We start from the raw sequence: 1,137,883 nt of genomic DNA, 5'->3' as shown, positions 1-1,137,883 counted from the left end.
GAATCAGCTGATCCTGGCGGTGGCGTATTAGTGACGGTGTTCCGCTGGTGGCACCGTGCAATTGGTTGGTACCAGCAGCAGTTTCCATATTGAGACACCCATCACTTGGGTGTCCCAATATGGCGGTCGGTGAACTTACTCTGCTTGGAATTCTGGGATACGGTGACATCTGGACAGAAATCCATAAACGCCTCCATAAGTCATTGGCCAAATTGCTGTGTAAAGCAGATGCTGTTAATAGCCCTTCAGGAAGGTGTCAGCACTAGTGACGAACGTGCTGGGATAAGGTGTTATCTGAGCATGCTTGTGCTCTATCCAAGTGTCTTTGGTGTGTTTGGAAAATGTTTGAGTTCCCGCTGCTGCGTTTTTTGCTGTAGTTTGACAGCCTTCAGCACATTCAGGGATTTCCTGTTTGTTGCAGATGTCGAACTGCCGCAAGACATGCAGCCGCAGGAACACTTAGCACCTGAGCATGCCCTAGATAACACTCGGATCATGTTTAGTCTGCACCCATAATCGTATAGAAAGTAGATTTTGATAAACTACAATCATAAAATACTTTTTTTAATTAAACTCCTGGGACTGCGTGCTGCTGTTAGCACCTTAAATGCTGTCAATTTCTGACAGTGACCAAGCACCTGAACTGGGGAAGGGTGAGCCTGGGGTGCAGATATCAAACGTCCACGTCCTTATGTGAATTTTGTTCCTACATTTTACCCAGTCGGTTTATGTTTTGTGTATGCATACCCGAAAGAAAATTCATGTAAAATGTCATATTTTTTTTTTATTTATTCCATTTAAGCTGTACTTCATTATTAAAGGGGAATGTGTCCTATTGGTCCATCCAGTTTTTATCATAAATATATTTAAAAAAACTTATTATGATCTGTATTAAAAAAAAAATATATAAAAATCTACAATCTTCCAAGCCCTGGCCAATATGCCTAACATTGTGCGTTTCCAGCAGCCCCATTGTGAATAGGCGACACACTGACTTAGAACCTTTTTAATTGAAAATATATTTAACCTGTTAGGCTCTCCATGCATGTGCTGACAGCTGTGACATACGCACCTATGGCGCTGATCGGCCGGCACCATCCAGGAAGCCGGGTTCACTCATAGGAATCTGGTAGTAGGGCTCCACAAACCGTGCACTCCTTGTGTTTAGCTTTAGTGGTACATTTCTTCCCCTAACAGAAATACGGGAGAGATAAGGGGAAGATTACATCACCGAGCGAACTTTCACGAAGTTCCAGTACCAGTGACGTCTAACGGAATGGTGCCGGAATACGTGGGGGACATCTCTCAGCCGAAGGATCCTCCTTATGAGCTGGAGACTCGTCCAGTCTCCTGGAACTCCTCTGACTGGACTTTCTCTCGCCCATACTACCGCGTCACAAGGGCTTGCCGGAAGCCACAGAGTATGCCCCGCTGCCTCCACCACCCGGGGCTGCCCAGCGGGATCACCACCACAAACCCAGACAGCCCCAGAGGCCGTACACCGCCGCAGCTGCATACTCGCCTACACCCTGGCATCGGACCACCTTCAAGCCAGCTCTCCTACCCGGAGGCTGCTTGCCTGCTGTTGCTCTCGTGCAGTCTCCCTGAACCCAATGTAGCGCTTCCGGGACACCGGAGAGGCAGGGGACCCCCCTCTGCCTTGAGATGACCAGCCAGGCCTGGTAATATCTTCGATCTTCTACCTTCCACAGGTATGTCTGAAGAGGTTCACTTGTCAGGGGCAGTAAACTAACTGATGCGGGAGAGAGGTGCCGCCCTTTTATGGCTGTAGGTTTCCTGTCCCTGAAGGGCGGATCCTCTAGTGGTGCTGTCATGGGCTCCGAAAAACACCTGTTACCGGTAAGTAACTAAGCATTTTCTGTTTGCATTTTCCTTATTTCTTTTATATCTTGTTGCCCATGTCTCGTCGTAATGCTGCTTCTGGATTCAGACATCTACTAAAACCTGTATGTTGGCACATATTGGCAGCGCTTATGGACCAGTGCAAAGGCTAAAAAGGCCATAGCTCTTAGGCTTAAACGAGCAGTGGTAAGTATGTTGGTGTTTCTCTTTAATTTCTTTCACTGATTATTCCAAGCTTTTCCCTTATACTTGCCATTTCAGGCTGACAGCAAGTTAAATAAAATTTGGGCCAAGTATTCCTAAAGAAAGTGCCCCCACCTTCACTCTGTCTCACTAAGTAATAGAGCACCCCACCAGTGGTCTGTACTTTCCATTAACTACCATAAATGTTTTTCCCCTTACCTACTTGTCTGTTTTTATAGTGTTCATTGGGTTCCTGAGTTCAATCCTATCTGAGCAATTTAGGTTCATATTAGCGTTTCTGTTTTAAAAGGATCCAATCCATGCTAAAAGAGAGACATTAAAGGCAATCGATCAGCAAGTTTTTTTTCTACTTAATCTGAGCAGTGTAATGTAGGGGCTGTGACCCTAATTTCGGCGATGTCACTTACTAGGCTGTGTTTTGTAGTTTCAATACAATCAAGTGTTTTATTAGAAGGAGATTATCATTGCAGGACTAGGTGTCACGTGCAAGCCAGTCCAGCTAATCGGTGTTACCCCGCCTTCACCACTGATTAGCAGCTTGTTGACAATTTACAGTGTATACAGCCAATCGGGTATGGGTGGAATTGCATGCCACTCAGCAGTCTGACTACTGCTATATAGAAGCAGTTTTCTCTGCAGTCAAGGGACTGGGCTGCACATGACGCCTACTCTGACAGGATATCAAAAGTAAAATCCAGTCTCAATATTAAGATGAACCTACCCTTAAAATTATAGACTGTTTATATCTTTGTCAGTGGGCAAACATACAAAATCGACACGGGATCAAATAATTATATATATATTTTTGATAGATAATGTTGTCTTGGAAACAATATATTCCAACCTAAAGAGATATGGAGTGAAAAGTTCCATGCCTTGTGAGCCCAGGATCCATTTTGTTTTAGCATAATCTACACAGACAAGGGCATAAAAAGAATTCTGCGGACTCAGATCAAAACGGCTCTTTGATAAAGGTTACTGACACACAACAGACAATGGTTAGAGTTTGCTATAATGTGATGACCTCCTTGGAAAGCGGACGAGTACGGAGTTGTGCGCGCTGCTTCTGTAAGGAGAAACCAGATTGTAAAACTTGTATTTCAAAGAGACAGCGAGAAGAAAAGATGTCTGTGCTGTCATCAGTTCCTATACAGAACTAGCTGGACGGGATGGGGGGGGGGGGGCGCGAAGGATTAAATAATGCAAAAACGGAAAATCAATATATGAGAAATTCCAGCACGGCCTGGAAACACTGTTAAAAAAAAATTAAGGACAATAGGTATAAAAAGAGGGATTTTTGGTACTCACTGTAAAATCTCTTGGAGCCTTCATTGGGGGACACAGATAACCGTGGGTGTATGCTGCTCGGAGGCTGACACTATGCAAAAAAGGAAAAGAACAATAGCCCCTCCCCGGCAGTATACACCCACCGACAGACACTGAGCACCTCGGTGAAAAAAGCAGTAGGAGAAACAACCATAACTGAGAACATGGCCCTGACAACGTCAAGCTTGTGAAGAGACTTCTCCAAGGAGTGAACAGGAGAAGGGCAAAAAGAAGGAAGAATGATATCCTCATTTATGTGGAAAGAGGAAACCACCTTGGGAAGAAATTCGGGACAGGTCTTAAAACGACCTTGTCCTGATGAAGAATCTTGAAGGGGGAGCGGCAGGATAATGCTGCCAACTCGGAAACTCTTCTAATTGAAGTGATGGCAATGAGGAAGGCCACCTTCCAGGAAAGAAAGGAAAAAGACGTCCTGAAGCGGTTCAAAAGGAACGGTCTGAAGGGCACTGAGAACCAAATTGAGGTCCCAAGGTTCCAGCGGAGGACGAAAAGGAGGAGCAAGATGAGCAACTCCTTGCAGAAAAGTCTTCATTTGAGAGACGGAAGCCAAGTCCCTTTGGAAAAGAATGGACAAGGCGGAAACTTGACCCTTTAGGGTACTGAGGGACAAACCCGAGTCGAGACCTGACTGCAGGAAGCCCAGAAAGTCCGGAAGGGAAAAAGTCATTGGAAAGATGTTGTGTGTCTCACACCACCGGAAGAAAGCCTCCAGTACCTGTCGTAAATGCGAGAAGAAGCTGGCTTCCTGGCTCTGATCATGGTCTGTATGACCTGATGAGAAAAACCAGACTCCCTCAGAACCGCGGCCGCAACAGCCATGCCGTTAAATGCAGGGACTGAGAACTCTCGTGGAAGAGTGGGCCCTGTGAGAAGATCTGAGCGGTCTGGGAGTCTCCAAAGGGTATCGGCGAGTATGTTGACCAGCTCCGCACACCAGGGGTGCCTTGGCCGGTCTGGAGCTATGAGTATGACCAGAATCCCCACTAACTATCTTTTTATATTACCCTTGGGATCAAGGGAATTGGGGGAAACAGGTAAGGAAACTGAAACTGCGACCATGGGATTACCAGGGCATCGTGGCTGATGGCCAGAATGTCCCGGGATCTGGCGACAAACTGAGGAACCTTGTGGTTCATCCGAGACGCCATAAGGTCGACGTTTGGGGTGCCCCAACAAAGACAAATCTGGTTGAATACTGAGGGATGGAGAGACCACTCGCCCGCCGCCAGGCCCTGGTGGCTGAGGAAGTCGGCTGCCCAATTTTCGACGCCCGGAATGTGGACAGCTGAAATGACCGGAATGTGACGTTCCGCCCAATGAAGTATCCTTGCTGCCTCTGCCATTAACTGACTGCTGCGCATCCTGCCCTGGTGGTTTAAGTATGCCACGGCCGTGGCGTCCGACTGGATGCGGACGGGACGACCGGCCAGGAGTGATTGCCAGTGGAGTAGGGCAAGGAAGATTGCTCTGATCTCCAGTAAGTTGATAGGAAGAAGAGCCTCCTGGTGGGTCCAGCGACCCTGCACTGTGAGATTTCGGAAGACCGCTCCCCAACTGAGCAGGCTGGCATCTGTGGTGATGACCTGCCACTGAAGCGGAAGGAAAGACCTTTCTCTGAGGAGCGATGAAGACAGGGTCCACCAGGTCAGTGACTGCCGAGGCAGACGAACGGGGCGGTCCAGTGAGGTCGTGGATCTGTTCCAAATAGAGAGAAGAAACAGTTGGAGGGGACGTGTGGAACTGGGCAAAGGGAACAGCCTCCATGGAGGCAACTATCTTTCCCAGGACTGCCATGTAGAACCGAAGCGAGCGAGGAGCTGGGTGTTTGAGAGATCAGGCTGCCTTGTGGAGACTGAAGAACTTGTCCAGTTGGAGGAAGACCCGAGCCAAGTTTGTGTCGAATTCCATGCCCAGGAAGGACAGACGTTGGCAGGGAATCAGAGAGGACTTGTCCCGGTTGATGATCCACCCGAGGTGAGTCAGAGTGTCCAGAGAGATCTGGAGGCTTTGCGCACAGTCTCGATGAGAAGAACCCCTGCTCAAAAGATCGTCCAGGTAGGGGATGATGAGTATCCCCCGGGAACGAAGGATGGCCATGACCCCCGCCATGATCTTTGTGAAGACCCTGGTAGTGCTCTTCCTGTATAGCAAACCAAAGGTACCTCTGGTGCCGTACGCAGATAGGAACATGAAGGTACACATCCTGAATGTCCACCGAACACAGGAACTCCCCGGGCTCCATGGCGGCAATCACAGACCGCAAGGACTCCATCCTGAAGTGGTGGAGTCGAACATGGCGGTTCAAATACTTGAGATCCAGAATTGGGCAAAGGGAACCGTCCTTCTTGGGGACTACAAAGAGGTTTAAGTAGAACCCCGAAAAACGCTTATTTGAAGGGACAGGAACAACTACGCCAGCTGTGACCAGGGAAGAGACGGCCTGAAGAAACCCGGGCAGTTGAGACGGTTGCCTTTGTGGACGAGAGAGGAAGAAACAATTTTCCGGAAGGGAAGAAAATTCGATCTTCTAACCGGAGGTAACTACCTCTCTGACCCAGGCGTCGCTGACTACAGACAGCCAGGCGTCCCGGAAGGAAAGAAGTCTGCCTCCCACCCTGGAAGTCATTCCAGGTGGGGGCGACCCGTGACTTGGAACGAAATCTATCGGAACGGGAGCCAGAGGACCTGAAAGGTTGGCTCTTGGTTCTCCAACTGGGGGCAGGCTTGTAAGAGGGTCTCCTCCGCTCTCCTGAAGTGGAAGGTTGCTCCTGCTGGGAAGAGGAGTCAGAGGTCCAAAATTGACGAAAGTGCCTAAAAGGCCTAGGGCCCTTTTTATTGAAGAAACGTTTTGGTCTAGACTGAGGGAGGGGAGTACTTTTTCCTCCCGTGGCATCAGAAATGATCTGGTCTAAGCGAGAGCCAAAGAGTCTGGAACCCTGAAAGGCTAGGTTGGTGAGAGACTTCTTAGAAGTTGTATCTGCGCTCCATGCTTTGAGCCAATGAATGCGGCGTATAGCAATGATGTTGCTACTTGCCCTAGCGGAACAGGCCGCTGCATCCAAGGAGGTAGCCAAAACATATTTGCCCGCGTGGCCAATCTGGTCCACCAAATCAGCCAGTTCCTGTGGGGAAGTCGAAGCCAAAATACCTCGTCGAAGAATCTTGGTCCAGGTGGAAATGGCCTTTGCCACCCAGGTGGAGGCAAAACTGGGGCAGAGGGAAGCTCCTGATGCCTCGAAAGCTGATTTGGCTAGAGTCTCAATCTGTCTGTCCGTAGCGTCTTTAAGCGATGCACCGTCAGGTAAGGACATAACAGTCTTGGTTGAAAGACGGAAAACCGGCGGGTCCACCTTCGGAGATTCTGCCCATTTGGCAAGAAGGGTCAGCACTAAACCGTTATAATATGTCCAGGTGTTTTCTACCTGGGAAGCGCTTCTCAGGATGTTTCCAGTGCTTAGACAGGGTAGACTCAAATTCCTCATGATTGGGAAAGGAGCGAGAAGGACGCTTGACCCGTTTGAAGGAGACAGAAGGATCCTGTGAGGGAACCTCGTCCTGTTTAAGCTTAAGAGTTTGGGTAGCCAAGATGAGACTATCCACAATAGCCTGTATGCCAGACGTCTGGTCTGAGTCAGACCCGGACTGGGAATCTATGTCCGACCCAAGGTTCTCCTCTGAAGAGGGGGATTGGGAAGAGGTAAGCAGCTTGGGAATTGCTGAGGGACCCGGAGAGCTGGAAGAGGAGCCAGACTGGGACCTCTTTCTAGAACGGCCGGCCGGAGCGTTCTTCTGAGGGTCGATAACAGGTGCGTGCGACTCGCCATGAGAGACGGACAGAGCACTGGTGGCTGTAGCTAGATGCGGAAGTCGTTTAAGCGCCTGAACCAGAGATTGGGATACTTTAGTCAAGTCAGAGACTGACTGAGACACAGCAACTGCCCATTCTGGGGGAGGGGGAGTGCACTCATCCCGAGATTCAGAAACTTCCTGCGGAGCAGACATGGTAGGCGGACTGCAGGATTGGCAGAAGGGTGACGACTGACCTGATGACCACTTTTTCTTGCAGCGTGAGCAAGCGTAATGAATGATGGTGGGTTTGGAAACAGAAGCCCCAATAGAGTTGGACATATGTAGGCTGTGAGCTTATAGTAAGAAAAAAAGGGTTGGAAAGCCCTGCCTGTGTAAGTCTAAACTACTGCAGCGCTGCCGCCGGAGTATGATATACTGCAGGGGAGGGTTGCTAGGGTACGGATGAAAGCCTACCGTCCAGGAAGGAAAGAGCTGCAGCTGAGCCGGTATCTGTGCCCCCCGAGTGGAATAGCGTCCGGATAGGAAGCAGAATCGAAGATGGAGGAGGAATAGAGGCCTCATGGGGAAGGGGTGAGTGGTTAAGCGCACAGTAAAAGACCGAGAAGAGAGACCCTCGATAGATCCAGCGGCAGAAGGGGGCATGTGAGCTGTATTAAAATATCACTGGGCGCCAAGAACGCGCAGGCGATTAGGAGGCGCGGCCGACCGGCCCAAACTGAGGTAAAGTGAAAATAAAAATGGGGAGCCGCGGCGCTGAAAGGACAACGCATGGCATAGACGGCAGGCCAGCGCTGACGGGTCCAGGGGAGGGAAGAGAGCCAGCGTGAAATACAAACAACAATCCCCTTCCCCCCGATATATCTTCATTACTTCATCTTCAGCGCTGTATGATGGTCGTCCAGGGGCCCAAGGGAAGGCAGGGACCCTGGAGAGAAGAACCCTCTTCCAAGAGATGGCATCAACCCCCTTAGGAAAAAAAAAGGGGGGAGGGTCACCGCTGGTGACTACCGTCTCCCTCTCAGCCCTGTCCGAGGAGAGGGGTGAGGAGGAAATTCGGCAAGGACCGGCCACCAAACTCACACTGAGGCACCAATGAAGGCACGGGAGAAATGTCCTGCCAGCAGGCCTGAGTGTTGCGATGTGGGTGACACCACACTGCTCGCTCAGCCGCTAATAATGGGAAGGCAGAGTGAATTAACACCCTGATTCCCTAGAAGTTGAATGTGAAAAACAAAATAAATAATTAGTAAAACACAACAAACCTGCGAAAGCAAAAAATGATTAGATGCGGATCTGGGAGATCCAGGTCCGCCTCCTACTGAGGTTGCTCAATGCCTGTCGGTGGGTGTATACTGCCAGGGAGGGGCTATTGTTCTTTTGCTTTTTTTGCATAGTGTCAGCCTCCTAGCAGCAGCAGCAGCATACACCCACGGTTATCTGTGTCCCCCAATGAAGCGATAAAGAAATGTATTTGCCGCCTTCAACTGTTCCGTATTTAAAACGGAATGTCGTTGATCAATATATTGTCAGTGTTCACACGCCACTGTGCACCTGGAGGAACAGAAAGTTATGGATCAGAATGAAACTGGTCCTGCTGACATTCAATACATCAGTTTTGTTTTGTTTTGTTTTTTTTCTAGGAATAGATTTTTTTCTATGTTAGATGGTTTATTCATTATGAGGTCTTTTTATAAAAGATAGAAGATGATGAATGGGTAAAATGCACAGCCCGAGCCAACAACAAAACGGAATACCATAACAACCTATACTGACAATTTTGAAAGAAAACATGAGCGTAAAAAGGAAAAAAAAACAACTTTGTCGCCTTATTTTCCTAGATACTTGTCATTTGTAAGCAATCTAAATAAAATGCATATATCTCAAAACTGTAGCTTTGAAAACTAACGCATCCTGAAAAAAAATACAACTACTATAAAAAAAAAATAAACATAAAAAAAAAAGTTTTGTCTATTGGAATCCATAGGAAAAAAAAATTCTGGTAATTACGGCTAAAATTGCCTTAGCCATTAAAGAGTAATAAGAAAAGAACTTTAAGGAAATCTGTTCCTCGGGGTTCTACGGTTTCCACCCACACTCCAAAGACATTCTGATAGGGAATCTCGATTGCGAGCCCCAGGGGGGACAGCGATGTCTGTAAAGCGCTGTGGACTATGATGGCGCTATATGAGCGAGTACCTGCCTCGGACTGAGTTATTCTTTGGATTTTTCCATCAGTTGTAAGAACTTACAAGCAATATTCCCTCCTTAGTGGAGTATGCTCTCCTATAATCCCCTCGGATGATGGGAAAAAATGGCAATTGCTTTTATTATTTTAGTTTTCCAGAGACCTATGACTGCCTCCAACTTATTCCCTCTCTCTCTGACTATGTTCACACATTGCGTTTTTTTCAGCACTTTATTTTCACTGTGTTTTTTTGCTGCAAAATATCTGCTCTCTTGGCAGTAAGGAAGCTGCAAATCAAAAGGTTTTGGCGCATTTTTTTGCTGTGTTTTTTGTGCAGATTCTATGTGTCACTTATCTACAGTTCATGCTCAATAAAGTTGGCTTTATTCACTAAAAACGCCTGTTTGCGTTTTTTTTTTCTTCAGCTTTTGCACTTTCTCATTGCTTTTTTATTGGTAAGCAAACACTGACATGTTGGAGAGTTCAAAAACGCATCAGTTTTCCAAATCATTCAGGGAAGAAAAAAAAAACCAAAAAGCTGCGAGATTTCTGAAATCCCCAGAGCTCTTGCAGTTTTTGATTTGGATGAAACTAATTGCAAGTGCGCAAGGTGTGAGGATAGCTTTATTGAAGGCTTGCAGTTTTCTGTCTCTTTTTCTATCTACAAGGTGTGATGAATGAATTTGAATGTCTATAAATAAGGATAATACATTTGGATGGCGCCAACTTGACCACGCTGTAAACCCTGCAGAAGTTGTCGGAGGTGTGAGTGGTGTCTTTTTAGTTTGCCTTTGTCTTCCAGTGATCGGGCAGGTTCCGCTCTCACTCTCTCAGGTGCCGTCATGAGTTTGTGGAAAGTCAAATTACCAGTCAGTGTAATTATTGGTGGCATGAAATGGTGGGATATATTAGGCAGCAAGTGAGCAGACCGTTCTTGAAGTTGATGCGTTAGAAGCAGGAACATTGGGCAACTGGAAGGATCTGAGCACGTTTGACCAGAGCCAAGATGTGATGAGTATAAGCAACTGGGTTGGTCGGAGCATCTCTAAAAGGGCAGATATTGTAGAGTCTCCCAGATTTGCCGAGGCTAGACAACGGGCAACCGGATCAGAAGCCTCGAAGGTTTACCAATTTGCCTGAAGAGCAAAGTCTAAGCTGTCTGCCATGTATTGAGGAGCCAATGTGCTCATTTTAAGGCTTTATCGGAGCATGCTCGGGTGCTAACCGAGTGACTTCGGCGTGCTCGAATAATGTGTTCGGGTCTCCGCGCCTACGTGTCTCGCGGCTCTTCGACAACTGCAACAGATGTCTAAGTCAATCCCTGTATGTGTTGCGGCTGTCGAGCAGGCATGGGGACTTGAACATTTTTTTTCGAGCACGGCGAAGTCAATCGGTTAGCACCCGAGCAAGCTCAGATAACACCAGAGAACGTTCACTCATCAATCACTACTGCCATGGAAGAGCTAAAATTGCTCCTTATTCAGAGTTCAATGTGGACCACCGGCGTCATAGAGCAATAGAAGGTGGGCCGGCCCTATGAATCACCATTGTGCGGACAGTGGAGTGCTTTGCGCCATCATGGTATTTTGGATTAATAAAAATAGTTCAACAAGGAGCAGAAATTAACTGAAGTCCAAATGTAAAAATATGTCATGGTCATGGATAACGATGTGCTACCCACATATGATTGTGCAATACACATTAACAACCTGGAGGTGGTGACATGCGCTTTCTATATTGAGACGTACGACTTGAAGGAATTCAGTACCAAAAAAAGCTGGTAAAGAAACCAACTGTTTTATTCAAAATGATGGAGGCAAAAAGTAGCTTTTGTTTAGTCCTTTGAAAGTAAAAGCTTAATTATAAAATCCATGCAATGTATTTGTGACGAGTCTTAGGCTGACGCATCTCCAAACCCTCGGCTGTGACAAGTACAAGGTCTGACCTGGATTGATGTGCAACACAGTTTGCCGTTGACGGCCATATTTGCTCTCACCGTTTGTTCCGATGCTTCCATGAAAGTTCTCAAAGTGTAAAATATCAGCTATATTTTACTAAATATATTTATTTCTCCGGAGAATATCCTATAGATATGTTCCAGAGGCTTTTTACGAAGGGACGCAGTTACCGGTCGTTTGGAAATATTGCCGCAGATAGTTTCTCCTCGGTTTCAGTAACGCTTTTTTTTTTTTTATTGCGCTTCTTTGGGGCTAAATGCTGTTTGTTGAGAATTTATGAGTAAGAGAAAATGTCTACATTGCTGTTTTTTGGTTTTTCCCCAGGGTTTTTAATATAACTTATAATTAAAACTTTTTCAAATTGTATTTGTTAAAAAAAATTCTAATTTAAACGCCAACTAATTTTTGTTCCGAGGATCCAGCAAGATTTTACAACCTGTCAAACGTCACCTTGTCAGTGTGCTATTATACAAGTTCATTTTACGGCCCACGTTCGGGCTACAATGCCCGGCCCGATCGTGTATCTACTGACCCGCACTAATAACCTATAAGGCTATTGGCTCAGGTCAGGAGATCCGCTAGTCTCGTGGGCTGTAAAATGCAGACATGCGAATGCACAAATTTACATGACAGTGGAATGAATCCAATTTGAATCCGTTTCCGATCCATCTGTCTTTACCGTCCCTGCGTCATACATTTTTATTCTATGCTCTAAAACAAAAAAAAAATTGAGAAGTTCAAAAAATCTTCATCAAATAAGTCGTCAGTGAAAAGGGATAATACAATGATGCAATTAAGGTGGCATTAGAATGCTAGGTCTTTTTTTTTTCCAATGATCCATTCATTTGAATGGGAGGGTTTGGTCCAGAAATCCAACCAAAGTAGGATATGTCTCAGTTTTTTTTAAGCAGACCATCTACAATTTTTTTTTAAAACATCTGACATGAATATTACCATAAAATTGAAGGCGTCATCTTTTTTTTCTAAAAATAATACCTGTAGTAAGAGAACTAAGGCCCTATTCAGACTCATGTTTTCATGTTTTTCCCAGATAGAACATTTTATTATTTGTTTTGCTTTGCTCACATAGCGCCGTGTGCTTACCGGGAAATCAGTGTGGCACACGTGCGGCAGCCGTGTGCCGCCCGTGTGCCAACTGGGTACCACACGGACCGTGCAGGAGACAGCGCTACAAGTAAGCGCTGTCCCCTGCATCTGGTGCTGAACGCTGCTGGAAAGAAGATATGAATGGCGGCTTCAGCACCAGGCTGGGGGGACAGCGCTTACTGTAGCATTGTCTCCTGCACGGCACACGGACTGTACACGGACAGCGTCTGTGTGCGGTACGTGTTTTACACGGACCCATTGACTTTAATGGGTCCGTGTAATCCGTGCGCTCCCACGAACACTGACATGCCTCCGTGTTTTGCACACGGACACACGGTCCGTGAAAACATGTTGACATGTGCAGAGACACATTGATTTCAATGTGTCTACGTGAGTCAGTGTCTGCGGTACGTGAGGAAACTGACACCTCATGTACCGGAGCCACTGACGTGTGAAACCGGCCTTAGGGTACCGTCACACAGTGGCATTTTGATCGCTACGACGGCATGATTCGTGACGCTCCAGCATCGTAACAATATCGCTCCAGCGTCGTAGACTGCTGTCACACTTCGCAATGCACGACGCTGGAGCGATAATTTCATGACGTATGTGCGATGTAGAGGCCGTTGGTTACTATGCGCACATCGTATACAATATTGTGCACACCTTTGTTACACCATGCGATCATGCCGCCACAGCGGGACACTAGACGACGAAAGAAAGTTTCAAATGATCTGCTACGACGTACGATTCTCAGCAGGGTCCCTGATCGCAGGAGCGTGTCAGACACAGCGAGATCGCTGGAACGTCACGGATATATCGCTGGAACGTCACAAATCGTGCCGTCGTAGCGATCAAAATGCCACTGTGTGACGGTACCCTTACAGACATTACCATCGCTGTCCCCATTGGGGTTCAATCTACGTTCCCTATCACTATGTCTTTGGAGGAAACTTGAGAACCCACGCAAATACGGGGAGAACATACAAACTCCTTGCAGATGTTGTCCTTGGTGGTATTTGAACCCGGGACCCCAGCGCTGCAGAGTAACAGTGCCAATCATGTTCCCATTGTAGTCTATGGGGCTGTTCATATGTCTGTATTTTTGCTGATCGAGGGTCCCTCCAAAAGAGAAAAACAAAAATGTCTAATAATGATCCAATTCAAAAGTGTACGAGTCCATGAAAAACTCAGACTGCACACTCCTGGCATCCTAGTGGCACCCTATCGCTGTCCATTTTTCATTGACTGCTTGGAGAAGCTTCAAAAATGTCCATCAGTTATTTTGCATTCATGGAAAATTAATGAGTCACGGATGGTAAAACTTGAGCAAACAATATTGAAAATCTGAAGCAAAACACTGATGGAAAGAGGTCTGGCTTTTTCATATATGAAGAAAAAACTGTAACCAGTTGTAAAATAAAGTACAGTTCAGAAACAATATATAGGATGGTCAACTCCAAGCATCATAAAAGGGTCTCACAACATATTAACACTAAAACTGGTTTTGAAAAACATAGATTATTATAACATTTCTAACAGCTACATACATGTGATCTGAGGGACTCAAAGAAAAATATAGTCCCTGGATTAGACCACACCACATAGGGAGGATGTGCAGGTAGGTCGGGGTCAGCAGCAAAGACTATAAGCAATGGTACAGTGCAGTGGGATTTAACAGTGAACACATGGATCAGCGAGGATCAGGACAGTAGGAAATTCAGGGGGTAGACAGACAAGAGGAGTAGGAAATGCCAGATGAAACAAAGCCTGATGTGCAAATACACACAGGGTCATTAGATGGAAAGGCAATCTGGGACTTGCAGCAGGCAAATTGTTAATAGCAGAGATATTTGAAATCAGGAACTTGCGGAAGACAGATGGTTAATGGCAGAAAGATTTACAATCATGACAAAGCAATTGGTGATGAACAGGCAAACTGGTTACTTGTTTGAAGAGATGTGATTACACACTGCAATAGTAGTAATAATCAAGTACCTAGCTTGCAAAAACATTGGTGTGAACAGGACCAGTATTAGCTGAGATGTCTGGTGATAGCAGGAGAGGCGAAAGTGTAAAATCACCAGGATTCACAATACTGAGCTATGAAGTGGTTACAGATTTTTGGACACTAGGCAGTAGATTGCGGGACAGTAGATTAGACAGCCGACTAAAGTGGATAATGAAGCAAACTCCTGTAGCACATATTGTAGCTGAAAGCTATGTTTTCGGAATACTCGGACGGCACTTGGCAGCCTGAGCTGGCCTTAAAAGGCCTTGGGACATGATGTCAGAGGTGTTTGATGGAATGCAACAGTAATCTGGTGCGGTCTAGTACAAAGAGAGGCGGCTATAGGGGAAGGAAGCAAAGCCCGGTGCCTGAGCTGGGACAAGAAACAAAGGTTCCTGTAAAAAAAACAAAAACGTTTTTATTCATCTTTTTTGGCATATGATACCTTTGAAGAGGAAAATTAGAAAATATGTATATTCTATCCGAAAGGTAGATTACTTTTTAGCAAAGAAATAGCTAAAACATTTCTTTACCATTTGAGATCCTGGAAGGAAAAGTAGATTCTGACATGAGAAAGACGTCCGTGCCGGAGGGGCATAACTGGATCCTCAGCAGGGGGCAACGCTGAAATAAGGGTCTTTTGGATTTGACTCCTGGTGACATTATTGAGCAGTGTTCCCCAACTCCAGTCCTCAAGACCCACCAATTGGTCAAGTTTTCAGGATATCCTTTTGTATTGTCATTAGAAAATGACTTCTTGTTTAAATCAGGTTCAAAAAATTGAAGGTTTTTTTATTTTTAAATATTTTTTATATCGCTATCTTGCTGAGAAAGCATTGTCATATATATATTCACTACGAGCTGACAGCGTCTCTTCAGATGATCCAGAAAACACGTCTCGATGGCGGCTCGTTGTTTTGTCCCAGAAATCACCTCTGACCTTTCGTTAGCGCAGCTTCACCTGTCACTCATAGACCTCCCCAATCTCTCACGTCCATCCGTGTGGAGTATTAATAGTCTGGGCCACATAGGCCAGCGCAGCTGTCATGTCATGTACGCCGGCTACACTCGCGATGCTGCCGCCTGACACTGAAAAATAAGTTTGCGAAACTATTTCAGAAACTTTTTCGTTCTGTCTTCTCCTTTAATTCCACTGTATACATGGTGACTCTTCCTAAAATCCATGACGGCACTTTGCAATTTCCTCTTCTTCTCTCCCTTAACCGTGGCTTCATTGCTTCGCTCCCTCCCATACAAGGTGTCGCTTCGCTCCTCTCATTGACCTTTGGCAAACCAAATGTTCTGCATACCAAGTCGGTCACCGCAACCTTTACCTTTGCAATAAATCTAGAATTTGGGCCTCAAAAAAAAAAAAAAGGGGGTGAATAATGATGTAGTACGGAGCACTACAAATGCAAACAAATTATTTACTGCATTCCAATTAAAGGTATTGATCGTGCTTGGATCTCGTTAGAGGAAAGTTACATGATGTCCTAGGTAGATGCTGATGGCAGAAGTACAAACCCAGTCAACGCTGGGCTCGCCGGATACATGGGCGATACTGTACCTCTCTAATTGACCGATCCGTTACTTGGCAGATTAATAGTTATAATGTAAAGTGCTGCGGAATATGTTGGCGCTATATAAATAAAATTATTATTATTATTATTAGCTGAATATTTTTTTTAACACTTTCCTTCTGCAAGACAAAAATGGACTGCCGTAAAGAAAAATGTAAGTTCCATAGGAAGACCTGATCGCTAAACGGCGTAGCGAGAAAAAAATTTGAAAAGCCAAAATTACGTTTTTTTGGTCGCTGCGACATTGCATTAAAATGCAGTAACGGGCGATCAAAAGAACGTATCTGCACCAAAATGGTATCACTAAAAACGCCAGCTCGGCACGCAAAAAATTAGCCCTCACCCGACCCCAGATCATGAAAAATGGAGACGCTATGGATATCGGAAAATGGCACCATTTTTTTTTTTTTTTTAGCAAAGTTTGGAATTTTTTTTCACCATTTAGATAAAAATAACCTAGTCATGTTTGGTGTCTATGAACTCGTAATGACCTGGAGAATCATAATGTCAGGTCAGTTTTAGCATGTAGTGAACCTAGCAAAAAAGCCAAACAAAAATCACGCATGGGATTGCACTTTTTTTGCAATTTCAACCGCACTTGGAATTTTTTTCCCATTTTCTAGTACACGCCATGGTAAAATCAATGATGTCGTTCAAAAGTACAACTCGTCCTGCAAAAAATATGCCCTCACATGGCCATATTGACGGAAAAATAAAAAAGTTATGGCTCTGGGAAGGAGGGGAGCGAAAAACGAACACGGAAAAACGGAAAATCCCAAGGTCATGAAGGGGTTAAAAAAATGGTTGCATTACTAGTTTGAGACACGTTGACTATGAGAGCAGACTGTCAGTCAGTACACACTGTCAGTCTCACACTGGTAACTCCCCCTTTCATTTAACTTAAAGGGATTTTCCCACAAGCAAAAGTTCATTTTAATCAATAGATCTTGGAATAACAATAATTTCCGCAATTGGATGTGTATAAATAAAATGTTCCTGTGCCGAGATAATCTTATAAATGTGCCCCTGCTGTGTACTGTGTAATGGCCGTGTCTGACCGAGCAGGAACATGGTTGGATCATACCACATCTCCTTGGCAGGGGGGGGGGTATACAAACATTACAGCAGGGGATGGCAAATGATTCTTTCTTTGAAGTAAAGCATTGTTTAAAAACGGGCAGGAAAATGTTTTACCTCACAAAATGAATCACTTGCGATCCTGTGCTGTAATGTCTGCACACTCCCTCCCCCCCTGCCCAGGAGCTGTGGTATGAACCATGTCCCTGCACGGCCAGACACGGCCATTACACGGTACACAGCAGGGACACATTTAGAAGATTATCTCCGCACAGGAACGTTTTATTTAAACACATCCAATTGTGGAAATGATTATTATTCCAAGATCTATTGATTAAAATCAAATTTTGTTTGTTGGAAAATCCCTTTAAGCCCTGGAGGCAGATTCTCAGGGAGATCTATGTCCAGCCCATAGATCTTAACAGCTCTTTTACATATTAAGATAAATGTTGATTTCCCTGGAATAAGATGTCAGATCACAGAGATCAAGGTATCATTTTATTTCACTTTCTATGACCTGCACACACATATAGACTCATGATGTAGACAGATTTCCCTTTAAACCTTTTCTCTTTGGGGGCTCTTCAGTCCAGTGGGCGGTCCTATCAGCTTCCTTTGTATAGGTGTATATACATAGCTAGATGTCAGTCACTGATAGGACCGCCCACTGGACTTAAGAAAAATCCCAGAAAGAGCAGAGGTCTAAATCACGGAAAAACAGGTTATAGTGAGCCTTTTCTCACAAAACTATATATCAATCTGCTCAGCTCCCCTTGCTCTATAACATGGCGCCTGAATTTTCATTTTAACAGGTTCCCTTTAATTATGGTCTCTTTTAACGTCTTCTGTAAGTAGATTTTTGCCAATAATCCTGGACAATTGAGCGTTACATGGGGCTGTCTTCTGTGCCACCCCTGCTCTCTGCCCTGTAACGCATATATCCTACCAGCTGAAGGTCACCACTATATTTAACCACCAGATGGACAGACTAAATACGATCTCCCGTCTCCAAATTAACCCATGTGTTTCCCCCTGCTAGAAAACTGTTGGAACCAGTGTTCAGCCTCTTTCCTCCTCTGTCTCGCTGCCTTGCTCTGCTCTCAGGCTGTATCTAGTACCTGAATGTAGACGTTGACACTTGCCGTAACCTTCACCTTCCCAAGATCATGTCAAGAATGTAAAATGCATTAGTGGAGCGAGCACATTTGGCTAGCCTTCCATATATACCCCATCCACTTTCATCCCACCACCTCTTAACCTTCTGTACACCCTGCCTCCTGTGGTCCTGCCCTTTGGCTATTTGGTTTTGTAGGAGGGGTTGGCGAAGGGTGTGCTTTTTGGAAGAGATGAGTTGAGTCAGTGAGACACTCCGAAGTCTTGTCGTCACCTCCACTCTCCCTCTGCACCAGCACCATTCCAACTTTGGTCCTTTTCTTTTATTACTCTTCTTTTTATTCCCCCTTTTTCCCTTTATTTACACTTTACCATGTCTAGACCCCTTACTGACCAGGAGAAGAGAAAGCAGATCAGTGTCCGGGGTTTGGCAGGAGCAGAAAATGTTTCCGACCTGAAGAAGAACTTTAACCGTCACTTACACTTCACCCTCGTGAAGGATCGTAACGTGGCCAATCCCCGTGACTACTACTTTGCCCTCGGGCACACGGTCCGTGATCACCTGGTGGGTCGGTGGATCCGAACACAACAGCACTACTATGAAAATGACCCCAAGGTGAGTTGTGATACACCCCAAGACATCCAGCAAAAAGATGCAAGATGGCTGTAGTTTTTTTTTTTTTAAACTGTGTGTGTTACCGTAATTCAGGATCACATATTTTTACATGTTACCTTCAAAATAACAAAAAAAGGCTAAACATACTTTTAAAGAGAAATTATGATAAGTTTAAAAGTGGCCATTTTTTGTTGTCATATTGTTCCCGCTTCTCCCCTGATTAATTCATTTTTCGCCTTTTTTAAATTGGCCAAACGGTTCCACAGATATGGTCCTTTTTATTTAGTGCTGCATTTGATGGTCTTAACCAAGAGGGCGTGTCTCACAGGATTCTCTACGCTGTGAGCCACGCCCCTTGGCAAAGAAAGGTCCATATCTCTGGAACCATATGGCAGATCTAAAAAAAAACAACAACTGCATACTTGGGGGAGCAGTGGGACTAAACTACAAGTAACTTTTAACCTCGTGACCGGTGCTCTTTAAATATGATTGGGTATAATTGTTCATTGTTTTTCAACAGCACATCTCCTGTTTAGACAGGGAATGTGCTGCCGACAATATGCAAACACAACCAAAGGATCGTATTAATGTTCTTTAGTCCCTATATAGTTGGCATCAGCCTGCGTGATAGGTCCTTTAATTGAGCGATATTGACTTGCTGTCCTCGAGTAATCTGTCCTACTGCCTCAAAGGTTTAATCCACAACTTCACAATTGCAAGGGGGCCAACTTCTGGGACCCCAGTTGGTCCTGGGAATGGAGCCTGTCTGAATGAAGGGTTGCTTGAGCATATATAGACCTGCAAGAAAAAGCTGGCACTTGGCTATCTCCGACAGTCCCATGGCGGTTGAACGTAGTGAAGGTGCCCGTGCTCAACCACCGCTTCTCAGAACCAGTGGTGTCACCGGTGGTTGGACCCCGGCGATCGTGAAGACGCAGATAGGGTATAACTTTAAGGGGCGCAATGAGATGGACCACGATCATATCGCAATGATCGGACTGGCCGGCGGCTCTCCTGATCGAGAAATACATGCTGTCACGTTTGGATCGGGATAGCTGCCGGCCAGTCCGTGCACTATGATGCCATCATCGTTGGTGTTTTATGGCCGTCTGACTGCGTCCTCAAACTTTGTGCAAATCCTTTAAGTCTCGGCAGATTGCATTTGTGTGAACCTGTGGTCCACATAGCAAACAGTAGACCATCTTTACTATCCAGGGTCCACCATGGAGTATTTATTCTTCATGGGGCGACTAATTTTGGTAGTAGAAGGAACTTTTCCGATTATCAAGATATATTAGAAAACAAAGCAATTTGCAATTCTCCAATATTGTACTGTACATCTCCAAACCACTTTAGGCCTATTATTGTCATCAATGTTTAATTAACCCTGCTGTTGTCTTCGGTCTTGGGAGACCGATTTTGAACTTTGGTATTTTTGGGGGTGTTCAAGATGCGGTTCTGAAACTCGTGGTTGATTGACTTAAATGAGGATGGGTCGGCTACGGGTTTCAGAGCCGCATCTTGAATATTTGAAAGAATATTGAAGTGCAAGGTCGGTCATTTTTGACCGAAGACAACAGCAGGGTTAATTAAAATAATCCTACATGCGGCACAAATGAGTGATGTATGTGCTGTAGGTCATCCTGTTCTGAAGTCATAAAATACCCCCAATTTGTAGACGTCACCAACACATTTTTCCCGTTTTTCTATGTGGACACAGAATTCCACAGCAACTTATGATATCCTTAAAATTAAATCGTCTGTCTGGTTTAGAAAACCTATTTTGGGGGCATTCTTGTTCGTTCATTTTAGCTCTCCCTGTAATGGAGGACCCCAGCACATTCGTACATTATATGGCAGCTAATGAGTCCTCCTGTGGTGGCGCTGCTAGAAAAGTCAACACTTGTTGCTGGGTCCACACAGATTACAGCTGATCTCTGATTTTCCTGCAGGACACTCTTGGATCGCCTTATTTTTGAGATTTTATTTTTTTTAAAAAGGATTGAGAAAGAATGACGGATTGAGCGTATAAGATATTATTATATTTAATATATGTTAAATATATATAAAATAAAATAAAAATATACATCGGTATATACTGTATGGTACATATGGTATATATTACTACTTTACTATTATTATTTTCCCACAATAATACTCCTGGAGAGACAATTTGTCATGGCGCCCCCCAGTGTTTGTCCACTATATTGTAAGAGTGAATCAAACACCACAGGGCGCTATAACATGTGTGTATCAATATCAAGACACAGAAGCATTTATCAGTATTAATAAATATATATATATATATATATATATATATATATATATATATACACATTTATATATACATACATTTATTCCGTTTTGAACGATCTAAGGCTATCTTCCCATGATGAGTATTTGATTTTGCAGTTTTTTTGCACCTTCTAGGTAAATTAGGTTACTTACCTGTCTTCACTTGCATTTTATAGTTTTTTTTTTTACGCTTTTTTTCTCGTCTCTTTTTGATATGTCATGTTTTAAATAAAGCTGCTTTGGGTTTTTTTTTTATAAAAAAAAATGTTCTTGAATGGCAGAGCCTAAGTGGATTTCTTTCTCTTTAGTAAGCCGTATCTGTAGTACAAGAATAAAGTATTGTTTTTAACACATTTTCAGAAAAGAAAGAAAAAAAAAAAAAGGCCGATGTTCAGAAAGTCTTCTCCATTTACAAGCAAAGGAGTTACACACATCCCCCTAGACACAGGGAAAAAATATATAAAGAATTACAATTTCTTTGAAAATGTATAAAAGAAAAAAAGAAGTAAAAAAATTATACAGTCAGCATCTAATTTGTTTTTGCCTTTTTTTATGCTTCCTGGTATTTGGCTTTGACAAAACTTTGACACATGCATGTAGAAAAGCCGCGGAGACACCATCACGTGTTTCTCCACGTAAGCAATGAATAGCCAGGTCTTTCACCGGGAAGGAACAACCACGGGAAGGGCAGCATCCAAAAGGAAAACCACCTATGCCAAAAAATTGTATCCATCCACAGACAGCTGTTTTGGGGTATTTGTCCCTCAGTGTGGAGTAGGAAACTGGCTATTAGGAGCAGTGCCTAGTAAAGAGACTATAAACATAAACGTACCGTCACACTGAACGATATCGCTAGCGATCCGTGACGTTGCAGCGTCCTGGCTAGCGATATCGTTCAGTTTGACAGGCAGCAGCGATCTGGATCCTGCTGTGCCATCGTTGGTCGGAGCTAGAGGGCCAGAACTTTATTTTGTCGCTGGACTCCCGCAGACATCGCTGAATCGGCGTGTGTGACGCCGATTCAGCGATGCCTTCACTGGTATCCAGGGTAAACATCGGGTTACTAAGCGCAGGGCTGCGCTTAGTAACCCGATGTTTACCCTGGTTACCAGCGTAAATGTAAAAAAAAACAAACACTACATACTTACATTCCGGTGTCTGTCCTCTCCGGCGCTCTGCTTCTCTGCAATGTGTAAGCGCAGCGGCCAGAAAGCAGAGCACAGCGGTGACGTCACCGCTGTGCTCTGCTTTCCGGCCGGCGCTCAGTGCAGAGAAGCAGAGCGCCGGAGAGGACAGACGCCGGAATGTAAGTATGTAGTGTTTGTTTTTTTTTACATTTACGCTGGTAACCAGGATAAACATCGGGTTACTAAGAGCGGCCCTGTGCTTAGTAACCCGATGTTTACCCTGGTTACCAGGGGACCGGCATCGTTGGTTCGCTGGAGAGCTGTCTGTGTGACAGCTCTCCAGCGACCACACAGCGACGCTGCAGCGATCGAGATCGTTGTCTGGATCGCTGCAGCGTCGCTTAATGTGAAGGTACCTTAAGGATGAATGACCTCGGGGAGATCAAAACATCCAACACCGCGGAGACACCATCACAGAGACACCATTCCTTCCCGGTGGATGACCTGGCTATTTATTGCTTGCCGAGAACAATGGCAGCTTATGTGCTGTTACAGATTGTTCATTGCGCATTGGAAGTGCAGTCTGTGTGTATATTGGCTATTAAATGACCTCTGGTTCAGTAATGGAAACGGACCCAACTAGACGGTCTAAGGATGCATCAAATTAATAAAAAGGGGTTGAGCACTACTTGGACAACCCCTTTTCAATCCATATTTTTACCCTTGGAAAATAATAACACTTCTACTCACTTCTGGTGCCAGCGCTGTTCCAGCGGTGTCGGCACTGCGTCTCCCAGGGATCGTGTGACATTATGTCACGTGATCCTGACGGTAGATCATAGGCCGCTTCACTCTCCCTGCCTTTGGATGAATCACACACATCCGGAAGAAGTGAGAGAGCTACAGATCTGACTTTGTCTGAATGTACAGTATGTAATCTGTTCTAAGGAGGGGGGGAACAGAGCTGATTGGCCAGAGCTATTGTGAGAGCCAGTGCCACAACTGCTGGAACAGCGCCGGCACCTGAGGGGAGTTTAGGTGTTATTATTTTACATTGGGGAAACATAGGCATTGAGGAGAGGTTTTCCGAGTGGCAAATACCCCCTTTGATAAATTTGGCATATTTTAAGACTGACTAGTAGAGTTGATCATAAAAATTTTAATGAACCGGAAGTCCATGGCCGCTGGACCAGAGCCCTGAGAACCTTCCAGCTCCTCTTCTGATATCCCCAGCTCGGTGTGACATCATGTGGGCATCACACCACAACTATGGCATCCAGCCAAATCTACTTATCAGAAGAGGCACCGGAATGCTACAAGGTAGATCAAGGTTCGCAGGGTCCAAGGACTGACAACATGGCCGCTGGACCAAGAATCGTTGTGTTCAACTCTACTGCCTAGTCTAAAAGTTAGGACAGTTTTAGAACATCAGCCCCATTGTGTTAAAATAAAAATTTGACCATATTAATGATTTTGGTATTTAATAGTTTGAAGTTGTGAAATTTTTAATCTTACTAATCAGTCTTGAATTTTTCGGTACGGAAATGTATTAGACGCCGGGTCACCTCATTATGTTGTTAGCCATTTTTAAGAAAAAAAAATCCATATAGCTGCAACTTAGGCAAGCCCTCCAATCATAGATAATCACATAGGCCTCAGATCCCCAGATTTGGTTTGACTGAATTAAGTGAATCTGTGAAGAGCGTTTTTTTTTTTTTTTCGAAGGCTGTATATACCAAGCAAGTCTTAAGTCTTAAAATCACTTGTCAGGGTAATTCATCCTTTTCACACTCCGGTTTGATCAGAGCTTTGTGTGTGATGACAAACAGGGAGCCGGGATTAGGCAATGACTGCATAAGCCGGGCAGAGGTTTATCCGAACAAAACAATTTATGCTGTCTGTCGATGCTACGTTTACAGACATCGCTTTAAAGATCTCAGTAGAGAACGCTAGACCGGGCTCCATGACGTGCTCCTTCATATGTTATTCTGTCATGTCGAGCACCGGAATAATTTTTTTTTATCCTACGCCTAGAACGGTTTTTGCTTTTTTTTCCCGTTTTCGTGCATGTACTTCATTAGCAGTAAAGAGATCTTAACGACTGATCTTATCTCGCCCATGCCTCAAGCTCGTTCGTTAAAGGTTATACATAGTTAAAGAGGATCTGGCAGCTCTCCTGAAATGTGTTTTAGTAAATACTTGAATTTCTCATGAAATATCAACATTGGAGAATCTTTTTCTTAAGCATGTAAAGATAGGTTCACACTAGGGTTTGGGATCAGTTTCTAAAAAAATCCAGTTAAAAATTTAAATAAAACGGAACAGAAATGGATTCCAAATGGACAGGAACGGAAGCCAAATTCTCCGTTTTAGACATATCCATGTTTACTAAAGGTGTCTCTAAATACCTCTATATTTTCTACGCATACCCAGTGCTTAAAAAGAACCAGTTTGAGCATGTTAAACTGGCAACAACACGAAATAGTGGCCACAGAGCTGAGCAGAACATAGTTTTTATTTTTTATTTTTTGCCTCTTCGTTGCGGAGATATTAGCTTGTAAAGTTTAGGTTATAATTTGTCTCTGGGGGTGTGTATATGTTCCCCTGCATGAAGCTGACCAATCATAAGCAGGCAGTAACTCAGAGGGGAGAAAAGAACCCGACTTCCTCTCCTGAGCTGAGATATGTATCATTACAAACACTTTCAGATCTCATCTCACGAAGCTGTCAGCTCTCACCCTACCCACATTCTCCCTGCCATGAGATGAGATTTAGAAGTGGAGGGCATGTTCATTTTTTTTCTCCTGTATGTTGCTGCCTGATTATGATTGGTCAGCCCAATGCAGGGGAAAAAGTACATGACCCAAAAAACATCTGCACACACCCTATGAGTTACAATTAGTGTATCATTTAGGATTTGGCTTTGCCAAATTTTCCCAGAAGATTTGATTCTCAACAAATAAATTTGCAGCAAATTGAACATTTCTTATTATGCTCTGGGGTCTCCATAGACCCCAAAGCATAATAAATGTAACATGTGAAAAACAAAAAAACCTAAAACTCACCTGTCACCTCTCCTTCCACCCTGCTGCTCGCTATCAGCTATCTGGTCTTCTTCTGTCTGTTGTCTCACACCGCATTGCTGTTCTCTTCACTGTAAGCCAGGACTGCCGGCAGTAACTTTGAGCTGTAAGGTCTTGGCACACATCACAACCTTATTATGCGCAGTGACCCCCATGGGCCAGACATTCCAAATGGCGTCTGGATATCCTGGGTCATAGGGAAGAGGCCTGAGATAGGGTGCTTAATGGTAAAAAGAGGACTGGTGGGCAGTGAACAATGGGGGGGTTACCAAAATGGTGGCCAGTGAATTGAGAATTGGAGTCACAAAGAGTTTGAATTCACTGTGAATGGAGAATTTCAGGAAATTCGACTTGAACTCGATCCTACACAGAACGATCTACTCATGTCTAATTACAATTCCTATGAGTGTTTGTTACGACTGTTTATAATGGTATCTTGTCTTGCAGAGAATTTACTACCTCTCCCTGGAGTTTTATATGGGTCGTACTCTCCAGAATACTATGGTAAATCTGGGTCTTGAAAATGCTTGTGATGAAGCTACATATCAGGTAAAGATCATGATGAAAGCAATCTGAATACCTTACATGCTAACATGATGGAGAAATAATTGTGTTCTCCAATCTCTGTTTAGCTTGGACTAGACATGGAGGAGCTTGAGGAAATTGAGGAAGATGCAGGTCTTGGAAATGGTGGTCTGGGAAGACTGGCAGGTAAGTAGGACAGATTATTAGGGTACGGTCACACACCGGTTTAAAAGCCAACATGTATTTCTGCATCAGATAACTGGAGGGCTATCCCTGGATTTCTGTAACAGTGTTACACTCACCTGGTGAGGTGGATCCACTAAGCCCAAGGTCCTTGTGGCCACAGGAATCAGTGCAGCAGGCAGGTGAGGCACAAAAGAAACAGGAAGCAAAGGTTCTGGAGACCGCAGGTGGATAGGAGACAAGGAACAGGAGGCAGAGGTCCTGGAGACCTCGGATGGACAGGAGACTGGGACCATGCAGCAGACGTCCTGGAGACTGCAGGTGGACAGGAGACCGGAAACAGATAGTGGAGGTCCTAGAGACCTCAGATGGACAGGAGACTGGGAACAGGCAGCAGAGGTCCTGGAGACCGCAGGTGGACAGGAGACCGGGAACAGGTAGTGGAGGTCCTGGAGACCTCGGACAGACAGGTGACCGGGAACAGGCAGCAGAGGTCCTGGAGACCGCAGGTGGACAGGAGACGGGGAACAGGAGGCAGAGGTCCTGGAGACCGCAGGTGGACAGGAGACGGGGAACAGGAGGCAGAGGTCCTGGAGGCCGCAGGTGGACAGGAAACCAGGAACAGGTAGCTGAAGTCCTGTAGGCTGTAGGCACCCAGGACTCCGGAGCACTTGACAGTCTTAATACCAAGACACAAGTGTGTGTGTTTTGGTAGGCCTTATATAGGCCCAGGCAGAGGATCACATGGGATCACGCTGGTCCATCTGCAGAGCCCGATGTGAGCACAACAGAGTTCGGTGGACCAGGATGAGGGAAGCAAAGCCCGTATCCAGGACTGGTGTGTAACAAACAGCTCTGCACAAAATGTACCACTAATGGATCCAATCCTCTTCTCTTCCATGCAAAATAAGTAGCATGTGCTAAAAATATGCCTAGAAATTTTCCGCTGCATGTAAGCAGGGGTGCAAAAATACCACTGCATGCGATACGGGCCGTAGTCGAATTTGACTTGGAATTTTGTGCAGACTCTGTCAATTTGAAGTTTTTTTTTCTTCTGCTGTGAATGATTATTTGCACATAATTATACATTAAAAACCTTTCTACAATGTTGGATTTCACCAATATCAAGGTAACCGCCTATACTAGCAATATGCCATCACTTTATGAGATGGGAATACCCTGTTAGGCCGGTTTCACATGTCAGTGGCTCCGGTACATGAGGTGACAGTTTCCTCACGTGCCGGAGACACTGACTCACGTAGACACATTGAAATCAATGTATCTCTGCACATGTCAGAGTGTTTTCATGGACCGTGTGTCCGTGTGCAAAACTCGGAGACATGTCAGTGTTCGTGGGAGCGCACAGATTACACGGACCTTTAAAGTCAATGGGTCCGTGTAAAACACGTACCGCACACGGACGCTGTCAGTGTGCCGTGCAGGAGACAGCGCTACAGTAAGCGCTGTCCCCCCATGTGGTGCTGAAGCCGCCATTCATATCTTCTCTCCAGCAGCGTTCGCTGGAAAGAAGATATGAAAAATCCTTTTTTTTTTTGGTTTTTTCGTGTTTTAAATAAAGATCCCAGTCCCAACCCCCCTCACACCCCCTGTGTGCCGCCCGCTGGTAATAAAATACTCACACAGCGTCCTGTCCTTGCCGCACTTCTCCTGTATGAGCGGTCACGTGGTGCCGCCCATTACAGTCATGAATATGCGCTCCACCCCTATGGGGTGTGTCTACGTGAGTCAGTGTCTCCGGTACGTGAGGAAACTGTCACCTCACGTACCGGAGCCACTGACGTGTGAAACCGGCCTTAAAGTCTCCACAGCTCTCCAGAAGTTTCCCCATATTAGAGTGCTAATGGCAGAACATTTAGCAAATCATGGGTTACTTCTACAAGTCCAATTGTTGAGCCCAAATCCCTGATGTTTCCGTACCAGAAGTAAGTCACGACTAGTAATACACATAATAGTGACATCAGGATCCATTACCGTCAGGGTTTTCAAGAATCTGCACCGTGAACGTATTCAACATTGGAGATATTTTTGCTGAATTATTAACGTTCTATCCATACCTTTCTCAGCTTGTTTTCTGGACTCCATGGCCACCCTTGGACTGGCTGCTTACGGTTATGGAATCCGATATGAGTTTGGAATCTTCAACCAGAAGATAGTAAATGGCTGGCAGGTTTGTGAGATACCTAGATATTTGCAATAAACATAGACAGTTATTATTTTCACCAGATCCCTGTTCCCGTCTGCGTTAGGAATTCCATTTTTCTGTTCCATAATTGGAGGATAGAATAGAAGGTAGGATGCGTTCCAATCATGCTATTTTAAAATTTTAAAAGCAATCTGTCAGCAGGTATTTGATATATAACCTGTAACCTCCTGACAGCATGAAGTAGGGGTTAAAGCACAGATTTCAACGATGTGTCACTTATCAGGCTGCGTGCTGTTGTTTTCTTGCAATGAAGGTTTTATCACCAGGTGATTATCATTGCTGTGACTAGCAGGCACACGCTTGCTAGTCCCGACTCCGCCCCCTTCTCTGATAAGTAGCTATCTATAGACAATGTACATATAGAGCCTGGTGTGGGCGGGGTTAGCTTTTGCAGCTCTGCTGCATTGCGAAATCTAAGAACTCTGATTTTTGTCTCAGACGGAATCTGTCAAAGGAAAAAAGTCGACATGTGCACGGCCTCACTGACTAACATTGGTCCCAGTGCAAGCCGATGTTTTGCCCGATTGCACTCAGACTGTAAATACTATCATATGCACGAGCAATTGAGGTGACATTTATCTCATGTCTCTTTATAACAGCAGAGTCAATGGTCTGGAGCCGCTTTCCTTAACAATGTGCGCCGTCAGGGGTTTCCTGTGCCGGGAGCCGGAGGTCATGTGGCTGCGTGTATGTCATTTGCATACTTCCGCTCACATTTCGACTAGACATCCTCGACGTCACTCAGAACACTTCTATCGAGAGAGGGTGCACTGATTTTGAAAGTCAGAATGTGAGCGGAAGTATGCAGATCGCATACATGCTGCCAACCCCGTTAATACAAATCATCACAAGCTGAAGCATGTATTTGCTTTTTGCAAAGAAGTAATGCAGCAGTAATACCAACCATAAATTATGACTTCATCGAGTATAGTTGATACCCATGAGTATATAAAGGGATGGCAAAAGTGGATTTACAGTGCCTGTGTTAGAGTACTTTCACATTACGTTCCGGCACCCGTTTGGTGGCTCTGTCGGGACATTAGACCCAATGTGGAAGCCAAACTGTGGCGTTGCTTCTCTGGCTTCCTTAGACCTTTGGCTCCAGGCAGTAGCTCCAGAGGCACGGCACACAGCTCCAGATGTTTCCACTGCCTATCAGTTAGACACTATTCAGCACTATAGCTTGGGCTGACCACACATGCTCTGTGTAACTGACACAGGCCCTCTGCAACTCACACAGGCCCTCTGCAACTGACACAGGCCCTCTGCAACTGACACAGGCCCTCTGCAACTGACACAGGCCCTCTGCAACTGGCACATGCTCTCGGTAACTGGCACAGGCCCTCTGCAACTCACACAAGCCCTCTGCAACTCACACAGGCCCTCTGCAACTCACACAGGCCCTCTGCAACTCACACAGGCCCTCTGCAACTCACACAGGCCCTCTGCAACTCACACAGGCCCTCTGCAACTCACACAGGCCCTCTGCAACTCACACAGGCCCTCTGCAACTCACACAGGCCCTCTGCAACTCACACAGGCCCTCTGCAACTCACACAGGCCCTCTGCAACTCACACAGGCCCTCTGCAACTCACACAGGCCCTCTGCAACTCACACAGGCCCTCTGCAACTGGCACATGCTCTCGGTAACTGGCACAGGTTCTCTGCAACTCACACAGGCCCTCTGCAACTGACACAGGCCCTCTGCAACTCACACAGGCCCTCTGCAACTCACACAGGCCCTCTGCAACTGACGCAGGCCCTCTGCAACTGACGCAGGCCCTCTGCAACTGGCACATGCTCTTGGTAACTGGCACAGGTTCTCTGCAACTGACACAGGCCCTCTGCAACTGACACAGGCCCTCTGCAACTGGCACATGCTCTCTGTAACTGGTACAAGCCCTCTGCAACTCACACAGGCTCACTCCAACTGACACATGCCCTCTGCAACTGGCACATGCTCTCTGTAACCGGCACAGGCTCTCTGTAACTGACACAGGCCCTCTGCAACTGGCACAAGTCCTCTGCAACTGGCACATGCTCTCTGTAACTGGCACAGGCCTTGGTAACTGGCACATGCTCTATGTAACTGGTACAGGGCTTCTGCAACTGACACAGACCCTCTGTAACTGGCACAGGCCATCTGCAACTCACACAAGCCCTCTGCAACTGACGCAGGCCCTACAACTGACGCAGGCCCTCTGCAACTGAAGCTGGCCCTCTGCAACTCACACAGGCCATCTGCAACTCACACAAGCCCTCTGCAACTGACACAGGCCCTACAACTGATGCAGGCCCTCTGCAACTGACGCTGGCCCTCTGCAATTCACACAGGCCATCTGCAACTCACACAAGCCCTCTGCAACTGACACAGGCCCTACAACTGATGCAGGCCCTCTGCAACTGACGCTGGCCCTCTGCAATTCACACAGGTCCTCTGCAACTGACACAGGTCCTCTGCAACTCACACAGGTCCTCTGCAACTGACAGAGGCCCTCTACATTGACACAGACCCTCTACAACCGACACAGGCCCTCTGTAACTGACGGAGGCCCTCTGCAACTGACACAGGCCCTTTACAACTGACACAGGCCCTTTGTAACTGACACAGGCCCTCTACAACTGACACAGGCCCTCTACAACTGATGCAGGCCCTCTGCAACTGACACAGGCCCTCTGTAACTGACGGAGGCCCTCTGCAACTGACACAGGCCCTTTACAACTGACACAGGCCCTTTGTAACTGACACAGGCCCTCTACAACTGACACAGGCCCTCTACAACTGATGCAGGCCCTCTGCAACTGACACAGGCCCTCTACAACTGACACAGGCCCTCTGTAACTGACACAGGCCCTCTACAACTGACACAGGCCCTCTTGTTATGACCTGGTGGTTAGGAGCACCCGAAATGACCTGATAGTTAAACCTCATACAGGACGAGCTCTGGGATGTGGGAGCCACTCTGCATCCCAGAGCTTCCAGCTAGCAAGACAAAATCATGAAAACCAGCTGGACAAGAAAACAGAGAACAAAATAAGACTATAAGGAACTTAGCTTCTGCAGGAGAAGGCAGGTCACCAGAGAGATCCAGGAGCGAACTGAACGAATGCAAAAACATTGACAGCTGGCATGGAGTAACGATCTGAGAGGAGTTAAATAGAGCAGCCAACCAAAGGATAACCCACGTCACCTGTGTAAGGAACCTCAGAAGCAGCAGCTTCACTCAAAGCCACCAGAGGGAGCCCATAGACAGAACTCGCCGAAGTACCATTCACGACCACAGGAGGGAGTTCGACAACAGAATTCACAACACCCTCTGTAACTGAAACAGGCCCTCTGTAACTGACACAGGCCCTCTACAACTGACACAGGCCCTCTACAACTGACACAGGCCCTCTACAACTGACACAGGCCCTCTACAACTGACACAGGCCCTCTACAACTGACGCAGGCCCTCTACAACTGACACAGGCCTTCTACAACTGACACAGGCCCGCTACAACTGACACAGGCCTTCTACAACTGATGCAGGCCCTCTACAACTGACACAGGCCCTTTACAACTGACACAGGCCCTCTGTAACTCACACAGGCCCTCTGCAACTGACACAGGCCCTATACAACTGACACAGGCCCTCTACAACTGACACAGGCCCTCTACAACTGACACAGGCCCTCTACAACTGACACAGGCCTTCTACAACTGATGCAGGCCCTCTACAACTGACACAGGCCCTTTACAACTGACACAGGCCCTCTGTAACTCACACAGGCCCTCTGCAACTGACACAGGCCCTCTACAACTGACACAGGCCCTCTGTAACTGACACAGGCCCTCTACAACTGTCACAGGCCCTCTACAACTGACGCAGGCCCTCTACAACTGACACAGGCCTTCTACAACTGACACAGGCCCTCTACAACTGACACAGGCCCTCTACAACTGACACAGGCCTTCTACAACTGACACAGGCCCTCTACAACTGACACAGGCCCTCTACAACTGTCACAGGCCCTCTACAACTGACGCAGGCCCTCTACAACTGACACAGGCCTTCTACAACTGACACAGGCCCTCTACAACTGACACAGGCCCTCTGTAACTGACACAGGCCCTCTACAACTGACACAGGCCCTCTACAACTGACACAGGTCCTCTACAAATGACACACACTGAAGAGAAGACAAACCCTAAATAACCTCTACCACTCATATTCTCTGCCCAGCTTCTCTAGGACCCCAGACATTTATTGCTATACTGTTGCAGCATTAGACTGACTCAGCACTACTCATAGCATCCAGCACACACACTGAATGCATTGCTGGAAATGAGCAGAAAATTATAACCTAGACACTGAACATATGTCGATGTGAGGGCCGGCAGCACAAAAATCTCACAGGTCATCATCTTACCGTGGAAAGTCTGTGGTCTGGAAATGAATACAATGCGAAATACCAATGCAAAATCATAAGGGCAACGTGAACAACATAATAATAGCAGCAGTCTAAGTGGCAGGAGGGCGGCATGAGGCCACATTTACCCTCTTGCAAGTATTTTTTAGATGACTGAATAATAGCTGCATAGTCCTGCTGTAAAATCAGTAGACCTGGATCTCGAAATGTAATTTGACTTATACATCAGAGTCTGCGAGATCATGAGATTGGCCGGAGGAAGATTTATCGATCCCAGCTTAACAAATATACCGCAGGGTAAATTAGCGGTAATACATTGAGAACATCCTTGAGAATTGGTGCACAGTGGAAAAAAAAATAAAAGACAGTTATCAATGGAAACGGTTTACAAATTTGCTTTTCTTGTCTAAGCCTTTCAAGGAAAATTAAAGTGGGAATTCCATTGGTTGCTATGGATTATTGGATTATAATCTTTTTCTTTTTTATGAAGCAGTTTGCGGAAATGTCCCCCAAGGTGCACATCGGCACTGAAACCATAGTAACAATTGGCAATCATTTTTTTTTTTTACTTGTCCACTACAATTTATACGTAAAAAAAAAGCTATTATCTTGTCCTTTATGCTAGGTCTACATATACGAGACGTAATATATACTTTATATATTAATAAATTCATTGCAGTTATACATTTTGGGAATAATTTAGATCCATAGGATTCACGGAAACATTGTAGTCAGCCAACACTAATGTAAGGCTGGGGCTAGACCGCGACTTTGGTCAACTGCGGCATCGTTGCGCAACGCAGGTGAACGGACACAGGCCCTCTATAACTGACACAGGCCCTCTACAACTGACGCAGGCCCTACAACCGACGCAGGCCCTCTGCAACTGAAGCTGGCCCTCTGCAACTCACACAGGCCCTCTGCAACTCACACAGGTCCTCTGGTCAACTGCTGCATCGTTGCGCAACGCAGGTGAACGGAGTTGCATTGCGACCCCTATGGTACCACGACCACCATACGCGAGGTTTAAAAACTTCAATTGGTTCTGAGTTTTTGCAATTTGGGTTTCGTGGCCGTGGAACGTTAGAGGTCACTGCAATGTGGCAGCTGCACAGGTCGATTTTTGGCCGAGTGTCCTGTGTTGCGGCTAAAGTTGCCGTATAGCGCTAGACTAAAAGAAATGGCATTGCCGTCTTCATTTCACTGGTGAAGAGTGGGGACATTCCAAAAAATAACTTTATATCAGATGAAAGTTTCCCCACTACCAGCGTCTCATTCCCCATCAGAAGTAGACGGGACCCCATGATAGGTGCGGAACCCAACTGTCTTAGGGCGCCGTATAAATCAGACCGAGATCGGAGCACACTGCTCGGACCGGCCAGCGGCTCTCCTCACCTGAAGTGACAGCTGTAAAGAAATATATGATGTTGTCATGTCGTCGCCGGCCAGTCGGAGCATTGCGTTCCGACCTTGGTCAGGTGTATTTTGCCCTAATATTGAGATATTATGTATCTATCACTATAGTTAAAGAAAACTTTACTTTCTACCTATAGAAATTAAAAAATAAAACTAAAGATGGTTAATAATGCATTTTCCCCCAAGTTATTAGAAACATTAAAGAGGTTGTCTAGGCTTGGGGTACAAGTCCGCAGTCCCTCTATGTGACTGCAGACTTATGAATTCTCACAACGCGCACAGTACACGCTGTTAGGATTCTCTGGTGTAGGGAGTAGGCAGGCATGTGACCGTAAGTATGTGATTTGCATACGTGCAGTCACATGCCAACTAGACATTACACTGCCTTGATCAATACAAGTGTATAGATCGAGGCCGGACAAGTCTAGTCAGAATGTGACCGGAAGTGTGCAAATTACGTACTTGCGGTCACAAGACCTCCCATGCACGATGTGAAGATTCACAAGTCTACAGTCAAATAAAGTGACCCCCACGCCTGGGCAATCCTTTTATGGCCACGTTCACACGTTCAGTATTTGGTCACTATTTTAAATATTCATTTTTTTTAAAGCCAAAATTAGGAGTGGAATAATTAGAGGAAGAGTATAATAGAAACACGTCACCACTTCTGTATTTTTCACCCACTCCTGGTTTTGGCTTACAAATACTGATGTAGCATACTGACCAAATAGTGAACATATGAACGTGGCCTTACAAATGCTGATGTAAAATACTGACCAAATACTGAACATACGAACGTGGCCTTACAAATACTGATGTAAAATACTGACCAAATAGTGAACATATGAACGTGGCCTTACAAATGCTGATGTAAAATACTGACCAAATACTGAACATATGAACATGGCCTTACAAGTACTGATGTAAAATACTGACCAAATACTGAACATACGAACGTGGCCTTACAAATACTGATGTAAAATACTGACCAAATACTGAACATACGAACGTGGCCTTACAAATACTGATGTAGCATACTGACCAAATACTGAACATACGAACGTGGCCTTACAAATACTGATGTAAAATACTGACCAAATACTGAACATACAAACGTGGCCTTACAAATACTGATGTAAAATACTGACCAAATACTGAACATACGAACATGGCCTTACAAATACTGATGTAAAATACTGACCAAATACTGAACATACTAACGTGTCCTTACAAATACTGATGTAGCATACTGACCAAATACTGAACATACGAACGTGGCCTTACAAGTACTGATGTAAAATACTGACCAAATACTGAACATATGAACGTGGCCTTACAAATACTGATGTAAAATACTGACCAAATACTGAACATATGAACGTGGCCTTACAAATACTGATGTAAAATACTGACCAAATACTGAACATATGAACGTGGCCTTAGAAATACTGATGTAAAATACTGACCAAATACTGAACATATGAACGTGGCCTTACAAATACTGATGTAAAACACAGACCAAATACTGAACATGTGAAAGTGACCTAGTGACCTCCATAGTCCACAGCCATAGGGCTTCCTTTTGCCTATGCACCGGCTCCGATTTATGTGTCTTTTACCATTCAAAATCTTGCAAAAATAGTTTATACATGTACTTTATTGTACAATAATGAATCAATCTGGGATTCTAGAAACACCAAGTGACATCCGTGGTTCCGTTTTTCTTGTGCTCAGTTTTTTTTTTTTTATCTGTGTAGCTTTTCATACAAAAATATTATTTTTGGGTGGGTACGAGATCCGATCTGAATCACTCAGTATTGTGGCTTCGTCAGAACGTGACAAAAAAACATTCATTTTTTTTTCTGTAACGTCTATTTAGGACTCTGGAAATGAAAGACTGCGATATTCCACTAATGAAGCGGCTGAATAAATGAATGGCTGCTAAATGTATCCTGATTCTATTACATAGAGACTTTCCGTGGCCTTAGAAAGCAATAGTGAAGGGTCTGAACTAGTATTAATCGCACAGAAACTGCGTTTCTTAAGATCTCGTGCTGAATGATACATTTGGCACATTGTCCAACCTTACACCACCTCGTAGTTTACTTTTAGACCAATTTTTTCAAAATGTTGGCGCCATTTAAGCCATGCCCCTTTCAGCTAAGCCACCCCCTGAAATTAGGCCAGGCCCTCCTTTTGCGTGAGCACATATTAAAAAGGTCTAAATTCAACAATGTATATAAAAAACGCAACAAAAAGTTGAGATGTGCTCACTCTACTAAATTTGTACTTGTGTTTTGTAAAGATCAAGCACACAATTTGAAAATTGAAGAAAACATTTCAATAAGGCTCAAAATAAAGTCCTCTATATACAGTAGATTAAAGTTGGCGAATCCATCACACTTGATGTGTATTGGTCCCCCTTGACTTGTCCATGACAAATGAAGGAGAACATAAGAATCGGGTAGATTTATTTCCGATGCCCCATCCCTTTTATCCTCCAGACCTTGCTCCTGATAGAGGATACAAAGCCCAGTTGGCCAAGTAGAGCGTTCACGTGAATGGGGGGAGTCGGGAGCGATGCAGGGAAATTTACTGAAAAGGGGTTCCGAAAATCCTACTGTAGCTCCTGTTGGGATGTAGCAATCTGAACCAAAAATTACGCTACCTTCCTTGACCTATCTGTAATCGATGGCATTGCATACGATGCCGGACGTTATCTGCATTTTCTGCCAGGCACATTTCGACATACGCATACAATTTTGCCCTTTTTGCAACTCTTTGACATGTAGAAAAAGATCTCCCAGACTCCTGCGCTAGGCGTCCCAGAGTATTCGTTGCAGACAGCTCCAGATGATGTTGCACATCATTCATTGCTTCCTGCAACATTTTTGGACGGCCACTTCCATGAGAAGGGATCAATGATCCAGTCATTTAGGAATAACACTCTTTGAGAATATTTCATGAGCACCATATTTCTTCCAAAATTCACTCTGACATCGCTTAAACAGATTGGTGACCCAATATGTTTCCACCGAGAAGACGCACAGACATCTCAACACTGTACATCGCCATCCTGACGAGAAGTCAAGTAAATAAATGAAAGGTATTGGGGTATGCACCCGTAAGTCACAAGTGGAGGTTAAACATCGTAACAGCTGTCTGGCACCTACCTCATCACTTCGGCGCGGGGGCATCCTGGCTTGTTCAAAGCTCCGTATACCCAGGAGCACGTTGCGCGTTTCGTTTAGATTGTTTTGCCCTGGTGAGACTTATTAGAGTTGAGCGAGTTTTTCAACATTCGGGTTCCGATTACGATCGGCTTCGAATATTGTATTTGCAAAATTTGCCGAACACATCCGACATTGGAGTCAAATGACCGAATATGTTTGGAACCGATCGTCAAACATAAATTCGGCACGAATAGGGTACCAAGATGGCACGAATATGGCCAATTCGGTCCGACTCCGAGCATATTCACTCAACTCTATTTATTATAGCATATGCAGAGCCCGTTTCGAGTAGATCTCCTTGTATTTGTTGACCAAATGAGCATTTCTCAGACCGACTTCTTAGATGTATGAATTACAGAAAAGCTTCTTTCTAATTCATAGGTATATACAATCACATCAAGCCGGTTCTCGGCTTCGGTTCGGAATCTTCTTCAGGCAGCGAGACATTTGCAAAAAGGAACAAAAAGACTGATGATCGTTACACCTTGTGTATATATCTCACTGCCTGATGAAGACGAATCTAATCCGGAATGAAATAATGGAATAAAAAATAAGTTTGAACCAGACTTTGTTCCACCATTTATTTCGACCCTAGAAGACATCACCATCGTGAAGGTGACCACTCCAGGAAGAGCAGCAGCAGCCTCCTCTCCAATTAGAAAGCATACGGAAATTGGAGTGAACACCTACCATCCAACCATCACTATCACAATTCTAAATTATCGCCCTGTTTTTGAAGGCACATACGTCGGGTGTTTTTTTAAAATATACAAATATCTAATATGTATGGGCGCCCAAAGTCATTGTCTTCCAGGATGGATGGTCGCGAAATTCGCATTGCTTCCTGTAGTTACACGCATTATGTGAGGCACACATACATGGATGTGATCAGGAATTGGCCTTAGTTTCCAGCTTTTTAATTTATCGAGATCTTATATTGTATTTGCTGTTTTTGCCAACTTTGTGCACTAGTATGCGAATGCCAGCTCCAACTATAAAAAGTCTTCTCATCAGTGTCTTCTTTTATTACAGGTGGAAGAGGCTGATGACTGGTTGAGGTACGGAAACCCATGGGAAAAGGCTCGACCAGAGTACATGATTCCTGTACACTTCTTTGGTAAAGTTCAACACACCTCACAAGGTGTAGAGTGGGTGGACACCCAGGTGAGAAAAATGATTTTCAGTTTTATTTTGACAATGTTGAGAATTATAGAGGATCTGTCAACAGACTTTACAATGTCAACTGCATACATGAATAAAATCAATGTCTTAGACCTAAGGAATCTCGTGTAAATCCTCATCACGAGGGCTCGTCAACCCTTTTTGGAGTATTAAAATAAGTATTTTAAAACTCCTTTAAGATCCAATCTTATTACACAAAGCATGAAATTGAAAATCCTAGTTGTCCTCCAATTTTTCACATTGTGAATTTTTCAGATTGTCCATTGTTCGGCCTCTCCTCTCTTTCACTCATAGGAACTTCTCTCGCGGTGCATCTTCTGACTAAAATGACCTCCACATGCTAAAGGTGCCCATACCCCTTAACTAGCAGTCAGCTGACATCTTCCCTACACAAATACAATATATAGATGCTCAGCTGAGTGTTCACGATGGGTAAAGTGGAGTAAGGCGCTGGCAGTCACCTCTGGCAGCAGCTTATCTCTCAGAGAAAAAGTACTGGGAGTTGCAGTTTTGTTCTTTTATGTCTTTTTAACTATGATATATTTTTAATATCTTTTATGCTATATTATTGTTTATTATTTTGTACAGGTTGTTCTTGCTCTTCCATATGATACTCCTGTTCCAGGATATAAAAATAACACATGTAACACCATGAGACTGTGGTCAGCAAAAGCCCCCAATGAATTCAACTTGAAGGACTGTGAGTATCTTATGACAAATGATCACTTTGTCACCACTTCTTGTGTCCGGCAGTGTATAGGAATCAGTCAGGGAACTGTGAGGTGTAGACCACTAGGCACTCACTTCCTTTGCCCTCCCTGTACTCTATCCTAAAATGGAGCTATAATCAATAAAAGTTTAAAAACTTATGAAATGCATAAAATTGTGCTTCAGTAACCAGAGAAACATCCGACTGAAATCTAAAAACACTTACACAGCAAACTTTGTGAAAACAATTGTTTTGGCCACAACTGACATTCGATAACACAGGATCCACCATTCACAATAGGTCATATCACAGCTCACCTCCTCCTCCTGTACAATGACTGATAACACCTATATATACAGTAGATAACTCAGGATCCACCATTCACATTATGTGATGTCACAGCTCACCTCCTCCTCTTGTACAATGACTGATAACACCTCTATATACAGTAGATAACACAGGATCCACCATTCACAATAGGTGATGTCACAGCTCACCTCCTCCTGTACAATGACTGATAACACCTCTATATACAGTAGATAACACAGGATCCTCCATTCACAATAGATATCACAGCTCACCTCCTCCTCCTGTACAATGACTGATAACACCTCTATATACAGTAGATAACACAGAATACACCATTCTCATTAGTTGATGTCACAGCTCACCTCGTCCCCCTGTACAATGACTGATAACACTTCTACATACAGTAGATAACACAGGATACACCATTCACAATAGGTGATGTCACAGCTCACCTCCTCCTCCTGTACAATGACTGATAACACCTCTATATACAGTAGATAACACAGGATCCACCATTCACAATAGGTGATGTCACAGCTCACCTCCTCCTGTACAATGACTGATAACACCTCTATATACAGTAGATAACACAGGATCCACCATTCACAATAGGTGGTCACAGCTCACCTCCTCCTCCTGTACAATGACTGATAATACCTCTATATACAGTAGATCAGAGGTCCCCAACTCCAGTCCTCAAGGCCCACCAACAGGTCATGTTTTCAGGATTTCCTTAGTCTTGCCCAGGTAATAATTGCATCACCTGTGCAATGCAAAGGAAATCCTGAAAACATGACCTGTTGGTGGGCCTTGAGGACTGGAGTTGGGGACCTCTGCAGTAGATAACACAGGATCCACCATTCACAATAGGTGATGTCACAGCTCACCTCCTCCCCTTCCTGTATAGTGACCCTGATAAGAGCATGCACAATGTTTTCTTCTACACAAACAGAGTATGAGTTAGTCAATTATTGCAAATGTCCATGTGAAGAACAGGACGTAGGGGTCTAATATTAGGCCTAGTAGCCAATGTGAAAATTGTATGATTTTTTTATTTATTTATTAAATAGATAGTGATTTGAAAAAAAAATGAATTAAAAAAAAAAATACAATTTGATTTAAATAGTTCATTTTCTGATGACACACTCCCTTGTAATTCGTTTCATGGGCTGATGTCAATGTTTTGAACATATTTCTAGATTTCTTGCTGGCACGATTATTTTCTTCGCACTTTTCCTCTTCTATGGATTCCATCTTTGAGTACTTTTCATGTCTATTCTTCCCTCCCCAGTCAATGTGGGTGGCTACATCCAGGCTGTGCTAGATCGTAACCTTGCAGAGAACATCTCGCGCGTCCTCTACCCCAATGATAATGTGAGTAGCAATTATCCGTGACGCTAATTCGGAATGCGATATTTAATCTCCAGGATGAATTTGTGTAAACTCTTTATATAGCAATGTGCTGCAGTCGCCGTGATTTTCTCATGGGCATCTACCTGGAAGAAACAATTTCTTCTTGCAACGATCATTACTGCGTATATCAGCTAAACTCCCTAGAGGACGACATGCCTACATCCGAGATTGTATCTGCTCGACGGCAGCGCGGTATATCGCTGCGCCCACGGTGAAGAACGAGCGGCCATTACCTTGTAGTGACCATTACCACCTCTTTGGGGCATTCCCAAGGATCCTATAAGTATCACTGTTAACAACATGAACATTTACAGCTGATGAAAATCCAATTAAAATAGGTTGCCTTGCTTAACCCCTGAGCCCTTCATGACCGAGTAATTTTTCAATTTTGCACTTCCGCTTTTTTCCTCTCCTTCTTATACATTTTTAATTTTTGCCTTTAGCATAGCCATTTCGGGGCTTGTTTTTTTGTTTTTGTTTTTTTTACACTATTCATTCCACCATATGATCAACAGGAAACAAAAATTCCAACTGAAGTGGAATGGCGAAAACAAAAAAAAACCCTACTATTGCGCCATTGTTTTATGGACTGTGTTTTTATGGCGTTTCATTGTTTAGTGAAAGTGGTCCGACGTCATGATTTCCCAAGTCGGTACAATTCTGGTGATACCAAACATGAATATTTTTTTACTTTTTTTTTTAAGTGGTGGAAAAAAAAATTGTGTCGCCATTTTATGAGATACGTAACTTTCGAACATTTTCCTTTGATGGGCCTCAGGTTATTTTTTGCTGTTGTTTATCAGGTTGTTTACATAGGTGACTACACTTTATAGCAGGTAATTTAGTGAGCATAAGCTGCCATTGTTTTCGACAGCACAAGTCCTGTTTACGCAGGACGATGATCTCTTTTTCAAACCAAAAAATTAATTTAATCCGACGACCGAATGTATTGCTCATTTGTTCGGTGATTAGCAAACCCTCGTAGACTGCCAGATTATGGGGAAAAGAGTATTCCTAGGAATCATGGTCAAGGACAAAGTTACAGTGTAAACGCACTTTGAAAGTAGATTTGCACCTGTCCGCTAATCACTTGACAAACCAAAAATTATTTCACCCGACGAACGAGAGTATTACTTATTTGGGGGGTGATTAGTTACACGCTTACACTGCCCAAGTATCGGAAAACGAGCGTTCCTAGGAATGGTAGCTAATGATTACACTATATGGTTAACGCACCTTAAAAGTAGATTTGCACCCTCAACAAACGAAAAAAACATTTCACCTGACGAACAAGTGTATTGCTCAATTGTCGGGTGATTAGCGCTCTGTTTGCACTGCTGCATTATTGGGAAACGAGTGTTCCTTGGAATGCTAGTTTATGACAACACACCTTAAATATAGATTTGTACCAGGCCGCTAATCACTTTACAAACAAAAAAATTGTTTCACCCTACGAACGAGCGTATTGCTTGTTTGTTGGGCGATTAGCAGCCTGGTTACACTGCCCGATTATCAGGAAAAGAGCATTCTTTGCTCTCGATAATTACCAGTGCAAATCTAAATCTAAGGCTACTTTCACACTAGCGTCGGAATCTCCCCGTCGCAATGCGTCGGGCAGAGATTCCGACGCTAGCGTTTTACGCACTGCACAACGGGTGCAGCGGATGCATTTCTCCGGCGCATCCGCTGCCCCATTGTGAGGTGCGGGGAGGTGGGGGCGGAGTTCCAGCCGCGCATGCGTGGTCGGAAAAAGCGGTCCGTCAGGAGCAAAAAACGTTACATGTAATGTTTTTTGCTCCCGGCGGTCCGCCACAACACGGCGCAACCGTCGCACGCCGGTTGCGACGTGTGGCAAAGCGTCGCAATGCGTTGCTAATGTTAATCTATGGGGCAAAAACGCATCCTGCAAACAACTTTGCAGGATGCGTTTTTTCCCCCTAACAGGCTGCTAATTACTTGACAAATGAACAATACGCTCGTTCGTCGGGCGAAATGATTTTTTTGGTTTGCACAAAAGATCATCGTTCTCAGCAGCGCATCATCCTGTGTAAACAAGATTTGTGCTGCCGAGAATAATGATAAATTATGCGCACTGAACAATCTATTACTGATCTTCCCGTGTGCATAGGAATTGAAGTCTGGATGTCTACACAGGCAATTAAATCGATACATCTTCACAATTAATATTCTGTGCTTTGTCACTATTGTTCCCTATTGAGCTCCAGAATATAGGTTGGTAATAAGCAGGGAGCAGATGGATGATTGTTTCTTTGATAGGTCAGACTACACTGGTTTTGTTTGTAGTCTGTTACTATGGAAACTCAGACTCTGCGCAGGAGCTGCGGAGGGACAATGGAAGGAAATTTTTTTGTTTTTAATGAAGAGTATTGGAAAAATTGCTTTAGTTTTTCATCTTATGTGCATTATTTCATCATCTAAAAAAAATTTGCCAAGGCCGAGCTTACCTTTAAACTTTACAGAAGTTTATATTAGTGAGGAACTTTGCAGAATTATGTTTTAGTATGCAGAGCTCAGCACAGATTTAACAGAACATTGTTTTTTTTTTGTTTTTTTTTTAAATAATCTACGCATGGATTGTTTTGCAGTATTCTCCATGAAAGAACGCGTGCATTAACCCCAACCTGGAAATTTTGGTTAGATTATCATTTTATGAAGACGATGATAACTTTGCTGAAAGAATGTTTTAAGGCTAATAATTTTGTGGCGCTACCCCGCATATTCACATAATGTACACAACTAAGATTAGATTGGATTCTACAGCTCTTTGGATAAATTACATTTTTTTTCTCAAATTTTCAATTGTTCCCAAACTCTTCTTTTTCTAGTTCTTTGAAGGTAAAGAATTGCGTCTGAAGCAGGAATATTTTGTTGTGGCCGCTACTCTTCAAGATATCATCAGGCGCTTTAAATCCTCGAAATTTGGGTGCCGCGATGCAGTCCGCACATCCTTCGAAGCCTTTCCCGATAAGGTAAACTTCCCTACTTTGTCTTCTCAATAGTTTGTCTTCTCAATAGTCTCCAACTTAATTTTTCACTGTTTTTAATTTTTTTTTTAAGGTGGCCATTCAACTTAACGACACTCACCCATCTCTGGCCATCCCTGAACTTATGAGGTTGTTCGTGGATGTTGAAAAGCTGGATTGGGATAAGGTAATGGAATATTTATTTGTGTTTCTTTTATAATATTTTTTTATTATAATTTTAAGTTACTTTTCTTTTCTTGCGTGTGTTTGGTTTTTTTTGCACCAAATCCGTCAAAACCGGGCGCACGCGGTTCAGGGATTTGACCTAAAATGTTCTTTATTTTTGTCTTTAACCTTCTGAGACTTTTTAGTACAATAAATCTAAAATGTTGCAAAATTTGCCGAATTTTTTTTTTTAAGATTTACACGGAACCTGGAGAGTAAAAACTTTGCAATTTTTAAAAAAAGTCGTAATTGGTAAATCAGCTGAAAACATCGGGAAATCCCAAAAATTCGCCCGCAATGAGGAACTATAAAAAGCAAACTCATGTAAAATAGAACTTAAAAAAGTCGGAAAATAAAAGGAGAGTAAGACGCAAATGAAAAATAGGTGAAAAATAACAAAAAGTAGAAAAAAAAACAAACAGCTCAAATGCAATAGTGAATTGGTCCCGGTGTGTTTAATCTTGTCACTATTCTAGCTTCACCCTTTACCATCACATATTTATAGGTGCAGAGACAAATGAAACAACAGAGATAAATCATCGTCTCTGGATATGCTCTGACAAGTAGATTTTACACTAATTATTCATTACAAAACTTCATCTTCTGGTATTTGTCATATGTTTGTGTACAATTTATGTAGATTTCAATTTTTGGGTTGTTCTTGTTTATAACTATAACCCTGGGTGTGCAATTTATTTATTATATTCGCATATATAGCGCTTTACAGACATCACTGTCCCCATTGGGGCTCACAATCTACATTCCCTATCTGTATGTCTTTGGAATGTGGGAGGAAACTGGAGAACCTGGAGGAAACCCACGCAAACATAAGGAGAACATACAAACTCCTTGCAGATGTTGTCCTTGATGGAATTTGAACCCAGGCTGCAAGACTGCAATGGTAACCACTGAGCCACCATACAGTGCTAACCACTGAGCCACCATACAGTGCTAACCACTGAGCCACCATACAGTGCTAACCACTGAGCCACCATACAGTGCTAACCACTGAGCTACCATAGAGTGATAACCACTGAGCCACCATATAATGCTAACCACTGAGCCACCATACAATGCTAACCACTGAGCCACCATATAATGCTAACCACTGAGCCACCATACAATGCTAACCACTGAGCCACCATACAGTGCTAACCACTGAGCCACCATATAATGCTAACCACTGAGCCACCATACAGTGCTAACCACTGAGCCACCATACAGTGCTAACCACTGAGCCACCATATAATGCTAACCACTGAGCCACCATATAATGCTAACCACTGAGCCACCATACAGTGCTAACCACTGAGCCACCATACAGTGCTAACCACTGAGCCACCATACAGTGCTAACCACTGAGCCACCATACAGTGCTAACCACTGAGCCACCATACAATGCTAACCACTGAGCCACCATATAATGCTAACCACTGAGCCACCATACAGTGCTAACCACTGAGCCACCATACAGTGCTAACCACTGAGCCACCATACAGTGCTAATCACTGAGCCACCATATAATGCTAACCACTGAGCCACCATACAGTGCTAACCACTAAGCCACCATACAGTGCTAACCACTGAGCCACCATACAGTGCTAACCACTGAGCCACCATATAATGCTAACCACTAAGCCACCATACAGTGCTAACCACTGAGCCACCATACAGTGCTAACCACTGAGCCACCATACAGTGCTAACCACTGAGCCACCATACAGTGCTAACCACTGAGCCACCATACAGTGCTAACCACTGAGCCACCGTACAGTGCTAACCACTGAGCCACCATATAATGCTAACCACTGATCCACCATACAGTGCTAACCACTAAGCCACCATACTGTTACCAATAGAAGCTACCAGTTTAATCCCTTTCGAAGATCTTTACGTGAAACCTCTGGAACAATTGCTTAGAATAAAGGAGCTGTTGATCCCCGTTCCTTTACTGCGCATGCTTTTTCTCTCTCCATAGAGAGTGCATCCATTGCTAAAACGTCACCCTCATTTTCATTTTTATTTCATAAATCAATAGTACACATGAAAATAAGAAACTCTGTAATAAATCTTATCAGAGGAATCTGCTTCTTTCTCCTCTTTGACTGATCTTCATTCTCAAATTCATGGGTAAAATCTGTAAAATCTTTGTTTAATGAAGACAGATTTTCCCTTTACAGAAATAGGAGATGACAGTTGGTGCTTTTAAAATTCTATGGAAGTAGGAAGGGGAGGAGCCAGAGACATTCTATTTCCATTACCATAAAACTTTAAGCAGCAACTGTCATTTCTTATCTCTAAAAAAAAACAAAGACGAGAGTAAAATCTTTATTCAGTGAAGACAAATTTCCCTATTACTAAGATACGATGTGACAGTTGGTGCTTTTAAAATTCTATGGAGGTAGGAAGGGGAGGAGCCAGAGACATTCTATTTCCATTACCATAAAACTTTAAGCAGCAACTGTCATTTTTTATCTCTAAAAAAAACCAAAGACGAGAGTAAAATCTGTAAAATTTTTATTCCGTGAAGACAAATTTCCCTATTACTAAGATAGTATATGACAGTTGATGCTTTTAAAATTCTATGTTGGAGGGAGGAGCTAGAATTAGACACAGGCTTTCTGCTGCAAATTCACCTGGAAGGACAGTTACAGTTCTCCATAAAATTTTATGAGCATCAATTGGTGCTTTTAAAATTCTATGGAGGCAGGAAGAGGAGGAGCTAGAGATTCTATTGCAAGTTCCATAGAACTTTATGAGCACCAACTGTCATCTCCTATCTCAGTTATGGGAAAGTCTGCATTCAATTATGGAATTGAGAATTTTAAGAAGGAGAAAGAAGTGGATTACTCTGATAAGATTTATTACAAAGTTTCTTGATTTCACGTGCACTATTGATTTATGAAAAAAAAAAAAAAATAAGATGTATGATACCAGTACCTTTGCTACATTCAGATCTGCCGAATTGTGATGGCTATTGTGTTGTGAATTCTGTGACCAAGCTCCCTCCTGTGGTCGTGAGTGGTACTTCGGCTGGTTCTGTCTATGAGCTTCCTTTAGTGGATGAGAGTGGTACTGCGGCTTCTGAGTTTTCTTCCTCAGGTGATGAGGTTAAGTCGTTAGGTGCTGCTCTATTTAACTCCACCTAGTGCTTTGATCCTGGCCTCCAGTACTGTTATGAACAGGTAATTCAGAACCACAATGGACATAGAAGTTCAGAGCACACTAAGTGACCTGACAATTACCAAAAACAAAGGACGAGCTCTGAGACGTGGGAACTCTGCTGACCGCAATCCCTAATCCTATCACACCACACTAGAGGTAGCCGTGGATTGCGCCTAACGCTCCCTATGCAACTCAGCACAGCCTGAGAAACTAACTAGCCCTGAAGATAGAAAAATAAGCCTACCTTGCCTCAGAGAAATTCCCCAAAGGAAAAGGCAGCCCCCCACATATAATGACTGTGAGTAAAGATGAAAATACAAACACAGAGATGAAATAGATTTAGCAAAGTGAGGCCCGACTAACTGAATAGACCGAGGATAGGAAAGATAGCTTTGCGGTCAACACAAAACCCTACAAACAACCACGCAGAGGGGCAAAAAGACCCTCCGCACCGACTAACGGTACGGAGGTGCTCCCTCTGCGTCTCAGAGCTTCCAGCAAGCAAGAAAAACCAATGTAGCAAGCTGGACAGAAAAAATAGCAAACAAAAATAACACAAGCAAAACTTAGCTTATGCAGGAGAGACAGGCCACAGGAACGATCCAGGAGGAAGCAAGACCAATACTAGAACATTGACTGGAGGCCAGGATCAAAGCACTAGGTGGAGTTAAATAGAGCAGCACCTAACGACTTAACCTCATCACCTGAGGAAGAAAACTCAGAAGCCGCAGTACCACTCTCATCCACCAAAGGAAGCTCATAGACAGAACCAGCCGAAGTACCACTCACGACCACAGGAGGGAGCTTGGTCACAGAATTCACAACACTATTGTCACTGTCCCTTTAAGAGCAGACAGCCTATTGGATGCCGTGAAAAAAAAGAAAAATGGGACCTCATATAGAATGTTGATTTATCTGAACGCTTATGGTAAGCAGGGCTGAATGACGCCGCTAGGTGAAAGTATATTAAGCCCAACATATGAAGGCTGAACATTGCAGGGTTTCTGCGTGCGGATAAAAGCGCCTAACCCTTCCGTGTCCTATAACCGCTATACCCCTCCAGAATCGTCATTTATTCGGCCATACATTTTCTCCTCTTTTGTCTTTGATCTGCCGATCGTCCTTTGTCATCATTAGCTACCTGCTGTCTTTTCCCATCTCGGTAGATCTTTCTTCCGCAGCGTGCTTTCTCCATAACTCCCATCCTTACATTAATCAAATCAAGCACGCCGAGTAATAAGCAGAGACATTCATAACCGAAATATCTTGTGACAGTTCATATGGGATCTGAGAATCCGACGACCGGCTGCAATTCACAGAAGTAATCAGCGGCATTTAATATCATTCACTCCGTTCCTTTAAACAGATGGTTGTAAATGATCCCTTTATAAGTAATCGCCGCGTTTAGTAACAGCGCGTGTAGTCTGCGACCGAAGACGCGGGAGGAAAGGCAGCGCCCCCGTCGTGGCGGATCCGCGGCGGCCATCACTGACGTTAATTGGGACATAATAGTCCGGTCGTCAGTGAAAAGTCATTGTAGTTCCGGTATCTCGTCTCTGCACGATTAAGAGTCCTCCTCGGACTATTGGTAAGATTTCGAGTTCACCACTAAAGTTACAAGATGAGGTTTAGGCTTTGTTCACACGTTGCTTCTTTGCTGCATTTTTTTTTTCCTGCAGCCAAAACCTGCTTTCTTGGTAGTAAAAAAAACCAACTACTTACAAAAAGCAAATTTTGCTGCGTTTTTGGTGCAGGTCATATGTGTAATTTGTCACCAGGAGATGTTTAACCCCTTCGCAAGTTGGAAGTGGGGTGTATGGAGCGGGCTCATAGGGCAAGCTCGCCCCATACCCAGCAGGACCTGACTGTCAAACTCTGACACACGCCGGCATGGGGACGTGTCATTAAATGCGCTCATCGGTGCGCCTGTGACGTGACCAATGGTCGCTGATGGGTTACAACGACAGCTGGGGGGCTGAGCTCACTGAAGGATCATCACTTAACTCATTCTTCAGCTAACTATTTGCAGGGATACAAACAGGGAGAAGGGGTGAATCCTCAGTGGGCCCCACATTTCCTAAATGATTAGTATTTGGCACAATACACTTGGTTGACTATGTACCAATTTGCAGGGATACAAACAGGCTTGAAATTGTCCACGGGAGAACGGGTGAATCCCTGGTGGGCCATACTTTCCTAAATGAGCAGTATTTGACACAATACAATTGGTTGACTATGTACCAATTTGCAGGGACGCAAACAGGCTTGGAATGGTCCACGGGAGAACGGGTGGATCTCCAGTGGGCCCCACTTTCCTAAATTAAAAGTATTTGACACAATATATTTGGTTGACTATGTACCAATTTGCAGGGATACAAACAGGCTTGAACTGGTCCACGGGAGAACGGGTGAATACCCGGTGGGCCCTACTTTCCTAAATGATTAGTATTTGGCACAATGCACTTGGTTGACTATGTACCAATTTGCAGGGATACAATCATGCTCGGACTGGTCCACGGGAGAATGGGTGAATCTCCGGTGGGCCCCACTTTCCTAAATGAGCAGTATTTGGCACAATACACTTGGTTGACTATGTACAAGCAGCATTTCATCATTCATTTAACAAAACTGCCCAGTATGTTTTAGTATAGAAGCATTGGTAAATTTGTGAATGAAGGTAGTGTAATTTTTGCATGAAGTTGATCAAATTGGTCCCTTGAGTCATGTTATCGTTGGGTTTTTGATTTAACTCAACAAATCCGCATTCGCCTTCAAACATTTTGCCTCGCAGAAGCATTAATGTTCATGCGACAATACTAAACAACCGCCCACTGACATGATTCTTCCCTTCTGTACTTTAGGCCTGGGACCTAACTGTCCGGACCTGCGCTTATACCAACCACACGGTGTTGCCCGAGGCTTTGGAGCGCTGGCCGGTTCATCTGCTGCAGAATTTGCTCCCAAGACACTTGGATATCATCTATGAAATTAATCTGAGACACCTCAATGTACGATCTTGCTTGAAATATTTAAAGAACATGTTTTGCACACTATCATAGATATAGTTTTTTACTTAAAGGAGTTGTCCAGTGGAAAAAAAGTAATCACTTATCCACAGGATAGAGTCATAATGAATTGATTGGTGAGGGTCCAAGTGCCAAGACTTGCTCTGGTTGGCGGAATGATGAATTGTTATCCCTGTTACAAAATGGAGTTGAGAGTTGAACGCCCAACTGCTACTTCATTGATTTCCTACCAAGGCCACCTATATGGGGAATGAATGGAGCAGCGGTCGGCCATGCGCAGTGCCGCTCCATTCTACTAGATAAGTGTCCCCCAGCAGTTGGACCACCACCAATCAATAATTTTTCACTGGACCGCCCCTCTCTTTTCTACCACACTTTCAGTGTTTTTTTTGCCCCGCCACTTTCACGCCTAACGCTTCTCCTGTCCCTTCCGATGCAGCGAGTCTCTTCCTTATTTCCTGGAGACGTAGACCGCTTGCGCAGGATGTCTCTCGTTGAAGAGGGCTCGGTAAAGCGGATTAACATGGCTCATTTGTGCATCGTGGGATCACATGCCGTGAATGGCGTCGCTCAGATTCACTCCGATATCATAAAAGACACTGTGTGAGTGTGCGTGCCGGGGCGGGGACACGTTTCCCTCTTTAATCGAATTCTTTGTTTTCACTTTAGTCTTTTATGATTTCAGCTTTCATGATTTCTACGAGATGGACCCTCATAAGTTCCAGAACAAGACTAACGGTATCACTCCCCGGCGCTGGTTGGTGCTGTGTAACCCGGGCCTGGCCGAAGTCATTGCAGAGGTAAGAGGTGTGGAGCACTCATCCACGTGCGCCCCAGGAGGCATCTAATGGACATGCAAGACTATGGCCTCATCCTATGCCGACTTTCCGGTAAAAAGCTCCGGTCCTCATCTGACATCTCATTCCTGTAGGTTAAAAGATCGTGAACGTCTACTTTACCAAAGATGAAAACTAGTTGACCACATGACTTAGCAGGAATAATTGTTTTCAGAACATCAAAATGCGGTTTGGAAACACTAAAGTGGTCAAAACAAGAGACAATCTCACTCTTCGGGCGGCTTCCACTGAGAATTTGCCCACTCTCTATACTTAACGATATACAGCAAAAGTGTCTTCACCTGGGAAAACTCCGATATCTAAGAGACACCATGTGGATGTATCCTCCCACGTAGGGTTGAGCGACTTTTACTTTTTTAGGGTCGAGTCGGGTTTCGCGAAACCCGACTATCTCAAAAGTCGAGTCGAGTGAAATCGGTCGATTATCGCGAAAAGTTGGGGATCGACCAAAACACGAAACCCAATGCAAAGTCAATGGGAAATCTTTCTCTCTCTCTCTCCATGCCCCTAAGACCTATGTCATCACTCTGCCCACGCTCCTTCATTGGCTGAAAAAATGGCGCCAAACGTGTCATACGAAACGCGACTTTGGCGCAAAGATCGCCGACCCCATGGCCGATCCCACACTAGGATCGGGTCGGGTTTCATGAAACCCGACTTTGCCAAAAGTCGGCGACTTTTGAATTTGTCCGATCCGTTTCGCTCAAGCCTACTCCCACGTTTTTTTTTTCCGAGCTGAAAAAAAATCCAACATGGTTTTCAAAATAAATCAATGCCAGAATGCGTTTTTTCCCCCATTATTTTCAGTTGTAATGCATTTTTTTATTAGAAATTTTTTAATGTGGGATTTTTTTTTCACTTTTATTTTGAGCTAACAATTTTGATTTCAGCGTCAAGTTTGAAATGGATTTCGCGATGAATGACATGTTATTTCTTTTTATCCCTTTTGTACGGTTTTCAAAACTCTGTTTGAACAGCCATATGGATTTTTCATTGAAATCATTGAAAAGCTTCTTTTTTTTTAAATTATTTAATGAGGATTTTAGAACAGATCCACTTCCAAATGCACATTAGAAAACATACGGCTAAAATCTTTGCATGTCCACCTACAATGCCGCTACTAATATGCAGTGGATTTTCCATCTCGAAATACACACAGAGATTTTCGAGGAGTTTTTGGAGACGAATCTGAGCGGGAAACTCTCCAAATCTCAAAAACGTGGAGGTTCTGCTCTGTTTCTGCTATGAAAACTCTCCAAAAAAGTCTCTGTGTGCACATAGGCAATATTTCCTGGATATACGCCCCGTGTGCAGATACCGTCATGTGCAATGCTGGTATTTATTCAGATCATTTTTCTTTTTCCAGCGCATTGGAGAGGATTATATCACTAATCTCGACCAGCTGAAGAAGCTGCTGAACTTCGTCAATGATGATGCTTTCATCAGAGATGTTGCGAAAGTCAAGCAGGTGGGTAAAAAATAAAAACGGTATGCAATAAAGACGATACGAACGCTCACACTTCTGTGATCTTTGACAGGCGGTTGATATAACGCACCATCTTTTTCCGAGCTCTGATACCATTGCGTAACGAGAAGCATCTGAGCTTGTAGGATCATTACTTCCAATAGGTGGCTATAGAGTTCTAGCCCTTTTCCTCTCTGAAGGGACAATTTGCATATTTAATTTCCCAGAGGAGCATGCATGGCCTATAAGTCTCCTCACTCTGACATGCCAAGCTTGGCATGTCACTCTCCAAAAGGAGAAACGTTACTCCTTTGACCCCAGAGCTTACAGACATAAATCCATAGTCCCATGTAGCATAAATACAGCATTTTTTTCCCCAAAAAATCTGCTTTTATCTAGCCAAGCAAAGTGGACATAATTTCATGAAAATTAAAAACGCTGTTGAATGTTTTTGGAGCAGTTTTTTCTCACGCTTTCAAGCAGTTGAAACTTTTGTCTGGCAGCTACATTTTTTTTCACTTTTTGATGAAACCACATGAACACTTAGTGAGTCTAAGAACTCATTCACAGAACCGATGAGAAAAACAGGCTGATTATTTTGATCGGCGTTTGGTCCTACTGGCATCAGTTTTTTTCGTACGTTGTAGGAAAAGAAAAGTTTCTCCAACTTCTCCTTTCTGATAGTCTGTGAAAATCGAAAATCAATCGGATGTTATCCAAGTGCGATCTCATTTTTCACAGAGCTATAGACTTGCTTTTCAAAGTTCGGATAAAAATACAACGTGTTTCCGATATTTTCCATAGACCGCTCAGTCCGAGGATTAAATCGGATATGTGCACAGCCTCAGAATGCTCTTGTACGAGAAAATCGAACATGTGAACGAGCCCTTAGAAGTCAGAAGAGATAGCTGACCTGCCGGGTGGCGGGCCCCTGACCTGCCGGGCCCCGTCACAGTGGCGACCGCTGCGACCGCGGTAGTTACGCCACTGGCTGTCCGCCAAACCAACATTCAGCCGAATGCTATCTCATCTATGACCAGCTTTATTGTCGAGCATCTATAAGTAAATATATATATATGGAAGGAGCTCCGGCATACAGGTGCACATTAGTGAAGCCATTGTGGGTTTTCACATGTAATTGGCCCAAGTGAAAGAAAATGTAAGTAGCCAAAGGTGTTATCTCACGTATTTCCAAGTAAATATATATGGAGGGAGCTCCGGTGTGCAGGTGCACATTAGTGAAGCTATTTTGGGTTTTCACATGTAATTATCCCAAGTGAAAGAAATGTATAGAACCAAAAATGCTATCTCATGTATAGCCATCTTTATTGTAGGATATTTCTAGGCAAATATTTATGGAGGGAGTAAATTACACCGGAGGAACAAGAGTCAAAAACTGGCCAAAGTAGTAACAAGGAAACACGTTTATTGAAAATTCAATTTTCACCTAAAAACATACATATCATATATAGTAGAAAACAATTTGTAAAAAATTCCATTGTGACTATATCCATGGATACAACCAGTGATCCAGGTTCACAAGGCGGGACAGTGATAAATCAAATGTCATGACAAAAAGTAATTATTGCCTCTACATGAATGCTAACAAGTCTGATGCATAGCAATTAGAACAGGTGTTACAATTATTATTATTATTTATTGTTATAGCGACATTTATTATTACATGTGAGGAGGGGTATACATAATAAAAACAAGTACAATAATCTTAAACAATACAAGTCATAACTGGTACAGGAGGAATGAGGACCCTGCCCGCGAAGGCTCACAATTGCACAATAGCACTAACTATACTCGTACGATCGCCATACATCATGAATAAACAGACCGCAACATGTAAAATACAGTAAGAAGGTAAAAGGGCTAATTACCCATAAGTCTTAGGCTGGTTTCACACTTGCGTTTTTGTCTGCTGCGTTTTTTTTCAAAAAAACGCATGCGTTTTTTTTTCCTATATTTAACATTGAAAACGCATGCGTTTTTTTGTGTATGCGTTTGGTCGCGTTTTGCAACGCATGCGTTTTTTTACTGCATGCGTTTTTTTCTAAAATGCTACTTGTAGTATTTTTAGAAGCGTTTTTTGGACCAAAAAAAAAAACGCATGCGTTTTCATGCGTTTTTTTTGTGTCAAAAAATGCATTGGAGTCAATGGGGACGCATGCGTTTTTTGGTGCATGCGTTTTTTGCGTTAAAAAACGCATGCGTTTTTTTATTAAAAACACTGAAAACACACTAATATGCCACCACCCAACGTAAAGGTGATAAAGGGATCCTAACCCTACCCCTAACCCTAACCCTAACCCTACCCCTAACCCTAACCCTAAGGGATCGTAACCCTACCCCTAACCCTAACCCTACCCCTACCCCTAACCCTAAGGGATCCTAACCCTACCCCTAACCCTACCCCTAACCCTACCCCTAACCCTAAGGGATCCTAACCCTACCCCTAACCCTACCCCTAACCCTAACCCTAACCCCTTTATGGTTAGGGGTAGGGTTAGGGTTAGGGGTAGGGTTAGGATCCCTTAGGGTTAGGGGTAGGGTTAGGGTTAGGGGTTGGGTTAGGGTTAGGGGTAGGGTTAGGGGTAGGGTTAGGATCCCTTAGGGTTAGGGGTAGGGTTAGGGTTAGGGGTAGGGTTAGGATCCCTTAGGGTTAGGGGTAGGGTTAGGGGTAGGGTTAGGGTTAGGATCTCTTTAGGGTTAGGGTTATGATCCCTACCCCTACCCCTAACCCTAACTATTTCTGTTTATAGTGGGTTTTTTACTTTTTTTTAATGATTGGCAGCTGTCACACATTTCTCAGCATGCGTTTAAAAAACGCAAACGCATGAAAAAACGCATGTAAACGCGGTAAAACGCCGCGTTTTTTACACCACATGCAAAAACGCATGCGTCAAAAAAACGCAGCGTTTGCATGCGTTTACATGCGTTTTTTCACCATGCGTTTTTTTGCGTTTTTTACCGCAAAAACGCACCCAAAAAAACGCAAATGTGAAACCAGCCTAGTGTCCCGTCTGGATCCTGGTCACGTACCCCAACGCGCGTTTCGCGCTCGTGTATTACCGCTTCCTCAGGGGGAGCTCTGGCGTACAGGTACACATCATTGAAGCTATTGTTGCTTATCACATGTAATTAGCCCAAGTGAAAGAAAATGTAACTAGCCAAACATGCTATCTCATGTAGGGCCAGCTTTATTGTAGGGTATTTCTAAGTAAATATATATGGAGGGAGCTCTGGAGTACAGGTGCACATTAGTGAAGCTATTGTAGATTTTCATGTGTAATTGGCCCAAGTGAAAGAAAATGTATTGAGGCAAACATGCTATCTCATGTATAGCCAGCTTTATTGTAGGGTATTTCTAAGGTTATGCTCATAGGACCGTATAAAAAAAAAATCCAATTTTCATCAAGAAAAAAAATGACGCTTTTTCATCTGTATTGTTATCCACATTCTGTTCATTTTTATGTATCAGCAGTAGATAAAATTTACAAGACAAAATTCAGTGTATTATGCTAGGGATTGGAATATATCCAGGGAAATCGGATGTTATACGGAGGCTCTTTATGGGATCCGATTCTTTTTTTTTTTTGGCACACCCAAAGACTTCAATAGGCAACTCTCATCCAAAGTATGGAAGAAACTAGTGCAAATTTTTTCACTCCGACATTCAGTCCAAGTAAAAGAATGATCAGCTTGGACTGCTCTATTGAATACCATTGATCCGAGTGCAGTCCGTGGAAGGTCATGTTTTTCCATGGGAAACGCTCCGACCGAAAAGTTGTGTGAACATAGCCTTAGATATTATGATCGCAACCTGTAGATGACACAAATCCACTTTCCATACTTTTTCGCAGGTATCACAAAATTCCATTCTATTTTTTAAGAACTTTCCTACGTTAGCGCAGTTAATTATTTTTCCTCCGGCATTTTAATGAACTACTTTTCCCGAATCAGAGAAAATTGACAAAATCATTGTGAAGCCATAACACGGTGATTAACACATTCTGAGTGTGCCGGTGAAGTTTCTCGGCAGACGCGTGTGTTTTTCTACACCGCAGCTCACCCAGCTGGCATCAGCTTTCGTTACGGCCTCGTTGTAGAGTGAACAGAGAGCGAAACGTTCAGACGTTGGGGGTTATACAATCTTAGAAGAATATCTCTAATCCACCGACCCCATAAGACTCTGTCTCGTGCAGGAAAACAAGCTGAAGTTTGCACGGTACTTGGAGAATGAATACAAAGTGAAGATTAATCCAAACTCGATGTTTGATGTCCACGTGAAGAGAATCCACGAATACAAGAGGCAGTTGCTGAACTGCCTGCACGTGATCACCTTATACAACCGTGAGTAAATGCATATGGAGGGTGCTCCGACGTACAGGTGCAAATTAGTGAAGCTCAATTTTGTTTTTCACATATAATTGGCCCAAGAGATAGAAAACGCATGGGGTGTCATGGGGGTATCGGGTAGACTAAAGCTTATTACCCGGGCCCCTGCAATATCCCTCAGACTAGGGAAAACCCTGTCTGTCCCTCTCTCAGAATTTACACTGATGGTGTGCTTGTCTGGGCCACCAGGCCTGACCCTGACTCCTGTTTCAGCCCTATGCTGAAACCTCCACCCACCACCCAGTGATAAGACCACACACCAAACTACACAGAAAGTACAGTCAGGGAAAACTAAAAACGCACCACGCCGCAGACATACAGGAAAACACTGTAATGTGCACAGGGCAAAAATAAACACAAATATAGGAAGGAGAAATATGACAAAGGATAATACACCACCAGATACGATACTTCAACTCCTAGACCACCACTCCAGACCGAGATCACCAGGCACAAGACACAAGCTATAATCGGCGACACCCAAAGTCCAGAATGACTATTTAAAGGCCACGGGCGTGACCCAGCCTCCAACCAGATTACCAGCCAGATTAACCCTGGATAACCTGGATAAAATCTAGCCGGCGCCACTGAGTGTATAGTGGACAAATGTGGAATTACCGCTGTCTGTCGGATGCCCTAGTGTGAACAGCGTCCGACATGACATAGGGTTGGTGATTGCGTTTGCACCTTTTTGGTCTGGTTTTCGCCTAATTTTAATTTGCACCTTTTTCTCTTAATTTTCAAAACTAGTTTTTTTTATATACGTGTTTGCCTTTTTTATGCTCGTCATTGTGTACTGTGGCTAAAATATTCATTAACCCCTTCCCGACCCATGACGCCACGTAGGCGTCATGAAAGTCGGTGCCAATCCGACCCATGACGCCTATGTTGGGTCATGGAAAGATCGCGTCCCTGCAGATCGGGTGAAAGGGTTAACTCCCATTTCACCCGATCTGCAGGGACAGGGGGAGTGGTAGTTTAGCCCAGGGGGGGTGGCTTCACCCCCTCGTGGCTACGATCGCTCTGATTGGCTGTTGAAAGTGAAACTGCCAATCAGAGCGATTTGTAATATTTCACCTATTATAACTGGTGAAATATTACAACCCAGCCATGGCCGATGCTGAAATATCATCGGCCATGGCTGGAAATACTAATGTGCCCCCACCCCACCCCACCGATCGCCCCCCCAGCCCCCCGATCTGGCAGGTACACTGCTCCGGCTCCCCCTCCATCCAGTGCTCCGCTCCCCCCCGTGCTCTTGTCCGCTCCCCCCGTGCTCCAATCACCCCCCCGTGCTCCAATCACCCCCCCTGCACTCCGTTCCACGCCCCCCCGGTGCTCCGTTCCACCCCCCGTGCTCCGTTCCAGCCCCCCCGTGCTCCGTTCCACCCCTCCCGCGCTCCGATTCCCCCCCCGTGCTCCGATCCCCCCTCCCGTGGTCCCCCCCCACCCCATCATACTTACCGATCCAGCCGGGGTCCCATCCGTCTTCTCCCTGGGCGCCGCCATCTTCCAAAATGGCGGGCGCATGCGCAGTGCGCCCGCCGAATCTGCCGGCCGGCAGATTCGTTCCAAAGTGCATTTTGATCACTGAGATATAATCTATCTCAGTGATCAAAATAAAAAAAATAATAAATGACCCCCCCCCCTTTGTCACCCCCATAGGTAGGGACAATAAAAAAATAAAGAAATTTTTTTTTTCCACTAATGTTAGAATAGGGTTAGGGGTAGGGTTAGGGGTAGGGGTAGGGTTAGGGGTAGGGTTAGGGCTAGGGCTAGGGTTAGGGGTAGGGCTAGGGTTAGGGTTAGGGGTAGGGTTAGGGGTAGGGTTAGGGCTAGGGTTAGGGTTTCGGTATGTGCACACGTATTCTGGTCCTCTGCGGATTTTTCCGCTGCGGATTTGATAAATCCGCAGTGCTAAACCGCTGCGGATTTATGGCGGATTTACCGCGTTTTTTTCTGCGCATTTCACTGCGGTTTTACAACTGCGATTTTCTATTGGAGCAGTTGTAAAACCGCTGCGGAATCCGCACAAAGAAGTGACATGCTGCGGAATGTAAACCGCTGCGTTTCCGTGCAGTATTTCCGCAGCATGTGTACAGCGATTTTTGTTTCCCATAGGTCTACATTGAACTGTAAACTCATGGGAAACTGCTGCGGATCCGCAGCGTTTTCCGCAGCGTGTGCACATACCTTTAGAATTAGGCTATGTGCACACTGTGCGGATTTGGCTGCGGATTGGCCGCTGCGGATTCGCAGCAGTGTTCCATCAGGTTTACAGTACCATGTAAACATATGAAAAACCAAATCCGCTGTGCCCATGGTGCGGAAAATACCGCGCGGAAACGCTGCGTTGTATTTTCTGCAGCATGTCAATTCTTTGTGCGGATTCCGCAGCGTTTTACACCTGTTCCTCAATAGGAATCCGCAGGTGAAATCCGCACAAAAAACACTGGAAATCCGCGGAAAATCCGCAGGTAAAACGCAGTGCCTTTTACCCGCGGATTTTTCAAAAATGGTGCGGAAATATCTCACACGAATCCGCAACGTGGGCACATAGCCTTAGGGTTAGGGTTGGAATTAGGGTTGTGGTTAGGGTTGTGATTAGGGTTATGGCTACAGTTGGGATTAGGGTTAGGGGTGTGTTGGGGTTAGTGTTGGAGGTAGAATTGAGGGGTTTCCACTGTTTAGGCACATCAGGGGGTCTCCAAACGCAACATGGCGCCACCATTGATTCCAGCCAATCTCGTATTCAAAAAGTCAAATGGTGCTCCCTCAATTCCGAGCCCCGACGTGTGCCCAAACAGTGGTTTACCCCCACATATGGGGTACCAGCATACTCAGGACAAACTGCGCAACAATTACTGGGGTCCAATTTCTCCTGTTACCCTTGTGAATCTAAAAAAATGCTTGCTAAAACATAATTTTTGAGGAAAGAAAAATGATTTTTTATTTTCACGGCTCTGCGTTGTAAACGTCTGTGAAGCACTTGGGGATTCAAAGTGCTCACCACATATCTAGATAAGTTCCTTGGGGGGTCTAGTTTCTAAAATGGGGTCACTTGTGGGGGTTTCTACTGTTTAGGCACATCAGGGGCTCTGCAAACGCAACGTGACACCCGCAGAGCATTCCATCAAAGTCTGCATTTCAAAACGTCACTACTTCAATTCCAAGCCCAGGCATGTGCCCAAACAGTAGTTTACCCCCACATATGGGGTATCACCGTACTCAGGAGAAACTGGACAACAAATATTGGGGTCAAATTTCTCCTGTTACCCTTGGGAAAATTAAAAAATTCTGGGCTAAATAATTATTTTTGAGGAAAGAAAACGAATTTATTATTTTCACGGCTCTGCATTATAAACTTCTATGAAGCGCTTGGGGGTTCAAAGTGCTCACCACACTTCTAGATAAGTTCCTTTCGGGGTCTAGTTTCCAAAATGGGGTCACTTGTGGGGGGTTTCTACTGTTAAGCCACATCAGGGGCTCTGCAAACACAACGTGACGCCCACAGAGCATTCCATCAAAGTCTGCATTTCAAAACGTCACTACTTCACTTCCGAGCCTCGGCATGTGCCCAAACAGTGGTTTACCCCCACATATGGGGTATCAGCGTACTCAGGACAAACTGGACAACAACTTTTGGGGTCCAATTTCTTCTGTAACCCTTGGGAAAATAAAAAATTCTGGGCTAAATAATTATTTTTGAGGAAAGAAAACGTATTTATTATTTTCACGGCTCTGCATTATAAACTTCTATGAAGCACTTGGGGGTTCAAAGTGCTCACCACACATCTAGATAAGTTCATTTGGGGGTCTAGTTTCCAAAATGGGGTCACTTGTGGGGGGTTTCTACTGTTAAGCCACATCAGGGGCTCTGCAAACGCAACGTGACACCCACAGAGCATTCCATCAAAGTCTGCATTTCAAAACGTCACTACTTCACTTCCGAGCCCCGGCATGTGCCCAAACAGTGATTTACCCCCACATATGGGGTATCAGCGTACTCAGGAGAAACTGGACAACAACTTTTGGGGTCAAATTTCTCCTGTTACCCTTGGGAAAATAAAAAATTGCAGGCTAAAATATCATTTTTGAGAAAATATATATTTTTTTTTATTTTCATGGCTCTGCGTTATAAACTTCTGTGAAGCACTTGGGGGTTCAAAGTCCTCACCACACATCTAGATTAGTTCCTTTGGGGGTCTAGCTTCCAAAATGGTGTCATTTCTGGGGGATCTCCAATGTTTAGGCACACAGGGGCTCTCCAAACGTGACATGGTGTCCGCTAATGATTGGAGCTAATTTTCCATTTAAAAAGCCAAATGGCGTGCCATCCCTTCCGAGCCCTGCCGTGCGCCCAAACAGTGGTTTACCCCCACATATGGGGTATCAGCGTACTCAGGACAAACTGGACAACAATATTTGGGGTCCAATTTCTCCTATTATCCTTGGCAAAATAGGAAATTCCAGGCTAAAAAATCATTTTTGAGGAAAGAAAAATTATTTTTTATTTTCATGGCTCTGCGTTATAAATTTCTGTGAAGCACCTGGGGGTTTAAAGTGCTCAATATGCATCTAGATAAGTTCCTTGGGGGGTCTAGTTTCCAAAATGGGGTCACTTGTGGGGGAGCTCCAATGTTTAGGCACACAGGGGCTCTCCAAACGCGACATGGTGTCCGCTAACAATTGGAGCTAATTTTCCATTCAAAAAGTCAAATGGCGCGCCTTCCCTTCCGAGCCCTTCCGAGTGCCCAAACAGTGGTTTACCCCCACATATGAGGTATTGACGTACTCGGGAGAAATTGCCCAACAAATTTTATGATCCATTTTATCCTACTGCCCATGTGAAAATGAAAAAATTGAGGCGAAAAGAATTTTTTTGTGAAAAAAAAGTACTTTTTCATTTTTACAGATCAATTTGTGAAGCACCTGAGGGTTTAAAGTGCTCACTAGGCATCTAAATAAGTTCCTTGGGGGGTCTAGTTTCCAAAATGGGGTCACTTGTGGGGGAGCGCCAATGTTTAGGCACACAGGGTCTCTCCAAACGCGACATGGTGTCCGCTAACGATGGAAATAATTTTTCATTCAAAAAGTCAAATGGCGCTCCTTCCCTTCCGAGCCTTACCATGTGCCCAAACAGTGGTTTACCCCCACATGTGAGGTATTGGTGTACTCAGGAGAAATTGCCCAACACATTTTAGGATCCATTTTATCCTGTTGCCCATGTGAAAATGAAAAAATTGAGGCTAAAAGAATTTTTTTGTGAAAAAAAAGTACTTTTTCATTTTTACGGATCAATTTGTGAAGCACCTGGGGGTTCAAAGTGCTCACTATGCATCTAGATAAGTTCCTTGGGGCGTCTAGTTTCCAAAATGGGGTCACTTGTGGGGGAGCTCCAATTTTTAGGCACACGGGGGCTCTCCAAACGTGACATGGTGTCCGCTAAAGAGTGGAGCCAATTTTTTATTCAAAAAGTCAAATGGCGCTCCTTCCCTTCCAAGCCCTGCCGTGCGCCCAAAAAGTGGTTTACCCCCACATATGAGGTATCAGCGTACTCAGGACAAATTGGACAACAGCTTTCGTGGTTCAGTTTCTCCTTTTACCATTGGGAAAATAAAAAAATTGTTGCTAAAAGATAATTTTTGTGACTAAAAAGTTAAATGTTCATTTTTTCCTTCCATGTTGCTTCTGCTGCTGTGAAGCACCTGAAGGGTTAATAAACTTCTTGAATGTGGTTTTGAGTACCTTGAGGGGTGCAGTTTTTAGAATGGTGTCACTTTTGGGTATTTTCAGCCATATAGACCCCTCAAACTGACTTCAAATGTGAGGTGGTCCCTAAAAAAAATGGTTTTGTAAATTTCGTTGTAAAAATGACAAATCGCTGGTCAAATTTTAACCCTTATAACTTCCTAACAAAAAAAAATTTTGTTTCCAAAATTGTGCTGATGTAAAGTAAACATGTGGGAAATGTTATTTATTAACTATTTTCTGTCACATATCTCTCTGGTTTAACAGAATAAATATTCAAAATGTGAAAATTGCAAAATTTTCAAAATTTTCGCCAAATTTCCGTTTTTATCACAAATAAACGCAGAATTTATTGACCTAAATTTACCACTAACATGAAGCCCAATATGTCACGAAAAAACAATCTCAGAACCGCTAGGATCCGTTGAAGCGTTCCTGAGTTATTACCTCATAAAGGGACACTGGTCAGAATTGCAAAAAAAACGGCAAGGTCTTTAAGGTCAAAATAGGCTGGGTCATGAAGGGGTTAATTGAAATTTTTTGGAAAAAAAAATAAAAGATGCAACATTTTTTTTTTTTTACAAATATACTCCAAGTCACCCACGGAGTAATTTTTAGGAATGCTTGAAATTCTATGCCAATTTTGCCCAAATTATAGATGTAACTTTAGGCACTAATAAGTTTTAGAAAAGGGTAAAGACAAAAAGAGAGAGCGTTTTTTTTTAATTTTTCATATACTTCATGAATTAAATCGCATAATTTTTTAATAATACGGAGCTAAAAAAAAAAGCAAAGAATACCACGTGACAAAAAAAAATAAGTGACTTTAAAAACAAGAATTTTATTTTTTATTAATAATTTTTATTTCACGCAAATTTCACGAACAGCCATTTTGATGAATATGGAGCAAACAATGCCGATGAATACCACAAGACAAAAAAAAAAAAAGACAAGCCGTAGATTATGAACCGAGCCAATAGTGGCAAATTTACTAAAATGTTCTAATTAAAAGGTGTCAGATTTATCAAAGTGGGTCATGTCGTTCTAAAAATGTGGTGCGTTTTTACACTAAATATTAATTAACTTACTGTTATGACAACAATTTGTGCCAATATTTTGGCATATCAAGGCTACATTCACTGGTTTTGGTGAGTTTTTAACACTGTGTATTTTTTTTAAAAAAAGCAAAGTACCTATTTTTATTTAATGGGAAAATTTTCAACATCAAAATCTCATGGTGAGAACGTAGCCTAAATGGGATGCAAATGGATGACATTTTTTTTATTATCCCGAACTGGATCCAAAAATTGAAATATCTACTGGACTTGTAAAAAGATTCAGCATAACTTGTAACTTACTGCTTATGTGCACACAATTTTCTTTCCTGCAGCGTCTTTTGTGTTGTTTTGTTTTTTTTCAGTTGTTTACTGATAATTTTTCAGACTTTCAGTGGGTAATTTTTGGACAGTTTTTTTTCATGGTTCTACTGTTTTACAATCGTTTTTTTTTTTTCACTTCGTTGAAAAATTAAGAAACCACTATTGTTTGTTAAGCAAAAACGATGGCAAAATTTTCCAAAAATGTCCGGTTTCATTCACTTGAGCTTTTGCATTGATTTCCATTGTAAAATACAGAGTTTTTTTTAGCAGAAAATCCCAGAAGAATTGGTCTTCTTTAAACCATTTTGGCTTTTTTTTTTTTAGAAATGTGAAATGATTAAAAGACGTTCAAAAGCCCGAACATGTGCACAAGTCGTTTTTACATAGAAATGGATATGTTTATTTTTTAGAACATTTTTTTATAGGTTTTTCAGGTGGTTCCTGTGACGAAATCTGCCTGAAAAAGACATTGTGTGCACATAGACACTTATTGAAATCCTTGCTCATTGTGGTTTTAGGATTCCAGTAAAAACGCAAATTGTCTCTTCAGAGAGGAAGAGGAGTAGGTGGCACTAGAGTTCTAGTCCTCTTCCTCTCTGAAGATACAACTTGCATATTTAATTTTGCAGAGGAGCGTGCATGGCTTATAAGTCTCCTCACTCTGGCATGCCAGGCTTGCAATTTTTTAAAGAAATTTGGTTTGAGGTACGGAACTGATGATGATTTATCAATGTTCTAGGCATAAAGAAGGATCCAAGCAAGCAGTGGGTACCCAGGACCGTGATGATTGGAGGAAAAGTAAGTACACCCAGGTTATAGCTTATGGTAATGCAGTGGTTGCACATCTCGGCCGTTGAATGTAACCTACAACATAAAATGTTCATCAGCTTCCATGGCATTGTTCGGTGGATTGGTGGATGGGTACCCTGCTAATGCATCATGGGGGGCCAATGAGAGACAGTGCACCAGTAATTTCTCCACTAAAATTCTACTGTCGGTGACTGACATTAGCCCCAAATGCTGCTGTTACATGCAGGATCTGCTCGGTATGGAGCAACCCCAGCTTCTTGGCTCCCTTCACAAACCTTTTGATGAATATGTACATCACAGGTCATCAAGGAGTTAACATTCTTTGATAATGTTGTTTTCAGTTTTCTATATCACTAAATGAAAAAAAATCTAAAATATTTCAATCTTTATGCTGCCCACTAAACTTAATATTAAGCTCATACTTCCTATTCTGTACAGAAGGCTTCTCAGCAGACTCATTATCATCACAGACAGGAATGCAACAAAAGGTAACACCTCTATACACAGTAAATAACACAGGATCCACCATTCACAATAGGTGATGTCACAGCTCACCTCTTCCTCCTGTACAATGACTGATAACACCTCTATATACAGTAGATAACACAGAATCCACCATTCACAGTAGGTGATGTCACAGCTCACCTCCTACTCCTGTACAATGACTGATAAAATCTCTATATACAGTAGATAACACAGGATCCACCATTCACAATAGGTGATGTCACAGCTCACCACCTCCTCCTGTACAATGACTGATAACACCTCTATATACAGTAAATAACACAGGATCCACCATTCACAATAGGTGATGTCACAGCTCACCTCTTCCTCCTGTACAATGACTGATAACACCTCTATATACAGTAGATAACACAGAATCCACCATTCACAGTAGGTGATGTCACAGCTCACCTCCTACTCCTGTACAATGACTGATAACATCTCTATATACAGTAGATAACACAGGATCCACCATTCACAATAGGTGATGTCACAGCTCACCACCTCCTCCTGTACAATGACTGATAACACCTCTATATACAGTAGATAACACAGGATCCACCATTCACAATAGTTGATGTCACAGCTCACCTCCTCCTCCTGTACAATGACTGATAACACCTCTATATACAGTAGATAACACAGGATCCTCCATTCACAATAGGTGATGTCACAGCTCACCTCCTCCTCCTGTATAATGACTGATAACACCTCTATATACAGTAGATAACACAGGATCCACCATTCACAGTAGGTGATGTCACAACTCACCTCCTACTCCTGTACAATGACTGATAACATCTCTATATACAGTAGATAACACAGGATCCACCATTCACAATAGGTGATGTCACAGCTCACCTCCTCCTGTACAATGACTGATAACACCTCTATATACAGTAGATAACACAGAATCCTCCATTCACAATAGGTGATGTCACAGCTCACCTCCTCCTCCTGTACAATGACTGATAACACCTCTATATACAGTAGATAACACAGGATCCACCATTCACAATAGGTGATGTCACAGCTCACCTCCTCCTCCTGTACAATGACTGATAACACCTCTATATACAGTAGATAACACAGGATCCTCCATTCACAATAGGTGATGTCACAGCTCACCTCCTCCTGTACAATGTCTGATAACACCTCTACATACAGTAGATAACACAGGATCCACCATTTACAATAGGTGATGTCACAGCTCACCTCCTCCTCCTGTACAATGACTGATAACACCTCTATATACAGTAGATAACACAGGATCCTCCATTCACAATAGGTGATGTCACAGCTCACCTCCTCCCCCTCTCTACACAATGACATTTACGTAGATTGCAGCACTGTTAGATATACTGTAGCTTGTATACAAGGAGGTAGGGTCTGTCAGTCTATTGCTGCTAAAATCAATGTGAAGAAGAGGTTGTAATAGTCTAATATAAGTTTGACTCTTTGTTAGGCAATCCCTCGTGTTGTGACTGTCGAACATCCGTGAGACATGCAGCCGCGGGGACTCATACATATTATTTGACCACACCGAAGACACTCTGTTCGCACCCGAGCATGCTCAGATAACACCTAATCCTTTCCAAAGCGTAAAACACTTACATATGAGGAAGATTTAATCAGCACTTTAAATTCAATATATTATTATTATTATTATTATTATTGTGTCTTTTTGTGATTACATTATATCGTCGGGGCTTTCTAATCTACATGAAAGCAATTATGTCTCCTTTTTATTTACTTGCGGTCACGAGAATCTTTTTGGATTTCCAATATTCCTTTATTTCAGCGCCAGGAAATCCATTCTGCACAATATACATGAGTATAAATACTGTGATGCTTTATGTTCTCCATATGCAAGTGCTACAGCCGAGAGTTTGTCACTTGTTATTAATTGACTTAATATTTAGCAACACGAGGGCTAAAGATGTCGACATATGATAATGCAGAGAGCAACACAATTACAGATGTGTACATTTATTATCTCTACCCATCTCTCTGTTTACGCTCTTACTTTCATGCAGTGTATCCCCTTTCATCCATCACTGTCTTATTTATTCTCTCTCCCTCCCTCCTTCACGTTCTCCGTTTTCCTTTCTTCTTTCTTGTATCATTGGTCTCTCTGTCATCCATTCATAGGCTGCTCCTGGGTATCATATGGCCAAGATGATCATCAAATTGATCACTTCTGTGGGAGACATCATCAACAATGACCCCGCAGTGGGAGACAGGCTCAAACTTATATTCTTGGAGAACTATCGCGTCTCACTTGCAGAGAAAGGTGCGTTTGCAGTGTTAGATCATATACCTGCTTTCGTCCTCCCATGATAACGTGCTTTAAATTAATGGGAACCAGTTCTCAGGTTACTCATACTAATCAGCTACCCCCCTTTTGTTAGCCCTTTAAGCAGCTTTCTAATTATCACCGTATCCGATCACCGTAGCCGGGTAGTTACATAGGTTGTGAATAGACACAGGACCATCAAGTTCAGCCTTTCTGCACAAGTTATACATGTGCTGATATAGTATTTGCCATTACTGCCTCGAGCATTCCAGTGTTACTACTCTAACTGTAGAGAACCCTTTATTACTTAGCTGCTGGATTCTCCTTTTCTCCGCACTTAACGAATATATCCTGGTCCTTTGTAACTTTTATGGACTGACCTGAGTTGGAGTAATGATATTGCAACCACTAGTGGCAGCACCAGCATGTAATGTTGTCAGGAAACAGTCAGAAGTCGGTACACAAAGCAGCAGTGTAGTTGGGAAGATAAGCAGGAATCATAGTAAGGAAATAGCCAGAGACCGACCTCGGAGCAGCAGTATAGTTGGGAGGATAACCAGGAATCATAGTCAGGAAATAGCCAGAGGTCAGTGCACGGCCGCAGCAGTATAGTTGGGAGGATTAGCAGGAATCAGAGTAAGGGAATAGCCAGAGGTTGGTACACAGAACAGAAGTATAGTTGGGAGGATAAGCATAAATCATAATCAGGAGATAGCCAGAGGTCGGTACACGGAGCAGCAGTATAGTTGGGAGGATAACTAGGAATCATAGTCAGGAAATAGCCAGAGGTCAGTGCACGGCAGCAGTATAGTTGAGAGGATAAGCAGGTATCGTAGTCAGGAGATAGCCAGAGGTCGTTACACAGAGCAGCAGTATAGTTGAGAGGATATGCAAGTATTATAGTTAAGAGCCAGAGGTCGGTACAGAGAGCAGCAGTATAGTTGGGAGGATAAGCAGGTATCGTAGTCAGGAGATAGCCAGAGGTCAATACATGGAGCAGCAGTATAGTTGGGAGGATAACCAGGAATCATAGTCCGGAAATAGCCAGAGGTCAGTGCACGGCAGCAGCAGTATAGTTGGGAGGATAAGCAGGAATCGTAGTCAGGAGATAGCTAGAGGTCGGTACACGCAGCAGCAGCAGTATAGTTGGGAGTATACGCAAATATCATAGTTAAGAGATAGCCAGAGGTCATTACACAGAGCAGCAGTATAGTTGAGAGGATACGCAAGTATTATAGTTAAGAGCCAGAGGTCGGTACACAGAGCAGCAGTGTAGTTGGGAGGATAAGCAGGTATCGTAGTCAGGAGATAGCCAGAGGTCAGTGCATGGCAGCAGCAGTATAGTTTGGAGGATACACAAGTATCATAGTTAAGAGATAGCCAGAGGTCGTTACACAGAGCAGCAGTATAGTTGGGAGGATACGCAAGTATTATAGTTAAGAGCCAGAGGTTGCTACACAGAGCAGCAGTGTAGTTGGGAGGATAAGCAGGTATCGTAGTCAGGAGATAGCCAGAGGTTGGTACACAGAGCAGCAGTATAGTTGGGAGGATACGCAAGTATTATAGTTAAGAGCCAGAGGTTGCTACACAGAGCAGCAGTGTAGTTGGGAGGATAAGCAGGTATCGTAGTCAGGAGATAGCCAGAGGTTGGTACACAGAGCAGCAGTATAGTTGGGAGGATACGCAAGTATTATAGTTAAGAGCCAGAGGTTGCTACACAGAGCAGCAGTGTAGTTGGGAGGATAAGCAGGTATCGTAGTCAGGAGATAGCCAGAGGTTGGTACACGGAGCAGAAGTATATTTGGGAGTATAAGCAGGTATCATATTCAGGAAATAGCCAGAGGATGGTACACAGTAGCAGCAGTAGAATCTTAAGGATAAGCCGCAGGTGGAAAGAAGCTAGACTAAAGGTTTGGAGCTCAATAATCTTGCAAGGAAGGAAGTGCCGTGCCAGGTCTAATTAGGGTGTTCAATCAGGATATCACAGGGTTGAGCCAATCAGGAACTCGGGGTGGAGACAATCAGGAACAACACAGGTACTGGTATCTGGTTAGCAAGGAACTGTCCATCGAGCTGAATAGCTCAGAGAGAAGAGCTACAGCCTGGTGCACAAGAGTTTCTGGCTTCAAGTCCTGACACTAAGATTACTGGATGTGCTAGATCTTTGCATTAAGCACACATATATTTGAGTGATGAGCGAGTGTGCTCGTTACTCAAGATTTCCGAGCATGCTCAGGTGTTCTCCGAGTATCTGGGGCATGCTTGTGTTTTATGTTTGTGTTCCCGCAGCTGCATGATTTGCGGCTGCTGGACAGCCTGAACACATTCAGGGATTGCCTGTTTGTTAGGGAATCCCCACATGTATTCAGGCTGTCTAGCAGCCGCAAATCATGCAGCTGAGGGAACACATAATCTATGAGCACGCCCATGATACTCGGAGAACACCCGAGTATGCATGTAAATCTCGAGTAATGAGCACACTTGCTCATCAGTAATATTATTTATACCTGGAAATTATAGTTTTATTCCAAGCTAAACAAGCCCATCTTTTCTAAGCCAATGGGTAAGGATTGTGTCTGGAATGTGTCTGCTTTTTCCTTATGGTGTTGGATCGATTTTTCTGGATTCTAATATTTTTGAAATACAGGTGATTTTTTTTGTTTCCTTCAGGACCTTGCAGTATTACAAGTTTTCCGTGCAATTGGTATATTTTGTGCCATTTCACATTGGCTTTGTCTCACATTCGTTGGTACCATTGGGACTTACGGTCAAACCCATTCGCAAAATGGGATTCTGGCGTATACGCCAACAGTGCCATACACTATAATGGTGCTGACAGTCAAAGTGTGCTGTGTTGTGCCTCATTTTCGGATGCATACGCCTACTGTAGGGGGTCACTAAGACGCAGTCTACTAGGTCTGAGTGTCCGCCTCCATTAGGCATATACACCCGAAAATGATGCAACACTGAGCACAAGTTCACTTTGTCGGCACCATTATAGTCAAAGGACCTGTTGGCACATATGCCCGAATCCAGTTTGGCGTGTTCGAACGTAAGCCCTGATGGGACCACTGAGCATGGGGATGAACACAATGTGAAAGGAGCCCTAACCTTCAGGTGAGCTGATCTTCCCTTGTCCCTACCCAAATTGTTAGTACATGACAACCTGATAATAGGTTCCCATTAAAGAAAACCAGTTACAGTGCTGGCACACCAGCATGACAAAAGAACTGAGGCGAGCTTCCAGAGCTGCTGAGCGCAGATGGAAAAGATCCCACTCCATCGAGCACTTCATCGCATTCAAACAGTCCCTCACTGCTTTCAAAACCATGCTCGCCACAGCAAAACAAACCTACTTCTCATCTCTCATATCCTCCCTGTCTCACAACCCCAAACAGTTATTCAACACCTTCAACTCTCTCCTCCGTCCCCCAGCACCTCCTCCCTCCCCACTCATCTCAGCTGAAGACTTCGCCTCATTTTTCAAGCAGAAAATTGAGAACATCAGAGACAATTTTAGTAAACAACCCCCAGAACCCTTCCTCCCAACTACCCAGCCCTCCACCTCCAAAACCAACTTCTCCACCATTACAGAAGACGGACTCTCCACTCTACTCTCAAGATCGCATCTCACCACCTGTGCACTTGACCCGCTCCCATCCCACTTCATCCCAAACCTCACCACAGTCTTCATCCCAACCCTAACCCATCTCTTTAACCTATCACTAACAACTGGCATTTTCCCCTCAAGCTTTAAACATGCCACAATCACACCTATCCTCAAAAAGCCCTCTCTTGACCCATCCTCTGTATCTAGCTATCGCCCTATATCACTTCTCCCCTTTGCCTCAAAACTACTGGAACAACATGTCCATATTGAACTGTCCTCCCATCTATCTTCCTGCTCCTTCTTCGACCGCTTTCAATCAGGCTTCCGGTCACACCACTCCACTGAAACTGCCCTGACTAAGGTCACCAATGACCTATTAACCGCCAAGAGCAAGCGACACTACTCTGTCCTCCTCCTCCTGGACCTGTCCTCTGCCTTTGACACAGTGGACCATTCCCTGCTGCTGCAGACCCTCTCATCCCTTGGCATCACAGAATTGGCCCTATCCTGGATCTCATCATACCTAACTGACCGTACATTCAGCGTCTCCCACTCACACACCACCTCCTCACCTCGCCCCCTATCTGTCGGAGTCCCGCAAGGTTCAGTTCTAGGACCCCTGCTCTTCTCCATCTACACCTTTGGCCTGGGACAGCTCATAGAATCTCACGGCTTTCAGTATCATCTCTATGCTGACGACACACAGATCTACATCTCTGGACCAGATATCACCTCCCTACTAACCAGAATCCCTCAATGTCTGTCTGCTATTTCATCCTTCTTCTCCACTAGATTTCTAAAACTTAACATGGACAAAACAGAATTCATCATCTTTCCCCCATCTCACGCGATCTCCCCAACGAACCTATCCATTACAGTAAACGGCTGCCCACTCTCCCCAGTCCCACAAGCCCGCTGTCTTGGGGTAATCCTTGACACTGATCTCTCCTTTAAACCACATATCCAAACCCTTTCCACTTCCTGCCGCCTCCAACTCAAAAATATTTCACGGATCCGCACATTCCTAAACCAAGAATCTGCAAAAACCCTAGTCCATGCCCTCATCATCTCCCGCCTTGACTACTGTAACCTCCTGCTCTGTGGCCTCCCCTCTAACACTCTTGCACCCCTCCAATCTATTCTAAACTCTGCTGCCCGACTAATCCACCTGTCCCCCCGCTATTCCCCGGCCTCTCCCCTCTGTCAATCCCTGCACTGGCTCCCCATCACCCAGAGACTCCAGTACAAAAGCCTAACCATGACATATAAAGCCATCCACAACCTGTCTCCTCCATACATCTGTGACCTCGTCTCCCGGTACTTTCCTGCACGCAACCTCCGATCCTCACAAGATCTCCTTCTCTACTCCCCTATTATCTCCTCTTCCCACAATCGCATACAAGATTTCTCTCGTGCATCCCCCCTACTCTGGAATGCTCTACCACAACATATCAGACTCTCGCCTACCATCGAAACCTTCAAAAAGAACCTGAAGACCCACCTCTTCCGACAAGCCTACAACCTGCAGTAACCACCGATTGACCAAACCGCTGCACGGCCAGCTCTACCCTCACCTACTGTATCCTCACCCATCCCTTGTAGATTGTGAGCCCTCGCGGGCAGGGTCCTCTCTCCTCCTGTACCAGTTGTGACTTGTATTTTTCAAGATTATTGTACTTGTTTTATTATGTATACCCCTCCTCACATGTAAAGCGCCATGGAATAAATGGCGCTATAATAATAAATAATAATAATAATAATAACATTTCCACAATTGGTCATATTTCCGAAAATCAAAATTGTTTTAGTGCCAAAGCTTACAAAAAAACTTTTTACCGAATGATTAATAACCCCTTCTGTCGTTCTGTACCATCATCTAGGCTTTGACCAATCGAAGGGGTTTAGATTCTTCAAGAATAACTTGCCAAATTCCTTGTCTGCTTCTTCTTAGTGGTTCCGGCTGCCGACCTTTCTGAGCAGATCTCAACTGCCGGCACTGAAGCATCCGGCACTGGAAACATGAAGTTTATGCTAAATGGTGCTCTGACTATCGGCACTATGGATGGAGCCAATGTGGAAATGGCCGAAGAAGCTGGAGAAGGCAACCTCTTCATCTTTGGCATGAGAGTACCTGATGTGGAACGTGTAGACCGCGAAGGGTAAGAGAGTGACCCTTTTCAGTCATAATATATATATATATTTTTACTGTTGTCGAAGGTCACAAAAATAACAGAAACCGGTGGACAATCCCATTTTTACTGGTCACAACAAGCACTAGAGATCCCAGTTCGCCCAGTACTTATAGTGCTGAGGTCATGTACCAGATATTGGCTACAATGAGAGCACATGCCTCTGTTATGGATAGTTAACATTCACACCAACTAATCATAGTGACTGTTATAAATTAGTGAGTTCTTTAAATTTCTACTACACCAGTCTCTTGCCATGAATTGATAATTTTTTTTTACCCGGTGTAAATGCCGCCGTTCTCAAGAATCCGGCGATGTTTTTCTTTTGTTCCTACACCTTACCATTCCTGAGATATGGCCTCCTCTTGTCTGTATATAAATTCTAGACTTTTTACCAATTGGGCTTGGTCAACATCTTTATGGGCGGCTTCTTGAAGACCACACCCAGTTGGAAAAAAAGGGTAACATTTATATAATGGGAAGAGAGGGCAATATCTCAGGAACAAAGAGTCGCGGGAACAAAAGAAAAACTATGTCGGATTCAGGAGAACTGTAGCATTTAGACCAATCGAGAAAAAAATGTAATTTTTTTTTAAATCAAATAGAAAAAAACATAAAAGTTTGAATCACACCCCTTTTCTCCAATTAAAAATAAATGTTAAAAATTAAAAAATAAGCATATATGGTACTGGCGCATCTGTAAAAGGAAAGTTGTTTTAACCCGTATGGTACATGTCATAAAGAAAAAAATGTTTAAATGACAAATTTACTATTTTTTTGTACAACGCAACTCTTACAAAAACGCTATAAATTTGATTAAAACATTGATTTGAATAAAACATTGATAATCAAATCAATGTTTTGATTTGATTAAAACATTGATTTGATTAAAACATTGAACGTACCCCCCAAAAAAACTACAGTATGGAACACAAAAAGAAGCCATTGCACTGCCTCATTGATGGAGAAATCAACAAGTTTTCAGGTTTCGAAAATTGGCGACTCAAACTAATTTTTTTTTTACGACATTTAAAATAGTTTTAAATCACTAAAATAGTAAAAAAAAAAATACTACACAAATTTGGTATCTGTGTGTTCGTATTGACCCGGAGAATCGTCTTATTTTTACTGCACAATGAACGCTCTAAAAGACGAAACCCAAAAAACATTGGAGGAATTGCATTTTTTTCCCCCATTACATCGCTTTTTAAAAAAAAAAAAAAAAAAAATTTCCGTACAGTTTATGGCAAATTGATTGGTGTGATTCAAACTATGCTGCAATAAAAAACAAAAAATAAAAACTCTCATACTGTTTATGTCTATGGAAAACTAAAAAAAAAGCTACGCCTCTTTGAAGGAGGGGCAAGAAAAATGAAAAATTCAAAAATTAAAATTTGAAAATCTGAAAATTTGCAATGATTTCTTTGCACATCTTAATAGGAGGACCATATTTATGGTTTGCATCCATAAATTAGGTACACAGACGCTAAACGCTTCTTATAACGCTAAGATGTCTGTGATTTCTGTGCAGCTACAATGCCCGGTCGTATTACGAGAGGATTCCGGAGCTCAGGCAAGTGATTGATCAGCTTAATTCAGGATATTTCTCCCCAAAACAACCTGACCTCTTCAAGGACATTGTCAACATGTTGATGAATCATGACAGGTACCAATTTTTCTTTCTTTCGCTCCGTCTCTTCTCTCTCACTTCATCTTTTCCTCTCGTCTTTCCTGCTCTTCAGATTTTTATTCCCTTTTCCTCGGCTGGTTCTTCCAGCTTTCTCCTATCTCCCCGCTCACAAATATTCGCTTATTCTCTTGCAGGTTCAAAGTGTTTGCAGATTATGAAGATTATATCAGATGTCAAGAATCTGTCAGCGCTCTTTACAAGGTGAACTGTCATGGTCCAGACTGTCACAGTGACACACATTGCACAGAGATAACGGGATGACACATAGATGGATAGGCTTCCATAAGCGCCCTGCAGCGGTGCGGAAGCAATAAAATCCTACAGCTGTTAAAAAAAGCTTGTAGCAGTGAAAGCTGGTCACATATGTAAATGTATCTGGACATCATCAAAGCTGAGATATTAGATATAAACTCGATACTAATCCTCTTATAATGGAATTATATATATATTAGTGGTTACATTTAGTTAATAAATTTGCACCACGTTTCTGTCCGAAAACTTCATTCCTTTCCTCATTTTCAGACCCACTGATTTTCACTTTGCAGTTTGATCCATGTCTCATCTTGTTATCTTGCGGGAGCATTTCTCTCAGTAATATAGGCTGGATGTGAGATTGTCCCTAACAGTAATACAGGCTGGAAGTTAGATCTGTGTGTGTCTCAAGTGTGTCGATTCTCCCCGCTTCACTCCTCTAGACTGACAAGTCTCTTTTTATGTGTTAACATCTAATGGCATAAATTACGGACTACTAAATAAGTCAGCTGGAAATATAAAGAACCATAATAACACCTACACAAATCCAGCATTAGAATGAAATAATAAAATAATCTTTACTGAACACATAATGGACAAGACACATTCATTAAAATCATACACAACAATACAGATAAGATAAAATAAATGGAGGTGGGCGAATAAAGTGAAAAAATTATGATGTAAATGTATAGTAAAGAGTGGCCCAAGCAAAATAATTAATCAGATAGAAGATCCTACAGACTTTGTCAATGATCAAAAAGTGCTTGGCTCTTGATATCTCTATCTATAAATACAGTAGTAAAGAAACGTCCAAGCGTATGAATGTATAAATAAACCAAATAAAGTGCCAGAGCATAGATTTTAAGACCCACCAATATGCACTTTGCAGTTTGATCTTTTTGTCTTGTGGGGAGCATTTCTCTCAGTAATATAGGCTGGATGTGAGATTGTCTCTCCGAGTAATACGGGCTGGATGTCAGCTCTGTGTGTTACCAGGGTGCTGTTTCTCTCTGTTTCATTCCTTTAGACTGATAAGTCTCTATTTATATGTGTATAGGGAGAGATCTGCCAGTCTAGGGGAGCAGGGCAGGGAGAGGCCGCCAGAGACCAGCTTCAGAGTTATCATACCAGATGCATTTGCTCTGGCTGTTTTTACTGAGTACATTTTCAGAATAAAACATACATGATTGTAATAATGCCGCCAGTGTCTGATTCATGTTGGCTGTAATTTGGGCATCTTTTATCAGGTGACAGGTTCCCTCTTAATCCAGAGGATGTGTACTTCATGACTTGCATGATCTACTTTAACCTGTGATACATCGCTTCATTCTCCAGCTTTTTGCTAACTTATTTTTTTTCTCTCCTATGCAGAACACCAAAGAATGGACTCGCAAAGTGATCCACAACATTGCTGGCTCAGGAAAGTTCTCCAGTGACAGGACAATTTCTCAGTACGCCCGGGAAATATGGGGTGTCGAGCCCAGCACCTTAAAAATTCCTCCACCTGATGTTCCACGCGAATAAGTTCCTTCCAGTTATTGAATGCCCCGCAATGCCATACTGTTCCTTTTCAGACCCCCTTACTCAAATCCAATCCCAAAATATGGAAAGCATAAATAAGCTTTCCTTCCATTTTAATTAAATACCACTTCGTACCGAATTACCAATCACGCTCTACCCTAATTTTGGGGTCTTCAGCATCTGGATGTGATGGGTTATAGCTGAGTTTTCCATTTACCAATAAATTAGAGAAATGTAGGAACAGTACCGGAAGCCGGATAGACCCTCACTGTCACCTGCACACATGGTCAGAGTATACAGTAAGGGTGCGCTAATGACTTACGTTGAATTTTTGGATAGCAGTTTGAAATGTCTTATTTAATAAAGTTGTAGTATAATCCTGCTCTTTGTCTGTAATCATCTAACATGGTGGAAAAAAAGCCCTCTCCATCTCTCCTGCTCCTTCCTGCCCACTCCCTTCATCCTTCTCCTCTCTCTTCCTCGCCTTATCAGTCTGACACAGGCCTGCCCTCCCCTTCCCTTTGGGACTAAAGTGTATATCCGATTCTGGCTCTTTTTTTTTCTATTTCAGTCAACATGAAGGACATCAATTAACCAACTTTTTTTTTTTCTGAGCCTCAAACACCATACAATAGCTTCCATTAGTTTTCATCTTTCGAAAAACATTGATACCAGGTTGGAACGCAGGTAAATGTCGATAAATGATAACTGGGCTGTCCACGATCAAGAAAAAATGAGTAAAATTCAATAAAGTCATTAAATAAGAATTTTTTCTGGGATATTTATAAACTACATCCACCTGCTGGATTCTTACAGGAATGTACTGATTGTAAGGATTCTGCTCTGTGCCCTACCTCGGCACATGCACCATGCCTTCGTGTGCTCCGCTTCTTGTCAACTTCTGTTCATGTTGGACTATAGATGGTCTTTCGTTTTTTTTCGACAGTTGTGATGTCACGACCATTGAGAGCCTGTTTCAGTTCTTCAGATGGTTGGAAAGTCACGACCAATGAGAGCCTATTCTAGTTCTTCCAATGGTTGTGATGTCACGACTATTGAGAGCCTATTCCAGTTCTTCTGCTGATTGTGATATCATGACCATTGAGAGCCTATTCCGGATCCCCCAATAGTCCCGATAGCACGACCATTGAGAACCTGTTCTATTTCTTTCGATGGTTGTGATGTCTTGACCATTGAGAGCCTATACTGGTTCTTCTGATGGTTGTGATGGCATGACCATGTGAACCTATTCCGGTTCTTCCAACGATTGTGATGTCATGACCACTGAGAACCTATTCTGGTTCTTTCAATGGTTGTGATGGCATGACTATTGAGAACCTATTCCCATTCTTTTGATGGTTGTGCATGACCATTGAGAACCTATTCCTGTTTTCCTGTTCTTTCGATGGTTGTGATGGCATGACCATTGAGAACCTATTCCGGTTCTTTCGATGGTTGTGATGGCATGACCATTGAGAGCCTATTCCCGTTCTTTCGATGGTTGTGATGTCATGGCCTTTGAGAGCCTAAACTTTCCAAAAGAAACAGCTTAGAATTTTTTGTGCAAACGCCGGAGATGCAATTTTTTTTTGGCCAGTGATAGTTCGCTCTTGGAGGCCGGTCTGGCAGTCTATCAGGGGGATGAAGTGAGCTGGCAGAGAATAGTGCAGAGCTATCAGCAGGGAGGTGCTAGTTTAAGGAAAAAGCACAGGAAGAGGAGCATGTAAACATCTGGACTGGTGCTATTGAAGCAAAAAAGTGGAGGGAAGGGAAGGTAAAAGCAAAAAGTAAAACATTGCGGGGTCTTTTTAGTAGAATCCAGCACAGGTGAGAGTATAACAAAATTAGAGTAAGGAGTCAAACAACCCCTCTAAATCTCCCATCACTTGTTGTGAGCACCCCGATGGTCTCTGTTTCTTTGTAGTCACTAATGTCTGCTTTATACAAATGATCACTCCCCTTTCAGAGATGTGACCGATGGGGCCAGTGATTGGCTGAGGCTGTTATGTATGTCGATGTGACTTCTTGGTTGCAGCCAAGTAAACAAAGACCGTTGGGGAACCCCGGAGCAGTGGGAGAGTTTCTATAGGTACGTAATATTTCTTTTGTTATTTTATTGCATTTCTCCCCATTGTCAAGTGGATAAGAAGAGGTTCCGCGGTCAGAAATGACAATATTATGTGGAGAACAATATATGGTAGAAGAGGTGGCCACTTGGATCCTGAATCCGACCCAGTAAGAGGCCGTGAAAATACAGCAAGTTCATCAGACGATGACTGTATTGATCCCTGCAACAATTAGAACAGACAGTCTGCGCCCGTCAATACCAATTAAGTTTGTTGGAGATGTAAGGAAATATGGAAAACATTAAAATTAGTCTGTATCACACCATCCAGTGAACAAAAGGGGTCTCTGTTATTAAAGAAATTGTATAAGTCGGTAAGTCTGACCGCTGACTGATCCTGAGAATAGGTCATATATCCGCACCTCCGCTCCTTTCATTCTCTATCTTACCAATTGGGTACAAACCCTTTAACTATGGCAAGGAAGAAGACATCACAAATACATAAGGCATTCCATCTAGATGAGACATATATAATGTTTCTGGCATCTACATGTGATAGCACAAAGGAGAACATAACATTATTCCATCAGTCAATCGCAGACAGATATCAAACAATATCAATGTTCTGAAGGTCCAGAAAAGACTGTTAAAAGGAATGTGACTTTGGAAAACGACAACCTTTAAATAAGGTTTTCATGCTAAAGGTATTTTAATAATAAGTTTTGATGTTTTTTTTTTCAATTTTCCATATCACTATCTACATAAAATAAATGAAAACATCTTGCAAAGTCACACAGGCCACTAGGTCTTACACTAGACTCATCACACTTTCTATTCTGACCAGCATCACTTTCATCACAGACAGGATTATAATAAAAAGATACATCTCTATATACAGTAGGTAACACAGGATACACCATTCACAATAGGTGATGTCACAGCTCACCTCCACCTCCTCCTGTACAATGAATGATAACACCTCTATATACAGTAGATAACACAGGATCCACCATTCACAATAGGTGATATCACAGCTCACCTCCTCCTCCTGTACAATGACTGATAACACCTCTATATACAGTAGATAACACAGGATCCACCATTCACAATAGGTGATGTCACAGCTCACCTCCTCCTCCTGTACAATGACTGATAACCCCTCTAAATACAGTAGATAACACAGGATCCCCAATTCACAATAGGTGATGTCACAGCTCACCTCCTCCTCCTGTACAATGACTGATAACACATCTATATACAGTAGATAACACAGGATTCTCCATTCACAATAGGTGATGTCACAGCTCACCTCCCCCTCCTCTACAATGACTGATGACACCTCTATATACAGTAGATAACACATGATCCACCATTCACAATAGGTGATGTCACAGCTCACCTCCTCCTCCTGTACAATGACTGATGACACCTCTATATACAGTAGATAACACAGGATTCTCCATTCACAATAGGTGATGTCACAGCTCACCTCCCCCTCCTCTACAATGACTGATGACGCCTCTATATACAGTAGATAACACAGGATCCACCATTCACAATAGGTGATGTCACAGCTCACCTCCTCCTCCTGTACAATGACTGATAACACCTCTATATACAGTAGATAACACAGGATCCTTCATTCACAATAGGTGATGTCACAGCTCACCCCCTCCTCCTGTACAATGACTGATAACACCTCTATATACAGTAGATAACACAGGATCCACCATTCACAATAGGTGATGTCACAGCTCTCCTCCTCCTCCTGTACAATGACTGATAACACCTCTATATACAGTAGATAACACAGGATCCACCATTCACAATAGGTGATGTCACAGCTCACCTCCCCCTCCTATACAATGATTGATAACACCTCTATATACAGTAGATAACACAGTATCCTTCATTCACAATAGGTGATGTCACAGCTCACCTCCTCCTCCTGTATAATGACTGATAACACCTCTATATACAGTAGATAACACAGGATCCACCATTCACAATAGGTGATGTCACAGCTCACCTCCTCCTTCTGTACAATGACTGATAACACCTCTATATACAGTAGATAACACAGGATCCGCCATTCACAATAGGTGATGTCACAGCTCACCTCCTCCTCCTGTACAATGACTGATACCTCTATATACAGTAGATAACACAGGATCCACCATTCACAATAGGTGATATCACAGCTCACCTCCTCCTCCTGTACAATGACTGATAACACCTCTATATACAGTAGATAACACAGGATCTACCATTCACAATAGGTGATGTCACAGCTCACCTCCTCCTCCACACTGACTGATAACACCTCTATATACAGTAGATAACGCAGGATCCACCATTCACAATAGGTGATGTCACAGCTCACCTCCTCCTCCTGTACAATGACTGATAACACCTCTATATACAGTAGATAACACAGGATCCACCATTCACAATAGGTGATGTCACAGCTCACCTCCTCCTTCTGTACAATGACTGATAACACCTCTATATACAGTAGATAACACAGGATCCGCCATTCACAATAGGTGATGTCACAGCTCACCTCCTCCTCCTGTACAATGACTGATACCTCTATATACAGTAGATAACACAGGATCCACCATTCACAATAGGTGATATCACAGCTCACCTCCTCCTCCACACTGACTGATAACACCTCTATATACAGTAGATAACACAGGATCCACCATTCACAATAGGTGATATCACAGCTCACCTCCTCCTCCACACTGACTGATAACACCTCTATATACAGTAGATAACACAGGATCCACCATTCACAATAGGTGATGTCACAGCTCACCTCCTCCTCCTGTACAATGACTGATAACACCTCTATATACAGGAGATAACACAGGATCCACCCTTCACAATAGGTGATGCTACAGCTTCCTTTCCCTTTAAGGTGGCAGGGCCTTACAGAGTAAGCTATGAGGATCTGTCAGCCACGCTCCAGACTATTTTTCTTTTTAATTAAAGTTGCACAAATTTGATTCTTGGTAACTAATTTCGGTCTATGGCTCCGTCAGGGGGCACTTCTGAATCCGTTTTTTTTGGGCTTCAGACAGAAACCGTGATGGAGTCACAAACATTGGTTCAACATTAAGAAGGGAAGAGAAGGCTTCCCAAGTTGTCACTATGCCACAACCTTAATGACACAAAGAAATGGAGGCCAAAAAGATGGAATATGGACATTGACACTAACGGATTCCTTATCAAATTTAATGTACATAACCCTGGAGAAATCCGAGGGCTGAGCCACAACTGAACGTGTAAAGTGAGGCTCAGATCTCATGTGTGAGACATGGGGAGGGAAAGCCGGTGAGAAGCTGCCGTGGTTAGGGTTAAGGTTAGGGTTAAGGTTAGGTTAGGGTTAGGGTTATTAGGTGCAGAAAAGTTATTAGTAGCAGCGGCCACTTTCGTTTTGGCAGAGCAGCACGGTTGCGGAAGATTTCGCAAACTTCTGTCTGCCGCTGACAGTGGCCGATCAGCGGGGGTCCAGGGTGTCTTAAACCCCACTCCCAGATGACGTGGATGATGTCTATCAAAACGACAACTCGTCCGCAACAAAAGAAAAAAAACAACAATTCGTCATACGACTATGTTAATGGGGATATAAAAAAGTTTTGAGAAGATGGGGAGGAAAAAGACAAAAGCGCAAAAATGAAAATTTGGTGCATTTACAAAGGGCATAAAATGACATATCATCTTAATTTCATATTCCAGGATGCGGGAAGAGTTGTTACTGTCGTAGCCTTTTGCTGCAATTATTAATAAAACTGTTTTTTTTTTTTAAATGCAGGATGTGTTGATAATCGTTAATATTGATACAATGTATATCTTGGGGGCTTAGGAAGCGAATAAGGGGAATGTATCATAAGTAAAAGTCAGATAGAGAGAAGCTTATGAGACTTCAATAAATAATTAATATTTGTAAACATTGTAACAAAGCAGAAAACATCAGATAAATCCCATCTTCCTACTTTATTTTGCATGCGTTTCTGCGCCATCACCATTGTTCCGCACTTGACCTGTACGCTGCCAATTCTCTCTCCCCTCCTGCTCAGTTTATTTAACCCATCTCCAACCGTAAGCCCAAGGCCTCGTAAAGAGACAAAGTTACAGATCAGAGACACAGATTCCAGCTCTGACCTTTCCCATGAGCTATTAATACTGTCACTTCCCACACAGCGAAGCTCGGAGAGACATTATAGGGTTCCCTCCCCCTTGTTGATGCCCCTTCAAACTGTGGTAATTACCTCCTGGGTGGTATGTACCAATTCATGCATAAGTTACATCATAGAAGAGAAAGATACAGGAAAAGTAAGTAAAATAAATAAAAAACTGCGCTGGGAAAAGAGAACTAAAATAGAACTCAAAACGAGAAGAAGCGCACGAAAGAAGAACCAAAACAAGTCAACAAGGAAAGGGTCAAGAGTCCGGTCCGATTCATTGCTGAACTTGGGGCTGTTTTCTTTTTTTTTTTTTTTTGCCGTTTTGAGTTGTTATGAGCGAGTGTGGCGGGATAAGGTGTTATCTGAGCATGCTCGGGGGCTAACCGAGTGTCATCGGCGTGCTCGAAAAATGTGATCAAGTCCCCGGGTTGCATGTCTGCATTGTGCTAAAATGTTGCAAAAGAAGGTAAAGAAAAAAAATAAAACACATTTTTAACTTTGCACAAAATTCATGAACCGCTAACACCAAAAACGACAACGAATGTCACAAGACAAAAAAGAAAAGTGACTTAAAAAAAGAGATATGGATGGGACCTCCAGGGTCATCGTGTCCATTCCCCTGCTCAATACAGGATTCACTAAACCATCTTAGACAGATGTCTGTCCAGCCTCTGTGTGAAGACTTCCATTGAATGAGAACTCACCATCTCTCGTGGCCGCCTGTTCCACTCGTTGATCACCCTCACTGTCAGAAAGTTTTCTCTAATATCTAATCTGTGTCTTCTCCCTTTCAGTTTCATCCCATTGCTTCTCGTGTGTCCATGTGCAAATGAGAATAATGATGATCTCTCTACACTGTGACAACCGTGACAGCTATTAAGTCTCCCCTTAGCCTTCTTTTTCGCAGGCTAAACATTCCCAGATCCTACACCACTTTTTACTTAGGACACACCACTATGCAACAAATTTTGCAGTATAAAAACTGGTTAAATGTAAACTATCCAAGAGATAACAAATCAGACATTGTTCTATAGATCTAAAGACACGGTCCTCAACCATCACGTCACGTAAGACTCATACTGTCAGGGAGGAGAGGAGCGGCAGCAAGGTCTGAAGCATGGACTAGGAAGCACTGATGGTCTAATGCTGCACCGTGTGACTTGTCCTGGTGAATGTGTAGCATAGAATGGAGAAGACGAGGTGGGGAACTGGCCGAATATAAGCTGTTGTCGGTCATGGGAGAAGGTTGCTTCAGTGTCTCGCCATTGAGTTGCATAGTCTCTTCCTTTCTAGTTTGTGAATAGGGCAGAAGGTGGTCTCCTAAAATGCAACCAACAACTGCACAATATAGACAAAAGTATGTGCCCCCTGCACACTCCACCTAAAGAAGTTTTTCTAACCTCCCATCCTGCATCCATAGACCTTTAAAAGGAGTTGGCTCCTCTGCCACTATAACACCTTCTGCTTTTCTGGGACAACTTTCTACAAGATTTTGCAGGAAGTTGTAGGAATTTTTGCCCCTTTCGTCCATAAGATCATTTGTGAGGTCAGACCCTGGTGTTGGGGAGAGGTCAAGCTCCAAATCTCCATTCTAGATCATTGAGTGGGGATGAAGTCCAGGCTTTGTGTGGCCGGTCATATCCTTCCTCCAATCTCTCCATCTATGACTTTATGGAGATTGTGCATGGGGCACCGTCATGGGAACGGACAAGGGTCCTCCCCAAACTATTCCCACAAAGCCTTATCTTCTACTGAAAAATTATGATTTAATTTCCTTGGAATTAAGGAGCCATGACTGAGACCTGAAAAACAAGTCCATAGCATTATCCATCCTCCACCAAACTGTACAGCGGGCACAATGCAGTCAGGCGGGTAGCGTTCTACTGGCATTAACCAAACCCAGACTCGTCCATCGGATGCCAGATGTAAAATTGTGATCCATCACTGCAATGAACACATCTCTTCCAGAGTCCAGTGGTGGCGGCTGTACACCACTCCATCCAACGCTTGGCATTGTGCTTGGTGATGTAAGGCTGCATGCAGCTGTTCGGCCATGAAGAATATACTTGAAGTCTGGAGGAAAAAACTGTTATACACCAGGGTCGAGGGACCAGATATTATACACTGTGAGTGATAGAGCCCAAGGTTATACACCTGGGACAAGTGGCCGGATGTTCTGAAAAGAGTCTACAATTTTATGACAAAAAAAAATAAAAATACAAATGTATTTTACCAAGATAAACCCATAATCCAGCCCGGTCCCCAGCAGCCAGGCATGGTACTCTCCACAGCTAATCATGTGTCACTCAGCCACGTGTCTATTGTAGCCGACCAATGATTGGCTGTGGCTGCAGTAGTCACTTAGGCACATGAAAAATAAAGACTGTATATAAAGAAATATAGAGGCTGGTGAAGAACCAGGAGGGGTCAGGAGCGGACGGCTGCAGGGCAGACGTAAGGAGAGTTTACCTACCACTTTATTTTATAACATTTTAAGTTGTTTTCAGATTTTTTTTTTTAAGGCTGAATAACACATTTAATATGATAATGTTCACAGAACAATACTCTGCAATCAAGGTTACTGATCGAGGCCTCTAAAAGGATTTAAAAAAAACAGGTGGGAAAAAAAACAGGTGGGAAAAAAAAAAGCTTGAAAAAATGTTCAAAATTATAAAATACTAAATAAACATGACAGTGAAAAAATAAAGTTTTCTTTTGTTATGCAAAGAATAAAAAAAAAAAAAAATTTGTATTGACTGTACGTGAGTGTGAGAGTGTAAGAGTTGTAATGGGGTGTCACGGGGCTACCGCGACAGAGAGGTTCCAGAGAACCGCAGCGCTCTGGGCCTCGTTCACACACAGTGAACAGAAGCTCTTCTCCTGTATTTTGACCTGGCTGCTTTGTGCCAGCAGTGCAGGAGTTAACTTTATTTGCTACGTTGCTGTGAGCTGGGTCTCTCAGCTGAAGTGGATTTTTGTAATCTCCTCCTCTATATAGACCCAGCCTTGACTACAGCTAGTGTCAGTGATCAGTTCTGCTGCCTGGCTTGGAGGTTGAAGGAGAGTGATATTTGGAGCTTGGAGGTTTATTACAGAGATTGGTGTCTGCTGTTTTGGTTGCTTGTTAAACCTGTTTTCCTTCCTAGTTTTCTCCTTCTCTTCCCTTCTATGTGTACCCTCTGTGGTTGTGTGAGCATTTGGTGAGTTTGAGACTTTTAGTTACCTTGTCTGTATACCCTGTTTATTGTTGTGTTTATACACTGGTGCAGTCCTCCTCCCTGGGGGGGAGAGGGGGCCACTTATAGGGCCTGCACAGGAGACATGGATACGCTGGTGGCTCGGGCCTCCTAACCATCATAGGTACCCCCGAGATAAGGGAAAGCCAGGGCCCCATTAAAGTGGTAGGGACAGGTGTGGGTCCCAGTACGCCGTCCTGCCCCTTTAACGCCGCTTACGGTGTGACATAGGGAGTGAGAGAATATGAGAGTTGTACTAGGTGAGTGTGAGAATGTGAGAGTTGTACTAGGTGAGTGTGAGAATGAGAGTTGTACTAGATGAGTGTGAGAATGAGAGTTGTACTCGGTCAGTGTCAGAATTGTACTAGGTGAGTCTGAGAGTGTGAGAGTTTTACTTGGTGAGTGTGAGAATGAGAGTTGTACTAGGTGAGTGTGAGAATGTGAGAGTTGTACTAGGTGAGTGTGAGAGTGGGAGAGTTGTACTAGGTGAGTGTGAGAATGAGTTGTGCTAGTTGAGTGTGAGAATTGTACTAGGTAAGTGTGAGAATGTGAGAGTTGTACTAGGTGAGAGTGGGAGAGTTGTACTAGGTGAGAGTGGGAGAGTTGTACTAGGTGAGTGTGAGAATGAGAGTTGTACTAGGTGAGTGTGAGAATGAGAGTTGTGCTAGTTGAGTGTGAGAATTGTACTAAGTGAGTGTGACAGTGTGAGTGTGAGAATGAGAGTTGTACTAAGTGAGTGTGAGAATGTGAGAGTTGTACTAGGTGAGAGTGGGAGAGTTGTACTAGGCGAGTCTGAGAGTGCAAGTTGTACTAGGTGAGTGTGAGAATGAGAGTTGTGCTAGTTGAGTGTGAGAATTGTACTAGGTGAGTGTGAGAATGGGAGTTGTACTAGGTAAGTGTGAGAATGTGAGAGTTGTACTAGGTGAGAGTTGTACTAGGTGAGAGTGGGAGAGTTGTACTAGGTGAGTGTGAGAATGAGAGTTGTACTAGGTGAGTGTGAGAATGAGAGTTGTGCTAGTTGAGTGTGAGAATTGTACTAAGTGAGTGTGACAGTGTGAGTGTGAGAATGAGAGTTGTACTAAGTGAGTGTGAGAATGTGAGAGTTGTACTAGGTGAGAGTGGGAGAGTTGTACTAGGCGAGTCTGAGAGTGCAAGTTGTACTAGGTGAGTGTGAGAATGAGAGTTGTGCTAGTTGAGTGTGAGAATTGCACTAGGTGAGTGTGACAGTGTGAGAGTTTTACTTGGTGAGTGTGAGAATGAGAGTTGTACTAAGTGAGTGTGAGAATGTGAGAGTTGTACTAGGTGAGTGTGAGAGTGGGAGAGTTGTACTAGGTGAGTGTGAGAATGAGAGTTGTACTAGGTGAATGTGAGAGTGGGAGCGTTGTTCTAGGTGAGTGTGAGAGTGGGAGAGTTGTACTAGGCAAGTCTGAGAGTGCGAATTGTACTAGGTGAGTGTGAGAATGAGAGTTGTGCTAGGTGAGTGTGACAATTGTACTAGGTGAGAGTGGGAGAGTTGTACTAAGTGAGTGTGAGAGTGGGAGAGTTGTACTAGGTGAGTGTGAGAGTGTGAGAGTTGTACTAGGTGAGTGTGAAAGTGTAAGAGTTGTATGAGGCAAGTCTGAGAATGTGAGAGTTGTACTAGGTGAGTGTAAGAATGAGAGTTGTACTTGGTCAGTGTCAGAGTTGTACTAGGCGAGTCTGAGAGTGTGAGAGTTGTACTAGGTGAGTGTGAGAGTTGTACTAGGTGAGTGTGAGAGTTGTACTAGGTGAGTGTGAAAGTTGTACTAGGTGAGTGTGAGAGTTGTACTAGGTGAGTGTGAGAGTTGTACTAGGTGAATGTGAGAGTTGTACTAGGTGAATGTGAGAGTTGTACTAGGTGAGTGTGAGTTGTACTAGGTGAGTATGAGAGTTGTACTGGGTGAGTGTGAGAGTTGTACTACGTCAGTGTGAGAGTTGTAGTATGTGAATGTGAGAGTTGTATTAGGTGAGTGTGAGAGTTGTACTAGGTCAGTGTGAAAGTTGTACTAGGTGAGTGTGAGAGTTGTACTAGGTGAGTGTGAGAGTTGTACTAGGTAAGTGTGAGAGTTGTACTAGGTGAGTGTGAGAGTTGTACTAGGTGAGTGTGAGAGTTGTACTAGGTGAGTGTGAGTTGTACTAGGTGAGTATGAGAGTTGTACTAGGTGAGTGTGAGAGTTGTAGTAAGTGAATGTGAGAGTTGTATTAGGTGAGTGTGAGAGTTGTATTAGGTCAGTGTGAAAGTTGTACTAGGTGAGTGTGAGAGTTGTACTAGGTGAGTGTGAGAGTTGTACTAGGTCAGTGTGAGAGTTGTACTAGGTGAGTGTGAGTTGTACTACGTCAGTGTGAGAATTGTAGTAGGTGAATGTGAGAGTTGTACTAGGTGAGTGTGAGAGTTGTACTAGGTGAGTGTGAGAGTTGTACTAGGTGAGTGTGAGAGTTATACTAGGTCAGTGTGAGAGTTGTACTAGGTGAGTGTGAGAGTTGTACTAGGTGAGTCTGAGAGTGTGAGAGTTGTACTAGGTGAGTTTGAGAGTTGTACTAGGTGAGTTTGAGAGTTGTACTAGGTGAGTGTGAGAGTTGTACTAGGTCAGTGTGAGAGTTGTACTAGGTGAGTGTGAGAGTTGTACTAGGTGAGTCTGAAAGTGTGAGAGTTGTAGTAGGTGAATGTGAGAGTTGTACTAGGTGAGTTTGAGAGTTGTACTAGGTGAGTGTGAGAGTTGTACTAGGTGAGTGTGAGAGTTGTACTAGGTGAGTGTGAGAGTTGTACTAGGTCAGTGTGAGAGTTGTACTAGGTGAGTGTGAGAGTTGTACTAGGTCAGTGTGAGAGTTGTACTAGGACAGTGTGAGAGTTGTAGTAGGAGGTGAGTGTGAGAGTTGTACTAGGTGAGTGTGAGAGTTGTACTAGGTGAGTGTGAGAGTTGTAGTAGGTGAGTGTGAGAGTTGTACTAGGTCAGTGTGAGAGATGTAGTAGGTGAGTGTGAGAGTTGTACTAGGTGAGTCTGAGAGTGAGAGTTGTACTAGGTCAGTGTGAGAGTTGTAGTAGGTGAGTGTGAGAGTTGTACTAGGTCAGTGTGAGAGATGTAGTAGGTGAGTGTGAGAGTTGTACTAGGTGAGTCTGAGAGTGAGAGTTGTACTAGGTCAGTGTGAGAGTTGTACTAGGTGAGTGTGAGAGTTGTACTAGGTCAGTGTGAGAGTTGTACTAGGTGAGTGTGAGAGTTGTACTAGGTCAGTGTGAGAGTTGTACTAGGACAGTGTGAGAGTTGTAGTAGGAGGTGAGTGTGAGAGTTGTACTAGGTGAGTGTGAGAGTTGTACTAGGTGAGTGTGAGAGTTGTAGTAGGTGAGTGTGAGAGTTGTACTAGGTCAGTGTGAGAGATGTAGTAGGTGAGTGTGAGAGTTGTACTAGGTGAGTCTGAGAGTGAGAGTTGTACTAGGTGAGTGTGAGAGTTGTAGTAGGTGAGTGTGAGAGTTGTACTAGGTCAGTGTGAGAGTTGTAGTAGGTGAGTGTGAGAGTTGTACTATGGCTTATCTTGGGACAGAGGAGGTCACTGCTGATACAGGCACTGAGCTGATTATTGAATTGTAGCTTGTGCCCCCAGGGTGTTGGTGTCAGTGTGACTGGCACAGGGCTGGGCACACACACTGGCTGCTGCTGTGTCTGCTGGGTGGCACTGGCCTCGCTCCTCACATACCAGAGAAGGATGTTGTTGTGTTGGGGTTAAACGCAATATGTTCATTATCTGTTGCTGTTTCCTGGCCAGATGCTGCACAGGGAGGAAGTGCAACTCTCATTCTACCACAGGAGGGGGAGGCTGGGCGCTGAAAAGTGACACAGAGGGGCTGAGTCCCATCACAAGCTCTGGGCTGAGGTAGGTGCACTGCTGCTCTGCTGCCAGGCTGCATGCTGGGGGTTGTAGTCCCTGGCTGCACCCCTCTGCTATGCCTGCATCCCATTACTGCTGCATTCCTCTGGGATCCACTGTGTCTATGGCTTTCTGTGAGTTATTTGTACACAGGTCTCTAATATTGAGGCAGTGTGTTATACACAGGCATTTCTTCTAGTTTAACCCTCGGGGGGCTGCATTTTTTTAACATAAATCTATATAAAACAACAGCTAAGACATGGAACCTGATGACAGGATTGGCTCTGCTACATCAGTAAAATTAGGCTGCGTTCACACTATGCAAAAAAAAAAATAAAAAAAATAATAATAATGAACGCAACCTTTTTATTTTTACACAGCATGGGACACACTCACTGTCATGTAGCTTTTTTTTTTTTTTTTTTTTTTTTTTTAGCCAATACATCCAGCAGAATGCGATGTATAAATGTGAACTGGGGCTTACTGGTGAATGGAGAAGATGGAGAAATATTTTTTTTTTATTCTCTACATACGAGAAAGTTGGGTTGTATCCCCGCATGTGTTGCGGCTTTCAAAAAGCCACGAGACGTGCAGCCGCAGGGACTCGAACATATTTTTCAAGGACCCGAGCATGCTCAGATAACACCTTGTCCCAGCACGCTCGCTCATCACCACTTTTTATAGTTATTTTTTTCTGATCAGTGGCACAAGTGGCAATACATTGGCGTAAATTCTTTGGTGCCGGCCGCTGCTTCCACCACAAACAATATTACCCTGTACCTGCTGCTGGTTTATACTGGTCACAGTGGGAGTTACTTGAATCTATATTGTGAGCGCCACCTAGTGGTGACCGTGGGCTGTCTGGATTGTGTCATATGAGGGCCATTTATTTATTTATTATTTATTTTAAAATATTTAATATAAAAATGAAGCAACTTTCAAAAAGGAAAAATAAAAACTATTGATGAATGCCAGGGGCACATGGTTATTCCCAAAATGATTAGTTATTCGCTAACCATAGATCATTCGGACATCAGTGACTTTTCTTGTATGCAACAATCGGTCCGAGTTTCATCAGAGTTTTTTTTTTATCAGAGTTTCCCCATAGTTTAGTCAGTGTCAGTTTTTACCAGCAAAAATTGGTCAGAGTTTCATCAGATGAAAAAACAAAATAAAACAAACCGATGGAGGTTTCTCCAGCTTCTCCTATCAAACAGTCCATGAAAAATGACAGCACACGGATGGCATCTGAGTGCGTCCTGATTTTTTTCACGGATCCATTGACTTGCATTGTCGGGTTTGACCTAACACTTGGATCAAGTCTCTGAACTTTTGTTCGGACCACTGAGTCTTAGGAAAAAATCAGACTTGTGATCCACACCATAGACTATCATAGGTATGAGTGCTGTCCGAGAAAAATATAGATGTCACTCGCACGAGAAAAACTGACTTCTGAAAGGGGCCCTAAGGTGCGGAATAATTAAATTGATGGGGTCCATTCTTTTGTATGATAGAATACAATCGCTTCGAATGCGGTATAATATGTTTCGCCAAAAACTATGGCACCTCTGAGGCTCCAACACAGATGTGAACCTCGTCTAAGATCTTGCGCTCCTTTTTATTCACGTTTTTTTTTTTTTCAATGAGATATTGTGCTGATTTGGGGAAGGTCTTGCTTTACGTAACTTTAGAAGTTTACTCTCTGCTCTTTTGCACTTTTAATTTGATCAATTACCAAAACAAACATGTATTTCTTTATCCTCGCTTTCCCTGGTAAATTTGTATTTTATGTGTGGGAAAAATGCTGAAAACTTAAGATAGGTTTTCCTAGATGGGAAAAAATGCCTAAAGGGGGAATGGCATAAAGTAAAAAAAACAAACAAACCTTCATTTACTAACTTAATAAGTCCCCCTGCGGCCTAGCGACATCTCTCTCCAAGGTAATGGTTCTTTTATCATTTTTTTCTGATCTGGAAAAACTCCTGTATGTTTGACTGCTCACTATCTATCAGGCCAGTCTCACACGTCCAGATAATTCCGGTACCGGAAAAATCGATACCGGAATTATCCGTGTCCGTGTGCTTACGTTGAACATCAGTGTGGCACACGTGCGGCAGCCCGTGTGCCGACTGAGGACCACACGGACCGTGCAGGAGACAGCGCTACTGTAAGCACTGTCCCCTGCGTGCGGTGCTGAAGCCGGTATTCATCCCTTCTTCCCAGCAGCGTTCGCTGGAAAGAAGGAATGAATAATCTTTTTTTTAAATTTATTTTTGTTTTTAAAATAAAGTTGCCGGTAATCTGCCCCCTCCCACCCCCTGTGCGCCCCCCCGCTGGCATTAAAATACTTACCCAGCTCCCTCGGCGCTTACATCCTCTCAGCGTCGCTGCTTGTCCTGTATGAGCGGTCACGTGGTGCCCTATGGGAGGTGGAGCCGCATATTCATCACTGTAATGTGCGGCACCGCGTGACCGCTCATACAGGACAAGCAGTGATGCTGAAAGGATGTAAGCGCCGAGGGAGCTGGGTAAGTATTTTAATGCCAGCGGGGGGGAGTGGGGAGGGGGGGCACAGGGGGTGGGAGGGGGCAGATTACCGGCAACTTTATTTTAAAAACAAAAATAAATTTAAAAAAAAGATTATTCATTCCTTCTTTCCAGCAAACGCTGCTGGAGAGAAGATATGAATGGCGGCTTCAGCACCACACGTGGGGGGGACAGCGCTTACAGTAGCGCTTCTCCTGCACGGCACATGGACTGCACACGGGCAACATCCGTTTGCGGTACGTGTTTTACACGGACCCATTGACTTTAATGGGTCCGTGTAATCCGTGCGCTCCCACGAACACTGACATGTCTCCGTGTTTTCCACACGGACACACGGTCCGTGAAAACACGCTGACATGTGCAGAGACACATTGATTTTAATGTGTCTACGTGAGTCAGTGTCTCCGGTACGTGAGGAAACTGTCACCTTACATACTGGAGCCACTGACGTGTGAAACCGGCCTCATTTTTAGTGGACAGCCGGCAAACAACCCAAAAAGTTGTAAGCATATTGACATCCAAGCCAACTGCCCCAAACGTGCAGGGACTGTCCCAACTATTAGAAATAATCATGACATTTTTACTGTGTCCAGGGATTAAAAAAGGCTCTGTCCACACAAAGCCAACTTAAAATTTGGGGTTTAGTTGAAAATTGGTGGCTGACTCAGACAGGAATAAAGGCAGATCTAAAGCATTTCTAAATTGCCAACACCAAAGTTCATAACCATACCGTGGTCATCTTATGGGATAGTAAACCATAAACACTCAATATCTATGTTTAAATACCCAAATACCCTTCAGCAAGGTTCGGCGTTAGCTCTATGTACCTCTGTCTGTTGGAAGTGCCAATAGTCAACTAGTTTCTTCTTGGAGGATTGCTGGCATGAGCTCTCGTGTCATCTTAAGCTAAGTATACTCCCTCGTTTGTCCTCCTGCTTAGTCTTTAGTTGTAGTGGGGGCTGACTGGCGCTCACCCTGTCGCCTCCCTATCCAGGACGTATCGCTAGAGGAAGTCAGGGATTCTGTTCCTCCTGAGCGATAGGTGTTTAACCTATTTAGGGATGTTTAGGGCAGACAGGGTGTTGCCAGAGCTGCCCAGGGGTCTCCACTCCCCACTTTCCTAGTGTCTGGGCTTCCCCACCTTCTTCCCGTTGTTGTGCACCTAGCTTCTCACTCAGCATGACAGCATGTCAATGGTGAATAAACTATATAGAATAAAACTTGACTTGAACTTTAGTAATATTTTTATGTAGTCTGCCATTATATGAAGATTCTGATGCTGAAATAAAAATACTGACTTACCGAGATAAGTTCTTCTTTCCGGGTTGTAGCAGGAATTTGCAGTTCTGCAAACATGGCAGTTTCTGTGACAGTTCCCATGATTTCATTTCCATCTCATGTCTATGAACAGGTAAAATTCTAAGGGTAAGTTCCAATATCATTGGTGAGGAAGCAGAAAGTCCCATTGTTACCACCTAGAAAACTGCAGTCGTGACTCGTACCCCTTTCCCGCTTAGTGGCACAGTATACACAGTGATAGAGAAAATGTCTCGGGTAGGAAGTTGTTCTAGCAGTAAGGTCGGTTTTATCCAACATTTATGGCTCCATTTTGGACCACCATGTATTGACTGGTCGTGGATCTCCTTATCTGAGCTTTAAGGGGTTGTCCAGACTTGAGGTTCACGTCTTCATAACTGTAGACTTGGGAATCCTCTCTGTGTACACAGTGCGCTCTGTCAGGATTAGTCAGTGCCACAGGCGACATTCCGACTAGACGTGTCCATCTTCGCATCTTCCTTTTCACTTGTAATGAATGAGGCCGAACACGTCTAGTGGGCATGTGACCGCATGTATGCGAAATGTATTTTTGCGGACATGGGCTCGCTTCGCGGTTGTGCTGGCACTGTAAAATCCTGACTGTGTGCACACTGGGCGCTATGAGGATTCACCAGACTGCAATCACATAGAGCGACTCCAGACTTGAACCCGAAGCATGGACAACACCTTTAACAGCCTCATATTTGCATATGAGGCTTTTGAGTCCAGGTCAGGAGACCCGCAGCCAGTCTGCACATTATGGACCGGGAATGTCTGATGTGTGATACCAGCTCAATTTACTATATATATCCAAGGGATCGTGTGCAGCACGAGACCACTGTAACGAGTGACCTCAGTGGTCCCGCAAATTTATCGCATGTTAATCGAGAAAGAAAAATAAACAAAAATGTGCAAAACCTACAAGCAATAAAGGGAACTTACTCTAATACTTTGTTTTATTATAAATCTATAATTCTTAAGGAAAAAAAACTATAAGTAACAAAAAAAACTTTGTTGTATTAATTGTCCATAGTAAAATTAAAACAGAGGAAAAAAATATATTTCCATAAAAAAAGGTAACAGGGCTACGTAACTCACGTAACAAGGTTACGTGAGATAACAGCCCTATGTGTCCTGAAAGAGAAAAATGCAAAATAATTTTATTAGTCCTTAAAATAAAAAGTTATGTTATTTACACAACCACGTATGCAAAATACACAGTTTAATTTCTGGGTGGAGCAGATCTGCTTAAAAAGTGCTTCAAATCAGGGCCATGGAGCCTTTTTAAGGCCGGTTTCACACGTCAGTGGCTCCGGGACGTGAGGTGACAGTTTCCTCACGTACCGGAGACACTGACTCACATAGACACATTGAAAGCAATGTGTCTCAGCACATGTCAGAGTGTTTTCACGGATCGTGTGTGCAAAACACGGAGACATGTCAGTGTTCGTGGGAGCGCACGGATTACACGGACCCATTAAAGTCAATGGGTCCATGTAAAACACGTACCGCACACGTACGCTGTCCGTGTGCAGTCCATGTGCCGTGCAGGAGACAGCGCTACTGTAAGCGCTGTCCCCCCCCACGTGGTGCTGAAGCGGCCATTCATATCTTCTCTCCAGCAGCGTTCGCTGGAAAGAAGATATGAAAAATCCTTTTTTTTTGTCCTCATGTTTAAAATAAAGATCCCTGTCGCCACCCCCCTACCACCCCCTGTGCACCCCTCCCCCCCCCCGCGTCCTGTCCTCGCCACACCTTCTCCTGTATGAGCGGTCACGTGGTGCCGCCGATTACAGTCATGAATATGCGGCTCCACCTCCCATAGCCGGGTGAGTATTTTAGTAACAGGGGGGGGGGGGGGGCGCACAGGGGGTGGGAGGGGGTTGGGGACAGGGATCTTTATTTTAAACATGAGGACAAAAAAAAAAAAGGATTTCTCATATCTTCTTTTCAGCGAACGCTGCTGGAGAGAAGATATGAATGGCCGCTTCAGCACCAGATGCAGGGGACAGCGCTTATCTTTAGCGCTGTCTCCTGCATGCACCGTGTGGTACCCAGTCGGCACACGGGTGGCACACGTGTGCCGCACGTGTGCCACACTGATGTACCACGGGAGCACACAGACACACGGACACGGATAATTCCGGTACCGATTTTTCCGGTACCGGAATTATCTGGACGTGTGAGACTGGCCTAAGGCGGTTTTGGACTAGAAAGTGGCTATGTATTCCGACGGCATCTTTAATCCGACGGCAGAGCCACTGGGGTTTTCTTTCACAAAACCGCTTAATTAAAAAGCCTTTTTCCCGTAATGGCTCCTCCAGCAATTTTGTTTTAGTTTTTGCAGTGGCATCTTTTTCCTATATCGTCTAAACAAAGTCGCCCAAAGAATGAACATGTGCCTTTTTTTTAACTGCTCCAGGGTTTCAGAACTATGAAGCGGTTAGAAGACGTAACAAAAGACTGAACATGTGCACAGCAATGTCGTTTTTACATTGCTGTGGATTCTTACCATTTTTTTTGAGAGTTTCACCATGCTTTTTCAGGCGGAATCATCCTGAAAAAGATGTCATGTACACACAGCAAAGAAGGGGAAACTCTTCAAATGCTGCTCGAAAACTCAAAACTTCTCAAAAACTTGGAGTTTCTGCTCAAAAGCTGTATCCAAAACTTTGCAAAAATACTCTGCGTACGTAAAGCCAAAGAGTAAGCATTTTCTGGAGCAGTTTCCACTAGAAAATTTGTTGTTTTTGACCTCCTCAAAAACTTATTGTTTTTGACCTACTCACAAATTTGTTGTTTTTGACCTCCTCAAAAACTTTTTGTTTTTAACCTCCTCAAAAATTTGTTGTTTTTGACCTACTCTCAAATTTGTTGTTTTTGACCTTCTCAAAAACTTTTTGTTTTTAACCTCCTCAAAAATTTGTTGCTTTTGGCCTCAAAAACTTGTTGTTTTTGACCTACTCTCAAATTTGTTGTTTTTGACTTCCTCAAAAACTTTTTGTTTTTAACCTCCTCAGAAATTTGTTGCTTTTGACCTCAAAAACTTGTTGTTTTTGACCTAATATCAAATTGGTTGTTTTTGACCTCCTCAAAAACTCGTTGTTTTTAACCTACTCATATTCTAAAAGTATAAAAGTAGCAGCACTATGGAAGAGATTTTTGCAAAATCTCATGTGCATGCTGTAGAGAAAATCTGCAAATGTAAATTAACCGGTGGTGTAGAACTGAAATCCGCAGTATGCCAATTTTTCTTGTCGATTACCTCGCAAATTTCAAGATACAACAAATCAAACAGCATTTTTGACGCTGCCTTTTCTCTGTGGAAAGTTGTGTGTGCACATACCCGCACAAAAGGCATGGCAGGGACCAGGAAAGTAAAATGGCACATATAATATGTCTTATTATTTTACCCTACTGGAACCTGTTGGGGGTTTTCTCCGGCGTTTCACATTATCATATAAATTACACTTTTGAAACACTCGGCGTTCACACATACAAAGTAGATCATTGCTTGCAGAGTGACATGGAATTTTTGGAAACATGATTATTTTCATTAGGCTGGTGCATGCTGTAAATGATTAGAGTACGGCAATGTTTTGCTGTCATGTATTTGGATGGTAGGAGCAATCAGATTTAAGGCTTTGTTACACTTTTTAGCAACGTCTGTTTTTAGTCCGCAACAAAAAAACCCCACTGTGAATTTTATACATTTTTTCCTGTTTCTTGTGCCGTTCTATGTTTGTTGACTCATGTTTTTCATCACACATAATTTTATTTTTCCCATAGAGAAGCCTTTGGAGTAATGCATGACACACACCCCTGTGTTTTCAGAAAAAATGGCCAAAATGGTGCAATAGTAAAAATACCAACGTGTGTTCAATCTAACATTCGGCTGTAGCATTGTTTAAACATGGCAAAAAATATAGGAAAATATACCCCAAAAAGCATCATTTTTCGATTATGTACAATGACGAAAAAAATTTTAATTTGTTTTTCATTTTTTTTTTTTGCCTTTTTTTCGCATTTTTTTTTTTCCCACGGCAAAACCTGATCTCTTGGCAGGAAAGATGCTGCAGAAAAAATAAGTATGTTTTCCTTGTTTTTTCTTGCCTTTTGGCAGAGTTTTTTTGTGCGGCGGTTTTAACTTTAGTGTTGAAAAAACTCCTATTCCATAGAATCAGTTTTTGGCATAAAAAAAAACAGAGCAGAACCCAATAACTGTGTTTTTTGGTGCGTTTTTTCAAGTCAGTGGGTGAAAAATGATGAAAAAATGCTGAAAGACGTGACATTCTCTATTGTCCAAAAAAACCATGCAAAGCATAAAATACTGCTGACGAAAAAACAATGTGTGCATGAGATTTCTGAAATCTCATGAGCTTTGTCATTACTGTAAAACGCAGCTGGAAATTTGCATTAAAAAAAGCATAAAAAAGCAGCCATAACGTCCAGTGTGAACTTAGCCTTAGGAAGATTTATAAAAGTTGTGTGCCATTTTATAAGCATTTTGGGCCAAGCGCCAAATTTTTGTTTTGAGATTGTCCATGTAGGTGATGCCTTGACATTTTCCCGGTTTAGCCATATTTATGATTTGTCTTTAGAGATGATCCAAAAAGATTTGAAGGACCATAATCCAAGATCAGAGCTTTGTGACCCGCCTACTTGCCGGCATGGTGGCATCTCATCTGACTTACTAATCAGAATAGGTGGCAGAGACGTTTGCGGGCAGGAGGAGGTTCATAGGGCTCTGGTCCAACGGTCACATACTACCTGAACAAAGGTACTGGAAAACTTTTTGATCATCTCAACTTCTTTTTTTTTAAATGTTGCAAAGTCATTCTATCACGGGGGTTGCGTAAAAAGTAGAGAAACATTTCTAGACATTATTGTAATATCTTACGATGCTCCAAATTTATCACACAATGTGCATCCCTTTAAAAATTTGGCACAACTAACGGCGATGCAGCCACAAGTAAAACAGACTTAAAAAATCCCTCCCCTATGACTTTCTGTAAAGAGCATTTTTTTGTAAAAATTTAATTTTGTAAAAACACTACGTTTTTCACAACATTTGTGTTACATTTGTCGAAGGGCGCAGGCTGAAAAAGACTACATCGGCACAAGCCAATCCATCTGGCAAATTCCAGAGGAGCCCCGGTGTTGACACCTGGACAAAGATCTGGTCTTAAACCTGGGTCCACTGGATTTCTTCGACAGAAGAATTGCTATCCAGAAGAGCGAACCAGAGGCTAGACAATAGTTGGGTTGCCAGGTCAGAATCAAGAGGTTGGCATAGGGACCAAATCGTGAAGGAGACTAGTCAAAAAACAAGCCGAGGCCAAAAGGAAAAAATGTCCAGTGAGAAGCAAATCAGATTATAACTGGCAGTGAACTGCAGGATTTCAGGAGCTTAAATAGCTTGCAGTCCCACCCAAACCACAGACCTGTTTCACACGTCAGTGTCTCCAGTACGTGAGGTGACAGTTTCCTCACGTACCGGAGCCACTGACACACGAAGACACATCAAAATCAATGCATCTGTGCAGATGTCATTGATTTTTTGCAGACCGTGTCTCCGTGTGCCAAACACGGAGACATGTCAGTGTTCGTGGGAGCGCACGTATTACACGGACCCATTAAAGTCAATGGGTCCGTGTAAAACACGTACCGCACACAGATGTTGTCCGTGTGCAGTCCGTGTGTCGTGCAGGAGACAGCGCTACATTAAGCGCTGTCCCCCCCCACTGGTGCTGAAGCCGCGATTCATATCTTCCCTGCAGCAGCGTTTGCTGCAGAGAAGATATGAATAATAGTGTTTAAAATAAAGATCTATGTGCCCAGCCCTCCACCCCTTGTGCGCAACCCCCGCCCTCCCACCCCTTGTGCGCCCCCCCCCCCCCCCCCGCTGTTCTGAAAATACTGAACAAGCTCCCTCGTTGGCTGTCGCTGCTTCCTGTTCTGGCCGCATCTTCTCCTGTATGCGGTCACGTGGGGCCGCTCATTTACAGTAATGAGACGCATATTCATTACTGTAATCAGCGGCCCCACGTGAGGGGCACACGGACACGGATAATTCCGGTACCGATTTTTTCCGGTACCGGAATTATCTGGACGTGTGAAACCAGCCTCTGAGACGACACAAAACTAGAACTGTCGTCTGCATCAAGAGCGTGGCGTCATCTGGCAATTGAAACAGAGGCAGCGCAGGTACCGGTACTGATGTCACCATTTTTAGTCTCTCTTTTTGCGACAAAAACCATAATGGTTAGATCTTGGCTATAAATATGAACCACAGTTCAAACAGTCTTCTTTTAAAGAATATTTTTCAGTTTTGGTGCCTTTTTCATGTCTTTGGCATTTTTTCCCCCAAACCCAGCATGGTCTAAGTTGATTTGTAACGACATAAAAGTTGAGTTTTGATGTTGTCATAAGGATTTTAGAAGAAGAGAGATAAGGGTTATGTACTGATGTACATAGAGGATGGGTTATGTACTGGTATACATAGAGGATGTAGAAGTGAAACGGTTAGAAAAAACCCTGCAAAAATAATTTTTAGCCAAAACGACTTGCATTAAAAAAAAATGCCCCCAAAAGGTCTTAAAGGCCTGAAGAGCCACTTTAATGTTCACCCATTTAATGAAAGCCCTCAATAGCCACCCCGAAGGATGATCATTGCCGCCCTGACTGTATACTTAAACAAAGTATAAACCTTGCTTATTTGTGCTGGGAAAATGTAGTTTCATAGCTTTCATAATATACATTTTTTTCTGGTCTACATCTGGTTTGCTGAACACCACTGTGGTGACTTTATACATGCATTGTGGTTTAGGACTTAGTTTTTGTACCTTTTAAAGCTGTGAAGTGAAGAAAGCAGCGACTCAACCGTTGAGTAAGCCAAAGTGGTTACAAGTGCAATTTGTATGACTTTCCTGTTTAATCCTTCCTTACTATATACAGTACAGACCAAAAGTTTGGACACACCTTCTCATTTAAAGATTTTTCTGTATTTTCATGACTATGAAAATTGTAAATTCACACTGAAGGCATCAAAACTATGAATTAACACATGTGGAATTATATACTTAACAAAAAAGTGTGAAACAACTGAAATTATCTACTAATATAATTGTCTAAGGGTCACTTCCGTCTGTCTGTCTGTCTTTCTGTCTGTCACGGATATTCATTGGTCGCGGCCTCTGTCTGTCATGGAAATCCAAGTCGCTGATTGGTCGTGGCAAAATGCCCACGACCATTGCCACGATGAATCAGCGACAGCCATAGTCTGGCAGCGAAATGGCCGCTGCTTTACCGCCCTGCAGTCAGCGCTGAGCGCTCACACAAGGCTAATGCCAGAGTTAACGGACTGCGGTGTAATGTACTCCGTTAACTCAGCTAATAACTGTGTGTGACCAACTTTTTACTATTGATGCTGCGTCTGCGGTTGGTCTGCAGGTTGGTCCTGCGCTCATACCAACCCTGGGACCGGAAGCTGCCGCGTGCACCGCACACAGGGCCAGGACTACAAGGGGCCTTCGGAAGGTGAGTATATGTTTATTTTGTATTTTAAGTCTTTTTTAACCACGCATATAGTGCCCACATTGCTATATGCTACTTGGGCTATGTTACATACTGCGTGGGCTCTGCTATATTCTACATCGCTGACCAATATACTACATAGCTGTGCAATACACTACGTGGCTGTGTTATATACTACGTAGGTCTGCTATATACTACGTACGCTGTGTTACATACTACATAGCTCTGTTATATACGATGCAGCTATGTTATATACTACGTCGGTTGTGTTATATACTACGTCACTGTGCAATATAATACGTAGCCTGTGCTATATACTACGTACATATTCTAGAATACCCGATACGTTAGAATTGGGCCACCATCTAGTGTCTTATATTCTAGGTTCTTCAAAGTAGCCACCTTTTGCTTTGATGACTGCTTTGCACACACTTGGCATTCTCTTGATGAGCTTCAAGAGGTAGTCACCAGAAATGGTCTTCCAACAATCTTGAAGGAGTTCCCAGAGATGCTTAGCACTTGTTGGCCCTTTTGCCTTCACTCTGCCGTCCAGCTCACCCCAAACCATCTCGATTGGGTTCAGGTCTGGTGACTGTGGAGGCCAGGTCATCTGGCGTAGCACCCCATCACTCTCCTTCTTGGTCAAATAGCCCTTACACAGCCTGGAGGTGTGTTTGAGGTCATCGTCCTGTTGAAAAATAAATGATGGTCCAACTAAACGCAAACTGGATGGAATAGCATGCCGCTGCAAGATGCTGTGGTAGCCATGCTGGTTCAGTATGCCTTCAATTTTGAATAAATCCCCAACAGTGTCACCAGCAAAGCACCCCCACACATCACACGTCCTCCACCATGCTTCACGGTGGGAACCAGGCATGTAGAGTCCATCTGTTCACCTTTTCTGCGTCACACAAAGACACGGTGTTTGGAACCAAAGATCTCAAATTTGGACTCATCAGATCAAAGCACAGATTTCCACTGGTCTAATGTCCATTCCTTGTGTTCTTTAGCCCAAACAAGTCTCTTCTGCTTGTTGCCTGTCCTTAGCAGTGGTTTCCCAGCAGCTATTTTACCATGAAGGCCTTCTGCACAAAGTCTCCTTTTAACAGTTGTTGTAGAGATGTGTCTGCTGCTAGAACTCTGTGTGGCATTGATCTGGTCTCTAATCTGAGCTGCTGTTAACCTGCGATTTCTGAGGCTGATGACTCGGATAAACTTATCCTCAGAAGCAGAGGTGACTCTTGGTCTTCCTTTCCTGGGGCGGTCCTCATGTGAGCCAGTTTCTTTGTAGTGCTTGATGGTTTTTGCCACTACACTTGGGGACACTTACAAAGTTTTCCCAATTTTTCAGACTGACTGACCTTCATTTTTTAAAGTAATGATGGCTACTCATTTTTCTTTACTTTTTTCTTGCCATAATACAAATTCTAACAGTGTATGCAGTAGGACTATCAGCTGTGTATCCACCAGACTTCTGCACAACACAACTGATGGTCCCAACACCATTTATAAGGCAAGAAATCCCACTTATTAAACCTGACAGGGCACACCTGTGAATTGAAAACCATTCCCGGTGACTACCTCTTGAAGCTCATCAAGAGAATGCCAAGAGTGTGCAAAGCAGTCATCAAAGCAAAAGGTGGCTACTTTGAAGAACCTAGAATATAATATATAATTTCAGTTGTTTCACACTTTTTTGTTAAGTATATAATTCCACATGTGTTAATTCGTAGTTTTGATGCCTTCAGTGTGAATGTACAATTTTCATAGTCATGAAAATACAGAAAAATCTTTAAATGAGAGGGTGTGTCCAAACTTTTGGTCTGTACTGTACGTAGCAGTATATTGTCTAGTTCTTAAAGATTTATTACCAAAAACACAAGTTATTCCTCATCCACATGATAGTGGATAACCTGCTTACTGCTCTGGGTTCTGACTGCTGGGATCCCTGTAATCCCAAGGTCAGGGAGAATGGGTCTTTTCAACCCTGTGTTGAATGGAGCAGATGTGCACATGCTCGATATTCACTCTATTTATTGGCTATGGGACTGCCGGAGAAAGCTGAACGCAGTCCTCTGCTATTGTCTACAGCCCATTAACAGTCAATGGAGCGGAGGTCTAGCGTGTGCATCTCTACTCCATTGAAGATGGGGCTCTCAGTCTCGGGATTCCAAATCCACAATCCTGAGAACAATGTAGATCCCAGTGGTCGAATCCCCACTGATCAGCAAGTAATCCTTTTTCTTTTTTAAAGGGATATTCCCAAAATAGTGAGCTACTGCCTATCCATAACTTGGTAGAGATAAGCAAATACATTCACAGGTTAGAATTCTGTGGCGGCTGGATGGAAACCCTGCTATTCGCCTTTTACTTGTTGGCATCTCCCACTCTTTCTTATCTGGCCTGGTATGATGTCAAATATGAATCACACCACAACGATGACATCTGCCCAGACCAGTTAAAGGCCAGTCCAGGCTTGAATCTCTAGTCTGCATCACTCTATGTGACTGCAGACTTGTGAATCCTCACAGCACGGAGTGGGCGGTCATGTATCTGCTGGTATGTGATATGCATTCTACAGCCACATTCCGACTAGACATGTCTGCACTCACTCAATTAATGCATTGAGGGAGGTTGCACACTTCTCGTTGGCATGTCTCTGCGAGTATGCAAATTGCATATTTGCGGTCACGCGTCTGCCCGCTACTGCCGCCAGTAGTGGAACGCCTTGACAGCGCATTGTGAGGATTCACAAGTCTGCAGTCACACAGAGTGACTGCAGACTTGAACCCCAAGCCTGGATAACCCTTATTTAAAAAAGGAACCGGTAACATCGGTAGGTAGTAGGTGATCCACAGGGCTCTCACCCAGCAGCCATGGGTTACTGACGTGGCTAAAGGAGAAGTGTCATGCGAATCTGGTACATAGTAGGTGATCCACAGGGCTCTCACCCAGTAGCCATGGGTTACTGACCTGGCCAAGGGAGAAGTGTCATGCAAATCTGGTACATAGTAGGTGATCCACAGGGCTCTCACCCAGCAGCCATGGGTTACTGACCTGGCCAAGGGAGAAGTTTCCTGCAAATGTGGTACGTAGTAGGTGATCCACAGGGCTCTCACCCAGCAGCCATGGGTTACTGACCTGGCCAAAGGAGAAGTGTCCTGCGAATCTGGTACATAGTAGGTGATCCACAGGGCTCTCACCCAGTAGCCATGGGTTACTGACCTGGCCAAAGGAGAAGTGTCATGCAAATCTGGTACATAGTAGGTGATCCACAGGGCTCTCACCCAGTAGCCATGGGTTACTGACCTGGCCAAGGGAGAAGTGTCATGCAAATCTGGTACATAGTAGGTGATCCACAGGGCTCTCACCCAGTAGCCATGGGTTACTGACCTGGCCAAAGGAGAAGTGTCATGCAAATCTGGTACATAGTAGGTGATCCACAGGGCTCTCACCCAGTAGCCATGGGTTACTGACCTGGCCAAAGGAGAAGTGTCATGCAAATCTGGTACATAGTAGGTGATCCACAGGGCTCTCACCCAGTAGCCATGGGTTACTGACCTGGCCAAGGGAGAAGTTTCCTGCAAATGTGGTACGTAGTAGGTGATCCACAGTGCTCCCACCCAGTAGCTATGGGTTACTGACCTGGCCAAGGTAGAAGTGTCCTGCGAATCTGGTAGGCAGTAGGTGATCCACAGGGCTCCCACCAAGTAGCCATAGGTTACTGACCTGGCCAAAGTAGAAGGGTCCTGCGAATCTGGTAGGCAGTAGGTGATCCACAGGGCTCCCTTCCAGCACCCATGGGTTACTGACCTGGCCAAGGGAGAAGTGTCCTGCGAATCTGGTAAATAGCAGGTGATCCACAGGGCTCTCATCCAGCAACCTTGGGTTACTGACGTGGCCAAGGGAGAAGCGTCCTGCAAATCTGGTACGTAGTAGGTGATCCACAGGGCTCCCACCCAGTAGCCATTGGCTACTGACTTGTCCAAGGGAGAAGTGTCCTGCAAATCTCTATAAATGACTGATTGCCTGGTTCTATGTGCTGGGACACCCAAGGAACTAGAGAATGGGCCTCTGTAACCTTGCAGAATCCTGTTTTGAATGTAGCGGTGATGCACATGCTCGACCTCTTCTCCATTCATTGTCTATGGGACGTCAGGGAAACCCAAGCACAGCAGCTTTGAAATTAATATAAGTAGAACTGCAGGATCCGGGAGTGGCTACTACACAGTATACGCAACCATGATGCTCTGCTCCATACACTGTTAGCATCCAGCCACCGACAGACCTGGCGACAGCCGGACAGTGCGTATGTCAACTGCTGGACCCCCACTGACCTAAGGGTCATCAATATCGTATTAGTGGACAACCCCTTTAAGGTCTAAGCAGATTTATATGCTTTACTATTTACATGAGATTAGGTAGCCTACTGAAGGAAGTTATCGCCCTATCTACAGAAGCGGCAGCCTCCCTTCCAGCCTCCATCACTAAGTGCGCACTTGTTGGTCGGTGGGATGAGTTGCTTTGTTCACGTCACCTCCTTACTTCTTACAATCTAATACTTCACACTTGTTTCTTTGGTACATTTTATGCAAGTCATATGAGCTACAGACTTTCGGCTTCCAGAACAGGAAGCGATAAATGGAGAGTATGCAGTTCACGTGAATCCGCTGAACAGCAACTCAGCAGTAGCGTGTAAATTTATTATAAAAGTGTAACTTGATCACTGAGTCAACTGTTTCTTTTTGGAGCTCGAGGACTGGGCATCGGTTATGTTTCCTCTCTTTAAAAATCATTTTCTTTTACAAGATAATTAAATTTTTTTTATAAAGGGAACATTTTTTGCACAGGAGAAGTTTGTTTTTCAATTTTCAATCAGCCTCGATGGACAGATTTGGTCTCATGATTCTCCATCGATGGCCATATTGTGGACTGTACGGCTGGTCAGACAGTGGGGAAGCAAGCACTAATAAGTGTAGGAGGAAAACCTGCCCCCAACATATCGGTTAAAATATAATGGACAATCCCTTTAAAAAAAAAAAAGGTTATTGTGGACTTTTCATGCAGAGAAGCTCCAATGGCGAAAGGGCACAAGTTTCTGATGAAGTGACCATTTATTATCTATCACAGTTCATTGTGCGTCCAACAAGAGGAAGAAGAACTTGGCAATGGTAGAACAAAAGGAGCTTTCATTTTTTTGGAGGTTTTAACAAGTTTTATACTTTAAAGGGAACCTGTCTGGTCGGATAGTGATATTAATCTGCAGATATGGGGTTAATCTGAAAGTTAATAGTGTTCGAAAGGTGTCTGACCACCGCTCTCAAATGCTATGCTCCCACCATGAGCTTTTAATGAGTTTTTGTTGTTGCAGATTTTCTTTAGCATTTGTGCACCTAATAAGTAAAATAAGTTAATTGCGTTTTTTTGAAAATCTGCAAAACTGAAAATCTTCCAAAAGCTCATGGTGGGAACATAGCCAAAGTGTGGCTCTTGGAAGAAAATTAACTTTATTCCTCCCGAGAGCTGCCGGCTTTCAGTCGTAGAGGCGTAGCGGCGTGGCTACACTCACCTCTCGGTACACCGTGAGTGTCGTATGTTCGCATTCCACGGCAGGGCCGGCGTCAGCACCCGGCGCACCTGCGCAAATGCCGGGGCCCTGGGGAGAGAAGGGGGCCCACTCACGCTGTCATAGATACAGCTGGGAGAGCAGAGCAGGAGATAACGTGCTCTCTCCGCCCACAAAGTTACTGCTGGCTGCATTCTCTTAACCCCTATGTGCCAGCTCTGACACAAGCATCTTCTCACTCAGTCAGTGCAGCCAGGCAGGCACACATAGGGATTAAGAGAAGGCAGCCAGTGTGACATTGTTTGTGGGCGGAGAGAGCACGTTCTCTGCTCTGATCTCCGCCCCTGGCTGGCTGCCGTGCTGCTGAAGTTATGAGGCAGATTCAGGAGGAGCTCCTAGTCCTACCAGTGCCTGAGTGAGTGGCGCTGCTATATACTACGTGGGCTGCGCTGCTATATACTACGTGGGCTGCGCTGCTATATACTACGTGGGCTGCGCTGCTATATACTACGTGGGCTGCGCTGTTATATACTATGTGGGCTGCGCTGCTATATACTACGTGGGCTGCGCTGCTATATACTACGTGGGCTGCGCTGCTATATACTACGTGGGCTGCGCTGCTATATACTACGTGGGCTGCTATATACTACGTGGGCTGCGCTGCTATATACTACGTGGGCTGTGCTATATACTACATGGGCTGCTATATGCTACGTGGGCTGCTATATACTACATGGGCTGCTATATACTACGTGGGCAGTGTTATATACTACATGGCTGTGTTTATATGCGATCATGAATCGGGGTATGTGTTAAAGGGGGGGCCCACTGAGACTCTTTCGCCCGGGGCCCTCAAAAACCTGGAGCCGGCCCTGTTCCATGGCACTTTGATTGACATCCAGCTTTAGAGTGTATTAGTGCAGAGCTGTCAGTCAAAGTCTCGGGACGTTCTCGTAGCCCCTGCTCACGGTGACTGAAGCCGTTTGATGCAGTAAATTTGTGTTTTTAGGTTTGCTTTTGGCTTCCTTTCCTTGCTTGCCAGTCTCCTAAAATGCATGCGAGCAGAGTTTTGTAAAGTTTTGTATTCGTAGCATAAGCATCCTGCAAACACCTCGGTCAAACAATTGCTTACAACGAAACCGAATATCTAAAACAGGGAAGTCAAACTCAAATACACAGAATTAAACTAATAACTTGGACAAAGATGCGGCCAACCTTGATATTTATAAAAAAAATGTCTACAATTGAGGAAGTTTTTCCTTATCAACGAATGTAACAGTGAACCTTTTGAAATGGAAACAGCTTAAAAAGCTTGTGCTAACAACAAAGTACATTTTAATTAATAGATACCGGTAGTAGAATAAAATATTGGAATAATATAATATGTTAAGTAAGAGCAGTAAAAAGCATATGACCCAATGCCCTAATTTAAATAAGTAATAACAAAGGATTAAAAAAATCTTAAATAATGCAGATAAAGTATGATGCAAACAAAAGTGCCCCCAACCACAGTATGATGCCCTCACAGAGAATTCCTCCACAGGACCCTCCACATTCATGATATGATGACCCTACTGTACCTATCCTCCCTTAATTACCTTGGCAAAGTATGGTGATCCCATCACAGTATGATTCCTCAATTATAATCCTCACTCAGTGTAATGGACCCCACATAGTCCTCAATACAGTATAGTGAGCCCTGCCTTGCCTTCCATACAGTATAATGGCCCCACATAGTCCTCCATACAGTATAATGGTCCCACATATTCCTCCATAGAGTATAATGGCCACACATAGTCATCCATACCGTATAATGAGCCCTGCATTGCCTTCCGCCCAGTACAATGCCCCACATAGTCCTTCATACAGTACAATGGGCCCTGCATTGCCTTCCATACAGTATAATGGCCCCACATAGTCCTCCATACCGTATAATTGGCCCTGCATTGCCTTCCATACAGTACAATAGCCCCACATAGTCCTCCATACAGTATAGTGGGCCCTGCTTTGCCTTCCATACAGTATAATGGCCCCACATAGTCCTCCATACCGTATAATTGGCCCTGCATTGCCTTCCGTACAGTACAATAGCCCCACATAGTCCTCCATACAGTATAGTGGGCCCTGCATTGCCTTCCATACAGTATAATGGCTCCACATAGTCCTCATGCAGTATAATTGGCCCTGCATTGCCTTCTATACAGTGTAATGGCCCCACATACTCCTCCATACCGTATAATGGGCCCTGCATTGCCTTCCATACAGTATAATGGCTCCACATAGTCCTCATGCAGTATAATTGGCCCTGCATTGCCTTCTATACAGTATAATGGCCCCACATACTCCTCCATACCTTATAGTGAGCCCTGCATTGCTTTCCATACAGTATAATGGCCCCACATAGTCCTCCATACCGTATAAAGGGCCCTCCATTGCCTTCCATACAGTATAATGGCTCCACATAGTCTTCCATACTGTATAATGGGCCCTGCATTGCCTTTCATACAGTATAATGGCTCCACATAGTCCTCCATACAGTATAATGGGCCCTGCATTGCCTTTCATACAGTATAATGGCCCCACATAGTCCTCCATACAGTATAGTGGGCCCTGCATTTCCTTCCATACAGTATAATGGCCCCACATAGTCTTACATGCAGTATAGTGGGCCCTGCATTGCCTTCCATACAGTATAATGGCCCCACATAGTCCTCCATACAGTATAATGGGCCCTGCATTGCCTTTCATACAGTATAATGGCCCCACATAGTCCTCCATACAGTATAGTGGGCCCTGCATTTCCTTCCATACAGTATAATGGCTCCACATAGTCCTCCATACAGTATAATGGGCCCTGCATTACTTTCTATACAGTATAATGGCCCCACATACTCCTCCATACTATATAGTGAGCCCTGCGTTGCCTTCCATACAGTATAATGGCCCCACATAGTGCTCCATACCGTATAATGGGCCCTTCATTGCCTTCCAAACAGTATATTTGTCCCACATAGTCCTCCATACAGTATAGTGGGCCTTGCATTGCCTTCTATACAGTATAATGGCCCCAGATAGTCCTCCATACAGTATAATGGGTCCTGCATTGCTTCTAAACAGTATAAAGGCCCCAGATAGTCATCCATAAAGTATATTGGGCCCTGCATTGCCTTCCATACAGTATAATGATCTCACATAGTCTTCTATACAGTATAATGGGCCCTACATAAGGAAACAAAAGATATTTACCTCTGCTTTTTCCTCCGCTGCTCCGGTCTCTGCATTACTTGGCACAGTGGGCGCATTGTAATGGCGTCATTCTGCCAGCTGTGCTGAGACATTAGATGCAGATAGAGAATGATGGCGGAGGGAGCATCAGCTGATGCTTCCTCCTCCATCATTGCTTTCAACTGTATCAGCATCCAGTCATCCATACAGTATAATGGGCCCTGCATCCTGCATTGCCTTCTATATAGTATAATGGCCCAAAATAGTCCTCCATACAGTATAACGGGCCCTGCATTGCCTTCCATACCGTATAATGATCCCATATAGTCCTCTATACAGTATAATGGGCCCTGCATTGCCTTCCATACAGTATAATAGCACCACATAGTCCTCCATATAGTATAATGGGCCCACATAGTCCTCCATACTGTATAATGGGCCTGGTATTGCCTCCTTACAGTACAGAGTGCTCCACTCAGTATAATGGTCCCCACGTAAAGAAACAAAAAATACTCACCTCTGCTTGTTTCCCCGCTGCTCCGGTCTCTGCATATTCTGATCCCCTGCACTACTTAGCACAGTGGGGGTGTTGTAATGATGTATTTGTGCCCGATGTGCTGAGATGTTAGATGCAGAGGGCAAATGATGGCGGAGGGAGTGTCAGCTGACGCTCCCGTCTCCATCATTGCTTTCTACTGTATCGGCATCCAGGGTGCCGATATAGTTGAAAATACTATGCCAGGCGGGGGTATTGTCCGGCGTCGCAGGTCCCACCTGGTGTCGCAGGCCAGATATACTTTCCCTGCAGGCCAGAGTTTGACATGTATGATCTAAACTAATATGTAAGCTTCAACATCATAACGGCTCAGCATGGAATGTTACATTAATTCTGCATTTGTGCAAAAGGTAATGTCAACATCATTTTTATTTTTGCTCCACAATTAGTAACTCCAACAGTGAACTGACAATGTGGGAACGTGGGGTTGGCATAGAGGTGAAATGTTTTTGCAAACACGTCCTGACCTGGCGTCAGCCCAGTCATTCATAACTAACTTGAGTAGAGCTGTAAATGCAAATCGTCTTCCGAGATAGAAACAACAGATTAGTGTTCGGAAAACTTGGTAAAAAAAAGAAAAGAAAAACAACAACAAACAATAAATATTTATACATGTTTTTATACATTGTTTCTGTTGAGAGCATTTTAGCCGCCGGAAGTGAAAGGTGCAGATTGGTCGATCGCTTGTTACATCTATTAAGTAGATTTATGAAAATGTGAAATGTATCTGGTGCAGTTATGGTGAGGTTGGGCTGCTATGAGGCGATGTGTTTGGCTTTCTTATCAGGACACCGTTGGCCGTGGCTCATATTGCTATTACAGCACTGCGCCTGACACTGCTATGAGATTATTATGGGGACATAAACCTCATTTATTAAAGCATGTCTAAAAGAAAGACATCAACTAATCAGGGCTCAGGGGAATGTCATCAGCAATTGTCCTACTGCTTAAATTACGGTGTATTTTTTATGTTACATGCATTTTTTATTCATATTTTTTTCATATCACTGTGTTATCTACTGTATATAGAGCTGTTATCAGTCATTGTACAGGAGGAGGAGGTGAGCTGTGACATCACCTATTGTGAATGGTGGATCCTGTGTTATCGACTGTATATAGAGGTGATATCAGTCATTGTACAGGAGGAGGTGAGCTGTGACATCACCTATTGTGAATGGTGGATCCTGTGTTATCTACTGTATATAGAGATGTTATCAGTCATTGTACAGGAGGAGGAGGTGAGCTGTGACATCACCTATTGTGAATGGTGGATCCTGTGTTATCTACTGTATATAGAGGTGATATCAGTCATTGTACAGGAGGAGGAGGAGGTGAGCTGTGACATCACCTATTGTGAATGGTGGATCCTGTGTTATCTACTGTATATAGAGATGTTATCAGTCATTGTACAGGAGGAGGAGGAGGTGAGCTGTGAAATCCCCTATTGTGAATGGTGGATCCTGTGTTATCTCCTGTATATAGAGGTGTTATCAGTCATTGTACAGGAGGAGGAGGTGAGCTGTGACATCACCTATTGTGAATGGTGGATCCTGTGTTATCTACTGTATATAGAGGTGTTATCAGTCATTGTAGAGGAGGAGGAGGTGAGCTGTGACATCACCTATTGTGAATGGTGGATCCTGTGTTATCTACTGTATATAGAGGTGTTATCAGTCATTGTACATTATCAGTGTAATAATGATAATAAGACTACCAAAAAGTGATCTGTAGAAAGCTGGAAATGTGAGTCTAGTTTTAGACCTAGTGGCCAATAAAAGATTTTTATATATTTATATATATATATATATATATATATATATATATATATATATATATATATATATATATCTACTATATAATTGTCTAAAGATCACTTCCGTCTGTCTGTCCTTCTGTCACGGTTATTCATTCGCTGATTGGTCTCGGCAGCTGTGAGACCAATCAGCGCCCAGCCACGTAGTATATTGCCCAGTGACGTACTATATTGCCCAGTCACATAGTATATTGCACAGCCCACGTAGTATATTGCCCAGTCACGTAGTATATTGCCCAGCCACGTAGTATATTGCCCAGCCACGTAGTATATTGCCCAGTCATGTAGTATATTGCCCAGTCATGTAGTATATTGCCCAGTCATGTAGTATATTGCCCAGTCATGTAGTATATTGCCCAGTGACGTAGTATATTGCCCAGTCACGTAGTATATTGCCCAGTGACGTAGTATATTGCCCTGTCATGTAGTATATTGCCCAGTGACGTAGTATATTGCCCAGTCATGTAGTATATTGCCCAGTCATGTAGTATATTGCCCAGTCATGTAGTATATTGCCCAGTGACGTAGTATATTGCCCAGTCACGTAGTATATTGCCCAGTGACGTAGTATATTGCCCAGTCATGTAGTATATTGCCCAGTGACGTAGTATATTGCCCAGTCACGTAGTATATTGCCCAGTGACGTAGTATATTGCCCAGTGACGTAGTATATTGCCCTGTCATGTAGTATATTGCCCAGTGACGTAGTATATTGGCGCAGTGGTTAGCATAGCAGCCTTGCAGCGCTGGGGTCCTGGGTTCTAATCCCACCCAGGACAACATCTGCAAAGAGTTTGCATGTTCTCTCTGTGTTTGCGTGGGTTTCCTCCGGGCACTCCGGTTTCCTCCCACATTCCAAAGACATACTGATAGGGATTCTAGATTGTGAGCCCCATCGGGGACAGTGATGATAATGTGTGCAAAACTGTAAAGCGCTGCGGAATATGTTAGCGCTATATAAAAATAAAGATTATTATTATATTGCCCAGTGACGTAGTATATTGCCCAGCCACGTAGCATATTGCCCTGTCATGTAGTATATTGCCCAGCCACGTAGTATATTGCCCAGTCACGTAGTATATTGCCCAGCCACGTAGTATATTGCCCAGTCACGTAGTATATTGCCCAGTCACGTAGTATATTGCCCAGCCACGTAGTATATTGCTCAGTGACGTAGTATATTGCCCTGTCATGTAGTATATTGCTCAGTGACGTAGTATATTGCCCTGTCATGTAGTATATTGCTCAGTGACGTAGTATATTGCCGTCATGTAGTATATTGCTCAGTGACGTAGTATATTGCCCAGCCACGTAGTATATTGCCCTGTCATGTAGTATATTGCCCAGCCACGTAGTATATTGCTCAGTGACGTAGTATATTGCCCAGCCACGTAGTATATTGCCCTGTCATGTAGTATATTGCCCAGCCACGTAGTATATTGCCCTGTCATGTAGTATATTGCCCAGCCACGTAGTATATTGCCCTGTCATGTAGTATATTGCTCAGTGACGTAGTATATTGCCCAGCCACGTAGTATATTGCTCAGTGACGTAGTATATTGCCCAGCCACGTAGTATATTGCCCTGTCATGTAGTATATTGCCCAGCCACGTAGTATATTGCCCTGTCATGTAGTATATTGCTCAGTGACGTAGTATATTGCCCAGCCACGTAGTATATTGCCCTGTCATGTAGTATATTGCCCAGCCACGTAGTATATTGCTCAGTGACGTAGTATATTGCCCAGCCACGTAGTATATTGCCCTGTCATGTAGTATATTGCCCAGCCACGTAGTATATTGCCCTGTCATGTAGTATATTGCCCAGCCACGTAGTATATTGCCCTGTCATGTAGTATATTGCCCAGCCACGTAGTATATTGCCCTGTCATGTAGTATATTGCTCAGTGACGTAGTATATTGCCCTGTCATGTAGTATATTGCCCAGCCACGTAGTATATTGCCCTGTCATGTAGTATATTGCCCAGCTAAGTAGTATATTGCCCAGCCACGTAAGTAACAGGTTAAAAAATAAAAAATAAACATATATTCACCTTCCAAAGGCCCCTTGTAGTCCTGTTGCCTGTGTGCGGTGCAGGCGGCAGCTTCCGGTCCCAGGGTTGGTATGAGCGCAGGACCTGTGATGACGTCGCGGTCACATGACCGTGACGTCATGGCAGGTCCTTCTTGCATAGCATCCTTAGCACCGGAACCTGCCGCTTGCACTGCCGAGAACAGGACGCGACGTCGGAGGGTGAGAATAACCTTTTTTTTAATTATTCTTATTTGTAACATTAGATCTTTTTACTATTGATGCTGCATACGCAGCATCAATAGTAAAAAGTTGGTCACACAGGGTTAATAGCTGCGTAACCGAAGTGCGTTACACCGCGCTCCGGTAACGCTGGTATTAACCCTGTGTGAGGGCTGACTGGATGACTGGAGGGGAGTATGGAGCGGGCACTGACTGCGGGGAGGAAGGAGCGGCCATATTGCCGCCGGACTGTGGCGGTTGCTGATTGGTCGTGGCAATGGTCGTGGGCGTTTTGCCACGACCAATCAGCGACTTGGATTCCATGACAGACAGAGGCCGCGACAAATGCATATCCGTGACAGACAGACAGACAGAAGGACAGACGGAAGTGACCCTTAGACAATTATATAGTGCTAGATGCATCGGGTATTCTAGAATATGCATGTCCATGTAGTATATTGCTCAGCCACGTAGTATATTGCCCAGCCACGTAGTATATTGCCCGGGCGACGTATTATATTACCTAGTGACGTAGTATATTGCCCAGTAACGTAGTATATTGCCCAGACACGTAGTATATTGCCCGGGCGACGTAGTATATTACCCAGTAACGTAGTATATTGCCCAGCCACGTAGTATATTGCCCGGATGACGTAGTATATTACCTAGTGACGTAGTATATTACCTAGTGATGTAGTATATTGCCCAGTAACGTAGTATATTGCTCAGCCACGTAGTATATTGCCCGGGCGACGTAGTATATTACCTAGTGACGTAGTATATTGCCCAGTAACGTAGTATATTGCCCAGACACGTATATTGCCCGGATGACGTAGTATATTACCTAGTGACGTAGTATATTACCTAGTGACGTAGTATATTGCCCAGTAACGTAGTATATTGCTCAGCCACGTAGTATATTGCCCGGGTGACGTAGTATATTACCTAGTGACGTGGTATATTGCCCAGTAACGTAGTATATTGCCCAGACACGTAGTATATTGCCCAGCCACGTAGTATATTGCCCAGTGACGTAGTATATTGCCCAGCCACGTAGTATATTGCCCAGCGACCTAGTATATTGCCCAGCGACGTAGTATATTGCACAGCCCACGTAGTATACTGCCCAGTCATGTAGTATATTGCCCGGCCACGTAATATATTGCCCAGTCAGAGCCACGTAGTACGGTATATTGGCCAGCGACGTAGTATGTTGCCCAGTCACGTAATATATTGCCCAGCTACGTAGTATATTGCCCAGCCACGTAGTATATTGCCCGGCCATGTAGTATATTGCCCAGTCACGTAGTATATTGCCCAGTCACGTAGTATATTGCCCAGCTACGTAGTATATTGCCCAGCCACGTAGTATATTGCCCGGCCACGTAGTATATTGCCCAGTCACGTAGTATATTGCCCAGTCACGTAGTATATTGCCCAGTCACGTAGTATATTGCCCAGCCACGTATTGCCCAGCCACATAGTATATAGCACAGCCCACGTAATACGGTATATTGCCCAGCCACGTAGTATATTGCCCAGTCACGTAGTATATTGCCCAGCCACGTAGTATATTGCCCAGCCACGTATTGCCCAGCCACATAGTATATAGCACAGCCCACGTAGTACAGTATATTGCCCAGCCACGTAGTATATTGCCCAGCCATGTAGTATATTGCCCAGACACGTAGTATATTGCCCAGCCACGTAGTATATTGCCCAGCCACGTATTGCCCAGCCACATAGTATATAGCACAGCCCACGTAGTACGGTATATTGCCCAGCCACATAGTATATTGCCCAGTCACGTAGTATATTGCCCAGCCACGTAGTATATTGCCCAGCCACGTATTGCCCAGCCACATAGTATATAGCACAGCCCACGTAGTACAGTATATTGCCCAGCCATGTAGTATATTGCCCAGACACGTAGTATATTGCCCAGCCACGTAGTATATTGCCCAGCACAGAGCCACGTAGTATAGAGACTTAAAAAAAATAAACATATACTCACCTTCCGAAGGCCTGTTGATGTCCTGCTATACTCACCGTCCGCCGCCTTTCCCGCTCCTCGCGACGCTCCCTGGATTGCAAGCCGCAGCTTCTGGTCCCAGGGCAGGTGTGAGCAGGACCTATGATGACGCCGCGGTCACATGACTGTGACGTCACTGCAGGTCCTTGCCGCATACCAGCCCTGGGACGGGACCGGAAGCTGCCGCTTGCAATGGAGCGTTCCCGGGAGCGTGGCGAGGAGCAAGAAAGGCAACGGTGGGTGAGTATAGCAGGTATTTTTTTTTTTAACATGACATATTTTAATAGTAAATAGTTGGGGACACACAGGGTTAATAGCAGCGGTAACGGAGTGCGTTACACCGCGGGCCGTTACCGCTGCCATTAACGCTGTGTGTGCGGTGAGCGGAGGGGATTACGGAGCGGGCGCCGGGCATTGAGTGCAGGGGAGTAGGGGAGGGACTAATCGGACTGTGGCCGTCGCTGATTGGTCGCGGCAGCCATGACAGGCAGCTGCCGAGACCAATCAGCGAATGAATAACCGTGACAGAATGACAGACAGACGGAAGTGACCCTTAGACAATTATGTATATAGATATATATATATATATGTATGTATATATATATATATATATATATATATATAATTTTCTTCTTAACATAGTGATATGGAAAATTGAAAAAAAATCTGATCAAAATATTAAATACTATTTACATTAAAACCTATTTTAAACAACAGGTCATTTTCTATTTATACATTCTCTTTAAAAAGCAATGGAAAAGTGAAATCTGCGCTGTGATTGATTGTTATGTTGAACACCAGACAGGTTTTACTAGGAGGCACTGTGTCTGGACCTGTTATGAGGGCACTATGGCCGGGCTCTATGTCTGCCAACCATACTTGTGTCATGGTAGACATCTGCCGATGCAATGATATCTGCCGCTCACCTTTGTTGCAAAAGTGGATGGCGCTGGAGAACTCCTTTAGATAACCCTGTTTATCTTAGCTCCTTCTAATACAGCAGAAATGCATTCAGACATCAGTATTTTGAGGAACACTATACTGTGATGATACTGCACTAAAACAGGAAGTTTTGTCGATGTTTTTCACCTGTATAGTTCCTGTAGGGGAAGTTCGGTACATTTGTGCTACAGAGTCGGGTTGTTTAGCATGATAGCTTTGGCTTGTTAATCAATGTCAGTGTTTAGTAACTACATGTAGGAAACCAAAATAACAAATACAGCCCAGGTGGTGTCTGAGCGAAAGGCCGTGTTCACACCTCTGTGTTTCTTAATCCGAGTTCTGATGGTAAAGTACAGACTGACCGTTGGTCTTCTGACACAAACTCAACAATCCCATGTATGCTAGTAAGACTGGTGAGTTCATGTTGGGAGACCCGCGGTCCACACATCGCGGCCCATACCTGACCTAACACTGCCCTGTGACTCAGCCTTGCCACCATCATCTTAATGGATAACTCTTTAAAGGACAGCGCAACCACCAGTCCAAATCACACTCATAACAGGCAATTCAGACAGTAGCATATAATGTGTGACTAGTGGAGGCAAGGCAAGTATTTGGTGCCCCTTAACCCACGAACCTGAATCCCTTCCACAAGTCCAGTATAGTACCCCTTATCCCTCAAGCTCAAACCCCTTAACCCCCAACCCCTTATTTCTCAAGAATTTGGCACCCCTTAACCTACGAATGTGAATCCCTTCCACCAGTCCAGTATGGTGCCCCTTAACCCATGAACCTGAATCCCTTCCACCAGTCTGGTATGGTGCCCCTTATACCTCAAGCTCAAACCCCTTAATCCCCAACCCCTTATTTCTCAAGAATTTGGCGCCCCTTAACCTACGAACGTGAATCCCTTCCACCAGTCCAGTATGGTGCCCCTTAACCCATGAACCTGAATCCCTTCCACCAGGCCAGTATGGTACCCCTTATCCCTCAAGCTCAACCCCTTAACCCCTAACCCCTTATTTCTCAAGAATTTGATGCCTCTTAATCTATGAACCTGAATCCCTTCCACCAGTCCAGTATGGTGCCCCTTAACCCATGAACCTGAATCCCTTCCACCAGTCTGGTATGGTGCCCCTTATACCTCAAGCTCAAACCCCTTAATCCCCAACCCCTTATTTCTCAAGAATTTGGTGCCCCTTAACCTACGAACATGAATCCCTTCCACCAGTCCAGTATGGTGCCCCTTAACCCATGAACTTGAATCCCTTCCACCAGTCCGGTATGGTGCCCCTTATCCCTCAAGCTCAAACCCCTTAACCCCCAACCCCTTATTTCTCAAGAATTTGGCACCCCTTAACCTACGAATGTGAATCCCTTCCACCAGTCCAGTATGGTGCCCCTTAACCCATGAACCTGAATCCCTTCCACCAGTCTGGTATGGTGCCCCTTATACCTCAAGCTCAAACCCCTTAATCCCCAACCCCTTATTTCTCAAGAATTTGGCGCCCCTTAACCTACGAACGTGAATCCCTTCCACCAGTCCAGTATGGTGCCCCTTAACCCATGAACCTGAATCCCTTCCACCAGGCCAGTATGGTACCCCTTATCCCTCAAGCTCATCCCCTTAACCCCTAACCCCTTATTTCTCAAGAATTTGATGCCTCTTAATCTATGAACCTGAATCCCTTCCACCAGTCCAGTATGGTGCCCCTTAACCCATGAACCTGAATCCCTTCCACCAGTCCAGTATGGTACCCCTTATCCCTCAAGCCCAACCCCTTAAACCCTAACCCCTTATTTCTCAAGAATTTGATGCCTCTTAATCTATGAACCTGAATCCCTTCCACCAGTCCAGTATGGTGCCCATTATTCCTCAAGCTCAAATCCCATGACCCCCAACCCCTTATTTCTCAAGAATTTGATGCCTCTTAACCCATGAACCTGAATCCCTTCCACCAGTCCAGTATGGTGCCCATTATTCCTCAAGCTCAAACCCCATGACCCCCAATCCCTTATTTCTCAAGAATTTGGTGTCCCTTAACCCATGAACCTGAATCCATTACACCAGTCCAGTATGGTACCCCTTATCCCTCAAGCTCAACCCCTTAACCCCCAACCCCTTATTTCTCAATATTTTGGTGTCCCTTAACCCATGAACCTGAATCCCTTCCACCAGTCCAGTATGGTACCCCTTATCCCTCAAGCTCAAACCCCTTAACCCCTAATCCCTTATTTCTCAAGAAGTTGGTGCCACCTTAACCCAAAAACCTGAATATCTTCCACCAGTCCAATGCGTTTTCATTGAGTTTAGCACCTTGGGCAACTGTCCATGTGTCCCTCATATACATCAAAGTTGAGAGCTAGGAATGGATGAGAGTTGGCCACTGTGCTGGAGAATCTCGCAGTAGAACCACAGCTAGATTGGAGCCTCAATCAGCTGTTCAAATATAGTATATACCGTATAGTCCCTGCAAATCTAATCCACGGAACATAAGACCATGGCACTCACCAAATAGGTGTCTAATTTTCTTTGCTGTAATTATGAGCCCATGTCTGTTTGATGTAGAGTCACGCATTGCAAAGACCTTAATAATGACATGGAGCAAATGAAATGTCCATAGGCTGAAGTTTTGAGTCAGTCCTGTGACCATGTATTTACAATCAAGGACATTTTGATGCCTTTTTAGTGATTGACATAATTAAATGTGGATTATATAACATAAAGCATCACATGACAGAGAAGAATATCAGCATAGCTATGGCATTACATGGAAATGGGTCATCCAGTTTTTGCTCCTAATCTGAGAGCAGCATAATGTAAAGATAGAGATCCTTATTCCAGTGATGTGTCAATTACTGGGCAGCTCGCTGTAGTTTTGATGAAACCACTGTTTTATCAGCAGGAGATTATCACTAGAGGACTAGTAGACCAGCTGTATGTAGTCCTCCATATTCATGAGCTGTGTATAACCACGCCCTCACCACTGATTGGCAGCATTCTGCCAATGAATCAGTGGCGTAGGAAGGGGGATGCGGGGGGGGGCGGTCCGCCCCGGGCGGCACAATGCTGGGGGCGGCCGGCGCTGCAGAAGAAGATAAAAAAAAAAAAAAAAGACGCCCCTTTAAATCTTCGGGCGGCGCCGTCCGCCGCCACGACCAGGGCCAGCTCCCCCCACCCCCGGGTCCCGCCCCCGCCCCCGCCCCCCGCTCTATACTCACCTCTCCTGGTTCCTGCGGCGCCGGCAGCTGCAGCCTCCTCTGACTCTGCGACGTCTCAGAGCAGAGGGCGCGATGACGTCACTACTGTGCGCGCCGCTCTGCCTCTCTGTCCTGAGTGTCGCAGAGCCGGAGAGACGCTGACTGCACCGGACCTGCGCTGGGAACGGGAGAGGTGAGGATTTTACTTTTTTTTTTTTTTCTTTATTTCTGACTGTCTGGGGCTGGGGCAATGCTGGAGACCATGGGGCAGATTGCTGGACACACTGGGGCAATACAGGAGACCATGGGGCAGATTGCTGGACACACTGGGGCAATACAGGAGACCATGGGGCAGAATGCTGGACACACTAGGGCAATACAGGAGACCATGGGGCAGATTGCTGGACACACTGGGGCAATACAGGAGACCATGGGGCAGATTGCTGGACACACTGGGGCAATACAGGAGACTATGGGGCAGATTGCTGGACACACTGGGGCAATACAGGAGACCATGGGGCAGATTGCTGGACACACTGGGGCAATACAGGAGACCATGGGGCAGATTGCTGGACACACTGGGGCAATACTGGAGACCATGGGGCAGAATGCTGGACACACTGGGGCAGTACAGGAGACTATGGGGCAGAATGCTGGACACACTGGGGCAATACTGGAGACCCTGGGGCAGATTGCTGGACACACTGGGGCAATACTGGAGACCCTGGGGCAGATTTCTGGACACATTGAGGCAATGCTGGAGACCCTGGGGCAGACTTCTGGACACACTGGGGCAATGCTGGACACTGGGGCAGATTGCTGGACACACTGGGGGTAATATACTGGACACACTGGGGCAATGCTGGACACTGGGGGTAATATGCTGGACACACTGGGGCAGACTGCTGGACACACTGGGGAAAGGCTGGACACTGGGGCAGATTGCTGGACACACTGAGGGCAGATTGCTGGACACACTGGGGGTAATATGCTGGACACACTGGGGCAGATTGCTGGACAACATGGGGGTAATATGCTGGACACACTGGGGCAGATTGCTGGACAACATGGGGGTAATATGCTGGACACACTGGGGGCAGGACTTGAGGCATGGGCAGAATGTAGATACGGGGCATGATTGGAGACACGGGGCAGGATTGGATCATGGGGCAGGACGGATACGATGGAGGCTGGTGGGGCAGGATGGGGAGATCATATGGGGTAGAATGGATACTCATGAGGGCAGGATACGACAACATATGGCTGGAGCCAGGAATGAGATAAACGGGGCCAGGGTGGGGAATATTATTACCATAGGGGATAATTAAGGGATATTGTTACTGCAGTGATGTATTTATTTTATTTTTTGAGTATACTGTTTTAAATGGGGGGGCGGTCCTGTTACTGTGCAGAGTGACACTATATCACCTTTTTTTCTTCATGTGATGTAATGTAGAAGTTGTGAAAAATTAAGTAATGTGTTCTGCAAGCGGAGCTCGAGATAACTGTGTTATTTCCTGCAGAAACGAGTCCTGGCTGGAAGGAATGATGGCGGTCTGTGCTGGATAAAAGATGAAGGACTTCACCTAGAGACGTCACTGGTGAGTCAGTGTTACCTATACACTGACACTATACACTGTATACTATATAGAGGTCCTGTGTATAATGTCACCAGCGATCTCTGTATTACCTCTACACAGACACTGCATACTAAGTACAGATCTCCTGTGAATACTGGCACTTATGGTGATAGTATTGTGGTTTTTTTTTATTATTGATCAGTATTGTAGTATTCAGTCACTATGTGGTGGTAATATGTGGTCTGGAAATGGTGCGGTGGTATTTGTCCCTTGTATGTAGTATTATTCGGTCACTATGTGGCCTGGTCATGGTGTGGTGGTATTAAGTCACAGGTGTGGCATGTGGGGGTGACACCATTAGGCCCAGTTTAAGTTCTACAAAACAGGAAAACCATTTTGGTAACCTTTGTGTGTATTGAGCTGGAGGGGGGGGGGAATGGGGGGGGGGGCGCCAAACTCGGGAACAGCCCCGGGCGGCAAAAGCTCTAGCTACGCCTCTGCAATGAATAGTGAACAAAGAAAGCTTCCAATCAGTGGTGTAGGCGGGGCTATACAGAGCTCAGCATTCCGAGAACTGCTAGATCTATAGCAGATAAAAAAGGGATTATATCAAAACTGCAGCAAGTAGCCCACTAAGTGACACATCGCTGGAATCAGGGTCTCTGACTCTACATTATGCTACTCTCAGATGGGGATCACAAAACTGGTGTAACTTAGAAAAAAGGTAGTGTCTCTAACACAACAGGAAGAATGTACATGAGTTCTTGAAAGTCCAGAGCATAACAGTGAAATTCTTGCAAGATAAGTTCCCAGGTTTTGTAAAATGGTATCAGACCCATATTTTACCCTTTTACAAGACCGCCCCTGTAGATGACCACTACGTAATGTAATATTAGAGACTTGTCTCTGTTTGAATTGTGAGGCATCTGTGTCTTTTTTTATTACTACTAGATGGTGGCACGATTCTAACGCATCGGGTATTCTAGAATATGCATGTCCACGTAGTATATTGCCCAGCCCCGTAGTATATTGCCCAGTGACGTAGTATATTGCCCAGCCCCGTAGTATATTGCCCAGTGACGTAGTATATTGCCCAACCATGTAGTATATTGCCCAGCCACGTAGTATATTGCCCAGCCACGTAGTATATTGCCCAGTGACGTAGTATATTGCCCAGCCCCGTAGTATATTGCCCAGTGACGTAGTATATTGCCCAACCACGTAGTATATTGCCCAGCCACGTAGTATATTGCCCAGCCACGTAGTATATTGCCCAGTGACGTAGTATATTGCCCAGCCACGTAGTATATTGCCCAGCCACGTAGTATATTGCCCAGCCCCGTAGTATATTGCCCAGTCATGTAGTATATTGCCCAGCCACGTAGTATATTGCCCAGCCCCGTAGTATATTGCCCAGTCACATAGTATATTGCCCAGCCACGTAGTATATTGCCCAGCCCCGTAGTATATTGCCCAGCCCCGTAGTATATTGCCCAGTCACATAGTATATTGCCCAGCCACGTAGTATATTGCCCAGCCACGTAGTATATTGCCCAGCGACGTAGTATATTGCCCAGCCCCGTAGTATATTGCCCAGTGACGTAGTATATTGCCCAACCACGTAGTATATTGCCCAGCCACGTAGTATATTGCCCAGCCACGTAGTATATTGCCCAGTGACGTAGTATATTGCCCAGCCCCGTAGTATATTGCCCAGTCACGTAGTATATTGCCCAGCCCCGTAGTATATTGCCCAGTCACATAGTATATTGCCCAGCCACGTAGTATATTGCCCAGCCACGTAGTATATTGCCCAGTCACGTAGTATATTGCCCAGCCACGTAGTATATTGCCCTGCCACGTAGTATATTGCCCAGTGATGAAGTATATAGCCCAGCCACGTAGTATATTGCCCAGTCACATAGTATATTGGCCAGTCACGTATATTGCCCAGCCACGTAGTATATTGCCCAGTCACGTAGTATATTGGCCAGTCACATAGTATATTGCCCAGCCACGTAGTATATTGCCCAGCCACGTAGTATATTGCCCAGTCACATAGTATATTGCCCAGCCACGTAGTATATTGCCCAGCCACGTAGTATATTGCCCAGTCACGTAGTATATTGCCCAGCCACGTAGTATATTGCCCTGCCACGTAGTATATTGCCCAGTGATGAAGTATATAGCCCAGCCACGTAGTATATTGCCCAGTCACATAGTATATTGGCCAGTCACGTATATTGCCCAGCCACGTAGTATATTGCCCAGTCACGTAGTATATTGGCCAGTCACGTATATTGCCCAGCCACATAGTATATTGCACAGCCCGCGCAGTACCACGCACGCAGTATATAACACAGGCCACGTAGTGTATAACACAGGCCACGTAGTGTATAGCACAGCCCACGCAGTACTGTATATTGCACAGCTCGTGTAGAACATTGCACAGCCCGCGCAGTATATTGCCCAGTCACGTAGCATATTGCCCAGCCACGTAGTAGTATATAATACAGCCCACGTAATACCGTATATTGCACAGCCCACGCAGTATATAGCAATGTGGGCACCATATCCCTGTTAAAAAAAAGAATTAAAATAAAAAATAGTTATATACTTACCCTCCGTTGGCCCCCGTATCGAAGCGGTTACCGACGCTCCTCGCGCGCTCTGGTCTGAAGGGTGCATTGCGGTCTCGCGAGACCGCACGTCATCATCTCGCGAGACCGCAATGCATGGAGCGGTCATCGGTGCGTCGTGAGGAGCAGGAAAGGCCTGTTCCTGATCCGGGGGGCCGACGGACGGTGAGTATAAAACTATTTTTTATTTTTTAAATTATTTTTAACATTAGATCTTTTTACTATTGATGTGGCATAGGCAGCATGAATAGTAAAAAGTTGGTCACACAGGGTTAATAGCAGCGTTAACCGAGTGCGTTACACCGCGGTCAACGCTGCCATTAACCCTGACTGCGGGGAGGAAGGAGCGGCCATTTTTGCGCTGGACTGTGCCCGTCGCTGATTGGTCGTGGCTGTTTTGCCCCCCCCACGACCAATCAGCGACTTGGATTTCCATGACAGACAGAGGCCGCGACCAATGAATATCCGTGACAGACAGAAAGACGGAAGTGACCCTTAGACAATTATATAGTAGATAGATTTCAGGTAATAATGTTCCCCGGTGTGCACTGTTGTCTATATGGAGTTGGATATTTATTGTCTGAGAGCCCACATGAAATTTTTTTCTTTTTTTCAAGCTGTACAATTCCCACTCACTGGCAGGAAACTATTCTATTCACCAGGACTAATTATCACATTTTTTCAATTTCATCAAATTGTTTTGCATTTTGTAAGGAAAAAGTTCATAAGACACTGCTCAAAAATGAAGGGAACACTTAAACAGCAGAATATAACTCCAAGTAAATCAAACTTCTGTGAAATCAAACTGTCCTCTTAGGAAGCAACACTGATTGACAATCAATTTCACATGCTGTGCAAACGGAATAGACAACAGATGGAAATTATTGGCAATTATCAAGACACACTCAAAGGAGTGGTTCTGCAGGTGGGGACCACAGACCACATCTCAGTACCAATGCTTTCTGGCTGATGTTTTGGTCACTTTTGAATGTTGGTTTTTCTTTCACACTCGTGGTAGCATGAGATTGACTCTGCAACCCACATAAGTGGCTCAGGTAGTCCAGCTCATCCAGGATGGCACATCAATGCGAGCTGTGGCAAGGTTTGCTGTGTCTGTCAGCGTAGTGTCCAGAGGCTGGAGGCGCTACCAGGAGACAGGCCAGTACACCAGGAGACGTGGAGGGGGCCGTAGGAGGGCAACAACCCAGCAGCAGGCCTGCTACCTCTGCCTTTGTGCAAGGAGGAACAGGAGGAGCACTGCCAGAGCCCTGCAAAATGACCTCCAGAAGGCCACAAATGTGCATGTGTCTGCACAAACGGTTAGAAACAGACTCCATGAGGATGGTCTGAGTGCCCGACGTCCACAGATGGGGGTTGTGCTCACAGCCCAACACCGTGCAGGACGCTTGGCATTTGCCACAGAACATCAGGATTGGCAAATTCCCCACTGGTGCCCTGTGCTCTTCACAGATGAAAGCAGCTTCACACTGAGCACATGTGACAGACATGACAGAGTCTGGAGACGCCGTGGATCTGCTGCCTGCAACATCCTTCAGCATGACCGGTTTGGCAGTGGGTCAGTAATGGTGTGGGGGGGCATTTCTTTGGAGGGACGCACAGCACTCCATGTGCTCACCAGAGGTAGCCTGACTGCCATTAGGTACTAAGATGAGATCCTCAGACCCCTTGTGAGACCATATGCTGGTGCGGTTGGCACTGGGTTCCTCCTAATGCAGGACAATGCCAGAACTCATGTGGCTGGAGTGTATCAGCAGTTCCTGCAAGATGAAGGCATTGAAGCAATGGACTGGCCCACCCATTCCCCAGACCTGAATCCAATTGAACACATCTGGGACATCATGTCTCGCACCATCCACCAACGTCATGTTGCACCACAGACTGGCCAGACGTTGCCGGATTTTTTAGTCCGGGTCTGGGAGGAGATCCCCCAGGAGACCATCCGCCGCCTCATCAGGAGCATGCCCAGGCATTGTAGGGAAATCATACAGGCACGTGGATGCCACACACACTACTGAGCATCATTTCCTTGTCTTGAGGCATTTCCACAATTCCACTGAAGTTGGATCAGCCTGTAACTTCATTTTCCACTTTGATTTTGAGCATCATTCCAACTCCAGACCTACGTGGGATATTAGTTGTGATTTCCATTGATGCAACTAATTTTTTTTGAGCAGTCTATGTAGAATTAGGTGTCGCAGACTCATTTGTCATGAGACGCCGTCATCACTATTACAGTTTGGTAATAACTTCATTCTCTTTGAAAGTGCTGAAAGCTTTAATTAAAGAAGCACTCCTCCTCCTCTTCCTCCCATCAAAAGTTGTTATCCTCTTAATATATTGCAATCATCATATTATACACCACTGTGTACTTACAGTTGCTCATTTTGCCTTTCTACCCAGCTAAGTATTCTCTTTCCCATTAGGTCTATGACATCATGTGATTAAAAACTGACCAGCTGAATCCTTCTAAACTTTATGTTGGAACAGGGAGTTGTAGCGCCGCGGCCCCCATTCTGTACTTCCTCCTTCCTCTCCTGCTGCTACTCGGACACTGTTGTGAATTCTGTGGCAGAGCTCCCTCCTGTGGTCACAAGTGGTACTTCGGCTGATTCTCTCTGTGAGCTTCTGTTGGTGGAGGGAAGTGGTACTGCGGCTTCTGAGTTTCCTCCCTCAGGTGATCTGGTGAGGTCGTTAGGTGCTTCTCTACTTAACTCCACCTAATGCTTTGATCCTGGCTTCCTGTCAATGTTCCAGTGTTGGACTTGCTTTTCCCTGGATCATTCCTGTGGCCTGCTGCTCTGCATAGCTAAGTTCTTCTTTGCTATTTGTTTGCTATTTTTTCTGTCCAGCTTGTCTATTTTGTTGCTGGAAGCTCTGGGATGCAAAGGGTGTACCTCCGTGCCGTTAGTTCGGTACGGAGGGTCTTTTTGCCCCCTTTGCGTGGTTTTCTTTAGGGTTTTGTGTAGACCGCAAGGTTGCCTTTTCTATCCTCGATCTGTTAAGAAAGTCGGGCCTCACTTTGCTGAATCTATTTCATCTCTGCGTTTGTCTTTTCATCTTAACTTACAGTCATTGTATGTGGGGGGCTGCCTTTTCCTTTGGGGTATTTCTCTGAGGCAGGGTGGGCTTATTTTCTGTCTTCAGGCTAGTTAGTTTCTCGGGCTGTGCCGAGTTGCATAGGCAGAGTTGGGCGCAGTCCACGGCTGCCTCTAGTGTTGTTTGGAGAGGATTGGGGGTTGCGGTCTGCAGAGTTCCCACGTCTCAGAGCTCGTTCTATGATTTTGGGTTATTGTCAGATCACTGTATGTGCTCTGACCGCTATGTCCATTGTGGTACTGAATTGCCTTTCATAGCAGTACAGGAAGCCAAAAGTACTAATGATTCTCAATAGAGGGAAAAAAGAAGTTCTGAGACCATTTTTTTTTCTTTGCACTGTGTTTTGCCTTTTTTTTCCCCTAGACATTTGGGTGGTTCAGTACACAGGTGTAGCGATGGACATTAGAAGTCTGTCTTCATTTGTGAATCAGCTCTCGGCAAGAGTACAAAAGATTCAAGACACTATTGATCAGAAAGCTATGTTGGAACCAAGAATTCCTATTCCTGATTTGTTTTTTGGAGATAGAACTAAGTTTCTGAGTTTCAAAAATAATTGTAAATTATTTCTGGCCTTGAAACCTCGCTCCTCTGGTGATCCAGTTCAACAGGTTTTGATTGTTATTTCTTTTTTGCGCGGCGACCCTCAGGACTGGGCATTTTCTCTTGCGCCAGGAGATCCTGCATTGAGTAATATCGATGCGTTTTTCCTGGCGCTCGGATTGCTGTACGATGAACCTAATTCAGTGGATCAGGCAGAGAAAAATTTGCTGGCTCTGTGTCAGGGTCAGGATGAGATAGAGGTATATTGTCAGAAATTTAGAAAGTGGTCCGTACTCACTCAATGGAATGAATCTGCGCTGGCAGCTATGTTCAGAAAGGGTCTCTCTGAAGCCCTTAAGGATGTCATGGTGGGATTTCCTATGCCTGCTGGTTTGAATGAGTCTATGTCTTTGGCCATTCAGATCGGTCGACGCTTGCGTGAGCGTTAATCTGTGCACCATTTGGCGGTATTACCTGAGCTTAAACCTGAGCCTATGCAGTGCGATAGGACTTTGACCAGAGTTAAACGGCAAGAACACAGATGTCTGAATGGGCTGTGTTTCTACTGTGGTGATTCCACTCATGCTATCTCTGATTGTCCTAAGCGCACTAAGCGGTTCGCTAGGTCTGCCACCATTGGTACGGTACAGTCAAAATTTCTTCTGTCCGTTACCTTGATCTGCTCTTTGTCATCGTATTCTGTCATGGCATTTGTGGATTCAGGCGCTGCCCTGAATTTGATGGACTTGGAGTATGCTAAGCGTTGTGGGTTTCTCTTAGAGCCCTTGCAGTGTCCTATTCCATTGAGAGGAATTGATGCCACCCCTTTGGCCAAGAATAAGCCTCAATACTGGACCCAGCTGACCATGTGCATGGCTCCTGCACATCAGGAGGTTATTCGCTTTCTGGTGTTGCATAATCTGCATGATGTGGTCGTGTTGGGGTTGCCATGGCTACAAGCCCATAATCCAGTATTAGATTGGAAATCCATGTCGGTGTCCAGCTGGGGTTGTCAGGGGGTACATGGTGATGTTCCATTTCTGTCAATTTCGTCATCCACCCCTTCTGAGGTTCCAGAGTTCTTGTCTGATTACCGGGATGTATTTGATGAGCCCAAGTCCGATGCCCTACCTCCGCATAGGGATTGTGATTGTACTATCAATTTGATTCCTGGTAGTAAATTCCCAAAAGGTCGACTGTTTAATTTATCCGTGCCTGAGCACGCCGCTATGCGCAGTTATGTGAAGGAATCCCTGGAGAAGGGGCATATTCGCCCGTCATCGTCACCATTAGGAGCAGGGTTCTTTTTTGTAGCCAAGAAGGATGGTTCGCTGAGACCTTGTATAGATTACCGCCTTCTAAATAAGATCACGGTTAAATTTCAGTACCCCTTGCCATTGTTATCTGATTTGTTTGCTCGGATTAAGGGGGCTAGTTGGTTCACCAAGATAGATCTTCGTGGTGCGTATAATCTGGTGCGAATCAGGCGAGGAGATGAATGGAAAACTGCATTTAATACGCCCGAGGGTCATTTTGAGTATCTAGTGATGCCATTCGGACTTGCCAATGCTCCATCAGTGTTTCAGTCCTTTATGCATGACATCTTCAGAGAGTACCTGGATAAATTCCTGATTGTGTACTTGGATGACATTTTGATCTTCTCGGATGATTGGGAGTCTCATGTGAAGCAGGTCAGAACAGTTTTTCAGGTCCTGCGTGCTAATTCTTTGTTTGTGAAGGGATCAAAGTGTCTCTTTGGTGTGCAGAAGGTTTCATTTTTGGGGTTCATCTTTTCCCCTTCTACTATCGAGATGGATCCTGTTAAGGTCCAAGCCATCCATGATTGGACTCAGCCGACATCTCTGAAAAGTCTGCAAAAGTTCCTGGGCTTTGCTAATTTTTATCGTCGCTTCATCTGCAATTTTTCTAGTATTGCCAAACCATTGACCGATTTGACCAAGAAGGGTGCTGATGTGGTCAATTGGTCTTCTGCTGCGGTGGAAGCTTTTCAAGACTTGAAGCGTCGTTTTTCTTCTGCCCCTGTGTTGTGTCAACCAGATGTTTCTCTTCCGTTCCAGGTCGAGGTTGATGCTTCTGAGATTGGAGCAGGGGTTGTTTTGTCGCAGAGAGGTTCTGATTGCTCAGTGATGAAACCATGCGCTTTTTTTCCAGGAAGTTTTCGCCTGCTGAGCGAAATTATGATGTGGGCAACCGAGAGTTGCTGGCCATGAAGTGGGCATTCGAGGAGTGGCGTCATTGGCTTGAAGGAGCTAAGCATCGCGTGGTGGTATTGACTGATCATAAGAACTTGACTTATCTTGAGTCTGCTAAGTGGTTGAATCCTAGACAGGCTCGTTGGTCGCTGTTTTTTGCCCGTTTTGACTTTGTGATTTCGTACCTTCCGGGCTCTAAAAATGTGAAGGCGGATGCTCTGTCTAGGAGTTTTGTGCCCGACTCTCCGGGTTTGTCTGAGCCGGCGGGTATCCTCAAGGAAGGAGTAATTGTGTCTGCCATCTCCCCTGATTTGCGGCGGGTGCTGCAAAAATTTCAGGCTAATAAACCTGATCGTTGTCCAGCGGGGAGACTGTTTGTCCCTGATAGGTGGACCAATAAAGTTATCTCTGAGGTTCATTGTTCGGTGTTGGCTGGTCATCCTGGAATCTTTGGTACCAGAGAGTTGGTGGCTAGATCCTTTTGGTGGCCGTCTCTGTCGCGGGATGTGCGTGTTTTTGTGCAGTCCTGTGGGATTTGTGCTCGGGGTAAGCCCTGCTGTTCTCGTGCCAGTGGGTTGCTTTTGCCCTTGCCGGTCCCGAAGAGGCCTTGGACACATATCTCTATGGATTTTATTTCTGATCTTCCCGTTTCTCAAAAGATGTCAGTCATTTGGGTGGTCTGTGATCGCTTTTCTAAGATGGTCCATCTGGTACCCTTGTCTAAATTACCTTCCTCCTCTGATTTGGTGCCATTGTTCTTCCAGCATGTGGTTCGTTTACATGGCATTCCAGAGAATATTGTTTCTGACAGAGGTTCCCAGTTTGTTTCAAGGTTTTGGCGAGCCTTTTGTGGTAGGATGGGCATTGACTTGTCTTTTTCCTCGGCTTTCCATCCTCAGACTAATGGCCAGACCGAACGAACCAATCAGACCTTGGAAACATATCTGAGATGCTTTGTTTCTGCCGATCAGGATGACTGGGTGTCCTTTTTGCCTTTGGCTGAGTTCGCCCTTAATAATCGGGCCAGCTCGGCTACCTTGGTTTCGCCATTTTTCTGCAATTCTGGGTTCCATCCTCGTTTCTCTTCAGTACAGGTTGAGTCTTTGGACTGTCCTGGTGTGGATACTGTGGTGGACAGGTTGCAGCAGATTTGGACTCATGTAGTGGACAATTTGACCTTGTCCCAGGAGAAGGCTCAACGTTTAGCTAATCGCAGACGCTGTGTGGGTCCCCGACTTCGGGTTGGGGACTTGGTTTGGTTATCTTCTCGTCATATTCCTATGAAGGTTTCCTCTCCTAAGTTTAAACCTCGTTTTATTGGTCCGTATAGGATTTCTGAGGTTCTTAATCCTGTGTCTTTTCGTCTGACCCTTCCAGATTCTTTTTCCATACATAACGTATTCCATAGGTCATTGTTGCGGAGATACGTGGCACCTATGGTTCCATCTGTTGATCCTCCTGCCCCGGTTTTGGTGGAGGGGGAATTGGAGTATATTGTGGAGAAGATTTTGGATTCTCGTGTTTCTAGACGGAAACTCCAGTATCTGGTTAAATGGAAGGGTTATGCTCAGGAAGATAATTCCTGGGTTTTTGCCTCTGATGTCCATGCTCCCGATCTTGTTCGTGCCTTTCATGTGGCTCATCCTGGTCGGCCTGGGGGCTCTGGTGAGGGTTCGGTGACCCCTCCTCAAGGGGGGGGGTACTGTTGTGAATTCTGTGGCAGAGCTCCCTCCTGTGGTCACAAGTGGTACTTCAGCTGATTCTCTCTGTGAGCTTCTGTTGGTGGAGGGAAGTGGTACTGCGGCTTCTGAGTTTCCTCCCTCAGGTGATCTGGTGAGGTCGTTAGGTGCTTCTCTACTTAACTCCACCTAGTGCTTTGATCCTGGCTTCCTGTCAATGTTCCAGTGTTGGACTTGCTTTTCCCTGGATCATTCCTGTGGCCTGCTGCTCTGCATAGCTAAGTTCTTCTTTGCTATTTGTTTGCTATTTTTTCTGTCCAGCTTGTCTATTTTGTTGCTGGAAGCTCTGGGACGCAAAGGGTGTACCTCCGTGCCGTTAGTTCGGTACGGAGGGTCTTATTGCCCCCTTTGCGTGGTTTTCTTTAGGGTTTTGTGTAGACCGCAAGGTTGCCTTTTCTATCCTCGATCTGTTAAGAAAGTCGGGCCTCACTTTGCTGAATCTATTTCATCTCTGCGTTTGTCTTTTCATCTTAACTCACAGTCATTGTATGTGGGGGCTGCCTTTTCCTTTGGGGTATTTCTCTGAGGCAGGGTGGGCTTATTTTCTGTCTTCAGGCTAGTTAGTTTCTCGGGCTGTGCCGAGTTGCATAGGCAGAGTTGGGCGCAGTCCACGGCTGCCTCTAGTGTTGTTTGGAGAGGATTGGGGGTTGCGGTCTGCAGAGTTCCCACGTCTCAGAGCTCGTTCTATGATTTTGGGTTATTGTCAGATCACTGTATGTGCTCTGACCGCTATGTCCATTGTGGTACTGAATTGCCTTTCATAGCAGGACACTGTGCCTAGGGCGGTCTCCCTCCTTCTGAAAGGGTGGTTCCAACACTTTCATTACAGAAGTCTATATTCCCTGCATGAGTCATCATTAGAACTGCAATTCTATGTCACTGAAAACACTTTGTAGTTCTATTGATGACTCGTGCTAGGAAAAGAGACTTCCTGTTTCTACTTAGAGCTGACGGGGGTTAAATGCCACTGTCAGAGTTTGACAGCGGCATTTAACTAGTTAATAGGCACAGGTGGATCGCAAATTCCACCTGCGCCTATTGTGGGCACATGTCAGCTGTTCAAAACAGCTGACATATCCTGACTTTGATTCGGACTCACCGCCGGAGCCCTGCATCAAAGCGGGGGTTCTGCCATCGGACATACTATGCCGTCCGAAGTCAGTAAGGGGTTTAGTGTCACTGTTGCTTCAACAAAATTTGCATAAATCAATAATGCAAGCAAATATAAGAAACTTTGTGGTGTACTACAGTACAGACCACAAGTTTGGACACGCCTTCTCATTTAAAGATTTTTCTGTATTTTCATGACTATGAAAATTGTACATTCACACTGAAGGCATCAAAACTATGAATTAACACATGTGGAATTATATACTTAACAAAAAAGTGTGAAACAACTGAAATTATGTCTTATATTCTAGGCTCTTCAAAGTAGCCACCTTTTGCTTTGATGACTGCTTTGCACACTCTTGGCATTCTCTTGTACACTATATGGGAGGAGCGTCCCTCCTGCTGCATGGCACGTTGCCACGCTTCCTCCTCACTGATCCGGACACAGCGCTTTGCCTCTGCAACTGATGTTGCCACATACCCCGGCGCTTTATCCTCCCTGTGTGATTGGTGTTCCATATCTCAGATTATACCTATTGCAGCAGATCATACCTATTGCAGCAGATCATACCTATTGCAGCAGATTATACCTATTGCAGCAGATCATACCTATTGCAGCAGATCATACCTATTGCAGCAGATCATACGTATTGCAGCAGATTATACCTATTGCAGCAGATCATACCTATTCCAGCAGATCATACCTATTGCAGCAGATTATACCTATTGCAGCAGATTATACCTATTGCAGCAGATCATACCTATTGCAGCAGATCATACCTTTTTGCAAAAAACGTATCAACCAAATACCCTGTTATTTACATCTTTTACTAGCACTTGCGGATTACTGCAAACATTTTTTCAAACTGAGTGTTTTTGGTTTTACCATTCTCTTTTGTGTCTTCAGATCATACCTATTGCAGCAGATCATACCTATTGCAGCAGATTATACCTATTGCAGCAGATTATACCTATTGCAGCAGATCATACCTATTGCAGCAGATTATACCTATTGCAGCAGATCATACCTATTGCAGCAGATTATACCTATTGCAGCAGATCATACCTATTGCAGCAGATCATACCTATTGCAGCAGATTATACCTATTGCAGCAGATCATACCTATTGCAGCAGATCATACCTATTGCAGCAGATAATACCTATTGCAGCAGATTATGCCTATTGCAGCAGATTATACCTATTGCAGCAGATTATACCTATTGCAGCAGATCATACCTATTGCAGCAGATCATACCTATTGCAGCAGATCATACCTATTGCAGCAGATTATACCTATTGCAGCAGATTATACCTATTGCAGCAGATTATACCTATTGCAGCAGATTATACCTATTGCAGCAGATCATACCTATTGCAGCAGATTATACCTATTGCAGCAGATTATACCTATTGCAGCAGATTATACCTATTGCAGCAGATTATACCTATTGCAGCAGGCTGTTATATAATCTATATAATCTGTGGACGCTCCTTATACCGTCTTAGATTGCTCCTACATCCAGTTCACACTAAAGAATTGTCTGATGAAGGTCCTTTGCCGGACCGAAAACGTTAATTTTGTCTAGATGCATTAATAATAAAAAGAAGCAAAATAATTTTCCTCACTACCGAGTGCCAAGTTTTTCCTATTATTGTTCTATGGGTTGGAGACCCTACTTGAGCACCTACAAAAAACTTTTTTCTATTGAGTGCCGTGTTTTCTTCTACTACTACACTATATGGGAGGCAGAGAGGCTGATTGTTGGACTGGTTCTATATTAAGTGCTTTATCTCACCCAACTGATGGATTCACAGCTATACTACTCACTAATGTTGCATAACGTTCTTCATGCTGCTACTTCTGAACATAAGGCACAGGGGAGCAGGAATATGTCATGTGCCTGTATGCACTGTCTGGGAGGCAGAGAAGCTAATTGTTGTAGTTCTGGATTCACTGCTGTACTGCTCAATACTGCTGTATAACATACTCCAGGCTTCTACTTTTGAACATAAGACACAGGAGAGCAGGAATCCCTCATGTCTCTGTGTACATTGTATGAGAGTCAGACAGGCCGATTTATGTACTGCTTTTATAGTAATTGTTTTATCTCACCCAGCTGCTGGATTCACAGCTGTACTGCTCAGTACTGCTGTATAACATACTCCAGGCTTCTGCTTTTGAACATAAGACACAGGAGAGCAGGAATCCCTCATGTCTCTGTGTACATTGTATGAGAGTCAGACAGGCCGATTTATGTACTGCTTTTATAGTAATTGTTTTATCTCACCCAGCTGCTGGACTCACAGCTAAACTGCTCAGCACTGCAATATAACATTTTAATGCTGCTGCATTTGAACATAAGACACAGCAGAGCAGGAACCTCTCATGTCTCTGTTTCTGCTGTATGGGAGGCAGAGAAACTGATTGTTGTACTGCTTTTATAGCAATTGTTTTATCTCAGCCAACTGCTGGGTTCCCAGCTATATTACTCACTACTGCTATATAACATACTCCAGGCTGCTGCTTTTGAATATAAGACACAGGAGAGTAGGAATCCATCATGTCTCTGTGTACACTGTATGAGAGGCTGATTGATGTACTTTTATAGTAAGTGTTTTATATCACCCCACTGCTGGATTCACAGCTGTACTGCTCAGTACTGCGGTATAACTTTCTTCATGCTGCTGCTTTTGAACATAAGACACAGGAGAGCAGGAATCCCTTATGTCTCTATCTACTCTGTATGGGACCCATCAAAGCAGTAACTGAAAATTACGGATAAATCGTGTCGAAGGCAAAAGTTTTGAAAAATGCAAGATACAAGTCATGTAATATCACTAATCCTCATGTATACACACACGACAGCTTAATCTGAACAGTCACCTGAAATGACACTGACGTTTTAATAACTGGTGCACTAGAAGAGGCTTCTTTTCACCAGCACTGAATATTTTAGGTGGACATTATGACAGGGAAATGGAATGGTGGCGATGAAACAAATACTGAACAGCAAGTACTAAACATACGAGCGCTTTTTAAATGATTCCAATTGAAAAATTGTGTTTTGCAAAATCTTACAGTAAATTAATATTTAATCAGTGTAGAGGTAAAAAAAAAGATATATGCTTTAATTACATATCTGGTAGCTAAGCAGTCGGTACTCTCGAGGCTAGAAATGTATATTTTGATAAACTAGTGAGAAAACGTATCCAAGTAAATGATTGCTGCTTGGCAGTAGATACAGAAAGTAACAGAAGCACTACAGGAAAATAGATTGTACTGAATGTACTACTTGCTGTTTTCTACAGCCGTATGTAATTTATGAAATATGCCTTGTGTGTTATATACACTTGATAGTCTATATCAGGGCCACTGGTAGATACTTATACACCTAGAACAACCATGGGCACCATGATTGGAAGCAGTGGTGCTAAGAGTGAATAGTTATGTTATATCTCTTGCTTTTACACTCCAAGACACTTTGATCTGTAGGTAGTATTAATTATCCCATATATTATTCTTATATCACATATAAAAGCATAGACTGGGATAATTAAGAGCAGAATAATAATATTCAGTTTAGCTATGAAGGTAAATTGTAGTCCCTGATGATGTCTACCTGCAGCTACGTGGTTGAATGAAGGTAATATGTAGTCCCTGGTGATGTCTACCTGCAGCTACGTGGTTGTATGAAGGTAATATGTAGTCCCTGGTGATGTCTACCTGCAGCTACGTGGTTGTATGAAGGTAATATGTAGTCCCTGGTGATGTCTACCTGCAGCTACGTGGTTGTATGAAGGTAATATGAAGTCCTTGGTGATGTCTACCTGCAGCTACGTGGTTGTATGAAGGTAATATGTAGTCCCTGGTGATGTCTACCTGCAGCTACGTGGTTGTATGAAGGTAATATGTAGTCCCTGGTGATGTCTACCTGCAGCTACGTGGTTGTATGAAGGTAATATGAAGTCCCTGGTGATGTCTACCTGCAGCTACGTGGTTGTATGAAGGTAATATGAAGTCCTTGGTGATGTCTACCTGCAGCTACGTGGTTGTATTAAGGTAACATGTAGTCCTTGGTGATGTCTACCTGCAGCTACGTGGTTGTATGAAGGTAATATGAAGTCCCTGGTGATGTCTACCTGCAGCTACGTAGTTGTATTAAGGTAATATATAGTCCTTGGTGATGTCTACCTGCAGCTACGTGGTTGTATGAAGGTAATATGAAGTCCCTGGTGATGTCTACCTGCAGCTACGTGGTTGTATGAAGGTAATATGTAGTCCCTGGTGATGTCTACCTGCAGCTACGTGGTTGTATGAAGGTAATATGTAGTCCCTGGTGATGTCTACCTGCAGCTACGTGGTTGTATAAAGGTAATATGAAGTCCCTGGTGATGTCTACCTGCAGCTACGTGGTTGTATGAAGGTAATATGAAGTCCTTGGTGATGTCTACCTGCAGCTACGTGGTTGTATTAAGGTAACATGTAGTCCTTGGTGATGTCTACCTGCAGCTACGTGGTTGTATGAAGGTAATATGAAGTCCCTGGTGATGTCTACCTGCAGCTACGTAGTTGTATTAAGGTAATATATAGTCCTTGGTGATGTCTACCTGCAGCTACGTGGTTGTATGAAGGTAATATGAAGTCCCTGGTGATGTCTACCTGCAGCTACGTGGTTGTATGAAGGTAAATTGTAGTCCCTGGCGATGTCTACCTGCAGCTACGTGGTTGTATGAAGGTAATATGTAGTCCCTGGCAATGTCTACCTGCAGCTACGTGGTTGTATGAAGGTAATATGTAGTCCCTGGTGATGTCTACCTGCAGCTACGTGGTTGTATGAAGGCAATATGTAGTCCCTGGTTATGTCTACCTGCAGCTACGTAGTTGTATTAAGGTAATATGTAGTCCCTGGTGATGTCTACCTGCAGCTACATGGTTGTATGAAGGTAATATGAAGTCCCTGGTGATGTCTACCTGCAGCTACGTGGTTGTATCAAGGTAATATGAAGTCCCTGGTGATGTCTACCTGCAGCTACGTGGTTGTATGAAGGTAAATTGTAGTCCCTGGCGATGTCTACCTGCAGCTACGTGGTTGTATGAAGGTAATATGTAGTCCCTGGCGATGTCTACCTGCAGCTACGTGGTTGTATGAAGGTAATATGTAGTCCCTGGCGATGTCTACCTGCAGCTACGTGGTTGTATGAAGGTAATATGTAGTCCCTGGTGATGTCTACCTGCAGCTACGTAGTTGTATGAAGGTAATATGTAGTCCCTGGTGATGTCTACCTGCAGCTACGTGGTTGTATGAAGGTAATATGAAGTCCCTGGTGATGTCTACCTGCAGCTACGTGGTTGTATGAAGGTAATATGTAGTCCCTGGTGATGTCTACCTGCAGCTACGTGGTTGTATGAAGGTAATATATAGTCCCTGGCGATGTCTACCTGCAGCTACGTGGTTGTATGAAGGTAATATGTAGTCCCTGCTGATGTCTACCTGCAGCTACGTGGTTGTATGAAGGTAATATGTAGTCCCTGGTGATGTCTACCTGCAGCTACATGGTTATATGAAGGTAATATGAAGTCCCTGGTGATGTCTACCTGCAGCTACATGGTTGTATGAAGGTAAATTGTAGTCCCTGGCGATGTCTACCTGCAGCTACGTGGTTGTATGAAGGTAATATGTAGTCCCTGGTGATGTCTACCTGCAGCTACGTGGTTGTATGAAGGTACTATGTAGTCCCTGGTGATGTCTACCTGCGGCTACGTGGTTGTATGAAGGTAATATATAGTCCCTGGCGATGTCTACCTGCAGCTACGTGGTTGTATGAAGGTAATATGTAGTCCCTGGCGATGTCTACCTGCAGCTACGTGGTTGTATGAAGGTAATATGTAGTCCCTGGTGATGTCTACCTGCAGCTACGTGGTTGTATGAAGGTAATATGTAGTCCCTGGTGATGTCTACCTGCAGCTACGTGGTTGTATGAAGGTAATATGTAGTCCCTGGTGATGTCTACCTGCAGCTACGTGGTTGTATGAAGGTAATATATAGTCCCTGGCGATGTCTACCTGCAGCTACGTGGTTGTATGAAGGTAATATGTAGTCCCTGGCGATGTCTACCTGCAGCTACGTGGTTGTATGAAGGTAATATGTAGTCCCTGGCGATGTCTACCTGCAGCTACGTGGTTGTATGAAGGTAATATGTAGTCCCTGGTGATGTCTACCTGCAGCTACGTGGTTGTATGAAGGTAATATGTAGTCCCTGGTGATGTCTACCTGCAGCTATGTGGTTGTATGAAGGTAATATGAAGTCCCTGGTGATGTCTACCTGCAGCTACATGGTTGTATGAAGGTAATATGTAGTCCCTGGTGATGTCTACCTGCAGCTACGTGGTTGTATGAAGGTAATATGTAGTCCCTGGTGATGTCTACCTGCAGATACGTGGTTGTATGAAGGTAATATGTAGACCCTGGTGATGTCTACCTGCAGATACGTGGTTGTATGAAGGTAATATGTAGACCCTGGTGATGTCTACCTGCAGTTACGTGGTTGTATGAAGGTAATATGTAGTCCCTGGTGATGTCTACCTGCAGATACGTAGTTGTATGAAGGTAATATGTAGACCCTGGTGATGTCTACCTGCAGCTACATGGTTGTATGTGCTGATTTATGCAAGTGTGTCCAAGAAACGCAAAATATGGATCAGCGTAGATCTTCACAAATGTAGACTCGTTTTCTTTTAAGTTATGCAAGGAATTTACCCTTTGCTTTAAGATTTGGTATGATAATAATTGACTTAATTCTATTTTAAAAATGGCTCACTACCTCTCCACTATGTATGGAACAGCGCTCAAACAGTTGCAATAAATAAATTTCCTGATTACGTAGTCTCGCTTAGCTTTTCACAATCAGATGACACAATAACATAGGAGAATCTCATCTTAGACTGAGCTGTCACATAGATTTCTCCTTTTTTTGCCCATGAATTTTATTTGGTTGCCAACTGTACAATTCAATACTGCAGTATTTGTCTCATTGGCTCTGTCCAACCAGAGCCGCCAATATTATGCAACCTCTCAAATGACTTCCTCGGAGAGGAGCGCCTTTAGTTTTGGCCCAAGTGGATGGCATCACTAGCGCTTCCATGCATTAGTTAGGTGCAGGTAAAGTTGCTTCTTACCTGTGATGGCACACAGTGTGTAAAAAAAATACTTTCTAGAAAAGTCAGTCTTGAAAGTGAGACCAGATAGTAGTGTATTCATGCCCCATGCTTCGAATCATTAATGGTGAACAGACGTCGTCAATATTATTTGGACCCTTGAATGTTATAACAAATCTAGGAATTTCACAAAGAAGTGCTACGGAACAACTATCTAACTTTAGAATATTTTAATAGCATGTTCAAATACATTACACAAAAAAAAGTTGATCGGTCAACATACATAAAAAGAAAAATAATAGGTGCCATGTCAACCTTTGGTAACAATAACAGCTTCCATACTTTTTTCTCACCATTTTTCTAAAGATCATCGGAAGTGAAAATACGTATGTCACGCCACTGTCGTCATTTTGCCGATGATCATTGGATGGCAATCTGCAGATTCGCTGCCACCAGCGTCATTTTGCTGAAGACCACCAGGGCAAGGGCGGTGCTAGTGCAAACTTTAAAAAAAAAAAGTTCGTACAAACGTAGAGGAGAGCCAAAAACCCTGCCCACAGTCCCATTCTACATTCTGCCCCAATGCACAAAAAGGATATTGCACCAAAACATCTAACGTGAATTAAACAAGAGCCAGGATGCAAATTTCTTCTCTACAGGTATCTATTAAATCATTATATCAGTCATTATGACCATACCTTTTTTTTTAACATACTAAGTCATGATGACAGGTTCCCTTTAAGTATTTACTGGGTTCCCTTTCCCAGTTGGAGATCTCGGCTTTCTGCTAACCTTTTTAATTGAATTAGAAGAAGGATTCATTGTTGGCCAGTTCACAATGGTGCATTTTTTCTTCTTAACCTTTACTTTGGGACATTTTTAAATCAGCCCCCAACATTATGGATCCTCTACCATGTTTCACTGTAGGTAGGCAGATCTATTCATCATGGGCTTCATCTTGTCGTCTATAAACATAAGGCTGGTATTCATTACCAAAGAGCTCTCGTTTGGTTTCATCTATCCATAGAACATTTTCCCAGAAGGATTCGGGTTTGCCTATGTAACTGCAATTTTTCAGCGTGCGGTGTATGGTACTGGTTTAAATCATCTTTGCAGATTTCTCCAGCATGTTCTAAAGTTATTTGGATGTTGTATGTATTTTTTTTGTGAGATTTATAGCCAACTTTTCTTGGCTTCTCATCAATTCTCCTCTTTAAAGGTTCTAGACATAACATCTTGATCGATGAAGAAAAGGACTATGAAGATAGTCTTGATTTAGACTGTTTGTGCTTGGTAGTAATAACATACTGATATGCTCAGTTACCTCTCTTGTCCTTGGAGCAAAGAACGCCGAGTAAAACAAATGCCACAGCACAGCTGTTGGGTGACCCGGGATCAGGGGCTCCTTCCCTGTCCCTAACACTAGGGGGCAGCCTAACTCACCCTGCTCAACAGGATACTTCAGATGGTGAAGTTGTCGGGGCCTCCGCCCTTGCCTTTTACTTCTAAGCTACTGTAGCTCTCCATCTGTTCTCTTCCACCACCCAGGAAAGAGGGGGTCCTACTGTGCACCGTAGTACACCAACCCAACAAACAAGGCAACACAAACAAGGGTTAACAGAAAACTCCACACAAAATATTCAATCACATATAACAGAGGAATACACTGGGACATGGAGGTAGGGGAATAAACCATAATAAAGAAGGATAAGGAATTACCACGCATACAAACCAATCAACTATCACTAATAACTCCTTCAACTCTCCTTCTCATAAGTACTCCACTCCCTCTCTTAGCCATGCAGCAAATGCTAGCTCTGACAAGGATTAGTAACAGAGCCCAGATTATAAAGGGAAAAGGAGTGGCTAACGGAGCACAGCTGTGAACTCAGGGATTTCCAACATGGCCAACTAGCCCCTGTTTTGCCTGAAGAAATAAACACATTTACGATGAAGGAGAAGTGCTTCTTCTCAGCGCAGGAGTGTGGAGCAATCGGTCTTTTCCTTTTCTGTATTAAACATATGAGTTTATATATATCCAAACAGTTTCACTAAATACTTCCTTTTTCAGGAGATGTATTACATTGTGTGCTTAATATTCAGAGGTGCCAATATTGTTGACCGAAAATGTAACTTGCCCAATGGCATCTAGTTCACTTGGCGCCACGGTCAGTGAGACTCCGTCTGCCTTGAAAAGACATTACTCAAACTTTTCACCGTAACACGTCCCAAATAAAACATTTTCCAGCCAATAAAACAATATAATAAAGCTGGGCAACCTCTTTAAGAGTGATCTCGATGCCTCCATGAACATCAGACTGTATCTCCCAGACTATTATGTAAGAAGTATAAGCCAACTACAAATCCACATAAAACTCATTGGTCTTTTTTTACTCCAGATGTCGATCCGGTATCGTTCTTGGAAACAAATATTCAAGTAAAAATGTTTCCTGAAAGTTGGCAACAACTGTTAGAAGAATCATTATTAAAGCAGATTTTCGCTCAACGTCTATTGCCAGCTACTTGAGACTGAAAGATTTTGCCATGTGTTCCTTCATGTAATTAAAGCTGCTCCGAGTTTCGTAGCTTTTCGTTTTCTGTGGTCGGTCTTTATTTGTAATGCTAGCATTATGTAAATGTGTAGATATTTAAATATGTCTCCTATAAAGTATAATATAAGCGGCCATGGTTTTGCATTTCACACCATAGTGTTATATGGCACTGACACTTCACTAATGGGACAGCCAACCATCTGTCCACTCGTGAGTGTGTGTATATATATATACATATATATAACTGTCCTATAAAATTATGGAGGCTGTTATTTGATTGAATAGTCAAGTGTTGCATAAAAAAGTCCAGTGAGTATTAAGAGGAAACGTTTCTTCTTGTGGAGAGCAAAAAGTTGACATAGGGAGAATTGTAGACAATGCAATGATGCCTTGGAAATTCAAAAAGTCAATATCAAACCTTTAAGGAGCTTTGCCACGTAACTTAGGATAAGAAACCAAACCAGAAAATCTATATTCAGACACGTGTTTCAGGGTGTTTGCGCCTCATCAGTGCAAAGCAGGAGAAACGGTTAGGCTGGGTGAGAAGACCTATGACAGGAGGTCTAACAGGTAAATGTTTTCCTTGTGTGGAGTGCCAAATTGGGTCTTGTATGCAATGTGTAAATCGAGGCTGCCACTGACTTATAGTCTTCACTGAGCATGTGCTGACAGTCTGATCAGTGAGAATTAAAAGTCAGTTGCAGAGGGCACTGCAGGCGCAGGCATCGGTGATGTGAGGCAGAAAATGGATACTCAGCTCAGCAGTGCATGGGTACGGGAGGAGATGACCAAGCATGTGTCAGAAAAACAGACTGGCGCCTTCTCACTGTTCATAGGACATAATCGCTATGACCTTTATGAAGTCTGCAAATTTTTGCAGTGTGACTGAGATCATTAAGTATTTTTTATCTGCAAATCTGACGCAGCAGAGATTCCCTTTCACTGGATCAGACGCCAAGGCAGATCCTAATTTTTGGATTCCTTAACTTCTACAAGTCCTGTAAGGTCTATAGAGCTGATCTTATTTCCTGGACTTACTATACATCGGAGGAACTCCCGCAAGGACTTCTCTTTTCTACCACCACAGAGCCATAAGGAAGGACAGCTGGCGCATGCGCAGTGTGCACTCTTGCTCTGCCGATCACGGTGCACAGCCATAAGCTCGATCACTTGGCTGCCTGATTGGTTGATGAAAGGAGCTAGTTATAGTTATCCAGGCTGTACGTGAATGTGTAGTTTAATCTCTGCAGTGCCATTTATTGGTAGCACTGATCTTCTGACCCTGATATTTCATCAATCCCATCTCTCTACTGCACACTCTCTGCATTGTGACAATACCAGTTTCTAACCCTTGGCTAGAACCTGACCAGCTTCTTGCCTTTTCTTCAGACTTCATACTTGGTTTCCGTAATGTCTCTCCTGGTTCTGACCCATGTACACCCGACAACGCACCCATCCCTACTGTAACTTTTCTTCAGATCAACTATGACTAACTTGTTTCTGACCCAAACTATTTCTGACTTTTCTACTTCTGAGGTAGAGTTCATCTTCTAGTCCACTGGCTTGATCATCATCCTGACACCACATGATGACTACTTTGTGGTTTGTGATGTAAGGAATCCATTACATTTCGCACTTCCAGTTAGTCAGGGTCAAGGTGACTTTGGCACTCAGGTCTTAGTACATAAGATACAGGTGAGCAATAATTATATACATCATAATGAAGAGGTATGGTGGGGTAAGATGTGCCGAATTCAGCAGAGTATGTCCACCACCTAATGGACACGGCGCATGTTCTAAATGGCGTGCGCCTCCATGACCCTAACCAGAAGTGCTACTCCCGCCAGGAACTGGAGTACATTTAGGGCACAAATTAGGCCATTAAAGTGGTCCAGTTTATGATCAATTCTACCGGCAGATGCCACCATACCCTGTCCCACTTTGATGGAGCTTGCCAAGACTAGCGTAACGGCAAGAGTGGTAAAATTTTGCTACTTTTCATAATTTTTTACGCTAGAAAATTGTCAAGAACACTTGGATGGATTGGCCCCATTACCCAAATAGTTGTAGTTTTTCTCTATTACTATAAATATTCTAGTCCTTTGGTCACCGGAGCCCTTCATCTCAGGTGTTCAGGCGTCCTTGCTGAGTAGAAGTGACACTTCACGTTTTATAAGCCTCGCAGACTTATCATGGAACAATTAGAATTTCCATAACCATGGACGTTATTCTTACATTATTCTTTTTACAGTCAGTTACTTACGTACATCGTAATTTATTGAAGTGAATTATATGTTTCCTAACCAGTTAGTCTATTGACAGATTCAGTCCTTGTCTGATTAAGTGCTAGACTGTAAGGAGCTGCCATGAATGCAAGAAATATAATGGTTTGCGCTACCTTTATGCTACAATACAGAATTACTGTAATTAGGGAAAAGTTGAGATTTCGTAGCCTGCAAATTTTGCATTTACACAATTAAAATTATAACTAATCATTGCAATTATACCTTTTATACATTGGTTTTATTGATTGATATTAATACAATGCAATAGTGAGATCTGACTTTTCAATAAGAGTTTCCTATTACGGGTCAATTTGTTTAATTTTCGATCTCCATCTATTAAAATGTACGTAATTTCAGGCAACTTTTTAGAACAATCTGTCATTTGTGTGTACATGAGGAATAACACTATTTATATAACTTGTATCTTGAATTTTTATCTGTTTTCCCCTTTATTAGCTCGATCTTTAATTTTCAGTTCTCTCTGAGCTGGTAGGTGTAGACTATCTTCCATACACAGTACACAGAAACAGAATGATTTCTGCTTCTTTCTCTTTTGCAGTATATGCTCTAAAGCAATAACAACATAAAAGACAATATACAGCAGTACCGAGCTGTGTAGCTGTGAATCCAGCACTGAGGTTTAACAGGTGTTGGATCTGTAGCGCAGTTCTGTGTGTGTCTTACTGTGCGGAGTGCTCAGGAAAGTAGGTAACACACTAAAACTGACCCTGCAACTTCCTGTACAGACTAGAAATCTGACTGAAAGACCGACGATGACGTCACGTTTCTCCTAAAGAACCAGAGGGTAGAGTGCAAATTACCTACAGAAGGGAAAGTTTGCTGAAATAGAGATCCCAGAGTGAGAAAAACAAACCACGAGAAACAAAATAAAGGATTAAGTACATACCACTAGAGAATGTGCGGCCTACTTCCTAAAAAGAAACAGAAGATAGGTGCAGGGTAAAAATCATAAACAGCAGAGAGATAAACCCTAGCTGGTCTTTCACTGATTGGCTTAAACTACAGCAGTATGGCTGGACATCCCAATGAGACTATCACCAGCAGGAAACACCAGCAGGGCGAAAATATATAAAGCCGCACCCGAAAGGTGATAGGGCAGACAAATGAGTAAACGAAAACAGTTGTTACTCTAAAAAGACTGAAGCAAGGGTAACCTAAACTGAACACCAGGAGAAAAGGTGTATCTGCTGTGACTCGGCAAACAGAGATGCCGACCACAAAGCGCAAGCTTAAGAGGTCAAACCCAAACCCATGACAATGCTCCTCTTCCCTACCCACCCCATAGAATTTAATTGGGGCTGTAATCTGACACCTCACTGTGCTGGCTGCCTTCTTTGAGATATTTTTCCAAAGTGGCTTATGAGTTCAGATAAGAGGGGAGAAAGGGAGTAGAGAAGTGGCTCATAAATGGAGAAAGAAACAGATTTCTTTGATAAGATGTATTATAAAGTTTTTTATACTAGCCTGTACTATTGATTTATGCATGTTTTTTTAAGACAATTATGATAATTTAAGGATGATTGGGCATTGAAATCTCAACAGCCTGATTGTTTTCACTGTCGGAGGATAGTCGGGAGGCCCCCACATACACACCAGATGGTGGTGGGCCGATCCCTGTATGTATTTTGTTCCTACAGGCTTCAGAGATATAAATCTGATACTGTCACCATAATGAAGATTAAGATTTAGCCTTGGCACCAAGTAATGCGTGTCTACGGGCCCCTGGTGCTGCTGTTCCCATTATTAAGATTTTTAGTTTCTAAACTATTAGTTTTTTCCAAAATTTTACCAGCTGTTATCCAATTATGGTACTTGCTCTTTATCTGACATTCCAGATTTTTGGATTGTACAATAGAAATATTAGTTTATGAGTCATTGGTAAAATACTTGTGCCTCCTGACTAAATCACGTACACCAATGGTCCTCCTGGAACCCTGTTGACTATAACGGGCCTGAAGGGCCTCTGTAATTGAGTTCTTCTTTTTTTCCAAGAAATATGACGAAGCTTCCAATGTGGATGAAAATTTACGCCTAGAGGCCTAATAAAATTTTTTACTGGGGGCAAAAATGTAGCTAAAATAGCAATCGGAGCTATACTCAACTGCTGTTACCTCTGTTTGTCTAGCACAGGCTACTCTGGTGAGCCACACCTGACCCGGAAGTTATAACTGTTCTTCTGTCACATGACTGCTGAAGCCAGTGATTGGTTGCAGCTATCAGGTGACGAGACCATATATATATATATCTGGTGCCATGCTGCAGCTAATCACAGACCTTAGTCCTCCTTTGATTTTAGAAAGATCACTTTCGAGAATGGTCTCTGCTAGATCCAAGGGGTTGACAGCAAATTAGTATGGCTTTGTTTAATCCATGACTCCTGTAATGGTTGGACACAACCCCTTCAATTTGCGATATCTAAGTGGATTGCTTCTAATTATGCGTTAGATACAATTTTTCATGTGAGATCATGATACATTTTCATTTTATGTATCCAAATAATTTTTTGCGTTAATTAAAAAAAAAAAGGCGTGGGAAAAAAGAAATGGATTTTTTTTGCATAGTCCTTGCTGTGTAGACGTAAAAGTAATGTAAAGCCTCATGTCTTAAAAGAATCAGAAATTTTTATAGCATAATTATAATTTCTTGCGTACCATCCATGGATGTTATTCTTGCGTTCATCGTTTCGATCGCAGTTTCCTCTTCTTTCCGTCAATCACCTACAAGCATCATAATCCTCGCGTGAAGAAATGTAATGGCGTAAGAAAATTTAACGGTTTAACGCTATGTTCATGCTATAATAAAGAATTACTGTCATTAAGGGAAAAGGTGAGAATTCATAGCTTGTAAGGTTTATGGAAAAGAATTTCACACTTTCGCAATTACAGTTCTATCTACGTGAAGGGATTTCCTCATCGACGGTAGATTTTTTTCTAGTGATGTTAATACAATTTAATGCTGGATTTTTCGGTAGGAAGACCCCGGTGAGTGTTGACCTCTTACATTTTTCGGATCTCCATCTATTAGTATATATGTAAGTATATCGTTATAGTACATGTAAATAACATAGGGTACTTACTTAGTTAACACGATTTTTTATAAAAGAAGTGTAAAAGCCATCCTACCACGACAAGGTGTACCCAATTGGGACAGTCCTATCCTCTAATATTAAAACCCTCACCTTGTGTCACCTCAATATAGACGGGGGTAGAGCAGGACCCAGGCCCGACTGTTCAGACTCCTGCCCACGGGAAGCTATATAGATGAAATGCACAGTTCAGAAAAGGTGACCATTTCTGTTTGCAGAAAGTACAAGAAACGACAGCAAAACCAAATAAATGAGCCGGAGCATAAGTTGGTATACATGCACTGTGTATGAGTATGTTCACATTGTGGCCATTTAAAAGACAAAATCCAAGAAAAAGAAAAAAACTTGTCCATATAACTTACAGCAAAGTAAGTATGGGTATACAGCAGATCGTAAAGTTCTTACATGGGTACTGTTATTACAACCCTAAGGGCCCGATTCATTATTGAATTTGCGCCTTATTTTTGTCGAGGTTTTTGGATATGCCCCTTTTTTTTCCACCCAATTTCTCTTTCCATTTGAAGTCTATTTTATATGTGGTCACTTTTGTTTGTTTGTTTTTTTTGCGTGCGGTTTAGGGGTTTCCAGATTTTTTTGCCTAATTCATCATTTGCAAATTTTGTAACAAATTTACAAAATTTGTCACACACATGCTCCAGCCCCCCCCCCCCCCAGAGTGATTTTATGTTGGAAAAACAAGTGACTTTTGTTTTTGCTATAAAAGATCACAAAAACAGTTAAACAGAATAAGTTACTATTTTTGACATTTTGCAAAACATACCTCCTTTTATTTTAAAAAGTCCCAAAACAGAAAAAATAATCGTTTTTAACTTTACGCGAAATTCCTGAATTCATCAATATTGAAAAATTTGGTACAAAAGGCGTCAAACAATACCATAAGATTAAAAAAAGTTACTTTTTAAATTATGAGAATCTGTCCTCAGTGAAACACTGTTAATAAAATTCATCTTCTTGCCCTCCCTCCCACAAAAAAAAGTCATTTACATTTCAGTTGGAATTTGGGAATGTTTCACCAGAATATAGCTGATACTTTTTTTTTCACTTTTTCAAGGATTAGAAGACCATCTAGGGCACCACACACAAGTAGTGTATTTTTAAAGTATGTGGAATATAGAGAAAATATGTCTTTTTCTTATAATGTATATGTTATGGCCATACATTTTAGGCTAAATAGTGTGTTGTTGTTTTTTTAATTTTATTTGTTGTTGCAAATTTTCAAGGGTTAAAAGATAAAAGACCATCTAGGGCATGGAACACGAGTAGGTTATTTTTAAAGCATGTGTGATATACTTCAAATACATTTTAGGTTAAATATATATTTCTTAATGTTTTGATAAAGTTTTTTATTTTCTTCTTCCAAGGGTTAGAATTAGATGAAATATCATCTAGGGCACAGATTCACAATAGTCTATCGGAATATTGAGGACAAGCGTATTTTTCCTTGAATTTCTGTGTATTTATAGCCATACATTTTATGTTATATAATGTGTATTCTTTTTTTTACTTGACAATGTTTTCTTTTTTTTTAAACTTTCCAAGGGTTAAAAGTTGAAATTACAATTGTACGGCACAAATCCGTAATACTGTGTCTTTAAATGATATGGACTATAGAGGAAAGATGTCTGTTTTCTTCCATTTTACATAACGTTATTTTTCAATTTTTTGACATTGTTTTTTTTTCTGCAAGGGTTAAAAGTTGAAATACCATCTAGGGTACAGAACACAGGCAGGGAATCTTTAAAGCCTGTGAGACATAGGTGAAATAATTATCTTTCTTTGAATCTTTATGTTATTTTCTATATATTTTACTTACTTATATATTGTGTTTTGACCATACATTTTATGTTTAACGTGTTTTTTGGATCATCTAGGGCACAAATCTGCAATAGTTTATCTTTAACAGATGTGAAATATAGAGGAAAAGCGACTTTTTTCTCCAATTTCTGTGTTACAGCCATATGTATTATTTTATGAGTTTTTGATTTCAATATATATATATATATATATATATATATATATATATATATATGTATATATATATATATATATAAAACTTTTTTTATTTTTTATTTTCCAAGGGTTAAAAGTTGAAAAATCATCCATGCAAGTGTGCCTTTAAGGCATATGGAGTATAGACGAAAGAAGTCTTTTGCTTTAAAATACTGTGTTATGGCCTTTCATTTTATGTGACTTTTTTTTTTTGACAATGTTATTTTTTTTCCCCAAGGTTCAAAAGTTTAAATACCATATAGGGCATAATACATGAGTAAGATATCTTTAAAGCATATGGGATATAGGTGAAATTATTTTTCTTTGAAATCTTTATTTTATTTTTTACTTACTTAGATATTGTGTTATGACCATATGTTTATGTTAAATGTTTTCATTCTTTTTTTTTATATATTTTCATTATGTTTTTTTTTTTTTTAAATTTTTCAAAGGTTAGAATAAGAAACTGAAAGATCATCTAGGGCACAAATATGCAATGTGGAATTTAGAGGAAAAGACGTCTTTGGCCATAAGCATCTTCTCTCTTGTATCACTAGTTATTATCGTTCTATTTTTCGGAGCTGACAACTGAGATGACAACGTAGTATTTACCCGGGCTCCTGCCTGTCAGTGTAGTCGCGTAAAGGAAATCATTACCGCAGACCCGCGATGCTATTAGTGTTCAGTAAGGCACTTTACCCTCCGGTATGATTGTCAATGGTCCTGTTAAAAAAAAAAAAGAAAAAACTCTCGGAAGCTTTTTTTGTTGGTTTGCGGCAAATCATTCAGCGATCTGTATCTTCAGTCTTACGGATTGAATCGTGTATCAATGTCATGAGACGTTGCAATGTCTGGGATATACTGCGACCTTCCGTTGGTCGCGCTTCTATGTCAACGCTTTCCTGAAAGGGGAAGAAAAAGTAATTTCGGAGGCGGAAAAAGTTAGTGACTTTGCAGAGTTATTTCCATACATTGATCCATTGTGCTGCATTGTTTCGACACGTTCTTTATCACCGTATTCTTCGCAAAACTCTTGAGGATTTCTCCTGTGAATGAAGATCTGACTATTTTAGGATGTCGGCGGAAAATAAGAACCCATTTAAAATAGCTGTTCGTTTCCGTAAATGATTGTATCTTTTCGCGATATTGTTAGTAGCACAATAAACAAACTCATTCATCACTATTAATGCGAATTCCGAACATGCGGCACCAGATTCGTGTGCCGCGCGACGCTGGGAATCCTGTCGACTGTGCTATATAAAAAATGTACGAAAGCCACAGGGGAATTAATGTCTATCGTGTGAGCTGAAAAAAGTGCATAGAGCGGAGGAGGTGGAGAGAAGAATTAGGCTCAGTTCACATTGGCTTCCGTTTTTCTTTTTAATTTATGACAAACGCATCATAATCTCGTATCTTTCGGGTTGACAGATCTGTTATTATAACACATAGAAATCATTTTTTTTCTCCCCATAGACTTCTGATGTGTCTGTTATGATGTGGGATTGTGACCATCAGAAAGCAATGGAAAAGAACGAAAGCGTAGGAGCAGAGGCTTATTGCTGTTCTTCATCAATGTCAGGACTGTCCGTGATGGAGCGCCGTAGTCTCGGAGTCCTCCACATATATTGCCTCCGTACATAAAGATGCTCGCGTGTACATTAGGTCATTTTTATTAGTCCCCAATCTGCTCTTTGATTATCCCACATCCTGAGGACGACCCCGGACACTTGTTTCCCTCTTCAGTTTGGACACATGTATATCTTATACTGTCTGGACCCGGACATTAGCATATTATTTGTATTTATTATTATCTTTATTTATAAAAAAAAGAAAAGGAAAAAAAGGGAAAAATTAAATGGACTTTTCATGAACAGTTTTGTTAGCATTTTGTTGCTCACTCTTTTTCCTGAATATGCATTGATATACATGAAATTCCATTAAAGGGAATGTGCTACTGGAAAATATATAATATATAAAAATCATGTATGTTAGTACATTAGTAGATAACACAGGATCCACCATTCACAATAGATGATGTCACAGCTCACCTCCTCCTCCTGTACAATGACTGATAACACCTCTATATACAGTAGATAACACAGGATCCACTATTCACAATAGGTGATATCACAGCTCACCTGCTCCTCCTGTACAATGACTGATAACACCTCTCTATACAGTAGATAACACAGGATCCACCATTCACAATAGGAGATATCACAGCTCACCTCCTCCTCCTGTACAATGACTGATATCACCTCTATATACAGTAGATAACACAGGATCCCCCATTCACAATAGGTGATATCACAGCTCACCTCCTCCTTCTGTACAATGACTGATAACACCTCTATATACAGTAGATAACACAGGATCCCCCATTCACAATAGGTGATATCACAGCTCACCTCCTCCTCCTCCTGTACAATGACTGATAATACCTCTATATACAGTAGATAACACAGGATCCACCATTCACAATAGGTGATGTCACAGCTCACCTCCTCCTCCTGTACAATGACTGATAACACCTCTATATACAGTAGATAACACAGGATCCATCATTCACAATAGGTGATGTCCCAGCCCACCTCCTCCTCCTGTACAATGACTGATAACTCCTCTATATACAGTAGATAACACAGGATCCACCATTTACAATAGGTGATGTCACAGCTCACCTCCTCCTCCTGTACAATGACTGATAACACCTCTATATACAGTAGATAACACAGGATCCACCATTCACAATGGGTGATGTCACAGCTCACCTCCTCCTCCTGTACAATGACTGATAACACCTCTATATACAGTAGATAACACAGGATCCACCATTCACAATAGGGGATGTCACAGCTCACCTCCTCCTCCTGTACAATGACTGATAACACCTCTATATACAGTAGATAACACAGGATCCACCATTCACAATAGGTGATGTCACAGCTCACCTCCTCCTCCTGTATAATGACTGATAACACCTCTATATACAGGAGGTAACACAGGATCCACCATTCACAATAGGCGATGTCACAGCTCACCTCCTCCTCCTGTATAATGACTGATAACACCTCTATATACAGTAGATAACACAGGATCCACCATTCACAATAGGTGATATCACAGCTCACCTCCTCCTCCTGTACAATGACTGATAACACCTCTATATACAGTAGATAACACAGGATCCACCATTCACAATGGGTGATGTCACAGCTCACCTCCTCCTCCTGTATAATGACTGATAACACCTCTATATACAGTAGATAACACAGGATCCACCATTCACAATAGGTGATGTCACAGCTCACCTCCTCCTCCTGTACAATGACTGATAACACCTCTATATACAGTAGATAACACAGGATCCATCATTCACAATAGGTGATGTCACAGCCCACCTCCTCCTCCTGTACAATGACTGATAACTCATCTATATACAGTAGATAACACAGGATCCACCATTCACAATAGGTGATGTCACAGCTCACCTCCTCCTCCTGTACAATGACTGATAACACCTCTATATACAGTAGATAACACAAGATCCACCATTCACAATGGGTGATGTCACAGCTCACCTCTTCCTCCTGTATAATGACTGATAACACCTCTATATACAGTAGATAACACAGGATCCACCATTCACAATAGGTGATGTCACAGCTCACCTCCTCCTCCTGTACAATGACTGATAACACCTCTATATACAGTAGATAACACAGGATCCACCATTCACAATAGGTGATGTCACAGCTCACCTCCTCCTCCTGTATAATGACTGATAACACCTCTATATACAGGAGGTAACACAGGATCCACCATTCACAATAGGCGATGTCACAGCTCACCTCCTCCTCCTGTATAATGACTGATAACACCTCTATATACAGTAGGTAATACAGGATCCACCATTCACATTAGGTGATATCACAGCTCACCTCCTCCTCTTGTACCATGTCTGATAACACCTCTATATACAGTAGATAACACAGGATCCACCATTCACAATAGGTGATATCACAGCTCACCTCCTCCTCCTGTACAATGACTGATAACACCTCTATATACAGTAGATAACACAGGATCCACCATTCACAATAGGTGATATCACAGCTCACCTCCTCCTCCTGTACAATGACTGATAACACCTCTATATACAGTAGATAACACAAGATCCACCATTCACAATGGGTGATGTCACAGCTCACCTCTTCCTCCTGTATAATGACTGATAACACCTCTATATACAGTAGATAACACAGGATCCACCATTCACAATAGGTGATGTCACAGCTCACCTCCTCCTCCTGTACAATGACTGATAACACCTCTATATACAGTAGATAACACAGGATCCACCATTCACAATAGGTGATGTCACAGCTCACCTCCTCCTCCTTTATAATGACTGATAACACCTCTATATACAGGAGGTAACACAGGATCCACCATTCACAATAGGCGATGTCACAGCTCACCTCCTCCTCCTGTATAATGACTGATAACACCTCTATATACAGTAGGTAATACAGGATCCACCATTCACATTAGGTGATATCACAGCTCACCTCCTCCTCTTGTACAATGTCTGATAACACCTCTATATACAGTAGATAACACAGGATCCACCATTCACAATAGGTGATATCACAGCTCACCTCCTCCTCCTGTACAATGACTGATAACACCTCTATATACAGTAGATAACACAGGATCCACCATTCACAATAGGTGATATCACAGCTCACCTCCTCCTCCTGTATAATGACTGATAACACCTCTATATACAGTAGATAACACAGGATCCACATTCACAATAGGTGATGTCACAGCTCACCTCCTCCTCCTGTACAATGACTGATAACACCTCTATATACAGTAGATAACACAGGATCCACCATTCACTATAGGTGATGTCACAGCTCACCTCCTCCTCCTGTACAATGACAGATAACACCTCTATATACAGTAGATAACACAGGATCCACCATTCACAATAGGTGATGTCACAGCTCACCTCCTCCTCCTGTACAATGACTGATAACACCTCTATATACAGTAGATAACACAGGATCCACCATTCACAATAGGTGATATCACAGCTCACCTCCTCCTCCTGTACAATGACTGATAACACCTCTATATACAGTAGATAACACAGGATCCGCCATTCACAGTAGGTGATGTCACAGCTCACCTCCTCCTCCTGTACAATGACTGATAACACCTCTATATACAGTAGATAACACAGAATCCACCATTCACAATAGGTGATGTCACAGCTCACCTCCTCCTCCTGTACAATGACTGATAACATCTCTATATACAGTAGATAACACAGGATCCACATTCACAATAGGTGATGTCACAGCTCACCTCCTCCTGTACAATGACTGATAACACCTCTATATACAGTAGATAACACAGGATCCACCATTCACTATAGGTGATGTCACAGCTCACCTCCTCCTCCTGTACAATGACTGATAACACCTCTATATACAGTAGATAACACAGGATCCACCATTCACAGTAGGTGTTGTCACAGCTCACCTCCTCCTCCTCCTGTACAATGACTGATAACACCTCTATATACAGTAGATAACACAGGATCCACCATTCACTATAGGTGATGTCACAGCTCACCTCCTCCTCCTGTACAATGACTGATAACACCTCTATATACAGTAGATAACACAGGATCCACCATTCACAATAGGTGATGTCACAGCTCACCTCCTCCTCCTGTACAATGACTGATATCACCTCTATATACAGTAGATAACACAGGATCCACCATTTACAATAGGTGATGTCACAGCTCACCTCCTCCTCCTGTACAATGACTGATAACACCTCTATATACAGTAGATAACACAGGACCCACCATTCACAATAGGTGATGTCACAGCTCACCTCCTCCTCCTGTACAATGACTGATAACACCTCTATATACAGTAGATAACACAGGATCCACCATTCACAATAGGTGATGTCACAGCTCACCTCCTCCTCCTGTACAATGACTGATAACACTTGTATATACAGTAGATAACACAGGATCCACCATTCACAATAGGTGATGTCACAGCTCACCTCCTCCTCCTGTACAATGACTGATAACACTTGTATATACAGTAGATAACACAGGATCCACCATTCACAATAGGTGATGTCACAGCTCACCTCCTCCTCCTGTACAATGATGATAACACCTCTGTATACAGTAGATAACAGGATTTTTGATGAAATATTAAGCTAACGAGGTGACTGGTCTAATAGGCGTGCCGACACCAACTCGTCCACACCCTACTGACTGACGGGTCTCTCCTTACACACAGAGGTAATAACTCAGTGTAGCTGAGGGTGGGGAGAAGTATCATGGACCTTCCTTGTCCCTGGTCGCAGCGTTCCAGAGTAATACATAGATTCTGGTAATGCCGGAGCCGGTCTCCGAGTCTTGCTCTTGGGGGTCCGGACACCACTAATACGGACAGGTTCCCTTTAGTTATATGAAGTACTGCTGATGTCCCAAGAAACCCCACGGGATAAGAATTGAGGGCTTTGAAATGCCAGAGGAAGTAAGCAATGAAAACAGGAAGATGCATCAGAGAAATCACAACTGACAGAGGAAGAGGTTACCCAAAATCTGGGAGGGGTCGTGTTACTGCATGTTTACACTTCACCATGTAAAAGGAGAAATAAAACGGAATCTGTCGCACGAAACACCCGCGACTCGTCACTTTCTAAACTGAAGTTTCATGCAAAAATTAAAAGTAACGAGAACTTTTTTTTTTAAAACTTGATTGACAGTCCTTCATCAGTCCGAATCATCGTTCAGGATCAGTGCTGCAGTCAATGAAAAGGCAGAAATGGACAACTTGGATCTGGAGAACGGCCACACCATTGATGAGATGATAGAAATCTGCGTCCAAAACTTTGGTAAGTGCCCGAGTTTGTGCAATGTTCGACTTCCTAGACAGAATGTAAGTTTTCTTCTTTCTTTCATGGTCTCTTTACTGTGACTGCTTTCGAAGATCAGCTCGTAAATGGAAGAATTAACAACTGCGCTTCTGACCCGGGAAAATGATTTTCACTTATGTTTAGTCATTACCTTTAATTAATAAATCTGCGCTAAGTTTCAGTCTGTAATCTCAATTCCTGTAATCGTTTTCACACCCCTAATTTGCAGCCTGATCCAAGATTTTTTTTTTTTGTCTTGCGGGAGTGTCTCTCCCAGGAATACAGGCTGGATGTCAGGTCTTTGTGTATCCAGGGTGCTGCTGCCTTCATTTGCTTTTATGGATCAACACTAAGGGCGCAGTCAGGTGGTCGTATAACTCCTGCCGAGATCGGACTGGCCGGCGGCACTACCCACCTGAGCGTGACAGCCTCATATATTTTTATGCAGCTGTCAGGCTTGGGTCGGAAGAGCCGCCGACCAGTCCGAGCATTGCCGTCCGATCTCGGTCTGATTTGTACTGCTGTCCTAAGCAAAACATCGAAAATTCAACAGGTTTGCTCAAATTTGACCAGTAAATTTAAAAAGTGTCTGTTTGGTGTTAAAAAAAGCTGTTTAATATGCACTGATGTCTCTCAACCGTAATATTTTATGTCTTTTTTTATTAAAAATATATTTTATTTTTTTATTAAATATTTTATCGGATTTTTTTTTACCCTTTTCAAGCCCATTTCTAAAAATGTGCTCAGCCTTTAAAGGGAAAGGGGACATTGAATTGGAAATCTGCCGCCAAGAGTTTTCAGTCAGTAGACTGACCGTAAGGCAAAATTCACCGCAAACTACCGTAATTAACAAAGCAAATAATATGTTTAGAATATTAATCTTACCTGTTCAGCTCATTGTTCTTTGCGCGTTAGCATTCAGGGTGCATTTAGCACCAATCGGCTTAATCCAGTGTTCTGACCCTTGTTTATCGGCCCGAACGAGCGCTGATAGGCTGCTCATCCCCGGACACTGTCATATTGTCGGCAGCTCATTTCCTATATACACGGCAGAAATTATGAAGGAGAATTATCATCTTTGTTTCAGTGTAAATGATCCAACTGTCCAACATTTTGCTCGTTTCTTGGGTGATTTCTGGCATGTTTACACCTACAAACGCTCAGCGGCATTGCTAGAGTATTAACATGTGGATGGTACAAACACACAAACATACACACAAACTCTATGCTACACACAGTGTATGCTACACACATACATGCACTCTGCTATACACACTGACTGTATGCTACACACACACCCCATGCTACCCCCACATACAATACATGTTACACATACATACACACACACACTCTATGCTACACGCACTTTCCATGATTCTCCCACATACAATACATGTTACACACACATACTCACACACATACTCTATACTACACACACACCCCATGCTACCCCCACATACAATACATGTTACACATACACACACACACACACTCTATGCTACACGCACTTTCCATGATTCTCCCACATACAATACATGTTACACACACATACTCACACACATACTCTATACTACACACACACCCCATGCTACCCCCACATACAATACATGTTACACATACATACACACACACACTCTATGCTACACGCACTTTCCATGATTCTCCCACATACAATACATGTTACACACACATACTCTATACTACACACACACCCCATGCTACCCCCACATACAATACATGTTACACATACATACACACACACACTCTATGCTACACGCACTTTCCATGATTCTCCCACATACAATACATGTTACACACACATACTCACACACATACTCTATACTACACACACACCCCATGCTACCCCCACATACAATACATGTTACACACACACACATTATGCTACACACACTTTCCATGATTCTCCCACATACAATACATGTTACACATACATACACACACACATACACACAAACAAACGCTATGCTACACACAATGTATGTTACACACACATACATGTACTCTGCTATACACACTGACTGTATGTTACACACACATACACACACACCCCATGCTACCCCCACATACAATACATGTTACACATACATACACGTACACACACATACATACACATACACTTACTCTGCTACACACACAGACTGTATGATACAAACACATATACACACACTCCATGCTGCCCTACATACAATTCATGTGACACATGCATACACACACATCGTCTATGCTACACACACTCTCCATGCTACCCCCACATACAATACATGTTACACACATATACATACACTTACTCTGCTAAATACATCGACTGTATGTTACACACAGATATACACACAGTCCATTCTATCCCAACATACAATACATGTTACACATACACACACACACACTCCATGCTACCCCCACATACATGTTACCCATACACACACACACACACACACACACACACGTACGCTATGCTACACACACTATGTTTCACACATACTGCAGACATATGTTATACACAAACTGTATATTATACACACACACACACTCATACTGTATGCTACACAGTGTATGTTACACACACACATGTTACACACACACGAACACACTGCACTGCAAGTTTCACAAACAAATGCATGGAAATACAGCTGCATATAACGCACAGTACATTTTACAAATACACTGCTTGTTATACACACACTGTGTATTGAGAACACATATTCACGCACACACTGCATGCTACACACACACACACGCTGCATGCTACACACACACACACGCTGCATGCTACACACACACACACGCTGCATGCTACACACACACACTGCATGCTACACACACACACACTGCATGCTACACACACACACACACACACGCTGCATGCTACACACACACACACACGCTGCATGCTACACACACACACTGCATGCTACACACACACACACACGCTGCATGCTACACACACACACACACGCTGCATGCTCCACACACACACACACACACGCTGCATGCTACACACACACACACGCTGCATGCTACACACACACACTGCATGCTACACACACACACTGCATGCTACACACACACACACTGCATGCTACACACACACACACACACACGCTGCATGCTACACACACACACACACACGCTGCATGCTACACACACACACTGCATGCTACACACACACACACACACACGCTGCATGCTACACACACACACACACGCTGCATGCTCCACACACACACACACACACGCTGCATGCTACACACACACACACGCTGCATGCTACACACACACACTGCATGCTACACACACACACACTGCATGCTACACACACACACACACACACGCTGCATGCTACACACACACACTGCATGCTACACACACACACACACGCTGCATGCTACACACACACACGCTGCATGCTCCACACACACACACACGCTGCATGCTACACACACACACTGCATGCTACACACACACACACACACACGCTGCATGCTACACACACACACACACACGCTGCATGCTACACACACACACTGCATGCTACACACACACACACACACGCTGCATGCTACACACACACACTGCATGCTACACACACACACTGCATGCTACACACACACACACACACACGCTGCATGCTACACACACACACACACACACGCTGCATGCTACACACACACGCTGCATGCTACACACACACACACACACGCTGCATGCTACACACACACACTGCATGCTACACACACACACACACACACGCTGCATGCTACACACACACACACACACACACACACACGCTGCATGCTACACACACACACTGCATGCTACACACACACACACACGCTGCATGCTACACACACACACTGCATGCTACACACACACACACACACACACGCTGCATGCTAGACACCCAGACACATTGCATGTTATACACACGCTGCATCTTACACACAGACACACATGTTACACACGCTGCATATTATACACACACACAATACACACACACAGTACTGAGGATATTAAAGGCTCTCTCCTCCCCTTTAACGCCTCCGTATTGATGTCCCCAGGACCTTCCACATTTCTAACCTTGGAACCTGCACTGATTATACGGGACTGGCGTTATCATCACCTGTCAGCCGTCCTGTATACAGTATATACCATAATGTTGAAGATGGCAGTACCCATTTAAAGGGATCATCCTGAAAGCAAGACCCGACACTGTGGGGATATAGAAGTTGGCGTGTCCACCGAGCCACATAAAGAGGCTATTTCTCGTCTCCTTTTAGTACAGGGCCTTCTCATCTCTCTATTAAAATAAATTGGATTTCGGGATTCCTATGAGAGTTATCAGAGATTCGCAGTCTGCAGTAAATATTACTTTGGTGTAGTAGAGTAATAAAATGCCCCAAAAATAGAAGCAAAATTTTATGCAAAAAGAAGCCCTGAAATCTATATGTCTCTAGTTTCTGTGCCATGCTTTACACTGCAGCGCGGCACCGGGCCGCCTCTCGTTTTCCGCTGCTCCTGTGTAGTCCGCGCAGCACTTCGGACAGTGTCATGATGGGATCCATCAGAAGGGAAGCAGAGAAGAAGGACTTTCTATGATATCTTTAGTCCCTTCATTAATTCTATTTACTGGAACTCTCCGTAGCCTGCAGTGAAATTGTTCTGCTCGGTTGGAGAAGCTTTTTTTCCCCCTCTAAACTGTCGTTCTTCCGCAGCCGAGTAATACAGAGCGCCGTGGACATATTTTGCTAGTGATGTAATTGCTTAGCCGAACTAAAAAAAAAAAAAAATCTGAAAAAATCTTTGCTCTCATGTGGACCGTGCGGGGAAGCATACGCGCTAACTTTATCCAGTGCCAAGATCCTGCGACATGTATACGCATAATTATGCCGTACGTCATCACAGTGCGGGAACCCCGCTTTAGAGATTATATTGCTTTACTTATCGCCTTTACAAATAGGAATTATTGTCTTTCGGAATACAGATTCCTAAATAAAGGCGTAATTGCCTTGTAATATCCAATATGCTCCGCGAAATCAGCGGCTGTTGGGGCCAGACGAGACCATGCAGCGCGCGGATGGCCTTTATCTTTCGTAACAGCTTAAAGGAAGCAGGTTTTTGACACCTAATTTGAGAACGGTATGATGTAGGGGGCAGAGACCCTGATTCCAGTGATGTATCACTTACTGGGCTGCTACGTGTAGTTTTTGATAAAATCACAGTTTTATCAACTGCAGGAAATGCCCTGTAGTCCAACCACGCTCCCCCCCCCCATCACTGATTGGCAGATTGTGCACAGGAAGCTGCCAATCAGTGATGTAGGCGGGGTTATACAGAGCTCAGCATTCAGAGAACTGCTGAATATGCAGCCAGCAGCTAAAACAGGGATTCTATCAAACCTGTAGCGAGCAGCCCAGTAAGTGATACATCGCTGGAATCAGGATCTCTGCCTCTACATCGTGCTGCTGTCAGATGGGACATGCTGATAGATTGATTTTTAAAGAATTTGGGTTTAGGAAACCCATTGCAATCTCTGATTTTCTAAGACAACTCTACAGGCAGGGATCGCCTGTATGTTAGGCAATCTTATAATAATCATAATAATATAATCTTATTTTTTAATTCTTTTCTTGTTTAGACTCAGATGGGAATCCTAAGGATCGGGAACTGGTTCAGATGTTTCTCATGATGCATCCTTGGTACATCCCATCTGGGGATCTCGCCAAGAAGCTCTTTGCTCTATATCCTTTTAAAACATTTGATATTTTGCATTTTGATGTAACTTGTTTATTATTACGGAAACTTTAGAATTTTTCTAGCTGTATCACCTCTGACCGGTGATGCTCCTAACTTCTGCTATCTGGATACCTCCATTATTATTTGAGACTTTGGAGCCATCTTTCGTTTTCTTCATTCCCTTGCTCCTCCGTGGCTGACAACTGACAACTTTACCATCTTGATTTAAGAATAGCTAACTCTTATAGAAGTTTGTCTGCAAACGGCCGGGACGGAGATACCACTCATTGATAGACTCAATTGGAAGGTTGTCTCATTTGGGTTGATTTCTTTTGACAACTTCAGTTTTTGACAATGTTCACATTTCCGTTTTGTTATTTATTTATTTTTTTGGGGGGGAAGATAAACAAAATAATGTCAAAAACTAATCTGTTGCATAACCATGGCATTGATTTTTATTTGGGCCTGTAAGGGTTATGTTATGTGTCAATTCTTAGAATGGAAGAAAAAGTTTTGCATGCTGCCCTTTTTATTCCACTCAAAAAAAAATGGAAATGTAGCCTGATTGACAGATCCTCAGTGTCCCTCTCCCCTGCTGAGATCTCACACTGCTCAGTTCAAGCTGCAGCTGTCAGGGTGGGTGGACGAAGACTGAAAACTCTTGGAATGATTAGGCAACTTATTGGGTCGGTATGAGTTCTGTTAGGTGTCAATTTTTAGAATGGAAGAAAAAGTTTTGCCTGCTGCCCTTTTTTCTTCCATTCGAAAAATGGAAACGTAACGGACCCAATAATAATCAATGGGACCCTGTGTTACAAAGACAAAAAGCACATAAAAGCTGTAAGATATGGCACAAAACTGTAGCAAGCCAAGGTTATGAAAGTTTAACTTGGTCTCCACCCATCTGACCTAACCTAGCCTGATTGACAGCTCCTCAGTGTCCCTCTTCCCTGCTGAGATCTCACACTGCTCAGTTCAAACTTCAGCTGCCTGTTAGGGTGGGTGGACGAATGTATGCATTTTCAATGAAATAGTGGTACTTAGGTTGACAGCTGGTGCACGTGTATGGCCACCTTTAATAATAATAATAATAATAATAATAATAATAATAATATAAAACAGTTTTTTTTCTTTCTGGAAACCCCTGCCTCTTGGCTGCAGTACTTTTTTGAAAAAAAAAATAAAATACCTTACTCATCCTCCCCAGGTCCAGAGCTAAGTCTTCTTTGCTGCTCCCAATGTCTGTTATTGTGTGCAGCATTGATGTCATGTTGACAATGATTTACTCATCCTCCCCAGGTCCAGTGCTAAGTCTCCTCCACTGCTCCCAGCACCCTTTAATGTCTGCAGCATTGACATCACATTGCCAGCACTATACTCATCCTCCCATGTCCATTACTAAGGCCGGGATCACACATACGTGAGATACGGCCGAGTCTCGCAGGTGAAAACCCAGCTCTGGCGCCGGCACTCCGGAGCGGAGCGTGCAGCCGCACAGCAATACATGGAGCCGCACGCTCCGCTCCGGAGTGCCGGCGCCAGAGCTGGGTTTTCACCTGCGAGACTCAGCTGTATCTCGCGTATGTGTGATCCCGGCCTAAGTCTCCACCGCTGCTCCTGGTGTCTGTTATTGTCTGCATTAATGATGTCACGTCGACAGAACTTTACTCATCCTTCCCAGGTCCAGTGCTAAGTCTCCTCCATTGCTCCCGTTATTGTCTTCAGCATTGACGTCACGTCTAAAAAGCTTTACACATCCTCCCCAGGTCTAGTTCTAAGTCTCATCCGATGCTCCTGGTGTCTGTTATTGTCTGCAGCATCGACGTCATGACAACAGCGCCTTACTCATCCTCCCCAGGTCCAGTGCTAATTCTCTTCCGCTGCTCCCATTGTCTGTTATTGTCTACACCATTGACATCACGTTGACAGCAGACAGCGCTGCAGCCAAGATCTGAGCTCAGAGGCTGTGTTTAAATTGACTGCCTTGAGCAGCTGATCTCAATAATTGGCTGCAGCATTGTGGACTAATGTCAGACAATAAAAGATCAGCAGAGGAGTCTCCGCTTTGGACCTGGGGAGGGTGAGTAAAGGACTTTTTTTTAGTATTAATATATATACACTGCTCAAAAAAATAAAGGGAACACTAAAATACCACGTCCTAGATATCTCTGAATGAAATATTCCAGTTGTAAATTTGTATTCATTACATAGTGGAATGTGTTCACAACAATAAAATATAACAATTACCAATGTAAATCAAAATGAATATCCCATGGAGGTCTGGATTTGGAATGACACTCAAAATCAAAGTGGAAAATCAAATTACAGGCTGATCCAACTTCAGTGGAAATGCCTCAAGACAAGGAAATGATGCTCAGTAGTGTGTGTGGCCTCCACGTGCCTGTATGACCTCCCTACAACGCCTGGGCATGCTCCTGATGAGACGGCGGCTGGTCTCCTGAAGGATCTCCTCCCAGACCTGGACTAAAGCATCCACCAACTCCTGGACAGTCTGTGGTGCAACGTGACGGTGGATGGAGCGAGACATGATGTCCCAGATGTGTTCAATCAGATTCAGGTCTGGGAACTGGCGGGCCAATCCATAGCTCCAATGCCTTCATCTTGCAGGAACTGGTGACACTGCAACCACATGAGGTCTGGCATTATCCTGCATTATGAGGAACCCAGGGCCATCTGCACCAGCATATGGTCTCACAAGGGGTCTGAGGGTCTCATCTTGGTACCTAATGGCAGTCAGGCTACCTCTGGTGAGCACATGGAGGGCTGTACGGCCTCCAAAGAAATGCCACCGCGCACCATTACTGACCGCCAAACCTGCCATGCTGAAGGATGTTGCAGGCAGCAGATCACTCTCCACGGCGTCTCCAGACTCTGTCACGTCTGTCACATGTGCTCAGTGTGAACCTGCTTTCATCTGTGAAGAGCACAGGGTGCCAGTGGCGAATTTGCCAATCCTGGTCTTCTGTGGAAAATGCCAAGCGTCCTGCACGGTGTCAGGCTGTGAGCACAACCCCCATCTGTGGACTTCGGGCACTCAAACCATCCTCACGGAGTCGATTTCTAACCGTTTGTGCAGACATGCACATTTGTGGCCTGCTGGAGGTCATTTCGCAGGGCTCTAGCAGTGTTCCTCCTGTTCCTACTTGCACAAAGGCTGAGGTAGCGGTCCTGCTGCTGGGTTGTTGCCCTCCTATGGCCCCCTCCATGTCTCCTGGTGTACTGGCCTGTCTCCTGGTAGCGCCTCCAGCCTCTGGACACAGCAAACCTTCTTGCCACAGCTCGCATTGATGTGCCATCCTGGATGAGCTGCACTACCTGAGCCACTTGTGTGGCTTGTAGAGTCCGTCTCCTGCTACCACGAGTGTGAAAGCGCAACCAACATTCAAAAGTGACCAAAACATCAGCCAGAAAGCATTGGTACTGAGATGTGGTCTGTGGTCCCCACCTGCAGAACCGCTCCTTTATTGAGTGTCTTGATAATTGCCAATAATTTCCGTCTGTTGTCTATTCTGTTTGCACAACAGCATGTGCAATTGATTGTCAATCAGTGTTGCTTCCTAAGTGGACAGTTTGATTTCACAGAAGTTTGATTTACTTGGAGTTATATTCTGTCGTTTAAATGTTCCCTTTATTTTTTTGAGCAGTTATATAAAAATTGAAGCCAGGGGAAAAAAAATTACTTTACGTGTCACATTTAGCAGAGGAAAGCGAGAGACAGATTATTAGTTTTGCATCTAGTATGTCTATTCATACAGTTCATATTTTCTCTCTATATCTTCCGGCAAAATCTTGCTTAATCAGGTTGCGCTGGGAAATTAATATGTGCAGTATCTTAAGTGTTAGATTTCGCACATTTCTCTTTTCATGCGAGTTTTCCCCCAAAGTGAAAAAATCTATTTTCCTTGACCATTTTCTACTTCCGAGGCCGGCGATAATGCAGAACGGGAACGCATCTGTCACCTTGTCAGGTAGCCGCACATTTCACCGCCATTAGCATTAATTAAATGGTTGTTGGGTGTCCTCGGCCGGTCGCATAACGCGGGATTATTTCTCTTGTATCCGCAGGTTCTGGATAGCGGAGTATCCGGCTGAGTTCGACTTAAATCCAGAATTGGGGGAGCAGATTCGGGATCTGAAGAGGGCCCTGGAAAACAAAGGGAACCGGCGGGAGAGCAGCCTGATAGACATTGAGAGTGTGTATGTAATGGTCGTCCTGAGATCAGGGAAAGTGTAACGATCACGTTGGTGTTGGCAACGACAATGTATATAAGGGGGGCGGACATATCATTGGTGCAACCACAGGGGCCCAAGAGGTAAGGGGGCCACTACCAGCCCCGGACTAGGTGGAATTGTGCATTATGATGAGCTATTGGCCAGTAAGGGGCCCATACTGTTCTTGCACAGGGGGCCTTTTCCGTCTGTGTCCGCCATTGGCTTCTTGTGTCATGTCACAAGTCCTTCTGCCGGGATATTTTTGAGTCCTTCATGCTGCCTGTTGGGAAACTCTTATTTGAGGGTATTCTTAAAAATGGATGGGAACGCTAATTTGCTGCCATTAAAATGGAACAGATTTTTAAAGGGATTGAACCAAATTTCAACGTTATCCCCCATCCTGATCGCTGGGGGTTCAACTTTACAAAAACTCAAAACATATAACATAAAAACCTTTATTTAAAGGGGTTGTCCAGGCTTGGAGTAGCAGCCTGTGACTGCAGACTTGTGAGTCCTCACATCACAAGCGTAACGCACTGTGAGGATTCTCCCGTGCCGCTGTCGGAAGCGGGCGGTCATGTGATCCCAAGTATGTGATTTGCACACATTCCGACTAGACTTGTCCGGCCTCTCTCAATACACTTGCATTGAGTGAGGCTGCACACGTCTAGTTGGCATGTGACCGCTTGTATGCAAATCCCGCGCCCGCTGCTCCTGTGCAGTGTGCGCGATGCGAGGACTCACGAGTCTGCAGTATGGTCTATAGAGTGACTGCAGACTTGTTGCCTAAGGCCGGACGACTTTTTCAAATAATAGATCATTTTCTGATGATAGTTTCATTTTAATTGCAAAGTTAGAGGATCACTTTTTTAAGGTTATGTTCACACAATGCGATTCTACTATATATTTTTTTGTGGCGATACCACAGATTTTTTTTTTTTTTTAAACCAATTTTTGAAAATCATAGGAAAAGCGATGCGTTTTTACTACAATTTTGGAAAATCACTGCAATCAAAGGGAGCGTTTTCGCTTTGTATGAACACACCGTACGTGTATTTTTATACACTTATTCCCATACGTAACGGGATCTGTCAGGGTTCCCTGTATTTTCAGCTAGAATACAGGATGGAATACAGCCTAACATGACGAGACGAACAAAGCCTAAAAACAAATGAAACGCCCCAATATAGTGTAACACCCACTGATGACGTTTTAGTTCTTAGAAACCTAATTGTGAAATCTCTAGCAGAGCATAGTGGAACAGGTTTCTTTTATTTTGCAATATTTTTATATGTTAGGCCTCGTTCTCGTAAGTCAAGGTTTTCTGAATTTTTGGTCAACGGGTGATCATGAGAAATTCGGAACGTCATGAGAGTTCCAGAACTGAGGGGGACGGACAGGATGCAAAGTGTTGTGGTGCTTTTCTATGACTCCTGTCCATTCTTAATAAAAACCCTGATGTTCCTCTCGGGAATCGTCTCAGTCGTCTTTAGAAGCCGTCGGCCTTTGAACTGATGGAAAGGTCTTCTTTATATAGAAGCTTCTATTCCTAGAGGCAGCCAGAAGAGCGGGCGAGTCACAGACAACGTCCTGTAAGGAACAAAAGCTAAACCTTCAGTTGTCTGACAAGTGGGTAACTTGGCACATACCGAGCCTGCAGACTCGTAGCCTAAGGCCGGTCAATCCACAACTCCCGCCCCCTTATTTATTTTATTCTCTTACATGGCACCATAGTGCTAACCACTGAGCCACCATGCTCTTGATTGACGGTTTTATCATACAACTAGGAGCCCATGCCACCGTCACTCAAGAGATACCAGAAAGCATATCAGTAATAGATTTTTCCAGAATAAACCAGAATAAAACTTCATTCCGACTCCTTTTTGGTCCTTTAGTGATGATGTGATGACCAACAGTCATCTGATTGCGGTAGCCACTGGTGGTCGAGATGTCATCACTAACGGTCCTGTGGTGGCCTTCGAAGCACCAGTGATGGAGCATGAAGCCGATTCCCGGGGTATAAATTACTTATTTTCTACTTTTGTCCCGATGGCTTCCCTGGGTAATATTTTTGGCAAAAATTAAATAAAGTACCTTTGATTTTTACATTGCGGTTACAAGTAATTTTTCTTTTCCTGTGTGCAGCCTCTAGAAATCTATTTTTGCCTTTTTTTTTCATCTTGTAAAGCTGTCTTCTATCCTAGGTTAGCAATTTAAAAAATCATTGATTCTGCCATGCAAGAAAATGCCTGTCTTTGATTTTGTTAAAAAGTCCAACATATTTCTCTTTATGAATAAGGTTCCATTTTTATGGATTGTGTGCGTGTGTTCCAAGTAATAAAATACTATAGCATGATCTGACTTCTATACCTGCTCCTACGAGTTGGTGTCTTTTTCATGGTCTGTGCCCTTTGTAGAGAAATGACTATATAGTTCATCAATCTCACCCGAACTCGTGTAGATTTAGGCCACGAATGAGTTTCAGAGGAAAGCGAGAAGAGCGGCACTCACCACCGGCAATTTCAATAAAAGGCATTTTATTTCAGTTGCAGACAGAGAGATCTATGAAATGAGCAACAGCTGTTTCGCATGAGTACATGCTTCTTCTGGCCCACAGTGTGATCCAGAAGAAGCATGTACTCACGCGAAACAACTGTTGCTCATTTCATTGAAATTGCCCGTGATGAGTGTCAATTTTCTATGTAACCCATGATTTAATACATGTTTTAAGTCGAGTACCACAAAATATGCCAATTATAATCTAAATATTTTTTTTGTTTGATCCCATGTTTCTTTGAATCGAGAGTGGTAGTAATGCCAGCGTTTTTTCTTTCTGGTCTCTGTAGAATTAGGCTTTTTTTTAGAAAAATGTCTATACGATGTAAGATGTTATGTGAATGATCTCATATTGTTTTATCTTTCAGTCCTTCTTATGGCTGGAAAAGACAAGTTACACAACGAGGGCAAGGAAGCGGCCGAATAAGGAAAACTTCTTTGCTGTTTGATCACTTGGATCCTGCTGAACTGGCAGAACATTTAACGCATCTAGAATTTCACTCGTTTTCCAAGATCTTGGTAAGAAGACTTTCTTTGTTGCATTCCATGTGTGAAAATGAAATAACTTTTAACTCATCCATGATCGACAATCGTTATTAAGATGTATAGAGAAATTTATTGCGACACTATCAGCGTTCAGTATTTATTTTTTTTAAAGTTAAAACTTACTGAAAACACCATCGTTTATCAGTAGAAATGTATTGTGATGCGGGTCACTTCTCAAGACCAAGCCATGAGTCAGAATAGTCAAGGAGTCCAAGTTCAGACAGAAGCCAGAAGGGGGCATCATAAACAGAAGTAAGAGACAAAGGCGTAGTCAGGTATCGTTCCGAGGTCAGATGCCAGGAGGATAGTGGATCAGAGGAGAAGGGGTTAAACAGACTGATAGTCAGAACAAGGTCCAAGGTCAGGCGATGAAAGATCTGCAAACAGAACGCAAGACACAGAGAGACAAACCACACAATTGCTGAATGTATGTCTGGGAGTAACAGCCCAGTTAAGTAGCATGGCGATCATCTGGGACAATGAACACCTGGAGACAGTCAGCACCTCCCAGCCTCAGATTGGTCGGCTGAGCTGTCAATCAACAGACTGACAGCTCAGCACATCACTGCACCAGACTGGATGACTGAACTGTCAATCAAAGCACCAAGAGCTTCGGAACGCCCCTGTACCATATCGCACGGCTGAGCTGTCAGTTACTGCATCCCAGACACACTGAGAGGTGGAACCGTAACATTTATCTTTTGGCGCGGTTTCACTTTATTTTTTGGTAGTCCTTCCTTATGGTTGTTGAACTCGTTATCCTCCTTACACTTCTGGCTAATAGGAGGTGGTGTCTTTATTAGGAAACCCCCTTTAGTAAAAAGATGTTTTAAAATACCATAGAGTTGGTTTGCCGGAAGCTGAACGATGAGTGTGCCATGACTGTGTGCTAATTTATTCATATACTTATGTGAGCTGACAAATAAAAAAAAAATCTATTTGATCCAGATGAATTTTCCAGAGTACTGTTAATGCAATTAGCCCTTTGATCTAGTAGACCGTGAGGAGCATATGACTTTATTCCAGCTCCCGGAGGCCGGAGATCCTAGAATTTTTGCATTAGGTCCCAGACATTTTTAATTTGACTGTCAGCACTGACAGACCAAAAGGCAATTCACCTGGGTAAGCGCATTTACATAAGAAGTAATGCCGGTGGGGCTGAAATCACATAATAACCTCATCAACCACCTTTTTTCTTTTTAGAGCCAATTTCCTTTTTTATTACACAAATTAGTATAAAAAGAAATGCTGATGTTCTGTGAAGTAGGAGATGGATGGAGGTGAGGAGGTTATAGCTAGGACCGCATGGTGCGGTTGGGTGGAGGGTCACACATCACATTTCAGCTTTTGTAAAGTTTCCTGAAGGCTATCTAAGCTAATGATGAATGCAGAGGAAGCGCAAGGCACAGTGTGTATCTATATATAGGAGCAAGGGGAAGAGGAAGGATAAGGCCTTTACTATGCAATTCCCACAATGTGGCACCACTTATATCGCCTGGATGTGAATGTTCATTGATATATATATATATATATTGTAGTGCAGCGGTGTCCACACTGTGCAGTGATGAGGCAGTGACCCAGCAAAATTCAAAACAAAATGTGTTTAATGTCCAAAAACTCACACAGTGCACAGCATGCTGTATCCTCCGGATCGCAGCCGGGAAAACAAAGACAGTCCGTGACCTGTTACCGTGGGCGACTGCACCGCCGTCTACACTGAGGATGCCAGACCTTTTGGCTCCGCTTTGCCCTGTGTTGGCTCACACTGGTTGAGCTTTGCAGAGCCGACTGCTCTGCCTATTTGCAAGACCAAAACCGACACACCCAAGCCCTCTGCTGCAAGGGTTTTTTACAATAACCTGTGGTCATAGGCCACATGGAAAACCCAGCCCAGGGGAGGAAATGGCTGTGGGCTGCGTTTTTTTAGCCTGGGTGGGACCTGTATCAATAGCCTCTTACCAGCCAGAGAATACCATCCCAAAGCTGTCTTCTTTAGCTTGGCTGGTTGTCAAAAATGGGGGGGGGGTACCCATTCCAGCTTTTGAATTATTTATTTAAATAATTAAAAAAAAAATACAGTGTAGGGACTCCTCTAGTCTTGATAACCAACCTTGCTGAAGATGACAGCTGAGTGTTGCAGCCCCCAACTGTGAGTTTTGTCTGGCTAGTGAACCCACGACAGAGTTTTTATTTATTTATTTATTTATAAAGCAGACATCGGCTGATGAATACTCCCATCACCCGCCGCCTGCTCTCGCTGTTATTAGCGGTAGCAGGTGTAGGCTGATGGGAGTAATAGTCCCATCAGCCGCCACCTGGTCTTGCTGTTATTATCGGTTGAATATAACTCTTATCATTCTACCCTGCTCTCGCTGATCCCCGGCAGAGCACGGGAGAATGATGAGAGTTGTCTTCAGCACATGGCGCCGGGGAAAAGCGCTAACTGTGCCACTGCTTCTCTGACGCCGGTACGTGTCACACGGATGACATCCATGTGTGTCATCCGTGTGTACGTGTGTGGTACGTGCTGCTGTTAAAAAACTGACATGTCTGCATATTTTGCCCACGGACACATGGTTCATTGAAACATTGACATGTGCACAGACCCATTCACTTGAACATGTCTACGTGTGTGTCTCCAGTGAAAACTGTCACCACACGTACCGGACACACTGACCTCTGAAAGAGGTTTTATATAAATCTAGTTTATGTTTAGCCAAGTGGGTGTGGTCCTCAATTGTTTTCTATGCCTGTCTTTTTAGGACTTAGCAAAGTTGTCTAAAAAGGTTAAATTGATGTCTAGGGAAGAGGGAGGGGGGGGGGGGGGGGCTGTGCAATATCTCCGGAAAGGAAAGGCACAGGAACAAAAAATAAACAAGGCCAGATTTAGGAGAAGAGCAGTGAAACAAAATACATATTTTTAGCAAGAGATCGGTCCTCTCTCATGTACAGAGGAACTAAGAGAATGCACAAGCAAAACGATACAATATTTTGAATAAAACCCAATTGCATATTTTTAGCCTAAAATACAAGCAAAAAAAGACAAAGTGTCCATATCCGATAAAGAAAAAATATATATCTTTGTACCATGTTAGCCAGAAGAGAGAGAAATATTAACATTTGACAAGTATCAGCCATGAGACATGCAGCCGCGGGCACTCGAACTTAGTTTTCGAGCACGCTGGAAATACTCTGTTAGCACGCGAGCATGCTCAGATAACACCTTATCCGAGGACGTTCGCTCATCACTAGTAATAATCAGTAATATTACTATTGTTCCAGATATGTGCTCAGGTTTTCCATTTTTTTTAGTGTTTATGCTTTTTATTTCAAGCCGTGCTCGTGGGTGTCGAAGTGTTCAGCGTAGTGCAATAATTCACCGTTACTGTATGCACAGCATGGAGGACAAGATGTATGTGCTCACCACTGAAATACATTTGCTTTTATTTTATCTGAAGCTATCATTTCATGTTACTGTACTAATCCGATTTTTCATGGCGCGCACTCCGCGTGTAAACAGCTTACTCCATGGAACAATCTGTTAAATGGAATAACCAGCTCTAGTCAGCTGCAAGCCGTCTTGTAGTTTTTTTTTTCGCACTTTTTTAAAGGTTTGCGCTATAAGACATTTACCTTTCTTAACATTTGCTACTTTATTCCGTAAGCTTTTCGTGCTTCTTTCGATTTACGATCGGTAATAATTGTTTGCCGTACTATTGAGCCAAACTAAAGCTATTTATATTCAGAGGCAACCGAACACGTGAACGTCTCGTAGCAATTTCTCCCTTCATCTCTTCCTTACCTTTTATGTTGTTTTGTCTTTTACTCTGTTAGAAATGGAGAAATAAATAAATGAATTCGCTCTGTGTATCTAGAGCTCAGGCACATCCCCGCTCATCCTCAATGTCCTGTGCGCAGCTGCAAGACAACTAACTGCAGCAGAAGCCTCCCCCCACTGCCATTTCAGACCCAACCCCTTGAGTATGGGAGCTGGTCTTCAACAACAATCAGCCCAAAGATTTTAAGGAATTGCTCAATTCCAGCTGATTTGGAGGTGTTAATGGCCTCCTTACTCCTTGGACCTCTAGGTTGCAGCAACGTTATGTTCTGTGTGCAGCTGCAAGACAACTAACTGCAGCAGAAGCCTCCCCCCACTGCCATATCAGCCCTAATTCCGTGAGTAAGGGAGCTGGTCTTCGACAACCACCAGGCCAAAGATTTTAAGGAACTGCTCAATTCCAGCTGATTTGGAGGTGGTAATGGCCTCCATACCCCTTGGACCTCTAGGTTGCAGCAACGGTACGTCCTGCGTGCAGCTGCAAGACAACTAACTGCAGCAGAAGTTTCCCCCCATTGCCATATAAGCCCCAATCCCATGAGTAAGGGAGCTGGTCTTCGACAACCACCAGGCCAAAGATTTTAAGGAACTGCTCAATTCCAGCTGATTTGGAGGTGGTAATGGCCTCCTTACCCCTTGGTCCTCTAGGTTGCAGCAACATTATGTCCTGCGTACAGCTACAAGACAATTGACTGCAGCAGAAGCCTCCCCCCACTGCCATATCAGCCTCAATCCCGTAAGTAAGGGGGCTGTCTTCGACAACCACCAGCCCAAAGATTTTAACCCCTTTACCCCCAAGGGTGGTTTGCACGTTAATGACCAGGCCAATTTTTACAATTCTGACCACTGTCCCTTTATGAGGTTATAACTCCGAAACGCTTCAACGGATCCTGGTGATTCTGACATTGTTTTCTCGTGACATATTGTACTTCATGATAGTGGTAAAATTTCTTTGATAGTACCTGCGTTTATTTGTGAAAAAAACGGAAATTTGGCGAAAATTTTGAAAATTTCGCAATTTTCAAACTTTGAATTTTTATGCAATTAAATCACAGAGATATGTCACACAAAATACTTAATAAGTAACATTTCCCACATGTCTCCTTTACATCAGCATAATTTTGGAACCAATTTTTTTTTTTGTTAGGGAGTTATAAGGGTTAAAAGTTGACCAGCAATTTCTCATTTTTACAACACCATTTTTTTTTAGGGACCACGTCTCATTTGAAGTCATTTTGAGGGGTCTATATGATAGAAAATGCCCAAGTGTGACACCATTCTAAAAACTGCACCCCTCAAGGTGCTCAAAACCACATTCAAGAAGTTTATTAACCCTTCAGGTGTTTAATAGGAATTTTTGGAATGTTTAAATAAAAATGAACCTTTAACTTTTTTACACAAAAAATTTACTTCAGCTCCAATTTGTTTTATTTTACCAAGGGTAACAGGAGAAATTGGACCCAAAAAGTTGTTGTCCAATTTGTCCTGAGTACGCTGATACCCCATATGTGGCAGTAAACCACTGTTTGGGCGCATGGGAGAGCTCGGAAGGGAAGGAGCGCTATTTGACTTTTCAATGCAAACTTGACAGGAATTGAGATGGGACGCCATGTTGCGTTTGGAGAGCCACTGATGTGCCTAAACATTGAAACCCCCCACAAGTGACACCATTTTGGAAAGTAGACCCCCTAAGGAACTTATCTGGATGTGTGGTGAGCACTTTGACCCACCAAGTGCTTCACAGAAGTTTATAATGTAGAACCGTAAAAATAAAAAATCATATTTTTTCACAAAAATTATATTTTTGCCCCCAATTTTTTATTTTTCCAAGGGTAAGAGAAGAAATTGGACCTCAAAAGTTGTTGTCCAATTTGTCCTGAGTACGCTGATACCCCATATGTGGCAGTAAACCACTGTTTGGGCGCATGGGAGAGCTCGGAAGGGAAGGAGCGCAGTTTGACTTTTCAATGCAAAATTGACAGAAATTGAGATGGGACGCCATGTTGCGTTTGGAGAGCCACTGATGTGCCTAAACATTGAAACCCCCCACAAGTGACACCATTTTGGAAAGTAGACCCCCTAAGGAACTTATCTAGAGGTGTGGTGAGCACTTTGACCCACCAAGTGCTTCACAGAAGTTTATAATGCAGAACCGTAAAAATAAAAAATCATATTTTTTCACAAAAATTATATTTTTGCCCCCAATTTTTTATTTTTCCAAGGGTAAGAGAAGAAATTGGACCTCAAAAGTTGTTGTCCAATTTGTCCCGAGTACGCTGATACCCCATATGTGGCAGTAAACCACTGTTTGGGCGCATGGGAGAGCTCGGAAGGGAAGGAGCGCCGTTTGACTTTTCAATGCAAAATTGACAGGAATTGAGATGGGACGCCATGTTGCGTTTGGAGAGCCACTGATGTGCCTAAACATTGAAACCCCCCACAAGTGACACCATTTTGGAAAGTAGACCCCCTAAGGAACTTATCTGGATGTGTGGTGAGCACTTTGACCCACCAAGGGCTTCACAGAAGTTTATAATGCAGAGCCATAAAAATAAAACAAAATTTTTTTCCCACAAAAATTATTTTTTAGCCCCCAGTTTTGTATTTTCCCTAGGGTAAGAGGAGAAATTGGACCACAAAAGTTGTTGTCCAATTTGTCCTGAGTACGCTGATACCCCATATGTGGGGGGGAACCACCGTTTGGGCGCATGGGAGGGTTCGGAAGGGAAGGAGCGCCATTTGGAATGCAGACTTAGATGGAATGGTCTGCAGGCGTCACATTGCGTTTGCAGAGCCCCTAATGTACCTAAACAGTAGAAACCCCCCACAAGTGACACCATTTTGGAAAGTAGACCCCCTAAGGAACTCATCTTGATGTGTTGTGAGAGCTTTGAACCCCCAAGTATTTCACTACAGTTTATAACGCAGAGCCATGCAAATAAAAAATATTTTTTTTTCCACAAAAATTATATTTTAGCCCCCAGTTTTGTATTTTTCCAAGGTTAGCAGGAGAAATTGGACCCTAAATGTTGTTGTCCAATTTGTCCTGAGTACGCTGATACCCGATATGTGGGGGGGAACCACCGTTTGGGCGCATGGGAGGGCTCGGAAGGGAAGGAGCATCATTTGGAATGCAGACTTAGATGGATTGGTCTGCAGGCGTCACATTGCGTTTGCAGAGCCCCTAATGTACCTAAACAGTAGAAACCCCCCACAAGTGACCCCATATTGGAAACTAGACCCCTCAATGAACTTATCTAGATGTGTTGTGAGAACTTTGAACCCCCAAGTGTTTCACTACAGTTTATAACGCAGAGCCGTGAAAATAAAAAATCTTTTTGTTTTCCCACAAAAATTATTTTTTAGCCCCCAGTTTTGTATTTTCCCAAGGGTAACAGGAGAAATTGGTCCACAAAAGTTGTTGTCCAATTTGTCCTGAGTACGCTGATACCCGATATGTGGGGGGGAACCACCGTTTGGGCGCATGGGAGGGCTCGGAAGGGAAGGAGCATCATTTGGAATGCAGACTTAGATGGATTGGTCTGCAGGCGTCACATTGCGTTTGCAGAGCCCCTAATGTACCTAAACAGTAGAAACCCCCCACAAGTGACCCCATATTGGAAACTAGACCCCTCAATGAACTTATCTAGATGTGTTGTGAGAACTTTGAACCCCCAAGTGTTTCACTACAGTTTATAACGCAGAGCCGTGAAAATAAAAAATCTTTTTGTTTTCCCACAAAAATTATTTTTTAGCCCCCAGTTTTGTATTTTCCCAAGGGTAACAGGAGAAATTGGTCCACAAAAGTTGTTGTCCAATTTGTCCTGAGTACGCTGATACCCGATATGTGGGGGGGAACCACCGTTTGGGCGCATGGGAGGGCTCGGAAGGGAAGGAGCATCATTTGGAATGCAGACTTAGATGGATTGGTCTGCAGGCGTCACATTGCGTTTGCAGAGCCCCTAATGTACCTAAACAGTAGAAACCCCCCACAAGTGACCCCATATTGGAAACTAGACCCCTCAATGAACTTATCTAGATGTGTTGTGAGAACTTTGAACCCCCAAGTGTTTCACTACAGTTTATAACGCAGAGCCGTGAAAATAAAAAATCTTTTTGTTTTCCCACAAAAATTATTTTTTAGCCCCCAGTTTTGTATTTTCCCAAGGGTAACAGGAGAAATTGGTCCACAAAAGTTGTTGTCCAATTTGTCCTGAGTACGCTGATACCCCATATGTTGGGGTAAACCCCTGTTTGGGCACACAGGAGAGCTCGGAAGGGAAGGAGCACTGTTTTACTTTTTCAACGCAGAATTGGCTGGAATTGAGATCGGACGCCATGTCGTGTTTGGAGAGCCCCTGATGTGCCGAAACAGTGGAAACCCCCCAATTATAACTGAAACCCTAATCTAAACACACCCCTAACCCTAATTCCAACGGTAACCCTAACCACACCTCTAACCCTGACACACCCCTAACCCTAATCCCAACCCTATTCCCAACTGTAAATGTAATCTAAACCCTAACCCTAACTTTAGCCCCAACCCTAACTGTAGCCCCAACCCTAACCCTAACCCTAATCCTAGCCCTAACCCTAGCCCTAACCCTAACCCTAGCCCTAACCCTAGCCCTAACCCTAGCCCTAACCCTAGCCCTAGCCCTAACCCTAGCCCTAACCCTAGCCCTAACCCTAGCCCTAACCCTAGCCCTAACCCTAACCCTAGCCCTAACCCTAGCCCTAACCCTAGCCCTAGCCCTAACCCTAGCCCTAATGGGAAAATGGAAATAAATACATTTTTTTTTATTTTTCCCTAACTAAGGGGGTGATGAAGGGGGGTTTGATTTACTTTTATAGCGAGTTTTTTAGCGGATTTTTATGATTGGCAGCCGTCACACACTGAAAGACCCTTTTTATTGCAAAAAATATTTTTTGCAATACCACATTTTGAGAGCTATAATTTTTCCATATTTTGGTCCACAGAGTCATGTGAGGTCTTGTTTTTTGCGGGACGAGTTGACGTTTTTATTGAAAACATTTTTGGGCACGTGACATTTTTTTATCGCTTTTTATTCCGATTTTTGTGAGGAAGAATGACCAAAAGCCAGCTATTCATGAATTTCTATTGGGGGAGGCGTTTATACCGTTCCGCGTTTGGTAAAATTGATAAATCAGTTTTATTCTTCGGGTCAGTACGATTACAGCGATACCTCATTTATATCATTTTTTTATGGTTTGGTGCTTTTATACGATAAAAACTATTTTACAGAAAAAATAATTATTTTTGCATCGCTTTATTCTCAGGACTATAACTTTTTTATTTTTTTGCTGATGATGCTGTATGGCGGCTCTTTTTTTGCGGGACAATATGACGCTTTCAGCGGTACCATGGTTATTTATATCTGTCCTTTTGATCGCGTGTTATTCCACTTTTTGTTCGGCGGTATGATAATAAAGCGTTGTTTTTTGCCTCGTTTTTTTTTTTTTTTTCTTACGGTGTTTACTGAAGGGGTTAACTAGTGGGCCAGTTTTATAGGTCGGGCCGTTACGGACGCGGCGATACTAAATATGTGTACTTTTATTGGTTTTTTTTTTTTATTTAGATGAAGAAATGTATTTATGGGAATAATATTTTTTTTTTTTTTTCATTATTTTGGAATATTTTTTTTTTATTTTTTTTACACATTTGGAAATTTTTTTTTTTACTTTTTTACTTTGTCCCAGGGGGGGACATCACAGATCAGTGATCTGACAGTTTGCACAGCACTCTGTCAGATCACTGATCTGATAGGAGTGCAGGCTGCTTCACAGTGCCTGCTCTGAGCAGGCTCTGTGAAGCCACCTCCCTCCCTGCAGGACCCGGATCCGCGGCCATCTTGGATCCGGGGCTCGAGCAGGGAGGGAGGTGAGGAGACCCTCGCAGCAACGCGATCACATCGCGTTGCTGCGGGGGGCTCAGGGAAGCCCGCAGGGAGCCCCCTCCCTGCGCGGTGCTTCCCTGTACCGCCGGCACATCGCGATCATCTTTGATCGCGGTGTGCCAGGGGTTAATGTGCCGGGGGCGGTCCGTGACCGCTCCTGGCACATAGTGCCGGATGTCAGCTGCGATAAGCAGCTGACACCCGGCCGCGATCGGCCGCGCTCCCCCCGTGAGCGCGGCCGATCGGCTATGACGTACTATCCCGTCCAGGGTCAGATAAGCCCAGGGCACCTCGACGGGATAGTACGTCTAAGGTCACAGAGGGGTTAAGGAACTGCTCAATTCCACCTGATTTGGAGGTGATAATGGCCTCCTTACCCCTTGGGCCTCTAGGTTGCAGCAACGATATGCTCGCCCTTGGCATCATAGAGTAATAACCCCTTCTCCGGACATCCGATGAGAGTTGGAGCTAATTGCCTATATGTCAGGCCAATAGAGAAAGGATTATCTCCGTAAGGGAAACCCTCGAAGGAGTCACAAATTGTAAAGTATTCACTCTTATTCCCTGATGATATGGCTTTTATCTCATATTTGGCAAACGGGATGGTCTTTGATCAATTTTTAGACTAAATTGAGTAAATAATTTACATTGGTTTTTTTTATTTTTGGGAAAAGGAGATAATAAACAAAAGGACATTTGCTGAACATAACAGCTTTTGAAGTAATTTGGAAAGTTGCCACCATAGACCCCAAATGCCAAAATAGTGTCCTTCTGGCACACACTGGGTTGGTAAGCGTCAGCAATCTATTTTTTGCCAGTACAGTATAGTCAGGTGCGCTATTCTATAAAGTGGAACACATTAAAAAAATATCACCAATTTATTTATTTTTTACAATGGAAATCAATGGCCGACGTATGACATTGTGTGTTTATACAGTGGTGTACATTCTTAGGCTTTCGTCACTGGTATATGGAGGGGAATTCTCCTGATGTTGGGACCTACAAAATAAGGGAATATGGGCAGATTCTAATCCAACAAATATCATCAGTGTAAAAAGTATTAAAAAAGCAAAACAAACAAAAAACTGTTAAAGGAAATCTGTCTGCAGGATTTTGCCACCTCATCTGGGAGCAGCATGACAGAGGCAGACAGGCTGAATCAAACGATGTATCACTTAGTTTACTGGCTTTAGCGGCTCTGACACAATCAGAGTTTTTAGATGTAGCCTGCAGCAGAGCTCAGAAAGCTAACCCCGCCCACACCAGGCTTTCTGTGTGTATTGTCTATAGACAGTGAGCTGCTGATCATAAGAGGGGGCGGAGTTCGATGAGAGCCTAGTCACAACAAGGATAATCACAAGGTGCTAAAACCTTCAGCATAAGTAAACAACAGCACATAGCCTATTAAGTGACACATTGTTGAAATCTGTGTTTTAACCCCTACCTCCTGCCATCCTCAGATTACATAGCAAAAACCTGCTGACAGATTGCTTTTAACGGTAGTTTTACCAAAAGCTGTAACAGTCTTTTCCATGACTGTTCAGAAACTTAAGCCAATCTTCTTAGTCTAAATGTTTTAACTGAACTTTATGAGCATCAACTTCCTATATTGGTACACATTAGACTAATGTTGGCCAAACCTGTCAATATCAAGAGGTTCAGATACAATTTAACATGTATGAGGTCCCCAGACAGATGACGGTTGTAGAAGTTAAGGATTTGGCATGTCCTATTTCGGACTGCTCATCCTTTTTGTTCTCCGTGATATAATCCACCTAAAGATTTGTCTAATAGAGACCATTGGCCGAGCGCTCCTGTGTATGGGAGAGGCGGCCAAGATTGCTATTGGGAGAGGCGACCAAGATAGCTGTTGGGAGTGGCGGCCAAGACAGCTGTTGGGAGAGGCGACCAAGATAGCTGTTGGGAGAGGCGGCCAAGATAGCTGTTGGGAGAGGCGACCAAGACAGCTGTTGGGAGAGGCGGCCAAGATAGCTGTTGGGAGAGGTGACTAAGATAGCTGTTGGGAGAGGCGACTAAGATAGCTGTTGGGAGAGGCGACCAAGATAGCTGTTGGGAGAGGCGACCAAGATAGCTGTTGGGAGAGGCGGCCAAGATAGCTGTTGGGAGAGGCGACTAAGATAGCTGTTGGGAGAGGCGACCAAGATAGCTGTTGGGAGAGGCGACCAAGATAGCTGTTGGGAGAGGCGACTAAGATAGCTGTTTGGAGAGGCGGCCAAGATAGCTGTTGGGAAAGGCGGCCAAGATAGCTGTTGGGAGAGGCGGCCAAGATAGCTATTGGGAGAGGCGGCCAAGATAGCTGTTGGGAGAGGCGACCAAGATAGCTGTTGGGAGAGGCGGCCAAAATAGCTGTTGGGAGATGCTACCAAGATAGCTGTTAGGAGAGGCGGCCAAGATAGCTGTTGGGAGAAGCAGCCAAGATAGCTGTTGGGAGAGGCGGCCAAGATAGCTGTTGGGAGAGGCGGCCAAGATAGCTGTTGGGAGAGGCGGCCAAGATAGCTGTTGGGAGAGGCGGCCAAGATAGCTGTTGGGAGAGGAGGCCAAGATAGCTGTTGAGAGAGGCGGCCAAGATAGCTGTTGGGAGAGGCGACCAAGATAGCTGTTGGGAGAGGCGGCTAAGATAGCTGTTGGGAGAGGCGACCAATATAGCTGTTGGGAGAGACGACCAAGATAGCTGTTGGGAGAGGCGACCAAGATAGCTGTTTGGAGAGGCGGCCAAGATAGCTGTTGGGATATGCGGCCAAGATAGCTGTTGGGAGAGGCGGCCAAGATAGCTGTTGGGAGAGGCGGCCAAGAGAGCTGTTGGGAGAGACGACCAAGATAGCTGTTGGGAAAGGCGACGAAGATAGCTGTTGACCAAATGATCTTACCAATTTTTGTTTGGCCAACTGCCATCTAAGGTTCATGGAAAGTGAAGTAAGATTGTAGGATATTCACCAATTTTCATTTATTTTTATCACAATAATTTAGATATAAAAGTAGCTGCAAATACTACCTATCCCGATTAGACTTAGCTGCCCTCTCAATGTTAGTATTTTTCCTTAAGATGTCAATAGTCTAAGTAATCTGTAAGAGGCTGAAGATCAGCCTCCTGTTGTCAGACTTTATTGATGCAGATAATCAAAGTCCTTTATCTGGCAGTGCAGAATCTATGGGGATGTAGTCACTGCTGGTATCTATATGGCCCAGTCTTCATAGATTAGGCACCAGAATAAACCTCAGGAATAAAAAATGTTGCATTAGTAAAATTTGTTATCTGATTGCCGTCAAATCATAGTGGTGCTTTTCACAGATCACATTGTATTTTTTTAAGCGTACCTGTCATTTCAGGTAATGTTTCAGAATAGGGTGTGTATAAATAAGGAACAACACAATATAACTTGTATGCTGAATTTTCTCCAGTTTTCTCCACTGTAGACTCTCAAATTTTCAGCTGTCTTTGAGCTATTGCCTAGAGACTAGCTGCTATGATGTCTCTAAAACACTGCAAACGCAGAGAGATGGTTTCCACGCTTTTCTCTCTCTGTAGCACCCAAATAAACTCAGCAGCATGGGAGACATTATACAGTAACACTGAGCTTTGTGACTGTGAATCCAGCACTCAAGTGAAATTAATTTCCAAGAAGCTGCCACATGATCCACCAGGAACTCGGCAGCAGTGAAGAGATTATACAATAATACTGCCCTGTGTGGCTGTGAATCCAGCACTGAAGTGAAATCTACTTACTTGAAGATAAGTTCAGGTGGAAGGGGGAACTTATGCTCTAAATTTCTAGAAATGAATGATCAACCTTCCCTATACACGGCCAATACATTCATCCCAGCAATGGCTCTCCTTTCTCCAGCCCTTAGTATTTCATGAAGCTGCTTATTCTCCTCGCACAGCCTTCTGTTTGATACAGCAATATATTAGTTGCTAAGACACATGGCATACGTGTCTTCTGCAGAATCTTTAAACGTCAATTTTCCTTACATAAATTTTCCATAGTTCTAAAGATTCTTTCTTTCTATTATAAATAATAAAAGAAATTCTCTAAAACTTGCAACTTATATATTTGCTTGTTCATTTTTTAGTAAAATTTTGCTATCTATTAGGTAGTAAACTCGGCTCCTCTCACTTTTCAGATCTTGAGAATTTCACGAAACTGCTTGGCCTGCAACCATAGATGTCGATCTCTTGCTTTCCCTTAGTTATGCAACATGCACATTAATGTGATAATAGACAATAAAAATACAAACGAACAATATCCTCGATCATCACTGTTAGCAAGCACTTATTGTTCCTTTTCTGCTCTCTTCTTGATCCATGTCTGTTCATTAACGCTCTCTTTCTTGGAATCCCAACTCTTTCCTTTCTTCAAGAAAGTTTCCCTTTGTTTCATGTCTTAGGCTGGATTTCCATGTACCGGCAGTGTGTCGCACAACCATTTACTATGTATGCATTTTACTACGTGTGTTGTACTGCACTTTTTTTTAAGATAAATGTGTTTCACCCTCAAAAACCACATTGCCAAAAACTGCGTCACACAACCGAAGCAGTTTGTGATAAAGCTAAATGTTTTGTTGCACGGCACTCTGCCAGTTGCATCTTTTATCTTCAGGAGTGCACCACTCCCCTGCCTCTTCACTTCTGCTTTCTGTGAGGCGGTGCGCTCCTGATTATTGACAGTTTGGAAGAGTGGCATGGCTGGACTCCTGTCCCTAACTGTGTGCTCTTCCATGCTGCTTCTGCAAGGGGAACTGAAGTTCGGATGCAATGTTTCAGCCCGCTTTGTTTTGTTGCACGGCACTCGGTCAGTCACATCTTTTATCGTCAGGAGTGCACTGTTCTCCTGTCTCTCGACTTCCTGCTCTCTTTGAGGCGGTGCGCTCCTGATGATTGACTATTCGGACCAGCAGCATGGTCGGTCTGCTGTCATGAACTGTGTTTTCTGCCATGCTTTCTCTGCAAGGGGAACTGAAGTTCGGATGCTGTGTTCTAGCCTGCTTTGTTTTGTTGCACGGCACTCTGTCGGTCACATCTTTTATCTTCAGGAGTGCACTGTTCTCCTATCTCTCGACTTCCTGCTTTCTGTGAGGCGGTGCGCTCCTGATGATTGACTATTTGGACCAGCAGCATGGTCGGTCTACTGTCATGAACTGTGTGTTCTGCCATGCTTTCTCTGCAAGGGGAACTGAAGTTCGGATGCTGCGTTCTAGCCTGCTTTGTTTTGTTGCACGGCACTCTGTCGGTCACATCTTTTATCTTCAGGAGTGCACTGTTCTCCTATCTCTCGACTTCCTGCTTTCTGTGAGGCGGTGCGCTCCTGATGATTGACTATTCGGATCAGCAGCATGGTTGGTCTACTGTCATGAACTGTGTGTTCTGCCATGCTTTCTCTGGCAAGGGGAACTGAAGTTCGGATGCAGCGTTCCAGCCCGCTTTGTTTTGTTGCACGGCACTCTGTCGGTCACATCTTTTATCTTCAGGAGTGCACAGTTCTCCTATCTCTCGACTTCCTGCTTTCTGTGAGGCGGTGCGCTCCTGATGATTGACTATTCGGATCAGCAGCATGGTTGGTCTGCTGTCATGAACTGTGTGTTCTGCCATGCTTTCTCTGCAAGGGGAACTGAAGTTCGGATGCTGCGTTCCAGCCTGCTTTGTTTTGTTGCACGGCACTCTGTCGGTCACATCTTTTATCTTCAGGAGTGCACTGTTCTCCTATCTCTCGACTTCCTGCTTTCTGTGAGGCGGTGCGCTCCTGATGATTGACTATTCGGACCAGCAGCATGGTTGTGGTTGATCTGCTGTCTCGAACTGTGTGTTCTGCCATGCTTTCTCTGCAAGGGGAACTGAAGGTCGGATGCTGCGTTCCAGCCTGCTTTGTTTTGTTGCATGGCAGTAGGCCAGTCGCATCTTTTATCTTCAGGAGTGCACCGCTCCCCTGTCTCTTGATTTCCTGCTTTGTGTGAGGCATTGCGCACCTGGTATCTAATAGTTCGGACCAGGGACATGGCTGGTCTGCTGTCCCAAAATGTGTCCTCTGCCATGCAGTTTCAGCAAGGAGGAACTGAAGTTCGGGTGCAGAGTTCCAGCCCGCTTCAGAGAATTGATTACAAGCGCTATGGAAAAAAGATTGCAAGGACTAATACACTGTACAAATCCAGCCATTGCTGATAGATTGTTCCTCCCTTTTTTTAAAAAAAAGTAAATTGTAAATTCGTAATTTGACCCATTTAGGGCTCGTTGGCACAAACATATTTTCGGTCCCATTGCTGTCAGTGGAAAAAACGACAGCACTTGGACCAAGGCTATTCATTGGGGCAGTGCAGATGAATGACTTATTTTCACTGACTGACCGGATCTGTGAGTGGAAAAATTGGCAGCACGCACTAGTTTATTCCGGAAGTCGGACGAGACTCCCCATTCCAGTTAAAAGGGCGCACAAAAAAAAAAATGGGACTCCATATGGACCCAGCCACGGTATAGCATCCGATTTTACGGATACATTGCAGTTCTGTAACATAAAAAACTGTAAATGATTAACAGCTGCTGTAAAAAAAAAACAGATTGTACATGGATGACAAGTGAGAAAAAAGCAGACTATAGAATTTTTTGGATGAACGATTTTTTTACACGCTGTGTGAACTCTCAAGAAGATGTGACAGCCCTGATAAGGATAAAACCAGGATTATCCATGTGAGTTCTTACCTGATATCATATTTTTTTGCTTTTTGCGTGTCAAGATATCGTCTGAAATTTTCCTAAGTGTTTGGATAACGGCAGTCAGTACAGACCATGACAACTCCAGATCTCCTCATACAGGCGCTTCTCACTAAAGTGGAATATCATCAAAAAGTTAATTTATTTGAGTTCTTCAAAACAAAAAGTGAACCTCATATATTATATAGAGTCATTACAAACAGAGTGATCTATTTCACGTGTTTCTATCTGTTAATGTTGATGATTATGGCTTACAGCCAGTGAAAATCCAAAAGTCTTTATCTCAGTAAATTAGAATACTTTATAACACCAGCTTGAAAAATTATTTTAAAATCCGAAATGTTGGCCTACTGAAGTGTATGTTCAGTAAATGCGCTCAATACTTGGTCGGGGATCCTTTTGCACCAATTACTGCATCAATGCGGCGTGGAATGGAGGCGATCAGCCTGTGGCACTGCTGAGGTGTTATGGAAGCCCAGGTTGCTTTGATAGCAGCCTTCAGCTCGTCTGCATTGTTGGGTCTGGTGTCTCTCATCTTCCTCTTGACAATACTCCATAGATTCTCTATGAGGTTAAGGTCAGACGAGTTTGTTGGCCAATCAAGCACAGTGATGTTTGTAAACCAGGTATTGGTACATTTGGCAGTGTGGATAGGTGTCAAGTCCTGCTGGAAAATGAAATTTTCATCTCCAAAAAGTTTGTCGGCAATGGGAAGGATGAAGTGTGTTATGACCTGGTGGTTAGGACAATTATGGACCTGGTGGTTAAGAGCACATGGAAAGACCAGATAGTTACAATAATATAGAACGAGCTCTGAGACGTGGGAACTCTGCTGACCGCAATCCCTAATCCTATCACACACACTAGGAATAGCCGTGGATTGCTCCTAACGCTCCCTATGCAACTCGACACAGCCTAAGGAACTAGCTAGCCCTAGAGATAGAAAAATAAAGCCTACCTTGCCTCAGAGAAATTCCCCAAAGGAAAAGGCAGCCCCCCACATATAATGACTGTGAGTAAAGATGAAAATTACAAACACAGAGATGAAATAGATTTAGCAAAGTGAGGCCCGACTAACTGAACAGACAGAGGATAGGAAAGGTAACTTTGCGGTCAGCACAAAAAACTACAAAAAGACATAGTAACATAGTAACATAGTAACATAGTTAGTAAGGCCGAAAAAAGACATTTGTCCATCCAGTTCAGCCTATATTCCGTCATAATAAATCCCCAGATCTACGTCCTTTTACAGAACCTAATAATTGTATGATACAATATTGTTCTGCTCCAGGAAGACATCCAGGCCTCTCTTGAACCCCTCGACTGAGTTCGCCATCACCACCTCCTCAGGCAAGCAATTCCAGATTCTCACTGCCCTAACAGTAAAGAATCCTCTTCTATGTTGGTGGAAAAACCTTCTCTCCTCCAGACGCAAAGAATGCCCCCTTGTGCCCGTCACCTTCCTTGGTATAAACAGATCCTCAGCGAGATATTTGTATTGTCCTCTTATATACTTATACATGGTTATTAGATCGCCCCTCAGTCGTCTTTTTTCTAGACTAAATAATCCTAATTTCGTTAATCTATCTGGGTATTGTAGTTCTCCCATCCCCTTTATTAATTTTGTTGCCCTCCTTTGTACTCTCTCTAGTTCCATTATATCCTTCCTGAGCACCGGTGCCCAAAACTGGACACAGTACTCCATGTGCGGTCTAACTAGGGATTTGTACAGAGGCAGTATAATGCTCTCATCATGTGTATCCAGACCTCTTTTAATGCACCCCATGATCCTGTTTGCCTTGGCAGCTGCTGCCTGGCACTGGCTGCTCCAGGTAAGTTTATCATTAACTAGGATCCCCAAGTCCTTCTCCCTGTCAGATTTACCCAGTGGTTTCCCGTTCAGTGTGTAATGGTAATATTGATTCCCTCTTCCCATGTGTATAACCTTACATTTATCATTGTTAAACCTCATCTGCCACCTTTCAGCCCAAGTTTCCAACTTATCCAGATCCATCTGTAGCAGAATACTATCTTCTCTTGTATTAACTGCTTTACATAGTTTTGTATCATCTGCAAATATTGATATTTTACTGTGTAAACCTTCTACCAGATCATTAATGAATATGTTGAAGAGAACAGGTCCCAATACTGACCCCTGCGGTACCCCACTGGTCACAGCGACCCAGTTAGAGACTATACCATTTATAACCACCCTCTGCTTTCTATCACTAAGCCAGTTACTAACCCATTTACACACATTTTCCCCCAGACCAAGCATTCTCATTTTGTGTACCAACCTCTTGTGCGGCACGGTATCAAACGCTTTGGAAAAATCGAGATATACCACGTCCAATGACTCACCGTGGTCCAGTCTATAGCTTACCTCTTCATAAAAACTGATTAGATTGGTTTGACAGGAGCGATTTCTCATAAACCCATGCTGATATGGAGTTAAACAGTTATTCTCATTGAGATAATCCAGAATAACATCCCTCAGAAACCCTTCAAATATTTTACCAACAATAGAGGTTAGACTTACTGGCCTATAATTTCCAGGTTCACTTTTAGAGCCCTTTTTGAATATTGGCACCACATTTGCTATGCGCCAGTCCTGCGGAACAGACCCTGTCGCTATAGAGTCACTAAAAATAAGAAATAATGGTTTATCTATTACATTACTTAGTTCTCTTAGTACTCGTGGGTGTATGCCATCCGGACCCGGAGATTTATCTATTTTAATCTTATTTAGCCGGTTTCGCACCTCTTCTTGGGTTAGATTGGTGACCCTTAATATAGGGTTTTTATTGTTTCTTGGGATTTCACCTAGCATTTCATTTTCCACCGTGAATACCGTGGAGAAGAAGGTGTTTAATATGTTAGCTTTCCTCGTCATCTACAACCATTCTTTCCTCACTATTTTTTAAGGGGCCTACATTTTCAGTTTTTATTCTTTTACTATTGATATAGTTGAAGAACAGTTTGGGATTAGTTTTACTCTCCTTAGCAATGTGCTTCTCTGTTTCCTTTTTGGCAGCTTTAATTAGTTTTTTAGATAAAGTAATTTTCTCCCTATAGTTTTTTAGAGCTTCAATGGTGCCATCCTGCTTTAGTAGTGCAAATGCTTTCTTTTTACTGTTAATTGCCTGTCTTACTTCTTTGTTTAGCCACATTGGGTTTTTCCTATTTCTAGTCCTTTTATTCCCACAAGGTATAAACCGCTTACACTGCCTATTTAGGATGTTCTTAAACATTTCCCATTTATTATCTGTATTCTCATTTCTGAGGATATTGTCCCAGTCTACCAGATTAAGGGCATCTCTAAGCTGTTCAAACTTTGCCTTCCTAAAGTTCAATGTTTTTGTGACTCCCTGACAAGTCCCCCTAGTGAAAGACAGGTGAAACTGCACAATATTGTGGTCGCTATTTCCTAAATGCCCAACCACCTGCAGATTTGTTATTCTGTCAGGTCTATTAGATAGTATTAGGTCTAAAAGTGCTGCTCCTCTGGTTGGATTCTGCACCAATTGTGAAAGATAATTTTTCTTGGTTATTAGCAGAAACCTGTTGCCTTTATGGGTTTCACAGGTTTCTGTTTCCCAGTTAATATCCGGGTAGTTAAAGTCCCCCATAACCAGGACCTCATTATGGGTTGCAGCTTCATCTATCTGCTTTAGAAGTAGACTTTCCATGCTTTCTGTTATATTTGGGGGTTTGTAACAGACCACGCAGAGGGCGCAAAAAGACCCTCCGCACCGACTCACGGTGCGGAGGCGCTCCCTCTGCGTCCCAGAGCTTCCAGCAAGCAGGACAAAATCAAAATAGCAAGCTGGACAGAAAAATAGCAAACCAGAGAAAAGCAAGCAGGAACTTAGCTTCTGCTGGGAAGACAGGTCACAAGAACGATCCAGGAGAGAACAAGACCAATACTGGAACATTGACAGGTGGCATGGAGCAATGATCTAAGTGGAGTTAAATAGAGCAGCCAGCTAACGAATTAACCTCATCACCTGTGGAAGGAAACTCAGAAGCAGCAGCTCCACTCACAACCACCAGAGGAAGCCCATGGACAGAACCAGCCGAAGTACCATTCATGACCACAGGAGGGAGCTTGACAACAGAATTCACAACAGAAGTGCTCTACAATTTCTTGGTAGAGGGCTGCGCTGACTTTGGTCTTGATAAAACACAATGGACCTACACCAGCAGATGACATGGCTCCCCAAACCATCACTGATTGTGGAGACTTCACACCAGACCTCCTGCAGCTTGGATTGTGGCCTCTCCACTCTTCCTCCAGACTCTGGGACCTTGATTTCCAAATGAAATGCAAAATTTACTTTCATCTGAAAACATCACCTTGGACCACTGACAACAGTCCAGTTCTTTTTCTCCTTGGCCCAGGTAAGACGCTTCTGGCCTTGTCTATTGGTCATGAGTGGCCTGATACAAGGAATGCGACACTTGTAGCCCATGTCCTGGATATGTCTGTGTGTGGTGGCTCTTGAAACAATGACTCCAGCAGCAGTCCACTCCTTGTGAATCTCCCCAAAATTTTTGAATGGCCTTTTCTTAATAATCCTTTCAAGGCTGCAGTTATCCCGGTTGTTTGGGCACCTTTTTCTACCACACTTTTTTCTTCCACTCCACTTTCCATTAACATGCTTGGATACAGCACTTTGAACAGCCGGCTTATGTAGCAATGATCTTTTGTGGCTTCCCCTCCTTGTAGAGTATCAGTGACTGCCTTCTGGACATCTGTCAAGTCAGCAGTCTTCACCATGATTGTGTAGCCTACTGAAACAGACTAAGGAACCTTTATAAATGCTTAGGAAGCCTTTGCACTTGTTTTTGTTAATTATTATAATTTACTGAGATAATGACTTTGGGGTTTTCATTGGCTGTAAGCCATAATCATCAACATTAACAGAAATAAACACTTGAAATAGATCACTCTGTTTGTATTGACTCTATATAATATATGAGGTTCACTTTTTGTATTGAAGAACTGAAATAAATTAACTTTTTGATGATATTCTAATAAAGTGAGAGAGCACCTGTATGTAGTTATCATCAGGCATCTTCTTGTACTTGATCGTTCTCCTTTTCTAAAATAAACAACTTTCCATCCTCAAAACCGAGTGGCAAGAAATTATGTTGTTTTTTTAAATGTAGTTTATGTAGTTTTACATTTTTCTTTGCATTGCTTCAGTATCTATAAAGCAGTTTACAACTTGTAGAGTTGAGAGAATATGTTTGGAATCGTTCTCCAAATCTGAATTTGCCATATTGGTACCCTATTTGTGCCAAATTTATGTTTGACGATCAATTCCGAACATATTCGGAGATTTTTATTTCCATTGACTCCAATGACGTTCCGTTGCGTTTGGAGAATTTTGCAAATACAATGTGTGACGCCGATAGTAATCGGAACCGAATTTTGAAAAATTTGCTCAACTCTATTTACGCGTCACATGGAATAAATAATAAATGTCTGATACTTGTTGCAGTTGGGGATAGTATTCCATATGATTGTGCCATGTATGATTTTTTTCCTTTGCACATGTCTTCCCTTGCAGTTTCAAGATTATCACAGCTTTGTTCTTCACGGCTGCACTGTTGGGAACCCCGTGTTAGAAAGATTCATAGCCCTGTTCAATGGTGTTTCCCAGTGGATCCAACTCATGGTGCTCAGCAAACCTACCCCACAACAAAGGGCAACAGTGATCAAACAGTTCGTACAGGTGGCGGAGGTATGAATCGCAGCTGCATTGGGAGCATGTGTCTCATTGTTATCTCTTGGATTTGTGGAAGTTATCAGGTTACTTTATAATGTATCACTAGACAGAAGATGTCTACCTTGCTTTGGGATTTTAGTTTAATTTTAAAGGGAATCTGTCAGCAGATTTTTGTTATGTAATCTGAGACCAGCGTAATGCAGAGGCAGAGACCCTGATTCCAGTGGTGTGTCACTTACTGGTCTGCCTGGTTTAGCCCTGATAAAATCATTGTTTTATCTGCTACAGCTCTACCGGCTCTCTGAGTGCTGAGCTCTGTATAACCCCGCCCACATCAATGATTTGCTTTCTGTGCATAGGTAGAAAGTTGCCAATCAGTGGTGAGGGCGGGGTTACACAGAACAGGTGGACTAGAAGACACGAGTAAGCTAGTCCTACAGTGATAATCTCCTGCTAATAAAACGTTGATTCTATTGAACTTACAACGCACAGCCTAGTGAGTGATACTTTGCAGGAATCAGTGTCTCTGTCACTATATCATGTTACTCTCAAAAAACATAAAGGGTTGAGTGTCTGAATTCAAACTACCCAACCTCCGTATGCATTAGATGGCCATTTTGTTATTATCGAAGGGTTCCCTTGACTTTATTCCATTATTTCCTTTCTACAGAGGCTTCTTGACCTACAAAATTTCAACACACTTATGTCTGTCGTTGGCGGTCTTAGTCATAGCTCCATTTCTCGCCTGAAAGAAACTCACTCACATGTCAGTGCAGAGACTACAAAGGTGGGTGCTAAAAATATCGCAATGAAGTGCTCCCTACACACAGAAAGGGCGGGCTAAAGTTTGTACCCCCCATTCATTCAGGGTAAGAACTTGGCCCTCAAAGATGCAAACTTGATTTTTTTTTTATTAATGAGTGCAATCCACGACAAATTACAACGTTTTGGTCAAAGCTCTGACTATCAGATAAATGGACTGAAGAGAGAATGTTTATAACCCGGTACCATCTAAATAGTGGGATCACCACTTTACACAGAGCACCGTTCTCCTACCATCTTCACGCTATTCACAAACTCTCTTGGCCATTCGTTTTCCGGATGAAGGTCGGAGCCTTGGCCGAAACATTATGATTTTATGTGGATTGCAAAATTAAAATTTTGTATTTTTAATTGAGAACCAAACTCTTCCCATAAATTTCCATAAGCGGTGGGATCCCTAGTTGAGCACTGGGAATGTCTTGTTCTATTCAAGACTGGTGTCCCCTCGTTCACGACTCCATAGGCGGCTTCCATTCGAAACCTAGAAAGGCGGGATGCAGACATGCCCCAATGGAACCATTGACTTCACTTAGACAAAGGGAGTCCAAAAAAACTCAGACTCCGTTTCACCTTCTTATAGGCATTGTCTGTTTTTTTTAGCCTGATACCATAGTTAAGATGGGAACAAGTTGCACTGAGCAAATATTCTGGTAACATAATTGTTAAAGGGGTTGACCAGGTTTTTGTTTTTCGGCCTTTAGGTAAAAAAAAAGAAGTTAACAGAGGCAACTACCTGCCGCTTCCACCCAGTGTGAGAACATAGTGGTCATTGACCGCTCCTGTCGGCGATACAGCTTCTCTTTTCTCTGCTTTGTCTTTGGGGCATGACTTGACTACCGACGTTAAGCGGATTGACAGCCGGCTTCCCGCACTTAGGCAGTATGACATCAGCAGTCATTCCCCGTCAACAGTGCAGGGCGGAAGAGAAGCCACTCCTCTGCTGACGAGAAGTCAGAGGAAGCTGCTGAATCGCTGGCAGAAGAGGTCGGTGACCACTCAATGCCTGGCAGAGATTGGCACCGGGCACAACACGCAGTTGGTTAACAACTATCTGCTTGTTAATTCTTAGGCACATTGTTAATAAAAAATAGTCTCCATTAACCCCTTTAAGTGAAGCTGTCAGGAGCTTTATGATCACTAAAATAATGACATTGCTGGTTAGGGTGATCAAAGACAAGCTCAAACCTACCATCCTGATTATAAATTGATATTCTGATACTGAGAATATCAACTTTTAATTTTCATGTAAATGAAGCTACAAGCTCCTCTAGGGCGGGGAGATTCCGGGCTAGTGCACCGATCCTCACAATTATTGGCACGAAACAGCCATCAATCAATATCATGAGGGTCCCGTTAGGCAGGGAATAATGTGGAGGATTGATGCACTTGCCGAGTATCGTCCCACTTGTATCTTCATTTACATGTAGAATTTTTTTGTTGTTTATCGTGTTAACCAGTAGATTGAAAAATAATCAAAATTGAGAGTCCTCACTAGTTGATACCTTTTAATGGATGGTGACAAATAGCAAGCTTTCAAGACTACTCGGGTCTCTTCATCGGGCATAAATGATACCTGATGAAGAGACCTGAGTAGTCTCGGAGAAAGCTTGCTATTTGTTACCATCTTTTCATTTCGCCAATAAGGTATCAACTAGTGAGCCCTCTCAATTTTGATCATTTTTCTCTTTTACTTGAAAAATTCAAAGTTGATATTCTCATTGATGGATTATTCATTTGTAGCCTTGTAGTGTGAACTTGTCTTTTATTGCCCTACTTACTTTTGTTGACCATAACATTTCTTTAAAGTTGCCTTTGTTTTTGGGTTTATGGTAAAAAAAAAAATGAGTTCGATCAATTAAAAGAATGACCATAATAAGGTCAACTTCAGACGCCATGAAGACAACATTTGCTGCATCTTTTATTTTTTTTATCCAGCCCTTTAAAACTCAACTATTGAAAACGGATGCAACATTTGTTCAAGGATATTGCAGAGGCGACACTACGGCCTTATCCCTGCCAAATCATTGGGAATTAATTACATAGATAATGACCTCCAGCATTGATCTTTGCTGCCTACAAAGTGGATAGACAGTAACTGAGTGTGAGCTGTTCGCTGACCCCGTCAGTCACATGATCGGAATCCAATTGAACATCTTTTGGATGAACTAGACCATCACATACAACCGTTAGAATAAAGATGATTTGTTTTCTAACTTACAAAAATGTACAGGAAAAAAAAATGATATTGTCCACAATGGCCATTTAAAAATCTCATCGTATTCCCATCATTGCTTAGGTTGCTAAGGAATAATATCCGACCTAATGATAATACTGTTAAATTTCAATTTTAGGAATACATTTTATTTATTTTTTATTTTATATTCTAATTTTATACATTCTGCACATGTGCTCTTACAGTTGTTTTTAGTTAATTGTATAAATATATTTTAAACATAAATTTGGATGATTGTACCATACATACATGCTGCGTACATTACTCAATAGTTCTTTTAGACCTAATGGGGATGTTGTGTTTACTTCAAATTTCCATCTTTAAATGGATGCATAATCCTTTTATTTCAAACTCCATATACCAAGCCTTAGTGACAGATCCTCAGTGTCCCTCCTCCCCGCTGAGATCTCACACTGCCTGGTATAAGCTGCGGCTGTCAGTCAGGCTGGCTGGATGGGGACTTAAGAAACTGGAGAAATTTCATTCTATATCTGGACTCATAAAAGGCTTGTCTTAATATGAGGATGCTAGAGCCATGCTTAGATAAATTTTCACAGTTTGTACACAAGTGTCATCAGAGATCTATTTTATTTAATTTAATTTAATATGAAATTTGGTGAAAGACCCTTTTTTTAAAGATGTATATGTTAAAAGTCACAAAACCAACTGTGATTTTATACCTCCTTCTCATTAAATTCTTTCATTTTTTTCCCATTACAAGGTGTACGATTCTCTTTTGGAGCTTCTTACCTCTTCCGATAACTACTCGCGATACAGGCGCAGGTTTGCGTTTTGCGAAGGTTTTCGATTTCCTGCCCTCGGCGTTCACTTAAAAGACCTGATGGCGTTGCACGTAGCGCTGTCTGACTGGACAGATAAAGCGAGAGGTGCGATCAATGTCTCCAAAATGCGTCAGGTCTATAAAGTGGTTCACGAACTAACAGAAGCTCAGAGACGGGAACCTCCGGTAAAAGCCAATCCGGATCTTCTAAACTTGTTAACGGTAAGTTGTTATAAAAATGCAAAACATTTATTGAGAGAAAAATGTCAAATCTGGTATCGATGTAATTAATTCCTGTTTTATTTTTTTGCTGTTTTGCTTAGTTTTTTTTTTTAGTTTTTCCTTTAGTATAGGAAAAATCTACTGTTTTGATACCTGTGAACAATCCACGAGCTTCTTTATTATGAATGGGAACCTGACTGTTTCATGCTGCCCGAACAACGAGCTTCAAAGAATCAAAGTCCGGGTCCGATATTTTTGCCTCGTATGTTTTATTCTGAAGCACTGAGACATTTCGGAGCAAGCATACTTTTATAAGTTGACGATGCCACCTGGGTAACTAAGTTTGTAAAGGCTGCAGCCGATCAGTGGCCGCTGGTGATATGGTGGATACAGGGCTCAGAGTGGAGGATCGGCGAAAAAATGTATGCAGCATATTTCAGCTTTTTCTAAGTGCCCAGTAGTGGACAACCCATTTGTAGGATTTTTTTTTAAACGAGTTTGTTTATTAGCGTCTCACTGTCTTGCATGTCAACTTTTTGGTTGTTGGGTGAGCGCGTGCTCCTGCTTGAATGCAATGAGTTGGTTGCATTATTTCGCCGCCCCCTTAGATGCACGTGATCCTGGTGCTGCAATACAAGCCAATATATAAAGGTTATAAGGACTTGACCGCTGTGTGTAGTCAGCCGGTGTACAGAGGAGGATCTGGACTATTTTACATTCCAAGGACTCAAAGAAAACAGAATGAACCAGCTCACTTTTAACTCATCTTATTTGAGAAGGGGAGAGGTTGTCCGGGACGGGAACTATTGCACATGTGCAACCCTGGCCAGACTGTATAGGAATAGTAGTAGGGTGAAATGATATGTGCATAAATGGCTATTTAGTTATTAAAGGGGCTGTCCAGGACTTTAACATTCATAGCCTATCTTTAGGATAGATCATCAATGTCCGATCGTTGGGGGTGCGATCAACAGTTCGGCCAGACCTGCTCAGTTACGAAGCTGCACAGCCCAGATCCGTCAACAGAACGGTGGCCCCGGCTGGGTACTGCACATCCAATATGTGGCGGATGTGCAATACCCAGCCATTGCCACCGTTCCGTTGATGGGTCCGTGCAGTTGCGAAACTGAGCTGTTCCGGCCACCGCCAACATTGGGAACAACTGCACCCCCACTGATCAGACATTGATAACTTTTACTAAGGATAGGCCTTCAATGTTAATGTGCCGGACAAGATGGCACTTATTATTCAAGGTTTTTTTTTATATCAAGTTGGTGTTAGTCCTCATGTGCATGGCAGAGTTGTACGAAGCTGGCTGTGCAGGACTACATCATGTCCTTGCAGATCTGTATTCCGGAACTCTCCAAAAACTGCTGCACGGACACATTACAGACAGAACGCTGAAATCGAAGCGTCTGTCACTACCATATGCCGCCTTCACGGAGAACTCCATGAAGGTGGTGACAGATTCCCTTAATATGCTAGTGGCTTACTGTCTGTAATTTTTCGCGCTTGACGTATGCACAGTTTCCTGGACTGTTCCCGTCGTCCATTTCGCTGTTACATCCTCATACCAGGATCTCTATCTCTGTGATGAACATTATCATCACTACCGTTGCCGAAGATCTAAATATTGATCCTAGAACTACGACACTGGCGGACACAGACAGAAGAGGCCCCTGTGCAAGAACAATATATGGGCCCTTTGCCGTCCAGACGCTCATCATAATGCACAATTCCACCTGCTTTGGAGGTGGTGCAGACCCCCTTACTTCTTGGGCCCCAATGATATGTTCAATCATGACCTACGGGTCGCTTGCTCTTATGATTCTTTCCTCAGCCGCTGCAACAAATGGTTTCTCTAGGAGAAGCTGATTGCCGGCATCCGGCGGATGAAGACTCGTTGTTACCAAACAGACGTACATCGTTTGCATATTCACTTCCTCTATAAGTGCATGTTTTCTCTGTGGTGCGGATTGATTTCCAGGGACTCCTGTGGTCCTTAAGAGCTTGTAGTAATGGAAAGACTACACGATTAGGCTTGACATGGCTAGTAGGGTGAAATATCAAGCAGGTGTCTAAACCCAACTTTTCTAGTCGGCCGTCTTGGCGAATAGTGAAGAAGGCGTTGAGAATGTTCTCATCGATGACCACACCATGTTTTGACCCCACGCTCTTTCCAGTCCTATTTCATACCACCAAGAAATGGGCATTCCGAGAACAGGACTGGCTACATGCAATGCTGGAGTATCAGGTAAAGGACCATTTCTGAAAAGGTTTGTTTCTTGGAGGTGCCCAGAGGTTTTTGAGGTGTCTAAGAGTTCGTCAACATCTCCAGGAATCCGAGAGGTCTTTCCATTTTTGGATCTAGCTGGATCTTTTGGGAGAGTTGGCAAATAAGTCCTTAGCTGATGTTTTAGAACTTCCTATGGCTACAGATAGTGTCGTTAATACATTCTTTCAGCTGGATCATGCGGCATATCTTCCTTGTGTCTCGCTGCTCATCTTATTTATATCTTTCATGTGTCAGACACTGATAGTTCTTGAAATATTGTAATTGGGTAATTAAATGCTGTTTATATACCCTGCAATTTCATTTCACATCAAGCCTGCTGATAAGAATATGCTTGCAATGAAAAGACAAGACTGGAAAGTAAACTTCATTGTAGCCATGTTATGCAGGGAGCGGAAGAAAACTCTGGAGTTACAGAAACAGAAAGAAGGCACATTTTACAAAACGTATTAAAGAGAATCTGTCAGCAGTTTGTGTATAATCCGAGAGTAGCATGATGTAGGGTCTGAGACCCTGATTCCATCGATGTATCACTTACTGGTCTGCGTGCTGTCATTTTGATACAATCACAGTTTTCTCTCTGCAGATCTAGCAGTTCCCGGAATGCTGAGCTGTCTATAACCCCGCCCACACCACTGATTGGCGGCTTTCTGTGTACAAAAGGTGCTAATAAGTGGTGTGGGCGTGGTTACACAGAGCAGGTTGAATGGGAGGCACAAGACACCTAGTCCTGTAGTGATAATCTCCTGCTGATAAAACACTGATTTTATCTAAACAGCAACACGCAACCTAATAAGTGACACATTGCTGGACTCAGGATCTCAGCCCCTACATATTACTGTTCTCAGATTACATAGCAAATACCTTTTGACAGATTCTCTTTAAGACTGGTATTTAATGCTTTACTCTTAAGGCATGTGGACATGACGCCTCAAGAAAACGATGGCAGTATTTTCCCTGAAGCGTCTTTTCTGATTTAGTTTTGAAGGTCTTTTCCGATGCCTTTTTGAACGTCTTTTCCGGCAGTTTTGTTTTGTTTTATTCACATATAACATAGTGACGTCTCCAAGGCAAGAGCTACCAGAAGAACGGATCGGTTACTTCTTTTAGCGGCTTCATGGCTGTCGAAAAAAAAAAAATGGAACATATGCACAGCAAGTCGTTTGCACATTGCTGTGCATATGATCATTCTCTTTGGCTTTTTTTTTAGCACTTTCCAATAGGAATCTACCTAAAAAAGAATTCGTGCACATGTACCCAAAATTCGGCATATTTGACACTAGCTAAGTCCGAATTCCCACATCCATTGTACCCATTTTTGCACTGTCTGGTTTTCTTAGGCGACGGACCCAAAGAGTTTAATTGATCCATGAATACATCTTTTTTTAAGGTTGAATCCGTCTTTCCGACCTGTGAGGTTCGACAGATCCTATACTTAAGTATATGGACAAGCTTTAAAAAATGGATGAAAAACAGAGGATAAACTTTTTACTTCAACGTTCCACCAGTGTTTCATCTGTTTCCAGTTGATCCATTGCTACAAGTCAATGGATAAAAAATAACGTTCAGTTTGCCTCCTTCAGTTTTTGGAAACGGACCAGAAAAAAAACAGAGGCAACATGGATGAAGAAAGGAGGTAAAATAGAGGAAGCATGAGAAGAAAACCCCCAAGAAAATGGCATTTCGAGAACAGGACTGTCTACGTGTAATGATGCATTATCAGGCAGAGGACAATTTATGAATAGGTTTGTTTCTTGGAGGTTCCCAGAGGTTTTTTTGAGGTGCCTAAGAGTTTGCCAACATCTCTGGGAGTCCGAGAGGTCTTTCCATTTTTGGGAGCTAACTGAATCTTTTGGGAGAGTTCGCAAGTACAGTAAGTCTTTAATATTTTAGAACTTCCTATGGCTACAGATAGTGCCGCTAACACATTCTTTCAGCTGGATCATCTAGTACACGGATGAAGAAAGTAGGCAAAATAAAGGAAGCATGAGAAGAAAACGGTTCTTTTACAAGGATGCAAAAAAAAATAATGGAAACAGATGTGTAAGTGTCACCTAAAATGGAATTTATGCCAGCTACGGAGTGATGTTTCCAGCTTTCGGAATAACACTTTTTCCTTTTAAATTAGCAAATCATTAATAAAGTTTAAGACGCGACAGATTGAGGTTGCCACCCAAATCTGAATGTGAAAAAAAAAACGCATAGTATTTTGAATGTATTGGTTAATAACTGTTGGCACCTAATAAATTAAGCCTGCTGTTTGATATTTTCCCTTGGCAAAAGCTCATTGGCAACGACTGAAACACAGAACTTGATCACGTTTTCACTTATCTGGAGAAACTGTGGGAAATGTTCGAAACTGGTGGAAGATTTTATTAATGAGCTCGGTGTGAAATATTGAAATAAACTTTTCGTTAGAAATAAAATATTTCATTGTTTTGTTTTTGATCGCCCATTTTCTCTGCTTCTGTAGGTTTCTTTGGATCAGTATCGATCAGAGGAAGAGATTTACCAGCTGTCGCTTCAAAGGGAACCAAGGGCACGTACATCGGTGAGATTTAGGCATAAGGATTGTATTTAATTAGATGTTCCTGTTGCTCCTTTGAGATGTCCATGATGAGTTTTCATGTCAGCCTCCATGTTCCTGCTACGACCTCCAACGGTTCAATTGGACCAAATGTCCATCAGCATAAACCCATGTGAAGGTCCAAATTCCTATCATCGTGAATCATGGGTGATTCGCAGGTTGTGACTCTAATAGAAAGGTTTAAAGGGCTTGTCCATGCATTCCATGCTTGCTGTATTGCCTTGAATTGATCAAGACAATCTCATGAAGAAGACTTAAAAAAAGGGGACAACATTTAGGCAAACTCTGCTAAAAAGTATTTGAAGTTTTTGGAAATTCCTGCAATGTCCCAATTTTGGCCATTGACATTTTAGTTAAAATTTGTCACATCTGGACTGTTATAACTAAAGGGTGTCTTAAATATGCCAACTCTGAGGTGATACAGAGCTGTAAAAATTAAGGGAGAATTAATTGAGACTGTGATTTTGTACGCCACTCTAAATCTAAAGGCATGCACTTTGTAATGAATTTGGTGCATTTTTGGGCTGCATATGCACCAACTTGAGAAAAATGTCCTCCAGTCGTGGACCACACTAAATTTCTGGGTTACACCCTGTCCTGCTAAACAATTTTCAAAAACTTGGCTTCCAAAACACCAACATTTTTTGTGAAAAATACACATTTTTAATTAATTTTTTCCCCCAAGTCTTTGGGTTTTCTGACTACTAGAGATACCGTAATCGAAATTGAAATTTTAATTCAGCAGTTTGATCAAATTTGGCCGGAAAACTCGATTCTCATTGAATTTATTTGATGCAAAATGAATCTGTCTTTTTATGCTGTGGGGGTTTGTTCAGATCTCGGAACATAATAAAAATTGGGCGAAGAATATTTTCTAAAAAATTAATTAAATTCTCATTGGCCTTTGCCCCGTATGTGAATCCCCATGCCTGGTCTGCCCAGTGTGGTCTTCATGCCCAGGTCACCAATCTTTCTTCATGCCACACAGGTCCTGTTGGGTCTTTGGTTCCTCTGGTGCCCCCTAGGTGACGTGACATTATGAAATCATTAACTGGGGCAAATGTCATGACATTGTATAAGGTCTAGGCCACATGGGACATAATATCATGAATATGTTATGACGTACTTCAGATCGTATATAATAAATAAATAATTTGGCACTCAAAATTGAGTGCCAAATTATTTATTTATTATATACCTACTGGTTTGGGGAACCTATCTTGTGCACCAACACAGCTGTGCCACGATATACTTCAGTACTTCAGATCGTGACATCATGATCTTGGACTACTTACCGGGGAACTGGACTTGCCGAAGACCCTAAGGATCTTTGGTGTGAAGAAGACCAACAATCTGCGAATGAAGACCGGATGAGGACCACCAAGACGGGAACAACACAAACAAGAGGCTAAGGAGAGATGAATATTACTTTTTATTTTTTAATACTTTCTTTTAAAACAAGCAAATTCAAATTTTGACTGAAATCTGAGACAAATCCATCTTGACCCGACGCAATTCGGTCATCTTTAGTAACTACAATTTAATATTTTTTTTTTACTTTTTCTTTCCATAAAATGATACAGATATGCAGTACAGGTTTCTCTTTGTCCACCAACCTTGCTTTGGTATCTCATCCTGTAATCCTATGAGCCCTGGTCCATATCTATCAATTTGCCACATGTAGAAAAAATCTGAAAATCTCTGCTTTTTTTTATATTCGAGGCGCTCACACATGGCATTCAGCTCAGCGTGTATAATTTTCTCCATGATGTGAAACTCACACCGTGACAGAGACAATGCAGACAGTGTAAATCTCTGCCATTCTGCATGAAAAACGAGAAGAACAGCCTGTGCGCCTGTAATGACATAGTACAGAAGAGACATACGTCTGTCAGGTGTAATCTTTCATCCTGAAAGAAATCCACTGTTTGATCCACTGGAAGATAAAATAGAGAAAACAAAGCTTTGTTCAGCTCGTCTTTAAGGGAGAAAATTCCGCCCTGATCCCATGCTGGCACTTGGACAGAGCTTTGGATCAACGTTGTATTGTTATACTCTGTGTGGTAGGAATGTATTTAGGCTTTTGTAGTGTGTGCCAATGCTACATTTTGTGGTTGTGCTTTTTTTTCAGTTTCATAATTGCCATTTTTCTTCATTGCTTGGAGGAATTTTTCAACCTGCTTTTGGTGATTTTTTTTGTTTTGTCCTCGGAATCCCAAATCTTAAAAAAAAAAGAATAGGTGTTTATTTTTATTCTTTTGTATATATATATATATAGATAAAGAAGAACACAGCAGCACATGTACATGAATCTAGGCCATGTTAAAACACAGACAAATATTCAATATGAATTATACTTCTCAAAAATATTTTTCCATAAAAAATTTTTCAAAAATTTTTTTTTCATAAAACTTACAGTTGCATTTAAAAAAAAAAAGATAATGAATTAACTCATAATTAAAATACTATCGATAATACAATCGATACGCAAGGCAGGGTCCATCGGCCAAGGATTACTTACGTAATGGGAGTCATCTTACCAGACGGCATCCACCGCTCTTCTTTTGATTAGCTGGCCCGGCACGATGTCACACGTGCGCCATTCTGCAATGATGATGTTGCACCAGTCCGGCTAATCGGTTCCGTTAAGTAAGAGCCAGTGCTCAGCGCTCCCGTCCATCCATCATGGAATACTGACGTATGCCGGACCCGATTTTGCGAATTGTGGCACGCCATCTCTACTAATGATCCTAGTAATGTATGAGATTTCTATGCATCTCTTTTAGCAAGCCACTATCAAGTCACCTCCATCTCCATCACCTCCTTTGGAGGAATGGGCATCCTTAAAAGCAAAACCGGACCAAGCTCTGTTGTGCCAACACATAGAGAAGATGGTGGAGGTAAGTCGATTATTGGGTTTTGTTGAACATGTCTATAAAAAAATAAATAAAACTCTTGCATTTTGGTTCTGGTGTTCATCTGAAATAAACATAATTATGACATATATCCAGTGTTTAGATGAGTTGGATATCTGGGCGATATGGAATGTGGGGCAGCAGTACCCTGCAATAGGGAACGTGTCATCAGGAGCAGACCTTGCACTCTACTTCATGGCAGGACTTGGAAACCTCAGGCATGAGTATGACATGCCGGCTATCCTACCATGAGGCGTGATTGCCTTTCCCTGTGTAATCCACTTCATGATAGGACCGCCAGTAGGTTTCAGACATGAGCAAGATTGGCTATTTGACCAAGAAGGAGAGTGATGGGGTGCTACTCCAGATGACCTGGCCTCCACAGTCACCAGACCTGAACCCAATCGAGATGGTTTGGGGTGAGCTGGACCGCAGAGTGAAGGCAAAAGGGCCAACAAGCGCTAAGCATCTCTGGGAACTCCTTCGAGATTGTTGGAAGACCATTCCCGGTGACTACCTCTTGAAGCTCATCAAGAGAATGCCAAGAGTGTGCAAAGCAGTCATCAAAGCAAAAGGTGGCTACTTTGAAGAACCTAGAATATAAGATATAATTTCAGTTGTTTCACACTTTTTTGTTAAGTATATAATTCCACATGTGTTAATTCATAGTTTTGATGCCTTCAGTGTGAATGTACAATTTTCATAGTCATGAAAATACAGAACAATCTTTAAATGAGAAGGTGTGTCCAAACTTTTGGTCTGTACTGTATGTATGGGTGGATGGGTATATGTACAGTATGTATGTATGTATGTATGGATGGATGGATATATGTATGTATGTATGGATGTATGTATGGGTGGATGGATATATGTATGGATGTATGTATGTATGGATATATGTATGGATGTATATACTGTATGGATGTATGTATGTATGTATGGATATATGTATGGATGTATATACTGTATGGATGTATGTATGGGTGGATGGATATATGTATGGATGTATGTATGTATGGATATATGTATGGATGTATATACTGTATGGATGTATGTATGGGTGGATGGATATATGTATGGATATATGTATATACTGTATGGATGTATGTATGGGTGGATGGATATATGTATGGATATATGTATACACGGTATGGATGTATGTATGGGTGGATGGATATATGTATGGATGTATGTATGTATGGATATATGTATGGATGTATATACTGTATGGATGTATGTATGTATGAATGGATATATGTATGGATGTATATACTGTATGGATGTATGTATGGGTGGATGGGTATATGTACAGTATGTATGTATGTATGGATGGATGGATATATGTATGTATGTATGTATGGATGTATGTATGGGTGGATGGATATATGTATGGATGTATGTATGTATGGATGTATGTATGTATGGATATATGTATGGATGTATATACTGTATGGATGTATGTATGGGTGGATGGATATATGTATGGATATATGTATATACTGTATGGATGTATGTATGTATGTATGGATATATGTATGGATATATGTATATACTGTATGGATGTATGTATGGGTGGATGGATATATGTATGGATATATGTATATACTGTATGGATGTATGTATGGGTGGATGGATATATGTATGGATATATGTATATACTGTATGGATGTATGTATGGGTGGATGGATATATGTATGGATATATGTATACACGGTATGGATGTATGTATGGGTGGATGGATATATGTATAGATGTATATACTGTATGGATGGATAAATCAATAGGTAAATGGAATAGGTACAAAGTAAACAGGTAAAATAGCTTTAATATCGTACCCTAATAGACAGTTACAAGCTGTGTGTGTTTGCAAAGAAACCTTGGGCGATCACAAAGTTGTTGCTAGAGGTGCAGTCTGCCCTGACCTTAGACCCGTGGCTCACCATTGCTTGCCATTAGTGGAGACTCACACAGTTTTCTATATAATCCATGTTGCGTCCTCCCCAGGCTTTTTAAACACAGTTCTCTCAAAATAAACTAAACTTTACAATCCAGACGCCCGTAGGATATTTTTTTTTTAACATTTCAGATAATATTTTGAACAATTGAATTGAGAAGGAAATAAAAGTCGTACGTGAAAAAAACTCTTCCATCTTCTACGTGGATTTTAATGTGATCAGTCCACACTCAAAATGAATTTTCATTGTCACCAATTGTTACAGTCTTCACTGTGCGAACCAAAATTGTGTTTCTACTATTTATCACCATTGTATTGTTTGCAGTGATACATTATGCATGAAAGGATTAGTATCTTTGTTATTCACATTTATGGCCAGTCCCTTTATATATCCTATACTGTCATTTACGGTGACTTTTCAGAAACAACTGCTATGCGATTGTACATACGCTTTCTGGCTATTATATGGCTTGTATCCTGCATTTATCAGCAGTATTCCCCTCTCCAGGAACTATATCTAATTTTCAGTTGTCTCTTAGCTAATGAGGGAGACAAGTTATTATAATGACATATAGAAGAAAAATGCAGCAGCACTCACCGAAGGTTGCGTGGTCCGAATTCTTTATTGAAAACACTTACAGTGCAGATAACATGCTGACGGCACGGGGGAGCAAAAAAGACGAGGAGGTGAGCAGGGAAAGACAACGGCCGTTTCGCGCCACAGTCAGCGCGAAACGGCCGTTGTCTTTCCCTGTTCACCTCCTTGTCTTTTTTGCTCCCCCATGCCGTCAGCATGTTATCTGCACTGTAAGTGTTTTCAAAAAAGAATTCGGACCACGCAACCTTCGGTGAGTGCTGCTGCATTTTTCTTCTATATGTCATGAATTTGTTGCTTATCTTCATGCGAGCACCGCCGTTGTGAGGATTGGGCTCTCCTATCCCACCACGCGCTTATTGCAGCTGTTATATACAGCGGCTGTGCAGCTTTACTGTTTTCTTGGATGGGCAAGTTATTATAATGTCTCCAATACAGAGTACACACAGACATGGGAAATTAGACATTAGACAGTGGTACTGAGCAGTGTAGCTGTGAATTCAGCACGTTGATGAGATAAAACACTTACTGTTTGATAATAAAACAGTGATTTCATAAAAACTGATGCAAGCAGCCCAGTAAGTGACACAGTACAGTAGGTAGCATCCTGCTAGGCTGCAGTCTTTAATACACGAGTGAGCATTGTGAGATTTTATAGCGCTCATTCCCGCACAGCCGACGATAGATATGAACATCAAATGTTCGTGGACCTAAACTCCTCTCTGAGTGTTTTTTTTTGGACGTTTCCCATTTGGATAAAAAGAATAGATATTAAAAACAATTGTAATTTGTTAGTTACTTATGTGATGCCCCATAGACCTCTTCACCTTCTTCCCTCAGTCTGTGTTCCGACTCTTTGATGAAGATGGTGATGGCCACATCTCCCAAGAAGAGTTCTGCAGCGTCCGGAGCAACTTTCCTTACTTATGTGCATTCGATGAGATAGACCAAAATCAGTAAGTGTGAATTCACTTTTTCCGGGTGAGTCGGGGGGGGGGGAAGGAGAATAATAAAAAGGATTGAACGAAGCAGAGTAAGAGCAACACATGAAGAAACTGAACCTGTGTTCGGGAAGCGGAGTTGCTTTTAAGAGAGACACATAATACTGCATCTTACCCTTTACTAACCTTGCATTACTTTGGAAAAAGGACGAAAAAAGAAGCGCCAATTTACTATAAGTATTTGTGAAAGTGTTCAGCGTGCAGCAATCTGTCTTGGCTGTTCAGCGGTGATGGAAGAGGTCACTTGATCTGTGATTTTGTGGAAGAGGTTTCTTATGAATCACAGACCGTATTTCACACTCCTTCTAAATTTTAGTATCTGGTTGAGAATAATTGATTTACCAGGTAGCGCACTTCATTAAAGAAAGGGATGATTAGTGGGTCGCGTTAGGAAATGTATTTGCAGATTGTCATCAATTAGTGATTAGTGATGGACCAGTGGTGGCTGTACTACAACATGCAGCTGCATGAGTCCCTCAGCCTCTTTGTTCTGCCGGATGTGGTCTTCCCAGGTGGACCGTCACCGATAATACATTGATGTCTGGGTGCCTTTGGAAAAGTATTTGCAGATTGCCATCAATTAGTGATTGGTGGGGGTCCAGTGGTGGCTAGCTATACTACAAAATGCAGTTGCATGAGTCCCTCAGCCTCTTTGTTCTGCTGAATGTGGTCTTCCTAGGTGGACCATCACCGATAATACATTGATGTCTGGGTGCCTTTGGAAATGTAGTTACAGATTATCATCAATTAGTGATTAGTGATGGTCCAGTGGTGGCTATACTGCAACATGCAGTTGCATAAGTCCCTCAGTCTCTTTGTTCTGCCGGATGTGGTCTTCCTAGGTGGACCATCACCGATAATACATTGATGTCTGGGTGCCTTTGGAAATATAGTTACAGGGTATCATCAATTAGTGATTAGTGATGGTCCAGTGGTGGCTATACTGCAACATGCAGTTGCATAAGTCCCTCAGCCTCTTTGTTCTACCAGTTGTGGTCTTCCTAGGTGGACCATCACCAATAATACATTGATGTCTGGGTGCCTTTGGAAATGTAGTTACAGAGTATCATCAATTAGTGATTAGTGATGGTCCAGTGGTGGCTATACTACAACATGCAGTTGCATGAGTCCCTCAGCCTCTTTGTTCTGCCGGATGTGGTCTTCCTAGGTGGACCATCACCGATAATACATTAATGTCTGGGTGCCTTTGGAAATGAAGTTACAGATTGTCATCAGTTAGTGATTAGTGATGGTCCAGTGGTGGCTATACTACAAAATGCAGTTGCATGAGTCCCTCAGCCTCTTTGTTCTGCCGGATGTGGTCTTCCTAGGTGGACCATCACCGATAATACATTGACGTCTGGGTGCCTTTGGAAATATAGTTACAGAGTATCATCAATTAGTGATTAGTGATGGTCCAGTGGTGGCTATACTACAACATGCAGTTGCATGAGTCCCTCAGCCTCTTTGTTCTTCCAGATGTGGTCTTCCTAGGTGGACCATCACCGAAAATACATTGATGTCTGGGTACCTTTGGAAATGTAGTTGCAGATTAGTAGTTAGTGGGGGTCCAGTGGTGGCTATACTACAATATGCAGTTGCATGAGTCCCTCAGCCTCTTTCTTCTGCTGGATGTGGTCTTCTATCTATCGTAAAGAGTTGTAACATGTGATGAATGATAAGGTGTTATCCGAGCATGCTCAGTGCTAACTGAGGGACTTTGGCGTGCTTGAATAATATGTTCGAGTCCCTGCGGCTGCATGTCTCCTGACTGTTTGACAGCCACCACACATGTAGGGATTTCCTGTTTGTTAGACAATCCCTGCATGTGTTGCTGCTGTTTAACAGCTGCAAAATATGCAGCCCCGGGGACTCAAACATAGTATTCGAGCACGCTGAAGTCACTAGGTCCGCATACGTGTATGCTGAAATAACACCTTATCCGAGAACATTCGCTCATCACTAGTTGTCTCCTTTCGACAAAGATCTGCTCATAGTTATGTATAAAAACAATGAACTGAGCTTTACTAATCTTCTCCATATCCAGCACTGCATCTCTGTCCTTGCCCCGGTTTCTGCTGTTTGGCCGCAGTGGTGAAATAACATTGACAGCACTTCAGACAATCACAGAGCTCAGTTGCTCCACCGATGTAGTCAGCACCAGCTCCTGAGCTCAGTGACTGGTTGCAGCACTGTTGTGTTGATATTACTGCTGCAGCCAAACATTCGAGATGTGGCTTCAGTGGAGACTCTTTTTTTTTTTACATGTATCTGAGCCTGATCAGAAGTTTGTTGAAGAGCGACAACCCCTTAACAGAATTATAAATTTATCCTTTTTTATGCTTTTAGTATATTTTGGATGAAATAAACAACATCCATAAATAACATCCAGATTTTGTTTGCGTCCCTCTTCATTTGAACCCCGCTGAGATAGTGACATTACAGACATTTCCTCTGCCCTTAACAAATGTGTTCCTCCAACGTGAGATGTGTGGTTTTGGCTAGTAAGGGTAGTGCGAAGGTCCTGTTTTTCGTCACATCCCGTAGTTTCTTGTTTTTGCGTTGTTTATCTTCTTTGTGTTGCTGCGTTATATACAGAGGAACGTGAGACTTCTCCACAGGTCTCGTCTACAGTGATGCTTGCTTTTTTCTTTTGTGTCTTTGGTGCAGGGATGGAAAAATCAGTAAACAGGAGATGACTTCATATTTTCTGAAAGCCAGCTCCGTGTTGGATTGCAAAATGGGATTTATCCACAATTTCTCGGAGAGGACATTCCTTCGACCTGTGTCATGTCAGCACTGCGGAAATCTGGTGTGTGTCTGTGCCGTAAGATATGTCAGCGAGAACGACGATGTAAAAAACAACTCAGTTCTGAAAAACACGTATCTGTTTGGAAATTTGGAAAGTTTTTTAGAAAATTCTCCGTTTGTTATCAGTACATTCCAGTACTGCAGTATCCAGATATTGTGTGCAACGTTGTAATATTAATTTTGGAGTCAAGTTAATGGGCTCAAAATTGGGAAAAGCAAAACGTCAACTAACCAGTAAATTAAAGCAAAATTTGCACATTACTGCCAACCCTCTCTTGAGGTATCTAGAATCATGAACACATGACTTTTACAGAACTTCCACCTCCCTGAGACATCTCGGGGAGGTGGAAGTATCCAGATATTCTTAATGATACCCTAACGGGGTTGTCCGGCCTTAGGCTACAAGTCTTCAGTCACTCTGCGGGACTGTAGACTTGGGAATCCTCACATCGCACAGACTGTGCCGTGTGAGGATTCTCCTTTGTCGGGAGCCCTGGGCGTATGTCATTTGCGTACTTGCAGTCACATGCTGACTAGATGTGCGTGGCCTCGCTCAATGCAAGTGTATTGAGTGAAGCCAGACGCGTCTAGTCGGAATGTGGCCGAGAGTATGCAAATTGCATACTCGCAAACGCATAATTGCATTACGCTATATTTAACTGTCCTTATGCCTCTGTGGCAGGTCCATCTCCTCGTTCCTCCACAACTGGTCTGTGGTTTCTTTCAGCGTTCCCTTTTTTGATGCTGAAGCCAGTGATTGGCCTTAGGCTGTTACAATGAGGGCCACACACATCACCGATGTCAATGACGTCCGGAGCCTTCCCTTCCACCCTTCGTGACTTCGTGAGGCCATTGATTAGCCTTTCACGTCAAAAAGGGAACACTGAAAGAACCAAAGACCAGTTGTGGAGGACCGAGGATATTCAGCATTGGCAACATAAGGACGGGTGAGTGTAATGTATTTTTTATTCCCTTCCCTCCCCTCTATTTACTACACATTGGGGTCTTTTCTCTGCATCCGGAGCACTTTCCATTTGGAATGATTTTTGTTTGAGACCAAATCGAATCTGCTGGCCGAAGTGGGAGAATCGGATTGAAATGAATTTCGAGAGGTTCCCTGGTCTGTATTTACCGTACATGAAAGACACATCGAGAAACTCAACGGATTGTTAAAATCCTCCTAACTCCAGAAGCATTCTGACTAAACAAAGGCATTCATGCATAAAAACTGTCCAAAACCAGCAAAAAGCTTCAGTGTTGCCTGTAACAACCAACCAGTCCAGTTCCAGCTTTCTTTTCTTTCATTTTTTTCAGAGAAAATAGGAAATTCAAGGAAGTGACATTGTCTTGTTAGAATAGATTGCATGCAAGGGATCCAACATTTACTTATTCGGAGCCAATAATTAGGAAACGGCAAAGAAAAAGTAAATAATGTTTCGCCCTTTGCTGTGCAACAAGATATACGCTCCGGCAAAAATTAAGAGGCCACTGCAAAATGTTCCGTTTGTCTGATTTTTCTCTTTATAGGTATATTTTTGAGTAAAATGTAAATTGTTCTTTTATTCCATAAACTACTGACAACATGTATCTGAAGTTCCAAGCAATAAATTTTTAATTTTTTTTCTGAAAAGGAGAAGTGGTCAAAATAACAAAAAAATGCATTGCTTGCAGACCTCAAATAATGGAAAAAAAATCATTTAGAAACAACAATACTAATGTTTTAACTCAGGAAGAGTTCAGAAAATATTTTGTGGAATAACGATGATTTTTAATCACAGATTTCATGCGTTTTTTCATGCTTTCCTCCAGTCTTTCGCACGGCTTTTGAGTGACCTTATGCCACTCCTGGTACAAAAATTTAAGCAGTTCTTCTTTGATGGCTTGTGGCTATCCATCATCCTCTTGATTACATTACAGAGGTTTTCAATGGGGTTCAGGTCTGGAGATTGGGCTGCCCATGACAGGGATGTGATGTGGTGGTCCTTCATCCACACCATGATTGAACTAGTTCTGTGGCATGGCGCATTGTCCTGCTGGAAAAACCAGTCCTCAGAGTTGGGGAACTTTGCCTGAGCAGAAGGAATCAACTGTTTTTCCAGGATAACCTTATATTCGGCTTGATTCATATGTCCTTCAGAAAGAACAACCTGCCCAATTCCAGCCTTGCTGAAGCATCCCCAGATCATCACCGATCCTCCACCAAATTTCATAGAGGGTGCAAGACAGTGTGGCTTGTACGCCTCTCCAGGTCTCCGTCTAACCATTAGACAACCAGGTGTTGATCTGGGGATGCTTCAGCAAGGCTTGGAATGTCGGAGACATGTTGTCAGTAATTTATAGAATAAAAGAACAATTAACATTTTACTAAAAAATATACCTATAAAGAGAAAAATCAGACAAACTGAAAATTTTGCACAGTGGTCTCTTAATTTTTGCCAGAGCTGTATATAGATACAATTATATGAAAAAGTTTGGGCACCCCTATTAATCTTAAGCTTAATGTTTTATAAAAATTGTTTTTTTTGCAACGGCTATTTCAGTTTCATATATCTAATAACTGTTGGACACAGTAATGTTTCTGCCTTGAAATGAGGTTTATTGTACTAACAGAAAATGTGCAATCTGCATTCAAACAAATTTTGACAGGTGCGTAAGTATGGGCACCCCACCAGAAAAGTGACATTAATATTTAGTAGATCCTCCTTTTGCAAAAATAACAGCCTCTAGTCGCTTCCTGTAGCTTTTAATGAGTTCCTAGATCCTGGATGAAGGTATTTTTGACCATTCCTCTTTACAAAACAATTCCAGTTCAGTTAAGTTTGATGGTCGCCGAGCATGGACAGCCCTCTTCAAATGATCCCACAGATGTTCAATGATATTCAGGTCTGGGGACTGGGATGGCCATTCCAGAACAGTGTAATTGTTCCTTTGCATGAATGCCTGAGTAGGAGCGGTGTTTTGGATCATTAGATATATGAAACTGAAATAGTTGTTGCAAAAAAAACAATTTTTATAAAACATTAAGCTTAAGATTAATAGGGGTGCCCAAACTTTTTCATATAACTGTAGATAGATATAAATCATAGAGTATATATTAATGCTCTAATTAAAAAAATCAAGTAGACATATTTAGCATTGTCATGTTCATAATAGTCCATATAAAATTATTTAAACCATTTGTTAAACGCCAAAATGAAAAAAAATTGTAACACTAGGGTTGTGTTTCTTTTTGCTCGCCGCATTTCCCCATCCCCAAAATACAAGTAAAAGCAATCTAAGCATTATATATTACCAATAAAGACATCAGTGCTCTTGCCTCAACAGAGGTCCATGGAAGGAAAAATAAGGGAAGGACGGTTAATGTCCAGAATCCAGTACAAAACTACTACCCTTATCCACAAAGCACTCCATGGCTCAGCACCACCCTACATCTCCTCCCTGGTCTCAGTCTACCACCCTACCCGTGCCCTCCGCTCCGCTAATGACCTCAGGTTAGCATTCTCAATAATCAGAACCTCCCATTCCCGTCTCCAAGACTTTACACGTGCTGCGCCGATTCTTTGGAATTCACTACCTAGGTTAATACGATTAATCCCCAATCCCCACAGTTTTAAGCGTACCCTAAAAACTCATTTGTTCAGACTGGCCTACCGCCTCAATGCATTAACCTAACGATCCCTGTGTGGCCTATTTAAAAAAAAAAAAAAGGTTCCTCGCATCATGTTCTCATACACTTTATGCAGTATTAGCCCTCTGTGTCTGTACTGCTACATACTTAGGCAGGTAACTGGTTCATGCAGCTTTACATGAACACCCGAGCCTTACACTATGGCCGGTCCGAATAACTAAAGCAATTGTTATCATCCACCTCTCGTGTCTCCCCTTTTCCTCATAGTTTGTAAGCTTGCGAGCAGGGCCCTCACTCCTCCTGGTATCTGTATTGAACTATATTTCTGTTATGCTGTAATGTCTATTGTCTGTACAATTCCCGTCTATAATTTGTAAAGCGCTGCGGAATATGTTGGCGCTATATAAATAAAAATTATTATTATTTATTATTATTATAATGTCCTGTGCTCTCTTGGTTAATGTTGTTAGCCTCTCTTTCAAGATGGGAGGGCTATTTATACTCGCTCCTAACCTTGTATCCTTGTCAGCTATAGGTTTCTCTGCAGTCTGTATGCTTGACCTCTGAAGTGTGTGCTGGCTTGCTTAGTGTGGCTTGCTTAGTGTCTTGCTGTCACGTGCTTTATTTGTTTTCCTGGATTACTGTCCCCTGGCTTGGCTTCTGACTATTCCCTGACTCTCCCTGTTGGTATCTTGTGATCTCTTGGCTACGACCTCTGCTTGTTTCACTATTCTTTTATGCTTGTTCTTTCTCTATTTCCTGGCGTCTGGGACCGCCTCCCACTCTGTCACATAATCTTAGGTCCTTTTGCTTTACCTGATCACTCTGTCTCATGTGGAAGGTCCCGTTGGTGATCAGGTTAGTTATCCGGTGTCTGGTCCAGCTCTGTTGCTGCTGGGTGCAGTTTCCCCTGCAGCATTAATACCAGGTATCATGACAGAAGGACTATGTAGCCTGTATAAAAGCCAAGTCAGGGAATGCAGCAGCCTTTGTTTTATGTATTACTAATTTAGTTTATCTCTTTAATGAATTAGCCAAAAAAGACAAAAAATAAACGGCACTGTGTGCACAATAGAGGTAGCCCCAAACAAGGGCCCAGGTGTCAATCAATAGTCCTTTTAGAACCAGCCACACATTAAGATCCTGGGTGCTGTTCTGAGAAAAAACATATAATTCCAATGCCATAAACGAAGAAAAAGAGAAGGCACTCACCGATCTAAAATTCCAACTTTATTTCATCTTCATGTTAAAACTTCATGGCCGGAGAAGTGAGGAATGGAGCTCTAGTGAGCAGGAGAAGACGATGGCCGTTTCGCGCTGTGCTTGCGCTTCCACGGGTCAGCATGTGTGAGGACATGACGGAGGAAGAGATATGCTGCCCACAACACACTCCCCCCGCCAAGTCCCTCCCACTTACTGAGAAATACAAGCACAGCGCGAAACGGCCATTGTCTTCTCCTGCTCACTAGAGCTCCATTCCTCACTCCCCCGGCCATGAAGTTTTAACATGAAGATGAAATAAAGTTGGAGTTTTAGATCGGTGAGTGCCTTCTCTTTTTCTTCGTTTATGGCATTTTCTTTAATGAATGAATTTGTTCCAATTCACAGAAGTTCTTTTATGAATTCATTATTTTATTTTAGCGGTGTATTATGATCATCTGTTATTAACACATTATTTTTGTATTATCAAAACTTTCTCTCCCAGATACTCGGCTTATATAAGAAAGGACTGAAATGTCGAGGTAAGACTTAAAGGAGAAATATAAGATACCATGTGCCAAAAATGTGGAGCAAATTTCTGGCACAAAGTAAGCTAAATAGGAAGTGGTGCAAACTTAGGGACTGATTCATTAATGCTTGTATGCTCTTTTTCTGGAGTTAAAAAAAGGTTCCTATTTGTGCTTTATTTATTATTTAATTTGCTTTTTGTTTTTTTTTATTTGACTTTTTTTTTAGTTGGGCATCGCAGGTGTACTTTTAGTTTTCCAGATATTTTTAGGCTAGTTCATAATTTTCCACTTTTTTTTTTTAAGTGTTGTAAAATGTTTTTACCCAAGTGGAGTACAGAATCCTTTTTTAATTCATGCTTTTATGTGTTTGTCACTTTTTTCATGTCTGCCATGGGGGGGCAAAGTTTAGGCTTTCCAGTTATAATTTTCTAGATTCAGCATTTGCAACATTTCGTAAAGTTAATTTTTTTTTCACAAATGTACGCCAATTCCTCCTGGAGATATTTTATGTATGTCAGATATTTTTTCAAAAAATATTTTGCAAACTTTTAGCCGAACATTCAATGTTTTGCGCTAACAAGTTGCAAAATAGGTTATAGACAAAAAAAACAGAAAAAACAAAGAAGATTTTCGATTCTGTTCCAAATTCATGCTAATGAAGTCCACAATACATAAAAAGTGTCTTCGAATGATGAATCGTGGACTCTGCTTTTAGCGGGTGATGTAGCCCGACATATGGCGTCCAATCCTACTCGTGCATAAAATTTGATATATTTCCCCATATAGAAATACATATCTAAGAGAACTAGCTGCATCACTGCTACATATTTGGTTTTTCAGGAAAGGCTCATCCAGATGTCTGTGCAAATCGGTCCGAGATCAGACCACAATGCATGGACTGGCCGCGAATCTCCTGCCCGGAGAACGTTTTCGTGTATTTCTATGGTCGGGAGAGCTGTCGCCAACGCGTGCATTGCAGTCCAATCTCAGACCGAATTGCACAGTCTTCTTTAGCCCATAATTTCGCGGTTTTTCGGGATTTAGCTATAGTGTGCAGATGTAGCAGTAACACTCTGACCCTGGTGCCCAGATAAGCAGTGGTAGGTGGACAACCTGTTACCGATTTTGCACCAGGGACCGCGAACTTTAAGTTTTTCTTCAGCTGTTCATCCATAATAATAAAAATTTTACAATATAAACTATCACAGCCCACATATCAATAAATTACTAGTACAAATCAAAATTAATCTTTGTATCTTTGGTCACTGGGGTTAGGCTCGTACATGATGATCATGTGATCGATGGTCCAACCTATTGGCATTGTGGGAAGACAGATGCAAAGAAATGCATATGATAATTGCGGACCCAGAAGAGTTAATAGTTTATGGCGCAAAAAAATGAGAAATTTTCTGAGCTTCTCTTTTGTGATACTTTTCATTGGCAGCCTGTGGGGTCACTTGTCACAAGCACTGTAAGGATCGGCTCTCCGTAGAGTGCAAGAAAAGATCGAAAAGTTTCAGCGAGAAGCGGGAAAGTTCTCACCAAGGACTGCATTTTTCCTTCACTCTTCCAAGATCGTTTAAGAGATCCTCATTGCCGCCAGGTATTTCATCATACTGAGCCCATATTATTTATTGCCTCCGTTATTCCCACATCAAAAAATACTCCAAATGCTCTTTGAATAGGGGAACTATCGAGTCTAAAAGGAAAACATAACTATAGTGCACGTAGGTTTTCTTCATGCTTTTTTTTTCACATGGAAAAAGAAGAAGTATGTAAATTCTTAAGGCATTCACAGCATGTGACTGCCACAGACAGGAGCCAAAGATCATTACAGGCTCACTCCTGGGCTCCTGTCAGTGTGAACACACAGGAATGTACAAAATATGTCTAATTTATTTTTTTTCAACATTTTAGAGCTCATTAAAAAAGATTATGTATTGTTTTACTCTAAAAAGACTCAAAAAAGCAATAGAGTAAAAAAAAAAAAAAGCATCTTTCAATTTATGCCAAATTAAACGTTATGCGCCATTTTGATGAATCTGGCATAAAGTCCACCAACGTGGACATAAAAATGACTCATGAACAATTTAATTGATCAATCAAGGCCAGATGTTTATTTTTAAAGTGACACTGCAGTTTTTGATGCAGTTTTTGCCAAAAAAAAAAAAAAAAGAGACGTCTTTCCATTGTGTTTCCCATTCCTCTGGACTCCACACCTGGCTTTGGTTCAAAAACTGCATTAAAAAAGTCACTTTGGATTTCAGCCTTTTGCAGTGAATAAGCTTTATTCACATAAAACTAGAATGTGGCATCATCTATTATTGTCCCTCAGTATAAGCTCATTATATAAGATGTATTCCGGAGCAGCTAATCACTCAAACATGTTTTTTTCTTGTGGTCTAGAGCTGAAAGAAGAAGATCCGCAGGTGGAGGATGATGGAGTTTTTGATGATCATTTATAACCAGCACAGTGAGTAATACTATTGACAAGGAAATACAATGATTTGTGCAGTAGATGATTTCAGAGGAATATGAGAAATGTCCAGGATTTAATCTCATATTAAAACAATATAAATATACACTCCTATATATAGACATGCCCTCAGGACAGAATTACACTGAAATGTAAAACCTCTGTATACAGTAGATAACACAGGATCCACCATTCACAATAGGTGATGTCACAGCTCACCTCCTCCTCCTGTACAATGACTGATAACACCTCTATATACAGTAGATAACACAGGATCCTCCATTCACAATGGGTGATGTCACAGCTCACCTCCTCCTCCTGTACAATGACTGATAACACCTCTATATACAGTAGATAACACAGGATCCACCATTCACAATAGGTGATGTCACAGCTCACCTCCTCCTCCTGTACAATGACTGATAACACCTCTATATACAGTATATAACACAGGATCCACCATTCACAATAGGTGATGTCACAGCTCACCTCCTCCTCCTGTACAATGACTGATAACACCTCTATATACAGTAGATAACATAGGATCCACCATTCACAATAGGTGATATCACAGCTCACCTCCTCCTCCTTTACAATGACTGATAACACCTCTATATACAGTAGATAACTGTCATGATCCCAATGTCAGGGGATCACAAAAGGACAAGCACACAAAAAACAGAACAAGCTCTAGGGTGATGGAAACTGAGCTGACCGCGATCCTGAACCTAATTCACAACACTAGCAGTAGCCGGGGAACGTGCCTACGATGATTCTAGACGTCTCGCGCCAGCCGAAGGACTAGCTTCCCCTATTAGAAGAAACAAAGACCTCTCTTGCCTCCAGAGAAACACCCCACAGAAATAGCAGCCCCCCACATGTAATGACGGTGAAATGAGAGGAAAGCACATACGTAGTAATGAAAACAGATTCAGCAAAATGAGGCCCGCTAAAACTAGATAGCAGAGGATACAAAAGTGAACTGCGCGGTCAGCTAAAAACCCTACAAAAAACCATCCTGAAATTACCTGAACTCATGTGCCAACTCATGGAACATGAGGAGTAATATCAGCCCACTAGAGCAACCAGCAACAAGGAATCACATAACTGCAAGCTGGACAAAAACAAAAATAAAGCAAAACGTGGAACAGGAAAATCAAAAACTTAGCTTGTCCTGATGATTACAGAAGCGGAAAGCAGAAGTAACAAGACACACTGATTACATTGATCGCCGGCGAGGAAATGACAAGAAAGCCAGGTTAAATAGGAAACTCCCATATCCTGATAGAACAGGTGGACACCAGAGACCGCAGAGAACACAAGTCACCCAGTACCATCTGTAACCACCAGAGGGAGCCCAAAAACAGAATCCACAACAGTACCCCCCCCTTGAGGAGGGGTCACCGAACCCTCACGAGAACCACCAGGGCGACCAGGATGAGCCCTATGGAATGCACGGACCAAATCAGCAGCATGAACATCAGAGGCAACCACCCAAGAATTATCCTCCTGACCATAACCCTTCCACTTGACCAAATACTGAAGTTTCCGTCTGGAAACACGAGAATCCAAGATCTTCTCCACAACATACTCCAATTCTCCCTCCACCAGCACCGGAGCAGGAGGCTCAAGCGAAGGAACAACAGGTACCTCATACTTCCGCAACAACGACCGATGGAACACATTATGAATAGCAAACGATGCCGGGAGATCCAAACGAAACGACACAGGGTTAAGAATTTCCAAGATCCTATAGGGACCGATAAACCGAGGCTTGAACTTAGGAGAAGAGACCTTCATAGGAACAAAACGAGAAGACAACCACACCAAGTCCCCAACACGAAGTCGAGGACCCACGCGGCGACGGCGATTAGCAAACTGCTGAGCCCTCTCCTGGGACAACTTCAAATTGTCCACCACATGACTCCAAATCTGATGCAACCTATCCACCACCATGTCCACTCCAGGACAATCAGAAGGCTCCACCTGACCAGAGGAAAAACGAGGATGAAACCCCGAATTACAAAAGAAAGGAGAAACCAAGGTAGCAGAACTAGCCCGATTATTAAGGGCAAATTCGGCAAGCGGCAAAAAGGTAACCCAGTCATCTTGATCAGCAGAAACAAAACACCTCAAATAAGTTTCCAAGGTCTGATTAGTTCGTTCCGTCTGGCCATTCGTCTGAGGATGGAATGCAGACGAAAAGGACAAATCAATGCCCATCTTAGCACAGAACGTCCGCCAAAATCTAGACACAAACTGGGATCCCCTGTCAGAAACAATGTTCTCCGGAATCCCATGCAAACGAACCACGTTCTGAAAAAACAGAGGGACCAACTCAGAGGAGGAAGGTAACTTAGGCAAGGGGACCAGATGAACCATCTTAGAAAAGCGGTCACACACAACCCAGATGACGGACATTTTTTGAGAGACAGGGAGATCCGAAATAAAGTCCATGGAAATGTGCGTCCAAGGCCTCTTCGGGATAGGCAAAGGTGACAACAATCCACTGGCCCGAGAACAGCAAGGCTTAGCCCGAGCGCAAACTTCACAAGACTGCACAAAAGAACGCACATCCCTCGACAAGGAAGGCCACCAAAAAGACCTGGCCACCAAGTCTCTAGTACCAAATATTCCAGGATGACCTGCCAACGCAGAAGAATGGACCTCGGAGATGACTCTACTGGTCCAATTATCCGGAACAAACAGTCTTTCAGGCGGACAACGATCAGGTTTATCCGCCTGAAACTCCTGCAAAGCACGTCGCAAGTCTGGGAAGACAGCCGACAAAATCACCCCATCCCTAAGGATACCAGTGGGCTCAGAATTTCCAGGGGAATCAGGCACAAAACTCCTAGAAAGAGCAGCCGCCTTCACATTCTTTGAACCTGGCAGATATGAAACCACAAAATCGAAACGGGAGAAAAACAGTGACCAACGAGCCTGTCTAGGATTCAGACGCTTGGCAGACTCAAGGTAAATCAGATTTTTGTGATCAGTCAAGACCACCACACGATGTCTAGCACCCTCAAGCCAATGACGCCACTCCTCAAATGCCCACTTCATGGCCAAAAGCTCCCGATTACCAACATCATAATTCCGCTCAGTGGGCGAAAACTTTCTAGAAAAGAACGCACATGGCTTCATCACAGAGCAATCGGAGCTTCTCTGTGACAAAACCGCCCCCGCTCCAATCTCAGAAGCATCAACCTCAACCTGAAAAGGAAGCGAAACATCTGGCTGACGCAACACAGGAGCAGAAGAAAACCGGCGCTTAAGTTCCTGAAAGGCCTCCACAGCCGCAGGAGACCAATCAGCAACATCAGCACCCTTCTTAGTCAGATCCGTCAAAGGCTTAACAACACTAGAAAAATTAGTTATGAAACGACGATAAAAATTAGCAAAGCCCAAGAACTTCTGTAGACTCTTAAGAGATGTAGGCTGCGTCCAGTCACAAATAGCTTGAACCTTGACGGGATCCATCTCAATAGTAGAAGGGGAAAAAATATACCCCAAAAAAGAAATCTTCTGGACTCCAAAGAGACACTTTGAACCTTTTACAAACAAAGAATTGGCCCGCAGGACCTGAAACACCTTCCTGACCTGCTGAACATGGGACTCCCAGTCATCAGAAAAAACCAAAACATCATCCAAATACACAATCATAAATTTATCCAGATATTCACGGAAAATATCGTGCATAAAGGACTGGAAGACAGAAGGAGCATTAGAAAGTCCAAAAGGCATCACCAAATACTCAAAATGGCCCTCAGGCGTATTAAATGCGGTTTTCCACTCATCACCCTGCTTAATCCGCACAAGATTATACGCACCCCGAAGATCAATCTTAGTGAACCATTTAGCCCCCTTAATGCGAGCGAACAAATCAGTCAACAATGGCAAAGGATACTGATATTTGACCGTAATCTTATTCAAAAGACGGTAATCTATACAAGGCCTCAAGGAACCATCTTTTTTGGCCACGAAAAAAAAACCTGCTCCCAAAGGAGATGAAGATGGACGGATATGTCCCTTTTCCAAGGACTCCTTAACATAATCCCGCATAGCAGTATGCTCTGGCACTGACAGATTGAACAAACGACCTTTAGGAAATTTACTGCCAGGAATCAAATCTATAGCACAATCGCAATCCCTGTGAGGAGGAAGCGAATTGAGCTTAGGCTCCTCAAAAACATCCCGATAATCAGACAAAAATACAGGAACCTCAGAAGGAGTAGATGAAGCGATAGAAATCGGAGGTGCATCATCATGAACCCCCTGACATCCCCAGCTTAACACAGACATCGTTTTCCAGTCCAAGACTGGGTTATGAGTTTGTAACCATGGCAGACCAAGCACTAAGACATCATGTAAATTATACAGTACCAGGAAGCGAATCACCTCCTGATGAACGGGAGTCATACGCATGGTCACGTGTGTCCAGTACTGAGGTTTATTCATAGCCAAAGGTGTAGAGTCAATTCCTTTCAAAGGAATAGGGACTTCCAGAGGCTCCAGACTAAACCCACAGCGGTTGGCAAATGGCCAATCCATAAGACTCAGGGCAGCGCCTGAATCCACATAGGCATCAACGGAAATGGCTGATAATGAACAAATCAGAGTCACAGACAGAATGAACTTAGACTGTAAAGTACTAATGGCAACAGACTTATCAACCTTTTTTGTGCGTTTAGAGCATGCTGATATAACATGAGCTGAATCACCACAATAAAAACACAACCCATTTTTCCGCCTATAGTTTTGCCGTTCACTTCTGGACTGAATTCTATCACATTGCATTGTCTCAGGTGCCTGTTCAGAAGACACCGCCAAATGGTGCACAGGTTTGCGCTCCCGTAAACGCCGATCAATCTGAATAGCCATAGTCATAGACTCATTCAGACCTGTAGGCGCCGGGAACCCCACCATAACATCTTTAATGGCCTCAGAAAGGCCATCTCTGAATTTTGCAGCAAGAGCGCACTCATTCCACTGAGTAAGCACCGACCACCTCCGAAATTTCTGACAATATATTTCTGCTTCATCTTGCCCCTTAGAGAGAGCCAATAAAGCTTTTTCAGCCTGAATCTCTAGGTTAGGTTCCTCATAGAGCAAACCCAATGCCAGAAAAAACGCATCCACATTGAGCAACACAGGATCCCCTGGTGCCAATGCAAATGCCCAATTCTGAGGGTCACCCCGCAGGAAAGATATTACAATTTTGACTTGCTGAGCAGGGTCTCCAGAGGAGCGAGATTTCAAAGAAAGAAACAACTTGCAATTGTTCCTAAAATTCAGAAAACTAGATCTATCTCCAGAAAAAAACTCTGGGATAGGAATTCTAGGTTCAGACATAGGAGCATGTACAACAAAATCTTGTATATTTTGAACCTTAGCAGCAAGATTATTCAGGCTGGAAGCCAAACTCTAGACGTCCATGATAAACAGCTGAGGTCAGAGCCATTCAAGGATTAAGAGGAGGTAAGACACAGCCAGGCTGTAATTAAGGCTAGGCAGCAAACTCTGAGGGAAGGAAAAAAAAAAAAAAAAACTTCCTCAGACTACTTTTCCTCCTACTTCAGCCAATACCACTTTTTGGCCGGCGATACTGTCATGATCCCAATGGCAGGGGATCACAAAAGGACAAGCACACAAAAAACAGAACAAGCTCTAGGGTGATGGAAACTGAGCTGACCGCGATCCTGAACCTAATTCACAACACTAGCAGTAGCCGGGGAACGTGCCTACGATGATTCTAGACGTCTCGCGCCAGCCGAAGGACTAGCTTCCCCTATTAGAAGAAACAAAGACCTCTCTTGCCTCCAGAGAAACACCCCACAGAAATAGCAGCCCCCCACATGTAATGACGGTGAAATGAGAGGAAAGCACATACGTAGTAATGAAAACAGATTCAGCAAAATGAGGCCCGCTAAAACTAGATAGCAGAGGATACAAAAGTGAACTGCGCGGTCAGCGAAAAACCCTACAAAAAACCATCCTGAAATTACCTGAACTCATGTGCCAACTCATGGAACATGAGGAGTAATATCAGCCCACTAGAGCAACCAGCAACAAGGAATCACATAACTGCAAGCTGGACAAAAACAAAAATAAAGCAAAACGTGGAACAGGAAAATCAAAAACTTAGCTTGTCCTGATGATTACAGAAGCGGAAAGCAGAAGTAACAAGACACACTGATTACATTGATCGCCGGCGAGGAAATGACAAGAAAGCCAGGTTAAATAGGAAACTCCCATATCCTGATAGAACAGGTGGACACCAGAGACCGCAGAGAACACAAGTCACCCAGTACCATCTGTAACCACCAGAGGGAGCCCAAAAACAGAATCCACAACAGATAACACAGAATCCACCATTCACAATAGGTGATGTCACAGCTCACCTCCTCCTCCTGTACAATGACTGATAACACCTCTATATACAGCAGATAACACAGAATCCACCATTCACAATAGGTGATGTCACAGCTCACCTCCTCCTCCTCCTGTACAATGACTGATAACACCTCTATATACAGTAGATAACACAGGATCCACCATTCACAAAGGTGATGTCACAGCTCACCTCCTCCTCCTCCTGTACAATGACTGATAACACCTCTATACAGAGTAGATAACACAGGATCCACCATTCACAATAGGTGATGTCACAGCTCACCTCCTCCTCCTGTACAATGACTGATAACACCTCTATATACAGTAGATAACACAGGATCCACCATTCACAATAGGTGATGTCACAGCTCACCTCCTCCTCCTGTACAATGACTGATAACACCTCTATATACAGCAGATAACACAGAATCCACCATTCACAATAGGTGATGTCACAGCTCACCTCCTCCTCCTCCTGTACAATGACTGATAACACCTCTATATACAGTAGATAACACAGGATCCACCATTCACAAAGGTGATGTCACAGCTCACCTCCTCCTCCTCCTGTACAATGACTGATAACACCTCTATACAGAGTAGATAACACAGGATCCACCATTCACAATAGGTGATGTCACAGCTCACCTCCTCCTCCTGTACAATGACTGATAACACCTCTATATACAGTAGATAACACAGGATCCACCATTTACAATAGGTGATGTCACAGCTCACCTCCTCCTCCTGTACAATGACTGATAACACCTCTATATACAGTAGATAACACAGGATCCACCATTCACAATAGGTGATGTCACAGCTCACCTCCTCCTCCTGTACAATGACTGATAACACCTCTATATACAGTAGATAACACAGATTTCACCATTCACAATAGGTGATGTCACAGCTCACTTCCTCCTCCTGTACAATGACTGATTTTTTATTTCTTTATTGTTTTTTATTCTTTATTGTTAATAGTGGAGAAGAGAGGTGACTCAAATTTTATATATTTATATATATACTAGATTGTGGCCCGATTCTAACGCATCGGGTATTCTAGAATATGCATGTCCCCATAGTATATGGACAATGATGATTCCAGAATTCGCGGCAGACTGTGCCCGTCGCTGATTGGTCAAGACAATCTTTATGACATCATCGTCGCCATGGCAACCATTATGACATCTACGTCGATACTGTGCCCGTCGCTGATTGGTCGAGGCCTGGCGGCATCGACCAATCAGAGACGTGGGATTTCCAGGACAGACAGACAGACAGAAAGACAGACAGACAGACGGAAAAACCCTTAGACAATTATATACAGTGGGGCAAAAAAGTATTTAGTCAGTCAGCAATAGTGCAAGTTCCACCACCTAAAAAGATGAGAGGCGTCTGTAATTTACATCATAGGTAGACCTCAACTATGGGAGACAAACTGAGAAAAAAAAATCCAGAAAATCACATTGTCTGTTTTTTTAACAATTAATTTGCATATTATGGTGGAAAATAAGTATTTGGTCAGAAACAAACAATCAAGATTTCTGGCTCTCACAGACCTGTAACTTCTTCTTTAAGAGTCTCCTCTTTCCTCCACTCATTACCTGTAGTAATGGCACCTGTTTAAACTGGTTATCAGTATAAAAAGACACCTGTGCACACCCTCAAACAGTCTGACTCCAAACTCCACTATGGTGAAGACCAAAGAGCTGTCAAAGGACACCAGAAACAAAATTGTAGCCCTGCACCAGGCTGGGAAGACTGAATCTGCAATAGCCAACCAGCTTGGAGTGAAGAAATCAACAGTGGGAGCAATAATTAGAAAATGGAAGACATACAAGACCACTGATAATCTCCCTCGATCTGGGGCTCCACGCAAAATCCCACCCCGTGGGGTAAGAATGATCACAAGAACGGTGAGCAAAAATCCCAGAACCACACGGGGTGACCTAGTGAATGAACTGCAGAGAGCTGGGACCAATGTAACAAGGCCTACCATAAGTAACACACTACGCCACCATGGACTCAGATCCTGCAGTGCCAGACGTGTCCCAATGCTTAAGCCAGTACATGTCCGGGCCCGTCTGAAGTTTGCTAGAGAGCATTTGGATGATCCAGAGGAGTTTTGGGAGAATGTCCTATGGTCTGATGAAACCAAACTGGAACTGTTTGGTAGAAACACAACTTGTCGTGTTTGGAGGAAAAAGAATACTGAGTTGCATCCATCAAACACCATACCTACTGTAAAGCATGGTGGTGGAAACATCATGCTTTGGGGCTGTTTCTCTGCAAAGGGGCCAGGACGACTGATCTGGGTACATGAAAGAATGAATGGGGCCATGTATCATGAGATTTTGAGTGCAAACCTCCTTCCATCAGCAAGGGCATTGAAGATGAAACGTGGCTGGGTCTTTCAACATGACAATGATCCAAAGCACACCGCCAGGGCAACAAAGGAGTGGCTTCGTAAGAAGCATTTCAAGGTCCTGGAGTGGCCTAGCCAGTCTCCAGATCTCAACCCTATAGAAAACCTTTGGAGGGAGTTGAAAGTCCGTGTTGCCAAGCGAAAAGCCAAAAACATCACTGCTCTAGAGGAGATCTGCATGGAGGAATGGGCCAACATACCAACAACAGTGTGTGGCAACCTTGTGAAGACTTACAGAAAACGTTTGACCTCTGTCATTGCCAACAAAGGATATATTACAAAGTATTGAGATGAAATTTTGTTTCTGACCAAATACTTATTTTCCACCATAATATGCAAATAAAATGTTAAAAAAACAGACAATGTGATTTTCTGGATTTTTTTTTCTCAGTTTGTCTCCCATAGTTGAGGTCTACCTATGATGTAAATTACAGACGCCTCTCATCTTTTTAAGTGGTGGAACTTGCACTATTGCTGACTGACTAAATACTTTTTTGCCCCACTGTATATACTAGATTGTGGCCCGATTCTAACGCATCGGGTATTCTAGGATATGCATGTCCCCGTAGTATATGGACAATGATGATTCCAGAATTTGCGGCACACTGTGCCTGTCGCTGATTGGTCGAGGCAACCTTTATGACATCATCGTCGCCATGGCAACCATTATGACATCTACGTCGATACTGTGCCCGTCGCTGAATCAGAAACGTGAGATGTCTACGTCCTTTATGACATCATCGTCGCTGTGCCCGTTGCTGATTGGTCGAGGCCTGGCGGCCTCGACCAATCAGAGACGCGGGATTTCTACGTCGATGCTGTGCCGGTCTCTGATTGGTCGAGGCCTGGCGGCCTTGACCAATCAGAGAGCCGGGATTTCCAGGACAGACAGACAGACAGAAAAACCCTTAGACAATTATATATATACTAGATTGTGGCCCGATTCTAACGCATCGGGTATTCTAGGATATGCATGTCCCCGTAGTATATGGACAATGATGATTCCAGAATTTGCGGCACACTGTGCCTGTCGCTGATTGGTCGAGGCAACCTTTATGACATCATCGTCGCCATGGCAACCATTATGACATCTACGTCGATACTGTGCCCGTCGCTGAATCAGAAACGTGAGATGTCTACGTCCTTTATGACATCATCGTCGCTGTGCCCGTTGCTGATTGGTCGAGGCCTGGCGGGATTTCTACGTCGATGCTGTGCCGGTCTCTGATTGGTCGAGGCCTGGCGGCCTTGACCAATCAGAGAGCCGGGATTTCCAGGACAGACAGACAGACAGACAGACAGACGGAAAAACCCTTAGACAATTATATATATAGACTAGATTGTGGCCCGATTCTAACGCATCGGGTATTCTAGGATATGCATGTCCCCGTAGTATATGGACAATGATGATTCCAGAATTCGCGGCAGACTGTGCCTGTCGCTGATTGGTCAAGGCAACCTTTATGACATCATCGTCGCCATGGCAACCATTATGACATCTATGTCGATACTGTGCCCGTTGCTGATTGGTCGAGGCCTGGCAGCCTCGACCAATCAGACGCGGGATGTCTACGTCCTTTATGACATCATCGTCGCTGTGCCCGTCACTGATTGGTCGAGGCCTAGCGGCCTCGACCAATCAGAGACGTGGGATTTCTACGTCGATACTGTGCCCGTCGCTGATTGGTCGAGGCCTCGCGGCCTCGACCAATCAGAGATGCGGGATTTCCAGGACAGACAGACAGACAGACAGACGGAAAAACCCTTAGACAATTATATATATAGATATATATATTTATATATATATATATATATATATATATATATATATATATATATATATATTTTTTTTTTTTTTTTAAATTAACTGCTTTTTAGTCCTTTCAATGGACTTGAACCGTGTATCATTCGATTACATATAGTAAAACACCACAGTATTGCCAGTCTTCTATGAAGCTTAGAAGCTTCTTCCATGGGGCGCAGACTAAGATGCCAGTTTTGAGAGGGCTCAGCCGGCCCCTGGCTGACATGGTATTCCATTGGTTGCCCCACATTCGCGTCTCAAGTTGCTAATGGAGGCCAGATACGCGCATCGGTGATTGTGATGTTTAAATAGTTTAACAGCTGTGATTGTGACCATGGAGCATATTTAGGCCAGACAAGCTGCTCAGATTAACATGAGCAACATACGGCGTGGTGTCGTGTTGAAAATCGGCCCCTGTGACGTGTTCATATTCCCTCGTGGAGGCCTCTTCATGGGTTGTCCACATGGTCTCCAGATTAATGTCTGGCAATCTCAGCATCAAAGCTGGACTCATTAATGAAGAGGATAGACCTCCATTTTACTTCCATTGCCTTCTTGCTATGCACTATGATGGCCTTTGAGAGCTGTGGTGTGAGGTCAATGGATAACTTGTAACTGGGGAGATATTTTGACTATTTTTTTTGTACATTTTTTCATAATTTGCATATCATTAACATGCCTATGAATCCGATCTGATCTGATATTGTTTTTATTGAGGGACGAGCACCTGTACAGCACTGAGTGGTTTTGAAGCTTCAGCTGTACCCATAATGCTTCACCACAGATGCATCTCTCCAGAAATTCTTACAGTAATGATACAGTCACACATTAAAAGTGTGTGAACATGAGCATTTGTGTTAACCAATTAATGATGTGACTTTGTTACAGATTATAATTAGTATACATATTGCACTTGTCCCATTCAATTAGACCTCCAACTATCCAACCTCTCTATGTCTATGTGATACATTAATATTCCTTGTTTTATATTTTAGGTGGCTACATTTTTTAGTTGAAGTCATTGCAACGAAAAGTTTGCTAAGAACGATCTTCAGAAACACTGATGTCTTATCTGCTCATTGCACAACTCTTCCAATGCCATTGCTCGATGAAACGTCACAACTCTACCAATGGTATCTCAAGATGAAGCGTAATGACTCTCCCAGTATCATTGCTTTGCTAGAGGAAACGTTACAACGCTCCCATTGTCATTGCAAGATAAAACGTCACAACTTTCCCAATGTCATCGCTAGATGAAACGTCACAACTTTCCCAATGTCATCGCTAGATGAAACGTCACAACTCTCCCAATATTTTCACCAAATAAAATGTCACAACTCTCCCAATGTCATCGCTAGATGAAACGTCACAACTTTCCCAATGTCATCGCTAGATGAAACGTCACAACTTTCCCAATGTCATCGCTAGATGAAACGTCACAACTTTCCCAATGTCATCGCTAGATGAAACGTCACAACTCTCCCAATATTTTCACCAAATAAAATGTCACAACTCTCCCAATGTCATCGCTAGATGAAACGTCACAACTCTCCCAATATTTTCACCAAATAAAATGTCACAACTCTCCCAATGTCATCGCTAGATGAAACGTCACAACTTTCCCAATGTCATCGCTAGATGAAACGTCACAACTTTCCCAATGTCATCGCTAGATGAAACGTCACAACTCTCCCAATATTTTCACCAAATAAAATGTCACAACTCTCCCAATGTCATCGCTAGATGAAACGTCACAACTTTCCCAATGTCATCGCTAGATGAAACGTCACAACTTTCCCAATGTCATCGCTAGATGAAACGTCACAACTCTCCCAATATTTTCACCAAATAAAATGTCACAACTCTCCCAATGTCATCGCTAGATGAAACGTCACAACTTTCCCAATGTCATCGCTAGATGAAACGTCACAACTCTCCCAATATTTTCACCAAATAAAATGTCACAACTCTCCCAATGTCATCGCTAGATGAAACGTCACAACTTTCCCAATGTCATCGCTAGATGAAACGTCACAACTTTCCCAATGTCATCGCTAGATGAAACGTCACAACTTTCCCAATGTCATCACAAGATGAAATGTCACAACTCCACCAATGTCATCACAAGATGTAACGTCACAACTCTCCTAATGTCATCGGAAGACAAAACGTCACAACTCTCTCATGGCCATCAGAAGATGAAATGTCACAACTCTCCCAATGTCATTACTAGAGGAAGTGTCACAAATCTCCCCATGTCCTTACAAGAAGAAACATCAAAACTCACCCCATGGCATTGCTGGCTGAAAATTCACAACTCCTCCAGTGTCATCACAAGAAGAAACATCACAACTCTCCAAATGTTATCACAAGATGAAACTTCACAACTCCCCGATTGCCATTACAAGAAGAAACATCACAACTCTTCCCATGTTATCGCAAAATAAGACGTTACAACTCTCCCAATGTCCTCACAAGGTGAAATGTCACAACTCTATGAATATCATCAGAAGATGAAAGTTCACAACTTTCCCAGTGTCGTCACAAAATGAGACATCACAACTCTTCCAATGTGATCGCAAAATGAAATGTCACAACTCTCCCAATGTCCTCACAAGATGAAATGTCAGAACTCTCCCGATGTCCTCACAAGATGAAATGTCACAACTCCACCAATGTCATCACAAAATGAGATGTCACAACTCTCCCAATGTCCTCACAAGATGAAATGTCACAACTCCACCAATGTCCTCACAAGGTGAAATATCACAACTCCACCAATGTCATCACAAAATGAGATGTCACAACTCTCCCAATGTCCTCACAAGATGAAATGTCACAACTCTCCCAATGTCATCGCAAAATGAGATGTCACAACTCTCCCAATGTCCTCACAAGATGAAATGTCACAACTCCACCAATGTCATCACAAAATGAGATGTCACAACTCTCTCAATGTCCTCACAAGATGAAATGTCACAACTCCACCAATGTCATCGCAAAATGAGATGTCACAACTCCACCAATGTCCTCACAAGGTGAAATGTCACAACTCCACCAATGTCATCACAAGATGAAATATCACAACTCTCCCAATGTCCTCACAAGGTGAAATGTCACAACTCCACCAATGTCATCACAAAATGAGATGTCACAACTCTCTCAATGTCATCGCAAGATGAAACGTCACTACTCCACCAATGTCATTGCTACAATAGACGAACGTCACAACTCTCCCAATGTTTTCTGATTTATCATAGGACAGAAGACTCCAATGACACTCAGAGTATTTCAGATGGAATTCAGATAAAACATGCATAAATATGAAATGAGATGTACTTGACAAATCCTCATATAATAAATGTACAGATCTGCTTTGTCTCAGTCTTTTATTCCACCTAGAATTATAAGTATACGCCACAAAACATCAGAGCCCAATCTCTGGTTTCTATTCACTACTGATATTAATGTATTACTTTTCATTTTATGATTGTCTGATTTTATACAAACCCCTAATGAAATGATTGAAACATACAAAAAATAAAGACAGGGACGGATGAAAATGAACAGAGCAGAAAATTTGTCTTTAGAAATAGGTGATTATATGGAATTAACTGCCAGCAATAGAAAGCTCAACTGCAGCTTTATTAAACCCTAATACTATTTTCAGTAAAATTTTAATAAGTAGATTCTTCGGTAACACATCAATTATGTGATTGCCCCAATTTCAAAAAATAAATAAATAATTTATAAAATCAAGTTTTAGCATTTTTTTTTCATTCGGTTTCTATTTTTTTATTCTAAAGATCAGCCCAAGACCTTAACCTTAAAGGAGTTGTTCGGCCTTAAGCTAGGTTCCCATTGCGTTAATGGGACAGCGCTAACGGACAGCGTTGCACGGCCAAATTAACGCCGTGCAACGCGTCCGTTAGCGCACCCATTGGCAGCAATGTTAACGTGCATCGCTAGCGCGTGCCATTTTCGGCACGCCCTAGCGATGTGCCGTTCTTTTGTGACGCGCCTCGGACGCTGCTTGCAGCATCCGAGGCGCGCCGGAGGTCTGTTCCCCGCTCTCCCAGATCGGGGATCTGCGCTAGCGGGGACGTTAAACGCGACCCCAAAAAATACATTGCGTTAGCGCAATCCGCTAGCGCTATGCGCTAAATGGATTGCCCTAACGCAATGGGAACCTAGCCTTAGACTGCAAGTCCGAAGTCACTCCATGTGACTGAAGACGTGTGAATGCTCACATTGTGCACAGTGAGGATTCTCTGGGTGGGTACAGCTGAGTGTGGGCGGTGATGTGACTGCACGTATGTTATATGCTTACATGAGGTCACAGACCGACCAAATGGGAGCGGCCTCACTCAATACAAGTGTATGAAGTATGCTAATCGCTCTGGTGCCGCTCATCACACTATGTGAGGATTCACAAGTCTACAGTCAGAAGGCCGGACAAGCTCTTTTACCTTCTACTATGCCAATCTTTGACAATGGTCATACCTAGCAAATGTATTGAAATCCCTTTTGGCAACCATTTTAGGAGCAGGTACTACCTTCTTGCAGGTCTTAGATTGGCCATACATATTAGACTTATGTCGGTCAAATTCACCAATATCAACAGGTTCCACCAATGATCTAATGTTTATGGGGGCGATGGCCAAAATGGTCTTTGGGAGTGATGTCATTAAGGTATGTCGTGATTTTGGGGGAAGGCTTTCTCATGGAGAACTCAGGAGCACTCTGCCGAATGAGACCTCCTGTGTATGGAAAAGTTGGCTGAGATGGCTGTCAGCCAAATGATTTTTTGTCTGACCGCCATCTAATGTGTATGGCCGGCACTCTCTTGAGTTCCACATGATGTAAAGTTTTGGTAATAACATTTTTTTAATTGTTATCTCCGTAGGGAAGTTTAAAACATATGGCTATCTGGTGACTAAAAATAATTTTTGCAATTGGGTTTTATTAAATACCATCCAAGCCTTTTGTACACTGATTAGACAAAATCCTGAGGGTTGGTGTTATTAGGCTGGGAGGGGGCTAATAAACATGGTGCCTTCCCAGTCTATTAACAGCTATCTGCTTTGCCTTAACTGGTTATGAAAAATAGAGGGGGAGCGTACATAATTTATTTTCGGGTCCACCCTTTTTAATAACTTGTTGCTATGGGAAATCTGACCACTATGGGCTGACATTAAAAGCTGTGCAGCTCTATGGATATTAGCCCTTTCGCAATCTAAAAATACCAATCCTCAGCTGTTTTCCCTCGGCTGGTTTTAAAAAGGAAGGGGACCACAAGTCAGTTTTTTTTTAAACAATTATTTATTTATTTTAACTGTCCAGCCAATCGCAGCCTTGCCATTACTTTACATGGCTGTGATTGAGCCACGAGTGCCCATAGCCTTAAAGCTTGTTGATTGTCTGTGCTGCAGACTGTCAACAAGCTTTATTAGACTCTGGACCCAAACAGGACACCAGACATACAGTAAGAAGTTCAGTACCAGGCACTCGAAGTCCGATACGAACCCTGAACTTTCCAGTTCAGGTTTGCTCATCGCTAGTAAGTGATTGACAGTCTTCCCCGTATGAGCGACATTCTTAAAAGAAGCAGATTAGATATTAGAAAAAACTTTTCGACAGTGAGGGCGATCAATGAGTGGAAAAGGCTGCCACGAGAGGTGGTGAGTTCTCATTCAACGGAAGTCGTCAAACAGAGGTTGGACAGACATCTGTCTGAGATGGTTTAGTGAATTCTGCATTGAGCAGGGGGTTGGACACGATGACCCTGGAGGTCTCTTCCAACTCTAACATTCTAGGATTCTATGACTCCATAGCTCCAATCATTTAGTAGGACTCCTAAGCATAGAAAGAACAGGGATTGAATAGTTAAAATACAAGTTAAACTAAATATTTTCCCACAATCCTATATATCAATCAACTCAGCTTTTTCTGTTCTAAAACATTTTGCTGGCAGACTTGACACCATGTTCAACATGGCAACTTCCTTTTTAAAAATAATTTTTCAAGGGTCTTATAGATAGATGAGATAAGCGTGATGCATCAGATGGATGACTTTGGATAACTGCAAGACGTGGTTGACCAGCTGACTCCGGTGATAGCAATGAAGGGAAGGGGTAATAGTTTGGGTTGCCTTCAACTAGTTTGACCTTTTTTCCAGTTGTACTGGAAGACTCTCTCTGCATACAGTGGCACTGTATGAAACCAATGACATTTACGGAGGACATAGTTCCGTCGCATATGTCCAATTACTGCATCACTAGGCTATGGCCAGAACAGATTTGAAGGATGACTGATTATCAGATCTGGCACCTTTCTTGAGTTGAACCCTTCTCAAGGATGAGATTTACAGTGAGGAAAAATAAATATACTTTAAATGCCACCAGGTAGGCTCTGGTTACTACCTTCGCTAAAATATCCTATGGGTGGATAGAAAAGTAAAAAAAATGAAGAAAATGAAAGAATTGGCTATAGTAGCAACTCAATATTTAAAAATATAAAACAATTTTGTTCAATTTACGTTATTTCATATTCATAATTAGCAATTGTTTTTTGGAGAATTGAAAATGTTCGAAATATACGGTAATATATATCGTGTACATGATGGGACACAACCAATGAAATCTCATTGTATGAATTATATAATAAGTCCTGCTTTACATTGAATCTTTGCTAATAGATCATGAATAGGGATGAGTGGACCCGTGGAAGCTTGGGTCCTTACTTAAGTTCTTACTTAAGTTCAGTTCTGGTAACAGAACTTTACCCGAACTTCAACCGGAATCCGAACCCTATTGAAAACAATGAGGACCCAAAATTTTGAGTAGGAAAATTCTCTCTTTCCCACAGACTTTCCCCGGAATTTCGAACATTGCAATGGACTTTAGGGAGAAATCTGTGTTCGGTGTTTACCACAAGACACTAACTGTCCGGTACGGACCCCAAACTTTTCGAGTTCGTTCATCTCTAATCACAAAGGCTGAAGGCACATTAAACTTCTAAAAATTCTTTGTATTCATTTTTGATCAGAGTCTTTTTTTTAATAAATCCTTCTACAAAATATGAATTATCTTGGTATTTACATCTATTTTAGCTTTAGCGCCCCAGACCAACCCATTTTGACATGTCCCTTTGATGTGTCAAAAATATAATTATTAACTTGGAGTGTTAGCAGCAACCTATTAGGGCTCAGTTTTTCTAGCACAAGTGCAACCCTTCTTTTAGCGCTCCTACCTATAATAGTCTGTGGGGTAATTCACATGTCTGATTTTTTCCCATGGACCGAGTAGACTGCGCAAAAGCACAGAGACTTGTTCAGTATCTATCCAAATGTCATATCGAATGGGCCAATTCAAGTCTTTAGACCCGTGAAAAAATTGGACAGTCCTTGGTCGTCATCCTTATGCTGTACGTTTTTAATGGACTGTTAGATAGGAGAAGCTTGAGAAACTTCCATCAGTTTGTTTTTTTAATCTGATAAAAACTGATAAAAAGGGATGAGTCTCTGATGAAACTCTAAGGGCAGGTGCAGAGGACCGTTTTCTCCACATCCGAGAAAATTGGTCCAATTATGCAGACTGATCAGAGTTTGATCAACGTGTGATCCGATTTTCATGGAGGTCGAGAGACAACAAAAAGTTTCTCTACCTTTCCTATAATGTCAGGCAGTGATAATCGGACCCTCTCAGATGTCATCCAAATGAGCGAGTGCTGTTTGATTCCCAGAGGCAAATTGTGCATGCTACAATTTTTTTCTTTGGACCGACTCAGGAAAAAGATTTTACATGTGCACGCCCCTATAGAATAACGTGCTATTGGTTAAAACAATGGATAGCACTCGTCTGAGTTATACGATCGTCTGCCCAACCCCTCATGGTAATATCTGACACTGACCGAACTACGATGGCACTCTGATCAAAAATACCGATGAAGCTCGGACCTTTTTTTTGTTTGCGTATGAGAAAAAACACTGACGTGTGAATGAGCCCTTAGAACGGCACAAAAAATATATGATATCATAGGATTTAAATTCATGCTTAATAATCAAATTTCATATTGATGATAACAATTTAAGGGATTGTTCAAATACGGAATTATTTCAGTCTACTATTACTTTAAAGTGAAGAATTATCACCTTAATTGAGACGCTACCCTATAGTCTGTTAACTTTGAATGAAGCAGCTTCTGGGAATTTGATTTCCCCAGCCTGCTCTTTCCAGTTACCTAAATTGTCTTGTTATAGGATTGTTTAGCAATCTAAGACATCCTCCTGTTTCCCACCCTTTACTCTCTGATTGACTTTCCTATTTAGATCCTTAGGTCGCAGAACTTAGAATAGTCAGCAGTTGGCAGCAGGTGCGCTGCCGAGGATGTTGGGCATGGTTGGCGTGATGAAATGTATGAGTGCATCTCCATAGCCGAGGGACAATACCAGGAAGGCAGGAGTCAGTCAAAAGTACCAGATGGGGACATCGATATAACCAGATGTAACGGTGGATTTCCTTTGTGTGGTGAAAGGCAGGAAACCACTTTATAAAACATGTTCTTCTAAAAAAAAGGCAACACAAGAAGGTAAGGCCGTTCAATTAAAGAGGATCCGTCATCAAATCAGGAGCGACCAGTTCTTCCACTTATTTTATTCCCACTGCTCCGCTGAGTAATCCAATTTTTTATTTTATTTAATCCACCATACAGTTACACAGATATGTACCTTTTTTATTTAGTGCTGATTTTTATGATCCTTACTAATGGGGCGTGACTTACAGGGTAAAAATCCAGAGGAGCCTAAAGACACGCCCCCAAGGAATCCCTTTTGGCAAAAAAACATAAAAATTAGCCGAATACAACAAGCCCAACAGAGGTCTCTGCCAATAAGTTACATCATTGCTCAGATCAATACCATTCCACTAATGTAAGTCAATTAGCTGGGCCGCTAAAAAATAATTGCAGAAATTAGAGGTTGCCAGTCCCCCTATTATGTTTAGAGGTTGGGCAAATTGGACATACTAAATCTGAGCACTTGACCCTGCCAATGGAAAAAGGGAACCATACTTTCCGAGAGTAAAAATGTTTTTTTTGTAGGGATCATAACCACAGATAAATGTACCGTAATAAAAATATAACATTTGGGCAGGTATATCATATTGAAAAGGTTTATACACCCTGTAAGGTCCAAGGTCAAATGTTGCTGTGATTTAAGCTGTTGCTCTGTCGCAGCTATCCGGGGATCAATATTTATAACAGAGAAATGTACTAGAGATTGTAATACCAAGGTATTTGAATTGATTGATGATAAATGTATAGGGACTTCCAATGGTCGTGAGCGGGAATAATTTGTCAAATGTGGAATGAGAACAGATGTGTTCCAGTTTACCTTAGGCCCAGATAATGGCCCAATTCTCTACAACAATCCTAGAATGGAAGCCAAGAAAAGACCATCAGCATATTTTCTGTTGTAGGCCCATGGAACAATGTCTTTATTATCTTGAGCTTGGAGATATAGCCAATGCCACTGGTTTGATGACCATAATAAAAAGAAGAGGGGACAATAGACACCCATGCCCTATTACCGTGCTTAGGTGGAAATGATTCAGATATACTGTACCTGAATTATTTTATTTCCTGGGTCTAGATGAATCATATAATACCTGAACCCATGCACCAAAACGTAGGGCCAAATGTCAGTTGGGTTAGGTGTGTTTCGAGTTATTACCACTCAACCAAGTGAAAGGTCTTGCATATTTCAAGAGACAATGCGAAACCTAGAGATGGATCATCCATGAATTCTGTCTGAATCAAGTGATTTACAGAAGAAAAATGGGACAATAGGAATCTGAAGATGAACAATCCTTCCCAGGCTTCAGCAGTACCACCACAGGAGACATTCAATGTCATAAGATGATTTGGATGGTTGATATTATGAGCCTAGTAGTCTACATTTTTGGCATATACCACAGTAGACATTGCCAGTGACTCAAGCCATGATGGAGCATATGCCATATTTTGGAATTATTCAGAGGGCCTTTAACTTTTAACAATGGTGTATATTTAACATTTAGAATTGATGGAAGCAGATCAGAAGAAGCCAAGGTCAAATAGATTGTAGAAAAAGTCTTTGTGCACAGTTGAGTAATAGGAAAACACTTGTAGGCCTGTGAATTTCCAGCGCCATACATTGGTTAGGTGGAGGGCTGCACATAAGGAGTTTAGGTCCACAGATGCATTATCAGGGCCCCACGCAGTCCACCGAAGCATCAGGTATTGCATTGATGTCCCCTGTACAGTCAGGAAAAGAAGGAACTTTTGGGGAGGTAAGTTCCAGGAAAGCTGGAGCAAATAGAGGGTAAGTAAATAGGTCTACGAGTAAGAGAGAAAAATTACTTAACGTAAAAATATATCTCTCAAAATGATTACATGCTTCCTCTGTAATTTGTAACTGGAGGCTCTGCAGAATAGACTGTACTGCGTCTTTTAACAATCCAGGCCTGCTTAAGGATTTTCTAACCTTTTAGATGGGTCTCCTGCCAACTCATTATGTGTGGCGGTGGCTTGAGGTGGTTTGCACAATTAAAAGTATAGGATACAGTAGCCCATGGTGGAGGAGTTGTTATCAAGAATGAAACAACATTACTCACCGAGAGGCAACCAGCTTGATAGTTACCTAATCTCACATGAGGCAACAGGTTTCAACAGTGGCACATATTTAGTTTCCAGAAATGGAATGACTGCTTGTACACTTGTAGCAGTCTGCTGGCAATGACCTCAGCAGCACTTCCTTCAGTTTTGCACAGTGTCATTGTCTGTTACAACGAATTGCAGCACAAACTAACAGCGCTGGTCACAGTCCCTTTTCACAGATACTTTAATCAATAGCAATATCCTGCAGTAGATCTTGCCTGGCAATTTGTGCACTCTTGTGGTCTGCCCCTCAGTTATTGCATTTCAGTTGCTAACACACACAGAAATTAGTCTCCAGGCCGTCGGTGTGGAAATCCACTTCACACTCAGGGATCAGCACTCACACTCCTTTTATGTGGAGATACTCTCAGTTAGGAATAAACCTCTATGCTCCCTTCTGCTGTGGGTAGTAATTGGCCGCAGTCGCCAATTATGTAGAGTCTCCCCTCTGAGTGAAACTTATACAGCTGCAATAAGCCAGCTAATCTCTAACAGACTTTTCACAAGAATTGGTACTATTCTTAGAAAACCATAATACATACAACTGTACGGTAGATCATAGCAGAAAAACACTATTTTCCTCAACTGTCTTCTCTATTTCCTCTCACTTCCCAATTTAGTGTTTTAATTTTTCCATCTGGATGGGGTTTTTAGCACAAAAAAAAATTAAATAGTTTATCTATAATATTTATCTATGGGGCCTTTCTGTTATTACTGTATATACTAACATTGAGAAAAATGTGGCTGAATTTAAACCTCTTCTTGTTTCCAGTTACGGTACTAATGTTTTTACGTGATCTTTACATTATATGCATTATATGTTGTATAATTAAACGAAAATGAAAATTTGTGAACCTGGCATCCTCTTTGTCTTCACAAAGAAATGTATGCATATATTATTGGTTTCATTTAAAATAGATTTCTGTTAGATTACTTTGGTACCCTACCCTTAGAATAGATTATCAGAATGTGATCTGACGCCTGGGGTTCCCTAGCAATCACCAAAAGGTCACCTTCATGGCAAGACAAGACTGAGGTGCTCTGCATCATCGGGGAAAGAGGGATTCCTTACTCACCTTCGTAGAACTTACATTAACTAGAACTTTCAATAAAATCCAACAAGGAATTAAATAAAAAGCAGACAGGTTTATGGCCACATTAACCATAAATTGTTAGCCACGATAGTTGAGGTCCCCATCTTCCACCATTGACCAAGAGTGACTATCTCCTGCTTCGGCTCCTTCATTCACATTCCATGGGTTGGAATCCACTGTTCACACATTGGTTGACTATCCCGAGGATCTACACTTATCTTAGTCTTTCTGTTCTTGTTCTTAGTACCTGATATCGACTGACTAATGGAAGATGAGACAACATACTATGATCATTATAGGTCAAGTAGGCAAAAATTTGTTTTATCAAACATAAGGCAGCAAATATATCTAACATACATGACAACTCATGCTCATAGTCTTCTGGAGTGGACATTGCTCGTGATCTGTCGGAATGCCAAACTTGACCATTATTCTAAACACCTACCCTCTTTGGTGGTAACTAAAGATGTTCATACACTTTAGATATTATAGCTTTAAGGTGAACACTTGTTTGGCAGACAACTGTCTCTCCCCACACACCCCGACACCTGAACATGGAGAAAAACATAGTAAGCCACTGACAGACACCTTTGACGAAAAGATTCTACTTCTTGGTAGAGAGTCGAGAGGTCATCTTTGACGAAAAGATTCTACTTCTTGGTGAAGAGTCGAGAGGTCAACCATATATTCGATGGTTGGAGGGTCCTGCTGAAAGCAGCTAGTTTAGCTAACTTTTTTCTAATGTGTATTGTGGGGTCTTCAAAACTATTCCTAATAAAGTCTGTGGGTAGAGATGAGCTAACTGATCCAATGCCAATCAAATTAATATCACATTTTTTAAGAATTTGCTTAAAACAGTTGATTCAAACAATTTTTGATTTGGGTGGAATGAATCAGTTAAATTGGCTACTACCATTTTACATATTACAGAAGATTGCATTAGCCAAAGGAAGGATCACGTAACCTTGAATGGTCTTCCCCATAATACTTGCAGCTATCACACTACATGGCACACCACAGCCAGTCAGGAGTTTCTATCATAGTAGTCTGTATAAAAGCTAGAGCAGGGAATACAGCAGCCCTTTTGTGGTGCATCTGTATGGTGAGAGGACAAAACAGCTTTGCAATAGAGATAAGCAGAGAAAGATATAAAACACTGACTAAACTGTACAAATAGTGTGTGACAGCATAGCAGCGAAGAAGATTAATGTGGGAGGAAAAGAGAAATTGTGTCATACGTGTGTTTTCAAGGCAATTAGCACCTGTAAAGTACTTTAAATTGTCCACAAAACTATTAGCCACAAATCAGTTTCCTGGGGAAATTTGGCAAAAAAAAATCACATCTCTTTCCATCAGTCATCGGGTTTTGCTCGGTGATGTCTCAGTACAGTATGTTTGAGGACCTCCAAAGTAGAACATACATCTATTGTGGAAAATCTCACACTCAGATAATTATATCCATGGACTGTGTTTAAAGATATTTGCCGGGCTACTTGCTATCAGAAAACAGAAAACTGTGAAGTAGGACATATCCTAATTAAAGTTGAGACTTACTTTTCGACAAATGTTTTGATATTTAAGTACATTTTTATAAACATGGGTTGTGGTGTGAGTGTTGCTGAGATGTGCTTCAGGGAAGGGGAGGAACAAGCAACAAGCTAGTGAGAAAAATAACTCAATCTTGCGCTTTTAGATCTTTTCACAGTTTATGAGAACATCTGGAAAGCTTATTTAGTCGGGGAACTGAGCTTCAAGAATTTTTTTTTGCATGTATTTAGACCACAAAGTAGAAATTAAATAGAGCTACAATTGCATTCGGTTGGTCTTGTTCACCATGGGTAGGATGTACAAGTTGACAATATTGTAGAAGTGCTTACAATTTTGAGTGACTTTCGTACAGTATTCTTCTGCAATGACATGCTAAAATTCAGTTGCAAGATCATGCAACTGCATGCGCAGGAATCCAGCTCTCAGACAAAGGCAAACTTCCCTAAGGGTACCGTCACACTATACCATTTCGATCGCTACGACGGTACGATTCGTGACGTTCCAGCGATATCGTTACGATATCGCTGTGTCTGACACGCAGCAGCGATCAGGGATCCTGCTGAGAATCGTACGTCGTAGCAGATCGTATGGAACTTTCTTTCATCGCTGGATCTCCCGCTGTCATCGCTAGATCGGTGTGTGTGACACCGATCTAGCGATCTAGCGATGCGATCCAGCGATGCGTTCGCTTGTAACCAGGGTAAACATCGGGTAACTAAGCGCAGGACCGCGCTTAGTTACCCGATGTTTACCCTGGTTACAAGCGTTAAACTAAAAAAAAACAAACAGCACATACTTACATTCTGGTGTCCGTCAGGTCCCTTGCCTTCTCAGCTTCCCGCACTGTGACTGCCGGCCGTAAAGTGAAAGCAGAGCACAGCGGCTGTGCTTTCACTTTCACTTTACGGCCGGCAGTCACTGAGTGCGGGAAGCAGACTGCAAGGGACCTGACGGACACCAGAATGTAAGTATGTGCTGTTTGTTTTTTTTTAGTTTAACGCTTGTAGCCAGGGTAAACATCGGGTAACTAAGCGCGGTCCTGCGCTTAGTTACCCGATGTTTACCCTGGTTACCCAGGGACCTCGGCATCTTGGTCGCTGGAGAGCGGTCTGTGTGACAGCTCCCAGCGACCACACTACGATTTACCTACGATCACGGCCAGGTCATATCGCAGGTCGTGATCGTAGGTAAATCGTATAGTGTGACGGTACCCTTAGAGAAGGCAGATATGTTTTATTACCATCTCTGCTTTCCTGATCACTGTATAAACAGTGCTGAAGGAGCACTGTGTAAACAGTTTAAGAAGCACTGACAGTGCTTCCTCCGCCAGACTCAGTTATCATGTGACGACTGGCTATCGGAAGGGAACAGAAGCTGCTGGTTCCTAACAAGCCCAGATCAGCTCTGCACTGCGGTCAAGAAGCTGAATTTGCTCTGCAACTAGAGTTAATATGTCAGCTTCAGTTGCAGAGGGAATCAGATGGAAAAAAAATGTATTATAATGTTGTGATGCCTCAAAAGGCTTTTTATGACCTTATGTGTCGCAAACAATGTTGCAAATGGATTTGTGAACCCACTGTGCCACAGGTCCAGGCCTGCCTACGAAGGGGCATATCTACATGGCTACCTGTATTCACTGAAGCTCTTAATGTTGCAGGCAATCGCCAGGTACCACTCCTAGGCAGATCCTGGTACTGCAGCTGCTGACCCAAGGGTTGACTAACATGGACTAGGGCAACATTCAGAGACACCGGTCTAGGATACTGAGTCAGGGACTGAGTACACACGAACAGGGGAAAAATGTTCAGGCACTGGCCGCACTGGGACCAGGGGTCTTCGGGAACAGGACTGGCTGCACCGAGACCAGGGGACAATGTCCAGGCACTGTCCAGATGGTAAATCAAGACCAAGGATTCAGGTTTGGGATTCTGGCCACACTGGGACCAGGGGACAACATTAAGGACACTGGTCACACCGGGACAAATGGATTCAGGTACAGGTCTCTGACCACACTAGGACCAGGGTTTTGGGTTCAGGACCCTGGCTACACTGTGACCTGGGGATCTCACAACTGCACTGGTAGAAGACCACACTACCTAATGACTAAATTCATTGTTTGGCAACTCCCTAAGTGAGATGGAGTCTTTGATACAGGATGTCTCCCAGCGATAGGGTGAGAGCCATCCGGCAGGTGAAGTCATTATACTAAAAGCCTCTCAGCAACGGCTGAGTGCATTTTACTATATGCGTGCGATGCCCCTTTAAGAGCAAGGGAGCGCGTGCTGGGGGACCAGGGTTGTGAGTAAGCCGGCGTCCCTGCATGGAGGGAGAAGGGGATGCCATGCAGGGGTGCTGGCCATAGTGCTACATTATGTAGAGCACAATGTGTTAAATAAATGACAAAAAATAAATCTCTGAAAATAGAAGTTAAAAATAAAATGCAGTACGGATGCCACTGTCAGTGCAATTTGCTGATTCTAGCTCCATACCTGTAAAAATAAACATTTGTCCAAAACAAGACTGACAACTGTCCAGTAATTCCAGTACATTCCGTAAAAATTGGAGGCGTTTTTTTTCCCCTGTCTGTAAAAAACAATTAAGGCATGCTTGATATTTTGGAAGCTGAAGAAACGTAATTATTTTCACTGTAATTATCATAATTTTACAGTTTACAGTGAATGCAGCTGATGTCTTCATATCAGAATTATGGGCTGTGGACATGTATCACTTATATCATAATGATCTTTTATGGTTTTCCAATGTGTCGGTAAAAAATATTGTCTGTCCCTAATTTTTTGACAAGCTGAAATGAAAAGTCAATTTGTCAATGGTCAGAGGACCCTTCTGACCATGAGAGTTTACACTCTACAGTAGAGAGGACTCCGCTGACCATAAGAGCTTACCCTCTACAGGAGAGAGGACTCCGCTGACCATAAGAGCTTACACTCTACAGGAGAGAGAGAGGACTCCGCTGACCATAAGAGCTTACACTCTACAGGTGAGAGAGAACCCCACTGACCGTAAGAGTTTACACTCTACAGGAGAGAGAGGATCCCACCGACCATAAGAGCTTACACTCTACAGGCGAGAGAGGACTCCGCTGACCATAAGAGCTTACACTCTACAGGAGAGTGAGGACCCTGCTGACCATAAGAGCTTACACTCTACAGGAGAGATAGGACTCCACTGACCATAAGAGCTTATACTGTACAGGAGAGAGGACTCCACTGACCATAAGAGTTTACACTCTACAAGAGAGAGAGGATCCTGCCGACCATAAGAGCTTACACTCTACAGGAAAGAGAGGACCCCACTGACCATAAGAGCTTACACTGCACAGGAGAGAGAGGACCTCAACATAAGAATTTACACTCTACAGGAGAGAGAGGACCTCACCATAAGAATTTACACTCTACAGGAGAGAGAGGACCTCACTGACCATAAGAGCTTACACTGTACAGGAGAGAGAGAGAGGACCCCGCTGACCATAAGAGCTTACACTTTACAGGAGAGAGAGGACCCCACTGACCATAAGAGCTTACACTGTACAGGAGTGAGAGAGGACCTCGCTGGCCATAAGAGCTTACACTCTACAGGAGAGAGGACCCCGCTGGCCATAAGAGCTTACACTCTACAGGAGAGAGAGGACACCGCTGACCATAAGAGCTTACACTCTACAGGACAGAGGACCCCGCTGGCTATAAGAGCTTACACTCTACAGGAGAGAGAGGACACCGCTGACCATAAGAGCTTACACTCTACAGGAGAGAGGACCCCACTGACCATAAGAGCTTACACTGCACAGGAGAGAGAGGACCTCACCATAAGAGCTCACACTCTACAGGAGAGAGAGGACCTCACTGACCATAAGAGCTTACACTGTACAGGAGTGAGAGAGGACCTCGCTGGCTATAAGAGCTTACACTCTACAGGAGAGAGGACCCCGCTGGCCATAAGAGCTTACACTCTACAGGAGAGAGAGGACACCGCTGACCATAAGAGCTTACACTCTACAGGACAGAGGACCCCGCTGGCTATAAGAGCTTACACTCTACAGGAGAGAGAGGACACTGCTGACCATAAGAGCTTACACTCTACAGGAGAGAGAGGACCCCGCTGGCCATAAGAGCTTACACTCTACAGGAGAGAGAGGACACTGCTGACCATAAGAGCTTACACTCTACAGGAGAGAGAGAGGACCCCACTGATCATAAGAGCTTACACTCTACAGGAGAGAGAGGACACTACTGACCATAAGAGCTTACACTCTACAGGACAGAGGACCCCGCTGGCTATAAGAGCTTACACTCTACAGGAGAGAGAGGACACTACTGACCATAAGAGCTTACACTCTACAGGAGAGAGAGAGGACCCCACTGACCATAAGAGCTTGCACCCTACAGGAGAGAGAGGACACTACTGACCATAAGAGCTTACACTCTACAGGAGAGAGGACCCCGCTGGCCATAACAGCTTACACTCTACAGGAGAGAGAGGATCCCGCTGACCATAAGATTTTACACTCTACAGGAGAGAGAGGACACTACTGACCACAAGAGCTTACACTCTACAGGAGAGAGAGGACCCCGCTGACCATAAGAGCTTACACTCTACAGGAGAGAGAGGACCCCGCTGACCATAAGAGCATACACTCTACAGGAGAGAGAGGACACTACTGACCATAAGAGCTTACACTCTACAGGAGAGAGAGGACCCCGCTGACCATAAGAGCATACACTCTACAGGAGAGAGAGGACACTACTGACCATAAGAGCTTACACTCTACAGGAGAGAGAGGACCCCACTGACCATAAGAGATTACACTCTACAGGAAAGAGAGGACCCTGCTGGCCAAAAGAACTTACACTCTTCATTCTGTATTTCTTCTCTTGAATTTGCCTCTTAAAATTTGTTGGTTTCTGGATTCGTTTTTGCATCTGCTCTCTAAACTTGTAATTGATTTTACAAATGCTTTGGATAAATGGGTTCTAATCGGAGAGGGTGTAGTAGGGAATTACTGTACTTACATAGAAAATATCTAATACATTATTTTTGCATTTGTTCTATTCAGTCATGACAGTGGTTGGATACACATGTGGTTGAGCAGATCCATGATCCATGATTCTTAGCTGTTACAATGTTTATTGGCGGAGTTTGGGCAACCTCTGTTCAGTCTGTTGATGGATTTCTAATCCAGGTCTTATTTCGGTGAACTGATTGTGAAATTATAAATAAGACAAATATTCTTCTCATATGATAAATGGAAGCTTCAGTGGTGATGATCCTAGGAAAGGTCTCTTGTATGATGTGGTTGGGTGGTGGTATGTTCTTATATATATTACTTAGCGTGTAGTGGCTTCTGGTGGTCGAGTGGTTCCCCACTCTGACATGGTGGAAGATGTACAAATTCGAGAACAGCCTTGCTAACAAAGAGTCAAATAACTTTGTAGTCACCGCTTTTTACAGGAGGCAACAAGCTTGATAGTTTCAATAATCTCACAAGAGGAGGAGGCTTGGTATAAAGGAAAAGAGACTGTTGATGATTACCACAACGCTTGGCTGTCACTTGCTACACTATGTGCAGCCTGCTTTCATCCTGGCACACACTCTCGGTGCTTATCAAAGCCCTTCTTTCGGTCACCTCCCTATTTGGCAATCCTTCGCACTCCTGTGGTCCACTCTCACAATTACTACATAGCAATACTACAGGCTCAGGCACTGGTTGCCTTGTTGTCTTTGTCATAGAAATCCCATTCACTCCCAGGTATCAGTGTACATCAGTATACAGAATACAATTGGTTACGGTATGGCAACTCCTAGATAAAAAGTGAATCTTTTGACATTTGTCAGCTGCACTCTTTACTCACGAAAATACATCTCTCTGCTAACCCCTATGCAGTTGTAATCCTTGTCCATTCTCTCTGAAATGCCAATACTCTCGTGCAGTAGGGGGGTAACCTCTTCCACATGGGACGAAGTACACAAGTTACAGTTTAAGCTGGAGCTCTTTGCTTGTTCCTCTGTGGCTTTCTCTAAAGCCTTGTAGTTATGCACTTTGTGTAGAGTGTACTACTCTTTCCCACTTGCTAGCTAGCTGTAACGCAGGTGATTCTCTGCCACTTTACAGCTCTCCTTCTTCTATCTGTGCCATATGTGCCTAACCCTGCGTGGCAGATAACAGCTTACATAGGGCAAAACATGGCACTTAAATAGTAATAAACAAGCTAAGTAACCAGGTGGTATCTGTACGGCTACAGGGTCAATAGTAACCACCAGCAGCTAATAAAGGATCTTTTTTATTCAGATCATAACAGCGTGATACAGATGACAAAAGACCTAAATTTTTGGAGTACCCATTTTAACCCTCTTACAAATTAGTAACTGCAACTGAGATGGGAACTATGAACATAATAGTTTGATCAACATCTAGTGTATCACAATATTAGCATGGATTCATCTTGCAGGAATACAATTAATTGCCACCTAATCTAAAAGTTTAAACGTTCACTGTCGGAAAAGTTTAAAACTGAGAGCCGTTTATACTGGAGGGTACATGCGGCAGGTTTATTTTAGTCATTTTTGAGGCTCTTCACAATATCCATAGTGTTCAGATACTTCTGCATGTATGCCGCTTGGGAACCATACTAGTAGCAGTGTGCAAGAGCAACACCAGTGATACAGTATCTGGTTGGCGGGTCCTACGAGAGATTGATCATCGGACCCTCAAAGTTTAAAATTCCACATATGACGTTTATTTTCTATTTGTACTGGTAAAACACGAATGGCGGGAGTGAGAACTGTGCACATGGCAATCCATTTTACAATCTATTTTACATATAACTATAGAGGACGGCATACTTACTCACTTTGTGTTTTGTTATCTGGCAGAGACTGACAGCTTCTCCCAGAAATGACTGAGCACTGCGTTCCGTGAGTAGGTGTAACATTATCCCGAATACTTTTGAAAATCTCATAAATCGCCTTCAAATTTGGTGTAATTTTTTATTATTAAAATATTTTGTTCGAAGCAACAACATCATGTAGTCATTTTAAAGTACAACATTAGGCTATGTTCACACGTTGCCTTTTTGCAGCGTTTTTTTTAAGCACATTTTTAATGCAAATGTTAAGCTGCGTTTCACAGTACCGGCAAAGCCTATGAGATTTCAGAAATCTCATGCATACGCCTTGGTTTTTTTTTTTCAGATTGTTTTGTTAAGAAAAAAGCTGTGTTTTTTTCAAAATGCAGCATGTCACTTATTTCAGCTTTTTTTCCTGCCTTTTTAAAAGCACTGGGTGGGACAAAAAAAGTTGCAAAAATTCAGGAATCGGGTTTTGCTGCGTTTTTGGTGCCAAAACCTGATGAAGTTGAATCAGATTATTTTTTATTAACTAAACTTTATCAGCGTGCACAAGAGACAAATGTACCATGACGAAAACGAATTAAAAAACGCACCAAAAAAGCAGCAAGCAGTGAGCAAAAACTGCTTTTTTATTGCCAAGAGAGCAGTTTTTGCCCATTCATCATGTTTACAGTATTTTTATATTTTTATTCTAACTGTTTAGCTAATAGTATAATTATTTTAAGTTTTTTTTTCATGATTCCGGCTATGTGTATATAAACGGCAGTACTTAGTTGGCTTAGGCTTTGTTCGCATCTGCACTGTGGATTTCGTTTGTAAAGAAAGCTATAACATTATGATGGATACATCTCGCCAACGATGTCCGTCGGACTACGTGACTTATAATGGGGCTCATTGACTTTTGCTGAAAAGTCATTTTTGCAAGAAAGTTGCTGAATGCAGCAGTATTATTCCAATTAAAAAAGATGTAAGTTGCCATAGAGGCTTCTAATGGGGTCTCTAATGCAAATATGAGAGTAATAGTGAGCTTAGAGGTTATAGACGTTGGTTTTACATTTTTACATTGAAAAATTATTTTTACACGTGTTAGTGATTACCTTAATTTATAATGTTACACAGTTTTTCTGCAGTCATCATTCCTTCAATCATATTTAGGCTGGTTTCACATTTGCGTTTAAAAATGCAGCGTTTTAAACGCAAACGCATTTGGTGAAAAAAACACATTTAAACGCGTTTAAGCGCTGCGTTTTTTAGACGTATGCGTTTTTGCATGTTTTAATACAAATGCGGCGTTTTGACGCGTTTACATGCGTTTTTTCCTGCGTTTGCATTTTTGAAACGCATGATGAGAATTGTGTGACAGCTGCCAATCATCAAAATCAACAAGAAAACCCACTATAAACAGAAATAGCTAAGGTTAGGGTTAGGGTTAGGATCCCTAGTAAACCTAGGGATCCTAACCCTAACCCTAAGGGATCCTAACTCTAACCCAAACCCTAACGGATCCTAACCCTAACACTAAGGGATCCTAACCCTAACCCTAAGGGATCTTAACCCAAACCCTAACCCTAAGGGATCCTAACCCTAACCCTAAGGGATCCTAACCCTAACCCTAAGGGATCCTAACCCTAAGGGATCCTAACCCTAACCCTTACCCTTAGGGTTAGGGTTAGGGTTAGGATCCCTTAGGGTTAGGGTTAGGATCCCTTAGGGTTAGGGTTGGGGGTTGGCTTATCAGTGTGTATTCTTGTGTTTTTCTATTAAAACGCATGCATTTTGAAAATGCATGCAAATGCATGCGTTGACATGGACATCAATAGGTTTTTTTGCGGTAAAAAAACGCGGCTAGAAATTACTACATGTTGCATTTCTGCAACAAAACGCATGCATAGAAACGACGCATGCGGCGGCAAAACACGGCAAAACGCATGCAAAAAAACGCATGCGTTTTTAATGTTAAGTATAGGGAAAAAAAGCATGCTCTTTTTGCGCCAAAACGCAGCGGCAAAAAGCGCAAATGTGAAACCAGCCTTAGACACCCTAATATGCAGTTTGCAGACTGATCAAATTTTTCATTTTTTCTTTTCTTGTGGGAGTGTCTCTCCCAGTAATATAGGCTGAATGTGAGCTCTGTGTGCATCCAGAGGACTGCTGTCTTCATTATCTCATATACAGTATGTGCACAGCTTCTATACTGCACTCATTTTTTACTATAACCGGTTTTCACTGTGTTAGACATCTGTCCCCCATCCGAGCTCTGCTCCCTAAATCCTGGTCCACTGAACTTTATTTTGCTCCATGTGGTGCTCTGTAAGTAGCCCACCATACTCCCATGTGTTAATCTTCCTAGGCCTAATACCTGTGTCTTCATATTAAGACTTTTTAGTCGTCAGACTTTTAGTTTGTCTGTGCCGTTCCTGTGTTCAGTCTCAAAGATGTCTCCTGGCTGTCTATGGTTTCCAGTCCCTGATTACCTGTCTGCGGCTTTCAGTACCGCTGCTGGCTTCAGTCTCCATGACGTCTTCTGTCTGTCTGCAGTTTCCACTGTCACAGTTGTCGGTCTCCAGGACGTCTCCTGTCTGCCTGCAGCTATTCATACTTTCTAGTTACTACAAAGTTCTTTTCCTGTTCCAGGCCTTCTTGGGATTAATCTCTAGAGGCCTGAGAGTTCAGATGTTCCCATCATTCCTAATGTACTAAAGTAGTGAATAAATGCGACTATCCTTGTCAATGTCACCCATTCCAGATATTTTACCCATCATATAATCCAGACTTTAGCAGGCTTGCGCAGCAGATAGACTCCACGCCAACCCAGCTAACAAAAACACCATTCTCTTCCCTCCCTCAAGCAGTGCGAACCTACACTTACACATGAGAGGTGGGGCCAAAAGCAGATCACAACCATTCAATGTATGCTTCACAATAAAAAATATCAGAGATAAAATATTCTCCATCAATTGTCTCCTACATAGAGCCCACCGCACTAAACCATATAATGGACATATATGCATCATTAACCATAACACACTGTTACTCGCAAGTTCCACAGTGAACCTGTCAGGGAGCAAGCATGTGTGACCTAGACTTCAATTGCCCCACATTTTAGTCACCAAAGCACCAGTACTATCTGCCCTCCAAGTGATATGTCTTGTTTCTCCCGTGCCTTCCTCAGTATTATATCCAGGTCTTTATATTGTAAGATTTTAATAAGGATAGGCCTAAGAGGTCTGCCCACTGGGTCGGGAATCGTGGATCCCCTACGAGCCATTTCCACTACAAACAGAGGTTTGAGGTTTTCTTTCTAGCAGCCACTCTGCAAGCCATTCGGGCCTCTCCCTTCCACCTTTTCAGGAACACCCACCAACCTGATATTGTTACGCTGCAGGCGCCTTTTCGACCTCCCTGCTGATCTTTCTGCTTCACCACCGCAGCCCGGAACAAGCACCTCCAGCCTCTAGTAACTGCCCACCACTGGGTAGGAGTATTTTCTCCCTGAAATTGTGCCTCAGGATGTGTCTTCCAGGATGAGTGCAAATACATGTCCTCACCGCATACATGCTACGCCATGCTCCGTATTAAAGCTTTCTAGTTATTCTGAAGTTCTGTCTGCTACCTGTCTGCGGTCTTCAGGACATCAAGTGTCTGAATGTGGCTTCCAGTCCGGAGTTAACTGTCTATGACTTTCAGTACCACTGCTACATATCTGCAGTCTATATTAATCCGGAGAACAAATGGAAGTTTGTATAAAAATTAACAAGCTTTATTGGAGACAATACATATACTATAGTTAAAAAACAGGCACATATACAAAAGTGACTGTGCAAAAGACGCTATAATACAAAAAAAGACACCAGACAAAAAAGAGAGGGTTTGCCACTAAATGAACATTATATACACCTAATTGCATGGTAAATGTAGGTATAGACAAGTATATTCTGAGACTATACCCAAAAGAACCCTATCAATCACATGTAGGGATAGACCCTATGGCAAATTGTAAACCCCTAGTGATAGCGATTCTGACAATGTTGCATTGCGGTCTGATGCATCTGCATCACATATTGTATGTTTTTATGGTTCCTTGCTGCATGCCAGTGAATATGCCCTATTCAAAGATGGCCGCGGTTGTTCGCGCTTTCGCAGTTGCGTCGTTCCGGTCTTCGGCTTTTGCGGTGTCTTGTGGGGCGGATCACATGGGGCCCGTGCGTTTCCGGTCCCGCAGGCCGGATGCAACGCGCCAGGGAGCGCGATCACCCCTAGTTCCGGGCAAAAAGGTATTTAATCTGTGCCCCCCATCATCGGGCACACCCCCTGAGGAAGGTAGTCGCCAAAACGCGCGTCGGGGTGGACAGGATTGGTGTGCACGGGCATTGTGACTCTCCATCATGGTATGTACTTTATCTCTTATATATATATATATATATATATACACACAGTCACATGTATTGATGGCAGGCGTCTTTACATTGTTGCATGACGCAATTGTATATTTAATACGGACTTTCTGCAGTCATTGTCCATGATTATGTAAGTGCACTCTAATCTGGTCCATTTTTGATGTGTGTGCGGGCTTGTGTAGGGGATTTGTTTGCCTGCCATGCTGCATACCTGTGTTTTATGTGTATTTCTTAATAAAGTTTTTGTATATTTGCATTAATTGGACGTTTTTTTGACTGCTTTTTTGGTGCTCTTAATTTATTCTATGTATATGTGCAGTTGTCTGGGGTAACCTCCCCAAGAGTACGGCTGAAGCAGCGAGGTTCCTGCAGGAATAGATCCCTCCGGTTCATTCCGTTTTCTCATTTTCCCGTCCAAAAGTCCTTCTGAATGACCCACAAAGGATGGACAAGGAACAGAATGAGATCACCAAAAGATTACTAAACTTCACCTTGGAGATGATCTACCTGTTGACCGGAGAGGTAAACCTTTCTATATTGCTGCATTTATTATTGAAAGTGAATCCTAGGAAAGGGAATTGTACGTAATTGTCAGTATCAGGAGCCATCCAGTGTCCTAAAATCAGTGGAATACATGGTCTGTCTTAGTTACTCTGTCATTTTAGTATAGCCATCATATTCACTAAGGCAGACTAGGACCATATATGGACAACTGCACATATACATAGAATAAATTAAGAGCACCAAAAAAGCAGTCAAAAAAACGTCCAATTAATGCAAATATACAAAAACTTTATTAAGAAATACACATAAAACACAGGTATGCAGCATGGCAGGCAAACAAATCCCCTACACAAGCCCGCACACACATCAAAAATGGACCAGATTAGAGTGCACTTACATAATCATGGACAATGACTGCAGAAAGTCCGTATTAAATATACAATTGCGTCATGCAACAATGTAAAGACGCCTGCCATCAATACATGTGACTGTGTGTATATATATATATATATAAGAGATAAAGTACATACCATGATGGAGAGTCACAATGCCCGTGCACACCAATCCTGTCCACCCCGACGCGCGTTTTGGCGACTACCTTCCTCAGGGGGTGTGCCCGATGATGGGGGGCACAGATTAAATACCTTTTTGCCCGGAACTAGGGGTGATCGCGCTCCCTGGCGCGTTGCATCCGGCCTGCGGGACCGGAAACGCACGGGCCCCATGTGATCCGCCCCACAAGACACCGCAAAAGCCGAAGACCGGAACGACGCAACTGCGAAAGCGCGAACAACCGCGGCCATCTTTGAATAGGGCATATTCACTGGCATGCAGCAAGGAACCATAAAAACATACAATATGTGATGCAGATGCATCAGACCGCAATGCAACATTGTCAGAATCGCTATCACTAGGGGTTTACAATTTGCCATAGGGTCTATCCCTACATGTGATTGATAGGGTTCTTTTGGGTATAGTCTCAGAATATACTTGTCTATACCTACATTTACCATGCAATTAGGTGTATATAATGTTCATTTAGTGGCAAACCCTCTCTTTTTTGTCTGGTGTCTTTTTTTGTATTATAGCGTCTTTTGCACAGTCACTTTTGTATATGTGCCTGTTTTTTAACTATAGTATATGTATTGTCTCCAATAAAGCTTGTTAATTTTTATACAAACTTCCATTTGTTCTCCGGATTAATATGTTCATCCCATGGGAGTATATGTGATGGTTGGGTGACTGATAGTTGTCACCATAATGAATCTGGAAATTTTTGTCTTGATATCTGCAGTCTACAGGCCATCATCTGACTGCATGTGGCTTCCAGTCATTGAGTTACCTGTCTATAGCTTTCAGTACCACTGCTGCATGTGGAGCGCCCATCAGAACCGTGGGGTACTCGGAATCGGGCCGGTTCTTAAAGGGATGTGTCACAGTGGCAGTGACCCAGTCCGTGGCTCTCCTGCCCGCTGGTTTCTGCTGTGGGGCATACAGTTACCCCCACAACCTCTGAATTCCGTCCTCCGGGTTCATGCGCTAATTCTGGAGTGAGCCCTCTGGCAGCTCCACTCACAGTGTCTTTCCTTTCCTTTGACTGTTCTCCCCTCACAACTATATAGAGAAAATCAACCACCAGCACTCAGATAAAGGATGCACGCTCAGAAGTCCAAGGATCCAATCGGACCCATAATCACAGAAAGAGAAGAAGGAGCAGCATCCATACCAGGTGAATAGTGTCCAAAACGGTCTTTATTCTGCCATCAGAAGAATACAACGTTTCGGCCGGGTTGGCCTTTGTCAAGTATACTTAACAAAGGCCAACCCGGCCGAAACGTTGTATTCTTCTGATGGCAGAATAAAGACCATTTTGGACACTATTCACCTGGTATGGATGCTGCTCCTTCTTCTCTTTCTGTTCTCCCCTCACAGTCTCCTACAGACTACTTTATCAGGAGCTGCAGAACCTTGTGTCGGTATGGCTCCAGCTCTTCTCAAGACTGATCTCCTAACTCCTCCATCAGCCAGAATATATAGGGAAGCCACCCTATAAACGGGTCTAGAGCTCCCCCTTCTGGCCTGGAGTCAGAACAGTGTTGTGTGTACATGTTACCTGTTAAAGGGATCCTCATCGCTTCCAGGCATGGCATCACCCTCCCAGTGAGGAAGGCAATACCACTGTAACAACCGGCTTCCTGGGGTGTTGCATTCCCCCCCCCTCGATAAATCCAGTACTCCCAGACTAGGAAAAACACAAACAATAACAGGTTTGATATGCAAAATTTTAAAATGCATTACAACAGGTTAAATACACTTTTTCTTCCCTTTATGGAAGGTTGATTGGCTTGAATGTTACATAACTATAATACACAGTAGAAAATAGCTTCACCAAAAATAGAAATATAAAACACGATTCCCTTTACGGGTAAACTTTCTCTAGCAAAGTGCAACAAAGTCAACATATTCTGGAACTGAGGTAGTGCAAACATTAAAGGTACAAACAGATATCAAGTGTTTCAACATCACATTAATAAAATTTTTACTATTCAGCAAATCGTGAAATCCCTCTCACCAATAACAGCAGCATGGGGGACCCACTCCAAACCCCCAACGTAGGCTTGGGCATGCTGCAAGGCATAACTGGTCTCCTCTCTGGACCACTTCTTCGGCGACGCCAAACAGGTTTTTGTTCTTGGTCATCTTTAAGGCAAATAACTTTTAGTGCAACATTAAAAGTGTCTTCATTGGTTACTTGTAAAACCAGTAGGAAGCACCTTAATAAGTGCTAACTATTTACATGACAGTTCTGACCATTCACTGTCCATAGCCTCAGTGTCTCTTTAAACAAATCAACTTTTCAAACAGAAACCTTGCCAGGTTAAATGAACTTTCAACAGCTTACAGTCTAATCCTGATGTTTCCAGAGGTATACCTGGACATTGCAGTCTCCTTGCCGGGAGTTCAGTCTTATGCCAGGTAAGACAAAAAGTTGGTCTGTTCCCACTATGGGAGTCTGGGTGCTCCTAGAATGCATTTCCACTGTGGCCTGCGTAGACCTTGAACACACTGTAGTTGGTTCTTTTGTGGTTGTGGGTACAGAGGTTACATTTCCAGGTAATGGAGCTGAACTAATTTCAGATGGCTTGGGTGTTGCTACAGGCTGTGTCTCTAGATCACTTGAGAGTGGCCCAGATGCTGTCCCTTTTGGTATACATTTGTGGGCATGCAGAGCATGCCACCCCTTCTCACCCCAGTGTCGGGTGTAGGTGATGCGGTCTTCTGGGTAGAGGTCCCTATCTGGGTGTCCCTCTAGAAGGTGGAATTCCACGTCACATCGGGTGACAAAGACTTCTGCCAGCATCCCTGGTTCTTTGATGAACCCCCAGCCTGCCTTTACGTGGAAAGCCACCAATGTGCCTTGTCTCCATGGGCCCCGTTCTTTATATCTGTCCTTACAGGTCTGGGCCTTAGCTCGCAGGTTCCGTTCCTCTATGGCCCGGCGCAGGAGGTCCCGCTCTATGTCCTCCTGCTCCCATCTGAGTGCCTGCTGCTGGGAGTATTCCTCCTTACTGATGACCTCTAAATGCTCCCCCTCCCCTTGGGCCTTCTCAGGGAACCCCATAAGATCTGTGCCGGGGTGCTCCCACTGGAATGTCACCCATTCTCCACTCACTTCCTGGAGCTCTTTTCCTGGCTGCAGCGGAGCTATCAAGTTGCATACGATACCCGAGAGCTGCTCCCAATCAAAGTGTTCCCCATACCCGGTTGGGTGGGGAAGTCGGCGGAGAATCAAAGGGCCCTATGAGGGTGTCCTCGGCTACCGGGGCAGGGTCGGTCTCCTTACCTGCCGCCACTGTGTCTCCGGAGCCGGACTCCTCCTTTGCGGGCTGGGATCCCGGAAGCTTGATCCTCTGCTGCTCCCATACTTTCTCTGCTGCGATGAACCAGGACTACCGGAGCTGACAGCATAGCTCCTCCACCTCGGCTCCAAGAACCTCCGGGTTCATTGCTGACTGCCGGTCATCTCTCTTCTCCCATTGGCTGAGGCAACTTCCTGCTTCCTCCCCATCCTCCGGGTGACCTCCGCTCGCCATCTTGCTGGCTGTGTTCTGGGCCACACCTTCCTGTTGCTCTGAAGTTCTCTTCCGCGGGTGGTCCCTTCTTCTCTGCTTCCCGCCATCCCAGACCAGGAGGCGGATTTCTTTAGTAGACGGACATATCTCTCAGACATAGTAGTATCGGTGAGGGGCGGTCATAGCTTTCGTGCTGTTCTTTCAAGCTCCACCCACGACAGCACGCCCTGCTCTTCCCGCATGCCACATGGTGCTGTAATGGCGGCGGCAATTAGCAATTCAATGGTCTCTCAATTAAGCACAGTCTCTTAGGTGCACAAGACCCAGTTTGCTGGGTCAGTCCATCCTGTTTGTGACGCAAAGTTGGAACGCCCACTAGGGCCTAGGGAATACTCGGAACTGGGCCGTTTCTTAAAGGGATGTGTCACGGTGGCAGTGACCCGGCCCGTGGCCCTGGGTGTCCAATAAAAGGGGGATAGTGAATAGGGAAATAAAGTCTAAAAAGTAGTAGTGTTCGTGAAGCCACCCGTGGTACTCGGCCAGGGATGGCTGACGCTGCGTAAACGGGTCCTCTGGGGATGATGATATTGCAGCAGTTTAGTTCCCCACAGGTAGAACTTGGTCCCAGGGCTCCCAATGCAGTTGGTAAGGTTGATAGATGGTGAAGTGCAGGAAAGAATTAGAGGACACAAGGTTGCAGTCTCTTTACCTTTTACTGATAGTATGCAGGCACATGGTACGGCATACCATGTGCCTGACCAGCCTGGAAGTGAATCGAAGATCCCCTTAGCCAGGTGGGGTTGGAAGCCTTCTTTACTACATTATAGTGTGTGTCCCTTGCTGCCTGAGGCTTCACACAAGGTCCCCTCTTTCTCTCTCTGTCCCCTTTAGGTGGACACTACCCACATGGCAGGCAACTGGAGCTGTTTTACAGGTGTTCTTTCTCGTGGTGACATCGGGCTCTTTATGCTGCTGTGACTTCGGGTGTTAATGGTGGTCAGGAAACTTGAAATCTCCTGTCCGCCTGTATCTACTGTGGGACATACAGTTACCCCCACAACCTCTGAATTCCGTCCTCTGGTTTCTTGCGCTGATTTTGGTGTGAGCCCTCTGGCAGCTCCACTCTCAGTATCCTTCCTCTCCTTTGCCTCTTCTCCCCTCAGTCTCCTACAGACTACTCTGTCAGGAGCTGCAGAACCTTGTGTCTGCACGGCTCCAGCTCTTCTCTAGACTGAACTCCCAACTACTCCTCCAGCCAGAATATATAGGGAAGCCACCCAATTAATGGGTCTAGAGCTCCCCCTTCTGGCCTGGAGTCAGAACAGTGTTGTGTGTACATGTTACCTGTTAAAGGGATCCTCTTCGCTTCCAGGCATGGCATCACTCTCCCCGTGAAGAAGGCAATACCACTGTAACAACCGGCTTCCTGGGGTGTTACACATGTCTGCAGTCTACAGGACATCACCTGTCTGCATGTGGCTTCCAGTCCCTGAGCTACATGTCTGCCTGCCGCCTTCAGTATATCTGTTAATAGTGATGAGCGAGTATACTCGTTGCTTGGGTTTTCCCGAGCACGCTCGGGTGATGTTCGGGTATTTGTAACTGCTCGGAGATTTAGTTTTTGTTGTCGTAGCTGCATGATTTACAGCTGATAGAGAGCTTGAATACATGTGGGAATTCCCTAGCAATCAGGCAACACCCACATGTACTCAGGCTCATGCAGCTGAGTCAACAAAAACTAAATCTCCGAGCAGTTACAAATACTCGGAGACCACCCGAGCGTGCTCGGGAAAACAAGCAACAAGTACACTCGCTCATCACTATCTGTTAACAATCTCCTGTCTGCTAGCCGTGTCCTGTGTGCCTCACCCATCTGTTGCATTGATGCCCGTGGCCCTGGTCACCTAGGGAGCTCCCCTTTTTGTGACACTCTGCCCTCCCTGACACTGTATATGCTTTCTCCCATCTCCACAGTGTACAGATCTTAATACAGCTCCATCCCCCCTTACTACTGCTATTTCTAACACTGGGAGAAGGAAAACTTGGAGAAGAGAGCCATCATGAGCAGGAATAGGAGCTCTGATGGATTTTGCATCATTTTTTCCAAAGCATTTAGCTAGATCAAGAACTTACAGATTCTCTGCAGCAGCAAAAATTGTAGAACATTTGTAATGAAGATTACGACATATACAGTGGTTGACTTTGCATTTTGGAAGCAAATGAAAAGTAATAATAAAAAAAAAAATCTGTGCAAAAGTTTTCTTAGCCTTTAAGGTCCGATTACACTTGGAAAATATTTTAACACATTTTTAATATTTTTTCGTTATAAATTTACTCAATGAGAATAGTTTTTTTGACAACTCCATTGTTAAACGTCCCTGCTCAAAGTATATATATATATATATATATATATAGATATATATATGCCTTCCTGGTGCACAACTGTGAGAGCGATTACCGTGAACCATGAAGTTGCCCTGTGGGGACAGAAAACTCCTCTACGATGATTGGTCTCATGGAAAATATCCATTACATACGGAACGATTTTTCTATCCTCTGATGGTTTGTTGGCAGTGTGAGAAATATTCCTGTATAAACAGGACCCTTACAGATTGAGATGAAGTGATGATAGTTGGCGTCACTGCTGGGAGCGCCAGTAATCAGCTGCTATCTGTGCTGTGCAGTTTCCCTTTTCTTTTTTTTTTTACAGTCTTTCCACTAAAATCAATCGATGTTCATTGTCACTACTGAAGACTTCCTGCATCAATAACTGCATTTACATGGGCCTCCCGATCAGGGCGCCACTTCCATTAACGCTTAAAATTCCATTATACGATATATATACAGTGCCATGAAAAAAAAAGTATTCATACCCTGTGATATTTTCCACATTTTTTGTAGAATTTGAGCCCTCGCGGGCAGGGTCCTCTCTCCTCCTGTACCAGTCGTGACTTGTATTTTTCAAGATTATTGTACCTGTTTTTATTATGTACACCCCTCCTCACATGTAAAGCGCCATGGAATAAATGGCGCTATAATAATAAATAATAATAATAATTTTTTCACGCTATATCTACAAACTTAAATACATTTTTGGGGGATTTTGCTCGATATTCCAAAAAAAAAAGTAGCAAATATTTGTGGTGTGTAAAGAAAATTATACACAGTTGTCTAATTATTAAAAAAAAAAAATCAAAAAATTGTGAGGTGCGTAATCAGGCACAGGAGAACAGGCGAATCCTCAGATGGGCCACCACCCTCGTATAGGACCAGTACTTGGCACTATATACTTGAATCACTATGTACAGACAGAGGCGGCATCTTATTAATTAACAATCTAACCAGTTCATTGTTATATAAATTTGTGATTCAGGAATCGGATAATGCTGAAAAGTGGGGTCCTGGAGATGGTTACTGGTGGGCCCTCGGCTCCCCAGTCTGACACTGGGTGCATTTGCATTCAGTCAATACGTTGTAAAACCACCTTTCGCTGCAAGCACTCCTCAAGTGTTTTGAGGTCTGTCTCTATGAACTTTGTACATGTAAAAGCTGAAGTTTTTGACAGATCTTCGTTGCTCCCTTGCTCTAGCTCAGTGAGATTGGATGGAGGTGACTGTGATCAGCTTCTTGCCACAGATTCTGAATGGGATTTAGGTCTGGACTGTGACTGGGCCGTTCATACACATGAATATGTTTTGATCTAAATCATCCATTGTAACTTTGGCAGGATGTCTAGGGTAATTACCTGCTACAAGGTGAATCTACACCCCAGTCTCAAGTATTTTGTAATCTCTAACAGGTTTTTCCTTCAAGATTGCTCTGTATTTATGGTCATCCATCTTCCCACAAACTTTGACCAGCTTTCTTGCTGAAGAAAAGCCTCGCCACAGTATGATATTGCCACCACCATATTTGACGGTGTGGATGGTGTTTTCAGGGTGATGTGCTGTGTTAGTTTCCCGACACACATAGCTTTTCGCATTTAGCCCAAAAAGTTCTACTTTGGTCTCATCTGGCCAGAGCACCTTCTACTTGCTCACTGTGTCCCCTACATGGCTTTTTCCAAACTGCAAACAGGACTTCCTATGGCTTGGTCCACAGAAAAATCGATGAATCCAGCAGGAATGTAGTAAAATCACTAAATGTATTTCTTAATTTTTTTTTAAAAAAGGAAAGGGTTGTATCCTATGGTACACCACTTGTAAATAAGTATAATTTCTTACAGCATTATGCACACATGGCAGCGTTCTTCCGATGCGTTTCGACTAACGTCCTAATCATGGTATGGCTTGCTTTCAAAAATGTCTTTCTTCTTGCTATTCTTCCAAAAAGACTAGATTTGTGTAGTACACAGCTAATAATTGTCCTGTGGACAGATTCTTCTACCTGAGCTATGGATTTCTACAGCTCCTCCAGCGTGACCATGGTCTTTTGGTTGCTACTCCAATTAGTGCTCTCCTTCCTTGGGATGTCATTTTAGGTGGACCGCCATGTCATGGTAGATTTGCAGTTGGTTCATGCTCCAACCATTTTTGGATGATGGATTGAACACTGCTCCATGAGATGTTCAGAGCTTGGGCTATTTTTTTAGAACCTAACCTTGCTTTACTCTTTCCACAACTTTATCCCTGGTCTGGTTTGTTCCTTGGTTTTCATGATGCTGTTTGATTCCTAATGATCTCAAACAAACCTCTGAGGCTTTCACAGAACAGCTGTAGTTATACTGAGAATAAACTACACACAGGTGGACTCAATTTACTAATTATGTGACTTCTAGAGGTAATTGGTCACTCAGGATTTTGTTTAGGGGTATCAGACTACAGGGGGCTGAATACAAATTATCAGATTCATATTTTTTAAATAGTTAGAAAACCCTGCATGATTTCCTTTACACTTCACAAATACTTGCTACTTAGCTTTCATATACCACATAAAATCCCAATAAAATGCATTTAAGTTTGTGATTGTAATGTGAACAATGTGGAAAAGTTCTCGGGTTATGAATACTTTCCCAAGGCACTATAGTTGAAATCGAAATTATACAACCTGCGTTGCAAAGTAGGCTTATCACCAAAATTTACAATCAATCAAACAAGAACAAACTAAATAGTTCAACACAACCAATATGTGGTTTTTCTACGTTTATCACAAAATTCCATTTGTAATGATTCTTGCAGTTAGAGGAACATTGACTGTACTCCATGAATGTGACTGACAGAAGAAGCTGTCACAGGCTGCCACCAGATTCCTGAGGAGGCCACAAACCCTTGAATGACTGCAAATTTCCTACAGCAGACTTGCTGGCAGCAGTACTGAGGGATCAGTTTGTACAGTGAGGTGCCTCCTAAATGTTGAAGGTCTCCACTCCAACTCCAAGATGTCAACGCTACTGACATACAAGCGCAAGAAAAGCCTGCTCTAATATGGTCAAAACCATATACAGTTATCTGAAAAAGTTTGGGCACCCCTATTAATCTTAAGCTTAATGTTTTATAAAAATTGTTTTTTTTGCAACAGCTATTTCAGTTTCATATATCTAATAACTGTTGGACACAGTAATGTTTCTGCCTTGAAATGAGGTTTATTGTACTAACAGAAAATGTGCAATCTGCATTCAAACAAAATTTGACAGGGGCATAAGTATGGGCACCCCACCAGAAAAGTGACATTAATATTTAGTAGATCCTCCTTTTGCAAAAATAACAGCCTCTAGTCGCTTCCTGTAGCTTTTAATGAGTTCCTGGATCGTGGACAATTCCAGTTGAGTTAAGTTTGATGGTCACCGAGCATGGACAGCCCTCTTCAAATGATCCCACAGATGTTCAATGATATTCAGGTCTGGGGACTGGGATGGCCATTCCAGAACAGTGTAATTGTTCCTCTGCATGAATGCCTGAGTAGATTTGGAGCGGTGTTTTGGATAATTGTCTTGCTGAAAGATCCATCCCCTGCGTAACTTCAACTTTGTCACTGATTCATGAACATTATTGTCAAGAATCTGCTGATACTGAGAGGAATCCATGCGTCCCTCAACTTTAACAAGATTCCCAGTGCCGGCATTGGCCACACAGCCCCAAAGCATGATGGAACCTCCACCAAATTTTACTGTGGGTAGCAAGTGTTTTTCTTGGAATGCTGTGTTTTTTGGCCGCCACGCATAACCATGGCCGCCATGTATGACCAAACAACTCAATCTTGGTTTCATCAGTCCACAGGACCTTCTTCCAAAAAGAAATTGGCTTCTCCAAATGTGCTTTTGCATACCTCAGCCGAGTCTGTTTGTGGTGTGCTTGCAGAAACGGCTTCTTTCGCATCACTCTCCCATACAGCTTCTCCTTGTGCAAAGTGCGTTGTATAGTTGACCGATGCACAGTGACACCATCTGCCGCAAGTTGATGCTGCAGCTCTCTGGAGGTGGTCTGAGGATTGTCCTTGACTGATCTCACCATTCTTCTTCTCTGCCTTTCTGATGTTTTTCTTGGCCTGCCACTTCTGGCCTAAACAAGAACTGTACCTGTGTTCTTCCATTTCCTTACTATGTTCCTTACAGTGGAAATTGACAGGTTAAATCTCTGAGACAGCTTTTTGTATCCTTCCCCTGAACAACTATGTTGAATAATCTTTGTTTTCAGATCATTAGACAGTTGTTTTGAGGAGCCCATGATGCCACTCTTCAGAGGAGATTCAAACAGGAGAACAACTTGCAAGTGGCCACTTTAAGTAGCTTTTCTCATAATTGCATACACCTGGCTATGAAGTTCAAAGCTCAATGAGGTTAGAAAACCAAAAAAAGTGCTTTAGTAAGTCCGTAAAAAGTAGGTAGGAGTATTTAAAACAAGAAAATCATAAGGGTGCCCATACTTATGCACCTGTCAAATTTTGTTTGAATGCAGATTGCACATTTTCTGTTAGTACAGTAAACCTCATTTCAAGGCAGACACATTACTGTGTCCAACAGTTATTAGATATATGAAACTGAAATAGCTGTTGCAAAAAAAAAAAAACAATTTTTATAAAACATTAAGCTTATGATTAATAGGGGTTCCCAAACTTTTTCATATAACTGTAAATAATCTGGTATTCTGTTCTGTGAAGTGATGAAGCAAAACTGGAACTTTTCAGGCACACAAGTTAGTGATATGTCTAAAGGAGGAATAGTGAATCATGCACTAAAAAGAACACCCTGCCTACTGTAAAGCATGGTGGTGACTTGGTGATTCCTACAAAGAAGCATGATGAGGACTCGGTCAGGCCTACACTGATGCTTAGCAGGGGCTTGAAGATGCATACAGTGAAGCATGATGGTGGCTTGGTGATGTCCACAGGGAAACATGGCGGTGGCTCTGTGATGTCTACAATGAAGTACGATGGTGGCTCGGTAATGTCAATGGTAAAGCAAAGCAGCGCTTGGTGATGCCTATAGTGAAGCATGGCGGTAGCTTTGCGATGAATACAGTGAATCATGGCTGTGGCTCGCTGATGTTCCCAGTGAAGCATGACAGTGGCTCAGTGATGCCTACAGTGAAGCATGACAGTGGCTTGGTGATACTCTGGGGCTGCTTTGCTCCTTTTCTTACTGGAAACCTGCAAAGTGTGAAAGGAAAGATGTATTCAATCAAGTAACAGGAAAGTTTAAGTGAAAACGTCATGCCTTCCATGAGGAAGCTGAAGCTTGAGCGTCAATGGATCTTTCAACCTGTGCATCTCAATGTCCACCAAGACTTGGTTTCAGAAGAAGTCCTGGAAGCTTTTGGAGTAATTACCCTACAGTCACTTAAGTTGAACCCAATACAAAATCTTTAATGGAATTTGAAAACCCAAGTATAAGGACTGGGCTAAGAATCCTAAGGAACGCAGCTGGAAGCAGGTATTGGGCTATGCATCGTGTTTGTAGCAGGTCATAACAGCCAGAGGTGCTCTGTTAAGTGCTAAGCGCACTCGTCATAAAGGGGTGAATAATTCTACACTGCAGTAATGAGTAAAAGTGACATTTTGCGTTGAATTTGGAAAAACCACTTGTTGTATTTGTGTTCAGCTACTTATATTGTTCTTGTTTTATTGATTTATTGCAACCTTTGCACATTTTGCTAATAAATCAGTGCAATGGGGAATGGATACTTTGATTATAACTACGGTATACAACAAACTATTCTGGTGCCCTGGCATAGTGATGGTTGCCAGCAGTCATAGTCACTGGGACATCCTGATGGCTATGAATGCTGTGGAGAACTGAAATCACTGGGTGTCCTAGTAATGCACAGAGGTGATGAGTCCTCCAGGGCAGGTGTTATCCATTGCGGGGACCCACAAATTCCGGGGACACAGAGGAACGTCCTTCCCAACGTAGACAACCACCTAGCGGACACGTACTTGTTAGTATGTCCTGTAGAGCAGAGTCTATGGCTTACCCTTATATGCCCTAAATGTGGGGACGTTTTATAATTGGATATCAATGATTCCAGGCAAAGTGGCGCTGTCTCTAGATGTGACGAGTGTTTATCGGTGTGTCCATTGGGGGGCAGTACCATCCTAATTATAACCCAGGCATATGGCTCTATAGTGAGGAGTGGGCACCATCACATCTGTCTCTCCTTTATGCCCCTGTCCCCTTTTTGCATATGCCCGGCCTGTTATTTTTCTCATTCTCCTCCACCCACTACCTCCACTCGCTCTCGCCTTCCCTCCCTCATTTTCTCTCCCTGACAGACATTCCCTCATGGATCAATACACCGGTTCTTCGCTTTGTCACTCTGAGTCACAATCCTGGTCTTATCATGTCCAGCAGCTGACAAGTCTCCTACCTCCCTCCTTAGCACGTTCTCTCCTCCCTGCTGCATCCATCCATGTGTCCCTCACCCTCTCACCTGCAGTGCGCTCAGTGCCGGGTACATGGGCAGCACTTCCCACACATCCTAGTCCTCGCGCTAAGAAATATCTGTGCTGCCAGTGAGCATGCTACTGTTTCACACTGATAAGGGAATTATTGTCATTTAATGATCAATATTTCATTTTCACTCTGCCTGTCTGTGTATTTGATGGATTTGGTCCCTGCATAATGTCTCTCCTCATTGTGAGCATTACCTGCCATCCTCTCAGTGCTCTCCTCATCCCCACTCACATCTCTCCCCTGCCCGACACAATGGTCCGAAGAGGTCAGTTACTATCTATCTATCTATCTATCTATCTATCTATCTATCTTTCTGGAGCACCCCCAGTAGGGGAGTGGGGGTACTCGGTACCAGGTCCTTCTGTTCTCAGTGGGGATGTCACGGTGGCAGACCCGGTCCGTGGCCTTAGGGGACGTCCGTTAATAAATGTGGGAAAGGTCTTGAAAGGGGAAATGTTCGTGACGCCAACTGTGGTGTTCGGTCAGGGTGACCGACGCTGCTTAGGGGTCCGCTGGGGTGATGTAATGGCAGCTGGATGGTGTACCTTCCCACAGGTGAAGTGTATCCCCAGGGCTTCCCAGTGTGTAGATGGTGGATGGTGAGAGGCGCAGTAAAGAACGAGGACACGAGGTTGAAGTCTCTTTACCTTTACTGAAGGCTTCAGTGTCCACAGTCCGGGGTAGGGACCACAGGGTAGGCAGAGTCTGGCCGGTCTGAAAGCAAATCCAGAGTCCCCTTATCCAGGTGGAAATCAGTAGCCTTCCTCTAGCGCCTGAGTGTTGTAGTACCTCCCTGCTGAGCTTCTCAGTGAGGTCCTCACAACTATTGTAGATGTTAAGTCTCTTTCTCTCTGTCCCCCTGATGGATAGGATAGGACAAAACCCATATGACTGGTGGCCTGAGGCTTTTTACAGGGACCCTAGGACGCCCTGGCCCCCACAAGTTGCCACCGTGCCTCCTGGGTATAAGGTCGGGCAGCCAACATGGAATTAACTGTCCTGCCAGTCTCTGAAGTAAAGCATAGAGATCCTTACTCCCTCGGTGTTCTGGCTACCGGCTTCTGCGCCTCAGAGGGAGGCAGCCTATTGCAGGGCAGAACTCCCTCTGGATTCCTCTCCTTGTGCTATGACTTCGTTTATCACTCTCAGCAACGCAAATCCCTTCGTGTCCTTTTTTGGGATGCTGCCGCACGTGGGGCAGGCGCAGCTCCGTGAACCCTCATTCTCCAAAGACCTCAGTCTGCATCTGGCTCCCTCTCACCCCAGCCAGCTTCTCCCCCACTTCCTATGCAGACTACCAGTTTTACCTAATTGTGAGGAGTGCCCTAATAGATAGAAGCATGGCTCCCCCTGGCGGCCTGGAGTGTGAAGTGTGTTGTGTGGTTTGTGATACCTGGTAAAATGATCTCCTTTATTGCCTTCAGACGTAACATCACTCCCCCTGGTGGAAGAGCGACATTACTGCAACGACCAGGACCCTGGGGCGCTGCATATCTATTATCTATATCTATCTATCTATCTATCTATCTATCTATTATCTATCTATATCTATCATCTATCTATCTATCTATCTATTATCTATCTATGTATTATCAATCTATCATCTATCTATTATCTAGCTATCTGTCATCTATCTATCGTCTGTCTATCTATCTATCTATCATCTGTCTATATATCTATTATCTATCTATTAATCTACTATCTAACTATATATTATCTATGTATCTATATCTACCTATGCACAAGGAAAGACTAGAAACTATGGGATGAAACTGAATGGGAGGAGACACAGAATAGATATCAGAAAAAACTTTCTGACAGTGAGGGCGATCAATGAGTGGAACAGGCAGCCACGATAGGTGGTGAGTTCTCATTCAATGGAAGTCTTCAAACAGAGGCTGGATTTAGTGAATCCTGCATTGGTTGGACCAGATGACCCTGGAGGTCCCTTCCAATTCTACCATTCTAGGATTCTATGATTCATTCTATTATCTATTATCTATCTATCTATCTATCTAGCAGTCAAAAAACAGAAGGCAGCACTCCAAAAATTGTTTCAAATAAGGTTGACTTTATTGGGTCTAAATGGCATGGCGACATTTCGGCTCCAAGCCTTTTTCAAGGCTTGAAAAAGGCTTGGAGCCGAAACGTCACCACGCCATGTGGACCCAATAAAGTCAACCTTATTTGAAACAATTTTTGGAGTGCTGCCTTCTGTTTTTTGACTGCTATATATTGGCAAGTATGGATTGATTGCTGGGAGGCCGTGCACCCATCCAATATTAGTGCTGTTCCATTTTTTCTAACTACCTATCTATCTATCTATCTATCTATCTATCTATTTATCCATCTGTTTTTCTATCTATCTATCTATCTATCTATCTATCTATCTATCTATTTATCCATCTGTTTTTCTATCTATCTATCTATCTATCTATTTATCCATCTGTTTTTCTATCTATCTATCTATCTATCTAGCTATCTATTATCTATTTATCTATCTATTATCTATCTATTATCTATTATCTATCTATCTATTATCTATCTATTATCTATCTATTATCTATTATCTATCTATCTATCTATCTATTATCTATCTATCCCATATCTATCTATTTATCTATCTATTATCTATCTATCTATCTATCTATCTATCTATCTATCTATCTATCTATCTATCTATTATCTATCTATCCCATATCTATCTATTTATCTATTATCTATCTATCTATCTATCTATCTATCTATCTATCTATCTATCTATCTATTATTTATCTATCTATCTATCTATCTATTATCTATCTATTATCTATCTATCTATCTATCTAGCTATCTATTATCTATTTATCTATCTATTATCTATCTATTATCTATCTATTATCTATCTATTATCTATTATCTATCTATCTATCTATCTATTATCTATTATCTATTATCTATCTATCCCATATCTATCTATTTATCTATCTATTATCTATCTATCTATCTATCTATCTATAGATTTACTGTATCTTAAATCTTTCTCCCTTTCCTTTTTTCTCTTGCTTTTTTGTTTTCTCATATCTATCTTTGTAACTCATATATAATGCTTTCATTTTCTTTATTTTTTCCTTTCTTCCTTTTTTTCTTCCATTCCTTCTTTTTTTTTCCTTCCTTCTTTCTTTTTTTATTACCTTCTTTCTTCTAGGTTTTAATACTAGAGGTTAGGACCATCCCGATTGTTGCACACCTTCAAATTCAAACTGTTGCTTACTCCGTCCTCTGTGCTATTTCTGTGCACTATTACCTTCTTTACTTACAGTAGGGGATATGCTCATTTTGTTTCTGTCTTTGGGTTCATCTGACTTTCTATCTCTCATCTTTAGATCTATTGCTCGTCTTCCTTCCTTCCTTCCTTTCTTCTCTATGTTATGGCTATCACATATCTATAGATTTCTAGATTTTATCTATGATCTATCTATATCCATCTATCTATCTGATATCTTTTTTTCTATGAATCTATGGTATTCCATATCTATCTGATATCTTTTTTTCTATGAATCTATGGTATTCCATATCTATCTGATATCTTTTTTTCTATGAATCTATGGTATTCCATATCTATCTGATATCTTTCTCTCTCCTCGCTCCTGCCACGTTCTCCTGGCACAGCCTCCACGCTCTCTTCTCATGGTACACACATTATTCTAGATGTTACAGTATTACTGGCAGGTGTCTGGATCTGTCATGGGACAGGTTACAGGGTCTCGGAGGACAAGGGACACTGGCTGCCTTGGTGACAGTGTGAGAATTCAATGTACTGTGTAATTGTGACAGTGACAATATGGGAGGCATTCTGTGTGAGGAAAGAACAGATTGCTAAGTGTTTGGGGGAAGAGAGCGGCCCAGGCAGAGAGAACAAGGAACAGATGCAGTAAAAGATAGGGAGAGAGGAGGAAAGAGAAAGACAGAAAAGAGGGAGAAGTAAGAAAGGAGGGAGAGAGGAGGAAGGAGGAAGACAGAGAAGAGGGAGAGGTAAGAAAGGAGGGAGAGAGGAGGAAGGAGGAAGACAGGGAAGAGGGAGAGGTAAGAAAGGAGGGAGAGAGGAGGAAAGAGAAAGACAGAGAAGAGGGAGAGGTAAGAAAGGAGGGAGAGAGGAGGAAGGAGGAAGACAGGGAAGAGGGAGAGGTAAGAAAGGAGGGAGAGAGGAGGAAAGAGAAAGACAGGGAAGAGGGAGAGGTAAGAAAGGAGGGAGAGAGGAGGAAGGAGGAAGACAGAGAAGAGGGAGAGGTAAGAAAGGAGGGAGAGAGGAGGAAGGAGGAAGACAGAGAAGAGGGAGAGGTAAAAAAGGAGGGAGAGAGGAGGAAGGAGGAAGACAGAGAAGAGGGAGAGGTAAGAAAGGAGGGAGAGAGGAGGAAGGAGGAAGACAGAGAAGAGGGAGAGGTAAGAAAGGAGGGAGAGAGGAGGAAGGAGAAAGACAGAAAAGAGGGAGAGGTAAAAAAGGAGGGAGAGAGGAGGAAGGAGGAAGACAGAGAAGAGGGAGAGGTAAGAAAGGAGGGAGAGAGGAGGAAGGAGAAAGACAGAAAAGAGGGAGAGGTAAGAAAGGAGGGAGAGAGGAGGAAGACAGGGAAGAGCGAGAGGTAAGAAAGGAGGGAGAGAGGAGGAAGGAGGAAGACAGAGAAGAGGGAGAGGTAAAAAAGGAGGGAGAGAGGAGGAAGGAGGAAGACAGAGAAGAGGGAGAGGTAAGAAAGGAGGGAGAGAGGAGGAAGGAGAAAGACAGAAAAGAGGGAGAGGTAAGAAAGGAGGGAGAGAGGAGGAAGGAGGAAGACAGAGAAGAGGGAGAGGTAAGAAAGGAGGGAGAGAGGAGGAAGGAGAAAGACAGAAAAGAGGGAGAGGTAAGAAAGGAGGGAGAGAGGAGGAAGGAGGAAGACAGAGAAGAGGGAGAGGTAAGAAAGGAGGGAGAGAGGAGGAAAGAGAAAGACAGGGAAGAGGGAGAGGTAAGAAAGGAGGGAGAGAGGAGGAAGGAGGAAGACAGAGAAGAGGGAGAGGTAAGAAAGGAGGGAGAGAGGAGGAAGGAGGAAGACAGAGAAGAGGGAGAGGTAAAAAAGGAGGGAGAGAGGAGGAAGGAGGAAGACAGAGAAGAGGGAGAGGTAAGAAAGGAGGGAGAGAGGAGGAAGGAGGAAGACAGGGAAGAGGGAGAGGTAAGAAAGGAGGGAGAGAGGAGGAAAGAGGAAGACAGGGAAGAAGGAGAGATAAGAAAGGAGGGAGAGAGGAGGAAAGAGGAAGACGGGGAAGAAGGAGAGATAAGAAAGGAGGGAAAGAGGAGGAAAGAGAAAGACAGAGAAGAGGGAGAGGTAAGAAAGGAGGGAGAGAGGAGGAAGACAGGGAAGAGGGAGAGGTAAGAAAGGAGGGAGAGAGGAGGAAGGAGAAAGACAGAAAAGAGGGAGAGGTAAGAAAGGAGGGAGAGAGGAGGAAGGAGGAAGACAGAGAAGAGGGAGAGGTAAGAAAGGAGGGAGAGAGGAGGAAAGAGAAAGACAGAAAAGAGGGAGAGGTAAGAAAGGAGGGAGAGAGGAGGAAGGAGGAAGACAGAGAAGAGGGAGAGGTAAGAAAGGAGGGAGAGAGGAGGAAGGAGGAAGACAGAGAAGATGGAGAGGTAAGAAAGGAGGGAGAGAGGAGGAAGGAGGAAGACAGAGAAGAGGGAGAGGTAAGAAAGGAGGGAGAGAGGAGGAAAGAGGAAGACAGAGAAGAGGGAGAGGTAAGAAAGGAGGGAGAGAGGAGGAAGGAGGAAGACAGGGAAGAAGGAGAGATAAGAAAGGAGGGAGAGAGGAGGAAGGAGGAAGACAGGGAAGAAGGAAAGATAAGAAAGGAGGGAGAGAGGAGGAAGGAGGAAGACGGGGAAGAGGGAGAGGTAAGAAAGGAGGGAGAGAGGAGGAAAGAGAAAGACAGGGAAGAGGGAGAGGTAAGAAAGGAGGGAGAGAGGAGGAAAGAGGAAGACGGGGAAGAGGGAGAGGTAAGAAAGGAGGGAGAGAGGAGCAAAGAGAAAGACAGAGAAGAGGGAGAGGTAAGAAAGGAGGGAGAGAGGAGGAAGGAGGAAGACAGAGAAGAGGGAGAGGTAAGAAAGGAGGGAGAGAGGAGGAAAGAGGAAGACAGGGAAGAAGGAGAGATAAGAAAGGAGGGAGAGAGGAGGAAAGAGGAAGACAGGGAAGAAGGAGAGATAAGAAAGGAGGGAGAGAGGAGGAAAGAGGAAGACGGGGAAGAAGGAGAGATAAGAAAGGAGGGAAAGAGGAGGAAAGAGAAAGACAGAGAAGAGGGAGAGGTAAGAAAGGAGGGAGAGAGGAGGAAGACAGGGAAGAGGGAGAGGTAAGAAAGGAGGGAGAGAGGAGGAAGGAGAAAGACAGAAAAGAGGGAGAGGTAAGAAAGGAGGGAGAGAGGAGGAAGGAGGAAGACAGAGAAGAGGGAGAGGTAAGAAAGGAGGGAGAGAGGAGGAAAGAGAAAGACAGAAAAGAGGGAGAGGTAAGAAAGGAGGGAGAGAGGAGGAAGGAGGAAGACAGAGAAGAGGGAGAGGTAAGAAAGGAGGGAGAGAGGAGGAAGGAGGAAGACAGAGAAGAGGGAGAGGTAAGAAAGGAGGGAGAGAGGAGGAAGGAGGAAGACAGAGAAGAGGGAGAGGTAAGAAAGGAGGGAGAGAGGAGGAAAGAGGAAGAAAGAGAAGAGGGAGAGGTAAGAAAGGAGGGAGAGAGGAGGAAGGAGGAAGACAGGGAAGAAGGAGAGATAAGAAAGGAGGGAGAGAGGAGGAAGGAGGAAGACAGGGAAGAAGGAAAGATAAGAAAGGAGGGAGAGAGGAGGAAGGAGGAAGACGGGGAAGAGGGAGAGGTAAGAAAGGAGGGAGAGAGGAGGAAAGAGAAAGACAGGGAAGAGGGAGAGGTAAGAAAGGAGGGAGAGAGGAGGAAAGAGGAAGACGGGGAAGAGGGAGAGGTAAGAAAGGAGGGAGAGAGGAGCAAAGAGAAAGACAGAGAAGAGGGAGAGGTAAGAAAGGAGGGAGAGAGGAGGAAGGAGGAAGACAGAGAAGAGGGAGAGGTAAGAAAGGAGGGAGAGAGGAGGAAGGAGGAAGACAGAGAAGAGGGAGAGGTAAGAAAGGAGGGAGAGAGGAGGAAGGAGGAAGACAGAGAAGAGGGAGAGGTAAGAAAGGAGGGAGAGAGGAGGAAGGAGGAAGACAGAGAAGAGGGAGAGGTAAGAAAGGAGGGAGAGAGGAGGAAAGAGGAAGACAGAGAAGAGGGAGAGGTAAGAAAGGAGGGAGAGAGGAGGAAGGAGGAAGACAGGGAAGAAGGAGAGATAAGAAAGGAGGGAGAGAGGAGGAAGGAGGAAGACAGGGAAGAAGGAAAGATAAGAAAGGAGGGAGAGAGGAGGAAGGAGGAAGACGGGGAAGAGGGAGAGGTAAGAAAGGAGGGAGAGAGGAGGAAAGAGAAAGACAGGGAAGAGGGAGAGGTAAGAAAGGAGGGAGAGAGGAGGAAAGAGAAAGACAGGGAAGAGGGAGAGGTAAGAAAGGAGGGAGAGAGGAGGAAGGAGGAAGACAGAGAAGAGGGAGAGGTAAGAAAGGAGGGAGAGAGGAGGAAAGAGGAAGACAGGGAAGAGGGAGAGGTAAGAAAGGAGGGAGAGAGGAGGAAGGAGGAAGACAGAGAAGAGGGAGAGGTAAGAAAGGAGGGAGAGAGGAGGAAAGAGAAAGACAGAGAAGAGGGAGAGGTAAGAAAGGAGGAAGAGAGGAGGAAAGAGGAAGACAGGGAAGAGGGAGAGATAAGAAAGGAGGGAGAGAGGAGGAAAGAGGAAGACGGGGAAGAGGGAGAGGTAAGAAAGGAGGGAGAGAGGAGGAAAGAGGAAGACGGGGAAGAGGGAGAGGTAAGAAAGGAGGGAGAAAGGAGGAAGGAGGAAGACAGAGAAGAGGGAGAGATAAGAAAGGAGGGAGAGAGGAGGAAGGAGGAAGACGGGGAAGAGGGAGAGCTAAGAAAGGAGGGAGAGAGGAGGAAGGAGGAAGACAGGGAAGAGGGAGAGGTAAGAAAGGAGGGAGAGAGGAGGAAGGAGGAAGACAGAGAAGAGGGAGAGGTAAGAAAGGAGGGAGAGAGGAGGAAGGAGGAAGACGGGGAAGAGGGAGAGGTAAGAAAGGAGGGAGAGAGGAGGAAGGAGGAAGACAGGGAAGAGGGAGAGGTAAGAAAGGAGGGAGAGAGAAGGAAGGAGAAAGACAGGGAAGAGGGAGAGGTAAGAAAGGAGGGAGAGAGAAGGAAGGAGAAAGACGGGGAAGAGGGAGAGGTAAGAAAGGAGGGAGAGAGGAGGAAAGAGAAAGACGGGGAAGAGGGAGAGGTAAGAAAGGAGGGAGAGAGGAGGAAAGAGGAAGACGGGGAAGAGGGAGAGGTAAGAAAGGAGGGAGAGAGGAGGAAAGAGAAAGACAGGGAAGAGGGAGAGGTAAGAAAGGAGGGAGAGAGGAGGAAGGAGGAAGACAGAGAAGAGGGAGAGGTAAGAAAGGAGGGAGAGAGGAGGAAGGAGGAAGACAGGGAAGAGGGAGAGGTAAGAAAGGAGGGAGAGAGAAGGAAGGAGAAAGACAGGGAAGAGGGAGAGGTAAGAAAGGAGGGAGAGAGGAGGAAAGAGAAAGAAAGAAAAGAGGGAGAGGTAAGAAAGGAGGGAGAGAGGAGGAAGACAGGGAAGAAGGAGAGATAAGAAAGGAGGGAGAGAGGAGGAAAGAGGAAGACAGGGAAGAGGGAGAGAAAATAAAAGAGAGAGGAGAAGAAAAGAGGAAGACAGAGAAGGAGGAGGAGGAGAGGAGAAGAATGGAGGGAGAGAGGAGGAAAGAGGAAGACAGGGAAGAGGTAGAGAAAAGGAAGGAGGGAGAGAGGAGGAAAGAGGAAGTCAGGGAAGAGGGAGAGAAAAGAAAGGATGAGGGAGGAAAAAGAGGGAAAAAAGAAAGTAAGGAGGAAGACATGCTAGAGGGAGAGAAAAAAGAGGAGAGGAAAGGAGGAGCAAAGAGGATGACAGGAAGAAGGAGAGAAAAAAGGAGCAAAGGGAGGAAGAGGAGGAAAGAAGAAGATAGGGAAGAAGGAAAGAAAATAAATGAGGGAGAGAGGAGGAAAGAAGAAAATAGGGAAAAAGTAGAGAAAAGAAAGCAGGAAGAGAGGAGGAGAGAAGAAGAAGACAGGGAAGAGGGAAATAAGAGAAAGTAAGGAGGAAGACATGTTAGAGGGAGAGAAAAGAGGAAGACAGGAAGAAAGAGAGAAAAAAGGAGCCAAAGAGAGGAAAGAGGAAGATGGGAAGATGGAGAGGAAAGAAAGCAGAAAAAGAAAATAAAGAAGGGAGGGAAGAGGAAAACTGGGAAGAAGGGAGTGAAGGGAAACGATGGAGAGAGGAATGAGAAAGAAAGGAGGAAGGCTGAAGAAAGAGAAATAATGAACAAGAGAAGGGGCCTGATATGCACAGAATGGCAGACTACAAGCCTGTGTGGGAAAGGGAACCACACAGACATACAGAAATACACCCACACAGATTCACACATGCACACAGATAGTCATACACACATACAAACACAGATACACACATACAGATTCACACACACACAGATACACACACATTTAGAGATGCACATACATACAGATACACACACACACACATATATACACAGATACACACACAGATACACATATACAGTACAGACCAAAAGTTTGGACACACCTTCTCATTTAAAGATCTTTCTGTATTTTCATGACTATGAATATTGTACATTCACACTGAAGGCATCAAAGCTATGAATTAACACATGTGGAATTATATACTTAACAAAACAGTGTGAAATAACTGAAAATATGCCTTATATTCTAGGTTCTTCAAAGTAGCCACCTTTAGCTTTGATGACTGCGTTGCACACTCTTGGCATTCTCTTGATGAGCTTCAAGAGGTAGTCACCGGGAATGGTCTTCCAACAATCTTGAAGGAGTTCCCAGAGATTCTTAGCACTTGTTGGCCCTTTTGCCTTCGTTCTGCGGTCCAGCTCACCCCAAACCATCTCGATTGGGTTCAGGTCTGGTGACTGTGGAGGCCAGGTCATCTGGTGTAGCACCCCATCACTCTCCTTTTTGGTCAAATAGCTCTTACACAGCCTGGAGGTGTGTTTGGGGTCATTGTCCTGTTAAAAAATAAATGATGGTCCAACTAAACGCAAACCGGATGGAATAGCATGCCGCTGCAAGATGCTGTGGTAGCCATGCTGGTTCAGTATGCCTTCAATTTTGAATAAATCCCCAACAGTGTCGCCAGCAAAGCACCCCCACACCATCACACCTCCTCCTCCATGCTTCATGGTGGGAACCAGGCATGTAGAGTCCATCCGTTCACCTTTTCTGCGTCGCACAAAGACACGGTGGTTGGAACCAAAGATCTCAAAATTGGAGTTATCAGACCAGAGCACAGATTTCCACTGGTCTAATGTCCATTCCTTGTGTTCTTTAGCCCAAACAAGTCTCTTCTGCTTGTTACCTTTCCTTAGCAGTGGTTTCCTAGCAGCTATTTTACCATGAAGGCCTGCTGCACAAAGTCTCCTCTTAACAGTTGTTGTAGAGATGTGTCTGCTGCTAGAACTCTGTGTGGCATTGACCTGGTCTCTAATCTGAGCTGCTGTTAAACTGCGATTTCTGAGGCTGGTGACTCGGATAAACTTATCCTCAGAAGCAGAGGTGACTCTTGGTCTTCCTTTCCTGGGGCGGTCCTCATGTGAGCCAGTTTCTTTGTAGCACTTGATGGTTTTTGCCACTGCACTTGGGGATACTTTCAAAGTTTTCCCAATTTTTTGGACTGACTGACCTTCATTTCTGATGGCCACTTATTTTTCTTTACTTAGCTGCTTTTTTCTTGCCATAATACAAATTCTAACAGTCTATTCAGTAGGACTATCAGCTGTGTATCCACCAGACTTCTGCACAACACAACTGATGGTCCCAACCCCATTTATAAGGCAAGAAATCCCACTTATTAAACCTGACAGGGCACACCTGTGAAGTGAAAACCATTCCCGGTGACTACCTCTTGAAGCTCATCAAGAGAATGCCAAGAGTGTGCAAAGCAGTCATCAAAGCAAAAGGTGGCTACTTTGAAGAACCTAGAATATAAGACATATTTTCAGTTGTTTCACACTTTTTTGTTAAGTATATAATTCCACATGTGTTAATTCATAGATTTGATGCCTTCAGTGTGAATGCACAATTTTCATAGTCATGAAAATACAGAAAAATCTTTAAATGAGAAGGTGTCCATTCTTTTGGTCTGTACTGTATACAGATACACACACACAGATACACACACACACAGAAAGACACATACACACATATACACATATACACACTGGATCTCCTCATACCTTTCCAACTGCACATTCAGCGTCTCCCACTCCCACACTACCTCCTCATCCCACCCTCTCTCTCTGTCGGAGTCCCCCAAGGCTCTGTTCTAGGACCCCTACTCTTCTCAATCTATACACTCGGCCTGGGACAACTCATAAAGTCCCATTGATTCCAGTACCACCTCTATGCTAATGACACTCAGATCTACCTCTCTGGCCCAGACGTCACCGCTCTGCTGTCCAGAATCCCAGAGTGCCTATCAGCCATATCCTTCTTCTTCTCCTCTCGCTTCCTCAAACTCAATGTGGACAAATCTGAACTCATCATCTTTCCTCCTCCATAGATCTTCCTTACCTGACCTATCTATCGCAATCAATGACATCATGCTTTCCCCCGTACCGGAAGTCCGCTGCCTCGGAGTAACCATGGACTCTGCCCTGTCCTTCAAACCGCACATCCAAGCTCTTTCCACCTCCTGTCGCCTCCAGCTCAAAAATATCTCCAGAATCCGTCCTTTCCTCAACCGTCAATCTACTAAAATGCTTGTGCATGCCCTCATCATCTCCCGCCTTGCCTACTGCAACATCATTTTCTGCGGCCTCCCTGCTAACACCCTTGCACCTCTCCAGTCCATCCTTAACTCTGCTGCCCGACTAATTCATCTCTCTCCTTGCTACTCCTCCGCTTCCCCCCTCTGCAAATCTCTTCACTGGCTCCCTTTCCCTCAGCGTATCCAGTTCAAATTACTAATACTGACCTACAAAGCCATCCACAACCTGTCTCCTCCATATATCTCTGAACTAATCTCCCGATATCTTCTCTCATGTAATCTCCGGTCCTCCCAAGACCTCCTTCTCTCCTCCACACTTATTCGCTCCTCATCCAACAGCCTCCAAAACTTCTCCCGAATATCCCCCATCCTCTGGAACTCTCTGCCCCAACACGTCCGACTATCAACCACATTCGGATCCTTCAGACGGAACCTGAAAACCACCTCTTCAGGAAAGCCTACAGCCTGCACTGACCTCGCTGCCTCCTCACCACTACCGGAGCTACCGCCTCACCAACACCGGAGCTACCGCCTCACCAACACCGGAGCTACCGCCTCACCAACACCGGAGCTCCTACAACCCTCAACCTACTGTCTCCATCCCCACCATCCTGTAGAATGTAAGCCCGCAAGGGCAGGGTCCTCGCCCCTCTGTATCAGTCTGTCATTGTTAGTTTACTGTAAGTGATATTTGTAACTTGTATGTAACCCCTTCTCATGTACAGCACCATGGAACCAATGGTGCTATATAAATAAATAAATAATAATAATAATACACACATATACACACACAGATACAGAGATAGACACACATGCACACAAACAGATACACACACATATACACATATACACACACATACACATACACATACATATACACACATATACACACAAACAGAAGCACACACATACAGTGGGGCAAAAAAGTATTTAGTCAGTCAGCAATAGTGCAAGTTCCACCACTTAAAAAGATGAGAGGCGTCTGTAATTTACATCATAGGTAGACCTCAACTATGGGAGACAAACTGGGAAAAAAAAATCCAGAAAATCACATTGTCTGTTTTTTTATCATTTTTTTTGCATATTATGGTGGAATATAAGTATTTGGTCAGAAACAAACAATCAAGATTTCTGGCTCTCACAGACCTGTAACTTCTTCTTTAAGAGTCTCCTCTTTCCTCCACTCATTACCTGTAGTAATGGCACCTGTTTAAACTTGTTATCAGTATAAAAAGACACCTGTGCACACTCTCAAACAGTCTGACTCCAAACTCCACTATGGTGAAGACCAAAGAGCTGTCAAAGGACACCAGAAACAAAATTGTAGCCCTGCACCAGGCTGGGAAGACTGAATCTGCAATAGCCAACCAGCTTGGAGTGAAGAAATCAACAGTGGGAGCAATAATTAGAAAATGGAAGACATACAAGACCACTGATAATCTCCCTCGATCTGGGGCTCCACGCAAAATCCCACCCCGTGGGGTCAGAATGATCACAAGAACGGTGAGCAAAAATCCCAGAACCACGCGGGGGGACCTAGTGAATGAACTGCAGAGAGCTGGGACCAATGTAACAAGGCCTACCATAAGTAACACACTACGCCACCATGGACTCAGATCCTGCTGTGCCAGACGTGTCCCACTGCTTAAGCCAGTACATGTCCGGGCCCGTCTGAAGTTTGCTAGACAGCATTTGGATGATCCAGAGGAGTTTTGGGAGAATGTCCTATGGTCTGATGAAACCAAACTGGAACTGTTTGGTAGAAACACAACTTGTCGTGTTTGGAGGAAAAAGAATACTGAGTTGCATCCATCAAACACCATACCTTCTGTAAAGCATGGTGGTGGAAACATCATGCTTTGGGGCTGTTTCTCTGCAAAGGGGCCAGGACGACTGATCCGGGTACATGAAAAAATGAATGGGGCCATGTATCGTGAGATTTTGAGTGCAAACCTCCTTCCATCAGCAAGGGCATTGAAGATGAAACGTGGCTGGGTCTTTCAACATGACAATGATCCAAAGCACACTGCCAGGGCAACGAAGGAGTGGCTTCGTAAGAAGCATTTCAAGGTCCTGGAGTGGCCTAGCCAGTCTCCAGATCTCAACCCTATAGAAAACCTTTGGAGGGAGTTGAAAGTCTGTGTTGCCAAGCGAAAAGCCAAAAACATCACTGCTCTAGAGGAGATCTGCATGGAGGAATGGGCCAACATACCAAAACAGTGTGTGGCAACCTTGTGAAGACTTACAGAAAACGTTTGACCTCTGTCATTGCCAACAAAGGATATATTACAAATTATTGAGATGAAATTTTGTTTCTGACCAAATACTTATTTTCCACCATAATATGCAAATAAAATGTTAAAAAAACAGACAATGTGATTTTCTGGATTTTTTTTTCTCAGTTTGTCTCCCATAGTTGAGGTCTACCTATGATGTAAATTACAGACGCCTCTCATCTTTTTAAGTGGTGGAACTTGCACTATTGCTGACTGACTAAATACTTTTTTGCCCCACTGTATATACACACACATACACACAGATACACACACATACACACATAGATACACACATATACACAGATATCACAGATAAACACACATACACACAGATACACACATAGATACACACATATACACACAAACAGAAGCACACACATATATACACACACATACACACAGATACACACATATACACACATACACACATATACACACACAGATACACACACATATACACACAGATACATACATATACACAGATATCACAGAGAAACACACATAGATACACACATAAACACATATACACACACATAAGCACACACATACACACAGACATATACACACACAGATACACACATACACACACATACACACATATACACATATATACACACACACAGAAGCACACATATATATACACACGCATATACACACACACAGATACATACACACATATACACACAAATATATACACACATAGATAGACACATATACACAGATATCACAGAGAAACACACATACACACAGATACACACATATACACATACACACAGATACACACACACATATATACACACATAGATACACACACAGATATCACAGAGAAACACACATGCACACATAGATACACAGATACACACACAGATACACACACATACACATAGATACACACACAGATACACACATATACACATACACACACAGATACACACATATACACATACACACACAGATACACACATATACACATACACACACAGATACACACACATACACATACACACACAGATACACACACACACATATACACACATAGATACACACAGATATCACAGAGAAACACACATACACACATAGATACACACATATACACATACACACACACAGATACACACACATATATACACACATAGATAAACACAGATATCAGAGAAACACACGTACACACATAGATACACACATATACACAGATACACACATATACACACACACAGAAGCACACACATATATACACATATACACACACACAGAAGCACACATATACACACACATATACACACACACAGAAGCACACATATACACACACATATACACACACAGAAGCACACACATATATACACATACACATATACACATACACATATACACACAGATACACACACACATACACACAGATACACACACATATATACACACACATATATACATATACACAGATACACACAGATGCACCCACACATATACACACACACAGAAGCACACACATATATACACATACACATATACACACACACAGAAGCACACACATATATACACATACAGAAGCACACACATATATACACATACACATATACACACACACAGAAGCACACACATATATACACATACACATATACACACACACACAGAAGCACACACACATATACACATATACACACATATACACACACATACACACAGATACACACAGATGCACCCACACATATACACACACAGAAGCACACATATACACACACACAAGATACACACATGTACACAGATACACACACACAGAAGCACACACATATATACACACACACATATACACACACACACATATACACAGATACACACAGATGCACCCACACAGATACACACACAGAAGCACACATATACACACACACAAGATACACACATGTACACAGATACACACACACAGAAGCACACACATATATACACACACACATATACACACACACACATATACACAGATACACACAGATGCACCCACACAGATACACACACAGAAGCACACATATACACACACACAAGATACACACATGTACACAGATACACACACACAGAAGCACACACATATATACACACACACATATACACACACACACATATACACAGATACACACAGATGCACCCACACAGATACACACACACAGAAGCACACACATATACACACACACATACACACAGATACACACACAGAAGCACACATATACACACACAGATACACACACACAGAAACACACATATACACACATATACACACACACAGAAACACACATATACACACATATACACACACACAGAAACACACATATACACACATATACACACACACACAAGATACACACATGTACACAGATACACACACACAGAAGCACACACATATACACACACACATACACACAGATACACACACAGAAGCACACATATACACACACAGATACACACACACAGAAACACACATATACACACATATACACACACACACAAGATACACACATGTACACAGATACACACACACAGAAGCACACACATATATACACACACACATATACACAGATACACACAGATGCACCCACACAGATACACACACACAGAAGCACACATATACACACACACACAGACAAGATACACACATGTACACAGATACACACACACATATACACACACACACACATATACACACACGGCATACAGTGTGCATCCAAGTGGAGCCCTCAGCAGAGAGCACTGTGCCTATAGACAGCGCTGGGCAGGGAGATGTCTGCCAGCTCCTCCAGGACTGCCTGCCGGCTGCCGGGGACCTGGGAGATGTCTTGCTGCCTGTGTTTGCCTTTCTGTGTCTCTTTTCTATCTTTATACCTTCTCCCTGTTTCCTTCTCTCCCTCCCTCCTCACGCTCTGTCTCCCCAGCCCCCTGCTCCCCTGCCATAGGCCGCCCGGGCTGTCAGTCATGGCTGCCATCCTCGCAGCCCTCACTCTCTCCTGCTGCCTCTGTCTCTGGTGCTGAAAAGGAGCAGCCATAATCCCCCGTCCAATCAGGGGCGAGGAGCCCTGTGGTGGGCGTGGCCTGTGCTGGTCCTGATGCTGGCATATTCTCCATTGCTGTGATACAGGGAGGCAGCAGCATCGCCTATTGTGAGCCGTCTATGGGCCTGCACTCACTGCTACAGGATCCAGCCCTGCCAGACTGCAGTCCTTGTGTGGATCAGGTACTGTGCTGGGGACGGGGCAGCGCTGGCATGGAGGAGGATGATGATGCATCTGGGCAATGACATGCACCTCTTGCATCACGCTCAGGGATAGGGGCAGATTTGCAGAAAAGCTTTGTTAATTGCCAGACTCTATATTACCTTGGCCATGTTGCTTTGGAGGCTAATAGCCTAGAGAATGCGGTCTGCAGCGATGCGTTAGGCCAGATGCATCAGACGCTTCTGCAATGTTGTGTGAAAGATCAGATTATTTCCAGCTGTAGGATGAAATATGTGTCATGTAGCCTGCAGCTTCACAGACGTGTTCAAGGGGGTGACGGCTACAAGACCAGATCCCCCCCATCCAATGGAGTGGAGAAATAAGCCGCATGGAAATGTGGAGATTTATCGTGGATTTTTCTACGGTTGTTGCAGTAGATCCCGCAGATCTGTTCCATTAGATCCCAATATATAGACCTGGTTGATGCCAACCTGGGTGTAGTCAATGATGAACCCCCCCCCCCCGAACGCAGGTCACAAGCACAATTATCATGTAGGAAAGTTTATAAAAATAAAATCTGGGGGAAAATAAAGACACAAAGGGAAGGATGGAGGAAGACGAAAGCGGAACCTTCCCCGGGAATGATTCGCTAATGAAAACATATCGACTTGTGGATAGGAAGGACTATGCAGAAATTTACCTTTGCAGCATACGGCGACCCTTCTGCAGGTCCACAGCGTCTGCTCCAAGGTAACATGGAGGATCGGAGAAACCGTCTGTGAATCCGAGGGGAAGGCAGAATATTCAACACCTGGATATGGAACGAGATTCGATGTGGAACGAGATTCGATGTGGAAAGAGATTCGATGTGGAAAGAGATTAGATATGGAAAGAGATTCGATGTGGAAAGAGATTCGATGTGGAAAGAGATTAGATGTGGAAAGAGATTCGATGTGGAAAGAGATTAGATATGGAAAGAGATTAGATATGGAAAGAGATTCGATGTGGAAAGAGATTAGATATGGCTTTTTTTTGTGGTCGGGGTTATTTACCCTGTGGGGGAGTGTGATGGGATTAGGGGTCAAATAACGTTAGGATGGGTGGTAAAAAAATCCGAGCCAATAGTGTGAAATGTGCTCTGCTGTAAATGTATCAGTCTTGTGTTAGGCAGTCACATAGTCGCTTCATTGTATACACAGATACACACATACATATATATATATATACAGTATATAGAAATATACAACATACACATGTACACACATTACACATATACACACAGTTACACACATGCATATACATATTTACATATATACACGCATACACATATACAGATACACAAGATACACATATTTACACTCATACATATGCTAATCTATCTATCAGCTGTTATCTATCTATTATCTATCTATTTATATCTATTATCTATTATCTATGTACTTATTATCTATCTATCTATCATCTATTTATCTATTATCTATATTATCTAACTATCTATCTATCCTTCTATCTATCTATCTATCTATCTATCTATCTATCTATCTATCTATCTATCTATCTATTATCTATCATCTATCTATCTATCATCTATTTATCTATTATCTATATTATCTAACTATCTATCTATCTATCATCTATCTATTATTTATCGATTATCTATATTATCTAACTATCTATCTATCTATCTATCATCTATCTATTATTTATCTATTATCTATCTATCTATTATCTATCTATCTATCTATTATCTATCTATCTATCTATCTATCTATCTATCTATCTATCTATCTATTATCTATCCCATATCTATCTATCTATTATCTATCTATCTATTATCTATCTATCTATCTATCTATCTATCTATTATCTATCTATCTATCTATTATCTATCTATCTATCTATTATCTATCTATCTATTATCTATCTATCTATCTATCTATTATCTATCTATCTATCTATTATCTATCTATCTATCTATCTATCTATCTATCTATCTATCTATCTATCTATTATCTATCTATCTATCTATCTATTATCTATCTATCTATTATCTATCTATCTATCTATCTATCTATGTATGTATCTATTATCTATCTATTATCTATCTATCTATCTATTATCTATCTATCTATCTATCTATTATCTATCTATCTATTATCTATCTATCTATCTATCTATCTATCTATCTATCTATCTATTATCTATCTATTATCTATCTATCTATCTATCTATTATCTATCTATCTATTATCTATCTATCTATCTATTATCTATCCCATATCTATCTATCTATTATCTATCTATCTATTATCTATCTATCTATCTATCTATCTATCTATCTATCTATTATCTATCTATCTATCTATTATCTATCTATCTATCTATTATCTATCTATCTATCTATTATCTATCTATCTATTATCTATCTATCTATTATCTATCTATCTATCTATCTATCTATCTATCTATCTATCTATCTATCTATCTATTATCTATCTATCTATCTATCTATCTATCTATCTATCTATTATCTATCTATCTATTATCTATCTATCTATCTATCTATCTATCTATCTATCTATCTATCTATCTATCTATCTATTATCTATCTATCTATCTATCTATCTATTATCTATCTATCTATTATCTATCTATCTATCTATTATCTATCTATCTATTATCTATCTATCTATTATCTATCTATCTATCTATCTATCTATCTATCTATCTATCTATCTATCTATTATCTATCTATCTATTATCTATCTATCTATCTATCTATGTATGTATCTATTATCTATCTATCTATCTATTATCTATCTATCTATCTATCTATCTATCTATCTATTATCTATCTATCTATTATCTATCTATCTATCTATCTATTATCTATCTATCTATTATCTATCTATCTATTATCTATCTATCTATCTATCTATTATCTATCTATCTATCTATTATCTATCTATCTATTATCTATCTATCTATCTATCTATGTATGTATCTATTATCTATCTATCTATCTATCTATCTATCTATCTATCTATCTATCTATTATCTATCTATCTATTATCTATCTATTATCTATCTATCTTCTATCTATCTATCTATCTATCTATCTATCTATCTATCTATCTATCTATCTATCTATCTATCTATCTATCTCCATCCCTCCATCTAGACACACACTATCTGCCTTCCTAGAGGAGTTTGCTTGCAGTCTGGCCATCGATCACACACATGTAGACTGTGTCCGCGTCCCTTTTGCTTATTACACGCTGTATACAGGGGTGATCTGTTATATATTGGGGGGTGATACAATTCATATGCCAATAGTCCACATAGATGGCCAATGTCAGCAGCCGCACAGACGGGGGACACCAGCTTTCTAGCAGCATAGAAATAGATGGCCAATCCATTGCCCCCAGTGAGGAGCAGGCCAGGGCACTGCAGAGGATTTCTCTACAGAAGCTTTTTCATTTTATGATTCTTATTAGGGCTGAAGTTGTCGGACTTCCTACAGCTTTTTTTTTCCTTACAATAGTCCTAGCATTTGATGATTGCATGGGAATGTAGAGGCGCGAAGCTCCAGTCGTTTCCTATTCCTGTAAGCTATGAAAATGGCAAATTGTATCTGCAGATGACTTCACGGCCAAAAAAAACGGAATTAGTGCAACTGTTGCATTTTAGACAATGAGGGTATACAAGAAGGTCAAGTCTGCGTCCACAGGCGTGAATGCTCCATGGTGTCACGCTGCAAGGAACAAAGGTCTTCATGTATTTAATAAGTATGTGTTACATGCAAGAAGGGAGCTGGAAAATCATTTTATTTGCTGTTTTTCTTGTTTTTTTTGCATTTTTCATCTGTGCATTGGGCATAAGGACAATGCAGAAGCCCCAGCATTTCAGTATTTTCAGTTCTCTTGAAATCTTGCTTTTTCTGTGCTTCAAATGGCAATATCAGTGGATGGGCTTGTGGTGTGCAATGCCGTGTACACGGGGGGAGCCTCCTTGCAGGCTCCATAAACAATTATATTAGGCAAGAAGTGGCAAATATCGCTGTATATGGCAAGTATCCTATGCCTCGGTGTTTTTGTTAAAAGCTAAGAGGAATTGGGATTTTTTTTAGTTATTTATGCCATTGCAATAGATCACGTGCCATAAAATATGAATAACCGACGCTTTTACGTTTCGTAAAATAGCCGATGATTAATGGCGTTTTCTGTCATTAAAACAGAAATCAGATAAATTGGGTTTATTTATTACGTTTCGCTGTGACACCGGGGCATGGAAATGTTGCAGCTGTGATGTTTGACAGCCTTTGGTGCAGTTTATAGGGGGAGGCGGCAGCGGTAGAGACAGGGAGAGGGAGAAACATAGAAACATACGGAATGGGAGAAGAGAGGAGAGAGGAGAGGGGGAGGGGAGAGACAGACAAACAGGGAGAAACAGACAGAGGAGAAAGAGTGGAGGAAGAGACAGGGAGGGATGGAGGTAGATAAGACAAGGATGGCACATCCAGATGCTAAAGATTGTCCAGATAGAATGTTGCCATTTGTGTCGGTTACATTTTGTTTATTTATCAGTAGAGTTTGTTTATAAACAAGATGATACATGAATAGATACAATGACACACAAGATTTGTTGTTTTTTTGCCAAAAAAAAAGCAGGGAAATGTTGCACATGCCTCTGCCTTGGTCAGGTGTAGAAAGGAGGGAAATGTTGCACATGCATCTGCCTTGGTCAGGTGTTAAAAGAAGGGAAATGTTGCACATGCATCTCCCTTATTCAGGTGTAAAAAGGAGGGAAACTTTGCACATGCATCTGCCTTGGTCAGGTGTGAAAAGCAGGGAAATGTTGCACGTGCATCTGCCTTATTCAGGTGTAAAAAGGAGGGAAATGTTGCACATGCCTCTGCCTTGGTCAGGTGTAAAAATGAGGGAAATGTTGCACATGCATCTGCCTTGGTCAGGTGTAGAAAGCAGGGAAATGTTGCACATGCATCTGCCTTGGTCAGGTGTAAAAAAAACAGGGAAATGCTGCACATGCATCTGCCTTGTTCAGGTGTAAAAAGGAGGGAAATGTTGCACATGCATCTGCCTTGGTCAGCTGTAAAAAGCAGGGAAATGTTGCACATGCATCTGCCTTGGTCAGCTGTAAAAAGGAGGGAAATGTTGCACATGCATCTACCTTGGTCAGGTGTAGAAAGCAGGGAAATGTTGCACATGCATCTGCCTTGGTCAGCTGTAAAAAGGAGGGAAATGTTGCACATGCATCTGCCTTGGTCAGGTGTAGAAAGCAGGGAAATGTTGCACATGCATCTGCCTTGGTCAGGTGTAAAAAGGAGGGAAATGTTGCACATGCCTCTGCCTTGGTCAGGTGTAAAAAGGAGGGAAATGTTGCACATGCATCCGCCTTGGTCAGGTGTTAAAAGAAGGGAAATGTTGCACATGCATCTTACTTGGTCAGGTGTAAAAAGGAGGGAAATGTTGCACATGCATCCGCCTTGGTCAGGTGTTAAAAGAAGGGAAATGTTGCACATGCATCTGCCTTGGTCAGGTGTAAAAAGGAGGGAAATGCTGCACGTGCATCTGCCTTGTTCAGGTGTAGAAAGCAGGGAAATGTTGCCCATGCATCTGCCTTGGTCAGGTGTAAAAAGGAGGGAAATGTTGCACATGCATCTGCCTTGTTCAGGTGTAGAAAGCAGGGAAATGTTGCACATGCATCTGCCTTGGTCAGGTGTAAAAAGGAGGGACACTTTGCACATGCATACGCCTTGGTCAGGTGTGAAAAGCAGGGAAATGTTGCATGTGCATTTGCCTTGTTCAGGTGTACAAAGCAGGGAAATGTTGCACATGCCTCTGCCTTGGTCAGGTGTAAAAAGGAGGGAAATGTTGCGCATGCATCTGCCTTGGTCAGGTGTGAAAAGGAGGGAAATGTTGCACATGTTTTGGTCAGGTGTAAAAAGAAGGGAAATGTTGCCCATGCTTTGGTCAGTTATAAAAAGGAGGGAAAAGTTGCACATGCATCCGCCTTGGTCAGGTGTTAAAAGAAGGGAAATGTTGCACATGCATCTGCCTTGGTCAGGTGTAAAAAGGAGGGAAATGCTGCACATGCATCTGCCTTGGTCAGGTGTAAAAAGGAGGGAAATGTTAGACAAGCATCTGCCTTGTTCAGGTGTAGAAAGCAGGGAAACGTTGCACATGCCTCTGCCTTGGTCAGGTGTGAAAAGCAGGGAAATGTTGCACATGCATTTGCCTTGTTCAGGTGTACAAAGCAGGGAAATGTTGCACATGCCTCTGCCTTGGTCAGGTGTAAAAAGGAGGGAAATGTTGCGCATGCATCTGCCTTGGTCAGGTGTGAAAAGGAGGGAAATGTTGCACATGTTTTGGTCAGGTGTAAAAAGAAGGGAAATGTTGCACATGTTTTGGTCAGGTGTGAAAAGCAGGGAAATGTTGCACATGCATTTGCCTTGTTCAGGTGTACAAAGCAGGGAAACGTTGCACATGCCTCTGCCTTGGTCAGGTGTGAAAAGCAGGGAAATGTTGCACATGCATTTGCCTTGTTCAGGTGTACAAAGCAGGGAAATGTTGCACATGCCTCTGCCTTGGTCAGGTGTAAAAAGGAGGGAAAAGTTGCACATGCATCCGCCTTGGTCAGGTGTTAAAAGAAGGGAAATGTTGCACATGCATCCGCCTTGGTCAGGTGTAAAAAGGAGGGAAATGCTGCACATGCATCTGCCTTGGTCAGGTGTAAAAAGGAGGGAAATGTTAGACATGCATCTGCCTTGTTCAGGTGTAGAAAGCAGGGAAACGTTGCACATGCCTCTGCCTTGGTCAGGTGTTAAAAGAAGGGAAATGTTGCACATGCATCTCCCTTATTCAGGTGTAAAAAGGAGGGAAACTTTGCACATGCATCTGCCTTGGTCAGGTGTGAAAAGCAGGGAAATGTTGCACGTGCATCTGCCTTATTCAGGTGTAAAAAGGAGGGAAATGTTGCACATGCCTCTGCCTTGGTCAGGTGTAAAAATGAGGGAAATGTTGCACATGCATCTGCCTTGGTCAGGTGTAGAAAGCAGGGAAATGTTGCACATGCATCTGCCTTGGTCAGGTGTAAAAAAAACAGGGAAATGCTGCACATGCATCTGCCTTGTTCAGGTGTAAAAAGGAGGGAAATGTTGCACATGCATCTGCCTTGGTCAGCTGTAAAAAGCAGGGAAATGTTGCACATGCATCTGCCTTGGTCAGCTGTAAAAAGGAGGGAAATGTTGCACATGCATCTACCTTGGTCAGGTGTAGAAAGCAGGGAAATGTTGCACATGCATCTGCCTTGGTCAGCTGTAAAAAGGAGGGAAATGTTGCACATGCATCTGCCTTGGTCAGGTGTAGAAAGCAGGGAAATGTTGCACATGCATCTGCCTTGGTCAGGTGTAAAAAGGAGGGAAATGTTGCACATGCCTCTGCCTTGGTCAGGTGTAAAAAGGAGGGAAATGTTGCACATGCATCCGCCTTGGTCAGGTGTTAAAAGAAGGGAAATGTTGCACATGCATCTTACTTGGTCAGGTGTAAAAAGGAGGGAAATGTTGCACATGCATCCGCCTTGGTCAGGTGTTAAAAGAAGGGAAATGTTGCACATGCATCTGCCTTGGTCAGGTGTAAAAAGGAGGGAAATGCTGCACGTGCATCTGCCTTGTTCAGGTGTAGAAAGCAGGGAAATGTTGCCCATGCATCTGCCTTGGTCAGGTGTAAAAAGGAGGGAAATGTTGCACATGCATCTGCCTTGTTCAGGTGTAGAAAGCAGGGAAATGTTGCACATGCATCTGCCTTGGTCAGGTGTAAAAAGGAGGGACACTTTGCACATGCATACGCCTTGGTCAGGTGTGAAAAGCAGGGAAATGTTGCATGTGCATTTGCCTTGTTCAGGTGTACAAAGCAGGGAAATGTTGCACATGCCTCTGCCTTGGTCAGGTGTAAAAAGGAGGGAAATGTTGCGCATGCATCTGCCTTGGTCAGGTGTGAAAAGGAGGGAAATGTTGCACATGTTTTGGTCAGGTGTAAAAAGAAGGGAAATGTTGCCCATGCTTTGGTCAGTTATAAAAAGGAGGGAAAAGTTGCACATGCATCCGCCTTGGTCAGGTGTTAAAAGAAGGGAAATGTTGCACATGCATCTGCCTTGGTCAGGTGTAAAAAGGAGGGAAATGCTGCACATGCATCTGCCTTGGTCAGGTGTAAAAAGGAGGGAAATGTTAGACAAGCATCTGCCTTGTTCAGGTGTAGAAAGCAGGGAAACGTTGCACATGCCTCTGCCTTGGTCAGGTGTGAAAAGCAGGGAAATGTTGCACATGCATTTGCCTTGTTCAGGTGTACAAAGCAGGGAAATGTTGCACATGCCTCTGCCTTGGTCAGGTGTAAAAAGGAGGGAAATGTTGCGCATGCATCTGCCTTGGTCAGGTGTGAAAAGGAGGGAAATGTTGCACATGTTTTGGTCAGGTGTAAAAAGAAGGGAAATGTTGCACATGTTTTGGTCAGGTGTGAAAAGCAGGGAAATGTTGCACATGCATTTGCCTTGTTCAGGTGTACAAAGCAGGGAAACGTTGCACATGCCTCTGCCTTGGTCAGGTGTGAAAAGCAGGGAAATGTTGCACATGCATTTGCCTTGTTCAGGTGTACAAAGCAGGGAAATGTTGCACATGCCTCTGCCTTGGTCAGGTGTAAAAAGGAGGGAAAAGTTGCACATGCATCCGCCTTGGTCAGGTGTTAAAAGAAGGGAAATGTTGCACATGCATCCGCCTTGGTCAGGTGTAAAAAGGAGGGAAATGCTGCACATGCATCTGCCTTGGTCAGGTGTAAAAAGGAGGGAAATGTTAGACATGCATCTGCCTTGTTCAGGTGTAGAAAGCAGGGAAACGTTGCACATGCCTCTGCCTTGGTCAGGTGTAAAAAGGAGGGAAATGTTGCACGTGCATCTGCCTTGGTCAGGTGTAAAAAGGAGGGAAATGCTGCACATGCATCTGCCTTGGTCAGGTGTAAAAAGGAGGGAAATGTTGCACATGCATCTGCCTTGTTCAGGTGTAGAAAGCAGGGAAACGTTGCACATGCCTCTGCCTTGGTCAGGTGTAAAAAGGAGGGAAATGTTGCACATGCATCTGCCTTGGTCAGGTGTAGAAAGCAGGGAAACGTTGCACATGCCTCTGCCTTGGTCAGGTGTAAAAAGGAGGGAAATGTTGCACATGCATCTGCCTTGTTCAGGTGTAGAAAGCAGGGTAATGTTGCACATGCATCTGCCTTGGTCAGGTGTAAAAAGGAGGGAAATGTTGCACATGCCTTTGCCTTGGTCAGGTGTAAAAAGGAGGGAAACTTTGCACATGCATCCGCCTTGGTCAGGTGTGAAAAGCAGGGAAATGTTGCACGTGCATCTGCCTTGTTCAGGTGTAAAAAGGAGGGAAATGTTGCACATGCCTCTGCCTTGTTCAGGTGTGAAAAGCAGGGAAATGTTGCACATGCATCTGCCTTGTTCAGGTGTAGAAAGCAGGGAAATGTTGCACATGCATCTGCCTTGGTCAGGTGTAAAAAGGAGGGAAACTTTGCACATGCATCCACCTTGGTCAGGTGTGAAAAGCAGGGAAATGTTGCACGTGCATTTGCCTTGTTCAGGTGTACAAAGCAGGGAAATGTTGCACATGCCTCTGCCTTGGTCAGGTGTAAAAAGGAGGGAAATGTTGCGCATGCATCTGCCTTGGTCAGGTGTGAAAAGGAGGGAAATGTTGCACATGTTTTAGTCAGGTGTAAAAAGAAGGGAAATGTTGCCCATGCTTTGGTCAGTTATAAAAAGGAGGGAAAAGTTGCACATGCATCCGCCTTGGTCAGGTGTTAAAAGAAGGGAAATGTTGCACATGCATCTGCCTTGGTCAGGTGTAAAAAGGAGGGAAATGCTGCACATGCATCTGCCTTGGTCAGGTGTAAAAAGGAGGGAAATGTTAGACATGCATCTGCCTTGTTCAGGTGTAGAAAGCAGGGAAACGTTGCACATGCCTCTGCCTTGGTCAGGTGTAAAAAGCAGGGAAATGTTGCACATGCATCTGCCTTGTTCAGGTGTAGAAAGCAGGGTAATGTTGCACATGCATCTGCCTTGGTCAGGTGTAAAAAGGAGGGAAATGTTGCACATGCCTCTGCATTGGTCAGGTGTAAAAAGGAGGGAAACTTTGCACATGCATCCGCCTTGGTCAGGTGTGAAAAGCAGGGAAATGTTGCACGTGCATCTGCCTTGTTCAGGTGTAAAAAGGAGGGAAATGTTGCACATGCATCTGCCTTAGTCAGTTGTAAAAAGGAGGGAAATGTTGCACATGCATCTGCCTTGGTCAGGTGTGAAAAGCAGGGAAATGTTGCACATGCATCTGCCTTGGTCAGGTGTGAAAAGCAGGGAAATTTTGCACATGCATCTGCCTTGGTCAGGTGTGAAAAGGAGGGAAATGCTGCACATGCATCCGCCTTGGTCAGGTGTAAAAAGGAGGGAAATGTTCCACATGCTTCTGCCTTGATCAGGTGTAAAAAAGCAGGGAAATGTTGCACGTGCATTTGCCTTGTTCAGGTGTAGAAAGCAGGGAAATGTTGCACATGCCCCTGCCTTGGTCAGGTGTAAAAAGGAGGAAAATGTTGCACATGCCCCTGCCTTGGTCAGGTGTGAAAAGGAGGGAAATTTTGCACATGTTTTGGTCAGGTGTAAAAAGAAGGGAAATGTTGCCCATGCTTTGGTCAGGTATAAAAAGGAGGGAAATGTTGCCCATGCATCTGCCTTGGTCAGGTGTAAAAAAGGAGGGAAATGTTGCACATGCTTTGGTCAGTTATAAAAAGGAGGGAAATGTTGCCCATGCATCTGCTTTGGTCAGTTATAAAAAGGAGGGAAATGTTGCACATGCATCTGCTTTGGTCAGTTATAAAAAGGAGGGAAATGTTGCACATGCATCTGCTTTGGTCAGGTGTAAAAAGGAGGGAAATGTTGCACATGCATCTGCCTTGGTCAGTTGTAAAAAGCAGGGAAATGTTGCACATACATCCGCCTTGGTCAGGTGTAAAAAGGAGGGAAGAGCTGCACATGCATCCGCCTTGGTCAGGTGTAAAAAGGAGGGAAATTTTGCACATGCATCTGCCTTGGTCAGTTGTAAAAAGCAGGGAAATGCTGCACATGCATCTGCCTTGGTCAGTTGTAAAAAGCAGGGAAATGTTGCACATGCATCTGCCTTGGTCAGGTGTAAAAAGGAGGGAAACTTTGCACATGCATCCACCTTGGTCAGGTGTGAAAAGCAGGGAAATGTTGCACGTGCATTTGCCTTGTTCAGGTGTACAAAGCAGGGAAATGTTGCACATGCCTCTGCCTTGGTCAGGTGTAAAAAGGAGGGAAATGTTGCGCATGCATCTGCCTTGGTCAGGTGTGAAAAGGAGGGAAATGTTGCACATGTTTTAGTCAGGTGTAAAAAGAAGGGAAATGTTGCCCATGCTTTGGTCAGTTATAAAAAGGAGGGAAAAGTTGCACATGCATCCGCCTTGGTCAGGTGTTAAAAGAAGGGAAATGTTGCACATGCATCTGCCTTGGTCAGGTGTAAAAAGGAGGGAAATGCTGCACATGTTTTAGTCAGGTGTAAAAAGAAGGGAAATGTTGCCCATGCTTTGTTCAGTTATAAAAAGGAGGGAAAAGTTGCACATGCATCCGCCTTGGTCAGGTGTTAAAAGAAGGGAAATGTTGCACATGCATCTGCCTTGGTCAGGTGTAAAAAGGAGGGAAATGCTGCACATGCATCTGCCTTGGTCAGGTGTAAAAAGGAGGGAAATGTTAGACATGCATCTGCCTTGTTCAGGTGTAGAAAGCAGGGAAACGTTGCACATGCCTCTGCCTTGGTCAGGTGTAAAAAGCAGGGAAATGTTGCACATGCATCTGCCTTGTTCAGGTGTAGAAAGCAGGGTAATGTTGCACATGCATCTGCCTTGGTCAGGTGTAAAAAGGAGGGAAATGTTGCACATGCCTCTGCATTGGTCAGGTGTAAAAAGGAGGGAAACTTTGCACATGCATCCGCCTTGGTCAGGTGTGAAAAGCAGGGAAATGTTGCACGTGCATCTGCCTTGTTCAGGTGTAAAAAGGAGGGAAATGTTGCACATGCATCTGCCTTAGTCAGTTGTAAAAAGGAGGGAAATGTTGCACATGCATCTGCCTTGGTCAGGTGTGAAAAGCAGGGAAATGTTGCACATGCATCTGCCTTGGTCAGGTGTGAAAAGCAGGGAAATTTTGCACATGCATCTGCCTTGGTCAGGTGTGAAAAGGAGGGAAATGCTGCACATGCATCCGCCTTGGTCAGGTGTAAAAAGGAGGGAAATGTTCCACATGCTTCTGCCTTGATCAGGTGTAAAAAAGCAGGGAAATGTTGCACGTGCATTTGCCTTGTTCAGGTGTAGAAAGCAGGGAAATGTTGCACATGCCCCTGCCTTGGTCAGGTGTAAAAAGGAGGAAAATGTTGCACATGCCCCTGCCTTGGTCAGGTGTGAAAAGGAGGGAAATTTTGCACATGTTTTGGTCAGGTGTAAAAAGAAGGGAAATGTTGCCCATGCTTTGGTCAGGTATAAAAAGGAGGGAAATGTTGCCCATGCATCTGCCTTGGTCAGGTGTAAAAAAGGAGGGAAATGTTGCCCATGCATCTGCCTTGGTCAGGTGTAAAAAAGGAGGGAAATGTTGCACATGCTTTGGTCAGTTATAAAAAGGAGGGAAATGTTGCCCATACATCCGCCTTGGTCAGGTGTAAAAAGGAGGGAAATGTTGCACATGCATCTGCTTTGGTCAGGTGTAAAAAGCAGGGAAATGTTGCACATACATCCGCCTTGGTCAGGTGTAAAAAGGAGGGAAATGTTGCACATGCATCTGCCTTGGTCAGTTGTAAAAAGCAGGGAAATGTTGCACATACATCCGCCTTGGTCAGGTGTAAAAAGGAGGGAAGAGCTGCACATGCATCTGCCTTGGTCAGGTGTAAAAAGGAGGGAAATTTTGCACATGCATCTGCCTTGGTCAGTTGTAAAAAGCAGGGAAATGCTGCACATGCATCTGCCTTGGTCAGTTGTAAAAAGCAGGGAAATGCTGCACATACATCTGCCTTGGTCAGGTATGAAAAGGAGGGAAATGCTGCACATACATCCGCCTTGGTCGGCTGTTGCCCCCCTCCCAATAGTTGTGGCTGCAGATTTGCTCCAGCGCGCTGTGACTTTCACCGGAGTCCGCCCAGCTGGCACTGCCTCTCCAAGCTGCCACCTTCCACAAGCCAATGCGTTTTGTTTGTCACCTCCCCAGCCCAGAATCAGTAGTGGTGACTCCAGATGCTAAATTGCAGTAAGATTTCTCCAATGCCATTCTTTCTTTCTTTCTTGCTCTTTTTTTTCTTTGCACCCTCGTTAGCTGAATGTGTCAAGGAGAACACATTAATGAGTGAGACATCTTAGTATCCATGAGTGTGAATGATGCTGCGAAATCCCAGATTCACTGCCGTTTTTACTCCTATTGTTTGCAGCAACCGGACAGACAGCCAGTTGCACCTAGGACCTCGGCCAAGTTGATTGGCTAATGTCCTGGGAACATTAAAAATGCTAGGTGGACATCTGAGCTGCTGAATTAGAAGCAATTATGTTATCATTTCTTTGCAATAATCCGTAGTAAAGGTCGTTTTGTGGAGTATAGTAACGTATAGATACATTATTTCTTTCTAGAGCGTAAGGCTGCGTTCACACGGTGTTTTTTAATGACTATTTTGGAGCAGATCTAGTCCTTAATCCTCCTGAAATATCACTTTAAAACACTTGGAAAACTCTCTCTATTAATTCCTATGGGACATTCACTTTCAGAAAAACTGTTCCAAAAACTGTTCAGTTTTGTGCAGCATATTTTTTGTGTGCGAATACGAAGCTGCTCTTTATAGTACCAGTAAAAGTTATGAGAGCTCAAAAATCTTATGCGCACACTTTTTATTTTTCCTGAATGAATTTGAGAACTTTAGCATCTATTAAATTTGTCAATTCTTTCAGTGTTTTTGCAGCCATTTTTTAACCCATAGAAAGTAAGGGCAAAAACTGCTGCAAAAACAGTTGCAGGACACACTGTGTTTTGAACTTAGCGCTTTTACTGCCAAGAGAGCAGGTTTTGGTTGCAGAAAAAGAATGCTGCAAAAACGCTGCATGTGTGCACACGACTTCATTTAGACGAAGCCGCCGAGTTTTCTCAGGCAAAGCTGCCACAAGAAAACGCAGGTGGTCACTTCCCTATACTGTTAAGAATGAACATATCACTAGTTTAATCCGCTCCAATGTCATTTTGACATTGCTGTGCACTTTGTTTATTTTATTGCTGTGCACTATGTTCATTTTATTACTGTGCACTATGCTCATTTTATTGCTATGCATTGTTCTTTTTATTGCTGTACACTGTTCCTTTTTTATTGCTGTGCACTATGTTCATTTTATTGCTGTGCACTACGTTCCTTTTTATTGCTGTGCACTATGTTCATTTTATTGCTGTGCACTGTTCCTTTTTATTGCTGTGCACTATGTTCATTTTATTGCTGTGCACTATGTTCCTTTTTATTGCTGTGCACTATGTTTATTTTATTGCTGTGCACTACGTTCCTTTTTATTGCTGTGCACTATGTTCATTTTATTGCTGTGCACTACGTTCCTTTTTATTGCTGTGCACTATGTTCCTTTTTATTGCTGTGCACTATGTTCATTTTATTACTGTGCACTGTGCTCATTTTATTGCTGTGCACTATGTTCCTTTTTATTGCTGTGCACTATGTTCATTTTATTGCTGTGCACTACGTTCCTTTTTATTGCTGTGCACTATGTTCCTTTTTATTGCTGTGCACTTTGTTTATTTTATTGCTGTGCACTATGTTCATTTTATTATTGTGCACTATGCTCATTTTATTGCTGTGCACTATGTTCCTTTTTATTGCTGTGCACTATGTTCATTTTATTGCTGTGCACTGTTCCTTTTTATTGCTGTGCACTATGTTCATTTTATTGCTGTGCACTATGTTCCTTTTTATTGCTGTGCACTATGTTTATTTTATTGCTGTGCACTACGTTCCTTTTTATTGCTGTGCACTATGTTCATTTTATTGCTGTGCACTACGTTCCTTTTTATTGCTGTGCACTATGTTCCTTTTTATTGCTGTGCACTATGTTCATTTTATTACTGTGCACTGTGTTCCTTTTTATTGCTGTGCACTATGTTTATTTTATTGCTGTGCACTACGTTCCTTTTTATTGCTGTGCACTATGTTCCTTTTTATTGCTGTGCACTACTTTCCTTTTTATTACTGTGCACTATGTTCCTTTTTATTGCTGTGCACTACGTTCCTTTTTATTGCTGTGCACTACGTTCCTTTTTATTGCTGTGCACTATGTTCCTTTTTATTGCTGTGCACTACGTTCCTTTTTATTGCTGTGCACTATGTTCATTTTATTACTGTGCACTACTTTCCTTTTTATTGCTGTGCACTATGTTCCTTTTTATTGCTGTGCACTATGTTCCTTTTTATTGCTGTGCACTACTTTCCTTTTTATTGCTGTGCACTACGTTCCTTTTTATTGCTGTGCACTACGTTCCTTTTTATTGCTGTGCACTATGTTCCTTTTTATTGCTGTGCACTATGTTCCTTTTTATTGTCGTGCAATATGTTCCTTTTTATTGCTGTGCACTATGTTCCTTTTTATTGCTGTGCACTATGTTCCTTTTTATTGATGTGCACTACGTTCCTTTTTATTGCTGTGCACTATATTCTTTTTTATTGCTGTGCACTATGTTCATTTTATTGCTGTGCACTACGTTCCTTTTTATTGCTGTGCACTACGTTCCTTTTTATTGCTGTGCACTATGTTCCTTTTTATTGCTGTGCACTATGTTCCTTTTTATTGTCGTGCACTATGTTCCTTTTTATTGCTGTGCACTATGTTCCTTTTTATTGCTGTGCACTATGTTCCTTTTTATTGCTGTGCACTATGTTCCTTTTTATTGATGTGCACTACGTTCCTTTTTATTGCTGTGCACTATATTCTTTTTTATTGCTGTGCACTTTACCCATTTTATTGCTGTGCACTCTGTTCATTTTATTGCTGTGCACTATGTTCATTTTTTTTCAGGTGCATTCTGGGCAAAATCTCCAAGAAAAAGACACTGTGTTCACATTTATTTACGGTATGTGCACACAGCGAACTCGATGGTTTTTCAAGCAGAAGACGCTGTAGGTGTCTTTTTTTCTGAAGCGTCTTTTTGTTGATTTTTCAGTCGTTTCCTGAGCATTTTTCCTACAGTTTTGTCATTTTTACTGGTGTCATCCGGGTATTTTTTTTTTCACTGCAGTAAATAAAGAATAAACCATTAGAGATTGTTTTGAAAGGGGTTGACCGCTATTAGGACAACCCCTTCTTGATCAAAATATTTGCCCCCCATAAAATAATAAAGCCTATACTCGCCTCCTGTGTTGGCGCTGTTCATGCGGTGTCGGCACTCATTCTCGCTGGGGCGCTGGTCTGGTTTCGGACACATCGAACATGAAGAGGAAGTCCAGGCTGCAGCTGATCTCGGACTTCCTGCTCATGTTCAATTTGTCCGAGGGTGGAGTTAGTGACGCCAGCGCTGATTGGGCGTTAGGGTCACATGTCACAAGACCGCTCGAGAGCCCCAGGGAGAACGGGTGGCGACACCATGGGAACGTCGCCGGCACGGGAAGTGAGTAAAGGCTTTATTATTTTATCGGGGCCAAGCGAGGGGTATGAGAATAGGGCTCATCCGGAGGCCATAAACTACTGACATAACTACTGGACCAGCGTCCTGCAAATGTGTTCGCTCATGTTTAGTGGTGGCAGCGTCTAGCCCGAATCCTAAATGAGATCCAAATTGGATAATGTGAGCCACTGTAATGTTTTGTGACTTTTTAAATGGTTTTTTCGCATGGTTTTACAGTAGACCACAATAATTTGCATGATGTGGAATAGATAGATAGGTTTTTTTATTATAGGGCATGTGGGATTGAAAATTTTATACTCGCATATTATGGTATGCCAAAAGAAATAAAATGTCAAAAGAAATAATAAAAGAAATAAAATGTCAAAAGAAATAATAGGGATTTGGGCAGAGAGCAAAGGCTAAATGTTTTATGGAAATAGTGAGAACTCAAAAAAAAAAAAAACAGATTGCGAGGCCGTAATCGAGAAAATTGCTGGTTTTATTATGGAAAATATTTAAGGTTTGAGATAATGGGATTCATGTTCAAGTACATAAAAGTAAATAAATGCACATAGTAAATATGTCTACAGGCACCTTACGTGAGGTTTCATTATCCGTTTAATGACACTAGAAAGGTGGTGTATATATAGATGTATTCCCCAGTGGAAGAGGGTAGGTGAGGTAATAGCCGTGGTGGCTTTTTGCAGCTGACTTTGCTGTGTACTGAAGATTTGCTAGCGACATTGTACTATGTCCCACGGTCTTATAGGCAGTCTATGACCTGACGCTAATGTCTTCTCTCATACCAGTCTGCCAGATAGTAATCTGACCACCCAGATAGTAATCAACCACCCAACAACCTGCTCAGCAGTAGATGAGCAGGTTGTTGGGTAGTCGAGAAGGCACAGGAGGCAGTGGTGCAAAACTCAAGACCTACCCCTTTCTCTCCCATGCGATGGCTCCTAGCAGTAATGGTGTTGGAAGAGTGGGCACCACTAGAGTGGACGCAGCCTTTTAAACTGGTTCATGGGTTGAGCTGGACATGGTGCAGCCTTTACAGCTCTCTCTTCTCCATCGTTGGTTGCAACGTCATACTTTTCGTAGAGTTTGGCTCTACCAACTCGAAACAGCTAGGTCTCTACTATTTTGGACCCATCATCCACAGTAGATAGAGATCCTTTTTCGCCAACCTGTCTGCATCCTGATCAAGCCACTTCTAACCTCAAGTTTCATTTTGCCTGACCAATTCTGGTCCTCCACACATTAACATCTAAAGAAGGCCTGCCTCTTATATGGCATTACTCCCAGTCATGTGCTAATCACTAACCCTAGCCCTCTGCTGAAAATAGATATTAGCACTCCACTTCACTATGACTGTGCTCTTCTAAGGTAAGAGAGTCATATATGCAAGACCTATGTGTATTAAATGGGCTTTTTGTCCTCTAAACACAATTTACAAGTGGTAGGGATAGCTTCAAAATGCTAAAATCAGACATGCTCCTCTTTCTTACCCATGTTAGTCCAGTGCTAGCCAATCTGGAAAAACTTTTATATATTTTTATTTTCTAGTCCCTGGAATGTCCTGTTTTATCCAAATTTACAAGAAAAATTTTGCCCATTTTTTTTTTTTTTAAAGTCTAGATTCCTTCTATATTCTATTTCATTTGCTACCACTGAGCTGGGGTGTGTTCCTATCCAAGCGGTGGATGAGTGGTAATTTCAGCCTGGGTTAGCTGGATGGTCCTTTATCTTCTGGCGGTCCTCACCAGGACTGGAAGCAGTGATGTCCTGTTCTTCTGTTGCCTGTAAGTGGATATCATGGTGTATCATTCACTAAATAGTAGCCAATTGGTAGCCCAAACCCAACTGGAAGGGAGAATGAGTTTGCCTTCACGTCTTACGACTCCTCCAAAAGACTTTTACATTGTTGACATTTGCATGGATTCCCATAGATCCTTGACATTTTAACCATGTATTAATCAACTCATTTCTGTACCAGAGACCAATATTTTATAGGAAAATTGACTTTTGTGAAGCGTCAAATCACAATTAAAAAAGGTTGACCAGCGTTAGAAAAATGGATCTTTCGTATCTGTTCATAGGTTGTGGGCAATTCTGACCAGTTCCTGGTCCTTTGGCTTCACACTATTTACATCATAGATATTGAACCTGAGACTAATTACACATTCTCTCTGTCCTTTTTGGCCCTTTTCGAGCTCAAGGTCACCCATTCATTATTGCTCAGAAATGAAATGGGATTGTGTCCACGCCGTGGAATCTGTAGCTGACAGAAAACTAATTTGACACTATAGGCATGGTATATTTATTATATTTATTTAGCATCTGATGTCATTGTGATTTATGCTGCATAAAAGCTTTCTTAAGATCTCGTTTAACATCGTTATGAGTTGTTCGCGGGGCCGGTGTTTGCAGTGTAATATATTTATTGCAGTCAATAATGGAAAGGAATCTCTCTCTTGTTTTGAAAAGTTAAGGGGTATTTACTAGCATTGATCAATGGTGCAAATGTACATTAAGCCGTAACATCAGTCAGCCCATTGACTTTAATGCTTAAAGATGACTATAGAAACGCCATACCCACCACTCAATTGATGACCGAATTACACAAGAGTCAACATTACAGACCCATCTACTGAGAAGATGGAAAGCCAGAGTCCTCAGCCATCTTCTGGTAAATTGCAGTCTCAAATATGAAATCTGATTCATTTGGTTACTTTTTAAAATATACTATTTTTTATCATTTCCGACTTAAGGATGGTGTTGGTGCCAGTCCGTAGCATAGAATGCGAATTCCCTTGGTGCAAAACTCTATAAGGTGACAAAATTTCTACCCCCACCCCCAATGCCACCTCTTTTTAGAGTGGCACAGGGTGGCAGTGACATATTCAGGGGCTTCATTGACATCTAGGTTAGTACTACAGGTTGCTATGCAGAGCGCACCATTGGAATCAACTTAAATAAATAGCTTTGTCATCTCAGACTAGCTATGCAGAGTGCATCAGTCATTGACAAACTCATACATACTACTAGGCTCTGCATAAGCAGAAAGTAAAATGAAAAAAAAACACTGCTCATTGTGTATTCTCTCATGAGGAAAGATGGAGGCCAGCTGGGGGAACAGTCACAAATTAAAAATATCGTCTCCTGTAAAAACAAACAAACAAAAGGATTATAATAATCGTACACATTTTACATAGCTTTTCTATCTCTAACTAGGGTTAGGGCTAGATTTAAGGATACCATGAGGAACAGGGTTAGAGTTATGACTAGGGTAATAACATAGTTTATTAACAAAAACTAAAAAATGTAATAAACATTAGAAAGTATAAAAATATAACAATTTATAACTTTAATCTTTAATTTTTTTTGTCTAAGATTCCAATGGTTAGGGGAAACAAAATACTTGCCTATCCCCAAGCGCTGGCAACCCATTCTGCTCATTGATGCCAATGAGCTTGGCTAAGCATGGGCTGAAAGCTGAAAATGAAAATAGAGGTTTCCATACACATTAGACTTTGGTTGGTTGAACCCTCTGACTTCCGAACATGTAATGTATATGAAATATTTGGCTGACATTTTTATCTAGTAGCAAAGAGAAAAAAAAGACCAGTCATGTATTTCTAAATACCCAATACTTTATTCTCTAATGAGAAGAGATAACTCTGACCAGAGGTGTCTGGTAGTGGTTTCCTGTCCCTTTCCCCATTGACAGCACATTCAGAGTTTGCCAAACCAAGAGTACACCTGAATAACTGCAGCCTGTAAAATTAGTCCCTAATATCATTCATAATTGTTTCTGTAAGTATGTGAGATAAAGTAATGATACTTTTTACAGTGGAAAAAAATAGGGCATCTTCACGCCCCCATTACGGTACCAGGTTTTTCAACCCTCCTCTACACTTTTTATGTGGTCCTTTGACTAATTCTCCACGTCCATGTGCACTACAATTCAGGTCTTTTGAAGAACAAAATCCTGAATAGATGCTTGCAGCCAATAACAACAAGAATGGATGCTGTAGCTGCTGTATATTATGTATATCATTGCATATTTCTGGGCTTACCAGTACAGTCGCTTAGCCCAGTAAAAAACTGAATACTATAGTCTTCATCTGAATTGGCTGTTTATAGGCAACGACTGATTGAGCTCAACATATAATTTAGGCTTGTTGTCCCTTAAAAATGCTATAACTTGGAAGGATGGGGAAAAATCCTATTGATTGCATGGAAAGGATTACTACTGTATATAGATACTTGGCAATGTATTGAAGCTGATCAATTTTATGGGCGTACGGTGAGTTTGTACACAACATATAATTTAGGCTCGGTGTCCTTCAAAAAGGCTGTAACTGGGTAGGATACTGTAGATCAAATTATATAGGTTTGCGTGTAAACCAGAATGAACTTGCAATCAGTGGCATGGAGAGAAGCCAATCAGCCCACAGCTCCATCTATGTTTTCTGTCGTTCTATGCCCCCATTAGTGTGGACAGATCTTCATGTTTGGAATGAATTATGATGAAGCTTATTTGCACATAAATAGGAAAACCAGTAAAGAATTTCTCCTAACCATTTATACATCACCAGAATCAAACAAAGATTTTTTTTGCCACCGTTACGATTACCGCGTGTTCACAATAGGCACAAGGACAACTCTGTGACTGCAGCACAGTCTGCTTCGTCCTCGGATCCTTCTTACTTTTCAGCAAGAGCGTGAATCCTGGAGAGCTGACACAAAGCTCTAAGAACAATTAAGTTTAACACATCGCTATTACTAAAGATACATTCATTGGCATTATATGTTTGGAAACATCTCCGGTAAAATTCAAGGCAGGTTTCCCGCAGAGCCGCAGGTTTTTGATCCATTTGTTGTAGTGCGATCTACACATTGTAGTTCCATTTTACCACATATGATAACAGTGGTCTTATAGAAAAATAACTGCGGACCACTCAAGGTAAGATGGATATACTGTGTGATGCCAAGAGGGCTGTGATGTGCATTTTTTAAAGGGAACTTGATCCATTGTTAGAGTCTAGCTTTTATGCTACCTGTTTTTAGTTTTGACATATTTTTCTAGCAGACTCCTACTTCCTGATTTGTACTGATGACTTTTTCAGTGATCTCATTATGATCACAGACAGGATTATAATATAAGGTATCATATTTATATAATACAGGTTGACACTATTCACAATGTAAGGTATCATATTTACATAATACAGGTAGACACTATTCATAATAATAATAATAATAATTTTATTTATATAGCACCAACATATTCTGCAGCGCTTTACAAATTATATGTAAGGTTTCATATTTATATAATACAGGTTGACACTATTCATAATTTAAGTTATCATATTTATATAATACAGGTAGACACTATTCACAATGCAAGGTGTCATATTTATATAATACAGGTAGACAATATTCACAATGTAAGGTATCATATTTATATAATACAGCTTGACACTATTCACAATGTAAGGTATCATATTTATATAATACAGGTAGACAGTATTCACAATGTAAGGTATCATATTTATATAATACAGCTTAACACTATTCACAACGTAAGGTATCATATTTATATAATACAGGTAGACAGTATTCACAATGTAAGATATCATATTTATATAATACAGCTTAACACTATTCACAACGTAAGGTATCATATTTATATAATACAGGTTGACACTATTCACAATGTAAGGTATCATATTTACATAATACAGGTAGACACTTTTCACAATAGGTGACCTTCACAGCTCTCATCCTCCGCCCTACATGCACAGTGACCTCTGCACAGATCACAGAGCATGTGTAAAAAGCTCTCCTAACGAAAATATTGAGTTAGATCTCGTTAATATAGTCCATAAGGCTGTTAAACGGCAGTCCAGACCTGATGGTCACCCCCATAATTAAGCAAAGGAATAAATCTGCTTTTAAATTAAGAAAAATGCTACATAGAAGCGAACCTGTTCGAAGCTAACTGAATTTGTTTCAAATTTTTTCAAAAATTAAAATCCTCCAGAATTTGCGTTTTTGGAGATTCGTTTCCCATGGCCGCCATTTTGCTTCAATTGTAGAGAGTAAAGTGGTAAAAATGAAAAGTATTCAGCTGACCGCTTCCGTGTCCTGCGTGTTTAAGCTACTTTAAGGTCTACGATCAAATCTTTTTTTTTCGGCCTTTCAAAGCCAAGTGGATTGTCGCTCCATTCTGCATCTTGAAGCAGGCAAGGGACTTTGATAAAAGATACCAACGCACTGAAGATTGTTTTTCCCAATTGACATGCCAGTTGCTTTGCGAATTTTAACCTTTACTACCAAGACCTGATTTTTAAGAGGCAACGTCAATGCCAGCACTTGACCGTTCAGGTTCAGTTCAGTCTTATCTTGCTTGTTGATGAGAATCGAATTTCCCTTCCAAATCTGAGTGATCTGCTGATTTTATTCTTGGAAGATTCGCTCATCTCTAAAAAATATCTCATGGGAGGCATTACTGGTTGTCCAGCCATTTGGATAATGACGACATGGGTCCTCAAGTCCTCTCTATGAATGAAGCGGTAGTGTGCATGAACGACCGTTACTCACTAGTCGGATAGCCAGTGAGTGGAATACTCACATGTATCTCATGCATCCCGGCTGAACCTACAATTAGGTCATACGACCATAGATTAACTCTTTCAAATGACACTGATCAGAGTTTGATCAGAGTGTCAGCATAGTGTGATCTGATTCTTTTGGATGAGGAGACGATTGAATAAAATTATTCATCTTCTCCATTGTGTCAGTGCGTGGAAAGCGGACCGCACTGAGATGTCATCCGCGTACAGTCAAATGATTTCCAGGTACTCATTGACTTGCATGGCCGAGTGCAATCCGAATACAACTTGGACATGCAGCGATTTAGAGCGGACCTGCGTGAAAAAATTAGACATTTGAAGGGGCCTCGTAGAATAACATTGGTTCAAGTGACATCCAATGTTTTACCGGATCACACTTGGACAGAAAATACGGTGGTGTGAGCGAGCACTTAGATCGGAAAAACACGTTCAACATTGTGAGTGGCCTCTTCTTTCTTCACAGAGGTGACCGCCTCAACCACTGATTGGTTGACAGTGAATTTCCTGGCATTTCCTATAGCAATACAGTCAACGAGAGGAAATAGAGACCAGCAGGGATTCTTCGGGAACCATGCGAAGCGGCCGAGGATCGGTGAGGCTGATAATCGCTATTTTCTTTTTTAAACCACTTTGTGCCTTTTGCCCAGTTCTACAACAATCAAAAATATCTTGACTATCAATGTCTTAGAAGTCATTTAAAGGGATGTTTTATTTATTTACTTATTTTTTGCAAAGGTCTCAAAGTGGTTTAAATGGTTAAAAAAAAAAACTTAAAAAAAATTCTCACCCATCTATTGCCAATCCCATTACATTTCTTACCACTAGTCTCTGGTTTCTGGGTGATACAAATAATGCCTTCTCAGCCAATCACTGGTCACAGAGGTGACCCGCCCTGACCAGTGATTGGCTGAGCAGGAATTGGATTTCCTGTATGTTATAGGGAACCTGTCACCAGATTTTCTCCATATACAATACGGCAAGCACCATTAAGGCCTCTTTTACAGTATAGTAGAATGCTATAAAAAAAAGTCCCCAATCCCCTCTGCAGAGCTCAAAAAAGACCTTTTATTATACTCACAGACACCGCTGCCCGGACCGATGGGCATCTCTGGTCTTGGTCCGGCACCTCCTCTCTTCTTGCAATCACCGTCCTCCTTCCCTGCTTCCCTGTGGATGATACATCCTACGTGATCCACACAGTGTCCCCCATTGTGCTCCCGCGCAAGCGCACTATTCTCTGTGCATGCGTTGGAGAAAGCCAAAGATGACCTGGAAGTAAAGACGGCACATGCTCACTATAGTACTTTGCAATGCCCTCGGCAGGGCAGGGAGAAGAGCGCCTGCGCAGGAGCACGATGAGAGACACTGTGTGGATGATGAAGGACCCATCAACCACACAAAGCAGGGAAGGACGATCATAAGAAAGGAGGAGACATGGGATTTAGACCAGAGACGCCCATCAGACTGGACCGCCCATATGGGAGCATAATAAAAGGTATTTTTATGGGATCTACTGTCTTTATTGGGAATGTTTTTTAATGGAATCCTAGTATGCTTTAAAAAAGGCCTTACTGTACTTTATAAGGGAAAAAACGGGTGACAGGTTCCCTCTAAGTCAGAAAGAAGCAGAGATCAGCGGTCACTTGGGAGTGTCAGGAGATCGGAGAGGGTAAACATTGCTTCTATTTTCATGTAGCAAAATTTTTTTTTTACCACTGGATAACCTCAACATATCACCATGTAGAAAACCAAGGGGGGGAGGGGGGAATAATCCGGCACTCCCGTCCTGATTAAAATAGTAATCCCCCCCATTGGTTTCTCATTGTGGCTGTTTTCATCAGCTGGATCGGCACCCTCCTATAATTACCAAACCACCCTGTACATTTTCAGGCAACGACTGCAGCCCCCCCGGGACCCCCTCCATATCACCACTTAATCCAGGATAAAAATCGTATAACAAAAGTCCGCAGTGCTCTCCTGTCCAACCTACACTGTTTTCCAGAAATATGCTAATTTAATCTTTAATCTAATGAATTACTTATCTGCGATGACATTTTATGTAAGTGGGTGAGTAGTGTAAAATCATTTTGTGCGTGTGGTTTATTCCTACCCCGCATATTCTAAATGCTAAACCCCGACATTCTCACTATTATTGGCACATCTGCTTCATAGGTGACTGATCCTTTATAAAATATCATACCCCATGATTGCCCCACGAGTTCCCGGCACTCAGCATCATCCGTAGGATGAGATAAATGCTTCTAGTAACTGTGGGATGTATTAGGTCTAACAATATGTGTATGGGTGTAAGTATACATAATAAATGCTCATAAATCTAAGGAGTAATACTAATATTTTCATGATCAATGTTTGCTTCCGGGCAGGAGTACATCATTAACGCATATGAGTAACACAAATGATGGTAGGTTCTCTTAGATGCCAAACTTGGCCGCGGTAAAAGTCTTATTCTTCCCTTCTGTTTTGTGTCTCGGAGAAAAATTGCCGCCGGAGCGGGAACCTTAAAGGGTGTAAGTTAGAGGTAGAAAAATGTATTACTGACTCAGTAGCCATAGAATTGAGACACATTTAGGGATCAGCGATTTTATGACAAATAGGGTGGACATTCAATTTCGGTCATTATCAGACTTGTAATTTTAATCAGTGTCTAATGGCATTTGGAATTTCCGACGACAATGGGATTATAGGTTTTCATGGTACATGTGTGGGAAAGATTCTATGAAGTGTATGGAAAATGCAGTATAAGGGCTCGTGCACATGGCTGTTTTTTCGGTCAAACAAAACATCAGATCGCACTCGGACTAATGTTAGTCTATGGGGCCGTACACATGGCATATTTTTTTTACCTTGAACTGAGACAGTCCAAGGTAAAAATTGCTGCATGCTCGAGTTGGATCCGATATTCAGATCGCACTCGGCCAATGCAAGGCAATGAGTCTGTAGAAACTGTTGTGAATTCTGCTCTTGGGCTCCCTCCGGTGGTTGTAAGTGGCACTTTTGTGAGTTCTGCTCTTGGGCTCCCTCTTGTGGTTTCTAGTGGTATGGCTGCTCCTTGGAGTTAGCTGTCTTCAGCTGCCTCCACTTATCGTCTCTTCTGCTCGGCTATTTTAGTCTGGCTCTATCTTCAGCCAGTGCCACTTGTAAATGGTTCCTGGTTGGATTCACATCTCTTTGGAGTTCCCTGTTATCCTGACCAGTTCAGCTAAGCTAAGTTTTTGCTTGCCCTTTTCTGTCCATAGATTGTGGTCTTATCCATTCTGTGCTTTCTATGTTTGTCCAGATTATCAGTGTGAATTTATTCTGTCTTGCTGGAAGCTCTGGGAGGCAGATTTGCCCTCCACACCTTTAGTCAGGTGTGGAGATTTTTTTGTAAACTCTGTGTGGATTTTTGTAGTGTTTTATACTGACCGCACAGTATTCCATCCTGTCCTATCTATTTAGTTAGACTGGCCTCCTGTGCTCATCCTGGTTTCATTCTGTGTATGTCTCTTCCCTCTCCACTCACAGTCATTATTTGTGGGGGGCTAATCTATCCTTTGGGGATTTTCTCTGAGGCAAGATAGCTTTCCTGCTTCTATCTTTAGGGGTAGTTATCTCTTAGGCTGTGACGAGATGCCTAGGGAGAGTTAGGAGCATTCCACGGCTACTTCTAGTGTTGTGTTGAGCTTAGGGACTGCGGTCAGTACAGTTACCACTTCCTTCGGAGCTCGTTCCATGTTGCTCCTAGACCACCGTATCATAACAAGAAACCATCAGACTGCACTCGGATGATAAATGAGTTCTCATTTCCACGGACTGAGAGAATGGAGAAGATGAAAAAATATTTTTGTCCCATCTTCTAACCATATCCCAAAAAATTTGAGGAAGCAGGGTGAAACGCGCGTCGGGGCTCAGCACATGTGGATCAGCCAAACTGTAAAGTTAGCTTTTCCTTTTGGTTATTCCATCCTCCATTCTAATAACTACTATTGTCACTTTATGAGATCTTGCTCAACGATTAGCATATTTAGCACTTAGTGGATATATGCACTTGTACTTTATTGTGATATTAATTAGGGAGTTTTTTAAGGAAATGCATGCTTTTTTACCATTGGTATGTACGGTATATTTCATTATTATACTTGTATACTTACGTTTACTAATATATATAGAAATGATATAATATATTGCTATATCGTCTCCCATATTTTTCGAGTCTGCTGTACTAAGATTGTGATTTTATCTATTGGCGCTGTATTCCACCTTTTTGGCCCCTTTGGGATTTTCCCAACTGAGACCTATTGTTGATTTCTCATTTATTGAGTGCATCCACGTGATTGTGCATTGGTCTTTATAAGGATCTATGTTGATTTTATGTTGAAAATGGTTTCAAGTTGCAGTGGCCCAGGAAGGGAAAATTTTCTAACTAGACTCCAATGAAACTTGTAGGACCACTGGAATTAATGAGACATTGGAGTACATAGGAATTCCTGGCATGAATCAATGACTAGTCCCTATCAACTTGCCCGTAGAGGAAAAAATCTACTACGAAGTTGATCTGTATCCTCTTTACCATCCACCTTATAACTTATCACGCATTTTTTTTAATCAAATTACCTAATTGTAAAACATTTGCTCTACCTATACCCTATATAAAATAGGAAAGTATTGGGCAGACGTAAGGATATGAATGAGTTTGACAAGGGAGCCAATTGTGATGGCTAGAAAACTGGGTTAAAGCAACGTCAAAATGGTAGGACAGGTAGCAGTGGTTAGTACCTACCAAAAGGGGTTAAAAAAAAAGAATCACCGATGAAACGGCAACAGGGTCTTTGGAGCCCAAGATTCACTGGTGATTATAGAGGAGTGAAGGATATCATGTTTGGTCCCATCCCACAAAAGAACTACTGTGACACTGATTGTTAAATATGTAATGCTGGCTGCTGAGAAAAGGTATCATAACTTGCTTCTTATGGGATTGTGTAGCTGCAGACCTATCAAGGTGTCCATGCTGATCCTTGTCTACCTCTGAATATGCCTATAACAGGCAAATAAGCATCAGAACCTGAGCAACAGTAGAAAGTGGCCTCCTCTTATGAATCATAGATCATATGCACAGTTGGGTGCATGTACGTTACTTGCCTCGGAAATAGTTAGCATCCAGATGAACTAAGGATAGAAGACTAGGATGTTGTGGCAGAGTGAAGCTCTCACGAATGTTGGGAAAGTAAAGCTTGGTTCCTTGAATTCACGTTGATGTTTCAATCGCCTGCCTAGACGATGCTGCAGACCAAGTAAACCCTTGTATGCCAACGGTACTCTCTAATAGTGACCATTTTCAGCTCTTTTAGTAGGATCCTTACACATTGTCAACAATGTTCACTTTTAGGAATGGTTGAAGGAACAAGACAGAGAGTTCAAGGTGATGATTTGGTCTCCACGTTCCCCAGATGTCAATCCGATCAAACATCTGTGGAATTTGGTGGAAAAACAAGTCTGATCCATACAAGCAGCTCCTCACAATTTGCAAGACTTTAACTCACTGCTCCTTACATCTTGGTGACAGATACCACCAGATAACTTCACAGACCTTGTTAAATCCATGCCACAATGGGTCAGAGCTATTTTGAGACTTGAGCAATTTTTGGTTAGAGATTTTAATTTTGTGACTCCTATACATCACCGAAAACACCATACTGGTCCACAGACTTAAATTTTTCAGTAAGAAGTGGATTCTACATGGTTTGTGATGTCATAATTCACTGATAATAATTGTTGTTCTGTTTGGGAACCATTCACTTGCTCGTAGACGCTGAAGGAACCCGTCTCTTTGTTACAAATGATGCAATTCAGTAATCCTTCAGGCGGAAAAAGCACACATAACAGCTGCATATTACTCTGCCCATCCTACTGTGTTTCTCGGAAAATCAACCATAGTTAAGAGTGATCAGAGCCATCAGCATCCAGTGTGACAAGTACTTGATTTCCCATCAGTAAATACCTTTGTGTAGCTTTTTCTTTAACAGCCCAAGACTATACATTCTGGTGAATTTTACTTGCTCAAAGGATAGAGATCATAAAAACATGCGAGATATAAGATCTGAACGTCAAGTCACTGAACAGCAACACAGCATTGATCTTCTCCTTCTCCTTCATTTCTAACACTTCTCTGTTCTTAATGTAACAGTCTCTAAGACAAAGAGCTGGCCTTTGACTGCTCGGTAATTTTTGCATGAAAGTGCCGATACTATAGGATCATGTGCTATGTGGTCATTAACCTGGTAACTTACCGTACTATACATGATATAAAGACTGCTACAACACTAAATGACAAGATATTTGCTACTTTTTGAAAACGTCCATATAGTATCGTGTTGGACCTCCTTTTGTCTCCAGAACCGCAGTGATTTCTTGTGGCACAAATCCCGCTAAGTCTTGTAATGGTTCTGCAGGAAAATTGGCCATGTGGACAGGATAACTTCTGACACGCTCTGAGCAACCTGTTCTGCCTCATCCCAGAGATGGTCTTTAGGATTAAGATGTAAGGACTGTGAAGTCCAGGAAGCAAATAATACTCTCAGACATGTTCCTCTAACCAATCCATGTGGATATACAACCCTTGTGGCATGGGTCATTGTCTTGTTGTCACTGGTTAAACATCTGGCAAGTAGGGATGTTCTTGTTTGGTCACAATATTTAGGTAAGCTCTACAGTCCATCCAAACATCCAAGTATCCAAGGACCAAGGTGCACCAAGAAAACCTTCTCCCATTATTATTCCACCACCGCCAGCCTGAATGTAATGGATCATCCATCAACAGGTATTAGGGGAGCCAAAGTTTCTAGATAATTTTCCTTCATCATTACTCCACCTCCACCAACCTGACAGGAAGAGATCATCCATGAACAGTTGACAGAGGGACGAGGTGTACAAACAAAACATTCCCCACTATTACTTCATCTCCAAGAACATGACAGGAAGGGGTAACCCATCCACAGGTATCAGAGAACCAAGGTGTGCCAACAAAACAGTGTCCCCTTATTTCTCTACCTCCACAGGAAGAAATCATCCAACTACAGGTCTCAGAGGAGCCAGAGTGTCTAAAAACATTTTCCCGCCTCCACCAACCTGACAGGAAGGGATCATCCATTCACAGGTAACAGAGAACCAAGGTGTGCCAACAAAACATTCCCTCATCATTGCTTCATCTCCATCAACGTGACAGGAAAGGGTCATCCACCCTACAAAGGACCAAGGTGTGCCAAGCAAACAATGCTCCACCATTGCTCTACCTCCACCAGCCTGAAAGGAAGGCATCAGCCATCCACAGGTATTAGGGGAGCTAGAGTGTCAAGAAAACATTCCCTCACCCACCAGTACTCCAGTTTCTTAGGCTGGATATTAAGGAATCATCCATCCACAGATAACAGAGAATCGGTGTATGTTAAGAAAACATTCTCCGAAACATTACTCCATCTGCACGGACCTGAACTGCTCACACCTTATAGCAGTGCTCCCCAACTCCGGTCCTCAAGAGCCACTAACAGGTCATGTATTCAGGATTGCACAGGTGATGGAATTCTTGCCTTTCCAGGTAATGCAATGATCACCTGGGCAATACTAAGGAAATCCTGAAAACATGACCTGTTGGTGGCTCTTGAGGACCAGAGTTGGGGAGCACTGCCTTATAGCAAGGGTTTACCCAAATCCAACTACATGTACCAAATTCTGACCATTCCCATCAGCTTGGAGCAACAAAATCCGGATCCATGTGACCAAGCAGCGTAGCCTTTTATTATAATTTTTACAGGTTAGTGGTGTTTAATAGAAGCAAATTTTGTGGTTCAAATAGATATAGGAAGTGTTTCTAGGGTTATTGTGCTACTCATTGATATATTTTTTGTTCTTTTATGCACCTGAATCGCCTTCCTGTTTCTATTAGACATCAATGGCACTTGCACTACTTATCTGCTGATAGAGCCTATCCATGGAGAACCTGCGTTGTATTTGTCTGCAATTTGCTTGATTTGATGAATAAAGTGGCTATTCAGTGTGTATAATCTATATCACACGCTAAATTATACATTTTACAATCTATACATACATACCTCCCAACCGTCCCTCATTGTGCGGGACTTTCCCGGATTTGACTCTTTGCCCCGCTGTCCAGCGCAGGACGCTCTCATCCCGGGAGACAGCAGGAGAACTCCGTCACACCCCCTTTTGTTAGGACACGCCCCTTCCACATGTTCCTGAGTCTCCCAGAGTCACTGTTCAGAGAGGGAGAGAGAGGGGACACTTCTAGTTTGAGGTAACAGCCGAACAGCCTGGGTGCCGGCGGCAATGTAAGCAGCAGAGCAGTGTGAGTGGACTGGAGCTGCTAATTCTAATGCCTGGCTGGTGTAATGGTGCTTGGAATGAGTGGGGCTCAGCAGGGAGGGACGGACACACTCACAGCCTCCTCTGTTTGCCTCGGCTGCTCAGTGCTCACTGCTGTGTTATCTGCAGATCAGTGTGAGTGAGATCAATGACTCCCTGACACCTCTGTCTCCAGTCAGTGCATTTGAGGAGGAGCAGCTGCAGCTCCCTGGGAGAGGGTGACAACACAACGCTATTGTGGCTGCTATTCCCCCCCCCCCCCGCATAAAAAGGGCTACACCAAAGCCCCTGTGACAGTCTGACACTGTAATGTAGCAGAGCCGTGTGTGTACAAGGTGTATGGATCGGAGCAGCGTGTGAAAGGTGTATGGAGCAGAGTCGTGTGTGTAAGACGTGTACGGAGCCGTGTGTACGAGGTGTACGGAGCGGAGCAGCATGTGTACGGAGTGGATCCGTGTGTGTATGGAGCGGAGCCGTGTGTGTACGAGGTGTACGGAGCAGAGCCGCATGTGCAAGGTGTATTGAGCGGAGCCATGTGTGTACGAGATGTATGGAGAGGAGCCGTGTGTATGAGGTGTACGGAGCGGAGCCGTGTGTGTGCAAGGTATACTGAGCGGAGCAGCGTGTGCAATATGGACGGAGCGGAGCCGTGTGTGTACGGAGTGGATCCGTGTGTGTATGGAGCAGAGCCGTGTGTGTACGAGGTGTATGGAGCGGAGCCGCATGTGCAAGGTGAATGGAGCGCAGTCATGTGTGCACGAGGTGTACGGAGCAGAGCCGCATGTGCAAGGTGTATTGAGCGGAGCCATGTGTGTACGAGATGTATGGAGAGGAGCCGTGTGTATGAGGTGTACGGAGCGGAGCTGTGTGTGTATAAGGTGTATGGAGCGGAGCCGTGTGTGTACGAAGTGTATGGAGTGGAGCCGTGTGTGTACAAGGTGTACAAGGAGGAGCCGTATGTATGAGGTGTACGGAGCGGAGCCGTGTGTACGGAGCGGAGCCGCATGTGCAAGGTGTATGGAGCGGAGTCGTGTGTGTACGAGGTGTATGGAGCGGAGCCGCATGTGCAAGGTGAATGGAGCGCAGTCATGTGTGTATGAGGTGTACGGAGCAGAGCCGCATGTGCAAGGTGTATTGAGCGGAGCCATGTGTGTACGAGATGTATGGAGAGGAGCCGTGTGTATGAGGTGTACGGAGCGGAGCTGTGTGTGTATAAGGTGTATGGAGCGGAGCCGTGTGTGTACGAAGTGTATGGAGTGGAGCCGTGTGTGTACAAGGTGTATAGGGAGGAGCCGTATGTATGAGGTGTACGGAGCGGAGCCGTGTGTACGGAGCGGAGCCGCATGTGCAAGGTGTATGGAGCGGAGTTGTGTGTGTACGAGGTGTATGGAGCGGACGCTGGCTGTGTCAGATCGGAGCAGATATTGCTCCTCGCTCTGACACGGACTGGCACAGGAGACACGGAGGTCTTTATCAGTGGCATATCACAGCTGCAGCGACGTGAGCAGTCAGCGGCGCAGCTGGATGACACCATTCAGCGCCATGGGAGTGGAAGCTGCCGGCTGCTGCGAGGGAGCGTGGTGAAAGGTGTCTGTGTGTAGTGATGGAGAAGGCAATGATGGGGGTGGGGTAACCATGTGTGGCCAGTATACTGTACCCAGCATTATGTGTGGCCATTATTCTATACCCAGCATTGTGTGGGGCCATTATACTGTACAAAGCATAATGTGGCGCCATAATACTGTATGGACCATCACGTGGGGCAAGTATGCTGTACGCAGCATCATGTGGGGCCGTTATACAGTATGGAGCATAATGTGGCCAATGGCCATTGTACAATATGGAGCGTCATGTGTGGCCATTATACAGTATGGAGCGTCATGTGTGGCCATTGTACATTATGGAGCGTCGTGTGTGGCCATTATACACTATGGAGTGTCGTGTGTGGCCATTGTACACTATGGAGCATCGTGTGTGGCCATTGTACAGTATGGAGCGTCGTGTGGGGCCATTGTACACTATGGAGTGTCGTGTGTGGCCATTGTACACTATGGAGCGTCGTGTGTGGCCATTGTACAGTATGGAGCGTCGTGTGTGGCCATTGTACAGTATGGAGCGTCGTGTGTGGCCATTGTACAGTATGGAGCGTCGTGTGTGGCCATTGTACACTATGGAGTGTCGTGTGTGGCCATTGTACACTATGGAGCGTCGTGTGTGGCCATTGTACAGTATGGAGCGTCGTGTGTGGCCATTGTACAGTATGGAGCGTCGTGTGTGGCCATTGTACAGTATGGAGCGTCGTGTGTGGCCATTGTACACTATGGAGTGTCGTGTGTGGCCATTGTACACTATGGAGCGTCGTGTGTGGCCATTGTACAGTATGGAGCGTCGTGTGTGGCCATTGTACACTATGGAGTGTCGTGTGTGGCCATTGTACAGTATGGAGCGTCGTGTGTGGCCATTGTACAGTATGGAGCGTCGTGTGTGGCCATTGTACACTATGGAGTGTCGTGTGTGGCCATTGTACACTATGGAGTGTCGTGTGTGGCCATTGTACACTATGGAGCGTTGTGTGTGGCCATTGTACAGTATGGAGCGTCGTGTGGGGCCATTGTACACTATGGAGTGTCGTGTGTGGCCATTGTACACTATGGAGCGTCGTGTGTGGCCATTATACACTATGGAGTGTCGTGTGTGGCCATTGTCCAGTATGGAGCGTCGTGTGTGGCCATTGTACAGTATGGAGCGTCGTGTGGGGGCCATTGTACAGTATGGAGCGTCGTGTGGGGCCATTGTACAGTATGGAGCGTCGTGTGTGTGGCCATTGTACAGTATGGAGCGTCGTGTGTGTGGCCATTGTACAGTATGGAGCGTCGTGTGTGGCCATTGTCCAGTATGGAGCGTCGTGTGTGGCCATTGTACAGTATGGAGCGTCGTGTGGGGCCATTGTCCAGTATGGAGCGTCGTGTAACATAGTAACATAGTAACATAGTTAGTAAGGCCGAAAAAAGACATTTGTCCATCCAGTTCAGCCTATATTCCATCATAATAAATACCCAGATCTACGTCCTTCTACAGAACCTAATAATTGTATGATACAATATTGTTCTGCTCCAGGAAGACATCCAGGCCTCTCTTGAACCCCTCGACTATAGTAACATAGTTAGTAAGGCCGAAAAAAGACAAAAGATTAACCACTCAGCCATCAGCTGAACTGAGAGTAAAAACTGATGTCAGAAGTGGGATTTGAACCCACGCCTCCATAGGAGACTGCGACCTGAACGCAGCGCCTTAGACCGCTCGGCCATCCTGACTTCACTAGTGTGTGGCCATTGTACAGTATGGAGCGTCATGTGTGGCTATTATACAGTATGGAGCGTCGTGTGTGGCCATTGTACACTATAGAGCGTCGTGTGGGGCCATTGTATAGTATGGAGCGTCGTGTGGGGCCATTGTACAGTATGGAGCATCGTGTGTGTGGCCATTGTCCAGTATGGAGCGTCGCGTGTGGCCATTGTACAGTATGGAGCGTCGTGTAGGGGCCATTGTACAGTATGGAGCGTCGTGTGTGGCCATTGTACAGTATGGAGCGTCATGTGTGGCCATTGTACAGTATGGAGCGTCGTGTGTGGCCATTGTACACTATGGAGCGTCGTGTGGGGCCATTGTATAGTATGGAGCGTCGTGTGGGGCCATTGTACAGTATGGAGCGTCGTGTGTGGCCATTGTCCAGTATGGAGCGTCGTGTGTGGCCATTGTACAGTATGGAGCGTCGTGTGGGGCCATTGTCCAGTATGGAGCGTCGTGTGTGGCCATTGTACAGTATGGAGCGTCATGTGTGGCTATTATACAGTATGGAGCGTCGTGTGTGGCCATTGTACACTATAGAGCGTCGTGTGGGGCCATTGTATAGTATGGAGCGTCGTGTGGGGCCATTGTACAGTATGGAGCATCGTGTGTGTGGCCATTGTCCAGTATGGAGCGTCGCGTGTGGCCATTGTACAGTATGGAGCGTCGTGTAGGGGCCATTGTACAGTATGGAGCGTCGTGTGTGGCCATTGTACAGTATGGAGCGTCATGTGTGGCTATTATACAGTATGGAGCGTCGTGTGTGGCCATTGTACACTATGGAGCGTCGTGTGGGGCCATTGTATAGTATGGAGCGTCGTGTGGGGCCATTGTACAGTATGGAGCGTCGTGTGTGTGGCCATTGTCCAGTATGGAGCGTCGTGTGTGGCCATTGTACAGTATGGAGCGTCGTGTAGGGGCCATTGTACAGTATGGAGCGTCATGTGTGGCCATTGTACAGTATGGGGCGTCGTGTGGGGCCATTGTACAGTATGGAGCGTCGTGTGTGTGGCCATTGTACAGTATGGAGCGTCGTGTGTGGCCATTGTACAGTATGGAGCGTCGTGTGGGGCCATTGTACAGTATGGAGCGTCGTGTGTGGCCATTGTACAGTATGGAGCGTCGTGTGGGGCCATTGTCCAGTATGGAGCGTCGTGTGGGGCCATTGTCCAGTATGGAGCGTCGTGTGGGGCCATTGTATAGTATGGAGCGTCGTGTGGGGCCATTGTACAGTATGGAGCGTCGTGTGTGTGGCCATTGTCCAGTATGGAGCGTCGTGTGTGGCCATTGTACAGTATGGAGCGTCGTGTAGGGGCCATTGTACAGTATGGAGCGTCATGTGTGGCCATTGTACAGTATGGGGCGTCGTGTGGGGCCATTGTACAGTATGGAGCGTCGTGTGTGTGGCCATTGTCCAGTATGGAGCGTCGTGTGTGGCCATTGTACAGTATGGAGCGTCGTGTGGGGCCATTGTACAGTATGGAGCGTCGTGTGTGGCCATTGTACAGTATGGAGCGTCGTGTGGGGCCATTGTCCAGTATGGAGCGTCGTGTGGGGCCATTGTCCAGTATGGAGCGTCGTGTGGGGCCATTGTATAGTATGGAGCGTCGTGTGTGTGGCCATTGTACAGTATGGAGCGTCGTGTGTGGCCATTGTACAGTATGGAGCGTCGTGTGTGGCCATTGTACAGTATGTAGCGTCGTGTGGGGCCATTGTACAGTATGGAGCGTCGTGTGTGGCCATTGTACAGTATGGAGCGTCGTGTGGGGCCATTGTCCAGTATGGAGCGTCGTGTGGGGCCATTGTCCAGTATGGAGCGTCGTGTGGGGCCATTGTATAGTATGGAGCGTCGTGTGTGTGGCCATTGTACAGTATGGAGCGTCGTGTGTGGCCATTGTACAGTATGGAGCGTCGTGTGTGGCCATTGTACAGTATGTAGCGTCGTGTGTGGCCATTGTCCAGTATGGAGCGTCGTGTGTGGCCATTGTACAGTATGGAGCGTCGTGTGTGGCCATTGTACAGTATGGAGCGTCGTGTGTGGCCATTGTACACTATGGAGCATCGTGTGTGGCCATTGTACAGTATGGAGTGTCGTGTGTGGCCATATTTTTTTGTTTATAAGTATTGTTTACGAAACATTGTGATCAGAAGTGCTAAATGGGTGTGGTTGGGGCGTGGCTAGTTGTGAAATGGGTGTGGTCAGAGGTGTGGCCTAAAATTTGCCGCTACGCGCGCCGCTAACTTTATGCCTCTTTCCCTTCCTCGAAAGTTGGGAGGTATGTACATATTCATACGTATCCATAGAAAAAAATTACACTATATCATTAATACTATATACAGTAGGGCATGATACTATTCTGCCTGTTACTTTATACACTAATTATACTATACTCCATATTAAAGGGGTTGTCCTGTCATATGATATCGATGACCTATCCTTAGGAAAGGTCATCAATATCAGATCAGTAGGATTCTGGCACCCAGCGGTCAGCTGTTGTTAGCTCCATCAGCTGGATGTAAACATTAAAGGAAACTGTACAGAACCGCTCCAACAAATGCATTGTGCTGCCATTGAGTACTAGAGATCAACTATTTCAACAGAATTTGTTAGTAAGATCAACCCCCTTCAAACTCCATATATGAGAATACAAGCTAAATCCATGGGTATTTTCAATTTGTTGCTGCATTTTGAGTAATCAGCATTTTAATTCATATACAAATGATGCATTAACCCTGCTCTTGTCTTCGGTCAAAAATGACCGACCTTGAACCTCAACATTCTTTAAAATATTCAAGATGCAGCTCTGAAACCCGTGGCCGACCGACCCATCCTCATTTAAGTCAATCAACCACAAGTTTCAGAACCGCATCTTGAACACTCCAAAAAATACCAAAGTTCATAATCGGTCTCCCCAGACCGAAGACAACAGCAGGGTTAAGTGATCTGGGAGTGACATAGAACTTCCCAAGCATCTGCCTCCTGAAAATAGTTCTCAACCCATTTCGAAACTGGTTCTACGCAATGTGTGCTCCATCCCCAGTTAGATTTTTCTCCGATAGAGATATGCGAATCTCCTCAAAATAGAATTTGCAGGTTTTGTAGAATTTTTCCCCAAAAATTAGATTCATGGTGACTTGATTCACCACAAATTTCATGAACTTCAACTGCATATTGTATACGGGTAAACAGATGGTACCTGTTCTTCTATGCTGTCACTCACTATCTGTTCAGTTAATTCAGTGTTTTACGACTAAGATGTGAGCTGTGAAGTCTTGTCACTATCCAGAGTCACCGCAAAATGGCTGCATTTCCTGCCTCAGCTTTTATACAGGCTGTGATAGTGCTTCCTGATTGGCTGTGCTGTGTTATTTGGTGTTTAAGCTGCACGGCATTATTGGGAACCACCGTTCCCCCTTTTTAGCGATTAGCCCAAATTGAGTTCAAATTTTTTGAATTTTCCACGTTTAGCACATTTTAAACATTCAACAAAAATAAAATTTTCATCAAATCGATGTCTCGTATTTGACCAATGCTCAGGACTGACTGTGGCCTACAAGAAGGTAGTAGAGGTTGGAATCATCTGCACTATATAATGCATTCCAGAAGTTATACTAAACATTATGCCTTTTATATGAAGATCTGTTAGTTTTTTTCCCCATTTTTTTTTACATCTTTGTAGAAAGAACGTCTCTGTTTCAAGACATTATCCCTTGTTTCTATTAGCAGTTATCCTTCGTTAATCGTTTTCGCTTTTGATACATCTTTAGTTATTATGCCGGTGAGTGGAGGTAATGGGCACAAGTTGATATAAAATATGTATTAATTACATAAACAGAGGATGTGGCACGGGTCCAGATACCTACATTTGGATCTGCACCCAGTGTACCATGTATAAATATCAGATAATGTCATATTTAATGGCTGTAGCCCAGTTTGCTGTCTACGGCTACCATTACTGTTGCTATTCCAGACAGAAGAAATGTTTCTCTATATATTGTGAGTCTCTTTTACAACATCTTATGGTTTATATTTTATTCCAAAAATTGAATTTCACCCCATGAGAGAAAATGAGGACAAATTTCTCCAATAGTAAGGATATGTGCATTTTTTTTAGACAACTGCGAATACGGTGGGTTTTTCATGGGAAAGTCATTTCAAGACAAGCTGGTGTATATTGCCCTGAAGCATCTTTTTTTTTAAAATCGTATACACTAATGAATGTCCAAGTTGAAGTCGCCTGAAAAATTGACTGGTCCCTTTTTTTTACACCGCTTAACGTCTTTGGAAACCTGAGGTCCACAGACTGAACATATGTAGAGCAAATGGTTTTTTTTACATTGCTATGCATATGTACATTCGTTTGAATGTTTAGAGCTTTTTCAGGTGGTTTACTGAGCGTACCCGCCTGAAAAAGCTGTTGTGTGCACATACCCTAAGGGTGCGCTTCTGTAAATGAGTAATTAGGGAGACCCTAGAACTGGGGCTAGGCTTTCATTCACCGGATTTAAAAGACTCAATATAGGCAAAGTGGCATGTTGGTGTCCACCCTCCTCCGATACTCAAAACCTTGGGCAATTGCCTGGATTGCCTTCCCCAATCTGTGCATTGGAAACTTTTTGGTAGAGAAGATATATATTTGTTTTTTGTCATGTTTCATAGGCATTTGAAAAGATGCCTTTTGACCATATTTAATTATGTACACTAACAAATTGTATTGTGGTACCGTGTTAGCCAGAAAAATCGATGTGAATACTTTTCTGCCCAATGATGACAGAAGTATTCTAGGAGTGATACCTTTATTGGCTACTATTTTCTGGTTAGCCAATGAAGGTATCACTCCTAGAATACTTCTGTCATCATTGGGCAGAAAAGTATTCGCATCGACCATATTTAATAAAACTTCTATTCTTTGAAACACATCAGTTGTATGGAGCAATCAGGGCCGGACTGGCCATTTGGCAATTCTGGCAAATGCCAGAAGGGCCTGTCTGGTCATGGGCTGCCTTGTCTGCAAAGTTGTTAACAGAATCAGTTTTCTCAAGACACCCATACTGTTAAGAATTGTAATGGAGCACAAAGTCGCCGACTCCATCACTTACCCCAGCAGGCCACGGGTATCATTAGTATATTGGTCTTGTAGTAAATCTTACCTTCCTCCATCCAGGGAAATATTAGTAATATAACCATCTGGTTCATGGGGACGGGGACAACATGGGCCTGTGTGATTTCAAACACCAGGAAATTCAGCCCCAGTCCGTACCTGGGAGCAATTGTAGGGCGCCTATGGACATTAGTGTGCCTCTTACTGTTTCTGATCTCACATGGAGAAATGCATATTTTTTTCTGTTGCATATCATAGGTATCACGGCATGCTAGGAGATGAATGAATATTCTTTGAGAATCTGACTACTCAGACCCCGCCTTCCAAATCTGGAGTGTCGACCAATTCTTCATTCATAGTCTATAGGAAAGCTGATCACACTTACCACTATTATTCCATCTACCAAAAAAAGAGAGGTACTCCAAATTACAACAGTGCCAACAAGTTATATTGATACCAAAAATATCATGTTCCATCAATATCAAGAAGGTTCTTGCAAAATGTGTGTGTATCACTTCTCCAATTTGCAGCTTCTACTTTACTTTATTCTACCTTTACTCAGAAAACAAGGAATTGTCGTCAGAGCCCATCCAATCTTGTTCATCACCTGTTCTGTGCATCGGTGATGAAAATTATTGATAACATAACCCTTTTAACTTCTTTCGAACATGGTACATATTGGTTCCATCCTATGCCGGGTATGGGTGTATGGAGAACACTCCGGAGCTGAGCACTCTCCTTGTAGGGCAGGTCTTGGCTGTATTAAACTGCCAGCACCTGTCTATCACAGCAGTGATCGGAGCTAGCTCAATCTTTGTCAGTGGCATCATTATGGAGTGTCCACTCGGGGGCACATCAGCTCCAGTAATGTGATCACGAATTGCCGAAGGGTCGCCATTGCAGCCTAGAGTCTAATGAAGGTCCATGTTGCCACTCCAATGAAGCCTGGTAGAAGTGAACAAATGATAATCAGTTCAAGCCCCCTAGGGAAGCTAAAATAAATAAATAAAACGTTTTTAAAAATATACAGTACAGACCAAAAGTTTGGACACACCTTCTCATTTAAAGATTGTTCTGTATTTTCATGACTATGAAAATTGTACGTTCACACTGAAGGCATCAAAACTATGAATTAACACATGTGGAATTATATACTTAACAAAAAAGTGTGAAACAACTGAAATTATGTCTTATATTCTAGGTTCTTCAAAGTAGCCACCTTTTGCTTTGACGAATGCTTTGCACACTCTTGGCATTCTCTTGATGAGCTGCAACAGGTAGTCACCGGGAATGGTCTTCCAACAATCTTGAAGGAGTTCCCAGAGATTCTTACCCCTTGTTGGCCCTTTTGCCATGCTGGTTCAGTATGCCTTCAATTTTGAATAAATCCCCAACAGTGTCACCAGCAAAGCACCCCCACACCATCACACCTCCTCCACCATGCTTCACAGTGGGAACCAGGCATGTAGAGTCCATCCGTTCACCTTTTCTGCATCGCACAAAGACACGGTGGTTGGAACCAAAGATGTCAAAATTGGTTCTCATCAGACCAAAGCACAGATTTCCACTGGTCTAATGTCCATTCCTTGTGTTCTTTAGCCCAAACAAGTCTCTTCTGCTTGTTGCCTGTCCTTAGCAGTGGTTTCCTAGCAGCTATTTTACCATGAAGGCCTGCTGCACAAAGTCTCCTCTTAACAGTTGTTGTAGAGATGTGTCTGCTGCTAGAACTCTGTGTGGCATTGACCTGGTCTCTAATCTGAGCTGCTGTTAACCTGCGATTTCTGAGGCTGGTGACTCTGATAAACTTATCCTCAGAAGCAGAGGTGACTCTTGGTCTTCCTTTCCTGGGGTGGTCCTCATGTGAGCCAGTTTCTTTGTAGCGCTTGATGGTTTTTGCCACTGAACTTGGGGACACTTTCAAAGTTTTCCCAATTTTTCAGACTGACTGACCTTCATTTCTTAAAGTAATGATGGCCACTCGTTTTTCTTTACTTAGCTGCTTTTTTCTTGCCATAATACAAATTCTAACAGTCTATTCAGTAGGAGTATCAGCTGTGTATCCACCAGACTTCTACACAACACAACTGATGGTCCCAACCTCATTTATAAGGCAAGAAATCCCACTTATTAAACCTGACAGGGCACACCTGTGAAGTGAAAACCATTCCCGGTGACTAACTCTTGAAGCTCATCAAGAGAATGCCAAGAGTGTGCAAAGCAGTCATCAAAGCAAAAGGTGGCTACTTTGAAGAACCTAGAATATAAGACATATTTTCAGTTGTTTCACACTTTCTTGTTAAGTATATAATTCCACATGTGTTAATTCATAGTTTTGATGCCTTCAGTGTGAACGTACAATTTTCATAGTCATGAAAATACAGAAAAATCTTTAAATGAGAAGGTGTGTCCAAACTTTTGGTCTGTACTGTATAAAAAAAGTTTAAGTACAAAATTAAACTTGGTATCACAATGTCTGAAAAAGTCTGATTTATCAAAATATAAACATGTTTAATTTGTAAGGTAAAGGCCATAGGGTAAAAAAACAGAATTGCTGCTTTTTTGGCTGCAGAACCTTCTCAATAAAAATGTAATAAAAAGCAACCAAAACACCGTTTCTACTCCAAAATTGTATCAAAGACTGAACCTAGTCACGGAAGCTCTCACGGAGTCCATCAACTGAGCAATAAATATGTTATGGGTCTCGAAAAACAGTTGCACAAATCATATATTTTTTTCTTACAAAGTTATACAAGATTGAGATCATCATAATTGTACTTACCGGCAGAATCGTGCTGACAGGTCATTTTTACTGCACAATAAACACTGTAAAAACAAAACCCAAAATATAACAACGGAATTCCATTTTTCACAATTTTATTGCACTTGCAATTTTTTTTTTACCATATTTTATAACATTATATGGTAAAATGAAAGGTGTCATTCAAAACTATACACTAGCAAATCCGATAAAAGAAATGGATATTTTGTGCCCTCCAGAAAGTGAAGTTTTATTGAATTTTTCAAAAATAAAGTTCCGGAATGAAAATAAAATACTCAAAATATCAGCAAAAGATGGGACGTAGTTTAGCTTAGTCATCTGTGTATGCCTGTTGGTGAACAACTCTTCTTCGTGGCTTATGAAGAGAAGATCACCAGTTTATGACATCCATTTAGACATATGACGCGGAATCATGTTTGTGAGACAACCCCCTATAATATAACCACTGTGTTTTAATTTTTTTTGGGTGTTGGTTGACGTCTTAACGTCATCCGAGAACAAATCTTTGTGTGAGGCTTTAGACGTAAACCATTAAATCAATGCAAATTAAATAATTACACGCAGAGTACATTGCAAAAACATCAAATGCTTTGACCGTTGCGGAATATAAATTCCCATTGCTCATCTGTGCATGTCCATAATGTGCAAATCTGGAGCCAGAAGGTTTTTCGCTTTGACAACACATCTTTCATGGTTCAGCAGTGACCTGAGTGCTTGATTGTATTTGTTGACTGGGCATCATAACCTTCTCATAGTAATGACATGGAAACCGTACGACGCTCATCGTTCCGAATTTGTCAAAGGACCTCTGGCAAAAAAAAAAAATACTCCCCCAAAAAGACAAAAAATCACAATGATTTGCAAGATTGCACTCTATCATGTAATAATCTGTAGCTGGAAGTTTCAAATCTGGAATCAAATTGTTATTATCGGACACGTCCCACTTTTGTGTTATCGCCTCTACTTTTTGGACATAAAGCCAATTGGACTTATCCGTTTTCACAAACTAATTCCTCCTACTTCTGTGATTTAACAGTCTCTGAAAATAACTTGTATAAATTAATAAGTCAGAGTCTCATCGCAAACAAAATATGTCACAATTTGATTATCAGCTCACCTACTCGTTGAGTCAAACGCCAACAGATAATTGTGCTGTGAAAACCTATTGGCACATTCACACATTTTGCACATTTCTCTCACTGATACTTTTCTGATCCTTGCAGTGAACCTCCTGAGAAATCATCAGCATCCAAGATTGGACCTAACATGCTTGATAAGGGTTCCATGCTACTTTTCGTTGGAATAGAGTAGAATGGATCCATCTTCGGTGCCAATTTTTCCTCCTTGCTGTAACTTTATTTTTTTCCGTTGATACAGATGTATCAGGGTTCGATTTTTAACGTAGTTTTTCTCATTACTATTTGAGGTTTATATCACTTTTCTGATCTCTATTTTTGGGGAGGTGAAGTGACGAAAAAACAGCGATTCTGCCATTTAAAGAGTCTTGTCCATTACTTTAACATTGATGTCCTATCCTTAGGATAGATCATCAATGTCTGATCCCCCGCCAATCAGCTGTTCTTGATGGAAGTGCTCAGTTACAGAGTTGCTCCGTCTACAGATAGTGGCCGCGGCCGGGTACTGCACATCCGCCCCTTATTCAAATCAGGGGGCAGATGTGCAGAACTGGGCTGTGGCCATTATTACTAGACAGAGTAGCTCCATAACTGAGCCCTTCCAGCCACCGCCGGCACCAAGAAAAGCAAATCGGCGGAGTTATAGATTGTGGCATCCCACCGATCAGACATTGATGATCTATTCTAAGTTAAAGTAGCGGAAAACCGCTTTATTTTTTATTTTCTTTGTTTTGGCATCCACATTATTGGCTAAATATTATTTTATATTAGTCTGGACCTTTATGCATGTTGCTACACCAAATATGTTGTTTTATTTACATTCTGGAAATGGGAGTGATATGAAATTTTTTTAGGTTCTAAAAACCAAATATATATTTTTTTTATTGCATCCTGATTGCTTGGACAATATATTGCAATGCTACAGTTTTGCAGTGTATTGTAAAATTGTCTATCTCCTATGAAGCCTAAGCTAGATCTTTATAGGTGTACAACTATGGCAGACACGGGAGCCTTCAGTAGGCTTCACAACTGCCATAACGACACTATCCTCTCTTTGCAATCATGTTGCATCAAAGGGGTTGGGCGATGGGTGTCGCAACATCTAAGAGGTGAAACTGCTGTAGTCGGAGCTAACTCTGATCATAGCAGTTAGATTCACATGTTGGCTGTATAAAGATCTCCTGCATTGGCTCCATAGATGCAGTGCACATATGTGCTGTAAATGTACAGTGGATGAATGCTGGTCAGAGTAAACTTCTTAGGCACTCTGGGTCCCGTCACTTCCTCAAGGCCACCGAGGTGGTGGTGCTTGTGTTGACCTTTCTATGGAGCACTGTTTCTTTGTTCAGCATAGTCTACCCTGCGTGATGTTACCCTTGAAGAATCCATCTATTATGTCTCCAATTCAGGTTAATATGGAACATATACATGTTACAAATCAGTTCTGGAACACTATTAAATGACAGTGACAGACAGTAGTAAATGTTTATTGGAGTGACTGGACTTTCATGATCCCTGCAATATAAGAACTCATTAAGGAAGTCAAAGCATACATTTAAAGATCAGACCAAGAACAGTAGTCTTTCTTTGAATTAACTAAGGTCAATATTAATAATATTTAACAATAATAAAAGGGCAAGGAATTCACAGAGAGTGAATACACACCTATTGTAGCAATAATGGTCATGGTTCTGTGTAACTTGCTGTCTACTGACTGTTGCAAAGTGTAATCTGTCTCTAATAGAAAAAAAACACTGAGATTAGATACAGGACACAGTGGCAGGTCTTTGTCTCCCCACAGGAAGTAGGAGTGACCCTTTGTCTATCAACTGGAAGCAAGGTCAGGTTGGTCCTTGTTTCTCTACAGAAAGTTGGTGTGACCCTTTGTCTCTTTACAGAAAGTAGGAGTAGGAATTTGTTGTTCTACAGGAAGTGAGGGTGAGCCCTTGTCTCTATAGAAAGCAGGGGTGAGCCTTTGTCTCTTTACGGAAAGTAGGAGTAGGAATTTGTTGTTCTACAGGAAGTGAGGGTGAGCCCTTGTCTCTCTAGAAAGCAGGGGTGAGCCTTTGTCTCTTAAGTGGAGGTGGGTCTTTTTTCTCAACAAGAAGTGGGGCGGGTCTTCGTTTTGCTGCAGGAAGTGTGGTGGGCCTTTGCCTCTCAACTGGAAGCAAAAACAAGCCATTGTCTCTCTTGAGGAAGTGCGGGTGAGCCTTTGTCTCTTTACAGATAGTAGGGTTGGGTATTTTTTGCTCTACAGAATCTTTGTCTCTCTATAAAAAGCAGGGGTGGATCCTTGTCTCTCTACTGGAAGTGGGAGCAGATCTTGGTTTCTCTACAGGAAGTCGGGGCAGGCCTTTGTCTCTTCATGAAGTGAGGACATGTCTTTGTTTCTCTACAGGAAGTGGGGGCAGGTCTTTGTTTCTCTACAGGAAGTGGGGGCGAGCCTTTCTCTCTATAGGAAGTGTGGGTCTTTGTCTCTCTAGAAAAAGTTGAAATGAGTCTTAATTTGTCTACAGGAAGTGAGAGAGAACATTTCTCTCTAAAAGAAGTGTGGGTCTTTGTCTCTCCAAAAAGTAGAAATGGGTCTTAATTTTTCTACAGTAAGTGGGGGCATGCTATGTCTTTCTACAATAAGTGGGGACAGGTCTTCATTTCTCTACAGGAAGTGGAGGATGGTCTTTGTCTCTCTGCTCCTGCTCTACTGTCTTCAAACTAAATACAGGCCAAACAAATGGGAGAACTTTGAGTTCCGGACAAGCAAGCTACTGAACAACAGTGAGAGCAATGGGAACAAAAATTCAGTTTCAGCACCTATAGTGTTGGTAGAATGGTGATGGATAGGAACTGCCCACCAAACATGAACGGCAAGTTACAGAGAATGAGAATCAAGACAATTTCTGGACATAGTAGACTAGTTTGCTCATGGATACCAGCTTTTAACTGTTGGGCAGGAAAGTCATGCTTTTTGAACAGAACGCTTTAAAGTATTTTTATGAAACAATATATTTCAGATTTCGATTTCATATTTATATGTTTGCAGAAGACACATGGCCCTACGAAATGCTCCAGGTCTCTTTCGAGATCTTGTGTTTAGTTGATTACAGGGGGCTTCCAAGTGAAGAATGGAGGAATATCCAAAAGGCACAAAGAGTATAGCCGGTTTTCGATTCCTATGTCAAGATTTATAAATTACAATAACTAATTTCATAATTGAATTTAATTATTTTTAATTACTATTATTTTTTTTATAATTATCACTTTACGCTTGTTTTAAAACGTTCTGTGACTAAACGACAGAACATCATTAATATGAATATACATTAGAAGTTGGAGAAAATATATTTAGTATTCTAGCATCCAGCTATGTCCCTAAAGCGGAGCCGCCCCGTAGGCATCTGCTTGCTTTTGTCCGTGATTATACAACATGTTTGAGTATGTGTTAACATAATAAACAGACCCGGCTCCGGCCCAGGAGGGCTGACAGTCTGCCCTACAGCAAGTATTTGTTGCTGTTCCGCAAGTGTCAGCATATTAAGCCAACAATCTGAAACAGATTAAAAAAAAATTTGGGAAAAAAAAAAAAATCTCATATTCCCCATCTGGTGACACTTCGCAGAAATGAGGACCATAGGTGTGACATCAGAGGGAAACCAATATTATTTTCTCCAAGAACTCTTATCGACTTGTTTGGATTCTCTATTAAAGTGCAACACTTTATACCTGACAGTAAACATTTGAAGGTTAATATAACTTTTGCTGTCTTAATGCTTTGAGATGAAACTGATAAATTTAGACACCAGTTGGCGTGGGAGGAAGATAAACGGCCACAGTTGGACATTGATTAGTGGGCAGTGATATGGCCGGCTTATATAATGTAACCTATCGTTTTCTGTAAATTTGTATCATCAAGTAGAGAATATTGTAGAGTCAAGGATCTTTGTCTTCGTCTCATGTGCAAATATTACCGTCTGACATTTTCTGTATGTCTAGGTATATTATATGCACCATTTTTTATCGAGCATTTAGATTTATTAGCTTCATACATCTGAGATAGATATTAGATTTTCATCAGCAGATTCGGATTTAGCCTAACACCTTTGGGAATAGCCCAATGGAAAGAGAAATTGGACAGCTTGGATTTTTTTTGCCTGCTCGATATAATTTCTCTATATAATCCCTAATTCCCCATATCATCTTTCAAGTTTTTTTCTGAAGGTGAAAATTTGCTTTAGAAAAAATGGAAAAGTGCTTTGTGTTAAGTGTTTGGTATTTTATGTCTATATTGAATATATATTATTAGTGGTATACTTTTTGATTGGGCATTGTAATAATTTAAGATTAGAAATTAGTCAAAAGATTTGCAGTGCCCTGGTGTAGCGTCCACTTTGGTACTTCTTGGCAGCCGGACCAGGGCAATGTTTTTGGCAATAATTAGGCAATGCAACATCATGATGTCATGTGTCGCCCAAGTCATGATATGACCCGAGCTGTGACATCATGATGCCATGTGTCGCCCAAGTCATGATATGACCCGAGCTGTGACATCATGATGTCATGTGTCGCCCAAGTCATGATATGACCCGAGCTGTGACATCATGATGTCATGTGTCGCCCAAGTCATGATATGACCCGAGCTGTGACATCATGATGTCATGTGTCGCCCAAGTCATGATATGACCCGAGCTGTGACATCATGATGTCATGTGTCGCCCAAGTCATGATATGACCCGAGCTGTGACATCATGATGTCATGTGTCGCCCAAGTCATGATATGACCCGAGCTGTGACATCATGATGTCATGTGTCGCCCAAGTCATGATATGACCCGAGCTGTGACATCATGATGTCATGTGTCGCCAAAGTCATGATATGACCCGAGCTGTGACATCATGATGTCATGTGTCGCCCAAGTCATGATATGACCCGAGCTGTGACATCATGACATATTCGGGGTTCTAGTAATAGCAAGAGGCCACCCCTGGATGTCGGTATTCGGGCGCTAGCAAAAGAAGTTCACACCGCCCTGGGACAGCTGCCATGGAGTGCCAAAGTGGATGCCGGACCAAGATATTGTAATTTTTTTTGCTCTTGTCTAACTAAGATGTATAAACACATAGTCAGGGATACCTATAAGCATAAACCCTATCTGGAGAGTAAAAATTGCAGTCACAGAGGGTGCGACTGGACCAGGCCTTTTTTGGAGGGAGGCCCGCTGGCACCAATTTCAGCTAGATGTGCATCCTCAGATGGGCATTATTATTCCACAATGGGTACATCATACCAGAATGGGGGGACATTGTACCAGGATGAAGACATTATACAAGAATGGGGGGGTATTATACCAGGATGGGGACATTATACCAGGATGAGCGACATTATACCAAAATGGGAGATATCATACCAGGATGGGGACATTATACCAGAATGGGGGACATTATAACATGATTAGGGCATTATACCAGAATGGGGGACATTATACCAGGATGGACGACATTATACCAGAATGTGGACATTATACCAGGATGGAGACATTATACCAGAATTGAGTACATTCTACCAGAATGGACGACATTATACCAGAATGTGGACATTATACAAGAATAGGGGAAAGTATACTAGGATAAGGATAACATACTAGGATGGTGACATTATACCAGAATGTGGACATTATACCAGAATGGGTGACATTATACCAGAATGGGGGATATTATAACATGATTGGGGCATTATACCAGAATGGGGGACATTATACCAGGATGGACGACATTATACTAGAATGTGGGACATTATACCAGAATAGAGGACATTCTACCAGAATGGACGACATTATACCATAATAGGGGAAAGTATACTAGGATAAGGATAACATACCAGGATGGTGACATTATACCAGAATGGGGGACATTCTACCAGAATGCATGACATTATACCAGAATAGGGGAAAGTATACTAGGATAAGGATAACATACCAGCATGGTGACATTATACCAGAATGGGGGACATTCTACCAGAATGGATGACATTATACCAGAATAGGGGAAAGTATACTAGGATAAGGATAACATACCAGGATGGGGACATTATACCAGAATGGGGGACACTCTACCAGAATGGATGACATTATACCAGAATGGGGGAAAGTATACTAGGATGGGGATAGCATACCAGGATGGTGACATTACGCCAGAATGTGGACATTATACTAGGATGAGGTTAGTATACCAGCATGGTGTCAATATACCAAAATGGGGGATGGTATACCAGGATGGAGGACATTATACCAGGAAGGTGTCCAGTGTGAGGGCATTATTACAAGAAGGAGGCAGGGCATAGGACATTATTACATGAAGGGTGAACACATATGTCTTAATAGGATCTAAAACGCTATAAGTGCCTATACAGCTGACCAACATGTAGGGGGGGCTCAGGTTCAAATTTACACAGTGGTCAGACATTAGTTACACCACTGACCCTACCATTATCATGCTTTAACATACGATATAATTAACATTAAATAATACAAGTCAGCTTAAACTCTAACCTTTTGGAAGCATTTTTGCTACTTGTGTTTTGTGGGAAACCCTTCTTGCAATATTTCTTACATTTCTGATAGGTGTAGTTTCCACTTTGGAGACAAACATCTACGCCGGTGCAGCTCTCTTCATTCCCTCTTCCAGGATTATAATTCCCGAGCATATGCAGCCTCCTCTAACATCGAAGGACGCCATGCCTCCATCGAGGGCTCCAGCGAAGGCGCCATTCTAGATAGGCGGTTGTCATCTATAAACAGACATATCCATCGAGGACTCCAACGTTGGCACCATTCTAGATAGGCGGTGGTCCAATCTATAAAGAGACATATCCATCGAGGACTCCAACGTTGGCACCATTCTAGATAGGCGGTGGTCCAATCTATAAAGAGACATATCCATCGAGGACTCCGACGTTGGCACCATTCTAGATAGGCGGTGGTCCAATCTATAAACAGACATACTCGCACATATAATAGCACACTCACAATAGGCACATACTCTTATTTGGACCCAAAACAATCATCTCACAGTTTTGTAAATGAAACCAAAAGCACGAATAGCATGAAACAGTTACTTGCCAAAGAGTTGTCCTCTATTTCTTTCGCTTCCATTCATGTCTACCCTTTTAACACAGCGGCTCCTCTCAGATGTAAAAATTCTCCGACCCGTTGAAAGCCCAAGGGAGCAGTTTTATAGCAGTTACCGCTCTTAGTTCCTCACCCGCCTGCTGGGATATTGTTCCGCTTTCTCTGTGTTTCTTACCTACCGGCTGACACATTGGTTCGCCGGGTCACATGCCACCCTGCCCTTACTACCTTATTACAGTATCAATATTCCTTTTTCCATTGCTGTGAACATCGCGGTGATCGTCCATGTGTTGTTTCCTCCCCATCTTCCTCCAAGCAGGGTGACGTGGATGATCATGAGATGAAGACTGATAGCGTTGCTCAGATTCTAGTTAAACGCACCATAAAAAAGCAATGTGAACCTGAAAAAGATGATTTAATACTGACAGCTATAATAACGAGTGGAAAAAGGCGATTTTTTTTTTCAATATTTGGGCTGCAGCCGTTTACCTTCCCGAGTCTGACCGTCGTGACCGTAGATATTTTCATGTTGTAGATAGGGAGCAATCATCTTTCAAAACGATGGTGCGGCCATATAGAAACACTCAAGTCTCGTAAAAAAATAATTTAAAAAGAAAGAAACAGTGGATAAGAAAGAGGAATTACAAAAACCATTATATCAATAAATGACCTTGAGGTTCGATTTGCATATAATGTTGTCTAGCACAAAAAATGTTAAGAAGAATTGATTTGATTAACCACCAAACACGCTGACATTCATCTTAAGAAGGTTGAATTTCACAGGTATATGGTGAAGGCAGACACAGTTTATGAAAGTAGATTCTTACTGCTGTCCAAGCTACATGAAAATGTAAAATTCTTGAAAGAGAAAGTCTGGTTGAATAAAACCTTGATGCCAAGGCGGTGGTGCATGGTCGACAGGCGGGAAGAGAAATCATGCAAAAAATAATGAGAAGGAATGGAATTCGCTAAGCTGCAAATATTCGGGAAGGCAGAAAAATGTATTCTATTTAGGGCCAAATTGGATTTGAATGTTTTGCCCCCTTGATCATAGTGAATACTGCTAAATCTCCTGGCAATAGGCTTGCCAAATGCTGATCACTAAGGCAGTGAGCTTGATTTTTAATACAACGCTCTTTGTGCACACACAGGATCTACTTTTTAATTGTTGGGTCAACAGCGTAGATGATTGAACCTTTTGAAATTTGAATTTGCTAACTTTGACACATTTTTCGCAAAATTTCAATTCATGGCAAATTAATTCCATTTGCCCTGATGAGATGGCTTTAACTCTTAGTGCTCTCCACTTTTTTAAATGTGTCTAACGGAAAAGCAGACAGGAGAGCACGAGAGAGCAAGATCTAGAGAGCCTGCACAGCAATTGATGCATCCTAAGTGCCGGATTACTGCCATCAGAAACACCAGGTATGATAATTCCTCCCGGTCGGAGGTGCTACACCATGTGATAGAATGGCTGTAAGATATTTTGGGGAAGACCTAGTAATTTGTAATTCACGCAGTCTTCTCCAATGTGTAAAATGGTGCTGGACTTTTTGGCTAATTTTTTTGCATTCACTGGGACCTGTAGATTTTAGGAAATTCGACTCAAATTCGATTCTCAAAGAACTGATTCAACCATCTCTAGTCAACATGGTTCTAAGATTGGTTGTATTTATTCTCTCAAGAGTAAATGGAATATAAGGTCAAGTGTTACGCACCTATCCTTTGTTTCCTTCCCCTGGGTCCACTGCCTTGTGTTGTGCTCCACGTCAAGTTTTGAAGGTTGCCCGGCATGTATCAATGACATCATCTCCCTTGACTTATTTAAGGCCCATTGATACACACACCTGTGTCTTGGGATTAAGACTCTACTCCTATGTTTGCTGAACTCCACCATCTGTGCTTTTGTGTTTATGTTTGTGCTGGGATCCACTTCATCCACCCTGCTGCTCCTGAGATATCTTCACGTGCCAAGTCCTCACTGCTCACGTATCTTCCTGCTTGTTGCATCAACGCCAAGGGTCTGTTTGCCCACCTGGACCCAAGGCTTAGATCCACCTCACCTGGTGAGTCCTTACACTTATGCGTCTACCGGATACTTTTGTCTGGTATAAGCAACCGACGTCTAGATGTAGCTCTTCTGTTAAAATCATTTTGATAGGAGTGGTAGACGAAACTATAGTTGGCATACTGTGTTGCATTTCTTCGCTTTGGTCAATTGCCCATTGTCATGGGTCCCTTGGTTCTGCTCTTGGATGACATCTGTAAGGTGCCTTAATTCACGGGGACATGTTCTATTGACAATTTATCTTTAGGATGGAAAACTGAAGCAATCATTCAGATATCTTATGTCACTGGTAGCAATTTTGCTGCCACAGAGAAGTTGATAACAATGAAAGATGGCAGCATGTTCATAGGTTAAAGAAGATGGCTCCTGGCAGCTTCAGTTTAGCTTTTCCATATTCTACTCAAAATATTATTTGGAGCAGGGAGATTATTGTACATTTCAAGAGGAGCGACGCAGTTTTCAGGGGGTCTTACGCCCAACTGCACCAGACAAATTGACGTCAATTGTTCATCATTTCCCATGTAATGGTTTTAGGTTTTATCCCGAGGCTTATTATCAGGTGTCGTTTACATACGTTTGGCACCTTGGAAGCTTCAGATGCACATTTTCTAGACATGATACTGTGTAATAAAGTATGTTATGAACAAAAAAAAAGTCTGTTCAAGTTTTACCTATGCAGGGAGGTCTACTAAGTGAATTTGCAGGGGTTTTTAGGATTTCTAAAAATGTGCTTTAGAACAGTGATTGTTAAAAAAATATGTAAATCCCAGTCCGCCCCGATGGTCCTCATGTTCCTGCAGTAATGATGTCCCATCCATCAGGGACTTGACTGCTCAGAGGTCATGTGCCAAGCAAGCAAACATCACCATTGAGACCAATAATTTACTGGAACATCATTATAGCAGGGACAGCGCTGACAATCGGAGCGGTGATCTTGGCATAAACATGGATTCAACAAGTAAAGAATTAGTTCTTAATTTTTTCCCTAGGAAATATTTTTTTTAAAAATCCCATAAAACCAGAATTGCCCATCTCTATCCTATCAAGGAACAATTTTCCCTTTTGGAACGTAGGTGTATTGAGCTGGTGCTCTATATCTATTTTGCTATCTGTAACTAAAAGCGTAATGGCTTAATACAATGTCACACAGAATATTTTTTATTGCTTATTTTAATCCTAAATAAAAGCTAATCAACTTTCTAAAAAGTGTTCATTTCAACATTTTGACTATTTTGCTGCTGCAGTGTGTCTGTAAGTCCATTATCTAGCTGAGTGATCAGCAAATTTTCAGAGTTCCTACTCGTATTAATGGCTCTTTGCTATATGATTCCCTTCTCTCATTGTTTGAGATAGCAGGAGGGAGATAGAAGGGATTGTAGAGAAGGTGTAGTGGAGAAGGGATAAAGTTTCCACAGTCTCTTGGGGGGGCAAAGATGAAAGGCAAAAAGCAAGGAGAATAGCAGTTGAAGAGGAAATAAGTGCAGGATAGAAGCTGTGCAGACCTCCCATCCAGCCTATATTACTAGGAGGGAAACTCCCAAAAGATAAAAACCTCAAACTTGGATCAGGATGTAAACTGAATATCAGTAGATTGGAAAATGAACTAAGAGATTACGATTGCGGACTGAAAGTGCAATTTTATTAGCTGGAAGGTAATCACTAACATATGTAAGGTTTGCTAAGTCATAGGTATCCATAGGGGTTGTCCAGGCTTGGAACTTAAGTATGCAGTCATTTTTTTCGTGACTGAAGACTTGTGAATCCTCACATCATGTGCACTGTGCACTGTAAGGATTCTTCAGTGCCAGCACCAGGAGTGGTCGATCGTACGACAGCAAGTATATGATTTGCATACATCCGGCCACATTCCAACTAGATGTGTCCGGCCTCACTAAATTCACTTGTCTTGAGTGAGGCCGTGCAAGTCTAGTTGGCTTGTGACCGCATGTATGCAAATCGAATACTTGCAAAGACACGCCCGACTGCTCCCGCTGCCGGAGAATCCTGACAGCACGCACTGTGCACGCTGTGAGGATTTACAAGTCTGCAGTCACAGAGAGTGACTACATACTTGAACCCTAATATTACCCAGAAAAGGAAAAAGTGAATCACAGAGCAAAATACTGATAAAATATATCAATTTTAATAAATACTGCATAAAAAAAAGTAAAGCAACAATATATAACAAATGATAACAGGGCTAGTGGCACCTAGAAACCATGCCAGGCAGAATGAGAGTACAATCTTTATAATACACATATCTCCTTGTACCTATAGCAACATTTTTAGGATATAAGCAAACACAATTAAAAGACCCATATACAGCTGCCAGTGCGTAAATTCAATATAACATGCTAGAAGGGCCATAGAATGTTATAGTGTCTTGCCTGTATAATACCATACTTAATGAACTATGACTAGAGGTATAGGTATAAAAAGTGCCAGAACAAAGGGGAAAAGAAGTAGAGAGATAAATAAATAGTACTAACTTACTGCCAGGACGTGGAAGAGAGGCCCCGACGCGCGTTTCGCTGTTAGTGCTTCTTCGGGGGGGCGACTTGAACCCTAAGCCTGGACAACCCGTTTAATATTTCTGACTGAGAGTCTATAGAAGAATATGATGCGCTAGTGCTTAATATCCCAGTCCACATGATGGAGTCTATCCATGATGACCCCCATAATTAAAAAAAAAATATTAAATGGCTTGCTTTATTATTATTTTTATATTTTTTTTTTTTATATTACTATATTTTTATTTACATCTCCAAAATTTTTTGATGATTTTAAAGGCAATAGTGTTTTTTTTTTTTTTTTCGTTTTGGCAGAAATAGCGCATCAAAGTCAAGGGCTCGGAAGCACTTCAGCCGCTTCACCTTTATCCCTCTGTATGATTTCAAGGACAGGGATATCCTTAGTGAAGAGCAAATCTGGTCATAATACACTATATCAAAATTGTTAGCATCTCCTTTTAGCTTCCCAGAGAATGGATTAAAGAAGATTTAGGTCAATTGTACTCGGTTTTTTAAAGCACATAAAACTGATAATTTGAATAGGATATATGACCACATACATGGTACAGTAACGCTCTAGTCTTCAGGATTAGACCGGTAAGACTAAAAGCCCCGTGCCTGTTTTGAATTGTTCTGCTCTCAGCCATCCCTAGGTGAGGATCTGTATCCCCGTAGTAGCAGATAAACAGGAACTTTATCCCTGCGGGGAGCATAAGAAATAAGCAAGCAATTAGGTGAGCTATAAAAGCGCGTCTTCCCTGTCCTGCTGCAGGTGGAACAACAGAAATGTTCCGGGAAGCGGCTGCAGCAATTCTTCAGGGTTTCAATGATAGGGAGAATTTTTGTGAAGTTTCCTCCTTCTACAAGCGTATTATAACTCACTATATGCGTAGCTTGATTTATTTCCTTTTAGTATTTTTTTTTCACCTCCGCGCTCTCCTGTGCATTTTTTTCTGTTTCCTTATTTTCACAAGCGTCTGCGCTTTGCTGCATTTTTCACTCACTGTATGCTGCATTTTTAACTCATTGATTTTCTTTTCGTATTTTCTTCACCCCCGTTCCCCCTGCGCTTTTTTTTTCTGGCACGTAATTTTTACAGATGTTTGCATTTGGCTTCATATTTATGAGTTTTCCCTTTTTTGATGCACTTTTGTTGCAGATTTGACGCTGCATTTCCCCAACCCCCCCCGCCCCCCCCCCACACACACACACACACACACACTTTTTAGTGCAAGAAGTGTTGCTGTTCTCTACTGAAAAATACAATTTTTACTTGAATTATTTCAGGCTTCTCCTATTAAAAAAAATACATAAAAAGGCACAGTTCAAAAGCGTCTTTAACGGGTTTGTCCACTACATAGATAACCCCTTTTTATCTCTATGTTTCCCTCTTGTAAATTGTAACACCTATACTCACCTCTGGTGCCACCGCTGGAACAGCAGTCTTGGCAAAGGCTCTCCCGGGGATTGCGTGACATTGTTATGTCACACAATCCCTGTGGCCAATCAGTGCTAGCTTCACACTCACATTTGGACATATCACATACATTCTGAGGAAGTGAGAGAACACGTTTTCCTGATGTCTTGATTTGTCTGAAGGAGGGAAGAGTGAAGCCAACTCTGACTGGCCACAGGGATCGTGTGACATAATGTTACACAATCCCTGGGACAGCCTGTGCCAACTCTGCTGGAACAGCGCCAGGTAAGTATAGCTGCTTATTTTACCAGGGGGAAACATAGTGTTATGGAACTGCAACACCAAACTAGGATAGAAGGGGGAAAACTGACACTGCACTGAGACTAGGCTGAAACCCTACGATGAAGTGGGTGACCCATTCCTTGCGAATAGACCCACCGACGATCCTAGGTTAATCTCAGCGAAGACCTATAGATAGGGGGAAGGAGGTCCCTTAAAGATCTGAGGACTGGGTATAAAAACAGGTCACCTCCTAATAGAAAACACAGAGAAGGCTGCAGAAACAAACTGAAAACAGAAACTAAGGATAGGAGAACCAGAGGTCCCAGAACTGAATAAAATCCAACACAGAAAGCTATCAAAGCACCTAGCCAGAACTCCAGGGGATTAACACTGTTGTCCAGCAAAGAATGTGAGGCAGGTGCTGGGTAATAAAGGGTGACACAATCACCTGACCTAAGACAACCCAGCACCGGGGGAAAAAGACCAGCAGCCAGAAAACCACAACAAGATGGTGAAAGGTCAAAAACAAAACAGATTCTAACACATAGGGGTTGAGAAGGGGTTGTCTGAGAAGTCGAGAACCCCTTTAAATGCACCACGTTGACCTACACTGTTGGCATAACTACTGGATTGCAGAAACAGCATAATGTTACTTAGTTGTTTCTAAAATGCCTATTTATTTTATGGTAATTCTACAAACAGCATAGAGCTGTTGCGCTCGGCTGTTTTTGTAAACCAGGACCAGAAGCAGTTTTTTCCATTTTGACCAATTCAAGGCAAAGATGGTAATAACCTTTTAGCAACATTTCAAACTTTGCTTTAAAGCTACATGGACAATGGTGATGTTCAATGATTTTTATAGTAGAGTTTACTGGGCATGTGCTGTGAGCTGCGCAGAAGTCTCTGTGCAGAGAGGAGGGAGGAATGTAGATGTGACATTACCTATGGCAAAAGGAAAATCCTGTGTTATCTTTATTTATATATATATATATATATATATATGTAATAAAACCCCCACTCCAAATATCTTTTTATTATTCATTTAACATAAGCTAGATTAAAAAATAGATCATTTTATGATGACACTTTTTTTTCACGTTATTTTAGTTTCCTTACTCATATCCATAGAAGGTATTGAATGCTGTGAAGTAGGCTGTTATGTAATTCAGTAATTGCACCAAATTTTATTAGCCACACAACAGTTTTATTATTTTTAATATCGAGCACTTTGCAAAGAGTTGGGAACATATGGGCAGAATGACATAAAAAGTTAATTATAGACCGTGCGAAGTGAAAGCGTAGTTGCTAAATCTCATCCCAATAATGATCCTACACTGACAAAAGACATGAGCTCTCCGGGCTGAATTTTACATGATGGATAAACTAGCAGGAGAAAAAAAAACGTATCTTTAGGTTTCTTTTTCCCTAAACTCCAGTTTTCGACATATGGTGGTTTTCTAAAACAGTATTCACTATAATGGTTTTATATTGATTCATACTGATTCGGGCAATAGGGACCATGTCCACACATGTTGTAGTCCGTAATGTAACCAAGACCAAAACACAATGCTTAAAGGTGATGTCTACCTACGCAACAAAATGATAAATCAAAAAAGTAAAAAAGAACGAGACAGGCTAAATGAATCGGACACAAAAAGCTGTATCTAAGGTAATATAAACCCAATCATGATGAATAAGACCAAGTGCACACAGGTAGGTTCACAAAAAATATACAAAAGTTAAATTATGCATAAACGTACATATACACAGGATTAGTAACTAAAAGACAAAAAGGAGCCTAGTTCCACTCAAGTGCAAAAAAAAAGTCAAACAAAAATATAAATGTATAAACTGCAAACCTGAAGTCTAATAGTACAAGCCAGGAAATAAAGCTCCCGATACTTCGTTTCGCATAACTCGTGTGCTTTGTCAAGGGGTCAGTAATGAAAAATAAAATGGCTCTGTTAATTGTCTTACTAAAAAAAATCATATCATTTTGAGTCTATGGCTGTTATACAGACCCATGTATCTCAATTATTTTATTTTATTTATTTTTTTTATATAGCGCTAACATATTCCGCAGCGCTTTACAGTTTGCACACATTATCATCACTGTCCCCTGTGGGGCTCACAATCTAAATTCCCTATCAGTATGTGGAATGTGGGAGGAAACCGGAGTGCCCGGAGGAAACCCACGCAAACACGGAGAAAACATACAAACTCTTTGCAGATGTTGTCCTGAGTGGGATTAGAACCCACTGCGCTGCGCTGAACCCTGTATTCGCTGAATTAGAACCCCTTGCACAGCGCTGCAAGGCTGCAGTGCTAACCACTGCGCCACCGTGCTGCCCATGGCATCTCAATGGTATTAGACTAGAAAAAAACATGGAGAGTTTTACCCTGTAAACAAACCCAGGACTAAAATCCCCACTAAATTAGTAAGTCTTTATGATTAAGTTATTAAAATCACACCAGTGAATACTCTCAATAATTAATTTTGTAATGTAGGCCAAAAAAGATCCATTATTTAGAAATATATGTACAAGACTTACTATTTTAGTGGGATTTTTTTTGTCCCGGGTTTGTTTTTGCTTTGGCACCCTATGATTTCTATATTATTTTTTTCCTGAGTTCGTTTTTGATTTTTACCCTGTGACGTAACTTGAAACTCATGGACTCCAATGCAAATGCTCCAACAGGCCCCCGATTATTGCAAGATTTTTAATAACATTGGTCTTTTCATATGGACCAAAGGGGCCTTTTGGGTTCCCTAGACTCCAGGGCCCGGTTGCGATAGATACCCCTGCCTCTATTGTAGTAATCCCCCTGGCTGCAATTATATTTTCCACCATCTCTTATCTGTTTGGTAACATGCAGTCAGTAGGTTAGTTAGAAGTGGGGGTCAGATAAAATAGACTTTGACTACGAGAGGTTTTTTTGTAGTCTGTCGCCATGGAAACACAGAGCTTTTCTCAGGCACTGTTGACACATGATGATATACAATTTTTTTTTTAATGAAGGCAGTTTGTAAAGTTGCCTCATTTTTCATTCTAGGTGCAATAAACATTGATCGTAAAGGTTGACATACCCTTTAAATGCCATGCAGTAAGGCAGTTGATATATGGTAATGTAGTCGCGGTGGTTTCCTATATTTTTTTTGGACTAACTAAAGATTTTTTTTATTTTTTGGGGGTAAAATGGTAAACCCTTTACTAGAATCTAAAGCAATGTGATAACTTGTCCACCGCCATTTATTTATTTATTTTAATTATAATCCGCATATTTACATCCTAAATAGTAATTAATTATGATGATTTATGATGTAATCTATTCGAGCACGAAGGCTAGCAAAAAAGATCGCATTACAAGTGGTTGGAAATGAATTGACTGTAAATGAGGACGACACTGACAAATCTGCAGAAATGGAGCCGGGAAGGCAGCAGGGTGGGATAGGGGAAGCCGAGGACTGGTAAAAGTGGAAATAAGCGAAGGGTCAAGAAACGGAGCAAGATAGTTAGGAAGAAAATTACATAGTAGAGATGAATACAAATGCAGCCGAGCTTTTACAGAAGATGCATTAAATGCTCATGATACCTCCCCAGCTGGATTTCTATGACCATATTGCTGTCAGTAAATATCATATACGGGGATGGGATTGCGGCTTTATTTACTAGATGTAGAGATGATGGAAGTGTAGACTTCAGATGGATATTATTTGTAATTGTACTGCGCTCTGAAGTGCTTTAATTCCTCGTTAGTATTCAATAAGCATTACCCAACTGTTTCAATGAAAATATATGTGAAATGATGTCTTCATGTTTGAGTTTTGACAGTCTATGCCCAAACGAAACGATAGAGGGAACGTCATATAGTCATATGCAAGTCATGGTGAAATGATGGGACTGGTATGCAGGCTCGGACTGGCCCATAGGGTAACAGGGAAATTCCCCGGAGGGCCCCGATGCAGATCTGGGCAGTACTTTGCATAATTCACTTGATTCACTCTGTACAGAAAAAATGCAGCATCTCATCATTCATTAATCAAACTACCCAGTGTATGTATTATTACATAGATATATAGGTAAGTTTGTGAATGAGGGTAGTGTGATATTTGTATACAGGTAAAAAGTGCCCCCCCCCAAAGTCAATGTTACTGGTGGGCCCTTGGCAACCTAGTCCAACGCTGCCCGTGTGACTGCACCCATCATGGTTTCCTATGGTGAAAAGTATTACAATAGACCCTACTACAATACTCGGTCCAATATGAGAGCCACACTCTTAAGGTACCGTTACACTAAACGACTTACCAACGATCACGACCAGCAATACGACCTGGCCGTGATCGTTGGTAAGTCGTTGTGTGGTCGCTGGGGAGCTGTCACACAGACAGCTCTCTCCAGCGACCAACGATCAGGAGAACGACTTCAGCATCGTTGAAACTGTCTTCAACGATGCCGAAGTCCCCGGGTAACCAGGGTAAACATCGGATTACTAAGTGCAGGGCCGCGCTTAGTAACCCGAAACTTACCCTGGTTACCATTGTAAAAGTTAAAAAAAAAAACCACTACATACTCACATTCCGATGTCTGTCACGTCCCCCGGCGTCAGCTTCCCGCACTGACTGTGTCAGCACCGGCCGTAAAGCAGAGCACAGCAGTGACGTCACCGCTGTGCTCTGCTTTACGGCCGGCGCTGACAGTCAGTGCAGGGAAGCTGACGGCGGGGGACGTGACAGACACCGGAATGTGAGTAGGTACTGTTTTTTTTTTTTTAACTTTTACAATGGTAACCAGGGTAAATTTCGGGTTACTAAGCGCGTCCCTGCACTTAGTAACCCGATGTTTACCCTGGTTACCCGGGGACTTTGGCATCGTTGAAGACAGTTTCGCGTCACACACGCCAATCTAGCGATGACAGCGGGTGATCAGCGACCAAAAAAAGGTCCTGATCATTCCCCAGCGACCAACGATCTCCCAGCAGGGGCCTGATCGTTGGTCGCTGTCACACATAACGAGATCGTTAGTGGGATCGTTGCTACGTCACAAAAAGCGTGACGTTGCAACGATATCGTAAGGTACCTACATCTTCGTCTCTGATCCTTCAGCTCCAGGCCCACACTATACACTATATCGATAATATTATAAGGGCTGGTCCACCCGGCTAAATTATCGGTCTGAGCGCAATCCAACAAAACATCAGATCACATTAGGGCTAATGTTAGTCTATGGGGTCACACATGTCTGATATTTTTCTCAGATCTAGGAAAGAAAATCGCAGCATGCCTGAGTTTGATCTGACATTCAGATCACACTCGGCCATGCAGGTCAATGAGGGCTGGGAAAACTTCCAACTACTCGTAGATGACATCTGAGTGTAGTTTGATTTTCACGGTCTGACAGAATGGAAACGAAGGAGACATTTTTATCTCCATCTCCTCATCATCTGAGATAATTGGATCACACTATGATCACATTCTGATCACATTCTGATCAGAGTTGCATCAGGGTTTGTTTTTCATAATCAACGTGATTCTCTTGTATGAGAAAATATACGCTTGTTTGACCATAGTCTAAAAGTATGTTAGTCTATGATATCTGGCACCAAAAGGCTTAGAGAGGTTCTCAAAGAATGTGTTAAAATGCCATCCGTTACATGCATTAAATGGCAGCCCGCCCTAGTCATGTGTCAGGATGGGCTGCATTATGACAAAACACAGATCCCAAGTTTTCACTTATCAATGAGCTGCCAGCAAAGAGTTGTGACAGGAGAAGAAATACATTTTCTGCTCAGTTGACTGAGCATGTAGGACTAAGGCTAGAAAGAAAAACCTTTGTGTTCATTCAGCAGAGTCGAAGATTTATTACTTCTCCTGTCACAGCCCTTTATTGGCAGCTCACTGGTATATTTACTTATGATACAGCTCCTCTGTCAGTTGAGACACTGGAAGCTCCTCTGTCAGTTGAGACACTGGATTCAAGCTTTGTTTCATCAGACTGCAGCCCATCCTGACAAGTGGCTAGGATGAACTGCTGCTTGAAATATGTGACAGGGCCATTTAGTTACATTCTTGAAGAACCCTTTTAAATTCTGCATGGATTTAGCCTATTTTATATTGTATCCTACTGACATCCCTTCCTCACGTAACTGACACAAATCCACCTGCCGTCTACATGATGTAAGAGGAAAAAGTGATTTTTTTTTATACATATGCATTTTTGGCACTTTTTGGGGTAGATGGGGGATCAGCATGGGCACTCTGACCGGTCTGTTTGATTCTTTTATACTCAAAATGAACCTTTTCAGCAATTTGCGCTATCATATTTCCTAAGCTTGATCATAGACAGCCTTCTCTTCGCTCATACATTATGAAATCTTGGTTACCCATGGCCTGTCTCTGATTTCCTGGTTGTCCTTCCTTGACCACTTTTTGGAAAAATACTAACCACTGAATACCCAACAAGCCTCAATAACGATTGGCTCCTGTCAAAGTCTCTCAGATCCTTACGATTTTCCATTTTTCCTACTTCCAACATCAACCACAAGATTTGAGTCTTCACTTGCCGCTTAACACATCCCACCCCTGAACACGTGCCATAGTCACGAGATAATAGATGTTATTCATTCCCCTATCGTTGGCTTTGACGTTTGGTCTGATCGGTGTACATTGGTAGGCATATTAACAATAATATTGTTTATCGAAACAGAAAATCTATGTTTGTTTGCATGATTGCCCTCTATACTAATGTATGCTCCCAAGCCAGTTATCCTGGTAAGTGATATGTCATCTGTATGCATCATTAACTCTGGAAAGTAGTTGGAAAATATTCTGCTCACTAATCCTGAAAAATAATCAAGGATGTCAAAGGAGAACGCTGCCCGGTTAGAGGTTTCCATTAGTTTGAAAGGATGCATGCCCATATCATCGATGTAGACGTTGGCGCCTTACCTTTCTTTTAATTGTGACCACATTTATGAAATAACATAATTTGTGAGGATGACAATTCAAGTTAAACTTAGGGGCCATCATTTGGAGGAGGCAAAAGAGTAATCTTTAACACCTTGGGCCAGTCCACGGCTAGCCTTTTCATGTTTTATTTTTCCTTAACTTTTTTTTTATTTTCGACATAGCTATAAGAGGGATTTTTCTTCAGCTTGAACAATTATGGTTTTGTAGGACACCATTCACTCTACCATATAAAATACAGAAAAATGGAAAAAAAAATGTCAGTATTGTTTTTTGAGGGTTTTTTTTTCACTTTATGGTAAAAGAAAAAAAGACGCATTAGCTTTGTTCTACAGGTCGCTATACTTATGTTAATGGCAGAGTTTCTAGAAAATTTTGTCCTATTTCCTATTAACAGTATGGGAAAAAAATATAGAATATTTTATTAACAAATATGTAAATGTTTGTATTTGTTTTAGAGTTTATTTATGTTTTGTGAAAATCATTTTTTTTTTTTTAATAATTTTCATAATTTTTTTCACATTTATTTAGTAGTTCCATTAGATCACTTGCATCTGCGATTGCTTGTAGAATGAAACACAGTGCTGTACTATGGCCTGCACAGGTGCTGTATGAAGCTAGCCCGCCATTGTACCCGCTCCGTACATGCACGGCACACCTCCACCATACATTGGCAGTTAATGACAATGGATATCTGTGCCAAGTGGACCCACCATCCTCAATGAACCCCAACACTTGCCAGGGTCTGCCGGATCTTGAGCCTACAGCCTTACTTAGTGCCTTAGCCCTTTGTCTGCTGAAGAGCAGTGCACATGGGCAAGGTACTCATTGGCAAAGAACTTGGCAGGTGGTGGCAGCGAGTAGTATGGACTTTGTTGGGATATAATTTATGTTAAATTTGCGATCTGAGTGGACGACTATACTTTTGCAACCACGTCACATGTTATGAAGGTTTGAATGTGACTGCGCTCCTTGATAAGAAGCCTGTAGCCCAATGAGGTGCACTGTGACGAAATAATAGTCATTTGTGGGATTATGTATAAAGAGTAAATGATGGCTGCTCACTACATGATTACTAGGTGGGCTCATATAGTTACGTCATGTTTCCTCTGCTCATTCATTCATTCCAATCTACTTATCTAATGTATACACTGCTAATTATACATATAAGGATTACAATTTAAAAAGAACCTGTCAAAAGTCCATCAGTGGCCAGCGTTTGCTCTCGTTTTATTCCCGCTACTCTCCTGAGTATTTTGCTTTTTTCTTTTTTTAAATCCGCAATACGGTTCAAGAGATATGGACCTTTTTAATTTAATGCCGAAACTTGTGGGCAGAAATGCAGAGCAACCTAAGTACACGCCCCCGAGGATCCTCAGAGCACCACCACCTTGGCAAAGAGCCTAAAAATGTGCAGATTGGGTACAACAAATAAAAAGGTTCCATATCTCAGGAACCGGATGACGGATTTAACAAAAAGAAATAGCAAACAGCCACTTCTTTGATCTGGCGACAGGCTGTTTACAGTACGGATTTCTTGTTATTTCTTACAGTCAGTGACAAAACTGCTGAACATAGCGGCTGCCATGGACTCTGTGTCCCAAAAGTCAATGATTCAATTTTTGGGGGACTGATGGAATGGCTCTGCCACTGCTGTAGACGTGCATGTGTACCACCATTTTTTTCACACAAGGGACTTTGGGACCCCTACTCAGGATTGTAAGGGGTCACAATGATCAAAACTGCAAACTATCACACATTTACTATCCTCCCAAAATAGTGGAACAAAAAACCCTTTTAATGATCAAAGTTATAGAGAACTGGTCAATTTTAGGGCTTGTTTTGATCCTTCCTTTCAGACACTCGATATTCGATGAACACCGCTGCCTTTATGCAATGACGCTATTGCAATAAATGATATGAAATGCCACGTTTAATTTTTGCATACATTTAAAGGGATTGTCCACTTTCACTTTTTTTTTTAAACCAAATGCTCTAGGAACATTATGGAGGCTGAGACAGACGGTTAAGATCACTAAGCCCCAGTGATTGGCTGCAGTGGTGACGTCCCAACTGCAGCACATGACTGGTGCAGCCAATCACTGGAATCAATTGTATAAGACAGCTAAGCACCGTGATTGGCTACTGTCTTGTCATTATTGCTGTAGCCACGTCAACAAAGATCGAGAGCAGTAGTGGTGAGGCAGCATTGGAGTACTAAAGTAGCAAGGGGTAAGTAAGGGCGATTTTGCTATTTTGAAACAAATCGTTTCAAAATGCATGCCCATTTATAGAATGGAAGAAAACATTATTTATGATGAATCTTTTCTTTCCTTCTAAAAAATAGACACATAGTGGAACCCAGACCAGCATCGCCACCGCGAGTGATGTCATTTGTGAGGATGCCACTAGTCTCTGCAAACCGGGTATTCATTTTACAATGCACACTGACAGTGCGCTCTGTTGCTGTCTCGTTACTACTGATATTTGCCAGAAAAAGAGTGCACTGTCATTGTGAACATTGAAAATTGATAGAGCAGGGACTAACCCAGCCTCTGAACCTAATGTCACCTATGACTCTTTGTTTCGGGGTGAGGACAGTGACTTGAGCCTCTGCCCAATGATGACGGTTTGCTTGAGTATGCGTCAAAAAGAAAATTGTAAAAAAAAATAAAAAGTGTAGATAGAGAAGGATAGGGAATTTTTAGATTATGGCATTTAATAGATAGAGATTGGGGTGAAAATTAATTTGCATTTCGGAACAACTCTTTTATTCTGGTTTTTTTTTTTTCCTGAAATGGAACAGATATTTGAAACGTCCTAATTTTTTATTTTTTTTTTAAAAAGGGAATAAACCGGGAACTATTTTCTTAGTTGTTACAGCAAGTGATTGTACTGATAGATAAAAACAGGGACTATTGTGCAGTTATACAATTGTAAAAATGGACTGGACAAATGGGGACAAATAATGGGGACAAATCTTCTGAAATGCTTGTCTAGAATTCTCTATACACAGATAACCGTTTGTCTGCAAACTGTGATAAACTAGTTGAGTGCACGGGAAGGCAGCGCTCACACAACGGTCCGAAGAGAAGGAACCCGCGGTATTCTAATGTCGTGTTTAAACAGATCCATTGATGAAGATGTCGGGATAAGTGCCTCTAAGTGCTGGTCTGAAACCATTGTGATAGATTAGAAACTCTCCCCAACCAATTCTCACCTATGTTTATAACATTCGGCTTTTGCATCCATTATCGTCAGGTTTTGCATAGCAAAATAGCAAATAGGAGATTCAAATGTAAAAACTACAAATCTGAATGTCACACTGCACTGCAGCTAATAACTGACCTCGGGGGTGTCAGTTATTGGCTACAGCGCTGACTTCACAATGACAGCACTGCAGCTAATCACTAAGCTCAGTGGCTCTGAGAACATTTCTCTTAGAGCCGTGAAAACGTGAAACTCACTGATTGGCTGCAGCGCTGTCATTGTGATATCAGCACTGCAGCCAATAACTGACCTCGGGGGTGTCAGTTATTGGCTACAGCGCTGACTTCACAATGACAGCACTGCAGCTAATCGCTAAGCTCAGTGGCTCTGAGAACATTTCTCTTAGAACCGTGAAACTCACTGACTGGCTGCAGCGCTGTCATTGTGATATCAGCACTGCAGCCAACTTACCCCAGGAGCAGCAGCGGAGACTCGGTGGAGAACCTTGGTAAAGGTGAGTAAAGAGCTGTTGTTTTTTTTTTTTCTTGTTTTTTTTTTAACAAACTGGGCCCGAGGACCTGAATGTTCTGAAACGGGCTATACATTTTTAAAAAGCACGAATAATTCAGTCACGTCATTTTTTTTTTTGCCTTTTTTAGCACAAGGATTTTGTCTTTTTTTTCTGCCATTCCGGAAGCTTTTGGTGCTGACCGTTATTCTCGCGGCTTCTTATTTCATAGTCCGATCATGAATTGTCAATGTCAAATAATCCCACCTAAGCACATTTTCTTTTTTTTAGGGGGGGAGTTTATCTTCTTCACTTCTTTTCTTTGCTGCCTATAAATTATTCAGGTACAAACCTGGCTTCTATGCTTTCTCCATCCCTAGACGGAGATCTCCGGTTCATAATGCTTTAACTGGTGGGAATACATCTCCTGAGCGCGGGTTATTGTGATCTAGAATTCTGATTAACAAGCCAGTGATATAGAGGCCAGAGAAAAGGAAATTAGCTGGAGAGAACCCCACTGATTAGAGAAGCTCGTAGGTCCTACATGCAGGATATGAAACAAACCACAGGTAAACAAGTTATAGGTCCCGTTATTCCAAAAGCCGAAGTCTCTGAGCGTTAACTAGACATCAGCCTCCCGGTCTATACCGGTGACCTACTACCAACCACCCGTAAAAGGAAAAAAAAGGTTGTCCTTGGTCCTCAGTGATAGAGTCTCTTGAACAGTGACACTTTCTTTCCCTTTAGATTTCCTCCAAATAAAATACAAAATAACAAAACAGGTACTTTCAGCTGTGACACTTCTAACGTGGTTTACTTAATTATTTGTACTAAATGTCCAACTGGGGGTCTGTATGTGGGGGAGACAGGGCAAAAGCTTAGAACAAGAATGAATTCTCACCGCCACACAATAAGAGAAAAAGGAGTGGATCTACCTGTGGCAATACATTTCTGTCTCCCCAATCATAACATTACGGACATGAAATTCCTTGTGCTAAAAGGTAGCTTCAAATCTGAGAGAGACAGAAGAGTCTGGGAATATAAACTGATGACGACCTTTGACACTCTCAGTGCAGGAATGAATGTGTCACATGGATTTAGGTCTTTTTACATCAACTAAGGAACTTGCCCCTCAGACTATGAGGGGTCATCACAACAGAACCAGACCCCAATCAAAGGACAATAAAACATTCCTTATCTAAGAACTGGTCCAACATTTATGGACATAACTGTTTATCACTCATGGTAATGCTGCTTCATGTCACCTGTCTTATCCATGTTTTTTTTTTTGTGCTATATTGTGCATAAATATGCGATTCTTCAGAATTTCTTTTAGTCTTTGCCTGATGAAGAGACCTGTGTAGTCTCGAAAGCTTGCAATTTGTTACCATCTTTTCAGTTAGCCATTAAAAGGTATCAACCACTGAGGACTCTCAATTCTAAATATTTTTCTCCAAACAAATAGTCTTTTTTTGTACTTTAAATGCATGTATTTGAAATTAAAATCATTTTTGCTATTGTATTTTTTTTATTAATGTGGATTTTATCAACCTTTTGCTTTCTTGTACATTCAACTGTGCAAATACTCAACTTACCAATCCCTGCTGCTCAGGAGCTGCCACGTGATGTGGTCCATGGTCATATATCATCTGAGAGGAGCTAAGAAAAAAAATAGACAAAAGAGCTACAAATTCAGACTGTGTGAAATGTGTAATGAATCCTCATTACAAAAATATGATTATAGCTAAAAATGCATACATTCCTAGAAATATTAATGGAACCCCTTTATGATCATCACTTTCATGTGTATTTTTTTTACCTTCATGCCCTTTTTGCGATCCTTGTATTTATTTTCCCCACTGTTGGTCACAGGAACTGTGTACAAGGGGATCTCTTCCCAGGATCTGGGATCAAATTAGTGGTCTTGGACCCCTTTTGGCATTTCCCGCCGCTATGGCACATATGTCTTTGGCAACTGTGCTACTGACGTTTGTCTTAAAACCTTTGACCATATAAGTGTGACAGATTGTGATCTTGTTCATGCAAAGGGTTAAAATTAATCATAAATGAAAAGGTAACTCCTTTCAAAGCTAATGATTTCCCTAATAATATGTTATCAGGGTACACCAACAAGGGAATGGATGCGTAAGAGCTTTGGGAACAGTCATGAACAATAATTTGTTTTTATGTCGCCATTATGTCACATTGTAAAGTTGTTTTCCCACATAAAGGAGATTTCCCACTATCATGAGATTCGTGCTCCCCAAACCATGAGCTGTATTAAATAGTGACAAGCTCTCTTGGGACAAACAGCCTTGTTGTACTTTGAAAGTTGGAAAACACAATCTGAAAAGGTGGAGAAGAGTCACCTGGAAGCCTCCCAGCTGGTTTCTCCCCACCAGGCTCAGCATGATTGACAGCTCTCTTGTTGTTGAATATAGGAAAAGATGTGTCAATTAGGCCAAGCTGCCGAGATGACACTTCTGCCCATTCCAAGCTTGTTTTTAAATTTTGTTTTCTCTGAAAAGCCAAAGTATTTCAGAATAAAGTATAGATATCTGTGATGAGCAGGTTTGGACTGGCCCACAGGAGAAGAGGAGAATCCTCCGGTGGGCTCCTGTGCAAAAGTGGGCCACCACCCTCTTATATGAGCAGTATTTGGCACAATATACTTGAATCACTATGTGCAGACAAAGACAGCATCTTATTCATTTATCGATCTACCCAATTCATTGTTATATAAATTTGTGATTGAGGATTGTGGAGAAACGAGGGTTAGTGGGTGCTCTAGTCCACTGGCCTGGCTGTCTTTAGAAAGACCACATGGACAAGGGCTCATCCCACTGAATGCCGGCCCCCCTTTCCTGTGAGTAGAATACTACTCAGACAACACAGAGTAAGGGTAAAGCAGTGTGGCAATACTTTACTGAACCACCAACAGACAATAACATATAGTACAGTCCCAGCAAGTCCATAAATTGTTCAAATTACAAAGTATCTCCCTTCTGCTAGCTCGCTGGGATTAAAGCAGCTGTGACTTTGGGGCTTCCAGGGCCAACTACTCCCACTCAAAGCACCCCACTTTTGAAGAGCACCCACAGAGAGGAGATAACGACAAGCTTAGTAAGCTGACAGCCCATGGAGGTACATGGCCATGTGACCTGATTGTCCCAAGCTGGCTTCTCTGAAGATCTCCAATATGGCTTCTCTGAACATCTCCATAGGGCCAGGTGACCAGATAGTCCCAATCTGGCTTCTCCGATTGTCTTCATGGGGCCAGGTAACCAGATGGTCCCAACCTGGCTTCTCCGATTGTCTTCATGGGGCCAGGTGACCAGATGGTCCCATCCTGGCTTCTCTGAACATCTCCATGGTTTCAGTGATGGTCAATGTATAAGATTTGTATTCCTCCAGCTGGAGCCATGGTCCCTTAAGCTGACTTCCTGTAGAGTGTCTCAAATCTGTATCCCTCTGATTGGAGCCATAGTGTTCTGGCTGCTGTTCTGTAAAGTATCTCTGCAGAAGACTAAAGGTCCTTTTTATATCCACATCTGTCATTCAGGCCATCATCTACAAGTCGGGGTGAAGCTGGTATGAGGTCAACTCTCATTGTTTGAGTATTTAATCAATGTGCATAGTTTGTATAGTTTGCCCTTCACCTTTTTCAGGTCAATAAGCTACATTGATTTATACAATTGATAATCAACGTATTAGCAAACATTGATTGTTCAATGATCCTGCGTCCCTGTCCTCCAATGATAGCAGACAAAAACCTGCAGGAACTAATATATGAGGTAAACAGCAGTCATTCAACAATTCACAAACATCAATTCAATCTACAAGAGTCATCGCTCAGACTCATATGAACAATAGTCTTTGTCTTCTGACCTCCATCAACCCAAAGTATGAAGGTAGAAAAAGATTATTTCACATTATCCTCCACTGACTCATCTCCATTATTTTCAAAGTTTATATGGCCAACTCCGTACAATCAGTAGCTAACCATTTAGCCTCCTAAAAAGGTTGGCTTTAACCATCATGAGTATGGGGCTTTTCTAGCAACTTTGCTACATCTTATACTAGCTGTTGATGTGCGTCATAGAGGTCATACCCCTACTAATTGGACTTACCGTAAATGGAATTTTAAATCAGAATAACATCAATGTCTTGAATGCATCTTTAGCAGGATTTCCAATTTCTTACAACTGTACCATACCCACCTTCTAAATGTGTTGTCCATCCCATCAAAATTCTTTAGAAACATCACATTACGTAAGGAATACCACACTGAACTCCCAATGCTTCCATGCTGCCTTTTACTTGGTCCCCCACTCTCTTTGTTTGCCGACCTCCAATAATGATGATTTAACACACACATTTGCTGATGCTGCCAATCACTGCCAGCAGCGGACAACAATGAGGTCACTTCAGAGGCCACTGATTACTTGAATCATTTACATGTCTGTGTCGAATCATCAAGTGGTAGCACAGGAGCAGCAGGAATTGGTAAGGCGAGTGTTACACAGGTTGTTATTTTATACCACTGGACAACTGTTTTAGGTTCTATGACATTTTCAAAGCATTATTGCTGTGGTCCCCCTTTGGATCTTGAACAGAGAAATGTTGAACTATAGAGGCCAGGTGTCCGTGGCAGTAAATCACAGACTTTACTAGTGACATCAGTGGTAACAAGTATGCTCAGTGCACTCACAAGACCAATCAATGTAATAAATTCAGTTGTTTTTATAAAATAAGTAGACATTTGTTCAGTTTCTGTTGACACCTGATTGCTACAGAGGCTCAAATTTTGTTTTGTTCAATTTAGGTTTCGAACCAGTCTTCCCTCCGAGGAAGATGCTCATATCAAGGGCGTATGCCTGTCAGGGGCTTAGGCACCAGCCAACTCTCCAAAAGCAATTCTTTTCCTTCTAGCCATCATCAGTCACAAACAAACCAAGTGACAAATTTAGCCTAAACGGAATGCATATAAAATCTACAAAAACAGCCCAAACTATAGCAGATATAAAGAAACAATCAGGATAATAGACTTTGCGGGTTCGGTTTGGTATTAGGCCTCCTTCTACTTCAGTGTTTCTCAACTCCAGTCCTCAAGACCCACCAGCAAGTCATGTTGTCAGGATTTCCTTAGTATTGCATAGGCGATGGAATTAATGCTTGAGCAGGTGATGAAATTATCACCTGTGCAATACTAAGGTAATCCTGAAAACGTGACCTGTTGGTGGCTCTTGAGGACTGGAGTTCAGAAACACTGTTCTACTTCTTATGCTTCAAATCTTCAAGGTTTTAGGTGATGATAAAGTTAGTCAGTTTGGTAAGCGTTCATGTAAAATTATTATATTATTATAGTACTTTTTTTTTGTAGGGGCAGAGTATTTTCATTATTGTAATTTTCTCTTCTACTTAGAAAAACGCCCTCTGTTTGTGTGGGTACCAGTTACTCTCCGGCTGACTCAGTTCTAGGGCTGCAAGAATGAGAACAATATTTTTGTCACCAAAACATTAATTCAAGTAATTTCATAAAGGCACATCCACACGGCTTCTCAATACATTGCATGCTGTTTTCCTAAATGATAACTCATAAAAAAAGTATTAGTTTCAAATCCAAATGGGTTAATTCATTATATGTTACTCTTCTCCTCATACCGATGCACGGAAGGGCGAAAGCTTAAAACCCAAATTCGAATTTACTCTATGTAAAACAACGGGAAAACGCTCTTGACTTTACATGTGGGAAAAACGACTCTGACTTCCTTTGGGGTTAGGTGGGTAAGTGAGAGACATTATTGATCACAGTTATGGATTTTCTGGGGGAGTATTGATGATCTTATTGATTATGGGGACTTATGGATGATTTCTCATAACTTTTGACCAATCTCAACTACAGAATATCATAGCCTTTTTTAGGAAGCGATAGTAACATCTTATTTCTGTTCTACTTTTGCTCTAAATATTTCACTCTTGATTTTGTAAGAAAATCGTAATATTTGGCTTAAGGTGGTTGTTCACTACTCGAACAACCCCTTCTCGATCCCCATGTTTCCCCCCCAGTAAAATAATAACACCTATACTCACCTACGGTGCCGATGCCTTTCCAGCAATGTTGTTACTAGCTCTCCCAATGTCATGCAATCCCTGTGGCCAGTCAACGTTGGCCTAACTCTCCCCTTCTTCGGATGTAACTAGCATCTGGAGGACGTGAGAGCTACTGTACGTCCGCCATCGTTAAGCTGCAGTTGCTCTCTTAGTTCCTCCAGATGCCTGAATTGTCCATAGGTGGGGAGAGAGAAGCTATCACTGATTGGCCATAGGAATCGAGTGACATAACAATGTCATGTGTGCCCCAGAAATGCCAGTGCTGACACCACTGGAATGACACCAGCACCGGAGGTGAGTATAGGTGTTATTGTTTTACCAGGGAAAAGAGTGATTGAGCAGGGGTCGTCAACCCATTTACCATGTGACAAACATTGAGACTCAATGATGATACAGAAGATAGAGTAGGTGAAGATCTTCGTATTACTATGTTGTAAGTGTTGGTTTTGCCTCTGGTGTTATTGCCCTTGTCTTTTTGCAGTGATATGCTGTGACAAGTCTTTGGTGGTCGCATATTATTTTTCCAAATGTAGTGATTTACTTGTTGTTTTATATAGACTAAATAAAAAGTCTTGTTTTAAAGATGACCTTTCACTAAATCTTTCAAGTTGAATTGGTCACAGGATGTAATAGCAGCTGCAAGGTGGAACAAAATTTTTTTGTCTTTTTATTTTGTCTCTCCATTGCCGAGGTATAAGCAATCACACTATTTGGCACCTAATGAGTTAACTTTTGTTAAGTCTAGGTGGGTGTCATCAGAGAGTTTTCACTGGGGGGCGTGTACTTCTTCTCCCTGTATGATTCGCTGTCTGATAACACCGGCTTGGACTTAACAAAAAGTTAACTCATTAGATGCCCAAAACTTTGATTACTAACATCTCCCCAGTGGAAAGGCGAAATACAATAAAAACAAACCAAAAAAAGGTTTTATTCCACTCTGAAGTCATTATTGCATTTTGTGTCCATTTCAACATGAAAAATCTGGTGAAACATCCTCTGTAATGGTATGATTAGATCCTGAAATATCCAAAGGCTGAGGACGCAGATGTTTGGCTCTTCTTCATAGCTGTACTTGGAGTACTTTTATCATGATGTTGACATTTATAATGTAATTTTGGACATTTATACTTCAAGTAAGCAATAAAACTACTTTTACTAGGGGCAATCTGTTGATACCGCAAATATTTCAATGAAGCGAGAACAAAAACGTTCCCTTAGTCTGTATGAGAAGACCATTTCTATAAATTACCTGTGATTGTTGGGGATAATTTACAAATTTTGATGTGTGACCCAAACGCTTCAAATTACACCTCTGTTGACCCATGATTCCAACTTTTCAAAAAATATCCAAGAACATGATATTCTACAGTCTCTTTTTTTGTTCTACTCTCTATGTAAGGGGAATCAAAGGGATAAAGGGATCGACCAACCGCAGACAACCCTATTAAAATGAGAGCCGCCATGGTGAATGGACGCGGCCAAGTTGTTCTGATGAATTTGCTGGAGAAGCTCTGAAGATCAGGGAATGCAGTAATGTATAGCAGCCAGAGTCTGTTTGTTAGCATCTCTTGACTCATCGAGGCTGTTCCCAAGTGAGATTATATCAAGGGGGGAAAAAACGAGAGAGAAGGAATCACAGAGGAAGAGAAAGAAAGTGAGAACAGAAGAGTGTCATCTACACCCATGCCATTCGATTAAAGGCCTGCTTGTCGTAGAGTTGATTGACCTTGGTACGCCATAGAAAATAACATACACTATACATTACAAATTGTAGTATAAATAATTAAAACCAAGCAAAACAATCCCAGCTTCATTATTGGATACAATTCTGTGTCCCCAGGCTTGCACTTGTACTTGGTTCTGTGATAGGCAATGTGAATTAATATTGCGAGTGCCCACAACATGTTTAAACCCCAAGGCTGAGCCATACCGCCTACATTATTTTAAAAGATGTTGATAAAGACCATCGAGAAAAACATGTTAATAAGGGGGAGTATTAATATCAACGCACAATTCCATTACTTTAAAGCTAAATTCACACAACCGTATAAAAAAAATCGTCCAACTTTCATCCAGAAAAAGAAATGTATTGTCATTGGTGTGACATCAGTGTGACGTCCATTTTTATATTTCAGCATTTAATAACATTTAAAAGACCAGATACAATTTTCTATATTAAGAATTGGGGAAAAAACAACATAGATCCCACTCCTTTAGATAAAATATAGCAATTGTGAGAATAATATTAAGACATAATGTTTAATGATTCCATTTACAAAAAAAACAACGAAAATGCCGCCTAAAAAAATAAAGGATAGGTAGTACTTTTTCTTCGGTATAGTTCCCCATTTGTATAGTATGGAGATCTAGAATTCTTGTTAAAATCAAGTTCATTAGAGAATGATCGGATCTACCCTGTATTATGGAGATCAGAATCAAAGATTAAAGGACTTATGTCATGGAGTAAGTTGGACACTGACCGTCGACCGACAGTTAAACATTTTCAATTGGGGCTGGGCTATGGAGTTGTGGAATAAGGCAAGGGTCACACCAGCGTATATTCTCCCGTCTGAGAGAATTGGGCCAATTATGCTATAGTAACACTCTGATTAAACTCTGATCAGAGTGCGATCATAGTGTGATCCAATTCTCTGAGGAGGAGATGGAGAAAAAAAATTCTTCACCTTTTTGAATCTGTCAGTCCGTAAAAATCGGACTGCACTAAGATGCCATCCTAGTGCAGTCTGGTGTTTTCCATGAACTCATTGACTTGCATGACCAAGTGCGATCCAATAATCAGATCCAACTTGGGCATAATGTGATGTTTTCTTCGGATTGGCTCGGTCTGAGGAAGAAATCGGATTTGTGCATGACCTCATAGATTAACATTGGTCCGAGTGCGATATGATGTTTTGTCTGATCTCACTCGGACCAAAAATACAGTCATGTGCTGGATCACTTAGGGTCAATTCTGAATGGAGTCGGAGTTGGTAGAAATGTGCTGATTACAACTCCGACTTCTAAATAAATATTATATTAAATGCTTGTAGCATATTTACTTTATTCGGAATAATAATGATGAAACACCTGATGCTCCATTTTATTACAGTAAGATTGTTAATACTAATTATAACACATGAGTCATTTATAAAGGAATAGGAGCTGGAATGAGAAAGTAGAAAAGTAGAGGAGTCGAAAGTTTGGCTTTCCATCTTTACAGCCCTGTTTTCCATTTCTTTACACTTGAACTTTACTAGCCATAATATGGTAATGGCTAGGCATCACATTGTTCATAGCCCATGGCAAAAAAATTTAAACATATCTCTAGCTGTTTTAAAGGGGTTTTCTGGTCAGGATATATTGACGACTTCTCCACTGGTTGGCCAGGGTCTGAAATCTGGTGCTCCCACCAATCACTTGTCCCAAACTTCAGCTGAATGTAAACATATAGAATGGAGCTGCCATTACATCCAGGTGTTGGGTGTCGGATCCTGACTAATTCTATGGGTAGGTCATCATTACATTCTAACCTGGACAATCCCTTTAATAATTGCCTCCGAAAGTCAGTAAAACATGTTTCTCAGTGTAGAAACACTGAGATAATGGTTCCCTAATGTATAAAAATGTGCTTAGTTATTTGTTGTACCCAGGAATCGATATGTTGTACATAGTTGTACTCCGCGCAATAGATTATTAGTAAGCTCAGTGTTTCTGTTTGCCTTCATGTTCTATGTTCTTTGATGGTGCATAATAACGCTATATCTATTGATTGATGCTAGTCAGAAGAAAACAGGTATGTGTGGCAGGGTAATGCTGATGTGTTTCATCCTGTCTGATTTATACAGATTATGGTAAATGCTGATTTTTCTCTACTCCATATTCTGTACGTCTTTTATTTATACTTTATTAATAAAAAAGGCAACCATCTGCACACTCACTGCCATATAAAATATGATAGATTTTATATGGTAGAGTATATTAGGAAAAGTTATTGGACAATTAATCTACTAGCATAGACGACATGTGCCTAAAGAATTTTGCTTATAACCTCCTTTGAAGACACAGGAAAGGATACTTTGAAATTTAGCAAATATGAACTATAACATTAAAGTGACTGTTTTATCCATTTCACCTAGTCCAAGCAGTACATCCTGACAAGGTCATGGCTCTACCCAATAGTTGCAAGGCTACAAGTCCTTCTTCTCTCTGGATTACCCATTTTGGCCTCCCATTATGGTTGAGCAGAACCAAAGATGAGGTCAGGCCTTTAGGTCTATTAAAAAGGAGATATGCCCTGCCTTGCTTTGCTGAAAAACGAGGATCATTCCTTCCCTGGCTCTTGTTCTTGCGTGGTTTCAACAACCTTTGAGTTTGATAAAGTTCCTGACCTTGCTCATGCATTGTTCTTTGGTTTGCCTGACTTCTGGTTTAATGAAATATATGATAGCAACCCTATTTCCCAATTAACAGATTGCATATACGTTTATATAACTCAAAATATTTTACTCAAAAATAAGAGGGAATCAGGTGGCTACCAGAGAAGAAAAAGAGTGGCAGACCACTCAGGATTATTCTAAACAAAAATACCGTCATATGGAGAATCAAATAAATAATTAAAATAGATAAAGAAAAATCACCACAATATATCTGTATAATATAAAATACGCCTCTATTGTATTTGGCAAAACATAGCACTAATTATACACGTACTTGGAAATATTACATAAATAGTTAAAAAATACAAAAAACGGACAAGAGGAAAAGGAATGTTATACAAACATCTGATAAAAAAAGATATATATATATATACAGTTAGGGCCAGAAATATTTGGACAGTGACACAAGTGTTGTTATGTTAGCTGTTTACAAAAACATGTTCAGAAATACAATTATATATATAATATGGGCTGAAAGTGCACACTCCCAGCTGCAATATGATAGTTTCCACATCCAAATCGGAGAAAGGGTTTAGGAATCATAGCTCTGTAATGCATAGCGTCCTCTTTTTCAAGGGACCAAAAGTAATTGGACAATGGACTCTAAGGGCTGCAATTAACTCTGAAGGCGTCTCCCTCGTTAACCTGTAATCAATGAAGTAGTTAAAAGGTGGATTCCAGGTGTGTGGTTTTGCATTTGGAAGCTGTTGCTGTGAGCAGACAACATGCGGTCAAAGGAACTCTCAATTGAGGTGAAGCAGAACATCCTGAGGCTGAAAAAAAAGAAAAAATCCATCAAAGAGATAGCAGACATGCTTGGAGTAGCAAAATCAACAGTTGGGTACATTCTGAGAAAAAAGGAATTGACTGGTGAGCTTGGGAACTCAAAAAGTCCTGGGCGTCCACGGATGACAACAGTGGTGGATGATCGCCGCATACTTAATTTGGTGAAGAAGAACCCGTTCACAACATCAACTGAAGTCCAGAACACTCTCAGTGAAGTAGGTGTATCTGTCTCTAAGTCAACAGTAAAGAGAAGACTCCATGACAGTAAATACAAAGGGTTCACATCTAGATGCAAACCATTCATCAATACCAAAAATAGACAGGCCAGAGTTAAATTTGCAGAAAAACACCTCAAGAAGCCAGCTCAGTTCTGGAAAAGTATTCTATGGACAGATGAGACAAAGATCAACCTGTACCAGAATGATGGGAAGAAAAAAGTTTGGAGAAGAAAGGGAACGGCACATGATCCAAGGCACACCACATCCTCTGTAAAACATGGTGGAGGCAACGTGATGGCATGGGCATGCATGGCTTTCAATGGCACTGGGTCACTTGTGTTTATTGATGACATAAGAGCAGACAAGAGTAGCCGGATGAATTCTGAAGTGTACCGGGATATACTTTCAGCCCAGATTCAGCCAAATGCTGCAAAGTTGATTGGACGGCGCTTCATAGTACAGATGGACAATGACCCCAAGCATACAGCCAAAGCTACCCAGGAGTTCATGAGTGCCAAAAAGTGGAACATTCTGCAATGGCCAAGTCAATCTCCAGATCTAAACCCAATTGAGCATGCATTTCACTTGCTCAAATCCAGACTTAAGACGGAAAGACCCACAAACAAGCAAGACCTGAAGGCTGCGGCTGTAAAGGCCTGGCAAAGCATTAAGAAGGAGGAAACCCAGCGTTTGGTGATGTCCATGGGTTCCAGACTTAAGGCAGTGATTGCCTCCAAAGGATTTGCAACAAAATATTGAAAATAGAAATATTTTGTTTGGGTTATGTTTATTTGTCCAATTTCTTTTGACCTCCTAAAATGTGGAGTGTTTGTAAAGAAATGTGTACAATTCCTACATTTTCTATCAGATATTTTTGTTCAACCCTTCAAATTAAACGTTACAATCTGCACTTGAATTCTGTTGTAGAGGTTTCATTTCAAATCCAATGCGGTGGCATGCAGAGCCCAACTCGCGAAAATTGTGTCACTGTCCAAATATTTCTGGCCCTAACTGTATATATATAATATATATATATATATATGCACAGGTGAGTGCATATATTACTCCTAAAGAGTAACCGTCATTTTAATATATTTTCATAAATAAATATTATATTACACATTAAAATAAACAACTTTGTAATATATCTTATCAAAGAAATATGTCTCTTTCTCCTCCTGAACTGATTTTTCACTCTCAATTCATGGGTAAGATCTTTATTCAGTGACAACAGATTTTCACATTCCTGGGATAAGAGATGACAGTTGGTGCTTCTAGAATTCCGTGGAGAAGGGGAGGAGCTAAAGGCAGACACTGACATTCTACTGCAGGCTCTTCTAAAACAACAGGTACAGTTCTACATGGAACTTTATGAGCACCAACTTTCATCTCTTATTTCAGTAATAGGAAAATTAATACTCTGTTTAAACAGAAGTCCATGCTTCATTAAAGGGAATCTGTCCGTAGGTTTTTGCTATGTAATACGCTAATCAGTGATGGAGGTGTGGCTGGACCAGGAAGCACAAAAGACCTAGTCCTGTACTGATAATCTGCTTGTAAGACACTGATTTTATTGAAACAGCAAAACACAGATGAGTAAGTGACACCTCGCTGGAATCGGGGTCTTTGCCCCTACATCATACTGCTCTCAGATTACATAGAAAACCCCATGGACAGATTCCCTTTAATTATCAATGAAAACATACAGGAGGTTACAAAGGGTTCAGTCTCCTTTTCCTGTAACTGTAGGTAACATTTGGAAAACTGCAGAAGGTTCTAGATATGGTGAGAAATAAATATTTCGGGAACGCATGCAAATAACTATTTTGCTGTATTTTGGCAGGACAGACAAACATTTTTAAGCTGTTCATGGTATCAGGTGTGGATTTCTTGATGGATGGAGACCAGCGTGCCAGACAAATCGAGCCTGCGGGCTCCTGAGATGTTAATCCAGTTCCGCCTTTTAGATACCATAAACAACCAAAGCCATCTAGATGTAGAAAGTATCGTTTGCAGATCATAATTTGTTGAGGTCCATTGTGTAGATTGTCAAAAGGGCAACTGTGCTCAAGGCTGGCCCTAGCAAGGCATTTATTATTATTATTATTATACATTTTTATAGCACCATTTATTCCATGGCGCTTTACATGTGAATACGGGACAAATACATAAGGAGGGAGGACCCTGCCCGCGAGGGCTCACAGTCTGCAGGGCATGGGTGAGGATACACTAGGCAATTAACAGTAAAAAGAAAGCATTTGCACTACTAAAGCAGGATGGCACCATTGAAGCTCTAAAAAACTATAGGGAGAAAAATACTTTATCTAAAAAACTAATTAAAGCTGCCAAAAAGGAAACCGAGAAGCACATTGCTAAGGAGAGTAAAACTAATCCCAAACTGTTCTTCAACTATATCAATAGTAAAAGAATAAAAACTGAAAATGTAGGCCCCTTAAAAAATAGTGAGGAAAGAATGGTTGTAGATGACGAGGAAAAAGCTAACATATTAAACACCTTCTTCTCCACGGTATTCACGGTGGAAAATGAAATGCTAGGTGAAATCCCAAGAAACAATGAAAACCCTATATTAAGGGTCACCAATCTAACCCAAGAAGAGGTGCGAAACCGGCTAAATAAGATTAAAATAGATAAATCTCCGGGTCCGGATGGCATACACCCACGAGTACTAAGAGAACTAAGTAATGTAATAGATAAACCATTATTTCTTATTTTTAGGGACTCTATAGCGACAGGGTCTGTTCCGCAGGATTGGCGCATAGCAAATGTGGTGCCAATATTCAAAAAGGGCTCTAAAAGTGAACCTGGAAATTATAGGCCAGTAAGTCTAACCTCTATTGTTGGTAAAATATTTGAAGGGTTTCTGAGGGATGTTATTCTGGATTATCTCAATGAGAATAACTGTTTAACTCCATATCAGCATGGGTTTATGAGAAATCGCTCCTGTCAAACCAATCTAATCAGTTTTTATGAAGAGGTAAGCTATAGACTGGACCACGGTGAGTCATTGGACGTGGTATATCTCGATTTTTCCAAAGCGTTTGATACCGTGCCGCACAAGAGGTTGGTACACAAAATGAGAATGCTTGGTCTGGGGGAAAATGTGTGTAAATGGGTTAGTAACTGGCTTAGTGATAGAAAGCAGAGGGTGGTTATAAATGGTATAGTCTCTAACTGGGTCGCTGTGACCAGTGGGGTACCGCAGGGGTCAGTATTGGGACCTGTTCTCTTCAACATATTCATTAATGATCTGGTAGAAGGTTTACACAGTAAAATATCGATATTTGCAGATGATACAAAACTATGTAAAGCAGTTAATACAAGAGAAGATAGTATTCTGCTACAGATGGATCTGGATAAGTTGGAAACTTGGGCTGAAAGGTGGCAGATGAGGTTTAACAATGATAAATGTAAGGTTATACACATGGGAAGAAGGAATCAATGTCACCATTACACACTGAATGGGAAACCACTGGGTAAATCTGACAGTGAGAAGGACTTGGGGATCCTAGTTAATGATAAACTTACCTGGAGCAGCCAGTGCCAGGCAGCAGCTGCCAAGGCAAACAGGATCATGGGGTGCATTAAAAGAGGTCTGGATACACATGATGAGAGCATTATACTGCCTCTGTACAAATCCCTAGTTAGACCGCACATGGAGTACTGTGTCCAGTTTTGGGCACCGGTGCTCAGGAAGGATATAATGGAACTAGAGAGAGTACAAAGGAGGGCAACAAAATTAATAAAGGGGATGGGAGAACTACAATACCCAGATAGATTAGCGAAATTAGGATTATTTAGTCTAGAAAAAAGACGACTGAGGGGCGATCTAATAACCATGTATAAGTATATAAGGGGACAATACAAATATCTCGCTGAGGATCTGTTTATACCAAGGAAGGTGACGGGCACAAGGGGGCATTCTTTGCGTCTGGAGGAGAGAAGGTTTTTCCACCAACATAGAAGAGGATTCTTTACTGTTAGGGCAGTGAGAATCTGGAATTGCTTGCCTGAGGAGGTGGTGATGGCGAACTCAGTCGGGGGGTTCAAGAGAGGCCTGGATGTCTTCCTGGAGCAGAACAATATTGTATCATACAATTATTAGGTTCTGTAGAAGGACGTAGATGTGGGGATTTATTATGATGGAATATAGGCTGAACTGGATGGACAAATGTCTTTTTTCGGCCTTACTAACTATGTTACTATGTTACTATGAGAGGGTAGGGCAGGTTGGGCGGCGGTTCAGTAGGTTCAGGATCACTGCAGGCTGTAGGCTTGTCGGAAGAGATGAGTCTTCAGGTTCTTTTTGAAGGTTTGAAGGCATCCATGTATTCAGAGACCATGTTTCCGTATCTTTGGTGTTTACATTGAAATTCCTCAAAGAAAGATGCTTCCCTATTGTCATTTATTTTCTGAGTTACTTAAGTGAGTCTGTTCAATGGTTTTCTGGAGTTCTCATGTCTGAAAAGATGAAAGACATCAATTATATGCATATTGCGATCATACTCTGATGTTCCACATTGTCTGATATATGTGGTGTAGGGTTATGAGGGCACCAGAGTGCTGGCAAGTTTGCTCAGGATTACAGTCTGCAAAAAGGAAATAATATCCCTCTTGGCCGCCTATACAGCGTTCAATTACAACAGTCTCCAGCCTAACAGTCCCGGACATCATCACAGATATATGGTAATGAAAGAGAAGGAAAATGCATGACAATGCCATGGGATAAGACCAGTCTTTTGCAAGTAAAATTGAATTTTTTAAGCTTGGACACAAGGTACTTTTACAGCTTTATTTCAATAAATATGGCTATATCTTCATTAGGTAAAAATTAATATTTACTTTAGGTGCAAATTAATAACCTAAAGTAAGCCAACTAATTTCATGCAAGTGTAAGATGCCAAAGCGAGGTAGTGGTCTGCGAGCTTCAGCCTCCACTTGCTTTGGCGTCCTGCAGACATCTTGTGTTCCAGTCCCGGTGTGCAGCTATGTGTGAGAGGCATCACACTTTGGGGGTGCAGGCCTCGTCTTTCTCTGAGTCCAGGCATTCCTCTTCTGGAACCAGGGCAGCAATTAATCCAGGAGACACGAGGTCCATAAAATCAAGCAAACATTCGGTGACTAGCTGTATATTCAATATTTACAGGCATATGTAGAGGATAAGGCCCAATGGGTTGTCATCTTTCCCACATGTACCGGATACAACTTCAGCAATGGCTCTCGATATAGGTGGCATGTCCCTCTCACTGGCTTTCGTAGCCCTAGGGAGTTTTCTTGACCTCTAGCAGTATGTCCAGATTGCAATACCTTCCGCCCCATGTAGTCTGAGTCAATTTTTCCCTGTAGCTTCACAAACTGAGTGTGACCCAGGTCCCCGACGTCCATCTCGGTGTTGCCCCAGGCCATTTAGACGGAATCACATGGAAGGGTATTTTCGGCAATCCACTGCCCCGAGTATTAGGCCCACGCTGTCCCTAGCAGCCCCAGGCATGCTACTTTACTCACTGCTCTCCACACACTGACTGACTCTGTCACTTCTTAGACCTGCTATCAACTCTCAGTTCCCCCTCCCAAAACTGGGCCGGCCACTACAGTTAACCCTGTCTCAGCTAACTGCAGCCCCAGTGAGAATCATACCTTTATCACATACATAAACATCAAATACATGTAATCTTTGAGTGCCAGGGAGCAGTCCATCAGCTCCCACCACTACTACACAAGATCTACCAAGCTCTTCACACACCGTGTGTCACTCTGTTTAATTTGGCACACCTTGTAATTGCCAATATTGAGTTTATGCTTAGATAGCAGGTGTACATATGGGCCAATATAAAGGGTCAGGAAAAGGGTGAACAAAAATATTACCTATTTACTCATTGGTTTCACTACTTCTGTTCCCCATCTGGACATCTGCACAGCAGCTCCTTCTTGACCCTTCGTTCCTTTAGTGCCGCATCAGGTCATCTGCACAACAGCTCCTTCTGGCTCCTTCATTCTTTAATTACCGGATCTGGTCATCTGCATAGCAGCTCCTTCTGGACCTTTCGTTCCTTTAGTGCCACATCTGGTCATCTGCACAACAGCTCCTTCTGGCTCCTTCATTCTTTTATTACTGGATCTGGTCATCTGCACAGCAGCTCCTTCTGGACCCTTCATTCCTCTATTACAGCATCTGGTCATCTGTACAGAAGCTCCTTCTGACCCCTTTGTTCTTTTAGTACCACATCTGGTCATCTGTAAAGCAGCTCCTTCTGGACCCTTCGTTCCTTCAATACCGCATCTGGTCATCTGCACAGCAGCTCCTTCTGGACCCTTCGTTCCTTCAATACCGCATCTGGTCATCTGCACAGCATCTCCTTCTGGCCCCTTTGTACCTTTAGTACCACATCTGGTCATCTGCACAGCATCTCCTTCTGGCCCCTTTGTACCTTTAGTACCACATCTGATCATCTGCACAGCAGCTCCTTCTGGCCCCTTTGTACCTTTAGTACCGCATCTGGTCATCTGCACAGCAGCTCCTTCTGGCCCCTTTGTACCTTTAGTACCGCATCTGGTCATCTGCACAGCAGCTCCTTCTGGCCCCTTTGTACCTTTAGTACCGCATCTGATCATCTGCACAGCAGCTCCTTCTGGCCCCTTTGTACCTTTAGTACCACATCTGGTCATCTGCACAGCAGCTCCTTCTGGCCCCATTGTACCTTTAGTATCGCATCTGATCATCTGCGCAGCATCTCCTTCTGGCCCCTTTGTACCTTTAGTACCGCATCTGGTCATCTGCACAGCAGCTCCTTCTGGCCCCTTTGTACCTTTAGTACCGCATCTGGTCATCTGCACAGCAGCTCCTTCTGGCCCCTTTGTACCTTTAGTACCGCATCTGGTCATCTGCACAGCAGCTCCTTCTGGCCCCTTTGTACCTTTAGTACCGCATGTGGTCATCTGCACAGCATCTCCTTCTGGCCCCTTCGTTCCTTCAGTACCGCATGTGGTTGTCTGCACAGCATCTCCTTCTGGCCCTTTCAATCTTTTAGTACCGCATCTGGTTGTCTACACAGCAGCTCCCTCTGGACCCTTCATTCCTTTAGTACTGCATGCTTGATGTCCTCATCCGGTATCTTCACTCTGGGCTAAGCCATGGACGACGCCTTTGATGACGTCAGAGACCCACTCGGCACTGTGAACCCCGGCCCTGAGTGATGATGCGGAAAAAGACTATGTGCTAGTGATGCTGCAGGATAGAAAAGGAAACTGCCCAAAGGACCAGATATGTGGCTGCAAGGGCAGGACAAGTGAGCGGCAAGGTGAATAATTTCTTTCACCTTTTATTAATTATACTCTTGGGTCTCGAAAGAGCATAATGGGGGAACATTCGATTTACATTCAGTAGCTTTGAGGTGAGTCAAATTTGCTGGCAAAATTTGAGCGAATCTCCAGATTTAAATTTTGACAGATTTGGTAGAGTCTCAAATATAATATACTGTAAAACATCATTACTTGAAATAAGTGCATCAAATGCAAAGTCTAAATAATTTACAATAGTAGAAGATGCCCAAATGAGAGTTCAATGGTCTTAGAAGTTAACCCTTATGGGTATGTTCTTGGAAACTCCCCCACATTCATTTCCAAAAAATGTCTTCTTTCTGGTGGAATACCATCACTAAATCCTTGTCATTATATATGGCAGAACTGTAATATTTTGTCTCTTATGATCTTTTTTCCTTAAAATTCATTAGTAAGTTGTAGAACAAGAAGTTGACACGTTCAAAATAGTTACGCTCCGATGTCTCATGGTGTTCCCATGATAAAAGTCACAACAATGCATATTTACGCACAAGCTCACCAGCTTATTAAAAGTGTAGAAAGCATAAGTTGTAATAGTTGATGGTCCCGTATAACGAGGCGCACATTGCGTCCTACATTTTCATTCCGCATTTCCAAATCCTTCATACAGTAATGGTCGAAATATGGCATTAGCAATAACTGACATCTGAAGAATGACATTAGCATATTCAAGGATGTCAGTAAAATAAATGAAAGGTAGCTCCATACAAAGCCTTCGCTAAAGCACAAAAGCAGCGCATGAAGAAAATTTGGACAGATTCACAGACCCATTGTATGTCACTGCCATATTGTTGTGGGAGGAACAGACAGAGTTCTTTCTCACTCTGTCATAATGCAAGGGGGAGAAGTCTCATTTATTTCTTCTATCACTGTGTGGGGGAGATAGAGAATAATAACTTCCTCCTAGCTGGCTGCTTCACGCTAAAAATGAAAAAAAAAAAACATATTCGAAATTTCGACTAGTGACTTTCTACCTACAAAGAGACCTTCTATTTCTGACAGCGGTTATACTGTAGCTATGTTTTCTTGCATGCAAACAACCACTTAGTCAACTGAAACATTCTTTTAGGCTAAAGATTAAATATTTCTACCGAGATAATAAATGGCATGGTGGGGGCTGGTATTACATGGGTATTGTTAAATAGATGGTAAATGGTAAAACTTCTACATGCTAAGATTACGTAGCACAGTGACATAGAATGGAAGAGGTGAAGCTGATCGTGATACTCATTTTATTGTTTCGGCTCTTGTCTCATCTCCATCATGAATATAATTCTTAACACAATGGTAGTCCCTAGTCGCCAGCTCCTTCCATAAAGGTGGCTGTCATTTTGATAAAAAATATAATGCGTGCCTTTTCTAGAATTTCTTACCACAGCTCCCAATGGAGCCCACAATAGAGATATGGACATAGCCTTAAGGTACCTTCACACTGAACAACATTACAACGATAACGATAGCGATCCGTGACGTTGCAGCGTCCTGGATAGCGATATCGTTGTGTTTGACACGCAGCAGCGATCTGGATCCTGCTGTGACATCGCTGGTCGGAGCTAGAAGGCCAGAACTTTATTTCGTCACTGGATCACCCGCTGACATCGCTGAATCGGCATGTGTGACGCCGATCCAGCGATGTGTTCACTGGTAACCAGGGTAAATATCGGGTTACTAAGCACAGGACCGTGCTTAGTAACCTGATGTTTACCATGGTTACCATTGTAAATGTAAAAAAACAAACACATACTTACATTCCGGTGCCTGTCACGTCCCCGGCGTCCGCTTCCCTGCACTCCTCCTGCATCCTGTGTCAGCGCCGGCCGGCCGTAAAGCAGAGCACAGCGGTGACGTCACCGCTCTGCTTTACGGCGGGCGCTTACACAGGATGCAGGAGGAGTGCAGGGAAGCGGACACCGGGGACGTGACAGGCACCAGAATGTGAGTATGTGTTTTTTTTTACATTTACAATGGTAACCAAGGTAAACATCGGGTTACTAAGCGCGGCCCTGCGCTTGGTAACCCGATGTTTACCCTGGCTACCCGGGGACTTCAGCATCGTTGGTCGCTGGAGAGCTGTCTGAGTGACAGCTCTCCAGCGACCACACAACGACTTTCCAATGATCACGGCCAGGTCGTATCGCTGGTCGTGATCGTTGGAAAGTTGCTGAGTGTGACGGTACCTTTAGAGAGGAACTCAGATGAACTAAGACATAGCCTTAGAGAGGAACTTCAGTCGCTAATAATGCATGTGTTATACTGGCTCTGTAGTCCTCAGGCAGCTTTAAATGGGGCTTCTACAGACAGGTTTTGTGCTAGTAACTCTGACTATCAAGTCCAAGAGGAGCCTTAAACTTTACTCTTTAATCCTTGTACTCAGATGTGGACTTACACATGGACCCTAGGTTGAGTCATTGGAGTAGCTGCTGGCTGTTGAAGCAGGTTGGCAGGAAAATCAGATAACTGAGTCAGAATCAGGAAGTCAGAGAAGGACAGAATCATGAGTGTTGTGAATTCTGCTCTTGGGTTCCCTCCAGTGGTTGTAGGTGGGAATGCAGTTGTCTCTGAGTCACAGTCCTGGCCAGGTGTATCTGCTAATTGCTGTTCTGACTGGGATATTTAAGTGTGCAGGATTCATTAGCCCTTGCCAGTTGTCAATGTTTCTTTGGAAGTATTGGATCTCTGCCTGGCCTCACCTGCTTAGCTGCCAGTTCAGCAAAGATAAGTGTCTGTTTCTTTTTCTGAAGCACACTTGCTGTGTGCTTATTTTCAGTGCTGATCTTTTGTTTCTATTTGTCCAGCTTAGACTGTGCCAGTTGTTTTTCTCAGTCTGGTTGGATTCTCTGGAGTTGCAGTTATACTCTCCACTTCTTTAGTTAGGTGGTGGAGTTTTGTATTTTCTGCTGTGGATATTTTTGTAGTATTTTAATGCTGACCACTTAGTATCCTGTCCCGTCCTTTTCTATTTAGCTAGTAGTGGCCTCCTTTGCTAAGCCTGTTTTCTGCCTGCGTGTGTCTTTTCCTCTCCAACTCACAGTCAATATTTGTGGGGGGCTGCCTATCCTTTGGGGGTCTACTCTGAGGCAAGATAGTTTTCCTATTTCCATCTTTAGGGGTATTTAGTCCTCCCGCTGTGTCGAGGTGTCTAGGTTTTGTTAGGCACACTCCACGGCTACTTCTAGTTGCGGTGATAAGATCAGGGTTTGCGGTCAGTATAAGTTACCACCTACTCCAGTGAAGGTTTTCATGCTGCTCCAAGGCCACCTGATCATAACACATGAGACAGTAGAAAAGGCTGGTCAAAAACAGGAATAACCACTAGAGCTGCAGGAGCTGAGCACTGAGGTGTGAACCAGAAAAAGAGCCCCTATAACTGGCAGTTGGGTCAGAGGTTCAGGAGTTTAAATAGAGGGTAGCCGTACCCAGGAGTAAGAGAGTCAATAATAAACTAGCCAGAAATTAACCCCAAAGCTTTCTGGTTGAGTGACACCACAAGCCCGAGGAATTAAACAGGACTTCCGTGTTGTTTCCCCATTTCACCTGTAACAAACGTCCACGACAGAAGAAGAAATAGAGGGAAAAGATACTGGCACGGATGTTACTAAATGATGCTTCTTGTGTTATCTGATATCATCCATTAAGGGGTAGGTTATCATCAATATTAGATCAATGGGGGTCCAACAACCAGTACCCCCCACTGATTAGCTATTATTAGCTTTGGTGCCATCTTGACTCTGGCCACTGTTGGGCGCATACCTTCATACCCAACAGTGGGCACAATGCAGTTTGTATCTAGCTTGGTAGGACACATGATGGGAAGAGGACTATGACTGAGAACTGATGATTCGGAAAAAGTGATACTGTAAGTGATGAATTAGTAAATGTGAATACTGTTATAAGCGCACGTTTATCTGCGTTTAGAGGTGGCGAACACAATTGGCATCGTACGCATGGTGTATTACTATTTTTGACACATTATGTGGGATGCACTTTATATAGAAACAGAAAACATGGTGCATTTACATTTACATATCTAATATCGAATAAATTAAATGTTTAACTCTAGCATGCTAATGTAATCTGCTACAGAGAATCCCTGCTGCCACATCAAGGTTTGACGGGAGATATTAAGTCCTTTAGTCACAAAACATGTACATGACCCACTTTGCAGCCTCTCCTGCCTGCTGTCTCCTCGCACAATCCCACATTTGTTGAGGTCATGATGGTAGCGATTCTCCTCTAATGTCACAGTACGCTTCGTTGCTGGCTGCGTGGCTTCCGGGAGGAATGAAGATTGATTCTTCTCTTTGATAGTAAAAAGTCTGCAACGTTCCGATTACGAGGATTGATTGACCAGGGGCAACTGCACATCTGAATTTTTCACTGCGCACCTAGTCTTCAACGAAACTGCGCTTGATCAGTGTTAATCTCACATTGGTGGAGGCGTGCATAGAAAAGCAGAGAACCGTAATTTTTTATGCAATAAGTGCAAATAAAATAATATAACGATGGATCACTCCTGGGGTTAAAGACAGAAATGTGCACTACTGACAGTAATATATCCAAACCCCATAAAATATATTCAGAATATATAACAGTAGTATAAATACTTTAGCAATCCAATACTTGGCCATCTACCTCCCCTTTCCTATCCAGGCACTTTTTCAGGGGTTTTTCATACATGCAGTAACTTTTTTCTACTTTGGATATTCGAGTACTTTTTGCATATTTTTTTCATGATACATGGGGCTTCATTTTAATGTCACTCTTATTTTACTTTTCGCTGATATTAGGCGATTATCAGTGGAAAAATAAGCTAAATAAGTGTCTGTTTTCATCATTTTTTTATGACCACTAAGGACTACTACTATAATACATTTAAAAATGTCTTCCCAGTTCTCTAACAAATATTTTACATAATAGCCTTTATTTATTTTTTTTACAGCATTTGAATTGACAGTAGCATTTTTTAAATATATTTTACCTGTTCTTTTGTATTTACTTATTTTTCAGTTATCTAACACATTTTGCCCCCCCCCACCCCTCTCCATAAGGTCATAAAAGACCTTTGGGGGGCATGTAAATATTAAAATATTTTTATTTTCATCTTGTTTCCCTTGTAACTGAGCCTGGTATATTAGCCCAAGTTACAGAGGAGAAGCAGAATGTTGCCTGCATATAAAAGCAGTCTTTGTCTCTTAAGATCCACAAACCCTTAAAAGAATGTTTGATAAAATATAATTCATTGTATCTATGTGTATGAGTATTTTAATGAATACTTCGATTCATACGTAGGCTGTTATATGGAGTAAACCACTCCTTTATATTTTCTCCTTAAATATTAATGGAGAAGCAGATAGCAACATGTCTTTAGCCATACATAAGGCTGTATGCTCTATGAATATTTGTATGAGCATAAATTCTTCTACGCAGCTGTCCAGCATTCTCAAAATGAAAATGGTGGAAGCCCATAAAGCAGGAGAATGCTATAAGTTGCCCTTTCCTCAGTTCAAAATGTAATTAAGAAAGGGCAGTTAACAGGAACAGTGGAGGTCAAGATAAGGTCTTGAAGACCAAACAAAATTTCAGTGAGAGCTGCTCATAGGGTAGCTAGGGAGGCAAATAAAAACCCCCACTTGACTGCAAAAGACCTTCAGAAAGATTTACCTGACTCTTAAGTTGTGCTACATTGTTCTACTGTTCAGAGACACCTGCCCATTTTGGTCTTTATGGAAGAGTTGTCAGAAGAAAACCTCTCCTGTGTCCTTACCATAAAATTGAGCATCAGAAGTATACAAAAGAACATCTAAACAATCTGATGCATTTTGGAAGTAAGTCCTGTAGACTGATGAGGTTAAAATAGAACTCTTTGGCCACAATAATCAAAGGCATGCGTGGAGAAAACAGGGTACATAATTTCAGGAAAAGAACATCTCATCAAAAATTAAGAATGGGGGTGGATCAATCATGCTTTGGGGTTGTGTTGCAGCCAATGGCAAGGGCAACATTTCACGGGTAAAGAGAAGAATGGATTTAATGACCTTTCAACACATTCTTGATGCAAACATAACACCATCTGTAAAAAAGCTGAAAAGAGGATGGCTTCTACAGATGGATAATGATCCTAAACAGATGTCAAAATCCACAACAGACTATGTTAAAAGGCGCAAGCTGAAGGTTTTACAATGGCCCTCACAGTCCCCTGATCTGAGCATCATTGAAAATCTGTGGTTAGACCTCAAAATAACAGAGTATGCGAGATGACGCAGGAGTCTCACAGAACTGGAAGAATTTTCTCAGAAATGGATGAAAATCCCTCAAACAAGAATTGAAAGACCCTTGTCTAGCTACAAAAAGCGTTTATAAGCTGTGATACTTGCCAAAGGGGGTGCTACTAGGTACTAACCATTGCCAAACTTTTGCATCAGCCCATTTTCCTTTTTTATAATTTTTTTAATGTGAAAAAGACAATATATATATTGATAAAATACAAATTAAACCTGTCATCTATTACTTTAGCCCTTTTAGATATTATTTAATCTTCAACTTGCTTAACTGTTCACAATAACAGTAATTTTTACCGGGGGTTTCCAAACTTTTACATGCCACTGTATATATTTTACTACTAGTTCAGGATTGTGCATTTTTATGATTCTGCCCATTCTGTACGGGACATCCATGCACTGATTCTACCCCTCCATGCACTAACTTCCCAATAAAAATGTAATCTATATGAACATGGTCATCAGCCAATCTGAGGAGACAGAGCTGCACGGAGGAGGCAGGATGAGGCAATGATGAGACACAATGAGATAGGAGGACATCATTTGGATGGGTTCTAAAGGGCCAAGAATTGTTAAAAAAATATATAATTCTCACCTCTACTAATGCCCCAAGACTTCTCTCATCTTCAAAGTAGATTCGGCACGCCTCCAATCAGCGCAGGAGATGCCAAAGACCACTCTGAAGATGTAATGGGCCTGGAGGCAGCTAGAAGAGTTATGGAGGACCAAGGAGCTACACAGAGGACCGGTGACGGCAGGGCAATGGACTGGTCCTGTTTCCCCATGCCCTAAAGATCATGGGATCTCATAGAACCACAGTGAAACTCTTCGGAAGACTTTGCGGGAAGCAACTCAACCAAAGAGTTACAAAACAATCTGAAAGAAAATCTACAGGTTTCGAACGTCTGAGCTAAGGTCAGTGTATATTATGCAGAAATAAAAGATTTATAGGACAGCAGTGAGCAGAAACCACATAATCCGTGCGTAACATTACTGCTCATCTCTAAGAAGCGGTTTGCGATCATGTCCTATAAATAAATAAGCCATAAAGTAAGCACAGATTTCGTCATATTTGGCATAAGTACAACTTGCTATTACTAAAGCAGCCATGAATTCTGCACCATACCGCAACACTCTTCCAGATGTAAGAAACACCATTTTCACGAACAATATCAATTTCATATGACAAGGACACTAAACAATTACAACATTAAGAAATATTATTATTGACAACACCGATATGAAACAATAAAAATAACGCACGACAACAATATCCCTACATAAATTGTAGTGGATGGTCAGCAAAGAAAGCATAGCAACAAAAGTCTATAAAAAATGTTTTTGTATCTCAAACCAAATGCACAGTATAAAATCGATAAAACAGAAATCATTACGCAAAGAAACAAATATTTTTTAAGCTGATGGTCATTCACATGTTATCATAATTACCACAAAGGAACCCTTCACACAGTGCCTCCTTTTTTGCCACATTGGTGTGGACCGCATCTCTTTGGAATGTCCTCTCCTTGGCATGGCCTACCTCTCTCAGAGACACATCCCTCAATGCCAACCTTCCTCCAGTCTCTCAATTTCCTTTCTTCCATCAATGTCCTCTCTCTCTCCTCCCCCTTGTGTCCCACTTTGGGTTCATCATCCCCTACCTGTGATGACTTCACCTGTACATCTCCTCCACCAACCTGGATACACTATGTCTCACCTTGTGAACAATGAACTGTACTCATCAATCTGTTCATTATGCTTACAAAGGATCATTAACACACTCTATTTAAGTTACCCAGAGACATGTTGATCAGTTGTTATCACCTCCTATTAGTTGTGATACAATGGGACATTTTTGTGCCTTGAAGAAGCCTCTGTACTTTAAGAGGTCACAAACATTGATATGAAGCTTCTTGATCACCACTTCTAGAGCTCTTTTACAAACTGAGCAAAGGCCTAACTTTTAGCTCTACAATACAATATGATATTCATCCATTTTTCGACGTTAAATCTGCATATCTTACACAGAGGATGAGAGTGATCATGGTGGCTCAGTGGTTAGCTTAGCACCGTTGCTTTGCACCAGGGCCTGTCTGGTCATGGGCTGCCTTGTCTGCTATGTTGTTAACAGAATCGATGTTCTGAAGATACCCATACTGTTAAGAGTTTTGACGGAGCACAAATTTGCTGACTCCATCACTTACCCCAGCAGGCCGCGGGAATCATTAGAAATATGGGTCTTGTAGAAAATCTTCTTTTTCTCCATCCAGGGTAATATTAGTAATATATCCCATCTGGTTCATGGGGACGGGGACAACGTGGGCCTGTGTGATTTCAAATGCCAGGGCTGAACTTCAGGCCCAGTCTGTACCTGCTTTGCACCATTCCAATCCTACCAAAGACAACATTTGCAAGAAGTTTGCATGTTCTTCCCATGTTTACAACGGGTTTCCTCCAGGTTCTCTGGTTTTCTTCCACCCCCCAAAGACATACTGATAGGGAATGGAGATTGTGACCCCCCAATTGGGACAGTGATGATGTCTGTAAAGGCCTACAGAATATTATTATTATTATTTATTGTTATAGCGCCATTTATTCCATGGCACTTTACATGTAAGGAGGGGTATACATAGTAAAAACAAGTACAATAATCTTAAACAATACAAGTAATAACTGGTACAGGAGGAGAGAGGACCCTGCCCGCGAGGGCTCACAATCTACAAGGGATGGGTGAGAATACAGTAGGTGAGGGTAGAGCTGGTCATGCCGCGGTTTGGTCGATCGGTGGTTACTGCAGGTTGTAGGCTTGTCAGAAGAGGTGGGTCTTCAGGTTCTTTTTTAAGGAATATGATAACAAATTAATAAATAATAATGCACAAATAAATAATATAAAGATCCTCAGGACTTTGTCATGCAAAATGGTTGCCAGTGGCAAACCACTAGCAACTATTGGGGCCTGTGAGCTGGGAAGGCATATATTGAGAACCCCTCCATAGCCGACAGGTGCCCACTATTTTACACAGCAGAGACCTAGATGTAACTATTGAAACTATATAGTTTCAAGCTATCTCTGATTATAGCAATTTTCCTCCTTAGATGCTGTGCTGAATAGTGCATGGCATCCAACTGTTTATATAAAAAAGGAGGCCCATCTGTCACCCCCATTATGCGCCCCAATGGTTTATTATTTACTATATGGTATGAGCCATAAAGAATATGAATCTTTCTCGTAAATGATTTAATTTCTCCAGATTCTCTTGAATACTGGCACCTGGTCAAAAAAATTGTGGAGTGTACGTATAGCCAGCTTTACATGTAGTGTATGCAGATAAGGAGTGACCTACCGGGACATCTGCTTCAAGAAACCCAGATGGATGTGACAGGTATAGCTAGAAATCAATTACCGATGCCGTAATTCCTCCAAGAAAATGGAAGTGTGAGATGATGGAAATAATTGCGATATTAGGGCTACTGACTCGGATCCACGATGAGAAAATCTCAGTTATTAAACTCCTAGGTCTGATTGTAGTTACAGAAGACAAGAGGGATTGCGTTGAATGCGCACCTGGCCCTTTGAAAATGCATTCAATGTGATTAGCGAGGTATCACTTTTATTACGGAGGAAGGTGAACATAAAGCAAGAAATTTGTCAAATACATCGTTATCTTTTGAATAAACCACAATTCTGGTTGCAACACTAATTGACAAGCAATCATTAAAATCCTTGTATGTGAATTAGAAAATAAAACATTTCAATTGGAAGCATCTTGTAATACGAGGAAAACTGTGGAGGGTTTAAGAGAATAAAATGTTCTCACTCAACTGGTAGCAGATGTCTCTATGTTTCTTTGCCTGTATTACTTTCCAGGCCCTCTAGCATCCTCTTCCATTACTTTCTCGAAAATGAATGAACAATTAATTACTATGTGTGCTGATATGTAACACTGAGTCACAGCGAGTTCCAACCATCCTCTGATGAACTAAGCTATCAATGTGCTTCAATTATTTTTCCACTGGCTACTCTGCTAATACGGTTTAATACCATGTGTGAAGTCGTTTATAAGATAAAATACTTTCCCCTTCACTTATGGAATCTTTCTAATGCATTCTATAAAATCTGTAAAAAAAAAAAAAAGCGCGTGAGCCTCAAATAGAGTAGTACGCTAAATCCTTTTCCTGGTGTCCTTCTAGGAGAGGGGCTAAACTCAACTATCGGCTTATTTATGTGCTAGGACCCCAGCTGCTCCTTCATCCTTCCTACCAGAAGAAAATGGATACTGCTCATGTTACAGAAGCTGAAGAGTAGGAAGAAGAAGTGGGATGATAGTCAGATGCCTTTTCGTAGAGAGAAAGAGAGAGAGAGAGACTGGACCAGTCATTCTTTTTTAGAAAATCCATGTAGCCCTGTTTTGATTAATTGAATTACATATTTTTGGGTGCATACCAACTCTCTTTTTCAGGTCGAATGAATACATTAAAAAGTTATAAGATATCCTGATAGAAATATATATAGTATATATATATATATATATATATATATATATATATATATATGCGCACCTTCAGGGCTTGCTCCTTAGGCGAGTAAAGCTCCCCAAAAGATCCCTTGCCTCTCTTGCTTGTCCTTTAGGCAAGTAAAGATCTCAACGAGATCAAGTGCTTCTGTTGATTAGTTTTGCAGCTAGCTAAGTTCTGCACAAGAACCTACACTCCTAGTGACCATACTTTAGGCAATTAAAGATCTCTACAAAATCATGTGTGGTGCCCCTGGGGTCCAGTCGCCACAGAGGTGCTGCACCTCATCCAGAGGTGTGGTATCCCACTCCCAGGTAAGAAGGGAGCACTACCCAGAACTCTAACACATCCAACACACACCAGTTTAGTCGGGGCACCTGGGCGTACCCTTAGGGAGGAAGGCCTCATCCCAGGCTGGATAGGAATGGGTGTTGGGAGTGGGTGGGGTAGGTAGAGTAGGGGAGGAGCTAATTAGGAAGGAAAGTGTGGAGAAGGAGGGAGGAAGTGGAGCTGAGCAGATGTGTAGGTCTGCAGCTCTTGACAGACAGAAGTGTGAAATAGGGACAGAAAGAAGCTCCAGATGCAAGAAGGGGTCCTAGGGGCATCTGAAGTGCAGAAGCCACCCGTGGGGCCTGCATCCAGATGTGGAGGGTCCAAGTCACAGTCAGGGAACCGGACCCAACTTAGTAAGAAAATAAAGATCTAACTAAGAAACCGGAGGCTGTGACTTTTGCAAGAAGCACAGCCACATCCACCCATACTTCGCCAAAAAGGCAGCCGGATAGAATCCAGGGGACTCAGAGGATGTTGCCCAAACAGGTTCATGGCTGCTGGCTTGAGACACTGTGGGTAAGGTGCTGGACAGGAGAAGAGGAAAGCCAGCATAGAGAGACGCCTAGAGAAAGGCAAATGAAAGGAGTCCTGTAAAGGTGTATCCCAATGTACCTGGGAGTTTGCTGGACCACAGACGCAGAGGATGCAGCACACCTGGCTGGCTGCCATAAAAAACTGTAAGTAAAAATCTGGAAACTGCACCTTGCTGTGTCCTTTGCATTATTCCAATCGCACCTGCCCGGCATAGCCACCACCGCCATCTTATATCTCAACACTACATCTGCCCTGGGGTTAGCTTTACCTGTGGAGAGCTGCACCAACTCTTGCATCACCATCTGCCCCAGAGGATCTGAACTGCAGCATCAGCCACCATCTCATTGCCGAACACGACGGGTGGCATCACAAACATTTCCCCACTTTATTTATGGACGCCCAGGGCCACAGACCGGGCCACTGCTGCCGTGACCTTCCCCTTTAAGAACTGCCATGTCGGACCCAGTACCGGGTACCCCACGGCCCCATGGGCGCTCCACATGCTCCTCATGTGCTTGTCCATTTGGGGAGTAAAGATCACAACAAAACTATGGTCTTTTAGTGCTTGTCCTTTGGGAAGAAAAGATCACTACAAGACCAAGTGCCTCTTTCAGTTCTTTCAGAGAGTAAATATCTCCACAAGATCATGTGCCTCTAATGCTTGTCTTTTAGGAAAGTAAAGATGTCTCAAAAAACATATGTGCCAATAATGCTTCTCCTTTATTAAAGATGTCCACAGAGTATCATGCATCTAGTAGTTGTCTTCTAGGAAAGAAAAGATCTACATAACATCAGGTGCTTCTAGTGCTTGTCTTTTAGGAATCAAAAGCTTTCGACCAGATCAAATGCCTCTTGTGGATTTTTACAAGGTCATATGTTTTTAGTAATTGTCCTTTAGGCAAATGGAGATCTCCACTAGATCATTTGTCTGCATAGGTTTTCCTTTAGGAAAGAAAAGATCTCCACAATATTATGTGCCTCAAGTGCTTGCTCTTAAGATGGATAAAGATTTCCTCTAGATAAGGATCTTCCAGTGCTTTTCTTTTAGGCAAATAAATGGTCAGGTGCAATTTGGACATTTATATCATCATTTGGGGGCCGTAGAAAATTATCAACTTGATATTTTGTAAAGAATTGTATCTCCGTACCTGAGTGGGCCCCTCGCCCTCCTGGGTGGGCTTCAGCGAGTCACCCATGGCCCTTCACTAGCCATGAGGAGCAGGGTGTCACCTTCGGGGTGGAGCTTGAGGGGTGATCACTCAGTCCATTGCTGGGAAATGGGATGATACTGTTCCCGGCGAATATACTGTGCAGGGACCCCAGACCCCCTGGTGCTAGCTGCTGCCCTCAGGTGCTGGATGCCGTACCTGCTGGTTCAGCCAGATAGTGAAAATTTCCCTCCAGTCTTCTCTCCCTTTCTCCGGTGTCTCTGTTATCCGGGGTGAAGATTGGTGCATTGCCCCAGCATGGTCAGATGACTGCTGGGACGTTGATTTAAACCTATTTCCTACTTTTGTTGCAGATTATTCTCAGTTCTGGTGGGTGGTTAAGGTGAGCGTTGCTGTGCTTCTTAGGAGGTTCATGCTTTGGTGCCTGTGTTTGTTTTCTCATTGTTAAACTTAGTTTATGCAGTTGCACTGTGGATTTTTTGGCTCTGGTGTGTTTGCCCTTTCTGCTGTTTGTGTGTCCAGACACCAGGCGCCATGCTGCTCACCACTTAGGAAGGGTTCTGCTAAAGTCACCCTTACCAGGACCGGGAGGTAGGTGAAAAGTATACCTGGCCCTCAAGGGTGCACGGCAGTGCTATGGTTAGCGCCAAGTGTGACCGACACACTGCTCTTGCTTGCTAGCAGGAAGTCATTTCACCATCACCCAGCATAACATATTTATCATGCTGTAAAAACTTTTTAGTTAACTCACCCCTACTTGAGCTGCTTCTCTATGGTGTGGCTATGTAGTCAGGTGGTATTGATGTTGCTACTCCGAACTGATTTTTCAGATTTGCATCGATCTGGAGCACAGTCAACTCTTTGCGATGAAGTTTGAAACTAAAACACGGAATGCATACACATCACAGGAGGGACTGGAGGCATACACATCACAGGAGACATGGGGAAAATAAGTATTTGATACACTGGCGATTTTGCCCGTTTTCCTACATACAAAGAATGGAAAGGGCTGTAATTTTTATTGTAGTTACAGTACACTTCAACTGTGAGAGACAAAATCTAAAAATAAAAACCAGAAAATCTTATTGTATGATTTTTAAATAATGAAATTGCATTTTATTGCATGAAATAAGTATTTGATCACCTACCAACCGGCAAGAATTCTGTCATTCACAAACCTGTTAGTTTTTCTTTAAGAAGCCTCCTGCTCTGCACTCATTACTTGTATTAATTGCACCTGTCTGAATTTGTTACCTGTATAAAAGACACCTCAATTACACTCCAACCTATCCACCATGGCCAAGATCAAAGAGCTGTCTGAGGACGCGTGGGACAAAATTGTGACAAGGCTGGGATGGGCTACAGGACAATAGGCAAGCAGCTTGGTGAGAAGGCCACAAAAAAATAGCACAATTATTAGAAAATGTGAGAAACACAAGATGACTGTCAATCTTCCTCAGTCTGGGACTCCATGCAAGACCTCACCTCGTGGGGTAAGGATGATTATGAGAAAGGTGAGGAATCATCCCAGAACTAAATGGGAGAATCTGGTCAATGACCTAAAGAGAGCTTGGACCACAGTCTCAAACTTTACTGTTAGTAACACACTTCAATTTAATGTGGTCAGATGAGATCAAAATAGAACTTTTTGGTATCAACTCCACTTGCAGTGTTTGGAGGAAGAAGGATGAGTACAACCCCTAGAACACCATCCCAGCCGAGAAGCATGGTGGGGGGAACATCATATTTTGGGGGTGCTTTTCTGCAAAGGGGACAGGACCACTGCATCGTATTCAAAGGAGGATGCATGGAGTCATTTTGGCTAACAACCTCCTTCCCTCAGTAAGTGCATTGAAGATGGGTCATGGCTGGGTCTTCCAGCATGACAATGACCCTAATCACACAGCCAGGGCAACTAAGAGTGGTTCCTTAAGAAGCATTTGAAGTTCCTGGAGTGGCCTACCCTGTCTCCAGACCTGAACCCAATAGCCCCGGAGAAGATCTGTATGAAGGAGGGGGCCAAAATCCCCGCTGCAGTGTTTGCAAATTTAGTCAAGAACTGCAGGAAACGTCTGACCTCTGTAATTTCAAACAAAGGCTTCTGTATCAAATATTAAGTTCTGTTTTTCTATTGTATCAAATACTTTTTTCATGTAGTAAAATGCAAATTAATTATGTAAAAATCATACAATGTGATTTTCTGGTTTAATTTTTAGATTCTGTCTCTCACAGTTGAAGTGTACCGACGATAAAAAATCACAGACCTCTCCACTCTTCGTAGGTGGGAAAACGTACAAAATCAGCAGTGTAATATTTATTTTCCGCAATGTATACATATACATCACAGGAGACATGGGACATGTACATCACAGGAGGGGCTAGGGTTATAGACATCACAGGAGGAGCTGAGGCGTATGCATGGGCTGTCGCTGCAGCCTTCTTTGGTGCGCTGGGAGTGCCGAGCATGCCGACGCCGCCCCCAAAGTACCAAGGCCAAGGTGTTGCTACTTTTGACATATTTCAGATTGTCAGAGATAATGAATGAGAAAGATATCAATTGGTAAATTGGCGTAAATGATATTTAAAAAAAAATACTCAAATTATACGTGCATACTCTTGATAAAAGAAATCCTCCGAGCTGGAATTATATGTGCCTATGTGACTAGCTATTAGATTAAATTATCTACCGGCAATTTTCTGTTGTGAGGTCCATCATTGCACTTCACTATTATGCAAGCTGTAATTATTAGCAGATCACAGTTTGCCAGACATTTGTGGAATACAAATACTCAGGTGGATATGCTAGAGGATCGGCATGAAACAGCACAGAGTTGGACCCACATAATAATAAGGTTGGGAATAAACAGAAATCAGACTCGAATAATCGATAAACAGGACATGGACACAACAATGGTTAACGTGTGAATAGAAGACCAGCATTAGAAGGAAAAAAAAAAAAACCTGAACGTCCAAACCATTGATGCAGAACTCGGTTTCTGGCTGCAGCAAGTGCTTGAATCAGTAGGAGTCATATTTTTTCTTAGGGCAAATCTTGGACATTTAGATGGCTGACTGCTATTAAGGTTACGAACCACCACTAATGTATTACAAAGAATAATGTTCCTGCCACTGAGAACTAGAAGAACAAATTGGCACATCGAGATACTCAGGCCTGCAAGGCTTAAAGACCTTAAATAATAATTGTAGCAAAACTGAATATTCCCTTGTTCCAACCAGCATTTATATATATATTGGTGACCCCGTAATTGGAGTAAGTTTGTGTTCACTGTCCATTACCGGTTGGCTGCTCACAAATCGCCCTCTGTAGGTTTTATAAAGCATGATAAACATCCCAGACCAAGTCATTTTTAGACAGAAAGGTATCAGTTACTCTTTATTCACATTGGTGTTTTTTAAGAGAAACTGTCGTTTTCTTAAAAAGTAATCAAGTTTAATACCTTGTAAAAATCCCAGAGTTCCCCTGATTCTGCCGCACTTTTCCGTTTTGCGCTGCTTTACTAGAATGCATAGATATTCACATTTGTTTGCTCTGTGAAATCTTTGGTTTCAGACCAAATGGATGTTTCTTCAGAGTCTTCTCTGGAGGTGTGTGCTTTCACTCCTCCTTCCCAGATGCTGCCAATCACTGCTTGGCAGCATAGGGGACTGCTAGAGTGTGATTGGCAGCATATGGGAGGGAGGAGTCAAAGGGCACGCCCTCAGAGAGGAGTCTGAAGAAATGCTCAGATGAACTGAAATCAGGAGATTTCTCATATTGAGCTCCAAAAGCAACAAATGTGAATATTTCTGCAATGGAGCGACACAGAGCAAAACGGAAAAAAGCAGCAGAATCAGGAAAACTCAGGGATTTTTTTCAGAAAGTATTTAATTGAATTTATTTGAGCAAGCAACAGATCAGCTTTAACTTTGTTTTTGTGCTTCAGCTCAGGAAGACAATGCCGAACATCTTATATGTGAAACATTAATGTCACCTGATAGATCCCATTGACTATGGGGAAACATAATACAACATACCCTAAAATTATGTCCTGTTTTTTTCAGTGGAAAGCAAGTTTTATGTGTAATTACCATGCAACTAATTATTTTATTGGTATACTTAGCATTAGTTCATTTAGCTTGTCTAGCCTTGTTTTTCTCTTCCTTGTTTAATGAAAGGAGAGCTATTACACGGCTAGATCATATAATTTGATGACTGGATGCTGGGATGAAACATTTTTGTCTTTATCTGGCATGGATGCAAGTTATCATTAAGTGGCTAGTGATGAATTATGATAATCAGATGTAGTCAAAGATAATGGGACCGTACACACAGACAGTTGCTTAGGAAAGAAAATAGCATATTCATGCAGGCTGAATGTATTTACTGACTGATTGCCACTTTTGGCCAGGGTACTGCTAAAATGAGTTGTCCAATTAAAAACAACAACAAAAAATAAGAAATATATACTTATTGTGCCTACACGCTACCAATGCTTTATGTAAAGGGGGTTGGCTGCTTCTTTTAGCAGCCAACCCAGCACTCTTATATGCAACAGCCCATTTATATTGACTATCAGCACTGATGATGTTCCAATAGAGAAACAGCTGTCCTCTATCGAGCTCAAACTGGAAATGGACTTATTGACATCTAGGACCAAAGCGGATATATACAGAGCAGGGCACCTTTGAGAATCAAACTGTCGAAGAAGCACTGTGCACTTACAATTGCTCATTTTGCCTTTCTACCCATCTAATTATTCTCTTATCTCTTGTCTATGTAGATACATTTCCCTGCATGAATCATTCCCTTCTTCTACTCTTGACCCAGCCTCCTCCCCTTTTGCAGTGACTCATGACTCATACAGAGAAAAAGTGTAGTTACTCACCGATAACGGTGTTTCTCAGAGCCCATGACAGCACTACCAGAGAGAGGGGATCCGCCCTTCAGGGACAGGAAACCTACAGGATAAAAGGGCGGTACCTCTCCCCTGCATCAGTTTTGTTTACAGAGCATCGGAGGTCCTCCAGGTTAGTCACAACAACACAAAAAATATGCAATTTAATCATAATGCTTAACAGTGAACACCGTGTCTATATGTAAAAACCACTTCACACAATAATGTGCTCACCGCACACGTGATGAGGGGGGGAATAAGCAGGTGCTGTCATGGGCTCTGAGAAACACCGTTATCGGTGAGTAACTACACTTTTCTCAGTCGCCCATGACAGCACTACCAGAGAGAATTACAGAGATCATTGCTTAGGGAGGGACCACAGCCTGCAGAACCCTTCTCCCGAAGGTTAGGTCAGACGAAGAGGCTAGGTCTAAGCGGTAGTGTCTGAAGAAGGTTGAAGGTGATGACCAGGTGGCCGCCTTACAGATCTGATCTAATGGTACCTCTGACCTTTCGGCCCAGGAGGTCGCCATAGCCCTTGTAGAATGTGCCTTCAGTCCTTGCGGAATGGCGTTCCCGGAGGATGAGTACGCCAAAGCTATTGCGTCTGTGACCCATCGAGCTATAGTGCCCTTAGAAGCTTTGAGTCCTTTCCTGGGTCCCTGGAAGCAGATAAAAAGAGAGCCTTCCTTCCTATACTGCTGGGTGATTTTTATGTATTGGACCAGGCACCTTTTAACGTCTAGTGTATGGAATTTCTCTTCCTTCTTATTTTTAGGGTTTTGACAGAAAGAAGGAAGGATTATCTCTTGGGATCTATGGAATGTTGACGCAACTTTCGGTAGATAGGAAGGGTCTGTTTTTAATATAACTTTATCATCCAGAATTTGTGTAAATGGAGGGTTTACGGACAGGGCTTGGAGGTCACTTATCCTACGGGCCGAAGTCAGGGCTATTAGGAGGGCCGTTTTAAGAGAAAGAATTTTAAGGGGTACCGATTCTATGGGCTCAAACGGGGAGTCTGTTAAGGCTGACAGAACTAAGTTCAGATCCCAGGTTGGTAATCTACTTATAGTTAGCGGTTTAGACCTTGCGGCTGCTCTGATAAACCGTATAACCCAAGGGTTGGCTGCTATGTTCTCACAGTATAAAGCTCCTAGAGCTGCTATCTGTACCTTTAAGGTACTTACCGAAAGGCCTAAGTCTAAGCCCTTCTGTAGAAATTCTAGTATTTCAGATACTGGAACACCATCTTGCAATTTTACCCCAGAGGAGGACAAAAATTTTTTCCATGTTTTGCCGTATATTTTTGTGGTCACAGGTTTTCTACTTTTCATTAGTGTAGACACTAGCTTGTCAGAAAACCCTCTTTCCCTCAATAGTGACCTCTCAAAAGCCACGCTGTCAGATGGAGATTTTCTGATTGAGGGTGGAACACCGGTCCCTGAGACAAGAGGTCCGGAAGATCCGGAACCACCCAAGGATCGGTGATTGATAACATCCTCAGCCATGAAAACCAGGCTCTCTTGGGCCAGAAGGGGGCTATCAAGATGAGTCTGGATTTGTCCTGTCTGATCTTTCTCAGAACTGCTGGAATGAGAATAGTAGGGGGAAATGCATACGCCAGGGTCTGTGTCCAGGGTATTGTGAATGCATCCACAGCCTGAGGATTCCCCCTGGGATCTAGGGAACAGAAAGTTTCCACTTTCTTGTTGTGCATATTGGCAAAGAGGTCTATTACAGGGATCCCCCATAGATCTGTGATTTTGTTGAATATGCCCTGATTTAGAGACCACTCCCCCTGCTTTTTTAGTAAGGTACGACTCAGAAAGTCCGCTTTTTGGTTTTCCACCCCCTTTATATGTAGGGCTGATAGGGACAGGAAGTTGTTTTGTACCAGGCTGAAAATTTCGGAGGTAGTTTCCATTAGTGATTGAGACCTGGTTCCCCCCTGGTGGTTTAAGTAAGCTACTACTACTTTGTTGTCCGAGAATACTCGGACATGATGGCCTTGTAGTTGGTCTAGGAAGTACAGTAGTGCATGATTCACGGCTCTCAACTCTTTTTGATTTGAGGAAGATCTGAGCTCCTGATTTGTCCATATCCCCTGAGTGACTCTGTCGTCTAGGTGAGCCCCCCACCCTGTGGGACTTGCGTCTGTGGTAACTATCTGAGACGCCTCTATTACCCAGGGAATCCCTTTTGATAAGTTGTTGGGATTCAGCCACCAGCCTAGGGAATGAATAGTGGGTAAACTTAGAGTCATTCGACTTTCTAACCGTCCTCCCAGTATTTTTTGGTTGCTTAAAATATCCCACTGAAGTGTCCTTGTGTGGAGCTGTGCCCACTGAACGGCTGGGAGACAGGCAGAGAGGGACCCCAGTAATGACATTGCCTTTCTTAGAGTCATGGTAGGGTTTGCACGTGCTTGTGACACTAGGTGGATTATGTTTTGTTTTTTCTTGTCTGGTAGGTAACAAACCTGAGAACTTGAGTCCAGGGTGAGACCCAAGAATTCTTGAACCTTGGTTGGTTCCAGTTTTGATTTTTTGAGGTTCACCAGCCATCCCAATTTTGTTAGGGTGTCTATGACTCTGTCGCATTGTTGACGGCAGAGTTCGGCCGAGTTGCTCACAATCAGAAAATCGTCTAGATATGGAATAATCAAGACGTCTTCCTCTCTCAGATGTGCCATCATCTCCGCTATCAACTTTGTGAAGATGCGGGGAGCAATTGATATGCCAAAGGGAAGAGCCCTGTATTGGTATTCCCTGGTCTGTCCTTTTATGACTACTGCCAGTCTGAGGAATTTCTGAGAGGTCTTGTGGATGGGGACGTGATAATATGCGTCGCTGAGATCTAGAACTATCATAAAACAGTTGGGAAACAGATTTTTTATCGTTGATTTTATTGACTCCATTTTGAATCTGTAGTTTTTTACATAGGTATTCAACTTCCGTAAGTTTATTATAGTTCGGAAGGTTCCGTCCGGTTTGGGAACCAGGAACAATGGAGAGTAGAATCCCTTCCCTCTCTCCAGAGGGGGGACTTCTTGGATGACAGCCTTGTTTACTAGTTTTACAATTTCTAGTTCTAGAGCTTCTTGTTGATGAGGAGATGATCTCAGCGGTGTTACCACATAATTCCGTGGGGGTAGGGATAGAAATTCTATGCGAAGCCCTTCTCCTATTAATTTCAATATCCAAGGGCTGGTCGAAATTTTCTCCCAGGCCGGGAGGAATTGAGTCAATCTCCCTCCCACCCTGGGGAAGACGTCACTTGGGGGGGGGGTTTCTATCTCGAGGGGAGTTACCAAAAAGGAAACCTCTGTCTTTCCTTCTCCCGTCATCCCATCGGTTTTGCTCCCTCGGTGGTCTCCTTCTAAAAAATGTTCTGTTCCGAAAGGGCCGTTTATTATATGTTGGGGCCAGGATGGGAAAACCTTTCTTTTTATCACCTGCTTTTTGCAGGATATCGTCCAAAGTCTCTCCAAAGAGGAATTTACCTTCACAGGGGATTGAACACAGTTTGTGTTTAGTTTGTAAATCCCCCGGCCAGCTTTTTAACCATAGGGTTCTACGTGCCGCATTTGAGAGAGCCGCCGATTTAGATGTTAATTTAATGGAGTCGGCCGAAGAGTCTGCCAAGAATGCCGCGGCTCCTCTAATCATAGGGATGGAGTCTAAAATTTTATTCCTAGGGACCCCATCTCTAATCTGTTTCTCTAAGTTGTCGACCCAAATCATTAAGGAACGCGACGTACATGCCGCTGCTATAGTTGGCCTTAAGCATCCTTCGGCTGACTCCCAGGCCCCTTTAAGAAAGGTATCTGCTCTTTTGTCAAGAGGGTCTTTCAAGGTTCCCATATCCTCGAATGGTAATGCGAACTTTTTCGAGGCCTTAGCTACCGCAACATCGAGATTGGGGGCTTTATCCCACGAAACCGAAGCTTCTTCTTCAAAGGGGTATTTCCTTTTAATAGAGGGAACCGATGCATTTTTTCTCTCAGGTTTCTCCCACTCCTTCTTAATTAACGTTTGAATATTTTCATTAAGGGGAAATATCTTACGCTTTTTTTGGGAAAGACCACCAAACATAATGTCCTGTACCGTTTTATCAGGACGAGGATCTAACACCCCCATCGTCGATCTTACAGCCTTTACAAGGCCGTCAACCTCATCTAGGGGGAAGCAATGACGACCCCCACTTTCACTGTCTGAAGAGGAGGGGGATGAATCTTGCGTATCCGAGTTTTTACCCTCGGAGCTAGAAGAGTCGGAATTTCTCACATAAGGGGCATTTCACGAAGATCACTCACCAATCTGACGCAGCCACAGGTACCGGTTCTGGAGGAGGGGTAGGATCCTGAGGCGTATGATCCGTGGCCGGCCGCAGGTTTACCGCACTGGAACTACATGGTGTGGAATGGCTACTGGATCGGGAACTTCGGTTGCTTGCAGAAGTTCTCTTCCCCTGGGCATCCGGTTTCTGGCGCTGACGATGGCGCTGCTGCTGCTGCGGTGGCGGCGGCGGCGGTGGCTGGAGCTGCTGATCGCTGTCTTCCATCTTGGAACAGCATGCAGCAAGGGTCTGTCAAGTGCACCTTCTTTTTAAAGGGTGGCGCTTGGTCCCCTCCCCCTGTGGCTGCACTGTTTGGGGGAAGCGTTTTTTTTTTTTTTTTTTTCTTTTTCCTAGCCACTGCGCATGCGCGCGCAGCCAGACGACCCGGAAATGAAGGATTCCGGTTCCGGGGCAGCGCCATCTTGGTGTAGCCATTTACCTCACTGCCCCCGAACTGGAAGTTCCTCCACTACTTCCGGTGCGGCGCCATCTTGGATCCTGGCGTCCTGCGGCAGTGTGCTGGAGCGCTCCAACTCCTATCCGGAGTGGCGGTGGCGCTTCCCCCCGCTCACGCTTCCGGACCCCTCGGTCGAAGTCGTGGCGGCCTCGGATACCGGACCAGCCGTGGCAGGGGCCTCCCCGCCGCCAGAACTCGGACTGGCCGGTTCCGGATCTTCGCCAGGTTAGTCTTCTGGTCGTCCATGCCAGGTACCGTCCGAGAAGGTTCCCCGTCAGGGACAGGAAACCAAACTGATGCAGGGGAGAGGTACCGCCCTTTTATCCTGTAGGTTTCCTGTCCCTGAAGGGCGGATCCCCTCTCTCTGGTAGTGCTGTCATGGGCGACTGAGAAATTGACCTCCTTTTTCTACATAGAGCTTAGAAGGATTCAGCTAGTCAGTTTCTAATCATGTGATGTCATAGACCTAATGGAAAAGAGAAGAATTAGCTTGGTAGAAAGGCAAAATGAGCAATTGTAAGTACTCAGTGTAGACTATAATACGAGGGAGTGCTTCTTTAATAGGCTGTATAATTTTCTATTTTTACTATATTCACACAGGTCTTTCTTTAACTGCAAAAAAAATAGTACAGTTATACAATAAGTTCAGTGAAAAAATGTATAGGGTTATTTATTACAAAGTGCCAGTTGAATGCTCAATTTTTCTACATTTGGGCATGTCAATAGTCCATTATCATGAAAATTACCTATGCCTGTAACTTAGCATTTTTCCCCATAATTAATCTCAATACAGTGGTGTAATTAATTGATATTAATTGCATCATGTTCATTTTGAGGTTCATAAGCCATCTTGGGAGCAGCGTTCTCTCTTGCGTTGTAAACCCTCCATACAAATACAGGCAGCCAGAAATGGTTCACGGCAGAGAATGGTGATCCATACCGAATACAGAGACATTAAGGAGTCACTATTGGATCTTGTAACCCAATAGACAGGAAGGAGACATGGAATTTACTTGGGTAAAGAAAAAAAATTTGGAGGTAATATAAAAGACCAATATATAAAATGATCACAAATCATTAAGTAAGTAAGAGAGTTCTTCGATCTTCAAAGTCCTTCCAATTTTTTCACTTGGCATCTACAGTTGGAATATCTGGTTTTCTTCGTGTTTTATTAGGTAGAATTTAATTTAAAAAATGTTAAAATAATTGTAGTAAATATCAGCTAATTCTTTCATGACTTCTCTATAACATAGCCTGGATCATTTATTACGTTTTTGTAAGCCTACATTTCCAGACTTTTTACCTATTTGGTATACTTTGCCCTACAAATTAACAAGATCATTAAATACGCTTTATCAAGAACTCGGCAATGTGCAATGAACAATAAAATTAAACTCATGCATAAATTTCAGAACAAACATTCAAAACTGCCAAGAACACTAATTTGCAAATGGATCACAAAGCAAGACTGCCATCAAAGTACACTACATGGGCAAAAGTACTGGGATACTTCCATATTACACCCACAGGATCTTTTAGGATATCACATTCTACATTCGCAGCCACTAATATGGAATTGGTGTTCTGTTTCCACATGTACACGTGGTCAAAATTGTTGGTACCCCTCGTTTAATGACAGAAAAGCCCACAATGGTCACAGAAATAACTTGAATCTGACAAAAGTAATACTAAATAAAAGATCTATGAAAATGAACAAACGAAAGTCAGACATTGCTTTTCAACCATGCTTCCACAGAATTTAAAAGAAAATAAAACTCATGATATAGGGCTGGACAGAAATGATGGTACCCCTGAAAATAATGTGACAAAAGGGATATGTTAAATAGCGGTGTGTCCACTAACTAGCATCACAGGTGTCTAGAACCTTGGAATCAGTGAGTGGCCGGTATATAGGGCTACAGGTACTCACTGTGCTGTTTGGTGACATGGTGTGTATCACACTCAACATGGATCAGAGGAAGCAAAGGAAAGAGTTGTCTCAGAAGATTAGAAAGAAAATTACAGACAAACATGTTAAAAGGTAAAAGTTATAAGACCATCTCCAGGCAGCTTGATGTTCCTGTGACTACAGTTGCACATATTATTCAGAAATGTAAGATCCATGGGACTGTAGCCAACCTCCCTGGACATGGCCGGAGGAGGAAAATTGATGACAACTCAAAGAGATGGATAATACGAATGGAAAGAAGAGTCCAGAATAATGTCTAAACAGATTAAAGGTGAACTTCAAGCTCAAGGAACATCAGTGTCAGATCACACCATCCATTGTTGTATGAGCCAAAGTGGGCTTCTTGGGAGACGACCAAGGAGGACATCATTGTTGAAAAAAAACATTAAAAAGACAGACTGGAATTTGCCAAACTACATGTTGACAAGCCACAAAGCTTCTGGGAGAATGTCCTATGGACAGATGAGACAAAAATGGAACTTTTTGGCAAGGCACATCAGCTTTATATTCACAGACGGATAAAATGATGCATATCAAGAAAAGAACACTGTCCCTACTGTGAAACATGGCGGAGGCTCTGTGATGTTCTGGGGCTGCTTTGCTGCATCTGGCACAGGGTGTCTAGAATCTGTGCAGGGTACAATGAAATCTCAAGACTATCAAGGGATTTTAGAGAGAAATGTGCTGCCCAGTGTCAAAAAGCTTGCTCTCAGTCGCAGGTCATAGGTCTTGCAACAGGATAATGGCCCAAAACACACAGCTAAAAGCAACCAAGAATGGCTAAGATGAAAACATTGGACTATTCTGAAGTGGCCTTCTACGAGCCCTGACCTAAATCCTATTGAGTATCTTTGGAAAGAGCTGAAGCATGCCGCATGGAAAAGGCAACCTTCAAACACAAGACAACTGCAGCAGTTTGCTCTTGAAGAGTCGGCCAAAATACCTGTCGAGGGGTGCAGAAGTCTCATTGACAGTTACAGGAATCGTTTGATTGCAGTCATTGCCTCAAAAGGTTATGCAACAAAATATTAAGTTAAGGGAACCATCATTTCTGTCCAGGCCTTTTTCATGAGTTTATTTTTGGTTTATTTTAAATTCTATGGAAGTACGGTTGAAAACCAATGTCTGACTTTCATTTGTTCATTTCCATAGATTATTTATTATAACTTTTGTCAGATTCAAGTTATTTCTGTGACCATTGTGGGTTTTTCTGTCATTAAACAAGGGGTCCAACAATTTTGACAACGTGTGTATTACGGCTCCCCCTTTTCTGGGAAGGCTTTTACAAGATTTGATGTGTGAAAATTTTTGTCCATTCGTCCAGAAGAATGTGAGGTCAGACCATGATGTGGGATGAGAAGGCTGAGATCGTAATCATCTCAAAGGTTGAGTTCAATGCTCTGTGTGGCTGGTCACACCAAACACAACCGACCAACCATGTCTTTATGGGGCATAGTCACATTGAAACAGAAAGTGGACTTCCCTAAACTGTTCCCACAAAATCATAACCAAGCTGTTATACAAAATGTATTGTATGCTGAAGCATTAGGATTTCCCTTCATTGGAACAAAGAGGCCGAGACCGATCCATGAAAAACAAGCCTCACAGCATTATCACTCCTCCACCAATCTGTACAGCTAGGTGGGTAACGTTCTCCTAGCATTCACCAAACACAGACTCGTCCATCAGATGCCAGATAGAGAACTTTGATCCATCACTGCACAGACCATGTTTCCACAGATCCATAATCCAGTGGTGGCAGCTTTACACCACTCTATCCGGCACTTGGCCTTGGATGATGATGTAAGGCTACATGCAGTTGCTTGACCATGAAAATCCATGTTGTCAAGCTCCCGGTGGGGTATAGTTTTTGTACTGACGTTAATACAAGAGGAAGGTCGTAACGCTGAAGTTATTGGATTAGCAGACCTTGGACAATGTTTATTCACAGAATGTTACATGGTCTTCACTTAGTGGCTGAGTGGCTACGGTTCCTTCCGTTTTTTCAATAATATCACAGGTGATGGTGGATTATTTAAGATGGAATAAACGCCAATAACTGACATTACACCTGTGGCTCCTTTTAGAGCAATGCGCTGATATCAGTGAGCTCACAAGACAGAGCCATTCTTTCCCAGCATGGCAAGGGACTGGATTTTATTCACATGTGGCAATGGGGCTGAATCAAAACCTGATTTCATAATTAAGACTTGTGTCTCAATCCTTTTCTCCTTTTATTGTGTGATCAGAAGTAGAGTTGAGGGGATCAATTGGCATAGCCCCAATCTACTGTCCAGGTCTTTATACTCTGTCTTGGCAGGAGCTGCATGAATTTACTTACTTTTCAGGATCCTAGGGTCAACCTATTATCAGCCGGGCTAGCGAAACATTACTTGTGCACTGCATGCTGCGCAGATAACGTCAAGCCAGGAAAGCAAATCAAAGACCGCAACGGGGAAACCAGAAGATCAGGAAATTCACACAACTCCTGCCCTCACCTGGAGAACATCAACCTGGACTGAGGACCATGGTTGGCTGAACTGATCTGCTCATTTATATTAAGAACCTAATGTACAAGTTTAACCTTCTGTTTAGTGTCTAGCAATGGTTGAGGAGAAGACAACCATAGGGTGAATCTCCATTCTGTCAAGCAGGTCGTAAAGTAAACATTTTATAGTGTATACATTGTAGGCACACGTGGTGGATATCCATGGTGCATTCCACAGATGTTAGTGACGCTCACAGGTATATTTCAGGTACTGATAATAGTCATTTTGTGGATGATATGACCGGACAGCAGTGACACCTCCTACCTTTTGAAGAGAAATTTGTTCTTACGGTAAAACATCATCTGCCAAAATACTTTCTGCTTTGAAGAAGGGATACCCATATATTTTTTTTATGATTTGTTAAATTTTATTTTATTTTTTTCCCCAAAACTTTGCATGTTACAATGACAAAAGGTTTAGATAAGATTACACATTCTTTCAAGATTGCTTATTTCCTTTAAATGTATAAAAGAGAGAAGAATAGTAAAATGCTTTGAGCAAAGAGATGTCATTTAGAAAATATATAATCATCCCTTCATGGTTATGCACTTTCACAAAGACTAAGTCATCGTTGGTATCTACACCACAGAGTGATGTTTTCAGCTAAGATTGCCATGTGTGTATCTGTTTTCAGTCTCTAATTGTGGCAATTTTCTTGGTAAACTTAGCTGTCCATGAGATGTTATTAATCTCATTCAATAGGATCTTTCAGAGCTATAAAAGTCGAAAGACACTCTACATGTAATAAGTTGCAAAGGGCGACCAGGTTGGAAGAAAGTCCTAAAGTGATTAAATCAAAATTATGTATCTACAGGACCATTATCATACGTCTCCGAAGGGTTTTCTCGGAGTATAGAGTGGATAATGAGGTTACGTTAAAGGTATAGTGCAGTGAAAACAAGTCATCATCTATATGTGCGATAAGTGTTAACTGGCTGATCGGTGGGAGTCCCACCACTCGGACCTGCACTACTCAGCAGGTCAGAGAACTTTTACCCTGTTAACAAAATAAAATGTCAGACCACCGCTTCATTCATTCTCTATGGGGCTGCAGGAGAAGCCAAGGGCATGAAGCAGCGAGCGAGCATGTGCACTGATGCTCCATACTAACAGGTGCTGTCTGACAATCGGTGCTGGTCCCACCGTTCCTACCTCCAATAATCAACTGATAGCTGATAACTTGTTCTCATAGGACACCCCCTTATAAGACTTTCACAGATAAAACAAGTTACCATATTGCTTTGGTTGTCCATATGTCACATTGAGCAATCATGCTATACATTTAGTGCAAAGCCATACAATAATTGTACATGCATAATGGTTTAGGCCTTAAATTGCCAAATGTAATGTCGTTGGTTCCCGTTTCATGAAGCATTTGCTGCATTTCCTGAGTGTTCGTTTCTGCCTGTAACCCTGTGCACACTGCAATCTGTCTGACTGATGAAGGTCATTGTACGATCAAAACGTTTCTTTATTTTTGGATTGCTTGCACAAAATAAAATTATCTGCTTACAACATTTACCTGAGCGCCAAGATTTCTACGTGATTTACATGGGATAGGTTCCTACTTGGGCACCATCCACAGGAGTGCCGGAATTACCATTTTTGATCATATTTTTTGTTAACTAGAGATGATTAAACCTTTGGAAATTCGAATTCACCAGCTTTGTAGAAGTTTCTGAAGTTCTCAATTGCTCTGATTTGTTTGGCACTCTGAGATCTTGCAGGCCTCTATCCAAGTCATTGCAAGGTCTTTAATATAAAAAACAAGTTTAGTTTTCAAATGTCCTCAACATATATGGCCATGGGTGAGCATATGGTAACCATCCTTCACTGCTTTCTTGTCACACACAATCTTTATAGTTTCTTCACTGTTTTATAGCTTCCTTTCCCTATCTGGCAAAACTGTAAGCTCTGACGTTCTCTCACTATCCAGATTCACCACAAAATAGCTGCTGCATTTCCTACTTCTGCTTTTATGCAGGCTATGATAGTCCCTCCTTAATGACTGTGATATACCATGTGATTGTGGTAAGGTGTTATAATGAAGCCTGCCCATGTATGCCTGAGGTCTTGTGAACATTTTCACGCTGATACAATCTTCTGCATTGTGTAAAATAGCAATAGGAGATTTCTGCAAATTGAATCGCAAATTGTTCAGATTCGCCACGTTTAGCAAATTCCTAAAAATTCAGCACAAATTAGATTTGCATCGAATAAATTCTTTCATCTTTACTGGTAAATCATTTCCCACTGAATACAATTGAAAATGATCTTAATAACATAGAAAGCAATTGACAATTTGTCTTCTCTTATCTCGGCACTCATCTCCAGGATAGTTCTACACACATAACCTTCACTCTTCACAAGACTTTCTTCTCCCTTTTTTTCGCTTCTAGCATTTTCTCTGTGATGCTTCCATGAATATCCCAAGACTTTATCTCATTCTCCCGGCTTTCAAAAAGAACTGAAAAATATACCTCCTCAGACAAGTTACTTAACCCATTCTCCACCAATCTTTAATACTGATCCACTTCCCCGTAGATTGTAAGAAGAGATCAGAGAACCCGAACTTAAAAGTTTGTCGTTCGTGCTGGACAGTTAGTGTCCGGTGCTAAACGCCGAACACGGACTCCTCCTGTTGCAGACTTCCTGGTGAAGTCTGTTGCAGAGAGAGGGAATGAATTTTAGTGGGGTTCTGGTTCAAGCTTGGGATAAAATTCTGATACCCAAACTGAACTTTGGAGTAAAGTTCAGGTTAGATACCAGAACCCGAACTTCCAAGGGTCTGCTCATTGCTAATCACAAGCAAAAGCTGTTATGTGCAGGTCTTTCCTTTGATCCTTTCAACCTTTGAAGTTTGATGTGTTAGATATTTATGCTCATTTGTTTGTCATGTGTGCATTTTTATGCTATGTAATAAAGGGAACCTGTAACTAGTTTTTTCCAATATAAAGTACAGCCACCACCTTCAAGGCCTTTCTTTCAGCATTCTTGTTTTCTGTACGTATGCTCCTAAACCCCTTTAAACAGCACAAAGAAGACCTTTCATCGTACCCACAGATGGTGTGGTCTGGTCTGATTTTGAACTGGTGCCTCCTCTCCTCCTACAAGCATTGTCCTCCTTCCCTGCTTCATGTGGAGAACATGTCCTATGTCATCGACACAATGTCCTGCAATCACGCTTCTGCACAGGGTCACTTCTCTTTGCGCTGTTGAGGGCAGAGCAAAGTACTGTAGTGCGTATGCACCAGCTTTACTTCAGGGTCATTGGTGCTCTTGGCCTTTCCCTATGCATGCGCACTACAGTACCTTGCTCTGCCCTCCTTATGCACTAACACAATTGGGGGACACTGTGTGGATGATGTAGGACACGTCATTTACCTGAAGCAGTGGGAGAGGAGGCATCGGATCAAGACACCCACTGGACCAGACTGTGTATATGTCACGCTGGGTGAGGAAGGAGGACGTGCACAACAACGAGGAGAGGGAGGGGGAGCCCAAACACAAGGGAAGAGGGGAGTGGAGACCCCTAGGCAGATCTAAAATCACCCTGTCCGCCATAAACATCAATATATAGGTTTTGCACCTATCACCGAGCAGGAACCTAATCCCTGCCTGACCCTAGCGATAGGCCCTGGTTAGAGAGAGGACAGGGTAGCACTAGTCAGTCCCCACTACTACTAAAGACAGAGAGGGTAGACAAACGAGGGGATCACTTAGCTTGAGAAGACACCTGAGATGTCACACCAGCAATCCTCCAAGAGTCTTCTGAAACTGCACTAACCGACTATTAGAACTTCAAACTAGACAGAGACAAGAGACAAGTGTACAGCACAGTATTTAAAGCCAAAAAGACAGAGGTCAAAACGGTTTCTTCTACTCAGATAAAATGAGAATGCTGCAGCCAATTGGTGGCCACTGCTTGGCTAAAAGTCTCATGAAACGTCCTGCCGGATGTTGATCCAAACAGACTGGATGAGGATACCGGCGACTATGGAAGTGTTACACCAGTCCATTATATAATTTTTTTTTCAATTACCTGAGCCCATTAATAAGGGGTAGTCCAGTGGGGGCTTTTGGAAGTTTTTGGACCTATACCTGAACGTATATTTTTTTACCTTTGGAAGAACTTCCAACGCGCCACACACTTAGGAAGCTAGTATTGTTATGCTGATGGTTCTATAGAAACTAGTGTTCTGGCATTCCTGAGATATAGTCTAGGTAATTTATTGGAAAGGACTAGAAGCTGAGTAATTCTTTGGCAGTCCAACAATGAATTTCATAAAGTAATTACATATTCCTTACTAGGGATGAGTGAATTACTGTCATTTCTCTTTTTAGGACACTTTGCTAGAAATCCAAAAACAGTGTTGACGACACTATAGAACTATACTGGCATAATTCACGCTTATTTTAGAAGCTTTTTAAGTGTGATTGAATTTTTCCATTGTTATAGTTTAGTGTACTACTCAATTCAAGTCGTCTTCCAGAATCCAAGCAAGAGGAATCTTCGTAGGAGGATACGGATATTCCGATAGCGCTGCGGGTCACAAAGCCATTAAGAGTGGATCCCCTTCATTCTGATATAAAGAACCAGCTCAAGCTCCAGTTATTAATTTTATGTTAATACGGTTTTAATGTAACAATATTATTAGATCAGCCCACAATCATAATTATTATAAAATAATTATAACTATTATAATGAAAACTGATGCCAATGACTTAAAGATCTACATTGTTAAAATGGTCTTATTACAGATTCTTGTACTTACTATGGTGGATTTTTCAGTATTTTAAATTATTGTAAAGAGATTATTTTCTGTGCATATATCATGGATTTCAGAATACAATTAGATTGTATTAAGCCAAATAAACTAGTATACTTACCATGTCAGAATGGTTTAAACTCAGTCTCTGCCCATATAGCCCAATTGACAAGTCCTCAGTGTCACTCCTCCCTGCAGCTGTTAAATCTCCACCCACCTAGCCAAATTGACAAATCCTCAAAGTCCCTCCTCCCTGCAGCTGTTAAATCTCCACCTACCTAGCCTGATTGACAGATGCACTGTGTCCCTCCTCCCTGCAGCTGTTAAATCTCCACCCACCTAGCAAAATTGACAAGTCCTTAGTCTTCCTCCTCCTTGCAGCTGTTAAATCTCCACCTACCTAGCTAAATTGACAAATCCTCAGTGTCCCTCCTCCCTGCAGCTGTTAAATCTCCACCCACCTAGCCAAATTGACAAATCCTCAGAGTCCCTCCTCCCTACAGTTGTTAAATCTCCACCTACCTAGCCTGATTGACAGATGCACAGTGTCCCTCCTCCCTACAGCTGTTAAATCTCCACCTACCTAGCCTGATTGACAGATGCACAGTGTCCCTCCTCCCTGCAGCTGTTAAATCTCCACCTACCTAGCCTGATTGACAGATGCACAGTGTCCCTCCTCCCTACAGCTGTTAAATTTCCACCTACCTAGCCTGATTGACAGATGCACAGTGTCCCTCCTCCCTACAGTTGTTAAATCTCCACCTACCTAGCCTGATTGACAGATGCACAGTGTCCCTCCTCCCTACAGTTGTTAAATCTCCACCTACCTAGCCTGATTGACAGATGCACAGTGTCCCTCCTCCCTACAGCTGTTAAATCTCCACCCACCTAGCAAAATTGACAAGTCTTTAGTCTTCCTCCTCCTTGCAGCTGTTAAATCTCCACCTACCTAGCTAAATTGACAAATCCTCAGTGTCCCTCCTCCCTGCAGCTGTTAAATCTCCACCCACCTAGTCTGATTGAGAGATGCTCAGTGTCCCTCCTCCCTGCTCATGCTGAATTTCTACCTCCCTAGCTCAATTGATAGTTCCAGTGTCCCTCCTCCCTGCTGCTAAGGAATCTCTAACCTCCTATCCTGATTGACACCTCCTCAATGTTCCTCCTCAGCTGCTGCTTCTCCAATCGTATACTGCTCAGTACAAGCTGCATCTGTCAGTAAAGCTGGGTAAACAGAGCTGGAACACACATAGATGCGAGAGATCTCTCATGCTTTAGCTCAATTCATAAAATGTGCATTTTAATATCAGAAATATTCAGCCATTTTGGTTTGGATTTTCAAAGGAATTACCTTATCAGGTCTGATAGATCTAATTAGTTATGTATGCAGTTTGTATTGTGAAATTTGGTAACAGATCCACTTTAGCCAATAGAAACCGTGATCTACCATTATATAGTTAAAAAAAATGAAACTATATGAACTATGTAATATATCTTAGCAGGGGGATACTGTATCTTTCTTACCTTCCAGTCAACAGTGGTTCACCTATCCCTTCTGTAGGTTATTTAAAATTGGTCATCAACCTCTTATCTGTATAGAATGCAAAAGTATATATGAGACAGGGGGGACATGGGGAGAAAGCTGCAGCAATGAAAGGGGAGAAGAGGGGTAGGAAACTGCAGCAATCCCAGTGGAAGAGAAGAGAGGAACGCTTTAGCAGTAATGAGATGGGAGTAAAGAAAGAGGAATCTGCAGAAGCAATCAGAGAAGATATGATGATGATGAAGAGGAAGATGTAGCAATTAGAGGGAGGGAGAGGAGGAAAAGTGGCAGCAATAAGAGAGAAGAAGAGGTGAAAGCTGCAACATAAGAATGGGAGGAGAGGAAGAATCTGCAATAATGAAAGAGGAAGAAAGGAGGTGGAAGCTGCAGCAATGAGGGAAGGAAAGGAGAACAGGAGGAAGCTGCAGCAATGAGGGAAGGAGAGGAGGAGGATGCTGCAGCAATGAAGGAAGGAAAGGAGAACAAGAGGAAGCTACACAGATAGGAGAGGAGGAAGCTGCAGCAATGAGGGAACACAAAGGAGAGGAGTAATAAGCTGCAGCAATCAGGGAAGGTAAGGAGAGCAGGAAGCTGCAGCAATCAGGGAAGGTAAGGAGAGGAGGAAGCTGCAACAATCAGGGAAGGTAAGGAGAGGAGGAATAAGCTGCAGCAATCAGGGAAGGTAAGGAGAGTAGGAAGCTGCAGTCATCAGGGAAGGTAAGGAGAGGAGGAGGAAGCTGTAGCAATCAGGGAAGGTAAGGAGAGGAGGAGGAAGCTGCAGCAATCAGGGAAGGTAAGGTAAAGGAGGAGGAAGCTGCAGCAATCAGGGAAGGTAAGGTAAAGGAGGAGGAAGCTGCAGCAATCAGGGGAGTTAAGGAGAGGAGGAAGCTGCAGTCATCAGGGAAGGTAAGGAGAGGAGGAGGAAGCTGCAGCAATCAGGGAAGGTAAGGAGAGGAGGAGGAAGCTGCAGCAATCAGGGAAGGTAAGGTAGAGGAGGAGGAAGCTGCAGCAATCAGTTAAGGAGAGGAGGAGGAAGCTGCAGCAATCAGGTAAGGAGAGGAGGAAGCTGCAGCAATCAGCGAAGGTAAGGAGAGGAGAAAACTGCAGCAATCAGGGAAGGTAAGGAGAGGAGGAAGCTGCAGCAATCAGGGAAGGTAAGGAGAGGAGGAGGAAGCTGCAGCCATCAGGGAAGATAAGGAGAGGAGGAGGAAGCTGCAGCTATCAGGGAAGGTAAGGAGAAGAGGAGGAAGCTGCAGCAATCAGGGAAGGTAAGGAGAGGAGGAATAAGCTGCAGTAATCAGGGAAGATAAGGAGAGGAGGAATCTGCAGCAATCAGGGAAGGTAAGGAGAGGAGGAGGAAGCTGCAGCAATCAGGGAAGGTAAGGAGAGGAGGAATAAGCTGCAGTAATCAGGGAAGATAAGGAGAGGAGGAATCTGCAGCAATCAGGGAAGGTAAGGAGAGGAGGAGTAAGCTGCAGCCATCAGAGATGGTAAGGAGAGGAGGAGGAAGCTGCAGCCATCAGAGATGGTAAGGAGAGGAGGAGGAAGCTGCAGCCATCAGGGAGGAAAAGAAAGGAAAGAAAATGTGTCAGCTACTAACAAAAATGTATATTTTCTATTTTTATAGATAAATTGTATTTTAAAAGTTATTTGAATACTTAGTTTCACCACCCTTAAAATGCAATAATTGCTGCAAGATAGATACAGAGAGTCAGTCTGTATGTAGCCATGTCTGCCATTTTATTTATTTCAGTGTTCATTACATTTTTAGAAATATAATGATTTCCGGTAACTGACATTACAATAATCACAGGCATAAAAATATACATTAAAGATACATGTCATTGCCATCCAAAAGAGGGTACATGACGTCAGTATAAGATCAGCGCAATCACCAAATAGGAGAAGGCAACTCTGGAAAATATATTGAAACTCGGAAAAACGGAAAGAAAATTATAGGTTTAGAGGTGAGTCATGCTGCTAAAATCTTAACAATTCTGATTTAACGGGAAGAGTCAAAAAGTCCAAATGAAAATAAAATAAGACAGAGAGAGGACATTATTAGGATATTGCACACAAAGCCATAGTTGTCTATGTCCCTGTCTTCTAGAAAAACACTTTAAAAAAAGTTTAAAGTGTGCAGAACTCGCCAGTACCATATTTTCCCTGGACCCCCAATGTGTTTGTAAACAGGAGCATGCAAATTGCCTGTTCAGAGAGGAAGAGGACTTGAACTCTAGCGCCAACTATCGGAAATAACTTTTCCCTTTGATCCTCTGATGCTGACAAATCAAAACATTGTCAAGCCCACAAAGAAGTTCTCAATAGGTGTCTCTTAGATGTGTTTTTCGCATACTGGTGCTATCTGTATAGTCTATGGGGCCATTCACATGTACGGGATTTTTCATGGACCGAGCGAGCTGCCGAAAATCACAGAGACATTTCCGATTTTGATCTGAGGTCCGGATCAAAATCAGCAGTGCAAGACTATACAGTAGGTCAGTGAAAAAAAAAAAGAATCGGACCGCACATGGATGACATCCGAGTGTGGTTTCAATTTTCATGGACTGTCAGAAAGAAGAAGTCCATGAGAAAAACTGATGACATTCGGATCAAGCTCTGATCTAACTGATCAAACTCTGATCAAAATAATTGGTCCATTTTTCTCGTACATCTGAATAAAGCCTTATACTCCCAGTTGGCAAAAGGGTAAATTATCATCTTTATTTTGGGGGCAAAATTCACAACTTTCCATGGCTCCTCTTACTTTCCCTGTTGGCACCGTCCTTCACTGCTTGAATGACACCAGTATCGGAGGCTGTCAATGATGTCCTGCCAAAATCTTATACATGAGCCATTATTTTGCTGGGGCTTAGACACGTGTTGTACACTATTAAGACATTTGCCAACACGTAGTAGAGTTGAGTAAAAAGATTTGTAAAAGGTTTTGGTCCAACAGCCACGTCAGTAGTCCATAGCTGCCAGATCAGAGACTTGAGAACCATTTTTTACCAGCCAACTTCTTCGGTTCCTCTTCTAATTAGTAGGCCTGGCATGATGTCATTGCGGCATGACAGGTGCATGATGTCCCTTTGGGCTTGGTAATCAGAAGAGGTGATAGGGATTCCGGCAGATAGGAGAAGGTTTGTAGGACTCTGATCCAGTGGCCAATGAGTCTCGTTGTGACTGTTGGACTAAGGATTTGCAAATCTTTTTGCTCAAATCTACATAGTAGCATACAGAGCATGCTTCAGCCAAAAAAAACAGCAGATGTGCAAGATTTTGGATGGCAGCATGGATAAGACCCAACCTCAGCGCAGGCTAATTTGCATGTTGATTAAGGCTATGTTCCTAAGATTAATTTTTAGTGAGTTTTTTGACACTGCATATTTTCGAAAAAAGTGCAAGTATCCTATTTTACTTAATGAGTGTAGAAAATCTGCAACATGCAAAACTCACCAAAAAACTCATCGTGGCATCGTAGCCTAAAAGTAGTTTTTTTCGGCAATGGCGAAACAGATCGTGACCAAATAGGTATCGTTAATTGCTGAACGCGGACACTGCTACATCTTATCGCCTCCCTATTCCCTAACATGAAACTGACAGATTCCTTTATAGATTCTAAGCAATTTTGTGTGCAAATAAAAAAAAATACAACAAAGACAAAACGTTTTTGTAAAAATCATATAAAATGCTGAATTAAAATTACATTTCTGAAAATTGTGGTGCCTGAATTAAATAGATGACATACGAAAATTTAGGGTATACTAATCCAAGCACTTCTTGCTTTAACTCTTATCCATCCCTCTTTAAATAAGAAAAGCACAGATTAAAGCAAAAAGAACAAGAAAAATAGAGTAATACAGCAAAAAAAATATTTGGTGTCAGAATAAACAATGGTGCAGTCAGCCGTGTAGCTTCTGCCCCTTATAAAAATAAATCAACAAGCATTTTTATGGCTCATTAACTCCTTCTTTCTCCTCTGCTGTCATCCATGACCATTTTCTCTTTAAATAAGAATGGATAAGAGGACAGTCTTCATGTGCACACACATTTGGGAATTTAGACTGTACGGTATATGATAAATATGGCAATACATGAGTACCCCAATTTCTTCCTGCCCAAGGAATGGTAATTGTCACGTTTGTATTGCAGCATTTTTTGGAAAAAAATGAATAAAAATAAACTAAGAGCATGCCTGTATTGCATAAAAGGTGTTCAGCCCGCAGTGACTTTTCGGCAAGTTACATTTTAGCAAACAATTTTGCCACATAGTGGAGAATATTTAGCTATGCTGTCCAATTGTTAAACAGTACAAACGTAGCCTAGATAGTCTTAAAATGCGTCACCTATATTGCGCTGTTTGATAAATCTCCCGTATTTTAAGACTGTCTAGTTTAAATGACTTGCTTTGCGCAAGAAATTTGCACCAACATTTCAACGCATTTTTTTGTGCATGGTGTCAGATGTCAGCCCACACCCTTTTACCTTTTTAATAAACCCCAACAGGCAAGCAATAAATTTGCATTACGCTAGGGTCAAATGACCATATTTTCTCTCATCGGGTCGATTATGCTAATGACCATCTGAGTTTGATCAGAGTGTGATCCCCTTTTTCTCAGATGAGGAGAAGATGGCAAAATGATTTCTTCACTTTCTCCATTCTGTCAGTCCGCGAAAATCAAACTGCGTCCGGATGCCATCCGAGTGTGGTCCGATTTTTTTTTGGCAAAACCATTGACGTGCATGGCCAAGTGCGAGTCGATTCACGAATGCAAATTGAGCATGCTGTGATTTTTTTTTTCCTTGGACAGACTCAGTCCTAGGACAAAAATCAGATATGTGCATGGCCCCATAGAATAACACTGGTCTGATATTTTGTCGAATCACACTCGGACCGAAAATACGGTCGTCTGCACGAGCCCTAATGGAACTGAATGGAATAAAACTTGATGTCTGGCCTAGATATTTTTTTTCTAGCCCTCTGTATAAGAAGCTGCTCCTGTATCTTTTTATTTGGGTGCCATTTAAGGAGCCATTAAGGTTATTTTCCCTCTATATAATAACATAGTAAGAGAATATAATGATGGACTTGTTAGACAGGTTTCCTTTTTCTCTTAACATTGCTACACTGTATGGATATAACCCTTATCATCGCTTCACACTGCCAAAGTTTAAGAGGATTAGTAGAGTCCTCGATAAGGCACACAGAGACCTCTAGATGTAGTGCACTATTGGACATACCACTAATCACAGCATTTAGCGTTACTGCCTCAGGGCGCCGGGGCTTTGGGTTTGTTTCTGACTCAGGGTTCTTATCTGTGTGGGGCTTTTTATGTTCTCAACTGTACTCATGTACAGTTTAATTAATTGACTCCTAATTAAAATATTTCTGATGTACAGAATCAGGCATTGACATTGGAGCTGGAATGTAAAATAAATATGGATATAGAATTATCTAATCGTTTGTGAGATATGAATAGATCGTTTACGGATTATGTAAAAAATAATGATCACTCTTTAAAGGCATTTCCTTTTTCAGTATTAACTTTAAAAAATTGAGTAATAATAATAATAATAATAATTTTTATTTATATAGCGCCAACATATTCCACAACACTTTACAAATTATAGAGGGGACTTGTACAGACAATAGACTTTACAGCATAACAGAAATCACAGTTTAAAACAGATACCAAGAGGAATGAGGGCCCTGCTCGCAAGCTACAAACTATGAGGAAAAGGGGAGACACGAGAGGTGGATGGTAACAATTGCTTTAGTTATTTGGACCGGCCATAGTGTAAGGCTCGGGTGTTCATGTAAAGCTGCATGAACCAGTTAACTGCCTAAGTATGTAGCAGTACAGACACAGAGGGCTATTAACTGCATAAAGTGAATGAGAACATGATGTGAGGAACCCAATTATGTTTTTTTTTTATGATAGGCCACACAGGGATAGTTAGGTTAGTGCGTTGAGGCGGTAGGCCAATCTGAACAGATGAGTTTTTAGGGTACGCTTAAAACTGTGGGGATTGGGGATTAATCGTATTAACCTAGGTAGTGCATTCCAAAGAATCGGTGCAGCACGTGTAAAGTCTTGGAGATGGGAGTGGGAGGTTTTGATTATTGAGGATGCTAACCTGAGGTCATTAGCGGAGCGGAGGGCACGGGTAGGGTGGTAGACTGAGACCAGAGAGGAGATGTAGGGTGGTGCTGAGCCATGGAGTGCTTTGTGGATGAGGGTAGCAGATTTTAATGGAATTCTTGAGTGGATGGGTAACCAGTGTAATGACTGGCACAAGGTAGAGGCATCGGTGTAACGGTTGGTGAGGAATATGATCCTGGCTGCAGCATTCAGGACAGAGCGGGGAGAGTTTGGTAAGAGGGAGGCCGATTAGTAGAGAGTTACAATAGTCCAGACGAGAATGAGTATATGCAATGGGCATGGGCATGACTTGGGACTCGTGCACAACGTTTCGCCGCATCCTCTGGAGGTTTTGGCAGAGATTTTGCCCTCGTACAGCTTGAATGCTTTGAAAAAGAGCAGAAAAATTAGTACAGAATAAAGAGGACCATAATCTTTGGATTTAACAAAAATAAAAATAAAAAGGATTACAGTACTTACGGGAACAGTGGGAATAAATTAGATAAAAAACATGACGAGTTCTGTGTAAGAAGCCTTGCAAAAGGACTATGAAAAATGAAAAGAAAAGCTAGAGACCCATCTACAGACAGTTGTTTCAAGGTATAGAGCAGTGTTTGGCTGGATGAGTGGGATGTCCTTGACAAAAATTTGGGAGGAGACTGACTTGTCGTTGGGAAGGTCAGCTAAGATTAGAGTTTTTAGTCCTTTATGCCATCAGAGATTGACAGCAGCATGTAAAAGGTTAACAGCAGCAATTGGAATCTATCAATCTATCTCCAATCGCTCCTGTTACATGCAGATGCTGGCTGTATAAAAGAGCCAGCATCTGCTAAGTTAGGTGCAGGCTCAGCTCCTGAGCCCACATTATCTACCCAAACCTGCTGCAAACATAACAGTAAATAATTTATCAAGAAGGAGTTAATAAAAATGCTTCATAACATATGCAACCTAGCTCATTACAGAGGAAGGAAACTATCTTCCACCTATCGGAGGTATCTCACTAGCAGTTAATGTCCAACTCTTAACCTCTTCATGACCGAGTGATTTTTCATTTTTGTTTCTTTGTTTTTTTCCAACCTTTTTTTTCCAAGAGCCATAACTTTTTTATTCCTCTGTTGACATAGCCATGCAAAGGCTTGTTTCTTGCACAACAAATTTTAAAATGGAGAATGGGAAAAAAAAATCCAAATTCAGTTAAATAGTGAAAAAAAAGCAATTCCGTCATTACTCCTTTTCTCTCTCTTTTTTTTTTTTACAGTGTTCATTATACGGTAAAAATTACATAGTGAGATGATTGTCGAGGTCAGTGCAATCCAGACAATAGCAATCATGCATATTTTTAAGTGATGAAAACAAGTCAGAAATTTGTAAAAAAAAAAAATTGTTTGGTGTATCCTTTTTTCAGAACTAATGTTTTAATCGATGGAGTTGTGTAAGAGATTTTTCTTTTTTTTTTGCATGGCAAGTTGCAGTTTTTATTGATGCAATATGAATGTACCTACAATGTTTTGATCTGTTTTTATTACATTTTTAGGGAGATGTGATTTATTGAGCAAAGACTTATAATTCTGGTGTTTTGATTTTTTCTTTTCTCGTTACTATGTTTGCCTTATGAGTTAAATAAGTTTTTTGTATAGATCTGACTATTCTGGATGCAGTAATTACAATTATGCGTTTTTATTTTATTTATTTTTAACTCTGCTTACAGAACGGACCGGAAAAGAAGCCTCCGCTCTGTAGGCGTGACGTCAGCAGAGGCAGCTGAATCTCTGGCAGGAGCGGTTTGTAACCGCTCTGTGCTGGGGAAGAACGGTGCCATGCACAACAGTCAGGTACGATGAAATGACCTGCCTGTTAGTGCTTAGGTACATTTTTTGTTTTTATAAAGTCTCGAATATCCCCTTTAAAGGAGCTTTACAATAGGACTATGGATATTTCCCCGAGCCAGAGACCCATCTACAAACCAAGACTCCATTAAGTAGTGATGAAGTAAGGGATTAAGTAGGGAAGAATTTTTAAGAAATACGGAATAAAGTTTATAAAACTCTTTTATTCTACCATTGGATCGCTATATGAAATACATGTAGACTGAATGGAAGATTTTTGATTTTGGAATTTTAATTTTTCTTTCAGCTATTTTTTTGAATAGAACATTTATGGAAACATCAATAGAAAAAACAACTCACAAGAAAAAGCTAAAAAAGTTAGCATCAAGTTTGCAAAACAGTAAAGAAAAGGAATCTGCACAGGACAGTTCCATCTGGAATTTGCTTAAAAATGCCGCAAAAAATTATCATACTGCACGTAAAAACAACATTGCTGTGCGCAAGTTCAGTATTGCATTATTTCATCTAACTACTTCAGGGTTTGGAAACTGTGAAGCCAATTAAAAAAAGTACAAGAAGATAATTCTGTGGGCGTATTATTTTTTTAAAATTGAAAACACAAGAAAAAGCCTCTCGTGGCGGAAGACGCTACAAAAAATGATAGTAAAACTGCCAACGAAGCCACTTCAGGAAATAAAATGGTCGACTCTTTCCTGAAGAAAAACCTTGGAGGCTTGGTCGTTGGAATCAAGAGGTTGTGTGCACATATCCCAAAAAAGGAAAGATTCTAAAACCATGTTTTGTTTTGAAAAACGGACGTTTTTGTCCACTGGAAAAGGAAACTGTGTGACCATAGCCTTGCCCTGTCTTTATTAATGTTAATGTTTTTCTCAATTACAATTTTGTCATTGGTGCATTTGATGTGCCAATGGATTTTGACAAAATTTCACAAGACCAAAACTCTGCAAAAGCTACAAAGCACATTGCATCATGGCAGTTTTGAGACTTTGCCATGGTGGATATCGTTCAGGACTGTAAAGGATACAAGGCATTGAGGAAGGGAAACACCAGGCAAAGTTACGTGGCAGCTGCATGACAAACGCTACGTCTTAGCCAGGCTTCTGAATATAAATGGCTGCAGGCGCTGTTTAGTTGGTGAAAATCACACTTACGAGCCCTCATGGGGAGGTTTAAGCCTTTCTTTTGTTTGCATGGATACCGTTGTGTTCATTACAAACTTCAATGTCAAAAACTTTAATCAATAATTACAAAGAGGTTCTCCCTTTACGGGAAAGTCAAGGATTAATACTCAGTTGTATAAACGTAGGTAGGTCAGGCGGAAAAAAAAAGATCAAAATATGCTGCTACGATACAAAAAAAAGGGTGTTTTGTGCTTCCAGATATCTCCGAAATGTGCATCCGTGGTATTCCAAAAAGATCCGCTAAGGACAGAAGCCTAATTTATGGGCTAATTAGTGGTGTTAATGTATACATTTCGCCTTGGGCTGTAATACTGTTACATTAATGAAATATTAAGCTGAAAATAGAAAAGGAAGTTTAGCGATTTAAATATATAGAGAATGAATATGAATAAACTATCGGGCGAAACTACGCTATCCATGTAGAGATGAAAGAAGAAAATACTCTACAAATTGAGATTGTTAGTGCTCTGAAAAGCTAAAGAATGCCTTTATCAGTTTTTACGTAGAAAAATAAAGCAAAATGTTCTATAAAAAAAAGTAAATCTACTATTATATATCACAAGTAATGATGAGCGGCCGTGCTCGGGTAAGGTGTTGTTCGAGCATCTTTGTGTGTTAAGAGTGTCTTCAGCAAGCTCGAATAATGTGTTCGAGTCCCCATGGCTGTATGTCTCACGGATGTTCGACAGCCACAATACATGCAGGGATTCCCTAACAAACCGGAAATCCAAATGTCTTGAACAGCCACGAGACATGCAGAAGATATTTTTCGAGCATGCCGAAAACACTTGGTTACTACACGAGCCTGGTTAGTTAACGCCTTATCCGAGCACGGACACTCATCACTAGTCACAAGCCATAATTCCTTCTTGCTCAAAACTGTTCATTATCTGACTGGAAGACAAATGGCTGCAGAAGGAGCCTTACCCACCTTCGTAGGTGGAAGAAATGATCATTAAACTCCACTTCTCAAAGTAAGTCTTCACGAGCCAAAGATGTAACTGATCAGCAGGAGAACAACCCCTACAGGATTCCTACAAGACTGACTGTTTCCAGATCATACAGAAAATTCACTAGACAGACAATAAGTAATAATTATACTTTATTTATATTTTAGTTAATTTATACATTCATTTCTAGGTAAATGTTTCCCTTTAAAGATGAGTGAATCGATCCAAGCAGGATCAAGTTTGAGTCGAATTTTCTGAAATTCACAGCTCCACGCAAATTTAAATAAGTGTTCATTCAATTTGCGTGGATCGGCAAAACAAAATGCCTGGCACCATTTCACGCACTGACAAAGACTCGGTGAGCATGCCAATTACATCAGGTCCAACCGTTCAACTTTTCCCATAATGCTCTGGGTGAGATCAGAGCAAGAACAAAGTATAGGAATGCCGTTTTATGTCTGGACTGTTTAGGGATTGGAGCAGACAAAGCACACAATATAGGGATAGAAAAAGGCCAAATACAATTGTGAAGTACCACTACAGTGCTGATGAAGCAGATTGAAAACAGGAGTCTCAGACTTTGAATACTTATCCAAAGAGTCTACTGACATATAGGGAAGTGCTGTAGCTTTATAGTCACTCAGTGTGACTGTGAATGGATTGATCTGTGATAACTGTAGTAACAGCACCTTAATAGCTGCTTTTTGTTTTACACAGTGAAAGCAAGGAGGGTCAGTATTAAACCCCTCATTGCTAATTTGTCAAATGACTATGGAATAGTTGAATGCCAACTTTGATGCACCTATTACATAGTAACATAGAACCCTGGACTCCCATACTACAAAGCACCAGTGCTTACCACTGGACTACCGTGCTGCTCAGCTGATGTCAATTATTTAAATCAGCTATGTCACCTGCCTACCTAACTGTTAATTGCCTGTCTTCTACACTGCTTTGCTGCCACTTATGCAGAAGGGCATCTAACCCCTTGCGTCATTTCTACTGTAGTACTGCGGTTGGTGCTTCCATTGCTGGCCCTAAATTGCCATACACTTCCTTGCCAGCCCTAACTGAACTCTCCACCACGATGCTGCTGGTGCAGTCACTGCACAGCCAAGCCAGCCACATTTTCCTTGCTGTCTGACAGTTTCATTGTGCTAGACAGTACTACTGATGTTGGGAAATGTATTTTCTCAAGGGTATACAAACACGAAACAGCTCCCAAAATATACTGCAGTAATAGCATCTTAATAATAAGCACACATATTTTTTAAATCTCTAAAATGACACCTGTGCACGCCACCTAAATATTGCTGTTGGTTACAACCAGTTACCATCTATATGATAAGTTGAGTTCAATTGGACGTTACTAAGGTTGTGCTTGTACTGAAGAGCTCAAAGGGGTTAGATAAAGTCCTAGGAGATCTCCAAGTGTTTTACACCTATTTTCGTGGAAATTAGAAGCTTTGCATTATTGAGATTTATGGAAAATCTATTCATCGCAAATCAAAATTTTATGAACAAAAATTAGAGTAATTTGGATTTTTCCTAGCTTGCCCCATCTGAACTGATCCATTCTCTTTCCTAAATTATGCTTTCTTTTCCCTGTAGTACGCCTAGTAATTGAAGATCGGTAATCATAGTAAGATTTTAGAGGTGTTGTCCAGAACGAACATATCAAAAGGTCCTCTTCAATATTAGATCGGTGGGGATCCGACACCTGGCACCCCACCAATCAGTTGCCCTTCCTTTATTTAGTGGCCGCTCCCGAATACTTACCATTTTGCACTGTAGTCCAGCCACTTTTAGAGTCATCATCGACCATCCACCATTTCGAATACTAAGTGTCTTTGTATGTGCCAAATAGGCTTTTGTGTTCCTCTAGGCACTAATGTCTCAATAGCAAGTGCTACTGTACTTCTCCTCCCCTTGGTGGTCACCTTCAGACATGTTATAGTCATGTTTGGCTGATGTATCATTGGGAGTCACCATCAATTACTAATTTTTGAAATATGCAAATTGCCTCTTCTGAGAAAAATAGTACTTAACTCTATAGCGCCACCTGTTGGAAGTAGCGATCCTACAAGTCACAATCAACCCTTTAAACGAGTTGTGCAATATGACTTAGGATAAAAGCCAAATCAGTATCTCAATTCACAGACACGGTGTTTCGGGCTGTTGGCCCTCGTCAGTGCGAAGCATGAGAACTAATTTGGCTAGGTGAGAGGCTCTGGACTGGGGTCTAAGGGGTATCGTTTCTCCTTGTGGAGAGTGACATACCATCTCTGGCTTGTCAAGGTAAGGAGGCTTATTCGCCGTGCAATGCTCCTCTGGGAAATATAATATGCAAATTGCCTCTTCTGAGAAAAAGAGGACTTGAACTCTAAAGCGCCACCTGTTGGAAGTAGCGATCCTACAAGTCACAATCAACCCTTTAAATGAGTCGTGCAATATGACTTAGGATAAAAGCCAAATCAGTATCTCAATTTGCAGACGCGGTGTTTTGGGCTGTTGGCCCTCGTCAGTGCGAAGCATGAGAACTAATTTGGCTAGATGAGAGGCTCTGGACTTGGATCTAAGGGGTATCGTTTCTCCTTATGGAGAGTGACATACCATCTCAGGCTTGTCAAGGTAAGGAGGCTTATTCGCTGTGCAATGCTCCTCTGGGAAATATAATATGCAAATTGCCTCTTCTGAGAAAAAGAGGACTTTTTGAAATGCATTTACTTGACCAATCTCCTGGTGCTCCCAGGCTGGTGCTTCTTCAGTCCCCCACCAGTCTCTGTTTTGTGGATTGTAAAGCAAACAATGCATCAAAGCAGCGATAAAAATCCATTCTAGAAACCTCTGTGTAAATACCCCATGGATACATCTACTTAAAAACATTTTTGTGAATATGGCAAAAAAGCAAAAAAGATGCTTCAGGAAAAATAAACCCTAGAGTTTCCGGAATAGTCTTCTTCAAAAACTCAAGTGTCTTCAGCCGACTTTAAAATACGTTGTGTGCACATACAATTAGGCTTTGTTCACACAAAGTTTTTTGAGGCAATCAAAAAGGAAACCGGTTCACATTACCTTTAAATAGAAAAGCCCTCAAAAACACTCTGTGTGAACATAGTCTAGAACAGAAGCAACAGAATAAAGCGGCACTCACCATTTATTCGTAGTGAATTTCTTTTAATGTGTCAGGAGTCCATTTACAGACATTCCATAAAACACGGCTGGTGGCTGTAGGCGGTGAGGGTGCGGGGAGGATGAAGTGGACGACGGCCATTTCGCGCAATGGGTTTATAAGGGAACTGATTTTTCACGCACTCCATTTGAGCTGTAAGTCTTCCTGGTGCCATTCATTTCTCAAATCTGTGATGAACATAGTCTAGGCGTAGTTTTCCTGCGTTTGATTTTTCTCACTGCAAAATCTATGTAAAAAAAAGGTGTTTCAAAGTATTACGTTTTTTTTGGCGGGGATTTCTTTTTTTATCGCTTCAATTGATTCAGGAGTTAAATTTGCATTTTGTTTCAAGCAGAAATGTCTCAAACATTCACATATTGCTTCGTTTTTCATGTGGAATAAATCCTTGTGCACTGCAAGCATTTTTACCCTTTGAAATGAATAGGACACTTAGTCATAGAATATTTGAAGTGGATTTTGTTTTGAATTTTAACTGTGAAAGTTCTTAGCAGTGAGGTGAGCGGGGTTCATCGGCTATGAACTCAGTTCTTAGCAGTGAGGTGAGCGGGGTTCATCGGCTATGAACTCCGGTGACCTCTCTCACATCAGCCCTAATTACGCTCCTCCTGTATCAGTGTGTTCCGGCTGGCCAGTCACATCATGTTACCGCTCTACAAACCACCCGGATGTAGCAGAGCTGGAGTTCTTCATGGGACAGCATTACCAAGGATTTATAGGCGGACAGGTGAGGAAAATGGTGGTTTATTATTTTTCTTTATGCAGTAATAAATGTGAAAAAAAGAGGGAAGGGAGTGTTTATGTATTTATTTGAAATGAAGGACTTTGTGTTTCTTTCAAATAAAGGACTTTATTCTGGCTGTGTATTTTTTACAATATGACTATGGGGTTAGTAATGGGGGCATCTTATAAACCCCTCTTCATTACTAACCCCTGGAGTTTATCTAAATGACCATAAAACCCTTTTATCCTACTTGCTGCCATACCAGAGCAAGTGGGAAGAGAGAGGCTAAGTGCCAGATTTGGCGCATCTTATGGATGTGCCATTCCTGGGGCAGCTGAGAGCTGATGTTCTTAGTCTTGGAAGGGGCCAATATCCATGGCCCCTTCCTAGCCTATTAATGTCTGCCCACAGCTGTCTTCCTAGCCTTTGCTGGTTATTATTTATAGGGGGATTCCACATAATCTCTTTGGGTGGGGTCCCCCATTTTAATAACTAGTCAAGACTTAGTAGACAGATGTGTGCTGATTTTAATAGCCTGGGAAGCTCCATGTTTAATACCCCCTTCCCAGATTATGAACATCTGCCCCCAGCTGTCTGCTTTTCCTCATCTGGTTATTAAAAATTAGTGGTACCCCATGCCATTTTTTAAATTATATACATATATATGCATATTCTATTGCATTCTGATGGTTGATGCTTTGTATTTACTCTACCCTGCTGATGAAGGTTTCGGTTTCCTATGAGAGAGGTGCGTAAAAAAAAAAACTCACAACACAAGCATGGTTTGTGTGCAATTTTTTTTTTCAGTCCGATCTGAGCTGAGAAAAAAAATCGCAGATGAGCACTGAATCATTGAATAACAATAGTCCTAGAGCAATCCAATTTTTTAAACACAGATGAGTATGAGCCCTAATGGAAAAGAGAAGAATTGGCTGGGTAGAAAGGCAAAATGAGCAATTGTAAGTACACAGTGCTGTATAATATGATTGCAGTATATTAATTTGATGCCTCTTTAAGACAGCACAAATTAGATGATCATTATGGAAGACTTCTTTTGCTTCCTGTACGTTTTTTGTTTTCCAAAGGCTAGGGAAATAGATGCAGGTTAATGGCTTCAAATGGACAAAAGGTATAAAATAAATGGAGTAAACACACACATACGTATGATAGTTACAAGCAGACCTTTATTTTTTATAACCTTCTGTGCACTTTTATTATTATATTCAGTACTTTCAGCGCAGTTTAGCTATAATTTCTAGAGTTATCATTCAGCATTTAACATTTGCTTTGTACTATGGCCTCTTCTGCAATGATCCCTTTATTTGTAAAACATTATACATTTTAGTCATGCAATTTTTATACTGAACGTGAAATGCTTTTAAGGCCTGCAGCTCCCTGTCTATATATTTCCTGTTTAGTCGAAGGTATAATATATAATTTTCTGTGCAGCAGTGTTAAGAAATGCGGTTATTTAGAAGGTTGGTTTACTTGAGGTAATAACACAGAATAGACAATGTTTTCTGGTTATCATAAATCTAAAATCATGGCAGATACTGCTTGCACTGCTTCTGTTAATTGATTTAACTCGCGTGTCAGGGCTATAGACGACACTATTAGCTAATTAATAATGGAGATGGCTATCATTTAATAGCAGTATGAGCAATGTCAAACTTAAGACGAATGCTCATCCCTAAGTCTTCAGAGCATTTCATCATTTTTTATGCTGCAAACCTGAAGCTATAACATCAATGAAGTAAACACCGATTGTTCATTCTTAAAGGGGTGGTCCGAAGGCCAGCATACTTGCATAAATCTCAACTTAGCACTATAATCTAAACTATTTTCTAATACACTTGTATATTCCTTATCCTTCCATAACTACACTATCTAACCGTTTTTCTTTTCTTCCTCCACTTTCTTTTTGATGGCGCCTCGTTTCAGAATCCCAGTGCATGCTGAGATACTTAATAAAAGCATCACCAGGGGGCAGAGGCTGCGGTCACTGCTACAGCCCCTGCCCCATCCCTGAAATGAAGCATCACCAGTGACGCTCATTTCAGGGGCTGGGCTAGTCCCTACATGATGTGCACAATGACAGCGCACTCTCTGTTGCCTGCTCAGATCAGCAGTAATGAGCAAGAGAGTTCGCTGTCAGAATATCCTGCTTGCATTGACCAGCGCTGCCCTCACAAGTGATGTCAGTGGTCTCTGCACACCAAGTATACTAACACTGCTCTGTTGCCCACTCGTCACTGCTGATCTGAGCTGGCAACAGAAAGCGTGCTGTCATCGTGCACAATATGCAAGGACTAGCCCAACCTCTGAAATTAGTGTCACTGATGATACTTTGTTTCATTAAGGGAGCAGAGTTTGCAACAGTGACCACATCCTCTGCACCCTGATGTTGCTTTGAGTATCCCAGCATGCACGGAGATTCAAAGGAAGTGAGAAAAAAACAGAAAAAAAGAAGTTAGTGCAGTTAGGGAAGGATAGGGAATCCTAAAACGCAAGTATATTAGAAAATATTTTAGATAAAAATTAAATATGGACTTCGGACCAACCATCTTATGCTACGTTCACATTTGTGTTGTTGGGCGCAGCGTCGTCGATGCAACCCAAAACGCATATACACAACACAGCGTTTTTGGACGCATGCGTTGTCCTAAAATAGGAAATTACAGGAAATTTGGCACAGGGAAAACGCTACATGTAGCGTTGGGCGCGCCCTGTCTGGTGCGCCCAAATGACGCATGCGTCGTACAACGCTTGACAACGCATACCGGTGCATGTCCATGCTCCCCCCATGTCAAAGATAGGGGCACATGACGCATGCGTTGGTATCCGTCGACGAGGCTGTGCCCAACAACACAAATGTGAACGTAGCTTTTTAGTAACACTTATTTCAGGTTGATATTTCAGAATACGCTGTCCTGTGTACATGAGGAATATCATTATTTCTAACCATTATTTGACTTGTGTTCTGCATGTTTCACTTTTCCCCTCTAAGGGCTCTATTTATAATTTTCTGTTGTCTCTGAGATAATGAGTGGAGGCTAGCTGCTATGATGTTTCCTACACACAATATAGCCAGAGAGATTAATTCTGGCTCTTCTTTCTTTGTAGCATAGATAACATTATAAAGCCATAAAGGACTTGTGTGGTTATGAATTCAGAATTGGAGTGAAATAAACTTTCTATAATCTGCAGCACGATCTGCCTGTGTCTCCATGGTCTCTCACTGTACAGGATCTTAATAGAAACCATAACCTGTTAATTTTTTTTACGTTGCAGTCCATTTTGCTTTCCACAAGACAAATTGAGTTCATTCACAGAGTTCAGAAGCGGGGCGAGAGGAAGAAGTTGAGATAAAACCATTTTTTTCTGATATATTACAAAGTTACTTTTATTTGCTTATTTAATTGATTTATGCAAAATATCTTGAACCGATAGTGACCATTTTAAAAGGTTCTCAGCTTTTTTTTTTCTTGACAGAAAACCTTTTCCTAATATCATTTCAATATTACCTTTCAAATATAAACTTGTACTTAGCTATATTTGATGACATGTATATGTGTCCATGCGAGCATCTTTTCTACTCTTGCCAAACTCGGGACTAGACATTGGAGTTTATTAACTCTGAAGTTTAACCCTAAAGCACATTGGTTTTGCTTATGAAAAATATAAATATAGAAAATAACACAGAAAAATACGTGTCCCGGGGCATGTTTATTCTGCTATTCCAGTTTTAGAGATCTGGAAACTATGCAGTGTTAGACTGGGGTCTTTTAGAGGCACCAGAGGAAATAATTACAAGGGCCCAATAAGACCACTATTATTTGTACCAAAACTTGTTTATCAGTTCCAGAAAAAAAATATCTTATGACAATTAATTTCTTCAAGGCTATGTATACCTTCACAAGTAACTTCTTTTTATTGTTCATTTGCTTCCTAATTTAAAAGTTAAACTTTCTAAATAGTGTTCAAGAAACATGTTTTTCAAAATTGCTGCTGCGGAATGGCTATAAGTCCTTTATGAAGCTAAATGCTTTGCAAAAATGTAAAAAATCTGTTAGAGCTCTTTCTCATTTCTGATAACTCTCTCTGCTCTCCCATTTCATCACTCAGTGTTTGAGATAGCGGCAGGGACGAGAAGAGAGTTCAATACAGATCTGCACACTGGATTGCTACTGCGAAATTGCTATAAGTCCTTCATCTAGCTCAGTGCTTTGCAAAAATGTAAAAACTCTATCAAACCTCTTGCTTGTTTCCGATAACTCTCTCTGCTCTCCCATTTCATCACTCAGTGTTTGAGATAGCAGCAGGGACGGGAAGAGAGTCGAATACAGATCTACACACTGGATTGCTACTGCGAAATTGCTATAGGTCCTTTATCTAGCTCAATGCTTTGCAAAAATGTAAAAAATCCATCAAAGCTCTTGCTTGTTTCCGATAACTCTCTCTGCTCTCCCATTTCATCACTCAGTGTTTGAGATAGCAGCAGGGACAGGAAGACAGTTGAATACAGATCTACACACTAGACAAGTGAAAAAGCATATAAAAGTATCAAGATTATTCTAATCAAACTTTGATCAGAGTTTGATCAGAGTGGCACCTGTTTTTTTTCTCATATGTGAAGAGAAAAAGATTTTAAAAAATTCCGCTTTGTTTTTGTTTTTTGTCAGTCCATGGAAATCGATCCGCACTTGAATGTCATCCGAACCTGGTCTGATTTTTTATGAAATTCTAAACTTGCATTGCCAATTTTGATCCGACACACTCCACAAGGAGGGTAAGCCACAAAAGGTCACTGCTAAAGAATCCGGCTGTTCACAGGATGCTGTATCCAATCATATTAATGGAAAGTTGAGTGGAAGGAATGTGTCTATGACTGCCTTCTGGACATCTGTCAAGTCAGCAGTCTTCCCCATGATTGTGAAGCTACTGAAACAGACTAAGGGACCTTTTTATGCTTCGGAATCCTTTGCAGGTGTTTTTCGTTAACTATTCTAAGTTACTGAGATAATGACTTTTGGATTTTCATCGGCTGTAAGCCATAATCATCAACATTAACAGAAATAAACACTTGAAATAGATGACTGTCTGTAATGACTTTATAATATATGAGTTTCACTTTTTGTATTGAAGAAGTGAAATAAAGTAACTTTTTGATGATATTCTAATTTTGTGAATGAGGATTGCAGAATTAAACGTTTTTGAAGTTGTCTTACCTAAAGATAAACACTAGCTCATGTGGAAATCTTTTTTTTCTGCTCAAAGTTGTCAATATCAATGTAGTGGACAATCCCTTCACGTTTTTTTTAATATATAAAAATATATATTGGATCATTAAGGTGTTTGATTGTAACACACTGTCCAGTTAACACTATATCCGTTTGTCTTAACATTGCTTTATTGCATGTATAACTACATTTTAATTGGATACTATAATCACAAATGATGGAGGTTTTATTTCTAAGCTTTCACTCTTCATACTGCATTTATTTGTAGACAGCATATATGCACAATAGCAGAGATTCTCCTACCTGCTTAGCCTGGCACATCTCATCCTATGCCTCACTGACCTGGGCAAATTATATTTCAAGCAAATATTCATGAAAAGAACAAACAAGAACATCATGATTTCATAAAACCATGATTATGTATATGTATCACACTGTCACATCTCTTAATAACACATTGTAAACAGCATATTAAAAAACGTCATTTCAATATTGTAGGTTTTGTGGAAATTCAACTCACAGGTCGGCATGCAGAGGTAGAAAAATGGGAACGCCGTCTCTTTAAATCTTCAGTTGGTTTATTGTATTGCGGCATAACCCAACAAGAAGGTAAAATAAATGCCGCCTTTCCGGCTAAAACAGAAAACAACAACAACAAAATACTGCAACACAATCCATCTGTATGCGGGTGGCACCCCGCTCTGGGGCAATACCGGTTCAGACTCTCTTCAGGACACCAAACCACTGGAGAATCCTAGCTTTACCAAGACTGCCTCTAGAGCTCAGTTATTTAAACCCCAGACCATGTGACTCTTTCCATCATGTGACTGATCACATGATCATGACATCACACAGGTCCTGTCAGGACTCTGCAGGTGGAGATAAAGTGGACCTCCTCCCTCCCATTCTATGAAGGTCCACAAGAAACCAGCCCGTCATGCAACTTTAAGTTAACCCTCACAGCACATAGCGTGCTGGAGGAAAACACTCTGGTTTGATATCACTGACACCATTAAACACAGTGACACATATCTCCCCTCTATTAAATAACCAGTGACTTTGTCACAGTTTACAAACTCACTTTAAAGTCAGCTTACTCTACTTACTTAGTATGGTTGAGAGAAACCCCAGTTCATCAAGTCCATCAAGCTCAATCGAGGGATGGGAGACGATAAACGGAAGGGGTAGAGATCCATCCATAATGTATACATTTTTTCCTCTTGATCCCAAGAGTAGAGGTTTTCGATCAACATTTAGACCAATTTTATACATTTAGTTAAGTATTTATTATTTTTTTTCTAAAAAAAAAAGCTTCTGAGGCCTTTTCTTTGAAACTATCGATGGTTACCACTGTGACTAGTTCCTCAGGCCAACTGTTCCACAGATTAATATATTATTCACTTTAGTGGCAAGATCACGGTATACGGACTGTGCTTGCAGAAATAAAGAATCCTCGATGGTATAAAATGAAGGTTTTTATTACGTCAACACGTTTCGGCACCTAGTGCCTTGTTCAAGATTTAGAAAAAACAAATGCTATGGCACTTGTTTTGTTTTTTTTAATCTTGAAAAAAGTACCTGTCCAGTACCAAAACGCGTTGGCATAATAAAAACCTTCATTTTATACCATCAAGGATTCTTCAATTCTGCAAGCGCAGTCCAGATACTATGATCTCACCACTAAAGTGAATTGCTATCTGAAATAATTTTTCCTCCAGCCACGGGGGCTGCAGCCACGGATTCTAGGGCTCTCATTGGTGTTGTATCCATGCACAACCACACCAGGTGAGCACTACCATCACTCTCATCCTCTCACTTCTCTGGCAGGATTGCCCCATTGTGTGCTTCATTCCAATCCTGACCTCAAAAGATTAATTGTTCTTATACCAAAGAAGTGTCATATCCTCTGGAGATTGAATCTTTTTTTCTCCAGGGGGAGGGAGTTTCTTCTGGTCTTTTGAGGAGGTTTTACATGGAACAGCTTTTGACTAGTCATGAGCGAGTGTTCTCATTGCTCGGGTTTTCCCGAGCACGTTCGGGTGGTTTCCGAGTATTTGTTAGTGCCCGGAAAATTAGTTTTTGTCTACGCAGCTGCATGATTTACAGCTGCTAGACAGCCTGAGTACATGTGAGGATTCCCTAGCAACCAGGCAACTCCCACATGTACTCAGGCTGGCTTGTAGCCGTAAATCATGCAGCAGAGGTGACAAAAACTAAATCTCCAAACACTAACAAATCCTCGGAGTTCACCCGAGCATGCTCGGGAAACCCCGAGCAACGAGTATACTCGCTCATCACTACTTTTGACCTTATTTTTTGTACGATCCATTTATGTATTTGTACAAGTCAATCATGTTACCCCTTATATGTCTCTTCTCAAGATCAAACAAATGTAATTATTTCATCATAAGCTAATATCCTCCATGCCCATTATCAGTTTTGTGGCTCTTCTTTATACTTTGTCTAACTCCAGGGCATCCTTTCTACAAACAGATGCCCCAAACTAAACTGCTTCTTCCAAATAGGATCACACTAACACTTTGAAAATGGTTGTATTACGTTCCTGACCCGCCAGTCCACGCCTCTTATAATACATGGCAATATCTTGCTGGTCTTTGAAGGCGCTGTTTGACAGCGCTAACTTCTATTTAGGCTGTGATCTACAAGTGCACCCAGATCCTTCTCTGTAAGTGACTCTCCTAGTTTTTGTCCCCCAGAACAATGTGTTATCCTCGTATTATATATGGGCAAGGTCTTTAAAGGGATAGTGTTCGTGACGCCACCTGTGGTATTTGGTCAGGGTGACCGACGCTGCTTAGGGGTCCGTGGGGTGATGTTATGGCAGCTACATGGTATACCTTCCCACAGGTGAAGTGTATCCCCAGGGCTTCCCAGAGTGTAGTTGGTAGATGGTGGATGTTGTAAGGCGCAGGGAATAACGAAGACACAAGTTTGCAGTCTCTTTACCTTTACTGAAGGCTTCAACATCCACAGTCCAGGGCACCAGACCACAGGGTAGGCAGAGTCTGGCCGGTCTGAAGGCACATCCAGAGTCCCCTTATCCAGGTGGAACTCAGTAGCCTTCCTAATAGCGCCTGGGTGTTGTAGTACCTCCCTGCTGAACAACTCGGTAAGGTCCTCACAACTGTTGTAGATGTTCTAGATGTTATTTCTTCCTCTCTGTCCCCAGATGGTGTGGATAGGACAAACCCGTATGACTGATGGCCTGAGGCTTGTATATAGGGACCCTAGAGACGCCCCGACCCCCACAATTTGCCACCGTGTCTTCTTAGGTATTAAGGTTGGACAGCCAACTTGGAATTGACTGTCCTGCCGGTCTCTGAAATAAAGCATAGAGTCTATTACTCCCTTGGTGTTCCGGCCACCGGATACGCGCCTCAGAAGGAGGCAGCCTCTCTCAGGGCAGAACTCCTTCTGGTTTTCTTCTCCTTGTGCTATGACTTCGTTTCTCACTCTCTACAATACAATTCCTTTCTTGTCCTTTCTTAGGATGCTACCGCACATGGGGCAGGCGCAGCTCCGTGTCTTTCTGTCTAGGCCTCCGACAGGATCCCACCCCTGTCTGAGGCCCTCTGTCTGCAGCTTTGTGGTGTTCCTCCTTTCCCGCTGTCTGCCTGACAGGAACTCCCTGGGTGAAGCCCAGTCAGCTTCTGACTAACTTTCTATCCAACCCACCAGTTTTACCCTAATGTGAGGAGTGGCCTAGTAGATAGAAGCAAGGCTCCCCCTGGTGGACTGGAGTGTGAAATGTAGTGTATGGTTTGTGATACCTGGCAAGGTGAACTCCTTTAGTGCCATCAGACGTAATATCACTCCCCCTGGTGGAAGAATAACATTACTGCAACGACCAGGACTCTGGGGCGCTGCACTTGTTTTTGCAATATTCGCCAAACACAGCCGAACGTTATTGGAGTCAATGGTAGTAGAAATGACCAAATATGTTAGGAACCAAGCACCAAATATAAGTTTGGCACGAATAGGGTATCAATATGGCAAGAATATGGCAAATTCAGATTTGATGACCGAATCCAAACAGATCCGCTCAACTCTAATCCCTACCATACAGCTCCCCTGTTACGTAGCAAATTGCTAGTTGGACCCCAATTTTTCTATTGTTTCTCACATATCCTATGTAAACATTTTACTTTAACTGCAACTGCCATGATTGTAGAAAACTTTTATTTAAGGATTGTCCTAATTTAGCAAGTTCTCAACTATTAATAGGATAGATGATAACCTGCTGATCACTGGGGTCCTTCCAACAATGGGTCACTCACTAGCTTTGAGAATGGGGCCCATTCATTGTCTGGGGGAATGTCGGAGATTGCTGAGTGTTGTACCACTTTGGATGATCCTTGGTTATATACACCTATACAGAAGGTGCTCATTTGCTTCCTAAATGCAACTTTCTAGGTAGTCCATATTAAAAATCTTCTACCGTTTTGCTGCTGAAAAGTATCAGAAAAGATCCTTATCTAACTAAATACTTTTACAAAACTGATACAAATCTATCAGAGCTCTTGATTCTGACAGCTCTGTGTGCACACCCATCTATTCTCTCAGTGTTAGAGATAGCAGAAAGGAGAAGAGTATCTTAAGGCCCCGTCACACATAGCGACGCTGCAGCGATACCGACAACGATCCGGATCGCTGCAGCGTCGCTGTTTGATCGCTGGAGAGCTGTCACACAGCTCTCCAGCGACCAACGATCCCGAGGTCCCCGGTAACCAGGGTAAACATCGGGTAACTAAGCGCAGGGCCGCGCTTAGTAACCCGATGTTTACCCTGGTTACCATCGTTAAAGTAAAAAAAACCAAACGCTACATACTTACCTACCGCTGTCTGTCCCCGGCGCTCTGCTTCTCTGGTCTGGCTGTGAGCACAGCGGCCAGAAAGCAGAGCGGTGATGTCACCGCTCTGCTCTCCGGCTGCCCGGCGCTCACAGCCAGACCAGAGAAGCAGAGCGCCGGGGACAGACAGCGGTAGGTAAGTATGTAGTGGTTGTTTTTTTTTACTTTAACGATGGTAACCAGGGTAAACATCGGGTTACTAAGCGCGGCCCTGCGCTTAGTTACCCGATGTTTACTCTGGTTACCAGCGAAGACATCGCTGAATCGGCGTCACACACGCCAATTCAGCGATGTCAGCGGGACCTCAACGATCAAAAAATGGCCCAGGCCATTCCGACACGACCAGCGATCTCACAGCAGGGACCTGATCGCTGGTACGTGTCACACATAGCGAGATCGCTACTGAGATCGCTGTTGCGTCACAAAACTTGTGACTCAGCAGCGATCTCGCTAGCGATCTCGCTATGTGTGACGGGGCCTTTAAGGAAAGCATAAAAAAGCCATAGATTAGCAGGAAGGGACATGGAGAAGATAAAAGTGTTGTGTTGGGTGAAGATAACCACAGTTCTTCACATCCAACCTGCATTACTGAGACCTCCCATCCAGCCTATATAACCGGGAGAGACACTCACACGAGAGCAAAATCAGAAACCTAGATCACGCTTTAAACTGCGTACCAGGGTCTGAAAATTAATGAAAGAATGAAAGAATACTAACTTAGTAAACCTTTATTAACTAATGGTAACTAACAACTGACATAAGTAAGAATCATTATTTTAGTGTCAAAGACGTCCATAGCCTTTATCATGTTCAGTACCTAGATGAAACCCTGCTTTTGCTAGACGTGTGGCTGGTATTACTATGTAGACAGCAGGGGATTTGAGAAAGACCCCCAGACTCCCAGATAGAGCACAGAGGTAGAATGCAAAAAAAACAAAAAAACAAACCAGGTGATTGCATATTTCTATGGATAGGAACAATATATTGTCATAGATAAATGTTGTATGCCATTTTATTATTCAATGGAAAAAGTAAACGACTTATGCAGAATTATACAAGCAAAAAAAAAAAAAACACAATACTATTGCTTTGTGCATAATTTCATCTATCACCAGGGTGTGAACTTCTGGAAATATAACAGGCTTCTATTGAATGTGCGCCACATTGTTATGTGAAAGCTTTCTTCACATAAAAGAAATGGGAAGAATGTTGTTGCCCGTCGTCACTCGCTCTCCTATCTAGTAAACTCTTTGCTAGAAATTATTACTATTTTTATGAAATCACAAACTTACATAAATTGAAGCGTGTCATGTAAGTCACAGCCGTCCTCTAACTCATGGACCCGCTGGTTGGGTGGATATTGATTTAGGGATGAAGATGTAGTTATGAAAGCATTGTAAAGTAAAGCGTATGGCGAGAGCATCTCCGGGAGTGGAGCGTGCTAAAACCAATGGAGAAATAATGGGGAAGAAAGCTGTCAAAAGGAAAATTCTCTTTGTCGCCCATCATTCCGCAAACAATCATAAAGCAGTTTTCGTTCCATTTCAGCGGTTTCAAAATTCATTCTACTACACGGGGTCCCGCGAGGTATGGGGGCCCATTTTCACTTTGAAAATACTTTGAAGATAAGTAAAATATTTGCATTATGAGGAGCTATCGGACCACAAAGGGCCCATATATTGTTCTTGCATAGGTGCCCTTTTTCGGTCTGTGTCCACCATTGGTACATCCTTTTGGGTTAGGATTGTTATACTGATGTTTTGGAAAACTATTGTCCACTGATTGAAGTTTGTTTTAAATAAGCAAACTCTTCTTTATTCACTCTGCCCGGGTCCGGGAACATATTTATTAGAACATTATGTTTTTCCTCCTGTGAGATATTGTACGTATTTTATTTTATATTAGTTAAATGTTTGGCTTATTTACAAACATGTATAATAATAATAGTAATAATAAATATTAATAATTACATAGTATAATCAAATTAATTATATATTATACCATTAAAACTAATTATTATTATATTTAAATCATATGTTAAATTTATTATATTAATATAAATATATTATATTAATAATATATTAATAATAATATAATATATTAGATCCTATATTAATGTAACAATAATAATAATAATAAATATTATATAACTAGATGGAGGCCCGATGCTATTGCATCGGGAGGGCGGTAATGTCACGATGGGGGGAGGCATGCGCCGCTGTTATTGCCTAATGGCATCCTGTGATAATCTAATGACTTTTGCATCAGGGGACTCATGTGCTTGATGCCTACACTTATATGCATTGTTTTTGTCCCAGTGATGCTGTTGCTCTTCAAGAGTCTCATTTGCTCTTTGTTGTCTTCAACGTTGTGCCTTTGCTGCTTTCCTTTCATTGGCATTGGCGTACTTTTTAGGAGAAGCCATGTTGGCATTGATATTTGCTTTTTAAAGAAGTTTTCCCACAAACAAAAGTTCATTTTAAAAATTGTCTGTGTCTGTCCGTGTACCGAACATACAGCTCCAGGGCAGGGGAGGAAGCAAAAGACAATACTGACATCACAGCAGGAGATCGCACAGGATACATTTTTAGGGTACAATATTTTTTAAAATCAGTCAGTGAAATATTTTACCACACATAATGAATCCTCTGTGATCCCCTGCTGTAATGTCAGTATTGTCTTTTGCTTCCTCCCCTGTCCAGGAGATGTGGTATGCTCTGTACACGGTCAGACACACTCACCTATGTGTCTGACTGTGTACAGAACATACCACATCTCCTGGGCAGGGGAGGAAGCCATAGACAATACTGACATTACAGCAGGAGAGCACATAGGATACATTTTGTGAGGTAAAATATTTTTTTAAAAGCAGTCAGTGAAATATTTTACCTCACAAAATGAATCCAATGTGATCCCCTGCTGTAATGTCAGTATTGTCTTTTGCTTCCTCCCCTGCCCAGAGATGTGGTATGCTCCGTACACGGTCTGACACAGTCAATTTTTAAAATGACCTTTCGTTGACGGGAAAACCCCTTTAATGTGACCGGCTTCCTCTGCCTGTAGACACGTCATGCATCTGCCGCCGGGATCAGCCGAATGATTCACTGCACCTGTGCGTAGTTCCCGCAGGCGCAGTAAATCAGACCGCTGCCATCTTTGTGCAGACAGATAGCAGCGGTCACATTAAAACTGCGCATGCGCTCCTCCTGCACAAAGATGGCAGCAGTCAGTGAATCATTTGGCTGATGCCGGCAGCGGCGTGTTCTACAAATTCAGCGCGCCGATCTGGTATCAGTCGAACATCCCGTTGGCGGATATTAGCTACTCACAAATGGCACCTTTACAAAATCCAGCTGCTGCAGCATCTCAACGAGGATGAGCCAGATCGGTGTGCCGAATTTGCAGAATAGGTAAAACTTGGAACAGGACCCGCAGTTTACACAGAACATTATGTTCAGTGATGAGGCAAACTTTTTTGGTTGAGCCATTTATATGGATACACCTAGATAACATGGGAATGGTGACAGTTTTCTTGCGTAGGGTGCCTTTCATTGAAATCTGCTGCAATGACCCGGGTAATGCGTTCACCAGACATCAACACAATTTCTATCCGCTCCTCACGTGATAACCTCTGTGACATGTCAATGGCTGTACACAAAGAGAAACTTGTAAATAACTCATGAAAGAATAAAGTTACGTTAAAACCAAGCACACCATTGTTTTTCTTGTGAAATTCTCAATAAGTTTGATCTGTCACATGACCCTCTTCCTATAGGAAAAAATAAAGTTGGATCCAAAATGGCCAACTTCAAAATGGCCGCCATGGTCACCACCCATCTCCCCTCCCATATACTAATGTGCCAAAAACAGGAAGTTGATATCACCAGCCATCCCCATTTTATTTAGGTGTATCCATATACATGGCTCACCCTGTAAATATATTGTATTAATAATATAATAATATTACATTTATATCCTATATTGATGTAATAATATTATTAATGAATAATAATAATATTAATGTAATATCACATTCAACATCTCTAAAAAAGGAATATTCTTGCAGTGTATACCCCAGTCTAGACTGGCAGATATTTAATAACTGTCTCTAAATGCAGTATAATCCCCTGGGAAACATAACAACGAGGGACTTTGCCAGGCTGGATATAAAAGAAACATTAGTGTAAGACGAGATGCTCAGGACTCTTGTGTTCTCCTTTTCACCTTTCCTTTTTAAGAAATTCAACATCTGCTTCCATAGAGTGAACTGAACTTCTAAATATTTTGTCCTAGATTAAAAAATCTAACTTTTTTTTTTAATTAAAACTCGACATGCAAAGTGATCAAAAACAGCAATTCTGACATTTTTTTTTTTTTTTTTCATTTCTGCGGTTTCCCTATGGGATAAATATTAGGCTATTTTATTAGTTCAGACAGTTTCACACGCTATGATACATGTATATCTTTTTTTTTAGATTGTATTTACATTTTGGGAAAAGGGGGGGGGGTGATGTGAACTGAATTTATTTATTTTTAATGGTCCCGCTGTGGGACTTGAACCAGGAATCACTTGATCGGTTGTTGAGATACTGCAACATGGAATTCTATATTGAATTGTACTGCAAGATTAATGATATCCTATGAAGGCGGACAGAGGGACCATCAGTAGGCCCCTGGGCTGCCAAGATCATGCCATTGGTATCCTGCAATCATGGTGAACTGATGGGGATCAGAAAGGACACCTTTCTCCATTTCTATGAATCACCACTGTCACTTTTGACAGAAACATCCAAAATGCCGGGGTCCACAATTTACAATAGGAGTTTTCTTCCTCACCCTCTCTGCGAAGTGACCTCTGCACAGGTCACACAATTGCCTGGAACACTCTCTATCAGTGTCTATGGTGTCTACATACTATAGCTGCTGCAAAGCATTTCTCTAAATGCCCCTACTATAGGTGATGCTTTCTCTTTAAAGAAGGAATCCTCAGGCAGATGACATTGCGAGAAACACCCGATGCTCGCAGTGCCGAACCCAACCAGTAACACCTACTTCCTGTTGAAGTCTATGTTCGGGGGTCCGTGCCCGAACAGTAGGTGTTCGGTACGGACCTCAAACTTTACTGTTCAGGTTTGCCCATGTCTAGTCAGGAGTTAAAGAGGGGGATAATTTCTCCAGGAACAAGAAACTCCTTGTTTCTACATAGACCCGAAAAATGAGAAGAATTTCTGGGTAGAAAGGCAAAATAAGCAATTGTAAGTACACAGAACTATATAATGTGATTACAATATATTAAGAGGATAAACACTTTGATGAGAGGAAGAAGAGGAGGTGGAGGAGGAGGAAGAGGAGGTGGAGTGCTATTATCATCATGCTTTGGGTTTTCCACCAGACTGCGAATCAGAGTTTTCAACCCCTCTGATTCCAAGAACATATTTTTTAACAAGCAAGGTTATAAATAGCTAAATAGGCTAAAAGAGCAATTATAAATTAGATAATGTGACAATTGTGGACTTTTATTTACCCATATTATACGGTTTAAAACTTTTACAGAAAACGATTGTTCTAAGCATTTGGAGAGAAAAAAGGGACTTGACTGTACAACCGCTGAAAATGCAAAAGCTTTCCTTCTTCTTTACATTTTATTACAACTAGAAAAGGTGCGTAACAATTAATAGTAACAAAAAAAGGTAAAAAAAAGCCTTTTGTAGTAATATGGGTAGATTCACGTAGAAGCCAGAACTTGTAGAACTAGTTTCTGACCAGTTCATTCCTTATGGAGCAGTCAGACGGCAGTATAACAAGGACGAGGATCACATCGCAATGCTCGGACAGGCTGGCAGCTCTCCTGACCCAAGCAAGACACCTTGCATTTCTATGCACCTGTGATGCTCAGGAGAGCTGCCAGCCAGTCCGAGCATTGCAATGCGATCCTCGATCTTCTGACTTCGCCCTTAGGGCTCGTTTCCATTTGCGAGAAACACGTCCGTGTCTCGCATGTGAAAACCAAGCTCTGGCGCCGGCACTTCGGAGCGGAGCGTGCGGCTCCATGTGTTGCTATGTGGCCGCACGCTCCGCTCTGGAGTGCCGGCTCCAGAGCTTGGTGTTCACATGCGAGACACGGACGTGTTTCTCGCAAATGGAAACGAGCCCTTAGTCTAAGCCTTCAGAATAAGGACCGCACTGGTCCGAAACTAGTTGCCCGGATGCCTGATTAGACGTATGCCAATTCTCCAACATTATTATATCTTTTAAATAAGTTTTGGTGCTGCTTTTTTGCCACTCATGATTTTAATCTGAACAATAAACTTGCATTTTTTTTTTAGTGCTGGCTTCTAACCTCTGACCCTAACCTCTGGCGGCAATTTTATTCCACATAGGACAGGGGACCCTAACCTCTGGCGGCAATTCCTTTCCCCATGGGACAGGGGACCCTAACCTCTGGCGGCAATTCCTTTCCCCATAGAACAGGGGACCCTAACCTCTGGCGGCAATTCCTTTCCCCATAGAACAGGGGACCCTAACCTCTGGCGGCAATTCCTTTCCCCATAGGAAAGGTGACCCTAACCTCTGGCGGCAATTCCTTTCCCCATAGGAAAGATGACCCTAACCTCTGGCGGCAATTTTATTCCACATAGGACAGGGGACCCTAACCTCTGGCGGCAATTCCTTTCCCCATAGGAAAGGTGACCCTAACCTCTGGCGGCAATTCCATCCCAGGCTATGTCCCTTCTGATCCTGTGCCCATAACCCAGAATGTGAACGGGGCTGGATGGCTGCTTTTTTTTTTTTTAGTAGCAAAACCAGCCTCTTTTTCCATCACGGGTGATCCAGAAAAAAAAATAAAGGGACTGATTTGACTACATAAATAAGCAGTCAGCTGGTCTTTTTTAAACATACTGCTCAAGTGTTGGGCCAACATAGGAAACAGTGTATTATGTTGAGTACAGATCTACTGAGAACGGGCATAGGGCGGCTATCGGAGAGGATCGGATGGGGGAACCTGGCATAATTGAAACAAGTTATATGAGTTACTTTCAATTAATTGATCCTCTTTCCTTTCTATTGATACATTATATCAGTTTCTAAATAAGCGATAAAGCAAGAAGACCCTCCCTTAGATTTTTATTGGATTGAAGCCCAGCAACAGCCATATCCATAAAGTCCAATAGCAAGGAACCCTATCTATGGCTTAAAATGGAGCAGATTACTCACTCATAGGGATTGCTGTAATTTCGGGGTCATTCGACAAAGAAAGAGCCATTAGAGTGTCTTCCAATGCCAATCTATGGCAACTTCAGCTCAAAAGAATATGCTCTTGTATTAAATTGCTTCTTGAGAAGAAGGTATTATTCCACCACTTTACAAAGCACTTTTGTGGCTACATCTTGAACAGTCAGGTCGTTTTTTTTTGGTAAAAGTTCCTAAAAGTAAAGATAAGGGAGCTGGAAAAATATTTGGGTGTGGAAAATATGAGGAATGGCTGTCAAAAGTTATGAAACCGATTTGTAGAAACTGCAGTGATCGTGTTTTTTTTTTTTCCAATTCGTATTTTAAAAAGTGGGAACTCAGATTGCAGGATCAGAAAAAACAGGTTTGCTTTCTTACAAAAAAACAGCGCCCTCTTTTCTACAGGTTGTATGTAGTACTGCATCTTAATTTAAAAAAAAATTGGCAACTTTTCATTTACTTTTTATTTGAAAGTTGTTGATCTTTTCATTGCATATTAAATTAAAATCTCTTAAAGGGAATCTGTCAACAGGTTGTGGTCTATGTTATCTGAGAGCAGCACAATGTAGGGGCAGAAACCCTGATTCCAGTGATGTGTCACTTACTGGGCTGTTTGTTGTTTTAATAAAATCAGTGTTTTATCAGCAGGAGATTATCACTACAGGACTAGGTGTCTTCTGCCTCCTAGTCCAACCCAGCCCCCACATCTGATTGGCAGCTTGCTCGCAGTGTACACAGAAAGCCACCAATCAGTGATGTGGGCGGGGTGTTTTGTTCCTCCTGCTCTGTGTAATCCCACCCCTCAAAACTGATTGGCAGCTTTCTGCCTAAGCAGCCAATCAATGGTGTGGGTGGGGTTACACAGGGCACTATTCAGAGAACTGCTAGACCTGGGCAGCATGTAGACCAATAAGTGACACATCACTGGAATAAGGAGAAAGTAGTAGAAAAATAAAATAAAGCAGTTTGTTAGTGTAGTGAAAGAAGGATAAGGAATTTTTAATTAAGGTATATTAGAAAATAAGATTAGATTACGAGATTAAATAGAGTAAGATTTAGGAGTAAAGTAACATTTAGTTTCGGATCACCCCTTAACCATTATATCAATTTAAGAAAAGTTTACCGCCGTCTGTACGACTGGCCGCTACTCTGTTATTCTACACAAGTGAGGAAAAGTGAAACCTTCCTTAGACACAAAGGGCTTGATGTAGGTGGAATGAATTTGTGTTATGGACCTTAGCACTTTCCGGGTGACATGTTTAGAAGCAATGTTTGGATATTGGAAGTTTGGATATTGGAAGTTTGGATATTGACAAGTTTGGAAGTTTGGATATTGGAAGTTTGGATATTGGAAGTTTGGATATTGGAAGTTTGGATATTGACAAGTTTGGAAGTTTGGATATTGGAAGTTTGGACATTGGAAGTTTGGATATTGGAAGTTTGGATATTGACAAGTTTGGAAGTTTGGATATTGGAAGTTTGGAAGTTTGGATATTGGAAGTTTGGATATTGACAAGTTTGGAAGTTTGGATATTGGAAGTTTGGATATTGACAAGTTTGGAAGTTTGGATATTGGAAGTTTGGATATTGGAAGTTTGGATATTGACAAGTTTGGAAGTTTGGATATTGGAAGTTTGGACATTGGAAGTTTGGATATTGGAAGTTTGGATATTGACAAGTTTGGAAGTTTGGATATTGGAAGTTTGGACATTGGAAGTTTGGATATTGGAAGTTTGGATATTGACAAGTTTGGAAGTTTGGATATTGGAAGTTTGGAAGTTTGGATATTGGAAGTTTGGATATTGACAAGTTTGGAAGTTTGGATATTGGAAGTTTGGATATTGACAAGTTTGGAAGTTTGGATATTGGAAGTTTGGAAGTTTGGATATTGGAAGTTTGGATATTGACAAGTTTGGAAGTTTGGATATTGGAAGTTTGGATATTGACAAGTTTGGAAGTTTGGATATTGGAAGTTTGGAAGTTTGGATATTGGAAGTTTGGATATTGACAAGTTTGGAAGTTTGGATATTGACAAGTTTGGAAGTTTGGATATTGACAACACTACATTGCCCACGGCTGTCAGATCTCCCGAACATTTATGGAAGCAAATGAAATAGCGCCCTGATCGGTTCCTACTGGCAACGCCGACACTTTCTCCTACTGACAGTTTATAAGCATAGTGGCTTTGTATGATCAAAATGTTAATATTCCAGCAAAAGAATCACTTTCATTGTATAATCCCTTCAATGACGGAGATATGTTGGAAAGTTTCCTTCTGTAAATCAGGCGCTTTGCATTTTATAATTCCTCGCTACCTTTAATTGACTCCTCTTGATACATTTCTTTTTTGGCCATTTTAATAATTTTCTTTTTTTTCTAATTTTCTTTTCTTGAAATCTACATTGGGGCATATTTATCAATACTGTCATTTTTTTTTTTTAAAGCACTAATATTAGGGTCCGATGCATTTTTTTTAGGTCACTGTTCTTTTTTCGTACTGTGGTGTTAACATTTTTGTGCCGAATTCTTCAAAATGGTGCACAATTCATAACATTGTGTAAAAAAAGAAAAAAAAATTAAGTCTGATATTATTGCATTTACCCCTCGTTTTCTTTTTCTGTCTGCTTTTAACCCCTTCACGTCCGGGCCAATTTCCACTTTTTTTGCCTCCTCATCTTCCCAGAGCCATAACTCTTATTTTTCCATCCACATAGACATACGAGGGCTTGGGGTTTTTTTTTTAGCTGGATGAGTTGTACTTTTGAATGACGCCATTCATTTTACCACATAGTGTACTGGAAAACAGGAAAAAAAAAGATTGTGGGAAAAAAAACAGCAATTCTGACACTGTTTTTTGGGAATTGTTTTTACCGTGTACATTTTGTGGTAAAAATGACCTCGCCAAATGATTTTCCTCATCAATTCGATTATGGCTATACCAAAGATGTCACTTTTTTAAAATTATTTTAGTGGTGAAAAAAAAAAAATTTTAGAAGTTTGCAAAATATTTTTTTTTTCTGGTTGTGTTGCCATTTTCCAAGACTTGTAAACTGTTCATTTTTAGGTCGAAAGAGCTATATGATGAATCATTTTTTGCGTCGCGAGACAACAGTTTTATTAATACCATTTGGGGATGGATTTGGAGTTTTGATCGCATATTACAGCCTTTTTTGTGAAATTGTGGTGACCAAAAAAAAACATAATTTTGAATTTCTTGATTTTTTTTTTCCGTTTACTATGTTTACCGAATGGGTTAATTACTTTTTATATTTTGATAGATCGGACTTTTCCGATTACCGGCATTCTTTTTTCATTCTATTTTTTTTAGTACTTTTTTTCATATTATTAATATTTCCTTGTATTTGGCTTTGACAAAACTTTATTGATTGATACAGTCAAGTGCGATCCCATGCATTTTGTATTGCATTCCCGTAGTGGAAACGCGCTAATAACGAACCAATTTTCCCACATCTGTTGCAAGTTTATGGGGAAAATCAGCACCTAAAACTTAGCGTAAGGCCGGCCTCACACTAGCGAGTTTTACGGACGTAAGAGCGCAGAAACTACGTCCGTAAAACTCGCATAAAATACGGCACAATTATTCTCTATGCCCCTGCTCCTATCTGCCGTATTTTACTGATCAGTATTATATGGCTTTCTACGGCCGTAGCAAATCGCAGCATGCTGCGTTTGTCACCATATTGCGCAAATAAAACGTCAATGAAAGTCTATGGAAGCCCCAAAAATACGGATTACACACGGACCAGCAGTGTGACTTGCGAGAAATACACAGCGGTGTTAGCGAGAAAAGCCGGCAATTCAGTGCGGTGTACAGTAAAATCACACTGACAGCTTCCAGTAGAATAGGTAGAATAAATGTCTACACATAGAATAGGTATATATTATTACTTCATCCAGCGCGATATAGCAGAAAGCCGGTAATTCAATTACCGGCTTTTGCTTTCTCCTTCCTAAACCCGACATGATTTGTGACATGGTTTACATACAGTAAACCATCTCATATCCCCATTTTTTTTGCATATTCCACACTACTAATGTTAGTAGTGTGTCTATGCAAAATTTGGCCGTTCTAGCTAGTAAATTAAGGGGTTAAATGGCGGAAAAAATTGGTGTGGGCTCCCGCACAATTTTCTCCGCCAGAGTAGTAAAGCCAGTGACTGAGGGCAGATATTAATAGCCTGGAGAGGGTCCATGGTTATTGGCCCCCCCTGGCTAAAAACATCTGCCCCCAGCCACCCCAGAAAAGGCACATCTGGAAGATGCGCCTATTCTGGCACTTGGCCACTCTCTTCCCATTCCCGTGTAGCAGTGGGATATGGGGTAATGAAGGGTTAATGTCACCTTGCTATTGTAAGGTGACATTAAGCCAAATTAATAATGGAGAGGCGTCAATTATGACACCTATCCATTATTAATCCAATACTAGTAAAGGGTTAAAAAAAACATACACATTATTAAAAATTAATTTAATGAAAAATCACAAAGGTTGTTGTATTAATTTATTCTACTCTCAATCCAATCACTGAAGACCCTCGATCTGTAAATTAAAAAAAAATAATAAACCAACAATATACATATCTTCCGAGGATCTGTCACGTCCAACGATGTAAATCCATCTGAAGGGGTTAAAATATTTTGCAGCCACGAGCTTTGCTAATGCAACGTTGCTCATGTCTGCAAAACCCCGGAGAATGTAGGTAAAGTAGGTCATTGACCTATATTTACCTGCATTTGCGGTGAGGCGCCCTCTGCTGGCTGTTCCTAGATCGTGGGAACTTTCCTAGAAAGCTCCCTGGCTCGAGTTCATATGAGGACAACCAGCAGAGGGCGCCCTCTTATGATCTTGAGCAAGGGAGCTTTCTAGGAAAGTTCTCACGATCTAGGAACAGCCAGCAGAGGGCGCCTCACCGCAAATGCAGGTAAATATAGGTCAATGACCTACTTTACCTACATTCTCCAGAGTTTTGCAGAAATGAGCAGCCTGCATTAGCGGAGCTCGTGGCTGCAAAATATTTTAACCCCTTCAGATGGATTTACATTGTTGGACGTGACAGATCCTCGGAAGGTATGTATATTGTTGGTTTATTATTTTTTTTAATTTACAGATCGAGGGTCTTCAGTGATTGGATTGAGAGTAGAATAAATTAATACAACAACCTTTGTGATTTTTTCATTAAATTAATTTTTAATAATGTGTGTGTGTTTTTTTTAACCCTTTACTAGTATTGGATTAATAATGGATAGGTGTCATAATTGACGCCTCTCCATTATTAATCTGGCTTAATGTCACCTTACAATAGCAAGGTGGCATTAACCCTTCATTACCCCATATCCCACCGCTACACGGGAGTGGGAAGAGAGTGGCCAAGTGCCAGAATAGGCGCATCTTCCAGATGTGCCTTTTCTGGGGTGGCTGGGGGCAGATGTTTTTAGTCGGGGGGGGCCATTAACCATGGACCCTCTCCGGGCTATTAATATCTGCCCTCAGTCACTGGCTTTACTACTCTGGCGGAGAAAATTGTGCAGGAGCCCACGCCAATTTTTTCCGCCAATTAACCCTTTAATTTACTAGCTAGAACGGCCAAATTTTGCATAGACACACTACTGACATTAGTAGTGTGGAATATGCAAAAAAAATGGTGATATGAGATGGTTTACTGTATGTAAATAGGTCTCATATCATGTCGGGTTTAGGAAGGAGAAAGCAAAAGCCGGCAATTGAATTACCGGCTTTCTGCTATATCGCGCTGGATGAAATATTAATATATATACATATATGTGTCTACTGACATTATATATATATATATATATATAGACAGTATATATGTTTTTTTTTTTTTTTAACACATGGATCCCTTGTATAGCCGTATGTCGGTTTTGCAAGCCTGCGATAAAAAAACGCAGTACGGATGCCATACGGATTACATACGGAGGATGCCATGCGCAAAAAACGCTGAAACACCCTGCCTACGGAGGAGCTACGGACCACTATTTTGGGGACTTTTCAGCGTATTACGGCCGTAAAAAATGGACCGTATTTTCATACGCTGAGTGTGAAGCCGGCCTAACCGTGAGAGAAATTGGCATGTTGCGGATTTCAAATCCTCACACGGGTCGGTTTATGCAGCGGGAAAAAAAAAAAAACAGCAAAGCGGGCAGGAGATTTCTATAAATCCCATCCACTTTGCTGGAACTGTAAGATGCTGCGTTTTTTGTACAGTAAAAATACTCTGTGTCAAAAACTCATGGAGGGAACTCAACCGAAGAGGATTTTTTATATGGAGAAAATGCCAGGGATCTGCTCTATAAGGCTATGTGCACACGTTGCGGATTAGGCTTAGGAATTTCTGGTGCAGATTCTGCCTCTCCTGGCAGAAAATGCACCTGCGGATTTGTTGCGTTTTTGCTGCGGTTTTCTTGCGGATTTGCTGCGGTTTTTTACCCCTGCTGTTTTCTATAATGGAATGGGTACAAAAACGCTGCAGATTCACAAAAAAGAATTGACATGCTACTTCTTTTAAACCGCAGCGGATTTTCCGCAAAGTGTGCACAGCATTTTTTTTTCTCTCATTGATTTACATTGTACTGTAACTAAATTGCGGATCTGCAGCGTTTCTGCACCGCAAAAAAACGCTATGGATCCGCAGAGAATCCGCAACGTGTGCACATACCCTAAAACGAGCTCACAATAACATTGACGGACTTGGCACAAGATGCATGAAAAACGGTGCATGACTCTTAGAAACTTTGTCAAAAATCTAAAAATGAAGCAAAATACATAAAAAAAAATAAAATCAAGCGATAAAAATGCACAAAGCGCACCAGACATCTTACTCATTTATGTTCAAATGTTGCATTTTTGCTGCTTTTTTTAATGCAAATTTTAAGCTGCGGTTTACAGCACTGTGAGATTTCAGAAATCTCATTCACACACATTTTTTTTTTCCTGATTGATTTAGAAAACGTCTGCATTTTTGCAAACTGCAGCATGTCACTTCTTTCAGTATTTTTTGCTAAAACACAGCAAAAATCGCATCTCCTTCACTTTGCTGGCCCCAGGATTGCAAGCAAAATGCACCATCCCTGCAAAGTGTGCACAAGCCCTAATCTTCCTACTTTCAGCTGCTCCTGTGATTGCCTTGAGCTAATGTGATTTCCTCTTGATTTCCTGCAGGGGTGGACGAGCACATCGAGAGCCTAGAAGTCATCCATGCATTGTAAGAATAGCACTGAGCATCCAACGCCCTCGCATCTGTCTGACGTATCTGGTAAGGAACCTCCTGCGGCTTTTCTAGTTTTGTTGTATTTTTTTTTTGTGTGTGTGTGTTTTTAAATGATCCATTTTTGATTTATCCATTATTTTTTTTAGTTTTTTACATTGCTGCAAGTACTTTTGCTTCTAAAATTCTTCCACGTTCGACCACAGAAGCGGAATCCATGCGACCTCCTAAAAGTTACACTTCGCTGAGCAATATGTTTCCACATGAAACCTGTCAGTTTTGCACATTGTTCTGCTTTGCGGTCTTCAAAGTGTATTCGCTTGGGGTAGAAAGTGTATTTCGGAGTTTGTTTGGAGCCTTAAGATAGCCTTGTGCCAATCCCAAGGAGGGTTAGGCTTGGGAACAACAAAAGGATAAAAAAAAAAAAAGGTTAAACTTATTTTTTGCAGCATACCTCATTTCCTTCCTTTCCTTCCTTCTCTTTCAAACACTGCAGAGCTGTTTCAATGTAGCATGAAGGAGGATAGGACTTTGTTAATTAATTAATTATGCCCTCACTAAGGGCTCATTCAGACATCAGTGATTTTTCTCATAATGCGAAAAATCGGTCCAGGTTTCATCAGTGCTTTTGATCAAAGTGTCATCAGTGTCAGTTTTTACCCTCAGAGTTTTTAATCAATTTTTTTGCATTTGAGAATTTGATCCGAGACACCGATCAATATTGGACAATTGTCTGTGCTTTTGTGTAAACCACTTGGGCGGAAGGAAAAAAAAAAATCTGGTATGTGAACAGCCCCATAGACTATCATAGGTACGAGTGCTATCGGTAAAAAATACAGACAGCGCTCGTACAAGAAAAATGGACCTCAGGATGAGTCGTGTGTGTCAGGTTTTTTTTTTCTTCAGCAGAAAATATCAAACTGCTCACATCGCTGCAGCACCGTGTGAGAAGAAAAGCACGCCATAGTGGAGCTGAAGATAAACAGGACTTCTGGAGTAGAAGCGAGTGTGAGGAAGCAGTATGTGGGGAGCAGTGTACAGCAGGAGGGACAGTATGAGGCAGTATACAGCAGGAGGGACAGTATGAGGCAGTATACAGCAGGAGGGATAGTATGAGGCAGTATACAGCAGGAGGGATAGTATGAGGCAGTATACAGCAGGAAGGATAGTATGAGGCGGTATACAGCAGGAGGGACAGTATGAGGCAGTATACAGCAGGAGGGACATGTGAGGCAGTATACAGCAAGAGGGACAGTATGAGGCAGTATACAGCAGGAGGGATAGTATGAGGCGGTATACAGCAGGAGGGACAGTATGAGGCAGTATACAGCAGGAGGGACAGTATGAGGCAGTATACAGCAGGAGGGACAGTATGAGGCAGTATACAGCAGGAGGGACAGTATGAGGCAGTATACAGCAGGAGGGATAGTATGAGGCAGTATACAGCAGGAGGGACAGTATGAGGCAGTATACAGCAGGAGGGATAGTATGAGGCAGTATACAGCAGGAGGGACAGTATGAGGCAGTATACAGCAGGAAGGATAGTATGAGGCAGTATACAGCAGGAGGGACAGTATGAGGCAGTATACAGCAGGAGGGACCGTGCAAGGGTGCAGTGTACTGAAGGATGGACACTGTAGCATAGCTACTGAGGGGGGCCACCATCCCAAGCCCTGTCACATGCAGGGGTCCACTGAGCGTCACTGCCACTTTTTAATTAGGCAGAACACTGCACAGAGGAGAGCAGTATAATTTCGGCTCCCATGCCTGAGGGATATTCTGCAGTTGGCAGCACAGTGGAGTCTCCTCCTGCAGTGTACCGTGCTGGCTCCCCTGCCTGAGGGAGATTCTGCAGCTGGCAGCACAGTGGCGTCTCCTCCTGCAGTGTATAATGCCGCCTCCCCTGCCTGAGGGAGATTCTGCAGCTGGCAGCACAGTGGAGTCTCCTCCTGCAGTGTACCGTGCTGGCTCCCCTGCCTGAGGGAGATTCTGCAGCTGGCAGCACAGTGGAGTTTCCACCTGCAGTGTACGGTGCTGGCTCCCCTGCCTGAGGAGATTCTGCAGCTGGCAGCACAGTGGAGTCTCCTCCTGCAGTGTATAATGTCGGCTCCCCTGCCTGAGGGAGATTCTGCAGCTGGCAGCACAGTGGAGTCTCCTCCTGCAGTGTATAATGCCGCCTCCCCTGCCTGAGGGAGATTCTGCAGCTGGCAGCACAGTGGAGTCTCCTCCTGCAGTGTACCGTGCTGGCTCCCCTGCCTGAGGGAGATTCTGCAGCTGGCAGCAGAGTGGAGTCTCCTCCTGCAGTGTATAATGCCGGCTCTCCTGCATGAGGGAGATTCTGCAGCTGGCAGCACAGTGGAGTCTCCTCCTGCAGTGTACCGTGCTGGCTCCCCTGCCTGAGGGAGATTCTGCAGCTGGCAGCAGAGTGGAGTCTCCTCCTGCAGTGTATAAGGCCGGCTCTCCTGCATAAGGGAGATTCTGCAGCTGGCAGCACAGTGCAGTCTCCTCCTGCAGTGTACGGTGCCGGCTCCCCTGCCTGAGGAGATTCTGCAGCTGGCAGCACAGTGCAGTCTCCTCCTGCAGTGTACGGTGCCGGCTCCCCTGCCTGAGGGAGATTCTGCAGCTGGCAGCACAGTGCAGTCTCCTCCTGCAGTGTACGGTGCCAGCTCCCCTGCCTGAGGAGATTCTGCAGCTGGCAGCACAGTGGAGTCTCCTCCTGCAGTGTACAATGCCGGCTCTCCTGCCTGAGGGAGATTCTGCAGCTGGCAGCACAGTGGAGTCTCCTCCTGCAGTGTACGGTGCCGGCTCCCCTGCCTGAGGGAGATTCTGCAGCTGACAGCACAGTGGAGTCTCCTCCTGCAGTGTACGGTGCCGCTTTACTCTGACCTGAGGAGATTCTTCAGGGTTATAGTTTGGTGCACGCTCGGATCGGCTCTGGCACGCTGGGTCCTAGTGCCCACCGTGCATTTCTCTCACACTTCCTGGTCCTGTCTCACTGACTGCACACTTGGTAAGTGGCATGTCATGTTCACTTGGGGCTGAATGTGAGAGGATGTGGGGTATAATGAGGGGGGAAACAGGGCACTGGAGGTGAATAGGTCATATACATCCCACCGGGATGTATATGACCTATTAATTTGGGCATACAGGTGACAGAAATGACACACTGGTCCTATCTGTCTGCCTCATATTAATGGTCTTGATGCTGAGAAATGTTATATTCTGTGTTTATGTTAATGATTTCTTTCAGACTCCAGGGTGTGTGGTGCTGTAAGAAATCCCTGCTTCCTGTCCTCATTACAGTGCTATCCCCCTCCCATTTATCTCAGTTATGGCACCGGAGTCCTGCGCTCCCTCAGAAATACATCCCGCATCCTTTTGTGAGCGCTGAATTCAGGGATCTTCTGCGCTCCAGTGACCTCCGGTGTGTGCGCCAATAAGTTGCTTTCCCCCCTTCCTCCCTACACAATCATCACCATGTACACATGGTTCATAGCGACCAAATCATGGCAGGGAGCGCCTGCTGCATGAGCCCCCAATATCACTGGTGTTATCAGGCGGTCATGGACCCCATGTTTGCTATGTGCATGTGTTCGCTAGAAAGGTTTGGTTTCTCTCAATAGAAGAGAATTGAGAGAAGCCGAAAGAGTGGTCACATGACCGCCTGCTGACATCAGCAATGCTGGAGCCATTATTACTGTACATAAGGGGACTCATGGGACATTATTAAATGCTAAGTGGGCACTTAAGCTTTATTGTTATAGGGGCACTTTGCGACCATCAAAGTTGAATATGGAGTATTATTACTTTTTACGGACAAAATGTGGAGGGCACTAGCACAGGGCATTAATATTTACTAGGGGGGAATTTTACTATCTATAGAGCACAAAGGAGTCATTATTACTATGTAAAGGGCACAGTGGTGGCAGTATTATGTGGGGCGGTACTCAAAATAAAAGTGGAAAATCAAATTACAGGCTGATCCAACTTCAGTGGAAATGCCTCATGACAAGATGCTAAGTATTGTGTGTGGCCTTCACGTGCCTGTATGACCTCCCAACAGTACGCCTGGGCATTCTCCTCATGAGTCGGCGGATGGTCTCCTGGGGGATCTCCTCCCAGACCTGGACTAAAGCATCCGCCAACTCCTGGACAGTCTGTGGTGCAATGTGATGTTGATGGATGGAGCGAGGCATGATGTCCCAGATGTGCTCAATCAGATTCAGGTCTGGGGAACAGACTGGCCAGTCCATAGCCTCAATGCCTTCATCTAGCAGGAACTGCTAACACACTTCAGCCACATGAGGTCTGGCATTGTCCTGCATTAGGAGGAACCCAGGGCCAACTGCACCAGCATATGGTCTCACAAGGGGTCTGAGGATCTCATCTCGGTACCTAATGGCAATCAGGCTACCTCTGGCGAGCATATGGAGGGCTGTGCGGCCCTCCAAAGAAATGCCACCCCACACCATTACTGACCCACTACCAAACTGGTCATGCTGAAGGATGTTGCAGGCAGCAAATCACTCTCCTCGGCATCTCCAGACTCTGTCACATCTATCACATGCTCAGTGTGAACCTGCTTTCATCTGTGAAGAGCACAGGGCGCCAGTGGTGAATTTGCCAATCCTGGTGTTCTGTGGCAAATGTCAAGTGTCCTGCACGGTGTTGGGCTGTGAGCACAATCCCCATCTGTGGACGTCGGGCACTCAGACCATCCTCATGGAGTCAGTTTGTAACCATTTGTGCATACACATGCACATTTGTCGCTGGCTGGAGGTCATTTTGCAGGGCTCTGGCAGTGCTCCTCCTGTTCCTCCTTGCACAAAGGCGGAAGTAGCGGTCCTGCTGCTGGTTTGCTGCCCTCCACGCCTCCTGGTGTACTGGCCTATCTCCTGGTAGCGCCTCCAGCCTCTGGACACTATGCTGACAGAAACAGCAAATCTTTTTGCCACAGCTTGAATTGATGTGCCATCCTGGATGAGCTGCACTACCTGAGCCACTTGTGTGGGTTGTAGAGTCTGTCTCATGCTACCACAAGTGTTAAAGTAGAACCAACATTCAAAAGTGACCAAAACATCAGCCAGAAAGCATTGGTACTGAGATGTGGACTGTGGTCCCCACCTGCAGAACCACTCCTTTATTGAGGGTGTCTTGATAATTGCCAATAATTTTCATCTGTTGTCTATTCCATTTGCACTACAGCATGTGAAATTGATTGTCAGTCAGTGTTGCTTCCTAAGTGAACAGTTTGATTTCACAGAAGTTTGATTTACTTGGAGTTATATTCTGTTGTTTAAGTGTTCCCTTTATTTTTTTGAGCTGTGTAAATAAATGTCATAATGCACTTAACTACAACTCCGTCCATAACCCTGCCCCTATATGACCAAAGCCCTGCCCCTGTCACACCTCCACCCCCACCCTGCCGGCCCATGGAAGAATGATCTTGCTTGAAGCCGGTCACTGGTGCAAAAAAGGTTGAGGACCACTGCTGTAGGACACATGGCAGCAGCGGCTCAGTATTGGGGTATCAGGTGCTATAGGACACACATGACAGCAGCGGCTCAGTATTGGGGTATCAGGTGCTGTAGGACACATATGGCAGCAGTGGCTCAGTATTGGGGTATCAGGTGCTGTAGGACACATATGGCAGCAGCGGCTCAGTATTGGGGTATCAGGTGCTATAGGACACACATGACAGCAGCGGCTCAGTATTGGGGTATCAGGTGCTGTAGGACACATATGGCAGCAGTGGCTCAGTATTGGGGTATCAGGTGCTGTAGGACACATATGGCAGCAGCGGCTCAGTATTGGGGTATCAGGTGCTGTAGGACACATATAGCAGCAGCGGCTCAGTATTGGGGTATCAGGTGCTATAGGACACTTATTATTATTATTATTATTAATTATTATAGCACCATTTATTCCATAGCGCTTTACATGTGAGGAGGGGTATACATAATAAAGGACAAGTCACGACTGGTACATAAGGAGAGAGGACCCTGCCCGCAACTGCTCACAATCTACAAGGGATGGGTGAGAATACAGTAGGGGAAGGTAGAGCTGGTCGCACAGTGGTTTGGTCTATCGGTTGTTACTGCAGGTTGTAGGCTTGTCGGAAGAGGTAGGTCTTCAGGTTCTTTTTGAAGGTTTCCATGGTAGGCGAGAGTCTGATGTGTTTGGGCAGAAAGTTCCAGAGTAGGGGGGATGCGCAGGAGAAATCTTCTATGCGATTGTGGGAAGAGGAGATAAGAGGGGAGTAGAGAAGGAGATCTTGTGAGGATTGGAGGTTGCGTGCAGGAAAGTACCGGGAGACAGGTCACAGATGTATGGAGGAGACAGGTTGTGGATGGCTTTGTATGTCATGCTTAGGGTTTTAAACTGGAGTCGTTGGGTAATGGGGAGCTGGTGCAGAGCTTGACAGAGGGGAGAGGCTGGGGAATAGTGGGGGGACAGGTGGATTAGTTGGGCAGCAGAGTTTAGAATAGATTGGTGGGGTGCGAGAGTGTTAGAGGGGAGGCCACAGAGCAGGAGGTTACAGTAGTCGAGGCGGGAGATGATGAGGGCATGGACTAGGGGTTTTGCAGATTCTTGGTTTAGGAATGTACGGATCCGGGAAATATTTTTGAGTTGAAGTTGGCAGGAAGTGGAAAGGGCTTGGATATGTGGTTTGAAGGAGAGATCAGTGTCAAGGATTAGCCCGAGGCAGCGAGCTTGTGGGACTGGGAAGAGTGGGTAGCCATTTACTTTATTGGATAGGTTTGTTGGGGGAGTCAAGTGAGATGGGGGAAATAGTATGGTGGTGATATCTGGTCCAGAGATGTAGATCTGTGTGTCGTCGGCATAAAGATGATACTGAAAATCATGGGACTCTATGAGCTGTCCAAGGCCAAAGGGTAGATGGAGAAGAGCAGAGGCCCTAGGAATGAACCTTGCGGGACAGATAGGGGGCGAGGTGAGGAGGTGGTGTGCAAGTGGGAGACGCTGAAAGTCCAGTCTGTAGGGAACGACGAAATCCAAGATAGGGTCAAGTCAGTTATGCCAAGAGATGAGAGGGTCTGTAATAGTAGGGAATGGTTCACTGTGTCAAAGACAGACGACAGGTTTGGGAGGAGGAGGAGGACAGAGTAGTGCTGCTTGGCTTTGGCAGTTAATAGGTCAATGGTGACTTTAGTTAGGGCAGTTTCAGTGGAGTGGTGTGGCTGGAAGCCAGATTGAAAGTAGTCAAAGAGGAAGAGAGGTGGGAGGACGGTTCAAAATGGACGTGTTGTTCCAGTAGTTTTGAGGCATAGGACAGAAGTGATATGGGGCGACAGCTAGATGCAGACGATGAGTCAAGAGAGGGCTTTTTGAGGATAGGTGTGATTGAGGCATGTTTAAAGCTTGAGGGGAAAACACCAGTAGTTGGTGATGAGTTGAAGAGATGGGTTAGAGTTGGAATGAAGACTGTGGTGAGGTTTGGGATGAAGTGGGATGGGATCGGGTTAAGTGCACAGGTGGTGAGATGTGATCTTGAGAGTAGAGGGGAGAGTCGATCTTCTGTAATGGTGGAGACTAGGGTTGAGCGAAACGGATCGTTCATTTTCAAAAGTCGCTGACTTTTGGCAAAGTCGGGTTTCATGAAACCCGACCCGATCCCTGTGTGGGGTCGGCCATGCGGTACGCGGCTTTCGCGCCAAAGTTGCGTTTCGTATGATGCGCTTGGCGCCATTTTTTCAGCCAATGAAGGAGCGTGGGCAGAGTGATGACATAGGTCTTTAGGGGCATGGACGCCTATCGTCATCTTGTCGCTTGTGCGCTGCAGCGATTTGCAATGTGTAACACCAGCTTTTCTGTTCAGGGATGGAGGGGAGAGAGCGAGAGAGAGAGAGAAAAAAAATCCCATTGACTTTGCATTGGGTTTCGTGTTTCGGTCGATCCCCCGACTTTTCGCCATAATCGGCCGATTTCACTCGATTCGACTTTTGAGATAGTCTCGGGTTTCGCAAAACCCGACTCGACCCTAAAAAAGTAAAAGTCGCTCAACCCTAGTGGAGACGTTTGTTTTAGAGGAGGAGGGCTGGGCAGTTAGGAGGAAGGGCTCTGGGGGTTGTCGACCAAGACCGTCTCTGATGTTATCAATTTTCTGCTTGAAAAATATGGCAGCAACGACTCAGCATTGGGGTATCAGGTGCTGTAGGACACATATGGCAGCAGCGGCTCAGTATTGGGGTATCAGCAGAATCGGTATTTTGCACAGGTTGGGCATAGATGTGGATGGTGCAGGAAATGTTAGAAGTCAAATGTGTTGTTGTAATCACTGCAGACGACTCCTGGCTAGAGAAGTCGACATGTTGGTCTGGGCCAGATGGAAAAGACGGGAAAAGTGAATGACTCCATAAGAAGGAACGTCAGCTGTAAGTCACCATCTATAACTGTGCTGTGATCTCTTATATGGTCTGCAGGACTGGTATCTTCCAATATATGGTCCTCATATAATAATATTAGTGTTCGTTTTTGTATATCGATGTATTTTCAGTCACAGTGCAGTCATCTGATGTTCTCCTATGCTCACAATTAAGATGCACCACGTGGCTGTAGTCAGGATTACATGGTTAGGGGCCCACTCAGCATGGATAGATATTTTTACCTAGAGGGCATTATAATGGCACTGTTATTTTAAAGGTCACAGATATAACTTTTAACGGTTAACAAAAATAAACTAGATGACGTTACAAAGCAAACTTTCCAGACTAAGAAGAGATAATTTTGAAAACTCCTAAGTCTCGAAAGCTTGCTTTGTAACGTTCTCTATTTTAGTTGTTAGCCATTAAAAGACATCATATCTAAGGGTATGTGCACACGTAGAATGGTCCACTGCAGATTTTCCCGCAGTGGATTTGATAAATCCGCAGGGCAAAAACACTGCGTTTTTCCTGCAGATTTATCGTGGATTTACCGCGGTTTTTGTGCGGATTCCACTGCGGGTTTACACCTGCGGTTTTCTATGATGGAGCAGGTGTAAAACCGCTGCAGATTCCGCAGAAAGAATTGACATGCTGCGGAATGTAAACCGCTGCGTTTCCGCACGTTTTTTTTTTTCCGCAGCGTGGGCACAGCGTTTTTGTTTTCCCATAGGTGTACATTGTACTGTTGTACTGTAAACTGATGGGAAACTGCTGCGGACCCGCAGCTGTGGATCTGCAGCAAAATCCGCATCGTGTGCACAGAGCCTAAGAGAATATAGTTTTGTTTCTCTTCCTGACCATTTTGCTTTATAAATTCACATGGCAGAGACCGCGCCCTGCTCTTTGGAAATGAGGTTGTGCTGTAAGTTGCAATCCACCGTCGACAGCAGAAATTGTGGGCAGGGACGTTGCATGTAGTTTTTGGCCCATTAACTCAATGTTTTGCACGGCGGTGATGCACAACAAAAAGCGCGCTCATTGTTTACTGGTGATGATTCTTCCCCCACTGGTTGGTTCTAAAAATTGCAATGTGATGAAATTCAACAATCTTTACATTACGGTTCAAATGTTTTAAGCAGGTGTGGGAAATAATGTTGCAAAGTAAGAATGTTTTAAAAATTAGAAATGCTAATAGTTTATTTTTTATCAATTAAAATGCAAAGTTAATGAACACAAGGGGAAAAAAAATATTTGGTGTGACTGACCATTGACTTAAACAGCATCAAAGCACCAATTCTTCTAAGTACGCCTGAACAATGTTTTTGAAGGAATTCTGCAAGGAGGTTGTTCCAAACATCTTGGAGAACTAACCACAGATCTTCTGTGGATGTCGCTTGTGCAAATCCTTCTGTCTTTTCATGTATTCTCAGATAGACTGGATGATATGAGATTTGGAGCCATTCAGACAACTCCCTGATAGTATTACATGATGAATGAAGAACGGCATGTATTCATGGAGCATTAAGAAATGGACAAAGTTGAGGACCGTAAAAGCAGTGGTCAGCCAAAGATACTTAGTGCAGCAGATGAAAGACACGTCATGAGTACTTCCTTTCAAAATCGGAAGATGTCTAGCAGTGCCATCAGCTCAGAACTGTCAGCGACCAGTAGGACCCAGCTAAATCTGGCCAGAATAATTGTGGACAAAAAGCCATATACTTTAGGTTTGAAAAAAAAAAAGTCAGCAGATGCTCAGGACTGATGAGTCAAAATGTGAAATAGTGGGTGTAACAGAAGGCAGTTTGTTCACCTAATGACTGGAGAGCAGCACAATAATGAGTCTGCAGGAAGCCGTGAAGGTCCGTTTATGTACATTTCAGTAAATGAAGTTGAGAATGTGGTCCGGATTAATGGTCTCCTCAATGCTAAGAAATCCAGATTCTTATCCATCCATGTAATACCATCAAGGAGATGTCTCTTGGCCCCATATTTATTCTGCAACAGGACAACAACCCCAAACATCCAGCCAATGTTAAGAATGATCTTCATCATAAAGAAGAACAAGGAGTACTGGAAGTGATTATCTGGCCCCACAGAACCCTGATCTCTCCATCATCCAATCTGTTTGGGATTACATGAAGAGACAGAAGGGGTTACAGGTGTGTCAGATGTTGTGAATTCTGTGGCTGAGTTCACTTCTGTGGTCACAAGTGGTATTGCAGTCTCTGGGCTTCCTCCCTCAGGTGTTTTGGTGAGCTCGTTGGCTGCCTTGCTATTTAGCTCCACCTGAGTCTGTCTTCCTTGCTCCTTGTCAATGTTCCAGTGTTGGATCTGAGCTACTGCATCTTTCCTTGGGCCTGCTGCTCTGCTAGATAAGTGCTTCTAGTTTGTTTTCTGTTTTTTCTGTCCAGCTTGCTATTACTTTTGCTGGAAGCTCTGAGAAGCAAAGGGGTGCACCGCCGTGCTGTTAGTTCGGCACGGTGGGTCTTTTTGCCCCTTTGCGTGGTTTTCGTTTTAGGGTTTTTTGTAGACTGCATAGTTCTCTTTGCTATCCTCGCTCTGTCTAGAATATCGGGCCTCACTTTGCTGAATCTATTTCATTCCTACGTTTGTCTTTTTATCTTGCTAACAGTCATTATATGTGGGGGGCTGCCTATTCCTTTGGGGTATTTCTCTGAGGTAAGTCAGGCTTGTATTTCTATCTTCAGGCTAGTCAGCTCCTCAGGCAGTGCCGAGTTGCATAGGTAGTGATAGGCGCAATCCACTGCTGCTTATAGTTGTGTGAGGATAGATCAGGTACTGCAGTCTACAGAGATTCCACGTCTCAGAGCTCGTCCTATTGTTTTTGGTTATTGCCAGATCTCTGTATGTGCGCTGATTACTGCACGCTGTGTTGCCTGATTGCCAGCCATAACAGTACAAGGAGCCACACCAATGATTCCCAATAGAGGGAAAAAAGAAATCCTGACATCATTTTTTTTTCTTAGCTCTGTCTTCAGTCTTTTTTTTCCCCTAGACATTAGAGTGCTTCAGGACACAGCTGTGGACATGGATATTCAGGCTCTGTGCTCCTCAATGGATAATCTCGTTGTAAATGTACAAAAGATTCAAGATACTATTGATCAGAAATCGATGCTAGAACCAAGAATTCCGATTCCTGATTTGTTTTTTGGTGACAGAACTAAGTTCCTGAGCTTCAGAAATAATTGTAAGCTATTTTTGGCCTTGAAACCTCATTCTTCTGGTAATCCTATTCAACAGGTTTTGATTATTATTTCTTTTTTGCGCGGCGACCCACAGGACTGGGCGTTTTCTCTTGCACCAGGAGATTCTGCATTGAGTAATGTTGATGCATTTTTCCAGGCGCTGGGATTGCTTTACGATGAGCCTAATTCAGTGGATCAGGCTGAGAAAAATCTGCTGGCTTTATGCCAGGGTCAGGATGATGTAGAAGTATATTGTCAGAAATTTAGGAAGTGGTCAGTACTCACTCTGTGGAATGAATCTGCACTAGCGGCTTTGTTCAGAAAGGGTCTCTCTGAAGCTCTTAAGGATGTAATGGTGGGATTTCCTATGCCTGCTGGTTTGAATGAGTCTATGTCCTTGGCCATTCAGATCGGTTGTCGCTTGCGCGAGCGTAAATCTGTGCACCATCTGGCGGTATTGTCTGAGAGTAAACCTGAGCCTATGCAGTGCGACAGGACTATGACTAAAGTAGAACGGCAAGAACACAGACGTCTGAACAGACTGTGTTTCTATTGTGGTGATTCTACTCATGCTATTTCTAATTGTCCTAAACGCACTAGGCGGTTCGATAGCTCTGCCGTTATTGGTACTGTACAGTCCAAATTCCTTTTGTCCATTACCTTAATGTGCTCTTTGTCATCGTATTCTGTCATGGCGTTTGTGGATTCAGGCGCTGCCCTGAATCTGATGGATTTGGATTATGCTAAACGTTGTGGATTTTTCTTGGAGCCTTTGCGGTGTCCTATTCCGTTGAGAGGAATTGATGCTACACCTTTGGCCAAGAATAAGCCTCAGTACTGGGCCCAGCTGACCATGTGCATGGCTCCTGCACATCAGGAAGTTATTCGCTTTCTGGTACTGCATAATTTGCATGATGTGGTCGTGTTGGGGTTGCCATGGCTACAAACCCATAATCCAGTATTGGATTGGAACTCTATGTCGGTAACCAGCTGGGGTTGTCAGGGAGTACATGGTGATGTTCCATTTTTGTCTATTTCGTCATCCATTCCTTCTGACATCCCAGAGTTCTTGTCGGACTTTCAGGATGTATTTGAAGAGTCCAAGTCTGATGCCCTACCTCCGCATAGGAATTGTGATTGTGCTATCGATTTGATTCCTGGTAGTAAATTCCCTAAGGGTCGTTTATTTAATTTGTCCGTACCTGAACACACCGCTATGCGCAGTTATGTGAAGGAGTCCCTGGAGAAGGGACATATTCGCCCATCGTCGTCACCTTTGGGAGCAGGGTTCTTTTTTGTAGCCAAGAAGGATGGTTCGCTAAGACCGTGTATTGATTACCGCCTTCTTAATAAGATCACTGTTAAGTTTCAGTATCCCTTGCCATTGATTTCTGACTTGTTTGCTCGGATTAAGGGGGCTAGTTGGTTTACTAAGATTGATCTTCGTGGTGCGTATAATCTGGTGAGAATCAGGCAGGGAGATGAATGGAAAACGGCATTTAATACGCCCGAGGGTCATTTTGAGTATCTGGTGATGCCGTTCGGACTTGCCAATGCTCCATCTGTTTTTCAGTCTTTTATGCATGACATTTTCCGTGAGTATCTGGATAAATTCTTGATTGTTTACTTGGATGACATTTTGATCTTCTCAGATGATTGGGAGTCTCATGTGAAGCAAGTCAGAATGGTTTTCCAGGTACTGCGTGCTAATTCCTTGTTCGTGAAGGGATCAAAGTGTCTCTTCGGTGTGCAGAAAGTTTCATTTTTGGGGTTCATCTTTTCCCCTTCTACTATCGAGATGGATCCGGTTAAGGTTCAGGCCATCCAGGATTGGACTCAGCCGACATCTCTAAAAAGTCTGCAGAAATTCCTGGGCTTTGCTAATTTTTATCGTCGCTTCATCTGTAATTTTTCTAGCATTGCCAGACCATTGACCGATTTGACCAAGAAGGGTGCTGATTTGGTTAATTGGTCTTCTGCTGCCGTGGAAGCTTTTCAGGAGTTGAAGCGTCGTTTTTGCTGTGCCCCTGTGTTGTGTCAACCTGATGTTTCTCTTCCGTTCCAGGTCGAGGTTGATGCTTCTGAGATTGGTGCAGGGGCGGTTTTGTCACAGAGAGGTTCTGGTTGCTCAGTGTTCAAACCATGTGCTTTCTTTTCCAGGAAATTTTCTGCTGCTGAGCGTAATTATGATGTGGGCAACCGAGAGTTGCTGGCCATGAAGTGGGCATTCGAGGAGTGGCGTCATTGGCTTGAGGGTGCTAAGCATCGCGTGGTGGTTTTGACTGATCATAAGAACCTTACTTATCTTGAGTCTGCCAAGCGCTTGAATCCTAGACAGGCCCGTTGGTCGTTATTTTTTGCTCGTTTTGATTTTGTGATTTCATACCTTCCGGGCTCTAGAAATGTGAAGGCGGATGCTCTGTCTAGGAGTTTTGTGCCCGACTCTCCGGGGTTATCTGAGCCGGCGAGTATCCTCAAGGAAGGAGTCATTGTGTCTGCCATCTCCCCTGATTTGCGGAGAGTGTTGCAGAAGTTTCAGGCTGATAAACCTGATCGTTGTCCGGCCGAGAAACTGTTCGTCCCTGATAGGTGGACTAGTAAAGTTATCTCTGAACTTCATTGTTCGGTGCTGGCCGGTCATCCAGGAATCTTTGGTACCAGGGAGTTGGTTGCTAGATCCTTCTGGTGGCCATCTCTGTCACGGGATGTGCGTGCTTTTGTGCAGTCCTGTGGAATTTGTGCTAGGGCTAAGCCCTGCTGTTCACGTGCCAGTGGGTTGCTTTTGCCCTTGCCGGTCCCGAAGAGGCCTTGGACACATATTTCGATGGATTTCATTTCTGACCTTCCCGTTTCTCAAAAAATGTCGGTCATTTGGGTGGTCTGTGATCGCTTTTCTAAAATGGTCCATCTGGTGCCCTTGGTTAAATTGCCTTCCTCCTCTGATTTGGTGCCTTTGTTCTTCCAGCATGTGGTTCGTTTACATGGCATTCCTGAGAATATTGTTTCTGACAGAGGTTCCCAGTTTGTCTCGAGGTTCTGGCGAGCCTTTTGTGGTAGGATGGGCATTGACCTATCTTTCTCCTCGGCCTTCCATCCTCAGACTAATGGCCAGACCGAACGAACCAATCAGACCTTGGAAACATATCTGAGATGTTTTGTTTCCGCTGACCAGGATGATTGGGTGTCATTTTTGCCGTTGGCTGAGTTCGCCCTTAATAATCGGGCCAGCTCGGCTACCTTGGTCTCTCCATTTTTCTGTAATTCTGGGTTCCATCCTCGTTTCTCTTCAGGACAGGTTGAGTCTTCGGACTGTCCTGGTGTGGATTCTGTGGTGGACAGGTTGCAGCAGATCTGGACTCAGGTAGTGGACAATTTGACCTTGTCCCAGGAGAAGGCTCAGCTTTTCGCTAATCGCAGACGCCGTGTGGGACCCCGACTTCGTGTTGGGGATCTGGTTTGGTTATCTTCTCGTCATATTCCTATGAAGGTTTCCTCTCCTAAATTTAAACCTCGTTTTATTGGTCCGTATAGGATTTCTGAGATTCTCAATCCGGTGTCTTTTCGTCTGGCCCTCCCAGACTCCTTTTCCATACATAATGTATTCCATAGGTCGTTGTTGAGGAGATACGTGGCACCTATGGTTCCATCTGTGGAGCCTCCTGCCCCTGTTTTGGTGGAGGGGGAATTGGAGTATATTGTGGAGAAGATTTTGGATTCTCGTGTCTCTAGACGGAAACTCCAGTATCTGGTCAAATGGAAGGGTTATGCTCAGGAAGATAATTCCTGGGTTTTTGCCTCTGATGTCCATGCCCCAGATCTTGTTCGTGCCTTTCATGTGGCTCATCCTGGTCGGCCTGGGGGTTCTGGTGAGGGTTCGGTGACCCCTCCTCAAGGGGGGGGTACTGTTGTGAATTCTGTGGCTGAGTTCACTTCTGTGGTCACAAGTGGTATTGCAGTCTCTGGGCTTCCTCCCTCAGGTGTTTTGGTGAGCTCGTTGGCTGCCTTGCTATTTAGCTCCACCTGAGTCTGTCTTCCTTGCTCCTTGTCAATGTTCCAGTGTTGGATCTGAGCTACTGCATCTTTCCTTGGGCCTGCTGCTCTGCTAGATAAGTGCTTCTAGTTTGTTTTCTGTTTTTTCTGTCCAGCTTGCTATTACTTTTGCTGGAAGCTCTGAGAAGCAAAGGGGTGCACCGCCGTGCTGTTAGTTCGGCACGGTGGGTCTTTTTGCCCCTTTGCGTGGTTTTCGTTTAGGGTTTTTTGTAGACTGCATAGTTCTCTTTGCTATCCTCGCTCTGTCTAGAATATCGGGCCTCACTTTGCTGAATCTATTTCATTCCTACGTTTGTCTTTTCATCTTGCTAACAGTCATTATATGTGGGGGGCTGCCTATTCCTTTGGGGTATTTCTCCGAGGTAAGTCAGGCTTGTATTTCTATCTTCAGGCTAGTCAGCTCCTCAGGCAGTGCCGAGTTGCATAGGTAGTGATAGGCGCAATCCACTGCTGCTTATAGTTGTGTGAGGATAGATCAGGTACTGCAGTCTACAGAGATTCCACGTCTCAGAGCTCGTCCTATTGTTTTTGGTTATTGCCAGATCTCTGTATGTGCGCTGATTACTGCACGCTGTGTTGCCTGATTGCCAGCCATAACAGTCAGAGGCTGCAGACCATCGCTCTGTAACTGACTGCGGAAGGTCTCAGCAGTTTGCTTTGCAGACTTCTTTCTGGTCCTTCTGACTCTAGGACCTAGTGGCAGCCTTCCACCTGCTCTAGTTGACACACCTGGACTCGGGTGTTTGTAACTCCCAGCTTGCTGCTGAGAGTTGCTGGTGATATTTCCATTTCCCCTTGTTGAGGCTTGGAGCTAAAGCAATTGGCTATCTTCCTCTTTGGTGTTTGGATGATGTCTGTGTTTTTTTGTCTACTCAAGCTAAGTGTTCCCCTTCTTTGCGTATCCCATCTGTCTTTATTGGTAGTGGGGATTAACTAGTGACAATCCTGTCCGTCCTCTTCCCTATGCAGGGCTTACTGCCAGGGTCAGGCAGGGATTAGATATTCTGCTAGGCAATAGGTGCAGAACCAATATAGGAATGTTAGGGCAGACAGGGTGATGTTAGATCTGCCTAGGGGTCTCCTCTCCCCCTTCCCTAGTGCTGGGTTTACTTCCCCTTATGCCTTCGTGCTGCACTTAGTTATTCCTACACTGTGCATGACAGAAGGATTTGCTCAAGCGACATCTACAGATCTGTGGTTCGCCCTCCAAGATGTTTGAAACAACCTCCTTGCTGAGTTCCTTCAAAACCTGTGCAAGTGCACGGAAAACTGATGAAGGCAAAAGGTGATCAACAAACATTGATGCGATTTAGATTTTCCTCTTGTTCATACACTTAATTGATAAAAATACAATTAACACTTCTAATTTTGGAAGCATTCTTACTGTAAAACATTTCTTCCACAACTGCCTAAAACGTTTACACAATACTGTATAAGCAACATAAGGTGGTGTAGTGACAGTTAACACTATGCAGCACAGAAACTGGAGCTTATGTTAAAATCTACCATTGATGAGGGCCATGCACCACTTACTGAGTCCTTTTGACCAGGGTGCAAAATTTGGTACTAGGGATAACCGTGCTATTAGCAGAAAAGGTGCAGAAAGGCATAAAGTAAGTACAACTTCTAAAATTTCCTTTCTGCCCTTCGTCTTTTGATGCTTTACATTTATCTTTTACTGGCTGTACAAATGCCTACACCTACTTGTTCTCATTCTCTGGTTTTCTAGGGGTTTGTACTAAGTCTTTTTTTTCCAGTACATCTCAGCTTCCTCGTTTTCAAAATTTAAAATTAAATTTTGGGATGGAAGCATCTGAGTTGAACTTTCCGGTAGGAATTTGTAAAGGAGTTTGCTTTTGTGGCACAAACGGCAAAGATTTTTTAAAGGTAGAGAGTCTCGAGTCTCGGACCTTACTATGCTCCTGTACAAAGCATTATCTGTCACCGTCTCCACCCCATGAGACATGAGACAGAAATGAAAGGTAACCAGACACAAAAACAAAACGGGGATAACAGAAAACCTCTATCATACAAAAGCACTAAACAACAATGGGGAGGAGGATAGGGACTGGGAGGAATAAACTAAATGGGGAAAAGGGGACCAGGAGATAAACGCACACGTACTGCAGCAAACTACAGTACACCACAACTACAAACTTCAACTACTTGGCTTTAGCATAAAGCACAGTGTCTCCTAAGAGCAAGGAAGCAGAGCTTTCACCGGCAGGACAGAGAGGGTCTGGCCAGGTTTCATAGGAATTGTTAAAGACCAGATAAGAAGCAGCTGAAATGGAGCTGCACATTTTTGACCAGCATAGAAAGGGTCAATAACCTCTTCAGCACCTAATTGTGCTTTCATACAGGTCTCGATGGTCTCTACTGATTGACTTTGCTATGCCATGTAATAATTGCCAGGCATTATTATGGAAGCGCACCTGGCGCTGGCTAAATCTTTTGGATTGTGTAAAATGGTGATGGTCCTTTTTAGGGGATTCACATAATGAAAATTGGAAATTGTTTGAATTTACAAAGTTCATGAAATTCCTAAAAATGACACAAATCTGTTTTGCATCAAGTTTATTTCCTCCTCTTTAGTATGTTGTTGCCTTCTGTTGGGGTTTCCAAGCATGGAAGGAGTCATGTAGAAGTGCTGCGTTGACAACACTTGTGCCGTGAGCTGTAACTGCTAGTTTCAATTGCTTTGACTAGTGTGGGCTTGACAAGTATTTAAAAAAATATTTTAAATAGTTATAGAAACATTACTGGTGTAGGGACGAAATTTTGAAAATGTATAGGATATTTATGGCTACGTTCACATTTGCGTTGTTGGGCGCAGCGTCGTCGACACAACGCATGTACACAACGCTGCGTTTTTGACGCATGCGTTGACATAAACTAGTAATGTTCATGAATTTTGGCACAGGGAAAACGCTACAAGTAGCATCTCCCGGGCCCTGTCTGGTGCGTCAAATTGACGCATGCGTCGTAAAACACAATACAAAGCATACCGGTGCATGTCCATGCGCCCCCCATGTTAAAGATAGGGGCGCATGACGCATGCGTCGGTATGCGTCGAAGACGCTGCGCCCAACAACGCAAATGTGAACGTAGCCTATGTGGTATATGTAGACAATTTACATTTTTTTTTTATAATGTGGTAGAGCAGAGAATTTGTGGTGATGCAGCTATATTGCGCAGTGCAAATATTAAAAATTAGAATCTCATTTCTACCCACAACTGTTTTTATTAATAGTTTGAACAGATTCAGTTAGTTCCTGCTGACTTCCCATCCATGTGATAAATAAATCATCTGTGTAGCTGCAAAATAAATGTATGTTGCTACTGCAAAAAATGATCGTTTGTGTTCTTTTCTTTTTTTCTTTAACTCCCCCCATAAAGAGATATGCATAGCTCAGACTAAATCTGGTACCCATTGCTGTACTATGAATCTCTCGTCAGATCTTAGATTGAAAGCTAAGAAAATTATTCTCTAAGGTAAGATCTGATACTTTGGTGATAAAATGAACCTTTAGTGTATTCGGGATGTTGCGGTACAATTTTGTTGCATCGATATTTGCTAGAATGTGTCTTTGTTCACATGTAAGATATTTTTATTTCCGAGAGAATTACTTTACATATTTTAGATACGTGAGATTTTTGTAATATAACGTCAATGAAATGGCGGGAGAAAACTAACAGGGCAGTTTTTATTGGTGGGTGGGATTTTTTTTTTTTAGGATTTTTGTTAGCTGAAAAGGATAGCTGTGGGACATACCAGTAGGTATCACTTCCTTCTCCCTCCTATCTCCTCTCCTCTTATCTCTCCTTTCTTCTTTCTCCTTCTCTCTCCCCTTTCTTCTTTCTCTCTCTCTCTCTCGCTCTCTCTCTTGCTCTCTCTCTCTCTCTTGCTCTCTCCCTTTCTTTTCTCCTTCTCTCTCTCTCCTTTCTTCTTTTTCCTTCTCTCTCCTTTCTTCTTTCTCCTTCTCTCTTCCTTTTCTTCTTTCTCCTCTCTCCTTTCTTCTTTCTCGCGCTCTCTCTCGCTCTCGCTCTCCTTTTCTTTTCTCCTTCTCTCTCCTTTCTTCTTTTCTCCTTCTCTCTCTCTCTCTCTTTCTTTCTTTCTTTCTCTCTCTCTCTCTCTCTCTCTCTCTCTCCTTTCTTGTTTCTTCTCCCTCATTTCCTCTCTCTTCTCCTTCTCCCTCCTTTCCTCTCTTCTCTCTCTCTCTCTCTCTCTCTCTCTCTCCTTTCCTCTCTCTTCTTGTCCCCCTTTCCTCTCTCTTCTCCTCCCTCCTTTCCTCTCTCTTCTTCTTCTCCCCCCTTTTTTCTCTCTTCTCATTCTCCCTCCTTTCCTCTCTCTCCTTTCTTCTCCCTCCTTTCCCCTCTTCTCCTTCTCCCTCATTTCCTCTCTCTCTCTCTCTCTCTCTCTCTCTCTCTCTCTCTCTCTCTCTCTCTCTCTCTCTCTCTCTCTCTCTCTCTCTCTCTCTCTCTCTCTCTCTCTCTCTCTCTCTCTCTCTCTCTCTCTCTCTCTCCTTTCCTCTCTCTCTCCTTTCCTCTCTCTTCTTCTCCCCCCCCTTTCCTCTCTCTTCTCCTCCCTCCTTTCCTCTCTCTTCTCCTTCTCCCTCCTTTCCTCTCTCCTCATTCAGGACTCCTTCTCCAAACTTTGAATTCTTCCAGTTTTCTCATAGTCCATATGTGGGATCACTCGGCCACACGACATAGTATTGTGTATCAGGCAATGTTATTTCTACCTGGTATATAATCTTCCTGGTTGAGGATCACTGTGCCCTCCCCTTGTCCTCTGGTTTTATTACACAGTCTTGTTTTTTTGGATAAGCTAATGACAGCCTTTTTCTTTTCTGGTCAAATGGTATCTGTTGTCTGTATTTCCTTATGTTTTTGTAAATGTACAAAAAGTGTTGTAAACTAATATTGAGAAGGCTTAGAGATGAGCAGATCAATTTGAAGCAAATTGAATTTTACCTTTGAATGTTTTGCGATTAATTTCTGGCAAATCCGGGAAAATGGCAGCTGATTATTGGCTTGGTTGACATTTCTAGGTTGACCTCTTGTAGTTGTTGCTAGTATATGTTTTTTAGTAGTGGTTGGAGGCCATTTTCTTAAAAATAGGCGGTTTTCAGCTAATTAGAATTTATTTGAGTCCTAAATCTACTTGACTCATAAAAGTTGCCTGATCCCACCGAGATCGATCTATCGATCTATCTTTTCTTTGCGGGATTGATGTGTAGACAGGGGAGCTCCAGACTTTTCCCAAATAGATGATCTAGGGAGAGAAAAAAAAATGTTCAATTGGATTTTCAGCACTCAATCCTTTAGTATGAGGGCGGATAAGCCATTCCTAGAGGTATCTGCTTTGCTTTCCACATTAAAAACGTACGAATGATCGGTTGAGCTGAGTGCTTATGTATTGAGGAGTTGGTAGGCATAGCTGTTGGTCAACGATTGTTCAAACAGCTATCTCGTGTGTATGGCCAGTTTTAGACTTCTTAAAACGAGATTTCACAATATTTGTCCTGTTTTTTTTGTTTGTTTTTTTTCATAAAAATCGAAGTCGAATTCATTAACTGGAGCTCAGCAGCCACAAGTTTAATATCTGCCCCAATTTTTTTTTTAACAAATGAATGCAGTTTTGTAAAAGTTTGGAAGGGGGAACAAATCTACTGTGGCTCAAAGTCATAAACATTGCTTTTTAGATTGTACAGCTTTTCTTTTTTACTTTTTTCAAATTTTCAGCCTTTTTTTTTTTTTTTTTTTTAAATGCTATCATTTGGAATCACATTTAATCACGGCCCTTGAGTTTATGTATGGTCTTTGGCCACATTCATATGTTGTCATGTATGTATTTTTTTTTTTTATTTCACTATATATGCCCACAACATGTCAGTAGACCCTTATGGGAAGGGTCAATGTATGGCATTTGTCCCCAACCTGTGGATTTTCAGCTGTTGTAAGACCACAACTGTCAGCAGCTTGAGAGTAACAGGAGATCGCTAATCTGTGGCTTCAACAGAAAAGGCTGCAATCAAGTCTGGCTGTGCCCAATCAGTTAAATATTCACTTTGGTCGATTGAGTAAATGCAGGAATATTAAGTTAGGTTAATTTGCTAATAATATGTTACATAACCTAAATAAATTCAGTAGAAATTATAAAAATGTGTTATGTAATATTTCTTAAGGCGTTATTCCAAACAAAAACCCTTTCAGCTGCCTAGCCTTCCGACCTTTTTTTGTGTGGTGGATGGGCAGCGCTCCTGGTTGACCACTTAAGTTACCAACTTCATCGTATACGGTATATTGCTTATGTGATTGCTTTGATTTCCTTCAGTAGCTTGACTATGGGAAATGAGCAGCGCTGTATAACAACTCCTGCTCGCTCCTGAAATCGTAGCCAGCGCAAATAGAAAAACGGCCTCTTCCCTTGGCAATGAGCCGTAAAGAATGAGTAGAAGTTAAATATTGAGAAAACAGTGGTAAATTGAAACATGAAGCTTTTCAATCCCTTTCTGCACTGACCTATTTTTATTACGACATGAAAATTCCTAAAATTTTCCAGATCAGAAAATCCATTGTGTGAGCCAAATATGCAGTATTCAATGACCGAAAGTCGATAGAACAGCTATGGGCAAATTAATAATGATGTCTTTGGCCAAGGTCTTCAAATCTAGGAACATTTCATTTCCAATGAAGACGTGGCTCGTACATAGTTTATTTTCTTTGCTAACATTCGGATGCGAAACCTGGACGATAAACAAGACTGAAGAAGAATAGATGCCTTCAAAATGTGGTGACGGAGAAGGATGTTATCAATACCATGGATGGCAAGAAGAACAAACAAATCAATTTTGGAACAAATCAAGCAGGACATATAATTTGAAGCAAAGATCACCACGCTATGACATGCCTACTTTGGATACATCATACGAAGAGAGCAATCACTGGAGAAGGACATCGTGGTCGGAAGAATAGAAAGAACAAGGTGAAGAGGAAGACCAGCAACCCAATGGTTTGATGCTATCAAGATAATGGCCGAGAAAACCCTGGTGGAACTAAGATCAATCTTTCTATGGATCGTTCATCCATCAAGTCGCCATCGCTCAAGATTGAGCAGAAGACCATTAAAAATTCATAACATATGGTCAGAAGTAATGTCCACTACTCAACGTACAGGAAACAAGTCTCTTAGGCTGGTTTCACATTTGCGTTTAAAAACGCAGCGTTTTAAACGCAAACGCATTTGGTGAAAAAACACATTTAAACGCGTTTAAACGCTGCGTTTTTTAGACGCATGCGTTTTTGCATGTTTTAATACAAATGTGGCGTTTTGACGTGTTTACATGCGTTTTCCTGCGTTTTCGTTTTTGAAACGCATGATGAGAAGTGTGTGACAGCTGCCAATCATCAAAATCAACAAGAAAACCCACTATAAACAGAAATAGCTAGGGTTAGGGTTAGGATCCCTAGTAACCCTAACCCTATCCCTAACCCTAACCCTAAGGGATCCTAACCCTAACCCTAAGGGATCCTAACCCTAACCCTAAGGGATCCTAACCCTAACCCTAAGGGATCCTAACCCTAACCCTCATGGGTTAGGGTTAGGATCCCTTAGGGTTAGGGTTGGGGGTTGGCTTATCAGTGTGTATTCTTGTGTTTTTCTATTAAAACGCATGCAAACGCATGTGCTTAAAAACGCATGCATTTACATAGACAGCAATACGTTGTTTTGCAGCAAAAAAACGCCGCTAGAAATTACTACATGTTGCATTTCTGCAACACAACGCATGCATAGAAATGACGCATGCGGCGGCAAAACGCATGCAAAAAACGCATGCGTTTTTAATGTTAAGTATAGGAAAAAACGCATGCTTTTTTTGTGCTAAAACGCAGCGGCAAAATACGCAAATGTGAAACCAGCCTTAGACACCTGTTTAATGTCCCCATTTTTGTGACTATGTGTGGTCTTACTCAAACATGGTTCACTGGTAAGTTAACTGAAATGAACGTACCAGTAACTACTTCAATCTGAACTATTTGTTACAGAACAGACCTAGAATAGCGTTGTTACAAGAAGAAAACAATAATGCAGGACTTCATACACTTTGTCTACAAGGATCGTGAAAATGGATAAAATCTAATTCTGGAAAATATGAATTGATCAATTTCTGTCCTATTTCCTGATTCCTTTATAATATTACTTTGTGCTTTATCTAAAATTATAATAGTAAATGGACCTCTTTGACCCGATAAGGCTCACGTACTACCTTTGAAAATCCATATTAGATTGGCTATAAAATCCTCATTTCTAAAATGTGTTTTTGAGACCTACTGAAGCTGGACTCGAGCAATGCTCATTTTATTATATGACATGAGCTGGTATTTAGCACATGGATTTCAAAATAAGTACACCAGCCTCATCAGGTATACAAATTATTTACTTTTGTGATATCTCGTAGATAGATCTGTTTTTAAAATGTGCAAAAAAATCAGTTGTATGTGCTGATAACAATTTCTGGAGAATGCACAATGGGAAAACTTAACATGAATCGCAACACAATAAAGGGGCTTATAAATCTAATGAGAAGTATGAAAATTTAATGGAGTTCAAGGAGAAAGCTAAATATGTAGATCACATCAATATATACATATATGAATATTTCTGAACATGAATTGGTAACATATCTTTGCTGTTTTTTGTTCTCAAACAACTACTCCGATGTATTAGTGTGTCCTGGCTTACTACGCCATGAGACGAATCCATAGGGATCAATACTTGCATGCACCGCAATGCTACAATAAACGCCAATGCAGTGTGTCCGTGCTGTCACTTACTAACAAGGAATGAACAATTTCTAATCGGCAGTAAAATAAATCTTCATAACACGGAGTTCAGAGATTGATCTAATCCAGATGAGAACAGAGTGGCAATGATGCACAATTCAATAATCCACAGATGGAAATACTCTACCTTTCACAAACCCAGTATGGAGGTGGCGGTGGTAAGAAGAAAGTGTATTTACAAAATCAAATTCTTCTTAAAATTGCAAAGTGCTTGTAAAAATAAGCAATTTTTCAATTTACGCCCTGTTTTAAAATTACTCTCTGTTCTTCAAAACGGGCAGATTTTTTTTAAATTCTTTAGTTTACTACTTTTTGCCTAGTTGACCAGGTAGCCACTTTTGCAGTCGAGGTGGTGAGTTTCATAGGCAAGCTGTTGGCTATGCAGCTTGCAGATGATGTTTGGAAGTTGGCAGGATTTGGTCAGCTTTAGAGCCCCTGCGATTCTCCAATGATGCATAATAAAAAACAAGTACAATAATCTTAAACAATCGAAGTCACTGATTGGAACAGGAGGAGAGAGGACCCTGCCCGCGGGGGCTCACAGTCTACAATGGATGGGTGAGGATACAGTAGGCGAGGGTAGAGCTGGTCGTGCAGCGGTATGGTGGCATCAGGGTTACTTCAGATTGTAGGCTTGTCGGAAGAGGTGGGTCTTCAGGTTCCTTTTGAAGGTTTCGATGGTAGGTGAGAGTCTGATGTGTTGGAGTAGAGCATTCCAGAGTAGGGGGATGTGCGGGAGAGCTCTTGCATGCGATTGTGGGAAGAGGAGATAAGAGGGGAGTAGAGTAGGAGATCTTGTGAGGATCGGAGGTTGCGTGCAGGAAAGTATCGGGAGACGAGGTCACAGATGTATGGAGGAGACAGGTTGTGGATGGCTTTGTATGTCATGGTTAGGGTTTTGAACTGGAGTCTTTGGGTAAAGGGGAGCCAGTGAAAGGATTGACAGAGAGGAGAGGCCGGGGAATTACGGGGGTGAAATATGTGGATTAGTCAAGCAGCAGAGTTTAAGATAGATTGGAGGCCACACAGCAGGAGGTTGCAGTAATCGAGGGGGGAGGTGAGTGCATGGACTACAGCTTTTGCAGATTATTGATTGAGGAATGTACGGATCCGGGAGATATTTTTGAATTGGAGTCAACAGGTAATGGAAAGGGCTTGGATATGTGGTTTGAAGGAGAAATCGGAGTCCAGGGTTATTCCGAGGCAGCGAGCTTGTGGGATTGGGGAGAGTGAGCAGCCATTTACTTTACTGGATAGGTCCATTGGGGGGTGAGTGATATGGGGGAAAGATGATGAATTTTGTTTTTGCCATATTAGGTTTTAGAAATCTAGCAGAGAAGAAGGATGAAACGGACATTGTGGGATTCTGGTCAGTAAGGAAGTGACATCTGGTCCAGAAATGTAGATCCGTGTGACATCAGCATAGAGATGATACACAAAGCCATTAGATTCTATGATCTCTCCCTGGCCGAAGATGAAAATGGAGAAGAGCAGGGGCCCTAGGACTGAACCTACCAACAGATAGGGGGTGAGATGAGGAGGTGGTGTGTGAGTGGGGAGATCTTCTGTATTATTACTAGTTCCCTTTTTATAAGGGCACCCACATTACCTATCCAAACAAGTCTACAGATTTGTTAAAGGCATTACCATTTTTTTCCTGCTTTATGGTACATGTTACTTTTCTGTAACCGTTTCCCTCCATAATTGTTGATGGTAAGTACGGGTTCATTATGAATTTTTCAAAAATTTTAGTTTCCTGCAAATCCAAAAGGGGATTTGCGTGAATCCACCAAAATGATGGCCAGCCGGTTGGCATTTTACAGGATTATTTTGATGGCCATAATAAACAAAACATATTATACTCCCGTTTTTAGGCCTCCCTTTGACTCCTTCCACCACCTCCATCAATATTCAGCTTCCAGGTATTCTACCAAAGCCTATGGGGTTCTTCCAAAGCTGTCAATGGTCCATATTGCCCCCTACACCATGGCCTCTTGAAGATGATGACGGTGGAGCAGAATAGCTATGGAAGTGGCGGGAGAGCCTAGGACAGATAAATGCGTTTTTCCTTTATGGATTTTGCTTTTGGGAAGGTATTCACCTTGGAGCATAATACATTTATTTTAATGGCTATCTGGGCACATTCGATTCAGACCGAGGTGATCTGGCTGAAATGAATTTCAGGAGATTGGACTCTAATAGAGTGTGGGGACATAAAAAGGAGCTTGAATGTATGTGGCCATTAAGCAAATCTAGTGCCCCTGATCGCAGAGAAAGGGCAGAATGAAGTAGACGTTGTCCACTTTTCTCTCCATCTTCATTTGATATTCTGCATTTGAAATGCATTTCGATGAGACTGAAGATGCCTCACATCTTTGTGTACTAATTCGAGGTACATAATGGCTCTTCAGCATGCAAATATTCATCGAAGTGTTCAGTGTGTTTGCTTGCTGTATTCATGACCTCATTTTTCTCTGCACTGCTTCCTTGCTGGTATTTCAACACTGATTTTTCTGTATCACATTGCGGAAGATATGGCAATGTATTTATGCCGGTTTTCTGGCAGAACGCCATATTTATGAATCCCCTGTGCTGGAAGAAAAGAAGGCTGGGGCTTCAGAACTCATTTATCAGTGTTTTTAAGGTAGTACTCCAGTAATTTTTTTTTAGCCCATATAATGGTTGGTTCCTCAGTAGTGACATCCTAGCAGTGTAGTTTTTCAACCAAGCTCCATTGTATTGATGCATTTTCCCTCATTCACTATTGGCACTAGTGCCGTGTGATCTCCAGTGTGACCACCAGTCCACTACATTGTCACGTATGTATCAGAGGCTGCAGACAGCCGCACAGCATTTGGCTGCAGATAGTCTTGGTGGTTGGCTTTGCAGGCCTTTTTAGACCTTCTGACTCTTGGACCCAGTGGCAACCTCACCCTTCCCCAGATCTAATTGACACACCTGTACCTGGGTGTTTATAGACTTCCTGGCTGCTTCTGGGAATCAATGGATATATTTCCATTTCCCCCTGTTGAGGCTTGGAGCTATAGCACTCGGCTATCTTCCTCTTTGATGCTGTTGGAGGATATCTGTGTTACCTCTCTGAGTCTACTCAATATAAATGTTTCCTGCTTTTGTCTATCCCATATGTCTTTAGTTGTAGTGGGAATTGACTAGTATGAACCCTGACCTTCGCTAAGCAGGGTCAGGCAAGAATTAGGTTCCTGCTCGAGGATAGGTGCAGAACCTATATAGGGATGTTTAGGGAAGACAGGGTGACTTTAGATCTGCTTGGGGTCTCCACTTCCCTCTTCCTAGTGTTGGGCTCCCTTTCCCTCATTCCTTCGGGTTGCACTTAGTCTTTCCCACAATGTACTTGACATGCATACTCTAATGTGAAAACAGGGCATCAGTCTGATGTTCTGTGAACTGCAGGGTGATATCGTCACCTACTAAAGAGGACTATGCACTGGATTTTTTACCTTACATCTCCTTTTGTTGCTTCTCCGCTAATTCTGGAACAGTCTTTCTTTTTCTCTTCTGCGAAAGTTATGCCCCTTCCTCAGGAATTAGCACCCAATATTCATATTTTCCCTTTAACCAATTGGACATACAGCATGGAAATTCTCTTTGGATGTTTGCTTTTTCTACTCGATGATGCTGTCCAATAAAAACATGGATTAGTCATAGAGGGGGCGAAAAAGCAAAAGCACACAGGGAAGGTCACAGGTGCAGCCTGGCTCGGTGTGCTCCTAATAGGCAGGAGGAGCGCTAGAGTGCTGGAACACTGGAAAAAAATCACTGCATCGGCAATTCTGCATTGCTACTCTCTTGTAGAGATAGGGTACAAAAATGGCACGAATATGGCAAATTCGGATTTGGCGATGGTTTCCGAACATATTCGCTCAATTCTACTCTCCTGTGCTTCAGTAACCAGAAGCGACATGGCAACTGTAGAGTGAGAACATTCTTTGACTGTCAGATCTTTTGGATCTCCTAAAAGTGAACCCGCAGAACCACGACAATGTACCTCCCAAGGGTGAGCTGGCCCGGTGGACCACCCCCAATACAGGGAGCGTTAGGGGCAGGCCCAAGAGAGACTATTGCTGCAGAAGCTGATACCGGGGAACAGGAAGTAGGAGAGGAAAGACGCGGAAGTGGCTAAGGCAAAGACACAGGACAGAGTGACAGTGACTGAAACACAGAGTGGACTAGATATGGCGGACACCCAGGACAGACAGAGGTTGGCGGAGACACAGGACAGGCAGGATATGGTGGAGACACTGGACAAGCAGGATATGGCGAACGCCCAGGACATACAAGGTATGGTGAAGACACAGAACGGACAGGGTATGGCGGACAGACTGGATATGGCAGAGACAGTGAACAAGCAGGATATGGCAGATGACCAGGACTGACATTATAAGGCGTAGACACAAGAGGGACAGAGTATTGCACTGGAGAGAACAAAGCACAGAGGGACCTGGGTCAAGTGAGGACAAATGACAATCGGGCAAGGAGCAGAGGAAGGAGATACCTTAAATAGACCGAGTGCTGCAGAACTTCCGGGTCGAGATCCTCCAAAGTCAGAGAGGAGGAACGGAGCGTCTGCAGAGCAGAGGAAGGAAGTGCGCATGCGCTGAAGGAGTTGGAGAGAGGAGTGTGCACGCGCACATGACGGGAGCCAGGGACCGGCGGTGAGACTGGAGTAGTACAAACTGGAAGGCGCTCGTACATCGCAGGAGCGCGCCGGGTCGGGTAAGTATGTCGGCGAACAGAAAGGTGAGTGGCAGGCGTGGCAGCAGGGGCAGCGGCAGATGCTGCGGCGCGTAGAGGCGCCATGACATTGACCTTCTCTGGGGGTGTTTGCTTTTTCACCTCTATGACTGATCCATGTTTTTATTGCCTAGCTTCATAGAGGATTAATTACCAATGCCCAAAGCGAAGTTCTCAGGTACATGCCAAGGTGGCTGAAGTGGGGAAATTGGCATACTGACTACTCTTTTATTACCAGCGGCATAATTTTGGAACTGCCATTGGATAAGAGCAAGAACAATGTGATGAGATTCTGTCCCCTATGCAAAGTATGAGGCATGGAGGGAAAAAATAACCAAGATAGGGAATGGTACATCAACTAAAACAGATATAAAAAAAAATAACACATTTCTATTATTTGCTATAAAAGCCATACCTGACAATTGTCCCAAATTTTCCGTGACTATTCTGATTTTTCAGAAAGAGTCTTAGCAAATTTGTATTGTCCCAGGTGAAAATGGGGCGTGAATTACACAAAGCCCACCCACAAATGGGCATGTGTCAGGATTTGGGTGCGATTAAAGCCTAATTACTTGGTAAGTCTCTGTACGCAAAAAATGGTATAATATGGATATATACCATAACTTTTTTTTTTTTTTTTTTTTGCTGTTGTGGCACTGTAAAAGACAAATTGATACACTTCTGGAATAGGAGCGAGGAGTCTCAGCAATGAGGCCCCATAATAGACGAAATGGGTCGGAGAAGGTGCCAAATTCCCGCGAGACAGCCTTTTACAGATGGGACATCAATTTTCTCTGAATATTAATCTTAAATTTTTTTTTAAACACAAAAGTCACATTAAATTCCTAATCTATATCTGTATTGCACTCCGATCTGCACCTACATGTTTCAAGACATCTGGTACTGCAAGTGCAAAGCATCCTGGGCTTTGTAGTCCTGGATCCTACTTACTTCACATTTTAGGATTGCTGGGGGATCCCCTCTACTATTCAGATCTGTAATCAAGAATCAGAACAGGTGCTGTTTTAATTTGATTGGATAATTAGCTTGTGAAAGCTAATTAAAACCATCCACCAATGAGGAGAGGGAGACTATAAATAAATCAGTCTCTCATTTGCATAAGGCTCGAAATTAAAAGCTGTTTAATTAATATTTAAAATGTTCAACATGAAATTGGACAATACATAGCTTGTTGAGATAAGATCACTCTTGTTCTGCACCTTAACCATTTCAGCCGCTTACATTCATGCAAACTTTAACCTGTGACATGTCACATTGATGCCTGAAAAATGTATAACCGCTCCTCTACAACTGTCCCTGTAACATGCACTATGCTGAAAAAAGTATTGGGGTCCATTGAATTCGGGTTTCTCATTCAGTTCCGTTGTCTACGGTGCTTCACATCCGAAAATCTCATCCCTCTGGTTTATAGCATCGGGCCCCTTTCCCCCAGACTATCACATCCAGCCACTCGCTATACCGTCTGCCTTCACTAACACGTGACAGAGCGGCCGGTGGTGCAGAGCTCACGGATACCAGCACGGTCCTGTAATAGGAGCCACCGGGGTAAGGTGTCTATTCATGACATTTCTTCCTACTGAATCTTCCCCCATTACCTGTGAGTGATATACTTGAGAAGTGGAAGGAACTGCAGCAACTTGGCCACGAAGCGGAGACCCCGTAATGTTACAGAGTGGGGGGCCGAGTGCTCGGGAGCAGAGGGCAGAACAGTCACCAACAGTCTACTGACTCCATAACTGCAGGGTCCAGACCTCTTCCAGTATGAACATTAGCACAAACACAGTGCCCCGGGCCAGAACTTCATGCAGTCTTACATCACCAATCACAACGCTGAGTGTTGGATGGAGTGGTCTAAAGCCACCACCACTGGACTCTGGAGGAAACGTGCTCTGTGCAGTGACGAATCACACTTCGAGTCTAGGTTTGGTGAATGCACATTCCCCTTCTTTTTTGGGGGGGAACTCTTTCCATGTCACTCTTTAGTTGATGTCCTAACCAAGAGGACTCTGTGAAGCCTTCTCAGGAGCCATGTAAAAACATCGAATGGATGAGATATAGTTGGGCTTCCGTTTTCCTAAAGATGGCTGGTATGTAGTTTATATTTATTGCTTTGGCCATCTATAGGTTGAAATGTACAATGCACACTGTTGAAAATGTAGCCCAATGCTATGCTGTAAAGTTGCAGCCTTGTAGATTCATCCATGCCTCTAGGGACATCTCCAGATGAGAAAACACTGGATCAGTTCTCTCGTAACAAGAAGCTTCATTGCACTAACCCCTTTACAATAATAATTAAATGAGGAATCATCCTTATTCTCATTTGCACATGGAAACACGAGAAGCGATGGGATGAAACTGAAAGGGAGAAGATACAGATTAGAGATTAGAAAAAACTTTCCGACAGTGAAGGTGATCAATGAGTGGAACAGGCGGCCACGAGAGGTGGTGTGAGTTCTCCTTCAATGGAAGTCTTCACACAGAGGCTGAACAGACATGTGTCTGAGATGGTTTAGTGAATCCTGCAATGAGCAGGGAGTTGGACACTATGACCCCGGAGGTCCCTTCCGACTCTAACATTCTAGGATTCTATGATGATATTACATATTGAGTAGTTTTAGGTTGGGCTCAACTGAGTCCTGAACTTTGGAGCCTCCTAGTATTCACATGGACTAGGTTGGTTCATAAATTGGGCTAAGTCCATGTTCTTGGGCAGTCCTTTGTACACAAAGCACATGGACCAAAAATGCATTGGTGTGAACATACCCTTACTCTTTGGAATGGTCAGATCACTCCTGGTGCAGGCATCATATTTACCTCCATGCGGTATATATCATAGATACTGGAGTACTTCTGGTGGGCCAGTGATATTCAGTGCTCTACACTATAACCCATTGGTAAAAAAAAAAAAAAAGACCGGTAAGATCTCGAGTCTTTTGTGTTCCATTGCAGCAGCTTGATAACATCCAGTGATGGGTGCCCAATGGAAAATAACCCAGTTATTCTGTTGCTAGAACATGAACACCGAGAAATCTACTTTTAATCCATTGACTATGCTGAAAAATGAGCAAGCCTAGCCACCTATGAGCTGAATAGATGAGGACGAGGTAATCTTTATAAACTTGTTGACTCCCTAAATGTTTGGGTGCACATGTCACATGTAAATGATCTGCCTCTGCGAAGCTCTAAGTCAATTCTGTAAAGTATTTAGCATATTTTATGGATGTATACAGGTTGCTTATATTCTAGGACTTAATATAACGAATATACCGTATAGAGAGCAGGGAAGTTTTTATCACATTAAGCAGAGGTTGGAAATGGAGTTGACATCTGCACTGTATGAGCTTTAATAGGACCACGGATTGTTCTCACAGGAGGTCAGTGCGTGATCGAAAGGACATTTAGTTTGGTTTTTGTGTCTGTTACATTCAATAAGGGAGATAACAGGCTGAGGATAAGGTTCCAGGATCACTCTGCTACTCATGGGCGGTGCCACATTGTAAAAGCTCCCTCCCTCATTGGTTGATGGGAACAAGGGGCGTGTCTCCACTTATTTCTTTAACCAGCCCATGCTGAAGTTTTCATTTTACTCTATTTTGACGTTCTAAAAGGACCAGTTCTGCTCATTTTTTTTGTGGACGGTTAAATTTTTTATAAAGTAACCCAATAACTGCCATCCTACGCACTATCGTTAAATTACATAGTGTTAAAAGGTGGACAAAGTTAGGAATGGGTTTGTGAGCACGAATGGCGTGTATTTTCGTTAAATATTTATCAACTGTTTTCAGCAGCTGATTAAAACTCCATAAAAACATAGGAATTTATTCAGGGGTGGACATACCAGTGATGCAAATTGTGTAGCCTCACAGGGGTCATCTCTAATGTAGGTGGAATTATGCGTTATGATGAGCAATCGGATGGCAAAGGGCCCATATACTGCTCTTACATAGGGGTCCTCTTCATTCTGTGTCCATCCCCAGATTTATTGTAGACCCAGGTAGATGCCTATTTATTCTGAGGCTGAAAATTTAAAATATTGTGAATAACTAAATACTGCATGGCAATGCACACAGCTATTAGTGCCATCACATGTTTGCTGTGTAGTCTGGTTTCCTTCATTCTACGCTCATCGAAAGATCAGATACCATTAATTGTGAGAAGAAACATTCATTAACAAGAAAATACTATAATCTAGAGTACACACACGAAAGTACCGGATGCGATGCCACATCCTTTTGACCCTTCTGCATGGCAGACGCAGGCTTCATGTAGACTTCACCTTTCCAGAATGGTCAGATAATGGCCGTGGTAACGAGAGACGACGTTTTCGGCATAAGACTGCATTCACACGTTCGTTACTGTCTGATTCTTTTTTTTTTTCTTGGCGAGCACATGGACCCATAGAGTTTAATTGATCCATATACATTGTCAGTGTTAAATACTGATTTGTGTCTCCGGCCTCAAAGCACTTCCAACGCTCATCTGTTTTGCAAATCGGACTCGGCCGTTCAATTCTATGGAGACCCGTTATAAAACAGATGATACCTGGAGGATATACTTTGGATCGGAAACCGCAAGCACACAATTGAAATTAGCCCAAATATCTAGAAGCATTAGGGTTTTTATTTTTGGGAGATTTAGTAATTGAATATATAGTTATTACTCAGGATTATCTCCCACCCATGACATCAACCTTGATTAGGGTCACAATTGGAGGTGACAACTCTACATATGGTAGCCTCAGGCAGATCAGTGATGTCTTGGTCTCGGCCCATCTTCATTATTATGTTTCTAGTTAATTGAACAGACATTAGACCCAATCATCTTGTAAGACAATGGTAGCTTCAAAGTGCAAACACAAAGTACAAGCAATCCCTCTTTTTTGGCGCCATACCTCGCCTTTTTATCTACTCCTCATTACTCCTCCCAGTATGATGAGGCATCATTATTCTGCCATTGATTATATCCACCACTCTCCCTCTCCCACGTAACATCAAGCTCTTTTAGAGCGTAGTTTGCCGCTAACTAAGAATGCCTTGAATGCCTGGATAAGACAAAAACACAAGAGGAACAAGGGGATCTTGACCCCATGAATTGGGATCTCTGGTTCCCAGTCTTGAAGGGGGACTGAAGGTGCACATGTTCAGCCTCTGATCCATTCATTGTCTGAGGCTGCTGGAAATAGCAGAGAGTTGCACTTTGCTTTCTCATGAACAATGAATTATGCGAAGATGAAGTATGTACAACTCTGTTCCATTCAAGACCGGCTCTGCAGATAATGGGCAGCATTGTGTGTCTGCTGTGCTGGTTAGGCCTCTGACCTTTCCGGCGCCTGCACACTGCAGTACTTTGTTCTGCCCTCAACAGGGCAGACAAAGTACGCCTGCGCCGGAGCCGTGGCTGAAGATCAGAAGAGGACGTCTTGGAATGAAGATGGGAGGCGCCGCAGCGGACCAGAGACGCCCATCCGACCGGACCGCAGAGGGACCGCCCCTGGGTGAGTATAATCTAACGTCTTTTTCTCCTCTTTCAGGTTACATCGGGGGCTTATCTACAGCATTACAGAATGCATTACAGAATGCTGTAGATAAGCCCCTGATGCCGGTGGGCTTACCTCACCCGCGATTTTCGGGGTGACAGGTTCCCTTTAAAGCTCCTTTCACGCTGACTGTGGGATTAAAGCTCCTTTCACGCTGACTGTGGGATTAAAGCTCCTTTCACGCTGACTGTGGGATTAAAGCTCCTTTCACGCTGACTGTGGGATTAAAGCTCCTTTCACGCTGACTGTGGAATTAAAGCTCCTTTCACGCTGACTGTGGAATTAAAGCTCCTTTCACACTGACTGTGGGATTAAAGCTCCTTTTACACTGACTGTGGAATTAAAGCTCCTTTCACACTGACTGTGGAATTAAAAATAAATTATGTTGAGATCACTTTTTACATTACTAAGGTTGCGTTTGTGTTAAAAGTGTTTGATACAGTCCTAGGAGACTTCAGAGTGTTGCACACATTTTTGAGTGCAATTTAAGGCTGTGCGGTATCGGCATTCAAGACTAATAGATTTGCTGCTGTTAAGAGACAGATGCCGTCTGTATTGCACATCAGGTACCTGCCTGATATGGAGCGAGTTCAGCTCCTGAGCCCGCTATGTACAGTGCACATCCTACCAAAGCCTATTTAGGGAAACTTGCTTTATATTCACCTAAAGTGGATATATATGGGGCTGCTTAAGTGTATCCTCTGTATAGAGCTCCTGAATATATTAGCATCGTAATATTAATGGGCAATAATAGGAATAAACTTCCGGACAAAATTGAAATGACAAAAGGAATGTTGTTGCCAATAATTCTTATTTAGCAGCAGTACTTATGACAGCCATAAATGACTATAAGGGCGCAGTCAGATGGGCTAAGATCAAACTGCAGAGCACGGACAGGCCGGCGACTCTCCCTACCTGAACAATGTATTTCTATGCGGCTGTCATGCTCAGGTCGGTAGAGCCGCCGGCCAGTCCGTCCGACTTATACAGGTGTCTGACTGTGCCCTAATTGTTCTAACTGCAGCCAGAAAAAAAAAAAAGCGTCTTCCAAAGTATCTACTGCAAATGTTTAGCTTTCACCTCTTGCTGCAGATTTGTAGTTATTATGACTCCAAATTCTATCCTAATTATCTGAAATGTCGTTATCTTGATGTAAAGTTTCCCAGACGATTCTAATTCGTTGTCCAGTGAATAAATACAAACAATGGTAGATACGGCAGGCATATCTCTCTCTCTCTCTCTCTCTCTCTCTCTTTCTGAAACCTTTAGAATGTATTACAGTACATGCCGGATATCTACGATCTCCATCTTTCTATTTTACGTTGTGTTTCTATGACGGGTGTATTTATTGCTTTTCTTATATTCTTCCATTTACCTGCCTGTGTTTCGTACCCTGTGTTATTAATGCTACGGAACAAAAGAAACAGTATGAAGCGTGAAGTAAAGTAAAGCTCTGCTGTTTTCATTACAAAAAAAAAAAAGACAGGATCATTTTTTTCTTAAAGGGGTTGTCTCATGAAAAGTATTAATATTCCAGAATTTAATCAGACGTGTGAAATGAAGATAATTTGCAACATACATTCATTAAAAAAAATAGTATCTGATTTTGTATTACCAGCACGTTATCATCAGGTAGTGCCTCCTGCCGTGTCTCCGGTGGCCGGAATGTTGGGCCATCTTCTTGGTGGCCGGAATGTTGGGCTATCTTCCTGGTGGCCGGAATGTTGGACCATCTTCTTGGTGGCCGGAATGTTGGGCTATCTTCTTGGTGGCCGGAATGTTGGACCATCTTCTTGGTGGCCGGAATGTTGGACCATCTTCTTGGTGGCCGGAATGTTGGGCCATCTTCTTGGTGGCCGGAATGTTGGGCCATCTTCTTGGTGGCCGGAATGTTGGGCCATCTTCATGGTGGCCGGAATGTTGGGCCATCTTCTTGGTGGCCGGAATGTTGGGCCATCTTCTTGGTGGCCGGAATGTTGGGCCATCTTCTTGGTTCAGTGGTGGTGCACATGCTCAGTAGCTTCCCTGCTTTTTGATGGGACTAGGAGGTGGATGTTGCTAGCCAACATGAGAGAGAAGAGAAGAAAGATTTAGGCTATGTTCACATATTGCGTTTTTGCAGCATTTTTTTTTGCTGCGTTTTTTTGTATGCAAATTTTCATCTGCGTTTTACAGTACCAGCAAAGTCTGAGATGTCAGAAACCTCATGCACACACAATGGGTTTTATTTTCTTGACTGATTTGGAAAACCGCTAGGTTTTTGCAAACTGCAGCACATCACTTCTATCAGCGTTTTTTTCTTTTTTTTTCTGCGTATTTGCAGCATTTTTTCACCGATAAGGACACAATGGGAAAGTGCAGAAATGCAGCAAAAAATGCAGGTGTTTGGGATTTGCTGCAAAATCCTAAGCAAGTTAGATCATGATTTTTTTTTTTTTTTTTGGGGGGGGGGGGGGGGGCACTAAACTTTATCAACATGTACAAGAGACAACAAAAAAACAGCAAAAATGCAGCAAAACCTGATTTTGTAAGCAGCTTCTTACTGCCAATAGAGCAGGTTTTGCCTGCAGAAAAAAAAATTGCAGAAAAAAAATTGCAGCAAAAATGCAATGTGTGAACAACATTAGTCTTAGATAGCTTACATATAGATGATGGCTATGAGATCGGCAGATAGGCAGAAAGAAAGGTATGTAGAAAGGTAGAAATGTAGACAGATATGTTAGAAACAAAACAAACAAACAAAAAAATTCATCTAATAGACTAAACAAGTGTGAACAGGTGCCAGCTGCTATGACTGCATAATGTATAAACAAAAGAATATAGTAGCACACTGTACGGGCAAAGACGTGTGAACATTGAATATATGACATTTATACTGTATTACTGCTTTTTAGTTAATACCTAAAGAGGGGGGGTAGTATGCAAATATGTTAAACAAAACAAAAAAAACAAACAAAGATAAACCTCAGACAATCCACTAGACCAAACTAAAGTATTTACAACTAGAGAAATGCCTATATGTTTAATTAGTACTGGATCCTACCTGCCCTTAACATTTGTACATAGTGGATGCTTTCCTGAAACGGAAAGTACTTGCAAGCAGCATAATACAGGTCCTTCTCAAAAAATTAGCATATAGTGTTAAATTTCATTATTTACCATAATGTAATGATTACAATTAAACTTTCATATATTATAGATTCATTATCCACCAACTGAAATTTGTCAGGTCTTTTATTGTTTTAATACTGATGATTTTGGCATACAACTCCTGATAACCCAAAAAACCTGTCTCAATAAATTAGCATATCAAGAAAAGGTTCTCTAAACGACCTATTACCCTAATCTTCTGAATCAACTAATTAACTCTAAACACATGCAAAAGATACCTGAGGCTTTTATAAACTCCCTGCCTGGTTCATTACTCAAAACCCCCATCATGGGTAAAGGTACCTTCACACATAACGATATTGTTAACGATATCGTTGCTATTTGTGACGTAGCAACGATATCGTTAATGAAATCGTTCTGTGTGACAGCGACCAACGATCAGGCCCCTGCTGGGAGATCGTTGGTCGCTGAAGAAAGTCCAGAACTTTATTTCGTCGCTGGACTCCTGCTGACATCGCTGGATCGGCATGTGTGACACCGATCCAGCGATGTCTTCACTGGTAACCAGGGTAAACATCGGGTAACTAAGCGCAGGGCCGCACTTAGTAACCCGATGTTTACCCTGGTTACCATGCTAAAAGTAAAAAAAAACAAACACTACATACTTGCCTACAGCCGTCTGTCCTCCAGCGCTGTGCTCTGCACTCCTCCTGTACTGGCTGTGAGCCGGAAAGCACAGCGGTGACGTCACCGCTCTGCTTTCCGGCTCCCAGACAGTACAGGAGGAGTGCAGAGAAGCAGAGCGCAGCGCTGGAGGACAGACAGCGGTAGGTAAGTATCTAGTGTTTGTTTTTTTTACTTTTAGCATGGTAACCAGGGTAAACATCGGGTTACTAAGCGCGGCCCTGCGCTTAGTTACCCGATGTTTACCCTGGTTACCGGCATCGTTGGTCGCTGGAGAGCGGTCTGTGTGACAGCTCTCCAGCGACCAAACAGCGACGCTGCAGCGATCCGGATCGTTGTCGGTATCGCTGCAGCGTCGCTTAATGTGAAGGGGCCTTTACTCATCTGTTTAATTAACACAGCTGGCACCTGCTCACAGTGCCAAAACCACTGGTAAATGGTTTACTGACCATGGTATTACTGTGCTCAATTGGCCTGCCAACTCTCCTGACCTGAACCCCATAGAGAATCTGTGGGATATTGTGAAGAGAAAGTTGAGAGACGCAAGACCCAACACTCTGGATGAGCTTAAGGCCGCTATTGAAGCATCCTGGGCCTCCATAACATCTCAGCAGTGTCACAGGCTGATTGCCTCCATGCCACGCCGCATTGAAGCAGTCATTTCTGCCAAAGGATTCCCGACCAAGTATTGAGTGCATAACTGAACATTATTATTTGTTGGTTTTTTTGTTTGTTATTAAAAAACACTTTTATTTGATTGGATGGGTGAAATATGCTAATTTATTGAGACAGGTTTTTTGGGTTATCAGGAGTTGTATGCCAAAATCATCAGTATTAAAACAATAAAAAACCTGACAAATTTCAGTTGGTGGATAATGAATCTATAATATATGAAAGTTTAATTGTAATCATTACATTATGGTAAATAATGAAATTTAACACTATATGCTAATTTTTTGAGAAGGACCTGTACAAAGAATAGCAGGTTTACCCAGAATCCTTTGCAGTAGGCGGAGCTATGCAAATCATCTCTTTCCTTAACATTTGTAGGCTTTTAGCCCAGGAGAGGCATGTTTGTTGAATATTAGGTTTTAGGGTCTCCTCAAAGAAAGGTCACCTTGTTGTGGTTGTTGGCTCAGAAATTGGCCAATTCAGCGTAAGCACCATCATTTTGTAACTACAGTGTGTCCGTAAAGTCATGGTGCACTTTTGACCAGTTACAGGATCTATTTAGAGTTTACATTTTGATTTCTCTGGCCCAATCATATCAGACCTGTTCATAAGGAGAGATGACAAGAACCCATCAAACACGGACTTATTTAAACTGTTACTGAGCCCCCAGTCAGATTAACCCCTGATAAACTGAACTCTGATTAATACACTGCCGGGTCTCTGACCTCATGCAACCACAAGCTTATGCCAGCTGTGTGGTTTTTTCCATGCCAGTCGAGAGGTGGATGGTACAGAGGAAAGTTCAGTGTGTTCTGTGGCTCGCTAAATTCAAATCCGTTACCAAAGTGCATGTTTATAACGAAGCGCCACCACATAGGATTAACATTACTCGGTGGGATAAGCAGTTGAAGGAAACCAGCAGTTTGGTGAAGAAACCCCGTTCTCCTAGGCCATCAGTCAGTGACGAGTCTGTAGAGGCTATATGGGATAGCTACCTAAGGAGCCCTAAAAAAAAAATCTGCACGCGTGTGCTCGACAATTACACCTAAGCAAGGCTACAGTCCATAAGGTGTTAAAGGGACACTGTCACCTGAATTTGGAGGGAACAATCTTCAGCCATGGAGGCGGGGTTTTGGGGTGTTTGATTCACCCTTTCCTTACCCGCTGGCTGCATGCTGGCTGCAATATTGGATTGAAGTTCATTCTCTGTCCTCCGTAGTACACGCCTGCACAAGGCAATCTTGCCTTGCACAGGTGTGTATTATGGAGGACAGAAAATGAACTTCAATCCAATATTGCAGCCAGCATGCAGCCAGCGGGTAAGGAAAGGGTGAATCAAACACCCCAAAACCCCGCCTCCATGGCTGAAGATTGTTCCCTCCAAATTCAGGTGACAGTGTCCCTTTAAAGAAACGTCTCTGTTTTATGGGGTACAAATTGCGGCTGTTGCACGCTATCAAACTGGTGGATAGACCCAAACGATGCACGTTTGCTACAGATATGTTTCATGAGATCGACAATGATGCCAGATTTTTTTCAGAAGATTGTATTTAGCGATGTGGCGACCTTCCATATCTGTGGACATGTTCATCGCCATAACGTCCGACTATGGGCTGCTGAACATCCTCATCCTTACGTTGAGTACGAACGTAACACCCCTAAAGTGAACGTGTGGTGTGGCCTGATGGATGATGAGGTGATAGACCCATTTTGTTTTTCGCAGAGCGGTCTGTGACAGCAAACCTGTATCTTGGCATGTTGGAATTGTATGATGTGCCACAATTTCCAGAAGGTGTCATCTTTCAACAGGACGGTGCTCCTCCACACTACGCCATCATTGTTTGTGAGTTTCTGGATAGAACATTCCTCCGGTGGTGGATAGGCAGGGGTTCTGTCAAGCGTTGGCCACCACGATCCCCGGATCTGAAGCCCGTAGACTTTTTACTTTTGGGGTTATGTGAAGTAACGTGTACATGGAACGTATCAACGACATTAACCACTTAAAACCGAGAATCACAGACGTTATTCACTCTGTTACACCAGACGTCCTTACCCGTGTGTGGCAAGGACTTCACTCTCGTTTGGATGTGTGTAGGGCAACAAATGGAGCCCACATCGAACTGCACTGAATAGGTATGAAGCTGGAGAGTTTTTCTTTTCATTTGGAGCAGATTTCACATTTCTATTGTTTTTTTGCTGCTTTCCAGTGACTGGTGAAAAGTTCACCATGACTTTACAGGCACACTGCATATTTTATATAGCAGAAATGCAGTCCAAATTTCATAGAATCCATGTCTGCATACATCTTATTGGATACAGCGTGCTGCTGAATGCTTTTTTGTTTGTAGATGGATGGAAATGTAGAGAGACAGACGGGTAGTCAGATAGATAGGTACATGTGTAAGATTATAGATACATATGAGGCATAAAGCAATGATGGATGGGATCCCAATGCAAAATCCATCAGTGTTATCAAAATATTGCAAGTCACTTATAATGCTAGCTTTCCCAAATATCGAGAGGGACCTATGGAGTTACCCCAGTGCCCTGGTCTCAGTGCTTTCTCTGCACCCCCATAAGTTACACCACAGACAGATAAATAGGATAGAAAGAAGGAGACAGATTTACCGTAATGTGCGTTAGAAATAAAAATGCTGAGGGATTCTTGAAATCACTGGTTAGTCACTTACCGGTTAGTCACTTACCGGTACGCGCCGTTGTTCCCTTTTTCCAACATCCTTGCTCTTTCCTCCATTCCTCACTCCATCATCTTTCCAGCTCTCACTCCCTCCTGACAACCCTCCATCCCGCTCTCCTCTCTCCTTCATCTATAATATTCGGCGTGCTGTTCTCTTCGAAATAATTAGCGCTTTCGCATTTAAGCAGATGAAGATTGGAGTCTGTATACAAATTACTTTTCTGTCAGTTGCTTAAAGAGAGATCACGGAGGGGGGTGAGAAGGATGGATGGGAATTAATGTTGGATTTTTTTTGTGTGTCATGGGAGGGGTTATTCCCAGTGGAAGCAAAGAGGAGGGAAAAAAAATCTCAGGAATACATGAAGTATAATTCACATGTGGGAATTTACCATACATTTCGCACCTTTAATTTTGGTCTATTTTGGGGGGGAATTTTTACGAGGATTTATTTTTTTTTAAGTCAGTTTTGCTTCTGGCTTCGTTCCTCATATTTTTCATGAAATTTATCAACTAATGTTTGATCATTTTGCTGCATTTTTAGATGCAAGACTTTTGCTTAGAATTTATTTTTTTACTTTTTTTTTATGCCACTTCCCACCTGGTGAAATTTTGCAGCTCTTTGAAAATGTCAGGGATCCATCTCCTTGGAGCTGAAACTAAAAATTAACAGACTTGTAAGAAAATCACATCACTTTTAGGCTATGTTCACACAGAGCTTTTTTGTTGGATTAAAAACAAGTTTTTCAAGGGGAAACTGCTTTTGGAAACATTCCTCTTTTGGGGAATTTGTGATGGAGCTTTTTTTCTAAAGCTCTTTTTTTTTGCAGCTTTTAGATATTACAGTGCCTAGGTTGGAGAGGTTTGTTTCAGGATTTGCTTCGAGTAATGACTTTTTTTTTTTGTTTTCCACTAGGCTTTTCTCAAAATGTCACCAAGAAAAAAAAAATGCTGTTCATAAGATTTAGAGGAATCTTTAAAGTAAAGTGGAAATAGAAATGTATAGGAAGAGTCTTCTTGCGTGTCCTTGGTGCAGTTTTTGAGGAGGATTGTGGAGAGGATCCAATCCCCAAAAATTCTCAAAAAACTCCTTGTGAATATTGCCTTAAAAATATGTGTATAAACTAAAATTCAAAAAAATGTCCTCTGTGATAGGTGCTTCCTTTGTGTTTTTTCATTTAAGTTATTTTGATTTGTTGCTGCTTTGACATTTTTGTGATTAATTTATCGGTGTCACACAAAATCTGATAAATTTGGCGCTTTTTAAGGCATTACACTTAAAAGGGTATTCCCATCTCCATGATCCTCTCCCAATTTGTAGTAGGTGTAATTATGATAATATTAGCAAATACCTCCAATTAGAACTATAGTATAGTTCTTCTGATTAGCTATGTCATGTACCCCCTGTGCAGGGTATTACAGTTGCACAGGTATTCCTGGCTATTATGACCTCTCATATAGTGACAGTTAGTTAGCGGTTAATGGTCAGATCTGTGGATACCTAAAGTCCTGCATTGCCCTGTACATGAGTTAAGCGATAAAGCTTATCAGAAGAACTAACGTATATTTCTAATTGGTGATATTTGCTAATATTATTACACCTACTACATATTCAGATAAGATCTTGGAGATGGGAGTAACCCTTTTTAAGTCTCGAAAAATTACTTTTTCATGCCAACTTCCTATGGAAATGAGTTTGTGACTTGTAAAAAAAAATGTTGTGAGTCAGAAATATAACTAGAACATTTAAAAAAAATGCTTTTGACTAGCTCAAAATAAGGAACAGTCTTATTTTGGTCTAAAAAGTAAAATGACGCAAAAAAAAAAAACCATAAAAGTTGCGAAACAAATGATAAATTGCTTCCAAATTGCCAAAATTTCGCAACAAAACAAAAAATAAACGTTCCCCTTTTGTGTTATTTTTAGACACATTCATAAAAGCCGTGCGCCATTTTACAGCATTTGAGCCAAATTCGGGACACTTTCATAGTTTTAGTTAGATTTATGACATTGCAGTCTTTAAAAATGTTGCCCAAAATGTATTAAAAAAAAATAAAAAATCACACCCGTAGGGTGATCGTATAAAAAATTAAAAATATAAAATAAATAAAAATCCGTTCTAGATTGAAGTTTTAAATCTGAAGATGTGTCAAGTTTATAAAACATTTTGCAAATAATGACCATGCAGCTAGGAGCAAAAGTGATTAAAAAAATCCTGTCTTTGTGATTTTTATTTTTTTTAATTTTTTTTTCCCCCCCATGTTTAACACACTATTATTGATAGCCCAAGATAAATTAAAGTGAAATAACTATAGGTAGTAATTCGGTATTGCCATCACTAGTGGCAATATGTTGGCACCTTTTTTTACATTTTTCTTTTTTGTATTTGTAATACCATATTGTGTTTTTGTTTTCTCTAATTTTAGGATTCAGAATTGTGGTAAAGATTTAGTTCTCTATTGTAATCCCTTATAGAAATACCCAGGCCACGACTTCATGTTCTGTTAGTGCTTCCCATGACCCCCGGCACCTGCGGTACATGCCCCAGATATGCCCCTGCATGCCGCATACCGGCTCACATTGCAGTTACTACCGAAATCCTAATATTCTGCTGAAAACTTGATGCCATGTATTTATTTGTAACCTATTTTTGTTAAAATATTGCACTTTTTTAATAATACCACTTCTCTCTCTCTTTTTATTTTTTTTGCAGCAGTCAAGTCCACCACTGTGCCTGAGACTTCATCCTAACTGCGCTCTCATCTCAATGAGACATTTCATTTCCACAGACTGTCAGACAGCGGAAGGAAAGGGGAACATCTGGTACCTTTAGTTAAGGTGGTAAAAAGACGTAGGGAAAATTCTAGAGCTCATGTAAGAGCAGAGGGGGGGCACTCTGTCATTACGACAATCGGACTGCACGTATCTCGTCCTTAGACCCACATTGAGGACAGGAATGTAAAGACTATTCCCCCCCTTCTTTCTTTCCCCTTCCATCCTCCCCTAAAAACTTTCCCTTCCTTGTCTCCTTTCCCCCATTTACAATCTATAAATTCCCATCTTTTTGCTCCTTATTATTTGAACAGCATTTATGTTTTTTTATTCTCGTTTTTCGGATCTGATTTTTGTAACCCTACTTTCGATATATCTTCCATCCTTTTTACATTATTTTTCACTAATCGCCATGATTTTGTTTTTCCAGTAACCTTTGTACTCATGCCCATGTTCTATTTTCCACTTCTTGCGTATTCTCACTTTTAATTCCTCTTCATTCACTCTCCATGTGGTCCTTTCTTTGCCTGTCTTCCCTCTTTTCCCTTCCCCTCTGTTCCTTTTCCCTCCAATTTTATGGGGCCCCTGGTCAATGGGTCCGTTACTCTCGTCCTACGTTAGCGAGTGGTAACGGTGGGTGGGGAGAGGACCTCACTTTCAGGCTTAGAACAAATGCCAGCCGTGGCCTCCTCCTTTATCAAGATGATGAAGGGGACTGTGACTTCCTCGAGTTAGCTCTCGATGGAGGAAGACCACGGTTGAGGTTCTCCATTTCTTGTTCAGAGCCTGCAGTCGTACGTTTACCTCGGGTAGTATCAGATGGGATCTGGCATGGTATAGTAATTGGGGGTAATGGTCGGGAAGGCTGGTTGGCCGTAGATGGGGAAAGGGGAGCAGCTGAAGTGCGTTCAAAACGTAGAGAAACCATTCTTCGCAGTGACCTTTTTGTTGGTGGTCTCCCATCTGATCTACGTTTATCAGCTCTTACTTTAGGTGGGGCGAAATATGAGCCACCTTTTCTAGGTGAATTAGAAGGTCTAAAGTTGGGGGGAAGGCCAGCTCAGCTATTGGCCAGCCAAGGGGTAGGAGGGACAGAAGAAGAGGAGGAGAGGGGGGAAGATCGGGAGAAGGTCCACTCATGCAGAGGAGCAAACCCCTGTCTTAATGGAGGAAGATGCAGAGATGATGAGGAGGGGGAAATACGATGTGACTGTCGGGACACTGGATACCATGGAGAAAATTGCTCTGAAGGTGAGCTTTACATCCTTTTTAATGGAGTTGTTAATCTTCTTATTGGGTCACCTGTCACTAAGATTGCACATTCCTTCATATTACCAGTTATGGATGAATTTGGGGACAATTTTCTTCTCTACGAAAGAATGTAATTTAGTCTAAAAAATATTTTTGCATTTGGGTTACAATTGTTGCACTTTCTTGGTTTTTGATTTGGCTAGCTTGCTTAATGAGTGATTCAATTTATATTTTTTTCTGAAAATTGTGAATCTGGTCTAATAGCACTACTCTTTAGCAATCTTTCACAGGTGCGGCCTACCACCATTGCTACATATATTAAATATAAAATTTTTCTGGATTCAATTAGTCATCCATAGAGTATTACGTGATGTGTTTTACATTTCGGTGGCATATAATACTCAAAAAAAGATCAATTTTTTTTCTGGATTAAATTAGTAACCCATACAGTCTAATGTGCGTAGTAGGTGACAAGGAAACAAAGATGGCAGAATGCCGTGAGACTACTGAGGGAGCAATCAGAGGAATATCGGAGCCAGACCAAGCTGGCAAGACAGCAGAGGTGACAGTAGCCTATGGTCTGGAATTGGCCCCATTTCCCAGAACCACCAAGGCCTGAACCCAGGGCGCAGTATTCACCGCTGGGGTTCTTGCGGACTGCAGATGGGAGAGCCAGGATCCAGCAACTGGTGAGCAGGCTGAGAAGCCTAGGCTGGTCGGAAGGGAGAAGGCGAGCCAGGACCATGGCTGGAGACATGCTAGCAGGCCCGCTAGCCGCAAGGTTCCAAGAGATAGCATCCCAGGAGGAGGTTGTTACGTACAATCAACACTGAAGGAATTTGGGACCCATCTTCACATCTTATTGAATCAGTGGGCAGTAGAGATGGGACACTTGCCTCAAAGGCTGCAAAAGCTGACAGCTGAAACAAAGATCACATTCCTCAAAATGGAGGGGCATTATCGCTGGTATTTGGGTGTAATCTGAGAAGGAAGGCAGGAAGATGAATCCCTTCTTGTGAAATGAATGGACCTAGGAGAGGCTCCTTGAGGCTTCTCAAGATGGTGCTACCACCCACAAGAGATCAGACTGTCCTCAGGGTTCCCGACCTCCTATGTGAGAGCAGTCAATGGTGCTGATGACACAGGGGGCTGTTGCTCATTTCTACATGTTAGGGGCTCCGGCACTACCTGGAGCTGGGTCACTTATAGCCCAGGTACCTGGGAATCTGGCTCTAGGAAACAGGTGGATTCAGTCCCCCAGCCTCTCAAGGAAGGAGAAGAATCGGACACCGAAGAGGATTACTGTATTACCTTCCTTCTGATTCTTCACTGGCTTTGCACTTTGTGCAAAGTCTTTATGAGTGTAGGAGTACATCAACTACACTTTCAAAATATTTGAATGAAGCACGCCAGTTGTTGCCTTCAAGGGTCTATGGATGACTGGATGACCCTCCTCATACTTTTTTTCCTTGCTTTACACTTTGTGAAAAGCTTTTATGAGTGCAGAAGTGCCACAACTATACTTTGTTTATAATATTTGAATGAGGCACTACAGTTGGTGTCTTCAAGGGTTCAATGGTGTATGGATAATAATAATAATCTTTATTTTATAATAATAATGGATTACCCTGCTTGTAATTTTTGGCAGGCTTTGCACTGTGTGCAGATTTATAGCTCAGTAAAAGTATAAATTAATTAACGTAGGATTTTGGGTCAAATGATTTGTCAAATTTAATATAATATTTTTAAATCCGAATAGAAGTTGCAACTTGAATTGAAGGGATTATAGTTTTTATTTTACATTTACTTTTGACATATGAATTGCATCTTTTTATAATAATCTTTATTTTTTTTTATTTTATATATAGCGCTAACATATTCCGCAGCGCTTTACAGGTTGCACACATTATCATCGATGAAAATTGATTGCTATGGGGTTACAATTAGGATTATTCTTCCTTTCTAAAATGAGACTTCTCAAAATAAATAACGGATTGATCGAAGTTTAAAGAGGACCTGTCTCTCATTAATTCGTAAATGCCTTGCCTGGTGTAAATGTCGCTATTCTTCCGAATCTGGCTCTGTTTTTTTTTTTTTGCTCTTGCTCCTCTCCATTCCTGAGGTATGTCCCCCTCTTCTCTGTAAGTAAATGCTGTCTTTTTAGCATAGTGGGCATGATCCTCAGCTGTTCTATGGGCGTAATCTTGAAAATCACACCCAGATGGCCAAAAAGGCTAGATTTATACACAGGGAAGGGAAGAGAAGACCATATCTCCGGAACGGAGATTCGCAGACACAAAAGAAAAACAACGCCTGATTTGGGAGAACAGCGGCATTTAGACCAGGTTAAAAAAAAAAAACGTACAAATTTATGGTAAATGACAGATCCTCTTTAAGTGGACCAGACATAATCCTAGGGATTTGAATCATGTGGCAGTGCAGCTGTGGTTGTAAAAGTTTTTATTTTACAGTAATTTTACTAAAAACCTAAAATCTGAGATCAATTGAGAACACCTAAAAGCTCCCCAGCATGTGGACTATCGCAGCTCTTCCCATTGTGTGTTCTGTCAGGCAACTGCGTGACTGGTGGCCCTCCTCCTTTCTCCCGCTATCTGCCCATAATTCTATTTTTATAAACAACCGCCTGCTCTATCGCTCTATCTGTGCAACATTGCTTTCTCTCGTCTTTCATCGTCTTTCTTTTTAGTCCTCCCTTCCACAGAGACTCTGTTGTTATTTTTTTTCCTTTTTTTTTTTTCCCCCCCTCTCAATCACTTTTTGCAATCCGACCCCCTCCTCCCTCTTTGTGGTCCCTTGTGGATGTCACCAGCAGTGACACTGATTCTCAGCCTGGGGTCTACTGGTCTATTCATATCCATAGAACGGGAGGAGGGGGGATCTCCTCCAGGGGGCTCAGCTGGCTGGATGAACATTAGCCTGAGGTGGTGGTAGTCCAGGGGCAAGGAGGAGGATGAAGGTCAAAACAGCAAAACAGAACTGCGAGATACAGAGGAACGGAGTGTAGATGAAAAGCACATCGTAGAGGGGAAGTGATGACGGGGGAATCATGTACATTGCTGTAAAACATTGCTGAAAGTACGAGAATTAAAGAACGAGAAAAAAACGAATAGGCAAGACTGTAAACTAGAAAAACGTCAAAGCCGCTCTTTGTCCTTCTATCATTGTAATGTTCTGCATCTTATCTCCTCTATTAATTGTAACACTCGTCTTTTTTTTCCCTCTCTCCATGTTTTCATGCAGAGGATCGTGTGATTGAAGGTGAGTAGCTGCTTGTTTAAATAATATCATATTCTACTCCACAGGGATCGGTGATGGAAAGGGTTAGGTATCACTGTATGAATTTGATTTCCTCCCTTCTAGTCTCTTTCTCAGGTTCTTCTTCCCACCAGTCACTTTCCCCGCCAACCGCCCTCCTCTCCTCTCCCTTTCCTTTCCTCTCCTCCTCTCGCCCCCTCCCTATTATCTTGCTTTCCCTGTCACCTGACTCCTCCGAACATAATAATGAGCAAGCATTATGCAAATTATGTTAATTAGACTTTAATGGGAGAGCACAGGACTGGAAATCAAGAGATGTTTAGGAGAAAAGGGAAATAAGAAGGGATGAGAACGACAGAAAAAAATGGTTAAAAAAAAAAGGTGGTTGAATGGAAGAAAAACTGGGACCTAGAACACTAAAAATGAACGGAGAGTACTCGAGGGAATGAAATTAGCATTTTTGGTACTAAAATGGAAAAAAAAAGTTAAAATATGCAGTAGAAGAGACAAGAGACGGGGCGAAACAAGATGTAAAAGACAAATTCAAGTCAAGAAGTGAAGTTTTGGAAAGAAGCAGAAGAAAGGTTACAGTCCAGCCAAAATATACCTTCCTCATTAATCATGCAGTAGCCTGAGGGCTTCCTTATGGAATAGAGAACTTGTTTCTAACATCACATTGCATAACCCTGAAATGTATGCATTCTACTCTACGGCAAAGATTTCTGGAGCGTTGACATTTTGAGGTTCCTGTTAGTTCTCTCTGCTGACTCCACCATACTCGTGAACGTTGGCGTCAGTGGTGAGAGTGGAGTGTGCCTTGGCCAGATGACTCTATTGTTGGTTTATCTCTCCTGAGAGCAAAAGTACCAGGTGTTAAAGGGAACCTGTCAGCACAGAATGACTGTGCAAACCAAGTATTGGTGCTCGGGGGCACTCTGGGTGAGGTCAAATCATTCCGCGCACCTTCTCGCCTACTTGCTTTCCATCTACCTCCACCCTTCTGTGGCTCTATAAAGACAGAGCTGGCAATCCCAACAGAGGGGGCAGAGATGGAAGGAAAATGGGCACTGAACTGTTTAGCCTCTCCAAGCGTGCACCGAGCGCCTGTACTTGGTGTGAACGGTCATTCTATGAGGACAAACTCCCGTGACACACATTAGATAAGTCATAAAAATGCAAAAATTCCGACAAGATCAGCAAATGGTCCATTGTCCATGGTGGGGCCTCCTGATTGTCCTCCAACAGGTTATATAAGGGGACGTAAGGATCTGGCGGTTGAAAGTCAACTGCCTGATCTTTTTATTCAATGGAGAGATAAGCCAACATCTGATGTTTCTGGCAGCAGATCTCAGATTGAGGATACAGGAACAAGAGTTTGGGTTTCAGGAAGTTGGTAGACAATTATTATTATGCTTATATAGCGCCATCTCGTTCCACAGTGCTTTCTAGATATTATCATCACTGTTCACATTGGGGCTCACACTCTACATTCCCTATCAGTATTGTCTTTGGAGTGTGGGAGGAAACCGGAGAACCCGGAGGAAACCCACACAAACCCGGGAGAAGATGCAAACTAACTGTCAACCGAATGACCTTTAAACACACAGCTATCTAACGTGTGATTGGCATGCGGATGGAAAAGTTGATGGAAATGACCAATTTCGACTATAACGAACACTCGTCGGTTGGATCGATGGAATGAACGTTTGTAGTCGGACGTTTTGGATATTTTCAGCCAATCATCTTTACTCCCCATATTGAACCACTAAATACAACCTGTGTACATCATCCGCCGATGTAATCTTAAAGGGAGTTTCCCTCAAACAAAAGTTAATTTGAATCAGTAGATCTTAGAATAATAATAATTTCCACAATTGGATGTGTTTAAATAAAATGTTCCTGTGCTGAGATAATCTTATAACTATGCCCTTGCTGTGTACTGTGTAATGGCCGTGTCTGACCGTGCAGGAACATGGTCTGATCATACCACAGCTTCTGAGCAGGGGGGGAAGCAAAAGAGTATACAGACAGGACAGCATGAGATCTTAAATAATGATTTCTTTGAATTATAGCATTGTATAGAAACAAACAAGGAAATGCTTTACTTCACAAAAAGAATTGGCTGTGATTCCACAATGTCCTGTCTGTACACTCTTTTGCATCCTTTCCCTGCTCAGGAGCTGTTGCATGATCAGACCATTTTTCTGCACGGTCAGACACGGCCATTACACAGTACACAGCAGGGGCACATTTATAAGATTATCTCAGCACAGGAACATTTTATTTAAACACATCCAATTGTGGAAATTATTATTGTTCCAAGATCTATTGATTCATATGAACTTCTGTTTGTGGGATAACCCCTTTAAGTGTGTATGGGGCCATTGCCAAACGAACGTTCATTCAGCCGACAGTCATTTATTCATCTGCCCACTTTCAGATTACGAAGCGCAAACTATCCGATCCTTATCTGCACTGTTAGATGATGTTGGAAGTTGTAAGGACCCAGTAGACCAGTGTTCCCCCAACTCCAGTCCTCAAGAGCCACCAACAGGTCATGTTTTGAGGATTTCCTTAGTATGGCACAGGTGATTGAATGCTTGTCTGTCCAGGTGATGCAATTATCACCTGTGCAATACTAAGGAAATCCTAAAACCATGACCTGTTGGTGGCTCTTGAGGACCGGACTTGGGGAACACTGCAGTAGACATTCCATTTTAGATTTAGTTAACTTTAATCTAATATTTATGGGGTCCTTTACCCACTGGATGATGTGTACATTTACTTTTCATCAATGTTTCTGGAAAATATAGAAACAGCTAAGCCACAAAACATTTTTTTTTTCAAACTGCAGCTCAAGTTTCAGGGACTCTTTGTACCAGACTGAAAGGAATATTGAGATAGATGAAGGGTTTGCTTAGGGCAGTGATTCTGATGACAAAGCTGCCATAGAAACCACCGAGCGATTTACATAATACATTTAGGATCTGATCATGAATCGATTTCAGGTTTAGAGCTCATTTCAAGCGGATCTGTCTCCCGATTCCAATGCGTTCAAAAATTAAAAAAAAAAAAATCATCCCAGACCTGACAAGGCTGGTGTACTTACTTCAAAATAGGTGATCTCTTAGACCTGGTGAGGCTGGTGTCATTTCTATGAATATTGACTGTGTCCTTTTTTTTTTTTAAAGCTTTCCCATCTAATTTGAGTCTAGATTTAGCTGGGCTTATAATAGTCTATAGCTTTTGATCTGGGCACCAGCGACAATCTGGATGTAGGATTTTCTAATGCCCTTTATTCAATTAGCAGGCTTTTTATGCCATTCAGTAAGGTGAAGAAATAAATATATGGGCTGTATACCATAATCTTCTACCTTTTGCAAAGACATATTATTCCTTTTCCATTGCATTGTAAACTCTTTTCTTCCTAGCCTTCCTCTGCACTTTTACCGCCCTGAATCGTTCTTTCCTTTTTCTTTTCTTTTTTAATTCTTTCCTTTACACCCCAATGGCTCTCAAGATCTTCCTTCTCCCATTTCCACCTCGCTCCTTCACCTCCCCGGGGTCTCTCTGTTTGCCGTCTCAATGCTGCGTTTTCCAGATAAGAGTCAGATTCTCTGTGACTTTCATATGCTCTTCTCTGGACAATAAAAATGGTTGTTAGTGTCCACACGGGAAGAGACGGCTTTCAGTATGGTAGGCAGATAGCCGGGAAAGTCTTCTATGCGCAAGATCCTCCATGAATGGTATTCAAGCAGGTTTTACAGTGCAGAACATCCGCCCAGGTTGTGAGGAGCGGTGACGATAAAAACCAATTACACATCTCACGTAAACATGTAAACGTTTGTCCGTCGAAGCGATGGATTTTACTGCTCTGAAGACCATTTTGGTACATAAATATGTAAAATATGACATGTTGACTCATCACACATTTTCTGGGCAATGTACTGTATAGAGGTTTTAGCTATTTTACTAATTTAACTTGTTAATCCGGCCTAAATTAATGAGCATCAGAAATTATTAGCATTGGCTGCAGGATTGTCACTGCGCTAAGGCTAGCTTCACACTAGCGTTCGGCAGGGCTGCGGATGGTAGAACTCTTCCTCCGTGAAGCCCCGCCCACTGCCGCGCCTCTTCCTTCAGCTCCGCCTACTTCTGCATGAGTTCTGCGTGCCCTATCTTTAACATTGGGTACGCAGGCCATGCGGATGTATGCGGATGCCTCCGCATGCGTCGTCTTGACGCTGCGCTTGCCTGCGTCAAACGCAGCATGTTGCATTGTGTTGCGGTCGGCGCAGCTTCAAAACGACGCATGTGGAGGCTTCCGCATACATCCGCATGGCCTGCGTACCCAATGTTAAAGATGGGGTATGCAGAACGCTTGCGGACGAAGGCGGAGCTGAAGGAAGAGGCGTGGCAGTGGGCAGGGCTTCATGGAGGAAGAAGGCTGCCATCCGCCGCCCTGCCGAACGCTAGTGTGACGTTAGCCTTAGTGATACAAAGGTGAGTGTCAAGATCTGGGTTGTTGGCTGCTCACTTTATTCCCCTGTTTAGCCTCTTTCGTTGCTTTAAATGGGTTGACTTTAGCACTGATGGCCTCTCCTTAGGATAGGTTATTACTAGTGATGAGCGAATATACTTGTTACTCGAGATTTCTCGAGCACGCTCGGGTGACCTCCGACCATTTTTTAGTGCTCGGAAATTTAGTTTTCATCACCGCAGCTGAATGATTTACATCTGTTAGCCAGCATAAGTACATGTGGGGGTTGCCTGGTTGCTAGGGAATCCCCACATGTAATCAAGCTGGCTAACAGATGTAAATCATTCAGCTGAGGGGAGGAAAACTAAATCTCCGAGCACTAAAAAATACTCGGAGGTCACCCGAGCGTGCTTGGGAAATCTCGAGTAACGAGTACATTCGCTCATCACTAGTTATTAATGATGATGAGCGAGTGTAAAGTGTTATCTGTGCATGCTCGTGTGCTAAACGAGTGTCTTCGGCATGCTCAAAAACTATGTTTGAATCCCTGCGGCCTTTCAACACCCGCAACATATGCAGGGATTCCCTAATAGTCAATCCCTTTATGTGTTGTGTTCAACAGCCGAATGACATGCAGTCGCGGGGACTCAAAGATATTTTTGGAGCACGCCGAAGATACTGTATTAGCATACAAGCATGCTCAGATAACACCTTATCCCAGCACGCTTGCTCATCACTAGTCTTTAATGTCTGAGCGGTGGAGTGTGACACCGGGCGCCAAGCCAATCCTTCTGTCGGCGGTGGCTGGAACTGCTCAGTTGTGGAGCTGAATCGTTCCAACGACAGAAGAGTGGCCGTGGCCGGGTACTGCACATCCACCTCCTATTGATTTGAATAGGTGGCAAACCTTCAGTACTCGGCCGCGGCCACTATTCTGTCGTTGCAGTTCTACAACTGAGCAGTTCCGGCGACACCGGGAACAGCTGATAGGTGGAAATACAGGATGTCGCACTCCCATCAACCAGACATCGATGACCCATCCTAAGGATAGGATGGGTCATCCTAGGAAGGATAGGCCATCAATGTTAAAGTCCAAGACAACCCCTTTAATATCAGAGGTTTTTGTTGATCTTATTACACCAGACTTTAGGCCTCATTCATATGTCAGTAATTTATTTGATGACTACTTATGAAGACTTGTTGATGGGGGAAATAACTTCCAACTTCAGATCTTTCTCTAGAAATTACTATTTTTGTTCATTTGTCTTAAATAAAACCACAAAAACTTATCGCCATAATCGTGCTGACGCACATTATTTGTGCAGCAAAAAATCTAAAATCACACTCATATAAAGTTATTAAAAATTGGGTAATGGCTTATATGTACCTCAAAATGTTGCCAATAATAAATACAACTTAAAAAGTTAAAGGGATTGTCCAGTACTGAAAAATTCAATCAGTTATGTCTCCTCCCCAGTAAAATAACAACATTTGTACTCCCCTCCATCCCAGTGGGGTTGGCATTGTCTCTCCCGGGGATTGTGTGACATTGTCACGTGATCACTGCGGCCAATCAGTGTTGGCTACACTCTACTTTGGACAAATCAAGACATCCGGAGGAAGTGGGAGAGCAGCCGTGGCTTTCACTTCCTGCCGGTTGGTTGCAGAGATTGCGTGACGCAACAATTTTAGGCCATCGCTAGGAAGACTAGTGCTGACACCGCTGGAACGGCGCCTGCACCGGAGACCACTAAAAGCGGTTTATCATACTGGGAGAAAACATAAGGATTATAAAGTGGTCGTCTGAGTAGTAATTAAACAGGTTGTTCAGTAAATTAAAATATTATGGCTTCTAGAATCTGACAATGCAAAAAAAAAATAAAATTTTTTTCTTTTAAAAAAGAATTTTTCATCCGAAAATGAGGAATTGTTTAAATGCAGATCTTTTGCTACATATTTATATTTTTTTAAACATCATGTCGCTTTATTATTTTATATATTTCGTTGTGTTTAAGAAAACAAAATTGGTAAACTCACAGTTTTCACACTGGTAATTTGGGCATTTTTAAGATTCTTCCTTCTTGCCCTTTCAGTGGGCATTTTCATGAGGCTCCTTATCAGCAGAGGCAGGAATACAATGATAAGTAGAACCTCGATATGATGTCGTAGGGTTCCCTGCTCCTCCTTCCTTCACAATGGCCTTTGCACATGCTCATTAGATGCATCAATTTAAAAAAAAAAAATACAATTTTAAATACTTTTGACACACAAGCCTGATTTTAAACGATAGATCATTTTATGATTAAAGCTTTTCTTTGAGGGGTTAACTTTGTTTTCGAAGTCTAAAAGATCTTTTTATTTTTTTTAAGCTGCCTTATAATCTACAGATGATTAGCTGTAAGAACATTAGTTATAATTGCAACAATGTGTTTGCCATCCAACAAAATTGCTTTCATTACTGCTGAGCAATTCCTCCCCTAAAAGCAGTATTTTACTTACCGGTACTTTGCGCTACATAACCTAAGATGCGCGGTTAGTCTTGGGGTGTGTGGGGTGGATGCACTTCCTACCAAGTACTGGGTAGAGCGAAGAAGAAAATAGATAAGTAATGGTTTGATAAATTCTTGCGGAAGAGTCAACTTTTTCCACCTGTACATTTTAATGTAAATTATTTCTATTTTAACCCCTTAACCCCTGGAGCTTTTTTCGGTTTTGCGTTTTTTCGTTTTTCGCTCCCCTTCGTCCCAGAGTCATAACTTTTTATTTTTAAATTTTTTCCGTCAATATGGCCATGCGAGGGCTTGTTTTTGTGGGACGAGTTGTACTTTTGAACGACACTATTGGTTTTACCATTTAGTGTACTAGAAAACGGGAAAAAAATTCCAAGTGCGGTGAAATTGTAAAAAAAAAAAAGTGCAATCCCACACTTGTTTTTTGTTTTTGGCTTTTTTCAAACTTCCAAACTTCAAGAAAAAAAAAAAATGGTGCCATTTTCCGATACCTGTAGCGTCTCCATTTTTCGTGATCTTGGGTTGGGTGAGGGCTTATTTATTGCGCGCCGAGCAGACGTGTTTAATGATACCATTTTGGTGAAGATACGCTCTTTTGATCGCCCGTTATTGTATTTTAATGCAATGTCACCGCAACCAAAAAAAGGTAATTCTGGCGTTTTGACTTTTTTTGTCGCTTCGCCATTTAGCGATCGGGTTAATCCTTTTCTTATTGATCGGGCGATTCTGAATGCGGAGATACCAAATGTATGTTTGATTTTATTTTTATTGTTTTATTTTGAATGGGGCGAAAGGGATGCGATTTTGAAAAAAAAAAAAAAAAAAAAAAAAAATATATATATATATATATATATATATATATATATATATATATATATATATATATATATATATATATATATATATATATATATGTATATATATATATATATATGTATATATATATATATGTGTGTATAAATATATATATATATATATAACATATATATAAAACATTTTTTTTAACTTGTGGCATGCTTCAATAGTCTCCATGGGAGTGTAGAAGCTACCATAGCCCAATCAGCTCTGCTACATGCAGGCGATGTTCAGATCGCCTCTATATAGCAGATTTACTCTCTTGATATGAGCGCTGACCACTGGGTGGCGCTGACAGCAAGCTGGCACTGACAACCATAGAGTTCTCCAGGAGACCTCAGGTTGGCATGCCAACACACTGGTGACCCGCGATTACGGGGCACTATTAAGCCCGATGTCGGTAAGGGGTTAAAGGGAATCTGTAATCTGAGAGCAGCATGATGTAGGGGCTGAGACCTTGATTTCAGCTATGTATCATTTAGTTTACTAGCTGCAGCAGTTGTGATTTAAAATCACAGTTTTCTCTGCTGCAGATCCAGCCGTGCTCGGAACACTAAGCCCTATATAACTCCGCCCACATCACTGATTGGTAGCTTTCCGTGTACACTCTATTGACAAAAGCTACTAATCCGTGATGAAGGCGGGGTTACACCGAGCAGGAGGACTAGGACGCACGCGATACCTAGTCCTGCAGCGATAATCTGCTGATAAAACACTGATTTTATTGAAACCACAACACACAGCCTAGTTAGTGACACATCACTGGAATCAGGCTCTCAGCACCAACATTATGCTGCTCTCAGATGACCTAGTAAAAAGTTGATGATAAATTCCCTTTTAATTAAATAATATCATTTTGGTTTTGACAATAAGGCTGATGGGCTAGTAGTAATCAACAAATAGTCACAGCCGTAATATTATATTTATATAATTAATATACGGTAAGAATATAAAGACAATTAAAATGACATTTTGGGAACACACGTTTAGCATTTTATTACCGTACCCCTTTATAAAGTAATGTACTTACACAGCCTTTAGCGATTGTTAATGTGCTTTTTCTGTGGTGGTTTTATTCTTTTATGTCTCTTGTAGCTGAAGATCCCAGAGAGATTGAGAGAGAAAAAGCTTCCTTTTTTTTTTTTTTAACCACTTCTGATCTTTTCATCTCAATCTCTTTATAAATAAAAGCTAATGGTTTGTTGGGATCACATGCTCAATTATGCAACGGATTAGGTAAAAAAAAAAAACTAAAGAAAAAAATGTTCAATGCTGTAATAAACATCAGGCTAGCATATTTAGTGAGCCATAATTTTATGAGATTAAAGTACATGGGTTTTTTTTTATTGTTGTTGGCGTTTTCTTTTTTTCTTTACTTTTTACCAAGTAACTAAAATTTAAAATAATAAAAATAATAATAAAAATAAACTCTTTGTCCTGGAGAGAGAACATCTAAAGACCTAAAAATGTATCATGTGTTAAACAACTGACGGAATAGTTTTTAAGTTTGTTGTTGATGCCATGTTTTATGCATTTACGCATAGGAACTGTACAAAAGTAGCAAAGAAAAATAAGTGTGTATCTGAAATCATAGACGCAGACCATGGACAACATTGGCGCTGTTTTGAGACCCCAAAAAATTGACCATTGCAGAATTTTTATTCTTTAAAGACTTTTTTTTTTTGCTGTATAAGCAAATCGATGCTTCTGGTCATTTATTTTTTCATTTGCTTAAAGGGAACCTGTCGCCATGTTTTCCCAATATAAAGTACTGCCCCCCACCTATTAAAAGCCTATTTTACAGCATACCACTAAGCTGTATGTAAATCCCCAATCCCCTCTGCATAGTACAAAAAATAAGTTTTATTATTCCCAAATATTGTGCCGTATGGTCCAATTTGTGTTGCTGGTCTTGCTTCGGTGACTCATCTCTCGTTCCAAGAGCCGTCCTCCTGCCCCGCCTCATGTGGGTGATGCGTCTTATGTCATCCCCCAATCAAGTTCCTGTGCATGCGTAGTTCTCTCCGCCCTGCTGTACCAGGAAAGGTCAAAGAGCGTCATTGACCCGTAAGGAAAGCCAGTGCATGCACATTACAGTACAGTTATCATGCTGGGGGGTGTGGACCCACTATGCCAACAACCGGGCTTACTCTGGATGGGCATAACTAAGCGGCTACCTGATCTTCACTAGATACTCTGATGGTGAGGTTAGGCTTGAGCTGCAGGTAGCCACCAGGTACCACTCCAGGGCAGTCCCCAGTACTGCAGAGGCTGGCCCCAAAGGATCAGGAATGCAGGTCCAGACTCATAGTAGCAGGCATGACACAGGATCAGGGTAACTGGCAGAACGGATACCAGTGCGGATTCAGACAGGATGGGTTTAGGATCAGTTTATGGACAGAAAGGTTCATTTAGACTGGGCAGTTACAGGACCACAGGACAAAGTCTGGTACAGGGTCGCAAGATGGGTACAGGAACACAGGACAGACATTGGTACAGGAACACAAGACAGACTCAGGACAGGGTCACAAAATGAGTTAACAGGGACCTAATAATGAACTAGTGGGCTAAGACACATTAGATACTAAAGTTGCTCAGGCACCTCCACACAGGGGAGGGTGCCTTAAATACTTAATACCTACAGCTGTGAGGCATTAAGGAAGCAGGGAGCTCGCACGCGGCCTAAGCACGTTCCCGAGAGACCTGCACAACATGGGTGAGCCTTGGAAGCTGCAGCACAAGTCGGATTAGGAAAGGGCGCTGAGCGGCTGTGAGCATGTCGGCGTCCTTGCTTGGAGGGAGAGGAACCATGCAGGGAAGCTGGGCAGAGCAAACTATACCTGCAGAGGAGTGAAATTGAGGGACACGGTGTGGATTATGTAGGATACATCATCCACATGAAGCGGGGCAGGATGGCGATGCTTGTGACAAGAAAGGTGGCATCTAAGAAAGACCAGTGACTCCCATCAGACTGGATCCCTGTATAAAGGAGATTGGGGACTTACAAGCAGCTTACTATAATGCTGTAAAAGAGATCTTAAAGGTGGTGGCCATACTTTATATTGGGAAAACCAGTAGCGATCTTCTTGCAGTTTTAGTTGACCAGTACTCACTCTGATGCTGCTCAGCTGATGAGATAGTTCATGTATACATAGCCAATAGATATTATGGTAGTACTTCAACATAACTTCTTACCTTCTTATGCCGAATTAAAGAATCTAAATCAAGAGGTCCAGCTCCTGGCCTGGTCAGACCATTTTGTCCTTTTGTATTGCCCTTTTATATTCTTATTTACATAAAGTATCTAAGAAGATAATGAGTGGCACTGCGATTTCTATTGGTCTCGTATTGCTGATACATTTAGCTTCCAACAAGTTTCAGCGGCTCTTGGAAAAATGTTCACCACTTCCACTGCCAAAAGTCAACTTAAAAGTGAAGCCTTGGTGCTGCTAAGGAGTTTCCAATGTCTATACCACAAGAGTGAAGAATCTAATGGTCCCCGAATACACTAGACTAGTGTTTCCCAAACTCCATTTCTGACGCCCCCAACAGCGCATGGTTTCAAGATTTCCTCACTCTTGCACAGGTGACGGAAATATCATCAAGACCTCAGAAACTCTGCAATACAAAGGAAAATCCTGAAAACCTGATCTGTTGGGAAGGCGAGAGGACTAGAGCTTGGGAAACATTGCACTAGACAAAGTCTTCCAAAGCTGCTGAAATTGGCGGGGTCGGCCAACAGTTTGATTTTTATGGAGGCCTTCCGACTCTAACCAGGCAGATATCTTAGGAGACACCTATCTGGCCTGTTGCATTTTACCGGACAATCTTTTAGTTCTCTTTATAAATAAGCCATTACCCAAAGTATCTGACAGCGGTTCCCTCATATAGAACACAGAAGCACCAAGTCGATCCAAGAATTTTTGTGCATGTGGGATTTAGGGGAGATTGCTGTCAGCCGAGGAATTTTTCTTCAGACATGTATCTAATGTGCATGGGGGCTGCTACTCTTTTTTTTTCACCCTTGAGCCCCTCAGAAAGGAATATGGTCTTTCTCAGTTGGTAACAAAGATTATGACCCCCGAGGAGCACAAACTGGTGGATGAGTGTGGTACCAGAGGAGGGTCATAACATGTGGTGATAGGCAAAGTTAATATCCATGCTGAGGTCAAGGCATGGCAAAAATTAAAGGAGGGGTGGAGGTTTAATTTGGCACAAGCATAGATTACGGAAGAACTCTCTGCTGAACAGGGTGATTTGGCCAGTAAATACCGATTCCCACATCCATGTCACATACAGATGAATTTAGAAGTGTTTGGCCATTTACGCAATTTTTCAAATTTTTCACCATCACATAAAAATGACTGTGGTGTAGTGTTCTAACTTTGTCAAGGGATTTTCCACAAACACTGCATTAATCATTTAGGAATTAGACGTTTTTCACATAGTCCATCTATTTTCACAGACTGAAGAGTAATTGGATAATTGACAGATAAGCAGATTTGTGGTCCCTTGTGACCTGGTACCTCATTATTTCATGACCAATCAAGAAGATCATGTTTGAAGTTGATTTATTTTGTAGCTGTTCATAGGAACTCTTAATCTGCAGAGATAGCCGAAACGTGGCTAAAGGAATCAAGTATATTCTAACAAAGGAGTTAACCAGTTGTGAACTCGGCCACGCGAAAAACCATAAACAAGCAGGAAAAAAAAATAAAGTGGATGACAGAATTTTTTCTCTACTTGGAAAGATGTCGTAAAGGAGTTTTTATTCACCAAGTCGAGTAGAAGATATCCTTGTCAAACAACCTGGAGATGCCTCCATGAATGTAAATCCAGAGGCTCAAGATGTAAACCACTGGTAATGTTGAAGAGCTGGATTTCTTGAAAAACCTAAAAGCCTGGCCAGTTTTAGAACAAATTTCTGCAACTTTGGATCTGATGCCTCAAATGTTTGGACTTGTGTTGCCTAAGGTGCTGACCAGTGGCCTAACCTAAACCCAGTGGGCCCCAATGCAAAATCTCTATTAAGGCTTGTTAATTATCATAGATCACAGTATTGGTATTTTCACATGAGCCAAAATAATTTTTGGGCCCCTCAGAACTCCAGGGCCTGAATGCGACTGCAACCCCTGCATCCACCGTAGTGTCACCCATGGTGCTGACTAGATGTTGGCCGATGAAGATTGTGACATCAAAAGTCTATGCAGCACTGGGTGCCTAGGTACATAGCGAAGATTGAGGAAGACGATCGCATGTGGTGCAGAAATAAAGAGGCTGAAGTGAGCTGAATAGAAGATTGCTGCTGCCGCAAGACAAGTAAGCGGCAATGTTTGTTTTATTTTCTGCACCTTTTTGTCGACCCTCTATAAATCAGCAAATTGGTGTTCAACTTTCATTTTGTTGAATTCCTACCAAGCAAAACACAAGAATTTTGAATTCTGGAGGGTCTAATATTTTTTTTTTTTTTTTTTAAGAATTCAATTTGCCTTGACCAGATTCACTCATTTCGAAACGGCACGAATTTCGAGATTTACAGAGTTATAGGTTCTACTCTGGTTTAGCAAAATTCTGCAAAACTGGTGGGACCGATAACAAATAGACTAAAGAATAGTTAGGCTGCTTTTGGAAAATTGTCTAAGCATGCTCTGTGAACCGTGCGGAGGCCATTGTGCAGAGAGGTGGAGGAGGTGAGCTGTGACCATTTTAAATGAATTCCTTGTCATCTATAAGTTTTCAGCATATGGTTATGGAGAAAGTGATCATTTAGAGATATGCTTTATGGCAACGACATAGACCCAGAAAAAGAGGCTAAAGTATGATTATAGACTTCTTTTTGGGTAGTTTTGTAGGCATGCTATGTGATCTGTGCAGAGGTCATTCTGCAGAGAGGTGGAGGAAGTGAGCTGTTATAAATATTGTGAACAGTGAGTCCTTTATTATGTATAAATCAAAAGAAAAAAGCGAGCCGCACAGCTACAGTATCCAAAGAGACGCCAAATGACGACTTTCAATCAATGGTAACCCAATAAGTATACGGAGGTACTCGCGTGAAAATAATAAATCAAATCATAGCGAATCATAGAACAAACGCGGCAGCACTCACCGGTCCTGTGGTCAGCAGTTCCTTTATTCAAACATGTAGAAAAAACATCTTCACGGCTCGGGGGAACAGAGCAGTGAGAGGAGTGTGCAGAAGGAGACGGCCGTTTCGCGCTTGAAACAGTGCTTCTACGGGTTCATGGACCCGTAGAAGCGCTGTTTCAAGCGCGAAAGGGTCGTCGTCTCCTCCTGCACACTCCTCTCACTGCCCTGTCCCCCCGAGCCGTGAAGATGTTTTTTCTACATGTTTGAATAAAGGAACTGCTGACCACAGGACCGGTGAGTGCTGCCGCGTTTGTTCTATGATTCGCCTTTATTACCTATAGATCGGTGATATATTTCATTTTAGTCCTCAATTTATGTCTATGAGGGTAATGCGGTGACTGCTGAGAAGTTTTCTTAACAGGACAGAAAGTATCAGCTTATTATTATGATTAGGCTCAGCGGCCAGAGGAAAAACTGCTAATTTTCAACTTTCTGTTATAAAAGATAATATAAAAAAAAAATCAACAAAAATTTCTAAAAACATAAAATCCCGAGAGCATTTTTGATGATTAATTCGCCATATCTGTTGTTATACCCCCAGAGACCTACATTGTATCAACTCTGTAGAAAAATTGTCTTAACTGTAGAAGAGGAAATGATAACCAAGGACATTTCTCCTTGAAATATAAATGATGAAACAATAACATTTTTGCCGACCTCCATAAATGCTGTCATACTTTGTGTACTACAGCATTAAATATATACAGGAAGATATTTATAGGACGTGCATTTATTCCCGTGTCGTATGAAAAGCCTACAAGCCTTGATCACTCGTAGATGACACATAATCGGGATATTTTGATGGCTTTTAATTAGGCGCAGTAGCTCAGCTGGTAACTTTGCTGACTTTGACACATAGTCCAAAAGCCGGAATGCCTGGTTCAATTCCTGTGTCAGCTCGTTGCATTAAATTTACTAACAAAATGTAGTGATCTGTGACTAAGTGATATTATTTCCACTTCTCTTAACTCAGTTGTTGCGTTGCTACAAGACCAGACTAAAGATGCCAGTTCAAGATGTGCTTATGTACGCATGCCACCAGTACGTGGATGCCATACAGCAAGTCGATCAATCTCCTTCAAAACTTGACTCGAACCTCAATTACACTGCTCGGAATGCGCTTTAAAAGCCAATTATGAAGACTGTACATTATATGCTACCTATGGCACAGAGTAGATCTATATTAAAACTCAGCAAATGTAACTTTCTAATCAACAAATTTCAATAAGATTTTTATTTTTTTTTATTTCATGGAATGACTTATGGTGGAGCTACTGTAATAAACGTGCAACCTGTGGGTCGTTTTCTTTGACCTAACCGTTAAAGAGAACGCCTGGAGGGAGATTATAGTAATTGGGTGCCTCGGAAATAGTTCTATAATTTACGCTAATCGAAAAGGACTACAGATTTAAAGTACTGGCTTCTAAACTGTAGAAAACAGTACCATGTTATTAAAGAGAACGTGCCGCTCGAAATAAAGGCATCATAAATGTTGCAATGTTTCAGAGAAAGCATTCTTTGACTACTCCAGGCCTCTTGGACAAGTCATCGGAAATGCATAGTTCCCAGCTGGATTTTCAAAGTATGCTTTCTTTGAAATGTCTAAAAACGATATTCATATAGCAAAGGCTGAGAACATATTTTATAGTGCTGTTCTCCCCACATATTAAAAAAAGGCAAAGGTACGTTACTGGAATACTCCCAAAAGCATTACATCACCAAGAAAAGGAATGGAGTAAGCCATAGGCTACCAAGCCGTAGTATAAAAAAATAATGATTATAGAATTTCATTAAGCATACTGAATACAAAAATAAACAAGAAATATCAAAAACGATGGAGGAGATATAGAAGTAGGCAAGGAGGGGATAGAGGTCCAGCAAGACATGGGAGGGCATGAAAGAGAATCACCAGGATACAGGAGCAGCACAGAACATACAGTTAAGTCCATATATATTTGGACAGAGACAACATTTTTCTAATTTTGGTTCTAGACATTACCACAATGAATTTTAAACCAAACAATTCAGATGCAGTTGAAGTTCAGACTTTCAGCTTTCATTTGAGGGTATCCACATTATAATTGGATGAAGGGTTTAGGAGTTTCAGCTCCTTAACATGTGCCACCCTTTTTTTAAAGGGGCCAAAAGTAATTGGACATTTGACACCAAGGATATTTCATGGACAGGTGTGGGCAATCCCTTCGTTATGTCATTCTCAATTAAGCAGATAAAAGGCCTGGAGTTGATTTGAGGTATGGTGCTCGCATTTGGAAGGTTTTGCTGTGAAGTAAACATGCGGTCAAAGGAGCTCTCCATGCAGGTGAAACAAGCCATCCTTAAGCAGCGAAAACAGAAAAAACCCATCCGAGAAATTGCTACAATATTAGGAGTGGCAAAATCTACAGTTTGGTACATCTTGAGAAAGAAAGAAAGCGCTGGTGAACTCATCAATGCAAAAAGACCTGGGCGCCCACGGAAGACAACAGTGGTGGATGATCGCAGAATAATCTCCATGGTGAAGAGAAACCCCTTCACAACAGCCAACCAAGTGACCAACACTCTCCAGGAGGTCGGCGCATCAATATCCAAATCTACCATAAAGAGAAGACTGCATGAAAGTAAATACAGAGGGTTCATTGCACGGTGCAGCCACTCATAAGCATCAAGAAGAAAAAGGATAAAAAACATCTAGAAAAGCCAGCACAGTTCTGGAAGAACATCCTTTGGACAGATGAAACCAAGATCAACCTCTACCAGAATGCTGGAAAGAGAAAAGTATGGTGAAGGCGTGGTACAGCTCATGATCCAAAGCATACCACATCATCTGTAAAACACGGCGGAGGCAGTGTGATGGCTTGGGCATGCATGGCTGCCAGTGGCACTGGGTCACTAGTGTTTATTGATGATGTGACACAGGACAGAAGCAGCTGAATGAATTCTGAGGTATTCAGAGACATACTGTGTGCTCAGATCCAGCAAAATGCAGCCAAACTGATTGGTCGTCATTTCATACTACAGATGGACAATGACCCAAAACATAAAGCCAAAGCAACCCAGGAGTTTATTAAAGCAAAGAAGTGGAATATTCTTGAATGGCCAAGTCAGTCACCTGATCTCAACCCAACTGAGCATGCATTTCACTTGGTAAAGACTAAACTTCAGACAGAAAGGCCCAGAAACAAACAGCAACTGAAAACCACCGCAGTGAAGGCCTGGCAGAGCATCGAAAAGGAGGAAACACAGCGTCTGGTGATGTCCATGAATTCAAGACTTCAGGCCGTCATTGCCAACAAAGGGTTTTCAACCAAGTACTAAAAATGAACATTTTATTTAAAATTATTTAATCTGTGCAATTACATTTGGTCCCTTTAAAAACAGGGTGGCACATGTTAAGGAGCTGAAACTCCTAAACCCTTCATCCAATTTTAATGTGGATACCCTCAAATGAAAGCTGAACTTCAACTGCATCTGAATTGTTTTGTTTAAAATTCATTTTGGTAATGTCTATAACCAAAATTAGAAAAATGTCTCTGTCCAAATATATATGGACTTAACTGTATGTGAGCTTAAAAAGGATAAATGCTGGGTCTCTAGTAGCTGTGTAATACACAGTGCACACTAAATGCGTGAGCTGCCGTAAAGTCACGTTTGCTTACCTATGTGTCTGGAAAATTGAAGCCCTCCTTGCAGCCCCTGACGCGCGTTTCGCGTGCCTGTATTTTTGAAGAGGTATTGACGAGTGTCCTGCCTCAGACATTTTAAATATGTGCCTACCAGATGACCCCAATGATTGCGGTGCGTGTGCCCGGACCCAATACACATATAAAATCTCTCTGAAATATCCCAGCATTTCAGAGAAAACGTACAAGACTGCAGTAACGGAGCTGGTGTCTGATTCATGCTATCCTTGGGTCAGACTTCACAAATCTCCAGTCAGGTTCTTGTTAAATATTCTTTGCGTGTAAAGTAAAAGTGATTAAGACATTGATTTATGGAAGCTAAATTATGGAATGTCTGACAGATATTAGTATTAAAGAGAACCTGTAAGCTGATTTCATGCTGATCAAACTATGGGCAGTATGAATAAGAGCCTGGCTGCACAATTGAGAAAACTTAGTTTAAAGATCCGGCCAGGGATCATAGGGAAAGCTGAGAAAAATTTGGCACTAGCACCGGCTGACTTCTTCCCTCTTCACTCTGTAACAGTGCTAGTCACTTGTTAGCGATATGAGGTATCACAGGAACCATTTCTTTTTATTTCATTGCTCATAAATCACATGACAAGAAAACTTAATTACAGGCCTTGTCCGGCAGGAAGTAAAGCATAAAGTAAAAAGTCCATATAATAGTGTGTGTTGGGCTTGTTGAGTTAAAGTCCAACTTCTCAGGCCTTTAGCAAAGGCACACAGTCCTGGAAATCTGCACACCTCCACACACAGCCATGTGTGAGACAAACAGGTCCCGTTATACAATGTGAACCACACCCTGGTGTTGAGCGATGGTGACTGGTAAGCAGTTGTCCTGCCCAGCTCTTCAGATGCTCACATTAAAACCCAGCCCTGACATGGCCGATTAACCTCTTAGTAGGATGTGTACTAGAGCATTACTCCAAGTTTTACATCACAGAGGACATCGAACCTCTGTGATGCATATCTCCCATCCATTATGTGTTCAGCAGCCACTTTACAACTCCAAGTGATAGACAAGTTTCTGCCATGTGTGTACTCAACCAGAGACCTGTCAGTCACCTGGATCGATGCTGCGAAAGGCACTTGTAACCATCTCTAAAACGTCAGCACGTTTCAGAGAAAAACATACCTGGCTGTAAACGCACAGACAGTCTCTGATTCGTGCTGCCCGAGGTTTGAACAGCATGAATCAAGTGATCGCTTCCTAATAATAATTTATTATTTGATAGAGCACCAAAATATTTTGCACCACTTTACAATTAAGCGGGGCACATGTACAAACAATAAAAGACAAAGTAGCACATAGTTCTACAGTTACAGGAGGAGTGGGGACCCTGCTCACAAACTTACAATCTATAAGGAAATATGGCAGAGACATTAGCTAGAACGTGCTTGTCATATATGGTGAATGATCCGGTCATCAGCCAACATCAAAGTATATTTGCCAAGTTCTATTGGGTGCATGGAGGAGGTGGAGACAAATAAGTAGGAGGTACCAGATTCTGAGGAAAATTTAGAAAGCTGGAACACGAGTGTTAGATAAGTGAGGTGAGGGACTTGTCTAAAGAGATGGGGTTTTTTTAACTCACAATTGAAAATGTGGAGGCTAGGTATTAATCGGATCATCTGGGGTAGTGTATTCCAGAAAACTGGTGCAGCACGATAGATGTCTTGGCGACAGAGGTGCAAGGTTTGGATTATCTAGGATGTTAGTCTTGGATCAGTTTCTGAACAGAAAGTATGAGTATGGTGATAATCAAAGATTAGAGGTAAGATATAGGGGTGTACAGAATTATGGAGAGCTTTGTAGGTGAAAGAGATATGTTTGTATTGTATTCTGTATTGAATGGGTAACCAGTGCAATGACTGGCACAGGGCGGAGGCATCAGTCTAGTGACTGAACAGAAATACAACCCGGGCTGGAATGATTGGAGAATTGAAGAGGAGTTCATTGGGTTGGAGGGAGCCCGATCAGAGAAAGTTGCAGTAGTCGGGAGCTGAGGATGAGTAAAAGTCACAGTAGGAGTGTTTGCAGTTTCACAGTGAAAAAAGGGTCGGATTCTGGAGATCTTTACAGGTAGCATGAGCGAGTGAGTGATTGGATATAGGAAATAAGGGAAAGTTAATTGTCAAATATGACCCCAAGAAAGCAACCTTTAAAGGCAGATACTCTGTGACAGCATTTTACAAAAGTACTATATATATATATGTATATGTATATATATATATATATATATATATATATATATATATATTTTCCTAATTATTAGTGGCATTGAGTGCTATCACTACTTGGTATAGCAATGAATGATCTGATAATGATTTGGTAAAATTATGGGTTGTGTCTAGAAGGCATTTTTTTTTTTTTTTGAGACCAAATTGGTAAATGTTGAACAAGAGGGAGTCTATCTTGTCTTCAAGAGGAAAGTTTAGCTTGACATATACGTGTTTTTTTTTTCAACTTTGACTATCCTATTTTATCTATTGTTATAATATCTTTCTATGCATCTATGATCACTATATCTATTTATCTACATATTTATTTACCGTATATTTATTTAAAAAAATAAAAACAAAATCCTACTTCTTGGCTGTTTAATTAGTGAGCTGAGCTTATAATCTTGAGGAGTGATTTAATATGTGACTTGTGAAATCACACATTAGCAAATTGAAGATTTCAAGACTGCAATAGCAATTTATCTGTCCTATTTGCATCTCTTAGCATTTTGCTACAATTCCATAGAGAGTTTCTAAAATGTGTGCAAAAAAAAGTGGCATTTAATTGCGCCACTTCAAGAAGCTCCTGTAATGGAATTGTGACAAGCGAAAAGTGAATCGTGCAAAATGTAACATGTTAAATGAATCAATCTTGTGCGATGTAAGTGATACCTGCAGTCAAGCAGAAACATGGCACAGAAGTATATGGAGTCTTACATAAGGGCACTGGGATGTGCAATTTTGGAGCGAGTGAGTCATTGACAAGGAGATGTCAACTTGTTATTCTGCAGAATTAGCTGCATAGTCCTGGATTAGTCACTATTACAGAGATCCCAAAAGGTAATCTATTGATCAGATCCATCTTTGGCTGATGGCCAAGGAAGTCCCTGCCCCTTGATGATGTTGGCAGGACTTAGTGAGTAGTGATGCCAACAGTTAGTGATTTTAAGTGATTAGTGATCCACATGGTTGCAAGGCAAAGGGGGAGGCTTCTGCTGCAGTTATTTGCCCTACAGCCAGACAGAGAACTATGAGGAGACAGAGAAGTCTACGTTCCTAAGATACACACATACATACAGTTGTTCAAAAAAGTGTTTGCCCCTTCCTGATCTCCTATTCTTTTGCATGCTTGTCACACTTAAATGTTTCAGATCATCAAACAAATTTAAATATTAGACAGAGATAACACAAGTAATCACAAAATGCAGTTTATAAATGAAGGTCTGTGTTATTAAGGGAAAAAGAAATCCAAACCTACAGGACACCGTGTGAAAAACTGATTGCCCCACCACCACCTTTAAAACATAATTTTAACTGTGGTTTATCACATCTTTGGGAAGCTGAGTTCACATTCCTTAGCCACACCCAGGCATGATTACTGCCACACCTGTTCTCAGTCAAGAAATCACTTAAATAGGACTTGCCTGACAAGGTAAAGTAGGCCAAAAGATCCTCAAAAGCTAGACATCATGCCACGATCCAAAGACATTCTGGAACAAGTGAGAAACAAAGTAAATGAGGTGTATCAGTCTTGAAAAGGTTATAAAGCCATTTCTATAGGTTTGGGACTCCAGTGAACCACAGTGAGAGCCATTATCCACAAGAAGCAAAAACATGGAACAGTGGTGAACCTACCTAGGAGTGGCCTGCCGACTAATATTACCCCAAAAAGTGCAGCGATGAATCATCCAAGAGGTCACAAAAGACCCCACAACAACATCCAAAGTACTTCAGGCCTCACTTGACTCAGTTAAGGTCAGTGTTCATGACTACACCATAAGAAAGAAACTGGGAAAAAAATGTCCTAGGATGAAAACCTGAGCAATATGTACATAAAGACTGATCTCAGTTCTGCCTGAAAACATCTTGATGATCCCCAAGACTTTTGGGAGAATACTCTGTGGACTGATGAGACAAAAGTTGAATTTTTTGGAAGGTGTATGTCCCATTGCATTTGACGTAGAAGTAATGCAACATTTCAGAAAGGAAACATCATACCAACAATAAAATATGGTGGTGGTAGTGTGATGGTCTGGGGCTGTTTTGCTGCTTCAGGACCTGGAAGACTTGCTGTGTTAAATGGAACCATGAATTCTGCTGTCTACCAAAGAATCCTGAAGAAGAATGTCCGGCCATCTGTTCATAAACTCAAACTGAAGCGCACTTGGGTTATGCAGCAGGACAATGATCCAAAACCCACAAGCTAGTCCACTTATGAATGGCTTAAGAAAAGCAAAATTTAGACTTTGGCGTGGTCTAGTCAAAGTCCTGACCTTAATATGATTGAAATGATGTAGCACAACCTCGAAAAGGCGGTTCATGCTCAGAAATCCTCCAATGTGGCTAAATTACAACAATTCTGTGAAGATGAGTCAGCCAAAATTCCTCCAGAGCGTTGTAAAAGACTCATTGTCAGTTAGCGCAAACTCTTGATTGCAGTTGTTGCTGCTAAGGGTGGCCCAACCAGAGATTCAGTTTAGAGGGCAATCAGTTTTTCACTCATGACCCTGTAGGTTTGGATTTCTTTTTCTCTTAATAATAAAGACCTTCAATTGAAAACTGCATTTTGCGTTTACTTGTGTTATCTTTGTCTAATATTTACATTTGTTTGGTGATCGGAAACATTTAAGTGTGATAAATATGCAAAAGAATAGGAAATCGGGGAAACAAAATCAACTAAACAAACAAACAAAAAAAAGCAAAGAATTGTTAGGATATTTTTTTATTATTTGTACATTTTTGCAGCATATGTTTGCGCTGCCAAGTAAATTATGCGCATAGACTGTAAAATCTATTTTGACCAAATGTCAGGACTTGGTGATTGTGATCATACTACATTCAGGGCAGAAGGAAGGTACATCTACTGTAGCCAGTTGTTTTACAGCCAGATAGAGGACGGCAGGGTGGAGGAAGAGGAGGACTGAGGCTAAGCTCCAGAAACTCCTAACAATTTCTTAAAGGGAATTTGTTAGCAGGATTTCATACCCCAAACTATTTAGTTGTGTGTGTATATAGCTCTTTCAAAGACAAAAATACAATCCAGAAATACCGTTACATGACCTGTCCATTTCTCCTTTAATGCAAAACCATTGTTTGAATTGATATGCAAATGAGGCTGAAAAGCTATTTGTAGATCTGAAGTCTGTGTCACGCCAGCTCTATTCTCGCCCAGCGCCTCCTCTTCCTGCTTGACTGACAACTCTTTTGCTTCAAGTCACACAGGATAGAGGCTGGAATAGGTGGCACTGGGCAGGGAATAGAGCTGGAGTGACAGAGGTTTTAGATCTACCATAGCCCGTCAAGCTCATTTGCATATCAATTTAAATGCTAATTTCTCGGTAACTGAGGAACCGACTGGCCATGTTAAGTTCTTGCTGGACGTCTCTTTTAAGGGCTACAAGTATTTTGGAATGGGGAAACTCTGCTGACAGATTACCTTAATTTATTTTTCCATATTGGAAATATGAGATAAAGGAAGATAAAAAATAAATAGGAGATTAAGGAAGTAATTACTTAGAATTTTTTATTTTGTGGGATTGGGGACATTTTTAGTGCTTCTTTTTGATGCAAAGTCTTACCTACAGTTAGTTGTAATATCTAGATCGAAGAATCTGGTGCCATCTCAAACGCCTGCACAATACATACGGTATGTTTTCATAAGATACATATTGTTTGGTGAACCACCATGTCTATTAGATCAAACGAGTCTACGCAGAGTCGTTACCAATTTAGAATATTCTACCACCAGCATATGTCCTGTTTCTGTCCCGAGGAACTTGGTACATGGAAACTTTTTATGAGCATGAAGTAGATGGTGACCGGGTGAGCTACTGAGAAGATCTATCGCTCAAGGCTAGGGGAGAGTCAAACTTGGCCATCTTTGGGCTTTTTATAATAAATTTGTGTAGATCAAACGAGTCTATGCAGAGTCGTTACCAATTTAGAATATTCTACCACCAGCATATGTCCTGTTTCTGTCCCGAGGAACTTGGTACATGGAAACTTTTTATGAGCATGAAGTAGATGGTGACCGGGTGAGCTACTGAGAAGACCTATCGCTCAAGGCTAGGGGAGAGTCAAACTTGGCCATCTTTGGGCTTTTTATAATAAATTTGTGTAACATCACAGTGAAAAAGAGAGGACAAGTGTCATGATGGAAGACCACAAGCTTGAGGGACGGAGCACTGAAAGAGCACTCTGTACTTTGATGGTACAATCATTGAACAACCCTTGGCACAGTACAATAAACGTTACCCATGTGGTATGAGTGAATATTTTCTTAGGTCATGAAATAATCATATTCTTGCTACTTCACGGCAAGTATGACATTTTTTTTTTATGTTCCATGCCGGACTTTGTCCCAAAGCTGATATTTTTTTATTTTTTCGTGCCTCGGAGCTGGCAGCGCCGTGCCTGATCTTTATGCAGTCATTTTTATACTCGTGCATTACATGATTTTTTTTATATACTTTCAATTTCCCTTTTTATGATACAACGGTATAAACCATCATACAATTCGTCTGATAATAGCACGATTAACAATTTATTCAGCATTTCTAGGGTATAATATCGAATAATAGTCATACAAGCGAAGTTCTAACTTATTTATGTGCATGCTGCAGATTAGGTGTGCGCTGATTTATAAACCAGAAAGCAAATATCAATGGTAGAATATTTAATAATAGTTTATACTTTGGGCAAAATTAGATTAGATCACCGACTACTTTCGTTCCTTTTGGTCATCAGTCCCCGGTTTACATCAAAATGTTTCGCTCGGTTTATGATTTGCAGTCTGTCCATGTAGAATGTCTTTGGTTTTATAGTCACATTGATCAGTTTTTTTTATGTTGCATTGCTAGGAAAGAGAAGGGAAAATTAGGACAAAATAAAATGTATCTGCTCATGGACAATCGCAACGTTTTATCGTCCTCAGCTCTGTTGGGATTACCTATAAGCAAGCTAGTCGAGAGTTTTTATATTGATGGCCTTTCCTTAGGATAGGCAATCAATATCCGATCGTTGCAGAGCTGCATTCGAATAAGTAGGGAACGAATGTGCACTGCAGTACCTGGCCGTGGCCACTAAGCCGTTGATGGCGCTGTGCAGCTTTGCAACTCCGGACATCTGGTTGGCACCAGGATCGTAGATCGTCGGGAAGGCTAGGTATCTCACTCCCACTAATCAGATAGTAATGACCTATTCTACGGATAAGCCATCACTATAAAAGTCACGGACAACCCCTTTTAAAGACCTGTAATGTACAGTACTGCGCAAAAGGTTTAGGCATATGCAAGAAAAAATGCTACACAGAATGCTGTAAAAAAAAAAAAGTCGTTTACATCTATAAATGAACCAAATGCAAAGTGAATGACCAAAGCGAAAACTAAATCAGATCAATTTTTGGGGTGACTGTCCTTTGCATTCAAAACGGCACCAATTATTCTAGGTACACTTGCACAAAGTATGAACAACCAATTAAAGGGACTCTGTCACTTGAATTTGGCGGGACCGGTTATCGGTCATATGGGCGGAGTTTTCGGATGTTTGATTCACCCTTTCCTTACCCGCTGGCTGCATGCTGGCCGCAATATTGGATTGAAGTTCATTCTCTGTCCTCCGTAGTACAACCCTGCGCAAGGCAATCTTGCCTTGCACACGCGCAGTATGCTTTGCCCAACTGCGGGCAAAGCCGAAAAGCATTAGTCCCAGAACTATTTCGCTGTGTTCCAGGACATAGTGCGCCGGCGCATGCGCATTAATGCTTTTCGGCTTTGCCCGCAGATGGGCAAAGCGTACTGCGCGTGCGCAAGGCAAGATTGCCTTGCGCAGGCGTGTACTACGGAGGACAGAGAATGAACTTCAATCCAATATTGCGGCCAGCATGCAACCAGCGGGTAAGGAAAGGGTGAATCAAACACCCGAAAACTCCGCCCATATGACCGAAAACCGGTCCCGCCAAATTCAGGTGACAGGTTCCCTTTAATATCAAAGGTAAGGGATCATCATTTTTAGGGATAGGTTGAAACACAGTTTTCAACTGAAACAGAAAAAGCTGTGTAGGCGATTTGAAACTGGCTGAAGAACAGGCCAACTCTGCTACAAAGGTGAAGTTGTTTAAAGGGGTTTTCCACTACTAGGACAACCCCTTCTTGATATAAATGGTTGGCCCCGATAAAGTAAAAAAAGCTTATAATCATCTCCCGTGTCAGCACTTGCGGTCCCGGGGCTCTCGTGTGGTTGTTGTGACATGTGATCCTAGCACCCGATCAGCACTGGCATCACGGTCCCCGCCTTTGTATGAGATGAACATGAATAGGAAGTCAGAGATCCGCTGCAGCCCGGACTTCCTCTTCATGTTCAATTTCCTGGAACGGCACCGTCACAGGAAGGGAGTATAGGCTTTTATATTTTATCAGGGTCAAACATTTAGATCAAGAAGGGTTTGTCCCAGTACTGGACAACCCCTTTAGGGCAGTTTCAGGTCACTGGCAAGAATAAGCAGAGACACAAGGTAGTTATACTGCATCTACTAGGTCTCTCCCAAGCAAAAACATCAAAGCAGGCTGGGGTTTGTATATGCGATGTTTCATAGTATGCTAAATCTCTGCTTGCAGCCCAACTGGGTGTTACTTCACAGTTTTCTCTGGGATGTCTAATCTAGCAGACACTGCTGAGCTGTGATTGACAGCATCTGGGAAGAAAAGGTGAAAGTGCACGCCCCCAGTGGGAAAAAAAACCCAATTGATCGACAAGCAGAGATTTCTCATATTGCGCTCCAAAGCAACAAATGTGAATATCTCTGCAATGGAGCAACGCAGCACAAAGTGGAAAAGAACGGCAGAATCCGGGAATCTCAGGGATTTTAACAAGATGCTTAACTTACTTTTTTGAGCACGTAACAGGTCCTCTTATAAGAGTTGATGAGGAAGTTTTGGCTTCTAATTAAATATTAATTACATCTGTTGCTGCTTTTAGTTATTTTGCACACCACTGGTGTAGTGAAAGATTAATATTTCATAACCAATCTCTGGAATGACTTGTTTTAGTTTTAAACTGATAAATCCAGTTGGCAAAATATTTAAATCGTCTGTATATTACATTGCAAAAGCGATGATTGCTTAAAATTTAAAGCTTCGCTGAGTTTCAGAAAATACATTCATATAGTATATACCTGGTTATTGACATTTTGGCTTTGCATTGTTTTTTGGCTTTGAGCTACATTAAAATATTGTAGTCCTTTGGGAATAAATAAAGATGTTAGTATCTTCTTCTCACTAGGAAATATTGTTACATGCAGGAAGCAAGGACAGATATACATGGCAAAGTAAACCTACGGCACATATGACATGTTAGAATTTTTATGGTCTTTCTTTTAAGATAAAACTTGTTATAGGAATTCTTTGATTGCAAATTAAATTATTTTTAAACATTTATTTTATTTGACCTTTTTAAACAATTTTTGATATCACAATCCCTTTTTTTTATATAAATGCTAAAATGAAATCGTGTAATTTTCACTCTGGCTAATAAACTTAAAATTAATTTGACATTTCCTGGAGAGAGCACCTTTCAGCAGTTATCTTTCTTATAATTCCAGGCAAGATTAAAATGACAGATATCACCGCTTATTATGTGTATATATATCATGATATCCACAGTTGACGATGGTTTATGATCACAGCTCCCCTCCTCTCCCTCCCTGCACTATGACATTTTCTGTCTAATGCCACCTATGGTACATGTGGCTGCGTGTAAAGCATATCTCTAAAATGTCATCAGCTTCCATAATCTAGTAAAGAAAATTTAAAAAAATCTAATACAAAAAAAAATTTGAAAAATCAAAAGATAAAAATATATTTTCAATAGCTGGTTTTAATTGTCAGAAAATATATAGGCTGTACATTCTTTTAAATTGTACACTACTCAGAAAAAAAAATTAAAAAGGTCAATCCAATGTTCCCGTAGAAGCTGGAGAACAGTGGAGGTATCAAGTGCAGAAAGAGACCATAGAAATTCAAATGCGTTTTTTTATTAAATGTGTTTCGAAGCACTCCTTCTTCTTCTGAAGGACAAGCCAGAGAGATCCAATATTCCTAACAAAAACATAAGTCATTATTGAACATATGAAACTTTGTAATACACCTTATTAGAGAAATCTGCTTCCTTCCCCACTTATGAGCCACTTCTTCCTCTACTTTCTGCCTCCTGGACGCCTCATTCATTCTGAAAAATAAACAGCTCAAATACAACTTGGTCAAAGCAAGACGTTCTGCTAATACAATGAGATATCAGGTTACAAATGTATGGATACGGAAGTGGGTGAGATGTAATGAGCACTCAACACAGTGAGAAACCAGGGAGACAAAGGCAGATCGTGCTGCAGCTTTCAGGAAATAGATTTAACTTCAGTGCTGGATTCACAGCCGCACTGTTCAGTACTACTGTATAATATTGTCTATGCAGCTACTTCTGTTTGTGCGCTGCAGAGAAAAAAGAGCAGCGATCCTTATCTGTGTGCACTTATGGACGATTCTGGTATCTGGTAACCGGTCTTCACCCATTAGTTCAGAGAGAACTGAAAATTGGAACACAAGGCTCTAGTGAAAAAAAAAGTGGAGGAAAAACAAGTCACAAAATGGCCAAATATAGTGTTCATACACCACAACTTTTTCTGATAAGTCAACTGAAACTATTTCTATACACTTGATATTATATACGGAAGCTGCTGTACCTACTTTTGGAACAAAATGAAATTCTAAACAAAAAGAGGCCAGCCTTGATAGGTGAATTAGCCGCTTTATATTAGTCTATGAAATAACTGGTTCAAAATCTACAGCTGAAACCCATGAAATGCCGTCCCATGCAACCACTGACATAAGATTTGTGGTTGGAAAAATGATTGCCAAGGATCTAATGGATGTTCCTTTTGGAAACACCTTTTGCTGCCAGAGGAGAGGAGTTTCCTCCCAGCCGGACAAAGGGCATTATTTTTGCAGCAAGGTAGTAATCTTTGGAGTAAAACCGGGTTCACACAGAGATAACGATTGTCTTTACAGTGGCACGATCAGTCATGAACTATAGTTTTATCGCTTATTGTTGAGCTTTTCCTGCATTTCACACTGGTCTAAACTGGCCCTAATATTCTGATTTTTGGAGTAGAATTCAATAGTAAATCGAAGTGACCGTCAACAAAGCTGGTAATTTATTAAGTGCTACAAAATATGTTTTATATAAAATTATGTACTGAAGACCTAAATATCTAAGATATCAATTCTTGCAATAAAACGAAGCAAAAATACCTGCCAAGTGGCTGCTCTTAACTATTCATGCTATTTAAATGGCCACTGGTAGTTTGTGCTATCGGTTGGGTTCTCTTTAAGTATCCCAGGAGGTGATGGCAAAAGAAGTATCCTTTGAAGGCATATCATCAAAAAATGACCTATTTAAATCAAGTTTTTTTTATTTTTTTCAATCTGTATTAAATATTAAAAAAATAACATTTTGCAATTTTCACATTGATTTTTTTTTTTTTTTTAAATATTCTAACATTTTGTTTCAGAAAATGCACATGTACATTAGTCACAATGAACAGACTCTGACCCTATCTTTTCTATTGAAACATCTAGTGAGCGTGTGCAAAAGTCATTGTAAAAAAAGGGTCAGTTGAGATTAAAATTAGTGTGCAAGATTAATTATTTTCAAAGATAAAGTCAAGTCGAAAAAGTTGATAAACTTTTTAGCAGTTCCAAGTCTTGTGCAGCGACAATTGAGTAGGAGCATATATATAGGAGTGGACGTAGCCCATAGAAGCCTTTAGGTTCAGGCTAATCATAGATGATCAAGGGTGGATGATCACAAGCTTGTGATCACAAATGATCAAGGGCAGTGTCTTGTCTATTTCGTTGGTTTCGTGACATGACCAATGCCATGTGACTGCTGCAGTCAATTTGTAGCCACTGATCAGCTGCAGGTTGCACAGTTTTGCTCTTGTGGAAGAAACACGATTTGTCAGTTCAAACAGACTTGTGAAGGCTGTAGATAATCAGTAGCCACTAATCAGGTGCAGCTTTCCCAATCCTTTTGCTAATGGTTGCGATTAGGTAGACTCATAATTGGCTCACTGATCGTACGCAAAGAGTGGTAAATGGTTGCCCAGCCAATTGGAAGAGTGTTTCAAGTGGGCTACCACAAAGCTCTGTCCCGGCCCCGGTGTTGCTCAACATTTGTATATATCATTTGGATAAGGGAACGAAAGGTAAACCAATCAAATTTTCAGACCATGCAAAGCTAGGAGGGATAGCTAACACTACCGAAGACAGAAAAAGGATCCAGAAGGATCTAGATAAGCTCGAACAATGGGCAGCGACTAATAGAATGGTATTTAACAGGGAGAAATACAAGATTCTACAAGTGGTCAAGAGAGACAAAAATTACATCTACAGAATGGGAGGCATAGAACTAAGCAATAGCATGTGTGAAAAAGACTTGGGTATACTAATAGACTGTCAAGTTTTGGGCACCACATTTTGAAAAAGATATTGAAAAACTGGAGCAAGTTCAGAAAAAAGCTAATAGAATGGTGAGCGAAATGCAATCTATGTCCTACGAGGAGCAGTTAGAAGATCTGGGAATGTTTAGCTTGCACAAAAGAAGACTAAGAAGAGACTTGAGAGGTGTCTACCAAATATCTGAAGGCATGTCATAGTGTAGAGGGATCATCATTATTCTGATTTGAACATGGAAACACGAGAAGCAATGGGATGAAACTGAAAGAGAGAAGATACAGATTAGATATTAGAAAAAACTTTCTGACAGTGAGGCCGGGATCACACATATGCAAGATACGGCCGAGTCTCGCAGGTGAACGCTCCGCTCCAGAGCTGGGTTTACAGCCGCACAGCAATACATGGAGCCGCACGCTTCGCTCCAGAGTGCCGGCGCCAGAGCTGGGTTTTCACCTGCGAGACTCAGCCGTATCTTGCATATGTGTGATCCACTTATTGATCACCCTCAGGCCGGGAACAGGCGGCCACGAGAGTTGGTGAGTTCTCCTTCAATGGAAGTCTTCAAACAGAGACTGGACAGACATGTGCTGAGATGGTTTAGTGAATCCTGCATTGAGCAGGGGACTGGACACGATGACCCTGGAGGTCCCTTTCAACTCTTATATTCTATGATTCTGTATGGAAGCAATGCTATTTTTCATTTCAAACAAAATTATGAAGGCTGAAGACAGTCATTAGTCGCTGATCAACTGGAAATTCTAAATTCTGCCGGGGCAGAAGAACCACTGTTCGTCAGTTCAACCAGAATTCTGAAGGCTGCAGCCACTCATTGGCTACTGATTGACTGCAGCAGTGACCTTGTTTAAGTTAGGCGACAGGGAAAACGGCTGAGATGAGGAGCGGCTCAGGTCTGTTAGATAACAATGGACGTTTGTTAGTTTTTTTTTAGTTTTTGCTTTTTTCTTTAATTTATTTGCTCAGTTGGTTGTCATCAACAATGTTTATGTAAAGAGCCAAGATAACCCTTAAGTAGTGGAAAAGAATAATAAATCTACACCTCAAGGGTGTAATTTACTCAAAGCGTGAATTAAAAAGTTTATATACTCTCTGTGCCAAAGTGGATTAGCCCTGTTATTGCTGTAAATGACAGACAATCCCTTTTAACTAATATCTGCAAATTTCCTAGAAGCGTGACGCGTTTCCGTCAGGTGATTAACTCCCTTCCTCAATTTATTGCAAGATTGATCTGCCGTAATTACAGATGGCTTGATCCGTTATAGCATAGTGGAAGCTTTAAATCTGTTTTTATTAGATAACACCCAAATTATTAAGACATGAATTCCGTGACGATCAATACGGAACACATTCCTGATGGTTGAATTGTGACTTTTCCTTCTGTGTGAGATACACGAGTATATGATGGCTTTGTGCTGGGCTTTACAGCTACCGATTGCTGTGCAGGAAATCTACAAAGGCGCATATCTCTTTACTGTTTCTAGGGTGAGCATTGTGTGATTGCAGAGGACGGAGCAAATTCTTTACAATGTCAAACGCACTATTAAGTGTCCATTGTATCTGAAGGCTGCTCCTCTCCAGAAATCTGACTTTTCATTTCACGTCCTAGTGTCGTGTGATGGTGATATACTGTAGGCCATCCAAGATTAAAAAGAAGATTCTCTGGGTGCTTCTAAACCTAAGTGATGTCTAATTGACACTATTCGGTACAGGGACGACATAGATAAAATGTCTTCATTGGAATCTCAAGATAGATAATAATAATAATATATATATATATACTAGATGGTGGCCAGATTCTAACGCATCGGGTATTCTAGAATATGTATGTATGTATGTACATAACAGCCACATAGTATATAGCACAGGCCACGTAGTATATAGGAGTACTATGTGGCCTGTGGTATATACCATGTGGCTGCTATATTCATACATACATATTGTAGAATACCCGATGCGTTAATATAGGCCATGCAGTAAATAACACAGCCCACGTAGTATATAACACAGCCCACACAGTATATAGCAGCCATGCAGTATATAACACAGCCCACGTAGTATGTAACACTGGCCACGTAATATATAGCACAGCCCACATAGTATCTAACAGTGGCCACGTAGTATATAGCACGCAGTATAGAACACAGCCACATAGTATATAACACTGCCCACGTAGTATATAGCAGCCATGTAGTATATAACGCAGCCCACGCAGTATAGAACACAGCCCACATAGTATCTAACACAGCCAACATAGTATTTAGCAGTGTGGGCACCATATCCCTGTTAAAAAAAAAAAAAAAAAAAAAAATAATTATATACTCACCCGCCGGGATCCAGCGTAGATCCGGTGAACCTCTGGCGATGCACGCGCGTCTGCCGCCATCTTTCGTTCCCAGGATGCATTGCGAAATTACCCAGATCACTTAGCGGTCTCGTGAGACCGCTAAGTCTTCTGGGTAATTTCCCAATGCATCTCTGGGAACGGAAGCTGGCGGCAGGCGCGAGCACATCGTCGGACTACGGAAGATGAGAATAGCAGTTTTTTTTGTTTTTTTTATTATTTTTAACATTAGATCTTTTCACTATTGATGATGCATAGGCAGCATCAATAGTAAAAACTTGGTCACACAGGGTTAATAGTGGCGGTAACGCGGCATTAACCCTGTGTGAGCGGTGACTGGAGGGGAGTATGGAGGGACTAATCGGACTCTGGCTGTCGCTGATTGGTCGCGGCAGCCATGACCGGCAGCTGGCGAGACCAATCAGCGGCCTGCATTTCCATGACACAGAGGCCACAACCAATGAATATCCGTGACAGAAAGACAGACAGACGGAAGTGACCCTTAGACAATTATATAGTAGATATATATATATATATATATATATATATATATATATATATATATATATATATATATATATATATAAATATATATAATCTCCCTATGTTATATGAAATTTGTTATTGTGGCAGATTACATCAAATATATTATGGTGAGGTTTTTTTTTTTAAATACAACAGCTTCAGGCTTTTGTTGTGGAAGGACTGTGTTGAGCAGATGGTGATGTTATCTGTTTCCGATTCCTCTCTAGACTGTAATGTATGATCTCTGTTGCGCGGGATCTTTTTCTATGCCTCCATGTTATGATGCAGATCAATGGTTACTATACTGTATAAACCAGCTCATACTCCCACAATGGCTGAGTGCTGATAATTCTGCTGAAAGTTGAAATCTGCAACATTCTTGATATACTGTACTTTCTATGTGATAGGAATTGGGACCTCAGTAAATGAATAAAGGAAAGAAACTATGATTGAACAGGCACATCCACCCCCCCCCCCTGCAAAAAAAAAAACAACAACAAATTCAACATTTTTATTTAAATATATAAAAAACAACAACTTATAAGTTGAAACCTGCACAAAACGATCTGCCACAATAGAAATGCCAATCTAGGCTCTAATAATGAAACAATAGACGCACCCATATAAAATATCAGTAAATGTCCCAAAAAATGACCACCTGAGACCGTAGAGGACATTTGATAAACAAATGCAAAAATAATCAATAATAGAGAAAATAGCACAGCATCAAAAATCTCTTGACAAAAGTGTAGTTTAACACATTAAATGGGTTCCAGTCCAGGAGAGAAAGTTAGAGGTTTAAATAATAGAATCCTTCAGGGAGACTGACGAATCCTCAAGTGTTTCGCTAAAATTTGGCTTCCTCAGGGAGTACCTTTCTAAATTAGGTTTTTTTTTTGTTGCCATTCCTGGTTTTATATACTGTAATTTACCGGTAGATGGCTAGAACTAAATGTATGCTCTTGAGAATATTATTTTTAAAGCCAATTTACACTAATAAATTATGAAATCTGGACTTTTGGTTTAGCAAAATATCTGCCATAAATTTTATACAAAAAGTTGACTATTATCTTTTAGATATTTGGAAAATTGTGACTTTTTTCATTCAATTTCTACTTCTGCATTAAATGAATAATTTCTTTATTGAAGACTAGATTGCTAAATTTGGAAAATCTGTAATTTTCCCACATCAATAAAAGAAGACAAATCCTTAAAATAGAAGAAAAAATCTTCTAATCGGAGAACCTGCTAGAAAGACACATTTAAATTAATCTGCCTACGGTACAAAACTGCTAGTCTGATTGATGTATACAATTTGGGTGTCTTGCTCCAAAACAGAATTGGATCTCCTGGTGACACAGATTTGAATGTAACTGGATTTCTGGTTTCTAGAAAAATAAAGTTACAAATGTTAAAAATTACAATAAAAATACGTACTTGCTCATTAATTTATTGAGCACGAGTGCTCTAGTAGTCACTCTCTGATCTTGTTGTGAAAGCTGTCACCGATCCTGGACGTAGTCACGGCAGCCAACCGGTGACCTCAGATGTCACATGCCAAAATACCGACATTACTACTTGGTTATTGGTGTTTATTTTTCTTATTTTATTTTTTAACATTTTGTATATTTAATTTTTCTATTCTACTTATTTGAATCCTTAAATTTATGAAAGTCTGTCTGTCTATTTTTCAGATGGTCTAAGGTAGTGCAGGATTTACTAGTTTCTCAACTTGACCACCACTAAGGTAGTCTAGGGAGTGTTCTTGAGTTCTCCTCAACCTAGTTAAAAGTTGTATTATCGAAAAAGTTTATATACTTCCTTTAAGTAATTATAATGCTGTTAGTCTCACTTAAAATGAAAAAAGAAAGGTGGTATGCAGTCTGCCTCATTCAGTTTCGGCTACCTTTAACATTTTTCCAATAGCCGTGAATCCTGCTTGAAGCTTTATTGGGGTTTTACTTGAGTTATTACACCCTGCAGACCAGGGTAAGTTACAAGGGGCCTGTGGAAACACTGCATAATGGATCATCTAGTGTGCTCTTTTCCGGGACCCATCCATAGTGGTTTCACCTACCAATGCCTGGAGAACATTGTCAAGAAGCAGATGATGAGTTGATAAAAGTAGCTGTTGAAGCTTTGGTGTAGTAGACTAAGATTGTCTTAACGTCAGAGATAGGACCGCTTCCAGTGTTTTGTGTTCTACCCCAGTGTTCCCCAAGTCCGGTCCTCAAGAGCCACCAACAGGTCATGTTTTCAGGATTTCCTTAGTATTGCACAGGTGATAATTGCATCACCTGGACAGGCAAGCATTCAATGACCTGTGCAATACTAAGGAAATCCTGAAAACATGACCTGTTGGTGGCTCTTGAGGACCAGAGTTGGGGAACACTGTTCTACCACTAAAGGGGTGTGGGCTGAACTTAGAAGTGCTTACGTGATTGACTGTCTTGAGGTTTGAGGTGGGGCCTGAATGGGTCAATCCTTTAATGTAGAATTGCAGAGGAGCTAGTTAATAATAACTTTCAGGAATCGGGCCTTGGTATGTAACTTACACAGAGCTATATTGTGCTGTTATCTGAGATGTAATTTGGCTGATCTGAGCTTCAGCTGTCTGTGATGAGGCAACATTTGATCTGAAGCTTATGTGAGGACCTCCGTAGCTTGCCCTTCTATTTTATCTATTGAACTGTTAACCATATCTTATAGAATGTTGACATATGTTATGCATATAGACTTACATATTTTATACAGCAGTCACCTATGCTTCTTAGGATCTATGCCCACATTCTCCTCCAAATGTAGGGATTCCACTCTTTGGCAGCGGTTGAGGTAGACACAGACAGCAAAGTCCTTAGTCAAACAAAGATTTATTTAACTTCATAAATCTTTCATTGAAAACAAATAGCCTTTTACCATCAAAATGGTATGAGATAAGATATAATAATCTCTCAGATATACGGGCTCACCCATTTACAATGGTCTCTAAGTTTAGTCAGTTTTAGCTCCAACTGACCAACACGAGAGGTGTTTCCACTTCTACTCCAAGACTGTGGCAGCTGAACTGCCTTTAATAGCCCCTATAATCCTTGAATTAGAGATATGGGAACAGCCAGTCCCACCCATCTCTTGTGGCTATTTGTAAAACCCGGACCCAAAATCCAGACCCATTAAAAAAACCTCTTAGCCTCTTCCAGGCTCACATCACCAAAGTTAACCACCTTTGTAACACATCTCCCATCCAGCTGCCACCTTCCAGTATTTACCTCAATATTTTTGAGCAAGGGACAGGTCCTCTTTAACTAGGGATGGTGAATAATTCTTGTTACAGAGAATAGTCGTAAAGTCACAAATTCCTTGATCTACTAAAAAAGTGTCATACTGATACTATTAAAAAATTTTAACGATGATCTTTTGAATGCATCTTCATTTGTGACTTACCGTATTTTTCGGACTATAAGACGCACCGGACCATAAGACGCACCCCAAATTTGGGGTGAAAATTGCAGAAAAAAAGATTTTTTTATAACATGGGGGTCCGTCTTATTGTCCGAATTTACAGTATCTTATGGCGGTGGCAGAGCAGGGTCACAGGAGGCAAGGTGGGGTGATGCTGGGATGAGGAGGTGCTGGGATGAGAAGGTGCTGGGATGAGAAGGTGCTGGGATGAGAAGGTGCTGGGATGAGAAGGTGCTGGGATGAGAAGGTGCTGGGATCAGGAGGTGCTGGGATCAGGAGGTGCTGGGATCAGGAGGTGCAGTGAGAGGTATGGCGTGAGAGGGGTCCCTGGCGTACCATGCAGGCTTACCTAGGTGGCAGAGGTGCGGTGGCAGAGGTCCGGTGGCAGAGGTGCGGTGGCGGGGGTGTGGCAGCAGAGGAGGCGCAGGAAGCGGGGTCCCTTTCCCCGGTATGGTGATGCAGCAGGCCCGGTATGCAGCAGAGCCGGGTGAATCCTCTTGTTATCGGTGGGCGCGGCCATCTTCCTGAGGCCGCGCGTGTGCAGATGAAGCACTCTGCTCCCGGGGCTTCAGGAAAATGGCCGCGGGAGGCCGCGCGTGCGCAGATGGAGATCGCGGCGGCCATTTTCCTGAAGCCCCGGGAAGCAGAGCGCTCCATCTGCGCACGCGCGGCCTCCGGAAAATGGCCGCCACCACCGATAACAAGAGGATTCACCCGGCTCTGCTGCATACCGGGCCTGCTGCATCACCATACCGGGGAAAGGGACCCCGCTTACTGCGCCTCCTCTGCCGCCACACCCCCGCAACCGCACCTCTGCCACCGGACCTCTGCCACCGCACCTCTGCCACCTAGGTAAGCCTGCATTGCGACTATTAGACGCACCCCCCATTTTCCCCCCCTTTTTTTGGGGGGAAAAAGTGCGTCTTTTAGTCCGAAAAATACGGTATCTATTGTTAATTTTTTTTAACCAAAAGTTTCAAAAATACCATATACGCGAGTATAAGCCGACCCGAGTATAAGCCGACCCCCCTAATTTTGCCACAAAAAATGGGAAAATTTATTGACTCGAGTATAAGCCTAGGGTGGAAAATGCAGCAGCTATCGGTGAATTTCAAAAATAAAAATAGATGCTCCATACCGTTCATTATTGCCCCATAGCTGTGCCATATAGTGCTCTGCGCCGTTCATTATTGCCCCATAGCTGTGCCATAAAGTGCTCTGCACCGTTCATTATTGCCCCATAGCTGTGCCATATAGTGCTCTGCGCCGTTCATTATTGCCCCATAGCTGTGCCATAAAGTGCTCTGCACCGTTCATTATTGCCCCATAGCTGTGCCATATAGTGCTCTGCACCATTCATTATTGCCCCATAGCTGTGCCATATAGTGCTTTGCACCGTTCATTATTGCCCCACAGCTGTGCCATATAGTGCTCTGCACCATTCATTATTGCTCCATAGCTGTGCCATATAGTGCTCTGCACCGTTCATTATTGCCCCATAGCTGTGCCATAAAATGCTCTGCACCGTTCATTATTGCCCCATAGCTGTGCCATATAGTCCTCTGCACCGTTCATTATTGCCCCATAGCTGTGCCATATAGTGCTCTGCACCATTCATTATTGCCCCATAGCTGTGCCATATAGTGCTCTGCACCGTTCATTATTGCCCCATAGCTGTGCCATATAGTGCTCTGCACCGTTCATTATTGCCCCATAGCTGTGCCATATAGTGCTCTGCGCCGTTCATTATTGCCCCATAGCTGTAGCCATATAGTCCTCTGCGCCGTTCATTATTGCCCCATAGCTGTGCCATATAGTGCTCTGCACCATTCATTATTGCCCCATAGCTGTGCCATATAGTGCTCTGCACCATTCATTATTGCCCCATAGCTGTGCCATATAGTGCTCTGCACCGTTCATTATTGCCCCATAGCTGTGCCATATAGTGCTCTGCACCGTTCATTATTGCCCCATAGCTGTGCCGTATAGTGCTCTGCACCGTTCATTATTGCCCCATAGCTGCCATATAGTGCTCTGCACCGTTCATTATTGCCCCATAGCTGCCATATAGTGCTCTGCACCGTTCATTATTGCCCCATAGCTGTGCCATATAGTGCTCTGCACCGTTCATTATTGCCCCATAGCTGTGCCATATAGTGCTCTGCACCGTTCATTATTGCCCCATAGCTGTGCCATATAGTGCTCTGCACCGTTCATTATTGCCCCATAGCTCTGCCATATAGTGCTCTGCACCGTTCATTATTGCCCCATAGCTCTGCCATATAGTGCTCTGCACCGTTCATTATTGCCCCATAGCTGTGCCATATAGTGCTCTGCACCGTTCATTATTGCCCCATAGCTGTGCCATATAGTGCTCTGCGCCGTTCATTATTGCCCCATAGCTGTGGCTTATAGTGCTCGTCTTCACCATTCATTATTGCCCCATAGCTGTGCCATATAGTGCTCTGAACCATTCATTATTGCCCCATAGCTGTGCCATATAGTGCTCTGCACCGTTTATTATTGTCCCATAGATGCTCCTTGTAAAGCTGTGCCATTGCTGCTGCTGCAATAAAAAAAAAGCCATACTCGCCTCTCTTGCTTGCAGCTTCCCAGCGTCCCGTCTCTGCGTCTCTCCGCACTGACTGATCAGGCAGAGGGCGCCGCACACACTATATGCACAGTCAGAGTGGAGAGATGCCGGGAAGATGGAGCGGTGCCCGGCGTGTGGATCGTGGACAGGTGAATATGAAATACTTACCTGCTTCCGGCGTCCCGCTCCTTCCGCGGCAAATTTTAGGTCACGCCTCTGACCACACCCATTCACTAGTCACACCCATATCCACGTCTCAACTACACCCATTTAGCACTGCTGATCACACTGTTCATAAAGAATAATTATAAACAAAAAAATATGGCCACACAGTGCTCCATACTGTATAATGACCGCACATGATGCTCCATACTGTATAATTGCCGCACATAATGCTCCATACTGTATAATGACCGCACATAATGCTCCATACTGTATAATGACCGCACATGATGCTCCATACTGTATAATGGCCGCACATGATGCTCCATACTGTATAATGGCCACACATGATGCTCCATACTGTATAATGGCCACACATGATGCTCCATACTGTATAATGGCCAGACATGATGCTCCATACTGTATAATGACTGCACATGATGCTCCATACTGTATAATGGCCACACATGATGCTCCATACTGTATAATGACTGCACATGATGCTCCATACTGTATAATGGCCACACATGATGCTCCATACTGTATAATGACTGCACATGATGCTCCATACTGTATAATGGCCACACATGATGCTCCATACTGTATAATGACCCCACATGATGCTCCATACTGTATAATGACCGCACATGATGCTCCATACTGTATAATGACCGCACATGATGCTCCATACTGTATAATGGCCACACATGATGCTCAATACCGTATAATGGCCACACATAGCTACTCCTACACACGCGGCTGCGCTCCGTACACTTTGCATACACGGCTCCACTCCATACATCTCAAACACACACGGCTCCGTTCCGTTCACCTCGTACACATTCAGCTCCGCTCCATACACCTCATACACACACGGCTCCGCTCCATACACCTCATACACACACGGCTCCGCTCCATACACCTCATACACACACGGCTCCGCTCCATACATCTCGTACACACGGCACTACGTACACCTCATACACACACCGCTCCGCTCCATACACATTGCAGAAGCTACTCCGCTCCGTACACCTCGTACACACACGGCTCCGCTCTATACACATTGCACACACTGCTCTGCTCCGTATACCTTGCACACACGGCTCTGCTCCGTATACCTTGCACACACGGCTCTGCTCCGCACACCTCGTACACACGTGGCTCCACTCCATACACCTTTCACACTCTACTCTCAACCGAACACCTCTTACACGACTCCGCTCCGTACACCTCGTACACACGCGGCTGCGCTCCGTACACCTCATGCACACGGCTCCGTACACCCCTTACACACATGGGCTCTGCTACATCCACCCTGTAAACACCTCCTGACCTCACACATACGCTGCCTTACCCTCCTCCGGCGCCATGGCAACCAGCAAAGTCCTGTACATGGAGGTCCTCCTCCCGAATCCGATCATGTGACCCCTAACTCCTCCCATCCTGTGACCTCATCACAGGTCCTGTGCACAGAGCAGCCATTATGTGCTGCTGTGCTGGCCGGGTGCAGGGAGCTCTCAGCTGACCGACCGGGTGATTCACATACCTCCCAACCAGTGCGGGACAATTAATGTCCCGCCCGGGATCGCGGGACTGACTGTCAAAATCAGGACAGTCCTGCTGGATCCAGGACGGTTGGGAGGTATGCGTTATTACAAAGGCGGGGACATGTATATGTATCACAGATACACTACACAGGGGGCCACAGTATACACACATATATACACCACACAGTGCTCCATACTGTATAATGGCCGCACATAATGCTCTGCTCCGTACACACACACGGTCCGCTCCGTACACCTCGTACACACCCGGCTCCGCTCCTTTCCCTTCGTACACACCCGGCTCCGCTCCTTGGCCTTCGTACACACCAGGCTCCGCGCGCCTCGTATACACCCGGCTCCGCTCCGCGCGCCTCGTACACACCCGGCGCGTCTCGTACACACCCGGCGCGTCTCGTACACACCCGGCTCCGCTCGGTGCGCCTCGTACACACCCGGCTCCGCTCGGTGCGCCTCGTACACACCCGGCTCCGCTCGGTGCGCCTCGTACACACCCGGCTCCGCTCGGTGCGCCTCGTACACACCCGGCTCCGCTCGGTGCGCCTCGTACACACCCGGCTCCGCTCGGTGCGCCTCGTACACACCCGGCTCCGCTCGGTGCGCCTCGTACACACACGGCTCCGCTCGGTGCGCCTCGCACACACCCGGCTCCGCTCGGTGCGCCTCGCACACACCCGGCTCCGCTCGGTGCGCCTCGCACACACCCGGCTCCGCTCGGTGCGCCTCGCACACACCCGGCTCCGCTCGGTGCGCCTCGCACACACCCGGCTCCGCTCGGTGCGCCTCGCACACACCCGGCTCCGCTCGGTGCGCCTCGCACACACCCGGCTCCGCTCGGTGCGCCTCGCACACACCCGGCTCCGCTCGGTGCGCCTCGCACACACCCGGCTCCGCTCGGTGCACCTGCTGCTGGGGGACCGCCCGGGGCATCTGCACCCTGCCCGCCCCTGGTGGGATCATCTGAGACACCAGCAGCAGACAGAAGACAGAGGCGGGCCGGCCGAGTCGCACACAGGACTGTCAGGCAGAAATTGAACTTGGCGCTTCAGCGAGGAGGGGGCGGGCCTGCGGTGTGACTTGTTTCCGCTTCCAGCCCTCTGTGCAGTACTGGATCCGAGACTCCAGCAGCAGCCAGAAGACTGAGGTGGGCGGGGAGAAGGATGGAGGGCGGGCGGGAAGGAGGAGGAGGAGGGAGGGCAGGAGGATCTGGACTTTAAAAAATAAATAATAAAAAAAAAATCTTGCTGTGCTCAGGCCCCCCCCCCCATCCTGCCGCCCTAGGCACGTGCCCTCAAGTGCCTAGTGGCAAATACGGCCCTGCCTGCCGCCCACTGTGACTCGAGTATAAGCCGAGAGGGGCACTTTCAGCCCAAAAATTTGGGCTGAAAATCTCGGCGTATATACGGTAGTTGAATTGTGAAAACCGTACCCTGAGTTTCCTATAATGATCTGCACATATACAGAATATCACCATAAAATAGATGGATGTCATATTTCAATATTATGATGGTCATAGTAAAGGGCCCAACTAAATAATACAACAATTTATACCCAGAGGTATAGATAAAAACAATTTTTTTGCCATTTTAATAGTAGGAAGTGAAGTAGAAATGCGAAATAACAAGGCCCCAGTGGAGTGCCATTAATATTGTTTGACATTTTTTTTGCACACCTACTACTTTAAAATTGAGAAACTTGAAACAGTGGGAATACTATAGGGACCATCACTCATTCCAGCACAATATCTACATAATCAACCAATACAATAACAAGAGGTTATAAATTCTGCAAGCTTGGGAAGAAAGATTTACAGATATTTGACTTCTGGATCAAGGATTTCAGATCTTGATTTAACTACATTTCAATTTTAGGATGAAAATTTCAGGGTTTTTGTTTAACAAAAAAGTTGTATTTTCCTTCTATTGAAAATATCCGCCTCGCCGAAAGACTTAAAATGTGACCCTGTTTTTAACAGACGATGGAAATGAAGGATCGGCGTAGGTTTATTCATTTTGGAATCCTTTTTAGTGGAAAATGAAACGGGAAAAGGGCCTTGTTACTTCAACTGCAGAATCGTTCAATTCCGCATATGCTGACCTTGAAATTCTGATCATTTTGTAAAATTAGTTTCAAACAGGCTTTAGTCAGACTTTTTTTTTTTTTTAAAGAATGAGAAATAAAAAAAAAATGACATTATTTAAATCACATTTTTATGTTAACTATATTTGAAACTTATTTTTTTTATTTCAATTTCTATGGTAAAAAAGTAGACTGGCGCTTTCTGTTCTGTAGAAATCACTTGTCAGCAGTCTCATTATCATTGCAAGCAGGATTATAATGAAAGGTAATGGCAATATACAGAAAACAAAAGATCCACTATTGGAAATAGTGCTGGACACCGCTCACCCCCTCCCGCCTCTCTGCGCGAAGACCTCTGCATAGATCACAAGGCGCGCTCAGAAACTGTAGTTTCGTTTGTGTGGATACTGTAAAGGATGTCTCCAAATGCTGTTAGGGATTCATTCAGACGTCAGTTTTTGCCATGTACAATAAAAACGGACCTATTATTTTGATCAAAGTTTGATCAGCGTGTGGTTCAATCATCATCCGTTTTTCTTGTGTGTCAAAAAAATACATTCTCCACTTTCTCCTATGTGATACTCCTTGAAAATCAGACCGCACTCGTATGTCATCCGAGTGTGGTCACATTTTTTTCATGGACCCGTTGACTTGCATTGCCGATTTTGATCCAACGCTTGAATCAAAATCGGACATGTCTCCGCAACATGTGAATAGTCCCATAGACGATCACCGGTACCAGTGCTATCTGTGAAAAACATGGATAGCATTCGTATGCGAAAAAACAGACTCCAAACAGAGCAGAGCAGCATATAATCGGGTACAAAAAATTTAAGAAAATATCTGCCCTTAAAAAATAAAATTGGTAAAAAGAATTTACCGTAAATCTGGCTTCAATTCTTAGAAAACGATACAGCTGATAATTCCCCTTTTAAGGGAAATGTAAAAGTAAAGGGATGATAATCGCCCATGACAAAATCTGTTATAGGGTCCCCAACTATGTGTCATTAAGTACCATTATTTATTACAGAGGATTTTGGAACCATCCGGTCTGGGTGCATTTGCTACGGTTACACACCCTAGAGCACCAGAATTTAGTACTTGTATGAATATTATTTTACAGGCATGTCAATGTAAGGTCTTCATTGACTTGCACTATATAAAGATAATCCATCCCAAACTAATATATCATTGTATTTATGGTCATAAAACTGTCGCCACTGACTTATGAAAATGTATTCCATTGATCGTAAGCCGTATAGATCTGGTGGAGCGAGGAAAATAATGTTGCAACGCCCTTTTAGACTTTCCTAGTTTTGCCTAATGGTATTGTTTGCTGATTTATTTATTTTTTTTCTCTCGACATTTTTAAAAATGGTACACATCGGTCGTGAATTTTGTGCAAATTTGTACTAATTTTTGCAACCTGTTGGTGAAAGTCAAGTTTCTTAAGTATGGTTAATTTGCATAAAATTCAAGACAGACATGTATAGTTGTGTGATAAAATGTTTGTCCTCTTCCTGATTTCCTATTATTTTGCATGGTTGTCATGTCACATTTAAATGTTTCAGATCTCTAAACAAATGTATTGATAATAGACAAAGATAACACAAGTAAACATAAAATGCAGTTTTTAAATGAAGCTCTTTATTATTAAGGGAAAAAGAGATCCAGACCTACAGAACCCTGTGTGAAAAAGTGAACCTAATAACTGGTTGGGCCACCCTTAGCAGCAACAATTGACTGCAATCAAGTGTTTACAATAACTGGCAATAAGTCTTTTACAATGCTCTGGAGGAATTTTGGCCCACTCATCTTTGCAAAATTGTAGTATTTCAGCCACTTTGCAGGGTTTCCAAGCATGAACCGCCGTTTTAAGGTTATGGCACATGATCTCAATCTGATTAGGGTCAGGACTTTGACTAGACCATGCCAAAGTCTTAATTTTGTTTTTTTTAAGCCATTCAAAGGTGGACTTACTGGTGTTTTTGGATCATTGTCCTGCTGCATAACCCAAGTGCACTTCAGCCTGAGGTCACAAACAGATAGCCAGACATTCTCCTTCAGCATTTTTTGGGTAGACCGCAGGATTCATGGTTCCATTTACCACAGTAAGTCTTCCAGGTCCTGAAGCAGATAAACATCTCCGGACTTTCACCCTACCACCACCATATTTTACTGTTGGCATGATGTTTCTTTTCTGAAAACCTGTCCTAATTCTACTCCAGATGTAATGGGACATATGCCTTTCAATTTTTGTCTTCTCAGTCCACAGAATATTTTACTAAAAGTCTTGAGGATCATAAAGATGTTTTCTAGCAAAACTGAGTGGTTTTCGTCTTGGGACTCTGCCATGCAGGCCATTTTTGCCCAGTATCTTTCTTATGGTGAATTTGTGAACACTGGCCTTAACTAAGACAAGTGAGGCCTGCAGTTCTTTGGATGTTGTTGACCTCTTGAATAAGTCATCGCTGTGCTCTTGGGGTAAGCAGGCCACTCCTGGGAAGGTTCACCATTGTTCCATGTTTTTGACATTTGTGGACAATGCCTTTCACTGTGGTTCGCTGGAGTCCCAAAGCTTTAGAATTGGCTTCATATCCTTTTCCAGACTGATATATCTCAATGTTTTTGTTTCTCATTTGTTCCAGAATTTCTTTGGATTGTGGCATTATGTCTAGCTTTTGAGGAGCTTTTGGGCTACTATACTTTGTCAGGCAGGTCCTATTTGAATGGTTTCTTGATTGAGAGAATGTGTGGTAGTAATCAGGTCTGCGTGTAGCTAGGGAATTTGAACTCCGCTTCCCAAAGATGTGATAAACCACAGTTAATGTAATGTTTTAAGGGTGGTGGACAATCACTTTTTCATACAGGGCCCTGTAGGTTTGGATTTCTTTTTTCCTTTAATAATGAAGAACTTAATTTAAAAACTGCATTTTGTGTTTACTTGTGTTATCTTTGTCTAATATTTTACATTTGATTTGGGATCTGAAACATTTAAGTGTGACACACATGCAAAAGATTGGGAAATCAGGAAGGGGGCAAACACTTTTTTCATACAACTGTATAAATGGTAACTGAACTGTACTTACTAAAAAAAAAGTGTATATTTTTTTTAGAAGTCGCAACTGATGAATTAACTGAGAATATATTGAAACCGAAAGATGCGTCCACCATTATGAACATAGTTAAAAAAACACAGGCAAACACGTATCAAATAGACTTTAAAAGTGTAAATTAATTGTAGAATAAGACACAAATGAAAAATAGGCAAGAAACACTAAAAACTTTACAAAAAGCGCAAGTGAATTGGGTCCCATGTTTCTATTTTCCTCATATGCAGCCATATTTTTATTGTTCCAATGCATTAAAAATCATCTTTAATTATTGAAGCTCAACTGAAATATTAAAAGAAACAAAACAACTAAATCATTGTTTGTGTTTTTTGAGAATTTGGAAAAATGTAGCAAAAAATGAATACATAATGATGGTAATAATAATAACTTCCAGCTTAATTGCTCAGGTCATCCCGCTGGTCTTCACTTACTTCCTGCAATGATCATGTGCTGTACGTTATTTGCATGACCGCTGCAGCCAATAAGTAGATTTATACTTTTTATCGTCACTAAGATTAGTGATGGGCTGCAGTCCTCATGTAATAAACAGCACATGGTTGCTATATGATTTATGTGGAGACTTGCAAGGACTATGGGAGCAGCTGGAGATTGAAGAGGTAAATATTATTTTTATTATTATAGCGCCATTTATTCCATGGAACTTTACATGTGAGGAGGAGTATACATAATAAAAACAGATACAATATTCTTGAACAATACAAGTCACGAATGGTACAGGAGGAGAGAGGACCCTGCCCGCGAAGGCTCACAATCTACAAGGGATGGGTGAGGATACAGTAGGTGAGGATAGAGCTGGTCGTGCAGCGGTTTGGTGGATCGGTGGTTACTGCAGGTTGTAGGCTTGTCGGAAGAGGTAGGTCTTCAGGTTCTTTTTGAAGGTTTCTATGGTAGGCGAGAGTCTGATATGTTGTGGTAGAGAATTCCAGAGTAGGGGTGATACGCGAGAGAAATCTTGTATACGATTGTGGGAAGAGGAGATAAGAGGGGAGTAGAGAAGGAGATCTTGTGAGGATCGGAGGTTGCGTGTAGGAAAGTACTGGGAGACGAGGTCACAGATTTATGGAGGAGACAGGTTGTGGATGGCTTTGTACGTCATGGTTAGGGTTTTGTACTGGAGTCTCTGGGCAATGGGGAGCCAGTGAAGGGATTGACAGAGGGGAGAGGCCGGGAAATAGCGGGGGGACAGGTGGATTAGTCGGGCAGCAGAGTTTAGAATAGATTGGAGCGGTGCGAGAGTGTAAGGGTATGTGCACACGATGCAGATTTAGTGCAGAACTGCAGCAGATTTTTCAGCAGCAGAAATGCTGTGGAACTGCACTGTGATTTACAGTACAATGTAAATCAATGTGAAAAAAAAAAAAGCTGTGCACATGGTGCAGAAAAATCTGCACAGAAACGCTGCAGATTTCAAAGAAATGCATGTCACTTCTTTTGTGCAGTTCTGCAGCGTTTCTGCACCCCTCCATAATAGAAATCCGCAGGTGCGTTTTTTTATGCGTTTTTTGTGCGTTTTTTATGCGTTTTTTGTGCAGATTTGTGCATAAAAAACGCATCAAAAACGCACAAAAGACGCATTAAAAATGCACCTGCGGATTCTGCCAGGAGATGCAGATTTAGTGCAGATTTTATGCAGAAAATTCTGCACCAAATCTGCATAGTGTGCACACAGCCTTAGAGGGGAGGCCACAGAGCAGGAGGTTACAGTAGTCGAGGCGGGAGATGATGAGGGCATGGACTAGGATTTTTGCAGATTCTTGGTTTAGGAATGTACAGATCCGTGAAATATTTTTGAGTTGAAGGCGGCAGGAAGTGGAAAGGGCTTGGATATGCGTTTTGAAGGAGAGATCAGTGTCAAGGATTACCCCGAGACAGCGAGCTTGTGGGACTGGGGATAGTGGGCAGCCGTTTACTGTAATGGATAGGATCGTTGGGGGGTCTCGTGAGATGGGCGAAAGACAATGAATTCTGTTTTGTCCATGTTAAGTTTTAGAAATCTAGCGGAGAAGAAGGATGAAATAGCGGATAGACATTGAGGGATTCTGGTTAGTAGGGTGGTGATTAGAGTTGAGCGACCTTGACCTTTTTAGAGTCGAGCCGGGTTTCGCGAAACCCGACTATCTCAAAAGTCGGGTCGAGTGAAATCGGCCGATTATGGCGAAAAGTCGGGATCGACCGAAACACGAAACCCAATGCAAGTCAATGGGGCAGCATAGTCGGCAGTGAGTGGGGGCCAGGAAAACACCTAGAGTGCCCATTTTAATGTCAAAACCATCCATTCTTCTTAATGAAGCTTGTCAAGCGTAATTTACCTTATAATAATTGGAAGGCATTTGAAATTGGGGGTCATTTGGCTAAAGTTGTGTGGGGTAGGGCTGGTTCAAGTAATTAGTGGGCCCAGGAAATCTGGACCACGTCACGGCAGTGGAGCAGGGAGAGGTAAGTATTTCAACTTTGCAAGTGCTGTGATCCTGAGCAAGCAGGGGGGGCCCACTTGTTGGCATTGGCACTGGCACAGGGCCCCTCAAAGTACAGCGGTGTGTTTGCACGGCGGGGGCGCCTCCCACCGGCAGCAACACTTTTGCGTACTATGAGAGGCCCTGTGCCAGTGACGTCGCCAACTAGTATTCCTCCCCCCACCTGATGAAGGAACCTGCACTTTCATCTGCACCTTCCTCTTTGTCCCCGTGTAAGGTGGTATGGTATGCGGGAAGAGCAACCTGACTTTCAGCAGGGTCACAATGTTGTGTAGCATGCACGGGGAATGTTGCGTTATGGGTCAATGTACCAGCAGACTCATCTATCACTGGCTGGGCAATGGGCACGATGAAGTGGAAACACAGATATAGGCCCAAAGAATAAAGTGGGCTAAATGCAGTTCAAAATTGGTAACACAGGAATAACCAGGGGGCATTGCAGTGGAGGACAACTGGAATGAGAGGCTGACACAGAGAGTAGGGCCAAATCAGTAAGTAGTCGAAATGCAGTTCAAAATTGGCAACCGTAGTAAACAGGCGGCACAGCTTTGTTCAGTGGAGGAGAACAGCAAGGAGTGGCAGACACCGATAGTAGGCCCCAAACCAACTAGTACGCCAAATGCAGTTGTTCCATTTAACCACAATTTAATGAGAGCCTGAAGATAGAAGCTCAGGAAAGGCAACCTGGGGAACACCTTGGAGTGTAACACACCATCTCTCTCCACCCCATACCCATTTTGTAGGCCTAATGCAGTGTACTTTTCTACAACTACTAAACGAGAGTCGGAAGACCGAAGCAATGGCAAGGAAACCTGGGGAACACCTTGGAGTGTAACACACCATCTCTCTCCACCCCATACCCAATTTGTAGGCCTAATGCAGTGTAGTTTCCAAGAACTACTAAACGAGAGCCGGAAGATCGAAGCTCAGGAAAGGCAACCTGGGGAACACCTTGGAGTGTAACACACCCTCTCTCTACACCCCATACCCAATTTGAAGGCCTAATGCAGTGTAGTTTCCAAGAACTACTAAACGAGAGCATGAAGATCGAAGCTCAGGAAAGGCAACCTGGGGAACACCTTGGAGTGTAACAAACCCTCTCTCTACACCCCATACCCAATTTGTAGGCCTAATGCAGCGTAGTTTCCGACAACTACTAAACGAGAGCATGAAGATCAAAGCTCAGGAAAGGCAACCTGGGGAACACCTTGGAGTGTAACACACCCTCTCTCTACACCCCATACCCAATTTGAAGGCCTAATGCAGTGTAGTTTCCAAGAACTACTAAACGAGAGCCGGAAGATCGAAGCTCAGGAAAGGCAACCTGGGGAACACCTTGGAGTGAAACACACCATCTCTCTACACCCCATACCCAATTTGAAGGCCTAATGCAGCGTAGTTTCCAACAACTACTAAACGAGAGCCGGAAGATCGAAGCTCAGGAAAGGCAACCTGGGGAACACCTTGGAGTGTAACACAACGTCTCTCTACACCACGGAAGGGCTGATTCTTAGGAAGGAAGGCTGTTGGAAATAAGCATTGCGCGTCCGAGGGTGATTATATTCTTATTAGGTATATACTCACCCTCGGACGCGCCCTGCTTCTTTATTTGGAATGAATGTTTATTTGCAATGTGGTGTTGACTTTCTCTATTATTTTGGTAATTAATTATTTTATTATTTTCATTGTTTTGCATCTTCTCGGCAATAATATAAAGAAGACGCGACAGGACAACACTCGGTGGATGCCATATCTGTGTTTTCAATTTAAAAAACCTTTCAGTTAACTACTTGCAGGAGAAAGTAATTGTAGCTGGTGGCCATTTTTAGTACTGTACCAGATTTTAGTTGTGTGTTTGTTTTTAATGTTAAAATGTCTGCATTTGATATCTCACCAGTATTTTCTTTTTTATAAGCAAAATACTTTTTTTTTTATTTTATGATGTTGGTTCAAGGGGTACACGGGCAGCAGTAGACAGGTCAGTGGAGGCCTAGTGGAAGGAGGGACCGCAGACAGGCTTCGAAGCCCTAACATAATAAATTGGGCTGCCTGTAGGCAGTTTAAAATTGGTTCCAGGGGAACACGGGCAGCAGTAGACAGGTCAGTGGAGGCCTAGTGGAAGGAGGGACCGCAGACAGGCTTCGAAGCCCTAACATAATAAATTGGGCTGCCTGTAGGCAATTTAAAATTGGTTCCAGGGGAACACGGGCAGCAGTAGACAGGTCAGTGGAGGCCTAGTGGAAGGAGGGACCGCAGACAGGCTTCGAAGGCCTAACATAATAAAATGGGCTGGCTGTAGGCAATTTAAAATTGGTTCCAGGGGAACACGGGCAGCAGTAGACAGGTAAGTGGAGGCCTAGTGGAAGGAGGGACCGCAGACAGGCTTCGAAGGCCTAACGTAATAAAATGGGCTGGCTGTAGGCAATTTACAATTGGTTCCATGGGAACACGGGCAGCAGTAGACAGGTCAGTGGAGGCCTAGTGGAAGGAGTGACGGCAGACAGGCATCAAAGGCCTAACATCATAACATTGGGCTGTTGGCAATTTAAAATTGGTTCCAGGGGCACACGGGCAACAGTGGTCTGGTCAGTGGAAGTCTAGTGGATGGAGTGACGGCAGACAGGCATCAAAGGCCTAACATAATAACATTTGGCTGTTGGCAATTTAAAATTGGTTCCAGGGGTACACGGGCAACAGTGGTCTGGTCAGTGGAAGTCTAGTGGAAGGAGTGACGGCAGACAGGCTAAGAAGGCCTAACATAACAAAATTGGGCTGGCTGTAGGCAAGTTTAAATTGGTTCCAGGGGAACACGGCCAGCAGTGGCCTGGTCAGTGTAGTAGTTGTAGAAAGAACGGACCGCAGACAGGCTTCGAAGGCCTAACATAACAAAAATGTCAAAACAATGGTATTGTCAGTGCCAGGCATTGAAGGATGTCAGCGCATAGACTAAACATTGGTGAAGCTGTGAGAGATAATTTTGCTAGTGGTAGAGCACTGTTTGAGCTGGGGGGGGGAACTGTCTTGTGGCCGGCGGTACAGACCCAGGGCCCCTCATATTACAATGGTGTGTCTGACGTTGGGTGCGCACCACCACCGCCAGAGACACTTTATTGTACTATGAGGGACCCAGTGGCAGTGCCGTCGACCAAAAGCGGGCACACCCACCTCTTCAGACAAACAGCACTCTCACGGGTGCTGGCGCAAAGTGGCGATACCACGGCCCCGTAGTGGGGAGTTTGGCCATTTTGTTAGGAGTAAACATGTCGTATGCTGGACAATCAGGTGCAGAAAATTACGAGATTGGAAAAGTCATTCAGAAGAGTCCACAGGCAAGACCTTTTCATAGGAAAGTTAGGTGTCAGCCGGGCAAGGTGGGGCAAAAGATTTCGAAATCCAGTTGTGGTTCATTTTAATGAAGGTTAGATCATCTACATTTTGGGTAGCCAGACGAGTCCTTTTTTCAGTTAGTATTGAACCTGCAGCACTGAATACTCTTTCTGATAGGACACTAGCTGCCGGGCAAGCAAGCTCCTGCAATGCATATTCTGCCAATTCTGGCCAGGTGTCTAATTTGGATGCCCAGTAATCAAATGGGAATGACGGTTGAGGGAGAACGTCGATAAGGGATGAAAAATAGTTTGTAACCATACTGGACAAATGTTGTCTCCTGTCACTTTGAATTGATGCTGCAGTACCTGTCCTGTCTGCGGTCATAGCAAAATCACTCCACAACCTGGTCAGAAAACCCCTCTGGCCAACGCCACTTCTGATTTCTGCCCCTCTAACACCTCTGGTCTGCTGGTCCCTGGAGCTCGTGTGAGAACGATCACGGGCGCTGTGTGCAGGGAATGCCAGAAGCAAACGGTCAACAAGAGTTGATTGTTTTGTTGCTAATATTAGTTCCAAGTTCTCATGTGGCATAATATTTTGCAATTTGCCTTTATAGCGAGGATCAAGGAGGCAGGCCAACCAGTAATCGTCATCGTTCATCATTTTTGTAATGCGTGTGTCCCTTTTGAGGATACGCAAGGCATAATCCGCCATGTGGGCCAAAGTTACAGTTGTCAAATCTGCGGTTGTGCTTGGTTGAGGGGCAGTTGCAGGCAAATCTACGTCACTTGTGTCCCTCAAAAAACCAGAACCCGCCCTTGCCACGCCACCAATTTCCAATGACCCCGGGAAAGCTTCCTCATTAAAAATATACTCATCCCCATCATCCTCCTCATCCTCCACCTCCTCTTCGCCCGCTACCTCGTCCTGTACACTGCCCTGACCAGACAATGGCTGACTGTCATCAAGGCTTTCCTCTTCCTCTGGTGCAGACGCCTGATCCTTTATGTGCGTCAAACTTTGCATCAGCAGACACATTAGGGGGATGCTCATGCTTATTATGGCGTTGTCTGCACTAACCAGCCGTGTGCATTCCTCAAAACACTGAAGGACTTGACACATGTCTTGAATCTTCGACCACTGCACACCTGACAACTCCATGTCTGCCATCCTACTGCCTGCCCCCGTGTATGTGTATCCTCCCACAAAAACATAACAGCCCGCCTCTGTTCGCACAGTCTCTGAAGCATGTGCAGTGTTGAGTTCCACCTTGTAACAACGTCTATGATTAGGCGATGCTGGGGAAGGTTCAAAGAACGCTGATAGGTCTGCATACGGCTGGAGTGTACAGGCGAACGGCGGATATGTGCGCAAAGTCCACGCACTTTGAGGAGCAGGTCGGATAACCCCGGATAACTTTTCAGGAAGCACTGCACCACCAGGTTTAAGGTGTGAGCCAGGCAAGGAATGTGTTTCAGTTGGGAAAGGGAGATGGCAGCCATGAAATTCCTTCCGTTATCACTCACTACCTTGCCTGCCTCAAGATCTACAGTGCCCAGCCACGACTGCGTTTCTTGCTGCAAGAACTCGGACAGAACTTCCGCGGTGTGTCTGTTGTCGCCCAAACACTTCATAGCCAATACAGCCTGCTGACGTTTGCCAGTAGCTGCCCCATAATGGGAGACCTGGTGTGCAACAGTGGCAGCTGCGGATGGAGTGGTTGTGCGACTGCGGTCTGTGGACGAGCTCTCGCTTCTGCAGGAGGACAAGGAGGAGGAGGAGGAGGAGGAGGGGGTGCGAACGGCTACAGCCAACTGTTTCCTAGACCGTGGGCTAGGCAGAACTGTCCCAAACTTGCTGTCCCCTGTGGACCCTGAATCCACCACATTTACCCAGTGTGCCGTGATGGACACGTAACGTCCCTGGCCATGCCTACTGGTCCATGCATCTGTTGTCAGGTGCACCTTTGTGCTCACAGATTGCCTGAGTGCATGGACGATGCGCTCTTTAACATGCTGGTGGAGGGCTGGGATGGCTTTTCTGGAAAAAAAGTGTCGACTGGGTAGCTCGTAGCGTGGTACAGCGTAGTCCATCAGGTCTTTGAAAGCTTCGCTTTCAACTAACCGGTAGGGCATCATCTCTAACGAGATTAGTCTAGCTATGTGGGCGTTCAAACCCTGTGTACGCGGATGCGAGGCTAAGTACTTCCTTTTTCTAACCATAGTCTCATGTAGGGTGAGCTGGACTGGAGAGCTGGAGATCGTGGAACTAGCGGGGGTGCCGGTGGACATGGCAGACTGAGAGACGGAGGGAGATGGTATTGTTGCCGCCGGTGCCCTAGATGCAGTGTTTCCTACTACGAAACTGGAGATTCCCTGACTGCTTTGGCCTGGCAAAGAAACCTGCACAGATACTGCAGGTGGTGCAGAAAATGGTGGCCCTACACTGCCGGAAGGGATGTTGCGTTGATGAGTAGCTTCATTGGCCGAGGGTGCTACAACCTTAAGGGACGTTTGGTAGTTAGTCCAAGCTTGCAAATGCATGGTGGTTAAATGTCTATGCATGCAACTTGTATTGAGACTTTTCAGATTCTGCCCTCTGCTTAAGGTAGTTGGACATTTTTGACAGATTACTTAGTGCTGATCAATTGGATGTTGTTTAAAAAAATGCCAGACTGCACTCTTTCTAGCATCGGATACCTTTTCAGGCATTGCAGACTGAGCTTTAACCGGATGGCCACGCTGTCCTCCAACAGGTTTTGACTTTGCCACGCGTTTTGACCAAGATATGGGCCCGGCAGATGGAACCTGTTGCGATGTTGATGCCTGCTGCGGCCCCTCCTCCTCCGCTTCAGAACTGCTGCCGCCTGCACCCTGTTCCCCCAATGGCTGCCAATCGGGGTCAAGAACTGGGTCATCTATTACCTCTTCTTGTAACTCGTGTGCAACTTTGTCTGTGTCACCGTGTCGGTCGGTGGTATAGCGTTCGTGATGGGGCAACATAGTCTCATCAGGGTCTGATTCTTGATCAGCACCCTGCGAGGGCAATGTTGTGGTCTGAGTCAAAGGACCAGCATAGTAGTCTGGCTGTGGCTGTGCATCAGTGCACTCCATGTCAGATTCAACTTGTAATGGGCATGGACTGTTAACTGCTTCACTTTCTAAGCCAGGGACGGTATGTGTAAAGAGCTCCATGGAGTAACCCGTTGTGTCGCCTGCTGCATTCTTCTCTGTTGTTGTTTTTGCTGAAGAGGACAAGGAAGCGACTTGTCCCTGACCGTGAACATCCACTAACGACGCGCTGCTTTTACTTTTACCAGTTTCACGAGAGGAGGCAAAAGAGCTAGAGGCTGAGTCAGCAAGATAAGCCAAAACTTGCTCTTGATGCTCCGGCTTTAAAAGCGGTTTTCCTACTCCCAGAAAAGGGAGGGTTCGAGGCCTTGTGTAGCCAGACGACGAACCTGGCTCCACAGCTCCAGACTTAGGTGCAATATTTTTTTTCCCACGACCACCTGATGCTCCACCACTACCACTACCCTCATTACCAGCTGACAATGAACGCCCCCGGCCACGACCTCTTCCACCAGACTTCCTCATTGTTTTAAAAACGTTACCAAACGAACGGTATTTGTTGCTGTCACACAACTTACACGGTGAGCTATAACTTCAGTATGATTTAGCTACCCCTTTACAGGTGGGTGAGACCACAACGAAAATCAGCCACAATGTTACACACTCTGTTGTTGTTGGCAACAAATGAGATGGCACACACGCAGGACTGTCACTGAAGCGCAAATGTAAATATTTATCTCCCACTGATTTGTGTTTGTTTTTTTTAAAAGGGAGACTTCAGAAAAAAAAAAAATTTAAAAAAAAATTATTTTTTACAGAAGAATTTATAAAACAAATAAAATGAAATGATTGTTTCAGGGAGAATTTAGGAAAAAAAAAAAAAAAAAAGGCTTTGTAGGGCCCACTGAGTGAGAGAGGACGCACACAGGAGTCAGGAGTGGCACACAAGCCCAGAGGCCAATATTAATCTCCCACCGATTGATTTAGTTATTTTTTTTGGTAGATTTTGGAACCCAAATCAAGCAAAAAAATTAATAGGCTTTCTATGGCCCACAATTGGGGAGAGAGAGAGAGATGGCACACCCAGGAGTCAAGACTGGCACACAAGCAGAAGGGGCAATATGAATCTCCCACAGATTTTTTTTATTTTTTTTTTTTTTTCAGGGAGACTTGAGAGAAAAAAAAATACAAAAAAAATGATTTTTTTCAGGAATAATTTAGAAACCAAAGAAAATAAAATGATTGTTTCAGGGAGAATTTAGAAAACAAATAAAACAAAAAATAGGCTTTCTAGGGCCCACTGAGTGACAGATGACGCACACAGGAGTCAGGAGTGGCACACAAGCCCAGAGGCCAATATTAATCTCCCACTGATTGATTTAGTTATTTTTTTTGGTAGATTTTGGAACCCAAATCAAGCAAAAAAATTAATAGGCTTTCTATGGCCCACAATTGGGGAGAGAGAGAGAGATGGCACACCCAGGAGTCAAGACTGGCACACAAGCAGAAGGGGCAATATGAATCTCCCACAGATTTTTTTTTTTTTTTTTTTTTTTTCAGGGAGACTTTAGAGAAAAAAAAATACAAAAAAAATGATTTTTTTTCAGGAATAATTTAGAAACCAAAGAAAATAAAATGATTTTTTCAGGGAGAATTTAGAAAACAAATAAAACAAAAAATAGGCTTTCTAGGGCCCACTGAGTGAGAGATGGCACACACAGGAGTAAGGAGTGGCACACAAGCCCTGAGGCCAATATTTTTCTCCCACTGATTGATTGATTGATTTTTTCAGGTAGAATTATGAACCCAAATCAACCAAAAAAATAAATAGGCTTTCTATGGCCCACTATTTGTGAGAGAGATGGCACGCTCAGGACTGGCACACAAGCCCAGAGGCCAATATTAATCTCCCATTTTTTTTTTTTCCAGGGAAAATTTATAAACCCAATAAAAAAATAATAATAAATAGGCTTTCTATGGCCCACTATCTGAGAGAGAGAGAGATGGCACGCTTAGGACTGGCACACAAGCCCAAAGGCCAATATTAATCTCCCACTGATTGATTTATTGATTTTTTCAGGTAGAATTTAGAACCCAAATCAAGCAAAAAAATTAATAGGCTTTCTATGGCCCACTGAGTGAGAGATGGCACACACAGGAGTAAGGAGTGGCACACAAGCCCTGAGGCCAATATTTTTCTCCCACTGATTGATGTTGTGATTTTTTCTGGTAGATTTTGGAACCCAAATCAAGCAAAAAAATAAATAGGCTTTCTATGGCCCACTGAGTGAGAGATGACACAGACAGAGATGGCACTCTAGCAGAAATGTCAATCTTAATCTCCCACAAAAAAAAAAAAAAAAAAAGGAACTGTCCTTCAATTACTATCTCCCTGCAGTAATCTCAGCCAGGTATGGCAGGCAGCAATAAGGAGTGGACTGATGCACAAATTAAATAAAAAGTGTGGACAAACAAACAAGATAGCTGTGCAGAAAGGAAGGAACAAGAGGATTTGTGCTTTGAAAAAAGCAGTTGGTTTGCACAGCGGCGTACACACAGCAATGCAGCTATCAGGGAGCCTTCTAGGGCAGCCCAATGAGCTACAGCGCTGAGGAAACAAAAAAAAAAAAAAGGAGCTTCCACTGTCCCTGCACACCGAAGGTGGTGTTGGGCAGTGGAAATCGCTACAGCACAAGCGGTTTGGTGGTTAATGGACCCTGCCTAACGCTATCCCTGCTTCTGACGAAGCGGCAGCAACCTCTCCCTAAGCTCAGATCAGCAGCAGTAACATGGCGGTCGGCGGGAACTCCCCTTTATAGCCCCTGTGACGCCGCAGACAGCAAGCCAATCACTGCAATGCCCTTCTCTAAGATGGTGGGGACCAGGACCTATGTCATCACGCTGCCCACACTCTGCGTTTACCTTCATTGGCTGAGAAATGGCGCTTTTCGCGTCATTGAAACGCGACTTTGGCGCGAAAGTCGCGTACCGCATGGCCGACCACGCACAGGGGTCGGATCGGGTTTCATGAAACTCGACTTCGCCAAAAGTCGGCGACTTTTGAAAATGTTCGACCCGTTTCGCTCAACCCTAGTGGTGATATCTGGTCCAGAGATGTAGATCTGTGTGTCATCAGCATAGAGATGATACTGTAAACCGTGAGATTCTATGAGCTGTCCCAGGCCAAAAGTGTAAATGGAGAAGAGCAGGGGCCCTAGAACTGAACCTTGCGGGACTCCGATAGATAGGGGGCAAGGTGAGGAGGTGGTGTGTGAATGGGAGACGCTGAATGTTCAGTCAGTTAGGTATGGCGAGATCCAGGATAGGGCCAAGTCGGTGATGCCAAGGGATGAGAGAGTCTGTAGTAATAGGGAATGGTCCACTGTGTCAAAGGCAGAGGACAGGTCCAGAAGGAGGAGGATAGAGTAGTGTCGCTTGCTCTTTGCAGTTAATAGGTCATTGTTGACCTTAGTTAGGGCAGTTTCAGTGGAGTGGTGTGATCGGAAGCCTGATTGTAAGCGGTCGAAAAGGGAGCAGGAAGATAGATGAGAGGACAGTTCAAGATGGACGTGTTGTTCCAGTAGTTTTGAGGCATAGGGGAGAAGTGATATAGGGCAATAGCTAGATACAGAGGATGGGTCAAGAGTGGGCTTTTTGAGGATAGGTGTGATTGAGGCATGTTTAAAGCTTGAGGGGGAAATGCCAGTTGTTATTGATAGGTTGAAGAGATGGGTTAGAGTTGGGATGAAGACTGTGGCGAGGTTTGGGATGAAGTGGGAAGGGATCGGGTCAAGTGCACAGGTGGTGAGATGCGATCTTGAGAGTAGAGGGGAGAGTCGATCTTCTGTAATGGTGGAGAAGTTGGTTTTCGAGGTGGAGGGCTGGGTAGTTGGGAGGAAGGGCTCTGGGGGGTGGTGACTAAAACTGTCTCTGATGTTCTAAATATAGGGTTGGTTTCTTTATTTAAACCATACTCTACTCTAAACATTTGCAAACCCCTTTTAAGAAGCCAATGCAAAAATGACACTGTTGACTTTGAGTTAAAAGATCAAACCCTATTAGGTTGCTTTCACACAAGCAGTTTTTGGTGCAGTTTTTTTTTTCTTACCTTTCTACTTTGCCAAGATACTAAAGTATATGTAAAAGGAAAATCTGAAAGAAAGAATTCTACTTCCCTTTTTTGATTCCAATAACAAACTATAGGACAAATGGCATGTGTAAATTCAGCCTTAGGGTTTTCTGAGTTAATAGAGGGGAGTCCCACATTCGGGATCTCCATCAATGAGCCAAAGCAGAGGATATCCGAGCATTACTAAAACAGCCCACTGATTTCAGTTGACATTTTGCATTACTTTGATCCCCCATGGTGTAGCGCGCACTGGGGGAATAGTGACTTCTTCCTTCTCTGACTACAGCTTATCACTGGTGGGATTCCACCAGGAGGACAACTTACGATCAAATTTACCAGTTTGTATAGTAGACAGTAGTTATCTATATATTTTGTCTACTTGAAAAATGTAGTATATATATATATATATATATATATATATATATATATATATATATATATATATATATATATATATACATATATATATATATATATATATATATATATATATATATATATATATATATACATATACATATATATATATATATATAGTCCAAAACAGAAACTTTTTAATCTGCTTTGGTAACTATGAAAATCTCGTGCTGTCCAACACCGGATGAAAAAAAAAATTAATTAGGTTGAATTAATATGAAGCCAAGTAATATTAAGTATTACCATGTGACAAGCAATTATTCTTTTTAATTAGACATTTATGGAGGAGGGAACAAATGGCATCTTCGGAACAATCTGTAAATTGCTACCCTGATGAAAATGACACAGCTTGGTGAGACATGCTGGTGCTAATCCTGGAGGTTCCCGTTATTGGTTAGTAAACGTAATGAAGAGTAACCTAGATGATGTCTACAGGTTACAGTCAATTCAGGACGTTGGTGCCCTCTGAGCACGTCCACCTATCACAGATAGGAGATGGAGAAGGGGCCTTGGTGCCTTAAGCTGGGCTACAGGTTGGGCCATGAAAAACAATACCCCGATTCTTGCTGAAAGGATCAATTCTCCTGCTTGTGATCAGGTGACTTAATAAAATTGATGAATTATGTCATTGTACACCACATTTTCATGAAAGAATATTGTACCCACAAGCCGTGTACACGTACCCAAATTCAGATGTCGATTATGGGATTCTGAAATGGCTGTTGGTGCAGCTTGTGTGAATTTTCTGGATGCCAGTAACGATTCTACAAATTAACACAACCGGAGTTCACAGTTGTAGTGTGGTTGGAAAAAGACACGTGTCCATCAAGGTCAATTCGGGGATGGGAAAGGTTTAGGTATGACCATAATGCATGATCCTACCTTCCTAAAGAACAAATTTTTTCCTTCCTGATCTCCACTATTGATCAACTAGATCAACATTCAGGAAAACAATTTTATACCTGCATGAGTATTTGTTATTTTCTACCAAAAAAGCATCTAAACATTTTTTGAAACAATCGACAGTACCCGCTCTCGCCAGCTCCTCTCCTCTGGAGATTGATCCTTATCCCATCAGAAGAATGGAGTGACCCCTTGTCTTTACATGAAATTCGTTTTGAGCATATTTTTCCTTATGGGCCATTTATATGGTTGTACAAGTTATTCATTTCACTCCTTTAGACATCCTCCATGCCTCTTATCAGTTTTGTGACTGTTCTTTGTACCTTTTTCTTGCTCCAGTACGTTATTTCTATGAACTGGTGCTCCGACATGAACTGTATATGCCAGATGAGGTCGCACTGATGCTTTGAAGAGTGGTGGTATTGCACCTCTGTCTCTCGAGCAAGTCCATGCCTGTTTGTCACAGGTGTGTCAGATGCAACAGACAGTCTCTCTACATCTGGATGTAGAAGGTCTCTGTGTTTGGCATTGCAGACGCCTTCTTAAACCTTCGGACTGTTGGACCCAGTGGCAACCTCCCTCCAGCTCTAATTGACACACCTGGACCTTGGTGTTTAAAAACTCCCAGCCTGCTTCATGGAGTTGCCGGTGATATTCACTTTTTCAATTGTGAAGGTTTGGAGCAGGAGCTGTTGGCTAACTTCCTCTTTGTTGCTCTTAGAGGACTCTTGGTGTTATCTACTGTATCTGGAGCCTGCTCAAGCTAAGTTCCTCTCTCCTTGTTTGTCCCCCCTTGTTGTTTTTAGTTATCAGTGGGGACTGACCAGTGCTTATGCTCCTTTCTCTATACTGGGCCTAGCTCAAATGATTTACAGGGCTTAGGTTTCCTACTCGGCGATTGGTATGGAACCAATTTAGGGATGGTAGGGTAAGCAGGGTGTTATAAGATCTGCCTTGGGGTCTCCACTGCCCCATTCCCTAGTGTTTGGGCTTCCTTCCCCTCATCCCTTCGTGTTGCACTTAGTCTTTCCCACACTGTGAGTGACACTTTTATAATACATGACAATACCCTTTTGGCATTAGAAGCTGCTGATTGACACTGAATGCTGTTATGTAGCCTGTAATCTACAAGTACACAGAGATCCTTCTATTCAAGTGACTCGCCTAGTTTTACTCCCCCTAGAAAATTTGGCGACCACATTTATTTTTAGTGCCCACGTGGATATCTTTACATTTATCCATATTGAATCTCATCTGCCAAGTGGATGCCAAAACTCCCGGTTTTTCCAAGACAGCCTGTAGCTTGTGAACCACTACATCTAACATAAGGTATCACATCTGGTCCATATAGCCATTGATGATCTTATCCAGTGTCGATCACACACTTATTTATTCCCGCTCCTTTAAGTCTTGTATTAATGATATTTGGTGGCATCAGATGAAATGATTTAAGTACACATCACCATGGTGTTTTCTTGATATGATCCTTCTGGAATCTGGTTTGCATTGATTTCCTTGGTCTTCTCTTAATCCTCTCCTTGATGTCTGCAACATTGATGGGTGTCCAAACAAATGGTGGCCTGGTGTTTTTAAGCACTGTCCAAAGATCCTGTATTACAGCAGTTCCAAACCAAAAAATGTACTGCTTTATCCTAGAATAGGAAATCCAAATAATTACCAGCCGAACAATGGTGTGGTTCTGTGAATATTCCAATGTGTACACTGGCCTCCACGATCACACTTCTTTGAGTGTAATACGGCATGATGTACAAACTCACCCATGACCATTTTGCCCTCCAAAAAGATCCCTTTTGCGATGGGGAGGTGTCTGGCCACTCTGAGCTCACCATAGGACACACGCATTTGGGTTTGACAGTTACATAGTAACATAGTAACATAGTTAGTAAGGCCGAAAAAAGACATTTGTCCATCCAGTTCAGCCTATATTCCATCATAATAAATCCCCAGATCTACGTCCTTCTACAGAACCTAATAATTGTATGATACAATATTGTTCTGCTCCAGGAAGACATCCAGGCCTCTCTTGAACCCCTGTAGTTGTAACGCTCCAGTCAACTATCCTACCAGCCGGTGTCACCGGAGCGGCAGGAAGGAGAAGATGGGCTTCATTAATTTCTTACACTGCTTTGGTAAAATAAAAGCTGAGCTCTGATGGTTAATTATTGGCGTCTAGTTTCTTTCTTTTTTTTTTTCCCTGGATCCTAAGGTCAGACGTTCCAAGAATGTTTCTAAATATCCATGTCATAATTAAAGGAACTTAAGCATGTCATATTCGAAATAACGATCTAAACATTTACAGAGAACGCCATCTGCCCTCCTGTAATCCCGCAGTTTATAGCACCAGCTACTCTTTATCCCATAAATCCAAGTACCTGTTAATTAGAAGTCCTAAACATAAAGATAACCAATTTCACATAGTCCCATTGCTATGGTTATGTTATATAATGCACTTCAGCCTTTATTTGACTGTTAAATCACACAGCTGTAGGCTTTATAACTTTATTGCATGCCAGTACAGTATAATAACCTATAAAAGTTTTATTGCAGATGTTCATTCAGCGTAATGTAAAGATTATTTTATAATACCTGTTCTTGCAATATGCCCCACGCTACGGCTGTATATTAAGTCCTGTAATGTCACCTGATGGTAAAAATTGGGGTGACTACATATTTTAATGGTGCCCGGAATGAGATTCTGACATGTTTTAGCCATGGTTGTTAAAAATGTACCTCGAGAAAAAACAATTTGGCAATGAGTATTAATGTGTAGGAACTAGAGATGCTGGAATCAATTAGAAGAAAATCAACCTTCACAAAAAAATTCAGATTTGGCAAAACTTTTTTTTTTTCATTTTTGATTCACCCAAATGCATGGAAATGGTAGCTGGATTTTTCATAAAGCGGGAAAAGGTTTTAAAAAAAAAACATATGAAAGAATTCTACTTGCCTTTTCACTTGTCTATCTCGCCACCTCTGCTTTTCACCCAGTTCCCTGATGATTCATTATCCACAGGCTCCATCTTCTTCTCGTCTGTCTTCGCTCTTCGGCATCTTCTGCTCCGACAAGGCCAACCGCAATGTCATAGCATTGTGGAGCAGTGCACTTCATGACGTCAAGCATGCCAAAGCAGGATGACGTTGTTGGTCATTGAACGTCATCACGTTGAAGGAGGTCTAGTTAGGGATCCACACATCATGATATGGGTTTTTGCATGTCATGAAGTCATGGAAAATCTAGTCAGTGACGTCACAGGAGGTCTAGTTGGGGATCCACGCATCATGACGTTGAGGGTTTTTGCATGTCATGACGTCAAGGAAGATCTAGTCAGTGACCCACGCTTAATGATGATGTTGGTCATTGCACATCATGACGTCACAGGAGGTCTAGTCAGTGATCCACACATCATGATGTTGTTGGTCGTTGCACATCATAACGTCACATGAGGTCTAGTCAGTGTTGGAGGCACTGAAGAGTGAAAACTGAACGGAGAGAGCTAGCAGATGATCAAGACGAAGAGCTGCAGCCAGACAGGTGAGGGTCTGGTGTCTGAAGAGATCTCTGAGCATAATAAATGTCTTTTTACTAGCAATCGAGGCACATTTAACTTACATTGATTATATCTGATGCAAAATCAAATACCCCAGGAAAATTCAAGCTAGATTTTTGATCATTTCTGGAACTGTGTGTAGTTTTTCACTTGTAAATTTTGGTACAAAACTGAGAACCTTCCTACCAGCCAAATTAATGTTCATTTTGCCAACTTTGTTATCTCCCATGAAAAAGTTTGTGAACATTTTTGTACCGCTTTTCCTGTCCATTTTATGGTAATTAATCCCTGTGACATAACCCAGCTCTTTAACTAGGCAAGAACTTGCCTTAGGCCGGGATCACACATGCGAGAAACCCGTCCGTGTCTCGCATGTGAAAACCAAACACTGGCGCCGGCACTTGGGAGCGGAGCGTGCGGCTCCATGTGTTGCTATGCAGCCGCACGCTCCGCTCCCAAGTGCCGGCGCCAGTGTTTGGTTTTCACATGCGAGACACGGATGTGTTTCTCGCATGTGTGATCCCGGCCTTATTGAATCAATTCCTGTATCGTTAATGCAAAGTTGGTCATCATATACTACTTATTTTGACAAGTGTTGAGCCAAGACAGAAAACAAATAGTATATTACGTAGTTGTGGATCTTACCTTGGTTTAGGCAAGGAGTATTGGTTGATGGGTGGAGTTTTTTTTTTCTTTTTCTTTTTTTTTTTCTAATAAAAATTTATCTTAAGAAATAAAATAAAAATATACTTGTATGTGTGTGTGTACCAAAGCGAAGAGATCACAAGAGCATACCGATACAAGCGCAAGAAGAACTAACAAATGTGTTGTCGCCAATAGCTAAAATACTACACATTAGTCAATGCAATAAACTACAAAGACTACAATGTAAAAGTTTTTATTTTTTGTTTTTAAGTTTTCTTGAAAAGGTTGAACAAAATTGAAGTTTTGCTCTGCACCTTTTTTTCCCACTGTTTAGTTAAAGATGTTGTGGTGAAAATTCCTGTTTTAATTAATACAATGAAAAATCTTCAGTCATGGGATAATATAAATATATATATTTTTTTTTATTTCACAATTCTATCAACTTAACTAAATGTGTGATGTAGAAAACTAGATCCTTTTTTTATGTAATTTAATGTTGTGACTAAACCCAAAGTGTGCGCAATGCAAATATACCGTATGTCCTCTAAACCTGTATAAACCTCAATTTAAGTAGGGCTGAATTGCAAAAAACCAGACACGGCCGATAAACCTGAGTGATGCAGTTTCCAAAAGGAAAAGGGAGGCTTTTTTTTTTTTCTAACCCCCATTTTTTTATTTATTTTTTATTTCATTGGGTGAAATGTTTATTATGTGTCTAATCTGATTTCTACGTTATTGATTTGTTTATATTATGTGAATAATGTATTTAGACATCACTGATTGTCTTGCCCAGAATGTATTTAATTATGCACAGAGATTTCAGAATTAATATATTCATATGATCGGTAATACATTTCTGTCTTATTGCTGCATTTATCGCACGGTTAAATATTAAACCGGCGCATATTTTGTAAATGGTATGCATTTCCAATTATTATTGCTGTTTGCTATAGAATGTCTAATGACCGTGTTCTTAAGAAAGCCGTCACTGACAATTGTTTTTTATTGACAGCGCATTGCACAGTGTTATGATGTGAACATGTCAAGTGTGCACTTATATGAAACAAACATTCAGGATATCTTCTTCCTTCTTTTATTTCTGTTTATTGTCAAAGTAACTCATAATGTATCTTTTGACAGTAGCTGTTACACTATTGCATACAACACTCGGCTTTCTTTGCCTTACGTTGTATATTTTCTATGTGTGTTTCCATCCTACTGTATATATATGAATATATATTAAGAAAAAGCATTTGGCTCTTTTTTTTTTTTATTTTGTTGTTTTAATGTTTTTAGATTTGCCTTTTGTTTTCTACTTTACCTCTTTAATTATATATATATTTATAAATATTTTATTATATTTACTTTTCCCGATTCCCCCTTCTTCCAAATGCTTTTTCTTTTTTCAATGAAACCAAAGCCAAAAAATCCATATCTCTCTCTTTTTGTTTCTGTTTTTTTGGCATCTCCCCCACTCCTTTCACTGATCCCTATCTATATCCACCCCTCACCCTTACCCATTTTACCCATCCTACCCATAACTGGGGTGAGATGCCTGTCACAAATTAAAAAACAAAAAAGTAGAAAAAAAATTAAATTCATCCCCTTGAACCCAAACTTTTAAATTGTGGCATTTTAAAACAAAATCCTTAGAAAATTTCTTTATAATTTTTAATTTTATTTTTTTGTGACGTTTCTCTAAACTTGTCGTTTATTCGTTTTTTTTTTTTTTCTTTCTTTCCTCCTCTATCTCCCTTCCCACTCCCACTCTGTTCTGATTTTTAACCCATCCCCAAAAATCCGAAGTTCCAGCACATCTGACGTTAAGCAACCAAGGTACGGATTTAATCCACTTTTTTTTTTCTTTCCCTATTCCTTGATTTATTTTCAACCCTTCATGCTGTCTCTCTCTTCCTCTTCTTTCAATATCGCATCACTTCTGTCATTCATATTCTATATCTTTCCTTCATATGTGTCTCATGCATCATTGGTTTCAATCACATTTCATTATCATGTATACCATTGGGGAAAGAAATAGGCTGTGAGTGTATTTTTTTGGAGTTTATTTCTTTGTCTTTTTTTTTTCTTTCTTTTGTTTTGCACTTATCCTCCCCTAATCTTCTTTCCTACCTTCTCCCCTAACCAGCCTTCCTTCTCGACTAACCTTCCTTCTCCCCTAACCTTTTTTCTTTCTTGCCTAATTTTCCTTCTCCCTTAACCTTCCTTCCTCCTCCCCTAACCTTCCTTCCTTCTCATTCTTCTGCCCTAACCTTAGTTCCTTCTCTTCCTTCTCCCCTAACATTCATTCCTTCTTTTTGTTCTCCCTTTATCCTTTCTTCTCTTCCTTCTCCCCTAACCATCTTTCTTTTCTCCCCTAACCTTACTCCCTTCTCTTCATACTCCCCCTAACCTTCCTTCCTTTCTTCTTTTCCTTGTCCCCTACCCTTAATTCCTTGTCCCCTAACTTTCTTTCCTTCTTTTTGTTCTCCCTCTTTCCTTCCTTCCTTCTCTTCCTTCTCCCCTAGTCATCCTTCTCTTCTTTCTCCCCTAACCTTACTCCCTTCTCTTCATACTCCCCCTAACCTTCCTTCCTTCTTTTCCTTGTCCCCTACCCTTAATTCCTTCTCTTCCTTGTCCCCTAACTTTCATTCCTTCTTTTTGTTCTCCCTTTATCCTTCCTTCTCTTCCTTCTCCCCTAACCATCCTTCTTTTCTCCCCTAACCTTACTCCCTTCTCTTCATACTCCCCCTAACCTTCCTTCCTTTCTTCTTTTCCTTGTCCCCTACCCTTAATTCCTTGTCCCCTAGCTTTCTTTCCTTCTTTGTTCTCCCTCTAACTTTTTCCTTCCTTCTTTCCTTCTCTTCCTCGTCCCCTAACCTTAATTCCTTCTCTTCCTTGTCCCCTAACTTTCTTTCCTTCTTTTTGTTCTCCCTCTTTCCTTCCTTCCTTCCTTCTCTTCCTTCTCCCCTAGTCATCCTTCTCTTCTTTCTCCCCCTAACCTTACTCCCTTCTCTTCGTACTTCCCCTAACCTTCCTTCCTTCTCCCCTTGCCTTCCTTCCTTTTCCCCTAACCCGGCTTCATTTTCCCTTTACCTACCTTCCTTTTACTCCTCCTCTAACCTTCCTTCCTTTAGTCCTCTCTAAAATAATTTCCTCTTTCTGCCCCAGCATCTCTCTCTTCCTTCTTTACTTCCTTCTAAGGGATCAGGGAGGCAGTAAAAGGAAACTAGCCAAGAGAGGTGAATTACAAAGGAGAGAAAAACATTATGCAATAAACTAATGCACTACAAAAATGAGCTATTGCAGTGAAAAATGTAAGAAAAACCTCTAGAATTGCTAGCCACATATACATAGACTCCATAACATATAATAAAATATATAAACACAGGGAGAAAAAAATATTTTCTAGTTTACAGTATACTAAGGAACTACAGTATATATAACAAGTACTACCAAATTCTACTTTTTTAATGATTTTTTAATACTAACTATAAATGATAATCTCACAAGTAAGACATATATTTTTTGAGGATTTCTGGTTACTTTTAAAATACACTCCTAATATTCAAAAGTGCCAAGTATTAATTACATGATAATTAGAGCTGATAATTGGCTTCATAACTTAATGGAAATGAAATGAAATGCCAAATTGTTTCTTAAGGGTGCAACTTGCGAAGCTGAGGATATGTTATAAGGCACCATAAAATATCTATATATGCAGAATGCTTTAAATAGAGTCTGTTAGGGCTGACCATCAATTAGATCCTCTAATGGAAGTAAGTGGATAAAATCTAGTCTGTCCACTTAACGGGCTAATAAAATCCAAATTGGAGGGGAAAAAAGTGACGTTATGTGAGTCACATGATCCCTCTTGACTATTGGGCTCAATTGAAAGGACTTCTGCTGAAACCAGCTTCAACTTTCTTACACCTCACCTAATTTTGAGATAAGGCGCTGCCAATATACAGTTGCATGCTAATATTTCTTTATGTATGCAGAAATCTATCTCATCGCGTAGTATCTTTGGTTAAGTACAGTTTTTCTGATGTTTATCTACGGGTCTATATCTGTAGCTTTCAAATCCTGCTTTAATTTATTCCTTAATGTCCGAATATAGACTAGTTGCTACATTTTTCTACAGAGTTCCAAAGTTTATTCATCCTTGGAAGAACTTTCCCAAATTTCTTTTTTTTTTAACTGTCCTTTCAAATTCAGGGGATGTTCTAGGCTGAAAAGGGGGTGGTGCTCATATTAACTCCATCCATAAATGGATAGTCATGGGTGGGACTTGGTTATTCCTGGGCAGGACTCAACGTTTTCTGGATCTTTCTAGTGTTTGGACCTCAAATATCACTAAATTGACAACTGCAATGTTGATAACAAAGTCCGTGCAAAAATATATATATAAAATATCACAAGTTGGATACTTTCAATATTGCTAAAAGGAGCATGGGAACTAAGGGTATGTTTGTCCATTATATATGTCTATCACGGGTGTTAATCACCAGGATGTCACCTTTTTAAGTCTATGTAGGAGGTTTGGAACTCTGTCTCCGAACTTTAGCAATTGTAAAGAAGTATTAATAAATCAATTAACACAAATATTAGACCTAAAAGCTGTTCTTTTAAAAGTTGGAATTCCACGTAAATTTTCCTCTAAGCAAAGTAAGCTGGATCTGAAATGCTAGAGTATTTTTGATGACTTTAAAAAGATTGTCCCCTTTTTAGGGTTTTGTTCCCACATAGCATCTCCATTGTGGACCTCATGCAGAGGAGATGCAGCGCTGGCATTTACCGCTGCGTTTATCAAGGACAAGAAGGAGAGGGAGCTGCACATTTCACATTCACAGGGTGAAATTCACGCCTACATCTACAGCATAAATTGACATGCTGCAGATCTCGAACCCTCAGCTATTATTAATATACGCTGCAGATACATTTTGCAGCAGGTGCATGGGATTTATTGAAATCTCATGCACTGCACTAGCGCTTTAAAATGCATTTGATTTTCTGGATGCAAATACGCCATGGAAAATCCATGGGAACATTGCAATATCCTTAGATATCCACCACCAATGATATTGTATTCTAACGTAGGGGGTCTATCACTTTGTATCTCCTAAAGGTTAAAAGCCTTGACTAATTCCATATATCTGCAATATGTTGTTCTAAGCCTTACAGAAGAAAATTAAAGCAGTTTGCCTACAGATACCAGATGTTGCCAGTAGGGCGCCACCTGCAAAATTAAATCTTAATTACGGTTTCAGCCCCATAATATGGCTGATGTAAACCATGGCAAGTTATTACTGAAATTTAAGGTGAAGCAAACTGTTGTCCAATTCGTTTACTTGGATTTACACACAAGAACAGGTATAATGTGCTAGTGCAAAGATATATAGACTACTTAGTAAATCAATTCCAAAGATTCTAAATAATAGAAAAGAAGGGTCACTTTCTCTCCTACTGCTCTCCTTTATCTCTCTTCTGATTTCCTTCTATGTTGGGTTTGGATTATGTAACGCACATACCACTATTGGCTCACTGTCTCCGTGGTCATCCCTCGCCTCCCACTCTGCATGCTGCGAGAAACGTGCGCGCTCTCATTCTCACGTACCCACCTGTCACCGGTTTCTTCATCATGTGCTGCTACGTGCATGTTCTGCTAGTTCTTCTTTTAGGACATATTGTACACATATGAGCCGGGGAATATTCTGTATCTGTGTATGTGAGCATGTTCGTACCGTTTGTCTGTCGAGTCAGTCACCCGTGTTTTTAAAACCCTTTTATACAGCATAGGCCTCTCTGATCATTGACAAACATCTCTGTAGGGGCTTACTCAATCATTTTGGTAGATGGCTCAAGATAGAGAGAGTCTATGATTAGCATTGTTGTAGGCTGACTACAAACATTGGCTTGTCTCAATCTTTAAAGGGAACCTTCCAGGACAATGTTACTAATTAAGCTAGTGGCATGGCTGTGTAGGTCATCAAACAACAACAAAAATGATACCTGTCTTGTAGTAATCCGATGTGCCAGTGCTGAGATATCAAGCTTTGAAGCAATATGCTAATTTTCCTTGGGGGCGTGTTGATGAACTCTGAGTGCAGTGACACGCCTCCTCACTGCTGCTCCAGACTAATTTGCATGTGAATTTAAAGCTTGATTTCTCAGCGATGGCACATCAGATATGTACAAATCTAATATCATTTTTATCGTAGTTCTAAGACCTACACAGCCATGCCACTTGTTTAATTAGTCAAATTACCCTGAAACATTCCCTTTAAATTCTACGTCTGTGTTTAGTTGTGTCTAGCTTTTTGTCACGTACTCTTTGTTCGCAGTCATTGTCTCTGGTACAGCACAATACCAATGTTTGCCATGAATCAAGTATAAATATATTAGTAAAAGCTTTAGCGGGATATCAATTGTCTTATTGAACTGCTTACTCCTCCGTATGCTTAAATGAACCATGTTGGCTGTGCTCAGTGAGGAACAAGATACTGTATGCGTGGGCCACAGAATATACAATGGGTATCGTTCAAGGAAAGCTCTACGTATGGTGCAAATTCTGTATAATGCAATATATTGTATAGAGATGTAGCAGAGCTCAAGCTGACATTTTAATAATTTCTTTTGTGTACAGAGATAAATCATTCCATTAAGGTATCAGCTGGCTTACCTACAGTATAATGAAATACCACCGTGTTGCCGAATGACAGGCTTAGCCCTGCTACATTTATAAAGTGGCGCTAAAATGAGCTTTTCTTTACTATTGATCCTATGGCAATTTTGCTTGTTTTTTTTTTGTTTTATAGCACTGAGCAACGTCAGCTGGTTTTGGGGTCACATGCAGTGATTTCGGGTCATATCTTTATTACTGCACCTGTGCCATGAAACCCAATGTCTGATTGACTTCTATGGTGTGAACTGATGTACATACATGTCCTATGTGTAGGAAATAAATGTCTTGTATTGTGCATTTCTGTATTTAGAGCAATTTTAGTCTTTTCTTTTAACGTGTAGGACACCCTTTTGCTAGTTATTGAGAAGTCGCTGAGACGGGGGGATGGTATGACTCCGTTGCAATCGTTCTACCCATTAAAGTAGCGATGAAATGATTTCTGGGTTCTAACGTCGCCTCCCGGTTTTATAATAATGACCTGACCTCTGACCTTTTAATTCATTAAATTAATCAATGCGGTAATAGCTTGGGAAATAGATTGACTGATGGGAGTGAGAAAGAAGAGAATGGGAAGAAAAAGGGAGAACGAGACCCCGGAGAGACGAGAAGGGGGAAGGGAGAGCAAGTAGGTGATGCAGTGGCAATAATTATATACAAGGGTCAGCTCAAGGACATGGGGGATAAATAGGGCCAAGGACTTGATCCGAACAGTAAATGTGTGCACAAAGGAGGCTTATCTAGGATCCCTAAATTCTCATTATTCAACGCCGCTGTGATGTCCTCTCCGTTCGTAATTGTCCGTCTGTAGAATACAAAGATATTCTGCAAGTGTCACCATCTATAAACGCCCATTGATTTTTGGAGAGACGGGATCTAATTTTACAGATTATTTTTTTATTTTTAATCCGTACCACTGGGCACAATCTCAGCGTCCCGACTTGGCATCGGTTGTAGAATATCACTGTGTCTGGCACGCTACGACTATACTTTGTCACTGAACATCGCTGTCTCCTGTGAATTATTATGGTTTTCAAGTTTTTACTGTAAGCGAGAGAATAGGTGCAGCACGAGAGGAGAGATTTACTAACGGGAAAGAAATTGAAGAGCTTTCTGGAAAGGAAAAAAGAAGAAATGGCATTGTAACAATTAAATTGTCCAATGGTAAATATTTACCTTATTGAAGACACACAAGTGGAGATTATTACGAAAAAGAATAGCAAGCAACCAAAAAAAGCACAAAATGCTGAAACATGTTTTAGAAATGAAGATCTTTTTCCATTTCAGTTGCCTATTTCTTTCGTCCGGTTTACAGATTTACGGCTACGTGCATCCATCATGCTGCCGCCTGAGCCACAGTTTAGTTGTTAAACTGTTTTTCTTCACCCTAGGACAATATCTAGTTTGCTACTTTAAGGACAGGTTCTGATCGCCATAGATTTTCTAATTCGAGCAAATCGAGCCAATTATTCAAATGACACTCTGATCAGCAAATTAGAGCACCTGGTGCACCCTTGGTGTGGCCAAAGTCTCAGTGCATTGTGCTGCCAACTTTGACTTTGTTGAATGACATTTCAAGCGCAGCCTGAACTGAAAGTTGTACTGTGCACACACCTATGAGCACTGTAGGTGCTGTTATGTAGGCAATCCAGTAACACAGTGTGCAGTAATCAGAGCACATACAGTGATCTGACAATAACCCAAAAACAATAGAACGAGCTCTGAGACGTGGAATCTCTGTAGACCGCAATACCTGAACCTATCCTAAACACAACTAAAGGCAGCTGTGGATTGCGCCTGTCACTACCTATGCAACTCGGCACAGCCTGAGGAGCTGACTAGCCTGAAGATAGAAAAACAAGCCTGACTTGCCTCAGAGAAATACCCCAAAGGAAAAGGCAGCCCCCCACATATAATGACTGTTAGCAAGATGAAAAGACAAAACGTAAGGATGAAATAGATTCAGCAAAGTGAGGCCCGATATTCTAGATAGAGCGAGGATAGCAAAGAGAACTTTGCAGTCTACAAAAAACCCTAAAGCAAAAAACCACGCAAAGGGGGCAAAAAGACCCACCGTGCCGAACTAACGGCACGGCGGTACACCCTTTGCGTCTCAGAGCTACCAGCAAAAACGAATAGACAAGCTGGACAGAAAAAACAGCAACAAAAGCAAAGAAGCACTTATCTAAGCAGAGCAGCAGGCCACAGGAAAGATCCAGAAGCTCAGATCCAACACTGGAACATTGACAAGGAGCAAGGAAGACAGAATCAGGTGGAGTTAAATAACAAGGCAGCCAACGAGCTCACCAGAACACCTGAGGGAGGAAGCCCAGAAGCTGCAGTACCACTTGTGACCACAGGAGTGAATTCAGCCACAGAATTCACAACAAGGTGCTGAGCGTGCGCATAGACATCCTCCTCTCCTGTCTGCTGCGGTCACTGGCTACATTGATTCGCTATGGACTAGTATAATGCGCAGCTCCAGAAGACAGGTGAGGGGGATGTATATGCACATGCTCGGCTCCAGCGGTGTTTGTATGTGTGCAGCCTTTGCCCTGGGCAAATGAGTGCTGTCAATCAACAACGGTGGAGGGGTGGAAAGGTGCATTGAGAGCTTGGTGACACCAAGGGTACACCAAGTCTCCTGCAATGGGAGATTTAATGGCTGAGTATGTTATTTGGCTATTTTTATGAATCCTCTAATTTTTAGCAATTTTTTACAAATTAATTCCCAAATATTTTGGCATGGCAGCATGTGTATTGGTTTAAGCGTGTGCATAGAGATAACCCCTGATTTACACACACACGCACGGACATGGGCTGAGCCCCCTTGACTTTTCAGTTGACTGAAAACCTTCTTTCGATGGATGGTGGAAATTTGTGCAGAGATCCATTCTCCACTGATCCTATCATGTTAGCCACCAAGAGTGTCGGAGCCAACTATGGGGCATCCGTGCACTTTTTTCTGGAGAAGATTCAGGTCAGTGTATGAATCTTGCCTTTATGTCCTGGGGACAACATTGTTTCTTTATGTGAGACTTAAGTGGGGGGTTAGACAGGCCTAGAAATTTCTAATGGCACATCTGTAACAACTATAGATCAGTCCTGTTACCAAAATTTGCTTTTCAAGGAGAAAGGATTGACCCATCGCCTATCCCATTTAGATCATGTGAAGTCATTGTGTCTCTCTAAATCTATGAGAACGGTAAATTTTGTGCATTTTTCGCTTTCTTTAATTTTCTTCTGACCTACAGAATTGGCCTTGTCATATGCAAATGTGACAGAAATAATGGATGATTGGATAACCACTTGAGCAATGTTCACGCAAAGACTTTTTTTGTGTGTGTCACTTGGAAACCACTTCAATAATTGCTCCCATTTTTAGGAGTTTTTTTTTTCCTGAAGAAGTTTTGAAAAGATTTTGAAAATTATGCAAATTGCCTCTTCAGAGAGGAAGAGGACTAGAACTCCTGCGCCACCGATGGGAAGCGGCCATCCAACAAATTAATAGGTGACGCTAGAGTTCTAGTCCTCTTCCTCTCTGAAGATACAATTTGCATATTTTATTTCCTAGAGGAGCATGCATGGCTTACAAGTCTCCTCACTCTGACATGCCAGGCCTGGCTTGTCACTCTCCGTAAAGAGAAACGTTACCCCTTAGAAGAGTTTTTGGAAAAAAAAAACATTGACAGTACCTAATCTGAAGCATATCATGATGGAATCTGTGCAAAAATGTGACATACACTTTCTCCTTTTTTCGCCATGCGTTTTTCAAAATTTCTTTACGAAAAAAAAAAATCCCCTCAAAATACCCTTTTTGAACCTGCAAAATTGATTACGCATAGAAAAGGAAAGGAAGATTATTCCAAGAGGAGTTTGAAGCGTTTTTCAAGGATGTTTTTATAGAGCGTCTTTAAACTGACACGATGCAGTTAAAAGAAGTGACCTGACAATTCTTCATCCAACATTCTTTAGGAAGCCAATCGCTAGTTATCCTGTACAATTGAAACAAAAAAATAAAATAAAAGGCCGGAGGCAAAGACCTTGTGAAAAAGATTGATAGGATTCTACAGTAGATGCTTCAGGAAAAATACAAAACACTGGTGTTTCCTAAAGAGTCTTCAGCTTGAAAAACTCCGCGGATATGAACACGTCTAAAAGACTTTGTGTGTACATACTCCAAAACTCCTAAAAGAAAAAAAAGAAAAAATAATTCCCTCTTCCTTACCACTTGAAGAAACACTGTAGGAAATTAAAAACGCCTCCAAAATCTACCCGAAAATTGGCTCTGTGCACTTGACGTCTTTTTCGGGCAGAATCCGTCCATAATCTACCTGAAAAGGCACCGCGAAAGTGCCCATTAAAAAATATGCAAAAAAAATGACATTGTTGTGCACATGTTCCATCTTATGTCACTTTCAACAGCTTCAGTGTTCAGAAACCCTAAATTGGTTAAAAGAACGGGAAGCAGGAAAGCCTCCCCACAGTCTATACTTTGCAGCATAGAGTGAAAGACGCCATCGCAAGAACGACAGTGAAGCCGCCTCAGGAAAGTGACCGCCGGCGTTTTCTTGATGTAGTTTTGCCTGGGAAAACTTGGCGAATGTGCCAGAATCTAAATGATGTTGCCTTCACAAATCCAGTATCTCCTGAAGTGGTTGAAAAACTTGCTTTTAAACAACTCAACAAAACTTAGTGTGAACATGGCCTTAGGGTATGCACATAGTCTTTTTCAGGCAGGCGACCCTCCTAAGTTTTTAAAGCCGTAGATGCTCCAGGAGATGCATTCTATTTTTGGGGGTCATTTCTTGGACATTTTTTTGAAGTTTTTTGACTACCGGCTTTGTTTTTTTTTTAGCGTTTTTCCACTTTTTTTGCGGCACCTTTCTTACTGCCATGTTTTTTGCTTTTTTGTTTTTTTTCCATCCAACAATAAAGTAACCACTGGTGGCTTTTCCAGCAAAAACACTGGCACAACACTCTAAAAGACATCCGGGCAACTTTTGAGAGTCTTCAGAGGGGAAAATACCTGAAGAATATTCAGGTCACTTTTTTTTTTAACTTCTTGGCATCTTTAACCCCTTAGTGACGGAGCCAAATTTTTGAAATCTGACCAGTGTCAATTTATGTGGTAATAACTCTGGAATACTTCAACAAATCCCAGTGATTTTGAGATTCTTTTTTCGTGACACATTATATTTTATGATAATGGTAAATTTAGGTCGATATGTTTTGTGTTTATTTATAAAAAATATCAGAAATTTTAGAAAAATGTTAAAAAATTTGCAATTTTCAAACTTTGGGTGATTATCCCTTTAATCCAGATAGTCATACCACAGCAAAACATTAATAAATAACATTTCCCACATGTCGGCTTTACATCAGCACCATTTGTAAAATGTTATTTTATTTTGTTAGCATTTTAGGAGGTTTAAAAATGTAGCAGTAATTTTTCATTTTTTCATGGAAATTTACAAAATTTATGTTTTTAGGGACCTATCCATTTTTAAAGTGCCTTTGGTGGACCCATATATTGGGAAACCCCCAAAAGTGATACCATTTTAAAAACAGCACCCCCTGACATATTGAAAACTGCTGTCAGGTAGTTTATTAACCCTTCAGGTGCTTTTCAGGAATTAATGCAAAGTGACGTGACAGAAATGAAAATGTTCATTTTTACCACCTAAATGCCTCTAACTTCTGAACACGTTACAACAGCCGTCAGACTCCAAGGCCGCTATTTGGTCGTGAATTGCCACCGCAAACATCAGGACCACACAATCATGATGTGAGGGCACCAATTGGGATAAAGAGGAAGCCCCCACACTCTGTTAACCATTTATAATGATGTAGTCACTATTGACAGCAGCATCTAAGGGGTTAAACAGATTTGGATGGTGCAAACACTGATTGTGGCTGATGCAGCAAGTTGTCAGCTATAATGGACAGCCGACAGCTGCTGGATTGTCACCTGTATGGGGATGCTATTCTCTTATATCTCAGGTCAGTTAAAAGACGTATTGGCGGTCATTAAGGGGTTATAAACCTGAAACAATTAAGACGCTCAAAAGATTGAACACATGAACAGCAAGTCATTTTCACATAGAAATGCTTGCATTCATCATTTTAGCGCTTTTCCGGAGGCGTTTTGGAGCTGACACATGACCGTGCACATGACTTCTTTTAACTCATACGAACCACCAAGTTTTTCAAGCACAAGACACTTCAGGAAACTATGGCCCTTTTTTAATTTCCTTAAGTAGTTCCCTGACCATTTTTCCAATGGTTTCGGCTAACAACGTTTTTGTCTTTCTTACGGTTTTTACATTGTTTTTGTGACTTTTTTTACTGTGATTTTTCCAGTCGTTTCTTTTTTTTTTTCACTCTATTGAATAATTAAGAAACTGCTAGCATTTTTATAAGCAAAAGCTACAGCAAAATGCTCCAAAAAATGTCCTGGCATCTTTTGAGCCTTTCCATGGACTTCTATAGTAAAGCACACAGCATTTTCTGAAGAATGGTCAGGTCACTCATTTTAACCGCTAAGGATTTTTAGGATCCTTAATGGTTAAAAGAGATCCAAAAGACTGAACATGTGCACAACACACAATTTTTACACACAATTGTAAAATGTTCTCTTTTGACTGTTTTTGATACGTTTTTCGAGTGGTTTCCACCTAAAATAGACGTTGTGTGCACATACTGAGCTTTTTGGGTGGATCTGCCCAAAATTCCAACTCCAAAGACCACTTTGAAAACATTTGGAAAACACATCCTATTAATGTCTTCTGTTCATATGATGAGGGGTTTTTAGCAATTTTTTTTCCCCTGAAGAGGTTTTGAAAAAATCCAAAGTAGAAGAAAAAAACGCATGTCACTTCTATAAAGTCGATCTTAATGGATTTGATCCGAACTACCCAATATCACATCTATGGCCATATGCACACGTTGAGTATTTGGTGAGGTTTTTTTCATATCTGTATTTTTAAGCCAAAATCAGGAGTGGAACAATCGGAGGAAAAGTATAATAGAAATACGTCACCACTTCTGTATTTATCACCCACTGCTGGTTTTCGTCTTACAAATAGTGATGTAAAAAAAAAACTCCCCAAACACTCAACGTGTTAACGTGGCCTAAAAGTTATAAAAAAATGCATAAGAGGAAAAAAAAATCCAAAACTCTTCAGAGGCTATGTACTGACTGAGGCTTTTTGGTAAGTTTTTCTTTTTAGAAGAAACTGAGCAGAAACCTCCAAGTTTTTTGACGAGTTTAACATTTTTGAAGATTTCAAAAACTCCTCCAAAATCTTAGAAAAAAAAAGATTTTTCCAAAGCTATTTTTGTTTGAAAAACTTGTTCTTGAACCCCTAAAAAAACAAAACAAACACATATCCATTCTTTCCACTCCTCAATGTGTCACCATATCATGCAAGGGATTTCTGATGATCATGTATTTCCCTGCTGGTATGCTTGCGGGGGTTTTGCTCCGTTGCAGACATGTACGGTACACATGATACAACCTCTCATTAAGGACGCTTGTAGCGTTGTGTATATGGATTTACAATCCCCTTGGCGAGATGTCACGCACGTTGTGCGCTCATGTAAATATCATTCACACGTGACGCCACGTATGACATGATTTATTTGTTTTTGCATGCGCCATTTGGAGTGACATGGTGGGGGAGGGTGTCATGTCAGCTTTGCTCATCTCTTCTGTCGATTCCGGCAATGCACAATCCTATTTTTAGTGACATTTCGTTTTTGTACCATTTCCCATTTTTTTCCTTTTTTGCACCATCATTGATGCATGAGAAGCACCTGCATGCGGCACGTATGTTCTTTTCATTATCATTCTTATTTGACTTTGCTGGGAACGTGAAGAGACTGAATAAATGCAGTGTGATTAGCAAAGGAAACAGAAAAAAAAAAAGTGATACGAGCTAATTTAATTTTTGCCCGCAGTTAAAGAGGAAATATTAGATTACGTTAAACTGCCCTACTGGAAGCCATAGAACGAACACAAAGGCATAAACCGCTCCTGAGATTTATGTCTCCGAGAACAAGTATTGCATCACAAAAGCCAATCTTGAGGAATGTTCCTTGTTACCGTGGGACGGGATGCAGGAGGCTTAATTCCGCTGCTAGGATTTATGCAGCTGGTTGCAGGCCGTAGTGGCAGTTGCTATGGGAACAAACATTCAATGCATTTCCCCTTACACAGCTGTGAATATAAAAGTAACGTGAACATTACCGGGCCGTTCCTGCTCCAATGATCCCGGCTGGGCAGATCTTCCACTATTATTACATAGGTGATAAATACAGAAGCGCAAATGGATTCGTTACATCTCCATTACTGAGGCCATTCTTGCTTCGATGATCCCGGCTGGACAGATCTTCCACTATTATTACATAGGTGATAAATTCAAATGAGGAAATCGATTAGTTATGTCCCCATTACTAGGCCGTTCCTTCCTGCTTCGATGATCCCGGCTGGGCAGATCTTCCACTATTATTACATAGGTGATAAATTCAAATGAGGAAATCGATTAGTTATGTCCCCATTACTAGGCCGTTCCTTCCTGCTTCGATGATCCCGGCTGGGCAGATCTTCCACTATTACATAGGTGATAAATTCAAATGAGGAAATCGATTTGTTAGGTCCCCATTACTAGGCCGTTCTTGCTTCGATGATCCCGGCTGGACAGATCTTCCACTATTATTACATAGCTGATAAATACAGATGAGCAAATCGATTGGTTATGTCCCCATTACTAGGCCGTTCCTGCTTTGATGATCCCAGCTGGGCAGAACTTCCACTATTGTTACATCCCCATTGTCGGGCTGCTCCTCCTCCTCTGATCCCACAGCTCTTCCACTAGAATTACATAGGTGATGGAGATGAGCAAATTGATTTGTTACGTGAACATTGTCTGGCTGATTCTGCTCCACTGATCTCGGGTGGGCAAATCTTTCGCGAATATTACATAGGTGATGAATACAGATGCGCAAACTGATTTGACACGTCTCCATTATTGGGCTGCTCCTACTCTGGTGATCCCGGCTGGGCACATCTTCCACTATTATTACATAGGTGATAAATATAGATGAGCAAATCGAATCGTAGCAAATCAAATTTGTCACGAATTTCAGGAAAATTTGGATTCTTTTGAGATGGGGGTTAAAATTAAAAAGATTATATTCTCCTGGGCTAAGCTCACCACTCACCTGTCTTGCTACCACAGTTACGTGCCAGGTGCTCTGATTTTCAGTTTGGATCTTATTTTTGGGGTCATTTGATGCTTATTAGGCCTAAGGCTGCCATCACACTAGCAGTATTTGGTCAGTATTTTACATCGGTATTTGTAAGCCAAAACGAGGAGTGGAACAATTAGAGGAAACGTATAATAGAAACATATGCACCACTTCTGCACTTATCCTGGTTTTGGCTTACAAATACTGATGTAAAATGCTGACCAAATACTGCTAGTGTGATGGCAGCCTAATAGGGTCACATAAGGTGCAACATGTGTCAATTAGCGACTTGAGGCCTAGGAGCACCAGAAGATCTAAAAACTGATGGCTAGAAGGTCCAAAGACCAGGAGTTAGAAGAAGTGAAGCAAAGACTGAAGGACAGTGTGGGAGTTATCTGGGAAGGACACATGAGGGACAAGCCTTGGACAGCCAGCTGAATTAATTTGCAGGCTGTGAATGGGTTAAGAAATGAAAACTTTACCTAGCCCTACTCTTCATCAGCCTTGCTGCTGGAGTTCCCCACCCAGCACCCAGTCCTCCAGTCTTTGCTTCAGATCTCCCGGCCTCCAGGTCTTCCAGAATTGACTGGTTAGTGAGGCCTTGTCTGCACCAAAGAACCGGAAGAATGGAAGATCCGAAGCATGACCAGATGACCAGTCTGAGATCTATGGCAGCAGGACAGGCGAGGGGTGCACCTATGTCAGGTAGGTGTTCTCTTTTAATATTTTTTAATCCCTTCCATCCTCACCCTTTATTATGAGGTGGCATCTGGAGAAACCTCAGAGCATAATAAACGTCTTTTCGGAGCACTTTTGATTATTGGTAAATCAATTCGGTCAGACCCGGAACAAATTTTTAAAAATGTGCTCATCTCAAACAATAAATAACTAGCTGCAATAACACATACAGGAAAAGTTATCGTAGCGAAAGACTGTCAACATGAGAGGTTTCCAAATGAACATTAGACCTGAACTGTTGATTTCTAGTGCGTAATCAAGAATATAATTTTACTTTCGAGCCTCAAATTGTGCCAGCCTTTATTTTATTAATCTTAGTCATGAGACTGTAAGACAAAGACATGCTAGAGCCTCATAGAGGCTCATTCATTATACATGGGATTTTAAAGGAAAAATATATAGATTTCCCATTTTCCGCATTGATTATTCATTTTACACCGCAAAATAAAAATGGCATTGATCCCAGTGGGCATCTCTCACATTCGAGCAAAAGTAAACCGCGTCTCTCTTCACAGCTGTGAGTCCTGAAATCAGAGCTCACGGACCAAATTGTAATAGACGCGATATTAGAAGATAGGAGCGTGGCGTGTGCTCGATTCATTTAGTGATATTTGTTAAGAAAAAGAATTATAAAACCACTTGTGTCCTCTAGGAACTCGTTGCACTGCAAAGCAGATGAGATATTAACTAGAGTAGAAACCAAACGTCCTCGGTACGCCTGCACAGTTCAGACTCTGTAGCCTGTCTGTTCCAATAGCATTTATATTGTGCATTGCATATATACATAGAGTCCTTTAATGATTCATATATACCATTAACACAGTGCAGAATAATACGCAGAAGCAGACTTGACAATTTCACAAAAGGCGCTATAATGTGTCTCTGTAAAGAAACTCCATATCGCAACTCATTAAAGAAGTAGTCTAATATATATATATATTTTTTAATATATGCGCACCCATTCCTGTCTTCCTAATTGACATTTTGGACAAGCAACAGTAATGCCTCTGGGCAGAACTGTGAGTTCTTCGAAGCTGCCATATGCAACATCTGAGGAGTGTAGTAGCACTGAAGCTGGTTGGGATCAGGAGAATAGAGTGCGCTCCTGCGATCCTGAAGAGCCACCAAGCCCAATAAAAAGAGCTTCTAAGCACTGTGCACATTCGTCCACATTTTCTGTTCATACATTGGTTTTGACACAGGGGCTTATATTTGGTGTTGAAATAAGCAGACAACCAGCCCCCTTCACACATATTAAAGGGTTCATCTAGGACTATAATTTTCTTTATATTAAGGGCCTAAAAACTAACAGGTAGGCACAGTAGATACTAACAGATGCACCTACCTTCCTGTGGTCACTGACTGCTCCTTCCAGCGATTCAGCTGTTCCATGCTAATAGAGCAGCTCTTCCTCTTCTGGGTGTGACTGATGACATCATACTGATTTACAGTCGACTCCCCACAGTAAGGCTGCGGGGAGCCGGCTGTCAATCAGCAAGACATCGGCAGCCACACCCAGTCAACAAAGCAAAACGGATGAGAAGCTGTTGGCGGAAGTTGCTAAATCGCTGGCAGGAGCGGTCCGTGACCAGCAGAGATCAGCATCGAACTTAACAGGCAGGTAGATACTAACAGATGCACCTACTTTCCTGTGGTCACGGACTGCTCCTTCCGGTGATTCAGCTGTTCCATGCTAATAGAGCAGCTCTTCCTCTTCAGGGTGTGACTGATGACATCATACTGATTTACAGCCGACTCCACACAGTAAGGCTGCGGGGAGCCGGCTGTCAATCAGCAAGACATCGGCAGTCACACCCAGTCAACAAAGCAAAACGGATGAGAAGCTGTTGGCGGAAGTTGCTAAATCGCTGGCAGGAGCGGTCTGTAACCAGCAGAGATCAGCATCGAACTTAACAGGCAGGTAGTTGCTAAATTGTGAAATTCTCCATGTATACACACATAGCTACTTATTCTAAAAAGTTACCTGAAACAGCAGGTTACACTTTAACAATATATTGTAGGAAAACCGAAAATAACGTGTGATCATGTCACCTTTACACATTCGGCAGTAAAATGTGTTCTATTTAATGGCTTTAGTTCAGAAATGTGAACATTCTGTAACTTACAGCTGTTCTGATGGGCAGCACAGTATGCAATATTACCCTGAAAATACTGACAACTAACATTTATAGTCCGTATATCTGACGACTAAGCAAATTGCTTTCTTAGAAATGTGTAAGCGCAATCTCTTTTCCAATATTAATGCCACAGTTCAAGAACGTAACGAACAGCAGAACATATAATAGCGGCACCATTAATATTCTACTTTTTGTAGTTTTTGCTTCTACGCATGGTGCACGTAAAACCTAATCTTCGCCACCCCAGTTAGTATCACATTATAAAGAATGACTTGCGTACAGCAATATAACAGAACCAAACCACATCATCTAACTGTTCAGAAATCCAGATGTCCAGTCCATTCCACATTATTTTGGCGAGGGATACAGACATCTACTTACACTATCATGTTTCCATATCTTGAGAACATAAACTTGAATGTTGCCAAAGAAATTATTTTTGGAGTGCAAAAGGTATCTCCATATATCCCATTAAGAATGAACGCCATGGCAGTGGGTAGGATTGATCACTGCTCTATTCACATGGGTCTTTTAAATTCAGTCCTGGCATTTGAACTCATGCAGACCCATGCTGTCCCCATCCCCAAGAACCAGATGGGATATATTACTAATATTACCCTGGATGAAGGAAAGCAAGATTTACTACATGATCAATATTTCTAATGATTCCTGTGGCCTGCTGGGGTAAGTGACTGAGTCGGCAACTTTGTGCTCTGTCACAACTCTTAACAGTATGGGTGTTTTGAAAACAACAATTCTGTTAACAGCGTAGCAGACAAGGCGGCCCATGACCAGACAGGCCCTTCTGGCATTTGCCAGATGGCCAGTCCGGCCCTGGTCTCAACTGTCGGATCCCTAGCGATCGGGAAGTTATCCCCTATCATATGCATAACTTGATTACACCCCCTAATGTATAGAATAAAAGTATATTATTTGCTTATATAACATATTTAAAGGGAACCTGTCACTTTTTGTGTGTAAATTGAGGGCATGATGGTATTACGCTTGCTAACAACGCTCTACTAATAATAATCTAAATATGCCCTTGTTTGAATCAACTATGACAGAGTAAAAACAAAGTTATATATTGACTAGTACTATATTTAAAGTGCTCACCAAAAGTCATCTGGATGATATCAGGGTGATGAAGAGTCAGTGACCATACTGTTGGCATGCACAGTCTTCCATCATTGACATCAATGTGAACAGCGGGATGACGATCAAAGAAGACTGGTTATGCTACCAAATGGAGCACCATGACTCTACACCAATGCAGTGACGCTCAGATGGCTTTTACATACAGTGCACGCTAATTTATATCTTCTTTTTCTACATCATAGTGAAATGGAGGATTCAAAGAGGGGCAAGTTTGCAACAAATTTTTAACTATTACTATAAAAGTTTGCCACCGGTTTAGAAACCAAAATTTTAGTGGTAGATCTTCGCTTTTAAAACATAAGATCAGTTTGTCACACAGCTTGACACACCCTTAAGATTTTAGTAGGATTGGCTGACACTGTTATAAATAAGACGCTCTTGAGTTGATTGCAACATTCTTAACCCATTGGTGCCAGGAGATATAAGCTGCCGCCAGAGATGTTTGGCCATAGCTTTTCCCCCTTTTTCATTGAAGTATACATGAATGGCCAACATCTATGGTTCTTGTCTTTTTGGAGTGTCGGAGAAATCTGGAGTACCTTTGGCAAATGAAAACCTATAGCCTGAGTAAATTTAAAAAAAAAAAAGTCAAAGCATGAGTGACCAGCTTCAGAAACTCATGAACAAACTTCTATTTGAGGTTTTTCGAGTCTACTGTGGAGTGATATTTTACAATTTCCCCCCCCCCCCATAAAGTCATCATTTATTTAAGATTTACAAATCCAAGGTTAAGCCAAAGTGACAGCATGCTCTGTCTACTGAGAATCCAACTACATTTACGTTTTAACTGTTGCTTTTGAAGAAATGTCAATTTGTGAACGACAAGGTTGAGTTGTGAATGTATGATCGTCGTGTGTCTGGAGAGGAATAATATCATCGTCGAAAGTGAATTGGCCATTTCTGAAGCTTCACTTGAAGCATTTTTCTTGGGTTTGATGCTGCTTTTCTTGCATGATGACCAAGCTTTCTACAGCAAAATTCAATAATACAATTCCTTTTTTTGGAAGGGGATATTCCTCTCATTCCTCTTGAAGCCCTTCTTTCCTGTGTTGTTTGTTCCTTCTTATGTATATATTATGTAATCTCTTTTTCTTGTTCTGTCTTTCTAGCTTTCTTATAATTCATCTCAACTTTTTGAACTTTTCCCTATTCTCGTTTTACTTTGCATCGTCTCTTGGTCTTCATTTTTCTGTTCTTTAACTGTTTGACAATGATTATTGGACTATTGCATCTTCAATTGACGCTTTTGCTGTTTTACGCTTTCACTTTTTTCTCTTATTTACTTCCTCCACATTCCTATTCCATGGTTTTTTAGGAAAAGAAGAATATGCGGCTACATTCCGAGGAAACGAGTTCTTCTGTTATGACTTGTCCCACAGCCCAATCCAGAGCAGCGCAGATGAAATTACCCTCTCCTTTAAAACCCTCCAGAGGAATGGATTGATGCTCCATACTGGAAAGTCTGCAGATTATGTCAACCTTTCATTGAAGAGCGGTGCCGTGTGGTTGGTCATCAACCTTGGATCGGGAGCCTTTGAAGCCCTGGTGGAACCCGTCAACGGCAAGTTCAACGACAACAGCTGGCATGATGTTCGTGTCACGAGGAATCTGCGGCAGGTATGTCTTGAAGCTTTCTCTATAAGAAAATTTACAATTCCAGATCCGCATCCAGGTCAAATATGATTTATGCTATAGGTAGTCTCTTTTAATCTTCCATGTGGTTAGATATCTAATCCTATAGCTCCTGACCCAATGCAAAGTCTGTAAAAGGGCCTAAAACTTTAGTAATGGTCTACTTGTAGACTATAGCCTCCATGCATTTGCATGTGGTAGACTTTGATTGTAACATAAAGGCCTATGCTATGGGTAAATAGAAAATGTATATGTTCAAATAGACAAGTTGCGATTTTTCTTCATACATTAGAAATATATAATTGAGCACTATATTTTTTAAATAAGGCGAAAAGAAAAAAAAAGTCAACAGATGGGTTGAAAAGCCTCCGAAATTTTATATAGCAGATGCATACAGTCATCATGATCATAGATTGGAGCTCTTGAGAAACTGGTCAACATGTTGAACACATGTATGGAAGAGCTTGTTATAAATTGGGATCAGATGCTTTTAAAAATAGCAGGCCATTCATCAGCGGACTCATATCCTGATTTAGTGAAAATCCCAGATATCTTCACCGATGTCAAACTGATTGTATCCAGAGTATTACATCAGAAGCTGCAAATAACCTCCGATATTAAAAACTTCTATCTGACGTCCAGTAGTTTTCTATACCTGAAACCAACAACAGATAGGGTAGTAGAGGTAGAAATAACATATGAATATATGAGAATGAAGAATAGAAGACCTGTGAATTTCATATACAATAGATAATGTAAATAGCATAAAACGCAAATAGGTTATTAGATAGTCTACCATTCAGTTGGCTATTTAGATAACTCTCGGTTGAACTGTCGGTTCGTTTGGCAGCCAGCTATCTTTCCCGATTACCTTATACACAAGTTCTCGGCTCGGCCAAGTGTTTGTGTTTTCAATGGAATGAAAGGAGAAAATCACTGTAAGACTCCTCTGGAAACAACTTATTTCCCCTGAAAACAAAAATATTTGTAGTTGAAATTCCAACGGTCTTCTACTTCATCAGTCTTGAGTCTCGGGGAAGTCAGGAGGAACCAACCTTTCTGCCAACTTTTTTTTTAGGGGAACAAAGAATTTTGGATCTTTTGTTCTCCTGGAATATTAACGTTGCCAGAGGTGCTTGGCAGCAACTTATCTCTCTATAATATCTTTTTTGGCCATCAACACAAGCACTTACCAGATCCATGCAGATACAATCCATGTAGACATGATCATGAAGAAGTTGGCCATTTTGCCCCAAGATAATTAAAGCTTTAAACGTTTTAAGTTCTTTGTCATCTCTAAATTTTGAAACGCTTTCTATAACATTTGTATTTCATTTATACAAGACGATGGGTAGATAGAACAGTTTTGAATTATATAGATGTAGTCTCATTATTATATAAAAAAAAACTGTATTGCTTTAAATATCGTTAAAGAGGTTGGGCACCACTTTTTTAAATTAAATATCTGATCGGAGGGGGTGCAATAGCCATCAACAGTAGAGGCCTAGGGTTTTCGGGTGCTGCCGGAACACAGGTACACCATTTCTATATTGGCCACGACCAAGAACTGCAGTGCCACCCCCTATTCAAATGACTAGGGTGTCCATCTGTAATACCCAACCACGGCCACTGTAATCTTTACGGAGCTGCTGTGTTCCGCCTCTAACAACTCATCTGCGGAGATGATGGTTGTCGAAACCCCACCAATCAGATATTCATAACGTATCGTAAGGATAGGCCACGATACAAAAAAAAGTGGTGGTCAATGCCCTTATTTGTATGCTTTTGTTCATGTGAAATTCTGGAAATGCATTGACAATTAAATGTTAATATACTAGAATTTTATATTTTGACCACAGGTGAATATGGTGAGATTATGTTTTTTGTTGTGTTTTTGTTAAGTGTAATGTTTTGGGGTTTTTAGTCATTGATATTGTTAAATTCAATTTTTGTTTTTTACTAAACAAGAAGTAATTACTTAATCAAAACTCACTAGAATTCATGTCCTAATCCCGACATTAGCAAGGCATACATGAAACTGAATGCACACTGTTTTCACACACAGCTTCCCCCAAAAGACGAGTGTTACATAAACTGGATTTAAGTGAGAACAGAAAAAAAAAGTGGTGATAAATGTCTGTACAGCCTATAAACCATCCAGATATATAACCCATCAAATTGTGATCGCTGAAGGGGTTTTCCAAGTTAAGAAAATAACATTTCCAAGGTGGGGAAAATGGCATAGAAAAAGGACAGATTGCTTTCCTTATGATTTATAACCACCACTCCTTATTGGTCCTACTTTACCCCAGTGATGATTTTCCCGATCACCAAAAAGAGCACTGCAGCCAATCACTGACCTTAGAGGTACGCTCGACTGTCAATAAGGGCAGTCGGGGATGTCATCAATGTAAAATGATCAGGTGGTTACTGTGTCTTTTATTATTTTCTATCCAAATAATCCTCTTCACTGAGGAAGAGCGTCTCCAGTTCCGCCAATTGGAAGTATCAATTCTGTAGGCCAATATCAACCTTTTTTAAAGGGGTTGTCCACTATCCTAACAAAGTTGGGGTCTAACAAAACTCTTTAGCGATTCGGCCAGCTTTAGAGCAGTGATAAGAAGAAGAGCTTGTACGCTCTGCTCTCCTTGCTTAGAAGATAGGCCACCACTAATAGGCAGTGGCGGTCAATAACCTAGGCAACGAGCAGTAAACAATGAAATTAAAAATTAAAATGTTTACATGCATTTTAACCTTAAATGTCATAATAGATAATTATAGAATATGGCTATGTGCACACGTTCAGGATCTACGGCAGAAAATTCTGCTACAAATCCTGCTGTGTTGGCAGGGAAAAAACACGTAAAATTTGCATGTTTTTGTCGCATTTTTGCCGCCATTTTGACATGCAGAATTTTCCCCCCTCATTAGTATGGGTGAAATATGATGCTTCAGATTTGAATCTGCTGCAAATCATAAACTTTATTCATTGGGTATTTTGCTCACCAAATCCGTGTAGAAAAAAAAAAGCAACATGTGCACCTAGCCTGAGCCTTTAAAGAGTCGTCCCCTTTTTGACTGGTTATAAAATCAAACAAGAATGTTAATTTGCATATAGCTGTTTCGGGGTTCTTGCCCCTCATCAGTGCAAAGTTGGGAAATGGTTGTCTGGGTGAGAGGCATTTGACAGGGTGGAGTGGAGGGTGGGTGGATCTCAGAGGTTGGGTTTTTGCTAAAGGAAACAACCAAGCTGGAGAGAATTGGGAACATTTTAATATTTCCTGGGAAATAAAATATGTTAAATAGTCTTTATGCCATGTCTCCCCCTTTGGCTGTTTTATTTTCTGAACATTTTCTAAAATGTGTCTAAAATGCAAACCTAAAAGGTGAACTTGTCACTTGATTCATGCTGCCCAAACCGTGGGCATCAAGAACCAGAGCCTGGTACATTTTTCTCTGAAACCCTCCAGCATTTCGTACAAAATAAAGACCAGACTAGTCCAGCACCTCGCCGTCCGGTTCAAGTTGATTGACAGGTTTCTTCCTGTGTACACACTTGGAAGAGACCTGTCAATCAAATGAAGCGAGCAGACTGTTTTCTCTGAAATGCCGGAGAGTTTAGGAAAGTGTAGAAAGCTGGAGAGAAAGTGGCGCAATCTGGGTCTTATCTGAAGCTAAAAGCAGATTATGCTAACCTGATTCATTAAGGTATACGCCTAGAAATGTTGTTCCGCTGCTGCGGATTCACGGGTCATTGGACCGATTAGAAATATAGGATAGAGGGTTTGTGGCGTTTTTCCGCTCTGCTGTTTGAGGACATCAGATGCCAGGAGATATTCTCATTAGTGACTAGCGAACGTGCTCGAATAAGGTGTTATCTGAGCATGCTCTGGTGAGGAGCGCCTTCGGCGCGCTCGAATACTATGTTCGAGTCCCCACAGCTGCGTGTCTCGTGGCTGTTCGACAGAAGCAACACATGTAGGGACTACCTGTTTGTTAGACAATCCCTGCATGTGTTGTGGCTGTCGATCACCCGCGAGGACTCGAACATAGTATTCGAGCACGCCGAAGTCACTCGGTTAGCCCTCGAGCATGCTCAGATAACCCCTTTTCCCAGCACGTTCGCTCATCACTAACTATCATGCGGTTTAATTCTATTCGTTTCGAAGTATAACACACTTCTTCTTCAGGAAGTAACCACCTAAGTTATATGGTTACTTCCTGAAAGGCGTGTGTTATACTTCGAAACGCGTCGAATAGAACCGCATGATAATATCTCCTGGAGTGTTTCAGAGCGAGAAATAACTGGCTGCAATCATTCAACGAGTTATTGACTCCTGCTGCCCGTGGTTTGGGCAGTATGAATCGAGTGACAGGTTCCCTTTACGGAAATGATGCCATTAATGTCCAATTGGTGTAGAGGGTTAATCTATCCACTGTAAAACAATGTGGCATTGCCGCAAGGAAGCAGCATGGCACTTGTCCTCACTAGCTATGGAGTCGCTCAGTGTATAAGAACCCAACTTACAAGGTATAGAAAAAGCTAAGTGGACAGGAACAGCCACCGCATTTAGCTAGACCATTCGTGTCACTCCCAGTTGCAGATTAATGGCTTAACCAAACACTATGACTTTGCGAGTCAACCTCTTTAGCTGTTCACATTGACGGTGGCAGACTTACTGTATATAACATTTCACATAGACAAATATTTGCACTTTATCTTCAAACAGGTTGACTTCTAAAAGTAAATCATCATTTCTCCTTTTTATGCTTTTCCCTTTTTTTATTTTTTATTTTTTACAAAGAGTAGCCTAAAGCGAGTTAACATTGTCTACACTGTTGTGTTTTCTTCAAGACTTAACTAAACACATTAGTCAGATATCACACTGTATACACATCTCCCCTCCACCCCCAAAGTTACAGTTTTAACAATATGAACTATTTCATTTCTGTAGACTATTCTATGGCTTGTTAGTTTGTTATTGCACAAAAGGGAACCTGAAAGGAATATTTTACTACATAGACTAATAACATGGCTGTATAGGTCTTAGTATGGCAATAAAAATGATACCAGTCTTGTAAAAATCCGATGTGCCAGTCCTAAGAAATTGAGCTTGAAAAACCATATGCAAATTAAGCTACCTGTGCATTGGGGGCGTTGCATTGACACGCCCCCAGTGAGATTCCAGTCTAATTTGCATGTGGTTTCTAAGCTCGATTTCTCAGCACTGGCACATCGGATTATTCCAAGACAGGTATCGTTTTTATTGTTGCACTGGGGCCTATACAGCCACACTATTTGTTTCAGTAGTAAAATCCTTCTCACAACTTCCCTTTTAAAGGGGTTGTATGAGTTTAGGAAAGCATGGTTGTTTTATTTCTAAACCTGTGCCATTTTTCTCCAGGAGCTGCCTAGTAGCGCAGCTTAGTCTTATTTATGTTTAGCCTATGGGCAAGCTGAGGTGCTATTTTTTGGAAGGAAGCAGCCATGTTTTTCTTATAAAAGCCCCTTTAAGCCCCGATAAATGGTAAATCCTGTTTTAAAATGATAGAATAAAATACTAAAGTTTCGTTATTTGTATATATTTGTTACTTTTGCTTCTAACCTCTGCATATAAGGGTATTCTACATGTTTCCGCACTTGAAAATAACTCCTGCCTTTTCCTTCTATATAGCCTGAATTATTTATGCTTGAAGTGGTGATATTTTAAGTATTATACTAAAAAAAAAAAATACAAAAAAAATTGTCCATAGTCATTCATATTTTACTTTTTGACTGTCTCTTTAGCCTTCCATAGTAAATATTTCTGTATCTGGCTCCCTTAGTCCTCATTCTTTACACCCCGCTCCCCTCTGTCCTAAATTTTCTCACTTGCTCCAATTTTTTTATTTAATTTTTTTTTTTAAATATTCTCCAACTGGGAAATAGAACTGTCCTCCCTTTTTTTTCCCAATGTTTAGCCTGTATTAGAATAAAGCAAATAGGTGAATCATGGAAAGGGATGGGGCGGTGGGAAAACCTGGAGGACGAAGGAAAAGGGGAGTTCTCCTTCCTTCTCCCCCCCAGTTTGTATCATATTTTTTTTATTATTTTTATTTTATTTTTATTTTATTTTTATTCTCTTTCCACTCGTGATAAAGCATGCAGGCATCGGACATGCTCTGGTAAACAAACTCCATTACCTGGTAGATATCACTCCAATTGTACCCCTGGGGTTTATTCCAGCTCCTGTCTTCTGTTCCGTTCACAGCTCAAATACCAAAAGACCCTCAACCACTGTACCCTTTCACCTCTCACCCTCAAACTCTGTTCTTTACAAAATCCTTGTTACCTCTCTCGCAAAGAATATCTTGTTTTGTTTTATATAAATTCATTTTGATGTGCTTTTTCTTTATTTTACTTCTTTTTTTTATTTACTTTGACGTTTTTGTAAATATTTACAATCTATTTATTTTGATTGATTCGCATCCATTTTTATTACGTAACTTATATTTTTTGTTTAGCATTTTTTTGTGTTAGTGTAAAATAATATATATATATATATATATATATATATATATATATATATATATATATATATATATATAATGAAAAATGAGAAATATTAACGTAAGATTCCATCTCGTTTATGATAGAACATCCAGATTTACCTCTGGATTATAATTCTGGATAACCAGAGGACGGTTGTGTCTGCTGCCTTCACATGCTCTTCTGGACATTTGCTTACTATTTTCTCCGAATAGCCAACGTGGGTGTCGATGACTGATGGCGACCCACTGGTCATTTCCGTATTCGGCTGTATGACGGTTTGCAGGAATAGGGTGTCCCCATGTGGTTAATGTCATGTGCTGCAGACTGTATATAGAGGCATTCCATAGAACTCCGAGTATTGGTGGTGACACCGTGTGGCCTTGGACAGAGTTGCGGAGCAGTTTCATCACACTGATAGATTTCCAGGGTTTATCATTTTCAGTGTTGGGTGTTTTGTAGTCACTACCGTAACGGGCTATTTGCTTTGTGCTGTTGTGCAGCCAGAGTAAGGTATGCAGGGAACAGAACAATGAGAATAATGAGGAGATATTGTATGCATCCACTCTGGATAGACATCACACCAGTTTACGTATATAAATGACTGGTGGTGGTAGATCCAAGCGTTCGGTTTAGGTCACGGGCTTGAGTGACCTCATGTGGTGATTTTTGCATAGTGTAATTGCATGGAAACGGCAGCACACAGAGATGCTGCACAGTTAGCTACTATGTATTTCACCATAGGGCTCTGTTTGTTTCTTTTCAGTCTTTTTTTTTGTTTTTGGCTTATTCATTTATGTTATTTTTTTTTTTTGCATTTCTTCGTTTTTGCTTTCTCCTTCTTCCCTTCTCTCTCTGCTCCTCTTCCTTACCGCTCTTCTCAATAATCTCACTGACTCATGCACATACTCTCCCGGCATTAAACACTGCTTACGGTATTCCTGGATGGGCTGATGTTGGAGGGTGGGGTCTCTCATGGCAGCCTTTTTCACGTAGGCGGATGTAGGGCGTGGGGTTGGCAGGTTTTAACAATGACTCTCTCATAATCTTGGACTATCACGCATAAATTTAGCACTATTCCCATCCCTGACCGGTTTGCTGTTTCTCCATAGGCTGCCATTATAGATTACCCTCCTTCTTAGACAATGCATGGTATAATTGGGAGGGGGCTGTAACAATGCACGATTTAACACCAGCCATTCCCTTCACATTAACCCTTCTTCTAACCTCACTAACATAACCCTGGTCCTCCTCACATGCTCCAATATCTCTCTTCTATATTCATCCTTAGTAGCAAAACAAACATTTCATTATCTTCTTTATTTTTGCAGCAAATAGTAATTGTCTCCACAATATTTATTTTATCACACTTCTTTGTACAATCATCTCACCATCTTCATACTATAGTAGTATAATCATCTCACTATCTTCATACTATAGTAGTATAATCATCTCACTATCTTCATACTATAGTAGTATAATCATCTCACCATCTTCATACTATAGTAGTACAGTCATCTCACTATCTTCATACTATAGTAGTATAATCATCTCACTATCTTCATACTATAGTAGTATAATCATCTCACTATCTTCATATTATAGTAGTATAATCATCTCACTATCTTCATACTATAGTAGTATAATCATCTCACTATCTTCATACTATAGTAGTATAATCATCTCACTATCTTCATACTATAGTAGTATAATCATCTCACTATCTCCATACTATAGTAGTATAATCATCTCACTATCTTCATACTATAGTAGTATAATCATCTCACTATCTCCATACTATAGTAGTATAATCATCTCACTATCTTCATACTATAGTAGTATAATCATCTCACTATCTTCATACTATAGTAGTATAATCATCTCACTATCTCCATACTATAGTAGTATAATCATCTCACTATCTTCATACTATAGTAGTATAATCATCTCACTATCTTCATACTATAGTAGTATAATCATCTCACTATCTTCATACTATAGTAGTACAGTCATCTCACTATCTTCATACTATAGTAGTACAGTCATCTCACTATCTTCATACTATAGTAGTATAATCATCTCACTATCTTCATACTATAGTAGTATAATCATCTCACTATCTTCATACTATAGTAGTATAATCATCTCACTATCTTCATACTATAGTAGTACAGTCATCTCACTATCTCCATACTATAGTAGTACAGTCATCTCACTATCTTCATACTATAGTAGTACAGTCATCTCACTATCTTCATACTATAGTAGTACAGTCATCTCACTATCTTCATACTATAGTAGTATAATCATCTCACTATCTTCATACTATAGTAGTATAATCATCTCACTATCTTCATACTATAGTAGTACAGTCATCTCACTATCTTCATACTATAGTAGTACAGTCATCTCACTATCTTCATACTATAGTAGTACAGTCATCTCACTATCTTCATACTATAGTAGTACAGTCATCTCACTATCTTCATACTATGGTAGTACAGTCATCTCACCATCTTCATACTATAGTAGTACAGTCATCTCACTATCTCCATACTATTGTAGTAGTCATCTCACTATCTCCATACTATAGTAGTACAGTCATCTCACCATCTTCATACTATAGTAGTACAGTCATCTCACTATCTCCATACTATAGTAGTACAGTCATCTCACTATCTTCATACTATAGTAGTACAGTCATCTCACTATCTCCATACTATAGTAGTACAGTCATCTCACTATCTCCATACTATTGTAGTAGTCATCTCACTATCTTCATACTATGGTAGTACAGTCATCTCACCATCTTCATACTATAGTAGTACAGTCATCTCACTATCTCCATACTATAGTAGTACAGTCATCTCACTATCTCCATACTATAGTAGTACAGTCATCTCACGATCTTCATACTATAGTAGTACAGTCATCTCACTATCTCCATACTATAGTAGTACAGTCATCTCACCATCTTCATACTATAGTAGTACAGTCATCTCACTATCTCCATACTATAGTAGTACAGTCATCTCACCATCTTCATACTATAGTAGTACAGTCATCTCACTATCTCCATACTATAGTAGTACAGTCATCTCACTATCTTCATACTATAGTAGTACAGTCATCTCACTATCTCCATACTATAGTAGTACAGTCATCTCACTATCTCCATACTATAGTAGTACAGTCATCTCACTATCTCCATACTATTGTAGTAGTCATCTCACTATCTTCATACTATGGTAGTACAGTCATCTCACCATCTTCATACTATAGTAGTACAGTCATCTCACTATCTCCATACTATAGTAGTACAGTCATCTCACTATCTCCATACTATAGTAGTACAGTCATCTCACTATCTTCATACTATAGTAGTACAGTCATCTCACTATCTCCATACTATAGTAGTACAGTCATCTCACTATCTCCATACTATAGTAGTACAGTCATCTCACTATCTCCATACTATTGTAGTAGTCATCTCACTATCTCCATACTATAGTAGTACAGTCATCTCACTATCTTCATACTATAGTAGTACAGTCATCTCACTATCTCCATACTATAGTAGTACAGTCATCTCACTATCTTCATACTATAGTAGTACAGTCATCTCACTATCTCCATACTATAGTAGTACAGTCATCTCACTATCTCCATACTATAGTAGTACAGTCATCTCACTATCTCCATACTATTGTAGTAGTCATCTCACTATCTTCATACTATGGTAGTACAGTCATCTCACCATCTTCATACTATAGTAGTACAGTCATCTCACCATCTCCATACTATAGTAGTACAGTCATCTCACTATCTTCATACTATAGTAGTACAGTCATCTCACTATCTCCATACTATAGTAGTACAGTCATCTCACTATCTCCATACTATAGTAGTACAGTCATCTCACTATCTCCATACTATTGTAGTAGTCATCTCACTATCTTCATACTATGGTAGTACAGTCATCTCACCATCTTCATACTATAGTAGTACAGTCATCTCACTATCTCCATACTATAGTAGTACAGTCATCTCACTATCTCCATACTATAGTAGTACAGTCATCTCACTATCTCCATACTATTGTAGTAGTCATCTCACTATCTTCATACTATAGTAGTACAGTCATCTCACTATCTCCATACTATAGTAGTACAGTCATCTCACTATCTCCATACTATAGTAGTACAGTCATCTCACTATCTTCATACTATGGTAGTACAGTCATCTCACCATCTCCATACTATAGTAGTACAGTCATCTCACTATCTCCATACTATAGTAGTACAGTCATCTCACTATCTTCATACTATAGTAGTACAGTCATCTCACTATCTTCATACTATAGTAGTACAGTCATCTCACTATCTCCATACTATAGTAGTACAGTCATTTCACTATCTCCATACTATAGTAGTACAGTCATCTCACTATCTCCATACTATAGTAGTACAGTCATCTCACTATCTCCATACTATGGTAGTACAGTCATCTCACTATCTTCATACTATGGTAGTACAGTCATCTCACTATCTTCATACTATAGTAGTACAGTCATCTCACTATCTTCATACTATAGTAGTACAGTCATCTCACTATCTTCATACTATAGTAGTACAGTCATCTCACTATCTTCATACTATAGTAGTACAGTCATCTCACTATCTCCATACTATAGTAGTACAGTCATCTCACTATCTCCATACTATAGTAGTACAGTCATCTCACTATCTCCATACTATAGTAGTACAGTCATCTCACTATCTCCATACTATAGTAGTACAGTCATCTCACTATCTCCATACTATGGTAGTACAGTCATCTCACTATCTTCATACTATGGTAGTACAGTCATCTCACTCTATTCTCCCTTTCTAACTTTACCACACCCATTTGTACTGTTCTTAATGCACCTGGCTGCCGACTTTCAACCAGCACGGGGCTTCAGCATGCAATGACTGGACCTCCCCTTACCTCCATTAACTTCATTAACAGCATGCCTGACAACTTATTACCTCCCTGGCCACAGATACATAGCATCTGTTTGACCATGGAGGTACTAATTGCATGATCCTACCCCCCCTCCTGCATGTCCCCTCTCTTGTGATCTGTGACATGTTTAACTTAAGGTTTGATTACTAATAAACTGAAATCTAATTAATGACTTGTTTACTAATCAACATTTTTGTGTCTGGTCTGTTCCTCTGAGGGGGTCCACTAACTTCTCACTAATACTATACATCTCTCCCTGTACCTCCCTAACTATCACCCCCGTCCTTTTACCGCAAAGCTTCTCCCCCTTCCTAACTCTAACCCGTAACCGTAATCCTTTCCAATTATGGGGAGACTTTGGAAGGACACTGTGCTGGTGTATACATCTTTATTAACGTGGGTTCCGTTCTTATATAATCACTAGGGAATTTTGATTCCGCTACTGGTGCTACATTGATTTTTGCAGCTATTTTATCATTTTTGAATATTAAAGTAAATATACGATTTAATCTTTTATTACCTAAATATTTTTATAAATGAAGTCTGATAAAACACGCAGCAGATGTAATTATCATTTCTCATTCTGTAAAAAAAAAAAAATATTGTTCTTGCCGAATTTGCATTAAAGTTAAATTACCGTTTCAGTAAATAAAGGTTATTTGTGTCTTAAAATGATATATTGGCTCCTTAAAGGGTTTTTTCCATTTCAACAAGTGATGGCATATCACTAGTATATACCATCCATAAATTATTGCCTTGGGACCCCAGCCAATCCTTGAAGTGTCGCTTCATCGTTGCATCCCCTTCACAGTATTTTCCGGCACAGCAGAGCTTTTGACCACCTTGCTTAGCACGGAGCTGCATTGCAGTGGGTGGCTGGGAACGCCCCAATGTGGGGGAAAAAACCATGACGGGGAGGCAACATTGCCGAAATAAATTGGCTGATGTCCCTAGGTAGAACCCCAAATGATCATTAATGGGGCTATCACTAATCTGTAAGATATCACCTACCTGATAAATGATCACTGGTGGTCCGACTGCTAGAACCCTCACCAATCCTGAGATTGGAGGTCTCGATTGCCCAATTAGAATTGCTCCCACCACATCTTCACTTACTGTGTGCCTGACAGACATAGCCTATACTTTTCGGCGGCGGACATGGTTGGCCAATGTTCCGTTCTAACAGGATATTTCAGAGATCCGGTCTCGCAATCGGTGGATGTCCGAGTGATCTAACCCCCAGTACATGATAGGTGATGATTTACTGAAATAGGACAAACTTTAAGTAATGGCATTATCTTAGTGATATGTCATCCCTTACTGAAATATGAATACATTCTTGCAAAATCTCTGCTTGAAGTCAAGCAATGTATACTTTACTTCCAGTGGATGGAATCGGTCCCAGTCAACAAGCCGTGTACCCCTGTGCCCATCACATGACTGGGACAGATTTCCATCCCCTGCAAGAGGACTAGAACTCTAGGTCCACCTATTGGAAGCAGTGACCCTAAAATTCAAGATCAACTCTTTAACAATCTTGGCAATATGATTTAGGAGAAAAGAACCCGATTCTCAATTTTCAGACAGATTTTGCCCCTCCTCAGTGTAAAATATGAGATCTGATTTGGCTAGGTGAAAGGCTCTGGACTGTGGTCTAAGGGGTAACGTATCTCCTTGTGGAGAATGATCAGCCAAGCCTGGCATGTCGGAGTGAGGAGACTTATAAGCCATGGGAAATAAATATGCAAATTGTCTCTTTAGAGAAGAAGAGGACAGATGAGGGGCAACATCTCGAAACATTGTGTCTGCAAACTGAGATACTGGTTTGGCTTTTATCCTCCTAAGTCATATTGCAAAGCTCGTTAAAGAGTCGATATTGACTTTTAGGATTGCTGCTTCCCATAGGTGGCGCTAGGTTTTTAGTGCTCTTCTGCAGAGACCGTTTTGCATATTTCATTGCCCAGAGGAGCATGCATGACCTATAAGTCTGCTCATTCTGACATGCCAGGCTTGGCATGTCACTCTCTACAAGGAGAAACCTTACCCCTTAGACTCCATCCCCTGCAAGTAAATAGTAGAAGCCCCTGAATCCAAATTCATGACTGTAACCAGCGAGCTTGAAAATCAGCTAGAATAACGCCTAAAAAGAATAAGCTTTATTTTCTGAAACTGTAAAATACTTTTTTTTTTTAATTTTAGTAAATTGGAAATACTGTATGACTGGTTGTGATGCTTGAAAGAGCGGAATGAAAAGTACTTGTAAACCTGCCGCTATTTCTGCATTGTATTCATTGATAAGTCCATGCAGGAGAAATAGTTTTAACAGATAATTGCAGGATTTTTTTTTTTTTTTTGGGGGGGGGGAGGGTGGATTTTGGGTTTTCCTTGCCAAAAGTGGGCCAGTCGATTTTAAAATTCGAATATTTATGGACAATTGATAAAGAAAAGATAAATGACACAGCAAGATTTTTGCTTTGTGGATTTGTGTGCGTCTAGAACTCTCCTATTAAATCTCCATTTCCCAGAGAAGTGCAGACTGCTGGACACTTCTTCTTAAAGCACTAAGATATTTGGGATGTGGTTAGAGTAAATATAGTAAAGCATGCCAGTGAAACTCATATAGGCTGGGGACTTTCACATGCTTCCCCTGCCATTACTGTAGGACGCTACAAAGTCAAACGGAAATTTGCAGACTTAAGAGAAGTTCAAGAAGAGATTTGCGAACACCAAACTTATAGTTTTACAGTTTAACCACTTTATCCATGTATTTTTCAGATGATCTGTTAAAGGATATTAACGACACCTTCGGAAGCAACTTTTTTTTCCACTTAAACTTATGTATTTTGGGGCACAAATATGTTTCGCAATGGTGTTTCATTCAAAATGTTGTACCCATTTAGTTTTTATAGAATGCGTTAACTTACAATCAATCTGCAAACTCGTTTTGATGGAGCGTTTGCAATTCTTTTATCTTTCGCTTCTTGAAGCTCCTCTGCCGTGATTTACGACCACATCAAAGTTCAGCCAAACATTGATGTGGTTTATGATCCTAAATCAGCACAGAAGAGTTAAGAAAAAAAAAAAAGTTAAGAGTTACTAATTCCCGACTTAACCAGTGCTCTGACGATAGATCCTCAGTTAATTAATTTTGCAACCAGCATTGTGCAGGGAATAAAAAGATTCTGCAAAAACCAAACGGTTAATAAACCCCACTTGCAAAATTATATTTGTCCTCAAATACATGCATTTAACTGAAAGAAATACCGTAACAGTCCCAGATGTGTCCATGTAAGTGGAAATGGCATTAAAGTTTACAAACAGCAATAAAATATGCAGGAGGGTCGATACTATTGAGGGATATAGTGAAAATTAAATACAAGGTCCAGCACAAAGACTGTCATGAAATATCTGGTATGTGGACATTAGTGACGTAAGTTGCTGTTACAATGTGTTTTTGTCCTTTTGGCTTCTTTCTATTGGAGAGCACTGAGATGGTTTTATAGATTGGACCAAGATCGGACCACCATGCATGGATTGCTTTATAGAAATATATGAAGCTGTCCTGCTCTGGTCAGGTGAGCCGCCAGCCACCCCATAGATTGCGGTCCGATCTAGGTCCGATTCATATGGCCATCAGACGCGCCCTTAGAAAGCTTTTGGAATATATTGCAGTCCCAGATTCAGACACCACATACATATTGTATACGATAATACGATCTGGGCCGTGGAGCTGACATTGGAGCCACTGGGGCTCATTTTCTGGAGGATTGTTCATAATAACCTTCTAGATATCACTGATGGTCCTATCTGTGTAGCGATAATAAAAATAACCAAGCAATGCAATTAAACCCGGACGTGTTCCGTGCAGACCCTCAGAATAATTTCCTCTGGTGAGCCCAAGGAAACACGCTGTCTGAAGATAAGCTGATCACAGGGCGTCCTTCTGCCGCGAGCCCCCAAAATCAGCTGTAATCTGACATCTCGAATTCCATCCTGTGCTCTCCTATGGCTAATTGACGGGGTTATGAATGAGGGTCGTTTGTCAACTTCAGATTCCCTAGCAGGGTAGTTGAAATGACAAGTTTTCTTGTTCAAAAACTTTTTTTTCTAATGTTTTATTAAGGCTTTATTCTCACAACGTGATCGAACCGATAAAAACAAAGAAGAAAGTTTTTACTACTTGAGGATTTCCACGGCATCTAAGCTGTGATTACACCAGAGATTGTGTCCCTCTCATTTCTTGTTTGCGGAAGGCTGATGATAAAACTGATAGACATCAAATAAGCATTAGTTGTCAGCTGATATTTTCTACAGTTGTTTTTTTTTAGAGATCTATTGTGAAGAGATGCACGCCGCCATCATTGCTTGCATTATCAGTCTTCTTTCGACTTTTTGATCACTTTGGATTATATTGTGGTCCACGCTATGCCAGATAAAGCAATGAATAAATGTGATGGCTGACATTATTTGTCAACTGTCACTTCTGTTCCATCTATCATTGTCATCCATGTAATAATAATCTGGGATGCATTTTTTTTCAGGACTGGAAAATGATGCATGTAGAATTTCCGGTATTTTGCAAACGCGGTCTATGGTCAAATACCGATTGGATGCAATTTTAGATTTATTTTTTTTAACAATTTTCTCAAAATTAATGAGATCCATTGTAGCCTTCTAGTGAAGGATCACAGACAGGAACCAGAGATCCCTTTAGTTTTATAATATGGCAACAAGGACCTCATTAGTTTACGTTTATGCGTGTAATCGTACTGGGAAGTGTTTTGCAGGGTGTAAGCAGCATTTGACAATAAATGTATAGCTGCCCATATCGGTCGGACGAAGGACTGAGCGCTTGACCAGGTTATGTGTTTTCAAATGGAAGATGAAAAAGCTGCTGCCAGACTCATCTGGCAGCGGCTTTTCTCCCTTGAAAAGGTACTGATCGGGTGTTGAATTCCAACTTCCGATCCTTCTCTTCCCCCAACATCATCTGTGGGGAGAGAGTCAGGAGAAACCGAAAAAAAATCATATGTTTGTCTGACTTTCGTCTGTCACGTATGGTGGTCTTTACTAGAGTATGCCCATAAACAGAGGCTGGACAGACATCTGTCTGAGGTGGTTTAGTGACTCCTGCATTGAGCAGGGGGTTGGACATGACAACCCTGGAGGTCCCTTGGAACTCCACCATTCTAGGATTCTATGATTCACATGGTAATGATCCACTGAAAATTCCATTGTGAAAAATTATGCAGATTTTTCAACGCGAAGAGCGAAAATATGACCCTTAAGTTAACATTTTAGGGATTTCTAATTTCTAGCTTGGGTCATTTTTTTTTTTTTTGCGGCAGAGATTTCTTAAAATCTCATCCATTTTGCAGCTATTATATAATACTCGGTGACTCCACTGCAAATTATCTGCTGCAAACCTTCTGCAGCGAATATGCTGCAGTAAAGTCTGCAGCGGTATTTAGTGCTGCAAATATCACTGCAAAAATGATGTCGTACAATTCCATTTCGCCCTTTCAAGTGCAAAGATGCACTGACATTCGCCGCATACATTGACATTAATGCGGGCTTGAAATCTGCACGCCTGGTCATTTTATGCTGCAGATATTATTTGCAGCCTGTGCATGGGATTTTTCGAACTCTCGTGCACAATGCAGAGACTGTAAAACACGGCAGATTTCCCATCCGAAAAATCTGCGTTTTAGCTTTGTGGGAACGTGTTTAGGCTTTTAAGAAAATGATGCAATAATTTTTGCTAAATATAAAGCTAAGATGATGTACAGCAATATATTTGCCAGAAGTATATACTGTAATATTATCTTGTGTTGGCCGGCAGTTAAGTACTTGGAGATTTCTTTCCTAAAGATGGTTCAAACTAATTCTGCAAATACGTAGCACAACTCATGGCAGCAATCAATTAAAATGAGATGTGATCATAACTCTCACCCCACCAGGAGGCGAGCGGGGTTCACACATCAAAATGTGTAATGTATGTATGTTCTGTGTGTCTGGAGACTATTGCTCTAGATTGAACTATATACACTGCACATTTGTATATCCCTTCATATTAGGCCAATTAGGCAATTGATTTTTATTTCATGCATTGAGTGTAATTGTTTTCAGTCTATAATGAATCTCACCAGTGTTTGGGTACAACCCTACGAGGCGGCTACTATGCGGTGGCAGTGTGACCAATGATTGTGAAACAATATGAATCGTAAATTAATAATTGCCATTGGCAAAATTTTGGTTGCACGTGCTACCTTTTCACAGTTAATGCCAGTGAGGTGATGAAAGAAAAGATCTTCTCTCCGTGCCCCTTGTTGTACCACTTTTGTAGATTTTTTAGAGTTCTTGTTCTTTTGGTGTCGGTGTACTTCTTCCTGTTGAAGCAGTGTACCAATTGTACTATTAGTTTCCTAATTTTTACATATAAATTGGATGTCGTACCCTCATTTTGTTCAAAAAAGGTTGAGCAAAAAGATTTGCAGGACCCTGGTCCAGGGGCCACATTGATAGTTTGATAGCCACCAGACCAGAGCCCTTTGATCCTACTACTAACTGTTGGTGCCTCTTCTGATTTTGTACTGTAGGCTACTTTGATGTAAACGTAATGGCGTATTAGGGCCTTTGAATCAGGAATCTTGCAGGTAGTAGGGGGTTTGAAGGATTTTGATCCTCTAGCAACGTACTACTACGTGGCCGCTAGACGAGGGTCCTGTGAATTGTTTTGTTCAACTCTAGAATTAACTAATGTTTGGCAGGAGAGACGTATTACAGCTGATGGCATGAAAGAGTCTGCTGAGTGGTGGGTGAGTAGGCCACACTTGTTGGATGTGGCAGCACTTGAGAGAATTGAGTCCTGACAAAGTAAGATGGGAGTTTGTCGAGAAATACAGCAGAAGAAGCACCTAGTAAAGTAGAAGCAGAGGGGTCCCGTATAGGGTAACAGTGACCCCGAAAGAAGTGAATTGGGAATAGAGTGATGAGTGGTGAATTCTGGAGTGATTTTATCCATCAAACTGTGGGTAGTATGGTAATATCAATAGCTGAGTGGCGAAGGGGATGAGAAAGCATCTAGAAAAGTCCATGAAGTGTGTGAAGGTAGTCCTCACTGGGTACAGTGTGTAGATCACTACAATAGACAGAGAGCACAGTTGATGGTACAACTCGGCACACTGCGTCAACAGAGAGAGGTACACCAGCTCCAAAAGATCAAAATGCTAGTATATACACAAAAAGTCCTAGAACTAAGGCCTCATTCATACGTCAGTGTTGCACCTTTTTTCTGGATACAACACAATCCCAATATAATCTATGCTGCTGTTCACATGTCCGTTTCTTTCCAGCAGCATGGACGACAAGGGCCAATACAAGTCAGTGGGTCTGAGAAAAACACGTACTTCACAAGGATGGCATCTGTTTGCTGTCCATGTTTTAACACCGCAAAGTATAGGAGAAGCTGTAGTTACATAGGTTTAAAAAAAAAAAGACCCAAGGTCCATCAAGTTCACCCTTTACCCACCAATTATACATTTTTGTCACTGAATTATCTATAACCGATAATATTATTCGTACTGAGGAAATCATCCAGTTCTTTTTTTTAAAAGCTGTTATAGTGTCGGCCATTACTACCTCTTGTGCTCAGCATTCTACAGTCTGACTGCTCTAACTGTAAAGAAGCCTTTCCTATTTAGCTGCCGGAATCTCCTTTCTTCCACCCATAATGAGTGCCCCCTAGTCCTCAGTATGGTCTTTGGAAGGAATAAGTGATGTGCTAGCGTTTTGTGCTGACCACACATATATTTATACAAATAAACGAGATCTCCTCTGAGGCGTCTTTTTTCTAATCTACACAAGCCCAACATTTCCAACCTCTCCTCATATGAGAAGCCTCCTTTCGTTTTAATTATCTAGTTGCCCATCGTTGAACTTATTCAAACTTCTGAATATCATTTTAAAATATGGAGCCTAAACTGGATCCCATATTCTAGATGCGGCCTCACACAGCGATTTTATAAAGGGGTAATACGACGTTTTGATCATGGGATTTTCTCTCGCTTTTTATATGGGACTAAAGGTGCTAGAAGCAGCGTCAACGACAACGGGTGTAAGACTATTTCTTCCACCACCTTAAATGCCCATGTATGATGTAAGTACATCGCTGCAGCATAACTGCAGGTAGACCAGTGCTGTACTTTAGGAAGGCTTGGTAGGCCTCATTTATCAAGTGTCTTTGCTGCCTATGGCAACCAATGAGAGCTCAGCTCTCTATTTGTAAACGGCTCTGGTAAAATAAAAGCTGCTCTGTGATTGGTTAAGGATAACAGAGACAGGTTTTTCTTTTAGACACTTTTTGAGAGATTGGCCTCCGTTTATTTGTTTAGCTGACCCATTAGAGTGATTTTGAAAAAAACTGTAATTTTTTGATCAGGAATCCTGGGCATTCTGCGGTGACTAAGTGCTCAGTCAGCGTCACGTTAAATTAAGTGGGGAGCACGTCTCCCCTGTCAGTAGGGGATGAATCCACAGATTTTACAATGCAATCACTCTGGTTTACCAGAAGAACAGCATTAGCCTCTGTCTTTAATGCTCTGCTGACGGAGCAGATCATTGCTGTAGAACACAGTGGTTTTCCGGTCAGCAGATTGCGGCTTTCCGAGTGACCCGTGTTACCATGCCTGGGGCTAGTGACACGACTTTAGGTACTAGTGTATCTGAATTCACAGAAACCCATCATTTACCTGGACTACTGGGGAAAACAGGGTGTGATCGGGTGCAGGGGCGGTCATATCATTAGTGCGATCTGTGCAGCTGTACAGGGGCCCAAAAAGTAAGGGGGCCCATTGCCATCTCTAAAGCAGGTGGAATTGTGCCTTATGATGAACTACTAGACAGAAAAGGGCCACTGTGCAAAAACAATTTATGGGCCCTTTGCTGTCCGTGTCTGCCGCCAATCGAGTGACGCTGCCGCCAATCGGCCCTCTCTATCTGCACCTTGTCCTCCATACAGTGCAGAGCTGAGGACCATGATAAAAAAAAATGTGACATATAGATTTACAAGGATTTTTCTTAATCCCTGATATATATATGAAACTGGGATTAAATTATTGTAAATCGATGTGTCACATATAGTGGATAGAGATTGTCCAACAATAGGGTACAAAAAGAAAAATCCTCTCTACTATGCCGGGACAGGCTAAGGAGATTGGCCCATTAGGGAGCATGAATATATCACCCTCGGTCAGCCTGGTCTATCCCCGTACCTCCTTTATAAATCCCTAATGATCCAGTGAAAATCCCACCTCTAAATGAGGTATATACAATATTAATATACAGTATCGGCATCCTAGACTGTGTCCGCCCACACAGAATAATGCTATACACGTACTCCCCGTGTAATTATCCTGGAATAAAGAAATCTGCATACACAATGATGTATAAAACATGCAAGTAGTCCCTACAAAAGACGCCTATCTGAATAATCCACTGTTACGTAGAGTAGAGGTTCATCAGGGGACTTAATTATACGTCCACAATTGCGGAATAGAATGCGGTCTGTGGTGTGCAAGGGGGGTCCAGAGAGCAGGAATACGGAAAACTCCAAGAACGAGGCTCTGTAGCCCCGCCATGAATGGAGAGGAGGTGTGCATGTTTGACCTCCGCTCCATTCATTGTCTATGGGACTCTGTAAATAGCGGAGCGGTTTAGTTTCTCCGGCAGTCCCATAAATAATGAATGGAGCCGGGGGATCAGCACGTGCACCTCCGCCCCATTAAAGGCAGGGCTCTACAGAGTCTCCTTCTAGGGGATGATTGCAATTTGGGAGAATCAATTCCTGCAAGTGTTTGGAGTTAGAATGCCATTGGCACCGCTCAGCTCAGAAGTGGCAGTGAGCGGCACGTTATGGCGCCGGATAACCAAATTCCGCACTAGACTTTGCCACACCAGCGAGTGTAATGGCTCCCTCCTTCTCTAGATCTCTCCAAGGCTGTTTATTTGTTTTATCTAATATATAAAATGCGTCCTATGAGTTTTATGTGTTCACGTATTGGGGGGTAGACATTATAGAACAATTCCCACCCAGGAGGCGGTAGAATAATTCCGCTAGGTGACCTTTGGAATCATTTTAGGGCGGAAATTACAAATGGCTAAAAATATCTGCTTCATGTTTTACCTGAGACAAAGGGATGGTCAGTCACCAAAATGCGTTGTTTTATTACTCCTTGAATACCAATAAAATAATGAAATGAGTCCAATCGGCCATTGATATTATGCTCAAGAAGGTTAGTAAGTGGTTAATTATGTGAACTTCCCCTTCATTTATTCTTAAAGGGAATCTGTCATTTGCTATGTATTCTGAAGACAGCAGGAATTAGTAGCTGAAGCACAGATTTCAGTGATGTTTCCCTTATTAGTCTGTGGGCTGTTGATTACTTACAATGAAGGTTTTAACACTAGTAGTCTATCAATGCTGTGACCACAGTGCACATGAGCCCAGGTCCGACCACGCTCCCTCCTGTGATAAGCAGCTCACTGTCAATAGACAATATACATACAGACCCTGATGTGGGCAGGGACAGTTTTTTGGCTCTGCTACATCTAAGAACTGTGCTTGTCACAACTTTTGCACCCGTAAAACACATAGCCGGAATCAGGGTCTATCTTCTTATATATATATATATATATATATATATATATATATATATATATATATATATATATATATATATATATATATATATATATATATATATATATATATATATATATATATATATATATATATATATATATATATATATATATACAGTACAGACCAAAAGTTTTGGACACACGTTCTCATTTAAAGATATTTCTGTATTTTCAGGACTATGAAAATTGTCATTTTTTTTTTGTCATTTCTATGACAATTGTACATTCACACTGAAGGCATCAAAACTATGAATTAACACATGTGGAACTATATACTTAACAAGAAAGTGTGAAACAACTGACATTATGTCTTATATTCTATGTTCTTCAAAGTAGCCACCTTTTGCTTTGATGACTGCTTTGCACACTCTTGGCATTCTCTTGATGAGCTTCAAGAGGTAGTCACCAGGAATGGTTTTCCAACAATCTTGAAGGAGTTCCCAGAGATGCTTAGCACTTGTTGGCCCTTTTGCCTTCACTCTGCGGTCCAGCTCACCCCAAACCATCTCGATTGGGTTCAGGTCTGGTGACTGTGGAGGTCAGGTCATCTGGCGCAGCACCCCATCACTCTCCTTCTTGGTCAGATAGCCCTTACACAGCCTGGAGGTGTGTTTGGGGTCATTGTCATGTTGAAAAATAAATGATGGTCCAACAAAACGCAAACCGGATGGAATAGCATGCCGCTGCAAGATGCTGTGGTAGCCATGCTGGTTCAGTATGCCTTCAATTTTGAGTAAATCCCCAACAGTGTCACCAGCAAAGCCCCCCCACACCATCACACCTCCTCCTCCATGCTTCACGGTGGGAACCAGGCATGTAGAGTCCATCCGTTCACCTTTTCTGTGTCGCACAAAGACACGGTGGTTGGAACCAAAGATCTCAAATTTGGACTCATCAGATCAAAGCACAGATTTCCACGGGTCTAATGTCCATTCCTTGTATTCTTTAGCCCAAACAAGTCTCTTCTGCTTGTTACCTGTCCTTAGCAGTGGTTTCCTAGCAGCTATTTTACCATGAAGGCCTGCTGCACAAAGTCTCCTCTTAACAGTCGTTGTAGAGATGTGTCTGCTGCTAGAACTCTGTGTGGCATTGACCTGGTCTCTAATCTGAGCTGCTGTTAACCTGCAATTTCTGAGGCTGGTGACTCGGATAAACTTATCCTCAGAAGCAGAGGTGACTCTTGGTCTTCCTTTCCTGGGGCGGTCCTCATGTGAGACAGTTTCTTTGTAGCGCTTGATGGTTTTTGCCACTGCACTTGGGGACACTTTCAAAGTTTGTCCAATTTCTCGGACTGACTGACCTTCATTTCTTAAAGTAATGATGGCCACTCGTTTTTCTTTACTTGTCTGCTTTTTTCTTGCCATAATACAGATTCTAACAGTCTATTCAGTAGGAGTATCAGCTGTGTATCCACCAGACTTCTGCACAACACAACTGATGGTCCCAACCCCATTTATAAGGCAAGAAATCCCACTTATTAAACCTGACAGGGCACACCTGTGAAGTGAAAACCATTCCCGGTGACTACCTCTTGAAGCTCATCAAGAGAATGCCAAGAGTGTGCAAAGCAGTCATCAAAGCAATAGGAGGCTACTTTGAAGAACCTAGAATATAAGACATAATTCAGTTGTTTCACACTGTTTTGTTAAGTATATAATTCCACATGTGTTAATTCATAGTTTTGATACCTTCAGTGTGAATGTACAATTTTCATAGTCCTGAAAATACAGAAAAATCCTAAAATGAGAAAGTGTGTCCAAACTTTTGGTCTGTACTGTGTGTGTATGTATATATGTATATATATACATATATATATATATATATATATATATATATATATATATATATATATATATATATATATATATATATATATATATATAAATTTGCATGCATATGTCACATTTATTACTGATGTAGGTAGTGTATATGTGTGTGTATGTATCGAGCCACGCTCACTCCATAGCGACAGCGGAGTTACCGAAAGATGGAGAAATATCATGGGTCGGTACAATTATGGCCATACCAGATTAATTTTATTTATTTTTTGTGGTTAAAGAAAAAAAGTCGCCATTTTCTGAGACCTGAAACATTTTATATCTATCTATAAATATAAGTGTGTGTTATATAGAAAATAAAAAAATAAAAAATAAAATAAATTATATATATATATATATATATAAGAAAAAGGGAACAGGACAGAAATACTTATCTTCGGGTGCAAGGCCACCAGACAATCAGTCCAACGATCATCCAAGTTTTCATAAAACTCATTGTGAGCTGAAACGTTGCCTGAATATGTGGGTAAATTAAACCCTGCACATTTTTACACTTGAGAATTTGAACATATATATATATATATATATATATATATATATATATATATATATATATATATATATATATATATATATATATATATATATATATACTAGATTGTGGCCTGATTCTAACGCATCGGGTATTCTAGAATATGCATGTCCCCGTAGTATATGGACAATGATGATTGCAGAATTCGCGGCAGACTGTGCCCGTCGCTGATTGTTTGAGGCAACCTTTATGACATCATCGTCGCCATGGCAACCATTATGACATCTACGTCGATACTGTGCCCGTCGCTGATTGGTCGAGGTCTGGCGGCCTCGACCAATCAGAGACGCGGGTTGTCTACGTCCTTTATGACATCATTGTCGCTGTGCCCGTTGCTGATTGGTCGAGGCCTGGTGGCCTCGACCAATCAGAGACGCGGGATTTCCAGGACAGACAGACAGACAGACAGACGGAAAAACCCTTAGACAATTATATATATAGATATTACACACATCCGTAATAAATGTGACATATCTGTATGATTTCTATTATGTGACATATCAGCCAAAAACTAAACCAGTATTGATGAAAAATGCTGAAGCAATCATGTGTTGTAAGGAGAAGGCACATGGCCTGCATACTGGAGGAGCCAGGAGAAAAAAAAATCAGTATATAGCACCACCTGGTGGTCAATGGCAATATTACACGTTGCTAATTTAACAAAATAAGGATATCAAAACATTAATTTGTACAAATGCATCAAGGTCCCTATTATTATTATTTTTTAAATTATTATACATTAGGAATAACCATTCCTAATTCTTGATATAATTAACAAAATGAACGCTTAAAAAAGACAAACCAATTAAATAAAGTGAAAAATAAAGAAGCTGATAGATGTAAACTGCTGCATTGTTTCTGCATCTTGCAAAGATTATAAATATGGAGTCTTCTAGGGGAGCAATGTATAGCGGAAGCTCTGTATAGAAACGAGGGTGGTCCGGATCACTCCTATAACCGTGGCCCCGAGTGCACATTATACACGGTTGCTATGGAGATAATTTATGTCCCGGTCAGTGAACTCGCCATTATTTTCTTGACAACAATTTTTCTCTCTTTTTTTTTTTTTTCTTTTGCTCGTGCAGTAATTTGTAATTTCTTTGTCCTGTTCTTTTTTTTTTTTTTTCTTTTGTTTCTGAAGCGTTCCTCATAAATCACATTGTGAGATGCGGCGCGCAGCTATCTGGCATCTTGGGCCGTATTTCACTACCAGTCAAGTCCCTTTTTATCGACCTCATAGACGTTTTCGTCATACAGCCCCCTTCAGGTGTTATAAAATCCCGTCCCCCCGGAGTGTATTGTAAGTGTCAGAAGTATCAAGGTCTGACGTTCTCTATGATTTAATAAATATATCTGATAAGTGCTGACATATCCTAAGAAAGCTGCAGTTATTAGCATGAAAGGGTTAAACCAGCCCAGTCCAAAACGCGTCAGTCGACATGTACCTAATCTGCAATGACCCATGAGACCAGTTTATTAAATGGGTATCTGCTCTGGGGCTATTATGGCATTGAGCATTGGGTTACACATCACCGTAATGGACTATGCGTCAACGAGGCCCTAACTATAGGATTAACCCCTGAAGAGCCGCACAAAACTTAATTAGAAGGAACATGTCCTCACAAACTGACCTATTGTTTAAATCAGGTAGTTATGTTACATGTATTTAAAGAAAAATTATATTTTTTAATGTTTCTCATCCAAATAACAAAAATCAGAAATGTTTCTATTTTCATACTGGTCGCTAGGCCTAATACTCGACTCACACTTTCTGACCTGTAAAGGTAAGGAAGACTTTACAGCAGTATCATTATCACAGATAGTGTTAAAATAAAAGATAACACCCTCTATTTACAGTAGATGTCACAGCTCACCTCCTCCTCCTGTACAATGACTGATAACACCTCTATATACAGTTGATAACACAGGATCCACCATTCACAATAGGTGATGTCACAGCTCACCTCCTCCTCCTGTACAATGACTGATAACACCTCTATATACAGTAGATAACACAGGATCCACCATTCACAATAGGTGATGTCACAGCTCACCTCCTCCTGTACAATGACTGATAACACCTCTATATACAGTAGATAACACAGGATCCACCATTCACAATAGATGATATCACAGCTCACCTCCTCCTCCTGTACAATGACTGATAACACCTCTATATACAGTTGATAACACAGGATCCACCATTCACAATAGGTGATGTCACAGCTCACCTCCTCCTCCTGTACAATGACTGATAACACCTCTATATACAGTAGATAACACAGGATCCACCATTCACAATAGGTGATGTCACAGCTCACCTCCTCCTGTACAATGACTGATAACACCTCTATATACAGTAGATAACACAGGATCCACCATTATAATAATAATAATCTTTATTTATATAGCGGCAACATATTCCGCAGCGCTTTACAGTTTAACCGTTTCAAACACAAAAGTCATAAGTAACAACGTTAACAATACAATAATTAAAACAAAATAAGACGACCCTGCTCGTGAGAGCTTACAATCTACAATGAGGTGGGGGAGATACAAAGTACAGGTGTGTATTTACAATGATGTATTTACAATGATGGTCCAGCCATATTCAGGGGGTGGGGGATAGATGGGGATAGTGAATGGGCTACACACACACAAACATAAAATGACTTTGATTAGTGAACGTGATAGGCCGCTCTGAACAAATGTGTTTTGAGCAAGCGCCTAAAACTATGCAAATTATGGATGGTCCTAATATCTTGGGGTAGAGCATTCCAGAGGATTGGCGCAGCACGGGAGAAGTCTTGGAGTCGGGAGTGGGAGGTACGGATTAGTGCAGAGGTTAGTCAAAAGTCATTTGCAGAGCGCAGCGGTCGGTTAGGCCGATAGACAGAAATGGGGGATGAGATGTAAGGGGGTGCCGCACTGTGGAGAGCTTTGTGGGTGAGAACAAGTACTTTGAATTGTATCCTGTAATGAATGGGCAGCCAGTGTAACGACTGGCGAAGAGCGGACGCGTCCGAGTAACGATTAGCCAGATGGACAACCCTGGCTGCTGCATTAAGGATGGACTGGAGAGGGGAAAGTCGAGTGAGGGAGAGGCCAATTAATAGAGCGTTACAGTAGTCCAGGCGGGAGTGGATCAGGGCGACAGTGAGGGTTTTAGCTGTCTCCATGGTGAGAAAAGGGCGGATTCTAGAGATGTTCTTTAGGTGTAAGCGGCACGAGCGGGCAAGAGATTGTATATGGGAGGTGAAGGAGAGATCGGAGTCAAACATAACACCCAGACAGCGCGCCTGCTGCCGGGGTGTTATTATGGTGCCACCCACAGAGAGGGAAATGTCAGATTTAGGGAGGTTAGTAGATGGTGGGAGCAGAAGAAGTTCAGTTTTGGAGAGGTTGGGTTTCAGATAGAGCGCGTACATGATGTTGGAGACTGCGGACAGACAGTCAGTGGCGTTCTGTAGTACAGCGGGGGTAAGGTCAGGAGATGACGTATATAGTTGTGTGTCGTCGGCATAAAGATGGTACTGAAAGCCAAATCTGCTGATTGTCTGTCCAATTGGGGCCGTGTAGAGGGAGAAGAGAAGGGGCCAAGGACTGAGCCCTGAGGTACCCCAACAGCGAGAGGAAGAGGAGATGAAGTGGAGCCAGAGAACAGAACACTGAAGGAGCGGTCAGAAAGGTAGGAGGAGAACCAGGAGAGAGCAGTGTCCTTAATGCCTAGTGACTGGAGCCTAGAGAGAAGGAGAGGGTGGTCAACAGTGTCAAAAGCTGCAGAAAGGTCGAGAAGAATGAGCAGAGAGTGGTCACCATTACGTTTTGCTGTCAGAAGGTCATTGGTCACTTTGAGTGCAGTTTCTGTCGAATGTAGGGGGCGGAAACCGGACTGTGAAGGGTCTAGGAGGGAGTGAGTGGAGAGGTAACGGGTAAGGCGGGAGTATATCAGGCGCTCCAAGAGTTTAGAGATGAAGGGGAGATTGGAGACCGGTCTGTAGTTGTTTGTGCAGGATGGGTCGAGGGTGGGTTTCTTTAGTAATGGAGTAATGATAGAGTGTTTGAAGGAGGAGGGGAAAATGCCAGAGGAGAGGGAGAGATTAAAGATTGTACAGTCATGGCCAAAAATTTTGAGAATGAGACAAATATAAATTTTTCCAAAGTCTACTGCTTCATTTTTTCTAATGGCAATTTGCATATACTCCTGAATGTCAGAGTGATCAGCTTAACAGCAATTACTGTACTTGCAAAGTCAATATTTGCCCAGAAAATGAACTTTAACCCTCAAAACACATTTCAACATCATTGCAGTCCTGCCTTAAAAGGAGCAGCTAACATCGTTTTAGTGATTGTTCCATGAACACAGGTGTGGGTGTTGATGAGGACAGGGCTGGCGATCAATCAGTCATGATTAAGTAAGAATGACATCACTGGACACTTTAAAAGGAGGCCGGTGCTTGGTATCATTGTTTCTCTTCAGTTAACCATGGTTATCTCTAAAGAAACACATGCAGCCATCATTGCACTGCACAAAAATGGCCTAACAGGGAAGAGTATCGCAGCTACAAAGATTGCACCTCAGTCAACAATCTATCGCATCATCAAGAACTTCAAGGAGAGAGCTTCCATTGTTGTCAAAATGGCTCCAGGGCACCCAAGAAAGACCAGCAAGCGCCAGGACCGTATCTTAAAACTGTTTCAGCTGCGGGATCGGACTACCAGCAGTGCCGAGCTTGCTCAGGAATGGCAGCAGGCTGGTGTGAGTGCTTCTGCACGCACTGTGAGGCGGAGACTCTTTGAGCAAGGCCTGGTTTCAAGGAGGGCAGCAAAGAAGCCACTTCTCTCCAGAAAAAACATCAGGGACCGACTGATATTCTGCAAAAGGTACAGGGAGTGGACTGCTGAGGACTGGGGCAAAGTCATTTTTTCTGATGAATCCCCTTTTCGACTGTTTGGGACATCTGGAAAACCACTTATTCGGAGAAGAGGTGAGCGATACCACCAGTCTTGTCTCATGCCAACTGTAAAGCATCCTGAAACCATTCATGTGTGGGGTTGCTTCTCAGCCAAGGGAATCGGCTCACTCACGGTCTTGCCTAAAAACACAGCCATGAATAAAGAATGGTACCAGAATGTCCTCCAAGAGCAACTTCTCCCAACCGTCCAAGAGCAGTTTGGCGCCCAACAATGCCTTTTCCAGCATGATGGAGCACCTTGCCATAAAGCAAAGGTGATTACTAAATGGCTCATGGAACAAAACATTGAGATTTTGGGTCCATGGCCTGGAAACTCCCCAGACCTTAATCCCATTGAGAACTTGTGGTCAATCATCAAGAGACGGGTGGACAAACAAAAACCAACAAATTCTGGCAAAATGCAAGCATTGATTATGCAAGAATGGACTGCTATCAGTCAGGATTTGGTCCAGAAGTTGATTGAGAGCATGCCAGGGAGAATTGCAGAGGTCTTGAAGAAGAAGGGTCAACACTGCAAATATTGACTTGCTGCATTAACTCATTCTAACTGTCAATATAACCTATTGGTACTCATAATATGATTGCAATTATATTTCTGTATGTGATATAAACATCAGACAAACACTAATAAAAACCAGAGGGCAGCAGATCATGTGAAAATATAACTTTGGTGTCATTCTCAAAAATTTTGGCCATGACTGTAGTTAGGTGACTTGTGACAACTGGAGAGAGAGACTGGAGGAGATGTGAGGGAATGGGGTCGGTAGTGCATGTAGTCGGACGAGAAGAGGAGAGGAGCTTGGAGACTTCTTCTTCTGTGATGGGATCGAATGTGGAGAGTGAGCCAGGGGCAATGAGGGGAGGGATGGGAGTCACTGAACTTAGTTGTTGGGAGCGGATTTCCTGACGGATATTGTCTATTTTCTCTATAAAGTGGGAGGCCAGGTCACCAGCACAAATATCTGTGATAGGGGCTTGTGCTTTTGGTCTGAGGAGGGAGTGAAAGGTGTCAAAAAGTTTCTTGGGGTTGTTGGATAGTGAGGAGATCAGGGTGGTGAAGTAGGTCTGTTTGGCGAGGTGAAGGGCAAAGTTATAGGTCCTTAACATAAATTTGAAGTGTATGAAGTCTTCTGGTGTGCGTGTTTTCCTCCATAAGCGTTCAGCACACCTAGAGCATCGCTGGAGAAATCGGGTTTGCGATGTGAGCCAGGGCTGGTTTATTCTGTGTTTGGAGGTTCTGAGGGTGAGGGGAGCTACTTGGTCAAGGGTGCTTCTAAGAGTGTCATTGAAGTGATGTACAGCCAGATCAGGACAGGAAAAGGAAGAGATTGGGGACAATGATGAGTGTAGGGCGTCTGAAAGTGTAAGAAGGTTAATGGCTTGTAGATTTCTGACTGAATGGTATGTGGGAGGGTGCTGGGGTGAGCGAGGATATGTGAGTGTGAAGGAGAGAATGTTGTGGTCAGAGAGGGGAAGCGGTGAGTTATCTAGGTAGGAGATTGAGCAGAGCCGGGCAAAAACCAGGTCCAGGGTGTTACCGTCTTTGTGTGTTTCAGAGGTTGAGAGCCGAGAGAAGTGGTTAGTGACAGAAGCTGGGATGCAGATGTGGAAGTGGGGCTGTTAATGGGGATGTTGAAGTCTCCCAGGATAATGGTTGGTAGTTCTGAGGACACGAAGTGCGGCAGCCAGGCAGAGAAATGGTCCAGGAAGTGGGTGGGTGAGCCTGGGGGCCGGTATATGACCGCTACTCTGAGGGAGAGGGGACGAAAGAGCCTGATTGTGTGGACCTCAAAAGAAGGGAATGAGAGTGATGGAACTGAGGGGATGACCTGGAAAGTGCATTGTAGGGACAGGAGTATGCCAACTCCACCACCAGGTCTGTTTGTTGGTCTCGGGGAATGGGAGAATTGTAAGCCACCATGGGTAATGGCAGCAGGAGAGACAGTGTCAGAATCCTGAATCCAGGTTTCCGTGAGGGCCAGCAGATTCAGGATTCACAATAGGAGATAGCACAGCTCACCTCCTCCTGTACAATGACTGATAACACCTCTATATACAGTATATAACACAGGATCCACCATTTACAATAGGTGGTCACAGCTCACCTCCTCCTCCTGTACAATGACTAATAACACCTCTATATACAGTAGATAACACAGGACTATTGACTGGCCCGCCCGTTCCCCAGACCTGAATCCGATTGAACACATCTGGGACATCATGTCTCGCACCATCCATCAACATCACGTTGCACCACAGACTGTCCAGGAGTTGGCGGATGCTTTAGTCCAGGTCTGGGAGGAGATCCCTCAGGAGACCATCCGCGGCCTCATCAGGAGCATGCCCAAGCGTTGTAGGAAGATCATACAGGCACGTGGAAGCCACACACACTACTGAGCATCATTTCCTTGTCTTGAGGCATTTCCACTGAAGTTGGATCAGCCTGTAACTGTAACCGTGATTAGTATATTCACTCTGATTGTAAATGATGAGAAAGAGTCTGCTGTGACCCTATCCTTAGATGACATCATACATTTCTGATAAGTAGCAAACAAAAACATTCAATAATCAGTGGGGTGCATGTAATGGCAGAAAGTTATCCGAATGTACGATAGTTATACAAAAATATCAGACATAACAGATCGAACTTTCGGACAACTACAATCATTTGTCGTACAAAGTTGATTGCTTGCCGCTACAAAACCATACACCGAACGATCCATTTGATTAAAAAATTGTCTATTTAGTACTGTTTTCATCTAATGTACATGGGGGTCTTAAGCTTTTTTTCATTATTATTATGTCGCTCCTTTGTAGCACTGAACAAAATGGTACTAATGTTATCAGAAGTGGCAGTCTGTACTCTGTTACTATAGAACAACTATGAGAATGTAATCTGCGGGTGCCATAAATCTCCTCCAAAGTCAAGTATAATTTGTTGTTAGTGATTTCATATGAGCGAGAAAAAAAAATTAGGTATGAAAGAATGGAGCGGATGGAGAATGGTAAGGGGCAATGGAGAATAGGGCGGTTGGAGAATGGTATGGTTGGAGAATGGTATGGGGCGGATGGAGAATGGAATGGTTGGAGAATGGTATGGGGCGGATGGAGAATGGTATGGGGTGGATGGAGAATGGTATGGGGTGGATGGAGAATGGTATGGGGCGGATGGAGAATGGTATGGGGTGGATGGAGAATGGTATGGGGTGGATGGAGAATGGTAAGGGGCAATGGAGAATTGGACGGTTGGAGAATGGTATGGGGCGGATGGAGAATGGTAAGGGGCAATGGAGAATGGGACGGTTGGAGAATGGTATGGGGCGGATGGAGAATGAAGCCGATTAAGAATGGTAAGGGGCGATGGAGAATGGGGCATATTGAGGATGGTAGGGGGCGGATGGAGAATGGTACGGGAAGGATGGAGAATGGTACGGGCGGATGGAGAATGGGAAAGATTGAGAATGGTACGGGGAGGATGGTACGGGGCAGATGGAGAATAGTACGGGAAGGATGGAGAATGGTACGGGCGGATGGAGAATGGGAAGGATTGAGAATGGTACGGGGAGGATGGTACGGGGCAGATGGAGAATGGTAGGGGGCGGATGGAGAATGGTAGGGGCGGATCATGGAGAATGGTAGGGGGCGGATGGAGAATGGTACGGGAAGGATGGAGAATGGTACGGGTGGATGGAGAATGGGAAGGATTGAGAATGGTACGGGAAAGATGGAGAATGGTACGGGGAGGATGGAGAATGGTACGGGGAGGATGGAGAATGGGGCAGATGGAGTATGGGAAGGATGGAGAATGGTACAGGGTGGATGGAGAATGGTACAGGGTGGATGGAGAATGGTACAGGGTGGATGGAGAATGGTACAGGGTGGACGGAGAATGGTATGGGGCAGATGGAGAATGGGGTGGATGGAGAATGGTATGGGGAGGTTGGAGAATGGTATGGGGCGGATGGAGAATGGTAAGGGGCAATGGAGAATGGGACGGTTGGAGAATGGTGTGGGGCGGATGGAGAATGGGATGGTTGGAGAATGGTATGGGGCGGATGGAGAATGGGATGGTTGGAGAATGGTATGGGGTGGATGGAGAATGGTAAGGGGCAGTTGAAGAATGGTATGGGGTGGATGGAAAATGAAGCGGATTAAGAATGGTAAGGGGCGATGGAGAATGGGGCATATTGAGGATGGTAGGGGGTGGATGGAGAATGGTACTGGAAGGATGGAGAATGGTACAGGCGGATGGAGAAAGGGAAGGATTGAGAATGGTACGGGGAGGATGGTATGGGGCGGATGGAGAATGGTACGGGTGGATGGAGAATGGGAAGGATTGAGAATGGTACAGGCGGATGGAGAAAGGGAAGGATTGAGAATGGCACAGGCGGATAGAGAAAGGGAAGGCTTGAGAATGGTACGAGGAGGATGGTATGGGGCGGATGGAGAATGGTACGGGAAAGATGGAGAATGGAATGGGGCAGATGGAGAATGGTACGGGGAGGATGGAGAATGGTACGGGAAAGATGGAGAATGGAATGGGGCGGATGGAGAATGGAATGGGGCGGATGGAGAATGGTACGGGGCGGATGGAGAATGGTACAGGGTGGATGGAGAATGGTACGGGGCGGATGGAGAATGGTACAGGGAGGATGGAGAATGGAATGGGGCGGATGGAGAATGGAATGGGGCGGATGGAGAAGGGGGTGGATGGAGAATGGTATGGGGTGGATGGAGAGTGGTAAGGGGCGAATGGAGAATGGTAAGGGGCGGATGGAGAGTGGTAAGGGGCGGATGGAGAGTGGTAAGTGGTGGATGGAGAGTGGTAAGGGGGGATGGAGAGTGGTAAGGGGCGGATGGAGACTGGTAAGGGGCGGATGGAGACTGGTAAGGGGCGGATGGAGAGTGGTAAGGGGCGGATGGAGAGTGGTAAGGGGCGGATGGAGAGTGGTAAGGGGCGGATGGAGAATGGTAAGGGGCGGATGGAGAATGGTAAGGGGCGGATGGAGAGTGGTAAGGGGCGGATGGAGAATGGTAAGGGGCGGATGGAGAGTGGTAAGGGGCGGATGGAGAATGGAATGGGGCAGATGGAGAATGGGGTGGATGGAGAATGGTATGGGGCGGATGGAGAATGCGGCGGATGGAGAGTGGTAAGGGGCGGATGGAGAATGGTAAGGGGCGGATGGAGAATGGTAAGGGGCGGATGAAGTGTAGTAAAATATGATTTAGAGCTTTTTGTGTAATTGTGTTGCCACCAGTAATGTTTTTGTTATTTAGGGGGTCAAAGCTGCTACTTAAAATGAAAACACCAGCACAGTGTTACTTTATCTGCTAACTGCATGTCCATGTGTTACTAACAGTGGCTGCAAAGCAACACATAAACAAAACGAAGCTGTGAACAGGTTCCTAACCACGTACTCCGTACGTCCGAGCTGGGTGTGCTGCCACCCTAGACCATTATCGACAAAGGAATAACCACAATAAAGCCAAACTACACAAATGTACCTTCTCCCTATTACTAAGGCTTTATTGTAAGGAATGAATGGGAATGGGAAGATAACAGAAAAAAGCAACAGTATAACAGGGTTCTAGTATAGCAAAGGATACAAGTGTGGCGTTAAATAACTAAAAAAAAAGCTGGTAAAATGAATTCAGGTACAATAAATTTATGTTTTTGTCTAAACCCTTAATATGGATCTGTCGCCAGATATCACAAAACAAACTTCATACATTATTAAATAGAATAATTCTATGCGTGATGAGGCTGGTGAACTGACTTTGAAAAACCATGTCAGATTACGTTTTTTAAAGTTGTCAAAAGCTCTCCAAAAATGTTACTTTCAATATTCAAATTATGCAGTCATTCTGACCTGCAATGAGAAATAAGTTACCCAGCCTCACCAGGCTTATCAGATCTATTTAATAACGCGTGCATGATTGCATTGTGAAATCTTTTGCCCGATCCGCTTTAAATGACATAAACTAATCTTACCGATTCCACAGCCCTGGGTATATGACTCTTTTACTTTTCTGCTCCTTCCTAAATAGCTCGTATATACTAATAGGCACTATTAAATTTAATGTAGTCAGATTAAATTAATAAAATGTAATAAATTTATATTATTTAACATTTTTAAATTCCTATGAAAGCCAATGGGCAACAAGTTATGCATTAAAAAAAATATTCCTCATTTTCAAAATCTAAAATATCTATTTTTTTTTTTTTTTGGTTTATAATAATTTAAAAAAAAATTACAGAAAAAAAAATGTAATTCCATTTATAGAGTCTGTCACCCCCAATACTCAAACTAAATCACTCATTCAGACATATAGGGGACTCACTATTTAGTACTAATTAGGGGTCCTCGCTGCACCCTTTGCATGGCCAATGACTGGGTGCACTGTCCCACTCCCTCAGTTAGCATCCTCCACACTTCCCCTTAGCCCAATTTGAGAGCGCTAGCTTTGAGTGCTGATTGAATTTGGCCCTATGAGATTTACACTTACACTGCAGGAGCCCAGGGAGTGTGCGCACATAGACTGTCAGTGCGGGTGTGCTCATACTCCTCTCCCCTGTCTGCACCGGCCCCTGTGTGATCCTGTGTTCTGTGAGCGGCCACTGCAGACAGGAGAGAAGGATGAGAGCGCACTAGCACTGACACTTTGTGCACTTGCACTTCTTGGGCTCCTACAGCGTTCACATGCTGCTAATACCATTGCAGTTTTTTTGCTGCTTCTTCATGGCAAGGGATGAAAGGTATAATTATTTAATTTATCTAACTTTTAACATTTCATTGAACTTTTAAGACATTTGTGTATTTAAGTAGATCTTTTCTATTTAACTACATTTTAAAAATGAACAGAATTCCTGATCCAGCATTGTCACTTGCTGAGCTTCTTTTGATAACACTGTCCTATATACGGCAACTCTGCTAGTCCTCTCTTTTATGTTGTCCTTGATATTAAAGGAATTGTCCAGGTTTGGGATAAAAGACTGCCGTCACCCAATTTGACTGCAAACTTCTAAACTTTGGCTCACATTCCAACTAGACGTGCTCATCCTCTCGCAATGCAATTCTATTGAGAGAAGACTTGCGCGTCTAGTTGGCATGTGACCGCAACTAGGCAAATCGCATACATGTGATTATGTGAATGCCCACTCTGAGCGGCCACACCGAAGAATCCTAACAGCATGCGCCCTGAACGCTGTCAGGATTCAGAAGTTTGTAGTCACTGGTGAATGACTGCAGACTTTTATAGCAAGCCTGCACAACCCCTTTAATGCTATTCCTGCCCCTCACAATTGATTGGCTAGCTGTCTTAATATGCAAAAATGTACAAAGCAGCCAGTAAGTGGGTGGGCAGAGAAAATCATTGAGAAGACTAGCAGATCTGCAACAGAGCTAAAGAGATTTGATCAAAACTACAGCAAGAAGCCCAGTAAGTGACACCGTGCTAGAATCTATGTCTCTATTGTATGATTTCTTGAGATTGAGAAGCAGAGACCTTTTTCTATTTTTTTAAAAGGGGTTGTCCAACACTTTAACATTGATGCACATCCTTAGGATAGGCCATCGATATCTGATCGGTGGGGGTGCGACATCCAGCAATGATTCAAATCAATAGGGATTGGATGGGCCAGGGCCACGGTCGACTGACTCCTTTACTGACCAGTCCTGTCCACCGCAGACACCGTGAACGCCTAATTGGGTGTTGCACCCCCATCGATCAGACATTGATGACCTATCCTACAGTTAGCACGTCAATGTTAAAGTCCCGGGCAACTTCTTTAAGAATGATTTCAAAACAGTCAAATAAAGATATATGGAAGAAGCTAACCTTTTTGGGCCTAGATATATTTACAGTCAACTGTTCACTTCCCAATGGTTCCGTAGGGCTACATTCCCACAATGAGTTTTTGGGGAGTTTTTTTACTTCACATATTCCCAATGGTTCCGTAAGGCTACATTCCCACAATGAGTTTTTGGTGAGTTTTTTTACTTCACATATTTTTATTTAAAAAAAAGCAACTAACCTATCTTACTTAACGGATGTAGAAATGGTGCAGAAAATCTGCAACATCAATACTCATCGTGGTGACTGAGCCTTGACGTAGCCATATAAAGCTGTTTTCACTACCATAAATAAATGGCAAACATGAAGACACGAGTCTTCATAAAAACAAAAATAAAGTAAAAACACAAAAAAAAAGATAATTATAAAGGGTCAAATAATCTAATGATTATTATTATTTAAAAAAAAAGAACAAACAGTTGGTTAGTACCTTAAGAATATATAAAGGCAAAGTCTGCCTTTTAGGTTTTCTTTTTTTTTTTTCTTAAATAGGAGATATGGAAACCAATTAAGTCTCTCTGTCGGAATGAAAATAAAGTTTAGTAAAATCAAAACAAATGATATTGCTAAGATTTTTGAACTAGTCATGTATAGCTCGTAAGATTCAAACAAATAAAATTATAAAAATGTACCTGACGCATTACCATTTAAAAAAAATTATATAACGCATATGTAAAATATAGCAAAAAAGAAAATCTAAACCCGTAGCACGTAGAGGTACGATCGGCTTACACAACCTTCAGCAACAAGAGTGAATGAAATAGACAATTAAGTCAACGAAGCCCATTAATGCAAACCTCAGTCATACCTCTTCCATGGAGCTGATCAAGTAAACTCCCTTGCCACTTTCACTGGATTTCCACTAAAACTCACACTTCTCTTTACACCGATCTCCCCGTTTTCTCCCTTCTTTTTTTTTTTTTTTTTTTTTTACCCCTTTACTCTCTGAGACCTATTTTTCATGGTCCACTTGGATCCTCCCCCAATGGATTTTTTTCAGTAATTCTCAAACTCTTATCAATATTGTATCAATCTCTCTATAGCTTCCCTTTCTTCCCACCTTTGGTGAAGAGCTGATCTTGCCTCAGAGACAGAACAGACATGAAAATGGTGAGACATCAGCAGCTTTTTTTTTGCCTTCACCTAACTTTTGTCTTTTTACCCTCCTCTCCCACTTCCCCGCTTTCTTCCTTTTGGATCTGTCTCTTTTCTTTATCCATTCTTCCCCACTTTCTCTGCTCTTTTGGCTTCTTCTTTTTCTCTCTCTCTCTCTCTCTCTCTTTCTTCTTTCCACCCATCCAAATCAACTTCCAGGTCACCATTTCGGTTGACGGGATTCTCACTTCAACTGGGTACACTCAAGAGGACTACACCATGCTGGGGAGCGATGACTTCTTTTATATTGGTGGCAGTCCGAACACGGCAGATCTCCCAGGGTCTCCTGTCAGTAATAACTTTATGGGCTGCCTTAAGGATGTAAGTATGATAATAATAATAATAATGATTAAACACTGTGAAACAATCAAAAATATGTAGTGTCCAGAGCACCAGAGATGGATTAGAACTTTGTCGTCTTTTTTTTTATTCCATCAGGTTAAATTACAAACGTAGAAGCAAAAAGTAGCGACGTTTCAGTCTATTGCTTTTTCTTCTCATCTCTCTTTATAAAGACCATATTGCCAAAACATTGCTAAATTGTTTTGCTACTATTTTTGCCTTTTAACCTTATGGAATAAATAAAAGATGACATTTTAATCAATATCCAGTGCCTTGAAACTTGCTTGTTTCTGCAGCTGGGTAGATGGTCGAGCCAAGTTTGCACGGCTCTCCTTGTGGTCCATGAGACAGTAGTTATCTTCAACTTTGGCATTAAGGGGTTACCCGGGAATCATTTTCCTATCCTATGGCAGCTACCTGCGTGCTCTGCTCTGCAATAATCTCTCTCGCCTTCGAGCAATTACGGACTGCTTTTGCCGGTGATTCTTCTGCTTCTGGTGAGGCCACATCGACAAAATAGTTTCTTCTTTTCCTCTCTTCTCTGTTGATGGGGCTGCCAAAGGAAAGGTGCCGATAGCCGTATATTCTCTCATCTGAGAGAATTGGGACAATTATGTAAATGACACTCTGATCAAACTCTGACCCGAGTGTGATCCGATTCTCTCGGACGAGAAGACATCCCATTTTGTCAGTGGGATGTCATTCGAGTGCAGTCCGATATTTTCCACTCACTCGTTGACTTGCATGGTCAAGTGCGATATGAATATCGTATCAAAACTTGGTCATGCAGCAATTGTTGCCTTGGACAGGCTCTATGAGGAAAAAATTGGATATGTGCACGTCCCCAGAGACTAACATTGGTCCGAGTGTGATCCAACAAAAGATCGGATCGCACTTGGACCAATGTTAGTCTATGGGGCCGTTCACAGGAAGATACACTTGTCTGCACCTGCCCTAACTGTAGGGAACCAGCTGTCAATCCGCATTATGTCGGCAGTGACGCCACATTGATAGAGGAGAGCAGCAGAGAAGGAACTGCTCTGTTGATGTGACATCAGATTGGGTGAGTCGCTGGCAGGAGCGGTCCATGACCGCTGCGAACTTGAAAAGATCGCGAGCATTAAGCTTTATTAATAATAAAACTAGAAAACAAAGTCATTCTTAGGCTTTGGCCACATCATGGGTAATGTGGCCAAAGATTATGTATCGCTGCTGCACTGCAGTACAATACAAGTGAATGGGGTCACATTGCATCCCATAGGGTACCATGACTGTGACAAGCAAGTAGCAAAAAATCAGAACCAGTTGGATTTTTTACTACTTGTCACAATGCAACCTCATTCACTTTTACTGCTTCGTGATGCAGCAGCGACATATCACAAGTCAGAAAGTCATCATGTGGCCCTAGGCTTGTGCTTACATTGCAATATAAGTGTGGGCCACTTAATTAACAAATTTGCTGCCCATTTGAGCCATTTGTCATTAAACCAGCTCATAGTTGTAGCTTTTGGCTACAATATACGACAGTTTTATGGCACACATTTTAGGAAGTCTGTCATATGGTATCAGGATAAGTTTCTTAAGTAATACCCACTTAGCCCAAATGGGCAAAAATTCTCAAAACTTGTCTGAAATATCAAAAAGAATTGGTGGCTTTTCATTGTGCACTGCTAAACGATATAATGACTTCCACTGTCTACACTTTTAAAAATTAGGTATAAAGTTGTCTTTTACTTCTTTCTCATACTAGGTTGTGTACAAAAACAATGACTTTAAACTAGAGCTGTCTCGCCTTGCTGCCGATGGGGATTCAAAGATGCGGCTAAGTGGTGACCTCCTCTTCCGGTGCGAAAATGTTCCTTCCTTGGATCCCGTAACATTTCAAGCTACTGAAGCCTTTCTACGCCTTCCTAGATGGGAGACCAAGAAGGCCGGGTCGATATCTTTTGACTTTAGGACCACAGAGCCCAATGGTCTTTTACTTTTCAGCCAGGGGAGACCACGCGCTGGTAGTGGTCCGGCAGCTGCTGTTCCAGGATCAGTAACCACTGGAAGACCAGAAAGACCACCAAAAGCAGATTACTTTGCGGTGGAGTTACTTGAGGGAACATTGTATCTCCTGCTTGATCTTGGTTCTGGGGGAATTAAAGTGAAAGGAAGTCACAAAAAGGTCAATGATGGAGAGTGGTGCCATGTCGACATCCAAAGAGATGGCAGAAAAGGTTTGTGTTAAGTATTATCTAACATAAAACAAAACCTAAGGTTTTGGATGAACTAAACACTATAAAAATAAACTAACGTCATTCTCTAAAATGTTCAGTACTTTTTAAGCAAAAAATACATTCTAGAACAGAATTATTTATTAGTTGGTTGTAGTATAAGAAGAAGATTATTACAAAATGAAGGTTTTTTGGAGAGGTACAAAAAGCTCTATATATGGCCAACCTCTGCCTTTATTAAAATCGCTTGCCCTAAAAAGGGAAAAGGGGGTACCATAATCAAATCGGGCTTTGGTCACGTTCACACGTTTTGTATTTGGTCAGTATTTTACATTAGTATTTGTAACCCAAAGCCAGGAGTGGGTGAAAAATACAGAAGTGGTGACGTGTTTCTATTATACTTTTAATCTGATTGATACTAATAATAATCTTTATTTTTATATAGTGCTAACATATTCCGCAGCGCTTTACAGTTTTCACACATTATCATCACTGTCCCCGATGGGGGTCACAATCTAAATTTCGTATCAGTATGTCTTTGAAGTGTTGGAGGAAACTGGAGTACCCGGAGGAAACCCACACAAACACGGGGAGAACATACAAACTCCTTGCAAAAGTTGTCCAAGGTGGGATTAGAACCCAGGACTCCAGCGCTGCAAGGCTGCAGTGCTAACCACTGAGCCACCGTGCTGCCATGATTGATCCACTAATAGTTTTGGATTACAAATACTGACCAAATACTGAATGTGTGAACGTGGCCTTTTAATAAAAAAGCAAGGTGAATAATATTGCTTCCGAGGCAAAACGAATATGCGGTAAGTACATATTGTGAGTAGCCAGGTCCAACCTCTAGCCTGGAGTTCTATTGCAGCCAGGCTTCAGTTTCATGGCTAGCATCCTCAACCTGGCATCTCCTAGGCGTCTGTTGCTTCCTAGTCCCCATAAAGTCACGACCATGTAGAACTTAGAGGTTAAGCTGATGGCAGTGGCTAGACCAGGGTGTCGGCTGTGACCAACATATGGCAGTGACTAGGCCAGGGTGTCGACTGGGAAACACAGATGGCAGAGGCTAGACCAGAGTGTCTGCTGTGAACCACACATGGCAGTGACTAGACCAGGGTGTCGGCTGGGAAACACAGAAGGCAGTGGTTAGACCAGGGTGTCGGCTGTGAACTACAGATGGCAGTGACTAGACCAGGGTGTTAGCTGTGAACCACAGATGGTAGTGACTAGACCAGGGTGTCGGCTGTGAACCACAGATGGTAGTGACTAGACCAGGGTGTTAGCTGTAAAACATAGATAGCAGTGACTAGACCAGGGTGTCGGCTGTGAACCACAGATGGTAGTGACTAGACCAGGGTGTTAGCTGTAAAACATAGATAGCAGTGACTAGACCAGGGTGTTGGCTGGGAAACACAGATGGTAGTGGCTAGACCAGGGTGTCTGCTGTGAACCACAGATGGCAGTGGCTAGACCAGGGTGTCTGCTGTGAACCACAGATGGCAGTGGCTAGACCAGGGTGTCTGCTGTGAACCACAGATGGCAGTGGCTAGACCAGGGTGTCACCTGGGAACCACAGTTGGCAGTGACTAGACCAGGGTGTCGGCTGGGAAACACAGAAGGCAGTGGTTAGACCAGGGTGTCGGCTGTGAACTACAGATGGCAGTGACTAGACCAGAGTGTCGGCTGTGAACCACAGATGGCAGTGACTGGACCAAGGTGTTGGCTGTGAACCACAGATGGCAGTGGCTAGACCAGGGTGTCTGCTGTGAACTACAGATAGCAGTGGATAGACCAGGGTGTCGGCTGTGAACCACAGATGGCAGTGACTAGACCAGAGTGTCGGCTGTGAACCACAGATGGCAGTGACTAGACCAAGGTGTTGGCTGTGAACCACAGATGGCAGTGGCTAGACCAGGGTGTCAGCTGTAAACCACAGATGGCAGTGGCTAGATCAGAGTTTTGACTGGGAAACACAGATGGCAGTAGATAGACCAGGATGTTGGCTGGGAAACACAGATGGCAGTGGCTAGACCAGGGTGTTGGCTGGGAAACACAGATGGCAGTGGCTAGACCAGGGTGTCTGCTGTGATCCACTGATGGTAATGGCTAGACCAGGGTGTTGGCTGGAAAACACAGATGGCAGTGGCTAGACCAGGGTGTCTGCTGTGATCCACTGATGGCAATGGCTATACCAGGGTGTCGGCTGGGAAACACAGATGGCAGTGGCTAGACCAGGGTGTCTGCTGTGAACCACAGACGGCAGTGGCTAGACCAGGGTGTCGGCTGTAGACCACCGATGGCAGTGGCTAGACCAGGGTGTCGGCTGTAGACCACAGATGGCAGTGGTTAGACCAGGGTGTTGGCTGGGAACCACACATGGCAGTGGCTAGACCAGGGTGTCGGCTGGGAAACACAGATGGCAGTGACTAGACCAGGGTGTCGGCTGGGAAACACAGATGGCAGTGACTAGACCAGGGTGTCGGCTGTAAACCACCGATGGCAGTGACTAGACCAGGGTGTCGGCTGTAAACCACAGATGGCAGTGGCTAGACCAGGGTTTTGACTGGGAAACACAGATGGCAGTGGCACTTTATTGAGCTTGCTCCACTTCTGGACCTGCTGCATTCCCGCAGTCCACACATCCGCCATTCGTGTCCAATCTGATGATTGAACTATGCTAGAGTCTTGCTTACATAACATTAATGTTTTGTGTTTAATATACTTTTTATGATTTAATTTACTGTTCTATGACCATTTTCTTGGTTTCTGTGATAATTGTTTTTATTTGTATTAATAGGATAAGTAAGTTTAGAAGAGTGAATAATTTTTGCAGTTTTCATGCTGTTGAGAAAATAATCCATTGAAGAGTCCCTGATGGTTTTCTTACATAGTATGGTGCCACCTGGTGTTCAAAGTGAATATCACTATGCAGTTGTAGCTATCGGTGTTTGCACATGCTCAGTGACTTTCCTTTAGTTCTCTGCTTAATTATTCCTTGCTTTGTGCGGAGGAGCCAATTGAAAACTATTTCTATTGGCTGCTGTGCATGAACAGTGACTATGGATGGAGTGACTGAGCATGTGCAAACAGATGGGCTTGCACATTTTGCCCTATCTATGAAAAATATAACTCTTCACTGTATTATTTTTAACCCCTTCCCAACATCTGCTGTATATATTTGGCTCTTGCTTGGTGCCAATATATGGAGATGAGCCCACAATGTACCTGGCAGACATCAGCTGTGTTGTACAGCCATATACTGATATATACTATAAGCAGTCATAAGTTCAAGTCCTACTAAAGAGATTCCATTTAAAAAAAACTTACTTTTTTTTAAAAACATAAGTTTGAATCACTCCATTTTCCAATGCAAAAATTAAAAAAATGAATATATATCGCTATATCCACAAGAGTCCGATCTGTCAAAACCTATACTCATTTACCCCATATGTTAAACACAGTAAAGTAAAAAAAAAATGAAAACACAAATATTGAGTTTTTTTGGGGGTCATCTCGCCTCTACCAATCAAAGCAAAATAATTATACCAATATAAACTGCAACTCATCTTGCAAAAAAAAAAAAACTACCCCTCACACAACTCTATCAATGAAAAAATAAAAAATGACACAAAACATTTTTTTTTCAAAGTTTAACACTTTTTTTTTTTTTTAAATCACTAAAATATAAAAATACATAAATTTGCACTTGCTGTAAACTAGTGACCTGAAGAATCATGTTGCCAGCTAATTGTTCTAATAATTATAATAATAATAAAATATTTCTTACATAATTGAAAGCAATAAAAAAAGACGAAATTATGATTTTGTTTACTTTTCATCAATAAAAGAAGGCTTGTTTGTTTTTTTTACATTTTTCAATGCATTATATGGTAAAGTGAATGGTATCGTTTTAATTTGTCCCACTAAAACTAAGCTTTTGTATAGTCACGTTGGTGGAAAAAACAAAAAAAAAAGTCTTATAGATTTTGGAAATCGGGGAGGAAAAATCTGATGTGCAAAAAAAAAATCAAAATTGATCACTATTGGATGGCAAATAAACCACAAGTATTATTCATGTTTAATGATTTTTTTTTTTACAGTGGATGTGATATGTAATAGACGACAAACCCTTTAAACGCGTAGTCTGGCCAAAAATAACATAATGCGGAGACTAAAATTCGGCAGCACTATCTGTATAAGGTGTAAAATTAATTTATTAGAAGTTAAAACTTTTAATAATCAAGTACTACTAATGTGTTTTTTGCTGTGTACTCTTCGTCTTTACTCCTTTTTGTTTTTTTGGAACACACTAAAAAAAGTATTTACTTTGTTCTCCTCAGGATCTATCTCAGTCAATAGTAGAAACACCCCCTTCCAAGTTGGAGGTGATAGCGAAATTCTTGACCTAGATGGAGAAATGTATCTAGGGGGTCTTCCGGAACCAAGAGAAGATCTCCAGCTTCCCCCTGAGGTCTGGACGGCCTCCCTTGGCTTGGGATTCGTAGGTTGCATTCGGGACCTTTTTGTTGATGGCAAAAGCAGAGACATTCGAAGGCTATCTGAGGTATCGGGGGCTGCCGGTGTAGCTCCCTTCTGTACACGAGAAACCCAGCGCCACTGTACTAACTCCCCGTGTAGAAATGGAGGGCAATGTAGGGAAGGCTGGAACCGCTTTATCTGTGACTGTGTGGGGACAGGATACCTTGGGGACACATGCGAGAGAGGTGAGTTATAACGTACAATTTACACATCATCATATTAGCTATAAGAACACTTTATAATCTCCAGCCCGTTGCTGTAAAAGTAGAAAATGTAATTATTAGTGATGAGTGAGCGTTCTCTCCATTGCTCGATACTCGATCGAGAATTGGGTACGCTCGTTACTCGATCGAGTTTAGCAGGTGGTCGAGTGCCATTCTCGAGTCCCGGGCTTGACAGAGACATCTTCCCACACACCCCAACCCCCCGCCCTCCTGTGAAGGTCTTCCTGAAAATTGCTCAAGTTTTCCATTGACTTCCATCATACTTGGTGCTCAAATAGCGCCCGGCCAACCTGCTCAATTCGAGTAACGAGCACTCAAAGCATTTCAGTGTCCGATGATCGCCAGTAATTATGTTCCTCAGCGACTCAAACTCTTCACTGAGAGTGCGTACAGAGATTTTTGTAGTTTGAAAAAAATGCTCAAAAAGCTCTACCTATTCACTTCTATCGTAAACCCACTTTTAGGTCATATGTTTAATCTTTTGAGTGTTTTTTCCACTTCAGATTTTAATAAATGCCTGGTGAGTGAAAAAAAAAAGAAAAAGAGCGTGTGTGTCACTACTTTGAAAAAGTTTCGAACTAAAGTCAGTACGAAACGCTTCTGGAAAAGGCGCTTTTAAAATGCTGCAAAAAAACTCTTTAAAACGGCATAAGAAAAATAAAAACTTCTCCAAAAACTCTTCAGAAAAGGAGCAGCTTTTCTCAGAGCAGGTTCTACTAGAAAACGTACCGATTTTGATCTCCTCAAAAAAAACTCTGTGTGCACATACCCTAATAATACTTTGCAAGCAATACGGAACCCTGGTTAGGGATAACAAGATGGTAACATCTCTCCATGTAAATTACTGAGTGAGTACATGAAGGATTTCAGTTATTTAAAGGTATTGTCCAGCCATTAAAATAATAGATTTATAAGGGATCAGACGTCAAAATTATGGATAGAATTGATACAACGCTCCATTCCCTTCCTTACCAGTCTTTGCTGCCTGGTCCCATCGTAACACACGAAAAATGCCTGCTTAGCCAATCACGGGCCTGTGCAGGTTAGTTCATTGACTAAATGCGCATTTCTGGCCATTTACCATATGGTGAATCGGCACCCGGAAGCATAAACCAGCCAGAAGCGATTCAGCGCCAGAACAGGAAATTGGTGAGGAATGGATGACTTATCTTTTATTTATACCAGTCCTGGACAAGCTCTTTCATAACCATCTCTCTTAAGTTATCTTTAGATAGAAATGCCTTACAATGCTCCTTTACGCCTTAAGACCACCGTAAATAAGAGCTGAAAGTTTTCTGAACTGGCCAATTTTGGTGGGACTGGACAACCATCTGATGTGTGTTGGCTTTTTTGACCCTCCCAATAGATGATGTTGGGGAAGAGAAGGATCGGGCACTTGGAATTTTCCCCCGGATCCCATTATAAGAGTTGCCTGCTAGCATCATTCTCCTCTCTCCCCACGGAGACACATGAACGTTTGGCCGAGGTGAACATTCTCGAGTATGGGGAAGACGGTAGAGGTAGCTGCCTGCTAAATGAACACTTGGCAAACGGCTATCTCATGATTCGCCAGCTCTACGCGCCCTAATATTCGACATTTCATGCCTATTAGCAAATAGTTTGATATAACATGCACTGGTTATAATAAAAAAAAGTAATGTGCTGGAAATCATAAAGTAAACCTGCGATACTCAGTCAGAACGATTATAATTCGATACTGAATTTGCTTTTAAGGTTTTTAATGTTTTTGTGTCACTAAACTTCTACCAGCTGGAATAATTTCATAGTTATTGAGTTTGCGAAAGCATCATATTACTTCCCATGGTTGTCAAAATATATGATTTAATACATAGATAGCATTCTGTGTTCCATGTTGGATTAAGTTTATTTTACTCACTTATATGGCACAATTAAGTTGTACAATGCTTTACAGACCTCCTCATCGCTGTCCCCATTGGGTCTCACAATCTTAATTCCCTATCAGTATGTCTTTGGAGTGTGGAAGGAAACCGGAGCACCCTTAGGTGATCCACGCAAACACGGGAGAAGATACAAACGTCTTGCAGATGTTCGCCTTTGTACTCAGTGCCTTTGCCCTGCAACACTGTCAAGTGATCCAGCTAACTTCAGTGCGGCGTTTGCAAGCTCTAGAGCTTGCTGTCATTAACCCTATATATTACCCTGATTGCCATTGCTCCAGGGCATCGGGATGAGCAGGGTAAAGCACCAGAATTGGTGCATCTAATGTGATGGGAAAATTCTGGGCCTGCTACGGGCTTTTATTTTTTGGCTGGGGATGTGCCATTAACCAGAGATTGTCCCAGCCTTATAATAGAAGCCAGCAGCTGATTGCTTTATCTGTGCTGGTTTTAAAATATAAGGGGACCCCATGCTCTTTTTTTTCTTATTTATGTAATGCGCCGACTACAACTATCATCAGTGTCACCAGGGAGACCAGGCGAGGATGAGGACAGTTGTAGTCAGCACCTGGCGCCTGGAAATAGCGCTAACTGTACTGCTTTTGCCAAGCCACCGGGGCATTTAATTCAGGTACATGTCACACGGATGTCCTCTGTGTGTCATCAGTGTGCACGGGTGCGGTACTTCCTCCATGCCGCCAGGAAAAAAAGGACATGTCTGCGGGTTTTTCTCACGGACACACGGTCCTTAGGAAAATCATGACGTGATTGCACCACCATTGAATACAATGGGTGTGTGTCCGTATTTGTGGTCCTTAAAGAACAGACCGCAAAAACGGACGTGTAAAGGGGGCCTCAAGGAAACTTTGCATATGCTCTACAGCAGGGGTGTCAAACTGCATTCCTCGAGGGCTGCAAACAGGTCATGTTTTCAGGATTTCCTTGTACTGCACAGGTGATAATTTAATCACTAACTCATTATTTGTGTAGGTGATTAAATTATCACCTGTGCAGTACAAGGAAATCCTGAAAACATGACCTGTTTGCAGCCCTTGAGGAATGCAGTTTGACACCCCTGCTCTACAGAATACCTTGTGACAAGAGCCAAACACAAATCTTCTGTATTTACATAAGTTATATCGAACCAGTAACATGAATTGTGCATAGTCAGTGGGAGTCCAACAGCTGGGAATCCCCCACGAATAATGAGAATGGGGCGACCAAAGTCTTGTGTTAATGGAGTGGTTGTGCGCATGCATGAACATCACTGTGTATAGGACCGGTGGACGCACATGCGCACTCTGCCTCCATAGAATTTATAGAAGTGAATGGAATGATGATCATGCATTCACTTAGGACTTTAGGACCCCTGTTCTTGTGATCAGTGGGGGTTCCAGCGTTTGGACTTTCGCCTACCTTAAATTTATCACTTATCTTGTGCTCCTGTTCAAAAATAAAAAGTTGGCTATTTATTTTTGGATGTGATGACTCCCAACAACCTAACCACGTCTCCTTTTTTTTTTCTCCCGGACATCTTGAAACTGAGTCCTGGTCATTGGCATTCCTTATCTCATCCGTTTCTTACACTCTTGGTTACAGAAGCAGCAGTCCTGAGCTATGACGGCAGCATGTATCTCAAGGTCCTGCTCCCCGGTGTCACGCATACGGAAGCAGAGGACGTCTCTTTACGTTTCATGTCCCAGCGAGCTTATGGACTTCTTCTGGCAACAACTTCCAAAGAGTCTGCAGATACGTTACGACTAGAACTTGATGGAGGAAAAGTGAAGCTCACCGTAAACCTAGGTATCTATTCCAAGCCCCTTTCCCAAGAAGAACATGACCTTGTTAAGCCAATGGCTAGAGTCACAGAGACAAACAATTGATTTTGAGTAGTAATAAAACACAGCATCAAAGATCAGTTATTTAAAGGGTGTCTGTTAGCATAACATTTTCTTGTAAGGTAACAACATTGCCAGGTAGGGCAGCGTGCATTAAGAAGAATCTTTAGTTGCCAAATGTGTGGCTAATAGGGAGCAGCGAATCATTCCGATGCGAATTGAATTCATATTGAATTTTTGGAAATTCACTAGACATGGTGAAATTGAACAATTATTTGCAATTCGATTTGCCTGGTGCACCTTCACACCATCAGTCATTTCAGCCAGAGATTCCTCCTGCTTCATGCTTAACATCACTGACTTCTTACAGACAGCTCTGTCTTGGTTAAAATCCTGCACATGTCCTCAGAACAGAGGCGCACTGGCAATGACGACAGGCATACGGCCGCTATGGGGGCTGTGAGTCGGGGTGGGGGGTGCTGCTAGCGCTGGCACCAGTTTCCCTCCTCCCGTCATCCTGCATGCCGATATACTTGAAAGCAATGATGGAAGAGGGCGCGTCATTTTTCCTCTGCATCTAAAGTCTTGGTGCAGCGGACGCAATGACGTCACTACATGGTGCATTATTCTGTATGGAAGACTATGGGGAAAGCAGTATACTGTATTGAGGACTATGGGGAGGTACAGTTTACTGTATGGAGGACTATAGGGAGTGCAGTCTACTATATGGACTATGGGGAGTGCAGTATGCTATATAGAGGACTATGGGGGATGCACTATCCTATATGGGGGACTATGGCGAGTGCATTATACTGTATGGAGGACTATGTTGTGTGCATTATACTGTATGGAGGGCTATGGGGTGTGAATTATAATGAATAGAGGACTATGGAGATGCATTATCCTATATGGAGGACTGTGGGGGATGCATTATCCTATATGGAGGACTATAGGAAGTGCATTATACTATATGGAGAACTATGGGGAGTACCGTATACTATATAGAAGACTACGGGGATGCATTATCCTATATGGAGGACTATGGCAAGTGCATTATACTGTATGGAGGACCATGGGGTGTGCATTATACTGTATGGAGGACTATGGGGTGTGCATTATAATGTATAGAGGACTATGAATTGTGCATAATACTACATGGAGGACTAAGAAGAGTGCATTATGCTATATGGAGGACTATGGGGAGTGCATTATACTGTATGGAGGACTATGGTGTGCATCATAGTATATGGAAGGCAATGTAAGGCTCATTAAATTTTATGGAAGACTGTGTGGGGGCCATTATAATAATTGTAGGACTATGTAAGGGCCATTATAGTATTTGAAGGGCTATGTGGAAGCTTTTATGGAGGGCTATGTGGGGGCTATTATACGGTATGCAAGCAGTTATACAATATGAAGATTTGTGTGAGGTCCATCATATTGTTTTAAGGGCTGTGTGGGGGTGATTATACTGTTTGGAGTGATAGTCCAGATCACTATATACCGTGGAGTGATCATTATACTGTATGTAGGCCCATTATACTGTATGGAGGGCTGTGTGGTGATCACAGTTGGGGATCATACTGTGTTGCGGGGTCACCATACTTTGCCTGGGAGTTTAGGTGGAGTATAGTAGGGTCATCAAACTGTGCATGTGGAGGGTACTGTGGAGGAATTCACTATGGGGGTATCATATAGTGTTTGTGGGACACTTTGGCATTATACTTTATGGGCAGAATAAAGGCGGAATCATTGGCTTCAGTAGGAAGAAAATTACTTTGTAAAGGCTACAAAGTGGTGAGATATCCTTTTTTGTGACCGCGCTGAATATGTGGAGCCCAATTAGAACTTGGGCCCCATAGCACATGATTTCTCTGTATGCCCTTGCCTTAGAACAATCTCCATTTTGACTTAGTTGTCTGTTCTGTGTATCTGTACCCCGATACTGTGAGGACAAGCGCTCGCACAGGAATTTAGTCAAGATCACGCTGGTCCAAGTGAAGCCAATGCTGTCAGTCATGGCGTGGGGAGCAGAAATGTCAAGTCTGATTGTCAGAGTGAAGTGAGCCAGACGTGAAGCACTGATCAAAAAATTGTCATAAAGCTTAAAATTAAAGGCAACTAATGGTCTAACTCTTCTTGGGCTAAGTTGCCCTATTGCGCACTGTTAATACTTTGCAACAGAGTTTATATAGTTAATTAACAGTATAATTCAGATAGCATGTATATTTCCGCTTTGTCATTTTGACTTCAGCCATTTTGACATGCATTGGGGAGTATTTAACCGGCATCTATAAGCTTCATCTCATGAGACGTATATCTCTATTCAAGACTAGATCATTGGTGTGTAAATGCTGTCAGCTTAAAAATGAAGCTCTGCGGAATAGAATAATTGAAGGGGGTGAGGAGCTTTCTTTTGTGGAAGAACATTGTCACCAGATAATTATTTCTTCCTGAATTATCCTTCTTAGAAGCGAGTCCCCATTTGGCTTGAAGATATCTAAATATTTATATAATTGCATGATTATAATTGTCGCCTTGTTTCCGGAACTATGGAGGAGACGCAGGTTGTTTCCACCAAGGATTCTAGAACCTGGAACAATTAACGTAATGAACATAAGTGGCGCTACCACTCAGCCTGTTATCCAAAAAAAAAGGAAGCCCTGGAATTTGGTTAAGGCTCCTAAAGATGTTGGATTAATGTAGACTTATCCTGCTGCCTTCGGTTGAATTGGCCGACCATCTGATGTTTGGAGGCCAACGGGATCTGCTTTGATAGAATATATCAAAAGAGAGACAGATAGGGCAGTGAAAAGTTAATGGGGTTATTATTACTTTTATATTGATGAACTATTTTAGGACTCGTACAGACAACCATATCTTCGGTCCGAGTGCGATTCAATGTTTTGTCGGACCTCACTCGGATGGAAAATCTGGTTGTTATTCTATTGGGTCTGGCACATGTCCAAGTCTGTGTAAGGGAAACAAATCGCAGCATGCGCGATTTGCACCCGTAAATTGGATTGTATTCAGCCATGCAAATCAATGGGTCTGTCAAAAAAAAAAAAATCTCACACTGCTCGGAAAACATCGGAGTGCAGTCCGATTTTCGCAGACTTCCAGAAAGGAGAAGGCGGAGAATTTTTTTCACATCAGAAAACATCAAATCACACTCTGATCAGAGTGCGATTAGCATAATCGGACCGATTTTCTTGGACATGAAAATGCGGTTCTGTGACCCTAGCCTTAGGATAGGTCATCAATATCCGATCGGTGAGGGTGTGACACCCAGGAACCTCACTGATCAGCTGTTCCTGGTCAGCTGTGATCAGTTGTGGAGCTGCACAGCACATCCCCATCAGCAATATAGCGGCTACGGTGCGGTACTGACCAAACTACTCCCATTTATTTGTATATTGGCGGATGTGCAGTACACAGCCACAGCCTCTATATAGCTGAAAGAGCTTTGCTGTGCAGCTCCACGACTGATCACGCCTGGCCACGGGGAACAGATGATCAGTGGGTGTTTCCGCTGTTGCACCACCACCGATCTGATATTGATGAAGTATCCCGAAGATAGGCCATCAGATAGAAAAGTAATGGTTAACCCCTTTAGAGGCTGAACCATTTGTTTTGAGAGGAAATAAGCTGCCGTCAGGGCCTCTCTCAAAAGATAAAACATGTATATGGATGAGTAGGCAGAGAAAGCTGTCTGTAAGCAAGTGTTCGACCAACTGCGATGTCCTCAATACGGCCAGCTTTAGAAGCAGATCAACTACTCCATGTCAATGGAGAGTCTATTATTGCAGGTTTGGGATCATTTGCGATCAGCTGATTGCAATGGGGCCCTCAGAATAGTACAGGAGGCGCTGTCCAAATGGAACCACTATGTGTTCATATACAATCTTATGCAACCAACTTGGCAAAAATGGACGTTACCTTTTTTAAAAAAGATTTAAAGATTTTCCAGTTTGCCACATAATTCCAGTTCATTTATAGACCCCGTTTTTTTTCAGTTCCACGAAGGCTACATTCCCACAATGAGTGTTTGGTGAGTTTTTGATATTGCAGATTTTCTGCACCATTTTTGCACCCATTAGGCAAAATAGGTTATTTGAATTTTTTTGAAAATATACAGTGTAAAAAAATCACCAAGAACTCATCGTGGGAACCTAGCCTCAATATATTATTTTTCGTTCAGAAATTAGTTCTCTTATCTCCAGTTGAGCACAGGATGGTATGGATGATGTTTGACTCAAGGGTGAACATACTGCGGGTGAAATAAGTATTGAACACGTCACAAATTTTCTAAGTAAATCTATTTATAAAGATGCTATTGACGTGAAATTGTCACCAGATGTCGGTAATAACCCATCAAATCCACACAGGCAAAGAGATCAAACCGTAGATGTGCATAAAGTAAGTTACATATAACAATGAGAAATTACATTGTGGAAAGGTATTGAAAGTTCTGACACCAGCTGAAATCTATCAGTAATTAGAAAACAATCCTGTCACTTAGTGAAAAATATCAGCTGGTTCAACTGATAACCTATAAAAAGATGTCTGTCTCATTACCAAGGTGCCACACAAGAAACATCTCATGATGGGTAAAACCAGTGAGCTGTCTCAAGATCTTTGCAACCTTATTGTTGCAAAGCATGCTCATAGAATTGGTTACAGAAGGATTTCTCAACTACTGAGGGATTACAGTGAGCACTGTTGGGGCCATAATCTGGAAATGGAAAACACATAATTTCACCATAAACCAACCACGACCAGGTCCTTTCAGACAGAGGTGGATAAAGAATTAACAGAAGGGTTGTCCGAGAGCCAATGGCCACCTGTGGAGAGCTACCAAAAGACCTGGCATCAGCAGGTTCAGTTGTTTCAAGGAAAATAATAAGTAATGCACTCAACCTACATGGTCTGTATGCATGCTCACCACGCAGGACTCCATTGCGGAACAAAAAGCATGGTGAAAATCGTTACGTTTGCTCAACAACGTTTAGACAAGCCTGTGAAATAATGGGAGAACATAAAATGGTCAGAAGAGACCAAAATTGAACTCTTAGATGCAGGGCCGGCTCCAGGTTTTTGAGGGCCCCGGGCGAAAGAGTCTCAGTGGGCCCCCCCTTTAACACATACCCCGATTCATGATCGCATATAAACACAGCCATGTAGTATATAACACTGCCCACGTAGCATATAGCAGCCCACGTAGCATATAGCAGCCCATGTAGTATATAGCACAGCCCACGTAGTATATAGCAGCGCAGCCCACGTAGTATATAGCAGTGCCACTCACTCAGGCACTGGAAGGACTAAGAGCTCCTCCTGAATCTGCCTCATAACTTCAGCAGCATGGCAGCCAGCCAGGGGCGGAGATCAGAGCAGAGAACTGCTCTCTCCGCCCACAAACAATGTCACACTGGCTGCCTTCTCTTAACCCCTATGTGTGCCTGCCTGGCTGCACTGACTGAGTGAGAAGATGTTTGTCAGAGCTGGCACATAGGGGTTAAGAGAACGCAGCCAGCAGTGACTTTGTGGGCGGAGAGAGCACTTATCTCCTGCTCTGCTCTCCCAGCTGTATCTATGACAGCTAAGTGGGCCCCCCTCTCTCCCCAGGGCCCCGGCATTTGCCCGCTGTGCCGGGTGCTGACGCCGGCCCTGCTTAGATGCATGTTTAGAGGCAAAAAGGTACTGCATATCACCCCAAAAACACCACACCACCAGTGAAGTTTGGACTTGGGAACATCATGGTATGGGGTTGTTTTTCAGCATATGGCATTGGCAAACTTCATATGATTTAAAAAGTCTGAATGGACAAATGTACCAAAATATTCTTGATAAAAATCTGCTGCCGTCTACCAGGATGATAAAGATGAAACCAGGTGGACATTTCAGCAAGACAATGATCCCAAACACACAGCCAAGGAAACTCTCAATTGGTTTTAGAGACAGAAAATTAAACTGATAGAATGGCCGAGTCGATCACCGGACCTGAATCTGATAGAGACTGTATGGAAGGAACTAAAGCTCAGAGTCCACAGAAGGAACCCACGGGACCTTCAGGATGTGAAGAATGATTATGTGGAAGACTGGGCCAAAATCACACCTGAGCAATGCCTGCGACTAGTTTCTCCATACAGGTGGCATCTTAAAGCAGTCATGACCAGCAAAGGCTTTTGTATGAAGTATTACATAAATTTCACTAATCACGTTCAATACTTGTTCCCTGTGTCATTTTTCATTACTACACATAATTTATGGACATCTTTGGTTTGATTTCTTTGCTTGTGTGGATTGGATGGGTTTTTATTGACATCTGCTGAGAATTTCATCACCTTTATATATTTACTAGGAAATTGGTGACGTGTTCAATTCTTATTTCACCTGCTGTCTCATTGGTTCCATCCTTAATATACTCTGATCTGTGGGAATTCTGTGTACTTTATTATTACTTTGCATGATTTATATTTTAGACATTTTTAACTACACAAATTCATTAAATATAGGTGTTTGTCTCTGTGACTTTTGCCATATTACCAGTCTGCCATGCTTTATGCATTGAAGCGTGGCTGACAGGTGTTTTATCAGTTTACTTTTTCTGTTAGTTTCCTCTCAGTGTTTGCTTTGCTGAAAAACCTTCAGACACATCTGGTCTGTCAGGCACGGCGTGGACATTTCAGAGTGACAAAGCCCTGCCCCACTATACTCTTCCTAGACGATCACCCATTAATTCTCATATTACGGCTATTGTGCTTCTTCACTTCTCACTTTTTTCAATTTCATTTTACGGAGCATTCATTAGATAGTTGACAAAGCGGAGAATTAATATTCTGTTGTGTGTAACAAAAGCAAGTGATTTATTTCCAAAAATTATATATACATGCAAGCCCTGCTGAATTAGATGGGCATAAAGCAGAGCTGCCATTGTGCACAATTCTTCATGATATAGATCAGTTATCGTTGGATTTTCAAAGGCTTGAAGGAAACGGTTTAATGAACGCTTTAACTTTGCTATATTGAAGATTTGCGACTTTTTTTTTTCTACCAAATGAACCGGAACAAACCTCTTTTATTATGTTATCCATGTACAGATGTTTTATACATTTGTATGTGAGGCATGTTAGGTGAACCCTTATAAGTTTTCATTTCGAGAGATTATTTTGTTTAGATGTATAGACAGAGACCCCTCTTCCATGAATGCACTGGACGTAAGTAGTTGCTTTGCCCGGAGTATAGTCCCAAAGTTGATATCACTATAGAGATGAAATTGTGAGTACTTTTGCTGAGTTTTCGAACCAGATTCTGAACAGAACCTCCCAAGTTTCTGATCAGTTTCTGCTCCAAAAAGACTCCATGTGGACATATCCATTCAGCGGAAACTTTGTTTTTGAGATGTGAAAGAAGATTTTTAGAGCTTCTGTTCCTAAAACGAGTCAACAAGTGGAACAGGCTGCAGAGAGAAGTGGTGAGTTCTCCTTCAATGGAAGTCTTCAAACAGAGGCTGGACAGACATATGTTTGAGATGATTTAGTGACATTGAGCAGGGGGATGGACCAGATGACCCAGGAGGTCCCTTCTAACTCTACATTTCTATGATCCAATTAAAAATCCTTGAAAAAATTCTTTGTGCACACAACCTTGTTTTTAAGGCCTGGAAGCCACCTAAAAAAGTGCAAAAAAATGTTGAATAGAATAAATAGAATGCACAACAATGCTGTGAATAGTTTGTCCTTTGTTGCTTCTTTTAACCTCTTCAAGCTTTGACATCCATATAGCGGTTAAAAGAAGTATCCTGTTAATTCTTCAGGTGGTTTCCATTTTGTTCCGCTGGCATCTCAAAGACGTTGCGTGCACATACCCTAAGGATATTTTCAGAGAGTTTATTTACATGGATTAAGGAGCAAATTCTGCTCTAAAATCTGGTTGAAAAACTTTTTAAAAAAAAATCTCTTTATATAAGATACCTATTGATTTTCAATGGGAAAATACGATTTATTGTGCATGGTGCTCACACCACTGTAAAGAAAACAAATGCAAAGTCAATTTAAAAAGAAAAAAAAGCTCCCAGCTCCACCACCAAATTAGCAGAAACCGAAAAAGCCACCTAGGCAACAACATGAAAAACGCACATAAATCTATGAATACGTGTTTCTTTTAGGCTATATTCCCACTGAACATTTATGCTGTTGACCTTTGTCTGCGGAGCGAAGGTTCTGTAGTGATACCCACATTACAAAAAAGGTATGGCGAAGCCCGAAAGGGTGAAAATTGCACCTACATCCGGAGCATAAATGGATATGCTGCAGATCTAAAACCCACAGCTCCTATCGGTTTCCGCTACAGATATGTTTTGCAGCACGTGCTGGAGATTTTTTTAAAATATCTCATGTATTTGGTGGCACTGTTACGGATTTTTGTACCCTAGAAACCTAACTTTGTGATTTTTAGATGTGGATTTTTCACCTAGAAAATCCACTTAAAAAACTGTACCCTTAGGGGAAAATGTATAATATTGGCATTTAATTTGTCAATCTTAGGGGGATGGGAGAGTTATTTAGAATTTTGTGGCATTACAAAGTCATAAAGGTTGTTTTCTGTAACACAGAAGATTGTGACTTTACAATATACTTGGAACTTTTGAGAAGTTGACGGGAAAATGGCTGCAGGAAGTAGGCAAATAAGTCTAAGCCAGGAGGTTACATAAAAGTTTAAATACTAATTCCAGCAGGAAAAATTGCTTAAAAAATGAAAAAAAAAAAAATACATCATCTCTACACAGAAGTGTTATCTGTACAGATGCACCAAATTTATTAAACACTGCAAATTTGGGCACATATGAGGGCAAAGCAACCTCCAGCAAAACTGACTTTAAAAACTCCTCTCGGGATAAATATACCCCTAAATACCTAGCCAGAGTGAGCAAAATTAGGTTCATTTATTAAGAGGTTCAACCCTGGTTTTCTGTCCAGAAAGTCAAATCTATGCCAAGCCCATGGGCATATCAGACATCAAATATAGAAATATTTCAGGCATTGGTAGAAAAATAAAAGTCGCAAACTATTGAGCACATGGAGTGTGCCGTCATTTGTGATTTTAATAAATCATCTCATTAATAGCTGGGAACCTCTTTAGTGCAGAGAGAGAGGATTTTTAATGATGCCGTTGTGGTTTTGTACCTATAGCATGGGTGATTGACTGTAAGAGAAACTTTTGAGGATGAAAGAGAGTGTTGGGTCTCCAAAAAAAAAAACTTTTCAAGGTCTACAGACCTCCAAAAGTTCTCTTCTCAATAGTTTTTACCACTTTTCAAAAGTTTTCGCAACTTTTCTGTTGCAATTGGAAAGGTTTGACCATCACGGAGATGTTATTTTAACATATTTACTAATATTACAATAGATCATATCCTCATCTTCAAATCAAATCATTCATATTCTTCACGTTCTACGTACTTCAGAAAAGAAATGTAAGTGGGGTCTGGTTCTGCCTCTTTTTTGTCCATGTCCCCTTTTCCGTCGCGGTTGACGACATGTGGTGACCACAGCCATCAGCCCCAGATCAATTCCTTCTCTTCTGTTAAGGAGGCGGATTGGGTTGTTTCTGAAGGAGACCGAATGGGGGGGAGCAAAGGTCCCACCTCTAAGTTCAGTGGTAGATTGGTTTGTGACCAGAGCATAATATGTTCTGAAATGACCTTTCAGCCTAGATGTATGAGCTTAGAGGGTAAATACCTCGGGACCACCCTCTTTCTTGTCTGCTGTTGGCTGTAGTTTGCAAGGTGGCCATTTCATAAAGGGCAAGTATGTGAAATCAAAGTATGGGAGTAAGTTTATGCAAATGGGATTTTTGGGGGATAGAAATCGTTGTACTCCTGTAGTGCCGGTGCTAACAAAAGCGAAGGACTTGCAGAACAAATCACCAGATTAAATCTGTTAATTTCCATTTAAATGTAAAAATTTTACCAAAATTTTTGATAAATTGTTTTCACTTTTTGCTAGTATCGGTTTATGACCCCGAGTGGGTTTGTGATAGAATAAATTAATCATACAAGGGCACAGTTTTACCTTATCTTGACGTGCAAAAAAAAGCCTCAGTATCTTCCCTAAACAATGACAAATTTTACCAAAATGTTTACCTTAATTAGTATACTGTAGCGTCAGTTATGAAATGGCCCCTGAGACACATGTACGTCCCCGGAATATGTGGGTGCTGAATTGTTCTGTCTGCAGAAAGATCTGAAGGATAACCCAGGCTGTCTCTTTCTCTTCCCCTCAGACTGTTTACGGATAGTATGCGGGCCCAGTAAGTCTCACGCTGTATCTTTGCTCTCACTATGCTTTCTAACAAACCTGTTCTGCTCCTCGCCCTCTTTCCTGTCTTCTCTTCAGTTTCTCCTTTAGCTTTCTTTCTGTTACTTACTGTATTCTCAGAATTCTCTCTTTGACTCTTTGACACTTTAATTGTTTTGTCTTTTTTTGTATTCCATTTGGAATAGTTTTTATGACTGTGATTTATCTGTGTTTTCTTTGTTCTTTTTTTTCTAATATTTCAATGCTTTTCAGTTTGTTGTTGGTCCATGGATTCCGTTTAGCTAGCAGTCACCAATATCACCGAATCAAGAGCACAATGCTGTTCTAATCTATAATTTAATACTTTTTTATGGGTTTTTTTCTATTTTTATATTCTGCGTAAATCCAACAATGGCAACATATCACAGTACATTACATAACAATTAAAATTAAGTAACCAAGTTTTAATGCACAAAACTGAAGAATAGAAATGGAAAACTTCACACTTAAAAAAGTAGCACTCCAGCAAATGTTTTGCACATACAATGCTCGCTTACCAGCAATATCCTAGGTGTGTACTTTAGTTCATCCCATCTGTTACATCTATACTTTTTGAACTATGGAATTATCGACCAATGTGTCTTGTGATCTCCAGTCCAGTACCAGTCCAGCACACGCTCTACTGTGTGGATTGTAGTTTTTTCCTGCAAACTACAGAATGACAATATGAAAATTTTACTATTTTTCTGGTAGCTCTCCGAAGCCTACTCTCTCCACAAAGGTTTACTTTTATTCTTTTGTTTCCCCCCCATGGAAGGTGACAAATAATGTCTGCATAATATAAGAGAGCGGTGATATGGTAGGTCAGTCTATACAGTGATAAACTCCAAATATATATATATATATATATATATATATATATACATACACTTTACTTTAAACTAACTGTGTACAATATTGTAGAATCATGACTAAAGAATCTCCAATATAGCATACTGCTCGCCTGTACCTTGTATTTAAAAAAAAACTGATGGGGAGAAACCCATCACAAGCAGGAGGCGAGGCATGCAGATGAAAACATTGAAAGAAATTGCAATTGGAAACCAACATTACATGCATCATACATTAAAAATCTACATTATTTTTAAATCATAGCCTATGCTGCACTGTATACATAAAATAGTTTTTCTCTGGCTCGAGTGCTACTTTAAAGTGCGAGTTCAACACCAAGCAGATTATAGCCAATAGGTAAGAAATCTGAAACTAAAAGGATTATCTGATATTAAAAGGGGTTGTCGAGGATTAGAAGAATCATATGTCATATCTATATAAATATGTTGCATCTAGCTGTGTAGGGTTGTGTCTATCTGCATTGGAATGTCAGACACTTCAGTGGGACCATTTCTGGGGAAAAAAAAGTGTTTTATTTTTTCCTAGGGCTCCACAAACATTTAACTGACCTCTTCTGCCTCCACAGCCCCCTTTTCACTCTTGGTTGTATTTGTTGCTGCTGTACAAAAATCCTGTTATTAACGAATAGATATATTAATTCAGTCACATACAAACTCGGCTTCCTCTGAAGGTCTTATGTCACTGACTGATTTATGATGAGCTGAAAGGGCAGAAGACGCACGAGGCAGAATCGCTCACTCCTGTGATAAAACAGGCAGGGGAATGTGTTGTTTCAGAAAAAAGCAGCTATAAGCCCCTGCCATGACATCTGTATATTCATAAGTAACTTATGCTTGCTCCTCTAGCCAAGAGATATGGCATATCCCTACCATAAAGTGGAGCAGCTTTGCATGGTCATACACAGCAAATAAAAAAAAAGTACATAGGCGGGGCACATTTATAAGAATATCTCGACACAGGAGTATTTTTTTTCTAACACATCCAAACGATGAAAATGTGCAATGTCTGTGGGACAACCCCTTTAAACACTTTTTAATTTGTATCACTATTTATAATTAAAAAATATAAAATCTTTGTTTTCTCTTTGGCTGCAAAGTCTCATTATTATCAGATGCAAGATTATAGTTAGTGTATTGCTATGAGAATTACCCATCTACTTTAGGCGCTTGTCACCGTTCACTGCCTACCCCCTCCTTGCGTAATGACCTCTGCACAGATCACAGAGCATGCCTAGCGAATTCTCAAGTCTATTGTTTCCTGCAAAATGGCAAGATACATGTCTCCATAATCTTGTAGAGAAAACAGAATAGGAAAAATAAATTACAATCAGAAAATAAAAGCAATGAGATAAACAGAACGTTTCGCCAGCCAGTTTTAATGAATAAAAAAAATTATTTAGGTGATTTACTTTCCATTTAAGTTCTGTTCCCTCAACTGGATCAAATCAGCAGCAGATAGAAACAATTCCAGTACTTTATAATCAAAAATATAATTTATAGGTAAATTGTTAGGAGCTACTTTTCTGCTGTTTTTCACAAATTTGATTCTACATATCAATTTGTCGCAGCTTCCATCACTCCGAGATATAGGTATGTGTTTAAAAAAAAATGCTAATGCATAGCTTTACACTGCATCCCTGCTCCTTTTAGGTAAGGGCCCAGAGACTTTGTTTGCTGGCCAAAAGTTAAATGACAACGAATGGCACACAGTACGAGTACTCCGCAGAGGGAAATACCTCCAGCTCAGTGTGGACAATGTCACTGTAGAAGGTAGGTGGAAATGTTTTTTTCGTACATCTTTTTTTTTAATCAGTTGAATTCGATTGATTTATTGCTGTCTGTGTATTTTAAATTAAATGAACTATGTTAGAAATGGCGGGCCTCATACAGGTGAGGAAAGAGAAGTACATTTTTTTTTTAAAGTTTACTTTGGGTTCGATTAGTCAGAATCGGTCAAAAATTTAAATTTGGGCCAAGTAGAAAGTGCCCCCAAAAATGTGTGTTCTGAGGTCTCTCCAGAACCCATAGTATAATAAATGAATGGGAAGGGGTTAAAGGGAACCTGTCACCCCCCCCCCCCCCTGGGGTTTGTAACTAAAAGCCACCTTGTGCTGCACTAATGCTGCATTCTGACAAGTTCAGAGGTCTTTTAGTTCGGGTCCCTGGCACTGCTGCGATAATCGCTTTTGAAATTTGTCTCTCATACCTGTGAAATCGTCCGGGGGGCAGGTCTTTCCCCCTAATCCAGACGCCTCACAGCCATCACTCATGGCCTCTCTTGCCACCGGGCGCCACCGTCTCTTCCTTCAGTTGCGTCCCCGGCGCCTGCGCTGTTATATTTTTTTCGGGCATGCGCAGTTGCGCTGCACTTTGAACTTACAGCGCAGGCGCCGGGCACGCTACTGAAGGAAGAGGAGGCGGCGCCCGGTGGCAAGAGAGGCCATGAGTGACGGATGTGAGGCGTCTGGATTAGGGGGAAAGACCTGCCCCCCTGGACGATTTCACATGTATGAGGCACAAATTTCAAAAGCGATTATCGCAGCAGTGCCAGTGACCCGAACTAAAAGAGTCACCTTGTCAGAATGCAGCATTAGTGCTTCACAAGGTGGCTCTTTTAGTTACAGACGCCTGGGGGGTGACCGGTTCCCTTTAAAAAGTAAGGTTATTCTCCCCTATACTAGGACGGCCCCTCACTTTTCTTGTTACCATAGCTCCCCAACCAGTACTCCAGTCTTAGTTTTGGATCTTCCGGACTTTGCATCTCCTTGGTCTTCAGATCTTCCGGCTCTTCGGTGGTCCAACTCGACCGGAGCCTGGAAAAGATCCAAAGACCAAACAGCAGAACAGGTAATGGGTGAGCCTAAAGCAAGTTAGTATAGTCTTTTTTTATTCTTTTTTAACCCCTTCCCAGCCCATTAAAAAATCCAGCAAAAAGGTGGTTGGCTCGCCAACATTTTGCTGGATTCGAGCAAATCAAATATTAAAATATTCCTATTCCAGTGAATGCAATTTTTATGTAAAATTCATGGCAAATTTGATTTTTTTCGAATTGAGTCGATCATCTCTACTAGTGAGGTTTCAAGCTAACCATCGTCGGTCTTCGCATGTATACTGGCAGCAGTTACTACAACATACACATATTGGGTTAAACTCCTATTTTCGATGCCTTTAATTGTGTTTTCTCGCCATTGGAATTGATGGCATATCACTAGGATCTTTTGCAATTTTGTAATCAGTGGGAGACCGAATGCTGGGAAAATGACCAATGAGTTCTGCAGCTCCATCGCAGCTCTTCTCTGCATTGCAGTGCTCCTGTGCACCAGATTATAGAGAACAATCTCCCTTCTCCTGAATGAAGCTGTGCTGAAGTTCCCTGTACAGCTGATGGACAGGAGCTCCACTAGGCGGAGAAAAGCTGCGATCCTGGGTCCTTTGATCTCTTAAAGGATGAGGGTCCCAGACTTTGAGTCTCCACCTATCATCATGGAAAACACAGCAAACCATAAATGCATCTACAGATTAATTTGCTACCCAGATAGATAGATAACTATATGGACAAAAATGATTGGGACACATGATTTAATCTGAATTAATTCCGAATTTTCATTTAGTCCCATTATCCCCAGAATACAACATCCAGCCCCTCACCCCCATTGTATAATATCCGGCCCCTCGCCCCCCATTATATAACACCCAGCTCCATCGGCCCTCAGTGTATAATATCCAGCCCCTCACCCTGGTGTATAACCTTTGGCCCCCCACCATGCCCTCTACCTTTACTAACATGTGACAGAACGGCCGGTGGTGCACAGCTCACGGATACCAGTGCGGTCCTGTAACAGGAGCCACCGGGGTAACAAGTCCGTTCATGACATTTCTTCCTCCTAAATTTTCCCCCTTCACCTGTGAGTGATATTATTGAGAAGTGGAAGGAACCGCAGCAACTCTGTCTCGAAGTAAAGACCCCATAAAGTTAGAGTTGGAAGTTGAGTGCTGAGGGGCAGAGGACAGAAAAGTCACCAATGCTCTGCTGACTCCGTAACTTCAGAGTCCAGACCTACCTCCTCTGATATTAGCACAAACACTATATCATCAAGCACAATGTCGAGCATCAGATGAAGTGGAGTAAAGCCGCCAACACTGGATTCTGGAGGAAATGTGTTCTGTGCAGTGATTGATCACACTACCCTATCTGGGGTCAGATGGAGGAGTCTGGATTTGGTGATTCCAGGAGAACATTCCCCCTTGACTGCATTGTACCCACTGTATAGATGGTGGAGGAGGATAATGATATAGGCTTGTTTTTCAGGACTCGGCCCATTAGTTCCAGTGAAGCAAATTCTTTGTGCTTCAGCCTTCAGGGCATTTTGGACATTTGTAGCTTCCAGCTTTGTGGGAGCAGTTTGGAGAAGGCCATTTTCCGTTTGCCACGACATTGCCCAGTGACCAAGGTCCATAAAGACATGGTTGAACAGGACCAGATGGACAGAACCTGGATCTCAACTCCATCGATAAAATTTTGGATGAAATAGAACGGAGATTGTGATCCCGGCCTCTCCTCCAACATCAGTGTCTGACCTCACAAATGTTCTTCTGGATGAAGGGGCAAAAATTTCCACCGATGTTTCCAAAATCTTATAGAAAGTCTTCCTAGAAGAACGGGAGTTATATCCGCAGAGAGGCGACTCCACATTAATGTGTCTGATTGTAGAATGGGAGGTCATAAAAGCTCCTCTAGGGGGATGTGTCTCAGTGCTTTTGTCCATACAGTAGAGGATACTTCTCTTCTCCCGTATCCTCTAAGCTCTTTCCAGTGTATAAAGCTATAACCATTGTGAGAATCATGTCTTCCAGTTTATTATTGACCTAACCTCTAGTATTCTCATAATTCCTCCATAATACAGGATAATTAGGGCACTACAGCATCGCTCCCATATGCATTCTACAGACCCGCGATAATTACTACAGTGCCCTCTACAACTACTGAACCATACTGTTATAGTCATGTAATCATTGTTACCAAGTAACCAAGGAAAATCTTACTTTTACGATACGCTGAGCTCCATTTATTTAATAACTTGAGCTATTCTATAAAACTATGGAGCTTAACCGAGTCTTTCTATTTTCATGAATACCAATGCGCTTCCCTTTTTAATAGACGTACGTGTTATACAGAAGTTGAAATTATGTGTTTTATCTATCATATATGTATTATTTCACATATAGACTATTAATTTTGTGCTTCTTGCTGTTGCAGGACACATGGCTGGTGACCATACACGACTGGAGCTTCACCATCTGGAAACGGGCATAATGACCGAACGCCGTTTCCTTTCGGCCCCACCTTCGAATTTCTTGGGTCACTTAACAGCTCTCCGTTACAATGGCGCCCCATATCTTGACTTATGTCAGGACGGTGAATTAGGCAGACGTTGTGAACTAAATGCTCGTGCCGGAGGTCTGCGTCCACTGCTAGCTGATCCTGTAGTATTTCGGTCGGGACCGGCGTACCTTGCCCTACCTCGACTACAGGCGTATGCCTCCATGCATCTTCTCTTCATGTTTCGGGGACGGCACCCAGATGGGCTCTTACTTTACAATGGAGGTCAGGGGCCGGACTTTATTGCCGTGGAGCTGGTAAAGGGGTGAGTGACATTATTTGCTCAATACTATTGATACATTGACTTAAAGGACGTAGGCAAATTCAGAGGCAAAATATTTTGTTTCCACTTAAATGTATATATTTTAGGATAAAAAAAAAATTGCAATTGGGTTTCATTAAAAATTTTGCTCCGTTTTGCCTCTTATTGGCTCTTCATTTCCCTACACATTGATGGCTGCAGAATGCGTAAACTAAGAATCCATCAGAGAGCTTATTTTCGCTAGGAGTTTGTATCTCTTTTGCCTGTCTTTTTTGGGTCTTGAAAAACTGTTTTGGGTAACAAAAGCGCACACAGAGCAGTATCACCTGGTAAGTAAAATAAAAGACGAGATTATGTACTTACCTGACAGTGTTGTGTGAAGGCGAAACACCTGTAGACACGTTTAACCTCTGCGGCTCTTCCACATGATTAATAGTAGAGGAGAACGACATCACATTGACTGCGTTGCGGGAAGTGAGAAGTATTTTTTTCTCCAAAATGGTTTTTATTGTCCCAACGCATTTCGGCACTGGACCTTGCCTTTCTCAAGGTGAAAAACCAAGTGTTACTCGGTGCCAAAACGTGTTGGTACAAAAAAGAACAATTTTGGAACACAAAAGGCTTCTCATTTACAGCAGCTTGTTCCACGTTATATCGTCCTTCTCTACTATTTTTCACAGTCTTAGTTAATTTATAATCGCATAAAAAGTTCAGCCAACTTTGATGTAGTCTGGGAGTATACAGCTCTGGCAAAAATTAATAGACCACTGCAAAATATTCAGTTTGTCTGATTTTTCTCTTTTATAGGTATATTTTTGAGTAAAATGTATATTGCTCTTTTATTCTATAAACTACTGACAACATGTCTCCGCAGTTCCAAACAATACATTTTGCATTTATTTTCTGAAAATGAGAAATTGTCAAAATAACAAAAAAATGCATTGCTTGCAGACCTCAAATAATGCAAAAAAACAAGTTCATAATCATTTAGAAACAACAATACTAATGTTTTAACTCTGGAAGAGTTCAGAAATCAATATTTTGTGGAATAACCATGATTTTAAATCACAGCTTTCATGAGTCTTGGCATGCTTTCCACCAGTCTTTCACACTGCTTTTGGGTCACCTTATGCCACTCCTTGTACAAAAATGTAAGCAGTTTTTTGTTTGATGACTTGTGAGTATCCATATTCCTCTTGATTACATTCAAGAGGTTTTCAATGGGGTTCAGGTCTGGAGATTGGGCTGCCCATGACAGGGATTTGATATGGTGGTCCTTCATCCACACCTTAATTGAACTAGCTGTGTAACATGGCGCTTTGTCCTGCTGGAAAAAAGAACCGTTCTCAGAGTTGGGGAACATTGCCTGAGCAGAGGGAATCAACCGTTTTTCCAGGATAACCTTGTATGCAGCTTGATTCATTCATCCTTCGCAAAGAACAACCTGCCCAATTCCAGCCTTGCTGAAGCATCCCCAGATCATCACCGATCCTCCACCAAATTTCACAGAGGGTGCAAGACACTATTGTCTTATACGCCTCTCCAGGTCTCCGTCTAACCATTAGACGACCAAGTGTTGGGCAAAGCTGAAAATTAGACTCATCAGAGAAGATTATGGATCGCCCCCAGGCGCAGGACAATGGGGTACTCGGTACCGGGTCCTTCCCTCCCTTCTGTCTGGGGATGTCACGGTGGCTCGACCCGGTCCAAGGCCCTGCTAAGGGGCGCCCAATTAAGGGTGATGTAAGTTTGTCAAGTGTTCGTGACGCTACCTGTGGTATTCGGTCAGGGTGAATGACACTGCTTAGGGGTCCACTGGGGTGATGTTATGGCAGCTAGATGGAATACCTTCCCACAGGTGAAGTGTTTCCCCAGGGCTTCCCAGTAGTGTAGATGTTGATGGTGGATGATGCGAGACGCGGTGAATAACGAGGACACAGTGGGTGCAGTCTCTTTACCTTTACTGGAGGCTTCAGCATCCACAGTCCGGAGTACCAGGTTACAGGGTCGGCAGAGTCCGGCCGGTCTGATGGCAATTCCAGAGTCCCCTGAGCCAGGTGGAAATCAGTATCCTTCCCTTTGCGCATGCACAGTAACGTAGTAGGTCCCTACTTGCATTAGCTCCTAATAGGGTCCTCACTCTTGTTACTCTTCTCCTGTCCCCCAGATGGATAGGACAAAACCCGTATGACGGTGGTGGCCTGAGGCTATATTATAGGGACCCTAGTGTCACCCCTCCTCCGCATTGCCACCTTGTCTGCTTAGGCTCTTAGGTCGGACAGCCAGCTTGGAACTGACTGCCCTGCCAGTCTCTGAAGTAAAGCATAGAGTCTATTACTCCCTCGGTGCTCCGGCCACCGGTACTGCGCTTCAGGGGGAGGCAGCCTGCTTCTAGCTGGTCTCCCACTGATTTGTTACTCCTGTTGCTACAACTTCGTTTCTCACTCACTATGACACGTTTCCCTTCTTGTCCTTTCATAGGAGGCTGCCGCAATCAGGTGCAGGCGCAGCTCCTTGTGCCTTCTGTCCTCCTCCTCAGACCGTAGTCTGGATCTGACTGGGCCTTGCTCCAGCCAGCTCGGCCTGGAGACCTTTTTCGCTAGTCTCCAGCCAGGAACTCCTCTCTCCTCGTTCTGCCCTCTTTCTAACCAACCCACCAGTTTTACCCATGTGTGAGGAGTGGCCTAGTAGATAGAACCCTTAGCTCCCCCTGGTGGACTGGAGTGTGAAATGTGTGAAATGTGTGTGTGTGGCTGAGATACCTGGCAGGGTTTAACTCCTTTGGTGCCATCAGACGTAACATCACTCACCCTGGTGGGAGAGCAACATCTCTGCAACGACCAGGACTCTGGGGCGCTGCAATTACGTTACTCCAGTCCTCTATGGTCCAATGCTTATGGTCTTTGGCAAAATTCAGCCTGGCTCTACTTTGCATCTCATTGATGAAAGGCTTTTTTCTAGCTTTACATGACTTGAGTCCTGCCTCTAGGAGCCTGTTACGAGAACTGTTCTTGCCGTGCACTCCACCCCAGCTTCCATTTGCCATTCCTTTTGTAGGTCACTTGATGTCATCCTGCCTTTGCTGAGTGACATTCGAATAAGATGACGGTCATCCTGGTCAGTGGAGAGTCGTTTTTTGCCCTCTGCCGGTCTGTAGCTTTGTTGTCTCCAATGTCTGCTGCTTGACCTTGTTGTAATGGACTGCCATCTAAGAAATTTTAAGGATGGAGGCAACATGACGCTCACTGTATCCCTCTGTTAGTAAAGCCAGAATTTGAGCTCTTCTTTTCCTCACTCAAGACTTTGCTTTTGAACTCTTTTGGCATGGTTAAACGTAATTTTTTCATTCCTATTACTTTTGGGATATTTCTAGCACTTGTTTTGCCATCCAGCTTGTCCTATTGCAAGAGGATTGTGAACACCACAGCAGGTTTTTTTTATACTTTCCTTCGTTAAATAAGATTTTGTTCAGGTAATCACCTAATAAGAAGCACATTAAGTAGAATGAGGTGTACTCTGGTTGGAAGTCACCTGACACTGGATTGGAATGGCTGACAGACATGTAGAGAAGCTGATTTTTATAAATCTGTGCAGTGGTCTCTTAATTTTTGCCAGAGCTGTACGTCTACAAAGAAATTCAGAAAAAGACAGATAAGAGAATAGCAAACTTTATCAGGACAAGCTCACTATTGGATTCTTAGTAAACTGATACTGCGTAAAGAAATGTGCGGGGAACGAAAAGCCTGTAAAAAAAACAAACGGTGCAAATTTTTCAAGTATATACGTAAATGAGTTGACCCTAAAGGTGTCTATATCTGAGTACCTTGCATGATCTAAAGACTTGGAGAAAGTGTCGCAGGCGATGTACAATAGCAAGAACGAGATAGAAGACCCAAGAGGGGCAAAGTAAAAAAGAAAAAAACTTCTCCGCTCTGATATTTGTATCCAGCAATGACTTCTACAATTATTACATAATATTACGCCCCGGCTACTTTTAAGTATCAGGAATATTTTATTGTACGAAGTTGTGCAGGTCTCGATAGATGCACAGGGGGAGATTCATCAAGAATCGAAGGTGCATGAATATATGAGCTGGTAAAAGTGTTTCAAATGTAGCAAAATTTATCAAAATTCCGAACACTGTGATACATTTTGTGCAATTTTCTGGACATGATGAAATACACTTTTCTTTTCCATCTGACTTGTCACTGCTACATTTTTCAGTACATGTCATTTGTAAGCTTGGTGCATTGTATGACTCCCTACTCACAGGCTTACTACCAATTTTACAGCGTTCCAAATGAGCAAAAAAAAGTACCCTATTCTCGGTCTACGGTCATTCTGGTGCACTATATTTAATGAAGGAGCATTTTATACATTCTTAAAACTTGTATATTTGTGCACACACAAATTCTAAAACTCAAAAAATGCGCTGGACAAAATTGTTTGCACCTTCATCTTAATATTTGGTTGCACACCCTTTTGAGTAAATAACTGCAAACAATCGCTTCCTATAACCATCAACAAGCTTCTTACACCTCTCAAATGGAATTTTGTACCACTCTTCTTTTGCAAACTGCTCCAGGTCTCTCATATTTGAAGGCGCCTTCTCTCAACATCAATTTTAAGATCTCTCCACAGGTGTTCAATAGGATTTAGATCTAGACTCATTACTGGCCACTTCAGAACACTCCAGCACTTTTTTTTGCATACATTTCTGGGTTCTTCTTGAAGTATGATTGAGGCCATGGTTCTGCAGGACCTAGGATGCAAACCCAGCTTTCTGACACTGGGCACTACATTGCAACCCAAAATCCTTTCGTAATCTTCAGATTTCATGATTCCTTTAACACAGTCAAGGCACCCAGTTCCAGAGGCAGCAAAATAACCCCAAAACATCTTTGAACCTCCACCATATTTGACTGTAGGTACTGTGTTCTTTTCTTTGTAGGCTTCATTCCATTTTCAGTAAACAGTAGAATGATATGCTTTACCAAAAAGCTCTATGTTGGTCCAAAAGGATTTTGACTTGCCTACATTTTGGCAAACTGCAGTCTAGCTTTTTTTATGTCACTGTGTCAGTAGCGGGGTCCTCCTGCGTCTCCTGCCATAGCATTTCGTAGCTATGACAGATACTTGACGCTGACACTGATGCATCTTGAGCCTGCAGAACAGATTGAATTTGGAACTTGATTCAGGCCGCTTATCCACGATCCGGACTGTCCTGCATTGCAACCTTTCAACAATTTTTCTCTACCGTCCACGTCCAGAAAGATTAGCTACAAGGCCATTGGTTGTAAACTTCTTGATTTATGGTGTGCACCGCGGACAAAAGAACATCAAGATTTCTGGAGATGGACTTGTGACTTTGAGATTGTTGATATTTTTTTTTACAATTTTGGTTTTCAAGTCCTCAGACTTCTCCTGTTTCTGTTCTCCATGCTTAATGTGGCAGACGCAGGCACACAATGCAAAGATTGAGTCAACTTCTCCCCTTTTTATCTGGTTTCAGGTGTGATTTTCATATTGCCCACACCTGTTACTTGCCACAGGTGAGTTTGAACGAGCATCACATGCTTGTAACAAAGTTGTTTTTACCCACAATTTTGGAAAGGTGCCAATAATTTTGTCTGGACCATTTGGGGGATTTTGCGTGAACTTATGTCCAATTTGCCTATTTTTTTGTGTTCTTCCAATACACACAAAGGAAATAAACATGTGTAATTGCAATAATTTTCTTGGAGAAATACACTTTCGGCCATGACTGTATGTGTGTGTGTACCTATATATAATATATACATACACACACTGTGCTGATGCTCCTCATCTTCCTCTCAAGAGAAATGTGCTCAAGACAATTAATTACACAGTTTGGAAAACAAGAAATTACGGCCCTTCAGGTAACCAGTGCTTTACTTGGATTTAATAGAGATTGACTTTTTAAGCAGTGAGATTATCGATACGTTCCAGCAGGGAGATTATTTGCTAATTTTGAGATGTGTGCGGTGGTCATGGAAACTCTTATTAGAGCCTGGAATTCGGCTGACCGCTATGACCTGGGTATTCGCTGTAAATTTAAAATGTGTAATTGTAGAAACGGTTAAAAAAAAAATGTAAAAAAACAGTTTGATGAAGAATGCTGGGATCTGCAGGCACAATGGACGTGTCATGGCCGGTTTGTACGAGGGAAATGAATTAAGGGTTTTACGCAATGGGCACCAGTGTGAGGATACATTTCCAGATACAACGTAGTTCATCCGTTTTTCCGCTTGCTGAATGTTTGTGCTGCCCACATTAAACAGCTTTGCCCGTCCCAGCTGATAATAACGTGAATGGAGTATTACACAATATAACATGAAGACATTTATAAATTAGATTTAATTTAAAGGGAGTCTCTGAGCCCGAAGCAAACCAGATAAACTAAGCAGGAAGCCTTGTAGGGGATATCGCCCCTATAATGATTGCAACTTTAGTGCTCTAATCGCTGCCTCCAATCTGCAGAAACTGAATTTTATTCACCTATGCTAATTAGCATATTCACTGCACCCTGGGTGTGGCCAAGAGCCTCAGTGCATTGTCCCGCCCACTGGGTTTGCATGCCCCGCCTCCCTGACTGGCTATTGACCGCACTGGGTTGCCAGGAGTAGCTCCGCCTGCAGAGTAAGCTCAAGCATAAAAAGCATTTTCCCCCCAAAAAAAATCGATTAAAAATAGATGCTTCCCATTTCCCAGTGCATTAATCATGTCATTAAAAACTATAACTTGTTTGCAAAAAAACAAGGCCTGTTACAACTTATCGATGTGGGGAAAAATCTAAAGAACGGAAGATGAAAAGGAAACTACAAAAATGTAAAATTGTCCGGTCCTCAATGCCTCAATGGGTTAGGCAGCATTTCTCCTCTCCTATATAGGGTAGTCAGTGGTTATCCAGAGTCAAAACTTCTGACACACTGCCTTTAAGCATGGGGGTATACATACATGGTGTTAGAGTAGAATACAGACATGTTGCATTTGGAATGGCGAGTTGGATCGCTGGTTGGCCATGTCATTTGTCAGCTCCCCTAGAAAGGTCATAAATTAGTGTTCAATCAAACTATAAACAAAGAAGTCCTTTAAAGTGTCACTTTCTCAAGTCAAATTTTCTTTTAAGTATCTCATACATATGTTTCACCCCCTTAACGATGCGTCAATCGGTTTGCCTTGCCAGGCATGGGCCTTCTGGAGGCCCCCCATGTCTGAGATATGAAGTCTCTGATGAAGTTCTTCTTGTGACTGGGCTTTGTTAGTCTATTTCATAATACACTGCAATACTTATGTATTGCAAAGGCAGGCAAGAGATTGCAAGTTCAAGCCCTCTGAGCACTAATTAGACTAAATGAAAAAAACATATAGGTGTATATATAAAAATTAATTATATATTAATATATGTGAGACAAACAGGTCCTATTTTACAGTGTGCATCACACCCAAGGGTGGAGATATGGCGAACAACCGTCCCGCCCAACTGTTCACCTGCTCAAAATAGTTTGGTGAATTGGAAAGCGCGGAGTTAAAATTTCACCTCACAACATAGCCTATGACGCTCTCAGGGTCCAGACGTGTGACTGTGCAAAATTTTGTTTCTTTAGCTGCGACGCCTCCAATACTTTTCCTTTCACTTTTTTCCCCATTATGTAGATAGGGGCGATATTGTTTGATGAATTGGAAAGCGCGGGGTTAAAATTTCACCTCACAACGTAGGCTATGATGCTCTCAGGGTCCAGACGTGTGACTGTGCAAAATTTTGTTTCTTTAGCTGCGACGCTTCCAACACTTTTCCTTTCACTTTTTTCCCCATTATGTAGATAGGGGCAAAATTGTTTTGTGAATTGGAAAGCGCGGGGTTAAAATTTCGCCTCACAACATAGCCTATGACGCTCTCGGGGTCCAGACGTGTGACTGTGCAAAATTTTGTGGCTGTAGCTGCGATGGTGCAGATGCCAATCCCGGACATACACACACACATACACACACACACACACACACACATTCAGCTTTATATAGTAGATATATATATACAGGTCCTTCTCAAAAAATTAGCATATAGTGTTAAATTTCATTATTTACCATAATGTAATGATTACAATTAAACTTTCATATATTATAGATTCATTATCCACCAACTGAAATTTGTCAGGTCTTTTATTGTTTTAATACTGATGATTTTGGCATACAACTCCTGATAACCCAAAAAACCTGTCTCAATAAATTAGCATATCAAGAAAAGGTTCTCTAAACGACCTATTACCCTAATCTTCTGAATCAACTAATTAACTCTAAACACATGCAAAAGATACCTGAGGCTTTTATAAACTCCCTGCCTGGTTCATTACTCAAAACCCCCATCATGGGTAAGACTAGCGACCTGACAGATGTCAAGAAGGCCATCATTGACACCCTCAAGCAAGAGGGTAAGACCCAGAAAGAAATTTCTCAACAAATAGGCTCTTCCCAGAGTGCTGTATCAAGGCACCTCAATGGTAAGTCTGTTGGAAGGAAACAATGTGGCAGAAAACGCTGTACAACGAGAAGAGGAGACCGGACCCTGAGGAAGATTGTGGAGAAGGACCGATTCCAGACCTTGGGGAACCTGAGGAAGCAGTGGACTGAGTCTGGTGTGGAAACATCCAGAGCCACCGTGCACAGGCGTGTGCAGGAAATGGGCTACAGGTGCCGCATTCCCCAGGTAAAGCCACTTTTGAACCATAAACAGCGGCAGAGGCGCCTGACCTGGGCTACAGAGAAGCAGCACTGGACTGTTGCTAAGTGGTCCCAAGTACTTTTTTCTGATGAAAGCAAATTTTGCATGTCATTCGGAAATCAAGGTGCCAGAGTCTGGAGGAAGACTGGGGAGAAGGAAATGCCAAAATGCCTGAAGTCCAGTGTCAAGTACCCACAGTCAGTGATGGTGTGGGGTGCCATGTCAGCTGCTGGTGTTGGTCCACTGTGTTTCATCAAGGGCAGGGTCAATGCAGCTAGCTATCAGGAGATTTTGGAGCACTTCATGCTGACCTGGCACCTGCTCACAGTGCCAAAACCACTGGTAAATGGTTTACTGACCATGGTATTACTGTGCTCAATTGGCCTGCCAACTCTCCTGACCTGAACCCCATAGAGAATCTGTGGGATATTGTGAAGAGAAAGTTGAGAGACGCAAGACCCAACACTCTGGATGAGCTTAAGGCCGCTATTGAAGCATCCTGGGCCTCCATAACATCTCAGCAGTGTCACAGGCTGATTGCCTCCATGCCACGCCGCATTCAAGCAGTCATTTCTGCCAAAGGATTCCCGACCAAGTATTGAGTGCATAACTGAACATTATTATTTGATGGTTTTTTTGTTTGTTATTAAAAAACACTTTTATTTGATTGGATGGGTGAAATATGCTAATTTATTGAGACAGGTTTTTTGGGTTATCAGGAGTTGTATGCCAAAATCATCAGTATTAAAACAATAAAAGACCTGACAAATTTCAGTTGGTGGATAATGAATCTATAATATATGAAAGTTTAATTGTAATCATTACATTATGGTAAATAATGAAATTTAACACTATATGCTAATTTTTTGAGAAGGACCTGTGTATATATATATATATATATATATATATATATATATATATATATATATATATATATATATATATATATATATATATATATATATATATATATATATACATATATATACATATATATACAGTATAGACCAAAAGTTTGGATACACCTTCTCATTTAAAGATTTTTCTGTATTTTCATGACTATGAAAATTGTAAATTCACACTAAAGGCATCAAAACTATGAACTAACACATGTGGAATTATATACGTAACAAAAAAGTGTGAAACAACTGAAATTATGTCTTATGTTCTAGGTTCTTCAAAGTAGCCACCTTTTGCATTGATGACTGCTTTGCACACTCTTGGCATTCTCTTGAGATATATATATATATATATATATATATATATATATATATTAGTGTTTGTGTATGTGGGTGTATATATATACTAGCTATTGAACCCGTTCTACGCCCGGGTGGCTAGCATCTATATTGGTATATGGTCTCCATCCTGGTATGTGCTGCTCCATCCTGCGTCCCCATCCTGTCATGAGCTGCTCCATCCTGCGTCCCCATCCTGTCATGAGCTGCTCCATCCTGCGTCCCCATCCTGACATGTGCTGCACCCATCCTGCACCCCCATTCTGACATGTGCTGCTCCCATCCTGCACCCCCATTCTGACATGTGCTGCTCCATCCTGCGTCCCCATCCTGTCATGTGCTGCACCCATCCTGCACCCCCATTCTGACATGTGCTGCTGCCATCCTGCGCCCCCGTTCTGTCATGTGCTGCTCCCATCCTGCGCCCCCGTTCTGTCATGTGCTGCTCCCATCCTGCGCCCCCGTTCTGTCATGTGCTGCTCCCATCCTGCGCCCCCGTTCTGTCATGTGCTGCTCCCATCCTGCGCTCCCGTTCTGTCATGTGCTGCTCCCATCCTGCGCCCCCGTTCTGTCATGTGCTGCTCCCATCCTGCGCCCCCGTTCTGTCATGTGCTGCTCCCATCCTGCGCCCCTGTTCTGTCATGTGCTGCTCCCATCCTGCGCCCCCGTTCTGTCATGTGCTGCTCCCATCCTGCGCCCCCGTTCTGTCATGTGCTGCTCCCATCCTGCGCCCCCGTTCTGTCATGTGCTGCTCCCATCCTGCGCCCCCGTTCTGTCATGTGCTGCTCCCATCCTGCGCCCCCGTTCTGTCATGTGCTGCTCCCATCGTGCGCCCCCGTTCTGTCATGTGCTGCTCCCATCCTGCGCTCCCGTTCTGTCATGTGCTGCTCCCATCCTGCGCCCCCGTTCTGTCATGTGCTGCTCCCATCCTGCGCCCCCGTTCTGTCATGTGCTGCTCCCATCCTGCGCCCCTGTTCTGTCATGTGCTGCTCCCATCCTGCGCCCCCGTTCTGTCATGTGCTGCTCCCATCCTGCGCCCCCGTTCTGTCATGTGCTGCTCCCATCCTGCGCCCCCGTTCTGTCATGTGCTGCTCCCATCCTGCGCCCCCGTTCTGTCATGTGCTGCTCCCATCCTGCGCCCCCATTGTGACATGTGCTGCTCCCATCCTGCACCCCCATTCTGACGTGCTGCTCCATCCTGCGTCCCCATCCTGACATGTGCTGCTGCCATCCTGCGCCCCCGTTCTGTCATGTGCTGCTCCCATCCTGCGCCCCCGTTCTGTCATGTGCTGCTCCCATCCTGCGCCCCCGTTCTGTCATGTGCTGCTCCCATCCTGCGCCCCCGTTCTGTCATGTGCTGCTCCCATCCTGCGCTCCCGTTCTGTCATGTGCTGCTCCCATCCTGCGCCCCCGTTCTGTCATGTGCTGCTCCCATCCTGCGCCCCCGTTCTGTCATGTGCTGCTCCCATCCTGCGCCCCTGTTCTGTCATGTGCTGCTCCCATCCTGCGCCCCCGTTCTGTCATGTGCTGCTCCCATCCTGCGCCCCCGTTCTGTCATGTGCTGCTCCCATCCTGCGCCCCCGTTCTGTCATGTGCTGCTCCCATCCTGCGCCCCCGTTCTGTCATGTGCTGCTCCCATCCTGCGCCCCCGTTCTGTCATGTGCTGCTCCCATCCTGCGCCCCCGTTCTGTCATGTGCTGCTCCCATCCTGCGCTCCCGTTCTGTCATGTGCTGCTCCCATCCTGCGCCCCCGTTCTGTCATGTGCTGCTCCCATCCTGCGCCCCCGTTCTGTCATGTGCTGCTCCCATCCTGCGCCCCTGTTCTGTCATGTGCTGCTCCCATCCTGCGCCCCCGTTCTGTCATGTGCTGCTCCCATCCTGCGCCCCCGTTCTGTCATGTGCTGCTCCCATCCTGCGCCCCCGTTCTGTCATGTGCTGCTCCCATCCTGCGCCCCCGTTCTGTCATGTGCTGCTCCCATCCTGCGCCCCCATTGTGACATGTGCTGCTCCCATCCTGCACCCCCATTCTGACGTGCTGCTCCATCCTGCGTCCCCATCCTGACATGTGCTGCTGCCATCCTGCGCCCGTTCTGTCATGTGCTGCTCCCATCCTGCGCCACCATTGTATTATATGCCCCCATAAGATGCTCCATTATATATGCCCCGTATGCTGCTGCCATATATATAAAAAAAAAAAAATACTATACTCACCTATCGTCGCTGGGCGCCGAGTGCTGGGGGCCTGAGCAGGCAGGGACACCGGCACGCTGTGGGGGTCAGGTGCCGGTATCACCGCTAGCTCAGGCCCCCAGCACTTGCTATACTCACCTGTCTGTCCCGTTCCAGCGCTGCGCGCCGCCATCTTCCGGCTCCTCTGGCTGTGACTGTTCAGTCAGAGGGCGGCCCGGCGCGCATTAAGCGCGTCATCGCGCCCTCTGAACTGGGAACGTCACAGCAGAGGAGACTGGAAACGGAGCCGCATGCAGCGCTGGAACGGGGGACAGGTGAATATACTTACCCTCCTGGCGGTCCCTGACTCTCCGGTGGAGATCGCAGTGTGCGTTCAGTGTTTATGCATACCGTGATCTCCTGGGAGCGTCACTCTGTGAGGCCCAGACTGCGCCGGCGCTTGCGCAGTCTATAAAGGCTTTGGACAGAGTGACGCTCCCAGCGTTATATTATAGATATGTAATACTAGATGGTGGCCTGATTCTAACGCATTGGGTATTCTAGAATATGCATGTCCACGTAGTATATTGCCCAGCCACGTAGTATATTGCCCAGCCACGTAGTATATTGCCCAGTCACGTAGTATATTGCCCAGTCACGTAGTATATTGCCCAGCCACGTAGTATATTGCCCAGCCACGTAGTATATTGCCCAGCCACGTAGTATATTGCCCAGCCACGTAGTATATTGCCCAGTCACGTAGTATATTGCCCAGCCACATAATATATAGCAGAGCCACGTAGTATATTACCCAGGCACGTAGTATATTGCCCAGCACAGAGCCACATAGTATAGAGCCTTTCTTGCTCCTCGCCACGCTCCCGAGACCGCTCCATTGCAAGCGGCAGCTTCCGGTCCCAGGGCTGGTGTGAGCAGGACCTATGATGACGTCGCGGTCACATGACCATGACGTCTCGGCAGGTCCTTGTCACACATCAGCCCTGGGAGTGGAAGCTGCCGCTTGCAATGGAGCGGTCTCGGGAGCGTGGCGAGGAGCGGCAAAGGCGGCGGAGGGTGAGTATAGCAGGTTTTTTTTATTATTTTTAACATGACCTATTTTTACTATTGATGCTGCATAGGCAGCATCAATAGTAAATAATTGGGGACACACAGGGTTAATAGCAGCGGTAATGGAGTGCGTTACACCGCGGGCCGTTACCGCTGCCATTAACCCTGTGTGAGCGGTGAGTGGAGGGGGTTACGGAGCGGGCGCCGGGCAGTGACTGCAGGGGAGTAGGGGAGGGACTAATCGGACTGTGGTCGTCGCTGATTGGTCGCAGCAGCCATGACAGGCAGCTGCCGAGACCAATCAGCGAACGAATAACCGTGACAGAAGGACAGACAGATGGAAGTGACCCTTAGACAATTATGTATATAGATGTATGCTATTTTTTTATCCCCTTAAAGAATGGCCCGCAGTTTGAATAAATGTTTTAACTAAACGCGTCACCATTTTTACATTTTATTGTTCCTGCTATTTTTTCTTTTTTTTTTTGCTTCTTTAACAACCAGTAGGATATCCTCCCGAAATATATTCATACATAGCTGTGAACGTTTATGTATAAATATAGGATCAGGTCTATTTTACGATAACTCTACATTTCAACGCTTCAATTGTAGAAAGTGCCTAATGTAAAATAAAAAAAAAAACAATATAATGATACAGAACAAATCCATCTCCCCCATAGTGTGCAAATGATGATTAACGCAGTGGTGACTCGGCAGGTTCCTTCAGTGTAACAAAGGTAAAGCACGGGAAGCGCGAAATCCATGAATAAAGCGATGGTTCCAGCTCTGATAGACGCCAAGATTACGACATTGCTTTTATAGCGGATCCATGGCGGCACCGACAGCGGCGCTTATGTTCCGGATGAGCCATGACTAAGAATAAAACACAGGAACTAAAATACTTTTGAGAATTGCAGTAAACGTGACGTAATAATAATCCTGACCTTCGTGAGCGCAGCCGTAAGTGCAATATTCATCCAGTCTGGGATTATTTCCGCTTGGCTAGGGGGTCTCTCTCTCCACCATTCACCCCCATATCCGAAAAGTGCGTTTCCGTACCGATCCAGACCTGGGATTGACCATGTTTTTAGCGAATAGGCTGCTGTGTGTGATATTTCAAACTCGCAGAGTCGGTGCTCACGTCCTGCAGAGTTAAAGTGTATTCCCAGCCGGAATTGGGAACCCACAGCGCATGTATATTACATAGCGCTGTGCAATCCTAACGCAAAATGCTTGATGCATTATACAGTACGCGAGTGTCTTACTCCCCCACTTAGTAATTAGAACTGTCTATTTCTGTATCATTTTAAAAGCATTTTCCTGTTTGGCTCCTTTCAGTCGCACTTTTAGGTCAGCTTTGCATACGTAAAGTAGGCTGACCCCGAGATACGTCGCCAGCTTCTAGGAGTGCCGCTAAATGACATCCGTATCCTCGTCCCGGCTCATATACGTAATATCGCCTGTCACTAGTAATAAACAGTCATTGCGTCCTGGCAAAATACATATTGACCAGAGGGAAGACAATAACGCCCATGTTAACACATTTCCCTTAGAAACTATCCACAACCTGCCGGAAAAGTAGAAAAAAAAAGTAATAAAATGTCAGCTTTGATAATTCAGTGATGGAAAAGAACCTGTTCTTGTATTCGGCTTCATAGCGTGTGATGGGAATTCACACAAAATACAATCCCTATATTAATTTGGTTTATTCTTAGTTTCCAATTTAGATTTGGCATTTATCCGATCCATTACACCTCCCGATGGTCTTTCCCCTAGTAACACTTTATAAGATTTAATAGACGTTTACACCGTTGGCTTTTACGGAAAATAAATTCCGCCTGGATATTTTTACCTCTTTATTTTTTATTTTTTTCCCAATGTTCGCTTTCTTCCTAATTGTAAAATTCCGGAACCTAATAAATGGTATTCATTAAGAATTTCCTAGCATTTTTGCTGCTGCGGAGTCTGTGTAACTCCTTCACACAGCGGATTGTCCTGCTGCCTGCAGGATGAATCTGATTTATTTATTTTTAAACAGATCATTTTTATAAAGCAAAACCACTTTACATACAATTATCCTTTTTTGTTTCACATTTTTATTTCTTTTTTACTTGCTTAGATATCGCCATAAATTCCGGACATCATCATCACTGTCCCCATTGGTTCTCACAAACCAAAAATTCAGTATGTCTTTGGAGTGTGGGAAGAAAGCCACGCAAGAGGGGAGAACAAACAAAACTCCTTGCAGATGTTGTCCTTGGTGGGATTTGTACCTGGGACTCCAGCAAGGAAACGGTGCTAACCACTGAGCCACCGCACTCGTAATTAGTCGTAATTTAAGCCACATTTGTGGCATGACTTCTGGTGGTATTTTTGTTTGCCCTTGGCCAAACCAAGTCCTTTCTGAGCACGACTCACTTTTTCATTTTTTTAAGTTCTGACCAGGACTGGAATAAAACTACCAAAAGTTGCAAGATGATTGCCACACTTCTAACAGTTTTACGCCAGAAAGTACTTAACCCTGCTGTTGTCTTCGGTCAAAAACGACCGACCTTGAACTTCAATATTCTTTAAAATATTCAAGATGCGGCTCTGAAACCCGTGGCCGACCGACCCATCCTCATTTAAGTTTCAGAACCGCATCTTGAACACCCCAAAAAATACCAAAGTTCAAAATCAGTCTCCCCAGACCGAAGACAACATCAGGGTTTAATTTCGCCCTTTTTCTCTAGAAAAAAAGAACAAAGACAGTGATGAATCTGGGTGTAAATGGGGGAAAAAACTTACTGAACACAGTGATAGAAATGTTTGGGGAACTTGATGAAGGAGAGCTGGTATTGATAAGCCAAGATCAGAAGTGGAACAATCGGAGGAAAAGTATCATAGAAACCCGTCACCACTTCTGAATTTATCACCCACTCCTGATTTTAGCTTTCAAATACTGATGTAAAGTACTAATAATAATCTTTATTAACATATTCCGCAGCGCTTTACAGTTTGCACACATTATCATCGCTGTCCCCATTGGGGCTCACAATCTAAAATTCCTATCAGTATGTCTTTGGAATGTGGGAGGAAATCGGAGTGCCCGGAGGAAACCCACGCAAACACAGAGAGAACATACAAAGTCTTTGCAGATGTTGTCCTGGGTGGGATTAGAACCCAGGACCCCAGCGCTGCAAGGCTGCAGTGCTATCCACTGCGCCACCATGCTGACCAAATACTGCTAGTGTGAACGTGGCCTAAGGGTAAAAGTTGATGCATTACAAAGAGAACTAATTTTTTACTTGGTTTTAAAGTAGATCCTCCACCAAATATCACACTACAAGCTTTTTTTTTTGTATTAAAAAGGCTGATGAGGCTGGTGTACTTACTTTGAAAATAATGGCTGTAAAATCCTTCTTCTTTTTTTTTTTTTTGCATATTTTCTTGCCCAATATTAAAATGAGAATTTTAGGAGTCTCCTTAAAAAAAAATTCTTGTATTTAACATCAGGATAAGGATTTTCAAAGTAAGTACACCTGCCTTCTCAGGTCTAAGAGAACTATTTCATAATGAATGCAGTTTTTCATTGTGAAATCTGGTGACAGGTGTACGTTAATCCTGGATAAAGGGCGATTGTAATTCCTGCCAGTGACAGCCTCGACACCTTTATTAAACCCCGATAAAGCAGTAGGACGCGTTGGCAGATCAATTACTTTATATTTTTATAATTTTGTTCTTGTGAACAAGGCTTTCTGTTCTAACCGCAGATGTGAGAAATGTCTCAATTCTTCTTTATCTACTACATTTCTACAGATATTAGTAAATCACCACGAAACCGGAGATCAGAGATGTCCCGGGAATTGAACGTTCCGTTTTGTTACAGTTGTTACACCGAAGCAATGTTTTCTGTACCTATGTATAAATATTTATTGCGACATTGTAGACTAAACCACGTGCCTTTTTATTTGACTCCTCTAGGTATATACATTATGTCTTCGACCTTGGGAATGGCCCGTCGTTAATGAAAGGCAATTCAGAGCGACTGTTGAACGATAACCAATGGCACAGCGTCGCTGTCTCCCGAGATCCGGGCAATGCTCACACTCTAAGGATTGATGGAAGAACGGTCACGCAGCACTCTACAGGGGCCAGCAATCTAGATCTGAAGGGTGAGACACCGATCAACGCAGCAGAGTCACAAAATATTCCGTCCTCTTTGTGCACTCACTCATGTTTCCCCATTCTAAGTAAAGAATATCCTGATCACTATTATTTGGAAACTACAGTATATAGTGGTTATTAATTAGTTATCAATCATCAATTTTTGTTCAGTAATACATGCACCTTATACGATTTTTTTTTAATACTTGCGCCATATAGAACTCTATCCTTCAAAAGAAATGAAATAACACAATCTGTATGGAAAACTATTCCCTTAAATGTTTAATTATGAAATACATAGTTATTCTGTATCTATAGGAAAGAGGATAATATGCGGTTTTCCGGGGGGTACGAGCCAGAAAAATCCTAAAATCCTGCCTTGAATGCAACTACTATGGTTCATGTTCTCAACCCCCACTCCATACATTGTTTATGTATTTATTATTCATTGCTTATATAGCGCCATCATATTCTGCATTGGGGCACACAATCTAGACTCCCTATCAGTATGTCTTTTGGAGTGTGGGAGGAAACTGGAAAACCCGGAGGAAACCCACGCAAAAACAGGGAGAACATACAAATGCCTTTCAGATGTTGCCCTCGGTGTGATTTGATAAAGCAACAGTGCCAACCACTGTGCCACCGTGCAGCCCTGTGTATGGAACTGCCAGAGAAAGTTGGGTACAGAACTCTATTTCTGGCAGTCCCATAATGAATGGAGCAAAGGTCAAACAAGCGCACCGCTACTATATTCAAGACTGGGGTGCAATACTCCATTATCACAGTCACTGTGGGTCCCAGCCGTTGGACCACCAATAATGATGAGCGAATATACTCGTTACTCGAGATTTCTCGAGCACGCTCGGGGGTCCTCCGAGTATTTTTTAGTGCTCGGAGATTTAGTTTTTCAGGTCGCAGCTGAATGATTTACATCTGTTAGCCAGCGTAAGTACATGTGGGGGTTGCCTGGTTGCTAGGGAATCCCCACATGTACTTATGCTGGCTAACAGATGTAAATCATTCAGCTGAGGCAAGAAAAACTAAACCTCCGAGCACTAAAAAAATACTTGGAGGACCCCCGAGCATGCTCGGGAAATCAACCACCAGCTATCAGCTGTGAATTGGGAATAACTTGTCATTTTGGTAATAACCCTTTAAAAGGGTTGTCCAGGACTTTATATTTTTATTTTTCTTCTTACTACGGGCCTAAGAACTAACAGCCGGGTACTTGCTAATTACCTGCATGCTGTACCGGGCACTCGTCACACTGACACAGAGCGGTCACAGACCGTTGTTACTGCCGGCGATTCAGCAGCTTCAGCTAATGTCATGTTGAAAGAGCAGCGGCTTCTCATTCACTCTGCTGATGGGGTGTAGCTGCTGACATCATGCAGATTGACAGCCGGCTCTCTACTGCATAACTTCGGGGAGTCGACTGTCAATCAGCATGACATCGGCAGTCATGCCTCATCAACAGGGCAGCCCGGAAAAAGAAGAGCTGCTCTGTTGACGTGGTGCAACTGAATCACCCGCAGGAGCGGTTGGTGACCTCTCGGATCCAGCACCAGGTAGAACCGGCAGGTACGTTAGCAACTAGCTGTTTGTTAGGCCCAGAGTAACAAAAAAAAATAGTTCTGGACAACTCCTTTAAAGGGCATTTTTATATTGGCAAGTGCTCTGAGCATCAAGCTAGGACTTTGGCATCTCTCTGACAAACTCCTCTATAGTCAGTCTCTAGTAGGACTGTAAGCCATGTTGTTTCAGTCACTTTTAAAGTTACAAAGTAACACAGCGAATTATAAAGCCATTTCTTTCCAGTCTATTCTTGTATTTGCAAGACCGTTTTAGAGGGGAGATAATAGTTAAAGAGGTCATGTCACCAGGTCAAAAGTGTTCAATTTCTTCTCTTATTTTATTCCTGCTGTTCTCCTGATTATGACTTTTTTTTATACGCCATACAGTTCCAGAAATATGGGTCTTTTTTATTTGCTAATGAATTTTCCAATTTTTTTATATGCTAATTCTCCCCATCTTTACCAAGGGGGCGTGGCTCAGAGTAATAATGCAGACACGCCCTCCTATAGAATCCGGTGGGAAACACCCCCCTTAGTAAAGACCATAAAAGTTAGTACTAAATACAAAGTTTCAGCTCACCCGCACGAGGAATTATCATGGTTCCGAGCAGTGACCGCATCTATGCCATGATGCAGGGAAGTCCAAAAAAGAACAGTCCAGCTCCACAATCCCGAAGGTTTATTTATTTGAGTGTGAATGACAGAAATCAGTGCAGTATTAAAATATCACGAAAGATATGGATAAAACATCAATGCGTTTCCGGTGACTACACCCTTAGTCATGATAATTAAAAGTTCCGCATCTCTGGAACCGTATGGCAGATTTTCAGATATCAAAAAACGCCATATTCAGGGGAGCAGCGGGAACAAAATATGGGAAAAATTATGGTCTTTCGAGGGGTTGTCGAAGACTGTTTTTGCTTTTGCTCTGTCGATGGGGCGTGACTGCCGTCATGCTGATTGACAGCTGGCTCCTCCGGTTAGGCAGTTGGCAGCTGGCTGTCAATCAGCATGACGTCGGCAGTCACAGAGCAGAGAATTGGATAATCCCTTTAAGAGTTTAATTACTATATTCCGGCTACCTGCAGTAACCAGTGTATGAAATGCCTCCAGACAGCCGACTCTATTGTGACACATTGGACGGTTCTCATGTATAAAACTTTTTATGTAAGTCATGCAGACGCCGTTACTTGTTCCTTAATTATTTCCCAGGATATTTGTAAATACAATATTTGCAAACCGATCCTTTGATAATTCAGCTTGCATCTATGCTATCTGATCTCCTCAAAATAGTTTTCTTAAGAAGTCTTTTTTGGACTCCGTTTGTGGCATTTCGTTGAAGTTTCCATTAGTTTTTCTATCGCTGAAAAGAGAAAAAACTTCCTTCATCTGTTGAAGCTTACATCAAAGAAGTATAAACCAAAATAATAATTTACTAATTCAACTTTTTATTGTAAATTACTTCACATGAGCAATGTATATAGTCTGTAGTATATATTCTATATACAGTCTTTTAAAAGGGATTAGTGATGAGCGAAAAAGGTGTTATCTGAGCATGCTCTGGTGCTAACAGAATGCCTTTGGCGTGCTCGAAAAATATGTTAGAGTCACCGTGGCTGCATTAATCACAGCTGTTCGACAGTCGCAACACATGCAGGGATTCTCTAACAAGCAGGAAATCCATTCATATGTTGCGGCTGTCGAACAGCCGCGAGACATGCAGCAATGGGGACTCGAACATGTTATTCGAGCACGCAGAGGGAGAAGTAGTGAGAGAGGAAGGCAGAGACACACAGAAATGGCACTGCTGTAGTCTATTAAGTGTTTTGTTTTTAATACTCCAGAGCTGGATTCATACCTACAATGCTTAGTACTGATGTGTATTGTCCTACATGCTGATGCTGCTTTTTTGTGTGCTAAAAAGAGATTGCAGAGCAGGAATCTTATCATGTCTCTGTGTGTGTTTGTTTATCAGACATCATAGCAGCTACTCTCTGCCCCATAGCTCATAGAAAAGTGAAATCTAGAGATTTTGGCCAATTCATCAAGACCGGCATTTTTCCTACTGGTCTTGATGGGGGTGGGGTCAGGGTCGATAGCGAGGCGCTTCATTTATTAAGAGGCGCACACCTCTCCATGAATCTGGCGAGGTGCGAACTGGCATGTGCACTGACCTTACACATTAGATTAATGTTGGCGAATGATGCTTTGGCCAATTGTTCGGCCGGCAGCATCTCAGGACAGCGCTCCTGTGTTCTCTATCAGCCACCGACTGACGCATCGGCAATTGACTTCTCCAGGAGAACGATGTGATCGGCAGTCCGAAATTGGACATGCGCGATAGCCATCTCTCTCCACCATTAGTCGGCCGGTGACCTCATACACATTGGACAGTTTGCTAAGTCTGTCGATGCCTCCAGGTTCTGCTGACGTTAATGTGTATGGGGGCCTTTATTCTAAAAAGCTAATCTACAGTTTTGCTTTAATTAAAAAAAAAAGGCTGGAGACCATGACAAGTAGATTATTGTGCAATCCACCTTCCAATCAAGCATGTAAACTGGATTACTTATTTAATATAAAACATTCACATAAATTCGTTTTGAATTGAATCAATTTTTGCTTTAGGAATTTGATGAACCTGAAGAATTCATATTATTTGTGATTCACTTTACCTGATTTACCTAAAATGGCTGCTGCCATTTTATAAATTAGAGAAGATTACATTAACGAGAGAAGGAACACATGACCTCAGGCGAGCTTCCCCATAATGAAATGCAGCCATGACATCACTTGGCATAGCGCAACCATTTGGAGCAGACTTGTTGTGAATTCAGCTTTTGGGCTCCCTCCGGTGGTTGTAGAGGGTAATGCAGTTGTGCCTGGACCGCAGGAGTGGACAGGTGAATCTACTAATTGCAAAACTGACTGGGGTATATAGCTTTGCTGGATCCTTTAGTCAGTGCCAGTTGTCCATTGTTCTTGAAGGATTCACTTCCCTGCTGGTCTCTCCAGTTTGCTGTGTTTTTCTACAAAGATAAGTTCTGGCTTTGTTTTTCTGTCCACCTGCAGTGGACCTTATAGTTCTGTGCATTTTCATGTTTTTGTCTTGTCCAGCTTGGTTTGTGAAGGATTTTTTGCAGCCTAGCTATTTCTCTGGAGATGCAGATATACCCCCCATACCTTTAGTCAGATGTGGTGTTCCGTATTTTCTGCGGTGGATATTTTCTAGTGTTTTTATACTGACCGCATAGTACTCTGTTCTATTCTTTCTCTTTAGCTAGTATGGCCTCCTATGCTAAAATCTTATTTCATATCTACGTATGTTATTTCCCTCTCCTCTCACAGTCAATATTTGTGGGGCGATATCTATCCTTTGGGGATTTTCTCTGAGGCAAGATAGGTTTCCTGTTTCTGTCTTTAGGGGTAGTTAGATCTTAGGCTGTGTCGAGGGGTCTAGGGAGCGTTAGGTACCCCCCACGGCTACTTTTAGTTGCGCTGCTAGGTTCAGGGTTTGCGGTCAGTACAGGGACCACCTTCTCCAGAGTCCGTCTCATGCTGCTCCAAGGCCACCAGATCATAACACAGACTGCTGAAAGCATGTATAAAAGTTAAAGCAGGGAATGCAGCAGCCATATTGAGAAGATGTCACAGCGCAGCAGAGACCTAAAAAATGGTCCGACTATGCTGATGAGTGGGATCAGTTTTTCTCTGAGGTGGGGAGAAAACAAAAGTTTCTTCACCTTTTTAATTTGTGAAAATGGAACTAAACTCTGATGTCATCTGAGTGCGGTCCAACGTTTTTCACGGACTTGTTGCCGATTTTGATTTGACACTCGGATAAAAATCCGAAATGTCTCCACTTGATCCGAGGTAAAAATTGAGCATATAGAACATCGTGGGTATCAGTGCTATCTGTGAAAACCACCGATAGCATTCGTTGAATATAATCGGTCATGTGCACAAGTTATTAGGTTGAGTTCACACGTTGCAGCAGTGTTGCGGGTTTTTGTGCTATTTGCTGTGATTTTCTATTCCATGGTTCTATATAAAAAAAATACAAAAAAAAAACCTTAGTTGCAACATGTCAACTACACCCAGAAAAGACAATACTATCTCACACATTTTATAGGGCCATTGGAGGCTTTGGGGTAATTTTCGATTTGCAGTGACTCGAATGTCCTGGGAAAATTAGGTGAATCTGGCAAATTTGGATTTTGAAATGATTCGCTCTTCTCTACGACTTTTGCAATTCGGCGATTATCCTCTTTGCTATGAAACCATAAAACCTTCTAGCTCATGTGAAAACAGGAAGAAGAATTAGATTCCAAGAAGGATTTGCCTGGTGTAAAGTTAAAGGGAAAAAAACACAGTAAGAGTCTAGGAGCTGATAATCTGCATCTTGATATTTATAGATTTAACGAGATTATGGCAGCACTCCGCAGACTTTATTAGGTGACTGAGTGATTTATTCACTTGTCACCAGTCACAGACTCTGTGCATGATCTGTAAATCTAACACTCGGACAGACTTTGATATTGCTTCGTTAGTGAAGGCTGACCCAAATGGATTGATACAGTAAGTCCGTATCAATTGTACGTCTCAATCTCTAATATTTAACCCTGGAGAGCTATTAATGGCAAAATAAGGAAAGAAGAATTAAGTGGGTTGTCATTTTTCTAGCCATGGATTGATTGCAAAATAATAATAAACAGAGGCATACTGTCCTTCCAGCGCCCCCGCAGATCCATCGCACGCTGCTCTGGAAGTCTCCGCCATCTCCAGGAGCGGTATGTGCCCTATTCGTAAGTCATAGCATCAATTAAAGGCTGCAGCAGTGATTGGAAAGGAGCATTATCGGCTGTGCCGGATCCGCGGGGGCGGTGCGAAGCGAGTATCCCTGAGCTTGTTATTTTTAATCAATCCATGCCTAAGAAAAAATGTTACCGTTGAACAACCCCTTCAATATTTATTTATTTCCATCCCATCTAGCAATAATGTTATATTTTCCAGTATTTACAGTACATATTTATATATTATTTTTATTTATTATTATAGCGTCATTTATTCCATGGCGCTTTACATGACTGAGGAGAGATATAGTTGGAACGCCCGGCGGGGCGGCGGGGTACTCGGTACCGCGTCCGGTACTTAAAGAGGATGTGTCACGGCGGCGGCGACCCGTTCCTTGGCCCCAGGTGGCCAAGTAAAAGGGACGGTCTTTAAAGGGGTTTGTAAGTTAATAAATGTTTGTGACGCCACCTGTGGTACTCGGTCAGGGGTGACTGACGCTGCTTAAAGGGGTCCTCTGGGTCGATGTTGTGGCAGCAAGGATGGTATGGCTTCCCACAGGTGAAGCTGGGTCCCCAGGGCTTCCAGTGTAGTAGGGACAGGTGGTAGGTGGTATAGAAAGAAATGAAGGACACCGGGTTGCAGTCTCTTTACCTCTTTACTGATGAATTCAGGCAGCCACAGTCCAGGGTACCGGATCACAGGTACAGGTACGGTCCGGCTGGCTTGGAAGTGAATCTGGACTCCCCTTTACCAGGCGAGGTTGGAAGCCTTCCTGCTAGTGCTGTGGTGTAGTCCCTTGCTGCCTTAGGCCTCACACAAGGTCCTCATGTTTCTTCTGTCCCCCTTGTTGGTAGGACACTACCCGTACGACAGGTAGCTCAGGCCTTTTTATAGGATCTCTATCACGACCCGGGCTCTATTTGCTACTGTGTCCTCAGGTGTCAATGGTGGACAGGTAACTTGCAATCTGCTGTCCCGCCGGTTTCTGCCGTGGGGCATAGAGTTACCCCCACAACCTCGGTCTTCCGGCTACCGGTATCTGCACTCTGCATGGAGGAAGCCCAGTCGCAGCTTCTCTCTCCAGCTCTTCACTTTCCTTCGCTACACTTCCTCACTCAAACTCTTTACAGACTGCTCAGCTTTCCTCTTTGCTCTGCCCAGGAGCTTCAGCACCTCATATGGCGGCAAGGCCCCCTCTTTTTCTCTGACTCTGTCTGTCTCCTCTCACTCCACTCTCCTCTCGCAGACTGGCTAACTCCTCCTCCAGACCAGAATATATATCTATATCTACGGAACCTCCCCTGAAACTGGGTTCAGAGCTCCCCGTTCTGGCCTGGAGTCAGAACAGTGTTGTATGTGCTGTATACCTGATAAAAGGGGTCCTTCCTCGCTTCCAAGCGTGACATCACTCTCCCCGTGAGGAAAGCAATGCCACTGTAACAACCAGGAACCTGGGGTGTTACATATACAGTGTTGTTTGCTTTTCTCTTGGTCAGCATGGGTAAAGGATTCTTTTTGTAATACACATTAGGTGTTAGATGAATGAATACTCAATTGATCAACAACAATCGATCTTGACTCTATCATACACATGCATGATCAGCTTGACTGAGTCGTCCGCTGTTATCAATCTAGAGAATGGAGAAACGAGCAGTGGCTTACTTCCAGTAGAACAGAAGGACCGGACATTTGGTTTTTAGACTATGTTCACATGTCCAGTAATCATCAGTTAGAACAGATTCAGATTCAATCCGTTGACAAAAAAAAGTAGTGCAGACAACTTTTCTGTTTGCATGAAAAAAACTGATTTCAACTGTATTAGCTTTTTATAACATTGAAGTTTGTGAAAAATGGATCTGTCAAATAGCCATCTGTTTTTCTCTTGAAGAAGATCCATTTTTTGCTTACTGGATCAGTTTCAAATAAATGATTACATGAAAGTTCACATGTCCAGTAGAATATGTGATATATTTATTTTTCCACCTCCGGTAAGCAAAACCAGATCCATTATAAATGGAAGAAAAATGGATGGCTATTTAACAAATCAGCTTTCCATAGACTTGAATGTTTAAAAAAAAAAAGTGGATCCAGTTGAAATAACTACTTTTTCAGGCGAACAAAAAAGTTGTGTTTGTCAACAGATTACAGATGGATCAATTCTAAAGGATGATTACTGGACATATGAACTTTGCCTTCAACTAGACACTTTTTCCCCCTAGTATCATCTGTTGGGAAGGGAGAATCATTATATCAAAAAACCCCAGAGGAAGCCTGTGAGGCGAAACTTGTTGGGGTGGATATGTGAAGATTTTAGTTCACTAGCGATGCCAGTGTATATCTTAGAGAATAGAGATTCTGTTTGAGCCGTTTTGCAATCCATGAACTGCAGTCTTGGTGGATATACTCTGAAAAGAAATCAGATTGATGAATGAATCATACAAATCCTAGAGATTATAATTGCTACAGAAATAACACAGGTACACTAGTGTGTTTTTAATTTATTCACCACTTTTTTTTTTTTTTAAAAGAGTAATAATAAAGTTATGCTTTAATGCATCCCTTAATTAGGGTTTAGTTACCCTCTGGGTAATCTGGTAATATGAATTTTTCATCCCTATAGGGGTGTATACGCTTATTGGTTGAATCGGGAGAGTCGGGAGGCACCTATAACAATTAGATGGCGTTCACGTCCTGCTGATATTGGCTGGCTCGGATTACTTTAATCTAATTTATACGGGGGGCTTCATATCTCCCTCTTTCTTTGGTTTAATTTGATGAACAGTCTCCTTTCATGTATCCGAGTTGAATTTGCGTGGAAAATAGAACACTTCTATCAAAAAGGACTGTGATCAGCTAAAGTGCCGAAATTGGAATTCAGCCGCCTGCTTAAATTTGACCAAGAAAATCGATTCACATAATTTTTTTTTTATCCGAATCAAATGTTCCTTATGCCTCTAGAACCCAAAGCATAATAAATGTTACCGATATGGATGAGTAGATCTCCTCACGAACCTCCAGTACACGAACCAGGCCCGTGTTCTCTGGCCGTTGACGGGCTAAGTGAATGTCCTTACCCTTCAGGCTGGGCTTACGATTAGCTGGTGACGCACCACCTGTCCACCACATGCCACAAAGATGATGTCTCGCTAGGCTGGCGAATCAAACGCCAATTCGGTGAACTCGGAAGCTCAAGAAATTCACGCATCTCCTGTCCATAGCCAGAGAACACTGACCTGCACCATGTACCAGGGTCGCATGAAGTGATGCGCTCCTCTCTCATGACCACTATTATTCTTTTATTACTTCTGCAGTAGAAAATCTTCTTTTATAACAAATCCTTTTTTTAGGTGATGGGGTCATCATATTCTGAGAGCTATAACTTTTTCTTTTAGTTTTTTATTTTTATTTCTGGAGTCCAATAATTTTCCTAGACTCAAGTCACTATCTCCACCATCTTTTCCTCCTATATTCTCATAGCCCTCCCTCCAGGTTCCTAGTTTAAACACTCCTCCAACCTTGTAGCCATTTTTTCCCCTTGGTCAACTGCACCCTTCCCATTCAGGAGCATCCAAAACCTATCATAGAACATGTAGTCAACAGAGATGTTGGCCCAGTTCTCCAGGAACCCAAAACTCTCCTTCCTGCGCCAATTCCTGAGCCAATTATTCACCTTCCTAATCTCCCACTATTTCAGATAATACTACCTGTGAGGTACTTGCCTTACGCTTTCATGCTGATTTCCTGAAATAAATTTTAAGGGCCCTTTAGCCTTGTCTTTGGTTTCTACCTGCCCGATTATCGCTGAGTCCTCCCAGTAATCTATCAGCCTGATCTGTGATGTGTTGAACTCGAACGCCAGGAAGACAACATACAATCCCAGTCTTTGTGGCAGATTGCCCAGTCTGTTACCCTAAAGGTACCGTCACATTTAGCGACGCTGCAGCGATCTAGACAACGATGCCGATCGCTGCAGCGTCGCTGTGTGGTTGCTGGAGAGCAGTCACACATACAGCTCTCCAGCGACCAACGATGCCGAGGTCCCGGGTAACCAGGGTAAACATCGGGTTACTAAGTGCAGGGTCGCGCTTAGTAACCCGATGTTTACCCTGGTTACCAGTGTAAATGTAAAAAAAACCAAACACTACATACTTAAATTCCGGTGTATGTCGCGTCCCCCGGCGTTGTTCTTCCCCGCACTGTGTGAGCGCCAGCCATAAAGCAGAGCGGTGACGTCACCGCTCTGCTTTACGGCCGGCCGGCGCTCACAGTCAGTGCGGGAAGCAGAACGCCGGGGGACGTGACAGAAGTGGATGGGTGGTGTAAACACGCTGAAAAAACGCACCAAAAGTGCAGGTGTCAGGTTTTTCTGCGTTTTTTTGTGCCAAAACCTGATTATATAGAAAATTACTTTTTTTTAACACTAAACTTTATTAGCATGCATAAGAGACCATACTATCATGTCAAAACCGCAGCAAAATGCACAAGAAAAAACAAGGAAAACATGCTTTTTTTCTGCAGCTTCTTTCCTGCTAAGAGATAATATTTTGCTGCAGAAAAAAAATCACCTAGTGTGAACTTACCCAAACACAGGAATATGTACAAATAAATTCAATCAGTGAATTAATACGAGTCACTGAACCACACTAAAGACAAACCAATCGCTAGCTCTTCCACTCGCTTTTTCAGATGCTTTTAAAGCTACCGTACGTTCTTATCCATAGCTGCAATTCACTGCACTGTTTGTAAAGGACTGCAGGCCTCAAGCAGTCGCTATTTAAATCTTAATCTTAATTAGGTACTTCCACCTCTAATTAATTAGCCACGCAACACCCTTGGTGCTGATCTCTATTAACCTTTGTGATTATGCCTATACCTCAGAATATGTCCCTTATCACAATGTGATCACAATGAGATCAGTTTTCAATGAAGACCGATATAACTACAGTAAGGTACAAAACTGCAGCGACCATGAACTGTGTATTACAGTTTTGGTCTACATTATGTCTACATTATCAATGTAAGGAGCAAATGTTTGTTCAAACAACATTGATCATTTACAGGAGTTCTTCTCTTTTCGAAAATGTTCTACCCTATTTGCAGTTTGTCAAATCATAACAAATAGAGATGGGCGAACCTGAACAGTAAAGTTCGGCATCCGTACCAAACACCTATTGTTCAAGCACGAACACCAAACAAGGACTTCACCAGGAAGTCCGTGTTAGGCTACATTCACACTTGCGTCGTTTTGGAAAAAAACGCATCCTGCAAATGTGCCCGCAGGATGCGTTTTTCCCCATAGACTTGTATTGCCGACGGATCGCGACGTATGACCATACGTCACGTCCGTCGTGCACTGGATGCGTCGTGTTTTGGCAGACCGTCGTCACGAAAAAACGTTTAAGGGAACGTTTTTTCGTACGTCGGGTCCTGCATTTCCTACCGCTCATGCGCGGCCGGAACTCCGCCCCTTCCTCCCCGAGACTTTAGAATGGGCAGCGGATGCGTTGAAAAACTGCATCCGCTGCCCACGTTGTGCTTAATTTTCACAATGTCCATCGGTACGTCGCGCCGATGCTTAGAGACGGACCCGTCCCGACGGAAGTGTGAAAGAAGCCTTACTGTTTGGGTTCAGCCCCCCAAACACCAGGTGTTTGTCACTTTACATGTGCATGACAGTTCGGCAAACACCGCTTCTGATCGGCTGTGAAATCATTATTGCCAGTCAGAGACCCGCGGTTCCCACTCTGTCAAATGACAGTGTGAGCGTGCAGCTGTGATCAGAGGTATAAAGTTTACCACACCACCGGTCACTGGTGTCAGCTGATGGGACTACTGCTCCCATCAGCCAATGCCTGCTGCCGCTAATAACCGTGAGAGCAGGAGTGACTGATGGGAGTATTCATCAGCCGGCACCTGCGCTGTAAATATAAAAAACAAATGGCATGGATTCTCCTTTAGTTTTGATAATCAGCAAGACAAAACTCACAGCTGGGAGTTGCAACCCTCAGCTGTCAGCTTCAGTAAGGCTGGTTATCAAGAATAGAGGGGTCCCCATGCCATATTTTTCAATTATGTAAATAAAATAATTTAACAAACGGCATGGGGTAACCACATTTTTGACAGCCAGCCTTGCTAAAGCAGACAGCTGGTGACTGGCATTCTCAGGCTGGTAAATGACCATGGATATTGCCCCCACCCAGCCTAAAAATAGCAGCCTGCAGCTTTCTAGAAAAGGCACATCTATTAGATGCGCCTATTCTGTTGCTTTGCCCGGCTGTCCCCACTTGCCCTGTAGCGGTGGCACGTGAGGTTTATATTTGTTGGGTTGATGTCACCTTTGTATTACTAATCCTATAGTTATATTGTAAATAAAGACATAGCCAGAATAAAGTCTTTTATTTGAAATAAAACAAAACACACTTTTACTTTTTTATTGAAAAATAACAAATACAGTTATATTCACCTAATGCCTAATTCCACTGAATCCCTCATCTCCTGTAACAAAACAAAAATAAAAAACAACAATATCCCTCACCTGTCCAACATTCTGGCCTATGCCATAATCCATATCTGGGACTGGGGGATAAACGGTGTTGAACCTGGACGGTGTCAAGATGCGACAGTTGAGGCTGAGAACCACTGGTGAATGAGCTGCTGCGAGCGCAGTGTCAGTGACCAGCGGTGATGTCATCGTGGTTATCTCTGGTCACTGAGGCAGCGTTTCCAGCCAGGCTGAACTGCGGTGACCTTATGAGATCTCCACTAGCACCATGAGAAAGTTTCATAGTGCAGATGCGAGTTCACCTCAGTTCACAGGGAGAATTTCATTTAGTTGAATTTGAACTGCGGTGAACTCATCTCTGCACCGTGAGACAGCCGCTCCTGCTCGCACTGTTATTAGCGGCAGCAGGCGTCGGCTAATGGGAGTAGTAGTGACCGAAGGCAAACTTTATACCTCCGACCACAGCTGCTGGCTGACGCTGTCTTTTGACAGCGTGGGAACCGTGGCTGTCTGACAGGCGGTGATGATTTCACCACTGATCAGAAGCGGTATTTGCCGCGTTGTCATGCACATGACAGGGTAGCAAACACTGGATGTTGGGGCCCCATTCTAGTGAATCTGGCCCGGGTACTGTTCTGGTATCTGAACCTGAACTTTTTGTAACTGTTCGGCTGGACCCGAACTTCCAGGTGTCCGCCCATCTCTAATTATTATTATTATTATTATTATTATTATTATTATTTATATAGCACCATTGATTCCATGGTGCTGTACATGAGAAGGGGTTACATACAAATTACAGATATCACTTATAGTAAACAAACTAACAATTACAGACTGATACAGAGGGGCGAGGACCCTGCCTTTGCGGGCTTACATTCTACAGGATGGTGAGGAAAGAGACAGTAGGTTGAGGGTTGCAGGAGCTCCGGTGTTGGTGAGGCGTCTGAAGGATCCGAAAGTGGTTGATAGTTGGACGTGTTGTGGCAGAGAATTCCAGAGGATGGGGGATATTCGGGAGAAATCTTGGAGGCGATTGGATGAGGAGCAGATAAGTGTGGAGGAGAGAAGGAGGTCTTGGGAGGACCGGAGATTACATGAGGGAAGATATCGGGAGATTAGTTCAGAGATATATGGAGGAGACAGGTTGTGGATGGCTTTGTAGGTCAGTATTAGCAATTTGAACTGGATACGCTGAGGGAATGGGAGCCAGTGAAGAGATTTGCAGAGGGGGGAAGCAGAGGAGTAGCGAGGAGAGCGATGAATCAGTCGGGCAGCATAGTTAAGGATGGACTGGAGAGGTGCAAGGGTGTTAGCAGGGAGGCCGCAGAAAAGGATGTTGCAGTAGTCAATAGTAGTCTAATAGCAAACTATGTCATACTCTTTCCTCTGATTCATCAGTGAGTTTCTGCCGCTGCAACCGTTGTACGGAACTGACTGTGGCACTAACATTACACCGATAGCGCAGCAACCAAGCGGTGATCTCACCAGCTTGGCTCGTGTAGATGGAATGCCCCTTTCAGAGCCTCGGAGCTCACTGAGTGGATGACATGCAGTTGACGTGACATCAGCGCTGCAGCCGATACCAGACATGGGGAGCAGCATGGAGAATGGCTGGTGGACCCAAGGATAAGTACAGCACAGTTTACCTAGGTCAGAACCCTGTCTTGAAGGAAACAACCCCTATAATGATTGACACTTTTTATCCCTTTGATTTTTTTTATGTGGTTTTTTGAGGTGGTGTTTAATGCAGAACATTTTTCTTTTACATTTTCAGCATTTTGGGGGGATATGTGAGTGACTGTGTGATTTTTTTTTTTTAATTTTTTTTTTTTAATGTAACTTTTTATATGAGGATCTTCAAAAATATATATTTTTTTCTTTATACGGTTTGTATTTCACACCAAACAACTCCTGTAAATTAATTCTTCAGATTAATATTACATTTACTAAGCCTCCTTTTTCATATAGATATTCATGTTTATATTTCTTAATGTGTCATAGTGATCTATGCGGAAATTGCGGTTTGTTTGTTTTTTGCATTTTTATGCTTCAGTTTTTCACTGTACCCGGGCATTTATATGAGCCCCAGTTACAGACGAAACAACCCTCTAGACATCAATCACTGGCACAGGTAATCTGGACCCCATAAGATTCCAGAGAGACTCCCAGTGATCATGTGATTACAGTGATCAATAGAAGCATCAGCATTGCCCCCATGTTCCCTTTGATCTAATTGGTAAAATATTCTGATTTTTGCGTATTTGTGTGACTTTTTAGTTCCTATTGTTTGCTTTATAACCAATGTTAAAAACGTCCAATTTTACTGTTTCTCCCCGACACGTTAATTTATGTTTCATTCCGCTTTCTCTCTCTTTTCTTTCTCTATTCTCATATCTAGGCGAACTATATATTGGTGGGCTGCCTAGGAATATGTACGCCACCCTCCCAAAACTAGTTGCATCTCGAGATGGTTTTCAGGGCTGTCTTGCCTCTGTGGATCTCAACGGTCGCCTTCCTGATCTCTTGGCCGATGCTCTCCATCGAGTAGGCCCTGTGGATAGAGGCTGTGATGGTAAGAGTGCAAAATATCAGAGAGTAAATCTTTATTCTGGATCTCAGTCATGTAAAAATTTTGTGACAGAATTGAAACAAAACTTTGGAAGCGTTTTTTTTTGTTTTTTTCCCCCATACGAGCAGCTCCACTTTTGACCATAGGCTAAGACTTGTATTACAGCCCAGCTGGGATCCCTTGAGTGTATTTTATGGTCCATATATATGCCCCAATGTCCAGACCGACCACGAGTATCCTGACATGACTTTTTCGAGTAACTTAAGTAATAGGAAGTTTCTAAAACAAAGTAGATTTATTGGAAACATGACATAAAAAGAGACAAAAATGCAATAAAAATGCTTAGAAAATAATGCAAATAACGGAAAAACACAAATAACGAACTTGACTAATGAATGTAGAAAATCTGCAACTAAAAAAACTCACTAAATAGTGATGGCGGGAACAGAAAGTTTTGTGCACATTTTTAATAATAAGTGGCACCGCACTCGAGAATTCTTGGAGACGGGAATGGAAGGTTCAGAATATTGAGGATTTTAGTTTTAAGTCATTAGTAGAACGGAAGGCATGAGTAGGGTGGTAAACCGAGACGAGGGAGAAGATGTAAGGCTGAACTGTGGAAAGCTTTGTGGGTGAGAGTGATCAGTTTATATTGGACTCTGTAGTGAATGGGTAACCGGTGCAATGGCTGGCACAGGGTGGAGGCATCTGTGTAGGGGTTGGAAAGGAATATTACCAAGGAAGGATTGGAGAGGGGAGAGTTTTTGCCGAGTCAAAGCTAAGAAAAGGTCAAATTCTTGAGAGGTTTTTGAGGTGTAGGCGACATGAGCGAGAGAGTGATCAGATGTGAGGAATGAAGGAAAGGTCTGAATCAAATAAGATCCCAAAACAGCAGGCGTTTTCCATCCATTGTTGAGGCGTCTGTGCATCCAGAAGTCGCTTCATAAAAGGCTTGACTGCATTAGTGTAGAACATCGCATGTCTGATATGGTTCACTTCCGGAGGGAATAAAATGACACAAAGCATTGGAGTTCGGAGAGCTGTCTTAATTTAACAAGTCGTATTTTATCACCTGCCTCCGGGAGAGGTTCCTGAGACGCACACCCACATAACACAAGGCGGCTCAGACATTTTTTTTTTTCTCATCAACCTTTCCTTTTACTTCTTTCACTTTCATGGAATCGAGTCTCATGTCACAGAAAGACTGAACACCACATCACAGAAACACATCTTTACATTCTAGGTTCCTAATTAGTTCTTGCGCACAGGAGGGCTTTGCACATTTAGCTTGGTTTCACACCAAGGCTTTTTTTTTTTTCGGAGGGAAGAATATCACATGCAGTTTTTGAAACTGAAGTAAGAATTGGATTCAGGAAGGATAAAAGAAAAATCAGTGTTTTGCAACATAAGAACCTTAAAGAGGTTAATTAGAATTAAATATAACATGACCGCTTTCTTCCAAAAACAGTGCTCTCCTCCCTACGAGTTGGGTATAGTAGGTACAGTATTGCAACTTTGCCCTATTGATGTCAATAGGAATTTGCTGAAAAATCAGACACGACCTGTAGACAGGTAAGGTCCTGTTTTGGGGAGAAAGCAAGAATTTGTTCTATTTCCTGATAACCCATTTAAAGGGAATCTGTCAGCAGGTTTTTGCTGCCGCATCCCAGAGCAGAATAATGTAGGAAAACAAACCCTGATTCCAGCGATGTATCACTTAGTTTACTGGGTGCAGCAGTTGTGACATCATCAGAGTTTTTAGCTGTAGCATGAGGCAGAGCTCAGAAAGCTAACCTCGCCCACACCACAGCTGTCAGTATACATTGTCTATTGACAGTGAGCTGCTTATTAGAGGAGGGGGCGTGGTCAGACCAGGGCTCACGTGAGCTGTAGTCCAGGCAGGGATAATCTCCTGGTGATAAAATTTTATTGAAACAGCCCACAGCCTAATAAGTGACATCTTGAAATCTGTGTCTCGGCACCTACATCATAATGCCCTCAGATTACATCACATGGCAGATTCCCTTAGGAATGAGTCATCAGAAAATTAATTCTTGTTTAAATCAAGTTGTTATGCGAAGTCATGTATTTTTTTAGTTTGTATATTTTATAACACTATCTAGATCAGAAAAAATAACTTAAAATTTTTATACCACTAGACATAATATTTGACTCCTACTTCATATTCTTCACATGGGCATTAGAAACAACAGACTGACAAATACCCTACTTGTTTTGGATATAAACATTATCTAAGCTTGCTCTAATCTGGGCAAAAATCATTGTAAAGGTGCGGGAGAAGGTGAGCTATGATCATCTATTGTGAATGGTGGATCATGTGGAGCGCCCCCAGACACAGGGCCACGAGTTCTCGGTACCGGGCCTCTCTGGTTCGGTTCTGAGGCTGTCACGGTGGCTAGACCCAGTCTGCGACCCTGCTAAGGGGCGTCCAATAAAGGTGGTACAGTCTATCAGGGATTCGTGACGCCACCTGTAGTATTCGGTCAGGGTGACCGACGCTGCGGTGTGGTCCGCTGGGGTGATGGAATGGCAGCTGGATTGTATACCTTCCCACAGGTGAAGTATGTCCCCAGGGCTTCCCAGTAAGGTGGATGGTGATGGTGTGAGGTGCAGTCAATAACGAGGACACAGGGTTGCAGTCTCTTTACCTCTTTACTGAAGACTTCAGGATCCGCAATCCAGAGCACGTTTAACAGGGCTATCTGAGACCGGCCGGTCCGATGGGCACATCCAGAGTTTCCTTCGCAGGTGGAAATCGTTGCCTACCACTAGCGCCTGTGTGTTGTAGTCCTACCCTGCTGAGCATTCGGAATAGTCCTCACAACTGCTGTTCTCGTTCGTTCGTTCTTTCTAATTTGTTCCAGATGTTACTAGTTTCTCGTCCCCAGTATGTTATGGCTAGGACACACCCGTATGACGGGAAGGCTCGGAGCTCTTCCGGGACCCTAGAGACGCCCCTCTCCATGCGTTGCCCCCTATGTCTTCGTAGGAAATTTAAGGTAGACAGCCAACCTATAATTAATGGTCCTGCGGAGTTCGAAGTAAGGCCTAGAGTCAGTTACTCCCGCGGTGTTCCGGCCACCGGCTACGCGCCTCAGTAGGATGTTGCCTCGGTCTCACGGCACGACTCCTACTGGTTCTCCTTTGTGCTTGATCTCATTTCTCACTGTTCCACAATATCCTTCCCTTCGTGTCACTTTCTTAGGATACTGCCGCGGGGTGTGCAGGCGCGGTGTTGTGAATTCTGTTGTCAAGCTCCTTCCTGTGGTCATGAATGGTACTTCGGCTGTTTCTGTCCATGGGCTTCCTCTGGTGGTTGTGAGTGGGGCTGCGGCTTCTGAGTTTCCTTCCACAGGTGACGAGGTTAATTCGTTAGCTGGCTGCTCTATTTAAAGGGACACTGTCACCTGAATTTGGAGGGAACAATCTTCAGCCATGGAGGCGGGGTTTTTGTGTGTTTGATTCACCCTTTCCTTACCCGCTGTCTGCATGCTGGCTGCAATATTGGATTGAAGTTTATTCTCTGTCCTCCATAGTACATGCCTGCGCAAGGAAAGATTGCTTTGTGCAGGCGTGTACTACGGAGGACAGAGAATGAACTTCAATCCAATATTGCAGCCAGCATGCAGCCAGCGGGTAAGGAAAGGGTGAATCAAACACCCAAAAACCCCGCCTCCATGGCTGAAGATTGTTCCCTCCAAATTCAGGTAACAGTGTCCCTTTAACTCCACTTAGATCATTGCTCCATGCCACCTGTCAATGTTCCAGTATTGGTCTAGTTCGCTCCTGGATCGTTCTTGTGACCTGTCTTCCCAGCAGATGCTAAGTTCCTGCTTGTTTTTCTCTTGTTTGCTATTTTTCTGTCCAGCTTGCTATTTTGATTTTTGTCTTGCTTGCTGGAAGTTCTGGGACGCAGAGGGAGCGCCTCTGCACCGTGAATCGGTGCGGAGGGTCTTTTTGCGCCCTCTGCGTGGTCTTTTTGTAGTTTTTGTGCTGACCGCAAAGTTACCTTTCCTATCCTCTGTCTGTTCAGTAAGTCGGGCCTCTCTTTGCTATATCTATTTCATCTCTGTGTTTGTAATTTACATCTTAACTCACAGTCATTATATGTGGGGGGCTGCCTTTTCCTTTGGGGAATTTCTCTGAGGCAAGGTAGGCTTTATTTTTCTATCTTTAGGGCTAGCTAGTTCCTTGGGCTGTGACGAGTTGCATAGGGAGCGTTAGGAGCAATCCACGGCTATTTCTAGTGTGTGTGATAGGATTAGGGATTGCGGTCAGCAGACTTCCCACGTCCCAGAGCTTGTCCTGTATTATTAGTAACTATCAGGTCATTCCGTGTGCTCTTAACCACCAGGTCCATTATTGTCCTAACCACCAGGTCATAACAGTACAGGTGGCCCAAAGTATTAATGCATCTCAATAGAGGGATAAGAGAAGTTCTGAGACCATTTTTTTTTCTTTGCACTGTGTTTTGTCTCTCTTTTCCCCTTTACCTCTGGGTGGTTCAGGATACAGGTGTAGATATGGACATTCAAGGTCTGTCCTCTTGGATGGATAATCTCACTGCAAGGGTACAAAACATTCAAGATTTTGTGGTTCAGCATCCGATGTCAGAGCCTAGGATTCCAATTCCTGATTTGTTTTTTGGGGATAGATCTAAGTTTCTGAATTTCAAAAATAATTGTAAATTGTTTCTTGCTTTGAAACCTCGCTCCTTAGGTGACCCTGTTCAACAAGTGAAAATCATTATTTCTTTGTTATGTGGCGACCCTCAAGACTGGGCATTTTCCCTTGCGCCAGGAGATCCGGCATTGCGTGATGTTGATGCGTTTTTTCTGGCGCTTGGATTGCTTTGTGATGAACCAAATTCAGTGCATCAGGCAGAGAAAATCTTGCTGGCTCTGTGTCAGGGTCAGGATGAGGTAGAGATATATTGTCAGAAGTTTAGGAAGTGGTCTGTACTCAGTGGAATGAATGTGCCCTGGCAGCAATTTTCAGAAAGGGTCTCTCTGAAGCCCTTAAGGATGTCATGGTGGGATTTCCCATGCCTGCCGGTCTGAATGAGTCTATGTCTTTGGCCATTCAGATCGATCGACGCTTGCGTGAGCGTAAAGCTGTGCATCATTTGGCGGTATTATCTGAGCATAGACCTGAGCCTATGCAATATGATAGGACTTTGACCAGAGCTGAACGGCAAGAACACAGACGTCGGAATTGGCTGTGTTTTTACTGTGGTGATTCCACTCATGCTATCTCCGATTGTCCTAAGCGCACTAGGCGTTTTGCTAGGTCTGCCACCATTGGTACGGTACAGTCGAAATTTCTTTTGTCCGTTACTCTGATTTGCTCTTTGTCATCCTATTCTGTTATGGCATTTGTGGATTCAGGCGCTGCCCTGAATTTGATGGACTTGGAGTTTGCTTGGCGCTGTGGTTTTTTCTTGGAGCCCTTGCGGTATCCTATTCCATTGAGAGGAATTGATGCTACGCCTTTGGCCAAGAATAAGCCTCAGTACTGGACCCAATTGACCATGTGCATGGCTCCTGCACATCAGGAGGATATTCGCTTTTTGGTGTTGCATAATCTGCATGATGTGGTCGTTTTGGGGTTGCCATGGCTACAGGTCCATAATCCAGTATAGGATTGGAAATCTATGTCTGTGTCCAGCTGGGGTTGTCAGGGGGTACATGGTGATGTTCCATTTTTGTCTATTTCGTCATCCACCCCTTCTGAAGTCCCGGAGTTTTTGTCGGATTACCGGGATGTATTTGATGAGCCCAAATCCAGTGCCCTACCTCCTCATAGGGATTGCGATTGTGCTATTAATTTGATTCCTGGTAGTAAGTTTCCTAAGGGCCGACTGTTCAATTTATCTGTGCCAGAACACGCCGCTATGCGGAGTTATATAAAGGAATCCTTGGAGAAGGGTCATATTCGCCCGTCGTCGTCACCATTGGGAGCAGGGTTCTTTTATGTGGCCAAGAAGGATGGTTCTTTGAGACCTTGTATTGATTACCGCCTTCTTAATAAGATCACAGTCAAATTTCAGTACCCTTTGCCGCTGCTGTCTGATTTATTTGCTCGGATTAAGGGGGCTAGTTGGTTCCCCAAGATAGATCTTCGTGGTGCGTATAATCTTGTGCGTATTAAACAGGGCGATGAATGGAAAACAGCATTTAATACGCCCGAGGGCCATTTTGAGTAACTGGTTATGCCATTCGAGCTTTCCAATGCTCCATCAGTATTTCAGTCCTTTATGCATGACATCTTCCGAGAGTACCTGGATAAATTCCTGATTGTATATTTGGATGATATTTTGGTCTTCTCGGATGATTGGGAGTCTCACGTGAAGCAGGTCAGAATGGTGTTCCAGGTCCTTCGTGCGAATTCTTTGTTTGTGAAGGGGTCAAAGTGTCTCTTTGGAGTTCAGAAGGTTTCATTTTTGGGTTTCATGTTTTCCCCTTCTACTATCGAGATGGACCCTGTTAAAGTCCAGGCCATTTATGATTGGACTCAGCCGACATCTGTGAAGAGTCTGCAAAAGTTCCTGCGCTTTGCTAATTTTTATCGTCGCTTCATCAGTAATTTTTCTAGTGTTGCTAAACCGTTGACTGATTTGACCAAGAAGGGTGCTGATGTGGTCAATTGGTCTTCTGTGGCTGTGGAAGCTTTTCAGGAGTTGAAGCGTCGTTTTTCTTCTGCCCCTGTGTTGTGCCAGCCAGATGTTTCGCTCCCGTTTCAGGTCGAGGTTGATGCTTCTGAGATTGGAGCAGGGGCTGTTTTGTCGCAATGAAGTTCTGATGGCTCGGTGATGAAACCATGTGCCTTCTTTTCTAGAAAGTTTTCGCCTGCTGAGCGCAATTATGATGTTGGCAATCGAGAGTTGTTGGCCATGAAGTGGGCATTCGAGGAGTGGCGTCATTGGCTTGAAGGAGCCAAGCATCGCGTGGTGGTCTTCACGGATCACAAGAATTTGACTTATCTCGAGTCTGCCAAACGGATGAATCCTAGACAGGCTCGATGGTCGCTATTTTTCTCCCGTTTTGATTTTGTGGTTTCGTACCTTCCGGGCTCTAAGAATGTGAAGGCTGATGCCCTGTCAAGGAGTTTTGTGCCCGACTCTCCGGGTGTTCCTGAGCCGGCGGGTATTCTCAAAGAGGGGGTAATTTTGTCTGCCATTTTCCCTGATTTGCGGTGGGTGCTGCAAAAATTTCAGGCTGATAGACCTGACCGTTGCCCAGCGGAGAAACTGTTTGTCCCTGATAAATGGACTAGTAGAGTTATCTCTGAGGTTCATTGTTCGGTGTTGGCTGGTCATCCTGGAATCTTTTGCTTTTGCCCTTGCGGGTCCCGAAGAGGCCCTGGACGCATATTTCTATGGATTTTATTTCAGATCTCCCTGTCTCTCAAAAGATGTCGGTCATTTGGGTGGTTTGTGATCGCTTCTCTAAGATGGTCCATTTGGTACCCTTGTCTAAATTGCCTTCCTCCTCTGATTTGGTGCCATTGTTTTTCCAGCATGTGGTTCGTTGACATGGCATTCCGGAGAACATCGTTTCGGACAGAGGTTCCCAGTTTGTTTCGAGGTTTTGGCGACCCTTTTGTGCCAGGATGGGCATTGATTTGTCTTTTTCCTCGGCTTTCCATCCTCAGACAAATGGCCAAACCGAACGAACTAATCAGACTTTGGAAACATATCTGAGATGCTTTGTTTCTGCTGATCAGAATGATTGGGTGTCCTTTTTGCCTTTGGTTGAGTTCGCCCTTAATAAACGGGCCAGCTCGGCTACTTTGGTTTCGCCGTTTTTCTGCAATTCTGGTTTCCATCCTCGTTTCTCTTCAGGGCAGGTTGAGTCTTCGGACTGTCCTGGTGTAGATACTGTGGTGGATAGGTTGCAGCAGATTTGGACTCATGTGGTGGACAATTTGACATTGTCCCAGGAGAAGGCTCAACGTTTCGCTAACCGCCGGCGCTGTGTGGGTCCCCGACTTCGTGTTGGGGATTTGGTTTGGTTGTCATCTCGTCACGTTCCTATGAAGGTTTCCTCTCCTAAGTTTAAGCCTCGTTTCATTGGTCCGTATAAGATTTCTGAGGTACAAAATCCTGTGTCATTTCGTTTGACCCTTCCAGCTTCTTTTGCCATCCATAATGTATTCCATAGGTCGTTGTTGCGGAGATACGTGGTGCCTGTGGTTCCATCCGTTGATCCTCCTGCCCCGGTGTTGGTTGAGGGGGAGTTGGAGTATGTGGTGGAGAAGATTTTGGATTCTCGTTTTTCGAGACCGAAACTCCAGTACCTGGTCAAGTGGAAGGGTTATGGTCAGGAAGATAATTCCTGGGTTTTTGCCTCTGATGTTCATGCTGCCGATCTGGTTCGTGCCTTTCATTTGGCTCGTCCTGGTCGGCCTGGGGGCTCTGGTGAGGGTTCGGTGACCCCTCCTCAAGGGGAGGGTACTGTTGTGAATTCTGTTGTCAAGCTCCCTCCTGTGGTCATGAATGGTACTTCGGCTGGTTCTGTCCATGGGCTTCCTCTGGTGGTTGTGAGTGGGGCTGCGGCTTCTGAGTTTCCTTCCACAGATGACGAGGTTAATTCGTTAGCTGGCTGCTCTATTTAAGTCCACTTAGATCATTGCTCCATGCCACCTGTCAATGTTCCAGTATTGGTCTAGTTCGCTCCTGGATCGTTCTTGTGACCTGTCTTCCCAGCAGAAGCTAAGTTCCTGCTTGTTTTTCTCTTGTTTGCTCTTTTTCTGTCCAGCTTGCTATTTTGATTTTTGTCTTGCTTGCTGGAAGCTCTGGGACGCAGAGGGAGCGCCTCCGCACCGTGAGTCGGTGTGGAGGGTCTTTTTGCGCCCTCTGCGTGGTCTTTTTGTAGTTTTTGTGCTGACTGCAAAGTTACCTTTCCTATCCTCTGTCTGTTCAGTAAGTCGGGCCTCTCTTTGCTATATCTATTTCATCTCTGTGTTTGTAATTTTCATCTTAACTCAGTCATTATATGTGGGGGGCTGCCTTTTCCTTTGGGGAATTTCTCTGAGGCAAGGTAGGCTTTATTTTTCTATCTTTAGGGCTAGCTAGTTCCTTAGGCTGTGACGAGTTGCATAGGGAGCGTTAGGAGCAATCCATGGCTATTTCTAGTGTGTGTGATAGGATTAGGGATTGCGGTCAGCAGAGTTCCCACGTCCCAGAGCTTGTCCTGAATTATTAGTAACTATCAGGTCATTCCGTGTGCTCTTAACCACCAGGTCCATTATTGTCCTAACCACCAGGTCATAACAGCGCGGTTCCGTAACGTTCTGCTCTGTTCGCTAGGTACCTGCCAGGTTCCCACGCCTGACAGGGACCCCCTTGTGTCTTCTCCCTGCAACACCCCCTGCCACGGGATGTTGCCTGAATCCAACCCAGTCAGCTTCTGACTAACTTCCTATCCAACCCCTAGTTTTACCAGTGTGAGGAGTGGCCCAATAAATAAAGCCTTTTTCTCCCCCTAGTGGCCGGAGTGTAAAGTGTAATGTGTTCTGGTGATACCTGGTCAGTAGAATTCCTTCAGTGCCATCAGATGTACCATCACTCCCCTTAGTGGCAGAGTGTCATACTGCAACGCCCAGGTCTCTGGGGTGCTGCACATGCGTTATCTAATGTATACAGAGGTGTTATCAGTCATTGTACAGGAGGGGGAGGAGGTGAACTGTGACATCACCTATTGTGAATGGTGGATCCTGTGTTATCTACTGTATATAGAGGAGTTATCAGTCATTGTACAGAAGGAGGTGAGCTGTGACATCACCTATTGTGAATGGTGGATCCTGTGTTATCTACTGTACATAGAGGTGCTATCAGTCATTGTACAGGAGGAGGAGGTGAGCTGTGACATTACCTATTGTGAATGGTGGATCCGGTGTTATCTACTGTACATAGAGGTGCTATCAGTCATTGTACAGGAGGAGGAGGTGAGCTGTGACATTACCTATTGTGAATGGTGGATCCGGTGTTATCTACTGTACATAGAGGTGTTATCAGTCATTGTACAGGAGGAGGAGGTGAGCTGTGACATCACCTATTGTGAATGGTGGATCCTGTGTTATCTACTGTATATAGAGGTGTTATCAGTCATTGTACAGGAGGAGGAGGTGAGCTGTGACATCACCTATTGTGAATGGTGGATCCTGTGTTATCTACTGTATATAGAGGTGCTATCAGTCATTGTACAGGAGGAGGAGGTGAGCTGTGACATCATCTATTGTGAATGGTGGATCCTGTGTTATCTACTGTATATAGAGGTGTTATCAGTCATTATAATCCTGTCTGTGATGATGAAGAGACTGCTGAAACGTCATTTATATAGGGCAGAAAGTATGACTATAGTATAAGACCCAGTGTCCAGTGTTAAAATTGCAAGATTTCTGATTTTTAACATACCTAGTGATATGATTTTTTAAAATAAATAAATGCATTTAAAGAGCATCTGTGACTACTTTTTTCTGCCCTGATAGCAGCATGATGTACAGACAAATACCATGATTCCAGCAATATGTCACTTATTGGGCTGTTTGTCCCAGTTTTTGTAAAATCCAGGTTTTGCTTGCAGCAGATGTAGCAGTTCTCTGAATGCTGAGCTCTGTATAACCCCGCCCACACCACTGATTGGCAAATTCCTGTGTACCCTGTGCCAATCAGTGAAATCTGCCATAAATCCTCAGCAAAATCAGTGACAAATCTGCAGGCAACTGATGCTGATTTTACAGCAAAAAAAAGCAGCATTTTTTTCTCCTTCAATTTATGCCCGCTTCATATTAATCGTCTAGCTATTCGGGTAATTGGAGCCTTCTATTGCTTTGTGTTATCCCGGCCTTGTACAGAAGTTACAGGAATACCCTTACTGATTTCTAATGAGGGAACACATGAAAGAACCGAAGGAAAATATAGACCTCGGTTATTTCTGCAAACACTGCAGACAGTTTTAGCGAAGAAAGGATCAGATTGCATATACAAAATGAGATTGATCTCAACAGGGGACTAGTGCAGATAAAACTGCAGCAGCGGATACTGTGTAATAGACAAGCGCAGTGTTTTTCCAGACAACTGAATGTACAGATAAGGGCATCAACATCAATGTAATTTAGAATATCAACACACTGCAAGAGACATTATGCGCTCCAGCTTATGACATAGTTGAAAAATGTTCTAAAAGTATTTTATTTATTTCTCTATTTTTCAGAGCACATGAAATCATAGACAATTCAGAAGTCTTGCAATTTTCACTCTGTCCACTAGCACCGACACTACACAGACAGGATTGCAATGAGGAAACACCTCTATATACGGTAGATAACACAGGATCCACCATTCACAATAGGTAATGTCACAGCTCACCTCCTCCTCCTGTATAATGACTGATAACACCTCTATATACAGTAGATAACACAGGATCTACCATTCACAGTAGGTGATGTCACAGCTCACCTCCTCCTCCTGTATAATGACTGATAACACCTCTATATACAGTAGATAACACAGGATCCGCCATTCACAGTAGGTGATGTCACAGCTCACCTCCTCCTCCTCCTCCTGTACAATGACTGATAACACCTCTATATACAGTAGATAAGACAGGATCCACCATTCACAATAGGTGATGTCACAGCTCACCTCCTCCTCCTTTACAATGACAGATAACACCTCAATATACAGTAGATACACAGGATCCACCATTCACAATAGATGATGTCACAGCTCACCTCCTCCTCCTTCTGTACAATGACTGATAACACCTCTATATACAGTAGATAACACAGGATCCACCATTCACAGTAGATGTCACAGCTCACCTCCTCCTCCTCCTGTACAATGACTGATAACACCTCTATATACAGTAACATAGTAACATAGTAACATAGTAACATAGTTAGTAAGGCCGAAAAAAGACATTTGTCCATCCAGTTCAGCCTATATTCCATCATAATAAATCCCCAGATCTACGTCCTTCTACAGAACCTAATAATTGTATGATACAATATTGTTCTGCTCCAGGAAGACATCCAGGCCTCTCTTGAACCCCTCGACTGAGTTCGCCATCACCACCTCCTCAGGCAAGCAATTCCAGATTCTCACTGCCCTAACAGTAAAGAATCCTCTTCTATGTTGGTGGAAAAACCTTCTCTCCTCCAGACGCAAAGAATGCCCCCTTGTGCCCGTCACCTTCCTTGGTATAAACAGATCCTCAGCGAGATATTTGTATTGTCCCCTTATATACTTATACATGGTTATTTGTTATGGCTGGCAATCAGGCAACACAGCGTGCAGTAATCAGCGCACATACAGAGATCTAGCAATAACCAAAAACAATAGGACGAGCTCTGAGACGTGGAATCTCTGTAGACTGCAGTACCTGATCTATCCTCACACAACTATAAGCAGCAGTGGATTGCGCCTATCACTACCTATGCAACTCGGCACTGCCTGAGGAGCTGACTAGCCTGAAGATAGAAATACAAGCCTGACTTACCTCAGAGAAATACCCCAAAGGAATAGGCAGCCCCCCACATATAATGACTGTTAGCAAGATGAAAAGACAAAACGTAGGAATGAAATAGATTCAGCAAAGTGAGGCCCGATATTCTAGACAGAGCGAGGATAGCAAAGAGAACTATGCAGTCTACAAAAACCCTAAAGCAGAACCACGCAAAGGGGCAAAAAGACCCACCGTGCCGAACTAACAGCACGGCGGTGCACCCCTTTGCTTCTCAGAGCTTCCAGCAAAAGTTAATAGCAAGCTGGACAGAAAAAACAGAAAACAAACTAGAAGCACTTATCTAGCAGAGCAGCAGGCCCGAGGAAAGATGCAGTAGCTCAGATCCAACACTGGAACATTGACAAGGAGCAAGGAAGACAGACTCAGGTGGAGCTAAATAGCAAGGCAGCCAACGAGCTCACCAAAACACCTGAGGGAGGAAGCCCAGAGACTGCAATACCACTTGTGACCACAGAAGTGAACTCAGCCACAGAATTCACAACAGTACCCCCCCCTTGAGGAGGGGTCACCGAACCCTCACCAGAACCCCCAGGCCGACCAGGATGAGCCACATGAAAGGCACGAACAAGATCTGGGGCATGGACATCAGAGGCAAAAACCCAGGAATTATCTTCCTGAGCATAACCCTTCCATTTGACCAGATACTGGAGTTTCCGTCTAGAGACACGAGAATCCAAAATCTTCTCCACAATATACTCGAATTCCCCCTCCACCAAAACAGGGGCAGGAGGCTCCACAGATGGAACCATAGGTGCCACGTATCTCCTCAACAACGACCTATGGAATACATTATGTATGGAAAAGGAGTCTGGGAGGGTCAGACGAAAAGACACCGGATTGAGAATCTCAGAAATCCTATACGGACCAATAAAACGAGGTTTAAATTTAGGAGAGGAAACCTTCATAGGAATATGACGAGAAGATAACCAAACCAGATCCCCAACACGAAGTCGGGGTCCCACACGGCGTCTGCGATTAACGAAAAGCTGAGCCTTCTCCTGGGACAAGGTCAAATTGTCCACTACCTGAGTCCAGATCTGCTGCAACCTGTCCACCACAGAATCCACACCAGGACAGTCCGAAGACTCAACCTGTCCTGAAGAGAAACGAGGATGGAACCCAGAATTGCAGAAAAATGGAGAGACCAAGGTAGCCGAGCTGGCCCGATTATTAAGGGCGAACTCAGCCAACGGCAAAAACGACACCCAATCATCCTGGTCAGCGGAAACAAAACATCTCAGATATGTTTCCAAGGTCTGATTGGTTCGTTCGGTCTGGCCATTAGTCTGAGGATGGAAGGCCGAGGAAAAAGATAGGTCAATGCCCATCCTACCACAAAAGGCTCGCCAGAACCTCGAGACAAACTGGGAACCTCTGTCAGAAACAATATTCTCAGGAATGCCATGTAAACGAACCACATGCTGGAAGAACAAAGGCACCAAATCAGAGGAGGAAGGCAATTTAACCAAGGGCACCAGATGGACCATTTTAGAAAAGCGATCACAGACCACCCAAATGACCGACATTTTTTGAGAAACGGGAAGGTCAGAAATGAAATCCATCGAAATATGTGTCCAAGGCCTCTTCGGGACCGGCAAGGGCAAAAGCAACCCACTGGCACGTGAACAGCAGGGCTTAGCCCTAGCACAAATTCCACAGGACTGCACAAAAGCACGCACATCCCGTGACAGAGACGGCCACCAGAAGGATCTAGCAACCAACTCCCTGGTACCAAAGATTCCTGGATGACCGGCCAGCACCGAACAATGAAGTTCAGAGATAACTTTACTAGTCCACCTATCAGGGACGAACAGTTTCTCGGCCGGACAACGATCAGGTTTATTAGCCTAAAATTTCTGCAACACTCTCCGCAAATCAGGGGAGATGGCAGACACAATGACTCCTTCCTTGAGGATACTCGCCGGCTCAGATAACCCCGGAGAGTCGGGCACAAAACTCCTAGACAGAGCATCCGCCTTCACATTTTTAGAGCCCGGAAGGTATGAAATCACAAAATCAAAACGAGCAAAAAATAACGACCAACGGGCCTGTCTAGGATTCAAGCGCTTGGCAGACTCAAGATAAGTAAGGTTCTTATGATCAGTCAAAACCACCACGCGATGCTTAGCACCCTCAAGCCAATGACGCCACTCCTCGAATGCCCACTTCATGGCCAGCAACTCTCGGTTGCCCACATCATAATTACGCTCAGCAGCAGAAAATTTCCTGGAAAAGAAAGCACATGGTTTGAACACTGAGCAACCAGAACCTCTCTGTGACAAAACCGCCCCTGCACCAATCTCAGAAGCATCAACCTCGACCTGGAACGGAAGAGAAACATCAGGTTGACACAACACAGGGGCACAGCAAAAACGACGCTTCAACTCCTGAAAAGCTTCCACGGCAGCAGAAGACCAATTAACCAAATCAGCACCCTTCTTGGTCAAATCGGTCAATGGTCTGGCAATGCTAGAAAAATTACAGATGAAGCGACGATAAAAATTAGCAAAGCCCAGGAATTTCTGCAGACTTTTTAGAGATGTCGGCTGAGTCCAATCCTGGATGGCCTGAACCTTAACCGGATCCATCTCGATAGTAGAAGGGGAAAAGATGAACCCCAAAAATGAAACTTTCTGCACACCGAAGAGACACTTTGATCCCTTCACGAACAAGGAATTAGCACGCAGTACCTGGAAAACCATTCTGACTTGCTTCACATGAGACTCCCAATCATCTGAGAAGATCAAAATGTCATCCAAGTAAACAATCAAGAATTTATCCAGATACTCACGGAAAATGTCATGCATAAAAGACTGAAAAACAGATGGAGCATTGGAAAGTCCGAACGGCATCACCAGATACTCAAAATGACCCTCGGGCGTATTAAATGCCGTTTTCCATTCATCTCCCTGCCTGATTCTCACCAGATTATACGCACCACGAAGATCAATCTTAGTAAACCAACTAGCCCCCTTAATCCGAGCAAACAAGTCAGAAATCAATGGCAAGGGATACTGAAACTTAACAGTGATCTTATTAAGAAGGCGGTAATCAATACACGGTCTTAGCGAACCATCCTTCTTGGCTACAAAAAAGAACCCTGCTCCCAGTGGTGATGACGATGGGCGAATATGTCCCTTCTCCAGGGACTCCTTCACATAACTGCGCATAGCGGTGTGTTCAGGTACGGACAAATTAAATAAACGACCCTTAGGGAATTTACTACCAGGAATCAAATCGATAGCACAATCACAATTCCTATGTGGAGGTAGGGCATCAGACTTGGACTCTTCAAATACATCCTGAAAGTCAGACAAGAACTCTGGGATGTCAGAAGGAATGGATGACGAAATAGACAAAAATGGAACATCACCATGTACTCCCTGACAACCCCAGCTGGTTACCGACATAGAGTTCCAATCCAATACTGGATTATGGGTTTGTAGCCATGGCAACCCCAACACGACCACATCATGCAAATTATGCAGTACCAGAAAGCGAATAACTTCCTGATGTGCAGGAGCCATGCACATGGTCAGCTGGGCCCAGTACTGAGGCTTATTCTTGGCCAAAGGTGTAGCATCAATTCCTCTCAACGGAATAGGACACCGCAAAGGCTCCAAGAAAAATCCACAACGTTTAGCATAATCCAAATCCATCAGATTCAGGGCAGCGCCTGAATCCACAAACGCCATGACAGAATACGATGACAAAGAGCACATTAAGGTAATGGACAAAAGGAATTTGGACTGTACAGTACCAATAACGGCAGAGCTATCGAACCGCCTAGTGCGTTTAGGACAATTAGAAATAGCATGAGTAGAATCACCACAATAGAAACACAGTCTGTTCAGACGTCTGTGTTCTTGCCGTTCTACTTTAGTCATAGTCCTGTCGCATTGCATAGGCTCAGGTTTACTCTCAGACAATACCGCCAGATGGTGCACAGATTTACGCTCGCGCAAGCGACGACCGATCTGAATGGCCAAGGACATAGACTCATTCAAACCAGCAGGCATAGGAAATCCCACCATTACATCCTTAAGAGCTTCAGAGAGACCCTTTCTGAACAAAGCCGCTAGTGCAGATTCATTCCACAGAGTGAGTACTGACCACTTCCTAAATTTCTGACAATATACTTCTACATCATCCTGACCCTGGCATAAAGCCAGCAGATTTTTCTCAGCCTGATCCACTGAATTAGGCTCATCGTAAAACAATCCCAGCGCCTGGAAAAATGCATCAACATTACTCAATGCAGAATCTCCTGGTGCAAGAGAAAACGCCCAGTCCTGTGGGTCGCCGCGCAAAAAAGAAATAATAATCAAAACCTGTTGAATAGGATTACCAGAAGAATGAGGTTTCAAGGCCAAAAATAGCTTACAATTATTTCTGAAGCTCAGGAACTTAGTTCTGTCACCAAAAAACAAATCAGGAATCGGAATTCTTGGTTCTAGCATCGATTTCTGATCAATAGTATCTTGAATCTTTTGTACATTTACAACGAGATTATCCATTGAGGAGCACAGAGCCTGAATATCCATGTCCACAGCTGTGTCCTGAAGCACTCTAATGTCTAGGGGAAAAAAAAGACTGAAGACAGAGCTAAGAAAAAAAAATGATGTCAGGATTTCTTTTTTCCCTCTATTGGGAATCATTGGTTTGGCTCCTTGTACTGTTATGGCTGGCAATCAGGCAACACAGCGTGCAGTAATCAGCGCACATACAGAGATCTGGCAAAAACCAAAAACAATAGGACAAGCTCTGAGACGTGGAATCTCTGTAGACTGCAGTACCTGATCTATCCTCACACAACTATAAGCAGCAGTGGATTGCGCCTATCACTACCTATGCAACTCGGCACTGCCTGAGGAGCTGACTAGCCTGAAGATAGAAATACAAGCCTGACTTACCTCAGAGAAATACCCCAAAGGAATAGGCAGCCCCCCACATATAATGACTGTTAGCAAGATGAAAAGACAAACGTAGGAATGAAATAGATTCAGCAAAGTGAGGCCCGATATTCTAGACAGAGCGAGGATAGCAAAGAGAACTATGCAGTCTACAAAAAACCCTAAAACGAAAACCACGCAAAGGGGCAAAAAGACCCACCGTGCCGAACTAACAGCACGGCGGTGCACCCCTTTGCTTCTCAGAGCTTCCAGCAAAAGTTAATAGCAAGCTGGACAGAAAAAACAGAAAACAAACTAGAAGCACTTATCTAGCAGAGCAGCAGGCCCAAGGAAAGATGCAGTAGCTCAGATCCAACACTGGAACATTGACAAGGAGCAAGGAAGACAGACTCAGGTGGAGCTAAATAGCAAGGCAGCCAACGAGCTCACCAAAACACCTGAGGGAGGAAGCCCAGAGACTGCAATACCACTTGTGACCACAGAAGTGAACTCAGCCACAGAATTCACAACAGTTATTAGATCGCCCCTCAATCGTCTTTTTTCTAGACTAAATAATCCTAATTTCGCTAATCTATCTGGGTATGGTAGTTCTCCCATCCCCTTTATTAATTTTGTTGCCCTCCTTTGTACTCTCTCTAGTTCCATTATATCCTTCATGAGCACCGGTGCCCAAAACTGGACACAGTACTCCATGTGCGGTCTAACTAGGGATTTGTACAGAGGCAGTATAATGCTCTCATCATGTGTATCCAGACCTCTTTTAATGCACCCCATGATCCTGTTTGCCTTGGCAGCTGCTGCCTGGCACTGGCTGCTCCAGGTAAGTTTATCATTAACTAGGATCCCCAAGTCCTTCTCCCTGTCAGATTTACCCAGTGGTTTCCCGTTCAGTGTGTAATGGTGATATTGATTCCTTCTTCCCATGTGTATAACCTTACATTTATCATTGTTAAACCTCATCTGCCACCTTTCAGCCCAAGTTTCCAACTTATCCAGATCCATCTGTAGCAGAATACTATCTTCTCTTGTATTAACTGCTTTACATAGTTTTGTATCATCTGCAAATATCGATATTTTACTGTGTAAACCTTCTACCAGATCATTAATGAATATGCTGAAGAGAACAGGTCCCAATACTGACCCCTGCGGTACCCCACTGGTCACAGCGACCCAGTTAGAGACTATACCATTTATAACCACCCTCTGCTTTCTATCACTAAGCCAGTTACTAACCCATTTACACACATTTTCCCCCAGACCAAGCATTCTCATTTTGTGTACCAACCTCTTGTGCGGCACGGTGTCAAACGCTTTGGAAAAATCGAGATATACCACGTCCAATGACTCACCGTGGTCCAGTCTATAGCTTACCTCTTCATAAAAACTGATTAGATTGGTTTGACAGGAGCGATTTCTCATAAACCCATGCTGATATGGAGTTAAACAGTTATTCTCATTGAGATAATCCAGAATAACATCCCTCAGAAACCCTTCAAATATTTTACCAACAATAGAGGTTAGACTTACTGGCCTATAATTTCCAGGTTCACTTTTAGAGCCCTTTTTGAATATTGGCACCACATTTGCTATGCGCCAGTCCTGCGGAACAGACCCTGTCGCTATAGAGTCCCTAAAAATAAGAAATAATGGTTTATCTATTACATTACTTAGTTCTCTTAGTACTCGTGGGTGTATGCCATCCGGACCCGGAGATTTATCTATTTTAATCTTATTTAGCCGATTTCGCACCTCTTCTTGAGTTAGATTGGTGACCCTTAATATAGGGTTTTCATTGTTTCTTGGGATTTCACCTAGCATTTCATTTTCCACCATGAATACCATGGAGAAGAAGGTGTTTAATATGTTAGCTTTTTCCTCATCATCTACAACCATTCTTTCCTCACTATTTTTTAAGGGGCCTACATTTTCAGTTTTTATTCTTTTACTATTGATATAGTTGAAGAACAGTTTGGGATTAGTTTTACTCTCCTTAGCAATGTGCTTCTCTGTTTCCTTTTTGGCAGCTTTAATTAGTTTTTTAGATAAAGTATTTTTCTCCCTATAGTTTTTTAGAGCTTCAATGGTGCCATCCTGCTTTAGTAGTGCAAATGCTTTCTTTTTACTGTTAATTGCCTGTCTTACTTCTTTGTTTAGCCACATTGGGTTTTTCCTATTTCTAGTCCTTTTATTCCCACAAGGTATAAACCGCTTACACTGCCTATTTAGGATGTTCTTAAACATTTCCCATTTATTATCTGTATTCTTATTTCTGAGGATATTGTCCCAGTCTACCAGATTAAGGGCATCTCTAAGCTGGTCAAACTTTGCCTTCCTAAAGTTCAGTGTTTTTGTGACTCCCTGACAAGTCCCCCTAGTGAAAGACAGGTGAAACTGCACAATATTGTGGTCGCTATTTCCTAAATGCCCAACCACCTGCAGATTTGTTATTCTGTCAGGTCTATTAGATAGTATTAGGTCTAAAAGTGCTGCTCCTCTGGTTGGATTCTGCACCAATTGTGAAAGATAATTTTTCTTGGTTATTAGCAGAAACCTGTTGCCTTTATGGGTTTCACAGGTTTCACTTTCCCAGTTAATATCCGGGTAGCTAAAGTCCCCCATAACCAGGACCTCATTATGGGTTGCAGCTTCATCTATCTGCTTTAGAAGTAGACTCTCCATGGTTTCTGTTATATTTGGGGGTTTGTAACAGACCCCAATGAGAATTTTGTTACCATTTTTCCCTCCATGAATTTCGACCCATATGGACTCGACATCCTCATTCCCTTCGCTAATATCCTCCCTTAAAGTGGACTTTAGACAAGACTTTACATAGAGACAAACCCCTCCTCCTCTCCGATTTTTACGATCCTTTCTAAACAGACTGTAACCCTGTAAGTTAACTGCCCAGTCATAGCTTTCATCTAACCATGTCTCGGTTATTCCCACTATGTCAAAGTTACCAGTAGATAACACAGGATCCACCATTCACAATAGGTGATGTCACAGCTCATCTCCTCCTGTACAATGACTGATAACACCTCTATATACAGTAGATAACACAGAATCCACCATTCACAATAGGTGATGTCACAGCTCACCTCCTCCTCCTGTATAATGACTGATAACACCTCTATACACAGCAGATAACACAGGATCCACCATTAACAGTAGGTGATGTCACAGCTCACCTCCTCCTCCTGTACAATGAATGATATACCTTCTATATATAGTAGATAACACAGGATCCGCCAATAACATTGATGTCACAGCTCACCTCCTCCTCCTGTACAATGAATGATATACCTTCTATATATAGTAGATAACACAGGATCCGCCAATAACATTGATGTCACAGCTCACCTCCTCCTCCTGTACAATGAATGATATACCTTCTATATATAGTAGATAACACAGGATCCGCCAATAACATTGATGTCACAGCTCACCTCCTCCTTCACAATGACCCTTACTCAGATTAGAGCAATTCCAGAAAGCCCTCCTATAGAAGACAATGGGGGAATTTAATTTTGCCCATCACTTTTCTAGTATAAAAATCCAAGCATGCACACCAGAATTATTTAATAATTTGCAACTTTTTTTTTTTTTGCTGCACTCAAGGCAATTATTTAAAAAAAAAAAAAAGTGGGCCGAGTTTAGCAGAAAGGTCCAGAGACATTCATGGGTTCAGAAAGCGACATAATTTAGAGTACAAATCCATGGTTGGCATAATTTTGATTTTCTGGCACAGAGACAGGAAGAGTTGTGCCTGATAATTCAGAGGCGTGCGCCTCCTTTATACATTAGGACAATGTTTCCCCGTGTGCTTTTTATTCAGTCTGGCCAAAAGAATATCGGTTTTAGTAAATTTCACCAAATGAGTCAGTCTGTTGTCACCAATGTCCATATGGCAGCTGAAAATAGGACATATGAGTCTAGTATTGAGCTTAGTACACACTGGTCAAATTAATAGAATTCTCTTTTTTTTTTTCTTAAATATAAATTGTAATATCAAAAATAAAAAAATAAAATATTTTTAAATCATTTTTATTTAACATAAAAAAACAAACAAATTTAATCATTAGGTCATTGTCTGATGATACCGTTCCTCTAACGGCTCTTGTAAAAGCAATATATGGGGTTTGTTAAGGGGTTAATTAAAAATCACTGCACTGTAATTAATGGCATATGTCACCCCTGCCCATTTCTGGTTTATCTTGAAGATGTATGCCAGGGACGCATGTAATGTTGCACACGTGGTAGACAGCTAATATATAGATTATTCATTACTAGTCGTAACAATTACTTAAAATGGAAGCAAATCTGAGTGGAAATATACATAGAATTAAATATTACTATGTTTCTGTTAAACTTAATAATGCTAAATTTAGTATTAATTAAATACCGCATTCCTGTGAAAATCCGGCATTAAAAATGGATGTAATATTCTTTGGTTTCGGGGCTTTTGCTTTGAACATAAATCATTGTAACTAGCTAATATGAGCAAGAGTCAGGTTGGTAGACTGCTGAGACCCCACTCCGCCGAGATCAGGCACAACATTATCCCCCAAGACACAACACTACGCTTGACTCTGATTACTTCCTGTGGCCCCTACCGGGCTGCCAGTAAGGTCTCCGAAACAATGTGACGATGAATAGGTGGTGGTGGTGGACCTGAGCTCAAAAACGAGGCAGGATCACAATATCGGTCATTACCATAGATGAATTGGGGGACCGTAACGGCCTCGTCGGAAGGTGGCACCATTGGGGCATGGGGTGAAGGGGATTCTCCGTACCAACCATCACATCTTGTGGAGGATGAGGAGGGTAGAACTATGCTGTCTGCAACTTGGGACTCGATAACAAGCTGTATCTGCACTGTCTTGAGCTGCCGTCTCTTCCACTAAAGAGAAGCTACTAACCTGCCCTCCTGTCATTAATATGGCATTGCATGGAGTCCCGCAATGACAGCGTTGCTCTCCTTTTGCAACCAACAATGCCTTGAGCCACTGCAACAGGTGCCGGAGGTAAAGAATGCGTGGAGTGGCAATCGGTGCAACCACTCCAAGAGCTTCTATTGGGACCAGAATGTAGGAGCTCAAGCGGGTGGATGCGCCCTACACTACCGGCTACCCGACTACTTAAAGCAGGAGAAAAATGCCTGATTATTATGTTCTCAGGGGACATTAGCTATGGTAAAGGATTTTGGCCGCGGCTAACTCCCAGCTTACCATGCACACCACACGCATTGCCAAACAAAGCGTACAACTGTGTCATACATCTGCCACAATGGTGCTCGTCAATGCAGTGAACAAGTTGACCTGGCCTCACCATTAGGAGAGGATTCTGATGTCGGAGGTTCTCAGGACTTTCTCCTGCACTTGTTTAATATATCCCAGTAGGTGCCAGTATACAAAAGCGTCACCGCTTATTGTGCGAATGCAAAAAATAATTGTTGGTAATTGGAGTTCCAAAAATGGGTCTTACAAACTATAGTGTACATCAGTAAAATCAACAACATAAATCATGCGTGTGCACATAACAGGAGATTAGCAAGGCAAGGGGTTGGTGGCTTCACTCCTACGGAGGCAGACCATCCAGCTGCTATGGGAGTCAGAAAGACCTGAATGGCCATGCCCTGCATCTTCCTACTTCTCTAAGCCTGATCCCATCTTTCAGGCCCCGTCTTCCCATTTGGTCAGAAACGTCAGACGATCCAGCTGGCAAACGACCAGAGAGAAGCCGTCTTCCGATGTTTCTGGCCAACCTCCTCTTGTGACTGATCTTGACTTTACAGATACAGTTTTGGAGTACTCTGGTCAAAAAGGGGTAGGTTTTATGTAAGCCAAACTCAAATTTGATGTTCACGGTTGGGTCAAGTTTTCCCCAACACTAATGTTGTTAAATATGTTAACCGTATGTAAAGTAAAAGGAATGCGTGAATAAATATCAGATGTGATAAATGGTGCAGGAAGGAGCATGGGGATGATATTTCCAAGAAATTACCAGCGTCTAATTTTCTTGTAGGTCCCAGCACCACATGCTCCGAGGAGTCTTGTGGTAATCTAGGTGTATGTCTACAACAGTGGGATGGATTCATATGTGACTGCACTATGACCTCCTATGGAGGACCCGTCTGCAATGATCGTAAGTCTACCAAGATCTTATATAAAAATGTATGTCTGAAATAAAACCTCAAATTAGTATCAGAATATTTCACAGGTTCCATTTTCAACTTATCTTTAAAATTCCATACGCTAGCGAGTATCCTGTAAACCTTTGGTTTATCACTAGTGACACCTGCCTTAGTACTAGTTAAACACACTACAGTTCATAGACAACCATTAATGTAATTCTCACAAGCAGCAAAAAGGGTTCTCCTGGCTTGGGCTAATTTTCAGCAACCAGTGCACTGTTTTATGTGGAATCCTAACAGTGTGTAACACACACTCCATTAGGATTTAGCTCTACTTGCCGTTTCATTGAGAGATTCAGTATGGAAGCTAATTGGTGCATGATCGTAAGTATACGGATCGCACACTTACGGTTACGTGATGACAACTGGAAATGGCAATCGGAACTGAATCATGAGTGTACACTACACACCATGAGGATTCGGTATGATACAATGTTTGCCAAAAAATGTATACATGCTGGAAAACCCCTTTAAAGTAACAAAACTGTGAAGATTTATTAGCAAAGAAAGTATTTGCAAGATAGTACAATAGATATTTTACATGCGAGGCCCCTTAGGCATCATGGAAACTTCAGAACCATAGGCACTTCAGGTAGCACTTTACGGTGGTTCAGTAGGCAGTATGGGGCAAAAATGTTATGTGGTGACTTGGTAACAGCAATATAACCCATCATATGGAAGATCATCCCCAAAAAAGAATCTTCTTACTGAATCAATGACAGTTGTGCATAAAAACTATGGGTATTCCAGTGTATGAAAAATAACCAAGAGCTTCAGGCCTTCAAGGTTTCTCAAAACCAAAGAAATGAGACGGAACACGTGTGCACATTCGCACCTTGGCCATTTTTCAGTATAAGCCACAAATATATACCATACAGCCCCCTGACCGTCACCGACTACCCAAACATTAAAGGGGTTTTGCGAGACTAAGTTTTATATCTTAGTGTTACATATTTTTGTTATATGCCTTATTAATTCGTGATAAGCGAATAGATTTGCACTCCGGCTCCGGCTCCCACTTTCTTACTCTGTGGCAGCCAGACCAGGACCATCGGCCAGCACTAGAATGCCGCCATACTGGGCGCCTCCTGTGATTGCTGGGCTCCTGCAACATCATAACGCTGTGGAAAGTTCGTTCCGAGTCCTCAAGTGTTGTCATAATAATAATAATAATAATTTTATTTATATAGCGCCAACATATTCCGCAGCGCTTTACAAATTATAGAGGGGACTTGTACAGACAATAGACATTACAGCATAACAGAAATACAGTTCAAAACAGATACCAGGAGGAGTGAGGGCCCTGCTCGCAAGCTTACAAACTATGGGGAAAAGGGGAGACACGAGAGGTGGATGGTAACAATTGCTTTAGTTATTCGGACCAGCTATAGTGTAAGGCTCAGGTGTTCATGTAAAGCTGCATGAACCAGTTACCTGCCTAAGTATGTAGCAGTACAGACACAGAGGGCTAATACTGCATAAAGTGTATGAGAACATGATGCGAGGAACCTTTTTTTTTTTTTTTTTTTTTTTATTATAAATAGGCCACACAGGGATCGTTAGGTTAATGCATTGAGGCGGTAGGCCAGTCTGAACAAATGAGTTTTTAGGGCACGCTTAAAACTGTGGGGATTGGGGATTAATCGTATTAACCTAGGTAGTGCATTCCAAAGAATCGGCGCAGCACGTGTAAAGTCTTGGAGACGGGAGTGGGAGGTTCTGATTATTGAGGATGCTAACCTGAGGTCATTAGCGGAGCGGAGGGCACGGGTAGGGTGGTAGACTGATACCAGGGAGGAGATGTAGGGTGGTGCTGAGCCATGGAGTGCTTTGTGGATGAGGGTAGTAGTTTTGTACTGGATTCTGGAGTGGATGGGTAGCCAGTGTAATGACTGGCACAGGGTAGAGGCATCGGTGTAACGGTTGGTGAGGAATATGATCCTGGCTGCAGCATTCAGGACAGATTGGAGCGGGGAGAGTTTTGCAAGAGGGAGACCGATTAGTAGAGAGTTACAATAGTCCAGACGAGAATGAATAAGTGAAACAGTCAGAGTTTTTGCAGAGTCGAAAGTAAGAAAAGGGCGAATTCTAGAAATGTTTTTGAGATGCAGGTAAGAAGAGCGAGCCAGTGATCGGATGTAGGGGGTGAATGAAAGGTCAGAATCAAGGATGACCCCAAGGCAGCGGGCATGTTGCTTTGGAGTAATGGTGGAACCGCACACGGAGATGGCAATGTCAGGCAAAGGTAGGTTAGTAGAGGGAGAGAACACGAGGAGTTCAGTTTTTGACAGGTTTAGTTTCAGATAGAGGGAGGACATGATGTTAGAGACAGCGGTAAGACAATCACTGGTGTTTTCTAAAAAGGTCGGTGTGATATCGGGAGCAGAAGTGTATAATTGGGTGTCGTCAGCATAGAGATGGTACTGGAAACCAAATCTACTGATTGTTTGTCCAATAGGGGCAGTATACAACGAGAAGAGTAGGGGGCCTAGGACTGATCCTTGAGGAACCCCAACAGTAAGGGGAAGGTGAGAGGAGGAGGAACCAGCAAAACATACAGTGAAGGATCGGTCAGAGAGATAGGAGGAGAACCAGGAGAGAACGGTGTCCTTGAGGCCGATGGAGCGGAGCATAGTGAGGAGGAGCTGATGATCCACAGTGTCGAATGCTGCAGAGAGATCCAAGAGAATTAGCATGGAGTAGTGACCATTAGATTTAGCTGTTAGTAGGTCATTAGAGACTTTAATGAGGGCAGTTTCAGTAGAGTGTAAAGAGCGGAAGCCAGATTGAAGAGGGTCGAGAAGAGAGTTATCTGAGAGATAGCGGGTAAGACGGGAGTGGACCAGGCGTTCGAGGAGTTTAGAGATGAAGGGAAGATTAGAGACAGGTCTATAATTAGCGGCACAGTTTTGATCGAGGGATGGTTTTTTAAGTAATGGATGTATGATGGCATGCTTAAATGAGGAGGGAAAAATACCGGAAGTGAGGGAAAGGTTGAATATTTTTGTTAGGTGAGAGGTGATAGCCGGGGAAAGGGACTGGAGGAGATGTGACGGAATGGGGTCACTGGTGCAAGTGGTCGGGCGAGAAGATGCAAGGAGCCTGCTTACTTCTTCTTCTGTAACTGCTTCAAAGTCAGAGAGTGAACTAGATGCAGTGGGGGAGGGAGGACAGTGCATGGTATGAAGAGATTGGGAGATGATTTCCTGTCGAATGTGGTCAATTTTTTCTTTGAAGTAATTGGCCAGATCGTCAGCACGGAGATCCGTGGTTGGGGCCTGCTCTCTTGGGTTGAGTAGTGACTGGAACGTGTCAAAGAGACGTTTAGGGTTATTGGACAGGGAGGTGATGAGGGTGTTGAAGTAGGTTTGTTTGGAGAAGTGAAGGGCAGAATTGTATGTCTTTAGCATGAACTTATAATGGATGAAATCTTCGGGTAGATTAGATTTTCTCCACAGACGTTCTGCCCACCTGGAGCACCGCTGCAGGAAACGTGTTTGCAGCGTGTGCCACGGATGTTGCCGTCTGTGCCGAGTTGTTTTATGTATAGGAGGAGCAGCATGGTGTACTTTGCGTCATGACGTTGCGAGGCCATTATTCTGGCATTCGTGTACCAGCTGAGGGTGTTTCCACTGCCCTGGATGAGCTGGAGTGGAAGCCAGAACAAGGAAATACACATTTTTTTTGCTTATCTCTACTAATAATTTTACCCTCACAAGTCTTATGATGCTCAGTCCCATCTTCCAGTGATGTGTCAAAGCCATAGGTGAAGCATATAATTCTCCTCAATTGGGCTTCCATACTGGTCCATGTGTTGTCATAAGTAACGTCATCTTTAAGGGCAGGCTGAAGCGCATATGCTCAAAGTGCATGCGTGCTTCAAACTGTGCGCAGGTGTGAGGAGAAAGCACCTCCACATGTTCGACATGGAGACTAAATCAGAGCGTGATGTATGACAGATGATTAAACAAGTAATCGGACGTTGAGTCCGAGGGTTGCGTGCAACAGCAGTACACCTGTGAAGGCATGATAAAGAGAAACCTGTCATTAGATTCATGCTGCAAGAACCATGACCTGCATAAATTTAGTGTCTGGCTTCATGATTGAAGCTAGGTATGTTTCACTCCGAAATCCTGAGAAAACCATAGTTTGCAAACCCGGGAACCATAGGAGGAGATGAGGCTTGTCCAGTGTGTGCCTGGGCCAAACTCGGTCCACCATGCTCCAGTTGATTAACACATTCCTCCCTATGTACACACGAGTTACCTGTCAATCAACTGGAGTGTTCTAGGGAGAAGTTGAGGTGGCACCGGACATGTCTGGTCTCGCTCTATAGTCCCCAGCCAGCTTCTCCTTGCCACACTCCAGTTGATTGACTAACTCCCATGTATGTTTCATGCTGCCCACAGTTCAGGCAGAATGAACCTAATGACAGGTTGTCATCATGATAGATAAAATTAGGATATAAAGTGATTTAAAAAAAAACAAACAACAACCTTGAAGTTCACCTGCCGTGATAAGTTCCCCTACATATAAGCAATTTGCAAGTCTAATAACCATTCATGAAGTTCCTTTGAAGTCAATCATAACTACGTTAACAAAATGTAGAAGAAAAAAACTAAATAAGAAGAAAACGGCAAAAACAAAAACATACTGTAAAAAAAATAGTCCTGGGCAAAAATGAGAAATGCAAACTTCACACTACATACGGGCATTACATTTCTTGGGACCATTTAAACCCTTCTTTAAACATGTGCCCTATGTGAATGCGAATGTCCATCCAGTCAATGTCTCTTGCAAATTTCAGTACGGTAAACTTTTACATTATGCAAGAAAATCATAGATATCAGTTCAGGCATCAGAGATAAAGATGTGCTAAATGAAATGGTTATGACACATTTAGAGTGATCATAGATCTATATGATTACAGACGTTCACGGCATATTTGCTAAATGTACTTGCCAAGCACTGTGTAGTGCTAGCCCTAAAAGAATCCCTCTAATTGGATACAGAGCTACAATTAAATATGTTTAGTAACTATGTAGAGATACATTGCAATAGTCCATTCTTAATTAAAGTAATTGTAATTATTCATTGTGGCGTCCTCGTAATAATTGGTATAAGCCTTGGCTGATACGTGGTAAGTAGAACTTTGTGCACTTATGACAATGTAAACTTTTTATGGATGTCTGCACGTGTTATGGATCTGCAAGATTTAACTTTGGCAGGTAGGATTTTTCAATACGATGCAGCTAATTCCGTTGTATCTAGGATTATTTGAATCTATTGTTTTAATGGGAAAAAAATAGATTGATTAAAATCTGTCATAATCTGCACTGAAGGCTTAGAATGAAACCTCCATCAAAGGTGTGAACAGGTCGCTCCACAGTTTAACACAGAGAAAACTTAATGATTGTTCACCCGCAAAACTAAATCTGACTATACATTTTCCACATATAGTTGCTATAACCATTTCTGCCAATTGTACCGAATTTTCGGAGAATGTTCTGAATTTTGACACACAACTTCGTCAAATTCGGTACGTACCGACAGAGAGAAGTGGTGTTCTTGTGTGGGCCTGTGGTGTCATCAGAAGGGCCGCGTTCATTCCCGGGCTGAGTTGGGGCAGAATTTAAATGTCCCTTTTCTCTCAAACAGTAAGTGAGCTAGGTCTCGTGCCCTCCTGTCTACTGTCACTGCTGCTCTCTGTCAAATTGACAAACCATTCTCCTCATCTCCAAAATGGCCACTAGAGCACTCAGGAAAGTCTAAACTTTGCCTTCATATTTTTCATTGGTGTGAATTGGACTGGTGCTGATGAATACAGAGATGTTCCGTGGTGGAAAACGGGACGGGAAAGAGTTGTTCAGACTTTCCACACTGATCTCGTGCCTCTGCAGGGGCCATTTTGTTGAAATGAAGAATGAGGCACCAATTTGATAAATGTAGGCAATTGAAAAGAGGGTACCGCAGTGGGCCAGATGGCACCCCACCAAGTACAGTGACTATTTATGTTAAATATATAATCAAATTCCGGTTTGGATGTAGAGGGTTGCTTTAATAATATAGTTCTTTATTGGTTGAACCCCAATGTCCTACTTCCAATCAAATATGTGTCATAAAGTTGAGATCTATAAAATTGTTTTAAAGTTTAACCAGTTAAATTTATTATTCTAGTATATTTGTTCAATTTCCTATGCCTGCCTTTATATTTACCTTTGCCTGTCTTAATATTTGCCTTCCATTTATAAAAATATGACATATTTATGTCCCGGGTCCATTTTATCAGAAAAGTTATTAATAAAACTGGTGTTTTCTTCGTTTTACTAGTACAATGTTAGATTCTGGATTTGTTTCACATGCCCTGCTCTCCTATACCGTAATAACGTCAGAAGCGCCTTGGTGGATGGGAACTATTACGATCACAGTTCTCTTTCATCTTCTCAGACTAGGCTACATTACAGTTGATTTTCTCATATGTGGATATGAAGTCCTGCAATGCCGGTACATTGAAGAGTCTCACTTGTCCTAATTTCAGTACACTTATCATACATTTGTAGACTATTATCTATTTCATGTCCCTTCAGTACTACAGCTATTCCATCCCTTTGACTAAGTTATACACTTATTTTTTTCTCTTTACTTAAAATAACCTGTACATAAATGAAAGTCATCCGTCTACCTGTGCATAAACAAATTGTTCAATTTAGATTCATCCCCTTCAAGAACGAAAAATCCCATCTGAGAAGTAAAATTTATCAGTCAATTTTTCAAGAAACATGCCACGTGGAGGAGACCATTAATGTGTTTTAACAATGTAATAATAATAAAAAAATATTAAAGGGTTATTCCCAAGATAGTAACTTATTGCCCATAGCTAAGGGTAACTTGCAGATCGCTGAGATCCAACTGCTGAGACCCACAGCCATGCCAAGAACGGGGATCTGGAACTTGAGAAAATGAATCTACATAGCCTCATCTAAATGAAGAAGAGATTGAGCATGCACCTCCACTCCATTTGTTATTTATTGAACTGCTGGAGACAAAGAAACCCCGTACTCAGCTATTTCATGTAGTTCCTTAGACAATGAGGTCAAAGCATTCACATTTCCATTCCAATCAAGATGTTGCTCTATAGAGCCCTGTTTCCAGAGCCCCCTTCTCTGCTTCACTGTGGGTCCCCGCAGTTCATGCCACAACAATCAGTAAGGAATCCCCTATCCAGTGTAATAGGAAAAAAATTGCTATTTTGTGCAGCACCATGACTGTAAATCCCCTTGTATTTATCTACATAATATAAAAGCATGATGTATTCAAATTCTTTCCTTGGCTTTCAGACCCCAACCTTCCCTGTTGTGAGTTCCGTTCTGGAGCTCCCTCCTGTGGTTGCTAATGGTATTTTTGCGAGTTCTGCCCTTGGGCTCCCTCTGGTGGTTTCAAGTGGAACTGCTGTTCCGTTAGGTAGCTGTGGCAGCTGCCTTCACTAATCGCCTTGCCTGGGTTTGTTATTTAAACCTGCTCTGGGCCTTAGTCCATGCCTGCTGTCAATGTTCTTGGTTGGATTTGTTTCTTCCCTTGGATTTCTCATATGGCCAGTCCTTGTTTGTCCAGTTTTGTTTGTCCATTTGCTTGGACTCTATTGCTTTGCATTTTGTCTCTTTTGTCCAGCTTGTCACTATGTCTTATTCAGGCTAGCTGGAAGCTCTGGGAAAGCAGATTTGCTCCTCCACACCGTGAGTCGGTGTGGAGTTCATTTTTTCTCCCCCGGCTATTGAAATGGACCCTGTTAAAGTCCAGGCCATTCATGATTGGACTCAACCTACATCTGTAAAGAGCCTTCAGAAATTTTTGGGCTTTGCCAATTTTTATCGTCGCTTTATTGCTAATTTTTCTAGTGTGGTGAAGCCTCCGACCGATTTGACGAGGAAGGGCGCTGATGTGGTGAATTGGTCCTCTGCGGCTGTTGAGGCCTTTCAGGAGCTTAAACGTCGTTTTTACTTCTGCCCCTGTGTTGCATCAGCCAGATGTTTCTCTCCCTTTTCAGGTTCAGGTTGATGCCTCTGAGATTGGGGCAGGGGCCGTTTTGTCTCAGAGAAATTCTGATGGCTCTTTGATGAAACCTTGTGCCTTCTTCTCCAGAAAATGTTCGTCTTCTGAGCGTAATTATGATGTCGGCAATCGGGAGTTGTTGGCTATGAAGTGGGCATTTGAGAAGTGGCGACATTGGCTTGAGGGAGCCAAGCATCGCGTGGTGGTCTTGACTGATCACAAGAATCTGATTTACCTCGAGTCTGCTAAGCGGTTGAATCCTAGACAGGCTCGGTGGTCTTTGTTTTTCTCACGTTTTGATTTTGTGGTCTCGTATATTCCTGGATCTAAGAATGTGAAGGCTGATGCCCTTTCTAGGAGTTTTTTGCCTGATTCTCTGGGAGTTCTTGAGCCGGCTGGGATCCTCAAGGAGGGGGTGATTCTTTCTGCCATCTCCCCTGATTTACGGCGGGTACTTCAGGAGTTTCAGGCTGATAGACCTGACCGCTGTCCTGTGGGGAAATTGTTTGTTCCTGATAGATGGACTAGTAGGGTAATTTCTGAGGTTCATTGTTCGGTGTTGGCTGGTCACCCTGGGATTTTCGGTACCAGAGATTTGGTGGCTAGGTCCTTTTGGTGGCCTTCCTTGTCGCGGGATGTGCGTTCGTTTGTGCAGTCCTGTGGGACCTGTGCTCGGGCTAAGCCTTGCTGTTCCCATGCCAGCGGGTTGCTTTTGCCTTTGCCTATTCCTGAGAGGCCCTGGATGCATATTTCCATGGATTTTATTTCTGATCTTCCTGTTTCTCAGAAGATGTCTGTCATCTGGGTGGTTTGTGACCGGTTTTCTAAGATGGTCCATTTGGTGCCGTTGCCTAAGTTGCCTTCCTCTTCTGATTTGGTTCCATTATTTTTTCAGCATGTGGTTCGTTTGCATGGTATTCCGGAGAATATTGTGTCTGACAGAGGTTCCCAGTTCGTTTCTAGGTTTTGGCGGTCCTTTTGTGCTAGAATGGGCATTGATTTGTCTTTTTCTTCTGCATTCCATCCTCAGACAAATGGCCAAACGGAGCGAACCAATAAGACCTTGGAAACCTATTTGAGATGCTTCGTGTCTGCTGATCAGGATGATTGGGTGACCTTTTTGCCGTTGGCCGAGTTTGCCCTTAAGAATCGGGCTAGTTCGGCTACCTTGGTTTCGCCTTTTTTTTGTAACTTTGGTTTTCATCCTCGTTTTTCTTCAGGGCAGCTTGAGTCTTCTGACTGTCCTGGTGTGGATTCCGTGGTGGACAGGTTGCAGCAAATTTGGACTCATGTGGTGGACAATTTGACGTTGTCTCAGGAGAAGGCTCAGCGTTTTGCTAACCGTCGTCGGTGTGTTGGTCCCCGGCTTCGTGTTGGGGATTTGGTCTGGTTGTCTTCTCGTCATGTTCCTATGAAGGTTTCTTCCCCTAAGTTCAAGCCTCGCTTTATTGGGCCTTATAAGATTTCTGAAATTATCAATCCAGTGTCTTTTCGTTTGGCCCTTCCAGCTTCCTTTTCCATTCATAATGTGTTCCATAGATCCTTGTTGCGGAGATATGTGGTACCTATGGTTCCCTCCGTTGATCCTCCTGCTCCGGTGTTGGTTGAGGGGGAATTGGAATATGTGGTAGAGAAGATTTTGGATTCTCGTTTTTCGAGGCGGAAGCTTCAGTATCTGGTCAAGTGGAAGGGTTATGGCCAGGAGGATAATTCTTGGGTTGTTGCCTCCGATGTTCATGTTCCCGATTTGGTTCATGCTTTCCATTTGGCTCATCCTGATCGGCCTGGGAGCTCTGGTGAGGGTTCGGTGACCCCTCCTCAACGGGGGGTACTGTTGTGAGTTCCGTTCTGGAGCTCCCTCCTGTGGTTGCTAATGGTATTTTTGCGAGTTCTGCCCTTGGGCTCCTTCTGGTGGTTTCAAGTGGAACTGCTGCTCCGTTAGGTAGCTGTGGCAGCTGCCTTCACTAATCGCCTTGCCTGGGTTTGTTATTTAAACCTGCTCTGGGCCTTAGTCCATGCCTGCTGTCAATGTTCTTGGTTGGATTTGTTTCTTCCCTTGGATTTCTCATATGGCCAGTCCTTGTCTGCAAAAGATAAGTTTTGCTAGTTTTGTTTGTCCATTTGCTTGGACTCTATTGCTTTGCATTTTGTCTCTTTTGTCCAGCTTGTCACTGTCTTATTCAGGCTAGCTGGAAGCTCTGGGAAAGCAGATTTGCCCCTCCACACCGTGAGTCGGTGTGGAGTTCATTTTTGTAAACTCTGCGTGGATTTTGTAGTTTTTAATACTGACCACACAGTATCCTTTGTTCTCTGTCTATCTAGTTTAGTTTTGGCCTCCCTTTGCTGAAATCTAATTTCATTTCTGTGTTCGTCATTTCCCTCTCCTTTCACAGTCAATATTTGTGGGGGGCTGTCTTTCCTTTTGGGGGTTTCTCTGAGGCAAGATAGCTTTCTATTTCCTTCTTTAGGGGTAGTTATTTCTTAGGCTGTGAAGAGGTGTATAGGGAGAGTCAGGAACATCCCACGGCTATTTCTAGTTGTGTTGTTAGGATTAGGGACTGCAGTCAGTAGAGATACCACCTTCTCAGAGCTCGTTCCATGTTGCGTTTTAGCCACCAGGTCATTTCAGTGTGGCCTCTTAACCACCAGGTCATAACACTTCCCCACCCAGCTTTGCCATCTTAGTTCTTCAGCATGTCCTCCGATGTAGCTGAAAATGTAAATTCTGTTTTATATCAAAGAGTGATATAGCTGAGAAGTGCGTGCAAGCATTAGCTGCATTTATAAAACTTTCCTAACTCACCCTGACTGTGTATAGAATCTCCAGTGTATTCTATGAGATGCCTCCTGCTCGTAAGAGCTGACAGGGAGTAACCTATCAAAAGAAGGAGGCAGGATAGATTGCAGTCAATCTTATAGTCCGTTTTTCTCAAGATTGCGTTACCGTGCTAAAATTCATTAAAGTGTGGCATAATGTTTGATTACATGAAATTTGATGCATGTCTAAATATAACACTTTTCTCAAGCTCCATACTAGGGCCAGAATGGTTTTCTGGCAACTTTTTTTAAATAAAAATTTACGATTCATAAATCTGGCTCAAACTCTATTTGCATAACTAACCATGTTCATTTTCCAACTACTTTTTATTTTAAAAAGTGTCAAAAGTACTGTAAAATAGCAAAAAGTCACAGTTTTTGTGCACATATAGAGTGAGGATTTATGCGATTTTTTGAAAACACAAGACTTTCAAAACGGTCTTGACACATTTTCCCCTTTGGTCTATGTCTAGTTTGACTTAATACTTACATTGCAATCATCATAAATGCTGGGCCCCCGTCATATTGGTATGCCATGTACCCAACTTCCAACTGAAGTTTACATTGCCTGCACTGTGTAGGAGTGCGGACCGCCGTACCCCCTTGTACGTATCTCCATAATGTGAAAGCTAAAGCATTGATTTAAGTTTGAACTTCTTGTGATAAACGTTGCACATTCAATGAAATTATAAGACATATGGCAAGGATTTGGGAAAAGAAAGTGGTTTCATGTCGAGGTTACCGCGGTTTTCCCTTTTTGCCGCTACTTTCTAAGGTTGCCATGGTGACCTGCACTGCAATCGCGTGATATGCTGTTTGAAGTACATTTCTTTAATACAGGTCATTCATTAATATGCATTTATTAATGTCAATACAACACAAACATCTTTGTCACAGTTAATTACGCTTCTTAATTACAGCGTGATTTAGAGGCCCGGTTCATTCTTTTTGAAGGTTTATTAATTCATTACACAGCTTTTTATGTAACTGTAGAACATTGCCATTTGGATACCATTTATGCAAAGCTTTAGTCATGCATACAGTTCATGAGGCTTCATTGTCTTCATGATGTATAAGCATCATGAAAGGGCAGTACTAATATATGCAATATATTGGATGGCTCCTTATATGTGAAATTCATCTGGATGGGGAAATGGGTGGATGGAAATTGTGGGTACAATAGTACAATTTTCAAGAAAAAAAATGACATTCTTGTGCAAAAGTGACAAGAACCAAAATGTGCTGTTTTTCATCACCATAAAAATGCACTTGATTTGCCATATTAAAACTAATATGCTTCCCTTTGCACTTGCTGGCAGACTGCAGTAATGCACGGGAAGAAAGCAGGATGGTAGCAATGCACGGGAAGAAAGCAGGATGGTAGCAATGCATGGGAAGAAAGCAGGATGGTAGCAATGCACGGGAAGAAAGCAGGATGGTAGCAATGCATGGGAAGAAAGCAGGATGGTAGCAATGCATGGGAAGAAATCAGGATGGTGGCGGTAATGTGATGCTTTGGTCAACATTTTGGTACGATTCCTTTAGCCTGACATTTATGAGGATGTTACTTTGACACATACTACATACCTACACACATTGTATAGAATAAGTGCCCCAATTTCTGACAACAGTATTCCCTAATGGCAGAGGTCTCATTCAGCAGTAAAATGCTTGTTCTGGAGTGATTTGAGGAACACAACAAAAGAAATCACAGTTTCCATCTTCAAAATACCCAGAAATGAATCTGATCTGAGCATTTGTGAGCTGTGGTGGAGAAACAAGTCCAATCCATGAAGACCCCCCATCTTCCACCAAGCTGATATCAAAGGACATCTGCAGGGGGCTTATGGAGTCAATCCTTTGATGAGACCCAGCTGTTTAGGTGGCGTAAGGCTGACCTATACAGGCATAAGTTTGTGTTCTGGATGAATGGTGTATATATATATATATATTTCACTTGCAATGCTGTACATGGACCACTCATGGGCTGCACATATCCATGACGTCAACATACTTGACACGTACTCCCCACTTTTGAGTTGGTAACTTCTTAGTGATTTAGTCTTATCTTGGGCTCCATCATAACCTCCCATTTGATATCTTTACCTCTTTTTAGACTATGAAATGTTGAATTTGCCAATATTCTTTTTAAAAGACCATGACAGCCCACATATACATGGATACACAACAAGCATGTACCGCTGGCGAACACTGACCGAAAAGGGCCCCTGTACAAAAACAGTATATGGGTCCTCTGCAGCCAAATAGCTCCTCATAATGCACCTTGCCACCTCCCTTGGAGGTGGGAATGGCCCCCATAACTCATAAGCCCTTGTCTGACTGCACTGATGACATGTCTGCCCCTGCCACTGATGATCTGAACCGGGTCTGCAAATGTTCTACTCATGTGATGGACGCCTCACTTTCTGAACACGTTCCTCCCATATGATGAACTCATGACCCACGCGAAACAACCACTTACTTGGTGCATGCATCACCTTCATACCGGGTCAGCGACTTGCGTGCACCACCTACATCCTAGACCCATACGAATCCTTACAAATCACAGCAGTTACCTCCCCTGAAGTTGCATTATACTGTGGTTTGCTGTTAACTATTCAGTGCCGAATACTCATGGAAAAACCAAAGCAAATCCTCCCCAGGTGTAAATATCCCGAGACTGAGTGTTTTACTGTTTAGTAGTGATGAGCAAACAAGTTAAGGTGTTATCCGAGCATGCTCGTGTGCTAACAGTGTCTTCGGCGTGCTCGCATAGTATGTTCAAGTCCGCGCAGCTGGATGTATCGCGGTTGTTCGACAGCAGGAACACATGTAGGGATTGTCTGTTTGTTAGGCAATCCCTGAATGTGTTGTGGCTGTCTAACACTATTCCAATACTATTCGAGCACGCCGAAGACACTCGGATAGCACCCGAGCATGGAGGATTACACCTTATCCCAGCACCCGAGCATGGAGGATTACACCTTATCCCAGCACCCGAGCATGGAGGATTACACCTTATCCCAGCACCCGAGCATGGAGGATTACACCTTATCCCAGCACGTTCACTCATCACTACTATATCAGAAAGATATATATCTTGGTACCATGGTACTATATAAGTGAGAGAGAGAAAAGTATATAGAAAGTCACAGAACTGAATGAAGCTGTTCCACGTCCTCGGCAGGTCATGCGTCTAAGGACTCAATCATACGGCAGTGATTTTGAGGTGCACAAAAAGCGGCCTGAGTTTCATTACTGATTTGGATCAGAGTTTGGTCAGTGTCTGGTTTTACCATCAGAATTTGGGCAAAGTATCGTAAATTACTAGTGATGAGCGAATATATTCGTTAGTATTTTTTTTAGTGCTCGGAGATTTCTTTTTTCTTGCCGCAGCTGAATGATTTACATCTGATAGCCAGCATAAGTACATGTGGGGGTTGCCTGGTTGCTAGGGAATCCCCACATGTACTTATGCTGGCTAACAGATGTAAATCATTCAGCTGTTGCAAGAAAAACTAAATTTCCGAGCACTAAAAAATACTCAGAGCACCCCCGAGCGTGCTCGGGAAATCTCAAGTAACGAGTATATTCGCTCATCACTATAAATTACCCTTAGATGGGAAAAAAAACTGCTGGAAGTTTCTCAAGCTTCTCCTATCAAACTGCTCATGAAAAGCGGACATGGCATGGATGATATCCGAGTGCGATCTGACTTTTTTTTTTTCACGGATTCATAGATTTGCATTGGCGAGACTGACCCAACACTCGGATCACTATCGGACTATTCTCCATGCTTTTGTGCGGACCACTCAGTCCAAGGAAAAAAATCATACATGTGTATTACCCCCACACACTACGTATCATAGGTACAGGTGCTATCCGTGGAAATCATAGATGTCACTTGTATGAGAAAAGGTGATGTCTGCATGAGCCCCTAAAAGATATTACCCAAAAAGCTGGAGAGATAGTAGCTAATACAAGAATAAGAACGCCTATGGCATTCATTAGTCTGTCGAAATGAGTGTTCAAACCAAGCATGAGTGCTTCCTTGGCATAGGGGCGCAGATCAGTCTCCAGTATCAGTACCTCCATCCTTCTTTGTCTCCTATTAAATCAGAGCTGTCAATCAAGGAAGAGGGGGTGGAACTGGGTGGAAAACAAATAAGTGGCACTGAACCATTCGGGAATGCGCTGCGTGCGTGTGTTTTGTTTGCACAGTCATTTTCTGCTGTCTCACTTTAAAAACTGTGATGTGGACAGATAAGAAGCGTAACTTTATGCTCCAATTCAAAATCAGAGAAGAGGGCATAATGAATGATATTCCCTATTTATTATTCAGCACTTTAACAGTTTTGCATCAGATCTAATATCTGGTAAATCCAGCCCAGCGATTGCTATTCGCAGCATTCTGCCTTTTTTTTTTTTTTTTTGCTATGCACACATTTTATTATATTTCCGGGGATCTCCTGTTTGCACACGTCTTATGTAATCCAGCAGCTAAACCCCATCCATCCTCTAGAAGCTCGAGCCCAATTCTCCAAAGTAGTTTAGTAAAAGTGTATAAAAATGAGCCCTCTGGAGACCTCTGCTGGAGGAAAGCGGCCACTTCTAGACTGACGGCGGGCGGACGAGGAGCCACGGCCAAGTGCTCACAAATCATTACTCCTAGGGATTTCCTCTACTTTAATGGCCTCTTATTTTGTACATTTTAAAAAGACAAATGCAATGACTCTAAAGACCAAATTATTGAGATCCCTGATGCAGCAAAAGTGACCGCAGTGTTATGAGACACGGTTAGAATAGGGCTGAGCGCTGAAAGCAACTTTGTGAGCAGGAAAAGCAAAAATAATATATTTTCATGCTTTTCTAAAATTATTATTTAACTAGATGGTGACCCGATTCTAACGCATCGGGTATTCTAGAATATGTATGTCCACGTAGTATATTGCCCAGCCACGTAGTATATTGCCCAGCCACTTGGTATATTGCCCAGCTGTGTATACAGCACAGAGCCACATAGTATATTGCCCAGCCACGTAGTATATTGCCCAGCCACTTGGTATATTGCCCAGCCACTTGATGTATTGCCCAGCTGTGTATACAGCACAGAGCCACATAGTATATTGCCCAGCCACGCAGTATATTGCCCAGCCACGTAGTATATTGCCCAGCCACGTAGTATATTGCCCAGCCACGCAGTATATTGCCCAGCCACGCAGTATATTGCCCAACCGTGTAGTATATTGCCCAGCCACGCAGTATATTGCCAAACCACATAGTATATTGCACAGTATACTGCCCAGTCACGTAGTATATTGCCCAACCACGTAGTATATTGCCCAGCCACGTAGTATATTGCCCAGCCACGTAGTATATTGCCCAACCGTGTAGTATATTGCCCAGCCACATAGTATATTGCCCAGCCACGTAGTATATTGCCCAGCCACGTAGTATATTGCCCAGCCACGTAGTATATTGCCCAACCGTGTAGTATATTGCCCAGCCACGTAGTATATTGCCCAGCCACGTAGTATATTGCCCAACCGTGTAGTATATTGCCCAGCCACGTAGTATATTGCCCAGCCACGTAGTATATTGCCCAACCGTGTAGTATATTGCCCAGCCACGTAGTATATTGCCCAACCGTGTAGTATATTGCCCAGCCACGTAGTATATTGCCCAGCCACGCAGTATATTGCCAAACCACATAGTATATTGCACAGTATACTGCCCAGTCACGTAGTATATTGCCCAACCACGTAGTATATTGCCCAGCCACGTAGTATATTGCCCAGCCACGTAGTATATTGCCCAACCGTGTAGTATATTGCCCAGCCACATAGTATATTGCCCAGCCACGTAGTATATTGCCCAGCCACGTAGTATATTGCCCAGCCACGTAGTATATTGCCCAACCGTGTAGTATATTGCCCAGCCACGTAGTATATTGCCCAGCCACGTAGTATATTGCCCAACCGTGTAGTATATTGCCCAGCCACGTAGTATATTGCCCAGCCACGTAGTATATTGCCCAACCGTGTAGTATATTGCCCAGCCACGTAGTATATTGCCCAACCGTGTAGTATATTGCCCAGCCACGTAGTATATTGCCCAGCCACGCAGTATATTGCCAAACCACATAGTATATTGCACAGTATACTGCCCAGTCACGTAGTATATTGCCCAGCCACGTAGTATATTGCCCAGCCACGTAGTATATTGCCCAACCGTGTAGTATATTGCCCAGCCACGTAGTATATTGCCCAGCCACGTAGTATATTGCCCAACTGTGTAGTATATTGCCCAGCCACATAGTATATTGCATAGTATACTGCCCAGTGACATAGTATATTGCCCAGCCACGTAATATATTGCCTAGTCACACAGTATACAGCACAGAGCCACGCAGTATATTGCCCAGCCACGCAGTATATTGCCCAGCCATGCAGTATATTGCCAAACCACGTAGTATATTGCATAGTATATTGCCCAGCCACGTAGTATATTGCCCAGCCACGTAGTATATTGCCCAGTCACGTAATATATTGCCCAGCCACGTAGTATATTGCCCAGCCACGTAGTATATTGCCCAGTCACGTAATATATTGCCCAGCCACGCAGTATATTGCCCATCCGTGTAGTATATTGCCCAGCCACATAGTATATTGCATAGCATACTGCCCAGTGACGTAGTATATTGCCCAGCCACGTAGTATATTGCCTAGTCACACAGTATACAGCACAGAGCCACGTAGTATACTGCCCAGCCACATAGTATATTGCCCAGCCACATAGCATATTGCCCAGTCACGTAGTATACAGCACAGAGCCACGTAGTATATTGGCCAGTCATGTAGTATATTGGCCAGTCACGTAGTATGCACCATATCCCTGTTAAAAAATAAAAAATAAAAAAAAAAGAATTAAAATAAAAAATAGTTACATACTCACCTTCCGGAGCCCCCGGATCGAAGTGGCCGGTTCCCGATGCTCCTCGCGCGCTCCGGTCTGAAGAGTGCATTGCGGTCTCGCGAGATGATGACGTAGCGGTCTTGCGAGACCGCACGTCATCATCTCGCGAGACTGCAATGCATGGACCGGTCACCTAGGCGTTGCGAGGAGCTTCAGTAACCGGCCGCTTCAATCTGGATGTTATACACCTGGAGGCGAGGGGCCAGATGTTATACACCCGGATGCAAAGGACCAGATGTTATACACCCGGAGGCGAGGGGCCAGATGTTTTATACACGGAAGAGAGGGGCCAGATGTTTTACACCCAGAGGCGAGGGGTCAGATGTTTTACACCCGGAAGCGAGGGGCCAGATGTTATACACCTGGAGGCGAGAGGCCAGATGTTATACACCCGGAGGCAAAGAACCAGATGTTATACACCCGGAGGCGAGGGGCCATATGTTATACACCGGGAGGTGAGGGGCCAGATGTTATATACCCGGAGGTGAGGGACCAGATGTTATACACCCGGAGGCATAGAACCAGATGTTATACACCCGGAGGCAAGGGGCCATATGTTATACACCGGGAGGTGAGGGGCCAGATGTTATATACCCGGAGGTGAGGGACCAGATGTTATACACCCGGAGGCAAAGAACCAGATGTTATACACCCGGAGGCGAGGGGCCAGATGTTATACACCGGGAGGTGAGGGGCCAGATGTTATATACCCGGAGGTGAGGGACCAGATGTTATACACCCGGAGGCAAAGAACCAGATGTTATACACCCGGAGGCGAGGGGCCAGATGTTATACACCTGGAGGTGAGGGGCCAGATGTTATATACCCGGAGGTGAGGGGCCAGATGTTATACACCCGGAGGCGAGGGGCCAGATGTTATACACCCGGAGGCGAGGGGCCAGATGTTATACACCCGGAGGCGAGGGGCCAGATGTTATACACTGGGGAATTGGAGACTGAAAGAATACATGAGTCCTATGATTGAGGTGGAGCATGATACACACTATGGACAAAAGTATCATTGATCCCCACTTATTATCGTGCCTTCAGTACTTGTATTTTAGTCATTAGTCACATAATGGTGTGGAACATTGAACCTGCTCGTTTCTGACTCATTATTCTTGATTGCAACTTCACGAAGTTCTCCCCTCTCTACAGTAATCTAGACTGAGTGCAGTAGCAGCATTAGTTTTTCTGCCCATTCCCAATGCCAAGGTCTTTGCCCTAAAACATTTGCCAGAGCATTGGAAGTATTCTGCGCTTTCTATGTATGTTTGTCCTGAGGATGGAGTCGGTGTGACTCTGAAACGAGTTAACAATAAATCAGCATTTATCTATCGTGAATGTCATTTTTCCAGTAAGAACAGAACACCTCCATTGCCCTGGCAAGTTTTTTTCTGGCACTACCGTGCGGAAACTGCGGCATCGGAACGTTTGTCTTTTAGTGGTTGTGTCACACACAACCCTATAAGGTGAGCGTAATTACCGTTTATTGCCATTTGTGTTTCTTGGATAAGGCCCTATTACGCTTTTTGTAATGATAAAAGACTAACATCCTCCAGAGTCCAAACTTCCAACTTACATCTCCAAAACACTTTCTGTGCTTCACCAGTTTTCTAGAATGCGTTACTCGAGGCAATCTGCTCAGTTCATAGTGTCTACAGCTTTAAATGTGCCCAAAATTCACATTTGAAGCACATATAAAATTCACGAATCTAAAGTTTGTCCGGTTTCCCCCCTTCTAATTTTGAATTTGATAGATGTTGAATTTTAACAAGGAAATTTGATGCAAATCGAATGTTTCTCATCATCCTTTGGGGTTTCTACAGACCCACAAGTATAATAAATATCGGATGGAAAAAAAAGTACTCTTCATCTATCCTGCCATCCCAACAGACCCCTGTTTAGGCCTGCGCGCAGCTCCCTCAAGCCTCTCTTGTACTTTCGCACTTCACTCCTTTTCTGGCTCTAAACATTTTAGCAAAACATCAGTTGGCCGCCAGTTTGCTAAATTTTCCCAACGTGAATCACAAAAAAAAAAAAATGTCATCTGTAAAATACCAGGAGAATTTAATGATTCTCAAACGGATTTATCCATATCTAATGGCTGTTTCAGATGTCGTTGCTATCCGTCCGATGTCGGCGCGCAATGCTCAGGCTGGCTGCACATCTCCTGACCCGAGCATGACTGCTTCATATATGTCTATTCGGTCAGGAGATGTGCGGCCAGTCCGTAGGACCAAATATCATGGACATCTGAGACAAGCCCTAATGATTATTCATTAGAAAAGGTGAAGAAAAGATGGCTAAACCTTACCATACAAGGATTTCTTTTAACTTTTTTGCCTTTCTTTTCTATTCTCCTCCAACCCTAGTTTTCCTTGTTTTTACAACAGCTTTCAATGCGCTTTTTAGCTTTATATCTTTATCTCCTCATTACGTCTACTTGCCTTGGGTTCAAACCATCTGCCAGTCATTCAATTAAAAATGAACATATATGGTCCAGCTGGAAGACGCCCTCATAGTATATTTCTGCCGTGCAGCAGTGGTCTTCCTTCGGTGCTTAGACTTTATTATTACAACCAAATAAACCTAAATCCCACATACCTAAAATAAATAAGCAGTAAAAAAACCTTGTGACTGTGGTGAAACGATGTGTGGACTACACAGCATGGTGTCCAGTAAGCTGGCACTCCCGCATCATTTTCCGAGAACGCAGCAATCAATTTTCTGAGCCTGCTGAGTATCCGAGAATTGCTGATAAGTGCATTGCTGTGATTGCTCAGAGGCCATACAGCATCACAGACCCCATATCATAATCCACATCAACCTCACACACACAGCGGATAGAATTCAAAGTGTCTAGGGTAGGAATCTATTGATAAGCTGGCAGTTCAGGACTGAGCACATCACCGGTGATCTAGAGGTAGTCGCAGATGATAAGTTCGGGGCTGAGGTGGCTCGGTACATTCATCCAGCTTGTTTCTCATTCTGTAAGAGTCGGTTTTCTCTCTGGACATCATTATGTGTGAATATACTGCTTAAATATTCAGAGCAGGCAGCAAATCATCAGCAACTGATGCAGTACATTTCTGATAGGTGAGATACGGAGCACGGAGCATCTAGAAGGTGAAAACTGCGATGGCTTCAGATTTATATTTAGTATTCTAGGAAGCGGTAGCCAAACATCCAGCTATATAAATTAAATTACAACCAGGTTGTACCCCACTTCAGTTCATAGTTGTTAGGCTCTCCTGATGAGGTGGATCCTCCAAGCCCAAGGTCCGGGTCGGCACACGTGCCAGGGTGTTGCTGCAGCTGAGGGACACAGGAGACCGCATGAGGACAGGAGACTGAGGGACTGGAAGCCACAGGCAGCCAGGAGACGTCTGGGAGACTGCAGACAGGTTGCAGAGATACTGAAGGCCACAGGCAGACAGGACTCAGGAACACTAAAGTCTTAACACCAAGACACAGGATTGTGTATTGGTAGGCCTTATTAATCCCAGGCATATGAACCCATGGGATCACGCTGTGCCATCTGCAAAGCCCAATATGGAGAACAATAAAGTTATGGGAAGCAAAGCCCAAATAGAGGTGCGTAACAATAGTTCAGATGACGGAATTGTGCTCTGTATGTCTGCTTACTTTACAACCATTATCATACTTGCCAACAATTAAATTGCCAGCCCTCAGTGATGCCCCCAAAATGGCTTCTTTTGGGCAATGCTTAAATTAAGTGCCTCCTCATTTGTGTTTTTGGTTTGTAGGATATAAACTTGAGTGCTCAGTTCCTGTTCTCATGGATGACTTACCACACATGAGAAATCACTCTCCAACTTCTTCCGCAGCTTATTAGCCACTTCTTACTTTCTCCCCACCTCCTGAACTCATAGTTTACTCTGAAAAAAAGAAACAGCCAAAAAATTCATCTTGGTCAAAACAAGATGGACAATCAAATCAATGAGGGATCAGAATTCAACTGTCTATTCACATCTAAGGAGAGGGAGAAGGGGAGTGAAAGATACACAGAGATCTCTGCTGCTTTCTAGTAAGTGTTTTATCTCAACCCAGAGCAGGAGACATAACGGCACTGCTCACTATAACTGTGTAATGTAAAGGCTCAATTCTGCTGCTGCATCTGAACATGTGCTGCTTAGAGACTGGAGAACAGGAATCCCTCATGTCTGTGTGTGCTGTGTAGGGGAGACAACTTAGCAGCTAGACTTCCCCCACCAGCTCAGAGACAACTACAATTTAGAAAAAGAGCCTCCATAGGAAAAAAATTGTGCAGAATACAAGTGATAGCCAGAAATGTTGCTATTCCTCCTGTACACATTAAAATAATTTAGGTTAATCATGTTTTTACTCTTCACTGCGTGCCGGGTATATTTGCTGACATGACATTTAGGTTATTTCTGTACACTTAGCTCAGGGTACATGGCAGCACCATATTTAGAGAAAAGGTGCTATGTGAGACATAAATTCCACATGACACACGAGGGTCTCTATTCTCTCACTTCATTATTTAGAGGGTCTGCATGCAACAGCTGACACATGCTCCTGTCCTGATGGCATTTTCGGCCTACACACACACAGAGGCTGACCGTTCTCCTCTTGGTTCCGGAACATGGACATTGGCATAGGGATAAAGGCCTAACACGTGCTCCTAATCTTGCAACATCTTAGGCCATGATATTGACACGGACAGATGCAAACTTCAATTCAGGATCCAGGAAAAGATGGGTGAACAAACTTCAACTAACCTACTGTAGTGAGCTAATTATGGACAAATGGCTTAATTACTTTATAACTACACATATATTTTTTATTTTGTTGCAATGGTTTTTTTTAGTGGATAATCCAATAAACCACTACAATTTTTTTTATAAGAATTATTGTGACATTTTCTTTTGAGTGTCGCATCTGGTAAGAAGTCCTGAATAAAAAAACAAAACAAAATATGTATATTTAACACACACGCACACACGCACACAACAGCTTATTCTGAAAAGTCACCAAAAATGACAGGTACACTTTTAAATGTCTTTAATTCACAGGATTCCAGGATAGCGGCACCAGCACGGGTATGCCAAACACTAAGGCTACTTTCACACTAGCGTCGGGCTCGGCCCGTCGCAGTGCGTCGGACCGAGGTTACCGATGCTAGCGTTGTTTGCGCCGCACAATGGGTGCAGCGGATGCAGATTTTCATCGCATCCGCTGCCCCATTGTGAGGTGCGGGGAGGTGGGGGAGGAGTTCCGGCCGCGCATGCGCGGTCGGAAAAAGCAGTCCGTCGGCAGCAAAAAACTTGGTTAAGGGCTGCATACTACTTTGTTTGAACACTTTTAAATGTGCTTTTTTGTCCTGAAAAAAACGTTGACCCAGAAACTGTCTGGTTTCCTGTCATGTATAAAACACATAATTGTGTATGATTGCATATAATATCACAATTAGATCCAATTTGTACCTTTAAATTTCTATATTCAGATCATTTTTGGTGGTAGTGCGTAAAAGAAAAGTAAAATATGTAGTCATGCGGGGAAAAAAATAATTTTTCACATAGATTACATTTGTTCCTCTTTCATCATCTACAAAGTTTGGAGGTTTTGGTTGCATTCTCCATTTTTTATTTCTAGTTCTGGCTCTTCCAGCTCTCTACTATTAGTAAACTGTGCAGTCAGTACAAACAAGGCTATTGTGGCACCCCAGGAGTTCAGGTACCACAGTGATGTTGCCTTCCTCTCGGGGAGGGTAATGTCATGCCTGGAGACAGGAGGGATCCCTTTGGCAGGAAAGCTGTACATGCAACACATTCTGAGCACAAAACCTGGTTTTAGCGGTGCTTCCTTCAATTTACATCCTGGTCTGAAGGAGTTAGTTAGTTGGTCCCGGGAGACCAAGAGAGAAGGCAGTCTGGCAGAGACACGAGAGAGTGATGGAGCAGAGAGGAGTGATTAGAAGCTTGAGGAGTGCTGTGATTGAGCCCCTCAGAGCTGAAGTGCAGAGGCCGGGCACCGGGAGCCCGAGACTGTGTGGAACTTCAAGTCCCACAGCAGAACCGGAGGGCATAGCACTATACGTAAATTGCCCACACCACGCCTGAGGTGCAGTAGCATTACAGAGCCCGGGAGTCACCGTGCAAAGAGACCCCAGAGGAACGGCTCAAGCTGCCTACCATGCAGACACTGTCCCAGGACAGGAGAGAACGAGGACCTTGTTAGGACACTACAGATAGCAAGGCACTAATAGACCAGTGCAAAGTGGAAGGTTCCCAAACTGACCAGTCAAGGGGGTTTCCACCTGTCTCCAGGCTGCCTAGACTCCATCTACACCTGTTGATGGTACCCTGGACTGTGGCCTGCTATCAGTAAACCAGGTAAAGACTGCAACCCTGTATCCTTTGTTTATTTACTGGCAACCCACCATCCTTGCCCACTACACTGGGAGCCCTGGGCAACCCCGCTTCACCTGTGGGAAGTGTCACCATCTATCCTGCAGTAATATCACCCCTGAGGATCCCTTTAAGCAGCGTCGATGCCCTCTGACAGAGAACCACAGGTGGCGTCACGAATACAGACTCTATTCACCAAACCCTTAGAAGACTATTCCCCTTTTAGCTTGAGTGCCCAGGGCACGGACCGGGTTGCAGCCACCGTGACATCCCCTTTAAGTGCGACCGGACCCGGTACCAAGTACCCTGAGCCCTGGCGGGGAACTCATTATGATTTCTAGCTTCTTAGTGCTTTTGTCTATTTAACAAATAGAGTTAATATACTTTTGCTTTCACTACTCTTAAAGGGTTTATCCAGGACTATTTGCTTAGTTTTTAGGCTCATAGTAAAAAAAAAAAAAAACAGGCAGGTAGTTACTAACTACCTGCCTGTTGTGCCCTGCACCAATCTCTTACAGCACATAGCAGTCACAGACCGTCCCAGCGGCTTTTCTACTCAGCATTTTGACTGGGTGTGACTGAAAACATGCTGATTGACAGCCGGCTCCCAGCTGCCTAACTGTGGGGAGTCTGCTGTCAATCAGCATGACGTCAGCAGTCCCACTTCATTTACAAAGCAGCCCAGAAGAGGAAGAGCTACTCTGCCGATATGGAACTGCAGAATCACCAGTGGGAGCGGTCGGTGACTACTCTGAGCCAGCATCGGGTAGGACAAGCAGGTAATTGCCTCTGTTCGCAACTACCTGCCTGTTAGTTTTTAGACCAATAGTAAAAAAAATAAGTAGAATAGAATAGACCTGAACGGAAAACCCCTTTATCATTGGAAAATGAACCATAGTTAAAATCAGGTTTTTGTGTTAAAATAAATAAAAAAATTGAACTCTTGTATTTTTCACATTGGTTACTGGAACATTGTTAGACCTTTTTACTTCCTGTGGTTTCAGGAATCAACACATGTACATAGCCAGGGGCCCCTCAGTAACACTGACTTTGGTGGCCAACTGTAAAGCTACATGCAAAAATAACCTGACCCTATTACACAAATATACTTATTCTTCGATATAATAATAATCTGGGTCGTTTGTTTATTGAATGATTTAAATGATTCCTTTGTCTGTAAATAGTTAATCAAGTGTATAGCTATTTCTCATTAGAAAGCCTCCACAGGGGCCCACCAGGGGATTTACCAGTTCTCCTGTGGGCCAGTCCGAGTCTGTAAATGGAGCCAAGGTCTGACTATTTTGGGCATCTTTTGTATTAAAGTATCTAATGAACCTGTGCAAAAGTCATTTTGAAGGCGCAGGGTCAGATGTGAAATCGCATACTGTATTGTGGATCCTGCGTTATCAGCTGTATATAGAAGTTTTACCCATGCTTGTAATCCTGCCTTTAATGATGATGAGACTGCTGAAAATTCTTCCCGAAAGGATACTAGTGTCTGGCCAATGTGAAAAATTGCAGGATTACTATTCTTTTTTTTATTTTTATTATTTATATACATATTGTGACTTGAAAAGAAATAAAAATACATTGCCAAAACGTTGTAAAAAAATATTCTACATGTAACACAAAAATAATAGGTCATTTGCTGATGATCGCTTCCCCTTATGTTAAGAAGACCGTGTTCATCATGTCCTGATCACAGACACCTTAAGCCAGATCTGTTTGTTGCCCGCCAATTTGGTGAAGAAGCGGAAGACCAGAAATGGGTGGCTTTTTAATAATACGTAATAATTTGGCTTTGTTACCATTCAAATAGACTGGATATTTTTTTTCTAAAATTAACTATATGATGCTAATGTACACTTGACTGTTGACAAGAGAAAACTGTTTGAAAATCCCCAAAGAGAAACTCTGCAGATACATTAATACTAGTAAAACATCTACACATACCAAAAATTAAAAATGCATAGAGTCCAGATGCTGAGAACCCAATCATTAATGCTCAGTGTCTAAACCATCGGGGTAGCGTAATAGTATGTAAAACAAGAAAAAGACATAAAACAGTAATGTTGAATTTGTAATGTGATTGTCCAAGTAGCTGAAAAGCTTTGCTAAGGATACAGATAAAGAAACATTGGTTAAAATAACTCTCTTCCAAATATTGGCTGTTAACGAACGAAGGAGTTTTGGTCACATTAAGCCCCATAGAGTTGCATCCATAAAATAAGTCCCTATAAATTATGTAGAGCCGTGTGTATGAAATTATACTGGTTACCATTAGTCCATATCAGAAGTATGCTGCTGTTTATGTATGTAGACACATAGTGTCACGTCTTGAGATGAGCGAATTCGACCTTAAATTAGACCAGTGTTCCCCAAGTTCGGTCCTCAAGAGCCACTAACAGGTGGTGTTTTCAGGATTTCCTTAGTATGGCCCAGGTGATGGAATTCTTGCCTGTCTAGATGATGGAATTCTCACCTGGGAAATACTAAGGTAATCCTAAAAACATGACCCATTGGTGGCTCTTGAGGACCGAACTTGGGGAACACTGAATTAGAGGTTTGGGCTAAATACCAAACACGGACTTCTACCGGTACTCCATTGCAATTTTCAGAGTTCCAGGGGAAGAAGAGAAAGAGATTTTCCAGCTCAAAAGTTTGGATAGTCATTGCTTTCAATGGAGTTTGGGTTCAAGTATGAGTATAGTTCTGATACCCAAACCGAACTTTGGAATAAAGTTAGGGTCACGTACCAGAACCTGAACTTCCACTGGTCCACTCATCCCAAATCACGTCCATGCAATCATGTCGATCATGACAAACTTTGCACCAAAGTTTTGGGACTTATGAATCCTCACATCACGCACACTGCACACTGTCAGGATTCTCCAGGGCTCACACTGGGAGCGGCGGACACGTGACCGTAAGTATGTGATTTGCATACGTATGGTCATGTGCCAACCAGATGAGCGCAGCATCGTGCAATGCACACATTGAGTGAGGCAGGATACAGTCTAGTCGGAATGTATCCAGAAATATGCAAATCACATACTTGAAGTCACATGCTCGCTGGTACCAATGAATCCCCATAGCGTGCGGTGTGCACGATGTGAGGATTCACTTGTCTGCAGTCACAGAATTACTGCAGATTTGTATCATAAGTAGAGATGAGCGGTGTTCGAGTCGAACTGTTCGCCAATTTCAAATTCAAGCTGTTTTGGGCGATGTTCGAGTTGTTCGTCGAACTCGAACAATTTGCTTAAAATTCGGCTGTTCGAGTTTCTGTTCGATAAATGTTCGTTCACCAAAAACCTAACTTGATTTGCACATTAAAACTGTTTATCATTGTTAATAGACTGTTTCAGTGGATAGATCTGTGCTGAAATAACGCCGATCTCCTTATTTTTTTTTCTTTCCCGCATTTACAGTGGGGCGGTGCAGTCTCTCAGCCTATCAGCAGTGAGCACACACAGCAATGTGCATGTGATGCACACAAGCAAGGGCATGTGTCATTGGCTGTGTATGTCACATGTCCTCCTTACCCTACAAGAACCAGCCATTTTCCCCGTTGCCACCATTTCCTCACTGCTGCAGCTTAGTGTTAGACGGCACCGCTGCTGCTGTGGGCGCTATACAGTCTAGGAGTGTTTTTTGCGAGCAAATTTTCAGAGAGAGAGGTTTAGGGAGTCGGGACTAGTTGTAATATCAGCCCTTTTCAGGGTAGGTTACAGAAGTTCATAGCACTGTTTGCCAGGCAGGTCTGTGCCAGTGCTGTGCAAGTGTTTGTCACAGCATTTGGTGTAATGTAGCTCAGCCAATCCTTTTGGGCTAGTAGCATTGTCTGGTAGTCATCTGAGTAGCCCGACTGTGAAGCTAGCTACACCGCCTGTGTATCTAAACTTTTACTGCCTCTAACCCAGTAAATAGTTTTGGGCCTAGGAGCAGTGTCTGCTGCACATTAGTGGAGTAGCCCGCCTGTGAAGCTAACTACACCACCTGAGTATATGAATTTTTACTGCATCTAACCTAGTAAATCGTGTTGGGCCTAGGAGCAGTGTCTGCATGTCAGCGGGATAGCCCGACTGTGAAGCTAAATTTTTACTGCATCTAACCCAGTAAATTGTTTTGGCCTAGTAGAATTTTGTGCTACTCAGCAGAGTACCCCACCCATGAAGCAAGCTACACCGCCTGTTTATCTAATTACTAATTTTTAACTGCATCTAGCCCAGGCAATACTTTGGGCCTAGTAGTAATTTCTGCTACTCAGCAGAGTACCCCACCCATGAAGCAAGCTATACCGCCTTCTTCCTTTCTCAATCTAACCCCTTGGCTCTGGGGTGTCCACTCTCCCTCCAGCTCTCTCCTTCTCACAGGTGGACTACCGCGTGTATTCACACTGTGGCAAATCTTTTGGGCCCAGGCATAAGAAGTTGTCGAGGTAATGGATAATATGTGCCCCCTTAGAAACGTCCATGACTACCCATTCGACGAAGCAACTAGACGCCTCAAATAGTGAGCAGGATATGGAGCACCCCATGGGCAAACAGCGATCTATGTAGTATGTTCCTTCACAGAAGCAGCCCAATTCGGAGGCACAGGTAGTAACCGGAACGCCCCCTCAATGTCTGTTTTGGCCATTAGGGTGCCCCTTCCCAACTTCTTGACCCGCCTGATTGCCTCGTCAAAGGAGGTACAGTATATAGTACTGCACTTGGTTCCGCGTCGATGTTGTCGTTTACTGACCTGCCCCTTGGATATGACAAATGGTGGATTAGTCTGAATGTATTGGGTTCCTTTTTTGGCATAACTCCCAACGGGGGTATCACTATGTGTTCTGAATGGACCCGCCATTCTACCTAAAGATATTTCTTTTTTAATTTTTTTTGTCACGACGTCTGGGTGTTGGTAGGGTGATTTTAGATTTTTACTCCAGCCTTCTTTGATTTTAGAAGGGCATGACATGCCTATATCCGTGTCTCCTCCTCCTTTTACTCCTCCACCTCTTTTCTTTTGGCATGACTATATGTACTTGTGACTTTTCCATGTGTTTGTTTTGTCTTCTGAGCAGTTTGTCTGCTTTTGGACACCTTTTAAGGTGTTTTCTATGCGTTTTCTATGTGTTTGTATGTGTTTGTGTTTGCCTCCCATTGGTTTCAATGGGGCTCGACGGTGTTCGTCGAACGTTCGACCAACTCTGGGGCGTGTTCGATGAACCGAATCAAACTCGAACACTAGGGGGGTGGCTCAACACTAATCCTAAGGCTGGACAACCCCATTAAGCAATTATAACATTGCCATCAGCACCCAACAATCTTGTTTTTTGGGGGAAAGGATGTCATAAGAGACATCACCCCTCTATTTCCAACTTCTTAAATGCTGGTTATGATTGACAGAGCTCTGACTGCCGCAGGCGTTTCACTTACTTTATATACAGAGCATGCACATCCACAATCCACCATACATGTACTGTATGGAGAATGTCGTCAATTGAAACCTTGGCCATGGAACTTGTCTAGGTTCACCGGGTGTTTGTGCCAGCCCCGTTCATGGGCATTTTATATGGTTCGAAGATCCCAAATGGCGCCTTCATGTTCTGCCCTAAAAGCAATGGCATTTTTTATCCATTTGGATGTGTATGAAATCAGAAGAAATCTCCTTGGTTAAAATATGCAAATTGCCTCATCAGAGAAAAAGAGGACTTGAGCTCTATAGCGCCACCTGTTGGAAGTAGCAATCCTACAAGTCACAATCAACCCTTTACTGAGTCGTGCAATATGACTTATGATAAAATGCCAAATCAGTATCGCAATTCGCAGATACGGTGTTTCGGGCTGTTGGCCCTCGTCAGTGCGAAGCATGAGAAATGATTTGGCTAGGTAAGAGGCTCTGGACTGAGGTCTAAGGGGTATCGTTTCTCCTTATGGAGAGTGACACACCATCTCTGGCTTGTCAAGGTAAGGAGACTTATTCGCGGTGCAATGCTTCTCTGGGAAATTTAATATGCAAATTGCCTCTTCAGAGAAAAAGAGGACTTGAACTTTATGGCGCCACCTGTTGGAAGAATATGAATTTTTACCTTTTCTGTCATTTTTGTTCCTCTATTAATGTGTTAATATAATTAGGCAATTAATTACATTATTAGTTATTATAATGCGATAAGACCGATCTTGTGATATCAGAAGTGAGAGGATTCTTCCCGACACATGGACGCAGATTTCCTGCTATGAATATTCATGGCTACACAACAGATGTGCATTTAAGAGACAGTACAAAGTGGAGGAGACAAGATACGTGCAAATGGTTTACCGTTTTGTTCGTCACACACCTGTTTAACATGCAGCTGTGTACTGAGGCTGTTCCGCTTTAAATTTAGAAGACAGTTATTTTGTGCGTGATGGCATTTTTCTAGCAGGAGGCCACTGGGGAATCACTTTGCTTCTAATTTATTCATGGGCTACTGGGAGATCTGTTTCACCAACATGATAAGAAGATCTTCTAGGAACACTTTATTGACTATCTATAGTAGATTTTAATGGTTTATGGTCACCGGCAGCTAGATGTTTTGTTTTCTTGAAGGATAATAAAGTTTAATTGTTCTTTAAAAATTATTACATTGTTTTCTTGGCTACAAAAAATAAAGGGGCACATTTATGATGGCATGATAAAAAGGTACAAATCTGACTTAAAATCTTGCACATTGATTGTATGACTTTAAGATTATTTTTAATTTCGGAAGTGGTCACCTATCCACACAATAGGAGAACCAATCTGCAGGATAGGGCATAACTTCCCGATTGCTAAGAGTATGACCTTTGGAACTCCTATCAATTCCAAGAATGGAGCTGAGGTCCATCGTGTGCACTTCCTCTCCATCCGCTCTTATGAGATTGCTGAAGACCAGTTGGGTGCAGTGCTCTGCTGTCTCCACTGGTCCCATTAAGAACAAATGCACATGATTGGCCAACACTTTGCTCCACTTCCGCAGGGCTCTAGCCCCGGCTTCCAGGATCGGCAGGGGTCCCAGTAGTCTGACTCCAAGCCATTGGCAACTTATTTGGATAGAGGATAGCTACCAAACTTCAGAATACCCCTTAAAGTAGTGTTCCCGAACTACGATCCTCAAGAGCCACCAATAGGTCATATTTTCAGGATTTCCTTAGTATTGCCCAGGTGATAATTGCATCACAAGGACAGGCAAGAATTCCATCACCTTTTCAATACTAAGGAAATCCTGAAAATATGATCTGTTGGTGGCTTTGCAGGACCGGAGTTGAGGAACACTCTACATATTAAGCTAACTTTGGCCAAACCTGCCAATATTGACTGGGTCAGCTAAGGGTCTAATGTGTACGGAGCCTCCCAACTCTTCCCCATCAGATGGTTGGGGGAGAGAAGGATTTAGCTTGTCCAATTTCTGATGGCCATTCTTTTTATTTTTGTTCTCTGGGAGATAAGCCCCTGCCATAGTGGTCTGGTAGCAACTTTCTCATAGAGAACACAGGAGTACTTGACTGAGCCACATATACTTGTGTATTGGGAACTCAGAAAAGATAGCAGTCAGCCAAATGGCCTGATGTGTATGGGGGACTTTTTAAAGTGACTGTCAATTCGTGAGACGAAAAATGATATATACAGAAAGTCAGTACCTACAAGGAATGATTACCTACTATATATGTTTCCTTAGTGCTTGCTCCGTGGCTGCTTTTTAACTGAGCTCCATTAGGACAGGGCTGTGATCTGTGACTAGAGATTAGCTGCACTGCCTAAAGGGAGTCTGAGTTAGTCTGAGACACGCCTCCTGTGTGATCATTGGCTCAGACCGCTGCTCTGTACCTCCCACTAGCAGCTCTTTCTCCTCTTATTGGATCCTATGTGTAAACACAAATAACTATATAAAATAATACAAATTCTAATAATAACAAACACATTTTACTCCTTTTTCAGATCAGACTCGCAATTAAACTGAACGGGTGATTAAAAAAAATGCTGCCTTACTGAAATCATGAATTTATCACCAATTTTTAATCCAAGACTTAAAATTATTAACCTAGGAAGCTTTATTCGGTCTTGATAAAATGTATACATTGTTGAGGTATAAAAACAAATGCCTAATGAATGATGTAAAATATGGAGATTTGGATGAAAAATTGTCCTTTTTTTTTATGGATGAAGAAGAGATGATTTGACTTGCGCTTTCGTGAACTTGGCTTTTAGCTTGATTTTTTTCATTTTTTATTTTTCATCCTTTGCAACCAAGTCGGAGATTCTTCTGCTCTTTATAGTCAATGGTTGATGAAAAAAGGCTTTATTCATAGGTACTAATCATCAAGTGTTGGTTTTCATACCTATCCAGGCTGTTAATTAATTAGTCTGCCAGTAAATCATGTCCAGCAGGGTGAAATTGAGGCGGCTGCTAGATCCAAACATCTAATTAGATTCTATAGATTTTCTTCTAATTCACAGAGACATGGCGCTATATGTCCTGCGAACCGTTTTCATCTTCCGTGTTTAATAATATATGCCAGACGTCTAGATAAATGCGGCAGCAAACATCCTTATATTTAAGGAGAAATGAATCACTAATGGTGATAATGTCCAGAAAGCACTGCCCAATTCCTGAGATACGTGCTACTAAAGTATCTGTGGTAGCGAGGCACTTAGCCCAGAACATAAGTGGTGCACTAGGTAATTTTCTACATGGCTTGTGTAACACGCGGTAATACATCTCTATTGATTAATGCAGCAGTTTTGAAATTGCTTGGATGTGAATAAAATTTGTTCTGGTTTACTAGTTCCTATGGAAAGTTATGGTTCTCGTTACTGGTGCCTTGTCTTGCTGCAGTATCGGTTGCTATTTTCCTATTGGCTTGTTTGTGTTTGTATGTGCGATCATTGGACAGCACGGTGGCTCAGTGGTTAGCACAGTATGGTGGCTCAGTGGTTAGCTCTGTTGCTTTGCATCTCTGGGGTTCTGGGTTCAAATCCCACCAAGGACAACATCTACAAGCAGTTTATATGTCCTCCGTGTGTTTGCGTGGGTTTCCTCTAAAGGTACCGTCACATTTAGCGAAGCTGCAGCGATATAGACAACGATGCCGATCGCTGCAGCGTCGCTGTTTAGGTCGTTGTGTGGTCGCTGGAGAGCTGTCACACAGACAGCTCTCTAGCGACCAACGATGCCGAAGTCCCCGGGTAACCAGGGTAAACATCGGGTTACTAAGCGCAGGGCCGCGCTTAGTAACCCGATGTTTACCCTGGTTACCATTGTAAAAGTTAAAAAAAAACAAACACTACATACTTACATTCCGGTGTCTGTCCCCCGGCGCTCTGCTTCCCTGCACTGTGTCAGCGCCGGCCGGCCGTAAAGCAGAGCACAGCGGTGACGTCACCGCTGTGCTCTGCTTTACGGCCGGCCGGCGCTGACACAGTCAGTGCGGGAAGCTGACGCCGGGGGACAGACACCGGAATGTAAGTATGTACTGTTTGTTTTTTTTAACTTTTACAATGGTAACCAGGGTAAACATCGGGTTACTAAGCGCGGCCCTGCGCTTAGTAACCCGATAATTACCCTGGTTACCAGTGAACACATTCCTGGATCGGCGTCACACACGCCGATCCAGCGATGACAGCTGGTGATCAGCGACCAAAAAAAAGGTCCTGATCATTCCCAGCGACCAACGATCTCCCAGCAGGGGCCTGATCGTTGGTCGCTGTCACGCATAACGATTTCGTTAACGATATTGTTGCTACGTCACAAAAAGCAACGATATCGTTAACGCAATCGTTATGTGTGAAGGTACCTTTAGTTCTCTGGTTTCCTCCCACATTCCATACTGCTAGAGAACTTAGATTGTGAGCTCCAGTGGGGATAATGACGATAATGTATGTAAAGCGCTATGGAATATGATGGTATATTGTTGCTCAAATGACACAGCATCGAATCCTGACATTCTCTCATTATGGAGAGCGATGTTTTACGCTGAAGCATTCGATAGGTGGTCTGGGAGCATAAATCTGATGATGGGTTGGTGGGTTACATAGCTATAACTTTATGCACTTAAAGTGATTTTGGTATTTTTTCATGAAAAGTAGGGCTTTATTTGAGTTGTGTTTATGTACAAAAGTCAGATCCGTCACTTGATCAGGCCAGATTTTCATCCACTAAAAGAAAATAATGAAAGTTTTCACTGAATGACGAGTGGAGATTTTCCTTAGAAAGTTTCAATCTGGTGACTTTTCTTTTGTTTTTTTTTTAATTCATCCTGTCACTAACCTCTCCATATATACACTTCTTCCAGAATTACCATATTTAGTTATAACCTTGCCTTGCTTCATCGTTGTTGTTTTTTATCTGAAAATTCATGAATAAATTACAATTCATGATAATTTTATGGCTCTATGTTCTTTGAAAGGGATCACTATTTCAGTCAAAGGAAGGAAGGTCCTTTATGATGAAATTGTATGGGCTGTACCGCAGAAGTTCTTCACAGGAGAGGACAGAAACTCCTATCACATTTACTGATGATGACTTGGCAGCTCCTGTCACACAGTTATAATTATGGAAATAGCTTATTTAGGAGACTATAGATCAAAGGCTAATCACATTGTTCCCAAAGCAGGCAGAGATGCTACTGGCTCAATGCTGTAGTGATGCATCATGGAATTGTTAGCAGAGAATACACTAATAACGAGTCTATGGTGAGAATTCTTACACTGTTACTTTTCTTTATTTTTTAGAAGCTGAGTTTTTAAAAAGCTTCTTCTGTAGATGACTCAAGACAGTCAGAATTGTATCATTTATGTCCGTGCCGAGGTCTACATAAGAAACGTTGAGCTCAAAGCTCTAGGGTATATTCATTTGCGGCAGGTCATTACTATTGCAGTTCAAGTAGCTTAATTTATTTTATGTCATGGCATTCATAACGTAATAACCTCTAATTTTTGTCGTGTGACATGTGAGGTATGCTTACCAGCATAAACCCATCAACGTAAAATACTTTGTGCAGGACTTCTATGTTAATGACCAATCCTTCAGGGTGCAGAATTCAATTCGGTGGGAGCGGAGCTACGGTTCCAGAGAGTGGCCACCACACAGTGAAAGGAGCCATACTGTTGCAGCTCTTTACACTGTGTACACACAAAGCTGCAATCAGCTGATCAGTTGCGGACCCACGTGTTGAACCTCCTCGAATCGGCCATCAGTATCTAAATCTTGGACAAACACTTTCTGGTCACCAAAAACAAATTTAGGGATCCTGCACATGACTGTAGTTTTGGTCCGAGTGCGATCCAACAAAACATCAGATAGCTCTCGGACCAATGTGGGGCCATACACGTGTCTAGTTTTCTTTCTTTCCTCGGACAGAGCTGGATCAGGGAAAAATTGCAGTATGCCTGTGTTTTTTTCTGACTATCGGATCACACTCTGCCATGTAAATCAATGAGTCTGTGGAAAACAGCGGACGTTACTCGGATTACTTCGGAGTGCAGTGCGCTTTCCATCGACTGACACAATGGAAAAGATGAAGAATTTTTTTTCTCCATCTTCTCCTCATCTGAAAGAATCATATCACACTATGATCACACTCTGATCACACCCTGATCAGAGTGTGATTAGCATAGTCAACCCAATTATCTCAAATGAGAGAATATACACTCCGGTGACCCAAGCCTTAAAAGAGAAAATTTGGTAAAATTTTAATCTTTTGTGATTGATTTTTGGCTGTTCATATAGCAAGCCTATCTTGATTAATTGTTCACTCTTGTTCCAAAGTCAGATATGTCTTGTTGTAAGTGCCATATGTTTTCATTGAAATCTTGAGGTCAACCTAAGATCTACCCCTTACATTACTTAAATTCACCACATTCTGCAAACTGTGCCTCTCTGGATGTTGGGAATCTAAGTTTCCCACAATGCTGTCATGCTGTTGAACGAATACTGACTTGCTTATCACAGCAGTTAGAAATTGATGGCAGCTAAAAGCCGTTTGATGGTTGCAAGATTGAAGGGCCAAATGGCTAAATGGTGGCATTTTGGCCGCAACATGTGAACTCATTCCTAATAGAAGATCTAACAACTTGGGTGGAGCAATTGGTAAAATGTTAGATGATACAGCACAGAGGACTGATTGCTAAAGATTATTCACACAGAGAACTTTATGGTATACACAATGGAAGTGAAAGCTCCATGCTGAATCGCCTTTGAATTATTCTTTGTCTGATTTCTTAGAATTGCTTTTACTTAGGCAGAAGGAGCCATTCGCTATTGTCCATGGCCTTCCAGAACACGGTATGACATATGTTATCATTATACCCACTCTGTGCAGAAATGTCCTTAAAGAATATAATACTAATAGAACAGATAGTAAACTATAAACCTTTATAAAGGAATGTATAATTAGAAAACGACCTAATGTTTACCAGTTTTTTGTATTTAATGTATTTTGGAAAAAATATATATAGTTTTTTCATATCATTTATCATCTGTATATGTTTGAAAAAAATCATTATCAAAAATTTTTTCTAAATGATGTTTCTTGGTATTTGTTTTTTTTTTTCTCGTAAGCTTTTTAACAGGCATTGAAAAATGCCAGGAATAATGCATGAATGAAATCTACTCCCAAATATTTTGGTCTACTTCACTTTGCCAGACAGGTCCTATTTAAGTGATTTCTTGATTGAGAACAGGTGTGGCAGTAATCAGACAGGCCTGGGTGTGTGTAGGGAATTTGAAGTCCGCTTCCTAAAGATGTGATAAACCACTGTTAATTTTTGTTTTAGGGGGAGGGGGCAGAAATTTCTGAAAACTTCAGAAATGTTACTCCAGTCTCTGAGCCATAGAGTTCTCTGTCTATATTTCTCTCTTGATCTTGGTTTACAAATAGTGATCCAAAATACATTGGGGCTGAGTAATCAATACTGGCATAGCACAAGCTTGCGCTATTCCAAGCTTTACAAAATGATCCATTAAGTGCACACGCCACTTAATGAATTCTGCGCCTCTGTGCACTGCACAGGAAATGCTACTGGAGTAGCATTTTTGGCTTAAAAAAATCTGGCAGATTTGTTTAATTTGAGCGGAGGGAGTGGCCACGCCACAATCCCACTCGCACTCGCCTCCTCCAGATCTCCCTATTTTGGCAGAGCTGAGCCAAAGTAGCATGAAATCAATGAAAGTCGCAAATCTTTAATACAATTCCACATTGCATAAAAATGTTGAGTTTTCTAAGCTCTTGTGTCATGTTTTTGCTGTAAAAGCTTTGATAAACCAGCCCCATTATCTGTAATCTGTATTTTGAAAGCCAAACGGCATGAGTGGATCCTATAGAGAAAATGTATAATGAGAAGGTTTGCACTTGTTCTGTGTCTTGGGTTCACCTGTAAGGAGTCCTATGAAATGTGCTGCTACTGCCATTCAATAATTTGGATACATTGGCACCCCTTTTACAGATTGGAATCCATTAGACCCTCTTGGACTCCAGCAACAAATCAAGTGCATTTTATTCACATGGAAGCAAAAGAGATTGATGATGATAAAGCCTGTTACAAGTGATACAACAAAACTAGAAAGTAGATGTACAACAAGTTAATACTGTGAAATTTGTCACAAGTAAGACAAATCTGCTGGCAAACACTTCAGCAGCACTTCCTTCATATAAACGCAGTCTGTTTGTCTCTCTCTTTCATAGCCCCTTTCTACACTCTTCTGGCAGAGTATCCTGCAGTGGTATCACAATTGCTCACACAGAGGCACTTGTCTCTGGCTAATCTCTGATGTGGTATATACTGTATCTGTACACACAGACCTCAACACTCAGTTGTGGTACTCTTCAGTGAAGGAATAATCTTGTGTGCTGCCCTTTGCAGTATCTATCCTTTGCACTTATGGCAGCTACTTCACCCTTTTGGCATATTCACTTCTCACTCACAGGAATATACCTCCGTTCTGTTCTATGTCGCCGTCCTTTCCCTCTCTCTGTAATGGTGACTCTCTCGTACAGCTGGAATAATCTCTTCTTCCTGGGGCAGACTACAACCACTTCAGGGCAGGATGGAGCTTCTTACCTGCTCCCCTATAGGCCTGTTTCCTGGGATTAGCAAGTGTTACTCCTCTCTTAAGTATAAGCACTACTCAACCGTATGTGGCCAAAATTCATGCCCACCTGCAAGGTCACCTTTTACCTAAATTTATTGCACTAAGGAATGGAGTTATGGTAATGTTTGTTTTTGTTTTTTATTTTATTTTATTTTTTTATATATATATTTTTTAAAATATTTAGATATTTCTCGTCTGAATTGCATGTTGTGACTGCTTCTTTGTGGATTTTCGTGGAGCTGTATGACAGAAGCTCGCATCGAATAATGCAGTAATTTTTGCTTTTGTTTTCCAGACACCACAAAACAATGCTAATTACAGTCGCCCAATTATTTTTGTTTTCCTCTTTGTTGTGAGATTGATGATCACCCCTCCCCCCCCCCCCCAAAAAAAAAGTCGTGCTTACATTTTTTGCAATATTCTATTTACCCTTGGATGTCACTGTTACTAGACTGTGCAAATACACTGCAGCATGATAGAAAGGGAGAAAAGAGTACTTCCATTTTAACTTTCAAGCTTGGACATCTCACCTATGGCAATAAATCTGCCGTCTACTTCATTAATCCGCTGAGTTTTGCTGCTTGGGGCTGATTTATATGGGCAGATTTCTCGCCTGAACAGGTCAATCGGTGCTCGTTTAAAGAGCCTTTTGCGCTGTTGATTGTTTGATCCCCATGTGTATTGTCTACAGCACATCCATTGCTTACACTGGGAGATGTGCTGCCGACAACACTGAATTTTTTGGGTCTGCAGAAAAAGATTCGATCAAGACGGCAAACATTTGTTCGACAGCTGATGTCTGCCAGATTTACATGGCTCGGTGATCAGGAATGAGGGATTAGAAAGTAAAAGCAAATTTCTCAGGTTCATGGCAGCTATGTAAAACTGCTTGTAAGGGGGTTTCCGGGGTCTGGGTGCGGCATCTCCTTTATAGTATAGATTCACTTGCACTTGACCTCTTTGGATATCAATATTTTTCATTTATTTTGCTCACTTATATAGCATCATTAATTCCGCAGCGTTTTGCAGACCTTATCGGCACTGTCCCAATTGGGGCTCTCAATCTAAATTCTAAATTCTAAAATCAGTATGTCTGTGGAGTGTTATAGGAAACCGGAGAACCCAGAGGAAACCCACGCAAACATGGGGAGAACGTACAAACTTGGTAATAGGTACCAATATTTGGTTTGTCAATTTAGAGATTCCTCAGTCGCATCCCATCTAGGACCACCCAAACCCACCCTTTTTTGACAAAAGATTGAACACCCCAAAGATAGTCATTGCTAAATAAATTCACTGATGCTGTTTCTAAATATGTCTACTTTCCAGAGGTCACTCGCCAAGTTCCAGCAATCTGTTCTATTGCTGAAGCACTTTGGAGTTCTCTGCGTTATTTCCCCAAGCTTAGGAGTCCAGTGCATGCAGATAGCCCCAACCATTTCCATCTTCTTTCATTGATGGCTGACCTGGTAATGAGATGACTGCATTGATTTCCAGTTTTCTACCTGTTAGCGGTGACTAGCTGAATGAAATGTGGGATGGTCCAACGTGAGCGGATCAGGAGTAGGCCGAGTTGGTGTTATACGCTGTGGAATATCAGGGAGTCAACTATCAAAATTATGTGTTTGAAATCTGCTTCTTTCTACAAATCATCTCATTTACCAAGGCAAACAGGATCATGGGGTGCATTAAAAGAGGTCTGGATACACATGATGAGAGCATTATACTGCCTCTGTACAAATCCCTAGTTAGACCGCACATAGAGTACTGTGTCCAGTTTTGGGCACCGGTGCTCAGGAAGGATATAATGGAACTAGAGAGAGTACAAAGGAGGGCAACAAAATTAATAAAGGGGATGGGAGAACTACAATACCCAGATAGATTAGCGAAATTAGGATTATTTAGTCTAGAAAAAAGACGACTGAGGAGCGATCTAATAACCATGTATAAGTATATAAGGGGACAATACAAATATCTCTCTGAGGATCTGTTTATACCAAGGAAGGTGACGGGCACAAGGGGGAATTCTTTGCGTCTGGAGGAGAGAAGGTTTTTCCACCAACATAGAAGAGGATTCTTTACTGTTAGGGCAGTGAGAATCTGGAATTGCTTGCCTGAGGAGGTGGTGATGGCGAACTCAGTCGAGGGGTTCAAGAGAGGCCTGGATGTCTTCCTGGAGCAGAACAATATTGTATCATACAATTATTAGGTTCTGTAGAACGACGTAGATCTGGGGATTTATTATGATGGAATATAGGCTGAACTGGATGGACAAATGTCTTTTTTCGGCCTTACTAACTATGTTACTATGTTATTATATATTAGGGCAGTTTGTTGAGATAAAACGTGCTGACCAATTCCTTTTACGTTCGTTTTTTTTCATTCAATCAGGACATTTTCTCTTTACATCTACTGAACACAAATTTGTCCTTCAGACTGCCATGTCTAATCATTTTTCATCACTCCAAAGAACCTGGCAACTGAGGACAGATGATTTTGCTTCCTAAGAGATTCCTCACGTGGTAGACTTTCTGTGACATTTTGCAGCCCACGGCAGAGCATTTATTACCCAAAGGCATGCTTATTTCACAATTGCACTGTTAACTGCTCACATAGGCAGCTCTAGTGGGGCAAAACTTTTTGCAAACTGTCTTGATATGATGAAAATCTCAAGTTTTTCATATCATTCCAAGCCTCGCCTATCGCTATGGTAACTTTTAATATCCTAATATGCAGCAATAGTATTCCTGCATATACAGTACATTACATAAAAACATACTTGGGATTATAGATCAAGAGAAGGACTTGGGCATTCTGGTTACAAGTTAGCTAAATATCAGTACTCAATGTCTTACAGGAAATATATATATATCTTTGTACCGTGTGAGCCAGTAGAGATGAAAAATATTTAGAATTGAGAGTCCTCAGTGGTTGATGGTCTATGCCTGATGAAGAGACCTGTGTAGTCTCAAAAGCTTGCAATTTGTTACCATCTTTTCAGTTAGCCATTAAAAGGTATCAACCACTGAGGACTCTCAATTCTAAATATTTTTCTACTCAATGTCAGGCAGCAGTTGCAAAAGCAAACAAGATTTTAGGATGCGTAAAATGAAAGATAAAATCACTTGAAAAGTGGTTTCCATAAGCTCCTGGTCCAGGTAGGTACACAACCTCTGAGCATTGATGAAGCTGGCAGGATGGCATGTGAGGAGGGAGGACATGGTACTCATAGGAGTCATGGGATAATCAAGGTAGATGAAGTGAAGAATGCAGAAGTAGAAGTAGGTTAAGCGTGGACTGCACAAGAGGTGGAGCACACAAAAACGAGAGTCTTGAATCACAATCCGAAGACAGAGGTGTGTGTCCTAATGTTCCTTAAGTAGGATAATAAGGATGATATCCGTGAGCCAAGTCGGGCAACCTGCAAATCCCAACGTGGATCCCAGCAGAGGACAGTGGACCGAGATGAATAACGCTGTGCCCGGGATATGTGTGTAACAACATCCCTTCTAAGGCCACATCTTGAACATGGGATCCACTTTTGGGCTCCACGTTTAAAAAAGGATACTGGGAAGTTACTCAGTCCAAAAGATGAAACAAGGTTATTACATGGTTTGTAAGGTCTCTCGTGCAGGGCCGCCGTCACCACCTGGTGCACCCGGACACATACCGAGGAACTTAGCAAGCATGAGGGTCAACTCGTCATCAGGGACACTGGCATGCTATGGGGCCCTCCTCCTATTATACTTATCTCTCCCTGTTCCTCCGCAGCTCTGGTCTCTTCCACATCTTCTGAGTCTCTGACGTCTCAGGGCAGATGGCAAGATGACATCACTACAGCGCACTCTCTGCACTGAGCAGTGCTGCGGGTCAGAAGATGCGGAGGAGACTGGAGTTGCAACCAGCAAGGAATGAGGAGAGGGGAGTATTTGATTTTTGATGTATGGAGCATTATATGGGTCCCATTCTGTATGGAGCAATATTTGGGGCCCATTCTATATGGAGCATTATATGGTGTCTGTTCTGTATGGAGTATTATATGGGGTATTGGGGCCCATTCTGTATAGATTATTATATGGGGCCCATTATTCTGCATAGAGCATTTTATGGGGCCCATTATTCTGTATGAAGCATTATGAGGCACATTATTCTGTACTAGATTGTGGCCCGATTCTAACGCATCGGGTATTCTAGAATATGCATGTCCCCGTAGTATATGGACAATGATGATTCCAGAATTCGCGGCAGACTGTGCCTGTCGTTGATTGGTCGAGGCAACCTTTATGAAATCGTCGCCATGGCAACCATTATGACATCATTGTCGCTCTGCCCGTCGCTGATTGGTCGAGGCCTGGCGGCCTCGACCAATCAGAAACGCGGGATTTCTACGTCCTTTATGACATCATCGTCGCTGTGCCCGTTGCTGATTGGTCGAGGCCGCCAGGCCTCGACCAATCAGAGACGTGGGATTTCTACGTCGATGCTGTGCCGGTCTCTGATTGGTCGAGGCCTGGTGGCCTCGACCAATTAGAGAGCTGGGATTTCCAGGACAGACAGACAGACAGACAGACAGATGGAAAAACCCTTAGACAATTATATATATAGACTAGATTGTGGCCCGATTCTAACGCATCGGGTATTCTAGAATATGCATGTCCCCGTAGTATATGGACAATGATGATTCCAGAATTCGCAGCACACTGTGCCCGTCGCTGATTGGTCGAGGCAACCTTTATGACATCATCGTCGCCATGGCAACCATTATGACATCTACGTCGATACTGTGCCCATCACTGAATCAGAAACATGAGATTTCTATGTCCTTTATGACATCATCGTCGCTGTGCCCGTTGCTGATTGGTCGAGGCCTGGCGGCCTCGACCAATCAGACGCGGGATATCTATGTCCTTTATGACATCATCGTTGCTGTGCTCGTCGCTGATTGGTCGAGGCCTGGCGGCCTCGACCAATCAGAGACGCGGGATTTCTACGTCGATGCTGTGCCGGTCTCTGATTGGTCGAGGCCTGGCGGCCTCGACCAATCAGAGAGCCGGGATTTCCAGGACAGACAGACAGACAGACGGAAAAACCCTTAGGCAATTATATATATAGATGGATCATTATATGGTGCCATTCTGTATGGAGCATTATATGGGGCCCATATTTCTGTATGGAGCATTATATGGGGCCTATTATTCTGTATGAAGCATTATGAGGCCCATTATTCTGTATGGATCATTATATGGTGCCATTCTGTATGGAGCATTATATGGGGCCCATATTTCTGTATGGAGCATTATATGGGGCCCATTATTCTGTATGAAGCATTATGAGGCCCATTATTCTGTATGGAGCATTATATGAGGCCCATTATTCTGTATGGATCATTATATGGTGCCCATTCTGTATGGAGCATTATATTGGGCCCATATTTCTGTATGGAGCATTATATGGGGCTCATTATTCTGTTTAGAGCAATACATGGGGTTCATTATTTTGTAAGGAGCATTTTAATTGGTCCATTATTCTGTAGGGAGTGCTATATGGGGTGCCATTACTCTGTATGGAGCAATATATGGGGCTCATTATACTGTATGGAGTAATATATGAGGTCCATTATTCTGTATGGAGCACTTTATGCTTTTATTTTAGGCCAGTAATATATGTGATTTTATAGACATTTTATCTTCATTAACGTAATATATGTGAAAACACTGATGGCTGGACAGTTAGTACATGGCCATATACCTAAAAAAAATAAAATCACATATCATGTTTACAAAGGTACATGACACCCTGATTCTATGATCAATATTTATTACTTTACGTATGTATGGAGAAAAAAATGAGTCACTAAATATCTAAACTACCCAAGAAAGTTATTAGTGTCATGACTCATGAGTATATCAAGTGACCTGTGCTTAGTAATACATTATAATAAAATTACAGATAAAGTATGAGCATAGTGCAGTAACCTAGTAGCCAGCAGTCCCTTGCTGGGACTGTCCACAGTTTTCAGAAAACAATGCAAAGTGTTGACATGTCCAGGGCTGAAAATTGGTGGTGTTGACTTAAAAATCCCTGATGTGGAAGTTTCCCACCAGTGTTGGGAGTTCCTAGGGGGTGGAACTTGAACGCCCCTATTTTACCAACACTGATCTTGATAACTAAGCATTCCTAAAGTTATGGCAAGTTTGCAGTAGGATGTCCCTTATTGGGAACTTGTAAACTGCATTATCTGAAATTCCATTATTTAATGCTATCCAAAGAATTTCAATTTTAAAAGTTTTTTTTTGTAGGTTCTATTTACCACCTAAATGCAAAGGAAAGCAACTTTCTAAATAATTCTCCTTAAAAATTTGGAACTATTTTGCAGCTGTAGATGTGTGCTAGTCTTTTATATAGCTTGCAAAACTGAAAAGAATCCATCAGAGCTCTTGTTCAGTTCTGACATCTCTCTTCTCCCTTTTCCCAGTGCTGAAGATAACAGCAGGTAGAAGATTACACATAGATCTTCAGTGGACAGATGAAAACACAAAGTCTCAGGGAGAGCTATAAGGATGAAAACACATGAAGTTGAACTAAGTGCAGGATAGAAGCTGTGCTGATATACTGTATAAGCTAATAAAGACAGCAGTACCCTGTAAGCACAGACCTGACACCCAGCTTATATAACTGGGAGAGACACACAGACCTGACATCCAGCCTACATAACTGGGAGAGACACACAGACTTGACACCCAGCCTATATAACTGGGAGAGACACACAGACCTGACACCCAGCCTATATTTCTGAGAAGGACACACAGACCTTACACCCAGCCTATATTACTGGGAGAGAGACACACAGACCTGACACCCAGCCTATATTACCTGGAGAGACACACAGACCTGACACCCAGCCTATATTACTGGGAGGAACACACAGACCTGACACCCAGCCTGTATTACTGGGAGAAACACACAGACCTGACACCCAGCCTATATTACTGGGAGCGACACACAGACCTGACACCCAGCCTATATTACTGGGAGGAACACACAGACCTGACACCCAGCCTATATTACTGGGAGAGAGACACACAGACCTGACACCCAGCCTATATTACTGGGAGAGACACACAGACCTGACACCCAGCCTATATTACCTGGAGAGACACACAGACCTGACACCCAGCTTGTATTACTGGGAAGGACACACAGACCTGACACCCAGCCTATATTACTGGGAGAGAGACACACAGACCTGACACCCAGCCTATATTACTGGGAGAGAGACACACAGACCTGACACCCAGCCTATATTACTGGGAGAGACACACAGACCTGACACCCAGCCTATATTACTGGGAGGAACACACAGACCTGACACCCAGCCTATATTACTGGGAGAGAGACACACAGACCTGACACCCAGCCTATATTACTGGGAGAGACACACAGACCTGACACCCAGCCTATATTACCTGGAGAGACACACAGACCTGACACCCAGCTTGTATTACTGGGAAGGACACACAGACCTGACACCCAGCCTATATTACTGGGAGAGAGACACACAGACCTGACACCCAGCCTATATTACCTGGAGAGACGTACAGACCTGACACCCAGCCTACATAACTGGGAGAGACACACAGACTTGACACCCAGCCTATATAACTGGGAGAGACACACAGACCTGACACCCAGCCTATATTTCTGAGAAGGACACACAGACCTTACACCCAGCCTATATTACTGGGAGAGAGACACACAGACCTGACACCCAGCCTATATTACCTGGAGAGACGTACAGACCTGACACCCAGCCTATATTACTGGGAGGAACACACAGACCTGACACCCAGCCTATATTACTGGGAGAGATGCACAGACCTGACACCCAGCCTATATTACTGGGAGAGACATACAGACCTGACATCCAGCCTGTATTACTGGGAGAGACACACAGACCTGACACCCAGCCTATATTACCTGGAGAGACACACAGACCTGACACCCAGCCTATATTACTGGGAGAGACATACAGACCTGACATCCAGCCTGTATTACTGGGAGAGACACACAGACCTGACACCCAGCTTATATTACTGGGAAGGACACACAGACCTGACACCCAGCATATATTACTGGGAGAGACACACACAGACCTGACACCCAGCCTATATTACTGGGAAGGACACACAGACCTGTCATCCAACCTATACTAAAGGCAGGTACACTGTGACAATAGAAAAATCTGAAACTTGACTGCAAACTGCATATCATATCAAAGGGGTCTAAGAAACCCTAATTTTTAGGTGTCATCTAAGCAACATATTTTATATATGCCAGCATTTATTCTGCATACACAAACATGATCTCCAAAAGACTTCACAGAAGCCTTCCGGAGCTCTATACCAGTTTCCAGCTAACAGGCAATGTAGTGCAATTGGGGGTAGTCTTGAAAAAGTTGGGATTTGATCAGTGTTTTTTGTTCTGTACAATTTTGTTTTACTGCAAAAGAATGACGGCTTATGTAAATTTGCACGTGCCTAGTTTTTGGAAATGTTCTCAGAACTTTAGTGGGGTAGCAAAAAGGAATACACGCCTCAAATTTTTGTAACTATTTTATTATATCTTTTCATGGGACAACACTGAAGATTTGATACAAGGTAAAGTAGTCAGTGTACCGCTTGTATAACGGTGTAAATTTGGTGTGCCCCCTTAATAACTCGACACACAGCCATTAAAGTCTAAACCACAAAAATGAGTACACCCCTAAGTGAAAATGGTCAAATTGTGCCCAAAGTGTGAATATTTTGTGTGGCCACTATTATTTTCGAGCACTGCCTGAACTCTCTTGGGCATGGAGGTCACTAGAGCTTCACCGTTGGCCACTGGAATCCTCTTCTACTCCTCCATGACAACATCACGGAGCTGGTGGATTATCATTGTACCAAAGTGTCATATCTTCAGTTTTGTTCCCTGAAAACATATAATAAAATATTTACAAAAATGTGAGGGGTGTACTTTTAGGAGATACTGTAAATGTCCCAATTTTGGGGGATTCAAATATTAGGATAGAATTATTAAAAAAAATTGTCTTTAAATTCTGTTCTTAAAAAAAAGAAATGTAATCCTCCTCAAGAACAGCAGATGTAGCGTTAGCTGGTGTTAGCAGCTGGTGGGAATCCAGTATGTCTGTATAAATATATACAGTTGTTTTATACCTTGTGACTTTCCGTTAGGCGTTATGACAATTTGCTATGCTAATGTAAGTCATGAGTCAGAAATTTAGAGGGGGAAGACAAAACTGGAGCGGAGAACGGAGTAGAACATATTGTGGGAGATGGATGTGATGGTGGGTAGTCGTAGAGAGGAATGGTGAGACAATACAAGGGATGAAGTGATGCCCCGTATGTCTGGTCTTAAACAGGACAGCCGCTAAGCTCCGTACCTTCTTGGAGAATAGCGATTATTCTCTTCCCAGGGGAAGGATTGTGACTTACGGTACAGTATGAAAATGACTGTAAGTTATATGTTACGGGGCTCCGATAATGACGGACAAAATGATGTTCCCGGAGGTGGTGGCGACAGGCAGCGATGTTGTGCATGACTGAAATAATCCGAAGGACCAGTAAAATAATACTGTGCTGGGAATTGGTACAAACGGCACAGGTCATCCTTTCAGGGGTTAAATAATACTTTTGAGAGGGCATCGCAATGCTCTGTAAGGCCGGGCAGGCAGACAATGGAACAAAGTCATTATTTGAATGGCTTTTTTGAGAAATAGCAGTTTTGTTTAGCTCGGCGAGGATCTGTCAGCTTAGGGGTTTAGCGATGATCTGTGTGACTCTTCTTCTGGAAGATTGGTAAAATAAGAACAGAGTTTTTCCGCCTTTTTTCTATGAAAATATAATATTTAGCAAAATCATAAGCCAGTGGCCGGGTATTATTTTACACGCAATAAATGCCGCTAGCCTGGTAAAAATATAGAGCAACCTACAACCTTGTATTCCGTCAGTTAAAAGGATTTCTCGCGTATTATCGAAAAAAATGTTCCCACCAGTTACAACACTGCTTAACACATCCTAATAATTGGCACGGCAGAATTTTTATCATCCTCTCTCTGCCAATGAAGAATCTCATCGATGGCACTGTAAACTTTTCAATCCAACTGGTACTATTATCAAATAACCCTGGATAACGACTTATTAATGCGCTAAGGAGGTGACAAAATTAAAGAAAAGTTACCCTCGTTGATACTCGCACTTGGGCACCGGAGGAATAAACTATTTCTGTGAACGCTGCTGCTGATCATTGGCCGCAGCGCTCACGTGATGATCCCATTGGATGTTGATCTTAACAGATCTGGAAGGTATCCATTTTTGTTATTTTTCTCACCTCCTTAGGCGCTTTAGTAAGACATTATTTTGATTTCTTACTGTTAATGGATATATTCTACTGACGTGTGGATAAATAACATTTCTAAGAACATTACATTACAACGTCACCACCTGACGACTAAGAACAGATAAGGGTCTATTCGCACCTGCCTTTTGAGTGCCATTTCTCTTTTACATTTTAGGGACAAAAATCAAAGGATTCGAAAACGGATCGGTTACAAAATGGATGCAAACGGAAGCCAAAAAGTCCAATTGTCCATTTAGGAATTGAACAAAAAGTCCTTCCTTTCAGTTAATGAGACTCTCCTGCTTCTGTTTGGACCAGTTTAAAACAGACAGGAGAAATGGCGCTCAAAAGACAGTTGTGAAGAATGACTACATGATGTTACCTAAATGCTGCTAGTGTCTTGCACAAGCAGGCAGGCATTGATCACTTTTCTAGGAAGTTCTTTTATATCAACAACTGACGGGTAGGGTTGCCGATCTGATTTTTTTTTTATATCCACAACTGACGGGTAGGGTTGCCGATCTGATTTTTTTTTATATCCACAACTGACGGGTAGGGTTGCCGATCTGATTTTTTTTTATATCAACAACTGACGGGTAGAGTTGCCGATCTGATTTTTTTTATATCAACAACTGACGGGTAGGGTTGCCGATCTGATTTTTTTTATATCAATAACTGACAGGTAGGGTTGCCAATCTGATTTTTTTTTATATCAACAACTGACGGGTAGAGTTGCCGATCTGATTTTTTTTATATCAACAACTGACAGGTAGGGTTGCTGATCTGATTTTTTTTATATCAACAACTGACGGGTAGGGTTGCCGATCTGATTTTTTTTTATATCAACAACTGACGGGTAGAGTTGCCGATCTGATTTTTTTTATATCAACAACTGACGGGTAGGGTTGCCGATCTGATTTTTTTTAGATCAACAACTGACGGGTAGGGTTGCCGATCTAATTTCTTTTAGATCAACAACTGACGGGTAGGGTTGCCGATCTGATTTTTTTTAGATCAACAACTGACGGGTAGGGTTGCCGATCTGATTTTTTTTTTCTGTTCCAAAAATTACAGTCAACCAACAATTTTTTACTGGAAGCTCTAAAATAATAATAATTGCAATCAAAATGATCTGCACGATTACCTCCAGCCTATAAAAAATAAATCAATTAATCACAGCATAAACTTAAATTGTCCAAAACTTTCTGGATGATTGAAAACCCCCATTTTCGACTCCTTTTTTCTTAAAAGGAATGGTAACATCTGTCAATGAAAGATGGATGAGTAATTCCTCTCCCCCCCCCCCATCCCCTTAGGTTTTGTTCACATATTGTAGATTTCCTGCATAATTTCTGTCCAATCTATGGAAAGGAGAATTTGCAACAGATTTCCATATGCAAATTGTCTCTTCAGAGAGGAAAAGGACTTTAGCTATAGTGCCATCTATTGGAAACAGCAATCTTACAAGTCATTATCGACCCTTTAACAAGCCTTGCAATATGACTTAGGATAAAAGGCAAATCATAATCTCAATTTGCAGACATGGTGCTATGGGGTATTGCACCTCATTAGTACAAAGTATGAGATATGATTTGGCTGGTTGAGAGACTAAGACTGGGATTTAAGGGGTAAGGTTTCTCCTTGCGGAGAGTGACATGCCCGGTCTGGCATGCCAGTGTGAGGAGACTTAAACGCCTTGCATTCTCCTCTGGGAAATTAAATATGCAAATTGTCAACAGATTTCCAAAAATTCACGCCCATCTGGTGGATAATTCCTGTATGGAAATTGATCTGCATTTTGGACATTTACAATCCCAATTCTTTGTAGGGATTTTTACAGTGGATTTCACACTCGGCAAGAAATTCAGCATAGATTTATTTTCGTTACGGATGAACAGAATAAACGCACCGATACTCTTATTGATTAGGTTGAGTGCTCCTTATCTAGCATCCCTCTGCATTGTCCTACATAGGACTGGAGACTTACCTCCTGGTCTCCTGATGAACCTGATATCACATGGCAGAAACACATTGAGGGGGTAACCGGGTTTTGTAAAAATGTACTCCATTTTGTGTTATGGACGTATACTCTTTGATTAAATACTGTATGATGTCATTTTTTTGTTATTCGAATCACATTATCAATAGGCTAAGTAATTATTGCAGTTTTGACTTAATAGGTGCCTTAATAGGGGACAATAGGGTGTCGCCTACGTTGAGCAGAGGCGCCATTACACAATGTTATGGTCTTAGGTAGAGCAATTAGGTACCGTATTAGGGTTTTACAAGAATTCTGTAGGTACCCCTTCCCCTTGTTATGACTGTTTTTTTTTTTTTTTTGGGGGGGTGGGGGAGATCCTCTTTTCCCTCCTATTTAAATGTATAGTTTTATGATGATATTTGAGTGTTTTTCATGATTCTATCCAATAAAGAGTTACTACTTTTTAAAGGGGTAATTTTCCCGTTGCCATACATATTTTTGGATACTTTTATATCGTTTATCCTATGTTCTCTGTGATTTTTTTTTTCTTCATCATTGCCAGTTAATCGCCTCCTTTTTACATTGACGTTCAACTTTTCACATTCTTATGGATTAACAGCGAAAGTGTTACATTGCAACTTTGCACGACGTCCCTGCGCCTGCATGGTGCCGTCACTAATCCCGTCTCTAAGAACAACGATGGAAAAAAACTAGGAGATACGGAATGAAATGACATTGTGTTTTCACTGCGATGGCAGTGTAATAGAATCCTCCAATTCTTAGACAATTAGCATGGGACAAGACGGTGAAATAATTGTGCTGATAATGTTTTTATCTCCCCTAGAAAGGTAGTAAAGGGAAGGAGAGAAATCGTCTGAAGTTCGGGAGAATTGGAGGTAAATGGTGTGCTCGCCAAATTTATGCCCACTGTCCATAACTAGAGTTGAGCGAATTTTAAAATTTTCGGTTCGGATTATGATTAGCGGCGAATATTGTTTTTTTAAATATTTGTCGAACATCATTGAAGTAAATGGGAGTAGTAATGACCAAATATGTTGGGAATCGATCAAATATAAATTTGGCAGAAATAGGGTACCAATATGGCACGAACATGGCAAATTCAGATTTGACAATTGATTTCGAACATATTGACTCAACTTTACCCATAACAGTAAGACCTCATGCCATATTCTTCTGCATTTCTTGTAAAGGGTGGCTGTATAGGTCCATACAGTGTAATGATATTAATTTCCATGTGTCTCAACTATCAGGGCATTTAGACAAGACGAAAATCGGTGAACGAGCTTTCGTAAGAAGACTTGTTCCTGATTATCGCCCTTTGATCATACAAAATTCTTGCTAGTATGGTGATTGGATTGATCATGCCTGCATAAAAATCATCATTATCGGCAGCACATCACTGTATATAAATGATACTGTGTTAGGGCAGAACGATCATAGTAAAGTTCTGTTCTCATCAGTATTCGTCAACCTTGGAGCGCTTGTATGTATTCAATCATCGTTGGTTAATGCGCGAAGATCAGCTCAGTTGAATAAACCTCAACACTCCCCTCAACGCTTCCTGCCCCCCCCGTCAGTGATGTCCCTAATGGTTCATTTAGAAGGGCCAATTTCAGCTTTTAACGTGCACCGATTGGCCATGTACAAGTCAATCAGCGCTCGTTTACTGGCATGTTTACACAAGCCTATGAGCTCTAATGAAGGCGGAATGATTACTCTGCCCTTATGCATCATGTAGTCGGCAGCACGTTCGCTGTTTACATGGGGTGACGTACTGCCAATAAAGATAATTTTTATGCCAGTGTAGACAATCCAATCCCCAGGTGTATGTATATTTTTTTCGTTCATTGGGTGATCATGGTCATATTACACTACTCGACAATCGGGAACCATAGGAGATGCCTCCACCTTCTAAATTCTTATGTCTGAATTAAAAAATATGTGAGCACTATGTGTGATAAAATGCTTAAAATAGGGAATTCCTTAAAACATCAAAGCAGTAGTTTATAGAGTGCAATTACGCTAAACAGGGGAAAAAAGTTAAAGATATGAGCTCTCTCCTAGATTGAAGGAACTTTCTCTTACAATTGCCACCTAGTTGAAGGTAGATATCCTACAAATAAAGGAAATGATCAAGACATTGCTTATGGTTTCCTATTTTACCTAAAGAACAAACCCACTATAAGCTTATAACAAGAGAAAAGTTGAATAAATTAACCTGCTAGTACGAAGTACAAACTCATGGAACCTCTCAAATCTCCATCAAAACAAGAATATTTACCATTAGAGAACAATTTACACCCAGGAGACGCTTTAAGTCTCACTTAGATGTTCATCCACATTGTTCCGTGATGGGAACTCAATGCATGGACTGGCCACGGCATTTCCGACCCAAGGGGAACACATGAAAGTTGTCACGTTCAGGTCAGGAGACCCCTGGCCAGTCCGTGCATTGAGTTCCGATCTCTGACCAATGTGCTTGGACGTTTGAATATTCCTGTACACGGTGCAGCTACATACAGTATTAATACCGATGAGTTATCGAACAATTATGTGGCAACAAGTCAATTCCTAAAAGTATGTAGAAACAAATCAAGGGTTCAGACCAAATGCCAAAGTGATGAAGATCTGTAATTCCCGTGACTAAGACCCTAGAAGGATTATTGGAATCAGACGATGACGTGAGTACTTGCCAAAAAACTGATCTAGCATGTCCAAGGCCTCTAAATTTTACACTCGAAGGAACACAGTCCAAATATTTCTCAACACGGAGCCAATTCTGTAGTTAAAAAAAATCCTTAAAATGACAGAGGTCAGAAAAGAATGACAACGTTCAAAGAAAAGAAAAAGAACATCGGACATTTGTTCACATTGTGAGAGAACAGTGCAGTTCAGACTAATGAAATTCCATTAAATTCTGTGCAACTAGTCGTTTAGTTACGGGGACAACATGTAGCAGCTCGTTTTTTCAAAAACCTGTAAAAGGCCCTCGATACGCATTCTAGGGTTAAAAAAAAATCACATTGGGATCTGCAGCATTTTTTTTTTAAGGCTGCATTCACCCATCCGCAACCATTCTTCTTCCAGTGTCATTCAAGTTGCATCGGTTTTTTTTCTCATCTTATATTTTTTTTATATTTTTTTATTGAAGCAGTTAGACTGTCTGAACTTTTTTCATCTGTTGACTCTTAGCAACGAACCTGTTAAAAAAGGACGAGACGCAACTGGAAACAGAATCTAACATGTCTTATCCAGATCTTCATAGACTTTAATGGTCAAGTGTGTTCTGCAAAACGGATGAGAATAGGACATTTATTACCACGAGAAGCTGCCAAAAAAACAACTTATTGCTGTATTCTTAAAGTTGCACGAAAAAGACGCATTTTTATAGAATTAGTTTTTACATGTGTATTTTTTTTAGTTAATGTCGATTAAACTCAACCCAGGGATCGGAAAAATAAAAAGCTAAAAGGAGACATATACGCAACCACAATATATGATCCAGTCTGCCCCAAAAGAGCTAATCTTTCACGCTTGATCCAAATTGTCGATCCAATTGACCAAACTTTCAGAATTATTCCTTTTATTTTTTTTTATAAAAAGCAAACAATCTTATTTTTAAAACATAAACAGTTCCTGATGTTACCAACTCTAGAGGTAGACTATTCCACAATTTAATAATTCCCATGGTAGAGAAGTCTTGTCTCCTCTGGAGATTGAACCCGTCTTACTCCATTTGGAAGCAGCGACCCTTGTATACTGAGGTGGATTTGCATGGAAACAGCTTTTGACCATATTTTTTATATGGGCCATTTTTGGGGCTTGTACAAATTAATCATGTCTCCTCCTTAGTCAGCTCTTCTCAAGGCTTATTAAATGTAATTATCTTAATATTTCCTCATAACTAAGGTCCTCCATGCCAATTATCAGTTTTGTGGCTCTTCATTCTACCTTTTCTAACTCCACTGTTTCCTTTCTATAAACTAGTGCCCAGAACTGAACTGCATATTCACGGACAGGGTTGGAGTAATATTTTGTAAAGTCCTAGTTGTATCCCTTGAATCCATTCCTCTTCATACATGACAATATCCTGCTAGCCTTACAAGCCGCTGATTGGCATTGAGTGCTGTTATACATTCTCTAACCCTAGATTGCTAACCCACAATGATAACTGGTGGAGAAAAACTTGAACTTAATGGGCCTAAGTTTTTTAGTTTTTTTTTCAAACTATATAACTATGTAATTATGAAGGAGAGAAGAGTGTTGGTGGATCCCGGGTGCTGCCACAAACAAAAGTGATTCCAGGGGGTGAGTATAAAAAAAATCCCACTTTACTGCAACGCGTTTCGCAGAAGGTTTTACTCCTTCCTCAGGCGCTGCTGCAAACAAAGGTGATTCCAGTCTGTGAGTATAAAAAAAATTTGACTTTCTTGCAATACATTTTGGAGTAGGTTTTACTCCTTCCTCTGGCGCTGCTGGAAACAAAGGTTATTCCAGGCTGTGAGTATAAAAAAAAATCAAACTTTATTGCAACGCATTTTATAGTAGGGTTTAGTCCTTCCTCTGGCGCTGCTGTAAACAAAGGTTATTCCAGGTTGTGAGCAATAAAAAAAATCCCACTTTACTGCAACGCGTTTCGCAGTAGGGTTTACTCCTTCCTCTGGTGTTGCTGCAAACAAAGGTAATTCCAGGCTGTGAGTATAAAAAAATCAAACTTTATAGCAATGCGTTTTGGAGTAGGTTTTACTTCTTCCTCTGGCACTGCTGCACACAAAGGTGATTCCAGGCTGTGAGTATAAAAAAATCAAACTTTACAGCAATGCGTTTTGGAGTAGGTTTTACTTCTTCCTCTGGCACTGCTGCACACAAAGGTGATTCCAGGCTGTGAGTATAAAAAAATCAAACTTTATAGCAATGCGTTTCAGAGTAGGTTTTAGTAGTTCCTCAGGAGCTGCTGCAAGCAAAGGTGATTCCAGGCTTTGCATATAAAGAAAAAATCAAAGTTTATTGCAACGCATTTTATAGTAGGGTTTAGTCCTTCCTCTGGCGCTGCTGTAAACAAAGGTTATTCCAGGTTGTGAGCAATAAAAAAAATCCCACTTTACTGCAACGCGTTTCGCAGTAGGGTTTACTCCTTCCTCTGGTGTTGCTGCAAACAAAGGTAATTCCAGGCTGTGAGTATAAAAAAATCAAACTTTATAGCAATGCGTTTTGGAGTAGGTTTTACTTCTTCCTCTGGCACTGCTGCACACAAAGGTGATTCCAGGCTGTGAGTATAAAAAAATCAAACTTTATAGCAATGCGTTTCAGAGTAGGTTTTAGTAGTTCCTCAGGAGCTGCTGCAAGCAAAGGTGATTCCAGGCTTTGCATATAAAGAAAAAATCAAAGTTTATTGCAACGCATCTCGGAATAGGCTTTACTCTTTCCTCAGGCACTGCTTCAAAGAAAGGTAATTTCAGGCTGTGAGTATAAAAAAATTCCCACTTTATTGCAATGCGTTTCGGAGTAGAGTTTACTCCTTCCACAGGTATTACTGCAAGCAAAGGTGATTCCACGCGGTGAGTATAAAAAAAAAATTCACACACTATTGCAACACATTCCAGAGTAGGTTTTAATCCTTCATCAGGCTGCCTATTCCGAAATGCGTTGCAATAAAATGGGAATTTTTTTTTATACTCACCGCATGGAATCACCTTTGTTTGCAACAGCGATCGGGATCCACCGCACTCTTCTCTCCTTCATTTTTCATGCCCTCCCTCCGTTTGGTGTGAGCCCAACGCCCGGAGAAGTAGGCATGATTGGAGTTATATATCAAGTTTTCATGGAGTTGTGCCTAGCACAACCAGCTTAGATGAGTGACCCCATCGTCTGTCTCGCCTCCACTTGTTGAAAACGGTGTTCCACAGAGAGCACGCCTTTTCTTTCTCTTTGTAATTATGTTACCATTTAATCTGTGATTTACAACTACACTCAGATCCTTCTCTACAAGTGACTCTCCTAGTTTTACTCCCCTGTGAACATACTATAATTAATACTGCCCAGCTGCATAACTTTACATTTAGCCACATTGAACCTCACCGAGGATTTTGAAGTAGATTCTGCTCCAAAATCCACATAATAAAAAAAAAACTCTTCAAATACTCTTCAAATACTCTTAAAATAAGATTCTATTGATTTTAATGGAAAAATGCTGCGAATAACACAAGCAAAAGAAAATGAAACCACAGCATGTCCATTATAAAAGCATTTTCCCAGTATTTTCCCAATAGGAAGATTATTTGAAACGCTTTTTTTAGAACTTCAAAATCCTAGTAAAAAATACTGTGTGTGAATATTACCCTAAGAGGGGAAAGGATGGCTATTGGAAGATTGCTGCCTACTAAATTAACATAGGTTCACGAAAGGTAAGACCTATGTCTTCTCCTTATATATGCAATTGTTACAATAAATTATTCGCTGGCGAGATCTCTTTTATTGGTGTCTGGGGTGAACACGTTTTTTTTTTTTTTTATTGCTGCGCTGAAAAATTGCAGAGCTGTTTCCCATCACCTAACCTAACTAAGTGATTAGTTATCAACTGATGCAGTGGCTGCAGCGGCGCTTACAAAGTGGAGCGGTTCTGCGCCTCCCAAACCCGTCCGCACGGATGAAAAGCTATTTTGTTGGCTCTCTAGCTAGCTTGTAAGATTAAAGTTTTCCACCGTTAACACCGTTCATGCTTTGGTTGCGATGTATTGTACATATTTATATATCTCGCATTTGGGACTTGTGTGCGTTTTTTTTATTTTTTTTATGCATGTCTTCCATTTTTCTATTATCCGACGTAGAACGTTGAGTATTAATATTATGTCTGGTGAATTCCGCTAGAGAACATACCTGTTTTATTAAAATTGTGAAGGTCTGTACTTGCAAATATTAATATAAAGTGCTCCTTTTAGCCAATACTGTGCGTATAATATAACTCTTAATCGCTCCCCCCCCCCCAACGCATTTCCTGTTTGTCGTACATTTTGACCATGATCGATATGAGAAGGCTCCTTTTAATGTCAAAGCGGAAAAAAAAATCTAAGTGATCAATATTCCTTACAAATCATCAAACACAAAATAAGTGAATGCTCCTTCTGTGGCAATCATAGCCTCAAGTATGTGCAGATACTAGGTCATTTTTTTTTTGGACCTGCCATTCCAAAGGGGTTTTCGATCACTGTCGGGATTCCGCTCTGTTGCCTGATCGAGCAAGTGGTTACATCACTGTAGGCATGTGATTTCTATAGTCACGGTAACTGGCCAAATACCTTCTCCTCTTCTAGTCGGCACATGACCGCAACCATGGAAATCGTTCACATGTAGGCATGTGACCAAACGCGCGAGCAGGCAACAGAGCAGAATCCTGACAGTGTGCACATCACACACTGTCAGGATTCAACAAACTGTAGTTACATAGAGTGATTGCAGGAATTTACCTGAAACTTTGAAAAAAACCCTATTTAAAGAGGTGCTCCTATATTAAATTTTTTGCCAAAAGTTTAACATAGTATGAATGAGCAAATCAAGTACCGTAATACTTAGCCTACCTATGCAACTAATTCCGTATCTAAGATGTAGTAAGACTGCCATAATGGTACTACTACACAATTCACCCATATCCAGCACCAGACTTATGGAGGTTAAACAGTATATTTTTGTTCAATTAATAAATTGACAACAGACTGTGAGCCTTTTGTGAATGTTTCACAGCAGGGTGTGACCAATAAATAAAAAATAACTTTTAATAAATTTAAGCTTAAAAATTGGTATAACCAACTACATAAGAACATGAAAGACTCACAGGAAAAAATTCCCATACAAGGGGAATACACCAATAACCAGATTCCCGAGACCTTCTGGACCACACGAATATGTCAGTCTCTTTAGGGAAAAAAATAAATAAATAAATGCACTCCTAATATGACACATATACATCACAAACCGCATATCACTTATCCCCATCCATCATATGGAGATGTAGTAGTTGTGATAAATGTATAATTGGAACGATCTCACCTCAGAACTTCCTTATTGGCACCGGTAAGACCGCTCCCATCCGCAGCGTCTGGGAGGGGGAGCCTACGATTCTGGCCACACACATGCCCGTCCACGCCGCTTAGAAGGATAACTTTAACCCCAAATAACCAAACACTTTTCCCTACGCGTATCGTTGTAACTAACTCATCAGAGGAAAATAGAATATAGTCCCTCCAACCCAGTGGGGGACCCACAAAATGGGGTTATACATTTTGTGAATGTCCCTACATACTGACGGTGTCTGATTCATTGACAGTTTAAGATAAGGGGCGTGGAAATATTGTAAGACAATATGTATACACTTTCAGATTTTTTTTCTTCTCCGTACAACCCAAACCACTATGACGACTTCTGATGACTGCAGAGCTTCTGCTTATACAATTTGCATTTCTACAGCCACTCTTAAAACTTTGTAGCATCACAAATATACACACAAATAGCCATTCAGTATGTACTTTATTTATTTTACTCCGTTATATAGCACAGATTTCCATTGGTCTAATGTGCATTCCTCGTGTTCTTTAGCCCAAACAAGTCTCTTCTGCTTGTTGCCTGTCCTTAGCAGTGGTTTCCTAGCAGCTATTTTACCATAAAGGCCTGCTGCACAAAGTCTCCTCTTAACAGTTGTTGTAGAGATGTGTCTGCTGCTAGAACTCTGTGTGGCATTGACCTGGTCTCTAATCTGAGCTGCTGTTAACCTGCGATTTCTGAGGCTAGTAACTCAGATGAACTTATCCTCAGAAGCAGAGGTGACTCTTGGTCTTCCTTTCCTGGGGCGGTCCTCATGTGAGCCAGTTTCTTTGTAGCGCTTGATGGTTTTTGCCACTGCACTTGGGGACACTTTCTAAGTTTTCCCAATTTTTCAGACTGACTGACCTTCATTTCTTAAAGTAATGATGGCCACTCATTTTTCTTTACTTAGCTGCTTTTTTCTTGCCATAATACAAATTCTAACAGTCTATTCAGTAGGACTATTAGCTGTGTATCCACCAGACTTCTGCACAACACAACTGATGGTCCCAACACCATTTATAAGGCAAGAAATCCCACTTATTAAACCTGACAGGGCACACCTGTGAAGTGGAAACCATTCCCGGTGACTACCTCTTGAAGCTCATCAAGAGAATGCCAAGAGTGTGCAAAGCAGTCATCAAAGCAAAAGGTGGCTACTTTGAAGAACCTAGAATATAAGACATAATTTCAGTTGTTTCACACTTTTTTGTTAAGTATATAATTCCACATGTGTTAATTCATAGTTTTGATGCCTTCAGTGTGAATGCACAATTTTCATAGTCCTGAAAATACAGAAAAAATGAGAAGATGTGTCCAGCAGTTCAGGTATCGTCCTTTTGGATTGCTTTCTATTCTTATGTGGTATTATTAGGATGCTAATTTTATTCTACAAGTTGTATAATATATATACATACATAGTTAAACCGTAAAATATATATGCTCCATAATGAAGCCGTTGAACAGAACAGCTCTTGCAACAAGAAACAAGCACTCCTATGGCTACATTGATAAAAAAAATATGGCTTTTGGAATGCTATAATAAAAAAAATAAAATAAAAATGATTGGACCTTAGTGACTAAAATAGGACATTTTTCCCGGATTTTACTTTGATGACTCATCCTCAGGACAGGCCATAAATCTGTGAACGGAGGAGATCTTACCCCTGGTTCAACAAAAAGAACTAGTGATATTTCTAGCTGATATCCCTCAGCAAAGTGCCGCCGTTCTTGGCCGTGCAGTGGTGTCTAGTGTTACAGATAAGTCCATTCACCTGAATTTCTAATAATTTTTTTGTGTATCAGCTCCATGCATTTTTTTTCTGGTTTAATTCACAGAAAAAGAACCATTGTTTAATTCACATTCATTCATAACTAGGACAGGTTGTCAGAAATGAAATGTATTATGTGACCCGTCAGGATTTTCATGTTAGGTCATTCTAGCTGTTATTAACTGATTTAATCGAAATTAAGGGGGCTCTGCTGAAATGAATTATTTCAGTCATAATTGATATTACCAAGTTACAATAAGAATTTCTAAGATTCTTTTACGTCACGTCTGAGGATAGAGCACAGATTCCAATGTCACATTCTTCTCAGTCTAGAAATTGATTTCTGATCTATTGTCTTTACGTTAACGTGCTAAATTGTGATGACAGGTTCTCTTTAAGTAAAGGTATGGCCACAAGGGGCTGTAATACCTATTCAATAGATACTTTTAGTGAAAAAATCCGCTCCGTGGTTGCTGTTTAATCAGCATTTGAAGTTTGGATTTCATAAGCTTTCGGTGCATAGAGGTGGGACTGTGGGTAGGGTCTTTGGCTGTACCCCAGCCCCTTTGCCTGCCTCTGGTCTCTGAGCCTGCCTCCTTTTCTAAAGTTCACTCTGATGGAACTTATGCAATTCATTTTCCCGGCGGTCTTCAATAAAATAGTGCACGAGCAGATTGATCTCTGGCACTCATCAGTAAAATGGCACCGTGACTGCGCATGCTTAGACTGAGATCTCAGCTCATCATTGAGCAGATGTTATTCTGCGCATGCTCTGCCACCAGTCCCATTTTATTGAAGGCTGCCGGAGATTAATCTGTACATGTGCCTCCACAGCACCATTTCACTGAAGACCACCGGAGGTCAACCTGTACATGTGCCGCCACTAGCACCATATTTCACTGAAGACCATCGGTGGTCAATCTGTACATGTGCCACCGCCAGCACCATTTATCTGAAGACCACCGGAGGTCAATCTGTACATGTGCCGCCACCAGCACCTTTTCACTGAAGACCACCAGAGGTCAATCTGTACATGTGATGCCACTAGCACCATCTTTCACTGAAGACCACTGGAGGTCAATCCATACATGTTTCGCCACCAGCACCATTACACTAAAGACCACCGGAGGTCAATCTGTACATGTGCCACAACCAGCACCATTTCTCTGAAGACCACCAGAGGTCAATCTGCACATGTGCTGCCACCAGCACCATTTCTCTGAAGACCACGGAGGTCAATCTGTACATGTGCCACCACCTGCACCATTTATCTGAAGACCACTGGAGGTCAATCTGTACATGTGCCGCCACCAGCACCTTTTCACTGAAGGCCACCAGAGGTCAATCTAAACATGTGCCGCCACCAGCACCATTTCACTAAAGACCACTGGAGGTCATTCTGTACATGTGCCACCACCTGCACCATTTATCTGAAGACCACTGGAGGTCAATCTGTACATGTGCCGCCACCAGCACCTTTTCACTGAAGGCCACCAGAGGTCAATCTAAACATGTGCCGCCACCAGCACCATTTCACTAAAGACCACTGGAGGTCATTCTGTACATGTGCCACAACCAGCACCATTTCTCTGAAGACCAACAGAGGTCAATCTGCACATGTGCTGCCACCAGCACCATTTCTCTGAAGACCAACAGAGGTCAATCTGTACATGTGCCACAACCAGCACCATTTCTCTGAAGACCAACAGAGGTCAATCTGCACATGTGCTGCCACCAGCACCATTTCTCTGAAGACCAACAGAGGTCAATCTGCACATGTGCTGCCACCATCACCATTTCTCTGAAGACCAACAGATGTCAATCTGCACATGTGCTGCCACCAGCACCATTTCTCTGAAGACCACAGAGGTCAATCTGTACATGTGCGGCCACAGTATAATTTCTCTGAAAACCACCAGAGGTCAGTCTGTGCATGCGCCACTACTACCAGCACTTTTTTAAGGAAGACCCCCTGTGAGATTGATTTCCACAAGCACTGCCCGCAGTGAGGATGTTGCCGGCGCAAACTTTAAAACAGGAGGAAGATACAAATACAAGAGGCAGGTGGAGGAGCCTGGGCAGGAGCCAAAAATCCTACCCACATTCCCGCCCCTATGTGCCAAAAGCTTATGAAATCCAAATTCAAATCCGGATTAAATGACAACTAGGATGCAGATTTCTTCACAAAAGGTATCTATTTAATCTGTATAACAGCGCCAATATGGCCATGTCTTTACTTCACCTTGTGAAATCATAATGACAGGTTCTCTTTAAAGAAAAAGGGCTAGCACCTCTTCTAGAAAGTTTTTCTAAAAATAATTTTCTTAAACCACCCAAGACGTGATCCTTAGGGTTATGACATCACAATTAGATTGACTAAAAATAAAATACTAATTACTCAGCTTGGTGAGTTGTGTGAAAGGGCACCAGCAATGATAGTTGGAATATGCAAAGCAGCTGCAGGTTGTCGGTGCCCAGAATGGTCACATAGGAACCAAAACTAGAGATAATCGTTATGAGAGAAGATAAAAATAGAGAAATACCAAGACTGAGTCTGAGCAGATGCGATGAAAATAAAGCTCAAATTTCCAAGCAGCAACGTGGTTTGAGACTGATAAAGTCCCTTTGTCAGGCAAATGGCTAATAGAGAGATTTGTGCAGTCAGAGGATGTCCAGTCTATTTTCAACATGGGCCTAGAAATATAATAAAATATTACTATTTAGTATTCAGATTCAGCCAGACACTGAAAACCCCAACGGCAAATATCCCTGGTGACTTTTAAATAGCTTGTTAAAGGGGTACATGATTTTGATTCTACTAATGTTGCTCTCCACTTAAAGAGATTCTCTTAGTGTTACGTTTTTTGTTTTTCTTCAATCCGACATACGGCTCCAGATATGCAAGCATTTTCATTTAGTGCTCATGACCGTTTTATGGCCTTTACAAAGAGGGCGTGGCTCGGAAGGTAATTATGCAAAGCAGCCTAAAGACACACACCCCAGAAAATTCCCTGAGCCACGCCCTTTTGTAAAGATCATAAAATTAGCAATTTGGGCAAACTAAACAAAACTAAACAAAAAGGCTTATATCTCTAGAACCAGAGGGCGTATTTTACAAAAAGAAAAAAAATTAAATATGCAGGAGAGCAGTGGGAATAAAAGACCTAAAACCAGCCACTATTGACCTGGTAACAGGTCCCCTTTAAAGGGACTCTGTCACTTGAATTTGGAGGGAACAATCTTCAGCCATAGGGGTGGGGTTTCCGGGTGTTTGATTCACCCTTTCCTTACCCGCTGGCTGCATGCTGGCTGCAATATTGGATTGAAGTTCATTCTCTGTCCTCCGTAGTACACGCCTGCGCAAGGCAAGATTGCCTTGCGCAGGCGTGTACTTCGGAGGACAGAGAATGAACTTTAATCCAATATTGAAGCCAGCGGGTAAGGAAAGGGTGAATCAAACACCCGAAAACCCCGCCCCTATGGCTGAAGATTGTTCCATCCAAATTCAGGTGACAGAGTCCCTTTAACACGGCCCTTTAACCGCCATGAGACATGCAGCAACAGGGACTTGAATATATTATTCGAGCTCACCAAAGACACTCTGTTAGCACCCGAGCATGTTTAGAGAACTCCTTATCCCAGCACATTCGCTCATCACTAGTCATCACCTGTGACTTATTCTCTATTTATCAGAACAATCTCCTGCCGCATTAAAAACAAATATTCCCCAAAGACGGACGACCCTTTTAACAATTAAAGAACAACAGCCATTTGCATCCTCTTTGCGCCCAAGTACCGCTTGATCTGACCTTGACCGAAACCCGTAGGAGTTTTTTTCATCGCTTAAAACTAATTGCCCTTTAATGAGTTGTTAGAGGCATGGCTGCCTATATCATTCTTAGCACGTGATGAGCGGTCTTTGTTATTTTAGTAACGTGTGGGGTGTTGCATTACATGTTTTTGCAGCATTTTCATCTAAAATAATCATATATTTCGCTTTTGTTCAGGCCACGGAACACATTCACAATAAAGTAATGTCGCGGCGCAATGTAAATGTAAAGCAAATCAATTGCGGAGCTGGTCAAGGAGAAGCGTAATGGAGAGTGATAGGAAAAGTAATGAGAGCGGTAGCTGCTGGGGCTGAGGATGTAGAGAGCTGAGCAAGAAGAGATAAAAGGTTATACTCATTAAAGGTTTGGGTTTGCCACACAAGCCAACAACACGTGTAGCCTTTTCGGCCTGTTTTTGAAGACACGTTACACTTTAGCTGAGAGTTCAATACATTAATTAATTCTAAGTTTGTCATATTAATTAAGGCACAAAAACAACTAGTAAAAATCTAACTTGAAAAATTAAAACTTTAAGGCTATGTGCACACGATGCGGATTTGCTGTGGATCCGCAGCGGATTTTTCCGCGCAGAAACGCTGCAGATCCGCACTGTGATGTACAGTACAATGTTAATCAATGGAAACAAAAAAAAAAGCTGTGCGGAAAAATCAGTGCGGAATTGCTGCGGATTTCAAAGAAGTGCATGTCACTTGTTTTGTGCGGATCTGCAGCGTTTCTGCACCCCTCCATGTTAAAATTCCGCAGTGGCAAAAACTGCTGAAAACCTGCATCAATTCCGCATAAAAACCGCACAAGATCCGCATAAAAACCGCGGCAAATCCGCGGCTGCGGATTCTGCCAGGAGATGTGGATTTTGTGCAGAAAATTCTGCACCTCTTTTCCTACGTGTGCACATAACCTTAGGCTCTGTACGCACAACGATTTTTATACTCCGTCAAACACGAGTTTTTTCAGCAGAAGACGCTTTGGGAACTCTGACATTATTTTTTTTACTGTAGCGTCTTTTGTGTTGTTGGGTTGTTTTTTTTTTTTCGATTTCTGAGTGTTTGTTTTTCCAATGATTTTGGCCATCTGCACTTTTTGTAATCTTTTTTGCGATTTTTTTTTTTTTTTTTTTTTTTTTACTGTCATTTTCTAATCTTTTTTTCACTCCACTGAATAATGAAGAGACTACTAGCATTTTTTTAAGCAAAAATGACAGCAAAATGCTTAAAAAACATATATGGGCGTCTTTTGGAAGTCTTTTGAGGTTTCCCATTAACTTGTATTGCAAAACTTTGACCATTTTCCAAGAAAAAAATGCCAGAAGAATGGACATGTCACTTTTTGTCAGTTTTTAGAAACCTGGGGCAGTGAAAAAATGTTCAAAAGCCTGAACATATACGGTACATTTCTGTTTAAAAACCACTTGTGCACATGTTCATCCTTTTGAGCATTTTTCGTGCAGAAAACCACTTAAAAAAAAAATCTTTTGTGCACATACTGTAAGGATTTTAAAAAATCCTTACACTCCCTTTACCGCTCACCTCTCCGGCTCCTCTGCTCTTCGCCATTGTTTGTCTGGTCCTCGTCATGTATTTTTATCACTACCATAAGCGTTGAAGTCCTCAAACCTCTTCATGCTCTGTCAGGACTTCCGGCTCTGTTGAAACCTGGGATGGTCCGGCGCATGGTCGCGTAAGGTCACGGTGCACATGATGTCCTGACATTGTCACCTTACGCTCGCTTGTGCAGAACCTTCCGCGTTTTCATCAGAGCCAAAAGTCCTAGCCTAATACGAAGAGGCACGGAAATTTCAGTGCTCATGGCGGTGATAAGAAGATGCCACCGAACTGGTGGTGATGAGTAGAGTTGAGCAAATTTTTCAAAATTCAGTCCTGATTATGATCGGTGGTGGATTTCGTTTTTGCAATATTTGAAGAACATCATTGGAGACAATGGGAGTAGAAATGAGCGAATATGTTCGAAACCGATCGTAGAATATAAATTTGGCACGAATAGTGTACAATATGGCAAATTCTGATTCGGCGACCGATTCCAAACATATCCACTCAACTCTAGTGATGAGGACCAGAGGTGAGCGGTAACGGGAGGATATGAAATTTTTGTTTTGGAGTCTGGAGAGAGCCGAGAGCATATAAGATGACATTAAGAATAACTTCTCTGCAAATCAAATTTCCAGGGAAAATTTGCACAAACAGGCGAATTCAAATTTTGCCTGATCCGCTCATCTCTAGCAATAACGCTTTGATATTTTTTATATGATTTGCCAAAACATTTCATTACTAACTAGAAGATTGTCTTGTGGCAGTATATGAATAGTTAAATACATGCTAATAAAGTTTATTAATAAACAGATGTTTCCTTTCTGTATTCTCACAGCGTGCACCTCGGCAGGTGTCAGGTTTAAGGACAAATTAGGGCAGGTGCAGACGACCGTATTTTCTGTCGGAGTGTGATCCGTCAAATCCCCGGATCGCACGCGGACCAATATTATTCTATGGGGCCGGGCACATGTCCAATTTATTTTTCTCAGGCTGAGTCGGTCCGAGGAAAAAAATCACTGCATGTCAGAGTTTGAGCTGACAGTCACTCGGCCATCCAAGTCAACATGTCCATGAAAACATCAGACTGCTCTCGGAGGACATCCAAATTCAATCCGATATCCACCGACTGATAGAATGGAGAAGATAGAGACATTGTTTTTTCAAAGTTTGATCGCCTCCCTAAAGAGTAAAAAAAAAATTCATCAAAAAGTTTTAAGTACCCCCAAAATATTGCCATTAAAAAATACAAGTCCTCTCTCGAGAAACAAAGCCCTTACTGCAATATCAATAAAAAACACAAAGTTATGGTTTTTGATCTCGGCAACGTACAAATGAATAAATTCCTACATGTCTTAAGGCTAAAGTATACACATAGAGGTGAAAAAGTAGACTACATAGGACACTGGTATTATTAACTCCATGTGGTTTGAGAGGCTATGTAGCAGATGAGCCTCAAGAGCCCATTAAGACACGTCATGAGAGGTTTTGTAATTAAAGGGGTTGTCTCACAACAGACATTTATTTCTCATTGACAGGATACATAATAAATTTCTAATAGATGTAGGTCTAACCTTAGAGATTAAAGGGGTTGTCAAGCCTAAAACTGCAAGTCTGCTATCACTCTACATCGCGTGCACCATGTGTTGTGAGGATTTTCCAGTGCCGGCGTCGGAAGTGGAGGGAGCGTGACCGCAAGTATGTGATTTGCATACATGTGGTCACATGCCAACTAGACTGTATCTGGCATCACTTAATGCAAGTGTATTGAGCAAGGCCGGATACAGTCTAGTCGGAATGTGGCCAGAAGTATGCAGTGCACGCAATGGGAGGAATCACAAGTCTGCAGTCACAAAGTGACTGTAGATTTGTAGTTTTAGACGAGACAACCCTTTTAAAATCCATCTCCACAACTATAGTCCACCAGTTCTGTCTATTCAGGGCTGTAGGAGACCTGCATGCTGTCGTGGCGTGCACCATGCGAATGCAGTTAGCCATGTTCTGAGCTCCCATAGCAGTGAATGGAAGAAGTGTGGCACATGTACGGCCTCCTCTCCTGTCCCTGCAGGCCAGGCACCAGCTCAAAAGAGAAATTGGGACCCCAGAGATTCGTGCAGGTCCTAGAAGTGGGACCACCATCTATTAGATGTTTATTGCATATCTTGTGCTGTTCTCAACAACATCCCATCTGTATTCAGGGCATGAAAACCCTTTACGCGCAGCCCTACTTCAATAATAAAAAAAAAACAATAATAAAACTCTACATTGCAAAGACAAATTTGGCCTCATCATCTACAAATATCATTGGCGTCAAAGGCTTACAAGTTCACTGCGGCAGCATCATGAGGGAATACAATTCAGTCGTACATTTTTTATTTTATTTTTTTGCTTTTATTTATGAGCAATTTATGTGTTTCTTGCAAAGAGAAGATCTGAATAAACAAAGGGAAAATATTTTGGACTAGATTTGACGGCACAAGACAGTGTGATTTTTGGATATTCTTCAGTTTTTCTTAAAAGCACTGCTCGTGGAAAGCACAAAGACAGTGATTGCATATGTGGCTTCATAAGCCGGAAGATTCTTATTTGTCTGATTATACAGTATCACTAACACTTCAGTAATCAATGTCTGGTTTAACCCTTTTTTACACCCCAGTGGAATCTAATAGTCATATAAGTTTTCTTATTATTTTTATTATTATTTAACGGCCTTCAGCTCAATCTCGAGCCATGGTGACTTGATGGAGGAACGCTCTGTAGGAAGATCGATCTTGTGTAAGCCTAGATAGGTCCACCAGGGTCTTCTCCGCCATCATCTTGATAGTATCAAGACATCCGGTTGCTGGTCTTCCTTTTCACGTTGTTCCTTCTATTCTTCCGACCATGATGTCCTTCTCCAGTCATTGCTCTCTCCGTATGATGTGTCCAAAGTAGGCAAGTCACACCTTGGAGATCCTTACTTCCAGTGACAGGTCTGGCTTGATTTGTTCCAAGATTGATTTGTTTGTTCTTCTCAACATCCATGTTTCCAAGGTGCGCTGATTCTTCTTTTGCCTTGTTTCTTTATTGTTCAGATTTTGCATCCGTATGTCATATTATAGTGAGATATGATAGTCATATTAGACCCTTCATAAACTGACAATTTTCAATTTTTCAATTTTTTTTCCATCATCCTACCATATGAGTTTTTTTTTTTTACAAACCGAGTTATAGTTTAAAATGAAACTGTTCATTTAACCTGAAAAATTGTATTTAAAGTGGTAAAAAACAGCAATTTTAACATTATTGGTTTTGTCTTTTTTTGAGGGGGTTGAGAGATCACATTTATGTTAAACTGGCCACATGGTTCTCCAGGACAGTACAATTACTGCCATACCAAACTTTTACCCTTTTTTACTTTTTAATAAAAATAAAAAATAATTCAAATTTGCAGGAATAAACTAAAATTAGTTTGTGTTGCCATTTTCTGAGACCTTTAACTTTTTCATAATTCTAACAATGGAACGGTGTGAGGGCTCGTTTCTTTTTCATTGTAGCTTTTTGAGGTATACACAGTATTTTGATTTGTGTTTTTATTTTATTTTTTTGGACTTTAGAAATACCCTGGTTTAGGGAAAGAGGGGAAAAAAAGAGACAAGTGCGGCGCTTCCTCTGAGCGTAATACGTTTTTACCAACAGTAAAAAAAATTCTTTTAGTTGTGGTTCTGCTCACCTTCAATCGGTAAGAAATGCACGTTGAGATTCTCAATTCTTTAGGCAACTCTTCTCCGTATGTTGTATAATCCAGTAAGGTGTGCAGCTCACTTTGGAGAACTATGTGTTGATCCTGCTTCGGATCCACATAGGTGGCGAATTCAAAGGGAAAATAAACTCCAAGCAAATTCCAAGCAAATGTGGTGCTTAGCGCCACATTTGCTTGGAGTTTATTTTCCCTTTTATTTTTTGGAGGGAGAAAAGCGTTTTGGCTTGAAAACAGCAATTCTGCTTTTTTTTTTTTTTTTTACACTGTTTACCATATGGGTGAAATAATTTGATAAATCCGACTTGTGTAAATGTGAAAATGAAACAAAAAAATGAACATATTTGTTACTTTATATTGAAACTTGCAAAAAGGAGGTGATTCCAATTAGATTTTTTAATTAAACTTTACTTTTTAGTCTTCATAGGGGACTTGATTCTGTGACTGTTGGATTGCTCATTTTATATACTACATATACTATAAGAAATAGCAGTTTCTAAGGAAAATGATAGTCTCCTATGAATCCCAGCCTGTGGCTGTCTGCAATCGCATTAGTTTAAAAAAAAAAAAGTAAATCAATGATCAGAGCTAGCTCCGGTTGCTGCTGTTTGAGGCATATGCCAGCTATATAACCCAGCTTGCACCCATTGTACATTGCGCGGGCTCAGTTACTGAGCCCGCTCCATATATCACAACACATGTTGGGAGAGGGTCAAGAAAATGGAAATTTCTTGAGCAGGGTCAGTTACTGAACCGGCACACATGTTGGCAAAGGGTCCAGAAAATGTCCTGGTCAAGTATAGTATTTTGCTCTAATTGGTCCAGTAGAACCTCGCTCTCAGTACAAGAGGGCGTTCCTACGGGCGGACACCCTGCGATCAGCTAGTTATCACCCATCATATGGAATGGAGTAACGTGCTAAGATGTGAATAAATTCTTTCTCTGCATTCTCACCTATATCTTCACTGATTGAGTACACCTGTATTCACACTTGCTATGTGATTTTATTTTTTTTTTAGCATAAACCTACTGAACATTAAAGTAAGGGAATCTGCTTCATATTGAAGGACAGTTAGCAGTTATTCCTCCTGGTTTACCCATGGACCAGTAGAAAGTAGCAGCTACATGTCCTGTCTCATCATGCGCTAACAGTGATTGGTACTGATAATGTTATTTTGGAATTATAACAATTATACACCGTGTTACACCGTGCAATAGAAAGTAACTGTCCCCGATGTCTGACAACTAAACCCCACACTTATGAAACTTTCATAGTGATTGTTGGCGCATATTAATTCTTTCGTATATTTGATGAGAAGTTGTATTAACCGTATATAACCCTCATTATCATCCTGTGATAAGCAGATCTGAAGCCGCATGCTGGAGTTTCTATTATTCTTTTTGACAGTGAACCCCTTACTGACTGCGGAGCTCTGCTCAACCGAATCAATTTGTAGAATTCCCTGAACCATGAAAATATAATGCTGGATTCATTTACAAATTGGATAAACAAACATCCAAATCTATCTATCTATCTATCTATCTATCTATCTATCTATCTATCTATCTATCTATCTATCTATCTATCTTGTCTATCTATCTATCTATCTATTATCTATCTATTTGTTACCTATTATCTATCTGTTATCCATCTATTATCTACCTATTATCGATCTATTATATATCTATTATATATCTATTATCTGTCTATTTATCTATTATCTATCTATTATATATCTATTATCTATCTGTCATCCATCTATTATCTATCTATTATCTATCTATTATCTACCTGTTATCTATCTATTATCTATCTATTATATATCTATTATCGGTCTATTTATCTATTATCTATCTATTATATATCTATTATCTATCTATTATATATCTATTATCTATCTATTATATATCTATTATCTATCTATTATCTATCTATTATATATCTATTATCTATCTATTTATCTATTATCTATCAAATATCTTTCTATCATCTATGTATCTTTTATGCATTTATCTGTTATGTATCTATCGATTATCTATCATCTATCTATCTGTCTGATCAGCGACTGTCACCGATCACAATGGGAGTCGTGACTCGTAATCTAATTTTCCTGTCTTTTACGCAAACTAAACACCATTTCTCCACATATTTGAGAGAAAATAATCATTTATGACTTTTCAAAATGTTGCAAATTTTTTTATTCAAATGTACTCGAGCACCTATTTTTTTGTGTACAGTTTTAGACCAATTTACAACTTTTTGATGCGTATTGAGAGGATCGTGCAACATTTTCAATATATTTTTATTCCGCAAAAAATCCACGAGTGCAAGTGAAAAGACAAGGCAAACAAAATAACTAGAATGTTAACTACTTTTAACAGACTTTACATAAATCGATAGTGCAGGCAGATATAAGAAACGTTTAATAGGTCTCATCAAAGAAATCTGCTTTCCCCACTTATGACTCTCCCCTGCTTCAAAAATTTACCATTAACTCTAAGCTTTCTAACAACTAGTTTACCTCACTCCAAAGCTGAAATCACAGCTACACTGCTCAGTACCGCTTTATAAATTCCTCCATAGCTCTGCCTTTTCTGTCTGTGTACTTAAAAATAATGAAAATCAAGAATTGTTACTGGGTACTCTCTGTGTTTGGGAAACCTCTTAGCAGCTAATATTCTCCCACTAGCTTACAGTCAATTTTAAATTAAAGGGAACCTGTCATTACATTCTTGGGCTGAATGAATTACAGTTTGGTTGTACAGCCAGGTAGGTTTTCATTCTGAAATGATTCAGAGAAAGTATAGTCTGAAAAGCTGGCTTGGGGATATTCTCCATGTACATACATGGAAGATCTACCAATTAACTGGAGCAGGGTGGAGAGAAGTTAAAAGGACATTGACAGACTAGTCAGGTCTGACTCTATCGTGCTGAGCTGGCTTTCCATATTGTGCATTTCCTAAAATGCTGGATTTTTTCAGATGAAAACATGCCTGCCTGCAGATAGAGAGAATGCAATGAAGAAAATTGAGGAAAAATGCAGGAACCAAGTCATATAGTGGCCAGAAATTGTGTTATTTCTCATGTACACAGATTACTGCTTATTCTGAAAAATTACTTGAAAGCATAGATACTCTTTAAAGAGCCTCAAATGTAACTATCTATTAAGATAGTAGTATGGAGCACATGAGAAAACCAAAGGAAGGAAGACAATCAGGTGAGGAAGAGACATCGGTTTTATTTAAAGAACCGGAATCTATCGAAATCTGATTTTCACAACACGTGTTTGTACAAGTGTATAATGGCAAGAACAAAAGATTTCTGAGGACCTCCGAAGAAAAGCTGTTGATGCTCATCAGGATGGACAATGTTATAAAATCATCTCTAAAGAGTTTGTCTTCATTTTATGTACAAATCCCCTCTGAAATGTAAAGTGCTGCAGAATGTTGGCGCTATAGAAATATAAATAATTATTATTAGTAGTACGGACTCCACCAGTCCACAGTTAGACAAATTGTGGACAAATACAGGAATTTCAAGACCGATATTACCCTCCTCAGGAGAAAACAACAAAACTAAGATCACTCCAAGAGTTGGGTGAGGCCACAAAGGAACCCAAGGTAACCTCTGAACAACTAAAGGCCTTTTAAAAATTACCTTCTGTTAATGTTCACAAGTCTCTCATCAGGAGCAAGGAGAAATCCAATGGTCTTCAAAAAGAACTTTGCTGCCCTTCCGTGGTTTGCTAAAGATCACCCGCGCAATCCAGAAGGCTGTTGGGACAATATTTTGTGGCCGAATGAGACTGAAATAGATATTTTTAGATTAAATGAGATGAATGTTGGGAGAAAGATGAACTTTGAATTTGTGTGAGAAACCTCATGCAATCTGTGAAATAGGGTGGTAGTAATATCATAGTTTGGACTTGTTCTGCTGCCTATGGGCCAGGACAGTAGCCTTAATTGTTTGAATAATGAATTCTAAATGTTACCTGCAAATTCTAAAGGAAAATGTTAGGACACCTGTCCATGACCTAAATCTCAAGAGAACATAGATCAGGCAGGAAGACCCAATGACCCAAAACGAAAACAATTGTTAGAGAAGTGTGAAGTTAAAGTTTTGGAATGGTCAAAGTCTTGAATTTAATCCTATAAAAATATTGTGGAGAGACCTAAAGAGAGTAATTCATGGGAGAAAACCACAAACAAACCAGAGTTAAAACTGTTTTGTTTGGGAGGAATGGGCTAAAATTCATCCAAGCCAATGTGCAAGATTAATAAAAAATTACCAATGCTGTCGAAGAAGGCATGGACCGCACATCCAAAAATCATACGATCTAAGGCTGATAGGCAAAAAGTTATGATACTGAACATGAGGTTCTTAGTCTAATATTCTGATCAGACTGTATAAATCCCACTGCCACGTCACGGCGAGCCTCTCAGTGGGTCTCTAACTTTTTATAGCCTTAAAGGTGTGGCATCTTGTCAACCATCTCAACAGGAACAATGCACCAGCAGGGCTGACCACTCGGTACCTCACAGCGCCCATGCTACAAAGCTGAGTCCCTATGACTCTAGGCCACATCAGGACTTTAGCTCCTTTCACTTGATGCTGGTTATGTGTGGTGGCCATTGTTCTGGTTTTGTACTTGTGGGTCGGTGCGGTCTGGAGTAATGTAAACTCAGCCTTGCATCATGGGCGCTGTGGGGCACCAGGTCGCCCACCCTGGTGATACATTATCACCATTGCAGTGGTTGGCACACAGGCTATAAAAGTTAGGGACCTACTGAAAGGTTCGCCGTGACGTGGCAGTGGGCTTTATGCCGTCTGATCAGGATATTAAACTAAGAACTTCATGTTCAGTTGTGCTAATTTTTGCCCGACGGCTCAGCTCAACGTATGCTTTTTGGATGTGTGGTCCATGTGTTTTTCTACATCACTGGCTAATCAAAAACTACTCCCAAATGTTATTGCTACACCAGATCCCGAATGCAAAGGTTCACATACTTTCTCCACTCAGACATGTGACATTGAATCATTTTCCTCAACGGAAAAAAAAATTGACAAAGTTAATATTTTTGACTCCAGTGTTGATTTGCTTCTCTTTATCTACTTTTACGACTTGTGCGAAAACACAACGTAGCTTTATGTGAAATTTACGCAGAAATATGGAAAATTCCGAAAGGTCCACAAATTTTTAAGCACCACTGAAAGAGATTGTCATATAATTTTGCAATATTCAAGCCTATAAAATTGTTGACAATTGCAAAGGAAAAGAATGCAATGAATGCAAAATGTGTTAGACTTAAGCTGTAATGTTAATGTTGCCGTGTGACTCTTTAGAGAATTTTCTAAATATTCGCTCATCGATATGAGACGGTAGCATTGATCTTCAGAGCCGCGAATCTGGCTAAATGGCCTCCATGAGAATATAAAAAGTTGAGAATTATTAATGATATGCCATACCTCTGCTCCACATATAGATTAAGACCAGGAACATTTTACCCCCGATTCTGCATAATCATCTTGATCAAAATGGTAAATAAAAATGAAACCGTAAATAATACAAATATTGTCATTTTTTCATCTTATGGTTACATTAGATTTTTTACTTATTCTTCCTTATTAATGTATTGAGGATAATTGATTCTCTCTGTACATCAAATATATTAAGATTTCTTCTCGTCTTTGTCTCTGGAATTGATCATTTACCTTAAGATTCACACTTTTTTTTTTAATTGTGCCATAAATATTCCTCCCCTCTGAAATCGCGTCGTGTTAACGCGTCTAGAACTCATTAATTATGCCGATAGGTTGGCACTGACCTAATTCTTCATTCTCCTCTTTCTGAACATTTTCTTATTCATGACTTTCATCCTTATTCCTTCTCACCTATATTATAACCGTCTCTTTCTGCGTGGCAATAATTCCGGATATCCCGGGCGGATCTATAGGATGATTGTGTGGGAGGAAACTGTCTCTTGGTTTTTCATAGAGGAGTATACTGGTGTGAAGGATCACAGGGCGAGATCACCCCTCCTTCTCCTAAAATATATCCCACTGAATTATTTAGTATCTCCCAGGTGTGGGTGCGCGTTAATAATGGATTTATCACTCTCCATCAATATCTTTTCTATGTATCACCTTTCAACATTTTTCAGTTTTTCTTCTTCTGATTTTACACCCAATTTTTTATAATTTCAAGCTTGTTTTCATGATAATTTTTAGACCTCTGTAACCCTCTGCGCTGCTTCTTCTGCCTGATATTCCTAATTTTATACCTTATTTTCCACTTTTCCAAATTCGCTCTATATGGCAGTACTACACAATTCTTAGACCTCTGTCTCCTTCTGCCTGATCACATCCATTTCTATTCCTCCGTTTTCCAGTTTTCCCTATTTAGCTCTTTATGGCAGTGTTACATCATTTAGACATTTGTCTCCCTTTGAACCACATCTTCCGCCTGATCATGACTATTCATTCCTTTCCCACTTTTCCCCATGTACTTCTATATGGCAGTGTTATACAAGTTTCTGACTTCTTTCACCCTCTGCACTTTATCCTCTGCCTCATCATCCCCAGTTTTATATAATTTTTAGACCTCTGTTCTGAATCCTTCTCCTGATCATTCCTGTTCCTGTTTTTTTTCTTCTTCACTTTTCCCTGTTTAGCTCTATATGGCAGTGTTACATAGTTTTTAGACTTATGACTCACTCCGTGCTGCATCCTTCTCCCATTTTTCCTTCTTTTTGTTCCTCCTTTTTCCACTTTTCCCCATTTAGCTCTATAGGGCAGCATTAGACCGTTTTTTAGATCTTAATGTCCCTCTGTTCTGCATCCTCCACCTCATCGCCCCCATTTCCATTCTTTCTTTTTCCACTTTTCCTGAGTTAGCTGTATATGGCATTTTTATATAATTTTATATGCTGCATCCTAAACATGACCAGCCCTATTTCTATTCCTTTTTTCCCTGTTTACCTCTCTATGGCAGTGTTATATAGTGTTTAGACCTTGGTCTTCCTCTGTGCCTTGTGATCATCCTTCTTTCTATTCCTTCTTTTTTCCATTTAAAGGGAACCTGTCACCCCGAAAATCGCGGGTGAGGTAAGCCCACCGGAATCAGGGGCTTATCTACAGCATTCAGTAATGCTGTAGATAAGCCCCCGATGTTACCTGAAAAAGGAGAAAAAGACGTTAGATTATACTCACCCAGCCGCTGGTCCGGTCAGATGGGCGTCTCTGGTCCGCTGCGGCGCCCCCCATCTTCATTACAAGACGTCCTCTTCTGATCTTCAGCCACGGCTCCGGCGCAGGCATACTTTGTCTGCCCTATTGAGGGCAGAGCAAAGTACTGCAGTGCGCAGGCGCCGGAAAGGTCAGAGAGGCCCGGCGCCTGCGCACTGCAGTACTTTGCTCTGCCCTCAACAGGGCAGACAAAGTACGCCTGCGCCGGAGCCGTGGCTGAAGATCAGAAGAGGACGTCTTGAAATGAAGATGGGAGGCGCCGCAGCGGACCAGAGACACCCATCCGACCGGACCAGCAGCCCCTGGGTGAGTATAATCTAACGTCTTTTTCTCCTTTTTCAGGTAACATCGGGGGCTTATCTACAGCATTAAAGAATGCATTACAGAATGCTGTAGATAAGCCCCTGATGCCGGTGGGCTTACCTCACCCACGATTTTCGGGGTGACAGGTTCCCTTTAACTCTATGCGACGGTGTTGTATAGTTATTCCATCTGTTTTCCTCTGTGCTTCATCCTCCACCTCATCTTCCTCATTTGTATTCGTTTTTTTCTTCTTTTCTACTTTGCTGATCTATATAGCAATGTTGTATAGTTTTTAGATCCCCATCTCCCTCTGAGATGCATCCTCCTCTTGACCAGCCCTATTTCTACTACTTTTTTCCACTTTTCCCGATATAGCTCTATATGGCAGTATTATCCAGTTATTAGACCTGTGTGCTGTCTGATCATCCCTCCTTCTATTCCTTCTTTTTTCACTTTTTCCATTTAGCTGTATATGGCAGTGTTATATAATTTTTAGTTAACGCCTTCCTCTGTGCTTCATCCTCCATGTGGTCATCCCTCCTTCTATTCCTTTTTTTTCTTCACTTTTCACGATTTACCTCTATATGGCGGTGTTATATAGAGTCTAGACCTCTGTCTCCCTCTATTCCTTCTGGTCATCCCTTTTTCTATTCCTTATTTTTCCCATTTAGCTCTGTGGCAGTGTTGTATAGTTTTTGCATCTCTGTTTTCCTCTGTGCTTCATCCTCAACCTCATCTTCCCCATTTGTATTCTTTTAGTTATATAGTTTTTAGATCTCGGTCTCCCTCTGTTCTGCATCCATCTGTCTGATCATCCCTCCTTCTTTTCCTTGTTTTTACACTTTCCCCAATCAACTCTATATGGCAGTTTTATATATATTTTTTAGACCTCCATCTCCCCCTGTTCTTCGTCCCTCCTTCTTTTCCTTCTTTTTCCACTTTTCACCATTCAGCTCTATATGGCAGTGTTATATCTGGTTTTAGACCTCAGTCTTCCTCTGTTCTGCATCCTTCCATCTGATCATCCCTCCTTCTTTTCCTTCTTTTTCCACTTTTTCACCATTCGGCTCTATATGGCAGTATCATATGTTTTTAGACCCCCGTCTTCCTCTGTTCTTCATCCCTCCATCTCATCACGCCTCCTTCTTTTCCTTCTTTTTCCACTTTTCACCATTCGGCTCTACATGGCAGTATCATATGTTTTTAGACCCCCATCTTCCTCTGTTCTTCATCCCTCCATCTCATCATCCCTCCTTCTTTTCCTTCTTTTTCCACTTTTTCCCATTTAGCTCCATAGGGCAGTGTTAAATAGTTTTTTAGACCTCCGTCTCCCTCTGTTCTCCATCCCTCCATCTGATCTTCCCTCCTTCTTTTCCTTCTTTTTCCTCTTTTATCTCTATCTTCCCACTCTGATTCCCACACTGTTTGGGCTGCTGTCATTGTCTACCCCTTTCGTTTCTCGCCCACGCCTTGCCGTGCACTTTCCTCCTCTTCCTCTCCCATTCCCCCCTGCCCGCACCTGCCTCATTCCATGCTCTGTGTGCTTCTTCCTCTTCCCTCTCTCTGTCTCTCTCTTTTCTCTCTCCCTTTCTCGCTCTCCCCCTCCTTCTCTCTCTTCTCATCTCTCACCCCTCCCCCTCGTTCCTCCCTCCCTCCTTCCTCTTTCTCTCTGCAGCACACACAGGCAGATCTCTCTCTCTCTCTCTCTCTTTCCTCTGCTGTTGATTATTCTTATCTCGTTTTTTTCTTTTTTTTTTTTTTTAATAAACCTCCTTTTGTTTTTTTTATTTTTTTTTGAGGGGGGTGAAAGGAGGCATATAGGGTTTGGATAGTTTGCATTTTTTTTTCCGGCTGAGGGTAAGGAAATTCTAGCAAGAGCATCTCGGAAAACACAGAAGCATCTGAAACGGAATATTTGTGTGGTGAATCTGTTTTTTTTTCTCTCTATGCCACAATCCTCCTTTCCTCCTCCATTTCTCCCTTTCGCTGTCCATGATGGTGAATTCTCTACAGCTTTACCGGATGAGATGTATCCATGCTGAGGGCTTTCTGAAATAAACCAAGGCACTTGTCTATTCCTCTGCTTTGTCATTTTTTTTTTCTGGATTTCTGCAAACACAAGAAGAAGAGGGACTGATTTTTTTGGGGGGTGATCCTTTGGGGGGGGGAGATCCCCCCCAAAATAACAAGAATTTTTTTTGATCGTCTGCATTTTTTTTTTTTTTGCTCGTCACCTTTTAAATCTGGATATTGTAGGGAATCAATGGATGCTGGAGGAGGCTAATGCCCACAAATGTAACACCCCTCGTTTTCTTCCCAGACAGAAGCTTTCTACCTCTCCATTTGGGCATCGGAGGGGGAGATAGTCTGAGACAGGCAATGGGGGTCAGCATGACATGCTGATTTGGGAAAGGAAAGGCTTGTGCTTGCCCTTTCCCCTGGCCCCCAGAGGAGCATCGGACAGCCCCCTGGGGGTCATGGCCAGTTTCGGCCACTGGGCTCGGACCCTTTTGCCCCTTGGCCTTTTGACGTTGGCCAGGGTCTCGGACACAGCACGGGTATCATCCAGCCTCAGCACCACTCACCATGTGCACCATTTCCATAACAAGCATGGAACAGTCCCTATCGCCATTAACAGGACCCCATTCTTAACAAGAGGGGGACACGGTGAGTATAATATTGTGACCATAGCATTCATTTTATGTTCAATTTTTACAAAATTTGAAATATTAGAAGCTTCATCTGGATGGTGTTGATCTGTTCTGTGGTTTTTTTTTTCTTTCTCCTACAATGCTGAGAACATGGGGTTGGATGTAGGGGCCACTGAACAGGAGACGGGGAGGATTAATTGGGCAATTTTAACATCAATCCTTTCAGGTTAAATAATGTTCTACAAGGTTTTGCCGAATCCGAGGAGCCGCTTGGTATTTGTCTACTGCAGGTCGTTCTGCATTTTAGCAGGAATCATGTCCAGATTACGGCTGATACGTCTAATCTTCAGATACAGATTTTGTGAGTGATATTTCCTCCGTCGGTGCAATGGTGCCGTTATCCTATTGCAGGTTCTGCTCGTCGTGATGTATTCTGTGCGTTGCATTGGTGTGAAGGATGGGGGGGGGGTTATGAAACATTTTCAGGACCTGTTAGGGCTTCCATTCTTGGGGTTGGGAGAATGGTGAAGGTAATGTCATGGTGCGAAGTCTATAGAAGATGGATCCATGCTCCTCGGTGTCCATTTTAGAATGGATACATCGTGTTCCGGATCTTTTATACCAAGTCGTCGCTTCTCTTCAATTCCATGTTTATAGGGGGGATTGTTATTGCAATTAGGGCTTGGATGCAAATTACGGCCAAGCTGGTGACTCTAACGACGTTGCCGATCCCAATGAACTCCTCTGATCTCTCTCCTTTTTTCAATTCATCCCGTGGAGATGACAGTGATGTCTGTCACAGGTCTAGAAAACTCTCGGTGTTCGCCTTGTCTTATGTTCTTTCATCGAAAACCCCCCTGACTATGATCGGTATATCTAGCTGGAAGACATCTACCTTACGATTGTAGAGGATCCACACTCTATTGAGCAGGATCGTTATTGATTTCGACTGATGGGCGGCTCGAGCATGCTCAACTGGTTCTAAAGCATATTTGTTTGATGCTAGGGCAGCATTGTGATATTTTGTTACTTGGCATCTTGACTTGCCAAGAAAAGTACAGGAATTTCATAAGTGCCTCACTGCAGGAATTATGTAAGTGCCACCTCTACACGAGTAGTTGACACATCCCAATGGCTAAGAATAAATCTAGACCGTGCCAAGTAGAAGACAAGTGACGTCCTCCAACAACGTCTAAGAAGAGATCATTGACTTGATAGCTTTCCAAATAAACGTCTATGCGAAAATCTACTCAATAGAATATTTGTTTTTTGTTTATTTTATTTATCTTTTGTTTCTATGATTTTTAGAATCGTAGTTCCAAATGGCCGTCTCTGTTCACACCGGTGTCATGGCTTCCTTTTTTAGAAAAGCTACAGGTGAATCATCGAATTTATCAAGGGTCTGGTGTTTGTTTTTTTTTGGGGGGGGGGGACAATAATATTGCAAATTGTGTTATTCTTCCTATAAAAAAAAATTTGAAAAATACAAGTGGATCTCCATTAAAGGAAGCAGAAGCTGAGCCTTGATTTTTCTTCTTTTTTTTTTTTTTGCTTGTTGCTATAGGCAGAATATTTTCTGGGTTTAGTCTTCCGCTCTGTTCACATCTGCATTGGACACTCAGAATCCTCTATTGCAGATACTGGCAAAAATGATTGACGGAAGAGCACAGTCGGCATGCTGCACTATTTTGACTGGGAGAATGATGGACACCATGTTAGAAACTGAACCAACCCTATTGTAGTTGATGGGGTCTGTTGGGCTCTGTTGGTATCAGATGATGGGCCTGGCCCTGCCAGCAATTTGTCCCAAGACTATATATATAAGGAAGGTTTAGCATTGAGCATGATAGACCTTAGTCATTAAAAACCTTGCCATTTTTGGGGGGGAATAAATAGTTACAAAGTTTTTAGATGCAGGGAGGTACGAGGCCTCGCCTTTTAATGTTTTAACTACGTTTACTAAAGTATCCATTTTATCCCTGGATGATTGTGCCCGAATCTTTCCCCATTTTTCGTCTAGTTCCAAAGTTGTTAACATTGAAAGAAGACACGAGTTCATCGACTTCAACCAACAGTCTGAAGAAGTAGATTCTGAGAAAGGCAGATGCAAATTTCCCCATATTTTGGGAATATTCCTTCCCAACTACAGAAAATAACTGGAGAAAGTCGTATTGCAGAAAATGGTATCCGCAATCTGTAATATTATATTTTTCAAAAAAAGGCATCTTGGCCCTTCCACTGCTTAAGTGAATCGACCATTACAACACGTTGTGATGCAGAGATACAAAGTTTCAGTGATTGTAGGGTAAAGAATCCATACAGTGATGCATTTATAGTCTTACTACCTGTACAGTAAAGAATCCAAAGTCTCATTGCTCATACAGTAAAGAATCACAAGTCTCACTGCTCACACAGTAAAGAATCTATAGTCTCATTGCTCGTACAGTAAAGAATCCAAATTACCACTGTTCATGCAGTGATGAATTTATAGTCTCACTGCTCATACAGGAAAGAACCTATGGTGTCTTTGCTCGTACAGGAAAGAATCTAGAGTCTCACTACTTGTACAGTAAAGAATCCATAGTCTCACTGCTCATACAGTAAAGAATCTAGTCTCATTGCTCATACAGTCATGAGTCTATAGTAACACTGCTTGCACAGTAACAAATCTATAAACTCACTGCTTATAGAGTAAAAAAATCCATAGTCTCAAATACTGTAAAGAAGAACCTGTAGTCCCACTGCTTGTGGAGTAAAGAATATATAGTCTGACTGATCTTACAGTAAAGAATCCATAGTCTCACTGCTCGTAAAGTGAAGGAGCGATGGTCTCACTACTCGCACAATAATGAATCCATAGACTTACTGCTCTTACAGTGAATAATCTATAGGCTCACTGTTTGTACAGTAAAGAATCCATTGTCGCGCTGTTTGTATAGTAAAGAATCTAAAGTCTCCTGCTCATACCCTAAAGAACCCACACTATAACTGCTTGTAGAGTAAAGAATCCATAGTCTGACTGATAGTACAGTGAAGAATCCATAGTCTTCCTGCTCACACAATCAAGAATCTACAGTCTCTCTGCTCATAAAGTGAAGAATCCATAGTCTCACTGCTCATATAGTAAAGAATATATAGTCTCACTGCATGTACAAAAACAATCTATCATTTTACTGCTCATACAGTAATATCTTTAATCTCACTGTTAATACGGCGAAAAATCCATAGTCTCACTGCTTGTACAGTAAAGAATCAGTAGTCTCACTGCTCGTACAGTAAAGAATCCATAGACTCATTACTCATATTATAAGGAATCTGCATCTGTGATACGATGAAACTTTCTTTCATCTAGATGTAGAGGACTGCAGGTCTAGTTGTAAAAAGAAAAAAAAACATTAGAAACATATACCGGTATATCCTGTCCCTTCATATATTTGTACACTGTAGTAAGATCGCCCATAAATCTACATTTTTCCAAACTGAACCCCCCAAGTTTGATAATCTGTGTTGGTGTTGCTGTCCACTTAGTTCCCTTAGTTGCTCTCCTCTGTACCCGCTCTAGTTCAGCCATGTCCTTCTTATAAATCGCAGACCATAGCTGCACACGATATCTAAGTTTTGTTAAGAGGCAGCACTATGCGCTCGTCCCGGCATCTCGGCCTCTTCTAATGCATCCCATGATTTTATGCACCTTGGTAGCAATTGCCTGACACTGGCCGCTATCTCAGAGACACTTTCCCCCAATGTTTTACTAGTTAGTACATAGTAGTTCTGAGCTACAACAGGTGGAATTAGGGTAAGTTCACACTAGGTGTTTTTTCTGTGTATTTTTCTATAGCAAAACCTGCATTTCTTGACCGGAAAGAAGCTGTAGAAAATAACGCAGGTTTTCCTTGTTTTTTTTTCGTCCGTTTTTCATGAGTTTTTTTGTGCGTTTTTTTTTAGGTGGTTTTGGCATTCTACAGTTGTCTCTTGTGCATGCTGATAAAGTTTAGTGTTGAAAAAAAAAGCTCCTATTTCACAGAATCAGGTTTTGGCACAAAAAAAAAAACGCAGCAAAACCTGATACATGAGTTTTTGGGGCATTTTTTTCAGCATTTTTTCACCACCCATTCATGTTAGGCTACGTTCACATTTGCGCCTTGGGGCGCAGCATCGTCGACGCATACCGACACATGCGTCATGCGCCCCTATCTTTAACATGGGGGGCGCATGGACATGCGCCGGTATGCGTTGTACTACGTTTTACGACGCATGCGTCATATAGACGCACAGACAGGATGCAGTGGACGCTACTTGTAGCGTTTTCCCTGCGCCGAAATTCCTGCTCTGTGCTTTCTTATGACAACGCATGCGTCGCAAAATGCAGCGTTGTGCACATGCGTTGTTGTTGCGTCGCCGACGCTGCGCCCAACAACGCAAATGTGAACGTAGCCTAAATGGGGGAAAAACACTGAAAGAAGGGACATGCTCTATGTCCAAAAAAACCATGCAAAGCACAAAATACTACAAAAAAAATGTGTGTGCATGAGATTTCTGAAATCTCATAGACTTTGCTGGTACTGTAAAATTCAACTGAAAATTAGCAATAAAAAAGCAGCACAAACACTCAGTGTGAACTTAGCCTTTCAGTGATGCGGAAACATCCTATTCACGTCCTTAGTTGACGTTCTTCTGGAAGCAGGAATTAAACCTTCCGCATTCCCAGGATTGTAGAGGTTCCTTTGGTGAAATACATATTCTGTATACTCTATGCGTCATATATATTATGCGTATGTGTGTATATAGTGTACTGTATGTATGGGTGAATGTATATAGGGAGCCTAGTGTTCCTCGGGGGAATGAGGAAGGAACGCTCGTTGGGGTCTCATGGTGTGTGACATCTCTTCCTCCTTCTTCAGGAGATCTGTACCGATGGTGGCTCTGTGTATGTCACTTTGGATCTTGGTTGGCTACCTAGCCTATGTATAGAGGTTGGTGTTCAGGGTTCCCTTGATGGACTGATGCACAATCCTCAGGTTGAAGCAAGATGATGTCTCCTGGAGAATGGAGATGTGCACCTATAGAGAATATAGCTGTGCCGCAGAATGGCGCGTTGGGGGCGATGTCCTGTGCTCCAGCCCCCAACCTTGTATCATGAGCCCAGAATGTAGGCGCAGATTACAGCATAGGATCGACGATATTCAGATCCAGACGTAATGACATTCTTCTTCTGCTACTTTCTTTTTTGCATAATGTTACTCTCCTTAGTCCTCGTCTCCAGCTTTCCCATCTCCATTCCTTATTATACTACATCCTGTACAATGAAGGCTCCAGTCACTCTCCCATTGTAACCAGCACATATATGTGGCCTTTGCAGCTATTCCAAGGACAGAGTATATTGCATAGATAGAATATAATCTATTTTACTGAGAAAAGAAACAAGCAACAAAGAAGCGAGCAATTTTTTTTATTAGACCTACAGTGGGGAAAATAAGTATTTGATACACTGCCGATTTTGCAAGTTTTCCCACCTACAAAGAATGGAGAGGTCTTTAATTTTTAATTGTTGGTACACTTCAACTGAGAGACAGAATCTTAAAAAAAATTTTTTCCAGAAAATTACATTGTATAATTTTTACATAATTAATTTGCATTTTATTGCATGAAATAAGTATTTGATACAAAAGAAAAACAGAACTCAATATTTGGCACAGGAATCTTTGTTTGCGGTTACATAGGTCAGACGTTTCCTGTAGTTCTTGACCAAGTTTGCACACACCGCAGCAGGGATTTTGGCCCCCTCCTCCATACACATCTTCTCCAGATCTTTCAGGTTTTGGGGCTGTCGCTGGGCAACATTAAGTTTGTTCCCTCCAAAGATTTTCTATTGGGTTCAGGAGTGGAGACTGGCTAGGACACTCCAGGAGCTTGAAATGCTTCTTACCGAGCCACTCCTTAGTTACCCTGCCTGTGTGTTTCGGATCATTGTCAAGATGGAAGACCGAGCAACGACCCATCTTCAGTGCTCTTACTAAGGGAAGGAGGTTGTTGGCCAACATCTTGCGATACATGACTCCATCCATCTTCCCTTCCATATGGTGCAGTCATCCTGTCCCCTTTGCATAAAAGCACTCCCAAAAGAATGTTTCCCCCACCATGCTTCACTGTTGGGACATTGTTCTTGGGGTTCCCTCTTCTGCCTCCACACACGGCTAGTGGAGTTGATACCAAAAAGTTCTATTCTGGTCTCATGTGACCACATGACCTTCTCCCAGGCCTCCTCTGGATCATTCAGATGGTCATTGGCAAATTTCAAACAAGCCTGAACATGTGCTGGCGTGAGCAGGAGGACCTTGTGTGCCCTGCAGAACTTTAATCCATGACGGCATAGTGTGTTACTAACGGTAATGTTTGAGCCTGTGGTCTCAGCTCTCTTCAGGTCATTGACCAGGTTCTCCCATGTAGTTCTGGGCTGATTCCTGATCTTTCTCCGAATCATCTTTACCCCACAAAGCGAGATCTTGCGTGGAGCCCCAGACCAAGGAAGATTGACAATCATCTTGCATTGCTTCCATTTTCTAACAATTGCGCCAACATTTGTTGCCTTCTCACCATGCTTCTTGCCTATTATCCTGTAGCCCATCCAAGCCTTGCGCAGGTCTACAATTTTATCCCTTGTGTCCTTAGACAGCTCTTTGGTCTTGGCCATGATGGAGAGGTTGGAGTTTGACTGATTGTGCGGACAAGTGTCTTTTATATAGGTAATGAGTTCAAACAGCTGCAATTAATACAGGTAATGAGTGCAGAGTAGGAGAGCTTCTTAAAGAAAAACTAACTGGTCTGTGAGAGCCAGAATTCTTGCTGGTTGGTCGGTGATCAAATACTTATTTCATGCAATAAAATGCTATTTAAAAATCATACAATGTGATTTTCTGGTTTTATTTTATTTTTAGATTTTGTCTCTCACAGTTGAAGACTACCTCTGATAAAAATCACAGACCTCTATTCTTTGTATGTGGGAAAACTTGCAAAATCGGCAGAGTATCCAATACTTATTTCCCCACCACTGTAAGTGGCTAAAAAACAATACAAGATGACACAAGACATGGCTACAAATGAATATAACATGAAGGTCCACGGCATAGATGAATCCTGTGCAGACACTTTTGCTAAATTAAAAATGTTTTTTCACTTGCATTTCATCTGTGCCGTGGACTTAAGTCTTATTCTACCGCTGTCCACGAAACTCACTCCGACTGTTGAGTGCCCACCATAACGTCCTTTAGGGTTACAAATGAGGTTGGGGAACCAGATAAAATAAATGAATATATAGATGTCAAGAAGATATAAAGTCACAAGATATTAAAATCTAGGTGTCAAAAGTTAATATAAACAATACAAGGTGAAAAAGCCCAATATGGTCAATACTGCATAAATTGTAAATGCATTACAACACTAGTGGACTATGGGAAACATATAAGATATAGGTATACAGTACAGACCTAAAGTTTGGAGACACCTTCTCATTTAAAGAATTGTACATTCACACTGAAGGCATCAAAACTATGAAGTAACACATGTGGAATTATATACTTAACAAAAAAGTGTGAAACAACTGAAATTATGTCTTATATTCTAGGTTCTTCAAAGTAGCCACCTTTTGCTTTGATGACTGCTTTGCACACTCTTGGCATTCTCTTGATGAGCTTCAAGAGGTAGTCAGCGGGAATGATCTTCCAACAATCTTGAAGGAGTTCCCAGAGATGCTTAGCACTTGTTGGCCCTTTTGCTTTCACTCTGCGATCCAGCTCACCCCAAAATATCTCAATTAGGTCCAGGTCTGGTGACCATGGAGGGCAGATCATCTGGCGTAGCACCCCATCACTCTCCTTCTTGGTCGAATAGCCCTTACACAGCCTGGAGGTGTGTTTGGGGTCATTGTCCTGTTGAAAAATAAATGATGGTCCAACTAAACGCAAACCGGATGGAATAGCACGCCGCTGCAAGATACTGTGGTAGCCATGCTGGTTCAGTATGCCTTCAATTTTTAATCAATCCCCAAGAGTGTCACCAGCAAAGCATCCCCAAACCATCACACCTCCTCCTCCATGCTTCACGGTGGGAACCAGGCATGTAGAGTCCATCCGTTCACCTTTTCTGTAGAGTCCATCCGCTCACAAAGACATGGTGGTTGGAACCAAAGATCTCAAATTTGGACTCATCAGACCAAAGCACAGATTTCCACTGGTGTAATGTCCATTCCTTGTGTTCTTTAGCCCAAACAAGTCTCTTCTGCTTGTTGCCTGTCCTTAGCAGTGGTTTCCTAGCAGCTATTTTACCATGAAGGCCTGCTGCACAAAGTCTCCTCTTAACAGTTGTTGTAGAGATGTGTCTGCTGCTAGAACTCTGTGTGGCATTGACCTGGTCTCTAATCTGAGCTGCTGTTAACCTGCAATTTCTGAGGCTGGTGACTCGGATATACATATCCTCAGAAGCAGAGGTGACTCTTGGTCTTCCTTTCCTGGGCCAGTCCTCATGTGAACCAGTTTCTTTGTAGCGTTTGATGGTTTTTGCCACTGCACTTGGGGACACGATCAAAGTTTTCCCAATTTTTCGGACTGACTGACCTTCATTTCTTAAAGTAATGATGACCACTCGTTTTTCTTTGCTTAGCTGCTTTTTTCTTGCCATAATACAAATTCTAACAGTGTATTCAGTAGGACTATCTCCTGTGTATCCCCCAGACTTCTACACAACACAACTGATGGTCCCAACCCCATTTATAAGGCAAGAAATCCCACTTATTAAACCTGACAGGGCACACCTGTGAAGTGAAAACCATTCCCGGTGACTACCTCTTGAAGCTCATCAAGAGAATGCCAAGAGTGTGCAAAGCAGTCATCAAAGCAAAAGGTGGCTACTTTGAAGAACCTAGAATATAAGACATATTTTCAGTTGTTTCACACTTTTTTGTTAAGTATATAATTCCACATGTGTTAATTCATAGTTTTGATGCCTTTAGTGTGAATGTCCAATTTTCATAGTCCTGAAAATACAGAAAAATCTTTAAATGAGAAGGTGTGTCTAAACTTTTGGTCTGTACTGTAAGTGCAATGCTGATATGTAAAAATCAGTCAGATTAGTAAATAAAACAACTTAATACAGACACTGTATAATGAAATGATCCTCCGGTTTCCCAGAAACGAACTCCAATACATGTTTCGCCTAACCTTCCTCAGGGAGTAGCGTTAGATAGAAGGTGATCAGGTGCAATGTTATGTGAATGGTCTCTTTTATTTGGGAATGATAGAATAGATCGAGTACCTGGGCATATCCTAGTGCAGTAACTTCCACTGTTCCAGAGTCCCAATCCCAGGGCTTGGTCTAATCACCTAGTTTTTTATTCCATGTTAGTATCTGCAGAACTCTGCAATTTTTTTTTTATTGTGACTTGACAACTTTTTCTGGTCAGCCACCTTTTTTTTTTTTTTCTAAAACCTTCTCAATGCTTTAGGTTGACATGAAAATAGCAAGAAAATATTGTGCCACTATGTAAGCAGGGTCGAATGTAGTTTTGGAGTAGTCATACATACCGATTTAAATTTACACTATGTTTAGTGGAAACTTGTTATAAAATGTACTATGGTCTTTCCAAAAATAAATTATGGTAAAATATTACATGAAACCCTCAAAAAAACACGATTCTGGGAGCAGTGGCATAACTTACTGGGCTCCTGAGCCCTGCTGCCACATAGGACGATGGCGGAACAATGAATGTTTTGATTGTTGAGGTTCCTATTATAGAATGTTATAATACTGTAGAAGAACGGAAATTGCGGCTCCCACTCATGCATAAAATTCAGAGACTTTATTTCCAACTAGATAAAAGTAACAGCATGAAAATGAATGGCATACTCCTATGCACAGACAACAGTCGTTTCGCACCGAGCAGGCGTTTCTTCATGGTCCCCCAATGCTTATAATATTCATGATATAATATGACCAGTGAAAATTCTTACTATGGTAGAGTAGAGGCGAATCGATTCACAGGATGCGGTCCAGCGGCCAAGTTAATAATCTGTGACTGCCGGACGGGAGCCCAACAATCCCGCCTCCTATTTTACTGCATCACCAGCTCTCTTTTTTTTTTGATTGGCCAGCTTGACGTGATGTCATTGCACATGTGACATTGCCGCCCTAGGTAGAATCATCAAAAGAAAAGCCGCTTACTGGCAGGTAGGAGGTGGTTTACTGAGCTCCCGTTCGGTAGTCACAGACTACTGACACGGCTGCTGGACCGAATCGCGCCATCTCTATAAAATAGGAAATGTTATGGTTTCTACTAGTGGGAAGAAAATGATACTTTTGAAAGAACTGTTATATAGGTAGAATTATTTTTTATTTCCGAACCAAAATATGTATTTTACCCATTTTTTACATAAATTGGAAATCTCTTGGCGTCTGTGACTGCCGGATGGGAGCCCAACAATCCGCCTCCTATTTTACTGCATCACCAGCTCTCTTTTTTTTGATTGGCCAGCTTGACGTGATGTCATTGCACATGTGACATTGCCGCCCTAGGTAGAATCATCAAAAGAAAAGCCGCTTACTGGCAGGTAGGAGGTGGTTTACTGAGCTCCCGTTCGGTAGTCACAGACTACTGACACGGCTGCTGGACCGAATCGCGCCATCTCTATAAAATAGGAAATGTTATGTTTTCTACTAGTGGGAAAAAAATGATACTTTTGAAAGAATTGTTATATAGGTAGAATTATTTTTTATTTCCCAACCAAAATATATATTTTACCCATTTTTTACATAAATTGGAAATCTCTTGGCGACCAGTCGTATAACCACTTAGCAGAGCGTTCAGTTCATCTTTGATAGCATGGCTTGTGCTGTAGATGGCCCGGCTTCTTCACAGTTAAATGATAGCACAAAGCCAACCTCTAAAGCGTGGGTTCAGGGTCTTTATTGAAACTGCAACTGTCTACAGAGAATTGTCATGTTTGCCTTTCACAAGGCCATTATGACAGCTCCTAGCAAGACATGTATAATGCAAAATGCAGCAGGCTGATGTTGTTTGCTTGCGCAAAATTAAGCCGGCGAAGTCTCCTTGCTCCGTATAGGAGCAATATTACTCATCGTTTGCCATAATAAAGCTCCACCTTTGAACTCGCCTAACATAGTGACCTCGAATATATCCAAAAAGCTTAATATAATTGCAAGAAGCAGTGATCCAGTTATACACTGGATTCCAGCTTTATCGCAAGTTTATTGTTGCCTAGAATGTGTCTTCTGCAGAAATTATTCGCTGGGGATCCCTGCCGTAAATCTGGATCTGTCCAACATTTAATGGAAAGTAATTAGAACATTATATCGTATAATTGCTATTTAAGCATCTACCTAATATTTTTTTTTTCTAACATGACTCCAAAGTGGAGGTGATTGATCTAGAAATTTATTCTGATTAGTTACTTTTTTTCTGGATCAACGAAGTGGGGAAAATGTCAATATGTTGAGCTTTAGTATTCAATATGAAACCATTTAAAGGAACACTAAGACTAGAAATGAATGACTAAATTAAGGGAAGAAATTTAATTTTCCCCACTGTGAGTCTGAAGCATTTCTTGCACAATCTCGAAATAATAAGTCTTGTAGAAATCTTGGAGAGAAGATCTATTGGTCTGTTGCTGGACAGTTCCATCTTTAGCTGGCAGCCTATTGATACCCCCCCTCGTTATTGGCAAGGGGCGGGGCTTAGTAATATTTCACCCTACTGCAGACAGAGCAGGAGAGGGAGGTTTCTGCTGCAACCAGTTGTCTTACAGCCATTGGTTTTACCATGTCGTGCACTAGAAAACGGGAAAAAAAGTGCAATCCCACACTTGTGTTTTGTTTGGCTTTTTTACTAGGCTCACTAAATGCTAAAACTGACCTGCCATTATGGTTCTCCAGGTCATTACGAGTTCATAGACACCAAGCATGTATAACTTCTTTTTTTATTTAAGTAATGAAAAAAATTCCAAACTTTGTTAAAAAAAAAAAAAAAAAATTGCCTTTTTTATGATACCCGTAGCGTCTCCATTTTTTGTGATCTCGGGTTAGGGGAGGGCTTATTTTTTGTGTGCCGAGCTGACATTTTTAATACAATTTTGGTGCAGATACGATTTTTTGATTACCTGTTATTGCATTTTAATGCCATGTTGGGGCGACCAAAAAAATGTAATTTTGGCATTTTTACTTTTTTTTTCTCGCTATGCCGTTTAGCGATCAGGTTAATCCTTTTTTTGATTGATCAGGCGATTCTGAATGAGGCGATACCAAATATTGTTTTATTTTGAATGGGGCGAAAGGGGGGTGATTTGACCTTTTTCATATATTTTTCAATTTTTATTATATTTTTAAAAACATTTTGTTTTTACTTTTGGCATGCTTCAATAGTCTCCATGGGAGACTAGAAGCTGCCATAGCCCGATCGGCTCTGCTACATACAGGCGATGATCAGGTCGCCTGAATGTAGCAGAATTACTCACTTGCTACGAGCGCCGACCACTGGGTGGTGCTCACAGCAAGCCGGGACTGACAATCATAGAAGTCTCCAGGAAACCTCAGGTTGTCATGCCAACACACCGATGGCATTTAATCAGTTATTAGCTGTGGGTGGATCGCGATTCCACCTGCGGCTATTGCAGTCACATGTCAGCTGTTCAAAACAGCTGACATGACCCCAGAAAGATGTGGGCTCATTGCCAGAGCCCACATCGTAGGGAGGGAGACAGACACTGGCGTACTATTACGCCCGATGTCGGTAAGGGGTTAAAGGGAATCCTCCAGTAGGTTTTTTATATGTAATTTGTGAGCAGCATAACATAGGACAAGGGAGTGTAATTCCAACGATTTGTCACTAACTGCTCTGCTTGTTGCAGTTTTGATAGAATCCCTGTTTTACCTGTTGTAGCTGTAGCGGAGATCATAATGCTGAACCGTGTACAACCCCGCCCACATCGCTGATTGGCAACTTCCTTTACACACTGTGAGCAAGCTGCCAATCAGTGGTAGGGGCGGGCTTACACAGATTAGCTGGACTGTGGTGCATGTGAACCCTAGTCCTGCAGTGATAATCTCCTGCTGATAAAACACTCATTGTTTTGAAACTACAACAAACAGCTTAAGGAACACATTGGAATCAGGCTCTCTTGTACTGTTTTATTCTGCTCTCAGATTAAATAGTAAAAACCTGCTGACAGATTCCCTTTAATTTCTATACAGTCAATGCATAGTCAAGTACAGTATGTAGTTAATGTAACTTTATACCCACCAATCATGCCACATGGACACTTTTTGGCCAATACCTATATGCATAGCATAATATTATTTGAAGTGGGCGGGAGTGAGTTTTTTTATTTGATTTTTTTTTATTACTCTAAATGATGTGAGATTATATCCCATTTTTCAGAGACCACCTAAGGTATAAGTGAATAGATCGCTTCCTCCTTATTTCCTATGTCGTGCTATATAAAGAATATTATCACAGTGAAAGCACTCCGCATACAATAATTATAAAAACACTAATGGATTTTTTTTTTTTTTTTTAAAAGCAAAGATATTCTATTGGTGCTGCAACATAAAGTGGTGTAGACTAGTAAATCAGCCTAGGCCTGCTGAGAATCTGACACATTTACATGGGTCTGCTGCTTTTTAGTCTGAACATCGCCCTTGGGAAGGTGAGCAGACCTCTTTATAAATGCACGATGCTTATGAAAAATTAATTCTGCAGGGCCGAACTGCAAACAATGCATCCCAGCAGTGTGCATTTTTCTCTGCGCACCCGCATTAAAAAGCCATCTGGTCTCTTTAGTAATAACAGAAAATAAAAGTAGAACCAAGGGGATCATTTTTTTTTTCTACTGGCTAATAGAGGAGAATTTCAAGACCACTCGTGCCTTTTTTTTTTATAATGTTTCTGATGCTTTGAGTGCTGATTTCTATTTCTGTAGATCAAGCTATATTATTATTATAGGTTTTGCCATGTTCATTGTATAACAAATACAATAATAATACAGTAATAATACAATTCTATAATAATAGACAGCGCTGTTACAATTTCATAATATAATAATAAAGTGAGTGGTAGGAGACTTTGGCTGAGAAGGGAACTAAGCCTCACTTCATCTATAATCTTAAAATACATGCAACCATAAGGCTATGTGCACACCGAGGCCATATATTCTCATAGTATGCCGCCACATGGTGCTCCATGCGGCCCCGTATTAGGAGATTATTCTCCTCTAGGACCAATGTTTCAAAGGCAGAATGCCTCCATAATACAAAATCATTGGTGAATGCAGAAAAACTCACCGTGCCTCCATAGGCAATCTAAGGCATTCAGAAGAAGAAAATAGTCCTACTAGGTGCCCAAATAAATGCAGATCCATAAAACCAAAAGTACCTGTGCTTTGGTAGAAGATTTAAATGAAAAGAAACATAAAAATACAGAATATTACAGGCTTAAAGAGTGTTTTGTTGATGGATCCATTCGCTTCGATTTTTTTTTTTGTTTGTTTATATTTTACATTTTCCCAATTCTTTCATAGCAGCAAATGTGTTAGCAGAGGCTGACGGTGACATAAGGAGAGTCTATTGCTAAGGGGGATGTGACACATTTCTCAAAAAGAAAAATACAGTAGTGCTGGGGTTGTGAGAAAAGGTAGGATGCAAAATGCCACCCTGCAATATATATATATATTTTTTTTGGAAATACATTTTGTGTTGTTTATATCTAGTAATAGAGATAATGAGAGGAAGTGAGGGCTGGTCTGTCTCTCTCTACAGGAAGTGAGGGTGGGTATTTGTCTCTCTTACAGGAAGTGAAGGCGTGTCTCTGACTCTACAGGAAGTGGGTGCTGTTTCTTCTCTTTCTACAGGAAGTGAGGACTGGTCCTTGTCTCTCTCTATAGGAAGTGAGGGCTGGTTTGTGTTTCTACAGGAAGTGAGGGCTCCTCTTTGTCTCTCTACAGGAAGTGAGGGCTGGTCTTTGTCTCTCTACAGGATGTGAGGGCTGGTCTTTATCTCTCTACAGGAAGTGAGGACTGGTCTTTATCTCTCTACAGGAAGTGAGGACTGGTCTTTCTTTCTCTACAGGATGTGGGTGCTTGTCTTTATCTCTACAGGAAGTGAGGGCTGGTCTTTGTCTCTCTACAGGAAGTGAGGACTGGTCTTTCTCTCTACAGGACGTGGGGGCTGGTCTTTGTCTCTCTACAGGATGTGAGGGCATGTCTTTATCTCTCTACAGGAAGTGAGGACTGGTCTTTCTTTCTCTCTACAGGATGTGGGTGCTTGTCTTTCTCTCTATAGGAAGTGAGGGCTGGTCTTTGTCTCTCTACAGGAAGTGAGGACTGGTCTTTCTCTCTATAGGAAGTGATGGCTGGTCTTTGTCTCTCTACAGGAAGTGAGGACTGGTCTTTCTCTCTACAGGACGTGGGGGCTGGTCTTTGTCTCTCTACAGGATGTGAGGGCTGGTCTTTATCTCTCTACAGGAAGTGAGGGCTGGTCTTTGTCTCTCTACAGGAAGTGAGGACTGGTCTTTCTCTCTACAGGACGTGGGGGCTGGTCTTTGTCTCTCTACAGGATGTGAGGGCTGGTCTTTATCTCTCTACAGGAAGTGAGGACTGGTCTTTGTCTCTCTACAGGAAGTGAGGACTGGTCTTTCTCTCTACAGGATGTGAGGGCTGGTCTTTATCTCTCTACAGGAAGTGAGGACTGGTCTTTGTCTCTCTACAGGAAGTGAGGACTGGTCTTTGTCTCTCTACAGGAAGTGAGAGCTAATCTTTGTCTCTTTAAAGGAATTGTGGGTGTGTATTTGATGCTGTAAAGATAGTGTGGGATGGGTCTTTGTCTCTCAACTGGAAGCAAGGGCTGGTTTTGGCTCTACAGTATGTGGGGGCATGTTTCTGCCTCTCTACAGGAATGCAAACATGGCTTTTTTTCCATGGAGGAAGTGAGAGTTGGTCTTAGTCTCTTTACAAGATGTCAGCACTGATATTTGTCTCTCTACAGGAAGTTAAGGTGTGTCTTTATCTCATTTTAGGAAGTATAGGCTTGTCTTTGACTCTCTACAGGAAGTGTGGACATGCATTTCCCTCTTATCAGGAAGTGTGGGCTGGTCTTTATGTCTCTACAGGAAGTGTGGTTGTGTGTTTTCCTCTCTAAAAGAAGCAAGGGACAGGTTTTTGTGTCTCTACAGGATGTGGGTGCTTGTCTTTCTACAGGAAGTGAGGGCTGGTCTTTGTCTCTCTACAGGAAGTGAGGACTGGTCTTTCTCTCTACAGGACGTGGGGGCTGGTCTTTGTCTCTACAGGATGTGAGGGCTGGTCTTTATATCTCTACAGGAAGTGAGGACTGGTCTTTGTCTCTCTACAGGAAGTGAGGACTGGTCTTTGTCTCTCTACAGGAAGTGAGGACTGGTCTTCATCTCTCTACAGGAAGTGAGGACTGGTCATTTGTCTCTCTACAGGATGTGAGGGCTGGTCTTTATATCTCTACAGGAAGTTAGGACTGGTCTTTGTCTCTCTACAGGAAGTGAGGACTGGTCTTTATCTCTCTACAGGAAGTGAGGACTGGTCATTTGTCTCTCTACAGGATGTGAGGACTGGTCATTTGTCTCTCTACAGGAAGTGAGGACTGGTCTTTATCTCTCTACAGGAAGTGAGGACTGGTCATTTGTCTCTCTACAGGAAGTGAGGACTGGTCTTTATCTCTCTACAGGAAGTGAGGACTGGTCATTTGTCTCTCTACAGGAAGTGAGGACTGGTCTTTATCTCTCTACAGGAAGTGAGGACTGGTCATTTGTCTCTCTACAGGATGTGAGGACTGGTCATTTGTCTCTCTACAGGAAGTGAGGACTGGTCTTTATCTCTCTACAGGAAGTGAGGACTGGTCATTTGTCTCTCTACAGGAAGTGAGGACTGGTCATTTGTCTCTCTACAGGAAGTGAGGACTGGTCATTTGTCTCTCTACAGGATGTGAGGGCTGGTCTTTATCTCTCTACAGGAAGTGAGGACTGGTCATTTGTCTCTCTACAGGAAGTGAGGGCTGGTTTTTGCCTCTATACAGGAAGTATATGTGTGTATATAACTCTCTAAATGAAGTGTAGGGTGGGTCTTTGCCTCTCAACAGGAAGTAAGAGCTGGTCTTTGTCTCTTTACATGAAGTTCGAATTGGACATTGTCTATCTACAGGCAGTAAAGGTGTGTCTTTGCCTCTCTACAAAAAGTATGGGCATTGCTTTGTTTCTCTGCAGGAAGTGGTGGGCTGGTTTTTGTCTTTATTCTCCTGCATACAAGCATAAAAGAGTCACAGGCTTTCTGTCCAAAGCAGACAAGCCATTATACATGGTGGGTCATGTATATGGATACAGCTAAATAAAATGGGAATGGTTGGTTACAGCAACTTCCTGTTTGTGGCACATTAGTATATGGGAAGGGGAAAACTTTTCAAGATGGGTGGTGACCATGGCGGCCATTTTGTATTCGGCCATTTTGGATCCAACTTTATATATGGCCCACCCAGGTGTATCTATATCAATGGCCCACCCTGTACAATGGCAGGAGCAATGTATGCCTGGAAGCGAGGTGGGGGGGAAGTTCCCGCAGCTATAGTGCTGGCAGAATGCAGGTGAAGAGGAATAATTCAATGAAAAGGAATGAATGTTTAGTTACAGATGGGTAAACCTGCTATTCTTTGTATTATGCTGCTTGCAAGTACTTTCCGTTTCAGGAAAGCATCCACTATGTATTTCCTTTGAGTAGAGGGCTTTTCGGTCTCTTTCGTCCCGCTACATTTAGCCCAACTTGGGTCTCTCCCTAAGGTGGCTAGCATGTATGTATCGCTTGCTCACCGAGCCCCACTCCATACAGCCAACCAATTCCAGGCCTGTGCTGATGAGGGCCTAAAGCCCGAAACACGTGTCCACAGGTAGGAATTGGTTGGCTGTGTAAATTTAGAAACTAATCCGCAGCATTGCACGCTTGGCGGTTCCAAGCGCTGTGGATTAGACAGGGGTGGAAAGAGATGATTTGCATAGCTCCGCCTACTGCAAAGGATTCTGGGTAAACCTGCTATTCTTTGTATTATGCTGCTTGCAAGTACTTTCCGTTTCAGGAAAGCATCCACTATGTATTTCCTTTGAGTAGAGGGCTTTTCGGTCTCTTTCGTCCCGCTACATTTAGCCCAACTTGGGTCTCTCCCTAAGGTGGCTAGCATGTATGTATCGCTTGCTCACCGAGCCCCACTCCATACAGCCAACCAATTCCAGGCCTGTGCTGATGAGGGCCTAAAGCCCGAAACACGTGTCCACAGGTAGGAATTGGTTGGCTGTGTAAATTTAGAAACTAATCCGCAGCATTGCACGCTTGGCGGTTCCAAGCGCTGTGGATTAGACAGGGGTGGAAAGAGATGATTTGCATAGCTCCGCCTACTGCAAAGGATTCTGGGTAAACCTGCTATTCTTTGTATTATGCTGCTTGCAAGTACTTTCCGTTTCAGGAAAGCATCCACTATGTATTTCCTTTGAGTAGAGGGCTTTTCGGTCTCTTTCGTCCCGCTACATTTAGCCCAACTTGGGTCTCTCCCTAAGGTGGCTAGCATGTATGTATCGCTTGCTCACCGAGCCCCACTCCATACAGCCAACCAATTCCAGGCCTGTGCTGATGAGGGCCTAAAGCCCGAAACACGTGTCCACAGGTAGGAATTGGTTGGCTGTGTAAATTTAGAAACTAATCCGCAGCATTGCACGCTTGGCGGTTCTAAGCGCTGTGGATTAGACAGGGGTGGAAAGAGATGATTTGCATAGCTCCGCCTACTGCAAAGGATTCTGGGTAAACCTGCTATTCTTTGTATTATGCTGCTTGCAAGTACTTTCCGTTTCAGGAAAGCATCCACTATGTATTTCCTTTGAGTAGAGGGCTTTTCGGTCTCTTTCGTCCCGCTACATTTAGCCCAACTTGGGTCTCTCCCTAAGGTGGCTAGCATGTATGTATTAGTTACAGATCATAAGAATAAAGAAAGTTCCTGGACTTATTAGGCTGGTATGTGCTTCAGAAGCAATTATAACTTCTTATGAGGGATGCGTACAGCAAGACTATATATATATATATATATATATATATATATATATATATATATATATATATATATATATATATTTTACAAAATTACATTTTAAGCACAATTATGGCAGTAAGAAAAATTAAAGATAAGCCTGAGTTTTCAGAACCAGGAGATGATAGAAAAATAATAGTAAGATCTGGAGATAATTTAAATATCATCCATTGTATTTATTTATCAGCCCAGTAGACTACTGTTCCCTTCTCGTTTGTGAGAATACCCAGTCTGCCTCCTTTCACTTTCTAATACCGTATAAAATAGATGATTACAGATTGTGTTATTTCTAGATACGTGTTCAATTACTGTGTTATTTCTTCATTGCTTAAATAGAGGATACTTTCTACTTTCTTCAGCAGCCTAAATAGGCACGCTTCCATATGAATTCGATCGCATTCTCTGAAAAATAGACTAGATAACAGGGCTTGTTTGATATTCCATTCGGCAATTCACCAAGTTCAATAATTTCTATTTTCCTTGCTGCTGCCCGGTGTATGGGATATTCCAGTTCCCAGTCATTAATGTTTTGTATTGATAAACCCTTCTTTCATTTTTATCACTTGATCGTTACCATTATAAAAGCCGGAATATTGATATAAAAAAAAAAAAAAATGAAAAATTAAAAATGACCATTCTATAGCTATTGCTTTGTACTTGATGCCACGCCATTATAGACCTGCAAAGAGCCATCTCAGAATTTATTCGTGCTTAATGTGGGTTATGGCTAGGAGTGTTTCAAGAGCAACCCTCTTCATAAGGTGCAAACAAGGTGATAACAGGCATTGGTGCCAGTGCAATTTATACAAAATCATATGTTCTCTCCGGGCTTCGAGTAGAGCAATCTTCTCCGCATATTGCTAGGAGATTAAGCGCCATGGTCAGAGATACAGCAAACAAATAAGAGCAGATCCCCTGGGTACTGATCAGCTCATTCTTTTTGTGATATTGTGCGGTACCATAAACGTCTTCATTAGAATTAACATTAAAAAATATTCTATACAGGGTTCTATATATGTGTAAATCACAGAGATGTCATCACGCTGTGTGAACTCTTCACCTAGCTAGTTATTCTGCAAGGACAGAAGTGCGATTCATTGACGACAGATACTAGTGGTGCCTTTGTGGACAAGCCTGTCGATTTACATATTAAATTTATTTACTGTGATGGCAGAATTACTCGTTAAGAAATTTTAAAGAATGGATACTATTTCTCTATGGAGGGACATTTCGATGCATAATTGGATTCCTATATAAATTATTATGTAGGATATAATTGCACCAGCCCATCCACATCAATAACTAGTAAGTGAGGAAGGGAAGATGATTCTGTATAGATATGAATATGCCCTTGTTCCCCTTTTGGTGCACATACTACTCTATTATGTCATCAAACTGTTTTGCATTCCCAAAGACCAATCATTCTTTTTCAGTCACCACTTCCTATAATCCATCTCGGTGTCTCTGCTGGTAGATGGATTAGACTTGACAACAGGCAGGTGACAGAAACTTAGACATTACCTAGTGATCGGCAATTTGTATCAATTTTTCAGAGAAGGGGATGGGGGAGAAAATAAGATAAAAAGAATGATTTGCAGAATGTCTATTTAGCTCATTAACTATCAAATGAGATAAAAGTACTGAGACTATTTCACTACATCATAGAAGGTGATTGTTTTGGTCCCATATTGTGTGAAGAACCTACACACTGAACTTCTATAAAGTTTACCTAAACTCCAGAATAATGGCAGCATGCATATGGAATCAAGGGAGATGGGCAGCAGTCCATAGCTAGTAATTGTATGGACTTTCTATTAATCCGATAACACTTGGGACCAGTAACTAAATTAGATGTCAGGATTATCATCAATTATGCTTCAATGTGGCCATCTTTCCTCATTAAGCCATGGATTAGCCTCTCTGTAGCCTTAACTCAAGAAAAAGACAAAATAAGCATATACCCTGTAATAAGTAAAGAAGTAAATTGTAATAGTGCATATAAATACCATAGGGTACTCGGCTAACAGTATTTTGATAAAAAAATCCAACTGGGATTCTATCTTCTAGTATCAAAACCTTACCTTGTGTCAGCCGACCTCAATGTAGATAAGGAAAGAGCAGGACACTTAATACTAGAAGATAGGACCGTCTCAATTGGGTGCACCTTGTCTCGGTAGGATGGCTTTTATGGTAAGGTTTTATTACTAGTCAGGGTAGGACTGTCCCGATGGGTACACCTTGACGTGGTGGGATGGCTTCACTTTTTTTTTTTTTAACAAAATAGTGGTAACTCAGTACCCTATGCTATTTACATGTACTATTGCTGTTTACTAATTTACTTATTACAGGGTATATGCTCATTTTGTTTAATTCTTGGGTTTTGGCCACAGTGTGAACGTGCTCTTATCCATTGCGTGTGTATCAAGTTATGCTCTGGCTCACTTATTTGTTTTTTTTCTCCGTAGTCTTTGTTTACCTGGGTAGATAACACCCATAGAAATAATGCCAATAACGACTGTTGATGAGTGTTGATCAAGGTATCAAATCAATCGGCACTCTGTTAATCTGTTTGGGAACAGAACAATTGTTCTGCATGCATCTTGTTGGCAGCACCTCCTCTGTGTAAACAGGAAAATTTGGTTCCAACAATGATAATTTCTTCTCCTACATTTACAAGTCAATCAGTTGACAAATGAGCATCCATAAGAACTGAGGTTCCTTCTGTAATTGTCAGCTCATTTAAAGAGGACTCTAATCTTCAAGTCAAGAAGAGTTTTCAAAAACCGCAACACATACCTTACGTGACAACCACATTAGAAAAACAACAGAGGCATGACTGTCCTAAACAGATGTCTGGGCTTACTTTACCAAAAAAAGGCTAATTTTGGGGGCACAGCCTGATTTTCGTATAATAAGAACTTACTTTGAAGACATCTATGATCAGAATTATTTCTAATCAATGGAGTGATCACCATTAATCTCTGTCTCACATCAAGAAAACCATTTCAATTTATGATGTCCAAGACATTCTGGCACCCAATTCTTCTTGAATTGACTTTTGATCATCCATGTACAGCCCATTTAGCCAATTAGTATGACTAAAGGATTTGGCTATGGCCACCAACAGGACTTAGCATTGTACTGTAAGAGCATAGTATCCGGTCTTACAGCTATTTTCCATCTGGTAGGTCATGACACATATACTTCCTCTGTTTTATGTGTTTATGTTAAACTAATGATTTTTATAGCACAGTGGGCATTGTAAGAGGGTTCCTTTTTCTTCTTAATTATTAGTGCCTTCAGGAAAACCAAAAAGCTATAAATGGAATATTTTATAGCCGGCTATTGAATAGATGGCTTGACAGGATGAATGAGCTACTCGTAAAAGTGTAATCAAAAGTGAAGATTATTTTTCTATATGGTGGATAAAAAACAGACTTTTTCAGGCGGTTATAAAAGATGCCAATTAAAAGAAACATGAATTCTGTCTTGGAATATTGGTTCATGGGTGATTCAAGATCCATGTAATAGGAAACAACTGACCAGTTGTCCCATATATAGGATGTATAACATAACTGCAGGAAGGAAATGATAAATGGCGCATGGAGCTCAAATTAAATAATAAGCTACGCCATCTGTCAGCAACCTGACATGTTGGGGTGTTTAGGGAATTCCTAGCTTGTAGCTTAGAAAGAAAGTAAGATTCAGCATCATTTAAGTATATTGTCTCTGCAGCCGTCTAATGAGAATAAATATCAGCCATTGTCTCCTTCGCCCCTTGAGTCAAGTGCAAGTTACCAGAGTGACTTAAGAAATAAGAGGCACAAGAATGAAATATAGAGGGAACTGGAACTGTAGCTACAAACTGACAAATTCTGAAACAAAGTGCCAAACTGTTATGTTACAATAATGGTACCGGTCTCAATTCAATTCTAATAAACTACTTACGTAGGACTTGAGATGATCATGAAGATTCGCAGGTACCTGGTCGAGCGGCTACGTCGATAGTCCGTGTCTACTGTTTTGGAGACCTGTGAACCTCTTCATACCAGCTGGGACCTTGGCACCTCTTCCGACACATAGGCTTGGATCGACATCATGATGGCCACGCAACACATGAATTATGTCACAATGATGTAATTGATGAATAAAAATAGGCACCAGGAATTCCGACAGGTAGGAGAAGGGCTTTGCAACGATGACGTCAAGCCAAGCTTACAATAACATTGAGCCAGGTCACCGACTAACAATGTGGCTGCTCAACCAAGGTCCTTTTTGATCTTCTCTACATAGGACAATTCATTAGATAGTCAGACCCAAGAAAAAAAAAAAAACAGTAGTAGAATACGGCACTCCTTGGTAAATGAAGGTGCTCGGCTAGAACCCCAATCCGTCAATATCAAATAGTAAACATAAAACAAAGCCCCCAAATATCATATTACAATTATGGTAACGGTCTCTATTCCATTCTGACAAACTAAGATGATCTTGAAGGTTTAGAGGAATCTGGTCAAGCAGCTACGTTGCTGGTCCATGATTACCAGTTTGGACACCCGCGAACTGCTTCGTATCTGCTGGAACCCTGGTTCCTCTTCCTAATCGTAGGTTTGGCTCAATGTCATTGTGGTGTCGTAATACGTAAATGATGTCACACCAGGCATGTGTATTGGAAGGTGCCCGGGAATTCCGATGGTAGGAGAAGGGCTGTTCAATGATGACGTCGAGCCAAGCCACCAACTAACGACGTGGCTGCTCAACCAGGGTCCTGTGTTTCTTTTTGATCATCTCTTTGTAGGACCATTCTATAAATGGATCAGACCCAAGATAAAGTGTGAATCTTTCTACCATTGTAAATATTAACAAAGCTAAAACGCCTGTTTATAAAAGCTTACATGATGCGGGGAAGATGACGGTGATTCCTAGTTTACGAATAAGGTCATAAGATAAGACCATCTGTCTCCGACGACAAGATGAGAAAGGAAGAGATGAAAGGGAATGTTCAACTGGAAATGAAACAAATGAGCAAGTCGAACATCTCTTTCTCTCTCTCTCTCACATGAAAAGGCCACAGTGCTTATCGTCCATTTTATGGCTAATTCATGTGAGTATATTGTCCGCACTTGCACGTGCTACTCTCCAAAAGAAAGGTGACTGGAATAAATGACTCTGGAGATCATCTAAACATGAGTTTTATTGATTGCCTGGGTATTGTGAGCATGTTCTATGCCCATCTGGCTGAACCCAACGAGACTAGATGACTTTTCAGAACAGAAAAGAGAGGCATGATAGTACAATACTTCAAAATGGAAGGTTTTAATAATTGTCGGAGACTTCATTTTTAAGCGTTGCACTTTGCTGTGCTTTCAGCTGCTGTCTACTATAACATTGAGGTTTTTATATCTACGTTCACTATTTATATGTACAATATATTGGTCTACAGAATTTTGGCCATAAGATCTTTTATTCCAGGGTCTTGCTAGCTGGTTATTTAGAAAAAGCTTCACTAAAGATTGCCAATTGAAGAGGGAAAAAGGGAAATGTGGCATTTAAAGAAGTTGTCTACCTTTTTAAAACATGTATTTGGAGTTAAAAAAAAAAATAATAATAATAATAATTTTTGCATTTGGATTTCATAACAAATTTGACACCTTTTTTGGCTTTTAGAGGCTATTTTCTTTACATTCAAATGTGTTAAGGAGTTTAGAAACATATACAAGAGTAATAAGCTCTCTTATCAGGCCATCAAAAGAAGCTCACTGAAGAATTCCCAGTTTGCTCATTCTGCAGCCAGCCATAGAGATTGTAGCGCAGAGGCTGTAGAAGGCAAACGGTGCCACGTTGCGAATGAAGCCCAATTGCAAAAATGATTTCTAGCCCCAATACATACAAGTAAAAAAAAAAAAAAAATTTTTTTCCCAATAGTGAACAACACCTTTAGTGTAGATAGAGTTAAGGAGACATTGCTGAATATAGGGATTGTTTTAAAAGGGTTTCATCCATTCCGCTGTCCATACAAGCCAGTGTTGTAGAGCATATATTGTAACATAGAAGTGTGCTACTTATTAATAGGCGCAGGTAAAGTATACGAGCATGCTAGCGTTCAGTTGGGCAAGTTCCCACTGCCCTTTTTTTCTTGCCTTTGAGGCCAGCGGGGGATCATAATTCATCCCTAAGTGCCTCTTCACAGGCTGCCCTGACCAGGAAAGCAGATTAATGGGGCAGAAGCCACACACATGACAGCTCCAAGTGCTTCACATTGCTTGCAGACTCAAGAATCCTAATCATCCCCTTTTTTGGCGGCCGTGTCTTTGTAGTTTAGGACCATGCGACATTGGTTGAAACCAACTCACTTTCCGCAAGGAATGAAAATGTTCTTTTTCCATTGCTTGAAGAATATTTTTTAAACTTATTATATATATATATCTATATATATATATATATATATATATATATATATATATATATATATAGATATATATATATATCTATATATATATATATAGATAGATAGATAGATAGATAGATAGATACAGAAACCATTTTTAGCTATTGTCCAAGTTGCCATTTAATAACTGGTACTAACAATATTCTTCTTTCTTCATTATTCTTTCTTCTTCTTTCTTCTCCTTTTCCTTCATTCTTCTTTTTCTTTGTTCTGCCGCCTTCTCCTCCAGCTCCTTCTTCTTCTTTCTCTTCATTCTTCTTTTTCTTTGTTCTGCCTTCTTCTCCTCCAGCTCCTTCTTCTTCTTTCTCTTCATTCTTCTTTTTCTTTGTTATGCCTTTTTCTTCTCCTTCTCCCTTTTCTTTATTCTTCTTTTTCTTTGATGTTCTTTCTTCTTCTCCTCCTCCTCCTCTTCTTCCTTCTTACTTTTCTCCTTCTCCCATTTCTTCATTATCTTATTCTTCGTTCTTTATTCTTATTATTATTATTTTCCTTCTTCTCCTTCTTGTCCTTCTCTTTTTTCTTCATTCTTCTTTTTGTTTGTTCTACCTTCTTCTCCTTCTCCGTTTCTTCTTATTTTCTTCTTCTTCTTCTTCTTCTTCTTCTTCTTCTTCTTCTTCTTCTTCTTCTTCTTCTTCTCCTTCTCCTCCTCCTCCTCCTCCCCCTCCTCATTCTCCTACTCGTCTCCCTCTTCTTCCTCCTCCTCCTCCTCTTCTTCCTTCTTACTTTTCTCCTTCTCCCATTTCTTCATTATCTTATTCTTCGTTCTTTATTCTTCTCCTTCTTATTTTCCTTCTTCTCCTTCTTGTCCTTGTCCTTTTTCTTCATTCTTCTTTTTGTTTGTTCTACCTTCTCCTTCTCCGTTTCTTCTTCTCCTTCTCCTCCTCGTCTCCTCCTCATTCTCCTACTCGTCTCCCTCTTCTTCCTCCTCCTCCTTCTCCTATTCCTCCTCATCCTCCTCCCTCTGAATTGTATTCTGAAAATTACATTTTTGCAATTAAAATAGAAAAAAAACCATAATGTCGAAGTCTTAGGACCCTACAAATGGACACTTCCTTACAATTCTAGCAGCAGTAGTGATGTGAGACTTGGTTGCTTTCGAGACCTGATATATGTTGTTGGGAATAAACAGAAGGGTAATAACTGGTAAAAAAAATAATGTTAAAAAGAAAAACAAACTGGGATACATGATTCTAAAAAGAATCTGTCAATGCTGTGCTGCAATCTAATGGGTTGTGTTCTGCCAAGTACCTACAGAATGAGGACATATAAATCACTGCCACCACTGATTGTTGCCATCAATAAATTACAGGGGAATACTACTTAGCAAAAGGATGGAATCAATGAATTCTTGAGATGTCATTGGGCAGACATGCCATAATAAAAACAAATCATTCAACCAGTCAAGGTGCACAATCTTATGCCATGCTAGGTACTAGGTGTGTCCCTGGCAATTTATATGGAAGATGGAAGCAATTTCCAACTTACAATGGCAAAATAAACCCTAAACATGGAAATAAGCCAACAAAAAAAGACTGTCACTAAGTAGACTGCATCTAATGTGCTTTCTGAATGTATGCGGTCTTTTTAATTATAAAGTAATCACTTATCATATGTATTAAGCCTCATCTGGTCTGTTTATGGAGATAACTGTTTTGTCGCCCCAAGAATTGCAAGATTTATTGTCATTTGTGCTGTAATATGCCTTCTATCATGGGATAATAACTAATTAGGAGCTAATTTATCCTCTGTCACTGCTGTGTGTCTGCGTCACAAGATCTGACCGTCAAGTAATGATCACCCATTTGCAGCTCATTAACATTTGTCTTTTTCGTGAAACTTTTATTTTTTTTTTTACTTTTCTTAACGAGTAATTGTGTTGATATAAAATATCATCTATCCACTGGATCATTGTTAAATTGGCGGGGGTTTCCAAAGCTGGTATCCCCAACAATTGCCTTGGCTTGTAAGTGTTGATTGGGGGTCATGCATCTGCCCTACTTCTCCATTATGGAAAAGTCCCCATACATGTTAGACTCATGGTGTAATTCCTCATCCAACAGACCTAATATAGCCATCAGTGAAGTCAGTAGATACCGATGGGCTCTGGTGCAAAATTAGGACTTGGGCTCCCACCTCACCAGATCTATGAGCCCTTGTAGCATTCTAAATCCTAAAAACACATGCGTGTTTGTGCCCACCACCCACATAACATAATAATCCCTGGGCCCTTTCCTAGTATGATGTCACCCATCCTGGGCCTCTTCCGGTATTGATGTCCCCCATCCTGAACCCCTTCCAGTAACAATGTCCCCCATCCAGCTGAAATGGCCACAAGGATCAGCAGTCCCCCTTCCCGCACCGCCTGCAAAGGTTTCAATCGCGACTGTTACACCCCTAATAGCCAGAAAGGCTCGTTTCGCCAACAGTTGAGTGCGGAGTTGAGCTTAATGATCTTTGTCAGCACTATAGAAGGTCCATGAACAACTCTCTCTGTTATAAATGAATAGAGGAGAGAATGGAGGGCAAAAGTTCTACCTTTTGGCAATTGTTAAGGGCCCAGCATCTGAACCCACAATATTCTAATAATTATCACCTATCAAGTGCACCGAGATCCATTTTGTAGACCAGAATACTCCATTAAAGAGAGCTACTCACCAGGTCAAAAGTGGTAAGTTTTTGCTGCTATTTTATTCCTGAGTATTCCGTTTTTTAAATCTCCCATATGGTTCCAGTGATTCCAGAGCTATAGACCCTTTTATTTACTGTAAACCTTTATGGCCTTTACAGAGGAGGTGTGGTTTACAAGGTAATAATGCAAATAACCAAAAGACACACCCCAGAGGATCCTGTGAGCCGCACCCCCTTAGTAAAGACCATAAAAATTAGCATTGAATAATAAAAGCCCTTATCTCTGGAATCATATGGCAGATGTTAAAAACAAAACAAAAGCATAATACTCCAGTAATGAAATAAGAGCAAAAACTGGCTACTTTTGACCTCGTAACAAGTCCTCTCTAAGTTCTTCTGTCTATAGGATACCCAAGGTGACTTTGTCATTTGAGAACATCTAGAAAAAAATGACTATACCTCCACCAGTTGTTTTTTCGGTTACACCAGTTTCCCTTTAAAATGGAAACTGCACATGCAGCAAAGAGTCTCAGAGCAGGAGAATAATTTGTGATGTATGACGTGGGATATATCTGTTACTATGGTAATAAATAATGATGATGGAACACGGTGAATATGTGAGATACAATATTGAATTCATCCTGTATGTGTAGCACTTCATTAATCTCATTCCTAATATTTACAAGGAACATATCTCTTTAGTTTTCTCATTTTCTCTAATTTCCCAGTTTTCTTTTGCAAATATTCCTTAATACATCACCACCTCCCCGAAATATGAGGCAGACATCAGCGACGTTACCGCCTAAGGTGCAATCGGTGACTGAGCTGTTTTACGTAGTCCGTAGGAGATGAGCTTTGGTGAAGTAAGGTAGGACCCGCGGAGCCATATACACCCTACACGCCCGGTGACCCAATTGGTATGCACTAAGCTATCGGAGTGTCTATGCTTCCTAAAGGTGCAACGTTTACAGCTATGTCACGGTGTACGCCTATGGCACTCCCTGGAGGGCGGTTGTGCTACACTGTCAGAACGGGATGGATTCTGTAATTCTGTAAGAGCAGCAAAATTCGATGAAAGGAAGGGGAGGGCAAGTAGCATGGCAGAAAAATGAGAAACTGGGAATCTTCAAAAATTAGAATTGCGGTACCGTCAGATACAATGTATTTGGTCGTAAAGCTTCGTGAAATACAAGGGCTGAATAGAAGAAAACCTTGAAGGACACATAGTACATGAAGCAAAAAATGTGTGACACAGTCTAATGGAGAGAGAAGGAGAAAGTACACAGGGGTTTAGAAAGAAAGGCAAGGAGGGGATGACGGCTTCGTCCCGGAGGGAGAGTCATAGAGGTCAGATGGAGATTGGATGACTGTAAATATTTCCTGATCATGTTGCCTCCTACTTACCTTTCTAGATCTGACTTTAGGTTTTTTTTTATTTTCTTTTTTGTTTTTTTCTTTATTATAATGCAAAACACAGCATTTTTTTTTATAATAAGGTATACAGGATGCGTGCTATTTAGTTTTGCTATTTCCAAAATTTGGCTGCTTTCACACAGTAAGGCCTCGTTCAGCCATCCCAATTTTAGCCCACGAATGGTATCCGTGGTTTTCATGGATGGCACTCATATGTGTGATAGTCTATGGGGTCATTCACAGGTCCACAGAAATCCTGGAGATATGTCCCCCTCTTTGTGTAGTTTATTGTGTTATATGGTATTATGCACCTTAGCATTATATAGTATGCTGTATGGCTCGTATAATACATGGCAAAGCTGAATATAGTCTCTTATCATGTATGGTCCAATACCCATTAGGGAACAAATGATTTTTGAATGTGGCCTCTCGTAGTTTTACTTTTATTAGGGTACCTGTTACATGAATCATGCTGACCAAACCATGGTCCGCATGAAGCATAGATTGTGTTTTATTATATAAAGCTTCAGAGTTACAAAGAGAGAAGGTCCCCGTTGGCTTCTCCCTGTTCGTTCAGCTCTATGCGCATATAGGGAGACACCTGTCAGTGTAGCTGAGCGGTAAGGGAGAAGCCAGCAGGGAAAAGTCACCTCTTCCTCAACTGGGCTTTCAAGTATGTATTTTTCTTAAACCCCACAGCAGTAGCTGGTAGAGATGAGCAAATTGAATGTCCCAAAAATTAGCATTTTCAAAAATGCAGACCTTTTTGTCATTGGGTCCTGCGTGGTTTCAGAAAAATGGACATTTTGCTACATGATAAAGGTTAAAAATAAAAGAATACTTATACTCATTTAATGCTTACCTCTCTAGCCCCTACGCTCTTCACCATCCCTCATCCGGTTCTCGTCGCATCTTTTTACTGTCACTCCCCTTACCACTCACCTCTCCAGCCCCACCGTTCCTCACATCCCTCATCTGGTTCTCGTCGCATCTGCTTAGTGTCACTCCCCTTACCACTCACCTCTCCAGCCCCACCGCTCCTCACATCTCTCATCCGGTTCTCATCGCATCTGCTTAAGGTCACTCCCCTTACCACTCACCTCTCCAGCCCCACCGCTCCTGACCATCCCTCATCCGGTTCTCGCCGCATCTGCTTAGTGTCACTCCCTTACCACTCACCTCTTCAGCACCACCGCTCCTGACCATCCCTCATCCGGTTCTCGTCGCATCTGCTTAGTGTCACTCCCCTTACCACTCACCTCTCCAGCCCCTTCCTCTCCTCACATCCCTCATCCGGTTCTCATCGCATCTTCTTACAGTCACTCCCCTTACCACTCACCTCTCCAGCCCCTCCTCTGCTCCTGACCATCCCTCATCTGATTCTCGTCGCATCTGCATAGTGTCACTCCCCTTACCACTCACCTCTCCAGCCCCACCGCTCCTGACCATCCCTCATCTGGTTCTCATCGCATCTTCTTACTGTCACTCCCCTTACCACTCACCTCTCCAGTCCCTCCGCTCTTGACCATCCCTCATCCGGTTCTCATTGCATCTGCTTACTGTCACTCTCTTTAACACTCACCACTCCAGTCCCTCCGCTCTTCATGTCCCTCATCCAGTTCTCGTCGCATCTGCTGTGTGTCACTCCCCTTACCACTCAACTCTCCAGCCCCACCGCTCCTGTGCATCCCTCATCCGGTTCTCATCGCATCTTCTTACTGTCACTCCCCTTACCACTCACCTCTCCAGCCCCTCCTCTGCTCCTGACCATCCCTCATCTGATTCTCGTCGCATCTGCATAGTGTCACTCCCCTTACCACTCACCTCTCCAGCCCCTCTACTCCTGACCATCCCTCATCTGGTTCTCGTCGCATCTGCTTAGTGACACTCCCCTTACCACTCACCTCTCCAGCCCCTCTGCTCCTCACATCCCTCATCCGGTTCTCATCGCATCTTCTTACTGTCACTCCCCTTACCACTCACCTCTCCAGCCCCTTCCTCTCTTCACATCCCTCATCCGGTTCTCATCGCATCTTCTTACTGTCACTCCCCTTACCACTCACCTCTCCAGCCCCTCTGCTCCTCACATCCCTCATCCGGTTCTCATTGCATCTTCTTCCTGTCACTCCCCTTACCACTCGCCTCTCCAGCCCCACCGCTCCTCACCATACCTCATCCGGTTCTCATCGCATCTTCTTACTGTCACTCCCCTTACCACTCACCTCTCCAGCCCCTTCCTCTCCTCACATCCCTCATCCGGTTCTCATTGCATCTGCTTACTGTCACTCTCTTTAACACTCACCTCTCCAGTCCCTCCGCTCCTCATGTCCCTCATCCAGTTCTCGTCGCATCTGCTGTGTGTCACTCCCCTTACCACTCAACTCTCCAACCCCACCGCTCCTGTGCATCCCTCATCCGGTTCTCATCGCATCTTCTTACAGTCACTCCCCTTACCACTCACCTCTCCAGCCCCTCCTCTGCTCCTGACCATCCCTCATCTGATTCTCGTCGCATCTGCATAGTGTCACTCCCCTTACCACTCACCTCTCCAGCCCCTCTACTCCTGACCATCCCTCATCTGGTTCTCGTCGCATCTGCTTAGTGTCACTCCCCTTACCACTCACCTCTCCAGCCCCTCCGCTCCTCACCATACCTCATCCGGTTCTCGTCGCATCTGCTTAGTGTCACTCCCCTTACCATTCACCTCTCCAGCCCCTCTGCTCCTCACATCCCTCATCCGGTTCTCATCGCATCTTCTTACTGTCGCTCCCCTTACCACTCACCTCTCCAGCCCCACCGCTCCTCACCATACCTCATCCGGATCTCACCGCATCTTCTTACTGTCACTCCCCTTACCACTCACCTCTCCAGCCCCTCTGCTCCTCACATCCCTCATCCGGTTCTCATCGCATCTTCTTCCTGTCGCTCCCCTTACCACTCACCTCTCCAGCCCCTCTGCTCCTCACATCCCTCATCCGGTTCTCATCGCATCTTCTTACTGTCACTCCCCTTACCACTCACCTCTCCAGCCCCACTGCTCCTCACATCCCTCATCCGGTTCTCATCGCATCTTCTTACTGTCACTCCCCTTACCACTCACCTCTCCAGCCCCACCGCTCCTCACATCCCTCATCCGGTTCTCATCGCATCTTCTTACTGTCACTCCCCTTACCACTCACCTCTCCAGCCCCACTGCTCCTCACATCCCTCATCCGGTTCTCATCGCATCTTCTTACTGTCACTCCCCTTACCACTCACCTCTCCAGCCCCACCGCTCCTCACCATACCTCATCCGGATCTCACCGCATCTTCTTACTGTCACTCCCCTTACCACTTACCTCTCCAGCCCCTTTGCTCCTCACCATCCCTCATTCGATTCTCCTTAACATCTTCTTACTGTCACTGCGAGTGCTGAAATCCCAGGTCTCTTCATGCTAGGCCCGAGTTTCTGACTCTGATGAGGCCCAGGATGGTTTTGCGCATACACACATTAAGTCACAACCATTCCAGGCTGCATCAGAGACAAAAGTCCTAGCCTTGAGACAATGATAAACGGTCTGAGACAAAAGTCCTAGCCTAGCATACAACACTCGCGGTGGTGATAAGAAGATGCGACAAATACAGGACGAGGGACAGTGAGGAGTGTAGGGGTCGGTAAGGGGAGTATATGTATTTTTTTCCACTTATTTATTTTACTCATTTATATAGCGCCATTAATTCCACAGCACTTTACAGACATTACTGTCAGTGTCCCCATTGGCAAATTGTCTCTTCAGAGAGGAAGAGGACTAGAACTCTAGTGCCACCTATTGGAAGTAGCAATCCTAACAGTCAATGTCGACCCTTTAACGAGCCTTGTCACATGACTTAGGATAAAAGCCAAACCAGAATCTCAATTTGCAGACACTGTGTTTCGGGGTACTGCCCCTCGTCAGTGGAAAGTGGAGATCTGGTTTGGCTGAGTGAGAGGCATCTGACCGGGATCCAAGAAGTATCGTTTCTCCTTGCGGAGAGTGACATGTTAAGCATGTCGAGATGAGGAGACTTAAAGCCGCAATGCTCCTCTGGGAAATATGCAAATTGTCTCTTGTGAGCCATTGGGGCTCACAATGTAGATTCCCTATGACTATGTCTTTGGAATGTGGAAGGAAACCGGAGAACCCGTCAGAAACCCATACAAACATGGGGAGAACATACAGACCTCTTGCAGATGTCGTCCTTGGTGGGATTAGAACCCAGGACTCCAGCACTGCAAGGCTGCAGTGCTAACTACTGAGCCACTGTGCTGCTTTATTAGGTTTATTATGCTCTGGGGTCTGTAGAATAAGGAACAATTAATTTGCAGAGAAAAATTTCATTGCAAAATTGAATTTTCTGGAAAAATCCATGTGATCTGGTGAGTTTGAATTTGTCAGATCCGCTGATCTCTAGTGGCCGGTCTCTAATTTGTTCTTCCCTTGGTTTCTTCCTGCGTGAATTAGCAGACCGGTTCCCTTTTTAGCAAATGTCTTTTATAATGCGCATTCCCTTATTCATAGTGCAGTCTACAGACTTATTATTTCACTCCAATGCTCCTATTGTAATACCTGGGCTCATAAATTTAAATCCGAGAAAGCTAATGTAATATATGGTCTTATGATACATCGACTCCATTATTAATAAAATATATCAGCATTTGCATGCACACAGCGGTGAGTGTGCAGGTATCTTTCCTCTCCTCCCCTTCTCTCTCTTGCTTTCTGCTTTGCATTGTCTTTCCCTTTCTCTCCTTGGTTTTTTTTTGTCTTTGTTGCTGCAGATAAAATTAGTACAGACACATTTTCAGCTTCCCACGCTGATAAAACCAGGGCACAGAAAGGGAGAAAGAGAAAATGAAGGCTTGAGAAAATGACATGGAGTGCCTAAACGCTTACATGGAATTTACATAATAATAATAATAATAATATAATAATAATTTTTATTTATATAGCGACAACATATTCCGCAGCACTTTACAATTAAGCGGGGGCATGTACAGACAAATTCAGTACAAGTTAAGACAATTTAAACAGTGACATTAGGGGTGAGGTCCCTGCTCGCAAGCTTACAATCTACAAGGAAATGGGGGGACACAATAGGTGAAAAGTGCTTGTTATTTCAGGTCTGGCAATTATAATAAATAGGGATTTTCATATAAAGCTGCATGATCCGGTCATCAGCCCGTGTGTTTAAGTGCAATAGTCAAGCATCAAGTGCAGTTATCATGTGCATGGAGGGTGTGGAGACAGATGCATAGTAGGATGCAGATTCACATGCAGATAATATTTGGAAGGAGGGAACAGGACAAAGTTAGTTTACAGAGTAGTTGATTTGGTAGGCTTGTTTGAAGAGATGGGTTTTTAAAGCGCGCTTGAATAGGTCGGGGCTAGGTATTAGTCTGATCGTCTGGGGAAGTGCATTTCAGAGAGCTGGCGCAGCACGAGAGAAGTCTTGAAGACGGAGGTGCGAGGTTCGGATAATGGGGGATGTTAGTCTTAGGTCATTTGTAGAACGGAGGGCACGTGTAGGGCGATAGACTGAGATGAGAGAGGAGATATAAGGCGGTGCAGAACTGTGGAGAGCTTTGTGGGTGAGAGAGATGAGTTTATACTGGACCCTGCAGCGAATGGGTAGCCAGTGTAATGACTGGCACAAGATGGAGGCATCAGTGAAGCGGCTGGACAGAAATATGACCCTGGCTGCCGCATTTAAGATGGATTGGAGAGGAGAAAGTTTGGAAAAAGGGAGACCGATCAGAAGAGAGTTGCAGTAGTCCAGACGGGAATGAATGAGAGCGACAGTAAGAGTCTTAGCAGTTTCCAAGGTGAGAAAAGGTCGGATTCTGGAGATGTTTTTAAGATGCAGGTGACAGGAGCGAGTGAGTGATCGGATATAGGGAGTAAAGGAAAGTTCGGTGTCAAATATCACCCCAAGACAGCGGGCATGCTGCTTGGGAGTTATGGTTGAACCCTCCAGGGTAATTTCGATGTTGGGTAGAGTGAGGTTAGTAGAAGGGAGAAACACAAGTAGTTCAGTTTTGGAGAGATTTAGTTTCAGATAGAGGGAGGACATGATGTTAGAGACAGCAGACAGACAATCCTTGGTATTTTGAATTAGGGTAGGGGTGATGTCGGTGGAAGAAGTGTATAATTGGGTGTCGTCAGCATAGAGATGGTACTGGAACCCAAATCTGCTGATTGTTTGTCCAATAGGGGCAGTGTATAGAGAGAAGAGGAGGGGGCCCAGGACTGAGCCCTGCGGAACCCCGATAGTAAGGGGACGAGGAGAGGAAGAGGAGGCGGCGAAAGATACAGTGAAGGAGCGGTCAGAGAGGTAGGAGGAGAACCAAGAGAGGGCTGTGTCCTTGAGGCCTATGGAGCGGAGCATGGTGAGAAGGAGCTGATGATCCACAGTGTCAAATGCGGCAGAGAGATCCAGGAGAATCAGCAGAGAGCAATGACCTTTGGATTTAGCTGTTATTAGATCATTAGAGACTTTAGTGAGGGCAGTTTCAGTAGAGTGTAAAGAGCGGAAACCAGATTGTAAGGGGTCAAGAAGAGAGTTATCCGAGAGATAGCGGATAAGACGGGAGTGGACCAAGCGTTCCAGGAGTTTAGAGATGAAGGAAAGGTTAGAGACAGGTCTGTAGTTAGCCGTGCAGTTCTGGTCCAGGGATGGCTTTTTAAGTAAAGGGGTAATGATGGCATGTTTAAATGAGGAGGGAAAGATGCCTGAGGAAAGAGAGAGGTTAAATATTTTAGTCAGGTGAGTGGTGACCACTGTTGAGAGAGACTGCAGGAGAGGTGAAGGAATGGGGTCACTATTGCAGGTTGTAGGCCGAGCAGAAGCGAGGAGCTTGGAAACTTCTTCTTCTGAAACAGGCTCAAAGATGTCTAGTGAGCTTGAGGTGCGGCAGGGAAGGGGATCCAGGCACTGAGGAGATTGGGCTGAGATATCCTGATGGATGTGGTTGATTTTTTTCTAGGAAATAAGTGGCCAGATCCTCACCACTGAGATTGGAGATGGGGGCCTGTACTTTAGGTTTCAGGAGGGAGTTTAAGGTTTCAAAAAGTTGTTTTGGGTTGTTGGATAGTGAGGTGATGAGGGTGGTGAAGTAGGATTGTTTGGCCAGAGAAAGGGCCGAGTTATAGGTTTTGAGCATGAACTTATAGTGGATGAAGTCTTCTGCTAAGAGAGATTTTCTCCACTGCCGCTCTGCACACCTTGAGCAGCGCTGAAGAAAGCGTGTTTGAATAGTGTGCCAGGGCTGCCGTTGTCTGTGTCGGGTCTTTCTGCGTGTAGAAGGTGCTGCTTTATCCAGGGCATTCTTCAGTGTAATATTGAAGTGTGACAATGCTAAGTCTGGACAGGAGAGTGAGGAGATGGGGGCTAAAGATGTGTGGAGGTTGTCCATAAGCTGCTGGGTATTAATAGTACGTGTATTCCGATAAGTGTGGCAAGTGGGGGTATACCGGGTGAGGAGACAATTCTTGACAGAGAAGGAAAGAAGGTTGTGGTCTGAGAGCGGGAGAGGGGAGTTAGTAAAGTCGTGCAGCGCTCCGGGACGGGAGAAAACCAGGTCCAGAGTATTCCCGTCCTCATGCGTTGGAGAATTAGTAAACTGTGAGAGGTTGAATGAAGAAGTTAGAGAGAGAAGATGAGAGGCAGATTGGGAGAGGGGATCATTGATGGGGATGTTAAAGTCTCCCATGATGAGGGCGGGGATGTCACAGGATAGGAAGTGAGTAAGCCAGGTGGCAAAGTGGTCTAGAAACAGGTGGGAGGAGCCTGGAGGGCGATAAACAACCGCCACCCGCAAGGGGAAGGGCTTAAAGAGTCTGATGGCGTGGACTTCAAAGGAAGGAAATGTAAGTGAGGGAACCGGGGGGATGACCTGGAAAGCACATTGTGAGGAAAGGAGTAAACCAACACCTCCACCCTGTCTGTTCTCAGGTCTGGTGGTATGTGAAAATTTCAGCCCACCAAACGATAGCGCGGCAGCAGCAGTGGTGTCTGAGTGCCGGATCCAGGTTTCTGTAATAGCCAGAAGGTTAAGGGAATTAGAGATGAAAAGATCATGAATGTAAGTTAGTTTGTTACACACAGACCGTGCATTCCAGAGAGCACAGTGGAAAGCAATAGGAGAAGGCATGCACTGAATGTTAATAAGATTAGCAGGGTTTCTATATGTAGCTGGAGGAGAGTAATGTATGTTGGTGGAGGGAGGTCCAGGGTTTGGGGAGATGTCACCTGCAACTAGTAGAAGGAGAAAAAACAGAAACAGCAGGTGGTGGGATGATTTGTATGAATGTTTTGAGTGCTGCATGGCGGTAGTGGCTGGTTTGGAGTGGGTAAGAAATGTCAGTAGAGCCGCAGAGTTCAACATAGGAGAGGGGAGAAGGGAGGGGTGGATATAGAGAGAGTGACCAGAGTGTGTTAAAGGGCGGGCGAGTTGTGAGAAAGCAGAAGTAAAAACAAATAAGAAGCAGATTGATATGATCAATGCATAATGTATTATGACTGACCAAGAAGCATGATTGTGTGAAAAACTTATGCACCTTACCTGTCTCCTGCCCTGTCCAACTGCCATTGTATAACTGCCACGCACTTTAAACTGTCGCACTTAAAATCTGTTGCACGCGTGCTATCCCAGCCACACTAAATATATATGACATGGAGTTACTGCTAGCATCAGGAGCCAAATGGTCCCAATCAGCAATCAACCAATTAGCATAAGGCCAGAGCAGGCATTACTATAGAGGGTGAACAACCAATGCTGAACAAAGCCATAAAACAGTGGGAAAGAGGAATAAAGAGAAAAAAAAAAAAAAAGCTTTGAACACTTTAAATCAGAAACCAAAAACAGAGGGAAAAAATTAAAAAATAAAAACACAGGAGTGATGGATGGATAAAATACCCTGAGCAAAGCTTGCTAGATATGAATCTGTTCACACTTGCGGTCAGCACACAAATGGATCGATGGATAAAATACCCTGAGCAAAGCTTGCTAGATATGAATCTGTTCATACTTGCGGTCAGCACACAAATGGATCGATGGATAAAATACCCTGAGCAAAGCTTGCTAGATATGAATCTGTTCACACTTGCGGTCAGCACACAAATGGATCGATGGATAAAATACCTGTGTAAAGAAGAGAAGAAGAGAGGAACATCAGCTTCAAGGCCATTGTATAACTGCCACGCACTTTAAACTGTCGCGCTTAAAATCTGTTGCACACGCGAACCCGCACGCGTGCTATCCCAGCCACACTAAATATAATTTTTTTAAGCATTTAGAGACCAAAAAAAAAGGCAATAATAAATGCAGAGTCTGGATGATTGTTCATGACTACACAAATCTTAATGAATTTTGTTATTTTTTTGGGTGATACAGTATAGACATTGATGTTTATGTAAGAGAATTCATTAATTTGAATAGGGATTGTGTAATGCTCAAATTGCCCTGCGGGGGCACTGTAGGAAAAAAGGAACACTAATAGTTTAGAACAGAGGGACACTTTGTGATCAGCCTATTATAGGACCTTTCTTAAAAAAAAAAAAAAAAAAAAGAATTTATCAAAATTAAGAGCCACTTTAAAAATATATAAATTATCTCTTTGGATTGATTTAGGTCAGGAACTAATAACCAGAGGGGGGAAAAAAATATTCATGTCAATTTAATTACAAATGACAATCACAGGCTTCAATTATTAATACTGTAATTGATTATTATTAGTGATGAGCGAATATACTCGTTACTCAAGATTTCCCGAGCACGCTCTGGTGTCCTCCGAGTATTTTTTTAGTGCTCGGAGATTTAGTTTTCATCGCCGCAGCTGAATGATTTACAGCTATTAGCCAGGCTGAGTACATGTGGGGGTTGTATGGTTGCTAGGGAATCCCCACATGTAATCAAGCTGGTTAGTAGCTGTAAATCATCCAGCTGCGACGAAGAAAACTAAATCTCTGAGCACTAAAAATACTCGGAGGTCACCGGAGCGTGCTCGGGAAATCTCGAGTAACGAGTATATTCGCTCATCACTAATTATTATGAATAATTTAAAGGTATGAAGAATATATAAATGTGATATCAAGTACAGTATTATGTAGGATACATAGAATGAAAAAGACACTTGTCTGTTAGGCTCAGTCTTTCTCAGACCTAGCTACTAAATCAAGAGAACAGCAGAACAAGCCAACGGCCCCTCTAGGCAAATGTGGTCACTTATGATTTGAGGGTAAAAGTACAGTTCTCTGATCCCACAAGGACAGTTAGCCAAATTATTTGGATCAGGTTAACTTTGTATTTTCCTATCAATAGTTTAATTTTCTTAGACTTATTGGGTAACTTTTGTTTTCATTATTTTTTTTCATAAATCAACAGCACACGTGAACATAAGGAACTTTGTAATATATTTTATCAGAGAAATCTGCTTCTTTCCCCTCCTGGACTAATAATTCTCAAAATTCCCAAATCTCAGGTAAAATGTGTCTTCAGTGTATACAGATTTTCCCATTACTGAAATAGGAGATGACAGTTGGTGCTCAAAAAGTTCTATGTAGAACTGTAACTGTCGTTTCCGGAATGGGAATTGTGTCCGCCTCTAGCTCCTCCCTCCTCCATAAAATTATAAACGCAACAACTATTATCTCCTATCTCAGTAATAGGAAAATCTGTCCTCACTGAATACAGATTTTACAGACTTTACCTATAAATTGAGAGTGAACGATCAATCATTCGCTCATCTGTACATTTAATTTCCAAGATGAAAATTAAGACAATGGTAACTCTTTAAGATCAATGTGTATTCTTTTAATTAAATACAAAGTAAAATAAAATAGCCCATCTAAATAAATAAAAATCTCAATATAACCGCTAGTTTAAAAAGAAATACACCTAACGCCTGAGGCTTGGCTTCATTGAAAAATTGATGAAAATATGCCCACCTTCCTTTATTTTCCGCTAAGCGTCGGCGCGGCGTACCGACGGACGTTGTGAAAATTCGGCACAATGTGGGCAGCGGATGCAGTTTTTCAACGCATCCGCTGCCCATTCTAAAGTCCTGGGGAGGAGGGGGCGGAGTTTCGGCCGCTAATGAGCGGTAGGAAATGGCGGACCTGACGTTTGGAAAAATGTTCCCTTGAACATTTTTTCGTGACGACGGTCTGCCAAAACATGACGCATCCAGTGCACGATGGACGCGACGTATGGCCATGCTTCGCGATCCGTCGGCAATAAAAGTCTACGGGAAAAAAAACGCATCCTGCAGGCGCATTTGCAGGATGCGTTTTTTCCCAAAACGACGCATTGCGACGGACGCCAAATGACGCAAGTGTGAAAGTAGCCTAAGAGAAGAATGGAAGGCTGATGCTCCGGCCGCTGCACTCACACCCAGCTGATGGAGAAGTAGATCAAGGTAGTAGAGAAGAAACGGTGGTGGTGTCTGGAAGTTGCCAAGGATATCACAAATGAACCATGTGTTGAAGAAACATTTTTTCTTTTGCATTACAAAGCGTTTTGGGTTTAGGTCAACTCCTTCTTCAGATATACCTTAAGGAGTTTATCCAGCTGCGAAACGCATTGTTTTTAAAATAAATGTGTTTCTTCAACACCCGGTTGATCTTGACATTCTTGGCGGCTCCCGGACACCACCACCGTTTCTTCTCTACTACCTCATTTTTCTCTAAAGGTTAGTTGTCTTAATGTGATAATGGAAACAGATTCTCCATAACACCAAGTTCTTAAATTCTTCAACAATACAGCTGCCCAGAAAATTGCTGTCTAAAACCTTAATTTTAGATTCTCCTAAAGAATAGAATAGAAACTACAGGAATGGTTTATGGTCGGCATCATCTTGGTGGTTTCAGTCCTTTCCGGACCTTTTTTCGTGAACAAGGTCAAAGAGAAAACCAAAAAGGTTGGCCATCGTAATTTGGATGTTTACTAAATGTTGACCTTGCAATGAAACATTTAGGAAAGTTAAAAAGAAATTAGGTGAAAATGAGGGAAGAAGGAAGAAATATATTCGTTTGTACTGCAAAATAATTCTCATTCTCGTTTCTTATTGAAGTTGCCCTTTAGTGGTGAGGAATCATCAAGGGAAAAAGTGCATAATGGCCAAGATTAGACAGTTGCATGTGGTCTGGTGGTTAGACCGAGAGGCGTAGGGAATTATTTTAGACGTCATACAGCTGAGTTTGTCTGTAGAGGCTTCTAGAAGGTGAGGGTCATCACTGAAGAGAACTTTTTAAAGGATGGTAATTTATCATGGTAGCGAACTGATGATATATTGAGTTTTTCTATGTTACTAGATGCAATCTTCCTACTTCTTTCTTTAAGACCTCTACATTTCACTCCTTTAGTCTTACCTCATTTGTAGTGTTCATAATTGTTATTTTATCCTTTAATAAGTAAAGATTGAATTTGACATATTTTCTGTAGTGATGCCATTTCTGTTGGTTGACCTTCTGCATCTTAATTGGATCACTTCTAATGTTTTTTTTTCCAGTCTGGAGTAGCCCAATTTTTCCAATAATTTTTTCCAATTTTTTTTTTATTTTTGTTTCGATTCATCTAGTTCAATATCTTCTATAAATCCTCTCCAGCACATCAATATCCTACATCGGGGGTAAAATAGTAGAACCTCCTTTTCCTTAGAAAGAAATATCATAAACAATCACAAGCATTGATATTTAGGTAGCAAAATAATTTCACTGGTAAATTAGATGTCTTGATAATGCAGATTCTAGTCTATAAAACTAATTCGACAAGTCGACCTCGACCTTTCGATCTGAGTTGTCGGAACCCCCATCAATTCCAAGAATGGGACAAGGCATATGCAGTACTCCAATTATTGTCTCTGCTCAGCTATCGCAATGGACAACAAATGAAGCAGTGGTGCGCATGCGCCGCCAAGAGATATTGCAGCCAAAATAATCTGCATAAGTTTCTTCAGCTTCAAAAATAATCACTGATGCCTTACATTTTTTTTTTTTACAGTCAGGGCAAAAATGTTCCTTAAAGTGTGCAATGTACAAGCCAACAATACACTCGACTCTTCTGTATAATATAATCTGTTTTGGAAACAAAAATGATCATTGGCTTCCAATTCGGAAGTTGCTTAGGTTTTTAGAGGTAATGAATTTTGTCAGGCGCGTCTGAGCTTGTGAATGAGCGGTCATCTAGTGGCGGGAGCGTCATAATCGCTCAGACGTCCAAGCTACCGGTATAATATAATGCGGGCATTCATGTGAATTTGAGCTAGAAAGGGTCTATAATTGGCCAATTAACCTATATTTTATATGAAAAAAAAAATATATATATATGATCCAATTATATGCAAGCCTTGCATTTATGAATTTTGAACTACATTCTTACCATAAATATTATGGTCCTTTACTTGCAAATTGTCCAATTTGTGCATGCCCACCAGCCATGACAAGGCGACCTTTTTTGTTATGGACCCTAACCTTTTTTTTTTCATCAGACTTGTCTCTTCCAGTATTCAATGTTTGCAAATATCTTGATACATAGAGAGATAGAGAGAGATAGATAGGAAGAGCAAGCAAGAGAGCATAATGAAAAATATGAAATCTAAATCCCGCCATCTACTTCATTGGGAAGCTCGTCTAGCTATCATCTGACAATGAAAATGCCTCTACCTTTTTTCCTTAAATACTTCCGCACACCCTCTCTTCATTTTTTGTCCTTTTCACCTCTCTTTCTGCTCTGATAACGTCACGTAAAGGTAATCATCCATTGACAGATGAATGGTAATACATAGCTTCTCTGTTCTACTGTGTATACCGCAAATCACCTGCAGCTTTATTATTGTATAAATGCATGTATAAATCTCTTTGTCTATCTATCTAGACATTGCAAAAAACAGGATATCCATCTGTTTGCAGATTAAAATAAAAACAAGGTGGACTTTATTCCATGCCTGTGTAAGCAGCAATGTTTCAATTCCACATGGAACCTTTCAGGCATGGAATATAATCCACCTTTTTTTCATCTGCAAACAGATGGAACGGCTTCCTTTTTTGGCATATCTATGGTTTTATGGTCCAACGGTTGAGGATCTGGAGGCTTGCACCCGTAATATACTGAATCTCTGCTTCTTTTCATTTTTTTCTCTGACTATTTTGCTATCGATCTTTCTAGCGATCGATTTATCGATCTGCAAATCTGCACACCTCAATATTGAAATTGATATAGTAAGAAGGAAACCTTGTGGAATGATGGAAATCACAGGATGGATAGATATGTTACTGATCTGCAAAGGATGAAAAAATGTAAACAAGATTTTAGAAACATCTTGATTTAGTCAGTATGGAGTATAAGCACCACCTTAGAAAATTTGCCACTTACAGCCTTGGCTGCTATCAGTGAGGACATCAATGGTTGTCTAAGGATTGTTCTATCGCGCTGAATACACTATGCACATGAGTCATCAAGATCTACTGCTGGCAGCAGCTTTTGTATTTGCCAGCCAATAACGTCCTAGATGTGCTCAATAGCTGCAGGCCATGGTAGCACGATTAGGCCAAGCAGACTCCATCCTTGTCTTGGATGCAATGATAGCCAGAGATTGGTCTTGAGACCACATGAGCTATGCCATGATAGACTTTCTTGAGGGAATATCACACTGGCCCTGCTCCTGAGATTGTGGTGTGGGTTGGCACAAAGTACAGTAGACGGGCACTTGTAGTCTTCATTCCAGGTACACTAATATCTCAGCATTACATTGATTTGGTTGTGAAACCAATAACATGGCCATTTCTTATTCAACATAACACTGGGCCACATTTTGAACAGCAAGGTGGATTGCTGCTGAGGTGAAAGAGAAAAAAAAATCTCTTTAAATCTTTAGCTTAGCGAGTGTGAACGAGCTGAGTGTGACCTGAGCGTAAGTGTGAACGGCGGTAAGTGTGACTTGTGATTCAGTGACTTTGGATTCAGGGAGTTTCCAAGGGAGGAATTACTGAATTGCTAGTATTTTATTAATACTTTGCATTTTTTATTTAACTTTTCTGTCTGGTGCAATCCCCATTAGGAAATGTGCTCCACGATTGTTAATGCCATCCAGTGCACATCTTGCCACATGTATGCAATCCTTGAGCAGCCGATCGAGGGTGCATACTGCTGTGCGAGATGTGAGCACGTTGTGCATTTGGAAACCCAGATTCTGGATCTAAATGTGCAGCTGGCAACACGGAGATCCATAGACAATATGGAGAGGAGTCTTCTGCTCACGGAGCAGACGCTCAATGGGATAGATGGGGGGGGATGGTAGGATGGAGCTGCAGGACGGTGAAGTAGCAAGCTGGGTGACAGTTAGAAGGCCGGGTAGAGGGAAGAGTGCCAGGGAGGCTAGTCCTGATCTGGAACACCCCAATAAGTTTGCTAAGTTGGGGGATGAGGGGGGTGCCAGTACAGGGGTAGCACTGCTGCAGCCAGGCATGTCCTCTGAAAGCCGGAGGAGTGACTGCTCCAGTAAGGAGGCAAATAGGAGAGCAGGGCAGGCCAGACAGGTGCTGGTAGTGGGGGACTCAATTATTAGGTGAACCGATAGGGAAATTTGTCACAAAGACAGGGATTGTCGAACGGTGTGCTGCCTACCTGGCGCTCGAGTCCGACACATCGCTGATCAGGTGGACAGATTACTGGGAGGGGCTGGTGAGGACCCAGCGGTCATGGTGCACATTGGCACAAATGACAAAGTTAGAGGTAGATGGAAGGTCCTTAAAGATGATTTCAGGGAATTAGGCTGCAAGCTGAAAGCAAGGACCTCCAACGTGGTATTTTCCGAAATACTGCCTGTATCACATGCCACGCCAGAGAGGCAACAGGAGATTAGGGAGGTTAATAAGTGACTCAAGAATTGGTGTAGGAAGGAGGGGTTTGGGTTCCTGCAGAACTGGGCCAACTTCTCAGTTGGCTACAGGCTCTACGCTAGGGACGGGCTGCACCTCAATGGGGAAGGTGCAGCTGTGCTGGGGGAGAGAATGGCTAGAAGGTTGGAGGAGTGTTTAAACTAGGGATTGGGGGGAGGGTATTCATTTTATAGGGGGGAAGATAGTGCCGATAGAGACCTGGGCACAAATAAGAAAGTTGGGTGTGGCGGTGGCATGGGGGTGGGGTTAGCTCAATTAATAATTTAAGAAAGTATAGAGGTACAGAGAGATACATAAAATGTATGTATACTAATGCCAGAAGCCTCGCCAACAAAATGGACGAGTTAGAATTAATGTTGTTGGAGCATAATTATGACATGGTGGGGATTGTTGTGAATTCTGCTCTTGGGTTCCCTCCAGTGGTTGTAGGTGGGAATGCAGTTGTCTCTGACTCGCAGTCCTGGCCAGGTGTATCGGATGATTACAATTCTGACTGGGATATTTAGGTATGCAGGATCCTTTAGCCCTTTCCAGTTGTCAATGTTCCTTGTGAAGTGTTGGATCACTTTCTGGCTTCTCCTGCTTGCTGCCAAATTCAGCAAAGATAAGTGTTTGGTTTTTGTATCTGTGGCACACTGCTGTGTGCTTGTTTCAGTTTTATTCCTGCTCTGATTGTAGGATTCACTGGAGTTGCAGATTTACGCTCCTACATCTTTTAGTTAGATGTAGGAAGTTTTTTTTGTATATTCTGCTGTGGATGATTTTGAAGGGTTTTTATACTGACCGCACAGAACTCTGTCCTATCCTGTCCTATCTAGCTAGAGTGGCCTCCTGTGCTAAATCCTGTTTTTCTGCCTGTGTATGTTTTTTCCTCTCCGACTCACCGCCAATATTTGTGGGGGGCTGTCTATCCTTTGGGGATTTTCTCTGAGGCAAGATAGTATTCCAATTTCCATCTTTAGGGGTATTTAGTCCTCTAGCTGTGACGAGGTGTCTAGGTGTGTTAGGTACACTCCACGGCTACTTCTAGTTGCGGTGTTAAGTTCAGGATTGCGGTCAGTATAGTGGCCACTTTCTCCAGTGAAAGTTCTCATGCAGCTCTAAGGTCACCGGATCATAACAGGGGATATCTGAAACGTGGCTGGATGAGAGCCATGACTGGGCTGTTAACTTGCAGGGTTATAGTCTGTTCAGAAATGACCGAACGGATAAGCGAGGGGGTGGGGTGTGTCTATATGTAAAATCATCCTTAAAACCCATCCTGCGTGATAATATAGGTGAATCTATTGAAAATGTAGAGTCCCTGTGGGTGGAGATAAGGGGAGGGGGAAAAAATAATAAATTACTGATAGGTGTTTGAGGAGGGGTCACAATTGATGATGTAATAACGAGCACTCAAAAAATTCAGGTGACTGAGCTGTACAGAGTGAACATTTAAGAACATACAGTATAAGATCATTTTGAGACTTTTAGATAATTCATTTTTTTGTTTGTGCTTGGATAAAAAAATGTATCTCTATTAGGTCTAATTTAAGCTGTCATCATAGAGGAAATTACATCATAGAGGAAGTGACTTCATTGAGGAATTGGCATCACAGTGGTAATGGCATCAAAGGGGAAAATAAATCACAGGAGAAATGACATCACGGGGAAATGACCTCACAGTGAAAACATCACAGGGTAAATGACATCACAGTTGAAATGACATCTCAAGGAAATGACATCACAAGAGAAACTACATTACAGAGGAAATAACATCACAGGTGAAATAGGAGAAATGGCATCATAAGGGAAATAAAATCCCATGGAAAATTGTATCATATCGGAACTGACATTGCGGGGAATATGGCATGACTGGGCAAATAACAGCCCAGGAGGGGAAATTATATGAAAATGAAAATATCATTATGGGGAAGATTATACAAAAGAGGAAATAAAGCACTACAAGGTGCCATTTTGAATTACCGTAATAGGCTGGTAACATATTGGGTGGATGTGCCAGGATCAAAGTACCATATTGTTGCCAATTTCTGCTCTGTTAAACAGATTAGGGTTCTAAACTAAATACCCGTCCCTATTAATGCACAACTCCCTAATGGGGTATTTGAAAATAGTCTTTCCAAACCAGATAGCCCCTTTGATATCTGCATCCTTTAAAATACATTATAAATTGAATAGTCTTCAATAGTTAATTGCGCCTAACCGTATACATTCTGCCTTCCTGTAGGCATGCCTAAATGTGTATAATGTTGTAGCAAACCTTTGAATGTCACAATGATTATTGAATAATGACTATCCGAGAATGTAAATTGGTCGTCCACTTTGAACTATATCCTCTCACTCTTGTGCCTTTGTGTCTACAGGACTTAGGAATTCATATAAAGGACCCATTACAGGGAGAGAAAAAAATGAGTTTGTCTATAGAATCAAACCAAATTACTGTGAAATAAATGTGTTAGGAGCACCACATACCCTTCTGTCTTTATTGTGCCAGTAATAAAGTAAGGCGTTCATTGATTCCTTCAAGTACATGCCTAAATGACGTGATGCACAATTCTCCATGCAGATTACAGAAAATAAGGAAGATTTATTATAAAGTAAAGCGGGCAGACGTAATAAATGTAGAGCATTGTGCCTTGATCATGCTCGGACTCATTAATGGGTTTTGTGGTGTATCGGTGGCACTGTAAATAGGACATATAGTTAGTAAATAATGAACAGATATGCAACAGACTATACATCTGAGACTGCATATTAGGAAGGCTAAGTGGGCCTGAATACTAATACGAAACTCATTTTGTATGGATTTAGTTTATCTGTGACTGCAGCCTATTCTCTAAACTAATTGTATATAGTATATAGAATAGTATTATAAGTAATAAACAATCCTCATACACCAGTGGAGCACACATCGCAATTAGGGGTAGTTAGAGCCACTGTCATAAACAACAAACTTTGCATAAATCAACAGGACACGTAAATATAAGACACTTTATAATATATCTGTTAAGGGGATCACTAGTTATTATTATTTTATTATTATTATACATTTTTATAGCGCCATTTATTCCATGGCGCTTTACATGTGAATACGAGGCAAATATAGACAAATACATTAAACATGAGCAGATAACAAGGCACACGGGTACATAAGGAGGGAGGACCCTGCCCGCGAGGGCTCACAGTCTGCAGGGGATGGGTGATGAAACACTAGGAGAGGGTAGGGCAGGTTGCGCGGCGGTTCAGTAACTTCAGGATCACTGCAGGCTGTAGGCTTGTCGGAAGAGGTGGGTCTTCAGGTTCTTTTTGAAGGTTTCTATGGTAGGCAAGAGTCTGATGTGTTGGGGTAGAGAGTTCCAGAGTATGGGGCAAGCACGGGAGAAGTCTTGGATGCGGTTATGGGAAGAAGAGATGAGAGGGGAGTAGAGAAGGAGGTCTTGAGAGGATCGGAGGTTGCATGTAGGTAAGTACCGGGAGACCATGTCACAGATGTATGGAGGAGAAAGGTTGTGGATGGCTTTGTATGTCATTGTGAGGGTTTTGAACTGGAGTCTCTGGGCGATAGGAAGCCAGTGAAGGGCTTGACATAGGGGAGAGGCTGGGGAATAGCGGGGAGACAGGTAGATTAGTCGGGCAGCAGAGTGTAGGATGGATTGGAGCGGTGCCAGAGTGCTAGAGGGGAGTCCAGAGAGTAGGAGGTTGCAGTAGTCGAGGCGGGAGATGATAAGGGCATGCACTAGCGTTTTTGCGGTGTCGCGGTCAAGGAAAGCACGGATCCGGGAAATATTTTTGAGTTTGAGACGGCAGGAGGAGGCAAGGGCTTGGATATGTGGCTTGAAAGAGAGGGCAGAGTCGAGGATCACCCCGAGGCACCGGGCGTGTGGGACTGGGGAAAGTGAGCAGCCATTGACATTGATGGATAGGTCTGGTGGAAGGGTAGAGTGAGATGGGGAAAGATGATGAATTCTGTTTTGTCCATGTTCAGTTGTAGAAAGCGAGCAGAAAAGAAGGCTGAAATAGCAGACAGACAGTGCGGGATTTTGGTAAGTAAGGAGGTGAGGTCAGGTCCGGATAGGTAGATCTGCGTGTCATCAGCGTAGAGATGGTACTGCATACCGTGGGATTCTATGAGCTGTCCCAAGCCGAAAGTGTAGATGGAGAAGAGTAGGGGTCCTAGAACAGAGCCTTGAGGAACACCGACTGACAAGGGGCGAAGTGAGGAGGTGGTGTGGGGGAGGGAGACACTGAATGTTCGGTCTGTCAGATATGACGAGATCCAGGAAAGGGCCAAGTCTGTGATGCCAAGAGATGAGAGAATTTGTAGCAAAAGGGAGTGGTCCACAGTGTCAAAGGCAGAAGACAGGTCCAGGAGAAGGAGGACAGAGTAGTGTCGCTTGCTCCTGGCAGTTAGTAGGTCATTGGTGACTTTAGTTAGGGCAGTTTCAGTTGAGTGATGGGGACGGAAGCCTGATTGTAACCGATCAAAGAGGGAGCAGGAGGAGAGGTGGGAGGACAGTTCAAGATGGACGTGTTGCTCCAGCAATTTGGAGGCATAAGGGAGAAGAGATATCGGGCGATAGCTAGACACAGAGGATGGGTCGAGGGAGGGCTTTTTGAGGATGGGGGTGATCTTGGCATGCTTGAAGGATGAGGGGAAGACACCTGTTGTGAGTGAGAGGTTGAAGAGGTGCGTTAGGGTTGGGATGAAGACCATGGAAAGGTTAGGGATGAGGTGGGATGGGAGCGGGTCAAGCGTGCAGGTGGTGAGGTGTGATCTTGACAGGAGGGTGGAGAGCTGATCTTCTGTCATGGTGGAGAAGCTGGTTTTGAAGGAGCAGGGTTGAGCAGCTAAGAGGGGCAGTGGGCGCTGTGGGCCAAAGCTTTCTCTGATCGTATCGATCTTCTGTTTAACCCCTTAGCGACCGCCGATACGCCTTTTAACGGCGGCCGCTAAGGGTACTTAAACCACAGCGCCGTTAATTAACGGCGCTGTGGAAAAAGTCCATAGCGCCCCCCAGAGGCCGATTTTCTCCGGGGTCTCGGCTGCCGAGGGTAGCCGAGACCCCAGAGAACATGATTCGGGGGTTTTTTAACCCACCCCGCATTTGCGATCGCCGGTAATTAACCGTTTACCGGCGATCGCAAAAAAAAAAAAAAAAAGCGATCTCTTTTTAATTTCTCTGTCCTCCGATGTGATCGCACATCGGAGGACAGAGAAAAGGGGTCCCAGGTGGCCCCCCAATACTCACCTAGCTCCCCCGATGCTCCTCGTGTCTTCCGGTGGGCGCCGCCATCTTCAAAATGGCGGGCGCATGCGCAGTGCGCCCGCCGGCCGGCACCGGGAGAATCTTTGGGGTCTCGGCTGCCGGAGGTAGCCGAGACCCCAAAGAGCACGATCGGGGTCGGTATTACCGACCCCTGTTTTGCGATCGCCGGTAATTAACTGTTTACCGGCGACCGCAAAAAAAAAAAAAAAAAAAAGTAAAGTGTAATTCTCTGTCCTCTGATGTGATCGCACATCAGAGGACAGAGAAATAGGGGGATTCGGGGACCCTAGCATACTCACCTAGGTCCCTGGATCCTCTTGCTGCTCCTCCTGGTCGCCGGCAGCAGAACATGGCGGACGCATGCCCAGTGCGCCCGCCATCTGTCTCCATCTGCCGGCCGGCAGGAGAACAGCAGTTGGGGCTAAAATTAGGGGTAGGGTTAGGGGTAGGGTTAGGGTTAGGTTAGGGTTAGGGGTAGGGTTAGGGTTAGGGTTGGGTTAGGGGTAGGGTTAGGGGTAGGGTTAGGGGTAGGGGTAGGGTTAGGGGTAGGGGTAGGGTTAGGTTAGGGGTAGGGTTAAGGGTAGGGTTAGGGTTAGGGGTAGGTTAGGGGTAGGGTTAGGGGTAGGGGTAGGGTTAGGGGTAGGGGTAGGGTTAGGTTAGGGGTAGGGGTAGGGTTAGGTTAGGGGTAGGGCTAGGGTTGGGGCTAAATTTAGGGTTAGGGTTGGGGCTAAATTTAGGGTTAGGGTTGGGGCTAAACTTAGGGTTAGGCTTCTTTCACACTTACGTCGGTACGGGGCCGTCGCAATGCGTCGGCCCGACATACCGACGCACGTTGTGAAAATTGTGCACAACGTGGGCAGCAGCTGTAGTTTTTCAACACATCCGCTGCCCAATCTATGTCCTGGGGAGGAGGGGGCGGAGTTACGGCCACGCATGCGCGGTCAGAAATGGCGGATGCGACGTACAAAAAAAGTTTCATTGAACGTTTTTTTGTGCCGACGCTCCGCCAAAACACAACTGATCCAGTGCACGACGGACGCGACGTGTGGCCATCCGTCACGATCCATCGGCAATACAAGTCTATGGGCAAAAAACGCATCCTGCGGGCACATTTGCAGGATCCGTTTCTTGTCCAAAACGACGGATTGCGACGGAATGCCAAACGACGCAAGTGTGAAAGTAGCCCTAGGGCTAGGGTTAGGGTTGGGGCTAAAGTTAGGGCTAGGGTTGGGGCTAAAGTTAGGGTTAGAGCTGGGATTAGGGTTAGGGTTTGGATTAGGGTTCGTATTAGGGTTAGGGTTGGCATTAGGGTTACGCTTGGGATTAGGGTTAGGTTTGGGATTAGGGTTAAGGTTAGGGTTGTGATTAGGGGTGTATTGGGATTAGGGTTAGGTTTGAGGTTAGGGTTGAGATTAGGATTAGGGGTGTGTTGGATTTAGGGTTTTGATTAGGGTTATGGTTAGGGTTGACATTAGGGTTGTTTTGGGGTAAGGGTTGTGATTATGGTTAGGGTTAGTGATTAGGATTATGGATGAGGTTGGGATTAGGGTTAGGGATGTGTTGGGGTTAGGGTTGGAGCTAGAATTGGGGGGTTTCCACTGTTTAGGTACATCAGGGGGTCTCCAAACACGACAGCCAATTTTGCGCTCAAAAAGTCAAATGGTGCTCCCTCCCTTCTGAGCTCTGCCGTGCGCCCAAACAGTGGGTTACCCCCACATATGGGGCATCAGCGTACTCGGGATAAATTGGACAACAACTTCTGGGGTCCAATTTCTCTTGTTACCCTTGTGAAAATAAAAACTTGGGGGCTACAAAATCTTTTTTGTGAAAAAAAAATATTTTTTATTTTCACGACTCTGCATTCTAAACTTCTGTGAAGCACTTGGGCATTCAAAGTTCTCACCACACATCTAGATAAGTTCCTTGGGGGGTCTAGTTTCCAAAATGGGGTCACTTGTGGGGGTTACTACAGTTTAGGTACATCAGGGGCTCTGCAATCGCAACATAATGCCCACAGACCATTCTATCAAAGTCTGCATTCCAAAAAGGTGCTCCTTCCCTTCCGAGCTCTGCCGTGCGCCCAAACAGTGGTTTACCGCCACATATGGCGCATCAGCGTACTCGGGATAAATTGGACAACAAATATTGCAGTCCAATTTCTCCTGTTACCCTTGTGAAAATAAAAACTTGGGGGCTACAATATCTTTTTTGTGGAAAAAAAAATATTTTTTATTTTCACGACTCTGCATTCTAAACTTCTGTGAAGCACTTGGGCATTCAAAGTTCTCACCACACATCTAGATAAGTTCCTTGGGGGGTCTAGTTTCCAAAATGGGGTCACTTGTGGAGGGTTTCTACTGGTTAGGTACATCAGGGGCTCTGCAAACGCAACATAATACCCGCAGACCATTCTATCAAAGTCTGCATTCCAAAACGGCGCTCCTTCCTTCCGAGCTCTGCCGTGCGCCCAAACAGTGGTTTACCCCCACATATGGGGTACCAGCATACTCAGAACAAATTGGACAACAACTTTTGGGGTCCAGTTTCTCTTGTTACCCTTGTGAAAATAAAAATTTGGTGGCTAAAAAATCTTTTTTGTGGAAAAAAAAAATATTTTTTATTTTCACGGCTCTGCATTATAAACTTCTGTGAAGCACTTGGGCATTCAAGGTTCTCACCACACATCTAGATAAGTTCCATGGGGGGTCTAGTTTCCAAAATGGGGTCACTTGTGGGGGATTTCTACTGTTTAGGCACATCAGGGGCTCTCCAAACGCGACATGGCGTCCGATCTCAATTCCAGCCAATTCTACATTGAAAAAGTAAAACGGCACTCTTTCTCTTCCAAGCTCTGCGGTGCGCCCAAACAGTGGTTTACCCCCACATATTGGGTATCGACGTACTCAGGAGAAATTGCACAACAACTTTTGTGGTCTAATTTCTCCTGTTACCCTTGTGAAAATAAAAATGTGTGGGCAAAAAGATAATTTTTGTAGAAAAAATGCAATTTTTTTTTTCACGGCTCTACGTTATAAACTTCTGTGAAGCACATGGGGGTTCAAAGTGCTCGCCACACATCTAGATAAGTTCCTTAAGGGGTCTAGTTTCCAAAATGGTGTCACTTGTGGGGGGTTTCCACTGTTTAGGCACATCAGGGGCTCTCCAAACGCGACATGGCGTCCAATCTCAATTCCAGCCAATTCTACATTGAAAAAGTAAAACGGCACTCTTTCTCTTCCAAGCTCTGCGGTGCGCCCTAACAGTTGTTTACCCCCACATATTGGGTATCAGCGTACTCAGGAGAAATTGCACAACAACTTTTGTGGTCTAATTTCTCCTGTTACCCTTGTGAAAATAAGAATTTGTGGGCAAAAAGATCATTTTTGTGTAAACAAAAGCGATTTTTTATTTTCACGGCTCTACGTTATAAACTTCTGTGAAGCACTTGGGGGTTCAAAGTGCTCACCACACATCTAGATAAGTTCCTTAAGGGGTCTAGTTTCCAAAATGGTGTCACTTGTGGGGAGTTTCCACTGTTTAGGTACATCAGGGGCTCTCTAAATGTGACATGGTGTCCGATCTCAATTCCAGCCAATTCTGCATTGAAAAAGTCAAACGGCGCTCCTTCACTTCTAAGTTCTGCGGTGCGCCCTAACAGTGGTTTACCCCCACATATGGGGTATTGGCGTATTCAGGAGAAATTGCATAACAAAATTTATGGTTAAATTTCTGTTTTTACACTTGTGAAAATAAAAAAAATGGTTCTGAATTAAGATGTTTGCAAAAAAATGTTAAATGTTCATTTTTTCCTTCCACATTGTTTCAGTTCCTGTGAAGCACGTAAAGGGTTAATAAACTTCTTGAATGTGGTTTTGAGAACCTTGAGGGGTGTAGTTTTTAGAATGGTGTCACACTTCATTATTTTCTATCATATAGACCCCTCAAAATGACTTCAAATGTGATGTGGTCCCTAAAAAAAAATGGTGTTGTAAAAATGAGAAATTTCTGGTCAACTTTTAACCCTTATAACTCCCTAACAAAAAAAAATTTTGTTTCCAAAATTGTGCTGATGTAAAGTAGACATGTGGGAAATGTTATTTATTAACTATTTTTTATGACATATCTCTCTGATTTAAGGGCATAAAAATACAAAGTTTGAAAATTGCAAAATTTTAAAAATTTTCGCCATATTTCCGTTTTTTTCATAAATAATCGCAAGTAATATCGAAGAAATGTTACCACTAACATGAAGTACAATATGTCACGAAAAAACAATCTCAGAATCAGCGGGATCCGTTGAAGCGTTCCAGAGTTATAACCTCATAAAGTGACAGTGGTCAGAATTGCAAAAATTGGCCTGGTCATTAAGTACCAAATTGGCTCTGTCACTAAGGGGTTAAAGAAAGAGGCGAAGTCTTCAGCAGAAATGAGGGGGGAGGGAGGAGGTGCGGGGGGACAGAGTAGAGAATAGAAAGTGCTGAAAAGCTGTTTAGGGTTGTGAGACAGAGAGGATATGAGAGATGAGAAGTAAGTTTGTTTTGCGGCAGTGAGTGCAGACTTGAAGCTGGCGAGGGACTGCTTGTATGTAGTGAAGTGGTCGGCAGAGCGGGATTGCTTCCATCTCCGCTCAGCAATCCTGGAAGCCCGTCTTAATTCTTTGGTCAGGCTGGTCAGCCAGGGCTGCCTGTTAATTGTATGAGTTTTACTATGCATGAGTGGGGCGGCCGAATCGAGTGTTGCTGTTATTGTGGTGTTATAAAAAGTGGCAGCAGCATCTGTGTCAGTTGAGGTATATCCTCTAAGTCCAAGGTCCGAGTGGGTACACGGGCCACAGGTGTTGGTGCCGCAATAACGTGAGGCACACAGGAGAAAGATAGCAGAGATACTGGAGAATTGAAAGCTACAGGCAGACAGGAGACTGTAGACAGGCTTCAAAGATAGTGGGGAACAAGAAGACGCGTGCAGCCAGGAGACGTCCTGGAGACTGTAGACAGGTTGCAAAGACACTGGGGAACTAGAAGGCGCGCAGCCAGAAGACATCCTGGAGACTATAGATAGGTTGCAGAGATACTGAGGAACTGGAAGCCGCTGGCAGGCAGAACTCCGGAGCACTAAAGTCTTAATAGCAAGGCACAGATATGTGTCTTGAAGGTCCATATATAAGCCAAGGTGAATGATCACATTGGAGGACGCCGGGCTACTAGCAAAGCACGATGTGGAGAACAAGAAAGTTTAGAGGACCAGGGTGAAGGGAGCAGGGTTCGGACTCATGACAGCTGTGTAATATTTTTTCAGAGAAATGCACTTTTTCTTCACTTTTGAGCTACTTCTTTTCCCACTCCTGCCGCTTGAGCTGATCATTCATTGAGAAATCCAGCAAAAATCTTTCTTGCTCAAGACAAATTATAGCTGACGACTGAAATCTATAAAGGGGATGAGTCTGTAGAAACACACTAAAAGAGAAAGCATTGCTGCTGCTTTCTAGGAAGTGTTTTTCTTCCCCCAGAGCTGGATTCACAGTTACACTGCTCAACACTGTCCTCCATCCTACTACATCTGAACGTTGGATGCATAGAGACAAGATTACAGTAATTCCCTCATGTCTCTGTGTGTGTGGTGTATGGGAGACATTACAGTAGCTTGTCTTCACCATATAGTTCACAGAAAAATGAAAATTAGAGATTGAGCCCACAGAAGTGAAAACTGAAAAGAAAATGTTGGCGACAAGTCCTAAAGTGGCCAAACATGTTATTCCTAATTTACACTCATAGCAGCCTATTATGAAATGACCGGTACACTTTAAAGTAAAGTAATCCCCATGCGTAAATTATGAAATGTGGACATAGAGGGGGGGGGGGATCTGCTTTGAGGACCTTCATCTGCTTTCTTCATCAGCTGTGCACTTTACCCAGCCTCCCTCGGCTGATTGACAGATTTCTCCTTTTGCACAGTAATATGGAAAAAGTCAATCACTGTTAACAGGGCAAGAGAGCCCGATTACCACAGACTCCCACCCTTATAGTAGACTCCTCGCTGGTCGATCGCTTGAGAGATTAAAATGTAAGTTTTAAAAAGCCACGAGAAAGGGCAGCATCAAGGAGATGACATACGGTTCCTGTTCTAACTTCACACCAACCTCGGCCTTTAGCAATAAAACTGATCTTCCAAATTACATCCCATCAATCTAATTTACATATTATAATGGCTTTTGGAATATTCGAAAAGAGCATTAAAATAAAGTACGACACCGAAAAAAGCGCAGATGCAGAAGTAACCCTGGCAGTATAAGTGCGATGGATGCTTTTTTTATATAGATTAATACATCCTACTACTGTAACCGATGCACCCAACCATCTTCCCCCAGAAGTTACCGACATCATCACCTCCACAAGAGACGTCTACCGCTTTCTCAGCAAGGAACCCTTTGAATGATGAAGGTCACTCTTGGAAATGACACGTTTTTGTAAAGGCTTTCAATAGAATTATTATTATACTAGAGCAAATTAATACAGATCAGCTCTAAACTGATAACCTCTCTAAATATATGTAGGAAATTAGACTTAATAAACATGGATTATTAGAAATATGTTGTTCTCCAACCACTTGCACAGACGTAAGCCACTATTACCATACCTTAAGAGGCTTCTATGACTTGGTAGAACGGGCCGACGTGAAGGGATGTGGTCAGTCGGGAGAAGCACTGGGGGAAGGTGGGAAGTGGTTTGTAGAGACGTTTTCTTTCTCCTTGAAAAAGCTTCCAAACAATCAATATTAGATTTGCAGATCAATAGTTTTGATGCTGATATCCTGTCTTATTTCACATAACATATGTTCAATCTAAAATGTAAAAGGGTATGGCATCCTGTTAGCCAGTCGATTGACGTTTTGTTGTTCTCAGTAAAAGAAAAAAAAATGAGATAAAGCTACGTTCACATTTGCGTTGTGCGGGGCTGCGTCGGCGACACAACGCATGCAAAACGCATTGTTTTGTGATGCATGCGTCCTTTTTTGGCATGATTTTGGACGCAAAAAAAATGCAACTTGCTGCGTCCTCTGCGCCCTGACGCTTGCGCCAAAAAAGACGCATGCGTCACAAAACGCAAGACAACGCATGTCCACGCGCCCCCATGTTAAATATAGGGGCGCATGACGCATGCGTCGCCGCGGCTGCCCCCGACGCAGCCCCGAAAAACGCTAATGTGAACGTACCCTTAATCGTATTATTATTTCATGATGCCATAAATATGTATTTATTTTTTACCTGGTATAAAAGCTACCGTCCTCCTGAATCCGGCGACGTTTTCCTTTTCTTCCTGCGCCTCTCCGTTCCTTAAATATGGCCCCCTCTTCCCTGTATATAAATCTAGTCTTTTTTAACCAAGTGGGCAAGGCCCTCAACTCTTCTATGGGGGTGCGTTCTTCATGACCACACCCAGTTGGCTAGAAAGAGTAGACTTGTATGCAGGGAAGAGGAGGCCATATCTCAGGAACGGAGAGGCGCAGGAATAAAAGAAAAACAGCGTCTGATTCAGGAGAACGGCGGCTTTTACATCAGGTACAAATAAATATTTATCGCACGTGACAAGTCCTCTTTGAGAAAATAATAGTTAATAATAATGTTTTGTTTCTTTTACTGAGAGCTATAAAACTATTTATTCCAGCGCAGACAGAAGAGACCCCTGTGCAAGAACAATATATGGGCCCTTTATAGTTAACATTTTTCCTTCTGCCTAGGAGATGGAAATTGGCCTCCTTATCTCTTGGGCCCCTATGGTATGTTCGCCCTTGTATTCCAGCTCTAATAATATAACAATGTGCGCAGAAGATTGCATTAAATACATGGAAATGAAATATATTTCTATGTAAGTATCACAACGGCAAGGTAAATGGATTAGTGTAAAATAAATTACAAAATGCATTACAAAAGCTCACAAATGGTAAATATAACATATTATATGGAATCCAATAAAAATGTAAAATGTAGGATTGCGTCCAATTATGCAAAGGACTAGCCAACATGGGCAGAATGGGACGGCCTGATCAAGGACTACTGCTGAGTCAGAGAAGGGGGCCCAGGTGTGTAAAGGGACTGTTAGGATATAACCTAGGTTAAAAAATAAAAAGAGAAATTTGAACCTTTATTTGGAGAATTTAACCCCACTATAGGGATATTATTTGGGTATATTCAACCAGGACGGGCATGCTGTTGATTTTCCAGCTGGAAAATGTGCAGCATGGAACAGTAGCAGCAAAGTGCACGAGATTTTGCCAAATATCATCCACACACTATATAAAAATCTGCATGGTAATTGACTTGCGATGCTGTTTTTAAATCATGCCCTCAAAATTTTCACAAAATCCATGACAAATCTGCATGTAACCCAGGTAGATTTTACCGTGGAATCGTCACAGATTATTTTCCACTCGAATGATGTCCTTTGCGGCTGTGCCCGTAAGGTCTACTTGTCATTGAGTGCAAGCGGAAAGTTTACAATAAGAACTGTGAAATTTAGGAACAAGTAGTTCGTAAGACATAGTCTACATGATGAAAAAAATGGCCGGAATATAGAAATGGCATTATATGGATATCCTGTATATAGATATGCTATACTTGGAGCAGCTCCTACATTGCAGAAATTTGCAGTGACATATGACAAGTGAGGCATTGTGGAGTTTTTCAGTTTTTTTCCTAACATTGTTGACATGCAGCTCAGTTTACATTGAGGACACCATTACACTCCGTAGCTAGAAGGGATGCTGCAAGCAATGACATGTAGGATGGGGCAGCTCTATAGAGACTCGAAATGACTCTTGTTTACTTGTATTTTGTGCTGAGCGGCAAATTCTTTCTCCAGCTCCGCTCTTCCTTCTGCCTGCTGCTTGTAACGGCTGGGAACACCGACAGGAAGGAGTAGGCGTGATGCTGGAACGCACAGCCCAGTTTAGAGAGAAACAGTCTGAAACCCTTTAATATAAAATTTCATCTCGGACATACAGCTGCAGAAGGCTGGCGTATGACAACTTTTTTTGTATCAGACAGATCTTATAATTTACACAGGATTTACGTGCATTATTTTGGGAGTCAATGTTGTGATATACCAACTGTTATGACTCATAAAATAGGTAAAACAGTAAAAAACTGCAAATGACCCAGCCAGTTCCTCCACAGACTAGAGATTCTGGCCCTAGGGGTTCCCACAATAGACTAAACAATGGCAACTCGGACCTATGCTGCCTGAAAGGCCATCGAGCCCTTCACGTTCCTCCTAAGGAACCGTGAGGCAGAGTAGAGTGCAAATTACCTACAGAAGGGAAGGAGTGCTGAGACGGAAAGAGATCCCAGAGTGAGTTAAAACAAACCACGAAATCCAAACTGAAAAGATAAGGTATGTACTGCTACTTCCTAAACAAGACACGGAAGATAGGTGCAGGGTGAAACGTTATGAGTGAATCTGCTGAAATTCAAATTTGGCTGTTCGCTCAAATTTAGGAAAGAAATGAGGTTGGCTTTGAATTTATTCCATGTGACTCGAATATACGCTATTATACATTAATAATTCCAAACCCCAAAGCCTATTAAATATAAGTAAGAAAATATATTTATAATCATTACCCAGCCCTCACCCATTCCATTGAAACCCCACTCCACTCTGGTCCGGTAGTCATCATCATTCCCATCACACCGGTGTGATCTTCACTAAGCCATCTTAGGTGTTTTCTGGCACCTGGTATTTTCTGCAAATTTTAATTTTGGTAGCTCCTCTTGAATTTGGCTAGGAAATTTCATTTGCTACAGATTTATACCGTGTGAATCAAATCTACATTATTGCACATTGTGTCCAGAACCCTGATCATAAAAAATATGTAAAAAAATAATTATACTCTTCCACCCCTCACCTGTCCCATCACGCAGCCCCACTTAGGTCCAGTCATCTTCATCTGTCCGATAATGGATCCGGTCTTCATTTAGCCATCTTCGATGTCTTCCGGCATCTTGCAATTTCTGCAAATTGTAATTCTGCAGGTCCTCTCGAATTTGGCTAGGAAGTTGCTACGACTTTAGTCAATGTTAATCAAATCAATCATCTCTTTATCTCTCCGTTAAATGGTCTGGTCTGCACTAAGCCATATTTTTGGCAAATTTGAGTTTGCCAGTTCCACTCAAATTTGAAACTAATTTTTCTACGAATTAATTCCAGAACGAGTAGAAATGAGCCAAATGTTGGTATAAGTGCAGTGCATAGGTGTGTCACGCTGTGACCATTTAATAGATAGAATCTAAGAAAAAAACAAAATAATGAACAAATATCCTGTAGTACGTCAATGAACAGTAATAGTACATGTAAGTAACACGGGGTACTTAGTTGACACTATTTTGATCAAAAAAGGGTAAAAGCCATCTCACCGCGACAAGGTGTACCCAATCGGGACGGAACTCTAGTAGTTCATCTCACTATGTATCAGCTGACGTCCAAATAGATAAGGGCAGAGCAGGAACTGTTCAGCTCCCTCTCCGTATAAAAAGCTATCTGTATCCCTTATCTATGTGGACATCTGATGACATGTAGTGAGATAAACTACAAGGGTTAGGTTCTGTGCCGATTGGGTTCACCTTGTCTCGGTGGATGGCTGTTATTTGTACTGCTACTATTCATTTACTTATTACAGGTTATCTGCTCAGTTTGTTTTTGTCTTGGGTTCTACAAATTAATACCATATAAATCAAATCTATATTATTGTACGATATTATCTACAGAACTCCGAGCCTAATAAAAAGATGTAAAAAGAAATTATACTCTCCCAGCCTTCACCTATCCCACCACACAGCCCCACTCCGGTTGAGTCATCTTCACCGTTCCGGTAACGGTCAAGTCTTCGCCAAGCCATTTCCTACGTCTCCCGGATCCTGGAATCTTTGAGCCTCCTAGGTAGTGATGATATTTTGGAGATTTACATTTAGTTGCTTTTTTCGCTATATTGGAAGATAAAGGTGCTGCAGAGTTGTTTTAAGGCATATATGGGAATCTACGTGCTTATTTATCCCTGTATGTGACTAACCACTACGGATGAATATCTAGTAAATCCCTTAAAAATCTTGTGATGTTGTTCTTCTTGACCTCATTGATACCTCGCTAATAATTGATTTTCACATTGGAATGATGTCACGAAGGGCATATTTTGCCGAGCTGCCGATTTCAATGTTTAAATAGCCCCGAATTGAAAATGTAATATTTTATGTTTCCATATTTATGCGTTTTCTTCGTTTTCGTTTCTATCCTTTCAGTTAGCGACAAGCCTTGTGTCTACCAACGTATCAACGAAACACCCACGTATCACAACCCCCACCCTCCATTTCTGCTAATAACTGAAATGCAGGTGTCCTAATTGCTACCTTTGATGACAGAAGCAGAAAATGTACAGCACGTTTTATATAAAAGACGTTTTCTGAAACCGCATTGCATAAATACATGATAGCGCTCTTCTAGCCTTGAAGGAGATTTTAATCATTTTGTTTTGGATCCTGTAATGTGCGGTTCGGTGTATAGGTACGACGTAATCGTATATAACGGCGGATGCGTTTAGGATAGCGGGGCTCCTGCGCAATGTAGCGCCAAAGTCAACGTGTGCACGTACTGAACTATGGCGCCATTTATAAATACAGTGTCTTCAATACAATGGTGCTGATATCGCAGTATGCGCACACGTTGACTGACGCCATTTTATTGAAGAATTCTACTACAATGTCAACATAGCAGTGCGCATGCGCCGGCCATTGCTATTACCCCTTTGGCCAGTGAATGCACACTGCTGTGCTGAGGCTGTAGAACATTACTTTAATAAAATGGTGCCGGAGTCAGCGGGTGCGCATACCAAGATCTCCAGCGCCATTTTATTGAAGACATTGTATAAATGAACAAATAATAGATGGTAGAATATAATGATCCAAATTAGTTGAAAATCATAAAATAGTGATGAACAGAACTTAAGGGGACATATATAGTCCGGGCCACTTGCCAGTGACTTTTTCCCAAGCTTCTGAGGGGTCTAAAGGTTCTGTCCGCCCTAGAATGTTACCTGCTGATGTATAACATAGTGCTTATTAATCTGAAAAATGTTCAGAAACATTATGGAAAATTTAAAATGTTTCTCTGTTCCCCACTTTCCCGGTTAGTGAGAGATTGTCTGCCAAAAATGACTGTTCAAACCAAACACAGGCATTCAGCTCAATCTTGGTGTGGCAGAGTATTTCAGTGCACCTTCCCACTTCATCTATTTTAGCCTCCTTTTTCCTTGATTGACAGCTCTGGCTTTACAGGAGGCGGAGAAGGGTGGAGATGGATGCAAATAAGGGTAGTGAACATGAACAGCCTAGCCGTGCCACAAGTACAATGGGCACCTGTACTCGTTTTGATCAGTAATATTGCATTGACATGTGGCAGAATTGCAAACACCACCGCCTGGAATCCACCTGAAAAAGCCCAGCAAAACCAATGCAAAAAATGAACATAAAGCGCAGCAAGGGTGTACTGAGCAACTGTGCTTGGTTTGAATAGTCATGTTGTGTTGACATATGGAAGAATTGCCAACACCACTGTCTGGAATCGCCTGAAAAAGCACCACAAAACCTCAGCAAAAAATTAACATAATGCATAGCAATATAACAATGACATTGCTAGGCACATGGTCAATATTTGGTCATTTCTGTGGGGTTCATAAATCGTGAGGTGATTAAAGAAAGTAACACTTTAATTCTTCGGTTATCTTCGTTTGGAGGCTGCCCACCGCAGAGCTGCTTATCCCAGTAGGACCAGTGAACCACCACTCCACACTGCTCCCTTCGATCCCTCCTCTATCCATGCGAAAATTCTAAATAGTCAAAATATCAGTACTTTAAACCGTTATAATAAAAACATAAAAAACTCTCACTTTATTCATACAGCAGAAATGTGATGCATGCATCAATAAAATCATATGATCTCTTCAGTATGTAGATGAATTCTTTTGTAAAGTGCAATTACACACAAGTTTATATTGGGTGGTCATAAAAAAAAACAACTATATGGGGTCCCCTTTCAGTCTTCTTTCATATATTAACCAATAGAAATCTGCATAATTAAAGAAAATTAGTCAGAAGGCTTTTGATATGTAATCGGAGGCCAACATGAGGTCCAGGGATGAGACCCTGATTGCAGTGATGTAACTTATTAGTTGTTCATTACAATGTGTTTTATCAGCAGGAGATTATCACTGCCCGGACTGGTGCTCACTTGCATCTTTGTCTGACCACACCCCCGACACTGATTAGCAGCTCACTGTAAATATACGATGTACCCAGAAAGCTGTGATCTTTGCGAGGTTAGATTTCTGAGCTTTGCTACATCTAAAAACTCTGTGTCACAAACTGCTGCACCCAGTAAACTAAGTGACGCCTCGTTAGAATCAAGGTCTTTTAATCTACGTCATTCTGCTCGCAGTTGAGGTAGCAAAAAACTGCTGCCACATTCCCTTTAATAGAGGCCCCCATTTCAGCGGGCCTAGAAGGTACGATGGCGTCAATGTGCCGACCTGGCTCTAATGTAAGGTCATCTAATCGAAACAATCATCACCATAGCGCATACACTAAGCATACAATTTACTAAATTTGCGCGTCTAATGAAGCCGGCCAATTAATGATAGGCTCCACCTAGTCATTTTGCGCTGGCAGACTCCTTTTAAAGGGGAGTGATTCCATTTATTATATACTTTGCCACAAGAGTGTTGCCTTAACCTGGGTTACATCATATCATTTTGAATACCATTGTTCAGATGCCACATTGATGTTTTGTGTCTTTGGATGAAAATATTGTGGTGACACTTTTGCCCCAGTGCCAAATAATAGGTGGCTGACATCAATTAATAATGAGTTCTCCTTCAATGGAAGTCTTCAAACAGAGACTGGACAGACATCTGTCTGAGATGGTTTAGTGAATCCTGCATTGAGCAGAGGACTGGACACGATGACCCCGGACTCAGGTCCCTTCCAACTCTACCATTCTAGGGTTCTATGACCTCCATTTCTGGTTGACTGAAGTCATCCGTTTTGGCTTTTACCTTAACTAAACAGAAAATGAAAATCCTTTTCCTTGGTGAACCCATCTCAAAACTTTGGTTCATGCAAATAAAAAGCCCATACACAGGAGCAGACTAACTAATCCTGTCCGGTGGTGGATTTAGCAGATCTTGCCGCATTTTTCATTTCCTTACACCACTTCATGGTTGGACTATTTTTGACAAGTATATGGGTAAAAAAAACTTGGGGCATACCTTTAATAAATCTGATGTATGTTACTGTTTCTCGTTTGTAGGAATTTTTGAAAATTGAATAATGACCCACACAAACTTTCTAAAATACAAACTAAAGGGGTATAGCAAGAATGTCAGTTTTTGTCACAATTTTGGTGCAATTGGATAAGTAAGACACACGGCACACACAGAAATCATTGCTTGAAGCGAGCAGACAATTAAAACATAGACAAGTGCACTGAACATACACATCCATGTCAGGACAAGAAACACAAATCTCACGGTTCATCATCTTGCACTGCTCTGGCCTGGGACATACAATGCAAAATCATAGGGGCACCATTGCCAAAATAATAATACGAGACTGACCGGCAAGGCTACTTTCACACTAGCGTCGGACTCGGCCCGTCGCAGTGCGTCGGGCCGAGGTTCCGATGCTAGCAGTGAATGCACCGCACAACGGAGGCAGCGGATGCATTTTTCCTGCGCATCCGCTGCCCCATTAAAAGGTGCGGTGAAGTGGGGGTGGAAAAAGCGGTCCGTCGGCAGCAAAAAACGTTACATGTAACATTTTTTGCTCCAGGCGGTCCGCCACAACACGGCGCAACCGTCGCACGACGGTTGCGACGTGTCAATGCGTCGCAATGCATTGCTAATGTTAATCTATGGGGCAAAAACGCATCCTGCAAACAACTTTGCAGGATGCGTTTTTTCCCATAAACGACGCATTGCGACGTATTGCAAAAAACGCTAGTTTTTTATATATATGACTCATGGCGCATCATTTACAGCTATGAACATCCTGGTTAACACAGACCTCTATTCCCCGATCTGATTACCTTTCGACATATATTCTATGGCTACTCCATGGCTGTGGAAGAAGTAATGTGGAATGCTCAGTATATATTATGGCGTTTCCAAGGGACCAGTGAATGTAATATGTCGGATCTGTGCTGACTAATTGGTATGGGTGTACCTATGCAATCCTTAGAGGGTCTGTAAATTCTGAAGCTGCTGCAGTTCAATGAGCAGATACAATATAACTCATTAGAATTGTACAAGATATTGGAATGCTGAGCAGAAATGTTCAATAACTCCTTCAGATGTTCTGCCATAACTAAAAAGGTTAAAGCAGATCTGCCACTACAACAACCGTACCGATCTAAGGTCACTACAACGTCAGGTTCGTTCAACTCCTTTAAAAAAACAACAACTTTTATTCCTATTTTCCCAACAAATATGTAAACTGTCCAAAACCCAGTGCCAGGCAGCTATTGCTAAGGCTGGTAAAATAATGGGATTCATTAAGAGGCATAAATACTCAAAGCAAGAACAAAGTTTTGCCTCTAAACAAGTCACTAGTGTGAGTTTGGCTACCTTTGGTGCTGACCCTTTGTATGCTGGTCAGAAACATGCCGTTCCATTTCAGCTGCTTCTGATCTGGTCGTTAAATCTTCTTATAAAACGTGGCCAGACCCTCTCTGTCTTGCCAGTGAAAGCTCTGCTTCCTTGCTCTTAGGAGATGTTGTGCTGAATAAAAGTTCCTTGATGCTATTGGAGATTTGTCTTCCTGTCCTGTGTACTCAAGCTAAGTGTTTTAGAGAGTAGTTGTAGTTGAGGTGTTCTGCTGTACATGTGTGTTTATCTCCAGGTCCCTGTTCCCATTTAGTTTATTCCTCCCTGTCCCTTTCCTCCTTCTTATTGTTGGGTGGTGCTTTTGTATAACAGTAGGTTTCTGTGATCTCTGTTTTGTCTTGTTCACTTTACATTTCTGTCCCATACCTCATGGGATGGGGGAGTGGACACTGGACAGATCAGAGTTTAACAGGAGCATAGCAAGGTCGGAGACTCAGGCCTCTCTACCATCAAGAGTACTCCTGGGACAGAGATAGTTAGGGTCCTAGTTCCAGGGACAGTTTGAGGTCCCTCTCCCCTTCCTAAGACCGTCACAGCGTGGAATCTGCTTTGTTAATTTAACAGTCTGCCCACCCTCCCCCCTTGAAAACATGCAAACTGGCCAAGTGTTTTACTTATACACAGTCAGTGGCTGGAACTTGGTGCAGAGCTTATCCCGCTGTCCTGGGCGGATGTAACACTGAACAAACTGATCTCCAATTTGTGGAGTAGCAGTCAGAAATGGCTTCTCAGCCAAAGACCAGATTGCACATCTGAGCCATAAACACTAAAGTAATGCAGAGGACAGGAATGGAAAAAGTATTGCATGTCTTCCTGCCTTTCTGCAAACTGTCAGCTCTCCCTAGTACTCCACTTCCCTTTTCTCCACCAAACCTGCTCACTCTTCTATTCAAAAATCCAATATTAAGCAGGGGTGATGCATGTAAAAGAAAAAAAAAAGTAGTTACATTTTTACTCGCAACTGCTGCTGTCGCCCGACACAACCGGCCGTTTTAGGCACTGGACCTCCAATCAATCCAACCGGTTAGCTTAAAAATACTTCAATAATTTTTATTTCAAAATTTCAAAGACATTCCATGTGCAATAAAAGCAGCAATTACATCTTTTTTACGCGTCTCAGACATAACTTTGTCCTTATTTATGGATGATCCAAGAATAAAGACAAAATTAAGTCTGGATTCAACATTTTAGACATGTCGAAATAAAGATTGTGGAAGAACTATTAATCAGAACTGGGTAAAATATTTATCTTTGCCGTTATTGATAATTCACAGCAAGTGGTATTTTCATGCTGAGGATTTAAAGTAGCTGAAAATAGGGTGATCTGATTTTTTCTACATATCTATTGGACTTTCCAGTGCCTATTTCTAAATACAGCCCTGACCATAGATATAATGTAGAGGAAGACTGGCATTTTCATATTGTTCTGCTATGTAGACTGCAAATGAATCCAGTCCCCCAACACCTAAAGGAGTTGTCCAATTTAGAAAACCCATACACTATTGTTTGGAAATCTGAGTTCACATTGGGATTCCATGTTCAGAATCCTCTTGTCTTGATCCAAGGTGACAGTGGCTACAAAGAGTGTTGTGTTCTCTTGAGGACCTGTCCTGTCCTATATTACACAGACATTGACGTCAATAGGCGTTGGGTGCTACTTACGTTTCCATGTGGGGTGGCGGGGAACTGCAGCAGAATTGTACACATACTGCTAGGTTTCCTCAAAGATTACAGCTGATCGTTGGGGTGCCCAACATAAGGGCAATTTGCAATGGGATTTTGCCAGAAAAACCTTCTCACAAGTTGGATCGTCTAAAGCTGAAATTTGTTTTGCTGCTACTTCCTCCTGTGGCCTGTGGCCAAAGAGTATATACCGTACAGTTGCTAAGGTGGGGCCACGTCATGGGATACTCACCACATACGGGGATATGAACACACACACAAAATGTGCCACACACTACCACGTGCTTGAACACATATACCACCCTCAGCACACATTTCACCACACATACACCAACCTCGCCATGCGCAAAACTCGCCACACGTGCAAAACTCACCTCCTGGAAAACTCGCTACACGCAAAACTTGCACACGCAGAAAAATTGCCACATGCACAAAAGTTGCAACACATGCAAAAGTTGCCTCACACAAAACTTGCACATACTCAAAAAGCACCACACATAAAACTCGCCACACGCAAAAGACGCCGTGCGCAAAACTTGCTGCACACAACTTGCTACACTAACCTGTCACATGCAACTCGACACACAAAAAGTTGCCACACGCATGTCGCCACACAAAACTCATCTCACAAAAGTCGCTACATGCATGTCGCCACATGCAACTCAACACACACAACTTGACACATGAATCTCGCCCTAAAACACACACAAGTCTGGTATTATCCTTCAAAAATAAAAATCTGATTAATAAGCAGACAAACTACAAGAGCAACAAATGTACCATATAGGAAATACGGCAGCTGTCGGTCACATGACCTGTCTATTATGTGTACAGTATGTGTGAGCTAATATATACTGCCAGGGGGAGGGCTTCCTGTTGGCTGGGGATTTATCAGGCTGCCAATTTAGCTTACAAATACTGAGGTAATAATACTGACCAAATAACGTGTGAACGAGGTCTAATACAGGAGGAGATGAAATACAGATATATACTATATACAGGGGAGATGACACAGGTATATACTATATACAAGGGGAGATGACACAGGTATATACTATATACAGGGGAGATGACACACAGGTATATACTATATACAGGAGCAGATGACACACAGGTATATACTATATACAGGAGCAGATGACACACAGGTACATACTATATACAGGGGAGATGACACACTGGTATATACTATAAACAGGAGGAGATGACACACAGGTATATATATGGGGAACGTCATCCAGGACTCGGACAGGACTCCATTGTACACATGGGTAATCCATTTATGTAAATTCCTTTTATGTGACTACTTGCACACTCAGTTTATGTGGGGATCTTCTGATATGTGGCCACTGGGAGTACATCTTCTAATTAGATCGCCACAGCTCTGAGATAGTGCAGCTCATGTGTCAATAGTACTTCACTCTGACGTCTATGATTAATTGTATGATCTTTTCCATATATATTTGGTCCTGCCCTATGTACCTGGCTGACATGGATGTATTTTAGGATATAGTTGCTATGCACTTTATACCCTTGATTATTATTTATTGTATTTTTGTTTAGAGTTACTTAATAAACATTACTTTTTGTGATATTTTGTGGCTAGTTTTGACTCTTGGTTCTCCTAATTTTGATTATCTAATTTTGAGTCGCCATATATGTGCACGTTTCAATTTTTACTGACGCTTCTGTTGTCTATATACAGGAGGAGATGACACACACATGTATACTATATACAGGAGGAGATGACATACAGGTATATACTATATACAGGGGAGATGACACACAGGTATATACTATATACAAGAGAGATGACACACAGGTATATACTATATACAGGAGGAGATGACACACTGGTATACTATATACAGGGGAGATGACATACAGGTACATACTATATACAGGGAAGATGACACACAGGTATATACTATATACAGTGGAGATGACACACAGATATATACTATATACAGGGGAGATGTCATACAGGTACATACTATATACAGGAGGAGATGACACAGGTATTTACTATATACAGGAGCAGATGACACACAAGTATATACTATATACAGGGGAGATGACATACAGGTACATATTATATACAGGGGAGATGACACAGGTATATACTATATACAGGAGCAGATGACATACAGATATATACTATATACAGGAGGATATGACATACAGGTATATACTATATATAGGAGGAGATGACACACACAGGTATATACTATATACAGGAGGAGATGACACACAGATATATACTATATACAGGAGGAGATGACACACACAGGTATATACTATATACAGGATCAGATGACACACAGGTATATACTATATACAGGAGGAGATGACTTACAGGTATATACTATATACAGGAGGAGATGACGTACAGGTATATACAGGAGATGACACGCGTATATACTATATACAGGAGGATATGACATACAGGTATATACAATGTAAAAGAGGAGATGACACATAGGTATATAGAGGAGATGACATACAGCAGGTATATACTATATACAGGGGAGATGACATACAGGTACAGTATATACTATATACAGGAGATGACATACAGGTATAAACTATATACAGGTCCTTCTCAAAAAATTAGCATATAGTGTTAAATTTCATTATTTACCATAATGTAATGATTACAATTAAACTTTCATATATTATAGATTCATTATCCACCAACTGAAATTTGTCAGGTCTTTTATTGTTTTAATACTGATGATTTTGGCATACAACTCCTGATAACCCAAAAAACCTGTCTCAATAAATTAGCATATTTCACCCATCCAATCAAATAAAAGTGTTTTTTAATAACAAACAAAAAAAACAACAAATAATAATGTTCAGTTATGCACTCAATACTTGGTCGGGAATCCTTTGGCAGAAATGACTGCTTCAATGCGGCGTGGCATGGAGGCAATCAGCCTGTGACACTGCTGAGATGTTATGGAGGCCCAGGATGCTTCAATAGCGGCCTTAAGCTCATCCAGAGTGTTGGGTCTTGCGTCTCTCAACTTTTTCTTCACAATATCCCACAGATTCTCTATGGGGTTCAGGTCAGGAGAGTTGGCAGGCCAATTGAGCACAGTAATACCATGGTCAGTAAACCATTTACCAGTGGTTTTGGCACTGTGAGCAGGTGCCAGGTCGTGCTGAAAAATGAAATCTTCATCTCCATAAAGCATTTCAGCCGATGGAAGCATGAATTGCTCCAAAATCTCCTGATAGCTAGCTGCATTGACCCTGCCCTTGATGAAACACAGTGGACCAACACCAGCAGCTGACATGGCACCCCACACCATCACTGACTGTGGGTACTTGACACTGGACTTCAGGCATTTTGGCATTTCCTTCTCCCCAGTCTTCCTCCAGACTCTGGCACCTTGATTTCCGAATGACATGCAAAATTTGCTTTCATCAGAAAAAAGTACTTGGGACCACTTAGCAACAGTCCAGTGCTGCTTCTCTGTAGCCCAGGTCAGGCGCCTCTGCCGCTGTTTATGGTTCAAAAGTGGCTTTACCTGGGGAATGCGGCACCTGTAGCCCATTTCCTGCACACGCCTGTGCACGGTGGCTCTGGATGTTTCCACACCAGACTCAGTCCACTGCTTCCTCAGGTTCCCCAAGGTCTGGAATCGGTCCTTCTCCACAATCTTCCTCAGGGTCCGGTCTCCTCTTCTCGTTGTACAGCGTTTTCTGCCACATTGTTTCCTTCCAACAGACTTACCATTGAGGTGCCTTGATACAGCACTCTGGGAACAGCCTATTTGTTGAGAAATTTCTTTCTGGGTCTTACCCTCTTGCTTGAGGGTGTCAATGATGGCCTTCTTGACATCTGTCAGGTCGCTAGTCTTACCCATGATGGGGGTTTTGAGTAATGAACCAGGCAGGGAGTTTATAAAAGCCTCAGGTATCTTTTGCATGTGTTTAGAGTTAATTAGTTGATTCAGAAGATTAGGGTAATAGGTCGTTTAGAGAACCTTTTCTTGATATGCTAATTTATTGAGACAGGTTTTTTGGGTTATCAGGAGTTGTATGCCAAAATCATCAGTATTAAAACAATAAAAGACCTGACAAATTTTAGTTGGTGGATAATGAATCTATAATATATGAAAGTTTAATTGTAATCATTACATTATGGTAAATAATGAAATTTAACACTATATGCTAATTTTTTGAGAAGGACCTGTACAGGAGGAGATGACATACAGGTATATACTATATAAAAGAGGAGATGACACATAGGTATATACAGGAGGAGATGACATACAGCAGGTATATACTATTTACAGGGGAGATGACATACAGGTATATACTATATACAGGGGAGATTACATACAGGTATATACTATATACAGGAGATGACATACAGGTATATACTATATACAGGAGATGACATACAGGTGTATACTATATATAAGGGAGATGACAAGCATGTATATGCTGAGGGGAAAATGAGAGGTGTGAGGTGAAAATGAAAAGGTGTGAGTGCAAAATGAGAGGAGTGAGGGAAAATAGTGGAGTGATCAGAAAATGACAGATGTGAGGTCAAAATGACAAGTGTTAGGGAGGAATGAGAGGAGTGAGGGAGAAAATGAGAGATGTGAGGGGGAAAATGAAAGATGTGAAGGGGAAAATGAGAGGCGTGATGGGAAAATAAGAGAAGTGAGGTGCTATAACTAACCACAGATATTTACTATGCCCAGGCAACGCCGGGCTCTTCAGCTAGTAGAGAATATTCCTGATGAATCATTCTGGTACCTCAAATTTTTATACTTGGATCAATCAGCGGTTTGGTGAAGAACTGCTCCAAGTTAAGCAGTAGTGCATGGGAATTTTATTGTCTCACTTTGTGAAGTGGACCCACTAAACCTATGTCCAAGTGGGTACATAGTCACTAGGCATCGGTGCAACTGACAGGATGGCACCTGGGGGTGAGGACAAGGTACACTCAGGAAACTAGGGAGCAACTGGATGAAGTAAAGTTAGCAAGGAAATAAGCAGGTTAGCACGGTGATCCCCGGAGGTGGAGTACCCCAACCAAAGTCTTGAAACACAATCTAAAGACACAGCTGTGTGTCAATGGGCCTTAACTAGGTCTAGGGAGATGATGTCAAAGATTCATGTCGGGCAACCTGCAAAACTCAACATGTAGCACAACAGAGGGGGTGGACAGAGGAGAAGGGAGCAGAGACCGGGATACGCGGGACAGGTGTGTTACATTTACTGTATATATTTTAAGGAAATAAAGTTATATGCACGTTTACTCCACATGTAGAATGGGGTAAAATGGCATTTCTTACTTCTTCTAGACCTAGCGTTACATAGGAAAACCTGTGATCCTCGTAACCCACAAGAATTACCACGCTAGCCCTTCCTCAGTAGTTCAATCATTCATGTTAGTCTTGGGTTCCTGGCCGCGCATGCAAGTCAGGAGGAGTAAGCAATTGTCCTTGGTCATTCCCATGTCCTACTTAATAACTTATTTTTCTTTCTATTTCCATCATCTTTACACTTCATTAAAGCTCTACTTTAGAAGACATTATCCAATCTAATGTTCTCCTCCCGAGCCCGTGCTTCTTTTATTCCACCCTCTCTCTGATTTTATTCTTGTACTAGAGGTCATTAACTCTTAAGTTCAATCATGTATTCTTCCGCCTTTCTCGTCTTGCTGCTGTCTTTTATTTTTTCTTTCTGTCTGATTTTTATGTTTCTTTTTTTTTTTATGTGTGCATTTTCTTCCCCTGATTTTCTCCTCCCACCACCTCCCCCCTTTTTTTCCCTCCTTGCAAAATTGGAGCTCGTTATCATTTTTTAATTAAAGGCGAGCTTCTCTTCCCTCTCTTTCCTACATCACTGTGCTCACGACGGGGGCCACTAATTAACTGGGGAGAATTCTATTAGGTAGGGAGGTTAGCAAAAACTATTATGCCGAAACGGGAAAGAAGTAACAATTCCGTCGGCTTTTGTGTAGATGAATACAACTTTGTGGGTTTAAGATAAACCTTTTTAGAATGGAATGGCTGTTTGTTTTTTGTTTTTTTATAAATCAGCAATGTGTATGACTACAGTGCTTGGATGTAGATAGAACATAAATGGCATTACTATAGCAACTGTGGTTATTGATCTATGGCTGTATTCTTGCGTTCCATTAATCTGTCCCAGTCTGATAGTCTTAGTTTTGGTAAAATGAGCTCTTAAAGCTCATACTGCTGTTTAGGTGATAAACATAGAACACATTCATCTAACCTTGTCAGCTCCCTTATTAAGACACTACAAAAAAAAAAAAAACGGTAAAACCAATTTCTTGATTATTGTAAACAAACATAAGCCGGGAGCCGTATGCTAACACAATGGCTTCTTTTAACGTCTGGCATCACACAGCACTGCAGAAGTGGGACTGCAGGACATTGTCGTGTATTATCGTAGAATGATAATATCTGCCTGACTGCAGACTCACCCAGTAATGCGTTATACCATGTTGCATCCTCGCGTAGTGCCTACCGTTAGAAGGAAATGCAATGTTAATTTATATTCACCCACTCACTTGTATTCAGTGCCTAATCTCTATGGGGCTCTGTAACATCTGTATCCAGCGATTCCCACAGCTGGATGGAGCCTTGGATGCGTAGGTGGAGGCAAAACCCGATGCTGCTAACTGTAGGGGCAATGTAAATGTGCAGGTCTCAAGTAGTTGGATGGGGGAAGGGTACGAATCTGAGATTTATTTGCTATTGCTTGACACAAATCGAAATTATAAGCAAAGTGTTGACCTCATCTTCGTGGGCTACCGGTTCTCTGGGCAAAATCAATTTTTTTTTTTTTAGCAAACCTCTGATGCTTCCCTCGGGGCTTATTTTTACTCAATATTATTGAAATGGGATGAAATAGATGACAAAATACTAATTTGAGGGAAAATACGACCTGCTTTAGACTAGGGTTGAGTAACTCTTTTTCTATCACCCGAGAAAATCGGACAGATTTTGCTTATCACACACTGATCAGACTCTCAGAATTTGATCAGAGTGTGGCCCGATTTTCTCAGAGCTGGAAAAAAAAAAGTTTCTCACGCCTTTTCTATATTGTCAGCCTATGAAAATAGGACCGCACTTGAATGTCATCCTAGAGCGATCCAAATTTTTTCTATGGACCCATAAAGTTGAACAGGCGAGTGTCATCCGGTTCTCGGAGGCATATTGCGATATTTTTTCCTCGGTCCGACTCAGTCCCAAGAAAAAAGCCAGACATGTGCATGGCCCCACAGAATAAGATGGGGACAAGTGCTATCCGTCAAAACGACAGATAGCACTTGTCCAAATGTTATGGTGGTGTGCACGAGCCGACCACTGATGGAGCGGTTTCAATAGACTCTCCACTACAATGTTTCACTGTACAAATGTGACCATCATGGTCTTAATATAAATGAAACATATACTCTGCTAATGCACAAGCACCATTCTTCCGCACTGGTGGCAGGTGGGGTCTTTCATTGGTCTACTTGCTTCCTCTTCCGTCAAATGACTGCTTCAGCTACTGATTAACTGCAGCGTTGGCGTTCCATCAAAGCCAGAAGAGAGAGCTAGGTGATGTGTTTGGTTGAAATGTTACGACGGCAGCCAACAACTTATGTTATGACTGCAGCCAACCACAGGACATCTCTTGCCAAGAAAGGAAGCAAAAAGACAGGTGAGGGATACAGAAATGGTGTGGAGGAACACTGGTGGTCCAGTAGGTGACTATCTGTTGACAGGGGCAGCTAATTAACTGGGGAGAATTCTATTAGGTAGGGAGGTTTGCAAAAACTATTATGCCGAAAGAAGAAAAAAGTAACAATTCCACCTTGGATCCATGTGTCCACTCCTATTAAAAAATTATAAAACTGATTTTGGGTCTTCTAGATATAATCTATTCTTGCCAACCAACTTTTCTAGAACACCCATGAGGCTTCCACAAAAAAAGAAAACATCCCAGACTATCGGAGAAGTTGACAAATCTCCCATACACAACTAAAACCACCTCCAGGAAAGCCAATCTCCCTTGCACAGCTAAAGTTTCTAGAAATTTTCTTGTGCATAACATTAATAATGGAGAATGAATGAACGGATAGGCTTAAAGGGGGAAAATTAGTCTGGTAGACAAAGATGCCAAAAATATTTTGCTCCCAGCAGCCAGTCACATACCAGATGCTAATTCCTGAAAGTTGGCCAGTATGGTATAATTTTACCTCCGTCTACAGAATTTGGAACAAAGACCCAATATCTGTTGTGTATCGGCCAAACATCCGCTTCATATTTTACAGTACGTGTGATATGAATATATTTTCATTAGTAAAATGTGCCCATTTCAGCATAGAACATAAATATTTATATCATAGTATTAAAATATTTCTTCTCCTGATACCAGATATTCATGTTGGGAGGAAGAGTAGCAGTCACCAGAGAGTTCATAATTAGATTTGCTGCGAAATGAATGTTTGTCAAACGATAGGGCCATGATGCTTTATTTCCTGATTTACTCACTGTTGGTGGTTGCTAAGACTTCCATTTTATTAGGATTAAGGATTTAGATGAATTAAGCAAATGGAGTGTCATGAAGGCTTGTATCTCTGTACAGAAGCACGAGGATTTTCAGTAAAAGTGGTAGTTGTGGGGCTTACAAGATGTTCAAAGAAGATTGCTAAAACTGAGCCATTATTTAAGAGAGATTTGTGGTTGTCTAGCTGAACACCATGAGCATAATCATACTGCACCTCCACTGGGTTGGACATGGAGGGCTGTGCGTCCCATAACATGAGCACAATGGGAACCATTCTTGGTACTGGTTCATGTCAATATCTATCTTGTTGATATGCTTACAAAAGAAGCTTGGGATCTCTTTTCTTATTTCCAAATGTGAAGCAACCTAACTTATGTCCTTTTCTTCATAGTCCTCATATCATCCATCTTCTCTATCTCTATGCTGTGTAATCCTTTAATCCTTGCCTAGGCAATAGTCGTTTGTTATTCAATTAAGAATATGAATTCTTGCAATTTGCTATGAGCAGATTTTGCAAAATGGCGGCTAGTTGAGGCCATTCGATCATTACCAGTCACATTCCATCCTTTAATTGCTCATCTAACAAGAGGGTCAGCTGGCCCTAAGGCTACATTAATCTTTCTTCATTTCCAAACGTGAAGGTCTCTGTGGACTTGAATCCCTTTTTTCATGTGTTCTATAACCGTTATCTTCTCTGTATGGTTTCTATACCTTTGTCCATTAGAAGGCGAGAGTCATTCAATTGACATTTGGGATTTCTCCATGAATTCCTCGGAGTTTAGTCACACTGCACCTCCACCCGGATGGACATGAGGTAGAGTGTACACCACAGCCGAAATCCATCTTGGCAACAGAGCAGGAGGGTGATTGTTGGTGCTTTAGAGGTAAAAAAAAAGGATTTGTGGCCCTAAAGCTGCATGCTTCTTTTCTTATTTCCAAATGTGAAGGTTTCTATGGAGAATTATGGGTCAACCTTATTTAGACCTCTTTGTCTCAGGCCCCATAGTATCTGTCTCGTCTGTCTCTATAGAATGTACACCTCTGATCCTAGCCTAGGCAAATGCCAAAATTCATTGAGCTTTGTAGTTTCCCCCCTAAATACATCCAGGATAATCACGTGGCATCTCTACTGGGGCGGACAGAGTAGAGTCTGCACCATAGCAGGTTCAAAATGGGAACCATTCCTAGTACCAGAGGCGTAACTGCAATGGGTGCAGGGGTTGCAATCACACCCAGGTCCTGGAGGCTAAGGGGCCAAAGAAATCCCTTTAGCCTATATGAAAAGAGCAATACTATTAAAGTTTTACAATAATTGGAGCTTCCGTTAAAGATTTTGCATTGGGGCGCATGGGCTTCAAGTTAAGTAACTGCCAAGTACTTCTTCATGCCACAATCCACCCCGTTAACAGAACAGTAGGGAGCTTGTTTGTTTTCCAACAAAAGACACCCTTGGACTAATTGTTTCTCTTCTTTTTTTGCAAATGTGAAGGTCCCTGTAGAAAAATAAAGGGCAACCTGATTCGGACCCATCAATAGAGCTGCCTCTATTCAACCGTGCCTAAGCAACATGCCTTTGTAGTCCTTAATAAACACACTGCATGGTTTCAAGATGTCTCTTATTGAAAATATTACTGGAATTATTCCTCACAGACTACAGTAATGCGATGTAGCATAAAGAACTTTGCTATACTTGTTACTAGCGGAGATGGCCGCTGTTCTATAAAAACAGGAACAGCAGAAAGCACAACCAGAGACTTGTCCTATTATCACCCTCGTATTGTTGTTCATTATTGGCCAATTGTGACTTATTGTAATTTGTTATACTTTATAGAGGACGGCATAGGAAATCTTGAAATGTGATAGTTCCTCTCCTGTTATGACTCATGAATGCTCCTTATAATTGTTCCAGTAATTCAGCGTCTAAGATCAACTATTGTAAAAAAAAAAAATAACAAAATCTCACAAATTAAGAAGAAAAGGCAACCCCGTATCGCTATGTCACTTTTTGAAAGCATTTAGGTTGAGTGGGTAATAGTATAATGTTCAGACTGGAACAGCATGCATTTGTGAAGTTTACACAAAGGCAAAGTGATTCCCGGCTTCGGATGAAAGCCGTGCAAGAAACGACTGATAAGTTTACTTAAGAAAGAAAAACCACGTATACAGTAATGAATGGTCTAATTTCAATCTATGCAGCTCTGTAGATGTAAAGGCTCCTTTTAAAAGGAGTTTTCCAGGCTTTAAAAATCGTGATTAGAGATGGTGCAAATCGTTTTGCAGGACTTGGTCCAGCAGACAGGTCCGTAATCTGTGGTTGCTGGACAGGAACTCTGAGAACCAACCTCCTACCTCCCGGCATCCATTGCTCTTCTTTTGATTGGCTGGCCTGGTGCAACATCATCTTTTGCAACATGATCCACAAATGATGTCACGCAGGTTGTGTAATCAAAAGAATAGCCATGGATGGTGTCAGGTAGGAGGCTTTTCTTAGGGCTCCTGTCCAGCAACCAAAGATCATTGATGTAGCCAATAGACCAGATACTGTGAATCCAATCGCATCAACTCTAGTGAAGACCAATCCTTATAATTGGTCATCGATATCAGATTAGTGAGGGATCTTTCTTCCGGCACTCGCATCGATCAACTGACTAGAAGCTGACACCGTATTGTGCACTACATTATGGTCTTGGATGGTGCTGCAGCTTTCTTTGTCATCCATATGATTAGGAAAAAACTGCTGGACAATTAACGGTCACTACACAATGTATTCTGCTATGCCAGTTCTGGTGCATTGCCATTTTTCAAGTCCGCTTATCCTTAGGAATGTCAGGAGTCCGATCTCCACCAAATTAATTTTAAGGGCTCATGCAGATGACCATATTTTTGGTTCAAGTGCAACCTGACAAAGCATAGGATCGCACTCGGACCAATGTTATTCTTTGGAGCCGTGCACATGTCTGACTTTTTCCTCGAATCGAGCCTATCCAAGGGAAAAATTGCTGCATGCATGATTTGCATCTGATATTCGGATCGCACTCGGCCATGCAAGTCAATGAGTCCGTGTAAAAAAAATTGGACCTCACTCGGATTACAACCGAGTACGGTCTGATTTTCTCAGACAGATGGAATGGAGAAGATGGACACATTTTTTTTCCCATATTCTCCTCATAAGAAAATTGTGTCATACTCTGGCCATACTTTGATCAATCTCTTATCAGAGTTTGATCAACATAATTGGACCGATTCTCTCAGATAAGAGAAAATACTATTGTGCGACTCTAACTTAATGATAGAATAATCAATATTCTAGTTCCAGAAAATGCCTTTAAAGTTACATCTAGAGATAAGCAATTTGAGTTATGCTGCTATGGTCTAGTGTTCAGTACTCCTCAACAGCCGGTCTTTACTTTTGCATCCTATATCCCCAGACCGACATGCTTGATGCCTTTGGCACATACTATCATGCCATACACGAGGATGAGAGAAAATATGGTCGTGTGACCCTAGCCTAATGATGGATCATCACTAATGACGTTCCACAAAATGTCTTTAAAGTTACATCTAGGGATGAGCAATTTGAGTAATGCTGCCTTGGTCTAGTGTCTAGCCGAGTCCTCCTCGATAACCTGTCTTCACTTCTACACTCAACATTCTCGAACCGACATTCTTCATGCCTTTGGCACTTTCTTTTATGATGCCGAATGAAGTCTAGTCACTAAGTAAGAATGGGTACTAACGAGTAGAGTTGAGTGAATTTGTTCGTATTCGGTTCCGAACACGATTGGCAGAGAATATTGTTCTTGTAATATTCGATGAACACAGCCGAACGTCATTAGTCAATAGAAGTAGAAATTACCGAATATGTTCGGAACAGAACATCAAACATACATTGGGCATGAATACGGTACCGATATGGCACGAATATGGCAAATTCAGATTCGGTGACCGATTCTGAACAAATTTGCTCAACTCTACTAACAAGTCAATGTTTTTGGATCACCAGAATTTGACCTAGCCTTTATCAATCCAAAATGTCTTTCAGCATTTTCTGGTGTTTTACTTTGCTCCCTGTCACCACTTTTATTGTATTCATCCTTATCTTATCCTCATTCTTATCATCCTTATCACTGAAGCTCCTGCAACCCTCAACCTATTGTCTCCTTCCCCACCATCCTGTAGAATGTAAGCCCGTAAAGGCAGGGTCCTCGCCCTTCTGTATCAGTCTGTCATTGTTAAGGTACCTTTATACTAAACGACTTACCAACGATCACGACCAGCGATACGACCTGGCCGTGATCGTTGGTAAGTCGTTGTGTGGTCGCTGGGGAGCTGTCACACTAACAGCTCTCTCCAGCGATCAACGATCAGGGGAACGACTTTGGCATCGTTGAAACTGTCTTCAACGATGCCGAAGTCCCCCTGCAGCACCCGGGTAACCAGGGTAAACATCGGGTTACTAACTGCAGGGCCGCGCTTAGTAACCCGATATTTACCCTGGTTACCATTGTAAAGGTTAAAAAAAACAAAGCTACATACTCACATTCTGACTGTGTCAGCGCCGGCAATAACAGCGGTGATGTCACCGCTGTGCTCTGCTTTACGGCCGGCGCTGACAGAGTCAGTGCATCTTGGCAGCAGCGCGTGCATTAGCAGCGCTCCTGCTGAAAGCAGTTTTAACCCTGTGGATGCCGGGGGACGTGACAGACATCAGAATGTGAGTATGTACTGTTTTTTTTTTTTAACTTTTACAATGGTAACCAGGGTAAATATCGGGTTACTAAGCGCAGCCCTGTGCTTAGAAACCCGATATTTACCATGGTTACAAGTGAACACATCTCTGGATCGGCGTCACACACGCCGATCCAGCGATGACAGCGGGTGATCAGCGACCAAAAAATGGTCCTGATCATTCCCCAACGACCAACGATCTCCCAGCAGGGGCTTGATCGTTGGCCGCTGTCACACATAACGAGATCGTTAGCGGGATCGTTGCTACATCACCAAAAGCGTGACGTTGCAACGATATCGTTAACGATATCGTTATGTGTGACTCCAGCTTTAGTTTGCTTACTGTAAGTGATATCTGTAACTTGTGTGTAACCCCTTCTCATATACAGCACCATGGAATCAATGGTGCTATATAAATAATAATAATAATCTTTAAGGATATGTGCCTTGTCTTTACAGAAGTTAATTCTTCTTACCTGTCAATAGGTACATTTTTAGTGGAATTGTGAAGTGAGTTATGTTTCTTCCTTTATGACTATATTACACATTGTATTATTTTCCCAGCACATTGACAATTATTAATTATGGCTCAGTAATGGATGTACCTTCAGCTTCTCTCCTCTTCTCTTTTAGCTGGTACCACATATATATTTGGAAAAGGGGGAGCACTGATAACATACACCTGGCCTCCAAATGATCGGCCAAGTACAAGAGCTGATCGGCTTGCAGTTGGCTTCACCACACAGCAGAAGGATGCAGTCTTACTTCGAGTGGACAGTGCTTCTGGTTTGGGAGACTACTTGCAACTACACATAGTAAGAAAATATTATTTTTCATATATTGATAATGTTACTGCTTTTACTATGTATTGACTGTCTCTCTCTCACTGTACTGCCCATTTTAAATGGTCACTGTTGTCCTAAAAATCTTTTCAAAAATCAAGAGTGCAAGCGTCTATAAGAAACCTTTTGCACTATGTCTTTTCAGAAAAATGTGTTTTTTTTTCTCCATTTATGAGCTACTTCTTTCCATGCTACCTCCTGAACTCATCAAACCACTTTAAAAAACAGTCCTCAAGTCATTGAGGTGTCAGTTTACACCTCCTCCTATCCATGGAGAGGGGGAGTTGGAAGGAGGAGTGAGAAGCACACCGCGCAGTGAGAGACAAAGCATGCGCAGGCAGATTATGCTGCAGCTTCTAGCAAAATTTACTTTACTTCAGTGCTGGATTCACATCCACACAGAGCAGTACTGTTCTATAACGTCTTCCGTTCTGCTGCTGCTTCTGTTTATATGCTATAGAGGCAGAAGTTCAAGAATCCATTTGTGTGTGTGCTGCTTATAGGAGACACCTGGTATCCACCCAATAGCTCAGAGAGAACTGAAACGAAAAATGAGCCTATAGAGGAGAAACCTAATCAAAAATGTAGAATTTGAGTCATATAATGGTGTTATCATTCATGCAAGTTCTGAAAAGCTAGCTGTAATGACAGATACAATTTCTTTCAAATTCTTTGTTAAATTTATTGGATGCCATGACTGAAGTGAAAAAGGAAACATATTGTAAATGGGAATATTATAGATGAGGGGGAGAGAAGGTGATAAATGGTAAATTATCATCTATCTGACAACTATCTGGGACCAAAAAAGACACTTACAACCATTACTGCCTTGAGGACTAAGAGAGCCTGTCCCATCCCTGTCCCGATCTTCCATTAACATGCAGCTTATAATATCTAAATATTCATATTTACCGCGGGGCGGATCAGCCCCCGGTCAGATAACTGCTGACATTTCTGTAATATGCACGGTATAGCTGGCTTAAGACACAACTAACCAAATATGAGCGGTTATAAAAGATAGTGATAGCTGGAAGATTCTTTAAAAAAAAAATCATTGAATACTATTAATATTATTTCCCCATGAGCAGATGTATCTATGAACTACCAGACTTTTACTTAAGTATGGTTAAGTTGAACATCTGTGTGGTTTGGAAACTACAATGTCTAGATATTCAATTTCTGTAGAAGAGATTTACTACACTTACTACATTATCTTAAGTGTAACTGAACTTTTTGATATTTTGGAGATAGCCTCAAAGCTAAAACCAGGAACGCTCCTCTCCTGTACAAGCCTATAGCGGTGTATAAGTCTATAGACTTTCCTTCTAGCTCGTACATTGCCATGCATTTACCGATGCAGGAGCTGAGTGCTTCTCACCCTGTTTAAGTGATCAGTAGGGGTCTCAGAACCCATCACCCACTGATCTACAGGACTTTTAAGAGGCTGCAATATATTAAAAATCTTCCAAAAGTTTAAGACCTCCTCCAGAAGTCTGAAATTAGCTATTTTTGTTTTTCATCACTGAGCTGGATCAGATTTTCAACAGAATTTGGTCAAAGTGGCAGTTTTATCCAAGAGTAATTTTTTGTATGCCCAAAATAAAAATTGAAAGTTGGCCTCATTCACACGTCTGGTTATCTCACGTACGAGAAAAATGGACTAATTATTTTGATCAAAAACAAAAAAATTGGCGGCTGACAGCACAACTGACAAAAACGGATGCCCGTCCTATTTCCACTGGACCCAAGTGGAAGAGTACATACCATGAGTTAAAGTGAAGGACAGCATCCAATCCAGGTGAAAAAAATTCCTCTTTATTGTGCCATAAATGCGATGTTTCAACCTCAAGGATCTTTCTCAAGTATACTCGCATTTATGGCACAATAAAGAGGAATTTTTTCACCTGGATTGGATGCTGTCCTTCACTTCAACTCATAATTATTTTGATCAGACTTTGATCAGATTTGGGTCAGAGTTTGGTCCGAGTGCTATAAGTTTTCCTCATACATGGAGAAAAAAAAAGTTTCTCCCCCTTTAACAGCTGTGACAATCTGTGAAACTCAGATTGCACTCGGAAGCGACCCAAGTTTTTTCACTGACCCATAGACTTGCATTGTCGATTATGATCTGGATCAAAATCAGACTTGTTTTCGCGGACCGTTCAATTCGTGAAACATCACGGACAGGTGAATGGTCCTATAGACTAAACAGGTACGAGTGATATCCATGAAATGCCCGACTAGCACTCGTATGAGAAAATCAGGCATGTGAATGAGGCCTTAGTGTTAAAAATGGACAAAACATGGACTATACATTGATGTCAATGTGAGTTGTCACTGATTTCTCTCTGACCCACAAGCTTCTGTGGATGACTTTTTGTTTCGAAACCTGGATCAGAAAGGATATGTAAACAGTTCCATATACTATGGTGGGTGTTTGTTCTAGCCGTGAAAAACACAACTACAGCATTTACGTGAAAAACAGAGGAGACCTAAACCAAGTGGTTTCCATTTTTCCTTTTTTATTCTCATTTCTTTCAATAAATTACTGCGCATCTTTTTCCACTTCTCCCAAGACTTTCGAACAACAGTTTAGTAATATTTATTTTAACAAAAATGCAATTACAGTCACAGCAAAATTGCTTGTTGATGTACCATTTAGTAGTATCTATGAATATATGCCTGGCAATGTCCAAGCAGAACTTGATGCCTGCCAAGAGTTTACGGTTATGATGATCACAGATGGGTTTGTAGACGGGGTGTTGGTAAAACTACCTACATTAATAAAGTTCAAAAGGCCAATTGTACAGCAATTGATCATGCCGTTTAGTGGATCTGTATGTGGAGGTTTATCTTTATTCTAGAATGAAGCATTTGTGCCCTAAATCGTGGGAGGGATCGAGTCTTGTGCATAGTTCAAGTACAGAATTTAATCACTCTAATTACTTCACCCCTTAATGAATCACCCCCTAAGTGTTTATGTAAATTTTGCAATAATTGCCTGATTAACTCGAAATACAGTGATATGTAATAAGCAGTTGGGATATGGGAATGAATCATGGTACAAATGAATTTTAACTACGTATTTTATGATTTTCATAATAAATTAAAATGAATGTGAATTTTTGCCATCATGATGGCAAATTAGCTTCCAGTATTAGCCATAAAAAAAATTATTTGAAGAATTTGGATATTTTGTGGCTGCATGAGAGATATCTGCTTTGCTGAAAATTTACAGGATATAAGAACGGTTTTACCTTAAAGCAAGCAATGGTGTGTGTGCGTGCCAAAATGTCAGTATTCATGAGGATGCAAAAGTTTACATTGCCACTGGCAGAAGAAAACCAGCCCTTGTTAAATTTGACTTAAGTGCATGAATGCACCTGGTGTTTCGCATTCATCTAACTAAAATTTTTCATTTTGTGGATGAGCTTTAACATTTTTTTTTTATAAATGAGCGTAGATATAGATCATGAGTTCTAAGAATAGTAATGTGCTTGGTAATAATTAATCATATTGTCTATAATGTCTCTTAGCCCAAAATACATAAGGCCCGATTCATAAAGACCGATGTTGCTTACGTCTTTCTTGATGAGGGGGTGTTCTGGAGTCAGACGTTCTTGATTCTTGAAAAGATGCATGATTTAACAAGTTGTGGCACCCTGCCCCAAGTTGGTATACGTGCAACGTGTAGGAACATGTTCACACCGGGCATTAAACAGACAAAACTTAAGGGAAACAAGCTTGAACACTTTCTTTTACATCAAAAACAATGTTTACCAAGTCCCCTATTTTATGTATATGCACCATTACTTTGTACTTACAGAAGGGTTTTTGCTCATTTTTGTTTCAATCTTAGGTTTTGCCATTTTGATTATGCTGGGAAAAACTGGCGTGACAACGCCAAGAGTTGCAAGGTTTTTGTGTTTTTTTTTTTGCACCTAAATTTGGCGACTTAGCAAAGCTTTTACACCAGAATTCTAGCTTTGATGAATCAGACCAATAGAATAAATAAAAAAATGAGAATAGTGTCACCAAGAGCTGCCTAATCCAATGTTCAAACACAGGTATTTGGCGACGCCTGGGTCTTACAGGCTGAAAACAAAAAGCCTTTTCTGACCTGTATCTGTAAGAATTGTCTCTGTTAGGATTGGTTGGGATATCATAAAAACAAACCTGGTTTAGAACCCTCCAAAATATGTTTTCAAAATCAAGTCTCTTATTCTATGTCGGAACTCAATTTTTTTTTGTTTCTTTTCGATGAGCATTTGGTTTGTGACTTTGATATCGAAGCGTCATCACAAAAATAAAATATGTACAGTATTGTCATGTTACTTTTTATTGTTGATTCGAAAGAAATTTTCAAACAAATGAAAAAATGACTTTTTGAAATTATTTGGAAATTGAGAACCATGGTTTCTGAACGATGAAAACTTAAATAAATAGATAAATATTCCCAGAAATGGCCGTCTAGCCAAAAGTTTTTCGAGGACACAAGTTCCTTCATCCAGAAAATCATAAACATCCCAGAAGAGCATCCAAAGGACTGCAGGTTCTTTAACCTCGGATAATGTCAGTTTAATTCATAACTTTTATAATAAAGATGTCTCCACAAAATAGAAATGATGGGGAGAAAAGCAAAGCAAGAAACAAACCTATCAAAGAGTATTAACAATTCTGTAAAAGCGAACAAGCTAAATTTCCCCAATGTTATAGAGAGCCTTGAATTAAAATTACCGGATTATTTTTGATAAAAAAAAAATAATAAATTGATATATTTAATTATAATATTGGAGGGGGTGCACATACTTTTTTGATATCTGCAGATTATTGTTTTGCTCCTTTAAGGTGTCTCCCCAAAATTATAAATTATATCACCATTGATTGCAAGGGGATCAACAATCTTCAGAATGCAAAACAATATACAGAATGGATAGTTAAAGTACTGCACAATCCTTTAACCCCTTCCTAATTGAATGATTTTTTTTTTATTTTGATTTTTTTTCTTCCAAGAGCCATAACTTTTTATTATTCTTCTATCCACATAGCTTGTTTTCTGTGGGACAAGATATATTTTTGAATGGTTCTATTCATTTGCAGTTGAAAACAGGAAGAACATTCAAAATGATTAAACAGACACACAAAACTGTTTTGGGGGGTTTGATTTTACAGTGTTCATTGTGAAATACACAAATACCTGGCAGTGTGATTTTCCAGGACCGTTGGAATACAGTGAGACCAAACTTGTACATTATTTTTTTTATTATTTATCTGTCTAAAAAAAAATTCAACAATTCGTCAAAAAATAATATTGCTGGTTTCTGATACCTGTAACGCTTTAATTTTGTGGGTTGCTGGAGCTGTCTGAGGGTTTTCTTTGTGCCCTGAGCTATTGATTTTATTGATACAATATTTTTTATATACATGTCATTTTGATTACTTCTTATTGCATGCTTCCATTTTGATCTTTTTTCTCATTACGCCATTTATCGATTGGATCAATTAATTTTATATTTTGATAGATCAGAATTTTATGGACGTAAGACATTGTTGGTGACAGTTGAGGAGTTGTCCGCAGCAGATCTCAGCTCCACTTGCTGCTGTTAAAAGCAGATTCCGGCTGTGTATCACAGCCAACATCTCGCATCAATGATGCAAGCTTAGTTTAAGCCTGCACCAAACACTGGGTCCCGACATGTTACGACATCGTACGTGGAAGTTACATTTTTTTTCCTAGATAACTAAGTTTCAAGTCACCGGCTATGCAGGGAACTTTTTATTCTAGTTGCCCTTAGAGCTGGTGTTCGGGAACACCGCAGTGCAGGCAAGTTGCTAGAGTTGCCTTTTTATCTTCGATCTATGGATTGGCGAGAGTTCTAAAGGTTGGTCCGTTATCATGTTGTTGTTACATATGCCATAGAATTATATGATGAGAATATTCCTTTAGATAAAAGCAATGTATGCATTCACTTTGACTAAAAATAAATTTAGTTTCCAAAATATCAACCGTTTGGTCTGACATAATGTTGGACTTGCCAACCTTCAAAACTTTAGAAAAACAAGGAGGTCTTCCAATACAAGAACATTTTTTTCTTCAAGGGAATCGCTGATCTTGAGTGAACTTTTACTCTAGTTGTCAAGAAAACTCGAGGGAAGACATCTTGTTCAAGATCCATATGATTGTACATCCAGACTGAGAGTTAAGGAAATGGAAGAAGAATATGTTAATGTCGGCATTGGCTGTGGTTATGTCTGGTCAGCTCTTTGGACATTAAGGATATTTGTACTCATGAGCCCTTCTCTAGGGAAATCTTGATGATAAATGGAGCGATCTGCCAGTGTTTCCGCTACTATATATTTTCGGATGGATATGTCATTTGTAGGTTCCCATTTACTGCACTGCATCTTTCTCTTTACGTGAAAATGGTGGAAATGCTAAGAGCAAGCAAGTGCACACGGGACATTTACGCTGCAAACCACCAAAATCCGAAAAAGGTACATTTTTTTGCAAAATTGCTGCAGTTAATCTAAATGTAAAATCAATGGTAATATTCATATCGCTGGTGAATTTGCACTGTGGATATTCTCTGCAGCGAGTGCATAAAAGGTCTTAAAATCTCATTCAGCCCTGTTCCTCTAATGTGCAGCAGATGTCCACTTTCCCTAATAATGCTACCATTTCCCTGAAATCTAAAGTGAGAATTCGCCACATTCCCTGAGCTGTGAAAGCCTCGACATGTGTGCCCTAGATTGCATGGGATTTATCAGTTGTGATAGATGAGCTGTATGCTATCTGTACATCTAACATATAGATTTCTTGGAAGAACCTCATACGCAAATTGATCCACAGGGCTGATTATGGATCAGATCTTAGAGTAACACCATATTACACTGCTTATTGGATAGATGCGGTCTACAGTACATGAAAGGACAAAATATATATAAACTTGAGCTGTTAATATTAGTATTCATATGTATGGAGATGTATATACAGTGGGGAAAATAAGTATCTGATACACTGCCGAGTTTGCAAGTTTTCCCACGTACCAAGAATGGAAAGCTTTGTGATTTTTATCGTAGTTATAATAATAATTTTTATTTATATAGCGCCAACATATTCCGTAGCGCTTTACAAATTATAGAGGGGACTTGTACAGACAATAGACATTACAGCATAACAGAAATACAGTTCAAAACAGATACCAGGAGGAATGAGGGCCCTGCTCGCAAGCTACAAACTATGAGGAAAAGGGGAGACACGAGAGGTGGATGGTAACAATTGCTATAGTTAGTCGGACCAGCCATAGTGTAAGGCTCAGGTGTTCATGTAAAGCTGCATGAACCAGTTACCTGCCTAAGTATGTAGCAGTACAGACACAGAGGGCTAATACTGCATAAAGTGTATGAGAACATGATGCGAGGAACCTGATTATGTTGTGTTTTTTTTTTTTTAAATAGGCCACACAGGGATCGTTAGGTTAATGCATTGAGGCGGTAGGCCAGTCTGAACAAATGAGTTTTTAGGGCACGCTTAAAACTGTGGGGATTGGGGATTAATCGTATTAACCTAGGTAGTGCATTCCAAAGAATCGGCGCAGCACGTGTAAAGTCTTGGAGACGGGAGTGGGAGGTTCTGATTATTGAGGATGCTAACCTGAGGTCATTAGCGGAGCGGAGGGCACGGGTAGGGTGGTAGACTGAGACCAGAGAGGAGATGTAGGGTGGTGCTGAGCCATGGAGTGCTTTGTGGATAAGGGTAGTAGTTTTGTACTGGATTCTGGAGTGGATGGGTAGCCAGTGTAATGACTGGCACAAGGTAGAGGCATCGGTGTAACGGTTGGTGAGGAATATGATCCTGGCAGCAGCATTCAGGACAGATTGGAGCGGGGAGAGTTTGGTAAGAGGGAGGCCGATTAGTAGAGAGTTACAATAGTCCAGACGAGAATGAATAAGTGAAACAGTAAGAGTTTTTGCAGAGTCGAAAGTAAGAAAAGGGCGAATTCTAGAAATGTTTTTGAGATGCAGATAAGAAGAGCGAGCCAGTGATCGGATGTGGGGGGTGAATAAAAGGTCAGAATCAAGGATGACCCCAAGGCAGCGGGCATGTTGCTTTGGAGTAATGGTGGACTTACACTTCAACCATCTTTTAAAAAATCCAGAAAATCATTGTTTGATTTTTGCATAACTAAATTGAACTTTATTGCATGAAATAAGTATTTGATACACTAGAAAAACAGAACGTAATATTTGGTACAGAAACCTATGTTTGCAATTACAGTGGTCAGACGTTTCCTGTAGCTCTTGACCAAGTTTGCACACACTGCAGCAGGGATTTTTGCCTACTGCTCCATACAGATCTTCAGATCTTTCAGGATTTTAGGCTGTCGCTGGGCAGCTTTGAGTTTCAGCTCCCTCCAAAGATTTTCTATTTGGTTCAGGTCTAGAGACTGGCTAGGCCACTCCAGGACCTTGAAATCCTTCTTAAAGAGCCACTCCTAGTTGCCCTGGCTCTTTATTTTAGGTCATTGTCATGCAGGAATATTCAATCCTCTTACTGAGGGAAGGAGGTTGTTGACCAAAATCTCACGATAAATGACCCCATCCACCCTCCCTTCAATATGGTGCAGTCATCATGTCCCCTTTTAGAAAAGCACCCCCAAAGTATGATGTTTCTACCACGATGCTTCCCAGTTGGGACAGTGTTCTTGGGGTTGTACTCATCCTTCATCTTCCTCCAAACATGGCGAGAAGAGTTTATACCAAAAAGTTCTATTTTGGTCTCATCTGACCACATGACCTTCTCCCTTGCCTCCTCTGGTTCATCCAGATGTTCATTGGTGAACTTCAAATGTGTCGGGACATCTGCTGGCATGAGCAGGGGAACCTTACATGCCCTGCAGGATTTTAATCCATGATGGCGCAGTACTAACGGTAATGTTTGAGACTGTGGTCCCAGTTTTCTTCAGGTCATTGACCAAGACCTCCTGTGTAGTTTTGGGCTGATTCCTGACCTTTCTCAGAATCATCCTTACCCCACAAGGCGAGGTCTTGCATGGAACCCCAGGCCGAGGAAGCTTGACCGTCATTTTGGGTTTCTTCCATTTTCTATTAACTGCCAACAGTTTTTGCCTTCTCACTAAACTGCTTGGCTATTGTCTTGTAGTCCATTTCATTCTTGTGCAGGTCTACAATTTTGTCTCTAGTGTCTAGTGACCGCTATTTGGTCTTGGTCATGGTGGAGAAGGTTGGAGTGTGAATTTTTGCTGGTTGGATGATCAAATACTTATTTCATGCAATAAAATGCAATTTCATTGTGTAAAAATCATACAATATAATTTTCTGTTTTGTATTTTTAGATTCTGTACCTATGATAAACATTACAGACCTCTCCATTCTTTGTAGGTGGGAAAACTTGCAAAATCGTCAGTGTATTAAATACTTATTTTCCCCACTGTTCTTAGATGTTTCTGGAAGTTCTCTGACAATCAACATAATATAACTATCACAAGGGTGAAACTTCATGTTATTATTATTGCCAGTGTTTTCCAAAACCAGTATTGTCTTCTTACAGACAACAAACTTCATTAAAACTGTTAATTAAGGATGGTCTAATTGATTCTAACTAATCCAAATTCAATTACAATTTGTGCATTCTAGCAAATCCAAATTTTGGGGAATTCGATTTGCAAGAATTCAGGAAAGCGGTGGCCAACATTTTCTTGGATTCATATAGACAGTGAAAGGTTTTAAAAAAATAATAATAAATAAATACTCACATAGCCCATCATCTGTCCCTGCTACCACCACTCCCCATCAGTTCTGCATTGACTTCCTCTAAAACCCTTCAAGCCAGTTCCAGAATCGTAGAGTGAAGAGGAGACTGGTTCCGGCACAGGGGCATGGACCTAGAAGACAACAAAGCACCAGCTGAGATATGCGGCGGCAGGCAGAGTTGAGGACCTTGGTGATTTAAAAAAAAAATGTTTTTATCCCTTTTTGACCAATATGTTTAATATGCTTTGGGGTCGGGAGACCTCAGAGCATAATAAATGGCTTTTTTCATGGCAACCGGGACTCATTTCCCAATTTGAGAAAATTTGTAAAACCTGAATTATGGCCAATTCACTCATCAAATGTAGATAGGTATCTGGTTTAGTGTTAAGGTGAACAATCAAGTTAGGTTGAAGTGGGTCAATATTTGGACAAGCATTGCACAGCCCATCATATGGTAATGATCTTTATTAGTGATGAGCGAATATACTCGTTACTTGAGATTTCTCGAGCATGCTCGGGGGTCCTCCAAGTATTTTTTAGTGCTCGGAAAATTAATTTTTCTTGCCGCAGCTGAATGATTTGCATCTGTTAGCCAGCATAAGTACATGTAGGGATTCCCTAGCAACCAGGCAACTCCCACATGTATTTATGCTGGCTAACAGATGTAAATCATTCAGCTGCGGCAAGAAAAACTAAATCTCCTAGCACTAAAAAATAGTCGGAGGACCCCGGAGCGTGCTCGAGAAATCTCGAGTAACGAGTATATTCGCTCATCACTAATCATTATACCAACATATTTTAGTCCATATTGGTCATTACAGTCATTCAAACTGACATAGGCAAAGGACAAAGACAAAACAAGTGGAGCTCCATCGAGTAGAGGTTTTTGATAAATAAAGTGACTCTGAGGGTAAGCGGGAATTATCACTTTATGCTTATAAATGGTACAACTCAATCTGAAACCTTGTAAAGAGTCACCCAATTGCTGCTCCTTTGATGGCAACCTTAAGTGTAGTAGAGAGTGGAGGAAGCACTGGACGTTGCTGGAAAAGATGACGGCTCGTATGTAGTAGAATGGTCACTTTATTGAGGCCATGCGTTTCAGCACAAAGAAGGTGCCTTCATCAGGTGCTGAAATGCGTAGCCTCAATAAAGTGACCGTAGTTTTTACCTATGAGCCATAATTTTTTCCAGCAGCACAAAATGATTCCGGGTTTTTCCTTTACATCCTGTGGATGAAGGATAGACCTTATTTTTTGAAAATGTTGCTGTAGCATGTTTTTGCAAGGTTCTAGTATGAACTATTGACTGTCAAAAATTTTGAACAGCTGACTTCTCTCCAGATAATGCCAGTCTGTCATCAATTGACCAAAACCATTGTTCAGTGAGATCCAGGAACCAGGGCACCAGACATCCACCTTTTGGTAATTTTATTAGTGCAAAAAAATGACAACATTTAGGCCACTTAGAGCCTTTATCAAGCCATAGAAAAAAAGATATGCAGTTGACCAAATCCATTGTCCAGTTTGGATCAAAATTGGCCATTTTGATCATCTTTACACCATTATACAGTTAGGGCCAGAAATATTTGGACAGTGACACAATTTTCGCGAGTTGGGTTCTGCATGCCACCACATTGGATTTGAAATGAAACCTCTACAACAGAATTCAAGTGCAGATTGTAACGTTTAATTTGAAGGGTTGAACAAAAATATCTGATAAGAAATGTGTACAATTCCTACATTTTCTTACAAACACTCCACATTTTAGGAGGTCAAAAGTAATTGGACAAATAAACATAACCCAAACAAAATATTTTTATTTTCAATATTTTGTTGCAAATCCTTTGGAGGCAATCACTGCCTTAAGTCTGGAACCCATGGACATCACCAAACGCTGGGTTTCCTCCTTCTTAATGCTTTGCCAGGCCTTTACAGCCGCAGCCTTCAGGTCTTGCTTGTTTGTGGGTCTTTCAGTCTTAAGTCTGGATTTGAGCAAGTGAAATGCATACTCAATTGGGTTTAGATCTGGAGATTGACTTGGCCATTGCAGAATGTTCCACTTTTTGGCACTCATGAACTCCTGGGTAGCTTTGGCTGTATGCTTGGGGTCATTGTCCATCTGTACTATGAAGCGCCGTCCAATCAACTTTGCAGCATTTGGCTGAATCTGGGCTGAAAGTATATCCCGGTACACTTCAGAATTCATCCGGCTACTCTTGTCTGCTCTTATGTCATCAATAAACACAAGTGACCCAGTGCCATTGAAAGCCATGCATGCCCATGCCATCATGTTGCCTCCACCATGTTTTACAGAGGATGTGGTGTGCCTTGGATCATGTGCCGTTCCCTTTCTTCTCCAAACTTTTTTCTTCCCATCATTCTGGTACAGGTTGATCTTTGTCTCATCTGTCCATAGAATACTTTTCCAGAACTGAGCTGGCTTCTTGAGGTGTTTTTCTGCAAATTTAACTCTGGCCTGTCTATTTTTGGTATTGATGAATGGTTTGCATCTAGATGTGAACCCTTTGTATTTACTGTTATGGAGTCTTCTCTTTACTGTTGACTTAGAGACAGATACACCTACTTCACTGAGAGTGTTCTGGACTTCAGTTGATGTTGTGAACGGGTTCTTCTTCACCAAATTAAGTATGCGGCGATCATCCACCACTGTTGTCATCCGTGGACGCCCAGGCCTTTTTGAGTTCCCAAGCTCACCAGTCAATTCCTTTTTTCTCAGAATGTACCCAACTGTTGATTTTGCTACTCCAAGCATGTCTGCTATCTCTCTGATGGATTTTTACTTTTTTTTCAGCCTCAGGATGTTCTGCTTCACCTCAATTGAGAGTTCCTTTGACCGCATGTTGTCTGCTCACAGCAACAGCTTCCAAATGCAAAACCACACACCTGGAATCCACCCCTGACCTTTTAACTACTTCATTGATTACAGGTTAACGAGGGAGACGCCTTCAGAGTTAATTGCAGCCCTTAGAGTCCATTGTCCAATTACATTTGGTCCCTTGAAAAAGAGGACGCTATGCATTACAGAGCTATGATTCCTAAACCCTTTCCCCGATTTGGATGTGGAAACTATCATATTGCAGCTGGGAGTGTGCACTTTCAGCCCATATTATATATATAATTGTATTTCTGAACATGTTTTTGTAAACAGCTAAAATAACAAAACTTGTGTCACTGTCCAAATATTTCTGGCCCTAACTGTACATGCCAACCCTCACCCTTAACAATCTGATTATTGAATGTCTCATCCTGGCTTGGAGCAACTAAGATTTTTGTATGTTATCTCAGTTCTTCAGCTGCAATGTATCCAACTGATCCTTCATCAGAGAAAGTCCTCTCCTGTTTGCAGATTGGACATTTTTTGAAGTTACCATAATCGTTCTACCTGTAAAAGAAACAACTGATCTTTTTCCCCCAAAAAAAATGTCTTCACTGAAGTGGAAAAAAGTTCCCGACAAATTTAATATGCTGTCTGTCAATTATTTTGATGAAGACGTAAAAGTAAACTGATAAGCAAGTTCGATATGTCTACACATCAGATTTGATTGATGCATTGTCTGCAGTCGTGTTGTTAGTGGAAATACAACATCAACTAATATGTCAAATGACAATTAGGTTATGATGTATCATAGACATTGGGGAACCTCAAGCTTTTAAATACTCCAAACACATAATATGTCAAGGACAAGACCTGACTAATAAAATTAAGTCAAATCATTGAGTTATTTTGTCAACAGTCGACACCGATACTAACTGGTATTACTGGTGAGAAAATGTTACTTAAATATAAATGGATACTCTTCCATAGTTAAATAGCATAAAAAATAATATAAAAAAATATTAAATGTTTTTAACTGATATTGTATTTCCAAGAATAGGTTCATGTTTAAAGCCTGATTCAAATGCAAGTTGTTGGGGGGTTTTTTGGACTATTTTTCACCCATTTTTTGGGATATTTGTCCTTTTTTCATAATCCGTGTGGCTTCCATTTTCCTTCATCTGATAAAAAAGTACAATTTTCAAGCTTCCCTTTTCAATTGAATAGTAAAAAGAAAAAAAACAACAGCATTTAAATAACTCATCCATGTGCTACCCTATTTTGTTTGTAGACTCCAAATCAGACGAAAAACTGATATATTTTTTTTCCCCCCGGAACGACTGCAAAAAAAACCCAACAAAAAAACAAAGGAACAAGTGAACATGTGCAAGGAATCTAATAGGAATGTGATCTATTTCGATAGAAGACAGATAAAATATGTGCCTACATGAACATATATGCCAACCACTGCTGTTACACCCAATAGAAAGGAATCCTTTTTTTTTTATACTGAAATAAAGTATTTTAACTAGAAACTGCAATCTGTCCCACTGTAAAAGTTATAGTATAATGCGGTAATACACTGCTGTCGCAAAAATTCTAATATTTTCTTGTTCTTTATTAAGCCAATGCTGTTAAACAATATGGACACATCGGGAGCATTTTTTTTTACTTCTATACGTCTGTTTTTGGCAATTTTCTTCCAGTTGGGTTCCATCAATATTTTTGCACCATTTCCTGCAGTAGTCACTGTGCTGCACTGTCTTTTGCTGGCTGCAGAGTGAGTTGATTGAGTATCAGTGAGATTGTCTTATGATGACAGTTCATAAATCATCTTTTCCTTCTTCTGAGCTCCTCTCAGCTGGTTTACACAATGTTCAGATCAACTTTCATGTGATGCTGTTATAAACACCACTATGTTCTTTCGGAAGTCTTTGATCAGCCACCAGATGATGGCTTTACCAAAGCAGCCGTCAGGGCTGGCGCAATTGTACAATACTTTGGGAATGTTTTGATGCTCGTTCATTGTTATGCCATGTATTAGTGTTAGTTTTGGTTAATAGGGGATGGCTTTATAGGGTGCATTTTTGGTGCATGTAACTTTAGTACCTTGGTTAAGTATCGATGCGCCATGTACTGACATTAATTTTGTCCACCAGTATGTCGGGCTCTTTTAATGCATATTGTAAGTATTCTGCTGTATGAAATGTATAATACTGTCCAGATACTATTACTACTTTACAAAAACATAATGACTCCATGGCCGTTATTGCCATACATGCTACAGTTTCACAACTGGAGCTGATACTATTTTTATCCAATATCTTCATGAATTATTATGTAACACTAGTGTCCGAGTCTCTTCATGGCGCCTCTACTTCCCCCCGGCAGGGATGCTGACTTTCTCGCTGCCCCTGCCGCTCTCCGGTTGCTGTATCTCGGAAACTGCGCATGTCGCACAGGTCTCCAGGCAGCGCACTAAAGGCACGTGCTCCCCACATCTTAAAGAGGTTTACCTGTACCGGTACCTGAACCTGAAACCGCACCTGCGATACCTGAAACTGAAATAGCTCCAACGGTACCTAATCCTGATGCCACACCTGTGGTACCTGAACTTGAAGTTGCTCCAACGGTACCGATCCTGAAACCGTGCCTGCGGTGCCTGAGGCAAAAAACGGTCAGGTTGTGCCTGCACCAGAACCCGTGTTTAAGACCCGCATTATCTATACCTGCACCACTGTTGGTTTCACCTGAACCAGCTCCAATATCTGTTTCATCAGAATCCCGTCCTGCCTTGGACTCTGGGTCTGTGTCCACTGTCCTGACTCTTGGGGTCAGCTGCTACGGTACCGGGATCTGCCCTAGAGTGGCATCTGGCATCCACCTGTGGCTCAAGTCTATCCCCACCATCACTTAGATGTGCACCTCCAGGTTCTCCCTGGTCGGTGGCACAATGGCTTCATAATCCACCAGCGTGACAAATTATTTCTTCCGTTTGGAATTTGTGGATGCAGTGATTTGTTTCTGCATTTTTGTTGTTGATGCCAACATATTTATCCATTGTGGGAATCTTTTTTTTTTTTCCTAAAAATCAATGTAATTCATGTGATTCAAATTTTTCTAGTGTGACGTTATAGACTTGTGGTTTTGGTAGGAGTTGGTATTTGTTTTCAGTGCGGTAACTAATTAGTTGTCCACAAAAGATGTTCTACACCAGTATCTGGAAGGATGACTACGGAATAAATTAGTAATGCATGCATTTATCCTGTTTCCCAGATTGGCTTATTTTACATACATGTAAGCCAGGGCTGTGGATGAAATGCTGTTTGTGAATCAGTCATTGCTGCTCACGCTGACTAACAAAGGGAAGTCTGCCATCAGCTTAATTGTTGGACAGATGCTGCAGAAATGCATAGAATAGTGGCCAAACACAAGAGTAGACGGGCATTGTGGGGTAGAGGAAGATTAGCATCCTCTTTGTGTCTGTAACAGGATCTGCTTGCTGATTGGACGGTGACAGTGGGCATTCTTACCTCTTGGGCCACATTTTGCACCAATAATATGTCCATCCCTGTCTTATTCTGCTGGTCCTTTGTGTGCAGCTGCACATGCTCAGATGTACATCAGTTTAAAGGGGAATTTCACTGGATTTTTTTCATGTAAACTGAGAACCACCTCCAATTGGTACTACTCCGTTGATTCTGTAACAGGTTTTATTTCTCTTCTGTGCGCGTTTGTTCCAAAGTTATGCCCCCTTGTAACAATGATGCAACCAACTGAGTGTGTTCCATAGAACTTCTCTGTGGGCGTGGCCATGTTTTTATTGGCTGTCTACAGGAAAAAAGTAAACGCCCACAATGCTGTTCTGTTCTGTAGCATACACTCAGTGGTGGAAGGGACAGTATCCCACCATTATTTCCAGGGGGTATAACTTTGGAGCAGAGGGGCATTGAATAAAAAGAAAAACTTCCAGAATCAGTGGAGCAGCCCAAATTGGAGGAAATATTCAGCATTAATGAAAAAACCTAGTCAAAGGTCACCTTTAATAGATGATTGAAAAAAAAAACAACATTCATCTCAAATGTGTGAATTAAAGGGTTTGGTCACATTGATTTTATTTGAATAGTTGTGTTGGGGACTTTACTTTCTGTCACTCACTAAGTATTCCATGTTCTCCTTCCTCCCAGACAGCACAGCTCTCATGTTTTCAAAATGGCCGCTTATGGAGGAACACGTGACAAGACTTCCTCTTCCTGTTGGAAAAACCGCTTTTAATTGGAGGAGGCCGATGGTCAGATTTGGTCACGTGATCCAGAATCCAGGAGAGCTGTGGTGTCTTGGGAGAAAGGAGGAGGAGAACCTGTAATACCTATACATGTGTAAGTGGCACAAAATCGGGTCCCCAACGAATCTGTAAAATAAAAAAAATAAAAAACGGACAACCTCTTTGGTGGATGAGAGCAAGAATGGAGTGCATTGAAGGGTTGCAGGCAGAACGAAACAAAACCTCTCGGTGAGGGAATAACTACTTCACCCCACTCTGTCTATTAATAGTGCGTTGACCTACTCAAGAAATGACTACGAGGAGAGAAGTCGGGCAATATAAAATCCCTGCACTGAGATAACTATGGAAATGAATATTAGGGATATGGTTCCGAATCTGCTGATGGTAGATATGCTCCGGTCTCCTTTCATATTTTATAGATGCACGGGAGTATTGCCGCATAAAATTATAACGGCAAACTGCAGTTGTGCAGAATTATACGTAGCAATGTGTATACCGTTATTACAATCCAAGGAAAAATTAATATGGTAATGAAGTCTCTGACGATAAAATAACACACAAGAAAAAAAAACCATAAAATAATTTATAGCATGTTAGCTACTGATATTGTGAGAGCAGAGCTAAGTCCAACAGATTTTTCTTCTTCTAAATGTCCTTATACATGTCGACCGTAACCATGGAAACAAATAATAAAATGGATATCCCTGAACGAGTTCACTCTTTACATACCGGCCTCAAGATTTTTTTTTTTCCTAGCTAAATTATATTTAATAAAGCTTGATCTTTTTTTTTCTTTTTTATTACTATTAGATGTTTTTTTTTTTCTTCAAATATCCCTGGATAATGAATACTACTGATGTAATTTGCTTTCTTTCCTTTAATCATGCTTATAAAGCATTCCAGTTTCCATTATAGGCCTGATTTGCGGGCCAGTCAAGGTTTCCAGTGACTGACAGAGGGAGCCTCAGATCTTAAAATCAGTGATATGGCAAAATTATAAATAATAATAATAAAATGACAAAGTAAAATCGGTAATACGGCGAAATGATAAATAATAATAAAATGAGAAAAAGTCACCCAGAGTTTTCCTCCACCTCATTCAGAGGGCACAGTCACACGCCCGTGTAAATTGAATGGAGATGGGAATTCAGTGCACAGACAGGCCGGCGGCTCTCCCTACCAGAGCATGACTGCTTCATGTATTTCTATGATGCTGTCATGCTTGGTTCGGAAAAGCCGCCGGCCAGTCCGAGCATTGTGTTCCAATCTCGGTCTGATTTATACAGCCATCTGACTGAGCTAAGACATTCATATTTCACAGATACAAAACATATCCTTTATAAACCGTGGGACTGTTCACATGCCTATTTTTGATCCAAGTCATAGTCAATGTCGTCAATGCAAGTCAAGGGTGTACATGAAAAAAAAGTATAGTATATGCGAGCCAGCCATGTGCTGTCTGTTTTTTTTTTTTTTTTTTTTACTGTTTAATAGGCAGAAGGTTTGACCTTTTTTATTTTGAGAAAACGGATGCAACATTTGATGGTAAAAAAGGAAACGCGGACCAAAAACTGATGAAAATCTGATTCGGCACCCAATGAAAAAGAAAATCTGATGTCTGACCCATCCAGGTTTGAACTTCTGAAAGTGTCCAAGACATCGGAAGGATATCCTTTGAAGGGGTTGTACTAAGTTTGGATGTCATTCCTATCAATAGGATATGGGATAATTTTTCTATTCCTTGGGGACCTAACTGATCATGAGAATTGAAGCTCCATGTACCATGTCCGCACCTCTGCTCCATTCATCCTTTGTGAGACCACCAGAGATAGCTGAGGGAATCTGTCACCTGTTTTTGCTATCTAATCTTAGAATGATGAAGGGGCCAAGATCCTGATTCCAACTGTTTTCTCTGCTGCAGATCTAGCAGTGCTCTGAAGGCTGAGCTGTGTTTATTCCCACCCACACTACTGATTGGCAGCTTTCTGTGTTCACTGTGCATAGGCTGACAGCTGCTAATCAGTGGTAGGGGTGGGTTACACAGAGGAGTTGACTAGGAGGCACGAGACACCTAGTCCTGTAGTGATCATTTCTTCTTGATTAAAATTGTGATTCTATTTTTCTTTAACCAACACACAGCCTAGTAAGTAATAAATAATTGCAATCAGGCTTCAGTCCCTACATCAAGCTGTTGTCCGATTACATAGTAAAAACTTTTTTACGCATTCCCTTTTATAATTAATGGAATGGATTAAGAATTAAGTGGCTCCATTCACATGGGGCTCCGGTTTTCAGGAGTGATGTGAGGCCCAGTGTTTGTACCCCCACTGCTCCATTCGAGCCCCATTCTTTGGATCGAGGTTAGGTGAAAACTTCGAAGATTGCAATAACCTTTAAAAATTTAACATTTCTAACATCTTTATCTCACATTTATAAATCCTATCTTACAATAGAACTCAAAATTAATTTACCTTGTAAAAATCCCCCAAAATCATCAGTTTATGAAAATTTATAGCTCAACAAAATAGGTTCTTTCCAGAAAATAAAATTCCCATTTTACAAAATAATATTCATTGCCCTTGAGGAGCTGTTTCAACGGTATGGCATTTTGGATGGAATCAGCACTTAGCTTTTTCCTGCCTTCTTCATGAAAGTATTTATCTTAAATTGATGGGTATAAAATATTACTCGCTCTAATTAGCAAAATCTTTGACTTCTTTCATGTTAGATTTAATTCTAGATATACGATAAAGATGGGAAGAAATTTGATTTTTTTTTTTTTTCAAATGATATGCATTGATTTCAATGCCCAGGGCACAATTGGGGCCAAAGAACAAGTAACTTGGCCACGACGGCATTTATATTCTTAAATTATTTGCATTCACACTTATGAGTACTTAGAAAATGGTCAGTCAATACACTCCTCTTGAGGATGGCACACTTAATGAAACAATCAAAATATTTAAGTAGGATGAGTTCTAGGACTCGAGACAAGTACTGAGAATACCAAGGAGGTTCTTGATACAGAAAAAAACTGAGCTATTGTGTTTCATTTTTTCTTTATTCATTCTTGATTACTACTTAAGGAGCTGTTGAAACATTGCTTGCTCCCATCCAAATTCTCGTAGCAGACTTGTAAAATTGAATTGTTCCACATTTTTAAATTGCAATTTCTTAAAAAAAAAATATAGGGATTTTTGTGTACTCACCGTAAAATCCTTTTCTCCGAGCCATTCATTGGGGGACACAGACCGTGGGTGTGTGCTGCTGCCACTAGGTGGCTGACACTAAGTGATGCAAAGAAAGTTAGCTCCTCCCCTGCAGTATACACCCTCCTGCCGGCTCTCAGCTAACCAGTTTGGTGCAAAAGCAGTAAGAGATCAATAACAAAGTATAGCATGTCAAATTATAAAACAAACAGAAGGTAATAACAGGTTGGGAGCTGTTATTGAATGATTGGCTCGGAGAAAAGGATTTTATGGTGAGTACACAAAAATCCCTATTTCTCCTCCGCCTCATTGAGGGACACAGACCATGGGATGTCCCAAAGCAGTCCCTGGGTGGGGACAACATCAGGTCAGGTCCTGTGTTACCGCTACTTACATGTGCGCCACCGCAGCCTGCAGAGTCCGCATGCCCAGACTTACATTTGTGGAAGTGTGGGAATTATAGTGCTTCAAGAATGCATGCGGACTGGACGAATCCACAAGCTTGCAGGTGTGCTTTGCCGATGCTTGGTGCCTAGATCCCTCGATAGACAGGGAGATAGGCTGACATCTAACACGGAAGGACTCCTGGATGGTGAAACGAATCCACTAGGATAACATGGCTGATGAAACGGCTAAACCCTTCCTGTAACCATTAGGAAACCTTCTTATCATCAGGAAGCCCAAATAAAATGTTCGACATTCGGAAGGATGCCGTCCTCAATACATACCTACACAGAACACTCACTTCGTTGAGATTATGGGGAACCCATTCCGTAGACTGGAGCCAAAAGAGATGAGGGAAGAACGATGCCCTCATAACAGTGGGAGTACAATACCACCTTGGTAAGAAGGGACGGGGATGGCCTGAGGACAACCTTGCCTTGATGGTAATAAGGAAAAAAGTCTGAAAGAACAGAGCGGCAAGCTCTGAAGACTCATCAGGATGACAAGATCTCAGAGAAAAAAGGGCGACCTTCCCTGATCGTAAAGTCTGTCCGGATCAAAAGGAGTCTACTGTAAGACTCCCAGGACCATTAAGGTCCCAAAGATCTAACGGTAGGGAAGAACTACATGTGAAAACTCCCTGTTGCAAGAAGACGGAAAGATACTAGCTCTGCAAACAAAAAACTGATGTGGTCAGTGCGGATCCCCGGGGATCACTGGGGCCCTTTCTGCTTCCGAAAGGCTTTCAGAAGTAGTGGAAGAACCAGAGCATGCACTGCGAATGCTCTTGGATCTCGATGCCGAACCATGAACTCGAATACATTGGCGTTCAGTCTGGACGCCATCCGATCTACAACTGGAGAGCTCAAGTGAAGGCAGATCTGATAGAAGACTTCTGGGTGAAGTTCCCACTCACTTGAGGGGAACCCTGATGGCTGAATATGTCTGCCTCCCAGAGTTCTACTCCTGGGATATGTACTGCCGAGATCACCGAATGATAGATCTCAGCCCATCAGAGAATGTGAGGAACCTTGGCCATGGTGCCTGACCGTGGGTACCTGATAGATGATTAATGTATGGCACAGCCGTGGCATTATTCAATTGAATTTGGATGGGGTGACCTGCCAGAAGGCAGTGGACCTGCTGTAGGACTAGCCGTACCGTTCGGATCCCCAGAGCAATGATCGGGAGAAGAAGACTGGCATTGGTAGTCACCAATAACCATTGAACCGGGAGAAAGGCCCTGGATGAGGAAGGAGCTCAGAGACTACCCTCTGAAAGCCTGTTTGACTTGTTGTAAACGAGCGGAGTGAAGGAAACTGCTTCCATTGTCACAGCGTGGAGCTGGCACAGAGCGGGAGTCCCGACGGAGACCCCTTAGAGGTACAGGAAACGGACCGGGTGTAACAAGCCTCTTCTTGCCTCAGCACCTCTAGTATCTCCAGTATTTGATCAGACAGACAGGGTGGACAGCAGTGTGAGCAGCCTCTTCTTACCTCAGCACCCCTGGTATCTACAATATCAGATCAGATAGACATGGTGGACAGCATTGTGAGCAGCCTCTTCTTACCTCAGCACCCTGGTGTCTCCAGTATTAGATCAGATAGACAGGGTGGACAGCAATGTGAGCAGCCTCTTCTTACCTCAGCACCCCTGGTATCTCCAGTATTAGATCAGATAGGCAGGGTGGACAGCAGTGTGAGCAGCCTCTTCTTACCTCAGCACCCCTGGTATCTACAATATTAGATCAGATAGACGAGGGTGGACAGCAGTGTGAGCAGCCTCTTCTTACCTCAGCACATTTGTGTAACAAGACAGCTACTATTTTAATGTACTATGGTGGTTACTTCCGTAGACAAAATACCGTATATACTCGAGTATAAGCCGACCCGAGTATAAGCCGACCCCCTAATTTTGCCACAAAAAATTGGGAAAACTTATTGACTCGAGTATAAGCCTAGGGTGGAAATGCAACATTTACCGGTGAATTTCAAAAATAAAAATAGATAATTATTTCCCCATAGCTGTGCCATATAGTGCTCTGTACCGTTCATATTGCCCCATAGATGCTGCACAGATGCCCCATACAGTGCTCTGCACCGTTCATATTGCCCCATAGATGCTGCACAGATGCCCCATATAGTGCTGTGTGCCGTTCATATTGCCCCATAGATGCTGCACAGATGCCCCATATAGTGCTGTGTGCCGTTCATACTGCCCCATAGATGCTGCACAGATGCCCCATATAGTGCTGTGTGCCGTTCATACTGCCCCATAGATGCTGCACATAAATCTGTGCCATGGCCGCTGCTGCAATAAAAAAAAAAACACATACTCACCTCTCTTGATTGCAGCTCCCAGCGTCCGGTCCCGGCGCCTCCATCTTCCCGGCGCCTCTGCTCTGACTGATCAGGCGCCGCGCACACTATACGCGTCATCGCGCCCTCTGCCTGAACAGTCAGAGCGCAGACGCCGGGAAGATGGAGGCGCCGGGGAGATGGAGCGGCGCCCGGCGGCTGGAACGGGGACAGGTAAGTATGATATACTTACCTAGTCCCAGCGATCCTGACGCTTCCCGCCTTCCTCCCCGTCTTCTGTGCTGCAGCCTCTTCCTGTCAGCGGTCACCGGCACCGCTGATTAGAGAAATGAATAGGCAGCTCCACCCCTACGGGAGGTGGAGCCGCCTATTCATTTCTGTAATGAGAGGTCCCACGTGACCGCTGAAGAGGGGAAGAAGCTGCAGCACAGAAGCCTGTGGGACGGCAGGGACAGCGCGATGATCACTGGGACTAGGTAAGTATACCTCAGCGACCTCTCCCCCTCACCCGCCGACCCCACCGCTACCGTGACTCGAGTATAAGCCGAGAGGGGCACTTTCAGCCCAAAAATTTGGGCTGAAAATTTCGGCTTATACTCGAGTATATACGGTAAGTGTTATTTTATAATCACAGGTATAATGAGATTTTTTTTTAGATATTTTTCTATTCTTCGAGACCTCCTTTAATTAAGACTTCTGCACTAATTCTCAGGAATTAAATATAATCTGACCTTCAGATCTCTCCGGTTTCCATTGGTTTAAGGATCAGGAACCATGTGGCCAACTTTCAATAGTACTGAACTTGTGAAAGGCGGTAAATGGTTATCAAAAACCAGATTGTCATGCGTATTACGTTCATCTGGTTGAAAGCCTTTTGTCAACATACTCTATGCGCATGAAACAATTTATCTAATTTACTGATTTTATGATGGAAACCTCATTCTAGCATAATCTAAATTCGACAAACCTAAATATAGATTCATCAACGGAAAAGTGATTGAGAAGTGGTTCTGTAGCTAGAAAAAATGTAATTTATTTTCCCAAATTGCCTTTATGCCTCCTAGTAAAACTCAACTGCAATCTTGAAATATATTGTGAAAAACGTTTCATACAAACGATATACTGATTTACTGGAGATGTTGATTCACCCCCACAGCGGCTGAGCTTGATCCAAAATACCGCACAATGCTGCATTCAATCATGGATCCACCCCTATAGTTACCATAATTGTGGAAACAGCCTTTGCCGTTGTGCTACTTGACATTAGAAATTGTTTTTTGACAGCCATAGTCTTGAATTATTGAAATATTTGTGAGATTTTTTTTCTGCGCCTGCCCTGTTGAATTAATGCCATAATTCTGTTTTACATTTCTGATTTTATTTTCTGCACTGTAAACATATATTTTTTCTCCTTTTTTTTCTAGGACCAGGGCACAGTAGGAGTGATTTTTAACGTGGGCACAGATGATATAACTATCGAAGAACCAGGGGCCCTGGTGAGCGATGGAAAGTATCATGTGGTGCGATTTACTCGTAGCGGGGGTAATGCTACCTTGCAGGTGGACAGCTGGCCAGTCAACGAAAGGTATCCTGCAGGTAAGGAGCATAGTACTAATAATTTGCATGGAAAGTACTTCCCCTGAGGTTCCATGTTGGGTAATAGTCAAAAGAGTCTTTTCTGTTGACTGATTTTTTCCCAATACTACCATTGTTAGCATCACATAGCAATAAGATTGGTATCCTTTAGGGTCAATGCAATTGCCATAAATTATGACTACCATGTAAGTATACAAAAGTATAGAATGCTACATTCATAATTGCAAAAATTTACTGCCCAAATATGAAGTGACAAAAAATTAGCACTACACACTTGGAGATTGCAAGCAGATCCACCAGGAAACTAGCCAAGAACCGAGAAACCGAATTTCCATATCTAGATAACCTCAATGAGATCACCCTAAGGCTAGGATCATACGGCCATTTTTTCTCCATCTGAGAAGAAAAGTCCAGTTAGGTGTGATCAGAGTAGGATCCTTTTTCTCTGAGGTGGACAGAATAAAGAAAAGTTTCTCCATTCTGTCAGTCCGCGAAAATCGTACCTCACCCGGATGACAATGTTTTACATGGACGCGTAGACTCGCATTGCCGATTTTGATCCAACAACGAGATCAAAATTGAAGATGTCAACTATTTCCTCTGATCACTCGGTCCAAGGAAAAAATTGGATACGTGCACAGTCCCTTCAGTTTGACAACTATCAGGCAAAACTATGGCTCGCACTCGATCTAAACGTTTGTGTGCATGAGCCTTAAGAGAGAGAAGGTTCTTACCCTACCTACGATCCCAGCGCTCAGTTTCTCCTCTTTGGTACCGTTCCTGCTTTTTTTCTCCCCTATTCTTTATGTCTATCTGCTAATGTGGGCTCCAGTTTCGTTCCCATTTGGTTGGACACTTTTCCCTAGTCCATTCTGAAAACTCCTAGACATCAAAAAAAGTTTTTTTTGTTTTTTTTTTAAAAACTGATTTTGTGATAATCCTTAGATCAGAGTCATAGCATTTACAAGGTCGTCATGGTATATACACATGTAGATGATCACTTAGGACAATCCTTGTCTCCCCGACTTTCTTAGCTCATAGAATCGTAATTTACTTGTACTTGAATTTACAAATAATCCATTGGATGAGTTTTCTCCTCCCATTAATCTGTGTTGTATAATTTGCTTCTTTTTTTTTTTGCTAATTGGGAAAAATTAAAGGATCGAAGAGATTGCTCTGTCATTTCTTTTTTTTTATTATTATTATTATTACTAAGGTATATGTTTGAACCTTGAATGAATAAACAATGAGAAAATATGACGTAACAAAAAAAAAAGTACTGATAAACTTAGTGCTAAAATCGACTGGTAATTTGAGTCTAAACTGTCCCAACAATCCCTTTAACCAATTTCTAAACAGAACTAACTAGAGCTTAGCTTTTAATCCATTTTGCCCCCATTACAACCACATCAGTTCTCGACTGGAGAAATAGAATTGGAATGCAAGATTTGGGAAAAGTGATCTGTTTATTTGCCATATATTTTTTCTGGAATAAGTTGACTATTTCATGTTCTGCCTGGTTTATATGGGAGTCGTACCATGGAGTCTGCTCTAGATCGGGCTCCGAAAAGGAGCAAAAGTCTTATCTATTCTGTAGAAATAGTAACAAATTCTATAAACTTCGCAAGTAGCGGTTCACAAAGCAATTCATAATGGGTGACATTAATCAAAGCTAAGAGGAGATGTATCCATTCAGATTGATGCTTTTATTTTTAAAGCGTAAATGTAGTTTTCATTTTCATTAGCGCACATGAAAATAAGAATTTTTTTATAATAGATAATAGTGGAGAAATTTACTACTTTCCTCTCATGGATTGATCACTCATTCTCAAAACTCTCAATTTTCGAGTAAAATCTGTCTTCGGTGAAGACAGATTTTGCCATTACTGAGATAGATGACAGTTGGTGCTCATAAAGTTCTATGGAGAACTGTAATTGTAATTTCAGGAGAACTTGCAGCAGAATGTCCATATCTGCCTCTAGCTCCTCCCCCCTACATAGAACTTTATGAGCACCAGCTGTCATCTCCTATCTCCGTAATGGGAAAATCTATTCACTGAAGATGGATTTTAACCATAAACTGAGAATTTTCAGAATGAATTATCAGTTCAGGAAGAGAAAGAAGCAAATTCCCCTTAATAACATATATAATTTTTTTTCCGCATTTTCATGTGTATTATTGATGTATTAGAATAAAATAAAACCAAACGATGATTACTTTCAAGAGGCAAAACAAAAAATGGTATTTAATGGGTTAATGTAGCTCTTCTTATCTTTGCACCAGTTTTGATACTTCTCAGCCTTTAGGTAGTTGGAGATTCCCAGCTAGGCAATGTCATGTCACTAAAAATATATAATATTTATTAATGGCTAACGATTGAGAAAATTGATTTGTGAACTGCACAATTTTAAAGATTGCAAATTAACTGGCTCTTTTCTGAGCCAATGTTATTATTTTATTTTTTATTTTGTTTTATTTTATATAATTATTATTATTTTATATTATTATCATCACCATTATTTTATTTATTATACATTTTTTTTAATTTTATTATTATTAGTTTTAAATATTTTATTAGTTTTAGAAGTAGTAGTAGCTTTAATTACTGTTTTATTATATTGTTATTTTTATTATTAGCTGGCTCTTTATTTACTTTTGCATGAAGATTTCTCAACTTTTCAGCACTGGTAAATCTGGATTTGTTGCACTTCTTAAAGTTCAGAAAGATGTAGCAAAGTGTCATCTCGATGCCTTGCATAAGTCCAGCATGTTGTTCATTACCCTCTGTCCATGACTCCAAGATTTATTTGATGTCCTTTGCTGCCTTTTTCAACACCATGCTTCAGCCAACCCTGACCCCTTCGACTATTTCCTAATCATGGAAGCGTTCCTCCTGACCTACTTTGTCTTTTCTTTATTCTGCTCCCCGATAGCTTTGATTTCCCTCCGAAATGACAACCTTCCATTATTTCTGAAGAAAGTCATTGACCTATTGAAGTTTAGAGTCACTTCTCTATTGCAAATACAGAAGTAACGTGCTCTAAAAGCAATTGGTAGACTCGCCAGGAAAATTGTAATCTTCGATCATTTCGAGAAAGTCTTAGATCTTCGCTAAAAATCCGATGGATGAAACGAGCAAGAGTAAATGTTATGATAATGGACAAAAAAATTTCTCAAAGTCATTTACCGGTGACATAAGCAATAGTAACATAATGGTTTCCACGGATCCAATTGGTCTTTGATATGTTCATTGATCCCAACAAGTCAAGTGGTTGACAACCGTTATGGGCTAGTGATGATATCCAAGTGGGGATAGTAAGCTAAAACGAGTTACAAATGAGGGTGTAAGTATCCTAATATTCACTCATTGGTTTCCCAGATTTTGCAATCCATGCTATTTCTATTGACTTTGCGCAAGTGGTTTCCGCAAATGGGGGTAAAATGGGACTAATCTCCTTAAATCTCTCTTAACCATTTTCTAACTATTGTAACTGTTCCATGAACTGTTAACCTCTAACCTTTCGCCTTTCAGATTCTAATGCATCTAATGTTCTTTTATTAAAACTCTATAAAGGGAACCCAGATAGTGAAAGATTGGCGCTTGCCCGTCAGCGCATCCCATACCGCCTGGGTCGTGTTGTAGACGAATGGCTGCTAGACAAAGGTAATTTTTGTGGGGGATTGGGAGGATGGTTTAAAAATAAAAAAATGGTGGAGTGAGAAGGCGAAGAGAATTCTTTTGAAAAAAATAAAACTGGTAAAAATGATCTATAAATCACCTAAACATTATCAGAAAAAAAAAGTTGTCTTCTTCCCCTTTTACGCTGTATTATTTTTGTCCACTCTTTTTTTCATAAATCACATTATGGGAACCGATGTTGTTGATAATAGTAAATTCACATTTCAATGGTCCGTTGACGACATTTACATTCGTTGTGAATCTTCACTTATTTTCTTTTGTGTTTTAGTGATTTTTCATTCAACTGATTTTATCTTTAAGAGTCCAGTTTTCACGTATAAACCATTCATCTGAGCAGTAATTGGGCTATTGTAATAGGTAAAGGAGATTTATAAATATTTATCCGAAATAGGGTCAAATAAAATAAAAAAAAAATACTAACTTCTTCAATCCAATACCACTGCTCTGGTGGTTCCCTTCCCATTTCTGCTAACAATCGCATGACGTATATCATTCACATTCCAACAGTCTTCAACCGTCAAGTGCCATACTTATTGAGACCAGTAATTGGCTGAAGCGGTCAACAAGAATTATGCACGGCACACAACCACTGTAGAAATAAGTAGAGACTCTCTAGGGCTACCGGAGTGGTGGCACTGGGTGGTCAGTATAGGTTTTTGTTCTTTATTTAACCCTTGTGGAAACAACCTTCAATGTATCAAATCCTAGGTGTTAAGTAAACTTTCTTACTTTTGGTTTTTGAACTTGAGAAAGTTCCAGTCCGGCCCGAAACGCGTTGGTGCAATAAAAACCCTTAATTTTTAACGAGTATTCTTCATTACTAGAGCAGCCAAGGTACAGTGATATTTTTTTACTAAAATTAAAGTAAACTTACTGTGAACGCTTTTTTAAAAATTTTTATCTGACATACGCAATATTTTAGAGAATTTTAAAGAAGGCTGAGAACATTTACCCGCTATGGAAACTTGAAGTCATTCATAACCTAGGCTTTTGTTCTTTTTAGTTGAAAATTTAAAAAAAAATATTGACTGGTAGAAGGATTCAAAGAGTAGAGAATGACGGTCACAATTCTACAACTTCTACCCATTAACATACAAAGGGATTTTGAGCTTTTTATGATATAAATGGCCCATATGTTAGAATTAATATAGATATTACTTTGTATATTTTGTTTCATATAACAATAGTAGTTAGGAAAAAATCCTGTTAAATATTTCAAATAATGACATGTACCAGAAAGGATAATCAACAAGCACAACAGCATGGATTTTATCTAACATTTATAACAGGAAAGGTCTCTGTTTGATAAACCATGGCAGTGTCTTTTGTATATCCCCATTATGTAAACCTGAACATTTACAGCTCTTATTTCAGTGAACATTTTTTTTTCTTAAGATCATCCCTTAAAGCTATAGAGAGAAAAAAATGATTGATTTCTAGCTTCATATCAGCGCCTTACTGTAAGCAGACTGAGACTTGGTAACTCGCTCGGACGGGTGTTGACAGACATCACAGACTGGCTAAAGGAAGAACATAACGTCTTTATAGCGGTCTGAAACGTCAAGTGAGATTTGCCAGAACCAAAGCCCATCATAACTTTATTTTGTTCCAGTGAGCTGGTAAATTGGCTGGAACATCCCATTTCCCACAATTGTTTAGCTCCAGTAACTTTGCAGTAACACTAGAAAAAACTAAATATATTCTAAGCAATTGGGAGAAATCCTTTGTTTAAAAATAGTTCCCCAAAAATCCTTTAACCGGAGTCTGTCAGCAGGTCTTTGCTATGTAATCTAAGAGCAGCATGATGGTTGAGACCCTAAGTCCAGCGATGTGTCACTTAGGCTACGTTCACATTTGCGTTTTTGTGGGGCGCAGCGTCGGCGACACGACGCAACGCAACCAACAACGCATGTACACAACTGTTATGACCTGGTGGTCAGGACAATAATGGACCTGGTGGTTAAGAGCACACAGAATGACCTGATAGTTACTGATAATAAGGACGAGCTCTGGGACGTGGGAACTCTGCTGACCGCAATCCCTAATCCTATCACACACACTAGAAATAGCCGTGGATTGCGCCTAACGCTCCCTATGCAACTCGGCACAGCCTAAGAAACTAGCTAGCCCTGAAGATAGAAAAATAAAGCCTACCTTGCCTCAGAGAAATTCCCCAAAGGAAAAGGCAGCCCCCCACATATAATGACTGTGAGTAAAGATGAAAATACAAACACAGAGATGAAATAGATTTAGCAAAGTGAGGCCCGACTTACTGAACAGACCAAGGATAGGAAAGGTTACTTTGCGGTCAGCACAAAAACCTACAAAAACACCACGCAGAGGGCGCAAAAAGACCCTCCGCACCGACTCACGGTGCGGAGGCGCTCCCTCTGCGTCCCAGAGCTTCCAGCAAGCAAGACAACAAATTAAATAGCAAGCTGGACAGAAAAATAGCAAAGCAAAGAAATACAAGCTGGAACTTAGCTTCTGCTGGGAAGACAGGTCACAAGAACGATCCAGGAGTGAACTAGACCAATACTGGAACATTGACAGGTGGCATGGAGCAAAGATCTAAGTGGAGTTAAATAGAGCAGCAGCTAACGAATTAACCTCGTCACCTGTGAAACTCAGAAACACCCACCAGAGGAAGTCCATGGACAGAACCAGCCGAAGTACCATTCATGACCACAGGAGGGAGCCCGACAACCGAATTCACAACACACAACGCAGCGTTTTGCGACGCATGCGTTGTCATAAGATCCTACAGATCAGGAATTTCGGCGCAGGGAAGACGCTACAAGTAGCGTCCTCTGTGCCCTGTCTTGTGCGTCTATATGATGCATGCGTCATAAAACACAGTACAACGCATACCGGCGCATGACCATGCGCTCTCCATGTTCAAGATAGGGGCGCATGACGCATGCGTCGGTATGCGTCGACGACGCTGCGCCCAACAACGCTAATGTGAACGTAGCCTTACTGGGCTGTGATTTACTGTTTCAATAAAATCCGTGTTTTATCAGCAAGTGATAATCACTACAGGACTAGGTGTCTTCTGTTTCCTAGTCCAACCACGCCCCCAACACTGATTTCTGTAAATGCACAGTGTACACAGAAAGCCACCAATCAGTAGTGTGGGCGGGATTATACATAGCAAGCCACCAATCAATGTTGTGGGTGGGGTTATTCAGAGCTCCGCATTCTGAGCACTGCTGGATAAACGGCAGACAAAACAGGGATTGTATCAAAATGACAGCATACAGACCAGCAAGTAACACGTTGGTGGAATTGGGATCTCAGCCCCTACATCATGCTGCTAACAGATTCCATTGCAAAACAACTGCTGACAGATTCCCTTTATGTAATACTTTTTCATGCATCATATGCTTCACATGCTCATGCATGAATGTCTATAATGATATTGTCTACAGCAGGTTGATGCCTAACATTGTCTAACAGACACCTTATATCCCGCAGACTACCCTACTAACACCTGTACAGGACTATATTACCATGCTGAAAAAATACCAGCTAACCTTGACAAGCTAACGTAAGGCTGTAAGATTAGCTTGTCTCGCCAGATTCTGATTTGTTTCGCTCTAGACTCCCAGGTATGACATCCTATAGGATTGACATTCTACTTCTCAGTAGCATTTGATCCCATGGTTAACCATGATGTCTAATGGGACACATCATCTTTATGTCTGAGGACTTTAGGATGAATTAGAAAAACTAAATTGGCCTTAATGACGGAATATTCAGGAAGACTTTTTCTTTCTAGTAATGATAACTGTGTCCACAGCATGTCCTTAGAACATATAGAATGTGGAAGGGTAGGGATGCGAAAATCGAATGCCGAGCTTAAGGTCACCTTCCATGCTCGGCTGGTTACTTTCTACATTCCTTAATTCATTTCCTCGTTCAATTTGCAGAATTCTGGAATGTGTAAACCCGTGAATATTAGTTTTGCTGAATCATACGGCTTTGTTTGCATATGTCAGATGGTCTATTTATCAAGCAGGAACATTCTATTGAAAGTGCTGAACATCTAAGCTTCTGCCTCCTAGTAAATAGACTCTGTGCAGTGTGGTGGAAATACACGTTAGTGTTGCTATTGAATTAACTGATTGTATAACCTGAGCTGATCACAGCAGTTTATAGCGAATTGACACGGTACCTGGGTTAGGACCAGAACTTGACTGCAGTAAAGATTAGAATGGAGCCGACGGACTATATGTGCTAAAGTTCGACTTCTAGAAATGGGATTATAGCCATGGACATCTCTACTAGAAAAATAACAACACATATATAAAGATGATGACAACTGGAACTACTGTTAATATTGTATAATAGACTAGATAGAAATCTCCCGGCTATTTACTTTCAATACCAGAAAATTATATTTCCTATAGAATTGGAGCATACTGGGCTCAGAGACTTCTACATGCCCTCTCTGGGCTCAGACTTCTACATGCCCTCTCTGGGCTCAGACTTCTACATGCCCTCTCTGGGCTCAGACTTCTACATTCCCTCTCTGGGCTCAGACTTCTACATGCCCTCTCTGGGCTCAGACTTCTACATGCCCTCTCTGGGCTCAGACTTCTACATGCCCTCTCTGGGCTCAGACTTCTACATGCCCTCTCTGGGCTCAGATACTTCTACATGCCCTCTCTGGGCTCAGACTTCTACATGCCCTCTCTGGGCTCAGACTTCTACATTCCCTCTCTGGGCTCAGACTTCTACATGCCCTCTCTGGGCTCAGACTTCTACATGCCCTCTCTGGGCTCAGACTTCTACATGCCCTCTCTGGGCTCAGACTTCTACATGCCCTCTCTGGGCTCAGATACTTCTACATGCCCTCTCTGGGCTCAGACTTCTACATGCCCTCTCTGGGCTCAGACTTCTACATTCCCTCTCTGGGCTCAGATACTTCTACATTCCCTCTCTGGGCTCAGACTTCTACATGACCTCTCTGGGCTCAGAGACTTCTACATGCCCTCTCTGGACTCAGATACTTCTACATGCCCTCTCTGGGCTCAGACTTCTACATGCCCTCTCTGGGCTCAGACTTCTACATTCCCTCTCTGGGCTCAGATACTTCTACATTCCCTCTCTGGGCTCAGACTTCTACATGCCCTCTCTGGGCTCAGAGACTTCTACATGCCCTCTCTGGGCTCAGACTTCTCCATGCCCTCTCTGGGCTCAGACTTCTACATGCCCTCTCTGGGCTCAGAGACTTCTACATTCCCTCTCTGGGCTCAGAGACTTCTACATTCCCTCTCTGGGCTCAGACTTCTACATGCCCTCTCTGGGCTCAGACTTCTACATTCCCTCTCTGGGCTCAGACTTCTACATGCCCGCTCTGGGCTCAGACTTCTCCATGCCCTCTCTGGGCTCAGACTTCTACATTCCCTCTCTGGGCTCAGACTTCTACATTCCCTCTCTGGGCTCAGACTTCTACATTCCCTCTCTGGGCTCAGACTTCTACATGCCCTCTCTGGGCTCAGACTTCTACATTCCCTCTCTGGGCTCAGACTTCTACATTCCCTCTCTGGGCTCAGAGACTTCTACATTCCCTCTCTGGGCTCAGAGACTTCTACATTCCCTCTCTGGGCTCAGACTTCTACATTCCCTCTCTGGGCTCAGACTTCTACATGCCCTCTCTGGGCTCAGACTTCTACATTCCCTCTCTGGGCTCAGACTTCTACATTCCCTCTCTGGGCTCAGAGACTTCTACATTCCCTCTCTGGGCTCAGACTTCTACATTCCCTCTCTGGGCTCAGAGACTTCTACATGCCCTCTCTGGGCTCAGACTTCTACATTCCCTCTCTGGGCTCAGAGACTTCTACATTCCCTCTCTGGGCTCAGACTTCTACATGCCCTCTCTGGGCTCAGACTTCTACATGCCCTCTCTGGGCTCAGACTTCTCCATTCCCTCTCTGGGCTCAGAGACTTCTACATGCCCTCTCTGGGCTCAGACTTCTCCATTCCCTCTCTGGGCTCAGAGACTTCTACATGCCCTCTCTGGGCTCAGACTTCTCCATTCCCTCTCTGGGCTCAGAGACTTCTACATGCCCTCTCTGGGCTCAGACTTCTACATGCCCTCTCTGGGCTCAGACTTCTACATTCCCTCTCTGGGCTCAGAGACTTCTACATGCCCTCTCTGGGCTCAGACTTCTCCATGCCCTCTCTGGGCTCAGACTTCTCCATTCCCTCTCTGGGCTCAGAGACTTCTACATGCCCTCTCTGGGCTCAGACTTCTACATGCCCTCTCTGGGCTCAGACTTCTCCATTCCCTCTCTGGGCTCAGAGACTTCTACATGCCCTCTCTGGGCTCAGACTTCTACATGCCCTCTCTGGGCTCAGACTTCTACATTCCCTCTCTGGGCTCAGAGACTTCTACATGCCCTCTCTGGGCTCAGACTTCTCCATGCCCTCTCTGGGCTCAGACTTCTCCATGCCCTCTCTGGGCTCAGACTTCTACATGCCCTCTCTGGGCTCAGAGACTTCTACATGCCCTCTCTGGGCTCAGACTTCTACATTCCCTCTCTGGGCTCAGACTTCTCCATTCCCTCTCTGGGCTCAGACTTCTACATGCCCTCTCTGGGCTCAGACTTCTACATGACCTCTCTGGGCTCAGACTTCTACATGCCCTCTCTGGGCTCAGACTTCTACATGCCCTCTCTGGGCTCAGACTTCTACATGCCCTCTCTGGGCTCAGACTTCTACATTCCCTCTCTGGGCTCAGACTTCTCCATTCCCTCTCTGGGCTCAGACTTCTCCATTCCCTCTCTGGGCTCAGACTTCTACATGCCCTCTCTGGGCTCAGACTTCTACATGACCTCTCTGGGCTCAGACTTCTACATGCCCTCTCTGGGCTCAGACTTCTACATTCCCTCTCTGGGCTCAGACTTCTACATGCCCTCTCTGGGCTCAGACTTCTACATGCCCTCTCTGGGCTCAGACTTCTACATGCCCTCTCTGGGCTCAGACTTCTACATTCCCTCTCTGGGCTCAGACTTCTACATTCCCTCTCTGGGCTCAGACTTCTACATGCCCTCTCTGGGCTCAGACTTCTGCATGCCCTCTCTGGGCTCAGACTTCTACATGCCCTCTCTGGGCTCAGACTTCTACATGCCCTCTCTGGGCTCAGACTTCTACATGCCCTCTCTGGGCTCAGACTTCTACATGCCCTCTCTGGGCTCAGACTTCTACATGCCCTCTCTGGGCTCAGACTTCTACATGCCCTCTCTGGGCTCAGACTTCTACATGCCCTCTCTGGGCTCAGATACTTCTACATTCCCTCTCTGGGCTCAGACTTCTACATGCCCTCTCTGGGCTCAGACTTCTACATTCCCTCTCTGGGCTCAGAGATGTATACACTCCTTCCATGATCTCCGTTACTTCTACACTCCCTCTCCTAAGCTCATAGACTTGTACATTCCCTCTCTGAGTTCAGAGACCTCTTCATTCCCTACCTGAGCTCAAAGACTTCGACATTCCCTCCTTGGAGGGCACAAGTAAAATACATTGCTGTTCAATCTGATAAAATCCATTTCCATTTGTGTAAACAAAACAAAAAAACATGGAAAATTGAGGACATAATGTGTACATGCGATGATAAAGTATGAAATGTACATGGGATTCAGACTACCGACTACTGACTATTAGAGGGAACCTTTCAGCAAGCTCTTGTAGGTTACTGGCCTTGTAGGCGTTTGTCCCCCAATAAATATGATACCTTTTCGGTGAAAATTGGATGTGCTGGTGATGATAAATCTAAAAATCATATAAATCAGGCTGGAAGTGCACTGGGGGCGTGTCCATGCACTTCCCCTGCTTCTCCCAAGTGCAGTGACACGCCCCCAGTGCACTTCCAGCCTGACTTACATGTGGCTTCTGCACCGATATCTCATGACTGGTACATCGGATCACTACAAAAAAGGTGTCATTTTTATTGGGAGACAAGTACCTATTCCGCCGTACCACTAGTTTTATATTTAAAAAACCGCTTTCTTTTAATAGACCCAAGTCTGATCCGACTCTTATGTACATCTCATCTCATAGATTTACACGGTTAAATTCTAATCTGTGCTTACGATCTGATAACCATTGGAAATGTCATTGAATCATTCCTCAGCATGTGATGCAATCTCACCTTCTGCATTTTTTTTTTTTTTTTACATTCATTTTTTCATCTTCCCGACTCCTTTCCCAAATACGATGTATCAACAGAAAATGTAACGAATTCTCTTTTCCTTCTCATTCCTTGAACACCTAAATTTCAGGTATACTTATATATAAATCTCCCTACATTTATATATACGTGTACACATTGAAGTCTAACCTAAATTTAATCATCTAATAATTTCTGCTAAACGGCTGATAAACTTTTTTTTTTTTTTTTTGTTTTACTTGCGTCATTTGTTTTTTTTTATTTTTATTAAATATATATATATGAAAATTCTAGGAAAGAGTGAGAGAGAATCTAAAGATTTTAAACATACGATTAAACCAAAAAAAAAAACGTTAAAGGGACTAATATTAAATAACTTCAAATGCAGGGATTTGAATTAATTATTTTTAACCCTTTGCTGCAAATAAACAATGAAATCCTCCAAAAAAAAAAAAAAGCAACGGGTTAGGGATATGGAATTCTGCTGATGTTCATGACAAACATAGTAATATTTTGGACCTGGTACAAATAGAACCACTGAGAAATATGATTTTTTTTTTTGGGGGGGGGGGGGTATTTTACTCTATGTAGGCAAGATGTTATATGGACCACATGATTCATCTTCCGTTTTCTTAATCTATCATGAAAGATATGGAATAAGATGTCATAACTCGTTAGATGACAGCCAGTCAAATTAGTGTCCTGGCTCTCCCTCGATGGCAGGAGGATTGGACATATGAAATTTCAATATGCTTGATCGTTTGTTTTAGATAAGCGTGCACGAGCGGTATCGGCCGAAGTAGAGAAGAACAGCTGTCGCCCAACAATATAAAATTGATGGATATCTCCCTGAAAAAAATAATTGATAATGTCATTTGTAGGCTCTAAATTTTTACGCTCAGTTCAAACAACCCCAAAATGTATGTCTCCCTTTTAGCACCGTGTAGTTTCTAGGTCTAATAGACTGCGTTGATTCGTTTTTTATAGGGGGAAATCACCATCTGCCGCCTGATGCAGAGCTCTAAATTTCATGCGTAGACAGCGTTAAACAGTAATATTTTTTAATTTATTTATGATAAATAATTATCCTCCAAGCATTGTAAAGTTAATCATTTTTTGTCCTATATTTTATTATCTTCTTTTGCTCCCTTTATTCCCAAAACAAGTGCTGCAGTACTGTTTCAATGCCAAAGCACATGGTCCTTTAGAAGCTGCTTTTATCCGCTGCTCAGCAAGATCTGTATACTATTTTCAAACAATCAGGGTGTAGGATTTGTCTGAGCCTTTTTGCTCTCCACTTCCCTACTCAGACAGGGGAAAGTCTGTATAGTATATATAATATAGTATACTCTGTTTAAACACAGTGTATGAATCAGTTTTTATGAAGAGGTAAGCTATAGGCTGGACCACGGTGAGTCATTGGACGTGGTATATCTCGATTTTTCCAAAGCGTTTGATACCGTGCCGCACAAGAGGTTGGTACACAAAATGAGAATGCTTGGTCTGGGGGAAATTGTGTGTAAATGGGTTAGTAACTGGCTTAGTGATAGAAAGCAGAGGGTGGTTATAAATGGTATAGTCTCTAACTGGGTCGCTGTGACCAGTGGGGTACCGCAGGGGTCGGTATTGGGACCTGTTCTCTTCAACATATTCATTAATGATCTGGTAGAAGGTTTACACAGTAAAATATCGATATTTGCAGATGATACAAAACTATGTAAAGCAGTTAATACAAGAGAAGATAGTATTCTGCTACAGATGGATCTGGATAAGTTGGAAACTTGGGCTGAACGGTGGCAGATGAGGTTTAACAATGATAAATGTAAGGTTATACACATGGGAAGAAGGAATCAATATCACCATTACACACTGAACGGGAAACCACTGGGTAAATCTGACAGGGAGAAGGACTTGGGGATCCTAGTTAATGATAAACTTACCTGGGGCAGCCAGTGCCAGGCAGCAGCTGCCAAGGCAAACAGGATCATGGGGTGCATTAAAAGAGGTCTGGATACACATGATGAGAGCATTATACTGCCTCTGTACAAATCCCTAGTTAGACCGCACATGGAGTACTGTGTCCAGTTTTGGGCACCGGTGCTCAGGAAGGATATAATGGAACTAGAAAGAGTACAAAGGAGGGCAACAAAATTAATAAAGGGGATGGGAGAACTACAATACCCAGATAGATTAGCGAAATTAGGATTATTTAGTCTAGAAAAAAGACGACTGAGGGGCGATCTAATAACCATGTATAAGTATATAAGGGGACAATACAAATATCTCGCTGAGGATCTGTTTATACCAAGGAAGGTGACGGGCACAAGGGGGCATTCTTTGCGTCTGGAGGAGAGAAGGTTTTTCCACCAACATAGAAGAGGATTCTTTACTGTTAGGGCATTGAGAATCTGGAATTGCTTGCCTGAGGAGGTGGTGATGGCGAACTCAGTCGAAGGGTTCAAGAGAGGCCTGGATGTCTTCCTGGAGCAGAACAATATTGTATCATACAATTATTAGGTTCTGTAGAAGGACGTAGATCTGGGGACTTATTATGATGGAATATAGGCTGAACTGGATGGACAAATGTCTTTTTTCGGCCTTACTAACTATGTAACTATGTATGTAATCTTTGCTGAGCAGCCATCGAAAGGAGCTTCTGAAGGGGCATGAACTGAGCAGTGAAACAGCAGTATTTGGGAGGAAAGGAAGGTAATGAAGTATATTTAAAAAAAATTTATACTTTGCAATGCCTGGAAGATGATAAAATAAAAAAAAAGTTAAGGCTAGTTAATGTTTAATAGATGCCATTTTGGCTGTCAGATGGCACCAGTAAGGAGAGTTTATGAGCTTAGCGTATATACTCTGAGCTCAATTAGAGCATAGTATGCAGTAGCTCCCTCTAGTGTTCAATGCCGACAGACAAAATAGTATCTTTCCTTTCCAAGCCCTGAATTTTGAGTTTTATTTCTGAAAAGTATATGCATGAATGTATAAAGATATAATTTAGAATTAATTAGCGTAGACCTATGCACAAATGAAGCCTTTCTCAAAACGACAAAGATATCACAATGCCGAAAATTGTAGGTCATCACCTAACCATACAAATTCAACGGCTTTGTTGTGGTAAGTGTTAAAGGGACTCTCGCAGCAATTTTTTTTCTGTGTAATCTGAGAGCAGCATAATGTAGGGACAGAGACCCTGATTCCAGCGATGTGTCACTTACTCAACTGCTTTGGTGTAATTTTGATAGAATCCTTGTTTTTTGCTGCTGTAAATGTAGCAGTGCTCAGAGTTCTGAGCTGTATATAATCCCGCCCACATCCTTGATTGGCAGCTTCCTGTGTACATTGACAGCAAGCTGCCTATCGGTGGTGGGGGTGGGGTTATACAGAATGACCTGTCTGCACGTGACACCTAGTCCTGCAGTGATAATCTCCTGCTGATAAAACACTGATTTTATTGAAACTACAGCACGCAGCCTAATAAGTGACACATCGCTGAAATCAGGGTCCCCTACCTTATGTTGCTCTAAGATTAAATAGCAAAAACCTACTGACAGATTCCCTTTATCTTTCTGATACATTTATTGTGTGTTAGTTTAAGAAAGGCAACATCCGGAGTGGTAAATGGAAGACACTGTAATAAGAATATAGAATTTGTTAACAGTCGGTTTACTCGGTTGAAACAGATATTTCATATTCTTTATCTCAATGCTTGTTTTTCCCTATTATTATGCTCTTTTATTACAAACTACTTACACCAGCGCTTTGCGCTGTACATAATGGAGCATGCTGTATAAATGGAAAACGTGAAGGTAGTTAATTGAAAACACTTGATATTGGAGCAATAAGGCACAGCCATAAAGTAAAATGTTCCACTGGAATGCTAATCTTTGATTATCGCCTCCTTTACTCCAACCCTATTAAATCTGGTCGGATCAACCGTCTGCATTGACAGAGCTCACCTCTCCTAATTGTCAGCATCACCTGAATAAACTGAATCCGACCTCCGATATATGATATCTTAGAGGTCAACGAAGAAATGACGGTTGCCTTTTATTCCGTTCTTTGATCTACGATCTTTTTATCCAAGTTTTATGTTGCCCTTTACGTGCTGCGCTTGTTAAGTTGCTCATAGTGCATTGCATACGAAAGAAACATTAAAAATTACAAGCTGAGAAGCGGCCGGGGTTAGGAGCATCACTATAATTACAGTAATGCAGTCCCTGCGCCCATACCGTATATATATAGTTATAATTTGTCCTTTCGTATGTTCCGTTATCTATGTAGCAGTGATTACTGCTTTTATCTCCAATAAATCTCCATGGGAACTGTGAAACAGGTCGGCTCCGAGAAGCACTTAAATAGCAAGCGATGTCTGGTAGAAGCGGTCCGTTGGAGGAACGATCCCTTTTAGGCAACGATATAGGATAGTCAAGAAATCCTTCCTCCTCCATCACGGGCTTCTTATATAATATGCACTTTATGTTGACATATTAATATAAAATGCACAAGTCATGTAACGTTGCATATATTTTATAATTTTAACTTATCAATCGCATATTAAGTAGGAAATCGGCATGTTACACATTTTAAGGGCTGATGCTGAACAGTCACACTTTGATGTATATTTTCCTGCCAAAAATCCAAATATGAAATTGAGGATGTGATTGGGGGAACGCAGCAGATCCACATGAGGATTTGATGGGGTTGATTTTTTTTATGCCATTTTCGCAAGAAATCAATATAAAATAAATGTACAACATTTTTAGGGACCACCCCCAAGGATCTTTAAAGAGTAACTTTTTTAAAAAAAAACTGATCAATTAGTGAAATGTTAAATGTTTTCATGAAGGCCCACTGCTGATTAGAAAAAAGTAGGGTTTGAAACGTTCAGCCAAGCTCTGCTCTACTCCGAGACTCAAGGTGGACACCAAGTTTATGGAGTCAGACTTTAGTGTCGGAGAGAAGATCTCCTAAGCAAAATGTTAAATGTTTTCATAAGTGAAGGCCCACTGCTGATTAAAAAAAGATAGGGGTTGAAACACTCAGCCAAGCTCTGCTCTTCTCCGAGACTCAAGGTGGACACCAAGTTTATGGAGTCAGACTTTAGTGTCGGAGAGAAGATCTCCTTAGTGAAATGTTAAATGTCTTCATAAGTGAAGGCCCACTGTTGATTAGAAAAAGATAGGGGTTTAAACGCTCAGCCAAGCTCTGCTCTACTCCAAGACTCAAGGTGGACACCAAGTTTTTGGAGTTGGACTTTAGTGTTGGAGAGAAGATCTCCTTAGCAAAATGTTAAATGTTTTCATAAGCGAAGGCCCACTGCTGATTAGAAAAAGATAGGGGTTGAAACACTCAGCCAAGCTCTGCTCTTCTCCGAGACTCAAGGTGGACACCAAGTTTATGGAGTCAGACTTTAGTGTCGGTGAGAAGATCTCCTAAGCGAAATGTTAAATGTTTTCATAAGTGAAGGTCCACTGCTGATTAAGAAACGATAGGAGTTGAAACACTCAGCCCAGCTATGCTCTTCTCCGAGACTCAAGGTGGACACCAAGTTTATGGAGTCAGACTTTAGTGTTGGAGACAAGATCTCCTTAATTTTAGAAATCAGTGGGGTTTCATGACCTGGACTGCTTAATGTCAAAAGTTTTTTAGACATGTAACTACTCTTGAACCTATTGAAGAACAGTGCGCACCATGAATATGGTCAACAATATGGCCTGTTGCTCCATAACAAGTCTATTGGAGAAGATGTAAACTCGCAGCTATTTTGAAGACAACTATAAAATTGGAGGCTTTTAGGGGTAAAGTAGAGCCCCCGTACAACAGCTACATAAAACACAGGTTGAATTGAGATTTGATACTTCCATGTGTATGAAGCCTAAACATGAGGAGACAAGCAAAGTGTATCTTATTTGTCTGTTTGAATGACGGTTGCACATTTCCAAATTCGAAGCCAACTTCATTTTGGAAACTTCTAATTTGGAATTTTAAGAAAAACCTAAATTCTTTTTAAACTGGACAAGAAAATGAACCATCAACAGAATTCCAGAATTAAAAAAAAAAGAAATCCACAATTCTAAACGCAATATGGAGGAACTTAACAACTAAAAACTAAAAAAAAAAATGAAATAAATAAAGACTAACCAAAACCTAAAATAATAATTGAAAATGTTGTAACCAATTACTAAATAATACGCTAACCAATAAATTGCTGCATTATTTTCTACTAATGAGACGTGAACTACTCCCACTCCCAATTGGTAAATAGACTATTAACTACAGAGGGTTAAAAAAATGAAATTAATTCATAAACCTGTTTCGATAAATGACGGTAGGTTTGGCCGGTAAAAGGCAGGAAATGGGAGTAGTACCGATTTCTTTTGGATGTGAAGTCCCTTTAACATTTTCTGCCTGGAAGGATGAAAATTTTGGTAAGGAAAAGATCAATTTACGCACACAAAAAGCGGAAAAATTATTGTCTTGGTGCTGCTGATTCCTCGTTTTTTGTCTGTTCCGAGATATGATTTGCGTGAGTGCAGACGAGTGGTTCCTACTGGTGATGGTGGCATATGGGAGAAGTGAGGTGGAGAAAAGTTAATGCCTCTGTTATCTATAGGGAACTACATAAGCGAATTTGTATATGTGGCAAGTGAATTGGAGAGCAGATAAATATTCAGAACCTACATGTAAAATACTCTTCTAGCAAAGTGTTCGCTGTCTCATTTACTGTAAGGAACTTGCCCATCTGTCTGGAAACTTTCTCCCTTGTGAAAACTCTTGGCTCTGCATCTGATTGAGAAGTGCTGACTGGTTCTTTGCGAGCGCCAGCGGTGAAGCTGCCATGTTTATAAATGTTTTAAAGCCTACTATATAAACCATAGATGTCAACTTTTCAAAATTACTTCCATGCTGCTTAACTTTTTGTGCCTAAGCCCAGCATGCATTATAGCGGTTCGAAAACCATACGGCACTGCGGTGCGGTCTCCGTTATGCAATGGTTTCCGAGCTCCTTTATGACATTATAATTTGCATTTAAATTAATCATGTTAAATAAATGTGAACTTCAAAGGCCCAAAGTGTGGAAATGGAGGAATACGTTCCAGCGGCACCGAAAAGCCGGGACATTTCCATGGGCAACTATTTCTAAAATTATTATTAAGCACATTTTTTACATTTGGGATTGTACTTGGATCTTTGGTCTACTGGTAACCAAGATTTCAGCTAAGAGATTTTATTTATTTTTTTATTGTTTTTTTGTTTTATATTTTTTTTCTACTTTCTTTTGGGCTGTTAAGACACAGATTTATACGATTAGTTCACCCTTTTATCATTTTGCAAAATTTAGGAGAGGCATTTTTCCAGGGTTTTACCATCATTTATTACTTTCTGAATGATCACAAATTCAGAACGTGCACTGAAAAGTTTTATCTGCTATACAATCCACTGCTTCTTTACCCGACACAGACTTGTTTTAGGTTCCTCCCACTTAAGATGCAGGAAGCATGTGAAAATTGCACAAGGAATTATGCTGCTTCAGGAGGCAGACAAGAAAAACTATGAGCAACATATACAGGAACAAGTAAGATTGTGAGTAGTGTGTTATCTGTGGGCTAAGAGGTATGAAAATGGGAATAATTGCTAAAACTAGCCATACCCAGACAACTGTCGGCACTTAATTTGGCCCATAGCTAGGTCTCCCAACTCCCTCGTACAATGAGCCAAATGATCATGTGTTGGGACCGAGGAGAAATCGGCTGCCAGACTCCTCGGGTAACGGCTTGTTTCCCCTTTAAATTAAACGACCAGCCACAAAATTCCAACAGTCCAATCTTCTTCTCCCCCAACAAATAGTAAACGGATGCCCCCATATGCATCATCTGGTAAAAATGAAATCGGCAGGTTGGACTGCTTTTTCACCTAATGTGTATGAAGGTTTCTAGCCAACAGAGAAGGGCATTATATAGAGTGCCTTGTATGTTATTTTATGTTTTCTATATGAATGTGGTATCTCGTAATTGACCACAGATGGAACAATCATACCGTTAGTTTGAGGTTTGTATGGATCATACATATCTTGACATGAGCTGAAATTTATACTGTTCAAGTTATTTTGGCACCAGGTCTATTATCGAAAGTGAATACGCTTTGGTAGGTTGATTAGATAACAGGAAATGAGCATCAGAGATTTTCCAAAAATTCCTTAATTGTGTAAGCTTTAAAAAGTTACAAATGTGACTGACATGGCAAACTTTATAAAAAAATTATGCAATAAAAGAATTTTGAGGGAGCTCTCAGTTGCCTTGGAAGCTCATTTCCTGTTATTGAATCGAACAAGTGGAGTGGAGGATTGCCTCTAAGAAAAACACATAGTTTTAGGAGTTGTTGTCTTTGTAGGACTTGTCTTTGTAGGACTTGTTGGTGTTGTAGGACTTGTTGGAGTCGTAGGACTTGCTGGAGTCGTAGGACTTGCTGGAGTCGTAGGGCTTGCTGGAGTCGTAGGGCTTGCTGGAGTCGTAGGACTTGCTGGAGTCGTAGGACTTGCTGGAGTCGTAGGACTTGCTGGAGTCGTAGGACTTGCTGGAGTCGTAGGGCTTGCTGGAGTCGTAGGACTTGCTGGAGTCGTAGGACTTGCTGGAGTCGTAGGACTTGCTGGAGTCGTAGGACTTGCTGGAGTCGTAGGACTTGCTGGAGTCGTAGGACTTGCTGGAGTCGTAGGAGTGGTGTCAGGATTCCAATGTAGAACTACTTGGTTGAGTTGATATAGGTCCAGTGCTTGTGCTTCTCTAGCGCATATTCATGTGTGAATGTGAGAATGATGTTCAGCGTTTGTATGTGAACGCTATATAATAGTACATACATAATACAAATGAATTTTAAAGATAACAATGCAATCATTCTGAAGCCACTAGTTCATGTATCATTGGACAGGTTTCAGATCATTGGGTTGCAGAATTTTCACTACTTCTGCAGTAGCACCCGACAATCTTCAGAGTAAAATATGTGGATTGTGCTGCTACAGAAGGAGGAAAAGCCAGAGGCATTAACCAGGGAATCTGCAAGCATCTCAGTTCCTGACTCAAGCACCTGTAGTGTTGTCTAAAAACATCAGAGACATGATGTATTCTTGGTCTGTAGCTCCTCAAGACATTCTTGTGGAGCTCTATGTTTACTTTTCTTGGGGAACAATTTGCAGTCAAGCAGATTTCCATGCTGCGGATCTTCATAACTCTCTCCCTCTTTTCAACATTTATTGGGTGAAGAGTTTGGTGTAAGTTTTATTTTGTGACGAACAATTGCTTTATGTATTGTTTAACATGATCTGTGTGTATAATTTATATATTGTTTGTTTATATATTGTTATTGTTTTATATGTTTTTTTTTACATTAATGATCTGCATAGGTTCTTTATGCATATTGTTTTATATGTTGGCTTATATTATCTGCATTAATATATTACGTAGAAAAATGTTTTAATTGCCTTAAGTATTAAAATATATTGTTTGATTGCTTTACTGCTTTACCCCTATTTTTACTGTTTTATTGTTACATTCCATATTTTATTGTTTTCCTGGTTATTTTTCTTCTAAGTCTTTTACACTACAACTCAAGCCATGTTCCAATTTGCCAACATGATTCGATGACACATTGTATAGTCTGACACTTCACACAAAATGCATCATTTAACAAACTGTTCCGGACTACATTAACTTTCTTTCTAAGGCTAGGTTCACATCTATTCTCGTTATTTCTGGTTTTCTGTTCCGTCAGAAAACAAAAAAATAACCGCAGTGGCAGATCTGGTTTCGATGGCCCTTATTGAATGCCTATGATGCAGATGTGAACACAACCTTGCCTTTAGGTCTTGGTAAAATATAAGTAGAAAATATCCACTTGACTAACATTATGTTTTTTGAATATGGAAACTATGAATTCTCGTTTGAACACAACAAAAAATGGAAATAAATAAAAAAAGAAGGATTATCGACCCCCATGTGGACCAGTAGGGTTGTTCTTCTGATCTCTTGGATGAAGTCTGTTGATCAAACATCTATTCTTAAACATTTAGTGATTACTGTTCCTTTTTAATCTTAGCTGAAGGTTCACTTTATACATTAAGGGGTTATTTAGGACTGAATATCTATGAAACATATTGGTACATACAAACCGTCGAAGAAGATGCTGCGGTATCGTACACTAAACAACTGGGAGAGAGGTGCAACTTTTTGGCATTTTCATAAGTTATTTATTCATTCACATAATGAATTAATACTTTGCAGGTGAAGTCAATACGTTGATGCAAAAAACATAAGTAGTTGAGAGCTAGGTATAAATATAACCTACCACTAGAGTAGAGTAAAAAGATTTGGAAGACCCTGGTCCACCATTCGTGTCAGTAACTAGTAGCCATTAGATCAGACCCTTACGAGTCTCTTCCCACCTGCCAGCACCTCTTCTAATTAGTAGGCCCAGTACAATGCCATGCGTGGTTTAGACCGCCATGATGGAGTCGCGCTAGGACTACTAATCAGAAAAGGTGGTGGAGATACTGGCAGTAGATGAAGGCTTCCAGGGACCTGTAAATCTATATGCTCAACTCTACTTACCACCTTCCAGAGAGGACAGCGTCACGTCTCATCTGTTTAGTTAAACATTCATAAACAAAATGGGTAAATCTTTTTCCAAGTTTGCATCTTGCCATCTGTAAGAATGTAGAAATTAACTCTTTAAATTGTTTGGAAAATAAAAAATCAATCACTGTGTGTTGATTCAGCCAGAAAGCCAGCCAGCGTGTTGTATAATTATCACAAATCTGAAAAATCACTTTGCCTCGGTTCCAATAAATGGACTAATTTTCTTCACAATGCTTTCATAAACTAGAAATATATTTTAGTAACCATTTCAGAAAATTCATTTTTGGCTTATTCGCTAAAACGGTTGTCTAACTTCCCAAAATGAGTTTTGCCATTTACCAATGTCAATCATTTCTGGAAGGTCTCGTGATCTTCAGCTACAAGTGGCGGTGATGGCTCCCGTCATTTCCACTTATGGTGCTTTCCTCTTGGAGCACATGAGCAGATCTGTGTGTGATGGGAGTAGGATTACTGCTCATTTAAATAAGAAAGCCAGACCCCTTCTCAGAGAAGAAGGCTGGCTTTGCTATAGAATTGACCAATTAGCCAGCTCCCTTTACAGGCAGCACCGGTGACATGCCCTATTTACTGAAGGCTGCCCTATATCAGGGACAAACCGGGAAAAAGACCTCATGGGATCCAGGAATGGAGCGAAAGATTGGGACACCTTTCCGATATGAGATACATTACTAAGTTGTATTTGGGCAGAATTAACAACCATTTGTTTTTCGCTTAACAACCACTTTAAAGGTTTCCTCATTTTTTAAGGTTGAAGGTAGACCTAAGTCCATCAAGTTCACCCTATAACCTAACATGTTGATCCAGAAGAAGAACAAAACCTCATGGGGAAAATGTTAAGAGCTCCATATTAGAGGAAAAATTACTTCCCACCTCCCCATACAGCAATCAGACTTGTTCCCTGAATCAACACCAGATTCTAGTCCCCATACCCTGTAACGTTATATTTTAAAAGAAATGCATCCAGGCCAGGGTTCATTTGTAGGCTAAAACCATCATTTTGGTTAATTGTCTTCCTGTTAGATCTAGGTTGTGTTCAGTGGATCATTTTTCACATATTGTCATGTAATCCGTGCCTATACACAAGGAATTTACTGTAGAGCGTTAGTCTTGAATTGCACAATACCTTAGATTTCTCAGTAGCCAATTTTGTTAAATTCCAAAGTTGTTTTTGAAAGATTTGTCTTTCCACATATGTCTCAGTTTACAATTCAACAGAGCAACAGGAAGGATGTTTCTTCAAGCCGGTTGTCTACATATGATCAAACAGATGTCTTTGCTTGTGAATTTTTGGCAATGCTTTTGGACCAGAATTCACGTTACAGAGCACAAGGAATCTCAAGCTGATATACAGAAGTATTACATTGAAAATGTCTTTATATATAGCTATTCTGAAACTGTATGTCTGGTACTAGTAATAATTGCTACGGGAGGGCAGTTTTGACTAATTAAAGGAAACCTTTGAACACATTTTTTCACATGGAAGTAGTGTTATGACTGTGAAGGCGCTTGTCCCACAATAAAAATGATACCTCATTTGTAAAAATACGATGAACCAGTCATGAGAAATCTAGCATAGAAGCCATATGCAAATAAAGCCTGAAGTGCACGGGGGGCGTGTCAATGTTCCAAGCGCATAGACACGCCCCCAGTGCACTCCCGATCTGATCTACATAACATTTCTAAGCTAGATTTCTCATGACTGGCATATCAGATCTCTACAATAAAGGTGTCATTTTAATTAGGAAGCAAGCGCCTATACAGCGGTATCACTACTTCCACATGGCAAAAGGCGATGACAGATTCTCTTTAAGGTTATTATAAGAAGTAGTATTATAATTTAATTATATAATTTGGTCATTTTATTATATATTTTTCCTTTTGTGAAGCAGAAAAGAGGGATGGTTGTTAGTTGATGTAATTTCTCTGCTTGCCCAAATTGTTATAGACTTAGCCACTATAACATATTGTTTTTCTCCTATACTGGTTGTATTTAAGAATTGGTGGCCAACAATGAGTCCATGTTTTCTAGCTATTTCTCATTCAGCACTTACAATCTAATTATTATTAATGCATGAATGTGTTTTATCTCTTTCTTATAATACATGATGTTAAAGACGAGAGAAAATAATGTAAGTGGGTACAGCTCAAGGTTGTAAATGATGAATGAAGCTAAACACAATAGGATCTGCCAGATTCAGTGACGGAACTACCATCGGATGAGCTATAGCATGTTACTATCTTAAAAAGAAGTCCCCCCTTCAACAATTGACATTCAGATACCAAAATCAAACATGTACTGGAGGCCTGAGGAAGGGCAGAAAAAACGGGGTCTTGACCAGGACTTGCAAATAGGGTTGAGTAAAAGGATTTGCAGGAGTTTAGTCCTACAGTCATGTCGATAGTACATGTCCACCCACTCAGAGTCCTTCAAACCACTTCCTAACCGCCGGCATTCCTAGCACCTCCTCTGATTTGTAGGCCATGTGTGCATCATGCAGCAATAACAATGTTGTAGCGGGTCTACTAATCGGAAGTGGCACCGGGGATAACGGCAGATGCATGGCGGACACAGACAGAAGACGGCCCTATTGCAAGAACAATATATTAACCCTTTGCAGTTGAATAGCTCATCACCTGCTTTGGAGGTGGAAATGGGCCCCCTTGCCTCTTGTGCCCCTGTCCGGTTGCACCAAAGATATGTCCACCCCTGAGCAGGTGGTAGGAGGAGGTTGATAGAGTCCTGGTTCAAAATGCAGACCAATGTTCTTCCAATCTTTTTGCTGAACCCTGCAAAGAATAAATCAACATTACTAGAAGTCGGTTTATGCCGTAGATGTCATTGACATTGGATAGGCTAAGCGATTGGAAAAGTATGGCTGCAGTTCTTCACCTCTGTGCATAGGTTGTGTAAGAAGTTGCAATTAGGCTCAAATTTGCTTGAAGCTGAGCTGCAACACAAGAAACAACCTATGGATAGGTGTGGAGCTAATTGGGAAAGGAAGCAGCCATATTTTTATAAATCATGGTCCCCCACCCGTTCAAGTTCAATAAATTAGTATTCCATTATGTGCATCCATTTTTTGGTCCCATTTCTTCTAACTAGCTTTACTAAGATTCGGGCACAAAACTGTTTGAAATATCGCAATGCTTTTGAGCAACTTATAGCAAATGAAAAATGTTACAAATCTATGCATTTTTATCCCAGTCCTAACCAGCTCCGTTCACTTTTCGGAAATTGAAAGGAACTTTGGGTGAGGCCTGGCTGAGCACCGTCAAAATATTTGTCAAAATATACACCAAAAGAGTTGTGTACATTTTTGGAGTCCATTTTTCAGGCTAGCACAAGGCAGCTCACAGATGTGCAAAAGTTCATTTAGTGCCATCTGCCCCTCAAATTGGCTTTATGCTTTCAAAAAAGTATATATGATTGCAAACATGTACAATAACAAACACAGATAGCACTCGCCCTCCTCAGGTTCAGCACCGGTTCTCCAGTGCCGCCCCAGTCTCTGTGTTTTGGTGTGTTAGTAAGGAGGGAGTTCTCAGCAGGGCAGTCCGCTCTTTGGCATCCACCTTTTTTGCCCATTGTAGCACTTTTAGCTCTTAGGAAAGTCGTAAATGGCACAGTGTATGTTAATGATATACTGTATATATGTATTTTGCAGAACTCAGCTATTTTTAGTATTTTATGCAGTAAGCTAAAGACAAAGATCTGGATCATGATGAAAAGAATTATTCAGCGTCTAATGTTATATACATCATTTGTACAATTCCAAAAAATGTCTTTAAAGAGGACCTTTCACAAAATTATTCATGTTGGAGTAGACACACAATGTAGTAGGTGATGCAGAACACAATAAAATGTTTCGGTTCTTTTTTTTTGTATTTGGTCTCTCTGTTGTAGAGATATTAGCAATCAAAATATTTGGCACCTAAACAGTTATTTTTTTCTTAAGTCAAAGTGGGCATTACCAGAGAGATTTCACTGGAGGGGGTGTATGCCTTCCTCTTTTTGATATTTACAAATCATAAGCAGGCAGAAACACGCTAGAAAAAGAAGAGAGTGCCCCATATTAGCATTGACAACCAGTCTCCTCCCCACGCTGCCATGTGAAGTTACTGAGTTCATATTCACAGTCAGGTCTGCTGTGCTCCAGCACATGTAATCACTCTGTAGTGAAGAGCGCACTGTGTCATGTCTAACACTGAGCCTGTTCTATACTATTGTTGGGCATGTACTTTTTTCCATTGCATGTGGATGCCTGGTTATGATTGGCGGACCTGGCCGCACTATGATAGGAGAGCTACAAGAATTTTTAGTAATGAGACGGCCAGTGATGAGAGCTAAAAGCTGTCAACTAATCACAGTCAGGTGTGCTGTGCTCCAGCACATGTAATCACTCTGTAGTGAAGAGCGCACTGTGTGATGTCTAACACTGAGCCTGTTCTAAGCTATAGTGGGGCATGTACTTTTTTTCCATTGCATGTGGATGCCTGGTTATGATTGGCGGGCCTGGCAGCACTAGGATAGGAGAGCTACAAGAATTTTTAGTAATGAGACGGCCAGTGATGAGAGCTAAAAGCTGTCAATTAATGACACTCAGGTCTGCTGTACTCCAGCACATGTAATCACTCTGTAGTGAAGAGAGCACCGTGCTATGCCTCACGCTAAGCCTGTTCTAAGCTATAGTGGGGTACATTCTTTTTTCCCATTGCATGTGGATGCCTGCTTATTAGTGATGAGCGAGTATGCTCATTACTCGTGTTTCTCCGAGCATGCTCCGGTGGTCTTTGAGTATTTTGGCGCGCTCGGAGATTTAGTTTGGCGAAGCAGCTGCATGATTTGTGGCTGCTAGACAGCTTGAATACATGTGGAGGTTGCTTAACAAACAGGCAATCCCCACATGTATTCAAGCTGTCTAGCAGCCGCAAATCATGCAGCTACGTCGACATAAACTAAATCTCCGAGCACGCCGAAATATTCAGAGACCACCCGAGTGTGCGCAGAGAAACTTCAGTTCCGAGTATACTCGCTCATCACTACTGCTTATGATTGTCAGAGGTGGCGGCACTATGAGAGGAGAGCTACTAGAAGTTTTAGTAATGGGACTACCAGTGATGAGAGCTGAAAGCTGTCAGTTCATCACACTCAGGTCTGCTGTGCTCCAGCACATGTCATCATACTGCAGGGAGAAATGCACACTGTATGTCAATGGTATTGTTGGGGTGTACTCTTCTTTCCTCAGTGTGTTGCTGCCTGCTTATGATTGGTCCGGATCTGAAAGGTATAAATGCACTAATATATGGGGCTATTAGTCTATTGGCTCATTGAAGCCACTTTCACATTGCCGAATCTGCATGGTTTTTTGCCAGGCAAAATCAGGGGTGGAATTATTACAAGTCTTTGATTGTACATTGTTGTTTCATTCTTGTTTTCAGGTTATAAATACTGATATTTACTACCGACCAGAATACAGTCATGTGACTGTGACCCGAGCTTACTGGCTTAGTATATGTGTCATAGATACTTCTAGTTTACACTGTAATTTTTCTGTCATTATAAAAAGGAAATCGCCACTCCATTTACGTCCTGTTGAGTTTCTGTAAAGCTAGTGCTTCTACTTGGCAAAAATATCGAAAAGCAGATTTGTTATATAAAACAAGGTATAAGAAATATAAATTTAAGGCTATCGAAGTGTCGATATAATTCTTAGAATTAGACAGTTCACTGCTCTTCCCTAATAAAACATTACTAATGAAGACATAGAAAAAAATAACAAGAGAACATAAGACAATAAAAACATAGAATAGTGACATGTTCAAAGAGAAATTTTCAGTGGAGTTTTAATTTTAAACCGAGTTTCATCTCCGATCGCCGCTACTACTATTTATTTTTTGAACAGTTTTTTTCTTTTTCTTCAGTTCCAAAGTTGTGATCCCTACTTAGGGCAGGTACAGATGAGGGTATTTTCGATCCTAATTCAATCCAACAAAGCATCGGCTCTCATTCGGACTAATGTTAGTCTATGGGGCCGTGCACATGTCAGATTTTTTTTCCTTTGATCAAACTGTCCGAGCAAAAAAAAAAAAAATCATAGAATGTCCAAGTTTGATCTGATATTCGGATCGCACTCGACCATGCAATTCAATGAGTCCCCGGAAACCATTGGACTGCACTTACATAACATCCAAGTGCAATCCGATTTCCACACATTCACAGAACGGAGAAGATGGAGAACAATTTTTTCAATCTTCTCCTCATCTGAGAGACATTACGATCACACAGTGAAGAAAATCTGATCTGAGTGTGATTGGTGTCATTTGCATAATCGGGAGAGAGGATCTACGGCGTCTGCACCTGCCCAAAATACCTATGGTGTCTGCACCTGCCCAAATAGTGGTGAAAGTTTTTCCTTCAACCATGTGGGTGTATACCACAAAACTTCTTCATGAGGGTGGCTGTCTTGTATCGGAAAAGAAAAGGCAAATGCCCACTTAGAAGTTCTATGCTATGTGCCCAGTTGGCCGAAGGGAAATTTTCCAAAAGTGCATAACTTTGGCACAGAAAAAAAAAATATTTCAGGATCAGCGGCAATTGGAAGAGGTACTCAGTATAGATTTTAAAAATCCAACAAAAAGTTGAGTTTGATATAGGTATACAGAAGAGCGAGCAATCCAAGCCTTCTAGCCGCCCCGCTAATCGGAGGTGAGCTGCTGACTAGTGATGAGCGAATATACTCGTTACTCGAGATTTCCCGAGCACGCTCGGGTGGCCTCCGAGTATTTTTTAGTGCTCGGAGATTTAGTTTTCCTCACCTTCCCTGAATGATTTACATCTCTTAGCCAGCTTGATTACATGTGGGGATTCCCTAGCAACCAGGCAACCCCCACATGTACTTATTCTGGCTAACAGATGTAAATCATTCAGCTGCGGCGATGAAAACTAAATCTCCGAGCACTAAAAAATACTCGGAGGACACCCAAGCGTGCTCGGGAAATCTCGAGCAATGAGTATATTCGCTCATCACTACTGCTGACTGTCACACATCTCAGAAACGTATTAGTAGTCGACATCCACCCTGAACTCTCACACTTATTATAGTAAGTCAGATGTAAAGTGCCTTCTTCTCATGACATGACTTTATGCTCACATCTTGACTTCTACTATAATAAAAAGAAAGCTGAACTCTAAAAACTCTACATTTTACTGCATGAGGTCTGCTGAGATCACACAATATATTTGTAGCTTTTGGCTTGGTTTGCATTTCTCTGCCATGTCATCCTATTCATGTAGTATGTAAAATATAAATCAGGGCTTCTCAAATTTTTGCCACGGGGCCAAGACATGGTGATTCCTTAGAGGTCATAGTTAGGAATGACCGGACCGGTGGAATTTCAGGTTCTTCTACCTGGTCTGAACTTTAGTTCAAAGTTCAGTTCAGATACTAGAATTGTACCCAAACCTGAACCAGAACCCGAACCCAATGGAAAACAATGGGGACCCAAACTTTGGAGTAGGAAAATTCTCTCTCTGAACATTAAAACGGAGTCGGAGTTTAACACCGGACACTAACTGTCCAATACGAGCATCGAACTTTTCAATTCGGGTTCTCTCATCGCCAGTCATAATCCAACCCAAAGATGGCAAAAATATCTCACTTTTTTTTTTTTTATATATGTCACATGCACCGAGAATGACATGGAGAATCCTGCTGTCAGGCCATTTTTACTACTGAACCAATGTCGTAAAAACAAAACCTAAAAAAAAACACAGTGGTGGAATTGTTTTATTTTCACCATTTCTTCTCATTTTTAATTTTTTTCTTGATTTTCACTATATTGCATAGTAAAATGAATAGGTTATTTCAAATCTACAGATTATTTTGTAAAAAAGATAAGCCCTCGTATGGCTATGTCGGTGGAAAAATAAAAAAGTTATGGCTTTTAGGAAAAGGGGAGGGAAAAATGCAAACATTAAAAAACAAGCATTGGCTGCAGAGGCAAGGGGTTAATGGCCGTGCAATTTGTGCACAACCCTGCAAACATTAGCAATATGCAGTCAGTGTGCGCTCGTATTCTTATAATCCATTTGACAGCCGCCTCAGCTGTCATGCGCGTGGCACCCGCAATGTGTGATCCTACCCTGAAGGTATTCATTCATCACGCCATAATTAAATTCATTGCCTTTTTGTGTTCATCCTGAAACATTTACTTACATACATTAGAGTATCATCTTCCCGGCTTCTTTAAGTGCTTCAGAGCCTCACTTTCTATTCCAATAAAATTTGTTTCCTGCAAAGAAGGGTGATGTGCCGCAGAACCGGAGGAATAAACCAGTCCGTCCATGGTCACGTACCACAAGCTCCAGCTATAAAAGTTAAAGAAATGTTTATAGTAAAAGTCAAAGAAATCATATAAGTCTCAAAGGAGAAAATCATATAAAGGCAAGAAAAACCCATTATATAGTGGTTATCAATCACTCTGTGCTGGAGAAAGGGAGCAGTTGCTTCAGAAAATACATTAAACAAGAAATACAATGCCATATTTAGTAGAAAAAAGCAATGTGATTCTCCCTGCCCTGATCCGGCATTCAGTCTGGTCTTCCATGGCAGCCAGTCTTATCATCAGTGTCGTCATCCTCCATTGTGGATGACTGACACTTGTGAGGCCCTTCTACCCTGATCCAGCATCCAGTCAGGTCCGCGATGGCAGCCAGTCTTACTATCCATGTCTGGCATCCTTGACCCAGCATCGTGGGTGACTCTGGCACTTATTGCACCTCACAACCCTGATTCGGCATCTAATCTGGTCCTCCATGGTAGCCTATCTTACCACCCGTGTCCGGCAACCTTGACCTAGTATTGTGGAGGACCGTGGCACTAATTAGGCCCCACAACCCTGATTCAGCATCCAGTTTGATCTTCCATGGCAGCCAGTCTTACAACCTGCGTCCGACATCCTCAATCCAGCATCGTGAGTGACTCTGGCACTTATTAGGCCTCACAACCCTGATTTGGCATCCAGTCTGTTCTTCCACAGCAGAATATCATACCATCCGTGTCTGGCAACCTTGGCCTAGTATTGTGGGTGACTCTGGCACTTTTTAGGTCCCACAACCCTGATTCAGCATCCAGTCTTGTCTTCCATGGTAGCCAACTGTTCCATCCATGTCTAGCATCTTCCATCTAGCATCATGGGTGACTCTGGCACTTATTAGGCCTCACAACCCAAACTATGTATCCAGGCTGGTCCTCCATGGCAACCAGTCTTCACATCTATGTCCGGCATCCATGACCCATCATCGTGCTTGGGTCTGGCACTTATTATTAATTACAATCCTGAACCGGCATCCATTCTGGTATTCCATGGCATTGTGGGTGACTCTGATACTTACTAGGCCCCTCTACCCTGACTCTGTATCCAGTCCTTCATGGCAACCAAGTCTTACCATCCATGTCCAGTATCCTCGACCCACCATTGTGGGTGACTCTCCCACTTGTTAGGCTTTGCAACACTGATTTGGCATCTAGTCTGGTCCTCCATGGCAGCAAATGTTCAGATCTGTGTCCAGCATTCTCAACCCAGCATTGTGGGAGACTTTGGCACTTATTAGACCCCGCTACCCTGATTCAGCATCCAGTCTGGTCCTGAATGGCAGCAAATGTTCACATCTGTGTCCGGCATCCTCAATGTAGCATAGTGGGTGACTTTGGCACTTACAAAACGCCACTATCCTGATTCGGCGCACAGTCTGGTCCGAGGATACTAAGTGCAAAAGTGAAGACTAGCTGCACCCGGACTGGATAATAGGTCAACTTGAATAGAATTTTTCATCTCTAGTATTTAGTAAAGTAATATAATTGTTCTTAATATGAGGTCTTAAGGAGGTCATAGAACGGAGTCCACCATTCTGGCCTTCTCCCTGAATTTTTTTCTTTCTAAAAGTAAAAAATAACATTGAGAAGTGTGCACCTAACCAATCCTTCACCGTATCCATGCAGAAGCTTCGCGAGTCCCCGATTCTGCTCATTGTGCTCTATTAATGAGTTATTTGAATGTTAAGTGACCACTGTAGTCAATCACTGGCTGCAGTGGTGGCCACAGTAGCTGCTATAATGTTAGCATGTCATCACTGGTGTTGATATGGAAGTGTGACCCCACAGAAGCGGTGGCATGCTAGTGAAGGTGCGTTACTAGGAAATTACTCAGGTTTTATAGAACATTTTATGTTTTTGAAGAAACAAAATCTAAATTGCCTCCTTAAACAGTAAGGGAGGTTCCAGATTCTTATGACTAGTCCCAGCCATGCAATACAACATTTCAGATTCAGCAGCCAATGTGGAGGAGATGTGTTTCAGGGTAAAACAGTCCCCCGCGATTACAGCTAATAATGTAGGGGCTTACAAAATCACCATGTTTTAGAAAAAGGACTTTCTAGGAGCAACTAGAAGTAGAATCACAATTTTGAAAATAGAGGATCCCAGTGGAGCATATTATGTATCATGTGATAAAATTACCATTAGATGTATTTTCACACTTGTTCATTCCTGCTAACTGTGTGTTGCGCTAATGAGTCGGTTATCGGTATGTTGTAATTTTTATCACAGATATTTATTGTGATAATTATTCACTTTTATTTGTTGCAGTACATTACGCATCTGGCTCAATATAAAAATAAATCAGGCTGGTAGATTATAATATAAATCGAACTCTACAACCCTCGAAAGTGGATCTGTCAAAAGATTTTGCAATGAAAAAAAACCATACGTTATTACTTAGATCTCTTAGACCTGATGAGACGGATTTACTTACTTTGAAAATCCATGTCAGAAGGGCTGTAAATCCTTTGTGAAAGTTTCTCTGCCTAATATTAAAAAAATCATTTTTAAGCTTTAGCTAGACTCCTAAAATATTGATCTTAAAGAAGCACTCCTATCAAAGTTATCCTCTTAATATACTGCAGTCATCATATTCTACAGCACTATGTACTTACAATTGCTCATTTTACCTTTCTACCCAGATAATTCTTCTCTTTTCTCTGCACTATGTAGAAACAGGAAGTCTCTTGTCCCTTCATGAGTCATCACCCCATTCAACTCCTGACCCTACTGCTCTGCTCTGCTCCTCTCCCTGCCATAGACTTTTGCAGTGACTCATGACTTGTACAGAGAAAATTGACCTCCTGTTTCTACACAGAGCTTAGAAGGATTCAGCTTGTCAGTTATTAATCGCGTGATGTCATAGACCTAATGGGAAAGAGAAGAATTATCTAGGTAGAAAGTCTAAATGAGCAATTGTAAGTACACAATGCTATATAATATGATGACTGCAATATATTAAGAAGATAAACTTTGATGGGAGGAGTGCTTTAACAGTCCTTTTGTGCAGTCAGATCGTGCAGTCATTCTAATATGGCTTTTCAAAGTAATTACACCAGCCTCTTCAGGTCTAAGGTATCTATTTGATAATACATGCAGTTCCTAGGCATGTTGACTGATTGCTTTCAAGAGAATCTGTTCAGCAGGTTTTTGATATGTAATTTGAGAGCAGGATGATGTAGGGGCAGAGACCCAGATTTCAGCGATGCGTCACTTATTGGGTTGTGTTTTTGCTGCTTCAATAAAATTAGTGTTTTATCTGCAGGATATTATTCGTAAAAGACTAGGTGTATCATACCTTCTGATCCAGCCATGCCACACCACTGATTGGCTGCTTTCTGTAAATATACAGTGTACACAGAAAGCAGCCAATCAGTGGTGTGGGCGGAGTTATACAGAGCTCAGCATTCTAAGCTCTGCTAGACCTGCAGAAGAAAAAACAGGGATTTTATCACAACTGCTGCACCCAGTAAACTAAGTAATACATCCCTGGAATCGGGGTCTTTGTCCCTAGATCATGGTGCTGTCACATTACATAGCAAAAACTTGCTAACCGATTCCCTTTAAATGTACTTGGAATAGATTTTTGCAATTAATTAAAATTGGCGCACACTTTGCAAAATGTGTAATTCATACAGTGCATAAAAATAAAATGTAACTCAATCAACTTTGCAAACCTTCTGATTTTAAAGTCCTGCTGTATTAGATAAACATGCCTCATTATTATTTTATATTTCCCAGTTCATTTTATCAATATATATTTTTTTATCTGATCGTACTCTAACAACCATTGTACTCTAGCAAAGAAAAAGCTGTCCGGCTTTAATTTATGCCTCCCGTTATTGAAAGGTGAGTCCTAGGAGCCAAGCGAATACATCTCTTAATACTATGTGGTGCAGCCTAAAAGCTTGATTGATGGCACGCTGCTCTTACGAGCGCACCGTAAAGAGGAGTTCCACTCAGAATGGAAGATTTACACTAAATTATTAAAGTCAAAACAATTTCTAATATATAATAATAATAATACTAATAATAATAACGATGATGATGAAATAGCACTTCTTGCCAGACCTATGCGCAATTAAATAAATTAGTTTTTTTTCAAGTGGACCACAATTTATAGAGAGAAATTTTGTATATTAGGCTACTTTCACACTAGCGTTAACTGCAATCCGTCACAATATGTCGTTTTGCAGAAAAAAAACGCAAAAGTGTTTGCAGGATGCGTTTTTTCTCCATTGACTAACATTAAGCGACGCATTGCGACGGATTGCCACACGTCGCAACCGTCGCGCGACGGTTGCGCCGTGTTGTGGCGGACCGTCGGCCGCAAAAAACGTTCCATGTAACGTTTTTTGCAGCCGACGGACCGTCTTTTCCGACCGCGCATGCGCGGCCGGAACTCCTCCCCCACCTCCCTGCACCTCACAATGGGGCAGCGGATGCGCTGAAAAGCAGCATCCGCTGCACCCGTTGTGCGGCGGAGACAACGCTAGCGTCGGTAACCTCGGCCCGACGCACTGCGACGGGCCGAGCCCGACGCTAGTGTGAAAGAAGCCTTAACGTTGTTAATATAAAATTGCAGAAATAACCAAAATTAGAAGTTTAAATATAAAATCGGAGTCTTGATTGCCGGCTATGTTATGGTAGAGCATGGCTGCCGCAAGGGCAGTGTCTCCGTTTCTACAAGGCTGACAACTCTGATAATTCTTGGCCCTAATTTTTCCCCTCTCTACCCTGTTAGTACTCACCTAGGATACTCACAGAATCAGTACCAATAAATGTTTCTGCCGTTCACGAGTGTGAAGTAGGAGACTGGAAAAACCTTAGGTCTAAGAAGTAAAGTATCCTCTTAAAGGGGTTGTCCAGGTTTGGCGTGAACGTCTACAATCACTCTATGGCACTATAGACTGGTGAATCGTCACATTACTCACAAAGTGTACTGTCAGGATCGTATAAAATATTGACTTTTAGGATTCCTAATAGGGGACACTAAAAACTCTGGAAGCATTGCACGACCTATAAGTCTTCCCACTGGTCTCCATAAGGCTACTTTCACACTAGCGTCGGATTCGGCCCGTCGCATTGCGTTGGGCAGAGATTCCGACGCTAGCGTTTGATGCCCCGCACAATGGGTGCAGCGGATGCATTTCTCCGGCGCATCTGCTGCCCCATTGTGAGGTGCGGGGAGGTGGGGGCGGAGTTCTGGCAGCGCATGCGCAGTCAGAAAAAGCAGTCCGGCAGCAGCAAAAAAGGGTTACATTTAACGTTTTTTGCTCCCGGCGGTCCGCCACAACACGGCGCACGACGGTTGCGACGTGTGTCAATACGTCGCAATGCGTCGGTAATGCTACTCTATGGGGCAAAAACGCATCCTGCAAACAACTTTGCAGGAAGCGTTTTTTCCCCTAAACGACGCATTGCGACGTATTTAAAAAAAAACGCCAGTGTGAAAGTAGCCTCAGGGGAAAAAATTACTCCTTACACCCTTTGACAAGTCACAGATTAAAAAAAAAAAAAAAATCTTTCTCTGCCATACCAAACCTATAATTTTGTTGGCTTTGCCAGCAGCTGCCTGGCACTGGTCTCTAAAGTTCAGTTTACCGTTTCCTTTCATCCAATGTTTCACTGTTTATTACATAATTCTACTTTTTGTTTGTTTTTTTCTCGAATACCCGCACGTGAAAAATCATTAGCCATTTCTCCGCCCAAGCCTCCAACTTTTACAAATCCCTTTGTAATATTATATTATCCTCTTCTGTATTAATTACTGTGCGGAGCTTAGCGTCTTCTGCAAATATTACAATTTTCCCTCTGTTAAGTCCTCTACAAAGCTGTTAACAAATATTCAAGGAACACTAGAAAGCTAAAACTTGTATTATTCTGCACCTTAAAGTATTACATTGTTTTTTTTTCATACCATTCGTATGTTTGTTATATTTACCCTCCTCTTTAATGGCGGAGCAGCCTTCTATTTGGGGGGATACAGAACTCACGCGGTACTCTATGCTTCATTAGCACAGATGTATGGAATCTGGAATAATGGGTTTCATTTGCATATTTCCCAGTATTTTTCTGATTTTCAATTCCGGTTATGTTTTCCTTTTTTTTTTTTTAATATTGGAACATGATTCATTCTTATTACCAAGAATGTGAAATGTGTGATAGGCTTCACTTTAATGATATCCCTATACATACAGAGACGTTTATACTATGTAAATTATACAGTGAAATAATATATTACCATATCATGTTTATAAAAAGAGAGTTTTAAAGGAATATCATGCCTAGGAGCGCTACTGTATATAAAATATATATATATATATATATATATATATATATATATATATATATATATATATAAAAAGTCTGCCACTCCTAGGCATAGGTTGTGTCTGGTATTGAAATATTTATAGATTTATACATTAAATATACGACAATATTTATATATTAACTAAATTGCAATATTTATATAAAATTAAAGTATTTATATGTTAAATATATCACTATAGTTATATATTAAATTACAACAAATACATTTTTATATTACATATATCACAATATTTATACAGATATTTCAATATATCACAATGGTTATAAATTTATATATTACATGTATCACAATATTTAGAAATTAACTAGATCACTATATATTAAATTACAATATGTATATATTAAATTACAATATTTATGCATTACATATCACAATTTCTATATTGTTATATTAGCGGATCGCCCCCACGTAAGGGCAATGGGGTACTCGGTACCGGGTCCTTCAGTTCCCTCAGCGAGGATGTCACGGTGGCCTGACCCGGACCGTGGCCCTATGAGGGGCGCCCAATAAAAGGCAGAGTTCGTAGATAACGGTAGTGTTCGTGACGCCACCTGTGGTGTTCGGTCAGAGTGACCGACGCTGCTTAGGGGTCCGCTGGGGTGATGTTATGGCAGCTAGATGGTATATTTTCCCACAGGTGAAGTATTTCCCCAGGGCTTCCCAGAAGTGTAGATGTTGATGGTGGATGGTGCAAGGCGCGGTGAATAACAAGGACACAATGGTTGCAGTCTCTTTACCTTTACTGAAGGCTTCAGCATCCACAGTCCAGGGTACCAGGTTACAGGGTAGGCAGAGTCCGGCCAGTCTGATGGCAATTACAGAGTCCCCTTATCCAGGTGGAAATCAGTAGCCTTCCCCTTGCGCACAGTAACGTAGTAGGTCCCTACTTGCATTAGCTACCATAAGGTCCTCACTGTTGTTACTTCTCTCTCTCTGTCCCCCAGATGAATAGGACATACCCGTATGACGGTGGTGGACTGAGGCTATTTTATAGGGACCCTAGTGACGCCCCTCCTCCGCGTTGCCACCTTGTCTGCTTAGGTGTTTAGGTCGGACAGCCAACTTGGAATCGACTGCCCTGCCGGTCTCTGAAGTAAAGCATAGAGTCTATTACTCCCTCGGTGTTCCGGCCACCGGATCTGCGCTTCAGATGGAGGCAGCCTGCTTCTAGCTGGTCTCCCACTGATGTTTCACTCCTGGTGCTATGACTTCTGTGCTCACTCACTACGACACACTTCCTTCCTTGTCCTCTTTTAGGAGGCTGCCACATGGGTTGCAGGCGTAGCTCCGTGTCCTTCTTTCCTACTGAGCCGCTGATGTTCTTTCCTTTTCCCTCTGTCTGCCTGACAGGAATTTCCTGGGCCGAACCCAGTCTGCTTCTCTCCCTCTCCTTCTCCTTCCGACTCCTGACTCCAACTGCCTGACTTCCTAACCAACCCACCAGTTTTACCCTATGTGAGGAGTGGCCTAGTAGATAGAACCCTTAGCTCCCCCTGGTGGACCGACGTGTGAAGTGTGTGTGTGGCTGTGATACCTGGCAGGGTGAACTCCTTTGGTGCCATCAGACGTAACATCAGTCCCCCTGGTGGAAGAACGACATTACTGCAACGACCAGGACTCTGGGGCGCTGCATTAGTAACTTACAATATTTATATATTTATGTATTACAATATATATATTAAATATATCACTATTTATGTATTGAATATACCACTATATTTATACGATACGATACGATACACTTTATTATTATGGTATCACAGCAGCACAACTTAAATCAAATATATTTACAATATTACAATATTTATTTATCAAATATATTACTATATTTATATATTAAATTACAATATTTATACATTTATAAGTTACATATCACAATATTTATATATTAAGTATGTCACTATATGTATACATTAAATAAATGTCACAATATTTATATATTAAATATATTATAATATTTAAATAAAAAAAAGCCACTGAAGTTATTTTTATTTAGTTTTTGGAGAACAGAAAAAGATCCAGCAGGTAGAAGACATGTAAGTTATTCCTTCATACTTCCAATTCTCTTTAAATCAAATTTTGGCTTTGGCTCAAAAAACTGCATAAAATAAATTGCAGTGGTGCTTTTTTTCCGCAAAAAAACCTTGACAGCTTACTGATGTTTAAGGCTCAATTTTGCTGTCTCCTGTATTTATAGAAGCATGAAGGGTCTGCAGTTGCCCTTGACCTTAATCTTCACAATCTTTGCATACGATTTTCTTAAACATTATTCATCATAAATCTTTTTTGACAGTCAAGAATGAAAAGACATTAAAAAAAAACTAACAAAGATAAGTTTAGCTGAATTCTCAGTCACTGGAATAACAAATTATACAGGGAAATAAGCCAAACCCTGCAGGATGTGTATGCACAAAAAAATTGGCTATTTGCCAGTTGTGGGTGGGGAGCGGTTTTGGTCACATGGCCAGGTGAAAAACGTTTTTAAAATTAATAAGATCATTATTTCATTAATAGTGAAATGGTTATAAAGTAGTTACAGACATGCTGATTTTAGGGTGTGATATACGTTGTCATTTTTTGGGGTGGTCACCTGGGCACTCACTTGCCTGTTGGTCAGATACATGGGCCCTTGTAGCGTTTTAGATCCAGTAAAGATGTCCGCAGTCCTGGCTGCTTACAGTAAGACTGTGTGAACACTTTGCGTTTTTGCTGAATTGCAGATTTTTCACGAAACCTGAAGGGATTCCCGATGGCGGCAAAGTGAATGAGGATCCTGATGTCTCATACATTCGAGGCTTAATTGGGACTTGCAGATTTAAATCGGCAGCATATCAATTCTTTCAGCGGTTTTGCTGCATGTTTGACCCATACTAATGAGTGGGAAAAAATCTGCACCAAAAAAACATGTTTTTGCATTGTTCCTGCCAAGAGCTGCAGAAATTTCTGCACTAAATACTTAACATGTGCACATACCCTAATAGTCCCCCCCATCTTGGGCCCATTCCAGTAATAATGCCCCCCATCCTGGACCCATGAGATAACATTTTCTCCCATCCGAATTTCTCAATCCTGGCATAATGTCCCCCATACTCATATAATGTCCCCCATGCTAGTACCTTCCATTCTTCTCCAGCACCTTTATAAAAGGCTCACCCATTCTGGAATAATGTCTCCCATCCTGGTATAATGTCCCCCATCCTGGTATAATGTTTTCCATCCTGGTATAATATCTCCCATCCTGGTATAATGTTTTCCATCCTGGTATAATATCTCCCATCCTGGTATGTCTCCCATTTTGGTATAATGTCCCCCATTCTGGTATAATGGCCCCCCTCCTGGTATAATATCTCCCATCCTCGTATAATGTCCCCTCATCCTGGTATAATGTCCCCAATCATGGTATAATGTCCCCCATCCTGGTATAATGATTTCCATTCTGGTATAATATCCCCCATCCTGGTATAATATCCCCCATCCTGGTATAATGTTTTCCATCCTGGTATAATATCTCCCATCCTGGTATAATATCTCCCATTTTGGTATAATGTCCCCCATTTTGGTATAATGTCCCCCATTTTGGTATAATGCCCCCCATTCTGGTATAATATCCCCCATCCTGGTATAATATCCCCCATCCTGGTATAATGTTTTCCATCCTGGTATAATATCTCCCATCCTGGTATAATATCTCCCATTTTGGTATAATGTCCCCCATTCTGGTATAATATCTCCCATCCTGGTATAATGGATGCACATCTAGTTGAAATTGACACCTGTGGGTCCCCTCTCCTGCATGGACCCGGTTGCGGTCTCAACCTCTGTAACCGCGATCTTTATGCCCCCAAGTTTGAAAGCCACTTAATTTTTTATTTTTTTTACAGAAATGAAGACCAATTCCCTAACAAAGAAATGTGCAAAGTTTTAGAACTTTTCATTCATGATCACATATATAAAGAGTATTACTTGTCACCACTTATAGGGTAGAAAATCATTTTGCAGTCATGCAGGTTTTGGGGGTCGATTTCGCAGAGCTCTTCGAAGCTCTCACAGACCCCCTCACCTCTTCTCTTTGCTCTTCCAGCATCATCATCTTCTTGCCCTAGTACGCAGATGGTGCGGAAATTCACAACCAGCATTAGGCGACATTTTTTTTTATTTTCAATCCCAGTATTCATCACCATCTAATTAGAGAAATGCCTCTTATGACAACTGTGCACTTATATCTATGAAATTCTCTGCACATTATTTCAAGACTGTAAGATCTGTCATTTCCTACGGTTTCTCGACAGAGGCGTTCACGGTATACATATGTTCATGTACTTTTTGACAGAAGGCAATCTGGTAAAACTAAAGTAAAAAAAAAATGGCACTAATAAATAGGTATAATAAAGCCATATGACAGTTCTTGTGCAGGAACCTAGAAAGGTTAGATAACAGATTCTTGCCATGTCTGCTCCAGTATTTGACTGGGAGTGTTGCCACCTAGGAGCAGTTGTACAAGGGTAAGACACACATGGCGTCTCCCTCCTAATATGTTCCCGACTGTCAAGATTTTTTTTTTCTTTTTGCTTCTTTTTCAAAAAGTAAAGACGACCATCAGGGCGAGAATTTTTTTTTATGCAGCGCACAGCACAACAGACGTACAAGCGGAAGAACTCCCTACTTAACGAACATAGCTGCCAGCTCTGCAGCTCATAAAATTAAAGCTGCATCAATAATTGACCTCAAGCCCTACTATATATAGGACAGAATGGATTCTTATGTAAAATGCAATCGATAATGCTTGAGATTAAGGGCATGGTTTGCAGCTTTCCATAGGCAATCATAAAATGGTCCTCCGCAGTTCCCTATTACAAAAAATCTTTGTTGCCCGACGATATATTATATCCACTATTCACGTTTAGCTGGGTCTAAACAAAAAAAAGAAAAAGACTTTCAGTCAGTCTTTCTAATTTTCAAGGGAGGCAGTCAACATAAAATGCCTGTTTAAGTCAACCACGGGCGCTCGGTGCACCCTTGGCGTGGCCAAGTAATTTGGTGAACTGTCCTATATACTTGTGTTGCATCCATCTTTGAACCTCCTCTTTCTTGATTGAAAGTTCTGGCTTTACGAGAGTCAGAAGAAGGATGGAGATCAATGGAAAACAAGTAGATGGAAAGGGGATCTGAATTGTGTGGCCACATCAAGGGTGCACCGAACATCTGCGTTTGGTTTGCATAGTCATTTGGGGGCTGACGTATTCCATGTTTTCAATTTACAGCTGCCCTTCATAGAAGTGTTTTACCACAACGGAAAGGTCAGGATTCATCAAGACCAGCGATTTCCTCACTGATCTTGATTTGTTGGCGTGTTGAATTTAGACGCTCCAGATTCATTAAGAGGTGCATGCCTCTTAATAAATCGGGAGAGTCTCACAAGTGTCACGCACCTTGATGAGTTGTGGTACAAATCTATTTCCAGTCTGGGACTGGAATAAGATTCCTGGCATAAGAAAGCCACAGCTCATGAATTAGGCGAGTTATGGCATCACGCCCTAGTTGCGCCTCCGATCCACGTGCTTTGATGGAGAAGGGCGAAACGGCAACATTTTTTTTTAACAACCTGAAGTTGCACAAAAATCTGGTCACTTACCAAAGTGTTATATTCCAGATTACTGACAATAACACTGTGATGAATTAGAATCAAAATATTTTTGGGATTAAGGATGTAGCTCAATAGTTAAAAGGAATGTACAATTTTGTTAAAATTTATGACAACGCCCCACTGAAATCCAGTAAGGATTTGCCACTTGTATGAGAGTTCATAACATAGCCAAACATGATTATGCTGACTATAAACCATGTATGTCCGCCATAGGACAGCCTCTTTAAAATTGGGATAATGTGCTACAGAAAGTCTCCACGTAACCACCTTTTTTAAATGGCCACATCACTGGAAATGCCACAAAGATATGGAGCATAAGCTACTAAAAATCCAAGGGTTTGCTTATCCAGAATTATTTTTGCATGGGGTAAAACTATTTGAAAATTTTGGATGCACTTCCCATTGATATTAACGGTAAATCCAAATTACTGTTCATAGATCAATTTGGTACGACGCCACAGAAAAAAGAAGTGACATCTCGCTAAACTTCTGATCGCACTGAACTTGACTTTGAGGTTACAAGGCTGCAAAAACTTGTCGAAAAAAGTTCTTCAAAAACGGCATCAAAAGCCGTGTGAGAACTGAAAACCACATGAATTTCTGACTTGCAAACATTACTCAAAGGCAGTCAAGAAATCTAACGATTGTCTTGAAGGTCATTGTTTTTGACCCCAGAAATTAGAGTCTATTCCATCCATTATATTATGACTATACATCTCATTATGTGATTTTTGGCACAGGCTGAACATTCGGTTCACCGACAAAGGCGCCTTTGGTACATTTTTCTTCTTGGGTCCAAAAAAAAAAAAAGTCATGTAAAAAGGACCAAGAAACTTAAAAAAAACAAAAAAACAAAAAAAACACAAATTTTACAGGCAACTGAGTTTTTTCATGCAGCTTTGTAACAATGTCATATAGAGGGAGATATATCTCCAAAAGCGCATCCACAAGAGCAGGATGAGGTTTCAAAAAAATAGCAAAAATATATCACAAACTATAATGCAAAATGAATGAAGAACTTCATCATTCCCTGTTGTCCAACGGCAAATAATTGGCTTTAAATTCGTACAAATAGTTCCCTTCTCTCCAAAAATGCACCAATAAATCTGTCAGCAAAAAGGCTTTAAGCCAGTGAATCATACCTACAATCCTGAAAGTTAAAAGATTATTTTTATTATTGTTTTTTCTCTTTTAGCTAGTATGCCTGTCTAGTCTCTTTTTATTATGAATCATGTTCCACTTTTCTAAATGAAATCAACAATGAGAAAAATTGAATTTTGTTTGTGCGTGTGTGGTTGCCACGTTAACATCAAGGGAGGAATATACGCCAATCAAAAAAAAAAAAAAGTTGACACATAAAATCGCGTGTGAGATCTCGGTGAGCGAAAGATTCAAATTGAAAATCTTTACTAGTATAAAAGCGTATAATTCGTGGAGAAGAAAATGGTGTAACAATGGTCAATGGAAGAGACAATCCTCGGTCAAGGGCTAGATTCCAAATTGTCCCAAAAATCATAGTAGGGAATTGAAATCATAGATGGATCCTGTTTGCGTGAATTTTATCATAGCAACTCTTATTGTGACTCAGTAGTGAGTATGGGGCCCATGTGCCTATTTGCTCTCCAGACAATGTTGGGGCACACTCCTGATAAGACGGCAGATGGTGTCCTGGGGTATCTCCTCCCAGACCTGGTTCCGAACACTAGTGAACTCCTTGACACTGTGAGACTACTTGTACTCGATGTCTTACAGCTTCTCAATTGGATTCAGGTCTGGGGAATGTGAGGGCTAGTCAACGGTAATGATACCTTAATCATCCAGGCCATGCCTGCGCACTCAGGCCAGGCATAGTCCTGCACCAGAAGGAACCCTGGCCCCACTGCTTCAGCATCAAGTCTGGCAATGGCTCTGAGGGTATCATCCCAATACTATGAGCATCAGGGTACCATTGGCTAACACATGGAGGTTTGTGTGACCACTTGAAGATATGCCACTCAGACCACCAATGACCCAACGGCAAACAGGTCATGCTGGACGGTGTTGCAGGCAGCATAACTTTCAACATGGTAGACTCTTTCATGTCTATCACATGTGCAGTGGGAACCTATCTTCATCTGTGAAGACAGCAGTGTATCAATGGTAGAATGACCAATCCTGGTGTTCTCCGGCTATGAGCACAGGTTCTACTACAGGTCGTTGGATCTTCATGCTACCCTAAAGTAGTCTGTTCCTGACAGTTTGGTCAGAAACATGTACACCGGTAGTTTAGTTTAGCTCATTTAGTAGGGCTCTGGTAGGGCTACTCCTGTTTCTCCTAGCATAAAGGAGCTGATATCTTTCCTGCTGCATTGTTGATGCTCTGTCCGGCTGTCCTCGCGTAACAGTTTCTGTCCTGCTATCTGCTCCATCCTACCGTGTGCTGGGAGACAGATCAAACCTTCCTGCCGCGTCATGTATAGACTTACCATCCTTTTTCTGATTGATACCGTTTAACTTTTTAAAGGCATGTGTCAATAATGATGTGAGTGATTTACAGTCATGGCCGAAAGTGTTGGGGCACTTAAATGTTAAAGGCACCCTTGAAATTGTTCCAGAAAATGAAGTATTTCTTCCAGACAATTATTGCAATTACATATGTTTTGTTATACACATGTTTATTTCCTTTGTGTGTATTGGAACAACACAAAATTGTTAGCACCCTCAACTTAGTATTTGGTTGCACACCCTTTAGAAAAAATAACTACAATCGTTTCCTATAACCATCAACAAGCTTCTTCCACTTCTCAACTTGAATTCTGGACCACTCTTGTTTTCAAACTGCTCCAGGTCTCTCATATTTCAAGGGCTTCATCTCCGAACAGCAATTTTAAGATCTGTCCACAGGTGTTCAATGGGATTGAGATCCGGACTCATTACTGCCACTTCAGAACTCTCCAGCGCTTTGTTTTTATCCATTTCTGGGTGCTTCTTCAGGTATGTTTGGGGTCATTGTCCTGCTGATGATCCATGACTTAGGATGCAAATCCAGCTCTCTGCCACTGGGCACTACATTGTGACCCAAAATCCTTTGGTAATCTTCAGATTTCATGATACCTTGCACACAGTCAAGGCACCCAGTGCCAGAGGCAGCAAAACAGCCCAAATCATCTTAGTACCTACAGTCAAATATGCTGCAGGTTCAGTGTTCTATTCTTTGTAGGCCTCATTCCATTTTCTGTAAACCGTACAATGATGTGCTTTACCAAAAAGCTCTCTTGGTCTCATCTGTCCACAAGACGCTTTCCCAGAAGAATTTTGGCTTACTCACATACATTTTGGAAAACTATAGTCTAGCTTGTTTATATCTCTGTGTCAGCAGTGGGGTCATCCTGGGTCTCCTGCCATAGCATTTTATTTGATTCAAATGTCGACACCTTAAGCCTGCAGGCTAGCTTGAATTTCTTAGGACCTTGATTGGGCCTGCTTATCCACCATCCAGACTATCCTGTGTTGCAACCTTTCAGCAATTTTTCTGTCCAAATCCAGGGAGATTAGCTACACCGCCATGGGTTGTAAACGTCTTGATTATGTTGTGCACCATGGACAAAGGAACAACCAGATATCTGGACATGGACTTGTAACCTTGAGATTGTTGATATTGTTCAACAATTTTGGTTCTTATGTTATCAGAGTTCTTCTCGTTCAGTTCTCCGTGCTTAGTGTGGCGCACACAATGCAAAAATTGAGTCAAATTCTCCCCTCTTTCTCTGGTTTCCGGTGTGATTTTCATATTGTCCACACCTGTTACTTACCACAGGTGAGGTTGAACGAGCATCTCATGCTTGAAACAAAGTTGTTTACCCACAATTTTGTATAGCCCATTTTAGGGGGTTTGTGTGAAATTATCTTCAATTTGCCATTTTTTCTCTGTTGCTCTGTGTTTTTTTTGTGTTGTTCCAACACACACAAAAAGAAATAAACATGTGTACAAGAAAACATGTTTAATTACAATAATTTTCTGTGAAATATACACACACATATATACATCCATAACTAAATATTCAAATAGTACATCCTATAATAACGTGGCTAGAAACCATAAAAATTATCCAGTTCCCCCCAAAATAAGAGGAATATAAGGAGGTGGAGTACTCCTGTAAATTAAAGCAAAAAGAAGAGCGGTTGGAGTAACCATAAACCACCGAATATAATAAATCTCATATTTTATTAAGACACATTAAAAACAATACATAACGCATCGGTGAGGTCAGTAGTAAGAGAAACCAAGAAAGGGGAGAGCTATTAATATACAATATCACCCATGAAAAACAATGAATTGTTATTGGCCCATATATTTAAAAAAAATAGATATAGGGTATATTTTATGGCTATAGTGTGATAGCAATGTTAATAAAATGAGCATTATCACAACAACCCTATAGTATGGTGAACAAACAATAACAGTATATGGAATAAAGAATAATGATATTAAATAAATGAATATGCATAGCTTAAAACATCCCAAATCATAAATTATATAGGGGTTTAATAATCCCAAATGACAAGAAAAAAGGAAGGGAATGCATTCAGTATTTCAAACAGAAACCCATAAATAAGAGCTACCGTATATAGTTCAAAATGAATAATATTCAAAGCAAAGTGTTAGATTTATCCAGGATGTGTAAGATAAGCACTCCCCACACTGCCCCGACGCGCGTTTCGCCTTGTTACTTTCTCAAGGGGCTGTGCTGTGATGTAATGTCCTGCCAGTTTATATATATCCCAGCAAATGGCACAATTAAGCAGCACATGACTAATGCGTGCAGCACCATATTGGTAAAACTGCCGCCATCATTAAGTCTCATGCATGTCGGAAGTTCGATTTACTTGGAATAATATTCTGTTTGTGTTCCCTTTTATTTTTTTGAGCAGTGTATATATATATATATATATATATATATATATATATATATATATATATACACACACTTGTTATCTGCTCATGTTTAATGTATTTGTCTATATTTGCCCCGTATTCACATGTAAAGCGCCATGGAATAAATGGCGCTATAAAAATGTATAATAATAATAAAAATAATATATATATATATATATATATATATACACACACACATACAGCAGATTTTCTGATTGATCATAAGTGCAGACCACCTCCAAATGTTGCACAATTTTGTCATAGGCAATAACAAAGTTTAGCGACAAGGCAGTAAATAAATCTAAATTGCAATTTATATTAATATTAAGGTTATATAAAGATCATTTAGAATTAAATCTTCCAGCAAATGTGAAAAGACTCTGCATTCTGCTCCATACTCTAACCGAGCAGCTAAAGCGTCCTGATAATATTTGCTCAGTTATTGTCCAGAGAATTATTATTCCACTTGAATGAGAACATATTTCATTTGCATCAAATGCTACATTAAGTCAGTGTGAAGCAATCTGCCAGCTGCTGATGAACTACATCTCCCATGGTGATGGCAACAGCTGGGGTGCTGAATATGACCCATCTGAGTTACATTTATCCAAGACATACAGTGGGGCAAAAAAGTATTTAGTCAGTCAGCAATAGTGCAAGTTCCACCACTTAAAAAGATGAGAGGCGTCTGTAATTTACATCATAGGTAGACCTCAACTATGGGAGACAAACTGAGAAAAAAAAATCCAGAAAATCACATTGTCTGTTTTTTTAACATTTTATTTGCATATTATGGTGGAAAATAAGTATTTGGTCAGAAACAAACAATCAAGATTTCTGGCTCTCACAGACCTGTAAATTCTTCTTTAAGAGTCTCCTCTTTCCTCCACTCATTACCTGTAGTAATGGCACCTGTTTAAACTTGTTATCAGTATAAAAAGACACCTGTGCACACCCTCAAACAGTCTGACTCCAAACTCCACTATGGTGAAGACCAAAGAGCTGTCAAAGGACACCAGAAACAAAATTGTAGCCCTGCACCAGGCTGGGAAGACTGAATCTGCAATAGCCAACCAGCTTGGAGTGAAGAAATCAACAGTGGGAGCAATAATTAGAAAATGGAAGACATACAAGACCACTGATAATCTCCCTCGATCTGGGGCTCCACGCAAAATCCCACCGCGTGGGGTCAGAATGATCACAAGAACGGTGAGCAAAAATCCCAGAACCACGCGGGGGGACCTAGTGAATGAACTGCAGAGAGCTGGGACCAATGTAACAAGGCCTACCATAAGTAACACACTACGCCACCATGGACTCAGATCCTGCAGTGCCAGACGTGTCCCACTGCTTAAGCCAGTACATGTCCGGGCCCGTCTGAAGTTTGCTAGAGAGCATTTGGATGATCCAGAGGAGTTTTGGGAGAATGTCCTATGGTCTGATGAAACCAAACTGGAACTGTTTGGTAGAAACACAACTTGTCGTGTTTGGAGGAAAAAGAATACTGAGTTGCATCCATCAAACACCATACCTACTGTAAAGCATGGTGGTTGAAACATCATGCTTTGGGGCTGTTTCTCTGCAAAGGGGCCAGGACGACTGATCCGGGTACATGAAAGAATGAATGGGGCCATGTATCGTGAGATTTTGAGTGCAAACCTCCTTCCATCAGCAAGGGCATTGAAGATGAAACGTTGCTGGGTCTTTCAACGTGACAATGATCCAAAGCACACCGCCAGGGCAACGAAGGAGTGGCTTCGTAAGAAGCATTTCAAGGTCCTGGAGTGGCCTAGCCAGTCTCCAGATCTCAACCCTATAGAAAACCTTTGGAGGGAGTTGAAAGTCCGTGTTGCCAAGCGAAAAGCCAAAAACATCACTGCTCTAGAGGAGATCTGCATGGAGGAATGGGCCAACATACCAACAACAGTGTGTGGCAACCTTGTGAAGACTTACAGAAAACGTTTGACCTCTGTCATTGCCAACAAAGGATATATTACAAAGTATTGAGATGAAATTTTGTTTCTGACCAAATACTTATTTTCCATCATAATATGCAAATAAAATGTTAAAAAAAACAGACAATGTGATTTTCTGGATTTTTTTTTCTCAGTTTGTCTCACATAGTTGAGGTCTACCTATGATGTAAATTACAGACGCCTCTCATCTTTTTAAGTGGTGGAACTTGCACTATTGCTGACTGACCAAATACTTTTTTGCCCCACTGTATAGTGTGTGCAATGGTGGTAGCGTCATCCAGAAGAACTGCACAGATCAGTGCTTCTCCAATATATGAGCTGCGACGCCAAGGTCCGGTGACCCATTTGTAATGTTGTCCAATGAATATTAGGATCATTTTACATAAACCAGTACTGGTTCCAGATAGATGATACCACACGTCAACAGTACCATGTAACATAATAGTACAAGAAGAGTCATGTGTGGTGTATGAATGACAAGTGTTAGTAAATATACAATACAATATTTTTCAGGGCTTACAGTATGTAGTTTCTTAATGGGGTCGTATGATCTTTTATTTTTAGGAGCACTCCGCTCCGCTACCTCCGGACTTGCTGCTTGCTCTTGAATGATTGACAGTTTGAACCAGTGGCATGGCTGCGCTTGTGACCTGAACTGTGTAGTCTCTGATGTTGCAAGCAGAGGCAGTTTTTTTTTTGCAACACCCAACATCAAATTAGCTCAGGAGGACTGAAGCAGGCTGGATCCGTGGATCAAGAAAGAGCTAGCACTCTATGTAGAGGAAGTTGTCCACTACTTGCACAACTTCTTGTCATAACCCTTACTTGGTCCTCATAAAATAATAAAGCTTATATTGACCTCCTGTACTGGCACTGTTCCCGCGGTGTTGGCACTCGTTCTCCCTGGGGCTCCTGTGCTGTTATTGTTGCTCTTGACCCCGGCGCCCAATCGGCTCTGGCGTCACTGTCCACGCTGCCTGTCGAATGTAGCATGAAGCGGAAGCCAGGGTTCAGCTGCAGCCTAGATTCTCTCTTTATGGTCGATTTGGCTGAAGGCGGAGTTAGTAACGCCAACGCTGATCGGGCGCCGGCATCACATGTCCCAACAGCCGCACACGACGCCCCCGGAAGATCGAGTGCCGACACCGCTGGAACGTCGCCAGCATGTGAGGGGAGTATAAGCTTTATTATCTTATGGGGGACAAAAAATTTGGATCAGGAAGGGTTTGTCCTCATAGCGGACAACCCCTTTAAAGAGATTGTAAGCAATGGATTGCTTGCCTAGGACATCGGCCACCGCTGATAGACTGTAGAAGTGGCGGGTATCCTAGACAATTCGATTTGGCTGAAGGCGGAGTCAGTAACGCCAACGCTGATCGGGTGCCGGCATCATATGTCCCAACAGCCGCACACGACCCCCCCGGAAGATCAAGTGCCGACACCGCTGGAACGTCGCCAGCATGGGAGGGGAGTAAAAGCTTAATTATTTTATGGGGGACAAAAAATTTGGATCAGGAAGGGTTTGTCCTCATAGCGGACAACCCCTTTAAAGAGATTGTAAGCAATGGATTGCTTGCCTAGGACATCGGCCACCGCTGATAAACTGTAGAAGTGGCGGGTATCCTAGACAATGGCGAGATTGGCGAGAATAAAAAAAATTCTTCATTCATGAGAACAAAGAATTTTGTATTCTTCTAGGAAAGAACTTTTTTATTTGATAATTTAAACGTCAAAATGTTGGCATACAGCACTAATGGCTCCAGTCCTCGTGTCGTCCACTGTGCCAAGGACGCCCTATCTACAAATAATCATGTGGTGAATGTCTTCATCTTGGCCACATCAAACTCTGAAAACACCATAATTCCAATTAAGTTATCCTAAAATCTTAAGGGGGTTAACTAGGACCAGGATATTGATGACCTAAGGTGAGTTCATCAATATCAGACTGATGAGGGTCTGACACCTGGCATCCCCCACTGATCAGCTTTAAGCCCCCGGAGGTAATCAGGGTATGGATCCAGAACAGTGCCATACATTCTGTGGTGGCCATTCTCGGGTACTGCAGCTTGGCTCCTATTCGCGTAAAAAGAAGCTGAGCTGCAGTACTCGAGTTGTGATGTTCTGACTGTCTACATATTGCAGGTACAAAACCTGCAAACTGTTGATCAGTGGGGGATCCAGGTGACCTATTGACCTATCTTAAGGACAGCTCATCAATCAATATAATAGTCTTGGACAACCCCTTTAAAAAGTATTTCATGACCGTAATTGAGAAATTAAAGGTAATTAATTACAGTTGATGAACGTTCATTAGACGAGGTGATGACAACACATGGAGAACAACAGCCGGCATGCAGGTGAAGGATAAAGTTTCACCGTCGCAGCCATTGTAATGCCGTACAGATGTAGCAGAGCTCAATGTGTCATTTAATCCTTCTGTGTAGTGAAAGAATAGGAAAGCACAGCTTGCGAGTTGCCCCTCCTTTGCCCTCTGCTCTGGGCCAATTTAGCTTTGAACCATAGAGTTTAGTAATCTGAGGCCGGCCGGTTACGAGGGTTAACCCCATTTGTGAGGCTGTAACACTATGCCTCTAATAAGTCACCTGCCAGCTCACAGATGGTGGGCACAGCGGTGCAGTGGGTAAGAGTGCAGCAGAAGTCCAGTCATACGTATTATCATACAAGCAGACATTATTAAATACAAATATTTTTATTATTATACTGTTTTGCTTTGATAGGTTTACTTGCAGTCCTATGTAAAAATCAACAATTTCTAGTGCTAAACAACAAACTGTGACACTGAGCACGTAGGCAGAGACCTGTCAATCCAGGACAGCGGGCGGGGAGAAGCCACCGGGGACCTGCCTATCAATAAACTAACACGCCACAGCTTACGTTCCCGTTAACGCTCCTCCATCTGCAAAAATAATTTTGGATGCCAAATCTGGTAATTTTTAAGAGATGTCCACTTGTACCCAAAAGTCTCAAAATTTCCGTAGAGACAAGTTTCTTGCATTAGTAATCGAGAAGATCGAAATTTTTGAAAAATCAAATTCACCAAATTAAGTGAATTTTTCCCAAAAATTCGATTTGCAATGAATAATTTCACCGTTAATCACAGCTACTTCTATAATCGTGAAAAGTCATGTAAGCACCCTGAGGTCTCCTAGGACTGTATTTAACCTCTTCCAAGCCTGAGTAAAGTCAGTGGCCTGCACATGCAGTATATGACTATGGGGAAATGCATGGTAATTGTTCCTCACTGCTGTTTTGTCACACACAATATCTATACAATATATTTAGAGTTTTTTCTTTTTTTTTCTTCTGGCTTTCTATTTCTACTTTGTGATTGAGCGGTTATATCCTCTCACTAAACAGATACAGTACAAAATGGCTGCTGCATTTCTTGCTTCAGCTTTTATGCTGGCTTTTATGCATTTATGTATTTGGCAGTGCTATACTGTGTGATGTTATAGCTGAAAGGTATTATGAGGAAGCCTGTCCAGTCACGCCTGAGGTCATATGAGCCTTCTCTGCCTAATGCAATCTTCTGCAATGTGTAACATAGCGGAGGGCATTTTTGACGATATGCGCCAACTGAATTGAAAATTCTTCACATTTGCAAGATCCAGCAAATTTCCAAAAAGTTGTGCACATATTCAGTTTGTACTGAATCGATTTGTCATCCCTTATGGTAATTTGATTGATGGAGATAATTGATAGATTTATTGGTTATTGATGATCAATTATCATTGGAATTAGAACCGAGAGATATTGGCCAATGAAGAAATGTGGTTTGGGCAAATCATTCTTAATAGTGATGAGCGAATGTACTGGGATAAGGTGTTATCCCTCCATGCTCGTGTGCTAACCGAGTGTCTTCGGCGTGCTCGAAAAATATGTCCGAGTCCCCACGGCTGCATGTCTCACGGCTGTTAAACAGCCACTCCATGCATGTGTTGCTGCTGTCAAACAGCCGTGGCACATGCAGCCACGGGAACTCCGACATATTTTATATTTTATTATTCTGGAATGCTCTGTAGATGTTTCCATAATGAACACCACAAAATGTTGGCTATTGGATATTTTCTACTTACGGTACATTTGCTTACTGAAACATATACATTCAAAATAGACAAAAAAAGAAAGAAAACACAAACAGAACACACTTACCCTCTTTTTCCCATAATTGTGCCGTTGACGTGTAATTTACTAATTAACAGATGTTTATTGCCCATACAATAGAGAAGAACCTTTGAATATGTCTTATCGGTTGCAATAGAACTTGATGAACCTCCCTTCTCGCTAACCAGGTCGGCAGCTCACCATCTTCAACAGCCAGGCGGTCATCAAGGTTGGAGGAAAGGACCAGGGACGTCCGTTCCAGGGTCAGATATCGGGCTTGTATTACAATGGCCTAAAAGTGCTGTCCCTCGCTGCAGAGAGTGACCCCAATGTCAGGACAGAAGGCAATCTAATGCTTGTTGGTGAAGTTCCATCAGTCATGACCACAGAGACTACAGCCACCACACTACTGGCTGACATGTCTACCACCATAATGGAGACAACCACAACCATGGCCACCACTACCACAAGAAAAGGGAGATCCCCAACTATGAGAGACAGCATCACACAGGTAAGAGCAAGATGACATGCAAAGACGAGTGTATCGGCATGGAACTGAATTGTGGAGATTCCTGGCTGGTGGTAGATGCCATTTGGCAATTTCCTTCTTTGCCAACTGTAATCCAGCCTGGTTTACAACTTTTTCATATGTACAACACAACGTCCATACAGTGCTTAACAGGGTTCTCTATTTTAATGTATCTTCAAAGTTACCTTAGGGTAGGGATGAGCAATTAGATTCATGCTGCCCTTGTTTGTCATCCAGTTAGGTCCTACGTGGCAGTAGGTCTTCACATCTGGAGCACCCCTTGGCATCATGACATTGCAGTGCACTCAAGATGCCAAGTCATAGATGACCGGCTTCCATTAAGGACGTCAATGTCAATTAATGCAGGGGTCCCCAACTCCAGTCCTCAAGGCCCACCAACAGGTCATGTTTTCAGGATTTCCTTTGCATTGCACAGGTGATGCAATTATTACCTGGGCAAGACTAAGGAAATCCTGAAAACATGACATGTTGGTGGGCCTTGAGGACTGGAGTTGGGGACCCCTGAATTAATGGATATCAAATTGCTCACCTCTACTTTTACTTTGAGCCCTAAAAAATAATAGTTAGGTAGTTGTTAACAAGTCAGTAGACTACCTGTCTATTCTATCCGGTGCTAGCTCAGATCAGTCACCAACCACTTCTGCTGGCAATTCAGCTGCTCCACATCTTCCGTGCTGCTCTGCTGATGTCATGCTGATTGACTGCTGGCTTCCTACAGTAAAGCAGAGTGGAGACAGCTGCCAATCAGCATGACATGGGCAGTCATGCCTCATTTAATATAGCAGAGCTGCTCTTCTTCTTCTGTGCTGCTCTGCCGACGGGGCGTGACTGACTACGTCATGCGATTGCCTGCTGGCTCCCTGCAGTTAAGCAGCAGGGAGCCAGCTATCAATCAGCATGACATAAGCAGTCAAACCTAGTCAACAGAGCATAGTTGCTCAGTAGACGTGATGTCAACAGAAGTCGAAAAATAGTCAGCAGGAGCGATCGCTGACTGCTCTGAAACGCCAGAGATAAGTGCACAACAAACAGGAGCTTAACAACTATCTGCCTGTTAGTTCTTCTTAGGTCCACAGCAAAAAAGAAAATAATATAGTCCTGGATAATTCTTTTAAGTGTCTGTACTGATGAATTTATAGAAATTTTCTATTTAAAAGTGGTAAACCCCTGTGAAGACATAAGTGACTGAAAATCATATAAAAAAGATAATTAAATATAAATACATATATATTTAACAAAGCAGAAGATATGTTACTGAAATGCATCGAATGAAGCAAACTAAGCATTGAGTGGCCATATGGCGCTTACTATCCTGGGTAATGGTATGCAATTTGTATCAATATCAATTAAAAGAAATTGAGCAAACATATGGAAAATCTACGGTTTTATGTATGCGAGCTGTCATATTTAGGACATTTATTTATAAGAAAGGAAATGTCATAAGAAAAGGAAACGGGGTGAATAATTTGCAATTCTGAATTGAACTCTCAATACTCGCTCATTTTCCTGTCTGCTTTCCACCTTTGCTGTGTGATGGATATATAACACAAAGTCACGACGAACATTAAAGGAGAAGCAAGTAATAAATATTTTGAAATATTCAATTCTTTTGTTAGTAGAGGTTAAAATGACAAATTGCCTCTAAAAAAAAAAAAAGTTACAAATTATGTGTCGCGGCTGCCAATCACAATCCACAATAATTTTGTTATTAGCGCAAGTAAGAAAAGGAACTGCATTTCGATTGGCCGTTATAAAGCCATGGAAAAACTATGGGCTCCCAGAAAACAGGAAGAACTTGGTGACAATGATGCTGATGTTTTTCCCCAAAGGTGGCCTGTAACTTAAACCCAGAAAATATCAAGGCAGGAATAAGATTTATAAAATAATTTTGCATGTCAGGTCTATGTATAAGTAGTATGCAGGTAGTTCTTTAGCTCCCCCTGGTGGTTGTAGATTCCTGTGCAGGAGATATTTATGGGGGGGGGGGGGGAAGAGTTTCTGTTGCTATGATAGTAGAATATAAGTAGCTGTCAAAGTCTTTCCTGAAAGCACAGGATGTCGGCACTCAATTTCCATTGCTGGAGGAGTCAATTTTTCCTCATCTGTATGACTGCAATTTGACACAGGTTGGATGTAGTCTAGATAACTGGAGATATTTATAGAAAATATCTCATTCCCTTACTCCTCCTCTCTGTCTAATAGCTCAATTCAGAACTAAAGGAGAAATGTGACAGATTGGATCCTCGGAAATCCAAGTTCTCTCAAGCCCTTTAGTGGCAGAAACGTAGACCCTGCACTAGAAATGAGCAAATCTCCCGAAATTCAATTCTACCAAATTCGATTTGGTCCCAATGAATTTGGTTGGAATCGAAATTCCCCCGATTGTCGTGAACAGGGGAATTAAAAAAATCAAAGAGGTTGTCTAGGATTTTAACATTGATGGCCTATCTGTGGGGGTACGACACCTGGCGGCGTCCTCCTCGCCGGTCAGCTTTTTCCGGAGTCGGCAGTGCCCGGAATTGCTCAGTTATGGAGCTGAACAGCATAGCTTCATCAACTGGATAGTGGCCGGGGCCAGGTACAGCACTATTCGCCTCCTATTCAAATCAGTTGGGGATAGATGTGCAGTTTCTGGCCGCAGCCACTATTTTGTCGATGGAGCTTGGTAACTTGAGCAATTCCGCCCAACACTGGGAACAGCTGATTGGCGAGGGTGCCGGATGTCGCACCATCATTGATCAGACATTGATGACCTATCCCGAGGAGAGTCCATCAGTGTTAGAGTCCTGGACAGCCCCTTTAAAAAAAAAAAAGCTCATACTTACTTTCCTTCACCGGTTCTTACTCTACCTCAGCTCCACACTGGTCTTCTGTTCTCCACTCCATTGATTGTCCTCAGTCTGTCATGTGGAGGCAATACACATCACGGTCATCATTGCCCCTCCGTTTAACTATGTGAGGCCAATCGCAGACATTAGATTGACCTCATTTAGCCACGTAACCGCTTGAGGCCAATTCCTGGCTTCAGCACCAGATTGGAGTGACGGGAAACCGGCGTGGCACGGAGGACTTGGGAGCTTCAGTTTTCTTTTTTTTTTTTCATTTTCACGTTAACCCTTTATTGGTCCTGGATAACATTTTGTTGGATTTGTTCAAATTGAATCCTAAAAAATTTAGGTTTTGAAATTTTGGGGGAGAAATTGAATATGAATTTAATTCCATACGAATCTATTTGCTCAGCTGTTGATTGACGCTACATCATTTTATTGACGCTCCACCCTGCTGTTACGGTAACCTTCTTGAAGATCGGAGGACCTTCCTCTAGGCTGAAGAGCGGGTGGACACTAGCCAGTAGCAGTGGCGCTAGGTGTGGCCATGTAATCCTTGGCAGACTTGTCTTAGACTCTGACATCACAGTCTGGGCGTGCTACAGATCCGGCGTGCCGCCGACTGCGACATGAAGAAATTCTGCACGTATGGTAAAATGGAAAACAAATTGGTTAGAGATAGTGATGAGCGAACCTGCTGGGATAAGGAGTTATCCGAGTGCTCGAAAAAATTTGTTAGAGTCCCCGTGGCTGTTCAACAGTCACATCACATGCAGGAATTGCCGAACAAACAGGTCTTGCAACAGTCACATCACATGCAGGAATTGCCGAACAACACATCCCTGCATGTGTTGTGCCAGTCGAACAGCCGCGAGGAATGCAGGTGCGGGGACTCAAACATATTTTTTCGAGAATGCCAAAGACACTTGGTTAGCACTGGAGCATACTCGGATAACACCTTATCCCAGCACATTCGCTCATCACTAGTTAGAGATGATGACTTACCAATGAGATCTATGCAATGACAGTCGGGACATTCTTATATTCTGTACACTTTGCATTGTAAAGCAAAAAATGCACTATTTTGTCTGCAACCCGGGGTATTTCAATCTTGCAAGTACCGTATTTTCCCGACTATAAGACGCACTTTTCCCCCCAAAAAAGGGGGGGAAATGGGGGATGCGTCTTATAGTCGTAATGCAGGCTTACCGGCAGTGGTGTGGCGGCGGCAGAGGTGCGATGGCGGCAGAGGTGCGGGGATGAGGAGGCGGTATGGCGTGAGCAGGGTCCCTTCCACAGCTGAGGTGATGCAGCAGCCCGGTAAGCAGCAGAGCCGGGTGAATCATGGCATTATCGGTGGTGGCGGCCATCTGCCTGGGGCCGCACGTGTGCAGATGGAGTGCTCTGCTTCCCGGGGCTTCAGGAAAATGGCAGCGGGAGGCCGCGCGTGCGCAGATGGAGATCGTGGCGGCCAGTTTCCTGAAGCCGAGTTCGCCAATCTAGATCTCAGCTTCTGGAAAATGGTGGCCGCGATATCCATCTGCTCACGCGTGGCCTCCCGCGGTCATTTTCCTGAAGCCCCGGGAAGCAGAGCACTCCATCTGCGCACTCGCGGCCTCAGGAAGATGGCCGCCGCCACCGATAAACCGGTAATTAAACCGGCTCTGCTGCTCACATTGGAATTGATACTGAGCTGCTGCGTCACCTCACCTCTGGAAGGGAGCCTGCTCACGCCATACCGCTCATTATCCCCGCACCTCTGCCGTCACCACACCACTGCTGCAATCCCCCCATGGACACCAAGCCGTGGCATCGCCCACCTAAGCAGGAAGGGACCCTGCTCAGGTGCACGCCGTACCACATCACCACACCTCTGCTGGCAACATGCCTCCTGTGACCCTGCTCTGCCACCGCCAGCCCTCAGGTAAGATACTGTAAATTCAGACAATAAGAAGGACCCCCATCTTATAAAAAATATTTTTTCTGCAATTTTCACCCCAAATTTGGGGTGCGTCATATGGTCCGGTGCGTCTTATAGTCCGAAAAATACGGTAAATGAAAATTATCATTGCATAATAAAAATGAATGTAACTTCTAAATTTATTTAGCATTTCAATTTAAGATCTTTTTTTGCTTTCACTAAACTTTAAAAATGGCAACTTATGAATTTACTGACCTAATACTGAAAATACAAATGATTGTATATTCGAGTGCAAGTTGCCGTCATTCTACTAATTTTCTGTTTGCACAAACTAAACATTTCTGCATCTACGTCATTTTTTTTGGGGGGGGGGACAAAGTGCTCACTTCAACAACATGTGACTAGAATAGTCATTAAAAAATAAAGTGAATCATAACCCAGAGCAGATCCAAAAGATAGAAAAGATGTAAATCTTTCCAGTAGGGTCTTATTCAGTTTTTTTTTCCACTCCTAAAATTTGGCTTATAAACACTGATACAAAATAATGAACACGACTAAGAGATACTATATGTTGGATCCATTTCAGTCATATATGTAGTAAATACATAAATTATTCTCAATTACATGTACTTGAGATCCATGAATATTGTAGTAACCGTTTTGTAGGAATCTAGACAACGATTTGGTACATTTCTTGAACATTGTAGGAAAGCAGAGGACTGAGACAGGGATAAATTCTATGGGCAGGACGGTGGCTCGGAAGTTTGTAGGCGCAGGTGCTTCTCACAAAATTAATATCATAAAAAGTTAATTTATTTCAGTTCTTCAATACAAAAAGTGAAACTCCTATATTATATAGAGTCATTAGCAACAGAGTGATCTATTTCAAGTGTTTATTTCTGTTAATGTTGATGATTATGGCTTACAGCCAATGAAAATCCAAAAGTCATTATCTCAGTAAATTAGAATAATTAACAAAAACACCTGCAAAGGCTTCCTAAGTATTTACAAAGGTCCCTTAGTCTGTTTCAGCAGGCTACACAATCATGGGGAAGACTGCAGACCTGACAGATGTCCGGAAGGCAGTCACTGACACACTCCACAAGGAGGGGAAGCCACAAAAGGTCATTGCTAGAAGCCGGCTGTTCAGAGTGTTGTATCCAAGCATATTAATGGAAAGTTGAATGGAAGGAAAAAGTGGGGTAGAAAAAGGTGCAAAAACAACCGGGATAACCGCAGCCTTGAAAGGATTGTTAAGAAAAGGCCATTCAAAATGTTGGGAGAGATTCACAAGGAATAGACTGCTGCTGGAGTCACAGCTTCAAGAGCCGCCACAGACAGACGTATCCAGGACATGGGCTACAAGTGTCACATTCCTTGTGTCAGCCACTCATGACCAATAGACAACGCCAGAAGCGTCTTACCTGGGCCAAGGAGAAAAAGAACTGGACTGTTGCTTAGTGGTCCAAGGTGATATTCTCAGATGAAAGTATATTTTGCAATTTATTTGTAAATCAAGGTCCCAGAGTCTGGAGGAAGAGTGGAGAGGCCACAATCCAAGCTGCTTGAGGTCTAGTGTGAAGTTTCCACAATCAGTGATGGTTTGGGGAGCCATGTCATCTGCTGGTGTAGGTCCACTGTGTTTTATCAAGACTAAAGTCAGCGCAGCCGTCTACCCAGAAATTGTAGAGCACTTCATGCTTCCCTCTGCCGACAAGCTTTTTGGAGATGGAAATTTAATTTTCCAGCAGGACTTGGCACCTGTCCTCACTGCCAAAAGTACCAATACCTGGGTTACAAACAACAGTATCACTGTGCTTGATTGGCAGCAAACTCGCCTGACCTTAATCCCATAGAGAATCTGTGGGGTATTGTCAAGAAGAAGATGAAACACCAGACCCAACAATGCAGACGAGCTGAAGGCTGCTATCAAAGCAACCTGGGCTTCCATAACACCTCAGCAGTGCCACAGGCTGATCACCTCCATGCCACGCCACATTGATGCAGTAATTGATGCAAAAGGAGCCCCGACCAAATATTGAGTGCATTTACTGAACGTGCATTTCAGTAGGCCAACATTTTGAACTTTAAAATCATTTTTAAAGCTGGTGTTACAAAGTATTCTAATTTCCTAAGATAATGATGTTTGGGCTTTCATTGGCTGTAAGCCATAATCATCAACATTAACAGATAGAAACACGTGAAATAGATCACTCTGTTTGTAATCCTCATTTCTTTGTGTGCTGTGTATCGGAGATGTCAAAAGCAGCAAGTCTCCACTCACTAGCTCAGAGACAACTGATCACTACAGATGGAACTCGCAGAAGGTGAAAAAAATGCAACGTACAAGCCATATAATGGCAAAATGTGCACACACATCAGCTTATTCCGAAAAGTCACCTGAAACAACAAATACTTTTTTCAGAAATATTTTAGTGCACTGCTTAAAAATTAATTGTAGCAACTTTTTATTATTGGAAACTCCCTTTAGGAAAATGTGAAATATGTTTTGGACTATAAGATGCAACAGACCATAAGACGCACCGCAAATTTTCAGAAGGAAAATAGGGAAAAAAAATGAATGCTTCAAATGGGGGTCCATCTTACAGTCTGAATTCAGCTTATTGAAGGGGGGATAGGCAGCACTGGTGGAGCAGGGTAACGGGGTGTTCGGTGGTGATATGGTCCCCCAACCCAGACTGCTGCGGCAGGTTCGGCGGTGCTCGGTGGTATGGGGACTCCGCCAACATTTTGTGAAAGCCCAGAGCCCCCGCACATCCATTGCTGCTATGCGGTGGTCTCCGGGAAAATGGCCGCTGTAAGTGGCATACGTGCAGATTGAGATCTCAGCACCAAAATCTCGTCTCCCTAGATCTCGGGATCAGATCTCATTGCTGAGATATCAATGTGCGCATGCGCCGCCTCCGGCGGCCATTTTCGCAGAGGCCACCGCATTGCAGCACTGAAAATGCAGGGGTTTCACAAAATGTCAGCGGAGCCCCTGCACCACTGAGCACCGCCAAATACTGCCACAATAGTCTGGGATGGGAGTAATATCATTGCCCTGCAGCGTCAGACCACCGAACACCCCCTCTTCCCAGCTCAGGGCTGGCAAAATCGCCCAACTCCTGCTGCCACCACACTCTTGGTAAGTACATTCTGACTATAAGACGCACCCCCATTTTCCCCCCAAAGTACGTCTTATAGTCCGAAAACTACAGTAAATTCTCCGAGTTTGCCCTGTAACTCTGCTGTTTGTGGCATCCTGCTAATGTGAACTGGTTCCTGCTGGTGCAGATTCTTTACAATCCCTCTGTTTGATCCCACAGGAACATTTTTAGCGACAGCAGAAAAGTTTTATGCCATTTATATAATTCAAAGAGAAACTTTTGTTTCTAATGAGTCTTGTCACCTACAGACCAAAATTAACATTTTAGTACATTTTACCCAGCAAAAAACAGCCCGGAATGGGGCTGAAAAATGTTCGTTCTGGCCACAAGCCAGAAGACAAAGGTTGTCACTACCCTTATGACACCAAGGAGGAAAGGAGTAGTCTCGGGCACGGAGCACCCCGCAGTGAACTGTAACAAACAAATCTTACATTGAAGATATTGTCCTTTCCGATCGTGTCATCCAATTGTCCTTAGTTATATCTCCAGCTGTTTTGCTTTGTACTCACATTTGCTTATTGTTAATACATTTTATAACATCACAGCAGTAATTTGTAGACTTGAAATGACTGCAGATTACGGCAACGATCCACTAGAAAACAAGACGACAACCACAATGGCTGAAGACATCAACGTTATATGGTCTGTCAGATGTATTAAGCAGCCAAAGCCTATTCTGTGCAGCGCACGGTTGCAGAAACCATAAGCGCTGCCGCGTCAGCTCCCCGCAGGGCCACCACCACCTTCAAATATTCCTATAACCTGTATACCCTCAATAGGCTCTCATCTCTATCTTGAAAACATTACTTAATATATTTACGGTATATTATATATTTTTACAGGTGAAATTAAGTTCTTTCTTTCTGGTACAGAGCTCAAATACCCTACTTCTCTTTATATATAGGTATAAAGGGAATCTGTCAACAGGATTTCACCTCCCCCAAACAAGTTATACGTACATGTAGCTCTTTTACAGACAAGTCCAGGAATACTTTTTCATGACCAGTCCATTCCTCTATTACTGAGAAATCAGAGTCTGAATTGTTGTGCAAGTGAGACTGAAGGGCTATGGTAGATCCGAACCCAACGTCACTCCAGCTCTATTCCCCGCTCGGCGCCACCTTTTCCTGCCTGACTGACAACCTCTATATTGTGTGACTTCGGGCAAAGGAGCCATCAATTAAGCAGGAGGCAGTGCTGAGCAGCGATTAGAGCTGGAGTGACACAGGCTTCTGATCTACCATATTCCTTCAGCCTCATTTACATATCAATTACAACCCTGATTTACCAGTAGCACAGGAGCGGACAGGCCACGTGAAGGTATTGCCGGACTTGTCCTTCAAAAGATCTAGGGAAAGGGTGACAGAAATGTGAATTAAAAAATTAATGTTTAATTTTTTATTCACATTTTCTTCCCCCTTTGTCTATCCTACCTCAGTGGTGTAAATTGTCCTATGAGATCTGATTTTGTTCTGTCTTTCAAAGATCTACATGCACATATAAATAATTTGGGGTTGTAAAATACTGCTGACAGGTACCCTTTAATGGGAATCGGTCAGTCCCGAAACGCATTTTAAACTAACCACAGAGCCATGTAGAAAGCTTAACCCCCGTAAAAATCAATTCTTAAGTTTATTAATATGTCTCTCCATTCTGCTGAAAATCTTCATTAATCTATTATACTGATTAAGGTGCTTGGTGCATCTTTGGCCAGGTTTCTAAGGGCATCTTCCCACCCCTCCAGATTTGACATGACTCGGCCTCACTCCATGGTGAATGTCAGCCCTGTTTTGCCTGGAGCAAGTGCTGTCTAAAGAGAACTTGGACATGCGCTCATACATGAGTGCCGGAGCGTGCTCTTGCTCTCAGTCGTCTTTCCTCTGTGCTGCGGCCGCTCGCTGCACGTGTAAAGGAACGGATTAGGAGAGGGCTGCGTGCCAATGCATGCCCGAGGGCAAGCCAGCGCTGTCAATCAATAAAGGGGGATGCAAAATCTGGGGGTGGAACGGCGCACTGAACACCCTTAATAGCATATTTGATTTTCAGCAGAGCGGAAGGGCAGAGTAATAAAGTAAATGATAAATTCTGGTTACCTGCAGCTATTACTAGTGTGAGATCCAAACCTGTGGATGCAGCCGCTGATCATGGAGCTTCACTGATCAGTAAATTTGTAATAAACTTGTTAATACTTTATATCCCACATTGTGTACAAAATAATCGCGACGCTTTAAGGCTGGGGTCACACGACAGTATTTTCTCTCACCGGGTAAATTATGCTAGTCACACTCTGATCAGAGTTTGATCGTAGTGTGATCCAATGTTCTCAGAGGAAAAGATGGAAGAAAAAAAAAATAGTTTCTCCATCTTTTCCATTCCGTCAGTCTCTGAAAATCGGACTGTAGTCAGATGTCGTCCAAGTCAAGTCCCATATTTTCCACGGACTCATTGAGTTAGCCGAGCGCGATCTCATAGTCAGGTCCAACTTGGGCATTGCTGTGACTCTTTCCTTGGACAGTCATGGTAGGAGAAAAATAATCGGATATGTGCACGGCCCCAATGGTCCAACTATGATGCGATGTTTTGTTGGATCGCACTCGGATCAAAAATACGGCCATGTACATAAAGAAAGAAAACCGTAAAGGATGAGCAAGTCAATGTTGAACTCCTCACTCCGAATCGGCCTTTGGCCAGCGGGGACCTGCCTACTATTCTTTTACAGAGGTTTTCCTTCTAGAAATGTTTTGTCCTTACAGTCATGAAACCCTCATACATCTTCTTCTTTCCATTAAACCAAGTAATAGAATGATGACCTGTTACTAAGGAACATGCTTGTCCCAGCAAATAACATCTTAAAATCTCAAGTGTTCACTTAATCGCTGGAAATTTCTTTGCAATCATACTGCTCTGTACTTGATATTTATAGGAAGGAGCATGTCATAGACAGATGCGTTTCTTCACAATATTGTTTTTTCATTAACCTCAGATCCTGAACCCTTCAGAAGCTGCAATAAGGGCGTCATCGCTCGCCTTCCAATGACAGTGATATACAGCATGCGTTTATTATATACAGACGGTGCAATTATTAATCTAGACAGTACAATCTATACACTAAGATACATGGCTGAAAAATGGAAACTTTCACAAGGCTAAACCTTTCCCAACATCCGCCATATCGGGTTCAGGAGTATGAAGCGGGCTCAGGAGCTGAGCCTGCTTCGCACACAGCAGGTGCCAACTGTGTCACACAGCAAGAAAAAGTAAATTCTAATCGCCCCCTTCGTTTTTCTCCCCATTTAAAAATGTAGAACTCAATAATAAACATATTTGGCATCAAATTATAAAATTATTTAACCCATAAATCAAAAAGAATCAAAAACCTAGAATTGCCTTTTTTATTGCAGCTACTCCCACCAAAAACGGACTATAAAAAAAGGAATAAAACAGCATATTTATTCCAAAATGATACCAATAAAAGTGTCTGCTGTCCATGCGAAAAGCTCTCTCACAGCTAAATCGATGGAAAAATAAAAAAATAAAAAAGTTACGGGTCTCAGAAAATGACAGCATAAACCATATATCAGTTTCAAATTGCCGTAATTCTACTGCACGGGAAAATCACACTGTCATGTAATTTTTCCTGAGCAGTGAACGTCATTAAATCAAAACATCCAAAAATGGTAATATTGTTGATTTATCATCATTTCACTGCATTTGGAATTTTATTTCCTTTTTCCAGTACAATGTATGGTAAAGTGAATGGTGTCAAAACAAAAATACAACTTGTCCTGCAAAAAAAAACAAAAAACAAGCCCTCTTGTTGGTATGTCGATGGAAGAAAAAATAAAAAGGTATGACTATTACAAGAAGGGGAAGAAAAAAAAATGTCTGTGAAAGAAAAGGGTTAATTTCCTCATTGTTAATTAACCATTTACAACCAATAGCTGCTCTCCCAGGTGTAATGACGCGCTGTATGTGCAAGGCTTGTAGCTCCTCATAGGGCTTTCAAGGACAAGCTTTGCACACGCCAGTCCACTTAGCAGGTCCTAAGAGAACCCTGGTCTTCACCCTTTAAGCCTCATACATGTATCTGGAATTACGGAGGGCCCCTTGGGTTACAACCACAGAGTTGTTGCTGATGGTGCGAGCTGGTAGGAAATAATCAGGCTGGGTTAAAACCAGTAGGCAAGGTCAAGAACAGAACCGTGAGACAGTTGATTTAAACAAATATATGAGCCCATGGTCAGGAACTAATAACCAGGAGTTCCAAAAAGCTGGCTTACAAAATCAGCATGCCAGGGTAAATAACAACTTATAACTAGCAGCTTGCAACTAGCTGCTGAGAGTTTAAATAGCATGTGGCGCCCACTCAAGGATCAACGCAAATAGCTGATTACATCAGCACTCTGCAGTAAGACAGATTCCCTGGTTAGGCAGAACTACAAGTCCCAGCCACATTCATGGTAAACTAGACAGTGCCTGCATCCTCTGCTGCCATCTTCAGTGCAAATACAGCGCTGTCTAGCGATTGCAGCAGAAGTTGTAGGAGAGAGTTTAGACACTGACTTGACACCATGTCACTCTCCATTTTATAAACTGCCCAAGCATCTGCGATTATAATTTTAATAGATTAATTGCTGTAGCATATTGTGAGGAACGATACACCTTTTACCCTCTCAAGATGTCCCCCAGAGAAGAACTTGGTGGAAATGCAATTCTGTAGCTACACAACATACAGCCACAGCTGTATAACAATGGCGAGGGCTGAAAAGGGAGAGTAGGTGGTAAAAATGAGGTTTCAAGAGGGACTCCTGCAATGATGAAGATTGAACATACTTATATTGCTTCCTTGTCTTCAAAATATCGTTGTGGTATGCTACTTTACATGGTTATTTGCTGCTCCTTTGGAAGCTGCTTTTAATTGCTGTTCAGCTAAGATCCATAGTGCAGTAACAAACCATGAGAGTGGGGAAATGATCTTCTCTAGTCCCTATTCAGGCAGGGGACATTCTGTTACACTGTTTGGAAACAAAGTATGGATCCTTGCTGGGCAGCAGCTGAAAGCACCTTCTAAAGGAGCATGATCTGGATATGTGAAACAAAAAGTGTGTGTTTATTATGTTTGGAAGAGAAGGAAGCAAAAAAAGGTAATGAAGTATAATTTGACTGAAATAGAGGAAAGTCGACCCTCAGGAGGTTCTACCTGGAAAAGGATGCCCCTGTCTTCTTCACTTATCCTGGGGGGGAGGGCGTAGAACAACCAGTCCTTTCGGGAGCTACATTCCTAAATCCTGTATCCGTTCCTCACAGGACATGGTTCGCAGATCGGTCACCATTCTGGTCGCTCTTCTCTGAACTTGCTCCAGATTGTTGATGTCTTTTGTAAGAGAATCTATGGCCGCCTGACCCTAGTCTGCAGACCTCCACCAAAATTGCCGACAGCCACGAGCCACACAGCATAGGCCTGCAAACCACGTGCTGTGGACTCCTTCAGTGAAAAAAAGATGGCAGTAGGATGCAATAAAGAGGACATCAGCGTGAAATCCTTTTTTTTTTTAATTGGAGGAGTTTGATCCACAAATCAGACCAAAATGAAAGTCTTTTTGCATTCAGCCCAGGTTAAAAAAAAAAAAAAACTGGACATGTAAATATGCCCAGAGACTGTAATGGTTGCCTGGTCTAACACAGACAGAACACGTACGCGAAAGACTGAAATCTGAATGAGGCCTGAGCAAAATTTCGAATCAAGGAATTTTATTCTACTGCACACAGCACGGGGGGTATTACCTTACTTCAGAATGATGGAAGAAAAATTGAGTTGGCAGACCAATCATCAAGAATAGAAATAAACATCTATAAACCCCGTGTAACAAGTATGTCATTCAGATGCCTTTATATGAATCCTTGACGGAGCACATGCTGACATTTCCCTCTGAGAAGTAAGACAACACGCAAGCACACCAGGGATCCGATGTTAGAACACACAGAGCTATTACAAAATACATAATCTTGGGAAGTGAGCAGAGGAATCACAAGAGCTTTGACGTTGAAGTAATGGTGATAGAAGACCCGGTCAGTGCAGCATGGTTTTTTTTTCCCTTAGAATTGGGCTATACCTTTCTTGACTTAATCCCATGGCAGGTTTCAAATCCCTCAGCATACATGATCAAAGACTAGAGCATTATATTATCAACCCTAAAAAAACCGCAGGATCCACAGCGATTCAAGGCAGATCAAGCGCTCTTAGAATTCCACATTAAATTGAAGTTTTCCAGAACTTAATTTTTTTTCTGCAATTCGACTTCTGTTGGTCATCATTTTGCTTAATTCTTTTAAGTTACCAAAAAATAAACATTACATTCACTTTGCCCCTTACCCGTCCTGCTGGCTCGCTTCCGCAATCCAACTCAGTCTTCGCTCTTCAATTCATCCAGTAATGAGTAGGCACCAAGTGATGTCATGACGCTGCTTGATGATTAGTGAGTGCCAAAGAGTGAAGACTGTGGGAGTAAGCGCGCCAGCAAAGGATGGAGCTGCAGCACCACAACAGGAGCAGGGTGATGCGAGTATAACATTTTATTTATTTATTAACTCCACTGGCTATTATGATCTAGGATGTATGGTATTCGGTGAGATATGCACAGGCCCAAGGTTTTCATCTCAAAACAGAATAAACCTTATTGTCCTTCATGAAACTTTTTAGCTCCATAAAATAAAATCAGTCCTTTCTTCAGCATACATGAATAACCAAAGCAGTCCTTTCTTCAGCACGCATAAATAAGCAAAGCAGTCCTTTCTTCAGCACACATGAATAACCAAAGCAGTCCTTTCTTCAGCACACATACATAACCTAAGAAGTCCTTTCTTCAGCACACATAAATAAGCAAAACAGTCCTTACTTCAGCACACGAGTAACCAAAACCGTTATTTCTTCAGAACACATGAACAACCAAAGCGGTCCTTTCGCTGGGTAAAGCAAAGTAAATCAAAACTGTCTCGCACAACTGGTATTATAGGAACTTCTACAAAGTATCCACCAGCTATGTCTTTCTCCAGTCCCAACACAACACACTCTACTACGCTAAGCTGCCTGTTATTAGGCCGGGGTATGGGAGCGATCTTTCCCACCCATGCTCTTTTGGTCGCTCCTAAATCCTGGACCCAAAATCCAGTCAAATAAAACCCATTCTCAGTAACCTAGTACCACTGATACGGACTTCCAAATCCAATTTCGACAGATTTTCTATTATCCGCCACGTGATCTTGATTTGACATTGAAGGAGTAACGTCAAGCCATAAAGCCTTCTAAATAACGGAGACGTCCTTACCGGGTAATCTGGTAAATTTTAGAGTAAGACAGACATAATCTCCCTCATTTTACGACAGTGGGGTTTTCCCACAGTAACACCGCCATTCTCTTAACTTGTGATCTCTGTGGTTATATTTTTTTTAAGCTCCCATACCTGCGCTGTTAGAGCCCCTCTAACAAGATGTTCTACCCCCACACAAGTTCTCCTGCTCTCCCTCCTCCCGCTCCCGCTCTTTTGATATGCAGAATCTGTTCCCCCCCTCAGGTCACATCCTAATCCCAGCACAAAATGCTGACAGAGCCGTCTAGGGGTTGCCATGGTGATGGCGCAGTAATTACCCGGGTTGGGAGAAGCCGCTGAGAACCGAGATGTATTTATTTTTTTATTTATTTTTTTCTCTCCTTTTCTCGAGCTCAATGCAGTTGAAATCCTTTTTTTTTTTAACCCTTTGATATTTATCTCCGAACCCTTGCAAATGATGCCAGATTTATCTTCGGAGTCAGATATCAATGAAGTATTCCTGTCGGGCCGGGATTATCGTGTCAGGACTCGCATTGCCTCTTGCGGCCCACGTGAACGTTGCTTAAGATGCCAGTTGTGTTATGTATTAGCCTAATTAATTACATCCGTCAGGCTGGAAAAATGGTAATAATAGCTCCGACGCTTGAATTACATTATTTAATTCTGTCAATTCTGTCATTTATTAAGCTGCAGCCATAACCAGGTGTTGTGAATTGTTATAAATGGGGGGTGTCCACCTTTGGAGAATTTATTTTATATATACTTAAGTGCATGTAATTGGGGATAAAAATCACTTTTGCTCTTGGGTGACATTAAAAATCTTGTACCGTTTGCCTTCTACAGCCCGGGTGTTACTGGCTGCAGAATGGGTTAACTGAGAATCCGTCAGTGAGCTCGTTCTGACGTCTATTAGGAGAATTTATAACTTTATGTGTCTTTTTCTGAGCTCCACCATGCTTATTTATGATCACAAACAGGGGTGTAACCATAATAAGTGCAGGGGTTATAATTGCACCTGAGCTCTTGAGCCTAGGGGGTCCAAAAGTCTCTTTAGCCTACATGAAAACACCATTACTATTAAAAACTTAAAATAATTGGGGGCCCGGTTGGAACTTTTGCACTGGGGCCCAGGAGCTTCAAGTTAATCCACTGACCACATTTAATGTGAAGGGGAACAAAGAGCTTATTAAAAAAAACAAGGTGTAACATGTTTAATGTAACCCAATTACAAAGAATACTTTTAGACCCTAACACATTTATTTAAAAAAGCACTCCTCCTCCTCCTATCAACTTTTTATCCTATTAATTTATTGAAATCATATTGTACAGCACTGTGTACTTACAATTGCTCATTTTGTCTTTCTACCCAGATGATTCTTCTCTTTCCTCTTCTCTATGTAGAAACAGGAAGTCTCTTATTCCTGTATGAGTCATCGCCCTCTTTAATTCCTGTCCCAGCTGCTCCGCTCATCCCCCTGCCAAGGACTTTTTCAGTGATGACTCATGCAGGGAAAAGAGACTTCCTGTTTCTACAAAGAGTTTAGAAGGATTCAGCTAGTCAGTTTTTAATCTTGATGGAAAAGAGAAGAATTAACTAAGTAGTAAGGCAAAATGAGCAATTGTAAGTGCACAGTGCTATATAATGTGATGATTGCAATATATTAAGAGGATAAAATTTTTGATGTGAGGAGGAGTGCTCCTTTAGGTAAAAAGGGCTATATTCTATGTATAAATAGATAGATGATAGATAATAGATAGATTGAATGAGCTCTTTGCCCTAATTGTAAGGAGTTCGTCAATTCAAAAACAGTCATCCAAAGGAGACGTTACACTATCCACTCATTTTCGCATGTCCCAGGAGCTCCCTTGGGTTCACCCTTTCACCCACTCTATATAGGGGTCTGATTTTTGCTGTAGGGGCTCCTTGGTTGCCTCCATAGAGTAACTGCTTGCCAGTGCGAGTTCATGGAAACTGTTGAACATGCCGGGTCAGCACCAAAAGGACAGCACCAAGAACCAAAATCAGACCATAAAACTGTAGTTCACGGTAACGAAGTTAAAGTTTACAAGGTCATGAAAAGTTTGAAACTGCATTTTTTTCTTGTGGTAAAAAAATTCAATTTTTCAAGGGTAAGACGCTTTAGAAAATGCTCCTTCTTTCTAGCTTTTTCTCTGCATTTTCTTATCCTGACCGTTTTCGTTACTGTTTTTTGGTCATTTTCCAAAGTGCTTTGTCAAGGGTTTTTTTTGCAGACAGCCTTTTTGGTTAAACTTTTTTCCAGTGTTTCTCTGGATCTTTTTTGTAGCCATTTTTCTGGCATTTTTTTAAAAATCCGTTAAGCAATCAATAAACACTTACAATTTTTTTGTGGTGAAAATGCTTACAAAATGCTGAAAAAAATGTCCAGGCATCATCTTAGCTTTCCCATTGACTACTTATATATATATTTTTTTTTCTTAAGGAGAAAACGCTTGAAGAATGTTCACGTTACTTCTTTTAGAACTTTGGCGTGTCTGAATGCCCGAATGGTTGAAAATATGCTCAAAAGCCTGAACATGAGAACAGCGAGTTGCTTTCCCATTGAAACAAATAAGATGATTCTTTTGAGCGTTTTAGAGTCATTTTTCCGGTGATTTTATGAGCAAAAAATGCCAGAAAAAGACGAACTGTGAATATTACCTAAGAGTAAAATCTTAATAGAGCCTCTAGCAGAATAAACAGGAACAAAGGAGAGTCAATTGTAGATGTCGATCCACATAAAGATCATCAGAGAGTATAGAAAATACAATAACTGATGAGGACACCGGTACCAGGAGAAATACCGGTCCTCCTTAAAGAGTATGGCCAATCTGTAAGACTTTTCGAAACGCTAACAGAACTATCACTCGAGTTGGCTTTATGGGAAGTACCATCCCGTTACCACCAGGAGCACAGTGGCAAGAGATGATAGTGGAGTTAAAATCCTAATGTTAAGCCACGCCTTCTTTCTAAAAAGTTGGTGAGAGTGCGGTAACTTAAGAAAAGTCACATATGGCGGGTTCTATTCCTTTTTTTGGGGGGAGCAAAAATGAGCAGAAACTCCAAGTTTTTCAGAAGTTTTGAGTTTCCGAGGAGTATTTTGGAAAGTTTCCAATCTAAAAACACCTAAAAAAAACTCAGTGTGCATATACCCTAAAGGTATATACAAACAATATTTTTTTGGGGGGGTGGAAGGGCCACCAGGATTTTCTAGGTGCAGTCGCTTCAAGAAAATAGCGATGGTCTTTTTTCTAATGGCTTTGCTGTTGTTTTGTTTGGATACCTTACCGCCAGCCTCTTTTCTCTACATTTTCCATTGCAGTAGCAAGCAGCTTCCTAGCAGAAGCCTCCCAAATAATGAGTGTGCTACATCTGTCAACCGTTTCCGAATCTTGAAGTAGTTAAAAGTAGCAAAAGACTGACCATGTGCGCAGCAATGTCGCTTTTACTTTGCTGTGCACTTTGTTCACTTTTGCGTTGTTTTACACAAGCATTCCAGGGGCAATCCACCTGAAAATACATGAGCACATACAGTGCTATGTGCACACAGAGTTTTTCGAAGAGTTTTTTTTGGTAGCAAAAACTAAGCGTAAACTTTCCTAATCCTCCTCCACATCTCAAAACTCCTCAAAAACTTGAAGTTTCTGTTCTGCAAACTCAGCAAAATGATTCTTGGGGTGATTCATCAAGGCCTTCAAGTCTTCATGAGGGGGTGTTTTGGAGCAGACTCTCATGGTTGAGCCTCTTAATGAATCATTCTAGGCTCATCGTGGCATGCAAAGCTATGCATGCCTCCCAACAAATCTTACTCCAGACTCTGCTGGACCACTTGTCATGAATTTGAGGAGCACGAGTCAACCCCTTCCCATCTCCTCATTTTGTATGAGCTGGGGCAAGAATAGCGCGAAAACCAGAAGTTGCATTTTTCTGCACCAAAATAATTGTGACTTTTCAAAGCTTTTTTTTTTACACCAGAAGTCGGCACAAAAAATGTTGGATGAATTCCTCCCTTTGTGTTGAAATACCCTTAGGTGTTAGGTTGTTTCTTATCTTGATGGTCCTCGCTGCTCCAGGGCAGACCTGATTGGACAGCGAGGACCATAATTGGACAAGGACCATGATTCATGACTTTCATGGTGGATCCGTGTCACTTGGACCCCACGTTGCTTTATCCGAACATGCAGGTAACCAGATTATCTAAGTAAACCGAGTAAATTAAATATTTCAGTAAATCTTCTTAATACAACCCGCAGCACTCTGCATTAAGCCTCTTTTGATCAGAAAATGTTACAACGAAGTATCCATGGCAAAGAGCTTGTTTTATGCGGTGTGGAAAAAGCTCTAAAATATCAGCTCTCCATAGCCGGCGATACTTTAGAAACACAGTACGTTGTGATTGATCACAGCACGGCTCTGTTACATTGAAATAATTTCTGATAGGATTAACAAGTCCAAACATGATATTGTAATAGCGTGAATTCCCCCGAATAAGTAAAATCAATGTAGTCTGTAGATTATCAAGTGTGCGGCTCTCAGGGGCGTCAGACGAGGTTTAAACAGTCACTTTTTTTTTATCATTGGAGCAAAGTGCAATTGCTCTCGGCTTCTGACTGTATAATGACATTACTTCTAGAGTTTCTGAACTGATTGGGATGGAATATTCTTCTACGCTTAAATTAAACACATGATGTCTTTTTTGTGCTGTTTTTGATTAGCAGCTTTTAGGGGACCATGAAGTTTATATTTACATGTAGCATTGTAGCAAAAAAAATGAAAAATACATGTGAATAGGTTTGTTTCTGCAGACTTTGCATGCTTTGTTAAAGCTGACCGATCCCCACATTTTACAGTACAACCTACATATGTTACTAAATAGATCTCTCAGATAAGGATGATTGATGTATTCACTCTGAAATTCATCTTCAGAATGGTTCAATTTCTACCCACCTAGCCGGTTTGACAGCTCCTCAGTGGCCCTCTTACCCTGCTGCTGAATCTCCGCCTCCACCGCTGTTTATTGACGGCTCCTCAGTATTCTTCCTCCCTGCTGCTGAGATCTCACTTTTCAGTTCAAGCTGCAGCTGTCAGGCTGAGTGGGTAAGAGAATGAATGTGTTCCCATTTATGATATCTCTCCATCTATAGCAGCTCCCATCTTAATATTCATCATTCTTAGATTCTTCCGCCCTGCTGCTGAGATCTCACTTTTCAGTACAAGCTGCAGCTGTCAGGCGGGGTCGGTAGGAGACTGAATGTGTTTTGGATTTGAGCTCTCTCAAGCTATAACAGCCAGGGCCGGCTCCAGGTTATCCTGAGCCCCGAGCGAAAGATTCTCAGTGGGACCCTTTAGCCCATACCACGATTCATGATGCACAGATACCCCAGAGAAATATAGGTGTAGTACAATGCCAAAGATTTCACTTGCTTCTTACATTACATGAGTGATATCTATTGTAAATTCTACAATATGTCAGAAACCGGACAGTATAGTCCTCCACACAGTATTATGGGCACCCCATAGTGCTCCATACAGAATAATGTGCCTTATATATTGCTCCATACAGAATAATTGACCCCATATAATGCTTCATACAGAATAATTCACCATATAATGCTCTATGCAGTATAGCAAGCCACATATATTGTTCTATACAGTATGAGCCCCAAATATTGCTCCATGCAGTATAATAGGTCCCTTATAATACTCAAAGGATAATGAGCCCCCATATATTGCTCCATACAGTATGAGCCCCATAGAATGCTCCATAAAGTATAATAAGCCCCATAGAATGCGCCATACAGTATAATGAGCCCCATAGAATGCTCCATACAGTATAATGGTCCCCATATAATGCTCCATAAAGGATAATGAGCCTCATAGAATGCTCCATATAGTATAATGACCCCATAAATGCTCCATACAGTATAATGGTCCCATATAATGCTGCATAAAGGATAATGAGCCCCATAGAATGCTCCATACAGTATAATGAGCTCCATGGAATGCTCCATAAAGGATAATGAGCCCCATAGAATGCTCCATACAGTATAATGGTCCCATATAATGCTCCATAAAGGATAATGAGCCCCATAGAATGCTCCATACAGTATAATGGTCCCATAGAATGCTCCATACAGTATAATGAGCCCCATGGAATGCTTCATACAGTATAATGGTCCCATATAATGCTCTATAAAGGATAATGAACCCCATTTATTGCTCCATATAGTATAATGAGTAATGATGAGCTGATATACTCCTTGCTCGGGTTTTCCCGAGCACGCTCGGGTGGTCTCCGAGTATTTGTGACTGCTCAGAGATTTAGTTTTCATCGCCACAGCTGAATGATTTGCGGCCATTAGACAGCTTGATTACATTCCTTAGCAACCAGGCAACCCCCACATGTACTCATGCTGGCTAACAGCTGGAAATCATGCAGCTGAGTCAACAAAAACTAAATCTCTCAGCAGTCACAAATATTCGGAGATCACCCGAGCGTGCTCGGGAAAGCCCGAGCAACGAGTATATTCGCTCATCACTAATAATCAGCCCCATAGAATGCTCCATACAGTATAATGGGCCCTATATAATACTCCATACAGTATTATGGGCCCCATTTAATGTTCCATAAAGGATAATGAGCCCCATATATTGCTCCATACAGTATGAGCCCCATATAATGCTCCATACAGTATGATGAGCCCCATATAGTGCTCCATACAAAATAGTCCCCATATAATAATTCATACAGTTTATGATGAGCCCCATAAGATGCTCCACATATAATGGGTCCTGCATGATGCTCCATATATAATGAGCCCCATATGGTGAACCCCATATATTGCCGCAAACATAAAAAAAAAATTACTTACCTCTCCTCGCTGGCCACTGCTTTGCTCCGGACTCCTCAGCGTCTGCATCTCCCGACTCTCTGCACTGACTGTTCAGGCAGAGAGAGCACACTAGTGACATCATCGCACCCTCTGACCTGAAAAGTCACAGTCAGGGGAGGTGAAAGATGCTGCAGCGGAGAACCAGGGAGAGGTACTGCAAGTACTGGGGCCTCGAGACAAGTGGGGAGGGCCCACTCACGAGCGCTGGCACAAGGCCCCCATAGCATGCTGATGTCCCCGACTGCGAGTTGCCCCCCCTGCTGCTCAGGACCCCAGCACTTCCCCACGTGCTGACGCTGGCCCTGATAGCTGCTCTTGTCTTCATATTCATCATTCTTACATTTTTCCTCCTTGCTGCTAAGATCTCGCCTCTCAGTACAAGCTGCAGCTGTCAGGCTGGGTGAGTAAGAGACTGAATTTTTTGATTTATGAGCTCTCTCAATCTACAGCAGCTGGACTCAACGTGCTCATTTTAGTAGGAGGTTCCATAGTTGGGATTCTATCCTGAGAACATGAGATATCAATAGCAGTGGATTCCGTAGCTGGGGTTCTATCCTGAGAACATGGGATATCAATTGTAGTGGATTCCATAGCTGGGGTTCTATCCTGAGAACATGGGATATCAATTGTAGTGGATTCCATAGTTGGGGTTCTATCCTGAGAACATGAGATATCAATAGCAGTGGATTCCATAGCCGGGGTTCTATCCTGAGAACATAGGATATCAATTGTAGTGGATTACATAGTTGGGGTTCTATCCTGAGAACATGGGATATCAATTGTAGTGGATTCTATAGCTGGGGTTCTATCCTGAGAACATAGGATATCAATTGTAGTGGATTCCATAGTTGGGGTTCTATCCTGAGAACATGGGATATCAATTGTAGTGGATTCCATAGCTGGGGTTCTATCCTGAGAACATGGGATATCAATCGTAGTGGATTCCATAGTTGGGGTTCTATCCTGAGAACATGGGATATCAATTGTAGTGGATTCCATAGCTGGAGTTCTATCCTGAGAACATAGGATATCAATTGTAGTGGATTCCATAGTTGGGATTCTATCCTGAGAACATGGGATATCAATTGTAGTGGATTCCATAGTTGGGGTTCTATCCTGAGAACATGATATATCAATAACAGTGGATTCCATATCTGGGGTTCTATCCTGAGAACATGGGATATCAATCGTAGTGGATTCCATTGTTGGGGTTCTATCCTGAGAATATGGGATATCAATCGTAGTGGATTCCATTGTTGGGGTTCTATCCTGAGAACATGGGATATCAATTGTAGTGGATTCCATAGTTGGGATTCTATCTTGAGAACATGAGATATCAATAGCAGTGGATTCCATGGCTGGGGTTCTATCCTGAGAACATGGGATATCAATCGTGGTGGATTCCATAGCTGAGTTCTGTCCTTAGAATGTGGGTTATCAATAGTAGTGGATCCCATAGTTGTTTTTTTTCATGAGAATGTGGGACATCAATAGTATGGGATTCCATAGCTGGGGTTCTATCCTGAGAACGTGAGATATCAACAGTAGTGGATTCCATAGCTAGGTTTTTTTTATATGAGAACGTGGGATACCAGTAGTAGTGGATTCCATAGCTGGGAACAGCTGCGGAATATGTTGGCGCTATATAAATAAAATTATTATTATTATAATATGAGAATGTGGGATATCAATAGTAGTGGATTCCGTAGCTGGGATTCCATCCCGAGAATCAACCCCATTGCGATTGGAAATGAATAGAGACAGGCATGACAGGCACGTCTATGTCCTTGACAGCGTGTCCCATTTATTAGCTTGATGAGAGTGCCAGGGGCTGTACCCACCTTTAACTTTTATGCCATATTGACAGCCCCTTTGTGCACAGATTGTCAATTAATAATAGGTGATAAGTTGCTGATTGTTGGGGGTCTAACTGCTGGGACTTTATGAATCTTAAGAATAGGGCACTTCAGTCCCCCATTTGAATAGAGTGATGGACTTGCATACATGACACCAATTCCTTCATTGTCTGCAGGACTCCATCTCCATCAATCCCACAGATAATGAATAGAGTGTTGGTACACATTATTATTATTATTATTATAGCGCCATTTATTCCATGGTGCTTTACATGTGAGGAGGGGTATACATAATAAAAACAGGTACAATACAAGTCACAATGGTACAGGAGGAGAGAGGATCCTGCCCGCGAGGGCTCACAATCTACAAGGTACACATCCTCAATCATCATTCTCTCCAAATGGAGGACTTACCCTAGGGATAGGATAATTAGCGATAATTAGCCATAGGGCTTGGAAGATAAATCCATAATACACTGAGGATTGTACAGATAGTAAAGAATATTAGTGAGTCAGGAAAAGACAGTAATACAGGTGTCTTTGATATGGAGGGAGATAGGAGACCAACGTGTCATACGCATCTTTTCAGGCCAATTGGAAGCTCTGGATATCTTTTAATTTGCTACAAATCTATTCTCTGCTAATCCGATTTCCTGGAAAAAAATCAAATTTCAAAAGATTGTTCTCTCTTAACTAGTGATGATTGAACGTGTTCGTATAAGGTGTTATATGAGCATGCTCGAGTGCTAACTGAGTGTCTTTGGCGTGCTGGATTACTATGTTACAGTCTCCGCGGCTCCAAGTCTAACGGCTATTCAACAGCCGCAACACATGCAGGAATTGCCTAACAAACAATCCATTCATGTGTTAAGACTGTTGGACAGATGCGAAACATGCAGGCGCAGGGATTCGAACAAATTATTTGAGCACGCCGAAGATACTCCGTTAGCACCAGAGCATGCTCAGATAACACTCTATCCGAGCATGTTTGCTCATCACTACCTTTAACTTAATTCCTTATAAAACTTAGATTTTCTTCAACGAGTTTCAAAACGAGTTTTGTTTGTACACAGTGGAGGACTGGCGTAACAAGGGCCCACCAGAAACACTGACTCTGGGGGGCCTGCTGTCCAGTCACAGGCAAATATTACATTTCCCTCATTTACAAATTCACCTCTTCTTCTATATAATAATATGCCGGGTAGTTTGTTAAAGGAATGCTGAGCTGCTGGCTTAGTCTATACGTGGAGAATCCAGTGTACTGTGTCAACTACTGCTCTTTTAGGGTGGTGGTGGGCCCACCGGGGAATTCTCCTGCACTCCAATGGGCCAGTCCAAGCCTGCTTGCGCGGACAGTTCACCAGCTTCTGTTTGTGCTATGGTCTCAAATGAAAAATGAATATAGCTGGCAGCCTTGTGTATATCAGCAGGATGGGAGGGGTACTAAACAGGGCGTTTTATTAATATACTGCGGAATACATGTGTGCGTTTTTGTTGTAATCTCTGGAAATCTAATGTAAAATAACAAGCCCCTTTATACAGAGCTATTATTATTATGAGTTTATTACGGTTTTATGCTATAAATATTGTCATATCCCATTTTCCACTGTGGTTTTGTTGACTGTAATTCCGTGAAACAACTATTAATTAGAAGCCATTCAAGTAATCCGTTTCTAGCGGCTGACTGTTAATCTAAAACGCAAGTAAAGAACTTCGTTTCCTGTTGGTTTCGTTTCTTTTATACATTTGTTTTAGATGCATATTGAATTTGTTCTGTATCCTATCTAATTGAGTTTTCTCATCATTAATAGCAAGTGTTTTTTTTTTTTTTTTTTTTTAAATTTCCTTTTACACTTTCATTTAATTATTGCTAGAATTTTTTTCTCTGCCCGGGGTCAGATATTCACTATTTTTCATGTAACAATTAAATATGTTACTAACTTGTTATGATAACGAGCAAAAGCTACACGTCTAGAAAATATTACATTTGTAAATTAGTGTCGGATCGCCAGCAGCGGGACATTCATAAATGAATTTTAGATCAGCTTCTACCAATGGAGCCAGTGCGCATGATGGATGCCATACTTCATCGCTGCAGAAAACATCACGCTGGGCTGTATGACGGCCACAGAAACTATTATGTATCCCACAGTCACCAGTATACGAAACCGGAATGGATGGCAATTACAAAGATCATATGATACGCCGGGCACTAGACCTCTGCCAATTTTTTTTTTTAGATGCAGCCTTGATAGATGAAGCCCTGTGCAGTAATCCAATTATAAAAATAAAAAATATCAATATTTTTCTGCAATGTGACTAAGGACTAAGGAATTTTTAGAGAAGAGTTATTGAAATCCTGTGGACATTCCAAGTCATAGTAGACCATGAGAATAAGCTTAGGAGATTAAAGAAGCAAAAAACTATATTCGAGCCAAATAAAAGAAAAATACTTTTATGCAGAATGTATCTAGTCTTGCTTGGTCTTTTGATAAATATAGGTCTGACCGCTTTTGGATAGCGGTAGTAGACTATGGGCAGCTTGGTGGTTGACCTGCGGTGATGAGGTTCTGGGTTTGAATATGATTTCTTGTTATTTTCCCCATGTTTGCATTGACTTCCCATAGATACTCCAGTTTTCTTCCATAATCTAAGAAAAAATGCAAGAGAGGAAGAGTAACTTGAGCTCTACCGCCAACTATTGAAAGTAGCAACCCTAAAAGTCAATATCGACCCTTTAACGAGCCTTGACACATGACTTGGAATAAAAGCCAAACCTGAATCTCAGATTGTAGACGTGGTGTTTTGGGGTGATTGCCCCTCGTTAGTGCAAAGTGTGAGATCTGATTTGGTTAAGTGAGAGGCTTAAGACTGGGCTCTAAGGGGTAACGTTTCTCCTTGTGGAGAGCAATAAGCCAGTGACAAGGCAATTAAGTCTCCTCACTCTGACATGCCAGGCCTTGCTTGTCACTCTCCACAAGCTGAAATGTTACCCTTTAGATCAGTGTTTCCCAAGTCCGGTCCTCAAGAGCCGCCAACAGGTCATGCTTTCAGGATTTCCTTAGTATTTCACAGGTGATAATTCCATCACCTGTGCAATACTAAGGAAATCCTGAAAACATGACCTGTTGGCGGCTCTTGAGGACCGGAGTTGGGGAACACTGCTTTAGATCCATAAAAAGAAAAACGCCTCAAAAAAATACTGGCAGGCAGGACAGCACTTCAAGCTCTAGACGCTAATGTTGGTGTCCACCTGCCAATTCTCGTCATGATTCGCTTGTTTCTGGAAGTCGTCATGATAAATGGCCAGTGTTATCAAAGATCAACTATAAAACCAATGTTCGTTGTTGATCATCAATTGAGATGTTGTAAATATAATTGTTGGTAGCGGTAGTGACACTTACACAAGGTGTTGCTGCCTAGCACCCCGCCAGATCCTGGTGGTCAGGGATGTAGACCAAGTTGCCCAAGATTCGAGCTCTATTGAAAAAAAAAAATTCTGTGTTGGGGTCTGTAAATTAACTCTACTGTTAAATTCTAATAACTACACAGACTAAATATTATAAGCAAAACAGGATTTAAACTTACCGCCATACCATGACTGCATAATACTGTCATAGGCAATACCGGCATACCAAGATTGGGTTACACCGCCATACCATGACTAGGTAACACTGCTATATAGTGACTGGATAACACCAACATACTGTGACTGGGTTAAGCCACCATACCATGTACATGACAAGCCTACAACCTGCAGTAACCACCGATCGACCAAACCGCTGCATGACCAGCTCTACCCTCACCTACTGTATCCTCACCCATCCCTTGTAGATTGTGAGCCCTCGCGGGCAGGGTCCTCTGTCCTCCTGTACCAGTTATGACTTGTATTGTTTAAGATTATTGTACTTGTTTTTATTATGTTTACCCTCACATGTAAAGCGCCATGGAATAAATGGCGCTATAACAATAAATAATAATAATAATACTGGATAACATCGGCATACCGTGACTGGGTTACATTGACAATCACTGAATAGCACCACTATACATCATCATAATGTTACTGGATAATACCGTGACTGGATAGCACCGCTATATGGTGACTGGGTAACATCGGCATACCTTGCCTGGATAACACTGCCATAAAATTACTGGTTGTCACCGCCATACCATGACTGGGTAACACCATTATATGGTGACTGGGTAACATCGGCATATCATGACTGAGTCACACCTTCATACCTTGACTGGATAACACTGCTATAAAATTACTGGTTATCACCGCCATACCATGACTGGATAACAGCGCCATACAGTCACGGGCTATCACCGCCATACTGTGACTGGATAACACTGCCATAAAATCACTGGTTATCACCGTCATACTATGACTGGATAACACCGTTATTTGGTGACTGGGTAACATCGGCATATCATGACTGGGATACACCTCCATACCATGACTGTATAACACTGCCATAACATTACTGGTTACCACCATTCCGTGACTGGATAACAGCGCCATACAGTCACGGGCTATCACCGCCATACCGTGACTGGATAACACTGCCATAAAATCACTGGTTATCACCACCATTCCGTGACTGGATAACAGCGCCATACAGTCACGGGTTATCACCGCCATACCATGACTGGATAACACTCCCATATAGTGACTGGGTTACACTGCCATACAATAACTGGATATAACTGTTATATGGTAAGTGAATAACATCACCATACAGTGACTAGATGGCACCACCATACCGTGACCGTACAGATGACTCTTAAGTCTACCTCTCAGGTCCAGACATTACATCTCTGCGGTCCAGAGTCAGAGATATCCTCCAGATTCTTAAAATTCAACACAGACAAAACTGAACTAACCATCTTTCCTCCATTCCACGCACCCCCATACACGACGGATCCATCACAATTAATGACTCCACGCCCTCACCTACCTCAAAGTCCGCTGCCTGGTTGTAACCTTCGACTTTGCTCTGCCCTTTAACCACAAGTCCAAGCCCTTACCACCTCCAAAACATTTCTCAAAATTGACTCTGAGTCAACAAAAAAATGTAAGTACACCCTCATCATCTCGCGCCTCTTCTACTGCCAATTTCTTCTCTGTGCCCCACCCCCCCAGATCCCTTCCATCCAATCTCAACGCTATTGTACAACTTTGAGATTTCTGAAATTACACCTACCAGATGTTTCAGATTAGTGCATGAAAAAAAAATAGCTTCCAAAACAAAAAATTTTCTTTTAGAAGTTGTGAGCATTTTTTTTTTTACAGTTCTTCAAATCCCAGCATTCTATAATTCGGAATTTGAAGAGCATTTTTATTTCAGTGACATTTTGGTACTTTTTATGTGCCTCTTACATTTGCTCTTCATATTTAAACTGTTCGAATCGAGATTACCGGATTTTGTATGTTTAGTTCTAAAACAAAAAGCCTCCATAATTTTGACAAAAATGCCTCCTGCTACACCCCTTGGCCTGTGAGATAATTTTGCTCTTTTCTTTCCAAGCGTACCATTAATCTACAAGTGCTTTAATGTTGAAAATTAACATTCCAAGTACAACCTCCGTGTTGAATGAAGCCACAATTGAGAATTCAGTTTTATATGGAAATCTGTGTGAATCTAATAGAAAAAGAAAGCGTGCCATATCCTATTGGACTCAACGTTGCCGAGTTATTCTCCCCTTGAAGCGGTGCGTATACAGAGTACAAAACAGCGGCGTACAGCGTGCGCATCTCGATAATAGTGCACGAGGCTTTATACCGCAGTGACACGGACTCGTGAAAGGGGAGTAAGACTAAAATGATGATCACGATATAACAAATCAATAATGAAGGAGCAAAATTGGCAACATTCTGTTTAGTATCAGGTAAAATGTAAAAATTACGGCAAAATTATATGGCTAAAAATACAACTAAAATATAGTGTTCATATATGAGAAAGCAAACAACCGCTGTCAAACTTTAGCCAAACATTCTAATTCTTTGGAAACTCCAAATATGACAAAATCCGTGTTATGCTGTCAATGCAGATAACTCAGATTACATATTTTATACTGGCCTACTTGCACTTTTGCCGTTCTTAATCTTGGATATTTTGATGAATAATCACTCTCGGTGGGGGTTGTCATGCTGTTAAACAAAAATGAATATCCTAAAATGTTCAAAAATCTGCGTGTATATATTTATCTATCGCTCTCTTATTTTATAATGTGTATATACAGTACAGACCAAAAGTTTGGACACACCTTCTCATTTAAAGATTTTTCTGTATTTTCATGACTATGAAAATTGTACATTCACACTGAAGGCATCAAAACTATGAATTAACACATGTGGAATTATATACTTAACAAAAAAGTGTGAAACAACTAAAAATATGTCTTATATTCTAGGTTCTTCAAAGTAGCCACCTTTTGCTTTGATGACTGCTTTGCTTTGTATATTATATATTAAACAATAGAACAATAAAAGTGTTAATATTGGCTACCATGTACGGGTTTCGCTCAAGACACTCCACTTATCAGATCCCAGGAGGGGGTAACTCTGGCCTTCATCCTTTATTCCCTGTAGAGAGATATGGATTTAAACTGGCGCCTGGTCTGGGAACACAGGAATGAGCTGCTGTTGGATGGTGCAAGTTGTCAGGAGTGGTCAGGTAGCTGGGTCAGAACCAAAAGGGCAGAAAAAAGTACAAAATTAGAATATTTAATAATAGTCAGAAACACAAGCTGAGGTTAAACAGCTAAACAGACTAACCCAGAGGAGCAGAAGACGATATCTGGCAATTTCTAGTAGTAATCTGGAAGCTTAAGTAGGGTGCAGTGCTCTCCAATAGTCCAGAGCCGGAAGCCGATAAGTCCAGCTGGATAGCACACGCACCCATAGTGCCAGACAGGAGAAAACTGCAGGTCACAGCCACCCTAATCTACATGGCTGGACAGAGCCTGTGCCGTGGAGAGATTCAGATTCAAACATCTCTTCTACAACCCCTGGCAAAAATTATGGAATCACCGGCCTTGGATGATGTTCATTCAGTTGTTTAATTTTGTAGAAAAAAAGATCACAGACACGGCACAAAACTAAAATAATTTCAAATGGCAACTTTCTTGCTTTAAGAAACACTAAAAGAAATCAAGAACAAAAGGGGTGGTAGTCAGTAATGGTTCCTTTTTTTTAACCAAGCATAGGGGAAAAATTATGGAATCACTCAATCTGAGGAAATAATTATGGAATCACCCTGGATCAAATACAAACAACAGGGGAAGTGTTGTGATAGGCAATTCAGTATCACAATGGACATAGCGGTCAAAGCACATACAGTGATCTGACAATAACCCAAAATAATAGAACGAGCTCTGAGACATGGGAACTCTGCAGACCGCAATCCCTAATCCTCTCCAAACAACACTAGAGGCAGCCGTGGATTGCGCCTAACTCTGCCTATGCAACTTGGCACAGCCTGAGAAACTAACTAGCCTGAAGATAGAAAATAAGCCTACCTTGCCTCAGAGAAATACCCCAAAGGAAAAGGCAGCCCCCCACATATAATGACTGTGAGTTAAGATGAAAAGACAAACGTAGGGATGAAATAGATTCAGCAAAGTGAGGCCCGACTTTCTTAACAGAGCGAGGATAGGAAAGATAACTTTGCGGTCTACACAAAACCCTAAAGAAAACCACGCAAAGGGGGCAAAAAGACCCTCCGTACCGAACTAACGGCACGGAGGTACACCCTTTGCGTCCCAGAGCTTCCAGCAAAACAATTAGACAAGCTGGACAGAAAAAATAGCAAACAAATAGCAAAGAAGAACTTAGCTATGCAGAGCAGCAGGCCACAGGAATGATCCAGGGAAAAACAAGTCCAACACTGGAACATTGACAGGAAGCATGGATCAAAGCACTAGGTGGAGTTAAGTAGAGAAGCACCTAACGACCTCACCAGATCACCTGAGGGAGGAAACTCAGAAGCCGCAGTACCACTTTCCTCCACAAAGGGAAGCTCCCAGAGAGAATCAGCCGAAGTACCACTTGTGACCACAGGAGGGAGCTCTGCCACAGAATTCACAACAGGGAAGGTTGTTAAAGGCAAACATACTGGTAGACCAAGGAAGACATCAAAGCGTCAAGACCAGAAACTTTAAGCAATATGTCTCCAAAACAGGAAATGCACAACAAAACAAATGAAGAACGAGTGGGTGGAAACTGGAGTCAACGTCTGTGACCGAACTGTAAGAAAGCGCCTAAAGGAAATGGGATTTACCTACAGAAAAGCTAAACGAAAGCCATCATTAACACCTAAACAGAAAAACACAAGGTTACAATGGACTAAGGAAAAGCAATCGTGGACTGTGGATGACTGGATGAAAGTCATATTCAGTGATGAATCGCGAATCTGCATTGGGCAAGGTGCTGATGCTGGAACTTTTGTTTGGTGTCGTTCCAATGAGATTTATAAAGATGACTGCTTGAAGAGAACAGGCAAATTTCCACAGTCATTGATGATATAGGGCTGCATGTCAGGTAAAGGCACTGGGGAGATGGCTGTAATTACATCTTCAATAAATGCACAAGTTTATGTTGATATTTTGGACACTTTTCTTATCCCATCAATTGAAAGGATGTTTGGGGATGATGAAATCACTTTTCAAGATGATAATGCATCCTGCCATAGAGCAAAAACTGTGCAAACATTCCTTGAAAAAAGACACATAAGGTCAATGTCATTGGCTGCAAATAGTCCGGATCTCAATCCAATTGAAAATCTTTGGTGGAAGTTGAAGAAAATGCTCCATGACAAGAATCCAACCTGTAAAGCTGATCTGGCAACAGCAATCAGAGAAAGTTGGAGCCAGATTGATGAAGACTCCTGTGTGACACTCATTAAGTCCAGGCCTCAGAGACTGCAAGCTGTTATAAAAGCCAGAGGTGGTGCAACAAAATACTAGAGATGTGTTGGAGTGGTTTTTGTTTGTTTTTCATTATTCCATAATTTTTTCCTCAGAATTGAGTGATTCCATAATTTTTCCCTTATGCTTGGTTAAATAAGGAACCATTAATGACTACCACATTTATTGTTCTTGATTTCTTTTAGTGTTTCTTAAAGCCAGGAAGTTGCCATTTGAAATGACTTTAGTTTTGTGCCATGTCTGTGATCTGCTTTTTTTCTACAAAATTAAACAACTGAATGAACATTCTCCAAGGTTGGTGATTCCATAATTTTTGCCAGGGGTTGTATCTCCAGCGGCACCAGGTGACAGAAGACGACGTCTCACGAGCAGGTCCTAGTGGAGATGTCACATTAACGCTTAACAAAATGGCAAAGAGAGTGAGAAAAAAAGAAATCTAAATCATATTAATATTTACTGGCTGCCCTTTGCCTTCATCAATTCTTCTTGGTACTTGTATTTGCACACAATTATTAAAGGAACTCGTCAGGAAGTTGTTCCAAACATCTTGGAGAACTGACCCCAGATCTTCTGTAGATGTCACTTGCACAAACCCTTCTATCTCTTCATATAATCCCAGACAGACTGGATGATGTGAGATCGGGGATCTGTGGGGACTGTATCATCACTTCCAGGACTCCTTGTTCTTCATTTTACGCTGAAGATAGTTCTTAATGACATTGACTGAATGTTTGTGGTCATTGTTCTGCTGCTGAATAAATTTGGAGCCAATCCGAAGCCGCGTTGATGGTATTAAATGGTGGATAAGTAAACATTGAGGACATCATTAATGCAAACAAAATCCCTTACTTCATTTGCTGAAATGCAACCACCAACTTGTAAGAAGCCTCCACCATGCTTCACTTTTGCAGGAAGAAATTTGTTGACCTCATGAATGAAATGGCAAATGGGTCATCCAGAACTTTAAAACACATTCTAAAAGAGTGGTGGGGGGAAAAAAGTGCTGCTTCTCCATACTCCGCATTATGTCCTTCACTGATCTCTTGGTTCCTTCTGCCTCAATGGTGGGGCGGTGGAGGACCTAACTTGACTGCTGCAGCCAAACAGAAGCCCTGATCATCCACAGCCTTCACATTCCATCTGATTGTGAAGAATGACTGCAGCGGCCATATTGCTTCCCCTACATGAAGATGCCAGGAGACCTGCAAGGCAACATTGTGGAGTATGGAGGAACAACTTTAACCCCATTTAGAATGTGTCTTACCCCTTTAAATGGCATATTAACTGATTATAAAAATGTTCCCAAAGTTTCACATTGTCAGTACACAACAGAGCATTGCCCGCCTGTGAATTAGTATGCTTCTGGAGCCGCATTGCAAGGTTTTTGTTTTGAAATCTGCCTGCTGCTATTTTAAAGACCGTGAAGATAACTGATCGGTTGTTGTAGGCGCAAACTGCTTAATTATTTTGGATTTATTGAAACTGTGAAAAAAAAAAACCATTGTCACATTTTGCAAAACATTATATTGATATGGTAATAAAAATAATTGTCTCAGGATTGCAATACGCAATAATTCACCAGGGGCAGCGTGCCGTCCTTTCTTTTCAATCTTTAAAAGATATTTAAAGGGATTGTGTAATTAATTGAACTACTGATCATTTGCATTTAAAAATATATTTAAATACGTAATTGCCTAAGAAAGACCATGTAAGCTTCACTTTAAAAGGGGTCGTATATCCTCTTCTGTCTTCGAGCGCTGACCTCTGCCCATTCTCCTGGTTTTCTGCTTGGTGGGGGCGGTGTGCGCCTGAAGATTGACAGTTCAGACCAGCGGCGTGGTTGCGCCCCTGAACGGTGCACTCTCAGATGCGGCTAGCTGAGGCAGAATGAGAGGAGCACAAATAGCCTCAGAGCAGCGCTTGCAGGGTCTAAAGCAGGGGTCCCCAACTCCAGTCCTCAAGGCCCACCAACATGTCATGTTTTCAGGATTTCCTTAGTCTTGCCCAGGTAATAATTGCATCACCTGTGCAATGCAAAGGAAATCCTGAAAACATGACCTGTTGGTGGGCCTTGAGGACTGGAGTTGGGGACCCCTGGTCAAAAGCATAAAGCATGCTTGCACAAGGCTAGGACGCCGGCCACCTCTGAAACTGCAGCGGTCGCTGGTAACCTAGGCAATGGGCAGTACATAGTAGAACTAAAAATCTTGGAGAGCATTTTTAATAGGCAGTAGATTTCAAAGATGCTTGTTTTTTTACAAGCTCTTCGCAATTTTACCTATTTATTAAGATGGGACACTTGTGGTGCATGTAGACTTAAAGGGGTTGTCTGGTCTAAAGCTACAAGTCTGTAGTCACTCTAAGTGACTGCAGACTTGTGAATCCTTCCATTCCAGGATTTTCTAGTGCCGACGTCAGGAGTGGGTGGTCATGTGACCATAAGTATGCGATCTACATACTTCAGGCCACATTCCGACTAGACTGTATCTGACTTCGTTCAACACACTTGCATTAAGCAAGGCCGCGCACGTCTAGTCGGCATGTGAATGCATCTATGGAAATCACAACTTGCAGTCACGCAACCGGCGCTGGCAAGGGAGAATCCTCCTAGTGCGAAGTGCGTGCGCTGTGAGGATTTGTAAGTCTACAGTCACATAGAATGACTGCAGACGTCTGGACAGGACGACCCCTTTCACTGTATTTCGTCAGCATATGAAGCAGGCTAAAGAGCTGGGCCCTCAACAAACGGCCGATACTGGCTGAGATACTCACTGTTGCCAGTGCGTGCATATATCAGTGCCCATTGCATTGCCACACCCCCCTGTGAAATGATTGTATGCCGCCAATTATTTATCATGGCGGCTGGTGGATAGAGATATGTTGCCCTTATTGTGGTACTGAAAAAATAAAGAAAAATTTAAAAAAAAATGTTATTTTTAAAAATATATAAAGTTTCAAGTCACTCCCCTTTATCCAATTAAAAAATAAAGACATTTTTTGAAAAGCCAAAAAAAAAAACGTTGGTCATTGCCATGTCTGCAAATGTGACAACTGTGAAAAATTAGAGTCATGAAGTTTGTCATAAAGTATATACGAAAAATGTTATTAGTACAAAAGCATGATGTAAATCACAAAATAGTCTATAAAATCAGTCATTAGAAAATTATTATAGGTAAATTAAAGTGAAGTACACAGGACAAAATGAAGTGAACATCACTCGTTGCCAGTAAATGACTGGTAAGATCAAGTTCATAAGGAAACCAGGCCTTGCTGTACAATGTAATGTGCCTATAGGTAGTGGACATTATAGTATAAGGGCACAGACTAATCCTTACTCATGTCGGTCACCGTGATGTCTCCTGACTACCAGCCCCTACGCGCGTTTCACGTAGGCTAATAATATAATAATAATTATTATTAGCAATCGATGATGAAAGCTATAGATGTTTCATGCTATAGTTATATTGTACTGATGGAAATGTCCAAATGGAGGGAAAGCAGAGGATGTGAATAAGGGGAAGGGGGAACCTTTTGACACTTTGTATTCCCCTATTGATCCAAGTAAGGCAATAATAAAACACAACGTTCTTTAAACTGCAGGAAAAAAAGGAAAGATTTCCTTTATTATCCCAAGTGGAGACTGGATCAACCTTCCAACTAGACAAGAGTCCCATAGATACTTTCAATTGCATTTCCCTTCCCTGTAGGGTCTCTCATGGGCTCATACGTTACGAAGATTTATCATATACTTACTAGAACGGCGTTGCGTTGGAACATGACTTTAGCCAGAGCAATTTGTCATTTCGCGCCTGAATTTTTCTAGGGCAGGTTGCAAAACAGGGCTGATATTGACTCAATATCCATTTCTCTTTCAAGTCATACTGTACATAGTTGACCAAGGGCATTACATTGTTTGCGATTAAACATTCAAGTGAATCAGATGCTCTCAGAGAAGGTAGCGGTGAGTAATGCAATAATGATGCGTATAACCGATATAGCGCAGGTCTTATGTAACGCAGTCATTGATTGCTTTATCGGAAACCATTTTACTCCTACGAGAAGAATATCCACTTCTTGTGTCCTATTAAAAGAGCCATATGGAGAATTTTAAACATACAGTAGTAGTCACAGAAAATAATGACCGTTTGGAAGGATCAGCATTGATTAACACGTTCTCATTGATGCAACATGTCATGTTTCATTTACGAGAACACGGCAGATTCCCTCCTTTTATTCTAGATGGGTAGCAATAGAAACATTGAAGTCTTTTGCTAATGCCTCTGCATTTTTAGAAATGAAACCTATCAATGCCTTGTCAAGGTTAGGACACAGAGGAGAAATTGAGGTGTGGGTGGATATTGGGTCAATAATGCATCATATGACTAACTCAATTAATGGGAATCTGTCACCATATTTGACTGTAGCGTAAAGGGGTTGTTTAAGACTTTAACATAGATGTCCAAGGATAAGTTAGGAATATCAGATCGGTAGGGGTCTGACACCACCATTGCTCAGCTGATACCTGGAGCCGCATCTGCCGGAAGTTCTCGGTGTACATGTGACACTAGTCACTACTCACTGACAAGCCGTGAGGCAGGTTAGTCAAACGTTCCAAGAGAGCACGTAGTAAACTAAAGGGGAAAGACAAATGCGAAGTCTCGTCCCGGTACGAGGTCAGAATACTAAAAAGATAGCAGATCAAAGCAAAGGGACTAGGCAAACGGATGGTCAGAACAAAGTCCAAAGTCAGGCAGCAATAGAACGCAAACCGAGCACAGGAATACAAAGCAAACCATCAAGCAAATGCTACAACTGGCAGAGATTTGGGACTTACCGCTTAGCTAAGTAGCTGGCTAATCACTTGGAACAGGAAACACCTGAAGGAAGCTCAGCACGTCCTAGCTCAGCTGTCCAATCTACGACTATCTATTAAATTACTGACAACTTGGACAACTGAGCTGTCAGTCACTGTGTCAAAGACACACTGAGCGGAGGAATCGTGATAGTATGAAGCTAGAAAAGCACAGTGCTAATCAATATGTAGTGGTCACTCAGCTCCTATTCATGGGAACTTTAGCTGCAGTACCCAGAACGGCCACTACACAGGGTGCTACGCTGTGCTGTTTTGGCTCCATACAGTGTCACCAATGGTCACGGCTCCAGGTATCAGCCATTTGGTGGGGGTGCTCAAAGTTTTATCCCCACCAATCTACCATCGATAACCTATTTTAAGTTTAGGCCATCAATATTTTTATGGTTATGTGCCAGTTACTTATGAATTTTCAGTGGTTTTCAAAGATCAGAGCATTTTCCTCTTTTTGAAGGAGGGCTTATTGCAGAATTGGAGGTAAATGTCAGTCTGACAACAGACGGGCCACTCTTGTCAGGTTAGTGTTTTTCCTGTCGTGTGCCATGACCTGTCAGCTCTTACTCTTGACATGGAAGCAGAAAGCTCACGTGTTTTGTCTGACTGTTATTATTATCATCAATATGGTTAGATAAAGCTGTCATTTTGTGGAAACCTTTGCAAGGTTCATTTTAGAGTGATGGACAAGTAGTGTCCTTCTGACTGGTTTATCGCCCAAAATTGAGCAGAGTGGCTGTCAGATCTTCTGCCTGTCTTAGCAAATAATTGCAATGTCCATAAAATAAGAATTCTGGAGCATTTGGTCTTGACCGATGTAGCAAGTTTTAGTTTTATAGTCACTGTTAGTGTAGCGTACCAATGCCTATACACATTACACATACACTTTGTATTAGAACCGTCGAGTTATACAATGGCACAGAGCCACAAAGCTTGCTACACGATGACTAACATTTACCAAGTTTGAAAGTCTGTGTTGTGCCATTCCTCTGACTTTTCATGCTATAAATTCCTAAAATAAATAGAAGTGTGGAAGTTACCAGTTGGGATGTGTCCTTGCATGCTCCATCTAATCAGGTCTGATAGTTGACAGACACACCTCTTTGACAAGGACAATAATAGCAATGAGATGTACAGTATATTTAAAGGCAATCTGTCAGCTCCATCAGCCACCGCCTTAAAGAGAACGTTTCTCAAAATTTCTCATGTTGAACTGGACCCATGATATAATAATGACTGCGAAATGGAATAAAACTGGGTTTTGTTTGTTTCTTTATTTCACGCTTTTCCGTTCTGCGGAGATACTAGCATTGCAATCAATGTAATTGTCATTTAATGAGTTAACTTATGTTAACTCCAAGTGGGTGTTATCAAATAATAAATCCAACAGTGTGAAGAGGTTAACGCCCCCCAGTGAAAGCTATCTGATAACACCCACTTCGATTTAACTAAAGTTATCAGATAGCTTTCACTGGGGGACGTTTACCTCTTCTCCCTGTTGGATTTGTTATTTGATAACACCCACTTGGAGTTAACAAAAACTCATTAAGTGCCAATTACTTTGATTGGTGGAATAGAGACATGTTGGCAATTTAGGGGGGAGGAACAGCTGACCATTTCCCTGTAAATCTGCAAATTTCTAGTAGGCATAAGAGGAATGGCACACCTCAGAATTATAAGAAAAGATGCCCCCAAATTAATTTTCATAGGGAATACAAGTATTTATTATAGGAGACATGTCAGAAGAGATAAAGCACATTTGTGTTGTTGTGTGTTGCGTCGGCGACGCAACGCACAACGCATGCAAAACGCATGCAAAAATGCATGGTTTTGTGACGCATGCATCCATTTTTGGCTTGCTTTTGGACGCAAAAAAAATGCAACTTGCTGCGTCGTCACCACTTTAAGGCGCCATTGACGGGAGGTGTAAATTGGTATTAAAACACGCAACAGGGAAGATTTGAGTGCAAAAGTGTGCAACGTGATGGGGCATTAATTTGTTTTTTGCATTATGGAAAGACAGTTTTGCAGACAACATACTTTCTTACATTTCTATGGCTTTAGCGTAGCTTTTTTTTCTACCATGAATATGTAATATTCATAAGTTACAGCTAAATTGCACATGATTTTTTGTCATCTGATCAGTCCCTTAACATGAATATGTAAATTATTTACATTGTACATTTATCTAATGTCACGGATTCTTATTGCTTTGATTTATATAGTTATGGTAATAGATCTAGAAAACGCAAATGGACAAATAGTATTATAAATATAGGTTCTAAACCAGTTTCAAAAGCCCTTTAAATTCTTCCGGTTGATGATGAAATACTTCTATATCATTCCTAAATCCCTAGCTGTAATATTGCTGCTCCAGATATTAAACTTGTAAACTTGCCAACAATATCTGTAATGTATTAGGAAGTGCTCGGCGCCGTCTATTGTTCTTTAAATTGTGTTTTACAGTATAAAAATTACCAATATAAATGTGCATTTTGATTCAGCTATGCAAGTTTCCTATTCTTTCTCTGAATTCTGGAAATGGAACATCTTATTTTCCTTCGCCGACTCGTTGTTCTAAATAACAAATTATGTTTCAATATGGATAATGCTGGGAAATCTACTGTTCGGAGAATGTACGGTATTAATATACGCATTTGGAAGGTTTGCTATTCAGATTGAGCCAGAATACTAGACTACATGCCGTGTGCCACATTACACGTTTTAACCAAAATGTGAGCCCCGTAGACACAAGGCGGAAGAAGGGCTGTTGGTTTGGGGGAAAGGGTGTGTGGCTTTTGGTGTAAAAGTTAAGCCAGAAGTGATATAAAGTCAGACAAAGGTGTCTAAAGGTGAAACAAATTTATCTCACCGTATGAGCCACATGGGCCATCTAGTCAAACTTTACAGAGGTTGTCCACTACTTTAACAATGATGTCCTATCCTTAGGATAGGTCAACTATGTCTGATCGGTGGGGGTGTGCCGATCACTGTTCGCTTTGTTGGTGGCAGTCGAACTGCTCAGTTACAGAGCTGCACAATATAGCGGCTGCGGCCGGGTACTGCACATCCTCCTGTTATTCAAATCAATAGGGGGCGAGTGTACCTGGCCGCAGTCACTATTCCATGGACACAACTGTGCTGAGTAGCTCTGTCCCTGAGTAATTCTGGCCACCTACACAGTGAATAACTGATCAGCAAGGGAACAGGGTGTTGCACCCCCACCGATCAGACATTGATGACCTCACCTAAAGATAGGCCATAAATGTTAAAGTAATAGACAACCTCTTTTAGATAGTATTTATAGACCTTTAACAGGATGTTTGATCGATGATCTCCAAGAACAGAGGTTTGGGGACCGTCTGGCAGATCTCATATGTCTTATATATACTCCGTTCATGCTTTGTTTGTTACCCATTTTTGCCATAATTGCCGAGAAAGTTATTGGCATACATTTAGACTGTATATTTTCGCATAGATTGGCAATTGGCAGCACGGTGGCTCAGTGGTTAGCGCTGCAGCTTTGCAACGCTGAGGTCTTGAGTTGAAGGACAACATCTGCAAAGAGTTTATATTTTCTCCCTGTATTTGGTGACATCTACATCACCACAGATCTTTAATAATGTTGATAATGTGGAAGAGGAGGAGTAATTGCCAGTTCTCCCAGTTGCTAATGTCCTGCTTCCCAACCAGTGCCAGATTTTCACTTGAATCTACTAAGACTGCAGCGTAAGAGACAAGAGATGTGGAGCAAAAGTTGAGGTCATGTAACGAACAGTGAGGAAGGTCATAAAGGGAAAGACCAGTGAAGAGGGTTGTGCACCGCAGAGGCAGGGATAGCAGACATTGACTAGGCTGCTGAAGAGTAAGGTAGAAGTTCCCTCGCCTTGTCCTTCAATAGGAGAGATGAAGAAATGCCCACCAAGCTGATCACAACCGTCCTGATGAATGTGATATTAGTTAGTTATAGTTCTCTGGCTAGTGTACGTATGAAGCCAAAGGTTGGCAGTGGTATAGAGTTTACCTAAGAGAGAAACCAAGCCAGATTCTGGTAGAAGAAAAAAACTAGAATAGGGCTGTCATGAGGCCAAGTGAGATGGTTGGTTGGTGGGCGCCTTTCAAGGCTGCCTTGAAGGAGCCAAAAGTGGCTTGTGTGACGAAGAGAAAATATGACTGCTGAGAAAAACGGTATGAGAAAATAAGGGCTCAGGAAGACCAGTGTGAAGGGTATAACAAATAGGAAGGTGGCAGACTGCAAGTGGTGGTGCAAGATCGGACGCGCAACATTTCATTGTCCAGTGGTGGAAGTAATTTTTGTTTCCTATTCGTACTTTGTAACTCTTCAAGGTTTATTGCCTCCATATTGGACAAATGAATTTTAAATTCAAGCAGTGTTTGATCTGGTGTCTTGTTGGGAAGCTTGTTTGCTCTCCACCATGGGGAGATTGCCACAGCCTCCATCTTCTTACATAGTAAAACATTTATCACAGATGAGTAAAGGTACCTTCACACATAACGATTTAGTTAACGATATCGTTGCAACGTCACTCTTTTTGTGACGTAGCAACGATCCCGCTAACGATCTCGTTATGTGTGACAGCGACCAACGATCAGGCCCCTGCTGGGAGATCGTTGGTCGTTGGGGAATGATCAGGACCTTTTTTTGGTCGCTGATTACCCGCTGTCATCGCTGGATCGGCGTGTGTGACACCGATCCAGCGATGTGTTCACTTGTAACCAAGGTAAATATCGGGTTACTAAGTGCAGGGCCGCGCTTAGTAACCCGATATTTACCCTGGTTACCATTGTAAAAGTTAAAAAAACACACTACATACTCACATTCCAATGTCTGTCACGTCCCCCGCCGTCAGCTTCCCTGCACTGACTGTCAGCGCCGGCCGTAAAGCAGAGCACAGCAGTGACGTCACCGCTGTGCTCTGCTTTACGGCCGGCGCTGACAGTGCAGGGAAGCTGACGGCGGGGGACGTGACAGACATTGGAATGTGAGTATGTAGTTTTGTTTTTTTAACTTTTACAATGGTAACCAGGGTAAATATCGGGTTACTAAGTGCGGCCCTGCACTTAGTAACCTGATATTTACCCTGGTTACCCAGGGACTTCGGCATCGTTGAAGACAGTTTCAACGATGCTGAAGTCTTTCCCCTGATCATTGGTCGCTGGAGAGAGCTGTCTGTGTGACATCTCCCCAGCGAACTTTGCATTTTATTTATCTGTCTGAGGTGCTCCCATTTTTATGGACATGATCTTTTTTTTTTTTCTTTCTGATCTCCCCAGCGACCACACAACGACTTACCAACGATCACGGCCAGGTCGTATCGCTAGTCGTGATCGTTGGTAAGTCGTTTAGTGTAACGGTACCTTAAGGCTTTGGCCTAAGTGATTAACTTTAGAGATACTTTTCAAGCTCTGTTAGAATCTATTTCTATCTCTTCCTCTCTGTAGGTTTAATTTCATTTGATAGAACCGTATTCACTGACAGCTGATTAGAATAACCTCCTATGGATATAATGAGAGGCCCTGATTCCTAACAATCTGTGATAGGCGCGCTTTATCTCCAAGTGCGGGGGTTGGTGAGATGCAAACCTCTTCTTCAGTTACATGCAACATTTAGGCCACATTTCTACCAGGAGCATTTCTTGAATTTTTGATGTTGCAGATTTTCTATACCTATTAGGTAAATTAGGTTACTGGCATTTTTTTATTGCGTTATCGCATTTTTGACTCTTTTTTTTTTTGTTTCTTGTTAGTATGTCATCAATGCAATTTTATTGAGAAATTCTGCACATAAAGCTCAGCGTACCCTCAAAGACATTAACGTGTTGTGGAATTCAAAAAAAGCACTGCGGGTCTGTTTACGTAGTGTAAAAAAATAAGAAAGCACAGGGGGCATCAGATTTCTATAAATCCCAATGACTATACTGGAACTATGAGACGCTGCGATCCTGTGCAGCGAAAATGCCAAGAGTCAAAAACGCAGCATGGGAACTTAACCTTACTGGCAGTTTGATTTGCCAACCTGGCAAAAACATAGCCCCGATTTATCATGTTTGGCAATGTTCACACCGGTCTTGATGAGGGTGCGTGTTGGGTTCATTAAGAGGAGTAATATACTTTGCCACTGAATATACAGAATACCGTGTCCCCTGAATTTACAAATTAATGCACTGTGCTCCATGAATATGCAAATATAGCATGCCCCCTGAATATAAAATTAATATACTGGGTCCCCCAAATATATGGCATATACCATGACCCCTGAATGTGTAACACACCCTGGCTCGGACTGGCCCATAGGGGATTCCCTGGTGGGCCAATGTGCAGATCTGGACCCCCAACCTTACTGTCTGGGCATCATCTCATTAATTAACCAAACTACTCAGTTTATTATTATATAGAGATATATGTAGATTTGTGAATCAGGGTCGTGTAATATTTGTATGGAGGTGAAAAGTGCAGCCCCCCCAAAGTCAATATACAGTTAATGTACTGTGTCCTATGAATATACAGATATAGAATGCCCCTGAATATATAATACTCTGCGCCCCCTGAATATATAATACTCTGCGCCCCCCGAATATATAATACTCTGCGCCCCCCGAATATATAATACTCTGCGCCCCCCGAATATATAATACTCTGCGCCCCCGCATATATAATACTCTGCGCCCCCCGAATATATAATACTCTGCGCCCCCCGAATATATAATACTCTGCACCCCTGAATATATAATACTCTGCGCCCCCTGAATATATAATACTCTGCGCCCCTGAATATATAATACTCTGCGCCCCCTGAATATATAATACTCTGCGCCCCCCGAATATATAATACTCTGCGCCCCCGAATATATAATACTCTGCGCCCCCCGAATATATAATACTCTGCGCCCCCCGAATATATAATACTCTGCACCCCTGAATATATAATACTCTGCGCCCCCGCATATATAATACTCTGCGCCCCCCGAATATATAATACTCTGCGCCCCCCGAATATATAATACTCTGCACCCCTGAATATATAATACTCTGCGCCCCCTGAATATATAATACTCTGCGCCCCCTGAATATATAATACTCTGCGCCCCTGAATATATAATACTCTGCGCCCCCTGAATATATAATACTCTGCGCCCCCCGAATACATAATACTCTGCTCCCCCCGAATATATAATACTCTGCGCCCCCGCATATATAATACTCTGCGCCCCCGCATATATAATACTCTGCGCCCCCCGAATATATAATACTCTGCGCCCCCCGAATATATAATACTCTGCACCCCTGAATATATAATACTCTGCGCCCCCCGAATATATAATACTCTGCGCCCCCCGAATATATAATACTCTGCGCCCCCCCCGAGTATATAATACTCTGCGCCCCCGCATACATAATACTCTGCGCCCCCCGAATACATAATACTCTGCGCCCCCCGAATACATAATACTCTGCGCCCCCCGAATACATAATACTCTGCGCCCCCGCATATATAATACTCTGCTCCCCCTGAATATATAATACTCTGCGCCCCCCGAATATATAATACTCTGCGCCCCCCGAATATATAATACTCTGCGCCCCCCGAATATATAATACTCTGCGCCCCCGCATACATAATACTCTGCGCCCCCCGAATACATAATACTCTGCGCCCCCCGAATACATAATACTCTGCGCCCCTGAATATATAATACTCTGCGCCCCCCGAATACATAATACTCTGCTCCCCCCGAATACATAATACTCTGCTCCCCCCGAATATATAATACTCTGCGCCCCCGCATATATAATACTCTGCGCCCCCCGAATACATAATACTCTGCGCCCCCCGAATACATAATACTCTGCACCCCTGAATATATAATACTCTGCGCCCCTGAATATATAATACTCTGCGCCCCCCGAATACATAATACTCTGCGCCCCTGAATATATAATACTCTGTGCCCCCCGAATACATAATACTCTGCGCCCCCCGAATACATAATACTCTGCTCCCCCCGAATATATAATACTCTGCGCCCCCGCATATATAATACTCTGCGCCCCCGCATATATAATACTCTGCGCCCCCCGAATATATAATACTCTGCGCCCCCCGAATATATAATACTCTGCACCCCTGAATATATAATACTCTGCGCCCCTGAATATATAATACTCTGCGCCCCCCGAATATATAATACTCTGCGCCCCCCGAATATATAATACTCTGCGCCCCCCCCGAATATATAATACTCTGCGCCCCCGCATACATAATACTCTGCGCCCCCCGAATACATAATACTCTGCGCCCCCCGAATACATAATACTCTGCGCCCCCCGAATACATAATACTCTGCGCCCCCGCATATATAATACTCTGCTCCCCCTGAATATATAATACTCTGCACCCCCCGAATATATAATACTCTGCGCCCCCTGAATATATAATACTCTGCGCCCCCTGAATATATAATACTCTGCGCCCCCTGAATATATAATACTCTGCGCCCCCCGAATATATAATACTCTGCGCCCCTGAATATATAATACTCGTGCCCCCTGAATATATAATACTCTGCGCCCCCTGAATATATAATACTCTGCGCCCCCTGAATATATAATACTCTGCTCCCCCCGAATATATAATACTCTGCGCCCCTGAATATATAATACTCTGCGCCCCCCGAATATATAATACTCTGCGCCCCCGCATATATAATACTCTGCTCCCCCTGAATATATAATACTCTGCGCCCCCTGAATATATAATACTCTGCGCCCCTGAATATATAATACTCTGCGCCCCTGAATATATAATACTCTGCGCCCCTGAATATATAATACTCTGCGCCCCCCGAATATATAATACTCTGCGCCCCCCGAATATATAATACTCTGCGCCCCTGAATATATAATACTCTGCGCCCCCCGAATATATAATACTCTGCGCCCCCTGAATATATAATACTCTGCGCCCCCCGAATATATAATACTCTGCGCCCCTGAATATATAATACTCTGCGCCCCCCGGATATATAATACTCTGCTCCCCCCGAATATATAATACTCTGCGCCCCTGAATATATAATACTCTGCGCCCCCCGAATATATAATACTCTGCGCCCCCGCATATATAATACTCTGCTCCCCCTGAATATATAATACTCTGCGCCCCCTGAATATATAATACTCTGCGCCCCTGAATATATAATACTCTGCGCCCCTGAATATATAATACTCTGCGCCCCTGAATATATAATACTCTGCGCCCCCCGAATATATAATACTCTGCGCCCCCTGAATATATAATACTCTGCGCCCCCTGAATATATAATACTCTGCGCCCCCTGAATATACATTATAGAATTAATATAATGTTCATCATGTCTAAGTAGAAATAAAGCTTTCATAGAAATAAAATGTGTCTACAGTATCTGCATTGCCAGAAGCCGTGAGCGCTCTCCTGCAGCCTTTTTTTTTTGTCTTCCTTCCGGCCGCCATTTTTGGCCAGGGTGTTGCCGCATCCCTGGGAGGTTTCACCTTGGATCACTGATACTGGATCCGAATCCGTTCTCGGTGGAGTTGTGCTCTATAACACTAGTTCCTGGGCACCTCCACGTATAAACGGCCATTAATACAGCAAACCAGGCGCTTCTCTATGACGTCCGCCTTGGGTCTCTAAGGAAGGGTCTGCAGCAATGATCATTCCTGCTTCATGCACTTTATGGTCTCCTCTCATTAATACCTTATTTCGGACAATTATTGTGGCTGGATATTTCAGACAATATTGGTCTTCACTGCAACAAATTTGTGTACATATTTCTTTTATACTTGCACTTATTAAGGATAAACTGCGCCCAAGAGGCGTAATTATCTGTAAGAGCAAATGTTCCACAGACATCAGTAAGGCTGACTGCAATTGACTGTTTTACTTGGACAAAATCTGACTGCGGAGAACGTCACTTTCCATAAGGCGAAACTATTACCGTATGTGGTGTAAAAACAGACAATAGTAGATGTGTCATATAAAGGGGATGGGTCAGAGAATCTGATAGGTGAGAAGAATAAGAAAGAGGTCAGCCTCTTACTTATCTCATTTATCAAATGTAGTCTATAGCAACCAGAGCACAGCAGATCACCTGGGGTCCATAGCAGATCACCTGGGGTTCACAGCAACCAGAGTACAGCAGATCACCTGGGGTTCATAGCAGATCACCTGGGGTTCATAGCAACCAGAGAACAGCAGATCACCTGGGGTTCATAACAACCAGATAACAGCAGATCACCTGGGGTTCATAGCAGATCTAATGGGGTTCACAGTAACCAGAGTATAGCAGATCACCTGGGGTTCATAGCAACCAGAGTACAGCAGATCACTTGGGGTTCATAGCAACCAGAGTACAGCAGATCACCTGGGGTTCATAGCAGATCACCTGGGGTTCATAGCAGATCACCTGGGGATCATAGCAACCAGAGTACAGCAGATCACCTGGGGTTCATAGCAACCAGAGTACAGCAGATCACCTGGGGTTCATAGCAACCAGAGAACAGCAGATCACCTGGAGTTCATAACAACCAGAGGACAGCAGATCACCTGGGGTTCATAGCAGATAACCTGGGGTTCATAACAACCAGAGAACAGCAGATCACCTGGGGTTCATAGCAGATCACCTGGGGTTCACAGCAACCAGAATACAGCAGATCACCTGGGGTTCATAGCAGATCACCTGGGGTTCATAACAACCAGAGTACAGCAGATCACCTGGGGTTCATAGCAACCAGAGAACAGCAGATCACCTGGGGTTCATAGCAGATCACCTGGGGTTCATAGCAACCAGAGAACAGCAGATCACCTGGGGTTCATAACAACCAGAGAACAGCAGATCACCTGGGGTTCACAGCAACCAGCGTACAGCAGATCACCTGGGGTTCATAGCAACCAGAGTACAGCAGATCACCTGGGGTTCATAACAACCAGAGAACAGCAGATCACCCAGCAGATCACCTGTGGTTCATAGCAACCAGAGAACAGCAGATCACCTGGGGTTTATAGCAACCAGAGAACAGCAGATCACCTGGGGTTCATAGCAGATCACCTGGGGCTCATAGCAACCAGAGTACAGCAGATCACCTGGGGTTCATAGCAACCAGAGAACAGCAGATCACCTGGGGTTCATAGCAGATCACCTGTGGTTCATAGCAACCAGAGAACAGCAGATCACCTGGGGTTCATAACAACCAGAGAACAGCAGATCACCTGGGGTTCACAGCAACCAGCGTACAGCAGATCACCTGGGGTTCATAGCAACCAGAGTACAGCAGATCACCTGGGGTTCATAACAACCAGAGAACAGCAGATCACCCAGCAGATCACCTGTGGTTCATAGCAACCAGAGAACAGCAGATCACCTGGGGTTTATAGCAACCAGAGAACAGCAGATCACGTGGGGTTCATAGCAGATCACCTGGGGCTCATAGCAACCAGAGTACAGCAGATCACCTGGGGTTCATAGCAACCAGAGAACAGCAGATCACCTGGGGTTCATAGCAGATCACCTGGGGTTCATAGCAACCAGAGTACAGCAGATCACCTGGGGTTCATAGCAACTAGAGAATAACAGATGACCTGCGGTTTATAGCAACCAGAGAACAGCAGATCACCTAGGGTACATGTAAAGTCTTGTCTAAAGTCCACTTTAAGGGAGGATATTAGCGAAGGAAATGAGGATGTCGAGTCCATATGGGTCGAAATTCATGGAGGGAAAAATGGTAACAAAATTCTCATTGGGGTCTGTTACAAACCCCCAAATATAACAGAAACCATGGAAAGTCTACTTCTAAAGCAGATAGATGAAGCTGCAACCCATAATGAGGTCCTGGTTATGGGGGACTTTAACTACCCGGATATTAACTGGGAAACAAAAACCTGTGAAACCCATAAAGGCAACAGGTTTCTGCTAATAACCAAGAAAAATTATCTTTCACAATTGGTGCAGAATCCAACCAGAGGAGCAGCACTTTTAGACCTAATACTATCTAATAGACCTGACAGAATAACAAATCTGCAGGTGGTCGGGCATCTAGGAAATAGCGACCACAATATTGTACAGTTTCACCTGTCTTTCACTAGGGGGACTTGTCAGGGAGTCACAAAAACATTGAACTTTAGGAAGGCAAAGTTTGACCAGCTTAGAGATGCCCTTAATCTGGTAGACTGGGACAATATCCTCAGAAATGAGAATACAGATAATAAATGGGAAATGTTTAAGAACATCCTAAATAGGCAGTGTAAGCGGTTTATACCTTGTGGGAATAAAAGGACTAGAAATAGGAAAAACCCAATGTGGCTAAACAAAGAAGTAAGACAGGCAATTAACAGTAAAAAGAAAGCATTTGCACTACTAAAGCAGGATGGCACCATTGAAGCTCTAAAAAACTATAGGGAGAAAAATACTTTATCTAAAAAACTAATTAAAGCTGCCAAAAAGGAAACAGAGAAGCACATTGCTAAGGAGAGTAAAACTAATCCCAAACTGTTCTTCAACTATATCAATAGTAAAAGAATAAAAACTGAAAATGTAGGCCCCTTAAAAAATAGTGAGGAAAGAATGGTTGTAGATGACGAGGAAAAAGCTAACATATTAAACACCTTCTTCTCCACGGTATTCACGGTGGAAAATGAAATGCTAGGTGAAATCCCAAGAAACAATGAAAACCCTATATTAAGAGTCACCAATCTAACCCAAGAAGAGGTGCGAAACCGGCTAAATAAGATCAAAATAGATAAATCTCCGGGTCCGGATGGCATACACCCACGAGTACTAAGAGAACTAAGTAATGTAATAGATAAACCATTATTTCTTATTTTTAGTGACTCTATAGCGACAGGGTCTGTTCCGCAGGACTGGCGCATAGCAAATGTGGTGCCAATATTCAAAAAGGGCTCTAAAAGTTAACCTGGAAATTATAGGCCAGTAAGTCTAACCTCTATTGTTGGTAAAATATTTGAAGGGTTTCTGAGGGATGTTATTCTGGATTATCTCAATGAGAATAACTGTTTAACTCCATATCAGCATGGGTTTATGAGAAATCGCTCCTGTCAAACCAATCTAATCAGTTTTTATGAAGAGGTAAGCTATAGGCTGGACCACGGTGAGTCATTGGACGTGGTATATCTCGATTTTTCCAAAGCGTTTGATACCGTGCCGCACAAGAGGTTGGTACACAAAATGAGAATGCTTGGTCTGGGGGAAAATGTGTGTAAATGGGTTAGTAACTGGCTTAGTGATAGAAAGCAGAGGGTGGTTATAAATGGTATAGTCTCTAACTGGGTCGCTGTGACCAGTGGGGTACCGCAGGGGTCAGTATTGGGACCTGTTCTCTTCAACATATTCATTAATGATCTGGTAGAAGGTTTACACAGTAAAATATCGATATTTGCAGATGATACAAAACTATGTAAAGCAGTTAATACAAGAGAAGATAGTATTCTGCTACAGATGGATCTGGATAAGTTGGAAACTTGGGCTGAAAGGTGGTAGATGAGGTTTAACAATGATAAATGTAAGGTTATACACATGGGAAGAAGGAATCAATATCACCATTACACACTGAATGGGAAACCACTGGGTAAATCTGACAGGGAGAAGGACTTGGGGATCCTAGTTAATGATAAACTTACCTGGAGCAGCCAGTGCCAGGCAGCAGCTGCCAAGGCAAACAGGATCATGGGGTGCATTAAAAGAGGTCTGGATACACATGATGAGAGCATTATACTGCCTCTGTACAAATCCCTAGTTAGACCGCACATGGAGTACTGTGTCCAGTTTTGGGCACCGGTGCTCAGGAAGGATATAATGGAACTAGAGAGAGTACAAAGGAGGGCAACAAAATTAATAAAGGGGATGGGAGAACTACAATACCCAGATAGATTAGCGAAATTAGGATTATTTAGTCTAGAAAAAAGACGACTGAGGGGCGATCTAATAACCATGTATAAGTATATAAGGGGACAATACAAATATCTCACTGAGGATCTGTTTATACCAAGGAAGGTGACGGGCACAAGGGGGCATTCTTTGCGTCTGGAGGAGAGAAGGTTTTTCCACCAACATAGAAGAGGATTCTTTACTGTTAGGGCAGTGAGAATCTGGAATTGCTTGCCTGAGGAGGTGGTGATGGCGAACTCAGTCGAAGGGTTCAAGAGAGGCCTGGATGTCTTCCTGGAGCAGAACAATATTGTATCATACAATTATTAGGTTCTGTAGAAGGACGTAGATCTGGGGATTTATTATGATGGAATATAGGCTGAACTGGATGGACAAATGTCTTTTTTCGGCCTTACTAACTATGTTACATAGCAACCAGAGCAAAGCAGATCACCTGTGGTTCGTAGCAACCAGAGAACAGATGATCACTTGGGGTTTATAGCAACCAGAGTACAGCAGATCACCTGGGGTTCATAGCAGATCACCTGGGGTTCATAGCAACCAGAGAACAGCAGATCACCTGGAGTTTATAGCAACCAGAGAACAGCAGATCACCTGGGGTACATAGCAACCAGAGCAAAGCAGATCACCTGTGGTTCATAGCAACCAGAGCACAGCAGATCACCTGTGGTTCATAGCAACCAGGGTACAGCAGATCATCCGTGGTCCATAGTATCCAGAGAACAGCAGATTAATTGTGGCTCATAGCAACCAGAGCACAACACACTGACTGTAGTCCATAACAACTAGAGAATAGTGGATCAACTGTGGCTCCTAGTAACCAATCATAGCACAGCAGACCAATTGTGGTTCATAGCAACGAATCAGAGCACAGCAGACTGATTCTACTCCATAGCAACCAGAGAACAGCAGAACAACTCTGGCTCACCAATCAGAACAGAGCAGACTGACTAGGGTTCATAGCAACCAGCGAACAACAATTCCACTGTGGGGTCCATGGTAAGCAGAGAACACAAAATTGACAGTGGTGTCCATAACAAGCAGAGCACAACAGACCAACTGTAGTCCATAGCAACCAATCAGTGCACAACCAACTAACTCTCGTTCATAACAGCCAATCAAAGCAAAGCAGACCGACTATGGTTCATAGCAATCGTAACCAATCAGAGCACAGGATGCCATCTGTAGTCCATAGCAACCAATTAGACCACAAGAAACCGACTGTGGTCAATAGCAACCTATAAGGGACCTATTTTGATTTATTGATCTACCCTATAGCACTCTGCAGACCCATGGTTCATTATAACGTGCAGTTTCCATTCATGGTTTTTAGCACATTGCTTTACTTCCGGGGCGAAACGCACTTTGAGAAAAATAGGGCTTGTTGTAATTTTATGCTGTCACATTATACTCTGTAATTGCCTAAGCTTCCGCTGTGTAGTGAGGAAAGTATTTTTTAAAAGAAAACTAAACGTAGAAAGTCCAAACTTTTGCAACTTTTGCCATTTCAACACCAGCAGTGCAACATTTCTAAAAAAAAAAAAAAGTGCATGGGGCCTAGAGGAAGGACGTAGTGCCATTATAATTTACCCCAAAATGTGGTGTAAACTACTAGCAGAAGTCTCCTCTTGGTCACAGCTGGCGCATCCACAAGATATGGTCACTCAGCATAAGGTTACCTTAGACTTCTTTCACACTAGCGTCGGGCTCGGCCCGTCGCAGTGCGTCGGGCCGAGGTTACCGACGCTAGCGTTGCCTCCGCCGCACAACGGGTGCAGCGGATGCTGCTTTTCAGCGCATCCGCTGCCCCATTGTGAGGTGCGGGGAGGTGGGGGAGGAGTTCCGGCCGCACATGCGCGGTCGGAAAAGACGGTCCGTCGGCTGCAAAAAATGTTACATGGAACATTTTTTGCGGCCGACGGTCGGCCGAAACACGGCGCAACCGTCGCGCGACGGTTGTGACGTGTGGCAATCCGTCACAATGCGTCGAGTAATGTTAGTCAACGGAGAAAAAACGCATCCTGCAAGCACTTTTGCAGGATGCGTTTTTTCTGCAAAACGACGCATTGTGACGGATTGCAGTTAACGCTAGTGTGCAAGTAGCCTTAAGCTCATGCAGCTTTGGGGTAATAATCTTAGAATATAAGTCAAGAAATCCTCCAAAAGTACATGGCTTGTGTGTCTAAAGTCTTTTATTGGCCAAATGTATGCACTAAGGATTCCTTTTGTTATATGTTTGGTCAATAAAGGTATAGCCGTGCCTTTCAACTTCTCTCTATGCAAATTAGCCCTCTCCTGGAAAGAAAAAAACCTCACTAGTGCCCCCTAGTGGAGGTAGCTACCCTATGAGTTGCTCTCTAAGGCCGGGATCACACATCCAAGAAATACGTCAGAGTCTCGCATGGTAATACCCGGCATTCCCGACGTCACTCAGGAGCGGAGCGTCGGCAGCATAGCAATACATGCAGCCGACGCTCCGCTCCTGAGTGACGGCGGCAATGTCGGGTATTACTATGCGAGACGTGGACGTATTTCTCGCATGTGTGATCCCGGCCTAAACCTTACAACATGATCAGAAATATTAGCCAATCCTGGCACTTATCTACTACTGCCCGCTGTTTGGGGGTACGTGCCCCTCAACAGTGCAGATCAGACGTTCTTTCTTTTCAGGAAAGAGCTAATATTAATGTTTTTTCCAACAGAGCATAGCCGGTAGGACTCCATACTCTGCACACTTGAGTATTGTGATCTTATCCTATCATCATGTACTTATTCCTGCTCAACAGAATCCGAACCAAGAAGCAAATGAGATAACTGGTGCAATAAATAAAGTCAGTCAATTAACAATGTTTTTGCTCCATGATAGGAAATAGCAAATTGATAAATGAGTAATAAGAACCCGTTTCCTATTTGTTTCCCGCAGAATTCGGATGACCTACTTGTAGCCTCAGCCGAGTGCCCCAGTGATGATGAAGATTTGGAAGAATGCGAGCCCAGCACTGGTAAGACTTAATCTAGTAACCGACAGAAATTACATAGAGGGAATTACCTAGAAACAGGCAAAATGTGAAAGTAGGGCAATGCAGCCAATTGATCAATTTAATAAGGATTTCAGGAGGGGTTTCTTAAATTTACAGAAAACGCACAGGCAGCTAGCTAATTGAAGAGGAATTCAGGGAGCCTATGTGATAGGTATACTACATAAAATATGCTACTCGATTTAGATATATGTCCTTGTTTAAAATGAGCGCATAATCAGTGTTAAAACTAAGGAAAGCGCCTTGTAGGGGAGTCTGCCCTAAGAAAAATCATATTTTTGCTGTTTAATTGCAAACAAATCATCCTTTATTAGAATATGTCAATTATTGGCAATGTGCACTCTAGGCATGGCCAAGCAGTTTAGTGCCCATTCCCACCTGTATTTTAGGCATCTTTGCCTTCCACTTCCCTTCTTTACAGGAGCCTGAACGGTTTTCATTGAAATCTCACGCATGCGCTATGTTTTGGTGCAGCTTCTTACCTATATATGTCTTCCAGCTATCTCTGCGCCCCTCATCACTGGATAGCAGCACCTGCCTCACAGTAACCCACTATGTTTCCTATGAAATTTTGTGCAAGCACAGAACAGCCTTCATCTCGAAGTCTGTTAACATTACATTCTGTACATGCGCCGGGACGTTGACAGTCGGAGCATTCGGGGTCGTGCAGACCACGGTATTTTCAGTCGGAGTGCAATCCGACAAAACATTGGAGCACACTCAAACCAATTTTATTCTATGGTGCCATGCACATGTATGATAGTCTGTCCGAAGAAAAAAAAAAACACAGCATACCAGACCTCGGCCATGCAAGTCAATGGGTCCATCAAAACAAAAAAATCTGACATCTGAGTGTGGTCCGATTTTTACGAACAGACAAGAATGGAAAAGATGGAGACATTTTTTTTCCCCATCTTCTCCACATCGAAGAAAATCAGATAACACTCTGATCAGTGTAATTAGCATAATTAGACTGATTAGCTCAGATGAGAGAAAATACTGTTGAGTGAAGGTAGACTGTCTGGAAGGCGTGTAGGTGGGAAGGTGTACTAGATTGATCGGCCACGCCAAGAGTGCACACAGCCAACACAAAAGTACCATTTTTTTTTAAAGCAAAGTTCCTACAAGGTGATGTGCTTAGTTTGACCACTGATTATGCACTGACCGATATCCTTAAAGGTATAAGGAGGTAAATGGTCTTGTGAAAGCAAATTCAAAATTGAGATGATATGGTTTCACGTGATAGTTAGTGTAATTAGCGTAATAACAGTATTTAATATGTCAAATATTTTTAAATAATTAGGTAGCTTTTTTTTAAAATGCATGTATTTTACAGTAAAAATAGTTTTTTGCAATTGGGTTTAATTAAAAGTTTTGCACCATTTGGCTTTTACAGCCACATTGTCTCCTAAGTTGATTTATGACCATATCAAAGTCCAGGTCAACTTTGATGTGGTCTGTGATCAAATATCTGCAGTAGAGGGGCTTAGAAAAAGATGGATGTAAGATTTACAAATTCTCCATCAGCACAAGCTCACAACTGGATTCTACGATAACCCATTCTGTAGCCAGCAATGTGCAGGGTAAAAAAAAAAAGGTTCTGTAGAAGCTAAAAAGGTGCTACAACAATTAAAGTAAACATGTGATTGATTATGCCCAAATTGCAAGAGGTGATTGACAGGTTTTTTGCAAAGCGAGAGACCTGTCAATTTGCTAAAGCAGCGCTGGGAATAGGCGGCCAAGGGTGGAGTCGGACTAGGATCTTTAAAGTATATAACTTCTCTAAGGCTACTTTCACACTAGCGTTTTCTGCAATCCGTCACAATGCGTCATTTTGCAGAAAAAACGCATCCTGCAAAAGTGCTTGCAGGATACGTTTTTTCCCCATAGACTTGTATTGACGACGCATTTGCGACAGATTGCCACACGTCGCATCCGTCGAGCGACGGATGCGTCGTGCTTTTGCGGACCGTCGGGAGCAAAAAACGCTACATGTAACGTTTTTTGCTCCTGACGGACCGATTTTTCCGACCGCGCATGCGCGGCCGGAACTCCGCCCCCACCTCCCCGCACCTTACAATGGGGCAGCGGATGCACCGGAGAAATGCATCCGCTGCCTCCATTGTGCAATGCGCTAAACGCTAGCGTCGGAATCTCTCCCCGACGCATTGCGACGGGGAGATTCCGACGCTAGTGTGAAAGAAGCCTAAAAATGTCAAAGCATTTTAGAGAAATATATACTTGGCTGCAATCGTGAAGCCAGGCTATAATTTATGCTTTCTGCGGTTTAGGCAACATTAATCTAATGACTGGGTTCCTTTAATGAAATAAAATGGCAAAAAATATCTTTAGCCCAAAATACATTAAATTTAAAAAAAAAAATGTCTCCATATATATATCTATATAGCATAAAAGAATGGTGCTGAAATTCCTAAGTCAAATGACAGTTATCAAAAAACACTTGCGATGATCGTTTCAAGTTTTCAGTAGCAATGTAGTTTCCAACAAAATGTGGCCCGTTTCCAAACTCTTCCCATCTAATCTTTGATACAGAATTTTAGGGTCATGATGACCATCACCCATATGTACTGACTAAATATGAAAAGTAGTGTTCATGGGAAATCTTTAAATTTTGTCATTCACCGGCGTGGTATTCTAGCGGCATACTCTAGGTTCTAACTGCAAAAAGTGAGATTATCACCGAAGAACAAGAGCAATTTATATAGAGAATATAAGTAATTTGACTTGTTGAAAGGCACTTAATTAAAACTATACTATGATTGCCACTTTAGAAAACAGCAGCATGGTTTACGATACCATATAAGAGTCTTCACAGTTTGATGAAAGCAAAGGAGTGAGAATAGAAGGCAAAATGAACAACATGCATTCACAAAGAATAAAATAAGAAGAATTAGATACCATTTAAGTGCAGCAAGCAAATTATCTGTCATAGATGCTCTTGGCAAACCTTGAAAAAGACTGTAAAATGTTTAAAAAAAAAAAATAATTTTCAATTGTGTAGATTATACAGTCATGAGAAAAACTAAGTACACCTGTCTTGTATTCTATGGTTTTATGTATCAATAAATAATTTAAAAAAATACTAACAACAGTGTATAACAAATTACACCATGTCAACAGTTATTCAAATCTAGGCCAAAATGTAGAGTCAATGGGTGAAAAGTTAAGTATTCCTTTAGTGCCTTCATTGGAATTAAGAAGGTACGTAGCAGCCAGGTGCCGTTGATAAAATGCCATTAATTAATAATTGTTCACCTCTATAGTAGCAGAAGTTTAGGCAGTTTGTTGGGCTCTAGCATTCAGGCATGTGTTAACACAATGCCAAGAAGGAAAGACATCAGTAATGATCTTAAAGGAACCATGGCTTCTTCTGACCCTCAATCTAGGAAGGATCATAAGACCATTTCCAAAAAAAATGGAGTCCATCCTTCTACATTGAGAACGATTATTTACAAATGGAAAATGTTCAAGAAAGTTTACAATTTATCCAGAAGTGGACATTTCAGCAAATTCACACCGAGGTCAGACTTGGCAAGTCTCAGAGTAATTGAAAATACCCAAGAGCTACAGCTCAAACTCTAAAGGCTTCAATCAGCTTGTTAAATGTTCAAGTTCATGAGTCCAATTTGAAAATGACTGAACAAGTGTGATTTGCAATAAGGGTTGACAGGAGAAAGCCCCTTCTTTCTAAAAAATAACATGACAACATGGCTAACGCTTGCAAAACTTGCATCTGAACAAAGACGTCTGGAAAAATGTCCTTTGGACAAATGAAGCCAAAGTGAAGAGTTTGGCCGTAATAATGTAGTGTGCTATATTTTGCAAACAATCAAAGCATATCAGCACAAACACATCATATCAACTGACAAGCACAGTGGTTAAAGGGTGACAGTTTAGCTTTTTTTTCAGCCTTAGGACCTGGGCACATTGCAGTCAATACTAAAGTATTCTATTCTAGAGTCAAATGTGAGGCCATCTATCCAAAAAGTAACGAATGGCCAAAACAGGACAATGATCCTGAATATACCAGTAAAATATACCAGTAAAATATACATCATAATGACTGAATAAAAAAAGAATGAAAGTCTTGCAATGTCCAGACCTCAACCCAACTGAAATGCAATGAATGCCCACAAACAAACCATAAATGAATACCCACAATCCTCAATGAACCTTTAACTGATTTTTGTCAAATTTAAACTGAGTACTAAGGATGACCGAATGTGCTCGGACAAGATCTTATCTGCGCATGCTTGAGTGCTAACCAAGTGTCTTCGACGTGCTCGAAAAATACGTTCGAGTCCCCACTGCTGCATGTCTCATGGCCGTCAGACAGCTGCAACACATGCAGCAATTGCCCAGCCGCGGGAACTCGAACATATTTTTCAAGCACGCCGAAAGCACTCTGTTAGCACCCAAGCATGCGCAGGTAAGACCTTGTCAGGGCACATTCACTCATCACTTCTCGCCTTCTCCAATTGGTGTTGCTTCACCGACTCTGGAACAGTTTTACTTTTTCTGCTTTCCTCGTTTCCAAAGTTATGTCCCTTGGTCATATTGATGCAAATTTTCCCTTTGACTAACTGGGTTTATACCGCAGAACTTGGTTGTGGGCATGAATGTGCTCTGATTGGCCAGCATCACAAGAGAAGAAGCAAACACCCACAGAGAAGTTCTGTGCTATACACTCTGTTGGTTGAAGGGAAAATTAGCTTCTTTATTTCCCCGGGGACATAACTTTGGAATGGAGGAGAACAGAATAAAAAGAAAAACTGTTCAAGAAGGATGGGAGCAATGCCAATTAAATGAGGTACTATGTTTACATAAAAAAAAATAAAGCGAACGGTCCTCTTTAATCAATGTTTTAAAGAAGAGTTGACTAAAAATTTCTCCAGAATGATGTAAGTGACTTGATCAAGTCATACAGAAAATGATTACTTCAACACATTGCTGCGAAAGGTGGGTTTTACAACCTATTGATTCATGGCCATGTGGTGTACTTAACTTTTCGTTGGCTTAGTTTTTGTTAAATAAATAATGTCAAGGCCTAAATTTCTTATTAGGTCCTGATACGTAAAACCATAAAATTCATAGAGGGTTACTTGATTTCTTTCATGACTGTAGATGTCCTATATTCCGATACAAAAAAATCAACAGCACAGCACTATATACAACTGCATATTGTATCACTGAATATTCAATAGAAACCTCATAGTAGTATATGCAATGTAGCAGCACAAAGCAATAGCCAAAGTAGTTCATACCAGCTAAAACAGTGGCCTACTGACAACAGTGTGTAGACAGCATTGTTTTGGGGGTTTTGCCACTCATCAGTACAGAGCATGATACTGGTTAGGGGCATGAGATGGCTCTGATACAGCTCAGAGGATACTGTCTCTGATTAAAGAGAACTTTTCACTGAATTTAAATATAAATTGAAATATAAATTTGTGCTGATGAACTGCTTCTTAAACAGGTTTTTCTTAAATTTTCTGTTCACCACCATTTCAAGGTTATGCCCCCTAGTAATAAAGAGCTCCCGATATGTGAATTGTTCCTTCAACAATCTGGTATTTTCTGCAGAATTTATGTGGGCATTTGCTTTTTCTTCTCTGTGACATTGGCCAATCAGAACACTGCGATGTCATAGAGGGACAAAAGCAATTGCCCACCAAGATTAAAATCTCTCATGTGGCCACGATGAGAACTCCACAGTTGCCAATCCCTTCCAAGTATCAGAGCGCGCTGGAGCACAAAAGAGCAGCAGTGCTGAAGAGTCAGAGTCCTGAATCTGACTGTTAGAAGCAATGAAGTGTGTTGCTTTTCTCCTATGCTCCGGCTCTCCAGTGCTGCTGCTCTTTTGCTCAGAAGCTCCAGTAGCAGGAAGGTATGCAGCAACTATGGAGTGAGAACACGCTGAACAAGGCTGCAACTGTGACCTTCTCTGTTAGCACGTTTGCTTCTTCCCTTCTAGAACACAGCTGTATTTTGATTGGCCTGCATCATAGAGGAGAAAAAGAAAATGCCCACAAAAAGTTATGTGCTTCGTGTGAAGTTAGTTGAAAGGAAAATCTGCATATTGGCCACTTTTTTTTTTCTTTAATACTGGGGGCATATCTTTCAAGCAAACTACTGACCTGACTGCTGGATCAGGTCCTGGGAATCGATTTACGCCACCACTACTAATGATCTTTGCCCTGATGATAAAAATACTCCAAAACAATTTAGTACGGTGTAACTTTGTCTGAAGTAGGAGTCTAATATTAGGACAATAAGCCAGTATAAAAATTGCATTTTTTCCAGTAAAACAATATGAAAAATAAAAAGAAAAACAATTTAAAACATACATTTAGCATACAAACTTGATTTAAATAATATGTCATTTTCTGATGACACATTCCCCTTAAACTGAAGTCTTAAACGTATTTTTATGTTTTCTGCTTTCACTACCAGCAATTGATTCTAGAAGAGCTTTTTGCAACCAATAATTTGGGAGCAAAAGGATTTGTGTTCAGTTAGTAGTTACGGTATATATTTGAAGTATTACGTGTAGTTATATAAACAATATATTACATTTTCCCTATGGAAGTAGTTTATATATAAAACACTTTATATATAATTACAATATGGCATGACCAACAATGGATGAATTTTGTTCAACGGATTCTTAGTAAGGCTACGTTCACATTAGCGTTTCGCTAATGTGCGTCGCTGTTGCGTCGGCGACGCAGCGGCGACGCGCCCCTATGTTTAACATGGGGGACGCGTGCGTTTTTTTGGTAGCGTTTCCGACATGTGCGTCGTTTTCGACGCTAGCGTCGGACGCAAGAAAATGCAACAAGTTGCATTTTTCGTGCGTCCAATTTTCGTCAAAAAACGACGCACGCGTCGCAAAACACAGCGTTTTTGCGCGCGTTTTTGGTGCGTCGTGCGTTGCGTCGCCGTTGCGTCGCCGACGCACCGGCGCGCAACGCTAATGTGAACGTAGCCTAAGTGACCCCTGTGGCTTAAGTACCTGCAGTTCCAAGTCTTGGCTTATGGAATTGAAATAAAAATTAGCCCAACCATTCTAAAACATACTTATTTCTGCAGATTCATTAGAGTAAACGGAACGGAGGCTTTATTTCCAGTTTCAAGTTTTCTTTTTTTGTTTGGAAAACTTTAGCTAGTTTAGTTACTAAGGGAAAACTTTTTTTTTAAAAAAAACTTTAGTTTAGTTATAAAGGGAAAGGGTTTGGAGATGGAGGGTGAGTAAGTGAAATTGGAGTTTAAAGAAATAAATATACTTTAGAACATAATTGAAGTTTAATGAAATGTTCTATAATTGTTATACAAAAAAGATGTTTTTCTTTGTATTAAAGGCCCGCTTTATTTGATGGGGTGTTTGTCTCCCTTACCCCCTTTTCAATAGTTTCCTTTTATTTATTTTTTTGCTTTGGTTTTAATTTTTTCTTTTCATTTTTGTAACATAATCTCTATATAATTTGATTGTTCATGGTCATAATTTTTTTTTTTTTAAAGTCTTTCACAGGTCAGCATATCTTATAGAGGTACGCTCACTAAGCTATGCTAGGCCTAAAACATTTAAAACGATTATTTAAAAAAAAAAAAAATCATATTTTAGACATGATGTTTGGATGACATAAATGAAAAATTTTAAATATAAAGTGACCGTGAAACAGTAAAGTAAATTAAACAAGAAAAGTGTTTTTTTTTACCCAGAGGTTTCACAGTTTCTTTTGTAATTTTTTTTTTGTCTTCATGCTAAAATCACATGTGGCCAATTGTTTGATGTAAGTTGTCTAAATATTCTGAATCAATTTTATTTGATGAGCACAGAGCAGCTGAAATAAACAGTATTTTTTGGGTAGATAATTGGGAAGAACTGTTAAACGGTGGGAGGTATATTAGGAAAGAAAGTTGTGTTCTATTTAGAATTAAACAATTTAGAATTAAAAGATAGGGCTTTTATGGCAGAATTTAAGAAAAACATTACTGTAGAAGAATATATTAGGGTAAAAAAAAATAGAAAAAAAATACAAAAGTTTTGGAAAGAAAAGTAGACATTTAAAAATATAACAAAATTAGAAGATAAAAGAATTTGGTACACATTACAAAACATAAGAATAGGATGGAAATGTGTTGGATTTTTTTTGTGGAACCACACAGTTTTACATAATTTAGAAAAATAAGTTTATGGAGAATTTCAAATTTTGAAACAATAAAAAATAATATAATAAAATAGTTTAAGCTTCTTTGCATATTGATATAAATTACTGGGTTGGTTGAGTCATTAAGCTATGTATTTCTCCACTTATAGAAGGAGACATTTATGGTTGTAAAGATATATTTATATAGATATATGTATATTTTTAGGATAAAAAAAAGTTTTACGCTGAGTGAGGGAATAAGAGCACAGGAAATAGAAGAAAATTACGATATACTATAAGGGAGTTTTACTCATTAAAAGGGAAGATAAGGAACTGAGATTTTAAATAGTTACTATTCAGTCTTTCATTAGCTGTATTCAATATAACGATAGCTCAAGATGTTTAATAGATAGTGAACGTTGTATGGTAGAGCAATTCTGGGTTATTCTAGTGTCATCTAGTAGTTTTAGATATAGAAGGGAGTGGAGTTAGCAGATAGCATTGTGTTGACTGTATGTTTATATTCTGAGGTTTTTACTCACACAATATTCTTTGCTGTTTTCTCTGTTTTTTTTTGTCTTGTTTACAGGAGGGGAGTTAATATTACCCATAATAACCGAAGATTCCTTAGACACCCCTCCCATTGCTACCCGGTCCCCCTTTGTACCTCCTCCCCCCACCTACCGAACTGTCCTGACACTGGACACCACCAAAGATTCCTTGAGTGTTCCTTCCAACTTGAGGCCACCATGCCCTTCTGAGCAAGAGGATAGTGATTGCGAGGAGGGAATAGAGGTCTCTGGTTATGCCTCAGGGGAGGTATTTGAATCAAGTTTCCCTCCTACTGATGACGAGGACTTTTATACCAGCTTTCCATTGGTAACTGATAGAACCTTGCTATCCAGACCAGATAGTGCAGCACGGAGACCTCCAGGTTCTCGGCCAAATACAAGGGCGGGAGGTTCAACCTCCTCTCCTTATGACCTTCTCACCTCCACCACATCCCCAGACCTTGTCCGGAACATCCCTGCCGGCAAAATGAATAACAGGGAGCCCCCAAAACCCAATATAGACCAATATCCCCATATCCCTACCTCTTTCCAGCTGGATAAGCTGAACAAACAGAGGTTTCCACCTATAACTTCTTCCCCTAATTTCCATAATTTCCCTACAGCGAATCCTACAGGCTCAGGGGAGAAAGGGGCCCCCGGAGCAGTGGAAGTTATCAGGGAGTCCAGCAGCACAACAGGAATGGTTGTGGGAATCGTGGCAGCAGCTGCTCTTTGCATCCTCATTCTCCTCTACGCCATGTACAAGTACAGGAACCGGGATGAAGGGTCCTACCAGGTGGACCAAACCCGGAACTACATCAGCAATTCAGCGCAGAGTAATGGTGCTGTGGTGAAAGAAAAGACAGCGCCTGCCACTAAAACAGTTGGTAAGAGTAAGAAAAATAAGGACAAGGAGTATTATGTGTGAAAGTATAGAATGGACTCTCCCAAATGTGGGAGTATGGTTGGGAAACATCTAACCAGCCATTTAATGGAGATACCAGACTGACCCCATGCTGTGACCAATCATTGACTAAGCAAAAGTGACTAAGCCCCAGGTCAACAGTTGGCTGTCACCTTAATCAACTATTCAAATGCTTAAACAACTGCCAACTGTTAAAACCCAATCAAGGGTTATCCAGACATTAACCTTTGGTCAGCCATTTGAATGTCAAATTAGCCAATCTACTGTACTGTATCTACAGTAACCAAGAAAGCATTCATGGACATATCCACTGTTTATCAAAATCATCTACCAGTGGATGAACACCAACCAGTCTTCTATTAATTGACCATGATCTGACCATCTGATGAAACAATCCTGTGTCCAATTTTTCAACCAAACTTTTTACTTTAACCTTAACGAGGAAACCCATTTCTTGCTCATTCCTGCTCATATCTTCCTTCTCCTGTTTTAAAGGGAAAAAAAGCCAAGATTCACTGAGCTTTACGTTGGCAACTCCTGAAAAAAGTACAAAATAAATTAATAAACGACCCAAAAACTTGGTTCCGGTCAAAACTATGGTAGAACTGAGAAAGGGAACGGAGAATGGAGATCTCCTTTCATGGACAAACATGCTGAAACTAGGAGAGATGGTCAATAATAATCAACTATAATCCTTTAATAACATGGAGCCATTGAGGGGAGAGGATGATAGATTGTTGAGAAAACCACTTTTAGAGACAAAGACTCATTAAAAAAAAATGGAAGAGGGCTAAAAAGACTGGCCTTGGTTATGCTCTCCCCTCCCTTATCCTCATTGCCCCTCAAATTCCTCTATGCCCTCCTAAAGATCAAGGTTATTTCTATTCTGGTTTGTGTGGTGTTGTCTTGGTTTTTTGAACGCTGAGCCGTGCGTTTGACTTCTTCGTGGACTTAATCTACTGCCCCACACCCCCTTCAAGAGATCAAAAACCCATTTTATCACCCCAGGCTTTCTCCACATACCCCTTTGAAATAAAATGGACTTGTAATAAGGGGTTTTGGGCAACTGGGGCAAAGAGAGTATCAGAATATCAATAAAGCAAATGTTACGGCCTTGTATAAGAGTGTTGACATTTTCATGGAGAGGTACAGTCTATTCTTCAGAGTTATCCTTCCACTGTTCTCTACATTCAATTTGGGTCATACTTTATACTTGTGTACTGGGCAAACAATCAGCATTACATTTAGGGTGGATATGTGCGTTTTATCAAATTGCAGACTAAATTACCATCGAAGACTGAGGTGTATGGTAGTAAAGAGCAATTGTTCGTTTCACCTCCAGTTGAAGGTTACAAATAATATGATGCATTACATATCATTTAAAATTAGTTTACCATAGATAGTAATTTATTAAAGGGGTATTCCGTTATACAAAACTAATACTATATCAAAAACATATATAATCACCTACAGTCCTCATTATCTACTTCTAGCAATCATTTAGTCTACTCACCTTTCTCTGTATTCCCCATGCCACGGACTAGCAAGTCTCCACCTTCTTGGGCACTTCATATTTGCTCCCTCGCAGCTGAGCCTCTCGTATCAGTTCCCAATTAGCCACACCTTTATTTGCTAGGTCTGAAACTGAGCATGTTCAACCGGCAAACAGTGGAACTACAGGTCGTAACTAGTGATGAGCAACTATGCTCAGTACTCGAGTTTCTCCGAGTATTTCGGCGTGCTCGAAGATTTAGTTTATGTCGATGCAGCTGCATGATTTGCGGCTGCTAGACAGCTTGAATACATGCGGGGATTCACGAACAAACAGGAAATCCCCACATTTATTCAAGCTGTCTAGCAGCTGCAAATCATTCAGCTGCTTTGACATAAACAACCTCCGAGCATGCCAAAATACTCAGAGACCACCCGAGCATGCTCGGAGAAACTCAAGTAATGAGCATAGTCGCTTATCACTAGTCGTAACTAGTGTTGAGCATTCCGATACTGCAAGTATCGGGTATTGGCCGATACTTGCTGTATCAGAATTCCGATACCGAGATCCGATACTTTTGTGGTATCAGGTATCGGTATCGGATCAATAGGGATGTGTAAAATAAAGAATTAAAATAAAAAATATTGATATGCTCACCTCTCCGGCGGCCCCTGGACATCACCGCTGGTAACCGGCCGGCTTCTTTGTTTAAAATGAGCGCCTTCAGGACCTGCGAATGACGTCGCGGCTTCTGATTGGTCGCGTGCCGCCCATGTGACCGGCACGCGACCAATCAGAAGCCGCGACATCATTCTCATTCACAAAACTCCTAATTCTATGAATTAAGGACCTGCGAATGACGTCGCGGCTTCTGATTGGTCGCGTGCCGGTCACATGGGCGGCACGTGACCAATCAGAAGCCGCGACGTCATTCGCAGGTCCTGAAGGCGCTCATTTTAAACAAAGAAGCCGGCCGGTTACCAGCGTGATGTCCAGGGGCCGCCGGAGAGGTGAGCATATCAATATTTTTTATTTTAATTCTTTATTTTACACATCCCTATGGATCCCAGGGCCTGAAGGAGAGTTTCCTCTCCTTCAGACCCTGGGAACCATGAGAATACCTTCCGATACTTGATGTCCCATTGACTTGTATTGGTATCGGATATCGGTATCGGCGATATCCGATATTTTTCGGGTATCGGCCGATACTATCCGATACCGATACTTTCAAGTATCGGACGGTATCGCTCAACACCCATTACAGTGAACTAGTAACATCCTATTCTGGGCCAGTAAGTGGTAACTGAAAGGAATATTACATATTCATTATTTTTACTTTGTACCACTTTCAGTAGAAGTCAGATTTTATATACTGGAATACCCCATTAATTTATTCTTCATTTTAGAAGTAAAGTAAAACTGATTGACTTGCCTTGCAACATTTTTGCAGTATGTACAATGGCCAGAGTCACGCGCTCTGTCCCGTAGGCATCTGTAAAGATCTCTTCACATGTAAAGATCATATTGATTGTAACTTAAAAGTGGTTTTCCGCTATATTTTGGAATCTACCTTGGCTTAAGTAAAAATAGAAAACACTTGAATCCGCTTCCAACTCCAGAGCGGCTGCTCCATTGGTTTCCACTGAACAGGGAGCAATGATTTCTCAACAACTAGTACTTTGACCCGCTAATCAATCCGTGGCTCGGTTGCCAACTTGACTTTTTAATTTTTCTGGACAGCCTTTCAAAAAAAAAATTGCAAACAATATTTTTTACAGACACATTGTAACAGGATAAGAAATCATGATTATAAGTGACACATCTCTACAGCCCATAATTCATATTCATCATTGTGAAGCGTAAAATGATGATAATTGCAGTCAAAATGAGTTGTATCAGCTTCGAAAAATAAAAAAAATCACGGACCCCTTAATTTTTTTTTACCGACAGTGCTCTTTTTTTATAGACTGTTCTGGAATTTTTGGATGGTTGGCAACAATGGTCAGAATACTGCTTGTTGTGACGCAGTCGCTTTTGTTCCGATGGACACCAATGGCGTAGTAGCACTTGAGTAGGGAGCAGATTCCTGTGTTTTTTTTCCTTGCACCTCTGTAGTTTCCCATTAACTTGATAAATGCAGCTTGAAACCTCTTTAATTGGAGATAAAATAAGCTACATTGTCTGCTGAAAAATTATTGAAAAGAAAAAAATAATTAGTCCTGAGCTAATCTGCAGACGACAAGCTGGAGATAAAATATGGTCAACGTCGATGGCGGAAAGTCACCTGGAAATACACTATGGAAGTTTAACGTTACGTTTTTATTAATTGCCAATAACAAAATGGGATCAAACCGTGAAAAATTAAAAAGTTTGATCCCAGTTTTGAAAAAAAGAAAATGTGGTCAAATGCAGTGTAATAGAAGTATAATGCGTAGGATTCATTCATAGCAGCCTTCGGTCTGAAGACGCAAGGCAAGAATGGTGGAGAAGGAACCCCGATGGCGAAACAAGACAAAAATAGGCAGAAGTGATGGATCTTAGTCTTTTTTTTTTTACTGCTAAGGATATATTCACCTGTGGCAGGTGGTGTGTTTCCGAAATCCCTGAAAATCTCGAAATTTCCCATTACTCGGAATGTGGCTTACTGTGATCATTATGCATGATGCAGAAACAATGACTTTTAGATGAATGGCACGGATTTGCAGTTTCAGAAATGTCCAAGTGTGGCTGTACCCTGTCTGTTCCGTGTTTCTACGTTTTTACAACACTCAGGTGGATAAAGAAAGCTATATTACAGATTATATATTGAAGAACTGCAGTTTAGGCAGTTCTCGGGGGGGGGGAGGGGAGATCACTTCTAATGGTATGACTAAGGAATAAACGCGGTTTAATATTGTCTCTTAAAGCCTCCGAAGAACAGTGTATGAATACATCTTACGACGATTCCACTATTAAAGGTGCACTTTAAATTGTATTATTTACAATTAAACAGATTGTATAATGACTATCGAAATGTTTTGTATGTTTGTGGAAAATGTCGTGTGCAAGGAAAACTTATCTTAAGGCTAGAATTCCGAAGATTTGGTCGCTCTGTTAACGAGTATTTATTTGATCATTATTAATCTGGCTTTACCTTTATTATGAGGGATATACTCTTATTTTGTTCTGCTTCCTTCTCTGCTTTTTTTTCAGACAAAAAAGCTCAATGACTCTTTAAAGAATTGGAAAGAATTCTAACACCGTGGGATATTCCCAAGATACAACTTTCCATTCTTTGAAGAGTAAATTCACAACTGACAGATTTATCATAGACATTTCAGCAACTGTCCAATCTGAATTGAGGCTTAAAAAAAAAATCAAGTTCTGGCCTCCGAAAATAACCCCATTTACATAAGTGGAAATAATTCTCAGTTGTGCAAAATATGCAGCAAATCTGTTACGTTGGAATAATTCATCTCTTATTAGAATATATTTGATCACTTTTTGATTGTGAGGCCATTTTTGACTCCACTTTTAGTTTGTTAGTTTTTTTGTTAGCCAAAGCCAAATTGTGTAAGTCCTCTGTTATTGTTCCCATTCCTCTTAAAGGGAATCTGACAGCAGGTTTGTGCTACCTCGTCCGAGAGCAGCATAATATAGAAAAAGAGACCCCGATTCCAACGATGTGTCACTTAGTTTACTGGGTGTAGCAGCTGCGACACAATCACAGTTCTTAAATGTAGCATGAAGCAGAGCTGAGAAAGCTAACCCCGCCCACGCCAGGCTCTGTATGTACGCTGTCTATTGACAGTAAGCTGCTTATCAGAGGAGGGGGGTGTGGTTGGACTACTTGGCAGGAGGCAGCTAGTCAGGGTAATGATAATGTCACGGTGATGAAACCTTCATTGTAAGTGAACAGCAGCAGCACAGCCTGATAAGTGACACATCACTGAAATCTGTATTTCAGCCCCTTATCTCCTGCTGTCTTCAGATTACATGGCAAAAACCTGCTGACGGATTCCCTTTAAATCCTGACTTTGGCTCAAAAATGTCATCCAGGTTTTATAGAGATATGATTGGAAGGCAAAAATGCATTTAAGCATATACAGAAAAATGGATGGTCTTTAGCTTGACCGGTAAACATCTGAATAAATTCATCTAAAGATGGACACAAGCTTCTGCAATGCTAAAATCAGATTTGTCACCAGATTTCACTATATAAACTTTTAATATACTTTACTAAATAGAGATTGTAGACCTGGAGAGGCTGGTGTACTTACCTTAAAGTTAACATTAGGTCACCACCCGCCTAGCCTAACTTTAAGCTCCTCAGTGCCCTGCACCACTCCCACCTGACTGTTGCTGCTGAATTTCTACACAGCTAGCTTCCTCGGTGTCCCTCCTACTGCTGAAATCTCACAATGCTCAGCACAAGCTGCAGCTGACAATCAGGCTTGGGTGGTCAGAGACTGAATAAATTTGGACTCACGACCCCATTTCATTCTTTAGCCGGAATCATAAAATACTCCTCTTAATATCATGACTATAGAGCCATTCTGAAGTATAATTTCTAAGTAAGTATAGCGGCCTCATCAGGTCTAAGATCTATTTAATGTTCTATGCAGTTTCTATTGCGAAATCTGGTGATCGATCCGCTTTAATTAAAAACGATATGTAGATATATATGAAATACTCTACAAATATTGAACTGTATTAAACATATTGTGAAATGATACCCGATCCCTTCTTTCATAGATGTTCGGCAAGGCCAGATAATAGCTTTTAAATAGGCAAAATCGGCAATTGATTTTACTGAAGCCCCCATATGTTTTTGGTTTTGTTTTTCCATCTTTTGACTAGCACTTGCTTATTACTGTGATTTTTTGACCTCACTGTGCTCTTTTGCGTCTTGAAGCCCCCATATTACCCATAAAACCGCGTGGGAGATTGCTGCACGCAATGTAAAATGTTGCAGACCTATTTATATGTTTATGTGCACAGTGATTTCTCAGCACCAGTTTTCCTCCAAACTACCGCGCCAGTTACAGAAGTGAAGGTAAATGTGAGAATAACGACATTCTGGCTTCTCTGCGCACGGGCCGCTACGATGGACGCCGGACAACAATACTGTTGGCAATCCTGAAGAAGCTCCAGAGGGGAGGGAAGGAATGATACAGAATAAGAAAACCATGTATACAAGACGTTTATTTTTATTGATTGCCGATTATTAAACGTGAAATTACTAAACATTATGCAAGACAGTGAAGTTAATGACTTGAATGCAAAAAATATATTTATATGCACATACATACACTTCTTGTTCTACCATATGATAGAGAAAATACAATTTAGGCAATATGAAATAGAAAACACTATTTGTGCCATGTAGTCGATATACAATTTGTAACATGAGATGATTAATTTACTTGTTATAATTACATATTGGGGTTTGGCCCTTCTGGCTTTTACTATCCCTCATGTATTAGCACAGAATTTATTCAAGAGTGATTTCCCCTTGATGTGATCTCCAAATTATCTACAGCCTGTTTTTTGAACCCTCCTCGAGACTGTAGATGCTCTCCTCTCCATGCTCTGATCTACTGTGTGTAACATCTTTCCCTTTCCCTTCTGCTACCCCTAAATTTCTTCCCTTTCCCTTCTGCTACCTCTAAGATCTCCACATTCCTTCTCTCAGTGTTAGAGATATCAGAACCTGACTTTTTTTTACGCTCTTGAACATCCCTCATTATTAGCACATAATTTATTCAAGAGTGATTTCCCCTTGATGTGATCTCCAAATTATCTACAGCCTGTTTTTTTAACCCTCCTCGAGACTGTAGATGCTCTCCTCTCCATGCTCTGATCTACTGTGTGTAACATCTTTCCCTTTCCCTTCTGCTACCCCTAAAATTCTTCCCTTTCCCTTCTGCTACCTCTACCACTGAGAGAAGGAATGTGGAGATCTTCGAGATATCAGAACCTGACTTTTTTTTTACGCTCTTGAACATCCCATTCTAGACCACACAACCGATGGTGCCTTTGACACAATGACGGGGCGTTTGATTAGTCGGTGCAGCAGTTGAGTGCTAGAGTGTTCACCGCATAAATTACCAATTATTTAAACCTGCTCACATCTTAGGGCCCTGGTATTTGTTTGCCATGGTCTTGGTCTGCCTTTTATATGGAGTAAGAGCTTTAGCATTTATTTTTCATTTTAGTATTTTTACGTTAACCTGCGCATAAGTCATTTTTGCCACATCCCACTGCTAGAAAAATACAGATGGTCTTTTTATAAAAATAACCAGTAAAGTACAGCAACCTCTACCGGGATCTAGGGCGTACTTGTGTTGCAGTCACGCAAGGAGCCTAGGAATCCCCGAAAGTTCTCTTTGATCCATATGAGAAGACCACTACTATTAAAGACCTTCGATAGTTGGGGGTCCAAGAGCTTCAAGTTATGTCAATGACGGGTTTTTCCGCAGCCATTTAAAATTTGGCACAACCCTGGGATCGTTACAAAATAAAAAGCGTTACCACCACTCAGATATGCTCCATTCAACCACAGAATGGCTGCACTGGTCAGGTGGCTGATGAAGACCTGTCCCTTGACCTGCAGTCAATCAGTGGCTGATGGATAGGTAGTCATCATATCTATTACCTGTAGTGAGCACCATTGGTGGAGATTTGAGTGGTAAATAATAGTTATTTCTTTATTTTATAAAGATCCCATCTCTCTGCCGAATATTTAAAAAAAGCAGTGGAAACCCCACTTTGGATTCCGGGAGAGATGAGCAGCGCACCTACTATAGTTCAGCCATGCTTCCACGAAAAGTCAGTCCTACTTTTGCTTTGTCCAACGACTTGAATATTACCCTTATGTCCAGTTTTATATCTTTGTATTTGGGTTAAAAATTATAGCATCGGATAGAGGGAAAGAACAGTTTACATGTAGAGGGCATCGGTCTGTGGGATCAAGCCTTTTAAACAGTCTATATAGGCATAAATATAGAAAGTTGAACAAAATAATATCTTGATATCTGTGATCCGATGTCAAAATACACATTTATATTAATATGGTAATTGAACTGTTAAGATCTATGGGCGGGACATAGATCTTCCCGATAATCTGCCTCTAGAACCTTATTTTAAATAAATGAGGGTGTTACTAGTGTGAGGCATGTAATGGCTGACAGTCTGCTCCCCTGATCTACAGGTCTCACCTCCTTTTAGTTAAAATAATCTCTGGAGGCAGATTCTCGGGCAGATCTAAGTCCCGCCCATAGATCTTAAAAGGTAATTTACATATTAAGAAAAATATGCATTTCTCAGGAATAAAGACATCGGATCGTTGATATCACAGTATCATTTTATTCATCTTTCTATGACCGACATGCCCATGTAGACGGCTTAGTAGGGTTGATCCCACTGACAATTCCTATTACTTAAAGGGAATCTATTAAGTTTAACGGCTTTTGCTGTAGATTTACAGAACCCAGCCAATTTCTGTTTTTCTACATTTCTCAGGAGAAGCTGTACCATACTTTATGGTAGGGGGAAATACATAAATCCATCTCACTAGTGTTATCAAGTCCCACATTATCTCAATGCCGGTTCGGTGTGTGTATTATTGTTGTTGCCGTAGCAACAGCTTATTCGCGGCGTGTGTATTGTTTGCTATGCGGCTTATCGGTTGGTGATATTATTATGTTGTTATTAAAACACAAATACAAAGACAAGGAGAAGACGGGAAGAGATGCGCCGGTCTAGACACTTAGAGAGAGACATGTTCCGATGGGTTGCCGTGCTTTTTTTACATTTGCCAGGAGCGGATACGACGAGTTTGCGGTGTGACATTTCTGACACTTGGAGGTCAGAATGTGACTGCAAATTATCTGTCGTCGGAGTCTGAGCGGTGACTGTCAGAATTTGGAATGGAAAGTGGCAAGACGTAGTAGAAAGCATGAGCGCTTTAGGGCGGCAGCAGTTTCTCTTATAGCGGATTTAAAAGGAATGAAAAACAGAAAGGAAAGACTTGGATCTGGCAGGAGGGAGAAGTACACTTCTGATTCTGACTAAAAACACTGCATAAAAAATGATAAAGGCATTTTCACTTTAAAAAAAAAAAGCTACGTGATTAAAGGGGGGATGTCTGGGCACAACATACTGATGACATATGCATGGCATTAACCCTGCTGTTATCTTCGGTCAAAAATGAACTTCAACATTCTTTAAAATATTCAAGATGCGGCTCTGAAACCCATCCTCATTTATGTCAATCAACCACAAGTTTTCAGCTTGAACACCCCAAAAAATACCAAAGTTCAAAATCGGTCTCCCCAGACCGAAGACAACAGCAGGGTTAAATAGGTAGGACTCCAACACGCAGCAGCCCCACCAAAAAGCTCCGGGAGCAACCAGAGGGAAAGTACAGCTCCATTCAATGTGTAGTGGACCGTACCGGGTACTGGAGAACAACTATTAAAAGACTAGGAACTGTTTTCTAGTAATCAGTCACAGCCACAACACATTGAATGGCGCTGCACTTTGTAGCTCTGTTCAAAGCTTATTTTTATATGGTCACCTTTGTAGCAAATAACACTTAATTGGTGGGGGGTGCCGTGTGTCAGACACCCACCGATCTCATATCGATGACCAATCTTATGAGTAGGTCACAAATTTGTTGTACCCGAAAAACCCCTGTAAGGAATCTTAAGAATTATTAAAGAAAAGCTGTTAATAGGTTTTGATAAATCATCTGAGAGCAGCATAATGTAGGAATAGAGACCCTGGTTCCAGCGATGTATCACTTTTTGTTACAACTGCTTCACCCAGTAAACTATCAGTTTTTAGATGTAGCATGAAGCAGAGCTCAGAAAGCTAACCCCGCCTACTCGTCTATTGAGAGTGAGCTGCTTATCAGAGGAGGGGGGCGTGGTCAGACCAGTGCTCACACGAGTTTTAGTCCTGCAGTGATAATCTCCTGCTGATAACACTCCTTGTATGGAAACAGAACACAGCCAAATAAGTGACACATTCCTGAAATTTGTGTCTCAGCCCCTATTCCATGCTGTCCTCTGATTACACAGCAAAAACCTGCTGACAGATTCCTTTTAATGCAAACACATTAATAATTCATGTACAGTAAGGACAAGGATTGAAAAAAAAAAATGTCCTTCTTGTAAGGTTGAAAAGATAAGTCGGCAATGTAAAACTTTTTTTTAATGCAAAAACTAGCAGTGTCCCCTTCAGGCAAGCTCATAAGACACATATTTGGTGGGGAATTTCTAGAAATAAAATTAATTTTTAGTGGATGAGTTAATTTAATCTCATTTGCATCCAGCATTGTTTTTGTGGGGAATTCACGTGGATTTTGTTGTGTTGTTTAAGTCTGCAGTATGCCAATTTCTGTTGCAGAAACATAGTTTTGGTCCATAATTTACTTATTCATTTCAAGTGGGAATCCAAATCCGTAAAGTAAAGCAGTGACCTGACATTGGTTTGTGATGTGTTCTTTTGTGTGATTTCACAAAAATATACACACACTGTAAAAACACATGGATAAAGCGTGCGGACTTTAAATGTTGAAAAGTTGCAGATTTCAGATGAAAAATACACAAAATATGCATCAAATGCGCAATGTCTGAACCAAGCATTAAAGGGAAGGTATAATCAAAAAATGATATAGCATTTAAATCATATATTTGTGTTACTTGTATCATACGTCCCAACTTTTGAGGAAGGGAAAGAGGGACAAAGTTAGCTGCGTGCGCAGCGCGCCGTGGTGAATTTTAGGCCACGCCTCTGACCACACCCATTTCACAACTAGTCACGCCCCAACCACACCCATTTAGCACTTCTGATCACAATGTTTCATAAACAATAATTATAAACAAAAAAATGACCACACAGTGCTCCTGTATAATGACCACACATGATGCTCCATACTGTATAATGACCCCACATGATGTTCAATACTGTATAATGGCCCCACATGATGTTCAATACTATATAATGGCCACACATGATGCTCCATACTGTATAATGGCCACACATGATGCTCCATACTGTATAATGGCCACACATGATGCTGTGTACTGTATAATGGCTCCACATGATGCTCCATACTGTATAATGGCCACATTATGCTCCATACTGTATAATAGCACCACATGATGCTGCGTACAGTATACTGGCCCCATGTGATTGTCCATACAGTATAATGGGCTCATATGATTTGTACAGTATAATGGCCCTACACGATGCTGGGTACAGTATAATGGCCCCACATGATGCTGGGTACAGTGTAATGGCCACACATGGTTACCCCACCCCCATCATTGCCTTCTCCATCACTACACACACACACCTTTCACCAGGCTCCCTCGCAGCAGCCAGCAGCTTCCACTCCCACGGCGCTGAATGATATCATCCAGTTGTGCCGCTGACTGCTCACGTCACTGCAGCTGTGATACACCACTGATAAAGGCCTCTCCATGTCTCCTGTGCCAGAGCGAGGAGCAATATCTGCTCCGATCCGACACAGCTAGCGTCCGCTCCATACACCTTCTACACACACGAATCCGCTCCATACACCTTTCACACGTGGCTCCGCTCCATACACCTCGTACACACATGGCTCCACTCCATACACCTCGTACACACACGACTCCACTCCGTACACCTCGTACACACATGGCTCTTCTACATCCACACTTTAAACACCTCCCGACCTCACACATAAGCTTACCCTCATCCAGCACCATGACAACCAGCAGAGTCCTGTACACGGAGGTCCTCCCGATCATGTGACCCTTGACTCCTCCCATCCTGTGACCCCATCACGTGACCCCATCACAGGTCCTGTGCACAGAGCAGCCAATATGTGGTGTGCTGCTCTGCGTGTGCGGGGACTCGAGCTGACCAGGTGATATTTAATATCACACCTCCCAACCAGTGTGGGGCAACTAATGTCCCGCCCGTGATTGCGGGGCTGACTGTCAAAATTGGGACAGTCCCGCTGGATCTGGGACAGTTGGGAGATATGCTTTTATTGTTTAAAGATCTTTGTTTAAATGTTTAATTTGTTTTTAATATCACGATGTAAAAAAATGAGCAATCTTGCAATTTTTACACTGTCCACTTTAGCTTTTTTAGTGTCATATTTCCTGCCTTTTTATGACATTTTTTCATCGGGCTCCTTATCATCGGAGACAAGGTAATAATGATACCTTTAAACAAAGCTTATAAAACAGGATCCACCACAGGTTTTGTCATAGTTCATCTTGTTCCCTCTCTCTTCCCAAAACATAAGGTTAGGATCTATTCATTGCAACTATGTACCTATGTTGTTTCCTGAAACAGAAAGGGTCGTAAAAAATAGCCCCAGTGGGCAGAGTGAAAATTGCAGAATTTCTAGTTTTCTTCATTACAGATTGTGATGTGCAAGAAATAAAAACACTGTAAAGTAAAAAAAAAAAAAACATGTAACACAAAAACCTGATTTAAACAATAGGTCAGACTCATTTTCTGATGATCCAAGCTAAAAGGAAATTAAAATGTGGCACTTCATGAACAACTAAAACAATTCTTCTTTATTCAGGGTAGTGAGTACATGGATGCAGGGGAGCAGGTACAGCAGGGGACGATGGCCGTTTCGCGTGGTCAGACGCTTCAACGGATCCAATACCAAAGAATTGTGTGAGCTGTGTCCTCTTGGTGAAGACCATAAAATAGAGCACAATGTAAATAGGTCCATTAGTTTGGAACAGTTTGGTGGAGTTATAAAATCACATTACTCGGAGGAGCAGTGGGAATAAAATAAGAGCAAAAAATTGGCCACTTTTGACCTAGTGACGTGTCCTCTTTAGTGTTGTGTCAAATTTATATCAATATTCTGTGACAATGAATTTCTTAACATACTTTTGTTTTTTGTGCCACTCGGTATTGATGCAAATGTATATGCGGTAAGCTTCTAAGCTATAAGTGATGGCTGCTGGAAGCCAGGATTTCATTATTTAACTGTAGGACTATGCAGAGGATTTGGAGCTACAATATAAATCTCTGAGCACTAAAAATATAAAAACAAAACAAAAAATCCCTCAGTTCAGTATGTTGGACCTAGCAGACAGCAGGACGTCTGTACTGCAAAGTTCTTATTGAAGCATCACATTGAGTCTTGATGCTGGATACATATGCCTAAGAAATGGAGCACCGGGTTCTGCCTGCTACTCGATCTGCAAAGTCAAAGCATACTAGCATATATGCAACATTCACAACGGCTGATTGGAGAATTAGAAAGCTAGAAATGATCAGGAAAAAAGGCAAATACATTATTCCGTATATTGGAAGTAGAATACACTAGTACAGGAATATTATCTAGTGGTGTACAAACTCTGGTAGCATGATAAAACCATAATAGGACTAACTCGGTACAGTTAAAGTTAATCTGAAAGTAAAAGTGCACAACCCCTTTAACTAATGGTCTTAGTGTCTGATCACATAGGCTAAATTGTTGAAGACAACTTCCAAAGCTATTCTGAAATAAATCACCGAGACCATAGCGGTGGCAAATCTTCAACTAATTAAATGGCTTTTGGAGTAAATCTGTTTGCCGATTTGCCATGATGGATAGGAAAAAAATAAAACACTTTACTCAAATGCAGGTTCCTCTGCCACGCCAACCTTCTGCAGATTTATGTTATGTTATAATTTATAAAGTGTTCTATTCTTCCTAGAATTTCACATTTTGTTGTGGATTACCCGTGGGATAGGCAGCAAAATTCACAACACATGAGATTTTCATTGATCCCTTGATTGCAAGGGAGGAAGTCTACAATTATTTGAGATTCAATCCGCTCCAAAAATTGACATGATGCACATTTTACCTACACCATTTGCTGAATTTGTAGAGAATTAGAATTATCATCAGTACATGAATAGAGCACCAGGATCATCATCATTACCTGAATACAGCTGAAGAACCAGAATCTATACAGAAGTATAGCACTGAAATCACAATCACTACCTCACCACAAGAATAAAGCACCAGATTCATCATCAGTACATGAATACATCACCACAACCACCATCATTACATGAGTATGGCACCAAAACCAAAATAAGTACATGAATTCAGCACCAGAATCACCATCAGTACATACATTGAGCACCAAAATCACCATGACAACACTAATACATCACCAGAACCATAAGAACATGAATTCAGTGCCAGAACATCAGAATGAACATCAGTAAATTCATTAAGAGCTAAAAAGATGATCAGTACATGAATCATAACCATCACCAGTGTACAAGTACAACAGCAAAATCACCATCTTTACCAGAATGCAGCATCATAACCACAATCAGTACAAAAAAACAGCACCAAAACCATTGGCATATGAATAAAACAGAGCTGTCATTAGTACCCGCTACAACTTCTGAACCAACAACAATATGTATTTAAACACAGAAAACACCAGAGAAATAATATTATTTGGTACATAAGTAGAGCAATTAGTAATGAGTAGTGATGAGCGAGTGTACTAGTTGCTCGGGTGGTCTCCAAGCATTTGTTAGTGTTCGGAGAATTTGGTTTTCATCACTAGAGCTGAATTATTTACAGCTACTAGCCAGGCTGAGTACATGTGGGGGTTGCCTGGTTGCTATGGAATCCCCACTTGTAATCAAACTGGCTAGAAGCTGTAAATCATTCAACTGCGGCGATGAAAACTAAATTTCCGAACACTAAAATACTCGGAGACCACCCGAGTGTGCTCGGGAAAACCCAAGCAACGAGTATACTCGCTCATCACTAGTAATGAGCGAATGTGCTAGGATAACGTGTTATCTGAGAATGCTCGGGTATTATCCAAGTATTTTGGGCAGGCTGGAATATAATGTTTGAGTCCCTATGGTTCCATGTTCTGCGGCTGCTAGGCAATCCTCACATGTGCTGCAGCTGTCTAACAAACAGGAGATCCCTGCATGTGTTGTGACTTTCTAACAGCCGCAAATCATGCAGCTGTGGGGACTCAATCATATTATTCAAGCACATTCAAGATACTTGGATAACACCCGAGCATGATCGGATAACACTTTATCCAAGCATGTTCGCTCATCACTAATAGCAATTCAACAATCATTAGTACATGAACACAGCACCAAGATAGTCGTCAATACACAGAGGTCCAGAACCACCATAAGTAAAGAAAAAAAAAACAGAAAGAAACATTAGTACATCAATACAGCACAACATTCATCAGAAATACAGCACAGGAAAATTATCAGTACATGAATACAGCAAAAGAAGAATCATTATTGCACCAAAACCAATATCAGTACATGAATACAGCACCAGAACATCAGTAAAAAAAAATACAGGACCAGAACAATAATCAGTGCAAACAAACTGATCAACATAAATACATGAATACACCACCAAAGCTATCATTACATGACTTCGGTACCAGAACCATAATTAGTGCATAAGTGCAGCTCCATAATCAATTTAAGTACAAACATACAGCACCTGAGTCCACATCTGTAAATCCATAATGAACAGAATATTAGTACAAAAATACTGTACATCACTAGAACCACGAGCAAAAGATAAAAACAGAACCAGAAATGGAACATGAAAACAGCACCACAACTATACGTGAGAATGCTCTTAGTCTGGACCATCATCAGTACATAGTGCAAGAATATAAAGTTAGCACTGTCATTAGTACATGACTAACATTCCAAAACTAATAGTACAAAAACACAGCATGCGAGTCAACATCAGTAATTTAATTAAGCACCAGAACAAAGATCAGTACATCAGTACAACACCACGAGTACAAAACCACAGTCAGTACACAAATACAGCACTAAAGCCACCATTAAAACATTAACATAGCACAAGGACCTTCATCATTACAAGAACATAGCAGCAGAATCATTTTCAGCACATGAATTTGGTTCCCAGACCAACACCAGTACAATTTAAGAGTAGCAGAACCATCATCCGTACATAAATCCAGCATCAAAACAATCATCACTATATAAATACAGCATCAGAACCACGATCAGTGCATAATTTAGGCACCAGAACCGCCAAAAGAACTCAAATACATCACCACTTTAATCATCAGTACATAAATATAGCAATAAAACCATCATAAGTACATAAATACAGTAAAATAAGCAATAATTAGTACATAAAGCACCAAAAGTAACATCACTACATGAATGTAGAATCAGAACTATTATCAATACTGGAAAACAGCACCATAACCTACATGAATACAGCACAAGAGCAACAGTCAGTATCAGAAACAACATCAGTGTATAAAAAAACTCTAGCAACACAAGTACAAGAGCATAATTCCAAAACTACCATTAGTACATTAACACAGCTCCAGAACCACTATCAGTACATGAATACAGCTCCAGAACAACAATTGATACATGAATACAGCTCCATTGCCACCACCAGTACATGAATACAGATCCAGAACCACCATAGCCTCCACAGTCTATAGGCAAAGGATATAACATCATAAAGATAAGTACCTTTCCATTCATTTTGCTTTATCATTTATGCCTACCAACAAGATTCATTCTTGACTGTTTCACTAAATCTTGGTAGATAAACTTCAGCATTAGTGATGAGCGAGTATGCTCATTGTTCGGGTTTCCCCGAGCACGCTCGGGTGGTCTCCGAGTATTTGTTAGTGCTCGGAGATTTAGTTTTTGTTGATGCAGCTGCATGATTTACAACTGCTGGACAGCCTGAGTACATGTGGGGGTTGCCTGGTTGCTAGAGAATCCCCACATGTAATCAAGCTGTCTAGAAGCTGTAAATCATGCAGCTGCGTCAACAAAAACTAAAGCTCCGAGCACTAACAAATACTCAGAGACCACCTGAGCATACTCGGGAAAACCCGAGCAACGAGTATACTCGCTCATCACTATTCAAAAATGTGATTAATGAAGAATGTTTTAAATTGAAAAGACCTACTAGCGGACTAAAGTTCATCCAAAGAAAAACAGATAATATTCATATGATGTTTTAGCTTGGCAAGAAATATCTGTTTTCGGTGTCTCCATAGGGTATCTGAGAGAATGTAAGGGTCCAGGAGAATTTACATGGTTCCGTGGGGCACCATGTAAACGCTCCTGGACCCTTACATTCCCTCAGATACCATATGAATATTATCTTTTTTTCTTTGGATGACCTTTATTTTGAGTGCCGAAGTTTATCTACCAAGATTATTCTATTACTTAGTTCTGAGCACCTCAAACTTCACAGTTGAGCACTCACTCTCTACTCATTTTTTTCACTAAATCTATTAAGGTGACTTAGGGTTACCTAGGAACAGTCGACGAGGAGTAGATGCGCCATTATCATATATAATTTAGGGCGCCAACCTCCACGTTAATGCAGAAATTAGTATAGGTCTACCTAAGGACATTTAGCCCTTTGAATATTTTAGTGCATATCTAATTTAAATAAAAAGACATTTTATGTGAAACATGATTGTTCCATGAGCTTTAAGCAATTCTTGTTATACAGCTCTAGAGCCACCATCAGTACACAAATACAAGTCCAGAATCACCATCAATAGAAAAAACAGCTCGAGAACCACCATCAATACATGAATACAGCACCAGAACCATCATCAGTACATGAATACATAGCCAGAAAACCCATTGGTAAATGAATTCAGCACCAAAACCACCAAAACATGATTGCAACTTCAGAACTACCATCAGTACAAGAATACAGCTGCAGAACCAACATCAGCACATGAATATAGCTTTAGAACTACCATCAGTACATGAATACAGCTCAAAAATCACCATCTGTACCTAAGTACAGCTCCAGAACTATCATCAATACATGAATGCAGCTCCCAAACCACTGGCAGTACATGAATACAGCAGCAGAACCCCCACCAGTACATGAATACAGCTCCAGAACCACCACAAATACATGACTACAGCACCAGAACCAGCAGTAAAAAAATAAAGTGCCAGATCCACCATCAGTAAGCAAATAAAGCACCAAAAGCACTATCAGTACAAAAAAACAGCTCCAGAACCACATCAGTCCGTGAATATAGCTCCAAAACCATCATTCATACATGAATTTAGCTCATGAACCACCATCAGTAAATTAACAGTCCCAGACCACCAATACATGAATACATCTCCAGAACCTCCAACAATACATTAATACAGATCCAGAATCATCACCAGTATATCAGTAGAGCTCTAGAACCACTATCAGTACGATAATACAGAGCCAGAATCACCATCAGTACAATACAGAACTAGAACCTCCATTAGTAAATGAATGCAGCTCTAGAATTCACATTAGTACATGAATGTAGCTCCAGAACCACCATCAGCACATGCAAACAGCTCCAGAAACACCACAACTACATAAGTACAGTGCCAGAACCACCATCAGTATAAAACTACAACACCAGAACCATCATCAGTAAATAAAGTACCAGAACTACTATCATCAGTACATGATTACAGCTCCAGAACCACCGTCCGTACAATAATACAGCTAAAAAACCACCATCAGTACATAAATATAGCACCATAACGATCAGTTCATGAGTATAGCTTCAGACCCACCATTGGCACATAAATATAGCTCAAGAATCACCATCAGTACACGAATACAGCTCAAGAATCATCTATACCAAAATACAGCTCCAGAACCACCAGCACTACATAAATACTTAATTAGAACCAACATTCATACAAAAAGTCCCCGGGCTGAGAATGGCTGACACCTGATATGGCCCGATTGCCCTAGAACTACAGATTCCAGTACCACACTTCCACCTGATGTTTTTGGTGGACACCCATACGTATTCATTCACACACACACAGGTCCAGACCTGAATGTTTATTTTCACACATGCATCTGCCACAAGATGGTGAACTCTTTACAGAATTGACAACAGAGGCATCCCCCTGTGTCACCTAACTCACATCCCCTACACAAAATGGATACGGGGTGCACTCTAGCCGTAAAAAATAAGAGTAGAAAGGGTGCAAGGCCAAGTCCACTAATAAATAACACAAACCAGAAAGAGAAAAGAATGGACTAAACCAGGCCTGCACAACCATATAGCAAAATAGCAAAACATGTTTATTGAACACCACAAAAACACATAAAAACACTTAAAATACAACAATGTGTAAAACACCCCGATATACCTCGTAAATAGACGGCAATGTACACATAATGTATACCCACTGACCCTCCAAACATGTAATCACATTTATTGGCCCACTCAGATATGCCATAGGAAAAGAAGCAGTACAGTATAAATACCACCTATAAATCAACAAAACATGAAATAAGAGCTCTGAAAAAATACCTGAGCTCAGAAATAATGAGAAAAGTATGTATTATATATCCATAAGGCACATCGAGACCCAGCTCATGGTATATGGGTAGCTAAATATGGCCCAAGTTGGATATGACCTAAATGAATGGAATAGAGCTCCCCTGTAAAGGATCTAAAGAAACGGCAAACTGCCGAATGAATACTCAGCTGAATCTGAGACGTGGTGGAATAGAGCCAGGAAGCCAAGGGGCAGCAGTAATACTGCAGAGCCGCATGCCATAAATGACCAACCGATTGTCAGGAAGGGGTGTAGAGAAAGAGCCCCACGCGTATCGCCGCCGCAGCCACTATGCACAGAGGGAACCACCACCCTCCCCTGACCCCTCCTTCTAAGAAGACAATAACACACAGGGTTAGGATGAGGTGAGGGTAGAGTCGCCTCTACTCCCTGGCAGCACCTCTGCTGCCCCCACCGAAGAAGATGGGGTAGGCTGTAGAAGGATGGCAGAGATCGTATTTCCCAGGCAGCAGTCCATACACGACTGACCCCAGCTTCCATGGACCGCCAATCTATGACCGGGTTGTGTTTTTTCAACCAAAGAAGTCCTAAGACCATGGGAGTTGGAATGCTCTCCAAGGACGAAGCACGACAGGGACTCTTCATGACAAGCCCCTATACGCAGATGTATATTGTCTACGACTTGGGTAACCCTCCCCTAGCTGAGCGGGGCAGAGTCAGTGGCCTGGATGCTTAAGGATCTAGCAAGCATCCCACTCATCAGGCCTGGGCCTGGACAAAATGAGCATCTACCAAATTGACTCCTGCTCCACTGTCCACCAGCACTGGAATATTCTCAGTTACCTCACCAACAACCACCTCAGCAGGTAAGGTACACAGACGAGAAAATGGAGGAAATATACACACCCTGATAGCCTCACTCCACACGACCAGGGGGACGCGGCTCTTTAGATGGTGCAGGCAGGTACTTTGGAGTGTGCTGGGTAGACATTGATAAAATGACTGGTCTGCCCACAGTAAAAACATGACCCCACTCCATGGCGAACCGCAGGTAACCCCATTTGGGAACCAACTCCTCCCACATGCATGGGTTAATCTGCCTGCTCAGGTGTGTCCTCTTCCCTAGCAAGGACTACAGGGGCACATTTGGTGTATGCCTCTCCCTCAAACGTCTATCCACCCGGATGGCAAGGGACATCCAATGTCTCCTGGGGGCAGTGTACTGCACAAGAGTATCCAGCAACCTTGGGGACAGATCCTGCTTAAAATGGCTCCTAAGGGTAAGGTTATTCCACTGAGTGTCAGTGGCCCACCTCCTGAACTCTGAACAGTACTCCACAGCCGGCCAGTCCCCCTGCTTGATTTTACGGAGTCGGGATTCCGCCAGGGAGACGCCATCAGGATCACCATACACCAGAGCCGCAAAAAAACTCATCCACTGACCGTAGAGATGGAGAACTAGTCGGCAGGGAGAAGGCCCAGGATTGGGGATCACCCTTAAGAAGGGAAACGATGATTCCCACCTGTTGTTCCTCACTCCATGATGAACAAGGGCGGTGGTAATGTCACGATGTGATTGAAGCTGTGTGACACAACCTCACGATTGGTCAGTCACCAGATGGCACAACACACCAGGGGACACCAGGGAAGCTTTAACAATGGTGGGCCCTGTCGGTAGGGAACAGGGAATGGACACCTCCTGCACTCACCTGAGGATGTGCCCTGCTCTTACTAAAGTCCCTATATGGGTTCTTTCAACCCGTTGCTGATCAGGATAACTAAACCCTCACTCGCCCTGCTCCTATCCCTAAGTAGGGAATTGGCAGGTGAGAACAATGGTCAAACCACTGCACTAAGACAACACAAGATAAGGTAAGGCAAGACAAACACTGAAAGGGACAGGGTATTAAAAATACCACACTAAAGGTACAGTCACACTAGACGATATCGCTAGCGATCCGTGACGTTGCAGCGTCCTGGCTAGCGATATCATCCAGTGTGACAGGCAGCAGCGATCAGGCCCCTGCTGGGAGATCGCTGGTCGGGGAAGAAAGTCCAGAACTTTATTTCGTCGCTGGACTCCCCGTAGACATCGCTGAATCGGCGTGTGTGACACCGATTCAGCGATGTCTTTGCTGGTAACCAGGGTAAACATCGGGTAACTAAGCGCAGGGCCGCGCTTAGTAACCCGATGTTTACCCTGGTTACCATCCTAAAAGTAAAAAAACAAACACTACATACTTACCTACAGCCGTCTGTCCTCCAGCGCTGTGCTCTGCTCTCCTCCTGCTCTGGCTGTGAGCGTCGGTCAGCCGGAAAGCAGAGCGGTGAAGTCACCGCTCTGCTTTCTGGCTGCCCGGCGCTCTCAGCCAGACCAGAGAAGCAGAGCGCCGAGGACAGACAGCGGTAGGTAAGTATGTAGTGTTTTTTTTTTTTTTACTTTTTAGGATGGTAACCAGGGTAAACATCGGGTTACTAAGCGCGGCCCTGCGCTTAGTTACCCGATGTTTACCCTGGTTACCGGGGACCTCGGGATCGTTGGTCGCTGGAGAGCGGTCTGTGTGACAGCTCTCCAGCGACCAAACAGCGACGCTGCAGCGATCCGGATCGTTGTCGGTATCGCTGCAGCGTCGCTATGTGTGACGGTACCTTTAGCTTTCTGCTGCAAAGCACCGCACAGAACGATAACGACACCAGATAAACCGAACACAGCTGTAGAACCATTGCTCCCAGAAAGCTCCTTCTCCCACCATGGTCGCTGCAGAATGAACGACAGTCAGCTGGTGCATCAGATGACCTTTTAAAGGTTGTGGGAATGGTCGCCACTGACAGCACCTCACCCAGCAACAATGCAATTACACCAGCAGGCCACTGGGGAAAAAAAAAAAGACATTATCTTCCGATGGCCTGAAAGGAAAAAGGTTTTAATCTGCCACAGATCCAAAAATGGATTGAGACACCATCATTAGTACATGCATAAAGCTCCAGAACCAAAATTAGTACAAAAAATACAGTGCCTGAGTCAACAAGAATAAAGCACCAGAACCATGACCAGTACAACACCACAACCACAATCAGTACACCAGCAAAACAACAACCTTCATTGCATCAATATAGCATGTAGCGTTGCGCCTACTGTTTGTGATGAGGAACACTCGCTTGGCAGCGGATTAACATAGTCAGGCACGGTTTTTCACACAAAACAGTCCATACGGTTTATTTAAATGTCAAAATCCGTACCGTAAGCCAGGTTGCACATCACCGGCTTACACATAGTCCGTTACTTCATCACGTATGGTTTTACCAATCATTCACTAGTCAAGCCTGACTCTCTCCAGTCACCAGGTGACCGTGCAGTTCAGTAGCCGTCCTTTGTCAGTGCACATAGATCTTTCCCCATACCCGGGGTTACCTCTCAGGAGCTCCTGATCCACAGGCGGACTCCTTACCAGTCCTGGCTTCGCCAACACAGAAGCCGTCCCAGGCTCTGCAGGTACATGGTCTCACCAGGTGCTTTCAGGAAGTCTCCACTCACAAGAGAGCTTCCAACACTGACCATCCAGGTACACGGTCTCACCACGTGCTCTTCAGGAAGTCTCCATTCGCCGAAGCTTCCCACACAGACCTGACCTCTTTCAGGACCTACAACACAGGTCCAAACACTGTCACCATGTGACCAGACCTCACTCACATTATATGGTTGTAACCACCCCCATGGATGGGCGGTGCATGTGTGCTTAGCCAATTCCCGCCCAGCTCTTTGACTAACCCTATAAGCCCCCCTTATAATTAAACACAACTAACACTTGTGGAACTATAAGTCCCAGCACAACCATATCAATTTGGGCTTACAACGCAGAGAACATCTGCGACACATACCGGCCATTTACACTAATGCCAGTCCCTAATTCACCATCATAATTATGCCTCCATCCTGAAGCGTGCACACAGCGCCCCCTGGCTGTAACATAGGTCATTGCATCACAAGCAACAGAACTTTGATAAGTACATGAATACGTCACAAGTTCCTTAATCAATACAGTACAGGAATGCATCATCACATACAACATTGGTACACAAGCGCAGCACCAGAAACATCTTCAGTACATGAATTTAGCACCTGAATTAACATCAGTAAATCCGCAAAGCACTAAAACCAATATCAGTTTATTTATACACTACCAGAGCCAATAGCAATACATATATCCAGCACCAGAACCACCATCAATACATAAATCTATAGTAGCTTCTGAACCATCATCACTACATATGTAAAACAGAATTACAAATCTGCAATCAGTACATAAATACATTTGTTCTTGATCATCCTGGTCAAGAACATAATTGTGGAGAACACAGCATTGTTTTGATGACATTTTATATGGCAAGTTCCATTTGAAGGGCTTTCTCCTTTGCCACCAGAGCACCAAAAGTGCAATCAATGAATCCTTCTCCTTATGTTCAATGCACTCTGTGGGAAGGGATACAGTAAGTCACCAAATGAATAGCTTCAACCACCATAATGAAGCAACTGGGCGCGATGTTCCGGGTTATTGGTCCGATTTCAACAATTGCCATGGGATATATCAGGATTTTCTACCTATTTGTTGATGATTGGAGCACTGGCATTGATAGCCAAATATGTAAATATGTAGAATTCATCTAGACCACTGCCACAAGGACCACAGGAAGATATATTTTCTAACTAATTTTTTTTTATCGTGACTGTGATAGCTGACAACTATGACAAACTTTGATATGTTTAAATCGCCAGCACTTATGGAGTTTGTGAAATTATCTGCCTCTCTACAATTCACTTTTCTGGTTGTAAAAATGCTCTGCAAATCTTGTCAAATTGCTTGAGATGTGCTCAATTTTTGAGATTCTAACACCTGCAAAATTTACGACTGTGAAGGTGGAAATTGCAAAAGTATCATTGAAGTGATGGATAATACAAAAGGTAACCAAAGTGCCAAGCCAAAATATTCATTATTTTTTTATTTATGGGATAGATTTATAAGTGTGAAAAAATAGATTTCTAACTGGAAAATACATTTAAAGAAGATTGCATGTTTACAGTTAATAACCTTAAATGCTAGTTTATGGTTAACAATTGATCTCCATCAACATTTTTTTTTTTTACACAATTGATGGCGTCAAAGTTCAAGGAGCGTGTCATATATCTACATTTTTGTGAAAGGGATAAACTTTTCAAGAAAGCTACTGGAACAAGTTGAAAATTTTGAAAAATTCTGAAAAATGTAAAATAAATAAATAAATAAAAATTCGATGTTAGCAAAAAACTAAGAGAAAATAACCCTTCAGACATTCCTCATGCCAATAGCTTTAGCCCACCAGCGGACTCTGCCTTGCTTGAAACCTGGAGTGTGAAGAAATATCTGATGAATGCTTCGTACAGTACATTATTCTTTGCAAAATAAGTTATCAATTTGTAAAGTAATATAAAACCGAGATCCATGTGCTCTGATGTGGTTTGTCATCACATCAATTGATGGAAATGTTTTGTAATATTAAAATTATTACATTTAGAAAAACAGATTTTTTAAAAAGTTTCCATTGAAATAAAATGAATAGTTGCATTTATTTAATGTTTATTTCCTGCTTTATTTTTTTTATAAATTTCTACAATAATTTTCTACTCAACTATTAACATATGATGCACATCTGAGACTACCAGTACTACAAATGGCACAAGGATTTTTCATTTTCAGAAAACCTTTACCTTAGATGCATTTCGTGCTTTTCTCATCCTCCGTGGGTCCAACACTGTTTCTCTCCGCTGATCCTGGTGCCTGCTATTTTCTGCAGCACGGAAGTCACGTCAGCAGCACTGCAGTCAATCAGTGACATATGCAGCACTGAGAGGTTCACGCTGTTTACTTGTGCAGACCTGTCGAGCTCACTGACTCTGGCTGCACACAATAACACACACCAGGAGCAGCACTGGACCCGGGGAAGGCGAGTAAAGCTCAACTTGATTTTTGGGGGGTTAAAATACCAATCTGCGCCTGGAGAATAAAAGGGTGGCAAGACATGAGTAAATATACACTGAATCACTACAAATCCAGGCAAAACTTATCAGTGAAAAATTGCACACTGAAGTGCAACTCCAACCATAACCTAAAAAAAATAAATACACCGGGTTTCTCATCTTTTGATACAAGAGCTGGTCACAAACATAGGATAAGCTATGCATCAGGGTATGTGCTGGAAGTCATACTCCGTTCAGCAGCTTAGAATAGCTTTCAGTCTTCTATGCTTATGTGGCGCCCTTGAAGGCCCAGACGCCACAGAGGTACTGCATCTCAGCCAGAGGTATCCCAAGGAGGGAACATTGTACAGAACTCTGACACTCGCACCCAACAGACACCAGTTTAGATGGGACATCTGGGTATACCCTTAGGGAAAATGGCCTCATCCCAGTCTGGATAGGAAAGGGTGTTGGGGAGTGGGTGGGGAATGTAGGACAAGGGGGAGTGACTTAGAGAGAGCTAGAGTTAGTGAGAGGGAACTGCTGAGAGGAAGAGGAGCTGAACAGACGTGTGGGTCCGAACATCTAAAAGGGACTGAAAGGGAGAGAAACAGAAAGAAGCTCCCAGGAAGAAGGGGTTCCAGGGACACAGGAAATACGGAAGCCACCAGTTGGAACCGTATCCAGGCTGACCTGCGTCAGTGGAGGAACCAGGCCCTTGAACTTGTGGGAAAACTTCAGGCTCCAGCTAGCAATCTGGAGGCTGCTGTGACTGTAGGTGCAGCAGTCACTTTTGCATCTACTCGCCAAAAAGGTGAACACAGAGGGTCCAGGTGACAGAGTACGATGCCCAACAAGATCCGCGTTCACCAGCTTGGGACACTGGGTGGCAAGCGCAGGGCAGGAGAGAAGGTAGCGAGTGCAGAAAGACGGCGAGGGGAGGCATATAAAAGCGGAGTTCTGGACAGGTGCCCAATTTGCTGTAGAGTTTCCTAGACTTCACACATAGAGGACACAGTACCCCGTCTGGGGAGTTTGAACTGTGAGTAAAATTCTGAAAACTGCAACATGTTGTGTACTCTCACTTCTTTTCGGCATCACCTACTCTGCTCCTATACTTGTCACTAGCAACATTGCCACTCACACAACTAACTGCCCTGGGGACCAAGCTCTACCTGTGGAGAGCTATAACAACTCAGCTTTAAGTACCGCCGGACCCGATACCGCGTATCCCATGGTCCTAGCAGGTGCTCCCTTTTTAAAGGACGTTTCACAAGGTCAAAAGTATCCAGTTTTTGGTTCTTTTTTTCCTGTTGCACGTTTAGTATTTTTAGTTTGTTTGTTGTTTTTTTAAATCTGCTAAATGGTTCAAGTAATATCTACCCTTTTCTTTAGGGCTAACCTTTATGGTCTTTACAAAGGGGGCATGGCTTACAGGGTATTTATGCAAAGCAGCTTCAAGACACCCCCCCAGAGAACCATGTAAGCCACACCCTCTTTGTAAAGACCATAAAAATTAGCACTAAATAAGACAAAACATAAATAAGACAATAAGCAACACAATGCAATGCTCAGGGAGATAAAATGAGGAGAGAGGACAACTTTTCACATGGCGATAGGTTCCCTTTATGTGACTTTCTACCTCCGCATGCTGAAAGAGTTCAGAGGAGACATGGCTGAGTTACAAAAGCAGACAAATAAAAACAATAATACATGAATAATCTCTGTACCATAACTTGCGATTTTGGGAAATCCCTGTCAGTGTAATAGTTACAGTAGGTGTGTGCTCGCCTTGAGTCTTTGTGCAAAAAGCACGCCATAATAATTGCAATAATTGTGTGGAGGCTGCCAAGCAATTTTGTGGAGCACAGCAGGGTCTAATCATAGAAAAGCCGCCGGTAGACGCACAAAAAAAAACTGCAATTAAAGGTTTGTCAATGAATCTGAAAAAATTCGAAAACACTGCACCAATCCATCATTACATCTAATTTTAACAGTTGCCACAATTACACTGTTATCTATCATGTAGTTGTTGGAGCAATTAGGTGGAATGTTATTGTTTTTTTGCATGATGCAAGATTAATCAAATGCTCTATCCTTCTGCTCCGTATATTGCATGCTTTTAAAATACTGGGGAAGGCAGCTTTATAGCGTTCTGTCATTTCACAAAACACTTGGAATGTTTGGGGATTTCTTACATCATTACAACGTATATTTCATATTGTAGTCTAATGATTCCTGACTGGAGGTTCAGCCGCTCAGTATGGATTTATTCCTTACCGGATACCAAGGGTGGCAATCTTTTAATGACCCCCACATTATTAATATATTCTCAATCTATCACTCTCCCTGTTTGCTTTTTATTGACTTTTTTTTTTACTATCCATTAATTACAACTACTAATAACTGTGTTACATAGTTCCATGGATTGATAAAAGACAGGACCATCAAGTTCAATATTCATCAATAGATTATGCATTCTCTATGGCTAGATGAGTTATTACCCACAATGCCATTTGTTATGAGAAAAGCGTTCAGCTCCTTATAAATGCTGCTATAGCGTCCCCCATTACTACCTCTTGCGGTCGGGAATTCCACACTCTAACCGCAAAGAACCCTTTTCCATTTAAATGCCAGAATCTCCTTTCCTTTACATGTAATGAATATTCGCTGGTCCTTATTAAAGGCTATATTGACCCCATGTGTATTTAGGCATGTAAATAAAGTCACCATTGAGGCTTTTTTTTTCCTACGCTAAACAAACCCCGATTTTTCTAACCTCTCATTAGAAGACCTTTCAACCCTTTTTTTAATCTAGGTTACCACCATTGAACCATCTCTAGCTTTCCAATAGCCTTACTAAAATGTGTAGCCCAAAACTGGATCCCATATTCCAGAAGTGGCTTTTCGAGGGATTTACAGAATTACAGGGTACTACACTGGGATCACTGTTTCTTTTATCTCTCTTTTGTAACCCCTATTAGTTTAGTCAGGTCCCTCTATGGTCTATCAAGAAGCTACAGGTTGAGCAAGGTATGAAGATACATTTTTCAAGATCAAAAAGGCACAAGGGCAAGGATGCATCCTCTATTCTTTACAACCTCTATGTAGACCTAAAACCAAGTGTTGGGGAGAAAATAGGCAGAAGAACCATCATCAATCTGAGGAATGCAGATGAGAAGCATGACCGTGTATGCTGAATACGGTTTTCCTTCGGGCATAAACCTAAATATCGTCAAACCCCGACATACTGTCCCAACCCATTCCTTGAATAAAACACAACCATTTATGTTCTTTAGATATTTTGGCCACAGCGGCCAACTTTTATTAACAAAAATTAACATAAACAGTAATACAAACAGTATATAAATTTGAGGGGAGGGTTCTTGGCGCTAAAAAGATCTGGCAAAAACCCCAAAATGAAGATCGACCACCATGTTAGCCTCAGCCGTGCATCACCAGCTCGAGGGCACCGTACATCCCGTTCCGGGAAGAGAAAAACCACCAACAGCTCCCAGGGTAAAACCCCGTCCAGAGCCCATACCAAAATGCCAGATCAAACCCCACACCCTTTTCAATTGCCTGTAATTATGTTCCAATTCCTTCCCCCTACCAATCAGCGTCAACTCCAAGAACCCCCACCCCCCCACCAACACCGCCACTGTGACAATAACACGAATAAAGATATGCAAAAGTATACCCAACATTCTTCCGTCATAAGTATACACATATATATATATATATATATACACACACACACATATACACACATATACACATATACACACACACACACATATCCAATGTCCCCTTTTTTTTTTAATATATATAGCAGTCCCCCCATGAAACCCCCCAGGCAAAAACAAAAACAAAGGGAAGGGTGGGTGGGCCTGCTTCCTCCGGGTATATGGGATGGAATGGCGGTTTTCCCGCACTTTTCCTCCCAGATCCCCCCCTTCCTTATAGCTCCTCCCCCCACTATGATCCACCTATCAAAACCCATTAGCATTATTTGAAAACCTCCCGGCCAAATGCAGTCATGGGGGGGCCTCCATATAGCTGTGCCCTACTCCTGCCACCGTCTTTCTGGCAGAAAACAAGAAGAATTTGAATAAGCTAATACTGAAGTTGAGAGAAGAAAACAAGAAGATGGGACTTCACCTGAACATCAAGACAACCAAAATCATGACTGCCACCAAGGATTAAGTCCACATATAAATCAACAATGAAGAAATCAAAGTGGTTGAAAGCTTCATTTTCCTTCGTCCCCTCAATAACATTGAAATTTTGATAGCAGAGATCAAGTGTTGAATAGCACTGGTGCGGGCACAAAAGGCGAGAACGGGTGAAACATTGATGTTGAAAGATGTCTCAGTTATCGTCAAGCAAAGACTGGTTACTGCAATTGTTTTCCCGATTGCAATATGTGGCTGTGAGATTTGGCACTCACAAAACAAGACAAACAGGGTCCTTGGAACAGAGCACATAATAATAGTAGGTCAAACCCAATACCCAGTGGCGATATGGGCTCTATTAGCATCGGATACTTCCATAGTTATGACAACACACAGAGGAAACAAAGGAGTAAATAATCATCCCATACAAAATATATCAAAAAGTTTATTCAAGAGATATAACTCAAAGACAAGGTTACACAAATCATAAAAAAAGACAAAGTGGAAAGTTGATTAACACAGGTGTAAAGCATAAGGTCCCAAAAGTAGTGTTGAGCGATACCGTCCGATACTTGAAAGTATCGGTATCGGATAGTATTGGCCGATACCCGAAAAGTATCGGATATCGCCGATACCGATTTCCGATACCAATACAAGTCAATGGGACATCAAGTATCGGAAGGTATCCTGATGGACCCCAGGGTCTGAAGGAGAGGAAACTCTCCTTCAGGCCCTGGGATCCATAGTGAGGTGTAAAATAAAGAATTAAAATAAAAAATATTGTTATATTCACCTCTCCGGCGGCCCCTGGAACATCACCGCGAGGAACCGGCGTCCGGCAGGCTTCTTTGTTCAAAATGAGCGCCTTAAGGACCTGCGGAATGACGTCGCGGCTTCTGATTGGTCGCGTGCCGCCCATGTGACCATTCCACAGGTCCTAAAGGCGCTCATTCTAGGAATTTATCTGAGGAATGACGTCGCGGCTTCTGATTGGTCGCGTAGCGGTCACATGGGCGGCACGCGACCAATCAGAAGCCGCGACGTCATTCCGCAGGTCCTAAAGGCGCTCATTTTGAACAAAGAAGCCTGCCGGACGCCAGTGACTCGCGGTGATGTTCCAGGGGCCGCCGGAGAGGTGAATATAACAATATTTTTTATTTTAATTCTTTATTTTACACCTCCGATACCGATACCCGATACCACAAAAATATCGGATCTCGGTATCGGAATTCCGATACCGCAAGTATCGGCCGATACCCGATACTTGCGGTATCGGAATGCTCAACACTACCCAAAAGTATAGTGGATGGGGGATACTGAAAAATAGCAGCAAATCTTATAAAGTGCCAGTGCTTATGTGGAAAATAATCCCATACAAACAAAAATACTAGCTCATAAACCACATGAATAAAGTTCCACTCAAATAATGTGGTGTGTATCACATTAAGAGAGCAAAAAACTGCAAAAAATCATCACATTCATTTCTTACCCATTATATCCACTTGGGACCGAATGCTGTCAGCCCAAACGCACGTTTCGCGTGGGCTTCCTTGGGAGCTGTATCTCACTGTGTGCTATTCTGGCTCTTATATAGGGATCTACATTAACATGTTTAGTAGTACGGCACATGCGCGGTGACCCGCGGCCCCTGCAGTTGAATCACATCCGGTCTCATCCTCAGTACTTTTTGGGTGGGGAAAATCTAATATAGCCCCACTCACCACTGGATATTGGGTTTGACCTAGTATTATTAATATGTGCTCTGGTATAAGGATCCTGTTTATATCTATATCCTGTGTCTTTACAGCCACCATATTTGAACAGATGGACTACAGGGACCGTGAAAAGGCGTGGCTAACCCAACTTGACAACGTTTTTAGAGATGGAGGTGTAATTTTAGATAGTAAATCCAGAGATATTAATGAAACCACACAAATGTAAAGATCTATTAAATAACCGTACAAGGCTGTGGTGGAACAAGGCGTTCCTAGAAAGATATGTTGCATGTGGCTTGATCCCCAGGGGACTCTGTGTTCAGGTTTTCTCCTCTTTCCCCATAGAGGAAGAAACTTTTAAATTAAATTGGGAATAATTGGCATCCAATTCCTCTAAGGGGTTTATGGAGCTGCTAATTAAATCTAATGAGACAAAACCGGTTTTTACGTACTGGTAATAGGATTTTACGGAGCCACGACAGCACCCCTACGAGAGAGGGGATCCGCCCACCTTCCGGACAGGAACCTACAGGATTTAAAGGGGCGGTCCCCCTCACCACTCCAGTTTGTGTTTCAGAGTATAAGGGACACCGCCATTGAGTTAGTACATAAACATATATACTTAAACATTACTAAATACCATCACCTTCTAAAGAGTGATTTTTAACAAGCACACTTTCCCCAAAGGGTGCAGAAACCAGTGAATAACTACGGGGGGGAATGTGCGGGTGCTGTCGTGGCTCCGTAAAATCCTATTACCGGTATGTAAAAACCGGTTTTCCTATCGCCACGACAGCACCCCTACGAGAGATTTTCAAAGATCAATCACCTGGGAGGGACTACAGCACTAAGTACTGTACGGCCAAAAACTAAATTGGCCTCTGAAGATAAATCAAGACGATAATGTTTATAAAAGGTGGAAGGAGATGACCACGTTGCCGCCTTACATATTACGTCTATGGAGACGTCCGCTCTTTCCGCCCAGGATGAGGCCATGGCTCGAGTGGAGTGGGCCCTGATGCCATCTGGTGGTGTCTGGCCTTTAGCAGTATAAGCAAGATATATGGCATCTCTTATCCATCTGGCGATAGACGCTTTAGTTACACTCGCCCCTTTCCTTGGATTCTGAAAGGAAATAAACAGAGCCCTACTCTGCCTCCATGGTTCTGTTTTGTGTAGGTAGTCTAATAGAGTTCTTCTGACATCTAACATGTGATATTTCTGCTCGTCAGCTGAATTCGGATTGTTACAGAAAGATGGTAAAATTATTTCTTGACTTCTATGAAATTTGGAAGCTACTTTTGGTAGGTATGCTGGATCAGGTTTTAACACTACCCTGTCCTGAAAGACCATTAAATAAGGAGGGTCTATCGACAAAGCTTGTAAGTCACTCACTCTCCTAGCAGAGGTCAGGGCTACTAGGAAGGCTGTTTTTAAGGTTAAATTTTTTATGGAGACAGAATCTAATGGCTCAAAGGGGGGTTCTGTTAAGGCGTCTAAGACCAAATTTAGATCCCATGGTGGTAATCTAGGAATATATACTGGGTTACTACGTTCAGTGGCCCTGATAAATCGGGAAACCCATCTATTTCCCGCCACATCACTGTTATATAACGCTCCCAAAGCTGATACTTGGACTCTAAGGGTATTTACCGCCAAGCCCAATTCTCGGCCCCTCTGTAAAAACTCCAGAATAGCCGGAATTGGGACCTTGCCAGAAAAGGGATTTTGGTAGAAGGCAAGGAACTTTTTCCAAGTTTTAGCATAGATTTTAGTGGTAACTTCTTTCCGGCTATTTAAAAGGGTAGATATGAGAGCTTCTGAAAACCCTCTTCTCCTCAATAACTCCCTCTCAAATTCCACGCCGTCAGATGCAGGGATTCCACATTGGGGTAACGGAATGGACCCTGAGAAAGAAGCTCCGGGCTGGTCGGCAGTACCCAGGGGTCGGACACAGACATTGCCCTGAGTAACAAGAACCATGCCCTCCTGGGCCAAAAGGGGGCAATCAGGATAACTCTCGCCCTGTCCTCCGTGATCTTTCTGAGGACTAACGGGATCAGACACATTGGAGGGAACGCGTAAGCTAGAGGAAAATTCCAGTGTATTTGAAGGGAGTCTATTATACAGGGCCTGTCCGCCACCCGAAGAGAAGCGAACTTCCTGGTCTGCCTGTTCTCTCTCGTTGCGAATAGATCGATAACGGGCAATCCCCACAGGTCCACTATCTGTCTGAACACCCGTCGATCTAGAACCCATTCTCCCTGACGTAGAGAATGACGGCTGAGGTAATCTGCCTCTGTGTTGAGCTCTCCCCGAATGTGCACAGCTGATAGAGAGCGAAAGTGGGCTTCGGCTATTTCGAGTATGTCTGTGGCGGTGTTCATTTGGGATCTTGACCTTGTACCCCCTTGATGATTGAGATACGCCACTACTGTTGTGTTGTCTGTCTGGATTCTTACATGTGAATCCTGCAGAGATGGAAGCAACCTGAGTAAGGCTTTCTTTACTGCCGTGAGCTCCTTCCAGTTTGAGGACTCTTGAGCCTCTAAGAGAGACCATTGCCCTTGAGTCCAAACATCTCCTATGTGAGCTCCCCAACCTATTGGACTGGCATCGGTTGTGACCGTGTTGTCTGGTACTACACTCCAGCGTACTCCTTTCCCTAAATGCCTTCTGTTTAACCACCATCTCAGACTGTGTAGAGTGGTGGTGGAGAGCCTGAGTCTTCCACCTAATTGCCCTTGAAGACTTCTCTCTGTATCCAAGACTTGGGCCTGTAACACTCGAGTGTGGAATTGAGCCCACTGGACGGCTGGTATGCAGGACGTTAGAGATCCCAGAAGGGACATAGCGTCTCTTAAAGTCAGATCTGGCTTCCTTGTTACCGTACTGACTTTGTGCACAACCCTCTGCTTTTTCTCCTCCGGAAGGAAACATTGTTGCACTTCCGAATCCAGCAGAATACCTAGGAAAGTCTGAGTTGTTGATGGGTCGAGTCTTGACTTCTCCATATTGACTATCCAACCCAAGTCCTGTAAGGAAGATATGACATGATTTAGGCGAGTACTACACTGGCCAAAGGAATTTCCTACTACCAGGAAGTCATCCAAGTAGGGTATAATTAACGTATCCTGTTCTCTGACATAGGCCATTACTTCTGCCATGACTTTAGTAAACACCCTCGGTGCCATAGATAGACCAAAGGGCATTGCAGCAAACTGAAAGTGTCTGACCTGGTCGTTTAAGCGCACCGCCATTCTGAGGAATTGTTGATGATCCTGGTGAATGGGCAGATGGTAATACGCATCATTTAAATCCAGGACTGTCATATAATATCTGGGAAAGAGAAGATTAGTTGCCATTTTAATAGATTCCATCTTAAAGGCATGATACTCTAGATGTTTGTTTAATCTCCGTAAGTTTATGATGGTTCTAAAGGATCCATCTGGCTTGGAGATTAAAAATAAAGGGGAATAGAACCCTTTCCCCTGTTGATGTTTTGGAACCTCCACTATGACTTTCTTCCGTCTTAGCATTTGGACCTCTTTTTCAAGGGCCTTTTGTTGGTCTAAGGAATCAGGGGCAGTTAAGATATAAAATTCAGAAGGTCTTTCCCAGAACTCTAATTTTAACCCTGAATTGATTATACCTAGAACCCAATTGCTCGAAGTTATTTTGGCCCATTGAGCATGGAAGTATTTTAACCTGCCCCCTACTGGAAGATTTCTATTAACGATAGTTTCTTCTTCTTCTTGAGGAAGATGACGAAGCATTAAAGTCCGAACCTTTCTTTTTTGGGTCTGATGGTTCCCAGTCTCGGTTGTGGTAAGGTCTTCGGTATTGGAAGCGTCTCCTGAAGGTATTCCTAAAGGTAGGATTGAAAGCTTTAGGAAAACCTTTCTTCCTATCCTCAGCCTTAGCTAGGATATCATCCAATACCGGGCCAAACAGGTACTCACCCCTACACGGTATTGTACACAGTTTAGCTTTCGCCTGGGCATCCCCTTTCCAGGTCTTAAGCCATAGGGCTCGGCGAGCAGCATTTGAGAGACCTGCTAATCTTGCCGCCAATTTTAAAGAATCCACTGACGCGTCCGCTAAATACGCCACCCCTTCACGTATTTGCGAAAGTGAGTTCAACATCTTGTCTCTGGGCACCTTGGACTTCAGCTGTTCTTCCAGTTGGGATATCCACACCATGACGGATCTAGCCGTACACGTGCTAGAGATAGCAGGTTTGAACGCCCCTGCAGTTGATTCCCATACTTTCCTCAAAAACATGTCCGCCTTCCTATCTGATGGGTCTTTCAGAAGGCCCACGTCCTCCAGCGGCAAGGTACCGGCTTTAGATGTAGAATCCACCGCTGCATCCACTTTCGGGACTTTCATCCACTCTGCCAGCTCATTATCTTCAAAGGGATACCTTCTTTTAGCTGATGATGGAAGGAAACCCTTATCCTGCTTATCCCATTCTCTTTTTATAAGAGTCTTAACCGTATCCACCACCGGGAACGCCTTACGACTCCTCTGGCACAAGCCCGCAAACATTATGTCCTGTGCGGACCTTGGTTCCTTGCTCTCTGCAACCCCCATGGTAGCTCGGACTCCTTTAACTAACATGTCCATGTTGTCCACCGAGAAACAAGGCCTTCCCTCTTCACCTGAGGAGGATGGAGATGAGGAGCGGGAACATTCCCCTTCTTGCAGGGACAGGCTAGATCCTGGCGATATGTCCCTGCCCGACCTTTCCTGGCGGCTGCCTCTAAGGGAATAGCTAATTTCTTCCCTGATGACCGCTCTAAGGTCTGATGACCGAAGGGGAGCTTCCTCTTCTAAGGTTTGAGATATGCACGCCTGACACAGCCTTTTGGTATAACTGTCAGGCATTGGTGTCATGCATAGAGCACATTGCTTGTGCTTAGATTTTGTGGTCTTTTTTCCCTAAAACAAAGCACAAATAACAGACCATATCAGCACCAGGTGTCTGATTTAACACTCACCATAAGGCTGATCCTGTGAATACCGGTTCTGGAGGAGTAGGATCCAAATGTGACGCTGGGGCGCTCGGACGCTGCTGCCCCCGTACCACGCTGCTGCTGCTTCTCCTTGAGCGGCCGCTACCGCTCTTACTGCGCTGTTCCGTTCCCTCTCCATGAGGGTGCTCGGCGTCCCCTACTGAGGACATGGTTGCGTGCCTCCTATCCTAGGCGTCGCTCTTTTACAGCGCTCCTCCCCCGGCTTACCCCGGAAGCGTACCAACTACTTCCGGGTTCGCGCTTAACCGCGGACCAGGACGGCACTGCCCGACTCCTGGGATGCGCTCCTCATGGCCAGACGAGGGGGGGTCTGCACGCAGGACACCCCCGACGCTGCTTCCGAGCCCCCGATTCCGCCGTTCCTAAAAGACACCGCGCGGAGGCATGGAGGCCCGGGTAAGACTGCTGATCCTGCAGGCTCCCGCCGTCCGGACAGGAACCCAAACTGGAGTGGTGAGGGGGACCGCCCCTTTAAATCCTGTAGGTTCCTGTCCGGAAGGTGGGCGGATCCCCTCTCTCGTAGGGGTGCTGTCGTGGCGATAGGAAAACTAAAGGATATAGACATCGAACTGGATGGCTTACAAAGTGAACAAAATCGCCTATTAACCCCTGATACATTGAATAAATTTAATAAAGAACTAGAGAAGGATCTTGAAAAATGGGAATAGGACATTGTTTCTAGTAAAACTATAAAGTATCAGCGAGATACCTAACAGATAAACAAAACAATCGAGTATACAAATGGAGAAAAGACGAATTTGAACAACAGACCTTCTATACGTGCTCCCTCGGTTTCATTTTCATACATGTCTTCTACTGAAGATAGATCCCAAAATGGGGACACGACCCACTCGACATGAGATAGAAGAGAACACCGTAAAGATACTACTTCCAGAGGGGGACGATTTGGGAAGAAGCGCAAACTAACATTCTCACCTCAAAGGGATAAAAAACCTAAAATACCTTAGAGGTAATCAATCTCTCTCCTCAACACACATTGGGTATTGGGGCTGGGGTTGTCTTTTGCTTCTTGCAATAACTATTAATTTTTTCACAGTCCAGAAGGACCTATATCTCTTCTCTAGGAAGCAGATTCTGAGAAAATTGAACTTCAAACCTTCTACAGAGCCAAATTTGGACAGCTCGGCGGAACAAGATGCAATCAATGCCCTGGAGGAACTGGCGGCAGAGACTGACCAGTCTGTCGCAGGTATTGCTCCACCTCCTTTAATGTCTAAAGTTACCACATTCCCTCCCTTGTCCATCTGTCTACTAAAGGAAAATTTTACAAAACTGCTGGTGGAGGATTTAAGGGGTATCAACAACTTTAAAAAGAAAGACAATCTCACAAATTAACAACGTAAGGCCTTAGATGAGTTAAATGCACTTGAAGAGGTTGTCATAAAACCAGCTGATAAGTGGGGGGGAACGTGGTAATTTTGCCGGTGGAGAAGTATGAGAGAGAGGCCTTCAGGCAGTTACGAGATAGAGCTACATATACACCTCTCTCCTCCAATCCTCTTCAAACATTTAAAGAAAAATTGGTTACCATCTTGGAGATAGCATTTGAAAGAGGCATAATCTTAAAGAAAGTTTTGGAGGCTTGGTAGTTAAATTTCCAGTGATTCAGATTTTCTGTCTTATTCCCAAGGTCTACAAGGATCCTGTTATCCGCCGGGGCGTCGGATTGTCTTTGGCATAGGAGGACTATGCGATCCCATCTGTAAATTTTTGGAATGTTATCTATGACCACAGGTGGAGACACCATCCTCCTATGTCAGGGACACTACGGACATCGTGAGGGGTGTTGAAGGTTTACATCTTGAGGGTGATATGCTGCTTGTAACAGCAGATGTAGAATCACTTTACATATGTATTAGACACGAGGATGGCCTGCAGGCTGTCCAATTTTTGCAGATTTGAGGGGACTGGTGTTGGAGTTGTTATGGTTCATTCTGGCACACAATTTTTTTTACATTCAAGGATAGTTTCTTTCTACAATGTAGAAGTACAGCTATGGGGGCAGCGTGTGCACCCTCGCATGCCAACTTGTTTTTGGGTTATTGGGAGAGAAACATCTTCCCCGACGATGTACACACAGCCCCCCAGATCCTTGGATGGTATAGATATATAGACGACATCTTGTTTATTTGTCAGGGCTCTGCAAATGACTTTACGTCCGGTTTGAGATGCAATGACTCCAACATCAGGCTCACCTATACATACCTTCATGAGGAGATCTCCTTCCTAGACATCATAATTAAAAAACAAAGTGATGGTTTATTACATACGGATGAATATAGGAAGGAAACATCAGTAAACTAATTTCTGCATGCACAATCGGCTCATTTAAATTCCACCATAAAGGCAGTACCTACAGGCCAATTCCTTCATATCAGAAGGAATTGTACATCAGACTCATCATTTGAGAGAAAGGCTGTGGACTTTGGGGAGAGATTCCGGAACAGAGGATACAGTAACAGATGTATCACAAGGAGCTTTGTTAGAGCTAGAAGAACCCCCAGAAACGAATGACTGCTTCCTGGTAGGAAAAAACCCTGGGATAGTGCCATACGCTTTATATCGACGTTTAATCACCAATGGGATGCCATTAGAAAGATATTCCAGAAACATTGGTCGGTACTACAAACCGAACCTGTGTTGTCCATAATCAGTCCTAAGTCACCACTACTAACAGCAAAGAGGAGTAACAACTGGAAAGACATTCTTGTTAAGAGTCACTATGTCCATTCAATGCAGGTAGACAAAAATGGGGATGTGTTACCCATGTGGAGATTGTCTAGCGTGCAAAAACCTTATCCGGAACACATCATTCACATCTGCAGATGGAAAACGTGAATATAATGGAAAACACGTTTGGAGAGCCCCCGTGTGCCTAAAAATTGGAGCTCCCCCACAAGTGACCCCATTTTGGAAACTAGACGCCCCAAGAAACTTATCTAGATGCATAGTGAGCACTTTGAACCCCCAGGTGCTTCACAAATTGATCCGTAAAAATGAAAAAGTACTTTTTTTTCACAAAAAAATTCTTTTAGCCTCAATTTTTTCATTTTCACATGGGCAACAGGATAAAATGGATCCTAAAATTTGTGGGGCAATTTCTCCTGAGTACACCAATACCTCACATGTGGGGGTAAACCACTGTTTGGGCACATGGTAAGGCTCGGAAGGGAAGGAGCGCCATTTGACTTTTTGAATGAAAAATTATTTCCATCGTTAGCGGACACCATGTCGCGTTTGGATAGCTCCTGTGTGCCTAAACATTGGCGCTCCCCCACAAGTGACCCCATTTTGGAAACTAGACCCCCCAAGGAACTTATTTAGATGCCTAGTGAGCACTTTAAACCCTCAGGTGCTTCACAAATTGATCTGTAAAAATGAAAAAGTACTTTTTTTTCACAAAAAAATTCTTTTCGCCTCAATTTTTTCATTTTCACATGGGCAGTAGGATAAAATGGATCATAAAATTTGTTGGGCAATTTCTCCCGAGTACGTCGATACCTCATATGTGGAGGTAAACCACTGTTTGGGCACTCGGCAGGGCTCGGAAGGGAAGGCGCGCCATTTGATTTTTTGAATGGAAAATTAGCTCCAATTGTTAGCGGACACCATGTCGCGTTTGGAGAGCCCCTGTGTGCCTAAACATTGGAGCTCCCCCACAAGTGACCCCATTTTGGAAACTAGACCCCCCAAGGAACTTATCTAGATGCATATTGAGCACTTTAAACCCCCAGGTGCTTCACAGAAGTTTATAACGCAGAGCCATGAAAATAAAAAATAATTTTTCTTTCCTCAAAAATGATTTTTTAGCCTGGAATTTCCTATTTTGCCAAGGATAATAGGAGAAATTGGACCCCAAATATTGTTGTCCAGTTTGTCCTGAGTACGCTGATACCCCATATGTGGGGGTAAACCACTGTTTGGGCGCACGGCAGGGCTCGGAAGGGATGGCACGCCATTTGGCTTTTTAAATGGAAAATTAGCTCCAATCATTAGCGGACACCATGTCACGTTTGGAGAGCCCCTGTGTGCCTAAACATTGGAGATCCCCCAGAAATGACCCCATTTTGGAAACTAGACCCCCAAAGGAACTAATCTAGATGTGTGGTGAGGACTTTGAACCCCCAAGTGCTTCACAGAAGTTTATAACGCAGAGCCATGAAAATAAAAAAAAAAAATTATTTTCTCAAAAGCCTGCAATTTTTTATTTTACAAAGGGTAACAGGAGAAATTTGACCCCAAAAGTTGTTGTCCAGTTTCTCCTGAGTACGCTGATACCCCATATGTGGGGGTAAACCACTGTTTGGGCACATGCCGGGGCTCGGAAGTGAAGTAGTGACATTTTGAAATGGAGACTTTGATGGAATGCTCTGTGGGCGTCACGTTGCGTTTGCAGAGCCCCTGGTGTGCCTAAACAGTAGAAACCCCCCACAAGTGACCCCATTTTAGAAACTAGACCCCCCAAGGAACTTATCTAGATATGTGGTGAGCACTTTGAACCCCCAAGTGCTTCACAGACGTTTACAACGCAGAGCCGTGAAAATAAAAAATCATTTTTCTTTCCTCAAAAATGATGTTTTAGCAAGCATTTCTTTATTTTCACAAGGGTAACAGGAGAAATTGGACCCCAGTAATTGTTGCGCAGTTTGTCCTGAGTATGCTGGTACCCCATATGTGGGGGTAAACCACTGTTTGGGTGCACGTCGGGGCTCGGAAGTGAGGGAGCACCATTTGACTTTTTGAATACAAGATTGGCTGGAATCAATGGTGGCGCCATGTTGCGTTTGGAGACCCCCTGATGTGCCTAAACAGTGGAAACCCCTCAATTCTAACTCCAACACACCCCTAACCCTTATCCCAACTGTAGCCGTAACCCTAATCACAACCCTAACCCCAACACACCCGTAACCCCAACACACCCCTAACCCTAACCACAACCCTAATTCCAACCCAACCCTAGCTCTAAGGCTATGTGCCAACGTTGCGGATTCGTGTGAGATTTTTCAGCACTAGTGTTGAGCGATACCTTCCGATATCGGAAAGTATCGGTATCGGTTTGGATCGGCCGATATTCAAAAAATATCGGATATCGCCGATACCGATACCCGATCCCATGCAAGTCAATGGGACCAAAATATCGGAATTAAAATAAACCCTTTCTTTCCTTGTAGGTTCATTCTACATGAAGGAAAACAACTAAGAATAATGTAGGATGTATGGGGGAGGTGGCGGAGACATTAAAGGCAATGAGGATTAGTCCAATCAAATAGAATAGCATGATTTTTTTTTTTTTTAAAGACGTTCGGATTGAAAAAGATATTGACTATGTAAATTTTTTTTATTTTGTCAGATATTGATGTTTCACTATTCCACGACCTTCCCCTTCTTTTTTTTCCTTTTCCCACACTTTCATCTTCATCATCATCAGCATCTTTGACATCAACTTCTTCACCTTATTCATCTTCTTCTTCATCTTCTACCTATATTTTTTTTTTTATTACATTCTTCATATTCATTTTCTTCAACTATTATTATTCTTCCTATTCTACATATTCTTTTTATTCCACTGTTATTATTCTTCCTATTCTACTTCTTCATCATATTCTCATTTGCGACAGGCATTCCCGTAGTTGTTATCTATAAAAGTTGGAAGATTACACCTTCCGTTCTGCCAGTCACAAAAGTTACATTTGTCCGCGTTCAGTTTGGCCTGCAGCATCAGGCTTTATCCAGGGGCACCACGAGGAGGAACGGACTCACCCCCATACACTGCTTAGTCTTCTTCTGCATATAATTTAGATAATATCTTTTGCTCTGATATTAAGTCTTATGCTTAATGTTCTTCTGCTCTTTGTTCTGCAGCCTCTTGTTCTTCTGCTTCTCGGTCTTCCATGTTGTCGTCTCCAGGGTCGTCGTCTCCAGTGTCGTCATCTCCGCCGTCGTCGTCTCAGCCGTCGTCGTCTCCGCCGTCGTCGTCTCCGCCGTCGTCGTCATCGGGGTGGTCTTCCGGGTCGTCGTCATCGGGGTGGTCTTCCGGGTCGTCGACGTTAGGGTCTTCAACTTGGAAATGTAGCAGAAGGTACAAGAAGGCTGAGAAAATGCCAAGAACCAGCTGATGGAACTGGAACTCGGATGGCTACCCGAAGGTTCAAGAGCCTATGGAACTACCGAGGACCAGCTGACGTTACTGGAACCCGGTTACTAAGCAGGAGGTACCCGTGCTAAAAAGCACTACCAAGGACCGCCTGACGTTGGCGGAACTCGGATACCCAGAAGGAGGCACCTAAGCCAAAGGCTCTGCCCGGAACCAGCTGACGTTACTGGAACCAGGATGGGGAGCAGAAGGTACAAGAGCAAAAGACACTGCCGAGAACCAGCTGACGGTACTGGAACCCGGATGGGTAGCCGAAGGTCCAAGAGCCAATGGAACTACCGAGGACCAGCTGACGTTACTGGAACCCGGTTACTAAGCAGGAGGTACCCGTGCCTGAAAGCACTACCAAGGACCTCCTGACGTTGGTGGAACTTGGATACCCAGAAGGAGGCACCTAAGCCAAAGGCTCTGCCCGGAACCAGCTGACGGTACTGGAACCAGGATGGGGAGCAGAAGGTACAAGAGCAAAAGACACTGCCGAGAACCAGCTGACGGTGCTGGAACCAGGTGGTGGACCCGAAGGCCCACAGGAGAGGAGAGAACAGCTAGGCCGCGAGGCAGCCGCAGTTACCGAACCCCAACAGTCCTACAGGGGGAGCTGGGCCTACTGGCACTACAGAACCAGCCTTGACTACCAGTTCACGCAGCCCACATAGGAAGCTCCTAAACTGGAGGCACCCTGGAGTTGGCTAACCCGACCGCACCACGACGAGGCAAGCATAGGTGTCTCAGTGAGCTTGACACAACCCGGAAACAGCTGACGGTGCTGAAACCAGGTTTGGCACGAGGGAGTACCTGTGACAAAAACACTGCCGAGAACCAGCTGGCGGTGCTGGAACCCGGATGCGTTGCCCCAGTGTGCAAGAGCCAATGGCACGACCGAGGACTAGCTGACGGTGCTGGAACCCGGTTACTAAGCTGTAGGTGCCCGCGCTTAAAAGCACTACCAAGGACCGCCTGGCGTTGGCGGAACTCGGATACCCAGGAGGAGGCACCTAAGCCAAAGGCTCGGCCCGGAACCAGCTGACGGTGCTGGAACCAGGTGGTGGACCCCAAGGCCCACAGGAGAGGAGAGAACAGCTAGGCCGCGAGGCAGCCGCAGTTACCGAACCCCAACAGTCCTACAGGGGGAGCTGGGCCTACTGGCACTACAGAACCAGCCTTGACTACCAGTTCACGCAGCCCACATAGGAAGCTCCTAAACTGGAGGCACCCTGGAGTTGGCTAACCCGACCGCACCACGACGAGGCAAGCATAGGTGTCTCAGTGAGCTTGACACAACCCGGAAACAGCTGACGGTGCTGAAACCAGGTTTGGCACGAGGGAGTACCTGTGACAAAAACACTGCCGAGAACCAGCTGGCGGTGCTGGAACCCGGATGCGTTGCCCCAGTGTGCAAGAGCCAATGGCACGACCGAGGACTAGCTGACGGTGCTGGAACCCGGTTACTAAGCTGTAGGTGCCCGCGCTTAAAAGCACTACCAAGGACCGCCTGGCGTTGGCGGAACTCGGATACCCAGGAGGAGGCACCTAAGCCAAAGGCTCGGCCCGGAACCAGCTGACGGTGCTGGAACCAGGTGGTGGACCCGAAGGCCCACAGGAGAGGAGAGAACAGCTAGGCCGCGAGGCAGCCGCAGTTACCGAACCCCAACAGTCCTACAGGGGGAGCTGGGCCTACTGGCACTACAGAACCAGCCTTGACTACCAGTTCACGCAGCCCACATAGGAAGCTCCTAAACTGGAGGCACCCTGGAGTTGGCTAACCCGACCGCACCACGACGAGGCAAGCATAGGTGTCTCAGTGAGCTTGACACAACCCGGAAACAGCTGACGGTGCTGAAACCAGGCTTGGCACGAGGGAGTACCTGTGACAAGAACACTGCCGAGAACCAGCTGGCGGTGCTGGAACCCGGATGCGTTGCCTTGCCTATTAAAGATTGTCTTCCTAGAGCCCCAACTAGCGGTGTTGGAGCAAAGGGTAAGCAGGGGGAGATGAGTGTAGGCCGAAGCCTGCACTGGAGGCAGCTTTGTGTCTGCGTTGCGTTTGCAGGACACTTTGCCGGCTACACACTGGGGGAACAGCTGGCGTTGCTGAACCCCACTAACACAATGGCGTGTGTTTTTCTCTGTGCAGCTAGCACTTGCGGGCAAAAAGTAGCGATGTTAGAGCCCGTGTTGAAGCAGGAGGAGGAGGAGGAGAGGAGCAGAGTGTAGGCCGAAGCCTAGTTGAACCAATTTCAAAGGAAACCTTTAACCCCCCCCTCAGGTGTTACAAAGTACAAGAGACACACCTTGTGCAGTATTAATGCTGGAAAAACAAAATCCAGCTCACCATACCGACATTCCCAGGAGCTCGGAGCATGGAACCGCTGTGTCAGGGCGTGGACGAACAGGAAAGAGAAGGAGATCCAGCTCAACGAAATAGTGAAAAATCCATAATTTATTTCACTCAAAATACAGTGAAAGGACAAAACATCAGCATACAGAAAAAATTATAAAAACAAGGTCAACGCGTTTCCGGTGACTAAGCACCCTTAATCATGAAGTATTAATGCTGCACAAGTGAAAGGTTGCTCTATTAATTTGTCTACTTGCACACGCTGAATGAAAGACATACACAATTTACCCCATTCTACAGTCAAACTGTAGTGGATGCGTGACTTGGTTTTTTGATGAGACGCAGCACAGGTGTCCAAAATAACGCCTTGGTGCTTGGCGCAGCTTCCTGAGCGTTATTTGCTGTACAGGAGTCTGCGCTCTTGTGTTATCCCTTGGCAATGCCCTGTTAGCGCTGCCCATCTTATGACATCATTTCATGTTGGCCGGTGCGGTTAACGATGGCCATAAATCCCAGACCCACAGTGTCTTTTCATAAAGCCACACTGCGGTGCTGGGATTCGTGGCCTTGAGCAGTAAATATTTTGGCCGCTCACACACGTCCTTACACCTGCTTCAGACTGGGCGGCCTCTGCTGATCCCTTCTCGCATGCCGCGGCCATGAGGCTGCACAGTCTGAAGAAGGCGGAAGGAGATGAGTTAAGACAGGCGAAGATATGCACTGCTCGTGCCCATCAATCACACCCTCGCAGTCAAACTAATTAAGACAACGAGGAGCATTTTATTCAGGCAGGGCGGACGAACAGGCGCAAGTAGCGAACCAATGATGTCAGAAGACGGGAAGCGCTACCAAGGGGGGTGCTGCGTATCATTAGAAAGGAAAGTCACACCTCAGGGACAGTGGAATGGTCTCAAAGAGACACATTTTGTACGTGTTGAGTTCCACGTGGGCAAGGAGAAAACATCAGCCACCTTGTACAAATGCAGCAGTACTGCTGTACAAGGTGGCTGTTATACATAGAAACACCTGTGGGTGGGGGGCAGGCTCCCTTCAATTTCAGTTCATGTGCCTGCGTGGCGTTTGCAGGTCACGTTGCAAGCTACACAGCAGGGGAACAGCTGGCGTTGCTGAACCCCACTAACACATTGGCTGGTGTTTTTCTCTGTGCAGCTAGCATTTCCGGGCAAAAACTAGCGGTGTTTGAGCCCAGGGTCAGCAGGAGGAGGAGGAGAGGAGCAAAGTGTAGGCCGAAGCCTGCACTGGTGGCAGCTTTTGGTCGGTTGTGCCAGCGTGGCTTGTGCTGGACACGATGCCGGCTACACAGCGGGGGAACAGCTGGCGTTGCAAGAGCCACTCCTTCTGCAGCATTAATGCTGCACAAGTAAAAGGTTGCTCTATTCATTTGTCTACTTGCACAAGCTGAATGCAACACGTAGACTATTTAGCCCATTATACTGTTAATCAGTAGTGGAGGCGTGACTTGTCTTTTTAAAGAAAAGCAGCACAGGTGTCGAAAACAACACCTTTTTGCATGGGCGCAGCTTCCTGAGCGTTGTTAGTTGCTGTACAGGAGTCTGCGCTCTTGTGATCCTTTGGCCATGCGCTGTGAGCGCTTCCTGTCTTATGACCTCATTTCATGTTGGCCGTTGCGGTTAGCGATGGACATGAATCCCAGACCCACAGTGTGTTTTTAAAAAAATCACACTGCGGTGCTGGGATTCGTGCCCTGGTGCACTAAATATGTTTGCCGCTCACACATGTCCTTACACCTGCTTCAGACTGGGCGGCCTCATCTGATCCCTTATCGCCTGCCGCGGCCATGAGGACACCCAGTCTGAAGAAGGCGGAAGGAGATGAGTGAACACAGGCAAACATATGCACTGCACATGCCCATCAATCACACCCTCGCTGTCCAAAAAAATAAGACACCGAGGGGCGTTGTTTCCAGCAGGGGAGATGCACAGGCGCAGCCAGCTAACCAATGATGTCAAAAGACGGCCAGCGCTAACAAGGGTGGTGCTGCGTGTCATTACAAAGGAAAGTCACACCTCAGGGACATTGTAATGGTCTCTAATGAGACACATTTTGTACGTGTTGAGTTCCACGTGGGCAAGGAGAAAAAGTCAGCCACCTTGTACAAATGCAGCAGTACTGCTGTACAAGGTGGCTGTTATACATAGAAACACCTGGGGGGGTGGGGGGCAGGCTCCCTTCAATTTCAGTTCATGTGCCTGCGTGGCGTTTGCAGGAAACGTTGCCAGCTACACAGCAGGGGAACAGCTGGCGGTGCTGAACCCCACTAACACATTGGCTGGTGTTTTTCTCTGTGCAGCTAGCATTTCCGGGCAAAAACTAGCGGTGTTTGAGCCCAGGGTCAGCAGGAGGAGTAGAGGAGCAGAGTGTAGGCCGAAGCCTAGTTGAACCAATTTCAAAGGTTACCTTTAACCCCCCCCCTCAGGTGTTGCAAGGTACAAGAGCCACACCTTGAACAGCATTAATGATGCACAAGTCAAAGGTTGCTCTATTTAATTTTGCTCCTTGCACACGCTGAATTAAACACGTACACTATTTAGCCCATTATACTGTCAAACAGTAGTGGAGGCGTGACTACTAGTCTTTTTAAGGAGACGCAGCACAGGTGTACAAATTTACACCTAGGTGCTGTGCGCAGATTCCTTACCGTTGTTATTTGCAGTACAGGAAACTGCGCTCTTGTGTTATCCCTTGGCAATACCCTGTTAGTGCAGGCCGTCTCATGACCTCATTTCATGTTGGCCGGTGCGGTTAACGATGGCCATAAATCCCAGACCCACAGTGGCTTTTCCTAAAGTCACACTGCGGTGCTGGGATTCGTGGCCTTGTGCAGTAAATATGTTCGCCGCTCACACATGTTCTTACACCTGCTTCAGACTGGGCGGCCTCAGCTGATCCCTTATCGCATGCCGCGGCCATGAGGCCGCACAGTCAGAAGAAGGCGGAAGGAGGGGAGTGAAAACAGGGGAACATATGCACTGCTCGTGCCCATCAATCACACCCTCGCAGTCAAAATATATGAGACAACGGGGGGCGTTGTGTCGGGCAGGGGGGACGCACAGGCACAGCCAGCCAACCAATGATGTCAGGAGACGGGCAGCGCTAACAATGGGGGTGCTGCGTGTCATTAAAAAGGAAAGTCACACCTCAGGGACATTGTAATGGTCTGTAATGAGACACATTTTGTACTTGTTGAGTTCCACGTGTGCAAGGAGAAAAAGTCAGCCACCTTGTAAAAATGCAGCAGTACTGCTGTACAAGGTGGCTGTTATACATAGAAACACCTGGGGGGGTGGGGGGCAGGCTCCCTTCAATTTCAGTTCATGTTCCTGCGTGGCGTTTGCAGGAAACGTTGCCAGCTACACAGCAGGGGAACAGCTGGCGGTGCTGAACCCCACTAACACATTGGCTGGTGTTTTTCTCTGTGCAGCTAGCACTTCCGGGCAAAAACTAGCGGTGTTTGAGCCCAGGGTCAGCAGGAGGAGGAGAGGAGCAGAGTATAGGCCGAAGCCTGCACTGGTGGCAGCTTTTGTTCTGTTGTGCCAGCGTGGCTTGTGCTGGACACGTTGCCGACTACACAGCAGGGGAACAGCTGGCGGTGCTGAACCCCACTGACACATCACCTAGTGTTTTTTCTGTGTAGACAACACTTCCAGGTGGCAACTGACAGTGTTGAAACCCAGGGAATCAAAGAGGAGCAGAGTGTAGGCCGAAGCCTGCAGTGGAGCAAGTTGAAAGGGAACCTTTAACCCCCCCCCCCCCAGGCATTTGTTGCTGAAAGAGCCATCTTGTACAGCAGTAATACTGCACATGGAAAATGGTGGCTCCGAAAATTATGCTCCTTGCAAACGCTGAAGTACACACTCATATAATGTGTCCCCTCACACCGTCAAACCATCCCGGAAGTGGGACTTTCCTTTGTAATGTGACACAGCACAGCCGTCATTCCAACCCCCTTGGTGCCGGGCGCCACCTCCTCAACGTTGTTTGGTTCTGTCACGGAGCCCGCGCTGTAATGTTATCCCTTGGCCATGCACAGTTAGCGGTGCCCGTCTTCTGACATCATGTAGGTGTCAGGCTGGCAGTGCCTGTGCGTCCAAGCTGCCCGAGATCCAACCTTGCAGTGTCATCTAATGTAGTCCCACTGCGGGCCAGGGATCCATGGGCATGCGCAGTGCATATCATCGCCTCTCACTCACCTCCTTCCTGCTTCTTCAGACTGTGCGGCGTCACGGCCGTGGCATGCTATTAGGGATCAGCTGACGCCGCCTAGTCTGAAGAAGCGTGAAGAAGGGGAGTGAGAGGCTAGTATATGCACTGCGCATGGCCATGGATACCAGGCCCACTGTGGGATCACATTAGACGACACTGCGAGGTGTGATTTCGGGCAGCGTGGACGCACAGGCGCAGCCAGGACGACAACAAATGATGTCAGAGGACGGGCAGCGCAAACTGTGCATGGCCAAGGGATAACATAACAGCGCAGGGTCCATGACGGAATCAAACAACGCTAAGGAGGCAGCGCACGGTGCCAAGGGGGTAGCAATGACGGCTGTGCTGCGTCACATTACAAAGGAAAGTCCCACCTCCGGGACGGTTGGACGGTGTGAGGGGACACATTACATGAGTGTGTAGTTCAGCGTTTGCAAGGAGCATAATTTCAAGAGCGACCTTTCCCTTGTGCAGTATTAGTGCTGCACATGGTGGCTCTTTCAGTAACAAACGCCTAGGGGGGGGGGGGGACAGGTCCCCTTACATTTTAGTTGTGCCAGCGTGGCGGTCGCATGACACATTGCCGGATACACAGCTGGGGATCAGCTGACGTTACTGAACCCCAATAACAGAGGAGCGACTGTTGACTGTGCACACAGCACTTCCAGGCACCAACTGGCGGTGTTAGAGCCCAGGGACAGCAGGAGAAGCAGAGGAACAGAGTGTAGGCCGAAGCCTGATTGGAGCAAGTTGAAAGGAAACCTTTAACCCCCCCCCAAGACGTTTGTAGCTGAAAGAGCCATGTTGTGCAGCACTAAGGATGCAAAAGGAAAAGGTTGCTCTTTTAATTATGCTCCTTGCAAACACCGAAGTAAACACTAAAAATGTGTCCCTTTATACCGTTAAACCGTTCCGGAGGTGCGAATTTCCTTCGTAATGGGACACAGCACAGCTGTCATTCCTATCCCCTTGATGCCGTGCGCTGCCTCCTCAGCGTTGTTTTAAGCGGTCACGGAGCCTGCGCTGTTCTGTTAGCCCTTGGCCATGCCCAATTAGCGCTGCCTGTCTTCTGACATAATTTGGTGTCAGGCTGTCAGTGCCTGTGCGTCCACGCTGCTCCAGATCCCACCTCGCAGTCTCATCTAACGTAATCCCACTGCGGGCCTTGGAACCATGGGCATGCACAGTGCATAACCTCGACTCTCACTCCCCTCCTTCCCTCTTCTTCAGACTGTGCGGTGTCACGGCCGTGGCATGCTAGGGATCAGCTGACGGCGCACAGTCTAAAGAAGGCGGAGGGAAATGAGCGAGAGCCCGAGGGGAAGATATGCACTGCGCATGCCCATGGATCCCAGGCCCGCAGTGTGACTCAATCAGAAGACACTGCGAGGCGGGATCTCGGGCACCGCGGCCGCACAGGCGCAGCCAGCCTGACACCAAATTATGTCAGAAGACAGGCAGCGCAAATAGGGCATGCCCAAGGGATAACAGAACAGCGCAGGCTCCGTGACACCTTAAAACAACGCTGAGGAGGCAGCGCATGGCACCAAGGGGGTAGGAATGACGGCTGTGCTGCGTCACTTTACGAAGGAAAGTCCCAGCTCCGGGACGGTATAACGGTATCAGTGAACACATTTTATAAGTGTTAAGTTCTGCGTGTGCAAAGAGCTAAAAAAAAAGAGCTACCTTTTCCTTGTGCAGCATTACTGCTGCACAAGATGGCTCTTTCAGTAACAAACGACGGGGGGGGGGGGGACAGGTTCCCTTACATTTAGGTTGTTGTGCCAGCGTGGCGGTCGCAGGACACATTGCCGGCTACACAGCTGGGGATCAGCTGACGTTACTGAAACCCAATAACACTGGGTCGTATGTTTTTACTGTGCAGCCTGCACTTCTGAGCCGCAACTGGCGGTGTTGGAGCCCAGGAATAGCAGTTCAGGTGGTAGAAAGATGAACACAGCAGGAGACCTGGATGACACCCAATTACTTAATCAGGCAGAGGAGTGGCAAATTCCTGCGAGATCCAGGCCTGGTTCATTTTCAGGAAAGTAAGCCGGTCAACGTTATCGGAGGATAGTCGCATGCGACGGTCTGTTAGTACACCACCTGCGGCACTAAAGACACGTTCCGATAAGACACTAGCCGCAGGGCAAGCCAGCACCTCCAATGCATACTGGCTTAGCTCTGACCATGTATCCAGCTTAGAGACCCAAAACTTGAACGGGGAAGAGCCGTCTGGGAGTACAGTAAGAGGGCACGCCATGTAGTCTGTCACCATCTGACGGAACCGTTGCCTCCTGCTGACTGGAGCCGCCGGTGATGGTGTAGACATTTGGGGCGGGCACACAAAAGTGTGCCAGAGTTGTGCCATACTGGGCTTGCCTTGGGCAGAGGCACTGCTTCTGCTCCCTCTTTGGGCAGAGCCTCCCCCACTGCCTCGACGCACTGAGCTGCTTTGTAAAGCACTAGCAGCACTCCTCTCAGTTGGACAGGAGAAGATGATGGAATTCACCAGTGTGTCGTGGTACTCCCGCAATTTACGCTCCCGGGTCAACGCAGGGATGAGGTTTTGGACGTTGTCCCGGTAGCGAGGATCGAGGAGGGTGAACACCCAATAATCAGGCATGTTGAGAATGTGGTCGATGCGGCGGTCGTTTCTCAGGCACTGCAGCATGAAATCCACCATGTGCTGCAGAGTGCCAACTGGCCCAGAAACGCTGTCCCCTGCTTGAGACATGATCTCTGCCCGCTCGTCATCACCCCACCCTCGCTGTACACACTGACCACTGGACAATTGTGTCACTCCCTCCTCTGGACGGAGCTCTTCCTCGTCCATTGACTCCTCCTCATCCTCCTCACAAATTGGCCCCTGCGTACCCCCTTTGTGAGGAACCACGTGGCGCTGACTCTCCAGAAGCTGATGGAAAAGGTGACTCCTCATCCTCCACCTCTTCCACCACATCATCCCTTAACCCTTGCAAAGTTTGCTGAAGCAGGCAGATAAGGGGGACAGTCATGCTGACTAGTGCATCATCTGCACTTGCCATCCGCGTGGAATAATCAAAAGGATGCAAAACCTGGCAGACATCCTTCAGAGTGGCCCACTCTGTGGTTGTGAAGTCTGATCGGCGCTGACTGCGACTTCTTTGCGCCTGATGCAGCTGGTACTCCATAACTGCTTGCTGCTGCTCACACAACCGCTCCAACATATGTAACGTGGAATTCCACCGGGTAGGTAGGTCACATATGATGCGGTGTTCCGGAAGGCGGAATCTGCGCTGCAGAGCAGCAATGCGGGATCTGGCCAAGCTGGAACGCCGCAAGTGAGCACACTCTAGGCGGACCTTGTGCAGCAGGGCATCAAGATCCGGATAGTCCCTCAGAAAACTCTGCACAACCAAATTGAGCACATGTGCCAGACATGGGATGTGAGTGAGGTTGCCAAGGGCCAAAGCTGCCACCAGATTTCGGCCATTGTCACACACTACCATGCCTGGCTGGAGATTCGCTGGCAGTAACCACACATCGCTCTCCTGCTTGATGGCATTCCAGAGCTCCTGCGCTGTGTGGCTTCGATGCCCCAATGAAACTAGTTTCAAGACGGCCTGCTGACGTTTGGCCACGGCTGTGCTCATGTCGGTCATAGGTAAACGTTCACGGGTCCATGTGGGGGTGGACTGTGACGGATCCTGCAGAGAGGAATCAGAGGAACTGGTGTAAGAGGAGGAGTCGATGCGTACAGACTGGATTCCTGCAATCCTTGGAGTGGGCAGGACACGTCCTGCGCCACTCGCACGATCTGTACCTGGCTCAACAACATTAACCCAATGGGCAGTGAGGGAAACATATCGCCCCTGTCCATGCTGACTGGTCCACACATCGGTGGTGAGGTGGACCTTGCTACTGACGGCGTTCAGTAGCGCATGTTTTATGTTTGCCTCAACATGCCTGTGCAGGGCAGGGACAGCTTGCCTGCTGAAGTAAAAGCGGCTGGGCACCTTGTACTGTGGGACTGCCAATGCCATCAAGTCATGGAAGCTGTCAGTCTCCACCAGCCTGAACGAGAGCATTTCCAGGGACAACAGTTTGGCAATGCCTGCATTCAGAGCCTGTGCTCGGGGGTGGTTGGCCGAGAATGCCCGCCTTTTCTCCCATGCCTGTACTACCGATGGCTGTAGAGTAGACTGGGAGTGTGAGGATGACTGGGAAGGTGGTGCTGTGGGTGGAATTACACAAGGTCTCTGGGAGGAAGCCAAACCAGCTGTGCGTGAGCTGGAGGAAGAGGCAACACGAGCTGAAGAGGTGGTAGCTGCCGCTGTTGGTTGGCCTACATCTTCAGTGTGTTTCTGTAACTCCACCGCGTGCCTGGTCCGCACATGTTTCCACATATTTGTGGTATTGAGGTTGCTGACATTTTTCCCTCTTTTTACTTTATGATGACACAGCTTGCATTTGACAAAACAAATGTCATCTGCAACTGTGTCAAAAAAGGACCAGGCACTGCAAGTCTTGGGAGCGCCCTTTTTGGCTTTGGAAAGAGACAGGCTCCTAACGGGTGCCAAAGTGGAGGCTACAGGCTCCGCAGTCTTCCCCCTCCCTCTCCCTCTTTGGCCCGTAAGAGGAAGCTCTTTCTCTGAGCTGCTCCCACCACCTTCCTGTTCCTCACGCCACGATGGGTCAAGGACCTCATCATCTCCACTACCCTCTGCCACCAACTGCTCCTCCTGGGTAGTCTCAGCAGCACAGTACGCACGAGAAAGCGGCACCTGAGTTTCATCATCAGATGCGTACTGCGCTGTGGTCACCGGAGGCACTGGCCCACCTGCCTCTTCAGAGTCAGAGAGAAAAAGGTGTTGGGCATCACTGCACACTGCCTCTTCTTCCATTTCTCCAATGCTGCTTGGCTGGCCCCCTGTTTCCAAGCCAAGAGATTCAGAGAACAGAAGTAGAGACGGCTCCTGTCCTGGGCTCTCTGACTGCCTGGCCAATTTGGCAGGTGGTGAAGAGACAGATGGCTGCTCTCCAGTGCTCTGTGCCTGAGAGGATGTGGCACTAACTGAAGTCGATGCCGAGGCGTTAGCTGCCATCCACCCGACAACGGCTTCAATTTGGTCTTCACGCAGCAGCGGTGCACGGCGCTCTCCGACAAAGCTGCGCATGAAGGACTGTTCCCTGCTGAAACTGAGTGACGACGAGTCACCGGCGCCCGCAGCAGGCACAGAATCACCACGTCCTCTCCCTGCTCCTCTCCCTGCTCCGCGCCCACGCCCACGTGCCTTACTCCCTACCCTCTTCATCTTGGTTGACAGATAAAGATAAGCAGAAAAGTACTAAGGCCTTAGTGTGCTTATTCCTGTAATGCTCCTCCTAACAGGTGTAAGAAACACTAATGTTGTAAATTGTGGACTAAACTTTATTATTTTTCAAATGTGGCCTACAGAAGTGTTAAGTTGTGTTTGGTGAACTTAACTTTTTTTTTGGTGCAGATCGGGCTACAGAGCTAGTTTAAATCACACGGAGACCGTGCAGACAGCCGTAAACGGCGCTGCAAGGCCAAAAAACCCTCCTCTAGGTTATCCTATATAGTGTTTTTCCACTATTTAGCTGGATACAAGTGGAAAGACACTAATAGGAATATTTTTTTTCAAATTTTAAACTGGCTGCACTATTTGAAAAAAAGGAAATTGTTTTTCAAGGTATGAGGCAGTAACGCACCCTGAGCTGAATCCAACCGGCTATGGCTGCACACAGACTACAGGGCGAGCTGCGCTCACACAGAGACCGTGCAGACAGCCGTAAACGGCGCTGCAAGGCCCCAAAAAAAACCTCTAGGTTATCCTATGTAGTGTTTTTCCACAATTGAGCTGGAGACTGGTGGAAAGACACTAATAGGAATTTTTTTTTTTTTCAAATTTTAAACAGGCTGCACTATTTGAAAAAAAGGAAAATTTTTCTCAAGGTATGAGCCAGTAACGAACCCTGAGCTGAATCCAACCGGCTATGGCTGCACACAGACTACAGGGCAAGCTGGGCTCACACGGAGACCGTGCAGACAGCCGTAAACGGCGCTGCAAGGCCAAAAAACCCTCCTCTAGGTTATCCTATGTAGTGTTTTTCCACAATAGAGCTGGAGACTGGTGGAAAAACACTAATAGGAAATTTGAGAAAAAATGTGCAGCAGGCTGCACTAAGAGCAAAAAAGAACAACTGTGTGAGGCAGTGTGAACCCCCCCTGAGCTGAATACAACCGGGTATATGGCTGCACACAGACTACAGAGTGAGCTGCACACACACACACACACACAGAGACCTTGCAGAACGCTGTTAAAACAGCGCTGCAAGGCAAGAGCAAGGTGAACAGTGAAGAACACACAGCGTTTTGCTAAATTAGCCTTTGGAAAGGAAAATAAAGCAATTAGCAAGCTCAACTGGCCCTCAGTTAGAACACAGCGTCCTGTCCCTAACTGAAATCACAGCAGAGTGAGCGCAAAATGGCGGCAGCGCTTTTTTATAGTGCAGAGTGACATCATTTCAGCAGCCAATCCCAGCCTTGCCAGTACTTACATGCCCACCATGCTAAACAGGATGTGCCCACACTTTCATTCATTCCTCATTGGCTGCTGCGTTCAATTTGAATTCTGGGAACTTCCGATTCCGGTATCCGATACGCGGGAAGTATCGGAATTCAGTATCGGAATTCCGATACCGCAAATATCGGCCGATACCCGATACTTGCGGTATCGGAATGCTCAACACTATTCAGCACCATTTTTGAAAAATCCGCGGGTAAAAGGCACTGCGTTTTACCTGCAGATTTACCGCGGATTTCCAGTGTTTTTTGTCCGGATTTCACCTGCAGATTCCTATTGAGGAACAGGTGTAAAACGCTGCGGAATCCGCACAAAGAATTGACATGCTGCGGAAAATACAACGCAGCGTTCCCGCGTGGTACTTTCCGCACCATGGGCACAGCGGATTTGGCTTTCCATATGTTTACATGGTACTGTAAACCTGATGGGACACTGCTGCGAATCCGCAGCGGCCAATCCGCACCGTGTGCACATAGCCTAATTCTAAAGGTATGTGCACACGCTGTGGAAAACGCTGCGGATCCGCAGCAGTTTCCCATGAGTTTACAGTTCAATGCAAACCTATGGAAAACAAAAATCGCTGTACACATGCTGCAGAAAAACTGCACGGAAACGCAGCGGTTTACATTCCGCAGCATGTCACTTCTTTCTGCGGATTCCGCAGCGGTTTTACAACTGCTCAAATAGAAAATCGCTGTTGTAAAACCGCATTGAAATGCGCAGAAAAAACATGGTAAATCCGCCATAAATTCGCAGCGGTTTAGCACTGCGGATTTATCAAATCCGCAGCGGAAAAATCCGCAGAGGACCAGAATACGTGTGCACATACCGAAACCCTAACCCTACCCCTAACCCTAACCCTAGTTCTTACCCCAACCTTAGTGGAAAAAAAAATATATATTTTTTTTTATTGTCCCTACCTATGGGGGTGACAAGGGGGGGGGGGGGGCCTTTACTTTTTTTTTTTTATTTTGATCACTGAGATATAACCTATCTCAGTGATCAAAATTCACTCTGGAACGAATCTGCCTGCCGGCAGATTCGGCGGGCGCACTGCACATGCGCCCGCCATTTTGGAAGATGGCGGCGCCCAGGAAAGAAGACGGACGGTCCCCGGGAGGCCAGGTAAGCATAAGGGGGGGGGAGATCAGGGCACGGAGGGGGGCGTCGGAGCACGGGGGGGTGGATCGGAACACGGGGGGATGGATTGGAGCACGGAGTGGGGGATCGCTGTGCGGGCGGGTGGATCGGAGCACGGGGGGGGGAAAATCGCTGTGCGGGGACCGAGGGGAGCAGACCACAGATTGGGAGGCTGGGGGGGGCGATCGGAGGGGTGGGGTGGGTGCACATTAGTGTGTCCAGCCATGGCCGATGATATTGCAGCATCGGCCATGGCTGGATTGTAATATTTCACCATTTTTTTAGGTGAAATATTACAAATCGCTCTGATTGGCTGTTGAAAGTGAAACTGCCAATCAGAGCGATCGTAGCCACGAGGGGGTGAAGCCACCCCCCCCCCCCCCTGGGCTAAACTACCACTCCCCCTGTCCCTGCAGATCGGGTGAAATGGGAGTTAACCCTTTCACCCGATCTGCAGGGACGCGATCTTTCCATGACGCATATGCTGAGTCATGGGTCGGAATGGCACCGACTTTCATGACGCAGCGTATGCGTCAAAGGTCGGGAAGGGGTTAATTCTAAGATGTTTTGATTGAGAGGTCAAATTGAGATGCCATGAAAGAGAAAGATCATACAATCCAGGAATCAACTCCAAAAGGGAATCCGAAGTGTAAAACAAGAGACAAATGAGAAACAGAAGGTCAGGTAAACTTTATACCTACGATTACACCTGCGGGCTCACGCTGTCATTTGATAACGTGGGAACTGCGGCTCTCTGACCGGCGGTAATAATTTTACTGCAGTGTTTGCTGCACTGTCATGCACATGACAGCGTGGCAAACACTGAATGTTCAGGCCCTCCATTTAAGTGAATGGAGTCCAGGTTCGGCCTTGGGTACTGTTCTGGTACCCGAACTGAACTTTTGTTTAATTGTTCGGCCAAACCCGCAGGACCCGAACATCCAGGGGATTGCCCATAACTAGTTAGTATTCATGGGCATGAAAACATTCTCATTTCAGAGTACTGGATGGTAGAGCATGCTAGGTGGGTAGGGAGTTTCCGCCATTTGACCGCCATGTGACCGCCATTTCCCTAGCCCATAGTGCGGCGGTATGCAACAGCAGTGGCTGCCTGTGCCAGTGTGGGTACTGATAAATTCATAAAAAGATTTACTTTTGGCAATATATTTTCCAATTTTATTGTTTTATCAAGTCCATTCTAATGTTTGCTGATCCGGGCATCTGGGCTCATTGTACCTAATGTTTTATATACTTCAACTAAAATGGAAACTCTCTCATTCAAAATCAAAGAACCAAAGAGTTCGGTGAGAGCAATCCACCCCATGATGGTGAACTTTTTGAGCTTTCTTGTTCCACTGAAGCATTATTTGAAGACTTCCTGTCATTCTATTATATTAACATGAAAGAATAAATTGTTGCGTGACCTAATACACTTAAATATATACTTAGTCTTCACATAAAAGTTCTAGAAGGATTTTGTTTTTTCCGTATTTCGCTAGTCGCTTTCATATCAAAATTAAAATTACTTTGGAGCGAGCTATAAAAAGACATATTGGCTGTCAGTAAATTATTTTTTATGAATATATAACCATATGTAGTGGTGTAATGATCGCAACGGTGAACTAGAGGGGGGCCGCCAAAGACAGAAGCTATTTCAGCTGGATGTGCATCCACAAATGGGTGTCTGCCATACACTCTACCGGCCAATTCTAAACCGGCAGCTAACGTCAGCAGGCGGCGCACGGCAGTGGCATCATATGCCATCCATAGCAGGTACGTTAATGTCACCTGCTGGCCTCTATGTCTGCTGCAGAAGAGGATGCCATGTTTAGTGGCAGCAGAAGAAAGGGAGCAGAATTTTTATTTTTTTCATTATGTGTTAGAGAACAACGGCAGAACGAGGGACATATATACCAGGAAGGAACCCATGGTGGGGGTATATATACCAGGATGAGCATCATATACACCAGGAAGATGCCAAGGATGGCGGTATATACCAGGATGGGGTCATATATACCAGGATGGGGAATATATATACCAGGAAGGGACCCAGGATGGAGGACAATAGTACAGGATGAGGGACATTATCACATAATGGGTGGGAGACACATATGTTCTTATCGGATTTAGAACATTACATGGGACCATATATCTGACCAACATGAAGGGGAGGGGGAAGGCAGGTCCCAATTTTGCACCAGAGCGTATTGGACTCTAGTTACACCCCTGAGCATATACAGGTGCTTCTTGCAAATTTACAATATCCGTAAAAAGATAATTTCAGTCCTTCATTACAAAAAGTGAAACTCATTATATAGAATCATTACAGAGTGATCGATTTCAAGTGTTTATTTCTGTTATTGTTGATGATTATGGCTTACAGCCAATGAAAACCCAAAAGTCATTGTCTCAGTACATTAGAATGCTTTATAACACCAGCTTGAAAAATGATCTCAAATTCCGAAATGTTGGCCGACTGAAATGTATGTTTATTAAATGCACTCAATACTTGGTTAGGGCTCCTTTTGCATCAATTACTGCATCAATGTAGCGTGGCATGGAGGCGATCAGCCTGTGGCACTGCTGAGGGGTTATGGAAGCCCAGGTTGCTTTGATAGCAGCCTTCAGCTCGTCTGCATTGTTGGGTGTGGAGTTTGTCAATGACTGCCATCTGGACATCTGTCATGTCAGCAGTCTTCCCCATGATTGTAAAGCGTACTGAAGCAAACTAAGAGACCTTTTTAAATGCTTAGGAAGGCATTGCAGGAGTTTTTCTTAATTATTATATTTTACTGAGATAATGACTTTTGGATTTTCATTGGCTGTAAGCCTTAATCATCAACATTAACAGAAATAAACACTTGAAATAGATCATTCTGTTTGGGATAATCCCAGTATGCAGTGGTTAGTTCCTGCCAAAAGTAGGCCAAAGAGTGACCACCTGTATATCAGCCACATGGCTAGGAGAAGAGATGAGTGAATCTGCCGAAATTTCAATTCAACAGATTTGTTTACCGTAAATTTGTGCAGAAAAATTAAATTCTCATCAAATTAAATTGATGCATATTAATTGCGCCTTAATTACTGCTAATATGTGTTTGTTTTATTCTCCAAACCTCAAACCATAATAAACTAGGTTAAAAAAAAATTATACTCACTGCGTGCTTCCTGATATCATGACACATGGGGCAACGCATGTCGGAAGCTTGTGTGAGGTCTAGTTGATGCAAAATATTGTAGACTGAGAACAATCCCAGAGCCGGAGCGATGAGCAGCAGCAGAACAGGTGAAGGATGAGGAGAGTATTATATTTATCCTTTTAACGCCTTCTGCACCATAAAAAGAATCCAGAAAAAAAAAAGTTGACAATTTTACAAGTCAAAATTGCAAAAAATAAAAAATTTGGATCCTGGTGAATATATATTTGTTTGTTAAATTCGTAGTGATTTGATTTCAACATCGACTAAAGGCCAGAAACGCGTCAGTTTTTTTCTACTGTACGGGGATTCTTTTTGAATTATTCCAAAATAAAGATTTATTATTTTACTAACGGAAGTGCCGATTTTGCTTACTTTTCTTCAAGATTGCTGATCTTCACTAGTAAGATTTTTCACCCATGATAAAAAGCTATTCCAAGTATCCACCCTATTGTAATGTGGTAAACCCACGTTTCCTTTTTGTCAATTTAATTAACTTTCAAACTATTCCCTCATCTCTAATCACGAACGTGCAAAAAACATGGATGCGACTATCATATCTACTAAGATTTTTTGTGTACTTCACCACCTTCCATCCTTTTTCTTCTTTTAATTTATACTTTATTTGGCCCAAATGATCCGGAACCAAATTATTACCCATTCCAGTACCATCGGTAATCAATACAGCATTGGGCCCTTTTGAGGCTACAATACTCTTCTGAGAAGGTTTTCCACCAGATATTTTTATTACGTCTATGAAAGTTTGTGCTCCTCTACTGAAAAAAAAGCTTTTGTATGCCGTACTGCAAACATTTCCCATTTCTGAAAATGAGGGACCTAACCAAAACCAAAACCTTAACAAAAAAAAAAGAGAGACATTAAAATGTAATACTATCCCTCCTCCACCAATATTCAGAATAGGCATTGTGAATTTCAGGAGATCGCATTCTCCTAGAAGCTTCCACTTCATGTAGATAAATGTAGAATATCAGAAACTACCGTAATAAAGTTATGGCTGCGATAACATCCTATGGAACTCCGAAGTTTATGAGCGAGTTCTTCACTTCAACCGTGTTACCTTTCACAATCTGTATATTTTAGTGACAAATCGCCACTTTATTGTATATAGAGCGCGGGCTTCAAAATCTTCTGGAGGACTCAAGGAACTTCACCTGGTGAAGTCATCATTTAAGAAGACCTTCAAAAGTGGAGATTTTTTCCCTCTTATTCTGAATATTCTGCATATTTTTCCAGAGATATGAAGTTTTACATTTGCTAATTTTACAGCCTTTACCAATGGGGTGGTGCTCATAGAATTCTCTGATGTGTCTATGTAGGCTACATTGAACAATCACAATTTAATTTAGCTAAATATCATAAATATTAAAATATTGGCTCATTAAAATATTATTAGCATATAGCTAGTTAAAAAAAAACGTATTTAATACTTTAAGGAATAATGGGAATAAAAAAAAAAAAAATCCTACAAAACCTTAACAATATATACCAAAATATAAGAATATAAATGTAAAGGAACTAAGCAATACATATACCCAATAATCCCTTTAGACAAATCTACTACATATAATAAAAAGGCAACAACTTTATTGATCACAAAATATAACAAAAAACTATATTGATTTTTTTTAATTTTGCAATTAATAAAGTTGTTACCTTTTATTATAGGTCTTACATTTTTTATTAGATTATTGATTATTAGTAGTGGGAAAAAAAGGAGCAAAAACTGTCCCATTTTGACCTGGTGGCGAGATTGCCTTAAAATAAATTGTCCTTGCACCTCACAGATGCGACATATCCTCCAACTAGGACTAGAAGTGCCACATTAAAAGAAATTTTAACCCCTTCATGACCTTGGAAGTATGGGTTAGTCCAAGGTCATTACCCTGCCTTTGATGTGGGCTCCGACGCCAGGACTGAATTTTTGCCCGTACATGATAGTTGATCCAATCAGCTGTTATGTGCTTCTAACGGCCGCAGGTGGATCCAAGATCCACCAGCGGCTGTTAACCAATTAAATGCCATTGTCAATCACTGACAGCGGCATTTAACACACATTGGCAGGAAGTGCATCGCGGGGCGCCGATGGGTTGTCATGACAGCCAGAGGTCTGCAGAAGACCCACGTGCCTGTCATTGTGAATGTCCTATGACCACTGAAACCCTGCTATGTGCAGCACAGGTGATTGGATGATCGTCGCTTCAAGTCTCCTAAGGAGATTATTGAAGTCAGTAAAAAGTGAAAAAAAAAAAAAAAAGATTTTACAAAATATATAAAAAAAAAAAAAACACAAAAGTTCAAATCATCCCTTTTGCCCCATTCAAAATAGAACAATTACAAAAATAAATATAATAAACATATTTGGTATCATTGCATTTAAAAAAAGGCAGAACTAACTAAATGTAAAGAAAATTAATCTAATCGGTGTAATGCGGAAAAAAAATAAACATCAGAATTTTTTTTTTTTTTTTTTTTTTAACTGCCGCCCTCAACATTTCAATAAAATTCAATAAGTTCAAAATGTGATCAAACATTGTATCTATCCCAAAATGGCATGAATAAAAGTGTCAGCTCAGTGCACAAAAAATAAGGCCTTACCTATCCCCAAATCCTGAAAAACGGAGATGCTATGGGACTCGGAAAATGGCGATATAAGCCAATTTTTTTTTCTTACAATTTTTTTTTTTTTTTAAAAAGGACACCTCTTAAATAAAGATGAATCTGTATTTGGTATCTCGTACTGACCTGGGGCATCATATTGCCAGGTCAGTTTTAGCATTTAGTGAAAATGTTAAACAAAAAAAAAAATTGTGGAATTGCACTTGTTTTGAAATTTCACCGCACTTGGAATATTTTTTCCTGTTTCCCAGCACACTGTACGGTAAAATGAATGGTGTCATTCAAAAGTACAACTTGTCCTGCAAAAAAAAAAAATCAAGCTCCCAGACAGCTATATTGATAGAAAAATATTTTTAAAAAAGTTATGGTTCTGGGAAGAAGGGGAGCAGAAATGAGGGTGCAAAAATGGAAAACCGCAAGGTGGTGAAGGGGTTAAACAATTGACGATACTTAGAGATTGAACTGAACTAGACTTAACGACTTCTCGCCTCACATAAGCGGAGATTGAGGTCTCAGGTGCCAGGGTTTGGCGACACGGTGGATAAGGTCCAGGCGAAATTGGTGATGGGAGAAGTAGATGGTGGAGGTTTGATTACGGCATCTCTGGATTTCACATTTGCAACAAAATGTAAAAGATATCACATTACTCAATGCCCAAAATTAGATGTCACCTTAAAGTGTTTGTTTATTAATGCCAGAAGTCTAGCAAAATGGATGAGCTTGAGGTCTCGGTGCTGGAGGAAAACAATGATAAGGTTGCAGAAACATGACTAGAGTCTTCACATGATTCGCCTGTTGTCAATTTTCACGGTTATACGATCATTCAGGGAGAGCAAATAGAAAAAGGTGGTAGAGTATGTCGGTGATGTATGTGTATCCAATTTATGTTATTTCCGCGTTACTTCATGTTTTTGCTGCTGGGCTAATGTTTGTTCACCATTCTTACGTACACCATCTTTACTTGGCTCTTTTTATGTGGTTTAATATTCTAAAGTAGGACGATTCTTTTGGTGTTAAGTACCATATATTTGAACGTTCATTATGGACTATTATTATTAGGGCCATTTGTTGTTTTTATTAATTTTATTATGCATCTGAGTTGGTGATTATTGAGGTGGGATAGATTATGTGTAGTGATGAGCGAATGTCCTCGGATAAGGTGTAATTTGATCATGCTTAGTACTAACCAAGTCTCTTCGGCATGCTCGAAAAATATGTTCGAGTCCCCGTGGCTGCATGTCTCGTGGCTGTTCCACAGACACAACACATGCAGGGATTGGATGTTTGTTAGGCAATGTTAGTGCATATGTTGCACTTGTCTAACAGTTATTGATGGGGGTAGTGTTTTTGCAAAGAAGAAAACACTTCTCAATTGCCTTTCTCAATAGGGAGGCCCAATTCTTGAAAGCTGTAAATTGCAGGTTACCGATCAGTGGAGTGAACCTGAAATGAGACTGTCAGAGAGCACTGTCAGTATTAGTCTGGAACACTTAAAAGGGCTTCCATGGACAGGATTTGCAATAGCTACTACATATAGAAAATCCCAAGGGAACCCTCGCCTTCACTCTTTAACCGTAATACAGAGATCCGTCCATACGTAAGGTCCCCTGGGTTGAGTCCATGGAGTGGCTGCTGGCCGGTGAAGCAGACTGGCAGAGCATGGTCAGAAATCTGAATCAGTATCAAGAGGTCATGACCAGGAAGAGTAAAATAGTCAAAGCATGAGCTGAAGTTGGAAACATGAATCAAATTAGCCAAGCAGAATAACGTGTGTGAACCGGGGTAAAACAACTTAACTGGCAACAGGAGGCAGGGAGTTAGAGCTGTATATAGTGTACTGAGCCACCCAAGAGTTCACAGAAAGAAGTTAATGAGAAAATCTGGGTAGAATTATCTGGGTAGAAAGGCAAAATGAGCAATTGTGAGTACACAATGCTATAGAATATGACTGCAATATATTAAGATGATAAAAACTTTGATGTGAGGAGGAGCGCTTCTTTAGTAGACTTATTTTGTCGTAGCCCACTAGCCAAGTTACTTACCGGTCTTGGCTCAGGCACTACAGGACTTTTTTCCCTTATTATAGGGCTGCTTCCCTGTGTGCAACTTCATGCCTGGTTACTGTGGTAAGCTGGCAAGCAACTTTGGCAACACCCAAAGCTTTCTAAGACTGACTCAGAATGTGCCCTCTGAGTACTTAGATAGCATAGTATTTAGCTACCACGTGTAAGGCCGGTTTCACACGTCAGTGGCTCCGGGACGTGAGGTGACAGTTTCCTCACGTACCGGAGACACTGACTCACGTAGAAACATTGAAAGCAATGTGTCACTGCACATTTCAGCGTGTTTTCACGGACCGTGTGACCGTGTGCAAAACACGGAGACATGTCAGTGTTCGTGGGAGCGCACGGATTACACGGACCCATTAAAGTCAATGGGTCCGTGTAAAACACGTACCGCACATGGACACTGTCCGTGTGCAGTCCGTGTGCCGTGCAGGAGACAGCGCCATTGTAAGCGCTGTCCCCCCCACGTGGTGCTGAAGCGGCCATTCATATCTTCTCTCCAGCAGCATTCGCTGGAAAGAAGATATGAAAAATCCTTTTTTTGTCCTCGTGTTTAAAATAAAGATCCCTGTCGCCACCCCCCTCCCACCCCCTGTGCACCCCCCCCCCTCTGTTACTAAAATACTCACCCGGCTCCCTCGCTGCGTCCTGTCCTCGCCGCACCTTCTCCTGTATGAGCGGTCACGTCGGGCCGCCGATTACAGTCATGAATATACGACTCCACCTCACAGATTGGGAGATTCTGAATGCGGCGATACGAAATATGTGTAGGTTTGATTTTTCTTTTTTATTGTTTTATTTTGGATGGGGCGAAAGGGGGGTGATTTAAACTTTTATATATATTTTTTTTCATATTTTTAAAAACATTTTTTTAAAACTTTTGCCATGCTTCAATAGTCTCCATGGGAGGCTTGAAGCTGGCAAAGCCTGATTGGGTCTGCTACATAGAGGCGATGATCAGATAGCTCCTATGTAGCTTAATTGCAGGCTTGCTATGAGCGCAAACCACAGGGGGGCACTCACAGCCGGCCGGCATCAGTAACCATAGAGATCTCAAGGACCTCTATGGTTACCATCCTGATGCATCGCCGACCCCGATCATGTGACGGGGGTCGGCGATGCGCTCATTTCCGGCTGCGCGGCCGGAAGCGGTAGTTAAATGCAGCTGTCTGCGTTTGACAGCGGCATTTAACAGGTTAATAGCGGCGGGTGAATCGCGATTTCACCTGCCGCTATTGCACCCACATGTCAGCTGTACAAAATAGCTGACATGTCGCGACTTTGATGTGGGCTCACCGCCGGAGCCCACATCAAAGGTGGAGACATGACATGCGCCGTACTAGTACGGGGCATGTCGTGAAGGGGTTAAAGAATTCACCTCACCAAACTGAGCCAGTTCACAAATATTCAATAACTAAAACATGGAATGAAAAAATATAGAGGTAGCACACCAATGAAAACAAATAGTGGAGTTATTCATAAAAATCACAATGTTTACGGGCTACTCCCCCTTAACTAGTCCCATTATTATTATGAAAGGAGACAAATGGGGACCAGTTAAAGGGGTTGTCCACTACGAGGACAACCCCCCTCTTGAACTAAATACTTGACCCGAGTAAAATAAAAAATAACTATTCACCACCAGTGCCGGCGCTGTTCTCGCGGTGTCAGTGTAGGATGCTAGCAGGAACGTGGGATGCAGTGATGAACGGGAGGCAGAGCAAGCGTTAACAGGTTTATTTACAGGGGAATACTCCACGCAGGGAGGAAAAGAGTTAAACAATATGAATGGCAAAGTGAAGTACAACAGTACAAATAACGACACTTTGGTAGCAAGCGTATCAGAAAGTCTAAGGCTGCCGTCACACTATCAGTATTTGGTCAGTATTTTACATCAGTATTTGTAAGCCAAAACCAGGAGTGGAACAAATAGAGGAAAGTATAATAGAAACACATGCACCACTTCTGTATTTATCACCCACTCCTGGTTTTGGCTTACAAATACTGATGTAAAATACCGACCAAATACTGCTAGTGTGACGGCAGCCTAACACTGCAGCTCCTGCTGCGAACTCAATAACGCTGGTAACAATACCCCGTGTTCTGGTGACGGTGGTCGTCTCCGGTGCCTTCCACTGCCCCTTGTCCATATACTGTAGCTTCCTACAAAGGTAAGGACCATGACTACTGTAAGCTCGACAAGACTCCTACACAACTCTCCTCACAGTCTCGGTCAAGTGAGCCCAAAATGGCTGACGGTAAAAGGGGTCACGATCCAGTACGGGCCCCTCATGGCTCAGAAGGTGTTTAACGGCACGGTCAGGGTACAAGGGTCTGTCCTCGGTCACTCGTATGGGCCACGTGTTATACTCACAGACACGGAGTGTTCTGTGCCTTGCTTTCTGACAGTCACCGGACTCACATTGTACGTCCCTTTCTCTCTGGTCCCCGCTGTTGGAAACGTCTGGCTCTAGCTTGCACACTGCCGATGTTCTCGGGACTTGGCACTTCTCTCTCTGGCTGCTGCACAGCTGGCTCAGCTCTACTCTGTGCAAGTCTCAGCTCTATGTACACAGCTCGGCTCTGCTTTGCACTGCTCCGCAGAGGTCTCTCTCTCTGGCATGCTACTGTACATGTTGGGCTCTGCAGGCAACGGGGCTCTGTCTATGCGACCCCTCGCAGCTTCGGTACTCCATGCATGGGACAAGGGAAGCAGAGCGCGCCACTCACCACTCTGCATGCTGCTCTGCCCTGGCGCCAAACTGCTCTGCTTTGCATGCTCTCCTTTTATCTCCCTCCTGCTGTGTGCCCTTTTCTGTCTCTCCGCCCCCTCCTGTCACCAGGAAGCCCCGTCTCTCCCATACTTCCCTCATACAGCAGGGAAAGGTCCGCCCCACTCAGGCTTTTCCCCGGGAACAGAGGATGCAGCCTTTCTAGTTCCGGACCCGGCATGCAGGTACCCGAGGTCTGGTCTATCTGCTTACATCAGCACTCATTCCCCTGGGGCTCACGTGTGGTTTTGAGATATATGAACCCAGCACCCAATCAGAGCTGGCGTCACAGTCCCCACCTACGTACAGATTGAACATGAAAAGGAAGTCACAGATCAGCTGTAGTCGACTTCCTCTTCATGTTCAATCCGTAAGTAGGCAGGGACAGTGACGGCAGTGCCTATTGGGCACCAGAGTCACGTGTCACAACATCGCACAAGAGCGAGTGCCAACACTGCGGGAATGCACGGGAGCAGAGTATAGGTTTTTTTATTTTATCGGGGCCAAACATTTAGTTGAAGAAAGCGTTGTCCTTGTAGTGGACGAGTTTCACTTTCATTTTTTCATGTTAGGGGCACTCTCATTTTCCGGAGGGAGGCCTTCAGGAAACCACCAGTTCATCCTGAAGAATGTTTTATCCTCGTCTTCTATTAGTAAGGGGCTTCTAAAAAAGCAGGCTGGCTATCAGTGACATAGTGTTGATGGTGCTGTTATTGACTTCTCTTGAAGGACAATACAACTTTCTCCCAATTCTCCATGAACAAGAGGGGACAAGAGATCATTTTCTGAGACTACAACATCATGTATATGTGTATTAGAGAGGTTGAAAATAGCTAAAAAGTATTTACCTAGCTACAGGTGCTTCTCACAAAATTAGAATATCAAAGTTTTAGTTTATTTCAGCTCTTCAATACAAAAAGTGAAACTCATTATATAGAGTCATTACAGAGTGATCTATGTCACGTGTTTATTTTTATTACTGTTGATGATTATGGCTTACAGCCAATGAAAACCCAAAAGTCATTATATCAGTATATTAGAATAATTAACAAAAACACCTGCAAAGGCTTCCTAAGAGTTTAAAAAGGACCCTTAGTCTGTTTCAGTAGGCTCCACAATCATGGGGAAGACGGCTAAGTTGACAGATGTCCAGAAGGCAGTCATTGACACACTCCCCAAGGAGGGCAAGCCAAAAAAGGTAATTGCTAAAGAAGCCGGCTGTTCACAGAGTGCTGTATCCAAGCATATTAATGGAAAGTTGAGTGGAAGGAAAAAGTGTGGTAGAAAAAGGTGCACAAGCAACCGGGATAACCGCAGCCTTGAACGGATTGTTAAGAAAAGGCCATTCAAAAATTTGGGGGAGATTCACAAGGAGTGGACTGCTGCTGGAGTCACAGCTTCAAGAGCCTCCACACACAGACGTATCCAGGACATGGGCTACAAGTGTTGCATTCCTTGTGTCAGGCCACTCATGGCCAATAGACAACGCCAGAAGCATCTTACCTGAGCCAAGGAGAAAATGGATAGTGCAGCCGTCTACCAGGAAATTTTAGAGCACTTCGTGCTTCCCTCTGACAACAACCTTTTTGGAGATAGAAATTTCATCCTCCAGCAGGACTTGGCACCTGTCCACACTGCCAAAAGTACCAATACTTGGTTTACTAACAACAGTATCCCTATGCTTGATTGGCCAACAAACTCGCCTGACCTTAACCCCATACAGAATCTATGGGGTATTTTCAAGAGGAACATGAGAGACACCAGACCCAACAATGCAGATGAACTGAAGGCTGCTATCAAAGCAACATGGGCTTCCATAACCCCTCAGCAGTGCCACAGACTGATCGCTGTTGTGAATTCTGTTATCGAACTCCCTCCTGTGGTCATGAACGGTACTTCGGCGAGTTCTGTCCATGGACTCCCTCTGGTGGCTGTGAGTGGAGCTGCTGGTTCTGAGGTTCCTTCCACAGGTGACCTAGTTTAGTCTTTGGCTGGCTGCTCTATTTAACTCCACTCTGATCGTTACTCCATGCCAGCTGTCAATGTTCTTGTACTGGTTCAGTTCGCTCTTGGATCTTTCTGGTGACCTGTCTACTCCAGCAGAAGCTAAGTCCCTGCTAGTTATTATTTGTTCATTATTTCCTTGTCCAGCTTGGTATCATGATTTTGCCTTGCTAGCTGGAAGCTCTGGGATGCAGAGTGGCACCTCCGCACCGTGAGTCGGTGCGGAGGTCTTTTTGCATACTCCGTGTGGTCTTTTTGTAGTTTTTTGTGCTGACCGCAAAGATACCTTTCCTATCCTCGGTCTGTTTAGTAAGTCTGGCCTCCCTTTGCTGAAACCTGTTTCATTTCTGTGTTTGTGACTTTCATCTTTACTCACAGTCAATATATGTGGGGGACTGCCTTTTCCTTTGGGGAATTTCTCTGAGGCAAGGTAGGCTTATTTTCTATCTCTAGGGCTAGTTATCTCTTAGGCTGCGAAGAGGCGTCTAGGTAGAGTTAGGTACGCTCCACGGCTATTTCTAGTTGTGTGATAGGATTAGGGGTTGCGGTCAGCAGAGCTCCCACTTCCCAGAGCTTGTCCTGTGTCAGTTTACCCATCAGGTTGTTCCGGGTGCTCCTAACCACCAGGTCCATAACAGATCGCCTCCATGCCACGCGACATTGATGCAGTAATTGATGCAAAAGGAGCCACAACCAAGCATTGAGCACATTTACTGAACATACATTTCAGTAGGCCAACATTTCAGATTTTAAAATCATTTTTCAAGCTAGTGTTATAAAGTATTCTAATTTACTGAGATAATGACTTGGGGGTTTTCATTGGCTGTAAGCCATAATCATCAACATTAACAGAAATAAATCACTTGAAATACATCACTCTGCTTGTAATGACTCTACATAATATACTAGTTTCAATTTTCGTATTGAAGAACTGAACTAAATTAACTTTTTGATGATATTCTAATTTTGTGAGAAGCATCTGTTTTATATGTGACGGAAGCGATTGTGTGGGGATGTGCAGCCTGTAGAAATTGCAATAAAAGCCCACAAGAATGGTGTAAAATTAAGTCCCCGTAACAATTATAAAATCTAGGTGTTTGGCTGTTGGGACTCAGACTTTTAAGAGCTAAAGATTTTCTTAAGTTAAAGATTTTTTTATTACTGCGAAAAGTTCTATATGTAAGAAATCCTGTTCAAGAACTGCCCTTCCTCCACTCCCATAAGTCAACTAATTTTAAAAAATGCCAGATGTCCTCTTAAGGTACCTTCACACTCAGCAACTTTACAATGAGAACGACAACGATCCGTGACGTTGCAGCGTCGTGGATAGCGATCTCGTTGTGTTTGACACGCAGCAGCGATCAGGATCCCGCTGTGCCATCGCTGGTCGGAGCTAGAAGTCCGGAACTTTCTTTCGTCGTCAGGTTGGCGTGTATCGCCGTGTTTGACATCAAAAGCAACGATGCCAGCAATGTTTTACATGGAGCTAACAACCAGCGAGAACGAGAAGTGAGTCACCATTACGTCACTGGATCGCTCCTGCATCGTTCTGGAGCTGCTGTGTCTGACGTCTCTACAGCGACCTAAACAGCGACGCTCCAGCGATCGGCATCGTTGTCTATATCGCTGCAGCGTCGCTGAGTGTGACGGTACCTTTACAGTGAGCCAGCAAAGCTCTGAGAGGGAGACAGATGACTCACCCACCCAAGGATGAAACCAGCGAAGGTTCAAGAAATAAGATAATAGTTTACGTTTTATTTTGAATGTTTTTGAGCACTTAACCATGAGCCTCCACATAAAAAGCTTGGTATTTTATACAAACCTCTGCCTGGGGAGTGAACGTTATCAAGGACTCTGTTACGGGTTTGATTGTATCACATACTTGTTAGTTTTTTGTTTTTTTTAAGGCTGTGTGCACACGTTCCAGATTTTTCGCGTTTTTTTTCACCATAAAAACGTGATAAAACCGCTCACATTAAGCATCCTAATAAAAGAATGCAATCCGCATTTTGTATGCACATGCTGCATTTTTTCCTGAGCGGAAATGCATTCCGGAAAAAAATGCAGCATGTTTATTAATTTGCGGGGATTCCGCACACATAGGAATGCATTAATCCGCTTACTTCCCGCATGGGGCTATGCCCACCATGCGGGAAGTAAGCGGATCATGTGCAGATGGTACCCAGGATGGAGGAGAGGAGACTCTCCTCCACGGTCCACGGACTGGGCACCATATAATTGTTAAAAAAAAAGAATTAAAATAAAAAATCATGATATACTCACCTTCTGATGGCCCCTGGAGTCCTCCCGCCTCTCAGCGGTGCACGCGATAGCTGGGATGCTGTGTGCAAAGGACCTGTGATGACGTCGCGGTCACGTGACCGTGAAGTCATCCCCAATAGGTTGACACTTGTGTGTATGTGGAAGGCAACGTGACTATCGGTGACTAGGCATTAACCAGAGGTCGTCTACCATCCTACACAGGCAGCAGGTTGTGAACCTGTGGGCCTCTTTAAAAAGACAAAAGGAAATACGTCACCAGGTTTTTGCCATCTAATCTGAACAGCATTATATAGAGAAAGAGAGACTGATGAGGTTTCTCTTACTGGGCTGCTTCCTGTAGTCTTGATAAAAATCAGTATTTTATCAGCAGGAGATTATCAGTAGAAGACTAGTATAACTGCTGCTAGTCCAAGCACACAACCACCACTGATTGGCAGCTTTCTGTATACACTGTACATAGGCAGAAAACAGCCAATCAGTGGTGTGGGCGGGGTTATACAGAGCTCATCATTCTGAGAACTGCTAGATCTGCAGCAAATAACATAACATAGTAACATAACATAGTTAGTAAGGCCGAAAAAAGACATTTGTCCATCCAGTTCAGCCTATATTCCATCATAATAAATCCCCAGATTTACGTCCTTCTACAGAACCTAATAATTGTATGATACAATATTGTTCTGCTCCAGGAAGACATCCAGGCCTCTCTTGAACCCCTCGACTGAGTTCGCCATCACCACCTCCTCAGGCAAGCAATTCCAGATTCTCACTGCCCTAACAGTAAAGAATCCTCTTCTATGTTGGTGGAAAAACCTTCTCTCCTCCAGACGCAAAGAATACCCCCTTGTGCCCGTCACCTTCCTTGGTATAAACAGATCCTCAGCGAGATATTTGTATTGTCCCCTTATATACTTATACATGGTTATTAGATCGCCCCTCAGTCGTCTTTTTTCTAGACTAAATAATCCTAATTTCGCTAATCTATCTGGGTATTGTAGTTCTCCCATCCCCTTTATTAATTTTGTTGCCCTCCTTTGTACTCTCTCTAGTTGCATTATATCCTTCATGAGCACCGGTGCCCAAAACTGGACACAGTACTCCATGTGCGGTCTAACTAGGGATTTGTACAGAGGCAGTATAATGCTCTCATCATGTGTATCCAGACCTCTTTTAATGCACCCCATGATCCTGTTTGCCTTGGCAGCTGCTGCCTGGCACTGGCTGCTCCAGGTAAGTTTATCATTAACTAGGATCCCCAAGTCCTTCTCCCTGTCAGATTTACCCAGTGGTTTCCCATTCAGTGTGTAATGGTGATATTGATTCCTTCTTCCCATGTGTATAACCTTACATTTATCATTGTTTTTAATCAAAACCGCAGCAACCATTAAAGTAAGCGACACGTTGCTGGGATCAGGGTTCTCTGCCTCTATGGGGGGGGTAGCAAAAAACCTAGTGACAGATTACCTTTAAGATATGAGGTCTACATTGTTGTAGGAAATAACTTTTAAGAAGTTTTCCAGGTTAACAATTTGAAGGCCTGTACTTTGGTTTAAACCACTGCCTATCAGACTCTACAATTGTAGTGAACGGGACACCTCTGCAGTGCCCAGCACAGTCTCTGCTAAGTAGATGCTCTCAAGCAGATGGAGCAACGCCGCACCAAAGAGGCTAAAGAGCAAAGCCCCTTTCACACAGCGGACCAGAGTGAACCCAAGGAACGGACCAAACTGATCAGACTTTAGCCTTTCCCAAGGAGCACACAGCACAGAAGTTATTTTGTTTCAGAACCGGTCCGGAAATTATAAAATTGATGTTGAGAGAAAAATAAAATGTGTAGGAGAACATACATTTATTTCACTACTGAACTGGCTAGAACATAGGTGCTGCTAGAGGATGGACCAGGACGGACGGACGACAGCTGTGACCATTTCTGTACAGCACTGTGGTTTATAAGGAACTGATAATACATACATAGTACTGATTGTGAAGCATAAACCCTTCTGAAGTTGTAATTTCCAACATTCACACTGGAGGTCACTGCTATGTTGGCGTTAACTCGATTTTTACATTGCAGTTTGGGATTTAGTCCACAAGATGTCTCCGACTCTCCGCATCTCTTGCTTGGTTCTACATGATGGCTTCGGACACTTCGCCTGAAGGCTGTAGACTTTGGAGACAGAATGTACTGAAGACTTCTCTTTTTCAGCATTAAGAATCTATTGCGGATGTTTGGAGGGATGTAACCTGGAAAAATAATCTAACTGAGATTTTAATCGTTTGCAAAAAAATATTGCACAATGCCTTATTACCCAGAAATGTATACAAAGAAATTGCAGGAATTTATAGCAAAAGTCCAATTCGAGATCGAGCCATGACAACAACAAAAAATAAAAAAAATTACATGGTGCTGCATGGGCAACGGGTTGAAAACTGTCCAAAAATTATTGGACCAGGAAGAAGCGCCTTCTCATGGCGAAACAGCTGTTGTCCATACTGTGAAGGACTCCATATGCTATTGCGGATTTTACTCATTTCGGATAAAGTTTGCCGAATTTTTATGCACTGGCAAGTGCTGCAGTTTCATTCTTCTTGTCTACTTTGATCTTGATTCCTCTACATACAGTTAGGGCCAGAAATATTTGGACAGTGACACAATTTTCGCGAGTTGGGCTCTGCATGCCACCACATTAGATTTGAAATGAAACCTCTACAACAGAATTCAAGTGCAGATTGTAACGTTTAATTTGAAGGGTTGAACAAAAATATCTGATAGAAAATGTAGGAATTGTACACATTTCTTTACAAACACTCCACATTTTAGGAGGTCAAAAGTAATTGGACAAATAAACATAACCCAAACAAAATATTTTTATTTTCAATATTTTGTTGCAAATCCTTTGGAGGCAATCACTGCCTTAAGTCTGGAACCCATGGACATCACCAAACGCTGGGTTTCCTCCTTCTTAATGCTTTGCCAGGCCTTTACAGCCGCAGCCTTCAGGTCTTGCTTGTTTGTGGGTCTTTCCGTCTTAAGTCTGGATTTGAGCAAGTGAAATGCATGCTCAATTGGGTTTAGATCTGGAGATTGACTTGGCCATTGCAGAATGTTCCACTTTTTGGCACTCATGAACTCCTGGGTAGCTTTGGCTGTATGCTTGGGGTCATTGTCCATCTGTACTATGAAGCGCCGTCCAATCAACTTTGCAGCATTTGGCTGAATCTGGGCTGAAAGTATATCCCGGTACACTTCAGAATTCATCCGGCTACTCTTGTCTGCTCTTATGTCATCAATAAACACAAGTGACCCAGTGCCATTGAAAGCCATGCATGCCCATGCCATCACGTTGCCTCCACCATGTTTTACAGAGGATGTGGTGTGCCTTGGATCATGTGCCGTTCCCTTTCTTCTCCAAACTTTTTTCTTCCCATCATTCTGGTACAGGTTGATCTTTGTCTCATCTGTCCATAGAATACTTTTCCAGAACTGAGCTGGCTTCTTGAGGTGTTTTTCTGCAAATTTAACTCTGGCCTGTCTATTTTTGGTATTGATGAATGGTTTGCATCTAGATGTGAACCCTTTGTATTTACTGTCATGGAGTCTTCTCTTTACTGTTGACTTAGAGACAGATACACCTACTTCACTGAGAGTGTTCTGGACTTCAGTTGATGTTGTGAACGGGTTCTTCTTCACCAAATTAAGTATGCGGCGATCATCCACCACTGTTGTCATCCGTGGACGCCCAGGCCTTTTTGAGTTCCCAAGCTCACCAGTCAATTCCTTTTTTCTCAGAATGTACCCAACTGTTGATTTTGCTACTCCAAGCATGTCTGCTATCTCTCTGATGGATTTTTTCTTTTTTTTCAGCCTCAGGATGTTCTGCTTCACCTCAATTGAGAGTTCCTTTGACCGCATGTTGTCTGCTCACAGCAACAGCTTCCAAATGCAAAACTACACACCTGGAATCCACCCCTGACCTTTTAACTACTTCATTGATTACAGGTTAACGAGAGAGACGCCTTCAGAGTTAATTGCAGCCCTTAGAGTCCATTGTCCAATTACTTTTGGTCCCTTGAAAAAGAGGACGCTATGCATTACAGAGCTATGATTCCTAAACCCTTTCTCCGATTTGGATGTGGAAACTATTATATTGCAGCTGGGAGTGTGCACTTTCAGCCCATATTATATATATAATTGTATTTCTGAACATGTTTTTGTAAACAGCTAAAATGACAAAACTTGTGTCACTGTCCAAATATTTCTGGCCCTAACTGTATATTTACTGAGCCCCATCCAAGTGTATACGGGGAATGATGTTTTTGGTTAGTGCCGGTATTAACCCCTTTTTGCTTGGCCTGTCCAAAAATTCTGGGACAGTCCGTAAAAACAAAGCACATTGTTCCAGTGTATGTAAAAAATAAAAAAAAAATAAAAAAATTGATGAGTTCAAGATTATTTTTTAAGCCGAAGGAAGTAGCCCGGATTACTGGAATCTTTAACAGCTCTCAGTAAATGCTACTTATGTCTTCCTATCAGTATTCTAAGATGTAAACATGTAACCTAAAGTCTTAGGCCATGTTCACACAGTGCGGTTTTTACTGCGGAACCGTCGCGATTTTGCCGCTGCGGGTCCGCAGCTGTTTTCCATGCTGGGTACAGTACAATGTACCCTATGGAAAACAGGAACCACTGTGCACATGATGCGGAAATGCACTAAAAAAAGCCGCGCTGAATATCTGCGGTAAAAAAGAAGTACCATGTCACTTCTTTGTGCGGAACTGCAGCGGTTCTGCACCCATAGACCTCCATTGTGAGTTCAAACCCGCAGTAAAACCTGCAGATCAAAAATATATCTGCGGGTTTTCTGCGGTTTGTGGTGCAGAACCGCTGCAGCAGGAAGTGCGTGGGCGGAGTGTGGCTGCCCCCCCGTGCTCCAATCCCACCCCCCATGGTCCGATGCCACCCCCCGTGCTCCGACGCCCCCCCCCCCCGTGCCCTCATCTCCCCCCCTTATACTTACCGGGCCTCCCGGTGTCCGTCTGGCCGTCTTCTCCCTGGGCGCCGCCATCTTCCAAAATGGCGGGCGCGGCCGGCAGATTCGTTCCAAAGTGCATTTTGATCACTGAGATATACTCTCAGTGATCAAAATAAAAAAAAATAGTAAATGACCCCCCCCTTTGTCACCCCCATAGGTAGGAACAATAAAAAAAATAAAGAATTTCCCCCCCCCCCCCACTACAGTTAGAACTAGGGTTAGGGTTAGGGGTAGGGTTAGGGTATTTTCAGCCATTTTAACCCTAAAAAAAACTTCCTAGAAAGCACACAGACTCTGCAGAGAAAACTGCATAAAAAAACGCACTAAAAACCGCATCAAAAACGCACCAAAAATGGCACCAAAAAAGGCACCTGCGTTTTCTGCCAAGAGCTGCGGTTTTTAGTGCAGAAAAAACAGCAGGGAAATCAGGAACGTGTGAACATGGCCTTAATGATTCATTATTTTTTTCCAATTGAAAAAAATGTGAAAAAGTTGTTCAGAAAAAAAAGAAAAAAAAAAAGAATCAAGATTGCAATCCTAAGAAGAGAAACTTCGGGTAAGTTCACACAGGGCATTTTTGCTGCTTTTTTATGCTAATTTTCAGCTGCTTTTTAGAATACCAGCAAAGCCTATGAGATTTCAGAAATCTCATGCACACACATTGGTTTTTGGTGTCATCAGGATTTTGTGCTTTGCTGCTTTTTTGGGGGGGACATAGAGCATGTCACTTCTTTCAGCGTTTTTGCGGCGTTTTTCACCCAGTGGCTCGAATGGGTGTTGAAAAAACGCAGCAAATACGCAGGTACCATTATTTGCTGTGGTTTTACTGCAGAAAGTCCATGGACATTAGCATGGACAAACAGACACAAAAAAAACGCAACAAATCCACCCCAAAAACGCACCTAAATCTGTGTTTTTACAGCAGCTTCTTTCCTGCAGGAAAAAAGCAGCAAAAACGCCCTGTGTGAACTTACCCTTATTCAATCCACAGAATTAACTCCATTTAGTGGCTAGCTTAATATGTTGCCGTTTCTGGCTATAAGGGATGCTGGGGTACAGCAGTGGGTGGATGCAAGGCAGGAGGTAGGTCTGTTCTGCACCTGTGATGTATCCGCCCATGCGGAGCCAGGAAAACTGCCTTGTATGGTTTATAAGCTGCATAACCTTTTTAATGCAGGAAAAACTATAGAAATATGTTTCATGCAGGCAGTGAGCATTAGAGTATGATGCAGACTAGATGAGAGTGCTGGTCATCTACGAGGGATGCCAAAAGGTGGCACCTCATAAGCTCGGTTCTAGGCAGGACCAGCTAATGTAACAAGGAGGATATAATGGCTTGTGGTTAGGCCAGATTCACACTAGCGTTTGTGTCCGCAGCGTAGGGCTGTGTACCTCTTTCCTTCAGATTGGCATACATCCGCATCCGTCCTGCGTACCTATATTTAACATTGTGTATGCAGGGACATGCGCTGTATGTGGATGTGGAGCTCCCCCAGTAGGGAAGTGGGGTACTCGGAGCCGGGCCCTTCGGTTCTCAAGGGGGGATGTCACGGTGGCTGACCCGGTCCGTGGCCCTAGGGGCGTCCGTTGTAATTGGGGGAAAGGTCTTTAAAGGAATAATGTTCGTGACACCACCTGTGGTATTCGGTCAGGGTGACCGACGCTGCTTGGGGTCCTCTGGGGTGATGTTATGGCAGCTAGATGGTATACCTTCCCACAGGTGAAGTGTGTCTCCAGGGCTTCTCAGACCTTTTCCTTTTACATGGGCGCCCAGGGCCACGGACCGGGTCGCAGCCACCGTGACATCCCCCTGTGAACCGCCAGACCCGGTACCAAGTACCCCACGGCCCTGGCGGGCGACTCAAACATGTTAAAGGGAAGAAAATTAAGACATAGTTGGTTGGATTTACAGAAAGTTTATGATTCCAAATTTGCAATGTAAGATAATGTTAATGAACGACTAGTTGGGAATGGCGCTGTTTCAAGACAGACACTTCTTCCTAAGTGGAAAAAGTGCCGATATATATTCTATTTCGATACAAATATTATATATATATATATATATATATATATATATATATATATATATATATATATATATATATATATATATGCTACTCAACTCATGCTGCCCAAGCCATGGGCAGAAAAAATCAGCACGGCTGGCCGATTGTATACTTTGAAGAGCTGGGGACTATAGGAAAAGACAAGACTAGGCTAGCACTGCCATTGGCTGGCTAATAACAGCACCACTCTAGTTAATTGACAGGTGTTTCCCATGTGTGTACATCAGGGAAGACCTGGTAATGAACTAGGAGCAGCGAGGGAAGAAAATGTCCTGGGCAGACATGACTATCTTTAATCTTTATTTTTTCCAGGCACCTCCCCATTAAAAATTAGTGGAAAATGTCTGTAATGCGGTTCGCCACTTTTTTATTGATAGTCTATCGTTAGGATAGGGTACTTGTGAAAAAAACACTAAAAACTGCAACTGACCCAGCCGTTCTTGTACAGACTAGAGATTCTGACCTCACAGGCCTAGTGGAACCTGCAAGGACTGGAAAAGCCCTAACAACAGACCTAAATGATGGCAACTCTGACCTAACATGCCCGAAAGGCCAGGGAGCGCTTCACGTTCCTCCTAAGGAACCGGAGGGCAGAGCAGAGTGCAAATTACCTACAGAAAGGAAGGAGTGCGTGAAAACAAACCACGAATTACAAAACTAAAAGATTGAGTACATACTGCTTTAGAATATGCCGCCTACTTCCTAAACAAGTAATAGAAGATAGGTGCCAAGTGAAAAAAAATAATCAACGGAGAGATTAAACCTTGCTGGTGGCATAAACAACAGCAGTATGGCTGGACATCCAGATGAGAATAGCACCAGCAGGAAATTCCAGAAGGGGGGGGGGGGGGGGGAAGTATATATAGTTGAAAACACCTGTTAAGTTAAAAAAAAACTAAGGCAAGAACAACAGACAAATACCGAGATCCCAATTTTTCCGATACTTACCGCTAAGATCAGCCTTTCAATCACATATGAGACATACAGGCGCAGGCCGAGCTATCTCATCTCTACCCTTAATAGGAATTCTTAACTCACAGGGTCCTCAAGGCCTTATCTCCTCTCTATATACCTATATGCTATCATCGGGAGCTGAATCCACCGTAACATCTATTAAGGGGAAATGGGAGGGGGGGACTTCTTTCCGATATGCAAGAAGAGGAATGGGAAGAGATTCTAGAATCTCCAATTAAGGAATCCCCATCAGTTAATAATAGGATGACCCAGCTATACACAATACATCAATTGTACTTAACCCCGACACGACTTTTCAAAATGGGTCGATTTCAAAACACCAGAATGTCTGCGATGTCACTCACTAGATGCAGACTTTATCAACACGATATGGAGGTGCCCTACCACTCCCCATTACTGGAAAGAGGTGACGTCACTATTAACATCTTTGCTTTCAATTCCTGTTCCCCTTGATCCATCGACTTGTATATTTGGAGTATGGGAGGAGGAGACTTGGGATCATCATATCGGTATTTTCTTACGAGAGACGCTTTTTATGGCACGGAAGGTAGCGGCACTGCGGTGGATGGGAGGCTCATGTCCATCTCTTAGAACTTGGATTGAACTGGTAAACTCAGTTATTCCATATGAACGTACATTGTATCAGAACAGAGGTTGTCCGGGCAAATTTGAAAAAATCTGGGGTAGATGGAATTCTACCCATCTTACTCTATAGATACACCATTATCGGGCTTTGATGCCTGTTTTGGGGGCACCACATGAGGGACGGGTACAATGCAAAGTCTCCTTTCTTTTCCTTTTCTTTAGTGCGGCGAACTAGTAGTGATTGTAGTTGTAGTTCTAACTCAGGATTTACGATTCTATGTTTCTTTTGAACCCAGACACATGACAGGACTGCAGATCTACCCTCTACTAACATGACCATTGCAACAAGGAAAAGAAGGGCTTGCTGAACGCACCGCATATTGTAGCATACTCTCCATTTGTTAAATGTATGGGTGCTGTTTGACTGCTGGCCCGCAGTACCGATAGTGAAAATAAAAAGCTGGAACACCGAGGAGACATAAAAACAAGATTTACTTTATTTTTACCTTCTTTAAAAAAAAAGTAGCTCGGATAAGTATGAATACAGCGAGAGCTTGGTTTAATTGGGTATTTGAATAAGGTCTAACTGTGAACTGTGCAAACCTACTAGTAGGAGACTTTTGTGTAGATTTTAAACCAGAAAGTTGAGCAAATCTCCCAAAATTCTATTCGGGCACATTTGCTCAATTCAGGAGGGAAATTTGATTTGCATTGAATAAATTTGATGCAAATTGAATTGCCTAGGAAAGGGTACAAAAAAATAAAATGTTATATTTTTGTATTCGACACTCCCCATACCTGTCAGTGACGCCAGTCCGTAAATCAACTGTTCTATCATGCTTCAGACATATTTCATTTACTGGTCCCCACACCACCACATGAGTAACATATCACGTGCATGCGGTCACGCGGAGCATCGCTGAATTGTATTGCACCCCATAGGACGGCGTGGGGCCTAGACAGTGAAAGACCCACAATGGAAGAAACAAGACAAAAGAGCTGAGGAGAACAACATTTTTAACACTTTCCCAGCCCTTCATAATCCAGCAAAATAGCAGCTGTCTGGCCGTCATTTTGCAGGATTTGCCCAAAACAAATCACAAAAAATAAATTCAGATTATGATAAATCCAAGCTTTTTGTAAATTTCAAGTTAAATTTCATTCACTTTAAGGCTGTGTGGACACGTTGCTGATGTTTTGCGTTTTTTTCGCTATAAAACCGCAAAAAAAGCATACATTATGCATCCCATCGTTTATAGAATGAATTCCGCAATTTTTGTTTACATGATGTGTTTTTTTTCCGCAAAAAAAATGCATCGCGGTAAAAAACGCAGCATGTTCATTAATTTTGTGGATTTTTTGACGATTTCCCACTATATGATTGCATTGGGAAATTCCCGGAAAAATCCGCAAAAAAAAAACGTGCAAAAAACACGTCAAAAACGCACAAAAAAGCGCATGCAGATTTCTTGCAGAAAATGTCCTGTTTTGCTCAGGAAATTTCTGCAAGAAATCCTGAACGTGTGCACATAGCCTCAGTCGATTCACTCGCCTCCATCGATTACACCATTTTCAAATGCTTGACTTCGTTCACTCTTCTAGCTTTGATGAATTCATCTTCTTTATATACCGTATATACTCGAGTATAAGCCGACCCGAGGATAAGCAGAGACCCCTAATTTTGCCATAAAAAAACTGGGAAAATGTATTGACTCGAGTATAAGCCTAGGGTGGAAAATGCAGCAGCTACTGGTAAATTAAAAAAAAAAAAAAAAATCCCAATAAAAGTAAAATTAATTGAGACATCAGTAGGTTAAATGTTTTTGAATATTCAAATTGAATCAGGAGCCCCATAAAATGCTCCATACAGTTCATGATGGGCCCCATAAGATGCTTCATACAACAAACATGCCCCATGTAATGTTGCAGAAAGGTTAATAATGGCCCCATAAGATGCTCCATATTAAAATATGTCCCATGTAATGCTGCATAATAGGTTAATGATGGTCCCATAAGATGTTCCATATTAAAATATGCCCCATATAATGCTGCATAAAAGGTTAATGATGGTCCCATAAGATGCTCCATATTAAAATATGCCCCATGTAATGCTGCATAAAAGGTTAATGATGGTCCCATAAGATGCTGCTGCTGCGGTTAAAAAAAATAAATATGACACCCTCACCTCTCGTCGCTGGGGGCCAGGTGCCGAGGGGCCTGAGCAGGCGGGGATACCTGCGCGCTATAGGGGCCAGGTGCTGGTGTCGCCGCTGGCTCAGGCCCCAGGCACTTGCGATATTCACCTGTCCCCGTTCCACCGCCACGCGCTGCTGTGTCTTCCAGGTCCTATGGCTGTGACTGTTCAGGCTGAGGGCACGCACTAAACACGTCATCGCGCCCTCTGACCTGAATGTCACAGCCAGAGGACACGGAAGACAGAGCCCGGCGGTGGAACGGGGACAGGTGAATATCGCATGGCTCACCCTACCCCGTCATAATCACCCCCTCTTTGCACGGTTTGTGCAAATCCCTGCTTCTCCGATGGTCTGCTTGTTCCTGTGTTCAGCGGTCACATGGTACCGCTCATAAAAGGAATGAATATGCGCTCCACTCCCATGGCAGCCGTGATACTGCATGTGCACTGAGCACGTGCGAGGGCAGTTTGACATCAGAGCCCTCTGATTGGCTAATAGATGATGACACATACAGACATGCTCAGTAAGCATACCAGGACGCTGAGAATGGCCAGGAAGGAAAGGTGTTTTTGTTTGTTTTTTACTCTTATCCTACAGCAGTTTACAGCTGGGTGAGTCCCTTATCTAAATATATAACACATAATGTAAATATAACAATTAAATATGAATGGCACTGTTATATGATGAATTTTATATTCAACTACTTTTTAATACTGCACTGTCACTTTAAAAATCATGTTTAAAGGATATCACTAAAATGAAATGTTTATATGATATATTACTATATATTTTTACACTTGATATGTTAATCATGCCTAATTGTATCACCTCTTTAAATATTTGTATGTGCACGCTCAACACTGCTTGAGAAAGGCTCCTTGTAGCCGAAACTTCGCCACGACCACTAGGGCTATTAAAGTCCCTTTAGTATTTTTGAAAATACTGGAGGCGCTGCCTCTTTTTTTCTGAATCTATATATAACAGAAGTATTTTGACAAAACTTTTATAGATACAGTCATGTGTGGATTACATGCCGTTTTTAGCTGTGGATTTTCTGCAACTAATGCGTCTGTGGAGAAAAGCAGCACGTAAAACTCAGCATACGCACAAGAAAAGCGGACGTTGGCCATTTCAAAGGCTACGTGCAAGCGCTGAGTATTTTCTGCACTAAAAACCAGAGTCTTGGCAGGAAAAAAATCTGCATAAAATACATGAGTCGTCTCATGCATTTTTTACCCATTCATTTGAATGGGTAAAAAAATGCTTCAAAAATGCCGAAAGAAATTTACAAGCTGCAGAACTGAAAAAAAAAAAGCAGCTAAAAAAAAAACCCACAAAAGCAAAAAAAGCCTGAGATTCTATAATTCGCACGGGTTTTTCTTGGTACTGTAAAACACAATTTTTTCAATGTAAAAAAAAAAGTAGAAAAAACTGCGGCAGTGTGTGAACAAGCCCAAACACACCCTGCGCATCAGCGTGCACAGATATATATATATATATATATATATATATATATATACACATACACCTCAAAGTGGTCAGGATGACTTTTTAACTTTGGTGCATTTTCAGCGTGACACTGCTATGTAAAAAATGTGGGAAATTTTTAAATTTTACACATTGGCACATCTTATGTTGCTCCACCGCCTTACTGGAGTGAGTCTGCACTTTTTATGGTTTTTAAGTTGCAATAGATACATTTAGCTCCAACCTCATTTGCCTAGCTAATTACACCCACGTTTAAGTGACCAAAAGCCCAGTCATTTTTTTGGCATAAAAATGGGGAGCTGCAAAAAATTAGTAACTTTTGAAACTGTCTTAAAAACTTGTAAAGAGGTCGCCGCTACAATTCTAGCTAAATTTTAGACAAAATTCTGGTGCATTATATATAGAAAACGTGCCACATTGTGATCAAAAGTTTTAAAAATGGAAACAATAGTTGAAAAAAAACAACTTACTTGACTAGCTTCTAAAAGGAAAGGAAACTACTCGGAGGAGCCGCCGATCAGCTCTTTGACAGGTGTGTACCTGGAGCACCTGCACTTTCTCTTGTGCCTATTTTGGAGCCAAATTCAGGAATGGATACAGAGAAGAAACAATTGTCAATATTTCCCCTGTGTTTAGGATCCAGTCCAGGTTTTCGCACAAGTTACTACCCAAATCTCATGTGTGCTTCCAACCTATAAGCCAAACCAAGAATAAAAATCTGGGTCAGATTGGGATAACGGCTTGGTACAGAATGTGTGGAGCGGAGGTTGCCGGACCCCCATGTTCTCCTCTGTCCCTTAGATAGGGGATAACTTAATTTGGGAGGATTAACCCTTTAACATACTACTTGCTGCAGAAGTTTGATCGGGCAGACTTTTATCTGCAAATTATCTCTTTATTTGGAGGAGAATTCAAGAAATTCCATCTACAATAATTGTACTGGGTGGGAAAATTCATTGAATCTCTTCCCCGTATTGATGGACCGTTTAGGCCTGTTTTTGCACGTAGCTGCCAAGATGCTTTTTTTTTTTTTTTCCTGAAAACAATGGCAAACATCTACCATTTTATTGCAATTTTTCAAAAGCGTGAGCACAGCCTTAGGCCATGTTCCGATAGTGCAACAACGCTCTATTCCGTTGCAATTTTTTTTTTGCAAGTGTCTGCACTAATAAACCCAACAGCAATTTGCTTTTTTGTTATTTTTTTAATGCATTTCTTTGTGTAGATTTATTAGTGCAGCTTTGTTTTAGTGCAGTAACATATTGGGTTCTGCATTTAAAAATGCAAATGTGATTGTTTAGTTTGTTTTTTCACATTCCTCCATAGAAGCTTATGGGGAAAATAGAAAAACTTATACAATTCCACGGCACCTTTTAAGCGCACAGTGTCCATAATTCACATCCACTGTTCAACAAAGTGAATTTTGTGAACAAAAAAAAGGCGGAAGGGGTGCGGAAGCAACAATTACACGATGCAATCTTAGGCCATGTTTCCACATTTTTTTTTTCCTGCTCCAAAATAACAATCTGTGCTGATTGCTGCATTTTCCCCTCTTTAAGCATTTTGATCCACACTCGAGGCAGCATTTTTAACCCTTCATAACCGTAGGTATTTTTTGTTTTGCGTTTTCGTTTTTCGCTCCCCTTTTACCCAGAGACATAACTTTTTTTTATCATTCTGTCAATATCGCCATGTGAAGGTTTGTTTTTTGCAGGACGAGTTGTACTTTTGAAAGACACCATTGGTTTCCTCATATCGTGTTCTGGACAACAGGAAAAAAAATTCCAAGTGCGGTGAAATTGCAAAAAAAAAAAAAGTGCAATCCCACCGTGGTTTTTTGTTTGGCTTTTTTAACATGTTCCCTAAATGCTAAAACTGACCTGACATTATGATTCTCCAGGTCGTTATGAGTTCATAGATACCAAACATGTGTAGGTTCTTTTTTTATCTAAGTGGGGAAAAAAAATTACAAACTTTGTTTAAAAAAAAAATTTGCGCCATTTTCCGTTACCCGTGATTTCGGGGCTGGTGAGGGCTTATTTTTTGTGTGCTGAGCTGACATTTTTATTGATACCTTTTTGGTGCAGATGCGTTCTTTTGATCGCCCATTATTGCATTTTAATGCAATATCGCGGCGACCCAAAAAATGTAATTCTGGCGATTTGTTTCTTGCTACACCGTTTAGCGATCAGGTTCATTTTTTTTTTTAATTGATTGGTCAATTCTGAATGCGGCTATACCAAATATGTGTGATTGTTTTTTTTTTTTTTATTGTTTTATTTTGAATAAGGGAAAGGGGTTTGATTTGAACTTTTATATATTTTTTTGTTTATTTTTTTATTATACTTTTAAAAACTTTATTTATTTTTTTTACTTTTGGCATGCTTCAATAGTTTCCATGGGAGACTAGAAGTTGATCAGCTGAGCAACCAGGAGACCTCTGGTTGTCATGCCAACCCACCGGTGACCCGCGATCACGTGACGGGGGTCACTGATGGGTGGATTTCCAGCGCAATTACCGAAAGCACACATTAAATGCCGCTGTCAGCTTTTGCTAGCGGCATTTAACGGGTTAATAGCCGCAGATGGATCGCGATTCCACCTGCGGCTGTTGCAGGCATATATCAGTTGTTCAAAACAGCTAACATGTGCGGGAAAAGATGTGGCCGCAACGTGCAACAAACAGGGGAAGGCATCCAATGATGGATACATCTGTCATTGGTCCTTAAAGGGAACCTGTCACCTCAAATTGGTTTTTACTGGTCCGATGGGCAGCGTTTCCTCTTCATTTCTCCACCCCATCCATCCCTGTTGTCCGCAATATATTAGTGAATTAGAGTATGTGTGCGCCATAGTTGGTGCATGGGCAATGCAATCTTCGGTGGCGAACGCACAGTATACTTTGCCCAACTGCGGGCAAAGCCGAAAAGCATTACTGAGCATGCACCCGTGCACTATGTCCCGCAACACAGCTAAATACTTCTGGAACATAGTGCTCGGGGGCATGCGCAGTAATGCTTTGTAGCATAACCACCAAGCTTAGTGCCCCAATATTGTAGTATTACCACCCATCTTAGTGCACAATATTGTACTGTAACCACTAAGCTCAGTGCCCCAATATTGTAGCATAACCACTAAGCTCAGTGCCCCAATATTGTAGCATAACCACCAAGCTTAGTGCCCCAATATTGTAGTATAACCACCAAGCTTAGTGCACAATATTGTACTGTAACCACCAAGCTCAATGCCCCAATATTGTAGTATAACCACCAAGCTTAGTGCCACAATATTGTAGTGTAACCACCAAGCTTAGTGCGCAATATTATAGAATAATCTCCACGCTTGATGCCACAATTTTAATCACAATAATGTAGTGTATCCACCAAGCATAATGCAAAATATTGTAGTGTAACCACCAAACTTGGTGCACTATTGTAGTGCTATTGCCTGTACCCCTGCATGGTTTCCCTTCCCCCTCCATGCAGTGATGCTAGCATACTCACTGCTCAAGCCCAGTGGCATAGCCCCCTTCTGCTGGCATGTCTCCTGCGCAGTGTACGAGCTCGTTCCCCAGTTCATAAAGGGGCAGTAAAATCCTCCCATTGAATGGCTGGAAAGCATGTAGTATCAAAGTATACCTGCAAAATGGCTCCCAACCAATAGCTGGGAGACATATTTTATAAAAGACTCAATTCCCCTTAGGGAGTCGCCAAAGCAATAGTATTCTTTAGTGTGTAGTTTCTCCTGCTAGTGAGTTGGGAGGTCCATTGGTCCTGTTGTGGGCAGTGTCCTGAAGCCAAACCCATGGTCCTGGTGTGGCCTTAACTGAATTCTAAACCCTGGTCCGTGTGCAGCCAATGCCTGAATATCACCGCCTGGATTTAGTGCGGCACAGCCTGAAGCTTGTTACCTGGTCCGTGTGCGGCCAGACCTGAACCTCGGCCACTGGTCTTGTGTGCCCAGTGCCTGAACATTGTCACCTGGTCCATATGTGGCAAGTGCCTGAAACCTCGTACCCCTGACTGTGTGTATGCAGACTGTTAAAACCAGTCTTCGAATCAGCCCAGTCTGAATGTAGCCCTAGTCTGTGTCAGCAAATCTGACCCTTGGGATCAGCAGCTGCAGGTCAGGGAGTGGTACCTGGTGGCTACCTGTAGCTCCAGCCTGTCTCCACAATCAGGAGCTCCACTGACCATCAGGTAGCCACTTAGCTATGCTCCCTCTTAGGCAAGTCCGGCCCTGTGGCACAATGGGTCCATGAACCACATGCACCACCGTTGGGTATGACAAAAAAATTCTAGTATAACCATCAAGTATAGAGCCACAGTATTGTAGCTTAATCATCAAGCTTAGTGCCACAATATTGTAGTGTAGCCACAAAGCGTAGTGCCACAATATTGTATTGTAACCTCCAAGCTTAGTGCCACAAAATTGTAGTGTAACCACAAAGCGTAGTGCCACAATATTGTAGTGTAACCACAAAGCGTAGTGCCACAATATTGTATTGTAACCTCCAAGCTTAGTGCCACAATATTGTAGTGTAACCACGAAGCTTAGTGCAAAATATTGTAGTGTAACCTCCAAGCTTAGTGCCACAATATTATAGTGTAACCTCCAAGCTTAGTGCCACAATGTTGTAGTGTAACCATGAAGCTTAGTGCCACAATATTGTAGTGCAGTGTTCCACAACTCCGGTCCTCATCAGCCACCAACAGGTCATGTTTTCAGGATTTCTTTAGTATTGCACAGGTGATAATTGAATCACCTGGATAGGCGATCATTCAATCACCTGTGCAATACTAAGGAAATCCTGAAAACATGACCTGTTGGTGGCTCTTGAGGACTGGAGTTGGGGAACACTGTTGTAGTGTAACCTCCAAGCTTAGTGCCACAATATTGTAGTGTAACCTTCGAGCTTAGTGCCACAATATTGTAGTGTAACCTCCAAGCTTAGTGCCACAATATTGTAGTGTAATCTTCAAGCTTAGTGCCCCAATATTGTAGTGTAACCACAAAGCTTAGTGCCACAATATTGTAGTGTAACCTCCACGCTTAGTGCCACAATATTGTAGTGTAACCTCCAAGCTTAGTGCCACAATATTGTAGTGTAACCTTCGAGCTTAGTGCCACAATATTGTAGTGCAACCTTCGAGCTTAGTGCCACAATATTGTAGTGTAACCTCCAAGCTTAGTGCCACAATATTGCAGTGTAACTTCCAAGCTTAGTGCCACAATATTGTAGTGTAACCTTCGAGCTTAGTGCCACAATATTGCAGTGTAACCTCCAAGCTTAGTGCCACAATATTGTAGTGTAACCTTCGAGCTTAGTGCCACAATATTGTAGTGTAACCTCCAAGCTTAGTGCCACAATATTGTAGTGTAACCTCCAAGCTTAGTGCCACAATATTGTAGTGTAACCTTCCAGCTTAGTGCCACAATATTGTAGTGTAACCTTCGAGCTTAGTGCCACAATATTGCAGTGTAACCTCCAAGCTTAGTGCCACAATATTGTAGTGTAACCTCCAAGCTTAGTGCCACAATATTGTAGTGTAACCTTCCAGCTTAGTGCCACAATATTGTAGTGTAACCTTCGAGCTTAGTGCCACAATATTGCAGTGTAACCTTCGAGCTTAGTGCCACAATATTGCAGTGTAACCTCCAAGCTTAGTGCCACAATATTGCAGTGTAACCTTCCAGCTTAGTGCCACAATATTGTAGTGTAACCTTCGAGCTTAGTGCCACAATATTGCAGTGTAACCTCCAAGCTTAGTGCCACAATATTGCAGTGTAACCAGCACATTTAGAGACTATACCTGTTATTATTTTATCAGCCACCTGATTGGACATCTCCTATATAACATTCTCTCTTTATACACTTATACTTACCATATTATAAAGTTACGATTTATTGCATTTTGGTAATATGTAGCTGGTGAGTAATTGTAGGTCTGATTATTATTTCAGGTACTCCCTTGCAGGTGTGTGTCCTGTGGCCCTTATATAGGCCTAGGTGAATGATCACATGGGCTCATGCTGGGCCCCTTGCAAAGCCAGATGCGGAGCACAATAGAGTTCAGCGGATCGGGGTGAAGGGAGCAGAGCCTGGACCTAGGACAGGTGTGTGACATCAAAAAACAACGTCCATCTCCCCAATCCTCCCCAAAAAGCGCTAAATAAGATGATTCAGGAAAAATAATTGCCAGAATTTCCTGAAGCATCTTACTCTTGGAAAAAATGTAAAAAATCACGTGCACATACTTTTATTGGGTGGAAAAAATGGTACCAAAAGGAAACTTAAAAAGTGGTTATTATTGTAGTATTTGCAGTCTTAACTTGAAATGCAGAAGTGTTTTAGGGAAAAATTGTGCAGCCAGGCTCTGATTCATGCATTCATTTTTGTGAAGCGCTGCTCCAATACATCACTCCCTGTGTTATAAAAGTCTGTTAGGCTGTTCCAGCATTATTATTATTATTTTTATTATTATTATTAATAATGCTTTTTTTGTGTTTAACAAAATGTGCCTTCTTTAATGGGATTATTCCACTAATAACATTTATCACTGATATACAGTGTAGGTCATAAATTATAGACGAGGACCCGACTGCTAGAACATCCACCAATCATGAGAATGGAGGTCTCATGCCCTGAATACAGCAATACTGTCAACGTCTAAAGGGGTGGTATGAAACAAAATTTTATTGTCATCCTAAATCTCTATTTAATATCATAATCTGATCTTTTTTCTAAAGCACAGTGACAATGCGCTCTCTCGCCGGCTCTGATCAGAAGAGACAAGCTGACAACAGAGCGCACGGTAATTGCATATTGTAAAAAGATGTCACTTGCGGAGTCCGCAATGGTCTCTGCTCACTAGTTTTTTGTTTACACTGTGCAATGACAGTGCGCTCTGTTCTCAACTTGTCACTTCTGATCAGAGCCGGGGAGAGAGCGCATTGTCACTTTGCTTTGAAAAGAACAGTGCACAGCGAAAATAATCTACTGAGCATACGTTTAAATTGATAACCGACGCATGTTTAGGAGAACAGCGACTAGTTTAGTCCAGAAATCGAGCTCATTGATGACTCTTCTCTGCAGGAAAGGGGCAGAGGATACAGCAGTGAATAAAGCCTGTCACCTGATGACTACTGGTTTGAGTATCCAAGGATGCATAAAATCAGCTATATAGTGTAGTTAGGGAAATATAAGGTATTTTTAATTAAAGTATATTAGAAAAAATAGGTTACAAAATTACAGGACACCTTCACAGCTCTTGTGGAGTCCAAGCCTTAACAAGTCAGAGCTCCACAATATCTGAAATGGAAAAATTGGAAAATGGAAAATGAACAATGGAAAATGTGAACAGTCAAACCAGTGGCGGGTCTGACAGAATTATCTGCCTATAGTCTATAAATAAGTAAAAGTCGCAAAGTTCATGTTGAATAGATAGGCTTTATCCTGACACATGGTGTTTCACTCACTAAAACTCTGCTTCTGTGGTTGTTTGTTCGTAAACTACAGATGATAACTTTACTTCCATATGAAGTCATGTCTCCAATTTACTGATGATTATAACTTTGAATTAACCCTTCATGCCCACAAGTCTAATGCAAGTGTTGCATCGTTACAATAAATTATCGTTATTATCACCAATAGATATGGTCTCGTCAATACACCAAGCAGCCGGACTGACCCAAGGTATAACGATCACCAAAGAGGACTTAATTACAAAGTCACAAAAAGAAGATTAAAAATACTCCAAAAATTCAAGCATTAACACAGCAGAAAGCAGTTCTTACCTGCCCATGTCTACACACCAATGCTGCAAACCCATGTATTAAAGATGGCGGCAACACAAGTGCAAAATACTGATAAGACGACTACTCACAGCCTACCGATTCACGTTGGGGGTGATTGCTTAGTATATGATTGCACAAAAGAAGCTTGTATAGGGCGCTGTTCCCATACGGGTAATGCCCAGTGTCTGGTTTACAGCCTATTACTGACGCCCATTCTATTTGATCAGGCGGGCTGCCAGGCACTATCTAAATGCATCCCATGTGAACAGACACCCCAGTTTACAAGACTGTCTGCGATGTATCATTCCTAATTTGACCAACACAGATCTGGAGACCCAGTTGTGTCTCTCCCTAAATTAGCCCTTCCAGGAAAGGGGTTTCCACAACAATAAAAAGCCCATTGAATGATCACTGTGGTTTTTATATATACCATATATATATATATATTAGCTATTGAACCCGTTCTACGCCCGGGTGGCGAGCATTTATATTGGTATATGGTCTCCATCCTGATATGTGCTGCTCCATCCTGCGCCCCCAACCTGTCATGTGCTGCACCCATCCTGCGCCCCCATTCTGGCATGTGCTGTTCCTATCCTGCACCCCCGTTCTGTCATGTGCTGTTCCTATCCTGCGCCCCCGTTCTGTCATGTGCTGCTCCCATCCTGCGCCCCCATTCTGTCATTTGCTGCTCCCATCCTGTGCTTCCATTCTGTCATGTGCTGCTCCCATCCTGTGCCTCCATTCTGTCATTTGCTGCTCCCATCCTGCGCCCCATCCTGTCATGTGCTGCACCCATCCTGCGCCCCCATTCTGGCATGTGCTGTTCCTATCCTGCGCCCCCGTTCTGTCATGTGCTGTTCCTATCCTGCGCCCCCGTTCTGTCATGTGCTGCTCCCATCCTGTGCCTCCATTCTGTCATTTGCTGCTCCCATCCTGCGCCCCCATCCTGTCATGTGCTGCTCCCATCCTGCGCCACCGTTCTTTAATTTGCTGCTCCCATCCATATGCCCCATACGCTGTTCCATAAGATACTCCATAGTATATGCCCCGTATCAGGTGGCGTAAGTAACAAATAGCTGTGGCATGAAGTGCCACAGCCTCATGCCACAGCAATGTGTTACTTGCGCCACCTGATTCCTTTCCGCCGCCATTTTCTTGGTCCTCCTGCTGGCGGAATCGGCGCCTGCGCAGTCCACGCTTTCCGGCGCCATTTTCTTGAAGACACACTGCAGTGTGTCTTCAAGAAAATGGCGCCGGAAAGCGCGGACTGCGCAGGCGCCGATTCCAGCACCAGGAGGACGAAGAAAATGGGCGGAAAGGAATGGCGTAAGTAACAAATTGCTGTGGCATGAAGTGCCACAGCATAATGAGGGCGCAAATATATGCACGGTGTCCCCCTGCTCCCGACCCCTGCTCCCGGCAGTCCGCGCCTTCCGGCGCCATTTTTTTTCCCTGACACTCTATAATGTAACGCTAGGAGCGTCGCTCCTGCGTAGTCTATAAAGGCTTCGGACAGAGTGACGCTCCCAGCGTTATATTATAGATCTCATTTGTAATATAAGAAACTTTTGCTTGATACCTTGTCAAAGAGATTTGCTTCTTTCTCAACGTTTGAACCATTCTTCCCACCTCCTGAACTTTTCCATTACTTTGAAAAACAGCAAAAATTCAACATGCTCAAGACAAGGCTAACTGCTAGGTCAACGAGGGATCAGATTATACAGCAGTATCCATTCTTAAAATGACAAAAATATCTCCATGCAGAAAGATATCCAGATGCAAAAGAGTGTAATTCGACACCTTACAAATTCAGTATCTTTGGTTCTGTTAACTTTCTGTGCCATGATCTATTTCTAGTGTGGATACATCTATAGATGCCTATCAAAGTCTATGGAGATAAATACAGACACACGCATCTGTGCTGCTGCTTCCTGGTAAGTGTTTAATCTTACCAACCAACGTTGGTTTCACAGCTACACTGCTCAGTACTTGCGTATAATGTCCTCTATCATGCTACTCCTTTTGAACATGTGCTACATAGAGACAGAAGAGTGAGAATCCATCATGTCTGTCTTTTCTGTGTGCTAGTCTCCACTAACTAGCTCAGAGACAACTGAAGATGAGACCTAGAGCCTGCAAGCTTATGTTAAATGCAGTATACAAGTCATACATTGGTCAGAAATTATGTTATTCCTTGTAAATGATTAGCTTCCAAAAAATATTATTTTAATCTAGAAACCAAAAAGAACTTGCGGGAGATTTTTAAATACTAAAACATAGGGTCCATTGGAACAAGGAAATGCTAGGTAGCAGTCATGTGGTCTTAATAAATTTCCACTATTTTAAGATTTGCAGATGTCAAATTTAGGAAGCAAAAGGTCATTGCTAGGTTCTAAATTAGCGCTGCAGTATTTGTTCACCTTGCTTGGACATTTTAGCCAATCATGAAGCAAATCCATATCTGACAGCTCGGTTCCCTTTACTATAAAAGCTGTCCAAGCGAATAAGGAAAGTATTCACTATGGGTTTCCTACTGCTCGTCTCCTGTTTGGCTTTGGCCAGTGCGGCTTATGGTAAATTCAACTGTTGCATGACGTTTTATTGTTAGAATTGCATTTAATTCTAAAAATATATATTTTTTGCATCATTATCTTTGTAACACAAAAAATCTATGGATTTTATGTGTCTTATTACATAAGCTAGAAGCTAGGATTACATTTCTAGATTTGAAATATTTTACATTCCGCTGAATAAATATATTTTAACATTTTTTTTTTTTTACCAGGCTGCGGAGTTCCCGCTATCAACCCTGTTGTCTCTGGCTATGCCAGGATAGTCAATGGCGAGGAGGCAGTTTCAGGATCTTGGCCCTGGCAAGTCTCTCTTCAGGTAACAATATATATTAATTTTTTTTTTAAAAAAAGGCAAAAATTTAATCTGCAAAGTAGTGTATTTTTAAGTACCGTATTTCACTTCTTTGCAAACTCCAAAAAGTTTACTGTCCTCTCGATCATCTTTGAGAACCAGGATTGTAATTCCTACATATAAAATTCCTAATAATAAATAAAACTATTCATCAGATATACATTAAATATAATTTATATGATAAATGTATATGATAAATAAATTAAATAATTTATATGATAAAACTATTTATCAGATATACATTAAATATAATTTATATGATAAATAAATGTATATGATAAATTAAATAATTTATATGATAAAACTATTTATCAGCTATACATTAAATATAATTTATATGATAAATAAATGTATATGATAAATTAAATAATTTATATGATAAAACTATTTGTCAGATATACATTAAATATAATTTATATGATAAATAAATGTATATGATAAATGAATTAAATAATTTATATGATAAAACTATTAATCAGAAATACATAAAAAACCTATACCCCATAAACAAAAAAAAAAAAAAACAATAAAAGAGAGACAAGAAACAATAAAAGCCCTGTAGAGGGCATAGAAAAGGGCACTTAGATAATAAACCAAGAAGCGGGCAATGACAATCCCCTATTATTGGTACTACCTGTCTGCGGAGGTTGGCACGCTAAATGATAGACAAATATTCTGCCCCCGCTCACTGACGGCTCACCCTTAGACCGCCACTGTCCCTATCAATCATTTTTGGGGGATTTATTTGTAAGAAATATTTTGATGATCCTCATATTACCGAATTTAATGTTAGAATCTAAAAATAAATGAATGTGCGCTGACAAGGGGCTAAAGGTCTCAAGCCGAAGAAGAAAACTTTGTAGCCCTTACCAAATCCACACTACCACACTACCATACATAACTATCGGGAATATGACAGCAGATTATTGCTATGTAACCTGTGAGCAGCATGATGTAGGAACAGAGACCCCCATTCCAGCAATGTATCACTTACTAGGCTGTGTTTTGCTGTTTAGGTAATCAGTGTTTAATCATCAGAAGATTATCACTACAGGACTAGGTGTCTCGTGCTTCCTGGTCCAACCCAATCCCCACCACTGATTAGCAGCTTTCTGTCTATATACGGTAAACAGATCGGCATCAGAGAAAACTCTGATTGTATCATAGCTGCTGTACCCAGTAAGCTAAGTGATACATCCCATACATCACGGTCTCTGCCCCTACATCATGATGCTGTCGAATTATATATAAAAAAATCTGCTAATGGTCGTGGTACTGGTCAGCCAATACCATTGGCTAAAGATGGGCTCCACTCAACACCCAGCCAGGACTCACAGAATAGCAGCTCGGTCGAGACTACCGCTCTCGAACACTTTACATATAGGCTCCAAAAGATTCCTTGCCAGAGGTGTCCACGGATTCCTTGATATTTTAGAACGTTTCATAGGAGAACATTATGGACGTAATAATGAAAATGGTGATACAGTATAACATCCCCGTCATTTGTAGTAACACTTTATTGCCATGTAATTATACTGCAGAGACAAAATCCAGAGGAACCTACGGTATGTGAGAATGATGTATATGGATCTCCGGGTCTCCGATACCTCGTCAGAACAATCATATCATGATTCCCACAATGCCAATACTTGCAATTTAGGAAGCTGCTACTAAGATGGCTGTAAGCCCTACCCAATTTATATGGCCTGTGTAGCTGCACCCATGATATGCCTTGTATCGCTCTGCCTATTTTTCATAGATTTATCCTGCAATATTTCCTATATTATTGCTTTATATGTTACAGGACAGGACAGGATGGCATTTCTGCGGGGGTTCACTGCTTAACAGCGATTGGGTGGTAACCGCAGCTCACTGCGGTGTTATGTAAGTACATTCGTTCACGGAGGCCTAAAATTGTTCCATTTTTCATAAACTTTTTTTTTTACTCTTTCCCAACTTTTGTACACACGTGCAGCAATATTTCTTAGGAGTTCTATAGAGCAGGTTTATGGAGCGAACAGCTGCCGGATAATGCCGCATTTAGAGCTTGCTCAGATCCCAACATTTTGACCCTTTAGGCGATGGGCAGGTGGGTTTTTGTTTTAGGAGCCACTACAAGAAACACTCCTTTTTTGGGGAATTGTTTTTAATTTTTTTTCTTTCTTTTCCTGATGAGTATTTCAGAGTTTTTGAAGGGTTCTGTAACTTTTTCTTTTTTCCTGAATTCATTTTTGCAGCCTTCTGATTTGACGGCGCCCATTTTGGACCAGATTGTAACAGGATTAGCTTAAAAGATTTTCTCTTTTTCCCAGAATCTGAAGTGGGGAAAAACAAACAAAGAATAAACTCCACATATGAATAGCAAAGTGGATTAACATTTGAATGAATAATAGTATTTCAAGTGATCTTTTTTTTTTTCAGACCAAGGGAATAAGTGGATGTGTTGCGCTGCTGGTGAAATCAATAATGATATCCAAAGAATCCAAGGTTTGAGGCATCTCAACCGGTCAGACTTCTTCATCGGGAGAACCACGGAAAGTTTTATTCACAATGGGCTTCAATGTCTGTCTGACTGTTTGATCAGGAGAATCACAGGTAGTTCTAACTTTCTGTGGTTCTCCTGATGAATAAGTCAGACGAACTTTTGAAACGCATTGAGAATAGATCGAATCTCTACTGAAGACCTTGGATTCCTTGGATATCTTTTTTTTTTGGTAATTCATAAGCAGGGAAAATCCACTTATTCCCTTTGTCTGACCTCTACTCTGGATTCTCCAACCAGCAGCTGGAGTTACACTGTCCATTGAGCCTTCTAAAGGGTTATGCTTTCTCACAACCCAACCACGTAACCAATGGCTCAACACCTAAGCACGTTGTTACCTGGATAATACCCTATTTGCTCTTGCTTGTTCCTCCGTTTCTTCAAGCGATTTTTTTTTTTTTTAGTGCATTTTTTATGACAAATATGCTCAAATAAACTCCTCAAATCTCTGTCCTTGCTTAGCTTTAGATGCTGTGATCAATAGCTGCTGTGGTATCTAAGCAATTATAACGAAGGGTTTGGGCTACGTCACCCTACCAATTCCCTACATCCTTATTCTTCCCCAAAATTCTAGATGTGTAGACCAAACTCTTGAAAAAAGCAAAATATGATCTCCCAGCTTTAAAAACGTATAATACCAAAATGAGAAGGTTAAAAAAGACACTTATGAATATATGTACACATGCAAACACAAAACCCAGCTGCATTTTAAAAATGCAGGAGGGGGATATCACACAGTGGTGGTCCACCCTCAATTCAATTGGCCCCAACTCCATAATATTGCATAACAAAATAGGAAGACACGGAGTACATAAGTGCATATACTTTTTTGGGTAATTTTATTTGTCTATCAAAAGATATATGTATAAAAAACATTACAATACAAAAACCACATTCAGGGAAACGCAGAGATATTGAGGTTACTGTCTATAGTTGTATAACCATTGCACTCGCACATGATATCAAACAATCACATGGATTCAGTGTTATTATGTCAATGCACCAATACGGGTCAAAAAGGCACTAGGTCAGGCAATCGGATCTATATATGTATTTGTATCAAAATGTGCATCAAAATTCAAAAGACCGTTTCAAAACCTGACAAGGTGTATCCCACCTTAGGCTTGAAGGTGCTGCAACCAGTGTCTATTGCAAAATTGCACATGCCCCGCAATATAACCCCCAAAAAAAGTGCTATAGTGCAGTGTGCCAGGGGAAGGTACCATTCCATGGAGCAAATGTATTTAGTTAAAGTAACTACCGTATATACTCGAGTATAAGCCGAGATTTTCAGCCCAAATTTTTGGGCTGAAAGTGCCCCTCTCGGCTTATACTCGAGTCACGGTAGCGGTGGGGTCGGCGGGTGAGGGGGTGAGGGCGCTGAGGTATACTTACCTAGTCCCAGCGATCCTCGCGCTGTCCCTGCCTTCCTCCCCATCTTCTGTGCTGCAGCTTCTTCCCCTCTTCAGCGGTCACGTGGGACCGCTCATTACAGAAATGAATAGGCGGCTCCACCTCCCATAGGGGTGGAGCCGCCTATTCATTTCTCTAATCAGCGGTGCCGGTGACTGCTGACAGGAAGAGGCTGCAGCACAGAAGACGGGGAGGAAGGCAGGGACAGCGCGAGGATCGCTGGGACTAGGTGAGTATGTCATATTTACCTGTCCACGTTCCAGCCGCCGGGCGCCGCTCCATCTTCCCGGCGTCTGCGCTCTGACTGTTCAGGTCAGAGGGCGCGATGACGCATATAGTGTGCGCGGCGCCCTCTGCCTGATCAGTCAGAGCGGAGAGACGCCGGAACGAGACGCTGGGAGCTGCAATCAAGAGAGGTGAGTATGTGTTTTTTTTTTTTTATTGCAGCAGCAGCGGCCATGGCACAGATTTATGTGCAGCATCTATGGGGCACAATGAACGCTGCAGAACACTATATGGGGCATCTGTGCAGCCTCTATGGGGCAATATGAACGCTGCAGAGCACTATATGGGGCATCTATGGGGCACAATGAACGCTGCAGAGCACTATATGGGGCATCTGTGCAGCATCTATGGGGCAATATGAATGGTGCAGAGCACTATGGGGCATCTGTGCAGCATCTATGGGGCAATATGAACGGTGCAGAGCACTGTATGGGGCACAGATATTGGGCAAAAATGAACGGTGCAGAGCATATATGGGGCACAGCTATGGGGCAATATGAACGGTGCAGAGCACTATATGGCACAGCTATGGGGAAATAATGATCTATTTTTATTTTTGAAATTCACCGGTAAATGCTGCATTTCCACCCTAGGCTTATACTCGAGTCAATAAGTTTTCCCAGTTTTTTGTGGCAAAATTAGGGGGGTCGGCTTATACTCGGGTCAGCTTATACTCGAGTATATACGGTATATACTATATCGATCGCTCATCATCCTTACCCAGAAGCAAGACAGTGACCCCCTGGTCAGGTGAAGCAGTCCTGACGTATGTTATGTTTTTTTTTTTCTCTTTCTGGGTAGATTGCGGGGCAAGTGCAATTTTGCAATAGACACTGGTTGCAGCACCTTCAAGCCTCAGGTGGGATACACCTTATTAGGTTTTGGCACGGCCTTTTGAATTATGATGCACATTTTCATACAAATACATATATAGATACGATTGCCTGACCTAGCGCCTTTTTGACCCGTATTGTTGCACTGACATAATAACACTGAATCCAAGTGATTGTTTGGTATCATGTGCGAGTGCATGGTTATACAACTATAGACAGTGACCTCAATATCTCTGTGTTTCCCTGAATGTGGTTTTTATATTGTAATTTTTTTTTATACATATATCTTTTGATAGACAAATAAAATTACAAAAAATGTTATATGCACTTATGCACTCCGTGTCCTCCTATTTTGTTAAATATGCAAGATATATGTTATACAGTGGGGCAAAAAAGTATTTAGTCAGTCAGCAATAGTGCAAGTTCCACCACTTAAAAAGATGAGAGGCGTCTGTAATTTACATCATAGGTAGACCTCAACTATGGGAGACAAACTGAGAAAAAAAAATCCAGAAAATCACATTGTCTGTTTTTTTAACATTTTTTTTTGCATATTATGGTGGAAAATAAGTATTTGGTCAGAAACAAACAATCAAGATTTCTGGCTCTCACAGACCTGTAACTTCTTCTTTAAGAGTCTCCTCTTTCCTCCACTCATTACCTGTAGTAATGGCACCTGTTTAAACTTGTTATCAGTATAAAAAGACACCTGTGCACACCCTCAAACAGTCTGACTCCAAACTCCACTATGGTGAAGACCAAAGAGCTGTCAAAGGACACCAGAAACAAAATTGTAGCCCTGCACCAGGCTGGGAAGACTGAATCTGCAATAGCCAACCAGCTTGGAGTGAAGAAATCAACAGTGGGAGCAATAATTAGAAAATGGAAGACATACAAGACCACTGATAATCTCCCTCGATCTGGGGCTCCATGCAAAATCCCACCCCGTGGGGTCAGAATGATCACAAGAACGGTGAGCAAAAATCCCAGAACCACGCGGGGGGACCTAGTGAATGAACTGCAGAGAGCTGGGACCAATGTAACAAGGCCTACGATAAGTAACACACTACGCCACCATGGACTCAGATCCTGCAGTGCCAGACGTGTCCCACTGCTTAAGCCAGTACATGTCCAGGCCCGTCTGAAGTTTGCTAGAGAGCATTTGGATGATCCAGAGGAGTTTTGGGAGAATGTCCTATGGTCTGATGAAACCAAACTGGAACTGTTTGGTAGAAACACAACTTGTCGTGTTTGGAGGAAAAAGAATACTGAGTTGCATCCATCAAACACCATACCTACTGTAAAGCATGGTGGTGGAAACATCATGCTTTGGGGCTGTTTCTCTGCAAAGGGGCCAGGACGACTGATCCGGGTACATGAAAGAATGAATGGGGCCATGTATCGTGAGATTTTGAGTGCAAACTTCCTTCCATCAGCATGGGCATTGAAGATGAAACGTGGCTGGGTCTTTCAACATGACAGTGATCCAAAGCACACCGCCAGGGCAACGAAGGAGTGGCTTCGTAAGAAGCATTTCAAGGTCCTGGAGTGGCCTAGCCAGTCTCCAGATCTCAACACTAGGGCAGCACGGTGGCGCAGTGGTTAGCACAGCAGCCTTGCAGCGCTGGGGTCCTGGGTTCTAATCCCACCTAAGACAACATCTGCAAAGAGTTTGTATGTTCTCTCCGTGTTTGCGTGGGTTTCCTCCGGGCACTCCGGTTTCCTCCCACATTCCAAAGACATACTGATAGGGATTCTAGATTGTGAGCCCCATCGGGGACAGTGATGATAATGTGTGCAAAACTGTAAAGCGCTGCGGAATATGTTAGCGCTATATAAAAATAAAGATTATTATTATTATTAACCCTATAGAAAACCTTTGGAGGGAGTTGAAAGTCCGTGTTGCCAAGCGAAAAGCCAAAAACATCACTGCTCTAGAGGAGATCTGCATGGAGGAATGGGCCAACATACCAACAACAGTGTGTGACAACCTTGTGAAGACTTACAGAAAAAGTTTGACCTCTGTCATTGCCAACAAAGGATATATTACAAAGTATTGAGATGAAATTTTGTTTCTGACCAAATACTTATTTTCCACCATAATATGCAAATAAAATGTTAAAAAAACAGACAATGTGATTTTCTGGATTTTTTTTTCTCAGTTTGTCTCCCATAGTTGAGGTCTACCTATGATGTAAATTACAGACGCCTCTCATCTTTTTAAGTGGTGGAACTTGCACTATTGCTGACTGACTAAATACTTTTTTGCCCCACTGTATATGGCCTATCTCATTCTTCTAGATACAGTTTGCAGGAAGCCATGCAAATACTGCAAAAAAACAACAACAAAAAAACAAACAATTTTTCTTATTAGATTGGGGTGTTTTACAGACGCATCACATGTTTTATTAATTTTATTAATTTCTCTTATAGGGTTTGTTTTATAATAGGATGTAAGAAATTGGTACATTGGTTAAATACAGAAATACAGGAATGTCTGTGACTGTCCCATTCTTCTAGATGGGGCTTGAATAAATCCATGCTCACGCTGCAAAAAAAAAACATTTTTTAAAAAATAGATTTGGGTGATTTACAGATGCATCACATATCACATATAATATTAATTTCTTTTATAATGAGATGTAAAAAATTGATATATTGGTTACATGATGTGTTTTCTGTAGTTCAACTGACCGCATTGTCGTCGGAGAACACGACAGAAGTTCCTCTGCTGAAGCGATCCAGACTCTGGCAGTTGGAAAAGTGAGTTTCCATGTAGTTCTTTATCTTTGGTGTATAATTACGTTTACAGTCATGACCGTTCAACGTCATTTATTATATTTCTATACTTTTAGAATTCTGCTATATTATCTTTCCACTTGTCTAATGGTTACTGTTTAAAACGGATACAACAGATAGAAACTCGTTGACTTACAATGGCGTTCGTTGGGTTCCGTTCAGGGGTCTGACGGGCAATAATCATTAATACAAAACAGAGACAGATTCTACTGTAAATTTTCTCTTTTTAAGGTTTTTACTCATCCAAATTGGAACTCCAACACCATCAGTAACGACATTTCCTTGATAAAACTCGCCAGTTCCGCTGTTTTGGGCAGCAGAGTCTCGCCAGTGTGCTTGGCTAACCCTGGTGAAGTATATGATGATGGCCGTCTCTGTGTTACAAGTGGATGGGGATTGACAAGATGGAACGGTATGACGAGAATCAGTAAAAAATGTACACATTTTTGGAAGTTGCTTTTAATGTTTTTTTAGTAAAATGCTGAAAAGTTCACACTTGTTTCTTGGTAGGGCAGTGGTGTCTTTTTTTTTTGGAATGCCGCGTACTCTAAGCATGGCATTATTTCTGCCTCGTCATGCACGTTTCCCTATAGAATGCCGCCAAAACCATATGGAAAAAATAATATCGAATATGCCTGCACATTTTGGAATGCTAACATGAACGAAAGTGTTGGTACCCTTGAAAGTATTCCAAAAAATTAAGTATTACTCTCAGAAAATTATTGCAGTTACACGCTTTCTTATGCGCTTATTTATTTCCTTTATGTGTATTGGAACAACACAAGAAAAAAAAAAACAGAGAAAGAAAGGCAAATTGGACATAATTTCACCCAAAACCCCCAAAATGGGCCAGACAAAATTGTTGGCACCTTCCCAAAATTTGGGTAAACAACTTTGTTTCAAGCATGTGATGCTCATTTAAACTCACCTGCGGCAAGTAACAGGTGTGGGCAATATGAAAATGACTCCTGAAACCAGATAAAAAGGGGAGAAGTTGAGTGAGTCTGAGTGTGCCACTCTGAGCATGGAGAACAGAAAGAGGAGAAGAGAACTGTCTGAGGACTTGAGAACCAAAATTGTTGAAAAATATCAACAATCTCAAGGTTACAAGTCCGTCTCCAGAGATCTTGATGTTCTTTTGTCCACGGTGTGTAACATAATCAAGAAGTTTACAACCCATGGGTTAACTGATCTACAAGATGTATCCTATGATAGTGCTCATCATGTATCACCAGATTAGCACCTCTAATGACATCCAACATCTAAAGGCGGGTTATGTATACACATTTACCAAACTATACAACTACTAAACTATAGCATATATGGTACATTGGAAGATAGACTTCTCGTAGGAGACAATTTCTGGCAGTGATGTAACTTGAATCTTGTGGGCCCCTAATTATTGCAAGTCTTTTAATAGGCCCTAATTTGGGCCCTCTAGGCTCCAGGACCCAGGTGCAATTGCAACTCCTGCACCTATTAGTTATGTTCCTGGTTTCTTGTTGGATTGCAAAACAAAAAAATACCCAATGAAGCCTACATATATTAGGGCTGATATGTTTACAATTTAATCAGTATTAACCCTGCTGTTGTCTTCGGTCTGGGGAGACCGATTTTGAACTTTGGTATTTTTTGGGGGTGTTCAAGATGCGGTTTTGAAACTTGTGGTTGATTGACTTAAATGAGGATGGGTCGGTCGGCCACGGGTTTCAGAGCCACATCTTGAATATTTTAAAGAATACTGAAGTTGAAGGTCGGTTGTTTTTGACCGAAGACAACAGCAAGGTTAAAACGAATTAATGTTTTGTAAATACTTATATAACAGTCCCAAAGCAAAATAAAACTTATTAATATACTCAATACTTTATTTTCTGAACAGCTCTAAACACTCCCAGCAAACTGCAGCAGACCTCCCTGCCCGTGTTGTCCAATGAGCAATGTAAGGTCCACTGGGGAAGCAACATCCTTGACTCCATGATCTGCGCAGGAGCTGCCGGAGCCTCATCCTGCATGGTTTGTATCATCAGACGAATGAATCCCTGCTTTCTTTTTAGTTTGTTAAGGGGTGTACTTAGCCTCTTATTTGCTTTACGAAAACATTGAATGCTATCCCCACCTGCACCATCAGTTCAGAATGCAGCGCGGGGAGGAAAAAGGACTACAGCAGTGGAAGTAGACCAGAGCCAGTGACGAGAGCTGACAATGACAGTATGTGAGTGCGAATGCAGTGTCCATAAGGAGGTAAAGAGCCAATGATTGATATCTCTTGATTGACACACCTGAACTCAATCAGCGGCTCTGCACCTCTCAACATTGGCTCTGGTCTGCTCCATGTGTCTGTCATCACTGCTCCACTCCCATTCTGGGTGTTTGCAAAAGGATAAGGGAGGATGAAGTTTATGATCGAAGTGCAGAGACATATTGTTGGTGACTGTAAAATTATACTAACATGTGGACAGTGTCACCGAGGATGGTGGCAGTGACAATTCTGTCAATGCTGTGCTGGTCACTGGTTTCTACAGAGATCTGAGAGGAGCAGTCATATCATCGTGGCTGCAGTGCTCAGATCACAGTAATTAAATAGTTTACAGTCACTATCAAACATGAAAGTATTTGTTATGACTGCTATAGCACATGCACACAGGTAGCGTACAAACCAGGGATACAGCTACCTGAACCTGACAGAACCCTGTTCAGACAAGGAAAAGCCCCAGTTTGTCCATGCCTGACCGTGGAGATTTGCACTCAAAGAAAATGCAATGGCGTCCTCAGTCAGCAGCTAACCCTGAATGTCCTTAGCATCTCCTAGTATCTCCTGAGTAGCAATACCCTAAGGAATAAAGGTACCACACATGAAACAACTGCAACCATCTTAAACTACAGCAAAGTGAATGCATCCAACAAAGACTATCACCAGCAGGGGAAGGTTTATAAAGCTGCACCCGAAAGGTGATAGGGAAGACAAAAAGAGTTACCCAAAGTTGACATGAAACAGAACTAAAACACCAAAAGAAAAGTTGTATCTGCTGTAGCTCCTTGGAAAAAAAGACACCGACCACAGGATCAAGGGTTGGAATCCAGATGTATGACAGTATTAGATACACAGCTCAGCAGTCTGTATCATCACACGATGGGATTAGATACATGGATTGTATCACATGTGCAGGGATTAGATACAAGGACTATATCACACATGATAGGATTAGATACACAGACTGTATCATACATGATAGGGTTAGATACACGGCTCAGCAGACTAAGGGTGAGTGCCCATTTCATAGCTGATCCTTCCACAGTATAGGAGATTACGGTCAGTGTCTGACTGAAGTCTCCTATGTCCTTGCAGTTGCTATATTTGCGGTGTCATGTTCTGATACTTACCAGCAAATAAAAATGACATCCTCCCAACAGTTGCAGAAAAAAAAATTAATATTAAAAACTGTAAATTATATTTTGTTTAAAAAAAAAAGAAATTATTACATAATTAAAACAAAACTAAAAATCATTGCACATTCCCTTTAATTTTCTTTCCAGACTATCAAATTCTTCCTCCTTTTTCTTCTCCATTTTTCTTTTTGCATCCTTAATAATCAGAGGCTAAGGAATTGTTTGGATTATTTTTTTTTCATTTGAGTGGAAGAAGAGGCGTTAGGAAGATGAAAAATATTTGTACACATACTTACTCTGTATAGATGTGAAGTAATTGGTTAGTTGCTTCTATTTTAATATCTTTGAAATTTAACAATTTTATTATCATTTTTTTTTTAATATAGGGCGATTCTGGTGGACCCCTTGTGTGCCAAAGAGATGGCGCTTGGACACTGGTTGGTATTGTGTCTTGGGGAAGCAGCACATGCTCAACCTCATACCCAGGTGTCTATGCCCGTGTCACTGTACTCCGTGACTGGGTGGACCAGATTCTTGCTGCCAATTAATGGACCGCAGCTCAATAATTTCTTTTAAAAAAATAAATAGTTTCATTTACATTTTTGGATTCTGTTTCTTTTTTTGAGGTTTCTATGTGTCACTCGCAAAATGTTTCTTTCGACATGTAAGAGATCATACAATATCAGCCATATATATATATATTTAGATGGTTGAGGTAGGCATTTGTTTGCGGCTCCAGAGACATACAGTATGTGAAGGGTGAACTGCAGGTGGTCAACACAGGGAGTTTGTCTAGAATAAAAGGTACAATTAAAAAGAGATAAAGAGAAGATGTAAAAAGGCATATACAGAAACCCCTATGAATATGGGTGCATTGAGAAGTCCGTATTAACTAGTGTATGATCGTACCGCAATGCAGTGACTGGCTGGCGGCCAGGCTGGGACTGGCCCACAGGAGAGCGGGAAAATCCTCCGGCGGGCCCCTGTGCAAGAGTAGGCCACACCCGTCCTATGTGAGCAGCAATTGGCACAATATACTTGCATCATCACTTTGTACAGAGAAAGGTGGCAGCATCTTATTCACTTATCAATCTATCCAGTTCATTGTTATACACATTTGTGATTGAGGATAATGTCACATTTGCGTGTAGCTGAAAAGTGGGGCCTTGGAGTTGGTTACTGGTGGGCCCTTGACGCCCCAGTCTGACACGGCTTGCGGCTCTCCTCACCAGAGCTTCTTATATTTCTATGAAGCTGTCGTGCTCGGATTGGGAGACCCCCCCCCCCGGCCAGTTCATGCATTGCGGTCCGAACTCAGACTGATTTCTACGGACGTCTGCATGCGCCCTATCAGAGAGGGGTCTGACCTGTTGCGCAAGGGTGAAGTATTAAAATCAGATTTCTGGCTTACATGGCCATGGAGTCTCTGTACACACCCAGACCAAAGAATGTTGAACATCCGTAATAATTAAACAATGAAAAGAAAAGCATAAAGAATTATTACTTTTCGAGGACCGTTCTTTCAAAAAACTTGGAGGCGCCTGGTTTCCTGTTAGAATATCTTATTAATTCTAGAGCATCTTACAGAACGTTCTGACAATATCTGCAGGCCTAGCCTTGGCTTCTTTTAGCTGAAACAAAACAGCTAGTTGAGTGTATGTGTGTGTGTGTAAGTATCAAGCCACGCCATTTATACATTCATGATGCTGAGCGCTGACTAACCTCATCTCTATAACCTGAGGAGAATGGCTCCTTAGCTACAGGGGAACTACAATCCCCAGCAGTCATTCATATTATGGCCTCCACCCTCCTATCATGTAAGAGAGCTCTCCTCATCAACAACCTCTATTTCACGCCTAGAATTGATCCCACAATGATTTCTGGGACTTGTAGTGTAACTGCCCCCGTCTAGCGTTTGTTACTGCATTCTCTGGACAGCAGTTCTCAGAAACCATTTGTGGCGCATGGATTTCTGGGAACTGTAGTTCACGTCTGCTGTTCTCTAATGCGCAGGAGGGATTATTAAACTACGACTCCCAGCAATCATTGCGAAAACTGCCGACTCTCCTCAGATTCTGTCCTATTTCTAGGCGGGAAATGCTCCTGAGGTGAATGATGACACAGGTAGTTCTCTCCTTGTGGCGACTGCTGCTGATATTAATGGTTTCTGAGGTAAATGTCACCGTTATTGGTCTATTCGTGTAATCTGCCGTGAAATGTGAAAACACAACTGATCTCATATGTTCTACCTGTGCTGTGGAGTGTATGTTTCCCTGTCTGGTGGGCGGCTGAGTGACATCTTGTGTTAAAAGCCCCCCAATAAATGCATCCCACAGCCCCAAATGCTGGAGCGCCCCATTAACCCCTTCCCAATGCAGCCATTTTGAATTTTTACCATAAAATCTGAAAAAAATGGAAAAATAATTCACAGTGAAATGATTGAAAAAAAAAAAACAATTTTGCCTCCCCACCCACCCCCACAAACCTATTTATGACGCTCATTTTGTGGTAAAAATGACCGGGTGACACGATTCTCTGGGTCGGCAAATACCCCGAAACAGCTGTCTGTGGATGGATACAATGTTTTGGCATAGGTGGTTTTCCTTTTTGGATGCTGCCCTTCCCGTGGTTGTTCCTTCCCGGTGAAAGACCTGGCTATTTATTGCTTACGTTGAGAAACACGTGATGGTATCTCCGCGGCTTTTCTACATGCACTCTTCCAAGGAAGTCACTGGGTATGACGTACTGATGACAGTACAGCTACTGCTCATGCCCCAGATTTTGAGATTTATGAGCATCATAACAGCAGATTCGGCTTGAGTGTTCATGGATGAGTTGCCGACTCTGTCACCAGTCAAGGTAAATTAAAAGGGATTTTCCCACAAACAAAAGTTTATTTTAATCATAAGATCTTGGAATAATAATAATTTCCATAATTGGATGTCTTTAAATAAAATATTCCTGTGCGGAGATAATCTTATAAATATGCCCCTGCTGTGTACTGTGTAATGGTGGTGTCTGACCGTGCAGGGACATGGTTGGATCATACCACATCTCCTGGGCAGGAGGGGAGCAAAAGAGCTTACACATATCACAACAGGGGGTCACAAATGATTCTTTCTTTGTGGTAAAACATTGTTTAAACAAAGGCAGAGAAATGTTTTAACAGTGACCCTAGCCAATTTTATAAAAATAGGGCGTGTATAAAAAATATATTAAGCCAATTTTATGTTGTTGTTATAGAATTTGGGGCAGATTTACCAAAACTGGTTAAGAGTAAAAACTGAAGGTTACCCTGACCCTGGTATTGTCGAAGCCTCTTGGGAAAGAGGGAGATACCTCCTGCTGACACTCTTACCGTCCCTTACCTTTTTCTCCCAGCGCGACCACCCGAACCCATTCTCCCAATTAAGACAGAAACAAGAGCTTCTTTGGAATTATGTAGGCCACAGCAGCCTGTTTATTAAACAAAACAACAGTTAACAATTAATGTAAAAGCATACATTTCAAAACTAGGGGAAGTCCTTGGAGCCCAAAAGAATCTGGTGATTTTAACCATACTGCGAACATAACTCAAACCATATTTTACTCCCAGCCGTTGTAAGCCTGGCTCGGGAGCACCAAAAACCCCACAAGAGGGTTCACTGTTCGCGGTAAAAACGTGAGATCCGACCACCCCTGCCGGAACTCCCCACCACCAATCACCAGATCCGAAACATAATAAACTTCAAAACAGAGGAGCCATATACCTATGGACCCCCCAAACCAATTTCCACCAACTCCAAGGACTCCCCCCAACCGCCACAACGAGAGGCCTTTGAACACCTTAAAGGCCCGAGACCCCACCCAACCGAAAAGCTATGGCCTTCTCAATGCCCTCCTGTAACCCAAGAGCCCAAAAATCCATTCCGACAGCATTCAAATGAACGCCGTCCGCCAACCAATACTCCCCATTTCCAGATTCCAGTTCAAAATGTCTGACCGCCGCGCCCCCATTCCTAACCACAAAGGCAGACACCGCCCTGTTCACCTTTATGCGGGCCTTATCAATTTTTTGCAAAGACCGCATGTGCTTCCACCGTTTCCGCGGCACAATTTCGGACCAGACGACAGTCAATCCCGGGTACAAAACCCACAAACGCAAACAGTCCTGTTTTATGTCTCTAACCAACTCCCGAAAAGGTCGGACCCCGAGATCGTTACCCCCCACGTGCAAAACCAAAATGTCGGGGGCTCTGTCCAGTCTCACGCTGTTCTGGATCTCCCGCAACACGCGATTCCAGGCCATACCCCGAAAACCGAGCCACCGGATGACTGCGACGCTTCGATCAAAGCCCAGTTGCCTGCCCTCCGTCCAAACTTCGGCTCGCAGAGCTCCCCAGTGCTCGTACGAGTGTCCAAGAATCCACACCAATAAACCTTGGTGACCTGGAAAACAAAACACAAACTTAACAACTGTCCCCTACTGCAGCAAAACGCTTCATCAAGCCTATAAAACCCCATCGACCACCCCTTGTGGCCGCACATAACTCCTAAAGCGGTTGGAGCGCCACCTACCTATCCTACGAATGGCGGAATCCCCCAATCCCCCAATTGCCACTTCAGTTGCGGCTCCTATCCGGAAGGAGTGAGGGGCGAAGCAAGCCCCATCCAAACCCACCGAGAAAATCGCCTTTTTGAAAACCGCCGTGAACTGGTATCGAGACAAGCAGGAACCGTCCTGGTGACATAACAAAGCCCCATCCCGCCTAGACTGCAGGCCCCAAAAGTTGCTAAGGCAAGAGACTGGACACATAACGGACCCCGCAACTGAGCCCACCACAATTCTGCTGCCCCGCCCCTCCTGATCCGACTTTGACCGTCACAACCATAACTCCACCTGGCCCTCAGCCAACAATACGTCCCTGGCCAATAAACCCCCCGGCCCTTTTTTGTTTGGTGCCACCAACTCTCCTACTCTAAAGGCCCCAAAAAAGGCCAATGAAAACGCCAGCCGAAATAAACAAAGCTCAAAAAACGAAGAACACAGTGAAGACAACGCTTCGCCCAATTTTTCCAAAACGTTAAAAGACACAGGCCGCCTTGAATCTGTTCCTCTGGGCCGCCGCCTAAAACCTTTTACGGCCCTCTGCACCAAAAAGGACTTGGTGATATCGTCCTGACACCGCAATTTGCAACCAAAGGCCAGAGCCGCCATGACTCTTGACACCTAATATCTTCCCGGATATTAACTGGGAAACAGAAACCTGTGAAACCCATAAAGGCAACAGGTTTCTGCTAATAACCAAGAAAAATTATCTTTCACAATTGGTGCAGAATCCAACCAGAGGAGCAGCACTTTTAGACCTAATACTATCTAATAGACCTGACAGAATAACAAATCTGCAGGTGGTTGGGCATTTAGGAAATAGCGACCACAATATTGTGCAGTTTCACCTGTCTTTCACTAGGGGGACTTGTCAGGGAGTCACAAAAACATTGAACTTTAGGAAGGCAAAGTTTGAACAGCTTAGAGATGCCCTTAATCTGGTAGACTGGGACAATATCCTCAGAAATGAGAATACAGATAATAAATGGGAAATGTTTAAGAACATCCTAAATAGGCAGTGTAAGCGGTTTATACCTTGTGGGAATAAAAGGACTAGAAATAGGAAAAACCCAATGTGGCTAAACAAAGAAGTAAGACAGGCAATTAACAGTAAAAAGAAAGCATTTGCACTACTAAAGCAGGATGGCACCATTGAAGCTCTAAAAAACTATAGGGAGAAAAATACTTTATCTAAAAAACTAATTAAAGGGAACCTGTCACCTGAATTTGGCGGGACTGGTTTTGGGTCATATGGGCGGAGTTTTCGGGTGTTTGATTCACCCTTTCCTTACCCGCTGGCTGCATGCTGGCTGCAATATTGGATTGAAGTTCATTCTCTGTCCTCCATAGTATATGGCTGCACAAGGCAAGATTGCTTTGCGCAGGCGTGTACTATGGAGGACAGAGAATGAACTTCAATCCAATATTGCAGCCAGCATGCAGCCAGCGGGTAAGGAAAGGGTGAATCAAACACCCGAAAACTCCGCCCATATGACCCAAAACCAGTCCCGCCAAATTCAGGTGACAGAGTCCCTTTAAAGCTGCCAAAAAGGAAACAGAGAAGCACATTGCTAAGGAGAGTAAAACTAATCCCAAACTGTTCTTCAACTATATCAATAGTAAAAGAATAAAAACTGAAAATGTAGGCCCCTTAAAAAATAGTGAGGAAAGAATGGTTGTAGATGACGAGGAAAAAGCTAACATATTAAACACCTTCTTCTCCACGGTATTCACGGTGGAAAATGAAATGCTAGGTGAAATCCCAAGAAACAATGAAAACCCTATATTAAGGGTCACCAATCTAACCCAAGAAGAGGTGCGAAACCGGCTAAATAAGATTAAAATAGATAAATCTCCGGGTCCGGATGGCATACACCCACGAGTACTAAGAGAACTAAGTAATGTAATAGATAAACCATTATTTCTTATTTTTAGTGACTCTATAGCGACAGGGTCTGTTCCGCAGGACTGGCGCATAGCAAATGTGGTGCCAATATTCAAAAAGGGCTCTAAAAGTGAACCTGGAAATTATAGGCCAGTAAGTCTAACCTCTATTGTTGGTAAAATATTTGAAGGGTTTCTGAGGGATGTTATTCTGGATTATCTCAATGAGAATAACTGTTTAACTCCATATCAGCATGGGTTTATGAGAAATCGCTCCTGTCAAACCAATCTAATCAGTTTTTATGAAGAGGTAAGCTATAGGCTGGACCACGGTGAGTCATTGGACGTGGTATATCTCGATTTTTCCAAAGCGTTTGATACCGTGCCGCACAAGAGGTTGGTACACAAAATGAGAATGCTTGGTCTGGGGGAAAATGTGTGTAAATGGGTTAGTAACTGGCTAAGTGATAGAAAGCAGAGGGTGGTTATAAATGGTATAGTCTCTAACTGGGTCGCTGTGACCAGTGGGGTACCGCAGGGGTCAGTATTGGGACCTGTTCTCTTCAACATATTCATTAATGATCTGGTAGAAGGTTTACACAGTAAAATATCGATATTTGCAGATGATACAAAACTATGTAAAGCAGTTAATACAAGAGAAGATAGTATTCTGCTACAGATGGATCTGGATAAGTTGGAAACTTGGGCTGAAAGGTGGCAGATGAGGTTTAACAATGATAAATGTAAGGTTATACACATGGGAAGAGGGAATCAATATCACCATTACACACTGAACGGGAAACCACTGGGTAAATCTGACAGGGAGAAGGACTTGGGGATCCTAGTTAATGATAAACTTACCTGGAGCAGCCAGTGCCAGGCAGCAGCTGCCAAGGCAAACAGGATCATGGGGTGCATTAAAAGAGGTCTGGATACACATGATGAGAGCATTATACTGCCTCTGTACAAATCCCTAGTTAGACCGCACATGGAGTACTGTGTCCAGTTTTGGGCACCGGTGCTCAGGAAGGATATAATGGAACTAGAGAGAGTACAAAGGAGGGCAACAAAATTAATAAAGGGGATGGGAGAACTACAATACCCAGATAGATTAGCGAAATTAGGATTATTTAGTCTAGAAAAAAGACGACTGAGGGGCGATCTAATAACCATGTATAAGTATATAAGGGGACAATACAAATATCTCGCTGAGGATCTGTTTATACCAAGGAAGGTGACGGGCACAAGGGGGCATTCTTTGCGTCTGGAGGAGAGAAGGTTTTTCCACCAACATAGAAGAGGATTCTTTACTGTTAGGGCAGTGAGAATCTGGAATTGCTTGCCTGAGGAGGTGGTGATGGCGAACTCAGTCGAGGGGTTCAAGAGAGGCCTGGATGTCTTCCTGGAGCAGAACAATATTGTATCATACAATTATTAGGTTCTGTAGAAGGACGTAGATCTGGATATTTATTATGATGGAATATAGGCTGAACTGGATGGACAAATGTCTTTTTTCGGCCTTACTAACTATGTTACTATGTTACTATGTTACCTTTGCAGGAGACCAACCCGCTGATGCCCCCCGGCTTAACCATGACAACAGGATCCCGATCTGATCCTGGTGGCTTCACCCACCAGATGCCGCTGCTAGCAAAACCTCCCACTCCCGCCAAATTGCCTGATAGGCCTCCCAGGTTCTGGGAGCCAACGACGCCTTACTCAATGCCTGAGCGTCCCGGACACCGCTAGCCAAAGTTCTGGAGGGCACTCCAAACCGACCATCTCCGCCTCCGGGGCCAATGACCGAAAGCGATCGAACTGTAAACGAGAAAGAGAGTCAGCGATAGAGTTATGAACTCCCGGCACATGCGACGCTGTGACGTGCGCGTTCAAAGTCAAACACAACAGCACCAAACGCCGTAACACGCAAACCACCGGCGGCGATGATGCAGACAAACTATTAATCGCGCACACCACCCCCATGTTATCGCAGCGAAAACGAACGCGCCTGTTCCGAAAATTATCTTGCCACAAGTGCACCGATACCAAAATAGGGAAAATCTCCAGGAGAGCAATGTTACGAACTAAACCGGTAGAAATCCAACTCGCAGGCCACTTTGCCGCGCACCATTGCCCTTGAAAATATGCTCCAAAACCCGAACCTCCGGCCGCGTCAGTGAATAATTCCAATGACTCGTTGTCAATCACGCCCGCCATAAACAACGACCTACCATTATATGACTTCAGGAACTCACTCCACACTGCCAAATCCTCCTTGTGCTCAGCTGATAACCGCACGAAATGGTGAGGAGCCTTAACTCCCGCCGTAGCGCTAGCCAACCTCCTAGAAAAAACTCGCCCCATTGGCATGACTCGACAAGCGAAATTAAGTTTACCGAGCAGTGATTGCAGGTCTCGCAAAGGCAACTTACGCAGGCGACCAGTCCGCACAACATCTTCCCGCAGGCCCGTCAATTTGTCCTCAGGCAAACGAAACTCCCACCGCACGGTATCAATGACTATGCCTAAGAAACACAAGCACGTACTCGGGCCTTCTGTCTTACCCGGGGCCAGCGGGACCCCGAACCGCGAAGCCACCCATTCAATCGCACTCAAAATCCTTGCACAGCAATCGGACCCCGCCGGGCCGATGCACAAAAAATCGTCTAGGTAGTGTAGAACCGCATCACAACCAGACACGTCCCGTACCACCCATTCCAAAAAGGAACTAAACGCCTCGAACAGAGCACAAGACAGCGAACAACCCATGGGCAAACATCTGTCAACAAAAAATTTATCCTCCCAAAAACATCCAAGAAGTCTAACGCTAGACGGATGAACCGGCAACAATCGAAAAGCGGATTCTATGTCCGTCTTTGCAAGCAGGGCGCCTTTTCCGCATCTCTGCACCCAAACTACCGCTTCATCAAACGATGCGTAAACCACCGAGCACAACTCAGGATCGATGCCGTCGTTCACCGACCTACCCTTAGGATACGACAGGTGCTGAATAAGGCGAAATTTACCCGCTTCCTTCTTAGGGACCACCCCCAGAGGGGAAACAACTAAGTCCTCAAACGGAGCGTGGTCAAAAGGGCCAGCCATGCGGCCCAGAGCCACCTCCTTACGTAACTTCTCTGAAACCACCTCAGAGTGTAACAAGGCTGAATGCAAATTTTTTCTAACAACGGGAACCACAAAAGGAGGTGCCGGAATAACAAAACCTTCCGTAAAACCGGACAGTAACAGTGCCGCCTTTTCCTTATCCGGGTACCTACTTAGATAAGGGACCATCCTTTCCACCATCACCGGAGTCTCCCCCATGGGAATTACCTGGACCTGCTTTTGCCTTGCCCTTCTTAAAGCATTTTGCGGCTCCGTGGGAGGAACCACTGCAGTGGGAGCACAAATGTTTAAATCTACAATTGCTTCCAAATTTGCACTGTCCCTCATTAAATTGCCAGCAGACGCCCAACTTCTGCCCGCCTGCCTGACCGGCGTTGCCTGAGGAGCTCCCTGCACCGGACTGAGATCCATGGCCGGACCCACCGGCCCCCCCTTGAAAGGGATGGCCGAACTTGTACTGCGCCATCACGCGCAACCAGAGACCAATATCTTTCTGGTCCCACCTAATGGCCGGCCGCACAGCTTTTCTCTGCCTAAACTGCTCATCGTACCTCAGCCACGCCTGACCGCCATACACCCTATGAGCCTCGCTGATGGAGTCCATGTAGCAAAATAGCCCCGAGCAATTCTCCGGAGCCTTCTCGCCAATAACACTGGCCAAAATGGCAAAAGCCTGAAGCCAATTAGCAAAAGTCTGGGGAATCAAACGCCAACGCCGTTTTTCTTCCTCCTCCTTTTTTAAATCCTCCTTCTTCCCCTTGTCAATGTTAAATTTCTCCAGGGGGAGCAGTGAAAAAATTTCAACGTACTCATCCTTGCTAATCTTTTCCCTGACCTCTTTCTTAAGATGCGCCCCCAACGGGCCCTCAAAACACACGTATACTTCGCCGTGCGCCCTATCATCTAAATGGACCCTACACTCCTTCTCCTCCTCGGTCTGCACAGAAACTGAAACTGGCTCCGCAACCTCAGCCTGCACTGCTGCTGCACTAACCGGACTCCGTGATACACCAGACCAATCACCCAGAAAACCCTGCGGAGCCACATCACGATCCAATCTAGCTAGCAGGTTCTGCACATTAACTAAAAGCTCCCGTACCCCTGCCGCTTCACCGCCGCCTGCTACCCCTGCCGCAGCTACGCCGCTAAGCGCTCCCTGACCCCCACCAAGCACAGGCGCACTAGCATCAGAAGAACAAACACGAGACACAGACGCATACTCACCGGGCTGCAAGGGATCTGTGGTCCCTCCAGCCGGAGTGCTGGTATCCGGACGTCCACGAACGGCCCAATCCGCCACCGACCCGTCCAACGATGTGCCTTGGAGGTGTCCGTCAGACCCGCTGCTCCGGGACGCCGCTGGCCCGTGGGACCCCGGATTTGGACTCCACGCAATAGGGGGAGACGCCGCCTGGACCGGCGAGGGCACATCCTGCTGACCGGTGCCAGCCGCACTCCAGGCCGCCGCAGGAGGCTGTCCGCTCCAAAGCCCTGGAGCAGGGGGACCCCCTGCCGCTGTTGTAGGGGCCGACCCAGCGCCGTCCTGCCTCGGGCCGCCTGCCCCGCTTCCATCCACCGCTCCTCTAGGCCCCGCTCGCACCGCCGAGGCAGGCCGCGCGGTGGGACCGGCACCGCCGCGGCCTCCCGCTGCTCTAGGCCCCAAGCGCTGCCCGTTGCGTCTTGGCTCCGCCCCCACCGCACCACGAGGTGAGGGCCTTGCAACCGCCGCTGCGCCCCGCCTGGCAGTCGGATTCCTCCCAGGCCGGGGCCTACTCGCCGCTGCTCTTACCGGCGCCCGGCCTGGAGGGTCCCGGGAGGGGCTCCTACGCCTGCGGGGGGCGCTAGGCCCAGGATACGGCGATAGGCGCTCGGGGGGCCGTGTCCGCCGAGCCCGCCGATCGAGGTGGGGGACCGCCGGCGGGGATCTACTGCCGCCGGCGCCGCCATCCAGCAGGTGGGCAACCTGTGCCTCCAGCCATCCAGGAGGCCGGGAGGCTGCAGCCGCCCTCAAGCTCTGCAACACCGCATCCACACCGGACATGATGCTTCTGCTTCCAGTGCTGGTGAGCGGGAACTGACCGGCCCCCGCCCCCTGACACTTCCCTAACCCTCTCTTCCACTAGCCCCCCCGCCCCCTAATACTATTAACCCTTTCAGCCCCACCCCCTCCTCTCCAACCCATTGGCATGCTGGCCTTCGCTTAGCCTTGGGGGGGAGGGGGCGGCTCGCTCCGGCCTGTCCTATAGCAACCAATCACAACCCAGCTTTCATTTCACCCGAGCAGTTTAGAAAATAAAAGCTGATCTCTGATTGGTTGCTATGGGTAACAGAAATAGCTTTTACTATAGGCAGTATTGATAGTGTAGGCCATTGGTGTTTTAATGTATATTAACCCCTTTCTGACCTCGGACGGGATAGTACGTCCGAGGTCAGAAGCCCCGCTTTGATGCAGGGCTCCGCGGTGAGCCCGCATCAAAGCCGGGACATGTCAGCTGTTTTGAACAGCTGACATGTGCCCGTAATAGGCGCGGGCAGAATCGCGATCTGCCCGCACCTATTAACTAGTTAAATGCCGCTGTCAAACGCAGACAGCGGCATTTAACTACCGCATCCGGCCGGGCGGCCGGAAATGACGTCATCGCCGACCCCCGTCACATGATCGGGGGTCGGCGATGCGTCTCCATTGTAACCATAGAGGTCCTTGAGACCTCTATGGTTACTGATCGCCGGTGGCTGTGAGCGCCACCCTGTGGTCGGCGCTCACAGCACACCTCTATTTCTGCTACATAGCAGCGATCAGCAGATCGCTGCTATGTAGCAGAGGCGATCGTGCTGTGCCTGCTTCTAGCCTCCCATGGAGGCTATTGAAGCATGGCAAAAGTAAAAAAAAAAGTTGAAAAAAATGTTAAAAAAATAAAAAAAATATAAAAGTTTAAATCACCCCCCTTTCGCCCCAATCAAAATAAATCAATAAAAAAAATATAAAATCTACGCATATTTGGTATCGCCGCGCTCAGAATCGCCCGATCTATCAACTAAAAAAAAGCATTGACCTGATCGCTAAACAGCGTAGCGGGAAAAAAATTCAAAACGCCAGAATTACGTTTTTTTTGGTCGCCGCGACATTGCATTAAAATGCAATAACGGGCAATCAAAAGAACGTATCTGCACCGAAATGCTATCATTAAAAACATCATCTTGGCCCGCAAAAAATAAGCCCTCAACCGACCCCAGATCACTAAAAATGGAGACGCTACGGGTATCGGAAAATGGCGCAATTTTTTTTTTTTTTTTTTTAGCAAAGTTTGGAATTTTTTTTCACCACTTAGATAAAAAATAACCTAGTCATGTTAGGTGTCTATGAACTCGTACTGACCTGGAGAATCATAATGGCAGGTCAGTTTTAGCATTTAGTGAACCTAGCAAAAAAGCCAAACAAAAAACAAGTGTGGGATTGCACTTTTTTTGCAATTTCACCGCACTTGGAATTTTTTTCCCGTTTTCTAGTACACGACATGCTAAATCCAATGAAGTCGTTCAAAAGTACAACTCGTCCCGCAAAAAATAAGCCCTCACATGGCCAAATTGACGGAAAAATAAAAAAGTTATGGCTCTGGGAAGGAGGGGAGTGAAAAACGAACACGGAAAAACGAAAAATCCCAAGGTCATGAAAGGGTTAACATGTAAATTCTTTTAGACCCTCAATATATGATCGATCCTTCCGTGCGAGAAATGATTACCACAGATACACAATTTACAAAGGTGTTTTTTTTATTGTCATCATAATTTAAACGTTTTATTTCATAATTAGTTGGAAGCAATAATCTGGTCTGCCCAGCTACGAAGCTCAGTGACACGGGCGTAGACGCCTGGGCTTGAGGTTGAGCACAAGCTGCTTCCCCAGGACACAATACCGATAAGTGTCCAGGCGCCATTTCTCTGACAAACAAGAGGTTCGCCAGAATCACCCTGAAAGGAAAGGATTTTTTCAGAACTTTCTTAAATCTTACAAAACAAGAGAAACCATTATTGATACAAGCATATTAATATATACAGTGGGGAAAATAAGTATTTGATACACAGCCGATTTTCCAAGTTTACCCCCTGCAAAGAATGGAGAGGTCTGTAATTTTTATCGTAGGTACACTGCACCTGTGAGAGACAGAATCTTAAAAAAATACACAAAATCACATTGTAGGATTTGTACATAATTAAATAGAATTTTATTGCATGAAATAAGTATTTGATCACCTATCAACCAGCAAGAATTCTGGCTCTCACAGACCTAATAATAATTTTATTTCTACAGCGCCAACATATTCCGTAGCACTTTATATTTTAGAGGGGTCTTGTACAGACAATAAAAGACATTACAGAATAACAATAATCCCATAAACAACAGATACCAAGAGGAATGAGGGCCCTGCTGCTCGCAAGCTAACAATCTATAAGGAAATAGGAGAGACACGAGAGGTGGATGGTAACAATTGCTTTCATTGTTCTGACCAGCCTTAATGTAATAAACTGGGTGTTCGTGTAAAGCTGCATGAACCGGTTATCAGCCAGAATGTGTAAAAGTACAGACACAGAGGGCTATTAAATGCATAAAGCACGTGCGAACAAGATAAAAGGGTCCTGGTTATGAAGAAAGTTTTGAATTGGCAACATAGGGATAGTTAAATAAATGTGGTGAGTCGGTAGGCCAGTCTGAAGAAATGCGTTTTTAGGGCACGCTGAAAACTGTGGGTATTGGAGATTAATTGAATTATCCTGGGTAGTGCATTCCAAAGAATTGATGCAGCATGCGAGAAGTCTTGGAGACAGGAGAGGGAGGTTCTGATTGTTGAGGATGTTAACCTCCGGTCATCAGCAGAATGGAGGGCACAGGTAGGGTGGTAGACTGAGACGAGGGAGGAGATGTAGGATGGTGCTGAACCATGGAGTGCTTTGTGGGTGAGAGTGATAAGTTTATATTGAACTCTGGAGTGGATGGGTAACCAGTGCAATGACTGGCACAAGGTAGAGGCATCGGTGTAACGGTTGGTGAGGAATATGATACTGGCTGCAGCATTCAAGACAGATTGGAGAGGGGAGAGTTTGGTAAGAGGGAGACCGATTAATAGAGAGTTACAATAGTCCAGACGAGAATGAATAAGAGAAAGAGTAAGAGTTTTTGCAGAGTTCAAATTAAGAAAAGGTTGAATTCTAGAAATGTTTTTGAGGTGCAGATAACAAGAGCGAGCCAGTGATCGGATGTGGGGGGGGGGGGGGTGAAGAAAAGCTCAGAATCAGGTATGACCCCAAGACAGTGGGCATGTTGCTGGGGAGTAATGATAGAACCACACATGGAAATGGCAATGTCGGGCATAGTAGGTTAGTAGATGGAGGAAACACAAGGAGTTCATTTTTTTAGTTTCAGATAGAGGGAGGACATGATGTTGGAGACAGCGGTAAGACAATCACTGGTGTTTTGTAATAATGCAGGCATGATGTAAGGAGTAGAGGTGTATAACCTGTTAGTTTTCTTTAAGAAGCCCTCTTACTTTGAACTCATTACCTGTATTAATTGCACCTGTTTGAACTCGTTACCTGTATAAAAGACACCTGTCTACACAATCAATCACACTCCAATGTCTCCATTATGGCCAAGACAAAAGAGCTGTCTAAGGGCACCAGGGACACAATTGTAGACCTGCATAAAGCTGGGATGGGCTACAGGACAATAGGCAAGCAGTTTGGTGAAAAGGCAACAACTGTTCACATATTTATTAGAAAATGGAAGAAACATAAGATGACTGTCAATCTTCCCCAGCCTGAGGCTCCATGCAAGATTTCACTTCGTGGGGTTAGAATGATTCTGAGATCGGTCAGGAATCAGCCCAGAACTACATGGGAGGACCTGATTGATGACCTGAAAAGGGCTGGGACCACAGTCTCAAACATTACCATTAGTAACACACTACGCTGTCATGGATTAAAATCCTGCAGGGCACGCAAGGTCCTCCTGCTCACGCCAGGCCATGTACAGACCCATTTAAAGTTCACCAATGACCATCTGGATGATCCAGAGGAGGCATGGGAGGTGGTTATGGGGTCAGATGAGACCAAAATAGATCTTTTAAGTATCAACGCCACTAGCCGTTTTTGGAGGAAGAAGAAGGACACCTTCCCAACCGTGAAGCTTTGTTGGGGAAGCATCTTACTTTCAGTGTGCTTTTCTGCAAAGGGGACAGGATGACTGCACCGTATTGAAGGGAGAATGGATGGGGCCATGTATCCCAAGATTTTGGCCAATATTCTTCTTTCCTCAGTAAGAGCATTGAAGATGGTCAAGGCTGGGTCTTCCAGCATGACAGTGACCTAAAATGCACAGCCAGGGCAAATAAGGAGTGGCTCAGTAAGATGCATTTCAATGTCCTGGACTGGTCTAGTCCATCTCCAGACCTGAACCAAATAGAAAATATTTGGAGGGAGCTAAACTCAATGTTGCTCAGCAACAGCCCTGAAATCTGAAAGATCTGGAGGAGATCTGTATGGAGGAGTGGGCCAAAATCCCTGATGCATTGTGTGCAAACTTGGTCAAGAATTACAGGAGGCAGAGTTTTCTGTACCAAATATTAAGTTTTCTGTTGTATCAAATACTTATTTCATGCAATAAAATAAAATGTAATTATATAAAAATCATACAATGTGATTTTCTGGATTTTTTTTAGATCCTGTTACACTCAATTCTTTGTCGGTGGGAAAACTTGCAAAATCGGCAAGGTATCAAATGCTTATTTTCCCCACTGTAGGTAGGTTAGGCCTCATTCAGACATCAGTACTCCCCATCCTTGGTTTTCACGGATAGAACTCGAACCCATTATAATCAATGGGCCTGTTCAGACGTCCATGTAGTTTTTTGGACTGAGTGGTCCGCACTAAATCACAGAGTCCTGCCTGATTTTGATCCAAGTCGCCAATGCAAGTCTACGGGTCCGTGAAAAAAATGGGACACCACTCAGATGCCATCTATCTTACCTTCACTGACAGTTTCATAGGGGAATCTTGAGAAACCGCCATCAATTTTATTTTTTGCATAGAAGAAAAACTGATGAAATTCTGATGGTAAAAATTGACACACTGACAAAACACTGATGAAATTTTTTTTTCCTGCATATAAAAAAAAAATCACTGACATCTGAATGAGCCCTTAGTTGCCCAACTCCAGTCCTCAAGAGGCACCAACCGTGGTCATGTTTTCAGGATTTCCTTAGTATTGCCCAGATGATCATTGCATCACCTGCAGAGACAATAATTCCATCACCTGTACAATACTAATGAAATCCTGAAAACATGACCCGTTGTTGGCTCTTGAGTACTGGAGTTGGGGAACACTGCTTTAGGTAATGAGAAAGAAAAACATTAGATGAAGGATCTCTAAAGGAAACTTGTCAGCACATTTTTACATATCGAAATAGTCATATCGCTGTATAAAAACGTTAAAATTTTTTGTAGAGATTCGGTGTCAGTCATGAGAAGTCTAGTCTAGAAACGTATTTTAAATAGCTGAACACAAACCATGCATGAAGAAGATCCAGCAGCTCCAGCGCAAACTATGACGTCACTGATGTTGCTTCCCCAGTAGGTCTTACATTGCTCATTGGACAACACAGGCAGGGCGGGCTGCTGCAGTTTGCTGGGAGTGCTAAATGCTGATCAGAAAATAAAATATTGAATATCCAAAAAAGTTATATATATATTACCATCAATTAAATATGATTTTGGCACCAACATCCTGATTTCAGTGCTGGTCCTAAGGTCCGGGAGACTTCACGTCTGCATTCATTGCTATACATGAAGAGAGCTTTGTGTCCCTCCCTGAGTGTTGGCGATGGAGAACACTGGCTGTCTGGCCTAGTTGACTCGCTAAGTCCACGTTAACTGGAATGTTTCTTTAAGTCTGTGTGCTACAGGCAGTATATTTACCCACCATCATGCGCAGTGACACGCATCTCCCCTCCATCACTTCATCAGTTACTCTGTCACACAACCTACAGTATATTCTGTGTCACTTCAGGCAAGGGAGCCATCAGTCAAGCAGAAAAAGATGGTGCTGGGCAGGGAATAGAGCTGAGGTGACCGAGGCTTTAGATCAGTGGTCCCCAACTCCAGGCCTCGAGGGCCGCCAACAGTGCAGGTTTTCAGGATTTCCTTAGTATTGCACAGGGGTTGGAATCATCACCTGTGCAGATGATCACATTACCACTGATGCAATACTAAGGAAATCCTGAAAACCTGCACTGTTGGCGGCCCTCGAGGCCTGGAGTTGGGGACCCCTGCTTTAGATCTACCATAGCTCTTCAGCCTCATTTGCCTATTAATTCAAGTTTTGATTTCTCAGTAATGGAAGAATGGACAAACCATGTAACGGTAGTGCTGGACTTGTGTTTGAAAGAGCTACTTGTACATATAAATAGTTTAGGGGTGAAATCCTGCTGAACATTTAGAGAATAATAGACCAACGCACTTCTCATCAAGTCAAGTAATTTCGGTTGAAATCTTTGATGGTGTGTGGCGAAATGAGTTGAAACTGCTCTATTGGAAGAATGTGGGATTTAATCCAATTTATGCAGAGGCTAGAATAAGAACAAAATTTAGTGATTAGCTGGAGCACAGCCAACAAGGCATCTCCTGTATCTTTCAAGTAGAGGAAAGTATAGGCCACCTATAAACTAACAGTATCAATCATGGGTCCGCTCCGCAATCCTGCCACTTGAAAAACAATAAAAAAAAATATGGAGAACACTATGGCACCTTATTGACTATATGTCTATCATAGGGTCTGCTACCATTGGATGTATTTGTTACTGAACTTTGTAGTGAGAAAAATTCACATCAGCCAAAACCACTGTGGTTTCCCAAATCACAACTGCAATTGGCAAAACCAAAAGAGCCAGTTATTTTATGCTTTGAATTTTTGTCCACGGAATATTTTTGTCCACAGATTTCATGAAAGCTCAGTGGGTTTTTGCTAAATTTTTGAAACATTTGGGTAGAAAATCCACTACATATTGTGAGGCAGTGACCGGTGTTACATATAGGGGTCGCTATATGTCCCCCAGGAAGCGCACGGAGGTGTATTGAGGCTGCGGGAGTGCATTGCAGTCACAGGTATAGCTATGTTTGCAATGCAAAATTAAAGTAAGTGTTTTTGAAGCAGAGTGCAGGATGGTAGAGGGGCGGTCCGTTTCCTCCCCAGCCGGGTTTTCCATGTGGCCTACGTCCACAAGTTTGTAAAAACCCTGCAGCACAAGGTTGGGTGTGTCAGTTTTTAGTTTACGGAAGAAAACCGCGTGCCGGCTTGTGCTAGTGTGAAGCGGTATCCACCTCTAGTCTGCAGACTGGCAGTGGGTACAGCGTAGCACTAGCACAAGCCGGTCCAAGGGACGCTTCTATATCTTCCTTATGGAAATTGTTACTGAGGAAGGCCAAGCATTGAGGCCGAAACGTTTATTTTGATGACTACAATAAATTACAAAAAACTCCATTTGAGTTAGGTACCTAAGTTTATCTTTCACTATATACAGTTTTTAGTTTACAGGCGTGCAGAGCTGGAGGTTCTGCAGAGCTCAGCCTGTGTGAGGTAACGCAGAGACAAGCGGAGCCAAAAGGCCAGTCATCTCTCAGCGCAGCACAGTGGTGGTCTCGGGTGTGGATTGTCTTGTTTCCCGGCTGCGATCCAGAGGATATTGTGTGCTGTTTATTTCTGTGAGTTTGGACGTTAAATTAGATTTGTTTTGAACTTTGCTGGGTCACTACCTGTCTGTCACACTGCACCTACCCCGCTTCACTACAATATACACTCTATAGAAAGTTACCCTTATAGAAAGTGTGCATAGCCTGTGGCCTTCGATGCAATTCTGTGGCAAAATATGGAGAGAAAAAGGTTGACTGATAGATTAAATATGTGTGGGCAGCCACACACTTAAGAATAGCGGCCGGCCTCTGAGGAGCATGGACTGACAAATACTAATGGTGCACTGTGTGGACATCTCTGGAAGCCTCATACTTCAGGAGAATGGGGGTCTCGTCACCCTACGGGCTCTCCAGATAGCAGTATGTAAGTTAGACAGGTGGCCTTCCACGCCTGTGAACTCTCTGCAGATTGTGGGAATTATGAAACATTAGGCAGTAAGCAAAAAAACGATGATCTAAGAGCAATGTGCATTCACACCTCTTCCTTTTTAGAGCCTATTCAGACAGTTTTTTCTAAGGATTTCGAAGCAAATTGTACTGCAAAACCATCTTTAAAAAAAAATGGGTCAAATACTTTTTGAATAAGATTCCTGATGATTTTACTGGGAAATGTTCAAAATAATGTAAAAAAAATAAAGCACTGTTCACTAAGGAAGCTTTCCCCCATTAAAATCAGTCAGAAACTTATTCGAAGAGTTACATAGTAACATAGTAACATAGTTAGTAAGGCCGAAAAAAGACATTTGTCCATCCAGTTCAGCCTATATTCCATCATAATAAATCCCCAGATCTACGTCCTTCTACAGAACCTAATAATTGTATGATACAATATTGTTCTGCTCCAGGAAGACATCCAGGCCTCTCTTGAACCCCTCGACTGAGTTCGCCATCACCACCTCCTCAGGCAAGCAATTCCAGATTCTCACTGCCCTAACAGTAAAGAATCCTCTTCTATGTTGGTGGAAAAACCTTCTCTCCTCCAGACGCAAAGAATGCCCCCTTGTGCCCGTCACCTTCCTTGGTATAAACAGATCCTCAGCGAGATATTTGTATTGTCCCCTTATATACTTATACATGGTTATTAGATCGCCCCTCAGTCGTCTTTTTTCTAGACTAAATAATCCTAATTTCGCTAATCTATCTGGGTATTGTAGTTCTCCCATCCCCTTTATTAATTTTGTTGCCCTCCTTTGTACTCTCTCTAGTTCCATTATATCCTTCCTGAGCACCGGTGCCCAAAACTGGACACAGTACTCCATGTGCGGTCTAACTAGGGATTTGTACAGAGGCAGTATAATGCTCTCATCATGTGTATCCAGACCTCTTTTAATGCACCCCATGATCCTGTTTGCCTTGGCAGCTGCTGCCTGGCACTGGCTGCTCCAGGTAAGTTTATCATTAACTAGGATCCCCAAGTCCTTCTCCCTGTCAGATTTACCCAGTGGTTTCCCGTTCAGTGTGTAATGGTGATATTGATTCCCTCTTCCCATGTGTATAACCTTACATTTATCATTGTTAAACCTCATCTGCCACCTTTCAGCCCAAGTTTCCAACTTATCCAGATCCATCTGTAGCAGAATACTATCTTCTCTTGTATTAACTGCTTTACATAGTTTTGTATCATCTGCAAATATCGATATTTTACTGTGTAAACCTTCTACCAGATCATTAATGAATATGTTGAAGAGAACAGGTCCCAATACTGACCCCTGCGGTACCCCACTGGTCACAGCGACCCAGTTAGAGACTATACCATTTATAACCACCCTCTGCTTTCTATCACTAAGCCAGTTACTAACCCATTTACACACATTTTCCCCCAGACCAAGCATTCTCATTTTGTGTACCATTTTTGAGTTGATGTGGTTTTATGTGAATTTTGGAGCAGAAGCTAATTCTAAATCCTCGACGAAAACCTATGTATGTATTATTAGAGTGCAAATTGATGGAGGTAAGGGTCCTGTAAGTAGGATTTGTTCCTATCACACAATTATGATATTTACTTTTGATCAGTCATAAATGTCACAGAAGGTAATATCAATTTAATTTTTAGTGCGGTCTCCAGATTGCTTCAGTATGACAATGTGGCCCTTGGACCAAAAAGGGTCGTGACTACCTGCCTTATAGTTTAAAATGAGCCTGAATCTTAGGAAAACTGTAGTTAACATATTTAATTTGGAAACTTACAAAAATAGCATGTTTCTTGTGCCCCAACACACACAGTGGCAAAACGGTGAGAATGGTTGATAAGCTAGCAGGTGAAAATCAGCTTTAAAATCCCAGAGACAAAAGTAAACACTGACAAGGTTACATCAGTCACTGATGGAAAAACATACAGATATCAAGTCAAATCCATAATTAAATGATAGTGTTTCATAAAGCAAAAATAATATTCAATTTCTTATTCGTACACTCCTCACATATCCTGCTGCTTTTATGGTCTTCTTCACATTATGCTTGCGTACTGTATTGCACTGTTCTGAAGATATTGCAAATCTGTAGCATCGCGGTGTGGCTTTATAAAAGAGTGGTGTCTTCAGTTGCAAATCTATTTTCAATGAGATATAAATGTTAAAAAACAGACTCAAATAATAGGGGTCTAATATTTTAGATAGCAGACATGACGCTGTACAGGGTGGGACATTTATATGGATATACCTGGGTAGGCCGTTTATAAAGTTGGATCCAAAATGGCCTACTTCAAAATGGCTGCCATGG

General features: G+C 42.5%; 6 protein-coding genes and 1 non-coding gene across 44 annotated transcripts; 5 read left to right on the top strand and 2 right to left on the bottom strand.

The window, feature by feature from the left end:
- The first annotated feature begins 18,506 nt into the window (after window positions 1–18,506).
- On the top strand, window positions 18,507–77,500 carry PYGM (glycogen phosphorylase, muscle associated). The gene is made up of 20 exons (XM_069740506.1): window positions 18,507–18,871; window positions 25,824–25,925; window positions 26,009–26,087; window positions 28,169–28,272; window positions 38,404–38,535; window positions 39,142–39,253; window positions 40,863–40,945; window positions 43,831–43,974; window positions 44,063–44,155; window positions 50,220–50,366; window positions 50,824–50,987; window positions 51,070–51,184; window positions 52,608–52,709; window positions 56,921–57,068; window positions 64,983–65,041; window positions 67,709–67,850; window positions 73,415–73,622; window positions 75,184–75,318; window positions 75,477–75,543; window positions 76,969–77,500. The coding sequence occupies exons 1-20, from the start codon at window positions 18,629–18,631 to the stop codon at window positions 77,119–77,121; spliced, it is 2,532 nt and encodes an 843-aa protein (XP_069596607.1). The 5' UTR covers window positions 18,507–18,628; the 3' UTR covers window positions 77,122–77,500.
- Window positions 77,501–90,317: 12,817 nt separating this feature from the next.
- On the top strand, window positions 90,318–233,849 carry RASGRP2 (RAS guanyl releasing protein 2). Of its 2 annotated transcripts, XM_069740053.1 has the most exons (18): window positions 90,441–90,500; window positions 123,006–123,083; window positions 158,347–158,475; window positions 164,150–164,252; window positions 168,186–168,236; window positions 168,334–168,465; window positions 171,405–171,555; window positions 193,636–193,809; window positions 194,465–194,581; window positions 197,571–197,852; window positions 202,619–202,696; window positions 205,519–205,632; window positions 209,037–209,152; window positions 211,868–212,009; window positions 217,342–217,378; window positions 218,811–218,969; window positions 219,773–219,839; window positions 231,466–233,849. In XM_069740053.1, the coding sequence occupies exons 3-17, from the start codon at window positions 158,406–158,408 to the stop codon at window positions 219,829–219,831; spliced, it is 1,785 nt and encodes a 594-aa protein (XP_069596154.1). In that variant the 5' UTR covers window positions 90,441–90,500; window positions 123,006–123,083; window positions 158,347–158,405; the 3' UTR covers window positions 219,832–219,839; window positions 231,466–233,849. The 2 variants fall into 2 exon arrangements, with proteins under 2 accessions (XP_069596155.1, XP_069596154.1); XM_069740054.1 differs by lacking the exon at window positions 123,006–123,083 and having other exon boundaries at window positions 90,318–90,500.
- A 43,474-nt stretch (window positions 233,850–277,323) lies between these two features.
- LOC138648593 (uncharacterized) lies at window positions 277,324–277,713 on the top strand. Its single transcript, XM_069738382.1, has one exon. The coding sequence runs from the start codon at window positions 277,324–277,326 to the stop codon at window positions 277,711–277,713; it is 390 nt and encodes a 129-aa protein (XP_069594483.1).
- A 7,996-nt stretch (window positions 277,714–285,709) lies between these two features.
- Window positions 285,710–1,010,406, top strand: NRXN2 (neurexin 2). 37 transcript variants are annotated; one of them, XM_069738698.1, is made up of 23 exons: window positions 285,710–285,919; window positions 444,951–445,044; window positions 489,695–491,004; window positions 494,266–494,283; window positions 560,907–560,936; window positions 580,381–580,682; window positions 586,839–586,862; window positions 619,449–619,610; window positions 621,382–621,853; window positions 626,194–626,577; window positions 630,135–630,338; window positions 640,658–640,684; window positions 643,233–643,352; window positions 646,840–647,227; window positions 664,403–664,593; window positions 679,854–680,027; window positions 703,513–703,632; window positions 865,699–865,880; window positions 890,200–890,371; window positions 893,947–894,036; window positions 944,467–944,789; window positions 999,523–999,601; window positions 1,008,983–1,010,406. In XM_069738698.1, exons 3-23 carry the CDS (start codon window positions 490,263–490,265, stop codon window positions 1,009,285–1,009,287), a joined length of 4,509 nt encoding a protein of 1,502 aa, XP_069594799.1. In that variant the 5' UTR covers window positions 285,710–285,919; window positions 444,951–445,044; window positions 489,695–490,262; the 3' UTR covers window positions 1,009,288–1,010,406. The 37 variants fall into 37 exon arrangements, with proteins under 37 accessions (XP_069594799.1, XP_069594779.1, XP_069594798.1 ...); XM_069738678.1 differs by having other exon boundaries at window positions 1,008,398–1,010,406; XM_069738697.1 differs by having other exon boundaries at window positions 586,839–586,883.
- TRNAL-CAG (transfer RNA leucine (anticodon CAG)) lies at window positions 320,905–320,987 on the bottom strand. Its single transcript has one exon. It is a non-coding gene; the product is annotated as a tRNA-Leu (tRNA).
- Window positions 464,424–464,813, bottom strand: LOC138648592 (putative uncharacterized protein DDB_G0271982). Its single transcript, XM_069738380.1, has one exon. The coding sequence runs from the start codon at window positions 464,811–464,813 to the stop codon at window positions 464,424–464,426; it is 390 nt and encodes a 129-aa protein (XP_069594481.1).
- A 93,759-nt stretch (window positions 1,010,407–1,104,165) lies between the features above and the next one.
- Window positions 1,104,166–1,116,426, top strand: LOC138649711 (chymotrypsinogen A-like). Its single transcript, XM_069740341.1, has 7 exons — window positions 1,104,166–1,104,218; window positions 1,104,431–1,104,534; window positions 1,106,375–1,106,454; window positions 1,112,328–1,112,406; window positions 1,112,674–1,112,854; window positions 1,114,322–1,114,455; window positions 1,116,216–1,116,426. The coding sequence occupies exons 1-7, from the start codon at window positions 1,104,167–1,104,169 to the stop codon at window positions 1,116,375–1,116,377; spliced, it is 792 nt and encodes a 263-aa protein (XP_069596442.1). The 5' UTR covers window position 1,104,166; the 3' UTR covers window positions 1,116,378–1,116,426.
- The last annotated feature ends 21,457 nt before the right edge of the window (window positions 1,116,427–1,137,883 follow it).

The sequence above is a fragment of the Ranitomeya imitator genome, chromosome 9 (assembly GCF_032444005.1).
Source record: "Ranitomeya imitator isolate aRanImi1 chromosome 9, aRanImi1.pri, whole genome shotgun sequence".
Taxonomy (NCBI): domain Eukaryota; kingdom Metazoa; phylum Chordata; class Amphibia; order Anura; family Dendrobatidae; genus Ranitomeya; species Ranitomeya imitator.
Note: the sequence above shows the minus strand (reverse complement) of the source record. Positions and strands in the feature narration are given on the sequence as shown.

Excerpts from the sequence above, each read along its gene's own strand:
- PYGM (XM_069740506.1), top strand. The coding sequence starts at position 18,629 with ATGTCTAGACCCCTTACTGACCAGGAGAAGAGAAAGCAGATCAGTGTC. Across the intron at positions 50,988-51,069 it reads GATATCATAAAAGACACTGT|CTTTCATGATTTCTACGAGA; the intron begins GTGAGTGTGCGT and ends TTATGATTTCAG. Across the intron at positions 51,185-52,607 it reads TGGCCGAAGTCATTGCAGAG|CGCATTGGAGAGGATTATAT; the intron begins GTAAGAGGTGTG and ends TTCTTTTTCCAG.
- RASGRP2 (XM_069740054.1), top strand. The coding sequence starts at position 158,406 with ATGGACAACTTGGATCTGGAGAACGGCCACACCATTGATGAGATGATA. Across the intron at positions 168,466-171,404 it reads CTGATAGACATTGAGAGTGT|TCCTTCTTATGGCTGGAAAA; the intron begins GTATGTAATGGT and ends TTTATCTTTCAG. Across the intron at positions 205,633-209,036 it reads ACATAGAGAAGATGGTGGAG|TCTGTGTTCCGACTCTTTGA; the intron begins GTAAGTCGATTA and ends TTCTTCCCTCAG.
- LOC138648593 (XM_069738382.1), top strand. The coding sequence starts at position 277,324 with ATGGAGGGAGAGAGGAGGAAAGAGGAAGACAGGGAAGAGGTAGAGAAA.
- LOC138648592 (XM_069738380.1), bottom strand. The coding sequence starts at position 464,813 with ATGAGGGAGAAGAAACAAGAAAGGAGAGAGAGAGAGAGAGAGAGAGAG.
- NRXN2 (XM_069738677.1), top strand. The coding sequence starts at position 490,263 with ATGTGGTCCTTTCTTTGCCTGTCTTCCCTCTTTTCCCTTCCCCTCTGT. Across the intron at positions 944,790-999,522 it reads TGAGAGACAGCATCACACAG|AATTCGGATGACCTACTTGT; the intron begins GTAAGAGCAAGA and ends TGTTTCCCGCAG. Across the intron at positions 999,602-1,008,397 it reads AGAATGCGAGCCCAGCACTG|GAGGGGAGTTAATATTACCC; the intron begins GTAAGACTTAAT and ends TCTTGTTTACAG.
- LOC138649711 (XM_069740341.1), top strand. The coding sequence starts at position 1,104,167 with ATGGGTTTCCTACTGCTCGTCTCCTGTTTGGCTTTGGCCAGTGCGGCT. Across the intron at positions 1,104,219-1,104,430 it reads TTTGGCCAGTGCGGCTTATG|GCTGCGGAGTTCCCGCTATC; the intron begins GTAAATTCAACT and ends TTTTTTTACCAG. Across the intron at positions 1,106,455-1,112,327 it reads GCAGCTCACTGCGGTGTTAT|TTCAACTGACCGCATTGTCG; the intron begins GTAAGTACATTC and ends TGTTTTCTGTAG.